The sequence below is a fragment of the Homo sapiens genome, chromosome 4 (genome assembly GCF_000001405.40).
Source record: "Homo sapiens chromosome 4, GRCh38.p14 Primary Assembly".
NCBI classification, from domain to species: Eukaryota; Metazoa; Chordata; class Mammalia; order Primates; family Hominidae; genus Homo; species Homo sapiens.
Window position 1 is genome coordinate 22,549,000 of NC_000004.12, and position 1,153,433 is coordinate 23,702,432.

At 37.4% G+C, this 1,153,433-nt stretch overlaps 3 long non-coding RNA genes and 4 pseudogenes across 16 annotated transcripts, besides 13 other annotated features; 3 read left to right on the forward strand and 4 right to left on the reverse strand.

The window, feature by feature from the left end:
- On the forward strand, window positions 45,161-45,508 carry RPS27P13 (ribosomal protein S27 pseudogene 13; annotated as a pseudogene).
- Window positions 75,762-76,464: an enhancer, noted in NCBI's record as "OCT4-NANOG-H3K27ac hESC enhancer chr4:22626384-22627086 (GRCh37/hg19 assembly coordinates)". NCBI's record gives its function as "activates a minimal SCP1, AML or CMV promoter by ChIP-STARR-seq in primed H9 embryonic stem cells {active_cell/tissue: H9 hESC(primed)}" and the evidence as "EXISTENCE:reporter gene assay evidence [ECO:0000049][PMID:30033119]".
- Window positions 76,465-77,166: an enhancer, noted in NCBI's record as "OCT4-NANOG-H3K27ac hESC enhancer chr4:22627087-22627788 (GRCh37/hg19 assembly coordinates)". NCBI's record gives its function as "activates a minimal SCP1, AML or CMV promoter by ChIP-STARR-seq in naive and primed H9 embryonic stem cells {active_cell/tissue: H9 hESC(naive and primed)}" and the evidence as "EXISTENCE:reporter gene assay evidence [ECO:0000049][PMID:30033119]".
- GBA3 (glucosylceramidase beta 3 (gene/pseudogene)) lies at window positions 143,938-270,570 on the forward strand (annotated as a pseudogene). Of its 3 annotated transcripts, none has more exons than NR_102355.2 (5): window positions 143,938-144,074; window positions 186,982-187,209; window positions 198,297-199,093; window positions 199,838-199,961; window positions 269,722-270,570. The product of NR_102355.2 is annotated as a glucosylceramidase beta 3 (gene/pseudogene), transcript variant 1, non-coding (transcript). The 3 variants fall into 3 exon arrangements; NR_102357.2 differs by lacking the exon at window positions 143,938-144,074 and adding an exon at window positions 165,093-165,151; NR_102356.2 differs by lacking the exons at window positions 198,297-199,093; window positions 199,838-199,961.
- On the reverse strand, window positions 178,295-179,024 carry CDC42P6 (CDC42 pseudogene 6; annotated as a pseudogene).
- Window positions 184,305-195,863, reverse strand: LOC105374521 (uncharacterized). Of its 2 annotated transcripts, XR_007058430.1 has the most exons (4): window positions 195,005-195,296; window positions 185,666-185,803; window positions 184,615-184,693; window positions 184,305-184,486 (listed from the first exon to the last, which is right to left on the reverse strand). It is a non-coding gene; the product is annotated as an uncharacterized LOC105374521 (long non-coding RNA). The 2 variants fall into 2 exon arrangements; XR_007058431.1 differs by lacking the exon at window positions 185,666-185,803 and having other exon boundaries at window positions 195,005-195,863.
- Window positions 335,004-335,606: an enhancer, noted in NCBI's record as "OCT4-NANOG hESC enhancer chr4:22885626-22886228 (GRCh37/hg19 assembly coordinates)". NCBI's record gives its function as "activates a minimal SCP1, AML or CMV promoter by ChIP-STARR-seq in primed H9 embryonic stem cells {active_cell/tissue: H9 hESC(primed)}" and the evidence as "EXISTENCE:reporter gene assay evidence [ECO:0000049][PMID:30033119]".
- Window positions 393,874-394,754: an enhancer, noted in NCBI's record as "OCT4-NANOG hESC enhancer chr4:22944496-22945376 (GRCh37/hg19 assembly coordinates)". NCBI's record gives its function as "activates a minimal SCP1, AML or CMV promoter by ChIP-STARR-seq in naive H9 embryonic stem cells {active_cell/tissue: H9 hESC(naive)}" and the evidence as "EXISTENCE:reporter gene assay evidence [ECO:0000049][PMID:30033119]".
- Window positions 394,227-394,521: a silencer, noted in NCBI's record as "tiled region #7993; HepG2 Repressive non-DNase unmatched - State 24:Quies, and K562 Repressive non-DNase unmatched - State 24:Quies". NCBI's record gives its function as "represses a minimal TATA promoter and a strong SV40 promoter by Sharpr-MPRA in HepG2 and K562 cells {active_cell/tissue: HepG2 | K562}" and the evidence as "EXISTENCE:reporter gene assay evidence [ECO:0000049][PMID:27701403]".
- On the forward strand, window positions 448,533-955,838 carry LOC105374524 (uncharacterized). 8 transcript variants are annotated; one of them, XR_007058437.1, is made up of 19 exons: window positions 449,293-449,596; window positions 450,586-450,713; window positions 454,151-454,244; window positions 506,840-506,916; window positions 509,177-509,299; window positions 510,594-510,696; window positions 510,985-511,177; window positions 515,043-515,164; window positions 534,698-534,789; window positions 571,321-571,417; window positions 571,552-572,562; window positions 573,376-573,437; window positions 636,915-637,099; window positions 781,881-781,956; window positions 783,330-783,493; window positions 784,427-784,527; window positions 812,882-813,001; window positions 860,297-860,377; window positions 955,008-955,838. It is a non-coding gene; the product is annotated as an uncharacterized LOC105374524 (long non-coding RNA). The 8 variants fall into 8 exon arrangements; XR_925471.3 differs by lacking the exons at window positions 449,293-449,596; window positions 534,698-534,789; window positions 571,321-571,417; ... (7 more) ...; window positions 860,297-860,377; window positions 955,008-955,838 and adding exons at window positions 448,533-448,614; window positions 521,970-522,046; XR_007058434.1 differs by lacking the exons at window positions 449,293-449,596; window positions 506,840-506,916; window positions 509,177-509,299; ... (7 more) ...; window positions 860,297-860,377; window positions 955,008-955,838 and adding an exon at window positions 448,533-448,614 and having other exon boundaries at window positions 572,397-572,562; window positions 636,915-638,188.
- Window positions 547,762-548,961: an enhancer, noted in NCBI's record as "MED14-independent group 3 enhancer chr4:23098384-23099583 (GRCh37/hg19 assembly coordinates)". NCBI's record gives its function as "activates an origin of replication core promoter dependent on BRD2, BRD4, P300/CBP and CDK7 cofactors, and independent of MED14, by STARR-seq in HCT116 cells {active_cell/tissue: HCT116}" and the evidence as "EXISTENCE:reporter gene assay evidence [ECO:0000049][PMID:35650434]".
- Window positions 685,408-686,607: an enhancer, noted in NCBI's record as "CDK7 strongly-dependent group 2 enhancer chr4:23236030-23237229 (GRCh37/hg19 assembly coordinates)". NCBI's record gives its function as "activates an origin of replication core promoter dependent on BRD2, BRD4, P300/CBP, MED14 and CDK7 cofactors, with strong dependence on CDK7, by STARR-seq in HCT116 cells {active_cell/tissue: HCT116}" and the evidence as "EXISTENCE:reporter gene assay evidence [ECO:0000049][PMID:35650434]".
- Window positions 685,854-686,054: a silencer, noted in NCBI's record as "peak5011 fragment used in MPRA reporter construct". NCBI's record gives its function as "represses an SCP1 promoter by STARR-seq MPRAs in K562 erythroleukemia cells {active_cell/tissue: K562}" and the evidence as "EXISTENCE:reporter gene assay evidence [ECO:0000049][PMID:32103011]".
- On the reverse strand, window positions 753,534-851,409 carry LOC105374523 (uncharacterized). Of its 3 annotated transcripts, XR_925461.2 has the most exons (4): window positions 851,318-851,409; window positions 843,976-844,148; window positions 780,377-780,444; window positions 753,534-753,663 (listed from the first exon to the last, which is right to left on the reverse strand). It is a non-coding gene; the product is annotated as an uncharacterized LOC105374523 (long non-coding RNA). The 3 variants fall into 3 exon arrangements; XR_925460.2 differs by lacking the exon at window positions 851,318-851,409 and having other exon boundaries at window positions 843,976-844,201; XR_001741614.1 differs by lacking the exons at window positions 753,534-753,663; window positions 851,318-851,409 and adding an exon at window positions 778,266-778,338 and having other exon boundaries at window positions 843,976-844,201.
- Window positions 785,197-785,246: an enhancer, noted in NCBI's record as "active region_21366". NCBI's record gives its function as "activates an Ori minimal core promoter by ATAC-STARR-seq in GM12878 lymphoblastoid cells {active_cell/tissue: GM12878}" and the evidence as "EXISTENCE:reporter gene assay evidence [ECO:0000049][PMID:35858748]".
- Window positions 785,307-785,536: an enhancer, noted in NCBI's record as "active region_21367". NCBI's record gives its function as "activates an Ori minimal core promoter by ATAC-STARR-seq in GM12878 lymphoblastoid cells {active_cell/tissue: GM12878}" and the evidence as "EXISTENCE:reporter gene assay evidence [ECO:0000049][PMID:35858748]".
- Window positions 824,167-824,461: a silencer, noted in NCBI's record as "tiled region #1330; HepG2 Repressive non-DNase unmatched - State 24:Quies, and K562 Repressive non-DNase unmatched - State 7:EnhWF". NCBI's record gives its function as "represses a minimal TATA promoter and a strong SV40 promoter by Sharpr-MPRA in HepG2 and K562 cells {active_cell/tissue: HepG2 | K562}" and the evidence as "EXISTENCE:reporter gene assay evidence [ECO:0000049][PMID:27701403]".
- On the reverse strand, window positions 965,945-966,277 carry RFPL4AP3 (ret finger protein like 4A pseudogene 3; annotated as a pseudogene).
- Window positions 1,066,073-1,066,633: an enhancer, noted in NCBI's record as "H3K27ac-H3K4me1 hESC enhancer chr4:23616695-23617255 (GRCh37/hg19 assembly coordinates)". NCBI's record gives its function as "activates a minimal SCP1, AML or CMV promoter by ChIP-STARR-seq in naive H9 embryonic stem cells {active_cell/tissue: H9 hESC(naive)}" and the evidence as "EXISTENCE:reporter gene assay evidence [ECO:0000049][PMID:30033119]".
- Window positions 1,082,487-1,083,686: an enhancer, noted in NCBI's record as "CDK7 strongly-dependent group 2 enhancer chr4:23633109-23634308 (GRCh37/hg19 assembly coordinates)". NCBI's record gives its function as "activates an origin of replication core promoter dependent on BRD2, BRD4, P300/CBP, MED14 and CDK7 cofactors, with strong dependence on CDK7, by STARR-seq in HCT116 cells {active_cell/tissue: HCT116}" and the evidence as "EXISTENCE:reporter gene assay evidence [ECO:0000049][PMID:35650434]".

Consider the following 1,153,433-nt stretch of genomic DNA (forward strand, 5'->3'; position numbering starts at 1 on the left):
ATGCTGATTTCCAAGAACCTATTCTGTCCCTTTAAGTTTATGGCCTCATGATCTATGTAGCTTCCTAAGTCAAAAATTTAGGGGGCATCCCAAGATTTCCTTCTCTCTCATGCTCTGAATATTAATGATAATAAAATTAATGACATAAAGGAGATTTATAAATATTATATCTAATTGTCACAATAACCTCATTGTATAGCTATGATTATATCTTATTAATAAGAAGGGGGAAATAATTTGTCCCAGATCAAAAAGCAAATTAATGACAAAACCTAGAGTTGAGCTAACTCTTCCAGGCTGCAAATTCAGCACTCTTTCTACTTTTCAATGTTGCTTCTTCAATCGTTCATTAATCTTGTCAGTTCTATATTCAGAAGCATCTCTGCATTTCAATCTCTCCTTTTCTAAGGTGTTGTCAAGAACTTAATCCAGAACTTGATTATTTCTCACCTGGACTATTAAAACCTTGTCCTATCTGGTCTCCATTCTTACTGCAGTTTGTAGTTAAAGGGTCATATCAGAGTCATTCTACCAAAAAACAAAAACGATTATACCATTCCATTTCTTTTATTGTTTTGTTTTGTTTTTTGAGATGGATTTCACTCTCGCTGCCCAGGCTGGAGTGCAATGGTGTGATCTCGGCTCACTGCAACCTCCACCTCCTGGGTTCAAGCGATTCTCCTGCCTCAGACTCTCGAGTAGCTGGGTTTACAGGCATGTACCACCAGGCCCAGCTAATTTTGTATTTTTAAGAGAGATGGGGTTTCTCCTTGTTGGTCAGGCTGGTCTCGAACTCCTGACCTCAAGTGATCTGCCTGCCTCGGCATCCTAAAGTTCTGGGATTACAGGCGTGAGCCACTGCGCACGGCCCATTCCATTTCTTATATAGCTTTTTTTTTTTTTTTTTTTTTTTTTTTTTTTTTTTTTTTTTTACTTTCACTGCATGCAAAATCAGGTGCAAGACTTAATTTAATATTTTATTTTCACATTTAAGATCCTTTTCAAATTCTACCCAAATCCAAGTTCAAAAGCCACCATGCACCCTTTGTTCCAGAAATTCCAAACTTTTTTTTTCATTGCCTGACTGATTTTGTTTTTCTAAAATGTTCTGCCCTCTCCTCTAACTATAAAAGCCTTTCTCAGGCTTTAAGGTCAATTTATTTTTAATTTAATTTAATTTTATTTTATTTTATCTTTTGAGATGGACTATCGCCCTGTCGCCCAGTTTGGAGTGCAGTGGCATGATCTTGGCTCACTGCAACCTCCACCTCCCGGGTTTAAGTGATTCTCCTGCCTCAGCCTCCTGAGTAGCTGGGATTACAGGCATGTGCCACCACACCTGGCTAATTTCACATTTTTAGTAGAGATGGGGTTTCACCATTTTGGCCAGGCTGGTCTCGAACTCCTGACCTCAGGTGATCCACCTGCCTTGGTCTCCCAAAGTGCTGGGATTACACGCATGTGCCACCATGTTCAACCTAAGATCTAATTCAAATGGTTCTTCCTCTGTATGGCTTATATATATTTAGCTAAAGCTAATTTCTCTTTCTCCTGGGCCCTCAGAACTAATTTCTGTTTACATCTCTCCTTCTCACAGTAGAGATTTTTTTAAATAATTTTTTTTACGTTTCAAAATGTGATTTTAAAAGTTGGGAAATTCATCAGTTCTATAGTGGTAAGTACAGTTATTACAAAATGTGATGCTGTGTATTGGGACACTGTATATTTGAGTCCATGAAATATTTGAAAATTTTGTCCTAAAATGAATTCTTTATGTAGAATATTTTGGGCAGCACCCAAGTAATCTGGAAAAATGAATACTGTATAGAGATGTATCCTCTTGACCTTTCTTGGTTTGGTATATTAGTTTGTTGACGCTGCCATAACAAAATGCCACAAACTGGGTAGCTTAGATAACAGAAATTAATTTTCTCACTGTTCTGGAGGCTGGAAGTCCAAGATCAAAGAGTTAGCAGGTTTGGCTTCTTCTGAGGCCTCTCTTCTTGGCTTGCAGACAGCCGCCTTGTCTCTATTCCTCACATGGCCTTTCCTCTGTGCACGTGCATCTCTAGTTTCTCTTTTTTTATGTCCAGATTTGCTCTTCAGACAAGGACATCGGTCAGATAGTATTAGGGTCCACCCTCATGACCTCATTTAACCTTCGATATCTCTTTAAAGCTATATCTCCAAATACAGTCACATTCTGAGGTACTGGGGGTTCATGCTTCAACATGCGAATTTTGGGGAAGGAGTGAGGCAAAATGGTGCACATAACAGGATTGTATGAAAGTATAATATCTCACATAATATTCAGTTTTCAAAAATTTAATTGTTCAGTAAATCACTTAAAGTCATCAATGGGTTCTTGGGAACAGTGAGTTTAAGCAAAATGACGTATCACAAAGCCAGTTTTGCTATAGGCCAGGTGATTAAGCTTTTATGGCATATTTCTGGTCACAAAAACATCACCAAAGTTCTAAATAAAGACCAAAAGACTTCTAATAGTAAACATTAAAATAAATATGTGCTATGTACATACTTAAGAAAGATTAATAAAAACAAGTATGATTATTATTTACCCAATTTTTATCTCAGATTAGGGCTGCTGGTGCCTGGAGCCTGTCTAGGCAGCTCAGAGTACAAGGCAGGAACCAGCCCTGGACAGGACACCATCCCATCACAGGGCACACTCACACACACCCATATCTACCCTCACTCAGACTGGAACCATTTAGACATGCCAAGTTACCCAATGTTCACAGCTTTGAGATGTGGGAGGAAACCAGAGTGACTGGAGAAAACCCACAAACGTAGGGAGAATGTGCAAACTACATGTAGACAGTGGTCATGGCCAGGAAGAGATTTTTTTTAATCTGTGTTAAAATGAAATGTTGTTGAATGAAACAATGATATCTGAGGGGTTGTGTTTTGTTCTGATATAGTGTGGTTAATATTATCTAACATTATAACATTATTTTAGTGGCAAATATGAATTTGTATGACATAAAAATAATAAATATTTGTATATATTCAGTGGCTTCTTAATTCTATGTTTGATTTATTTATAATTAAAATAAGGACACTGATTATATAAATTAAGTCTTATATTTGATTCTGAGTCAAACAATATTTTGGGCAAAGTCTTAACAGCTCACATTTATTTACATGAATTGTTTCCTGTTAATCATATGCAATTATAAGATGCAAGGTACATCACTGATTTCCCCTCAGAAAATTTTGAAGATTTTAATTGGTTTTATTACTTATGATTGCCTAACAAATTACTCCAGATATTAGGCCTAAAGATAACAAACATTTGTTATCTCACACAGTTTCTGAGAGTCAGAAATCTGGGATCAGCTTAGGCGGGTGGTTTTGGCTCAGAGTTACTCATTTCACTGCTAAGATATCAGACCTAGGGTCATCTGTAGGTTTGACAGAGGCTGGAAGATCCACTTCCAAACAGCTCACTCAAGAAGCTGTTGGTTGGATGCCTTGTTCTTCAGAGCTGATGGCAGGAGGTCTCAGGGCCATAAGAACCTCTCCACAGAGTTGCTTGAGTATCAGCTCAACATGTCAGTTAACATCCTTCAGAGCATGTGATCCAAGACAGAGCAGGCAGAAAGCCACAATGCCTTGGAAGTGTAGTCTAGCCTTGGAAGTCACACACCATCATTCCACAGTATTCTACTTGCTAGAAGTTAGTCACTAAGGTCAGGCTTGCACAAGTAGAAGGGAATTAAACTCCAACTTTCAAAGAAAGAAGAATTGAAGCCTTTGTAGAAATATTTAAATCTAGCACACTGTTCTTGAGCAAGATAATACTAATTAAGAGGATATCTTAGTCTGTTTGGACTGCTGTAACAAAATACCTTAAGCCGAGTGGCTTATAAACAACCAAATTTTATTTCTTACAGTTCTGGAGTCTGGGAAGTCCAAGATCAAGGTACTGTCAGATCAAGTTACTGTCAACCCTCTGGTGAGGGTTGACTTCCTGGCTCATAGATAGCACCTTCTCACAGTGACCTCACTTGAGTGAGGTCCCCTTGTGGTAATGAGTGAATTCCAGCTCTGTTAGTTCCTCAAAATCTCTCTGGGAAATCTTTTGTAAGGACGCTAACCTCATCATGAGGTCTCTTCTCCCACGACCTAACCACCTCCCAAAGGCCCTACTTTCAAATGTAGGATTTCAACATATGAGTTTTGGTGAAGGGGTACGCAAACATTTGGACCACAGCAGAGGATCACTTAAATTTATATACCGAAAATCTTGGTAAAAGAATCCAGAGCATGAGCTATTAACATGGGAAGAAAATGTTATATATTATAAATTTAAGAGGAATTTGTAGCCCCCCAAAAGAGCACTGTAAAATAAAGATAATCAATTCCTGTGGTTTGAAGCCACTGTCTGTGCTAATTTGTTACAGTAACCTTAGGAAAGTCCCACAGTACCTTTGCAAGAAAACAGAGTATAAGAGGACTGAGGCACTTTCAATTAACATAGTGAACATGGGAACTGTAATTCAAAGAACTATGAGGCTTAGAACATATGGAATTATTACTAGATGGGCCATGAAGGTTGCATTTGCTATTTCCGCTGTTTCTCTCCAACACCTGGCAGACAGGTTGTTGTCACTGTCAAAGACGCAGTGCCAATCCAAGTTCATTTTCATCATGGGTGTGGGCAGCCAATAAGACTTTATATCAATATATATCTGCAGCCAGAGTCTATGTAAAGGAATTCCAATGAAATACCTGCCTTGCACCCAGCTGGCTTAACCTATGAACCTCCATAGCTGTATGGTACAACAGCCCATGATCTTAGGTAAACACAGATCATTCAATGTCTGCTCTGCATAATGAGCCAGAGACTCATGGTCAATGAGTCCAATCACGTTACAATCACCACCAAAACAAGGTACAAATCAAATATGACCTTCCAGTTGTCCAAACTAGAAGGAAATAGGCTTACCCCTAACATTTGTGGGCTCTGGAGAACAGTGCAAATGGAGGTCTATTTACCATAGCCCTAAATATCTGAAGCTTATAAATACAAATTAACAAACTGTTATATAAAAGATATACTAATTGCTTGCTTTGAAAAATACACCTTCACAATAGAAAACATGAACGTATGTGTAAAACTATGGTTTTTATATGATTGGCAGCAAAATAATGAAGATGACTCAATTTAATTATTAATTGCATATGCCTCAGTGTCTTCTTGATAAAATAACGATGTTTGGATGAGTGATAAAATATAAATTTGTAAATTTTTATGTATATGTTTCCTAAATTTTTTTTTCTTTTCTCCATTTCAGGAGCATCAACAATTATATGACAATGAATATTTTCCCATTTTATACTCCACTGATAGCAATTATCTAAAAGGTAAAAATTTCCATTTTATTCTAAATAAATGCATTTCAATGTTTTCATTAAAATACAAATTAAATGTAAGATATCAAAAAGTCAAAATTATTTTCAAAAACTTATTTCTATCTTAGGTTACTTAAAATATAAATATGAATAACAGACACAAAAAGTTTAATTCAAAATTACTCATTAAACCTGAAATTCATTTATTTTTAAATACATTTACAAAAATGAAACTATTCACATTCCTTGTATTCCTCATCCATCAAATTGCTAATGTAAAGGTTGTCATTAAGCTTCACACATGTTATGTCTGAGATAACATAATACAAATTCGAGATAATATTAATAACTATTACAAAATATCCACCAACTGCCATGTGCAATATTGTAAATATCATGCTAATGAATTCCTGAATACCTCCTGAACCACATCTTGACATACTGACAGTAAAAGATACTTAAGCCTGAGTCTGTGGCATTTATGTTACCTGAGAGAAAGGATCTGGTAGATTAATTTGTTGATGCTGATAAAGCATTTCCACCGTTCAAATCCTTCCTGCACTCTGAAACATTATCAGTGCTTTCAATGCCCCCAAAGAAAACCCTTATGCAATAACAATCACTCCCCATTCCCCTGCTCCAATTCACCCCAGCCCTAAAAACATAGTTCATTTTCTGTCCTTACAGATTTATCTATTCTGGACATTTCACATGACTAGAATTAGACAATACATGACCTTTTGTGTCTGGTTTCTTTCACTTACCATGTTTACAAGATTCCTCTATGTTGTAGCATGTACAAATCCATTTCCATTTATTGTTGAATAATATTCTATTGTATGGATACATTTATACATTCATCAGTTGATGTAAATTTTATTGTTTTCTTTACATTTATACATTCATCAGTTGATGTAAATTTTATTGTTTTCATTTCTGGCTATTATGAGTAACACTGCTATGAACACTTGTGTACAAATTTTTGTATGAATGTACAAAGGAGTAGAACTCTAGGTCATGTGGTAACTCTATGTTGAAAATTTTGAAGAGTACCAAACTGTTTTCTACAGGAATGGCACCGTTAGGCATTCTCAATAGCAATGTGTGAGGGTTACAATATCTTCACATCTCTAACACTTGTTATTGTCTTTTGTTTTTATTATAGCCATCTTTGTGTGTATGAGACGATTTTGATTAGCATTTTCCTAATGGTTAATGATGTTGCTATGGTTTGAATATTTTCGCCAAACTCGTGGAAATTTAATTGCCATTATGAAGGTATTAAGAGGTGGAACTCTTAAGAGATTATTAGACTTTGAGAGCTCTGAATGGATTAATGTTAATATTGAGGGATTGGGTTTGTTATTATGAGAGTGGGTTGTTATAAAAGCAGGTTCAGCTCTCTCTTGCTCTTGCACACTCTTTTGCCTTTCAAACTTCTGCCATGGATGATGCAGCAAGAAGGCTCTCACCACATGCTGGCGCCTGGATATTGGACTTAGTTCTTCCAGAACTGTCGAAAGTAATTTTAAAAAAGTAAATTACCCAACCTGTAGTATTCTGTTATAGGAATACAAAATGGACAGAGACAGAAAATTGGTACCAAAGGGTGGGCGTTGCTATAACAAATACCCCAAAATGTAGAAAGGGCTTTGGAACTGGGTAACAGGTAGAGGCTGAAAGAATTTGAAGGAGCAGACTAGAAAAAGCATAGATTGCTATGAATGGAGCATTAAGAGCAATTCTGGTGAGGGCTTGGAGGAAAAGAAAGGCTTAGGAAACATTTGAAACTTTTTAAAGATCAGTTAAGTGGTCATGATGAGAATATTGGTAAAAATATGGACAGTAAAGGCCAGTCTGATGAGGTCTCAGGGAGAAATGAGGAATTGAAAACTGAATAAGGCTATCTTTATTATAAAGTCTCATAGGACTTGGTTGAATTGTTCCATGCTTGAGGGCTTTATGGTAGATAGAATTAAGAAGTGATAAACTGGGATATCTGGCAGAAGAAATATTTAAGCAAAATATTGAAGGAGCTGCACGCATTTTGACTGCATATAGTAAGATGCAAGCAGAGAAAAATTATTTAAAGATGGAATTTATAATTAAAAGAGAAGCAGAACAGAAAGATTTGGAAAATTCACAGCCTAGCCATGTAAAGAGTAAAAAGGTGTGTTTATGACAGGAAACCAGGGTGTGGCCAAGTGACTGTTTGCTAAAGAGATTAGCAAGGTTAGAAGAGAGCCAAGTACTACTCATAAAATAATAGAAAAATGACTCTGAAGGCATTTTAGAGATCTTGGATGCAGGTTAGAACCTCAAGGGCAAGGTTTCTAGAGAGGTCAGGTTGGACTTCAGCATTTGCTGCCCAGGGCTGGTTTGGAGATGGCTCAACCATGCCCAGGTATGGCTCATGCCACAGCTCCAAAGGCTTCAGGCTATAAACCTTGGCAGTGTCCATATGGTGCTGGCTCTAAAGACACAGAGTTCATGAGCTGTGGCACCATGACAGCCTCCACCTAGATTTCAGAGAATATTAAGGACAGCTTGGGGGCCCAGGCAGAGACTTGCCACAAAGATAGAGCCACTGCAGAAAGCCTACACTAGGACAATGCCTAGTGGAGCCCTGGAGCAGTGCCAGGGCAGCCCCCAAGACCACAGAACTGTAGCGCTATCGCCATGCAACACTTGCCTAGGAGAGCTGCATACAGAGACTCCAACCTGTGGGAGCTGCTGGGTGCACTGTGCACAAAACCATAGGGATACGGTTGCTTGAGGCCACAGGGGCCCAACTTTCAACTTAATGAGCCCAGAAGGCAGGACACAGAGTCCAAGAAAAATCATTCTGGAGTTCTGAAGTTTAATGCCGTTTTCCTTATTGGGATTTGGAACTCATTTGGGGCCTGTTATTCTTTTTTTTTTTTGAGACAGAGTCTCGCTCTGTTGCCCAGGCTGGAGTGCAGTGGCGCAATCGCGGCTCACTGCAACCTCCGCCTCCCCAGTTCAAGCGATTCCTGTACCTCAGCCTCCTGGTTACTCCTTAAATTGCCTATATCTTCCTTTTTCAATTGGAATGTCTGTCCTATGCCTGTCCCACCACTGTATTTACGAAAAATGTATTATACCAATTTCACAGGCTCACAGCTGAAGAGAAATCTGCCTCAGAATGAATTGTCTTGAGTTTCATCCATATCTGATTTAGATGAGACTCTAGACTTTGAACTTTTAAGCTGATGTTTGAACAAGGTAAGACTTTTAGGGTTATTGGGATGTGATGAATGTATTTTTTTATGTGAGAAAGACATGAGTTTTAGAAGTCGAGGGGCAGAATGATATGACTTGAATGTCCCCTTCAAAACTTATGTTGGAATTTAATTGCCTTTGTCATAGTATTAAGTGGTGGGACCATTAGCTTCCCATTAGTCCAGGAGAGCTCTGCCCTTATCATGGGAGTGAGTTTCTTATTTTGAGAGCAGGTTTTTATAAAAGTACGTTTGGCCCCCTCTTGTTTGCTTGCTTTCTTGCTGTCTTACTCTTCCACCTTCTGCCACGGAATGATGCAGCACAAAGGCCCTCACCAGATGCTGGTGCCATGCTCTTGGACTTCTCAGCCTCCGGAACTATTAGGCAAATACATTTCTCTTCCTTTTAAATTAGCTAGTCTGTGGCATTTTATTATAGAAACATAAAATAAGCTAAGATGATGATCATTTTTTTTATATGCTTATTGGCCACTTGCATATCTTCCTTGGGAAAAAGCCTATTCAGATCTTTTTCTCATTTTTAAATTGGGTTATTTATCTTTTTATTATTGAGTTCTAAGAGTTCTTTACTGGATATGAGTTCTTTCTCAGGTATATGATTTGGATATATTTTCTCCCATTTTGTGGGTTGTCTTTCACTTTCCTGATTATAATGTTTCTGGTAAAACAGTTTTTAATTTTGTTAAAGTTTATATGGTGTTTAATTTTATATGTCAATTTTACTGGGTTATAGGGTGCCATTATTTGGTCAAACATTATTCTGGGTGTATCTGTGAGAATGTTTTTGGATGAGATTTATATTTGAATTTATAGACCGAGTAAAACAGATTGCCCTCCCTAATGTGGGGGGACCCTCGCTCAATCAGCTGAAGGCCAAACTAAAACAAACTGGCTGATTCTAAGAGGGGACCCACCTCTCCTCCCTGGCTGATTGAGCAATGATGTTGGTCTTTTCCTGCCTTTGCACTTGAACTGGAACATCAGCTTTCTTGAGACTCAAGCTTGCTGGTTTTCAGACTGGAATTTATACCAATGACTCTCCTGGGTTTTCAGCTTGGGAACTGCAGATCTTGAAACTTCTCAGCTTCCATAATCATGTCGGCCAATTCACTATAATTAATCTCTTTCTACATGCATCCTGTTGGTTCTGATTCTTTGGATAACCCTGACTTATACAATATAACTTATTTTTTCTTTTGTTATTTATAATTTTGGTGTCATATCTAACAGGCTTTGCATAACCCACAGTCATGAAGATTTATGCCTATATGTTCTTCTAAGTGTTTTATAATTTTAGCTCTTATATTAGGATTATGGTCCTTTTTGGACTAATTTTTGTGTATACTGTGAGAAATGATTCCAACTTTATTCTTTATATGTAGATATCTAGTTTTACCAGCATCATTGATTCATAACACTTCTTACTGCCCATTGAATTGTCTTGGCACCCTTGTCGAAAATCAATTGACCGTAAATATGGGTATTTATTTCTGGACTCTCTATTCTATTCCAAGAACTTATGTGTCTACTGTTATATTACCACACCGTCTTGATGACTATAGCTTTGTAGTAAGTTTGAATTTGAGAAGTGTGAGTGTTAGCATTCAATCCTCCAACGGTAAGTATGATGGTAGCTGTGTTTTTTTGTAGATGCCCTTTAAGTTGAGAAGGTTTCTCTCTATTCCTAGTTTGTGGATACTCTTTATCAAAATGTTGTTGGTTTTGTCAATGCTTTTCCTACCTCTGTGGAGATAATCTTGTCCTTTATTGTATTCATGTGGATGGTGTAGTACGTTAATTAACTTTTGGATGTTTCGTTAACTTTGCATTCTGAGGCAAATCTTGTTTTAAAATTATGAATCAGTGCTCTTTTGACACATAATGCTGAAATATATTAATAATGCCAGATAGCTTGTTATAACGTTGTGGAACCAATTCTATGATGCTTGGATTTTTGAGGTTTTTCAATCTGAAGACTGGATATACCTTAATATTCCAACTGTGAATTGAGATTTACTTTCCTACTTGTGTTCCCATTTTCATTTTCTTTTACTCATGTAGCAGTGAAATTTTCAACTCATATGAAAACATGATGAGAATTATAAGCCCCAAAGTTAAAAATAGAAATCACACAAAAGTTGGCCTACTGCATTAGTTTGCTAAGGCTGCTATAGCAAAGTACCACAAACTGAGTGGCTTAAACAAAAGAAATGTATTGTCTCACATTTCTGGAGGTCAAAAGTCTGAGATCAAGATGCTAACAGGGTAGGTTCCTTCTCAGGGTTGTGAGAAAGAATCTGTTTCATGCCTCTTCCTTATCTGCTGGTGGTTTGCAGGCTATCTTTGGTATTCTTCAGCTTACAGAAGCTTCACTCCATATCTGTCTCCAGCTTCACATGGTGTTTTCTGTGCCCAAATTCTCCTTTTTATGAGGACACCAGAGGATGTTGGATTAGAGCTCACTTTAATGACTTCATTTTAACTTGACTGTCTCCATAAAGACTCTGTCTTCAAATAAGGCCACTTTCTGAGTTCCTCAAGGTTAGGACTTCAACATATGAATTCAACCCAAACAGGTACCCTTTGAGAAGTGAATCAAATTATTTTCTGTAGCTTCCAGGTAAACCCTTGAAAGAAGCTTTAAAATAACAAACTTGAAAATGATATTTCCATATTTACAGTATTTAATTCTTATTAATGAAATAAGGTAAAATACTAATTTTTGCATATTGGAAATTTTTTGTTTGATGCTAGAAACAGTCTGGATAAGAACTAACTGTCACATATTCTAACACCCATTATTCTTTATTATGGTTAGGAAAGATAATTCTACGAAGAAAACGCTTAAAATAATGGAATTCTAGGGGATGTCAGGTGTATTCGCTGTGGTTTGAGTAAGTAAACTTTTGTTGTATTGGGAGAGAAAGAAAGAAAAAGGAAAGGAAAGTGAAAAGGTGGGAGAGACAGAATGAACAAGAGCAGTAGACAAAGTAGAGAAAGAAGAGAAAGAGACAGCAACTCTGATAGATTAATTCTTCACTGGTGATATGACTGTCAGAGACAAATGGTTTAGAATTACCATAGATTTTAAAGTCAGATTCAAACAAAATTCTAATAAGTCTCTGTTCTGCATGGATAATGCTTTTAAGATGATACGATTTTTTTTTTCCATTTTACGTTTTAGGGTGCTGTCAGAAGGATTCAAATCTTTTGCATCTATTTCCACAATTTACATATTCAACTATACTGACATTTACCTAAATGTTTTATCTTCTTCCTCCCATTAAACAAATCATGTTTGAGCTTTGCAAGTAGAAATCCAAGTTTTGCAATGCAAACATAAGCTGAGTAAATACCAAATAATTATTAGACAACTTGTTTGGAAATTTAAAAAACTAGGGCAGTAACTTAATATTCCAATTATGAACAACTACATAACTGAGAGCTTTTTATTGTTCTAATAATGTGTATGTAAACTAATTATATGGGCTAATCTTCTAAATAAGATTAATTGTGATTTATGGAACATTAATTTAAATGGTTGTCCAAAGCCTGATATTCTCGAGTCCATTTTTTAAAATATAACTCTTTTAAGAAATGAAAATACGTTAGACTATGTAAATTTACTTAATTTAAAAATTGTAGTTAGTAGCTTCTTGAAATGACTTTGAAATAATGTATTCCCAAGCTTTGCTTTTAATAGATACATTAAAAGTTGTTTTTATCTTGTCACTCTTAAGCAATGGCATTACCTGGTCATAACAGAAATTATACATTTATTTAAAAGAAAATCTCCATTGAAAATGACATTTTCAGAGGTTCACAAAGATCAGAGAGCTAATATCAGTCTTCAGGGCTTGCACATATTAGGAATGCATAAATGGATAATTTGCAAAACAATGAGTAAATCTAGGATATATACAACATATACATTAAAAATTATAAACAAATTAAGGTTGTTTTTGAAAATATTCCTCATTCCTCACAGATTTTTAAATAGTAAAATTTGAGGCTTCAGGGCAATAACTCAGGGTAATAATAGGTTTATGAATCTTATTATATCTTTTAAGCTTACAATTTGACTTAAATTTTTAGTGCAATAAATCTTGTAGACCATGAAATTAATTTTTCTTTCTTTTCTTTTTTTTTCTTCTTGTATGCACAGCAGAGTGTCTAGTTAGAAATCAGTGCTTCTTGCTGGAGAATGAAAGATGAAGGAAGACATACGATATTCAATATGTATTAGCTGATTATTTTTCATCTGCATAAGAACACAATGTTGTAAATAGAGCAAGGATGCTTTTCATATATTCTGATGGACCCCAAACATTAAGTTTTAGTGCATATTTATTGTATGCTTATAATATTTTCTTTTATATAACAAGAATTAGCTACTCTAGCATTGAGATCTGAATTAGGGATTTTTTGGGGGGCTATTTTTTCCACGAGTTTGGAAATTTGTTTTGCTCTGGCATTATAAACCCAGCTTTCTGAGCTTAGATTTCCATCTCTATATGTTAAAGTCCTGAAGTCCAGTGGAATTGTATTTGGAGTTACAGCCTTTAGAGTGATAATTAAAGTTCAATAATGTCATAAGTCTGGGGCCCTAATGCAATATTACTGATGGCCTTAAAAAGGTCCTAGATATGTGTATACACAGAAAGAAAGCCATGTGAGGACACAGTCAGAAGGTGGTGATCTGCAAGCCAGGGAGAGAGGCCTTAAGAGAAACCAAACCTGCTAAGAGGTTTTTGTTTGTTTGTTTGTTTGTTTTTGAGATGGAGTCTTGCTCTGTTGTCCAGGCTGGAGTGCAGTGGCATGATCTCCTCTCCACCTCCTGGGTTCAAGGAGATTACAGGCACCTGCCACCATGCCTGGCTAATTTTTATATTTTTAGTAGAGATGCGGTTTTACCATGTTGGTCAGGCTGGACTTGAATTCCTGACCTCAAGTGATCCACCCACCTTAGCCTCCCAAAGTGCTGGGATTACAGGTGTGAGCCATAATGCTCAGCTGAAACCTGCTAACATCTTGATCTTGAATTTCTAGCCTCTAGAACTGTGAGAAAATAAATGTCTGTTGTTTAAGCTATCCAGCCTATGGTATTTTATTATGGCAGCCTTAGGAAACTAATACAGGGACACTTTATTTATATATATATATACATATAAATATTTTATTTTATATATATATGTATGCACAGGGTCAACCGGTCTAACCTTTATTACTTGGAATCTTGGAGGAGGTGACAGAAAACATATTTAAAGAAATAATGGCTGAAATAGTCTAAATATGATGAATAGTATAACCACACAGCTACAAAAGACTCAATGACCCCCAAGAAACATAAAAACACTCCATCAACTCCCTTATACCAAGGCACATCATATTCAAATTGCTGAAAACTAGTGGTAAAGGGAAAATCCTAAAAGCAGTACAAGCATAAAAGACACAGTCTATTCAATAGAGCAAAAATAAGAGTTATTAAAGTTTTATCATCAGCAACCATGCAAGGTAGAAGAAAATAAATTGGCATCTTTAAAGCATTGACAGAAAATTTCAAACTAGAAGTCTATATTTAATGAAAATATCCTTCAAAAGTGAAGGCAAATAAAATTATTTTTGAATAAGCAAAGCTGAAAGGATTCATTACAGACAAATCTGCACTAAAAGAAATATTAAATTACCCATTTTTTTAGGTGAAAGAAAAAATGGTATCTAATAGAAATTAGGATCTAAACAGAGAAATAAACAGCACTGAAAGAGATAAATATGCAAGTAAACAAATACTTTTTCTAATTTTAAAATTTCTGTAAAATATAATCAACTATTTAAAGGGTAACAACATATTATGGGGTATAGAATGTATGTAGAATTATTATTTTTCTGTACATAGCACAACATTCAAAAATGTATATAGATTTTAATATATGACTAAGGTATGACAACAATAGCACAAAATGTGGAACTGGGGGAAATAGAAGTATATCATTTTAAGAGTTTTTCACTATATGTGAGAGTAATATAGTATTATTTGAAGTTGAGTTGCAATAAACATGCTCATTTAAAACCCTATAGCAACCATTAAAAAATAAAACAAGGAGATAGTTATTAATTAAAAAGCCTACAGTGGAGATAAAATGGAATATGAAAACATGGGAGAAAATTTTTACAATCTACCCATCTGACAAAGGTCTAATATCCAGGATTTACATGAAACTTACATATATTTAAGAGAAAAAACCCCATCAAAAAGTGGGCAAAGTATATGAACAGACACTTCTCAAAAGATGACAGTTATACGGCCAAGAAACATACAAAAAAAGCTCAACATCACTGATTATCAGAGAAATGCAAATCAAAACCACAATGAGGTACCATCTCACACCAGTGAGAATGGCAATTATTAAAAAGTGAGGAAACAATCGATGCTGGCAAGGCTGTGGAGAAATAGGAACACTTTTATTTACACTTTTGGTGGGAATGTAAATTAGTTCAACCATTGTGGGAGACAGTATGGTGATTCCTCAAAGATCTAGAGCCAGAAATGCTATTTGACCCAGCAATCCCATTACTAGGTACATACACAAAGGATTACAAATTATTCTACTATAAAGACACATGCACATGTATGTTTATTGCAGCACTATTTACAATAGCAAAGACGTGGAACCAGTCCAAAAGCCCATCATTGATAGACTGGATAAAGAAAATGTGGTCCATATACACCACGGAATACTATGCAGCCATAAAAAGGAAAGAGATCATGTCCTTTGCAGGGACATAGATGAAGCTGTAAGCCATCATCCTCAGAAAACTAACACAGGAACAGAAAACCAAACACCACATGTTCTCACTCATAAGTGGGAGTTGAACATTAAGAACACATGGACACAGAGAGGGGAACAGAATATACCAGGGCCTGTTGAGGGGGTGGAGGGTGAGGGGAGGGAACTTAGAGGACAAGTCAATAGGTACAGCAAACCATTATGGCACACGTATACCTATGTAACAAGCCTGCACACTCTGCACATGTATCCCGTTTTTTTTTTAGAAGAAATAAAGAAAAAAAAAATGTACATAATAAAAAAAGAAAATATACAAAATATCAAATGAAGTTAGGGAAAAAGGATAAAATGAGTAAAAAACAGATGAATAAAGGAAAACACAAATAAAAAAGCAGTAAATATAAACCAAACCATATGAATACTTACATTATATGTAAATCTTCAATACACTCCAACTGTAAGATATCAATTATAAGACTAGATGAAGAAAACAAGACCTGATTTTATGGTGTCTATGAGAAACTCAGTTTCCATATAAAGACATATATAAATTTAAAGGAAACAGATGAACAAAAGATATGCCACGCAAACACTAAGATTAGAAAACAGAAGCATGTATGTGAATATCACGTAAAATAGATTTCAGAACAAGGAATACTACCAGGCATGAAGAGTGACAGTTTATAATGATAATACATGGATTAACCCATCAAAAAGACATAAAAATCCTCAATGAATATATATCAATAAGGGAGCTTTAAATTTCATACAGTAATAACTATCAGAAGTGAAAAGAGAAATAGAGAAATCCACAATTATAACTGGAGGTTCCAAGGATCTACTTCTACTAGTTGATGGAGCAAGAAGGCAGAAAATCAGGAAGGATAGAGAAGACTTCAATTGTTAATTACTGTTGACCAAATTAAACTAGTGGATATCTGTGGAAGACTTCATCCAACAAAATCAAAACACAAATGTTTTTTGAATACACACAAAACAGTCACTAAAATGCGTCATAAGCTGGTTCATAAAGCAGGTGTGAATACATCTTAAAGAACTGAAATTATACATTGTAACATAATGGAAAATAAATATTTAGTCATTGTCCTCAGTTCCTGGCACATAGCTCCTAAAATTCTTGGAATCTTTAGAATGATAAGAGTGTCTTTAGTATGTGAATGAGATGATTGGTGGTTGGGAACATCTAGATAGCTCCAGGATGGTGGCGGGTCACCAGAAAGACCAAAGCATGATTAGAGATTTGGAACTTCGAGCTCCACACCCTGACATCAGGGAAGGGAGATGGCTTGGAGGTTGAGTTAATCATCAATGTTCAATTATTTAACCAATCATGCCTACGTAATGAAACCTCCACAAAACCCCTAAGTGATGTGGTTTTGAGAGCATCCAGGTTGGTGAACTTATCCAGGTGCTAGGATGGTGGCATGCCCAGAGAGGGCATGGAAGCTCTGGGCCACACCCCACACCCTCTATACATTGTCCTATGCATGTCTTCCATTTTGCCCTTTCTGAGTTATATTCTTTACAATAAACTGGTAATACTAAGTGAAGTGTTTTCTTGAAGTCTGTGAGCTGTTCAAATAAATTATCAAATCCAAAGAGGGGTTCATAGGACCCCCTGGTTTATAGCTGGCTGCTCAAAAGTATAGGAGGATCAGGATTTCAACTGGTGTCTGTAGTGGGGGCAGTCTTGTGGGGTCTGCCTTAACTCTGGGTGTATAAAGTCAGAATTGAATTAAATTGTAGGATACCTAGTTGGTGCCTAGAGAGTTGGAGAATTGGTTGGTGTGGGGCGGATATTCAGTGTCAGAAGTATTGTGAGTAAAAGAGTTCATACATATTATCTTCCCTTACCACACAAAATTAAATTAGAAGCCAATAACAGAAGACATCCGGAAAATCCCCAAATATGGAAATTCAGCCCATGGGTTAAATAATAAATCACAAGAAAAATTAGAAAATTTTTTAGTGAAATGAAAAAAATGTATTAAAAATTGTGACTGGCATGGTGACTCATGCCTATAATCCCAGCACTTTGGGAGACACAGGCAGGAGGATTACTTGAGCTCAGGAGTTCAAGACCAGCCTGCACAACATGACAAAAACCCATCTCTACAAAAAAATCCAAAAATTAGCTGGACGTGGTGGTGTGTGCCTGTAGTCCCAGTTACTAAGGAGGGTAAAGTGAGAAAATCGCGAAAGCCCAGGATGTTGAGGCTACAGTGAGCTGAGATTGTGCCAATACACTCCAGCCTAGGCAATGGAATAAGACCCTTTCTCAAAAAAAAAAAAAAGAAAAGAAAAGAAAAAGAGAAAAGTGTATATGCAAAGAAGTTAGAATAGCCAAAAAGCATTTTGAGAAAGAACAACATTGTAGGACTTAACATTATCCAATGTCAAGATTTACTATAGTAATCAAGGCAATGCCGTTCTAACATTAGAATGTAAAAATACATTAATCGAATAGAATAGAGAGTTCAGAAATATGTAAACACACACAGACACACACACACATAAGTTTAATCAATTTTCAATGAGGTGCCAAGGAATTAAGGGGGAGGAATAGTCTTCTCAACAAATGGTGCTAGAATAACCAGATATCCATAAGAAAAGAAGTGAAACACAACCTTTATATCATACCATACACAAAAATTTACTTGAAATGAAACATAAAATATAAAGTTATCAATATAAATAAAGTGAACATTTACATATAAAGCCATAAAACTAAAATCATAGGAGAAAAACTTCCTGGTCTTGGGATAGGCAAAATATTTTAGGTAGGCCACAAAAATCATGAATTACAGAAGAAAAAACACCTGGGAAATTAATTGGGCTTCATAAAAATGGAATATTTTGTTCTTTGAAAGATAACGTTAAGAAAATAAAAGGCCATGAACTGGCAGAAAATATTTCCAATGCATAGACAGTCATGTGCTGCATAATAACATCTTGATCAGTGGACTGCATATATGATACTGGTCTCATAAGATAATAATGAAACTGAGGCCAGGCGTGGTGGCTCACGCCTGTAATCCCAGCACTTTGGGAGGCTTAGGTGAGTGGCTCACAAGGTCAGGAGTTCGAGACCAGCCTGGCCAACATAGTGAAACCCTGTCTCTACTAAAAATACAAAAAATTAGCCAGGCATGGTGGTAGGTGCCTGTAGTCCCAGCTACTCAGGAGGCTGAGGGATGAGAATCGCTTGAACCTGGGAGGCGCAGGTTTCAGTGAGTTGAGATCGTGCCACTGCACTCCAGCCTGGGCAACAGAGCTAGACTTCATCTCAAATAATAATAATAATAATGAAAATGAAAAGTCTCAAATAATAATAATAATAATGAAAATGAAAAATTACTGTCACCTAGTGAGATATCATAGCAGTCATAACATCATAGCTCAAGTCATACCTTTATGTTTAGCTGTGTTTAGATAAACAAATACTTATCATTGAAATATGATTGCTTACAGTATTCAGTACAGTAACATGTTGTACAGGTTTATAGCCTAGGAGCAACAAGCTATTCATGTCCTTTGCTCACTTTTTAATGGGAATATTATTATTATTATTTACTGTTGAGTTGTTTGAGTTCCTTGTATATTCTGGATATCCTTTGCGATGCAGAAGTTTTTTAGTTTAATATACTCCCATTTGCCTATTTGGCTTTTGTTGCTTGTGCTTTTGAGGTTTTAGCTATAAATAGTTAACTAGACCAACGTCCTTAAGTGTTTCTCTCATACTTTCTTCTTATAGACTTAAAATTTTGAGGTTTACATTTAAGTATTTAATCCATCTTCAGTAGATTTTTGTGTATGGTGAGAGACGGGAGTAGAGTTTCATTCTTTTGCATGTAGATATCCAATTTTCCCAGTGCCATTTATTGAAAAGGTATCATTTCCTCAGTATATGTTCTTGGCACTTTTGTTGAAAATCTGTTGGCTGTAAATATGTAGATTTATTTCTGGGTTCTCTATTCTGTTTCATGGTCTCTGTGTCTGTTTTTATACCAGTACCATGCTGTTTTGGTTATTATAGCCTTTTATATATTTTGAAGTCAGGTAGTTTGATGCCTTCAGCTTTGTACTTTATGCTCTGGATTGCTTTGACCATTTGGGCTCTTTTGTGGTTCCACACAAATTTCAGGACTGTTTTTTTCTATTTCTATGAAAAATAATGATAAATACAATAATTCCTTTGGGTAGTGTGGTCATTTTAATGATTTTAACTCTTCTGATTCATGAGCATGGGATGTCTTCCCATTTGTTTGTGTTCTCTTCAATTTCTTTCATTAGTATTTTGTAGTTTTCCTTGTAGAAAGGTCTTTCACCTCCTTGGTTAAATTTATTCCCAGGTATTTTATTTTTATTTTTATAGCTATCATAAATAACATTGCCTTCTTAATTTATGTTTTCTTCTTTTTCTTTTTTTGAGACCCAGATTTGCTCTTGTTGCCCAGGCTGGAGTGCAGGGGCACAATCTTGGCTCACTGGAACCCCCACCTCCCAGGTTCAAGCAATTCTCCTGCCTCAGGCTCCTGAGTAGCTGGGATTACAGGTGCCTGCCACCATGCCCGACTAATTTTTTGTATTTTTAGTAAAGACGGGGCTTCACTATGTTGGCCAAGCTAGTCTCAAACTCCTGACCTCAGGTGATCCACTTGCCTTGGCCTCTCAAAGTGCTGGGATTACAGGCGTGAGCCACTGCACCCAGCCTGCCTTCTTAATTTCTTTCTCAGCCAGTTCATTGTTTGTGTATAGAAATACTGATTTTTGTATGTTGATTTTGTATCCTGAAAATTTACTAAGTTTATGTATTTTGTCTAAGAGTTTTTTGGTTGGATCTTTAGTTTTTTCTAGATAAAAGATTATGTCAGCTGCAAAAAGGGACAATTTGAGTTTATTGTTTACCATTACTGCTGGTATTCTGTGGTGATAGCATTTAAATCCTTTTATAGACAAGTGTTTAATATTGTTGTTTGTTAGTTTTCCATACTGGTAGCATTTGAGTCCTTTCTCTTTGTATTTTTGTGTTTGCTCTGTGATGGGCTTTTTATTTTTGTGTGTTTTCATGATAATAGATATTGTATTTTTGCTTATAGGTGTAGAATTCCCTTAAACATTTATTATAGGATCAGTCTAGTGGTAATGAATTCCTACAGCTTTTGCTTTTTTGGGAAAGAAGGATTTTATTTCTCCTTCATTCATAAATGATAACTTTGCTGAGTATAGTATCCTTGACTGACAGGTTTTTTTTTTTTTTTTTCCTTTCAGCGCTTTGAATACAACACACCATTTTATCCTGGCTTGTAAGGTTTCTGAGGAGAAATCTGCTGTTAGACTGATGGTAGTTTCCTTATAAGTAAGTAGATAACTTTCTCTTATTGTTTTTAGAATTCTCTTATCTTTGACTATAATGTGCCATGAATAAGACCTTTCTGAATTGTATTTGTTTGGAGATCTCTGAGCTTCTTGTATCTGGATATCCAAATTTCTTGCTAGACTTAGAAAGTTTTCAGCTATTAACACGTTAAATAATTTTTCCATCCCCTCTGTTTCTTTTTTGCCTTCTTGGACTCTGGAAATTTGAACATTTGCTTATTTTATGGTATCCCATATCTCCTATAGGTTTTGTTCATTCTTTATAGTTTTTTAAAATTTTTGTCTGACTATGCTATTTCAGAAGACCCGTCTTCAAGTTTTGAAATGTTTTCTTCTGCTTGATTTACCCTATTATTGGAACTTTTGAATGTATTTTGTATATCACTTAATAAATTCTTCAGTTCCAATTTTTTTTCTAGTTTTTAAAAATAATATATATCTTTTTGGTAACTTTCTCATTCATTTCCTGAATTATTTTTCTTATTTCTTTGTATTGGTTTTCTGAATTCTCTTGGATTTCACTGAGCTTCTCTAATATTATTTTGAATTCTTCTGGGATTTCAAAATTGTTTTTTGATTGGGTCCTGTTGCTGAAGAATTATTGTGTTCCTTTGGAGGCATCTTATTTCTTTGTTTTAAAAATATTTCCTGTGTCCCTACATTGATATCTGCACATTTGGTGTAACAGTTGCTTCTTTCAATTTTCTGATTTTGCTATCATAGGGCAGGACTTTTTTCCTGAAGATATATCTCTGGTGTTGATTGGGTAGGGTACTTGGCTTTGATTCTGGATATGTGCAGTGATGTAGTCTCCATATGATTTCTTAGCTGTAAAAAGCATCAATAATGTCTGTAATTTCCTCAGTGGCTTCGAGTGTGGTGGTTAGTGGAGGCTGTAGTGAAGTTTTGCTGGGGACTTGGACACCAGGTGGGCCTCTCCTTGGGCCCCAGTGGTGGTAGCAGTGGGCCACACATTCTTGTCTTTGGGTCCAAGTGTGTTGTATACTGCCACTAGTGTTCCAAGTTCAAACTGATTCTTGTGGCTCAAGGACTCTTACTTGGGTGCCAGTGGTAGCAGTCCTGGGCTAGGAGGGTAGGCAGGTTCTTGGGCCACCGGACAGCAGGTGTGGTCTTGGTGATGTTAGTAGCAGTGGCAGGATAATTCTCTGACTCCCAAGCAATTTGTGCTAGTGTTGGTGGTGACTGTGATGGGCTGGGTGAGCCAATTCCCAGGCTTGGGGGCATGTGTGAGTGGATACCAGCTGTGGTGGTAGCAGCAGGTTGGTGGGACAAACTTCAGACCTTCAAAAGGAATGCTCAGGTGCTAATGATGATGGATTGATCTGTGTGGTCCCCAGGCCCCCGAGTGGTGTGCTTAGGCACTGGAAAATCAAAGCTGGGCCAGGAAGACTGTTCTTAAGCCCTATGATCGTGTGTGCAGGTACTGATTGTGATAGTCAGGAGGAGATCTCCAGGTCTCTGACGAAATGCTTGGGTTGAGTGGCAGTGATGGAACTCTAGTCTTGCTGCTTGCAAGACTGGGACTGCTTTCACTGGCAGCAGCTATATTTAGGTGCATGGGGAATACTTGTTTTCTCTTGTTTTTTCAAGGTGGTGGTAAGCCACAGTGGCAGTTGCTGTTGGTAGGGGAGTATTTCCTTGGAACATGTAAAATGCACAGTTGCTTTTCTGCGGGGGCAGCAGGGAATTGCCAATGGCTCACACTTCAGCCATGGCAGTGGCTGCAGGCCTGGAATGTCAATGGAGCTCCAGCAATGTGGAGATGCAGTAGCTGTTGGGCTCTTCAGCCAGGATATAGTCTGGTGGGGGTTGGGTTCTCAATAGGGTGTCTTACTGTAGCTGCTTAGGGCTCAGGGGTGTGTGGGACCCAGCATGAGCTCCCTCTCAGGAACAATGCCTTCATGTAGTCTCCAGGCAGCTGCCTAGGTAAGTTTTGGGGCCTGCTAGTATCTAGAAGCTCTCCTATGGCTAGGATTACAGGAGTCCATGGTGGGAATGTGGATCGCCGAGGGCCACTCACTCTTCACCTGCATGAGGGAGCCTCCCTAGGCTCCCAGCAGATCCCAGATGATCAGGCTGCCTTTCTTCCTTCTCCTTCCTTGCTTTAGGTGTTTCTAGTCACTTCTCTGGAACAGATATTTGAGTACCAAATAAACAGATCAAATAAACAGATATTTGAGTAGCACTATATGTCATCTCTTATTCTTTGTCCATGTCTATGTTTTCTCTTTTGTGTAAGCATATCTAAGATTACTACTATATATACACATATGTCTAAAAAATATACATATGTATGTGTGTATATATGTATATATGTGTATATATTTACATGTGTGTATATACACATGTACATATATACATATATATACACGTCATATATATACATATATATATATATATATATATATATTTTTTTTTTTAGACAGAGTCTTGCTCTGTTGCCCAAGCTGGAGTGCAATGGCACGATCTTGGCTCACTGAAACCTCCGCCTCCCGGGTTCAAGCAATTCTGCCTCAGCCTCCCAAGTAGCTGGGATTACAAGTGCCCACCACCACACCTGTCTAATTTTTTTTGCGTTTGCAGTAAAGACAGGGTTTTACCATGTTTACCAGGCTGGTTTTGGACTCCTGACCTCAAGTGATCCACCTGCCTCAGTCTCCCAAAGTGCTAGGATTACAGGCGTGAGCCACCACGTCCGGCCTCCTACTTTATATTCTTTATCTTATAATTTAACATAGGAATCTTTTAGGGGTTTAATTATGCCATTTTTAAAAAATCTTTCTAACGTCTCTTTTTTGTGTTGTTTCTAGCAGTAAGCTTATTATATACGTACGGTGCCTTTACCTAGTGTTGTGCTAATAAACTGGTTCCCATCATAAAAAGCCAAATTTGTTTGCCAATTTATATGGTATAAATGTTCCCATGATAGTCAATTTTGATACTATGTGCCAGTAAGTACTGCTAGTTTGACATCACTGAATATGAAGTTGAAAAGAGGTGCACACAATTGGCTTTCTCAAGTAAGTCTGCAAGAGACAGCTCCAGTCCACCACAACCTTTATCTGTAGAAATCCTACTACATTAGGATTGAGAATCCATTCTTTATAGGGAATTTGACTTTGCTTTTGTTGAGCACCTGTAACTGTTCCCAATGTCAGGCCACTTTATATTAATTTCTTAGCTTTTTTGGAACATGTAGATAGTTTTGAGTTGGATCCACAAATTTATTTGAGGAATGCTTCTTTTTTTGTTATGTTTTTATTTTTTTAAACTGACAGTAATAACTAATTGCATATATTTACAGGTTAAAATGTTATATTTTGATATGTGTGTACATTGTGGGAGGACTGCTTCTGTTAACAGATTCTCAGAGGAGAAGTTCTTTTTGTATTTTCCTTCACTCAAGGCCAAAAATAGTTCCCAGTTATATCCTTTCGCAAGGCTGATATTTTTCTATTCAGCCTCCCATTCAGAGTGTAGCCCTTTAGGCTCTTGGCTTTATTCAGCATTTCAACTTCAATTCCCTATTTTGTGAAGGCTTAAGACTTTCAGCTATTAAAACCCAAGGCTCTTGCTTTTTGGAGGTCAGCCAATGCCCTTGGGGTGGCTGCCAGCTTTAGCGCCTGCTTACCAGTCTAGATTCATTCTGGGATCCTTCACTTCTGAATACTTTCTTATTCTCTTGTGAGCTTAACTATGCATTTAAAATAATTGTGAAAAAATGTTTATACAGTGTTTTAAAGTGTTTTGTAATGGAAAGGTTTTGAGGATATGTAGACTAATATTTCTAGAAGCAGAGTTTCCATTTTAAATTTCTAAAATTCTATACACCTTTTCTGGTTATCTATCTCTGCATAACGAATATTACAAACTTAGGGTTTGTAAGAACAATCAATTAATTATGTTTATGATCTGTGGGCTAAGAATTTGGACAGGGCTCAGCTGAGTAATTCTTCTGCTCTATATGGTATCAGCTTGTTCACTTGTGTTTTTCAGCTGGAGGCTTGCCTGGTTTGGAGGGTCCAAGAGGGTTTCACTCACATTTCTGGTGCCTTGGCAGGGACAGCTGAAAGTCTGATCTCAGTTGATTTGTTCTGTTCTATCTGTCTATATAGTCTTACAGCCCACCATTATGATCTCTCCAGCAGAATCACTGTATTTCTTAACATCATCACTCAGGGCTCAAAGAGTAAATGTTCCTAGAGTCAGAAGTGGAAGCTACCAATTTCTAAGTCTAAAGGTCTGCACATTGTCACCTTTGTCATATTCTATTGGTCAAAACAGTCCTTGAGCCCAGACTGAAGAGGAGGAGGCAATATAGAGATCACCTAGTCTCACATTTTCCCTCAAAAGATGAAGAAGCCAGGACCTAGAGAGATCAAATAAATTGCTACAGTCACACTGTGGCTAGTGTCATGCTTTGGATCCAGTAAAGAATAACCCAGTTTCTGCAAATGAAATTGTCCAACTGGAATAGACCCAGGAATCATTGCTACAGATGCTGGTAGGAAGTCCAGAAGATAGAACAGGTAATGGTAACCAGAAAGTAAGCCAACAGATAACAGGTGGTAGTTTTACACATTAGTTGGTCTGCAGTTCACTGTTTAATAACTAGGTATCCCAACAGGGGAATAAAAAACTGATGATATTCAGAAATCCAAGAGACAATTAATTAAACAGATATTGAGGACCACTATACTCCAGGGACTGAAGCATTAGTGAGACAAGGGCAGACACAACGCAGTTCCTGGCCTTGTAGGGCTTAGGAATTGGGCCAGCAGAGGGCAAGCAACCAGAAAGTCTATTAACAGGGAATAAGGCCCTAGCTACTGGCTACTTAGACAAGCAAGCAGAGTTCTAGTTCTAGAAGTGCCGGAATACTGAGATATTTTCCAAGATGAGGACGTGAGTGCAAAGGCCAAGGCAGAGATCTCATTCTGATTAAAGGATGTGTATCAGATATTAGGGACAAAGCATTAGCACATTTATTGAAACCAGATAGGTGGACATAAAGATGTGTATGCTGAGTTTTGGAGTTTATGGCTAAAGATCCTTAAGTTTTTTAGGATTTTCTCAGAGGCTCACCTAAACAGAAATGAAGAGATTGAAAACATAACCAGTAGTTTATTATTGAAAACATGGAAGATGACTAAAGGAAGTGAATCATAGATACTGATGAGCAGCAGCAAATGATAAAAGGTAACCGAATGGGTAGGCAAAGAAATTAAGTTGTCACAGCTAGTAAATGGGTGATTCATAAGTGTAATATACAGTAATGTAAGTAGTAAAATTGGACTCTGTATTTCAGAAGTTATATAGTTAATAGCCTACAAAGGCTAGGCAGCAAACATAAATTAGGATGCAGGCTGTTTTGGACTGAATTGTGCTCCCTGAAAATTCACCCCCTTAAATCCCCATGTGACTGTATTTGAAAATAGTATCTTTAAGAGGTAACTCAGGTGAAAAAGGTTATAAGAATGGGACCCTAACCTGGTAAGACTAGTAGCCTTATAGAATAAGGAAGAGAGACAGAGAGAGAGAGAGAGAGAGAGAGAGAGAGAGAGAGAGAGAGATCTGCATATACAAAGAAGAAAGGTAATGTGAAGACACAGCAAGACGGTGGCAGTCTCCAAGTCAGGAAGAGAGCCCTCAGCAGAAACTGAGCTTGTCAGCACCTTGACCATGAACTTCTAGGCTCCACAGTTGTGAGAAAATAATACCTATTTTTTAAGACACCCAGATTTTTGTATGTTATTATGGCAGCCCAAGGAGACTAATACACAGACCAAATTTAGTATAACAGGGCAAGCAGTAGAGAATACAACTGGGATTGGTGGACAGAGCCTTGAAGTAGAGCACAAAAGCCTCTTCCAAAAGGAATAGATGCTACTGAGCTCCAGTGAATTGAGGTTGAGCTTGGTGGGAGGGAATAGGGAAATATATGTAAAAAAATGTGGTGGTAGACATTGATAGCTTCTTTTAGGTTAGGCAGGGCTCTGAAAGATTATCCTCAAACTGCTCTCCAAGGTCCTCATTTGCCTTAGGCCAAAATGTTTTTTAAAATGAATGGAGATGATATACATGAAGTTCAGGGTAGGGCGAGGGGGGTAGTTGAGACAGTAATCCTTTCAAATTTGCAGACCACCTGGGGTGGAGGGTGGCTCATGGCCCTCAGTGGGTTCCTCACATGACTCTCTCCCTCATAACCTGCCAGAATTGATAATCTTCAAAGACCTGGGGTCAAAGCTCTGATCTCTTAGTAGATGTCTCTGCCCTAAGCCTACTCTAGGATTCCTAGCTCAAACCAATTTAAAATATTGTGCGGTTTTGACTAGATAGTTCTCCAAAGCAGATATACAAATGGCCAAAGAGCACATGAAAAGATATTCAATATCACTAATCAGTAGGGAAGTACAAATCAAAATCACAATGGGATACCATCTCATATTCATTATCATGGCCATTATATATGTAAAAAAGAAAATAACAAGTGATGGTGAAGGTGTAGAGAAATTGGAACTTCTGTGCTCTGTTGGTGAAAACGTAAAATGGTGTAATTGCAATGGAAAATAATATGGCAGTTCCCCTAAAAATCAAAACTAGAATTACCATATAATCAAATAATTTTACTTCTGGGTATAAACCCCAAATAATTAAAACCAGGTTCTCCAAGAGATATTTGTACAACTATGTTCATAGCGGTATTATTCCTAACAGCCGAAAGGTGGAAGCCACTCAACTTTCTATCGGCAGATGGATGGTTAAATGAAATGTAGTATATACATATAGCACATTTATATGTATATAAGCATTATTTGGCCTTAAAAAGGAAGGAAATTCTGACACATGCTACAACATGAATGAACCTCGAGGACATTAAGCTAAGTAGAATAAGCCACTCACAAAAAGATAAATACTGTATAATTCCACTTGTATAAGGTACCTAGAGCAGTGAAATTCATAGAGCCCAAAAGTGAAATGGTAGTTGCCAGGGGCTGGGGTGGGGAGGAGAAAATGAGGAATTTTTAAATGGATATAGAGTTTCAGTTTTGGAAGATAAAAAGTTCTGGTGATGGCTGCACAACAATACGAATGTGCTTAATACCACTGAACTGTACTCTTAAAAATGATTAAGATGACCAGGCACCATGGCTCACGCCTATAATCTCAGCACTTTGGGAGGCCAAGGAGATGGATCACTTGAGGTCAGGAGTTCAAGATCAGCCTGGCCAACATGGTGAAACCCTGTCTTTACTAAAAATACAAAAATTAGCTGGGCATGGTAGCAGGTGCCTGTAATCCCAGCTATTCGGGAGGCTGAGGCATGAGAATCTCTTGAACCTTGGAGGTGGAAGTTGCAATGAGCTGAGATCATGCCACTGCACTCCAGCCTGGGCAACAGAGTGAGACACTGTCTCAAAAATAAAATAAAATAATAAGATAAAAAATAATTAAGAGGGTAAATTTTGTGTTACATGTACTTTGTCATTATTAAAAAATTATTTTGCAGGCTAACAACACATGAACCAAACATACTGGTGAGCCGGAACAGCCTATGAGTTGCCAGCTTACAACCTTCAGGATTTAGCAATAGCTGAAATGGCCAATACAGGGCCAATAGTAATGACTGAATTCAGCACGATGATCTTGAAGTAATGAATAAATTCAGCATTATGATTTTTTTTAAAGATGTTTGTCTATTACTCAGGCAGGAAAAGTTACTTCCCATTGAGGTTCAATATTGAAATCTTATTTGAATTTGTATGTTGTAAACTTTGATATAACAATTGATAGCATGGCTGGCAAGGGAAAGAGGTATATCATAAAACAAAGAAGAGCTTGTTGCTCAGATAAGGAATGAAAATAAATTTGAAAGCTTTAAGACCAAGATAGGAATTTGTAGAGTTAACAAAAATGAAATGAATATATGAAATATATACACAGGTTCTTATTGCTAGAAAATAAAAAAATAGAAGAAACAATTTTTAAAAATCTGGTCATTCACTATATGCCTGTATATATTATTTATACACATATATTTATATCTTGTTTATATATAAATTATATAGATGGTCTTTCATACTTACCCTAGATGGGTAACCCAGTGGTGAAATAAAACTTCTGTACATAAGAAGTTTGGAAACTGAGCTGAGGTTTCCCATTATTTCCCAGTGGACTAGTAGAGAGTAACTTCTTTCTCCTTTTATCAACAATCCCCAAGAAAAGGACAGTGTTTGAAAGCCTCCATTTTTATAGAGTTTTCCAGTATAGCCATTCTAATGCCAATACTCTCAAAGTGAAAGTGAACTAAAATAGTCAAACCAAACTATGCATCAGATAAGTGCTTATATAACCACAGAAAATGAATTCTGAGGGAATCTAGAACAAATTAATTTGATTTCAAATGCTTCCTGGAATGCAGTCTAAAAACAACAGAAACTGCCTAAGCATGTGAACTTTGGTAGCTATTTTTTGTTTGGATTAAATTTTAAATTGTGACTTTAGAATTTTTTTTTTGTATTGTTGGTAAAGCAAGTAAGTAATTTGTTTCATTGCAAGTCAACAATTTCAGTGTAAGAAAAAGGAGACGTAATAACTGAATCAATAGTTTAAATAGGAATGCTGCACTATTGGAAAGATTAATATAAATTTGTGGTGTTCCAGGGCTGGAAAACATTGTTTATAGCCCTGTTCACTGACATGGTCCAGGGCAAGGTCATTCTGTGATCTACCCTAGTGTTCAAGAGCACAGGACCTTTTAGAAAATGGTTGATTCCATGTATGGGCTGGAAAGTACAATGTGAAACTCTACTATCAGGTTGTGCCAGGAAGGAGGGAAGCTTTTGAAGATTAATGGTGTTATGTCAAAAGACCACAGAAACCAATTTAAGGTGTACTTGAGACAATTCGAGCACCAAAAGGAGGATAATAGTTTTGGTCAGTTGACACACTGTAAATCTGAAAAACTATTAGTTCATAATAATGTGCAAAAGAGAAAAAAAATAACCAAGTGTTGAGTCTTGTTATTCAATCATGTTAGTGTTATTAACTAATTTATTGTATGGCTAAAGAGTGTAGAAACAAAAAGTGTAAATGTGTCAGCTCAATGCATTTTCTGACTCAAAGGGAATATGAATAGAATGATACCACAAGTTGTGACCTTAAATCAGACATAAAATATTCAAATTAGATTGTGTATATATACATATTAGGTTGATGCAAAAGTAATTGTGGTCTTTGCCATTTAAAAGAAAAAAGGCAAAAACCACAATTGCTTTTGCACCAATTTAATACATATATAAGCATATGTTCTAATATATTATTGGTAATATATAGTGATATATATTATATATTGATGTATTAATACACAATAATGTACATTATATATTGATATATAATCATATATATTATACTGATATATGTTCATATATCATGATTATATATTAATATATCATGACATATTAACATATATAAATCCTATTAATATATAATATACCATTATATATAAACATATATAATATACCATTTTATATATAAACATATATAATATACCATTATATATAAACATATATCATATATGATATATATGTATTAGGTTGGTGCAAAAGCAATTTTGCTTTTTTGCTTTTTTGTATAGTTCTATAGTTCTAAGAATAAAAAAATTTCAAGAATCATCAGGCCCAAAGGATTTAAAGTTACATTTCTCAGGAGCCCATCAAGGGAAAAGGCCTTCAGAATTAGAAGAGGGATCATGTTTCTATTACTTGAAGTTTTCCAACTTGAGTGAAAGAACTCTTACTAGACTAAAGAATTAGATCATACAGATAACCCGAATCCATGAGACTAGGCTAACTGATCCTCTTAGAGTTGTGAAATCACTGGTGTAACAAAAATTGGGTTCAGCAACCATAGTAACAAATAGCATCCTTGTGAGGTAAATTTCTCTCAATAATGTCAATTAAAAGGTATGGGAACTGTTTTCTTCACATGAATTAGCATGTTTTTCAACCTGAGAATATTTACAACTAAGTACAGAAATGTTAAGAATGAAGCTCTGCCCTTCCGCACAGCAAAAGAAACTACCATCAGAGTGAACAGGCAATCCACAGAATGGGAGAAAATTTTTGCAATCTACTCATCTGACAAAGGGCTAACATCCAGAATCTACAAAGAACTCAAACAAATTTACGAGAAAAAAACAAACAACCCCATCAACAAGTGGGCAAAGGATATGAACAGACACTTCTCAAAAGAAGACATTTATGCAGCCAACAGTCACATGAAAAAATGCTCATCATCACTGGCCATCAGAGAAATGCAAATCAAAACCACAGTGAGATACCATCTCACACCAGTTAGAATGGCGATCATTAAAAAGTCAGGAAACAACAGGTGCTGGAGAGGATGTGGAGAAATAGGAACACTTTTACACTGTTGGTGGGACTGTAAACTAGTTCAACCATTGTGGAAGACAGTGTGGCGATTCCTCATGGATCTAGAACTAGAAATACCAGCCATCCCATTACTGGGTATATACCCAAAGGATTGTAAATCATGCTGCTATAAAGACACATGCACACATACGTTTATTGAGGCACTATTCACAATAACAAAGACTTGGAACCAACCCAAATGTCCATCAATGATAGACTGGATTAAGAAAATGTGGCACATATACACCATGGAATACTATGCAGCCATAAAAAATGATGAGTTCATGTCTTCTGTAGGGACATAGATGAAGCTGGAAACCATCATTCTCAGCAAACTATCGCAAGGACAGAAAACCAAACACCGCATGTTCTCACTCATAGGTGGGAATTGAACAATGAGAACACTTGGACACAGAAAGGGGAACATCATACACTGGGGCCTGTTGTGGGGTGGGGGGATGGGGGAGGGATAGCATTAGGAGAAATACCTAATGTAAATGACGAGTTAATGGGTGCAGCACACCAACATGGCACATGTATACATATGTAACAAACCTGCACGTTGTGCACATGTACCCTGGAACTTAAAGTATAATAATAATAAAAAAAAAAAACAGAAAAAAAAGAAGGAAGCTCTGCCTTGTTCGTATTTTATATGCTAATAATAAACATATTATTGGCCAGTGGAGTCACAGTCTTAAATAATTTGAAATGGCTATTTAAATAATATGCAGTATTTAATTTATGACTTTAAGAAATAATCACATACAGTTTTATCTCATCTAAGAAAACATTAGGTTTACATTATTTACAAGCATTGCTCATTGAATTTGTAAGAATTATTGAAGACCCAGGAAAATTTTATTTCCTGTATTAGCCAATTGTAGTATTTAAAAGGCAAATTCTTGAGGTGATCCAACTGCTTAGTGTTCTTCCATCACAGAGTATCACTCCTCCCTATTGTCACTCCTATTCTGTTCCCCAACACCTCACTACCTGATCTACAAATTGGGGGTCTGAGTGTTCAAAGGCCACCTAAACACTGCAGGTTATTTAGTCTCCTTGTTCACGGCTCTGGCTGTATCCAGAAAAACTTCTCATGGCCTAATTCACTGCTCCCTGTCCTAGTCTTGTTATTTCATACAGTGACACACTGGGGGATAACAATAATAACAATAAGAGCAGGGTGCTTTGATTTTCTCAAACAACAGTATCTCATCATGTGTTCTGCTCCATTTTTTCTATTTATTTTATTGTTTTTGAGACAGAGTCTTGCTCTGTCGCCCAGGCCGGAGTGCAATGGTGCTACCTCAGCTCACTGCAACCTCTGCCTCCCAGGTTCAAGTGATTCTCCTGCCTCAGCCTCCCAGTAGCCGGGACTATAGGCGTGTGCCACCATGCCTGCTAATATTTGTATTTCTAGTAGAGACGGTGTTTCACCATGTTGGCCAGGCTGGTCTTGAACTCCTGACCTCAGGTCATCCACCCATCTCAGCCTCCCAAAATGCTGGGATTACAGGCATGAGCCACTGTGCCTGGCCCATTTTTTCTATTTATAATGATACAGGAGGTGGGCAGAGAAGTGCTGGGTAGAGAAGAATGGGGTCCCTGGAGAGGGCCCCACCCTTGGGCCTGTGCCCCATGGACCTAGGTGAGAACGGGGACTCCTATTTTCATGCCCAAATGTTGCATTTTTCAAGACCACTCTGGTCCTCCATGCCCCCCAACCTGTGCCCATATAAACCCGAGACCTTAGTGGGCACAGCCACAAGCACAAGCAGCTGAATGTCAGAACTAGCAGATCAGTGATGATGGAACAACATGGCAGAGAAAGAGAGAAGAGGAAGGATGTCTGGATGCCCAGGAGAGTTCAGCCAGGGGCAGTTAGAGAAGACTCTGGCCGCTGGGAGGCCTGATTCTAGGGGAAAACCACCTTCCCACTCCATCCCCCACCTTCCAGCTCCCCATCCATCTCAATGAGAGCCACCTCCACCATTCAATAAAACCTTGCACTCATCCTTTGAGCCCACGTGTAATCTGATTCTTCTGGTACACTGGGCAACAACTCTGGGTGTTCTCAGGGTGACAGCCTCACCCTGGCCCCCTGCCCTTGCAATAAGGCCTCAGAGGGTCCATTGAGCTGATTAACACACAAGTCATCTGCAGATGGCAAATCTAAAAGAAGTTGGTAATACACACCCATAAGCGCTTCAGGAGTCACAGATAGCAACTCCGAGAGGCTGCCGTGGGTCCAGCCCCTGCAACTGCCCATCTGCATGTTCTCCCTGGGGATTTGAGCTGTGGGGAAACCAAGCAGACGACACCCCACAGACTAATTCTGAGGGGAATCAGAGAACTCTCCCATTTCAATAACATTTATAAAGCAGGGAGGCCAGTACTATACAGGGCTACATTGGGTGGGTAGGGGTTCTGCACTCATTTAGAAAATGACCACAGGTGACCTTTGAACAATGCGGGTTTGAACTGCATGAATCCACTTATACGTGAATTTTCTTCACCTATGCCACATCCGAGATAGCAAGACCAAGCCCTCCTCTTCCTCCTCCTCCTTTCAGCGTACTCAATATTAAGATGATCAGGATAAAGATCTTTACAATGATCCACTTCCACTTAAGGAATAGTATACATATTTTGTCTTCCTGATGGTTTTCCTAATAACATTTTCTGTTCTGTAGCCTAATTTATTGTAAGAATACAGTACATAATACATTTAATGTACAAAATACGTGTTAATTGACTATGTTATTAGTAAGACTTCAGGCCAATAGTAGCTATTAGGAATTAAGTTTTTGGAGGAGTCAAAAGTTGTATGTGGATTTTCAAATGGGAGGGGGATTAGCTCCTCTAACCTCTGCATTGTTCAAGAGTCAACTGTATCTGACTTTTCCATCAAAGGGGTTATGCCCATGTCCTGGTTGTTCCATATCTGCTCTTTGGATGGGCTAAGGGTTTCCAAGTAGTATTAGTGTCAAAAATAAATTGCTCTAGAAATAGATTTCTTTCGGGGGGTCATAGACTCAGATCAAGGTTCTGATATTATAGAACATACTTTCTACATGTATGTAAAATCCTAAATGTCAAATAATAACCTCATATTTTTTCCCACTCTCAGTACTCTGGCAAAGTAAGAAGAGGAAACTATGACATTAACGAAACACTAAGTAATTTTTCAGTGAATGAGGGTGCAAGTGGCTGAGACCTTCCAATGATCAATACATGTGAGAAGCCATTCTGCATTCTGCGGGCTTCAGGCCACTGAAATCATCAGGAACAATGCAGAAAGCTTCCAGCTTATATTCTGGCTATTTCTCTCCAAAGCTGAGAACAAGGTAATGCCATTTACAAACACTTGTTCTGGCTACACTTCCTTTTCTCTATACATACGGGCTACCAGTTCAATAATATATTTTACACCAATGAATTCTTTTCAGCTGGAGATGGTCTGTGTAAAGGAATTTTGGACTAAAACTGCCTTATACCTGGATGGACTGTGCCCTGTGAAATTCTCTCAATCCCATTGCTGAACTGTGCTTAAGATCACTGTTATGTATGCTCCTGTCTCATTGTTAAGTCTTCCTGCATGTTAACCAGGGACCTGCAAATTCTAGGCCTTAACTACATCGAAGTAATCATGGAAACCAGGGGCATTTCTATAATTTACAGATACCACTGAAGAGTTGAAAAGCTCAGAAAGGGACTCGTAGTTTTTACCACTTTGTGGCAGCCTCAGATTTAAAATGGGAAAACGCAATTGCCTTGGGCCATTAGCCACTGGCTAAGGGAAGTCCATAACATAACCTTTTTTTTTTTTTCTTTTGAGAACGGAGTTTCACTCTTGTCACTAAGGCTGGAGTGCAATGGCGCGATCTCGGCTCACTGCAACCTCTGCCTCCCGGGTTCAAGCGTTTCTCCTGCCTCACCCTCTGGAGTAGCTGGGATTACAGGTGTCCACCACCATGCCTGGCTAATTTTTGTATTTTTAGCAGAGATGGGGTTTCGCCATGTTGGTCGGGCCGGTCTCAAACTCCTGACCTCAGGTGTCCACCCGCCTCAGCCTCCCAAAGTGTTGGGATTATAGGAGTGAGCCACAACATAATCTTAAAGATCTGGGAGAGGAGGGACAAGCAACCTCAGGGCCACAGCTTCGAACGAAAAAAAACACTCGGTTAATTTTGTGGCTGCCAGTAGAAAGGTCCTCCTTTCTTGTTTCTCTGCATCCTATTCTCCATCTGCTTGTAGACCGCCTCTCAAATTCGTCCTTCTCTAACTCTTCCTCTGTCTTTTGATGACATGGTTGTTTCTTCTTTTTCCATATTTTCCTCTCAACCCATGGTTATGTAAGTCACTATGAAGTCCTTTCCTTCCAACTACCGCCATTTTGACCCTTCTGCCCATTCCCAGGATGCTTGTAATAATTCTCTGCTTGAGGTTTTTTGGACCACCCAGTTTCTGCCAACTCAGGCTGCAGATCAGCGTGAGAACCGGTTGTGGTTAAAACTTCAGAGTGCTTTTGCCCCTTTGTTAAGGATAGAATTCAGACAGCTACTTCTTCTTGTAGACGTCTGAAGGTGTAGAATGAAAGTGTTATTTCTAGTTCACCCTTATTTTGAGGACAAGTCCTGGCAAAGATTCTTTGTGCAGTCAAACTTCAGTCAGACTTCTGAACTTTTTCTTAGGCCTGTCTGTGCACTTTCTTATAAAATCTAGTTTTAGCAAAGAACCCTACTAAGTCAGTTTAGCAAGAACCCTCCCACCCCCAACATCTGGTCATTCTTGATCATATCCCTCATCCTCCACCCATGTCCTGGGGTAATCTCAGATCACATGAACAGCCTTCCACAGACATCCTGGCAGGTGGTTTTAGCCAGAATCCTCCTTATCCCTGATGTTTTCTCTTCATAATTTTCCACCCACTGACCCTTACCTTGCTCCTTGGCTATAAATTCCCACTTGCCCAGGCTGTATTCAGAATTGGGCCCAATCTCTCTTCCACTGAAAAATCCCATTGTAGGGAGCCTTATATCTTTCATAGTGGTCCTTAGTAAAGTCTGCCTTACCATGCTTTCACAAGCGTCATTGAATAATTTTTCCTTTGGCATCCTTGCTTTGGAGGAGAGTGTTTCCTATTATTTTCCTCACTTTGCGTGGCCTTGTCTCCTGTATTTGTCTCCGCTTTAGGGCTTATCTCCTGTACTTGCAGAGCTGTGACAAAGTGAGGATTAACTTTCCAGGATTCAACTAATGCCTTCATGCTGAAGGTCATCACACGTTGAAGTGCTCCTCTGCTCTCTCGGTTATTACACCCCTTGTTGTATTGGGAGTAATAGCATCTTCTCTCAACCTGGATATTGAGGACTCTATCACATGGTGAGTGTCCATCCCTTCAATATTGGTAGTAATACTAATTTCTTCACTCCTGGATATAAGAAACAGTATCACAGGTGTGGTGTAGACCCCTTGCAATATTGGGAGTAACACGACCTCTCCCCATGTGGTTACTAGGGACAAAATCACAGGGTGGGTGTACACTTCCTACGTTATTGGGAGTAATATCAGCCACAAACCCCCTGGATAGCAGGAACCATAACACAGAAGGGGTGTACAGCCCCCGCGATATTGGGAGTAATATCAGTCTCTTCCCCACTGCATATTAGGAACAAAATAAAGGGGGGGTCTTTATACCCCTGTGATATTGGGAGTATTATTATTCTCTTTTCCCTGTACATTAGGAACTATATCACAGGGGGGCTGTACACCTCCTGCGATATTGGGATTAATGTTATCCTCTTCCCCACTGAATATTAGGAGTGATATCACAGAAGGGGATACACCCCCTGCGATAAGGCCGGTAATATCATCGGCTCCTTCCCTGGATATTAGGAACAATTTCACAAGGTGTGTACAACCCCTGCGCTATTAGGAGTAATATTATTCTCTCTTCCCCTGGATATTAGAAAGAATATCACAGGCGGAGTTTACACCCCACCCCCTGCGATATTGCGGGTAGTATCATCCTCTTTTAACCTGGATATTAGGAGCAATATCACAGGGGGCGTGTACACTTCCTTCGATACTGGGAGTAACATCATCCTCTCTCCCCGTAAGTAGTAGGAAAAATATCAAAGAAGGGGTGTACATCACTTGCGATATTGAGAGTAATAGAATCCTCCCCTCACCTGGATATTAGAAATAATATCATGGGAGGGGTGTACACGGCCTGCGATATTGGGAGTAATATTATTTTCTACCCCCATGGATGTTGAGAACGATATCACAAGGGCGGTGTACACCATCTGCGATAATGGGAGTAATATCATCGTCACTCCCCCTGGATATTAGAAACAATAGCACAGGCAGATTACACACCCGCTGCAACATTGGGAGTAATATCACCCTTTCCCCCGCTGGATATTAGGAACAATATGTCATGGGAGGTGTCCAGCCCATTCCATTTTGGGAGTAATATCAATTTCTTCATTGCTGGAAATAAGAAACAATATAACATGGGTGGTGTACACACCCTGTGATATTGGCAGTAATAGAGACTCCCCTCCCCCACGGGATATTAAGAACAATATCAAAAAGCGGTGTATACAGCGATATTGGGATTAATATCATGCTCTCTCCCCTGAATATTAGGAACAATAGCCAAGAAAGGGTGTCCACCCTTTCATCATTTCATCCCCCCTCTCCGTGGAGTTTAAGAACAACACCGCAGAGTTGGTGTACACGCACTGCGATACTGAGAGTAATGTCATCCTCCTCCCCCTGAATATTAAAAACAATATCACCGAGGTGGTGTACAACCCCCGCGATATGGCCAGCAATATCTGTGTCTCCCCCACTGGATATTAGGAACAATATCACAGGGGTGTGTACACCTCCTGCGCTATTGGGAGTAATATCCTTCTCTCTTCTTCTGGATATTAGGAATAATATCACAGGTGGGGTGTACAACTCCTGCGGTATTGGCAGTAATGTCACCCTCTCCCAACCTGGATATTCAAAACAAAATAACGGGGGGGTGTACACCCCCTGCGACATTGGTAGTAACATCATTCTCTCCCCCACTTGATATTACAAAACAATATCCCAAGAAGGGTGTACACCCTCTGAGATATTGAGAGTATTATCATCCTCTCCCCAACTAAATATGAGGAACAATGTTGGTGCGGGGGGGTGTACACCCCCTGAGATATTGGGAGTAATATCCTCTCCCTCCCTGGATAGTAGAAACAATATCAAAGGGGTCGTGTACACCCCGTGTGATATTGGGAGTAATATGATTCTAATCCCCCCGGGATATTAGGAAGAATATTGTGGAGGGTGTGTACACCTCTGCCATATTGTGAGTCATATCATTTCTCTTCCCCTGGATATTAGGAACAATACCACTAAGGAGTGTACACCTCCTGTGGTACTAGGACTAATATCATCCTCTCGCCCCCTGGATATTAGGAACAATATCACAGGGGTGGTGCACACCTCCTGCGAATTTGGGGAAATGTCATCCTCTCCACCTTTGGATATCAGAGACAATATCACAGGAGGGGTCTACGCCGCCTGCAATATTGGGAGTAATATCATCCTCTCCCCGCCCTGCATATCAGGAACAATATCACAGAAGGGATGTACATGCACTGCGAGATTTGGAGTAATGTAATCCTCTATCCGCTGGCTATTAGGAACAACACAGGTGGTGTACACCTTCTGCGATATTGGGAGTTATAGCATCGTCTCCCACCCAATATCAGGAATAATATTTATTAATATTAATAACCAATATCAAGTATTAATATTAATAAAATTATGCTAATTAATATCAATCATTACTGTTAGTAATGTGCTTACAATGAAATTAATATTATTAATATTGATAAGAATGATTAATATTAATAATCAATATCGAGATTAGCAATGGTAAATACAAGCTTAGCAATGGATATTGATAACAACTATTAATATTAATAATAACTAAGAGCATTATTTCAGAAATCAGTATTCGTTGCTATTAATTATAAATAATACTATTCATAATAATTAGTAATAATACTATTCATAATTCATATTAATAATTATGAATAATACTAGTCATAAATAGTTATTATTAATAATAACGATTCATAATTAATACTTATTAATAATACTATTCATAATTAATAATAATTAATGATTAATAATGACATTATCACTATTATCACTTCTAATACCGCACAGGGTCTACACACAACTGCGATAGACCCTGTGCGGTATTAGAAGGGAGGGAGAGCATGCTATTCGTTTCAATATCGCAGTAGGTGTACACCCACCCTGTGATATTGACTCTAACATCCATGGGTCAGAGTATGACATTGCTCCCAATAAAGCAGGGGGTGTCCAGCCACCCGGTGATACTGCTCCTACTATTCACAAAAGAAGAGAATGATATCACTTCCGATATCGCAGGGAGTGTACACTTCTTCTGTGATACGGTTCCTAGTATCCGGAGGGGGAGAGGATGATAATCCTTCAAGTATCGCAGGATGTGTACAGCCACCCTGTGATATTGGTCCGAATATCCAGGAAGGGAGAGGATGATGTTACTCCCCACATAGCAGGAGGTGTACACCCACCCTGGGATATTGTTCCTAATGTCCATGGAGGAGAGAGGCTGATATTACTTCCGATATCGCAGGGGTTGTCCATCCACCCTGTGATACTGTTCTTAATATTCAAAGGCCGAGAGGTTGATATTATTCCCAGCATCGCGGAAAGTGTGCAGCCCCGTGTGAAATTGTTCCTAATATCCAGAAGGGGAGAAGATGATATCACTCCCCATATCGCAGGAGGTGTACAGCCACTCTGTGATTTTTTTGAATACGCAGTGCGGGATAATATTATTCTCAATATCGCAGGGAGTGTACAACCCCCTGTGAGATTGTCCTTAATATTCAAAGACAGAGGAGATGATATTACTCCCAATATCGCAGAAAATGTACACCCCCTAGTGATATTGTTCCCATGATCCAGGAGAGAAAAGGATGATATTATTTTCAATATCACAGAACGTGTACACGCACCCAGTGATATTGTTCCTAATTTCAAGGTGGGAGAGGATGATATGACACCTGATATCGCAGAGAGCAAAAACACACCTGTGATATTGTTCTGAATATCAAGGGTGGGGAGAGGACGATATTACTGCCAATACTGCAGAGGGCGTACACCTGTCTGGAAATAGTTCATAATTTCAAGAGGGGAAGATGAGATTGCTCACAATTTCGTAAACAAGCTGTCGGTCCACCGTGGATCGCAATATCCAAGGGAAGAGAGGGGGGTGATATTACTCCCCATATCGTGGGGAGTGCCCACCCCCCTGCGATGTGGATTGCCATATCCAGGGGGCAAGATGGGGATGATATTACTCCCCATATCGAGGGAATGTCTACCCCACTGCGATGTGGATCGTAATATCCAGGGGAGGAGAGGGGGGTGATATATTACTCCCCATATTCTCTTATGATCTCATGCCTCCCGCCCAGCCCAGAGATGAGACTTTCCTTACCCAATGAGGAAAGGACAGTCTCTTCAACAAATAGTGCTGGAAAAACTGGATATCCACATGTGGAAGAATAAAAATTGACCCTCATCACACAACACACACAAAAATCAACTCAAAGTGGATTAAAGACTTAGATGTATGACCTGAAAATGTAAAAGTATAGAAGAAAATAGAAGGGAAAACCCTATGACGTTGATCTGGGCAGTGATTTTGATTTTTTGGATATGACCCCAAAGGCGCGGGCAACAAAAGCAAAAAGAAAGAAATGGGATTATGTCAAACTCAAAAGCTTCTGCCCAAGCAAGGAAGTAATCAACAGAATGAAGAGGCAACCCATGGAATGGGAGAAAATATTTGGGAACCATATATCTTATCTGATAAGTGGACAAAATCCAAAATCTATAAGGAAATCAAATGACTCAATAACAATAAAACAAATGACCTGATTTACAAATGGGTAAAGGATTTGAGTAGATATTGCTCCAAAGAAGACATGGAAATGGCCGATTGCTAAGAAAGTAGATTTTAAGTGTTCTTTTTACAAAAAAATGATAAGTATTTGAGATAGGGCTTTGTTAAATAGCTGAATTTGGCCAGTCAACAATATATAAATATATCGAAACATGTTGTATACTATAAATATATACAATGTTTACTTGTCATTTAAGATAAACAAATTTTTAAAAATGAAACAAACAAAAAGATTTGACAATTCCAGAATGAATGACTGAGATAAAATGTAGTGATCTGATCATCTTGAAAGGTCATTACAATTGATGGAATTATTTTGGCTGTTGTGGAATATTTTCCACGTGGCCTTGTTTGGAAGCAGGGTTATAAATAAGGTCATCCTTTCCTGATTTTAGGGATGTGAAATCAAACTTAGAATTTTAAAATTTTGTTTTGAGTTGGGCTTCCACTGGTAGAAAAATAAATAAGAACTTAATTCCATTCTTTGGAATTGAAAAAATAGATTTTTAAACAAAATTTGTCTACCTGTGCTGTGGTGGAAAAGTATGGGTGTCTGTGACAGTGTTTCTTTTATCAAGTGAAAAAACTTCAACCCAGACTGGGCTAATTTTTCATTTCATAATATGGCCATATCGGGGAAGCAATCATTTCCAGATCTTCACTGGCATTTTAATTACTAACTTTTACATTTCACATGTTTAATGGAATCTGGAAAAGGAGACACAGATTTTAGTCTTCTTGGCTTGTTTGTGGGTATAGAACAATCTTAACTCAGATATCGTGGAAGTCAGTGGGCTGTGTAGACAGGATCTTCTGGGGAGCTGATTGTTCACGCACTGCACAACTCTCTTTCAATTATTGAAATCAACTTTTTTCCAATGCCTCAAAGCAAGGACGATTCTGAGGGCTTTGAAAGCAATTTTTCATTTTATTTCTTTGCAAACTGACACATCTTGATGTTTACTATATAACAGAAGAGCTGATTTAAAGCAGTATGCTGCTAAACCTAGCTCTCTCCCTACCTCTCCCTGCCTCTGCCACCCTGGATCCTGTGGCCCTCAGTACTGTTCTGTGCCATATGTTAGAATCCCAGAATGACATTCTAAATAGGAGACAGGCAACAGAATACTAAAAATTGAGTGAATTTATGATTCAACTGAGATTCTCTCTCCAGTATTCTTTTCCCCAGTAAAGTGATTGTACTGATTCCTTTGTAAATGTGGTCACTTGGAAAGTTCTAAGGATTGAGCAAATTGCTTTTAAAGAATCTCCATTTTCTACATATGTATGTCACCTACTCAAAATCTTATTTCCCGGTTTAAATTGTTTTCTAACAAATATGGTATACTTCCCTCAGCAATCCCTCAACTGTAAGAAAAATGCATTTTTTTCTTCTAGTGATAAATAGTAAGTTCATTGCATTTCTTAGAATAGAAACATTGATAATTGATAACCTCCACACATGTCCCCAGTCCTCATGTCTGTATTATTAGCTTCATATGGAAGGACTGTGTGTGTGTGTATGTGTGTGTATGTGTCCATAATAAAAGAGGAATCTATTGTGCTAATGAGAGTTTCCAATCAACAAGTTTTGCCTTGTGAATTACAGTTTTAAAGTACTTTCGATTATTAAATTTATTGCTATTTAAAATCCATCTTTAGGAACCTTGCTATTCATACTAGAACTTTAGTTACGGCCTCAAGTTTGAGCCCCTCCCAAAAGATCTCATCTCCTGGAGCCTGCTAAAGTGTATAAAATATGTTCAGAAAAATACATCTTGGCCAGCCATGGAGTGGAATGGAGAGCTGGTGGGATGTATGGCTGAGAGGAGAGGTCCAAGACAGTGCCTTTCCTGGTCACAAGGTCAAGGTCAATATGGCTCACATGGGTGATGCCATTTTCTTCTTGTTCTCATAACATCCAGAAGATGTGCTGGCTGATCAGCAGTTTTGCAGAACTGCTACTTTGCTTCTCAGGGAGTGCTCTAGAATATATTTACATAACTTGAGAAAAATATCTTCAGCATATACTGTATGGCCAGTACTGTGCCTGAGCCCTCTTAGTGTCTAGATGTGAACCGTAGTTAGAGTCTCATGGTTAAAAGTTGTTTTGTATTTCAGTCTCTTCTGCCACTTGGTTTTTCAAATGTTTTCCTTTTTGAGACAATCACAATTACCTGTATATGTAAATTTTATTGTTAAAGATGAGTACTGATCTTTGGACTTGATTTTGGGTCATAGGCTTGCAAAGCTTTACTTAAGACTTCAGTAAGTAAAGGCCCATGACTGATTTGTAGAATCACTGAAATAATAGTAAGACTCTACTTCTCAGAAGATGAAACAGAGTCTTAAAGAAGTTTATTATTAAATTAGACACTTTTTTTCTCTTTTTTTTTTTTTTTTTTTTTTTTTGAGATGGTGTCTCACCCTGTTGCCCAGGCTGGAATACAATGGCACGATCTTCACTCACTGCAATCTCCATCTCCCGGGTTCAAGCAAGTCTCCTGCCTCAGCCTCCCAAGTAGTTGGGTTTACAGGTATGTGCCACCCCCCTGGCTACTTTTCGTATTTTTAGTAGAGATGGGGGTTTTGCCATGTTGGTCAGGCTGGTCTCGAACTCCTGACCTCAGGTGCTCTGCCCACCTTGTCCTCCCAAAGTGCTGGGATTACAGGCATGAGCCATTATGTCCAGCCAACAGCTGTGTTTTTAACTTGAATTTTATTCTCTAATTTCTGATAAGAATTTTTATTTGGGGTGTGTTATGATATTTGAATATCTGATATTTTGTGGGAGATGGAGATTGCAGATGATTTACCAGATTTGCAGAGCAAGTAATAGAGGACAGTTTATTCCTTCTTAGTTTTCACTTGCTCTTCTTCCACATGCGTTAGCCACTGTTAGCTCCACTCCAGATGAGATAGAGCTTCTTTTCTGTCTGAGCATGAATTTGCTAGGAGCCATAAGATAAGTTTTTTTCTTAGGTCACACAGTTATTAAATAAATATTCACTGAGTTTAATTTATGAACAACGAAAGTAAAACCAGACATGATTCCTCCCCAAAAGATGAGCGCATGTGAAACAGTGGGGAACACAACATCTTTCAGGTTGCCAGTGTATGGTGGCACTACAGGATCGAGGTTATGTATTATAGACAATAAGTAAGGAAGACATATCTGAGCTGATTCTAAGATCAGAATCTGGTGATGTGTTAATTGAACACTTGGCAATTGCTTTCTTAGTTTACCCATTCAGATTACTTATCCTATTGAGGAAATGAAGACAGAAAAGATTGGTGGCTTTATTATATGTTACACTGATGCTTTGGGTTAGAGAGCATGGGTTGTATAAAATATTTTAAAATGTGGATGGATAATTTTAGACCAGTTAGGATGGCTACATTAGAGAATCCAAGGCAATGTCTGCCATTATCTTTACAACACACACTGATTTTTTTGTGTACCTTGTCATTATGTAAGCTGCCTACAGGGCTGTGGTAAGTCACGGACAGGGTTAAGGAGAAGGGTACATGTCGAGAAACTAAATCACATTTGGAGAGGAGATGTAACAAAGGTAGGGTTCAGAGGTTTACTGGTAACAATTCCAAATTTGGAATGAAAAAGTTACTCTTTGTTTAGCGTTCAAGTTGGGAGTTTGCCCTGCAAGAGACAGTCAACAACTGACTTCACTCGAATGTGCTTGGAAAGGGAAGAACTTAAACCAGCCATGAACAGGAGAAGAAAGCCAGGTTTTCTGGAAACATCGCCAAAACCCAACAATTTCTCAGAATGTTCAGAGGCGCCAGGGGGGTGTTTGCATTTCAATGGAAAAAGTTCTGAAAGCGCCTTTCCGGCTGTGACGACATAACCCACACGAGAACATGCCTCTCGCAAAGGATCTCCTTCATCCCTCTCCAGAACAGGAGAAGAGGAAACACAAGAAGAAACGCCTGGTGCAGAGCCCCAATTCCTACTTCATGGATGTGAAATGCCCAGGATGCTATATAATCACCACAGTCTTTAGCCACGCACAAACGGTAGTTTTGTGTGTTGGCTGCTCCACTGTCCTCTGCCAGCCTACAGGAGGAAAAGCGAGGCTTACAGAAGGTTATTCCTTCACGAGGAAGCAGCACTAAAAGCACTCTGAATCAAGATGAGTGGGAAACCATCTCAATAAACACATTTTGGATAAAAAAAAAAAATTCTGAAAGCTCTGGAAACTATTCTGTTTTACTTTCTCATTGAAAGGCAAAAAGCATGGCTGTAAATAAGAGACAGAAGCACTTGCTATGGCTTTGTTAAGAGTGAAGAAAAGGGACCTCTGGAAAATTTGAATTGTCCAATCCTTTGCCACAGAGCCAAGACAAAGTGGTCCAAGTCATAATGGCAAATAGAAAATAAAAGTACTTCCTCTCTGAGAGAAGAAATAGAAGTAGCAGTTTTTATGGGGGCCCTGGGGTGGGTGTGGGCATTCACTATCTTCAATTTCAGACCTCTTGAGTTTAAGGTGCCTTTGAGAGCTGGAGGTAGATAGCAGGACTGAAAAGCTGGGTATAGATTCAGGAGTTGTTGGCTGGTCCCTGCAGCTGGATTCATGGGCCTTGATGGCACTGCCCAGGGAGTAATTTATAATATTACTCTTAATAACGTATCTTTTGTGATTTACCTTGAATCTAGAGAGAAGTGCAGTTATATTTCTTCACACCATCAAGGAGACCTAATTGTCTCCAGTCACTGATAAGATAAATGATGGGAGAGGGTGGGGTGCTCAAAAGTCAGTCTTTTCTGGGGACACAGGTCAGTGTGTCTCTCCTGGGTCCCTCTGTGCCACAGCTACTCCTCTTAAATCTTGATTCAAGGGCTTCAGAAGCTAATGGCATAGTTATGAGAGGGGTGAAGACTGTGACTGCATTTCCAACAGACCCTGAGGACAACTGGGAAGAATGAGTACGGAGTCCTACTATCCAGTGCCATCTGCCCCATCTCACTCTCCATCCTTCCCTTTGCCCTTCCACCTTCAGTTGTTCATTCAACACGTGTTTTCTGAGCACGATCTGCGCTCCAGGCACTGGGCTGTGTGTTGGTGGTATAGCTAGCAAGACAGATTTGGTCCCTGATCTTATGGGGCATCCTTGGGGACAGGGTGGGGTAGGGAGATACAAATAAGAAAACCAAGAATTATAATTATACTTATGGGAGGTAATGAGATGGAGAAAAAACTTGGTGCATGAAAGTGCAAGAAAAAATTTGGCTCAGGAAAGTATGAAAGAGGAATCCTGGCTCGCAGGTGAGGGAGGGTATCTGGGAGAAACTGAACCAGGCAGAATCATTTCTGTTTCCTGTCTCCGTGACTTATTTCCTCTCTCTTGAATATTCTTCTCCATTTTGTTTGTCTAGTTAACAGACCAGGGCATGGAGCAAGCTGGTTTAATCACTGCATCAAACAGAAGAGTAGATACAGATAAGCTCATTTTACAGATTAAGAACCTGAGCTCAGAGAATTTAAATAATGTGCCAAGTTAACACAGCTATTGGTGGAGCTGGTGTCTCAAATCTCTGTCTTAGTCATGTCTGGCTTTTTTCAGCTGCGTCATATATCAAGCAATCTATTTCTGGTTTAATGTCCGTTAAATGAACTGATGTCAGGAAAGCACCAGGCATATGCCTGTTACAAGAGAGTATGGTGGTTAAGAACATGGACTTTTGAGTCAGATAGAACTGGTTATGTGTCCTCTTCTGTCGTTTTCTCTCTGGGTGACCTTGGTTATCTGATTTTGGTTTTCTGAGCTTCAGTTTCCTTATCTGGAAAATGAAGATAGTAACAGCATCTACCTTGTTGGATGATAGGAAATGCCTGTAGAGATTCCTTAATGTAAATATGTTCTCCATAAATATGAGATATTTTTATTGATTTAGGCACTGAATATTTTTGAGCAATTTCTATATGATAAGCAGTTTTTAGGTAAGTATTTCTTATTCTGCTTTTTTCATCTCTTTCTCCTCTTCCTTCTCTCTCACAACAACATGTAGCAAAGTTAAATGTTCAATGGCAATAAAAACGAGTGAGAAAAAAGAGAAGGATAAGACAATTGAGAGATAGAAATGGGAAAGAGAAAAGAGAAACTTAAGTGGAGGCAAAGGCAAAGAAAGAAAACAGAAGCAAAGAAATCACAATTATGGGTAACAGGAAGGAACAGTGAACACTTGAGGAGAGTGGGTAAAGAGAGAAACTACTGAATTACAGTCTCTCCAAGCTATGAGCTTTCCAATATTTCAACTGCTTCGACACAAAACAGCTGTTTCTGTTGTGAGGCTATTCAAGTTGATCCAACAAGCTAATTTCTATGGTCCTCTTGGATGCAAGGATTGAAACTGTGATTTTATTTGCCAGTTCTTTCAATTTTTGGATTTAATTCCTATTTTTTTCTGCTTGAAGCCAAACAAGCTTAAAATATGAGGACTGAGGACGTAACACAATGTGAATGTCAAGGAGAAGTTTCTATTGGAAATAGTGCTCTGGTTTGACAAGACCATCGGAAGCTGAAAACTGACATAACCTTAATGTATATAAGTAGATAAGGCTGTTCCCCAAGGGGTTCAATATGCTTTTATAGATTTATCATTCTATCTTCCTTCCAAGTTTTGCAGGAAAAATGAGACGATTCTTTTGTTTGCAAATTTACAGATAAATAAATCGAGATAGACTTGTGTAATAACTTGCCTGAGGTGACTCTGTAAAATGAATGGAGAAGTCAGGCATGTAGTCCAGTTCTCTAATTCTAACCCGGTAAACATTAGTTAGCAGGGTGTCTTGTTTTTTAAAGAAACTCAAAACCTTAAGGAGGAACTGCAACTTTATAAATGAAACACATTCAAAATGTTTGGCCCTCACTATTTTATTTCTTAGGTTTGTGTCTGTACATATTAAATGGGGATGGCAATAGCAAAAACCAATCAATTACATTTGGCAGGAAAGAAGTAGAATAAGTTGGTGTTTTCACTATTAGGATTTATAAATTTCATTGGATTTCAGATATCTAATAGATTTGGGATATGGCTGTTTAATATTTCCGTGTATTTAGTTGTCTGAAATTAGTATTGGTCAGCCAGCCTCCCCTCCCCTTGCATTTCAGGTTAATGCCAACAATAATGTGTGTGTCCAAGAGGGTTATAGGGGAGCAATGGAGGGGTGCACCCTGACTCTGACACCTTGTTCTGAAGTATACAGTTGCTAGACAGAGTTCTTCCTCTTGTTCTCTGGAATGTGGTGAAGAGGAAGGAACCAGCTGTCTTGGGTTGCAATTTCAAAATGTCAAGTTTTCTTTTTATGTGTATGTGTGTGTGTGTGCATGTGTGTGTGTATGTGTATGTGTGTGTGTATATGTGCGTGTGCGTGTGCATGTGTGTGTGTTATGGCCAGGGATTGGCAAGAAAAAGATTTTCACAGGTGAAGGCATGGCCTGCCCCTCCACACCTGTGGGCGTTTCTCGTCGAGTGGGACAAGAGACTGAGAAAAGAAAGACACAGAGACAAAGTATAGAGAAAGAAAAGTGGGCCCAGGGGACCAGCACTCAGCATATGGAGGACCCGCCCCGCTCAGCATATGGAGGACCCGTGCCGTGCCGGCACCGGTCTCTGAGTTCCCTCAGTATTTTTGGATCATTATCTCTACCATCTCGGAGAGGGGAATGTGGCAGGACAATAGGGTAATAGTGGGGAGAGGGTCAGCAGGAAAACATGTGAAAAATGTTTCTGTATCATAAACAAGTTAAAGAAAAAGGTGTTGTGCTTTGATGTGCACATACATAAACATCTCATTGTATTAAAGAGCAGTATTGCCACCAGCATATCTCACCTCCAGCCCTAAGGTGGTTTTCTCCTATCTCAGTAGATGGAATATACAATTGAGTTTTACACCCAGATATTCCATTGCCCAGGGACGAGCAGGAGACAGATGCCTTCCTCTTATCTCAACTGTAAAGAGGCCTTCCTCTTTTACTAATCCTCCTCAGCACAGACCTTTTATGGGTGTCGGGCTAACGGAAGGTCAGGTCTTTCCCTTCCCACGAGGCCATATTTCAGACTATCACATGGGGGGAAACCTTGGACAATACCTGGCTTTCCTAGGCAGAGTTCCCTGAGGCCTTCCTCAGTGTTTTGTGTCCCTGGGTACTTGAGATGAGGGAGAGGTGATGACTTTTAACAAGCAAGCAAAGCACATCCTGCATAGCCCTAAATCCATTAAACCTTGAGTCTACACAGCACATGTTTCTGTGAGCACAGGGTTGGGGGTAGGGTTACAGATTAACAGCATCTCAAGGCAGAAGAATTTTTCTTAGTATGGAACAAAATGGAGTCTCTTGTGTCTACTTCTTTCTACATAGACGCAGTAACAGTCTGATCTCTTTTTCTTTTCCCCACACACAGGCAAGGGGGATGAGTCCATAAGATGACACTGGAATAGGGGATTGGCTTGGGTGCACCAGGGGGCCAGAGACATGGGTCATCCCTGGAGACGGGAGTTGGGACGCTCCCCTGGGATGGAGACTGGAAGTGCAAGAGAGAAGAAAGTTGTTGTGAGGTCAGGAGCATGGTGGCTGGAGAGATCTTCAAAGTATGAAGAGCATCAGCTTCTGGGTCAGATCGCCCAGGTCTTCCACCTATTAGTTGGGTGATTTTAGGACAATGTCATCATTGGTGGCTCCCTAGAATCAGACCTTAAGTCAAGGAGTTGAGAGCAAGTTATTAACTTAGTGTTGATTCCAGGAAACACTGGCAGGAAAGTAGGGAACTGAGAAAGGAAAGGCACAGAATATAGGGTGGATTATCGAGCAAGTTAGCACAGTGGGAATAGGAGCTGAATTCTACTGAGGAGCCCTCAGAGCAAATGGAGAACGTATCTTCCCAGAGTTATTCCAACACAATCCTATGGAGGGAAGAGACAGACCCTCTCATATTGTTTTATATTGTTTTATACTCAGTACCTGTTTTAAGAAAAAGCAACAAGGAAGTAAAACCAAAGACAGGCAGCCCGGCGCCAGGCCCGAAACCGGGCCTGGGCCTGCCTGGCCTAAACCCAGTAGTTAAAAATCAACTCGTAACTTAGAAACCAATGTTATTCATAGATTCCAGACACTGTATAGAAGAACATTGTGAAACTCCCTGCCCTGTTGTGTTTCTCTCTGACAACCGGTGCATACAGCCCGTCACGTACCACCTGCTTGCTCAAATCAATCACGACCCTTTCATGTGAAATCTTTAGTGTTGTGAGCCCTTAAAAGGGACAGAAATTGTGCATTCGGGGAGCTTGGATTTTAAGGCAATAGCTTGCCGATGCTCCCAGCTGAATAAAGCCCTTCCTTCTACTACTCGGTGTCTGAGAGGTTTTGTCGGTGGCTCGTCCTGCTACATCTCCTGGTTCCCTGACCAGGAAGTGAGTTGACTGAGGGAGGGCCGAGGCAGCCCCTTAGGCTACTTAAGCCTGCCCTGTGGGGCATCCCTGCGGGGGACTCTGACCAGCCTGAGTGACGCCTTCCAAAGAGCGCTCCCGGGTGGGAAATTGTCCTGGTGGAACGCCTCACCAGAGCAACAGGTAGCAGGCCCCCGCGGAGGATTAACACAGTGGCTGAACACCGGGAAGGAACTGGCACTTGGAGTCCGGACATCTGAAACTTGGTAAGACTAGTCTTCTGAACTTGCCCCACTCCACCTGAGTGGAAGCGTGGCCTGATCACCCACGGTGTGCCTGTATTGGCACCTTTGTTCTGGTTTTGACTTGCCTTGACTTGGTAAGACTAGTCTTTTGAACTTGCCCCACTCCATCTGAGTGGAAGCATGGCCTGATCACCCATGGTGTGCCTGTACTGGCACTTTTGTTCTGGTTTTGACTTGAACTGAATTGCTGGATACTTTGGTTTTGGTTTTTGACCTGGCTTGGATTTCTGGATACTGTGATTTTGGTTTTGATTTTGGTTTGGCGTAAACAGCAAAAGTGTGTGTGTGTGCCCTTTTACCTGTTCTTTGTTTTGTGGTGTGTGTGTGTGGTGTGAGCGTGGTGTTTTGTCTCGAAAAAACATGGGTCAGGCGCAAAGTAAGCCCACCCCACTGGAAACTATGTTAAAAACATTTCAAGAAAGGATTTAATGGAGACTATGGAGTCACTATGACTCTAGAGAAACTTAGAGCTTTGTGTGAAATACACTGGCCAGCATTAGAGGTGGGTTAGCCATCAGAAGGAAGCCTGGACAGGTCCCTTGTTTCAAAGGTATGGCACAAGGTAACCTGTAAGCCAAGGCACCCAGACCTGTTTCCGTACATAGACAGTTACAGCTGGTTTTAGACCCCCTTCCCCCCTCCACAGTAGTTAAGAGAACAGCAGCATAAGCGGCTGGCAGAGGCAAGGAAAGACCAGCAGAGAGTAAAAGAGGCCACCTATACCAATTCTAAGTTAATTTAGACGAAACAAGGTCTTATTAATAGCAAAGAACAATTGAAAACCCAAACTTACAAGGTTTTCAACAAAAGTGAAGTTTGCTAAAGTTAACAGTGTAACATGTATTATGGTAACTTCTAATCTTGTGGCCTTAGACAGTCTAGTTCAAAGACATAAAGTTCGCTTTAAAAAAAAGAAATGGTTATCTTCAAAAAAACCAAAATTATAAGAAGACATAAAAATGTAAATTTTTACCTACATTAAGAGGTTAAAAAAATTATTGTTTTAAAAGTTTAAGCAAGTTTTAAAACGTTAATTGTAAAGAAAATTCTGTGTGTAAACATATTAGCTAAAGTTAAAAAGGTATCATCCAGTTTTTCTGTGAACTGGACATTAAAAATGCAACAGGTTTTTCTTAAAGCATCAATCTGCTCTTTAACAAAAAATATAAAAGGTTAAAAAGAGTCTATAAAATCTTACATTATGGTCAAACATGAAAAATTGAATAAATATATCTACAAGATTTTATTAAAATTAAGTTTAACATTAATAACACACTAATATAAAGGTAAAATTTAACTTATCTGGTATAAAAATCATACAAGAAGCGTTATTAGATATAAAATGATGTTTAGCTTCCTTTGGTCTAAAAACTAATAAAAATAGGTGCTAAAAAGACGTTCATTTTACTAGAGGATCCTAGAAGTTAAAGACTTAAAACAAACTTTGACAATTAAGACAGCATACCAAGATGCAAATGCCTGGTTGAAATGGATCAGATGTTCCATCTGCACGTTAAACAAAAGCAATTGTTATGCTTGTGCACATGGCAGTCCAGAGGCCCTGATTGTCCCCCTTCCACTAAGGTGGTCCTCCAGTCGACCAGGCGTGGGTTGCGTGGTAGCTCTTTTCCAGGATTCTACAGCCTGGAGTAATAAGTCATGCCAAGCTCTCTCTGCTATATCCCGAAGTCCCTGCGGGTCAGCCACTGAGGGCCATCCAGCTTCCGTCTCCCAACACTAAGTTCACTTAGTGTCTCTCATGGCAGGGAGGAGACTTAGCATTCCTTGGAGACCTGAAGGGATGCAGTGAGCTTAAGAATTTTCAAGAGCTTATCAACCAGTCAGCCCTTGTTCATCCCTGAGCGGATGTGTGGTGGTATTGCGGTGGACCTTTACTGGGCAATCTGCTGAATAACTAGGGTTGCACTTGTGCTTTAGTCCATTTGGCTATCCCTTTCACCCTGGCATTTCATCAACCAGAGGAAGGAAAAAAAAAAAATAATAAGACATCGTAAAGCGAGAGAAGCCTCTTATAGGTCTTTCAACTCTCACATCTATTTAGATGCAATTGGAGCCCCGCAAGGAATACCAGATCAATTTAAAGCTTGAAATCAAATAGTTACAAGATTTAAGTCAATATTTTGGTAGATGACAGTCAATAAAAATGTAGATTAGATAAACTACATCTATTACAACCAACAGCAACAAGCTTTTCATGAGTTTAAAAAAAAACTCAGGTTGGTCCCAGCCCTGAGGCTACCTGACCTGACAAAACTCTTCATCACACTCTATGTGTCAGAAAGAAAAAAAATGGCAGTTGGAGTTTTAACCCGGAATGTGGGGGCCCTGGCCAAGGCCAGTGGCCTATCTCTCAAAACAACTAGACAGGGTTTCCATAGGCTGGCCCCCATGTCCAAGGGCCCTGGCAGCAACGGCCCTGTTAGCACATGAAGCAAACAAGCTAACTCTTAGGCAAAACCTAAACAGAAAGTCTCCCCATGCTGTGGTGATTTTAATAAATACCAAAGGACATCATTAGCTAATAAATGCTAGATTAACTAGATACCAAAGCTTGCTCTGTGAAAATCCCCGCATAACCCTTAAAGTCTGCAAAACCCTAACCCTGCCACCTTACTCCTGGCATCAGAGAGCCCAGTTAAACATAACTGTGTAAAAGTATTGGACTCAGTTTATTCTAGTAGGCCCAACCTCCGAGACCACCCTTAAACATCAGTAGACTGGGAGCTGTACGTGGATGGGAGCAGCTTCGTCAAGCCCTGCAAAGTGACTCTGAAGAAGATGACAAGCCCTGCTCCAGTCACACCCGGAAGCTGACTGCTCCACACACGGCCGAAACATGAGGAAACTCATCGCGGGACTCATTTTCCTTAAAATTTGGACTTGTACAATAAGGACTTCAACTGACCTTCCTCAGACTGAGAACTGTTTCCAGTATATACATGAAGTCACTGAGGTAGGACAAAAGATTGCTACGGTCCTATTATTTTATGGTTATTGTAAGTGTACCAGGACTCTGAAAGAAACTTGTCTGTAAAATGCTATTCTATCCAAGGTATGTAGCCCAGGAAATAACCAACTTGATGCGTGTTATGACCCATTTTAAGCATCCCATGATCACAGTTTTTAAAATAAAATTAAGGACTGGTCCTTTTCTAGGTGACACAAGTAAGGTAATGGCTAAAACAGAAGAAAGAGGGGTCCCCAAAAATGTAACCTTAAAATTTGATGGTTGTGCTGCTATTGATAGTAAGCAGCATGGGATAGGATGCGGTTCTCTAGATTGGAAAAAAAAGTTACACAGCAGAAAATAAGTACATCTGTCAAAAATCATATTTATGTGAGATGTGTCAATATTGGTCTTGTGTCATTTGGGCTACTTAAAAAAAAATAAAATAAAATCCTGTTTGACTCCAAAAAGGAAAAGTCAGCCCCTCCTGCATGAGTGGGAGTTGCAGCCTTTTAAAACTGATAATCACAAACCCCTCAGACCCAAAGTAAAATTAAAAACACATGTAACATTAGGCATTGATGGAAAAGGACTAGATCCTAGTGTAAGCATCCTAATAGAAGGAGAGGTTCAAAAACGCTCTCCAGAACCAGTATATCAGACTTTCTATGATAAACTAAATGTGCCAGTACCTGAGATTCCAAGAAAAACTAAAAATTTGTTTTTGCAATTAGCCGAACACGTAGCCCAGTCTCTACAAGTCACCTCATGTTATGTTTGTAGAGGGACCGTAACAGGAGATCAATGGCCATAGGAAGCCCGAGAATAGGTTCCTACAGACCCAGTTCCTGATGAATTCCCAGCCCAAAAGATCACTCTGATCATCTCTAGATTCTAAAAGTCTCAATTATTAGACAGTATTACATAGCTAAAAAAGAAAAAGGATTCATTCATCCTGTAGGGCAGCTTAGTTGTCTTGGGCAAAAGCTGCATAACAGTACCACAAAAACAGTTACATTGTGGAGTTCCAATTACACAGAAATAAATCCATTCAGGAAATTTCCAAAGTTGCAGACTGTTTAGGCCCATCCAGAATTCCACCGGGACTGGATGGCCCCCACCGGGTTATACTGGATATGTGGACACAAAGCTTATGCTAAGCTGCCTGATCAGTGGACAGGTAGCTGTGTAACTGGCACCATTAAGCCATCTTTCTTCTTACTGTCCATAAAGACAGGTGAACTTCGGGGCTTCCCAGTCTATGCTTCCCGGAAAAAAAAAAAAAAAAAGAGAAAACGAAGCATAGCCATAGGTAATTTAAAAAATGATAAATGGCCTCCTAAAAAAAAAATCATACAATACTATGGACCCGCCACTTGGATACAAGATGGCTCATGGGGATATCGGACCCCCATCTACATGCTCAAGCAAATCATACGGTTACAAGCTGTTTTAGAAATTATTACTAATAAAACTGGTTAAGCCTTGACTGTTCTTGCCCGGCAAGAGACTCAGATGAAAAATGCTATCTATCAAAATAGACTAGCTCTTGACTACTTGCTAGCAGCTGAAGGAAAAGTTTGTGAACAATTTAACCTTACTAATTACTGTCTACACATAGATAATCAAAGGCAAGTAGTTAAAAATATAGTTAAAAATATAACAAAACTGGCACATGTAACCATGCAAGTGTGACACGGACTCAATCCAGGAGCCATGTTTAAAAATTGGTTCCCAGCAATAAGAGGATTTAAAACTCTTATAATAAAAGTAATAATAGTAATAAGAACCTGCTTACTGCTCCCTTGTTTACTATCTGTACTTCTTCAAATGATAAAAAGCTTCATCATTACCTTAGTTCACCAAAATGCATCAACACAAGTGTACTATATAAATCACTATCAATCTATTACACAAAGAGACATAAGCAGCAAAAATAAGAGTGAGAACTCCCACTAATAAAAAGTGAGAGTCTCAAAAGGGGGGAATGAGGGAAGAGAGAGACCCTCTCATATTGTTTTATATTGTTTTATACTCAGTACCTGTTTTAAGAAAAAACAACAAGGAAGCAAAACCAAAGACAGGCAGCCCGGCACCAGGCCCGAAACCGGGCCTGGGTCTGCCTGGCCTAAACCCGGTAGTTAAAAATCAACTCATAACTTAGAAACCGATGTTATTCATAGATTCCAGACATCGTATAGAAGAACATTGTGGAACTCCCTGCTCTGTTCTGTTTCTCTCTGACCACCGGTGCATGCAGCCCCTGTCACGTACCACCTGGTTGCTCAAATCAATCATGACCCTTTCATGTGAAATCTTTAGTGTTGTGAGCCCTTAAGAGGGACAGAAATTGTGCATTCGGGGAGCTCGGATTTTAAGGCAATGGCTTGCCGATGCTCCCAGCTGAATAAAGCCCTTCCTTCTACTACTCGGTGTCTGAGAGGTTTTGTCTGCGGCTCGTCCTGCTACACTATCAGCTGTGGTTGAAGGTTTCTGCAGGGAGAGTTGTGGCAATTCCAGTCTGCTCTACAGGCGGGCAGGGTGGACTCACTCAGGTAGAGTCACAGGTGTGGGTAGTTGGTTGGAAGTCTGGCTAGAGTGCAAGACAATGTTAAGAGATGAATAAATATGGGAAGGCACAGCTAGCACTCTTACAGACAGTCCATTAACATTCCTGAGTCTGTTTTCTCATTTTTAAAGTGGAAATTCCAAGAACTATTTTGGAAATGTTGAAATGTAAGTGAAGGCACTGGCTGGGATCCAGGACCCCAAACACTCTGTCTTACCATAGTAAGAGATCCCAGTTGTGTCTTCCTATACTCACTCTTCCTTTGGAAGTGTCCATGGTGTATGTTTGTGTCTATGCACACAAACAAGGCTGAGAAAAGGAACACACTACAACTAGATGGAACCCTAATCCTGTTCAGCTAAGACTACACAGATTTGTGGGAATTCTGTTGCTCAGAGAAGGCAATCCTAACTTTGGGCAGGAGGCCTCTTTGGACCCTTTAACCCGGAGCCATGCTAAAATATCAGCCCTCTGATTCGCAAACTCTGATACTGGGAAAAGATAAGTCTTTTTGAGTATTAACTAGATACATGCAGTTATAAAGTACCTAGTACAGTACCTGACATATAGTGTCTGCCATATAGTAGGTTTCTCCAAAATGTGAATGCATCCTGTCTCTATGCCTTTCTTCTCTGATTTTCCTTAAGTACTGGGCACATCATTTATAATGCTGCTTTCCCAACTTCAGATTAAGATGACCATGGGAACAGGCCCTGTGCACATAAGCAGTGACGGAGGTGGATGCTAATTCAATTAATAGTATCCATAGGCCAGTGGGCAACCAATGAGGGGACCTGGAGCAAGAGACACTGTCCAAGTGGGTAGAGAGTAACTAGCTAAAACAATGTGTCCATCTCCCTTTTGGGCTGTAGACTGGAAAATATGGAGAGTGGTCAGTTATTAAGGGGTAGGAGGAGAGAGAGAGCGAGATGAAGAGAGAAGAGGAGGCACAAAAGTAGCAGAATAGGAGTCTGAGAGGGCATCTGAGTGAAGATAAGGTGAAGCTGGGGGCTGTGATGTAAGTGACAGTCCTTTTCCAGGAAGCAGCATATAGCTGCCCCCAACCCTGCCCAACATGCCAATGCCTGCTAGTCCAAAGCCACTTGAGTCCTGGGAGCAGCATTGCCATGTGCAAGAGCAGTAGGGGCACTGGCAGGAATGCATTCTATTCGTCTCACTGGATTAAACATTTACTGGTCCCAGATCAGATTGGCTTGTGTCAGCACCTTTGAGTGACACACAGGCCCCTCTGGCTTATGTCACTTGCATATTTGACAACTCAGCTATACTCAAGGCAGCTCCCCAAAGCCTGGTCTAACCCTCACCGGAGAGCAGGCAGCTCACACTCTGGCACTACCATGTGTTACCTGGGCCCTGAGTTAGGAAGAGAGATTGCCTGTGGTATCAGATCATGCCATGGGGATTCTGAGTCCATACCGAATGGGGTTGCTTTTCAGGATTTCATTCTGAGAAAGAATGCAAATGAAGAATATAGAATTACACTAGCAGCAAAGTAGAAGGACAGAAGGGAAGACAGGAGTCAAGTGGGTTGTCATATGATGAGGTCAGAGTGAATAGAGCCCTAACGAAACTAAGCGAGCATCAAATGGATATTTGCAAGGTCTATGTATGCATGCATTCAGATACATTTTATCAACTTTATTTTTAGAATATTATTTCATTAACTCTAAGTTTTGAAGGTTTTTGGGGTTTCCAAAATGGGTTACTTCTCCTAAAAACAGTTCTACTTGATTCAAGATGCCAATTAAATGGGTACTGGAGGCAGCCATGGCCACGGACTCTCCTTTTGTTCTCTTTCTTTGTGAGCGCAGGTATAAGCTGCACTGATCCTGACCTTTTGGCCTGAGGATGGAAGTCTTCAGTATCCGTACAACTTTACACCCAAGAGCTGGTGTAGAATGAGTTCCTCTGGCCATGGCAGGATCACAGAGGGGTGCCTGCCACCTGCAGCCCAGCCTCAGTAAGTGCAACTGTGCAGTTGGCAGAGGGGAGGGAGCTAGGGGCACACCAACGGTTTCTGTTACTTCCTGTAGGCATAGCCCAAGTCTCAGGAAGTGGAATATACACAGGGTAGGGTGGGGTGGGGGAGGGGAGGGGAGCTGTTTCTTCCCCCACCCATTACCTACTAGTCCAAAGCCACTTGAGCCATGGGAACAGCAATGCTAACCACAATAGCTGCAGGGACCTGGAAGGGGACTGGTGATGACATCCAACAGCAATGCTCTTTTACATTGAGATGTTGATGGACAGGAGTCCACCTAGACTTCTCTAGAGACACACATGTCAAAAAGCAGGCAAGTATAACTCTCTAAACATTCCTTGGATGCTGTATTATCACCCCCTTCCCTCACTACAATTCTGTAATCTCCACCTTGGGAGGAACAAACACGTCTTATTGCACCTTGCCCAGAAATAATATCACAGCTTATTAATTCCATCTACTCCCCACACAAGGGATAACGACTGTCCACAGAAGGGGTAAGGAAGTCTCAAGTGCCACACAGGGAATTTTCCTAGGGCCTTCCATCATTTTAGGCCACTAGTAACTCACCTATAGCCAGTACTGTAGCAAGTTGAGAGTGTATGGATTTGGGTACCATTCATCTGTAAAAACCAAAGAAAAGACTTGCACTTCTGGATTAATTCACAGACCTGTGGGAAGACCCTCTTGTCTCACCTGTGACTCATGACCATATTTTGAGATTCCCAAGTCCCTGGAGCCTGCTTCCTCCTGAGCAAAGAGGGTTGTCTTTATTTCAATTGGCAAGGAAAGTCCATTTGTTTGTCTCCAGTCCCGCCAGGGGCTCCACTCTCCCTCAGTTACGGGAGACCTCCTGAAGCAAGGCTGGAGGGAGAGGCTGTGTGGTAAGAGTGAGTTTTGAATGAGTATGGACTGAGGGCTTTACATGCACCAGGTGCTGCACAAAATAATTGAATTTAATCCTCACTCCGGCTCTGACAGGTGGTTGAGATCATATCTTTATTAAACTTAGCATTTTACAATGGGCAATTAATTGCTGGAGATGGGATTAAAATCCAGTCTTGTCCAACTCCAAAATAGTATGTCTCTCACTACCTAACCCATGCTTGCCTCTCAGTGACATCACATCTGTAACTATAGGAGTGTTTCCTTGCTATCAGATCCAAGTGAATACAATCCTTTGTACCGAGTTACCTTGAGGTAGCCAAATGTGCCAGAGTCAACTCTAGTTAGAATGAATGAGGACATCACCCCACCTTTGGTTGCTTCAGTTCTCCAATTTAAAATAATATATGTTGGGTACCAAGAACTGATGCTCTACTGAACAATCCCAAATACTTGGAATGACCAAAGTACTAGGCTCTTGCTCCTGGAAAACAATGATGTAAGCCAGCACTGCCTGGACTTTGGGTCTCTCCTCAGGTAGCATAAACCACACAGAGATTGTGATCATCTGCTCAGGTTTTATGCCAGCCTTGCAACAAATCTCCTTATCTTCATGGGATCTTTATCTTCACTTCTGCCTCCACACTACTGTTAGAAACACATATACCAAGACTTGGTGGTTATGTAGTAATAATATCTTCACTCCATCGATGTTGGTTTTTTTCAAGAAAATTTATTTTAAATCTTGGCATTTCCACAGCTGCAAATCTGGGAGAACGAGCCAGCCCTTGCGGAGCTGTGTGTGTTAGCTGGATCAGGGGTGAAAGGGGGCAAGCTCAGGGTATCTTTCAACCGCTGATAAACTCCCAGGGACCAAGGAACCTGGTCCCCACGGCTTTTTATCACTGAGATGCTAGCTCTATAATGCCATCTCCATGGTGATTTCTATGTTGAAGAAGAACATTTGTTTCCTGCCACCAGTGAGAGACCACCTGAGTGTTCGGTTGCAGTATCTTCAACTCTCCAGGTGCATCAGTAGCATTGTCTTCTCTGGGCTTCTCTCATAGAACTCATTTTTAGCAAAGTCAAGTTTCCATATTCTAGGTAGTAACTTATCAGATGGATGATCAAAAAGATGGAAGCAAAACATTTTCATGTACTGCATTTCAGTTATTTTCTCTGGGGTTTTATCACCCTGCGGGTGGTTGTCTCCAAAATAACAGGTGTCATTCTGCTCCATTAATCAGGTTCCCCTACCTTTATCCGGGCACTTTTCTCTTCAGCGTCTTCTTCAAGGTATTTCCAGTTGCCCACCCTGGACTGTTTCAGAATGAGGAGGACACCTGGAGGAATCTACAGGTGCATAGACCAATTTGCAAAAGAACCTGTGAGCCAACGTAGGTTGTGAGATGCATATCCCACATCCAGTTCAGCCCAGTAACTTGGGAAATGGGGGAGAGGTAGCTCTGAAGACCAGACAGTACATCTTTACCCCCATCCATGCTTGCAACTGTAAGTTGATCTTAAATCAGTACTTTTAACCAAGTCAACCTCAATCACTGGAATAGGATACCCAGCTGAAAAACTTGGGGTCACTGAATCAATCTCTTATCTGTAAGAGATAATGACGCCTACCCAATGGGGTTCTGAAAAATATGTAATGCCTGACATGTAGTGTATACTCACTGAATGTGGCTTTTAACCACAACCTTTATATTTTTGCCAAGAGTATCACCTTTCTGCAGCAACCCTGAGAACCTCACGCTAACCTTGTCTTAGATTGCTCATTCCTTTCCTATATTTAGACACCAAACTCCATTCATTTTCCCCTTGAAATGTTCATTCCCATGATCAAGATTTTGCTTAAACACATTTTATTTTCATGTCCAGATTATTATCTCAGCTGGAAGAATTAATAAGCAACACAGTCACCCAAGAAGTATTTACTGAGCACCTACTGAGCTAGGGGGCAAACGGCTCTGACAAGTCTCTGTTCTCAAGGCACTTACATTCATATGGGTGAAGATAGATAACAAACAAGGAAAAAATTGGACAGACAAAAAATTTAGGTGGTGCCAAGTATGATGCAAACACCAAAACAGTGATGCAATAGAAGACATCAGAGAGAGTGGGAAGGTTACATTAAATAGATGTCCAAGGACGATGTCTCTGAGGAGAAGCTACTAGGGCTGAGATCTTAATGACAACAAGGAACCCAAGGGCTGGAAGCAGAGCATTTCGAACGTGGCCAGTGGGTGCAAAGGCCCTCACACGTGAATGGGCCTGGCCAGGTGGAAGGACAGAGGGCAAGGGTGTTGTGGTTGCCCTGTGAGTGCGAATGGCCCAAGATGGGATGAAAGAGGAGGTCAGGACCACACCGTATAGGAATATCAGATCATGGTCAGGGCTTTGGATTTTTCAGGGGTGCAGTATAAGCCATGGGGAGTTTTAGACAGGTACAGAAGTAATCTACATTTTCTTTCTTTTTTTTTTTTTTTGAAACGGAGTCTCACTCTGTCGCCCAGGCTGGAGTGCAGTGGCACGATCTTGGCTCACTGCCAGCTCCGCCTCCTGGGTTCACGCCATTCTCCTGCCTCAGCCTCCCCAGTAGCTGGGACTACAGGCGCCCAACACCACGCCCGGCTAATTTTTTGTGTTTTTAGTAGAGACGGGGTTTCGCCGTGTTAGCCAGGACGGTCTCGATCTCCTGACCTCGTGATCCGCCTGCCTCGGCATCCCAAAGTGCTGGGAGTAATTTACATTTTCTTTTTTCTTTTTTTTGAGATGGAGTCTTGCTCTGTGGCCCAGGCTGGAGTGTGGTGGCGTGATATCAGCTCACTGCAAGCTCCGCCTCCCAGGTTCACGCCATTCTCCTGCCTCGGCCTCCTGAGTAGCTCGGACTACAGGCGCCAGCCACCGCGCCCAGCTAATTTTTTGTATTTTTAGTAGAGATGGAGTTTTGTCCTGCTGGCCAGGCTGGTCTTGAACTCCTGCCCTCAAGTGATCCACCCGCCTCAGCTTCCCAAAGTGCTGGGATTACAGGTGTGAGCCACTTCGCTCAGCATTATAGTCCCTTTCTATATAATCCTTTTTAAACTTATCTCAATCTGAATGTGGCCTCTGTTTCCTTTGGGACATTTACTGATAGTTGGTGCCTTTCGCCTGGGGACAGGTGCAACTGCTGGGAGCTGGTAGAGTAAGGCCTGTGGCATCACCATTGCCTGGGGTAGTTTGCTTATCACCTGGGTATTGAGATCCAAGGCTGCTGCAGGAGGTATCTCGGCAGGTGTTTGGTGTAAATGGGGAGAAAATTGGCAGGTGGTAGGTGATAGATGGTACATGGTGTGTTTATGAGTCAGGTGGAACAAACTGAAGACCTCTAGAAATCATTTGTGAGATGGGACAAAGCCAGAGAAACAGTTTTATAAAAGTTTTTTTTTTGTGTATTTGAAACTTTAAAGCTGACATTTTCTGAGAAACACCTATTACTTTGATGAGAAAACTGAGGGTTCAGTAAGTTATTAATTTACCCATTTAGTCATTCATTCAGAAAATACTGAGGGCGTATTATGTAACAGGCACTATATTGGGCATAAAGTGAATGAAACAAACAAAAACCCTCATGGGGCCATATTTGAACCCAAGTCGGTCTGCCTCTCAACATAGAGTTCTTTCCACTGTCTCAAACTGCCTTCTATTAAACATTTGATAACTCTCATTTTTCCAAAACATGACATGAAGGATCAGTCCTCTGCCATTTCCTGGAACCATGGGCTACTTTTGCGTCTTTTCTTCTAGATGTGCACTTTCAGCTAAGCTTGGCAGGATCTCCAAACTCCTAAACTCTGTGTCCTGGTAAGTCATCACCAGGACTAATCACAAACGTTAATGTTGGTGCTTATTACTGAGCCGTTGGGTCTATTTTTAAGAACATAAAGAATGAAAAGATTAGCTCCCTACAAGATCCCCCATCTGTTCAAATGGAAAAACTTCACAGAGCCCTAGGGTGCTGGGCAGCGCAGATTCCAGCTTGTGTTTTTAAGGAGTATTATTAAAAAAAAAAAAAAAAAAGGAAACAATTATTTCAGTGTCTCTCCAAATGAAAACATCTATTTCAACTCAAAGAATACTTTGTAGCAGTAGAATGTAGTAAGTAAGATCACAAATTTGGGTGTCAGTAAGACTGGGTTCCAGGACTAATTCTTCATTTTAGTAGCCATGTGACTTCAGGCAATTTCCTTAGCATCTGTAAACCTTGATTTAGCCTTCTACAATAGAGATTATCAGAGACAATCCCTACCTTGTGAGGTTTTCATGGGGACTAAATGCTATCATGCACGTTTCATACTTAGAGTAGTGCAGGTCACATAGTAAGTGCTCAATAAATATAGTCACTATTGTTATATGCATAATATCTTTCACTTACCACAACCTTAAGAAGGAAAGAAAAAGTGATTATGTAATCTAAATATTTGTAGCCAGGGAAGCAAATAGTTCTTATTATAGTTTTATAAGAAGAACATTTTTGATTAATTTAAAGGGAAACCATAGACGTTTAAAATAAAAAATAGAAGCAGAACCTTGATGTGGCTAACACAAGTTAGACAACATTTATTAAAGTTCTAAAGCTTTATAAAAATTGTAGACCAAATAGAAATCCATAAAATTTCCTTTATTTTATTGCCCTTATCTAACTTAGCCACTAATAAATTAGTACAATATTTTATGGATATTTTCAGAGGCAGCTCTTATAATTTTCAGTTGACAACCTTAACAAGGTATTGGTTACATGAAATGCATGTTCATTCTCAACCACCCATCTGTTTTTTTTCTCTCCAGAAACAAATATTTTCATTTTAGACTTCAAATTCCTATTTCCCATTTAGTGTGCGTTACTTATATCTGCTGTTTTATTTTTCTTGATGTATTTATAATAAGTGAGAAAATCAGATCTAGACCCAGCTTACAGTTATGGAAGTTCTAGTGTTCTTCAGGGCAGAGCTTCTCAGGCAGCAGACTGTGGGCAGTAAACAGGTGTGCCACGGTATTTGCCCCCTGGCTCCTGGGTCTACCAGTCAGGGCCTGGGCCAGCCCAAATCTCTAAGCTCATTGCCCTCCCACCTCCAGCAGAGCAGTCTTGTCCACTGTGTGTGCTACACAAATACCACCTCCTTCCATGTGTGTTTCTCTTGGAGAAGGAGGAGCTTTGAGCTGTGCCCTTCCGGAACAAGGCTAAAGGAAATATGCAGGATTGACCCTGTGTTAAAGAGTAGAGCAGAAGAAGAGAGCACGAAGCAACCAGGATGAGGAAGAGGTGACATGAGGGACAAATGCACAGGGAAAGGAGGGAATATGGGAGGTCTTTCTGCCTAGTGGTCAGAAGGAAGGTCAGATGGCGATGGCAGGATCCTTAGACTAGAAAATAAGAGGCTTTCCTCTTCTTTAATGTCCAGAATCGTGATTTATTTCTTTCCTTCATTACTTGTAGTTGTCCAAAGTGAAGAAATTCTTGGGAAGCTATTATGAAAACTATTTACAACTGAATGCATTCCCAATTACAAGCACTGGACCAGCATTATTTGGGTTTAGAATTTGAACTGACTGTGAATGGATTATGAGACTCATGTGAGTGTCCCCTGGCTGGTGGGTCATGGCCTGAAGCTGCACTGTGCAACCTGCAATGTGTTTCATAAAAATACTCAATTGAGGTAGCAAGTACTGGTGCTGGTGGCAGTGTTATTTCCACTTACAGGAGCAGTGTAGCTCCGTAGCAGTGCAATCAGTTTATAACTATGTGAAGATTTGTGTATGAGAACCTCAGTGAACTGACAACACATTACTGATTTACTCCGGTAATGTCCTGTGCTTTTTATAGATTAGCACCCCTGGGCAGCAGGCCATCTGGCTTGCCCTTTAGTTTGACCTGGCCTGTAGCATGGGTTTTGGAATTCACAGACCTGAGTTCAAGTCTGAGCTCTACCACCATTAGCTGAGCAACACTGGGCAACTTATTTAACATCTGTAAGCCACTGATTGCAAATCAGAGAGATGTGATAACCATAAAATTTACTGCATGGTGTTGCTATGAACACTAAATGAATAATGTGTGCCATGTATCTAGAAGAGCTTAACACATGTTCACTCTCCTCTTCACTCCTGCAGCAACAGCAAAAATCATCTGTGGAGTTAACGGTAAAAAGATCTTATATTAGTAGCATCAGATGCTGAATAAACTCACAGAGATCAGTGCCTCATGCTCAACTGGTAGGCCTAGCAAGGGACTCAGGAAGAAAACATCTCATAGGAGGACAAGAAAGGGTGTCAAAGAAGTAGACATTGAGGAAACAAAAAAACCCTCTGGAACCCTGACTACCATCCAGTGAGACAAGATTGACAATTAAAACAGAATAGACATAATATGATCCATGCCTCAGTTCCTATGCCTAATGTTATACAGTTTGGCAAAATGTACATAGTTTATTCATAATGCTGTCTTTAATTTTCTCAACTAATTGTTTTTATTTCTTTCTAAAGTATCTGGCAATCCCAACTGATAGACTCAATTGATCATTTAGTATAGAAAGGGTACGTTAGGAAAATCCAATCTTGACAATTTTTAATGATTTTTCTGATGTATTAAAAAGGTGGGACACTATAAAAACTATGCTTTATATGACAGCTCTTGTAAAAAATCAAGGACAAAGGATAATTGAAAATATTCTTTCATTTTTCTAAAGAAATCTCTTTTAAATTCTTGGAAAAGATCAGGCACAGCAAAAGTGAGTTAAAGCCTTAAAAATATGTTACTGGTGTCTTAGACTCCAAAGTAGAAATATATACTCATTTTAAGTTGCAAGAATAATAATCTAGATCTTTGGGGATTTTAAAAATTTCATCTCTTTTCCTTAAATGATTTTGAAACAAGGCATGAATATAAATAATACATATAGTACTTCTGGATTTAAACATCTTTGATGAAATGATGGTACTGGCTTGGAATCTCTCTCTCTCACCACACACACGTTCATATGTGCACGTGTACGTGTACCTGTGATGTAGCTGTTTAGAATTGTTTGGCCTTCCGATGGACTGGCCACAGACCGTCCTGCCATGGCACGGTCTTGCCAGTCATTCTTTCAGCTTCCCAGCTCCCCTGGCAGTGGTGGAGAAGATCCCAGGCAGTGGTGGAGAAGATCCCAAGTTATTACCAACTGAACAAGTGAAGGAAAGTTGGGTATTTTAAGGCACATGAATTATTTTAGGATTTCTGGTTGTCCCTGGTTAAGTTTTTGATGATTACTGAAGATAAGAAAACTAGACTTAGACTTAATTATTACTTTCTTCAAAAAAAAAAAAAAAAAACCAAACAAACAAAAATAAAACAACTCCTGCAGAGTTTCAGAAGATTCTGGAAATTGACATGATTTCCTAATGTTCCAGTTGGTAGATATCTTGGGCTGGCCTGAGGACTTGTCATTTCAGTCGCAGGCAGACACTAGATATGCTTTTTGGGGGATGGGTCAAAAGGAGACTGTGCCTGAAACACCGAGGGCTTTATGCTTCCTTTTGTGAATTCTAACACTAATCATATTCATCATAAAAGACGTTTCCAATACTGAGAGAGTGTAAGGCGAAAATCAAAAAGGTCACTTTACCCTTAATCACACCCCCTATGTCTTTAAAAGCAAGAAGACTAATACAAAAATCCTTGTATATGCAATGAAAGCTTTCTGAATGCTACGTAAGGAGCTGCTTATATAAGGGACTGCTTATCTAACATTCTGAAAGTTTTTGTTGCATTTACAGGGATTTTTATATTTGTCTTTTTGCTTTTTACACGTATAGGGCCATGCTGTAGATGCTCTTCAGCTACTTCTGTTTTTTGCTTTTGTTTACCAGTATATTGTAAACACCTTTTTGTTGGTCCCTATAGATCTACCTCATTGTTTTCAATAACTGCATTGTATTCTACTGAATAGAAGTCCTATAGTAAGGGCAGATAACTATTGTATGTGTTTAGAAATTTTTTATTACAAGCAATTTGTCAATGAACCTTCTTGTAATCTTTGTGAATGCAAGTATATCCTACAGGTTAAATTCTTAGAAGTGGAATTATGTGGCCAAAAGGTGTGTGTGATGGTTAATATTGTGTCAACTTAATTGGATTGAAGGATGCAAAGTATTGTTGTTCCTGGGTGTGTCTGTGAGGCAATTGCCAAAGGAGATTAACATTTGAATCAGTGGATTGGGAAGGGCAGACCCACCCTCAATGTGGGTGGACACAATCTAATCAGCTGCCAGGGCGGCCAGAATAAAAGCAGGCAGAAGAAGATGGAAAGATTAGACTGGCTAAGTTTTCTGGCCTCCATCTTTCTCCCATACTGGATGCTCCCTGCCCTCGAACATCAGAATCCAAGTTCTTCAGCTTTGGACTCAGACTTACATCAGTGATTTGCCAGCGGCTCTTGGGCCTTTGGCCACAGACTGAAGGCTGTACTACTGGCTTCCCTACTTTTGAGGTCTGGGGACTTTGGGACTGGCTTCCTGTCTCCTCACCTTGCAGATGGCCTATTGTGGGACTTCACCTTGTGGTCCTGTGAGTCAATTCTTCTAATAAACTTTCCTTTGTATATGCATCTATCCCATTAGTTCTGTCCCTCCAGAGAACCCTGACTAATACAGTATGGAAATTTACATTTTTGGTTATTATTGCTAAATGACCATAAAAAGGTAATATATATTTATACTCCTACCAACAATGTATGAGAGTTTGTTATTTCACCCACATCCTCTAGCCTTTAGCATTGTCAGACTTTGAAATTGTTGGCATTGCTATTTCATGTTTTTAATGAACGTTTAAAAAAATTATGAGTGAGGTCAGTGCTTTTATGTTTACTAATCATTGGTGTTTATTTTTCTATAGCTTGTCCATTTTCTACACATCTAGTTTTTATTTATAATAGTTTTGTTGCACATTAAAGGAATTAGATACTTGTGTGCCATATTCTAAATAAGTTTTAAGTCTGCTGTGTTTTGAAGTCATGAAAATTTTTTTGCATGTGTGTGGATGTCTTTAATATGTGTATATTAATTAAATATTCTACAATGATGCATGCATTTCATACCATTCTTAGAAAGGCTTTTCTCAATCTACAGCTGTTTTTTAAAAATGAGCTATTTTCTTCTATGACTTTTACAATTTTTTTGATGATTTCTTACCTTATGGTTAAAAATTTGACACATTTGAAATTTATTTTGGTGTAATGCTTGAGGATAGGATCCAGATATGTTTGTCTTCCGGGTGGTTGGTCAGTTTTGCTCAAAATACTGATGAAAATCATATATCTTTCTTCTACTGATTACCACTTTACTTACACAAAATCCTCACATGGGTTCAAGTCTATCTATACTCACTCTGTTCCACTGACCGTTCTCGTTTGAATTTACGCAGGTTTTTTTTTTTTTTTTTTTTTGAGACTGAGTCTCGCTCTGTCACCCAGGCTGGAGTGCATTGGCGTGATCTCGGCTCACTGCAAGTTCCGCCTCCCAGGTTCACGCCATTCTCCTGCCTCAGCCTCCCTTGTAGCTGGGACTACAGGCGCCCCCACCAGGCCCGGCTAATTTATTTTTTGTATTTTTAGTAGAGACGGGGTTTCACCATGTTAGCCAGGATGGTCTCGATCTCCTGACCTTGTGATCTGCCCTCCTCGGCCTCCCAAAGGGATGTGATTACAGGCATGAGCCACCACGCCTGGCCACGAATTTATGCAGTCTTAGATTTTAATATTCTTTACTAGCTAGTCTTCCTTTTTTGATTCTCTCTCTGTCTCTGTCTCTCTGTGTGTATTTTAAGCCCTAATAATAAAAGGATAGAAGTTTCTATACAGGTTGAAGGTGACCTTGGGTTGTGAGTATATATTTGGCAATTAAGCTGCCAGATAAAGATGAGTTTATTCCACAAAATAGTTCTTGAAAGCCTACTGGGCCAGGCACTCTCCTGGGCTCTGCAGACACAGCAATGAATAAGAAAGAAAAGGTTCCTGTTCTTGCTGAGCTTACATTAGAGAGTGGGGGAGGGGCGTACAAACAATTAGCAAATAAACAAATGTATACGGTCTTATTGTGTCATGAAGTGAAATGAAGAAAATAAATTAGGGTGATGAGCTAGAGAGTGAGGGAGGAGTCAGGTATTTTAGATAAGTTACTTGGGGAAGGTTTTCTGAGTGACATTTGAGCGTAGCCTTAAGTTAAGCTTCAGTTTATCATATCTAATTTCTTTCTAAATGGCTTGACCTTGATACTTTAGTGTCTAAAATAGAATTTGTTGTCTTTCCCTTAAAATCTGTTCCCCTCTGATCTTCACCGTTTTGGTCAGTGTTATCATCATATTTCTTAGCTGTCCAGACCCTGAAATTTTGGGGCCATTTGCTTCTTTGTTTCCTTTCCCATATGACCCATTGGTAGGTCCAGAGCACTTTCTCTAGAGTGTCTCCAGCATGTTTCTTCCTTGGCCATTACCATGGTGTGTGCTTAAAATTGCCCACAGTGAGATCATCATGTCTGCCTCTAAACCAGTGTCTCTGCCTCCAGTGTCTCCCACTTTCAACCCAGACTCACCCTGCTGAGATGTTAAGCTTCTAAAATACAGATTTCTGATCAAAATCTTTGAGCTGCAAATGGAAAATATTTTGCTTATAGAATGACATTAGACTGCTTTATTTCAGATTCAAGATCTTGCAAAATCTGAGATCTGCTCAATTCTCAACTCTTCTTTCCAAATGAATGCTTCCTATCTGCCAGGTACAATTCTAAATGCTGTATGTATTGATTCATTTAATCTACCCAACAACCCTTTGAGGTAGGTACTATTATTATTATTTTTGAGACAGGGTCTCACTCTGTCAGCCAGGCTAGAGTGCAGTGGCACAATCTCGGCTCACTGCAACCTCTGTCTCTGGGGCTAAAACGATTCTCCCACCTCAGCCTCCCAAGTAGCTGGGACTACAGGCACATGCCACCACACCTGGCTAATTTCGTATTTTTTGTAGAGATGGGGTTTCACCATGTTGCCCAGGCGGGTATTGAGCTTCTGGGCCCAGGTGATCCTCCTGTCTTGGCCTCCCAAAGTGCTGGGATTATAGGCGTGAGCCACTGTGCCTGGCTGAGGAAGGTATCATCATAATTGCCACCTTATAAATAAGGAAACTGAAGCATGGAGAATTAACTTGACTCATCTAAAGTCGTGGAGCCAGCACATAGACATCCATCATTGCAATCGAAGAAATCTGGCCTCTACCCTTGGTGGTATATGTTACCTTCTAATGTTTCAAGATCTATTCCTGCTTGTGTGTGATTGAATGTTGTTCCTTCTGGCAGAAATCCTCTTTTCCCGGCTCATTTTTGCTTGTCTATGTCCTCAAGTCCCAGCTCAGGTAGCCTCCTATCCCTTTCTCTCACCAGCCTCATCCTCATTAGTGGCTTCCACCCCTGAACTCTCAGGACAGTTTTAGGATGTATCACCCACTACTACACAGTGGAGCAGATGATTTTGAGCACATCTTCTGTTTCTGCAACTAGATCGCAAACTACCTTAAGGTAGACACAGTGGCTTATTCCTCTGGGGCCCTAAGAAAGACCTAACTTGCATAGTAGGTACTTAATGTTGATTGTTGACCATGTCAGTCATACAACACTCAATGGAATAAAGCTTGTGTCTAGATATTGGTGACAACTTTAGCACATTTAAATTTAAATTATGCTGTGTAAAAATTTCAGAATAAAGACAGAGAAATTCACTCAACAAACACTTATGGAGCATATGCTGTGCACCTGGCATTGTTGTCAGTACTCAGAAGGCACCCCTGAACATGTGAGACATAGTCAGAATAGACTAGGTTGTGTTGCAATAGCAAACAATTGCCAAATCACAGTGGCTTAAAAAGAAAGGTTTATTCCTTTACCATACTCTATGTCCTTTGATGGCTGCCAGGGGAATAATGTTCGAATTAATCACTCAGGGAGCGAGCCCAGTGGAGCAGCCTCCATCTACAAAGATGCAGATGCTGTGTCGGAGGGAGGAATGGACGTGGCAGATGTGCTGACTGGGAAGAGCTCTGCCCGCAGCAGCAGCAGGCATCCCTTCTGCTCACTTTCTATTGGCCAAAGCAAGTCACATAGCCACGCCCAACTCGGGGGCGGGGGGGGGGGGGCAGGGAAATCCGCTCCTACACTAGACCTGGAAGGACAGAGCGCCCATGGCTATGGATAGACTCCCCACAGACAAAGATTTCTGTCTCGTGGAGCTTATTCCAGTCTCTCAAGGGGGACACAGACAATAAGTAATAGACACGATAGGTAAGTAAATGGTAGAACATGTTAGAAGATGACAAGTATTATGGGGAAAAAAGCAGAGCAGGGTGAGGAGACTGTGGTGGACGCGTGGCAGGGGTGTGGAGGGGAATGGGGTTTTCATTAAGATGGTTACATTGGGCCAGACGCCGTGGCTCAAGCCTGCAATCCCAGCACTTTGGGAGGCCGAGGTGGGCGGATCACTTGCGGTCAGGAGTTCCAGACCAGCCTGGCCAGCATGGCGAAACCCCATCTCCACTAAAAACACAAAAATTAACCAGGCATGATGGCATGGGCCTGTAGTCCCAGCTACTCGGGAGGCTGAGGCAGGAGAATCACTTGAACCCGGGAGGCGGAGGTTGTAGTGAGCCGAGATCGCACCACTGCACTCCCGCCTGGGTGACAGAGCAAGACTCCAACTCCAGATGAAAAAAAAAGGTGACATTGAGCAACGAATTGAAGGAGGTGACAGAGTCAGCCACGCAGCTATCCTGGGAGAAAGGGTTCTAGGCAGAGGGAGCAGCAGCGCAAAAGCCCTAAAGGGAGAGAGAGCAAGGCCGTGTGTTTAGGCAGCAAGGAAGCCAGTGTGGTGGAGCAGATGGGGACCGACAGAGTTTGGGGCATGAGGCCTTGGGGATTCCAAGCCTTTTCCTGCGAATGGTACAAGGAGCCGTGTCAGAATTTAAGGCAGAAAAATAACCCGATTTCACTAACTTGATAAAGGATCTGTGTTGGGAATGGACTCTGGGAGGGTAAAGATGGAGGCAGGGGGCGGCGACGAGCAAGACAGTGATCCAGGTGAGAGCTGAGGCGGCTCACCCGGGATGGCGCTTTTCCTTGCCATGGGCTCTGATATCAGATTTCCCTTCAAATGTGTGTTTTAAAACGCAGTTTTGGCTTCAAACGCTGCGTGGCACTAAGGATGAAATCCAGTTTCTTCCCACGACCCAGAAGACGGCCGAGCTTCACCCTCTGGCTTCATCCCCTGGCACCCTGCTCCGCGTTTACTGAAGCCAGCTACACTGGCCTCCTTTTGGTCACTTGATTACAACAAATTCTTCCAGCCTCGCGGACATTCCCTTTACCTAGAACATGTTCTCTCCTTTTTCATGTCTTAGCTCAAATGTCTCCCGTTGGAGAGGCTTTCCCTGACCTCAAGGAGGCCTCTCCTGTTTATTGTTGGTCTCACCACTCCGTGTACTTCCTTCATGGTGGTTACTGCAGTCTGCAGGCCTATAGTTTACCTAATTCCTTTTCAATGGTCTATTTCTTACTGCTAGAACGTAAGCTCTATAATCAAGACAGCTGGGATTGGCTGTGTCTTGTTCTGTGTGGAAATTCCAGTGTCTAGAGTAGTACCTGGCAGAATTAGGCACACAACAAGTGTGTGCATGAAAACAATGAATGAGTCAAGAGTCCCAAGGGATGAGAAGGCATCAAGGAGGCGAAGGTGCGGAACAGTGCGTAGAAGGCCCTGGGTTCAAGTAGTCTCATAAAAGCTGGAGAAGGTGTTGCTTTAGATCAAGCTTATCCAACCTGCTGCCTGCAGGTGGCATGAGGCCCAGAATGGCGTTGAATGTGGCCTAACACAAATTTGTAAACTTTCTTAAAACATGAGATTATGTTTTTTTGCAATTTTTTAAAGCGTATCTGCTATTGTTAGTGTTTGTGCATTTTATGTGTGGCTCAAGATAATTCTTTTTTTTCCAATGTGGCCCAAGGAAGTCAAAAGACTGGACACCCCTTTAAATGGGAAAGTGTTTTTTGAACCCCAAAGTGGGTGCCATCACTCTGAGCATGCTGGGCCCTTATCATATTCTAATGACCTGGTTTTTGTATCTGTTTCCCCCACCAGGGGCTATGTGCTATTCTTCCTTTTATCCCTGGTGCCTACGGGTTCAAGGAATATTTTATTGCACCAAACTATACTGACTGCTCATGTGTTCAGACTCTCATGCTGAGCTCTCTAATTAGATCCTCATGAAAAATAAAATCTTATCGTGAATCTTGTAGGGCCTTCATGGAAAAAAAATTGTGTATGCCTGCCATGATATTTTGGACACACTGAGATGTTTTTAATCAAGCCACCATCTGGGCCATACATTTTAGTAACTCTATTTTATTGTGTTCCGTCAATTCATGGCAGCCTCACACAATCTGAAGTATGGCATTTGAACTATGACCTATAACAACTCAGGGAGATGCCTATTTCCTTCCTGAAGTTTTAAGATCCAATGCAACTTGAAATGAAAGAAATAAGGGGCTAATAAGATGAAAAGCAGTCTTCAGGAGTGGACAGTGGACACAGGCAGGCATGGCAAAGATGGTTAACCAGGTGAAAAACTGCGAGTAACCAAGAGGTGAATGCAACACTTTCTCTAGTCACTATCAGTGTTCCAACACAGGTGGAATCCTGAAAAGAACAGCAAACATTTTGGATGGTGGAAGTATGAAAAATGTGGGAAAGGAAGAGGGAAGAGGAGAATAAGATATGAAGTGTGTTTTCTGTATTTTATAACTGCTGTTGAATTGATTTCTTCTGAAACCCTATCGGTGACTTTAGCTTTAGGTTATAATTTTGTTTCCGATTTAAAAATTAGCTTCCTTATGTTTGCATGGTGCCTGGCAGCTTTCAAATACTTCCATCATCCATGATCTCATCCGGTCCTCCCAACAAGCATATAGTAAGCAGAGTGGGCATACTTATTTTCTTTTCTTTTTTTTTTTTTTTTTTTTTGAGACAGGGTCTCATTCTGTCACCCAGATTGGAGTGCAGTGGCCCAATCTCAGCTCACTGCAACCTCTGCATCCCAAGCTGAGACGATTCTCCTGCCTCAGCCTCCCGAGGAGCTGGGATTACAGGCACGTGCCACCACGTCCGGCTAAATGTTTTTGTATTTTTAGTAGGGACGGGGTTTCACCATGTTGGCCAGGCTGGTCTTGAACTCTGACCTCAAATGATCCACCTGCCTCGGACTTCCAAGTGTTGGGATTACAGGTGTGAGCCACTGCGCCCAGCCCAGGCATACTTATTTTCATTTCACAAATGAGGAAAGACAGGCTTGGGGCTCTAGGCTCCTTGCTCCAGGTCAGAGAGCTGTTACACGGCAGAGCTGCAAACATGGGTCTTTTGATAACACACCTACTGTGTCCTGCCACCCTTACTTTGTTGTTTAAATCTATTGTTTTATTAGATAAGGTTCTCCTGAGCCAAGATTTCAGTTGCAAGTGATGTGGTGAGCAAGTGCTTCCAGGAGAAGCCAGTGAGGGTTGGGGGAAGAGACACAGGGAATGGGAAGGAGCCCACACTCAGCCTGACTTTCCTTTTTACTTGTATAAATGTATGGCATACAAGTATAATTTTGTTACATGCAGAAATTGTGCAGTAGTGACGTCAGGGATTTTAGGGTATACATCACCCAAATAATGTACAGTGTACTCCTTACATAATACCTCATCGTCTGCCCCCTCCCACTGCCCCCACCACTCCGAGTTTCCATTGTCCATCATTACACACTCTAAGTGCATGTGCACACATTATTTAGCTCCCACTTATAAGCGAGAACATGCAGTATTTGTCTTTCTACGTCTGACTTACTTCACTTAAGATAATGGCATTCAGTTTCATCCACATTGCTTCAAAGGACATGATCTTATTCTTTTTAATGGCTGAACAGTATTCCAATGTGTGTGTGTATATATATGTGTGTGTGTATATATATATGTGTATATATATTTGTGTGTGTGTGTGTGTGTATATATATATATATATATATATATAAAACATTTTCTTTATCTTAGTCATTGATGGACACTTGGGCTGATTCTATATCTTTGCTATAGTTCAGCCTGATTTTTGAGGGAGGGGTACTGCAGAGCATAAATTACATCTCCGAACTTATTCACCTTGGGGCAAAGGAGTTGGCCTTTTGTATTCCTACATACTTCTGTTATTGGCCAGTCAGCAGGAGGTGTCCCCCACCACAGGGAGGAACCAGGAGAACAAGGAGGACCCAGTGCACTGAGCAATCTTCTCATGGGTGGGAGTGCCAGCCTGTTAGCAGCAAAGCACATTAGAGGGGCTCCAACAATGTACTCCAAATCTACGCTCAACAGGAGGACTAAATAAGTGGGATAAGCAAAAGCTACTTAGAATTTTAAAAATGCTGCCTGAATATAAGAAATCATTTTATTCTGGTGCATTCTTAGGACAAATGGAATCATTCCAGAACCTTCTTTAAAATCAGAATCAGATACACTTGCAGTAATCTGACTCTCTCCCTGAGGAATCTGATATGAAGACACTCATTTAGAAAAAGGAGTTGTGGACAAAGCTGGATATTGTTTCACTGAATTTACAGAATTAATTCTTTTAACTCATTCTGTTCAGATAAAAAAGATCAAGCCCAGCGGACAAGTGATTTAGCCCCAAGCCACATAACTGGTAATTGACAGAAGCTGAATGCAAAGTCAGGTCTCCGGACACCCAGTCCAGAGTCCTTTCCAGTCCCTACCTGCCCAGCATTAGGAAGCGATTTTGTTTTCTAGCTGGGCCAGACAGGGATCCAGGAAGGAAGAAGTGAGGGAGACATCCCCTTCTTTGACTCTGATCTTCAGCATTTTTGAAGCCCACTCAGACATGCAGAGAGATTAAGTCTATTGAATGCTTTTCAAGTCCTTCTCTACCGTGGATGGGAAGGAAAGCATTCCTGTGACTCATTTGTAAAGACTGCATTATGTGACAAAGTCACATGAATACAGGAAGTCATCAGGCCACAGTGAGGAAAGGACGCTGGGGACAGGGGGCTGCTTTGCTCCTGAGAAGGCCCTCACAGTGACAATTGTGATCTGAAGGTCCTCAGAGTTTAGTAGAAGGAAAAAAATCCATCTCCTTGCATTTTTCTTCAGGCAGTCTTATGCAGTGCTTATGTATAGCTGCCTCGTCCAAGGGTTTGTCATCTTGTTTCTTCCTCTTTTATAAGGAAAGATGTTATTTGAAGGAAAAACATGAGTGAGAGATGAGGGATCTGAGCAGTCTCATATACCTTGCCAGGCCCTTTTATGGACTGGGAGCATCCTTCATGCAAAATTCATGGAGTCATTCTTATGAGAAGTTCAGCATGCATACTGTTTTCTATGGTCTTAGATTTCTAAGAAAAATGTGAATCTCTAAAGAAAAAAAGTTACTTGCCAATATGTAAAGCCTTTTAATTTGTACTGAAGCTTAAAAAAAAAGTTTAAACAAAACCCAGATGGAAGCTGTCTAAATGCCTAGGTTAGAAAGAAGATTGGGTCAAATACAATAGCAAGTCCTAAAGCAATAGCCTGCTGCAGGGAGTACAAATCTATCCTCATTTAGTCTAAATGTAGAGTAACCTTTCACCACCAAGCCTTGAGCTTAAAGTTGGCTGCAGTTATTGGAAATCATTCCCAAAGGTCATTTGTTAAAAAAAAAAAAAAGAAAAAGAAAAAAAGAAAAAAAAGTAACACGGATTTAAAGATACCTTCCATACATGTAGAAAGCCAAGTCTGCCATGCTAGTTAAAATAACATGGGATAAATCATTGTTGCAGTGATGAGTTTTGAAAATAATCTGAAAGGTCTAGGGCTATACAGATAGCAATTTAATTTTCTTTCCTTATCCATTAGTAGAATTGTTCCTATGTGTATTGCTAAGCTATTTACCGACACCGTATTATAAGCATCTGAAAAAGAATATGCATTATTGCACTTAGGAGGGAATTACTGAGAACCATTTGCTTTCATTAGGTCAGGGATATTACACTGAGGCCAGGCAGAGAACATTCCCATGAGCAAAAGTCTGACTCTCCAATGACTTTTGAGAGTCTTGGTGACTCTCAAATGTCACCAAGCGGTGACATTTATATGCAGGGTGTCCAACATGTCATTAGAGATTTTTCAAAGGGCATATATAGCCAAAGTCACTAGCGCATGATGCGTGCACCACCTTAGTAAGTTAAAAAAAAAACTTCACGGGCTCAGCAGGAGTACACAAATACTCTTATGTCCATCAGTGAATGCTAAATGAGTCCCCTTATTAGATGCAGGCAGAAAGAGAGCAGGTATGTGCATGTGTAAGAAATAAGACATGTTTTGATGATTCTCAAAGACATCTGCTCTTTTCCTGTTTTTTTTTTTTCTCCCAATGTAAAATTTTGTTTAAAGGGGAAAATAGATTTTTTTTGGAATAAAACAGAAATTCATAACAAATTTTTCTATTTTATTTAATTAGAAATCTGTCTCAAAATTTTTCTTTTTACTCTTCCCAACTAACCCATTTATTTTCCCTTTTTCTGATGCGTGTGTGTGTGTGCTGCTCTTCGGAGTGGATTCCTAAGGACAATGATAATATCTATTTTAGATACTTTATTTAGGACTTGTATGTTTATTAAGTTTTAAATCCTGTCATTTATTATTAATAATCCTTTCATTTATTGCCACCCCTCACAAATGTATAGAGCATCTCTCCTGTGCTAGAACTTTCCTAGCCACTTGAACCCACTTAGATGAAAAATAAGACATCTCTTCTGTTCTCACAAATATTCGTCTGTTTTTGTTAGCAAAGACAGAAGTGTCTATCATGAGTTTTGTGATGCAGAGGAATAAACACATGTTCATAAAAACATCTGACTTTTAGTGTTGCTTCTAACACTTACCAGCCTCGTAAGCAGAGGGAAGAAACTTCATCTAAGTCTTAGTTTCTTCAACTGTAAAATGAGAAAAAATAGTGTCAGTCCTACTTACCTCACAGGGCTGTGGAGAAAATAAAATGAAAGTAAACATTATGAAAATGCCTCATAAATTTCAAAGTGTTATGCAAATTCAAGGCACTAATGCATTGAGTAAATGGCAGATTTGGTGCCTGGCTCAGAGCTGAGCAGAGTGGATTCCCTACAAAGGGATGAACCCAAGGGAGAGTCAAGACCTTAGCCAATAAGAATTTTCTAGGTGACTTATGTGACATGGCCTATATCTGTAGTTTTCATTGTTTTTTTTTTTTTAAAGATTGTGGCAAGTATGTCGGGGCACAGAAGGGTCTTTTATCCTTGGGCATGTTACCCTGTGCTATTGCCTTTTGGAAATATGCCTATCCTATTTTGTTGTAAGTCTGACCATAAATAGTTCTCTTCTAAAATGTGAACACTTTGTGCCTTTTATCTTCCTGCTGGCAACCCCTTGCATCTTTCTTTCATTTTACAAATAATAATGCTTATAATAGAATATTTGGGGAAGGCCAAAAAGGAGAAGTGAGAAAAACATCACCCATAAGACAATCACTATTAACATTAGTTTATTTCTTCACTTTCTTTTTTTCTATGCATATATGGAAAAAAACTATATTTGGTTTTATATAGTTATGGACAAACTGCATATCCAATGTTATAGTCTGCTTTTGTTTCCCACATAATGTAAAATAAGAAATTTCCTTTATTTCCATTTTTTTCTGCCCTCCTATCATTCAAAACTCATGTTCTGCCCCATCTTCCTTTGGTAGCTCCTCATGTTTTGCTGATTTGATTTACAAGGCCTCATCTGCATTCTAATGACATGTTTCTGCCACTAGAATCCATCTCTCTTCTAAGAGTTAATTTAATTGTCTGTATCTCTTATTTTACCATGAGCTCCTTCAAGTAGGAACCATGTCTATTTGACTTTTTGTGCACAGAGACCAGATCAGTGCTTGGCGTAAACTGCTCAAGAAATATTTGTGGAATAGACTACCAATTCCTATGATAAATTCTTAGCAAAAATCATGTGTCTGCCCTCTAGACCATTGAGCTGATAAACTATAATTTCCTTAAAAATACCTCAATTGCTGGTTTCCATAGTTACATTACAATTAACATTTTAAATGTATTTTTTCTGTGTTTCAGATTGTTTTTAAACTTAAGATTCATAAATGAGAAATTCTAGGTCTCAATATTTTTTAATGACATTTGACATGTATTTTCCAATTGCTTTTAAAGAACTTGGATCTACTTTCATCACTTTCAAGATATATCCCAGAGTTCATCAAGACTACATTAAGACAGGATGGATACTCCTTCCTCCAGGAAGCCTTTTCTGTTTCCCTACCTGCTCTACTTGTTAAGCTTAGGTGTGTCTCCTCTGTGCTTCTATATAACCCTTCACTATAGAGTTAGGATGTTTTGTTATGGTTATATATTTATCTTTCTTCCAAAGAAGACTATGAGCTCCTTTAAAGGAAGAGGCAAATGTAATAAATTATTACAGTCCCTAGTGCCTAGAGGTGTAACAGATTCACAATACATTCTTATTCACTGTAAGAAACCAGTGCTTAATCCAACTATATAATAAAATTGACCCATGAATGAGGATAATAATGGCAATGATTATGTAACAAACATAAATTGGAGGATGAGAGAGATGAGTAGACTACAGGTTTATTCTTTACCCTGGAAACTTTGACAGAATTAATGTTCAGTACATGCTATAATGTTCGATTATTCCACAATTCACACACTGGAGTCAGGAAGTTGCCCAACACTGAATTTTCCCTTCTCCATCAGCCTGCCTTTACTTCATTTTATATGTCATGTTTCCTTCCTCTAAAAATTCTTAGGGTTTACCACTTCAGCATGCAGATTCAATTACTGGTAGTGCAGCCTAAGGCAAGCAGTCCTATCAGTGCTAAATCTGTTAAAAAAGAAAGTCCACACTTTTCTTGGGGAAAAAAAAGGTTTTATGAGTTCAAAATGAATATTTTACCAAGGGCAGAAAATGAGCAAAGAGGTATGAAAGAGGCTACAGGATTATTTCCTAGCAACCCATCAGCCAAAACGAAGCCTAAATATGCTATGTCCTAAATCCCAGTGCAGAAAGAATATAAGTGATCTTAAAGAATACATGCGCTTTTTTCATTTATTCAGTTTTTCTTCAACGTGCTGATCAGTATCATCTATATAGAAATGATCATTAAATATGTGAGGAGAGTTCTGTGATGTTGATGGAGTCACAGGAGGGTCCCTTTTTCTTATATTCACATTCTCTAATAGCAGAGTTGAATTATTGCATTTTTCCTAGTTTCCCAAGTTAAGAAGTAGATTGGGAAATTAGAATTGGTTACAGGCTGAATTTTACATGTTAAAGGCTTTACATGTTAAAGGCTTTTGACTTAAAAAGATATTGGTAAGAGCGAGCCAAGGGTTTCTTTTTACAAGGTCAAAAACGTAAATATGCATAACCAGACAAAGTCCTTCACACCTAAATACCAAGTTATAAAAAAATCTTGCTCCTAACCCATGTAGACATGATGCTTACTCTTCAGGGTGAGGTATCCATCTTCATTCCATTCACAAAAAATAGCCACTCATGTCTAGGATCCATCAATGTGTGAATTCTCGACACTTAACTGCAGCAAGTATTTGCTAAGTGGCATATTCAGAACAGAGCCGCATCTATCACTCAAGTGTTACTAATTTCCATTGTAATGAGCACTTGAGAATGAACAGTAACTTCATTGTTCAGGAATACATGTGCAATCCTGCTGTTGATCGCCAATAAACGGGAACTCATTTTCCAACCCTCAGAGCTTGCCTCTGGCACATGGAATTTGGAGGTATGAGTTCTGTGGGTAATTATCCCACTTTGCATGTGTACAGTGCTTTGTAGTTAACAAAGACTTCCACATCCAGTAGAAGCGGTGGCCTGACAGTTTAATTATTACTATTAAATTGAAAGCTAACTGTAATCATTTCTGACAAGTCCCCTATCTTTGTCAGCAAATTTAGTGGGTTCAGTCAACTACTAAGTTGAATCCAGTCCATTTTCCTCCATGCCGTCATTGCCCTAGTTGAAGTTCTTATCAGCTCTCTCGATCAGGGGCAATATTTCTTCTAACCGGTCTTCTGTATTCCAGTCTCCCATCCTCCCCTTCCCACTTCCCAATAAATCCTCCACACAGCAGTCAGAATGACCTTCAGAAAAGCAAATCTATTATGTTATTTTCCCTCCTTAACGTCATTCAATGGCTTACAGCTGCCTTTAAGATAAAGTACAAAATCCTCCACAGAGTAAAAGACTCATGATCTAGCCTCTGCCCAGAGGCTGAATTCTGAGTCCCTCAACACTGAAAAGATTACAGTGATCCACTTTCTACTTCCTCGTCTCTTCATCCACGTGTAATGAAGAAGGGAAGAAACTATAAAACATGAAACAATGTTGTAGTTAAAATAGTTTCTTAAAACAGTTCTGATTACAAAATTCTGGATAAATTTATCAAATCCACCTCCCTTTGATCTCTGGTCAGAGGATTACTTACTTTCTAGCCAGCCCTTTGATGCTTGTAAGATGACTTTTAAAAGATGTTATTTTAATTTTCTTTTTTTTTTTTGAGACAGAGTATCACTCTGTCACTCAGGCTGGAGTGCAGTGACTCACCGCAACCTCTGCCTCCTGGGTTCAAGCAATTCTCCTGCTTCAGTCCCTGAGTAGGTAGAACTATAGGCCTGCGCCACCACGCCTGGCTAATTTTTGTATGTTTAGTAGAGACGGGGTTTCACCTTGTTGGCCAGGCTGGTCTTGAACTTCTGACCTCAAGTGATTCACCTGTCTTGACCTCTAAAAGTGCTGGGATTACAGGCATGAGCCACTGCATGCGGACTTATTTTGAACTTGGTTGGTTTCAGTGGAAGGGTCAGTATGCAAACCCAGCCTACCATATTACCAGAAATGGCTCATTACAAGGTTTTCTAAAGTTGAACCAGACTCCTGTCTTACAAGAAACCCAAACTGCTTATGACCTATTTTCAGTATTTTTTTTTTTTTAAACTCATTGCTGTATTTGGTTTGCCATGATAATATTGTTTTGGGGGTTTTGTGTCTGTGTTCACATGTGAGATGTGTCTACAATTTTCTGTGCTTGTACTGTCCTTGTCTATTATTTGTGTCAATGTTATATTAACCTTGGGAAATGACTTGGGAATTGTTTCCACACCTTTTATTCTTCCATAGAAATTGTATAATATTGAAATTAAAATGTGACAGATCATGACTGTAAAATGAATATGGTGCTTTTTCGTAGAAATATTTAAAATGAGTGATTTTGTCAATAATCATTTAAGTTTTCGATTTCTTGAGTCAGCTCCAGTAATTCAGTATTTTTCTAGGAGTTTGTCCTCTCACTTAAGTTTTAAAATTTATTGGCCAAGAGTTTTAAAAACCTTGTGGTGTTTTCATCCCTAATGCATCCTTAGTTGTGTTTCCTTTACATTTCTAGTATTGTTTCATGTTGCTTTTTTTCCTGATCCATCTTTCCAGTGGTTCATAATTTTGTTAGTTTTATTTGCATATAACTTACATTTGGCTGGACTGAATGTCAGTATATTTGTTTTCTATTTTATTAATTTCATTTCCTATCTTTGTTATTTTCTTCTTTTTATCCTTTTGAACTTAGTATAGTTCTTTCTTTACCTTCTTATTTTGGATGCTTAGAGCTTAATTTTCAAGTTATTTGTTTTTCTAATACTGACTGAGTCTAATCTGAAAATTCAAAATCTGAAATGCTCAAAATCTGAAACTCTTTTGAGCACTGACATGACGCTCAAAGAAAATGCTCATTGGAGCAGTTTGGATTTCAGATTTTTGGTTTAAGAATGCTCAACCAGTAAGTATATAATGCAAATATTCCCAAATGTGAAAAAAATTCAAATTCTGAAATAGTTCTGGTCGGAACTATTTCGGATAAGGAATACTCAACCTGTATATATACATATTAGGCTATAAATTCCCTCTGTAAACATAACTTTAACTATCTCCCACAATGTTTGATATGTACTATTTTTATTGTGAACTTTTATTAATTTCAATTATATTTTTGTTCTTATGGGTTACTCAAATTTTTGTCATTGGTTTATATCTTAATTATATCAACAAATGTGGTTTGTGTGATATTTATTATTTAAAAATTGTGGGTATTTGCTTTATGGTCTAGTACATGGTGAAATGTTTATAAACATTCAGTGTCTTCTGTACTTGTTAAGTGCAGTGTTTTACATGTATTTCTTAGATCAAGTTTTCTAATTGGGTTGTTTAAATGCCCTCTATACAGTTTTTGTGTGTGTGTGTGTCTGTTTTAGTTGTCAATTGCTGAGAAGGAGTATGTTAAAATTTCTCGCTGTGATGAAGTACTTACTTGTAAATTTTCTTTTATCAAGTGATTTTACAAACCTTCATTTTTTCCAACTACAACAGCAATATATATTAGTTATAAAAAACTCAGTTATAGTTATAAAAATACAAAAATATATTAATGCTAAGATTGAATACGCCTTGTATTTCCACATAATAACCGTGAGCAATTTGGTATATAATTCTTTCACAATATGTTTTCTAGGTAGGGGTGTGTGGGGTGTGTGTATGTGTGTGTGTGTGTATTCCTAGAAAGCATTATGACAATCGTTTTTAAATTGGGAGACTACATTAGAATAACACTTTAAAATGAACAGCTGTGACCACCATTTTACTGAGAGGCCATTTTAACACCAAAAAAAAAAAAATGTAATCCATCTGTCAGATTCTTCCAATTCCTTGAGGACTGGATAAATTTATCTTAAACTTGACTTAAATCTGTGTGGCAAACTCCATTGCCTTATTCTAGGTTTGTCTGAATTCCCAGGTACCTTATATTCTCATGGCTGCATCTTCCTTTCAATTTATACTCTGTTTTGTGCACAAAGGTGACACCCAGCTTCTTCGAAAACAGTCACAACAACAGTAACAATCTCCCCTCTCCATTCACAAGTGTAGTAGGCAAAACTGAAGCCTGTGACTGGTGTAGGTAGGATGGTAGTGAACGGTGTGTGTGTGTGTATAAAGTGGAAGGAAACAGAGAAAAGTCTATTTGACTAAGAAGAGAAAATTCAAATGGAATATCAGACCGCATGACTCTAACTAAACAAGTCCTTCAGCCCCCCTAACCCAGCCTCACTCTTCTCTAGAATTTTTTATCTTGCTGACTTCTTTTTCCCCTTGCTTCTCTGTCCCCACTTTCTTCTCATTCCCGTTTTCCAAAACAATCAAATTTTTCTTTTTTCTTTTAGGTAGAATCATTTAACATTCAATTCTTTTGAAGTTTGGTCATGCTCTAATATCGCTTTGATTCTTAACTTATTACAAGATATTTTCCCAAAAAGTTTACTCACTAAGAGGGGGTCTGGAACTGTTAGGATAGCAAATCCTTTCCACTTTTTATGAAATAATATTCCCAGGAGTGGGATTACTGGATCATATGGTAATTCTATTTTAATTTTTTGTTGAGGAAACTCCATACCATTTTCTGTAGTGGCTGAACCATTTTACACCCCATCAACAATGCACAAGGGTTCCAATTTCTTCGTATCATTATTGATACTTGTTTTCTACTGATAGTGGCCATCCTAATGGGCTTGAGATAATATGTCATTGTGGTCTTGATTTCCCCACAAGACACTTTTTTTCTACTTGAATTGGAAGTCAGACATAAAGTAGAAACCATCATTTTTTCCTGAAAGTTAGGGTTGCCAATAAAATGCAGACTGCCTAATTAAGTTTGAATGGGGATAAACAAAAATAATTTTTTTAGTATAAATATGTCCCCATACTGCATGACACATATTTATATTAAAAGAATATTTGTATGCAGTATTTGGGACACATTTATATGTGCCTAAAAATTATTTGTTGTTTATCTCAAATCTAAATGTACCTGTGAGAGGCGACAGCGTGCTGGCAAGCCCTCACTTGCTCTGCGCGCCTCCTCGGTCTTGGCGCCCATGCTTGAGAAGAATCCCTTCAGCCCGCCGCTGCACTGTGGGAGCCCCTCCCTGGGCCGGCCGAGGCCGGATCCCGCCCCTTCCGCTTGCGGGTAGGCGTGGAGCGAAACGGGCCGGCTGAGGCCGGGATCGGGCCCCTTCCGCTTGAGGGCAGGTGTGGAGCGAAAGGCGAGGGCGGGAACCGGGGCTGCGCGCGGCGCTCGGAGGCCAGCGCAAATTCCGGGTGGGCGCGGGCTCGGCGGGCCCCGCGGGCCCGCACTCGGAGCGCCCGGCCGGCCGGCACTGCCGACCCCGGGCAGTGAAGGGCTCAGCACCCGGGCCAACAGCTGCGGAGGATGCACCGGGTGCCCCGCGCCGCGCGAGAATTTGCCGGGCCTCAATCACCTCCACACGGGGCAGGGCTCGGGACCTGCAGCCTGCCATGCCCTCGCTCTCTCACCCGCGGTGGGCTCCCGCGCGGACCGCGCCTCACCGATGAGCGCAGCCCCCTGCTCCAAAGTGCCTGGTCCCATGGACCGCCCAATGGCTGAGGAGTGCGGGCACACAGGCGTGGGATCCACCAGTGAAAGCCAGCTGGACTCCTGAGTCTGGGACTTGGAGAACTTTTATGTTTAGCTGGAGGATTGTAAATGCACCAGTCAGCACTGTGTCTAGCTCAAAGTTTGTAAACTTACCAATCAGCACCCTGTCAAAACGGACCAATCAGCTCTCTGTAAAATGGACCAATCAGCTCTCTGTAAAATGGACCAATCAGCAGAATGTGGGTGGGGCCAGACAAGGGAATAAAAGCAGGCTGCCCGGGTTGGAAGAGGTAAACCGCTAGGGTTCTCTTACAGATGGTGGGTGTTTTGTTCTTTAGCTGTTTTTAATAAACCTTGCTGCTGCTCAATTTTTGGGTTGGAACTACGTGTGTGAGCTGTAACTCTCACTGCAAAGGTCTGCAGCTTCACTCCTGAAGCCAAAGAGACCACGAACCCACCAGAAAGAAGAAACTCGGAGCACGTGTGAACGTCAGAAGGAACAAACTGTGGACAGGGCATCTTTAAGAACTGTAACATTCACTGTGAGGACCTGCGGCTTCATTTTTGAAGTCAATGAAACCAAGAACCCACCAATTCTGGACACACCAGGACATTCTCTATTTTTATTTGCTGAAACTGGCAACACTAAGTGCGGGGCACCAGACACTGCTGTGGCTCAGGCATCTCGCTATGGATAAGTGGTTCATCTTTCAGCCTGGGGAAGCAGCCAGATCTGGAACACCTCCAGCAATTGCCATATCCTTCAGCTTCAGAAGGCCGCCAGCAGGGGTCAGGTGAGCGGGCCAGGTGTGTGTGTAGCTCTGTGAGGGAGGGAGCAACTTACCCAGCAGGACACCCCTATCTTTCATACTGGAGGCTGGGAGATAGTGAGACACCTACATGGCTTCCAGAACATTCTAGTTGATTCTATTTAGCATTGCGGGCTGCAATTTGTCCTTCATGTTCATCTCTTCTGGAGTGCTGGACCTGATGGCGTCAGGTTATATAGCCCAACCTCAGCCTCACCTTGATGATCTAATTGGCTCTCAAAACTGCATAAGATGAAATCTTTGAAATTAATCACATATAGAGTCCTCTCTCTTTTCTTCCCTGTCCACTAATTCACCTTCTCAGAACAAATCCTGAATGATATGCGCTGGAATGTGCTCATATCCATTTTTATATAAGGACACTAGATCTCAAAGATTATAAGTAACTTGTCCAAGGTTATAGAAATAGCAAGTGGCAGAAGGAAGCAATATTTGATCTTGGTCTGTCTACCTCGAAAATACATGGTCAGATTAATCTGTCTTCAGAAATACAATGGGGTGATCACACATGTGGAATATTAATTGACTGATGAGTGTCACATTCAAAACAAGCAAGGTAATTAATCTAATTCAGCACTAGTGATTAGGTCTCATTAATACTGTATTTAGTAAGTGAGCATTTAATTTCTTTTAAGAGACATAGATAAATTGGAGGAATTTTTAGAAGACCAACCAACCAGAGAGGGATTTAGGAAGAGAAAATGTTAATGAAATAATGCAGGCAATGAAGTATACGGCAAAGAAGAGGAGTTGTAGTTAGAGCATAAGGGATTCAGCAATATGCACAGAAGTGGGCAGAGAAAGACATAAAAGCCCAGGGCATTAACAACAATTTTTAAGACGAGCAAGTTCCTTGCACATCCTCTGACATTCTAGAAAACTGTAAAAGGTGCATACAGTTCCTAAAGTACCAGTTAAATGCTTAAGTATCTCAAATTATTTCAAATAAGTGAAACTTCCCAAGCCAAAGGCCTGGCCCCCACCACTTACTCCCATATTTCATCTGTTCTAAGATGTCCTTTTTTTCCCCACTTTTTTTTACGTAACAAATTAGGATGCGTTTAAGTCTCGTTTTTTTTTTCTTAGCAGTATATAGTGGTGGATATAATAATCAATGGTATTTTATCATTTGTAAAATATAGTAACTATGCGATCTTGGGCAAATTTATCAATTTCTCTGTGCCTTCATTTCCTCGTCTCTAAAGTGGGATAATAATACCTCTTGTATAGGCTGTCATGAGGAGTAAATGAGCAAACTAAACGATGTGTTTAGAGCAGAGTGACAGTTATCTGTAGACACAAGAATGCTGCATTACACACCACACCAAAACTTGTGGCTTAGAACTATAACCGTTTATTGTTTCAGCTTGGTGGTTCTGCTGAAATGAGCTGGGCTTCACGGGGCTTACTCGTGCATCTGTGGCCAGCTGGGGTCCAGCTAGGAAGCTCTGCTAGTCATGGTGGGGCTCTCTCCCATGTCTGGAGCTGTGACTAGAAAAAGCCTTTGCTTCATGCGTTCTTTGATCTCTGGCAGGCTACCTTGGGCTTACTTTCAGGGTGGTGGCAGAGTTCCAAGTGCAAGCATGGAGGCCCAGGCTCAGAGCTGGCACGCCATTATGCCCATGGCATCCTGTGGACAAAAGCATGCCACAAGGCCAGCCCAGATTCAAAAGGTGGGGAGATAGACTCCATCTCATAATTTGAGAAGCTGAAAAGAGCCTGGGTATTAAGTTGGGGGCTGGATAATTAGGATAATTACAACATTTTGTTGGATAATTACAGAAACATTGGTTTTAAAAGTAATGTACTGCAAATGCTGCTTGGCACACAGTGTGTGCTCAAGAAGTCTTAACTATCATCGCCATCATCATTATTAATAAAGTCCCTCAGGAATTATAAATTGATTCCAGCTGGTTTAGTGCAAGTTGGTTAAAGGAAGGTTAATAAGTTGGCTGTGGGTATGAGGTGTGTTGGGTACAGCCAAGGTATCTGATGTGCGCATCAAAGGCTCAGAAGCAGAGTCTTCGAATATAAAAGTTAAAAAAGCTGAGAGTCCAGCTACTCTCAGTCCTTTACCTTATTGGGACGAAAAATGAGTTCAAGGGAGGTGAAATGGCCTCTTCAAATTTACATAGCAGAAGTACCTGAATGCCCAATTTCCATGCCAATACTCTTTCTACCATAAAACGCTGCTTCTCTTCCAAGTATGACTGAGGGGAAAAAAAGATCCTATTTCCTTTTAAGTCCGCAGCAAAATAAAACCTCAAATGAATGCAACACGTAATAAAATAAGCCCTTAAATAAACGATCATAAATACATGTTTATTCATGGTGCCACTTTAAATATAAGCTTTTAGTTTGTTGGAACTTACGAGTCCTTTTTAATGATGTCCAAATATTGTATAATATCAAAATAATTTTTAATTTTAATGAAAGTCATCTATTTCCAATTTTATATATGCATAGAATAAATAGATTCTTTGTTAGGCTTCGATAAGAATGGGCAGCACATAAAATTCATATGTACTTTTTAAGAAGCAGACAAGGATAAATTTCTGTTGGTTTAGAGTTAGAATAAAAACAAACCACTTAGTTTTAAATAGTAAACTGGATTTACTATTTCAAAGAACAAAGTCTGTAAATAGACTTAGTAGAATAATTGAGCATCAAAGACACTGAAAATATTTTTTATTTACAAATAAATTGGTCTGAAATTCACAAATTGAAGGTAGCATTGAAATGCCCAGCAAAATGCGTTTATTGTTTTGTCTACTAGTAAGAACTACACACACTGCATAAGATCTAATCCTTGGAATTAATTATATATATGTGTGTATATATATAATATATACATAGTACTTACATTTGTATGATTGTGTATGTGCTATTTGCTCCCATATACTCAAGGGTACGTTTATTAGAGTGCAATGGAGAGAACACCAGGTTTGAAATCAGAAGAACTGGGTGTGAATTTGTCGGTTATACAGCCCTGGGTAGTCTTATAACTTACTTGCATAGAGGAATGTTATATTTTAAATGTTTGTAGAAGAAGCTGTGTAGATAAAAGACAAAAAAAGTTCCTTGTATTTCCACAAAATATTTACCTGCCTTAATTCTTAAAATTATGATAAAATCTACTATCATAACCTTTTTAAGTATACTGTTTAACAACGTGTTTAAACACACTCACTGTTGTGCTACCATCACTACTACTATCCACCCACAGAACTCCTCTTATCTATCTTGCAACACGGAGCCTCGATAGCCCTTAAACACTAAATAACTCTCTATTCTCTATCCATTAAACATTAAATAACCCCTCATTTCCTGCTACCCCTAACCCTGGTAACCACCATTCTACTCTCCTATCTCTATGAATTTTACTACTCTAGACCTCTAGACGCCTCATATAACTGATTCATAGAGTATTTGTCCTTTTGTGACTGGCTAATTTCACTTAACGTAATGTTCTCAAGGTTCATCTATGCTGTAGAATGTGTCAGAATTTTCTTCCTTTTTCAGGTGGAATCATATTCTATTGTATGTGAGTTGTATATTGATACTGTATATAGATATATGTTGTATATGGATGCATTGCATATGGATATACGATGGAATATGTGTATGCATGCAATGGAATATGATTCCACCTGAAAAAGAAACGATATTTCTGAGAAAGAAATGAATATTTTGCTTATCCATTCATCCACTGGTAGACATTTGGGTTGCTTCTTTTTTTTTTTGGCTATCATGAACAATACTATTACAAACATGGATGTGCTCCACAAAATATTTTGATTTTTGACATACTAAAAATATACAAGTTGACATCAGGGTTAGTCAATGGTATGGTTTGAATGTTTATGATCCCTTGAAATTTGTATGTTGAAATCCTAACATCTAAGGTAATGACATTAGAAGATAGAAGCTTGGGAGGTGATTAAGTCATGAGGGCAGAACCTTCATAAATAGAATTGGTGCCCTTTTGAAAGAGCCCTGGCCAGGCACGGTGGCTCACACCTGTAATCCCAGCACTTTGGGAGGCCGAAGCAGGTGGATCACAAGGTCAGGAGTTTGAGACCAGTCAGGTCAATGTGGTGAAACCCCGTCTTTACTAAAGAAATACAAAAATTAGCTGGGTATGGTAGTGTGCACCTGTAATCCCAGCTACTCAGGAGGCTGAAGCAGGAGAATTGCTTGAACTTGGAAGGCGTAGGTTGCAGTGAGCCGAGATTGTGCCACTGCACTCCAGCCCAGATGACAGAGCAAGACTCTGCCTCAAAAAAAAAAAAAAAAAAAAAAGAAAAGCCCCCAGGGGAGCTCATTCCCCTGTTCTACCTTGTGAGGACACAGCTCAACAGCACTATATATTAATCAGAAGTCAGGCCCTCATCAGATACAAGCACTTTGATCTTGGACTTCCCAGCCTCCAGAGCTGTGAGAAATAAATTTCTGTTGACTCAGTTTATGTTACTTTGTTATAGCAGCCAGATGGACTATTCATTGCAACAAAATTTCCAATTCATTTTGGTGGATCTGGAGAGGCTTAAACAGCTCTTGAATTAAACCCTTTCCACTGTGGAGGGCATAATTGTTTATAGACCATAAAGCTAGGTATAAAAATACTTATTATTTTTTTTACTTTTATTTCAAGTTCTGGGTACAAGTGCAGGTTTGTTACTTACGCAAACTTGTGTCATTGGGGGTTGTTGTACAGATTATTTCATCAGCCAGGTAATAAGCCTAGTACCCGTTAGTTATTTTTCCTGATCCTCTCCCTTTTCTCACCCCTAACCCTCTGAAAGGCCCCAATATGTTTTGTTCCCCTCTACGTGTCCATGTGTTCTCATCATTTAGCTCCCACTTAAAAGTGAGAAACTAAATGCAGTATTTAGTTTTCTGTTCCTGTGTTAGTTTTCTATGGATAATGGCCTCCAGCTCTATCCATGTCCCTGCAAAGGACATGATCTCATTCTTTTTTATGGCTACATAGTATTCTATGGTGTGTATATACCACATTTTATTTATCCATTCTATCACTGATGGGCATTTGGGTTGATTTCATGTCTTTGCTGTCACAAGTAGCACTGGAATGAACAGATGCATGCAAGTGTCTTTATAACAATGATTTATATTCCTTTGGGCCTATGCTCAATAATGAGATTGCTGGGTTGAATGGTATTTCTGTCTTGAGGAATCACCACACTGTCTTCTACAATGGTTGAACTAATTTACATGCCCACTAACATGTTCCTTATTTCTTCACAACCTCAACAGTATCTGTTATTTTTAAACTTTTTAATAGCCATTCTGACTGGTGTTAGATGGTATCTCATTGTGGTTTTGATTTGCGTTTCTCTAGTGATCAGTGATGTTGAGCTTTTTTTCAATATGATTGTTGGCAATGTAAAATTTTTAAAGGAAAAAAATGACATGTGTGAACACTGTCCTGAACTGCCATTCTATATGAAGAAAAATCTATGGAGTTCTCCATCATTGCTAGTAACAGATTAATGCACTTACCGAAGATCTGCTTTATCCAACGAAAGGTCTTTTCTGGTTTGGTGTCTCTTCTCATATACTTCCCTGATCCTCTCAGGATCATGATACACTTCTGGATGGTTTTTTTTTTCATGCTCCTTGGAGCTGACAAAAGCCTCCTTGTAGGCTCAGGTTCTCTCTGCCTGCATACATCATGCCATTGTTCCTGATGCTGCTTCAGGGTATTGGTGCTGCCACTGGTTGTCTTCTTAAGACTCTCTACCAACTGGGTTTTATTGGCTGAAGCTCCTCTGCTCTTGGATTTCTCCAAACTCAGCATACTTCCTATCTACCTTCCCTTCATTGCTTGCACACCTCCTTAGAAATGCATACTTTTCACAAGAAAACCATCAGTAATCCAGATTACATTTTGGTTCCTCAACTGTTTAGTCCCTGGTCTTTTGTTTGCAGACACACTTTGTGACCCAATTCCTTTGAAGCTTGGCTTTGCATACATAAAATCCAACTTTTTTTTTTAATATAAAGAGAGAGAAAAGGGAAACTAAAAAAAAACCTAGGTGCCTATAAGTTAACTGCTAAAACAGTTTTGGTACTCCAAAACCAGTTAACTCATTGTTCTATTTGATATAATCCCTTCTCTCAAACAACACATACAGCTAATTGCACTGGGGCAGAGTTAAAGGGAAAAAGGATAATGAACTCCAGGTTTTTACTCAGGCCTGGGTAACCCAAAGATAACTATAGATGGGGAGGAGAAGAGAAGTTGAGAAAAAGTATAGCTTGGAGGATTTGATTCGTGTGACTCCAACTTGAGCATGGAGAGGGATGGACTGGCTTTCAACAGTTGGGTACCACGATTTTCTCTTCCATGCAATGAGGACGTTAAGTGGGAAGGAGAGCTGATGGTGCTATGGGGGATCGGCAGGAAGGAAGGAGGTTCAACATGCACTGACACCTGCCAGGTCTATGCACATTGGTTACATTATCTTATTGATCCGCACATTGACAGAAGGCAGGAAGAATGTTGATTTCCAATTTTATAATAAGAAAAAAATAGGACCTGGGGTTAGAATCTTAAAACCTTAAACATCATATCTTTTATTAATATCATACAATTTCAACTCAAGATTATTTAGGAATAAACCAAGAAGAAAGGTGGTGCTCCTGATTCTTCAAACTCGGTTGATTCCTTCACTCTGTCTGCATCTCTGTTTACCCAAGGGATAAACAAAAAGATAGGAAAGGGGAGAAGAAAAGGCTTGCAACGTTTTTGTAGGGCCTTGGATCATTTGGTGTTGACTGGAGAAACTGCTGCCCACTGAGGGTGACTATGGAATTAGAGACCAAAGCCTGAGCTCTTCTACTAATGCAAATATCTTCCTACTTAGTAATTTTTATGTTCGATTTGTGCTTATTAAAAATCTTTTTATAGCACCCCTGAAAAATAAGTGAAGTCATGTGGCTATGTTAATACTGGGGGAGAAAGGAGGGGGGGGAAGTGAAGTAGTGAGGATCAATTAAAAATCAAAGGTCACCAGATACTTAGTAGGAAGACCTCAACCTGTCTGTTCATACCTGTGCCCAAAGACTGTATTCTGATATCAGTCCTGTAAATTTCTAAGTGACTGTATACTGGTCCAGTCACCCTTGAGCAAATTATTCAATTAGAATTTTTTGTCAGTATGTAGTATCTAATACAGAGTATCTAACAATAGGATTGTGGTGAGATTAAGTAAGAAAGCTTATATAAAGTGCTAAAACAGGGCATGGTTTGATAAAGGATAATAAGGAAGTTAGGAACATGGATCCTGCAACCAGATTTTCTGGATTCAAATACTAGACATACTGATTACCAGCTGGAAAGACATTTCACTTCCCATAGAAATTTCTGAGGATTAAATAAGTTAATCTATGTAAAATGCTTAGCGAAGTGGCTAATAGAAAGTGTCCAATAAATGTTAGCTACTAGTATACTGTGAGCATTGTAATCTACTCTCAAGATACTTTCAGATTTTTTTTAGCATCTATAATTTATTGTAGTCTGTTCTTGCATTGCTATAAAGAAATTACGTGAGACTGGGTAATTTGTAAGAGAAAAGGTTTAATTGGCTCACCATTCTGCATGCTTTTCAGGAAGCATGGCTCCCTCATCTGCTTGGTTTCAGGAGAGGCCTCAGGAAACTTGTAATCATGGTGGGAGATGAAGGGGGAGCAGGCACATCACATGGTGAAAGCAGGATCAAGAGAGAGGGAGGAGGTGCCACACACTTTTATTAAACAACCAGATCTCAGGAGAACTCACTCACTATCCCGAGGACAGTACCAAAAAGATGGGACTAAACCATTCATGAGAAATCTGCCCCCATGACCCAATCATCTCCCATCAGGCCCCACCTCCAACACTGTGGGGATTACATTTCACCGTGAGATTTGGGTGGGGCAGTATCCCAACTACATCATCTCTATTATATCATCTGCATTACATTCATCAGGTTCATTACCAAAGGTCATGTAACCTACCCTGTACAGTGTGTTAAAGGAAAATCCTTGGCGAAATTAAATTTAACAGAGTTTAACTGAGCAAAGAACAATTTGCTAATTCGGCAGCCTCCTTAACCAGAGTAGGCTCAGAGAGACTCCAGTACAGCCATATGGTGGAAGGAGATTCAGGGACAGGAAAAAGAAAGTGAGATAGAGAAAATGGAAGTGAGGTACAGAAACAGCTGGGTTGGTTACAGCTCAGCCGTTGCCATATTTGAATGCAGTTGGAACAGTTGGCCCCCTTTGCCCAAACTCGGTGATTGGTGCAAGTGTGGGCTATAGTAGGCTTATACCTTTATTTAGGTTATAGTTTACTATGTACAGAGAAATTTTTAGGCTGAACTTAAAATATTGTAAGGAGACAGCTTTAGGCTAAACTTGATTTAACAAGTGAAAATACAGAATTAGGAAATAACAATGTAATTAGAAGAATTCTTAGCATCTTCGTATGTTCAGTTCTCTTTATTTAGTTCATTACCTGCAATTAAAAACATTTTAATCACAAGTCTCTCAGTCTCAAACCTGTTGTTTTGCATTTGGTAAATGTCTGTTATTTCTAATAGATACTTGCATCATTTTATCATTTTTCGTATCTAATTTACTAATATTCTTCATGAAATTAGTTGGTTTCTTGAAGTGCTCCCCAGAGTTTTATTAGTTGACAGTTTCTTTGTTGATGATAGTAGCTTTGTTATCCTTGGAGAAAGTTTTCTACAATATTAATGGGAGTCTGAACTGATCTTCTAACCTTCCTAGATGCCTAGAAACAAGCTTTTTGTAGAAGGATAGCGATTATAGAACCTTTCTCAATTTTGCCAGTCAGACACCTTGAAGAAATCAATTAGTAGGCAAATTATTAACTAATTGAGCATTTAGAGTGTTCTTACTTTTGAAAAATCAATTAGGCCTTTGCCCTTAGTTTTGAAGCATTATTTCATTATTAATTGTTTTAAACAGCGGTTCATCTGCAGTGGATCCAGATCAGCTGACAGTTGTTTTTTGTTTATATTCTGTTCTTAATTGATTAATACAATGAGCTGAAAACCTTTAACATCATTGATCATGTCATGGAATGCTGAGTAATTGGCTGGCAAATGTGATTTTTAAAAATTAATGATTCAATGGTTCAAAGGAATTCAGTAGCAGATTGCAGTCAGCAAAAAAAGAGGATTTTCGGTATTTCTTCAACATGTATGATCTGAATGATAGTTCCACCTCATTCTTGGAGCCAATATTTTTTTTATCTTCATTAGTGATAATTTCTTGTACTATATTAAGCACAGTAGGTCACATTTATTTTAATGACACTTTTATTTCCACTGTGTAAACACGGCTTTTAAAGAAAATTTGAAAAGATTGCCGTTTGTTGTCAAACTGTTATCAGAACTACAAAAAGAAGATTAAATTTGTAGGATACAGTTTCATACTTTATAAGGTCTTCAAATGGAAGCAATGGTGGGAACTGGGTGGAACCAGGAGTTAGAGGTCTTAGCTCAGGAGTTTGCTCTTCTAAGAAACTTTTCCTGAACCTTGTCTCTGTAAGCTCTGAGTCCCTTTCTAGGCTCCCATGGCTCTTTAGATGTAGCTCTGTCCCTACAGTTGTCATAGTATTATTGGGTTTATTTGCATGGCTTCCTTGTTAGTGAGACTAAACTTTCAGAGGTCATGGACTTACTTACCTAAGCACTTTTATATGTTTAGTATGGCACCTTTTTTTGGAACAGAGTTGATGCTGAATAAATATTGGTTGACCAAATGCAAGGAAGTGTGTACACACACACACACAGGACATTTCATTTAGTCAGGAAAACATATTTTGGTTATACATATGAAAAATCCACTATTATTATGATTATGTATGTATGTATCTATCTATCTATCTAATTTACCTATCTTTCCTTAACATTTAAAATCAAAGTCCCTGAGTTTCCAAGATATATCTCACAAACATGTAAAATTTTTTCCTTTGGCAAAACCTCAGAGTTCAGCCAAGGTCTTAGGTCAACTGCTGAAAAGCATTTTAATCCGTGTTATCCCTGTGTCTTCAAACACTTCTTGAGCTAGAATTTTAAATCAGTGTTCTCCAAAATACATTTGATAGAAAAAAGTAACTCAAGGTATTACTAACAAAAGGATCAAATAAATTTGCAAAAACATGTTACATTTATCCCTTTGGAAAATGCACAATGTGCATTACAATATTACAGTTTCTCGGAAGTCCAGTCACAACTTTGCACATCCCAAATTTTTTTTACACTGAAATTCTTTTTTGTGAATCATTCACTAATATCTCTGGGAACTAATGGTCTATAGAATCTATTTTGAAAAATGCTGCTCTAACAACAAATAGGTCAGAGATTGTGATTTTTGTTGTGCTTCAGGTATGGAAAAAATGTGATGAGGAAAATCAAGGTCTTACAGACTGCTCACAGGCGTTCTAGCCTATTAGTATGGCAATTTTAACTGTTTCATTTTCCATGTATTTGTTGCTTTCTTTTTTAGTAATAGTTGTTTATTGCAGAAAACTTGAAAAACAGATAAAAAGAAAAAGGAAAAAGTCTTTCTGGCTGTTTTCTTTAAAAGGCTGCATCCTCAAATAGATTTGGGAAGTGTGGGGTTAAACAAAGTTAGACTTTTATGCCTTTTCAGGACTTTAATATGATTACTAATGGACAACTTGTTTCTCCACTGGGGCTATGGTATATGGTTTTTCCCAATTTTGTGAACACAGGCTGCTCTTATTTCTAAGCATTTTGGGGAACAAGGCTTGTGGGAACTCTCTGTGTATAATGAAGAGACATTTGGAAGACCTCCATTGATTGCTACCCAGTATTACTCACTGGGAGATCAAGGTCTCCCAAGGTTACACAGTCTGAGACACTGGAAACCCATTTCAAGACCCGACAACTTGTCACATTTATTTTTACCCAAGGACTGAGCTGTGGCTCAGGACGCAAGGACCCAGATGGAGAGAGCTAAAAATAATAAAATTAAAATTAATATGCATTTGGGAAACAATTGCTCAGGCAAACCAACATGCGCAGATAATGGATTCTGTCCGAAGCTTCATTTTCCAAACTGAAGAACAATAATATGCGTATTAACCCAGGTGAATGTCTAAACAGATTCTTGGCAGCCTATGATTAGATAAAGGAGCTCATGCATCCTGAATGCAATTTACGTAGTTAAAATTAAGCACCATCACGAAGGGACAAAGATGAGATGCAGTAAAGTTCAACCGATTGTTACTTTCAAATTTTCTTTCTCACGTTCTTAATTCCCAGTAACTTTGTAATTTAAACATAATTTTATTTTCTTTCCAAAATGGTTGTCTGAGTTTTACCTTAATCGTTGGGTGTTCGGGAGGCTGTGGTGCAAGATGTTTATTTCTTAGAAAAAAAATTATTAAGAATCTATAAAGAAACTTAAATTATGTAACCTTTTTATGTTGTCAGTAATTCATGGTTAAGGAAAAATCGTGGTTTAATACTTCTGTCGTTTGTAGATGTAGCAGCTGCTGATAAAATAAAATAGGAGGAGATTCCTTAAAAACAATTTGCAAATGATAAAGATTTCATATTTAGAGGAGCTTGATTTCAAAGCACATTTAGTGTATAAAAGTCTGTTTCATCATGGGAAGAAAAGGGTACTTTTTATAAGTACAAATTTAAAAGCAAGTGAATAGTAAAATTTAAAGGAATCATGGAAAAATACTTATAAATATTTTATTTAGAACACTGTTGTGTATTATAAGCTTGGAAGTAAGTTATGTTTTATAAAATTAATATTTTTAATTGACAGATCATAAAGGTATACGTTATAGAGTAAAATGTGGTGTTCTGGTATACATATATGGTGTGGAATAATTAAATCAAGCTAATTAAAATATCCATCATCTTACTTGCTTATTTTATTTTATTTTATTTTATTTTTGAGACGGAGTTTTGTTCCTGTTGCCCAGGCTGGAGTGCAGTGGGGTGATCTCGGCTCACTGCAACTTCTGCCTCCTGGATTCAAGTGTGACTTTTCTGCCTCAGCCTGCAGAGTAGCTGGAATTACAGGTGCCCGCCACCATGCTGGGCTAATTTTTTGTATTTTTAGTAGAGATGGGGTGTCACCATGTTGGCCAGGCTGGTCTAGAACTCCTGACCTCAGGTGATCCACCCGCCTGTGCCTCCCAAAGTGTTGGGATTACAGGCATGAGCCACCGTGCCCAGCCCTTACTTGCTTATTTTTTTGTAGTGAGACATTTGAAATTTACTTTCCTAATTATTTCAAAATATGCAAAATATTATTATTGACTATAGTCACCCTGCATGCAATAGATCTCAAAACATTCCTGCTATCTGAAACTTTGTACCCTTTGACAAATAACTTCCCATTTCCTTGCTCCTCACTGCCCCTCCCCAGACCCTGGTAACCATCCTTCTACTCTGTGCTTCTATGAGATCAGCATTTTTAGATTCCACATATGAGTGAAGTCATGTGGTATTTGTCTTTCTGTGTCTGTCTTATTTCACTTAGAATAATGTCTTTCAGGCTTAACTACATTGTTTCAAATAACAGAATTTTCTTCTTGTTAAAGGCTCGATTGTATTCCATCATGTATGTATACCACATTTTCTCTAAACATTCATCCATTGATGGACGCTTACGTTGATTCTATAGTTTGTCTATTGTGAATAATGCTTCAGTGAACATGGAAATACAGATATCTCTTTAACATACTGATTTCAGTTCCTTTGGCTATATACCCAGAAGTGGTAATGTTAGATCATATGGTAGTTCTGTTTTTATTTATTTGAAGAACCTCCATGCCATTTTCCGTAACGGCTGTACTAATTTACATTTCCATCAACAATGCACAAATTCTCCTTTCTCTGCATCTTTGCTAACACTTCTTATCTGGTATCTTTTTGATAAAAGCTGTTCTAACAGGCATGAGGTGATATCTCACTGTATTTTTGATGTGCATTTCCCTAATGACCAGTGATACTGTTGATCATTTGTATGTCTTCCTTTGCGAAATGTTTGCGTAGGTGTTTTTTTTAAATTTTTAAATCTTTACATTTTAATTTTTTTTTTTTTTTTAAGAGAGAGAGAGAGAGTCTTGTTCTGTTTTACCCAGGCTGTAGTCCTGGAGTGCAGTGGCTTAAACTCAGCTCACTGCAGCCTTGAGCTCCCAGGCTCAAGCGATTCTCCCGTCTCAGCTTTCTGAGTAGCTGGGACCACAGCCATCAGCCACTACACTTGGCTAATTTTGTTTTTTTATTTTTTTATAGAGACGAGGCCTCACCATGTTTCCCAGGCTGGTCTGGAACTCCTGGGCTCAAGCAATTCGCCCACCTCAGCCTCCCAAAGTACTGGGATTACAAGCGTGAGCCATTGCGCCTGACTTCTTGCCCATTTTTGAATTTTTTTTTTAAATTTTCTTGCTATTTAGTTGTTTGAGTTTCTTATATATTTTGGATATTAACCCCTTATCAGATGTATGGTTTGCAAATATTTTCTCCCATTCTGTGGGTTATCTCTTCTCTATGTTAATTGTTAAAGTAAAAATTTGAAAGAGAAAAGATATCAATAGATAGAAATGGTTAAAAATAATTTTTAAAAATCTGGTTTTGAAATAGATATAACCATTTGCTGAGCACACGCTGTATATAGGCATTAACTGAATATTTTATGTGAATTATTTCATTGAGGCCTGTCATCTACCCAGAAAAAAGTATACTTTGTTCATTTCATTTTAAACCTGAAACAAAGTAAAGAATGCCTAGCACAGTAAAGAGAATTAGTATAGAACACAGCTAGCTACTGGTTCTCATCAATTTTGCGATAAAATGATCATAGTATCACCAAATCACGTTGTTTTTTTCTTTTTGTCATCAAAGAATGAATCAGAATGCCACATTTGATTCTCTTCATAGGTGGATTTTTCTTCATTTAAGAGCATTAATTTTTGATTTCTTATAAAAGATATATTTCATCACATAATTCTTTACATCATCAATAAAAATCTGGATAAAATAAGCCTTTTTATTATGTAGAATTATAATAATTATTATCATAATAATTCTTCCCATCTTTTACTTAATGTAGCCTAGGTAAATGACAGTGAAAAAGCATTTTGTGTATAAAAGCGCTATCAAGAACGCTACCTTCCAGGAACGTAAATTGATACATGGAAGAAGAAAGGAGCCAGGTGTGATAGCTTCCAGCTGCGATGGTAGTGGGTATAGAAAGAAGAGTATGTGCATATTTTTTTGTCTTTAAAAATTTTAAATAAGGAAATGAGAGAGAAACTAACCCAAGGATAAAAAGCAGAAACTCTTTATGGAATTGTGTTTAATATATTGTTTTAATGTTATTGTAACTTTTTAGGGATTTTTTTAATAGAAGAGAAAAAAACTTGTGTTTATATGTGTGTGCATATATATATATACACAAATAAGCATGAAACTAACTGCATTAAAAGAACTACAGATACCCTTCTTTTTAAAACTCATATTTTCTTTTCATGTTTATGAAGGTGAGGTTTAAAAACACAAAAGGCATTCAATTCAGAATTATAGTTTTTACAGAAATTGCAGCATAATTCTATTTCACACTTATTCATATTTTATAAAGCATAACGACCATTTCCAAAACCTCTGGGTATAATAACATATTTTAAAATACCAACACAATTACCAGGCTGAAAAAGAGCACTAACTAGGTATCTTCTCAAAGAAAACCATTTCACACCTACTCAGACTTACATATTAAGCCAGAAATTTAATATTTCAAATCTATAAAAGAACAAGTGATCATTTCTTTGGGATTTGTAGCTTTGGATTTTAGATTTCTGTCTATTTAGTATTTCAAATGGGGCACTGCATTTATGTAATTTCTGGGTGGGTATTGAATATATGAGCTTTGATGATAAACTGGCTCTCCTTCATTTCCTTGAAATCAACACAGAATTGAATACCTATTTTAATATGTGTTGGACTTTCTGCATACAAATGAAGCATTACTAAACAATTCCAACTGTGTGTTTTAAGAAATCAGCACAGTTCAATGTTTTCCTAATGCTCTGAGTCTGGGGAACATAAATAATCATTTTAATTCTCTGGTAGACACTGAATTACATAGTAAATTATCTCAAGCTTGGGAAAGCTCTATTTTTTAAAACTCACATATTCCTTCTATATGAAGAATCTGAGATATGAATTAAATGGTATTCAAAATTTTGACTAAAATTAACTGTAGCACTTAAAATCTTACTATTTTAAGGAAGAAGCTTTGGAGACCATTTAAAAAAATGATTTTATTGAAGAAGAAAAAGGCAGAGAGAAAGAAAGATAATTAATAGGGTATACTGGAGATGAATAATGAAATGAAAATATACAGATTTGCCAGAGCCCCAAGCACTCAGTATAATATTAATCAAATCTTGCCAACTATTAATTGAAATAATTAGAAAACATTTTTAGCCTGCTTGATCATGTTGGCATTTTAATTAAACCCTCTTGGATTCCAGATAAAACAATATATATATATATATTTTTGGAACTCTCTTTGTTCAACTATTACCAAAAATACTTTTGAAGGTAGTAACCAAGTAGTATAATTGGAGTCTGGATGTATAGGAACAAGACAGAACATGCTACCATAGATTCAAAATGTTGGCTTTTCAAGAAGTTGTCTATAAATCTGCAGCTACAAGAAACCCAAACAATGAAATGTGGATTTAATTAGAAGAAACTTTCCACATTTTTGGGGATAATGCTATGGTTATTCTTTTATAGTATGTACCTAATAGAACAGTTCTGGTCTAGTGAAATAAAGATTTTCAATAAATAAATATCTCACAATTTAATATATACTTATATAGTGTCCTAGATGCCAAAGACAAGTTCTTGGTGCTACAGAAATATTAACTCATTTAATCTTCATAACCACCTTCTAATATTGATATCACTTTTATGCCCATTTTAATGATGAGGACAGGGAGGCACAGGGAGGTTAAACAATTTGTCCCAGATTGTATAGCTAACTAGCTGCAGAGTGAGGATTTCAACTAGGTAATTGATTTCAGAGTCTGTGTGTTCAACCTCCACACTATGCCTCCTAATGCTCCTCAGATGCCTTTTGCATATTCAGCAGGCTGATTTGCTGGTACATGTATATCATCACATTTAATCCCCAGCATGGTACTGCAAAGGAAGTGTATCATCATCATTTTACAGATGGGGAAAAAGAGGCTCAAGGAAATTGAGCACTTGATCAGGTTTAGACTACCAGCAGAAAGGATGTAAGTCCATTTCTATCTGACTCTAAAGTGCATGCTTTTACTGACCTCTTTCCAATATATTATTGTTTTTTAAAGATTCAGGCATTTCATTTAGCTACCTTACATTGTAAATAAAATTAAGATATTATTTCAGGCAAATTGAACTTTAAGATATTATGTCAGATAAATTGAAATTTTATTGAAATTTAATTGAAATGTATCTGATTGTGGAAGGTTATTCATTCTTGCACCCGACATTTACTAAACATCCATTAAGAATGGATTTAAAATTTGCCCCCATCTTCTGGGGACAAAATTACCCTAATTTTGATGTCACTTGCAATAAAGCTTTCTTCCTTGGTAATACTTGTGTATTAGTCTGTTCTCACACTGCTGATAAAGACATACCCAAGACTGAGCAATTTACAAAAGAAAGAGGTTTAATGGACTTACAGTTCCACATGGCTAGGAGGCCTCACAATCATGGAGGAAAGTGAAGAGGAGCAAGTCACGTCTTACATGGATGGCAGCAGGCAAAGAGAAAACTTGTGCAGGGGAACTCCTCTTTATAAAACCATCAGATCTCATGAGACTTATTCACTATCATGAGAACAGCACAGGAAAGACTTGTCCCCATGATTCAACTACTTCCCATCACGTCCCTCCCACAACACGTGGGAATTCAAGATGAGATTTGGGTGGGGACACAGCCAAACCATATCAACTTGTTATCTCAGTGATTGGTTTTCTGTGCAGTGAGCAACAAGGCCTAGGCCAAACCTCTAGCATTTGGCAACAAAATTCTGGGAGGAATCTGGGTTTTATGGGGCCAGAACCGTATATATTATGGGAGTCATTCTTTAAGATAAAGAATACAAATTATGCATGTAAAATTAGATATGTAAGCATTTAATAACTACTCACTATGAATGACCAAAAATACAAATTATGAAACCATTATACCATGATGCAGTCTATTGCCCATGACCTTATCATGCTGGGTGGGTTTGCACAGTAGGCAAGAGTTCTTTCAGTGGGAAATTAGCAACAGCTTAATTACATTAATAGATGGCCAGAGCCTTCCCAGGCTTTTGAAATAGACATGGGTGTAAGCTTCATCAGCTCCCAGTAAATCCAGATTTGCAGTAGGTCTTCTGGCATGCACCCTTTCTGTTCAAGGCAACATTTTGCCCTACAAGAAATGGTGAATTTGCCAGCCTCAAACAGTATTAGGCCAGTAGCAGGATTATGTGGATCTAGAGGGCTAGAAATGTAAGCAGCAAGAGAAAAACAAACAAATGAAAACAACTGTGTTCTTTATTTTTGGTTGGATTATACTAATCTGGAAAAATTGAACAAAATCCATAATGATTTATAAAAAGTGAGAAAATAAATCTTTGTACTGTCTCCCTACCCCCAAAGTTACAAGGAACATTGGTAGGTAGAAACCTTGCCTTAAAATTTGATGCAGACTGAGATAGAAGAAAAAACAAATTTCTAAGCTTCTCTTGAGGCTTTCTAGAATTAAGAATGATGAGCAAATGTAGAGGGAAAGTCATTGTAACGGTCCCAGTTTCTTTTTCATTTTTAAGTTGACTAATAATAATTGTACATACTCATTGGGTACGTAGTAATGTTTTGATACATATAATATATAGTGATAGATCAGGGTAATTAGCACTTTCATCATCTCAAACCGTGACCATTTCTTTGTATTGGGAACAGTAATATCCTCCTCTTAGCTCTGAACCCTTCATTTGGGGTGGAGAAGGAAGAGGAAAAAATGAGAAGTTTATCTCCATTATGGGCTGGGAAACCTTTGGAGATTCACTTACTCATAAGTAATTATTGCCCTTATTATGCAATGATTCATTTGATTACTTGAGTAACAAAAGGCATGAAGTGAATTAAAAAAATAAAAGTACTCCTCAGCTCCATTTCCATCTCCTCTAAGCAAGTATTTGCATTGGTCATGGGAGACCAGAAGCCTATAGGAATAATGAAGGGTTATCATTTCACCTTACACTAGTCTAGGGACAAGAAAGAGATCAAGGCCTCTCCTGTCAAAGCAAACACTAGATTGTTTCACAGATTCTCTACCAAGGGATATTTGCAGTAGAGAGGCTGATCTCTGGGTTATAGGCATATGAGAGTGTTCATCTTTTTTTCCTTTATGAGTGCAGATTCTGGGGCACAAGAACCAACAGAGACCCAAATGCCAATTGTCTAATTGTTTGAAAGTTATAAATCAAATAACAAATCATTAAATAAAACATGTAGTTATTTCCTACCTGGAAAAAATGTGCTTTCATAATGACAAAATGGAAAAATATGTGTAAAGCTGTGAATTTCAGATGACTGAAAGTTGGCTAAATGTATCAAAGATGACTGATTTTATTATTTTGCAAATGGCTAGATGTTCCATTGACAGATCAAAGATTTACAGATAAATATGTACGTAATATATACATTATATATTTAGTTTATAAAATATGTCACCTGCATTTCAGCAGAATCGCTAATTATATTGTCATCAAATTTTTACATAATTTGTGTTTGCTTGGCAGGAATAATGTAAAGTAGGGGATGGCGAACATCTTAAAGAAGCAGTTACTGAATATTTAAGGTTTTTCAAGCTACATTGTTTCTATTACAACAGGTCAATTCTGCCATTATAGCACTAAAGCAGATACAGATAATATGGAAACAAATGGATGTGACTATGTTCCAATAAGACTTTATTTTCACATGCCATAGTTTGTTGACCATAATCTAAAAGATTTAAAAACAAATAAATATTTAATTTTTGTACACAATTAAATATATTCTCATTAAGAACGTAAAGCAAATATTAAAAGAAAGTTTTTCACGTATAGTTATCCTTTAAAATATTTACATAATCTATTAAAATTAAAAGAAAATCAAATGTTTATTAAATTATAATCAATGATATCAAATGTTTAAAACAAATTATTTAAATGAAGCTACACTTTTAATCTTTCAAAGTTTAATTATGCTTTATTAAAAATATTTGTATTAAATATGTATGTTTCTTTTTAATTTTGGCATTCATTATTTTTTCAGTTCTGGCATTTGATATCCATTTAGTTGCAAATGTAATGAATTAGTAATACCCATTATGAATGTTACATCTAGACCTATACCTACACAAATTTAAGTGTATTGTGATTGCTTAGCATTTCAGAATGATCTTTACTCCCCATTTGCAATGGTTGCAAAAACGTAGCTAATTCATAGTTGCTAATTTGCAACTATGAACTGAATCACAAAGACAAACAAGAATATTGATAAATGGTGTAAGCTATACTTATATGCAAGAATCTATTGTATTCATGCTATGGAAGGGAATGCTTTTTCAAGTTAATGAATTCATATGTCCTCCTGCTGAATTTCTTCTCCTGCTCAAATTATCTGCTTACTCTGGATCCCTATCTGTCTCTATCATTGACAGTGGCACAACCCACCAGCCCACAGCATTTGAACATAATTACTTTTTATTTAAGTAAGATAGGTCATGAATGAACATAGGTATTTCTCTGAGGACTGAATGGTGTTAGTCACAAAGGTGATGTTTAGTGATGTACATACTACCTTGCTTGTTCTGAGAACCAGTTATTAAATGACAGACACACTCATTGTTCTAGGAGAGAGCAAATGTTTCTAATGGGACAGATTTGGGTTTGGATACCTTTTTTTGGTAGATAATATTTTTTAATACAAAACTTTTTTAAAAATTGTGACAGAATTTACTACAATAAAGTGTACAGATTTTAGATGTAAAATTAGATGAGTTTTGACAAATGTAAACACCTAATTAACCAACACCAAAATCAAGATATTGAACATTCCATCATTGCAGAATATCTCTCTCTCTCTCTTTTTTTTTTTCCGGACAAGATCTCACTCTGTCACGCATGCTGGAGTGTGCAGTTGTGCAATCACAGCTCACTACAGCCTCTATCTCCTGAACTCAATTGATCCTCCTGCCTTAGCCTCCCAAGAAGCTGGGATTACAGGCTTGCACCACCACACCTGACTAATTTTTCTGTTTTTTTGTAGAGATGAGGTTTCACTGTGCTGCCCAGGCTGGTCTCGGACTCTTGGGCTCAAGTGATCCACCCATCTTGGCCACCCAAACTGCTGGGATTATAGGCGTGAGCCACCATGCCTGGCCTTGTCTGTCTCCTTCTAGTAAATCTCTATAACCAATCAGAGGTAAGCGCTGTTTGAATTTCATTTTGCCTGTTTTAGCACCTCATATAAATGAGATCATATGGTATGTACTATTTTGTGTCTAGCTTCCTTTGATTAATGCAATGTTTTCCAGATTAATCCATTTTTTATTTTGTGTAGTCTGTAGTTTTTATGGCTGAATACATGTAACTTATGTAAATTTATATTTAAAATTCCTAACATAATATATATTTATTATAATATATGTCTATTCATCCTTTCCCTTGTTAATGGACATTTGGTTGTTTCTAGTTTGGGCTATTATGAACAAAAAAGATCCTTACACAATTTTTTGTAGGGAATATGTTTCTTTTTGATAAATACCTAAGAGTAGAATAATTAAGTCATAGGGTAGAAACATGTTTAACTTTATTAAAAAACTTTCAAATAGTTTTCCAAAGTGGTTGTACCATTTTTGTATGAGAGTTCCCATTGCTCCTCATCTTTGCCAGCCCTTGAAATTGCATTAAAAAAAATGTTGGCCGATCTCCTGGGTATAAAGTAGTATTTTATTTTGGTCTTAATGTTCATTTCCATGATGATTACTGACATTGAGCACCTTACAGTATGCTTTTTGGCCATTTGTATATCTTCTTTTGTGAAATATTTGTTCATACCTGTTGCCCATTTAAAAATAATTAGGCTATTTGTCATTTACTATTGATTTGTAGGAATTCTTTATATATTTTGGGCATTATATATATATATATATACACACACACATACACATAGACATATATATTACACATATACATGCATTTATATATACATACACATATGTACATATATAATGCATATTTCCATATATATGTATTCTATATGTGTGCGTGTATATATATGTAATGCATACTTTCTCTTACTCTGACATGCCTTTTCATTTTTTAAATTCTATTTTATGATAAAGATAACTTTAAAATTTTGATGACCCACATGCTCTTTTACGCATTGTTGTAAGGCTGAGTTTATGATATGTAGGTTTCCTGGAAAGTACTGGGTTCAGGTTAGCAATCCCTCTTGCCGAGGTCTAAGCCTATTCTAGCTCCTTTATTTTTTATCTGCTCTCAAGGGAGACTTATAGTGTTGGACATATTCCAAACCCCGTTCTCTCTGATATGTGTTCTTGACATTCATTCTAAAGGGCCATATTACAGTTGAGCCTTGAACACCATGGGTTTGAATTGCACAGTTCCACTTGTACACAGATTTCCTTCTGCCTTGGCCACCCCTGAGACAGCAAGACCAACCCCTCCTTTTCTCCTTCCTTCTCAGCTTTTGCAACATGAAGATGAAGATACAGGACTTTATGACGATACACTTCCGATTAATGAATAGTAAATATATTCTCTCTTCCTTACAATTTTCTTAACATTTTCTTTTCTTTAGCTTACCTTATGAGAATATAGTACATAATATATATGTAACATACAAAATATATGTTAATTGACTGTTTGTTATCAGCATGGCTTCCAGTCAACAGTAGACTATTAGTGGTTAAGTTTTTGGTGAGTCAAAAGTTGTACCCAGATTTTTGACTGCATAGCGGGTGAGGACCCCTAACCCTGGGTTGTTCAAGGGTCAACTATATTTGATTAGCAAGAATGGGAGTGCAGAAGAAGATAGAGTCTTTTTTGCTGTGATGTCTCCTTCAATACATTACGTGTATGGTTGAGACAAGTTACTGCAGGTCTCATACCTGGAGTATTACTTCTTTTTTTTTTTTTGAGATGGAGTCTCGCTCTGTTACCCAGGCTGGAGTGCAATGGCATGATCTTGGCCTCACTGCAACCTCCGCCTCCTGGGTTCAAGTGATTCTCCTGCCTCAACCTCCTAAGTAGCTGTGATTACAGGCAACCGCCACAATGCCCAGCTAATTTTTGTATTTTCAGTAGAGACGGGGTTTCACCATGTTGGTCAGGCTGGTCTCAAACTCCTGACCTCGTGATCCACCCGCCTTGGCCTCCCAAAGTGCTGGGATTACAGGCGTGAGCCACCACGCCCGGTGAATATTACTTCTTTAGAAAGAACTTGCAATATGTTTTAGGCCCCAAATCTGAATCCTTTAAATAAATAGTTTATTAGCTTTCTCTGGAGCTGTTCTCTCCAGAAAGCTAGGCATGAGTCTAAGTGATGAGTTAAAGTAATCTGAGGTAGATACTTCAGTCTTTTTCGCCACCTTTATCCCCTAAAATACATGCTAGGGGACTTGACTAATGTGCTCAGGATACACTAGCCACAATTTCTTTGGACAGACCTAGACATAATTAAGACCCAAGACCAGTAAGTATGATTTGAACAAATAAATGGATAAGAATTAAAACAACTAGAATAATAACTCTTTGAACCCTTCTACCACTTGCTTTCACACACTAATCTCATTGGTTTTTCCTTATTTCTAAACATGCCATCATTTCTCCTACCTCAAGATATATGTACTTTTTCTCCTTCTTTTTCTAAAAATATCTCTGTTTTCTCTTTACTTCGCTAGCTAGAACTGTTTCAGAAACTTCAAACAATTGCCCTTGGTTATTATTTTAATTTATGTAAAGTTGACATCAATGCTGCGACACAGTAATATAGTTTGAGGTGTTATTTTATTGGGACTTCATTATACTGCCTCTTTAATTATCTAGCCCCCCTGAAAAATCACTTGAGCCCAGACAGTGTGTTTTGTTTATTAATAAACCCCGGTACCTAGCATCTTGTGCTTGAATAGAGGCCCTGAACTAAGCTTCCGCTTTAACAATGACACCTCTTTATTAGGAAAATACAACTTCACAGTCATTTGACATTCCCCGTTTCATTGCAGTGTTCATGCGTCCACTAAAGTTTATAACCAGGACTAGACTGGGGCTCTAAAAGGGTCCCTCCTTCCATCTCCCAAGATGCCTGAGGGTTTCGGTATCTTTTCCATTCCTTAAAGATTTAGGGCACTGTTATTCTGGGGATGTTGAGCAATTAAATAAGTTGTCTAGGCTAGTTCATATTATAATCTACTGTTGAGAATAGGGAAAGGGGAAGGGACACTGGTATTAATAGAGACCGAGTATTGGCAGACAAAGTCTAGGAGCTTTACATAACCAGCTTCATTTATGATAGCTGATAGGACATTAAGTTTTTTTGAGGAGATAGGGATAGGAAGATTGATAACAAGTAATGATTAAAACTATGAATTCTGGAGTCAAGAGATTGGGGTTCAAACCTTTGCCCCACAACATGTAAGCTCTATTATCGTAGACGATTGGCTCAAAAGCTCTCTAAGCCTCAGTTTTCTCATCTTTAAAATGTGCATAATAATTATATAAGTCTGTTTTGTGACAACAAAAAAAAAACATAGCTTTAGTAGCTTATAAGCAATAGAAATTTATCTCTCATAGTTCTGGAGGCTGGGAAGTCCAAGATCAAAATGCCAGCATATTTAGTGTCTGTGAGAGCTTACTTTCTTATTCATAGATGGCGCCTCTCACAATGTCCTCGCATGGTAGATAAGGGCAAACAAGTTTCCTGGGGCCTCTTGTATAAGGGCACTAATCTCCACCATGAGGGCTCCAGCCTCATGACCTCATCATTCCCCCAAAGTTCCCACCTTTTAACACCATTACCTTGGGGGTGACAATTTCAACATATGAATTTGGGGGGACACAAGCATTAAGACCATGGCAATTATAGTATGTACTTCATGGGATTGTTGGGTGATACGTGATTTAAGAGTAAAGAACCCCAAGTGTAGTGCCTAATGTATAATAAATGTTCAATAAGCATTAGCTATTATTATTATTATTATTATTATTATTATTATTATTATTGATACCAAGGATAAGACCTCTGGGACATGAAAGCTCTCAAATTTAGGTGAGAGAAATTCTGGAAAGTGGGAGAGTTGGCAAGGAAAAGGTCTGTTGAATAATTTTGTATCGCCAAACACTATCAGTATGTGTATGTTTTGAAGGGAGTTGTAAAGGGCAGAAAATAATTAGGATGACTTGAAATTTGGCAAAGGGAAGGGTAGAGTAAGGGTGCCAGAGACTGGTACCAGTCCGTGGCCTGTTAGGAACCCGACTGCACAGCAGAAGGTGAGTGGGGAGCTAGCGAGCAAACTTTCATCTGTATTTACAGCTACTCCCAGTCACTTGCATTACTGCCTTAGCTCTGCTTCCTGTCAGATCAGTGGCAGCATTAGATTCTCATAGGAGCACGAACCCTATTGTGAACTGTGCATGCAAGGGATCTTGGTTGTGTGCTCCTTATGAGAGTCTAATGCCTGATAATCTGTTACTGTCACCCATCACCCCTAGATGAGACTGTCTAGTTCTAGGAAAACAAGCTCAAGATTCCCACTGAGTCCACATTATCGTGGGCTGTATAATTACTTCATGATATATTACAATATAATAATAGAAACAAAGTGCACAATAAATGTAATGCACTGGAATCATCCTGAAACCATCCCTGGTCCATGGAAAACCAGTCTTCCATGAAACCAGTCTCTGGTGCTGAAAAAAATTAGAAAATGCTGGAGTAAAGGAAGTAATTTATATCACTTCTTTTGTGTCTGGTTCTTTGATCCCTAATCCCTTTTTGGGGGGTTTTATTAAGCAGAGTCAGAAATTAATAAGCAACAAGGATTGCTGACATTCCTTTCACTCCACCTTCCTGAGAACTTCCAACAGGCCGCTGTCCTTCCAGTCTGTATCCACCCTACCCCACTCCACTCTTACATGGGTACTATTGTGTGCAGGGTTCAGGTGTGTTAGATTGGGGACAAGTAAACCCAGCTGAAACTCCTGCGTCTGCTGTCAGGAGACTGGCCTCTCCTCGAAGGACAAAAAGCGGTCTTCATGCTTTTTTGCTTCTCTTCCTGCATCTTCCGTCACTTCACATGTGTGCATGTGGGGTATCTCACTCCTCTGTATCCCCAGCTTGCAGTTGTCAGAGCATGAGTGGCAGTGTGGGCCTTCTGCAACATGGAGCAGAATTTATACAAAACTTTGTCAGGAGGATAAGGGGAGAAAAGGTCTCCTATCACACAAACCAGAAAAGGCAGAGGGAAACTTGCCTGGCAATGCGAACGGCATGTTGTTGCTCATCTAAACATCTTAGATATTTGGGAAAAATGAACACATGCGTGCAAGCTCCCACATGCGTAAAAGGAAATTCCATTCTTCATTAGCTATGTTTTCCAGCTTTTATCTCTCATTTCATTCCAGATTCTTTTATTCTCATAGCCGTGCTTTCCAGCAACCAATTAATGTTTTCTCCGATAGATGTTTCTTTTAAAGGGTAATCTGTCTTCAATGTTAAGCTCAACATTCTTCTTCTAACTTCTAAGAGAATAGAAGATACATAAAGAGCTGAGGAGAAGAATACGATATGTTACCTTCCTGAGTTCTGAAATGTCAGCTCCAACTAGTTGGATTTAAATACTATGATATTTTCTGTCTTATTCATGACAGTACTCTTAGCTAGGATTTTAATGCATGTCCATATAGGGTAAAAGAGAAGGGACAAAATTCCAAATCCACATTCATATGTGGTTTCACCTAGAGAATAATGAACTTTTGGTTATGCTCAGTGTTTGCCAAGGAAATTTATATAACAAATATAAAAAGAGACCTGAGAGGACACAGCTCAAACTCTTGTGTTCTGTTGGTTAAAATTAGAGCAGGTTGCAGGAGAGACAGTGACATATAATACATCTAGAATTACAATAACTTGTAGTTTTGTTAATTTTTGGAGATTGGGCTTGGTATCATCATATTTCCACTTCTAATTCTTAAAGGAATGATTAAAACAATTTCCTAAATAATTGTGAGATTTTCTCTTCTTTTCTTTATAAAAGTGCATGTATTGTTTTGCTTGGTTTTGTTTGCAAAGCATATGCTGGTAGCTATCAGGCTGTATTTTTGAGCTGCATGAGTTGGTTCTGTGTGGCCAATTATGAGAACCTTATTGGGGTTTTGTCATTGGAAATAATAATGATTCTACCTAGTCCACCACTTTATACATTACAAAACATAATAGCATTCCCTATGTCCCTTAATGATATGCTACAGAAATTATGTAACTACTTTGTAAAAACCTATGCTCTTTCTTGCTTTTCATTAATATACTTGTGAAATAACATTTTCAGTTTTCACATACGAGTCTGACCTTAGAAACCCACAGAGTTAGACACATTTGCCAGCCTGTGGGACAATTTGAACAAGTCAGATGATTTGGGCACAGAAGTGTTCAGTTCTTCCAGGACATATTTGATCATTTGCATTCCATCAAAGACTTCCAATACTTATTTACAGGTGTCATCAAAGAATTCAAGGATCAAATTCCTACAATATTGACTTGAATAAGGTGAGTCTTATGCATGATCTGGCAGTTGTGAGGGTATTCATACCCTTTTAAAATATTATCCAGGTGTTTACATATTTCCAAGCTAAAAAGAAAAAAAAAAAAACTTAGGCCTTCTTATCTTCCCTTTCATCCTTTTGACTTTCCATTTTGTAGGCCCAAATTAAATTCTGTTTTTACATCTTCAATGATATAAGCATTCAGGGCACCATGAAAAATAAAGGCCTTATTACTTCATAATATGTTTGGAATTGTGCATAATTACATTTAGTTGATTAGTTGGCTGTAGTGATTGCAAGACCATGGAGTGACTGAAATTAGAAATGGAAAAGACCCATTGGATATCATTATCTTTCTTTCTGTCAAGACAAGATTGTTCTCTGAAATGCAGTGTGTGTGTGTGTGTGTGTGTGTGTGTGTGTGTGTGTCTTAGCATTCTCCCTCAGCTACATAAATAAGCAATTTGATACTCTTGTTTAGATGGAAATAATAGAATGCTGAGAATAATAGAATCTAGTTTGGATGTCGCCCCACCCACATCTCATGTTGAAATATAAAATGTAATCCCCAGTGTTGGAGGTGAGGCCTGGTAGGAGATGACTGGTTCATGGGGGTAGATTTCTTGTGAATGGTTTAGCATTATCCACTTGGTGCTCTTCTCATGATAGTAAGTAAGTTCTCGAGAGATCTGGTTGTCTAAACGTGTGCGGGCTCTGGTGTCTGCACATAGCATGAGACCCATTTGGTATGGGATGAAGCAAGAGGTGGAGAGAAAATGGGCGCATGGCACAGCTGGGGCTTGGGGGTCAGGGATGCCGATCCCCACATTTTCACATCCTGAAACAGAATTCTAAGAAGTCTTAGACTTCTAAATTTGTGTCTGGCCTTCCAGTTGTAACATAGGAATAATTTTTTTCAAGGTGAAAGAGCAGAACATATTTTATTTTATTTAAGAGTTTGTTAACATGACTTATATCTTCTGATATTTAGCCATATTGCGTATGACTCTCCATTTTTGCTATTGTCCTGTACTCTGCCAGTGTAGGTGGCAGGCCTGTGCATAAGTCCTAGGTCTTAGGTAAAAACCAAAATATTTGGACACCCTCTCTAATTATCAGTGTTTGACCTAACTTGTCATACCTAAGCGTCATTGTCTGAATCAAAATGCTCCCTTTGGGTTAAAGCCAGCTATAAATTTCTGGGATCTGGTGTAAAATGAAAATGTAAGACCCCTTTTGAAAAAGCTGAAGAAAAGTATTAACGATGCTTAAATATAAAGTTATTTTCTTCTACAGGCTCTCTCGAAATTTTATGGTTATTTGCCATTTCATGTCATCATAACTTGAAAAAGTTAATTATTAGCATAGGCTTTATCATTTGTCTTTATATTGTGCAATGCCAATTTTAAATGCAACTATAAGAGCATTTAACTCACATGTGGAATCACCAAAAGTATGTAATTTATATTTTATAGCTTATACATGTATATCAACAAAAGGAGTTGGACAATGGGAGGAAGAACATAGTTGATTCCATGAGATAATTTGGATTGAGAGCTCAGTTTATGAACCCAGTGAGACACTCACATGGACTTCTAGAATTAGCTATTGAAGAGTTTACAGGAAGCAGGAAATCCCACAGAAACGGATAGTTCTAAAATTAGGAAATTTGGACCATCTGTTAGTATATCGTTTTTACCCATGGGATGATGAACATTAAGGTAAACTGGGATAAATATAAAATGAAAGATGAGGTAATAATCACTTCCTTTTACTTCTGTGTAGATTCACCACCAAAGTGTACATGAGAGACACCAAAGTTCATTCTTGTTCACTTTTTAAATAAGCTTTGTGAATCTCTCTATTTTTAAAATGGCTTTATTGAGGTATAATTTACATACCATAAAATTCACCCATTATCACTGCACAATTCAGTAACTTTTAGTAAATTTACAAAGTTGTGCAGCCAGCACCGCAATCCCGCCTTAGAAACTTTCTATCAACACAAAGGGTTCCCTCAAAGGCAATTACCACCCCCAATCCCAGCCCCAGGCAAGCATTGATCTGCTTTCTGTCTCTATGATTTGTTTTTCTGAAAATTCCGTATAAATAATCTAGTATTTGCAATCATTTATGTTGGGCTTCTTTCACTAAGTGTAATATTTTTGAGGCCCACCCATGTTGTAGTATGTAAAAAGTAATTCATTTCTTTTGGTGATTGACTACTATCTTATTTTATGGATAGATCACATTTTGTTTATCTTTTCACCAGTTGTTGGCTGTTTGAGAGGCTTCCAGCTTTTTGGCTATTATAAATAATGCTGCCACGATCATTCACATCTTTGGTGGACATCAGTTTTCATTCCTCTCAAGTAAATGCCTAGGATGGAATTGCTACGTTGTGTGGTAAGTTTCTGTTTACGTTTTTAAGAAGTAGCCATATTGATTTCCAAAATTTCAAGGTGTTCTCCCATTAGCAAATCCTGACCAATATTTGGTATTGTCATTCTTTTTGATTATAGCTTTTCTAGTCTCTGTGAAGTAGTATTTCATTGTGATTTTAGTTTGATTTTTCCTGATGATTACTCATGTTGAACATCTTTTCATGAACTTCTCGATCACGTTTGCATTTTTCTTTATGTCTATTCAAATCTTTTGTCCTTTTTTAAAAAACTGGATTGTTTGGCTTCTTACTGAGTTATAAAAAGTCTTTTTTTTTTTTTTTACCATGAGTACTAGTCTTTTCTTAGTTATATATGTTGCAAATATTTTATCCCAGTCAGTGTCTTGCCTTTTCATTATTAAACGATATATTTTGAAGGTAAAAAGATTTTAATTTTGATAAAATTTATCAAAGATACCCAATTTATCATTTTTTCATTTAACACATTTTGCTTTTGGTGTCATATCTGAGAAATATTTGCTTAATCCAAGGTCATGAGGATTACCTTCTATTTTTTTTTCTAATTGTTTAATAGCTTTAGCTCCAATATTTAAGTCTATAATCCATTTTTGAGTTAATTTTTATAGATGGTGTGAGGTCTGAATTAAAGTTTATATTTTCAGTGTATAAAAATCCAGTTGTCTTGACATTTGCCTTTCCTCAAAGATGACAAGTCATTGACATCTTTGACAAAAATCAATTGACTATAAATGTGAGGGTTGAAGTCTTTCTATGTTACATTTACCCTCCTTTTTCTGGTCTTAAGGACGCAGGGGATGATAGAATGTCTCAAAATTACATGTATGCTCATCCCACATTATACATAGTAGTGTCAGAATAACAAGACTAATATTACCAGTAAAGGCATAGTGGCTCATACCTTTAATCCTGGCACTTTGGGAGGCCAAGGTGGGAGGATCACTTGAACCCAGGAGTTCTGGACCCACATGGGCAACATGGTGAAACCCCATATCTACAAAAAATATAAAAATTAGCTGGGCATGGTGGCTAATTTTATGTTGTTCTTTTATGGTTCTCCCAGCTACTTGGGAGGCGAAGGTGGGAGGATCACTTGAGCCCAGGAAGCAGAGGCTACAGTGAGTTGAGATCACACCACTGCACTATAGCCTTGGTGACAGTGAGATCCTATCTCAATAATTGTAATACCAGCACCAATATAACTTTCCATTTTAAAGGAGAAAAAGGATTCTCCTTTTCTTACCCATCACAAGATTCAAGACTGACATTCCTCTAACGAGACAGATTAACAAGAGAAAAACATAACAAATTAATTTCATCAACATTTTATATGGCACAAGAGCCTTCATAAATGATCTAAAGACCCAGGGAAAACTAAATATTGTTATGGATCTGTGCAAAAGTGTGATTGGAGGACAAAAGGGTATGATCTAATGGATATAAACTAGGGGGAACTTAGCAAGGCCTGTTTGTTCAGATTGTTCTTTGCCTCCAGGTATAAGGAAGAATCCCTCTGGAATGAGGGTCATATCAGGTCACACCACATGCTTTGAGGGGAAGTAAGCCAGAGAATTCTTTTTATGACCTCAGGAGAGAAAGGTAGGAGAAATCAGAGAAAGAGAAGATCACAAAGACCTTTCTGCTTCTGCAATTTTCTCAATTTCCTTCAACTTAAAATACTCAGTATTCCAAGATGTCATATTTTGGGGGTAGCATTTCCATCACCCCATCACCATTTATTTTTAAAAGTGATCCACTGAAATGCCGACTGGAAGCTCTGGGTAAGAGCCTCTCAGGTTGGGGCTCCACTCCGGTGTGATGTGGCTGGGCGGTCATTGAGGAACCCTCAAATGCCATTATCCCTTGATTTTTCTTCTGTTTTCAGTTCCCCCATAAAGAGATTCTCTTATCTGCAGCCAGTAGACAGTTCTGGAAAGCAGGAAAAGAAAGAGGCTGCACCATAAATACATTTCCATATAGTCACCCTTTTCATGCTGTAACTTCTTCTTAATTAAACCTCATGTCTCTGAGTCCTGTGTCTCTGACATTTCTTCAGAGAATAAGCAGCCATTCTTTGGTTGCAGAAAAAAAAGGATAATTCCTCTACTGCTTAATAGGGTCAAATAAGAGGTGTGATGGAGCTGGCTTGAGCCAGCTCTCTGGAAGACATGTGTTCATGTCTTCCCAGTTCTGTGTTGAGTAACATTATATTGATAGCTTGAAATTGGCCATGATGGGAATATTTACGTCATGAAAACTGGCGAACAGGGCTTTTTATTGGGGGTGGGGTGGAGTAGGGAGCTGGTTACCAGCACAGCACTGGATCTTATCTTGCTGCTTATAAGACATATTTTTGGTAAATCCTTCATTGCTCAACCCTACCAACAATATCATTTTTAGATTTTGGAATTCCAAGGGCTAAGTCAGCTTGCCAGCTTGCTTCTACGCTGTCTCCTACTGGTAGCTTTGGTTTTGTTTTTCTCTGTTTTGCTAAATCTGTTAATACTTGTCCAATTGCTTTCCAGTTTCTCACACTTTGTTATCTCTTCTCATTCTGTTTGTCAATTTATCCTTACATTGTTATTTTAAGATTATTAGAAAGAAGGCTTGAACACAAAGTAAAGAGTATTCATTTAACCATATTTAATTTTAAGTAGCCTTTAGCTTTAAAAAATTTTCTTGGACTTTATACACATGAAAATACATAAAGATGCTATGCCCCATCTTTCTGCTCCCTCAGCTCTACTCTACAGATATTAAAAATGGTATAAAATAGCCATTTTCTGTCTTACAGAAGAACATTGTGAAGAATTATGTAATAAAAGGGGGTTCTCTTGTTTAAAAGAACAAAACATAACACGGTGACTGATAGGATGTACTTCAAGATGTTAAATGTTAATTACCTCTGGGAGTGTGATTCCTATTTTCTTATTTTTGTTTCTTTAATCTTTCTAACACATCTACAATAATTCTTCATTATTTTAGAAACAAAAAAGTAAAAGTTATTTTAAATGGAATACAATTTACATACAAACAAACCCAAAAGTATTATGATAGAATTATTTTGCAATTCTTGGGAGTTTACTGAGTTGAGAAAAGGAGATGTAACATTAGAACATAACCTAATTCTAATGTCTAATTCCAGGGCATGTTGTGTTTTTTGGCATATCCCTGCATTCCTCAAACATATGTACACTTTGGGGTTTCTAAAAGTAGAATATTATTACATAGATCTTGGTGGGAAGTGGAAAGTTGCAAACTGTTGTCACTTTCAGTTTCACATTTCTTCCTGTAAATTGAGAAAGACATTGTTCTGTCTCACCAACTGAGATATTCTATAAATGTTCAGCACACACATGTGTACAAGAACATGAAAGCTTTCATTTGTCTTATAAAATCCTTGGGTGGCAATACCACTATTTTTTTTAATCTATAGAAGTGTGGGCTTTTGAAATTTGAGACCTTGCTTCTTACCCTGAAGGAAAATTAGGAAGAAAAAAAAATTAAAAGGACCCTCTACTTTCCTGGTAATTTCAATTTCTTATGCCTTGTCTTTCCCAGGGATTTCAAATATTTCAACTGTAGTAGACTTGTTGAGGCATTCCCTACTGGCTGCTGTTCTGCCAGTAGTCACCTTGACAGCTTTCTCCTTACTTAGCTAGTGTTAGGAACACCATGTGAGAGAATATTTGAACTGGCCAGAGAATGAGTGGCCAGAGCCCATTTTGAGTAAATTTGACAGCTTTCAAATTCTGCTGAAGATATAAAACCCAGACATAGAAACAGGTAGGATTTGTAAAGGTCAAGGAATACAGATGTGAGCTGTTACCAGAGGACCCAACTCTGAGATCTCCCTGGAAGACCAGTCTCTGACATCCTTTCTTGGCTATGCTCCTGAGGCCAAATGCCAGTTCATCAACTATAGGGTAGCACTGGCAGGAAGAGAAGTGTTTTATATATATATATATATATATATATATATTTTTTTTTTTTTTTTTTTTAATTATACTTCAAGTTCTAGGGTACATGTGCACAACGTGCAGGTTTGTTACATATGTATACGTGTGCCATGTTGGTGTGCTGCACCCATTAACTTGTCATTTACATTAGGTATATCTCCTAATGCTATCCCTCCCCCCTCCCCCCACCCCACAACTGGCCCCTGTGTGTGATGTTCCCCTTCCTGTGTCCAAGTGTTCAAGAAGTGTGTTTTGAATGATTTGATGGTCTGCGAGGGACTCCACAGGCAAGGAGCTTGACATATAGTGCTTCTTGGTTAAAAGTAATGATCTTTTAGGTAAGAGGTGGTTGGGGTAGTTATTTTGGTCTCAGCAAATCTCTAAGGACAGAAAAAAGAATTCACAGGATCTCAAGGGGCAGGATTAGGCTAATTTCATGTGCTAAGATTAGGACCTAAGCCCTTAGTGGCCTAGCAAGAGAAGGCAGGGAGACTTGTCTGATTATACAGAGAACCTCCAGACTTTGAAGTGAAACATGAAGCTTGTTAGAATTGCAGCTAATATGGGTATGCTTGGCCTTGGACATGCTGAAAATGCATGCTTGTGATTACTATTATAAAAGATGTCAATATAAAGGCTTTGTGCTGTGTCAGTGAGCAGTTGTCTTCTGCCATTTTGATATCTGAGGGGGTCCTTTAATGGCTCCCAATCTTAATCTCTTTTTTCTCTAAGCTTTTAATATTTTCTCAAAAGTAAATCTTAATCGAATTTCTTAATCAGGCTAGCTTCTCTTCTTTGAAATTACTTCCCTTTGACAATATCTTAATAGTAACTAAGGCATCCATGCAGAAAATTAGAAACACATTGCCTGTTCACCTCCCATTATTATCCCCTACTCAGGAAGCTGGGAATGGTGAGTAGTGGGTGCTGTTGGCTGGAGCTCAAGGTTTTGTGAAGCAGGGAGATATCTTTAAGAAAGACTAAACCTTCTTACAGTCATTATACCATTCTTGGAATCCATCTCCTTTCTCCTTCCTTCCTTTCTTCCTTCTTCCTTTCTTCCTTCCTGCTTCCCTCACTCCCTTCCTTCCTTCCTCCTACCCTCCCTCCGTTCCCCCTCCCTCCCTCCCTTCCTTCCTTCCTCCTCCTTTCATTTCTTCTCCTCTTTTTCCTCCTCCTCCTTCTTCTCAAATATTTAATAAGAAGCTACTACACAAGAGGCTCTTGTGCTGAGTGTTAGGAAGAGATACGCAAATTAGAGCAATACACTGCTTCTGTTCTAAAGGAATACCCAAACTGCCGGAGAAGCTGCTAAGACATAGAAATGAAAGATTCAGGACTCGGAGTCAGAAAAACTGAGTTTCAATCCTGCTCTTCTGTTTCCTGACTATAAGTCTTTGGCCAAATTATATGCCTTTACTTAACCTCCATTTTCTTATCTATAATATGGAGTTAATAATAATGCTTTTCTCAGGTAGTTATTTTTGGAGGATTAAATGACATAGAACAGTGTCTAATATATATGAGGCACTTAAAACTGTTGGCTGTTTTTAGGGGAGATAGGATAGACGTACAAATCATGTAAAATAGTTTATATTAAATTAGCATTAAAATATATTAAAAATGAAAGGGATACAAAAAATCAGTTATTTAAGAAAATGTTAAGGAAGATACATAGCGGCATAAATTGTATGAAATGGGTAATTCTTACAGCTCATAAACTTTAAAACTAAATGATCTTAAAAGCTCTTTCAATGAGAGTAAAAAGTGTGCTTCATTTCTCTATTTTTGACACCAAAACCCACTGTCACCTTTACTGCTGACATATTTGAAGTGAGTGAACAGGCACATGTCCAAGATAAAGTGGATGCTGGGAAAGACATGAGAACTTGAAGAGAGTGAAACATCTCAGAATGGTGATGCTGTTAGGCTGTCAGAAGCGTGCATGAGATAAGCAAGAAGCAGTCAAGAGATGACTCATGGAAATGCCTTTGGTGTAAAACTGGGTGTTTAAATTGTGTACATGATATATTGCAATGTATAGAATGAGGGAGAATCAGAAGATTCAGGCCACACAAAAAAATAGCCCAGAGTAAGAATATATTGGGTTTTCAGTTTTAAGCCAAGATAAATAGGCTTTTATTCTACTCAGTAGTTCTTTCTTTCTTATTTAATTTAAAAATATTTGCTCTGCATACTACATGCTTTTTGTAGGAAAGGAACATGCCTCATACTTCATTTTTTCATGGAATGCAGCAACATGCTGAGCACCTTAGTCCTTAAAGGAATCTTATAACTTTAGTTAACCCCAAAGCTCTTGTTTTACAAATGCCAAATATTAGACTCTTAACTAATGTCTGTATGTTGGTTGTACAGATTGAGAAGGGTATTTAGGAAAAATAATCTCTAGAAGATAAAAATTCAACATTCTTTATTTGGACCCACAGAAGCCTGCTGAAGAATGCTTTGGTCTCCTACGTAGATTGTCTCATTGCCCAAAAATAAACTTTAATCATTCACGTAGAGATATTTTCCAGCACATTTCGAAAAGAGATGAAATCTCTTTTATCTGGATCCTGGAGTTAAATTTACAAAGACTTGGAGTATTAATTAAATCATATTTAACCATTACATAAATGATGAATTCATACATATGAAATAAATGTGTATATAATCACCCATGATGATTATATATCAGAAATAGTTCTAAATATTCCCTGTAAATGAAATAAGTTAATTGTAATAACTCTCAAAAATATGTACTATCTCTGTTTTGTAGTTGAAGAAACTGAAACATAATTTGACTTTAAGTACTTAACAGCTATTGAGTACCAGATCCTGAATTTCAACTCATGGAACAGAGCATGTGCTTGTAACCAGTACACCTTACTGGTTTTTGTTGTTATTGTTCAAGAGCAAGGGTGTTAGGGGGGCTTGGTTATGTTAAAAGAAAAACTTCACACAAAATAAATTTAACAGAGTTTATTTTCACATAAAAAATTTGTGAATTGGGCAGCACTCAAAACTGGAAGAAGTTCAGAGAGCTTCACTTTAGCAGCATGAGGAGCAGGTTTTTACAGGCTAACCACAGAAATAAACAAATTACCTTATTAGGTGGGAACTGGATCTTAGAGTTGAAATAATCACATCAAATCAACAGTCAAAATACTTCTTAATCTTTGCATAGTGCTTTATAGTCTTCTCATTTCTTCATTCATGAAACATTTATTTAGCATCTTCTATGTCCTACAATTAGCTACTGTAATTACTAATATAATAAATTATATTTTGAGAAGTATCATTTTGCTAGATTTATTTTTCCTGAGCTTATTTATACCTACCTGATTTTTACAACAACCCACCCAATTTTAGTACATGCATATTACAGGTAGTAAAATTGAGGCATAAAGAGATGAAGTATTTTGCTTCCTGTTCTCACAGTTGGTAAACCACAGAGCTGATTCAAACCCAGGTATTTATCAAGCTCCAAAGTTCTATGCTACTTAGGAGAGCTACCTTCCAGGGGCCCATGGTCCAGAGAGAGCATCAATATAAAAGTAATTGTGATGTATTATGATAGGAATGAACACAGAGACATGTGGATATTTGTGGCTTATTTATTTCCTCAATTTTTCATGTGTTCACACATTCGCATGATTTTGTAAGCTGTTGTAGTTTCTCTAGTATGTTCTTTTTTTCTCTCTCTCCTGCCTTAGTTTTTAATGGAGAAAATACAAGTTTAGAGTAGATTTAATCAAAATAATCAGATTGGTGAGCGACTGAGCTAGGATTGAAATACAGCGTTGTCATGGGTTAAAAAATACAACTTCTTAGTTGAATGTGGTGGTATGCACCTGTAGTCCTAGCTACAGGAAGCTGTGGCAAGAGGATCTCATGAAGCGAGGAGTTTTGAGACTGTGGTGTTCTCTGATTGCACCTGTGAATAGCCACTGCACTCCTGCCTGGGCAACATAGCAAGACCCTATCTCTAAAAATAAAACACACAGATGCACACACTCACACATACACAAAATAACTATACCTTCTTCTACTACTTCTTGAAGTCAGTTCGGTGCTGTGGTATGGTGGGGAGAATTTACTTCACCTGCCTATAGGAGTCCTGGCTGACAAGGTGGCACTTGGACTGAGGCTTGCAGGATAAGAAGCTCACCAAGTGAATGAATAGATAGAGGGCATCATAGATTGTAGAGACAGAATATGCAAGCACACCTGGGAGAGAGAAGCAGAGTCGATTTGGGCAAGAGAGACTCATTTGTTATGGTTGCTGACATGAAGTGACATGTCAGATGAGCTTTGATTTCACATAATATAAATAAAACACTAGTTCAGAGAATGAAAAAAAAATAATGTTGACTCTAGGGAAATTAGATAGAATCTCATATGAATGATGTTTGAAACTTGAAGGATGAGTAAGAATTAGACAAATGGAGATGGAGAAGAAAAAGTATTCCACACAGCAGAAACAACACTAGAAAAGGAATAAATAAATATTCGGTCTGTGAATATAAATCATGAATAGTCATTCAGTTTGACCAGACTTAGGTATATGAGTCTGAGAAAAGATGCTCTGCCAAATCTAGGAAAGCTTTGACTTCCAGGCTAAGGAGTTTTGTTTTACTTGGAGGATTCACTGACAGAACCTATAATCAAAAGTGTGTTTTAAGAAGTTGGAAGTTGATATAGAATTAATTTATAACAAACTTTAATTAAAAGTATTGTTAGATTAATTTTTCTCAAAATCAACATTAAAACCAATAGCCCAATTTTACCTGTGTATCATGTTTTTTATTTTATAACAGGTTGTAGGATTCACCTGATCCTTAAACAATAAAAGTGGCAGGCAGTTGAGGAACCTTGAGAAATAAATCTTAGGAAATGTTCCCAAGCCCACTTTGTTCCTAATGGTTATTCAGATCTGACTCCGGGTTGGGAATTTTCTGAGTATCCTCATGGTTGGCCCTGGCATGTTTTGGGTTTTGGTCTGTTTAGTAGGAACAAAAGGCACTGAAGTTGTCTCAGCCTAGTGGCCTCCCAATTAATTATTTTAATAGTTAATATACATGCAAAATAAGTGACATTTTTAAGATAACATAATTATTTCTGGGCTTGACTGGATATCTATAACAATGCTTTATAATAACAATCACAATGCAAATCTATGCAGTGATTTATGTGAAAGTAATAATTCGAATTTACAGGCTTCCCAGTGGCTGTTAAGATGATCTTTGTAGATTCTAATCCCTTTATGAGCACCCTCCACCCGACCTAGCATTGTTCATGTTAAGAGCAAGTAGAAAGCAATTAATTCTGGGACTGATTCCCATGGATCTTATAACTGTCAACACCTGTCTTAAATTTCTAATTTATAAACTAAGGCAAGTGGAAATACTCTCTAAGATACTTTCTGATCCTAAATAAAAACAACCAACATTTTACCTTTCTTTGCTTTGTCTTCATATAATTACAGCAAAAGGTACCTCCACCCGCTGCTGTGATGCTTGCCATGGGTATCAGATGCAGCTGCTGGAACTGTTTTTTTTTTTTTTTTTTGCAGTGACTTATAAATCATGAACAGGTCACAAATTGTGAGGTCTTAGGGCCTGGGCTTGTTCACCAACAGAAAATTAACTTTTGCTGATGAAGTACATTTGAGCCACAAGTAAGTGATTGTCTATTCAATTTATGGGTTTTAGAGAGATTAAGGGAGGCCTCAAGATGAGAAAGAATGACCAAGATGATTCATGGAAGATGGACATGCAAAGATGTGGCAGAGCTGTAGAAAGCTGGGTTTGAGTCCATTTCCCTCCCTCCCTCCCTCCCTCCCCTCCCCCCTTCCTCCCTCCCTTCCTCCCTCCCCTCCTTCCTTCCTTCCCTCCTTCCCTCCTTCCTCCCTCTCTTTCTCTTTCTCTCTCTCCTTCCTTCTCTTTTCTTTCTTTCTCTCTCTCCTTCCTTCTTTCTTTTTCTTTCTTTCTTTCTCTTTCTTTCTCTCTCTTTTCTTTCTTTCTTTCTTTCTTTCTTTCTTTCTTTCTTTCTTTCTTTCTTTCTTTCTCTTTCCCTTCCTTCCTTCCTTCCTTCCTTCCTTTCCTTCCCTTTCTCTCTCTCTTTCTTTCTTTTTTTCACCAAACCTTACTTTTTTCCCCTAATCCTTCCTTCCCTCCCTGCTTCCCTTATTCAGTGAGAATCCCAGGAGGGCAAGGACAGGTTATTTGTAGATACCACAATAGTTAACATAGGGCCCAAGTACTCAAGGATCTTAAAATCTACCTATGAAAAGAAACTGCAACCTCTTTTAGACAAAGGAAACAGTCTGTTAGTATAACCTTTTAAATAAAGGTGGTAACAGTCTAGAAAGTCAGAAGTCAGAGCTCCAAATGAAGGTGATTTATGCTTCTGTGAGTGTCCAGAAGAAAAGGAGGATGGTACTTGGGTCTTAATCTCTAGTGATTCCCACACAATAAAACCACAGTTCCCACATTCCAAATAACTTTCCTTTCACCTATTGATGTAAATACACAATCTTACTTCTATGGGAAGCCTCTTCCTTCTCAGCCACATTTTGTTAGGAAAAGTCTGGATTTTGCCTAAATGGAAAATGATGATTTTAAAAAAAAATTTAGCCTCACAAAAGGCAGAATGGGTAGGGCTGCAATGGTTGTCCTCTTGCAGAGTGAAGAGCCAAAATCTTCACACCCTCTTCACACATTGGAGCTTAGCTTTGAGTGTTTAGTGGTTTAAGGAAGAGTCATGACCTGTGCCGAAGCCAATAGATTTTACAGTCAAATAAATCCCGATTCCACTCCTTTCTAGCTTTGAATTCATCAGATTGCTTAGTCTTGATAAACTCACATTTCTAAATCTGTAAAAAGAAAATAAGACTTCAAGCCTTTAGGACTGTTGTGAAGAGGATCTAAGTCAGCTTTGCAAAGTGGGTAGAATAATGCCTGGTTACACTTGATTCCCTTCCGCCTCCCTCATGAATACCTGGTTTCACTATGAAGAATGAGAAAAGTCTTAAGATAAACTGAAGTGGTTAAACCTGTCCCAGGCTTGGGCATTGTGAACCCAAGTCCCATACATATTGTCAACAGTTACTGAAAGAATGACATAGCTGCCTGTCTGTTTTTCTGACCTCTCCTTCTTCCTCAAATCATCTGTAGTTTATCTATGGATTAGGTGTTAAAGAAAAAGAGGCATAAATGGTCAAGTCTTGGTTTGGAATATCTACCCTATCTTTTACCAAATCTCACCCTGTAGTGCAGGTGTCTAGACTGGAGCTGTGTTCTGGAATGTGACATTTAAGCTGAGGTGGAAAACTCAAGTGCTGCAGCTGACTTCAGCTGGTGTAGAGAAGCATGACTTTTTTCCTGCCTGTTGTGGCATGACTGTTGTTGGGGCTCAGGAAGTGATACCCCAAAGTACAGCACCTTGGTGCACTGAGTACTTTGAACTGAAGTAGATTGGAAGGGCCTCAGAAACAAAGTCTTTCTGCCTTTTTCCCATCCTCCTATCTCCTGCTTTTTTCTCCCTTGGAATTGATTCATAGAAAGCAATATTCTTTTCCCCTAAGGTGGGTCATACAAACTCATCTTCCCCAAAGCAAGTCATAAAACCTAAACAAATCACACTCCCTCTTTTCCTTTGAAGCAAATCATTTCAGATGGATCTTGTCCCGTACCCAGGAGGAAGAAATGCTACATAGGGAGGCCAAGAAGTATCTGAATAGTCTGGCCTTGCTGGGTTTCCCCCTGTTACCATTAGATCATACCCTTTTGTCCAGTCATATTTCTACATGGCTGTCCATTCTTCATTTAATCTAAGCATAAAAAAATGTCAGTTTTTCCTGGGTCTCTGAGTCTTCATACCCGAAGTCCCCTGTGTCACATAAAACTGTGATTAAATAAATTTGTTATACTTTTATTAACCTGTGTTTTAAAATAAGCTTTTAAAATTGACACATAATATTTGTATGTATTTGAGGTACATAGTGATGTTTTGATAGGTATAATGTATAGTGATCAGATCAAGGTAGTTAACATATATTTATCATTTTTTTGTTTTGGGAACATGCAATATCCTCTTTCTAGCTATTTGAGACTAGATATTATTATTGTTAAGTATAGTCATCCTACAGTTCTATAGAATACTAGAACTAATTTATCCTATCTAGTTATAATTTTTTAGTTTTATTTTTATTTATTTATTTTTTTGAGATGGAGTCTCACTCTGTCACGCAGGCTGGGAGTGCAGTGGTGCCATCTCAGCTCACTGCAACCTCCGCCTCCCAGGTTCAAGTGATTCTCTTGCCTCAGCCTCCCGAGTAGCTGGAACTACAGGCACGTGCCACCACGCCTGGTTAATTTTTGTATTTTTTAGTAGGAATGGGGGTCTCACCATATTGAACAGGCTGATCTCGAACTCCTGACCCCATGATCCACCCGCCTCGGCCTCCCAAAGTGCTAGGATTACAGGCATGAGCCACCGTGCCTGGCTGAAATTTTTATTTTTTAACAAATCTCTCTCAATCCCCCACCTCTTCTCCCTACTCTTCCCAGCCTCTAGTATCCTCTGTTCTACTTTTTACTTCCATGAGATCAACTTTTTTTAGCTTCCACATCTGAGTAAGAAGATGCAGTGTTTAACTTTCTGTTTCTGGCTTAATTCACTTAACATAATGTTCCTCCAGTTCCATCCATTTAATCTGTCTTTTCTCATAAGACTGTCAGTCATGACCCTTTGATGGGGTAGTAAACGTATCACACCATTCCATACCTTGTCAAAGGCAAGCTATCTTCAAAAAGTATTATTCTAAGCTATGTAAATTAACCCAAGTAGATTCTTTGTCTTCTTTTTATAACATCATTTAAATAATGGGAACTTTTTTAAAAAAAAGCATTTTGGTAGTGTTCTCTTCTTTAAGTATAGTGCTGATCCAACAAAATGGAGTGCCAGAATTCTGGTAGTATGTTGACCCTGGCAAGAGATATTTGCCTAAAATATGCTGTTCACTTGAAATCTCCCTCTTGGTTTGGAAACCTGGTTTACTGTTTTCTAGTCAACGTGGTTGCTACCAATTATTTTTGAGTGAACCAAAATATCACGGGTTTTCTTCACTGTGGTTATTAAATCCAGTGCCAAGCATATATCAAAACATATTTCCAGAGTTATTTATCTCTTTGCTACTTTTACTTTTATACCAGAGAAAGGGAAAAAGTAGAGGCAGTAATTTCTACTTTTTTTCTCCTCCTCCTTCTCCTCCTCTTTCTCCTCCTCCTCCTTCTTCTTCTTCTTCTTCCTCTTCTTCTCCTCCTCCTTCTTGGAATGGAGTGGGCTGGCACAATGGCTCACATCTGTAATCCCAGCACTTTGGGAGGCAAAGGTGGGCAGAGGAGGGAGTTGGAGACCAGCCTGGCCAACATGGTGAAACCCCATCTCTACTAAAAATACAAAAAAATTAGCTGGGTGTGGTGGTGCCTGCCTATAGTCCAAGCTACTCTGGAGGCTGAGGCACGAGAATCTCTTGAACCCGGGAGGCGGATGTTGCAGTGAGCTGAGATCATGCCACTGCGCTCTAGCCTGGGTGACAGAGTGAGACTTGGTCTCAAAAAAAAAACAAACAAAACAAAACAAAAAACAAAGTAAGAATGGAGTGAATAGACTTTGGCCAGGAGTAAAAAAAAATAGGAATGGAGTGAATAGACTTTGGCCAGGAGTAAAAAAAATAGGAATGGAGTGAATAGACTTTGGCCAGGAGTAAAAAAAATAGGAATGGAGTGAATAGACTTTGGCCAGGAATGTAATTTTTCTGCTCCTTTGGTTGTTGTTGGAAACACGCCTATTGGAAAGTGGAACCACCAAGTGAATGTGCCTATAAAAAGGAATATAGAATTCTCTGATGTCCCAGCATGCTAAAACATCAAAGTAAATTTGGGCAAAGCTCTTCTGGTATATGAACTCTAAGGTAGAAATATGCTCTGCCTGCAAGAATAATAATAGACTCTGTCTTCGAATGGGGAATTAAAATGCTGGAAAGAAAGATAGGACTTGGAATGAAAAAAGTTGGACTTGAGTGCTGGCTTTGATGACTTATTACAGAGCTCCTTCAGGCAGTTCTCTGGTTCTCTTCTTCCTTTATAAATGTTGTGCCTTACTAAATGACCCCTAATATCATTTCCATCTCAAAAGACTCCATGACTCTAACTGAGGATTCCTCTCCAAATTCCATGAACAGAGCCTTTTTAGTGCTATATTTTATGATTCTGAATGAAGGTGTTCCTTTCCTCTGACCACTGTAGAAAAGGGGGAGAGAGTCCTGGCAAGACACTGTGGGTAGTTAACTGCTATGTCATATGACACAGAGAACAGCTGCACTACAAACATTTCCCCTTCCAAATAAATAAATAAATAAATAAAATGATATGCTGAAGTGCACAAAAAAGGAGTAGTAGAAGGGCAAGAGCTTCTGGAATGTTAGCTTTATTTAGCCCAAAATGATTGGCAGCAAGTTGTGACTTTATTACTCAATGCATCTATGTTGCCATTCCAAACAGTTGTTGCAAGTGCTCGAGAGAGAACAGTAAGCCTGTGTAGCTGTTTTTCTTCTGTCTTCTAGTTGGGTGAAGAGAAATGCACATAAAACCTGCTTTGAAAAATACTAATGATTAGAATCAGGGTCTGTTGATGGTTCTGTAGAATTTATCCACTCTTCATGTGGTCTTATTTCAAGAACAATATTTTCCCCTTACTGACATATAATGCCTACTTATTGTACAACATTTGTAAAAGCACAAATGTAAATGAAAATAAATATTGTCATAGCCTCAACACCAAGACATAACCACATTTTGGAAATATATCTTGTAAAAAGCCAAAGGGGAAAGGGTGGTAGGAAATGAATACATATGAAAATTGAGACCTGGAGAAGTAAACTTTGCTGCATCTACGGATTCTTTATACTACAGCGCACTTCCTCAGGGGCTCAGCTAAGCATTTCAGAAGAGTGCAAGTGTTGTTGACATTTAAAAGCTACAGCATGGGCTTGGGATAAGGCAATTCTGTTCTCTATTTCTTAGAGAAGAAAAGAATCCCAGTGCACACCAGGAAAATAATTTTGGAAACTCAGTTAATTGTGAAGGTGAGGCTGAGCCAGCTTGTGGTTAAAGCTACAAAGGAAATATTGTTCACTTCCCATAAATGATTTCCCGTATGTAAAGTGGGGCCGATCCTAGCAGGTGACTTCAGAGACATGGAAACATTTAACCACAGATGAATAAATCTTGCAAACACATTTTTTAAAAATGCAAAGAGTAACCTATAAAATAAAATCTGTGGCTGTCACATTTGGAGACTGAAAGTTCAAAAAGCAGGGCCTGTTTATACCAACCACAAAGGCTAGGGATCTGTGGTTTTATTGGATTTCTCATCCCAAGAAAATATTTACACTTGGAGGAGAAGATGCGTTTTTAGCTATAAAAACCATATGTAGCATATTTGTGGACGATATTGCAAATAAAAATATCTTTTTTTCCTCAGCCTGACAAAACAGACAGTTCTGTTTAAAGCATCAAAAAATTAGGTAAAATAATCACAGTTCTTTTAAATGTGTGAGGCTTTTTATTTTTGGTGGAGATGTATATGGGTGGTTGCCATGAAGGAGAAAGATCTTTGGTGAGTGTCCTGCTTTCTGCTGCCACAAAATTCCAGTCACTAGAGTTTTTGGAAGTCTAGATCTGTGTGCATGAGAAGAGAAAAGAATACCATGAGAGAGAGCTAGAAAGAAAAAATAGTATGGACATAGCTCAATTGACCAAAGGCGAAATGAAATAAATAAACATTGTGGGGGGAAAAAAAGACAATTTGGAGAAGTTTAATAATGCATTTATTTATTTAAAAAATATATATATTTTTTCTTTTTTTTGAGATGGAGTCTCACACTGTCACCCAGGCTGGAGTGCACTGGTGTGATTTTGGCTCATTGCAACCTCTGCCTCCTGGGTTCAGATTTGAGACTCTGTCTCAAAAAAATAAAATAAAAACCATAAATAAATAAATAAATAAAAGATAAAACAATGATTCTCCTGTCTCAGTCTTCCACGTAGTTGGGATTACAGTTGCATGTCACCATGCTCAGCTAATTTTTGTATTTTTAGTAGAGTCGGGTTTTCGCCATGTTGGCCAGGCTGGTCTTGGTCTCCTGACCTCAAGGGATCCACCAGCCTCAGCCTCCCAAAGTGCTGGGATTACAGGCATGAGCCACCGTGCTTGGCCAACAATGTTTGTCATTTAATGATTGACAATCAAATTATTTTAAAAAAATTGATTTAAGGGTCAGTTGGTTTGAGGGGGAAAAAAACCCTTCAAACTAAATATTAGCTTTATGCATTAGCATTTATGCCATAAAACAGTTTTCATTTTTAATTGAAACTTGGACGTTTCTGAGCAGCAGAGGCAGAAATAAAAAAAAGTTGGCTGGGCACGGTGGCTCATGCCTGTAATCTCAGCACTTTGGGAGGCTGAGGCGGGTGGATCACAAGGTCAGGAGTTCGAGACCAGCCTGACTAACATGGTGAAACCCCGTCTCTACTAAAAATACAAAAATTGGCCGGACTTGGTGACACGCACCTGTAATCCCAGCTACTCAGGAGGCTGAGGCAGGAGAATCGCTTGAACCCAGGAGGCAGAGGTTGCAGTGATCCAAGATCGTGCACTGCACTCCAGCCTGGGTGCCAGAATGAGACTCTGTCTCAAAAAAAAAATAAATAAATAAAAAATAAAACAAAAGCTGTCTTCAAGCTGGGGAGAGTGATCCAGAAATAAGTGTGACAACGCAGACTGGTCTTTTGTCTTTCCAAAAATAATATCTGAATGCTTTAGAATAGAAGGGGTCAGACCTCCTGAATATCCCCTATCTCCTCCCTCATTTTTATAGCTCAGATTGCCTCACTGAAGGATATTAGGAAAACTCCATGACAAAACCATATAAAGAATTTCTCAAACTGTATTGTAGGGCTGAAATTTAATTGCAGCAAGGGTAGTGCAGGGAGATGAAAGTTTACCTCTACTCTCTTCAGGTTCCAGCTGGGCCTGAGAATTAAATTGACATAAGATAGATACACAGGAGGAAAACATGCAGAGTTTTACATGTCCATGGGAGCCCCTGTTAGGAAACAAAGACCCAGAGATGTGGCAAAACCTGAGTGCTGATATACTAGGTTGAACAAAGAATGGCAATTGTAAAAGTAGCTAAAATGTACAGGGAGGCTGAAGGAAGGTACAAGTTATAGCAAGATCTGTTTGTACAGATTTTTCTCAGCCTTGACTGCCCGTCTCTTGTGACAAAAATGTTTCTTCTCTCCTGGTGGAAGGTAGGCATCTTTCTACATGGGCGTTCTCTCCTGTCTCCAGTGACAAGAATATTTCCTTTTTCTTGGTACAGAGAGGGCCGATTGTCCTTTTGTTTCTGCTATTTTTTAAGTGCCTTTAGATCAAAATAATCCTTATGCCAAAGTGGCATACTATGGGGTGGCACATTCTGTCACCCATCAGTGCAAATATTGTTTGGAATATGAAAATGAGTGATGACAACAAATGCTTTTTGTTTGCTTGTTTGTTTTAGGTTATGATGGAATTTCAGGACAATACTATTTCAAAATATGACCCCTTGACATTTGAGAAAGCAGGAGACACAGGAAAGTCACTCTCACCTTCCCCTCAGCCTTCTCCCCTGAAGCAGGTCATAAAATCTGGGAAGGCCGCTCTCTGACCTTTTCCTGAAGTAGGTCATAAGGCCCTCATGTGAGGGGCACCCCTCTAATATCAAGAGAAAAAAAATCCTTGTCTCAGAAGACTCAGGAACACAGCGAAAAATATGAACAAACAGAACTTGCTAATCTTCCCCTAGTTTATTACCATCCTATCATACCCTGTTGTCAGCTGGCTTATTTTAACTGTTGTATTCCTAGGAAAAGAATCCCTGTCTAACCCAGGTTATACTCTCTTCAGAATCATCTGAAAGCCGAGCTACTACTTTGAGTAAATAGCAAGGCCCTACCCATGACTATTTTTGACAAGGTACCAACTGTGGGCCTGGCATTATTCTCAGGGATTCACATGTATCATCTAATTTAATCCCAGCAACCATCCTGTGAATTAGGAGTGATGACCGTTGTTTTACAGACATAAACACTTCGGTTTAGGGTGGTCAAGGAATGCACCCAAGCTTAAATCGTATCTAGAAAACAACCAAACTGTGCCTCATGTCTGGCTTGTCAGTTGATACCCAAGCCTATGCCCCTACCCCTCATTATTCTAGAAAAGAAATGTCACCCGTAATTTGAAAATACTAACTCAATATTCAAATCACTTCCCCAATGAAAAAATGATCAATCCTTCTTTCATGGTTTGAAACTTCTGCAGTTTCTACCCACTTTTGCACAATCTTCAGGTCCTTCGAAAAGTTGTTCTTGGTGTTACCTTTTGAGTTTGTAATTGAAGTTGGCAATAGGGTAAATCTGCCATCATCAAGCTACTCTGCCATTATAAGAAACTAGAATTTTGTTTTTATCCCAGTTGTAATGTCTTTGTGTTTTCTCTTTTTGTTGGTGTGTGCAATGTCTGTCTTTGCAGTGAACCACTAATCACATGAGAGGTGTGCCATAAAACAAAGCTTTCAAGGTAATCTGCATTTGTCACAAGCTCCCTCCCACTGACTTTGACTGCCACTGCATATTTTATGACCTCACCTTGATTTCAGGAATAATACAAATATATGGCTTATGTTGTGTGAATTTTGATTATTGTATGTGAGCATTACAATGCAAAAAATCATTAGTCAGAATGCAAACACATACAACACACATGAGATGAGAATATAATAATCTTTTATAATCACTAAAATAAACAGATTATATGGTAGCTCCAAATGTTATGGAAATGAAATGTTAAGTTCAGGGCTGTTATTGTGCCATGTACCATTGGGCAATTCAGAGGACCCCCAAAAAAGGGAATGTGAGTACAGTACAATGTTGCCTTACAGAAGATGGAGAGGAGAGACTTTCTGTTGGGTGCAGAGCCAGGGAGATGCCCCTCACCATCAGAACACCACACTGGGTGGATGGAACTTTACATCAGCTACGCTAAGATCAGGAACCTTCCATTTTTCTGATGAAGTCCTCTGAGGAGAATCCTTGTCTGCTCCCTGAGCCTAAATCCCGATTTCACTTCAGTCAGTGCTCTCAGAGGTTTCCTTTCCCCATTAATGACCTCCTGGACACAACAGAGCAGGGCAACATCCCATAGTTTTCGGTAGATTCTTCCCTCTGCCTCTCCATTTCGTTTCTCTACTCTGGATCTATAAGGTATTGGGAGGAGGCATTACCTCTAGGAAAACTAGAGGTAACTGTCTACTTACTCTTAGATTCTTCCCCAAGTAACAAGGAATAAAAATGGGATGCTATTAAAACAAAGCTGGGGAACTTCAATTAGTAGACTATAAGAGGACTTAAATGTGGACCATATGTTCAGGGACTAACTGGGTTGGCTTGGCTCACCATTGTCTTTCTAGAGTTTAGTATGGTTCCTGGCTCATAGTAAATGCTCCATGTATTTTTGGTGAATGAATTGATGAGAAAAGACCCAATGAGCCTTTAATTCTTAGCTTGCCTGATTAAGGCAATCCCTACTCTCAGAGAAGTTATGAATTAATGAGGAAGACAGGCAACTAAGCAAGTTTTAAAACAAAATGTTATATATGAGTGTTATGCAAAAAGGCATAAAAGAGACAATGGAAACACAGTGCTGGGGGACCTGGCTTGTCCTGGGGAGTCTGTTCTTAAAAAGTAACCTTGAACTGGTCAATAGGAGATAAGGATTAGCCAAGATAAAGGAGAGAAGAGTTCCAGACCAGGAAACATCATTTGTGAAGAATCAGCCCCAAGAAAGAGCATGGATCATAGTAGATTTGAAAAGCTGAAAAAAGTTAAATACGCTTATGAGAGGAACACTGGTGTGCGTGTAAATAGAAGGAGACAGGAAACTGATAATGCGGACCTTGCTAATATCAGGAAGTTTGAACTTCAGGGACAGAGGCAATCACTGAACAATTTGTGTTTTGGAAAGGACTCAGGCTGCAGTAGAGTATGTTGGATGTGAACAAAACTGGAAGTTGGGAGCCTATTTAAACCTTTCTAGCCCTGAAGGGATTTCTTTTGACTTTGATTAGAGAAGAGGCCACAGAAATGAAGGTAAATTGACATACACAAGACATGTCAAGGAATCAGAGTCCACAGTGTTTGTAAGGGGGCTGCAGGTGGCAGGAAGCAGGAGGAGGATAAATGAAGGGTTTAGATGGCATCCAGGCTCTGCAGCAGTCTTTAATTATGGACCCAAGAGAGGAAAGTCTGGGCAGGTTCTCCCAGTTCTAAAGCTGTGCTGGCTTTCCAGTCTAGTTGATCTAAAATAATTTTACTATCACCAAAATTGTTCTGTTTCACTCTGTTTTTATACTTTATTTGGCTCGATTTCATTCTTTTATGCTTCCTTTCCAGATCATGGGCTTCCAATGCATTGCTTGATTTTCTGTGGGAGGAAAGTGCTTTTGAAGTTCCAAATCCAATCCCTGAAGCAAGATTAATAATCAAAGATCCTCTCCAGTGTGCAAATCCTCATGGGATTTAGGTGGATTGCTACAGCCTAGTCCCGAGGCATGTGGCACACCTGTACGTTGCCACAAATAGTTCAGAAATAACACCAGTTCATGTCTACAACAAGGCCTTTGAACTTGAGTATTCTCTTTCTGGTATTCAATGCTGGAGCTGCAGTGAGAGCGTGCAGTTCCCTAAATTTTGCCCCCGAGGAACCTTACTTGTCTCACCATAATCTCAGTTCATTTGAACACTTCTCCAGATACTCTGTAGGAATACAACGGAGTTAGCTTGTTTCAAGGGAGAGTTTTTTTATTGGGAAGATGACCTAACTGGCTAAGTCCAAGTTTGTGGAAACAACATATCTGAGGAATCCGAATCAGATCAATGAAATAGAGTTTCTAGCAGCTGCACTGTGAATAACGTCCTGAAAGATGCTGCTGCTGGAACTCGATTCCACAGCTATGGGTGTTTGTTGGAAGGCACCCAAAAGGGATTCCAAGGGCCCTGCCTCTACTGACTGCCGTTTATTCTTAAAGCACTAGGCTCAACAGTTGAGCTTTGTGTGGTATTGAGTGGGTTTTATGATTACTTGTTTGCCATTGTTAGTGTCAGCCTGTCAACACCTTGAAGGGCAGAGCATTTTTGTTTGTTTTGAAAATTACTCAATAGCAAATCCTTAATTATACAGCAGTATGGCTTTTTGAAAGGTTGAGTGATGTACTGCTGTTGTTTTAGATTTCTTTCATGCTAAATCTTATGAGGTGCATAGCCTTCAATAACTAAATGCAAATAATGCAATCGAATCCCACTTGAGCCTGCCATTAATTATCTCACATTTATCTTCATTTCCAGGCTGGTGATATGGGCCAGCATTCAAGACAACTAGAAAAAATATCCAGTAAAGGTTTTGAAGTTCCTTTATGTGCAGGGATTTATGATACACAGACACGTGTGAACCATACACACATACATGCATGTATACACACATACATGCATGTATGCACACATCTGCTTTCACATCTACACACATCTACATCTGCATAATACCACATGCATGGCTAGATGTAACACATGCACATATCAATGTGTCACACATATTTACACATATATGCACACTCACATGTTTACTGTATTTGAAATTTTTGGTTGCAAGTAACAGGAAACAAACTCAAAGACACCTAAACCATAAAAGGAATCCATAATTTCACAAAGGTTATTTCATTCCCTCTTTCCTCTATATGCCAAGGTTGATCCTCTATGTTTGTGAAATGGCTGCTAAAAACTTCCGTATTGAGGTGTAGCAGGAAGAGTATGTCTTTCTGGATAGCTTCTTTGGAAAAGTGAGGAAGCTTTTTTCTTAGAAATCTTAACAGACCTTCTCTCATTTTTTATTGTTGGAATTGGGTTTCAAGCCCATCACTAATTTAATCCCTGTAACCAATGAGATGAAATATGAATATGGCCTTAAATGAATCCCTGGAGCTGACAAGTTATTACGTGGGGCCCAGGGTCAGATTTTCCAGAAACATTTAGGCTGCATAGGGTAAAAGGCAGATACCCAATGGAAAATCAAATTCTGTTACCAAAAGGTAGGTCGTCCAAGTCCTGGGTGGCTCATGTTAGTAAATGTTCCTACCCCTGGCTCCTGCACACGTACACACACACAACACGGCTGTCAGAATTTCCACAACCAAAGACGCCCTTTATTACTGAATTACTTTCTACACCTCATGTTTTGACAGATTCTGTCTACTAAGAAACTGAGAGCAATATGGTAACTAATTCATTTTTGCATTTTCATGCCTGAGAAGCTGGTATTACCACAATGAGTTTATGTAATTCCAGTCAATATTAAAGCAATACAATTGATGTTTAGGTAGCCTGGGAGACCTTATAGGAAGTAAATGTACAGTAGTAATTAGAATTATTGAAATCTTAAAAATAGCAGATTACTTGCAGGAGTCGGCGGCCTTTTTGAGAAGCAATTTTGTAAAATTTGCCTTCTGAGGTCAAAATTTGGCTAGACCTTTCTTGGTAAATGCAGGAAATCATGATGAATAATCCATTGCACCAACCACTGCAAGTAGATGTACCCTTTGCACCTGCCCCTTCTTCACGTTCCCTTCCACTTCCTTTCTTCTCCAATGACATAGTATCACTGAAGAGGCTCTCCTCTGGAAGAAAACACTTTGAAGTCATTTAACTATGTTAAAAAAAAAAAAAAAAAGCTCAAGGAAGCAGTTTGTTTTCAGAGAGTGTATTTATCAGCAACTCTCCACTCTCAGTAGTTTAGAAAAATAAAAGTTTATTTCTTATTTACACTGTAGTTTAAAGTGGATTGTTCACAGGCTGTTATGTGGCTCTGCTCCATGCTGTGATACAGAGAACCAGGCTCCTTCCGTCTGAGAATTCCTAGGGTCTTAGAGTCTTCCAGTGGAGCCTGTATATCCAGCCAGTGGATGAAAGAAGAATGATGATACATGGCTGAAACATGAATGATTATGCAGGCAGATTGTAGTGTCCCAGCCTGGCAGTGGTACACATTACTTCTGCCTACATTCCACTGGCCAGGACACATAGTAATGTGGTCACAACCATTTGCAAAGTTGCTGAAAAATGTAGTCAAAAAGTGTGGCAAGATGGAAGGGGAAACAAGGGCGGCTAGAACACACAGGCATCTTTGCTACAGATAGACTAACGTTCATTTAGAATCTTTTTCTCCTACACAGGTATGCAGGAGCATTTTGAATGCCAGAGTTTTTGAATCTCAGCAATTCAAGTTGGGAGGGTCAAGATCATGACTAATAGGGCTGAATTCTTACTAAAGAACAGCTTGTTTTACAGTTAACAAATAAAGTTTTGTGCAAGATTTTTTTTTTCCTTTTTACCTAGAGGTCCCTGAATTTACAGTTTCTTCATGATATGGTTTGGCTCTGTGTTCCTACCCAAATCTCATGTTGAATTATGATCTTCAGTGTTGGAGGAGGGGCCTGGTGGAAGTTGATTAAATCATGGGGGTGGATTTCTGCCTTGCTGTTCTCATGATAGTGAGTGAGTTCTCATGAGATCTGGTTGTTTAAAAGTGTGTAGTCTCACGCCTGTAATCCCAGCATTTTGAGAGGCTGAGGCGGGCGGATCATGAGTTCAAGAGTTCCAGACCAGCCCGACCAACATGGTGAAACCCCGTCTCTACTAAAAATACAAAAATTAGTTGGGTGTGGTGATGCATGCCTGTAATCCCAGCTACTCAGACGGTTGAGGCAGGAGAATCACTTGAACCTGGGAGGCGGAGGTTGCAGTGAGCCGGCATTGCGCCACTGCACTCCAGCCTGGGTGACAGAGCGAGACTCCGTCTCAAGGAAAAAAAAAAGTGTGTAGTCCCCCTTCACTTGCACTCTCCTCCTGTCACATGAAGACATGCTTACTTCCCCTTCATCCTTCTGCCATGACTGAGGCCTCCCAGCCCTGCTTCCTGTATAGCCTGTGGAACTGTGAGTCAATCTAACGCCTTTCCTTCATAAATTACCTAGTCTCAGGTAGTTCTTTACAGCAGTGTGAGGACTGATTAATATACTTAGCAGTCCCAGGACTTCTAGAAAGAGCACACCTGTAGACAAAACTATAATGCAAGTAACTTATGTTTGCTTGGGGAGTAGACAGAGGTTGGTGACACTCGTGAATAAAAAGGTTTGTTGTGCTGTTCTGAGGCAGTACCTTCAGAAGGTGGCAGGACGTCAGAGGAACTACTGTGGCTGTGATGAGCGGCAGTTGAACATAGAACCTCAGAGCTTCACCCCTGGAGAAGGCTTGAGTCCCTAGAATCAGTGGACTTGAAGAGACCATAGTAGACCTGGAGAGTGGGCATCTTGGCATTAACTGGTACAGACCAACACTGGGAGGTAGGGGAATAGAAACACAGGTATTACAAAGAATTTTGGTTTTCATAAGACCCAAATTTTCTTGTATGGCCCTAAAATGAAGCAGAGGGGGCCCAAATACAGTAATGACAAATTAAATTACCAGCCAATCTTCCTGGATGGGACCATGAAGTCAGACTACTTTTTGTATACAGAAAAATCTAAAATACAATAATTCTTTCTTACCTGAGATGATGGCTGCAAATTCATGCCTTAGAGCCATTTGGGCCCTAGTGCAGGGCAGATGAGTGAAATGAGTTCTCAGAAACGTGAGAAAGATACAGAGGGGTGCTGGGTTGCAATGGAAGGTCTTAGGGGAGGGGTGGAAAGTGAGTTCAAGGAGGGCTACAGTTACGAAAATGTGTTCTGTGGACTCCTAGAGGTCCTCAAGACCCACTTGGGTGTACACCAGGTCAAAACTTTTTATAATGATGCTACGATATGATTTGCCTTTTCCACTCTTGTCTGTATTCTTCTGTGAGTGTACAGTGGAGTTTTCTAGAGACAACAAATTGAATAAGACGCAGATAGGAACATTAGCTGTCTTCTATTAAACCAGGCATGCAAAGAGATTTGTAAAAATCTTAAACAGTGACACTCTTCTCACTAAATATTTTTGTTTGTTTGTTTGGGGTTATATGGTTATTTTTCATAAAATAAGTAACTTCTGTTAACATGCTCTTCATTGCTGTTTGAAGTCAACGATAAATGTTTTTTTAAAATCTCAGTTTTAATTTCTAATACAGCAAATATATTTAATATAAAATATAACCCACATGAAAGAAAAAAAGTTCTTTAGGAACCACAATTATTTTTAAGAGTGTAAAGAGATCCTGACACCAAAAAGCTTGAGAATGTTGGATTAGAACAACAACCCAATCAATGTTGAGAGAAATTAATTCTGCCACTTGTGGACTAATAACTTCAGAGTATGTGAAGCACTGAGAAGATAGATTGTTTCTTCTGGAGAAGTATCTTTAGAAGAGCAGTAGTAATTAGCCAGGGGCGACTGGTGTAGACAGCCATTAGTGAAATAACTGAATTTTAATACCACTTTATACTGCAACTTGCAAACCTAAAAAAATTGCAATACTGCCATCTAGCGTTCTATCGTGAAAACATTTCGATATTTATTTTTTCTCTCAATTTACAATTGCTTCAGAACTGAATGACAACATAAGCCAAATTTAATAGTTTGCCATGCATTTGTTAGGTTATTTCACCAAACATGTACCTTTAAATATCTTCAGTGTCTTTTCCAATTTCTTTCTGTATATAATCTCTTCTTAGAGTTAGGATAACTGGAGAAGGTAGGATTTCAACCTACTTATACCTTGTTTCAAACTTTATGTTCCTGTCATTACACAATGTAGAATGATTTAATGGCAATGTAGAGAAACCGAGTAAGTAACTTTCCTCACTTCGGTTATACATACCTCCTCTCTTTCCATAGTCTTTTTTTTTTTTTTTTTTTTTTTTTGAGATGGAGTCTCATTCTGTTGCCCAGGGTGGAATGCAATGGTGCAATCTCAGCTCACTGAAACCTCTGCCTCCTGGGTTCAAGCGATTCTCCTGCCTCAGCCTCCCGAGTAGCTGGGATTACAGGCGCCTGCCACCATGCCCGGCTAATTTTTGTATTTTTAGTAGATACAGGGTTTCACCACATTGGCCAGGCTGGTCTCGAACGCCTGGCCTCAAGTGATCCGCCCGCCTTGGCCTCCCAATCCATAGTCATTTTTTTTTAAATAAACTTTTTATTTTGGATCAATTTTAGATTTACACAGAAGCTTCAAAGATAGTACAGGGAGTTCCCATGGCCCCTCATCCAGTTTCCCCTACTGTTAACATGTACATTTCTGTGGAAACCCATACCCACTGGGTTCCTGGCACAATGGACAGAAGTTCCACACCAATGAACATGACTGAAATTTCAGAAACAGAAACTTGGGGGTCAGAGAGGGTGGGCTGGGGAAATAAAAAAGTTTACATATAAAAGAACAGGACTTGTATTCTCATCAAACTTGTCAGTAGCCACACCAGAAGCTAGAAAATCAGGAACCAATGCCTTCAAAATTCTGAGTGAAAATTATTTTCATCATAAAATCCTGTACAAAACTGCATATTAAGAGCAATGTTAGACTAAAGACAATTCCAGAGCAACTACAGAGTTTTGAAATATTTATGTCCCATGCCCCCTTTATCAGACAGTTATTTGAGGATGTGCTTCTCTAAAGCGGGAAAAGAAACAGAAAGACCAGGGGAGAGGTGAAGGAGCCTCTCTGAATGATGTGAAGGAGATCGTGGGTCAAAGCTCTGTGGTGTCCTAAAAAATAAACAGTGCAGAATGGAGCAGGAAGACAGAGTTGTTTGAACAACTCAGAGATGTATTCTTCTGTCAGAGTGTTTGGGGATGAATTAGTAATAGGTGTAAAGAAGATGAAATAAACATAAAGATCAGGCAGTGGATTAACCCTAGAGAAAATTAAAAGTTGCATGGAAGCATGGTATGTATACTATATGGCTCAGCTTTGAGCCATACAGACTCATAGAAATATAAATATTGAATTCATTTAAATGAAAAGGTAATTTTATCATGTTGGCCAGATGGGAGAAGGTGGAAGAGAAGGAGGGAGGAGGAACAGAGAGAGAGAGTGCTAGATCCTCTGCCCTATACCCAGAAGTCAATAATTATCTAAAATTGAAAAAAATAAGCAGCAACACCCTATTATTTACACAATATGGGATTAAATATCAGAAGAAATGGTTAAAAGTGGTTACCTCTACAGAGTACGGATCAGGAATTGGGATGAATGAACTAAGGGAAAATTCTAGTAGGATGATAATGACTTTTTAAAACAATGTTCATGTTACTTTAAAAGGCAAAACATCAGGTAAATGGGTGCCCTGCCAAATCAGGGACTTAGCACCCAGGGTTATCAACTCTGTTAAGAATCAGGGAGTGCTGGGGGAAGAAAGTATAAATGATGGCCTTGTACAAAGTATCTTGGATTCTTATCAAGGCTGTGGCAGTCAAGTGTCCTTTGCCCCTGCTTCCTTGTTGTTTGCATAAATATTTGTATTCTGAGGCTTCATTCTAGGGTGAGAGCTCATTTTCTGTTTGCACAATTGCCTGGCTCCTCTGGCCAAAGGGTGCTCTGCTTCTGGCAGCTGAAGATCCCAGTAGACAGCTTCTTAAACCATGGCTTTCCCTGCAGGATTTGGATGGGCGGCAGCCACTGCAGCTTATCAAGTAGAAGGTAGGGGACACTCTCTCCCCTTCACTGGGGTGGGAGTGCTTTATTTCTGGTGTGTCCTGTGTACCTGAGGAAGATGGTGGGGTAAGGAGGCAAAAAGAAAAGCAAAGAATTGAACAGACCACAATGTTATCAATGAATTTGTTTCCCTTTTCAAACATGTCAGGGGTGGGGGCTCACATTCTCTTGTCTCTTTAGGCACAAGGAAGGGTGGAGGGATGAAGAGGTGAAAACCAAGCTGTGGCTGGATTTTCAGTCAGTCCAAACTCAGCTGAGACATCAGTTTACATTGGACCAGCTGCTTTTATAATTGATTTTTAGAATCCATTTGCCCCAACTCCTCTACAAAGGAGAATCATTTTTTTCTATTGGCTGGAAGAATATTGGGTCGATTTTTTCAAAGAGCCCTTCATTAATTGGGAAAAGTTCCCTGTTCTATTCTTAGTGAGCGCCAAGCCAAGCCTAATCTTGTATGCCACCATATTTCCTGGGGCAGCTGAGAAGTAAATAGAAGCAAATGGTAAAGAGCACCCAGAGTGCCTGTGGAGCCCAAGTTCTGATCCTCATCCTACCACACACAAGTGTGTGAATTCTTTGTCCTCCTTGAGTCTCAGTTTCTTCATCTGTGAAATAGGAAGATGAGCTTTACTTTTCTAAAACACGTATGTCCCCCCTTCCCCTCCACAAAGGGAGTTAGAGATTGTTAATAGCTACCATGGAGAAAATATTTATTTGGTCAAATAAGTATATGAAACCCTGGATTAAACAAAGCAAAGTGAGTTATTGTGGTAGCTTCCTAGGATTGCCATAATAAAATATCATAAACTGTGGGGCTTAAACAACATAAATTTATCCTCTTACGGTTCTAGAAGCCAGAATTGGCCACTGGAGGATGTAATTAGCCAAGTTAAGATGAGATCATACTGGAGTAGGGCAGATATGCAATCCAATATGACCGGTGTCCTAAAAAGAAGGAAATTTGGACACTGAGAAATTTGGAAATTTGAAAGAAGAAAAATTGGACAAAGAGACAAGGAGAACACCGTGTGTGAGAGAGAGATTGGAATGTTACAGTAAGCTAAGGAGCAATAGTCGCCACTAAAAATTAGAAAGAGGCAAGAGGGATTTTACCTAGAGACTTGGGGGTCCATGAGCCTGCTGACACCTTGATTTTGGAACTCCAGCCTCTAGAACTGTGAGAGAATACATTTCTGTTGTTCAAGGCTTTCATTTTGTGGCACTTTGTTACAGCACCCCTAGAAAACTTATACACCGAGAAAAACAAGTCAATCAATCAATGAAATAATGACTGCTATGGTAAGTGCTATGGTGATAATAGGATGTTGTGGGAAAGGGTCACGTGAAAACCAGTTCTTCAGGATGGGTCATCAAGGAGGATCTTTGTGAACTAGCATCATTCCGTCTAAACTTAAGGTATGAGGAGGAGACTGCCATTTGAATATGGGGAGATCTTTCTAGACAAAGAAACAGGACAAGTTGATCCTGGTACAACCCATGCTGCCTGTGATTCCTAGCTTCAATTGCTATTTCCCCATCCTCTAGAATGGGAAGGAGGAATCTTTACTACACAGTTGTGATAACTGCCATGTAGAAGACATCTCCCACTGGGGGATTATGTATATTATTGCACATATATGATCTGTGATACAAGGCTCTTTTAAAGGAACGTCTGACAGTGTCCTGGTTGGCTGAGATTCCATGCCACCTTTTTCGCTACATGGGATCTTCTTTCATCTTCTTCCAGATAATTTCCACTTTGTTGTAGAGGGTGACTGAATAGGCTGACCCTCTGGGAATAAAAACAAAAGCAATGATCTTTGTTAGTTTCCGTCTCAAAAGAGAGGTCGGAAAAATCCGAGAAAGCATGGTAGAGCACCAGAATGGTGTAAATAGAATCAGATTCTAGAAGCAACATAGCATTGGTGATTATTAAGATGAGCTTTGGGGGAAGACTCTTTAGACTTGGATTCCATCTCTCCTTTTACTAGATTTGTGACTTTGTCCAAATGACTCATCTTCTCTGTGCCTCCTCACCTGTAAGATGGAGATTATTATGGTGTCTCCTGTGTAGCACAGCTATGAGGTTTAAATAAGATAATGTGTGTTAAGTACTTGGCATTTAGTGAGTGCTCGATGCATCATATTCATATCTGGGAGGATCACAAAAGGATTACAAAGAATGATTCACTATGGAACTCTACAGTTAACTTGGCATAAATATGCAGTTATACAAGACAATAGAGTGGGTTTCAACTACTAACTTTGAGTTCCTGCCCACTTAGGACCTGGAGGTAACATTAACTGGCCCATTCTGAGCTCCTCTCTTCACATGATCTCAATACTGTTGCATCTCTTCTGTCTGCTTGGAGCCAGTTTGTCCTATGCTCTTCGGACTTAGGCTTGCTTCTGCCATATTTTGAGGTCTTTATTTGTGGCCTCTAACCTGCTGTTAACTATCTATAGTTTACTAGGTAGGGTACTTGATCCATCATGCTCTGCCAAGAGCCATCAGCCTGCTATCTTTGTCAACTCACAGCATAACTTTTGCATGCTTGCTTGCTTTCCACCCTAGGAGCTCTTCCTGATCCTTTTGTGCTGTGTGTGAATTTTAGCTCAAGCACTTACTAGCAGAGTGACTTTGGGCAAATAATATATTTAAGCCTCAGTTTTCTTATTTGTGAAATTTGAAACATAGTCATACTCTCTCTGTAGATTGGTTCTAGGGACTGAAGAGGTAAGCATATGTAACTGTGGTATAAGAGTGCCCCCATGTAGTGCTCACCAAATACTAATATTAATGCCAATACTATTATTATTTTTCTTTCTCCTGGCTGTATTCTCTTGCACTCTGAGAGAAGGAGAGTTACACTGTCTACTCCATTTAGTGGGAATGGTCATTTCTTGTTTGGACTGCTAGTTAGAATCTATTCCCTCCTTGCTCATGCTTGACTACTTCACCAGCAGTTGCCAGGAGAGTTACTGTTTAACCATTTCTCCCACCATCGACTGGATTACAGTGCAGGAAGTTCACTCGTGGCTTTATCAAATCAGCATGGCTTGGATTTAAAGCCGAGAACAGCCTGTCTCTTTTTGATTTTGATAATCTTTGCAGTTTTGTGCTGCCCTGGCCTTGGAAGGTCTGTAGATGCATTGGAAGTCAGGAGACACTCAGCAGAGCTGAGGACTGAGCCTGAATTGTATTTGTAAAAAAATCTAACACTTTTAAAGATTTGTTATAAAACATTACCACGTATCTCTTTCTACTGTCTCTCTTTCCACTGTATTTCAAAATACAGTTGTCTGTATTGGTATATTTGTTTTCAGATACTCTCTTGAAATCCCTGAAGAATAACTAGCATACTCTCCCTCACCCTCACTGCGAAAATGGAGATATTTTGTCTCCATATAGAAAATACTGTCAGGGTCTTTGCAGGTGGGCCCCACTGAGAGGGGCAGGGACTGGGCCTTATCACCAGGTCTCCTAACACATTGACTACTTGGTTGCGTATTTTGCCGGAATCACGGCCTTTCCTTTGTCCTGTCCTTGTTCAGATCCTTTCTTCCTCTCCTCTGGCTATTTCACTGTTTATGGTCTTATAGAAGAGTTTAATGTTATTACATAAGAGTTGACTGCATGGTGCCTTGAGCCTTTTGGAAGAAAGCACAATACGAATCTAATAAATAAATAATAAATAAATGGTATAAGCAGGAGGAAAATTATGTGTTTTAGGTGAGTTGTAAAGAACCATGTAAAACCTAAAAAATGTATTTGTTAGACTAAGAGGCAGGGAAGAAAGTGCAAAAAATCATCGTACATACAGAAGTGAGTCTCCCGCAATGTTTTTAAGTAGAGAAAAATTCCCATGATTTTTAACCCCTTGTGAAGCTGACTCTGTCCTCTGTGTTTGGCTGGAGGGAACGTGAGGTGCAAAAACATCAGGTAGCTCCGTGGCATTTTGTTTACTTTGATGGTAGGCCACGGAAGAGATATGAAAATGACATTGAGGACCCAATTCTACAGTTCTTATGAGCTTCTAACTCCCGGTGATTTCAGGGAAGGCTCTTAAGGAGCGAACATGCTTTGCAAAATCCCACAAATCCTAAGCAAAGTCTAAACTACTCTGTTAATGCTTCCTAGTGGGATCTGAGTTTGTGGTTTTTAAGGAGCCAAAGTTCTCAGTTTTAGGAATGCCATTGTGAATCCTTGATATTACTCTAATATAACAGTTGATTTTAAGTTTGACTTTGGTTTTATGTCGGCAGAAATTGGGGATTGCCTCAGACTTTGGCCATCTCTATTTGCCATACGTTAAAGGTGGATTCTTGTAGTTAAGACATTTGTGTGTGTGTGTGTGTGTGTGCATGTGTGTGTTCCCTTAAAAAATTGGAAAAAGAACATGGCAGCTGTATTTTTTGGTTATAAGTTGAGTTTATGGTGTTTCTATATAGGCTGTTTTTTCTTTGGTCCTTTTTTTAAAAAAACTCAACTGATTCACACAAACCTAAGCTGGAGACACACTTCATCTACTCGTTGTAAATGTCAGCACAAGCCCCATATTTCTCTAAGACCACTTCCTGATTGCTTTCTTCACTCAACGGATTTTAACTGTGTGTCTTGGTCTCTATTTTCTGCCAAATCCCATGGATTAAACATCGCAGTCTGAGACTTGATCTCTTGGCTGCTCTTGGTACTCTTCAAGAAGAGGAATATCCAGACAGATATGCTCCTTGTCTGGACCACCTAAGAAAGACGGAAGGGAAGCAGACTTAAAGCATGGTCATTTATTTCTTGGTATGTAAGGAAACAGGGAGCAGAGAAGTGGGCATTTACCCATGAAATTTATCATAGCTTAAAAGTTGACATGACAGAAACCATTCTTATTTCTTTCCCCCAGTTTCAAATTTGAAATTCACAAAAATATCAAATATTGCCCTCCTTTTTCATTGTACCATGAAATTAATGATGTAGGCATCATTGGAAGAGTACAGGCTTAGAGAGGGATGATATTCAAATATTAATCAACAAATATACTCGCCATGCTCACCAATCAGATGCCAACTATAAATAGTAGGCATAGACTAGACTGACATTTGGATTGACCGGTCAGAGTGGACGTCAGCCATACACAACTACCAAGGCCACATTTAGATGTATTGATTGAATTTCAACCTTGGGCTTAGGAGGGGGACACATCTAAAATATATTGGACTCTGTTTATAGACTACTAGACAGTTTAATTATTTAACTTCTCTAAGTCTCCAATTTCTCACTTGCAAATTCCTAATGCTGATCTCTCTCTCTTTTTAAAAAATTTCATTGGATGAATGTTGGAGACCTTTTTCTTACATTTTGTGCTTCTTTGGATCTTGATTAATTTCTTCAACTTTTTATTCCAAATGACGATACTTTAACTGTGTTTGGACTTTAGCTGAATTCATTCTATTTTTCAACTCCTCTATTGAATATTTATTTTTGGCACTCATATTTCTAATTTTTAGGAATGAATTATTTAATTGCTTCTGTTTCAGGAGACATATTTTATTTTCTGGATGTTGTCACCTCTCAAATCTCTTTAATAATGCTAATTAAAAAAATTAAGTTCCTGATCCAGCAATCTCACATCTGGGTATTTACCCCAAAGATTTGAAATCAGTTTGTAAAAGAGATGTCTGTATTTCCATATTCATTTCAGCACTATTCACAATATCTATATTGGAATCAATTTTAAGTGTCCATAAACAAATGAATGGATAAAGAGTATGTGGAATATATACACAATGGAAAACTATTCAGCCTTAAAAAAAAGGAAATTCTGTCCTTTGAGACAATGTGGATGAGCCTGGAGGACATTATGCTAAGTGAAATAAGACAGGCACAGAAAGAAAATACTGCATGTTCTCACTTACATGTAGAATCTAAAACAATCAAACTCATAGAAGCAGAGAAGAGAATAGTGGTTACATAGCTAGCGGGTGGGGGAATCTTGGGAGATAATGATCAGAGGGTAAAAAACCTCAGTCAGATAGGAGAAAAAAAATTTTTTTTGAGATCTATTGCATCTCAAAAAATTATTAACTATGTAGTTAATAATATAGTATGTTTCAAATTTGTTAAGAAAATAAATTTCAAATGATCCCACCATAAAAATGTTAAGTATTTGAGGTGATGAATATGTTAGCCAGCTTGATTTAATTTTTAAAATTCGTATTCATCAATAATAACATCACTTCATACTGTGTTAATATACATAATTATAAATGACCAATTTACAATGAAAACTTTTAAAATTAATTTCTCTTTTTTGTGTGTATCAAAGAATTTTGGTCCTTATGTTTCGGGTTACTTGTTTTTTGTCAAATGCCATATGATGTTTATGAATGAATGGTTATCTTGATTAATACCAGTAACTGATATAGGCTTCCTTTGAAGTTAGATAGTTCTATGAACTGAGTCAGGGTTGGCTCTATAAGAAAACAGAGTTCTATATAAGTTGGTGGGATCTATTGACAGTCAGTTGTCTCACAAAAGATTATGCGTGTGAGTGGAAACAGCCAAAATTTAGACCTTGATAACTGCCATATAGCAAGGACTTTAAGGAGGAGTGTGCTTGATTTTAACTTTTGTGTTTCCTTTCTGCACGTCCTTTCAAGTTCATGTTTTTAGCTCTAGAGTTTGTTCTGCTTTTTTTCTATGGCCTCAGTACCCATGATAGGAGTCCTCCCCAGTCACACGTCTCACTTTTATGAAGCATTTCTTAGGACTTCAACATGGGGTAAAGGCAGAACCAATGACCCTGTTTATGGAGAAGAAAAACCCATCAAACAAGCTATAAGATAATCCTTTAATTACCATAATGATTGCTCTGAGGCCTGGACTTCTGTCTGAATTGGTTGGCCCAGAAAAGTACTTTAGTAAATGTTTTGTTCTATTGGGACCTTTTTTGTTTGTTTGTTTTCAGCTCAGTTGTGGATTCCTTCTCTTATTTACTGTTATTTCAATGGGGTTGTGAGAAGAAAAGGAATTAAATATGTTCACTGTATTCCCCACCTTGAATTGGAAATATTTAAAGACTTTAATATAATATTAACTTATGTAGAAGTCTTTATTAACATGCATTAATATTTGAAAGTGCCTCATAAATCATGAGGTTCTATGCAAAGTTAATGAATGAATTGCCCCCTTTTACCATTATCATCCTCCTTGTCATCACTAATATATCCAACTTCTAGAAGTTTTCTAGTCCTGTGCTTTTTAATGAAGAAGATGAGTGCTATAGACTAAATGTGTGTGTTCCCCTCAAATTCATAGGTTGAAACACTAATCCCCATATGTGATGGTATTTGGAGGTGGGGGCTTTGGGAGGTGATTAATCAGTGATATGGTTTGGTTGTGTCCCCACCCAAATCTTACCTTGAATTGGAGATCCCATAATTCCCACATGTTGTGTGAGGGACCTGATAGGAGATAATTGAATCATGGGGGCAGTTTCCCCCATACTGTTCTCGTGGTAATGAGTAAGTCTCACAAGGTCTGGTGGTTTGATAAGGGGTTTCCCTTTTCACTTGGTTCTCATTCTCTCTTGCCTGCCACCATGTAAGATGTGCCTTTCACCTTTTGCCATGATTGTGAGGCTTCTGCAGCCATATAAAACTGAGTCCATTAAACTTCCTTTTCTTTATAAATTACCGAGTCTTGGGTATGTCTTTATCAGCAGCATGAAAGCAGACTAATACAGTCAGGAAGGCAGAGCCCTCACGAATGGGAATTCTGCCTCATATTAAATAAAAGAGATCCCAGCCATGTGGGAATGCAGAAAGAAGTCAGCCATCTATCAACCAGGAAGGCATCTTCACCAGAACTTGACTGTAGTGGCACCTTGATCTTAGACTTCCAGCCTCTAGAACTGTGAGGAATAAATTTCTTTCCTTTTTTTCGTTTTTTTAAATTTTACTTTAACTTCTGGGATACATGTGATTAACGTGCAGGTTACATGTGCCAGGTATACATGTGCCATGGTGGTTTGCTGCACCTATCAACTTGTCATCTAGGTTTTAAGCCCGCATGCATTAGGTATTTGTCCTAATGCTCTCCTTCCCCTTCCCCCACACCTTGTGACAGGCCCCAGTGTGTGATATTCCCCTCTCTGAAGACAGCATGGTGATTCCTCAAGGATCTAGAACCAGAAATACCATTTAACCCAGCAATCTCATTATTGGGTATATACTCAAAGGATTATAAATCATTCTACTGTAAAGACACATGCACATGTATGTTTATTGCAGCACTATTTACAAAAGCAAAGACTTGGAACCAATCCAAATGCCCATGAATGATAGACTGGATAAAGAAAATGTGGCACATACACACCATGGAATACTATGCAGCCATAAAAAAGGATGAGTTCATGTCCTTTTCAGGGACATGGATGAAGCTGGAAACCATCATCTTCAGCAAACTAACAGAGGAACAGAAAACCAAACACCACATGTTCTCACTCATAAGTTCGAGTTGAACCATTTCTGTTCTTTATAAGCCAGTCAGCCTATGGCATTCTGTTATACCAGCCAGAATGGACTAAGAAAATGAGCTAATGTGGAATTAATGGAATTTCAGACAGTATAACAAGAGAAAGCAAAATATTCAGATACTGTGAGAAAAGTCATAGTAGGGGGAGGTGACTATGACTGAGAAAGAAAACATGTCTCATCATCTGCTTTTGAGGTCAGCTGATCCAATCCATTTGCATTTTTCATAATTTATTACCTCCCTCAATTCCTGAACACAGATTCTGCATCTACTAAGTTTTCCTGTACCTCAGCTGGCTTCATGGGCAGTGCTGAAAGGTATCTGCTGCCCTCCCTATGTGTATATGTAAGTTATTTATTGATAAGTGTCGGTCTGCCTGTTTGTATATTCTTTTTTTTTTGGAAAGGTTTATTTATTTATTTATTTTGAGATGGAGTCTTACTCTGTCGCCCAGGCTGGAGTGAAGTGGCACGATCTAGGCTCACCACAACCTCTGCCTCCCAGGTTCAAGCAATTCTCCTGCCTCAGTCTCCTGAGTAGCTGGGATTAAGGCACTTGCCACCAGGTCTGGCTAATCTTTGTATTTTTAGTAGAGACGGGGTTTCACCATGTTGGCCAGGCTGGTCTTGAACTCCTGACCTCAAATGATCTGCCTGCCTTGGCCTCCTAAAGTGCTGGGATTACAGGCGTGAGCCACCGCGTCTGGCTGTATATTCTTTTGTATCAGCAAGATTCTGAGTAGAGTGGGTGCTAGTCACATAAGTTTAGAAATATTTTTTGTATTATGAAAGGAATACAAGATAATTTTAGAACATTTAAAAGATACAAATAAGCCAAAAATAAAATAATTAGCCAGTAGATATTTAAAATTTTAGAATATGTATATTTTCAGTATTTTTCTATGTATCTGTAGACATACATGTACCTATACACTTATTTCTCTGATAAGAGCATTCTGTAAATGGTTGTGGTTTTCTTAACACACTTAGAAATATCTTGATAAGCTATAACACTTCTCTGCATCCTTTCTCCTCTTCCTGTTCCCTCTCTCCCTTATCTGTGTTTCTACAGTGCACAAGGATGTTACACAGAAAGCTAAATGTGAGCCAATATATTTAACTTTGAGAAACCAGATAAAAATAACTGTATCTTAATTATTTGTTTGGTGTAGGGGTTCTATCTGTTGGACCACACAGTCATACATGAATTTTTTTGTCATTACTAAATTAGTCAGTTAAGAGAGGACATTTGTTTACTTGAATAAATATGTGCCAGCCTTGTACTGGAGGAAAAAAAGGTGTTGGTTGTGCTGTTCCTTCCTCGGCTTGCCCATCTGGTAGGTGTTGCTTCCTAGCTAAATTCACTGGTGCACAAGGTTAAATGAATCTTTAAAAATTATTAGACCGTCACACAAGTGCCCAAACCAGAAATAAGCTAGACTGTTCCTCTTACTCCTTCATTTTACCAATTCCTTTTTATTCTATCTCCTCTAAACCTCTTGATTATACCCATCTTCTTCATTGCTACTACCTTTCCTTCTGGAACTTAGCATTTCTTATCTTCTTAAAGTTTCCTTCTGTCCTCTCCACTCTCCTCCAATTTCTCTTGCATATTACTTCTAGCATGGTCTTTTACAAATCTGACCACATTATTCCATTTTCAGAGAGAGAGGATGAGCTCTGAAATCAAACAGACTGGATTTAAACCCTGACTCCACTTATCAATTGTATGATCTTGGAAGATATCTAAGCTTTGCAGGCCTCAGTTTCCTTATTTGCAAAATGAGAACGGTGATAGTGCTTATCTTGGGATCATTGTAAATATAAATGTGTTCATAAGTAACAAATGCATAGAACAATGCTGTGCAAATCTTAACTGTTCAGTAAATGTCAACAATTGTTAAAGAACTTGAAATGTCTTCTGACCTTCTGCAGGATAATTTCTGAACTTTTTGAATAGCAGAAGAAAACCCTGCAATTTTCTCTCTGACTGCAACTCCAGTTTCACCTCTTGCTTCTTCTCTATTTGTATCCTACTCTTTGACCAAAATAAAGCACATGGAATTTGCTAAATGTGCCATGACCTTCATGCCTCTGTACCTTTGCACATGCTGTTCCCTTTGCTTGAATATACATGACTATTGGCATCAACAGAGATCAAAAGATGACAAAGATCCAGCCTTTCTCACTTCCAGGCTGGAGCTTGAGCTACTCCAGCACACTGCCTCTTTCATCTTTTATGCTACTCTCCCAAGTGTGTTACTGTGAACTTGGCAGTGGTAGTAAAGGGCTCGATGACTGATGGGGGTGAAGAGAACCCCTAAAAGAGGTTTTTAGTATATACGAACAAACATTATATTAACAATTTGGAACAGCATGGATAATATGCCTTTTTACCTGGGGGCGTTTGAACATAACTCCATGTATCTAAAGAGGACTAACATCATGAGAGGTGTTGATATGACTGTTGCAGCTGTGTGTTTGTATTTTGCATGTCGTGGGTGGTGCCGTCAGCAGCAGCTGGGGCCCTGCTGTTTTCCTTCTGTTCTACTATGTGGCCCTCTTCCTTGGGGCACCCTCAACCAGACGAGCAGATCTATATTGGCTTTGGATCTTTCTCAAGGTGCCTGCTCTTCCTTTCATTAGCGTGGATAATCAGAATTTGATTGTAAAGTATGCCCAGGCCAAATACAAGGGCTTTTAAAATCGTCTGCTGTTTTAGATTATCCAGGCCACTGATCCCCCTTCCTTAGCGTGGATAATTGAGAGTGGACTGGGCTGAAGAATGTTAAGCAGAACCAATTGACAAAATAAATGAGATTTTAAAAATCCTTTAGATTTTAATAATAGAAAAAAGTTTTTTTTAAATCTGAAAGAGCTTATTTTATATTTCAAAACTGTAAATTTATTCGGCTTTAAATTACTTCAAAATAGGAAAATATTTCATATGATGCACCCATTTAAAACCTATTTAAAATGTATACTAATTACAATATGCACTTAATGGAGTTAAAGGAAGAATGGAACATACAGACAAGAGGTTGGAAGTTTCTGATTCAATGTGAAATCTTCTTATAATCATGTTTATATTTCATCAAGGTAACAAAGAGAGGGTAGGAGCCACTTCCAAACTCTGAAAATCTCTCTCTTGATAGTGGAGGCTGCAATTCTTTGCTCCTAGTGAACAATAATCATTTAGAGACAGGCATTTAAAAATGTATGTATAAGATGAACAGAATTCTGATTTCTGGGAATATATGATCAAATTCACCTGTCATTATTTCATCTTTCCCCATGCCCCATGCCCCTCCAAATGCAGGTAGAAATGTATTTGCATGCCATTTGACTGGGAACTGAGAGGACATTTTCCCAATGGAACAATGCTGTAAACGGGGGTAGGTGTCAATAAATACCCTTCAGGTGTGTAATGAGGATAAATAGATTTGGGGGTTTGCCTGGGAATTTGAAACATAATGTAAAAGGCAATGGTGAGTTTCTGGGCAGGTGACTCATAAACAAGTTTTTTGAAACATTACCCATTTTTACGTTGGGAATTGCCAAGCTCAGCCTTAACGTCTCCCACAACACCTATGAATAATCATTTAAATACAGGCTTTGAGACTTGGGGAAAAAAGCGTATTATTTACTCTAAAGACAATAATCTTCCTTGGAGTCATTGTAGTCCATCATGCAGATGCATACTTGGGGATCTTTGGAAAAGCAACATTTTCTCTTGATGGTCCATTACTTCATTTATCTTTTAAGTTATTATCCAGGACTAGATTGCAGACACAGGTTAGGGCTGCACATCAGCCACTCTGTAACAGTGTGGGAGACTAAGGTTCTTTCACAGGGAGAAATATGACAAAGCGGCTTTGCTCGTTCCCTATTGCGTTTGTGTGAAGAGCAGGATACAGTAATGGAGGTAATGGGGACTCTAGTGCATCTTTTGGTTCCTTATAGTGCTGAGAACTTGGCAAATGTAGGCACACATAAATTCTTGTTCCCGAGTGGTTTGATGAAGGGAGAACTGAGAGGTTCTCAGCACAGATATTATACAGCTGAGACCAAATATCCCCCTAGGGTCATCCTACTACTCTTTCCATGGCTGAAATAAAGACCAGATACCACCATACTAAAGCTGTGATGTGGTTGGCTTGTTGCTGGATGACTTTTCTCATGCTTGGAGAAAATTACGTAAGAAGATTGAGAAAAGTTCTATCCCAAAGATCCGCATCTGCAAAGACGAGCAAGATTGCAATGTCTGGATTAAGTTCTCTAGAATTTAAAGTTCTGTCTCATGTTGTATTTGGAGACCTGGCTTCCCTAGCATGAAGTGAATAATTAAATTACATTTTATTTTTTATGTAGCTAGTAGTTAATCCCAATTAGAAATTTATCTACTGTGGTTACTAGAGCCTGGGAGTATAAAGGTGAACAAAATGATCACTTGAATCTGACATTCTGGATGGGGAGAGAGGCAGGTACATGACTACAGTAGGATGTGACAGCCCCAACAATAGAACAGACAAAAGGGTATTTTGCGGCAGAGGTGGGCAGGATGGGGAAATAAGAATAAAGTGTGTGAGGCCGGATGTGGTGGCTCATGCCTATAATCCCAGCACTTTGGGAGGCTGAGGCAGGCAGATCACGAGGTCAGGAGTTCAAGACCAGTCTGTCTAACATAGTGAAACCCCAGAAAAAAATTAGCCAGATATGGTGGTGTGCTCCTGTAATCCCAGCTACTTGGGAGGCTGAGACAGGAGAATCTAGTAAACCCGAAGGGCAGAGGTTGCAGCAAACCAAGATCATGCCATTGCACTCTAGCTTCCAGCCTGGTCAACAGAGAGAGACTCTATCTCAAAATAATAATAATAATAATAATAATAATAATAATAATAAAGTGTGTGAGATTACTTGTGGTATCTAAATTGGGTTTTATGAAGACATGTTTTCTGTTTTGTTTTGTTTCCAGGAAAAGACACAAGAAAGGGCATATTAGCAGAAAAAATATTTTGACATGAGACATAAAAGTATAAATACTTCTGTTGTATTTTTGGAATGGTGTAGTCATGTACAGTTAAGTAGGCACATGAGTTAGAATTCTAATACTTTAGGATGTATTCGAATCACTTGGAGTTCTAATTAAAATGTAGATTGGGGGCCTCATATGAAACTATAATAACAGTATTCACAGATGAGGGCCAGGAATTTATATTTTTTGTAAGTGCCTATATGATTGTTTTGTAGATTGCTCATGCTTTGATAAAGCCTGCCATAGGCTGTGTTTTCTGATGACGGGGTTAATGGCAGAACCTGAAGCCTTATGTCGTGATGCACGTAAACTGCTAGGCTAAGGAATTAGTATTAGCATCATGTGCATTAGCTATTTGACAGCCATAAAATATACTTAGTCAAAGGGTGTAATACAGTCAGGTCTGTATATTTGAAAGAGTTTTGATGGCAGTGTGGAGAATAAACCGAAAGAAGGAGATACGGAGCTGGGGAAAAGTTGTCGGGTTATTGCCATAGATGAGGCAGATGATGATGAAGACCTGAATTTGGGTGTCAGGAACAGAATGGAGAAAAAAAGAGTAAAAAAACATTGAGGGAAAACCAAAAGGATATGTTCATAAATGCAATTTAGGGCATAAAGGAAATAGGAGGAAGACTAAGGTGACTTTTGTGATTATGGTTTAGGTAACTGGCTGGCTGAGGATGCCATGAAGAGAAGTAAAACACTAGAGAAGGAGCAGACTTGGAGGTTGTGTGGTAGAAATTTAACAGCTTCAATTTCATTTGAGATTCCTTAGGGTATTTATAGAAAATTGTCTGGGAGGCAACTGAAAATTTCTGTCTCCATTTCAGGTTGGATTTTCTGTTAGAAAACCACAGCTGATGGTGAAAGTCATAATGAAAGAGAATGCTTGAAAGAGGGTGATAGAGGGAAACAAGAAGAGAAGCAAAGATGAGCAAGGTTGCAATGTTTGGATTAAGTTCTGTAGAAGAATTGAAAAGTCTCAGGGGAAACCCACACAGAACTGACATTCTTACAGAACCTTAGAATGACTGAGAAATAACTTTAGAACATTTCTAGTCTGGTGGTTTTTAAATGTGTTTTGACGTGGCAAAGCCAGGTTTTCAAGCAAATCTAACAAGGTCTTTTTGATCATTGCCGATGGAACCCTTCTTTATGCTGACAATCTATTGTCAGATATGCAGGATTAACCATATGTAGCTACTTTTATCAGTGTTTAGCATGAAAATTTCAGAAAACTGCATTCAGGGAGCCATGTTGATACACCAGAAGAAATCTGCCAGGACTAAAGACCGACCCAATAATTCCCGAGGTACCTTCAGGAAAGTCAATTTATTTTTGAGTCAAAGGAATCTCAAATTATCCTAAATGGCATTGCTTCCACCAGAGTTCTGTTCTTAATTTAATAAGCTGCTACAAGTTCCAAGCCAATGTTCCTTCTTAGAAATATGCTATGCTATGGGATGTAAATCTTTTTAAGTGCATTTCATTGTACCAATTTTTTCATTTTGAAAAAGCCCATTGGTTTATTATTAAGTGGTCTATTTAATAGTGCCAATAAATTCTAAAACTGGAGACTAGGCATTGTTATTTTAGATGCTTTAATGATATCAATTGTCTAAGTTGCTTGGTCTTGGCTTATTTGCTTGACCTTTGTCTGTTTTAATGATCTGGAAAAATTCCTCCAAACTATACAGAGTTGATATAGTGGCTCTTGATATATGATACAAATCTGAAAATACTTTATTAGAATAAGTTTACTAATAGTATTCGAATGATTGTATTAGGTCTATACAATCAAAGTGAAGTTGATAACTGCAAATTTTAGAAGAACCAAAAGCTTCAAGTAAAAATTCAATTTCTGGGAGGTGGGGTGGGATAAGGGTTAAAAAATTACCTATTGGGTGCAATCTTCAATATTTGGTTGATGGGTACACTAGAAGCTCAACTCCCACCATTATGTATGCAATACCCATGTAACAAAGAAGCAAATATTTTCCCCAAGTCTAAGGAAAAAAATCGACAAAACCCAAAATAAGATCACAGTTCAATTTCTTGTAAAATAGGTTTTACTTATTACTTCTGTGTTTTGAGTTAACTGTAATTATAGAATAACTATCCAGAAAAACAACTGGACGATTATACTGCAAAATACTAATACAGAGAGGTAATATAAACTGGTGGTTTTTAGTACCAGTGATTCTACACTCTATTGAAGACCAAAATTTCAAATAAGAAAACCAAAATTCCAAATTTGACTTCTTATATTCAAAAGTAATGTGGTCTTGTTCTTGTTTAGTATCTTTAAGGCTTACTTTTCTCAGGTTAGTAACACCTATTGGCAGTTTATTGGAGTTTATTGGCAGCATAAAATAATTTAGGCAGTCTCTTAACACAGGGCTTGGCTTTTAAAACAGGACTTCAATAAATGCTAACCTTTACCATCATAATTTTTATCACCACTATTACCACCACCGTTATCATCATCATCATCATCATCATCATCATCCTTCTCATCGTCTTCATCATTGTTGCCATCAGGTGGCATGTTAGTTTGGATCCTCTGAGAAACAGATACCAAGATGATATTGAACGTGCAAGAAATTTATTCAGGGAAATGAACATCAGGGAAAATGGGGAGGGAGCCAGGAAAGGCTATCATGCATGTCTGACAAGCAAAGGAGAGAGTAAAGGAAGAAAGGGAGTTGGGGTGAACCATTTAGACTACAGTGCAATTCAAAGGGAAGTTCATCAGGATCTTTGGAGAGTCCTTGATCCAAAGTCACCTGTCAGAAGAGTCGCACATCCTCCACGAACAGGCCTACTTTCTTAGCTTTGCCACACTCAGCATTGACTGAGATCAGCCTGGGGAACTGTGGTGTCAGTAGAAATGCTGTGACATGTTTCAGTGCTCAGTGGCTGAAGGCTCAGTCAGTTATGCTCCCTGAGCTTGGAGGTAGGTTTTGTAGTGTGTTTCTATAGGTGTCACAGACAAAATTGTGGGTGATTAAAAAATATCCCATTTTTTGGTATTTTATTAATTATCTATATGTAACCTGCATTTAATATTTGAGGGAAGAAGTAAAATAAATAATTAAAAATATTTCCTTTTGCTTGGGTAGCATTAACTCTTTGAAACTTGCCCAAATCTCACAGTAACTGTTTAGCTTTTTAATTTGCATGAATATTCTGGTACAGCTCTGCTATTACGTCAACAGCACCTTGCCACGACAAGTTTTATTTTCTTGTTCCAACTTTTTCTATTTAGAAACCTGATTTGATTAGAGTGTGAAAGTTTAAGTGTTTGAAACAGGATTCAATTAAACTAGGTCATTCTTGGGGCTCTGAAAATGGTAACTGGCCTTAGGCAAATGAGAACAAAAGTTATAAAACTCAGTTGGATGCATCACAACATTTAGCATCTTTAAGGAAGACGTCTTGCCTAATAGATTCAATTTAGAAATATTTAGTGTAGGTCATCAGCTTAAGCACCTAAAAAATGTGTTTGTTTGTTTGTTTCTCCCTTTAGTTATAACTAGAATCGGAACACCTGGACTCTAATCTACAAAATAAACAATTTGTGCTGGGACCTTGAAGAAAGTCAATTAGTTTCCGTGACTTTACCAGTAGGTTAAAAAGGAGATTGTAATATTAGTGAATAATGTGCTTAGAGATGTTTGCATAAAAGATGCTTTGTCATTGTAAAGTATTATTGAATATTTATGGTCTACCAGACTGAGCCAAATGGCCCAGAGGAAAAAACAGTTAGATTTATGTAAACCTTGTTCAGTGTCCCAGATACTTCAGGATGGGTGCTCTATATGTGAATAAATAAATAAATGGTATAAATATTATTTTAAAATTTGAAGGTACATCAATATTATCTGGGGTGTTAGCCAATGTGCCTGACCTATGACATTGAAATGAAATGTCTGCCTCCAGGTAACTATTTCAACCTCATAAATATTTTTAAAGCCAGAGGCTTTGATGGCAAGTAATGTTTTCTTAGAGTTTTGTGTCTGCAAATAAAGGTAAATTATATCTTTACCTAAAATCTACAAGAAATGATTGTCTCTCATCCAAAAGGTTGCTCAGAGAGTTCCCAGATTGAAATTGTATATGTTATACTTCTTTCCCTTTCTTCTAAAAAAGTATTTTACTTACTCTTGCACGGTAGTTTTCTGTCACATTATTGTGAGAGATCAGAGCCTCAAAGAAGAAAAAAGTTAGCCATAAACACTGCCCAAGGACTTAATGGATCTTACTGAGCCACACCATGCAGATGTATTGGAACATAAATAGGTATAGGAGATAAGAGGCACAAAAGCAATTTGTTTGGATTGGGTCACTGCTTAATCCAGATGGGTTCAGCAAAAGAATTCATGAAACGTGACAGTGGGCCAAGAAGAACTTGCTGTGACATTTCAGATTCCCCTACTTCTTCTAATTAACCATTTCAAGTATAACAAAACTTATAGCACATACAAATCTAGTGCAACCCATCTGTACCAAGCGCAGACCTGTCCGTGGAGGATGGATGGTTCTGTTCTCAAGCAATGGACTATGACACAATAATATCTCAAGTTGGGCTTTTAATTTCTATGATACATTGATTCTGAACAGCATTTTTCTAAAAGACAAAAACTATACCAGAGTTGCTTTTTGACATAGCCTGTCATTAAATGCATTTGGATATATTGCATGGATCAAAATATACTGCAAGTTTAATAAGATATTTGAAAATATAAAAATTGCACGTAGAAAAAGCCCACCATCATGGTAATGATGAGAATAATAACAACAATAGCTACCTTTTAAAAAAAGCAACTATTACTTGCCAGTCACTATGCCGGACGTTGTACACATGTCCTTACAAAAACTTTGCGAGGTGGAGATAATTATTCTCTTTTTATAGAGGAGGACACAGACTCAAAGAAGTAAAGTTGTCCAGGGTGAATTAGTATGTGGAAGATGTAAAATTTTTTTTGGAATTACAGAAAAAACTCCACAAACCCACATTCCTGCTTAGGCAAGTCAAGAATTCTTGCCTCTTTAGTTGATGGGTTTAGAATAATTTTTTCAGGTGCTAATATCAGGATATAACCCATATCTCTTCATACACAGTTCTTCAAATCTACCTGTTCGCAGCCCTTCTTTCTTCTCTTGAGAAATAGAAACTAGGATTTAAACCTCAGAATTATGCCTCAGTATCTACAGCACTGTAGTGCCTCATAAATATTAGTTGAAATGGTAAAAGAAAGATACAATTGCCCCTAATGCCTATGATATTCATTAGTCAAAAGAGGATGGAATTAGCCCATTTCCATGAATGTAAAATTTATATATGTATTCTAGAAAACATATATCAAAATGGAGTTATTTTAAATAAGATGTTCATATTTAACTGACAAACAGAATCAATCTACCGTGCCTAGTTCATAGAATAGATTCGGGGAGTCAATTTTTGTGCTTAATTGTTTGTACAAAGAAAATCTTTGACTTATGAATGATAAGAAAATAATGAAAATTGAGTTAGTGCTTATAAAATTCTCGAATTCTTTTGCTTTTGCAATCAAGCCAGGCAGATTTCTAGGAGTTGAGGTTTCTTAGGGTATTTTATGTTTCACATGACGTCACCAAGAAGTTACGGATCAATAGAACTTTGTAATGTTCATGTAGCAGAGGGATGAAAGAGTTAAAGGATTTAGGTGTTGCAAAGGGTGCTTCTTCTGGGCAACAGAGGTTTGAATGTAGGGCACCTTTTGCATTTTCAGCATTAATGTTTGAACTCTTGTCCTACAGTTATGTAATAAGACAACTTTATTTTTTTTTAAAAGAGAAACAGAAAAAAACGTCTGCTGAGAAAAATACTTGCCGCCCTTGGGGACAGATTTTGCAGTACATTTTTGTACAGGAGTCATTCTCTCCTGTCCAAAAGCTCTGGAACAGGATGAATGTCCTTCTCAAGGTTCTTAGAGCCCAGAGTCATGACTGACTACACGCATCAGAAGAAACACAGAGATGTATGGGCAAGATTCAGTGGGCACACCCACAGGTCTGAGAGATCACTGGGCTGGCGAGGCATTGCAGCCAGGCCGCCAGCTAGTCTAGAAAAAGAAACCAGGACTGCAGTCGTCGGTAGACTAGCTAGATAAGGGTCGGTTCCCTCAAGGACTAGTTACTCTGAGGTCTGTTCTAAGGGGAGGCAGCCCATGAGCAAATATAGCCTAGTATAGTAGGTATAAAAACTGTTAATTAACAATAACATTTATGTACTGCCCCCCAGCAAGTCAGTTTTAAATTCAACAAATTTTCTCAGTAACTTTGGGAAACAGGAAGACCAGGTGTTATCCTCATTCTCATTTTACATATGAGGAAACTGAGGCACAGGGAGGTTGAGTGAATTTCCTAAGGTCACAGATATAGTAAGCTACAGAGGTGAATTAATGTATGGAAAATACTGATTGAAAGGCTGGAGAGCACAGACTTTGTTCAGTCACATCTGACTTACAATTTTAGTTCTGCCGACTGCTAGATCTATGACCTTCTCTAAATCCTTGAACTCAAGGAAACTTCAGATTCCTCGTATTTAAATGGAAGGGAGGGAACATGAGTAGTTATGAAGCATGTAAAGTGCTTAGCACAGTGCTTACCCCATTATAAGGGCTCAATAAATGATAGCTACTATTACTATCATGATGTTTTTTTCCACTATACCATTCCATCCTTCCAAATGGAGCTCAGTTTAGCACAGTGACAGTCAGAAGCTGAAACCAACTTAGAGTGATCAGAAGCTGAAACCAACATAGATGGATGGATTTGCCTATCCATATCCAGTCTCTATGTTGCAGCTTAGACCAGCACCCAAAACACTAATTGTTATCTTGGTGCTGTAGTTGACATTCTATTTTGTCATCTGTTACATGTATGTTGTACTAGTTATATCTACGTTTCTAGTTTACATATTTAGTATTCCTTAGCAATGCTCTGATGGATGGAAAGAAGAGTCGAGGTTTTGTTGCAAAGACAGAGCAAAGTGTCTTTCACTAGATAGCGTGATTCAATGCATAAATGACTGAATGCAAGGAGGCTTAATTGAAAGATAAAAGAATAATTGCTGTAGAATAGCAGAGGCAAAAGCAGCTATGGTAAAAAGTCGCCTGTCTTAAACAGAGTGAAAATAAATGAAGAGGGGGTTTGAGAAGTCTTTGTAGCAAAAGATCATAAGAAAATAAACACCAGTGCAAGGCAGGAGTCCAGAAGAACAAGTCCCAGAACCAAGACTGATATATTCCTGTCAGAATTTATCACTTCTCTAAATTACCAGGTCAGTAGTTAAATTATAATCACATTCTGTTATATATTATACTGGTTCAGTCAACAAATGAGACTTTTAGGAAATCCTTATAAAAGGAACTTTGTTTCTGTTTCCCAATGTCCCTTTACACTTGCTTGGTGGAGATAACTCTTCCCTTCCATTTAGAAGAAAACGTAGGTAGGTTCTATTTCTCTGGTCACCTTAAATTTTATTGTGTACTGGATATTTTCTATTTGCCTATCCATATCCAGTCTCTACTTTTCCTTGCTCTGGGCCAACCCATGTGGGTTGGCATCAATGGACTCCATTGTCCTTTATCTTCCATTTGGACTTGATCAATGGGAAACATTAGCAAGAGATGGGAAGGTAAGTGGGAGGAGAGAAACCGAAGTCTTTACCCTGCTGGTTTCCTTCCTGCTGGACTGCAGTGGGTTGGCTGTGTCCCTCGACTAATGCCTCCTCTCGTGCTAGGCAGCCTTTGGCAAACTGCTACTCTCTGCAGGTTTTGTAAACCAATTCTACCCCAGCCCCTTCATGGGCAGCAATGACTTCCTGCTGTTGCAAGCCCTGAGGTACTGCACTATTCCTTGTTGCTTTCCTTGAACCCTGCTCACACCATCGTAAACAGTCTTTTTTTAAAGCTTTCCTCAATAACCCAGTCTGAGTGCTGTCTGTTTCCTGCTAGGACCCTGGCTGATGCATATGGACACTTTAAATTGCAAAATACCGTCTAATTTTGATGCTTAGAATAATCTGACTATGAAGTAGTTAAAATTCCAAATTGAATTTAGAATTAAGTCTTTCTTAGCTCTATTGGAAGAGGGAGCAAGGCCGTGGTTCTTTCTCTGCCTCCTCTTATTTCTGCCTGTTTACCATGGTTTCTGACCTAGTTGCCGGAGAGGTAATAAAATGGAAAGTTCTTAAGGTGGCATCACATGCTCTGATTTCGGTAGATATTTAGAGTTGATTCTTTTTCTTACAGACATTTGTGTGGCCCACTGCTGAGAAGTACTCTAGTATCTTAGATGCAGGTGATGCTGTGTTCTTCAGTTCATCACTTTCTCTGTCCTGTGGGCATCTAGCCATTTACCCTAGCTTCCATTTGTTGAGGTCTGCAGTGGTCTGAGCAGCCACCCCCACAAGATATGTCTGAGTCTTAACCCTTGCTCTCCGTGAAAGTGACCTTCTTTGGAAATAGGATTTTTGCAGATATAATTAAGATAAAGATCTCGAGATGAAATTACCCTGGATTTAGAAGGAGCCCTAAATTCAATAAGTGTCCCTTATGAGAGACAGAAAAAAAGAAGACACAGAGACACAAGGGGGAAGGACATCAGAAGACAACAGCAGAGACTGGAGTGATGCATCAAGCAGCCAAGAAATGCCAAGAATTGCAGCAGCAAATGGAAAAGAGGCATGGGATAAGTGCTTACTTCAGTGACTGCAGAAGGATCCAACTCCGCCAACATCCTGATTTCAGACTTCTGGGCTCTACAACTATGAAAGAATACATTTGAATTGTCCGTAGTCATCAAGTGTGTAGTGATTTGTTACAGCAGCAGTAAGACATGAATACAAACTCTGTTTGCCTTTGTAGGCCTCCTTGGAGAGATGCTAAGGCATCACTGTGCTTACTCCTTCACCTGTGCCGTGTCTTGTCCAGGGGAAACATAAGCACATCCTTTTCTCAGTCTCTAGGGCTGCAGGAAGATCCCAACCCAGCTTCAGTTTTCCTTTGCTTCTTCTTTCTTTCATCATCTTTGTTTCTTTCCTCTTGTTCTCTTCCTGGGTTCTTGATTCATTCAGTAGAAGTTAAGACTCCAATTCATCATATTCCTTTAACTGAAGGGACTCATACCATGACCTGTGAGTAGTTCATTTGAGTGCTGAATTAGTCTTCCAGGGCTGCTCTAGCGAGATACCACAGATTGGGAAGCTTAAGCAACCGAAATTTATTTTCTTACAGTTCTGGAGGCTGGAAGTCCAAGATCAACGTGCTAGCAGGCTTGTTTTCTCAGGAGGCCTGTCTCCGTGACTGGCAGACGTCCACCTTCTTGCTGTCCTCACATGGCCTTTGTCCTATGCCTGCATCCCTGCTGTCTCTTCCTCTTCTTACAAGTACACCACTCATATTGGATTAGGGCCGCATCCTAGTGGCCTCCTTTTAACTTAGTTCCCTCTCCAAAAGCCCTATCTCCAAATATAGTCATATTCTAAGGTATTGTGGGTTAGAAATTCAACATATGAATTTTGAAGGAACACTATTCATAGCAAGTGTCCACCTTTAGGTTGAAGTGAAAGGAAAGTAATCATCCTCCCTTTTTCTTTGAGGCATGAAACGCACATTACACGGAGAGTTCTGTTCAAGGAAAATACCTCTTGAAAATCCTCATTAATCTCCACCGCTGATGTGGGTGAGAGAGTCAGGTGTTGTGACCCCTGTTTGGGAAAATGCATTTGTGTTTGCAGCTTAGACCAGCACCCAAAACACTAATTGTTATCTTGGTGCTGTAGTTGACATTCTGTCATCTGTTACATGTATGTTGTACTAGTTATATCTATGATTCTAGTTTACGTATTTAGTATTTCTTAGTATTATTCATCTTAGAGTTGTTTTGATTTATCTCAACTCAGTTTTCTAAATCTCATTTCAGAGTCTCACTTAAATACTGTTAAGTACTTAAGTGAATAAATGGAGGAAAGAGAGAGAGAAAGGAAGAGAGAAAGAGGAAGAGAGAGAGAAAGAGAAAGAGAGGAAGAGAGAGAGTAAAGTCATTCAGCCATCTAGTCTATATTTCTTTTAATGTCAGGAAACCAGTTATTTAGATAATGCATTAAATTAATAAATATTTATTTCAGTTTGGTCTGTTTTAGTGATCCTTTTTAAAAACAAACAGGTTATAGCTATGTCTACAGAGGGAATATGATTGTGTGTGTGTGTGTGTGTGTGTGTTTGTGTGTGTGTGTGTGTGTGTGTGTTAGTTAGGGAGGGTGGTGGGAGGGAATGTCCTGGTAGGAAGAACAGGGAAAGGCCAATCTTAAATGAATAGTTGTCCACCAAGTCAATACTTTCAAAATATTTAAGACGAGTTTGGACACTTATATCTCATGAAGTAACTATGTAAGTTGTCTAATTTCACACAGTCACCCAGTCACCCATACTTTGAAGAAATAATTAAACTTACTGACAAAACTGAATTCCAACTCCTTCCATATGTTAAGTTCCACAGTGAGATAAAAGCAAGTATGACTAAGCTTGAGTCTTTTATCCTGGGAATGTAATTTATTTCTCAAGTCCTAGAGATACTGGTCTTAGAAGGACTGGGGAGCTTTATTTCTTAACAGAGAAATCTTTAATCATGTCATTTGTCTAGGACCATTCCTGGTGTAAAGATTCTTGAAATGCTGAGTTGATTTTAGGGTTTCACTGTGTCTTTGTGAATGAGACGACCGAACAGGCACAATATGCCTAACCAAACTCTTATCTATTTTCTAAGGTAGAAATTTCTGAAAATCTGGACAGTGAACTCTCCAATTGGGAAAAGTCCATTTTAAAGCATTTAGCTGCATTAAAGATGTTTATTTTCTTAAAATAACATTAGTAACACATTTTTCCTTAAAATTATTTTGCTTTTATTTCCTGCTTAATCTAAGATTTACTTCAGAGTTTTTTAAAATTCCAAGCACATAGATTGGAGAAGATGGTACGTAGACTTATTTTTTTATTGTTAATCTTTCTTCCTCTTTTCTCCTTTCCTCTCGCTCTCTTCTCTCCTTCCTACTTTTCTTTTGTTTTTCCTTCCTGCTCTTCTTTTTTTCCCTCTCTTCTGATTGGTTGTCAGATAATGTAGCCTGTATGAATTATATATGAGTGAAAGTAATTTTATTGTTATTGTTGAGTATGAATTTCTGTCTCTCTCATTCTTTCATATGTATATGTGTATCATTTGTATGTGTGTATACGCATACATACACATATAAATATACAAAGACATATATACACATGTGTGTACCATACAATTTTACAATAATTTTATTGTTGTTGAGTATGGATTTCTGTCTCTCTTATTCTTCCATGTGTGTATGTCATTTGTATATGTGTATATGCATACATCACATAAAAATATACATAGACATATATACACATATGTGTAGCCTGTATGAATTGTATATGGGTGTTTGAAAATAATTTTATTGTTGAGTATGAATTTCTGTCTCATTCTTTCATACGTGTGGGTATATCATTTGTATACACATGCATACACATATAAATATACATAGACATATATACACATACGTGTGTACCATGGAGAATAACTTTACAAACTATTTTAATCAAATTATCTTTTTCTTTGTCAGTTTCTGAGAGAAACTCTCTCATTGTGTTAGTGCAGTTTTCAACATATTCCTGCATCTAGGGAGGTTTTTATCTGTAGATTTCAAAACTCGATTGTTAGATGCATAAAAGTTATTCTATATAGTTTTAGTACACTGTAACTTTTAATGTGAAAATATTACTACTCATTCAATTTAATGCTTTCTAATTGTATTAATTTAAAATATTAATATTGCTAATTGTACTTTTTAAAAATATTTGCACGGTAAATACTTTTTTCTCTTAACCCTTACCTTTGTTCAAACAGGAATATTTAATGAATTGGTAATTTTTGTGCTTACCAATATGTTTCAACTTCTTTTGGCCGTATTATTATGGTATATTTTCTGTGTTTTTTTTTGGTTTTTATTTTTATTTTTATTTTTTTAATTTTTTTTGTTTATTATTATTATACTTTAAGTTTTAGGGTACATGTGCACAATGTGGAGGTTAGTTACATATGTATACATGTGCCATGCTGGTGCGCTGCACCCACTAACTCGTCATCTAGCATTAGGTATATCTCCCAATGCTATCCCTCCCCCCTCCCCCCTCCCCCCACCCCACAACAGTCCCCAGAGTGTGATGTTCCCCTTCCTGTGTCCATGTGTTCTCATTGTTCAATTCCCACCTATGAGTGAGAATATGCGGTGCTTGGTTTTTTGTTCTTGGGATAGTTTACTGAGAATGATGATTTCCAATTTCATCCATGTCCCTACAAAGGACACGAAGTCATCATTTTTTATGGCTGCATAGTATTCCATGGTGTATATGTGCCACATTTTCTTAATCCAGTCTATCATTGTTGGACATTTGGGTTGGTTCCAAGTCTTTGCTATTGTGAATAATGCCGCAATAAACATACGTGTGCATATGTCTTTATTATGGTATATTTTCTAATGCTATAGTTTCCTTTTGTATTTTCTTCTCTTCTAGCTTTTCCCCCGTCATTATGTTTTGCTTTACTCTTTTTCCCATCTAGTGCAGTGTTTCCTAGGAGAGGTGCTGTTGACGTTCAACATGGCCGTTTCTTGTTTGTGTTGGCTGCTCTCCACTTTATTATTGGCTGTGCCACTAAATATCAGTAGCATCCCAGTCACTGGGACAACCAAACAACACTTGTTCCTTTCCACATGCCTCCAAGGGATGTCATACCACTCTGAACTGCAAATAGGTGCTCACTACTTTGGGATCTAAAAGTCTGAGTTCTCTTCTCTTGTGGTTATCTTTATTTTTCTAACTGAATGTTTAGTTTTGTCTCTGTAATATATGTGTATGGTTTAAAAATTGAAATAGAACATTGAGAGTCATACCACCCAATAGCAAAGAATCATCATCTTTTTTATCACTCTACTTCTTATGTTCTTGAATGCCAACACTTTTAATTGTATTTACTTCTATGTAAATACATGCATATATAGTTATTTGATTTTTCTAGTTGAAAACATGACATTGACTTCCTATTATATACGATGAATTTTTTCTTTTTCTAGTCTGAATACAACATTATACAAAGTAAACTTTCTCTTCTCCATTTTTCTAATTTGGTTATTTAACAAATTTTGTTTAAATTGTGACTCAGTTCTTACATCATTTTTAATGTAAATATTGTGCGCAACTGAGCCACTAATGTCCTAAGACTAATTTTTTTTCAGTAGAGTTTTTGTTTGGTCTGAGTTAATAATTGTCTTTGTTTTTGTTGTTGTCTTTTATTTGATCCTTTTCTTAATTTTTTGCCCACTGTCTGCCAGAAATGTAAATTCCGTCTTGATTTACTCAAACACATCAGAAACTTTGTTTCTTTTTCTTTTCTTGGAGGGATCCTTCTGGAAACTTCCATCCTCCTGTGACTTAATAATAAAATGTGCTTCCATGTGGTGTGGTGGTTTCCCTTGTGACTTTGGAGGCTCTTGTCCTGTCAGGATTAGTTTAGGGCACAGAGTGCTGCTTGCAGATCAAGGCATCTTTGCTTACCACAGCCTCAAAGCTTTCCATACCATACTTATGTGTAATACTCTTAATGAATGTTAGTTGTAAAAATAAACAAAATTTTCTTCTGAAAGAACACCAAATCACAACTTATACGGGCATTGACTTGAACTTTTAGTCACATTTTACCTTTCAAATAAAGAATTTTCAATTACTTACGAGCACGACAAAGATAACTTCTGCACGTGTCTGTGAAGCAATGAGACAGTAAACAGCAGTATTCGTATTTTATGTGAAGCACACCCCACAAAAAGCATTTTACTGAGCGTGCACTATTTTGATACATGATTCTTACTACTGGAGGGACACAGACAGGTCAGTAAAACATGGACCCTGCTTTGACAGAGCTCAAACTAAAGGAGGCCAAAGAAAAATGTTTTTAAAATGACTCAGCCAGGCGTGGTGGCTGACGCCTGTAATCTCAGCACTTTGGGAGGCCGAGGCAGGTGGATCACGAGGTCAGGAGTTTGAGACCAGCCTGACCAACATGGTGAAACCCCATCTCTACTAAAAATACAAAAATTACCTGGGTGTGGTGGTGTGTGCCTGTAATCCCAGCTACTCAGGAGGCTGAGGCAGCAGCATCGCTTGAACCCCGGAGGCAGACGTTGCAGTGAGCTGAGAACATGCCACTGCACTCCAGCCTGGGTGACAGAGCAAGACTCCATCTCCAAAAAAAAAAAAAAAAAAAAGACTCTAGCACTATGCGTTATTTGCAGGGTGGGTGTTCAGAGGAGGATGTGATAATGGTGGGGAGTCAGAAATGCTGCCAAAAGGAGGCAATGTGGTGATGTCAGTTTTGGGTTTGGAAGGAAGAATAAACAGACAGATAGACAGATACATGTACCCCATCCCCCTTAGTTATTTATTTCTTACTTGACATGATTTCCTTTGTGCAGGGGTCTATTAGGTCTGTGACCTCGCAAAGGCATTGTTATGGCAATTGTTAAAGTGATAGGATACCATTTGTAATGGTGTTTTCTATATCAGGAAGCTGAGGGCCCTACAGACCAAGTTATACAAGCCAAGACATTGATTCTTAACCACAGGCAAGTATGCAAATATTAACAGTATTTTCTACATGTGCATTCTGGCATCAATAGGGAGGCCACAGAGAGAAGAAAAAAACAAACAACAACTGGTCATTTGCATTCAGCCTAAGGGAGGAGAAAAGAACTAATACATTTTGAGCACATATTATTAAATATCTGCCATGCACACTACTAAGCATTTTTGCTTTGACTACTAGAACCCTATGAAGTAGATAGTATCTTCCTATTTTACACACAGAGAGGTCATGTAAATAGTAAGGGGTAGAGACAAGACATAAACTCATTTATGCCTGCCTCCAGAGCCTATGCTCTTTTCATAATCCTTTGCAACCTGGGAAGTCTTTGATATTTGATAAAATATCAGTATTTTACTTTTTTGTGGAAATCCCTTCTATGTTCTAATAGGATAATTTCAAACACAATTTTATTTTCTTCCAAATTACTAAAAATAAAACACAGGATCTTGTCATTTCTTGCCGAACATATTGCAATATAGCTAACTGGTCTGGTTTGGGTCTCTATGCCTTCTTTCTCCAATCACCCCAGCACAGCCATTGAAGTATGCACTTGCTTTCCCTCGATGAGAACTCTTACTCATCTTTGAACACCCTGGCTTAAAATGTTTTCTCTTGGGCAAGTATACCTGACTCCCAACAACAGAATTAATTATTGAATGCCTGTTCATTAATTTTCCCACAGTTTTTTTTTAAAACAGGTTTTAATACAACTCTTAATGTAGTCTAAGAATTTCTTTGTATAATATCTACTAGATTGTGAGACCCTTAATGAGACCTCACCTAAGTTGTAAGTATTAGTAATGGTCTCCAAGGAGGTTAATCTATTGGTGTTGATAAGGGAGGACTCTAAGGGTATCACATTTTGCTGTTCGGTTATCAGCTATGTGATCATGGGAAATCAACTCAATATTTACATGCCTTGGTTTCCCTTTGTACTTATTTGGAATAATCACAGTGCATTTTTGAAGGGTTAGAGTGAGGGAAACAATGGGATGGTTGAAGTAAGCTGTTGGTGTAGTGTTGACAGAAAACTAGTGCTCAATAAATGGCCTTTACTATGAACAATGAAATTATAAAATTGATTTTGTTAGATACACAATAGATAATATTTATAATATCTGTATATAGTATTAAAAATGATATTTACCTACTCCCACATTTCCAGAACCTCCTTCAATATTGTCTGTCTAGCCCTCTGCCCAGTGGTATCCAGGAAAGTGAATTTTGCATTTATCAATTTTTTTGCTTATATGGTCTTGCTACATGAGAATGTATAGTGTGATAATTTATTATTTAATTTTACATGCTTTGGGACACTATATAAATGGCAATGTATTATGTGTATTTTTTGCAACTTGCTTTTTCTCTCTCATTATATTTGGGACATTTATGCACATTGATCTGAGAAGTAGTTCAGTCTTACTCCTGTACAGTCTTTCATTATAGAAATATGCTATAGTTTATTGATTTATTGTCCCAACAAAGGAAATTTGGGTTGTTTTCAATGGTTTTCTTTTTTTTTCTTCTTCTTCTTTTTTTTCACTGACTGTTGCATTCATGGATATATATGTCTCCTGGTCCATTGTAGAAACAGGGTATACAATGGTATGTGAATTACTCGGTTTTGGTGTATGTGCTTCTTTAATTTTAGTAGATGTTTCCATACTGTTCTCCCACCAGCACTGTATACACATTTCTGCTGAGCAACAACCTCTCCTACACTGGATACTGCCCGACTTTTAAATGTGTGCCAATTGTGTAGGTGTAGAATGGTGTCTCATTGTGGCTTTCATTTGCATTTTCCAAATTTTTAACACTCTCTTACCTTTTTAAAGAAATGTTTACTAGCCATGTGTTTTCCCTTCTGTGAAGAAATTCTTCACATCTTTCATCAATTTTTCTGTAGTCTCGTTGGCCTTTTTAACGGAAATATTCAAATATAATTGCGGATTTCTTGCAGTTCTGTAAGTTTTTGCTGCGTGTATGTTGAAACTCTGTTATTTCATGGATAAACATTTAGGATTATTAGGGCACTACTCCTATGTGAGTTCTGAGTACTGTCACCTCTAATCCTTCGGGTGATTTTTCAATCAAACTCAGATGGTTTCTTCACGCATGTGCCTGGATAAGTATTCTGCATGCTCAAGTGCGACCTTCTATGGTTTTTGTTCTCTCTTTGGAACTCTTTCCCTCTTTGGTGCTCTGCCCTGAGAATTCTAGACATCTTGGTCTCCCTGGGTCCTCAGCTTTGTCTCCTCAGCTTAAGAAGTCTGCCAGACTGTGGGTTTGTCCTCTCTGTGCTGTGTCCTGGAAACTTCACAAGGTAACACGATGGAGCAGTTGTAGGGCTCATTTGTTCCCTGGCTGTGGATGATCCCTGTTCTTTGTTGTCTGAGGCCAAATGTCTTCAATTTCACTGTGTCCTATATTTTGTTTGGTTTTCAATTGTTTTAGGTGAGAGAGTAAATCTAGACCCTGTTACTACATCTTGGCAGGGAGAAGACATTCAGGTCTTTTGTATTCATTTTTAGGAGTTCTTTATGTGTTCCAGATAAAAGTTCATTATTAGTCATGTATGTAGCATATATATCCTCTTACTTTGTGCCTTGCATTTTAATTTCCTTAATGATTTCTTTTTGTAAATACTATTTCTTAATGCAGTTGAATTTCTGAGTTCTCCCCCTTTAGGTCTAAGCTCTTTGAGTCTTTTAAAGATCTTATTCTCTAACCTGAGGTTACAAAAATATTCTGTGTTGTCTTCTAAACATTTTAGAGTTTTCCTATTTAATCCACCTGTTTATTGTGTATATGTGTAGTGAGTAGGCATCCATTTTCACGAAAAAATATATAAATCAATTTTCCCAGCATTATTTACTGAAAAGTCCCTCTTTACTGACTAGAATGCCATCTCTTTTGTATATTGAATTTTTTATATTGAATATGCATGGTATTATTCTGGGGTCTCTATTAAGTCCATTGATCTATTTATGTGGGCCTATGCCAGTGCCACGCTAAGCTACTTATTATAAATTTGTTCTAAATCTTAGTATATTTTAAGATAAGTTTCATACAATATTTTTTTGAGAGATTTTAAATACTCTTGGCCCATTTATATTTCATACAGATTTTAAAATCAACTTACTAAATTCCTTTAAAAAACTGTTAGGACGGGTTGGAATTGCATAGCATTTATAGATCACTATTAAGAGATTCAGAATCTGGATGACATTGAATCTTTGTATTCATAAACATGATATTCCATAAACAAATATTTAGATATTCTTGAAAGAAAATTTTACTTCCTTTCTTATCTTTCAATAAAATTTTATAATTTTCTAGACAACATGCTTACACTTTATTATATATACATTTAGGTATTTTTGCTGCTATTTATATAAATGTTATATTTTATAACTGTTACTTTGTATAGAATGCATTGTCCTTTATTAATTTTGTATCAAGCAAGTTTACTGAGCTAAACTCTATAAATTTTATTCTATTTTAATTTATTTTATTTTAAGTTCTGGGGTACATGTGCAGGATGTGCAGGTTTGTTACATAGGTAAACACATGCCATGGTGTTTTGCTGCACCTATCAATCCATCACCTAGGTGTTAAGCCCCACATGCATTAGCTATTTTTCCTGATGCTCTCCCTCCCCCCCATATCCCCTGCCCCAGTTAGGTCCCTGAGTGTGTGTTGTTTCCCTCCCTGTGTCTATATGTTCACACTGTTCTGCTCCCACTTACAAGTGAGAACATGTGGCGTTGGTTTTCTGTTCCTGTGTTAGTTTGCTGAGGATAATGGCTTCCAGCTCCATCCATGTCTCTGTAAAGGACATGATCTCTTTCCTTTTTGTGGCTGCATAGTATTCCATGTTGTATATGTACCATATTTTCTTGATCCAGTCTGTCATTGATGTAAACCCTTATTCTTATAATTCATCCTTACATTTTTTTGGAGGTTTTACATAGGTAATCTTACAGTTAACAAATGATTGTTTTGTTTTGTTTTGTTTTTTCCTCTCTGGGGCTTATATTATTTAGTTAGTTTTATTTCAGTGTACCTCTAATTAACAAACCTTATGTAATGTTGAATAGAATTGATTATAGCAGACATCCTTGACTTTTTCTTGATCTTAAAAAGAATGTTTTTTAGCATGTAGGTTTTTTGTAACTATTAGTTACTACAATAGGGAGATTGCCTTTTATTTCCAATTTACTAACACTTTTATTCATGTATACATATATGATGTTAACATTTGTATGTATTGAGATGACCACACGGATTTCTATCCATTAATCAGTGTTTAATTACATTAATGAATTTTCTAATGATAAACTAGTCTTGTATACCTGGACTATAACTCAGATTTGTAAAACATTCTTTTTTATACCTGTTCAATTTGGCAACCTGTTATTTTATTTAGCACATTTGCAACTGTGTTAATGAGTGAGATTGGCTTATGCTTTTTCCTTTATTGTAGTACCATTTTCTGGTTTGGTATCAAGATTATACTAGTCACATAAAATGAAGAGAATATTTTTTTCTTTCTTATTTTCTGGGAGAATTTGCACAAGAGTAGAATTTTTTGTTTGTTTCATTTTTTAAATGATTGTTGGAACTCAGTTGTAAAACCAACTGGTCTGGCATTTTCTTTGTGGAAGATTTTACTACCAATAATTAGTAACTACTGATTTAATTTCAAGTTTTTCATTTCTATTTGAGCCAACCTTGGTAAGTTATAATTTTCTAGATTTGTCATTTCCATCTAACTTTTCAAATGTATTTTATAAAGTTTTTAAAATAACATATAGATGCTGTCAGTTTAACCTCTGCAGCTTCTTTAGCTATGTTCCCCTTTGCATTTCTAACATTTATTTTTACCTCCTCATTTAAATACATACACACCTCAGATGAGTTTCTATTTTCTTAGACTTTTTTTTAAAAACCATCTGCTTCTGTTAATCTCTATCCTGAGTTTTTTTTGTTTTTTTTTTTTTTTGGTTTTTTTTTGAAAGGGAAAAAAATTTTTTTAATTACAAACTCAATTCATTTGGTGCATTTCAAAGGTGCAATACTTTTCTTCATTTATCAGTGAAAGAAGTTAGAAATTACTTGGTGCATTTCAAAGGTGCAATACTTTTCTTCATTTATCAGTGAAAGAAGTTAGAAATTAACTTCCCAAAAAAATCAGCAAATGGCAAACAAATGTCCTTGAAAGTCACAGTCACATATAGTGCGTCCTAGAAAAGAGGAGGGGCAAGACGGGCTCCACCCACTTTCATGAGTTTCATCAAATACTGGATCTACTCAAGGGTGGAGAGAAAAGGCAACTTTCAAAAAGGAGTATGTTATTAAATGAGGCATTTACTATACTCCTTCCTAAGAGCACCAGATGGGGAACATGTTTTCTAAACTAGATCTAGGAAATGGAATGTGGAATCAATCCGTCCTCCTCCCCTTAAGGGCTAACCACTGGTTAATGAATTAAAAAAACAAGACTAAAAAACAAACCCCACACACACTCCCCCCCAAAAAAAGAGGAGGGAAAAAAAACAAAACAAAACACTAAGATGTCCCAGATTACTCTCCAGAGTGGAACCAGGGAGCAGCTTCAACAATTCCAATTAGTCTGTTACAGAGTCATCCATAAGCATGCCTTGCTTTTAAACAAAACAAACAAACAAAAAAACACACACAAAAAAATTTTTTTTGAAACAACAAAAAAAAAACTAGTACTAATCACTTTTCTGACAATACAATTACTCAAAATTAACTAGTACTGGGAGGGGGAAGGGGGGGCCATACCTATGGGCCTTGTCTCACACGAGTGCATGTGGGTAGGTGCAGGGCATTTGTCATTATTGGAAAAACGAATTTTAATTTTTAATCTTTAGTTTGATTTAAACATTGCTTTTAGTATGATGCCGACACCAGCTGTGCAGAAAGGGCTCTGGAGAGATGTTCATAGCAGCACACACCTGCGGCTCTTTTTCGGTTCTGGAGGCTCCAGGGCAGCCAATATTGCTTCGTCAAATACATTCTTTAGGCCTTTCTTTGTAAGTGCAGAACACTCCACATACTTGACAGCCTTCAGGTCACGGGCCAGCTTTTCAGCAGTCTCTGGAGTGATAGGCTTCTGTTTGTTCTTGGCAGGTTTCTCAATAGTAGAGGGGTCATCTCTGAGATCAATTTGAGTCCCAACAAGCAAAAAAGGAGTCTTTGGACAGTGGTGAGTTATCTCAGGCACCCACTTTTCTTTCACATTTTCAAATGAAGATGGAGAGACCACTGAAAAACAGACTAGAAATACATCTGTTTGTGGATAACTCAGCGGTCGTAATCTGTCATAATCCTCTTGCCCTGCAGTATCAAAAAGTCCAAGAGTATATGGTTCTCCACCAATCATAACTGTGACTGCATAGTTGTCAAAAACAGTCGGTACATATTCCGATGGAAATTTGTTTGTTGTGTAGGATATCAGGAGACATGTTTTACTAACAGCACCATCGCCCACAACAACACACTTAATTGTCTGCATTGCTGAAATAGTTTTGTATCCACTTTAAATATTTCAAATCTGATGTTGACCTCAGCTTCTCCACCGGGGCGTTCCCCTGAGTTTTTTTTTCTATCTTATTATTTCTAATCTTACCTTAGTTTTTCTCTTTCTGTTTCTTAGTTTCTCCTTCTGTTTTCTTTACCATCTTTCTCTTCCTTCTATTTTTCCTCTTCCTCTTCCTCTCTTACGTGATTAGCTCAATAACGTTGAAGTTTGCTTGTTTTCTAATACATACATTAAGGCTTTCTGTTTTGTCAAGGCTTTCTATTTAAGTACCACTTAAACCAGATGACACAATGTTTTAATATTTTGTGTTATTTAGTTTTTATTATATTTTTGGTAACTACTATTATTTATTCCTTTTTTTCCCTTAAGTTCTTCCTGTGTGCATTTTCATATTTCTGAACTTTTGGGGTTTCCTAATTATCTTTATTTATTGAATTCTAACTTAATTGGTCAGAAATTGTTATCTGTATTTCCTCAAACTTGAAATTTATGAAGAGTTTATTTACGGAACAATTTGTGCACAACTTTCATAGTGTTTTTTGTCTGCTTGAAAAGTATGTATTCTTCAATTATAGTGTTTGTTATTTTGCAATGTTATGTATATCAATTAGATCAAATCTGTTAATGTCTGACTCTTTTCAGTGGCTGAGAAAGGGGTTAGTTAAATCCTCCCATTTTGGAGGTGGATTTGACAACTTTTTTTCAGTTATGTCAATTTTTGCTTCACATATTTTGAAGCCATATTCTCAGGTGCATGTATATTTAAAATAGTTTTATCATTATGTAGTGACCCATGTTCTCTCTAGTGCTGCTTTTTAAGTCTTTTTTAATGCTGTTTTATTTGGTGGAGGGGCAGAGTATCATATTTTGACTTTTGATTTTCTTATATCTCCATGTTTTCAAAGTGTGAGTATAGTAAATAGCATATCATTGGATTTTTAAAATTTAACAAACAATGCATGTTCTCACTCCTAAGTGGGAGCTGAACAATGAGAACACATGGACACAGAGCGAGGAACAGCACACACCAGGGCCTGTTGGGGGGTGGGGGTGAGGGGAGGGAACTTAGAGTACAGGTCAATAGGTGCAGCAAACCACCATGGCACACGTATACCCATGTAACAAACCTGCACATTCTTGTACGTGTATCCCTTTTTTTTTTTTAGAAGAAATAAAGGAAAACTAAAATAAAAAAATTAAATATGGTACTGAAGCAAATAAACCACTAATAGCTGAAAAAAAAATTTAGTCTGACAATGTTTGTTTTTTCACCGAGTTTACTTCATTGACTTAGATTGTTAGAATGGATCAGTTTTATTGTGTCCTACCATCTTACTTTATGCTTTTTATTTTGCTAACTATGTATTTTTCATTTTTTTATTTTCTTGCTCTTTTTTTTTATGTATTTACTTTTCCGCAGCTGTCATGATCAGTTAACTTCTCATTGTGAAAGATGAGGATTTATCTCTTTGTTAGTTTTCTTTCCTTCTATCTTCCTATCTCCACTACTACATGAAAGATTCCAACACCATAATCCTCCCCAAATAATCAGATTTTAATTGTATTTAGATCAGTGGTCAGGGTTTACCTCATTGTAACCACTGAAACTTATTTACACCTGAACCACATAGTATACTATCATTATTTTTATTTTCCAGAACAACATTTTCACACAAAGTTAATACTTGTTTTCTATTTGTTCATTTTGTTTTCTGTGTGTTTATTGCTAAATAAATCTAATACTTTTTATTTCTATACATTTTCTCTCATTCTAACATACTAGATAGCCCTACTCATTAGTGATGTAAGGAATCTTTCATGTACTTATCACTACTAATCATTAGGGAAATACAAATCAAAACAACAATGAGACATTGCTTCACACATAATATGATGGCTACTATTAAGAAAAAAAAAAGCAACAGAAAATTTCAAGTGTCAGCTAGGTCGTGGAAAAATAGGGCATCTTGTGCCCTGTTGGTGGGAATGTAAAATGGTGCAGGTGCTATGGAAAACAGTATGGTGGGTCTTCAAAAAATTAAAAAGAGAATTACCGTGTGACTTAGCCATTCCTCTTCTGGGTATATGCCCAGATGGTCTGAAAGTAGAGTCTTGAAGAGATACTTGCATATTATGTACATAGTAGCATTATTCAGAATAAACTGGAAATAACCCAGTGTCTATTGAGAAATGGTGGATCAACAAAATGTGGTATGTACGTGTGATGAGGTTTCACCAAGCCTTAAAAAGGAAGAAAATTCTGACTCACGCTACAGCATGAATGAAGCTTGAGGACATTATGCTGTGCAAAATAAATCAGTTACAAAAAGACAAATACTGTGTAATTTCACTTTTCTGAGGTACCTAGAGTAGTCAAAACCAGAAAGTAGAATGGTGGTTACTAGGGGCTTGGAGGAGGAAGGAATGTTGAGTAATTGTTTAATTTTTGCAATGTTTTAGTTTTGAATATTTAAAAAACTCTGGAGAAATGATAGTGTTGATGGTTGCTAAACAATATGAATATATTTCATGTCACAGAACTATACTCTTAAAAATGGTTATGATGGTAAATTTGATGTGTATTTTACCACAATTAGAACAATATTTTTGTTAGTTCACGATACACAATAAAATGATTACAGATTGAATGAGGAAGCTTGGGTGGATTCAGACAAAAAAGATTGGCAAAATGTTGAAGACTGCTGCAGATGTGTGACAAGTACATGGGTTTCATGCTATTCTACTTTTATGACTGTTGAAAGTCCCATGATAATTTATTTTTTTAAATAAAACTTATGTAATGGTTAATTGTATGTGTCAACTTTACTGAGCTATGAGATGCCCACATAGCTAGTAAAATATTATTTCTAAGTGTGTCTGTGAGGGTGTTTCTGAAATAGATTAGCATTGGAATTGGTAGAGTGAGTGGAGAAGATTACTCTCATCAGTGTGGGTGGGCATCATCTAATCAGTTGGTTTGAATAGAACAAAAGGCAAGGAAGGGAAAATTTGCTCTGAGCTGGACATTTATTTCTTGCCCTCATACACTGGCACTCCTGATTCTCGGACTTTCAGACTTAGATTCAGTTATACCACCAGCTTAACAGCTTTCCTCGTTCTCCAGAATGCAGATAGAAGACTGTGGGACTTCTTGGTTTCCAAAATTGAGTGAGCCAATTACTATAATAAAACTATATATCTCTACCTTATTGGTTTTCTGGAGAACCCAGACTAATACAACATACTAGATATTCTATTTGTATCATCTTCTTGAGGAAATAGCTCTCACAGCCTGTCGCCTGCTCAAACAGACTGGGTACTCCCTGTGTCTACTGCATAGCTATCATCCTGGAAGTTTCCCTTTGCCTTTATACTCCTGCATGAGTTTGCCAGGACTGCCAAAACAAAATACCTTTTGTCTGTGTTCACACATTCCTGATCTCTCTCTCTCTTTTTATAAGGACACTAGACATTTTGGATTAGACCCTCACCCTTATAACCTCATTTAACAATCATTACCTCCTTCAAGACCCTATCTCCAAATCCAGTTACATTGGGGGTTAGAGCTTTAATATATAAATTTCGAGGGGCTACAATTTAGTCCATATCTAATATGGTTTGACCGTGTCCCCAGCCAAATCTCATCTTGAACTCTAGTTCCCATAATCCCCACATGTCATTGGAGGAACTTAGTGGGAGGTAATTGAAACACAGGGGCGGTTACCTCCATGCTGTTCTCATGATAATGAGTGAGTTCATCTGGCTTTACTCTGCACTTCTCCCTGATGCTGTCATGTGAAGAAAGGCATGTTGGCTTCCCCTTCTGCCATGATTGTGAATTTACTGAAGCCTCCCCAGCCCTGAGGGATTGTGAGTCAATTAAACCTCTTTCCTTTATAAATTACCCAGTCTCAGGTATATCTTTATTAGCAACATAAGAAGAGTAATACAATATCACTCAGTGATTTTGTCAATTTCTTCTCCTGAATTTCTTTTTTCCTGGATCCTAGATCTTTATCTTTCTTGATTACATCATTGTTTTAGTAAAATGTATCCTCCAGTAATATCCAAAGAGAGGAAATTTTTGAGAGCTCATGTATCTGAAAATATCTTTTTCCCATTCTCACACTTAATGGTTTGATGGCTGAATTGTGGTTACAAATATTGAGGAGTAATTTCCTCTCTCCACCCAAGTTTGAATCAAGCTAATTTTTTTGTTCTCTCTTTCTGCAGGTTGGGTTTGTCTCCAGTTTTTTTTTGCAAAGGATATGAAGTCCTTGCATACCAGCTTTTTGTGACCATCTCTATTTATACTTTTCATCTTTGATGCATCTTAGACTTTGTCTCCTTTCTCCCTTGTTCCACAAGCCATTAAAATGAAAGCTCAGATGGTCTGAACTTAGCAGACACTCCCAGTACAAAAGCCTGCATCACTACTCACATATGCATCTAAATTACCCCTCGCCCTTTGTGTTTGGGTCACCTAACCTCCTGCTAGAGTAACAATGCATTAAAAAGTGTATTTCCTATATGTAATCCAACAATCATAATTGTTTGGAGAATGGCTCTGAGTATGCAGTCCACCTGGAAACAGTAGTCTTATTCATCATAAAGGACATCATGCTTTTAGAATGTGGGCATAATTGCAACGGGAGAAAATTTCTAATGGGCAAATGAGTTATTAATATCATTCATATAGTAAGATTTACATTAAAACTACTAACAAATATTGGCCTTTATATGATTTTTATCCAATTTCAGTTATAATTGTTAGTTATCAATTTGAAGATTAGTTTTTTTTAGAAACAATGTTGTTTAGTTCTGCTTTGTCTAGCCTAGTACATGTGGAGAATAAGCGACTCCACCTCAGTACATGTTCCTGCTAAGTGACATTGACCTGTTAAAATTGTCAAAACTTGTTTGAGTTATGTTACTTGTACTGCTTTCCAAAATGTATAGATTATGTTTTGCACTTCTTAGTCTTGATAAATGAAGTAGTTTGGTCATCAGCTGACTTTTTCTTCATCACTCTGCGTAATTATTACTAAGAGCAACATGGTCCAATGGCAGAATCTTAGACTTCTAAGATCTGAATACAAATCTTAGCACTGTTACTTCCTAATGGTGTGATCTTATTCAAGTTAGTTGTAAGTGATGTGGTGAAGCCCGCTTGTGCTGGCTCATGAGAGCCTATTGAGTTTTTGTGTGAGCTGATTCTTTAACACAGACTTTATTAAAAATTACTTATATAAGCTTATAGGTAAATTATATCAAAAACAAAGTTAGTAAATACTTAAAATCATTACTTAACTAATTACCAAATTTCACTGTTTTCTATGGCCTTGAGGTAATTTAGATCTCTTGTATTTGAATAGGAGAAACACTGTAATATGGTGTGCTGCTACGGCTCTTCTTTTCCCAGCTCTGCCTTCACGGATATCATGGTTGCAGAAATTGGCTGATGCTAGAAGTCATTATTTGATTTATTGTTTTGCTAGTTGTCTAGACCTTAGAAAGTGATAGGAAACATGTTAATAATATGGATTCAACTTAAAAGTGTGTCATGTCTGTGGCTGTGGTGTTGTGAGTAGCACCAAAAATTGAGGAGACAGTTACCAGTGTTTGAAAACTGTTACCTGATTCAACAAAGAAGTAGCTCGTGTCAGTGGTAAAAAGTGAAGTTCTGGTACATCTTTTGTCTTCTTTTCCTTCTACCTGTGAATATAAGGAAAAATATTAACCAAAAGTCATATGATAACTACATGCATTTGTCAAATTACAACTGTAGGTTGGCTACTGATATGGTTTGGCTCTATGGTGCCCCCGCGCCCTGCCCCAAATCTCATCTTGAATTGTAATCCCCGTGTGTTGAGGGAAGGTCCTGTAATCCCCACACATCAAGGGAGGGAGGTGATTGGATCATGGGGGTGGTTTCCCCCATTGTTCTCATGATAGTGAATGAGTTCTCATGAAATCTGATGGGTTTGTAAGTGTTTGAAAGAAAGCGCTCCTCCTTCACTACTTCTCTCTTTTTTGCCACCTTGTGAAGAAAGTACCTGCTTCCTCTTCCCCCTGATTGTAAATTTCCCGAGGCCTCCCCAGCCATGCAGAACTGTGAGTCAATTAAACCTCCTTTGTTCATAAATTACCCAGTCTCAGATAGTATCTTTATAGCAGTGTGAGAACAGACTAATATAGCTACCAATATGACTTTGCCAAAAATCTAAAAGAGCATCCTATATGAGAATCAGTTGGTTATATGGAGTTCACAGAAAAGGGCATTGCATAGTTTATTATTTGTAAATTGTGTATTATGCATACTTTATATCAGCAAAATTGATAATAAACATATATACATATAGGTCTATACTTATTTTTTAACATATAGCCAGTTAAATATATACCAATACACCATTGCTTAAGCTGAGATTAAGCTTTTTCATGTATTAAATCAATCATTCAAAACTATGAGCATCATACTTCAAAAATTTTAGTTTTGTGTTTGTTCCTATTTCATTCTATGAATACCACTCTTCTTTTATCCCCATTCCTCTAAACCCCATATGTAGACATAACTTGAGAGTCACTGGATTGTGTAAAACTATTTGCTTCTATAATTACATGGCTCCAAAGTAAAATACTTTCGAATATTCATAGCTTTTTTTGAATAGATATTTAGTATTCTACCTTGATATCAATGACCACTTTTGCTTTTGTCAGAGCTCCTTTTAGCAGCCTCTTCTGTATCCTCATGGCGCCGTCCATGACTTATCACTCCTGCTGTCCTGAGGTTGGAACTGGAGACTATACCTAATCCTTTTAGATCTGTGCACAAAATATGAGTATGTAGATGCTCAATGAGGTAATTGTTTTCATCTATTTTACTCCAGCTGTGACCTCTTTTCTTACATAGTAATTATAAGATATTATATATTAGGCTTATAGAAAGGGATTGCCAAAAATGTAATAAACAGCCCCTCATATACCTTCTACCTTGTTTAATGAGTGAAACATAAGAGATGCATTTGAAGGCCCTGTAGACCCCTCCATGGTTCCACTTCCTTCTCTTTTCCTCAAAGGTAATCACTCACCTGAATTGATCATTCCCAGGCATGCGATACTTCTACCTCACATGTATATGCTCAGAATATACGTGGATTGTTACATATATTTTTAAATATATAAAATATGATAAACATACTGGATATGTTCTTTTATTAAATTAATGGACTTTATATTTTAGATCAGTTGTAGGCTTACAGGAAAATTGAGCAGAAAGAGACCTCCTCTGACTCCAGCCCACACTTGGATAAATGCCCTTCCCTCGTTTCTGAAAAAGAAAGGGCCTTTACATTGGCTGTTACGTAAATTCCCCAAAACATGAGACACAACATAGTTCACTCTGGTATCCCCTGGGCTTGTTATCCTGCTTGACACATAATATTTGTTGAGTCAAGGGCAGTATGAATGAATGAGTTTCAGATAGCAATATCGTATAAGCAGTGGTGGAAACCAGGGCTCCCTCCCCTCCAGAGATGGACTGGACCAGCACAGCCTCCATTGTCAGAGAATAGGAAAATAGGGTTTAAATGTCAAGGGCCACACATAAAGTCCCAAGATCCTGTCACGCATAAGGACAAGGCATGTTAGTCATGGCCAGGGGGAATGTTTGCAAGGAGGAGATGTTTTCAACTCAGATATTCATAAGCCAGGGCCTGCCTCTGTTTACCAGCTGGGAGGTCTTCAGATAATGAAACATGAAAGCCTGCTATGCAGCGGCGCTATGCAATAATTTTTCATTTGCCACCAGTCAGCTTCAGGGATCAAGGACAGCTAAACACATAATCCGCTCATGCATGTTATTTTAAAGGCTTATATTTTAAAGGTTATAAATATGGTACATTGAGTTAATGAGGTATGTTCTTTTGGTGACAAATATTTACATTCCACATATGCCTCTTGATGTCAAGAGTGTAACTGTTTCATTTTCTTCTTTTTCTCAGGAGGCTGGGATGCAGATGGAAAAGGCCCTTGTGTCTGGGACACATTTACTCATCAGGGAGGAGAGAGAGTTTTCAAGAACCAGACTGGCGATGTAGCTTGTGGCAGCTACACTCTGTGGGAGGAAGATTTGAAATGTATCAAACAGCTTGGATTGACTCATTACCGCTTCTCTCTTTCCTGGTCACGTCTGTTACCTGATGGGACGACAGGTTTCATCAACCAGAAAGGCAAGTGTTTCTTAAAAATAGAAGGTTGCAGCTTTAATTCAAGGTTATTGCTGCAGTCTGGCATAATTAATCCAGTATGCTATTCTGCAATGTAGCTTTCAAATTGCAAGTTTTTAGAGTGATTATGGGATAAATTTTTTGAAATGGGTTTGCATTAGTTTTCACAGTAATATTTTGGTTTTCTTTGACTGTTGAGATCTTTTCTGGGGGTGATGAGTGGGAGGGAGGTTAGAATAAGTGTTTTATTATGTAACGTGAGTGTTAATCTGAAGGTAAATTTAAAAAATTTGTATTAAACTATTTTCAGTTGTGTAACCCTGTGATGAGTTATGAAAAGTCCTGAAGAACTTGAGATGATTCTAAGCACTTCAATTAGGGCTGAATTAGTGGAGCTAATTAACTAGCATGGGGTTAACACCAAGGCCCCTGGAGTTCACTTACTGAAGATTAAGTCCAGCTACATCACTTACTATCTGTATAAACATCTCTTGGGCATCTCTCAGTGCCTCAGTTTCCCCATGAACAGAAAAGAATGCTGTAATAGTGACTAATTCAGAGAGTTGTTGGAAGGTTAAATGAAATAATCTTTGTAAAGTGCTTAACACGGTTGCTAACATTTCAAAAGCATTTAGTAAGTGTTAGCTATTCTTCTTATTATGCCTTGTAAGTAAAAGGACCAGTCATTGCTCTATTGAATGCCTGTTATTTATGAGGCATTTTCACCCATTTTCTTTAATTCTCACCAACAGTAGGGAAGGCATAGTGATCATATTTTACAGAGGTGTATGTCCAAATCCACATATTTGGCAAATGGCCGCTCAGTTATTTAAACCTAAGGTCTAGCTAGCTCTTTCTACAAAACATGGTTGGAAAACTATGACCTGAAGGTCAAATGTGGCCTGTCATCTATTTTTGTAAATAAAGTTTGATTGAAACATAGACATGCCTGTTCATTATGCATCATCTATGGTTACTTTTCCACTTTAATGGCAGAATTGAGTAGCTAGGGCAGAGACCATATGGCCTGCAAAGCCTCAAATATTTGCTATCTGGTCCTTTACAGGAAAAGTTTGCCAACCCTTGCACTACGACATATGGTTTCTTAATGAAGACACTTTATTACTACTTTGTCTTAGAAAAGATTTTACACCATCTATGGTGCTGGGACTAGGTGAAGCAATGAGGTGTCTAGGGCATAAAATTTAAGGAGAGCCTCTTAAATTTAAGGACAGGCCTCACTTGTATGACCTAAGAGAACACCTGCTTGCCTCGCCATGCTTCCCATCCCAAGAACCTTCATTAATACAAAGGCATTATTCGTGAGTAACTTATGTGATTCCCTATATAGAACAACCCTTGATGACAATTCCTAGATGGGCTTGTGCACTTGAAAAGCTCATTTTATTTAAGTTGGGATAATCTTCACATCATGAAATAGAATTGCAACTCATGAACTCACGTGTAGTATCAGCCCTAGAGTAGCTTCTCCAAAATAGGGACAGTTTAGGATCAGCAGGCTCATTCCCTGATTCTAAAGACATTGGCCCATGACCAGTTGCTGCTGATTAGATGTATACTTTCTTGCCATCTCTGACTAGTTTTATTTTTTATGTTGAATGGAAGGTAATTTGTTGTTCAGTTTAAAAGTGAACTTATTATCTTCAATCTTCCTAATCCAACATCTGTATTCTCCTTTCTTTCTGGCACCACCTTACTCCAAAGTCTAAAAAACAAAAATAACCTTTGAATCCTTTCTTGTCTTTTCTTCCTCCATCTAATGGGTTGCTGAATATAGTCCATTCTAATTATGACTTTTTAACTTATCTTCTAATCCCTCTTTTTGCCCCTGCCCTAGTTTGGGTATTTATCATTCTTACAAGGACTTTTTGATATATCCTTGATGAATCTATCTGTTTTCACCTTCTGTCTGTCCTTTGCTTTCTATAAGATGCCATCATAGCAATTTTCCTAAAGGTTGACCCAAATCGTATTGGTTTGGATCATCTACTGCTAAAAATGAAGCAAGATGCGTGGTGGCTCATGCCTGTAATCTCAGAACTTTGGAAGGCTGAGGCAGGTGGATCACCTGAGTTCGGGAGTTCGAGACCAGCCTGACCAACATGGAGAAACCCCGTCTCTACTAAAATACAAAATTAGCTGGGTGTGGTGGTGTATGCCTGTAATCCCAGCTACTTGGGAGGCTGAGGCAGGAGAATCGCTTGAACCCAGAAGGCAGAGGTTGCCATGAGCCAAGATCGCATCATTGCACTCCAGCCTGGGCAACAAGAGCGAAATTTGGTCTCAGATAATAATAATAATAATAATAGTAGTAATAATTTAGTCACTCAAAGCCTCAATATACAGTCCATACTCCTTCATATATCATTCCAGGCTCTATTTGACTTAGACTTAATCACCTCCAAAAACTTTGCAGTTTTGGAGGTGATTACCCCACGTGTATGATCACGCAATATCCTAAACACACATTGGTACAGGTCTATAATCTTTTATCTGTAAGTATAAGTAACCCACTACTTATTAAACATACCATACAGTTTTCCACCTTGTAGGAATTTGCTTAAGCTTTTTATTCTGCCTAGAATGAGCTTTCATTAACCCCAACTATACCTGCTGAAGGCCTGTCCTGCTGTTCAGGGCTAGCACAATTGCCCTCTTCTTTACAGTATTTCTCTATTCTAAGCCAGAAAAAAAATCTCTCTTTTTTTTTTTTTATTCTCATGGCACTTTGCGAAGCTCTTAAGATATTTCTCACATTCTTCATTGTTAACTGTTACTATATCCCATGTTAGACTATGGGTGCCTTAAGTTTAATTCAATTCAACCAAAGTGTGCTGAATGTTTATTGTGTCAGGGACTGTGCTAAGTACTCATGACATTCATATTAGAGAACCCCTGGAATTGTTTACAGTGTAATGGGTAGATAATTCTGCCCTGTTACCCTTGTAATCTAGTCCAGCACCATCCATGGAAGGGATTCAGTAAAAATTATTGAATTCAATTGAATTAGGTCAATAACAATCATAAAAATAACTCTAAGGGTAGTAATGCTTGCCTTTCATTGAGCATATGATATACAGAGCTCACCATGCAAACATTGCACATACTTTTGTTGATTTAATGTTCATAACAGTCCTATGAATGAGGGGCATCTCTAAACAGAAGCAATAATGCTAACATGGGAAATAAGGTTAGGCATAAATTTGCCAAGATGACAAATTTAGTTAGGTTCAACCTAGGCTTGTCTGACATAAAAAATCTTGCATCTAGTCTAGAGCTCAGTAAGTTTGGCCAAACCACTTGAATTCTCTGTGCTACAGTTTCCCTGTTGGTTAAATGAAGTGGAGGCCTTATGGTACTAAAACTTCTTGTACTCATTCTAGGGGTTTGGAGTTTTTACTGAGCTTCCATTTGGATGGTAAACAACAACAACAACAGCAGAAACCAAAAACCCACCAACTTGTAGTATTGGTCCACAGTGCCGTATCTGAAGTTCTAAAATCAAAAGGCTCTTATTACTAAATCTTTCTAAAATTAAATTGGCAGCAAAAGCTAACTGAATTGTTGTGAATATTTATTCTGTTTGGTGATAATATTTATTTATTTTACTACAGACATATTAGGAGATACTCACTCAGATTCACTGAGAGTGTTAATATATGGTATATGCTCTGTGTTTCCTTTCTAAAACATTCTGAACTCATATGCCCCTAAGATTTTCAGACACAAGATTATGTACCTGTACCAATATGTCAACATATTCAGCTTTGAAAACCAACTTGAGATACTCAGAAGTTTGTAGAGACACACTGTAGATCAGCAATCCAAGAGCAAGGAAACCGAAACCACTGGAGAGTGGGGGTGGTGGTACTGAAGTCATGGAAACCACCTGAATATTGTGGAGAAATTGCTCATGCAGATCTCACGTGGGGATCACGTGCCTGTAGCACTGAGATTTTTGTGTTTGGCCCTAGCTTTGGTAAAACCATGGCTGATTAATATTACAGACTTTGCTTTGAACAAGAGGGCACTGGAGGTGCATCCAGGAGGTGGAATTTCAATAAGCAGTTGTTCATTCTTGTGCAGTGATCTGTTGAAGCAATTGGAATGGTTTTAACTTGGAAAGGCCATCTCTTTTTTCCCATTTAAATATTTTCTCAAAAAGCATGCGAAGAATTAGAAAATCCCTGTCACTGTTCTTCCCAAGGAACGACCTTTTTGTGTTTGACTATCCATTTCAAAGCTTGATTATAGGACATTTGGAAACTTGTAAAATTCTGTGTCCCCAAACTAGAAGAATGTTTTTATGAAGTGGAATTGTTACAGACTGTCTCTTTCAAATGTCAGTTTTTCAAAGTTTAACAAGAAAAGATTGAGTTGGCAACTGAAATCACATATTCCTGTATTTCTCAACTGTTCAAGTGCATGTTCATATCTGCCACAAATGTAAATTTCAGACGATTAGTGGGAAGCCCAAGTATTGGAAATAAAAAAAGGGAATATTTATGCAGAATTTAGTGCTCACTTGAAGATTTAAAATATGAGTTCTCTTAGCAGGGATGGTTTAAATAAATTAACTAAACAAGCATTAATCTTGTATTCTATGTTGGGCACTATAATAGACTGAAAATGGCCCTCTGAAGGTGTTCATGTTCTGATTCTTAGGAATTGTGAGTGTATTAGCTTGCATGGTAAAACAAACTTTACAGATATGATTAAGGGAAGGATTTTGAGAGGAGGAGATTGTCCTGGACTATCTGTGTGGTCCAAGTATAATTACATGGGTCCTTAAAAGAGAAAGGTAGAAAGATCAGAGTCAGAGAGAAGAGGTAAAAGAGATAATGATTAAAGCAGAGGTCAAAGAGAAGAGGTGAGGATGAAGATGGGAGAAGAAGCCATGAGGGAAGGAATGCAGGTCGCCTCTGCCACCTGGAAAAGGTAGAAAGATGAATTCCACCTGAGAGCCTCCAGAAGGAATATAACTTTGCTGACATCTTGATTAGCCCAATAAGCACTGTTTTGGACCTCTGGCCCCCAGAACTGTAACATAATGCATTTGTCTTGGTCCTGCCACTAAGTTTGTGGTAATTTGTTTTAGCAGCAATAGGAAACTAATACAGGCAGTGTGGCAAGAGAACACAGGAGCAGTTAAAGAAATTGATGGGAGGTGGGGGATCACGAGTTCAGGAGATCAAGACCCTCCTGGCCAATATGGTGAAACCCCGTCTCTACTAAAAATACAAAAATTAGCTGGGTGTGGTGGCACGTGCCTGTAATCCCAGCTACTCGGGAGGCTGAGGCAGGAGAATCGCTTGAACCAGGGAGTCAGAAGTTGCAGTGAGTTGAGATCACACTCCAGCCTGGGTGACAGAGCGAGATTCTGTCAAAAAAAAAAAAAAAAAAGAAAAGAAAGAAAAGAAACCGATGGTGTGAATGGTGTGAATCTAGAAAGGTGTGAACCAAAGAAAGTTGTAAACTTGATGCATGGTAGGCATGAGATCAAAGGAATTCTATGTTACTTTTTTTTGTTGAAGGAGGATTCTAGGTCAATTTTTTTTTTAATTTGAGACATCATCTTTGCAAGTTCGAGCCACGCCCTCTTCTAGGGGAATTCCCCTATATCTTTGTTTTATATAATCCTGCTTGACCCCAGGTCACAGCTGACAGGACAAAGGAAAGACATTTTTCCCTGGACTTATAATGAGCTGTGACCTCATGGAAAAATAGGAGCTTGCTCCATTGTTTTCCTCCCTCAAGGATGTCTGGAATTGAGGTACTGAGAGGCTGAGTTGGTTGGTGGTTGGCACTGGGGCTCAGAAGTAGCTTTGGCAGGTGGGACGGCCATTTTGAGACCACAACAGATTGAGTGTGTAAAGAAAACTGGTTCTTTCTTAAGTATATATTTTTCTGTTTTGTCTCTGCTGCTTGAATCAGAAGGGAAAGCTGTTTCTGAAAGACGAAATGGAGCAGATGTGTTGAGAGAAGCTGGGATGGAAGAGATCAGTTTTCCCTGAGAAGCAAAGATTTTCTCAGCTCCCAACTTCAATTCTTTTGACTTCCACTTGCCATTATTTTCTGTCATTGAGTCCCTGATCTATTTCTGTCATTTAAAATAATGTCCACTGCATCTATATCTACTACCCAACTGCCCCCAGTGCCACCTTTGTATATGAGTTCATCTGGGTTGGTTTTTGTTATATCCAAAAGACCTCTACCTCAAATATGTTTCATATTTTCTAAGATCAAATAGGCAGAAATCAGCTTAATTAGAGAAGATAATATTGACTATGAAAGAAAGCTATAGAAGTTTTAATCCTTAAAATAATCAATTCTGTCCTAAATACCCAGAAGCAGAATGGGATCCAAATGACCTCTCAAAGTTTCAAAATCCCTAGATTGGTAACAGGTGATCATTTAAAAAATACACATTTATTCAGAAGGAGAATTTGTTTATCAGTGACTTACACTATTCTGAAAAACAAAGTTAAATAACCCTTTGGCAGTTTTATTCTCATTCAATACTCACATGCTCCTAAGGTGGCAGTATTAACATTCCCATTTTACAGATGAGGATACTGAGGTGTAGAGAGACCAGTGATTTATCCAAGATCCTTTGACTGAGTTTTCTGGGTCTGGGGCTCTCCTCTTAAAAATCCCACTCTGGCCGGGTGCGGTGGCTCAAGCCTGTAATTCCAGCACTTTGGGAGGCTGAGGTGGGTGGATCATGAGGTCAGGAGATCAAGACCATCCTGGCTAACACAATGAAACCCTGTCTTTACTAAAACTACAAAAAATTAGCCGGGCGTGGTGGCGGGCGCCTGTAGTCCCAGCTATTCGGGAGGCTGAGTCAGGAGAATGGCGTGAACCTGGGAGGAAGAGCTTGCAGTGAGCCAAGATCATGCCACTGCACTCCAGCCTGGGCGACAGAGGGAGACTCCATCTCAAAAAAAAAAAAAAAAAAAAAAATTCCCGCTCCACTTCATGGAAAAGTTTCATTACAATATTGAATAAACTGTATGATCGAGAAGTGAAGTGCTTAATTCTGGGATAGTGAATGTTAATTATGCAATGCTCTGTTGCTCTGCTGTGCTGATGAGTGAGAAGAAAATTTTCTTAAAATTTACTTATCTTCCTTTCAACAGACAGTTATCATGTGGTTTGAATTACATTGATTGGCCATCATTAATGACTTCTCCACAAAGGGGGAAAAAGGAATTTGATATTGTGATCAGGTCTGAAGTAGGTGACCATGAACGCTGGTAAAATAGAGTCACATGTTTCCGGCTCAGGAACATTAGTTAACATGAGAAGTGGGATGTCATAGTGAGAACAGTTCAGTCTTTGTAGTGAGACAGACTGGGATTAAATGTGGGCCATGCCATTTGTCAACATTGAGACTCTCTGAATCTGTTTTCTCATTTTTAAATGGGAATAAAAACACCTATCTCTAGAGCTTAGCGCTTGGATTTGGCAAAATGCATAGTACGAGTTCAATAAATGAAAGCTAATATTATTTTCATGTTCAAAGTCAATGGAAAGAGTTGGCTATGAAAACCCTCACACATACCAATACCCAGATTATTTTATCATTTTATCTTTAGATATCTCATTCACAAATATAGAAATGTGGGTTTATGGGGGCCCAGGGGTGGGATGGTGAAATACTCTCTTTGAGAGAAAAAAGGATAGTTTATAAAATTTCATGAGTATGTTAGTTTTATTGCTACTGTAACAAATTATCACATATTAGCTGCTTAAAACAACAAAAATTTGTTACCTTAGAGTTCTGCAGGTCAGAAGTCTGACATGGGTGTCTGTGAGGCTGAAATCAAGATACCTGCACGTCTGTGTCTCTTTCTGAGGGATCTTTGGAAGAGTCTGTCTCTTGGTGCATTCAGGTTGTTGGCAGAATTCAGTTCCTTGTGATTGTAGAACTGAGGTCTTTATTATCTTGCTCTGGCTATCAGCTAAGGACTGTTCTCAGCTTTGAGAAGCCATCTGCATTCCTTGGCTCATGGTGGGTCTCCTTCCTCCATTTTCTTTCTTTTTTTTTTCTTTTGAGATGGAGTCTCACTCTGTTGCCCGGGCTGGAGTGCAGTGGTGCGATCTCGGCTCACTGCAAGCTCCGCTTCCCGGGTTCACGCCATTCCCCTGCCTCAGACTCCTGAGCAGCTGGGACTATAGGCGCGCACCACTACACCCAGCTAATTTTTGTATTTTTTTAGAGATGGGGTTTCACCATGTTGATCAGGCTTGTCTCAAACTCCTGACCTCGTGATCCGCACAACTTTGCCTCCCAAAGTGCTGGGATTACAAGCATGAGCCACCGCGCCTGGCCCTCTTCCTCCATTTTTAAAGCCAGCAGTAGTGGGTTGAGTTTCTCTCAAGCTGCCACTTCTCCTCCTCTTCTTCCGTTGTTGCATCTCTCTGACCCACTCTTCTGTCTTACTCTTCCACTTCTAAAAACTCATGTAGTTATATTGGATCCACCTGGACACTCTAGGGAACTCTTCCCAATTCAAGGTCCATACCTTAATTGCATCTGCCAAGTCCCTTTTGCCATGGAAGGTAACATGTTCACCCGTTTCACGGATTAGAGAACGGACATCTCTGGGGAGAGGATGAGTTATTCTGCTACCAAGTGAGAAATAGCACAGAAGTGTGTCTTCCAAATATGGAGTTGTTATGCATGATTCACAGTACATTCCAGTTTGCAAAATAAATGAGATGGTGTCAAAAATACCCACTTACCCAGACAGAGAGAAAACACATGATTGTGCATAATTTGGCTTCTGCTTACCTTGCTCATCTCTCACCATTCTATTCCTCTTTTGACCATTCTATTCCTCCTTATACTGAACTTTTTATTTCCAGAAAGTGAGTGAATATACAAACACTGGCCAGGTCATATCTGATAATAAAACTCAGACTGACAAAGGAAACCCAGGAAGCCAAACCTTAGCCTCTGCAGCAATCAGCCCAGAGTAGTCACAGTGTGGTCAACTGATACCTTCTCTATTTTCTAACCCCCTGCTCTCTGCTTCCAACTCAGGAGCAACCTGAGAAAACCAAATGTGCTCCCCAAACTAATCAGAAAGGATGCCCTGCTTCTAGTTAGCTCTCCAATAGCTTCCCAAGGCCAACAAACTTTAATCAGGGCACACCCAAGGGTTCTCTTTTTTCCACTCTAAAGCTTTTCCTCTGTCCTGACTGTATTTGAATACCTGCCAAATGCAAGTATTGGTGGCTGACTCTCTTGCTATAGCAAACTCTGAGTAAATAGTCTGTTTTTCTCATTTGAGTGGTCTTTGTTTTAACATTTCCTTTGTGTATTGTTTTTGTTTCCTCTTTTTCTCTTCCTTGATCACATTTTTCTCCTTACCTTAAGCGATTAACTTGTATTCATATTTTAAATATCAGCTTAGATGTCACTAATAACAATAATAATTACTATTTCGGTGATAGCTAACCTGTACTGAGCCCTTACCATATGCCAAGAACTGTTCTAAACATGTTTAATTTACCAGCTCATTAAACTCTCACAACAGTTAACTGAAGAAGGTTTCTCTTATTATCCACATTTCTCATACAGGAAAAGATAATTCAGAGATATTAAGGATCTTGCCCAAGGTTGCAGAGCTACTAGGTGAAAGACTTAGGACAGAATTTAGGTGGTCTGGCACCATAATTCACTCTTGAAACAATTACGCTATGTTGCTTTCAGAATATTTTCAAATACCCTGAGTTTAGGATGGATATCCCTTCTCATATGTTTAAATAGGACTCTGTAATTTATCTACTACTCTATTGTAATTGTTTATGAATTTCTCTGTAGTCTCTGCTACTAAGCTCCCTGAGGACAAGGGTGGTGTTTGTTTTGCTTATGTTTGTATGTCAAGCATATAGTAGTTTCTCTATTAATGTGTATTTAAGGAATTAACAAACAAATGATCGAATTAATGAAATACATACAAAAGTGTGAATTGTTATTTTTAAAAATTGGAGGCTCTTAAGAAAAAAGAAAGGGACCTTAGGCAGACTTTCAATGCAACACACTTCTACATATGACTTCATAATTTTTATCCAGGAAACAACTTCTTAAAACAGGGCAGCTTCTCTTGTCTAAGCTTAGGTTGCCTCCATATTTTTAAATATAAAACCACATGAAATACTAACATCAGCCTCTTCCCAGAAAGCCTCTTCCAAGCTAATCGTCATCATTAAGCTAGACTCAGTGAATTCTTGACATAAATTCTGAGCCAGGTCATGTTCAATTTAGAAACTTTCTTCTGAACTCTGCAGCAAGCCTAAAAACTCTCTCTTACATACTTGCAGTCCTGGAAAAATCAGATGAGAGCCAGAGGTGGCTATGTATCCCCATGAACTATGTTGGAGTTTTAGAGCAAACCTCCAACTGGGTGCTTTTAATGTCCTAAGCCTCTGGCTGTCTGTCCTTGTAACCCAGATTCTGGGGCAGATGCTGAGCTCTTGTTCATTCTCAGTAGGTCTCTTTTCCTAGACTTGTGAGACTAGTTGACCTGGAAAAGCATTAAGGCAGTCATCTGGATCAATTCCTTTACTTTATATTTAATACCATCGGATCCATGCATTTATTAAAGAAATATTTATTAGCCTCTAAATTTCTGGTACTATCCCAGGATTTGGAGATCCAGAGGTGAATTAAACAAGCCTTCTGCTATCATGGGGCTTATATTCTAGTGGGGCTAAGAGACAAAAATGAGCATACATACAAATGCATGAAATCATTTCAATATGTATGAAAATAACACAAAGTTAGATAACAGCGATCTGCCTAAATGTATCCATTTCAATACGTTTATCTTTCAATCATGTCACCCCATTAAACTCCTACTTCCTGATCAACTACTCTTCTTTGGAATTCTCAGTGTTTCCTCTCAGTCTTTCATTGATTATATCAAGGAAGTAGTAAAACTTGTTTTGAATAAAAGTCATTCAGAAAATTGTTTTTGATATTCTCCCTTTTAAAATTTATTGCCAATATACTACAAATAACTTTTCTTCTTAGGGCACTTTCTTTTTCCTCCTAGGAATTGATTATTACAACAAGATCATCGATGATTTGTTAAAAAATGGGGTTACTCCCATTGTGACCCTCTACCACTTTGATTTGCCTCAGACTTTAGAAGACCAAGGAGGTTGGTTGTCAGAGGCAATCATTGAATCCTTTGACAAATATGCTCAGTTTTGCTTCAGTACCTTTGGGGATCGTGTCAAGCAGTGGATCACCATAAATGAAGCTAATGTTCTTTCTGTGATGTCATATGACTTAGGTATGTTTCCTCCGGGTATCCCTCACTTTGGGACTGGAGGTTATCAGGCAGCTCATAATTTGATTAAGGCTCATGCCAGATCCTGGCACAGCTATGATTCCTTATTTCGAAAAAAGCAGAAAGGTATGGTGTCTCTATCACTTTTTGCGGTCTGGTTGGAACCAGCAGATCCCAACTCAGTGTCTGACCAGGAAGCTGCTAAAAGAGCCATCACTTTCCATCTGGATTTATTTGCTAAACCCATATTCATCGATGGTGATTATCCTGAAGTTGTCAAGTCTCAGATTGCCTCCATGAGTCAAAAGCAAGGCTATCCATCATCGAGGCTTCCAGAATTCACTGAAGAAGAGAAGAAAATGATCAAAGGCACTGCTGATTTTTTTGCTGTGCAATATTATACAACTCGCTTAATCAAGTACCAGGAGAACAAGAAAGGAGAACTAGGTATTCTCCAGGATGCGGAAATTGAATTTTTTCCAGATCCATCTTGGAAAAATGTGGATTGGATCTACGTGGTACCATGGGGAGTATGTAAACTACTGAAATATATTAAGGTAAATGCATGATTTTTTGTGTGTCCATGTACACCCAATTATGTGAAGGTGGGCAAGACAGGCATATGTATATATATATATATATATATGGACCTGAAAAAAGAATTACTTTAGGTAATAGCATATACATTTGCTGGCCTGGGAAGAGCAGATTAGGATTTGAGTTGATGAGGGGTAACTAGCCGGTAAAGGCTTCAAAAGCAGTGGTCAAAGTCTAGGATTTGTTGTTAAAGTTAGTTGTGGCTATAGAAGTAATTTGGACATATTTTTCAATCTGGTGTCACAACTATGATTATAAAAGACATTTTAAGGATTGAGATAGTTGGATCCTTTTTTTGAGTCTCAGCTATAGTGGATGACATCCAGTTAGCTAAAATTAAAATTTCAATTACAGGTTTTCAGAACCCCTCCTATGGGGGATGTAGAATGTAGCTACTGGCAGGACTGAGGGGTTAAGGAGCAGTGACAATCAACAGATGCTGATGGAAGAAAGATATTTCTGTCTTCTCATTATAATAAGAGTCATTTGACTGTCTTCATGGACATTTGCACAGTTTTGCGTTTCCATTGTTAGTTATAAAAGGTCAGTGCATGGAAAATTAAGTTAATAGGGTCAGTGCAATTTGATGAAAACTAGTTTTGGGGTTGTAGCTTACAGAAGATAGAGGGTAATGTACCTGATTTTATGAGCTTTCTTTTTTTAAAACATCTGTTTGGAATAAAACTTCTGTTCTTTTTTTTTAGGATACATATAATAACCCTGTAATTTACATCACTGAGAATGGGTTTCCCCAGAGTGACCCAGCGCCTCTTGATGACACTCAACGCTGGGAGTATTTCAGACAAACATTTCAGGAACTGTTCAAAGGTACCATTTGAAATGATGAAAGATCAATTGTGCAAACTTAATATAATTTTCCCATTTGCTTATTTGCATTCAGCAAAGACCAATAATTTTTGAAAGCTGAAATCCATGTAAATCAATGCAAAGCCATATAATTAGGAGAGGGGGAAAAAGTATTTAGGAAAGAGGAAGTGGAGGATTTTGGCCTAGCTACAACCTCCTGAAATTGAATCAAGTGAAAAGTGACTGTCTTCAGCATTTTGTGACTCCCAGGTGAAGGTGACAAGAACAGAAGGAGTGGTGGCTGTTGGGAGAGAACATCAGTTATTACAGAATAGATTAGCACTGATCAACTATAACATGCTTATTTGCATATTTTAATATCCTAACTACCAAAAAAAAATGAAATGACAGGATTTTTAAAGAACCCAAATTAAGCATCTGTGCAATAAACTTAAAAATGGCACAAGTCCTCCATCAATGTATGTTGCATTTAAGCTGTAACCAAGCAGCCCAGTTAGAAACATTTTTATTGTCGTATGGAAAATGTGAGTTGTGTTTTAAGATAATGTTATTTTAGTATCTCTTTTCCCTCCATGGAATTCTTTTCATATGAATTCTTAACATATTTGAAAACAGTCATGAAGGAATAACCTCTAACTGGTAACACACATTTCTAGGCAAGTTAGCACCTCCTCTCCTATTATTTGTTGCTTCCCAAATTTAATTCCTCTTTTTTTTTTTTTGAGACAGAGTCTTGCTCTGTCACCCAGGCTGGAGTGTAATGGCGCTATCTGGGCTCACTGCAAGCTCTGCCTCCCAGGTTCACGCCATTCTCCTGCCTCAGCCTCCTAGTAGCTGGGACTGCAGGCTCCCGCCACCACGCCTGGCTAATTTTTTGTATTTTTAGTAGAGGTGGGGTTTCACGGTTTTAGTCGGGATTGTCTTGATCTCCTGACCTTGTGATCTGCCCGCCTTGGCCTCCCAAAGTGCTGGGATTACAGACATGAGCCACTGCGCCCGGCCAATTTCTCCTTCTTAAAAAGGAATCATGTCATAGCAACAAAATCCAATGTAAAATAAGACTTTAAATTTCCTTTTTTTTTTTAAACCATGATAGCCACACTTATTTCTTATCATTCTGAGAGGTTCCGACATTATTCTTTCTAAAATTATTCAGTATTACACTGGTAATCACCAGAAGGAATTCTGGAAAGTGACACAAAGTGGTCTTTTTCCAAAACCTGAAATTTATTTACTGGATCCTTCACTCAGGCCTGGAGTTTATTGGCAGAGAGCAATTGGATTCTTGCAATTTGACCCAAGTGAAGAAATTATTTTGTATTGCACACAAAATAGATTCTTCCGGGTAGGAGTTCATCTTCTGATAAGAGAGGGAAATCTCTAGTTTTCTGAGATTCCTCTCCACTTCTCCCTGTAGATGGGTCCTGTTCATAGTTAATCTATTGATATTCCCAGGCTTTATCCTGAAGAACAAATAGGCTAGTTACTACCCGGCAGATTTATGGATGGCTACAGGGAACACAAATGACTTGCCTAAAATTGCTCTGTGTATTTTTGGGAAAAGAGAGATAAACAGAAATTGCTTTTTTTTTTTGTTTCCATTCCCAGCCTGGTACTCTGTTCAGCGCTAATCATATAGAGGCATTTCGTTGTTTTTTCAAATAGTTTCAAGTACTTTATACCATCCTTTACATCTTTAATGCTAAATGCTTAATGATCGACCCCAAACTAAGGTGATTCAAGGATAGAAAAGTAACAGAAGATAAGAGTGGAAAATAAAAAAAGATTTGGATTTCTAAGAGACGGGAGAGAATAGGGTTAGGACAAAAAATATGTTTTTCAATTTGTTGAACTTCTATTTTGTCTTCAAATTACTTGATGAGAGGTTTATTAGGCATATAAAACATATACTGTCTACAGCATCTATGTTCTCTTCTGAATCTTAACAGTAGGCTAGCTATATTCACTGTAATAGACACGTACTATTTTTGTTTTGCCTTTTAAAAAAACGACTTTTTAAATGTGTAGAAATATATATATTGAGAAGAAAAACATATGCATAAATGTATTTATTCTGGACTGGGTATAGTGGTGTGGTAACTTTTTTTTTTTTTTGAGATGGAGTCTCGCTCTGTCACCCAGGCTGGAGTGCAGTGGCATGATCTTGGCTCACTGAAAGCTCCGCCTCCCGGGTTCACGCCATTCTCCTGCCTCAGTCTCCCAAGTAGCTGGGACTATAGGTGCCCGCTACTACAACTGGCTAATTTTTTGTATTTTTAGTAGAGACCATAGCCAGGATGGTCTCGATCTCCTGACCTCATGATCTGCCCGCCTTGGCCTCCCGAAGTGCTGGGATTACAGGCATGAGCCACCGCGCCCCACTGTGGTGTGGTAACTTTTTTATGTATTCTCGTAGTGGACACCAATTATTTCTGCTGTGGTGCAACTCTCTTTCCCCTTTCTTCTATAAAATACTCACCTCCCCATGTACATGCTTACCACAGGGACATCCATGCAAGTGGAATACAATCCTCCTCCTTCAGCAGATAACTGACTGGTCCAAACGTAGGCACAGGACGTGAGCTGGGGCAATTTCAGTTCTTCCCTGGTACTTAGAACGTGGACCAATTAGTTTCTTAATCTCTTGGACTGGGTTGGGTGGATGTAGCTTTGTGAGCCACTGGTGACTCGGTTCTACCCTGTAAGCTTAGGCACAGTGAGAAGGGAAGATATCTATGCATTAAAGGAAGGTAAACATGGAGAACTTCCAGACAGCACTGGAGCCTCTGCTTTTCATTTTTCCTGAGATCTGTCTGCATGCAAGTTCTTGAGAGACATTACTTTCATCATAATAAAGTGCTCTTTGTGCTTAATCTTATTCTAATTGGGCTTCTATCTCTTGAATAAAAAGAGTTGTAATTGATACCATCATCTCGTTTCCTTCTCAAAACAATGATATGAAGTCATTACTCCTACTTTATAGATGAGGAAACTGAGTTTCAAAGAGGCTATATTATTTGCTAAAGAAAATAAAGGCACTAAGTAGTATTTCCTGGAACAAGGCTGAATGCATGTATATTATTATTATTATTATTAACTATTTGGTGTGAGATATAATCTGTGAGTTCAGGGCTCTCTGAGTTAAAGTGTTTATTTGTCCCACCACACAGAAACTTTTCCTTATGTTTGGTTACTTTGGGTTTGCATGTATTCTTTCAAAGTGCTTCATGCTGTCTTTGAAGAAGAGCCGACAGGTTCTGTGACCTTGAGCAAAGCTCAGACGCCCTATATCCTAGTTCTCATCAAAAGAGCAGAGCTGAACTTGCTAATCAATTTTCTGAGACTCCTCCGAGGTAATGCTGATGATCTTGGTTGCCAAGAACTTTAATAGTAAGAAGCACCCTGTGAGCAATTAAAAATAATAACAGGCCAAGGAAGATATTCCTGGGAAGCGCTGCAGGTGAGAAGTGACCAAAACCTAGGGAGTCAGATGGATGATGGCTCTGTGATTCTCACGAACAAAGCCTTTCCTCTGACATCACACATATGGAGAGGCACATAATGACACTATAGATGGATCAATGGGTCCGCTTGGAGGTCTTACTGATCTCTTCAGGTAGATTCCCACAGCAATTAATCGAGCATTAAAAGGTATGCTAATGTTTCTGTTTCCTTTTGGAATATGAGAAAAAAAAAAGAGAAAAAATATCATTTTAGAATAAAAGGAGAGAAATCAGCTAGTGCCTTTTAAATTTTGCATTGTTTAATTGTATTAAACACCTTTTAATAGGTTATATTTTAAGTAATGTAGAGGCAGGTGAGAGTAAAGGATACCAAAAAGTTGAAATAACATATAACTAGATTTGCATTCCAGATCTGCAAATTATTCAATAAGGGACCTTTAGCAAATTGCTCAACCTGTCTAATCCTCAGTTTGTTTATCTATAAAAATGGGGTTAATTTTTTTTTCTGGCGGGGTTGTTATAGTGAGATTCCATTTCATGAGCTAATGTGTAAAATTCCCTTAGCAACTACCTGACCCATAGTAGCTCCTTAACCAATGGTAACAATTATTATTATTACAAAATGTGCACTCTTAAAAACGTATCTATTATCTCCAAGTTATTCTCCTTGTTATTAAAAAAATGCCATTCCAAGACTTGTTATTTTTCTATCCCCCCCCCACAAATTATAGCAGACTATTTCCCCATATTTCTGTGTTTCTCTTCCTTTTTGAGGAACTTCTGGATGTGTGTTATAACATTGGTCCTCTGGCTTTTTCTAGTGTGAATTGCACTGAGGAGAAAGCAGCACCTCCATTCATTATTTCCCTGTGGGAGGTGACCAGATTAGGTGAAAAGTCAAATCATTGACAGTGGAAACTGCTATCAAGTAACTGGGAATTGTTCTGCCACTTGAATCTTTGTATATGTTTGGGATTCAATGACATTCAAATAGTTAAAATTTTCTTGTATCATAGGAATTTTTATTATATTCATAACATTTATGCCACTCCTCAATACTTAAGAGCCAATGGGCAATTTTGGCTTCATATGTAGATGCACACAAATGGATACCTCTCCAGTCTAAGTGCTTTCATGGAGATGAGGAAGAATGGGGAGCCAGGGGCCATTGCTCCGATGGCTGATACTGCCCCCATCACCTAAATTATCTTGAAAGGGGATCCGAGCGGTGCTCAACCTGTTTCTCATACCTACCCAGCACATGTGTGCTTTTAGCCTGGCTTATGATCCTTCCTCCACCTGGAATGCCATGCTCTTTGCTTTCTTCCTGGCCCACTTTTGTTTGAAGTAGATGGGCTTGCTTGAAGTCAGAGAAAACATAGGTTTGAGACCCTGGTTCTGCCCATAATGAGCCCAAAACTTTAGGGAAAATTCTGAAACAGGCAACCACCTCAGTCATCTAATCTCTAAAATGGGGATAATAAGAACATTGATCTTCTAAAGAGTGGTGAAAAATGAGCAAAATAATGCTTATGATGCCTAAAAAAAGTCTGGCACATTTCCTAAGGATTCTGTAAATGATTGACTAATTTTTTTGGGGGGTGGAGGTGCTGTGAATTCTCTGAGGGCTAGAGCTTTGTCTTTTTTTTATAATTATATCTTCAGCTCTAAGCACCATGACTGTTACATAGTAGTGTTATACACATATTTGTTGAATTTGGTTCTATCATGGAAAGGCTAGATAATGAATAATGAGAAATAAATGACTAAATGGTTGGGAGGCATATTTTCTTTCCCTGAAGAAATATACCCCCCCACACACACACAAAAAATGCAGCCTTCTGAAAAGTTTCTGAGCCAGTCCAACTTTCCAGGCAGATCCATGCCTGAGTTAGCACAGCGGTAGATGATTGCAGAGAAGGTTTGTTAATGACCAGCTTTCAGCTTTTAATGACAAAACCCCTCAGCAAGATGTCATCGAAGTTATTGAAGACTTCACTGAAAGTGTTGAAGCTGATACATTGTAACAAGAAGGTTATAAATCTTGCAGCTTGGATATACCACCAAGACAAGATGCTGAGCACAGAATCACCCTGCTGTTGTCTGTCAGCATTCTCCCTCCCTCTACGTCTTTCCCTTCCCACGGAGAGCAGGTAAAGGAGAAATACATCTATTTCCCAAAGTAGTGCAGACCTGGCAGCCACCTGCCTATGCCAATTTCAGATCACAGAGGTCCATTTAACTGGACAAAATGTGTTAAGCGCCTGTGTTTTTCTAAATGTGCATTAGAAAAAAATCCTAAGCATTAGGGAAAGATTTCAAAGGTTAATACGGTGACCTTTTAGAAACACCAGCCAATTAAAAATCTATTGCAAGCTCAGAATAGAGACCCAAATACCTGAATATAGATTCTCACTGTGTATCTATTGTTTTATTGCTTCTCAGAGGACATCTTTGTCACCTTGGCCCCTAGGAAGCAGTTCATGTCATAACTCCTGTTAAATATAACTGTATGGCTTTGGGGCCACGTGGGGTGGGATTTGGATTGACTCAATACTGCTAACCAGGCTGCTCCTGGCTGCACTGGATGGCTGCTAGCCACAAGGGGCCAGGTCAGAACACAGAGGAAGAATGAGGTTGAAGGCTGGGCATGAGAATGGCTAGTGGGTGCTAGTATATAGAGTGTGCAATTTTTGTTTTTTAATTTTTTAATTGACAAAAATTGTATCTTTATTGTGTACAACATGTTATGAAACATGTATACAATCTAAAATGCCTTAAACACATGCATTACCTGACATATTAGCATTTTTTTTTGTGGTGGGAATGCTTACCATCTACTCTTTTGGTAATTTAAAAGAATATAACAGATTGTTATTAATTATAGTCACCATGTTGTACAATAAATCTCTTGAATTTTTGGCTCCTATCCAACTGAAATGTTGTCTCTTTTGAAACAGCATCTCCTGAGTTCCCCAGCCCCATAAACGAGATCATTTATGTCTACATATGCTCTGAATGCCTTAAAATGTTAGATGTTATTCTCACCATCTACTCTCTGCCTCTTTGAGATCCACTTTTTTAGATTCCGCATATAAGTGAGAGCATGTGGTATTTGTCTTTCTGTGCCTGGTTTCTTTCACTTAACATAATGTCCTATAGGTTCATCTGTATTGTTGCAAATGACAGGATTTTATTCTTTCTAAGGTCCAATTGTAGGACCATGCTGTTTTGGTTACTGTAGCCTTGTAGCATAGTTTAAAGTTGGGTAATGTGATTTCTCCAGCTTCACTCTTTTTGCTTAAGATTGCTTTGGCTACTCGGGCTCTTTTTTGATTACATATGAATTTTAGAATAATATTTTTCTAAATCTGTGAAAAATGACACTGTATTCCCCATTTTCTTTATCCATTCATCCACTGTGGACACGTAGGTTGATCCCACATCCTGGCTATTGTGAATAATGGTGCAGTGAACACGGGAATGCAGATATCTCTTTGACATACTGATTTCATTTCCTTTGGATACATGGTAGTTTTATTTGTGGAATTTGAAAAGTCATGAAGAAAATAATTTCTTATGTTTGTGTCCCACTAGTCTACATATGTAGACCACACTTAGACTCAGCCAGGGTTTACAGAGTTAACCTTAAAAAGGGATATGCCAGATGCCCTTCTCATTTATTTCCCCCTGCTACTTCCACTCATGACGTACTTGTCATTTGCCCTTCCTTCCCACTGGGAAGCATGGAAGAGTAGAATGCATCGAAGTAGAAAGTCTGCAGGCTTTGGAGAGGAAAGATGAACAGAGTTCTGTGCTCTAGTGGTGTGTCTTTGGGTAAGTCATCATTGGTACTCTCTAAATGTCAATTTCCTTATCTGTAAAATGGGACTAATGCTAACTGCTGTTCTGCCTAATCCAAGGTCAGTTGTGAAAATAAAATGAGATCATTTATATCTACATATGCTCTGAACACCTTAGACTGTTAGATGTTATTCTCATATTTGATATACGTACTTTATGCTTCTGTTTAAGGACATTCATCACTCTGGTCAAAATACATTATCTGGACCTCAACATTCTCCACTGCCAAGGAAAGGGGTTGGTGCTCATTATTTGGGTCTTTTCAAAGTCTAGATTCTCAGATTTTATCAATTTATTTTCCTGCACATTTCTATACTGCTGTGTAACATTGTGACCAATTTAAGGGTTTTTAGAGAACATGTACTATGACCAAGTGATTAATATAGTGCTTAATAAAGCCAGAATAACACACATACACAAACACATTCACACATACACAGAAATATGTATACATATATGCATATACTCTGTATGTCTCTATCTGGCTACCTATCTATGTAAGTTTATGTAAGTTTTTTGATGAGCTACTTTACCACACTTGTCTGGTGAGGCATATATTGATGTGGTCAGAAACCTAAACCATTTATGAGGCACATTCTCTTAGAAACATAGAACCTGGCATACCTGCTTCACAAGAACAGGTTTCATGGAGTTGCCCATGTGAGAAGCAGCTTGATCACACATCAGAGAATCTTTCCTTGTGCGTTTTAACTGGAAACCATTATCTTCTCTGTCTGTAGTATTCCAATATCTATGCTGTGCCCCAACTGATGGACATCACTTTGGGCTTTTTAACTCAGTTTCCACTACTCTGAAGTGATACTTAAGGTCTCCCACCATCTCAGGTCCAGTGAATTTTAAGGATACAATAAAGCCTTTAAAAAAATCAGATGATTTCAAACTAACCTTTCTTTTTTTCTTTTTCTTTTTCTTTTTTTTTTTTTTTTTTTTGAGACGGAGTCTCGCTTTGTTGCCCAGGCTGGAGTGCAGTGGCGCGATCTCGGCTCACTGCAAGCTCTGCTTCCCAGGTTCATGCCATTCTCCTGCCTCAGCCTCCTGAGTAGCTGGGACTACAGGCGCCCACCACCATGCCCAGCTAATTTTTTTTTTGTATTTTTTTAGTAGAGACAGAATTTCACCATGTTAGCCAGGATGGTCTCAATCTCCTGACCTCATGATCTGCCCACCTTGGCCTCCCAAAGTGCTGGGATTACAGGCGTGAGCCACCGTGCCTGGCCGTAACCTTTCTTTTTTTCATGAAAATGTATAGTGTAACAGTAAGCAGAAGCTCAGTTTTTATTTTCCACAACTGTGAAGACCAATGAGGAAAAGAATTGTTATTTATCTGAAAAAAGTTAGCCTTTCCAATATGAAGAGTTGGCTGAATGGAAACTAGAAAAAGGGGAAGGGGGAGAAAAGAAAAAATTCAATAATGATTTTTTATTATTTATTGATTTATCTATTTTTTTCTATTCCCTAGATAGCTTCAGGGAGGATTCAGTAATGATTTTTAAAAACTGTTCCAAGAGAGAGCCATGTTGGAATATTTTAGTGATTAGGGGGCTACTGGAATTGAAGCAAGGTGAGTATCTCAGGTTTCCCCCAGAGTGTAGATGAGGTGGTCCTCAAGCATCTGTCTACATTAGCTCTTATTCCCTGATCTCCAGAATAACCTGGTTACTATCTGCCTCTTAGTCATCTTGGGAGCGAAAAATCACTGCCTTTGAATGAAGCCAGTAGAGTTCCACTTTAGTGTGATTCACAGGCGTTGCCTGGATGACTGTGTTAAGGATTCTGTTGGATAGCTATGGGCTCATGGAAAGAATCAAAGGAAGTAGATGGTCAAATGCTATCTATTTCTGCTCATGAAACTTAACATGAGTTTTCCCATGCTTGGAAAGAGATATTCCTCATTGTAAATTAATACGTTGACATTAGGTTTTGTAAATAAAAATCTTGTTCATTAGTAGGGATTAGCTCTCGGTGCAGTGAAAAAAAAATGAAATGGTGGATTTGCAGTGCGACCTTAGGCGGTGCTGATCTCACCGGTTCTATAACCTTCCTCTCTGTAGTCTTCTCATCTTACCTTTTTATAGCTTCAATGTTGCTTATATTGGTCAGTTGCTCTACAGTGATATAAATGTTGTTTCTGCCAACTTTCACAGACTCCTAATTCTGTGAATTACTGGTTCACTACCTCCTATCTTATTTTTTTCAATAATGAGCCTGATACTATGTAGACAAAAATCAGCAATATTATGATTGAAAACATTAAAAATTGATGCCATGACCACTGCAGAGGCTTCTAACTACAGCATTGTAGCAAATACTTGTTGAATAAGACAATTGAATATATGGAACTTGAGAGATACTTTGATTCTTGAAGATGATATCCATGATAATCTTTGGGAAAAAAAAAAGAGCATTTTCAGGAGAAAATGAAAGTTATTAAAAGGTAAAAGAACTCATAGGCAGAAGAAGTGTACCTAAAGATTTTATTCACCATTTTTAAAGACAAAATTCTCACCAGAAAAAATTTTGGAGTTTTGAGCTATATACTCAGCATTCCGTAAGTGCTCAGTAAATGTTTAATAACTGAAAGGAGATTGAGCCTAGATTAGCAGAAAAACTGAATTACTTACTTCTGGGAATTTCAATGAAATATTAGACTTATGCCACCATTGTGCTTTTTTGATTTCTAAAGAAGTGGCAGATTATTTATTCTATTATAAACAATTTGTATGTATTAGAATATGCATGAACACTAATTATATCCTTTTGATATTAAACTTCTGTTTGGGACAACAACAATTTAAATATATGCTAGAGTTTTAAAGCTCTCATGTATAAATTCTCTTAAGCGCTCCATGCTTCAGTTTCTTTAATTGAAAATAAAAGGGCTGAACTAGCTGATCTTTTGGGATACTGCCAGCCTAAGAATTTTGTGACCTTCTAGATAGTCGTTCTGCAGAAGTATGTCACGGATCACATTTTATTAGAACTCTTGATAATTTCGTAGGCTATAAAATTTAGTCCAAGGAATTATAATTAATGGTCTTTTTTTATACAAAAAAAAAAGCCTCTCTTCATTCTTCTTATCCAGCTACCTAATTTGAAATTTAACACCTTTCTTATATGGACATAAAATTAGACCTTGCTTTTCAATGCGCTGTTTCTATTGATATTGATTGAGGTTCCAGGTAACATTTTCTTGACCTTCAATCTGAGTGTTTCCTCTTCTATTCATTCACATTGAAAATGAACCTCACCTTTCTTTGCTTGAGAAAGTTTTCCCTTGGAATTCATAGAGTCAGAAGGGCACTTCAGACTCAAGTTTAACAAAGTTACTGTAGAGAGCATAAAATCTCAGAGAGGAAACTGGATGTGCCAACTCATTTCAAAGCATTAGTGTAAAATCCCCAGCTGAAGAACTTCACAGCAGCTACAATCACCAGCAGTAAAATCACCTTTCAAAACACAATTATGGCAAGAGGCATCTAATCTATTAAATTTTAAGATAGTTAAGTATGAGTTTTTGAACTTTGCCATAAATGCATAATTTAATTCAATTAGATAGCGTAGTAATTTTAACTTTACGTATATTTAACTTGAACACTAAACCTTTGTTTCTGGGTAAGATCCTGAATTAGAAGGAGGGATTATATTGCGGCGTTTTCAGAATTACAGTCTCATCATAAGTCTGTGCAGAGACTTCATATAGGCAAGTCTGTTTTTCTATTCTGACTTCTGAGCGTAGAGCTTATTCCAATCAGTACTGCTTTTACCTCAAGTTACTGTTTAGGTAGCATTTTCTTCAATACAATGAAAATATCACTCTGGTGCTAGAGATGAAAATAGTTTCTTTTAGAAAGTAATTCTTAAAGTTTATCTGAAAAGGCTATGTGCAGAGATGGGGGAGGGAGGCCCGTCTCATTCAGTAGGGTCATCTCATCAACAGCAAAGTCTCCTGTGTGTTGAGATTAGCTAATGAAACAGTATCATGGCCTGAGATTAGTTTGTGTTATCCTAAAGCTCGGCCACATTTCCCCCCTTGTTTGTGAAAGTCTGTTATAGGAATCACTGTCTGCTTTAAAAATAAGTGAAACTATTGTGGATGGAGGAAGAAAAGGCATTTGAACCCTGAAGAATTTTAATTGGTGCTGGTGAGTGAAGGTGAACAAGAAGCCATCGATGATTCAGGTGAAAACATTAATGAGTGCGGACTAAACAGATAATAGGAGTAGGGTAGGAGGAAGAATGTTTGACATTTGCTGATGAAATAACCTTTTTTACTCTCCTGGCAACAAGTGGAATTCATTTCTTTGATATTTAGACACAGCTCAAAGTCTTAAATAATTTTAAACGACCATATTCTTTTATGAGTCAGAGTCAAGTCAAATATGTTTTGTAGTTGAAAATCAGAATAATAAAAAATTAGATCAGCACATAAAATATGAGTAAATGAGTCTATTGTAAGGTATACATTTATTAGTAGATCATTTTTATGTGGTTGAGGCTCTGTGGGTTTAGTCCCTTAAAACATTTTTTTTCCCCAAAGATGTTCAGGATATGTTCTTGATACTTTGAATGAGCAGTTGGCCTTAAAAAACAAAAAAAAGGAAGCTTCAAAAATATTTCATGGCCAAAGTTTGCTGCCCTCATGAATAGATGGTAACAATGACAAGAATAGTTCAGAAAAATCTTTTAGCACTCCTAGAAAAACAAATAGCCTGACCCATTGATTGTGTACAAATTTTGTACAGACAGGCAGATAACTTTATGAATACTCTTATGCCACAAGGATTTGCTTGTTTGACATACTGAAAGAGCATATTCTTTGATTGATTGATTGATTGACTTAGATAGATTCAGGGGGGTACATGTGCAGGATGTACATAGATATATTGTATAATGGCGAGGTTTAGGCTTCTTGTATACCTGTCAACCAAATAGTGAACATTATACCCAATAGGTAATTTTCAACCCTCATCCATCCTCCAACTCTCCCCACTTTTGGAATGTCTAGTGTCTATTTAATTTCCTTCTTTGTGTCCATGTGTACCATTGTTTAGCTTCCACTTATAAGTAAAAGCATACAGCATTTAATTTTCTGTTTCTGAGTGATTTCTCTTAGGATAATGACCTCCAGCTTCATCTATGTTGCTGCAAAAGACATGATTTCAGAAAGAGTATATTCTTTAAAGACAGATCCATTTTCAGAATCTGGTTCTGATACTCTTTCAGCTTGTGAGCCTTGGGCAAGTTATGAATATCAGTTCATCATCTCTGAAAACTTATTTTTGGTGCAGATTAATGGCATACTTCATATCCTAGAGAAATGCCTACCACATAAATCCTCCAAATGATAACTATTGCAGTGAATTATTTATTACCAGCATCTAGTAACCAGGATTTTGGAAAAACTGCGACTTCCTGCATAGTCATCAAGCATTGATAATTTATGCTTCTCTTGATGACCCCAGAATGCATTCTGAATAATTAGAGAAAGATTAAATTATAATCAGTTTAGTTTCAGTGTTAAGTGTATTTTAATTTATTCTCATTCTTTAAAAATTTGTAATCTTTTTGCATGTGGCAACAATTAACAAAAAACATTTGATTAGCTGGGGCACCACATTCCCTGACTATCAAGCTAATAAAGAGTTTATTGCAGGTTGTTGAAACTCAAACTTTTCCCTGTGCATAAACTGGGCATTTGCTGGATGGAGTCTCTTCATGCCAGTCTTCTATCCTTTCTCAGAGCCAGTGTGTTGACTGTTGGATATCTTAGATTTAATCTTTATATATCCTTGAACAACACTCTTGGAACCTATACCAGACACTTCTTGTGTATTATTTTGACGCAGGGTCCTAGTCCTGGTCATCACTTCTGATTTGGTGCAGATGAGGACCTAAGTCTTCTATTTCTGAGGTTGTCTGTTCTTTTCCTATGTATTTCTAGAGATGAACATCTCAGCTGACTTTAGTAACCAATCTATCTTGGTGTTTGATCAACCTCTGCTCTTACCCAATCATGTTTTGGACTTGTTCTCACTAGGCTTTTTAGGCTATATAACCTTCCTGATGAAAACTTCACTATGCATTTTATCATTTTTGTGGTTCTTTGAACTTTCCAGTTTTTTTTCCATTTGTCTTTTTTCCCCCAACACACCAATGTCATATGTTGCTGTAAAAAGTGCCTTAACACCTGATTTGTGTTAAAAGGCATCTCTTCAAAAATTCATTCATATTATTGTTCTTTTGTGATCTTGATTATGGTACATTTTCAGGCAAGCAGATTGATTTTTGTCATTTGATCGATCAACATAGGACATAGGATTCATCAGTTCCTTTTCGTCTCCCTTATTCTGCCTTCCTTTACATATCTGCCCTACCCCAAAGCCTCTCTTTGCAACCTGACACTCTCCTTTTTCATAGTGTCCTTCACATCCCAGCTGACATCCCCAATACTTACTCAGTGAATGAAGTAAGGCAGAGACTGCTTGTTTCCCTTAAAGGGAGAGTGAGGCCAAGGGGAAAAACAGCTGATAAAGAAATAATTTTTCACTGTAAGCCCAGGCAACTCTTGGGCCTGGTGTAAGGGGAAGATTGATTAGGATTCTCTTGTTAAAATGTAGAAGCCTTCTTTGGTCATGTGTGGGTGGGTGTCCGGTGAGAATCGGAAGCCTGGGTGTCTAGCCAGGAAGCAACAATTAGCATTCTACTCTAATTCTGTGATTTCTCTGATATGGAGCTCACTGGGTAGCTGCATTTCAGTTGGTCAGTCAGGTTGCCTGTTACTGCTACTGTGCGTAATTTCTCCCCAAAGTGATATTTTTCATTATATAGACAAACATTAAAAGTCAGCAACTCAGTAGTAAAGCAGTCACTGTTCCTCTAGCTGTGGCACACCTCTATTTAGCTACTGCAAATACGTTTAATATTTGGCAAACCATATGTATATTATTGGGCTATTTTGAATTTTCTGGGAACTATGATTTTGAGCTTTGCTGTGTTTGAATGATCAATTGCAATGCTTTGTTGAATAGACTTCTTTACAAAATGTTACATTTTCATAAATATAGCATAAGATCACCTGGTAAACAAATGAATTTGTGTTAATAGAAAGTGTGAAAATTTCAGAACATTCACAGAATTGAAGTTAAAGTAGCTACACTATCTTTATGTATAGATAGATTGTTGGTCACAGGAATGACATATTAGGCTGGGTGTGGTGTCTCGTGCCTTTAATCCCAGCACTTTGGGAGGCTGAGGCGGCAGGGGTGGGGGGACGGGGGGAACGCTTGAGGGCAGGAGTTTGAGACCAGCCTAGCCAACATGGTGAAACCCTGTCTCTACTAAAAATACAAAAAAATTTCCCGGGCGTAGTGGTATGCACCGGTAATCCCAGCTGATTTGAAGGTTGAGGCATGAGAATTGCTTAAACCTGGGAGACAGAGGTTGCAGTGAGCCAAGATCACACCACTCCACTCCAGCCCAGACAACAGAGTGAGACTCTGTCTCAAAAAAAAAAAAAAGGAAAAAATTGCCATATTAATACATGTGTTGCAAAGAAGGAGACAACAGTCACTGGGGTCTGCTTGAGAAGAGAGTGGGGGAAGGAGGGAGAGGAGCAGAAAAGATAACTATTGGGTACTGTGCTTAATACCTGGGTGATGTTATGTGTACAGCAAACCTCCGTGACACGTGTTTATCTGTGTAACAAACCTTCAGATGTACCCCCAAACCTGAAATAAAAATTTAAAAAAGAAGAAAATCATTTCCATGGGATTCCAAATAAACTAGCTCATGGAGTATGGAAAAAAAAATGTGTGTTGGATGGTAGTTGAAGGCCATTTATATATCATATTCTTTAAATTTTGACATTTCGAATGCTGGATTCTCATGAATTTGGGTAACGACATTCACTCTAAATAATTTAGTGCTCTCTTTTATTTTAAGGGATATTTTATTTTATTAAGAAAATGTTCTTCCTGTATTTCTATCTTAAAAATATTTTTTGGTTAACACAAACACAGTAGTTTCCCTTTAACCATGGTTTCACTTCCTGTGGTTTCAGTTACCTGAGGTCAACCGCTATGCAAAAATAATCAGTGGAAAATTCCAGAAATAAGCAATTCATAAGTTTTAAATTGTTCACCATTTTGAGTAGCTTGATGAAATCTCACAAAGTCCCCCTCCCTCCTCCTGGGACATGAATCCTCCTTCTATCCAGCATATCCCTGTTGTCAACACTACCTGCCCGTGAATCAGTTAGGAGTCACCTGGGTTATCAGATCTGCTGTTGCAGTATCACAGCGCTTGTGTTGGGTTGATACCCTTTTTTTTACTTAATAATGGCCCCAAAGTGCAAGTGTGTGATTCCGGCAATTTGGATATTCCAAAGAAAAGCATAAAGTCCTTCCTTTAAGGGAAAAGTGAAAGTTCTCAAATTAGTAAGGAAAGAAAAAAAATTGTATGCTGACATTGCTCAGATCTATGGTAAGAATGAATCTTCTATCTGTGAAATTGTGAAGAAGGAAAAAGAAATTCATTTATAGTGTATATATGTTTTGGTACTATCCGTGGTTTTAGGCATTCACTGGGGGTCTTGGAACGTATCCCCTGTGGCTAAGGGGAACTACTGTACTGGAAAACCTTTGTGATTTGTAATAATTATAGAGATGACAATTCAGAAATGTCAGTTAAATTGTTGAGAGGTATTAATTTTTGTCAATTATTGAAGATGGACCATTTTATTACATTGAGGTTCTTGATAAAAAGAAATACCAGCTCATAAATCAGTGGTAGGGAGGGAGTGGGAGGATGTAAATATCCTACCCGTAGTTGTTGACATAAAGCTTGAACACTGGCTTGTAGCTTCCTGGCATTCAGATCAAAACGAATTCACCATTGGTTTTCAAACTGTGCTTTCTGGAGCTTTCTGATCTATGAAGATATCTTTGGGGACTCAGTTAGATGCACAGAGGGTGGGAGGAAAAGCAGAGCTCCAGGGCACCTCTGCTTTTATTGGTTGTGTATATTAGGAATCCATAAAAATTTTCATTTGAAAGGAAGACTCTGGTGCTAAAAAAAAAAAAAAAAGAAACATTGGAAAACCACTGAATAATAGGGATCTCATTATCAGAGGGGCAGAAACATGGTAGCTCCTTTGGGGAAATAAAGCACAACTTTCTTTCTCTTTCACTTGAAAAAATGAGTTATTTCAAACATACAGAAAAATACAGGTACCCATACAACTGTGACCCAGATTTAACACATGCTAATATTCTGTCATACACATTATACATGAAAAAGGAAATTAAATATTATTGGCCCAGGGTAAGTCCCTTTATATCTTTCCTGTATCTCCTTTCTGTCTTCCTTCACTTGGGTTAACTCTGATCTTGAAGTGTGTGCACTACACATTTTGCTACAAATTTATACATCCATGGCCTATCTGTATAATGCTTTCTGCATTTTACTATTTACATAAATGGTGTCACACTATACACATATATATTTTCAACATTATGTTCTTTGAGATTTATCCATGTTGATCCTTTTAGCTCTAATTCATTCTTTTTAGTGGATCTATAGTATTCTGATGTGTGAAGAGACCACATTTATTTATCTCTTCTTCTGCTGATGGATGTATGAGGGTCTTTCCTTTTTTTTCATTTTTATAAACAATGCTGCACTGAATATCCTTGAGTGGCTCATAGGCTGAAAATGCATTTCTTACATGGGAGTTTATGAGGCAGCCCTGCTGCTAGTCCACATGATATCTTTGTACCATTAGAATGAAGTTTCCCTTCCTCAAAAATGTTACATTTTTAAGAAAATGGTTGCAAAGGCTATACAAATTTACAATGACTTTATATCAACAGTGTTCTTTAAAGTTTTGACATTTAAAAAAAAGCAATAGTTCTATATGTAGGGGATGCTACCATAGAAACCTGTAGGGTGTAAAGAGGTTGGGCGAACTAATGTGTTTAACAGGTTAGAAGCTAATCTAAATAAAAGTCTGTGGTTAGCCTATATAAGAGGTTTTTCTAGCTAAATGCAGGGGCTGGGGAAATTGTTTTCTTCAGAAACGGTGTGTTGCAAGTAAAGAACACAAGGAAAGTGTGTAAGGCTTTTGATTTTTCCCAGGTTACAAGGCCAGTGGCTGGCCCAAGTGATGTTGTAAGGGAGACCTTATCCATCAGTTTTCCCCTTTCCAGAATACAGCCCTCAAGACTGTCTATGTAGACATGTATACAGTGCGGGCTTCTACCAGGCTCCATCTGCTAACACAACAGTGTGCTAAGAATGAAGAGAAGTTGCCTAGGGAAGACAAATAAGCCCTTGCTCTGGGAAGGAAAGTTTGAATTGTATCCAGAGGAAGTAGTGAGCCTCCCAGAAGACTGACGCTGTAAGTCCCAATACACTGAAATAAGTTCATGTTCATCCAAGTTCCATTGGTCCTCACTAGATGGCTTTGCCTGGGGAGGGAAACAACTCCACAGCAGGCAATGCAATGTCTTCTCTATTCTTTATGAAAGTTAATAGGGGAAAAATTCTTTCCTGCTTTGGAAACTTACTTTAGAAATTAAATTTGGAAGTACTCAAGAGTAGAAGCCTGGTGGAAATTGTTGGATATTCTTCATGGAAGCAATTATATATGTTGTGGTCATTAAAAATTTGCCTAAATTAAGATGTGGTAACATCACTCTCTGTTTATATCTGTAATACTATTTTCCGTCCTGGGAATCATTGGGCATTAACATTAATATTCACAATCTAAATTATACCCAGAAGACAGGATCTACGATGATTGTGTGTATGGAGAAGCCTGTTAACTTCTGTTAATTCTTTTAAGAACTATCAGGTAGAAGACTAAAAAAATTCATTTTATGTTGTGTCGAGGGCAGAACTCATGCCAGTAGGGGACCATTACATGAAGACAGGTTTTAGTTCAACATTAAGACAGAACTTTCCAACAATTAGAGTGGCTGAGTAAGAGAATGAGTGTCCTCAGGAGATCATTAGAGGCCTGTCAATAGATGGCAGAAAAGCAGATGCCAGATTCCCATCTGCCAAAGATGCTGTTGGGAGGATGTCTGCTCCATGTGGGAGGGTCATTCCACAAGTGCGTACAATCACCTGCTATTTATTAAGTACCTACCGTGCACTTGCTGTCGTCGGGGATAGGGACTGTTGTAGGCACAGCTGTTGTCTGGATGTGATCATCTTCCAGTCCTAAATTCTGTGAATCCCAGGGAGTTTTAGCCAGGGCCCTGATGAAATTTTCACAAATTCCACATTAGAGTGGTCTGAAGTAATGAGGTCTCACAATGCGGCTAGCCTAGTGGTAATGCTTAACCTTACTCCCAGCAGGAAGGATATGGCGCAGAACACCACTTCTTAGCTAAGACCTGCTTTTGTCCCTGGATTTCAGCTTTGGCTTGGCTTTTGTGACATGAAAGATCTCAGTATATTAAAGTTAGTTTCTTTTCTCTGGTTCACTTCCTTCTGGTCTTGAAAATTAATATAACTTCTGAGCTCCAGATGATGTGTGTCAGCTTTATTTAGTCAAACTCTGTCAAGATAAATATTTTTGCATTGGAATTGAATCTCTGTAACTTCCATTCATGACAAAAGCATGAATTACAAAGTGGAGACTTTATGGAATTATAACTAAATACACTTAATTCTTTAAAGTCAAGTCTGCCTCAATCACAGTGTTTGACTTGGAAACCTCCTTTAGTCCAGTAGAGAATATAAATAAATAAATGTATGGAACAGTTTTGAGATTAGATCTGGATATTATATTATGAAGGTAACATTTTGGTCTGAATTCTCTGGCTTATGCTGAAGACACGACCTTGGCTGCCTCATGGATATGGCCTGTCTTTCACACACTTTAGAGACAAGTGTGTTAGAGTCCCATTAATGCACATAATGGCTCCTGCAGCTCACTGATGCACATGCTATCACAGTGACCTGAAGAGTTAAGGTGCGTACTCCTTAGGCTACTTCACATAACATTGAAGCCACTTTGACCCAGAGTAGACTAAAACCCCATATATTCAATATTTGCTTTCATTAATATATTCATAAATATACAAAATCCTTGAGTGGTCTTTTAAACTGTTCCTTTGTTATATAGTCTGGGGCCCTAGCTATTTCTTCTATTGGCTGAAGTTTCTTTGTGTGTGTCAGCTTTTCATTTATGGACCCTGAAATTAATCCGGTTTAAAATTATGCTCTTCAAATATAGTTCAAATAATTCTGTTTTGAGGAAGAAATGTAGTACAGAGGGAGTCTTTCATGAAAACAACTTTCCCAAGCCATTGCTCTGGAGTTGCTAAGGGTGATCAGCCAGCAAAGCCCAAAGTGTTCATTTAGTATGACATGCAAGTATTTTAAAAAGATCTTAGCTGGAAAAGCAATATAATTGGCAAATTAAAAATATTAAAATGAAAGTTTGCACCTTCTGACTAGGGAGAAAACAGTGCCCTTACATTGTTCCTTTTTTTGTTGTGTTTTCTGCTCTGTGCACAGTAAAGATTTGTGGCACTGCATCTTTTAAAAAAAATTTATTTTACTTTAAGTTCTGGGATACATGGGCAGAATGTGCAGGTTTCTTACATAGGGTATACATGTGCCATGGTGGTTTGCTGCACCCATCAACCCATCATCTAGGTTTTAAGCCCTATATGCATTAGGTGTTTGTCCTAATGCTGTCCCTCCCCTTGTCCTCACCCTCCGACAGGCCCTGGTGTCTGATGTTCCCCTCCCTGTGCCCATGTGTTCTCAATGTTCAGCTCCCACTTATGAGTGAGAACATGTGGTGTTTGGTTTCTGTTCCTGTGTTAGTTTGCTGAGGATGATGGTTTCCAGCTTCATCCATGTCCCTGCAAAGGACATGAACTCATTCTGTGTTATGGCTGCATAGTATTCCATCATGTGTATGGGCCACATTGTCTTTATCCAGTCTATCACTGATGGGCATTTTGGTTGGTTCCAAGTCTTCGCTCTTGTAAATAGTGCTGCAATAAACGTACGTGTGCATGTGTCTTTATAGTAGAATGTCTTTATAGTAGAATGATTTATAATCCTTTGGGTATATACCCAGTAATGGGATCGCTGGGTCAAACGGTATTTCTGGTTCTAGATCCTTGAGAAATCACCACACTGTTTCCACAATGGTTGAACTAATTTACACTACCACCAACAGCGTAAAAGCGTTCCTATTTCTCAACATCCTCTCCAGCATCTGTTGTTTCCTGACTTTTTAATGATGGCCATTCTAACCAGCATGAGATGGTATCTCATTGTGGAGCACTGCTTCTTAATCTTGGCTGCACATTGTAATCACACAGAAAGATTTAAAATATACTGTCATTTGGGTTTCATCCCCAGCTGGACATTTAAATATCTTAATGTCTGGGGTGCTGCATGGGCATTGGGGATTTTACAAGATCTACAGGAGATTCTAATATACAGATAATGCAAAGAATGATTGATTTGAGTGCTTTGATCTTCTAATATTAAAAAGAAATCTAAAAATTTCTCTGTTATTATTTGTGGAGTATGATTTGCATGGAACCTAGACTGCCTGTGAATTTAAGAGTTGAAAAAGTCTCAGTTTTTGAGATACTTCACTTGGTCTTCTCACTTATGTTGGGCCATTGTGAGATGGTAGATAATTTTTCTGAAAAAGACTTCGGGAAGAGTTTGTTACAGGTGCAATGTTTTCAGAGCATTTCCTAACTGCATTGTTTGAGAATGTAATTCTGCTGCCTTTGCACATAAATAGCAATTTATATGTGTCTGAAATTCTTTTTCTTCTTCATCTCCTCCTCTTCTTTCTCCTCCTCACAGGAGGTCACAAAGATTTAAAAACAAGAGAAAAAATAAAAGACATGGGGAACAGATTCAGAAAATCCAAACTCTGTAAAAATATACTTCTCTTCTTCCTCCTCCTTTTGTTTCCTTCTAATTAAAGTTTTGCTCCATTTTCTTCTGAACATTATTGTTGTGGAAGAGAAGTCTGTAGATAGACTGATTTTTATTTCTTTGTAAGTGATTAAGTGTCTTCATGAATGCTTATAAGAATATTTATCCTTGAAATACATACAGACGATCTCTGTCTTTTCATTTACATAATCAGTAAGCCATTTGCAACAATTGTTTCAGGTTTTTTGTAAGCTCAGGAAAAAATTATGCCATGATGCCTATAATAATTAGGTCAGCCTCATCTGTACCATGATCTACAATTGAGAACTAATTTTTACGTATAGATTATTGGATTTTTCTTATCTAGTCTCCATGTCTATGTTTTCTCTTATATTTAAATCTTTTTACTTTTCTCTGAGATTTGGACGGATTTCCAACCCTGTCTTCCACTTTACTGATTTGATTTTCAGCTATGGCCAATTTTCTGATCTCTACCACCACCACAGTGATTTTTTAATCCAACAATTTATTTTCTCTATATGTTCTTTCCTGATCTTATGACTGTTTACTCTAGTTTCATAAATACAATAAGAGTTCACATACTGTTGAGATAAAGGGGCAAAATTTTTCTAAACATGTGTACTTTTCTAGCAGTAAATCCCTTTCATAGTTGATATGGTTTGGCTGTGACCCCACCCAAATCTCATCTTGAACTGTAATTCCCACAATTCCCACATGTCATGGGGAGGTGACTGAATTATGAGGGCGGGTCTTTCCTGTGATGCTCTCATGATAGTGAATAAGTCTCACGAGATCTGATGGTTTTGAAAATCGGAGTTTCCCTGAACAAGTTCTCTTCTCTTGTCTGCCGCCATGTGAGACATGCCTTTCACCTTCTGCCATGATTTTGAGGCCTCCCCAGCCACATGGAACTGTGAGTCCAATAAACCTCTTTCTTTTGTAAATTTCCCAGTAATGGTTTTGTCTTTATCAGCAGTGTGAAAACAAATTAATACAAGAGTCAATTATTTTCTGTAAGTTTTTGGAGTAGTTTTTTTTCTTATGAGGGGCAGTAGCTTTTCAAGGGTCTGTTTTTCTCTTCATTTGGGAGGAATCCAGGCTGTGATTTTCCTGCTGATGATGTCTGCCTTTCACATGAGTTTTCTCTACTTCCTGTCCACGCTGATCTGTCCTCCATTCTTCCTTCACCCTGGTGCCATCTACCCTCTCTCAAGCAGAACAAACCAGAAACTACATTTTTTGGCAAATGGAACACATCTTTTATGGTTTTCAGAGGTATTACAGGTTTTACTTACTATATATTTTGAAATGTTCCACAGGAATATGGAAATTGGGAAAATTAGCTACTTGTACTCACACTAACAGATTATCTAACATCATGATAAATCTTTGGAGAGTATTTTTTCCACCCAGCTTACATTTACATCCTCAGGATATAGTTCTATATGGAAAATTACTAAGTCAAAGAATATGACCTTTTATTTTTTATATTTTATTTTTATTTTTTAATTTTTAAAAATTTCCAATAGCTTTTGGGGTACAGGTGCTTTTTGGTTACATGGATGGGTTATATACTGGTGAAGTCTGAGATTTTAGTGTACCCATCGCCCGAGTAGTGAACATTGTACCTAATGTGTAGTTTTTTTATTTCTAACCTCCCTACCTTCATCTCCCTTCTGAGTCTCTAATGTCCATTATATCCTTCTGTATGCCTTTGCATAATCATAGCTTAGCTCCCACTTATAAGTGAGAACATATGGTATTTAATTTTCCATTCCCGAGTTACTTTACTTAGAATAATGGCTTACAACTCCATCAAAGTTGCAACAAAATACATTATTTCATCATTTTTACTGCTGAGTAGTATTCCATGGTGTATATATACCACATTTAATTTATCCACTTATTGGTTGATGGGCACTTACGTTGGTTCCATATCTTTTCAATTTGTGAATTGTGCTGCAATAAATATATGTATGCATGTGTCTTTTTCATAAAAAGACTTCTTTTCCTTTGGGTTGATACCCAGTAGTAGAATTGCTGAATCAAATGGTAGATCTGTTTTTAGTTCTTCAAGGGATCTCCATACTGTTTTTTACAGGGGTTATACTAATTTACATTCCCACCAGTGGTATACAGGCATTCCCTTTCACCACATCCACACCAACATGTATCGTTTTTTGACTTTTTAATAATGACCATTCTTGCAGGAGTAAGGTGGTGTCCCATAGAGGTTTTAATTTGCATTGCCCTGATGATTAGTGATGAGCAATTTTTCATAGTCAACAAGTTTGTTGACTATTTGTATATTTGTATATTTTCTTTTGAGAAATCTCTGTTCATCTAATTTGTCCACTTTTTGATGGGATTATTTGTTTCTTGCTGATTTGTTTGAGTTCCTTGTAGATTTTAGATAGTAGTCCTTTGTCAGATGCACAGTTTACAAATATTTGGTGCCATTCTGTAGATTGTCTGTTTCAAAGTGTATGCACTTTTAAAAGCACTTAGATATATATTATCAAGTTGATTTCTAGAAAATTTTCTCTTAACACTTGTTAGGATATTCATTTTGCCACATTGTATTAGTCTGTTCTCACACTGCTGATAAAGACATATCCAAGACTGCATAATTTATAAAGAAAATATGTTTAATTGACTCACAGTTTCACATGGCTGGGGAGGCCTCACAATCATGGTAGAAGGTGAATGAGGAGTCAAGGCACATCTTAGTCTTACATGGTGGTAGGCAAAGAGAGAATATGTAGGGGAACTCCCCTTTATAAAACCATCAGATCTCATGAGACTTATTCACTATCATGAGAACAGCATGGGAAAGACCTACCCCCATGATTCAATTACCTCCCATCAGGTCCTTCCCATGACACGTGGGAATTAAAGAAGCTACAATTCAAGATGAGATTTGGGTGGGGACACGGCTAAACCATATCACATATTATCACCAATACCGAATGTTGTTTTTAAAACATACAGGCACACAACACACACTTTGCTAATTTGACATGATACATACATTAAAAGTATATTTTTATTTTCATTTACATTAAATTACAGAGAAGGCAAAATATTTTATTTATTAGTTTATTTGAATTTCTTCTGTCGGGTTTTTGTCCATGTTATTTGACCATTCTATCCTGGTTTTTGTGTTTAGTGTGTATTTTTTAAAAAACAATAGCCATTATAATAAATGAATGCCATTTCACCTAGCAATCCCCAGGAAGTTATTTAGAGACAATGATGATTCCAATATATGAAACAAAGTCTTCAATTTTTAAATATTTTTAAATATTGAATCCATTATAATCTTGGCTACAGTTGTACATACTTTTTAAAGCTTAAAATAATATTTTAAGATGCCTTTATATGAATGACATCATATGAAGACAGCTAAATGAGAATGAAGTGAAGGAGAGGGGCTCGGAGTTCTGCCATCTCAACTATAATACTCTTATAGTTTCATGAGACACAATTTAAAAGCCAGAGTTTAGAGCTTTCTTTTCTGTTCATGCTAATCAAACACTTTGGTATTATTTTCCTGTAACTTCATTTACCTTCAGCTTCAGCAAATCAAATGGAATATCCCCATAGCTGCTTACTGCCTACATACATACTTAAATGCTTATATATATATATATTCTGGATATGTGTTATGAATTTAGCAGTGATAATGAAAAGAAACAGGCTGCTTGTTGAATCCTAATTAAAACCAAAGTTGTTTTTTATGATTCCTTAAATCTAGGCCACACTTTAATTTCACAAACATATCCCAAAGAGAAGGCAACATAAATACATTGTATGATTTTTTTCTAGAGGTGCATGATTTATGTTCTCTCTGTGTACAAATATGTTCATATACTATTGCAATTGTGACAAATTGAAGGTGTGATATTATACATTGGAATCTGGAGTAAAACAGACTGAAAAAGTTTCTGTTAATGGAAAAGATATGTTTTCAGATGTTGCTGAACTTTGTAGTCAGCACTCAATATATCTCAGTATAAAAGATAGATATAAAAATTCTTCATTTCTTGGGAAAATGATTTTTTGAGCCTCATTTTAATTTTTCTTGGTGATTTTGTGATGGTGTCTTCCTTTCTTTGATATGACCTTTCCTCTTCCTCATTGACCCTTCTTTGTTCACTGTTATTCTTTTATCTGTAATGCACCATTCAGCCTGACTTGGAATAGTTTTGTATAAATAAGAGAATTGTGTTATATGCTATTCAATCTTAAGGGATAAAAATGATTTTTACTTTAGTGAAAAGAAGCAGCACCATGTTTTAAAATTATAGGCTTTTAGAGCTGGAAGGAGCCATGGAAATCATAGAGTCCATCCTTCTTGTTTTATGGATTAAAAGTGAGCGTGCAATCATTCTATCATAGGTAAAGGCTGCTCCGTGTACTCTGGGGCTTGCTTCATATATCTTGCCTACCTTATTTCCTCAGATTAAGTTTAGCCAGAGTTAGATTAAAGTATAATAGTTAAGAGTACAAGTTTGAGGTTAAACAGGTGTGGATGCAGACTGGTCCTCTATCTTTCAGCTCTTAGAGCTTGAATAAGCCACTTCACTCTGCCAAGCTTCAGTTTCTTATCTGTAAAACAGGGCTAAGTATATCTACTAAATTAAGTCTTTATGAGAATTGAATTATGTTATGTTTGCAAAATATTTGGTTCAGTGCTTGATACTAAGTGTTACCAAATAAGCATCCAAGAAATGGCAATTTCTTTTACTGAGATTCTTTTGTTGTTGTTGTTGTTTTTTGTTTGTTTGTTTTTGAGACAGAGTCTCACTCTGTTGCCAGGTTGGAGGATAGTGACACAATCTCGGCTCTCTGCAACCTCTGCTTCTTGGGTTCAAGTGATTCTCCTGCCTCAGCCTCCCGAGTAGCTAGGACTACAGGCATGTGCCAGCACGGCCAGCTAATTTTTTTTTACATTTTTAGTAGAGAGAGGGTTTCACCATGTTGGCCAGGATGGTCTCAATCTCTTGACCTCATGATGTGCCTGACTTGGCCTCACAAAGTGCTGGGATTACAGGCGTGAGCCACCTTGCCTGGCCTACATAGATTCTTTTACTTGTCCACCTCTCTTCCTAGACTGAGATTTCTCAGAGCCACCAAGTCTTGGCAATCTCTGTATGGCCCAGTGCCTTCGCATGGCATCTCATTCATTGACAGCTCCAAGCTTCCAATTACTTGAGTCCAAAATTTCAGAGCCATTTTTGTGTCTCTCTCTTTTTCTTTTTGTATACTCTCAGAAAATTAATCTGCAAACTCCTAGATTCAAGCCACCGTTGTCTTTTTCTGGATTCATGGAATTTGCTCTTAACTGTTCTCCCATTTATCCATTTTGCAGCAGCGAGAGTTATCCTCTTAAAGCATAAGTCATATCTTATAAATGTTCTGCTTAGACCTCTTCAAAGGCTATCCATCTCACATAGAGTAATATCAAACCCTTAACAGTCCAGCACCATCCCCTTCTTATTCAGTCTCTTTGACCTCATCTTCAGTTGACCTCTCTCACACTCCACACCAGTCACACTTGCCTTTCTGCTGTTCTTCCTGCAGTTCTTTCTCAACACTCCACCCATACAACTGCCCCGAGTGAGGAGTAGAGTCAGATTTTTAAAGAAAGATAGTTTGTGGCAGGAACAGAAAAAAAAAAAAAAATAACTGCATATGCTCAGTTATAAGTGGGAGCTAAACACTGAGCACACATGGACGCAAACATGTTGTATTAGTCAGGGTTTCCTAGAGGGACAGAACTAATGGAATATATGCGTGTGTGTGTGTAAATAGCAAAGACTTGGAACCAACCCAAATGTCCAAAAATGATAGACTGGATTAAGAAAATGTGGCACATATACACCATGGAATACTATGCAGCCATAAAAAATGATGAGTTCATGTCCTTTGTAGGGACATGGATGAAATTGGAAATCATCATTCTCAGTAAACTATCACAAGAACAAAAAACCAAACACCGCATATTCTCACTCATAGGTGGGAATTGAACAATGAGAACACATGGACACAGGAAGGGGAACATCACACTCTGGGGACTGTTGTGGGGTGGGGGGAGGGGGGAGGGATAGCTTTAGGAGATATACCTAATGCTAAATGATGAGTTAATGGGTGCAGCACACCAGCATGGCACATGTATACATATGTAACTAACCTGCACATTGTGCACATGTACCCTAAAACTTAAAGTATAATAATAAAAAAAAGATAAATATCCAATAAAACTTTTTTAGTTTAAAAATTTTTTAAATATATATACACACACATATATATGGGTGTGTGTGTATATATATATATGAGTTTATTAAGTATTAGCTCGCACAATCACAAGGTCCCACAATAGGCCCTCTGCAGGCTGAGAAGCAAGGAGAGCCAGTCTGAGGTCCAAAACTGAAGAACTTGGAGTCCGACGTTCAAGGGCAGGAAGCATCCAGCACGGGAGAAAGATGTAGGCTGGGAGGCTAGGCCAGTCTCTCTTTTCCATTTTTCTGCCTGCTTATATTCCAGCCATGCTGGTCGCTAATTATATGGTGCCCACCCAGATTAAGGGTGGGTCTGCCTCTCCTAGTCCACTGACTCAAATGTTAATCTCCTTTAGCAACACCCTCACAGACACACCCAAGAACAATACTTTGTATTCTTCAATCCAATCAAGGTGACAGTATTAACCATCATACATGGGAACAATAGACACTGCAGACTATGAGAAGGGTTGGGGGGGATGGGTTGAAAAATACCTATCTGGTAGTATGCTCATGACGTGGGTGATGGGATCTGTACCCCAAACCTCAGCATCATGCAACATATCCATGTAACAAACCTGCACATATATATCCTCTATCTAAAATAAAGGTTGAAATTTAAAAAAAGAAAGGTGGGATAGGTGCCATGGCTCATGCCTGTAATCCCAGCACTTAGGGAGGCTGAAGTGGATGGATCATGTGAGGTCAAGAGTTCAAGACCAGCCTGGTCAACATGGCAAAACCCCTGTCTCTACTAAAAATACAAAAATTAGCAGGGAATTGTGGCACATGCCTGAAATCCAAGCTACTCGGGAGGTTAAGGCAGGAGAATCGCTTGAACTCAGGAGGTGGAGGTTGCAGTCAGCTGAGATCACACCACTGCACTCTAGCCTGGTGACAGAGCAAGACTTCATCTCAAAATAATAATAATAATAATAATAATAATAATAATAACAATAATAATAAAAGATGTAGTATACAAGTACACCACAAGCTAGCTCCTGCAATTTAAATGGGTGTTTTGTAGTCTGTCTACTTGCTTTCATATGGGAGTAGAGAACACTTAAAAGAAAACTAACGTGAAATTCAACGGATTAGAAAAAAAAGTGCAAAACTAAAGGAAAGTGATTCTTTAGTAATTGAAGGTGGTCTGGGACATCCTACCATGCAAGGTAGTGTATCGGAAATTGGTGGGTTCTTGGTCTCACTGACTTTTAGAATGAAGCCGCGGACCCTCGTGGTGAGCATTACAGTTCTTAAAGATGGTGTGTCCGGAGTTTGTTCCTTCTGATGTTTGGACATGTTCGGAGTTTCTTCCTTCTGGTGGGTTCATGGTCTCGCTGGCTTCAGGAGTGAAGCTAGAGACCTTCACGGTGAGCGTTACAGCTCTTAAGACAGTGCATCTGGAGTTGTTCGTTCCTCCCATCCAGAGTTGTTCATTTCTCCCAGTAGGTTCGTGGTGTCTCTGGTCTCAGGAGTGAAGCTGCAGACCTTTGCAGTGAGTGTTACAGCTCATAAATGCAGTGCGGACCGAAAGAGTGAGCAACAGCAAGATTTATTGCAAAGAGTGAAAGAACAAAGCTTCCACACTGTGGAAGTGTACCCAGTTGCTGCTGCTGGCCCGAGCAGCCTGCTTTTATTCCGTTATCTGGCCCCACCCACATCCTGCTGATTGGTCCATTTTACAGAGAGCTGATTGGCCCATTTTACAGAGAGCTGATTGGTCCATTCTACAGAGAGCTGGTTGGTCCATTTTGACAGGGGGATGATTGGTGCGTTTACAATCCCTGAGCTAGACACAGAGTGCTGACTGGTGCATTTACAATCCTTTAGCTAGACACAAAAGTTCTCCTAGCCCCCACCAGATTAGCTAGATAAGTGCTGATTGGTGCATCAACAAACCTGGAGCTAGACACAGAATGCTGACTGGTGCATATATAATCCTGCAGCTAGACATAAAAGTTCTCCAAGGCCCTATTTAACTCAGGATCCCAGCTGACTTACCCTTGTGGATCCTGTGCTGGGGCCATGGGCGGAGCTGCCTGCCAATCCCGTGCCTTGTGCCTGCACTCCTCAGCCCTTGGGCGGTCGATGGGACTGGGCGCCATGGAGCAGGGGGCGGTGCCTGTTGGGGAGGCTCCCGCCTCGCGAGAGCCCCACAGCGGGGGGCGGGGCTCAGGCATGGCAGGCTGCAGGTCCGGGCGGGAGGCGGCTGAGGCCTGGCGAGAATTCCAGCGTGGCAGGTGTGGACCGGCAGTGCTGGGGGACCCAGCGCACCCTCCACAGCTGCTGGCCGGGTGCTAACCTCCTCACTGCCCAGGGCTGGCCGCAGCAGCCGGCTGTTCCGAGTGTGGGGCCTGCTGAGCCCACATCCACCCGGAACTCGCGCTGGCCCGCGAGTGCCCTGCGCCCGCGCCTCTTCCTCCACACCTCCCCGCAAGCAGAGGGAGCCGGCTCCAGCCTCAGCCAGTCCAGAGAGGGGCTCACACAGTGCAGGGACTGGCCAAAGGGCTCCTCAAGTACGGCCAGAGTGGACGCTGAGGCTGAGGAGGCGCCGAGAGCTAGCCAGGTCTGCTAGCACGTTGTCACCTCTCAGTAGGAACTGGGCTTCTAGTTCCATTACCCAAATAGTGAACATTATACCTGATTGGTAAGTTGTCCACCCTCTCTCCCTCTACCCCCCCCCCACCCACTTTTGGAGTGCCAGGTGTCTATTATTTCTATGATTATGTACATGTGTACCCATTGTTTAGCTCCCACTTCTAAGTGAGAACAAGGGCATATTTATCTTTGAAAATGGACTAAAATTTTTACACTATTTGTTGGAGGGAGGATATAGACTGAGATTGACTCTTTTGAAATGTAATTCACTTAATAACTGTGTGTGCAAAAACTGTTAGAAACATGACTTTTTGTGGAGCGGTGATAGTTTTTATGGTCTTAGGGGACCCCTGTGATGCAATGAAAAGAAACTTAGATTTAACCCAAGAATTCGAGACCAAAAAGATGTCACCATAAACAAGTCATTTGAGACCATTTTGTCATGATTTGTGAAACGGGGTCATTGCAGCTCTTACATTCTATACAGTGTTTTGACTTTTGGCTACTTTGAAGAAATCACAATATTTCAACCTATAAAGGACTCTTCTATGCTTCTGATTATAGTGGAAGTTGATCCTTTGCAATGAAATTAACCTGATGACCTGTATGGCTCTGGTAGTTTGAAGGATATGAGCAAAAGGGATGATACCTGGAGGGTCCACCCAGACAGTTGGACAATGTCCTTTGGAGGACATTATTGTGACTGGCCACAGCCACGATCCTCAGCTTTGTTTGCTCAGAAACTAAAGTTTTGCCAACATTCTTAGAGAATATCCATTTCTCCTGAAATAGACTCATATCTAGCAACTCTCAAGACAATGATATAGAAACCAAAATGTCAATTTATAAATTTATGATTTAAAATACAACTGTCAAGGACATAGGACATTTATGTCAGTTAGACATATCTTTCTGGAAGACGTCTATATACGTGAGCAGAAGTCAAAAAATGGCCAGATGATCACGGCAGGACAGACTAAGAGCATTGTAATCTTGCAGTCAGATGCACCCATCTCTGTTTTATGGTTATTTCTACTTGGGGGCACAGAATATTGCACTAGTTGCCCAGGGCATCCAGTGCTTGGATGTGCTGGATACATATTGACAAATCTCCCAATTTCCTATTTGGATGGCAGAACGTCTCCTTTCTCTTGCTATATCCTGCCTTTAGGTGTAGTCGTACCTTCATTTTGGCTCTGGTCAGCTCTGTCCTGTACTAGAAAAAAGTGCTGTTCGAGAGGATTTCTGCAGTTGTCTGCTCTCACTCATTTTTGTACGGCTGATGCTTTTCTAATTCACTGAGTTCTGAGCATGCCTTTTGTTCCCCTTGCCTGTGTTCCATCCACATCGTACTGCAGGATTCTGTTTACTGTATGTATGTATGTACATTTTGGCAGTAACAAAAGGAATTCTCTTCAGGATCTGCATTCCCAAAGCATGAGTTATCTCCCAGCCTAAATGCTGAGGGAGGGGATGGGAAATTAGATGGAAGGGGATGAAGGGAAGTCTGAGGGGAGTGGCTACTCCCAAAGACAGATAATTTGTCTTTGCTTTGTCCTTGCTGGGCTCAAACCTTGAAGGATGGATGTTTGGTATTTACTTAACACTTGCAGTAGTCTTGGACTCTCTTTTTGCAGACCTTGAATATTTACCCCCTCAGGGAAAACTTGATTCTCAAGAGTAAAATGAATTATCTATTTAGCTAATTAGCTAGAACATAGCAAAATTCTCAGGAGGATCATCCCATCTGAGGATTGATACAATGTATGCTTGTATTTGCAGAGCCTATCTCTTTTCATTTTCTGGCCTGCCCGTCCTATCGCTCATGCTTCACAGAGAAGGGAAAATTGTCCAGTAAGCAAAACCTCTTTTTCTTTCCTGCACTTTTCTGCCTTGCTTCTCTTGCTGTGCCTCGTAACTTCTGATGCTCATGGGTGACCTAAGGCACTTGATCTTTGCATTTTCCTGCTCTACAGATTACCCATTTCAGGAGGTGCAATGTGCTTACCCCACAACACTCACCAAGACTGACATTCTCTGTACACTCTTCTTCTCAGATGCCACAATCTGCAATCAGTGAACATACCAATATCTTGAAGAGTAGAAGAGTAGCTACCAGGGGCAGGGAGATGGAGTGGAGGTTGGAGATGTTGGTGAAAGGATACAAAATTAATTGGGAGAAATAAGTTAAATCTATTGTATAACAAGATGACTTAGTTAATGCATTGTGTTCTTGGAAATTGCTGAGAGTAGATTTTAAGTGTTCTCATCATGAAAAATGAAAAGTGTAATGGAATGCATATGTTAATCAGCTTGATTTAGCCATTCCACAATGTATACATATATCAAAATGTGTTGTATACCATAAATAGATACAGTTTTTATTCATCAATTTAAAAAAGAGAAATAGTGTACAAAACTACACTGCATGGGTCCTGCCTGATGCATTGTTTACTCAGAAAGTGGCATTTCCTTCTCTCCCCGAAAACAGCCAGAGACATAGCCTAATGGAGTAGTTAAGAACATGAACTTAGAGTAAGACTGCCTGGGTTCAACTCCTGGTCTCCCCACTTTGGGGCTAGTAAGCAAGGGCAAGGTAATTATTAATAATCTTTCTGTCCCTCAGTTTCTTCATCTGTAAAATAGAGGCAATAATAGCATTTACTCCGGGGATTAATGAGGAAGAGCAAGGACAAGAGGCAGGAGATGCTAAGAGCAGAGAGTGGAGGATTGGAGGCTAGGGGCTGGTTATACACGTCTCACCTAGTAGGGGCCTTTTGAAGATAGACTTCAAGAAGCTGAGGGTACAAACATCTGAGGAAAAGCTTCCAGAAAGAGGGAAGCACCAGAAGAAAGTCTCTGAGTTGGGATCTGGCTTGACATGGCCCAGGGACAGCAAGGGAGCCCCTGTGGCTCAAGTGGCGTGGGTAAGGGGGAAGAGTATGAGTGAGCAGTGAGAGGTCACCAGTGGGAGAGAGGAAACCTGGATGATGAGATTCCAGAGGACCAGGCAGACCTTTAACAACAATGGCCTCTACTTTGAAATAGGAGCTTTTGGAGGGTTTTGTGCAGAGGAGGGACAGAATTTGATGTACATTCTAAGTGGATCTCTGGCTGCTCCCTTGGGAAGAGATTTGGGGAGTGTGTTAGTTTGCTATGGCTGCCATTACAAAGTACGAAAGAGTAGGTGGCTTAAACCACAGAAATTAATTTTCTCACAGTGCTGGAGGTTGGAAGTTCAAGATCAAGGTGCTGGCAGGATTGGTGTCTGGTGAAGGCTTTCTCCTTGGCTTGCACAGAGGAAAGGCTGTGAGTGGCTGCCTTCTCCCTGTGTCTTTCCATGGCATTTCCGCTGTTCTTGTGCATCCTGGTATCACTTCTTCTTTTTTTAAGGACAGCAGTTTTATTAGGTTAGAGCCTCACTCCCCTTTTTTTTTTTTTTTTTTAAGACAGAATTTCGCTCTGTCGCCCAGGCTGGAGTGCAGTGGCATGATCTCGGCTCACTGCAAGCTCCGCCTCCCAGGTTCATGCCATTCTCCTGCCTCAGCCTCCCAAGTAGCTGGGACTACAGGCGCCTGCCACCACGCCTGGCTAATTTTTTGTATTTGTAGTAGAAACAGGGTTTCACTGTGTTAGCCAGGGTGGTCTTGATCTCCTGACCTCATGATCCGCCTGCCTCGGCCTCCCAAAGTGCTGGGAGGCGTGAGCCACTGCACCCGGCCCAGAACCTCACTCTTATGACCTTATTTCACCTTAATTAACTCCTTAAAGGGCATATTTCCCAATATAATTACATTGGGGGTTAAGGTGTCAACCATATACATTTCTGGGAGATCCAGTTTAATCTACAACAGGTAGTATATTGGTTAATTTTATATGTCAGCTTGGCTTGGCTATGGTGCCCAGATGTCTGGTCAAACACTAGTGTAGATGTTGCTGTAAAGGTGTACTTTAGATGTGACTAACATTTAAATTAGTAGACTTTGAGTAAAGTAGGTGACCCTCCATAATGCAGATGGGAATTGCCCAATTAGTTGAAGGCCTTAAGAGAGAAAGACTAAGGTCTCTGAAGGCATTCTGCCTCCAGGCTGGCTTTGGATTTGGGCTGCAACATCAACATTTCCCTGCAAATTTTGGACATAATCATGTGAACTGATTTCTTAAAATAAATCTCTAATATTATATCTAGATTTTTATTAAATGATCATAACGTTTAATTCCATATTATAATATCACAGTGTGCATATTATATTATCGATTGGGTTATTTACATCTGTCATAGAAGGCATTTTATATTCTACAAATGAACTGGGATCCCACATGAGAGAAACAAAATGGGCAGTTTTTCTAAGCATGGCATGTATAGGCTTATGTTTTGTTGTGAACTTGGTCCCTTCTGCAAGGTTTTAAAGGCACATAATATTCAGCAGACTGTGATTATAGCTGACCGAGAACCACACACTGGGCTCTTAGTAGCTTCTCAATGCATATTTCATAAATACATAAGTGTGAGGGCCATGGCTGGTTAGAAAGGAAGCTTTAGGGGCCCTCAGTGTAATGAAAGCTGCCAGTGAAGCATCTTTAGCCCATTGCATGCTCTCTCCTTGGGGCAGTGGAGGGTTTGCGTCTTTTATAGTTTTAGGTCCTCAAGGTGCATCACTCATCCTCTCTCTGATGCCTGTATTCATGGTAAGTTTATTCTTCAGGAAATTGTTTTTCAAAAAGCCTCATACTGTGATGGTTAATATTGAGTGTCAACTTGATTGGATTGAAGGATGCAAAGTATTGTTCCTGGGTGTGTCTGTGAGGGTGTTGCCAAAGGAGATTAACATTTGAGTCCGTGGACTGGGAGAGACAGAGCCAGCCTCAGTCTAGGTGGGCGCCATCTCATCAGCTGCCAGCTCCCCTTGAATAAATCAGGCAGGAGAAGATGGGAAAGCAGACTTGCTGAGTCTTCCAGCATTCATCTTCCTTCCATGCTGGATGCTTCCTGCCCTTGAACATCAAACTTCAATTTCTTCAGCTTTTGGACATTTGGACTTACACCAGTGGTTTTGCCAGGGCTTCTCAGGCCTTTGGCCACAGGCTGAAGGCTGCACTGTTGGCTTCCCTAATTTTGAGGTTTTGAGACTCCGACTGATCCACCACTAGTTTCCTTGCTCCTCGACTTGCAGACGGCCTATCGTGGGACTTCACCTTGTGATCGTGTGAGTCAATTCTCCTTAACACACTCCCTTTCATATGTACATATATCTTATTAGTTCTGTTTTACTAGAGAGCCCTAATACATATACCTTAGTTATTTTGAGGAAGGAGACAGAACCCAAGATTTATTATTTTTAGTAGTGAGACTTTGGACAGGTAGCCTAACCTCTTACACTGAATTTCTTCATTTGTAAAATCGGGATGACATAGAGACAGAATGCAAATTTGTTGTTGCCATGGGCTGGATGAAGGGAAGAGTGAGCAGTTAAGAATTAACTGCTTAATGGGTATGACATTTCCTTTTGGGACAATGAAAACATTTGGGAACTAGATAGAGGTGGTGGTTGCACAGCATTGTAATTATACTAATTCACTTTAAAATGGTGAATTTTATGTCAGGTGAATTTTACCTCAATAAAATAAGTAGATGATAATAGTACTCAGTTTATAGGGTTATGAGACTTATGGATGTTAAATACTTAGCATATGCCTAATACTCAGCACATGGTAACCAATCGAAGAATGTTGGTCTCTTCTTTCTCCTCCTCTTCTTCATTGCCACTGTTGTCATTGTCATAACCATTCTGGAACCAACTTCTTTTTAAATAAAAGTGCTAACCTTCATCTATTGTCACTCAAAGGGCAATACTGGGATATAAGGCTGGAAATAAGGCTGGGACTATGTTATGCCTACCTGAGAGAGGGAGAGAATGTACGTAGTACAGCAAGGGACCACTAAAGATACTTGCATAGAAGATCAAAGGGAGTCAAGCTGTGCTTTCAGCCAATTAGCCTGGCAGCCATGGGTCTAGTGGTTTGAAGTGGAAGAGGCTGAAAGAGGGGGACACAGTTAGCAGGTTACTCTCAACAGGGTCGTTAGATTTCCCTTTCTTATTTCCTCCTCAGTCACCTTGGATTTGGCTGGCTACATAGCAAACGCTTAATAAATACTTGTAGATTAGTTATTTTACACTTGTTTAATGCCCTTCTTTGAAGTACTTCCAGTTGAGATTACTTCTACAAATCATATAATACAAGATAAAATACCCTATATATCTGTCAGTTTTCTCTAAGACTGTTTTCTAAGTATTATATGTGCTTGGTTCATGGGCTGGGTATTCAGTTGCTGAAAAAATAGAAATCACTCCATTAGTCATGCCTCTGCAAATTTCACATTTTATATTCCAAGTCTGTGGTAGGTGATATTTAAAGCATTTTTTTTTGTTTGTTTGTTTGTTTTTTTTTTTTTGCTTGCTGTTGTATCACTACAACTGTATATTGCTTGTGGACATTTTGATCTCAGATCTCAAGAAAATGATGATGTTCCATTTGTTATCACTTTAAGGGAAGCACAAAAAGACCTTAAAGTGAAAAACACAGCTTAATTAGCACGTTGGTGATTTATGTTACCCAGTGTGAAATCTCCATTAGTACCAAAAGAAGGATTTTTAAAAAGGCATCTTCTGAATTTTTAAATTATTTTTGGTCTTATTTAGAATTCACAATCTTATTTCCATGTCTCTAATCTGCAAATCCCAAAATGTAACATCATTGTCTCAAAGTTATTGCATTTCACAATATCATGCAAAGGAACACAGCTGCTTATTGTTTAATCACCGAGGACAAATGTCCTCTGTACCATTTTATATGCAGGTTTATACCTTGATTTATGTAATGCAAAAGCTCTTAAACATCATAGAGTTTTAGAATTTGAAGGGACTGCTAAAATTTTCTAGTTATTCTTGTACTATATATTGTTGAGAAAATCCTAATAGAAACACTTAAAAAATTTATATCAATTCATATTTTATTTAACACATTATCTACATATATTATAAATATTTGAGCATCTTTGTACTAGACTGAACAGTCAACCTATAGACTGTACATATCAGATACAGCTCTTTCAGTTACCAAAACTTAGAATCTGGTTTAAGAAACGGGGAAATTTATTTCCTCAAGTGACTGAAAAGTCCAAGAACAACTCTTCAAATTAGCAGGACCCGGAGGCTCCAAGGGATGTTTCTTTTCCATCTCGTGGCTCAGCTTTTATGTGGATTTTCAACTCCTAGGCTCTCTCTGTGTGGCTGTTACCTGATCCGGGCTTAAATCCTTTAGGTTCAAGACCAGAGAAAAGGGAAAAACTTCCTGTCACTTCTCCAGCCAATCGTTGGCTTACCTCTGATTAGACAGTTTGAGTCAGGAGTCCATCTTTAGAGCAATCACTGTGACTTTAGTTTTAGAAAAGAGTGATTGACCTGTAAAAGGGTTTGTGTCCGTACTTGAACTCGGAGCCCATTGAAATCATGTGCACTGAGTGTGAACAGAATGGTTTTTCCAGAGAATGTGGAGTGGCTGTTGGAAGATAGGTGTAAGGTAGGCAAAACCATTGTATGGCTGTGAGACAGTCACAAGTGGATTCCAGGATATCTTCTGGTAATAACAGAATGGGAAGGAGAAGATGTAAGGAAGAACCCTCCCCCAAAAGACTGTCTAAGTCTATGGATTAGCACCCCTGTTTATAATTCAACTTTTTCATGAAGATGTAACCTCAGAAAAACTAAGTGGCATGCCCATGGAATCACAGTTAGAAAAGTAGAGGCAGTTTAACACCATTCTGATTATCCTCCAACAGAGAAGGACATTTCTTAGGTTATTCATATATATGATTAAAAATAAATTGTAAATTTTTGAAAGTGATAGTTTTGCCTAATTTCAAAAATTTGCATAATTAAAAAACCACAAAAATAAAGTAAGCAAATACTCTTATTCTCTCTCTCTCTCTGTGTGTGTATAATGAGAACTGTCATAAAAATTCTGTTGAATTATTTTGATTTAATTCTATAAAAGGAAAACTTAATGCTATTCCTATTTAATCAGAGTCTCTGATAATGTCATTTTTTTTTCTTTTTTAAAATACTTTCAACTTTTATCTTAGATTGAGAGGGCACATGTGCATATTTGTTACATGGGTGTATTGTGTGACGCTAAGGTTTGAGATATAAATGATTCTATCACACAGGTACTGATAGCATAGTACCTGATAGGTACTTTTTAAGCCCTTGCCCCTCTCTCCCTTCCCTCTTCTAGTAGCCACCAATGTCTACTGTTCCCATCTTTATGTCCATAAGTACTCAGTGTTTAGCTTGCCGTTATAAGTGAGAACATGTGGTATTTGGTTTTCTGTTTCTGTGTTAATTTGCTTAGGATGATGGCCTCCAGCTACATCCAACTTGTAGCAAAGGACATAATTTCATTATTTTTTATGGCTATATAGCATTCATGGTTCATATGTACCACATTTTCTTTATTCAATGCACTGTGGATGAGCACCTGGGTTGATTCTGTCCCTTTACTATTGTGAGTAGTACTGTGATGAACATATGACTTCATGTGTCTTTTTGGTAGAATGATTTATTTTCCTTAGGGTACATGCTCAGTAATGGGATTGCTGAGTTGAATGGTAGTTCTGTTTTTAGTTCTTTGTGAAACCTCCAAACTGCTTTCCACAATTGCTGGACTAATTTACATTACATTTCCACCAACAGTGTACGAGCGTTCCCTTTTCCCCACAGCCTCACCAACTTCTGTTATTTTATGACTTTTTACTAATAGCCATTATGACTGGTGTGAGAGGGTATTTCATTGTGGTTTTGATTTGCATTTCTCTGATGATTAGTGACTTGGTTTGGCTGTGTCCCTACCCAAATCTCAGCTTGAATTGTAGTTCCCATAACTCCCATGCGTTGTGGGTGCGACTCAGTGGGAGGTAATTGAATCATGGGGGTGGTTACCTGCATGCTGTTCTTGTGATAGTGAGTGAGTTCTCACAAGATCTGATGGTTTTATAAATAGTTTTTCTCCCCCACCTCCCTCTGTACTTCTCCTTGCTGCGTTCATCCGGAGAAAGATGTGTTTACTTCCCCTTCTGCTGTGATTGCAAATTTCCTGAGACCTCCCCAGCCATGCTGAACTGTGAGTCAGTTAAACCTCTTTCCTTTATAAATCACCCAGTCTTGGGTATGTCTTTATTAGTAGTGTGAGAACAGTCTAATACAATTGGTGATACTGAGCATTTTTTGTATGTTTGTTGGCCTCTTGTATGTATTCTTTTGTGGAGTGTCTGTTCATGTCCTTTGCCCACTTTTTTTTTCTTTTTTTGAGGCAGAGTCTTGCTCTGTCACCCAGGCTGGAGTGTAGTGATGCTACCTCAGCTCACTGCAGCCTCGGCCTCCTAGGTTCAACTGATTCTCCTGCCTCAGCCTCCTGAGTAGCTGGGATTACAGGTGTGTGCCACAATGCCCGGCTAATTTTTTTGTATTTTTAGTAGAGACGGGGTTTCACCGTGTTAGCCAGGATGGTCTTGATTTCCTGACCACGTGATCTGTCTGCGTCGGCCTCCCAAAGTGCTGGGATTACAGGCATGAGCCACCGCGCCCAGCCCTTTGCCAACTTTGTAATAGGGTCATTTGTTTTTTTGCTTGTTGAGTTGTTTAAGTTTCTTATAGATTCTGGATGTTCGACCTTTTGTCTGATGCATAGTTTGTGAATATTTTTCTCATTCTGTAAGTTGTCTGATTATGCTATCGAGTAAGCAGAGTTTTGCACATTGTTGTACAAAAGCCCTTTAGCTTAATTAGAGCCAATTTGTCAATTTTTGTTTTAGTTGTAATTGTTCATGAGGATTTAGTCATACATTCTTCATCAAAGCTGATGTCCAGGATAGTATTTCCCAGAATGGTATTTCTTCTAGGATATTTATAGTTTGAAGTCTTACATTTAAATCTCTAATTCATCTTGAGTTAATTTTTGTGTATTTTGAAAGGGTAAGGGTTAAGTTTCATTCTTCTGCATATGACTGGCCAGTTATCCCAGCACCATTTATTGACTAGAGAGCCCTTTCCCCTTTCTTATTTTTGTTTACTTTGTCAAAGATCAGCTGATTGTAGGTGTGCGTGCAGCTTTATTTCTGAGTTCTCTAATCTGTTCCATTGGTTTATATATCTGTTTTTGTACTAGTGCCATGCTGTTTTTGTTACTGTAGACTACAGTTTGAAGTTGGATAATGTGATGCCTCCAGCTTTGTTCCTTTTTCTTAGGATTCCTTTGGCTGTTTGGATTCTTTTTTGGTTCCATAGGAATTTTGGAATAGTTTTTTCTAATTCTGTGGAAAATGATGTTGGTAGTTTGAGAGGAATAGCATTGAATCTGTAGATTGCTTTGGAAAGTATGTTCATTTTTATGATATTAATTCTCACAATTCATGAGCATGGAATGTTTTTCCATTTTTTCATGTAATCTCTAACTTCTTTAAGCAGTGTTTTATAGTTTCCTTGTCGAGATCTTCACCTTAATTGGTTACATGTATTCCTAGGTATTTTATTCTTTTTGTGGCTATTTTAAATGAGGTTATGTCCTTGATTTGGCTCTGAGCTTGAACATTATTGGTGTATAAAAATGCTACTGATTTTGTATGTTGATTTTTTTATCTTGGAACTTCATTGAAGTTGTTTATCAGTTCTAGGAGCCTTTTGGCAGAGTGTTTAGGGTTTTCTAGGTATAGAATCATATCATCAGCAAAGAGAGATAATTTGACTTCTTCTCATCCCATTTGGATGTCTTTTATTTCTTCTTGTTGCCTGATTGCTCTGGCTAAGACTTACAGAATTATGTTGCACAGACGTGTTGAGATTTGGCATCCTTGTCTTGTTCCAGTCCTTAAGGGGAATGGTTTCAGCTTTTGCCCATTCAGTATGATGTTGCCTGTGGGGTTGTCATAGATAGTTTTTATGATTTTGAGGTCTGTTCCTTCAATGCCTAGTCTGTTGAGGGTTTTTATCATGAAGGGATATTGGATTTTATCAAACGCTTTCTCTGTGTCTACTGAGATGATCATATAGATTTTGTTTTTAATTCTGTTTATGTGGTGAATCACATTTATGGATTTGCATATGTTGAAGCAACCTTGCATCCCAGAAATAAAGTCACTTGATCGTGGTGAAGTAACTTTTTGATGTGCTGCTGGATTTGGATTGCTAGTATTTTACTGAGGAGTTTTGCTTCTATATTCATCTGGGATATTGGCTTGTAGTTGTCTTTTTTTGTTGTACCTTTGCCAGGTATTGGTAGCAAATTGATGCTGGCTTCATAGAATGAGTTAGGGAGGACATGAAGAGGCCTCCACCCCATGATGACATTTTTAATGCACAAAATTTTCACTGAGTTGTTTTGACAATTTAGGTTGCATGTGTGGAAAGCTACATTTGCAAATTCTTTGATGATCTACAACCTGAATTACATTATTTACATAAAAGCCATTCGTTTTAGTGTAAGGGACTTCTTGCAGGCTTTTCCAGAGCCCTGTAATTTGCTTTCCTTCACTGACTGGCTGTCACTCTTCTGTGTGGCAGGTTCCCAATGGGCTGCCTCTTTTGGGTGCTCATAGTACAGCCCTCTTCACACTTGCCCTACACAGTCTGCTGGCCCAGAATCATGGCTCAGTTTTGACCTCTGCCTGTCAGCTTCAACCCACAGTTGGCAAGCCACCCACCCTGTCTCCCCTTGCTACAGGGTCCCCTCGCTCATTGAGTGGCTCTTTTGGGAGTGCTTAAATCCATCTGTACACTGACATCTGATTGACATATAGGAAAATCTCCATATGCTTGCCATGGTTAATTGTGGGGGTGCAGTCTGCCCCATACCACTGCCTGCCTTACCTCTGCTGCCCAACTCCTGCATTTCGCCCTACATATTTGCAGCATTAAGCACTCTGAAGATCCCATTGCTCAGCCCTTCAGGCAAGAAATGATCACCAGTCCCTGACTTAGTGGAGGTGGGGAGAACATTTGGGTCCCCTCAATATTATAGAAGGCAGTGGTGGAGAAGTCCAAGAAGAAAGGATGTCAGCTGCTCCAAAAAACTGTTATAAGGTGACCTCTCTACGCCTCTTATTCTAGCCAGATCTACTGAGCTGGATGGAGGTTGAGGTGGTGATCATGGTGGTGAGTGTTGAACAAAGCTCCCAAATGAAGCAAGCTCTGTGGGGAAGTGCCTGCCTTTGACTCCTGACAGTTCTCTAAACTTAGGAAGTGCAGGAGTCAGTGCCTTTTTGGTCTTAACTATGATTGCTGCAAAAATAAGATTCCACCTTGCCCCTAACCCCATCCTACCATACAAGTCCTGTGTAGATGAAGCAAGCAGGTCTAAAACCTCTTAAAGTGATGATAATTTTATCAAATAAACTGACTTTACTCTCTGCCTGCCAAGTTTTCCCTTCAGAATTGTACCCATTTGTCAATCTGTCCAAAAATGTGGTATTTTAAGTGATGTTTTTCCTTCTGATTTAATGCAGTAAATATAAATTTGTGACTATAACCTATGAGCCAAGTGCTGGGCTAGGTTCTAGAGATTCAAATAACACCAAACAACATAAGGGTCCATCTATTGGGCTTTCTCTCAGGCCTTGTACTCATGTTATATGAATGTTATTGCTAATTCTTAAATCTGAACTGCAAGATGAGTATTTTTCGTGTTTTTATGATATGACAGTGGAAGCATAGAGAGGTTTCATAACTTTCTGAAGGTTTTATATCCAACAAATTTGGAAGTCAGAGCCTATTTCCACTATATTTACTATAATATTTCTTAAGAAATTGGAATAAAGACATAGCTCTTGCCTTCAAGGCGCTCACCATCTAGTGAATTTATTAGTGAGTACCCAACCAAAAATAACAGAAACCTGATTGTGATACTGTAGTCCTTGAAGTGGTTAACAAAGGAAATGAAAGTCTAAGAGATTCCAGCTCAGTTGTCAAGGGTAATTTCCCAGAGGGGGTCTCAAATAGGAGTGTTTATTCTATCTTTGGATTCCTAGATGATGAATCTGAGAACAGAATTGAGTGTATGTGATAGATAGGCTGGATGTGTAGAGGCAAGCTGAAATGGACGGCTGCTTCACTACAGCCCCACTTAGGAGTGGCCCTAGAAAAAGCCATGTGAAGACAGGGAAATCCATCCAACTGGCAGAGCTTTGGGTGGTCTACCTGGTCATCTGCTTGGTGTGAAAAGAGAAGTGGCCTGAAGTAAAGTATATGCAGGCTCATGAACAGTGATAAAGGGTTTGGCTGGTTAGTCAGACATCAGGAAGGAGAAGTCTTTGCTTCTGCTGGCAGTCAAGGGGTCCCTTTGTTCCTGAAATATCAGCTCTTTCCCAAAGAGTTTTGTCTCAAGATGCAGTCTCAGACTCATCTTCCTTTTCTTGTTACTATTTCAAGGGTCATCATGAAACTTTAGTATTTCAATCTCAGGCTAATCCCAGTGGTAGGTCAAGCCTGGATTGCTACTTTTTTTATTCTTCCTGTTGCTCTAATTCTGACTCTATTTGTATGGCCCTACTATTGGCATTTTGGACTAGGTTCTGGGCATTCCAGCCTGTGTCCTGGGAACTCCCACAGTGGCCGTCACAGTTCCTACAGCCGCTTCTTTCTGCTCAGTTCTCCTTTGTGTATATGAGAGAGTGTGGGTGTGTTCTTCGGATCTCCTTTGAAGCTAGCAATGCAATGTGTGTTCAAGAATGTATCATTTCCAGGTTAACTGTGGTGTAGGAAGCTTCTTTAAAACACTTAGATATTCGTAATTATGCCCCATTCTGTTTTTGAACCCATTCTATAGGGCCTTTGCACCCACTGCTTCAACAAAGCATCTCTTACAAGAAAACCAATGACCTCTAATTGCCCAATAAAATGGTGATTCCTGAGTCCTTGTCTTACTTTATCTGTAGGAAGCAACTGACTTAGTTGTTCCCCTTTTCCTTGAAATACTTTCTTCCTTTGGCCTCCAAGGCACAATTTATTCTCTCTTAATTCTCCTCTTGCTTCACAGGCAGCTTCTTCTCAGCTTCTTTAGCCTATCTCTCTCTTCTTGACCTCCAAACACTGAACTACATCAGGATTCAGTCTCCAGAAATTTTCTTTATCCATGTTCACTCCCAAGATAATCTCAGCCAGTCTCATGGCTTTAGGTAACTCTGTAAGCTGATGATTCTCTTTTCTATAACTCCATCAAAAACTCTTCCCTGAACTCCAGACTTGTACATTCAACTTCCTACCCAACGTTTATACTTGGAGTCCTAGTAAACATCTCAAATTGTAACATGTTCTCAAGGAATTTGAAGAATTGTCTCATAGTCTTCTCTGCCCAAATAAATGATACTTCTAGTTGCTCAGGCTAAGAATCATGGAGCTATTACTGACTCTTTACTTTATATCATACACATCAGTTTCTCCTAAATCTGTCCAGAATCCTGACTATCTCCATTAGTACTACACTTCCACTTCACCATCATCTTTTGTTTGGACTATTGAAATAGAATCCTAACTAATCTACCTGTTCTATATTTGCTTCCTAGTTGTCCAGTCTTTGCATGGCAGCCAAGTTAGATCATGTTTTTTCTCTTCTCACAACACTTCTAATGGCTTTTCATTGCACTCTGAGAATCAGATCCAAAATCATTGCTGTGGCCTACAAGACCCTTAACTGATCTAGTCCTCACTACCTCTCTCCCACCTGCTGTTTCATTCTTCCTCTGCTCATTTAAATCTAACCTGGGATTCTTGTTGTTCTTGTACATGTCAAAAATGCTTCTTACCTGAGGGTCTTTGCATTTTCTGTTTCCTCTGCCTGGAATGCTCTTACCACATATTCTCAGGATTTGTTCCTTTTATTTATTTTTTATAACTTTTATCTCAAATGTCATTTTATCAGCAAGGTCTTTCTTGAACATTTCATGTAAAGTAACATCTTCTGACAATCTTAGTTCTTACCCCAATTTCTTTTTTCTTTATATCATCTATCACCACCTGATATATACATATCTGTACTTGTTTATTGAGTTTTCTCCCACGGACTTTTCCTGTTTGGTTAATTGCTATACTCCTGCAGTCAGGGCGACACCTGACAATTGGTAGCTCTTAGTAAATACTTGTTGACTTAATAAGTGAATGACAGATGAATAAATTAAGGGTGGATATAGTAAAATTGAGACAAAACACAGAAACTTATTTCAAAGTTTCTGTTGACTGGTTTTAACCAAATGCAAATTTCAAATCCCTGACAGAAAAGCCAGCTCCTCTCTTAATTTTGACACAATAGTTTTGACTGTTTCCATTTTCGTAAGGAATAACTAGGGAGCTGTACAAATGATGAGAAGCCCTGTGGGCATTTGGTACCATACATCATTTCTTCTTTGCTGCTAGGGCTGTTATTGCATTCCACATTTTTACTCCCACACGCTCATGTGATGGAAGCTACAAGGCCAGACTAGGTAACTGGTAAGATCTCCTTTTGCTCTAAAATGTATACCCTGTGCATTTCTTTTCCTTCCATTCCACTCTGTGTGCATTTAGTGCAGACATTGTTCCTTTTCGCCTCATCTGTATTGTTTGCCTGCTCATAACTTGCAGATGAAGCTATTGTGGGACATGATTTGGAAGACTGATCTTGACTATGTCTTTCAAATGTCAGTTAATGGTGGCTGTAGAGGCTGCTAATTTAGGAATATGATTCGGATAGTGTGGATGATGCACCTGTTGTTCAGACTAAGGCTCTGCTTGAGGCTATCAGTTTTCATCTGTAGAGCCGTGTGGAGTTTAGGGCTCCGAAGGCCATTAAAAATGGCTGCTTTCCGTTTAGTCAAAGAGATTTGCAGAGGTGATTTTTCAGTTAGTCTCTGAGGTTGTTGACAGAAAACAAGGGGACAGGGCTCTTTCTGTAAACATTTCTCACCAGAATTTTTAGCCTCTCATTCCTGGCATAAGATTTTTGTTACATTTTTGCCTAAAATCAATACACTTAGATTTCTCTGGGTCTAATAGAATTATGTGTGTGTTTGGTTTGTGTTTTTGTGTGTGTGTGCGTTGTGTTGTTTTTTCCCTTTTAATTTACATAGCGTGGGAGAAAGAAGATTTTTATGGCTGGGATGACAGAATGTTTGGGTTGAGCACATGTCCAGCAAAGAAAAGGAAAGAAAAAAAAATATAAGCCCTAACTTAGAAGGAGAAAGTTTATTTAGAAATAGAATTAACCTGTCTTGAACATGATAAATGCCATACTTTTCAAAGGTTTGTTATAGAATTGATTTCTTTCCATATGTTTCTAGTGGTTTAATTTGATTGGCAGAAGAAAATGTTGCCATTTGATATAGGAGAAGTTATTTTTAATGCACAGGACTGTAGGTGTGAATTTTATTTGTGTTAATAATGTTGAATAAACGCATTTATGTGTTGGGTTTATTTCTGGCTACTGTGCTACTACATAATTTGATTGTTCAGTTTTCAGACATGGATTTAAATCTTTACACAGCTGGGAATTAGCTAGTCACATTGTATTTGCTTCTGCTTATGGAATCAGGAAAATGACCGAACTAAGGAAGAGGAGCTATTTCAAGGTTTTCTTATCTTTCTTTAAAGTACAAAAATATTTTCTGTAGGAACTTCTTAATGAGAAGCAACTTAACTCTTTCCAGAAATGTGTTTGAATAACAAGTCTTCTGACTTTTCTGTTTAATTGCTACATATTGCTAAACAGAAGATGTAATATGTTTTCTATATTTTCTTTAAACCTATTTTTATTCTTTTAAAAGAGATTAAATATAAATTAAAAATTGGCTTTTATTACATTATAAAACTATTATCTTCAATATTTACCCTGACAATTATAATTTTCAATCACTGATCTTCAAGTACTCAAACTTGTGAAATGGTTACAGGGGTAATGCTGTTTCAATAATACTAAATGTGTAGTATTCTTATATACTAAAGTAGACTTAAATTTTTGTAGACTGTAAAATTATTTGATCAAGTTGCATAGCTTCAGTGACAATTCCAGTTAATTCAGGCAGGATTTTAATTTACTATTCTACATCTTAGGCTAAGTGTTGCCCAACTCCAGTGGAGTTAAGACTATGAGGCTTTAGTATACATATACTTCGATTTTGTTTTGAAGTCCTCATAAAATAAGCCACCTTTGGCTCAGGAGTAAGGTAGGCTTTTTTCCTGGCTTATTTTATTACTGATTTGTTCTATGGATCTGTTAGGGTTTAAATGTGTGTGTCTCCCCAACATTCATACGTTGGAATCTAAGATCCAATGTAATGGTATTAAGAAGTGGGCCTTTAGGAGGTGATGAAGGTAGGAGGGCTCCACACTCATGAATGGGGTTAACAACCTTTCAAAAGGGCTGAAGGGAACTACCTAGATCTTTTTTATTTGCCAGTCCTTTCTTCCACTATGTGAGGAAACAGCAAGAAAGCCTTCACTAGACAACAACTACTGGCACCTAGATCTTAGACTTCCTAGATCCAGAACTATAGGAAATAAAGTTATGTTTTCTATAACTTACCTAGTCTTAGGTATTTTGCTATAGCTGCATGAATGGACTAAGATAAGATATGACTGCACGTTTGTCTAATTGGATACCAAAACATGACTAGAGCTTAAATGGTTGGAATTATTCAATCTCAAAGAGTTAGTACTCATGGATAGTAGAGCTAACTCACCAATATTCAGTCCAGCTGATTCTCAACAGGGATGACAAAAATTTAATCAAGAATATCAATCAACAAAAAAATATCTATTGAGTAGATGATCCTGGTGGTATGAAAGTGAACATGAAACCTGTCTCCAAGGAGCATAAAATTAAATTGATGAGAAAATTATATCTAATACTTACCTAATGCTCAAGCATATGAAAAGTTACTTAGCTACATAGTAATACAAACTAATAATAAAATATAACTTAATTGCCAATTGAGGGATATAGGGGATACAACAAATGTCCTGAGTAAATTTGTTTTTTCAAACCTGAGTAAATTTATTCTCTCCCCTGACTTTTTTTTTAATCCCACTTCTTGGGTTAAGGTGGGTTGTTGCATATAAATAAGCAAGAACAGTAAATAGTATCAGTTCACATTTACTGAATGGTTTCTATATGTAGGGCACAGGTTTATTACCTCATTTGAGACTGCTAAATCTCATGCAATTATCCCCATTTCACAGATGAGGAAACTGAGAACAGAATATCTTGTTGAAGGCTGCACATCTGGCAAGCACCAAGACTGAGATTTGAATCTAAGCAGTCAAGGCTTAGTGCCAGTGGTCTTTGCCACTACTCCATCCTGCCCATCCAGCATACCTGATCCTGTGGTGTATCAGAGAGGGAAATCTGACCACAGAGAGCCAGCTTCTTTCTTGCTGCAAGTTTACTTTCACAGGGCTCCAATTAGTACACTGAAAGAGCTCATTTACTAAACGGGCTCTGAGTAATTGGCTAATGGGCTTGGGGTGAGTGGTGTCCTCCAGAGGGCTATTTCCTCGGGCTGACATATCGGGCAGTCAAGCCTGCAGTTGTTTATCCCACTCCAGGATCACACAGCCAAGCACATTAATGCTGCTGGAAAATGATTCTCTATTTAAAACTCAAACTGGGTGAACAGAGCCTGGCTCTAGCTTTCTTTCTTTCTTTTTTTTTTTTCTTCCAACTTTTAGGTTCATGGGGTACATGTGCACGTTTGTCACATCGGTAGATTGTGTGTCATGAGGTTTAGGGTACGAATGATCCTGTCATCCAGGTAGTGAGCATAGTGGCCAATAGGTAGTTTTTCAACTCAGGACTCGGAGCCCAGCAAGGTGGTCCTGGGTGTACTAGGGTGTAAGCTTTTAAGCTGGGGGTGGGGTGGGGAAATAGTTCTCACCTTTCATTTATGGGTGAAAACAATGGGGGCTTGTGTCTGGGTTTTCCCTCAGTTCATGTGCTCTGAAAGAAGCATGCCTCCTGTGAAAGGGGCCAAGTCACTCAGCTTTACCACTCTGTTGTTCTACCACCATTATCCTAGATCCTGCCCAAAGGGGAAACTGTAACATGTAGATCATTTGTCCCAAGTGACACAGTTTATTGCTGCCACCTCTTTGTACCCCATGTGTTTCTTCTATAAAATGGGGCTAACAATAATACCCAATAATACCTACCCTATGGGGTTGTTGCGAGTGTTAAGAGTTGATAAAAATAAGGTACTTAGAAGAATGGCCAGGCCACAATAGGCATTCAACACATATTAGCTATCTCATTATTATTTTTTATTATTATTCTTTGTATCAGATAGTGCAGTGGAAAAAAATGGGCTTTGAAAAGAGTTCAGGTTCTGATTATTCCATTTACTATGATTGGGAGCTTGGGCAAGTCACTTACTCTTTCAGCTTAGAGTTCTCATCCGAAGTGAGAAAAACACCAACTTCACAGGGCTGTTTAAAGGAATAGTCACAAAATAATTAACATCTATCAATTTCATTTGCAAACTGTAAAGCTTCATGTTCATTATCATCATTAATTCCCTAAAACTGGTTCTTCTATTGAATTCTCTTTTGTATTAACCCAATGACACAACTATTAAACTAGGAGTCATCTTAAGCTCTTTTTTCCCATTAGTTGGCCCTTAAGATTTGTTGATATCTCTAGCATCTGGCCACTTCTTCCTATTCCGTTGCAACTTCCTTAAGATAGGGCTTTAGCAGCCTCCTAATTGGCCTCCTGCCTCCAGTCTCTAGTCTGCTGGCAGGATGATTGTTCAAAAGTACAAATTCAGTCTTGCCATTCCCTTTCTTAAAACTCCCTAGTGGTTCCTCATTGCCTTCAGTGTAAAGTTCTGATGTCTTAGCATGGCAAGCAAGGCCTTCCATGCCATGGCTTCCATTAACTTCCTTAGGGTTGCTGATACCTTTTACCTTTGTCACACCAAATTAAATATAGCTCCCAGAATATATCTGTTACGGTTCACTTCATGTGTCCACTTGACTAGGATATGAGATGCCCAGATATTTTGCTAAACGTTATTCTGGGTGTGTCTGTGAGTGTGTTTCTAGACAAGATTCACATTTGAATTGTGGACTGAGTCTAGCAGGTTGCCTCCCCAATGTGGGTGGACCTCATCTAATTTGTCCAAGGCACCCGTAGAATAAAAAGGCTGAGTAAGGGAGAAATTGCTCTTTCCGCCTTACTGTCTCTGAGTTGGCGACATCCATCTTCTCCTGCCTTTGCATTCAGGCTAGACCTTTCCCATCGGCTCCCTCGGGTCTGCAGCTTGCTGACTGCAGATCTTGTGATTTCTCAGCCTCTATAATCACATGAGCGAATTCCTTATTAAAAATCTCTCTCTCCCTCATATATATTTCCTATTGGTTTCATTTCTCTGGAGAACCCTGCTGATACAGTGTCCTTGTCTCTTTCTTGTGCTTTCTGGCCTTTTCCTTCCCATCCTCTTCTACTTACCCTTCAAGATTACTCTAGCATCTTACATCTAGCACCTACTCCAAAGAAACCTTCTCTGGCAGTCCCTTTCAACACCCTGGCTGAGTTAAATGTCCCTCCTCTTTGCTCCCATTGCACCCAGCCCAGTATTTGCTCTGATCTGATCACATGGTACTGTAGCTGCTCCTTTATGCTTCTGTCCCTTTATGGAGGAAACCTTCAGGATTCTACTTATTTCTGGATTCCTAGTGGGTTGGGAAAAAAAACAATAAACATTGATTGAATGAAAAAATAAACATTATAATTAATAAAAAATAAGATTATGTAGTTGCCTTTCAAGAACTATGTCCAAATTGCCAATTTGCTCTACTCAACAAGAAGAGACCCTACTTGAGATTTATTACTAAATAAATGACTTTGAGCAAATGACACAACCTCTCTCTGCATAAGTTTTGTCAACTTGTAAAATGGGACTACAAATAGTATCTGCCTTATAGGACAGTATCTGCCTTCCTTATTTTTGGAAAACCTAAATGAAATATGCATATTAAACTTTTAAATCAATGCTTTGCTGCTTGGTATCCTGTAAACACCCAGTGAATGTGAATTTCTACTGTCTTATTAGCTCCAAAATTGGAGTAAACTTAATCCTTCATTCAAGATAGTTGCTATTAGACGTGGTCAGTGAAATTGGTGGGAGAGCTGGTCTATGGATTCCCTTGACCCCACTGAAGTAGCTCATAATAGAATGCATTTACTAAAATCCAACAAGGTAAATATAAGGTAAAACAATGGAACTCACAGCCTTAAAGAGTCCTGGCATGACCCAGAGGAAAAAAAAATGTTGATCTCCTCTCCCTCTGTCTGATGGTTTTCTCTGCCCTGCAGTTCACAGTGAAATACAAGGTTTTTAATTCCCATGCACATTTTCTAATCTTTCTCCCTTTCTGCTTATGCCTTTTAGGAATATTTTTGTCTTTTTAATATTCAAAACCAGAAAAGAATAACTGATATATAAAAGACAGGGAGGTCAAATAAGGAGAGATGCTAGTTGGCATGTCACTGTCAGTCACATGCTCAGTGCAAGGCACCTGTCTAGAGTTCCTGTGTCACCTCATTTGCCATGGCCACCTGCAGTGCTGTGATCAACAGTCTTTTAAAGCATAAGTACAATAAATAAAATACCAGCGATCCTTTACATCTTAAACTGGGGCATGAACGCTGATGAAGATTAATCAGCAAAAGGGCAAGATAGGGTCTTAGAAAGAGCATGGATTTTGGAGGCAGACAGCTGGATTTCAATCCTTTCTCTACCACTTTTCTTTTTCTTTTTCTTTTTTGAGATGGAGTCTCACTCCGTTGCCCAGGCTGGAGTGCAGTGGCGCAACCTCAGCTCACTGCAACCTCCACTTCCCGGGTTCAAGCGATTCTTCTGCCTCAGCCTCCCGAGCAGCTGAGACTACAGGCATGCACCACCATGCCTGGCTAATTTTGGTAATTTTAGTAGGGGGTGGGTTTCATCATATTGGCCAGGCTGATCTTGAACTCCTGACCTTGTGATCCATCCGGTTCGGCCTCCCAAAGTGCTGGGATTACAGGTGTGAGCCACTGCACCCGGCCCCATTTTTCTTAATTACTTTGAACATATTTACTTTCTTTGAACTTCATTTTCTGTGTCCATATAATGGACTTAACAGCATCACTCTTTAAGGGTTGTTGTGAATAGCATGGGTTTTAGCAACAAATAAGAGCTGTTCTTTCTTCTATGTGCAAGGGAAGTATCATGTGCAAGGGAAGTATCAGGTGCCATCTTTGGCAATCTTCTCATGTTCTCCTTGAATCTGAAAAGCATTGAAAGATAGTATCATGGCTACATATTTGTTGAGAGCTTAGAGATAAAAAGAGTTTAGAAATACTGTTGATTGTGTAAGTAAATGTTCCTCCCTGCCTCCAACCTTTCCCTCCTTGCTCCCTTCTTCCCTCCCTTCCTTCCTTCCTTTCTTTCCTTTCTTTTCCTTTCCCTTCCCTTCCCTTCCCTTCTCCTCCCTTCCCCTCCCCTCCCTTCCCCTCCCTTCCCCTCCCCTCCCCTCCCCTTCCCTTCCTTCCCCTCAATATGTTTCCCAAATAACAACCCTTAGTCAAAGAAGCTCATCTTTTTGCATGTTATTGATGCCATCATCAATGCCTCTAGGAAGCAACACTTACTTCTTTTATGTGTCTCCAGGTCTACCATGTAATTTTGTAGTTAAAATCTTCATTTCATCTATTGCTATTGGTTCTACATTCTTCATTTTATAGTAAAAGTATGATATCCTTCTATGACACAAGTCAAAGGCTCTTTTGATGTTGAACAAGTGGTTCGGGGGAAAAAGAATCTTAGCAGGAAAGACTCAGCCACTATATCATTGTGCATAATGATTAGGCTAAGCCATCTTATATAAAATCCATACTTAAAATCTTAACAGGTACCACTGTACACTGTTTAGAGTAAATAAATAAAAGGGTTTCAAATTTTATGTAGACTCTTAGTTTGGGAAGAGATTTGAGTGCAGTGGATCTATAATAATCATCCATTCCAAACCAGTCATTTAATCATGTGAACACTCACAGATACACATGTCTTGTTCATGGATAAGCTAATTAAAGACAGAGGTGGAAACAGCACTTGGGGCTTCAAAGTGGATCACACTGCCCAGGGCCTTGGGAGAGGTCAGTGAAAATGACACATGAACATAGTTTCAACCCCAATGTAACTCATACCTTCTCTTTAATAACTAGCTGGCAGACCCTCATTTATTTTTCAAGATTCTATTCAAATCCCCTTTCCTTTGGAAAGTTGTCCATGAACTTCCCAGAAGGGCTAAGTGATCCCTTCCTTTGTACCTCAAGTTCTTTTTTTTTTTTTCTTCTCTTTTTGAGAGGGAGTCTTGCTCTGTCACCCAGGCTGGAGTCAGTGGCACAATCTCAGCTCCCTGCAACCTCTGCCTCTTGAGTTCAAGCAATTCTCCTGCCTCAGCCTCCTGAGTAGTTGGGACTACAGGTGCGTGCCACCACACCCAACTAATTTTTGTATTTTTAGTAGAAACAGGGATTCACCATATTGGCCAGGCTGGTCTCGAACTCCTGACCTCACGATCCGCCTGCCTCAGCCTCCCAAAGTGCTGGGATTACAGGCATGAGCCACCGTGCCAGGCCCATACCTCAAGTTCTTTTATAGCTCTTGTTTCTCTGTGTTTCCAGACCAGTTCTTTTGGGTCTACTTTTCCAATGAGACCATTTATAGCTGAGGGCAGAAACTACGTGCCATTTATCTCTAAATCATCACCCTTAGCCTGGAGTCTGGCACATAATAACTGCTCAAATGGATATTTGTGGAGTGATAATGAACAAACTGTGCTTCTCACATATTTGGACCAGATGTGGAGTCACAGGGCTCACTTGTGAAGGAAAGCTGCTCATATCCCCTCCGCCCCTGACATTCCTGACGAATGATGTTCAGCCTAAATGTATGTCAAATGCTCTCCTGTCTTTCCAGGGCTGCACAGTTGCATTGCTTCTTTTTCTTTTCAGGAAGACTGGAGGGTTTTGTATGCGATGTTGGAGTCTCCAGAGTTTAGGAGGAGAGATATATATCATGGCTCTTATTCTGAGGCCTATAAGGAGTTTTATTTTCTGAATAAGTATTGATCGCAGCTTACAAAATACTGCAAACCCATATAATTAAAAATAATGAGACCAGTCATTTGTGGGCAGTGCATGGCTAAATATAAGAGAAGACAAATTCTTCAGGTGCCTGAGATTTTATAATTGTACTTGGTTGGGAAGCTTATTAAAGCCTTGCAGGTGCAATGTTTCCTCACAGAGTAGTGAACCTTTGAAAGATATGCATAATAAACAGAGTTTGAAATATGTTTTTATTCCAGGCCATATGGTCCTGTCTGGAGCTTTCCTGGATCTTTGGGTCAGTTCATTGTTGAAAGATGGGCTTGCAAGGACCCACCTCTCGGAGCAGCTGTCAGAGCCCTATCAGAACGAATCTGCTTTTGCATGATTATTTATTTTATGTGGCTCTCTGAAATGAGCCCAGCCCTGCTCAGTAGCTGAAATGTGCTGAGCAAAGTCTCTTCCCTGAACAGCTTGTGGCCATATCACCAAGCAGTGTCCTTCCTTGTCCTTAAAAAGCAGACTAGCGAGACTTGTACATTAGGTCAGGATGGACAGTCTGGGTGAGGTTTGCCCACCTGGGCTTGAACTTGGTGCCAGCAATATGAAAACTTACACGGTAGCATTTTAAAGAGGTGTCATTGCTCTTTCTTCTCAGCTGTACTAATTTTCCTATCTCTCTCAACTCTAGGCAATTACTGTGACAGCTGTCCATAAGTACTTGAGGTGTTTTTGTGGTGTAGTGGTGAGAACAATGCTAACACAGCCTCTCCTTTTGTAACAGAGGGTGGCATTGACTCCTCTGAGAATGTCTTTTAAGAGGCATTTAATATAATTTATTCAGTATTTATTGCACATATATATATATGTATATATACACAAATAGCAGTTATTGACAAGAGACTTGGTTTTGAAGTCCAGTGATCACAAGAAGATGTTCTGTTTCCTAACATAGAAAATGGGCAGTGAGTTGATCAGAATGGAAGAAGGTTAAATCTCATATCTCTTTATGGTTATTTGAAAAAGTTGAAGTTGAATTTTGTCATCTTGGTCAAGGGGAAAATCTTGCCGTTTTAGGAAGCGTCTTTCATCTACTCTTATACTGCTGACATTATATTCAATATCATATATATTTGTAGCCATTTGTTCATTTGGACTATATTCAGTAAGCACCTGTCCTTTACTAGCCACTGTGCTAAGACTTGAGAATGCAAGAGCCCCAGAATTCTTGCACTCCTGGAACTTAGAATCTGAAGTAGAAGACAGACATTGAAAATATAGTTAATTATGTCTTACATATGTTACAAAAAGAAAGTGAAAGATATTGAATGAATGTACATAGCAAGAAAACCTATGTGTGGTCTTTGGAGTCTACTTGCCTTAAAGGAAAAGTCTATGTCAAATTTCTTTCCTCCTATATAGGAGTCACTCTGCCTGAAACAATAAATTGTATATAGTACTAGATGCTTATTTTGGTCCATTTTCTGCTGTTATAACAGAATATCTCAGACTGGTTAATGTATAAAGAATAGAGACTTATTTCTTACAGTCCTGGTGGATGGGAAGTCCAAGATAGAGGACCTTCTTGCTATGTCATAACATGGCAGAAGCCATCATGTAGTGAGGGTTGGGGGGGAGAGAGAGAGAGAGAGAGAGAGAGAGAATGATATAAATATCTTCCATTAGGCCCCATCTCCCAATACTGAGGCATTCGGGATCAAGTTTCCAACAAATGCTTTTTGGGGAACATGTGGAAACCATAGCATTACTTAATAAAAATTTGTGGATATAATGGAGAATGAAAGTAAGAAGAAGAAAGTGTAAAGATTATTTTGTTAATTCAGGCTACAGTTTAATAAATTATAATTTGAAATACCTAAATTAGTTTTATGGTAAAACTACATATTTTTCTTTTGCCGCCACATTCAGTGTTGCCATTTTAAAATTTACCCATGGTAACTATTTTTCCATTTCTGGAGTCATAGAACCTAGAACTTAACTTCTTACTTGAGTACAGAAATATGAGACTCTGATATTTCTCTCCAGGGTATCAGCTACTTTCTTTTGGGGATATTCTTAGGTGTCTTTGGTTGGTAGAAATGAGCTATTTCTTTTTTTCTTTTTTTTCTTTTTTCTTTCTTTCTTTTTTTTCTTTTTTTTTTTTGAGATGGAGTCTCACTCTGTGGCCCATGCTGGAATGCAGTGGCTTGATCTCGGCTCACTGCAACCTCCACCTCCCGAGTTCAAGCAATTCTCCTGCCTCAGCCTCACGAGTAGCTGGGACTACAGGTGCATGCCACCACACCCAGCTAATTTTTAATTTTTTAGTAGAGATGGGGTTTCACCATGTTAGCCAGGCTGGTCTCGAGCTCCCGACCTCAGGTGATCCACCCGCCTTGGCCTCCCAAAGTGCTGGGATTACCGCAGTGAGCCACCGTGCCTGGCCAAAATGAACTATTTCTATATACAAGTAGATCAATATTCTTATGGACTAAAAAGTGGTAGCTATTTCAAAGTGTGTATCTTAGGCCTAGGGATAAAATCACATGATGGAAAATGTTTTCTTCCATCTGTACTATGGTAACCTAAGGGACTCCCAGGACCAGGGAGACACCATTCAAGTTTCAGGCTGTGCCCAGGAGAGTGTGGTGCTATTACCCCAGAATATCTGAAGCTTTCAGAGTTAACAGATCAAGAGGAAAACACTCAAGAGGACTGCCCAGAAATGCAGCCAAGGGCCAAATAGAGAGTTCTTGAGAAGCATTGGGAATCAGAGTTGGAAGTGTGGTAGCAGCCACTGAGACAGTGGAGGAGCTTTTAGGCAGTGTCATAAAGTAGAAGGACAGTGGTAAGCGATGGGGAATACTTGGTCTGAATGGATGGAGAGTTGAAATCATCAGGTTGGGACTGGAAGCAGAGGCTGGTTGTGATGGGAGACGGAGACTACCGGCAGTGGTAGTCCATCTTAATCCAGAGATTAAGATGCTGGATAAGGACTTGAAATCAATGGCCACCGAAGCCTTTGTTGTTCAGCCTGGAGATGCTGTGATTCCACCACCCAGATGGGAATAGTGAGACCAGAGTCCTATTAAAGTCATGTTAAGATGATCCCTCTTTGCTCCTTCCCTTTCTTCCTTCCTCTCTCCCTCCCTCCCTGCTTTCTTTCATTCCTTCTCCTCTCATATCTCTTTCCCTCCCTCTCCCACTTGTTCCTTCAGCAAGTGTTTACTTAGCCTCTACTATGTGCTACTTATTGTTCTCAGGGTGGGGTATATTAAAAAGAATAGATGAATATGATCTCTTTTTCTCATGAGCCTTTCCATCTTCTGGGGGAAAATAATACAACATGAGTAAATACATGAAGAAAACACTTTATTTTAATGGTAAGGGCCACAAAGAAAACGATACATGATGACATGAGAGAGAATGGGTTGGTTAGGAATAGAATTTTAAACTGGAGAGTTAGAAAAGACTAACTAAGGTTGAATTGGAACTAAGACCTTAATGGCAACAAAGGATCATAAAGTGATTGATCCAGAATGATCCAGGCAGATGGAAAAGCTAGTGTAAAGGCCATGAGATGGTCAAGAGCTGGCACATTCCAAGAAGAAAAAGGATCTCAGTGTCCCTGGAAAATGGCAAGTAGAGAGCAGTGCCTCATCATATAGGACTTTGAAGGTCATAGAAGGATTTTTGCTATTAGGGGTCTGGTGTTCCAGGTGCTTCTCCCACTTCCAACCACTTCATGCTCTCCACTTGGTCTAGCATTGTTCCTCCCATAGTGGCTTTGACTCTTGCTTGTCACTTCTAGTCCTTGTATTCTAGATTTGCAATCTTTCAATGTTATCCATATGGAAAGATCATGGGCTTTGGAGTCAGACAGCCTTTGGTTCTATCCTCAGATTCTCCTTGTATTGGCTGTGTGACTTCTGTAAAATCATATCCACAGAAAGCATCTCTTGTGATTTTATCAGCTTAAGGGTCTGGGGGTATTTCTGGCCCTCTTTCTCTGTCTCCCTTTTCCAGCCTGTCTTTAAAAGCTGGAATGCTGTAAGGCTTGTACCAAAGTCTTGTTTTCTTATTCTCTAAATTCTATTCAACATCCATGATTTCAATTACCATCTCCCCATCATTATCCAAAGTTTCCACCTCCATCTCGGACTCTACTTTGAGCTCTTTATCTGTTTATGCAATTACCTTTTCAGCTCTTTCTTTGGAGGTCAAAAAAGGTAACGTAAAGTCATCATAACCAAAGTTTGATTCATTATCTTCCCTGCCACTCCCCTAAAACTTATCTGTGTTCAATATTTTCTAATTCAGACATTGACAATATTCATTAAATTGTGCTAACTTTGCTTTCTTATCTCCTTCTGCACTGATAGTCAGTGAATTGCTGAATCTTGTTGATTTTTATCTGAATATCTCCTCTGTTGAATCCATCTGGTTTGCTCCATCTTCACTTAAGCCACCCAAGACCAACCTCTCATCATCTCCGTTGTGATTTACTGTAATCACTCCTAAATGCTCTCTTTGATTCCATTCTTGCTACACTCAAATCTGTTTTCCACAGAGGTCACAGTAATCTTTTAAAAATACAAATTAGCTAAAGTAACTCCCCTGCTTAAAACCCTTCGATTTTTGTTGTTGTTGTTGTTGCTGTTGGGATAAAGATCAAAATTTTTAAAATCTTTAAAGGGAGCTGAATGTCTCAGGCACTACTTTGCGACTTTCTCCCCATAAATTTTTTATAATATATCCTGCTGAACTGTCTTTTTTAAGTTCCTTAAATGTGTTGTGACCCCTTCCCATAGCTGAGCTTTCAGATATGCTATTTTGTTTTCTTGGATTGCTCTTGTCGTTCTTCATCTAGTGCTGTAGACATCTGTCATGTTTTCGGCTGTCTAGCGTTTGTTGAACACATTGGTTACATTTGAAAGATATCCAGCATTATGAGTTTTGTCTAGCCAAGGTAGAGAGTGAGATTCCCCAGGTTTCTCTGGAGCAAGGGAACAGACATGTGTCCCACCAGTCAGACTCATCTGTGTGTGAATTTAATTCAAGGGGAACAGCTTGACAAAGGCAAAACCTATTGTGCTGGTAAGGATGGCAGAAGAGACATCCAGCTTTTGAGAATGATAGTCCTTGTAAGGTCTAGTTTCTGGTACAGAAGTTGCCAAGATGTTGGTGTCTGCTAGGATTGCAAGAAAGTTGGATGTGGGGAGCCACATGAACTGCAGAAGCTCACGCTCATTGGGTCATTAGCAGTTGAGGCAGTTTCTTTCTTTTTTTTTCTTTGAGATGGAGTCTTAGTCTGTCGCCCAGGCTGGAGTGCAGTGACGTGATCTCGGCTCACTGCAAGCTCTGCCTCCTGGGCTCAAGCAATTCTCCTGCCTCAACCTCCCAAGTAGCTGGGACTATAGGTGCCTGCCACCACTCCCGGCTAATTTTTTGTGTTTTTAGTAGAGATGGGGTTTCACGCTGTTAGCCAGGATGGTCTTGATCTCCTGACCTCATGATCCGCCTGCCTCAGCCTCCCAAAGTGCTGGGATTACAGGAGTGAGCCACCGCACCTGGCCCAAGGCTGTTTCTTTAACCAACTAGTTCTGTGGTGTGCTTCTGAGCACTGTTCCTGAGAGCTTTATTTGAGCTTGTTTTTTCAGCCCAACACTTTCTATGCTTCAATAGCCAACTTCAGCTTCTGTTGCTTACAACCGAGAAAGAGCCCTGCTGGTTAGTGCTAGGTAATCCAACTCATTTGTGGGCACTCAGCTCTAGTTTACTCCAGGAAACTGTTCCATTAGCCTTATTCTGCCACTTTTGCTGATTAAGGCAGATCTTCCACTCTCGTGTGCTGTCAAGACTCAGTATGGCATGATGGCTTCACCTGCTGCTGCTGTTGTTACTCTGCCTGGGTTTCTATGTCAACTCTCCTACTTGCTTGATGTATGAATTTTGCAAAGGTTACCTAACCGCTCTGTGTATCAATTCCTTTACCTATAAAATAGCGACACTGATAATAACTATCTAACTCATAGGTTGATTGTAAAGACTAAATGGATGAATGCATACATGAAATCCTTAAAGTGGTAACTAAATGTTCAATAATTGTTAACTAAAATGTTCTCACATTACCCACTTCTTTCTTTTCACACTACTTTTCACAGACAGTAATTTGATACTCACAGAGTGATAATTTGATTTAGATATACCTTCCACATAAGCTGTAAATGAAGGGCTGCTTATTTTGTTCATCATTGTATTCGCAGTTCCTAGCACAACGTATATTTACTTAATGGATGTAGGATGGATGTTGCAGGATCCCAAAAACCTTGAGTGATGCCATCTCCATCTCCCAGCACACTAAAGCAGGGGAGCTTCAGCAGTATCCAGTGTTCCTGGCAGAATCACCCCGAGCTCCTTGTTTTTGCTGATTATTTCTTGTGACCCACAACTGACCCGTTCTCACAGAGCACAAACCCTGTCCCAGATGCTGAACTTGCCCTCTATGCCCTGATTTCTCTGCTTCTCAGCACCGATCATTTTGTGCTGACTCTATACCCTCTGAAAGCTGTTTGAAGCCAGATGGGAGAAAGAGATAAAACAGATTTCATTCATTGCCCTCCCAGACTCTGAGGGAAATAAAAACAATAGCAACAACGAGGTAGTTTATATTGGGTGTTTACTAGGCATTATTCATTATTTAATACGCACCACAATCCTATGAAAATGATACTATAACCCCATTTTGCAGAAGAGGAAAGTAAGTCCCAGAGGAGAAAAACAAAAGAAAGAAAGGAAAGTAGAGAGAAAGGGAGGGAACGGGGTAAGGAAGGCAGCTTTTCCAATAGAAGAGAAATTCCCTTGCTGAGAAGAAATTTCATTCCCATAAAAGAAACTTCTCTACTGGAGGATAAGATACTGTAAAAATAATATTGATAGAGAAGTTATAGAAGATGACCCAGAACATGAACCTAGCCTCAGATCAGCTTTAACATTTAGATTTTTAAAATATAATTCCTTTCAACTACTTGCTATTTGCAGCCTTTTCTCTCCAAAGTCTAATGTAAGTAGTAGGAATAATACTGATAATTAAGAAATCTGTGCAGTTTTTTTCTGGTTAATTGGCATTTTCCTATAAAATATTTAAAAATTAGCTTTTGGTTTTCAAAGACTCTCTTTTCAGAAAGTCATAGTTTTTGCTATTAAGAGTTCCCGTCTGCAGGTGGGGCTTCCTGCACTGGGATTATTTGGGCATTTTCACAGATGTTGTCCAGCCACTGATATTCAGCTGGAGTTGGAGTGGGGGGCTTATGATGCATTTTCTATGTTTAGATCTTCCTGATGTTGTTTTATTTTTTTTTCCAATGAAAAGAGAAAACAGCCAACATGCCAGTTTTCTTGTAAAAACTGTTATCCAGCTAGAGATGCCCTCCAATTGTAATGCTCTTGTGCATTTCAACCAAACTCAAAGAAACACATTTTCAAAGTGAGTGTGGGTGCAATTGCCAGAAAATTGGCTTCAAGCTGGGTCCCCGGAAGGCTTTCTTTCTCCAGCTTTGACAGGCCTTGAGAGAGGTTCTCATAAGACCCCAGGAAGATCAGGTGGGTGGTTTGGGACTCAGAGCCCAGTTGGCAACCACTCTAAAAGAGCATGGTGCATTAGTTTCCCGTGGCTGCTGTGAGAAATTACCACAAACCTGGTGGCTTTAAACAACAGAAATTTATTCTCTCACAGTTGTGGAGGCCAGAAGTCTAAAATTAAGGTGTCAGCAGGACCGGTTCCTTTTGGAGGCTCTAAGGGAGAATTTACTCCATGCTTCTATACTGGCTTCTGGTGGCTGCTGGCAACCCTTGGTGTTCCTTGGCTTGCAGATGTATCACTCCAATCTCTGCCTCTGTCTCCACGTTGTCTTCTTTCCTGCGTGTCTTTGCCCTTTCTCTTATCTTCTGAGGACACTTGCCATTGGATTTAGGGCACACTGTCTTCCAGGATGATCTCATCTTGAGATCCTTAATTTAATTACATTCTCAAAGACCCTTTTCCCAAATAAGGCCACATTCACAAGTTTTGGGTAGACAGACTTATCCTTTGCAGGGGCCACCATTAATCCACACACATGGTGAACTGAGAGAACTTTCCTGATCCACTGGGGATGAAGCTGGATTTCAGCTAAGCAGTGGGCTAAAAAGGCATTTGGCCCTGCTGAGCCAAAGCATCTTCTTAGTTTCTCAGTGATCGCCATACATTTCTGAAAGGAGATACGGCATTTTTCAGCAGAGGCTAACTTCTCGCTATGTCCTCACATGGTCTTTCCTCTGTCCATGTGCCTTCCTGGTGTTTATTTTACCTTGGGTTCGGCCTTCCTTATTATTTCATTTACTCTTTTTAACATCACTAGGAGTAGATAATAGTGTCTCCATTGTATTCATGAGAAATGAGAGGCTCCTTCCAGCTAGCAACTGGTGCAGCTGGGATTAAAATGTAAGCCTGTAGAGGTTCCCTTTCCAAACATGTCACCTCAGTGTTTCTGGGTTCCTAACCTTGAAGATATTTCAGGCTTGTCTGTTTTCCTTAAGCATGGTAAATGTGGTTGTTGTACAGTCTGTATGACAGTTCTAATAACTAAGTGCTTTGTGGATTTGTTTCTGTTGTCTGTTGATTGTGGTTATTTATTTTTCTTTATGTCATAATTTTCCATGTCTTTCTGGTTATATATGATTATGTGCTGATGATTATACTTAAAATATTGTAATAACTATTGGAGTTTTAGAATATACAGATCACTCTTTTCAAAAATAACTTGAATGTCCATCTGCCAGGTACTTGGGGGTACTACCAGTATGCCATCACCTCAAACCAAGATCCAGACTTTACACTTGTTGAACCACCGGGGATTAAACTCAAGACTTTCCAATGACTAGTTTGTCTCTGGCACTCTCTCACCATTACACGGAGTGTTTTATCTTTTGAGTGTGTAGTCTTCTCTGGGTGGGGTCTCATACTAGACTTCCCACCTGCTATGACTCTGAGTTTTGACATCTAGCTTTACCCCAGGAAACAGAAAAAGATTTAGATTTTCTAAGATTGGAACATGCCATCAGGCAAAAGTAGCTCTCATGTCTACCAACCTCAAATTCCACTTTCAAATTTGACTTGTTAATTCTCTACTAACTTGTCAGATTTCCATTGTTTTGAAGATTTATTTTTAAAAACTATATTCAGCCTTCTTTACTTACTTTCCTTAGGAAGGTTTCCTTGAATATTATAGCTTGCCATTAGCTAAACAGAAAAATCTAGAGGCCTATATATTTTTTCTCCCTGCTCATTCCTGGCACTTTACTCCTCTCTTTTTTTTCCTTTGTGAGGCGGCTGCTTTTTGCACTGTCCTGAATTTTTCCATTGATTCTTGACATGGCAGCTTGGGTCTATGGATGAGTGGTTTTTTTTTGATAGCTTGATAGTTTTGTCACATCCACAGGTATCTTATATATAAGTCCTAGACCATCGTGAAAACAAAGACTACCTCTGTTTATAAATTGTGGAAAAATAAATTCCATTGATGCTGAGCTTCCAATTTCTAGAGTTTTGTAATGTGACAAACACAAGCATAATTAGGATGTTTCATAAACCAGCAACTTAAAAAGATTCTGCCCCTTGTCATAAAATAATGAGTTTCTAAAATAATGTCTCTATGTATATGAGTATGCACACACGTGTAGTGAAGAATTAAATTTTGTCCAAAGAGCGGTTTGGTTTTTGCACTCAGCTTCTAAGAGGCAATCTATATCATAATTGAAAAAAATCTCTTTGTTTAGGTTGGGAGCTCATCACATCAGGAAGACCAATCACATTTAATGTGGGGGCTTTAGGTTCCTGGCATCAGTTAACCAGGAAACTGAGTTAATCCACTTGGGCAATCAATTGATCAATCATGCCTCTATAATAAAGCCCTTGTGATGGTTAATACTGAGTGTCAACTTGATTGAATTGAAAAATGCAACATTGATCCTTGGTGTGTCTGTGAGGGTGTTGCCAAAGGAGATTAACATTTGAGTCAGTGGGCTGGGGAAGGCAGACCCACCTTTAATTGGGTGGGCACCATCTAATCAGCTGCCAGTGAGTATAAAGCAAGCAGAAATTGGGTGGGCACCATCTAATCAGCTGCCAGTGAATACAAAGCAAGCAGAAAAACATGAAGAGACAAGACAGGCCTAGCCTCCCAGCCTACGTCTCTCTCCCATGTTGGATGCTTCCTGCCCTCAAACATTGGACTCCAAGTTCTTCAGTTTTGGGACTCAGACTGGCTCTCCTTGCTCCTCAGCCTGCAGACAGCCTATTGTGGGACCTTGTGATCATGTAAGTTAATACTTTATATATAAAGCGTAGTTTATATACATATATATCCTATATACATAATATATCCTATTAGTTCTGTCCCTCTAAGAGAACCCTAATACAGCCCCCAATAAAAACTCTGTACACTAAAACTCAGGTGTGCTTTCCTAGTTGGCAATTCTCTATGTGTATTGTGCACGTTAATACCAGGAAGACAATGCATTTGACTCCCAGGGGAGTCATATGGAAACTTCATGTTTGGAACCCCTCAGGTCCTGTGCTATGCATTTATTTCTTTAGCCAATCTCTATCTCTTCCTGTAATAAATCAGAACTGTGACTATAACAGTTTTCTGTGAATTTTGTGAGTCTTTTTAGCAAATTACCAAAACTGAAGGTTTGGCAAACCCTTGATCTTGTGGTTGGTGTCACAGTGAGGACAGTCTTATGGTTGATGTTATGCCCTCAACCTTTTCAGTCTGGCTAACTGGGCAGTGCATTTATGTGTGCATGTGTGTGTGAGAGAGTGTGTGTGTGTGCGTGTGTGCGCGCATGTGTAGAGTACAACACTAGCATAGGGTTTTTTTTTTTTTTGGCAGAGTGTCACTCTGTCACCCAGGCTAGAGTGCAGTGGTGCGATCTTGTCTCACTGCAACCTCTGCCTCCTGGGTTCAAGAAAGTCTTCTGCCTCAGCCTCCCATGTAGATGGGACTACAGGCACATGCCACCATGCCTGGCTAATTTTTGTATTTTTAGTAGAGATGGTTTTTCACCATGTTGGCCAGGCTGGTCTCGAACTCCTGACCTCAGGTGATCTGCCGCCCGTTTTGGCCTCCCAAAGTGCTAGGATTACAGGTGTGAGCCACCGTGCCTAGCCTGCATAGGGTATTTATAATTAGAACAGCCCGAAAGAAGCTATAACATATTAGCAAGGCTTAGATACTTCTCTTACACTTTTATTTCCAACCTGCTTACTGTGAGACGTTTTCCACTGATCTTGTAGTCCAAACCCATACCCTGACTTTGTGATGCATGTCATTTTTATCCTAGTGTGCTCCATACTCACCCAAAGCTCCTGTGTTTATTTTGACTCCAACTCTGGAAACAGAAAGTGAACTCATAGAAGTGTTTTTTTTCCCCCTGGCAAGATTTAAGACCTCATAAATCATGGTGGCAAGAAATGTAATGATGGTCTCTTTTGGTTCTTGAGGAGATTGGAAGAGGAGAGGCATGCAGGTTCCAGTGTGGTTTTGTAATTTTTCCCAGTGGTGGCAAGTGAGGAAGATTCCAGCAGGCTAGTTCCTCAGTCTTAACTAAGTAATTCTCTACTTCAATGTTCCTGCAATGAAAATGCACAGACATTCACCAGTGTCACTCGGGCAGTTTAGTGCCTGCTGCAGAACTCCTGGCAGTTAACAATGAAATTGTCAAGATTTCCTTTTTGTTCCCTTCCAAGCAGGCAAGGCATCGTTTTTGTCCAGTGGTTTAGCACATGAATCAATCCTTTTATATGTGATCAGTGGGACCATGTGTGTTTTCAGAAACTGTCTGGCTTTATACCTGGCAGGGTTTCTTGTTGGGCAGTGGTTCTGCAAATGAGAAAGAAAATATGCAAATTCTCACATGTCCCCAGGTTGAATTACAAGGCAAAAGAGACTATTGCTTTCTGGCCTGGTATTTGGCTTTGAGATAAATATATATATATATATATATATATATATATATATATATATATATATATATTTTTTTTTTTTTTTTTTTTTTTTTTTTTTTTTGAGTTAGAGTCTCACTCTGTTGCCCAGACTGGAGTGCAGTGGCATGATGTCGGCTCACTGCAACCTCTGCCTCCCAGGTAAAAGTGATTCTCCTGCTTCAGCCTCTCAAGTAGCTGGGACTACAGGTGCCCGCCACCACGCCCAGCTAATTTTTGTAATTTTGGTAGAGATAGGGTTTCACCATGTTGGCCAGGCTGGTCCCAAACTCCTGACCTCAGGTGATCCAGCCACCTCGGCCTCCCAAAGTGCTGGGATTAAAGGCATGAGTCACCACGCCTGGCCAGACCATTTTGATTCTTAGAGATATGCCATCCAGTACTTAAACTGGGTTCTTAAAAAAATAAATTATATAAAACATTGATATTTCCAGATTATAACTGACATAGCAAATGTGGACAGGTAGGAGAAAAAGGGATATCTAGTAATGCTTTTATTCATGCACAGCTTAATGTGCTTATTGCTATATTTCTTATTTCTCAACAATATTTATTTAAAAAGAGCTAATATGTAAATCTGTACAACCACTATGGAGTACAGTGTGGAGGTTCCTCAAAAAACTAAGAATAGAGCTACCATCCAGCCATCCCACTGCTGGGTATGTACCCCAAAGAAAGGAAATCAGTGTATTGAAGGAATATCTGCATGGCCATGTTTGTTACAGCACTGTTCACAATAGCCAAGATTTGGAAGCAACCTAAGTGTTCATCAATCAATGAATAGATAAAGAAAATGTGGTACATATACACAATGGAGTACTATTTGGCCATAAAAAAGAGTGAGATCCAGTTATTTGCAACAACATGGATGGAACTGAAGGACATTATGTTAAGTGAAATAAGCCAGGCATAGAAAGACAAACTTCACATGTTCTCACTTATTTGTGGGAGCTAAAATTTAAAACAATTGAACTCATGGAGATAGAGAGTAAAATGTTAGTTACCAGAAGCTGGGAAGGGTAGTGGAGGGTTTGTAGGAGGGGGCAAAGTGGGAATGGTTAATGGTTATAAAAAATAGAGAGAATGAATAAAACCTAGTATTTGATAGCACAACAGGGTGACTACAGTCAATAATAATATAATTGTACATTAAAAAATAATTAAAAGTATAATTGGATTGTTTACAACACAAAGGATAATGCTTAAGGGGATGGATACATGAGATACTTCGATATAGACATGCAATGTGTAATAATAACATCATGATAAATCACATCAGTTACCGTGTGGTCGTGGTTGGTGTCACAGTGAGGACAGCCTTATGGTTGACACTGTACCCCGTGCCATTTACCATGATGTGGTTATTACACATTGCATGGCTATATCAAAATATCTCAGGTACCCCATAAATATATACACCTACTATGCACTCACAAAAATTGAAAATTAAAAAAAAATTAAAGGAGTCAATCCAGCTTGGCTTAATTCCTGCCTCAAGGCTATTTATAAAAAACTCTCTAAGCAAAGCAGATCTTACGCCTCCAGGCACAAATGTTGAGGGGGTTATACGTTAGACTGTTGGGGGCTTTTTGTCTACGGAATATCCATAGAAAAAAATTCCAAGAATGTTTGGAGAGCAACGCATGTGTAGTGGAATATAGATATAGTGCTTTTAAGAGACCTGAAATACAAAATGGACACCAATGAAAAAATTAAAGGTTAGGTATTATTTTGCTGAATATTTAGAGGAGTCATTTTGGTTGAAAGCAATCTCTGAAACAATTAAAATATGATTTAGTATATGAATGTTTATTCTCACCTAGCTTATTTAGACATATATCCACCTTATAAAGCAACTGGCCTTTTCATTTAATTTCTCTACTGAGAAATGGATATTTGGTGTTTTAGGAAGTGCATCCCATAGGTTGGGTTTATTTATTCTGGTTTTAAAAAAGAAAATGCGCAATGCAAGGACTCACAAGACCTCAGAGTTTTGCCAAGCTTAAAATGCTAAGAAAATGTAAGCTAAATTCCCTGAATAAAGTGATGGAAATCAGTGTGAAACTATGTGGAGAATAGTTATATGTGTTGAATCTACATTTTGATGTCTTAACATGGAGTCTGTGGATGGGCTTCTGGGCATCCACAAATAAAATCATACCAAATATTTATGAATGTATACACTTAGTGGAGAGATGCTCCATTGCTTTGGCTCTTAAAGGGCTTAAGCACCATTTTGAGTTTAGATATGGGGCAAAGAGGATGTGCTATGGATGGAAAGTTTTGTCCCCTCCAACCCCGCACAAATTCATATTGACACCTTAGCTCCCGGTATCCCAAAGGTGGGGCCTTTGGGTGGTGATTAAGTCATGTGGATGGAGCCCCCATAAATGGAATATGTGCCCTTATAAGTAGAGTATGAGAGCGCTCCCTGGCCCCTTCTGCCATATGAGGACACAGCAAGAAGACACTCATCTGTGAACAGGATACAGTCCCACACAAGACAGCAAATCTGTTGCCACCTTGATCTTGGACTTCCCAGCCTTCAGAACTGTGAGAAATAAATTTTTTCTTTTTATAAGCCACCCAGTGTATGGTGTGCTGTTATAGCCACCCTATCAGACTAAGAGAGGATGCCATAGCATTTCTGTACTCCCTCGGTCTAGGATATAGTCATGGCTGAAGCTGCGTGCTGACCCTTGACTCTTTTCATTTTGGAGGCTCTGTCTCCAGAATTATAAGACATGTCTCAGTTTGACCATGGGGACAGCAGGTAAGCTCTGAGGCTTCCTCAGGCATGCTACTGTTATCTCTTCCAATTTTCTAGTGGACTTTCTGGAATACCTGGAGGCTGTACTTACAAACGGAACAGTGTCTTTACTGAATATCCTTCTAGGTACCAGAGAGGAACTTGTGTGTGTATCTTTGTGCCTAAAAAGTGATAGGTACTGAAAAATTGTTCATTGAGTAAATGAATGAAGTAAATTCGAAATGAATGAATTGCCGAATAATTAGAATAATATATAACAACTTATTGAATTAAGCCCCTGCTTGATTCAAGCAGAAAACTGGAAAAGGGGATTTTTAAAATAGACAAATAAAAGTTGGATATATTTAAGGTGTACAGCATGATGCTTTGATATATGTACAGCATTGTAGAATGGCTAAATCAAGCGAATTAGAATGCATTACCTTACATACTTATCTCTTTTTTGTGGAAAAGGGGGATAGAGAACAGGTTTTGTCTTCTCCCACTGTGATCTCCTGCAGAGAAGGAGAAAGAGACCCAGACTGCTCATCAGTGATTTTGTCTGTGTTCTCATCAGGCCTTCCCAGAAATGATAATTTTCTTTTTTTTTAAATTTCAGCTATCCAACTTGATAAAGTCAATCTTCAAGTATATTGTGCATGGTCTCTTCTGGATAACTTTGAGTGGAACCAGGGATACAGCAGCCGGTTTGGTCTCTTCCACGTTGATTTTGAAGACCCAGCTAGACCCCGAGTCCCTTACACATCGGCCAAGGAATAAGCCAAGATCATCCGAAACAATGGCCTTGAAGCACATCTGTAGGCAAGATGGCTGAGAAATACAGGAGAGGCGTCTGCTTTTGGAAAGGAAATCTGCTTTGGTGATGATCTTTCAGGCAATCTCAACTTACTTCTTTAATCAACATTTAATATCAATGGATCTGTGATTAAATGTCTGAATATGTAATGCCTCGTGAAGTATTTAATAATGGCCTTTATTTGTATTTGGATCAATGAGGTTTTTAAAAAAAATGGAAGAGAAAACCACTAACCTTGATTTTTGTATTGCAAAATCAGATAGACCTGGAAACATAAATTTAAATCCTTAGACATTTTTCTAGAAAAAAATGCAAAGTTTATAAAGATGATACAACCATGATTTGCAACTGTAACAGGAGACCATTTATTATAAGCGTACCTGTTTGTGAACTTAATTATTCTGATTCCATAAGCTGTTTTTGCTTAGGTGATCCACTGCCATGTGATCCATAATTTTTCTACATAAAAAATCAAAGTTAAAAGTCACATTATACAGTTATGCATTCATTTCAACAAAATAGTGAATTGATAATCTACTTGTTAATATATTCGGCCCATATTTTGTGTGTTTGGACAAGTACATCTCCCTTTTGCCTAATGAACTTTTGAAAAATAATAAAATAATAGAATAAATTAGACTTTGAATGGCAGAAAAAGTATTTGAGTGTTGATGTTCAGTAAAAAACAGATTCCTAATTTGGCAGAGTGGTGCCAAATTAAAAGCTAAGTGATAAGCAGGGCATAATTTCCACTTTTGAATGTTTCTTTAAAGTTTAGAACCTTAAGAACCTCATGAAAAAAATACATGAAGTGAATGACCAACCTCAGTGTAAGCAAAGGTGGGGTGGGGATTTATTACCCCGGTAGTTGAAATGTCTGAGATTGGTATGGGGTTGACTGGAATTGGACATTTTACTGAACTTCCTAAGGTAGGGGTCAGGAGTAGAGGCAGGGCTCCTTCTGGCCTCCATGTCTCCCCTCCAGCAAACCCTTCACGTATGTGGAGTTTGGTCTTTCACATCCATATTTCAGTAGACTTCAGTAAGCACCTAGTTACCCATTAGACTTGAAGCTAAGAGGTTTAACTATGATCATCCCCATTTTGCAGACTGAGAAACTGAGGCCATACTGTTGTGCATCTTTCTCAAGCCATTTGGGTTCTGATTAACTGGACTTGGCACTTCCCTTGGCATCAGCCCTATTCTCACATGATGGCAAACTGTAGTTTGAGGTACCATGGAAGTCTTCTCTGCATTTTCTGAAGACAGGAACAAAGAAATAGAGGTGTGGAGTTGCCTTATGCAGGAGGAAGGGAAAATGGTTTTTTGCATGCAGCCCCTGCTTCCCTGAGGAAACTGCACATGCTTTTGGCATTCTTGTAAGGCTTTTGGCCCTGAGCAGATGCTCTGTCATTTTTTTTCTTTTATAAACTGTGGTCAATTTCTGGATCGTTTTCATGTTCATAATCAGGGAATTATTTACAGCAAAGAAACACACTCTCAGTAACTTTGGACAGAGTGAGAAAGAAATGGTTGTAGTAGTTCAATAAATGTGGATGCACTGGGGAAAATTATATTAAGATTAAAATGGTATACAGAGGAAATTCTATTACATCTTTGCCACTGGTTTGTTATTTTTATTGTTCAGTGAGACATTATCTCACAATTTGTGTTCATTTAAGAAGCACATTTCCGAATCTTATTTCATTCCTTTCCTATCCAGCCTGTCTTTTTCATTTTTACCATGTATCTTATTTACAATTTATGTGCCCTTTTGTATTATCTTGCAAGACAACTGAGTTTTCCTTTTAATTAGGATGTTGCTTCGAATATTACTTATCCTACAGGGCATATTTACAAGTTTTACAACAATACAAATGAGCACTGTATTTTTGTTACCAAAACCAAAAAAATTAGTATTCACACTGTAAATAAGACGATCTGTCATGTTTGGTCTACCAGGTGAAATAAAGATTCTAGCTGCTGGCGCCCAAGCTTACTTACAGTGCTGTGGCCTTCTGCAGTTCTTTGCTGGATTTTAAAGCCCAGCTCTTTATCCTAGAGATGGATCATACAAAGGGTGCTTCCCTAATTGGTCATGTAAATTAGTATTGCCACAAGGTTAAGATGAAGGAAAAAAAAATAACTCACCATCTAAAAACCTAACAGCCCTGCAGTATTTCAATTAATGTTATTTTTAATTACTTACATTAGCATTTGAGAACAAGACTGATTGGCTTTTGCCTGTTAAGGAAACAGAATGAAAATTCTTTAAATAGAAAAACAAGTTGTTAATTATACTTAAAAATCCACAGATACTGTACTTAGATGTCTTGAAGGTCATCTGAGACTTGTAAAGCACATGTTTTATGTCTGTTTTATCTAAGGAGAAACCTAGGTATCACAATGATGAATTGGATCTATTTGTATTTCCTTCTCTGTTATTTTCCTCCTTTCTTTTTTAGAAGAGTATGAACACATGTTATTTACATTCTATGAATCACTTTTAAGAAATTTTTTTGACAGGTTTTATTTTAGGGCAAGTCATTTCTGAATTTCTAAAAACATATATAAAATAACAGTAGGCCAGTTTCATTTTAGATGTGTAGGGTTTTAGTTTTGCAACTCCTGGTTATATCAGGAATTATACTAGGAACACCAGGAGGAATTGTCTACCTAAGCCCTTTATCGAATGAGAAGGTAGAAGTTCTCATTAAGAAACCCATAAACTCAGAAGCTGGCAACCTTGGTATTTGGCAGTGGGATGCCAGTCAGGTTTTCGTGTTCTGGGAATTTGTGTTTGGCCTGTAGCTTTTAATTATTTTTATGAACTAGGGAATAATGAATACATTTGTAATATATTGAAAAAAACCCTCCAACACTGGCTGACCAAAAAATAGATTTATATGATAATTCTTAAACACCAATTCTATTACTCAATGCTAGGCAGAATGAAAATAGAATACTGAACCTTATTACTGAGAGAGCAGAGTATAATCAAAGCTGGTAGAATTAATACTGTTTAATTATTAGCAATACGCCTCACCCGGAGAACACATATTCATCACTAATCAGAATATTTTAGGCTCTTGTCTGAGGGGAGGGACATAGTAGAGAGTACAAAGCATGATGAGCCCTAAAGAATGAAATTAGGAAAAATGTGACATAGAGACATTTGATGATGGTCTTTCATAATATGGGTTATGGTGATGTGAAAGGAGAATAAACCTTATTAACTGTGGCAGTAGGTAAGATGGGGAGGTGGGGGTTGAAGTGCCAAGGTAGGGCCGGCCATAGGAAAGAACAACCCCCAACTATGTGAGTTGCTGAGAGTGTCTCGAAGAGAGTAGTAGACAAGGCCTGTGATCCCAGGCTTTCCCAGTGTCTGAATGTGATACCTGAGCAATGACTGACCTAGATGACCTTGCCGGAGTGGCTATTTGTATCTGGTATCAGGCAAATGTAATGCATCATTAAGAGTGTGGGTTCCTGAGCCAACTCACCTGGATTCAAATCCTGGCTCCGATGTTTATTATCCAAGTGACATTAAGTAACTTACTCAAGTTTCCCATGCTTCAGTTTCCCTATCTGTAAAATGGAGATAAACTTCCTTATAAGACTGTTGTGAGAGTTAGTTAAGCTGATATATATAACATGTTTATATCCTGAAGCATGGTAAAGGCACAGTTAGTGTCGAGCTATTATTTTAAACTCTCAAACTTGTCCACACTGAGCCCCCAGCAATTCATCAATTATAGTTTGGCTTTTCCTGTTATGGGACCATCTCTGCTTCCCACAGAAGTATCTGTTTATGAGTCTCTGTCCTGGTAAGTTGGGATTCATGTTTTGCCTGTCCGTGTCTAATTCTGGTGTCAGTGGTTTTTCCTATGACCTTAATTCTCTGATGACTCTAAAAATATATGTTAATTTTCTGTTTGGCTGTTTTGCTTGTGTTAGGATGGGAGTGACAAGTTCTGAGCTCCTTAAATGATGGGAGTGACAACTTCCAAGCTCCTTAAGTGCTGGACTGGACACCCAGAGATCACATTATTTATATCATTAGAGTTGAAGGTGTCCGGCTGCTCAATCAGTACGTATTGATTAAACTAAACTGTGCAATACTTTATAGAGATGCAATACTGCAGACAAGACAGTTCTCCAAAGAAGTTCATGAACTGGTTGGGGAACTAGGATAGAGACTAAAATGATAGCAAACAATGCTGGGTGAATTTTTAGAGAATCAGAGTTGTACAGCTATGTGTCACGTAACAACGTTTAGGTCAATGACAAACCACATACACGATGCTGGTCCCATAAAATTATAATAGAGCTGAAAAATCTCTATCACCTTGTGACATCGTAGCCATCATGAAATCTTAGCATAATGCGTTGTGCTAAGATGTGTTTGTGGTGATGCTGGTGTAAACAAACCTACTGTGGTACCAGTTGCATAAAAGTCTAGGATATATGAGTGTGTGTGATACACAGTATTTGATAATGATCATAGATTGATACTGTTTTATGTGTTTACTATACTTTTAATCATTCTTTTAAAGTGTTCTCATTCTACTAATGAAAAAAAGTTAACTGTATAATAGCCTCAGGCGGATTCTGCAGGAGGTCTTCCAGAAGAAGGGGTTGTTATCATAGGAGAAGACAGCTCCATGCCTGTTAGGGCCCCTGAAAACCTTCCAGTGGGACAAGGTGTGGAGGTAGAAGACTGATATTGATGATCCTGACCCTGTGTAGACCTAGGACAATGAGTGTGTTTATGTCATAATTTTTAACAAAAAAGTTTAAAAAGTAAAGTAAAATAAAAATAGAAAAAAGCTTAAAGAAAAAGGATATAAAAATATTTTTGCACATCTGTAAAATGTGTTTGTGTTTTAAGCTATGTTATTACAAAAGAGTCAAAAATTAAGGAAATTAAAAGTTTATAAAGTAAGAACATTATTTTAAGCTAAGATTAATTTATTATTGAAGAAAGAAAATTTCTTTTTATAAATTTAGTATAACCTAAGTATACAGTGTTTGTAAAGTCTTCGTGTACAGTAACGTCCTAGGCCTTCACATTCACTCACTACTCACTCACTGGCTCACCCAGAGCAACTTCCAGTCTCAAAAGCTCTATTCATGGTAAGTGCCCTACCGTTTTTTACCTTTTAAAAAAACTTTTATACTGTATTTTTCCCATATCTTTTCAGTGCTTAGATATGTTTAGCTACACAAAACTTGGTCTTGTGCTACAATTGCCTACAGTGTTCAGTACAGTCACATGCTGTACGGGTTTGTAGTCTAGGAGCAATTGGCTCCCCCACATAGCCTAGGTGTGTAGTAGGCTACACCACCTAAATCTGCGTAAGTGCACTCTACGATGTTTGCACAATGATGACATTGCCTAACAATGCGTTTCGCAGAACGTATCCCTGTCATTAAGGGATGCATGACTATGTATAAGCAGAGGAGAGTGAGGTGGGTGGGGATGGCTTTCATGTGCAAGGGAAAATAATACAATTAAAAAATAACCTGAGTGATAATACAAATAATATAGGTAAAAATATGGAAGTAGAAAGCATAAAGCCTGTGGGCTGTTGGGGGCAGTGCTCAGGCCAGCTCACCTCAGGGAAGAGAGCAGGCAGGCTGGGACTTGAATGTGGAGAGTCTCTAATGTTCTCCAAAGAACCTTCGGTTTTTCTCTCAGAGTAAGGTTGAAGGTTTCTGAGCAGGATGGTGATGATTTATAGGTAGCACTTTGAGGAATAGTAAAGGAAGTGGGATATAGGAACCAGACTGAAAGCTTATAGTAGAGTATACTTGATGTGTTAAGAGTCCTATGTGGAGTGGGAAGTACATACATGGAAAGTTAATTTATAATTGTAATTAATGTATCTAAAGTACATGGGAACTGAAATGCAAGATGATTTTTTGTATTATATCCTGGAACAGAAGAAAGAACATTAGTGGAAAAACTGGGAAATCCAAATAAAGCCTGCAGTTTGATTAATGCTGCTTTATCAGTGTTAACTCGTTAGTTTTGATAAATATACGACAGTTACCATTAGGGAATGCTTGGTGCAGAATATATAGAAGTCTGTGTACTCTCTTGAAACTCTTCTGTAAGTACAAAATTATTTCAAAATGAAAAATTAAAAATGTATATGGAAGAGTTAATATATTTATGTAATACATTAGATATAGGATATATATTATAACCTCTCTCTCTCTCTATACACACACACACACACACACACACACACACACACACAAAGAGAACAGATGGAAAGAAATAACCACTATGAATATCTAAATTTTTTCTAGGTTGTGGTGTTATAGCTAATTTTTCTCTCTTCCTTATAATTTATTCCAATGTTTTCCATACTTAGCTTCTGTTTTCTTTTATTATTAGAAAAATGCATTTAAAGATAAAGACACATTTCAGCAGTCAAGATAATTGATTGGATATTTGGATAATGGAAATGGGTAGGTCAGTAATGGCTCTGAATACGAACAATGGTCCAATTGATAGACATTGGCCAATATATACAATACTCCATCTAGGTGTGCATTTAAGACAACAGATATTTTTTCCATTTTAACAATTTTTAAAATGATATGTAATAATTGTAATTTTTTAGTGCATGTGATATTTTGATACCCATATACAATGTGCAATGACCAAATTCAGGCCACTGGGGTATCCATTACGTCAAACATTTATCTTCTCTTTGTAACATATTTTTAAAGTACTTGTTAAAGTTTCGAGATACTTAAAAATTAACTGCTTCCTCTGGTCTGTAATCACTAATTTATATCTCTGTCACACATAATTTTTTTAACCAACATCTCCCCAACCCCTTTCCACTCCCACCCCTAGTCCCTGGTAACCACCATTTTACTCTCTACTTCTATGAGACCCACTTGTCTAGATTCAACATATAAGTGAGATCACTTGGTATTTGTGTTTCTGTGTCCGAAATATTTCACTTAACATAATGTTTTCCAGGCTTATTCATGTTGTCCCAAATGACATAATTTTGTTCTTTTTAAAGGCTGAATAGTATTCCATTGTGTAGATTTGTATGTATATACATATATTAGTTTACATATCATCCATCCATATATATATATCTATATATATATAGATATATATCCATATCCATACATACATATGTGTCTGTGTCTCCCACATTTTCTTTATCTGTTCATCTGTTGATAGACACTTAGGTTGATTCCATATCTTGACTATTGTGAATAATGCTATAAGGAACATGAGAGTGCATATTTTCCTTTGAGCTTCTGATTTCATTTCCTTTGGATATATGTCCAGTAGTGGGATTGCTGGATCATATAGCAGTTCTATTTTTAATTTTTTTAGTGTACTTTCAGTTCTGGGGTACATGTGCAGAACATGCAGGTTTGTTACATAGGTATACACGTGCCATGGTGGTTTGCTGCACCCGTCAATCCATCATCTACATTAGGTATTTCTCCTAATGCTATCCCTCCCCTAGACCCCCACCCACTGACAGGCCCCGGTGTGTGATGTTCCCCTCCCTGTGTCCATGTGTTCTCATTGTTCAACTCCCACTTATGAGTGAGAACATGTGGTGTTTGGTTTTCTGTTCTTGTGTTAGTTTGCTGAGAATGATGGTTTCCAGCATCATCCATGTTCCTGCAAAGGACATGAACTCATCCTTTCTTATGGCTGCATAGTATTCCATGGTGTATATGTGCCACACTTTCTTCATCCAGTCTATCATTGATAGGCATTTGGGTTGGTTTCAAGTCTTTGCTATTGTGAACAGTGCCACAATAAACATACATGTGCATGTGTCTTTGTAGTAGAATGATTTATAATCCTTTGGGTATATACCCAGTAATGAGATTGCTGGGTCAAATGGTATTTTTAGTTCCAGATCCTTGAGGAATCACCACACTGTCTTCCACAATGGTTGAACTAATTTACACTTTCACCAACAGTGTAAAAGCATTCCTATTTCTCCACATCTTCTCCAGCATCTGTTGCTTCCTGACTTTTTAATGATCGCCGTTCTAAATAGCATGATATGGTATCTCATTGTGGTTTTGATTTGCATTTCTCTGATAACCAGTGATAATGAGCTTTTTTTTCATATGTTTGTTATTTTTGAGAAACCCCCAAGCCATTTTCCAGAATAGCTAGACTAACTTACCTTCCCAACAATGGTGTGCAACGGTTTCCTTCCCTTCACATCCTCACCAGCGCTTATGTTTTGTCTTTTTGATAATAACCATTCTCACAGATGTAATATGTTACACACATACTGTTTTCAATGTTTTGGTGGTTTTGAGATACTTTGTCCTTCCAAATGGTGAACAACTTGAAGTCGTATTCACATTTATATTTCCAGTATCTATCACAATATTTGGCATATCTAAGTAATTTATAAATGCATATTAAGTCATTGATGGAATAGATATTAAGTAGTCAAGTTCTTATTTGCAATGAAAACTTAAGACGTGGATTGACTCACTTAATCCTCACAAAAACTTTGTAACAAATTCTACGATTATTTTCCCGATTTTATAGATGAGTAAATTGAGGCAGAGCAGAGATCAGTAACTTGTGTAAACCATGGAGTTGGGAAGTGGTGAAGCCAATATTGAGACCCATACACTCTGACTGTAGACATTAATATGCTGCTTTGTATTCTTTCCCCACAAGGTTGTAGCAGAACCAGGCCTGGTAACAGGGCTTGACTCCTGGTTATTTTCAATGGGCTGCCCTGACACAGCCACACCACAATCTTTCGTCATAAGATGGTCTATGTCTCTAAAACTTCAGCCAATTTTCCATACCTCACAGCTAGTCATTTCACAGAGTAGTAGAGGTATAGTTTCTTTTTATCTAAGATTATGATTGTCCATGTCAAAAATTATTTTATTCGTTTCTACATTCACCCGGGCCATTTTGTTTTTGAATCCTGGCTTCTAATAAGCTTATTACTCTTCCCAGCAATGACATTGACCAAACTAGAATTATTCCCATGATTAAAGTTTTGCATTTCCAGTCACCAGTTGAACAGATGTGATGGTTAAGCATGAGAATAGTGTCACATAGCTCAGTGTGTGATTATGGCTCCACATTTTATGGAACGTGTGACATGAAGCTACTTACTCATATCTTTGCTTTTTATTTTCACCATTTGTAAAGTGAAAGTTAAGCAAAAATACTTTATATAAAACTTCAGTGAGAATTAAATGAGATGATATATGTAAAATAACTTAGAACATTGTCCACTAAGTGCTCATTATAATGCTTATGGAGTGGTAGCTATTATTATTATTTCCCATTAATTTTATTGTAAATACTCTAATATTATGGAAATAATTACAGACAATCAACTCTTGCTACATGCCCACCTTACTTTCTTATTCATTGCATTTATACCAGGGCAATTGATTCCAATGAAGGGCATTCACTGGTAACTCCATGAAAGCGTCTTATTCTTCTTGCAGTGTGGGCTTATTCTTCCCTGGACTAGAGTTTCTCAATTCCACTGCTACTTTCCCAGATCTGTTATGCCCAGAAGATGGAGGGCTGCCTTCCAGAAGAGTGGCCACCTCCCAAAGCTACTGCCTATCAAGTGATGATTTAAGAGGTGCCCTGAATGAAGTATAATTCTGTAGTGGGCTCCATGTGCCTTTTGTGGGTTCGAGTTCCATGTCGTGCAAAAGTGAAAACATTCAGCATTTGTATAGCAATGAAGATGACTCTGGAGAAATCACACTGTGTTTTCCTTTTCCTGCAAATGTCTTTCTCTGTTTTTACCTCCCTGTAACTGCAATACACAGTTCTCGTTACCTAAATAAACTGAGATATGGTCTGGCTCTATGTCCCCACCCAAATCTAATCTTTAATTGTAATCTTAATTGTAATACCCATGTGTTGGGGGAGGGACCTTGTGGGAGGTGATTAGATCATTGGGGCAGTACCCCATACTGTCCTCTTGATAGTGAGTTTTTCATGAGATCTGATGGTTTTATAAGGGGTTTTTCCCCCTTCTCTTTGCACTTCTCTCTCCTGGTGCCACGTGAAGTAGGACGTGTTTGCTTCCCCTTCCACTATGATTGTAAGTTTCCTGAGGCCTCCCAGCCATGCTGAACTGTGAGTCAATTAAACCTCTTTCCTTTATAAATGACCCAGTCTTGGGTATTTCTTCAGAGCAGTGTGGAGAATGGACTAATACAGACCGTGAATGGATTTGTGTGCAAAAGGGAGCTAGTGAAAAGTTTGGCTGAGAATGAACATTTTTTTCCCCTCCGTGTTTCATTTTTTTACAATAGAATGCATCCCTGAAAACCTTCCAGATTCTCTACCTTCTGATCATACTGTCTATTATAATTCTGCCTGATGGCAAAACTTCTCCTTATTGACTCTAAATTACATTTAATCTTGTTAGGATCACTTCTTATTGAAAGGCATGCGTTGTGATGGCATTGACGGGAATCCAGAAGCTGTGATGCCCAGCCAGAGGAAAATAAACTCTTGGAGCTTCCTACTGCTTGTCATTTTCATGCTGGGTCCAGCTGTGTAGCCTCTTGAAGGATGTAGAGGATTGGGGTGCTCAGTGCAGATAATAGTGGGCTCCCAGGTAGTGTGGAGAGCTCTCCGCCACAAGAAAATAATCTTTTGAGCCCAGTGGACTGAGAACGAAAGGCCATTTTGAGCTTAGACAGTATAATTCTATTAGTGAAAAGCCCTTGCAGAAGGAAATTGCCTGTGTTAAAATCTGTGCACAAATTAAAATAACAGGGCTAAGGGGGAAAATATCTCTATAAAAGGCTTTATGACTCCAGTGGATAATAATATCCTTGTCACATTAGGATCTGGGGACCTAGAGATATAAGAAGGTCTTTTTCATTGTTATTGTTGTTTTCACAGCATATGAGCCTTCTTTTCTCCACTTCAGCCTGTGGAATAAATTTATTCTTGGCTGCTTATTTTATGAATTTGGATGCTATGTCAAAGCATTGTATTGTTTCTTATCAAGAAAGTAGAAAATAAGGTCTGCATCATTGTCATTTATTGGCACCTGATAAGATTGATATCATCTAAAAGCTCCATTTTGGCTAAATGTATCAAATGTGTAAGTTCCCTGTAATTTGTGTGGGATTTTGTAGGCACAAGTTAATATAGCTGTTTTGATATAGCATGTACAAAGTATTTAAATACATATCTCAGTTTAGAATAGATTCATTAGAAAGGGCAGAATAGGGAAAAAAAGCTGTCAGCACAACTGATGTTCATTTTCTAGGGTGACAGAATTCAGAAGTCCCAAGGACTGTAGCAGTTGGATAGCTAATGCTGCATATCGCAGCCCTATCCACAAAGCAGGCCCTACTCATTCATTGGATGGCAGCTGCAAGTTTAAGACTTAGGCTACATTTTCCTAATTCCATGAAAAAGGCAACATGAGCAATGGGCTGTCATGTATTTGAAAATTATGCCATGTAAGTAAATAAAGACATAGTTCATAATTCCACGAAAGGTTGATGGCAACATTTATTCCAGAATTAGGCAATAATGAAACAGATGATTCTTTGAGGTCTAGCAATGAACCAGGGAGTTTAAGACCAACACATCTCTCTCCTAACCTATAGCAAAATTAAGATAGTAACCAACTGGTTTATTTTCTTCTGCCTTTCCTCGCTCCCTCCTTCTTTCCTTTTATCTCTCCTGTCGTTTTCTTCTCTCACCCTTCTCCATTACTTTATCTTTTTTCCTCATTCTGTTTCTCTCCATCCACTCACTCACCCACTCACTTATTCTTTAATTAGACATTTATTTAAGAACCCATCTTGATTCAGGCATTGTCCTGGCACTGAGAATACATTGTGGCTAAGACTGAAATAGTTTTGGTCCCCATGAAACTTACAATTTAAGTGAAAATATTGCTGGATTGTCCATTAGGAAGACCAAGCCTGTGCTTATGGTAATAGCAAAAAAGGAGCGATCCTTCTCTCATCTGTTAAAAATTAAGTTTGAAGATGTTAGCAAGAGGGTCCACTAGAAGCTCCTAGTAGCGCTCTCTCTGCTCCCCTTCCCTCACTGCCAGAAAAACAAACGACAAACAAAAAACTACATTTTGACCAAAATAACTAAAGGAGAGCATCGCAGAACAGCAAGGAGGCAGCAGAAGTCCTGTAGACCGCAGAAACCCAGGATGGCTGCATGGAGAAGAGGAGGAATCACCATGCCTCTCCCACTTCATTCCCCTAATTAAGGTCAGCTCAGAACCAGAAGGAACTTCTCCCTGTGGAGGAAAGGTAAAAAAGAGGACCCCAGCAGCCCCCATTGCCACTGTGGACACCTGCAGTCTTTGCTACTGGAGAATCCTACAGTCCTCAGAGACTTGGGGCCCATCTGAGAGAGCCCTCTTGAGTCAACATGCTGAGCTACCCCCAGAGAAGGAGCTGAGGCTGTGCCTCACATGCTTGTGGCCCATGTTGTTGCTGCTCTGTACCATCTTGCAACAGAAGTCACTGGTACAGTGTGTCCTGCCTGAGGATGAGTACCCATTGCATCCCTCCATCCACCCCTGAGATTCAGTCACTGCCTCACAACACCCACCCAAACATGTCATTTCCATGGAGAGCTACTGCTATACCCTATGCCCTAGAGCTGCTTCATTTTCTCATCCCAGTCACTAGTGCACCCCCCTACTAGGGTCGAGCTGAAGTGGTACCCTGCTCACAGGGATCCAGAGCCTCAAACTACTGGAACAGCCATGCCCCTGGTGCCACAGCCAAAGTAACACCCTGTTCCCCTACCCCTTCAGGGCTCTGATATTCTGGCACCCTGAAGCAGTTGCATCTCTTTAACACCACAGCTTACATGATGCCCCACCCCCGGGGATCCAGAGGCTCTGCTGACCCACATTGCTGCACGTTGTGTGGTCAAACAGATGCAGTGCCTCATATCCCAGGAAATCAGAGACTTGGGTGAGCTGTGCTACCCTGGCCTACAGGCCAAACAGCCATGTTCCTTGTCTATCTGGAACTAAACTAGTCCCCTGCAGTCCAAGCTACTGAAGCACCTGCCTTTTGGGATTTGAGTCATTGCTGCACTGCTTTCTGCTCCTTGTGGTCCAAGCAACAGCAGGATCATGCTATTTCTGGTTCCTCGCTGCTGTTGCAGCTGGCCTCACTGAACTCAGACAACTTCTGCATCCCATCAACCCAGAGTCCAGAGTCACCACTACATGGTACATCATTCCCTGGAGCCTGAGCTGCTACTGTGCCCTGTTGGTTTTGGGTCCTGAATTGCAGTTGTGCTCTACTCCCTGCAGCTTGAGCCTCTGGAACACCTTTACACCCAGGAGTCATACCAGTAATGTGTTCTGACCCCAGAGTTATATCCACAGCTGCATTCTAGCCTGCCTGGGTCTGAGCTGCTGCAGTGTGCCTTAGAGCAACATACCCTATCTTAGTGGCTGAATTACACGCATTTATGCCTTGGAAAGTAAAACTATGCTTCAAGTCCCAGGTATAACAATAGTTTCACAAGACCCTGAGCCCAGGAAGCTGGCCCTGCAGCTGCTCTGAGCACCTGTGTCCTGGATCCTGGTACTGATGTAGCTTCCTATGAGCTGTGTCAGACTCAATACAAAGAGATCATCAGCTAATATGCCTCACTGTGAGGAAACAAAAACAAAAGGATCCCTAAAGCCTTTACCCTAATAATCTATGTAGCTACTGTCACTGCCACAAGCTCCTACAGCCTAGATCACTGACACTCCCACAGTCCTAATGTTGATCCCAACTGCAGAAGCTGTATAGAGACCACACCACTATGCCCACATAGAACCAGAGCCACTGCACCCTACATGATCAGCACCCTCAGGCTCATCTTCAGGGGAGTCTTCCTCTGTGAAAGCCACTCTGTAAAGTTTGAAAGAGGTGACCACACCACCAGATGTACAGACATTAATACGAGGACACAAGAAAAATAAAAATGTAAGGAAACATAACACCACCAAAAGAATAAAATAATTCTCTAGTAACTGACCTCAAAAAATGGAACTTTATGAATTCCCTGAAGAGAAATTCAAAATAATAATCTTGAGGAAACTCAGTGAGACACAAGAGTACAAATGGAGAATTCAGTAAAGTTAGAAAAACAATTCGTGATCTGACTGGAATTCAACAGAGAAATGAATATCATATAAAAGAAACAAAATCTTAGAGCTGAATAATTCAATTAACTAAATAAAAAGAGAACTTCAACAGACTAGATTAAGCAGATGAAATGATCTGTGAACTTGAAGACAGGTCTTTTAAAATGATTCAATTAGAAGATAAAAAAGAAAAAAGGAATGAAAAAGAATGACGATACCCTACAGTACTTTGAAACACCATTGATCAAACAAATTTTGTGTTATTATAATTTTATGAGGAGAAGAGACAGAGAAAGTCACAGATAGTTTATTTAGTAAAATAATTATTGAAAACTTCTTAGGTTTAGGGACAGATATGAAGACCTAGACACATGAAGTTCGTAAGTCTCCAAATAGATTCAACCCAAAGAGATCCTCTCTGAGGTGCATTTTAATCAAACTGTCCAAAGGTGAAGGCAAAGAGAATTTTTTAAAAAGTTAAAGTATCAAGTTACATATAAGGGGACCTCCATTACACTGTCAGCAGATTTTTCAGTAGAAACCTTGCAAGCCACTAGAGAATGTGATAATATATTCGAAATGCTGAAAGGAGAAAAACTGCTAACCAAGAATATTATATCCAGTAAAGCTGTACTTCAGAAATTAAGGTGAAATAAAGTAAAAAGCAATTTCATAACAAACAACAGAATGGCATAGTAAGTCTTTATCTATCAATAATAACCTTGAATGTAAATGCATTAAATTATTTAATCAAAAGACATAGAGTGGCTAAATGAACAAAACAAAAGATCTAATTATATGCTGCCTATAAGAGATCCAGTTAAGCTGTAAGGGCACACACAGACTTAAAGTGAAGGGATGGAAGAAGATATTCTGTGCAAATGGTAACCAAAAAAGAGTAGGAATGACTATGATTATATCTGACAAGATAGACTTTAAGTCAAAAACTTTCACAAGAGACAAAGAAGGTCATTATTTGATGATAAAAGGGTCAAGTCATCAAGGGAGAATAACTATTGTAAATATGTAAGCACTCAACATTAGGGTACCAAAATACATCAAGAAATACTAATGGAATGAAGGGAGAAATAGATAGCAATACAATAATAACAGGAGACTTCAATACTCCACTGTCAACAATGAATAGATCAACTAGAGAGGACTTTAATAAGAAAACACAGAATTTAAATTTCACTTTTGAACAAATGGACCTAACAGATATGTAAAAAATATTTTCATTCAATAGCAGTAGAATGAACATTTTTCTCCCGTGTACATGGAACATTCTTCAGAATAGACTACATGCTAGTCCACAAAACAAGTCTTAACAAATTTAAGAAAATTGAAACCATACCTAGCATTGCTTCAGACCACAATGTTATGGAAATCAATAACAGGAGGAATCTTGAAAAGTTTACAAATATGTGAAAATTATACAACATGCATTTAAACAATCAATGGGTTAAAAAATCAAAAGGGAAATTAAAAAATAACTTGAGACAAATGGCAATGAATAAAAACTTACAGAATGCAGCAAAAGGAGATCTAAGAGGACAGTTTATTGCAATTAATGCCTACATTAGAAAATAATGAAAATTCCTAATAAATAGTCTAACACTATGCCTCAAGAAAATATACAAAAAAAACTAAACCAAAAATTAGCAGAAGGGAGGAAATAATAAACATTAGAACAGAAACAAATGAAATAATGGAAAAACCATAGACAGAATTAATAAAACTGAGTTGTCTATTTAAAATAAATAAACAAAATTGACAAACCTTCAGCTATCCTAAGAAAAAAAGAGTGAAGACCCAAATAAATAAAGTGAAAAAGAAAATGTTACAACAGACATTTGAGAAATAAGGAGATTATAACGGACTAGTATAAATAAGTATATGCTAATGAATTGGCTAACCAAGAGAGAATGGATAAATTCCTAGAAAAATACAACCTACCAAGATTGAATCAGGAATAAACAGAAAGCCTGAAGAGACCAGTAACAAATAAAAGAGAGTAAAGAAGTAGTAAAATATCTCCCCAAAATGAAAAGCTCAGGATCAGATGGCTTCTCAGCTGAATTCTATCAAATATTCAAATAATTAGCATCAATACTCAAACTCTTGCAAAAAATAGAACTAGAGAAAAGACTTCTAAACACATTTACAAGGCCAGTATCACCTTGATGCCTGTATTAGTCCATTCTTGCATGGCTATAAAGAAATACCTGAGACTGGGTAATTTATAAACCAAAGAGGTGATATTGGCTCATGGTTCAGTAGACTGTGCAGGAAGCATGGTGCTGGCATCTGCTCAACTTCTGGTTAAGCCTTAGGGAACTTTCAATCCTGGCAGAAGGCAAAGAGGAAACAGGTATGTCACATGGCAAAAGCAGGAACAAGACAGAGAGAGTGGAGGGGAGGTGCCACAACTTTTAAATGACCAGATCTTGTGAGAACTCACTATCATGAAGACAACATCAAGCCCTAAGGGATCCACTCCCATAATCCAAACACCTCCCAATAGAGCCCACCTCCAGCACTGGGGATTACAATTCAACATGAGATTTGGGTGGGGACAAATATCCAAACTATAAAAATGCTTAAGACAGACAAATATATCATAAGAAAAGAAAACTATAGGCCAATTTCTTTAATGAACATTGATGCGAAAATTCTCAATAAAGTATTAGCAAACTGAATCTAACAACACATTAAAAAGATTATACATCATGACCAAATGAGATTCATCCCTGGCATTCAAAGCTGGTTTAATATACATGAATAAATCAATGTGATGCATCACATTAATAGAATTTTAAAAATCACTTATCATTCCAATCGATGCAGAAAAAGCATTAGACAAAGCCCATCATCCATTCTTGATAAAAATTCTCAACAGTTTAGGTATAGAAGAAAAGTTGCTCAACATAAGAAAGGCCATTTGTGAAAAAATCCACAGTAAGTATTAAAATAAATGGAGAGAAATTGAAAACTTTTCCACTAAGATCTGACACAAGAGAAGTATACCCACTCTCACTGTTTCTATTCAACATAGTACTGGAAGTAGACAGTTGACTTTTGAACAATGTGGAGGTTATGGGCACTGATTCCCATACAGTCGAAAATCCATGTATAACTTTTGACTTCCCACATACTTAACTAATAATAGCTCACTGTTGACTGGAAGCTTCACAGATAATATAAATAGTTGATTAACATATATTTTGTACGTTATATGTATTACATCCATAAGCTAGAGAAAAGAATATGTTATTGAGAAAATCATAAGGAAGAGAAAGTATACTTACTACATAGTACTTGAAATATATCACCAGAAAAGTCTTTATTCTTGTCAACTTCCACAGAGTAAGCTGAGGAGGAGGAGAAAGAGGAGAGGTTGATCTTGTTGTCTCAGGGGTGGCAGAAGCAGGAAACCCACATGTAAGTGGACCTGTGCAGTTCAAACCTGTGTTGTTTAGGTGTCAACTATACTCACTAAAGCAATCAGACAAGAAAAAGAAATAAAAGGCATCCCAATTGGAAAGGAGAAGTGAAATTACCTCTATTTGCAGATGACATGATTCTACATGCAAAAACTCTAAATATTCCACAAAAAATTTTAGAACTAATAAATAAATTCTGTAAATAGTAGGACATACAATAATCAGTAGCATTTTAATACAAAAATACCTAACTGAAAAAGAAATCAAAAAAGTAATCTCATTTATGATAGTATCAAAAAAAACACCTGGGAATAAATTTAACCAAAGAGGTGAAAGATCTGTGCATTGAGCACAATAAATGGATGGAAAAAAATTAAAGAAGAAACAGATACATGGAAAAATATTCATGGCTTATGGATCATAAGAATTGTTATTTTTAAAATGTTTATATACCAAAAGCAATATACAGATTCAATACAATCCCTATCAAAATCCAAATAGCATTCTTCACAAAAATATAAAAAACAATCCTAAATTTATATGGCAGCATAAAACACCATAAATAGCCAACATAATTTTGAGAAAGAAAAACAAAGTAGGAGTCATCACAGTTCTTGATTTAAAATTACATTGCAAAGCTATAGTAATTAAAACAGAATGGTAGTGGCATAAAAACAGACACATAGACTGGTGGAACAGAATGGAGAACCCAAAAATAAATGTGTTAATTCATTTTTGACAAAGGTACCAAATGGACACAATGGGGAAAGTATAGTCTCTTCAATGGATGGTGTTGGGAAAACTGGATTTTCACAGGGAAAAGAATGAAATTGGACCTTTACCTTATACCATACACAAAAATTAAATAAAAAATGAATACAATACCTACATATAAGAACAAAAACTATAAAACTCCTGCTCCTGGACATTGGCCTTGGCAATGATATTTTGAATGTCATTACAAAAAGCTCAGGCCACAAAAGCAAAAATAAATAATTGGACTATATTAAACCAAAAAGCTTCTTCACAGCAAAAGAAACAATTAATGAAATAAAACATTAGCCTTTGAATTGAAAAAATATATTTGCAAACCCTGTATCTGATAAGGGTTAACATCCAAAATTTATCAAGAACTCATACAACCCAGCCCAATAGTCAAGAAACAAATAACTTGGATACAAAATGGATAAAAGACCTGAATAGACTTTTCTACCAAGAAGACCTGCAAATGACCAACATATATAAAAAGATGCTGTGCATTGTATCATCAGGGAAATGCAAGTCAAAAAACACTATGAAATACAACCTCACACTCTTTAGAATGGCTACTAGCAAAAGGTCAAAAGACAATAAATGTTGGTGAGAGTGTGGAGAAAGGGGAACTCTTACATTCTGTCTGTGGGACTGTAGACTGTTACAGACATTATGGAAAATAATATGGACTAAAGAAATTAAAAATAGCACTACCATATGATCCAGTAATCCCTCTTCTGGGAATATACCCAAAGCAAATGAAATCACCCCTTCATAAAAATATCTACAATCTCATATTGATTGTAGCATCATTCATAATAGCCAAGATACAGAAAAAAACCTAAGTGTCTGCCAATAGACAAATGGATAAAGAAACTGTAGTACATATATGCCTAATGGAATATTATTCAAGCTTTAAAAATAAAATCTTACTATTTGCCACAACATGGATAAGCCTGGAGGGCATTTTGCTGCGTGAAATAACCCAGACCCAGAAATAAAAATATTGCATGATCTCAAATTTATATGTGAAATTAAAAAAAATTAGTTACTAGGAGTGGGGGCATGAGGGGAAGGGAAGAAATGGAGAGATGTAGATCAGAGGATATAAAGTAGCAGACATGTAGTATGAACAAGTCTAGAAATCTAATATGCAGCACGCGGACCACAGATAATAAAATTGTATCGCATATGGGATTCACACTAAATGAGTAGGTGTTAGCTACTCTTTGTCATAAAATTTTTAAAATGGGTAACTATGTGAGACGATGGATATGTTAATTTCCTTCACTATAGTAACCTTTTTACTATCTATATGTAGCCCATAACACAATGTGATATATCTTAATTATATACACTAAAATTTATTTAAAACATTAAAATAAAGTTTAGTATACGATATTTGGAGTAAAGCAGAGAAGCACTCACGATAGGTAAAATTGAAACCTTATTGGATTTCTTGAACTTATTTTAAAGTTTTGATTTTAAAAAAATTTCAAAATCCATCTGGTGTTGGAAGAGACACACCATTATCTTGTCAGAGCTTAGGGCCTCTGAAGTCTTAATAGAGAACATGTGGGGAACAAGTAATTAGACAGTGACATTGAACGACTAATTAGAAGTGTGATGAGTACTGTAAAGGAGAAATACAGAGTGCTAAGGAACAAATGACAAGGGGACCCTAACATTCCTTTTCTTTTCTGTATGAAGTCTAAGACATATACATTTTCAAATGTAATGCAAGAAAGCTCTTGAAAGAGTTGGTGTTCAGAAGCCTGATATGCGCGAGGGGTTGGGGGTGGGAATCACCCCATCTGGCTGCCCATGAACTGAACAAAAAATTGAAAGCCTTGAAACAGGACTTGGATAGGGTAAAGATATGTTACTCTAACAAAATTTAATAGTTGGACAATCTTGATTTTTAGAAGGGAAAATTATTTCCTTTACCTTCCATTGGTAGGAATATAGGGAAGAGAAGCTGCCAGCAATGGCCACTTCACATTGTATGGATAAGCTTGAAACATTTTACATCTCGCGACTTTCAGGTTTTTGGAGCCTTGATTATCGGAACTATTTCTATGATAGCTTCATGGTACCAAAGTAGGAAGATATTAGATTGTCTCTAGAATGTTTGATATAAAATTGTGTGTCAATCACAGTATGATCTAAGCTACTACATTTAGCATATGCAGTGGTCTTCAGTTTCAGTGGGCATCAGTGTCACCTGGAGGGCTTGTTAAACTATGGGTCACTGGGCCCCACCCTGGAGTTTTTGATAGATAGGGTCTGGTGTGGGGCCAGAGGATTTGCATTTCTAATAAGTTCCCAGGTGCTGCTGCTTCTGCCCATTTGAGTATGCCAATGAGTCAACTAACCTTAATGATGGGAGGTTAAAGAGGATTGCCCTAAAAATCAGAAGACCTGAGTAGAGCTTTAAGCTCCACCATATAAATGTCTTGACAATCTTAATCTTAATCTTGTCATTAAATGTCTTCCTTCAACCGTAGGATGCACGTTTTACAATAGCATTGTCATAGAGCTAGAGACTGTATATATTATACAATATATGCAAAAGTGTTTTGTAAACTGAAAAAAAACCCTGAGATTTAAAACTTTTTCTTAGCTCTCATCATAATCATATATGTTTGGATAGCGTCTCTGATAAACAATTTTCAAAAATTGGGGGTGTCCTAGAGGGCTGCAAGAGCAAATCTCTGGCCTCCAACAGGTATGGTGGGAGGAAGAATGCAGTGACTGTTGATACGCTACTAATTGGACATTCCTGAAAAATTTACTTGTGACCAATCGTGTGGTGCTTCTGGAAGCTCCTGTCATTGTTGCCTTTGGAAATATGTCAGTTATTTTAGAAATGAGAGCTCTCTGATCCAATTTTGGGTGAATGGATGAAGCCTCCTGGCCAAGTATAATTAACATCCCTCAAGAGTGATAGGGTATCAAGAAAGAATGGTATTGTTTAGGTATTAAATGACATAAAAACAAAAACAAGAACAAAAACAAATAACAAGCTATTTTGGCTTTGTGAAGCAACTCACTTTTATTGATGAGCTTTAAAAATCCCAGCTGCCATTCTTATTCTCTGGCATATTTACCTATTGTACAGTTACTTTTATCCAAATGTATTAGGATTTTGAAAAAAAATTAAACTGTAAACCAAAAACCTTTCTATTATTATCAGCTAAAATCAAGGTCCCATATTTTATTGACTGTCAACTATCTAATGTGCTTTATCTCTAGTCTCAGCTGGGCCCTCCCTGACCTGAGCTGTTCCAGGAGAAATGGGCAACTCTGAACGCTGGTGAAAATTGGAACATCAATGTGTCCTCGAAGCAAATCTGTGAAGTGTCCTGGGAGAACTGCAAAATTGAGAATCCTTTCCGTGAGGTATCCTGAAATCCTTTATTTGGCCATTAAACTGTTCATAAAACTTATTTCAAGTGGCGACAGAAAATCATTGAGAAAGATTCCTTCTGTCCAGCAATGACAAAGAAAACATCCCTGCATATTGGTTGTCCCGGTCATGGTTGTTCTGAGCCCTGGGTGAATGCCAAATGACTGGCCAGGTAGCCCTCAAGGTTTGACTTGAAATATGGTTTTCCCTTAAGCTTTGGGGGTACATGCTTTCTTGTGTTTTCATAATTATAGCTGGAAGATTTCCCATAGGAGTCTGAATTGTTGTTCAATAGCATTTCTAGGGGTGAATAACAGATAAGGGAAGAAAACATATTTAAAAGAGTAAAGGACTGAAGGATTAACAGGAGATCCTTGAGAACAGTCCCTAGATCTTAGAAGAGTGGCCCATCAGCAGCTGTAAGATTCAAGTCTAAATCAATAGCTGGGACTCTAGAGTCAGACAGATGGGGCTGAATTCTTTGTTCCATCACTCTCTAGTTCTCTGACCTTGAGTAAATAACCTTCCAGAGCCTCAGTTTCCTCCTTCACAAAATTAGCTTAAAATATTTCCTTCCTCACATATGTATGGTGAAGATTAATAGGATAATATCTGTTAGTTTCAACTAGATTATTTGTTCCTTTACAGAAGAGAACAGGCCAGGCACAATGGCTCATGCCTGTAATCCCAGCACTTTGGAAGGCCGAGGCAGGTGGATCACCTGAGGTCGGGAGTTTGAGACCAGCCTGGCCAACATGGAGAAACCCTGTCTCTACTAAAAATACAAAATTAGCCAGGCGTAGTGGTGCATGCCTGTAATCCTAACTACTTGGGAGGCTGAGGCAGGAGAATAGCTTGAACCCAGGAAGCGGAGGTTGTGGTGAGCTGAGATCGCACCATTGCACTCCAACCTGGGCAACAAGAGTCAAACTCCGTCTCAAAAAAAAAAAAAAAAAAAGAGAACAAGGTCTCTGTCCATTTATTAATACATATTGTTTGGAGAAGCTACAATGTGCTGGAGACTGGGGCTATCTGCCTCTAGCTGCCTACTCCATCCCAGTATGAATAGCTCAATGGTCAACATGCAGTTGGCACTTACATATACTTGATTAATTAATTAAATAAACACTTCTTGTTTAGCTTCTTTAAAATCAAATGGTACAGTGTGTGTCAACTCCTTTATTCACGTCTCATCCTCCCCTAAAATATGTGCAACCTTTAATTTGGACACCCTATTATTTAAAAAATAAAATGGTGAAATTTCTTCACAGGTCTTCCATGTCTTAGTATTTCCTGGGGACACACTTGATTAAAACTTGACATGAGCAAAGTTTTTATTTTATACAGGATGAAATATATGCAAAGGACCATGGCTTTGTCACGATCATAGTTTATATTCTTGAAGTTTGGATCTAATTTTTGATTTAGGCACTTTGCTCTCAATGAAATATTATGTATTATAATGTAGTAGTTAATAAGATCTGATACAGTGACTTTAAATTGAATTTCATTAAAAAATAAGAGCATAAAATGTCTTCTTAATAGTCTTAATTAGGGAAAATGGAAAACCATAGTATTTCTATATTAATGCACTAACTAAGATAATTGGGATAATATAAAATATATAGAAAAATAGGAAGTCTGGAAGCCAAAGGAAAAATAACCCACTATTTTCCAGTTCTTGGTATTTTTGTTTCCAGACTGAGGAGGCTCACCAGATGTCAGGCATAACGTCTTTAAGCAATTATTCTCTTTCATGTGTATAAGTCAGTATTGTCTTGTTTTGTGGCGACTGTAGCCCTTGTTTTGTAGTGACTGCTTCCCTGGGAAAGGCATTGTTCTGAATCTTAATGCTTCATAACAACTGCCACTTGTCCTCCTGATTAGGGCATTGTATGAAAACAGTGCATTCATTGCCGGGTTCTCACTAATCTCTCTCCTTTCATCCAGTGCCTCCCAGTTTCTCAGAGAGCTCTGCCTTTGCATTTTTAATTGAATACTTCTAAAAGTTTATATTCATGTATTCTGCTTGCTAGAAATCTCTGTTCATACCTCGCTATGAAGGTCTTATCTTTCTCTTTTATATCTCAGTCTGGTCAGGGAGTGAAATTAAGCTTGATTCCCTAATTGGGAGCCACATGGGGCATCCACATTATGATAACTGTACCAGAACTCAATAGCTACCCAGCACTCTGAAACAGAAGGTCGCCATTTTGTAAAACCAGAGAAAATGCTACTGGGCATTTTGCAGAATTGTCAATCAGGACAGAATGGACACTAATTGCTTCTCCTACAGCTGTTAACATTTCTCTTCAGTAGCCAAGCAACCCTTAAGACAGAAAGAAACTCTCTAAGACATCTGAAAATTTTCTGCAGACCTAAGTATAGGCTTCCAAGGTGAACATCTGTGATGAGTCATCTGTTGATTAATATAAATGAAGAGCTAACACTTCTGAACAAATAAAACATTTCAGACAAAGAGATCTGACTCTATTGGAAGGATATAGTAATCAGATAAATAAAATTATCCTATGTGTACAATTTTTGGGAGTGTTGATATTGTTATAATTTTATGTGTCTCTCTATTGTAGTGTTCTCCAAAGTAAATGTGGTCACATCTGGAGATGGACAACGCAATTTAGTGGGTATGAGAACAAGTTATTAAAACTTCTCTCTATATTCATTTTTATTTAATAATTAAGAAAAACTATAAGTAACTTATATAACTCAATAGCAGAAAAAATCTAATTAAAATATGGGGAAATGACTTAAATAGACTTTTTTAAATGAAGATACACAAATGCCCAGCAGGTGTATGAAAAAGTGCTCAACATCACTAATTATTAGTGAAATGCAAATTAAAACCACAATGAGATAACACCTTATACCTGTTAGAATGGCTATTGTCAAAAAGACAAGAGACAACAAGTGTTGGTGAAGATGTGGAAAAAAGGAAACCCTTTGCACTGTTGGCAAGAATGCAAATTGGTAAAGCCATTATGCAAAACTGTATGGCAGTTCCTGAAAATATTAAAATTATGACTGCCTTATGATTCATTAATCCCACTTCTGGGTATATATCCAAAGGAAACAAGACATTGTGACGTGGATGAATCTTGAGGACATTATGCTAAGTGAAGTGACATAGACAGAGAAAGTCAAATACTTCACAATAAGCGATTATATATGTGGAATATAAGAAAGTGAAACTCACAGAAACAGAGTAGAATCGTGGTTTTCAGGGGATGGGGTTTGTGGGAAATGGGTACAAATTTAGTTACAAGACTGAAAAAGTCCTGGGGATCTAATGTACAGCATCAGTGACTATAGTCACAATACCGTATTGTATGCTTGAAATTTGCTAAAAGAGTACATCTGAAACGTTCTTAATGCACACACACACAATGGTAATTAAATTAAGTAATAGATGTGCTAATTTTATTGTGGTAATCATTTCATAATATATACATATATCAAATCATCACATTGTACACTTTAGATTTATGCAATTTTATTTTCCAATTGTACCTTTATAGAGCTGAACAAAATAATATTAAGAAAAGATGCAATCTTTACTAATATTTAGTTTGAATATTTAGCACATGTTTAATTCATAAAGAGATATATATATATATATGTATATATATATAGAGAGAGAATATATAAAGAGAGACAGGAAGAAGGAAGGAGAATGCATGCTCCAAAAATTTTTACTATTGGGAATATGTATTAGTTATCTACCGCTGTATAGCAATTACTGCCCCACCACCCCCCGACTCCAAATAACAGCTTACAACAGCAGTTATTATCTCACAGTTTCTGTAGGTCCGGACTCTGGGTGCAGTTTAGTTGGCTGCCTCCAGCTCAAGGTTTCTCATATAATCCTGGCCAGGGCTGTGGTCACACTGAAGGCTCAATTGGGGAAAAATCTGTTTCAAGCTCACCCACCTGGTTGTTGATGATAGGCTGAGAACCTCAGTTCTTCACTGGCTGTTGACTGGAGGTCTTCCTCCTTTCCTTGTCTTTTTATAGGGCTGCTCACAATATGGCAGCTGTCTTCCCTCAGAGTGGGTAATGGAGGAAAGAAAAGAGAATGAATGAGAGAGAGAGAACATCCAACTCAGAAGCCAAAATCTTTTAATAACTTACTCTTAGAAGAGGCATACATCACTTTTGCCATATTCTATTCAACAGAATAAAATAGAAGCAATTTGAATAGAAATAGGATAGGATAGAATAGGATGGGAGGGGATGGGATAGGGTGGGATGGGATGGGAGGCGAGGGGAGGGGAGGAGAGGGGAGTACCACTAAATCCAGCTCATGCTCAAGGGGAGTGGATTATACAAGGGTGTGAATAAGAGGATGCATTCATCTTCGTTTTTTGCTTTTGTTTTTTGTTTTGAGACAGGATCTCATTCTGTCACCCAGGTTGGCGTGCAGTGGTGTGATCTCAGCTCACTGCAACTTCCAAGTCCCAAATCCAAGTGATTCTCATGCCTCAGCCTCCTGAGTATCTGGGACAACAGGCACACACCACCACACCTGGCTAATTTTTGTATTTTTAGTAAAGACAGGGTTTTGCCATGTTGGCCAGGCTGGTCTCGAACTCCTGACCTCAAGTGATCCTCCCACCTCAGCTTCCCAAAGTGCTGGGATTACAGGTGTGAGCCACTGCAGCCAGCCTCATCTTTGTATTGATGAGTATCTTTGAGGCTGCTCACCACACAGCACATAATCAAAAAGTCTGGAGACCCCTTCCCTAGAGCATAAATGGGCCATCTCTTTTTTGAAAAGGTCCACATTATAAATATTTTAATCTTGATGGGCCACATGTGGTCTCTGTTGAATATCTTCATTAACAGCCTGTAAAAATATATAAAAATCATTCTTAGCTTGAAAGCCATACAAAAATAGACAACAGGCCAGATTTTATACAGAGACCATAGTTTGGCAATACCTGTTCTAGTGGACTGTGAGGCAGATTTTAGCTCAGAATTCAAAAGAGCTCTAATAATTAAGGCTATCCAATGATAGAACCAGTTTGCCCCCAAAATAAGGTGATTGCCTTATCCATAGGATTATTTAAGCAGAATTAGCTAGTTCTCTCACATTGGATGAAGGATAGTTGGAATTGAGAGATAAAGCAAGAAGAAATGGACCAGTTGAACTCTTCCCAGAAAATGAGTTTCAAAAGATATGACTCAATAAAAGTACCTTCTGGATAAATAAAGTTGGAAATGTATTTACTATATTTCATTTTGAGAGAAACACAAACTATTGGCATATCAAAGTCTCTAAGAAGTAAGAAAACTTGTTTGATTTTGTTTTTTCCAAACTTATTTGACCAAGGAATCTCCCATTCCCTTTGGTTGTAGTAACACCCCTTACTTTTGTTCCATTGCACAAAGTTAGGAAACAACAGATTAACTGATACGTAAGATCTCTTCTGACTTTTAGAGTTAATGATTCTAGACATGTAAGATGGTATTTGGTTTCATTAACTAATAGTTAATATTTTCCTGTATAGCTATCTCCCTGCGATGTTTAGTTCATTGTAACAAACATTTACCAAGTACACGCATTAGGCTAGGCCCTCTTGCTAGGCATGGAAAGGTAAAGATAATATAGCTCATGTCCTCAAAAAGCATATTAATTTTTTCTAGGCTCTGAACTTTAGCACAGTGCTTCTCACACAGAAGGTTTTCAGGATAGGTCTATTGAATGAATGAAGAACAAATAAAATGGAGCTGTTTGAACACTTTGAACCATTTGGGATTATGGACACAGAGGATAATTCCCTGTCTGTCTCTGTGTCTCTCTCACTTTCTTTCTCTCTTTCTCTCTCTCTCTCATGGGGAGAAAAAATTCCCCTCTGTGTTTATAATCCCAAATATATATGAAGAGAGAGACAGAGTGAATCAATGAATTCTGGATGAAAAGTAACAATGCAATCAGTTTTCCCAATGTGGCCATAAATCTAGATATATGTTCCTGAGCAATCAAACTAAGTTTATCACCATTATAAATGAAGAAGATTAAAGTAGAATTGTGCTTCTGAAATTCAGATTTATATTAGAGTCTGCCACTTTAAAAATAACCCTTGCAGATTCAAGTTGACGTCTTTCCACTAGATGGTTTGATATGACTGTGGCTTTCATCTTTGTATAATAGAGTATTATCTGGTTACAACACATAATTCAATTAACATTATCCTTTAAATTTCTCCATCCTTTGTTGAAATGCTTAAATTTATTCCTCTTTTATCCTCGCCTCTCCTTTTTCAATCTTGGAGACTACTGTCATTAATCTATATCTTTTGAGGTTATCATTTCACTTTAGCTAGGAAGCATTTCATTCTTATCAGCATCCACAGTGCATCATCTGGGCTGTTCTTCTGTATATTGTGTATTGCCATCAATATTCCATCCTTATATATTTTTAATCTCCGCCAAGAATGTTGTATCATCTTCATTTCTGGTCAGATAAAATAAATGTTTCATTGGATATGTAAATGATCCTGTGAGCTAGATGAATTTAGGAGGTTTTGCTTTCAGTGTTGAAATAAGATCTTTATCCTTAAATCAGACAGTATGGAAACAAATGAAATGTTACATGCTGACATATTTTTAAATGCTATTTTTTTTTAACCTCCCCATGAAAAAAATGACATCTGCAAGTTAGGATTTGCTTTGGAAAATGAAGTCTTTTCATTTATTTACAAAAAAAAAAGGAGGATCAAGAGCACTTAGGGAAGGTTTAATTCTTTGTCTATCGCTCCAGCTGTCAAGTCATAATAGCACCGGCCTCTGCTTGCCTGGGCTGGAAGCAAATGATGCCCCACAAAGCAACCTGGGAAATAAAATCCAGAATATTTTAACTGGAAGGAAACTAAAATGATATCTGGCCCAGCTCTCTGTTTTTAGAGTTGAACATACTAGGACTTAAAGAGATTAAGTAAAATTAAAAGCTACATGGCTGTCAATACTTGCTAGAGCCTAGATTTCCTGACTCCCAGCTCAGTGTTCTTTCCAACTCATCACATTGTGGTGCCTCTTCTTGTTTAAGTTTTCCTGAATAGTTAAGTGAGAACTTTGTGAACAGATCACAGTTCTTAGTAACAGATGCCCATTAGGAACCCCGGTAGGAATATTAAAGCAAAGAAGACCTTAAAATAATGAAATAAATGTAATTTTGACCCAAAACTTGTAGGTAGGTCTGCTATAGTTAAGTCAGAGATATGAGCGTGTGAGATAGTGGTGACTAAGTCCTCCATGGTGTTGACATGAGTGGTGGTGTTAAGACAAAAAAGGTCCACAGAAAGGGAAAGCATGAATAAGAGGTAGGATGTTTAAAGGTTTTCAATCCTTGGATGCTCCTGTTCAGAAGTCTAATCTATTTTTATTTTAATTGCCTTTTACAAAGATATTTAAGATGTTTTGGAATGTTTAAATAAGCAAAAAACAAGTTATTTGTATTTAGATGTATCTAAAGGGTACTGTTTGTTATTTTAAAATTCATTTTTAAAGATCTGAGAAAAAAAGCAGATCATGGAATGCAAAACAAAAGCCATGAAAATCAGCAATAAAAGGAAGCAATAGAAATCATTCTGATATTGAGAAGCCAATGTCACAAAAAATTCAGATTATAACACATGCAATAACTTCCATTATGATTAGGTGTCCATGAAAATTAAATCTTCTGTTTATGATTTTGTATGTTTGATGATTGGAAGAATTCTTAAGAGACTAGCTTCTGGTTTCTGACATTTCAAACCCTGTTTATTTTCTAATGCCTACACACTTTCAGTTATGGGTGTCTCAGCTCATGTTGCCATGTGACCCTTGGACCTGTACCTTTTATGTCATAAAGTCAGATTAGTCAGTGCTTAAGGTGGCGGGAGTTCCTTAAAGCCATTTATGTATCTAGACAGCTATCAGTAATTTAACTATCAATAGAAGTGACTGTGAATAGAGATACTAAATCTATGCCCCTAACCTCAGACTAATTGTGTCCCCCAAAGACTTTTCAATTTATAAAGAAAAGCAGAGACCCAGGGCAGATAAGTTATGTGGCTTTGTTTATCAGCTAGTTAGCAGTAGGGCTAAGACTAGAACCCAAATCTCCAGCTTCTATTTAGGTGGCTTTTTACCTTCCTTCATTCTTGGATTTTTCCTGGATATCTTTACTATACTTTCCTTTGGGCACTAAGAAGAGGCCTTAGAACTTTTCCCAGTTTTCCAAATGGGTGATTGGCCTGATGCCAGCGTTTCCTTAAAATTTTTTTTTTTTTTTTTTGAGATGGAGTTTCGTTCTTGTCTCCCAGGCTGGAGTGCAGTGGCGCCATCTTGGCTCAACCTCCGCCTCCCTCCACCTCCCAGGTTCAAGTGATTCTCCTGCCTCAGCCTCCCAAGTAGCTGGGATTACAGGCATGCGCCACCATGCCTGGCTAATTTTTTTGTATTTTTAGTACAGATGGGGTTTCACTTTGTTGGCCAGGCTGGTCTCAAACTCCTGACCTCAGGTGATCTGCCTGCCTCAGCCTCCCAAAGTGCTGGGATTACAGGTGTGAGCCACCGCGCCCAGCCCCAAAAGTTTTTCCTTAATCATGCTTTCTAGATGGAAGATTTATCAATGGATTCCCGTAACTTTGATGGCACAATTGCAGAAAGGTCCCTAAGTATGGAAATTTCACTTTTTCACAGTCTGGTTCCTGCCAGGTTCACCTGTCTTCTCTCTTGCTCTTCTCCTAGGTGTACATGCTGTTTGCTTAGGAATTTGTACAGTTCTTTGACATTTTTTCTCCTTTCTTTTAAAATTGTTCTTCTCTATGTTGAATCCCCTCCTGCTTCCTTTCTGCTTGGCTAATTATTTCTAGTTTCAGCTTGGGAAATAGATGAAGAAGTTGTATATCTCTTACCAATTTTTCAGTTTTCAACAGTCCCCAAACAAATTGTATGCAGCACCATGAGCCTACAAAATTACCTTAAAGTACAGCAAACGATTGCATTAAAATATCACCTTTTATCCCTAGGAGGAGACTGTGCAAATATTCAAAAGCGATGGTTTGTAGTTAGCAGGGAATACAGGGCAAGCCAGCTCTTGTTTTTAAATGTTATGCCCAGAAGAGATCTTTGAAATTTTATAAACAGATGGATTCTTTTTGCTTGATTCGCTAATGTTTTACAATTAACTAATTAACAGGTTTATTGCCAAAATTAGCAATAAAAAGTGTTCAGGAGCTTCGACCAAAGCAGTCTTTTGCAATTACATAGTTACCAAAACAATCTGCATGATAGTTTGAGGCTAAACGTTGCTCAAATCAGAATTTCACCTGCTGTTTTCAAATAAAAGTTGACAAATACAAAAATGAACCCTGTAGATTTTCAGACTCCTTTCATATACACAAGCCTCTGCCTTAATTAATAATAATTACAGGTAACACAAACTATAGTTGGAAGGCTTAAATGTACCCAGATTGCTTTCAAGTGTGCAAAACTGCTTAGCAAACACAGTTCTGAAGGACTATCAGGAACCATTTTTATGTAAAGTCCATCTGCTGTCCTCTAGCTAGCAGGACCTTAAATGACCTATTCAACCTGATTTCCTACTGTTCCCTACTACAAGCCAGGTCACTCTCCTGTCTTGGGAGTTATCATTAGACTGCCCCTCTGATGTTACCCCTCATCTCTCTCCAGCACACTGCAAGTTTCTACTATAGGCAAACCCTTGGAGTTCCTTGAAGACACCACACTCTGTATCCTGCTTGGGCATGAGCTATTTTTCTGTCTGGAATACTTTCTAAGCTCCTTCAGGATTTAGCTTGGGCATTACCTCTTTTGGGATATATTCCCTGATCGACCCCTATTCGTGTCTCCAGAAGGTAGAATGAAGCTTAGGAGGGGAAGGAGGGTTTTCCTTTTGGTGTTCTTTCACTCAACTGCAAGCACTTCCAGAGAAGAAATGTGATTTCGATTTTTTAAAAAAATTCTAAGCTCAGTGAATATCAGTTGGAAGGAAGGAAGGAATAAAAGGAGGGAGAAAAAGAGAAACCAAGCTTTTGTTTGTTTCAGTATCTTCAGTACAGACTGTTCTGTCTGCCCAAAACCCTTTGGCTTATATTTCTAGGTTCGTTTCTCAGAACCTCATGTAAGTTTCAGTTTCTACCAACACAGCTGTTCCTGCTGTTTTTGAGCCTTGCTATAGCCCTTTATTTTTTCTGGCATGAAATCTGTTTCACCAATTAGGCTATAAGCTTCTTGAGTTGGAAGGTATCAGCACTCAAAGGGGCTTAGAGGTACATATCACCCATTCTAACAATTTTCCCAATGTGGGAATTCCACTGGCCACAGTTCAGGCACTTCTGCTAATTCTCTTGAAGTTTCTTTGGTGTCCGGACCTTGATAAGCACTTTCTGTGCATGACTAACAATTAAACATTCCTGTGTTTAACAAGATTAAATACTGTTCTTGTGACTTTACTGATGTATTAAATTAATTATCCTTGTATTTTTACCCTGCTATGTTCCAAAAGAAATACATGCAGTTGAATACAATTCAGTTATGATCTCTTAACCCCGTGGTATGGCCGGAGTAGTAAATTAAAGTTCAGTATATATGCCTTTATTTAAGTTCCAAGAGGCAGTTTAGTCGACATTTTCTCCTGGAAGCCCTCCACAACTTCTCCATTAGAAGGTAGGTGTTTCTTATCTGTAGTTCCAATGCACTACTGTGCTTACCTTTATCATAACACTTATTAGACTTTGTATAACAAAATTTTGTCCTCTGATTTTACCTGCTTCTTCCACTAGGCTGTAAGTACCTAGAAGGCAGTGACAGTGTCTTCTTCTTGGTGTGGCTGCAAACACAGGGCCTAGGATGTGGTACCCTTCTCCCAATCCATCCTCCATGCTGTTGCATGAGCTCTCCTCCTGATAGAACCAAACCTGCATCCAACACTTCCCTGCAAAAAATCCCCTGAAGGCTCAGGATCTTCTGTAGGAGAAAGTGCAAGCTCTTCATTTTGGAATAGATATCTTTCATAATATGTCTCAATCTACCTCCAAGTCTCATCTCCACCCTCAATGAAAGCACTCAAAACTTCTCAGGATTTACATATCCATAACTTGTGTGTTACCTTAAACTTTGAGTGGAGAAAACAATCTTTCTCTTCATTCATCCCTGCTAGATAAATATTTCTCCACTTGGAAATGCCCTCATTTTTCCTTCAAGATTTAGCTCAAATATTACGTACTCCTTGGTATTTAAAAAAATTCTTTGACCCAACCAACCTCATAGTGATCATTCAACTAAAATTTCATTATGCAAGTAATATGAGACAGAACTGAGAGACAGGGACTCACTATGCAAACATAGAACCTCTATACTTGTTTGCTTCACTCATCCAGCTGGGTAGGAATCTTGATCATGTTGTTCTTGTATTTCTCTTTGGCAAAGTAAAATGTCTGGCAAGTTATGATAGTTTGCATGAATATGTTCTTGGGCATCTCTTAGTTGTTGATTTGTTGTCAACTTAAAGTCAATATTCCATTTTAACAACTAGTCTTTGTACGCATCACTTATGAAAATGCAAATGACTATAGACAGAATTTTCATGAATGAAATTTTTCAGATCTCTATAGTAGAGAACTCTCTGTAGTAATTCTAGAAGCTGACAATATCTTCTTGCTACCATCTTTCAGATCTGTCCTTGTAAAATTCCATTCTTTCCCTTTAACAATTTCCTGTAGTTAATTTTTGTATTAACATTGTCTTTAGCATTGTATTAACATTGTCTTTAGCATTGTATTATACATAATGCTTTTTTTTTACATAATGTATGGAGAATTAGGTATACAACTTCCCTACTGATAATGGTAATACTGATAATAACAATTTTAATGCTCAAAGTCCTTGCATATTTTATTAAACTGTATACCATTATTTTATCCTACTTTCTTCAGGGGCTGAGCAGACACTATTCAGGCAACTTTAAAATAAATACAAGCCTTATTAACTGTCATCTTTTTGTTAAACAGTAATCTGTTGCTTTGCTTTTCATGGTGGAATAGTGCTGTATGGGAAGAGATATAGCCCATAATGAATGAAATTTTGTATGCTCACAAGTACTAAGGGAGTTAACACACTGTCTTGGCATGCAGGCATTGCTGTCAGACAAACCCATATCCAAGATCCAGAGCAGCCTACAATAAATCAAACCAGGAGCACTCAATTCTACTAGGTCTTCTCTCCTCTCCTCTCTGCCTCAGAGAGAACACATCTGAATAGATGTGTATACTGTGAAAGGAAAATAAATCTTGGGGCTCCCAAATCACAAAGCTAAAGGGAAAAGTCAAGCTAGGAACTGTTTATGGCCAACATGCCTCCCATTCTATTCAAAGTCATCCCTCTGCTCTCTGAGATAAATGCATATCTGATTGTCTCCTTTGGAGAGGTTTTTATTTCCAACTTATTCCACTGTAGTCTGAGAGAGTACTTGATATAATTTCGATTTTCTTAAATTTACTGGGACTTGTTTTGTGGCTTATCATGTGGTCTGTCTTGGAGAATGTTCCATGTGCTGATGAAAATAATATATATTCTGCAGTTGTTGAGTAGAATGTTCTGCAAATATTTCTTAAGTCCATTTGTTGTAGGGTATAGTTTAGGTCCATTCCTTTGTTGACTTTGTCTTGATGACCTATCTAGTGCTGTCAGTGGAGTATTAAAGTCTCTGACTATTATTGTGTTGCCATCTATCTCATTTCTTAGGTCTAGTAGTAATTGTTTTATAAATTTGGGAGATCCAGTGTTAGGTGCATATGTATTTAGAATTGTGATATTTTCCTGTTGGACTAGTTCTTTTATCATTATATAATGTCCCTCTTTGTCTTTTTTAACTGCTGTTGCTTTAAAGTCTGTTTTGTCTGATATAAGAATAGCTATTCTTGCTTGCTTTGGGTGTCCATTTGCATGGAATACCTTTTTCCACCCCTCTACCTTAAGTTTATGTGAGTCCTTATGGTTTAGGCGAGTCTCCTGAAGACAGCAGAAAGTTGGTTGGTGAATTCTTATTCATTCTGTCATTCTGTATCTTTTAAGTGGAGCATTTAGGCCATTTACATTCAATGTTAGTACTGAGATATGAGGTACTATTCTATTCATCATGCTATTTGTTGCCTGAATACCTTTTTTTTTTTCATTGTGTTATTGTTATATCGGTCCTGTGAGATTTATGCTTTAAGGAGGCTCTGTTTTGACATGTTTCCAGGATTTGTTTCAAGATTTAGAGCTCCTTTTAGCAGTTTTTGCAGTGCTGGCTTGGTAGTGGCGAATTCTCTCAGCACTTGTCTGGAAAAGACTGTTATCTTTCCTTCATTTGTGAATCTTAGTTTCACTGGATACAAAATTATTGGCTGATAATTGTATTGTTTAAGGAGGCTAAAAAAGGACCCCAGTCCCTTCTAGCTGTAGGGTTTCTGCCGAGAAATCTGCTGTTAATCTGGTAGGTTTTCCTTTACAGATTACCTGATCCCTTTGCCTCACAGCTCTTAAAGATTCTTTCCTTCTTCTTGACTTTAGATAACCTGATGACTATGTGCTTAGGTGACGATCTTTTTGTGATAAATTTCTCAGGTGTTCTTTGAGCTACTTGTATTTGGATGTCTAGATCTCTAGCAAGGCCAGGGAAGTTTTCCTTGTTTATTCCCTCAGACATGTTTTCCAAACTTTTAGATTTCTCTTCTTCCTTAGGAACACCACTTATTCTTAGGTTTGGATGTTCAACATAGCCCCAAATTTCTTGGAGGCTTTGTTCATTAAAAATTGTTTTTTTCTTTGTCTTTGATAGATTGGGTCAATTCAAAAGCCTTGTCTTCAAGCTCTGAAGTTTTTTCTTCAACTTATTTGAATTTATTGCTGAGACTTTCTAGTACATTGTGCATTTCTCTAAGTGTGTCCTTGATTTTCTGAAGTTGTGATTGTTTTTTATTTATGCTATCTATTTCACTGAAGAATTTTCCTTTCATATCTGGTATCATGTTTTTTATTTCTTTAAGTTGTACTTCACCTTTCTGTGATGCCTCCTTGATTAGCTTAATAATGGACCATCTGAATTCTTCTTCTAGCAATTCAGTGATTTCATCTTGGTTTGGATTCATTGCTGGTGCACTGGTATAATCTTTTGGGGGTATTAAAGAAACTTGTTTTGTCATATTACCATAATTATTTTTCTGGTTCCTTCTCATTGATAGAAGGAAGATCTGAATTCAAGGGCTGCTCTTCAGATTCTTTTGTTGTATGGGGTGCTCCCTTGATGTGGTGTTCTCCCCCTTCCCCTAGGAATAGGGCTTCCTCAGAGCCGAACTGTAGTGACTGTTTTTGCTCTTCTGGGTCTAGCAACCCAGAGGAGCTACCAGGCTCTGGGCTGGTACTGGGGAATGTCTGCAAAGAGTCCTGTGATGTGATCCATCTTCAGGTCTTGCAGCCATGGATACCAGCACCTGCTCCAGTGGAGGTAATAGGGGAGTGAAGTGGACTCTGTAAGGGTCTTTGGTTGTGTTTTTGTTTAGTGCACCTGTTTTGTGTGGGTTGGCCTCCAGCCAGGAGGTGGTGCTTTCAAGAGTGCATCAGCTGTGATCCTATAGGGAGGATGCAAACTTATCCTAGGGACATCTGGGCAAGTGTTCAGGTTTCTCAGGTGGTGGGCAGGGCCATAGAGCTCCCAAGAGATTGTGACCTTTGTCTTCTGCTATCAGGGCAGGTAGAGAAAGACCACCAGGTCGGGGCAGGGATAGGCGTGTCTGAGCTCAGCCACTCCTTGAGCAGGGCTTGCTGTGGCTGCTGTGGAGGATAGGGGTGTGGTTCCCAGTCCAATGGCATTATATTCCCAGGGGTATTATGTCTGCTTCTGCTGAGCCATACAGGTTGCCAGGGAAGTTGGGGAAAGCTCGCAGTCTCAGACCTCACCCCACTCCCATGCAGCCTGCAGTCCCAAAGGCCGGTCTCACTCCCACTGTGGCCCGTCAACAGCACCAAGTCTGTTTCCAGGCAGCTGTTGACTGGAGTTGAGAACTTGCTCCAGACCATGAGCCTCCCCATTGAGAAAGCAAGCCAACTTAGTTTTTCAACATCTCAGCAAGCCTGCAGCACTAATTCAGTTCCTTCAAAGGGTTTGTGGATTCTCTCAGCTTTCCTGATATTTCCTGGTATTTCCTGAGGTAATTCTTAAAGCAAAAGTTCACTATGTGTGTTCACTTAAAGCAGAGTTCACTATGTCTGTCATAGCAGGAGCTGCAAGTCCTGCCACCTATCCACCATCTTAATCTCCTATCCACCATCTTAATCTCCTATCCGCCATCTTAATCTCCTATCTGCCATCTTAATCTCCTATCCCTCTTTCTTAAAACTTAATGTTTTTCCAATGCCCTACAAAAAAACACTTATTATTATACTTTAATAAGATGATGTCAGGGAGGAGGGCATGTTGAGAGTTTTAAAGAAAATAAGAAGGGCTCGAGTGGGGCAGTTAACTGCCAGAGCTCATTCTTCTTCTTTCTAGGGCCCAGGTCTCCTCTAGGTATGCAAAGGCCTATGACAATATTTTAAAAGATACAATTTGTTCAAGAGAGATAGGATTACTTTCAAAGCACAATAAAAGGGAATATAGAGGTTCTAGAAACTCATAATCTTGCAGAATTGGGAAAGCCAAAAGATCTGAAAGCAGCAACTAGCAAAGCCTGTCAGTAGATAAAATGACTCAGGATAAAATCACATTAATGGTGTGGCTACCACATTCATTGTTCCAGATGATATTAAAATATCTACCATTAAACTGAGAGAGAGAGAGAGAGAGGGAGGGAGAGGTGGGGGACAAGAAAACAAAGAAGTAAATTATATTTAAAAACAAAGTTTCTAAGAGCACTTATGATATCATTATTTGTACATGTAAATGACTGGAAGCAAATAAATCAGAAGTTTATTAAATTTATAGGAAAGCTTTATTGGCAAAGAAAATACAAACCTGGATTTTAAAAAATATGCTTCTAAGATTTAAAACAATGCTTGGGTTTTAACTTTCTGTAAGCACTTTAAGGAAACCAAAATGGAAATTAATGCTGCATTACTGGTATTGTTTATGTAAGAAAGATGACAAGGCAGTCAACTTGAGAAACTTAATTTGAAGAGAGGACATTCGATTCACATCCAAAGATTTGTAGCTACTAATATCTTAGGTATGTATGCATCACTTTTATAATTACAACAAAAGAGATCTTCTAATAACCTTCAATCTATATGTACATTTTAGTTAACTTGTAGTAGACTATGTGTATAGAATGTTTCTTGGAGGTGTTAATTTTGTTGTAGTTTGGGATAAGAAGGCAGGATTATATCTCAGCATTGCCCATCAAACAGCTTTTTAGTGGCCGTTTTACATCCTTCATTCTTGAAAAAGTTGTTGGGTGATCTCTCTTTAGTCAATCCTTTTTAATTCTTTGTTCCTGCTTCTTACCTTCTTCATTGTTTCTGTCTTCTGCAGTCTTTCCCCAAGTTTTTAGCCTCTGGATTTAGGTCTATTTTTTTTATACCCAAATAAATATTGATATATTTTGTATAACATTGATATTGTCATATTGATCTATTTTGTATAACAAAGGTAGTTCTTATCCTTAGGAGGAATTTTTTGTCTTTGATTTTAAAAATTAACTGTTTTTCTTAACGACTTTTATTGGTTGTTTTGTGCCATTATAAATTTGCCAATCTCTTCCACATACTATCTTATTTAAAGCCTCATAACAACCTTAGCAGGAAGGTATTATAAGTTTCATTTTACAGATAAGAAAATAGAAGACTAGAGAAGTTAACTTGCCCAAGGCCATAAGCTAGAAGTGGTTAAATTTAGTCATGAAACCAGAATTGCCTGACTCCTGTGCTCCTATGCTCAGGCTTTCTTATCATAATATCACATTGCCTTCTACCCCTTTTGGTATCACTTGAGCCTCAGCTATATCCAGCTCTAAACCACCAGCATTATCTAATTTCTTTCAATGCTAAACTAAATGGAAACTGAACAATCCACTTTTTCTAATCTACTATGGTGGGGGTGCGGAGGCGGATTTGGGACTAGTTTTTCCCCTATCCAGTCAAACCAAACATAATGAAAGTTCCTCTATAATTTTCCTCTAAAATGATTTCAGTTCAGACATTCAGTTCTCTCTTCAGCATGATCATTAGACTATTAGCTTCAAAATGACAGTTTTGTGCATTTTTCACCTGTGGATCTCTAATATCTCCCAATATGCCCAGCATGTAGTAGGCATCCATATTTATTAAATTGAAGAGTTCTTTTCTCCTTTTTGTTGCAACTTACAACTTCCCTTAGATTTCCTCTCCAACCCTCATTTAGTCTGATGGTCATCTCCCAGGTGACTTGGCTCAAGTCATTGAGTATGTGTGACTCAAGAGTCTCACAAAATTCCAAAAGTATTGTTCTTTGAGAAGAGAATAGAATTACTAAGAGAGAAAATAATATAAATAAAAGCAATAAAAATGAAAATAAAAATTATTTCTACCTCCCAAATTATCAAAAATAAAACTAAGATGATACTCGGTACTGGCAAGGGTGCAATAAAAGGAACAGGCTCATTTTTGCTGCTGAGACCATAAAGTGGTACAACCTTTGTTCAAAAGTAATTTGTCAATGTGATCAAAAGCTGAAAAAGCATTCTTACTGTCGACTTAATTTCCTAAATGAGGAAAAGGCTTTACATGTGAAAATTCTCATCACAGCTTTATCTTTAAGAAGCCATCCACCACCTAAATGTCCAGAAATATTAAAATATGATTACATAGGCTATAGTAATTCATATTAGCATAGTACTATACATCCATTTAAATTATGTTTAGAATAACTTATAATAATGTATAAAATTCTGTTTTTCTTAGGCTGGTCCTTTAGGAAGGAGAATCTGAGATGAAGGCTTGTGTGCAGGTCTTTTTTTTTTTTTTTAGGATGAGATTCCATGGTGCAAGTATGCAGAACACAAGAGAGTGGCATAGAAAGAGCCAAAATAAGGATGTGTTTTTGTGTTGTTCATGGCTGACTGGAGTTCAAACCTGCCAGGACCTTCAGAGGTGTCTTATCAAACAGAGGTCAGAACTATCTTCCTTAGTAACAAAATGGGGAGATCCTGCCTCTCTTTGGTCAAGAGCGGCCTCATGCACAAAACTCCAGTTTGTACATAGGGTCCCCACGAGTGCCCCTGTTTGTAGAATCAGAGAAACCTTCATGCTGGAAGCAAAAGTCTGCATGAGACCCTCTCCAACTGTGCCTGCCTGAAGCCCTTCAAAGCCTGCATGGAACTTGCCACTCTTGCAGTGCTTGGAGTTAGTGGTGAGATTGAGGGGTTAGTGGACTGATATAGATTCTCCATTAACTCCAAGATGCACTCATTTTATTGTTATAATGTTGTGAGAGAAAGCTAAGAGCTAAAGTTACATACTCAGTAATATCTCAATTGATTCATACATTCTGTAATCTGTTGAGTGCCAGATATGTCCCTGGTTCTGTGAAATCAAAGAATAGGACAAAACTCTTTTCCTCTTGGGAGCATACATTCTAGTGCAGGAAGAGGGTTTTGGGACAGGGCTGGGTAACAGACAATAAACAAGTAAATATGCAAAGTAATTAAGTAATGATTAGAGCTAGGCTAGAAGTGAACAGGTGCAAAACAAATTAACAATGCAACAACACTTAGCAAAACGACTCATTAAAGATACAACAAAACGTTATCAGTGGTAGTTCCTGAGTAGTAGAACTTATTTCATAATATTTCTGTATTTTCTAAATTTCCTATAGTCAGCATAAACTTTTCTTAATAATCAGAAAAATCACAATACAATTATTATTAAAAATTATTAAAGGAAAAGTCATTCATCACTACCTGGGTAGCCCCTGGAAATGTATCTATACCCCACTCTGTACTTGGTCTTCTTTCTGTGTGGCTTTGAGCTTTTCACAGCCTTTCAGAAATTTCACACAGGGAAAACAGATGTATGGTGTGTGTGTGTGTGTGTGTGTGTGTGTGTGTGTGAATAAAAATAAAATCCCTGAAAACAGGGACATTTCCAATGTTGCTGTGCCCTTAACACAGAACTTGGTGAGCCAGTGCTTCTGAAATACAACTTATCCCATTTTCTACTTGCTAACAAGGCCAGCGATCCATGAAGTTGATTCTTTTTTGGGTTTTGGTGCCGGAGCATTTAAATGAATGGTTTGAGAGTAAAGTCTATTACTGTATGCAGCATAGCCAGCAATTGTTTAAATTCAGAATAAAGTATGGATAGAGTTACATTTTCCGTTTTCAAGGTGCCTACCTAGTACTGTGATTGGCAACTCAACACTGCTTTCCTGTTCCCTATTACAAGGTGTAGCCAGAAACACAAATCTTTAAGGGACTCTGCCGCTTACCATCTGCTTGATACTCAGGGTCTCCAAATGGCCCCAAAAGGTGGTGGCTGTTTGCAGCACTCGGACTTTTGAATTATATTAAGTACCAATCTGAATTTTCTATTTGGCTGACCTCTAAAGAATGACAGAGGAGACCAATGCAGACATCAAGTGTTCAGCAAAGCAACCTTTCGGGACAATAGTTGCTCCCGTCCCGGATGCCAGTGTGACCAATTCAGCAATTCTGTCTTTCCCAGGGATAAAATGAATATTGTGTCAGTGAAGCTAGAATCATAGAGTGATGATCTGAGAATCAGTGAGAAGAAAGACACTGACCTTGGAGAGGTTTAAGAATGCCTTACAAATAGCTATCCAGAACATAATTAAAGGCATTTTAACATCATAAGCCTTGAAGAATGCAAACCATCACTACTGCACACTGGGGAGTAAAAGATACTGCTTTTATAGCTGCAGAGCTTATGGTCAGAAGTGATATGAAATATTAGAAATGTGACAGTTTTATAATAATTTTATTCTTGCTCATTGTGATAATTTTCATTTGCAGCTTTTTACCTTTGAATATCTTGAATTGCATTAAGCCTTTCTCACTCCATCTTTGTCCTGTAACATTAGGGGCCGTGGTTTTAATCTAAGGAATTACAGTAAATGCTACAGGCACAAGGAAACAGATAATGGTGTTTATGATGCTCTTGTTATTTGAAGAATTAAAAGTTCTGAGTGAATTTATATCCCAGTTAATAAAAGTAATAGAGCCCTAAATGAAATATGGCCTCTTCTTTCTTTTTATATTGTCACTAACTCTTCCTATATCCTATTTCCTCTCTTAGTTGCTGTGTATTTTGGCTATGGAAAGGGGGACAGAATCGTTTCTGTCAATTAATTTATTCTGCTCTGTTTTTTTCTTATCTGTATTCTTCTCCCAAATACCATATGCATTCTCTTTTTTTAATAACCCAAGTTAGAATTAGCACTAGAGCTCATCTCGTTTAAATATTTTAATTTCTCAGGTGAGGTAAAATACAGTCATAAGGCAACATAGCAGCAGAACCAGGACTAAAGTCTAGACCCAACACCATGAAAACAGTAGCTGACACTCACTGAGCATTTGCTAGGTGACAGGCAGAAGCTCTAAACACTTTGCACGCACAAACAATTTTAAGCTTCAGAGTGTCTGTATGAGATAGGACTTGCTATTCTTGTCACCCCCATTTCATAGTAGAGTAAACTGAGACACAGGAACTCTAGGGTACATACCCAAGGTGATACACTTCCTGGGTGCCTCTAGCTGAATAAAACGGGTTGTTGGACCTGAACTTGCACATTCTGCTGTATTCGAGTGCCCGAGGATCTTCACAAGGTTCTTTCCTTCCTTTCTTGTCCCAGAATGCTTTCTAGGAAGTATTGGCCACTCAACATTCCTTTCCTGTTCCTTATTACAAAGTGTTGCCAGAAGCACAAATCTGTTAGGGACTCTGCCGCTTACCGTCTGCTTGATACTAAGGGTCTCCAAATGGCCCCAAAAGGTGGTGGCTGTTTGCAGCACTCGGACTTTTGAATTGCATTAAGTACCAATCTGAATTTTCTGGTCTATTAAAATGCATTAAGTACCAATCCGAATGTCTTCATTCGCATGTAGAGTCACACACATATGTATGTGCCGTGGACTTGTTTTGATGCTGATTTGTTAACTGGTTCTCTGTCCATGACTGACAATGCTGTTTAGCACAGGGGTTGGTCTTTTGAGGGATTTGTAAAAGAAACAGGGAATGTGGTGCTCGGCTTTTAAAATATTAAAATGTAGTTGTAGAGTCAAAGCAGTTAAAATAAAATCACATCAAATGTACTGGGTAATTATTATATGGAGTACAGGGTACCAAATATTCATTAACTTATGACCAAATCAGGATCCAAAAGGCTGGTTATTAGTTTATTTATTTAAAAGTCCTGGAATACTGAGGTTGGGGGTGGTGGCTCATGCCTGTGATCCCAACACTTTGGGAGGCTGAGGCGGATGGATCTCTTGAGTCCAGGAGTTCAAGATCAGCCTGGCCAACATGGCGAAACGCTGTCTTTACTAAAAATACAGAAATTACCCGAGTGTGGTGGCGCGTGCCTGCAGCCCCAGCTACTTGGAAGGCTGCAGCATGAGAATCGCTTGAACCCGAGAGGCAGAGGTTGCAGTGAACGTAGATTGTGCCACTGCACTCCAGCCTGGGCGACAGAGAGAGACTCTGTGTCAAAAAATAAATACATAAAAATTTAAAAAAATAAAATAAAAATAAAAAGTTTTGGAATACTTTACAAGCAATCTTTATGAGCCGATTTATATAAAAGTAAGTTTTGTAGAAGAACTGTGACTATTTGAAATTTCTGATTTTTTTAACCCTCTAAAACATTTTCTAAATATTCCTTCTTTTTGATTTTTAGAAATCACCAGTAAGTTGCAGTGTGATCGTACTTTAGATATGCTATTATTTAATAAGGGACTTGACGGTCACATCTCAGGAGACCACTCCCAGAGAGCTGTGGTTGGTTGGCAAATTGCTTCACTTTTCATGAGAACCTTTCTGACTATGAAAGTTTGTAAATTGAATGTTCAAAAGAAAGGAAATGTCTGAATTATACATTATGGGAGATACAAAGATGACAAAAATATTCAAAGCACAGTTGCTGTGTTTAAGAAATAAGAATTCAGTTAAGAGACAAGACGTAATAACATTTCTAAGATCCCCTTCTGATTATTCTGTGAATTTATACAAGGGTTAGATTACTTTCACCGATGTATAATGCTCAAAATCTATCCAGTGGTGAGCTGGCAAATGAATGGCATGGATCAGACTGGAAAAAAGTGTGTGAACAGATGTCAGGCAGGAGAGGGGGTTTGAGCTGAACCCTTAATGATGGATAAGCTTTAGAAAGGTGGATAGAGGTGAAGAAAGAGATGGGACATTCCATCTCAATGTCAAAACCAATGATCAAGGAAACCATAACAGGAACAAACTTGCACTTCTCTTCCACTTTCCATCTCTTTCGTACTTGCTGCCAATAAGCAGGTGCTAGTAAGACTGCTCAGATTCTAAAGTGCTCCTTGGGCCACACGGTTGTTATGGCATGGCTGAAGTCCTTAAATGTGGAAATGGCATCTACCCCTCTCCCCTGTGATTGCTCTTTATATAATAAGTAAATTTATTATAGGAAGAGCCTGTTATCCTAAATAATAAGGTTCCTTATTTTTCAATTTCCCTTAGAATATGGCAAGTATTTCAGGTCAGGGCCTGCTCTCCATTTTTACCACTCATTCATTTTCTCTCTCTTTTTCTCTCTTCTCTGTACCCTCCTCTCTGTCTTGCATCTCTTCCTCCCTCCCTCCTCCTATGTATTTAACAAGTATAATTGTCTCAACATTTCAATTTGTAGGAAGAAAGTTTAAGGTCCAGTTTAGCTCTCCAGACAAAAGCTTACTTGTTCCAATTCTGTCATGTAACAGAGCGAAATGGAATAAGGATCTCATGCTGCCATTCACTTAGTGGTTCTTTTATTCTAAGCACCCTGCTCCTATATTTTGCACATATCTTTCTTGGAAACTGTATGGGGAGATAGGGACATTTGTCAGGGCAATGTGTAAGCATTCTTAATTACTTGGCTATTCAACGTTTACCCTAACATTAATAAAAAATGTTCTGGAAGAGGGTGCCTTCAGTTTATCTTTGCTATACCAGTAGGTAAAGAACTATTAGGTGGCTTGATTACAGAAATTTGGGATGATATTAAGATAGTTGTAATTTTCTTTAAATTATGTCTCTGTTACACAGGATAATTCATTTGCTATGTGATGAAGATGAGATTTTTCTTAAAGCCTGATATGGTTTGGCTGTGTCCCCACCCAAATCTCAACTTGAATTGTATCTCCCAGAATTCCCATGTGTTATGGGAGGGATCCAGGAAGAGGTAATTGAATCATGGGGGCCAGTCTTTCCCATGCTATTCTCGTGATAGCGAGTAAGTCTCACAAGATCTGATAGGTTTATCAGTGGTTTCTGCTTTTGCTTCTTCATTTTCTCTTGCTGCCAACATGTAAGAAGGGCCTTTTGCCTCCCACCATGATTCTGAGGCCTCTCCAGCCGTGAGGAACTGTAAATCCAATTAAACCTCTTTTTCTTCCTAGTCTCGAGTATGTCTTTATTAGCATCATGAATACGGATAGATACAAAGCCTCCGCCTCTGTTAAGTCACTTGGCTGGTGTGTGTGTATGTGTATATTTGCTTGCATGTACAAACCTCATGCCGGTCAACATGGTAATGTCACTTTCATTTATCTGATATCTAACTATTGTATAGGTTAGCTCTGTACTCTCAGTTTTAAAGGAGTCCTCTTTTAGGCCAAATTCGTAGTTACTTGCAAAGACATTTTATAACTTAAAGTTGCAAAGCAAATGTCAAGCAAGCAGCATCTAGACCAGTGTTCCTTAAATTGTGGTTTGTGGTCTATCTACATCAAAACTACATGGAGCATGTGTTAAAAATGCAGATTCATGGCCGGGCATGGTGGCTTATGCCTGTAATCCCAGCACTTTGGGAGGCTGAGGCGGGTGGATCACGAGGTCAGGAGATCGAGACCATCATGGCTAACACAGTGAAACTCCATCTCTACTAAAAATACAAAAAAAAAAAAAAAAAAAAAAATTGGCCGGGCATGGTGGCACGTGCCTGTAGTCCTAGCTACTCAGGAGGCTGAGGCAGGAGAATGGCGTGAACCCGGGAGGCAGAGCTTGCAGTGAGCCGAGATTGCACCACTGCACTCCAGCCTGAGCGACAGAGCGAGAATCCGTCTCAAAAAAGGCAGATTAATTTACTTTAACACAGATCTACTGAATAGATATTTGAATAGACATTTTGAAAAAAGTTACAAGAATCTATGTTTTTCACATGTTCCTTATGTTATTCATTTGGCCACCCAAGTTTGATAACAAAGGATGCTGAAATCTATTGAGCCTATACATCTAGAAGTATAGATGTAGCCAAGTATTGAGAAGTCCTGCACAATTGGTTAAAGAACAGACCTGACTCCATCTTTGGCCATGTGTGTGATGTGGCATCTGTCTAGTTTCATTGGACAATTCCTTCAATAACTTTCTTTACTACATCCGTAGTAGCTTCTATTATATCTGTAGTGTAGCCATTTGCTTGAGAGTGATGGGATGTGATTGTGACTGTTTTAATATAGTTTCCAAACATTAATTCTTTAAGCTCAGCAGATTTACAGGCAAGCCCATGTTCCAAAGTAGAATGTACAACAATTTATGCATTACAAATAACTGGCAGAGTGCGCTACTTCTGCAGCAAATATTTAAGTAAATTAGAAGGAGTTGGAGAGATTTTGATAAGTCCTGGAATAGTCCTGGTGAATTTATCTAAATTCTTGACCAACGTTTCATTTCCCAAGGAGTGTTTGCTTCATTTGACAGGAAAATGCCAGATATGTTTTAGTTTTCTGTTGTGTTTTCTGTCACCATTATCAGCATTGATTTGAAGCCATAGCTAAAAGCTAAGCCAACACTTTATGTAGTTTGGCCAAGATAATAAGATGTCTGCTTTCTGTAATGTTGATTCTTGAGCATATTGAAAATTGATTCACAGTGCTTTCTATCATCCAGCTTTATTTTTATTCATACTAAAATGCAGTGCTTTGGAAGGTAACTAGACGATGACCTGCAGTTTTCAGAAACCATGCTTTATCAAATAGTATAATGTGTATCAAGTACTCAACACAGAACCTGACACTTGGTAGAATTGAATTAAATAGTTACAAATATGTTTTCTAAAAATTAATTAAGCTTACCCTACTTCCTCTGTAATACAAAGTGACAATTCAACGGGAAGTCTGGAGTTAAATATGTATACTTCAAGTCAGGAGTTAAATATGTATACTTCAAGAAAAACTTCAGCACTAACCTGACCACATAAAAAGTACAGAAAGTGGCCAGGCGCCGTGGCTCACGCCTGTAATCCCAGCACTTTGGGAGGCTGAGGCGGGCGGATCACGAGGTCAGGAGATTGAGACCATCCTGGCTAACACGGTGAAACCTTGTCTCTACTAAAAATACAAAAAATTAGCCGGGTGAGGTGGCGGGCGCCTGTAGTCCCAGCTACTCGGGAGGCTGAGGCAGGAGAATGGTGTGAACCCCGGGGGCCGGAGCCTGCAGTGAGCCAAGATTGCACCACTGCACTCCAGCCTGGGCGACAGCGAGACTCCATCTCAAACAACAACAAACAAACAAACAAACAAACAAAATTACGGAAAGTGAAGGAGGTTTCCTGGAAAGACTGATGCCTACCCAACAGCATCACCAGCCTCCTTCCTATCTTGTAGAGCCACCCTTCCAAAGCCTACAGAGGCTAAAAAGCCAGTTCCTTGCTTGCCTGGCCTCCCTTGCTGCCAGGGTATTGGCTTGGGTTCCAATCCTGACCAATAGGACCTAAGACCAAACCAGTTGAGGATGTTGTCAAAGACTTTCCGCCCTAATATATGAGAAAGACAAACAAGGAACACACCTTTCCCCATTTTCCCTGCTTTTTATATTTTTGCATGTGTGTGAGGGTGTATTAGGCTGTTCTCACATTGCAATAAAGAACTACCCAAGACTGGATAATTTATGAAGAAGTTTAATTGGCTCATGGTTCTGCAGGCTGTACAAGAAGCATGGCTGGGGAGACCTCAGGAAACATACAATTATGGCAGAAGGCGAGGCACAGCACGGTGGTAAGCAAAGCACATCTCTCATTCTGCCAGGAGAGAGAGTGAAGGGGCACTGCCACACACTTTTAAACCATCAGATCTCGTGAGAACTCGCTCACTATCACAAGAACAGCATAAGGGACTTCCGCCCTGTGATAGTTAATATTGAGTGTCAACTTGATTAGATTGAAGGATGCAAAGTATTGTTCCTGGATGTGTCTGTGAGGGTGTTGCTAGAGGAGATTCACATTTGAGTCAGTGGACTGGGAGAGGCAGATCCACCCTCAGTGTGGGTGGGCACCATCTAATCAGCTGCCAGCATGGCTGGAATAAAGCAGGCATTAGAACATGGAAGGACTAGACTTGCTGAGTCTTCCGGCCTCCATCTTTCTCCTGTGCTGGATGCTTCCTGCCCTTGAAAATCAGACTCCCCAAGTTCTTCAGCTTTTGGACTCTTGGACTTACGTCAGTGGTTTGTCAGAGGCTCTCGGGCCTTTGGCCACAGACTGAAGGCTGCACTGTTGGCTTCTCGACTTTTGAGGTTTTGGGACTCAGACTGATCCACCACTGATTTTCTTGCTCCTCAACTTGCAGATGGCTTACTGTGGGACTTCACCTTGTGATCATATGAGTCAATTCTCCTTAATAAACTCCCTTTAATATATACATATATCCTATTATTTCTGTCCCTCTAGAGAATCCTGACTAATTAACATGCTCCCATGATCTAATCACCTCCCACCAGGCCCTTGCCCCAGTATTGGGGATTACAACGCAACTCAACATGAGATTGGGGTGGTGACACAGAGCCAAACCATATCAGAGGATGTGATGCTTAGAGTTATGGCAGCAATCATTAGACCATGAGGATGAGGATCCAAGAGCATCACAGAAAAGCTGACACAGAGCCTTGGTATTACTGAACTGTTGAATGAACCCTATAGCCACCCAGACTCCTTTTTATGTGAGTAAGCAAACCTTTATCTCAAAGCCTCTTTGCTTTTTGTTAAGCTGTTTCTTGAAACCAAAAACATTCTATCAGATACATCTTTCTAAAAGTTACACTTTTTTTTTTAGAATATAAGCTCCATAAGGGCAGAGATCAAGTCTATGTCACTCTAAATTACAGTGACTTCAACATGATGAAAATTTTTTTCATTCTTACACACAGTCTGGGCTGCTATAATGGTTCTGTGCTCTTGTCATGTGAATAGATTCCTTTTATCACATTGCTCTGCCATCCATGGGGTGCTGTCCTCATCTATAAAGTACAAGATGGCTCCCCACAGTGTCTGCATCCCAGACAGCAGAAAAGAGGAGGGGGAAGCAGAGGAGGCACCTTCCTTTTAAAGGCACCACCCAGAAGTTGAATGCATCACTTGGCTTAATATCTTATTGGTCACAACTTAGTTACCTGGCTATAAGAACAAGGATAGCTGGGAAATAAAGTCTTTACTCTGCAGCCATATGCCCAGCTAAAAGTTTCACTATTGTGCTTGAAAGAAAAAGCAGATATTGGGGAGCAAATAAGTTTCTGCCATAGCATCATTAATAAGTATGAATAATATATATAAATAGACTTGAAAAGATTTTTAAAAATTTAGTACTTGTTTTATGCAGGTGTTTCACTATGCTCTTTTACAAAATTTTCTCAATCAGTCATCACAATAACCTTATGACAGAGAGAGCATTATAATTCCCACTTTGCAGATGTGGAATGAAGCCTAGAGTTCAAGCAAGTTGGCCAGGCACGGTGGCTCATGCCTGTAATCCCAGCACTTTCAGAGGCCAAGGCGGGTGGATCACCTGAGGTCAGGAGTTCTAGACCAGCCTAGCCAACATGGTGAAACCCCATCACTACTAAAAATACAAAAAATTAGCTAGGTGTGGTGAGGCATGCCTGTTACCCCAGCTACTCAGGAGGCTGAGGCAGGAGAATCGCTTGCATCCGGAAGGTGGAGGTTGCAGTGAGCTGAGATCGCGCCATTGCACTCCAGCCTGGGCAACAAGAGCAAAACTCCATCTCAAAAAAAAAAAAAAAAAAAAAAGAGTTTAAGCTAGTTGCCCAAGGTCATACATTGAGTAATTAGTGAAACTTGTATTTAAGTCAAAGTCAAAGTCTATCCTCCTTTTTTTTTTTTTAGATGGAGTCTTGCTCTGCCACCAGGCTGGCTGGGTGGCTCACTAACACCTGCCCCCAGCACCCCAACTGCCTCACCCTGATTTTGTGGTCTGTGTTGTGTTTAACCCCATTTCAAATTTTGCTTGTAAATTCCAAGGGCTCACATTTTTAACTACTTACTTCTCATTCCAGTTTTCTGCTTCCCTTGAGTTTTATTCTCTACCCTGTATCTTTATAGCACTAGCTCCAACGTGGTACACACCTTTATCTCTCCTTGATTATCCTCCCTACCCCCAGTGTCAGTTATTAAGTAATTGTTTCTCCACTCCAAATTGACGCTTCTCTATTCCTTTCTGTGATGCAGGGCTAAAGCTGGACTCAGCCACCACCTTTGGCTTTGCCTGCTGCTCCCTAAGTTCTGCCAAGAGGAGGTGCTAGAGAGAGATAATGAGCCACACCGGAGGGGAGAAGGGATTCTCTTCTTCCTGTTTCTTTCCTCTTTGCTTATTCAACTTTCAGTTCATGTCAGTATCATTGAGGGGATGCTTCCTCACCCCAGCAGCTGAATGCATGTTGAAGTTTTTCCAAAACTTGCAAGAACACCCTCATTATGTACCCTCAGGGACACCAGTTCCAGCCAAGTAGCGCCCCCTCCTCAAAAGTCTGAGTTTCAGCTTCCCTGGATCTTTCACTGTTTTGATGCCAACTTTCCTCCTCAGTTTTCCCAGTCCTAGCGGCGGTAGCCCCTTGATGCAATTGCTAGTTCCACAATACTTTACAGTTATTAAGTTATACTAATTCTCCACACTCTCAATTCCTTTAGAAGGCATAAGTGGCTATGGTCAATTTTACACTTTTTTTTTGAACTCAATTATATGTTGGCTTGTTTTTGTTTTCCTGAATAGTTCTGTGTTTTCATTCCTAGGGAAATCAAGAAACTGCCTAGGTAATGCTTGGGTGAGGGCAGGATCCCATTCTTCTTCTCTGTCTGCTTCACACAGAAGTGGGCACAGTCTGGAGGGCACAGTGGAAACTTTGTGAGCACTTGCATATTCATCATTGCCCAGAAGTTGCTTTGGTTCTAAGTTGATTGAGTTGATTCAATCATGCTTGGGCTCTGGTAAGCTCAGAAGCATTACAGACCTGCAGACGCCTTTACTCTCAAATCTCTATCTGAGGAAGAAAAAGGACACGCATGGTGGTGCCCACTCAACAGAAGGGAAGACCAAGGCAGAACAAGAAGTTGACTAAGCTTTCAAATTAGACTGCAGCAGAGACAAGAAACAGTCAGGTTCTTGGACTGCTTTTTCCTAAACCCCCTAGACATGGGAGGACAAAACTGACCTTTAAGGGAGGGATTATTTTTGCTCTCTGACCTCTCTCATTGGCAAGTACAAGCCTTCATTTTCCTGGCCTCCTATTCTGGCACTTTCCACAGGCATAAAATTCACTTCAGAGGAGGAACATAAAGGTGAGATCAAAGGCTCATATAATTTCACTTCTCAGGGGGAGAGAAAGCCTCAGCTAGCAGCCTGCTTTCCAGGAGTTATTCAAACCACCCTGCCTCTATTGTCCATAGTGAGTTAGAAGCAAGGAAGAGGACCTGGTGTTTCTTTCTGCAGTCACTAATGAAACCAGCGGTGGCTTAGGCAGCTAAGGTAAAAATACTACTTGGAGGCACTGAGAGATGAGAATGAGCCATAGGATTTCCACCAGAGGAATGGGGTGGCACACTGAAGTCCTTCAAGATTGCAGAAAACTGGAGCCCTACATTCACTTGGTTGAGAGTACTTGCTTGGCTGTTGCCAGCCAAACAGCCGTGTCTGAGCCTTTCACCAAGTGACGTTTTGTTGGTAGTATCTGGCACTGTGGATACTGTGGCTCAGTAATTGACTGATTTCATCTCCAAGCCTAGCATTTAAGTCAGGCTATTTTTATTTTATTTTATGTTGTGACAATGGCAAATCCTGCCACAGAAGGGGTGAGCTGATATGATAAGTTGCTTTGAAGATTGAGTGATATTTAATATTTTGAGTGACTGCATCTTGTCAAAGCAATTGGGCTCTTCAAGGACATGCTATCCATGTTTAAAATGGTATGTCTGGGGCTGCCACTGCATAATCGACTGTGAAATAAGCCCCTTGGAAAGGACAATTACTCCTCGGTCCTCAAATGCAAGTCAAGTCTCCCGTGGCAGTGAGAGGGAGGGTCCTGTTAGGTTTTAGTCAGGAATGAAAATGACTGTGGCTTTTATTGCACAGCATCGGCTAGTGTGTGCAGTGTAACCTCACCACGGCATTACAGAGATGTAAGCACAGCCCAGGTGATCATCCAGCAATAGATCATAGTAAGAGCGGCTGTTATGAACAATCCATGCATCCATCAATTCATCAGCCCATCCTGGCATTAATTAACTATTCAAAAAAAATTATTGAGAACCTACTATGTGCCAGGTAAACACATAGGTACAAGGAACAAGGAGACACAAGGTATGCTCCTTAAACATATCCTTGAGTAGAAAATATGAAAGAGAGAAAGGAGAGAGAGAGAGAGAGAGAGAGAAGTAACATCTATTAACATCTATTAGAACCATACCATATGGCAGAAATTATATCTTTTTTAATTTTTTTTTTTTTTTAGAGACAGGGTCTTGCTATGTTGCACAGGCTGGTCTTGGGCTCAAGTGATCCACCTGCCTCAGCCTTCCAAGGTTCTGGGATTACAGGCATAAGCTACTGTGCCTGGACCCAGAAATTATATATCTTGTGAAGCTCTTCAACCACTTTATTAAGTGTCCATTTCACAGACAAGGAAACTGAGATGTAGAGCTGTTAAATAACTAGCCCAAGGTCACACAGCTTATAAGGAACAGAACTGGGAACCAGCTCCGTTTGAATACATACATCCTTGCTGCCTTAGTGGTGCATTAGAGAGAAGCTTAGTAGCCATAAAGTGATTGAGACTTTGTTTTCTCACAGTCACAAATCTTGAAAGCCTTACTGCTAATGTGGCCATTGTTATTTCTGTTTTTAAATGGAGATTTTTTTTTCCCCTAAACTAATACCCTTATTAATACCCTTATTAATACCCTTATTAATACCCTTATTAATACCCTTATAAATACCCTTATTAATACCCTTATAGTTCTGAAAGCTGCTTGGGTGGTTTTAGTGTAAGGGACATACTGAAGTCACATCATATTAGATGCACAATTACAATGACAGTTCACAAATACCCAAACCTAAGGCACCATATTGAACAAACCCCATAGAAATGTAAACCATTGGCCGGGCGAGGTGGTTCACGCCTGTAATCCCAGCACTTTGGGAGGCCGAGGCGGGTGGATCACGAGGTCAGGAGATCGAGACCACGGTGAAACCCCGTCTCTACTAAAAATACAAAAAATTAGCCGGGCGCAGTGGCGGGCGCCTGTAGTCCCAGCTACTCGGGAGGCTGAGGCAGGAGAATGGTGTGAACCCGGAAGGCGGAGCTTGCAGTGAGCGGAGATCGCGCCACAGCACTCCAGTCTTGGCGACAAAACGAGACTCCGTCTCAAAAAAAAAAAAAAAAAAAAAAAGAAATGTAAACCATTGCTTGACCTAAAACTGCAGCCAATATTTAAAATGCCAAACTAATTCAAGAAATCCCGTGGATGGCTCCAGGATTCAGCAAGGCACAGTGTAAGATGACAACTGTGGGCAGCCCTTCTGAGCCAAGAGATGCTTTTTCCTTATCAGTATTTCATTGTTCCCTACTGATAAATGCCCTTATCGGTCATAAAGCAGTTTTCTTAAAACACACACACACACTCTCCAAAGTAGGAAAAATATTAAAACAACATTTTTAGGAACTGATAAAATATCTGATTAATATTTATTGACAATATAAATTAAAAACTCTGTTATTTGTTTACATTGGTTTCTCTGTTTCAGACTCTGGTTAGTTCCTCGTGCATATGGCAGCCAGGCAAAAATTCCCAAACCATCATATTTATCATCTTCACTTTAATACTGTAATATAGTTTTGTGGATATTTTGGTTTGAATAATTTAAACCTCCACCTTCTTTCTAGTTGGAGACATTAAAGAGGTGAAAACCATCTTAAACTGCGTTTCTTCGAATTCTTTCTAGATAGGGCTCTGGATTTGAATTAGCTTCCACCAGTGAGTGATTCTGTGCAATATCTGGGAGGTGCCAGTGAAGTGGAGGGCATCTTTCTGCCCTTCCTCTTGGACCAAGGGCATGGGTAGGTAGATGTTTCTGCAGCTGCATTCACTGTCCACTGTCAGCTTCCTGGGCATCTGGAGGCCGTTATTGTGGGACAACCGATACAAGTGGGTTCTTGATCCTGGCACAGCCCCAGTTCTCTCCAATGCAGTAGCTCTCCTGGTGGCTCAATTCTATGCTGATCCAGCTGTTCCTGGAGGATCAGCCTGGAACCATCTCTTCCAGCAGCTCTTGAAATTCTCTAAGCTCCCAATTACCTATATTAAATATCTTCCCGACGGAAATACCTGGTGTTATTTCTCTTTCTAGATTAAACCCTAACTGACACTGAGTTCTGGAAAGGAGGGTTGGGATCATTCTCTTGGGGCCACCATGTGGCACCAGCTAACTTTTTGAACTTAACATCAAAATTGCCATTTTCTAATTTTTTTCTGAATGACTCCCTACTTTCATGCTTTCATTTTCTCTGCTTAGTATGTCCTTCTATTCTTCTGCCAAGCCTCAGTTCAAATGTCACTCACCCAGAGAGTTTTTTCTCATAGATTTAAGGAAAAGTGAGCTATTTGTATCTTAGATACATATATTTTTGGGGGCTATGATTACACGATGGTCCACAGATATGGAGATGAAAGACAGCTCCTGATTTTGGGGGGCTTTCAGTCTAGTGTGAGTGCTAGATGAGTAAATATATAAACTCAGAGACACAAAACTACATTAACATATTCATATATCTCTAAGAATGTAGCACAGTGTTGATGCTAATAAATGTGTGTTACTGTGGTTTTATATGACATATGTGAGTGAAATAGTATATAGTAAAATTCACATGGCAGTACTTGATGCCACGGAAGAAGCACTGTCAGTTCCACTTTATGGATTCAAAGTCCACATTTCATTTCACCAGCTCTAGGATAATGATTTGCCCACTGCTTTGATCGCTGGAAGCCACTACGATTTCTTGTGGAAAGAGAATATTCTGATTATTTCCTTTCTACATAAAATTCAACATTCTTTGAATTAATTTCTTTCAGATGACATCCCACAAAGCTCCATTTGAGTATTTTTTTAATGTACCTGATTAATCCCAGGATTAGAGTCCCTCCCCTAGCTAAGGAAGAAAAGTGTTAAGATGTTGGAATTATTACTTACTATCTCTGTTTTGTAAAATTGAGTATATATTAATGAAAGTTTTAAATTGAAGTTTTATTAAAACAAACAAAAAAGGAACCCAACAAAAGAAGATATTTTTAATTCTTCAATTTGTCCGCCCAGGAACATGGCTACCTGCCAGCCTGAGCCACTGTCAAACACACATACGATTCACAGTGACTTACAGCCTAATTTCTTTAGGGCTTCCACCTGTGCTCAATTAAGGACCTGCAGAACATGAAACCTGCTTTCTTTGAATCATTTTCTTTGTTTCTTGTTGGGCAACCTACTCTTTGCCGGGCAAATGAAATGCCCAGGCAGTATCCATTGTGTGTGCCAACAACTCTACAACTGCCCTCACTGCTCCCAGTTGTACCAGCTTAATTTCCAGTTGTACCAGTTTAATGCTTTCTTTCCCGATAACAATGCCAACTTGCTCTGTGTTCTCTCTTTTCCATATTTCTTCCACCTTGAACCTCCCTGCCTGGGGCCACCAGATGGCTCCAGCTTAATTTTTGGTTTTAACATAATGCTTAGCCCATCTCATCCCATCTCCTTATGATTCTATCCTTTGGATTCTTGATTTTGCCCTCTTGCCAAGACACCTCCTGAAACTTAAAACTGGTTATTGCTCTTCTGTTTACCAAGACACCAGGGCAGTCTAGATCTGAATATTTATTTTTGTGTGTGTCCTGCCCAAAGAGAAATGTTAAAGTTCTTTTTTTTTGAGACAGGGTCTCACTCTGTCACCCTAGCTGGAGTGTAGTGGCACGCTGTTGGCTCACTGCAACCTCAGCTTCCTGAGTAGCTAGGACTACAGGTGCATGCCACGATGCCTGGCTAAATTTTGTATTTTTTGTAGAGATGGGTTTTGCCATGTTGCCCAGTCTGGTCTTGAACTCCTGGACTCAAGTGATCTGCCTGCCTTGGCCTCCCAAAGAGCTGAGATTACAGGCATGAGCCAATGTGCCTGGCCAAAGTCCTTACTTTCGGTATTTGGTACCCTTATTTAGAAATAGGATCTTTGCAGCTGTAATCAAGTGAAGAAGAGATCATCCTCAATTAGGGTGGGCCCTAATCCAATATAACTGATATCCTTATAAGAAGAGAAACCAGAGAAACAGAAAGAGGAATGTCAGGTGAAGCTACAGCGACACACAGACACAGAGGAAGGTGGCCCTGGGAAGATGGAGGCAATGCCGGAGTCATGCTACTGAAAGCCAGGGAACACCTGGGACTATTGGAAACTCCAAGAGGCGAGGAAGGATTCTTCCCTAGAGGCTTTGGAAGGAGATTGGTTTGTTCACATCTCAATATTGGGATTATAGCTTCCAGAACTGTGAGAGAATTGTGAAATCTGTTACCATGGCTATAGGAAACTGATATAGAAACTCAAACAGGATGTAGCCCAGTTGGCCCTTATGGTTGGGCTGGGGACATCAAGAACATCAGAAGCATCTGTTCTAGCTCTCTGTTTAGAAATACTTCCTTACATTCCAATATAATGTTGAAGTTCACAGAACAGTTTTCATGTACATTATCTTCACGATTCTATGAGTTTGGTAAGAACCCCTGTATTTTACAGATGAGGTAACTGAGGCTGTGTGTTGAGTGACGTGATCAAAGTGACACAGCTGGTGGATGGCAGAGCCCAGCTCATTCTCAGTTCTTTCGACTAAAAGTTCAGGGGACTTTCCACTACCCCACTCTGCCAGCCTGGCAGAGTGAAAAGAAGTCTTTGGAAGAGAACTCATTTTAACCCTGTGTGTTGCTGTACAGGTGAACTCTGGGTTTGACACAAAACCTTAATCAGATCAGTGAAAGTAAACATGTGCTGAGCTGACTTACATAGCAAGAATGGTGTATGGCTTGAATGCTGCCCACCTCTCTTCATCTCCACTGCTACCACCCTAGTCAAAGTGACCATCATCTTTCATTGAACCCACTGCGCCAGCTGCTGTGGGTGCTTCTGCTCTTGCCCTTGCCAGTCGGTTGGCAAAGCAGCCTGACTGAACATTTAAACATGTAAATCACATGACAACAGTTCCTTTCAGAGCCTTCAATTGCACACAAAAAAATGTGTACCTTGAACCACAAAGTCCTGCAATCCCTCTGACTTCATCTCATGTCTCATTTACCCTTTGTCCACTGTGTTACAACCTCCCTGGTTTTCTTTTTTTTTTTTTTCCTTGAATATGGCAAGACCATGTCCATTACTAGGCCTTTGTACTAGTTTTTTCTATGCTTAAGCATTAAGGTGGCAGCTCAGAAAGTTCTTCCTTAGAAAGGCCTTCCCTGAATAACCTATCTAAAGTAGTAGCATCACCACAGCCTCTCTCTACCCAATCTACTTGGTTTTATTTTCGTCATAGAAATTGTTACTATTTCAAATTATGTTGTTTACAATTTTTTTGTTTGTTTGTTTATTGTCTGTCTCCTTTATAAGTCTCTAAGATTGTGAGGGCAAAAACCTTGTCCATATTTTTCTTTGTGGTATTTCCAGCATATAATTCAGTGACTGCTAGATAGTAAATGCTCAGTAAAGGTTGGTTGAATAAACACCAACTTCATAAGTGATAATAGCCAAGTTTTCCAGAGCTGACTATGCGTCAGGTACTGATCTGATCCTTACATAAATAATCTTATTTGCAGCAACCCTATGAGTTAGAAATGATTCTTCATCCCCATGTTGGAGATGAGACACTAAAGCTGAGAATGATTGAAGGATATGCTCAAGGTTACATAACTAATAAGTATCAGAGGCAGGACTCGAACCCAGGTATGTGAATGACAAGTTTGTTCTCTTGCTTCAATGCTCTCTGCTCATAGATTGTGCACAAACGCTAGTGGCTTCTTTCATGGCAGGCAATGACCATTTTACAAGGCAAATGTTAGGTATCAAAGCAATGCTCTTTTCCTTTTTGTGGGAGTTGACTGGCTCAGTTCTCAGATCCAGAGCCATAGCTTAGTCAGGAAAATGGCCCTACTCTTGCCAGTCCCACTGGTTTGAAGGGTGCATCATTTACTTTGGTGTTTTATGGGTTTTGGGGACATGATCCAGACAAATCAATGGATTCCCTGATAATAGAGGCTCCTTAGAAACAAAGGGGTCATGGCAGAGCGTTGTTCAATGCTTCCCCTCCTTCTCATATGCCTCCTATTAATTTCCACTTTTGCATTAGCAGAGCTGGCTGGGACGCAGGCTCCATTTAGCTAAACGATGAAACACAAACGTTTATTGAGACTGTGCTTCGAATCAACAGGGTTTTCCTCAGATTGAGTTGCCGCCAATTATCCTCCATGCAATTATGGTGATCCCAGAAGCAAGCAGATGGGGAAGAGTTTTGTTTTCAAATGGAGGAGAAACCAATATGTAGGAAGAAAAGGCAGCTTGTTCATTTGAACAGACTCCAGGTGGCTGGTCGCCAAAAGGCAAAGAGCTGGGGAGCCGGGTCTGGCCCTGGATCAGTCCGACTGCCCACAGACCAGAGAAACCACCGAAACAACAGGGTTCTGCCTCCACTCATCTCTTTTGCCATCGGCCAGGTTGGCCGCGAGAGTGGAGGCCACGGGAGAGACAGACCACAGAGGCCCTCACAAGTCAGTCTCTTGACCTTGATGCCACTGGAACATTGAGTCCTGCTATTTTGTTGTTGTTCAACAGCGACACGTCGGTGTATTTTATTAGAGAAGAAAATTCAAGAAAAGGCATGCAAAAGCCCAAACCATATGGCAAATCTCCTTGGACAGACTTGATTATTTGGAGTTTCATAAAACCTAAAAGCTATTTCTTTTTTCTTAAGGATTACATTGTCCCGGACTTCTTGTTGGACCCTGACTCTTGAGGTTACCATTCACAGGAGAACAGAGGATGCTGTTGAATGATTACCATAATTATTTCTGTCAGAGTTTATATTTATAATTACACAATGCACCTAAGACTCCATAAAAAATAGTCACTAATGTCAGTTCTAGGGGCATCAATGCTTACAGGGGATTTGTTCCCCTTTTGACAAGAAGGGAACATTATCAGATTGAAATAAATCCGAGGCACATGGAGTGTGGAAATGATATTTACATTTACTCAGTAAATTAATTGAGGTAAGAAAGGTATAATTAAATGAGGAAAATTGTCATGCAAAAATCAGCCCAACTCATAAGCTCAATAAAGGTGTTTGAATTTTGGTTCATCACTCACATAACAAATAATGATCTGCATTCTCGTTTCAAAAAGAGTAGCCATTTCACCTAGATAAATAGGTGATAATATGTTTAGATACCTCAGTTTTAGTCTTTGTCCAGTCACATATATTCACATAATCTTTGTTAGATCACTCATCCTCTCTGAGAGTTTGTCTCTTTCTCCAGATTAAGGGAGCACTCTCAAGTTCTGTGATAAATTTCACTAATGGATCCTGATGCCTGCATTTTTGGGCAGAGGGAAAAAATAGCCTGATAAATTTTGGGCTTCTTAAGGGACTGATTGACTCTGTACGTATCTAAATGAGATTGCTAGAGAGCATGTTGATGATTTCATAATGTTTTCATTTTACAACTGTTGCACACCTCTTACCTGAGTGACTATTATGGGAATAAACTGGGAAATGCAAAACAGAACTTGGCCATATAACAGCATATAGGAGATGGATGGTGTCTATTTTGATGGTAAGGGAAAAAAGCCCAGGAAACCTCTTAGAGGCAGGAAACAATTTTGGAAGTGCTACAAAAGACAATGATATTGTTCTTGGTTTAATAGGTGATCTGCCCCATGAAATAAAGCTGCAGGGCCACGTTTGTCTTGGTTAATAATGTCAGCGGAATGAGGATGTTTAGCTGTAATAACAGTAATAACTGTGTCAATGTAACTGCTGGGGCAGAATTTCCATCTGCAGCCTCATAATATATGACCTTTGTTATGCCTCTATCTGTTGATTTTTTCAAGGCAAAATTGGCTTGTCTGTTCTGTTCAGGGGATAGAGGCTCAAACAGTCCATTTTTCCCTGGATAAATCAAGGTCTTGTGGGTGGTAATTTAATCTCCCAAGTATCATTTTGGACTTGATTAAAATCACAGAGAAAGAAAGTTGGGCATTAACAAAATACATTGTTCATTTGATACTGAATTAGGTAGGTTTAAAGTAGGACATTTTATTTACTTCTTATCTTTCCCTTCATTACTTTCCTTTTATTTTTTTTCTCATAAAACAAATACTGACATCCACATTTTCTTCCTATGACACTTCCCCTGAGCTTTCCCTGACCTCCCCTGATAGAGTTAACCATTCTGTACTCCTGGAATGTGTTTTTCTTTTTACACTCTTCATACTGTTTTGGCAATACATTTGTTAATATATCTTGTCTCCATCAGTGGTCTGTGAGGTCTTTGACGGTAGAGGCTAGGTATTGCGTATCTCTAATCTTTAAAACCTAATATGGATCTTGGTTGATGTTCAATGCTTTCTTGAAGTACAATGAAATATTCTGCTTGATGCATTTTTAATTCCAAATGTTTTCACATAATATATGCTCATTTTCCTCTCCCAATCATTTAATGCTGTGCTTAGGAGAGGTGACATACCAGAATAAGAAACAGATAAAGTGAGGAGGTCAGTTGCAGGTTGGTCAGATTGCTCAGGGCTTCTTGACTAATTAGTAGTGAACCCAGGGTCAGAGCTCTTGTTTTCTAATAATTAACCTTGAGCTTGGCCCAGCCCATGTGGGAATGGTAACCTCATGGAGCCTTTGGCATCATTGTTCCCCTTTACCATGCTCAGGCTCATACATCACTTCACCTCCTTTCTATCCCATCTTCCATCTACCCATTTTGCTTTTTCTATTCCATCCACTTGCTAATTTTATTTTTTACTTTCTTCCATTTTGTTTCTTTCACCACTATTGTCTATCAGCCTCTTTTTTCTCTTTTCTCCCATTCGAGGCCTTAAGCCTGTCAGTGACACATCCTGAAAGCTATTGCTTAGCTTTAAAAACCATGTTGAGAGTTTCTCTGGCAGGCCTCATCTACATGATTTATACCTATGCCTCAGAAAGTTCTTGGGGAGACTAAAAATTACACGTAAAGGGCTACCAGACAATCATATCTGGATGCATTGTAAACACTTGATAAATTTGCCAATTACATTGGGCTCTTATCTTCTATTGACTTCTCTCTTTTTTAGTATCCAGTTAAACCCACTCTGGCCTTCAAGACCCAGCAGAAGTTTCTCCTTCACAACATTACTCCAGAGTCCCTCTGGAGGTCTCAGTGTCCTCTGAAATTATAGCACTGTCTATACATACCCCTGGCTAGTCGTATGCTGCCTTATGGAATCTGTTACATTGTCAGTTTCCATTTTTGTTTATTTTTGCCCTGTTTTCTCTGCTACACATACATAAAACACATTTGAATGTCCATGATGAGCAGCACTGTATGCTATACTCTGTGGGACAGCTGACCTCAAAGAGCTCATGACCGTGGGATCATTTCTGATTATGTTCATATTTGCTTGGTGCTTTCTAATGGCTTTCCTGTGCATCTTTGCCTCACTTCTTTTCCCATGTTTGTGTCTCCTAACTCTACTAGGTGGGCAGAGAAATATTCAATCTCCCCATTTTATAGAGGATCAGGCTGATCTTCAGAGAAGTGAAAGAAGTTGTTCTAGATTCCATGACAACCCAAATGTAGTGACAATGATGATGATGATGACAATATTGACACATTACCGGCAGGGATACACTTATTCATTCCCTGCTGTTTTTGTGGATTCTTTTAACCAATGAATTTCCTGGGGGAAGGCTTTGAAAACTTCTTCTCTCTTTCCAGTTAGCCACCAGCCAGTGTGTTGATTCAAGTTTCTCATTACCACCCTGATATGACAGTAAAAACTCCCGCAGGAAGATCTGCCAATGATTCCAGCCAAAATTGAACAGTAGCTATTTGAAAATCCAATTCCAATGCTGATTTTAACCATAAAACAACTACAACATCATGGACCAATTCACAGGTAGAAACAAGAAGGCTGAAGAAAGAGAGTGGACAGCAGGAAACACAGCAGGAGACAGTTAGGATGCAAAATATTTGTATCTGGTGCTTTTGGCCATCCCTTTTAAAGCTCATATTGACAGTTTCCTCTATCTCAGTGTTCAGAGCTTTGTACTCTTCTAATGTAAGACATTTAAACCTTTGTTCCAATTTAGGTCAAAATCACTCAAGCAGAACCCTGAGTTAATGTGTAAATTTTTCCCTAGGGTGTCCTTCATTTTGGAATGAAAAGCTTAGTCCCTTCTTAAGAGAATTTCAGGCATTAGTGAGCAGGCTTTAGAATCTTGGGAGGTGGGGGTTAGCAAGAAGAACTTTCCAAGTATTATTCCAAGAAAATATCATGCATATGAGTAGAGTATACTCTCTTTTGTCTTTTTTGAGTTTTGATGTTTCTAATATTCTCTATTATTCAACTATCTGTCTGTTAGTCTGTTATTTGTAAAGGGAGAGAATGGAACTTTGTTCTTGTAGGTCTCTTTCAGCCCTTACGTTATAAGACTCTAGGATTCCCCATTTGCTCTTATCTCCTCACCGTTCTTTCTAAACCCCCAACATCTTTGTTTATGTTATTATTATTTTTAAATTATTACTGATATGGTTTGGCTGTGTCCCCACCCAAATGTCATCTTAATTTGTAGCTCCCATAATTCCCACATGTTGTGGGAGGGACCTGGTGAGAGGTAATTGAATCATGGGGGCGGTTTCCCCCATACTATTCTTATGATAGTGAATAAGTCTCATGAGATCTGATGGTTTTATAGGAGGTTTCCTCTCTTACTAGATTCTCATTCTCTCTGGTCTGCCACCATGTAAGATGTGCCTTTTGCCTTCCATCATGATTATGAGGCCTCCCAGTCATGTGGAACTGTGAGTCCATTAAACCATTTTTTCTTTATAAATTACCCAGTCTTGAGTATGTTTTTATCAGCAGCATGAAAATGGACTAATACAATTACATAGTGGAGTTAAAAAAATAAAAATAAAAATCTCTTTCCTTTTCTCCCTCCTTCCTTCTCACTTCCACTCCTTGCATCCATTGTTGACCGTGTTCTGAATCATCAGTCATAAGCAATATCTATTGATGTCCCCCCATACACACACCTCTGGAAAGGTATGGAAATAGTTTACTATCCACCCCTTCTACATTCCTCTTCCTAGTTTGTAAATCAATAAGGGGTTCGTCTTTAATTTGTCTATCGGTTGCCCTTGTAACTTTAAATAGTATGCTTAAGCTTCTATTCCTTGGTCCTTCAACTCTAATAAGACGAGAACTCTTGTTTTTGTTTTCAATTCCATTGGTAGAAAATTTTCTCTGCTGGAGTCATCTTGGTAACAGGCCAGGCCTAGTTTTTGTACCGTAGATCAGCACATCCAGGAAAACAACCTGTCACCAGATGGCCAATTAAAACTTTAGGGGTAAAGACACATTGGAAGCCAATATTATGGAAGGTTTAGTAAAGTTAAAACTGATAAACTCAGGGCAAAAAAAAACAACAACATGATAAACAGTAATTGGGAAAATCACTCACTTAAAAAAGAAACACTATCCAACAATTAGTCAAATTAGCACCTCTATTGATTCTTGGAAGAATTTCCTCCCATTTAACCTACTCAGATCAATTAGCTTGGCATCTGCCTCCAACTTCATATATCAATATAACTGTTTTCTCCCCAGCTAACTGCTACTTAGGAGACAATGGAGAGGTGGACCATTTTACAGGACAATAACATGGTTCCTGGAGAAATAACTCGGGAGACTGAAGAAATCAGATTTATTTCCAAAGAAAATGGTACATCCCTCCCATGGTGCTTAATACACCAGTGGTTAAACAATTAAGTTTATTTTTGGGTACAAAGTTAATTACTTTGAAAAGGCAGTGATGCTGCCATTGACAAATACTACCCTTAAAACCCTCAGAAATAACAAGGCAGTCACCCAGAACAGCTAAAATGGCAACATTTGACATTTGGTATTGCAGGAATTACGGTCTTCCTGCAAAGTTACCTGATCTTTCTCATCTTAATTGAACCTTATCAGGGCAGGCTTTAGAAGTTATCTGGAGGTGGAGTCTGAGAACCCCACGATTTTCCTTGTTAGGACCAGTGAATATTCCCCAAATGACTGTTCTCCTCGATTAGCTGTCAAGCACCTTTCTCTCAATTGTTAAATCCCTTGATTTTAAATTCTATTTAGGAACTAGGCTGGCCCCAAATGTCAAAGAACACCATCATAATGGCCAAAGAGTGAACTGAATCTTGGTTTGCTTTCTACAAAATTTAGATCCCTGTTGGAAGCAGTAAATTACAAACAATAGAAAAGTAATCGAGCACATGTGTTAGACAATGTAAGATTTATATGGCCATTAAAAATAACGCTCTGAAATAATATTTAATGATAATGAAAATGCTGGCAATAATATTTAGTTGGAAAAGGGCAGGATACAAAACTACCCTGGGAATCTAATTTATTTAAAATAGGTGCATATGGATCATCATTAAATAAAAATGGATTTGAAAGAAATATTCTGTGTTTATCACAGGATGGTGAGTTTATGGATGATTTTTATTTTTTCTTTATACTTTTCTGCATTTTCCAAGTATCAAAAATATTCATTTAACACACATATCTTTTATAGTCTGAAGAAATAAACTATTTTTAAATAATTAAAAGAACATTAAAGGATTAGACATTTAAGGTTTTAGACCATTTTACCTCCAACTATCATAGGCAAAGAGCAGGATATCTCCACATTTCTCTTCTTTTTGTGGTTAAAAAAAGGCTGATACCTACTTCTTGCCACAATGGGACATAACAAAAGATGTCAGGATCATGCCTGCTGTGGTTTGAATGTGTTGTCTCCAAGAGTCAGGTGTTGCCATTGTGATGCTCTTAAGAGGTAGGGCCTTTAAGAGGTTATTAGTCCATGAGGGCTTTTCTCTTGTTAATGGGATTAAGGTCCTTAGAATAGAGGCTTCTGGTAGCAATCAGCTATCTGTTGCCCTTCTGCATTCCATCATGTGAGGACACAACAAGAAGGTCCTCACAAAATGCCAGTACCTTGATTTTGGACTTCCCAGCCTCCTGAACTATGAGGAAACATTTTTGCTCTCTACAAATTCCCCAGTCTGTGGTATTTCATTATAGCAGCACCAAATAGACTAACACAATGCCTATAAAAGCTTTTATTTCCTTAGAGAATAAAAAGTTTATATACTCTTCTAATAATGTATTTCCTAAGTGATTGTGGGTCAGTTAAAGACCCAGCAGAAGACAGACAGAACATATCATAGAGAAGGGTTCAGTATAGGTCCTATTTACAAAGGTGGTGTCAGACTGAAGGGCAATCAACAAGGATGGTGGAACTGCAGAGAATGCTAGTTGTAGGAGAAGACCTAATGACAGTAGTCACAGTCTTTGATGTGATAGGCCAGATGGAATACTGCAAAGCAATAAAATGTAATGAACTATTGATAGACTCAACAACATAGATACATCTCAAAATAATTATGTTGAACCAAAGAGTTCATACTCTATGATTCCATTTATATTAAATTCTAATGAAGGTAAAACAAATCCATAATGACAGAAATGAGATCAGTTGTTGCTGGGGCTGGGGAGATAGGGACTTGTGGCAAGAAAGAAGTAGAAAACATTTTATGGTAATAAAAAGCTTTCTTTCTTGATTGTGGCAGTGGTTACACAGGTGTACATTTTTGTCAAAAGTCATCAAATGGTATGAGTAAAATGGATTTTACTGCATGCAAATAGATTAGTTAATAACAATTAGGAAGCCACCTCCAACAAGTAGTTCAGAGAATAAAAACCAGAGGTACAAGATGCCAGTGTCCTTCCCTCCTGCTCTCTATTCTCTTGCTTCTATCTCTCATGGCTATCCCACCTGGAAGCCAGATGGGTTTTGAGGCAGGCTTTTAAGATCAGCCTTTCAGAGCCCAGAGCAGAGTAGAGAGTAGATCTCTAGGAGCCAGTGGAGAATGTCCTTCAGATTGTTTCCGTGCAGTGTGAGTCCCTTAACAAACCACTGGGAGAAAATGATTAGGTAGGAAAGTACCTCTTGGTTAACAAACTTGCAAATAGGACAATTGACAACATAGGTCAAATTGATTGAGGACCCTGTCTATACTAGGAAAGTACAGTGTGATATTGCAGAAAAATAATCCATGATGTATCCCTCTCTTTCCTCTCAACACACCTAGAAAGAAAAATCTGGATGCTAGCAGCTTGAAACTACTTTCTCAGGTGGTTATGTGCCCAACTGCAGAACCTTCTGCCTGAGAGTCCCAAGGGACTTGCTGAGCACAGCCATGCTCATCTTTCTGGATGTCAGCATCAAAGGTTAGGGCCTACTTTACACAGCCTTGTGTCCCACGGTGACTCATTAGGTGTCTGTAATCCCTTTATATGCATTTATTTAATATTTTGTCTGCTGCCACCAAGTTAGGAGAATTGATATCTGAATTCAATAGATGACTGAAATGTGGCATCATATATATTTCTCAAGGCCAAATAACATTTTTTAAAAGTTATGGAACATTTCCAAGTTTAGGGAAATAAAATGCAAAACATAATTTTAGCATTTTTGGAAACACTTAGTTTAGTAAGAATACTTACCCACTTCTATAAAATAGTGATGCATACATTGATGCTATTGGGAAATACAGGTCTTCCTTTCTCTTTATCAAATGGCCTCAGATTGCTACTTACTTTTTTCTTCTTTTTTTATTATTATTATACTTTAAGTTTTAGGGTACATGTGCACAATGTGCAGGTTTCTTACATATGTATACATGTGCCATGTTGGTGTGCTGCACCCATTAACTCCTCATTTAGCATTAGGTATATCTCCTAATGCTATCCCTCCCCCCTCCCCCCACCCCACAACAGTCCCCAGTGTGTGATGTTCCCCTTCCTGTGTCCATGTGTTCTCATTGTTCAATTCCCACCTATGAGTGAGAACATGCGGTGTTTGGTTTTCTGTCCTTGTGATAGTTTGCTGAGAATGATGGTTTCCAGCTTCATCCATGTCCCTACAAAGGACATGAACTCATCATTTTTTATGGCTGCATAGTATTCCATGGTGTATATGTGCCACATTTTCTTAATCCAGTCTATCATTGTTGGACGTTTGGGTTGGTTCCAAGTCTTTGCTATTGTGAATAGTGCAGCAATAAACATATGTGTGCATGTGTCTTTATAGCAGCATGATTTATAATCCTTTGGGTATATACCCAGTAATGGGATGGCTGGGTCAAATGGTATTTCTAGTTCTAGATCCCTGAGGAATCACCACACCAACTTCCACAAAGGTCGAACTAGTTTACAGTCCCACCAACAGTGTAAAAGTGTTCCTATTTCTCCACATCCTCTCCAGCACCTGTTGTTTCCTGACTTTTTAATGATCGCCATTGTAACTGGTGTGAGATGGTATCTCATTGTGGTTTTGATTTGCATTTCTCTGATGGCCAGTGATGATGAGCATTTTTTCATGTGTTTTTTGGCTGCATAAATGTCTTCTTTTTAGAAGTGTCTGTTCATATCCTTCGCCCACTTTTTGATGGGGTTGTTTGTTTTTTTCTTGTAAATTTGTCTGAGTTCATTGTAGATTCTGGATATTAGCCCTCTGTCAGATGAGCAGGTTGCAAAAATTTTCTCCCATTCTGTAGGTTGCCTGTTAACTCTGATGGTGGTTTCTTTTGCTGTGCAGAAGCTCTTTAGTTTAATTAGATCCCATTTGTCAATTTTGGCTTTTGTTGCCATTGCTTTTGATGTTTTAGACATGAAGTCCTTGCCCATGCCTATGTCCTGAATGGTATTGCCTAGGTTTTCTTCTAGGGTTTTTATGGATTTAGGTCTAATATGTAAGTCTTTAATCCATCTTGAATTGATTTTTGTATAACGTGTAAGGAAGGGATCCAGTTTCTGCTTTCTACATACGGCTAGCCAGTTTTCCCAGCACTATTTATTAAATAGGGAATCCTTTCCCCATTGCTTGTTTTTGTCAGGTTTGTCAAAGATCAGATAGTTGTAGATAAGTGGCATTATTTCTGAGGGCTCTGTTCTGTTTCATTGGTCTACATCTCTGTTTTGGTACCAGTACCATGCTGTTTTGGTTACTGCAGCCTTGTAGTATAGTTTGAAGTCAGGTAGCGTGATGCCTCCAGCTTTGTTCTTTTGGCTTAGGATTGACATGGCAATGCGGGCTCTTTTTTGGTTCCATATGAACTTTAAAGTAGTTTTTTCCAATTCTGTGAAGAAAGTCATTGGTAGCTTGATGGGGATGGCATTGAATCTATAAATTACCTTGGGCAGTATGGCCATTTTCATGATATTGATTCTTCCTACCCATGTGCATGGAATGTTCTTCCATTTGTTTGTATCCTCTTTTATTTCATTGAGCAGTGGTTTGTAGTTCTCCTTGAAGAGGTCCTTCACATCCCTTGTAAGTTGGATTCCTAGGTATTTTATTCTCTTTGAAGCAATTGTGAATGGGAGTTCACTCATGATTTGGCTCTCTGTTTGTCTGTTATTGGTGTTTAAGAATGCTTGTGATTTTTGCACATTGATTTTGTATCCTGAGACTTTGCTGAATTTGCTTATCAGCTTAAGGAGATTTTGGGCTGAGACAATGGGGTTTTCTAGATATACAATCATGTCATCTGCAAACAGGGACAATTTGACTTCCTGTTTCCCTAATTGAATCCCCTTTATTTCCTTCTCCTGCCTGATTGCCCTGGCCAGAACTTCCAACACTATGTTGAATAGGAGTGGTGAGAGAGGGCATCCCTGTCTTGTGCCAGTTTTCAAAGGGAATGCTTCCAGTTTCTGTCCATTCAGTATGATATTGGCTGTGGGTTTGTCATAGATAGCTCTTATTATTTTGAGATACGTCCCATCAATACCTAATTTGTTGAGAGTTTTTAGCATGAAGGGTTGCTGAATTTTGTCAAAGACCTTTTTCTGCATCTATTGAGATAATCATGTGGTTTTTGTCTTTGGCTCTGTTTATATGCTGGATTACATTTATTGATTTGCGTATATTGAACCAGCCTTGCATCCCAGGGATGAAGCCCACTTGATCATGGTGGATAAGCTTTTTGATGTGTTGCTGGATTCGGTTTGCCAGTATTTTATTGAGGATTTTTGCATCAATGTTCATCAAGGATATTGGTCTAAAATTCTCTTTTTTTGTTTTGTCTCTGCCAGGCTTTGGTATCAGGATGATGCTGGCCTCATAAAATGAGTTAGGGAGGGTTCCCTCTTTTTCTGTTGATTGGAATAGTTTCAGAAGGAATGGTACCAGCTCCTCCTTGTATCTCTGGTAGAATTCGGCTGTGAATCCATCTAGTCCTGGACTTTTTTTAGTTGGTAAGCTATTAATTATTGCCTCAATTTCAGATCCTGTTATTGGAGTATTCAGAGATTCAGCTTCTTCCTTGTTTAGTCTTGGGAGAGTGTATGTGTTGAGGAATTTATCCATTTCTTCTAGATTTTCTAGTTTATTTGCATAGAGGTGTTTGTAGTATTCTCTGATGGTAGTTTGTATTTCTGTGGGATTGGTGGTGATATCCCCTTGGTCATTTTTTATTTGCGTCTATTTGATCCTTCTCTCTTTTCTTCTTTATTAGTCTTGCTAATGGTCTATCAATTTTGTTGATCTTTTCAAAAAATCAGCTCCTGGATTCATTGATTTTTGAAGGGTTTTTTGTGTCTTTATTTCCTTCAGTTCTGCTCTGATCTTAGTTATTTCTTGTCTTCTGCTAGCTTTTGAATGTGTTTGCTCTTGCTTCTCTAGTTCTTTTAATTGTGACGTTAGGGTGTCAATTTTAGATCTTTCCTGCTTTCTCTTGTGGGTATTTAGTGCTATAAACTTCCCCCTACACACTGCTTTGAATTTGTCCCAGAGATTCTGTATGTTGTGTCTTTGTTCTTGCTGGTTTCGAAGAACATCTTTATTTCTGCTTTCATTTTGTTATGTACCCAGTAGTCATTCAGGAGCAGGCTGTTCAGTTTCCATGTAATTGAGTGGTTTTGAGTGAGTTTCTTAATCCTGAGTTCTAGTTTGATTGCACTGTGGTCTCAGAGTTTGTTATAATTTCTGTTCTTTTACATTTGCTGAGGAGTGCTTTACTTCCAACTATGTGGTCAATTTTAGAATAGTTGTGGTGTGGTGCTGAAAAGAATGTATATTCTGTTGATTTGGGGTGGAGAGTTCTGTAGATGTCTATTAGGTCCTCTTGGTACAGAGTTGAGTTCAATTTCTGGATATCCTTGTTAACTTTCGGTCTCATTGATCTATCTAATGTTGACACTGGGGTATCAAAGTCTCCCATTATTATTGTGTGGGAGTCTAAGTCTCTTTGTAGGTCACTAAGGACTTGCTTTATGAATCTGGGTGCTCCTGTATTGGGTGCATATATATTTAGGATAGTTAGTTCTTCTTGTTGAATTGATCCCTTTACCATTATGTAGTGGCCTTCTTTGTCTCTTTTGATCTTTGTTGGTTTAAAGTCTGTTTTATCAGAGACTAGGATTGCAACCCCTGCCTTTTTTTGTTTTCCATTTGCTTGGTAGATCTTCCTCCATCCCTTTATTTTGAGCCTATGTGTGTCTCTGCATGTGAGATGGGTTTCCTGAATACAGCACACTGATGGGTCTTGACTCTTTATCCAATTTGCCAGTCTGTGCCTTTTAATTGGAGCATTTAGCCCATTTACATTTAAGGTTAATATTGTTATGTGTGAATTTGATCCTGTCATTATGATGTTAGCTGGTTATTTTGCTCGTTAGTTGATGCAGTTTCTTCCTAGCCTTGATGGTCTTTACAATTTGTTATGTTTTTGCAGTGGCTGGTACAGGTTGTTCCTTTCCATGTTTAGTGCTTCCTTCAAGAGCTCTTGTAGGGCAGGCCTGGTGGTGACAAAATCTCTCAGCATTTGCTTGTCTGTAAAGTATTTTATTTCTCCTTCACTTATGAAGCTTAGTTTGGCTGGATATGAAATTCTGGGTTGAAAATTCTTTGCTTTAAGAATGTTGAATATTGGCCCCCACTCTTTTCTGGCTTGTAGAGTTTCTGCCGAGAGATCAGCTGTTAGTCTGATGGGCTTCCCTTTGTGGGTAACCCGACCTTTCTCTCTGGCTGCCCTTAACATTTTTTCCTTCATTTCAACTTTGGTGAATCTGACAATTATGTGTCTTGGAGTTGCTCTTCTCAAGGAGTATCTTTGTGGCGTTTTCTGTATTTCCTGAATTTGAATGTTGGCCTGCCTTGCTAGACTGGGGAAGTTCTCCTGGATAATATCCTGCAGAGTGTTTTCCAACTTGGTTCCTTTCTCCCCGTCACTTTCAGGTACACCAATCAGACGTAGATTTGGTCTTTTCACATAGTCCCTTATATTTTGGAGGCTTTGTTCGTTTCTTTTTATTCTTTTTTCTCTAAACTTCCCTTCTCACTTCATTCCATTCATTTCATCTTCCATCGCTGATACCCTTTCTTCCAGTTGATCGCATCGGTTACTGAGGCTTATGCATTTGTCACGTAGTTCTCGTGCCGTGGTTTTCAGCTCCATCAGATCCTTTAAGAACTTCTCTGCATTGGTTATTCTAGTTATCCATTCGTCTCATTTTTTTTCAAAGTTTTTAACTTCTTTGCCATTGGTTCGAGGTTCATCCTTTAGCTCAGAATAGTTTGATCTTCTGAAGCCTTCCTCTCTCAACTCGTCAAAGTCATTCTCCGTCCAGCTTTGTTCCGTTCCTGTGAGGAGCTGCGTTCCTTTGGAGGAGGAGAGGTGCTCTGATTTTTAGAGTTTCCAGTTTTTCTGCTCTGTTTTTTCCCCATCTTTGTGGTTTTATCTACCTTTGGTCTTTGATAATGGTGACGTACAGATGGGTTTTTGGTGTGGATGTCCTTTCTGTTTGTTAGTTTTCCTTCTAACAGTCAGGACCCTCAGCTGCAGGTCTGTTGGAGTTTACTGGAGATCCACTCCAGACCCTGTTTGCCTGGGTATCAGCAGCGGTGGCTGCAGAAGAGCGGATATTGGTGAACGGCAAATGTTGCTGCCTGATCGTTCCTCTGGAAGTTTTGTCTCAGAGGAGTACCCAGCCGTGTGCGGTGTCAGTCCGCCCCTACTGGGGGGTGCCTCCCAGTTAGGCTACTGGGGGTCAGGGACCCACTTGAGGAGGCAGTCTGCCTGTTCTCAGATCTCAAGCTGCATACTGGGAGAACCACTACTCTCTTCAAAGCTGTCAGACAGGGACATTTAAGTCTGCAGAGGTTATTGCTGTCTTTTGTTTGTCTGTGCCCTGTCCCCAGAGGTGGAGCCTACAGAAGCAGGCAGGCCTCCTTGAGCTGTGGTGGGCTCCACCCATTTTGAGCTTCCTGGCCACTTTGTTTACCTACTCAAGCCTGAGCAATGGCGGGCGCCCCTCCCCCAGCCTCGCTGCTGCCTTGCAGTTTGATCTCAGACTGCTGTGCTAGCAATGAGTGAGGCTCCATGGGTGTAGGACCCTCTGAGCCAGGTGCGGGATATAATCTCCTGGTATGCCGTTTGTGAAGCCTGTTGGAAAAGCGCAGTATTAGGGTGGGAGTGACACGATTTTCCAGGTGCTGTCTGTCACCCCTTTCTTTGACTAGGAAAGGGAATTCCCTGACCTCTTGCGCTTCCTGGGTGAGGTGATGCCTCGCCCTGCTTCGGCTCACACACGGTGAGCTGCACCCACGGTCCTGCACCCACTGTCCGGCACTCCCCAGTGAGATGAACCCGGTACCTCAGTTGGAAATGCAGAAATCACCCGTCTTCTGTGTCACTTATTCTGGGAGCTGTAGACTGGAGCTGTTCCTATTTGGCCATCTTGGCTCCACCCCGCAGATTGCTACTTTTTAAGGCTTTTGCCAATTATGTTTTTTCTGTTAGACTATTGCTTCTCTGTATTTTCAGCTTATCTGACTATGCGGCTGTTTGAGCCTAAGCAAGAGAGGACTGGAAAATCAAATTCCCATCTTTGTTAGAATTGTGTGTAAACTGAAGGTACATGGGCACCAAAAGACTGAAACATACAAGTTTTGATGAATAAACTTTGTAACACTGATTTTGCCTTTTACTAGAGTTTTTTAAAAAAGGTTTTCAGATAAGCTTTGGATTTTTAAAGCCCCCTTCAGTTATATATTTCTATATTTTCATTTCATTCCATACCATTTCTCAGGTTTACAAGTTTCTTATGTTTATTATCTGTTTTATGAATTAATTAGTGTTTTAAGTTTATGTTTCTCAAACTATAAATGATTCTGATTTCCATATGTGTTTAGGGGATATGGAGAAAAAGTCTGTGACCTATGCATATTGGAATTAATTTTATAGGTTTGCTTATAGTCATGCTCAGTCAGGAATTCCTGCCCATAGGCTTCTGTTCTTCTACCCCAAGTTACTTACTTTTCTGTGGGATCCTCATAGTTGACCATACCTGCGTTTTCCTATTTGATGATTCTGTTTTTGGAGGCATGGTAAATGAGACCATAAATATTACTTAGTTTCTTTGGATTAGTAATTTGCAAGCTGGGGTAGAAATCCTTAACAAAGTCAGTATCATGATGCCCGTTTTCCTGTTGAAGAAATTAAGGACTTGAAGAGATTTACCCACTCCCTTGGGTCTCTTTGTCAGTAGAGAGCCAGGACTTATATACAGGTTTTTCTGACTTGATCCTCTTTTAAAAATAATTATCAGGTTTATATTAAGTTTTCTTTTACCCTGAACTTGTTACAGGCCACATGAGTCATATGGAGACAACCAAGAAAATAAGAAAATTGAGTGTGTGTCCTCTAGATTGGAAGCTCCATTTTGGAGTTGGACACTATCACATTCATTTCCTGACACATAGTGTCATCACAAAAAGTTACTTGACTAAAATATCACTGATTTCTATACTTATGTTTCTATAGTTTTAGACTGCAAAATAAAATCAAAGAAGGTACTTTGCTAAGTTTCTAAATTTATACGTCTTAATTATCTGTAAGGAACCAGAAGATATTTATTTGATCATGCTAAGAATATTTATTGAGCAACTACTCAATGCTCTACATCAGTTTTCTGTTGCTATGTAAGAAATTGTCTCCAAACTTAGGGGCTTAAGAGAAGTTCATTATCTCAGAATCTAGGAATGTATTCACTAGGCATGCATGGCTCAGTGCCTCTCACATGACTGCCATCAAGGTGTCCTTCAGAGCTGCAGTGTTCTCAAGGTTCAAGTCAGAGAGGATCATGTTCTCTTGACATAAGGCCTGAGTCCTAGCAGGATGTTGATTGGAGACCTCAGTCCCATGTCATGTGGGCCTCTCCTGAGGGCTGCCCAACATAGCAGCTTGCCTTCCCTAGAGGAAGGGTGGACAGGGAGAATGCAGAAGGTAGAAGTCACAGGGTTTTGTTGTAAACTAATATTGGAAGTGACATAACATCACTTCTTCCCCATTCCATTTTTTAGAAGCAAGTTACTGCGTCCATCCCACATTCAATAGAAGATAACAAAACTCGGGAATATCAGGCAGTGGGGAGTATTGAGAGCTATCTGAGAAGCTGCCTACCAAATTCAGTCCCACTCAGTTGACAAGTATTTGATGACTGAGGACCAACTGTGTACCTAGAATTGATAAGGAGATTTTTGCGTGGCAGTGATGAGTTGGCTGTATGGCAGCTGAAAGATGGCTGAGAGTTATTTTCTCTGCAAGGAGATTGCAATGGGGTTGAGGAGATAGTCAATAACCAAGAGAAATAGTTAATATAAGGCTGTATGTAATTCTTTATTAAAAAAAAAAGTGGATCTTACCCTCAAGGGGTTTCTTATTACAGATGGGTCATGTTTTGGAATACCTATGATTTAAACTAGAAAAATCACAAGTCCTGCAAGAAAGAGATTGTGTAGCAGTGCAGAGAAAGGAAAGATGTCTGGGAAATTAAGATACTAGGTAAAACTAAACATTGACCTAAGAAGCCAGTCATAATTTTTAGGTTTCAAAAAAAGCCTTCCTTATTACTTTCATAAATTGTAATTCATTCATTACTTACTATGCCCTATCCCCTCTCCCCATGTGCGGCACACCATGCGAAATATTACAAACAGAATCTTCTTTTATTCACATAATCACCTTAATGTTAGTTGTTATTCCCAAATGTGCATATAAGTTAACTGAGATTCTGGTATGCAAACTGGTTTGCTCAATGGTACTGTTGAGATCTAAGTTTGTAATGCCATGTTGCAAGTACCATATCATCCATTCTTTTTTTTCCTTTAATTTATTCAATAAATATTTACTGAGGAATAACCATGTTCCAGGACCTGATTAAGGTCTTGGAGACACAGAGGTGAACAAGGCAGAAAAGGACCCTGATGTCTTCTGGTTTATATTCTAGTGGGAGAGGAATGGGCAGACAATTAAAAAGTAAATAAACCAGAGAAACAGAGGGAAAAGTGATTTATCCGTTTACTCTTATTGGAATGTAAACTTGAGAACAAGGATGGTGTTTGTGTTTTCGGCATTATATGCCTAAGGGCCTGGAAGAGCTTCCAGCACAGAGCAGGAGCTCAATCAATACTTTCAATTGACCAAAAATAAAATAGTAAATAACAGAAAGTACCGAGTAGAAAGTAAAATGATGATGTGACACAGGGGGACTGATGAATTACTTCAGATTAGGTAATCAGGGAGAGCCTCATTGAAGAGATTGCCATTTGAACCAAGGTCTGAAGGACTAGAAGAAGCCAACCATGCAAATACCTGGATAAATAACACCCCAGACTCAAATGAACAGCTAGTGCAAAGGCCCTGAAGGTGAGAATAGGCTTGATGGTCTTTAGCCAAAAAGAAAAGAGTTAGTGTCCTGAAGGATGAGGAGTTAGGAGGATAAGAGATAAAGCCAAATAAATGAACAGGACAATGTCACGTGTGTCCTAGCAGGCTATTAGGATGAGTATGGATTTTATTTTAAATGTGATGAAAACCACTGGAAGGCTTTAAACAGGAAGTCAGGAAACTAACACAATCTTTAGTAGTAGCTCAGGAAAAAAGTAATAGAGGCTTAAACTAAGGGGTAGGGATGGAAATGGAAGGAAAGGGTCAATGTTACTCATTGATGGGCTACTCATTAATGGTTTGGATATGGAGAGGAGTGTGTGTGTGTGTGTGTGTGTGTGTGTGTGTATGTGTGTGTGTGTGTAAGGGAACTGGCAAGTCAAGGATGACTCTTAACTTTCTGACCTTGTTTTTTTGGACAGAGTGTTGACATTTCCTTAGATGAGGGAGGCTGGGACCAAAGTCTGTATTAGCTTTCTAGAGCTATATTAACAAAGTAGCACAAACTATGTGGTTTAAACAACAGAATTTATTCTCATGATTCTGGAGGCTAGAAGTCTGAGATCAAGCTGTCTGTTGCTCGGATTGATGCCCTCTGAGGTCTGTGAGAGAGAATCTGCTTCATGCTATGGTTTGAATGGATCCTTTCCAAAATTGAGGGGCTGCCAATGTGACAGTATTTATTTATTTACTTTATTTATTTATTTATTTTTTTGAGACGGAGTCTTGCTCTGTCGCCCAGGCTGGAGTGCAGTGGTGCTATTTGGCTCACTGCAAGCTCTGCCTCCCGGGTTCACAGCATTCTCTCGCCTCAGCCTAATTTTTTGTATTTTTAGTAGAGACGAGGTTTCACCATGTTAGCCAGGATGGTCTCTATCTCCAGTCCTCGTGATCCACCCGCCTCAGCCTCCCAAAGTGCTGGGATTACAGGTGTGAGCCACCGCACCCGGGACAGTATTAAGAGGTGAGGCTTTTAAGAGCTGATGAGCTGATGAGGCCCTGAGGGCTCCTCTCTTGTGAATGCAATTAAGTCCTGTATGGTAGAGGCTTCACACAGCATTCAGTCCCATACAACTTCTGCCACGTGAGCACATGGCACTCCTCCCCTCCGGAGGAGCTGCCCTCACCAGATGATTGAACCTGCTGGTTCCTTGATCTTGGACTTCCCAGCCTCCAGAATGGTGAGAAATAGATTTCTGTTCTTCATAAACTACTGAGACTCGTATTCTGTTACAGCAGCGCAAGTGGACTAGGACACTGCCTCTCTCCTAGGTTCTGGTGGTTGCTGGAAATCCGTGGCCCCCCTTGGTTTGTAGATGCATCGCCCCATTTCTGCCTTCATCTCTACCTGGTGCTCTTCCTATGTGAGCAGGTTGAGTGGGGAGGGGAACTCACAGTTTCTCTTTTGGTCATTTTAAATAAGATTTGACTGTTAGACTCAAAGCAGTGATATCAGTTACTGTAGGAGAGCAGAGAAAAAAGAGTCAGATCACAGCTGGGAAGGTTTCATGGAGAAAGGGCTAAGGATGGATAGAGCTTTGGCACCATCAAATGTCAGGCTCCTCTGAGACTCCCAAGCCATTTGGATAAATAAATGGATAAACAAGTGTGTTGTAACTACAGAGAAACATTTATTGTTTTTCCCTTCACAGAGGGGAAGATTACCAAGAAATTATTACTTGTTATTCTGATCAGTAACTTTCACCATTTCCAGACGGAGCTGACAGCTACCCAGCAGGGAATGCTGAGTTAGAAATATCCCTTGCTTCCCAGTAAAAGAATTTCTTTTTCTGTCTCTGCTAAGACAGCAGGTCTCTACTGCTGTTGGTTTAGTCTTGCCTGTGACCTGCAATATAAAATGAAGATAATGGGGAAAACAAAATCACTGGATTGGAAATGACTCTTACTGCTACCTCGGCATGATTAGATATGATTTTAGGAATCTGCAAAAAATTCTAGTCTGGTCGTGTAGCTTCCTTGATGAAAGACCTTTACTTGCTTCCCACTGCTTTTAGACATGAGACTCCAATCCTAAACTTTGCCAAGAAGAGCTTGCATGTGCTGGCTTGGCCTAATTCTCTCTTCTCTGCATTCCAGTCTCAGTGGCCTTCCTTTATTTCTCATCCGACTTCCTAACACAACTTTCTCCCTTTTGACTTAAGAACTTTGTATGTATGACAAGCACCTCCCTTGTAAACTTGAGCTTTTTTCCCCCCTCCCTCTTCAATCTTGTTTTTTATTTATCCTCCAGGTGACTGAAGTGCCTAAGCTTTTAAGGGGCATCCTAACCTATTCCATCCTTGTCACTTGGTATTCCCCACTCGTCTGCTGCTTCTTTCTGTAATGACTTTCAAAGGAATAAGTAGGTTTTGATGGTGAATCTTTTGTAAACTATGAAATTTTATGATATTCTCTGCATCACCACTAGGGGGAGGGCTGCCCAAGTTTTATGGTTCAGAGCTTTGGTTACAGCTTACCTGATGGAATGAAGTCCAAAAGAAGAAAGTTAAGGACAGCCGCCCAACCACAGTGGGGAAGCCGGAGGGGAAGGCAGTGTTAGTGCTGGAGCATTAAATAAATAAAATAACACAGGGCAAAAAATTAGAGGAATGGTCACTGGTGATTACAGATGTTAGAAACGTAGCATTAGTTGTTTAAAAATGGATAATAAATGCCTTTGAGAGAAGACATCTTTGCAAAGGGTACTGCTAGAAGCTTTGCTGAGTGGGGGCTCTTTATTTACTATCTTTTTTGTTGTTGTTTGTTTATTTTATTTTATTTTTTTGAGATGGAGTCTCGCTCTGTCGCCAGGCTGGAGTACAGTGGCACAATCTCGCCTCACTGCAATCTCCACCTCCCGGGTTCAAGCGATTCTCCTGCCTCAGCCTCCCCAGTAGCTGGGACTACAGGCACCCACCACCACGCCCGGCTAATTTTCGTATTTTTAGTAGTGACGGGGTTTCACCATGTTGGCCAGGATGGTCTCAATCTCATGACCTCGTGATCCACCCGCCTCGACCTCCCAAAGTGCTGGGATTACAGGCGTGAGCCACTGTGCCCGGCTTATTTACTATTTCTTGTTCCCTCTCTGCCCCACTAGAGGAAACTGAAGAGAATCACGTAGAAAATTCAACTGGGAATTATGTAAGACTTTTAATAGAACTGATTTTTGGTGGAGGTGGAGGGTGGGAGAACATAACAGGGCAAGAGGGTGGTGGTGAAGAGCTTGGACTCTAGTGCTGGCATCTTTGCATTTGACTCCCAGCTCTATTATCAATTAGTTGGCTTACCTTGGATAAGTTACATTACTTCTCTATACCTTAGTTTTCTCATCTCTAAATTGAAAATAATATTAGTCCTTAGAGGGTTATTGAGAGAAGCAATAACAGCTGAAAATGTCATGCTTATTACGTATCAGACATTATCTTAAGCACTTTATATCTGAATCCTTTAGTCCTCACATCAACCCTATGAAACAGGGATCATTGTTATTATTATTATCTCTATCTTACAGCTGAAGAAAAGGGGGCATAGAGGAGTTAGAAATTTGCTAAGGTCACACAGCTAGATGTGACAGAGCCAGGATTCAAGCCCATCAGGTACTTAGTGCCTGGTTTAACTTAGGTACTCAACACACATTAGACATTATTCTGCAATTTCCTGGCTAATCGCTGCCTAGCTGTAGTTGTGGTTTAACAGTCAGGCATCTATTTTTCATCATCTCACTTTGTGTGAGAGGATGTAGGGAGGGAGTGAAGCCTGGCAGAGGAGAAACCACCCAATGCTTGGTAGGTGCAGCTTCATGACTGGTTTGTCTTGCTTTGTGAGAGGATTCTGGAATGTTTGGGATATGAGCAGTACTATTTCAGAGTCCACTTGTATGCCAGCCTGAGGAAACTGGGGCATCCTATTTTTGTGTAAAACATACCATTGTTGCTTCACTTCCATGAGGCCTGAGAGGATCACAGTGCTGTCTTGGCACCCCCAAGCCCCTCAGCTCACAGTTTGGGGAGGATGGAACCAGGTTCCACCTTGAGCCCCCAGGTGGATATCTTTGTTCTCACTGAGGACTCTGGAGGCAACAATGTGCAGAAGCTGTTTAAAGGAATAGGATTTCAACCAGCATGCTGAAGGGAAACAAGAAAACCCTTTATGAGAACATGTCGCCCACCCTGGGGACCTCTAGAAATAGAGAATTTAGAATTGGGAAACCAGGAGACTGTTAACATGTGGGTGAGATCAACAGGCATCCAAGAGTGACTGCCCTCAAAGGGAACACATTCAAACAGGCTATTAGGCCTTGGGTAATAGGATAAATATGGATCTATTTCCTTCCAATTAAGCTATTCTCTCTATTTTATGAAAGGGATAGGCCTGATATATTGTATAGTATTTATTCTCTGGGACGTCCACCTCATATCCCTCAGGAATCTGTCTTCTTGCACCAACGTTTGATTGATTTGAGAGGTGGAAGCTATAGACAGATACCAAGTTGTAATTCAAGTTGAATTTATCGCTCAATCTTTACACAAAATAGTAGTCAACACAGGTTTTGAAAACATATTCTCTTAGGAGAGTTCCTGATGCTGTTCTATGGGATTTACTATATAAATAAACAACAAAAATCAATATTATTAAAAATCAATATTTTAGTTATTTAACTGACTGGTGTGTCCATCATTTAGAAACAGAAGCATATGCTTGGAACCTATATGTATCCTCAGTATGGGCATCTGTGTTACCTTCTAGAGTGAGGACAGGTCAGCATCTGCCTATCTGGTTTTATATGATGCCCAGAATCCTGCAGGTTGTAGATGGATGCTCTGTTGGTATTCTTTGAAGATAACGAGGCCAGTGATTTCTTTCCAATCACTCACTAGAGAGTACATTTGGAAAATATATCTAACTCTCCCAAGAACAAATGACCTATGAGATGGGAAAGACTGAGTTTCCTCTGCTAGAGACATGGATCAGAAGGACACATAGCCAGCTTCAGAGGGTAGAGGGATGTCAACATGTACTTGGTTGCCACAAAGTAATGTTATTTCTATTGAATTTATTCTAGTCTGGTCAAGATTAATAAATTTATAGTCAGTGTTTCATTGGCATACTAAAGATGTAGGGCAGCAAACAATAATTTCTCTCCCCTTCTTTCTGTCCCCTTTCCAGAACGACAATTTGTTCTGGAATGTGACAAAGATGCAGCAGGATTGTCTAAAACATGGTAGGAGTTAGCTGCTACAGCGAGGGTTTGTGAATATTCTATCATATTGAGGAAACTTTACCTGTGAAGTTGCTTCCAAATATTCATCAGTCCCTGGTGTGATACAATGGCTCACTGCTATTGAGGGTAGATAAACTGAAAATGATGCCCCCATGTTTGAAAAGCTTTAATACAAGTATACACGGAATTATTAGTAAGGTTGGATGAGAAATGCTGGTAGTTTCATTGAGCCTTCCCAGAGCAAAAATTTCCCATAACAATTTTTAAAACAATAAAACTCGAGCCCTTAAGTATAAATAATACCTAACATGTACTGAGGGCTTTCATCTGTGCAAGTAGACAAGTACATCTGAGAAGTGAGCCAAACAACTTGGCATCTGCAATAGACTAAATGTTTGTGTCCCCCTCAAATTCACGTGTTAACTCTTAACCCACAAGGTAATGGTGTTACAGGATAGGGCCTCAGGAATTAAATGGGATTAGTGTCCTTCTTATAAAAGGGACTGTAGAAAGCTTCCTCCTCCCTTCTGCTGTGTGAAGACCAGTGAAAAGACAGCTGTCTGTGAACCAGGCAGGCAGCAGGCCTTCAACAGACACTGACTCTGTTGGCAGCTCGATCTTGGACTTTCAGCCCCCAGAACTATGAGAAATAAACTTCTGTTGTTTATAAGTCACCCAGTCTATGGTGTTATGTTGTATAGCAGCCTGAACAGACTAAGATAGTATGTTTGTTGTTTTGAGTTGTACAACATTAGGCAGGCTGGGTTTGCAACTCTGATACTAAGCATTTATTCTTGCATTGGCTGCTGAACATTCAAGCATGAGGAAGAAGGCAAGTTGCTTTTTTCTACACTGAAGTTCTGTTCCAATTAAGCTTGACTATGGGAACATAAGTACAGTTAATACACAGCCAAGAGACTTAAATAAACAGATTGTAAAATAGTAATAATAGAATTTTACCATACAAATTTTAATATTGCTTTGCTTTTCCTGATTTTCTTTTTTTCTTTTTAAATGGGGCTTTGTATTTAACATAGTTTGAGCAATTTATTAAAAATAAGTAAGTCTGGGGTCGAGAATAGTATGGTAAAAATTACATTTCATTGGAACTAGACTTTAATGGACAGATAGCAGTGTGAAAAACAAAATCAAGTCAAAATCTCTCTGGGATAGAATATCCTTCTTTGTAAAATGTAGAGAGCTAGACTAGACCATCTCCAAGGTGCTGTTTAGTACTGAATTCTATGATTTATAATGTGGGATATATATATATATATATTTGTCAGTTAGGAATTCACCAGAAGTGCTATTATGACTGTTTTGCCTGGACATCTGACATTCCTCAAATGTAACTCACAAGAAGTATCTACATGGCAGTGCTGATCCACTGATTAATATACGAGAGGAGCAGTACTAGAAAAGGAACACACTAGACTTTAATTCACAGCTGAAAGTGCAAATACAACATCACAGGCAGAGACAATTATGGTTGAGATCCTTAGAAAAACAAACAACAGTTAAAAAACAGTCTGTTAACGCATCAAAGTAGACATTGCTGGGAGAAAAAAATCATATTAGCATATATACACTGGCATCTTAAAAGTGGCTGGAGAGAAGAGAGAGTAAAAGAAAAGGAAACATAAAGGGAGAGAGAATAGGGTGGGAAGGAACAAAGCCATGAAGGGAAGGAGGGTGCAGATGGACTTTGTTGTGACTAAGAGAATGAATGGCTTTTGAATCCATGAATTTGATGCTCAGCTCTGTCGTGATATATTCCTAATTGTGTGACTTCGGGCAGTTTCTTTTTTCTCTGAGCCTGAGTTTTCTCATTCATAAAGTGTGTCTAATAATACCTTGTGTCTATTTTCTTACCTCATTGCAATGTTATAAGATGACACAGATAAGCACTTCACTAAGCACCTGGTCACATCTCTACAGGCTTTAGCTGTTATTAGTATTGGTGGTGGTGTTGTTGTGAGGATTAAACGTAAAATGAATCTGAATTTCTTGAGCAATTTCTGGCACCTGGTAAGCAGAAAATGGTAGCAAAAAACATTGATTGATAATGTGTTAATAATGACCTCTATTTATTAAGCACTACAACCTGGCAAGGTTGGATTATGACATCCACTTTATGGGTGAAAAAAACTGAGGCATAACAGTTAACTGACCCACAACCATACTGCTGGGAAAGTATGTGTTCAAAGATGTTATTCTGCGTAGCTAGACATGTGAATGTTCTTTTTCCTGCAACATTGCCAGGTACCACCTTTGGCTCATCGATATTTAATAGTTTATTTATTTATAGTCTATAATAACCTTGTGAGGTTAGTATTCTGCTTTTCTTCTATAGAACATCCCAGAAGGATGATTGTATTAGTCTGTTCTCACATTGCTATAAAGAAATACCTGAGACTGGGTAATTTATAAAGAAAAGAGGTTTCATGGGCTCACGGTTGCACATACTGTACAGGAAGGAAGATGCTGGCATCTAGTTGGCTTCTGGGGAGGCCCTAGGAAACTTACAATCATAATGGGAGGTGAAAGGGAAGCAGGCATGTCTTACATGGCCAGAGCAGGAGCAAGAGATATGGTGGAGGGAGGTGCTACACACTTTTAAACAACCAGCTGTCACCGTACCAAGGGGGTAACCCACCCCCATGATCCAATCACCTCCTACCAGGCCCCAACTCCTACACGGGGTATTACAATGCCACATGAGATTTGGGCAGGGATACAGATACAAACCATATCAATGATCTATCCATAATTCTGAGATTTCAATGCGTCCTCTCCACATAGGCATGAGTATTACATAAACTATTAAGTATATAACCCTCTGCAGACCAGTATTATTTAATGGAAATATAATGTCAGCCCAAAAGGAGCTGTGTATGTCATTTAAAATTTTCTAGTAGCCATATTAAAAAAGTAAAAAGAAACTAGTGAAATTTTAATAATGTATTTTACTTAATACAGCCAAAGTATTTTCACTTAAATATATGTTCAATATAAAAATGACTCACGACATACTTTACATTCCTTATTTTCTTGTGCTTAGTCCTTGAAATTCAGTATGTGTTTTACACTTACAGCGTGTGTCAGTCTAGACTAGCCACATTTCAAGTGCTCACAATTCACAGGTGGACAGTGGCACCATGTTGGATTGTGTAGCTTTAGACAATTGTTTTGTCAATTTCGATGCTTCTCCAGCCTATGGAAGGCATTGAAGTTGGAAGCCACAGCAAGATTGTCATAGTATAACAAAAAGGAAAAATGTGATCAAAGATTTCGCGAATTAATCCTGTCAATGAAATTTTGAACTACACTTGCTAACTTATTTTGCCCTTAAAGAAAAAAAAGTGTTTTATTCACTCAGGACAGGACTTTGGTTCTTTTTTTATTTTTGTAACTGCATTTTTTTTAAAATGTAGGATTTCATATGGAGCAGAAGTAAATATTTAGAATTCATTTACCAGATATTTAGGGAATACAAAATAGGGAGATGGGAGAATGAGAATTGTGAGGATGTCATCAAAGCTTTTTATCAGCAAAGCTGTCACTATTTATAGAGACGTAATCTGACAGGCACTACGTTGAGTTTGCTTTGGTTGAGAGCTTCCACTTGTGAGGTGATTTTTATGAACTCAACTCAGAAATTCATGAGAAAAGGCAAGAGACTATATCACATGCTTCTTCCTCTTTTATTTACTGGTCGCTAGAACCAGATGTCAGAACTCTTAAATTTGGAGATTTTTAAGTCCCATGATGAACTAGATAATAGTTAAAGTTGACAGTAAGGACTAAAGAGTTTCAAGAAAATGCTAAACATCTGTCATTCAGAAGCCACAGTTATGTAATACTTTACTGGAATGTTTAATAGTTCTAGAGAGCAGCAGTGGTTACCTAACAGCACCTTCCAAAAAACCTGAACAATAACCAGCTCCGTTTTTATGTTCATAGGTCAAGCAACCAAAATACATGTTTGTGCCTGAATTGTATGTAACAATCTTAGGTGTATACACTTGTATAGGTTAGTTCCTTATTTTATATCCCTTACTTGACTTTTTTTCATCTACACTATTGCTTTATCAAACTCTCTTTATTTTTATTATAATTCTAGAATAATTAGAAATAGTAGTAATTAAATTTCTGAAATCTGCCTGTGTAAAGTCAAGTAAGAGCATTTCAATTCTATCAGTGTGGGTGTTAATTATTTTAGGCAAGCTGTCATTTAGGCTTTCTAAAGTGGGTTTTGTTCTTGCAGTCAAGAACATTGCTTAGTGCAGAATTAATTAATCATTATAAATATAAAACGTGCAGTATCAGCTCCTATGTTCAGAAAGGTTTCAAGAGGCAAGGTTGAAAGAGTCAACAGGCTGCTAAAGGGAATCTTATCATACGCCCTCACCCTCAATCTGATAAAAGGACAATTAAACTATGTACTCCATCTTTTCGTAGGCCCTTACTTCAAGTATTGGTTCAAAAATTGGAAGCGAATACTTTTTACAACACAGAGGATTTTTGTTTCCTTTTATGGAATATCTTCTTTTAAAGAGATTTTTAAAAATAAGATTACAAGGAAATGGCTGAAAATTGAAATTTGCTTTGGCTAAAGGAAGATCTTAAAACAAAACAAAACAACAAAACAATTTTATTCTCATAGCACTATGATGAATAGAACATATGTTTTCAGTGGGCTCTGAATTTTCCCAAATACCCAGTAGCTACTTAAGAAATATTCTATACAATGGCCATAATAATTTTATTCCTCACAATAAGGCTCACAGTCATTTTGCTGCAGGAGGAAAAGCTCACTTTCTGCATCATGTTCTTACTGTTTTTTAAAATAATGGCTCTATGATATTGTTTCATTTCTCTGCCCTACAGTGAAAGCTAAATTCTACCAAATTAAACTGGAATACATTGACCAAAACACAGAGATCATAACTATACAGGTGAAGAAACATGTTGGCATAGTGATCTAGATAACAATATTAATGAACATTAATTAACTGACTACATGATAGCCACTCCAGATGCTTAAATATTATTGCTTAGGATAATTGCTTTGTATATAATTATTTCATTTGTCTTTACCACTCAGAGGCAAAGGGTGTTCCTCAATACAGAAACATTTGCATAATTTTTTATATTACATTGCTAATATTTCAAAATTTTAAAACTGTCTGTTTAGGCCTGACTCAGTGGCTGACACCTGTAATCCCAGCACTTTTGGAAGTTGAGATGAGGGCATTGCTTGAGTCCAAGAACTCTAGACAAGCCTGGGCAACATCACAAGATGCTGTCTCTACAAAAATAAAATATTAGCTGGGGATGGTGGGGCACACCTGCCATCCTAGCTACTTGGGAAGCTGACACAGGAGGATTGCTTGAGACCAGGAGTTTGAGGCTATGGTGAGCTACAATTACATCACTGCAATCCATCCAGGGAGACAGAGTGAGACCCTTTCTCAAAAACAACAACAATCCAGCTGAACCAAAACAAAACAATTTTTTAAAAGTATATTTATTTACAAATGTGTGAGCATTTGATCTTCACAAGGTACTCTCCTAAGAACAAGACAATATGCACTGCATCTCAAACTTGAATGTATGCATAACAGCTCAATCTTCTTGTCACACTGCAGATTCTAACTCAGTAGGTCTGGGTGGGGCCTGAGATTCCGCATTTCTAACAGCCTCCCTGGTGATATCCACGTGGCTGGCTTGAGTACCACACTTTGAAAACAAGGACAGAGTCTATAGCTAGAGCAATTTTGATAATAAAGGTCAAAGGACCATGGCATGATTGTTCTGGAAAGCTAATTAGTCACTGCAGCTTTGGGAAACAGGCCAAAGACTAACAGTTGAGTTGGGCCTTGAATAATGACTAAAAATAAGTGTGTGTTGGGAAGTTGCTTAGTATGTTCTTACTGGTTAATAAGTTGGTAGAAAAGATGTAGAATGTGTTCATGTTGTAAACCACATTGGGATATCCGCAGGGTGTTCAGCTCTCTCAGAAGAGGATCATCAGGGATCTGTTTGTTTTATTAGTATCCACACCTGCATCTGATGTGGCCTTCCAGTTGTTCCTTCTTCAGTAATGGTAACAGGAGCATCTACCTACATTTGGGCAGGTGGTGACTGAAAAGTGTGGAGAAATAGGAACACTTTTACACTGTTGGTGGGATTGTAAACTAGTTCAACCATTGTGGAAGTCAGTGTGGTGATTCCTCAGGGATCTAGAACTAGAAATACCATTTGACCCAGCCATCCCATTACTGGGTATATACCCAAAGGACTATAAATCATGCTGCTATAAAGACACATGCACACGTATGTTTATTGCGGCACTATTCACAATAGCAAAGACTTGGAACCAACCCAAAGGTCCAACAATGATAGACTGGATTAAGAAAATGTGGCACATATACACCATAGAATACTATGCAGCCATAAAAAATGATGAGTTCATGTCCTTTGTAGGGACATGGATGAAATTGGAAATCATCATTCTCAGTAAACTATCGCAAGGACAAAAAACCAAACACCGCATATTCTCACTCATAGGTGGGAATTGAACAATGAGAACACATGGACACAGGAAGGGGAACATCACACTCTGGGGACTGTTGTGGGATGGGGGAGAGGGGAGGGATAGCATTAGAAGATATACCTAATGCTAAATGAGGAGTTAATGGGTGCAGCACACCAGCATGGCACATGTATACGTATGTAACTAACCTGCACATTGTGCACATGTACCCTAAAACTTAAAGTCTAATAATAATAAAATAAAATAAAAAAAAGAAAAGTGTGATACCATCTGTGCCATACAGAGCATGAACTATGCAAGCACCCACCATTTTTTAGTTTATTTAAAAATATATCATTTTAAGATTAGCAGCACTATAGTTATGTATCTAATTAGATTTTATTTGATTTGGCATCCAATTTTTAAAAACCTATCTTTTAAAAATTTATTATACTTTAAGTTCTAGGATATGAAATATATATCCTATATATATACATATATATATATATATATACATGTGCAGAAGGTGCAAGTTTGTTGCATAGCTATACACGTGTCATGGTGGTTTGCTGCACCCATCAACCCATCAACTGCATTAGGTATTTCTCCTAATGCTATTCCTCCGTTAGTCCCCCACTCCCCGAGAGCCCCAGTGTGTGATGTTCCCCTCCCCGTGTCCATGTGTTCTCATTGTTCAACTCCCACTTATGAGTGAGAACATGCGGTGTTTGGTTTTCTGTTCTTGTGTTAGTTTGCTGAGAATGATGGTTTCCAGCATCATCCATGTCCCTGCAAAGGACATGAACTCATCCTTTTTAATGGCTGCATAGAATTCCATGGTGTATATGTGCCACATTTTCTTTATCCAGTCTGTCATTCACGGGCATTTGGGTTGGTTCCGAGTCTTCGCTATTGTGAACAGTGCTGCAATGAACATATGTGTGCATGTGTCTTTATATTAGAATGATTTATAATTCTTTGAGTACATACCCAGTAATGATATTGCTGGGTAAAATGGTGTTTCTGGTTCTAGATCCTTGAGGAATCACCACACTGTCTTCCACAATGGTTGACCTAATTTACACTCCCACCAACAGTGTAAAGGCGTTCCTATTTCTCCACATCCTCTCCAGCATCTGTTGTAAATATCTATTTTTAAAGCACGTCTCAGTTGCGACCATTCAGAAGTCAAACCAGGTTGGCACACTGTAACTCACTGGAGCCTAACTTGAATATATTTTGATGTAATCAGCTAGGGGGAATTTGTGAGTGACCTGTCTCTAATAGCCTTTTAAAAATTTGTTTTATGTGTTTTGTACTTCTCGAAGACTATGTCTATGGTCTAATGATATAAATAACAATTTTTACTAGAGAGAGTTCTATGGTCTTCGGGTAAAAGTTACTGCTTCTGATTTTGCAAAAGAGGCATTTTTCTAGGATGAAGTGCCCCTTTATTTACATATTGCATCTGTAAATTATGATTTTTTTTCTCCCAAAGTCACATCTATTCTGAACTTCTACAAAGGATAGTTTCAGGTCGTTGCTTTTTTTTCCTAGCGTTGGTTTACTGACATTTATTCACAAACTTAAATGCCTTCATGGTTCCTCCTTGTCCGTTGAAAAGACTCTACAATCAAGGCTCTTCATAGTATGGTCTAAGCTTAAACTTAAATCCAACTCTAGAATTTCCTATCCTTTCTCTTCCACCCCCATATACTGTGTACCTAATGATGTTGCTCTTGTTCTTTTTGCCTCGAATAAGTCCTTTAATGGTATGGTCTGACTTGAAGACATTTTGAAAGACCAGTCCAGAGCCAACTTGAAGCATGTGGTGATTGGGAACAGGAGGGGAGGGGACTGGTGACTTTCAGAGCCTATATAGAAGCTGAATGGGAGGAGCAAGTAGCCCCTTCATCGTCATCTCATTGACTCTATGTACAGGTAGCTCAGAGATGGAGAGTTCTAAAGATTTAGGCAGCAAATGCAACACCAATTTCCTTTTTGTTGTTGTTGTTGAGACCGAATTTCTTTCTTGTTGCCCAGGCTGGAGTACAATGGCGTGATCTCGGCTCACTGCAACCTCCACCTCCCACGTTCAAGCGATTCTCCTGCCTCAGCATCCAGAGTAGCTGAGATTACAGGGATGCACCACCATGCCTGGCTAATTTTGCATTTTTTGTAGAGATGGGGTTTCACCATGTTGGTCACACTGATCTTAAACTCCTGACCTCAGGTGATCTGCCCACTTCGGCCTCCCAAAGTGCTGGGATTACAGACGTGAGCCATCGCGCCTGGCCGCAACATCAATTACTTATGCCTATAACTAACAGTTAAAGACTTAAACCTCAAATGCCTGTGGTCTATAGCCTGGTGGAACTTTTGTTTTAACACTTATTTTAAGTTCGGGATACAAGTGCAAATTTTTCACACAGGTAAACTTGTGTCATGGGGATTTGTTGTACCAATTATTTCATCACCCAGGTATTAATCGTAGTACCCATCAGTTGTTCTTCCCAATCATCTCTCTCCTCCCACCCTCCATCCTCTGAAAGATCCCAGTGTGTATTGTTTCCCTCTATGTGTCCATGTGTTCTCATCACCTAGCTCCCACTTATAAGTAAAAACATGCAGTATTTGATTTTCTGTTCCTGTGTTAGTTTGCTAAGGATATTAGCTTCAAGCTCCACCCATATCCCTGCAAAGGACATGATCTCATTCTTTTTTATGGCTGCATAGTATTCCATGGTGTATATGTACTACATTTTCTTTATCCAGTCTATCATTGATGGGCATTTAGGTTGATTCTATGTCTTTACTATTGTGAATAGTGCTGCAATGAATGTATGCATGCATGCGTCTTTACAACAGAATGATTTATATTCCTTTGGGGATATACCCAGTAATGGGATTGCTGGGTTGAATGGGATTTATATCCTTTACATTTTAAAGTCCTGGACATAAGTAATGTCCAAGAAGCACAATAAAGGTGACTATCGATTTACCAGTGTTCAAAAAGTCAACATACTGAAGCTCTGCCCCCTTTGAGATGAGCCTTAACTGCAATGAAAATACATTTGTCGTACAACCAATCCTCATCTCAGCTGAGCCTGTTAGTTCAGTCATCCATGGAAGCCCACATAATTCCAGGCTCCCTAAACTCTGCACATCCCCAAACGGCCATACAACTATAAAAACTTTATTTGTTCTCCTGGTCCTTCCTGCCACCAGTGAGGGTCAATATTTCCAGAAGCCTGGCTATACTGAGAGAGAAAATGACTTTCACTTCTGTTTCCAAAGATAGGTTTTACCATATAATGAGACAAGCCCGTCTGTCAAATGTCAGGGAAGCTGTAGATTGCACAGAAGGCAGGCTATAACAGATGACCCAGGGGAAGTTTTTGTTAGCCAGGAAGAATAGTAAAGCCCTCTAAGCTTCAAGGTTGTTCAGACCAGAGAGAGAAAGAGGAAGAACAAGAGAGGAAGAGGGGCTGGGGAAAGACAGGAGAGACAAAGATGGTGGGGAGAGGAGGAGAGAGAAGGAAGGGGAGGAAGGGGAGAGAGGATAGGAGGAAGGGCAGAGAGGAGGGGAGGAAGTGGAGAGAGGATAAAAGGGAGAGAAAGAAATAAGGTTGGGGGGGGTGGAGACAAAGAAAGAGGAATGCATACATGAGTTCACATGTGTGTTTTGGCTCCCTGCTTAGGGCTAGTACCATGGTTGTGGCTTAGGAAAATGTATATGGGGTAGGAATTAAGGCAGCCTCACACAGCCCATCAAATTTCAGTGAAGTCTAGAGACAGCAATATACAATTCCCAGGCCCCCTTAGGTTGCTGGGAAATGCTGAGAAGACCTATTGATTAGGAAGGGCTTGGGCTGGGGATGAAGACACCACGGAGTGGGCATTCTGAGTATCAGCCACAGAAGGGGCCACAGGCCGCAGTGGTGCATGTTAGTGCCATACCCAGTGGATCCAGGCATATCCAGCCACAGCCAAGAGGACTCAGGTGCAAGACATCCCATGACCTGGTGAAATAGACCATAATGGAGTCCAGGGAGGCCTGAGGGGAAAACAGACCTGACAACTGCTCCCCCTGCTAATACCAGGAGGTAGGCAGGATCCCCTTGGGACTTCAGATCAGGTTTAAGGGGAGAAAGAAAAAAAAAGAGTGGGCAGAGATGCTGAAAACAACAAACAACAAAACAAAACATGCTGGAAATTTGTTCAGAGAAAAAAATAGAAAAACTATAAGAGATTAAGTTTAAATAAAAAATGATGGAACAATCTTGAAATGGCATAATTGAGTCTGTTGACCCCTGAAAGGTAGGAATTAAAGCTCATGAACAATTTGAGTTGAACTGCTCAACTCAACTATTTTTATACAAAAATAGTTACATGAGTCAAAGTGTGTAAACTTCAACCTATCCCTGCCACAATGCAAATGTCACTTCCTCCCTGAAACCTTTCCATTGCTGCACTTGAATGTTTTCTCTTACTCTGTGTAACTTTCCTGTGTAATCTACTTTTGATTGTCTTGGTTTATAGAAATTGCTAACTTATAGACTCATAGATGCACAGAATAAAGAAGGACCACATGGACCATCATTTAGAACTGTTCTCCCTCCTGAAAGATAATAATGTAATCTTTGAGGGCAGAAATAATCCCTTTTTTTATAGCCCAAGCTACCATGGTAGGGCTTTGCTCATCCTAGGTATAACCAATGTGTGTTCAGCATAGGAGGTAAAGTCCTGTGGTTTTCTCACTTGCAAAATAAAGATAATAATGCTATCTTGTAGGTGGACAACATTAACCCTTCCTTCAACTTATCTTAAATCTTTTGAAAGGATTTCACCCTTTTCAGTGACAGTAGGAACCAGAGAGAACAATAAGCAAAGGTTTTGCATTGTGTAGCTTTCTAATTGTTGTTTTGTTGTTTAAACTCACATGGGCTGTTCAGAGCCTCATCAACATGGAATTGAATGAATGGACTTCTAAAGCTGACTTTGATCTCATCGGCTTAATTGAGACAGCAGCTAGATTATAAGAAAAGGAGTATTTTTATTTCCAGTTAAGCCTTGTTTCAAAGTAAGCAGAGCTGCAAGATGTGGAGTTTCTAACCTGTCAATATGTGTAATAATATCTTTATTGTTGTTTGCTTTTATTGTGTTTTCACCTAAGACTTCAGAATAGAACTTGAAAATGCAGAGGGCGAGTGAGTTCCACTGGGACACAGAAAAACTAGTATTTTAGATGTGAAACATTAAGTTGTCTTCTAGTTTTAAAGAACAATAGATTGGCTGCCCCTGAATTATTATTATTACTATCATTATTCCTCTCCTTCCACTTTCTGTCTGTCCTTTCCTTCCTCCTTCCCCTTTCTCTCCTTCCCCCTCCCTTTCCATTTTTGAGGAACCACATATAGAGAGGGTTAACAACAGGAATCTGGAAGAGCCAACTGCTTGGTTCCATATGACTTGTTCAGAGTCCTAGAGTCATTAATTCAAATTCTCCTCCTTTATCCTCCTGCTTCACTTTGTTTTTTGATTTTTTGATTATAGCGTTTCTGGCAATGGTTTTATATTTCAAATGCCTGGACACTGGCTTTTATCATTAAAGAGTCGTGGGTTTTATTAATAAACAGAGACTGATAGTGTTTTTGATATGTTGGAAAAGCTTCTTTGAATAATGGAGGAGAAAAAGGTGCATGAGATTATCACAAACCCACAGGCCAAAAATTTACCAAGTATACCTTGTACCTGAATGCCTTCTCTCAGAAATCAAGTGATCATGGAATTAGTGCATAGACCTGGCAGAGCAGACAAACAAAATTCAAGATATTTCAGATGAACATAAGACCAGAACTCAGGAAATGGGTTTAGTTCTAGGAATAGCAGAAGAAAGCTGAGGTAGAATTAAAAAGAAGTAAAAATAAGCAGAGAGTACAATTAAGAAGAGCTCTATGATCACAGCCTATAGGAGAAAAAAGGGGTACTACAGGTGTAATTGCTCTTAAAAATGTCATGAGAAAACACAGAAGAATTCAAGAATTCTGAATTCTAACTTGATTTCCAGATTGTATTCCTATCTAGGTAGAAAAAGAGAACATATTTTATTTCTCAGTCTGTTAACTTTTTGATTTTGTTTTTTCACATTTTATTCTTTTTTTTTTACTTATTAAGTTAAAATACTTTGTTAAAAATGCATCTCCTGATGTACTATTTGATTACTCTGCCATATTTTACATATAAGAAAACCTAGATACATGAAAAAAATGTATTGTGAAGTTTATAACGTACACGGAAGTTAAATATAGGAAAACAATAGCAAAAACAAGGGGAAGGAGGAAGTTTTCAAACTGACCCTTAATCATTATGCAATGTGCCTGTTCATTCCTTGTGACAGTCCTTTTCGAAAGTCTTCTTTGTCTGATATTAGTATAACTATTCCAGCTTTCTTATGCATATTGTTTATATGGTATATCTTTATCCATCAGCTTTCTTCTCATGTATCTGTATATTTATAACAAGTTTATTATAGATAGAATATAGTCAATTCTTTCTTTTTAAAAGCAAACCTGACAATTTTTTTCTAAAATTATGGTGTTTAGAGCACATACACATACATTTTTAAGAGACAGAGTCTTACTCTGTCATTCAGGCTAGAGTGCAGTAGCACAATCATAGCTCGCTGTAACCCCAAATTCCTGGGCTCAACGGATCCACTGGCCTCAGCCTTTGGAGCACCTAGGACTATGGGTGCTTACCACCACACATAGCTAATTTTTTAAGCTTTTTTGTAGAGATGGGTCTTGCTATGTTGCCCAGGCTGATCTTGAAGACCTGGCCTCAAGAGATCCCTTAAATGTTTGGACAATGGTATGAGGGGCTCCCTTTATAATGTTGTCCCAGGCCCTACCATGTTAGGGTGGACTTGCTGGTAAACATCAGAACTAGAAGTAACCAGCTTATCATCTCACGAGCATTGCTCATTCCCTTGGATATCACTGAGTCTGGACTGCACTCAGTGCTGGGTTAGGGGAGTATAATTTTGCTCTTGGGACAGGGGACTGGCCTGTTCTCTATATTTTGTGGCTGTGGAAGTATTACTATAATAATCTATATATCTTATTGACTCTTTGGACATCTGAGAAAAAGGGGTACAAAGGAGAATTTGTACTGAACTAATTCCTGAAGGAATCACCTCCATTCCAGAGTGTTCAGTTCCTGGAGGAAAGCATTAGCGATAAATGCATCTGGCTGAGATGCAGAAGAATGAAATACTGGAAAGAATAAATTTAGAACCTTAATTTCAGAATTAGTTTAGACTGTAATGTCATTGAACACTAACTTAAAAAGAAATGAGGATTTAATCTTTGGACTTAAATTTTTATCTAGGAATGTAAAGGTTTAATTGTTTAAGTTTATAAATCTGGAGCATAAATTTAGGTACTAATGTTGTATTGTTTTAGTACCTTTGTGTAGTTATGGGTTGTGTTATAGGTTAAACACACAGACTTTGTGTTCTGGGTTGAATTGTGTCCCCCCCCACCCCCCAAATGTATGTTGAATATATTTTCTCTCAGTTCTTATCTGAGAACGTGACCTAATTTGGAAATAGTTATTGCAGAGGTAATTAGTTAAGCTAAGAGGAAGTCAGTATGTAGTAGGTTTGGCCCTTACTCTAATATGACTGGTGTCCTTAAAAGAACAAGAAAATAAGAAAGAGTGACTATAGACGAGACATCGCCATTTGAAGACACAGACACAGATGTAGGTGCAGATGCAGACACAGACACAGGCACATGAAGGGAAAAGACAGCCATGTGACTATGGAGCAAATTGGAGTGATGCCTCAATAAGCAAGAAACCTCAAGGATTGCCGGCAAACGCCAGAAGTTAGAAGCGAGAAAGGATTCTTCTCTATAGGTTTCACAGGGAGCATGGCCCTGACAACACCTTAATTTCAGATTCCTATCCTCTAGACAATAAATTTCTGTTGTGTTAAGCCAGCAGTTTGAGGTAATTTGTTTTGGTATCCCTCGGAAATACATACATTTGTACTTCTCTGGTAAGCCATGTAGGATACTTTAGTGGAGAAAATTTTGGATAGGAAATAGACTAGGAGATGAATTTGCAACCTTGGATAGAACGTGGCTTTGGCTCTATCTTGATCCATTTCAGAGGCTTCTTCAGGGAAAAGCTCAGCTGCCCTCCAGCTCTTCCAAAGAGGCAGTGGGATGGGAGAACCACTACATGCAAGTGGGAGTAAGAGTGCCCCAAATAAAATGCTAATATTTCACTCCTCCCCTAACTCTATTCAGGAAGGTATCTACATTCTGGTTGACCTAGCTGAAAAATATTAGAAAAGGCCCCACTTTTCACTCTATAAATTTCCATAATTAGCTGGGTTCACGAGGGTGAGCTAGGGGGTGGGGTTCCACTACGCCTTCCAGGGTAGAAATTTTGGAAGATATACTTTTGATAATTTTCCAGCACTCGCTCACTTCTCTTCCTTTGGAAAAATGTGCTTTTCTAATTGATGCGATTGAAAAGAGAATACTGAACATGCATGGCTAAATCCATTTCAGTTTTTCCTTTGGATGTAGCTGCCTGCAGCATAGATTTTCTGCTTTGGTCTTCCATATAGTTAGCACATATGGGTCAGTATCTAACCTTGGTTTCTAAAAATAGGCAGAAATTTGGGCTTTTTATGCTAATAAAGAAAAAAATAACATGTGGCTCAAAGGTTCTGAGTAATGGTGTCTGATCTCCTTCAAATGGGTCTTCCCAGGGTGTACCTTTGGGAGTAGTATTAGAAAGCTGTTAATATGCCTGCACCTTGAAGCCGGCTTTTCTCTTTTACTTTTACCTATAATAAGGGGGATACTTTGCCTTCTATCTAATGTTTCTGCCCATTTCTCAAGAGATATGTGTAGAAGACAGGTGTGATTGTTCACCATCCTAAACCCAAACATATGTTAAAGAGCTTATCCAGTGTAAAGCATGATAAAAATGCAACGGAACCATTTATATAGTGAGAAACAGCATCAAGCCTGAAGTTGGCTCTGGATTCAAATCCTAGTTTCTTGATTAACTAGTTATTGACCCAATTACTTAGCCTACCTGAACCTCCTCTGTAAAATATCCAGCACAAAACCTATCTCACAGAGTTGTAAAGATTAAATGAGATAAGATATATATATAACTTACTTCATTATCTCTCTATATCACCTAGCCTGGCATATAGTAGAACTCGACTGTGAGTTATTTTCCTCATTTCTCTTCTCTTGAACACGTAGCATTTATTTATCTCCCCCTTCCACTCCCATGCATACACATTCTCTGCACATTCATCGTGCTTATTTCACTTCATCATAATCACTTGACCTACTTTGAGAGAGGAACATGTTTTGTTGGGAATGCAAACGATTCAGTGCAACATCTATCATATATACACTCAATGAAAATTATGCTTATTTTTTTTCCTTACCAATACAGCCCCCTTGGAACTCTAAGTTTTGCCTTATGATATACCTGCATTTTAGAGTGTGATAAAATTACCCTAAGAAAACATCAGTCTACTCATTTGCAAACTTATGAGTCTGTATCATAAGACTGGGAAGAAACCTTGTTGTTATAAAATTCTATGATTATATAAAACACCATAGTGTTATTACCCTTGAAATGATTTTGTTTGCAGTGTTTGCTTCACGTAATTTCCCTAATAATTAGCCAAATCTTATGTTTATAATGCTTTTATGCTTTTATTCTGTAGAATGATAGAGAAAAAATAAAGTTCTTCTCCTTTATCAATGAAACCACAAAAAGTATGACCTCAGTGGGTGCTTCTGTTACACTGAAGCACAAAAGAGCTAATTTAAATGTGTCATTGCCATAGGTTCAGCCTGTATTGATCAATTACTTCTTTCAGTTCACATTTACTGAGCTCAACTCTGCCAAGCCCTGTGGGTACTGGGGCCATCGAGATGAATGAGATTTCTTCCCTGCCCTCAATAGGCTCCTGATCAAAGGGGGTTGAGGGGGAAGTGCAGGGTAGTTGTCACAGTAAACATATCATCATTGCATCAGTCAGGGTTCAACCACAGAAGCAGAACCGCTGGGAGACACATATAAAGAGATTTATTAAGGAATTGGCTTACACGATTGTGAGGACTATAGAGGCAAGTCTCATAGCTATATGGCAGGTTGTCAGGAAGAGCTGGCTGAAGTTCGTGGACTCAAGTGGAAGCTGCTGTTCACAGATGAGATTTCTTCTTCATCAGGGGAGTCTCAGCTGCTCTGAAGACCTTTCAGCAGATTGAATCATGCTCACCTAGATTATCTAGGATCAATTCTCTTACTTAAAGTCAACTTATCATGAAGTTTCATCCCATCTACAAAATACTTTCATAGCAACACCCAGATTAGTGTTTGATTGAATAACTAGGGGCTACAGCCTAGCCAAATTGACCCAAAAAACTGCCCATCACAATCATTATTTTCAAAATCCTCATGAATCAGAGATTGAATATAGAGCTATCTCAAAATTACAGACAATATCTGGTGAGCAAATATTGTGAGAATCTGTTACTTAAATTGCTAACAATTTCACCTCAAAAATACAATTACTAGTTTTACCATGTCTTCAAAGATTCAATACTCTTGCTGCTGTTATGTCTTAAGGGAGGAATTAGGGGGAGAAATGAGTTTTATATTATTCCCTCTAATCCATGTATGTGTGGAGGGGGAAAAATACAAGTATATAGTGGTACAAAAGAAATAGAAATGGTTACTTCTAATAAAACATATTCCTTTTATTAGACTCACTGAATGCAGTAGTCAGCCTTTCCTAAAGTGGGTTCCACAGAACACTAGTTTCTTGAGATGAAATGCCTGTTTGCAATATTCATCTATCTATTTATCTGCATTTAAACACAAAACATGTGTTTGATGATATATGTAAATATAGGTGTGTACATTTATATGCAAACATATTTTATAAATTTATACTTCAATTATGTGTGCGTATATATTTATATATAGAAAATTTCTGTAATAAAATGGGAGAAATGTCGAAACACATTTAAAAAGGCTTCTTTGCTACTAGATATTTCAGAGCTGTTAATATGTTGACATCATTGTCATCTTCAAAGGAGAAATTTGGAATTTAGCTTTAGTTAGACTCATTTGACCATTAGACACCTTTATTCATGGGCTAACTCTTTGGATCATTATTCATTGCAATGGACTTTTAAGAATTGTGTAATAAAGTATTGTTTATAGGGTGAGGGATGAAAAGGATTAACAATTAAGCAACTATACAAATTCAACGAAAAATTGTGTCATGATGTGTCAGGGGTGGAAGAGAGCATAAGGGTTTTCAAGTCCAAGCACTTGTCCAATGGATAATACTTCTATTTTTCTACAATCACACAGCTGGTCAATACTTCATATATAAAAGAAACTGCAGAGTTTGACAACATGATCCATCACATTGTCTTCATCATGATTTTGATAATGCCATTTGTCTTTGTCAAAGATTTCCAACAAAAATATTTCTAAAAAGAAAACCGACTGACTAGAAGAGAAAGCAATGCCATGCAGTGTGGTCTGCAAGCATTTGATGACTGTCTGTTACATGCAGAGCATGTGATAGCTCACCACCCATTTATGGAGGAGATAAACATGCCCCCCAACTAATTAATGCACCACAAGTCATGTCTAGTTGTAATCACATTTGTACAAAAACACAAGTGGGTCAGGCCATTTTTTTCCAGTTGTAGAATTAACATATCCATCACCTCACATAGATACCTGTGGGGTGTGTGTGTGTGTGTGTTGAGAATCAGTAATAGTTTCTCTCTTAGCAAATCTTAAGTATATATTGCATTATTATTAACTATAGTCACCATGCTGTACATGAGGTCTCCAGAACTTCTTCATCTTATAATTACAAGTTTGTATATTTTGACCAACATCTCCACATTCCCCCCAAGTCACAGCCTCTGGCAACCACCATTTTACTCTGTCTCTGTGAGTTCATTTTTTTTTAACTTTTATTTTTATTTCAGGGGTACATGTGCAGGTTTGTTGTATAGGTAAACTGCGTCACGGAGTTTGTCGTACAGATTATTTCATCACCCAGCTATTAAGCCTAGTGTCCATTAGTTATTTTTCCTGATCCTCCCCCTCCTCCCACTCTCCACCCTCCACTATGCCCCAGTGTTTGTTACTCCCTTCTATGTGTCCGTGTGTTCTCATCATTTAGCTCCCACTTATAGTTGAGAACATGCGGTGTTTGTTTTTCTGTTCCTGTGTTAGTTTGCTAAGGGTAATGGCTTCCAGCTCCTCTCATGTCCCTGCAAAGTACATGATCTCAGGTTCTTTTAAGGCTACATAGTATTCCATGATATATAGGTACCACATTTTCTTTATCCAGTCTATCATTGATGGGCATTTGAGTTGATACCATGTATTTGCTATTGTGAATAGTGCTGCCATGAACATACGCATGCACCTGTCTTTTTTTTTTTCTTTTTCTTTTTTTGAGATGGAGTCTCTCTCTGCCACCGAGGCTGGAGTGCAGTGGTGCCATCTCATCTCACTGCAATCTCTGCCTCCTGGGTTCAAGCTATTCTCCTGCCTCAGCCTCCTCAGTAGCTGGAATTATAGGCATGCACCACCATGTCTGGCTGATTTTTGTATTTTAGTAGAGATGGGGTTTCGCCATGTTGGCCAGGCTGATCTGGAACTGATGACCTTAGTTGATTCACCCACTTTGGCCTCCCAAAGTGCTGGGATTACAGGTGTGAGCCACCACGACTGGCCACATGTGTCTTTATAATATAATGATTTATATTCCTTTGGGTGTATATCCAGTAATGAGATTGCTGGGTCAAATGGTAGTTCTGTCTTCAGGTCTTTGAAGAATCACCACGCTGCCTTTCACAATGGTTGAACTAATTTACACTCCCACCAACACTGTATAAGCATTCGTTTTTCTCCCCAACCTTGCCAACATCTGTTATTTCTTGACTTTTTAATAATAGCAATTTTGACTGGGGTGAGATGGCATCTCACTGTGCTTTTGATTTGTGTTTTTCTAATGATTAGTGATGTTGAGCTTTTTTTATATGATTGTTGCCTGCATGTATGTCTTCTTTTGGGAAATGTCTGTTTGTGAGATCACACAGCATTTGTCTTTCTCTGCCTAACTTACTTCACTTAGTATAATAACCTTACGATTCATCCATGTTGTCACAAATGGCAGGATTTCCCTTCTTTTTAAAGGCTGAATACTATTCCATTGTGTGTGTGCCACATTTTCTTTATCCATTAATCTGTTGACAGACACTGAGCATGTTTCTCTATTTTGGCTATTGTGCGTAATGCTGCAATGAACATGGGGATGCAGATATCTCTTTGAGATAGTGACTGGCTTCCTTTGTGATTTATAAACATGGCAAGCTTTTACCAGCCAGCCCTTTTTTTTTAAATTTTATTATTATTATACTTTAAGTTTTAGGGTACATGTGCGCAACATGCAGGTTTGTTACATATGTATACATGTGCCATGTTTGTGTTTTGCACCCATGAACTCCTCATTTAGCATTAGGTATATCTCCTAATGCTATCCCTACCCCCTACCCCCACCCCACAACAGTCCCCAGTGTGTGATGTTCCCCTTCCTGTGTCCATGTGTTCTCATTGTTCAATTCCCACCTATGAGTGAGAACATGCGGTGTTTGGTTTTTTGTCCCTGCGATAGTTTGCTGAGAATGATGGTTTCCAGTTTCATCCATGTCCCTACAAAGGACATGAACTCATCATTTTTTATGGCTGCATAGTATTCCATGGTGTATATGTGCCATATTTTCTTAATCCAGTCTATCGTTGTTGGACATTTAGGTTGGTTCCAAGTCTTTGCTATTGTGAATAGTGCAGCAATAAACATACATGTGCATGTGTCTTTATAGCAGCATGTTTTATAATCCTTTGGGTATATACCCAGTAATGGGATCCAGCCAGCCCTTTTGAATTTGTAAACCCTACTCCCTGGAAGACGCTTCCTTCCAGATCATCCCTTGAAGGCTTATTTCCATCCTTCTGGCATTAGTGCCCATATCACTTTTTCAAAGGGTCGCTGCATTTCCCCAACACTCTGTCACCTAGGTCCTTTCAATCTCTACCCTGTTGATTTTCCTTCAAAGCACATCTCGTGCTCTGTAACTGTGTTATTTTATTTTATTATTTTTGTTTGCTGTCAGCCTTTCTCCTTCAACTCTGAGCCCCCATCTATAATGCAAACTCCAAGAGTGAGGGACTGTGTCTACCTCCTTCAACTGCTTCTTTCTGGAGTCTAGCAAAGTCTCTAGTACGTAATAGATGCTCATCAAATAGTGGCTAAATAAATGAATGGAGTAGTATGTTTGAAACAAGTATATTTTTGCAATTTTTTAAAAGTCGAAATGGCTTTAATGTTTTATATCATTTCACTTTCACACTAAAGGAATAATTTTGGTTAATATATTTGCAATTAAAGATATTATTTCTATCAATAAGTTTTAGAAAAACTAAATTTTGGAGGCTGTAACAATACATAGCAGTGAATTACAAAAAAGGTGAGTTTTTGACTTCACGTTTTCTAATAGAAAATAATTTAAACCATATACAACTTTAAAAAATGCATAAAAATCTGCATGAGACAGTATGTGTTATTTATACTATGTTCTTTGGCTCTGTGAGTCTGTGATGTGCATTAGGTTGTACAACAGTGGATGAGGTAGCCTCGACCTTTGGGTAGCTTAAGCATTTAGACACCTGATGGCAATCTTTCATTAAATTTGGTGTAGTAGCAGCCTCTCTGGCAGGTAGGAGAGAACACAATTTGTTTTTCTTCAGCAATCTTCATACCAAATATCTGAAAATGTTTCCCAGTGACAGACAGAACTGAGAGCTTAATGTCTTTCTAGATGAGCGTGGTGGCTTTCATCGGGGGAAAATGCTGTGGGTAGATGAGCTCAATGAAAAGCAAAGAAAAGAGGAAGGAAAATGAAGTTTATGCATGGTCCAGATACATTTAGGGACTCAGGCAGACTGCTTAGAGAGAGAGCAGGATGTGATGCTAATGGGCAGGAAACGAGTTCAGTGAGATTTATGTTGTGTTAAAATGCAGTATCATCTGGTGAGCCAGCATTCCCTCCGTTCTTCCTCCCTCCTTGATCTCTTGCCACTGCCCTCGCCTTGGCTGGGGTTGGGAATAAAAGACACAGTTTTGGGCAGAAGGGTGGATATTTCTCCTCAGGATGAATGAAAAGGGCAGGATTGAATGAGGGTGTGAAATAGCAAACCATTCTTGTGTCTCCAAGCTCATTCACTGGGCCATTTTCTGAGACCTTGATGATATAATACTGTGGGCTAAAAGCTACCTTTTATCAATAACCCACTGTGTGCTAAAATCATGCAATGTCTTCATATAATGAAGGACTTAAGTGAGAGAGGATTTGGTAACTTTCCTAAGTCATTTTGGCAGGTAGAGGGCAGAATATGGATTTGACTCTGAGGCCTAAGCACTCTCCCCCTAGGCCTACTTGATATGGTTTTGCTGTGTCACCACCCACATCTCATCGAACTATAGCTCCCGTAATACCCACCTGTCATGGGAGGGACCCAGTGGGAGGTAATTGAATCATGAAGGTGGGTCTTTCCCATGCTATTCTTGTGATAATGAATAAGTCTTATGAGATCTGATGGTTTAATGAAGAGAAGTTCCCCTGCACATGATCTCTCTTGCCTGTCGCCATGTAAGATGTCCCTTTGCTCTTCCTTCATCTTCTGCCATGATTGTGAGGCCTTCCCAGCCACGTGGAACTGTGAGTTCATTAAAACTCTTTCATTTATAAATTACCCAGTCTTGGGTTTGTTTTTATTAGTAGCATGAGAATGGACTAATACAGTACTGCCTTCCTCCTGTGCTCAGTGCCAGCTTATCTCACTCCCATGGTGTAGAATACCATCTGCATGCTGACAATTCCCTACTGAATTCTCCAGCCTAAGCCTTTCTTCTGAATGAGATCCATCACTCAGCTACCTAAAGCCATCTCCTCTCAGGTATCTCCTGGGTGCCATAACTTTACTCAAAATTAAATTCTCTCATCTTACCTCACCTTACCCAAATCCTTCTATCACAAAAAAGAATGCTGTGTCTACCCAGTACTGACACCAAATACATGGGAGTCATCCTTGACCCCTCCTCCAACCCCACACAAAACCCACATGCAAATAATCACTAAGACCTGCCACTTCTGTCCTCAAAATAAATTACAAATATGACCCCATGTCTTAGTTTCCATTAGCTTAGACCAAGCCACCATCACCTGGACCAGGTGATGAACAAGAAACAAAATTATTGTGAAATAAAATAAAAATTACACTCATATACATAATCTATTATATATAATAGAAGAATCTAGCTAGAGAACTTAGATGTATTGTTTAAAGAGGAATAATAAAATTACATCCCTTTATCCATCAACAAGTTTAAGGTTTAGAACATTACCATTATACGTGAAGAGTCTTTGATTTCATCTGCCCCCTGCTGCTCCCCCTGAAAAATCCCCACACTATACTGCATTTTGCTAATTATTCCCTTGCTTTCTCTGCAGTTCTACCATGCATGTTTGTATCTCTACATCATATTATAATATTTTATAGTTTTGCATGGTTTTGAAATGTAAACATTTCAAAATGCAATCACAATTATGTTTAATGTTAATGTAATGCCTAATGTCATAGCTTGCTCTTTTCCTCAGTACAGTCACATGTCATTTAATAATGGGGATACATTCTGAGAAATGTGCCATTAGGCTATTTTCTCATCGTGTGAACATCATAGAGTATACAGTACTTACACAAATCTGGATGGTATAGCTCACTACACCCCTAGGCTAGGTGGTATAGCCTATTGCTCCTAGGCTACAAACCTGTAAAATGTGTGCCTGTATCGAATACTGTAGGCAATTAGAACACAAATCACTAGATGATAGGAATTTTTCAGCTCCATTATAATCTTATAGAACCACTGTTTTATATGTGGTCTTTCATTGACCGAAATGTTGCTATGCAGTACATGACTGTATTAATATTTTTTATAATTCCTATGTATAACAGGGGTTGGCAAACTGCAGCCCATGAGCCAAATCAAATCCACTGTCTGTTTATATAAATAAAGTTTTATTGTAACATATTGTCTATAGCTGCTTTCATGCTACAATGGCAGAGTTGAATAATTGTAACAAACACCATATTGCCTGCAAAGCCAAAAATAGTCAAATCTGTCTCTTTACAGAAAATGTTTGCCAACCCCTGCTGTAAAGAAATCTTGCCCATGAACACTTAGAGGCATGCACAAGAATGTTCACAATAACATTGGTTTTAAGAGCATAAACCTTGAAACCACTCAAATGGTGATCAACAGGAGAAATATAACTACACTGTAGTATATTTATTCAATGAAATACAATACAACTGTGAAAATGAAGTAGCTACCTAAATCAACATGAATCCAGCCAAACCATAATACTATGATTTTAATAGCCCCAAAGAGCATATTAGGACTCCATTTGTTAACATTTAAAATCAAGCAAAACTATAATACGTTATGTAAAGATACAAAAATATGTGATTCAACTATAAGGAAAAGCAAGGGAATAATTAACAGATTACAAGATAGTCATTTTTGGAGGGCTGGTAGATCAAGAGCGCGTATGTGTATCTTATCCAAGTTTGTGATTTGCCTTTCTCTCTCTTTGAGGGTTCTTTTGATGAACTAACATTTATATTTTGAATAGTCAATTTATCATTTCTTTTTTCCAGAGATTCTCACATTATGAATCATTTAAAAAGCCTTTCTGAAAAATGAGAATTCTTTTCTATATAACTTTTGAAGTTTTAAATGTTGCCTCTCACATTAATTTTTGTATATGGCTTGAGGTACACACTTATTTTTTTCTCCATAGAAATAACTAATTGTCCCAGCACCATTTATTGAATAGTTCCTCTTTTTCTCACTGATATACAACATCTACTCAGTCATTTATCAGATTTTCATATATGCAATGGATCTGAGTCTAGGCTGTCTAATCTGCTCCACTGGTTTTAGCAGCCTTTTAACTGGTCTCACTAGTTCTACTCATTTCTTGTTCAAACCATTTTCCACCCAGCAGTTGGAGTGATCTTTAAAATGTGTCTCTGTGTGTGTACCTGTATGTATGTATATGTGTGTTCAAACCTTTCAGTTACTCAAATGTTCTTTTGAATAATTTGGTCCTCTACTTGTTATTTCTTAGAGTTTGTAAAATCTTCTCATACACATATTGTCATTTTCTCTTCCCATCATCCCAAACTACAGATAAAGAAATTGAAGCTTAAAAAAGGAAAAGGAGCTTTTCCTCACCCAGTGAAAAAGAAGCAGAATCTGCATTCATAGCTGCCTTTGCACTCCAGAATCCAGTGACACTTCTCTGCTTTCAGTTCCTCAGACTCTTTCTTTTCCCATGATCTCGAGTCTTTGGCTATTTTTCTCTGAGTGTATCCTTTCTTCTGCATTTAGGTTTTTTTTTGTTTGTTTGTTTTTTTAAAAAAAAACTAAATATTATTATCCTTTTCTCAGAATGACCCTCCTAATTAATTCTTCCTTTCCTTAGCCATTATCCTCAGCAAACTAACGCAGGAACAGAAAACCAAACACCACATGTCCTCACTTGTAAGAGGGAGCTGAACAATGAGAACACATGGACACAGGGAGGGGAACAACACACACTGGGGCCTGTCAGAGTGGGGGTGGGGGTGAGGTGAGGGACAGTATCAGGATAAATAGCTAATGCTTGCTGGGTTTAATACCTAGGTGATGGGTTGATAGGTGCAGAAAACCACCATGGTACACATTTACCTATGTTACAAACCTGCACGTCCTGCACATGTATCCTGAAACTTAATAAAATAGAGTAAAAAATATATTCTTTTCCTTTTCTGGGCATTTTGCATAACATTGGCTTTCCAAGGCCTGTGTCTTCTGTCTCCTTCATTGTTAAAAAGCAGGCATATTCCTCCTTTGTGCATCTTTCACCTCTTTCTTCCAAGCATCCTCCCTCTGTGCTCCACTGTCCAAAAAAGCCTATAATGCATCTTTTTCTTTCTTTCTTCATCTCGCACTAAGTCTTGCCACATTCACTCTTCAGAGATAAATTAAGACCTTCAGAGACTTTACAGTACATCAGGTCTTCAAAGAACGTAATTTTGTTCAATGTCCTTGCATTATAACGTTGATGAGAGAAAAGATTTAAAAAATCAGTTCCCTGCTGCGGCCACGCTGTGTGGAGCTTGCACCTTCTCTCCATGTTTGCATGAGTTTCTTCCCACATCCCAAAGATGTGCACATTGGATGACTTCGCATGTCCACATTGTCCTAGTCAGGGTGAGTGTGGGGGTGTGTGTGAGTGTGTCCTGTGGTGGGACAGTGTCCTGTCCTGGGCTGGTTCCTGCCTTGTGCCCTAATCAGTCTGGACAGACTTCAGCCATCTGAGACCCTAAACTGGAATAATGGGGTAAATAGTTACCTTACCTGTTTTTATTAATGTTTCTTAAATGTATGTATAGATCACATTTGTTTAATGTTTAATATTAGAAGTGTTTTGATCTTTATTTACAATTTCGTGATGTTTTTGTGACCAGAAACATGCTATAGGAACCTCTTATTTTTGTCAATTAACCTATAGCAAAATTGTTTTCATTATATGTCATGTTGCTTAAAGCCACAGTTTCTAAGAACTGGTTGACAATGTTAAGATCTTGGTGTTCCAATACCTAGCCCTGAGTGCATATAATTTAAAAAAAAAGCCTTATTAACAAGACTTAGTAACAAATCAAAATATATTTCAAAATGACACCAAATATAAATATATCTTGCCCTTAAAATATACTTTCTGTAGATTTTCTAACTCTCTTTTTCTTTCCTCCTGTGATCACTGTTTCTCTGTTACTGCCTTCTGCTTAGTGGAGAACCTAGCCCTCTCTCCATTTATCCCCCAGGGGCCGTCTTTCAATTCCTGTGGATGTCCTTTCGCTGTGGAGCTTCATCTCTCCCACCCCTGCACTGTGTGTTCTTTCTTTTCTTGTAACTTTCTTCCGGAAGAAACTCTTCCTTGCTATATCAAGGGTTATATTTTCTAGCCCTTTGCAGAAAAAAAAGAATGCAGATTTTTGATCACGAAGCCCCAAACATTTCTCACTTGAACTGTTACGGAACAGCAGGAGTTGAGTTTAGGTCCCATTGCTCACCTAAGAGAAAACCAATCACTGAAACAATGAGCATTGTCAGGGAAGAAGGCTTTATTATTTTACGGGTGACATCAGCCAGAGAGACAAGAGCCAAACCTCAAATCCATCCACCACTCCAGATTAAGGCCAGGGGTTTGCATAGCTGGGAGGAAAAACAGGAGGGGCAAAGAAGAGGAGTTGGTCAACAGACCGCAGGTGATTGAATGAGGGGGTCTCATTATAACCACATGCAGGAAAATGGGAATTAGGAATTGGTAAAGAGGAGGAATTGGTCAACATGCAGCAGGTGCATCTCATGTAAGTTTCTCAAGCATCAGTTTTATGGGCATCTACATTGCTGGAAAATTGGGCTGGTTTTAAAACCACGTTTTCTTCGAGGCACCTTAAAATCCATTATCCATAGCAACCAGGGTACTTTTAAACATGCAAACAGGGATAAGCCCTTCTATAGCCTCCCTTCACACTTACAAGATAATTCAGCTCCAAGCCCCATTTTACAAGCCATATATGAACTATCCCTGACTACCTCTCCTGCATTTCCTTGCCCCACTCTTTTTCTCAGTCACTTTGGTTGGCTAAATAAGATAAGCTTGTTCCTGCCACAGGGCCTTTGAACTGGTTGTTTCCTCTACCTAGAATGTTCTCTCTCTTGTTCAGTAAAGGTCACCAGCTCCTGTTGTTATTTAGGTCTCAGCTCATATCTCTATCAGGGAGGGCTTCTCTTTGTACTGCCCCTAAAGGACTCACCCTTTTCCTTTCTGACATATCAATTTATCACAATGCTCCAAAGAGTTCTCATCATTATCTTCATTTTTCTTGTTTGTTTATTTATGTCTTATGTTTGTTTATTTTATTTTTTCCCTGAGAATATTAGCTTCCTAAGGACAAGGACCTTTTTCTCTTCTTCACCGTTGTAGCACAGAGGCCTGCAATAGTACGTCTTACATGAATGACCACAAGGACTTGATAAATTCTTCCTTTGCTGTTTATTTCATTGATTATAGTTTTACACATCAATTTTCCAGATTAGATCCCATAATGATGTCTATAAAGTCATATGTCTGCCTTATAATAACATCTGTGAATCCACATGATAATATATAAACATCTTAGAGTCTCCTCTACGTCGTTTCAATTTCTGAAAAGAACAATTATTTTTAACTTCAATTTTCTTCTAGTTTTTCCACCTTAAACATGCTAGTGCCTTCACCTGGTTGGATAAATCAGAATAACATAATTATCCTCAATTCCTCTTTATTCATCAATCCCCACATTAAGTCAGTCACCAAGTTCTATTGATTTTACCTCCCAAGTATGCTTCATATTCATGTATTCTTTCCAAGGCTAAAACCCCAGTCCAATCTCTTGTTATTTCTTGCCTAGATTTCTGCAATGAACCACTCACTGATTTTACTATTAATACTTTTGCTTTTCCACAAACTTTATCCACACTACAATCAAAGAAATATTTCTAATATGCAAACAGAGTGCCACTGTCTTATATTTGGCCCTGGAGTGCTTTCCTATCATTAGGATAAAGTCCCAGGTCCTCAAAATGAATAAAAGGCCCTGACTTCTTGGTCACTGCAACATCTGTTGCTGCTTCTTCAATTTAAATGGTGATGTTGTGTTCTTCCTGGCAGGTGCTATTCTTGAAATGATGTTAAGAACAACGCAGAGAGAAAGTTGGCAATGCTATTCTGTTTTATAGATGGGAAAAGCAAGGACCGTTGCATGAACAGGTTTGGCCAAGGTCACGTAACTGGGAATGATCCTTAATTTCTCTTTCTCAGTCCCTGCATTCAGACAGTTATCAAATTCTATTGATTTTACATCAATGCCTCACACAGTTAAAAAGTAGCAGCACTAGGAACCAAATCTCCTGATTCTTAGACCATGTTTCATTTTCATTTTACTATAACATGATTTTTTCCCCTCCCCCATCATGTCCGATCCAGGACACCCAAAGGTTGTTGGTGCTAATCAGGTTCTAGTTTATTTGCAGATTAAGAAAAAATTCGGAAATATTTCTAAAATATTTCTGTAGTGTTAAAAGGTTATGGAAAAAATTTGAGGAAATGTCAAGTTATCTGCAGGCTGAGGATCTTCCTCATGACTCTGATCATATTTATTGACTTTTTGCATTGTATCAGGCACTATCCTAAGAGGATAAAATATAATAAATAATACCTTTTAGGTAATATTTATTGAGGTTTTTCAATGTGACAGGCATATTTCTTTGCATTTTCTGGATCTTATTCAATTCTCTCAGCAACTCTATGATGTAAGTACTATTATTATCCCCGTATGACAGATGAGGAAACTGAGGCACAGAGAGGTTAAGAAATTTGCTAAAAATCTCACAAGAAATGAAAGAACTCTGGTATTAACTCAGCCAGTTGGTCTCTAGAGCCCATGATTTTACTCATAAGATTGTGGGGCTCTCTTCTGGAATTCCTTTTTATAAGGGTTTTACAGTTGGCGTAGAAGAGAGGCCCGTAAACATAAGACAGTGTGATAAGTGCTATGATCTATTCAACATCTCTTGCTGGTGACCTCTATATGGTACATATTTTGTGATGTGCTTTCACTTACATAGTGTAGGGCAAGGGATCTGAATTCAGAAGTTACAGTTTTATTAATTGTGTCACTTTGGAAGAGTTATTTGAACTTTCCGAACCACGGTTTTCTTATAAATAAAAGATACCAATATCTATTTCAAAGTTTTAAATATTTAATATATATGAAATAGGCTGCACATAGTAGGCCAATCTGAAAACTTATATGAGTTAAAGGAATGTTAATGAAATAGCTATGTATAAAGTGTCAGGTGAGAATAAAGGAAGAAATTATTAACTTTGCCTAAGGAGTGGGGAATGTTCCCCACGGTCAATGGAACACTTGAGTTGAAACATGTCTAAGGATTATTTAGACTGAAAGATTTCTATCAGGATCCAGATTTTTCTCTGGGAAAACACCTTTTCCTCCAGATGTGTATACTTCATCTCATGTAGACCTGGTTGCTACTGACATTCATCTTGTTACCTCCAGATGAGCCCCCCCAGATACTGAAATTACAAAAGGCAAAGGAGAGAGATGGCAAGAAAGTGGGCCCTTGATAATGTCAAGAAGCCACTGGTTCAACCAGATATGAATCCTGTGAACCTCAACTTTCCAATCCATGAGCCAATACATATGCTTCACTGTGGAAGTCCATTTGAGCTGAGTTTTTGTTACTCGCAACTGACCCCCTTCAAATGGCAGAGAGTTCTATAGGAGGGCTGCATTACAAGGCTTGCAGAGAGATAGGAGGGAGCATGATGAGTTTGGAAATATTTCATTGAGAAATAAGGCCAGAAGGTGGGTCACTGCCAGCTTTTCAAGGGCATTGACTTCCATTTTAATGAGCTTGGACTCAAGCCTGTAGGCAGTGGGGAGCAACAGTTTTTGAGCAGAGAAGTGACATGATGAGATTTGCATTTTAGAAATGTGACTCTGGCTTGAAGTTGAGTTTGGATGGGAGTACAGAAGGCTGAAAGCAGAGAAAGGAGTTAAGAGATAACCACAATGGCATGGAGTAAGGGGTTACTGAACTTGGACAATGGCAGTGGGGAGAGGGAGGTAAGGATCTGGTCTCATTTTCTTTGGACACACCTTGTTATTATGTACTCACTGTTATGGATTCTCCTCAGCTCTTAATTCTGGGTTCACAGATGCCTCGCCAGTCACAGCTGCAGACTGGCAGACGGGAGAGTCTTGCTCTGCAGGTGCACTCACTGCAGAGCCTTCAAAATCCAGAATGCAAGGCCCAGGAGCCTTCCAACTTTTCATATTCCCTGGCTGTTCTTATTCCTGTATCATGGCGATGTTCTTCTGCTAGACATTAACAAGTGGTACCAAACTTTGTGGTCATCACAGAGCATAGATCAGAAAGCTGCTTCAAATATCCTTCTGAATTCATAGACGATTCCCTCAGCTCCTTCTCTTGCAGGCAGGAGATGCCCCAGCATGGAATATCAAAATGTTCTTATGAAATTCATGTGTATTGCCTCTTGTTTCTGTAACAGAAAACCTCCAACAGGTTACTGTGGAGTTAATTTTGCCTCCTACTCTTCTGAGATCTTTTCAGTAAGAGGGATGTGGGAATTGTATGGGAACAGAGATATATAAACAGATGCATAAACAGTTGCGTGGTTTTTGTTTGTTTGTTTGTTTTGAGATGAAGTCTCATTCTGTTGCCCAGGCTGGAGTGCAATGGCAAGATCTTGGCTCACTGCAACTCATCTGCCCCCCGGGTTCAAGTGATTCTCCTGCCTCAGCCTCCCCAGTATCTGGGATTACAGGTGCCTGCCACTACGCCTGGCTAATTTTTGTATTTTTAGCAGAGATGGGGTTTCACCATCTTGGTCAGGCTGGTCTTGAACTCCTGACCTCATGATCCACCCACCTCAGCCTCCCAGGTGTTTAGTTTTTAGGTATATACTTAAAGAGAAAAAAAGCAGGCTCTCATGTCCAGTCTTTCTGGCACTATGCTCTCATTTGCTGTATGCAGTTTGGTGCAAATTGGAATGGACGATTAAACATCTGTTAATAGGACCAGGGAAGAGTTATAACTCCACAGTTCCATGTGTACATACCATCCATGTTGTGCTAGTCTTCTGCTCAACTACAAAGTCATAGCTAGAATCACTTGGGGGGTTATGAATCTAGGCCAGGCAAACTCAGTTCCATTCCTTGGCCACCACTGCCACCACCACCACAACCACAAATCAAACTCTTTCCTTTTCCTTACCATGAATGGATGGGGCAATTATATTATTATGTAAAATTTTTGTATTATAATGTAGGAAAGAACCTTAGAAAGCATCTACTGTAAAATTACTAGTTTGTGATATTAGAAACTGTCCCAAAGTGTGGAGCTAACACCTACCACAAAGGAGACAAGTCAGTTCCCTATTTGTAAGATGGAAATGATTATAGTATCTACCTCTAATGGCTGTTTGAGGATTAAATAAATTAATATATGTAAAGCACTTCAAATGCTGCTGGCACATATTAAATATCAAATTGCTTGTTACTATGATATGATTGTTTGGAGATTCAGGTTTGCTGTCAACATGCAGCATGGGTAGGCTGGCTGGCTGCCTGGATGCTGAACTGGTAGAACTAAGCCAAGTTTCCTGCTTTAGAAAACAGGCAGTTATGAGTTTGTCAGGGCAAGGGAGTGGCGAATATGTTCTATGAATCCATGTGGCTACACGGAAGACAGATTTTCATGGAGGGATCTTAAGTCTTGTGCAAAAGAGGCTAGCAGATACTAGTAGAGAAAAGCTGGAGGTACTACTGGATTCCTAGAAACTGAGGAAGGGAGTAAGAAAATCAGCTGAAATAGAGACACATTCACCCTGTCAAAGGAACTGCAGGTGAGATCCCTAGTGATAGAAGGATAGAAGGATGAAAGCATCACACTTGCTTATTTCAGCTGAGTTTCTTACTCCTTTCCATCATAATGGCTACATAATTAGCAAATATTCACTGAACGTTACTACATGCCAGACACTGTTCTGATGCTGAGAGTGTAGTAGAAGACAAAGACAAACCTCTGCTCTCTTGGGAATTTGATTCTACAGGGGAAAATAGATGGCAAATTAATAAAGAAATGATTGCATAAATAACAGGTGTGATGTGAGATTATTAAGTGCTAGTAAAAAACAGAAGCATAAGAAGAAGGGAGAATGTGTGGAGGGAGCAGAAGGGACTTCTGATTGCTTCTATTTTCTCAGAGCACTTGGAAGTGACGGCATGGAAGTGGGTAAGGAGGAGGCAGCGGCTGTTGGAGTTTTAAAGGGAAGGTATAAAATTGTTACCTGGAATCATGGGAGAGAAAACAGAATTGGGACTTGTAGTAGGATTGCCGGCCCAGCTTTGGAGACCCTCTTGAGAGCTGTGGTAATGATTACAGAATGACATGAATGAGCATGTGTGTGTTTCTGTATGTCAGTTGAATTATCTTGGTGCAGGTACACAGAAAGTGGAGAGTTAAATTTATTCAGAGTTGGGGTTTGCCCAGGGTATCATGAAGGAGGAAGAGAGGGGAAAGGACGTCAACCTGTTTGCAAAGAACCATGGAATCTAAGTTGGATATAAAAGGGAATAAGGGCAAGAGAAGAGTGAATGCTAGGATCAGTGCTTGACTGTCCCCTGTGGGGTTTATTATTTGCTTGACTCACACAAGAGTGAGTGAGTTATACAAAGAGGAATGGAGGATGAGGAGAGGAAACTTAAAATGAGGATTATAGCAATGACAAAGTCTAGGAAATATCTTGAGAATTGAGTGCCTAAAGTTGGGTGGAAAACATCATGAAAAAAAGAGGTCAAGAAATCTCTGACCTGTAAGCTAGAGCAATAAAAGCAATAAAAGAACTATTTGGATATTGAAAGCCATCAAAAATTGTTGGATGCTGAAAGAGGGTCATGATCAACTCAGTATATCACTGGAGGCTATATGAGTAAGCAGCAAATTGTTTCTCATAAAGGCAGAATGTTGGCAGACTGACAAACTGCATCTGCCACCCAGAAGGGATACTGAGGGCAGTCACACCCCAAGCGCAATGTTTCTTGTAATTAGGCAAATCTGAAGCCTGTTAGCAATAACGTGAACCTGTGATCAATCAAGCAGCTGAGCAATCATTACCTCCTCCTCTCCTGCTCATTCTATCCAATAAATACAAAGGGCTGTGGAAGTTTGAGGGCGCCTTTCCTCACTAGAAGCAGGAAGCTCTCTTCTTCCCCTGGACCCTTCCTTTAAAGCAGTTTGTTTTGTCTTAAGTTTTCATTTCTGCATTTGTCCTCATTTGTTCAGTCCTGTAATGATGATCTCAAGTAGTAACAGTAGTAACTCTCCTAATGACAGTCTCAAGTAGTAACAGTAATAGCTGTTGTAATGGTCTCAAGTAGTAACAGCAGTAATGTAACTGTCGTAATGATGGTCTTAAGTAGTAAGAACAGTAACTGTCGTAGTGACAGTCTCAAGTAGTAAGCGTGGAAGTCACAAAAATCATGACAGGAGTGATACCAGAGACTAATAAGGATCATGGTATTGTCAAAAAGTGAGAAAGAGTGACTAAAGATCAGATTATAATGGAAGGTAGTAGTAGCAGTATAGACTAATAGAATTAAATTTGAAACTGGGAGTTTCAGTGAGAGGAAAGAGTAATGGTCTAGAAGTGGCTAGGATGTGTAAGGATGACACCCTACTTCTTGGTTCATTGGTATAAAAAAAATGGGAGAGAAAGGGGCCACTTCTTAAGAAAGCTATGAGAAAAACAATGTCTTCAGCATAGAGTAAGGTTTCAGTTAGTGTAAGTCAGGGAAATGGAGGAGAATGGAGATAACGGGTGGGGGAAGTTGCTGAAGATGGACTGTGAGTTCTACAAGACTTGTGAGGAGGAGTGGGAGATGGGGTCAGATTAGAAGATGTAAATAATTTTATGGTGATAAAAGATGACCTAGGAGATGGGGCTTCTGGTATTGACTGACATAAATATGGTAGTAGAATAAGATCAGCCTAGTCTTGATATCCTGGTTTAGGCTGATCATGGCAGTGAGGTTGCTGGGCAGGAAGGAATGGAGGTCTTGCTGGAAGAATTTACAGTCTGCTAAGTGCCATGGTCAAAAGAATGTGATAATTATACAAGGTAGGGCTGGACTGGACCCTTGCACATCTGAAGCAAGTAAGTTTCATCATACATACACCCAATTCAATCAGTTAGAATAGCTGCTTGGTGTCTGTATTAGTCCATTTTCATGCTGCTGATAAAGACATACCTTTGGGAAGAAAAAGAGGTTTAATTGGATTTACAGTTCCACATAGCTTGGGAGGCCTCAGAATCATGGTGGGAGGTAAAAGGTACTTCTTACATGGTGGTAGGCAAGAGAAAATGAAGAAGAAGCAAAAGCAGAACCCCCGATAAACCCGTCAGATCTCGTGAGACTTACTATCATGAGAATAGCATGGGAAAGATCAGCCTCCATGATTCAATTACCTCCCCGTGGGTCCCTCCCACAACATGTGGAAATTCTGGGAGATACAATTCAAGTTGAGATTTGGGTGGGGACACAGACAAACCATATCAGTGTCTTAGAGTGAGAAAGGGCTGAAATGGATTCATGAGATCAACATGGACACAGGAAGAAGAGTAGTTTACAAGCTTCAAGAGGGTCACCTCTTATTTTCATATTTTAAAAATAGAGATACAGAAAGGTCAGTGGTTTACTCAAAATCACACTATTTAGTGAGAGGGTCAGAACCACTCCACCAGGGAATACATAAAAACCCTATTTAGATAGTTCTCATTATCAAATAAATGCAATTTTATATCCATGTTCAGTTGGTGACAGTTAGTAATATAGATACTGAGTTTTGGCTTTGCCACCTATTGGCTGTGTTTTTCTGGGCAATTTATTTGACTGCACATCAGTTTAGGCTCCCCAAGATGAGATTAGATGTATGCTAGAGATTTATTTGAGGGAATTGCCTTTGATTAATAAAGTGGTAAGGAGCAGGAGGAGGCAGGGGAGCAAATGCAAGCCTGACATTTGTGAAAGAAGAGAGGGAAGGAAGTAGAATTGAGTAGAAGGAACCTCAGATTGTGGTGCAGCTCTAAGTGAAGATGACCTTCAGATGGATCCTGCACTGGGAAGGAGTGGGCTCTAGGGTCCCTGCTCTGCTCAGTCACTGGCTGGGAGCAACCAGGGAAACCATGGGTTTGAGGTGTAAATATCCCCAAGAGTTTGGGGAACCTGAGAGCTTAGCAGCTGGAAGCTGTCAGCCAACTACTTGCAGCAGATCCTCTTAGAGGAAAATAAAAGCAGTGCACTTCATGGTCAGCATGGTTCTAAGCCATTTAAAATGTATAATTTAAAATTATCTTTAAAATTGAGGTAAAATTTATATACCAAAATTAATCATTGATCATTTTAATGCATACTTTGAGGAATTTCATATATTTACAATGTTGTGCAACCATCACCTCTATCTAGTTCCAAGACATTTTCATCACCCTCAAGGGAGACTCTGTACCTCAAAATGTGAATCCATAAAAACAGAATGTGACAACACTAATCTACATTCTATCTTTATGAATTCACATATTTTGAAAGTTCTTATACATGTAATCACACACTATACAATGCTTTGTATCTAACTTCTTCAGCTTAGCTAAATATTTTTGAAGTTCATCCATATTATAGCATATGTCAGTACTTCGTCCCTTTTTATTGCTGAATAATATCCCATTTTAAGGATATACCACATTTTGTTTATCCACTCATCCACTGATGGAAATGTGGGTTATGTCTACCTTTTTTTTTTGTTGTTGTTGTTGTTTGTTTTTTTGAGATGGAATCTCACTCTGACACCCAGGCAGGAGGGCAATGGCGTGATCACAGCTCACTGCAACCTCCACCTTCTGGGTTGAAGCAATTTTTCTGCCTCAGCCTCTCAAATAGCTGGGACTACAGATGTGCACCACCATGCCCTGCTAATTTTTGTGTTTTTAATAGAGACAGGGTTTCACCATGTTGGCCAGGCTGGTCTCAAACTCCTGACCTCAGATGATCCACCTGACTCGGTTTCGCAAAGTGCGGAGTCGCCACGCCTGGCCAAGACTGTTTACTCTTACAGAGAAATGGACCACACTTCACTTTGGCTCACTGTGATCTGAGAAAGCAAAGAGCCCTTGGGACAGGATTAAAAGCATAATCACAACTTGTGACAATGAGTTTTTAACAGGGATGACTTTGTGGCCCTTCTCTCACTAGTGACCGCACTTCCTGCAGACAACTGCCTCCTAGCAGAGCTGTCCTTGAAATACGACTTCCAATTTGTAATGCTGGTCCCCACCTTTCACATCTCACCAAATTTGGTCAGGCTCTTACAGACTCTCACTTTGATACCTTTATTTTTCTTTCTTTCCTCTTTTTTTTTTTTTTTTTTGAGGAAAGGAGGAAGGAAAAAGGGAAAAGAAAATATTAGATTAAAAATAACAGTCATCCCTTGGGCCCTCAGTGAGGGAAGAAAAGAGAACACAGGCTTAATTAGTCCACAAGCAATTTGGAAGAGAGAGGGGGATGGAGTCACTGACAGTGAGCTGTCTCAGGGACTGTTGTGGATTACTGAGGAACATGTTGTTATTTCCTTGTCTGCAGATGTTTAAAATACTAAAAAACATCTATCTCCCTTTGTCCCCAGCATAAAACCTTTGCTTCAGCCGAAGTGATGACTTCTACCATGACAATATACTTTCTGGCAGTTCTGGTGGGCAGTTTCCCTTGCTACCTTTCTATTTTTGCTTATTTGTTTGTTCCCTTAAATAGATGTTTGTATCCCAAACAATGCCTGGCATACAGAAGGAGGAGCTCCATGAAGAGGTTTTCAACAAACTTCTCATTGCTGGCTGCCATTGTCTCTTCTTGGCATACTTGGATAACCTGGAGTTTGTTTAGAGCACTAATGGAGTGCGCAGGTTCTGGTATTGGACTGACTGGCTTTGGATGTTGGCACTACCACTTAGGCTCTGTATGATTTTAGGCAATTTACTTTGGTTACAAATAAAGATAATATTATTCAGTCTCTGAAGAGATTGATGTGAGGAATAAATCAGATACTTCCTGTGACATGCTTAGAAAATGCAAGACACATAATACGCTGGGTTGGTAGATGTTAGCTACTAACATTATTGACTGTCTGGTCTTGTTTTTTATCCATTCTACTCTTATCTCTCCTAGTAGAAATTTATGCTTCTTGAGAGCAAAGACTGCATTTTAGATATATTTAATACTTACAAAGCAAACACACACACATACAAACAAGCAAATGCCATTAACCAATAGATAGATGTATGGATTTAGTGCTTCAAATGTGTCATATAAAGTAGTAATATGTAAATCCAGTTTTTGAATAACCCAATATGTTTTGCAAGACATATATAGAGATGAAAATTAAAAAAAACCTTTGAGCAAAGAGTGGTAGTGTTTATTAAAATGTAATCTCCATGAGGGCAAGACTGTGTTCTCTAGAATAGAGAATGGGCACACAGTAGGCATTTCATAAATACTAATGGAATGGGTGATTAAAAAAATTAGCACTAGGAAATGCCAGAAATTCTGCCTATGTTTATTAACTTAACTCTCACAATACTATAAGACATAGTTGTCGCTGTGTTAGTTAAGAACTGAGGTTGGCCGTGAGTTGAGACTTAACTATAACAATGTAAACAAAAAAAGCCTATTTTTATAAACTAATGTAATGAGGAGTCTAAGTTTCACTGGCTGTAGTTTAATGGTTCATTGTTCAGAACCAAGGTCTCTGAAATTCTTTGTTTTTCATTACGGTCCTAAGGTGGTTGCTGCAGCTCCCGCTAGCACACTCTTGTTATAAATTAGAAAGGAAAAAGAACAGAAGAGCACTTTTCCCACCTGGGGCAGTCCCCTTTAAGGAGGTTTCCTTGAAAACCATGTTTTTAAAGAACTTTTACCCATATCCAATTGGCTATACTCATTTGCAAATGGAAAAGATAGAGGGCTTTTCTTTTTCCTCCTCCTCCCTTTTCTCCTCCTCTTCTTCCTCCTTTTTCTCACCTGGTCACGTTGTTACTCCTAACAAAAACATGGTTCTATCATGAAGGAGGAAGAAACTGGTTATTGAATAGGTACCAATAGTCTCTGTCATCTTCTTCATTTTATAGATGTAGGAAACTCAGGCTCAGCCCCATAGAGGTTTTATATATTGGTTTTACTGCAGCTTTTGAGGATTTGATTTATCACATCACAGTGTCTTCTTTGGAGGACCTGCAGAACAAAACCCTCTTGGTAGTGATTCTTGAGTAGTCAGCAGCTTGTTGAAGTTGTAGATGGTGCAAATAGTTTTGTGTCTGTCTTTACTTATACCCACTGCTAAGAAGTCCCAGAAAGTGAGGAGGTCTGTGTATGACAACCATTGGAGAATATTCTACTATGACTTTTTCTTTTCCAAAATTTCCCTGCTATCCTACATGCATTTTTTTTGAGACAGAGTCTTGTTCTGTTGCCCAGGCTGGAGTGCAGTTGTGCGTTCTTGGCTCACCGCAACCTCTGCCTCATGGGTTCAAGCCATTCTCATGCCTCAGCCTCCTGAGTAGCTGGTGTTACAGGTGTGTACCACCATGCCCTGCTAATTTTTGTACTTTTTAGTAGAGACGGGTTTTGCCATGTTGGTCAGGCTGGTCTCGAGCTCCTAACCTTAGGTGATTCGCCCACCTCGGCCTCCCAAAGTGCTGAGATTACAGGTGTGAGCCACTGCGCCTGGCCCTACATGCATTTCTTCAAGGTATCTGAAACTATTATGAAAAGAAAAAGGTGATAAATGGAAAATAATGCACATACACATGCACACACACAAATCCACTCACACATGTAAGTGCATAAAATGTAAGCTCTGAGAGTTTATGTAATTAGCTTACATTATGGGTAGTTAGAGATGAGTCAGGAGTCTACCCCATCTCCCTGACTCTAAAATCTATCCTTTACCCTCTCCAGCAGAGGTTCTCAACCCTGGTTGCACATCAGAATCAGCCAAGAGCTTTAAAGAACTTCCATGCTTAGGTCAAGTCCCAGACACATTGTAAATCAGAATCTCTGGGAGTTGAGCTCTGGCATCAATATTTTAAAAAAGCTCCCCCAGATGATTCCAGTGCAAATCCAAGGTTGAGGACCACTACTTTTCAGATACTCTTAAGCAAAAGAAATGAAGTGTGGTGTTCCATAAAGAGAGTACTTTTTAAAAATTATTGTAACCTAGCCCAGTGGTTTTTCTCACCTGCTTTATTTTCTCCTGGTGGAACCAGCAATATGCAAAACAGATTAAAGCAGAGTTTTCATAGTTGAGGGAGTATCTGGCTCCACTTCTTTATCACCCCTCGACTCACCCCATCTCTTGCAGATGGCCCTTGTGGCCACCCACAGGACAGTGACCCACCTACTTCAATGCATCCCATGGAATAGATGTTTTAACGATTCAACAGACATTCTGACCATCAAACTAACATTCATGACTTGGGAAAAGTCTCAGTCTTGTGGGTGATTGTGGTGTTGTCTTTCCTTCTGCAGATGAGCCTCCAATTTCCGTCTCTCTACCTGTGGTTATTCAGAGGACAAGATGCTAAAAAGAGCCCCAGGATCAATAACAGAAACACACAGATATTGTCAAGGTTATGCTTTCTCTCAGCTCACATGGCCTTGTGTGTGTGTTTTATCCCCACACCCCCAGGAGTGCAGTTAATCATGTGGACCCGTAATGCCGAATATTCAAACTCAAATGTCTACAGAGGTCAGGCGGAGAGATAATATGTGAAGTTTCCATGTAGATGCTATGGGGAATTGGAGTGTCTATGTCCTTCCTGAAAGCATTTATATTTTAAAAAGTATTTGAAACTGTGTCTTGGCAAACAGACACATACACACATATTTTCTGGGCATAAGGTATTTTAGTGAGGTGCCTAGTGAGGTGAAATTTATTTTATTTACATTTTAGCTGTAGAGGCTGTCAGTTGCTTTGTTAGGTGGACCCAGCTGGTAAGTTTAGAGCATCATTCTATTTTCAGGGAAGAGTTACTCACTTTCATGATGGCATAATGAGTGTATGTGCGTGAGTGTGGAACAGAACATTTTGAACCTTGATCAAACCTTCTCCCTACAAAGCCACTTGGCTTATAGTTGATCAGATAACTGTAGGGACAGGAAATTTTGCATAGAAGGCAAAGTGTCACCTAGAAGAATAGGACGCAACTAGAATCTCTTTGATGGATTGAGGTGGTCCCAAGTGATTGGTAGGAAAAACCCAGAAGTCTCTAAAAAGAGTAGCTTTCCCATAAGGAAAGAGAATACATGAGTGGCAGAAATCATTGCAGCCTAGATGTCATGGTGTGATCACTGGCCAGACCCTCCATTTCTCTCTTTTGCTGACATTTGGAAGCAGAACTGGACCCATTTATTGTATTGTATTGTATTTTTTTTTTTATTTCCATAGGTTTTTAGGGAACAGGTGATGTTTGGCTACATGAGTACGTTCTTTAGCGGTGATTTGTGAGACAGTATATACGTCACCCAAGAAATATACACTGCACCTAATTTGCAGTCTTTTATCCCTCACCACCTTCCCACCCTTTTCCCCAGGTCCCCAAAGAGAACTGGACCCATTTAGATAAATACATCCTTCTAAACTGAACCAAGTGGTAGAGGAGACAACAGATTTACTGCTAATATAAGCGTAGAGATATGTCAATAGTTGTTTGGAATTCTGGTGGTGTTTGTACCTTGAAGTAAACCAGGAGAAGCTGTGACTTCCTTTTGTTAGGTTGTGTACCTGACACCCCACCAGACATTGCAGGATCTGCAAACAAGATTAAGTCCTATTACTGCAGAGCTGCAAGTTCAGTCATGTGGAAGAGGGGAAGAAGCTGGAGCAGGTGGCTCAGTGATGTGAGGGTGGAGTTTAGCATGGCAAATCAAACAAATACTCAAGTAACTGTAATTTAAGGAGAAATGAAGTCTGATACAGAGTCACATTTATGAGATGTCATGGACACCCAGCGAAGGAAGAAAGCCCATGTGATTGGACACAATTTCCCAGCATTTAGAACAGCATAAAGTAATTTCATAATGGAAACTGGCAGGGAGAGTTTCAGAGTTAAGCAAATATAAAGCAATGTGAAACAGTCTTGATAAATGCTGCAGAAAGGAATCTGCAAAAAGAGACTGTGTGGCTAATGAATAACACCTAATGTTTACCTTCCTAAGCTTGGAGCCAACTGAGAAGTAGATGCAGGAGTTAGGTAAATGGGGAACAAGGATCAGCTTTGTTAGTAATAAAGCTGATTGAAAGCGCAGCGTGGGCCTGGGCGCAGTGGCTCACACCTGTAATCCCAGCATTTTGGGAAGCCGACATGGGTGGATCACCTAAGGTCAGGAGTTCGAGACCAGCCTGGCCAACATGGTGAAACCCCGTCTCTACTAAAAATACAAAAATTAGCCGGGCATGATGGCAGACACCTTTAATCCTAGCTACTATGGAGGCTGAGGCAGGAGAATCACTTGAACCCAGGAGGAGGAGGTTGCAGTGAGCCAAGTTGGTGCCGTTACACTCCAGCCTGGGTGACAAGAGCAAAACTTTGTCTCAAAAAAAAAAAAAAAAAAAGTGCAGCATGAGTGTCTGTTCCTCAAATGAATTCCATAAGACTTGCTTTTACAGAATTAAACATCTCCTCTAGGTTGAAGGCAAAGGCAGCTGTTGCTGTCTCTGTTTCTGTCCTGCTCTTCTGTTCTGCTCTGCCCTTATGGGGATTAGGTTTCTTATGGAGAAGCAGAGATGCATTCTGAACAGAGATGGCTCTGAAAAACAGAGGACTGAAAGGGCTAAGTCACACTTGCTTAGTTTCTTTAGAAAGGTTTTAGAATCTCCTGTTTTTCCTCTCCTTCTTCAGGAGGAACTATAAAAATGGGGAGCAGAGGCCAGTTATTTCCATGGAAATACAAAAATGGGAAGAAGGAGGTCCCGCCGATCCTTTTACAAACTTTTCACTCCAAAACAAAGGAACAATTAGTCCTTCATTACTTTCTTGTGCGCAAAGAGCTCTCTCTCTCTCTGTGTGTTTTCTGTTTCTCTTCATCTATTTTTTACTAAGGTAGGCCTTTGCCATTTATCTGTGACCCATGATGGCATCTTCTAAAGTATACATAGTTTCTACAATGTCAATATTTGAAAAGATGACTTGTTTTCTCTTAAATTCCATGCCTGTTGGTATTTTCTTGTGTTTAGAAGCACAAGGCAAGTTATCTGGCTTTTTCGTCTCACACTAAAGTTTTATATCTCACTTGAGGATCGTTTCTCTCAAAGAAACAAAGGTTTTATCACTCACTAGAGTAACTGTGTACACAAGATGAATAGAGAACAACAAACCCATGTTGAGATGCTGATGTTGAGCAGTTAGCTAGCAATTGAACTGAGCAATACAGATTTGTGTAAGAAAGGCATTCAGCTCATTTCTGAATACGTGAAACTTCATTTAAGTCTGACTTCCTGGGGATCCATGCCATAGCATTTATCTCTCTGTATCTTCAGTGAGTGTTTGTGCCTTTTTCTCTTTAACCATATCTTGAGCCCCATGTCTTTTTTAAAGTAATAAATTCCCAAGTATAGTAGCCCATTACAGAAACTCAATAAATATTTGTTGAATGAATGAATGAAGGGTCATTTATGAGAGCAGCATAGTACTCATTCTGAGCACATCTCATGTAACCATTTTTGGACCAGGTCATTTTAAAGAAATGTCCATGACGCAGAGCACATGCTAACTTTAGGCAGGTGTGTATTTATTCTCTGTCTGCAGAATATAGAGTAAACACAACTAAGAATTTGTGGATAGGGACAATCCTACCATCTGTGTTTTCAAGTATAAAAAAAGTTTGTCATGTTGTACATACTGGATCAACATGACTGGGTTATTGGCTTTCTGTAGGGTTCTATCACTCAGAAGCCCTAACCTCTGGAGTCCTGTGCTGTTATATAGAGAAATAGAGAGGGTTGTGATGGGAAAACAATGCCTTATTGTTTTCCTTCTCAGGGTCTTAGGAAAAACTAAGTGTGTTCTATAGAGATCTCCACCAAATTCTTCTACTTCCTGTGGTAGGTCTGGCTAGAATTGGGTTCTGAGGCCTGGAGCAGAGAAAGATTATCTCATTGAGATCAGGGGATGTCAGAACCTGATTTAGAAAAATAAGGGTCTGTATTAGCTTCCTACAACTGCTGCAATAGATTGCCACAAACTGGGAGGCTAAAAGCAACAGGAATTTATTCTTTTGTAGTTCTGAACATCAGAAGTCTGAAATTAAGGCATCTGCAGGCTTGGTTCCTTCTGGAGGTTCGGAGGGACAATCTGTTCCATGCCTCTCTACTAGCTTCTGGTGCCTGCTGGAAATCTTGGCATTTCTTGGCTTGTAGACACATCACTCCAGTCTTAGTGTTCACCATCACATGGAGGTTCCCCCGGAATGTGCATGTCCAAGTTTCCGTCTTTTTGTAAGGATACTATTCATTGGATAAGGGCCTACCCTAATCTGGTATTATCTCATTTTTATTTGATTACATCTGCAAAAACGTATTTCAAAAAAAGTTCATATTCTGATGTTCTGGGTAGATGTGAATTTTTGGAAGATACTCTTCAACCCAGTACAGGGTCCAAGAAGCTGGAAGAGAATTCCATTAAAGCAACTGGAGTCCAGGTTCAGGGTACTGGACCTGCCACAAGAAAACAGGAAACCAAAGCCAAGGGGAAGAGAGCAAGTGTAAACATTTCCACATTAAGGGGTGGGTAGGGATTAGGTATAGATCCTGTGATGAATACATTGGATCCCCTACAAGATTTTCTTGCTGTCCCTGGTCTGCATTGCATGGACACAGATGTAAAGTTAAGCATGAGTTTGTTTCCCAGACATGTCCACTTACATAGAATTATCAGTGAGCAATGTAGACTTTACTGAAGATATTATAGAGGAGGGATTTGTACATTGTACTCCACAGCAAACAATTTAAAATTCATAGCACATGTTTTATTATTTTTCCTTCTAAAATGTCACTGACAGTTTATCTTTCTTGCCTTCTTCTCTTCTAATTCCAGAGTATATCTGAAGTTCTTCTTCCTAGGTTACACAAAACAATTGAATTCTCCCTCTGGCTATTACTGCAAATGTGTACAGACTTATTCACCCAATGCTCTCTAGAACAAAATCTCTGCTATTACCATTATTTAACCTTATCAGAAGACAGTCAGGATTAGTGAGTGCCAATACTTCTTTCTCATTGTACCCCTAAACTGGATTGTTAGCTATTTTGATAACGAGGGCAATTATTTTCATCTCAGGTACTCTGCAGCACCAAGCGTGGTACTTCCCACATGTAAGGAACTTAATAAATGCTGGTTAATAACCATTATTATTAATACTGTTGATGTATAATAATGCTAATACTGTTGATGTATAAGTCTGTGTTTTTTGGTTTCCATTAAAAGTTTGTGGTGCTACAGAGATATCAAAACTTGAGCTTTTGAAGTGCCAAGTTTCTAAAGAAGTTGTTGAAAGGCTGGGAAATAATTTTCAAAAAGTTACTTATTTCTCCTCATGAGCAAGTTTCTAAATATATTTACATGCATTCTAACAGGGAGTCATTCAATCCAAAAATATTTATTAAATGACAACTTTGTAAACACTAGGAGATTCAAAGATGTCTAAGATAGTTTCTTCAACAGGCTTACATTCTAATTGCCATTATGTTTGTGTATGTAGGAGGAATATAAATCTTGTGGTTTGCTGTGATAGACTGGTTATTCAAATTCTCGCTCTACCCCTAAATAGCTAATTGACTCAGAGCATATTTTAACCTTTCTGAGACTCAGTTTCCTCATTTATAAAATAGGGAAAATAAGAGTATACAATAGGATTTGGGGGAGGATAAAGTAAGATGTTTCTTATTCAGCAATATGGTGTATATTTAATGAATGCTAGTTATTGTGATGATGAGTGATGATTAATATTAATGATGATGACAAGTGGTATAAGTTTTTTTGGAGGTGGGTTATTTTTTATCTAAAAAGATAAGGAAAGGTTGTAGGGAAGATAACATTTTTGAGATAGTCTTGTAAGAATGGGTAGAGTTACCAAAGTCTGAAGATATTCTTGCAGGGAAAATGGAATTAACGCAAAGGTACTTTAAAAAAGACTTGAAGTGGGCTCAAATCAAACTGGAGAGACTAGAGTATTAAAGAAAAAGTAGCCATCATAAAATGTTGAGAGCAACGTTTTGTTATCACACAATTGTGTCTCACTTTTACTCTGTTCATCTTTCAGACCAGACTACAGCTCTTGGTGATATGTTTTATACTTTACCTTCTACGCTCTATAGGTGTAATCACCTGGTACAAGCTTGTAGGAAGCATAAAGCTCAAAACTAGTTGAACTCATCTAATTAAATAATCCTAGAGCTTCACATGTTTCCTGTGAGCTGTTATAAACACACTTGACTCCTTTCTGAAAGTTCAGATTAAAAGGAAGCAAACTTCTAAAATTAGAATTGTAATTAAAATTTGACTTTGATCAGTAGCAGCTGAGAGGGTCATTAAGAGCCTTGAATGTGCTGACACAGGGAGTTGTTGGGTGGATAAGGTGAGGAGGGAAGTGGGGAGATTGGAAACAAATAAAAAATTGTGAAAAAGCATTATCGAATTGCAAATATCAATTATGGGTCTATGGATGAGCGATTATAATATTAAAAACATTCTTGGCGGGCAGCCCATATGGTTGTAGATAGCTGCAACTTCATCAGAGCTCGGCTTTAATTTGATTTTTGCAAACATGTTTTGGTTTCTTTTCTTTTGATTGATTTCAGAGAACACTGGACAACAGCTGGGTGGAAACTGCGTCTAACCCTCTGTGAAACTTATCAAAAGATGTTTTCTGCCTCCTGCAAAGCTTGGAACACACCGTCTCAGAAGGAGATGTGTGAGGGACAGAAAAGAGAAAGTTGCGGGGAATGAATGGGTTCCCACACTGGGTGTAGAAAGTGATAAGGCTGAGTGCTGCCTTGTCCAGAACCAAGGAGCAGTGATCAAGGAGGGAGAGATGAAGGAGTTGAGAGCTTGCTTTTGTTTCCCTGTTAAAGAATAATTTATTGCTGGCATGAATAATGAGGGTCAATGTGGCAAAACAATGCAAGAAAGATAGTAGTTTTAGCTCTCTGAGACAGCTGTGTGTTGTGACTGCCAAAAAGACTAATATGATCATAGGTTCCAATTATTGAGAATAGAACAAAATGATCATTACCCTTTCTCTGCACACTGGCAGTTACATATTCACTTTTAAGTGCCTGGAATGCCCCCTTGTCTTCCTGGTGTATCTCTAGTCATTTTTCCAAAGCTAGCTCAAGCTCACCTCTTAACACCTTTCCTGACCCTATATTCATCAGGCAGATTTAATCATTGCCATCTCTTCTGGGCTCAATTATACTAGTATGTTCATCACTTTGCATTGCCATATTCCTTACATAACCATCTGCCCTGGAGGGCAGGGTCCATGTCCAATCAGATTTTGTACCCATAGGGCTTGGCACCTAGTAGGTGCTCGGTAGATGTTTATGGAATTAAGTAGAACAGGCTAGCTGGAGCTTGTTTTGAGATCAAGCAGAAAGGTGGAAGAACCTAAAATCATATTGAAACCCATCTGGAATCAGGTCATGCTTCAGTTAGCGAGTTGACTAGTAGCAGGTGTCTTCCCAGATGATGGGGAGGGGCTCATCCTCCCATAGGAAGAACCACAGGAAAGGTCTGCAGAGTGACTGAAAAGAGACAGTCCAAAGGAAGGCAGAAGTGACTCTACCATGTCCCAGAAGCAAGAACGAGAGAGTTACATGCAAAGGGAGAAAACGATTGTGTCATGCAAAGAAAGGACTTATGAATTTTCTTTCTTCTTCCCCTTTATTTAGCAAAATGTGTCATATATTTTCAAAGGAATTCAGGCAGCCAAACACATGACTGGATTTATGCCAGAAATGGAAGCATTTTCTGTGGATCTCAGAAAGTAATGCCAATTACTGAGGTCCCAAGGATGATGGACGCCAGAAACACCATATCGTAAGCAACAGAAGTTAAGGTGTAAGCCAAGTCAAGAAGACTTGAGATATCTCAGTCACCAGGAGTGAAAGGATGTGCAGAAGAGTTAAATTTTGTGGCATGGGGAATTCCAGCTTCTACTTGCCATATGTCAACGTATTGGTTCTTGTATATATATTTTTACAGTTCCTTCTGCACAACCTTTACAAATCGTTATATAAAAGTGCTAGAATAAAAATCGAACAAGCGTTTCCTATACTGTATTTCAGATACAGTCATGCTTTGCTTAACAACAGGGATACATTCTGAAAAAAGTGTTATTAGACAGTTTTGTCATTGTGTAAATATCATAGACTGTACATAAACCCAGATGATATGGCCTATTGCAAATGTAGGCTATATGGCACAGCCTATTGCTTCTAGGCTAAAAACCTGTACAGCATGTTACTGTACTGAATACTGTAGGCAATTGTAACACAGTGGGAAGTATTTGTGTCTCTAAACATATCTAAACATAGACAAGGAACAGTATAAGTATGGTATAATTTTATGGGACCACTGTAGTATGCAATCTGTAGTTGACTGAATCATTGTTATGTGGTACGGGACTGTATTCTTAGGAATAGCTGACTGTGAGGGAGGAAAAAGGCAATAAGGGGAGAAAAGAAAACATTTGACACACAGCAGAAATTGTGAAAGATGCGTTGGCCTCTTAAAAGGTCATATCAGGAAATGAATGATTTTGAAGAAGGATGTGCTACATTTTTACACATATAAAGGACTATAATACTAAGCAGGAATTATGCCTGTCTAAATTTCCCCAGAGGCATAAATACAAGATATGTGGGGTGTTAGAACTTTTGATTGCAATTAATATTAATTGACTTAACTTAATTTTAGGCAACACTCAAATTTATAAAAGTGTCAGGTGCTCACAGATCTGAAATTTAAGTTGAAGAATCTGTTCTTTCAGGAAACCAGTATCTTCAAGGTACTGTCATTGGGATACATTTGTTACAGCATTTTTCCTTTTTACCTCCTTATACTCAGAATTTAAAGCTCTGAGAGTTACATTTGGATTGTCATAGCTTGGATCACGTGAGCACTTTTTGGCTAACGGAGAAGGGGACACCTCAACTGATGGTCCCATTAAGACAGCATATAATGGGAAATAACAATTCCCCAAAGAAAATCAAAGCTCCTCCTTCAGAAGAAGAGGGAATGCAATATGCAGAGCTATTTGTCATCTGCTGCAAATGCATAGACTGTTCCAGAAATTCCCTTTGACTGAAGGCACTCAGATGGGGGTTGAGTGACTATTTGTCAAACACATTGTAGGCAAGATTCAATAATTGAGTGAGTAATTGGATTACATAACCTTCTCTCTAACCCTGAAATTTTACGTCTCTGCGATTTTAGAATAAGAATCAAATCACAAGACTCCCTCCAGGAGGAATAATGAAACTGTCTTTATTATTCCTATTCATATGTTTATTTGAAAATATCTAGGATCAACCTGTGTATACATAAACAAAAATACATGGATACGCAACCCACAGTGCCAACAGCTTGTAATTAAAGAACCAGACTAATGCAACATTTTCCCACTTACAACTCTTCCCCACTGCTGGCATTCTTCAAGCCTTCTGTTATCAGGCAATTTAGTTATACACAATAAAAACATACACGTGTGAGGAGATTTAAATATATTTTTCTAAATGTAAATTAGGGATCTTTATACAACTGCTCTGGTTTTTGAGCCTGGTTTATATTGGCTACAAATTGAAGCTGAAATAATTCTCCAGATAAGGTTATTTATTCTCATTTGAGAAGAACTGGAAAAGCTATGAAAGGATTCTTTTAAATTTTAAAATATGTGGATTCTGTTATCTGGCAGATATTAATGACAGTTTCTTATCCTGATTATATTATGGGATCATAGAATTCTAAAGGTGGAAGACATGTTGAGATGTCCTCTAGTACATGTTCCTTGGACACCAAGGAAATTACTTTAGATGGACTAGAGAGACACATAAAATTTGGAGGCTTGGGCTCTATTGAGGGAAAGGTGGAGAGTATATAAAAAAAAATGGTCTGAAAGCTTTCTCTACCATGTCTGAATGTGAGGAGCAGTCTTAGATAGGTAGCCAGGGCTCTGAAGTATTAAAGCTTCAGGGTCAGTTCACAGATTCAGGTACTGAAGTAGTTCTCAACATATCTGCAAAACTTACTGAGGGATATTTTAAACGACTCTAAGTAACAGCAATCTACTAAGACAATGATTCTCAAAAGTGGGGAAGGGAAACACTAGGGGACATCAGAAACTTGAGAGTGTGTTATAGCCCCATGTGACCTCCCTCACTGTACCTCCCTCAGCTCCAAGTTGAGAGTGAATGATTTAGGGGGAAAATGATAGATGTTTCAAATTGAGATGGTCCCCCAAACCTACAGAGCATGGTGGGAAATGATAGAGGTTTGAAATTAGGATGGTCCCTGAAACCTGTAGAATATGGTGACCCTGAGTGTGCCATTGGCTTATAACTAGGGAATAAAAGTCAAATAAGACATATTCATCATCTTCTACAAGTTTTCAGTGGTAGGAGAAATAAATGAGCTAACTTTTATAATGTACATAGCACAATGACTAGAACAGAATAGGTACACAGTAAATGGTATCATTCCTTTATCCCAGCCATTAACTCTATTTCCATAGATATCTCTGAATGCTTCTTATTGTTAAATGCATATTTAAATTTATGTTTCACTATGATAATCAGATAGTTAGTTTAAACCTGGATCTCTAATACTAAGAAAAGTCTAGTCTATGCATTTGGAGTCCTTGACCGTAGAGTTCCATTGCTATACTTCTATGGAGATCGATGTCTTTCTTCTCTGTTGCCATGATGACTTTCCCCATAGCTGGTTGCCACTTAAAGGGTCTGACTGGCTGGCACAACTATTTTAATGCATCATGACTGTGTGCTTCTGAAAGGAAAATGTTTTCTTGGAGTGCAATATAAGTTTAGGAATATCAAAGGCAGTCAGATACTCAGCATAATTATAGGTTAGGTTTGTAGACCAGATATTCAAATCATCTTCCTTTCATTGGAGGAGTGTCTGGATGATTAAAACATTGGAGGCAGCATCTGATACAAACATTCCAGAGAGCATGTCAAAGAGATCTGGTACCAAAAAACAGCTCTCTGAAGCCAGGAAGCCAACTCCATCCAAATAAACAGCACCAGAGAGGGAAAGATGGTTCAGATGTAATGCCCATGTGTATGGATGACTAATTTTTTAGGACACTTTTTTTCCAGTTCATGACTCTGAGGCAATTGCTAGATTTAGGACAGCATTTCCTTGCCCTCTACCACCTGGAAACACATGAGTGATGATGTTCAAAGACAATGGCATTGACAGGATTATTAGAATTTCTTTAGTGTTAACCGCAACCTAACCCCTTTCTCTCTCACTCAAAAAAGCATATCCACGTGCAAATGAGCTAAGGCTGGCATCTTTCATAGGGCCATAAGGCGTAGGACATTTTCCATAGGGCATTTTCTTTAGGGTTCTATAAAGAGTGGTTTTAGAAAGTTCATATACAGGAATCAAATCACATTGACACACATAGTCACTTTGTCCTATTTAAATTCTCTTTTAATTCTTTAGATTACATAGAGAAGAAAGACTCAGTTTGCTGCTAGTATTTCCTTAAAACATCTCAACTCTCTCTCTCTCCCTCTTGAACAGAGCAAAGGCCAGCTCTGATTCAGAATTCTCAGCTAGCAACAGTATCTAGCTACAATTTAACAACATCGTCTGGTAATGTTATATATTTTTATATTTATCTTCTATTTTGGCAAATGATACTGGATTTCCATTTATAGTAATGATATAAAGTTTCCTTAATAAATGCATTTATCTAAGTCAATAATTGAGTTCATTTAAATAAAAATATTCAAGGAAATAATAGGCCGGGCGCGGTGGCTCACGCCTGTAATCCTGGCACTTTTGGAGGCTGAGGTGGGCGGATCACGAGGTCAGGAGATCGAGACCATCCTGTCTAACACGGTGAAACCCCATCTCTACCAAAAACACAAAAAATCAGCCAGGTGTGGTGGTGGGCACCTGTAGTCCCACCTACTCAGTAGGCTGAGGCAGGAGAATGGCGTGAATCCGGGAGGCGGGGCTTGCAGTGAGCCGAGATCACGCCACTGCACTTCAGCCTGGGCAACAGAGCGAGACTCCATCTCAAAAAAAAAAAAAAAAAAAAAAAAGGAAATAATAGTAAAAATACGTCCCATAGTACATAATAATGCAGATATGCTATAATAATTATACAGATAGGAAAATATTCTGACAGTGCTCCTTGATGGTGGAAGTTTAGGAAACACTGTTGTAGGAATAATCTTGAATTGACCCTAATTTTTCAAAAAAAATTATTTTCAACTTTTACTTTGATGATTATTACTAGCAAATTTTTTTATGATATATTTCACAAATGTTTAGGGTGTTTCAGCACTTTATTCTGCTCTGGATTAGAACTGCTGACCTATGTAAACTCATTGCACAGAAAACATATAGAATGCAGAACTATTTCTACTTTAATTTTTTGGAACATGTTTCATGTTTATAATCTGTGCTCGTGCTCTTTTTTAAAAAATGGTAATAGCAAATGGTTCTAAAAGGCTTTTGTTGGGGAGATGGCTAGTTTTCTATACAATATTTTCTTTGTCTTTTTCGTTGTAACACCATTTTAGCTGGATATGGATATGATCAGTAAATTACATTTTTTCATTTTTTTTCTTTTTTGAGATGGAGTCTCGCTCTGTCACCCAGGCTGGAGTGCAGTGGTGCCATCTTGGCTCACTGCAACCTCCGCCTCCTGGGTTCAAGCGATTCTCCTGCCTCAGCCTCCTGAGTAGCTGGGACTACAGGCACCTGCCGCTACGCCCGGCTAATTTTTGTATTTTTAGTAGAGATGGGGTTTCACCATGTTGCCCAGGCTAGTCTCGAACTCCTGACCTCAGGTGATCTGCACCCCCTCGGACTCCCAAAGTGCTAGGATAACAGAATTATATTTTTTCATGTGGCAAAGTTCTTGCCCTTGGAATGTGAGCACACCTCTTCTCTGTTGTCCATCTGCTTCCTGTTGGCTGGATATGATATGAACTCAACTTCAGCCATACAGATGACATCATGTCTAAGGAAAGGTGGAACAGCAAGATGGAAGGAGCCTGAGTGTTGGAATGGCCAAGTGGAGCAGAGCAGCTCAGAGCCCCACATGGCACACACTGGAACTGTTATGTGACAGAAAAAGTCCATTTTCTTTTAAGCCTCCATATTGCTCTAAGTTCCTTTGTTACATAAGCTTAGCTTTTACCTTAATATGATAAATATGATACTTTTCCACCTCCCCAAACACTCCCTGTTAATATTAAATATAATTAGTTGGCATAATGAGAAAAGTTGGGAAAGAAGGTGTGTCACCTTGTGCCTTTGTAAATAAATTACATTTTACTCCTTCTACTGCAGTCTCTCTAGCTCCATAAGACTCAAAATGAGTTTGGGAAAAGAGTATTGGGGAGCAACTGTTTAAATACACATAGTCAAAAACTAAATAATAGCAAATCTGTTGCTTTACTCCTTAAGTCAGAGACGAATTCTAGGAATGTTAAAGGAAAAAATAATTCACTGGAAGGATTTAAGAAAGTTTATATAACCATGGGGAAAAAATGGAAGATGCAGGTTTCATTAAGGAGGTAGATTGCAGCTCAGGGATGGGGTGGGTGTTAAGTCTGGATAGCAAGAACAGTTAGGGGTTTTCTTCTCCAATCATTTGTTTTTTATTTGTGCCCTACTCCAGATTCAGATTCTTGGGAGAAAGAATCTATTTGGCCAGTCTTCATTTCTTATGATTACTCCTTTTCAGACAAAAGTGGGAGAACTTCATTGTTAGGTCCACCATGCGACAGAAGATGGACATTTATTCAAAGAAAGATTGAAGCTTTACTACTCTGCACTCAAGGGTGCATTGGAACCAGGCTGTGGTGGCTCATGAGAGCCGACGGTGAACATTTGTTTCCAACCCTGTCTTCGGTAACACCTCCCTAGGGGCTTGAAAGGGGCCGTGCTGGATGTATCAACACCATGGAAGTAGGCAAATGGTACAAATTAGAACCTTTTCTTCAAAGAGCTATTTGTTAAACAATTACCAGCATACCACTGCCTATACTCTATTTCCTTCTTTTCACCTCGTATTTTCTGTAGACTCTCATTAAATAGGCTGGCTTTGCATCCGACTTAAGAGTAATAGGAGTTTTTCATTCTCTTAGGGAAAACATCTAAAGAAAATGAAAAGTTTTATTTTATAAACATGCCCCCAAATCAACCTATAGTATTATTTGATTTAAACATTGAATTTTATCCATGTAGAACATGTATCTAATTAAAATGGAGTTCTAGGGTAATGTTTCAGCTTGTCCAGTTCTGAGAGAGAGGGTCCAAAAAGGCATTCTGTTTTTGTTGGGGAACAAAAACAGCCCAGCTTTAGTATCTGAGTAGCTCTCATCATACATTCTTTGACCATTTCATATGTAGAAGTATTGCCTTAAAGATGAATTGATTTTAATTTTGATACCACAATAATGAGAATTTTTGATTCTTTTTTCCATGATATTTATTTAATTTATTTATTTAATACATTTGTATTGAGCACCTAAAAGGTATCTGGTTTTAAAATTTTGTATTGGGGATAGAGTAAATAAAAATATATCTCTAATCCAAAACTTGAGGCCATGGTAATTTTTTGAAAGTTTAATTCTGATTTCAAATTTCTAAGAAGTTGGATTTTTAAAAATATCCCCAGAATAGAAGAAAATAATCAACCGGCCAGGAATAGTGGCTTGTGCCTGTAACCCCAGCACTTTGGGAGGCCGAGATGGGAGGGTCATCTGAGGTCAGGAGTTCAAAACCAGCCTGGCCAACCTGGCGAAACCCTGTCTTTACTAACAATACAAAAATTAGCCTGGCGCAGTGGTGGGCGCCTGTAATCCCAGCTACTCAGGAGGCTGAGGCAGGAGAATCACTTGAACCCAGGAGGCGGAGGTTGCGGTGAGCCGAGATCACGCCATTGCACTCCAGCCTGGGTGACAGAGCGAGATTCCATCTGAAAAAAAAAAAAAAAAAAAGAAAAATCAACCTATGTCATGTGAACAGTTCAAGCTGAAGGTATCTTTCTAAATGCAGAGTAATTGTTTCAACATAGTTAATTATTGAGAAAACATATATGCCACTTACGTCAAATATTGCTCTAAGAGGTTTACAAAAATTAACAAATTCTATTATCCTAATTTTACAGATATGAAACAAAAAACAAAGAAAGGATAAGTAATTTGTTAAAGATTACTTAGTTAGTAATGGGGGAATCCAGGACTTAAACCCAGGGGGTCTAGTTTCAGAGTCTATGCTCTTAGCCTCTCACTGTGCTGCTCCCTGAGATGGCCATAGGATCTATAAGTATAGAGATGGGGCTGATGGGAGGGTGGGAAAGTGGTCAGGTAGTGACAATATGGCAGATCAACTGAGTGTGGAAAGTGTCCAGTGATATCTTCAAAATGCATTTGTAAGAATGTTCTAAGCAGGGCATTATTCAAAATAAGCTCAGATTTTTTAAAATGCCATGCCTGTCAACAGTAAAGTTAATTTAAAGAATGACAGTGAAGTGCTATATAACAAGGAAAATTAACAGGCTACTGCTGTCGACACCATGTAAAAAAGCATCACAAACCTAATATTGAGCAAAACATTGAGACACAAATTTTGCTCAATATTAGGCTCATGATACTGTATTATTGCATTTGCATAAAGATTAAAAAACTATATAAATGTAAAACTAATCTATGAGGTAAGAAATTATCGATATGGTTACTTTTAAGGAAGAGGAAGAGATTAATGGTTGGGAAGGGATATGGGGGCTTCTGATGTGTGGGAATCTACTCTTTCTTCATCTGGGTGGTAGCCACATGGTTGTGCTCACTGAGTGATGAATCACTGAGCTCTAGAGTTATGATTTTTGTCTCTTTGTGTGTTATACTTCAACACTAAAGTTAAGAAACACTGACGAGAGGAGCAATAGGAAAAATGGTACAATTGAGGCCAGAGAGGAATAGGTTGAAAAACAAGAGAATTAGGGTTGAGAAGAAAAATCATTTATATGTGATATATTTATGAATTCAATCAAGTAAATCTTAATTGATTGATTTAGCTATTTTCTGTACAGGGCCAGATATAGTAAATATTTTAGGCCTTGCTGGCCACATATGGTCTATGTCACATTCTTGTTAGTTTTTTTTTTTTTTTTTTAACAACTTTTTAAAAATGTAAAGACCATTATGAGCTTTCTGGTGGAAAAAAAAAAAAAAAGAAAAGAAAAAAGCAGGCCACAGGCCATATTTGGCCTAGGAGTAGTAGTTTGTTTACTCCTCAGCCAGCTTCTGGTGATGCTAAATGATAAAAATGCAGTTTTTTGCCCTCCGTGTTTGATACATTCATTCATTCAACTTTACTGAAAACCTTCTATGAGCTTTAAGTTGGTGAGACAGATATACAAACCTGTGACTCACAGTGCAATATGATGAGGACCCTAACTGTAGTATGAAAGTGCTAGAAAAACATAAGAACATGGGACTTTCTTCTTTTGATATTAAATTTTAATTTTTCTTGAAGTAGGTAGAGACTTACCACGTAGAGAAAAGGGGAAGGCGTTCTGCATAGGGCATGTACATCATTATTAAATCCACACAGGCATAAAAGAATAGCGTAAATTCATATGTTGTTTATTATGTAACTCTGTGCAACTGGAACATGTATAGGGTGATAGAAGACAAGCCTAAAACAGTGTTTCCCAAACTTTTCATGTCATAGCACATACAGAAAATGAAAATATCCTCTGTTTGGAGCACTAGGTTGCACAGATAAAGCCACTTGTGACTGGAAGCCATGGGCCCAGGGACTCATGGAGATGGGGCTGATTGGAGGGAAGGAAGGTGGTTAGGTAGTGATAATATGGCAGGTCAACTGTGTATGGAAAGTGGCCAGAGATGTGGCTTGGCTTCCCCAAGCCCTCCTAGGCTTCCCTGAGACCTGAGTGCATTACTCTGCCCATTTAAACCCCTTGGCAATCCAGTTGGGAAGTTCTGAAGAAATTAGGAGAGCCTTGATTGAGCAGCTAAGACATAGAGCAAGAGGAAGTTTGGTGGCTTTTCACAACCCGAGGCTTAGGCTCAAGTTCTTGTTCTATCACTTACTTGTTGGATGACTAAAGCAAGTTATTTCAAATTCCTTTTGCTTCCGTTTCCTCCTTTATGTAAAATGTTACCTGCAGGATCCTACAAGGGATCTTGTCAAGCTTAAAATTAGATATGCTGTGTACATAGCTTTTACTGCAGTGTCAACTCTTGACAGATTATTTCGTCTTCACATCCTCCCAACCTCCCTAACTGCAATTTAAAATATACATATACATATAAATATATATTTTTGTATATATTATACATATGTAATTAGTATATATATAATTTAATATATATTATACATGTATATATTATATATAAATATATTTTAGTCTATATTATACATATATGTATCATATATAATATATAGTATAATATAATACATATATAATATAGACTAAAATATAATATATTTATATATATAATATATACATATAACCTTGACAAGAAAACCCATGCCCTTTCTGATCTCTACATCCACTGTCTGGGGATGGCAGTAGGGCTTTTCTGGCATGGAGAGAAGAATGATAAGTGAAGAGAAACTGTAAAATAATGAGCAAATATATTACTATTACATCAAATGATGACTTTTTTTTCTTCTAGAAAGAGAAAGGTCAGCAATTCTTGGAACACTTAGATATAGGTTGTGTTCTCAGTGTTAGGAAATCTCTTCTTTCTCTATCTATCTCTTTCTTTTATAAGCCAAGGGTGCTAGGGCTCAGTGGGCTGTGCCCTGGAGGTGAACTGAGGACTCTGGTTAAACATGGTTATGTTGGAAACTTATCACCTGACTTCAACAGAAACATCTGTGAGTTCATATTGGCCGAGTCCCTAGAGATTCTTTCACTGCTGAACATGCTACTTCCCAACTGTTCAAGATAGTGGCTCAGAGCTGTGCACATATTTTGAGATGCATTCTGCTGATTGGATTATTTTTAAAGCTTATCTCTTATTTAAAGTATTTCCTTTAATTGCTTCTTTTTGGACTGATGCTAGGTCTCAGTGAGGTTTTTCCACATCTAGGATCACAGAATGTTACCCTCCAAAATTGGAAGTAGCCACCCCATCACTTTCCAAATGAGGAAATTGAGGCCCATGGGAGAAAAACCTTGCTCAAGTCACACAGATATCTTGTTCTTTCTTCCTACTCTTTCTTTCTCTCTCATACCCTTCCTCCATTATTTACTGAATAGCTCCCAGATGCCATGCTTTGTTTTCAGTGCTAATGATGCAAAAAGACACATGACATAGACTACTAAACTCCCAGTCTAGTGCAGTGGCAGTGATGCAAGCCAATTATTAATCTAGGCATAAATGATTGCATAGAGGGTCACACAGAATTCCAAGACAACCCAGAAGAGGGGCAGTGAAATGGGACCTGGGGAACGATGGGAATTGACTTGAGTGGAGTCTTAAAGTGGAAGATGAAGGGAATGAGCTTTTAGAATAAAGATAAGAGAAATGATCTTCTAGGCAAAGGGAAGAGTACAATGTAATAGCATTAAATATACATTTCATTTTTCTGAATTCATATATTTGTGGAGAGAGACAGAGGGGGTGAGAGGGCAAGAGGGTGAGTTAGAAAATTAGAGATAAACAGAACACAATTCAACATTAAGGGTGATTCTGCCTGCTATTCTAGGCTATGCTTGTATGCTGTGCCCATCTACCCAGCCCAAGGGGATTATAGTTGAGTCTCACACTCATGAGGCCTCACAATCATCAATACTTCTCAGGTGTGTGTGAGTATCTCACCAAGCCAGCGTGACCTAGAGCTGTTTTGATGACACGTGATTATATATGCTAAGTATAGCAATGACATTCCTCCAAGATGTTCTTCCGCTTATAAAGGCATTCCTACTATGTACTTATCCATCAAAGTTTTTGTTAAGGAGAACTAGTTTCCTGAATTGACTTTAGGCAATGCAATCCTTTCTGTTGATTCAACGAAGATAAATTTTGTGGCTGCCATGCACCATCTTTTCTAATCTTTTTTATTGGAGGTGGTGGTGTCGTTGAAAGAACTGTGGAGTCAATAAACAAAGTTAACTAAGTGCACAACTTTTACTTTCCCAGCTCTGTGTGGGAGCCTGGAGGCAGTGTGTTTCTGAGATATGGCCTCCCCATAGGTTATGCCCAGGGATTTCCATTATCTTTAAGCAGCACACACTCCAGAGCATCTTACTAATGATATTTAATTACATTGAAATTAATGATGTTTTTCACCGATCCTGGGCTGATTTTACAGCTTGGAGATAAGCTGGGGTGATTTTGGCTTCTCTGTCTCTCCATCTCAGCAGTCAAGTGCCCCCTTTTATCTTTGCTGACTCTGCTTTTTTCCAGGTGCCCATTTTCTCCTCCTCCACTTACTCTCAATACCACTCCTCTTGTTTTCAGCAATAATTAGCTATCCCAAGTCACAGAAAGAATCCATTTCCATAAGACGGCTTCCAATGATGTGGACAATGGATTTTTTTCTCAACAGAATTTAATTTGCAAATATACTGGCGATAACTTCATTAGGTTTTGGAACACAGAGATTGTCAAATGAGCAATATCTGATAGCTCAAACAATACAGTAGTTTCAGCAGACTCTAATCTCATCATGGTATACTTGAGTGCTCTGGGTTTTGCTGATGAAAATCTTTTCAGAAGTGAAATGGAGTATTCAATTCTCAGGTTCAGGAATTGTTATTATTTCCCAATGAAAATAATGGGGATTGTAGACAGGATTTACCAAACTTGAACTGTATTGATGGCTTTTGTTTTGTTGGAGCAAAAACAGGTGTTTGGGGGAATTAAACATTTCTGTTGTGAACTGAAATACAACAGCATTATCAATGAAATGTTTAAAAACTGAGTATAGGGCATGATGATGAAAGTGAATTGGATTGTAGAAATTCAGAGTTCAAAATCCTATGCTATTTAAAGGATTCAAAGAGTAAACTGGAAATATGCTTTGTTTGGATGTTTTGTTCTCGGGAAATGGTTAGAAATGCATTTGTTAAATAATGCTTCATTGTATTGACAACTCAACTATTGATTTATTAGGGTGGAAAATAGAAGCATTACATCAAATAATTTCCCTATTTATTTCTTTCTCTTCTCATCTCAAGCTCTTTCTTGATCTTGTCTCAGGCTCCCAAGAATAAACAAACCCAAACAACAACCGAAATGATACCAAAATAATAGTAACAACAACACATAAACAGCAACAAATACAATAAAATATCTCACTGCATCCATTCAAGCAAGCTTCAACATATTGGACAATTTAAAATGTCCTAATTTTCTCTATATTTGATTCTAGGATAAACATATTTCTCTTCATCCTACTCTCTTGGCTTACTTATGTGTCTATTCATTCATTGAACATGTATTTATAGGCATCTTGTAGATTCCAGATATTATTGTATTTTAAGCACTGGAGAAATAGGGTAGGCCAACTATAGTCTCTACCTTTATGGATATTATGATCCAGTGGAGGCTGATGTTAATCTATAAATCACACAAGTAGAAATATGAAATTATAATCATGAGAAATGCTAAGAAGAAGACATCTATGGTTCCAGGAGAGATTATAGAAGTGAGATTTGACCTAACTTGAGGACCAGAAAAAGACTTTTCTGAAAAAAACCACCATAGATCTGAGATCTGAAGGAACAATAGGTATTTGTTTGTTTATGTCCAAGAGAAGATAGGGAAGGTGAGTGTTTCCCAAACAGAAAATACCACATGTGCAACAATCCTTAGTAGGAGGGGGCATGGTGTGATAGTGCAACTCAGGACTCTTTTGGGTAGTTCTGATCACCAACTTGACTCTATGTAAAGTCTTAGTTTCAATCCAATCACCCAGAGTCAAACACAGCTGGTATTAGCCAATACAAAATTAAATAACTCACTGATAAAATTTAGGTCCTCAAAGACTTCGTCTGAAATATTGCGTAAGTAAAGCAAAGGGTCATCTATATTTTCAACAAAGAATTTATCAGGATAGATCTCCTGCAGATCTGAAACGAATCAAGAAGTTTTAAGATATTCTGGACTTCAGTGTTTCTATCATTGAAGGGACTGAAAAAGAGGGGATGTCTAGAGTTTATTATATCTCAAATATTTCACGCTAAATGTTTTTTTAATCATTATCGAGAGGTGTTCGAGTCCAACAAGCCTGAATTCTCATCCTGGCCCTGTAATTCACTGGCCATGTGACTTTAAGCAAATTACTTAGACTCTCTAAATTTATTCTCCCTTTTGTAAAACAAAGGTATAATACTTACTTCACAGGATTTCTGTAAAGATAAGTGGACATACATATGAAATACATTTATGTGAATCTCTTGTACATATTAAGAACTAAATAAATGCTAATGCCCTTCCTTTTTATTTCCATTTTCACTTAAGTTTATATGAGTTTATTTGATCTGTAAGAGCTTATGTGCTTTAACTGGCCTCATGTGAAAACTTCTTGAGTGGAATGAGGAACCACAAAATTCTGCACTGTTCAAAGCCAATAATCATTCATAATATAAAATGCTTCAATTTCTTCAACAGTCTGAAAGTGAAATACATCTCCATTACTTACAATTATTTCACTTGTAATAATTAGGTATCAATCTTATGACTCATGATATTGCCTTATATTAAATTATAAGGAAGAAAAATACTTAGGAAGGTAAGGGGAAAATGAGTGTGAGATATTAAAAAGTTCCATATTCATTTTGGAAATAAATTTAGTGTTCTCGTTTTTGAAAGAATCACTGCTTCGGGGGAGAAAAGAGAAAATCTATTAAAGAGAAAAAAGTTTCTAAAGAAGTTAAGAGGTTCTTTTTATTTTCTTAAACACATTCTTACGGCCAAGCATTGGCTCTTGAAAAATACGGTTAGCCAGCTATAAAGTTGTAATAGAAAATAGTAAAAGCAATGAAATGTACAATTAAGGATCACACACCCCAGATATCTTCTAGTTCATTAGTTATCCTCCTATCTCGGCCCAGGAGATTTCTCAATCTCTGCACTTTACTCCTAGGCTCAACTACACAGTGAAACTGATGATAAGGTTCACTCTTTTTTATAGTGTTTCCTTGCACAAAGCAATGATCTCTTAAAGATGAAGTTTAATGCTCCCTCAGGAAATGCTGTCTATTTTAGACTTTTTTTCTGCTTGATAGCCTTCTCTTTTTCTCAGTGAACGTTGTAAACTAGATCCGTAGTCGAGGGATTTTACTGGATTCACCAGCAGAGGGAGTTCAAACCAAGTTGTGTAAAATTTGGGGGAAGGGATTGTTCTAGAATTTTTTAGAGTGCTGCACAATGTGGGCTGAATTCAGGGAACTGCAGGAATTGGTAATCAAATCAGATGGAACATTCAATTCTTTCAGCAAACACTGAACACTGGAGAGGCAAAAAAAAAAAAAAAGAATAAGAGACAATGTGTACTCCTCTCAAAGGGTATAGTTTGGTAGAAGTGGGTCTATGTAAATACATTAACTATAGTGCTCTGCTCTTGGTATAATATAGGGATGCAGACAAAATGTGAGAACCACGAATATATCCAGATTGGTGGGAGAAGGTCATGTGTTTGCTGTAGGTCCTAGAGTGACGAGAAGTCACCCTTCTCTCTGCAGGGTTCTTACTAAGTCAGAAAAGTGGGGTCATGAATTCCATAAGCCAAGAAATAGATATTTAGCAGACACCTCAGAGATCTCAGGGACTTTCTTTCTTTCTTTCTTTCTTTCTTTCTTTCTTTCTTTCTTTCTTTCTTTCTTTCTTTCTTTCTTTCTTTCCTTCCTTCCTTCCTTCCTTCCTTCCTTCCTTCCTTCCTTCCTTCCTTCCTTCTTTCTTTCTTTCTTTTATTATTATTATACTTTAAGTTCTGGGATACATGTGCAGAACATGCAGGTTTGTTACACAGGTATACACGTGCCATGGTGATTTGCTGCACCCATCAACGTGTCATCTACATTAGGTATTTCTCCTGATACTATCCCTCCTCCAATCCCCCACGCTCTGACAGGCCCCAGTGTGTAATGTTCCCCTCCCTGTGTCTATGTGTTCTTATTGTTCAGCTCCCACTTACAAGTGAGAACATACGGTGTTTCGTTTTCTGTTCTTGTGTTAGTTTGCTGAGAATGATGATTTCCAGCTTTATCCATGTCCCTGCAAAGGATGTGAGATCATCCTTTTTTATGGCTGCATAGTATTCCATGGTAAATATGTGCCACATTTTCTTTATCCAGTCTGCCATTCATGGGCATTTGGGTTGGTTCCAAGTCTTTGCTATTGTGAACAGTGCCGCAATAAACATACATGTGCATGTGTCTTTATAGTAGAATGATTTATAATCCTTTGGGTATATACCCAGTAATGGGATTGCTGGGTCAAATGGTATTTCTAGTTCTAGATCCTTGAGGAATCACCACACTGTCTTCTACAATGGGTGAACTAATTTACACTCCCACCAACAGTGTAAAAGCATTCCTATTTCTCCACATCCTCTCCAGTATCTGTTGTTTCCTGACTTTTTAATGATCACCATTCTAACTGGTGTGAGATGGTATCTCATTGAGGTTTTGATTTGCATTTCTCTAATGACCAGTGATGACTAGCTTTTTTTCATGTTTGTTGGCTGCATAAATGTCTTCTTTTGAGAAGTGTCTGCTCATATCCTTCATCCATTTTTTGATGGGATTGTTTGTTTTTTTCTTGTAAATTTGTTTAAGTTCTTTGTAGATTCTGGATATTAGCCCTTCGTCAAATGGATAGATTGCAAGGATTTTCTCCCATTCTGGAGGTTACCTGTTCACTCTGATGATAGTTTCTTCTGCTGTGCAGAAGCTCTTTAGTTTAATTAGATCCCATTTGTCAATTTTTGCTTTTGTTGCCATTGCTTTTGATGTTTTAGTCATGAAGTCTTTGTCCATGCCTATGTCCTGAATGGTATTACCTAGATTTTCTTCTAGCGTTTTTGATCTCAAGGACTTCTAACCCCTTTTCTGCCACTGAATGGTTCTGTGACCTTAACCACTCCCTTAATTACTAAAGTCTTATTTTTTTTCCACTAGAAGTGAAGGGGAATTGGTGCTTGAGGACTCGAGATTCCCTTTCATGAGGGATGCATAGAAGCATGACAAGGAGAGTTGTGCATAGAGGGACAGGAAACCCTGGCCTGTGTTAACTTAATTGGTGGAGTCATCTCCTTCATGTCTTTTGGTTACCTCCCCAAGTCCCTGTTCAGCATTGTGATCCTCTGAAACTAGCTTCTTTTCAAATCACTCTTCCTTACTGATCACTTCAGGTGTTAAGATTGTTCTTCTTAAACATAAATTAGAAATATCACATTCAAAAACTACTATCACATTCCCAATATTTGCAGTTGGGACAGATTCATTCTGGTTTAAGGGACTTTCCTTTGTGTTTTCACAGGTGCCGATGCTTACCTCTAGTATTAAAACAAACAAACGACTGTGTTTGAGATGTTAGTTGTCTAGCCAGCTTTTTGAAAAGAGGAGGAAATCTTAGTAATAATCTCTCCAGCACTCATCAGACAACTAGGCACATGGTAAATGCTTAGTGTATGTTGGATGAATAAATGAATCAATGGGTGAATGGGTGAATAAATTCACATTTTGCTAAATGTCTGATGGTTATAGAGAGTCTTCAGTTTCACCCAGGTAATGATAATATTAAACATGCCAGAAAGGTTAAGGTCCAGGCATACCTGTGATTTTTTATTTCACATGCAAATAGCCTTCATTTAGTAGAATTCTGTAGAAAAGTTTAGTATTATAAAGCCCTTCTCCTGAGATTGATTCATCCCCCAAATCTGTATGTGTGTCAAAATGCCAGAAATGAAATTAGAAATAAAAGGCAGTGAAAATTAGTCAAGGTGGGCAAGGAGAGGGGATCAGAACAAGACTTTCGGAATGATTAGAGTATTTTACATCTAATAACCTTGTAAGTTCCTTGTAAGACTGTGTTAATTGATTCTTAGGTGAAGAGGCAAATCTTACCACTTTAAGCAAGATCCTTTCTTTTTGCCTATCTTGAGTAATTTTCAATGCCTTTCCTCACTTCTAATCATTTCTAACTTGCACCATATTCTGACTAGGGACACTTGCCACAAAATTCACTCTCACTGCATTTATTTTTTATACAAATAACTTTAGCACTAACAATAAAAATAACTGATATGTTTAATTGCATGGCTAAGTGCTTTCACTTATGTTGTCACATTGAAGTTCTGCATACTTTCAAAAAAGATATTATTGTCCCTATTTTTTAAACATTGGAAAAATAGAGAGTGGTTAACTTGCCCAAGGTTTTGCAGTTTGTGTCAGAGTTAGAATTTATGTCAAGATCTGACTAATTTCAGCATCTGTAGTCTTTCACCTGTTTCATATTGTCTCTCATGGTATTAAACTCTTGATAGATGGAATAGATTCAGTCTAATAATCAGAAAATCTAATGAAATAAAAAGACAATTACAAATGGTCAGTTCACAGAAAAATCAATTCATTGCCTGTATTTGTGGCTTTTGAATATCTTGTGAGGTACTATATCTCCAGATACTCATTTGTCCCATAAAATTAGAAATTCAAGGAACTTTTGAATTCATTTATTCAGACAACATTTATTAAGCACCCCCTGTGAGCCAGCTTTTGGGAACGTTGGGCATAACATAACTGAACAAAATCCATGTTTTCAGCACCTTGCAATATATTGACGAACAACGCAGACAAAAATCCACGTCTGCATGGAACTCTCCTTCCTACTTTTGTCTCAACTATAATTCAGGTGGAATGAAATGATCCCAAATTATGTGGATAATGGACTCTGCACTCTATTTCATTGCTTCTGTGGACTTGACCAGCCAAAACACCCATTGGGACCCCATATAAACATTCTTTGAAAAAAAAAGTAAATTTGGAGATTTGAATATGAAGCAGAATATTTAGTTATTTTTTGGTCCCTGCTGTGTTTCTCTGTGGTCTATATGAAAGAAATAGAATTTCTACTTTGGTGAAATGGTAATAAGCCTATCTATTCCAGAATTATGTAGGAATTAGGAGGTAGTTGACAATAATTGTGTCTCAAAATTTGTGAATTATTTAGCGGACTGAAGATGTGTATTTGCTTCATTAACTCACTCAAACTGCACAGGTGTGAACAATATCCCCAAAGGTCATTGATGTGTGCAAGCTGAGTCCCCATGGACATGGTAGATAGTAACTCACCAAGATACTCCACAGCTTTTTTCATTAGAGAAACAGCTTTTTTCAAAGAGAAAATTGGCCACCTAAGCGTTCCATATTCATTAGCTAATTGTTTCTTCTTTTTTACATGCCTCTTCGTGCTGGTAGATGAGGTATTCCAAGGAGAGTGCAATTTAAAAAAAATCTTTGAACCTAAGAATGGCCCCCATTATCATGTATCACCCCTTGGTAGAAAGGGTACTTGAATAGCCCCAGTTATTGGAACTAACGGCATATTTTAGGCATATAGTCCATTAGCTGCAGACTTTGGGATTCCTGGGATTTAAGATTTGACATTTTGGGTGAGGCCGTGAACATCCCTGACATGTAGTAATAGCTTATTTTTTTTTCAGGTCTAAATTTAAATCAACTGTAACTGAAGGCAAATGTGTAGGGTAGTGGAGGCATTTAGGGCAGTGTTTCCCATTTTCTGAGCACACAGCTCACTGAAGGACCTTACTGAAATTAACATGCTGACTCATTAGGTGTGGGCAGGGGCTAGGATTGTGCATTTTTCTCTGGAGGTGCTGATGATGTTGGTCCTTAGAACACACTTTAGATGGCAAGGATGAATTTGTGAGTTGAACCTGATGGACTATCCATTAATCACAGCTCAAGGCAGCTTTGTTGTTTTCTTTTTATTGTTGCATGCCCAGTAATTTTAATTAAGGTTTTAAAGAAGAAACTTAAAATTTATAGTTGTAATTGAATGCATCTTATGAAGAAAATATATGCTACAGTGATGTTCACAATTTGGGATTAAGAAACTCTCACTTGAAATATAACCCTCATAGATGTCAGGGGCTCATTGTGTACATTTGGGGAACTCCTTCATATGCATTATCTTATTTGGACCTTAACACCTCTGTGAGGCAAGTCAGCCCAATATTACCAACACACTTTTATACATAACTAAAGTGAGAACATAGCAGTGATTACCCCCCACCTCCAAACACACACACCCCAAACTGAAATCCTACACAGCACTGTAACAAAGCAAGGGTCTGAACCCCAGAAGCCCAGTTCTCAGTTTGGTAGCAGATCCATCTAACAAAATGGTTTTCACTGTGTCCTTTTCTGAAACCACAGAGATTCATTGTCTGGCTTCACCAAATCTATGTTCAACCTAAAATAATGATATATGCTTCTTTCCAGTTTCATTACCATTATCACCTGCAGCAAGCAATGGTAACGCTTCTGAGAGCACTTATGTTTATGGAACATTTTGCATGTGTGCACATATAGAGATCAAGGCTTGCCCCTCAAATACCATTCAAATGACTTTAATCACAGCAGAAGTGAGGATGTTTGAAATATCGGATTACAAATATTAAATTAAAAGAGTTAATACAATTTTTTAGATGCTTAATACCCAATAAATGCTAAAATAATGTTACTATCAAACAATGGTCTTAATAAATGCTATAGAACATTGAAGCACCTAGTGGTCAAGAAAAGCTCGACAAATTAGGCAGGATTTGTAATGGCCCTTGGGAAGAAGTAAACTCAAACTGGATAATAGACAGGCTCTGGAATCTGGCTGCTCGGGTTTGAATTACAGCCTAATCACTTCTGTGCTATGTGAATGGGGGTTAAGTAATTAATTGACTCAGTTAACTCAGAGCCTGACTCTGATAAGTAACTCTGAGCCTTAGTTTTCTCATCAGTAAACTGGAGAGAAAATAATTGGTTCTACTTCAAAGGTTGTTGAGAGAATTAAATAAGACATGCAAAAACAGTATATTGTCTCGTATATGGTAAATGCTCTGGAACCAGAATTAATTTTATCAAGCATTTTCTACGTTCTTAGCACTACTTACATGTGTCAACTCATTTTATCTTCACATCAACCTTAGGAGTAGTACATTATTATTCCCATCTTAAAGATGAAGATCCTGAGGTCCAGAGAGATTAAACAATTTGCTTTAGTTCACACAATCTGGAATTGTGATATCTGTGATTAAACCCTAGGCATTTGGCTCCAAATCTATGTTCTTTACTAAACTATACCAACTGTACAAACATCAGCCCTACTGCTATTACTACTACTACTACAATTTGCTTTAGTTCACACAATCTGGAATTGTGATATCTGTGATAAAACCCCAGGCATTTGGCTCCAAATCTGTGTTCTTTACTGAACTATACCAACTGTATTGTTGTTGTTATTGTTATTATTATTACATGTCATTAACACTTTCAGAAAGCTGACAAACATAAGACGAACAGGAGTACATTCTAGTGTGAGCAAAGATAGAAAGGTAGAGATCTATCTGACCTAATAGATACTCCCTTGGCCAGTTTGATTGAAGCGGGAGGCTTATGTAGGAAAGAGTAGGAAGCCAGATTGGAAAGCAGGGTTGGAGACACATTGCAGAAGATTTTCAATACAACACTAGTCAGATAGGGCTTTGTTATCTGGAAAATGGGAGGATTTTGAATCATTTTAGTAAGAGAATGATTAACTTACATTACTGTTTAAAATAAAGTGGGCAAGGAGAGCAGGTAGATGTATATATAGATGATGGTTCGTTCATTCATTGATTCATTCATTCATTTCCCATTCCTGTGTCCCACCCACTGTAATGCATGTTCAGAGCACAAATAAAAAGATATACTTCTGTCTTTAGGACAACGAATACAGTTACATATCCACAAACCTATGCTCTGTACAGTAAGAAACACACACCAACATAAAATGTGGCTTTAAAGTAATGAAGCTAATTGCACAAGACTCTTGTGTAATCTATCTTATCACTTTATAGCCTTAGCTCGTGTATAAAAATTATATCAAAATGTAAAAGCTGAGGAATTAATCACATTCCTTAGAAGTTATTCTTCTACGTGACTCACTCAGTGGGTACGTGATGGAAGGAACTTTTATGGTGGGGGAATTCCTATCAGTCACAGCTTTTATAACTGCCTATTGATGATATACACTGCTCCATAATGGCAGTGCTAAAACTGGCTTTTACTTCCTTAAACCATCATTGTATTGAACCATGTAACCAGAAAATCACAATGTGGTGATCTCTCTCTACACTAATCCTCCCCTGAGCGCTTAATGACTTGTCTGTTCATCCTGGAGATAATAAACCTAACATTGAAGCAATAGCTGTCTTGGTGACTTTGCATAAATCATTATTTGTAAAAGTGAAGGAAAACCTATAGATAGGAGCCAAAGACTGGGATTGCTCAACTTTCAGGAATTAGCTCTGATAATTGCTGTGGCTGCATTAGGAATGCACTGAACAAATACATGCAAACCAAAAAGTAAATATTATTTCTCAAAATGATCAATATAATAACTTCCAAGACAGGAAGGGCAATTATGAAATATCTTAGCAAGATTTGTCTAAGCAAAATAACATTATAATGAAATGCTTGCTAGGGCAGAAAATGGGAAACAAGCAAAGAACTAAAGAAATATGGACAGTTTACTCTTCCACAGCTAGAAATCAAGGTGATGTGTTGTAAGAAAGTATATATGGAAAACAGTTGTTAATATAGTACAATTTACAATTTTAAATCGAGTTGTTTCCAATAATTTTAAAAGATGGCTGCAATTAAAATAGTTTTCTGAAGGCTGAAAACCTATTGGTTTCCCAAATGATTTTTATACTATTCTGTTTTCTTCAGCTTTTCTCTTCCTACCTTGAACCACTGTTGAAATCATTCTATTTCTCAGCATCCTCCTAAGCTAAGAGAACACAAACATTTTATTGAAGCAAATACAGATAGAATTTCTCCCTCAACATAGATTCACAAGAAAACAAGGCAAAGACAAACTGAAGAGAGAAGTAGGATATAGCACTATATTCAGTCCAGTTGCCTGATTTCCATTAGCCTTATCCTAATTTCTTTTAGGCTCTTGTCCCAGGGGCCAATTTTGTTGTTCAGAAGGCATACAGGCATATAGATGGGTGGCTCAGCCAGCAGAATGTACTCTTAGATTAATCAAAAGGAGCTAGGTTAGTAGCTACTAATCCTGGAAAGGAAAGCATGAATACACTGCTGAGTTTGCAGCTGATGGAATACCATACTAATGGGTTAGCAACTGGCTCAGAGTCTGAACAGGGAGTTCTGCTTTTATTTTTCATTCCCTAATGTCTTCTCTTCACAATCTCTTGCTTTCTCCTGTACTCTGATTCCTTTCTCTCTTTTTTCCTTTCTTCTACAATCTTTCCATTTATTCCTCCTACCTTGATTGTTGCAATGGCCTTCTAAATTGTTTTTCTGATCCCACACTTGCCCCTACAGTCTGTTCTTAGTATTGTAACTAGGGAGACCTTTTTATAACATAGGTCAAGTTGCACCCCTTCTCTGCTCAACACCCTGCCCTAGCTTCTCATTTCAAAGCTAAATCCTATGCCAAGGTCTTTAACATCCTACATGGTCCAGCCCTCTGTTCAGTTGCTGAGCTCGTCTTTTTTACTCTCTCCCAGGCAAGACAAGCCCACTCCCCAGTATCTGCATGACCCACCCTCACCTCCTTCAAGTCTGCTTAAATCTCAGCCTCTCAATGACCACTTACCACCCTATTTAAACTAAAATCAATCTTCCCTTCTTTTTCTTGACCGTGGTATTCTTGATTTCTTTTAGCCTATTACTCATAACATATTACACAGTTTACTTATTTATGTTTATTGTTTGTTGTCTGTCTTTTCCTACTAAGCTCCATTAGAATGGGGTTTTTGCTTGTTCAATGTTTTATTCTATGAGCCTAAAACAGTGCATGAGAAAAACTGGCATCCAATAAATGCATTTGTTGAATAAACAAAAGTAATCTATCTTCTGAGAGGAAGACAGACAATACAACTGGTAAGTGTAATGATGGAGGTCTATAGCATGATATTTTATCATTTTTTAATGGATACATAAAATTTTACATCTTTGTAGGGTACATGTGATATTTTGTTACATGCATAGAATGTGTAGTTATCAATTATCAAATTATCAAGTGCTCATCCCTTTGAGTATTTATCATTTCTATATATTGGAACAATTCAAGTCCCCTATTCTAGATACTTAGAAATATAAAATACATTGTTAACTATAGTTACTCTAATCTGCTGTTAAACAATAGAACTTATTATGCTTTTTTTAAGTTGTAACTTATGCCTTCTATGTAGCTGTATCTTTGCACCTGTTAATCTACCTCTCTTTATCCCCTCACTTCCCCACCCACCCTTCCAAGCCTCTACTATCTATCATTCTACTTTCTACCTTAAGGTCAACTTTTTTACCTCCTACATATGAGTGAGAACAAGAAATATTTGTCTTTATGTGCCTGGGTTAATTCACTTAATGTAATGAGCTCTAATTCCATCCATATTGCTGAAAAGGAAATAACTTTATTCTTTTTTATGGCCAACTAGTATTCCATTGTGTATATATACCACATTTTCTTTATCCATTCATCTATTGATAAACACTTAGGTTGATTTCATATCTTTGCTATTGTGAATAGTGCTGTGTTAAACTTGCAGATGCAGGTATCCCTTTGATATACTGATTTCTTATTCTTTGGATAGATAGTAGGGAAATTGCTGGGTTGTATGGTAGTTTTGTTTTTAGTTTTTTGAGAAATCTACATATGGTTTTCCATAGTAGTTGTACTAATTTACATTTTTACTATGGTGTACAAAATTTCTCTTTTTTTCTACATTATTACCAGAATCTGTTATTTTGTCTTTCCATTAATAGACATTTTAACTGAGCTAAGATAATACCTCATTGTAGCTTTGATTTGCATTTTTCTCATTACTAGTGATGCTGAGCTTTTTTCCATATACTTGTTAGCCATTTGTATGTCTTCTTTTGAGAATTGTCTATTTGTGTCTTTTGCCCTCTTGTTAATGGTATTTTTGTTGTTGAGCTGTTTGAGTTTCTTGTATATTCTGGATGTTAGACCTTTGTTGGATGAGTAAATTGCAACTCCTTTCTTCCACTCAACAGGTTGTTTCTTCATTCTGCTGATTGTTTCCTTTGGTCTGTGGAATATTTTTAGTTATTATGGTACCACTTATCTATTTTTTTGTTCCAGTCGTCTGTGATTTTGAGGTATTAGCGAAAAAACCTTTGCCTAGATCAATGTTCTGAAGTATTTTCCTCATGTTTTCTTTAGTAGTTTTGTAGTTCGGGGTCTTATATTTAAGTTTTTAACTCATCTTCAGTTGATTTTTATAGAGGGTGAAAGATAGGCATCCAGTGTCATTCTGCTTACGGATATACAATTTTCCCGGTACCATTTGTTAAAGAATGTGTTCTTTCCCCCGTATATGTTCTTGGTGACATTGTCAAGTCAAATGGTTGTAAATATATGAATTTATTTTTGAGTTCTCTATTGCATTTCATTTGTCCTTGTATCTATTTTTATACCAATACCATGCTGTTTTGGTTACTATAGCCTTGTAATATATTTTAAAGTCAGGTAGTATGATGACTTCACCTTTGTTCTTTTTGCTCAGGATTGCTTTGGCTATTTGGGCTGTTTTTTAGTTCCATGCAAATTTTAGGATTGTTTTTACTATTTCTGTAAAAAATAATGTTGGTATTTTGATAGGTATTGAATTCAATCTATATATTGTTTTGTGCAGTATGATCTGTGAGTATGGGATGCCTTTCCATTTGTTTATGTCTTCTTCAACTTCTTTCATGGATGTTTTACAGTTTTCCTTTTATCAGTCTCTCAGTTCTTTAAATTTATTCCTAGGTATTTCAGTTTATTTTATTTTTATAGCTATTGTAAATGGGATTGCTTTCTTGATTTCTTTTTTAGCTATTTCATTACTGGTGTATATAAACAGTTCCTGATTTTTTGTATGTTGATTCTATATCCTGAAAACTTACTGAATTTGCCTATCAGCTCTAAGAGTTTATTGGTTGAGTCTTTTTTTCTAAATATGAGATTATGTCATCTGTAAAGATGAACAATTTGACTTTCTCTGTTCCAAATTGGATGTCTTTTATTTCTTTCTCTTGTCTGATTGCTCTGGCTGGAACTTCCAGTGATATGTTGAATAGAAGTAGTGAAAGTAGGCATTCTTACCTTGTTCCAGTTCTTAGAGGAGAGGCTTTCATCTCTTTCCTGTGCAGTATGATGTTATCTGTGGGTTTCTAATTCTAACATCATATCTCTCAATATGGCCTTTACTATTTTGAGGTATATTCCTTCTATGCCTAGTTTGTTGAGAATTTCTATTATGAAAGGATGTTGAATTTTATCAAATGATTTTTCTGTGTCTACTGAAGTGATCATATGGTTTTAGTCCTTAATTGTGTTGGTATAGTATATCACATTTATTGATTTGCATTAACCATCCTTGCATCCTTGGTATAAATCACATTTGATCATATTCTATTATCTTTCTGATGTGCTGTTAAATTTGGCTTGCTAGTATTTTGTCAAGGATTATTTTATCTTTGCTCTTCAGGGATATTGACCTGTAGTTTTCTCTTTTTGTTGTGTCTTTGTCTGGTTTTGGTATCAGGGTAATGCTGTCCTTATAGAATGAGTTAGGGTTAATTTTCTGTTCTTTATTTTTTTTTTGGAATAGTTTTCAGAGAATTGGTATCAGTTTATAATATATTTGGTAGAAGTTAGCAGTGAATCCATCTAGTCCTGGGCTTTTCTTTATTGGGAGAATTTTTATCACTGATTTAATCTCACTACTCATTATTGGTCTGTTCAGGTTTTATATTTCTTCCTAGTTCAGTCTTGGTAGATTGCATTTTTCAATACGTTGTCCATTTCCTCTAGGTTTTCCAGTTTGATAGTGTATAGTTGTTCATAATAGTATCTGATGATCGTTTTTATTTCTGTGGTATCAGTTGTAATCTCTGTTTTCATTTCTGATTTTTTTATTTGGCTTTTTTCTCTTCCCTTCTTGGTTAGTCTAGCTAATGGTTTATTAATTTTATTTATATTTTCAAAGAGCCAACTTTTAGTCTTGCTATTTTTTTACATTTTTATGTCTTTATTTTGTTTAGTTCTACTCTAATCGTTATTATTTATTTTCTTCTACTAATTTGGGGTTTGGTTTGTTCTTGCTTTTCTACTTATTTGTTGTACATCATTAGATTGTTTATTTGAAATATTTCTACTATTATGATGTAGGCATTTATGGCTATAACTATCCCTCATAGTACTGATTTTGCTTTACCCACAGGTTTCGTTATGTTTCCATTTTTATTTGTTTCAATAAATTGTTTGATTTCTATCTTAATTTATTCATTGACACAGTGGTCATTTAGGAACATGTTGCTTAATTTTCATGTATTTGTAGAGTTTCCAAAGTTCCTCATGGTATTAACTTCTCATTTTATTTCATTGGGTCTTAGAAAATTCTTGATAAGGTTTTGATATTTGAAAACTTGTTGAAACTTGTTTTGAAGCCTAACATATGGCGTATCCTGAAAAATATTCCATGTGCTGATGAGAAGAATGTATATTCTGCAGTTATTGGATAAATGTTCTACAAATGTGTTAGATCCACTTAGTCTAACATTCAGTTGAAATCCAATATTTCTTTTTTGATTTTCTGTCATGATGATCTAATTCTGGGAGTGGGGTGTTGAAATCCACCATTATTATTATATTAGTCTATCTTTCTTTAGATCTAGTAATATTTGCATTATGAACCTGTGTGCTCCAGTGTTGGGTACATATATACTTAGAGTTGGTAAATTCTATTGCTGGGTTGATACCTTAGTCATTACATAATGACCATCTTTGTCTGTTTTTACTGTTTTTGACATAAAGTCTGTTTTATTTGATGTAGCTCTTGCTTGTTTTGGGTTTCTATTTACATGGAAGATATTTTTCCGTTCTTTTACTTTCAGTCTATATGTGTCTTTACAAGTAAAGTATGTTTCTGGTAGGCAGCATAGAGATGGATCATGCTTTTTTTTTTTTAATCCATGCAGCTAGTCTATATACTTTAAGTGGAGAATTTAATCCATTTACATTTAAAGTTATATTGATATGTGAGGTTTTGTTTCTGTCATATCGTTAATTGTTTTCTGGTTGTTTTGTATACTCTATTCCTTTTTTTTTTCTCTTATTGTTTGTCATTGTGGTTTTATGTAGTGGTACCATTTTAGCCTTTCTCTTCCTCATTTGAGTGTTTGCTTTACTACTGAGATTTATACTTTTGTGTGTTTTAATGGTGGCAAATGTCATTTTTGCACTTCCAGGCTTATGACTCCCTTCAACATTTCTTGTAGGACTAGTTTAAAGAACAACCTTTAAACTCAGTGGTGATGAATTCCTTTAGCTTTTCCTCATCTCAGAAAGACTTAATTTCTTCCTAATTTATGAAGGATAATCTTTCTGACTATACTACCCTAGGCTGGAAGTTTTTTCTTTCAGTACTGTGAATATATCATCTCAGTCTCTCTTGACCTGTAACATTTCTGCTGTGACATCTGCTGTTAGTCTAGTGGGGGTTCCTTTACAGGCAGCTAGATATTACTCTCTTACTATTTTTAGAAATTTCTCTTGGTTTTTGACTTTAGACAGTTTGAATATAATGTGCTGTAAAGACCTTTTAGTATTGTATCTCTTTGGAGATCTCATAACTTCCTGTATCTAGATGTCTAAATCACTTGCTATTGTTGGGGAGTTCCCATCTATTATTTTTAAAATAGATTTTCCAATCATCTCATTTTTATTTTTGCCTTCTGAGACCCCAATAATTCAAATATTTTATGGGTCCCACATGTTACGATGGCTTTGGTAATTCCTTTTTATTATTTTCTAAAGTTTTTGTCTTGCAAAATTATTTTAAAATATCTGTTTTCAATTTCTGAGATTCTTCCACAGTCAACCCCTGAGAGTCTGTCAGTTACATTTTTTCTCCCTGTACTGGGGAGTCTCTGTTAGCCTTCAGCTGATCTCAGCCAAACAGGCTGCCTCACTTCCTTATCCTTTTTGCTGTACGTATTTCCTGTCATTTTTCTGTTGAACTCCAGTGTTCTCTCTTGGATGATCTATTTGTGATTATCTACTCGCCGTTTTAGTTTTTCTTAGGGAGGAGGAGAGTATGAAATGTCTTTAGTCATTCATCTTGAAGCTCCTTTCTCATAATGTTGTTTTAAAAGCAAGAGTAGAAATTTCCATTTCTTTGTTGGCATGAAGTGGGGGCACACTCGGGGACATATTCAGAGAAATGGTAATAACATCAGTGTAAAATTTATAAGCATAAGTACAAGTTAAAACACCAGGAAGACTAGAATATACAGGAGGAGGAAGGGCATTTCAGGAAGAAAAAATGATGTGTGAAAAGAGCAACTTTGTATACATATTAGGGAGTGGAGGTCCAAGAAAGCTGCCTAGCTATGTTACAGGAGACATACAGGGAAATGGTTGGAAATGAAGTTGTATGCATAGAAAAATAGAAAGGAGCCAGATGATGATGGATCTTACCTGCAAAACTAAAGAGGTTAGAATTTTCTGGAAGACAATAGAGATTCATCAAAGTACTTTAAGCAGAGGAGAAACAATTAGACTTTTTTTAAATATAGTGATGGCCTTGGATAATTATGGGAGAAGAGTGCGTATGGAGGCTAAGAAGGCATTTGAAGGATGCTGGTAGAAATATCAATTAAGGTCCTAGAATCTGAGAGGAGAGGGGTCATATCTGAGAAAGTCTTAAAAGTAAGACTTCACACAAATCAGTGACTGATAGTATATGAGATACAAGGAAGAAGAGTGCATGTAAGATAATTTTGACGTCTTTAGTCTGAGTGACCTGTTGGGTTGTGGTACTATTCACTATAAATGAAAACTTAAAAGATGAGTATGCTTGAGGAAATGATGCTTTATACAGAAATGTTGAGTTTGTGGTGTTAGATAACTCCCAAGAGAAGTTATGAGGTAATTAAAAATAAATGACTTAAGTAGGTGAAACTTAGGATAGAGGTTTAGGATGCCAGTGATAGAGATTTAGGCAGTGTTTTTTCTTTCCAAGATGGCAGATTGGAGGCAGTGTTAGCATGCCTCTGCCACTTAGAAAAACAAAATAGTGTAGACATTCACGTTGTGAACTTTTTTCCAAGAAGCAAGGCAGAAATGTAATGGGAAAACTGAAAGAAATTGCAGACTCTTTGAAAAAAGTGGCAAGCTATAGCCTACACTGTGATCCAGGGGATAAACTATAAGTCCCCAAAGCATGAGATGGAGAAAGGCTGCCTCTAGGATATACAGCCCCACTGGGGAAGCTGGCAATCCAGGCCACTGGGAAAGGCCTTAATCCTACCCAGTGCTAGAACTAATTTAGGGAGTGTGGAGAATTTGCAAGTAGAAGAAGCAGAGGGAAGAGTCTTGCGTGCTTTCCCAGTCTCTATCACAGATCAAGGGAAATCATTACTGATTCTACATCATAGGGGACCTCCAAGAAGTCTGCTAGCTAGCACAGGCAGTGGTTGCAGGTTGAGAGAAGCTTCCAACTGAAATGTGTGATATAATATCGAGTAGAAAAAAACTCCCTTGGCCAGAACCAGGTGGCTGGTGGAAAGTGTGCTGCAGCCATGAGTGCAGGAGCTTGGTGCTCTGGGAGAGGGGGTGACCTGAAAGCTGTGGTTGCTATCTCCACAAGGAAGACTTATGGTCTGGGACAGTTTGGGGTTCTGAGTGTAGACTCTGTGGAACTTAGCTAGCTGCTCCTAGTGGAACTCTGCAAGTGTGAGACCTGCCTTGCCAAATATATGGGAGCAAGGTGGGGCTTACTGCCACCTGCGACTCTCCACTGTGTGTGCAAACTCTTCTATGCAGCAGAGGCAGATATGTTTCTCCCAGGAACATTACCCTAGTGCCAAGAGAACTAACTTCTTATCCCCACAGGGGCTGCTGCTTGCCCCACATGTGGAGAGCCAGAGCACGGACCTGCCTGACCCAGCCCCAACCTGGCTTTGCCCCTTCACTCCCTTTGGTAGCTTAACACAAATGAAAGCAACTTTGGGGAACTCTATAACCCTTCCCACTGCCTGAGAAACCAGAGTACCTCCCCTGGGTAACATAAGGCAAGCACAAATCCCACTGCTACTACCACAGCTGGCCCTCTTTTGCAAGTCTCATCTCCTGGCTGGAGGACAACCAACATAGTCCATTATGGCATCTGCAGGTAGATAGCACTGCACCCAGGAAAGAGAAAATTTATACATGACCTCAGCTATCACCATTGCCTCTACCACCTTAGCTAACCAGGAGGTCCTGAGTCTTTCCACATGACTAGTTCATTACTATGACAACCACCATTTGAGAAAGTCAACACACTGAGGCTATTAAATAACCATGGAATCTCACAGACTTCATCAGTCTCCTGCCACTCCCATCAGAGCTGGTGCTGGTACCCAGTGCTGGGAGACTTGAGGACAGGTCACATTACTGGATCCCTTGCAGACATTCTCCAGCACCAGCCTAGAGTGAGGCAGTCCTATTGGGCTGCTAAACCCAGAGGAGCAGCATCATTCGCAGTAGTCTGGGTCTCAGGGACTCTCCTAGTTTAGGAGAGTCTCCTAGTCTAGGAGTCCCTAAAAAGCAGACTACTGTGAATGTTGATCAAGGGACCACCCTGTGGGACAAAAGAATCTAAATGGCAAGTCTTGAATTCCACATATTTCCGTGGTGGGAAGTTTCTTTCAGCAGAGATACAGTTGCAGTGCTGGGCTCAGTGGAGAAAGCCTGCAGCTCTACCCCAACAGTCAGGCAGCCATGGTGTTTATGAAATGTCATGAAGAAGGGAACATCTTTTCTCCCTCATCCACCACTGCAGACACAGCTGGGGCTTCTCCCATGGGGGCTTGGCATAAGTGCACCTATAGACAGCCTTTCTGGAACACTCCAGGGTGACTGCATGCCCACAGGAGGACCACTCTCCAGGTTTAGGCTTGCGCAAGAGGCAGAGTCACAACTCCTCTCTACTTAGAACACCAACATTCTTGGAGATGAAAAGTGATGCCTGTCTGATCTGAATAGCTAGAAAATTTGGTCAGGAGAGTGTCTGAGATGTGTATCACTTTCCTGCTGGCCTGGCAGAAGGGCTGAGGTGGTCCCTACTCTTCTCTTGATAATACTTCAGTGCATTTCACTGAGAGCTCCTCCAGCCGCCTCTGTCAAGGCTGGGACCTCTGCCCACCATTGCATATTGCATTTAGCCACCTGCTTTAGCTACAATTAGTTTCTACCCAGGGATACCCCCACTACTGGCCTGAAGCCTGGAACTATTCAACTCAGTAAATAAAATACTGGAGAAAAAATAAATAAAAAAGAACACACCACAAGGGAATTATGTAAGTTTCAAGAGGCGTCTGCCCTTCCAGCTCCATAGGAGGTAGTGAACTTGTTCACACGCTAGGCACATTGCTACTACAATCAGCATCTGAAGAAGCCATTATACAAAGACTCTCTATAACCAAGGAACTCAAACATACTGTTCACCCTTGAAAGCATCAAGAGCTGAATTAAGCTACAACAAACTATGAGTAATAAAGTCACATCCTTAAAGGGGAAAAATAAATTTAAAAAACACAGTTAAATAAAAAAATAAATTCAAGAATAATTAGAAGAAATAGTCTTCTAATGAGAAGAAATCAGAAAAATAATTCAGGTAATATTACAAAACAAAGTTCTATAACACCCTTGAAATATCACACTAGCTCTCTAGCAATTGATCCAACCTGAGGTAAAAATCTTTGAAATACCAGAAAAATAATTCAAAAAGTTGATTATGATGCTCCTCAAGGAGATACCAAACAAAAGTGAAAACCATAAATAAATTTAAAAAACAATTAAATATATAAACAAAAATTTTTCTAAAGAGAAATATATTTTAAAGAAAAACCAATCAGAAATTCTAAAATGGAAAGACATATTTATGAAATTACAAAATGCAGTGGAGAGTTTTGACGATAGACTAAAATAAGTAAAATAAAAAATTTCAGAACTTGAACACAAGCCTTTCAAATTAACCCAATGAGACAAAAATAAAGAATCCAAATAAATGAACAAAGTTTCCAGGAAATATGACATTATGTAGAACAGCCAAACCTAAGAGTAATTTGTTTTTCTAAGGGAGAAAAGAAAACAAGAAGTTTGGAAAATTTATTTGAGGAAATAATTAAGAAAACCTCCCCTGTTCTTGATGGAGATATAAATATCTAAATACCTAAAGCTCAAAGAACACTTGGAAGATTCACTGCAAAAAGAACATCACTAAGGCATATAGTCATCAAGTTATCTAAAGTCAATGTGAAGGAAAGTATTCTAAGAGCAGTAAGACAAAAGCATCAGGTAACCTGTAAAGAAAAACTTGTCACGCTAACAGCAGACTTCTCAGCAGAAACCTTACAGGCAAGAAGGGACTGGGGTTTTTTTCTTTAGCATCCTTACATAAAATAGTTGTTAGACAAGAATTTTTGTATCCAGCAAAACTAAATAAATGAAGGAGAAATAAAGTCATTTTCAGACAAACAAATGCTGAGGGCATTTGTCACTACCAGACCTTCCCTACAGGAAATACTAAAAATAGGTCTAAATCTTGAAACAAACATTTGATATGCACCAGAATAGAACTTCTTGAAAGAATAAAACTCGCAGGGCTCATAAAACAATAAGGCAATGAAGAAAACAAGGAAGGCATAATGATTGGAACAGTACCTCACCTCACATCTCAATATTAACATTGAATGTAAACATCCTAAATGCTCCACTTGAAAGATGCAGATTGGCAGAATGGACAAAAAACAAAACAAAACAAAGCAAGTATCTGCTGTCTTCAAGAGACTCACTAACATGTAAGATTCATTTAAGCTCAATGTAAAGGAGGAGAAAAAGATATTTCATGAAAATGAAAACCAAAAGCAAGCAGGAGTACCTATTCTTACATCTGATAAAACAGACTTTAAAGCAACAACAGAAAAAAAAACCCAAAGATTATTATATAAAGATGATAAAAGGGCCAATTCAACAAGGGATATTGCAATCCTAAATTTATATGTACCTAACACTGGAGCTTCCAGATTCATGCAACGATTACTCCTAGACCTAAGAAATGAGATAGACAGCAACACAATAATAGTGGGGAACTTCAACACTGGACTGATGGGACTAGAAAGATAATCAAGATGGAAAGTCAACAATGAAACAATAGACTTAAACTACACTCTAGAACAAATGGCCTAACAGATACATACAGAACATTCTACCCAGGAACTGCAGGATATACATTATTTTCATCAGCACAAGGAACATTCTCCAGTATAGACCATCTGATAGGCCACAAAACAAGTCTCAGGAAATTTTTTAAAATTGAAATCATGTCAGCTATCTTCTCAGACCACAGTGGAATAAAACTAGAAATCAACTCCAAAAGGAACCCTTAAAACTATACAAATACATAAAAATTAAACAATCTCCCCTGAATAAGTTTTGGGTTAACAGTGAAATCAAGATAAAAATTTTAATAATTACTTGAAATGAATGATAATAGTGACACAAGTATCAAAACCTCTGGGATATGGCCAAAGCAGTGCTAAGAGGAAAGTTTATAGTACTAAATGCCTACATCAAAAAGTCCAAAATTGATAACATAATGTCACACTTCAAGGAACTAGAGAAACAAAAACAAACTAAACCCAAAGTTAGCAGAAGAAAAGAAATAACAAAGATCAGAGCAGAACTAAGTAAATTTGAAACAAAAAATAAAAAAGGTCAATGTAACCTTTGAAATTAAATAGCTGATTCATTGAAAAGATAAAATTGTTAGACTGTCAGCCAGATTAACCAAGAAAAGATTCATATAAGCTCAATTAGAAATGAAACTAGTAACATTACAACTGACACCACAGAAATACAAAAGATCATTTGTGACTAGTATGAACACCTTCATGCACACAAACTAGAAAATCTAGAGGAAATGGATAAATTCCTGAAAACATACAGCCCTCCTAGATTAAATCGGGAAATAGAAACTCTAAACAGACCAATAATAAGCAGTGAGATTGAATCAGTAATTTAAAAATTGCCAGAAAAAAAGCCGAGAACCAGATGGAGTCACAGCTGAATTCTACCAGATATTCAAAGAATTGGTACCAATCCTACTGAAACTATTCCAAAAGATTTAGATAGAGAGAATTATCCCTAACTTATTCCATAAAGCCACTATCACCCTGATACCAAAACCAGGAAATAATATAATAAAAAAGAAAACTACAGACCAATATCCCTGATGAACAGAGATGCAAAAATCCTCAACAAAATACTAGCTTACCAAATCCAACAGTACATCAAAAAGATAATGCATCATGATCAAGTGTGTTTCATTCCAGGAATGCAGACATTGTTTGACATACTCAAGTCAACAAATGTGACACATCAAGTAAACAGAATTAAGAAACAAAACCCATATGATCATCTCAATAGATGGAGAAAAAGTATTCAAAATCCAGCATCCCTTTATGATAAAAACTCTCAACAAACCAGGTATAAAAGGGACATCTCTTTTACAATGGCAGCAAAAATAAAATAAAATACCTAGGAATACACTTAACCAAGGAGGTGGAGGATCTCTATAAGGAGAACTACAAAACACTGTTGAAAGAAATCATAGATGACACAAGCAAATGGAAACACATCCCATGCTCATAGATTGGAAGAACCAATATCATGGAAATGACTATATTGCCCAAAGCAATCTACATGTTCAATGCAATTCCTATCAAAATACCAACATCATTTTTCACAGAATTAAAAAAAACAATTTTAAAATTCATATGGAACCAAAAAGAGCCCAAATAGCCAAAGCAATCCTAAGCAAAATTAAAACCTGGAGGCATCGCATTAACGAACTTCAAATTATACTGCAAGGCTATAGGTACCAAAACCGCATGGTACTGATGTAAAACTAGACACATAGACCAATGGAACAGAATAGAGAACGTGCAAATAAAGCCAAATAGTTACAATCAATTGATCTTTGATAAAGCATACAAAAACAGAAATTGGGGAAATGGCACTCTATTTAATAAATGGTTCTGGAAAAACTGGATAGCCACAGGTTGAAGAATAAAACTTGATCCCTGTCTCTTACCTTATACAAAAATCCACTCATAATGGATCAGTTTGAATCTAAAACCTGAAACCATAAAAATTCTAGAAGATAACCCAGGAAAATCTCTCCTGACATTGGGCCTAAGCAAATAATTCGTGACTAAGACTTGCTTTTGAAAGCAAGTGCAACAAAAACAAAAATAAATAAATGGGACCTAATTAAACTAAAAAGCTCCTGTACAGCAAAAGAATTAATCATCAGAGTAAACAGGCAACCCATAGAATGGGAGAAAATATTTGCAAAGTATGCATCTGACAAAGGACTACATATCCAGAATCTTCAAGGAACTTAAACAAACCAGAAAACAAACAAACAAACAAACAAATAATCCCATCAAAAAGTGGGCAAATGAATAGGGAGTCTTTACCCATTTATTCTAAGTGAAGTAACTCAGGAATGGAAAATTGCTGATTTTGAGGAAATTGCCACTTCTATTTATTACTTGGGAAGTGAAATTCTTGTTATGTTTGAGGGAGTTAGGCAAAGGAGTAGGAGGGCTAAGGAACACAGAAAATATCTGTAATGGCCACTGTGAGGAATGAAGAGTGATCCAGGGACATGTGAAAGAACTATTGAAAGGAATTGAAGTTCAGCTGAGTACAGAGAACATATATTTGCAGTGGTGTGATTTCCTCCAGAAGGGTTCAGCAAGATTACATAGGAGGTATATATTTTAATTTATACTAGTTGGGGACTTTTATGGGAGTTGAAGTTCTTGAGAAAGAATGGTTCAAATAATACAGCATGAGATCTAGACTTGTGTTTCAGTTATCTATTGCTGCATAACAAACAACTGGTAAACTTAATGGCTTAAAGCAACCTATTTCTTTTTCTTTTTTTCTCATGCTCAGTAATTCAGGCAAGGCTCAGCTGGACAGTTCTTCTGCTCTGAGTAGTGTCACTGGGGTTATTCACTCAGCTGCGTTCAGGTGAACCTAGATTGGGCTGGAAGATCTGTAAAAAATTCATTCTCTTGTCTGACGTCTCATTGCTCCCCAACATAGTCTTTCTCTGTCTTTTTCTCTCTCTTTCTCCCTCTTTGCTTTGCTTTCCCATCTCTCTTTCTCTACACATTATATTTCATCATTTAAGAATCTAGCCCTAGCTTCTTTATAGCATAGAAGCTGGCTTCCCTAGAGAATAATGTCCCTTCTGCACTTTCCATTAATAACAATTCCAGCCCAGTTTCAAAGAGAATTATAGAAATAGGATTCACCACTTGATCAGAGGATTGACCTACATATACAGGGGAGAGGACAATCAGTGACAGCCATATTTGGAGACTACCCACCACAACAAGATAAGGGGAATAAAAGAAATACAGTTAGGTTCCAGATATGCAATTAAAAAAACTGGGATTTTATTTGTACATATATAGGAAATAAATGGCTGGGGTTTATTTTATGGGTGAGGTTATTCTACTCCTAGAGGGAACTGTAGTAGACCGAGTTATCTTTCATTATAGTGTCACAAATTTCCTAGCCAAAGTTTGAGGGCTCAGAAAAAAAATAAAAAACAAAACAACCCAAAAACTTCATATAGCTTTTCTTACTTGAAATTTCATTTTGACGTTAAGACTCAGTTCACTCTGAGGGAAAAAAAAAAGTAGCTTGGACATGAAAATATCACATTAAATTAGGCTCTTCTTGGCCTCTCGGGAGATGATAGAATTAGAATTTTCTCTGAAAACATGTAATAATTTGAATCTTAGAGGTAAGGAAGGATATTCAGGAAATATATGAAGTCAGTATAGTAGATGTAGGATACTCTCTTCCTTTGGGGATTCATTCCATTTACGGCAGCACTCAGCTCCCTTTTGAACCCAGGGACATTCATCATCTAGGGCTTGCCATTCCTGGGTTCAAATATTCTCAGGAGCACGTGTCCTGGGATTTCCTTATCAGAGTTGGGTCTTCCACCTTGACCCTCTATACAGGTTCTCTGCCTGTCCCTTAGGGCTTAAGACTCTGGAGTGAATGTGAGTCTACATTTGTATCTCCCTACTTGTTCAGGCTTTCAGTTTTAGACCAACTACCTTTTTGGCCTACGGAAAATTGAACTACATCTTCTTGGAGCTTCCCTTTATTACTTTTCTGAGGCTGTGCCATAGTTCTGGATTAACATTACAAAGTACCATGGACTGGTGTTAAGATTTCCTGGCTTATTATAGTCAAAATCTTAAGCTCTTTTGGAAGAGTGGGGTTTGAAATAAGATGGATACACAACAGGAAAAGATTTTCCTGACTGGGAGAAAGTTAGTAGGAAAGAAAAATGGACCATAATAAGCCAGGAAATCTTATCACAAGCCTTTCTTTGTTTGAGTCTGTTGCCTGCTTGAGTGGAGGCAAAGGACATGGAAAAGACAGAGATAACAAATTAATAATGCAAATGTCTTCCTGCCACATTTTCCCACCACTCCCAATCAATGATGATGTTTCTGTATGTCTACCTCCAAAAGGGAACACTAGCTAGTCTTTTAAACAGTACCATCTAAGTGAATATAGTCATTCAAAAGGGTGAGGGAAGCCTTTTGAGCTCCTACAATCCTCTTCCCTGACATATGTATCCACTTCTATAGTGGCCTTTTGGAGAAAATTCCTGTTTTCCTGGTCATTCAAAGAAGTGAGTTCAGTGATATGCATTTCAATCTAGGTAGAATCAAAGGAAAATAATGAGGCAGATGAGGGTGTGTGGAGCAGTGTAAAATTATCTAGTTATAATACTTAACTAGTGGATTACTCACCTCTTGTAGAATAGGGTCTGTCAATGTGTACACATTGATGTGAATCATAAAAATGCTGATGTTAATATTGCTTTACAATATCTGAGCACTTTTCTATCTACAATTGCATTTGAACCTGGATTCTACTCATAGAACATTGCCATGAAAAAAATTTACTTGTCTTTTCTTCCCTTACAATATAGGATTCCTAATTAAAAATATAATGAGCAGATGCAATTACTTGTCCCCAAAACATTCAAGAAACAGAGAGCTCACTGCTTCATGATGCCAAGTATTTTAAATGTACAGCTCTAACTGTTCAAAAGAATTTATGTTTTTACCAGAGCTGATAGCTATCATCCATAAATTTCATTCACTGGCCTCAATGTGGAGCTTAGAGAAAAAGAGAGCCAATCTTTGGAGTCAGGTGCACATGGGTCAAAAGAGTAACTTAAAGATTTACTGTGTATGATTTTTGAGAAGTGGCATGAACTCTCCAAGTAACACTGGGTGATCTGTAAAATGCTGGTAATCATACTGACCACAGAGGATTTTTCTGAGTACTAAAAAAAATGTTGAAGCATAAGCCGTTAAATGATAGTAGTTTACTTAATCCTCTCCCAGTAGAGGGAACTTGATGATGAACTTCACCGATTGCTCTGTATTGTATTACACCAGTTTTCCATTCAGGCTCCAAGTCACTGCTTTCACTGTGAGTGTGTCTGCTTCAGTTAGCATTCTCCCCACTCATGTAGCATTTCAGACTTGCTAAAACCATGCCACAGATAATCTCACACCTTACAGCTGAGGGTTGATTAAAAGGCAACATGCTCTGAATGAGGGTCTAGCCAAAGTCCATGTGTAGTTCAGGTTTAAGTTTTGTGGACGTTCTTTCCCTGGCTCAGAGTTCCTTCACTTTTATTTCTGAGCTCCACTAGGTTTTAAATTATTGGTCTTATTAAATGCTTGATAGTTTCTTCTACAACCTGTTCCTCCTTCTGCATACAACATCACTATGCATAGCATCAATATCTTCCCAGTTACTTGTGCCAGAAACTGGGAATCATACTTGCATTCACGCTTAGCCTAAATACCACAATCAGAGTAGGTTCTGTCAACACAACCTCTCAATTGTATTTTATATCCATCCTTCCTCTCTGTCTCCCCTGCCACCTGGTCTAGATTTGTACCATCCCTCCTTGGAACTATTGTAGGGCTTCCCAAATGGATTATTTCAAGTTAACTGAAGAACTTATAAAATTGAATTATAACCTAGCCTTTATTTAAGAAAACTGGGGTTTCTGTAATATATTTAGGAAGACCTCTATACCACTGCTGTCTGTCTTTCTTTTGATTATTAAAGTAGTAAGTTTCCAGTTACCTGGAAAATTCAGTAATGTGGAACCTGTCATTTAACTGTGATGAACAAAAAAGAGGACTAATATAGTGCATTTATTCAAGATTGATTTTTGCGAAAGATTGTTCCCATTTGTAGTTTGTACTTCTGACTCATGGAGTCTCTCTTTTTGTTCTGGCTGCTTTGAAAAGCCAAGCAAAAGTTCCTTCAAGCCCAGCAGTTAATTGTCACAGTGATGCCTCTTTGATGACTCGATATTTATTTTAAGAGGAACTGCATCCCGTTGGGCCTGCCAGGATGAGTTAGCTGCGAAATGCATTCCTAAATAGCCAAATGATTCAGCGCAGAAACCCATATATAAAATTGACTTTGTAATGCAGCTACATGTCTCTCTGTTGGAAAGTCTGTCTATTTCAGTTCTGTGCTTTATTTTATAATTCAATATTGCATATGAATAGGTAATGGAGGGAAGCTTTCCTGCCTCACAAAACCCATGTTACGACCAATATGTCGTTAAGACTTCACCCAGTTACTTGGAAGCTTCCTTTGACGAGGAGAGCTCAGTTATATGGAGGTAAATGTATCTGAAAATATTCACAATTTCACACTGCAGTTTGCAAATAACAACTAGGATGCTCTTGAACCGAGAAACCCCCAAGAGGATGCAAACCTCCTTTGCATCAATAAAGTAAAACAGCTTCTTATCAGAGGCTGACTTTTGCTTACAGCTAGAAATCTGGCTAAACCCAGTTTCTAACCACTTAGAGACTTCAAATAATTCCCAAATTATACCTTCCTTCAAAGGGAATATGCTTTAAATCAAGTGTTTAATGTTAGGAAAATAATAATTCACATACTTGCACACCTTAGCAGCCTGTTTTAATTTAGAAACAAAGAGAACAGAGAACAGCACAGATTGTGCTTTGGTCCCAGCCTCCCCACTTCCCCCAAAAGTACTCAGGAAATATGCTTCTTTTTAAAGAATAAGAACTTAATCAGCACTGAACCCCACAGTGACTCAACTGGGCATTTTCCTCAACAAATAGTAGATTAAGGATAAAAATGTGGTGTTTTTCTGATATAGGCCTAGTGATGTAAGGTTGCTGTTTACAAGGTCCAGAGTACCACTTGGTTTTCATTAAATTCTGTGTGTGTGTGTGTGTGTGTGTGTGTGTGTGTGATGGCTAATTTAAGGTGTCAACTTGACTGCAGAACTCAACTAATACAGTGTGTTTCATTCCATTACTACCAAAGCAACCAAAGGCTATCAATGGACTGGGCATTTATATCTCCATGGCTCCCTGTATTCTGTGGACCACCTGAGAATTCTGGGGGGAAAACAATCCTTGCATTGACAAAATGTGTGATGTGGGTGGGATGAGAGATACAGCGTGCTGCCAAGGATGGCCCATCTTAATGAGAGTTGTGGGAGAGAACAAGGTCAGTGCTCCAGATATTCAGGTAGATAGGAACCCGCTTTCTCTCCTATGTATCTTTATAGTCATTCAAATTATTTTTCTGCATTCTGTGGTTTATTTAAGAAACCCCAGATGAGAAAGGCTGGTTGAGAATCAGGATGCACCATTTCAAATGTTGTCATTTCACAAAGTTATAAAATTTTGAGAAAGCCAATTAATTACATTTATTACCATTTTCTTTATCTGTGAAACACATAAGAAGGGCTGGTTGATTTCTGAGATGGCTTAGTGCTCAAAGAACCTGAGGTGAGTGAGAAGGGTGGAGGAATGCAGAGTGATTATTCAGACCAATGACATGCTCAGGAGTTTTGTACCTTCACAGTTCAAACTTTTTGTATGTATTTTTACACTGGAATACTTTTTTTCCTAGATCAAAGCAAGAGAAAGAAAGTGCCATAGAATCTAGTTCAGTCTTGTGGCCAACCTTTGAATTTCTTCTAAAATACTTTTACTAAATAACTACATATTCCATACTTGAATGCCTCTAGTTACAGAACACTCATAATCAGCAAATTTATTCACTCCATTTTTGAAGCATTTTCTAACCATTTTGCCCTATGTAATATGTTATTTTTTTCAGCTCTATAATAGGACTACAAAATGAGGTTACATTTTTTTATACAAAATAATCTCTCCAAAGATGGTCTAGTTACTGGAAACTCACCCTTCTCAGTGCTTTCACTCCTTTCTCCTGATACTGTCTCATATAGACTTCAGACAACCCTTGGAATCTTCTGTGTCAACAGACTTAACCTACCATGGTGCAAGTTACCATGTTGTCTGGGAGAGAGGCAAGCTAATGCCTGGCTTCCATACGAGAAGCCTAGTACCAGGGTCATACATGGTGCCCCTGGAAAGAAAATGTTGTTTACAACTATAACCAACTCACACCAATTGGGACCCACATCAGTAGGGGCACATAGGCTGGCAGTGCCTCCAACATGGGTCCTTGGATAACTAATAGGCATTAAAGTTTCCAGTTCAGCTTAAATAACTGAGTCTAGTTCTTTATCATGGACAGACTACCTGAGAATAGTTAATCCAATTTGTTCTGTTTGTCCACACCATCAGCTGGGTGGCATTCATCCACCCCATGAAATTACTGTGCAACTGCTTTGGTAATGGAGGGGGGGAAACATCTGGAGGTGTTGGTGGGTGTTATGAGTGGGAGGCATGGGAACTGGGACCCTCTTCTGCTGTTTCTGATAGACTTCTCCGTAAGGTTAAGGTGAGTGGTGGTCAAATTGTGCTGGGAGCTCTCTGGTAGACACAGCAGTTAATCTACTTGCAATACTTTGAGAGAGCTGTATCAGAATGTTTTCTTTAATGGTTTTTGTACAGGGTGTTTTCTTCCTACAAGTGGATTTGAAGGACAGATGATCATTAATGTCCCCCTCTCTCTCTTATGTACCTCCATCAGTTTAAGTTGCTGAGCACTGGGGTTGTTACTCTCTCTTCACTGATCCAAAATCAGTGTGCCCATTCCAAGAGCTATAGCTTCACTTTTTCTCCAGTCATCCCCTATTCACACTGAGATTTTTGTTAGAAACAGTCTATTAAAAAGGGTGAAGAACACTTTTATAAAATGTAGAGACACTAATTATGTACTCCAGTCATGGGCCACCATAGAGGAACTCAGTGAGACATGTATTCATTATCTTTATGATCTAGGGCCATGTCAATACGACAGGAGAATCCAGGTGGATGAACTAGAATGAGCTCTGAATTCTTTAGGTGTCCTTTTGGTAAGGTACCTTAAAGATATATCAACTAGATTTTGTTAGAGTTGCTGTTAAGGGAAAAAAAAAATTGTCAAGCTTAGGAATTGTCAGGCTAGAATCCTGAATTTTCAAAGTAGGTCTATATAATACCTGCCACTTTCTTCCTGACAATTACTGACAATTACCCAAAAGGAGCTAAAAGGAGATAATACCTTTCTGTGGAAAGGCTGTATTCAGTGACCAAACTGTCTTCCTAATATGTATGGATTTGGAGGTGTTGAGAGAGGTAGAGTCAGAAAGCTTTTTGAGTCCATTTTGGAGGCTGTTCCAAACATTGTGTACCGATGTTAGATTGTAAATTGTACAGAAAGCTGAAAACATGACATGGATTAATTTTACAGGTCATAATGGTATGGCTAAAGTTGGATAATTGGGTACAGCTACTCATAATCTGAAAAAGTATTGACAGTGATGAGGCATCATTAATCATCTTGCAAGGGGTTAAAGTTCTGACACACTCAATCTACGGAGAACAGATGGGGACCACCGCCTGTGAAATATGGTCTTTCCAACTGCAAGAGAAATTGGTCAACTTTGGGTAGAATTCATATCTGGTATGCAGTAGTGGTCTGTGCCTCAGAAACAAGGGATCCTTGACTTTGTGCCCAGTCTGTGATGGTGGATGCATTGTCATGTCCAGTACTATGAGAGATCCAGGCAGCACTAGTGACAAACTGGGCTTAGTTAGCAGCTTGATTCCAGTTGATCTCATCATAGAGCTATCCCTTGCCATAAGGGTCATCTACACGAGTGACTCAGATGGTTTGGTGAGCAGCTGTGATTTGTCTCCAGAGTTTGTAGCCCAAACAAGGTATATCTTTCATCTGCCAACCTATGGTTTTCCAAGTGGCAGACAAAGGTTATTGAAAACAGGAGCCACTAGCTCAAGGATTAGTAGGAGTTGAGAATGGCCTTGAGTTTTGTTCAGGGAGCCAACTGACCACATCTACTTTCTGTTCTATATGGCTGGAGCTGAGATTTAACAACTGCAGTAGCCAGTGAACATAATTGGGTTTCAGTTTAGATGAACTATTAGTAAACCAGGCCCAAGCATTTAAGGGAACTTTAATGTATTGAGGGCCCTATTGAATCAGCAGCTTTGTGGAGTATAATGTTTCTCCTGAAGGGATAACTTTCACTTTTTAATGAAAGTTTGAGATGCTGCTTGGGCCAGACTGATTACATTACTGAATATACCATTTCAATTTCATAAGCAAATTTTGTTGGGCCTTTTCTACCATGTTGGCTATTTATTTAAAGTTGAATCACTCTAAAATGGCAATACCAGCCTGGAAAGTAACAAGGATTCTATGGGTCAGGAGTTCATTTATGTCAAGAGCCCAAGAGCAAGTTGAAAGACACTTTATGAAAGATGTCTACTTGGTAGACTTCAGAGGCAATGACTTCAAACCTAAGAAACTCCTCTGAATTGAGGTTACCATGGTTTGCCTGAGGCTTCACTTGGCAAAAATCATCAGTCACAGAGATCTTTAGTGTTAAAGGGATCACTGAGACCATGGGTCCCCAGAGATATTACCATTTCTTTATACGCAGTTCTTCTCAATCAGGAGAATCGCCTCAGGCACTTATGGGATGAGGAAGTATAAGCATATAGTACAACACTTTCTCTTACATATTCAAATGAAGAAGCAAAAAAAAAAATAAAAATAAAAATAAAAACACTAAATTGGCCCAAAGGCATTATCCACAAGGTCATGTTCACTTTCCTTCCTCACTCTTAACCCAACTCAAACTCAATCATTTGAATGCTGGTAGGCCCTCTTGTCATGGGACTGGATTTGATGGTGAATTTAGCACCTTTATCCAAAAAAAGCCGTGAAAGTTTGTGACTGTCTTCTCCCCAGAGTTTTACTACATACTCAATGGATATGACTTTCAGTCTCCTTTGGGAACAGGGAGAGCTTTGATCTACCCCAATGATCTTTATGTTTAGAGTAGTTAAGATCAGGGTAGAAGGGGATAGAGGGCTAGGGGTCCATGGGGAGGAAATGCTTCTGTGCCAGCTAACAAGACTTTGCATTACTTTCAATTTTGAGTGACATAGCAGCAGCTCTTGCTTCAGTTAAACAAATTTTCAATGTTTCCAGCCCATATAGTACTTTAGGTGATGAGGTCAACATTATTGACATCATCTACTTCAGCTTTGGTGACTGCTTTTCTTAGCAGCCACAACCACATTGCTTTCTGAGTAGATCTACCAGGTTTGCACACTGTGGCTGACTTGGGCTTGACTCCTACAACCCTTATTCTTTTATTTTATTTTGTTTTATTTATTTATTTAGAGGCATTCACCTTAATCTGAGGCACTTGCTAACCCATTAACAAGATAACATCTTGTAAGTTCTTGCCCAGTTTCAACATAAGAACTACAGGGAGCTTTCCAGGACAGTGGTGCTAACTGCAAGAATTTAATCTGTTTTTTGGGGTCAGTGTCTCATTTTCCAATAGGCCATTTTTATCAGCACTGTAACCCCAATCTGATCAATAAGAGCCCTACTATTAGTGCTTCATCTGTGGTTTTCCACAGGACTTTGTCTGTTTCATGGAAATCTGCCTGAGAGGGACAAAGCTCTCTTATACAAGCCAGGATCCATTAAAAAAAATCTGAGCATTTTTACTATCAGCTCTGATGGATCTCAGATGGCATGAAGATAAATTGCATCAGGCAATGAACTATAATACTTCCTATCTGTTACCATCCTTCTTTGTCAAGCAGTACATACTCTATTCCCTTATCTCCCAAGACGAGCAGCCAAAGTTCTCATGAAATGCCAGTTTTCTGACTTCAGTGGTCAATAATTCCCTCTTTTACCCCTCAGTGTAAGTTCATGTCTCTGTAATCCTTGTCTAAAAGGGGACAGAACCTTCTTCTGAGGTAGGGCAAACCTTAGACTGGTTGCTACAGTGTTACAGTAGGGTGGACCTGACCCTGATCACCAGATTGGCCCTCCTCAAGCCTAGGGGACAGATGGCAACAACGAAGGCACTTTACAGGAAGTTCCAGGGTTTTTATTTATTCATTCATTCACTTACAAACACTTAGTGTGTATCTACTAATGCTAGGCACTTTTCTATGTGCTAGGAATTTAGCAGGAAACAAAATAGATAAAAATCTATTTGCAGAATAAAAGCTCCAAGTAAGTAAATTACAACATATATTGGAAGGTGGCAAAGGCTGTGAAGAAGAAGCAGAAGGAGGAAAGAAAGGGAGAAGGGGAGGAGAAGAAGAAGAAGGAGAAGAACAAGAGGAGGAAGAGTAGGGAGGAGAGAATGGGATGGAAGATGAGGAGAAGAAGGAGAAGAGAAAGAGTGGGAAGAGGAGTGAAAATGAGAATAGTATACTAGAATTCAGGTGTGGAGAGGGGGTGGGGGCATGATGTGGTGAGAGCAGGGTGTAGCTTAGTTGAGGTCTGGACAGCTTGGTTGACAAGGCGAGAATTCAGTCAAGAATTGAAGGATTGGTAGTTAGGCAAACTGAATTGTATGGAAAGAACATTTCATTTCCTATCGTCTACCCATGACCTAGAACAGTGCCTGATACACAGTAGCTCAATGAAAACTCACTGAATGAATGGAAGTGCAGGCACCATCTGTTGAGTCCTGTTCTTTGTTCACAGACTGACATGAAAATTCCACATTTTATCTTTGTTCAGTTTCCAACTCTCCTGTGAGCAAATCGATAAACACGAACACATAAACCCAATGATCAAATACTTTTTAGTTGTAAGCAGAACATTTAATGGTTCAATCTGGAATATTTTAACTGATCTGGTTTCCCTTAGGAACAACAAGCAGATTCTTATTTTGCACCTACATGACTAAAGGAACTCACTAGAGGGATTCCCTCCCTCAACAAAAGGTGGATCTGTTCCAAAGACAAATTTCATTTTCTAACTAGAATGCAAAAATTGCTGGCAGACCCAAATTGCAGATTTCTAATTTCAAAAAAAATGTGATTGAGACTCCATCTACTGTCTATTACATTAAGCCAACATATGTCTCCCTAAATTTTGCCCATGGTCCCAATCCTACTTTTGGGGCCATTAAAATGAGTAGAATCCCTCTTTTATATATTGATGCTAAAATGTTTGAGGCAGACTGAGATCTTCCCTGCGTTTTCTCTTCTCCTGGAGTAAGTAACTTCAACTTAAAAAAAAAAAAGATTTCATTTAAGACATTGGAATTTCTCCACTATCTTATAAAATGTCCTCTAAAAATGTTCTAATTTGCCTTAAATTGTGGTACTTACAATTGAGTAAGTACACTAGGTGTGTTTTGAGCAGCACAGAGAGAAAAAATATTTCCATCTCATTTGTTCAAGATATATTTTTATTCATGTAGCTTAAGATCACATTCGCTCTTTTAGGGTAGTTTCATCTCCTCATAAATAATTATTGAAATTATTTCCAGCTAAAACAATTGTTGTTTTCAGCTGTGCTCTGCTAAGCCAAGTTGTCCCTGTGTTCTACTTGTGTAAGTTGTTTATAAGAGAACCCCAATAGTAACTTTACACTATTTCCTATTAAATTTTAACTCACTAGATTTAATTACAATGCTTCGTTCTGTCAAAATATTTTTAATTTTGGTTTCATCACCCAATGTATTTGATTTGTTATTTTACCCAAGTTTCATCTTACTGTCATATTAGATCAGTTGGTCTTTCTAATGATTATTCAAGGTAGTGAATTTAAAATTTACACGAACAGAAAGCTTTTTGAAGTAAACTGTTACACAGTATTCTAATATATAAAGATTGTCCTTGTCAGTATAATTTTATTTTGCAAGTTAAATTATTAATATTTATTTATTATGAAGACCTTCATATTAGCTAAATGAGGCAGTTATTGTTGAACACAAAATTTTCAAATCACTGTTTATGGATGACAGCTGAAATCAGATCAATCTCATGATCTAATGTACTTGAATATTTTATTTTGGTTGCACAGTATTGTGAATATTGTTACTGAAACAGAAGTAGTTGCAGTAGTCTCTTTGGTTGGTTGATTTTTAACTCCATTGTCTTTGCAATCTCAAGATATCTTTTTTTAATGAAATAAGATGTTTGAGAGAATATTAGAATTTTTTGTTTAAAGCAAAGTACAAGTAATTTTTACAACTGTTCTCAATAACTTATTCAACAAATATTTCTTGAGAATCTCCTATGTGACCAGCACTATTTTATCTGCTGTGGGCCGAGTGATGTATAATAGAAAAAAGTAACTGGCTCTTGGTACCTACATTCTAACGATGTGAGACAGAAAATAAACACATGCACATATAGATATGTGTGTACATGTGCACATAAATTGATGTAGTTCAGTGTGTGTGTATATATGCATATTGTATGTGTGTGTATGGGGATGTTATATTGTAAAACCCAAACCTGCGTCTGTGCAGTACGATAGGGCTGGAGAAAAAATACACAGTTTATGGACTCTTCTCACTTTATACTCATGTCCATTAAACTTGAACAATACTACTTGGTGGTTATATCACATTTCCCCAGTCCACTCTTCTACTTTTCTTGAGGACTATTTTGCACCTTCTTTTCTCTTCTCAATCATGAACAGTTTTCCCATTCTCACTTGCAGCCAAAGACTGTGCTTCCTACTTCTCTGAGAAAATAGAAGTTATCAGATGATAGGATTTGTAGTGTGTCAATATCTACTCACCTTTCAATTTTTGTTTTCACTATAGCCTGCGTATTTCATAGATGAAAGAGCCATGCTCCTATTTAATGCCAACCCATCTACTTGTTCCCTAGATGCCATCCCCTTTTGCCTATTCAAAGACCTGTTTTCAGCAATCCTTCTTTATTTTTCCTACGTTTGCTTTCTACTGGATTAGTTTCTCCCATCAGTCCTCCTTTTGATATCACTTCCTCAAACAGCTACTGCTTCATTTCTTTGCTCTCCTTTGAAACAGAATTCCTCAAAAGTATTTTCTATTCTCATAATCTCTAGTTCTTCTTCTTCAATTTTTTAATTGCTTGATACCGTAGTATTTTTCTAATGACTTTGGTTTTTTCGTTATGAAATATAACACAAGCAAAAAATTACCTAAAAGTTGATATTAATAGCTTAATAAATTATTAAAAACTCATATGAAAACCACCAAAATCAACAAATTGGATATTTCCAGCATCTCAAAAGCCCTTCATTGGCTTCTTCCAAATTACTACCTACCTCATCTCTTCCAATAGGTAATCATTCTCTTGATCTTTTATATTATTTCTTCATTATATAGCTCATATACCAGTTACGCATCTGATATGGTTTGGCTGTGTCTCCACCCAAGTCTCACCTTGAATTGTAGCTCCCATAACCACCATGTGTTGTGGGAGGGACTCAGTGGGAGGTAACTGAATCATGGGGGCGGGTTTTTCGTATGCTCTTCTCGTGATAGTAAGTCTCACGAGTTCGTTATAAAAGGCAGTTCCCCTGCACATGCTCTCTTGCCTGCTGTCATGCAACGTGTCTTTGCTCCTCCTTCACCTTCCGCCATGATTGTGAGGCTTCCCCAGCCATGTGGAAACGTGAGTCCGTTAAACCTCCTTTCTTTTATACATTACCCAGTCTCGGATATTTCTTCATAGCAGTATGAAAAGGGACTAATACAGCATCTCTAAGCAGTTCAGTTTTATCTGTTTCTGAACTTCGTTTAAATGGAATTATGTAGTCTTTGTGTCTGTGCATTCTTTGTATCTGGTTTCTTTTATTCCACATAATGTTTGTGTGATTACCTGTGTGTTATGTGTACTAGTAGTTTGTTTATTTTCATTGCTGTGCATGGTGTAAATGTACTACAGTTTGTTTTTCCATTCTGTCATTGATGGGATTTGGTTTGCTTTTATATTTTATTTTGAAAAATGCGATTATGAATATTCTTGTACTTGTCTCTTGATTTTTATGTATACACAGTTCAGTGGCATATATGAGATGTAAAATTGCTGACTCATAGGGACACATATCTTCAGTTGTAATAATGTCACATTATTTTCCAAAGTGTATTAATTTACAGTCTCACCCTCAGTACCTGAGAATTCCAGTTGTTCCACATGCTTGAAAAATTCTTAGCATTTTTAACCTTTTTAATTTTTTGTCATTCTGGTGGGCCTGTGGTAGTAATCCATCCATTTTAAGTTTACATTTATATTATGACAATTAAGGATAAACACTTTTTTTTTTTTTTTTTTTGAGACGGAGTCTGGCTCTGTTACCCAGGCTGGCATGCCGTGGCGCGATCTCGGCTCACTGCAAGCTCCGCCTCCCGGGTTCACGTCATTTTCCTGCCTCAGCCTCCCGAGTTGCTGGGACTACAGGAGCCTAGCTAATTTTTTTATTTTTAGTAGAGACGGGGTTTCACTGTGTTAGCCAGGATGGTCTCAATCTCCTGACCTCATGATCCACCCGCCTCGGCCTCCCAAAGTGCTGGGATTACAGGCGTGAGCCACCTCGCCTGGCCAGATAAACACCTTTTCAAATGGCAACTGGCTATTGGGACACCACTTTTGTGAAGTATCTGTTCAAGTCTCTTGCTTGTTATTTTTTGGTTGTCACTATTTCTTACTGTTTTGTGGAGGTTCTTTATACGTTATTCTGGATATTAGTTCTATGTCAGCTATATAGATGAAAATATCTTTTTCCAACTCATGCTGTCTTTTAACTTTCTTAATGATAATTTTCGTGAACGAAATATAGTTTAATTTATTAATACTTCCTTTACAAATAGAGCTTCTACATCTTATTAAAAACCTCCCAACTCAATGTTATGAAGTTATTCTCCTATATTATTTTCTAAAACAATTATTTATTTTGCATTTTATATTTAGATCTTTATCCAAAAATTTGTATTTGTTGATCATGTGAGGCATATGTTAGTTTATATATTTTTTCTCCATGTAGGCATCCAATAATCTTTCCCCAGATATCCACCTGGCTAACTCCCTCTAGTTTCAAGTCTCTGGTCTCATGTCATCTTATCAATAAGGCCTACCCTGACCACCCTAATCAAAATTGCAGCCTATATCCATCCTTCAAACACTGCCCCAGTCTCTGGCACTGTATTCTCTTATGATAAACTGTACAATTTGTTTATTATCTGTTTCTTCATTCGCATGTAAGTTCCATGAAGGAAAAAAATCTGTGTCTATTTTGTTCACTGATTTATATCAAGTACCTAGATGGTGCCTAGACCAGAAAAGGTGCTTAACTGATACTTGAACTATATGAGTGAATAAAGCAATGCACAAAAATAGGAGAAAATACTTTGTTCAAGTCAGTGCCTACACTTGTTCATGTAACTGTATGATTTATTGTATTGATGGTATCCAATATGTGAAATTTTGAAATATGGTGCATTTGAGCATGTGCACTATTTTATTTATTTATTTAAAGACTTTAAAATAATTAAATATTTTAAATAAATGTTTAATAAAATATTTTGGAAACTCTGAAGCTGCTCTGTGGACATCTAGGTTCCTGTGAAATGTCCGTTCATTCAACAGATATTCGCAGAGCACCCACTAGGTGCCAGTAAATGTATGAGAAGTCCTGTGGAATAAGACTGAAGTTGTCCTTGCCTTCAAGCAACTTGCAATTGCCTAAGAACACAGTTTAAAACCACAAAACTAAGGTATTTAAATTTAATTCCAATCTTTGTGATTCAGGTTAAGTGGCTCCAGCAATGTAAGATTAGTGTCAGAGAAGGCCTAAAGAAATCATCAATGAAAGTTATTTTGAGCATGAGATGAGGCCCTGGATCAGGTCAAGATCCACCCAGGACTTGACTTAGTGTCTAGGTCAGCCTGTGACCTACATGGCTTTAAGTAAGTTTCCTGAGGGTGGATTTTACAGGACTTAAAGGTTTCCTGGGTAACCTTTAAGAGAAGGTAATAGAAGGAGCATTCACATGGAAGCAAAGACTTATTTTGAGTTTTAATTCACTCAATTGTTATATTATTCATTCATTCATCAAATATATGTTGCATCTGCATCTTTTCAGGGTGAGGTAGGCACTATTGTTACTCTCATAAATACTCAGAGATGTTTAAAAATAACTTGCCCAAATCTATAACATTTTTAGGTGGCAGACCTGGGCTTCATTCTTTGGCACTCTGGCCAGAAATCAAAATCTTGGCCCCTCCTTTATTCATTAACTCATTAACTGATCAATTAATTCCTTTGTCTAGCAGCTACCTAGTGAGTGCCTACTATGTTCCAGGAAGTATGCTAAGAGCTGGGATAATGGGTGAACAGGGCAAAGGCTGTTCTGATCTTTTATGAGCTGATGGCCAAGCGATTACCCACATGCAATGTGGTTTATAATTATGCTTGGACTTTCTTTATCACAGGTTTATTTTGAGCATCTAAATGACATACAAATTTGGGAGCATTTTTGTAAGCTACAAAGTTCTCTACAGTCAGCAGTTTATCATAATTATTATTTATTCAAAGGTTATATGATTCAATAATATTAAAAAATTATTCTCACAATTTGACATTCCTTCTATAATTTTTGTTTGCTCTCTTCCTTTCTCCTTTATGCGAGTAAAAACAAATATTTACAAGGTGACATAATTTAAATGAGCCCCATTTATAGGAATTTGAATTTCTAAAATTTATTTAGAAAAGTAAATTAAACAATAGTTCTCTTAGTTTATTTAAAACATCATTTAATATATAAAAGTATTGGATTTGCACATACATTTTCAAGGATATGCTGTATATGTTTGCACTAACTGGTTGCGGTGCTTATATTGAAGCCATTTTTAAAAAATGAAACAACAGACCAAAAATACCACTTTATCCCAAAAGAGTCAGGCATCTCTGTCCTGAGTTTTGATTTCTTGATTGCTGCCACATTAAAAATTTTTGAAAAAATTAGGAATATGTATTTTAGTAAATTATGTATCACGTACATAAAATCTGGAAACAGATGGCAAGGGTTATTAGCTATATGACCTTGGGTGGGTCATTCAACTTCCCTGTTGTTGATTCTCCTTATCTGTAAAGTGGGAATGATCATAACAAACTATTTCTCAGTGTTGTGAAGCTCAAGTGAGTCAATATAAATCAACTGCTTATAACTAGGTCTGCTGTCTGGTAAGTTGTTATTTCTGTTTCTGCTAAAAAGAAACCTTAAATCTTTTTGAAAAAGAAAGAAAGGGAAAGGAGGAAGGGAGGAAGGAAGGAAGGAAGGAAGGAAGGAAGGAAGGAAGGAAGGAAGGCAGGGAGGGAGGGAGGGAAGAAGAAAATCATTATTAGATTTAGAAAACCTGACTGTAGTCAACTCTTTTCTCAGAGTTTTGATTGTTAAATTCATTTCTGTTGTCAGAAAAAGAGAGAGCGAGCGAGAGAAAGAATAGCTACATGTGATTATCTGAAGCTGAAAGCCAAGCACAAGTTAGATAGCAGCCATGAACGCAATGCCCAGTTTTGAAGAGGAGCTTAAAACATAAGTCAGTGTCTGGACACATTTGTTAAATTATCCTCAGCATTTCCATGTAGATCCTATTATTTCTACAAATTCCTTCATAATATTGCACTTTTTGTCATGATGAACACAACCTCTCTTATCTCAGAAGTGGGGTTTTCCAGCTGTTGGACTGAGGAAGCTCTATTCTTATGAGTTTCATATGGAAGCAGCGATAAGAAAGACAACACTGTGGTATTTTAACTAGCTGCTCTGATGAAAAGCTTCCATTGTCAGGTGGTGTAACACCAATTGTTAATTTTAATCAAAGGGAATCTAATAGCTTAATGAAATCATTGACATTAGATGTTCCTGGCCCTCCAGCAAATTGCTGACCATATTATGGAAGTTTATTTTTCACATATTAAAGTAATTACACTGCAGAACCCAGCAAACTTATTTATCAATTTTTTTGTTTTGTATTAAAGAAGCCCTTAATTCCTATTTCATTATGCTCTATGTAGCTGCTTTGTAGGTGAGAGAAATACCATGTTTTTAACCTCTTAATTGATGTAGATCTTTGGCAAAATTCTATGGTCATACTGTTTCCTGCATTTTCCATCTGAGGGGACAAAATGTATTTTTGTTTCCTAATATTTAGATATTTGTGAGGAGTCTTGATCAAACCATCTTTTGTTTTACATGATAATTATATAAAATTATTGGTTATTGATTGATCACTCTATCAGCTCTCATCCTGTGTGGTATCTTACAAATCACTCCTAGGATAGTTTCCATAACCTCAAAATGTAAAGTGGTTACTAATGAGCCTTCTAGCAGTCAAACAATAGGAGATTTTGAAATTCTGCTGTTAAGAATTAAAGACCATAAAATGTAATTCTTAATTTTTAAACATAATTTAAAACATATTTATATTCATCTGCTTCTATATTCTATGCGTGTGTGTGTGTGTATATATATATATATATATCAATCACAATTTTCAGTTATAGGAAATTGTGGGCAGCTGATCAACTATTATTAATCATAGCTATTTCTTGAACCAGATAATTTAGCCTCTGTTAATAGCATATAGTGTATTGGTCTCTTAGTTAATTAATGATACATTTTGAGTGACAAATATATTAAAGGAAATGTGTTTGCTTTATTTGTGTTTTTATTATCTTTCCAATAAAATTATGAGGTCTTTGTAACCAGGAAAATGGCATTTATTATTTTTATATTCCTCCTCCTAAGAACTACATGATTATGAAATCCCTGATATAACTAATAAATAAATATTAGTTATTTATTGATGTGTAGCAACTTACCTCAAAACTTAGTAGCTTAAAACAACTATAATTGTTTATTATGTCTGTGGTTCAGGAATTTAGGAATGGTTTCACTGGTGTTTCTAACTCAGGATTCTCACAAGGTTGCAGTCACAAGTAGCGGGGGGGTTTCAGTCTAAAGGCTTGACTGGGACTAGAATTTGCTTCCAAGGTAGGTTAATTATATTACTGATAAGTTAATACTGGGTTAGTGGCCGGACTCAGTTCTTCATGTAAGGTAGTCCATAGAGATGTTTAAATCTTCATGATGAAGGTAAAGAATCCCAAGAGACTGAAGTTGAAGCTTTTATGTCTTTTATGACCTAGCCTTGGAAATCACATGCTGTCATTTCTGCGATCGGTCATAACCAGTCCTGATTCCATGTTAGAGGAGACTACATAAGGACACAGGTACCAGAAGGTAAGGACCACTGGGGGTTCCCTGAAAGGATGGCTACCATGCTGACTGATAGAGTTGTCTCCACTACTCAGAAGTCAACAATCTGTACTTGCTAACTCTTACCTGACATCCATTACCATAAAAATGATTCAGATAAAGATGTCAGAAAAACTGATTATTTTAACATAGATGACTTAAGGTTTCATAACTCTCAACCATATTTGTGGTCTGTAAGAGAAAATTCAAATTATATTGGCTTAAACAAGGAGGGAAGTTGTTGATTTACACAATGCAAAAGATTAGAAATAAAGTGGACTTAATCTAGGTACTCAACAATGCCATGAAATACCTACTACATGTTTCGTCTCCTTGTTACACCCTCATCCTAAAATGGATTCCTTTCATGGTAGTGAAATGGCTGCCAAATACTCCTGGTAGTTTCATTTGTATCCATGTTATTAGTTTAACAGTAGTTTTCTGACTGAACCATCCTTATGGCCATGGCAAAGGAACTATCCTGAATGCATAGGTCATTTGAGACACACCCAAAAAGCAAGGGTGCTACGAGATAGGGAAAGGATGAAAAAAAAAAAATACTGGGAGGAACTACAGTGTCTTCTACAGGGACAGATATTCATATTTGTTAAAATTGGTAGCCCTGATTAAACTAACCAGATACATATGCTGTACCAAAATAAGGATATTTTATACTGCCCTTCTCTTCTTTCTGTAAAAACAAAGCAAATTCTTCAAAATTTCGATGCCTCTCCTAAATATCTCCTAAAGGGTACATTGTTCTTTTTAGTCACTTTATTAAAATTCAGATATAACTTTATACATTTGCAATGCTAATACCTCGCTTTCAAAGTAAGTCACCACTTAAATAAGGTTTCAGTTATTTGAGGTTTGCATATTTGGGCAGCAGTGATTCTGGTTACTTGCCAATGAACAAGAAAGTTTGAAAATAGACTCAATATTTGGGCCATAATTATAATCAATTAATTCACTTGTCGTTCTCTACCAATAGACTGTAAGCTTCTTAAAGTCCTGTACTATACGTTTTCTTTTTCTCTTCCCAGTATCTATTGTGTGCCTGGAACACAGACGAAAGTCAGTAAATAATTAAAGAGTAGATGGGTGAAATTTGAGGCTACATTAATACTATTCTAGCACCCAGTCCAGTGTGTGATGCTTCAGGTAGTCAATAAATGATGTCCATCTGCTTTAGAGAATTTCATACACATCACATTAAAGACTAACAATTGCAATTTCAACCTGCATCATTTTTCATTTTCTAGGCCATATGTGAATCTCTGTCAACAGCTTGCAGATTTCTCTGATTGAAAATCCCATATGTTAGAATAAAATAGACCTGAGTTCAAATCTTTACTTTGCTCCTTAGTAGCTGTACAACTTTTTGACTAATTTGATAACCTCCATAACTCAGAGTTTTCTCTAGAACAGATAATGATTTTAGTGTCTACCTCATAGAAGTGCCAAAAAGTTAAATGAGATAATGGACTGTGTTAGTTTGTTTTTGCATTTCTATAAAGAAATACCTGAGACTGAATAATTCATAAAGAAAAAAGGTTTAATTGGCTCATGGTTCCACAGGCTGTACAGGAAGCAAGATGCTGGCCATCTGCTCAGCTTCTGGGGAGGCCTCAGGAAACTTTCAGTCATGGCAGAAAGCAAAGGGGAAATAGGTATGTTTTACTTGGCAGGAGCAGGAGGAAGACAGAAAGGGGGAGAGGTGCTACATACTTTTAAACAAAAGTAAAGATCTCATGAGGATTCTATTACTAGAACAGCACTTGGGGGATGGTTCTAAACCATTAGAAACTGCCTCTATGATCCAATCACCTCTCACTAGGCCCTCCCTTCAGCATTGAGAATGACAGTTCAATAAGAAATTTGGGTAGGGACAGATCCAAACCATAGTATGGAAATAAATCTCCAAGAGCACAGTTCCTCATACATAGTATGCTAATTAAGCATCAGCTATTGTTACTCATATGTGGAGATTTTGCCCCTATCTCCCATAAAATACAAGGAGATTTCACATCGAAATTCAAAGTTTCGTGAAACTTAGAATTGCATTGGAAACCTTCTTGGCATCACCAATATTTTACTCATGGGAAATTGGGTACTGCAGAGCAGAGGAGTGGAATGTAGTATAAAATATTAGTAAAGAGCAAGCACTTTGAATTCAAATAGGTCTGATTTGGTTACTGATGTTGCCACTTCTTACCTGTGTGACCTTGAGCAACTTAACTTACCTCTTGTGTTAGTTATCTATTGTCACATAACAAATTAACGAATTTAGTGGCTTAAAAAAACATACATTTATTATCTCACAGTTTCTGTGGGTCAAAGAGTTGGGGCATTTTTACTGGTCTTCCGCCTAGTGCCTCAGAAAGCTGCAACTCACGTTTAAATCAAGCCTGGGTTCTCATGAGAGGCTCAGCTGGGAAACACTCCATTTCCAAGCTCCCTCAGGTTGTTGGCAAAATTAATTTTCTCATGCCTGTAGTATTTATGGCAACTTGCATCTACAAAGCCACCAGTAGAGAAATTGAGTATGTTAGCAAGATGGAGCATTATGTGATAAATTGTAATCATGGGAATGATTCATCACCTTTGACATGTTCTGTTGGTTAAAAATAAGTCACAGGTCTCACTCACACTGAAGAGGAGGGGATTATACAAGATACAGGCACCAGGAAGCAGGGAAGGGACATAAGGGCCACCGTAAGGTCTATCCACTGCTCCCTAAGCTTTCATTTCTTCTTCTGTGTAATGAGTAAAAATAGTGCCAACCATGTACAGTAATCCATACAAAGTGCTTAGCATTCTGCTTGGCACTTGATGACAGCTTATATATTGGTACAATCTATTAGTTGCTTATTAGGTAAGGGTAAAAATGAATAATTAGCCAGAGTGAGCTAGCGAAAATCAGGACCACTTGCAGGTAATTCATCCTCATTGCTCCTACAAGCTCCTAAATTTAAGGTATCTCTGTTTCTGTTACATGACACTTCTCAACACTGCTGTTATTTTGATGCCACAAAGCCCTTTTCTTCACACTTCAGTAATACAGGCTTGACTTTTATTCCCTCAGAATCAGATTTTCTAGGCTAATAACTATATTGATAAATTAATTTTTGATAATAGGTAAAAGCCAGAGAAATACTTTTCCTTTGTCTTTTCTCCATTCCTTCCTCTCAAATGTAAAGCATACTTTAAACAGTGCCATATATGAAACAAACACTTTTAGGGTAGAATTTGACAATTCACAAATTGCTCTAGCATACTTTACTGAGCTTTTGAGAAGCTAAGTAGTCTTCTCTCTCTTCTGCAACTATACTACTGTAACACTCTTTTGGAGATTCTCAAAAATATATGCCAAATTAAATTTTAACTAATGTCTATTTCAGAGTTTGTCCCTATGCTAACTTTAACATTTAAATAAATTAGTATAATAAGAATTTTGAACCAAGGGGGAAAATATCAAGAAGTTTCATTCATCACAGTTGGGTAAAAGATTATTTAGAGATAAGCATTTGGGCTAATTCAAATCATACTAAGGAGGTGGAATCATTACATTGACTTCCAAGTTTAGCCTGGTTTGTGGTATAAAGGAGGTTCACAGCCTTATTCACAAGCATGAATAATCTACATTGGAATTTATTTATTTAAAAGCCAGACTAAAAATATAATGAAGTACTAGACTACATCATTACACCATAATCAACCACAAACAATAATAAAACTGAACAAAACATATAAATTATTGGGTTTGAGGCTTTGCACAATAGGCAGCACAAGACAATGATCCCTGAAAAATAAAAATGTATAAAGGGAACTGCATGATTTCTGTGGTTATTTGCCTGAAACAAATCCCCAACAATGATATTAGGATGGAGAATCCAAGAAAAGAAGAAAAGTTTCTGCTGAGCTAAAGAAGCTAAGATCTAAGTATAGGAACCCTCCCTGAAGCAGTTGAAGTCTGAAAGAAAAGACAGTGGGGGCAAAGAGGCTCTTTATGATAAATACAAGTCTGTGAAGGCAAGGGCTCCTCATGAGTTCCTGATTGAGGCTCATTTGCACATACACAGAATAAAACTACCCAGGTCTACCAGGGACCAGCTGCTATGGATTTTATAGCAAAACAGAGATATAAAAGTTTGAATAGTGCTAAGGAATATTAGAGTTCTGGCCTATATAGAGTAGAAAAATCTCATTAACACTTTTGAATTTAACTGAGATATCAAAGTAAGGCCCCTCAGGAGAGACTTCCCCTCAAAAGTAAAGTCCACACCTTAGAGTTAGTTCTACTCTGTAGCAGCCTTAACCAACCCCAAATCAAGTTCTGATGACAACTTTAGAATTGATGGTTTGGAGGTAGGATCTAATATTAGAAGGACTGAATAAATGTTTTTAGTTTTCTGCAAATCCATCTAAAAACACACAAAATAAAGCCTACACAGTTTAAAGGGGGAAAAAAAGCCTATACAATTTCAGCCTCTAATTGAAATGCTTATTAAAGCAAAAGCAAAACAAAAATACATACCCTTCAGAGGAAAATAATAGAATCCAGAATCTCTACAGTGTTACTGACAATGTCTAGTATGCAATAAAAATAACTAGACATGCAAAGAGACAGAAAAATGCAGCTCAGCTTTAAGTAAAGAAAAACAGACATTAGAAGTCAAATTCAAGATGTCCAGGCTGAGCGCAGTGGCTCATGCCTGTAATTCCAGTGCTTTGGGAGGCTGAGTTGGGCAGATCATGAGGTCAGGAGTTCAAGACCATCCTGGCCAACGTGGTAAAATCCTGTCTCTACTAAAAATACAAAAATTAACTGGGCATGGTGGCGCGTGCCTGTAATCCCAGCTACTCAGGAGACTGAGGCAGGAGAATTGTTTGAACCAGGACCCAGGAGGCAGAGGTTGCAGTGAGCTGAGATGGCGCCACTGCACTCCAGCCTGGGCTACAAAGCGAGACTCCATCTCAAAAAAAAAAAAAAAAAAAAAAATCAAATTCAAGATGTCTTGTTATTGGAGTTAGCAGACAAATACTGTAAAGCAACTAATATATTTTCAAAGAATTAATGAAATATGTTCAAATAAATAATAAAAAATATGCCTAAATGCATAAGTATGTAGGCAATCTTAGCAGAGAATTGAAACTACACAAAAAACAAAACCAAAATTCTGGAACAAAAAAATACATTAACTGAAGTGGAAAATTAACTGAATGGGTTGATAGCAAATTGGATATGGAAGAATACACAGTCAATAAATTTGGAGACAATTAAATAGAAGTTGTTTAATTTGGAAAAGAAAGGGGAAAATTTAAAGAACGTTGAAAGATGTACAAGGATCTGATGGACAATATTAATTGGAGTCACAAGCATTACAGTTTTCTAAATATGATGAAAGACCTCACTGAGGCACATCAGATTTACTAAAATCCAAACATAAAAAGTTTTGAAATCAGCTAGAGATCAAAGACATAACACATGAGGAACAATTATAAAAATAATTGTTAGCTTTTCACAGGAAACAACAGACTCTAGAAGACCATGAATGACATATTTATAATGTTAAAAAATGCAAAAACAAAAATAGACTCTTAATGTATATTTGAATTGGCAAAAATACACTTTAAAAGTAAGGATAAAATAAAGACATTTTCAGATTAAAAAAAACCTGAGACCATGTATCACCAGCGGATTAACACTACGAGAAATGCTAGAGAATATTCTTCAGGGAGAAGGAAATAATATCAAATGTAAAAATTACATCTAGAGGTAGGAAAGAGAACCAAAATGGGAAAATATAAAAGAAAATATTATTTTTCTTGTCATAAGTTAATGTAAAAATAATAATATTAAAGGCAGAGTTAAAATGTACATCAAGGTAAATAAATGACAACAATGGTACAAGGAAGCAAGGGTTACATTTGTGAAGTAGAAACTGTGAAGTGTAAAATGTAAAATGGGAAGTTTATTAGTTATTAATAGTAATTAGTTATTAGTGATGCAATGAAGGGTGTGAAGTATGTGGGAAGTGTGAGGTGTGAAGTGAGAAAATATTAACTCTAAATACATTTTGATATGTAAAGAATGGATACTATAAATACATTAACTAAAAATAAAATAATTGTAGCTAATAAGCCAAAGAGGTCATGAAACATAACCAAATAATTCAAAAGAAGGCACACAGGAAGAAAATAGAAACAAAGGTCAGGTGAGAAAAACAGAAAAATAATAGCATGAATATATAGACTTAAACCTAACCATATTTATGACTACACTAAATACAAATTATTTAAATATTCTAATTAAAAGCAAAGTTTATCAGAGGGGATAAAAAGTAAGTCTCAGCCAGAGTTTATCTGTCAGAAATGTACTTTAAATACAAAGATGTACATAGATTAAAAATCAAAAGACAGAAAAAATATACTCTGGGAACACAAATCAAAAGAAAGCTATGCTGGGTATATTAACATCAGACAATAAAGGCTTAAGGACTATAAATATTAATAGAGATAAAGAGGAACATTTTACATTAATAAAAGGGGCAGATATACATCAGGAAGACATAATCCTAAAGATGTATACACCAAATAATAGAACTTTAAAATTAATGAAGCAAAAATTGACAGAAGCGAATGGAAAAATAAGAAATACATAATAATAGTTGGAAATGTAAACAACACTCTCTCATTATGATGAAACAAGTAGAAAAAATTTTGGAAGAATATAGAAAATTTCGGCAACATTGTTCACCAAGTTAATTGACATTTACCGAGCACTATACACACAACTGCAGAATAAACATTCTTTTCATATTGATTTATAATGTTCATAAAAATGTACCACATAGTGGGCCACAAACTGCTTCTCAATACATTGCAAACAATTGAGATCTTATGATATTTGATGTTAGACAACAGTAAAATTAAATTCAATACCAATAAAAAGAATATATCAAAAAATCTTGAAATATCTGAAAATTAAATAGCAAACTTCTAAATATCTCATGGAGACCAGAAGAAATCAGAAGATAAATCAGAACATGTTTTAAACTGAATAATAATAAAAACAAATCAAAACTTGAGGGAATGCTCTAAGCAGAGCTTAGAGTAGAACTTTAAGTATTAAATGTGTAGTTGAATGAAGAAAGTTTTAAGTTAATGATCTAATTTTCTACTTTGAAAAGTTAGAAACAACAATAAATTCAACACAATAAGCAAATTAAAAAAAATCAATGAATTAGAACAGGCAAACAATAGAGAAGATTAATAGCCAAGCATTAGTTCTTTGAAAAGGTTCCTAAAATTGAGAAATACCTGACTGGAATTATCAAGACAAAAAGGAATAAAATACAAGTCATCAGTGTTATAAATGAAAAAGGAGATATTATTACACATCATACAGACATTAAAAGGAATATGGGAAATAAACAATATGAAGAATTTTATGCTGATAAATTCAAAACTTGGTTGAAATGGTCACATACCGTAAAAAATACATTTTACCGTAACTGACATAAGATGAACTAAAAAATCTGAGTAATTGTATATCTGAATGTATAATAAGATATATATTATATATATATATAATAAGATATATAAAATTTGAATGTATAATAAGACCCAAGGAAAATTTAGGGTCCAAGTAATTTTACTGGTAAGTAGTATAAACCATTTATAGAATAAATAATACCAATTTTATGGAACAATAATAACAAAACTTTCAGAAAACAGAGATAAGTAGAATGCTTTTCAACAAATTTTATAAGGTGAGCATAAGCATGATATCCCAATTTGACAATATATTACTAAAAAAGAAAAGTACATATTAATATCACTCATGAACATAGGCATAAATATTCTCAACAAAATATTATCAAATTGAAAATAGCAATCTAATAAAAAAAGATAATATATCATGACCAAGTGGATGCAAGTTTTGTTTAAGCATTAAAAAGAATATCAATCAATGCAATCCCCCATATTAACAGACAAAAAAAGAAAAAATATAATTATATCAGATGTTTATGTTATATAAATACAGATATATAAATGTGTAATTATAACAGATACAAAAATAATGGTTAATAAAATTCAATACCTATTCAAGTTTAAATATATCCGTCAGCTAAGGATAGAAGAAAATTTTCTGAGTTAATAAGAAGCACTTCAAAATTCTAAAACTGCTATCATGCATAATGGTACAACACAAAAAAGATTTCTCTCTACAAATGAGAACAAGACAAGAATGTCTGTTCCATTAAATATAATGCTGGAAGTCCTTGCCAGTATAACAAGAAAAAGCTAAAGTGACATACATGTGCCAGTTTGGAAGGAGAAATGTAAAATTGCCTTTATTTACAGACTATGTAAGCAAAAGAAAATATTAGGGAATCTTAAGCAATGTATAAAAAATTTTCTGGACTTAACAAATGAATTTAGCCATGTTTAGGATACAAAATTTATAACAAAATCAATTAAATGTCTATTATATTTAAAAAATAAAAAATGACATAACAACAATAACAACAGCATGAAAATACCTAGAAATGAATGTAACAAAAGGCTTGAAAGATGACAACATTGAAACTGACAAAGAAATTAGAAAATGGAGAGGGACATCATATTAATGAATTGGAAGATTCTGTATTTTTAAGATGTCAGTTCTTCCCAAATTGAACTCTAGTTTGAATGCAATCCCCATCAAAATCCCAGAAAAATTGTTTAAAAATAGGCATTGTTAGGTTGATTCTACAATTTATTTCAAGAAGTCAAATGCTAATACTTCTAGAAGAAAATATAGAAGAGAATGTTTATAACCTTGGGAAAGGCAAAGATTTCGTGGATAGTAAATAAAAAGCACTGACTATAAAGCATGTTACATGAAGCTTAATCTAAAGTAAAACTTGTTTTTAAAAATACAGTATTAAGAATAAAAATTAAGCTACAGACTGGGAGAATAATTAAAATGAATAATTCTGACAAAAACTTCTAACCAGGATATATGAAAGCCTTTTACAACTTATTAATAAGAAGCTAGCAGATTAATTAAAAATGAGTAAAAGGACTTGAATAAACTTTTTATATAAACTCTTTAAGCACCTTTGTATACAAAGGTATCCAAATAGCCAATAAGTCATGAAAAGTTGCCCAGTATTACCAGGCATCATAAAACACAAATTAAACCATTATAAGAGAACATTTCACTTACTAGTGTGGCTAAAATTCAAATGAACATTAATATCAAGTATTGGCAAGAATGTGAAGCAAATGGAATTCTCACTCTTTGTTGATTAGATTGTAAGATATTATTGGGAAATAATTATTCAGTTTTTATAATGCAAAGCAAGCATTACCTTGTGACCTACCAATTTCAACCTTAGGTGTTTATTTTTGAAAGCATAGGCCCACAAAAAGACTTGTACACCAATGTTCACAGTAATTTTATTCATAGTTGTCAAAACTGGAAGGTAATATTCATTAATAGGTAAATATATAAACAGGTTATGGTATTTTAATACAATGAAATTTTGACCAGACACATACAGGAACAGGTTACAGATGTAAGAAATCTGAGAAATGACACACCACCACCTCTCTCCTGTTCCACTGATTACAGAGATTGAACTTGTTATGTGTAAGCAAACTACAAACAAAAGTATGAAGGCTGTGAATACCAGGAGGTTGGGATCATTTTGGCAGGTGGCTGCCATAGACATTTTTAAGAGGCAGTTATCTGATGAATATCTGGTGGTGAATTGGACTATGGGATGTCTGGAGTGATATAGGCAGGAAACTTAACTTGTATGTGGCAGAAATCAAACTATCATTTAATCCAAAATAAATTGTAAAGCAACTCATCTGCAGCAGTGAGACTGAAAATAATGTTGGATAAAACTCCTTCAAAAGGACTCAGTTTTGGAACCAAGACTAGGAAATACATGGTCCTCTTGTGTCCAAAGGTATCCAATTGGCTTGGCTCATTGCTGTATGTCTGTTGATGTTGATAGATAATTTGCAAATTGTGTTGTCAACACAACATTTAATCTGCTCTGAGCAGCTCATAAACAACAGTTTGATTAATTCTTTCAGTCCATGTCTTCTGGACAAGATTTACAGGGCTCTGCTTATTTGGATGAAAAATAGAGAAAGACAAGCTGTCAGTAGAAGGGGAGGGGAAAATGGGAAGATTTCCTTTTCTCTTTTTTTGGTTGAAGTTTAGAAGTGTTTTGAAATCATGATTCTTTAAATGTTTGGTTTTTGAAAGGAAGGATTTCAAAGTGAAACTCAGCAATTGGCATGAGACAAGACTCAGTGTCAAGGTGGCAAAAGTTAGGACAGACAGAGGCAGATTGGCTGTGGATTATTGTAGGGAGGGAAGAGTAAGTCAAGCCTAAGGCAGGAGATGACTTTCTGAATTACCCAATTAATTCCAGAAACCTGTTGGATGATTATAACTCAGAGAGCTTGCCATCCATGCTCTGTATGGAATACTAAAGTATTGTGATGAATAGAATTTTGTTCAACAAGCACATTTTGGAAAAAATAGAATTAAAAAGAGGCTATCAATCAGTGACATGAATATAGAGGTAAATGTTGTATTATTAGTAGTACTGAACAGTAATGAGAGACAGAGAGAAAGAGACTGAGTCCGTTGTCTTTTTCTTGTATTATTACGTGCCAGTTTTGTTCCTAAGGCCCCAAATCTGTTTAGTTGAGTGGTTTCTATTAATTTTGGCTTTGAAATAACTTTCCATTGAAGCATGGCTTTTAATCAGCACCTCTCTACCTGTGTTGATTTATCCTAGCCAAGATAAGTGAATAGAGTTCTAAATCGCTGTTTATGAATACCGTTGTATCACTTTGAAACATGAGGATCATCCAGGAGCTTAGGTGCAAAAACCTGGAAATGAATGTCAATTGGAATAAGGTCCTTTCATAGCAATTATGACACAAGATGTACAGACAGTCTATGGCTGATAGGGAAAAAAGATCCAAGAAAATAGCTATATAATAATTTCAGGACTATGAGAAATGTAAATAACCCAACACCACAATTCCTCCTTGTATTTGTCCCCTTTTATGTCTGTCTCCTCTCAAAGGGATAAATATGATTTTTATAAGCTGTATTTTGGAATGCACACATTTGCAGTGATCATGCCAAGTGTTTCTTTTGTTGTTCACATCTGCATCTTTCGATATGATGAAGAGTCAACAAGAAAGTAGATTTGGTTTTGTTCCTTTGACAAATAAAGTTCACTTTGGGACACCATTGGAGACAAGGGAGAGAAAACAACATTGCATCCATACCAGAAAAACCAAAGCTGAATTTTCTATTAGTGGCGGTTATAAGTTGTAACTTATATGTGATGGTCTTTGGAAATATTAACCCAGATTCAGAAATGAGTAATTATATTGACCTTGACATCTGTCCTCATTACCTTGTTCCCAGCTCACACAATTAGTTTAGCTGAGAATGTCATCAAAACCCTGCGTTTTAGATCTATTTCTAGCAAGAAACTCCTTCAAATCATTGCCCCATGAAAATTACAATATTAAGGACACAAAGGTATACGTGTATCTAATTGCAGTAATTGTGATGAGAAAGAATTCACATAAATCTCCTTTAGGGGCTTCATTCTGTTTGATGGACTTCATGTACTCTCTTAAAACTGAAATGATTTCAAAGCATTGTTCCACAAAAGATTATCAGCAATTATTGTATGTGAAAAGAGAAAGGGCAAGAGAGAACACTTTGAGAGGTTCACATTGTGAAATAAACTTCAGGCTTTTAACTTGAGGATGGCAGAGGCTGACTAAACCCTTGTAATTCTGGAACTCCCTGTTTACTGTGCTCACTCCCACTCCCACCCCTCAGACCACAATTTGTTGGGAGCATTGTTGTTGTACAAGCAATATGCTGACAGAGTTTAAATGTTAACACTACCCTCCTGAAAAATGAGCGAACCACGTACTCATACAAAGAAGAAAATACCTAGTAATTTTCAATCTCCTAAAAATAGTAATAATAGTCTATTGGGTTTATTTCATGATTATAAAAGCCTAATAATCTATGATAGCTGAAAGCAAGCGTGATTTATTAGGGTCTCTCACAGACAGAAGATAAACCCATAATGTGCAGGGAAACATTTTTTTAAAGGATTGTGCTAAAAAGAAAATAGACAACAGCTTGCTTACTCTGTAGCTCCAGAAAGTGATGATTTGAGGCTCCGAAATATCAGAGTTGATGAATGGGAGAAGCAAAATTATAACTGTTGTTCCATGGTGAGATAAACTTTCACCTCCGTGAAGAAAATATAGATTACTGAAACGGATTGCAAGCAATCAGCACTGTAGATTCTTCTTCCCTAACTGAGCAATGTTTGAATTTGCGCCTTTCAGACAAATGCATTAATAACATTTAGCCACTAGGTATTTGTGGAAGAAATTGGAAATTGTTTTTAATTTGTTGGTTTGGTGAAGCGATAATATATTGAGCCATAAGGGAGGGGGTTAAAAAAAAAAAAACTACTGGTATTTGATTTCTATTTGCATATGTAAATATATTAATGCAAACAAAGCCATGTTGTTCCTATAAACTCTCTCACACAAAGAAAAGGGTTAATAGACAGGCAGATTTTTTTTAAAAAAATGCATGACCATGTTGTGAAATATGAATTTAACACATAACTCATTGGAAGTTCCAATGAGTTATGGGCCTCATTTACTGCATATTACAGACATTTTTTTCATACTCCTTTTCAGCAAGGCATATGGTTTAAATTAGTTTCATCTTGGATTTTCTAGGGTCTTTTGTAGACTATTTCCTGCAACAAACTGTAATACTCTTGCTCTTTTAATTCTATAGTAAGATGCTATTAAATGCAGTTCTTTAATTACCATGTAAGGCAGTGCCTCAGGAACATATTCTGTAATAGCCACAAGCTGAGTAAGAGTTTAAATTACAAATTTATACTCAGTTGATGAACTTAAAGAAGCTGCAAATTCTTTATGGATACAGGTGAATGGGTAAAAGGTCAGTGTTAGTTGGGGGTAGCAGTAGGGGCCATTTGGGATGAAAGTGTTCAGACCCACCTTCAGTTGAATCAGGCAAGGAGACTGTGATAGGTAACAACATCCTGAAGGGTTAAGAATATTAAAGGACCCCATTTCCCATAACTTAGCTCATAAATCATATTTTCAGGTACTTTATATGATTTATGAGAGGCTGGCTGTCTGCATGATTAGGAAGTTGCATTAAAATGGCAATTGGTGCTTCCAAAACAGAGCCTTATGATAAGAATCCAAATCTCAGCAGAGAAGTTGTCGGAAAACTGGGGTAAAAAAGGAAGCATCTACAGTTCACTCTCCATGTCTAACACTCAGAATGTAAAATCGAAATATTAAGTGGGAGAAACACTGACTGAAATGATGATGCTTTGGTTTTTGATTTTTTTCCTCGCTGTGACCTTAAGCCATTTATTTTCTTTGGATCTCAGTTGCTTCTTTAGCAAAATAAAGGATTGAGGACACTCCTATCCCTGAATATGCATGCATTGCATATAGCTTCCATTTTGGGGCATATATTTATATCTTGTTTATTATCTATGTGCATATTATATATTGTGTGATATGTATGTATGTATGCATATATATATTATGTATAGGATGGTGTTTCCTTAAAAATAAAATATGTGAAAGGAGTTAGAGTGAATATATACATCTTTACATATACATACATATAAAAGAATTCTATATTTGCATGCATTCATATGCATATATGTATAAAGTATATATTATAAAATGATGTATACATATGGTACATCATGAGACAACTGGTCACTGTTCAGCACTATCAGCCTAAGGGTCTTGTTACCTAGTTTTACCTATTATTCTGAAAATAATAAATGCTGACTCCTAAAAATATAAAATTTATGAATGGGTTTATAAAATATAATCAAGCACTCTATTCAATATTATAGTTAGATAAGGATAGTATGTTGTTATCCTTTAGAAATGAAAACTTATAGGAAATTGGTATTTGACATTGATAGTAGGTAAATGAAAGATCAAAATAGAAGCTTATAACGGATGTCTTGTCACTTTATGTTAGTGAGAATAAATTCCATTTCAAGGGTGAATTAAAATTCATAGCTTCATTATTAGACCTTTATTTGAATGCAACTCATCCATATTTGGATTTTATAATGGAGGACTGGTACATCTTTTGAAGCTTTCTTAACAGGATCAAATTCAGTATATATTGATCTCTTTGCAAAAGACATTTTATCCCATTAGGTTATCTGGAAGTTGTATTTTCAAACACACCAGCCATGAGTAAGGCTGAACAGGTCACTGAGAAGCCAATAAGTAGAATGTGTTTGAGTTCAGAATTATTTGACATATTGAATCAGTTCAGACCTATGAAACCTAAACTTTTCATTATTAACAGGAATTTAGATAAAGGTTTTTTTCCCTAATAAACTATCCATAGTCATTGTACTCAAAAACACCACTGACCTCTGGTGTTTGCGCTCATTGCTTAGAGCCATTACCTCTATCTCAAGCTCTTAATCAGCCACATAAGAAATCAACAGTCCTTCAGATTTGGTCATTTGGGCTGCTGGCCCCTTTTTCAGTGAGACAAATTCTACTGTTCCAGTTAGTTTCCCATGGCTTCCTTCCCCGCTGCTCCTGGATCCAGTCACTTTCAGTTAAGAATCTTCAATGTGCTTTGGACCAAGGATCCTGTTGGTCGTGATGCTAATCATATCTTTGTCTCTGACTCAAACATGCATCACTTTCTTCCCTTGAAGCCTGGGCAGCACATATGGGAGCCAAATTTGAGTTTTCTACATGAAACCAGCAGCCTTTTTTTTTTTTTTTTTTTGAGACAGAGTCTTGCTCTGTCACCCAGGCTGGATGAGTGCAGTGGCGCGATCTGGGCTCGCTGCAAGCTCCGCCTTCCGGGTTCACGCCATTCTCCTTCCTCAGTCTCCCGAGTAGCTGGGACTTCAGGCGCCCGCCACCACGCCCGGCTAATTTTTTGTATCTTTAGTAGAGATGGGGTTTCACCGTGTTAGCCAGGTTGGTCTCGATCTCCTAATCTCGTGATCCGCCCTCCTCAGCCTCCCAAAGTGCTGGGATTACAGGCGTGAGCCCCCTTACCCGACCCCAGCAGCTTTTAACATTAAAATTTTGGAAATATTTTTCAAAAAGTTCATTTGATTATTTTCTCTCTCTCTCAGTAAAATTGAGACTCTGCTAGGTCAACAGTTATTTTGTTTACTACCGTATTTCCAGAGGCTTGAACAGAGACCAGTACGTAATAACCATTCAATAAATATTTCTGAATAAATCAAAGTGAGGATGCACAAGAGTTCTTTGATTTAATTTCAGTGATTTGCAAATAAAGCTGTATAGAAATAATATGTAAAAATGTTTTTAAAATAACAATTCTGGATGCCATCCCTGAAGATAATAAATCAGGTTTAGATAGGGCCCAAGAAAGTAGGTGTACACATACATACATACAAGCATGCATACATGTGAATGTATATAATAGATTTTGTAATATTTTAAAAAAGATATTAGCATTTGAAATATACTAGTATTTCTGTAGAATAGCTCTTAGAAAGTGAATTGCTGATTAAAAGGTAACGAATTTTATATATTTGTAAAATATTGTCAAATTTCCCTCCAAAAGAATCCTATACTAATATGAATTTTTATTCTCAATACTCTAACCTACATTGAATATTAACAATTAATTTTTGTATCATGTTCTAATCTAAGATTCAGCTTTTTCTGTTTTTTAATCATGTATGTTTCCTGTTCTATAAATTTTTTATCCAAATATTTTGCTCATTTTTCTATCAAATTATTTGGGTTTATTTATTTAAAGATAGATTCTTTAAAATTATTTCAACTTTATTTATTTAATAATGTTGTCCACTGTATATGAAGTATATCAGGTTTAACACAGCACATTCACATATGTACATGAGTTTATTTCTCTAGACTATTTATAATTTTCCCTCAATCTATTGAGGTGTGGTATTGGCTCACACCAATACTGTATTTATTTTAATTTCTGTAAGTGTATAATATATTTTGTTATCTGGTAAAACAAGTTGCCATCATTGTTCTGCCTTTATAAAATTATCCTGGCAAGTCTTGCATATTTTCTTTTATAGAAATAGTTAAGATTACCTTATCAAGTTCTATGAAAAAATCTTGTTGGGATTTTGATAGGTATTTAACCAGAATTCCAGATTAATGTTGGTGAAATGAATATCATTTTTGTTGTTGTTGTTGTTGTTTTTGTTTTGTTTCTATGTTTGTTTTTTGAGACAAGGCCTAACTCTGTCGCCCAAGCTGGAGTGCAGTGGCATAATCATGGTTCACTACAATGTCGGCCTCCCGGGCTTAAGCTACTCTCCCACCTCAGACTCCTGAGTGGCTGAAACTACAGATGTGCACCACCATGCCCAGCTAATTTTTTTTTTTTTCAAGAAATGAGCATCTTCACAATATTATGTCTTCTTTTTGAGGAACATAGCATATCTTTGCCTTTATTCAGATATTTTATGTCTCATCTAGTACTTGAAGATATAGTGACAATTAGATCCAATTTGACTTTTGATTTATTGGGAAAAAAAAGTGTCCATATCTTCATCTTGCTATTTGTAAATTACTTGCAAAAAGTAACTTGGAACACTTATATCCTATCATATAGTCAAAAAACACAAACACATTAAAAAATAAATCAGTGGTTTCTTTAAAATGCAGTTTTTAAAGATCCCAAATTATAAGCGCCAGAAAGTTTTTTGTCTTATGTTTTGATGGTACTAGCTACAGTTAAAATTTAATCTACATTTTAATACTCATTAGTTCTACAAACAAAAAACAATATATGTCATTTTTGAATTTATTTGTTAACAATTCATGCTTTTATTACATAATTAAAGTCAATGAAACAGTATGCATCACTTGTTAAATGGGAAAAGTAAAAATTTGTCTTTATATTGTATGAATAATATTAATGGTTCTATTAGCATCTTTATAATATGATATTTAATAATGTATGAATCCAAAACCACTTTTTTCTTATATCACTTATTATACCCACAGAAAATGATAAAATGATACAAAATAATAAGAGGGGGCTCTCAAGGTTCTATGCGACAGGAATGGCTGTTTTTAAAGACAAGCAAGATTGCAGTATATTTCAGGATATGTGATACGGCTTGGCTGCATCCCCATCCAAATCTCATCTTGAATTCCCACGTGCTGTGGGAGGGATCTGGTGGGAGGTAATTGAATCATGGGGCAGGTCTTTCCCATGCTGTTCTTGTGATAGTGAATAAGTCTCACAAGATCTGATGGTTTTAAAAAGGGGAGTTTCCCTGCCCAGGCTCTCTTCTCTTGTCTGCTGCCATGTGAGACAAGCTTTTAACCTTCTGCCATGATTTTGAAGCCTCCCCAGCCACGTGGAACTGTAAGTCCATTAAACCTCTTTCTTTTGTAAGTTACCCGCTCTTGGGTATGCCTTTATCAGCAGTGTGAAAACGGACTAATACAATATGTTTCTATGAATGTGGTTCCTATTCCCTAATTTGGAGTAAGTGCCCAGTGTGCTTTGTTTTTGCCCGAGCTTGTCTTTTGCTTTTCATCCAAGATCTCCAATCATAACCAGACTGCTGAGACAGTGGATAGGGGCTGGAGAGAAGTTGAGGAACATAGCAGTCAAATACTTGCTCTTCATTTTACGATCATTGCTATTTTTCTTTCAGAACTTAAAACTATCAGGCTAAACATAATAATAATAACTTGGGCAACTTTACATTCCTATCTAGGACTTAATTTGAGGAACATTCATATTTTATCAGGAAATCAGCATTTCTCTTTTAAATATGTACTTTAAAAGGTTTATTGTACCCTAAGGTGTGATTTATGATATCTCGAGGCTCAGATATTTTCTGTTGGAATGCTCTTCCCACTCATTCACAAAAGTCAACTGGCCAATGGAATTCACTATACGGAGCTTGCTTTTAGAGGTATTCGGGTCACTGTTGCTGTTTAGAGATTCAAAAACTATAGCCCGGATACAGTGGTATGAAAAACCAGTTGTTTCCATGAAACCTTCCTTATTTTATTTTTTGAGACAGAGTCTTGCTCTATCACCCAGGCTAGAGTGCAGTGGTGTGATCATAGCTCACTGCAGCCTTGATTTCTGGGGCTTAAGCAATTCTGCCACCTCAGCCTCTCGAGTAGCTGGGACCACAGGCACTCACTGCCATACCTGGCTAATTTTTAATTTTTTTGTAGAGACAAGATCCTGCTATGTTGCCCAGGCTGGTCTCGAACTCCTGGGCTCAAGCAATCCTCCTGCCTTGGCTTCCCAAAGTTCTGGGATTACAGGCATGAGCCACCACACCTGGCCCTGAAACCTTCCTTTATTATTCTGTGTTAGGTCACAAAGAAGTCTTGATTTGAATTATTTAAGTTTCACACAGAAAGTTTGGTATATAGCTTTAACATTTTTATGTAATATCCCACAAGCATTTGAGTTCTTTTTCAAAGAAAAATCAGAGAACAGTTACAGGAGGGTGGGCATCCCCCACCTCACGCCACCAATCCCGCATTAAAGCAGCTAGTATGCTCTGTGTTAAAGCCCAGGAGGAAGAATGTGGTAAATCAGAAATGGCAGAAACCTGCAAGACTTCCTAGTTTTTGGTTCTAAAAGACTAAGTGCATGAAAACAAACAGAGTGCTGGCTCCAATCTAGAAAATGACTTCCTGCTGTTGCAAGATACATGAGTCCCATGGCAGTATTGTCTTGAGAATGTGGCACACCCAGTAGCTGGAATCTTAGTCCTTGGGCTCCCAGCCTTTTGAGATTCTTGAGTAGCAGGCTAGCATCATAGTGACAAACTTGAAAAGAATGCATCAACAGGGCTGATAAACATTTCATTCATAACCACTGTGGGCCAATGATGAAGAATGCAATGACCTTCCCACCACCAGCCACTTCAATTGACCCTAGAATCTCAGTGTAACACTGAGGAAGCCCCAAGATAAACTAACATGTTCCCACCAGTAGAGGGTTGGCCTCTACCCTGCTCTCTCTCTTTTTTAATCCCTTCTCTCTAACTCTTTCATAAGTTCTTTCTGCTTTTTCATCCCCATTGCAGAATTGTGCCCTACATCTTTTCATTGTTAGTGACGCAGCTGACTAAAGGAATCTCAGCTTCAAATTTTTAGGAGATAAATTTGATGGGACAGGAGACAGTTCTCAGAGTCTAGCACTTACGAGGTCTCATGTTTTTCTTCTCATTATAATCCTGAGTTCATACAAACGAAATACCAGCGATCTAGCTCTTTATCCTTTTTGACACGGCCCGAAGTGCCTGATTTAGCTGTCCATATTTACCTAAGGCTTTTACATAAGTTTCCATATTATATACAAGTAAAACCTTTGTGGCAGAAGATACACCTATGAAAATCACATAAAATCGCACATGCAAAAAACATATAAAGTAATCAACGATAACATATTATGCACAAGGAACACAGTGCTTTTTAAAATTTCTCTTCCTTTTCCAAATTTTCTTCTATTTAGTACTCTATGCCATGCCTTAACTTTATTTTTTTCTTCTTTCTTCTTCAAAACTAATTCCCAAACATATTTCCTCCTAGTTCCTTTCTTTAAAAGCTATTATATTTTCCTTGCAAAATTTCTGCAATGCATTATTCCAATAGGGTGATGTAATGATGGTTGATGTAAATTTCTGACCACTTTGCTCCTTCGTCTTCTCAGAACTCTTTACGATGCGCAGGAGGCCAAGGTAGACTTATTTGCTAAATCACTGCTTCATTAATCTCATTCCTTTACCCCAAATTTCAGCCCTTTAACAATTTTAAATGGATCCTGAGTTTTACACTTCCAACTGATTTGCATTTTTCTTGGTTGTGTGCTGTTGAACAGCTGCTGTTTTCTCCCCAGAAGTGGGTGGGGGATGGTTTCCATGGAGATGGTGATGACTCTGCTAGATGTGGACACCTCCAATATTCCCACTGCATTTGTAATTTCTAGCATCCATTCCATGTGGAGTGTCTAAGTAGTTTCATTTCCTTGTGGCAATAAACCTCTTGGAATTAGGACTCCAGAACTCTTTACTTGGCCCTGGTTTGTGACTACAAATTTATTTAATTGACATCTAGATGTATTTATTTATCATTAAGTCCTTAAATGGCTATGTGCTAAAGAAGGCAATTAAAACAGGTACAATGCCTTTTATAAGTAGGACACCTTGCTGTAGTGCTAAAGTCATAGTAGACATAGAACAAATGCTTATTGATTGATTTGTGGCACTATAAAGGAAACGTTTAAGTCTATTATGTTACTGCAGAAGGAAAAAAGAGACTAAATTAGAATCAGTTCAAAAGCAATATTACCAAATTCATTAGTTACATTCTATTTTAGTCATCTTTAGTGTTACAAAATGCTAATTTTAGAGATAATCTTGCCTAACCTCATCATGAAAAATAATTTAATAACTTAGACGATATAGCTGGCATTGTAGGGTAAGGTTGAGTCATGGGAGGGCAGATTGTTGCAACACTGATTGTTTAAAGAAGAAAAAAATTGTAGAAAGTAAAAAAAAAAAAATTGAGACCTATAATACAATCATTCATTTATTCTTTCCTTTGTTGATCCAACAAATGTTTATTGAGGACTACTATGTGCCAGCCACTGCCAAGCAGCACAAATAAAATTCTGAGCAAAATATATTCTTTTCCTTACAGAACTTAGAATCCAATGAGAATATAAATATTAAACTAATAAACTCAGAAATATATAATTACTAGCAGTAATACTATTTCTTCTAGAAAGGTACAGAGTGGTATAAAAGCACTGTGTAACAAGAAGATAGAATCTAGACTGAGGTACATGTGGCCAGAAGAAATCCAAAACTTGGGTAGGATTTAACTGGATATGGTCAAGGTAAAGTTTTAATCAGCATTAATGTTCTAAGCAGTGTTTAACAATGGCTAATACTTGTTGTTCAATTAGGATAATTGAGTCACATCTAAGTACTTTGCCATGAGCCTGGTTTTACTATTACTTCTATATATGAAGAAATGAAATGTAAAGAAGTTAAGACCAAGGTAAGAGAAAGGCAAGGCAAGGCCAGGATTGGGTCCCAGGCAGTCTGAAACCAGGGCACACACACACCTGATCATTACTATATATTTTCTTATGTGGTGAGCAGAGGCAATAATAGAAGTTTTTGTTCCAGTAATCCAGTGATTTTGTAAGACCACAAATATTAGATCTGGGTCTAATGCCCAAAATGTTATCGTATTAGTTAGGCATAAAATGGGCTGAATCTATTTATGACTGCAGACAGTGTACATACTAAAGACATCATGAGACTGGTGAAGGATGTGAAGGGCTCTCACTAGAAGTCTATGCAGAGTGTTGATCTCACACCACAATTTCCAAATGTCTTATGTCTTGCTCCCTTTCTGCCCTTCTTTAATAAGTGATGCAGACAGAATAATATATTTAGCTATAGTCCTCTATATGTAAGGACTGGCAATCAGAAATATGTAGCAATTTTATTTTTTGTCATTAAGGAAGTGATTCCTTAAGTCATCAAAAGCCAGAGAACACTAACAATTGTTTTGCTTAGTTTCGTTTTCCCCAGGAGTCAAGATGGTAGAATGGGATGTTGCAGTTTAAATTTGGGCTCACTCATGCTAGGAGTAAATAGTTTTTAAAATTTAATAGAAATAAGATATATAAATGAAATAGCTAAAATATATGTGGTAATTCCCTATCACATATAAACTGAGTTTTTGGTGCAAAATAAAATAAAGCAAACTAAAAATATGGAAGTTGGGTTTATTCAGGCACATAGAGATAGAATCATATTTACACAGATTTCACTGGAAAGAGTCAATTTGGAAAACTCACATCCTCCCATCTTTTTTTTTTTTTCTGTTCCCACAGTTGTTTTAGGCCATTATGTACTAAATATCTGGATGTTTCCCAACACTCCCCACTCATTTGGCCCAAGAATAGACATAGCCTAAAGTTGCTATTGGTCTCTTTTGAATACACTAATAGCTTAATTGTGTTTTAAAATGACTGCTAATGTCCAAAGCTTCCATAAGCGAGTTTTTAAAACCTAGAAAATAAATACAGGTCTACATTGTTGCAGGGAGAGATTCTCCTTCATAACACTGCTGGGTCAGTGGGCTGCTAAGAAGTCTAATCATTTATTGTTTGTAAAGAACTTTAAAAAACATTACAGACCAAAAGAAACAAATAATAACACCTATTTTAAAAAACATTCATTACTTTTGAATATCATGCCAAATATATAATTTGGTATGCTTTTATATTAAAAATATTGAGAAAGTAATTTAAATTGACATTTGGTAAACTGCTGACATCTTGCCTTTCATTTTGTACAACATAGATCTTTTACACATTATGCAGATTTTAAATAAGAACCTCATACTAACCTTGTAAAAAAGGCAAAATTAGTAATGTTAATTTATTGATTAGTGAAGAAATGAAGTTCAGAATAAGAGAATGAGTTCTATAAAGGAAGCAGCTACAAAGTTGGATGTCTTAGTGCTCTTCCTACCACAAAACAAAAAGTTACAACTCATTTGGAAAACTTTGTATTGTATCAATTCTTTACAAGTATCAACTTGAACACCATCAAGAATTATCTAGAATAAGGGATTCAATCTCCAGCTAATGTACCAAGTTAGTGAGAACCATGCCTTTTGGGTAACAAATAAATAAGCACAAAACTAATTATTTATATAACTTTGGTGGAACTCTGTTTTATTGGCTGTTAAGTGGTAGAAATCTAACACAAACTAACTTAGGCAGAAAGATAATTGACTTGCTACCATATCTAATTATTCCAAAGGATGGGACTGGTTTTGGTCTTGGTCGAGTTCATGGATTCACAGCGTGCCATTAGGACCCTCTGATCTTCTCGTGGTTCAGGCTTTGTATCTGGCTTTATTTTCAGGCTGGCTGTCTCTGTATAACAGCTAAGATAACTATTGACGAATCTAAGGCTTTCATTATCTTCTCAGCTTGCCATTCCAGAAGAAAGTAGCACATATTTGGAAGACTCAGAGGGGCCCAGTTTGGATCATGCGATTGCCCATGAGCCAATCAATGTGGCTAGGGAGATAGAGTGCTCTAATTGGACAGGTTTGGGATATGTGATGATTCCAGGAGCAAGGTTTAGTGGGGTTATCCCCACATGGTCTTAATGAGATTACTAAAGATTGCAGCAACCAAAGCTGCTCTACTTTTATCTTTTCAATTTGTTGAAACTCTTTAGATATTTTTGAAGAAAGGGTTCTATAGCCTCAAAAAATCATAAACGACTGCTGTAGTGTAGAATGTTGATTAAAGCCAAGGAAAATGGCCGGGCGCGGTGACTCACGCCTCTAATCCCAGCACTTTGGGAGGCCGAGGCAGTCGGATCATGAGGTCAGGAGATCGAGACCATCCTGGCTAACACGGTGAAACCCCATCTCTACTAAAAAAATACAAAAACTATCCGGGCGTGGTGGTGGGTGCCTGTAGTCCCAGCTACTGGGGAGGCTGAGGCAGGAGAATGGCGTGAACCTGGGAGGCGGAGCTTGCAGGGAGATTCCGTCTCAAAAAAACAAATAAAAAAGTAAAAAATAAAGCTAAGGAAAATGTAATCCTTCTGGTGACTGGATTATATTGGAGATTAGGATATGGAGTTGAACGACCTGGGCTTGATTTCTGGCTTTTCCACATAGTAACCATGTGCCTTTGTGCAGAAAACCTGAGCCTCAGTTTCTCCATTGGTTAAATGGCTTAAACATAAAGCCTATTATGTTTTAAACAACATGTGTAAAAGTGTTTTATAAAGGTTAGTTGTTGCTGCTCCAGTTGTTATTTATTTTATTTTTTTAATTTGCATATAAGTCCAGGTCCTGACAGAAAATAGATGGTACACTCAAAAGAAAAAACACCCTGAGACTAGCAACCATGAGAAACCACTATGGACTCCATGCCTGAAGAGGAAAAAGAAAGGAAGAGTTGCCAGAATTATATGAGAACTAGAAGTCTAGGAAGGGCTACAAGACAGAATCTGTAGCTTTATGGAGAGAAACATAGGCACTGGCAAACCACAACTGTGAAAAGGGATGAAGTGATGAAGACCTCTGCCTTTCCTTACCCTTTCCCTTGCGTCTCCTGCTGATGCTTTCCATTGCCCAAATACATCTGGAGTCTAGAGCTCAAGGACCCTGGTGGTGATGCACTCCTTCCTTATGGAGCTGCCTCCTGGGTCATAGAGCTCAGTAGGGAAGATGGAGAGAGGGCTGGAGGGAGAAATAAAGAACATTATGGGCTGAACGCGGTGGCTCCCAGCACTTTAAGAGGCAGGTGTGTGGATCACTTGAGGTCGGAAGTTCAAGAGCTGCCTGACCAACTTGATGAAACCCTGTCTCTACCAAAAATACAGAAAGTTAGTGAGGCATGGTGGCCGTGCCTGTAATCCCAGTTGCTTCGGAGGCTGAGACATGAGAATCGCTTGAACCCAGTAGGCGGAGGTTGCAGTGAGCTGAGATGGTGCCACTGCACTCCAGCCTGGGCGACCTTTCACCTTAATTAGTTTTATCTTATTTAAGAACATCAAGTGTTTCACTATTTCATTTTGTTTAGTTTTTAGCTTATTAAAATTTAATGATTGTTAAAACATTTAAATGTGGGCTTCATAAAAAATGTTGCTTGCGTTAATATTTTGTTTTATGATCTGTACACGTGGACTTACAGAGTACCCTAAACATCCTTCAGTGTCATATGAAATTCTGCCTTAGATTGCAAGGCCATCTCTTCATTTTGCTTGTGAAAACAATACACAGAAGCTATGTAATTTTTCTATAGCAGTATTTTCAGTTGTACTTTAAATTAAGTATTTCAAATAAGGATTTAATTTAGGTTTAATGAGGGAGTTATTATATGTTAATTAAATATAAACTGATTATTATGAATATCTATTGGGGCATAACAACCTTTTTTATTAAGATGAATATCTCTTAAACAGTTGAAGCTTAGTAAATATGTTACAAATAATTAGCTTTAAACTAACATTCAATAGAAAGAATACATTTAAATGTATTACCTTGAATATAATATGGTTATTACCTATTAAATATCAATAGATTATTGGGACTATGGTTATCGAGTTTCAACTCATACATCCTAATAAACTTCTAGTTGCACCTAAATAAACCACCGTAAGTCAGCTAGTATTTAATTAGCAGAAATATTTATAGCATCACATTTATATTAGCATATTTATAATGAAATAAATAGCATAATAACTATTTTATTAAATCTAAATTAAATCCTTGCCAGAGGCATTTAAAGAGCAATGAAACTACATTGGCTACGTGGTCTTTAATATTTAACTCATTACATGATTTTTAAACTTTACTAATATGTTAAACAATAAATTAATATACTATATATATTCTAGGGATATTGCACATAATATATTTAGGACTTAAAATATTTAGGTTAAACTGGACAAGAAAATCCTTGAGTTCTTTTATTTTGTGCCTAGAACTAGGCACGAATGTGGAACATGAGTAAAATATGTCATTATAATTGGCTATGTTTATTGTTGCTAAAGAGATTTAACCAACATAAGTGGCGGACAGGGTTGACACTGCGGCATGTGAGGTGGCCACAAAACCTTCTGTAAGCAGGAGTTTGAATGCCAAATTGCACCCATAAGAAGAGAAGCCCTAAGGAGGCCCTGTATATAGTTAGTTATATGTTTATAAAAATAGCCTTGCTTATCACTCCACAGATGAATCAGCAGTTGTCTTGCACAGTTAAAAATGGAGCATAATTTCCTTTCAAGAGTGAGGACTAAAATCCAAACTAATTTTATTTCAATATTGAAATGTCATAATTAAGTTTCTTTTCACACAAAGCAGCCGAGAATGCAAAGAAAGCATATGAGTCGAGATCCATCTCTTCTGAGGAGCCTAGTTAACTGTTCCCTCATCCTTGCTCCAGGTAGAGAGCTTATTTCAGTAAATCTGTTCATTTCATGTTCTACTGGGGGGAGAAAAACAAAACAAAACAAAAAAACCACATTTTACTCTGCAGACATTAATTTCTAGGAAATAATTCCTAGGAATTAATACTGTGAGGAAGCTGACAATGTGACACTAACTTGTGTATACATGTTTACATTGGCCAAGGAAATCAAGGAAAGGCTACTGCTAATAAGTGGGCCCAGAACGTAAGTGAAGAATTCCACAATCTCCTTAGTGCTAGTGAAATTCCCAGCTTCTTTTCCATAGATTGTTGTCAAGTGAAGGAGACATGGATGTTGACAATGGTAATGGTGGTTTACATTTATGGAGTGCTAGGCAGACTTGCTGTGTGCAAGGCAATGCTCTCATTGTCTCTATGTGGATTATTTTATTTAATGCTTGGATCTCCTTTGATATGATACTGAGGATATCTCTTAATTTCTCTCAGTGATCAGTGATAGAAATCAGTGGACATCAGGTGATTCTTTGCAAATCACTATGACTTTCCCAACTTTATCCAAGTTATTTTACATGGACAAAATGCAGAGAGGATGCACTAGGGCAAGTCTTGTACTAAAAATTTGCTGTTTTGATTGCTACTCTCACTTCTGTGGCTAACTAGCTGCGATTTCACCAGGTTCTTCATATATGAAATAAGAGGTTTAGACTTGAGGATCTCAAATCCCTTCTGGCACTAGGCTTTCATACTTGAGGAAATTAAGAATTTAGGGAATCACATATATTGCAAGAATTTGGAATATAAAATATGTTTATTTTAATGTTAGTCTAACAATACATTATTATTTTGATGGGAGCTGGTTATATTAGTCTTAATATTAAAACTTAATCTTTATGCATGTCTTGAAAGGAGAAATAAAGATGATAATTATTGAATCTGTACATCGACTGTCTCAGAGGGGTTTAATTACTTTCCATTCCATGAATACCAAAAGGAAAAACTTATAAAAAAAGTAGGCTATGTATTTTGAAGGAGGCTTAAATGTAGCAATTCTTCTACTCTATTTTTATATCATATTTCTTTCTAAGATATACTGATAGAATCTTTCAAAATTTAGCTCCTGTAGAAACAGAAGTTTTAATTGTTTGATTCAGCATTTTAGATAGTAAGATTTTCACTTAATTTTGCCCCTGATAATGATTTGCTAAACCTGGTTCTTTAAAAAGACAGGGAACCAATGGTGCTTTTCTAGGTAGTTAAACTACCTGGATCAAATTTTCTAATGTCAGGATTGGCTTCCTTAGATAGAAAGAAGGCAAAAGATGACAGTGAATATAAAGCCCTGAGATCCTCACTACCCAGAAGCTGGAAGTTTCCATTCCAGACTATAGGGCTAAGGAGATCAGTAGAGAAAGAGAGAGCTTAGTTGGGGTCTAATTGTGAAAAAGAGAATTCAGACTGGAATCAAAGTTTCTACTTTGAAATTTGATTTTTGTATTTGTATTTCTTTCCATATCTCTGTTGGATAACATCTTTAAGGGACTCTTTGAGTATTGCTGTATTTTGCATTCTGATTTCATCTAGTGGTATACAAATAATACCATCAATTTTGATATCTTATTTAGAAGTCAGATTAGGCAGCCACACATACATTAATAACACTAGTGCAGGGGCAGGTGCGGCGGCTCACGCCTGTAATCCCAGCACTTTGGGAGGCCGAGGTGGGCAGATCATGAGGTCAAGAGATTGAGACTATCCCGGCCAACATGGTGAAACCCCATCTCTACGAAAAATACAAAAATTAGCTGGGCATGGTGGCACGTGCCTGTAGTCACAGCTACTCAGGAGGCTGAGGCAGGAGAATTGCTTGAACCCAGGAGGTGGAGGTTGCAGTGAGCGGAGACTGTGCCACTGCACTCCAGCCTGGCGACACAGCAAGACTCCAACTCAAAAGAAAAAGAAAAAGTACTAGTGCTTCTCTTTGGCTGCTCCTTTTTCTAGTACAAATTAGATATGCTTTTCCAACATTACAAATCATGGATGAGATTGATTTTGCCATTTATATCCAATTTTAGGGCATGGTACTTTTTTTAAGTTTAGATGAGTTTTGCCAGAACCATTGAACAAAGAAATCTAAGGTATAATAATCAATTTTAAAATATATGATATGTGAATATAATGTTTCTACAGCTACCATTTTAGTTGTAAAAAACATCTAAAATTAACCTGCTGCTTTTAAGAAAATAAATTGCATGGCTTGGATCTCTTTGTAACTATTGTGGTTTAAATGTACATGCAATTTTTACATATGTTATTTTTCAAGGTGCACATCTGTTTTTGTTGATTGCATGGAATCTGCTGAAATATTCTTGAAAGTACAACTAGAAATAGGTGTAAAAACCACCTTTCCATTGAAATCCCAAAGAAAATAGGACATTGCATTTTTTTAGAGGTCAGTCAACGACTACATATTCATTTCAAGTGCAAAGCTCTGCTTCATCACAACAACTCATATTGCCTGTATCCCAAATATGTGATATTAAATGACTTGATCAAACAGCTTGTCTGGCAAAAAGCAGATAAACCTCTCTCTAAGTGGTGAAGATGAACCTACTTTGAAAACACATTTAGAAATCAACTCACAAGATCAACGTTATTCCAATGTAGCTTGAGTATAGGAAACAGATAAAGAGAGACTTGAGGAAGAGAGACAAGAAAGCTCTTGGAATGATTGAGAAGAAAATTAAAACGCCCAAAGTAAAGTACAATCTTATGTTACGTGACTTTGCCTTTGTTACAAAGGCCTTTTCTTAAAACTATTGCATCTAGATTTCTTTATTTTTTCTAACATGTTATTTCTAGGATGTGTGTGTGTGTATATATATATTTTATCCATAGCTTTTATATTTCTCCTGAGGCTACCAATTATTCTACACTTCCTTTTCTTTTCTGAAGTGAGAACACACTTTGATTAACCTCTCTTAACCCATTTAGATCTTGTCTCTTCTCTGTGTTACTATATTTAATTCTTATTGTCTCTACCTGGATTACAGACACTTTCCTCCATTTGCTATAAGCCAGCCCTTCTATTTTACATCTATGAATCATTCACATGCAAGGTTGAGAAGAGATTTATAAGATCTTAATGCAGTAATTCAAAAGGCATATTTCTATCAGACATCTGATTTTCAAAAGAATAACAAATAAGTTCCCTCCTTTTAAAATAAAATGATAAATGTAGGTTTAATCATGATTTTAAGCTCTCTGTTTCGTTGTCACTTTCACAATTACTTTAAAATTAGTTCAGTGGTCATTTGAGTTTAGAGAGTGGATTTGGGTATCTTATGTTTACATCAATATTTGACTTTAATTATACAACTTGCCAAATGTATAGGATTTGTTTATTTTTCAGAGATAAATGGGATCAGCCCCAGACTCAATTTCTCTGTATCTTTTTTTTTCTAATACATTTCAGCTGGATCCACTGACCTGGAATGCCTGGACTGAAGCAGGTAGAATATAAAGAGTTCAATACCCTTAATGTGGGGCTTAGAATTTAGCTACTCATCCAGACAGACCCAGGGTACAGTGATCCCTACAAAGATGCCATGCTCTCCCAATTCTTTGTGCTACTTCCCTGCAAATGGTTATTTGCCAGTTTCTCATTTTCTCCATACTTACTGCCAGACTTAGCCAAAATCACCATCTCTCCACCTATTGTCACATTTTTTTCCATATATTTATCGTCCAGTTCATTATTTGAGTGTTTAGCTTTGAGATTGCTAGGACCCGGTCTGCCTTTGTTTTCCACTGTATCCTCAATGCCTAGAACAACGCTACCACTTCAGACTTCTAACTCCATCACTCTGCCTTTTCTAGACATTCATTCCTTAAATGCTGAGGCTGTATCTGGACAAACATATTTACTCTCCCTTCTTTCTGCAACATTCCTCATCCTCTTTCAATTCTTTTTTTATTTAATTAAAAAACTTTATTTTTAAAAATTTTAAAATAATTTCAAATTATATTTTAGATTCAGGGATACATATGCAGGTTTGTTACATGGATAAACTGCATGATGCTAAAGTTTGGGGTACCATTAATCCTGTCACCCAGGTAGTAAGGATAGTATATAATAATTATTTTTTCAACCCTTCTTCTCCCTTTTTCCTCCCACCTCAATTAGTTCCCAGTGTCTATGGTTGCAATCGTTATGTACATGAGGCAATGCAGTATTTGGTTTTTGTTCTTGCATTAATTCACTTAGGATAATGGCCTCCAGCTGCATCCATGTTGCTGCAAAGGGCATAGCTTCATTCTTTTTTATGACTGCATAGTGTTCCGTGGTATATATGTACCACATTTTCTTTACACAGTCCACCATTGATGGGACCCTAGGTTGATTCCATGTCTTTGCTATTGTGAATAGTAAGGAAATGAGCATCCAAGTGCATATATCTTTTTGGTATAATCATCTATTTTCCTGTGGGTATTCCCAGTAATGGAATTGCTGGGTCTAATGGTAGTTCTGTTTTAAGTTATTTGAGAAATCACCAAACTGCTTCCCACGGTGGCTGAACTAGTTTGCATTCCCACCAACAGTGTATAAGCATTCCATTTGCTCCTCAGCCTTGCCAGCATCTGTTGTTCTTTGACTTTCTAATTATAGCCATTCTGACTGGTGTGAGATAGTATCTCACTGTGGTTTTCATTTGCATTTCTCAGATAATTCCTAGCAAAATTAAGACAAAATATCTTGAATGATTTCCTTAAATATATTTTCCAGGTTGTTTGCTTTTTCTTCTTCTCTCTCAGAAATGCGAATAATTTATACATTTGGTTGCACTTTACATAATCCCATGTTTCTCGAAGACTTTGCTCATTTTTAAAATTCTTTAATCTTTATTTTTGTCTGACTGGGTTAGTTTGTAAAACTGGTCTTCAAGCTGTGAAATCTTTTCTTTTGTTTTTTTGGCTTGAGCTTGTCTATCGATAACATTTTCAATTGTATTTTGATATTCCTTAAGTGAGTTTATTTTAATTCCATAAACTATAAATTTTTTAATGATGGTTATCTCTTTCTTCATTTCTTGGATTGCTTTAGAAGTTTCTTTGTGTCAATTTTCAACCTTGTCTTGGATCTTGTTGAGCTTCCTTGCAGTCCGTTCTTTGAATTCTTTATCTGTCATTTCTGAGTTTCACTTTGGTTAGTGATCATTGTTAGAAAACTAATGTGAACCATTGGTAGTGTCACTACATTCAGATTTTTCATGGTACTATAATTCTTGTGCTGGTTTATTTTCATCTGAATAAACTGGCACTTCTAATTTTTATAATTATTTTCATGTGGGTGGGATTTTTTTCTTTCTTTTCTACATATATATATTTTATTTTCCTTTCCTTTCTGCCTTCCTAGGAATTGTGACTATAGAGGATGTTGAGTAGGGTCTTTTGACTTTGCCTTTATAGCCTTAGGCACCTCTGTTGGCAGGTTTTATATTATGCTGTGCAATTCAACCCACAAGGCAGTAGATGGAAGTTATGGGAAAGAGCTGGCTGTGGCCCAGACAGCTGGGTATATACTGGATTCTTGTTTACTGGGAGAAGCTCTCTGTTGCCTCAGGCAATAGGCTGATCTATAAAGTGCACAGTGGTCTCAGCTCCCTTCTCAGCCCTGGTAAAGTTGTGGGAGAAGATGGGCCAGGATGAACCAAGCAGGCTTATCTACCTGTTCCCTGATGGCAGACCTATTGATCTTCTTCCTCAAACATCAGCGTTGAGGAAGAATCAAGTGGGTGGCCACCAAGCATGCAGAGGTGTGCCAAGGCATGGAGCTGGGAAACCTCCTTGGCCCCAAGTTCTCTGCACAGGGGGAGGGTGAAGAGAGTGGGTGCTCCAGATGTCTGGAGATCTGTCTGAGCATGAAATAGGGAGGAACCCACTTCATCACAATCTGCACTAGAAGGATATAGTGGCTTAGGCTGCTAATCCACATGCGAAGGTGTCCAACTCTCTAGAGATATACCTAAGTGTGGGGCAGCCAGGACCTCGCTTCACCGCAGTCTCTGTACAGGAAGAGTGGGCAGGCCCAGGCTGCTGATTTAGGTGAGCAAATGCTTCAAATGCCTGAAAATCTGCCTGGGCTGGAGCAGAGAGGGGCCTCATATACTCAGATCTCTGCACAGTAAGGGTGGAGCAACTCAGGCTGCTGTTCTATGTGAGCAGGTGCTTTGAATGCCTGGAGATCTGATCTGCCTTGGTGCAGAACAGAGGTGGTCCCCCTGTACCATGATTTATGCCCAGGAAGGGTGGGGTGGGTCAGTCTGCTGGCAGGTGAGTGAGTGCTCTGAGTGCCTGGAGATCTGCCTGGATGGATCAGGCAATGGGTTGCCTGGGGATCTGCCTGGGGCCCCACCTGCACCAAGATCTCTGCACAGAAAGGGTCACGCTGCTCAGGATGTCAGTCTATGCCTCTGGGTGCTCTGAATGCCTGGAGATTAATGCCTGGAGTTCTGCCTGGGGCCGGAGCAGAGGGTGCACTACTGTACCATGATCTCAGGAGAGCACCCGTAGACTCATTCCAGGTCACCAAGCTGTCCCTGACTGCAAGCCTTGTCACCCAGGAGAAATCACAGCTGTAGCAGCTCTCCTCCCACCTCAGGCCTGTGAAAAAGGGAGAGTACAATTCCATCACCTACTACTGTGGCATTTACCACCACTCTGGCTGTGGAGCCCCCTGCTCCACTCCAGAGCAAATGCTCCAGCCTCCGGCCCTAGACCTTCCTGTGGCCTGCATGGCCACAGTACCAGGTCACCAAAGAATGACTGACTTTGTAGGTGCTTGGATTAAATATGGCATCCTGTTTTCGTCCTAGGTCTGAGAAAATGCCTGCAACTTATCCCAGTGTCTTTCTCTTTCAGTGACCTCAAGCCTCTTCCCAAGTTAGCTCCCTAACTTAGAGAAGCAAAGTGTTTTATCTTTGCTTGGGATGCTAGGGTCCCTACTGGAAAGGTGAGTCACAAAAGGAGGCTCCCCTTTTTCCTCGTGTACTGGGGCTTTGCTCCTATCAGCTAGCCACCATCATGAGGGCTGTTTGCTCGTATTTTCCTGCCTGGGATCTGGGGTGTCCTTCACAATTCTGGAGGATTCCAATTTTCCATCTTGAATTAAAGCGAACAGAGCTGATCTTTATGAACTGTCTTGCTATTTCCAAGTGGCTGAGGCACACTGAAAGCCTCTAATCCACCATCTGGGAAGGAAACAAACAAACAAAAAAACCAACTTAAACGTTTGTCAACTTTTACTCATCTTTCAGGTTTTAGCTTGGAGCTAACTTTCATCATCTCATGACTGAGTTAGACATTCTTTCAATGTTTACCCATAGCAACCCTACGCTTCTGTATTGCAATGTTTAGTGTATTTCTCTTTTTCACACTTCAGTGTAAGTTTCTGGAGGGCAGAAACCATGTCAGGTCCACTGGTGTGTCCCCAGGCCCTAGTAGATGCTCAGTAAATATCTGTGGAGGGTGGAATAAATGTTCTCAGATTTACCTTCATCCTATACATCACATTGGACCAGTGCATTGAGCCAAGTTTTTGCCTTAATCCTCTTTCCTAGGTTTGGACTATTCTGCCTTGTTCTTAACAGTATTCTTTTTGGGGACCTCGTGTCATACCCAGAAGAATAATTAGGCACCTGCTCCCTGAGGGTAGATCTTTAGGATAAGAAAAAATATGTCTGCGTGACCTTTGTGCTCTATCCACGTAATCGGAGATCCCTGTGCCGAAGTTTTCTTGTAATTGCACGTAAGGCTTATATGATTCTTATTCTAACTAAGCAAAATTTGTGGCTGTAACTCAACCATCCTGGAAGCTTGCTCAAGTACTAGATAACAACATTTAACAGAAAGGAATCTTTACAGGTGATATGACTCAATAGCTCTCAAACATGGTTGTGCAGTCGAATCAGCTGGGGAATGTTTGAAACGTACAAATTCTGGTTCTTCCACAGACCCACAGAATAAAAATTTTCCAAGGGTAGGGCCGAGGAATTTTGAGTTTTAAAAATATTCCCTGGTGATTTTTATATACAGCCAGTTTAGAAACCACGGTTTTTTTTTTTAATTTTCATATTCTGTTTCAAGGATCAGTACAATGAATCCTGAACTTGGAAAATATATTTCTTCATAAAGTAGGGAAAAGAGATAGTTTAAAACAGTATCAAATAACTGCCTAATTTTTCTTCAGAAAGTGAGATAAAAAGTATGTATCAGACAAAATTAATGATGATATTCTAGAAAATGAACCAAAATTCAAATAGCTAAGGTAAAAGGCTACTTTCATTTTTTTTTCTAAAGACAATTACCAAAGTTTCCAGTGCCTTCCCCATTTCACCTCGTTTGTTTATTATATCACTAACAATTATTTATTCAGGGCCTGTTACTGAGCAGACATTATTCTAGGTGTTAAGAATGTAAGAATGAGCAAAATTTGATCAAGTCTTGTACTTACACGGCTTAATTTTTAGTAAGAACAAAAGACCAATAAATCAATAAACATATAAATGATGAGTTTATCTTAAAATATTAAGTTCTATAAAGAAGAATAAGGCAAAATGAAAGCATAGAGTATTGCTGTTTTATCTAGGGTGATCAGAGAAGGCATCTCTAAGAAGGTGGCAGATGAGCAGAGGGACCCGAACAAAGTGCTTAAGAGAGAGTTGCAGGCCACTTAGAGAAAAGTAAGCTCTAAAGGACTGAGGCAGCAGTGCATGCTTTTATGAGAGAGCAACAATTTGGTCAGTCATTTACCCCTTCTGAACCTCAATTTTCTTATTTGTCAAACGGAATGATAATTCTGCTTTGCCTAGTTTTAAGAGGAAGGCTGTGTATTGAATTAAGCAATCAATGTACATAAATATTCTTAGTAAAAGCAAAAGCACCATGCAAAGGGAATCTGTCAAGTATTAATATGCTAATGCCGATCAATGTCGCTTTCACCCAGAATAAAAAGCACAATTTTAGATACACCAGAGCTGAAAGGAACCTCAGGAAACCTACTTACCTGCTCTAGGCTTTGAAGTTGAAGCGACGTTATTAACCTACTTTTCAGGTCATAAAATTTCATCCCAGAAAAATTAAGTGACTTGCCCAAGGTGACATGGCTAGTTAGGACTGGAAGGGATCTGGTAACTTGGTTTTCTGCTTTGTGAGGTAGGGTGCTTTATACTAGAGACTTTTTTGGGGTACCATCTTATTCAGTCATTTTGGCTCTCAAAGTCCCTCTAATGTGTTTAAACATCAAGCACTGGTGAAGAAAATGCAATCCAGTCTCTCCGCAGGCACTGTCCAGGCTCAGAAGTGGGGACAGAGAGCCTTCCGGTCCCATTGCTAAGATCATAAATATCTCTCTTGCTGAATTAGCCTGGGGGCTGCAATCCTTGACTCCAGAAAATGACTTCTGCAGCTGGGCCTTCCATCACTGTTAAGTGATATACATCATCATCTGTTATGGATTGGCCAACGTAAAAAAGCTCCTGTGTGCACAAATATTGAGTCATTTTACTGAGAAATGGGACTTGAGAAATTGCCCAATGTCATCCTTACTGTAGCCCCTCCCCAAGAAATGGATACACATGACTTGGTCTGAGAATGCTATGGTTTAGAAAAACTCCATTGGCCTGGAACTAAGAGAGCTGACTTCATGATTTTGGGGTGATTAAATCTGTCAGCGAATTCCTTGCAGGAAAAAGTCCTAGAGGGCAGATACCATATTGGTTTATCCTGCATAGAGCCCTGGTGAGCAAATTACATAGAAAGGATAGCATAATAATGCAATCTGTTTGTGGAAGAACTGGTCAATTTGGAAAGCTGCCTTAACTCATGCTTAACTCAACACTTGTGGACCTTTGAGTAAATTATTGCCTCACTGGGAGCAGCTGGCTCATTAGGCTGCCACATATACAGCAACGATGGCTTTATATTTCCATTCCTAGGAATGTTTGATAGATATTAATGGACTCTATTAAAGACTAGAGGCAGGAAGGATGTCTATTAGAAAGATAGCCCTCCATTTTATTTTACTGGCTGTGCTTTCAATCTCTCAACTCTCAGGGGGAAAAGACATATTCACTGAATGCCTACTATGTGTCAGTTGCTTTGCATAGGATTTTACTCATCGACTCTTACTGACAATCTCCATTTTCTAAATTAGGGTACTAGTGCTGTCTGTATTAATCAGGATTCTTCAGATAAACAGAAACAACAGGAGGTCGATATCTATATCTATATCTATATCATCTATCTATATTGGTATCTAGCTATTATAAGGAATTGGCTCTTGTGAGTATGGAGCTTAACAAGTTCCAAGATGTGCAGTGCAGAGAACCAAGAGAGCCCATGGTGTAGCTCTAGTCTGAGTCTGAAAGCTGGAGTATCAGGAGAGTCAATAGCTTAAGTTCCAGTTTAAAGGTGGGCAGGCTGGAGACCCAAGAAGAGTCCATGTTTTAGTCTGAGCCTGAAGGCTGGAAAACACCAATGTCTCAGCTCAGCTGCCAGGCGGAAGGAGTGTTCCCTCCTACTCAGCCTTTTTTTTCTCTCTTATTCAGGTTTTCAATTGATTGCAGTGAGGCCCACCCATATTAGGGAGGGCAATCTGCTGTACTCAGTCTACTGATTCAGATGTTAATCTCATCCAGAAACACCCTGACAGACACACCCAGAATAATGTTTGACTAAATGTCTAGGCATCTCATAGCCTAGTAAAATTGACACATAAAATTAACCATTACAGACTCAGAGAAAAAAGGAACTTGCTCAATGTCACACAGATCTGGGTGAACATATTTCTGTGCCTCAAAGCTTGAATCTTTTCCTTGTACCTCACTGCCCCTAACTCCTTCCTAACTTGTCTCTCTGTGTGGAACAGTATGTTTTAATAATGTGACTTGTTTTCTAACTACTTCAGGAGCTACCCCTACAAGTTTATCTTACTTTTCTCCAACATTAAAATTCCAACTCATTTAAACTCATGTCATTTTCAATGATGTATTTATGATCGATTGTATATATGTGACTATAACTTATATTGTATCAACATCCTACAGCAACTCCTATCCTGCTTCTGTACCTGTCCTCTACTCATTACTCGAATGTTTTTAATTTCCTACCAAATGCTGGAAATTGTGCTGAATACTAATAACATAGAAGTAATACAAATACTAGTCATAGTTATTATGTATTGGGTATTACTGTGTGCCAGACATGTTTTAACTATTTATACATATTAGTTCATGATGGTCCTTACAGAGCTACCATTCTGCCCTTTGTTCCAGGAGACTAACCAGCATGGGCTACATCAAAAAGGCTGCCATCTACTTTCTGCTGGGTAGGGGCACCAGAGAGACTTGTCAGAAACTAGAAGGAAGGTAGAGTGCGAAATCTGAGTGTTAATTCCCTGGCTTCATCAAAGGACACTGGTCTTCACAAGGAAACAGACTACATGATTCTCCTTTTGGGCTTCAGTAAAAACCCCCTCCTTTCATCCCTTAGTCTAGGGATGGTAAGAGGTCAGCAGCTAAGAATTCTAGGTTCTTTGTGGTTTTCCCGTATACATGTCTTTGATGATAGCCCCTTTGGAAATAAATTCTCCTAGACTTTTTTTTAGGGTGATTGGGTCATTGTTTTTTCTCCTGGAACCCTGAGTCCTCAAATCAACCCTATCTGAAATGTGCCATTATTGCTACATTTTATAATAGAGGAAGACAGATGGCTTATATAATTTGATGAAGATCACATGTTTTGTAAGAAGAGCTGGGATTGGAACTGTAGCAGTCTAGCTTTTCAGATCATGCTCTTAATCACCACAATAAGTATCAATAAGTGTCAATAATCACTATAATAAGTGGCATTGTAGCATAATGACACTCTACTTAGAGCAATAGCTTAGTTCAAGTCATCTTTTCCTATGAAACTTTCCATTTATTTGACTATTACTGTTTCATAGAACCTACCCCTCAAGTTTATTGAGGGTCATACTTAAATTTTCTATGCTTATGCTCTTTTTTAATACTCACAGAAAGAGTGTACCTATCTAGGGGGCAGAGACTACAGGTTCAGTTTTTTAACCCACGGCAAGTAGTCCTATCCTGAGAACATGGTACAAATTTAATAAATGTTTGCTGATTTATTTAAAAGTTTACTTGCACTTTGTAAGTAGCTCAACAAGGAGTATCTTCTTGAATGTGTCAGGAATATGGAAAGAATTAGGCTGCCATAGAGTGGAAAATCTTGGGTCTGGCAGCAACTCCAACTATTCTTTCTTCTTAGCTGTGTGACCTTGGATGAGTCACTTAACTTCTGTGTATCAACATTATCTCCATGAGAGTAGTTACCATGTTTGTGCCCCATGTATCTTGTGTGAACCTTGGAATCTATTAGACATTTGAAAAATATGTGTTAAATAGATAAATGAATGTGTATTTCAAAAATAAACTTTACTTTTAGAAGAGTTTTAGGTGTACAGAAGATAGTACAAAACATTCTCGTATATCCTATACCCAGTTTTCCCTGTTATTAACATCTTGCATTAACATGGTACATTTGTTACAATTAATGAATCAATATGTTATTGGTTTATTATTTTGTTAAATCATACTTCATTTCAATTTTCTTAGCTTTTACCTAATGTCCTTTTTCTGTTCTACATTCCTATCCAGGATACCACATTACTTCAGTTGTCATGTCTCGGGCTTTCTTGGCTCTTGGTGGTCTTGATAGTTTTATGTATTCTGGTCAGGGTTTTGTGGGCTGCCCCTCTTTTGGGATTTGTCTGTTGTTTTGTCATTATTATACTAGGGTTGTAGATTTCTTGGAGGGAGAAAACAGAGGTGAAGTTCTGTTAGATGTGAGTTCTAAATTTTCTCTTCAAAGAATCAATATGTTAGTGTGTTCAATTCTTTGCCTTCTACTTTTAAACTTAACTTCCTCATAGAACAACCTTTTTCAGTTACCTACTCCACCCTGACTCATTCCGATTACCTGCTCTATCGTAACCATTTTTCCCGCCAAACCACTCACCCCATCACTCTCTTTAAATTAGCCAGTCGGAATTAGTTTAACCTGTGTGGTCTAACCCTAGCCAATAGGGGAATGACACAGCAGCAGGGGCCACCTGCATCAGGGATAAGAACCCCTTCTCCTCCCTTGTCCAAGTGTGCGCTCACCATTGCTTCATCTGTGAGGGCGCACCCTTCTATAGAAGTAAATTGTCTTGCTGAGGATTAAAAAGAAAATTTTATATTCAAGTGCTATTTCTTTTGTGGCACCAAAACTTTATTTATAACAGTTCATTCTCATCACATTCTATCAGGGGTATATACTATCCTCCTAACTTAATGCTGTTGTCTCTCTGTTGCTGAGGTAATGCTTGTTAGATTCCTCCACTGTACAGTTTTCCCACTTTTCATACTGTGGAATAAGGTCACTATGTTTAGCCGACACTTAAGGAGTGGTGAGTTATGCCTCACCTTCCTGAGGGTGAAGTATTTACATCAATTATTTGGAATTCTCCTGCATGGGAGGTCTATCTCTTTTAACCCATTTACTTGATCATTTATTTTAACCAGTATGGACTCATAGATATTTATTTCATTCTATGGGGTATAATCCCATACTACTTTATTTTGTTGTTCAAATTGTTCCAGGTTTGACCATTGGAAGCTCTTTCAGTTGGCTCTTCTGTCACGTTAATATACCCCATCATTGTGTTTTCGTTTGCTCTGTGTGTGTGTGTGTGTGTGTTTGTGTTTTGTAAAGAACTTCTTTACTTTTCTTCCACTACAAGATGCTCCAGAGTCACGTGGTACATCTCCCATCCTAGCCTTGGAATCAGCCATTTCTTCAAGGAACGTTGGTTCCTTTTATTGGAGAATAGAATTAGAAATAAAGATCTGGATACAAGATACACTCAATAAGTTTGTCTTTAATGAGGGGAAAGGAAGAGGAAATGTTTCCCAAACAAGGACCTGTTGCTAATAAAAATAACAAAATGACTTGGGGTGCATCACAGGCACTGTCCATTTGGATAACATGTAAAAGGTGTTTATGTCTTTACAACTTTCTTCTAATTCTTCTGGTTCAAGGAGAAAACTTCAGTTTGATCCTGGTAATCTCAAGCTTCAGAATCCCATTTCTAACAGTGTGAAGAAACCTCAGGCTCCATGCCTCTGGCAAGCAAAAATATCGAGCTAGAATTTAGCAATATCATTTTGTTTCATTAGTAATATTGTTTTGTTTCAATGTATTCATTTGTATTATCACCAACAATTTATGGCAAATTCAACTAATTTTCCACTACAATAGCAATACATACTTTTTCCCTTAAAATATATTAAGTAAAAACTGTAAGTCAGTTTATAGGAAAAAGGTATTAGTGGTTGGTGCAACATACAGAAAGTGGCGAGTGAATGATTGAGTTTGGAAAACATTGGAGAGTCAGGCACAGTGGCTCACACCTATAATCCCAGCATTTTGGGTGGCTGAGGCTAGAGAATCACTTGGACCCAGGAGTTCAAGTTCAGCATTGGCAACACGAGGACACTCCTGTTTCTACAAAAAATTTAAAAATTAGCATGGGGTGGTGGCTTGTGCCTGTGGTCCCAGCTACTCAGGAGGCTGAGGTGGAAGGACCACTTGAGCCCAGGAGGTCAAGGCTGCAGTGAGCTGTGATTGTGCCACTGCACTCCAGCATGAGTGACAGAGTAAGACCCTGTCTCAAACAAACAAACAAACAAACAAACAACTGGAGAGAGTAATCTCAAAAATCTCTTGGATCTCTAGAATTTGATATTCTATGTCAACCAGCATCTATTATCTCACACCTGTGGCTGTGTACAATATTTGGGATAGAAAATATTTTGAAATCTGAAGATCAGAGAGAAAGACGTCCTTGTTGAGAGCACTAAAATCTTTACAGTTATTTTCTTGTAGCTATTCTCAGCTCCAAAACAGATCTAAGAGCCAGGCGTTGGCAGAGAGGTGAGAAATGCCGCGTAGTGCCTCAAGAGAGCTGTGGCGTTGGGATCACAGAACTACAAACCAAGGGGAAGGTTGATCCTAATAGCATCAATGGATAGCTTCAAAATATTCATAAAAATTAAAATATAAAGCAAATAATTGTGACAAGTGTATTTTCTAATTAAGATGAATGGGACATGGTTCTTATGCATTTTAATCTGTTAAATAAACAGCATATTAATAAGGCTTAATGATATCACCACATACTTAAAGTGACTTTCTAAAATAAAGTTTATTTTGATTTAACATATGCTTTTTTTTGTATGTTTTTCTAGCACTTTTACAAGCACCATACATAAATAACATCTTGAAATAAATCTCTTGGATGTGATCCCCATCTTGATAGAAAATTTTTCCTTTTAATTTATTGGATAATTCAGGATATGTAAAATAATTTTTTATTTTTGTGATATGAGTTCTTTCAGCCCTTCCATCTGAATATTGGAGAAATGACCTTCTTATCTTCGGTAGTGTTTCTTTGCAATTCTATTTGTTCTTACCCATTCCACATTTAGATGGTCAACATATACTTCTTATTCCATCTCAGAAACAGCTCCCTAGTCTGTCCCCACCTGCCCTTTACATCTATGGAGAATAGCTGCAGATTCTTTGACCCTTCCTCATCAAGAGTTTGGGTTAATTTCTTCTCCCTTTGCATTTAGGTTGGCTTGTGACCCCATTTTTCACCAACAGAATATAATGGACACTATTACCTTCAGAGGACTGATGATTTCTACCTTGATCTCTTGAAGCCCCGAGCATCAATAAGTCTGACCACTACTCACCCTGCTGGAGGAACCACATGGAGAGACTCTGAGACTATAGGGAGAGGGAGAGAAGCTCAGCTGAATCTAACCTTTAGGCCATTTCTGCTAAGAAATCTATCAAGTGAATGAAGCCACTCATTTACTCCAAACTAGCCCTGTGTGAACACCTGAGAATCATGAGCATAAGAAATTTTTAAGCCGCTGTTTCAGGGAATATGTATATAATAGATAACCAAGATAATGGATTTTTCAAAATAATGTTTGCCCTTCCCCATAAGAGATTTATAGCTCCCTACTCTCCTGAAGTCCGATTTTGCCACCACTTGATTTCTGGCATTCTTCCCTTTGGGGGGATTATACTTCCTTATCTCATTGACATCAGACTTGACCATATGATTCATTTTGGCCAATAAAATGTGAGCAGAAATGAAATGCCACCATGGCACAGAAGTTTTAGGAGCCATCATGTTGTTCTGTCCCCTACCTTTGCCCTCTACTGAGGGAATAAGAATGCCCCAAATGAGGGATATTCATTTGGCCTGGCTACTAGAATGTGGAAGGCAAGGAATGGAGGTGCAGCAGACTTACAGCTAACATGTAATGCAGGGAGAAATATTTCTTTGTTGAAAGCCACTGAGATTTTATTAGGGTCTTCTACAGAGCCACCAGGGTCATCATCCTAAAAAATAAATTCTGTTATTCACCTACATAAAAGACACCACATCCGTGTGGTTTCTTACTATTTTGTTCTATCTTACCTCTTCAGTCTCACCATGCATGTACCTCACAATTCAGCAGGGCTTGTCCTGATTCTTTACTTTTGGATGTGTGTGGTCCACTCTACTTGGCACATACTTTTCAGTTTCTCCACCTGCAAAGCTGATACTTTGAGACTCACTTTCTATGCCATTTACTTTGTGAAGCTTTTTCTATTTTTCCTGGACAAGATTAGTTCCTCCAATTTCAGTGTTTCCATAGCAATGATGATGAAGCAGCACAGGAGGAGGTTAGTGAAGAGGATGGTGGTAACACAGTCCTCTTTATGCACCAGGAATTGTCTTAAGTAGTTTGAATTTCAATTTATGTAATCCTTGTAATAACCCCCGAAGGCAATTCTAGCATTTCCATTTTATAACACAGCAGACAAGCACTGAAATGTTAGGTAATTCACTCAATATCAAACAGTTATTTATTACTGAAGCCAGAATTTGAACTCAGGTGGTCTAGCTTCTGAGTCAGTGCTCTTTATTGCCATACTTCACTGTATTTACAGCTCACATTTTTAAGGTGGCATTTATAAGCTGTAATAAAGTCGTCTGTTTTCTTGTTTACCCCGGTAGACCGTGAGTTTCTGCAGGGCAGTGACCATGTTAGTTGTGTTTATACTCTTGCATATAACCCAAAGTCAGGCATATAGACATTCAATAAATAACTTTCAATAACTAAGTAAGGGTTTGAATTTAAATCCTGAAACTTTAAGTCCAGTTTTTTATTTTCTCTCTATCACATTAGTCACATTCATTTTATGTGGCTTTTCGTCTTACTATTATAAATGAGTTCTGGAAATGCATCGGCTCTATTAGTTGAAATAGTAGTGGAGACATTTATTGAAGAAGACTACTATTTCATTTCAATTATTTCCTTTAATGTTACAATAATTATGATTCAAAAAGGAATGCTAATTTCATGAGATCTTGTTGTGCATGTTAAAATGTAGTCTAATCTCATAGCATCTTCTTCAAGGTCTCACATTTCTTTTCTGGAATGTTCCCCACTCTTCTATCCCAAATTATGTTTTCTATTATAAATGATCTGTAATTTTTTGGTTCAAAGTTTTTACTAACTACATTGGTTGAAAGGCTCTTCTTTTTCATTAATATTCCCTTTCTATCACTGAGGGCTTACTGATCCTTCTCTTTCCTTAGTGACACATTTCTATGGAAGTACAAACTATCTTGATACCAATGCCACTCACGACCACTATAACTGTGATCATAATCATGATCATCATCCTTGTCCTCATTCAAATGTCAGGTGGGGTTGGTAACCTTGCCCATGTTATCTCAGATGATTAGGTTCAGACCTGAATCCAAAGTAAATTTAACACCTATCCTAAGATTTTCATGCTCTAAGTCATTTCACGTTCTCCTGTAGTTTTGAGGTCCTACTTTCTCTGAATTATTTCAGTTTAGAGAGTATCTTGTTTCTGGACTTCATTATCTTTTGGCTATAATGCATGGACCGAAACACAGAATTCAGCCATTTTCCACAATTTCTGCTGTGAAAACCTGCTCACATCAGGATTCCATATGTGAAGCAGGCTTTCTAACATACAGGTGTGAAGGACTTGTATTCAAGTCAAAGTGAGAAGTACAAATTTAGTTGAGGCTTCTGATGTTCATCATGCTGTTTGGCCATACTTCTTTCATTATTTTTCTCCCCTCCTCTGCTTGACCCTCCCCATAGGTGACATTTTTTGTTCAAGTCTGACTTAGCTAACAAAATTCTAACGACCTTTTTTTGTTGTCTTGGTTTCTCCAAACATATGCCTGCCTCACCCTCCTCCAACAGGCAGCCTCTCAGGGTATGTTTTTCTGACCACATATGTCTTTGCTTCTACCTAACAGACATTTATGTGCCATTATGCTTTTTGTTTTGGTTTCCATAATAACTGTTTTCTCCTATAGATGATATTTTATAGATCTTTAAAGTACTTTGACTTTTTTTTGATATTTTTCTCATAATAGACCTGTCAGATAGGAGAGGACCAGATACATTAAACTTGTTAACTAAATAACATAGTTGAAGCATGTAGTCCCATGTTTGAAACATGAAGTTTATATTAGATAAGGCTTAAATTCTATTCTGTGTGTGTGTGTGTGTGTGTGCGTGTATGAGTCTTAAAGTTGAAAGAGAACTCAGGGACCATTTAATATTAGAAAGATAAGATATTACAATTTCTGCTTTACAGATGCTTTACATGATGTCCAGAGAGTTTCAGTGATTTGCTAAAAGTGAGGAGAAATGGTGACATGTAGTCACAGAATCCACTCTCTTCTACTTCTTGGACAGTGTTCTTCCTCATTTCTCTAGGAAGTGTATGCTTTAGTGAAAATTTTTGAAAAGTGGGGAATAAGACAGTAGGGGAGCAGCTGGGCATGCATGTGGTTCTCAGATATAGGTCACTGGGGGAGAGGATGCATTGCAAAAGGTTTAGAAATAATACCAAGGAAATGAATTGTTCACTTAAGTGTAGATTCAGCATAGGGAGAGTCTGTGAGAATGAAGATTTGTAGAGATGTATTATTAATGTTTTTATTCAACTTGCTACTCCTTGCATCATTGCTAGCATCTTTGGATGGTTAAAGTTTCATCAGAGAGAAAATTATGCTCTCATATTAAGATATTAGACCTTATAAAGACACACAGCTACTTGTTTCACCAAGAGGTATAATCACCTCCAACAACATATATTTATACATTGATTTTTAAAAAATTTCTGTAAAGGACTAGGTCAACAAGTTTAGTTTATCAAAGGGAATTTCATTTCCTCATTGACTTTAAACAATGAAGCCCTTGAAACATTCAGTCAATACACATCTCAGGGAAGAACAAAGGCAGCATCTGAAAGGAGGATTAGTAAATTACCTGCCTTCAAAACTCAAATAAACTGCACAAAAGCAGTTCTGTAGTTTGGCTGGTAATTCAACAAAGAAAGTCAAATGAAGCCTATAGATCCTGGTTATGCAGAAATATTCAGCAAGCTGAAGGCTGTGATGAAAAGATGTTCAAATAAAGATCATTCCAATGAATATAATTAATAGAGGGCTGATATACATAATGAAAAATTTTAAAAAAACATTGTTTCTGAGTGGTTGACACACAATTGCAACATCACACAATTTGGGATTATAGAAAAATAATTGAATTCAATCTTTTATGGGATTGTACCAAAGTCAGGGTGGGGGGACCTTAAAATTAACTGAGCACCTACTATGCTATTAATGTATTGAGATATGTTATTATTTTTGTTTGTTTGGTTGGTTGGTTTTTGAGATGGAGTCTTGCTCTGTCGCCAGGCTGGAGTACAGTGGCACCATCTTGGCTCACTGCAACCTCCGCCTCTGGGTTCAAGCGATTCTCCTGCCTCAGCCTCCTGGGTAGCTGGGACTACAGGCGTGCAGTGCCATGCCTGGCTAATTTTTGTATTTTTAGTAGAGACGGGATTTTGCCACGTTGGCCAGGATGGTCTCAAACTCCTGACCTCAGGTCATCCGCCCGCGTTGGTCTCCCAAAGTGCTGAGAGTACAGGCATGAGCCACTGCACATGGCCATTATTATTTTTGATCCTTAGCTAACCTGAGAACAACAACAATAAGGAAATTTTGACTCATTGGCTAATGAGAAAGCTTCCTACAGGTCCACACTCTGCTTTTCTACATTTCTCTCCATTTTGTGCTGTATTAGCACAGTTAACAATTAGAAAACCCATAATTGAAAAAGTAGTGACAGTAGCAGGAATAGTAAGGAGAAGAGAAGAAAGCCAGTTATTTTCTTTCTCCTTTTCTTTCCCCTCTAGCATGATGGAGACTGTTAGAACAGTGATCTTCAGGGGATACAGCTTAAACAGAAATAACTATCTAAAGGGTAGAGCCAAACATCAGTTTATAAGACAAACACCTTTATGAGAATCATGCAAGGTTTTTTTTTTTGAGGTAAGGACTATTGAAAAAAAAAAAAGATTATGGGGAGAGTATGGAAATGTATTTGAAGCATAAAGTTAATTTTGGTATGGAAAGTGAATAGTGGGTAACTGTGTCCAGTTGACCTTTCTCTGGCTCAGTCACTGTGTTTTTCAGAAGGCAATAATAAAATCTTTCTTTACCACCTCTCTTAGGATAAGCAGGTTCTTGGATACTTGATGATACGTAAGTCACATTTCCCTTTTTGTATTATCATCATCTCTAGGAATAGAAAGTGATGAATTGCAGGGGTGGTCATGATCTTATTAAATATATTAAGATATTATTAGGTTATAAGCAATAGAATTGGGACAATTTATAATATGGCTTTGAAAGATTATACTTTAAGAATAATAAAAAAAGACATAGAGGTGCAAATTGAGCAAAGAAAGTAGTCAGCAGAAGGTTAGAAGGAAAAGCAAGATCAAAGACTAGGAACAGGTAGAGGATATTGATGTGTTGTAGAGTAGGTAAGCGGACCTGATACAGATTGGATCCCTTGAAAGGAAGGGATAAAATGAGAGTGGGGTTGGAGTAGAGAGGGTACCAATCTAGGTTCACAATGAGAGCATTGTTTCGGAATGGCAGGTAGACTGGCTGAATAAAAAAAGAGTCAATCCAATTACAATGAACAGGTAAAGGTGTAGTCCAGAACCCAGAGTCATGTTCCAAACCCAGATGGTAGCCACCTGCTTATCCCCTCCAAAACCATAGCAAGGTAATAATGTTGTTGACACAGTGGACACTTAAGTTTGTACTGGATTCAATAAAAAAGAATCACATTGCACTTTGTTTTTTTGAGACGGAGTCTTGCTTGGTCACCCAGGCTGGAATGCAGTGGTATGATTTTGTCTCACTGCAACCTCCGTCTTGTGGGTTCAAGCGATTCTCCTGGCTCAGCCTTCCGAGTAGCTGGGACTACAGGCGTGTGCCACCACACCCAGCTAATTTTTGTATTTTTAGTAGAGATGCGATTTCACCATGTTGCCCACGCTGGTCTTGAACTCCTGACCTCAGGCGATCCGCCCACCTCAGCCTCCCAAAGTGCTGGGATTACAGGTGTGAACCGCCGCACCCAGCCCACGTTGCATTTTTAAAAGACAAGAATCTATTAGTATTTGCTTTAACTTGGACTTATCCACTGTAGTTTCCTTCTTAATAAAATAACTTGCACCTCAGAGAAACTAATCCTACTCAACACTTCCTTCTCTGAATTGCTCTCAAAGGTGTAACGCAGACAGGAAACTCTTTTTATCTCCAAGAATCACTTTCACAAACTGAAATGTCTCTTGAATTGAACATTTCCAGCCAAAGCTTTGATTCTCATCGTCTGTTACCTGTCTTGTATTTCAATGACCACTAAATGGGTATCCCTGCTATGACGGCTCACTCCCACCTATTATCCATGTGGTCACCAAAGTATCTTCCTAAAACGTGTACTTGATAATGTCATTTTCCTGTTTAGAAACCATCACTGGTTTCTTTTCTTCTGAGTTGCTCCTTATTTGACCTTAATATTTTTCCAAACACTCTTCCTACCTTCCAGGATGCGCACCTGACCCTCCAGCCCTGATGAAGGCTTCACCAGTGCCCCAAAATGTTGTGTTCCACTATGACTGTGTCTTTGCACATGTGTGTATTTTCTGTCCCATTGACTCCTAAACTCTTAAGCATATTTCAAACTTTACGTCTCCAAAGAAGCCACTTCTATATATGGTAACATTTCCCCCTTGGTACACCCAGGTGATTTAAGACTAATATAAACTCTTGACACCTCTTTCTTTTGGAGACCCCACCTCATATTATATCAAACATATAAAAATGCATCTAAATCCCCCAATAAATGTATTTTCCTGTTGAGATTTTTGTGGAAATTTTTGTAATGGACTTTGAAATTCTTTGGCTGCATATAACTTAAAGTTGTTATGATTTCTCAGCAGTCATTGTGCATATTCAATAATTTTTGTAAACTAAGAGAATCTATCCTTCAAATTGTTTTCAAGTGTAATGAAATGTTTATGAGTGTTGAATTTGACAGTGAATGAAATTGACATAATATGTTTATAGACATCTAATTGAACCTTTGTAAATTTTGACTTAGCAGTTTTAATTTAATATTTTACAGCAGCAATTAGATTTCTTTTTGTCATGACTCAGGTATTTTCTTGGGCTTTCAAAAGGTTCGTTGGCCTCAGCCACTGTGTTTGTAATAATGAGAGAGCTTCCTGTCTCCCATATTGCTAGGTATTGTATAACATTATCTGCCTGTTCAACTAGATTGAGTTTCTCAACATCTTACCCAGTACCATTACCTGACACATAGAAGTGGTTGTATATATCTACATATATATGTAAATGAATATAGATGCCTTAGACATGGATATAGACATATAGACATAGATATAGACAGAGACATATATATCTTGTTTGAAAAAAATTCACTGAAGCTAGGCTGTTTAGTCTATTTGTGTCTACTGGAACTCAGAAGTTCCCGATTGTGAGTTCCAGATCTAGAGCCTAAAATGTTCATTTTTCATTTATGCAAGAAGTCTTCATTTGCTGCTTGTGCTGTATAGATAATTTGCACAATGTCAATTAAAACTTTTTTTGATCAGTGATTTGGCACTTTGTATCAGGCAGTGAATTCTATGGATTGGAATGAATTGTCTTTTCACATATTATTCACTCAAAGATTTTACGAGAAGGCATACATTGGTGTGTTATGCTTGGCGAATGATATATTCTTTCCATCTTATCGTCTTCATACTTTGAAAACATTTCCAAGAAATACTTTTCTAGGTACCATGTGAAACTGACACATGACATAAGCATTATCAAATTTATTTGCCTTATTGCAAAGCGATTCTGTGTCACCACAGTGTAAGCCTTTCAGCAACTAGTGAAGTATCAAAGCTTTTACCATTAAGTGGTTAGTTTACTAACCATTAGATTTTACCATTAGGTGGCTACTTTATATGGAGTTATATAAAAATTTGTCAAATATTCCCTGCTATTAATGAAATCTTAATGACAGAGCTCATACTTTGACATAATTTTTGGCAATGAAAAGTAATTGCAGGTTGTTTGGATAGATACTAATTGAGGTACTACTTTTTTCTCTATGATTTAAGTATAATGTTTACAGTTTTTATGTGGTTCACTTATATATATTTGTCTACTAACATGCAGTGGGCTTTGCAAACTTAAATTCATTTCAATTGAACCATGCTAAAAATATTTCTGAGGTTGTATACTAACCCTCTGAAAGGATCAGGTGAGAATTTGAGGGGAGTAGAGAATTCATCTTGGTATATAGAATAGGTTGTGGGCAGTTGTATGATAACTTCTGCTAATAATATTGAGAATTGAACATCTAAATATTTATAATCAGTACTAATATGATGTTCAGACTTGCCTAGAGTATATTACTTAAGAGTTAGCAAGCAGGGTCCCTTATTTTCCAGCACCTCAAGTTAGTCCATTATGGACAGGCTTTGGCATGTTACTGACTGTTTTTATTACATTTATCAGAACACTCATATCTATTAAGTGTAAAAAGCAAAGGTTAAATAACATTAAGATTATGACACAAATCAACAAAAGAAATTTGAGATGCAAGCCAGTGGCTTCTCTCCCTCTCTCTGTCTTTTTTTTTTTTTTTTTTCTCTTTGCTAGCATAGGCAGAAAGTGAATGAATGAGAAGGTAGCTAGAATTAAGGTAGAATTTCTACTTTCACTTGGTATTTCTGCTATGCATTATTGTTCTTTTCAAGGTGGAAATTAGATGTGTAAATTCCATCCTTCTGTATTAAAAATATTTGAGAGTCGAGGCTTTGGACAATTTCCTATAGACATTTGACTATACATGTGTAGACCCCTCAAGATCTATGAGCACAGGAGATGGGTCTGACTTAGGCACCACTGTATCCCCAGCACCTAGTACACAGTAGACACTCAATAAGTATTGGTGGATTTGTAAATAAGTCTATAAACATATTCTTAGCCACAACTTAACTACTAAAACATATATTTGGGCATGAAATGTACAGCATTAAGCATTAGATGTGGGAAATGCAGTGGCATACCTTATTCAGAGAATAATTATTTTTGCCCTTCTCTGGTTTACAATCTAGTGAGATAAGTAGTCAAAAATTAAACAAATAATCACACGTTAGGTAATTACAAATTATGAGCAGTGTGCTGCAGGAAATACATCAAAACCTTGAGAGATCATTCCAAGGGGTTTTTATTTTTATTGAGGAATCAAAAAAGAGGTCCCTGAGAAGGTGTCATTTAAGCTCAATTGTCCTTTGACAACTAGGAATTCACTCATTGAATGGTAGAGATAAGAACATTCCCAACATAGGGAAAAGCATGTGTAAATGTTCTGTGGCTGGAAAGAACATGGCATCTTCAAGGAATTGAAGGAAGGCAACGTATTCTGTGTAGACCAGAGATGGGGAGGGTGGCATGAATTGAAGAGGGAGGGGAGGGAAAATGCTTGGAATTTGAGTGTCATGCTAAAGCTTTGGGATTGGATTCTAAGATTTATGAGTAAATATTGAATGAATTTATGCACATACGTAGGAGTTATGTCACCTATTTTGGATTTAATAGGGAGCCTTGTAGCAGCTTTGTGAAGATGGAGTGGAGGGAGACTAGAGAGGAAATAAGATATCATTGAGGAAGCAATCACAGTACTCTAGGAAAGAGATGATGGTGGCTTGGACCAAGAGAGTGATCTTAGAGGTAGAGAGAAGTTGGCAGACTTGAGTCACAATTTGAAGATAGAACCAATACAACTTTCTGTTATTGGTAGAGAAATATTGGAGGAGAGGAAGGTATCAAGGACAACTGCTGGATTTATATGAACATCTGAGTGAAAATAAATGTTTTATTTAATAAGAGGTAAGAGGAATATATCTTGAGGAGACATCTAAAGTTTGAGATTATTGTGAGATTTTTTTTTTCTCAAGTGTATACATCATGCAGGAAATGGAGGTTAGAAAAAAGTCTAGATTGGAGATAAAAATTTGGGAAAAGCCAACATTGGAAACATGCGATTGGTATAATTCCTTAGGGAAAGACTGTGGCGTAAAAAGATAAGGAATCACAGAATTGTGTACTGACATAACTCAGGTTAACAGAGAAACAGGAAACTGGTTAAAAAAAAACAATTGCCAAAAATGTTTATGCCTTCATGGAATGGATGGAACTTAGGGACCCCAATTCAATGACTCTTAACCTGGGGCTCATGGTATCCTAGAGGATGTCCTCAAATAGGATTCAGGGAGTCTTCGCCATGTGACAGTCATATGAAAAGTTCTGTAGATTTGTACTTGGATCATTTCCTAATACTAATATTAACCCATGAAAACTCTCTAGGTGTCTGTTGCCTCGAGTTCCTTGACTTCTTCTATTTTTCCAAATCTTACTTAAATTTTTTCATCCTTCAGAATAGAGGAAGCTCTCAATTTATGTATTCCTGTCTAGAGAGATAATTTGCAAAACACGCTTCTGAATAAACAAATATATTCTTATGCAAGTGATGGACCGGTAATTTATTAGGAAAACCACCCAGGCTCCAGGGCTTCTGCTTTTTGGAAAATTAGTGAACTATACTACTCATGCAATTTTATAAACACCGTTTTTAAAAACTCCCAGAACTGTTTTTCCCTTACAGATTGAAGCATATCAAATGCTTAGAATATATGCTTTATATGCTGTGGAGAGACATATAAAGCTTTATGTGTCTCTATAAGCATATCACATTCTAAGTATGTGATATGTTTCTAACTACGTGACTTACATATACTTAGAATGTGATGGTGTGTGTGTGTGTGTGTGTTTATAAAAGGGATGGAGATATATGTATTTCCCCACCTATTTTTTTTGCAGAAACTTCTAAGTGCTGCTGTATTTCACCAAGCTCCAGTTGATATCCAAATTGGACAACTCCTGTGTGCCAGGACAATGTGCTAGGCTTGCTTTAAAATGATACATACAAATAAGATAAAGCAAAGAGACTTGGCTTTAACATTCAGTAAAACAATAATGTGTTTCTTAATAATAAACATTTGCACGTAAATGCGTCCCATTTTAAGAAAAAGATACTTTACCTATGCTGTTTGTAAGTTATGTTTCCTTATAAATTCTATTTTCTTAGCAACTCTCTCTAGTTTCAGAGATGTCTTTCTACTTCCCCTTTGTTTCTCGTGGTGAATAGCAATAAATCAGCTTCATGCTTATTGCCATGATGATAAATCTGCATGAGTATAAAAGGAATTGAGGACATGTACGTTATAGAATTGTACTGATATGTACTTTTTAAATTATTTATTTATTTATTTATTTTTTGAGGCAGAGTCTCACTCTGTCGCCCAGGCTGGAGTTCAGTGGCATGATTTTGGCTCACCGCAACCTCTACCTCCCGGGTTCAAGCAATTCTCCTCCCTCAGCCTTCCAAGTAGCTGGGATTACAGCATCCACCACCACGCCTAGCTAATTTTTGTATTTTTAGAAGAGAAAGGGTTTCACTATGTTGGCCAGGCTGGTCTTGAATACCTGACCTCAGGTGATCCACCCACCTTGGCCTCCCAAAGTGCTAGGATTACAGGCGTGAGCCACTGCGTCCAGCCCTGATATGTACTTTATATGAACATATTCATTCATTTAAAAATTATTATTGAATACCTACTAGTTGCTTATCATTTTATAAAGTATAGGACATAGAGCCTGCCGTCAGTGAACTTCTAATCATGTGGGAAATGCAGACAATAAACAAATGATGCAAAATTTATATTTAACTTATAAATATAAAAAAAGTATGTTTTAGTGTATATAATGTGTCAGTTTTTGAGTGTTAAATTTGACAGTGAATGAAATTGACATAGCATACTTATAGACATCTGATTGAACCTTTGTAAATTTTGACTTAGGAGTTTTGATTAAATATTTTACAGCAGCAATTAGATTTTTTTAAAATCACAACTCAGATATTTTCTTGGACTTTCAAAAAGTTCATTGGCCTCAGCCACTGTGTTTATAATAATGAGAGAGCTTCCTGTCTCATGTTGCTGGGTATCGTATGACATTATCTGCCTGTTCAATTTGACTGAGTTTCTCAACATTTTATATTATTATTATATTTATATATTGTATTTATATACCAAGAGCACCAGACCCGTGAGAGAGGCCATCCTAGATCAGCCAGGTCCAGCCCAGCTGTGCCAGACCAGGAGATCCATCCAACCAACCCATAGAATTATGAGAAATAGTAAATATTTTTCTTTTAAAGACCCTAAGTTTTGGTATAATTTGTTACATACTAAACTTTACAGCAGACTTTATTTCAGATATTGGATTTCTGTCCCTCTTAGCTTGCCTTAGCTTCCTAGATAGATGTCATATTTCATACCAAAGAACAGACAAATTACATCACTTGTGTATTATGTATTTATGATGATGACAAAAGGGAAAAAGAGTAAAATGTTTCCCTCACTTCATTCCTATATTTGCTCAAATGTTACTCTCTCCAATAACCCAACCTAAAAAATAATATACTTAGCCCACCATCACTGCCTCTTACCCTGTCATTTTCTTTTATGGTATATATCACTACCTACTATGATTATGATGTAAATTTCCATCATAACATACACACACACACACACCCACACACACACACACACACAAACACAAACTTATATACATACCATATGGTATGTGGTGCTTAATTTTTTGTGTCAACTTGGCTGTGCTATGGTGCTCAGTTGTCATTGTATTAAGCCATGACAACTTTGGAGCTCTTTCTTACTGCACCAAAGCTGATGAATAAATTAGTACTGGTAGTAAAGTGCTGCTATGTCAACATCAACAGTAACAACTTAAATTATATGACACTGACTTTAGGGTTGAGCAGCAGAAGGCCAGGAGATTGTTATTGGAGGCTAGAAAAAAATGGTAGCTTGTACTGTGAAGAGGCAAAACATTTAGTATAACTGTCATTTGTTATAACTTGGTAGGCAAGTCGTCTGCCCAATGACTCTGTGACTTTTAGAAAATATGCTTAAAGATACAATACACAAGTTTCCTTTGGTTGTAATTAACTGGATTTGACAAGATATTACCAGAAAGAGATGAGTTCAGAAAATGATTGTCTGTTTGTAACAGCAGTGAAAGGAAAAAGTGGATTTTAGGAACTAAAGGATGCACCTGTCTCTCACTTTCAACCAGTAAAAGGTAAAGTTGAAAAATGATTTGAACAACAAAGGCAAATTAAAAGCCCTCCCTGGAGCAAAGATTGAATCAAGAGTATGGCTGTTATGCTTCTGTTAAAACCTCTGAATCAGTTAAGAGGTAAGTGAGTAAGCCCTTTCAAGGCACAAAATGACTCAGGAAGAAAGAAACTAAGGGCATCATCCCATGGAGACTTGATTAGCTCTCTAGAGAGAGGAAGGCCTGGAATAGAATTAGAAGTATGGTTATTGACATATGAAGATGGCTGGAGTCAAACAAAGAAACAAAACCAACAGGAGCAAAGCTTTTCAGAGAGTTGCACTGTCAAAAGCACTGGCAGCTTGAATGCAGTCTTTGAACAGATTGTTGCTGTTCAAAATGTAAAATGACCTTTCAGTGCATGCTTCTCTACAGGGTGGAGTGAGGGTTGAGGGTGGATTCTTATTCAGCTATGCCCAGGGAGGATAATGCAACAAGAAGGACCTCCCAGACTTCAGAATTGCTTTGGACCAGTGTAATGTGTGGCTCTTTTTCCCCCTTCCAAAAGGGAGTAAATTTGTTTATGGTCTTTTTGGCAAATATGCATCAGGTGTATGGTGAACAATCTGTTTTTTGTTTTTAGTTCAATTAAGTGGACTGTATTAGTTTGTTCTCACACTGCTATGAAGAAATACCCCAGACAGTAATTTATAAAGAAAAGAGGTTTAATTGACTCACAGTCCTGCATGGCTGGGGAGGACTCAGGAAACTTACAATCATGGGGGAAGGGGAAGCAAACGTCCTTTTTTACAAGACGGCAGGAGAGAGAAGTGCAGAGCAAAGAAGGAAAAGCCCCTTATAAAACCATCAGATCTCGTGAGAACTCACCATCATGAAAACAGCATGGGGGTGGGGGGGTGGGTAACCTCCCCCATGATTCAGTTACCTCCCACTGTGTCCCTCTCACGACACATGGGGATTATGGGAACTACAATTCAAGATAAGATTTGGGTGGGGACACAGCAAACAATATCATGGAGCCACAGCTATTCATGTTATAAATCAAGAGATCCAAGAATTCATCCCAATGCCAATTGGTTACTTTTAGAGTGTATTCCATGGATGGAGGTTGAGTGAATTTTGCTTTCATTAAGGATGTAGGTATTTGTGACTGTGTCAGTAGACTGCAACAGATTGTATTATTGCTCCCAGTGATGTGCTTCTCCCCTCCCTGCAAAGTGATTATACATCCTCAGCATTGCTGTTTCTGTGGGAAAGTGTACATCCTGCCCCACTGCTGTTGGGATTGATCATGGGATGTATTTTGGCCAATCAGTATATGCAAGCTTAGTTTAGGCCACATCCTATCAGAAGTTTTAGAGATATCATAAGTTTCCTCTAATTCTCTTTCTTACTCTTTTCCCTTTGCCATAAGAAACGTATGTCTCAACAGGGCCTGATTATTCACCTGGGCAACAGAATCCAAGAACATAGGCCACAGAGGCACAGTAGCTGACCCACAGCCTCTAACGTGTAAAGTGAGTGAGAAGTAAATATTATTATAAGCTACTGAAATTTGGTGTGGTATGTTACTCTCTAAAGCTGACACTGTGGGAATGAATTATTTTTAGAGAACCAGGACTCAGGACAACCATTTTGAGCCTGAAAAACTCTACATGTATTTTGAATAATAAGAATAGTAATTTTTCCCAGGACAAATACCATTTTTCTCTGTATGATATTTCAACCTTGCTCTTTTTTTTCAGATAAGAGGTTTTATTTCTTTATTAATTTTTGTTTCTTTCCTGACACATTTGTTTCCCCAGCTTCCTATGTAAGCTGTCTCATTTTCTCCGAAGCCATGTGCTTGTTTTGCAGTATCATGTGGAAGAAATATTTGAAGGATTTAGACTAATTTTAAATCCTGCTTCTGCTGCTTGCCAGGAGCATGTCAACAGGGCCACCAAGATGACACTGAGGCCCCTACCCAGCATCCCAAAGGCAGTATCACAGCAAAAGGTGGTTGCCCAATATGTGTAACTGCTATATTTTTTCCTCTAGAGACAACTTTGTATGCTTTGTAATCTGTGTGAATGTTTAAGACTATCTCAAACTCCTTACTTTCCCACTATCAGCCTCATTATGAATATTATATAAGGAACATTTCAAAACTTCCTTTCTTCCTGAAATAACCTTTTAAAAGGGTATCTCTTCACCTCCATTCTCAGTGTGCAGATCTGTTCAGTTTTGAAAGCCTTAAAATGTTTCAAAGGGTTCATTTGTTTTGAGGACTTCCTTTGGATAGATAGAGGGATGTAGAACATTTCCTGTCTCCTCATTGTTCAAGCTACCTGCTTTCATTTATCACAGTCTGCTTGAGAGGGTCTATCTTTATACATATACACACACACACACACACACACACACACACACACATACACACATATGTATCTATACACATATGTATATATATGTATCTATATGTATATACATATATGTATATATATAATTCCTACATATTTATATATATAAAACAAGATATATATATATATATGTCTCTGTTGTTTTCGTCAGTCCAGTTTCGTTATAAGAAATAGTGTAGTGGTAGCTTCTAGCTATTTGGTGTGTTTGGTTCTAGAATTTAGAGTCCTTTTATTTCTTCCTGATGAAGGCTTTTATTCTGGGGTAAATCTTAGTCTATTGAGTCCTTGTATCCATGTTTCTTTCTTTTTTCTTGCTTGCTTTATTAGCTCTGGAGTCCTCATGACTCATCCCTGTCAATACGCTCAGAAGATTCTGGTGAGATGCCCAGTCCCTCAGTACCAATGCCTCTTTCTACAGTGAGGCAGTGGGAAAAAGTGTATTTGGGGCCAGAGGAGAGTAAAACCTCAAGTTTCACAGCAGGATTTTTGGTTTTAACTCTGAGACTACCACTGTGCTCCTTTCAACAAGTCACTGCCCTTCCTCAGTCTGTTTTGTCTTTTATACCATAGGTGAATCCCAGGAATTTATGAGACTGCAAAAAAAAGTAATTTTCTAATAGTTCACTTAAATATGTCATTATACACACACACACACACACACACACACACACGAAGGTTTATATTTTGACTCAGTTAATGACTGTTTTTTTTTCTTAATGAGAAAACCATATAATGGTTTAGTCCCCGCTTCTTTGCCTATTTAGACTTAGATTATATTTTCATGTAACACGTGAATTCAGCTATACTCCTTTAGCAGAAATAGACATAAAGAGAGACATGCAGATAAGTAGACAAAGATGGATACATCTCCTTCATCAATAGAAGCAATAGTAATATACTTCAATACTTAAATGTTTGACTTGCTGAGAGATGATATATCAGCCACTTCCTAAAGAAAGTTCAAAGGTAGATTTTAATCTTGTGAAATGTTTACCTGCTCAGGGCGGGCCCTAATCCTATGTGGGATGTAGGTCCTTTGCACTGCATTTGGCGCTGGTTTAATCTTGGGCACACATGAATCCTTTATGTCTCCACTCAGGCTGCCTGTAATGTGTTTTGCAAGAATAACGACCTTTGTGGAATGTCTGCTAGGTATCATGCACTTTACACACACATCAATGCCTGCTCTGCAATGTATATTTTACTTGTCCTGTTTCTCCCTAATGAAATCAGAGATACTTAGTCAGATGCTCAGGGTCAAACACAGCAAAATTATTGCTCATATAATGTGTTTCAAACCCACATATGATTATTTTTGAGTCCAACAGGACAAAGTCCAAGTTCATCAGCATGGCGTACAAAATATTTTGTGATCTCACCGTTCCATGCCCCTCCACACTTATAACCTCCTCCTGCTACACTCTGCTGCACCACTGCTGAGAAATGCTGACCTCTTCCCCAACACCATGCTGTCCCCCTCATCATTGTTTTGTGCCTATGTTATCCTTTCTGTGCAGAAACATGCCTCATTTTGCCTGAGTAACTGCCATATGTCCTTTAAGATTTAAGACACTGAAGATACAATTATGTGATTAAGAATGTAGCCATGTAGCTCTCTGTCACTTTCTAGCTATCTGCCCTTGGGCAAGTTATTTAATTTCCCCATGCCTCAGCTTCCCTATTTGTAAAATAGCCATAAAAGTACATCACAGTATTGTTGAAAGAACTAGATGAATTAAGTTACGCATGTATCCAGCACAGGGTAAAACATTACATGCTAGTGTTTGCCCCTTAGATTTGCCTCAGAAATCACCTCCTCCAGGAAGCTTTCCTTGATTCCTACTCTCCTTTCTACCAAACAAGATTGAGTGTCCTCTTTTATAATCATCTACAATATTAATTTCTTTTAGTATTACCTGTTTAGATGTTTGTCTTTGCTAGTATACATGTTTCCCCCCAAAAAACTCATAAAATAGAGACAGACATCTAAACACATAACGCTAAAACACATGTGTTTTTGAACACCTAACAGCTAGCACATTGGCTGCTACATAGTAGAACTCAAAAATAATTGCCAAATGAATGAATGAATGAATGAACGAAATACTTACTTTATTATTGTTGTTATTATTGTATTGTTGTTCTAACTAACCTTTACCAGTTACTTATTGTGTGCTAGGCACTGTTTTATGCACTTGGTATGCATTCTATAATTTAACCTTCACACAAATCCCGTAAGGTAGGTTTGATTAACCCCATTTGATGGATGAAGAAACAGAGATACAGAGAGATTAAATAACATGTCCAGGGTCAATCACTAGTATCTATGTGAATATGAATTTAAACCAAGTAGTTTGATCCAAGAGTTCACATTCTTAGCTATTTTCTGTTGCAGCCACCAAATGGATTTAAAGGGAAAATAAGAAAAAAGGAAAGGAAGGAACAGGAATAAATGAGAGAAAGTGGGGGAAAAGAGAATACCTGGAGTACCACAGTCTTGATTGGCATCACCTGAAGCCTTATGGGATTGCCTTTACTGGCTTCTGGGTTTATGTTAAATCTTTGACTTTTCACAAAAGTCACTGCAAAAAATAGCCCTGTGGAATTTCCTTCTTCATTTGCTGTGAAAAATTACTAGTGATCGTCACCCATCATATTATTTGATTCTTCTTATATTATCCCCCGCCACACACACACACACAAACACACACATACAGAGTCATACACAGAGTTTGTTCCTTGTAAAACTGTTGTGTCCCTGAAGGCACTGGCCTACTTCCTTCTATCTGATCACCACAGTTGCCCACTTAATGGAACCGCTTTGCATTGGCTGCTGTGAAACACAGAGCCAAGCTTCATGCTTGGTCACAGAAATTGTATTGCCCTCTGATTGGAATGTTAGTTTTTCTCTTTTGACTATCTTTCCATCCTAAACTTTAATTCCTATATAATTAATTGTATAATATTAGTATTTCTGTCTTCTGCCAGCAAAGTATAATTTTTTTTAAAGAGGTGGGTGTCAATATATACATTGAGTTGACCATCTGTATGAGATAACCTCCACCCTTAATGATTAATGTCATTCTAGAAGGGTATATTCAAGCAACTCATGGTAACCATTTTAAATAATAATAATTTAATGATAATAATCTTTTGTAAATAAGGTTCAGAGGGGTTAGGACTTTGCCCCAAATCACAAAACTAATTAATGGCAAAGTCCAGCGACAAACAGAATTTTCACCTCTGTGTTGGTGCCCTGTTTTGCATATAATGGCCATCAATATTGATCTTTCGAGGTAATATCAAAATAGATGGCAATGCCTCGTAAAACACATTAAAACATTAATTGTTGGAGATGAAGTGTTAGGTTTGACAGAGCAATATTATGACTTATTATTGAGAAATTTAGGCTCTTGTACCATCTAAATATATTCTTTATGTCATTTATCTCCTGTTTTCAGCTTTAAAAAATAAATTTATATTTCCTTCATCACAAATGTTATGAATACCAATTATAGAAAATGTAGAAATCCAATAAATTAGAAAGAAGAGAGAAAAAATTACCCAAAGCCTACCACTCAGAGTAAGTCACTTAACATTTATATGTATTTTAAGTCTTTTTGTTTGTATAATTATTTTTTAAAACTTTTCATAATTGTAATAATACTATTTTATACTCTCATTTGTTACTGAAGGTACCATAGGTATTTCTCCATGTTATTATCGGCACTCAGCAATAGAATTTTAAATAGCTGTAAACTAATTAGAAAAGTAATTCCTGATAATTCCTTTAACCTTTCCGCTATTACTGGGCTTTGAGTTTATCCTTGATATTATTCACAATGTTTCAATAAATGTCATGATGTGTGTAGCCTGTTTGTATTCAAATTACTGTGTTAGGTCATATTAGCAAAGATCTAATTGTTTGCCGAAAGCTTAGGTGATGGAGTGTGCTGGACAAAGCACAGGCTCTGGTGCTAGAGAGACCTGGATTGGAATCTTGTTGCCGCGTCCCACTAGCTCTATGGCTTGGAGGAAATAGCCTCACAGATCCTTTGGGTCTTCTTTTATGAAATGGGTCCATTCAGATCTGTCTCATAGGGTTGTAGTACATTAAATTAGATATTGTATGTGAGCTCAGCAGTAATGTTTTAAGGCTTTGATGCCTTTTGTCAAATTATTTTCGTGATGGTTGATCCAAGTTACTTTCTCATATTCAAGCAATGTATGAAAAGTTCCCATTTCATCTCAACCTTCCCAGCATTTTTTGCAAACTTGATAGGTAGTAGGAGTGTGTGGTGATTTTTCAAGTACCCCTATGTACTTTGCTTCTCAGGGAGAATGAGCACATTCACATGTACTGGTTACCAGGGGTTCTACATCTTTTGTGATTTGTTGATCTTCTTTTCTTATGTGTTGATTGGGGTCAGTTATTGATTTATGAGGATTTTTTTCTTCCTCAGAAAAGAAATTTTATGTATAAAATGATTATTCCTGATTTCTCTTATCCGTTACTGTCGGGTTTAAAATGTCTATTCCTTAACATTCTCCATAGTCTTTTCTTTATGTCTTCTCTTAAAGCCTTGTGATTACAGGATAACTGAAGGAACTGGTTCTCTTATATACAAACTATTCTTGTTTACAGGTGGGATCTAATGAAATCTTACCTGCATGAGTAGAATCTTATTGCTTTACTAAGAGTAATTTGCTGTATGCAAGTAATTCTTTTTAATACTTTATTTCTGTATGTATGTATAGCTCTTTTGTTTCTATTTACTTCAGCTTAGCAAACATTTATTGAGTGAATACTATTTCCCAGACATCATGTGAGACTACAAAGCATGTGCACCCCGAATGCTTTGTGGGTATAAACCAATGTGATCTGTGAACTTGGGTATGAAAATATTTATCAATTTTCATTAACCTCTTACCAACTGATCAGTAATTCTCTCAATTGCAAATGTAAAGCCACAAATTCCAGCAGTACTAGCCATATTGGTATCAGCAATAGAAATCACAGATATTCTATTTTCAAATGATAGCTATTGCTGATATCTAGAAATGTTGTCTTGTATTATTTCAAAATTATGTAAGTTATTAGTATAACTATTGGCACTTATTTTGTAATGTATTACTAAAAAAGAAATACATTACTATGTCATAAATTTGTTTTTTAAGTTTTCTGATGGTTTTATATGTAAATACGCAAATGTTTTTATAATTGTTTTCATGTATAATTCTATGAATGTTATTTATGTATTTAAAAGCCTTTTTCTAGGAATACGCTATTCTGTACAGGTTACATCAGCTTGACAAAGGCACGGCAAAGAAATGTTTAAAAACCTCGTCGAATGAATAAAAAATTCATAAAAATAAGGCTCTCACAGTACTTCAATTCTGTGGATTTTCCACGTGTCCTCTGTATCTAATACAGATATTCTACTGGGGAATGGTGATCCTTTGGTATTCTTTACTCCTTCTTATATGACTTAAAATAATGCATGTGTACCAAACTCTTACCATGTGCACTAGATACTTCATGTTAACTCCATTATCTCATTTAATTCCTCAGAATGTCTTACCAGTTGAATACTATCATTTCCCTCATTTACCAGGTAATGAAACTGAGGCTTGGAGAAATTAAATAACTTTCCTATTCATAGTGCCCTTTAGTGGAGGAAACTGAGCTGGTTCCAAGGCCCATGATTGCAATTGTGGCCTCATTAAACAGGAGTCACTTGGCATAATTAATTTTAATAAAAAGCTACCGAATAACATAACCCATATCCTATTACCTTAAGAGTTCCAAGAACTAAGAGGAGAATGGCATGCTTCCTTTCTCCAGCATATAGAGGAGTTTCTGTGCTGTTCATTTTTTATTTTCCCTCCAGTTACGTTATTTGTCCTTCTCAACCTGCAGTCTGCCTCAGAAGTCTGATCTTAAAAATTATGTTACTTGGCCAAGTGCAGTGGCTCACGCCTGTAATCCCAGCACTTTGGGAGGCCAAGGCAGGCGGATCACAAAGTCAGGCGATCAAGATCATCCTGGCCAACATGGTGAAACTCCATCTCTACTAAAAATACAAAAATTAGCTGGGCGTGGTGGTGGGTGCCTGTAATCCCAGCTACTCAGGAGGCTGAGGCAGAAGAATCGCTTGAACCCGGGAGGTGGAGGTTGTAGTGAGCCAAGATTGCGCCACTGCACTCCAGCCTGGGTGACAGAGTTGAGACTCCGTCTCAAAAAGAAAAATTCATATTACATGGGCTCCACTTTTTCTCTCACTTTTACTTAGGTTCTGTGAATGGAAGTTACCTGCAAGAGTTGAAGAAAGGAAAGGGAGGGCTACCATTGTTTCTTTCTCTCCTGTATCCTGCTGGGCCATGGTTTTGGCACTGACTGTTTCTTTTTCTATGGGCACAACTCCTGGGTGGTGGTTCCTTTTCTTTTGCTACAACTTTTTCTGAGTACTGGTAACATCATTCTCATCCTTGCCCCTTTAGGCCTATGTTAATAATATTCTCCCACTGTTGCTAATCCCTGGGTACCTCACTATCTTTTGCTGGGAGGCTTAATTTTTTTTTTCTCTGTGTTAATGATGCTTTCTTTGAGGTTTCTTCATTTAACACACTAAGTAGGCCATCTGATTCTTATCAGTACCCCAACTGACACAGTCTAACTTTCACAGATGGAATGGCCAACCCTTGCCCTTACTTCAAGAAAATCAAAAGTGGTTTCTGTTCACTAAATGTTTACATTCTTCTGCCTTAATATTTTCATATTTGATCAAAGTACATTTTGATGGATGAGAAGTTGAGCAAAAGAGAGGAATAAGTGGGAAGAATACTAAGTCAAAAGACTTAGGTCTTGCTTTTCAACTGTCACATCTTACTGAAGTAAACTCAGGCAAATTCTAGAGTCTTGGTGAAACTTGATTTCTTCACCATGGCAATGGTGATAAGGATGCCTGTGAGGAAGTTGTGAGGAATGAATGAGATGATCCAGCAAAAAGACTATTCTATAAAGATACATATAAAGTGACATATTCTAAACCTTAAACATTGCTCGCACTCTATGTTTACTCAGAAATAGGTAATCAATATGGAAGTACTGCAATAATTAGACATTCTATAAAGGTTATTTAATTATTTATATTGTATATTCCAGAAATTTAGAAGCTGTTTATAGTGTTCTAACAAAATATTTGAAACCAAGGGACTTATTTAAAAAAACAGAAATGTATTTCTCACAGCTCTTGAGGCTGAGAAGTCCAAGATTATGGGGCCAATAGGCTCGACTGTCTGGCAAGATCTGCTCCCTCCTTCCAAGATGGCACCCATTGCTGCACCCTCAAAGGAGAAGAATGCTGTGTCCTTGCATGGCAGAAGGTAGTACAGCAATTTGGTACAGCAAGCTAGCCAAATGCTGCATGAAGCCTTCTTCGTAAGGACCTTAGTACCATTCATGAGAGAGGAGCCTTCATGGCCTAATTACCCCTTAAAGGCCCCAGCTCTTAATATCATCACATTACCCATTAATTTCAACACCTGAATATTGGAGGAGATACACTGAAACCATCACAAATGGCAAATAGGAAATGATCTGATGTGACTCTAACAGAAGTTGGCTGTGAGAGAGAGGGGTGCTAGAAATAGTGCAAGCTCAGGTGAAGATTGGGACATAGATACAAAATAGGCTTCTAGGCTAAGATGGAAATTTTGTTTAATAAAGTAAATGTAAGCCAGAAGCAGGAGGAATAATCAAGATTAGATTCAAAGGTTCTAACTTGGATGACTGCATAGATAGCGGCACTCAACTGATCATAAGGAGAAACTTTGTGGGTGGACGTAACTCACGTTCAGATGTGTAATGGAAAGAACCAGTGGGGCATGTAAACAGAGATGTCTGACAAACTTTTTGAAATCTGGGTGTAGGATTCAAAAGACAGGTCAGGGCTGCAGAAATGGATATGAGATTTTATGAATGCCACAAACAATGAGTCATTTTTAAGAGCGAAACTTTTGAATAGTGTGGGTTTATTACGTTAAACATTAAAACTTTAAAAAATCATTTGGAGGAAGATCTTTCTAAAATTTTATTGCACATTTTTCTGCCATCTTAAATGATGCATCTGGAACCAAATTTATTTTTTTCTTGTTGTCTCAGGGTCATCATTATAATCATCTGTTATGATAGCATGCTATAATTCAAAGATGTTCTTGGAATAATTGAGATGCACAGAGCTGTTTCCCTTTATTAAACAACTTCAGATCATTGCTGTGTTTTTTGTTCTTGAGTTTCATTTTTATCATTTCCATGCTTTCCATTTGCTCTCGGCTGTCACTTCCTGTGGCTATTAATGCGTCACCCTGAACTGATATACTGTGTCCTTTCAATAACTTGCTCCTCAGCTAACACTAGTTGGAAAACCAGATAATCCAACACATGGTAGCTATGTGCAAACAGTTTCAGAAGAAGGCACAGAGCATCTCCCCTAACAGGCAACTTACACTTTGGCAATACCTCTTCGGACTCTTCAAAGAACTTTGGTGTTTATATTTTAGTTTTCAGCTGTGTTTCACAAAGTTGCATGTCTAAAATTTGGGTTCTGGATTAGTAAAATGTTATTATTATATGCATACCCCCAAAGGACAAAATAAACCAGTGGTTTAGGAAAGTGCAGCTTAATGTGTATTTTTAATTTCTTAGAGATAGAATCTGCTGTGATTTTCATCAATATATAAGATTAAATTTTCAGACTATTTTTTTTTCAGTACATTTGCTATAAGAATAAAGAAGACAGTCTATCTGACTAGCAGGTCTTTAGTGTGAAAATTGTGCAAGGTCAGTATTCTAACAATTTTTTCAAGATGACTAGATTGAACCTGGTCGACTGAACACACCAGTGTTTACGCAGGGCGAGCCTTCGTTGTTTTCCGTCCATGTGCCCTTGCATTGTTTTCCAGGCAGGTTTCCTGATGCATTGTCTTGTGTTGGCCTATGCTAATATGCTGAAACGTGTAGCAGTTTCTTTCTCTAGTTGAAGTCGTCCTTCACCATTTGTCACCGTTTGTCACCGCAAATGCTGCTTTGAAGCTCTTTTTCTCTCCCACATGCACATTAGTTAGCAGTTTCTTGGTAGCATCTACTGGGTTATTTGTCTCTGAAGAGTATCATTTTTGATACTCTTTTGATATTCATTTAATGATTTGTCACTTCAGCTCAAGCCATAATTTCCTGTCAATTATATTGTAAATTTCTCATGCATCCATCAGCATGTCTCCTGGTATTCCTCTTGTTATGTCTTGTCTTCAGAAATTTTCTTTCTTCTATGACCTTTGGCTTTCTGAGGGTTTCATCTTTCCCTTCCTCTACCTTAGGACCAGGAAAGTATTTTCTGTTTTTACTTAAGCAGCTTTTTAAAAGATAGCAAGAAACATACATATGAGACAGCTCGCTCCACTCTCATTTTCTTGTAACTTTTGATATCTAGACAGACATGCACAGGCCAAGGGGGAATGCCATGCTCTGATTGGAGTTATGCGTTCACAAGCCAAGGAGCTACCAGAAGCTAGGAGAGAGACCTGGAACAGACCTTTCCCTAGAGCCTTCAGAGGCGGCATGGCCTCACTGACACCTTGATCTCAGGCTTCTACCCTCCAGAAACATGTGACAATAAATTTCTATTGCATGAGCCACTCACTTCATGATATTTTGTAATGGTAGCCTTGGAAAACTAAACCAGTTCCCACAATTTGTCTCTTTTTTAAACAAAGGCAGACTTGTCCAAAGAAAAGTCCTTTGTAGAATCTGCTTTGCACACCTCAAGAAGGAGACTCTGGGGTTTTGGTATTGAAAAACCCAGGAGAAACTTTCTGCCCAGGCTTAAAAAACAACTTTTCAAGACAGTGTTCCTCAAACCTAGCTTTGCCAGAAACACTTGGATAAACCTTTTTTAAAAATGCAGATGTCTAAGTTTAACTTTCTGGAGATTCAGATTCAACCTGTTTGGGAAAGAACTTAGTTATCTATTTTGAATAATTTGTTTACATAATTATTATGATTGGTTCAGTGTAGGAAGCACTTGCCTAAGAGTTTGAGTAATGAAGGAGAGATTTTGAGAATTGGGGCATGCCATTCTTGGGGAAAAAAAAAAGATAATCTAATAAAACTTTGACTTCCTTGCCTCCATTTTCATTGATTTTAAGATGGAATGAACTAACCAGAAAATCTCTGACCTGAATTTTATTCTTGTAAAGCAAAAAAGATGGGGACCTTGAAAGAAAGTGAATGTAATAAACTTCTAGGAACTTTAACAGGCAATGAATAAAATGTTGGATAAAGTTGGGTATTACAGGAAATCAGATTCCATTCACTATTCATTCAACAGAGTTACAGAGGACCTACAATGAGCCAGTTAATATGGACATGAGCAAAGAAGAGATATGCTCCTATGACCAGAGTTTCTAAAAGAAGAGATGACTAAGGAAGAAATGACAGCAAGCTTGAAAATGTAATCTGGAAATATGACCTCAGGTGCTACAGAAACCACTGTGGCTGCAAAAGGAGCCCTCTCATGAATCCAGATTGTCAAAATTATGTGCAAAATATTGAAGGAGAGACACATAGAAAAAGACTACAAAAGAATAACATGAAGCTAAGAAAAACAGAGCCAGAAAATCTAAACCCTTTGCAGTAACAGAGCAGGCATTATAGTTTTTATTCACAGATGGGTAAACTGAAACTAAGAAAGATTAAGGAACTTGATTGTATCTCATACCTAGTTAAATGGTACTGAGGCCTGCTCTTTCATTCCTTCCACTACCCTGCTGCCCAAAGCTAACGTTTCTGTTCTCTGTGGTGCAAACCTAAAGGAGTCACATGTTTCCCTGGAGAAAATAAACCAAAAATTCCAACCTTTCTTCATGTTCATATAGACCGCCTATACACAAAGGAAAAGGAAATATTTATTAGTCTTCAAAATATTCTTTTTGCTGAGAGTTGGAATAAGATAATCCCTGAGAAGGAAGGGATATCAATATACTTTTTCCTGACATCAAAAAATTAGGATATGTCACAATGTTTAATTTTTTTCTAGGTCAGTTTTTATAATCTTTCATATGTTTTGAATTACTGTAGTCAGCTGCCTGATTTTAAAAGCTTGTTTGAATCCCAGCACTTGGCGAGGCCAAGGCAGGCGGGTCACCTGAGGTCTGGAGTTCCAGACCATTCTGGCCAACATGGTGAAATCCCGCCTCTACTAAAAATACAAAAAATTAGCTGGGTGTGGTGGCAAGCACCTGTAATCCCAGCTACTAGGGAGGCTGAAGGTTAAGGTTGCATTGAACCTGGGAGGTGAAGGTTGCACTGAGCCAAGATTGTGCCACCGCACTTCAGCCTGGGCAACAGAGACGCCATCTCAAAAAAAAAAAAAAAAAAAAAGGGTTGTTTGAATGAATGAATGTCTCTTAGTCCAAGGCTTTGAGAGTGTAGAGATTAATCTCTTTTCATGACCAACTTGTGGCATCCCCTTATGTCCAGATATGGTTATAATTTAGGCTTTTATTAAGCTAATTGTTTTAATTTTGATGAAAATCAGTAAAACCTCCCACTGAATACAACTCTAGCTCTATGACTGTAAGTGAAGCCAGACTAGGGCTCTGAAACACACCTAGAGATAGACTTTTAAATCGTTAGTTGACTCTTAAGCTATATTGGACAAAATCAAAGGGCTCTGTAATTACCTAATCAATCCTCCCAATAAGTCTTTGAGGTAGGTGGTTAATACCATTGAACTCATTTTGCCAATAGGAAACTGAGGCACTGGGAAAATGTATACTGCTACCATTTATTTATGTGTTATATGCAATTCTGAAAAAGAAATCCTGTTTTCTTTCCCACTTTCGATCTCTAGTCTTAGAATAGGTTATTTTTCAGTAAATGATGAGAATAAGAATAAGAGAAAAAGTACTAAACAGAAGTGAATACAGAACCAGCTGGAGTAAGCTTGAACACAGAAATAGATTTTCTTTTAGAAAATCCTTCCATCATCACAGATATTTATAAACCTTGCCTAAAACATCAGACTTGACTGACATACTACATTGTTGAATCATGATCTATTTTAAAAGGGAGAGAGGGTACTATCAGGGTGTCCACACAAAGGTAAGCAGGTATTCTGTTCTGTTTGAAAAGAACAATGAGGATCATGATCTGTAACTTGCAGAGCGTTCTCCGCACCTCTGCAAGAACTAACTGGCCAAAAGGACATCAGAAATAGATCATGGAATTTCCAGGCAAAAGGCAAAGGAAGGATGTGTACAAAGTGAACTTTCTTAAGAGATGAGAGATCTGAATTCCAGTCAAGAGCGTCAAGGGGGTACATGAGTGAGACTGAAGAGCAAGATAGCTGTAAGGAACTAGCAAGGGTCTGCGTCTTTAGAGTTTTACTATATATCCCTGCCTGTATTAGTCAGTTGCAAGCGTGCATGAAAATGCTGTGGCAAGGTCTGATATTCGTTCCCTACCATCTATTTCAACTGGTGTGAAAATTACCCAAATTTCTCTATGCAGGAGCCCACCCTACAGGAAACTTACAGGGCATTTAGTTCAATGCTCCCATTGTACAGATGACAAAACCAGACACAAAGACATGAAGTGATTTGCTAAGGTCACACCACTTATTAATAACAGCCTGCAGACTAGAGCTAAGGGATCTTGAGCTCCAGAGCTTTTATTTCATGAACATTATATTGTCCTTACTTTTTGTTAATTCATTTCTTCATTCAGCAAATATTTATTAAGTGACCACTATGTGCCAGATACTCTGCTAAGTACTGCCTAGTGCCTTCTATTTTTCAAGAAAAAAATAAAGCAGTCTCTGACCTAAGACCTCACAGTTTAGAGAGGGAGGCATATATGTATTAAGATACTGACAGCAAAATGATAAATACCATAAGAGTGGTATGTGCAAAGAGCTATGGGAACAGAGAAGAGGGATGAGTGTGGAGCTTGCAGTGGCACAGAATTCGCTTTCTTCATAGGCTTATTTTACGAAATCAATTATTTACCTAAGAATTCCAATTTAAATCTTTGATCTGAAATAAGATCATTTAAAAATTATATGCTTTGATTTTTTTTTTCTTATAAATGTGAGTCAAAAGCCATCATAGGTTTGGAAATGTATTTTTTCTTGGAGGTTTAAGTTTTGAATAGGCTTCTGATACGGGTTGAATTGTGTTGCCCCAAAAAGATAGGTTCAAGTCCTCACCCCCAGTACTTGAAAATATGATCTTATTTGGAAATAAGGACTTTATACAGATATTCAAGTTAAAAAGAGATTATTAGGGTGAGTCTTAGTCTAATATGACTGGTGTTTTTATAAAAAAGGGAAATTTGGACACAGAGGCAGATGCACACAGAGGGAAGACCATGTGAGGACACATGGGGAGAAGATGGCCAGGGGACTGCTATGATGCATCTGCGGGTCAAGAAACACCAAGAATGACTCCTTAGAATTTTGGATTTCTTTGACTTCAGAACTCCAGCCTCCAGAATTGTGATAGAGCATATTTTAAGGCACTAAATTCCTGCTACTTTTTTAAGGCTGCCCTAGGAAACCAGTACAGCTTCCTTGGAGAGTGATCAAAGAGCAGAACTAATTTCTATTCCTAATACCTTGCTGCAAGACTTGGAGAAAAACACTGGCATCTGTGCAGCCATTTTTTTTATGAACCTTGTGGAATCTTGACTTTACAACCAGCACAGTCAGACACTTGCAGAGGATTCTACGAAGGCTGAATGGAGATTTGAGGACATTCATCTATCCCCACCTCCTCCACATAACCATTTGTGTTCCTTCAGTCCTTCAGTAAGTTTTCAGTGCTGGCTTCTTAACATTGTCACACAACTATCTCATGACACAAAAACTATGAACAGCAGACCAAGGCTAATAACACCTCCTCCATCTCTTTGGGATTAGAATATCAGGGTTTTTGCATTGAAATGATTGGGCTTGCAACTTTCCATTGACAAACTCTAATTCGGTGATTGTTGTTAAAGAGTAAGCTTATGTTTTAAAAATGATTTTGATGACCATAGCTGCAATAAGGGGTACAGTGCTTTTTAAAACCATGAAACCATGACTGTAGGTGGCACTTGAAAAATACACTCTTTCAACATAAAAAAAGTTTATAAAAGTTATTAGGCAGCATCTTTGAGAGTTGTGTAACTTTACCTAGAAGACTGTCATAATTATTTGAAGACCTAGGTATTCATAACTTGGATTAGAAACACCAGCCCTTCTGCAATTGACTAGTTGTGCATCTGACGCACTTCACTTACCCTCTCTGGGCTGCTGTTTCACAGAGCAGGAAACCCAAACAATGATATTTCTTTCTTTAAAGGGTGATGAGGAAACAGAAATTTGTGTCAGGGATGCTTTTGAAATTCAACAAGTTGGAAATAAAAACACTTTTTATGCTTTCCAAAGCATCTTCAGGAGTCTTGTTTTCAATTGATAAAGAGGAAATACATTCTTCCTGTACTTGAGACTTTTATGAAGACCTGTTGTATATCCAGTCACTGATGTAACAAACTCATGGTGGAAAACGTTGGTTGCCAATGAAGCTAGAAGCTGCAAGAATGGCCTGAGATCTAGAACCTCTGTCCTGAGATTCAGCCAAATATTGGGCACAGCAAGTTATAGAGCCAGGAAGTTCAACCCCACATTGCTAAAAGACCAGGTAGTGTCACAGGGTAGAATCAGAGTGTCAGTGTTAATGTACTAGTTCATGAACAGGAATACAAAAGCAAATCTGATAATACAAGCAGAGAGATTGCTATTGAAGGTCTTCTTGTATATGTTACACAATCACAGGAGATGGTTTTATTAGAAGGTTCTTGAAGGGTAATTGCTTACCTGTCTGATCAAAAGAGAGCATCAAAATCTTGATTTCCATCTTGAGGTAGATTTCATCCTGTCCAGTTATATCTCTACTTTTATTACAGATAATAATATTTAGATAGGTATGTTAACTTGAAGCATTGTACAGAAAAAGCTTTGATGAGGGTGACTGAACTAATCTCTATGTTGAGAACTGTATACTGTTTATCCCACATACCCAGAACAAATCACATAAGGGGTTATCAACTGTTCTGATATCAAACTCTGCTTTCTCTTCACTAGCAAATTGGTGACAATGTTTAACTAGTATAAGCAACAATATTATCTCCCTTTTGTTCTGGTCTGTTCTACAGTCCTTTGTGGGCATTTCAAGCCACTCTTGCTTTCTGCTTTCTGCTATGGGGCACCGCTTCTTATTTCAGTTCTTTTAGAATTAGTCCCTGAAGATCCTAGGCTTGAAGGGTTGACTCCTGGGTCTGTTGGATGCTGCAGCTCTTTGCCTCTTTAACCAGAGTGCACTGAGGTCATGTTCTCTGGGAACAGCTGGAATCTTTCAATAGAAACACAATTTTCTCTGAGCTTAGAGACATTAAAATAGGGCAATGCAAAATCGTTTTCTATAGTAGAATTATTTACCTCTGGATGCTGGCCAGTTGACAGTACCACACCATTCTCTATGCAGCACTACTGAATTCTCTCCCTATACTCAGATACATGAGTGTTATAGCTCAATTATGTGTTACATTATAGCTCCAGTACACAATTCCCTTCCTAATGAATCCCCTCTCTTTTCTTTTTTCCTCACCTTTCTCTCTTTCTATTATTTCCTTTAACCCTCACTAAGCAGTTAGTATACTCTCAACACTGTACTAAGTACTGTACACACAAAGATAAAATAACCATATCTTTTAGATCCCATCCTAGGCTCACAATTTAGTGAAGGAGATAGTTAGGTAGACAGAAAAACTAAGTAAGAGTGTGGTAAGTGCAAAATGAGCAGTCTGTAAAAACTACCATGAAGACAATTAATACTGTGTGGGCAATCAAGACCTTTCACAGAGAAGGTGTTATATATGAACTGAATCTTTATGGGAGAGACAGAAGATGTTAGGTAGACTAAGAACAAAATTATAAGGGTATATGAGTATGTGATAGGCTAGCCATTGGTCTTTCAGGTCCGAGAGCTACCATTAATCATGGTTATCGCACATGATAGTATATTGTGTGTAGTAGTCATACCTATGCCCTGTCAAAAGCCACCTGAATACCTTCTTTGAGTTTTCTTACCTTCAGGGTACTCATCCCCAATTTTTACATCACTTTCTCATATAATGATTTGATTCCCTCCCTCATTCCTCAAATCCCACGAGTGCACATATGTTCTCATCCTGGCCTCTGTGGAAATGTTCAAGTTTGCCACCAGCCTTTGTCTTCGAATGTGTGGGAAGCCAAGAGAAGACTATTTCCATTCACTAGAACTTCTTCTAAAGTCTTCTGATAGATGTTGACGGATCCTATGCCATCAGCAGGTCAGTGTAATCCATTGTACCAGAGTAGATGGATAGATGATGGGCTCTTCCTAGATAAAACTGTGGAAAGCAGAGAGGATTTACCCTGTAAAACTGCTGCATTTTGCTTGCTGCTACAAAAGTCTCTCTAGCTCTCCCTCTCTAAAATGTTTTCAGGTACTTAAGTTTATAATGCAGAAAGTGCTACCACCACTAAGGGTCTCTGTAGTTCGTCATAATTGTGGTTCTTAAATCAGTTTTTAAAGTTCTTTTTATTCAAAATAGAATATAGCATCTCCTCCCACCTGAAGGGCACAATTAAATATCTCCTTTTTGGTCTTGGAAGAAATTCAAGCAAGCATCATTTGGCAACATGCCTTAGGTCATTATAAACTTTACTACAGCAACTAATTCAACGTAACTCAACAAATATTTGAAGGTCTATTTTGTGGGTAAGCATTGTGCTAGGCTATGAGGAAAGGGAGGAATGTAAAAATGAATAAGCCATAGTCCCTGACTGCAAGGAGCTAACAACCCAATGGTGAAAATAGATATTCACACAGCAAACTATATTACAGACACATAAGGAGATTCCTATGGGAAACAAGAAGGCAGAAACATCACTTTTATTTAGTAGATATGTATAGGCATCAACAAGATTACACCACTTGAACTGAGCATATTACCAGAAGACCAATACTTACATTGAAACCCCAAGAGCCTGTGGCTATACCTACCTGAAAAAAGGATTTGAGCCCCAACTTCACCAGCTTATTGTGTATCCTTATACAAATTGTTCAACCTCTTCATGTCTTAGTTTTGCACTTAGTTTTGCTTTATTTTGTCTCTATGCCTTTAATGTGAAATAATAACATTAATCTCACAGGTTGTTGAAATAATTAAGTAAGATATAGGAAAAAATGCTTTGTCAACTCTAGAGGACTCTACAATTTTTAGTTGTTATGATTTTTTTTTTTTTTTGGTTAATCTCCATGGATGAAATAAGAAACATAATCTTATAGGATACTATAAACAACATATTTAGTTAAAAGGTATAATTCATTAGAACTACAGTTCTGATCTGGGTCAATGCCTTCCCCATGACCCATCCAATAGTAGAACAATGGTTAAGCCTGGGTAGTCCAGTTCCTGGTTGTTTTAGTACTGTGATATGAATGCAATATTCTGTATTCCTAGGATTTTCATTTTTTCTGAGGCTAGCTGTACTGTTCAGAAGGCAATAGTGTGGAAGGACAAATTATATCTTGGTACTAGATATGTTTATTTTATGTAGCATCTTCCAGAGCTTAACAAAGTGCTCCACAGTGACTGTGAACTGAAACGCCATGTTCCTAATTGCTAATTGAGACACCCAGGCTGGTCTCTGTCTACTTCTCATTCCACTGGATAACTCAGAGTGCTTTTTATTCTCTCCATGATAACCATCAAAAATAAAGACCTTTGATTTTGTTGAATATTTGTGACTCTGAATTGCACACGTTATTGAAGCTTGCTTCCCTTTCAAAGCAAGGCTATGGTTTTGCTGTGGAATCTCAATTATCTCCTCTTGCTATAGAACAGATATGTCAGGTAACATTTCATTTCTCCTCACCACCTCTCAGACAAATGAAGAACCGGCATAGCAGGAAGGAATATCAAACTCATTAATGGGATTTGAGGGTCACCAATTGAAATACTGCTTAAATCAGCTGGAGGATGAAGAGGGCGAATTATAAGATGCAAGAAGACATGCTGACAAGAGTCCTATCTTCATGAAAATGGATGATTCTGTAGGTTTCTGAACACATGGACATTCATCTTATATTTTCCTGAGGCTATTGGCAAGTGACTCTGGCTGAAAAGTTTAAAACAAAGGTGAATAATCATTCTGGTTCAGTAAAACCTCTGCATCAACTTTTCCTGATCTCTTCGAAAGAATCACTTTGTGAAAATACAAACTATCACAGTTTTCTTGCATCTTGGACCATTGAAGATTTGGCATAAGGCAGAAGGGCCTCTGACCTCAGCAAATTGTTTCTACCTGTGGACACTTGGCCTGTGTTTCATTTCTATTGCTCTAGGCTTTAAGAATGCAAGTGTGTTAGTCCACTCCCATGCTGCTAATAAAGACAGACCCAAGACTGAGTAATTTATAAAGGAAAGAGGTTTAATTGACTCACTGTTCTGCACGGCTGGGGAGGCCTCAGGAAACTTAAAATCATGTCCTTCTTCACATGGTGGCAGGAAGGAGAAGTGCTAAGCAAAAGGTGGGAAAGACCCTTATAAAACCATCAGCCCTTGTGAGAACTCACTAACTATCACAAGAACAGCAGCATGGGGGTAACAGCCCCATGACCTCCCACTGGGTCCCTCCCATGACACATGGGGATTATGGGAACTACAATTCAAAATGAGACTTTCGTGGGGACACTGAGCCAGACTATATCGTTCTGCCTCTGGCGCCTCTCAAATCTCATGTCCTCATATTTCAGAACACAACCTTGCCCTTCCAACGGTCCCCTAAAGTCTTAACTCATTCCAGCATTAACTCAAAAGTCCAAGTCCAAAGTCTCATCTGAGACAAGGCGAGCCCCTTCTGTGCATGAGCCTGTAAAATCAAAAGCAAGTTAGTTATTTCCTAGATCAATGGGGGTGCAAGTATTGTGTAAATACATCTGTTCTTAATGGGAGAAATTGGCCAAAATGAAGGGGCTACAGGCCCCATGCAAGTCCAAAATCCAGTAGGACAGTCATTAAACCTTAAAGTTCCAAAATGATCTCCTTTGACTCCATGTCTCACATCCAGGTCACACTGATACAAGAGGGGGGCTCCCTTGGCCTTGGGCAGCTCTGCCCCTGTGGCTTTGCAGGGTACAGCTCCCCTCCTGGATGCTTTCACAGCCTGATGTTGAGTGTCTGCAGCTTTTCCAAGTGCACAATGCAAGCTATTGGTGGATTTACCATTCTGTAGTTTGAAGAACAGTGGCCCTCTTCTCACAGCTCCACTAGGCAGTGCCCCAGTGGGACTCTGTGTGAGGGCTCTGACCGTACAGTTCCCTTCTGCACTGCCATAGCAGAGGTTCTCCATGAGAGCTCTCTCCCTGCAGCAAACTTTTGCCTGGATACCCAGGCATTTCCATACGTCCTCTAAAATGCAGGCAGAGATTCCCAAACCTCAGTTCTTGACTTTTGTGTACCTGCAGGCTCAACACCATGTGGAAGCTGCTAAGGCTTGGGGCTTGCACCTTCTGAAGCCATGGCCCGAGCTGTACCTTGGCCCCTTTTAGCCATGGCTGGAGCGGCTGGGATGCAAGGCACCAAGTCCCTAGGCTGCACACAGCAACAAGGCCCTGGGCATGGCCCAGGAAACCATTTTTTCCTCCTAGGCCTCCAGGCCTGTGATGGAAAGGGCTGCCACAAACAGCTCTGACATGCCAGGAGACATTTTCCCCATTGTTCTGGGGAAACTTGTTACTTAGGTAAATTTCTGCAGCAGGCTTGAATTTCTCCCCAGAAAATGGGTTTTTCTTTACTATTACATCATCAGGCTGCAAATTTTCCAAACTTTTATGCTGTGTTTCCTCTAGAATGCTTTGCCACTTAGAAATATTTTCTGCCAGATACTCTAAATTCTCTCTCTCAAGTTCAAAGTTCCACAGATCTCTAGGGCAGGGGCAAAATGCTGCCAGTCTCTTTGCTCAAGCATAACAAAAGTCAGCTTTGCTCCCATTCTCAAAAAGTTCCTCATCTCCATCTGAGACCATCTCTGTCTGGACTTTATTGTCCATATCACTATCAGAATTTTGATCAAAGCCAATCAACAAGTCTCTAGGAAGTTCCAAACTTTTCCACATCTTCCTGTCTTCTGAGCCCTCCAAGTATCTAGGAAGGTCCAAACTTTCTCACATTTTCCTATCATCTTCTGAACCCTCCAAGCTATTCCAACCTCTGCCTGTTACCCAGTTCCAAAGTTGCTTTCACATTTTTGAGTATCTTTATAGCAGCACCCCACTACCTGGTACCAATTTACTGTATTAGTCTGTTCTCCCACTGCTAATAAAGACACACCCAAGACTGGGTAATTTATAATGAAAAGAGGTTTAGTTGACTCACAGTTCCACATGGCTGGTGATACAGTTTGGCTGTGTCCCCATCCAAATCTCATCTTGAATTCCCACATGTTGTGAAAGGGACCTGGGGGGAGGTAATTGAATCATGGGGGCAAGTCTTTCCTGTGCTGTTCTCATGATAGTGAAAAGTCTCACGAGATCTGACAGTTTTAAAAATGGGAGTTTTTCTACACGAGCTCTCTATTTTTGCCTGCCACCATCCACGTAAGATGCAACTTGCTCCTCCTTGCCTTCCTCCATGATTGTAAGGCTTCCCCAGCCATGTGGAACAGTGAGTTCTCCATTAAAACTCCTTCCTTTGTAAATTGCCCAGTCTCAGGTATGTGTTTATCAGCAGAGTGAAAATGGACTAATACAACTGGGGAAGCCTCAGGAAACTTACAATCATGGCAGAAAGGGAAGCAGACACATCCTTCACATGGTGGCAGGAAAAGGAAGTACCAAGAAAAAGAGTGAAAAGCCCCTTATAAAGCCATCAGATCTTGTGAGAACTCACTTGCTATCAGCAGCGTGGGGTTTAACTGTCCCCTTGATTCAATTACCTTCCACTGAGTCTCTCCCATGATAGGTGGGATTATGGGAACTACAATTCAAGATGATATTTGGGTGGGGACACAGCCTAACCATATCAGCAAATCAGTATTGTGAGAAGTTCCATCTTTCTGTATTCACCCTCAAGCATACCAGTCAACTGTAGCTTTTTCTCCACCCCAGAAGTGGATAGATAATTCCAGTGCAAAGAGATAATTTGGTGCCCTCCTGTGTCTCAACGTGAGATTCTCTCTCTTGACCTCACAACCTCTTCTATGCCTATGGGAAAGGGTGTAATGCAATATATCCTTGGAGGGCTTCTTGGTTGCTTGCATGTTACCCACATTTTTAGGGCAGGAATCCACCATGCCCTCAATATTGTGTAATTCTCAGAGGAGCAAGAGTAAAAAGACAAAGACAGACCTGTTCATATTTTCTTTGTAGAAAGAGCTAAACATAACAAAAACAAGTATAAAATTTCAGTCCCAGTACCATCCCTTACAACTCTTTGTTCTTAGAAAAGCCATTTATCCTCTTTGGACCTGCAGAGATTTTTTATGGAACAAGAGCCTGGGGCTAGATGATCTCTAAGGGTCTCCTCAGATTCTATCACCCAATGATTCTGAAATACCAGGGAAGGAAAAAAAGTTTCCAGATGACTTTTACACTTCAACACTTGGTAAAATGGCTTTTTAGCATTTTGGCAACTCAATTTGCTTTAAGAATTTAGAAAGAAGTTGCAGTAAAATGCCCACTTAAATCATGCATGGTATGTAAGTAAGTATGTGTGTAACCTAAATAAAATTTCTCATTGCACCTGCACTTTAGCAAGATGGGATGGCAGCTTGAGAAGTCATCAAGAGAAATCATTCTAATTTCCTTGTTTGACAAGGATGAAGAACATATAACTTTCTTTTTGCGGTGCTTACTGCTTGATAAACGGTGACCAGTAGATTACGAACTAATAAATGAATCGGAAAAGAAAAGGAACATCTGTCTTAACTCTTTTCATGCATATGTAGAGAAAGCAACTATTTTTATGACAATAAAGAACAAGAAAACCATCACCTATGACTTAAATTATTCTCTTTTTTATTACCCTGACCCCTAACTCAACAGTACAGCCATAGTGAATCTTACCATTAGAGACTCATTCATCCCACTGGGTAGCAGTTGAGTATCCCCAGGGTTCTTCTTTATGTAAGCAGTTGTCTGGGGAAAATAACACTTTGTGGCTGGTAGCAGAGGCTAAGTAAAGGATTGCTGAATAAATAAGGGGATATATCAAGTTATTGTTAGTCATGAGCACTTTTGCAAGAATCAATTTGGAGAAGAATAGCAGATAAGTCCCAAGGAGAGAGAAACAAAGTGAGAAGAGACTGGCAGAAGCAAGGGTATAGGGGTGTTATTGCTGGTGGTAATAACCCACTAGAACATGAAACTGAATTTGAGGCAAAGAGTTCTATTTGGAATATTAAAATAAGGACATTAATTAGGCAGGAGAATGTTCTTTGACTTTAGACCTATGCTGCACAATAGAGTAGCCATTAATCACATGTGGCTATTGAGCAATTAAAATATGGCTAGTCCAAATTGAGATGTGGTCTTACAAAACACACTAAAGACTTTTGCAAAAAGACCTAGTGCAAAATAAAAAGATGATTTTAAAGATTAGTGCAAAAAATGCATATAAAACTCTCATCATATTTTTATATTGTAATTTTTTAGACCAGAGAAACGGTAGCTTTGAACATGATGTAGCAATGATGAGAAGTGGTTGGATTCTGAGTATATTTTGAAGTTTCCACCCACAGGGTTTACTGATGGATTGAATGTGGGGTATGAGAGGTAGGAGTCAAGGATGACTCTAAGGGTACATTTGCCGTTAATTGGGATGAGGGAGTGTGCAGGAGGAGATATGAAGAAAGTCAGGCTTAAAGATGTTTAATGATTCACCCAAGGTCACACTGGTAATTCAGAGAGAAATGGAATTAATTGACCTGTTAGGAAACTCAGAGATCTGCTGGTCTTTCTTATTTTACAGATGAAAAATTTGGAGTCTAGTGAAAAGAAGTGACTTGCTCAAAATCACACAGCACATGAAGAACAGAGCCTCTATGATGAATTTCTTGACAGGTAGGCTAGAAATCCTATATTTTGTTTTTTGAGTTTTTTTTTTTTTTTTTTTTTTTTTTTTTGCCACTACACTGTATCTGTGAAAGTTAAAATGAAACCATGTTTAGCTATGTCTCTAGATGCATTAAGGAAAGAAGAATCACTAGTGACACTTTAGGGGTGAGTCTTCACAACTCTCAGGTAAAGCATATTCTAGAACATTGAATGTTCGTACTAATTAGATAACTCTAAGTAGATAGATAACTAGCTAATTAGTACTAACATTTAATGTCAGCACTAGTTAGAACTAATGTTAGTACTAATACTAACTAATTAATACTAATGTTAGTACTAATTAGATAACTACCCTACTTGAATTTGGAATAAACTATTTCCTCTTTAACATTAATTTAATGTCATGATGAGTAATGATAACTATCCCTTAATGAGAAAAAGTTTTTATCAAGAATATAAATTTCATCCTTAGCCCAAAGAAATCTCAAGGCTTACGTCAAAGGAAGGGAGACAGATAAAATATAACAGATTATAGAAAACAAAAGCCATCCTTTCAATATTTTTCTCTAGAATGAGAGTTCAAGCTCAACGTATTTTAAAATGGTTGTGGGTATTCATCTATTTAAATATGAGACCCAAATATGTGATCATCTTGTCATCTGTTTCCTCATCTCCATTGATATTTTCCATAAAAAATTCAAACTAGCGTGGCATGTGGTGTTTTTTTTGTAATGGACATTTTGTAGAAGTCAATTATTGCCAGGATAATGTAGTGTAACAAACCACACCAAAGATTCAGTGGCTTACTCTGTAATGAAGAATTTCACTGGCCTTTGTCCCCAGTTCCTGGGTGGTAGCCTCTAAGTCCTGGGGATTTCCTGAGCCATAGAAGTGGCTTTGTTATTCATGATGGGCCCTGAGAGTTCACTCAGAAGGGAGATTGGTCATGCCAGAAAGACCAACCATATGTTTGGATGGTTGAGTTGTGAGCTATATGATAATATCTTGACTTTTTGGGAGAGGAGGCTGACTGTAGATTGAGTGACATGGGGATGATTCAATCACTCATACTTAGGACACAGAAGCTTAAGTGAACTTCCCTGGTTGACAATATTCTGAGCATTGTCAAACAACGATGTGCCAGAAAGGGAACTCTGGACTCCATGAAGAGAGGACAGTGGGGCTTCCATATTTGGGAGCCTCTCAGACCTTGCTCTGTGTCAATACATTTAGCTAGTGCTGATTTGTATTCTTATGCTATAAGAAAACTACAATTATAAATACAGTTCTTTCTTGAGTTTTATGAGTCATTTTAGCAAATTAATGAATCATAGAGGAAGTGGGAACGCGTGGATTTGTAGCCAGTTGGTCAAAAGTGAGGGTGGCCTGGGGACTCCTAACCTTGTGGCTGGTGTCTGAAGTGAAGGCTGTTTTAAAGAGGACTATGCCCTTCATCTGTGAAGTCTGACCTAACTACAGGTACTTGGTGCCAAAAGTCACTGCACTTACAAATATAAGTATTTTTATTTAAAGCATATTTAATTAAATTATTTAATGTTATTTACATATTTTTAAATTTTTATTTATTTTAAAATTTATTTTATTTTGATATTTTATTTATATGTATTTATTTTATTTAAAGCACATTTATTTACTCACACGTCTGAGGGTCAGCTGGGAAGTTCTGCTTCAGACTGTGAACTGACAGGGCTTGGATCCAGTAGCAGGTCTAATTGATGTGTCTCATTCCGAACTGCAGGCTGGAGGAGCTGTGGCTACCTGGGATATGTTCTCTGCATGGTGATGACAAAAGCAACTACATTAGCACATTAAACGTTTGCTTACATCACATGTAATAACATCCTGTTGACCTAAACAATGTGAACAATTAATTATTGGGCGGGATATTTAGTTGACCCTTGAACAACGCAAGTATTAGGGGCACCAACCCCTGCACAATAAAAAAACAAGCAAACAAACAAACATACAACTTTATCTCCTCCAAAACTTAACTACTGATAGTGTACTGTTGAGAGGAAGCCTTACCAATAACATAAATAGTCAATTAACATGTATTCTATATATTATATGTCTTCTATACTGTATTCCTACAATAAAGTAAGATAGGGAATAGAAAATGTATTTAAGAAAATCGCAAGGAAGAGAAAATATATTTACTATTTATTAAGTGGAAGTGGATCATTATAAAAGTCTTTATTCTCATCAACTTCACATTGAGTAGGCTGAGGAGAGGAAGGTAGAGGAGGGGGTGTTGATCTTCCTATCTCAGGGGTGGCAGAGGCACGAGAAGTAGAGGGGGTGGAAAGGGAATCAAGAGAGGCAGGCATACTAGGTATGACTTTAATTGAAAAAAAAAATCCATATATAGGTAGACCTGTGCAGTTCAAACACATATCGTTCAAGGGCCAACTGTAAACGCAATCCTACCACAAGGCCATGAAAATGGTGTGGGTATGTAAGTATGCTAGTAGGGGAATGACAACTGAGACTTTTATTCAATATTCTGCACATTTACTGAAGAACATTGCACACTCAGCACAAGCCATCTTTAGCGCTGTGTCATCTGACAATTCTGATCTCTCATGTTTCTGAGAGAAGACACACATGTCTTCTCAGAACTCCTCTACAGTGCTCAGTGTCTCACTTACTGCCCTGGGCAACTCTCCTCTTATTTCAAACATAGATACCCTCATTCAAAAAAACAAAATCCTGGAGCTAACTCGGCCTATTATTTTCTTGGATGCAATTTAGTGATCATTTTTTTCTTTTTGTTAACTACCAGTTGCTGTCTATGTGACCTCCTGAAAGTACATTCTTGTTCCTTGTCTTCGAAATGGATATATATTACCTACCTGATACAATTGAAATGACATCGCAGTGAGATAGACATTTAAGCCCTTAGAACAATAACTGGAACAGAGTAAGCATTTAATGATAATCCTAGCAGTGATACTATGAGGTCAGTATTTTGCAGTTTTGTTTTTCATCCTCATGTTACATAGGATGAAATTGAGGACCAGAGAGTCACACAGTCCGTAAGAGGCAGAGATGGAATTTTAACTCAGGTAGTTAGGCACTTATATCCACCCTCTTACCCTCCATATGCTATTACAGCCATCTTCAGAACTCAATAAATGGTTGTTGTTGTTGCTCTTGCTCTTGTTTTTATTTGAGCTTGTCTTTTAGATCTTGCCCCTGCACCAAGAGACTTATAATAGGTTTTCTTCCAAGAACATTTAATAATATTCATAAGAGCCCTTTAGATAAATGCAGTTTTCCCTCACTTCTTTACATTTATTTATTTCTGTTCCACTTGGTTAAATGGGGCTTAATGCCTTTTGATGTAAAAACATACAATACGACAGGAAAAAAACATAAAGAAAATTGGCTTACACAGGAATTATTTTTTCTATATTGTAATACATTCATCTAGAGTTTATTTGTAGACCCTCAAAAGGGGAACATGGTATAATGTCATGGAACATACTGTCAATGATATGGCTGCCACAAATAGAGTGGCAAGTAGGAGTAAAACTTTTCTTGTAGTGTTTCTCAGCCAAACCTGTGGGCCAAGTGCCAAAGCACAGTATTGTAAAAAGAATTTCATGAGAGGCCAAATCATAGCTGAGGGATGTCAAGCCCAGTATTGCAGCACCTTGAAGCACCTAGCAACAATTTTTCTTAAGTTCCAAGTGTAATTATGAAGTACTGTGATTAGTATTTTAATAAGGTTATTGGAATTGTACATCCAAATGCATGCTATCATTCCAACTCATCACCTTGGGAGGCTCTAAAGGTGATGCTATGCTAATGATGCCACTATGACTCAAAACTCATTTTAAAAATCTGCATTCAGTGCTGGTTTAAGGAATCAAACAAAACTACCAATCTCACTAGTTTGTAGTTATAAACTGCATCACTCAATTTTATCACCAGCCATCCCACCCACCATTCTACCCATCCCACCCATCATAGTACCCAAGGAATGACCAAATATCTTTGGCTGTATCAAAATGTAAAGCACCCTAAAAGAAGGTAGATTCGTTAAGAATAAAAATGTTATAAATAATACTGTTGGAGTTTCAGGGTGCTAATACATAACATCTGTATCTTCCCTCACTGAATTTATTTATTTATTTATTTGTTTGTTTGTTTGTTTGTTTTGGGGGGACGGAGTCTCACTCTGTCACCCAGGCTGGAGTGCAGTGGCGCGATCTTGGCTCAATGCAACCTCCGCCTCCTGGGTTCAAGCAATTCTCCTGCCTCAGCCTCTTGAGTAGCTGGGACTACAGGTGCACACCACCATGCCTGGCTAATTTTTGTATTTTTAGTTTAGATGGGGTTTCACCATCTTGGCCAGGCTGGTATCGAACTCCTGACCTCAGGTGATCCACCTGCCTCGGCCTCCCAAAGTGCTGGGATTACAGGCGTGAGCCACCATGGCCAGCCCCTTCTTGAACCTGCAACCAACGTAGAAATGGATGTTGGAGTTAGATATTTATAGAGCAACTTCCTACATTTACAGTACTAATGTCAAACAAGGTCTGTGGAAATGCAAGCTTGCTAATCCAACAGCCCTAGAATGAGACCAAATGACCTACCAGATCACTGACTGCTGGGATACCAGAAGACTTCTAGGGCAGGGGAAGGCCCCTTACTCATGGTGATCAGACCTGTGTGCACATCCTGGACAATCCAGGGTAGCTGCTCTGCAATAATCCAGGGAGGAGAGAGAATAGGATGACAGTCCCTAGTGTTTACAGGTTTTTATTAGATTCATTACAGCCAAATGGGAAACATGAACCAATTAAGGGCACCTAACAGACGGGAACTCACTCTTCCTCCCTAAGAGATATTGAAGTGGAGTAGGCAATCCAGATTTATACTCTAGCTAAAATTGCCTCATGGAAACACAGGGCCAAGGAAAAAGAGAAGATTCCCAAACTTCTCCATAGGGTCAACTGTATAACCCCAAAGACTCTGAATGCAGAGAGGTTGTGAGCAACAGCTCCAATACTAGAATGAATATACATACTGTCATGGTGACTATTTTTTATTTTTTATTTTTTTGAGATGAAATGTCACTCTTGTCCCCCATGCTGGAGTGCAATGACATGATCTCGGCTCACTGCAACCTCCACCTCCCGGGTTTAAGTGATTCTCCTGCCTCAGCCTCCTGAGTTGCTGGGATTACAGGCACATGCCACCACGGCCGGCTAATTTTTGTATTTTTAGTAGAGACGGGGTTTCACCATGTTGGCCAGGCTGGTCTCAAACTGCTGACCTCAGGTGATCCGCCTGCCATGGCCTCCCAAAGTGCTGGGATTACAGGCATGAGCCACCAAGCCCAGCCTGTCATGGTAACTATTCTAAAGGGGATAAACTTATCTAGTTGAATGCTGTTTAGCATTTTAGTAAAGTATTTGCTACTACGGCTTTGTAATATCTGTTTAAGAAATTCAATTCATTATATACATTTACTGTATATATGACAAAATGTTATGTACAAGCCTTGCAAGTTTGGGTTACAGTTGTGCAGGGACTAAAATGATACTCCAGCAGTGAGGGTTTCTGAAAAAGCGTCTTATGAGTACTTCTTCAGACCCCTGCTGGGCTAATCACCTTGACTCTAGAATGTGCCAGAGATACATGGGGAGGCTCTCTGGTCTGATAAAATTAATGCTGTCAGGCTTAAAAGATGGAATTATTCATAAATATTCCAAATACAGTTATGAAAATAAAGATGTAAGGAGAGGAAACAAACATGAGAAATTAGGAGCAGATGTACTATTTCTTTTATATGAAGGTTTTTTGATGTATCACAAATGGATAAACACGTGATAACCTCAGCAAATATTTCTCTACAAACGTACAGTAACAAAAACAAATGTAACTTTTGAATTGGATATTGTTTAATAAATGAATTAATTACGTGGAATTTGTATTACATGTAAATTTGATGGTGGCAGTTTAAGATAGTTCCTAGTATTGGTCAATATTATAGCATTTCTGGGTATTTCAGGACCGGTTTTACAGCTTAATAATCATCTCCTAATTATTGTCACACCCTTTACCAGCTGCTGTTTGCCCGTTTCTGATGCCATCATACTCTCTTCATTGAGTCCCACCTATGTGATCTTCTTTCCAGTTGTTAATTTAGTCATTTATAAACATGTTTGGTTTTGCACCATTTAGGCATTATAATTCTTACTCAGAAATATGTGCTTCCTTTAAAAAGATTATAATCTAGAAAGGGAGCTAAGCATAAATTGCTTTAACCTAAGCAGAGTAAATGCCATGGACAAAGAACACAGAATGTCCTTTAGGAATTCAGAGACTGAAATGGTTATTTCCATCTGGGAACATCAAGAAAGATTTCATGGAAAAAGTGACATTTGAACTGGGTCTTGAATGGGTCAGATTTGAGCATGAAGTAATGGAAAGAAGGAGGCAGAGAGAACAGAAGACACATAAGCTTGGCAGTAGAAAATTGTAAGGTGCTCCCTCTGATTAGGAAATGATCAGTTTGCCAAGGGATAAAATGAGAGAATTGGAAAGAGAGGGTAGGGTCAGATGTTGGATGATCTTGAATGCACAATTCATTGAGAATAATCAAGTAGGAGACTGCTATGGGCAGTCCAGATCTGTGGCCCAGGCAGAGTAATCATGCATCAGTAAGAAAGATGAATGTAATATCAAAGACTGAAGATGCAGGGAGTATTAGGAAGCTGTTCCAGATAATATTTTGGGCTTTGACGCAGAACTCATTTTCTCCAGTTAGAGCTTGGTTTATTGAGTACCTGTTAACACTCAGCACTTCCTCTTTGACTCACTCTTTTGTTAATTTCCTTCAACATAATTCAGATCTTCACTAACATCGATGTAATCAGCTATTGTGTATGTTAAAATACATTCTTCCCCGACATGCGTGCATGTATTCATCCAGTCTCCTCTGGTTCTATGAATGACTCCCAGAAAACATGCAACCCATTTATTCTGTTAAAATATGACTTGAGTGAGACCTATGCTCTTATTATTAAAAAAACTTTAGAAGTCACAACGTTTCCTTCTCAGCACTTTTCCTCATCCTGTGCCCCTTCCGTCATTGGAAGCTGTGACATACACAGGTTTCACCGAATGACAGGTATAGGTCAAAAGGTGTCATTTTTAATCATATTTAATTACGTTTAAAGTATATACACATTCAAGTAATTTTTTCAGTCATATGAAATGACTTCTGAATGCCTTACTTCCACTCAAAGGATTAAATCATAATCAGAGTGTCCAATTCTAATTTTCTTGAAAGAAATACTGCCCATTCATCTTCATGTTTCCCGGATCTAGCACAAAGACCTGGTAAACAGTGGGTACTCCCCAAACACAGGCTGAATGAAAGAATGAATAAGTGAATGAATTACTGTTTTTCTGGCAGTACTTTCTAACATTATAAAAATAGCATTCAGTTGGACTGCTTATACTTCAACCTTGGCCATACAATCTTTCCAATTATCTCCATTGCTCTGTTTTTCTCCTTATTATCTTGAACCATTTGTTCACTCCTTTCCTTTGCTTTTCTGTCTCCCTCAATTTTCCACTTCCCATTTAAAGAATGTGATGAATATTAATTATGTTTTAATATACAAAAATAGCACCCTCATTGCCTTTGATTTTTCTTTGACTTGTCCTTACTCTTTCTTTGACTTGTCCTTATTCTTTTGATTTTTCATTATTTTATGTGAAGCTCAGTCAGTGAGCCCTCTTTTTTTCATTTTATCTCGTCACTTCTTCCTTTTGTAACTGCATTTTCTTTTACTTTGCTTTAACTGTTTTTTCTCATTGTCTTCAAATTGTTCATGGTCATATCCCTTACTTTATACAGATAGCATCTAAATGCAAATATTCCCCAGAAAAATCAGAGTGGCAGAGGAAAGTAATGGTTTGAAATAAACACTGTATATTCAATTGGTTTCCAAATCAGCACCAGCTAAACAAATGCCAAATAGCAGTCCTTAGAGACACAAGATTAGTATGTTCTGAAATGAGAAGTTATCTTTTCCTCTCTCTCTAACTTCCCCTTCCTCTTTTTCTTTTAAAATAGCATAAAGAATTCTTGCAAACAACAAAGGAGACTTAGCTGAAACTTTTGGCCTCATATCAGAGAGTTCATGTTTGTCTTTAGACAAACAGATAAACAAACGGAATCTGGGAGAGGAAGCATTAATTTGACTTGCAAGCAAATCATTTTATACTAAATAAATGAAGATTTTGTATGCTATCCAGTTTCTTTGAGATGTATGTGCCTTATAAAGATGTTCCTAAAAGATTCAAAGCCATGAAAAGCATCCGTGCACTTTATTAAGGTGTACCTCTGGTTAATTTATGATGGAGTCAGCAAAGAAGTAGTCCAGTAGGGCTTTCTACCTGTGAAAAGAACATGGTTTGAAGCCACCAAGCAAATCTAAACTGTCATCTTTGTACTTACTAGCCACGTGGCTTTGGGCAAGATGTAGCCTGTCAGAACTCCAATTTCCTCATCTGCAAAATGTGGTAGATTCCAATTACATGTATGAAAGTGAAATAAAGCATTGCCTATAAGGGCTTGTAAGAGTACCAACAGTTTTTGGAGCTCTAACTTGTAACAATTGCACTATTAAACTATTTCTGAAAATAGTAATAAACATGTAATAACCCTAAATACATACTCTCCCGGAGTATGCAGTGATCTTTCACACATTCTTGCACACACTACCCTCTTTTCATAACATGCTCTCTTCCCAGTTTGTCAACTGGGAACAAAGTGAACATTTATTCATTCTTTATAACTTATTTGACACCATCTTTTCAGGAAGTTTGCTCTGCCTTTCCTGAGCATAACTGATTACTTCAGGCATTGAATAATTCAACCAATATTTACCCAATGACTTCTATGTGCCAGGCACTATTCTAGGAGATATGGAAACGATTATTAAAAAAAAAAAAACAGTTAAAAAAAAACCTGCCTTCATGGAGCTTACATTCCACTACGAGACAAGGACAGTCATCAAAACAAATAAGTAAAATATACAGAATGAAAAATGCTCATTAGTGCTATAAAGAAAATAAAGCAGAAAGAAATTACAAGATGCCAGTCTTGGGGATTTGGGCAGTTTCAGTTTAAACAGGCTAATCAACAAAGACATTTCAACAAATGTATGAGAGAGGAGAAAAAATGAATTACTTGGAAACTGGGTGAAAATTGATCCAGGCGGAGAAACGGCACATGCAAAAGCTCTGGAGAGCCACCTTTTGTTTATTATACCTCCGTACCATATCTATTAATACATTTATTAAAATATTTTGTAATTATTAAATGTTTAAAATAAATATATTTATGTTATATAAATTATACATTTTAAGTTTGCATTTAAGTGTCCCAGGCTATAAAGGCAGGAATTGTATCTCATTCCTCTATTAATTGTGCTATGTAGCAGAGTCTAGTCTTGAGCTGGTACTCAAAAATATTTTTTCCATTGAATTTAATTATGATACTAATCTTTTTGGACAAATGCTAATCTTTAGCATTGTCAATTGCTGAAGTAGTTGGTCAGGTTAGGAAGTCTTAGCATGGTTTGGTAGTCTGTTGTTGGCTACTGAGCAATAGACACATTCCCTTGGTGTCTTACATTTCCTTTTATTTTTCTTGCTAAATTGCTTCCTTGGAAGCTACTTTCTGATCAGAAGAAAGGTATTTGGGATGTTGTAGCAGCAATAGGCATTATACTTTATTTCACTGCACTTTGAATATATTGTGTTTTTCACAAATTGATTTATGGCAATCCTGTGTTGAGCAAGTCTACATGCTTCCTTCTTGTATCTTCATATCTTGGCAATCCTCACAATATTTCAAACTTTCTTATTATTTTATCTGTTATGATGATCTCTAATCAGTGATCTTTGCTGTTAATATTGTAATAGTTTTGGAGCAACACAAACTACACCCATATACGATAACCAATCTAATTGATAAATGTGTATGTTCTGATTGCTACAGTGACCAAACGTTTTCCTATCTCTCTCCATTTGCAGGGGCCTCTTTATTTCCTCAAACATAACGATATTAAAATTAGACCAGTTAATAACCCTAAAATGGCCTCTAAATGTTCATGTAAAAGGAAGAGTTGTGCACCTCTCACTTTCAATCAAAATGATTAGGCTTAGTGAGGAAGGCATGCCAGAAGCTGAGATAGGTTGAAAACTAAGCCTTTGTGTCAAACAGGTAACAAACCTGCACGTTGTGCACGTGTACCCTAGAACTTAAAGTATAAAAAAAAAAATACAAATGAAGGCCAGGCACGGTGGCTCACGCCTATAATCCCAGCACTTTGGGAGGTCGAGGTGGGTGGATCACAAGGTCAGGAGTTTGAGACCAGCCTGGCCAATATGGTGAAACCCTGTGTCTACTAAAAATACAAAAATTAGCTGGGCATTGTGGCAGGCACCTGTAGTCCCAGCTACTCGGGAAGCTGAGGCAGGAGAATTACATGAACCCGGGAGGCGGAGGTTGCAGTGAGCCGAGATTACGCCACTGCACTCCAACCTGGGTGACAGAGCAAGACTCTGTCTCAAAAAAAAAAAAAAAAAAAAAAAGAATATGAAGGAAAAGTTATTAAAGAAAATGGAAAGAGCTACTCCAGTGAATACAAGAATGATAAGAAAGCAAAACAGCCTTATTGCTGATCAAACCAGCCTCAACATTTCCTTAAGTCAAAGTCTAAACCAGAGCAAGGCCCTCTCTTCAACTCATAGAAGGCTGAAAATGATGAGGAAGCTGAAGAAAAAAAGATCTGAAGTTAGCAGAGGTTGATTCATGAGGTTTGAGGAAAAGTTCACTCCATATCATAAAAGTGTAAGATGAAGAAGCAAGTACTTATGTAGAAGCAGCAGCAAGTTATTTAGAAGACCTAGCTAAGATAATTGATGAAGTTTGCTACAATAAACAACATATTTTTAATGTAGGTGAAATAACCTTCTACTAAAAGAAGATGCCATCTAGGACTTTCATAGCTAGAGAGAAGTCAGTGCTTGGCTTTAAAGCTTTGAAAGACAGGCTGACTTTCTTATTAGGGTCTAATGCAGCTGGTAACTAAGTTGAAGCCAATGCTCACTTACCATTTTGCAAAACCTAGGGTTCATAAGAATTATGCTAAGTCAACTCTGCCTGTGCTCTATAAATGGAGCAAGCCTGGATGAGACAGCACATTTATTTATAGCATGGTTTACTGAATATTTTAAGCCTGTTGTCGAGACCTACTGCTTGGAAAAAAAATATTTCTTTCAAAATATATTACTGCTCATTGACAATGAACCTCGCCACCCAAAAGCCCTAATAGAGACATACAAGGAAATTAATGTTATTTTCATACCTGCTAAAACAACATCCATTCTCTATTTCATAGATCAAGAACTACTTTGGACTTTATGTCTTATTACTCAAGGAAGACATTTCCTAAGCTACAGAGGCCATAGATAGTGATTCCTCTGATGGATCTTGGCAAAGTAAGTGGAAAACTTTCTGGAAAGAATTCACAACTCTAGATGTCATTAAGAACATTTGGGATTCCTGGGAGGGGATCAAAATATCATTAACGGGAATTTGGAAGAAGTTGACTCCAACCCTCATGGATGAAATCGAGGGATTCAAGACTTCAGTGGAGGAAGTAACTGCAGACATGGTGGAAATAGTGAGAGAACTAGAATTAGAAGTGAAGCCTGAATATGTAACTGAATTGCTGCAATCTTACGATGAAATTTTAAGAGATAACGAGTTGTTTCTTATGAATGAGCAAAGAAAATGGTTTTTTGAGATGGAATCTACTGCTGGTGAAGATGCTCTAAACATTGGTGAAATGACTATTTAGAATATTACATAAACTTAGTTGATAACATGGTGGCAGGGATTGAGAAGATTGACTCCAATTTAGGGAGAGAATTACTACTGCAGGTAAAATGCTGTCGGACAGCGTTGCATGCTACAGAGAAATCTTTCATCAGAGGAAAAATCAATTGATGGAGAAAACATTATTGTCATCTTATTTTAAGAAATTACCACAGCCACCCCAACCTTCAGCAACCATCTCTGATGAGTCAGCAGCCATCAACATCAAGGCAAGACCCTCCACCAGCAAAATGATTACAACTTGCTAAATGCTCAGATTATTATTAGCATATTTTAGCAATAAAATATTTTTATTTTTAAGGTATGTACATTGTTGTTTTAGACATAATGTTATTGCACACTTAATAGGCTATAGTATAGTATAAATGTAACTTTTATATGCATTGGGAATCCCAAAAATAGTGTGACTCACTTTATTGAGACATTCACTTTATTGCAATGGTCTGGAACCAAAACTACAATAGCTCTGATCTTTGCCTATATAGTAAAATAAGAAATTGATAGATTTCAGCCTTTTTGTAGCTGTTCTCAGTCATTTTTGCAATATACAGTATACTTAGATTGGAGCCATGGCATCTTCAGTTGAAAAGAACCTGGTAGCATCTAGTCCAGGCATCATGAATGGCCATACCTATGGAGCCAGGTGGGTGACATATAGCAGTAGGATTGTGGCCAGTGGAAAGTGACTCCTTGTCTAAACGTGGCTACTGCAACTCTCTTCCAGGCATCGGGTGTCATGTCAAAATGAAAGATTAGTTTTTCAAGGTGTTTTGAGCAGTATTAGATCTATATGTTATATAAAATCTTCTGACTTTTCAATGTTGTCAACATATCCAGTTTTTTGAAACAAATAAATATGCCAAAACAAAATGCCAAACAAAACATGCCTGGGTACTAAATTCAGTCATTTTACAGTCTCTTATTTGGTTAAACCCACTCATTTTCTTTGGCAGAGAAAATAAGAAGTAGAAAAACCAAGTGCTTTGTCCAATCACAGAGTGAGGCAGGGGAAAACTCAGGACTGGAACCTCTAAAAATCCAAGCTGTTATAAAAAATCATTTCATTTTTCAAATGCAAATAATAGCTACTGTGTTTAATATACACATTCAGCTCTGATATTCAAATGCATTAATAAACATTGCATATCCTTTTTCTTTCAGTTTGTTTGAAGGCTTAGTGTAGAAACAACTTCTGTTACATCGAAGATCAAAACATCAGGTTTTGGAACATTTGCGTGCTCATTAGAGTTAGTGTCAAATGTATCTCCCTGGCTCACACTTACCTGCCATTGAAGGGAAAACATCTTATCGACTATTTATGGAAGACCCCGGGGCTTCCTCTTGAGAGATCTTGAACATGTAATTTTCACCACTGCATGGCAACTGCCACATTTCCTCCACCTCTGCCTCTGCTCCCAAACAACCCTTTACTAGTCACTGGTATTAACACTGCTGTGGATTTTACCCTCCAAAGTCATGATTCTTAAATTGGCTCCCTTCATTTTATTTCTAGCTAGTGCCTTGCTACCCTCATAGCACACTACCGGAAAGGGGAGAAGCATTTTTTTAGTTTATTATTTGTATTTATTATTATTTTTTTTACCCAGAGTCTCCATCTGTTGCCCAGGCTGGTTGCAAACTTCTGTGCTCAAGTGATCTTTCTCTTCGGCCTCCCAAAGTGTTGGGATTATAGGCGTGAGTCACTAACCAGGCCAAGAAGCCAGTTTTTACTGACGCATTTCCTGTTATGTCATTTTTGTTAGGGTTATCCCAAGGCCGCTTATTTTGCCTTCCAAAAATTACAGGAGTCTGTGTCTGTGTTGCATATACGTGTATGTGAGTGTTACACCTGTGTGTGCAACAGAGAGACAGAGAGAATCTTTCAACTTTAATTTTATAGGCTAAGTGGTTTTCAAAGGATAATTTAATGGCAAGAGAAAATAATAATGTTACAATCTCAAATGTTTATTGAACATTTTTCTCAATAATTTCTACTTTCATAATTTGAAAAAATGTATTGTCAGTTAATTGTTTAAATAATTTGATAATCTAATTAGTTAACGTATTTCTTAGTCTATTTTAAAGACAGGTTTTTCAAAGTATAATTTACATTAAGAAAATTTACCTTCTTAAAGTGGACAGTCAGGTGAGTTTTGACAAATGCATGCAGTTGTGTAACTATAATGATAATCAAGATGTGGAAAAATTTCTTCCCCCAAAATGTTCTCTTGTATAAAAGTATATAAAGTGCAAAAGTCAGTCTACCCCTTATCCTATCTCAATCCTTGGTAACTGGTGATGTTCCCTGTTCCTTTGATTTTTGTCCTTCCTAGAATGTCAGATAAATGGACTCGCACAGTATGTAGTCTTTTGTGGATGACATTTTTTCATAGCATAATGTCTTAGAGATTCATCCACAATGTGGCACATTTGCTCCTTTTTACTGTTGAATAGGTTTCTATTATATAAATATACCATGAATTGCTTATCCATTTACCAGGTGGTAAAAATTTGAGTTGTTTCCCATTTTTGGCTATTAATAGCTATTATATACATTTGGATACAAGTCTTTGTATGGATAAGAGTTTTCATATCTTTTGGAGCAGGGTAGCTTGGTTATATGATCAATATGTGATCAACTTATAAGAAATGGCCAAAATGTCTTTCAAAGTGCCTGTACTGTTTCACATTTTCACCAGCAATTTATGAGAGTTAGAATTGCTCCACATTTTTACCCATATTTGGTACTATCAGTCTTTTTAATTTTAGATATTTGTGAGGGCTAATTTTATTCATCACCTTGGCTGGGCCATGGTGCCTAGATATTTGGTCAAATAATTTAGATGCTTCTGTGAAGGTGTTTTGTATGAGATCACATTTGATTTGGTGGACTTTGAGGAAAGCAGGTTGTCCTCTATAATGTTGGTGGGACTGCTTCCATTAGCCAAAGACATAAATAGAACAAAAGGTTGACCCAACTTCCTCTGAGCAAGAGGGAATTCTACCGACAGACTGCCTTCAAACGTGGTCTGCAACATCAGCTCTTTGTGGTTTGCCAGTAGACTGTCACTGGATTTAACTATGCTTTCCTGAATCTCTAGTCTGTTGTTCTCCCCCACCAGATTTTGGACTCACTAAGCCTCCACAATGGCATGAGCCATTTCCTTAAAATAAATCTCTTTATGTAGATGTCTATCTATCTATCTTCTATCTTTCTAGATATAGATATAGATATAGATACATAGATATCTAGATAGATACATCTAGATACATAGATATAGAGATAGATATCTAGATAGATATATCTAGATACGTAGATATCTAGGTAGATATATCTAGATGCGTAGATATCTAGGTAGATATATCTAGATGCGTAGATATCTAGGTAGATATATCTAGATGCGTAGATATCTAGGTAGATATATCTAGATGCGTAGATATCTAGGTAGATATATCTAGATGCGTAGATATCTAGGTAGATATATCTAGATGCGTAGATATCTAGGTAGATATATCTAGATGCGTAGATATCTAGGTAGATATATCTAGATGCGTAGATATCTAGGTAGATATATCTAGATGCGTAGATATCTAGGTAGATATATCTAGATGCGTAGATATCTAGGTAGATATATCTAGATGCGTAGATATCTAGGTAGATATATCTAGATGCGTAGATATCTAGGTAGATATATCTAGATGCGTAGATATCTAGGTAGATATATCTAGATGCGTAGATATCTAGGTAGATATATCTAGATGCGTAGATATCTAGGTAGATATATCTAGATGCGTAGATATCTAGGTAGATATATCTAGATGCGTAGATATCTAGGTAGATATATCTAGATGCGTAGATATCTAGATAGATAGACATAGACATCTTATTGGTTTGATTTCTCTGAAGAACTCTTATTAACATCATGTTCTAGTGGGTTTATGATGGTATCTCACTGTGGTTTTAATTTGCATTTTTCTGATGACTAATAATGTTGAATATTTTTAATGTACTTAATGCTGTTTGTGTATCATCTTTTGTGATGTGTCTATTCAAATATTTATCCAGTTATCCAGGTTTTTGTTTGTTTTGTTTTGTTTTGTTTTGTTTTGTTTTGGTGAGGGGGCAGGATTGTTTGCCTTCCTATTATTGAGTTGTAAGAATTATTTACATATTCCAGATACAAGTCTTTTATATAATATGTGTCTTCCAATATTTTCTCCCTGTGAGTGGCTTGTATTTTCATTTACTTACCAGTGTCTTTAGAAAACCAAGAGTCTTCATAAAATCAAATTTATTGATTTTTCTCTTCTGACTCACGTTTTGGGTTCTATTTAAGAAATGTTTTTACGTAACCCAAGTTTGCAAAGAACTTTCCCTGTATCTTCTCCTAGATATTTTATAGTTTTAGATCTTACATTTAGATCTGTGATCCACTTGGAGATAATTTTTGTATATACTGTAATGTAAGGGTTGAGATTTATTGTTAGGTACATGATTATTTAATTGTTCCAACAGCATTGTTGAAAAGGCTATCTTTTCCCAAGTGAATTATCTTTTCATTTTTCAAAAGAATCAATTAACTGCGTATTTGTAGGTTTATTTATGAATTCTCTATTTTATTTCATTGAACTATATTTCTGTATTTGTGTCAATAATACTATAGATTGCAAGTGAATCTCAAAGTAAGGTAGTGTGAGTCTTCTAACTTTATTCATCTTGTTCACAATTATTTGGGCTATTATAGGTCCTTTGTATTTCCATATATAGTTTATAATCGACTTGCAATTTCTGCAAAAATATGCTGTGATTTTAATTGGGATTGTGTTGAATCTGTTGATCAATTTGGGGAGAATTGACATCTTAAGAATAGTGAGTCTTTCAATCCATGAGCACTGTATTTCTCATCATTTATTTACAATTTATTTAATTTATCTCAGTTATTATTTGTAGATTTTAGTGTACAGATCTTGCACATATTTTGTTAAATCTATCCCTGGGTATTCTGTCTTTTAATGCTATTGTAAATGGCATTTTTAAAAAGTTTTTATTTCCAAATGTTTGCTTCTAGATTAGAAAAATATAATCAATTTTTGAATATTGATTTTCTATTCTGCAACTCTCCCAAACTCAAATATTAATTTTAATAAGTTCAAAATTTCTTAGTATTTTCAATATACATTATATCATTGTCTACAAGTGACAATAGTTTAATAACAATTATTTAAATATTTAATTAATTCTTTAAGTCTTTCACCATTACGCATAATGTTATGTGTAATTTTTGTGCATATGCTCTTTATCATGAAAAGTAAATTCCTCTGCATTCTGAGATCCCTGTGAGTTTTTTCATGATGAATGTTAATTTTTTGTCAACCACTTTTTCTGCATTTATTAAGATTATCATATGGTTTTTCTTTTTTTACTTGTTGATGTAATGGATTATATTGACTAATTTTCGAATGTTGAGCCAATCTTACATTCCTATCATAAACACAACTTGTTCATGATGTAATGTCTTTTTAATGTATTGTTGGAGTGAATTTGCTTATTTTTTGGTAATGATTTGTGTGTTTATGTTCACAACGTATTGATATGGTTTGGCTGTGTCCCCACCCAAATCTCGTCTTGAATTCTAGTTCCCATAATCCCCACATGACACAGGAGGGACCCAGTGGGAGGTAATTGAATCATGGGGTAATGGTCTTATAAGGGGAGTGATAGTTTTATAAGGGGCTTCCCTCTTTGCTCAGCTCTCATTCTCTCTCCTGCTGCCCTGTTAAGAAGTGCCTTCCACCATGATTGTAAGTTTCTTGAGGCCTCCCCAGCCATGTGGAACTGTGAGTTAATTAAACCTTTTTTCTTTACAAATTACCCAGTCTCAGGTGCTTCTTCATTGCAGTGTGAGAACAGACTAATACAGATATGCTGATCTGTAGGCTTTTTTCTTGTATTTTACCTGCTTTTGATATTTGGGTGTTAATCAAGTTTAGCCTAAAGTTGCCTCCTTACATATTTAACTTCAGCCTAAAGGTTTTTCTGTACATCGTGAACTGTAACAAGTGGAGGTGTAAAACAACTGTAGCCCACACCTGTGCCAACCACTGAGTTCTGGCCAATCAAATGTAACCGACTCTTTGAACCATGTTCAAATAAGGCAAACACCTAGCTGTAACCAATTCAGTTGTTTCTGTATCTCACTTCGGATTTCTGTATGTCATTTCCCTTTTTTTTGTCTATAAAGAGCTAGAGTCTCTCTGAATCTGCCATGATTCTGGGGGCTACCACATTCGTGGATCATTCATTCCTCAATTAAACTCCCTTAAATTTAATTTGGCCGAAGTTTTTCTTTTAACATGGGTAATATTAACTTTTTTAAAGTGAGTCGTCAAGTGTTTCACTCCTTCAATTTTCAGGAAACTATTTGGTAGATTTCACCAGTGAAGCCATGTAGGCTTAAAGATTCTCATGCCATCCCATTTATGTGTGTGTTAGTACAAAAGCTGTTAATTATACATGTACTTTCTGTAATAGATAAAGGAATATTCATGTTATCTATTTCTTCTTGAATGAACTTTGGTCATTTGTATCTTTCAAGGGATTTTTCCATCACATCTAAGTTGTAGAATAAGCAAACAGTTGTCATAGTACTCCTTTATTATCTTATTAATAGCTGTAGGATCAGTAGTGACGTTTTTTATTTTATTCCTGAACTTGGTAATTACATTCTCTCTCTTTTAAAAACAATTATTTATTTATTTAGCTAGAGGTTTATTAATTGCATTAAACTTTTCAGAAACAGCTTTCAGTTTTATTGATTTTTCTGTTTTTCTCTTTTGTATATAATTCATATATTCTTTTATCTATATTATTTCTTTCCTTCCTCTTTTTTAAGTTTAACTTGTTTTATCTTTTTCTAGTTTCTTAAGGTAGAAAATTACAGCATTGATTAGAAAATTTTCTTTTTTCATAATATTAATTTTTCATGCATTCAGTTCCTTTTGAGCACTGCTTTAGCTGCATTTCTACAAAATTTGATGTGTTACATTTTCATTTTCAATCAGTTCAAAATATATTCTAATTTCCAATGTGATTTTTCATTGACCTTTGTGTTATTAGAAGTGTCTTGTTTCATTTTCAACTATTTGGAGATTTTCCTTGTATTTTTCTGTTATTGATTTTTTAGTTAATTGCTTGTGGTCAGAGAATACATTTTGTATTATTCCAGTGCATTTATATTTATTTAGATTTGTTTCATTTTTCAGAATATGGTCTATCCTGAGAAATGTCTATTTGCACTTTAAAAAAATGTGTATTCTGTTGTTGAGAGGCATGTTCTATAAATGTCAGTTAGTTCAAGTTATTTAGTAGTAGTTTCATGTCTTTTATATCTTCACTGATTCTCTACTTTTAGGTCTATTTGGTTTGCTTTATGTATAATAAGTGCTAAATTCATCCAATTATTCTGTAATAACTCTAAGTAATAACTCTTAGCATCAGACCACTATTGGTAAGTGCTATTATTGTCTCCCCTTGGATGGTGAGAAAACATGTGAAAATATTTAATTACTTGCCAAATGACATACAACTCATATGTGGGCTAGCTGGAATTTGGACCTAGGCATTCTGGAATTTATACATGGTAAAATACTAATTGAAATTAGAATGCTAAGTGATATGGTTTGGCTGTGTCCACACAAATCTCATCTTGAATTCCCACATATTATGGGAGGGACCCCATGGGAGGTGATTGAATTACGGGGGTGGGTCTTTCCTGTACTGTTCTTGTGATAGTGAATGAGACTCAGATGATCTGATGGTTTAAAAAAAAAAGGAGTTTCTCTTCACAGAACTCTCTTTTGGCCTGCTGCCATTCACGTTAGATGTGACTTGCTCCTCCTTGCCTCCTGCCATGATTGTGAGGCCTCCCAAGCCATGTGGAACTGTAAGTCCAACTAAACCTCTTTCTTTTGTAAATTGCCCAGTCTCAAGTAGGTCTTTATCACCAGTGTGAAAATGGACTATTACAATAAATTGGTACCGGGAATTAGTGGGGAGTTGCTGAAAAGATACCTGAAAATGTGGAAGCAACTTCGGAACTAGGTAACAGGCAGAGGTTGGAACAGTTTAGAGGCCTCAGAAGAAAGGAAAATGTGGGAAAGTTTGGAACTTCCTAGAGACTTGTTGAATGGCTTTGCCCAAAATTCTGATAGAGACATGAACAATAAGGTCCAGGCTGAGGTGGTCTCAGACAGAGATAAGAAACTTGTTGGGAACTGGAGCAAAGGTGACTCTTGTTATGTTTTAGCAATGAGACTGGTGGCATTTTGCTCCTGCCCTAGAGATTTGTGGAACTTTGAACTTGAGAGGAATGATTTAGGATATCTGGCAGAAGAAATTTCTAAGCAGCAAAGCATTCAAGAGGTGATTTCAGTGCTGTTAAAGGCATTCAGTTTTATAAGAGAAGCAGAGCATAAAAGTTCAGAAAATTTGCAGCTTGATAATGAGATAAAAAAGAAAATCCCATTTTCTGAGGAGAAATGCAAGCCAGCTGCAGAAATTTGCATAACTAATGAAGAGCTGAATATTAATCCCAAAACAATGAGGCAAATGTCTCCAGGGCATGTCAGAGATCTTCACAGCAGCCCCTTCCATTACAGGCACGGAGGTCTAGGAGGAAAAAGTGGTTTTGTGTGCTGGACCATGGGTCCCCATGCTGTGTATAGTCTAGGTACTTGGTGCCCTGCATCCCAGCCACTCCAGCTGTGACTAAAAGGGGCCAAGATATAACTCAGGCTGCTGCTTCAGAGGGTGGAAGCCCCAAGCCTTGGCAGCTTCCACATGGTGTTGAGCCTGCAGGTGCACAGAAGTCAAGAATTGAGGTTTGGGAACCTCTGCCTAGATTTCAGAGGATGTATGGAGACACCTGGATTCCCAGGCAGAAGTTTGCTGCAGAGGTGGAACTCTCATGGAGAAGCCCTGCTAGAGCAGTGCAGAAGGGAAATGTGGGGTCAGAGCCCCCACACAGAGTCCCTACTGGGGCACCACCTAGTGGAGCTGTAAGAAGAGGGCCACCATCCTCCAGAACCCAGAATGGTATATCTGCTGACAGCTTGCACTGTGCACCTGGAAAAGCCTCAGACACAATGCCAGTCCATGAAAGCAGCTGGGAGGGAGGCTGTACCCTGCAAAGCCACAGCGGCAGAGCTGCCCAAGACTATGAGAACCTACCTCTTGCATCAGTGTGACCTGGATGTGAGACATGGAGTCAAAGGAGATAATTTTGGAGCTTTAAGATTTGACTGCCACACTGGATTTCAGACTTGCATTGGGCTTGCAGCCCCTTTGTTTTGGCCAATTTCTCCCATTTGGAATGGCTGTATTTACCCAATACCTGTACCCCCATTGTATCTAAGAAGTAACTAGCTTGCTTTTGATTTTACAGGCTCATAGGCGAAGAGATTTGTCTTGTCTTGGATGAGACTTTAGACTGTGGACTTTTGAGTTAATGCTGAAATGAGTTAAGACTTTGGGGGACTGTTGGGAATGCATGATTGGTTTTGAAATGTGAGGTCATGAGATCTGGGAGAACCCAAGGGCCGAATGATACGGCTTGGCTGTGTCTCCATCCAAATCTCATCTTGAACTCCCACCTGTTGTGGGAGAGACCTGGTGGGACATGACTGAATTATGGGGGCGGGTCTTTCCTGCACTGTTCTTGTAATTGGGAATGAGTCTCACAAGCTCTGATGGATTTTTTTTTAGATGGGAGTTTACCTGCACAAAACTCTTTTTTTGCCTGCTACCATCCACGTTAGATATGACTTGCTCCTCCTTGCCTTCCATCATGATTGTGAGGCCTGCCCAGACATGTGGAACTGTAAGTCCAATTAAACCTCTTTCTTTTCTAAATTGCCCAGTGTTGGGTATGTCTTTATCAGCAGTATGAAAATGGACTAATACACTAAGTGACTACATTTATTATTTACAAGAGAATGAGATAGAGCTGGGAAGCCAATAGTGGATATCACTGTGTGGCAGATTTTGGGTGATTTATTTCTTCTTCCCACAGTTTTTCATTTTAAAAGTGTGCTTCTTAATTTTAGGTGTCACTTTGAATGGATTAAGGGTTGTCTAGAGAACTGGTAAAAGATTACTTCTGGGTGTGTCTGTGAGGGTGTTTCTGAAGGAGACTGGCTTGTGAGTCAGTTAACTGAGTCAGGAAAATCCACCCTCAATACTGGTAGGCACTGTCCAATCAGCTGGGGGCCTGGATAGAACAAAAGGCAATTTCCTCTCTCTGGGACCTGGGATATACTTATCTTCTCTTGCCGTTGGACATCAGAACTCTAGGCTCTCCAGCTTTTGGACTCCAAGACCTACACCAGCAGCCTCTGGCTTTCTCAGGCTTTTGGCCTCAGAGTGGGTGTTATACAATCAGTTTCCCTGGTTCTGAGGCTTTTGAACTTGGACTGAGCTGTGCTACTGGCTTTCCTGGGTCCTCAGATTGCAGAGGGCCTATTGTGAAACTTCTCAACTTTCCAAATAAACCTTTTCTCATTTTTCATTTATCCATCGATTTCATATTGGTTCTGTCTCACTAGAGAACCCTGACTAATACAGTAAGCTTTCTACAATGCCTGTATAAATTTGTTATAGAAAGAAAAAAATTAAATTATTATTTTATTTGCTTGTAGTTAGTAGAATAATGAAAAAGAAGGCAAGTCATTCAACACATGCATTTTTAGTAAATAACTGTTGTGTTTATCTGCCCAATAATTTGCCATAATCTATTTAACCACACTTTCAATTTTATTTTTAGAATGCATCCAAATTTGTTATAAATAATGCTGTGCAAAATAGTATTGCATATAATATTTGACTATATTTCTTATTATCTCTTTAGCATAAATTCCTAGAAGTGTATTACTGGCTCAATTGTACAAACAGGTCTATTTATTTTTAGTTTGTTTGCTTGGCCTTTAGACTGTTTTACATAAAACTTATGTTTCTGTTGAAAAGGAATCCTGTCAAACAAGTTAAGGATTATATTTAGTTTTTTAGGAAGTACTTTATTGAGCCACAGTAGAAGAGAGATACACAGAATAATTTGCTATCTCAAATATAATAATTACATAGTTTTCATAGTTTAAGCTAATACACGTATACAAGGTAGGAAAGGAGAAAAAAATAAAAGAGATTCTAAGATTTCTTTATCTCTTAAACATTTAACTAATAGCTGTGTTTGAGAATGTCATTTTATACAATCACCTAAAATATTTTTTTACAACACATGACATTCACACTGACATAGAATTAGATGAAATTATTTTTAAAGTAGATTTTAAAAATGACTAGTGATCACTCTTATCGTTTAGATTCTTAACAGCAGGTTGACAAGAGGGCTAAGAAACAAGAGGTACAGCACTACTTAGCCTATGCAAACAAGATCCTCTGCTGACAAGGTGTTCAAAATAGTCAAGTCAGAATCATACATTGTATTGCCTTTGAATTAACACTGTGTTCCTGGGATTTCTTCAGATTTTTCCTTAATGTATATAGATTTATTTCTTAAAAAGACACTCATATTTCTAATTTCATATTTATTCTTCTTAGTAAGGAGCATTATATTATCCCGTTTGTTAAAGGGTAGTTGAAGAATTAGCAAAAAACGATTTTCTAATTGTACTATTACCAAAACCAAAGCAGTCAAATTTGGCTGTATATTCTTCTACCTTCCTCCTTCTATTCACTACCTGCCCTCTGCTCTTCAGTAGCTGAAATTTGTTTGTTTTTCACATGACATTTATCTGCATTTGTGAATCTGATGCTACAAGTGAGAAATTTTAAACGTCTATTTTATTTTGTTCATTACAGGTTATTCTTATGATGAAAGATAATGAATCAAAAAAATTCTTTTCATTTAGATTTTTCAGATAATATTGTGAAATATCACCATTGCCTCGATACTTTCGCAGGTTCATTATTGAGGCTAATTCAGTCAAATGTATCATATAAATTGATGTTCTTGTTTAGGACATTGTGGTGAATAAGCTAGTTGTTGGACCATGGCTATTTTAACGAGAAAATCACAACCTTTTTAATACCAAAACTTACTACTGAGGTTTTAATTTTGTTCAACTTTTGTTCAATGCATGTTGGCTGATACAGAAATATATACACACTGATATGGTTTGTCTGTGTCCCCACCCAAATCTCAACTTGAATTTTATCTCCAAGAATTCCCATTTATTTTGAGAGGGACCCAGGGAGGGAGGGAGTTGAATCACGGGGGCTGGTCTTTCCTGTGTTATTCTTGTGATAGTGAATAAGTCTCACAAGATCTGATAGGCTTATCAGCGGTTTCTGCTTTTGCTTCTTCTCATTTTCTCTTGCTGCTGCCATGTAAGAAGTGCCTTTCACCTCCCACCATGATTCTGAGGCTTCCCAGCCATGTGGAATTGTAAGTGCCAATTAAACCTCTTTTTCTTCCCCGTCCTGGGTATGTCTTTATCAGCAGCATGAAAATGGACTAATACACACACATATACACACATTTGAAGATAAACATATATGTAGAAATATGAAGATGCATAGATAGATGTGTATATAAAAATACAAGAATTCAGAAACCACCACATACATTTAATGCATTTATCTATCTATTTCTATGCCCATTTATTTGTGTATATGAGTGTATCTTGATGTACATATAATCATCAAACCGGAACTTGAAATATATACACACATACACCCATATACATACCCATATATAAATATAAATAAAATTGTTTCTGACTTCTTGTATGCCTGAGAATGTATTTTTCTTTGCTTTCAAGCAGAAAGAAAACATGGTAGAAAAAGCTAAGAAAAATCCTTCTCCTGCCCAGTAGATGTTGCCACACTGCCCCCACACTTTCAGTGTTTCAGATAAGAAGCTGAGATTAATTTCTTTTAGAATAACTAAATTTGGTTTTTGAAACTATATAAGCAGTTTCCTTTTTCCTGGTTTTGTCTTTGTAGGACATTGTTTTTTATGGTTATAATACCAAATTCTTCTAGGCTCTAATATAAAAATTTTGCCAGGATAAATATTCTTATTCTTTCACTTTTTTGTTGAAAACTTGATAAGACTGTCAACCTTGTATTACTTTTCTATTGCTGTATAGCAAATTATAAACTTAGCAGCTTAAAGCAACACACAATTATTTGCCCACAGCCTCTGTGGTCCAGGAGTCGAGGCATAGCTTGACTGGGTCCTACCTTAGGGTCTCCACAAAGGATAGGGACCTGGCTGCATTCTCCTCTGGATGCTTGCCTAGGGAGGAATCTGCTTCCAAGCTCATTTGGATTGTGGGCAGAATTCATTTTCTTGCAGCTGTATGCCTGTGTTTTGCTGCCTGTTGGCTGGAGGCTGCCCTCAGTTCCTAGAAGATGCCTGACTCCATGGTCCCTCTGGCAATATGGTAAGTTATGTCTTTAAGCCAGCAAGGAGAATCTCTCTCCATCTGCTAACACAGGGCTTTATAATCTGTAATGTAAGCATTGGAGTAGCATCCCATTATCTTTGCCATGTTCTTTTGGTGAGAAGTGAGTCACAGGTTCTCACCTGTGCCAGCAGGGCATTCCAGGGAAGAGATTTTGGAAGGGTGTATGCATTGGACATCACCTTAGGGCATGTCCACATCAAACCCACTCTCTTTGAGCTCAGAAAATAATTTTCTTTAAGTCTGATTATTGGTTCTTTTTCAAATACTTCATTTTCTTCCTTGGCAACAGTGGTAATTTGTAGTTTTCCTAGGCTGGTATTCTGTATTTGTTAGGACTTTTATGATGCTAGTGACAGAAATTCAGAGCTAACTACCTTAAGCAAAACCTGAAATTTAATGAAAGGGTCCTGGGGTAGTTTAAGGAATACAGGCAAGGCAGAGATCAAAAGAGCAATGGAAAAGTCCAGCAGGTGTCAGGAACAAATGCAAGTGGGAAAGGTCCGTTCTTGGAGTGGCCCTGGTTTCTGACTTCTGCCTTGTTCTAAGTGCTGCTGTTTCTCTCTCTTGCCCCATGCTGCTTACCTTTCTCCCAGTCCAAAGCTAGATAATAGAGGATTAAATGAGTTAGTGCACTAGAGCCATTAGAACAGTGTTGGTGCATGGCAAATGTCGAGCCATTGTAATGTGTTATTATTGGTTTTTTACCATGAATTTTATTATTATTGCATCATGTGTATAATACTGTTGTAGGAGGGGAGAAGCTCCAGTGCTAAACAAGTTTGGAGAACGCTAGAAAGGCTAATCTCAGTTTGTCCCTAGAATTTCAATTTTCTCTTCTTTTCACTAAATTGTATTGCTTTGTCTTTTTCTTGCACATTCTCTAAGATCTCAAATTTTTATTCTGTATCACTGATTCTGCATTCCACTCTATCAATTGTACTATTTTTCATTTCAATGTAGAATTTGAATCTACAATGAACTCCATCTTTCTTTCTCCTGAAACTTTCTTTTCTCATGGTTTCCTCTTCCTTCTCTTGTTTGGAAGAGGAGGTTGTCCCACCAGTTTATTCTTTCCTATGCCTCTTTGCTTTAGTTACGCAGAGACTATACGGTATGTATCCTCCCAAGAATAGAAAACATTTCTCTAAACATTTTTCTGGTTATTATAATAAATATTTTTCAGAGATTTTTCTTCCTGTGAGCTCTTTACCTAAATATTTTTTTCTAAATTCTGTTGTTTTATGATTTTGTGTTGATTCTCTTCTCATCTAATGACCTTTCCAAAACAGATAAGAGATTCTGGCAGCCCCTACCCATATTTCTTCTCCACTCACCTCTCTGGGCAGGGTAGTAACTTCATACTGCAAGCACCTGGGATTCTACCCATAAAGCCTTTCTTTGGCACACTTGGGGACAGGGCAAAAGTGCTGAGGAGTTGGCATTCCTAACAGTAGTCCTCATGGGAATAGCTCAATGATGGAATGAAAGCTTCCCAGTTTCTTAGTCTCTTGGTTGAGACAACTCCAAGACATGGCCTAAGCTCTCTCCCAGGAGTCTGCAGTGGGTCTAAGTGCCTGTTTCTCACAGCAAAACTTGCTTGGTAATGCCCCTTCCTGACTACCTTCCCTTCCTTTTGTTATTTCCTCACTCGCTGATTGAAGCTTCCTGGGATCCCATCCCGTATAAACGCTTGCCCTCCAACCTTGTCTTGGGCTCTTGTAGGGGAACCCATACTAAGTTAAGTCATTGTATTAGTCCATTTTCACACTGCTATAAAGAAATACTTGAGTCTGGGTCATTTATAAAGAAAAGAAGTTTAATTGACTCAGTGGTGGCCGGGCACTGTAGCTCACGCCTGTAATCCCAGCACTTTGGGAAGCCGAGACAGGCGGATCACGAGGTCAGGAGATAGAGACCATCCTGGCTAACACGGTGAAACCCCATCTCTACTAAAAATACAAAAAATTAGCCGGGCGTGGTGGTGGGCGCCTGTAGTCCCAGCTACTCGGGAGGCTGAGGCAGGAGAATGGCGTGAACCTGGGAGGCAGAGCTTGCAGTGAGCCGAGATCACGCCACTGCACTCCAGCCTGGGTGACAGAGCAAGACTTCCTCTCAAAAAAAAAAAAAAAAAAATTGACTCACTGGTGCACTTGGAGTGGAGGCCTCAGGAAACTTGTTACAATCATGATGGAAGATGAAGGGAAGACAGGCAGCTTCTTCACAAGGCAGCAGGAGAGAAAAGAATGAAGGAGGAACTTCTAAACACTTACACAACCATCAGATCTCATAAGAAGTCACTCACTAAAATGAGAAGAGCCTGGGGGAAACCACCCCCATGATCCAATCACCTCTCTTCCTCCACACATGGGGATTACAGATCTTTCCCTCTACAAGTGGGGATTACATTTCAAGAAAAGATTTGGGTGGGGACACAGAGCCAAATCATATCAGTCATCTATCAAAAAATCAGGTGAATTATTTCCTCTTGGGATTAAATCACATTTTGGATTTAGAACTGTAAAGCAAAATGATGCACATGGTTCCTAATTTTAAATATTGTCATTTGGCTTTACATCATGAGGAACAGCATCTTATCTGTCCTCAAGAGATTCACAATCTAATATTTCTGAACATGTGGACCATAGACTAGCTACATCAAAATGACGTGAAAGATGAATTTGGGACCTTATACCACACCTATTTTCTGTTTGTGTTTTCTGAGTCCTTGCTTGTCTGAAAATATTTCACTTCCACATTTTATAGATTTGGCTCAGCATACTACCTTAGGTTGAAAATAATTTATCCTTAGATTATTGAAGGCACTCTTCTATTACCTTCTAGTGTTCAATGTTGCTGAAAAAATGCTAGTCTGATCAGTTTTCTCATTCTAGAAGCTTTTAGGATCTTTCTTTTTTCTTTGGGGTCTTAAAATTTTACAATAATATGTTTAGTGTGATTTTCTTTTTATTCACTGTGCTGGCACTCAGTGGGCCCTTTAGGTTTAGTGTCACAATCCTTTTGTGTCTCTAGATGCTATTTCTTCAATAATTTATTCTTTTTGTCTTATTGAGAATCCTATTATTCTAGGCACTGGAACGTATGTACTGGTTTTCTTTATGCTGTATTGTCTCTTACACATTGTCTCTCTCACTTTCTGATTCTCTGTCTTGCATTCTTTGTTTTTCCCTTCTGTACATTCTGGGGGATTTCTGAGTTTTATTTGCCTTTTTTTTTTTTTTTTTTTTTTTTTTTTGAGACAGAGTCTCACTCTGTCGCCCAGGCTGGAGGGCTGGAGTGCAGTGGCGCGATCTCGGCTCACTGAAACCTCTGCCTCCTGGGTTCAAACAATTCTCCTGCCTCAGCCTCCTGAGTAGCTGGGATTACGAGTGCATGCCACCACACCCAGCTAATTTTTGTATTTTTAGTAGAGATGGGGTTTCACCATGTTGGCCGGGACGGTCTCGATCTCTTGACCTTGTGATCCACCTGTCTCAGCCTTCCAAAGTGCTGGGATTACAGATGTGAGCCACCGCGCCCGGCCTATTTGCCCTGTCTTATACGGAGTTTTTAATTCCAGCAATTCTGCATTTACTGTCTAGGAACTCTTACTCATTCTGAGTATTTCTTTTTTACAGAATCTCGTTCATATTTATTGATATAGTATATTGATGTTTTCTCCATGTTAATTTTTTTTAAAGGTCTCTTCTGCTTCCATTTTATCTAGGATTTACTTTTTTTTCCTGCATGTTGATTTTGGCTTTTCTTCTTTATGCTGCTGTTTCCAAAATTTTTGATTATCCATTTATAGTTCTTAAAAAAGCTTTGTTAACTGGTGTGTATTCATTTTTGTTTATTATATAGTTTGTATTCTCATTGGCCTCATTGGTAGTAATAATTCTTTCAAGAGTCTAGCAATAAGTTGACTTTAGTTTTAAATTGTGGAGAAGTTGTAAGACTATCTGTTTTATCTCTCTGTTTAGAAATTTTTGCAGCAGGCTTGGAGTGGCTGCATAAGCCACTAGCCATGTGCCAATTAAAACTGGAACTGAGTCCTGTGTTTTCCAAATGAAGTTAACAAACTTGGCTCTTAAATTCATAAACTATGTAATGACATTGGCTGTGTATCAGTTCTTGCTCCCAACTTGTGTTAAGTACTCCGGCACTGGTAATTTCCTGGTATATATATTGACCTTCGTTGAAAAAATTCTACCTAACAAATGTGATGAGCTGCTACTTCCAGGCTATTATTTGCACATATTGGGGGATATTTTAAAGCACAGACTTCATGCCAAGTGGTTTTAATCACCTGAAAAGCAAATTATCCTGGGGTAATTTATTAAGTTTTTTTTTTTTTAATGTGTTTTTGTTCTCTGGGATCCTTAAATAGAAAAGAAACTATCCGAGACGGGCTTTTTTAGGCTGGAATACCATGGTGCGCATCTGCCTAATAAAGTTGTTGTTGAAGCCCTTCCTGTTGACTTTTAACCTCAGGGTCTGTGTAAAGCCCCTCATTCATTAAGCAGTTGATTCCATTAGCAGCAGGCTGTGTCTGGGATCCTGGGGACCCTGCACCTGGCCTGCTTTCTTTCTGACAAATCATCTAATTTTATTGATAGCCACCTGGAAAATTGTATTTAGGACAGGGGGCCAGGACACACAGCTCAGAACCCACTCCTCCAAAATGGGCAATGAGAGACAACCCCCTAGAATAGGCATCTCTGCAGCCAGTCCACAGAAATAGGCATTTTTAAAAGATTGGCTCAATACTGCTTTGCCAAGTTCACTCTGCTATTTCTTTCTCTGAGGGGTATTTTAAATGAGGTAAGTTTCTCCTGCAGCTTGCATTTCAGAGGGGGCAAGGCCAGCTCCCAGCCTGCCATCAAAAGTCTTCAATGGCCCTTTTACCAGAGTGCCTTGTCAACTCCTATATGACTGTGTCCCCCAGGCCTCACAAGATGCTTGTGGGGTGGTGCCTGGCAGTTCGGGAATAGCAATGCTTCTGACCCCTGGCAAGCCTTCTTTCTGGCTGCCACATTAGATCAAAAATTGTGTGAGATTATCCCTTCAGGAGGCAGTTCTCCTTTTTCAGTTGTTAGCAGGTGTTGCTGAACAGATTCACACTCTCTGGGGAGATGGGAAGCACATCAGTGTCAGGGGGAGAGATTTGCTCCAGGTTAATGGTGATGATGCCACACCTACACACACTTCGTGTAGTTCCCAGAATTTCATCCGGAGCTCTGAAGCAGTAAAGGCAAAATTGGTGAAAAGTGTTTTCTTCTGGGGCAGAGAGAACAGAAACCTTCTAATTACTACAGAGAAAGGAAGAATCTTTGTCAATTATGTTTCCAGAGATGATGAAAAGCTTGAGGGCACTCTCCAAAGTAGAGTCAGAAAACTTATTGTGAACAGAAAACAAAACAAAACAAAACCCCAGAAGATTGCACATGGTTTTAGAAATGAACTCATGTTTGCCCCTGTTTCTTCAGATTTGAAAAGGATGGAGCTTGAGGTTTCTGTGGCTTTTCTAGCAGCTTAGGTCTTATGAGTTCACGTTCTTAGCAGTCCTTCTAAAGTGGGGATTGACATAGTGAAAGATTGCAATGTTTAAATAGTATCAAGAAATAATAGCTTTTGCATAGATTATGTAGACTTGTTGCTTTCAAGAGAAAGAAATTATCCAAACTAGACCAACTAAAGTATTGCAAAGCACAGCTCCTTGGAACCCTGGAGTAGGGGAAATGACAGTTCATTTGGATTGGGTGACCCAGGCTTAGACTCCTTTCATATTTCCTATTGACTGTGAGATTTTGAACCACTTAGCCATTTAAAGCTATAGTTACCACTATCTCAGTTTGAGAAAAATGTGACTATATTACAGGGTTGTTGATAGAAGTCGAAACAAAACTATAAAACATGGAAGTCACCTTCTCATTTTCCATAGAATAAAATCTAAATTTCTTGCCAGGACTTATGGGAGCCTGCATGCCCTATCCCCTGCTTCCATCTCTAGCTCATCCACTGCTCAGCTCCCCACTCTCCTTGTCTCGGCTGTTTCCCACTGTATTCTCCCAATCTCAGCACAAATCTCTCTTCTTAGAGATGTCTTCCTTTACCATATAGCGCTAAGTAATATAGCGTCCTCCAGCTCTACCCCATGTATTCATTCATTTGACAATATTTATTGAGCATCTACTATGGGCCTGGCATTGTTCTAATAGCTAAGAATATAATACTGAACAATCTCCAGTAGATCCTTGCTTTCATGAAACTCCAATTCTTATGGGATAAACAGATTATAAACAAGCAAACAAAATGATTTTAGAGAGTAACAAGATCTATAAAGAAAAAAACATGAGGGTGGATGGGGCTAGCATATTTTGCGGTGTCAAGGTCACCAGTGAGGAGGTGGCTTTGAACTGAGACCTCTGCTTAAGCCAGAATCTTGAAACAAAAAGGAGATAAGTTCTTTTTAAAAGAAGAATTTCCTATCCCACTCCGTGTTAAAGGAGCAGGTTTTGTGACAAGAATAAACCTGGATAAAAATGTACTTCTGCAAGATAAACTTGAGTTGCCATATCACTCTTTCCCACCAAGTTCTCTGACTTTAGGAGGACAATAAAATTTTCCTTGGAATCTATTGTAACTGCTGGGAGAAAGTACCTACAATAGAGTCCAAATTTATAAGGTTTTACAATGCAACACTTCAAAAGGGAAACTTTTGAAAATCCTGAGTTGGATGTGTGGCTGATGTTTTATTTCACCACGGATAAAGTTGCATTTTTTTATTCCTCCTCTTCCCTCGGTCATCCATGTTTCCAAAACAACCATTATGTGACTGGCTGCAGGGCTCTTCTCACTGGTTGTACGGATAGGCTGTCCATGAAGTCCACAGCTGGCACCATGGCTCATTAGGCATTTATCCAAGGCAGTCATCTCAATTCTGACTGTTTTCAGACCATGGGTCTTTCCACTGTGGCTATTTCTTCCTCTCTCCTCTGATGTTTCACTCTCTCATTGCTTTAACATGTCTTTGGGGAGTTTCTTCTCAGTGTATCTGGGAGAATGTTTTTCTTGAATCCTTACTTAAAGAGAATTATGAACCACTGGGAAAAAGCTCTTCTGTTGATTAGGCTTTTTTTCTCCATTTGGGGGAAATCAAATGACTAAAATATAAATTTGGTTTGAACAGTTCTTAAATATCTTTTTTTTCAACATTGACAGGAATTTTGCTTCTGCATTTTGATTTTGCACATGTAAAAAGTCAACCAGAAAGACTCTTAACAACTAAAAGTAGAAATTACAAAAAGCACTCTAAATACAAACCAGCAAAAATGATGATGATAAAATGTCTTTTGCACGTCTGATCTGTAAACACATCTAATGGCTCACTCAGAGAATGATGATAGTATTATTGCAAGTAACATATTCTTGGAAAGTGAGTCCCAATTCAATTTTTAACTGTCCCAAAGAATTTGGAAAGGTTGTCAAATATGGTTTTTAAAAATGCAACACTCTCATAGACCTGCATTACAATTTGGAGAAAACAGAGAAAGACAGGGTAAGGTATTCATACTTTTACTAATGGATGAGGCATGTATCAAGTCAAAGAAATGATCACATATTTCACACAAGGTATAACATGAGCTGCTCCAGAATAGTGGTAGGTTTCAAGATGATTCTGCCTAGTATCCTGTTGTTCAGGATCAAGAGAGTTCAGCAGCAAATTTTTCTAGATACCTTCATCTTCTGAGTGGTCCGTTAGATGGCCAGCTTTCCATCTTGAGTTAGTTTAGCTAGAGCCTCAAAGACACATCACTTCAAATGAGACAGTCACATCAGATGAACTGCTGGGATGAGACCATCCTGATTGAAGGCAACTGAAAGAACAGCTAGATAATGACTCAGAATGCACAAAGTTCCTTTGAACTTTGGTCTGATTCTTTCGGCAAGAAAGCTCACTGTTTTTCAATGCCATCTTTTCCTGCCTTAGTGGCTTCTTTTCTCCACCCCTCTCCATTCTACATCATCATCATAACTAGACATTGAGAGGTAAGGGAAATTAGCGCTACCAGAATACAAGGAAATATGTCTCCCTTATAAGGATGTCAACTGCACTTCATAGTGGCATGTCTGGTCTTTGTTTCTGATTCTAAATTGGAACACTAACATTTAGCTGTTTAGGGTGAGGGGAGCTGAGCAGGAAGAGGACTTCAGTTATAAATCAAGGAATTCAGTGAGAACCTAAATGCAAAACAACAATACACATTCTGCTAGTTCAAAAACTGGTACTACTGCATAAAGAAGTTAGTAACATGATTATACTTAAGAGTGGAAACACATTTTTCTCATCGCTATGAGCATATCACTTTGTAATGTGATGCTGCTGCTTCTCCCTTTAAAAGGTGAAGTTGATTTCTTTAGTCCTTGAATTTGAGATTGTTCATGCAACTTGCTTTTAGCAAATGTGATGGAAGCAGAGGTGTACTGTGGCTTTTTCTCTCTCTAGCTGACACAGAACAGAGACAAATTATCCTATCTGAGACTTCCTAGACCAGAGATTAGCAAACTTTTTCTGTAAAGGGTGAGATGATAAATATTTTAGTCTTTGCAGGACATATGATCTTTGTCATAACTACTCTGTTCAACAAATGAGCATGATTGTGTTCCAACATTAAAAAAATAAATAAAAACATGTATGGTCCATGAGCTGTAGCCTACAAATTCCTGCTCCACACCAGTCCACCTGCCAAACACCAGCCAAACCTCCAGATGAATGCAGATGTCAATAGGCAAAGATAAGATCTGGCACAGACTGGAAGAACCACCCAAATGATACCTGACTCATAACTTTGGGTGGTTTATTACTCGGAGAAAACAAATGATAGATATCTTCTCTTAGAACTCATATGTTCATTTGTTTATAAACTCAAGTACCAAGTAAAATGAATCCTTTTTGATGCATCAAAGGATATTGGTTCATGAAACTACAGAGTACAAGTCAAAGACAAAAAGAGAAAGAAATAAGCCTCTCCAGAATGGCTGCAGCCCAATTTCTGTTTTTCTAAGAACTTAACAGTCACCAAGCCACAAATTCAAATGGAGAGAAGACTTGAAATATGGGTGTATATAAAACATTTTCATGAACCCCATGGTGGCAGCATCTTGGGTTTTGATAAGTTTAAAATAATTACAAATAAAAGGCCCATTGTTTATGATATTTTCACAAAGTATAGGGTCCCCAGTGATACCAGGTAAAAACTAATATTGTGTGAGAAAATGGGCAGAGACGGCTTTGGAATCCATAGCCATGTGCTTGCATAATAAAATAAAAGTGGGAATTCGATTCATTTGACTCAAATTATTTAGCCACACTTCTGATGGTAATATTGCTATTTGGTATGTCATTTCTCTTCCTTGAAATTCTTAACTGTCACTTTAAAAACCTGACTGTTTATTATTACATGTCATTCTTCAAGTCCAGAACTATCACCAAAGGAGACATATAAGACATTCTTTTAATGCCAGGATTTACTATAAATCACAATTTCTTCTTCTTTCTGGAAAAAGAAAGGGGTAGAAGACAAAGATGACAGGGGGCACCTGTTCTTAGTTACATATGATTTGAGACTCAAGTTAATAGCATGAAATATATTCATACAGTGAACTTCTGCAAATGTGAAATTTCTGTGCTTCAAATCGAAATTCATTATCAATGGAAAGGTTTAAAACCAGAGAAAATGACTGGGGAAAACTGCTTGAAAATATAAAAGGCTTCAAAAGCAAGAGAAATACAAGATTAAACTAAAAAGAATGACCTGGTATTTAGTTGGTTCAGTAAGATTTTATATGCATAGAATCTTCATAATTATGAATGTACAAAGGAAATTGTGATAGGAAAATGTAAAGGCTGAAATTATATACATATTCAAACAAAATAATGATAGTATTTATGAGAGACATAAACTATGTAGGTTCAAATTTATGTTGGAACTAGGCATAGGACTTCCCCAACTGTCACCATATATATAAAATTTTTAAACTCTTGTTCAAATTCACGTCACTGCAATTCTGACATGAAAACTTGTACCAAAAACAAACAAAAATCTTCCTTTGAAGTAATTTGCAAATGATCTAATTAAATAAATGAAGTAAAGTTGAAATGGAGCAATTTTCTTACTTTTAAGTTTATTCACACAGTAATGAGAGTCAGGTTAACACCTGCCAACCCTGCCGCCTTTCAGGTGCAGACATTTATCAAATTTGACTTGAGAAATCAAGGAAGGCCATTTGCTTGAGGAACTGGTTTCCTGAAGAAACAGAAGAGTTAATTACTAGAGGCGGTGGTGGGGGGAAGAGCATCTCAGGCTCAGGAAACAGCATGTGCAAAAGCCAGTCTTGTGATAAGAGGGAGAATTGTGCACGTGATGAATTAAAAGGAGTGTGCCGCCATTCAGTCGTTCACTAAGATCATAGAGTCGTAGGCTGGAACGGGCCCTTGGGATGCCCTAGTTCAATCTATTCATTTTACAGGTGAGGAAACAGACTCAGAGGGGTTAAGTGACTTGGCCAAGGTGACACTGCTAATGAGTGGTGGAGCTGGGATCAGAGCCCAGGGCTTCTAATTGCCCTTTTAATGCTTTTCCACCACACCATGCTGATTCTTTGTATCGGCGCTAATGAGTAGATCAAGATGCTGCAAAATTAGCATAATAATTATTTGTATATAAATACTGCATTTAAAATACTGCTGTATAACATAGCTTATCCTTCATGACCCACACCTACAAGCTGTCAAGGTATGACTCAGAAATAAATAATTAACAATTGGCTTTTCATCATTAAATGGTGCAGATCAACACCCAAGCTTGAGACTTCTATGTATTAACACAAACCCTATATTAGTGCATTCTAGATTAATGACATTTTATATATTGATTTATTTCTTTATTTAATAACCATAGTGCTGTTTTCTAAGCATTGTACTGGGACTAAAATGGTCTCATTTCAGGAAAACAAGATCCAGTTGCTTCTTTCAAGTTTATAATTCAGTAATTCTACTTATGCTTTACTCCTTTTCTCTTTGCATCTGAAAGCTGATATAAGTCTTTTGAGGTACAGCCTGGCACAAAAAGGATGAGATTTGTGGGCAGAATTTTGGAAGAATATCTCCCGAGAGAACATTCAGGACAGGTAACTTCTTAGATGAGAATGTTTTAGGGGTGGAGGGGATGAGGGTGGGTGGATGGGAGGAGATTGCAGTTGTTACTTAATTAGACCTCGGTTAGGTCTTCCAATTGAAATTACCTGGTGTTCTCTTATGACAGATTGCACTGCTTTGGAGAGCTGGTGATGAAATCCGGCCATTGAATTACACTGCACTATAAACTTCATTTGTTCTTGGGTGCATAGTGATTTGCTATAATAATGATCATCCATTTGCCAGACAGCTGAGATTTTTTAAAAGCTTGATTGCTTTTGGCATGGCATTATTAGTCCTGGAAGAAGGCAGCACATTTGTAGCAATTCTCAGCTTGAGCAAACTAGAATATTCACCTCCCACAAATGCTGGCCATTTAAGATCTGTGTGTTAGACTTTGGCATTTTTTCTAGCAATTCTACAACAGCATACACACTTTTATTTTTCATTAACACCATTGTGAATATGCCCATCTCTAAAATTTCAAGGGGGTTCACTTAAGCTACTGAGTTTTATGGACAGAAGGGCCAAGAAAAGTCCCCAAAGAAGAGTGCATGCTGTCAATTGCCAATTATTTTTTTTTCTAATGAAAGCCAAACAATTCCAGACAAACCCTTTTCTAAGAAATGAACTACATATCTGGATCCAAATAAATACTCATCTGATAAGAATCTAAAAGCTCTACTGAATTACAGTGGATGAGAACATGATGATGGTGATTCTTTGAAGATTACTGAGGAAATCAACTCTCATGTCTGATTCTGATACTTTTATAGTCCATCCATGTTGAAAATGTCTATGGAATGATTCTGTTGTACCTTGAGAAATGAAATTCATAGGCATGGATTCTCTCACACAGCAACTTTATACACAAAGATGAGAATAGAAGAAAGGTCATTTCCAAAGAAAGTGACATTTATTCTGTATTCACTGAAAAGCCAAAAGAATTTTCTCATTCACCCATACCGACAGAGCCCTACATCTCCCCGAGAAGAGGTGAAAGAGACTGCTCCTATCTGCTTCTGCATCAAACTTCAGGCTCAAGACCTGTCCAGAAAAAAAAATGTCTTCTTTCAGGGATGAACTGCTGTCCTCATCAGACGCCTTATTTTGTTTAGAATTCAAGCTCACTTGACAGGTATTCTATACTTTTTTCAATACAACTAAGCTAATGCCCACCTCCTTTCTGAATTGATTTCATCCCAGTATTACCCTTCATAGCTTTCTCTTATAGAGTAAGACAATAGCTGAACAGATTTACATATACATGTGTAAGTATCTAGATTGTATACAGGTGTGTGTCTAATATATGATACATGGAATATAGGTACACATATGTATGTGTGTATGTGTTTATGTATGTATATCACGAAAAGTTACAATAGTTTCAAAAGGAACATAGGCAGGCATCAATTACTGAGGTTATTGGAGGCCACAACCAAAGTCAAATCAACGTATCCTTCCCAAACCTCATATTAGCCAACAACACCATAATATCTTTTCCCAAAGTCCTTGCTAACCAGACTGCCAGAACGGAGTTTGAAATAGCAAATGTGGCAGAGAAATCAAGCAGTTTTTAAGCAGTGGCTTTACATAAATTTGAATCACAGTTCCATCCATTCCCAGGGTCCTACTGAGGGCAAGGAGTGCAGGTGCTGTAGCAGAGAAAGGGAGAATACTGGTAGGATGGAAAGGTTTTCTGGCTTTCTTGCTTGCCTTAAGTCAGAGCTTTGTGGCCTCCATCACACATAATGAATAATTAAGAGTTTATTGTCTTTTGCTCAGTTGAAACTGATTGTGTTGGAAGATTGCATTGCAGAATGGTTAATGACACAGATTTTGAAGATAAATCATGGCTATGCCACCTACTAGTTTTGGAATCTTGAGTAAAGTCCTTAGCCTGTTCGTGCTTCTGAATCTTCACATGCAAAATAAATTTCATTTATTTTAGGTTATTGTGAAGATTAAATGAATTAATACATGTGAAGCAACTGTAACAACTCTTGACATGCGGTAAGCACTGTAAATTGTGAACCATTTAGGAATGCCCCATTGGAGATAATTTAGGTCACTCAGAAATTGTAAATTTTGAAAGGTGAAAGACCGTGTTGTTCAAGTTAGGGCTGAACTGGAACTGTAAATCTGATGGTTGAATAATAAACAGAGTAATTATTGAAGAATTAACAGCAACTCTTATGGTATTACATTTAAGACTTGAACCTTACTCAAACTACTTTTAAAGACTTTAATGTTTAAGGGCTATAAATGTCAGAGCTCACTAATTTCTTTGGCTTTCAATAAATGCCAGTGACTTTGAGAATTGCTATCTCTTTAGCTTATCTGGCAAGAAGAGCACAAGCTTAAAGGGTACGCAAGAGGGCCCTGATGACCCACTCTCTTCCCAGTGGAAAATGCAGGCTTTTGAAGTTAATCAGCCTCTGGGGCCCAAGTCCTTCTAGGGAACTTTTGTGTAGAGTCACTTGAGCTAGGTGCTGAATGAGGTTCCTAAGGTCAGATAAGACACAGCCCCTCTGTTAAAGAATGCCTACTCACTAAGGGAAATATGTTAACAAAGACATATAAATTACTCTAGAATCCTTGAGAATAAGATAATTTTATCTAATAAAATGTTTCAAATAACCAAAGCTTTTCCTATTTGGGTCTGCAAAAAAGCGACTTAAATATTTCAAATGGAAATCTTTTAAATAGAACTTGAACACACTTGACCAGAGACTCTGGAGAAGAATTTTGCCTTTACTTAATAATGCAAGATCATCATTATGGACATCAATTATTGAACTGTGCTATAGTATAGGGGGCTACTGAGGTATGAAGGACTGTTTGCCCCTGTCCTAAATAACCCCAGATGAACATCCTTTTTACAGCTCTTCTGTTTCTTTCTTTTTTAGATAGGCAGTTAGCTTTCTTTAAATAACACAGCCTTTTCTCTTCTCTTAGTGGGCTGGACTTCCAGAAGAAACGTTGTCAGAACTCTGCCCAACTGAAAACAAGCCTACTAAAAATAAATAAATAAATAAAATTTTAAAAAATTGATTAATTAAAAGTATTTTCTTGAGCACCTCCCATGTATTAACAATCTCTGCATTCACCATTACCACCTAGTACTCTAACAATTTTTGCAACATAAAGGAAGTGACTGGGCTCAAAGTCTTTCCTTATGTGACCTAGATCAGTGCTTCTCTAAGTGTTGTATACCTAAGAAGCACAAGAAGAGCCTGGTGAAACAATTTCCTGGGACTCATCTCCAGAGACTGATTCAGTAGGTTTGAGGTAGAGCCCACACATTTCCATTTCTAACAAGCTCCCAGGTGACGCTAATGGTGGTGCTCACTGAATAAAGTTTCCTGGATGATATATTAAGTGATAGATGGAATGCCATCCAATGACTAATGTCAGAGTGCACTATTTTTGTGAAATCACACTGTTTTGAATATGTTGACATAAATTTTTTCTAGTCAGACATACATTTTCTCATTTAGGAGTCTGAATTATTATGCTCTTAGTAGCTACATTTTGTGGATAAGTCGGTAGCTCCAGACTCAGCGATGTTGCTTACATAACTGGTTCCTAAGCTGTCTATGCATATATAGGTATTTATTTCATTTTGGTAAATGTTGGTCAGGTATTGTTATAAGTGCTGTTGATGAATACATCAGGAAACAAGATGTGCAAATTCTTCTTCCTGGTGGAGCTTGCGTTATGTAAGAGGGAGTCAGATAAAACAACTGAAGTAAATAACAAAACATGATAATTTCAGAAAATGATAAGGGATGTGACGAACTTAAAAAAGACTGGCAGGATAGAGAATGATGACATGAAGAAGGCACTCTGGATTGGGTGGACAGGAGAGACCTCTTGGATGGGGTGGTATTTGAGCTGGTACCTTAGTGTCGTGAAGGAACCAGGTCATTGAAAACTCGGCAAGTGAATCCCTTCTGATACAATGAAAAGCTCCTGAGCTGGGGAATTAGTTTATTTAGAGGGAGAAAAAAGCCCATTGAGTTTGTGGTCTGCCTTGGTCACCAGGGAACAGTGTAGGACACCTGGACAGAGTCAGAAAGATGACATAACATAGTTGAAAAACTCTTATTTCATCCCATTGCTGCATGGTGGCAAGGAAGAAAAATAAAACCTTGAAGGTCAGGCGCAGTGGCTCACGCCTGTAATCCCAGCACTTCGGGAGGCCAAGGCGGGCGGATCATCTGAGGTTGGGAGTTCGAGACCAGTCTGACCAACATGGAGAAACCCAGTCTCTACTAAAAATACATAATTAGCTAGGCATGGTGGTGCATGCCTGTAATCCCCGCTACTCAGGAAGGCTGAGGCAGGAGAATCGCTTGAACCCGGGAGGCGGAGGTTGCAGTGAGCTGAGATCGCACCACTGCACTCCAGCCTGGGCAACAAGAGCGAAACTCGGTCTCAAAAAAATAAAAAATAAAACCATGAATGTGAGAGGAGTATCCAAGAAATTGAGAGAAGGACTTTGAGAAGGGCTGAGTAATAAGTGAGGATCTAAAGAGAGACAAGGGTGTCCTTTGATGGTGTGGGTGTGAAGGAGATGGCTTGAAAAGACTTTTGAGGAAAACAAGCTTCTATGGTGGCCTGAGCCATACACGGAAAGAATTAGTTATATTAGATAGTAAAGTCTGTTTATGATCAGCACTTATTAATACTTAGAGGCCTGGCAATAGGTAAGGGCGGTAAGATGGCCTGGAATTTAGTTTAAATTTAGTTTAAATATGCATACATATTTAAACAGTGATTAACTATAGCCATGAATTAAAATCACCTGATGCTGAAAACGACCGCTGCCTGAACCGCATTCCAGATGAATTAAATTGGTATCTGTGGATAGTTGGGCCTAGGGTGATATGCGTAGTTCTGATGCGCACAATACTCCCAGCTGAGAATCATTACCCTAGAGCAGGTGTTAGCAACATTGACTGCACATTAGAATCACTTGGTTAAGCATCAAAAAATAACCCATGCCCAGGCCTCAACTTTGATCAGTTAAATCAGAATCTCTGGGGGAAGGGGACCTGAACCTTGGTATTTAAAAAACAAACAAACAAAAACACCGCCCCCCCCACCCCACCCTTGCCAGAGTTTCTCAGGTGATTCTAATGTGCTGCTAGGGAGAAACCCTGCCTGGGGCTGCCAAGATAGATGAAACAAGGTCTCTGTCTTCCGAGTTTACACTGTAATAGGAAAGACGTGAATAAATGCAGGGCAGTGAGCCACTCTTTGTAACATTAAAAATAAAAAGTGGAGGAGCATTAGAGGAGAGAGGGAGTTATTTTGTAACTGAGGGATGGAGCAGGGTGGCCAACTCATCCAGGCTTGTTGGGAATTTTTCTGGTTTTAGAACTGAAATTGTAAGTTCTAGGAAACCTCTCAGTCTCATGCAAACCAGAGTGATTGGTCACTCTAGTTGGTGGTATGAGTTTCTGATGGGAGTTTTGAATGGTAAAGGGCCTACCAAGTGGGCTGTATGGAAGTGCAGGGGAAGGTCGAGATGGATCCATTTCAGGCAGCGACGACGACTTGCAAAAAGGTCTGCATGGATCAGGGCTTGGAAGCACAAGGAGCTTAGTTCTCTGGTGTGAAGGCTGTGAAGTGGGGTCGGAAGATGAGTCTGGAGAGGTAGCTCTAGGTCATGAATGGACTTTCTTATATGTCCGGAAGCTTTGTGTTTCATCCTGAGGGCATCATGGGAGTCATTGATAATGTTGAAGCAGGTGGTAGGAGAACATAGTTGTGCTCTTCCCTGAATTTGGCTGTTCATTTTAAAAAGATCCCTGGAGGAGGCTCTGGGGTCAGATGCTTATTTCCTTCCAGCACCATGGACTCATTCTGGGACCAACTCATTTAACCCCTCTCTATATGCCAGACTCATTAGGGAAACACAGGGGTCACAGTTTTCCCAGGGCAACATTCAGATGAAAGCAGTTTTTATCTCTTGTGAGAATTCTTTGGATGAAACAGCTTAGGAAGTTGCCCAGTATTCAGACATCAGATTTTGTGAGGCTCTGAAGCCCATCTGGGCTTTGCCACACAACCCTAACAAGTTCATCAAGTTGAGTCTCGCGACAGCAACTCTAAAGAACAGAGCTTGTCCTCTAACCCAGATGATGTGGAGATTAATGAAGTTTAGTTTGAAAGAGTTTTGCACTCTTGGAGGGAATTTCTCACATAGATGTTTCTGCTATTGTAGAAATAATAGTGGCATCACAGCCAAATAAAACATAACTAATTTTCCCAAGTCAGTGTGTTTCCTTGCTGGAAAAGACCACACCAATGACAATCCCATTTTAATAGTTGAAGTATTCTGATGCAACATTAACCTTTGGTGGATTATAACATTTTGATATCACTATTTCATCAACATTTTTCTAATCCCTCTCCATACACTAATCCATTTAATTGAATGGGTCTTAGATAACATTTCATGTTAACTTTTACCTCATCTTCCTCACTCTCCCCTAATTTTAAAAGAAACAAAGAAACAGCCTACCGAGTCTGATATGGTTTAGCTGTGTAACTATCCAAATCTCATCTTGAATTGTTGTTCCCATAATCCCCATGTGTGGTGGAAGGGGCCCAGCTGGAGGTAATTGAATCATGGGGGTCAGGTTTTTCCTGTGCTGTTCTCGCGATGGTGAATAAGTCTCAAGAGATCTGATGGTTTTATAAAGGGCAGTTCCCCCACACACGCTCTTTTCCCTGCTTCCAGGGAAGGTGTGCCTTTGCTCCTCCTTCGCATTCTGCCATGATTATGAGGCTTCCCCAGCCATGTGAAACCGTGAGTCCATTAAAACTCTTTTTCTTTACAAATCATCCAGTCTTGGGCATGTCTTTATTAGCAGTGTGAGAATGAGTCAATGCAGAGTCCTTAGTTCACAACATCACAAAGAACAAAAAGAGGAATAATAAAAATAAGTAAACAATAAAAATAAACCACAAACATTAGTCCCTGAAAGTGATGTATCTACATAAAGTATGTGGAATGTGTCAGTATGGGAGATTTGCCTCTTCTCTCCCATTTATTCATTTAGTCAACCATTTACTTACATTAATTTGGACACCTGGATATTCATTTTATACTTTGGATTATAATCCAATACTATATTATTTATTTTCTTGCCCAGAATATTCCATATTGTTCAATGAGGGAGCTTTTTCAGTTGCTTCTTGTGTGCCTTTGACCTGCTCCATTCTTTTGTTTTTTGAATCCTTACTTACTGGCCTAACAAGGTGTTCCAGGCACATTTGTATATTCCCTGTGCCAGCCCTAGAATTAGCCCACTTCTTAAGCTGGAGAAGGGCATTAGAAAACAAAATCAGGGTGCTGGCATGTCACCTTTGTTTTTGAGAGTTGTCCTTAGGCTGAAAATATGACAATTTTGTCTGTATCTGGAATGCTGAGTTACTGTTAACTCTGCTTTGCAAATTTTACTGAAAGCAAATTCTCTTTAGCTTTTTGGATGCATGCAGTACCATCCTTAAATTCAGCTATAAAACTTACACACTGTTTTCAGGAGCTACCAGTCATGTGTTTGAGATTTGATTTTGACTTTGTAGTTCTTCGTCCTATTCTTCATGTTCTGGTGGATTTTCCAGAGTTTCCTATGTATGCCTTGCTCTGTTTTTGGTTTGTCCTATAAGCCACTCGGCACTTCCTTCTCACACCTGAGCTTAGTGAAGATAATAGCTAAGGGAGGCCTTGGCCCGCTATGATGTCCCAGTACCTAAAGTACTATTTGGCATAGAGTGAGCACTCAATACCTATTTGTCAAGTGAAGGAATTAATGAATACATTCTGATAATAGGATTTATGCAAGATACTATTGATCAGCAATAGCTTAACATGATATTCTTTTGAGGTCTAAATTGGTGAAAACCGCAGATGAGATCCATGGTGATACTATGTTAAAGTGATGACAGCTGTCTGGGTTGATTAATCCCACCAATCGTGCAGTCACCTAATCACCTTAGAAGACCTTTGGGTTAGAGGGGACATTAAAAGTCTTTAAGCCCATTATTGTATCTTCTCCATCTGATGCTCAGCTTTTCTGTGATTTAGAACGATTGATTCTTCACCTAAGGTGCTGAACACAGTCCGAGGAAGGTGGTGTCAGTGGAAGGAGCCAGGAGGTTTTATGGCACGGTGGGCAGAGAGAGGGACACATTTTTGTCTTGTGATGAATCATCAAGAAAAATGGACTGAAGTGAACATTTATTAAATGCCTAATATGAGCCAGACACTGTGATAGGTCACATTCTCCTCTTCCTCCTTTTTGCATTCTTTTTCTTCTTTTCGCTCCCCTTCCTCTTTTCCTTTCCCTTCCCCTCCTTTTTCTCTGCTTTTCCATATAACCATTTATCCATTGACCCTGCTCTTCTCTCCATCGCCTCTCTCCATCACCTGTTTTTCATTATCCAGTTTAATAATACTATGTGAGCTTCCTACTCCCTGTCTAGCTTGTAAGAAACTTGGCAATTATCACTCTGTCCTAACAACAAATAGAAAGCTGAACAAGCCAAACAATAAAAAATTATTCTTAAAAATTATCAGAGAAGTCAGGTCACAGGGCAATCATTGTTCCCCAAAATTGGAGAGACAGACAGATGAACACAGAAAGTCACAACTTACCAGAGCAGGAACCTCTTTGGGAACCAGAGCCAAATAAAGAAAATCTGAACCATAATGGAGAAATTGCTGGAGGCTCAGAGTGCAAGTGCCTGAGGGGTTCTTCCTGCCCACTGCACAAATAAAGATCATGGCATTGCAGTAAAGAAAGTTTAATTGACACAAAGGCGGCTGTGCCACATGGAAGACGGAATTATTACTCAAATCAGTCACATCTTAGGTTGGTAGATTAGTTTTCCAAAGGCAGTTTGGGGAAGGGGTGGAGGTGGCCAGCTAATGGGTGCTTGCTGCTGATTGTTTGGGGTGGAGATAAAATTGTAGGAGGCTGAAGCTGTCCTCTTGAGCTGAATCACTCCTGGATGGGGTTACAGGAGTGGTAGAGCCAACAGTCCAGGTGGAGCTATGGGGGTCAGACATGCAGAAAACCTGAAAAGACATCTCAAAAGGCCAGTCTCCAATAGTGAAGCTGCTTCTTTCACAAGAGAGACCAGTCCACAGCTTACGACTTCAGGCTTCTCTCCTTCCCCTGGTCAGATGGTCTCTCATTAGTTTACAAAGGTGGTTGAGTTTTGGGGAAGGGCTATTATCATTTAAACTATGACCTAAATGTCTTCCAAACTTATCTCTGCACAAAAGCCCAGGAATAATTAAGGGAAAGGAAAGATGGGGTGTGGGTTAGATCAGATCTCTTTTACTGCCATAATTTTCTCACTGATATAATCTTTGCAAAGGCAGTTTCAAGAGTAAACAAGCCTGGGAGTAAAAAACTCCAGGGGACCCACTCGCACTCATGGCCCACAGTTATCTGCACTTAACCTTCAAGGGCTAAACCAGGTTCTCATAGTGAATATCAGAGAAAAATCCTCTCATGTTTCCAGCAGAGGAAGGGAAAATGTAGTCATTTTGAAATACACTAGAGCACTTGATTCTTCTTAACAAGGCCTGTCATTAAAAAAAACTGTTTTACCAGAGCCTAAACTATTGGAGTTTTATAGAGCCTAACTGACCTGGGGGAATGGAGATACTCAACTCCAGCCCACTCTAGGTATCCTGTCTTAAGAGCTTAGTGTGGGACTAAGAAGCACATGCAAAAATGTCCAGAGGTACAGATTCATCAAAAGACTAAGATCTGATCATAGGACTATATAATGCATTTGCTGCCCACCACACTGCTAAAGGCATATTTACCACAATTCCCTTTACCCAGTGTATCGTATCCAACTAGAAAGAAAACAATTGCAAGACATACTTAAAACCACAATATAAAGAGAAGGAGCAAACATTAGAGCCAGACTCAGGTATGGCAGAGGTGTTGGTATACTGTGTGAGGTACCAGACATCAACCCATTTACATCCTATGTAATCCTTACAACCTCAGGAACTAAGTATGATTTTAGTCATTTTACGGATAAAACATCTGAGGCTCTGAGAGGTTAAGTAAACTGTTAAAGGTCCCACAGCTTCTAAGGGCAGGTATAGAGGTCATCAAGACACACACCATGTGGTCCAGGGAAAGCCTTTGTAATGATGCTTACCTGCTACAGTTGTGCCTTCCAGTATGGAAGCCACTAGACATTGGTGGCTATTTAAATGTAAATTAATTAAAATTAAGGTTAAATTAATTATAATTAAATTAATTTTATTTCCTCATTTGCATGAGCCAGGATTCATGAGCTCAATGGCTGGTTGGGCTAGTAGTGATTATATTAGACTGAGCAGATATAGAATAGTTCCACTACTGCAGAAATGTCTATTGGGTAGTGCTATTTAGAGTATTAATTAGTAGACCAGGAAACAACCTCCTTCACACCCAAGTTGAAAAGCACTTGGGCTGCAGATCAACTTCTATTTGTTACTTTCTTCCCACATTTAAGTCAAAGTTCCTGGCTCAACATCTTCTCTTATTAGTATAACTGGACACCCCCCAGAGGAAGATGTACATATTACCAGTAATTGACATGGTCTCCCACTGGTGGCCAGGTAGTGCCTTCCTGTTTAAGCAAAAAGCAGCTGATGCAGGTTTCTCTCTCTCTTCCTTCAGCAACAACTTAGAGTGGATGCATTCTGCTTTTTTATTCTTGTCTCGAAATTTATTTTTGTTAGTTTTGCAATATTGTAGCTTATCCAATTTACGTCTGCCCTTCAAAGGCTTATATTCTTATTTTTTCTCTGTAGTCTCTAATTTGATCTGGGACTAATGTCAAATCTTTTTTCTACAGCTCTGGTACATACTTCTTATAAACAGACATCACCCCCATTTGAAAATTGAGACAAGAGTGTGCCTTCTTGGATAATGTAGATAAAGGTTGCTTTTGTAATTGTTAGACTCAAAGTTGTTTTTTTTTTTTTTTTTTTTTTTAATACAGAGTCTCACTCTGTTGCCCAGGCTGGAGTGCAGTGGTGTGATCTTGACTCACTGCAACCTCCACCTCCTGGTTCGAGCGATTCTCCTGCCTCAGCCTCCTGTGTAGCTGGGATTACAAGCTTGTACCACCATGCTTGGAAAATTGTTGTGTTGTTAGTAGAGATGGGGTTTCATCATGTTGGCCAGGCTGGTTTCAAACTCTTGACCTCAAGTGATCCACCTGTCTCGGTCTCCCAAAGTGCTGGGATTACAGGCATGAGCCACCGCACCCAGCCACAAAGCTATCTTTTAAGAAGATGCTCAGTTCCTGAGTAAGAGCTTGTGTAAACCTGGGGGTTATTGAGACAGCCAATGGAACTCTCAACTCCTCTCTGACTTTCTAAATAAAAGCCTTTCACAACACAGCTGTCCCTTTGGGAGAGTAAGTAGAGGGAGGGAAAAAAACCATATATGGGGTTTGTGTGTGTGGTCGTGTCTCCAAGAAACAGATAGGGAGCAACAGGCTGTGTGCCTTGCTCTCGATTTGCTGTTATTCTTGCTTTTTTTTTTTTTTTTTTTGAGACCGAGTCTCACCCTGTCGCCCAGGCTGGAGTGCAGTCGAGCCATCTCGGCTCACCGCAACCTGTGCCTCCTGGGTTCAAGCGATTCTCCTGCCTGGCTCACCGCAACCTGTGTCTCCCGGGTTCAAGCGATTCTCCTGCCTCAGCCTCCTGAGTAACTGGGATTACAGGCGTGCGCCACCATGCCTGGCTAATTTTTTGTATCTTTAGTAGAGATGGGATTTCACCATGTTGGCCAGGCTGGTCTCAAACCCCTGACCTGGTGATCTGCCTGCCTCAGCCTTCCAAAGTGCTGGGATTACAGGCGTGAGCTACGGCGCCCAGCCTATCCTTGCTTTTTATATTTTATTTTAACTATCTTTGGGACAAGAAAACTGTGTGTTTTCCCAGGGAATGTTAGCACAGTGGAGAGTGGTCAGTATTTTAAAGGCCTTTCTTGTTTGAGGATTAAGAGGAGTAAGTGTGATGGATGAATGGGGAGATGCTAGTGAAATGCCCCTGGAAGCTGGAAACAATTCAAAGCAGCTTGCCTGCTCCACCTATCTTTAGGCTTAGTATAGCTACTCAGATTTCCCCGAGTTGATAGTCAAATATGAAGTGATTATAAGCAAAAAGAAACAAACAAAATGAGATGAATTGCTCCCAAGGAACTTAAACAGAACAAGGAAGGACGTCCCAAGTATCAATCATATGAGACCCGAGTTTTCTGTATGCACTTAAAGCCCCAATTACCTAAGATGAGAGAAACTGAAACTCAGGAGTTTCTTATTAACAACTTAAAGCTCAGGCCCCTTCATAAAATTTCAATTCATTCTGGGCTTTGGCACAGAGATGGAGTCCTATGTGATTTTTTTCCCTGTTAGAATTGGAGACTTGATTTGGAAACACCACAATAAAACTAACTCATATTCCCAAAGCACAAAATGCAGAAGCAGACATTTATTTCTTCAATACAGTGGAGATTTTGTATAAATTTAACTTCTGATTAGAAAACTTTTTACATTGGAAAATTTCAGCAATGAAATTTCAGTAATAAGCCAAATGCAGGTCTGCTCGAGGTCGAATGAAATTTAGATGAAAAATCCAGGATTATCAAAAAGAATGAGGGAACTTCAAGTTTCTGTACATCCAAGGTTAATGGGTTGGATTCTTTCATTTTTGATTTTTATGGCAGCACATAATTTCTCTTCCTAGTTGGCTTTCTGCTTTTTTCAAGCAATAAGTTTTGAGTTAAAATAGTATACCTCACTTGTAATCAAGCCTGTATGTTTTCCTATGTGAATATTTCTATAGTACCTATCACTTGAGCATGCTATGGATTATTTTCTTTCATAGAAAATAACAACACATGAAATAGTCCTTTAGTAATATTTTCTTTTTTCTTTTCTTTTCTTTTTCGAGCCAGAGTCTCACTCTGTCACCCAGGCTGGAGTGCAGTGGTACAATCTCAGGTCACTGCAACCTTCGCCTCCTGGGTTTGAGTGATTCTCATGCCACAGCCTCTGGAGTAGCTGGAACTATAGGCACCTACCACCACGCCTGGCTGATTTTTGTATTTTTAGTAGAGATGGGGTTTCACCATGTTGGCCAGGCTGGTCTTGAACTCCTGACCTCAAGTGATCTGCCCACCTCGGCCTCCCAAAGTGCTGGGATTACAGGTGTGAGCCACTGTGCCTGGCCACTGGTAATATTTTCTAGCAGGATGTATTAATCCTAGTCATTTAATTATTGAGAAACTGAGGTATAAAGGAATGAGTCTATGGTGAGCAGTTCGCATTGAACTTATCCTCTTCTAAATAAGAAAGGATATAACATTCATTAAGCATCTAATTCCACACCTATTTTCTCATTAATTTGTAGCATATACTCTTTATAGCAATCGTTGGGGAAAGCACCCTAGTATTGTCTGTTTCTCTCTGCGTTGTTGCCTTTCATTCTGATGCCATCATAGCACCTTTATCATTCACTCTTTCTAATAAGACTGTAAATTATTTATGGGCAACGATGGTGCTTTGAACTTGTGTTTCTCTGTCATAATGCCTAGCATAAATACTCGAACACAGTCTAATCAAAATGTCAATCGTGACAAGAGATGCCTGCCAGACCAGTTGTTGGAGACCTCCAGTTTTAACTTAAGAGGCCTCACTTATGCTGTGTCTTTGGGAGAAAGTGAATAGGGGCTGAAGGGATATAGGAGGAAACCAGGGAGAATCTTCATCCTGCAAGATTTCCCTCAGATCAACGTTGTCTCCGTAGTTTCTCTTGTGGGAGCCTTACCCTTTACTTATGCCATGTTGAATAGAGGGAAGGACTTAACAGAAGGGATTTATGGCTGAAAGCTTCCTTAATTATAGGCTAGTATAATAAGTCCTTCCACTATCTTAATGATTGGGGAATTAAGAAGCTCCTTAATAGAAATTGACAGGTTCCATTGTCATTGCAAAGAAGGTTCTGTTATGGTCTAGAGTACCCTGCCAACCATCCAAGGATTTAGGGTTCCCCAAAGGCTCATTAACATCTTAGACCATAAGGTCTCCAAAGGAGGCACTAATGGTCCACCTCGTTATGATCTGAGGATAATGACTGCTTGACATCCATATCCATTGAGATGATAATCGCTCTGTAAAAACTGTTATGATGTCAGCAGCCAAAAAAAAAAGAAAATCTCATTTGCACTTTATAATCTTTGGTTTCTAATATAGTATTTAAATTATGCTAGAATTATTTTATGAATCTGGCTTAATAGAGGCAATGCATATGATGCTCTTTAAAAAAAATTAAAAGTCTCTTTTAAAAAAGTTGTTATCACCCTTATATCACTGCATAAATGAAGGGTAAGATTAGTAAAGCTCTTATAGCACCGAAATACTTATGAGTAATTGAATAAAAAACAAAGACTTAAATTTCCCTTAATTTACATACACATTTACTCCAGGGAGTGAAAAGAAATTCTCTTCTTAGAATGCCCCCAAACAGAGAAAAAAAGCTCATAGTGGTAATAATACTAATAGGAGAGATTGTCAACTCACGCCGAGTGCTTATTATGCATCTTGTCCTGCACTAAGTAATTTTCCTGCATCTCATTTTCATCTTCGCTGAAACATCTCTGAGGGGGCATCTCTCTTGCCCTCACTGTACAGATGAGAATAGGGAGGTGCACAGTGGTGAAAGATGCTGTCCGTGATCTTCAAGGTGGTGCATAGCAAGGCGTGATTCAAATTGATTCACTCTGGATTCAGACTTGTGCTGTAACGATGAGGATTGTGTGCCAGAAAGAGTTATGGGTTTCAGAATCGGGAGAAATGGGCTTATGCTTGGCCACTAACTAGCTGTGTGAACTTGGAGAATTTATTTCACCTCTTGGGACATTCTGGACTAGTAAATCTTGAAAGCATTTTTTACTACCAACGTTTATACTGACAAGGACATCTCAGTAGCAGAACTGAAATCAGAATTTTCACATTACTCTCTCAATAGCTACCAGTATTCATGAGTAGTAACATCATCGTTTTCCCATTGTAATTCAGTTTGGCTGAATGGTTTTCCACTTTGGTACGAAAGTGCTGATTTTAAAATAATCTTACTGCTTATAGAAAACATATGGAAAAAAACCATCCCATATTATTGTTTAACTCTGTAAAGTATACCAAAAACCATTTTTCCAATCAATTTCTATTTGACTTTAAACAAGGGAAAAATGGAGATGAGTGTAAACAAAAATCTATTAGTCAGTGTTAGTACAGCCTTTTTATAGCTCTAAGCATTTCCCTGTGTATAAACATAAGAAAGCAAATTAACATTTTAAAGAGATTTCTCTATTGGGTTATATTTAATAACAAACCAGCATAAAAAGAAGGAATCTTGTAATAATAATTTTCTAAAAATCTGCAGATGCTCTTACAGCCTTGAAGCTTAGCTATTTGTTGGAGCTAAAGCTGCAATACCCAGATTCTTCCACTAGAGGGGTGAATTGTTCCTAATGAATAAGATCTCATTGTCTGGGGAGGGGGACAGACTGGTGCTGATAACTTACAATGATACTGTGGACTCCAAAAATATACTTGGAGTGGCCTTTACCATAATATTCATATTCAGTGAAACTAGCTATAGGACAGAGTGATAGAAAAGAGGTTTTAACTATCAAGTCCTAATGGAAGTACAATCTTGTTATTATGAAATTATTTAGGCTATGGATGGGAAAAGAAATAGTTGTATTCAAGTTGTAACAAAAGATGTCAATTTGGCTGCAGAATGATAGATGAAAATAGAACTTCTGGGGGACAGTATGGTAATTCTGAGTATCTGAGGAGAAAGTTCACTGAGAACCTCAAACATTTATGGTTACTACAGTTGTCTTGCAGAAATACATTCATTGCAATTTTTACACAAAACATGATTAATTAGAAAAACAATAGGCCTGGGCATAAATAGCCAACATTCTCTACTTTGTTTTTTAAGGAGAAAGGAATGTACTGCTGACAAATTCTCTTCAGCTGCACAGTTCATTTCCTATTTGCTACTGCGTTCTCCAGGGATAGTGAAATGTCTGACTGTAGCAGGCAAAATATTGAAGGAATAGAAGTGTCATAAGCCACAAGATTGGCCAAAAATATATATTAGCATGTCCTGACAATCATTGTTTAAAAAGTAAAAGTCAAAAACTAGTTTCTAGTGTTCTAGCAAAAGCAGAAATGCTTTAAGCAAATAATTTCAAGTTATTTCCAGTCCAATGTTGCACATTGACTTTATGTGCACAGAATGTAGACATCATTTTGACATGTTGCTGATGGAAGAGATGCAAAGAAATAAAAATGAGCAGAAAAGAGGTATTTCAAAGGAGGCATATATATATATATATATAATTTTTTTAAGAGAAATTCATATGTTAGAGGTTGTTTTCAGTAGTTTCCAAGTTTTTTAAAGGATCCTTCTTGAGGAGACTTTATATAAAACTCTCCATCAATGCACAGTCCTTTCAGTTTGTGTCAAGGAACAGTTTCTGACACAGTAAGAAATACTAGCTGGTGTCTGGGATAAAATTTACTTCCATCTCACACACACACACACACACACACACACACACACACACACACACACAGAGTCAATCATTATTCACAGATCCTGTATTTGCAAATTTGTCTACTTGTTAAAATTTATTTGAAACCACAAAATCCATATTTCAGGTGATTGTTGGTCATTCCTAGGCATGCATGGGGTGGGAAAATTTTGATCTGACCATATGCAAATACCCAGCTGAGGCTGACATAGCAACACTCTGCCTTCTTATTTCAGCTCTGACTGTAAACAAGGGTCTTTTTGTGATCCATTTAGTGCCTTTTTTTTTATTTGTGCTTTTTTGTTGGTGTTTTAAAATGGCCCTTAAGTGTCATGCTTAATTGCTGTCTAGTGTTCCTATGTGCCAAAGGCTGGGATGTGCCTTACAGAGAAAATACATGTTCCAGATAAGCTTGCAAGTTCAATGTTAATGAATCAACAATAATATTTAAAAAGATGACTTTAAAACATGATTATGTATTGGTCGATTGATTGAAATGTGACCAGAGGCTCACAGGAACCTGACCTTTCCTTTCCCTTAGGAAAGTTCAGTGCCCATTAGCTCAGTGTTGGTGGAGACTTCATAGAACACAACTACTGTGAATAATAAGAATCACATGTGTGTGTACAGAGAGTGGAAGGGAAAGGGAGAGAGAGAACAGAGGAAAGAATCATAATTGTGAATAACAAAGTGTCCTTCACTTTGGAATATTCCTCTCTGCTGACAAAGACAAAAGCATTTATTTTAATTTTTGCATTCAAACCAAACTCAATAGAAGTAGATCAAATACTCCAAAACTGATGAAGGGGAAAACACCCCAGTACAACAAAGGCTGATAGTAAACCATTACCAGCAGTATAAATGAAGATTTGGTATAATAAGTATGTGTCTGCCAATAGCATAAGGTTAGCTCTAGTCTGCCCAGGACTCCATCCCAGCTACGCCAATTGCTACAAATGTGATCTTAGATGATTTATGAAAAACCTTTAGCCTCAGCTTCTTCATCTGAATAAATAGAAATAATATCTATTCAAATAGTTTCCATGAAGTTTGTATAATTTATATAATACAACAAGCATAATGATTATCTTATCAATGAGCATTATTTTACCTTTTGTATTCATTTTTCCTAACAGTTTTTCTTCATATTCCATATAGAAAAAAAAATTAAGACTATGCTCTAAGCAATAGCTTTTAATTTAGGATCAGTCATTTATGATCTCCAGCGTCACCCAGCTCCTTAGCATTTCTCCACAGTTCTTCTGTGGTCCTTTGTCAGTCAGTTCCTGTACCCATTTCTTACAATACTTATCTGAAGCTGTTTCCCATATTCTCCTCCTTCTACCCTATCATTTCCTTTGCTCCTCTCTCACATGGCCTGGATGTCTACCATAAAGGACTGAATGTTTGTGTCCCCCCAGAAGAAATTGTGGTAAAATCTCACTCCACAATATGATGGTGGGAAGGTGAAGCCTTTTGGAGGTAATTTGGGTCATTAGTCCTAAAAAATGAGACTATGGCCCTTATAAAAGAGGTCCCAGACTGCTCCCTAGCCCTCTTTCCACCACGTGAAGTTACAATGAGGAGTCAGTAGTCACAAACCAGAAGTGTAGTATGAGGGAAATATGAGAAGAAAGACTGAAGAGGTAGGCAACGGACAGATCAGAAAGACCTAGTGAGCTAAGACAAAGAGAAGTCCTCTTTTGCAAGAGCAATAAAGAGGCATCGTAGAAAGTTAAGGAGAGCTGTGATATGATCAGATTTTTGTTTCAGGAAAATTCAAATTTGACAGCAGTGGGGAGAATGGATTGCAGGGATCAAGATAAATGCTGAGAGACCCATTAGAAGCTTATGGCAGTAATCCAGATAAGAAATGGATTACTTAATATAGCCCAGCCACACAGGTACCCTGTGTGGATAACCCAACCACACTGGCACCCTGATTTCAGACTTCTAGCCTCCAAAACTGTGATAAGTAAATTTCTGTCATTTATAAGCCACCAAATCTGTGGTAGTTTGCTATAGCAATCTTAATGGACTGAGAAACCTACTACAGAGAAAATAAACACTTTCAGAAGATAATTCCCTCAGCTTCCTCCTCTATCCCCTGAGACACAATTATATGCATCCACCCCTATCCTTGGGTATGTATCTTTTATTAGGGTCTTACCAATTTGTGGAGAATTACACTAAATGCTCAACATATTTATCTTATTTAGTCCACATGACAAATCTTTGACATAGTTCAATGCTTGGCACTCCAGGTGTGCCTCGTTGAGGAAGATTCTGATGCTAAATTGGAGGATAATGAGGAAGAGGTCTATGATAAACCCTTTGTATGCTGTGTGCACAAGAATGAGTTTTGGTGGTCCTTTTGCCACATGGTTGCCATCTCTCCTCTTGCAAATCTTTCAGTCTCCTATTGGCATTCTTTTTTTCTCTGTTCACTCCTTAAGTGTTGGCATTTCCCGGTGTTATATACGCACGTCCGTGCTACATTTTCTCTAAGGCTGACTGCATCCACTCTTACAGCATCACTTTCTTATGTGAAGGTGACTTCTACTTCTCCATCTTTGGACCTCACTTATTTTCCTCCTAAGTCAGACCTCTGGTTCCATGTGAATTTTCATAGGCTTGCGGCCCTCAACATAGCCAAAACGGAAGTCACCATTTGACCTACTGAACTTTCTTTTCCCTGAGTGACTGCCATCTCCAAGAGCAGCATGGCGATCAGCTGGCTTCCTCCCCATGCCACACACCCAAAGCCATTCTCAAGCTCCACCTTTACGACTACCCTTCATATTCATCACTCAAAAAGTACTGTTAATTTGACCCATTGAATATTTCTGAGATCTGCCCTCTCTTTTCTATTTTCTCTACTATTTACTTAATTCAGATTCACAACATTTCTTACCTGGATTACTGCCATAAGCTTCTAATGGGTCTCCCAGAATTTATCTTGATCCCTGAAATCTACTCTCCCTGCTGCTATCACATTTGAATTTTCCTGAAACAAAAATCTGACCATATCACAGCTCTTCTTAACTTTCTACAATGCCTCTTTATTACTCCTGCAAAAGATGACTTCTGTCTGGCTTAGCTCACAAGGTCTTTCTGATCTGTCCCTTGACTACCACTTTAGCCTTTCTTCTCATTTGTCCCTGATGCTCACTCCCATATCATAGTCACACTTAATTGCTCTCAGTTTCTTAATCATGATAATATACTGTATTTTGCTTCTAAGACCTTCTACTTGCAAATCCCCTTTCCTGGAGCCATCTACCTTCTTCTTATCAAAATAGCCTCCTAATATGTTTAAAAAGTTAACTCAAATACCACCTACTTCACAAAACCCTTTTCAAACAAAGTCCCACATGATCTCTATTGGGCGTTTTTATAATGTATCATTCTTAACTTTCTTAGAGCACATAACACGTGATTTTGTAATGGCCTGCTTACTTGTCTGTCCCTGTCTTCATTTGAGTTCACTCAGAAGCAGATTCTGACACAAGGGTTCAAACGCAAATAGTGTATAATGTAGCCGAGTTCAGGAACCTCTAGTAGGAGAGTAGAGAAATGAGTCAGAGGAGAAAAGAAAGCCGATGAAGTGTGTGTCCTCATGTAAGTTACCACTATTGGTAACTGGTACATAAATCTGCTAAGGAACTCTGGGAATCAGTTTTGAAGATATGCCTCAGAATTGTTCCAATTGAAGGGTGAGGGAGCTGGGTTATTTATACACCAATACCCATTAGTCACTGTTGAGGGGCTGTTAATAGGGTGGGAGTGTTGGTGGGTAGAAGATAATTTGGGGACATGTCCAGTCTGCTGTGTTACACAATTCCTTAGCAAAAAGATGAAAATGCTATGAATGGAATTCAGGTTGGTATGCACGTGAACACAAGGCCCCAGAGCATAGGGACAGGGCACCGATCTAGCAGTCATCTACTTGAGAACTGGGGTCACTACCTGAATGTTTAATGTTAGAATATTAATTTCCCCATAATAGCATATGTAATAAAACTCAAGTGAACATTTTAATCCAGTTTTATCAGACTCCAAATTCTTAAGTCTTTTTCCCACATCAGACAGCCACCCATCTAGACACCAAATAGGAGAAAGGATGAAAATGAGGAGTGTAAAGGCAAGCTATCAATATAAAACAGGTACAATGGAGACTTTAGAGATGTTAAAATGTGCCTAAAAATTTCGGTTTAATTATGTGCAAAGAACTATGTTTTTCCTATGGGATCACAAAGAGTAAGAGACTATCTCATTTTCAAGTATATCGTTATCTATGTGTATTTGGGTTTTTATGTATGAGTTTGTATGTGTCTGGGGGGAAGGGTGGTGGTGGTAGTGGTAGAATAGAGATATATGCCACTTCAAGGAAATTTCTAGCAAAGAATGCCTATGCCACCCAACTAATTTAACTTTAACAGCTTTACCATGGCCATAAACATTTCTGTAGGAAAAATTTACTTAGAATAAACCTTTGTGCAGTGAAAAGAGCAAATCAGTAGAGTATCAAAAGCCACAGATCCTATGCATAACTTTGCAGCAAAATTGCTGTATTACTTCTAATAAGTACTGATTTTCCTGGCCTCACTTCCCTTATCTGTGGAGTGGGGTGAAAGCAAAGGACCATTATTATTTGAGGAGCTCTAAGGTCCCTTCCAGATGTATAACTATCATGTTGTGCCTTAAAACAAGCTGTAAACTAGATAGTTTCAAATGAATGTTCTTGAATTCCTTTTTCTCCAAATGAGTTCTGTGGCAGTTTAGTATTTGCTTTTTAAAAGCATCCTTGCATTTTCTTTTTTTGATGACTAAAAGTAACTCATTGATATTCCAAACAGGATATTTGTTAAGCCTTCATTTCACAATATGACCCTTTGCACATTAATAGTCAGAAAACTAAGACTTAAATAAATAGAAATTACTGTTTGTCCCAAGGATTAAAAGAGAACAAGTTTGTTATTGTAAAATAATTTTCACAAAGAATATTAGAAGGCCATGCATAGGTTTTATAATAGGACAGAACAAATTCAATTTTCTAAGTTAAGGCCTCAGAAGACAAAGTTAAATTATATATAAATAACATAAATTTTAAAAGTACATGTATTAATTTATAATTATGTATATATTTATATAGTATGTAAAATATTTAAATAAAAAGATATACATTTATATATTGATGCACACTCAACAAGATAAATATTTTGGGGCTGAAGTATGGCATTTTATGTTTGATTTATTTCAAACTGCAGAATAGTTATAAACATCTAGTGGACTCACAAGAAAATTTTTATTGATTATTGATTGATGCTGTGTGATGTTAGGACCAAAGAAAAAACTTTCTATAAAAGTTCTCAGCATATTGACTTGAAGACAACTCAAAAATGAAAAATCATAAACTTACAGCCAGAGAAAAGAAAGAACACATTTGAGATCAGAAATATTGAAGTGTAATACCAAGTAGAGAAAACTACCCTTTTCATTATTTCCCTTTCATTTAATTAATACACCAACCATGTTACATTTGCTCTCATGTAAGAACCAATCCTATGCAAGATCCGCCTCCCCAAGTTGTTTTCTGAAGTTTGCATTACTTTCTTAGAAATGTTCAATAACTACTATGTTTTTGTTGTGACAGTAAGTCCCAGCTGGAGGCTACATATGTTTGTGGTTGATAAACTGATGTGTGTAGTATCAGTCATCTGAAGCTGATATTTATTGGGGCTTTTTTTTTTTTTTTTGGCCAACAGAGCCCTGATTGGGGGAAAGGAAGATTGGTAAAATATAAAAATGGTTGTTTGAGGCATTACTTTCTATCTTGAATCCTAGAATTATATTTAAGCCTTGAGAGGGAAAAAACATAGGCAGAAGTCTAAGGCAATTTTTTTATATGCTGCATCCTCTATTGGGAAGACCTAATCCATTATTTTCTTGATCTCCCCTCTTTTGGGCAAAATTACGCATAATTCAGGCCTAAGCTCTTTGGGGCACTTCCTACAGGAAGCATTCTCTACATGTCTCCCCTCTTCTGACCAGCATATGTCTTTCTGTTATTCACTCTGTTACTTCCTAGGCATTTTCATGTCACTTACCACGTTAATAGTTGACAATTAGAGTCTTTCTTGCCCCAAGACAGTAGCAACCATGCTCATCTTGTTCCCTAGTGTATTTTCGATATGCAACCTGGCGCTTAAATTATGTCAGTTGAAAAAATGAGTGGTTCTGTTTCTTGCCCAAAGAACAAAGCCTGCTAGGTGAATATTTAATGAATTCTTGAACATTTCAAAAGCACTCTAAAAAAATAGTCATCTCAATTTTTGATATTTTATGGTACTAGAAAGCAAACTATAAATCAAGACCATAAAATAATGTTTTTAACATTTTCATTGGGAAAATTTCAAAAGTGTGATAATACCAAATGTTAGAGAAATTATAAATCAACAGGAAGTCATCCACATTGCTCATAAAGACATGTTGGAAAACAAGTGACATTCTTTTATGGCCCAGTAGTTCCACTCGTACATATACACCCAAGAGAAATACTTTTACATTTACCTTAGAAGTCATGAACAAGAATATACATAAGAAGCACTGCTCAAAAAGTGAAAGACTAGAAATATAATCAAGGCCCACTAACAGGAAAGGATAAATAATTTGTGGTATGTTTAAATAACAAAATATTAAACAACAGCACAATAAACTCAGCTACATGCAAAACTATGAATGAATCTTAATAATGTGATATTGAGCAATAAAAATGTCTCAGAAGAAAACATGCCAGATGATGATACCCTTTATTGTAATTAAATTTAAGAATCACAAGAAAATGATGTATATTTGAGGTATAGTTATGTATATAATAATAGAATTTTAGAAAACAAAAAAGGTAAATACAAGATCCAGAATAGTCCCTACCTCATAGCATGGGGCAAGATAGTCAGAAGGAATGGGAGGTATTCAAATTCTTAGGTTGGACGGTGTATTCCCAGGTTTTCATTATAATGCCACATCAACTGTATGAATAAATGAGTGTGTAAATTGATGAATCAATGAACAAATGCACAAACCAGTAAATAGGTTAATGAATAAATAACAAATAAGGTCTGTGAACATACAAATTATTGCAATCCACAGTAAACCAATGTCTGTGATTAACACAATTTTGTGTTCCTGAGGTTCATTAAAAATACATCAGAGTATATAATGAGTGGTAACAACTTTGATTTTATTTCTTCAAATACTCAGATTTGATGATTCTTCTTATAAAGACCAAGATTAAATACCAGTTTGTTGCCCAAAAATTATCTTTGAAATAAGCAGACACATTTTTGAAACTTTAGGTTCATTTGTTCATTTATTCATCCACTTATTTAATTTTATTCTAGGACTATTTAGTGAGCATCTACTGTGTACTAGCAACTATATTCAGTATGTCAAGAAGTGTGTAAACTCTATCCCTAAGACATGAATTAAGGCTCAACCTTAGAATAGGAACAAATCACTAATTACTACTGTGATAAATGCTTCAAAGGTAGACATAAAACGTATCTACTGTGGGGGAATTCTGAATGTTTCAAAAGTGGGAACTCAATAACTAAAATTAATCTGTTTTTTGGGGCAACTTCTCTGGTGAACAAGCATCTGAATTGAGACCTGAAGGATGAACAAAATATATCTAGGTGAAAAGAAAATTACTACTCCAAGTAAATAAACAGAATTAGAAACCCTGAAATGTGAGAATGACCTATTAAAGGAAGTAACACAGGCTGATATGGCTGGAGATAGGAAGAATAGCAAAAGATGAAACTGGTAAGGTAGGCAGAAGGGCATGTTTACAAAAGCTTCAAAGGTTATAAAGTCTGAACCATATTCCAGGAGAAGTGTAATTCCATTGAGGTTTTACAGCAGAAATATGGCAATAATAGATTTCCACTTGTTAAGGATCATACTTTCTGCTGGGTGGGGGAAGAAGTAAAGGAGGGGTAGGTCAGTTGTAAGGCTATTTCAGTGTTTCATGAAAAGGATCATCGATACTTTGATCCAGGTTTTTGTGATAAAGATAGAAAAATGTAGGCTAATTTGAAAGATATAGAGGAGGAATGTCGTATACACAGAATTTGTGTGTCTCTTCCCCCCCAAATTCATATGTTGAAATATAACCTTCAACACAGTGATAATAGGAGGTGTAGGGCGTTTGGGAGGTGACTAGGACATGAGCATAGAGACCTTGAATGGGATTAGTGCCCTTATAAAAGAGACCCTGGAGAGCTCCCTTGCCCCTCCTTCAACTATATGAGGGCACAGTGAGAAGAACCAGAAAGCAGTTCCTTACTGAACACTGAAACTGCAGCTGCCTTAATCATGGACATCCCAGCCTTTAGAACTACTAGAAATACATTTGTATTGTTTATAAGCCCCCAGTGTATGGTATTCTATTACAGGAGACTGAATGGATTAAAACAGAAATATATATAGAATTCGGTTTCTGATTAAGATTGTTCGTTACTTTTGTTCCACTCTTATTATATTAGTCTGGTGTAAATAAATACTGCTTATTTATCATGCTTTAAATTCACTGGGTTTTCTGAGTCTCAGCATATTGGTCCAGGTAATGAATTCTAGCTTCTATAACAAATAATCCACAAAGTCATTGTTTTAACATGCTAAAAGTTTTATGGCCTTGCTCATGTGAACTTCAATGCAGATGCTCCTGATTAGTGGCTTTCCTGGGCTTTTGTCCTGTAAGCAATGACCCAGTTTTCTTTAAGTTTGCCCTCGGGTCATTAACTTGTAATATTTTCTGAAGGATGGAGAGGTGAGAGAGAGACAGATGAAAATGTGGGAGGCACATCCACTCTTAACTATATCAGTCAGAAAGTGACCATCTCTTTCATTTCCATTCTGTTGCAGAGAACCAGTCAAATTACTCATCTAAATGCAAGGAGGGCTGGGAACAATAGTTTACCTATATGCCAAGAGCAACTGACTAGTCTCCCATACTGAGGAATACAGTTTTTCCCCAATTCTAAGCATTTCAGAGTTATTAACTCTTCAAATACTGTCTCTGTCTCATTCTATTTTCTCCTTCTAGAACTCCATATATATAATAAATATAATTTAATATATATTGTTTTATATATAATATGTATGTATATTTTGAAGTCTGTATTTCATACTGACACCTCTGCTTCTTTGTACTGAATATTAGGTAATTTTTTTTCAGATTTTTTCCCAGCATATCAATTCTCTTCAGTTGTAATATTTAGTGCCTTTGTTCAGTTTTTTATTTCAATGACTATATTTTTTAGTTTGAAAATTTCTACTTTTAAAAACTTTGGATTGTTTCTGATAGTCTGATTTTTCTGTTGTATTTCAATTATACTTTTTTATTTATTTAAAGCTTATGCATACATTTTGTATCAGACAAGGCACAGTGGCTTACGTCTGTAATCCCAACATTTTGGGAGGCTGAGGTGGGAGGATTGCTTGAGCCCCAGAGTCAGAGACCAGTCTGGGTAACAGTGAGAACCCCACTCTGCAAAAAAATTTAAAAAAATAAAAATTAGGTATAGTGGTGCATACCTGTGGTCCCAGGTACTCAGGAGGCTGAAGTGGGAGGATCACTTGAGCCCAGGAGGTTGAGATTGCAGTGAGCCTTAATCTCGCCACTGCACTTCAGGCTGGGCAAGAGGGTGAAACCCTGTCTCAAAAACAAAACAGAACAACAAAAACCTTGTGTCTAAGAATGTCATATCAGAAGTCTCTGGGAAGCCGAATTCTATTGCTTCTTTATTCTTTTACTCTTAGTGGCCTGTTTCCCTATGTTAGTTTTGGATTATGGAATCTTATTCGAATGGTAGGGCTTTATCTTTAGAACTTCTGCAAAGCTTGGGATTCATTTCTTTAGAGAATATTTATGTTTGCTTCTTCCTGGCTCTCCAGGATTCTACTAAGTTGAGATGATTTTGAAATCATCGTTTTTAGCTTGTAGTTTGTCAGATCATATACATAGTACAAATAACAATTTCAGACACACTTAAGAAATAGCCTGATTTTTACAAATTCTCTGAGAAACTTTTGTTTTTACCTAAATCTGGGCTAAAATACATGCTTTCTTTATAATTGCTTTCAGGCAGACCTTTTTTAATGGCCCACGCTTTCACTAAACTCTCATGAGTTTTGAAAAGCTTGTCTTCTAATTCTAAACTCACCTTTAGTGGGCCTAATGTTATAAAACACAGGTCTCTTGAGTTGTGGAAGTTTCATGCATGTTGTCAAGATGTAGGTATGGCTCCATCACATTGTCCCCTTGTTTCCTTATTTCCAGCATTCTTTATAATTTTGTCTTTTTAGAATCATAAAATCATAAACCACTGTTTACTTGCACACTCAGCTATATGTTTTCCAATATAATTACTATCATTCAATATTCCTAGATGTTTTATAGCAGAAAAGCTTTTCTGGTATGTAGTTAACCATGCTTTCAGATAGGTAAGTTCTTTGTAATCAATTAGATATGCAGTTTTCTAATATTTATATTCCCACAGGTTCACTTATGTTGCTGGCTGCTAAATGTATGGGTTATTTTTCTTCTAAACCATTGACTAGTGTTTTCAGTTTTATGTCCATTACAGCCATTTTAAACATGTTATGCTTAAAATAGTATACCTCATCTTTCTTTCTTCCCACTTGGGGTTCTCCCACATCTGTTTTCTGCCTAACTCCCAAGTCTTATTCTCATACCTGGGTCCACTGGTGCAAGCTCAGTTCTTCCATGGTCTTGGAGGATATCTGGACTGAGTCACTAGATGTTGCCAGAAATCTATGGCTCATAAATCCAGTGGATATCACAATTAAGCCTTATATCCAGTCTTAAGATCAGTAGGTCATTGCTAATGAAAAGACATTAAGGATACTTCTACTTTGTGAGCTAGTTCAAGGTGTTGAGTTATATTTTCTTAGCAGGCTTTGGTAATATTAGAGAGTTAAGGGGCCTTCTTTATCTCAATGAGTGTTGGACTAATAGAAGGAGTGATAACAGTGTGGGGAGTTACAGCAATGTCACCTTCCAGTAGCAATGTCAAGGTCAAGTCACAAGGCAGAAAAGCAGCAGATTCAGGGTAGCAGGTAGGCGTGAGGTTGACACTGTGAGCTTTATCAGAACCTGAATATCTGCCAAGGAAATCACATGAGATACTTGGGACTCTGCCTGAAGAAGAAAGAGAGTTAGAATTCTTGAATATTTAGAAATTTTGTTGAATGAATACTCAGAATCATAGACCCTATTTATGGCTATCACAGATGTTCTCTTTTAGGCTAGAATAGTAAGAGTTATCCATATATTACTAAAGTACATGTAAAAAGGAAAATTTTAATACAAACAAATATTACAAATAAGTACTTGAAGTGGAGAATACTCTCATATTTATACTGCCACTGTTTCACTTACATTGCCTATTTGTAATAAATATTACTAGGAAGAATAATACAAAAAGTGCCTTAATATACGGGGTTGGAGATGCAGTCAATTGGTTTCTGAGAATAGAGGAAATTGATGAATTTTATCCATTTCATTGCATAATATGAAGAACCAAATTACCTGCATTTGAGAGAATTTGGTTTGGGATTCCTCATACTGAGACAATTTGAAATGGCTATTCAATGTAAAATTTCCCTAAAGCAACAGTATTAGGATAGTCATGATTATCTGGTAGTAGAAAAAAAAATCCAGCATCTTAGTGGCTTAACTTAATAGTTTATTTCTCATTCAGGCAAAGTCCCTTGAAGTCTGGCCAATTCACCTTTTATTTTCCCAAAGGATGTTACATACTATTATCATTTTAGACACACAGGTGAGAAGTACATTTGTTTTCACAAATCAGGGCTTAATTCTCTCATGAAGGGCAACTGCCTTCCACTTACTAAGGCAGTCATCTGGGCTGAGGAAGGTTCTACCATCCTCCACCTATATCATCTGGAATATCTACTCTGCTTAGTCAACATGACAGAAGAAGAGACAGCTAGGGAGTTATTGACCATCTCTTTGATACTTCTGCCCAGCAATGTCCTGTCATATATGACCACAGCCACTGACCAGACCTAGTCTCATGACTTCACCCAATTGCATAGTGGTGGAGAATTAGAATGAGACAAGAACCAGACATTGGTGAACACTATAATGTCTATCAAAACAAATTATGGTGATAGTTAAGAAATAATAAAATCTGGTTTTGATTTGTAATTTGTAGAGAAAAATATCTAATACTATATGCTTTACAGAAGAATTATGAGGAGAACATTCTTTGAAGAAGTGGTGACTTTTCTATCAACAGACAGAAGGTGGTCTTAGGATTTTGATTATATATGGAGATAGGTAATATCACTGCAAAGTTAAAAATACTTTGTGAAACCAAATTTTTAGAATTTGTTTATAAGAATATCAGTTTAAAAATATATCCTTGAGGAGTTACTAATCAACAGGCATACAGCTTCAGTTAAACAAGATGAATTAAATTCTAGATATGTTGTACAACACTGTACCTCTACTCAACAATTGAACTATACTTAAAAATTTGTCAAAAAGGGAGATCTCATTTTAAATGTTCTTACCACAAAGGTAAACCTAAAAACATAAAAGAATGGCAGGATATAGACCAAAATATTGGCAACAGCTTTTCTTTAAAGAGCTGAATTTATTATATTATGATTTTTGTTCTCTATTTCCTAATTTTTGACAAGGTACATGAATTAATAAACTTATGATGCATTCCTCCATGCAACTGTACAATGTATATGCATATCTATAATGTATACATATTACTTTCATGGCATAAAATATATCCAGTTGACCCTTGAACAATGGGACGATTAAGGGCGCTGACCCCTGCACAGAGATCAGAAAGAAGAACTGAAATCAGAAAGTCAGCTGTATTAGTGTTCTTATGTTAACTGCAGCACTATTCACAAAAGCTGAGATGTGGAAACAACCTAAATGTTCATTGACAGATGAATGAATATAGAAAACATGGTATATGCACACAGTGGAACACTACTTAGTCATAAAAAAAGAAAATTCTGTCATACGCGACAACATGGATGAAACTTGATGACATTATGCTACATAAAGAAAGCCAGTCACAGAAAGACAAATATTGTATGATTCCACTTATATGAGGTATCTAAAATAGCCACATTTATAGAATCATAGAGTGGAATGGTGGTTACCAGGGACTAGAAGCAGAGGGACATAGGGAGTTACTAACCAACAGGCATAAAGTTGCAGTCAAGCAAGGTGAATACCCTCGAGGGATCAGCTGTACATTTTACCAATAGTCAACAATAATGCATTGTACACTTAAAAATGTGTGGAAGGAGTAGATCTAATAAGTGCTCTGACTACAATAAAATGATAATAAACACATATCTAAAAATAATGTCAAATTCTGATAACTGCTATGTAGTGTTAAGTTTTCTATAAAATATTACTTTTTGGATGGAATGGGAATGAAAAATTCTATATAAGACGTGTTAATTTTGAGACACCTGTGAGGCCTCCAAGTGAAGATATGACATTCCAGAGAAAAGGAAGCATGAAAAAGCTGTCAAAATGCAGGCAAGCACCTTTAAAATTTGTCATACCTAATACATGATTTTCTTTGATCTATATAAATACGAAAATCACAAATATTTCAATGAGATAGAAATTAAAGGCAGGCAATGAGTTTGTCTTACGGAGAGATTTATTGCCAAATCTACATTAAGATCCTGCTTTCCAACAATATTTCCATAAAATGCATCTCCCTTTACCTGATTTTCTATGCCTACCCTATCTACCAGCTCAGTCACACAATGATTCTTGAACTTCAAAGTGCATCAGAATCATCTGGGGAGCTAGTTAACAATCCCAGACTCAGGGTCTGCTCCAGAAATACTTTGGGGCAGAGGGAAGATATTTGCACTTTTAAGAGTTTCCTGAAGATTCCAATTAATTCATTTGTCAAATTATTCATTCAAATATTTATTGAGCATTTAGTATGTGCCAGACACTAGAATACAACTCCCTGCTAATAATAATAAACCAAATAAAACTCCTTGCTTTCATAGAGCTTACCATTGGGGTGGGAGTAAAAGAGAAAGTAACAGACAATTAAAAATATATAAACACAAATGTAACATAGTACATTTGAAAGTGATAAGTACTATAGTGCTGGTAGGGACAAGGGGCAGAGAAATTCCAGTAAGAAAAGGGTGTGTCCCTGACAAAACCCCACCTTCAAGCCAAAAAGCACGAAACCCACAGCCCAAAGTGAGAACTTCTATCCCTGTGTCCCCAGTGAAATGTTGCCTTTTCCTAAACCACCCATGACCTTGCCCCACCTCATTCTGTGCCTATAAAGACCCCAGACTCAGCTGGCCTAGGGGAGAAGCAGCTGGACACTGGGGACTACGGCTGGATGTAGGAGAGAAGTGGCTTGATGTCAGAGGGGCAGCTTGACGGTATAACTTTGAGGAATCTGGCCAGAGACAGCTGGATGTCAGGGGAAGATTACCTAGTTCCCCCATCACCTTTTCAGCTCCCCTTCCCATCGAGAACCACTTTCATCAGCAATAAAATCCCCTGCATTTACTGTCTTTCAATTTGTTTGTGCAACCTCATTTTTCCTGGATGCTGGACAAGAGCTCGGGAGCCACAAGTGTGGATACAAAAGGCTGTCACACCGGCCCTTTGCTCTCGCTGGTGGAGGGCAGCTGCCTTATGTGAAGAGGGAAAGGGCCCACTGAGCTGTTAATATTTAAGCCATCCATCCATGGCAGAACTAACAGAATACTGTAACATGCGCTCTGGGACTTCGGGGGTTGCAGGAACCCCCACCTGGTTGCTGCCAGGGAGTTCGCTCCTCCTGGGGCTGAAGCAGCCCACCGGTTCCAATGCTCATCCAGTTCCCACCTTGTTTGTTTGCTTGCACACTCCTTCCCATGAGGAGTTGAGAGCATGAGGCTGAGTAAATGAGGCAACCCTGCTGTGAGTCCTGCAAAAGGGTTCAGGGAAACAGCCTCCTTCAGGGCAAATGAAAGCTTGAACTTTGTTGCCTTGTATTCAAGTCTGCCCACATTAAGCACTATTTTACCATCAGTGGGTTGGTCCTGAGCAAGAATATTATATTCTCATGTAGCAAGTATAAAATTTCCTGTCACAATATTCTATAAATGCCAGTGCCAAGGTTTACTTCTCTTTATTTCCCCTTTTAATGAAAATAAACCTTGTTCTTGAGGCCCTATTTCTCCTAATGACTAAACTTAAGTCTTGTCAACTTTGTGAATTTGAGTGCTTCCATCTAAGTGAAGCCTGTATTTCAAGATTCTCCTGTTCTGTCTTCTGCCCTAAGCTCTGTCCACAGATCTGGCCTCTTATACTGGCAAAACAGGGATGGTTTTGGTGGTGGTTGCCTCTTGACTGGGTCTGCTGCTGGTGAAGTTGACCATCTGTTCTCCTTGCAGTAGTAAAGATCAGTGAGGAGCTCACTGTCTGCCCCTGCTGGCTGGGCTCCAGCTCTGACTGATACCGTTGGTTCTCCATGATACAGTCACATTGTTCATTTCATTGTTAATCTGGCACGAGGCTTGAGTAGTTCATCCAAAACCACATGATAGCAACCCCATAGGTGATCCACCGGCTTTCAATTTTAATTGTCATTGCTCCCTCCCTGGACATGCAGGAACTTTTAGAATATCCTCATCTCCCTACAGAGGCCATGGGAGACTCAGTGCCAGACTGCATCTCAGACATCCCTGCTGCCAATACAAGCCTTTCTGTTACTTCTACTCCACTGCAGCTGCCTATAGTTGGTGTGGGACATTGTGAGAAATCGTCTCCTTCCTGTCCCAGACAGAAGGGGTTCACGTCCCACTCATCTTCCCATCTGCCATTAAAATGCTTCTGACATTTCTTCTACTCAGGGAGAGTTTTGGCTGCTGAAGATAATAAGGATCCAGGCCCCTACCTTAGCATGAACACTTTGACTCACCGCAATCTATCCTTTCAGACCTCTTTTCTGCAGGCAAAGGAGTACAATTATTTCCTCCTTGAGCCCAGAAAAATGTCTTGAGTCCTCATTCCTTTATCTTTAGCCTATTTCTGGCAGAATAAATATGTTGCATCAAAAATTTGGAGCAAACCCAAAACGTGAATAGTCATCAGGGCTAAGTTGAGGTTTGTGCCCTGTAAGGGGTTGGTTAGTGCTAGAAACTAAGAGGCTTTTTGTTTCATGGACTTGGATGGGCAGGAGTAGAGGCCTGTGGTCATGGCCATTTTAATTCACAAAGTTAAAACTGAGAGCTCCTTTCCCATCCAGTTAAAAATGAGATCCTTAAAGGGTAATCTATTGTTTAAGAAAATCACCTACTAGCAAAAGGAAATAACACAAAAACATGGGTTAACCTTGATTCCAGATGGGAAAATGTATCCCTGAACATTTTGATCTATGGGCTTGCCATTAAACAAGTCTGGCTTTATACTACTCAGGAGGTAGAAGATTCTCAAAACTCACAGTACTCTTTCCAGTATATCTGTACACTAAAAATAAAATTCTAAGGCTCCCCAACCATCTGAATGGACTTCCTCCTCAGCCAGGGCTCTTTTAAAATGTAACCTGAAAGACTGGTTCAGGCCATGAAGGGAAGGTGGGGGTCGGACTTGCCTCATTATACCTCTCCAGCATTAACACCACCACTAAGTCTGATTAGAAACATTTTACAACCTATTCTCTCTGAAGCCTACTACCTGGAGGCTTCATGTGCATAATAAAACTTTGGTCTCCACAACCTCTTAACTCAGACATTCCTTTTTTTGATCCAAGGTCTTTAGAAAAACTCAACGAAATGTCAGCCAGAAAATATTTAAATTTACCTGTAGCCTAGGAGCCCCTCAAACTTCCCTGCCCTCTTCAAATAGTCCTGGCTTTCTGGACTGAATTAACGTATTTCTTAAATGTATTTGATTAATGTCTCATGCCTCCCTAAAGTGTGTAAAATCAAGCTGCACCCCAACCACCTTGGACATATGTTCTCAGGACCTCCTGAGGGCTGTGTAATGGGCCATGGCCACTTATATTTGGCTCAGAATAAGTTTCTTCAAATATTTTACAGAGTTTGACTCTTTCCGTCAACATATCAATTTCCAATCCCAGAATTTCAGGTCTTCCTTCTTTATTCCTTTAGTAGCATTTATCTCTATTGTACTATATATCTTGTTTATTTTCTCTGCCTCCGCAACATAGAATATAAGTAATGTGAAGGCAGGTGTTTTATCTGGTGTGTTCACTACTGTAGCCTCCAGTGATTAGAACAGTGCCTTGGTATTCAGTTAAGTATTCTTTTAGGAGTGAATGTTGCATTAAATATAAAGAGTGGTTTCAGGATAGGTAGTAATATCTCTGTAATCACAAAACAACTCTAGTAAGAGACCCTCCACTCAGGCCATATAGGATTTCTGCAAATCTTTCTGAAGATGAATTCCTAATCCAAAATTATAAAATTTACTAAGAATTCACTAGGAATGAGAGTCAGCATATACTACAAAAAACCAAGATTAGATACTCAAGAACTTCAATTAAATTGTTAGATATGAAATTAAGTTGCTTAAAATGGAGACCTTAAAAATAATTCAAAACATAATAAAGAATAAAAACGTTTTAAAAATGATTTAGTATATTTGAAAAAAAAAAACCAACAACAAACTAAACCTTTATGTTAGGAATAATGCTCAAAATCCTAAGTAAATTGAACACTCGAACAAAAGATTGTTAGCAAAGCAATTTTACTTCTGCGCAGAGGGGTGCCTCCTTGGCCAGTCGCCATGAGAGCACACCTGAACAAAGGGGCACGAGAGCCTTTATTCCTGATGCGAGTCCTGCCCCTGTACCCTTTCCCCATTGGCTGGAGTTGGGTTGTACAGTCTAAACTAATCCCAGTTGGCTAAACATTTGATTTTTTTTTTAGATAGGGTGGGCACGTAGAAGAAAGTGAAGAGGAAGGGGAAGGGGTGTCTGTAATGAGCTAGAAAGTTAGTCCTCTTTCCAAATAAGGAAAGGAATGTGAGCTGGTACTGATAACGCTTGGTACTGTGGTGTGCCTGGGCATCTAACAAAGGAAAAAAAGGAGGAAAGGGGGGGCGCTATGAATTAAAGAATAAAGGGTTGATCAGATTATTTGAAGAGAAACCTCATCATATCCCACACTTTAGAAATGAATCATGGAATAATTTAAAAACACAATAGCCAGATTAAACAAAAAAATTAAATAGAGCCAAAAAGAAAATTAATATTGCACCTTAATATTTTAAATAAAACATAATTCCAGTATCTTATCTCCAAAAGATAGGATTAAGAATTTTTAACCATTTACTTCTGTATGCATTTTTCCATTTTAAAAGTTTTTCATAAAAAACATATTGATTCTAAAATTAGAAAAAAAAATAGGAATGTTCATGTTTGTTGACCTTTACAGTAATTACATTGAAACTCTCAAAGGAACAAAAATACTAAGTTAAAAGTTAGTCAGCCAAAACACAATGCTTGCTCTTTGCTTGATGCTTTCCATAATTGCATCATTTTATTCTGAAAAAAATTGAGAAAACAATCTAAGCACTTTGAGATTTAAATATGAGAACGTCACTCCCTTTTTCCTATAACCTCCCCTCAGGGAAAGTATTCTTATTTTAAAAGTCTATAGGTGACAATTTAACTACAAAATGGGAAAGAATGATTATTGGAGGATAATTTCTAAATACTATCTTAATAAATCACCCAGGGCAGAGGTGTTGATACGTGGAATGTCGCCTGGGGTGTTTCGTAAATTAGGCTAGCCTTCCTTTGTGAAGGGAAGGTAGAAAATTCTGGAACTGTGGGTAACACAGAGCTATTACATTTTTACCTTTGAGGAGAGATCCCCTAACGCTATTGGACAGAGTCTAAATTTAATGTTTATGTTGCAAGTCTGTTTAGACCTTACTCAAAGCAGAGAAAAAGAAAGTAAATCAATGTTTTGTTTTTGTGGTTTATCAATAAGCATAGATTATATGCCAATATAAATGTAGAAACTGTTATGTTTATTATTTTCCTTCAGAGCCAATGAATAAGGTATAATAGGGAAGACAAATTAAGATTTATGTTAAATCAAATTATTTAAAGTTTTTTTTTTTTTAAAAAAAAAAACAGTTTTATTCTTTATTCTAGCTTGTAAACTGAGAGTTCTAGAAAGGTTTACACTTATAAGCAGTTGCCTGAGACGAAAATTTGCCAGTAAGTAGTTATAGCTCAAATTTGTATTTTGGTAAGCCCTCTCCTAAAATGAAACTAGTTACTGATCACCTCATTTAGCAGTTCTTGGAATATAGTCTTGGGATTCCTGTAGGTCCCTAAAAACCTTTGAAGAGGACAATGAGATAAAAACTATTTTCATGATAATATTTAGAATTATACTAAGAATTATTTACCTTTTTTGCTCTTTTTTTCTCATGAATGAATTGTGCAGTTTTCCAGAAGTTACATGAAGTGTGATAATGTCATTACTTTGATGGTTAATAGGATGCACACTTATATATTCTTATATTTTAAAATTTCTCCGTTTTAATTTTGATACAGTAAATATTGATAGATATAATCCAAGTAAACATAAGCCTTTTGAGTTCCTTGTTATTTTTTAAGAATTTTTAAAGGAATTCCAACATCAAAATGTTTGAGAACTGATGACCTAATTCACTGAGCTGATACATACCTTCTCTCCTAAAATTAACAGCGGCCCTGTATTTCCTTTGGAGCTGATAAATTCAGGGTTTGTTTTTGTTGTTATCGTTTGCTTTCTTTTTTTTTTCTTTCCCTTTCCATGTCTCTTCTAAACTTCTGTCTTTCTCCAGCTTTTCTCCTGTTGCTTGGAGCTTCCCAGTACAAAACAAGAGTGAGATCTGAGGAAGAGGTTGTTTTCCCCTAAGGAATAAACTATATTTGTTAAAAAGATATAAGGATGTTAAATTATTAAAATAGAGATGATAATTAAGATCTAAAGTGCCACATATGAGGTAACAGAGATGTGAGACAGAGCACCAAATAGAACTTATAGTAGTGTCCGGAGAACAACAGCACACTCTTTACTCCAACTCACTCAGAGTGCGCAAAAGAAGCACAGGAATAAACTGGGAGGAAGGTGTCTTTGGGGAACTTTGTGTCATAGCCCCATGCAAGAGGTGAGAGGTAGGGTTACTAGAGAGGATCTTAAGTGGACCAGTATGAGCCAAATGTGAGACACTTGCATTTTGAAGAAATTTTAATTAATGATGTCTGACTTCCATCTGGGAAATTTGGAAGACCTGAAATGAATTAGCCACTGCTTTCTTGGTAGATGGACCAAAAGCAGAAATGTTTTAGATGGACATGAGATTTTATACTCCAGAGAAAAGAATGCATGAGTGATTGCACTGGACCAGATATGGGCATGTTTTACACACACACACACACACACACACACACACACACACACACACACGTATATGTATGCACATATGATACACCATACTAGGAAAAAAAACAAATCTTGATAACAGCAATTGAGATTGATGGGGAAGAATCTTATGTCAGATTGAGTGGTCAGAGAAGGCCAGTCCTAGTCGGTGATGTTTCAGTTAAACTAAGAATAAGAAAAAAGTTAGCCATGCAAGGATCTCCACAAAGAACATTCAAAGCAGAGTAAATAGCCAGATGTGAATAAATGCTGCATGCTCAAAGTCCAGGAAAAAAAAAAAAACCCAGGGAGGCTGGAGCCAAGTTGAATTTTGGAAGATAAGATGATGAAGGCAGGAACTAGATCAGTAAGGTCTTGTTGCCAAAGGTAAGACCCATATAGCTCTGCCGATGAGAGACAGGACTAGCTGGATTTCCTAGGCCAACTAAGAATTCCTAAGCCTAGCTGGGAAAGGTGACTGCAACTACCTTTAAACAGGGGGCTTGTAACACAGCTCACACCCAACCAATTAGGTAGTAAAGAGGGCTCACTAAAATACAAATTAGGCTAAAACAGGAGGTAAAGAATTTGTCAAATCATATATCACCTGAGAGCATGGGGGGAGGGACAGTGATCAGGATATAAACCCAGGCATTCGAGCAGGGAGCAGCAACCCCCTCTGGGTCCCCTCCCATTGTATGGAAGCTCTGTTTTCACTCTATTAAATCTTGCAACTGCACTCTCTTCTGGCCCATGTTTGTTACGGCTCGAGCTGAGCTTTTGCTCACCATCCACCCCTGCTGTACGCTGCCATCCCAGACCCGCCATTTACTTCCACCCTTCCGGATCTGGCAGGGTGTCTGCTGTGCTTCTGATCCAGTGAGGTGCCCATTGTCGCTCCCGATCAGGCTAAAGGCTTGCCATTGTTCCTGCACAGCTAAGTGCCTGGGTTTGTCCTAATTGAGTTGAACACTAGTCAGTGGGTTCCACGGTTCTTTTCTGTGACCCATGGCTTCTAATAGAGCTATAACACTCACTGCATAGCCCAAGGTTCCACTCCTTGGAATCCGGCCAAGAACCCCAGGTCAGAGAACAAAAGGCTTGCTGCCATCTTGGGAGCAGACCGTCACCATCTTGCAAGTAGCCTGCCACCATCTTAGGAGCTCTAAGAACAAAGACCAGCCAGTAACACTGATATCCTCTTCCATGTACTATTAAAGCTCTATAATAATTTTCCAAACCTTCAATGAATTTGAGGTTTCATATTCTTCATCTTGGAGCTTTCAAGGGAAGTCATAGAAACTATAATTTTATGTGTTCTGAGGAGATTGAGTGTGACTATAGTTTTATTAATATCTAGCTAATCCCATGAAGTCCTCTAATAATGGTCCAAAACATTAATTTTAACAAAGGCTGTATTTATTACATGAATGCTCTGACTAGCAGTAGAGATGTTTTGGGCCAGATGTTATAATTCCTATTCTATTTTTATTTTCCTGATCACTGCATTAACTCTTGATTTTAGGAACACTTGTACTAGAAAAAACTTTGACATTCTTCAGGAGAAAAACCCAAATCAACCAATTTCTTTGGCAATATCATAATTATAATGTTGGTCTTTATATTGAAGATATTTTATCTAATCTTCTTGGAAGAATTTAAAACGTTCTTTAATAGGTACTATTTTAGCTGTTTATTGTCTATTATTTAAAAAATATTGTCAAATATCCATTGTCCATTCTTTTAGGTGACTCTTTTTCAGATGTTGTAAAAATAAAGAAAAGCAAATAACTCTTCTCCCGTTTCTTAAAGAATCTCTCAATCTACGTGGAAAGGTGTGTGTGTGTGTGTGTACATGTATATTCCAAATACATATAACTGAACAGATAATATATACATATTTAAAATAATACAGTTATAAAGTTTTAAAGATAAATGATATTATAGCTAATAAAACCTGCAGAAATTTAGAGGAGAGATTTTAATAGGACTAAGAAGACGATTGAGCATCTTCCTTGAGGAGGAACAAAATGAACGTGAGCCTGAAGAATGACAGGAGTTGAATAGGAGAGTATGAGACAGATGAAGCATGCAGGCATGAGTTGATAGAAAACATGGCTATGGAATCACATGAAACTTAGTTTGGAAAGCTGAGAAGGCCAATTTGGAGAAATGAGTGTATTGGTGAAAAGAATTGTAATAAAATTGGAAAGAAACTTTCAAGCCAAAATGAGTTATCTTCTCTACTTTAACAGTAGATGTGACAGAACATCTAGAAGTTACTGTGAGGAAATATTTTAGATCTGCTTGGAAATTCTCCCTTTTTAGTAATATGTCAGTCACTGTGAACAGCTTTTAAAATGAGCAGTCAAGACTTGCCCATGACCTTCCTGAGAAGCATGCTTACAAAATAACATTTAACAGTTTATAGACCATACTTCACGATTGGCAAAATTTTATGGGATGCTCATTTTGGCCCAACCATAATACACTAATGATTCAGCTTTAGAATCCACCAGAATTATTTATTAGTGACACAGGTATTCACATCTGCTCCCAGGGCAACCCATCATTAAATAATGCATGAGTAGGAAAAGGATTAAAAAAAATTTCTTTTCTTTAAGGTTAATGCATGTTTCTTTAAATAAATATTTGTAAATTGACAAACAACTTTATAATTTGGTCGCAAACTGCAAGGAAATGATACTTTTAAATTTAGGGCTTGCCCCTGAGAGCTAGACTTGAAGGAGCAATCACACACAGGACACACTTGTATCCTGCCCTAACTCTTGATATTGCAAGTTCAAGCACTATTTTATCTCCTTACATTTCTGCTGCAAATTAATTTCACTTGTCTCATGAAGAAGATTAATTTTACCTCTAGTTTTGCTGTCTTTCACCTCCTTCTCTTCACTTTTGGCAGAATGGTCTTTCTAAACAGACAGAAGGAGATCTGATTATGCTACATTGTGTTTAAAATCTCAGTGATTCTTCATTTTTTTTTTTGAGGGCGAAGGTTAGGCTGATTCAGATGGTGAAGAAAATCATCTCACCAGTCTTCTGATCTCTGTTTAGCTATTATATCCTTAGAGAAATCTCCGATACCACTTCCACCAGGTTAGCTTCGCCTGTTAAGCTTTCACAGCACCATGCATTCATTGCAGTTTTAGCATTTATCACAATTGTATATTTATGACTGGTGTCATTATTGATAAAATGTTTGTCTCCCTCATTAGACTGCAAGTTTGATGACGGCAGGGACAAAATGTGCTTTTACAACCTATTCTTAGCCACTAACACAGGACTTAAAAAATAGAACTTGATAAATAGTTGTTGATATTTTGATGATGCATGAATGAACAGATTAATTTATGACTTGCACAGATAATATAGCCATCACTTATTACATTCACAGAATCATAACATGTTTGAGAAGAAAAGTATGTTGGAAATGTTTCATTCTAAATCCCTCATTACTTTGATAAGAAAATTAAAGCCCAGAAACTAAATGGCTTGCCCAAGATTATATAGCTAATCAGAATGAGAGCTGGGTTTATAATCTGGGTTTCCACTACTACTCTGAACTTTTTAAAAATTATGTTATAGCTCCTCTCAGCCAACCTCCTCATTCCAAAAGTGCAAGCTAAGGACCAGAGTCATAATAAATTTGTGTGGCAGTTGGGTGCTTTGGTCAGAGGTGTCTCCACCTGTCTCTATACCTTTAGGGATCACGAAATAGTTGAGTTTCGTAAATCTGACAAAGCTGCATTTGACATGATCTCTTCACTGTGCCAGAAACCTTTCCCTGACCCTTTCTTAGACTAGTGTTCTCAACATACATATCATGGTCACAGAAGGACTAGGAAATGAGTCTGAATGGAACCGGAAAATATCCACACCTCCAGTAAAAGAGCTCAACAATCGGATCCAATGATAGTAGTTTTAGTCCAGCCCATTCACACAGCCATGCATGAGATGTGAGCTTAGTAATACATCCCATCAGCTTCAATTCATTCATCTCTAAACTCCTTAAAAATACTCTTATTTCTAAAATCCTTTGTTTCTAAAAGTGTCCGAAGGAATTCTCCTCCTCCTCATTTTTTTAACTGTTTTTCTGCTCAATTGTTATGAATTTGTTGCCTCTTAATTATAGCAGTGGAACTCAGTGTGAAGTAAACACCACTCAATGTGTCCCCCATTCATTGCAATGTCTCATTACCGAGTGGGTCAGATCAACTAATGTCTTTGCTCCCTTGGGAAGCTTGGGGTTACCCCTAGGTAGTCAGATAGAGTAGTAGGTTGGCCATTTAATCTCCCCCCATTCTCCATTTCACTTCCTTTCTTGTGAACACAAAAGAACTTTAAGTGATCTGTTCGCGGCATTGAAATGCCAACCTTAGTTGGTACTTTGAAAACTCAAAGCCTTTTACAAGATGAATAGCAAACTGTGGATGACAGCTCCTGTGGAGGCATTATTGAATTGCAGCCCTGATGGCTGCATTACTTTGGATTTAGATAAAAGACTCCATACAAGACAAATGGTAGGAGGACATCAAACAAGACTGTGTCCATACAGTGACAGAAGCAATCCAATTGAAGAAGCTGTTGATTTCCCCAAGGCTACATACTATTTCTTCCTGAGTAATTTATATTAAGAAACTAAAGATTGTATATTCATCTATTCATCTTCTATTTATACTTTTCTCTAAAAATACAAATGTCCAGTTGTCAAATCAAAGTCCTACTTCTCTGCTCTTGCCTGGAAAAGAAATATCGATACAGGAACATGTTAATTATTTTGTATTGTGTTTTATTTAACCACAATAGCAGTGTGTGTAAAGGTTATAGACTGAGAGTTACAATCTATAATGATCAGATAAAAAGATTAGTCAGCAAATCGATAGTTCCCTGTACCAACAGGAAGCTTGGTATATTCAAGGCAACAATGAGTACAAAGGGTACAGATAAACATCAGGCACCTTTATTTAGATGAAAACTAATTCTAGAGAACTTCCACCACTTCATTAATTATGTACCAACCTTCAGGAGGAACTGGGTGAAACATCATTAGGGGCTTTTGGAATATGTTGGAAAATGCTTCTGGCTTTATAAAAACTGTATAAAATCAGAGCTTTTCTTTCTGTTGGGCTGGCAGATGTTCACGCAAACCCAGTTACTCAAAATGGAAAGGGTTTCATATATTGAACTTGCACACATTTTTTTTGCATCCAAAATTTTGGGAATGAGAATGTAGGACACTTTAGCTTCAGAAATACCATCAAAATTGTTTAAAACACGGATTTAAATACTAATCTACTTAATAGGGAAATGACACACTTTATGTATGCTTTATCCTTAACCAGCTCTCTATGTTGACATCTTAAAAAAAAAAAAAAGCCTTTCTGATGTGAACTTTGCATTTACTAACTTGCATAATAACAATTTCCTTTACTTTTCCTGTTTTATTTGGCATAATCTGTCTTCCTTCCACCCTTCCCTTATATAAAAGCTAATCCGTTGAAAAGTGGATTTGGATTGGCTGAATTGTGAACTTTGAATAGAATCTTTGGAGTGGAATGGGGAGCTTTGTTTAAATTAAGATCTCTTTTGGAATTACATGTAACTTCATTCATTTGCATAACCATCTTTTGAATGGGGACTCTTTTTAGCATTTTTGACTTTGGGTATTTCTAAAATCAGACCTGCTCTCTTCTGGAAAATTATTCAATTATTCAGGAATTCATCAAGATGAAAGCAGAATATCATTTGTTTGGAAAAGAGTCAGACAAAAGAATAGATTTCAATAAGCTCAAAGTTCTTAGAAATAGCTTTAATGGTGTCTAATAGGTAATTCCTGTTTCACACCAATAATTAATACCAAAGAAAATGTAAGAAAAGAAAAAAGAACTGAAAGAATCTGACAATTGAGCTCAGTAAAAACAGTTTGATTTTCCTGAAGCAATCCTCAGATATTACTTTGCATGATTGCTTTTAGCATTTTTTTCATCCACATTTTGCAAGTTAGAATGGGTGTGTATTGATTTCCTTCTTCTGGGTCAAATTATTCCTTTAGATGTGCTCCTGCAACTCTCATACTGAATCCAATGCGAAATATAGTCTATATTATGTCTCTTAAATACAAAACTCTAGGGGTGTGTGTGTGTGTGTGCGTGTGTGTGCATGTTTAGTCAGTCTCCAGGAATGTGTAAACAAACCTAGCTACCGCTAATTGTCAAAAAAAAAAACCCAAAAAAAACCTGTGCTGTCTTTCCTGTTGCCTTTGGGAGGTTGTGTGTTTGGCAACAGCTTTCTTTTGCTGAGCTCACCTTAGCTGTGGCTATTTGTGTAGCAATTGAACCACTGAAGAGGGGTTCCGATTAGCTTTCATTTGAGCCAATCAGCAGCCATCTGGAGAACTGGCCGAGACCTGGGTTACTAGTAATCCTATTGCACCTCTAGGGTAGACCAACAGTTATTATCCAATTTAATGAAACACTTTGACTTCTAATGTCTATTTAGCTGAAGACTACTATTCCTCTCTGACTTCCTCTCCTGCCTTACTCATCTTCATTCTGTTTCTCCTTTCTCCCTCCCTCTTTTCTTCCTTTCCTTTCTTCCTTCCTTCTTTCTTTCCTTTCTTCCTTCCTTCTTTCTTTCCTTTCTTCCTTCTTTCTTTCCTTTCTTCCTTCCTTCTTTCTTTCCTTTCTTCCTTCCTTCTTTCCTTCCTTCCTTCTTTCTTTCCTTTCTTCCTTCCTTCTTTCTTTCCTTTCTTCCTTCCTTCTTTCTTTCCTTTCTTCTCTTAACACCATAGTAGCATTTTACACTTCACAAAGTAATTTCACACTCCGCCTCTGCCATGATTCAGGCCCTCCTCATTTCTTGCCTGGGTTACTACCATGGGCCCCTAATTTAACTCATTCCTCTCTCACTGGCTCCCACCACCCCTCCAGTTGCTACACCCTGATCCTCCACAATGCAGGCAAAGCAATCTTTCTAAAACACATCCTTCTGCTAAAAATACTTCAGTGGCTCTGCACCACATCTAGGAAAATGATCAAACTCCTTAGAAAGGCATCCAAACCTTTTCCTGGTCTGGTGATTGTTTATTTCCCTGGTCTTATCTTCCAAATTCTCCCAGGCCATACAGATACCCAGGCATATCCAACCTTCTCCCACTTCCCTGCCTTTGTATAAGCCGTGCAAAGTTCATCCCTTTTCTCTGTATCTTATCCTTCACCTGGAGCTCTATTTTTGGCCTGGCTAACTCTAATCTTCTTTTTAAGCCTTAGCTAAAGAAATTTCTCTTTGAAGTCTTCCAAGACCAACCACCTATGGCTGTCCTCTCCAGCACCCCCACCACACATGCACACACGCACGCGCACACACCACCACCACCACCATACTCACATTGACTTGGGCTAGGATCCCATTATATCCCTACATGTCATTAACTATACTGCTGTGATAGTATTAATTCTAATGTATTGGAATTGCTAGTTTACTTACTTTTATAATTTATGTATTTATCTTTGAGACAGCTGTGTCCCCCAGGCTGGAGTGCAGTGGCTCAATCTTGGCTCACTGCAGCCTCTGCCTTTGGGTTTAAGCGATTCTACTGCCTCAGCCTCCCAAGTAGCTGGGATTACAGGCGTGTGTCACCATGCCCGGCTGATTTTTGTATTTTTAGTAGAGACAGGGTTTTGCCATGTTGGCTGGGCTGGTCTTGGATTCCTGGCCTCAAGTGATCCACCTGCCTTGGCCTCCCAAAGTCCTGGGATTACAGGCGTGAGCCACCACACTGGCCTTCTGCAATTGTTGATTTACTTTGATATCTCTTCTTCTACAGCCAGGATTATTAAACCTGTCATACTATGAACCCCTTTGGCAATTTGATAAAACCCATAACCCCATTCACTTTTGAACACATAAAAACCAAATATGTACAATTATAAAATATATGCGTGTTTATTTTCTAAAGCATTAAGTCGAGCACCAAGTCCACTAATGTAATTTGAAAGCAGTAGTGAGTAAAAACATTTTAAGATATCATCAGCCACTGTACTATATTTGTCATTTCTAACTGTGACAAAATACTTCTGTGGTTTGTTGTCTGCATATATATATTTTTTAAATGCTGTTTTATTTGGAGATATGTAAAACTAAAAATGTAATTATCATATCAAGCCAGTTCATGGAGAATCTGTATTCTAGAATTTTGTTTTAGTTTTAGACTATAAGGTCTTTGAGGTTTTCATTTTAATATATCCATACCTTGGACATAGTATTGCGACATAGCAAATAGATAAATGTTTGTTGCCTAAATTAGTAAGAAAAGAAATAGTTTTGTATTTCATGTAATTTAAACTTTAAAAGACTCCCTGTTAATTAGACTTTATTATTCTGATCACATATTAAGAAATTGAAGCTCAGAAAGGTTAAATACATTTCCCTAGTTCACAGGGCTTTAAATGTCTATTCCACCATAAAGTTGTCTCTCATTTATTAATTAAGTTACTCGGTAATGACTTATATTGTATCTAACCTATCAAATAGTCAAGAGAAAGGGAACAAGCATGGAAAGGTTATACCATCTGTCTCTAAAAGGAAAAGTGTATTTATGATACCTTAGGAAACTCTTGGCTCCCATTATATTAATGTTCATCATTATGGACCAGCTGATTATGTGGCATTCATTTGGACCTTAGAGAAAGTCTGAGCCCACGTAGGAGATGAGCCTGACATCCCTGAGAGTTTGTTTCACCAGGAGAAATGCTTACTTGGACTCAGGAACAACCTGAGAATAGAAATAAGGATGGAAATGCCACTTCCTCGACAGCCTGCTAAGGGAGCAGCGGTTGTATAGCCTTGGCTTTTTGTTTCATTAGCTCTCTTTTGAGTGGAAGAATAAAAGAAAATGACTGAAACTAGGACAACCCTTTCACATTTCAGGATACAAGCGAAGGAATGTTTGGTGTGCTCTATTCTGCCCTGCACATTGAAATGGTCAGACCATTGTGTGGCACAATAACTCTTTCTCCAGGACAGTGGTTGTTATTGTGCCTTTCTGCTGTTCTGTTTCGCTCCTGTCTCTTTGCCTTCTTTAATTTTATTTCCTGTATCTAGTCTACAAAGAAACCACTTAGTAGCAATGCCTGGGCAGACTTCTTAAGGAAAGCGAAGTGAAAGAGAGAGAGACCTGCCCCCCTTCTCTCCCTAACACATAACACACACACACACACACACACACACACACACGAAAAGGAAGAGATGGAGGTGGTGTGAACCATGGAACTTACAAGCTATGTTGATGCAAGGATACAAAGTCACTTTAAACACACCAAACCCTTGTTTCCCCTGGCATGAGAAATCAAACAAAACAGAAAACGATTTACACTGTCAAGGTTTGGGAACTTGGCATAAGGATAGTTAAGCTCCTGCCATCTGATATGTCTCTAATTTAGGTATTTCTTGATCTTTTATTTTATGCCTATATATTTGATGAGTCAAACTAGCAACATCAGGAATTGCACAATAGTTTCTAGGGAGCTCCAGCAATAAGATGTGTTATATTAGTTATACAAGACAGTGAGAACCTCAATAGCTAGGGTACTTTAGAACAGGGTGTTAACTTACCTGTGAGGCCATAAGGAAATCCTCATTGGTTCCCACTGTTGCTATTACAATTTAAAAAAATACTCTAATTTTTTTTTCCATTTTATTGCTTAGAGAATGGTGACCATACTTTTAATTTTTATTGTCTCATCATATTAGTGCTGGTGTATTAGTCTGTTGTCACAGTGCCATGAAGAGATACCTAAGACTGGAAAATTTATAAAGAAAAGAGGCTTAATTGACTCACAGTTCTGCATGGCTGGAGAGGCCTCAGGAAACTTACAATCATGGTGAAAGGCACCTCTTCACAGGGCGGCAGGAGAGAGAATGATTGCCGAGTGAATGGGGAAGCCCCTTATAAAACCATCACATCTGGTGAGAACTTACTATCATGAGAACAGCATGGGGGAACTGACACCATGATTCAATTATCTCCACCTGGTCCTACCCTTGACACTTGGAGATTATTACAATTCAAGGTGAGATTTGGGTGGGGACACAGAACCAAACCATATCAGCTGCTATAATAAAATAACTGAAACTGTGTAATTTATAAAGAACAGAAATTTATTTCTCACAATTCTGAAAGCTGAGACGTCCAAGCTCAAGGTATCAATGATTTTGGTGTCTGGTGAAGGCTCAGTCTATGCTTCTAAGATGGCACCTTTACCACTGTCCTCCAGAGAGGGTGAGTGCTGTGTCTTCACATGGCAGAAGGGATGGAAGCACAAAAATGGGCCTAGTTATTTTCTTTCAGCCTTTCTATAAGGTTGCTAATCCCATGAAATAATCACCTTCTAAAGGCCTCACTTCTTGATATTATCACATTAGGTCTTAGGTTCCAGCATATTCATTTTAGGGAGACACATACATTTAAGCCATAGCTATTATTATTATTATGTATTATTTAATTTCGAGGCACCTTACTCTAACTCATGGGCATAATTCTAATCACTATTGCTCAGCAGTCATAGTACTATAGACCAAGAGATAGATACAATTATGATGCCGAGGAACACTATAAAAATTGTTTTCTTCGCCTAGAGAAGGAATGTTTTTGGGTTAAGAAAGCACATAAAGTCCGGGCGCAGTGGCTCACACCTGTAATCCCAACACTTTGGGAGGCTTAAGGGGGGCGGATCACGAGGTCAGGAGATCAAGACCGTCCTGGCTAACATGGTGAAACCCCATCTCTACTAAAAATACAAAAAAATTAGCTGGGCATGGTGTTGAGTGCCTGTAGTCCCAGCTACCCGGGAGGCTGAGGCAGGAGAATGGCATGAACCTGGGAGGCGTAGCTTGCAGTGAGCCGAGATGGTGCCACTGCACTCCAGCCTGGGCGACAGAGCGAGACTCCGTCTTCAAAAATAAAATAAATAAAATAAAAAAAAAAACACCCCAAGTCAGACAGCTCTGAATGTGACTCACAGGGATGTTATTTACAAGCTATGTGTCCTTCCACAAATCGCTTGACTTTTTTCATCCACTGGACTCCTTCAAAAAAATTGTTGTGGTGCAATTTTAAACCTGCTTAATATTGTTGTATTGAGAATTAAATGAGTTAAATAAATGGATGATGTTTGTACTGTGCCTAACTCAGTGTCTGGCACACAATGAGAATTTAATAATAATGAATAGCTGTTATTATCTAAGTCCTGTTGTGAACTTGTTAAATTGTGATCTGCCTTCAAATGGAGTACACAGTAAGGACAACGTAATATTAAGTACAACTAACATTTGCCTACATTTTACTTTTGTACAAAGTATGATAAAATACATCATTTCATTTAAGTCTCATAAATTCCACAGTGTAGTTACTATTATCTTCCTCATTATAACAATGGGGGTGGGGCTGAATCTTGGATAGTTTAAGTGCTTGCTGAAGGTCCAAGCTAATATACGTTACAGTGAGAGCAGATTGTCTTCAGAAATCCACTTAGTGGTTCTCATGAACTGCAGTTTTACCTTAGATGTAATTAATTAAGTCTCTGATAAGTATAATTACTTTTTTTTCCCCTCATTTCTTATAGTCACATGTATTGTCCCATAAAGGATACAGCTTTGGTGTGCAGAACAGCTATCTGGAAAGCTTGTTAAAACAATGAATTCCTTTCTTTCTTTCCCTCCCTGACTCTAAAAATTCTTATTCAGGATTTCTGGCATAGGGCAGAGAGGTTGCCTTCCTAACAAGCTCCAGGAGGTGCTAAGGGTACTGGTTCTGGGGCCACATTTTGACAAACACTGCCTCAAGCTATTTTTACCATCAGTGAATATCTTGCACTACATTTCACGAAGAAACTTCACAGTCATTGCTTTATTTAGGCAGAAAGGATGCAGCAGCCCTCTTTTCCAAATAATTTGTCCTGAGATGCATCTTTTTGGCAATCATTCTATCGAGCTCCTAATCAGGCACGAATAGAATAACCATTTGTAATACTGGTGATGGAGGCACCCTTGCAAATTTCAGGGGAAGTTTTGGTGCACAGCACTTTTCACTGTCTTCCGACAGCAATTTCAGGCTCCTGCTGCCTGCCCCGTGACCATCTCTCGTTAAACCTCTGTGAGTAGCCCTGCTGCAACCATGAATGATACTCTGAGGGCTTCACACAGGCTGGGTTTATTGAGCTGCATTATAGGAGACTATATCTCAGATGGCCCCAGTGCAGCCAAAACAATCTGTCACTTTTAATTCTTCCTGTCACCTCATTAAGTATATGGCAACATTGACAATAAAACACATTTTCAAACAAACAACACACGCACCACCCCAATTGCAACATTTCCTCCTCTTATATTCAGATGTTGTTATAAATATCCAGTCATTGAAAGATTCATTGAACAAACATATGTGCCAGGGTACTGTATATAACTGACAGAGGCACAGAATAGTCTCCATGGACACATAAAGCAATTAAAAATAACTGTGCTTCCAAGCGGGCTACTGTAATACAAAGGTCATGCCCATAAATATGAACAGGGTGGCAGTAATGTCTCTATCCAAATATACCCCCAAACACATAACTACAACAGTTCAGAACTCAAAGGTTAATGTAAAAAAAAGAAATCCCTGAAATTATTCCATATTCATCTTATGCCTTTTACTTCTTGTGGTCTTTTCATCAAAGGTTAATATATGTGAATACAGTGGGAAAATAGTATCAAGGCCAAATGTGTGTCATCAGGAACTATTTTACTCAGTGAAAAATATTTACCCTTGTACATACGATAAAATGAAGGAGCTGTAGTACATTTTTTGTGAAAGAAAAAAAATGTCTATTGCTTCCTCCCCCTTTCTTTACTAGGTTGCTTGTTTTTACATTAACTGCACTGAAGTTTGAATTTTACTCAAAGCTCTAGAGAGACTGTTCTGAGAGCCGGGATAGTTTTTGCAGTAACACACTGAGTGTGATAATAAGGTTTATGCATGGTTGTAAAGAATGTGCTGACAGATGGAAAAGAAGCCACCTCAGTCTGCACAGTATTCATTTTTATATATATTCAAAAAATTCATACAACACCTGACACTCATTCAAACAGCAGTTCTTCCTCCTGCTGTCTCCTGGAAACAGAAATATTTTAGAGTATATAGAAAAAAATCCAACCCCCAGTGGACTGATTCACTAAAATTTCAAGTTCTGCGCACATCAGAGTAACACAGGCTCCTGCATTACCATTCAAGGTGTCATGTGCGATGAAAAACTTATTCCCACCAAATATGGATCTTTACGTAGTATGTGCCTTAGATAGTGAGCAAGTAAATTCAGCAAGGAAAAAGATGTGAACAGAATGTCTCCTACAAAGCAGAGGCATTTCCCACCCTTCCTCTGAAAAGCAAAAGGAGAGCTTCTTTGCCAAAGATTTGCTTTCATCAAGGGATATTAAAATATGAGAGCAGATTATATTCGAGCATTTAGGTCATCTGTGCCTCTGTGATGTTGTGACATTTGAGAGCACATTGATTAAAAGAAAAGAGCAGTCTGAGGTAAATTCTTTGCTTTTAATAATAATGAAACAATGACTAACCCACGTAGCACCTTGATTCTCTAAGGCATCAGCTTTCTAGAGAAAAAAAAGCAACTCCCAAATTCTTCTATCTCCTAGAACTTATTACTATTTTCTTAGAAAAGCCTAATTCTTGATTTAAAAAGAATAAAAGTTAAAAAAAAAACAGTTATTTTCCATTCATCCTCAACCTTTGGACTGAATGCATCTGTCATATGGTTTGGTTGTGTTCCCATGCAAATCTTAATCTTGAGTTGTAGCTCCCATATTTCCCACATGTTATAAGAGGGGGCTGATGGAAGGTAATTAAATTATGGAGTGGGTTTTTCCCATGCTGTTCTCACGATAATGAATAAGTCTCATGAGAGCTGAGGGTATTATAAAGCACAGTTACCCTACACAAGCTTGCTCTTGCCTGCCTCCATGTAAAATGTGACTTTGCTCCTCCTTTGCCTTCTGCCATGATTGTGAGGCCTCCCCAGCCATGTGGAACTGGGAGTCAATTAAACCTCTTTCCTTATAAATTACCTAGTCTCAGCATGTCTTTATTAGCAGTGTGAAGACTAATACAATCCGTATTTGTTTTCTAGGGCTGCTGTGCCAAAGCACCACAAATTGAATGACATACACAACAGAATTTATTATCTCACAGCTCTGGAGGCCAGAATTTCCAAAATCAAGGTGTTGGCAGAGTTTGTTTCTTCTGAGGGCTGTGAAGGAAGGATCTGTTCTAGGCTTCTCTCCTTAGCTTTTAGATGGCCATCTTCTCCCTGTGCCTCTTCATATCATCTTCTCTCTTGTGTGTCTCTGTGAAGTATTGGACTTCAATGTGTGATTTTTTGACAGGATACAATTCAATCCATAACACATCTTGTACTCAAAAAAGGAAAAAAAAAAAACAAGCAATATCAACAAAACAAAACTTGGATCCTCCCACTTGTGCCATCTCTTACCCTGCTGCCTTCCCAAACAGAGATGACTCATACATCCCCAGAGCAGATTCCAAAGACAAGAGTAATTTTTTTCATTATTGCTAAGATGCTGCTAAATTATTGCATCCATTAACTTTCATGTCTCACAAATTCCAAAGAACCAGCTATACGTTTCCTACTTTTATGATGTGTTCTCATATACTAACCTCAAAATTAATCCCGACATTTGACCATTACTTGAACAGTTGGTCATTATTCTCTCATCAAATTCTGGCATGACTGTTGGTCACTTCTGTAGCCATGTGAATTAGCCACCCAGCAATCTACCCAATTTGCTATTGACCTTTTCAACTCAAGTGTGCTCAGCTACAGTCTACTGCTGCTGCCTAATCATATATATACTCTATCTGGCCTGTATCTTGTATTTATGTATCAGCTCTAAAAGTTTAAATTTGAATACTCATTCTTTGACTTTTATCTGCTTACGTCAGTCTTCTCCTTTCTCTACTTCCTTTATAGCATCAGTTACCAAATTATGTTATTACAAGGAGCAATAGTGTTTTAGCATGTTCATAGGAGAGACACAGAGGAAGATTTTAGTACGTTTTCACACTGCTGTAACTACCTGAGACTGGGTAATTTATGAAGAAAAGAGGTGTAATTGACTCAGTGCTGTAGGCTTAACAGGAAGCATGACTGTGAGGCCTCAGGAAACTTACAGTCGTGGCAGAAGGCAAAGGGGAAGCAGGCATGTCTTACCATGGCAGAGCATAAGAGAGAGCAAGGGGGGAAGTGCCGTACACTTTCAAACAGCCAGGTCTCACGAGAAACTCATTCACTATCATGAGAACAGCAAGGAGGAAGTCTGCCCCCATGATTGAATCACTTCCCACCAGGCCCCTGTGGGAATTATAATTCAAGATGAGATTTTGGTGGGGACACAGAGTCCAACCATATTAAAGATAAAATGGTGTGCAGGGATAATGAAAGTTGAAATGTTTCTTTACTGAAGAATTACAAACACTAACATTTATTCTGAATAAGATTTTGTAATGGTTTTAACTAAATTTATGTGAACAATTAAAAAAGCCTGCTGATCTACTGAACACCAGTTTGGTAAATAGTTATAACTATTCTTTTATCTATAACACCTAATACCCACTCTTCATTTTATTTACCCACTTAGCATTCTTTGATATACCCCTTACTGTACTCTTTTGCTAAATGTTCTTTCCACCTACTTTTATTTTCAAATCCACTCTGCAACTCTATGTCCTGTCTATTCCCATGCATATATTTATGCTTTCCAACTTTCAGTAAGCCTTCAGAACTGCAAATAAGAATATCCATGCTAATTCTTCTTCTAATTTCATGAACATGTCATATATTATTATTTCCTAGATTACCTACTCATCCACCTAACTCTCCTCTACGTCACAAGAAAAAGCAACACTAATTGCCATTGTGTAGGGAAACGCTCAACTTCTGACTCTAATGTAGAACAGCATGCATGGCCACATATCCTCTTATATTCCTTCCATTTTCAGTGAAAAGCAATTCCTTTCTGAAGGCAAATTAGTCCCAGTCTCTCTCTATTTCTCCTACCATCTCAGGGACTGTTCTCCATCTTTTGTCCCTCTTCTGTGTCTTCAGCCTCTTCTCTACCAATTCTTTCTCCAGGATTATTAACCAATTCCAAGGGTTCTCACTTTAATTTTGCTTTTCTTTTACTCAACTTCCTTGAATTTTGGACTTGTCTTCCTTTTCAACAAAGTAATTTACTCTCATAATTTCAATGTTCTCACTTACAATAACTTTCTTCAATTTTCTGAAAATATGGGCACTTCCATCAGCATTACAGTATAGCTTTTTCTTTTTTTTTTTTTTTTTTTAAGACTCTTATTTATGGCATTCATTTGGCACAGAGAAAGGAAGAAAGTGTGAACTTTGGATCCTCACACTAGAGTTTGGGTTTCAATTTCAGTTTTTCAGCTTCTTAGCATTATGGCCATTGGCAGTTTTTCTTAGTCTTCTTGAGCTCCAGTTTTTTCTTCTGCAAAGGGGCAAGGATAATTTTATCTAAGCAGGATTTTTGGAGGAATAAATTAGGCATTTTATAAAAAGCTTCTAAAAGTTAGTCAATAAGTTTTAACTGTCTGATATTGTTTGTCTCTGTGTCCGCACCCAAATCTCACCTTGAATTATAATCCCCATAAACCCCATGTGTTGAGGGAGGCACCTGTTGGGAGGTGACTGGATCACAGGGCTGGTTTCTCACCTGCTGTTCTCATGATAGTGAGTGATTTCTTACAAGAGCCGATGTTTTTTAAAGTGTTTGGCAATTTCCTTCATACCCTTGCTGCCATGTAGGATGTGCCTTTGCTTTTCCTTTATCTTCTGTCATGATTGTAAGTTTCCTGAGGTCTCCCAGCAATGGAGAACTGTGAGTCAATTAGACCTCTTTCCTTTGTAAATTACCTAGTCTCGGGTATTTCTTCATAGCAGTGTGAGAATGGACTAATACACTGTCCTACCCATTGACTTCACTCTTGCTTCATCATTTGACACTGCTGTTTACTCTCTCATTGAAATTCTCCCTCCCTGTTCATGTAGCACCACTGTCTATTGTGCCTCTTCTTAGTGTTGTGGCTGTTTCCTACCTTGTCATCATTCCTTCACACTTAATATTGATGTCTGTTAGTTTTTCCTCTCTAAATTTTCCTTCCTTCTTAATATAAATTTTCTCTAAGTTCCAACTACCATTTCTAAAGATTCATTTTTTTAAAAATTCTGCAACCTGGGAAATTTGTGTAATGCCAGACGGGTATGTCTAATTATTCACTGCACATCTCAACATGAATTCATTTTTTTCAATGAAGTTAATGAATTTAAGTTTAAATTAAATTCAAACTTAAAACGTGTAATAATGAATTTATTGTCTGTCTTCACTATAAAATTGTCACCTTGTATCCCTTGTCTCAATAAGTGAGACCACTGTTGGCATACATGAGGCACTTTTAGATGCTATACTATCACAGCAATAATTCAATTGAATTACCTAATTAAAATGACATTATTTTTTTCATTTTTTTTTTCAAGCCTTTCAGAATACAGCAAGAAGAAAGCTTCTGTTTTGGACTTAGTATGTCTTTGGTCCTTTTAATGCACTTCGAAAGCTCCTATTTTAACAAATAGAGATCAGTTTTAGAACCTTTAACGTGGTAAAATTTAAAAATGTTGACTTTGTCAATTTTGTCTTTAAATTCTATTTATGGTAAATAATCCATTGTTTTAAAAAGTGAACCAGCTTCCTCAAGAAATAGGATTAGCTAAACATCAGTGAACAATAAACCAATAAAAGTTTTCCAAGTGTGAGTTTTAAAATGCAAATATAAAAATACAGTTTTTAAAAAACAACTCACGTACTTTAAGATTTTAAATAATCATAATCAGCTGTCTTCCTAAATGAATACCCTTTATTTCTTTCTCTTGCCTGATTGCCCTGACCAGAACTTCCAATAGTATACTGAGTATGAGTGGTGAGAGAGGGCGTCCTTGTCTTGTGCCAGTTTTCAAAGGGAATGCTTCCAGCTTTTGCCCATTAAGTAAAATATTGGCTGTGGGTTTGTCATATATGGCTCTTATTATTTTGAGGTATGTTCCTTCAATACCTAGTTTATTGAAAGTTTTTAACATGAAGGAATGTTAAATTTTATCATAAGCCTTTTCTGCATCTATTGAGATAATCATGTGGTTTTTGTCTTTAGTTCTGTTTATGTGGTGAATTACACTTATCGATTTATGTATGTTGAACTAACCTTGCATCCCAGGGATGAAGACGACTTGACTGTGGTGGATAAGCTCTTTGATGTGCTATTTGCAGTATTTGATTTGGTTTGCCAGTATTTTATTGAGGATTTTTGCACGATGTTCATCAGAGATATTGGCCTGAAGTTTTCTTTTGTTTTACTGTATCTCTGTCAGATACTGGTATCAGGATGAGGCTGGCCTTATAAAATGAGTTGAGGAAGAGTCCCTTCTTTTCAGTTTTTTTTTTTTTTTTTTTTTTTTTTTTTTGGAATAGTTTCAGTAGAAATGGTACCAGCTCTTCTTTGTACCTCTGGTAGAATTCAGCTGTAAATCTGTCTAGTCCTGGGCTTTTTTTGGTTAGTAAGCTATTTATTACTGCCTCAATTTTATAACTCTTTATTGGTCTATTCAGGAATTCCATTTTCTCCCTGGTTCAGTCCTGAAAGAGTGTATGTGTGCAGGAATTTATCCATTTCTTCTAGATTTTCTAGTTTATGTGCATAGAGGTGTTTGTAGTATTTTCTAATGGTTATTTAGAAATAACCATTATAGCACCACTGTGGGGTCAGTGGTGCTATAATCTTATTTCTGATGGTGTCTATTTGATTTTTCTCTGTTTTCTTCTTCATTAGTCTAGATATCAGTCTATCTTGTTAATTGTTTCAAAAAAACAGCTCCTGGATTCGTTGAATTTTTTTTTTTTTTTTTTTTGAGACAGAATCTTGCTCTGTCTCCCAGGCTGGAGTGCAGCGGCACAATCTTGGCTCACTGCAACCTCCGCCTCCTGGGTTCAAGCAATTCTTCTGCTTTAGCCTCCCGAGTAGCTGGGATTATAGGCGCATGCCACCACGCTTGGCTAATTTTTGTATTTTTAGTGGAGATGGGGTTTCGCCATGTTGGTCAGGCTGTTCTTGAACTCCTGACCTCATCCGCCCACCTCGACCTCCCAAAGTGCTGGGATTACAGGCATGAGCCACCATGCCTGGCCCATTTGTTGATTTTTAAAGGGTTTTTTTGTGACTCTATTCCTTCAGTTCTGCTCTGATCTTGGGGTTATTTCTTGTCTCCTGGTAGTTTTCGGGATTGTTTGCTCTTTGTTCTCTAGTTCTTTTAGTTGTGATGTTAAATTGTTGACTTGAGATCTTTCTAGCTTTTTGATGTGGGCATTTAATGCTATAATTTTCCCTTTTAACACTGCTTTAGCTGCATTCCAGAGATTCTGGTATGTTGTCTCTTTGTTCTCATTTGTTTCAAATAACTTCTTGATTTCTGTCTTAATTTCATTGTTTATCCAGGAATCATTCAGGAGCAGGTTGTTCAATTTTCATGTAGTTGTGTGGTTTTGAGTGAGTTTCTTAATCTTGAGTTCTAATTTGATTGTGCTGTGACCTGAGAGACTGTCATGATTTCAGTTCATTTGCATTTGCTGAAGGAGGAGTGTTTTATTTCCAATTATGTGATTAATTTTGTAGTAAGTGCCATGAGGTGATGAGAAGAATGTATATTCTGTTGTTTTGGGGTGGAGAGTTCTGTAGAGTAATTAAAACAGCATGGTATGGGTAAAAAAACAAACACATAGACCAATAAAACAAGAAATAACTCGGAAATAAAAATACACACCTACAATCATCTGATCTTTGACAAACCTGACAAAATGCAGCAATGAGGAAAGCAATCCCTATTTAACAAATGATTCTGAGAGAACTGGCTAGCCATTATGCAGAAAATTGAAACTGGACCCCTTCCTTACATTCTATGCAAAATTCAACTCAAGATGGATTAAAGACTTAAATGTAAAACTCAAAACTGTAAAAACACTAGAGAAAATCTAGGCAATACTATTCAGGACATGGGCGTGGGTAAAAACTTCATGACAAAAATGCCAAAAGCAATTGCAACAAAAGCAAAAATTGACAAATGGGATCGAATTCTACTAAAGAACTTCCACACAACAAAGGAAACTATTATCAGAGTGAACAGACAATCTGCAAAATGGGAGAAAAATTTTGCAATCTATCCATCTGACAAAGGTCTAATATCCAGCGTCTATAAGGAACTTACACAAATTTACAATAATAAGACAAACAACTTCATTAAAAGGTAGGCAAAAGATATGGACAGACACTTCTCAAAAGAAGACATTCATGTGGCCAAGAAACATGAAAAAAAGCTCAACATCACTGATCACTAGAGAAACACAAATCAAAACTACAATGAGATACCATCTCATACCAATCAGAATGATGATTATTAAAAAGTCAAGAAACAACAGATGCTGGCAAGGTTGCAGAGAAAAAGAAATGCTTTCACACTGTTGGTGGGAGTGTAAATAAGTTCAACCACTGTGGAAGACAGTGTGGTGATGACTGAAAGATCTAGAAGCAGAAATACCATTCTACCCAGCAATCCCATTACTGGGTGTATACCTAATGGAATATAAATCATTCTATTATAAAGATACATGCACGCCTTTGGGAGGTCGAGGTGGGTGGATCATGAGTTCAGGAGATCAAGACCATCCTGGCTAACACAGTGAAACCCTGTCTCTACTAAAAATACAAAAAATTAGCCAGGTGTGGTGGTGGGCGCCTGTAGTCCCAGCTACTTGGGAGGCTGAGACAGGAGAATGGTGTGAACCTGGGAGGCGAGCTTGCAGTGAGCCGAGATCGCACCACTGCGCTCCAGCCTGGGCGACAGAGGGAGACTCTGTCCCCCCACCACCCCCCCCCCCAAAAAAAAAAAGATACGTGCACGCGTATGTTCATTGCAGCACTATTCACAATAGCAAAGACATAGAATCAACCCAAATGCCCATCAATGATAGAGTGGATAAAGAAAATATGGTATATTTACACCATGAAATACTACACAGACATAAAAAGGAATGAGATCATGTCCTTTGTAGGACATAGATTAGCTGGAAGCCATTATCCTCAGCAAACTAATGCAGGAACAGAAAACCAAACACCTAATGTTCTCATAAGTGGGAGCTCAGTGATGAGCACACAGGGACACAAGGTCGGGACAATACACACTGGGGCCTGTCGAGGGTGGGGTTGGGGGAGGGAGAACATCAGGAAGAATAGCTAATGGATGCTGGGCTTAACACCAAGGTGATGGATTGATCTGTGCAGCAGACCACCATAGCACACTTCTAGCTATGCAATAAAACTGCACATCCTGCACATATTCCCTGGAACTTAAAAGTTGAAGAAAACAACAACAAATCATCATCATCATCATCATCGTCATTATCATGATCTAAAATATTAGATTAAAGGAAAAAAGTAATGAAAGTTTGTTTTACTTATCAAGAGATAGTGATTAGATACAAACTTTTTTAAAATAAAGTTTTAACTTTACAGAGAAATTGTAAAGATAGTACAGAGAGTTTCCATAGGTCCTGAATAATTTCATCTATTATTAACATCTTTTGTAAGTTGATCACCTGGCTAACATGGCGTTTGTTTGTGTCATGTTTCTCCACTGTAAAGTTTTCTTCTTCTCATTGAACAATATACTCTCTTGAAGGAAGTCACTACGTTCTGTCCACAGTCAAGATGTAGGGCCTTATGCAAGCAGATTATCCACTTTCTTGCAAGCAGATTATCCGTATAATGTATGCAATTTATTATTAAAACATAGGTTATTGGGAAATCCCAGGATGGAATGTGGAATGTGACAAATCAATCTCACTGTATTACAAATGTGGGAAGCAACATCACCACAAAGGATGATGGATAACACGCTGATTTAACTAGAAACGAGTGGAATTTGTAAAATTACAGGCAAAAAACAGTGCATATTAAGTATGGGAATTGAGTGGAAAATGTTGTTTCGTACAGAACAATTAGTTTAAAATTATTGTACTGCTCTACATGTATACAAGAATTGAACAGTTAAGTAAGTGGATGGTGGGTAATGGGGGCCAGGTGGGAAGTCAGGATTTACCCATAAGCAAAGGGAGGAGGCTAGAATAATCCATATTTTAATAGATAAGAGTTGTAGACATCAGTATGAACTCATGTGTAACTTTATATACATATGTATGGTTACATAGAAGAAGTATTTATAGATGTGTATATACACAGGTTAGTATACATGTATATGTTTTCTTCATCAACCTGGAAGTAAAAACATCCCAGTATGTTAACGAGTATATCTGGAGCTCAGGTCTTGGTTCTGAGTACCATTCTTAAATAAAAGGAGCCAAGGCTCCTTTAAGAAATGGCTGGTCTAGGCCTGGGGCTTGGAGCATCTTGTATTGCTAATGGTAAGGAAATGATGAGGAAAAAAAAAACCAAAAAAACAAAATTCTGCTCTGACGGAACCCTGTCAAAGGATACAGAGACACTCAAAGAGCTTCTAATAGCCAAACCTGGAATAATGGGAACTAATAAAGTTAAATAATATTAGATTATAAAATAAATATGTATGATCCCACATGGGTATCAATTATTGAATATGTAAATGAGGGAGAAGAAACAAGTATCCCATGCAGAAAAAAATTAAAATGTAATTTTATAAAAGATAAGACCACTAATTTTTTTTCAAATATTTTAAGGTTGATTCAGGGAAAAATACAGAATAAAAGCATGATTTTCAAATTACAAACTAGCATTAAAAAATAGTTAAAAAATAGATCATGGTCAAAAAAAAAAAAAAGAACGCAAGTTGAGTATCCCTTATCTGAAGTGTTTGGGATTAGAAGTGTTTCGGGCCAGGCGCGATGGGTCACGTCTGTAATCCCAGCACTTTGGGAGGCCAAGGCTGGTGGATCAGGAGGTCGGGAGATTGAGACCATCCTGGCTAACACGGTGAAACCCTGTCTCTATTAAGAATACAGAAAATTAGCCGGGCGTGGTGGTGGGCGCCTGTAGTCCCAGCTACTCTGGAGGCTGAGGCAGGAGAATGACATGAACCTAGGAGGCAGAGCTTGCAGTGAGCCGAGATCGCGCCACTGCAATCCAGCCTGGGCGGCAGCGCGAGACTCCATCTCAAAACAAAACAAAGACAAAACAAAAAAAAAAAGATTCAGATTTTGGATTTTTTTTGGAGTTTGGAGTATTTGCATCATACCTGGGTTAGCATCCCAAACCTAAAAATCTGAAATCCAAAATATTCCAATGAGCATTTCCTTTGACTGTAACATTAGCGCTCCAAAAGTTTTGGATTTTTGAGCATTTTGGATATCACATTTTTGGATTTGAGATGTTCAACCTTCACTTATCAGGGAAATTAAATAAAAATGGAAGACTAAAGATCAAATGCAACATTTATTTTTTTCATATAAGAAATGTTAATTCATTCTTTCTGAGGTTATGCTAAGACCAATTCATGTTGAAAAATTTTCCAGGCTATTCCAAATTGTATTGAATTTTGTGAGCTGCTGATACTACAGAAAAAATTTTTAGAAGTATCTATGTTACATTATGAAACAAAAGGAATACAACATCAAATGTAGAGAACATTTTTGTAAAGATTATTTAAATTCTTTATACTTTTTAGAATATCAATGAAATGAATAATTTTCCAGAAGGAATTTTTTTGTTAAAATTAATACTTTATGATGAAGCTTAAAATAATTTCATAAATATCAAATAAATAGAAAATAATATCAACGAAATAATTATCAAAAGATCATTCTCACCAAATAATTTAGGTTGTGTTTTGAAACTGATGTGAGTTTAACTAGTTCATATTATAAAAATTGATGGAAAGCTTCCAAATTTCAATTATGAATAAAGCATAATCATGCGCCAAAACATAAGAAAAATGGAACATTTAAAAAAAAGAGATTAAACATCTTTAGAACCACAGCTGCAAAATATTAGCAAATCAGATGTAGCTCCTTACTAAATGATAGCGCACTCTGACCAAATAGGTTTTTATTCCAGGAATGCACTAACAATTCAATATTAGGAAACCAAATAATAATTCATCACAACAATCGATCAAAGGAGAAAAAAAAATTTTATCTTGAGAGATACTGAAAAAGTACTTTAAACTAATTCAACATCAATTATTGATAAAAAGTGTTAGTCAATTAGGAATTGGAGATCAAGAATAAATCCCCAAAATGATGAAGGCTAGCTATTTCAAACTGACAGCAAACATTATGTCTAATTGTAAAACATTAGAATCATTGTCCCTGAAGTCAGGAATAAGGGAACGATCGCTCTTATTGTTTTCTCAGTTAATTTATTTTTAAGTAAGTATTATTGATGTATAAACAGTAAAATAGTCTTTTAAGTATACAGTTTGATGAGTTTAGACAAATGTAGTTATATAATTATCAGAATAAAAATGGAATTTTTTTTCAGTTCATCATATTTTCTCTTGCCCTTTTGCCTCTCTGTCAGTTTCCAGGCCTTGATGACGACTCTTCTGATAACTTTCCCTGTATATTTAGTATATTTATCTTTTTTATTAGAATGTCCTGTCATATAGTATATAGCTTCTGTGCAATATATGATGCTTTCAAAATTCATCCATGTTGTTGCATGTATCACTAGTTTATTATTTTTTATTGCTGGGTACTATTTCCTTATATGGATATATTACATGTTTATTCATTTATAAGATACATTTTTGCATTATTCCTGATATTTAGTTAGTATGAATAAAATTGGTATAAACATTTGTGTACATGTCTTTGTGTGAAGATAGGTTTTTGGTTCTCTTTGCTGAATATACAAAAATAGTGTCTTAGACCATTTTGTATTGCTATAACAGAATACCACAGACTGGGTAACTTATAAAGAAAAGAAATTTATAGCTCTGAAGGCTGGGAAGTCCAAGGTAGAGGGGCCCACATCTGGCGAGGGCCTTGCTGCTGTGTCTTCCTAGGGGTAAAGGTGGGAAGGCAAGAGAGCAGGAGAAAGTAAGAGAGAAAGGTGGCCAAACTTGTTCCTTTTATTGAGAACCCACTCCCATGAGAACTAATCTACTCCTGCTATAATCCCATTAATCCATTGATGAGGGCAGGCTCCTCATGACCTAATCACCTCTTAAAGGTCCCAACTCTTAACACTGTTGCATTGGGAATTAAGTTTCCAGTACATGAACTTTGAGGGACATACTTAAAACAGAGCAAATAGAATTACTAGATTATATAATCAGTATATATATAAACTTTATAAATATTTGTCAAACTATTTTCTAGAGAGGTATACTATTTTGCATTTCACAAGATAAGTATGAAAAGTTCTAGATTTCCATATCACCAGCATTTAATATTGTCAGTCTTTTTAATTTTAGTCATTTTAGCAGATGATAGTGACATCTCATTGTTTTTTATTTGTATTTCTACAATAACTAGATATTTAAACATATTTTATGTGCATATTTGCCTTCTGTGATTTTCTGCATAGTCAATTATGATATTCATGAATAAAGATTTTTTAACTCTATCTTAAAATCTTGAAATCAGGTAATGAGAATTCTCTTTTTATTCTCTTTTAATTTCTATCTAAATTTTGGAATCATCTCAATTTCTAAAAGTAAAACAAATACCTTATAATTTGGATTGAGATTGTCTTGAATCTATGCATCAATTTGGCAGGGATTGACATTTTTTTGTATTAGTCAGGGTCCTTCAGAGGGACGGAACTAATAGGATCTATGTATATATGAAAGGGAGTTTAGTAATGAGAATTGACTCACGTGATCACAAGGTGAAGTCTCGCAATAGGCCATCTGAAGGGTGAGAAGGAAGGAAGCCAGTAGTGGCTCAGTCTGAGTCCAAAAGCCTCAAAGGTAGGGAAGCTGACAGTGCAGTCTTTGGTCTGTAGCCAAAAGCCTGAGAGCCCCCAGCAAACCACTGGTGTAAGGCCGAGTCCAAAGGAGGAAGAATCTGGAGTCTGATGTTCAAGGACTGGAAGCATCCACAACAGGAGAAAGATGAAAGCTGGAAGACTCAGCAAGCCAGGTTATCCCACCTTCCACCTGGTTTGTTCTAGCCATGCTGGCAGCCAGTTGAATGGTGCCCACCCACACTGAGGATGGGTCTTTTTCTCCCAGTCCACTTACTCAAATTTCAATTGCCTCTGGCAACACCCTCACAGGCACACCCAGAAATACATTACCAATTATCTGGGCATCCTTCAATCCACTCAAGTTGACACCTAATATTAACCATCACATTAATATTTAGTCCTCTGACCCATGAGTACAGTATTTTTTTTTTCTTTTTTTTGAGAGGGAGTCTCGCTCTTTTGCCCATGCTGGAGTGAAGTGGTGCGATCTCAGCACCTCCGCCCGCCGGGTTCAGGCGATTCTTCTGCCTCAGCCGCCCAAGTAGCTGGGATTACAGGCACATGGCACCATGCCCGGCTAATTTTTGGAATACAGTATTTTTTAAATTTACTTAGGTCTTTTATATTTCTCAGTAATGTTTTATGGTTTTCAGTGTACAGACTGCACATATTTTGTTAAATTTTCTAATGTTTTCGATGCTTTTATAGGAAGTATTTTTAAAAATTTTAGAATTTCCAATTGAACACGGCTAGAAATAGTTGCTTTTGTTTCTAATAACCTTGTATTCCGTTATCTTGCTAAAGTCACTCATTTCCTCATGAGCCTTTTTTATTAGCTATGTTGTGATTTTTCTCTGTAGATGATTGTTATCTGTGAATGCACATAGTTTTTAAACATTTTTCTTATGTTAGTATTTTCTTTCTTTGTCCTGCCTTACAGTCTTTGCCAGAACTTCTGGTACAATGTTAAATAAATGTAGTGAGGGCAGACATACTTGCATTGTCCCTGATCTTAGGGAGGAATCAGTCTTTCAGCATTTATATGTTAGATGTGGTTTTTTAATAGAAGTGCTTTTCAGTGCTAAATTCTCCATCATTAATTGTGGAATTAAATATATTTCCTTGTATTTCTATAGCAAATATATTTTTGCATTATCATATTTTCCTGATAAACTTATCCCATTATTTCAATGTAATACAATATTTCCTTTTCTCAAGTCTAGTTTGTCTGATAGTATTATAGCCTCTTCAGTTTTCTTTCCATTAGAGTTGTGTGGCATATTTGCTATTGATTTTAACTAATCTATGTCTTATATTTGTCATTGATCTCATTGTTGGTAGCATATATTATTTTTTTATATGATTTTAAAATCTATGCCTTTTAATTTAGCATTTATATAATTTGCATTTAATGTAATTGATGTATATGCTTACATTTAAATATACTATCTTGCAATTTTTTTCTATTTATACTATCTGGTTTTTGTTTCTTATTTTTACTTTCTATTTTTAATTTATTACTTATAATTATTTTATATTAGTTACCATAATGTTTACTATATAGATATATATATCTTTATCTTGTCACAGTCTGTTGCCTGATAATATTATGTTGCTTTATGTGAAGTATAACAAACTTAGAAAAGTTCATTGACTTCCTTCTACACTCTTTGCTATTTTTGGTCAAATATTTTAATTCTACATGTAAGTACCACAATACCTTGGTACTATCGTACCTTCAGACAGTCACATCATTTAAAGATATTAAACATAAAGAATAACATATTTTATATTTACTCACATTTTTATTCCTTCCCAGGTATTTTATTTCTTTTATAGATCCATGTTCCTGTCTGGTATCATTATTCTTCTGCCTGAGAACGTCCTTTATTATTTCTGATGGTGCAGGTCTAGAGTGATAATTTCTTTTACCATGTGTATTCCTTAATATGTCTTTACTTCATCTTTATTTTTAAATTTTTCTTGATAAACTTTATTTTTAAGACAGTTTTAGGTTTACAGAAAAACTGAGTGGATAGTACAGAAATTTTCTATACATTTATCTCCCCCCCCACACACACGGTTTCCTCTATTATTAATATGTATATTTGCATAGTATGTTTGTTACAGTTCGTAAGCCAATACTGGTATACTATTGTTCACAGTTTATTCAGATTTCCTTCATTTTTACCTAATATCATTTTCTTATTCCAGGATCCCATTGAGGATGCCACATTATGTTTCATTGCCATGTCTCCATAGACTCTTCTTGGTTGTGATGGTTTCTCACGCTTTTCTTGGTTTTGAAGACGTTGACAATTTTCTTCCATTGGGATTTGCTTGATGCTTTTCTCATGATTACACTGGAACTGTGACTTTTTAGAAGGAAGATCATAGAGGTAAAGTGTCATTTTTATTGCATATAAAGCTTATTATTAACATAACTTCTTACCACCGTTGAAGATTTTCAGGTTCCCTTACTGTAATTCTTTTGTTTTTTCAAATTGTAATCTTTGGAAGGAAAAGTCACTGCGTACAGTCTACACTTAAGGAGTGGAAGTCATGTTCCATCTCCTTTAAAGTGGAATCTCTACATAATTCACTTGTTATTCTTCTTCATTGGAGACGTGTCTCTTTTTCCTCATTTATTAATTTATTTAATAATTTATTTATAATATGAATACATTGTTATTTATTTTATACTTTTGCATATAATCCAATACCATTTTAATTTGTTGCTCAAATTGTTTCAGATTTGGCCATTGGCAACTCTTTCAAATGGCTACTGTGCACATATGACATATCACCATCCAGTTTTTAAAACCTTTTTTACTTTCTACCATTAACATGATGCTCCAAGCTTATCTTGTACATTTCCTGCTGCAGTCCAAGAATCAGCTGTTTATCAAAAACCTCTGGTTTATTTTATTGGAGAACAGTATTAGAAAGTAATATCTAGGTGCTAGATGTGGTCATTGCTGCTGAGGTGTAATTTCTATTTTGCTCCTTTTAGCTGACAGAGCAAGGAAACTGTCAAACTAATTCTAAAATGGTTGCACTATTTTACATTCCTATCGCCAATGACTAAGAGTTTCTGTTGTGCTGCATCCTCAAATATCAGCATTTGATGTCAGATGTTTGGATTTTAGCCATTTTAATAGGTTTGTGCTATCTCATTGTTGTACTAATTTGCAATTTTAAAATACAAAAGGTTTTAAACATTTTTTTAATATCCTTATCTGTACATCTCCTTTGGTGAAGTGTCTGTTCAGATATTTTGCCTGTTTTTAAATTGGGTTGTTTGTTTTATTATTGTGGAAAATTCACCGTTCTTTGTATATTTTGAAAATAAGGCCCCTATCAAATATGCATTTTACCATAATTTTATCCCAGTCTATGGCTTGTCTTTTCATTCTCTTTACATTGATATTTACAGAGAAGAATGTTTAAATTTTTAATAATAAAGTTCAACTTATCAATTTTTTCTATCATGGAGCATACTTTTGGTTGTATATAAAAACTATTAGGAAACACAAGTTTACCCACATTTTATAATATTTTTCTAGAAGTTTTAGGAGTTTGCATTTTACATTTAGATCTAAGACCAATTTTGCCTTCATTTTTATAAAAGGTACAAATTATTAAATTCTTGTATTTTTTTGGTTATGAATATATAGCACTATTTGTTAAAAGACTGTCTTTTCTACATTGTATTGCCTTTGTTCCATTATCAAAGACAAGGTGATTATAGGTAGGTAGGTCTAATTCTGGGATCTTTATTTTGTTCCCTTGATCTATGTGTCTATTATTTTGTCAGTATCATGCTCTTCTTATCACTGTAGCTGAAGCTGATGAGTCTGAAGATAATAAGTCTGAAGTTGAGTAGTAATATCAATCCTCTATTTTGTTCTTTTTCTTCACAATTGTGTTGGTTACTCCAGGTCTTTTATCTTATCATACAAACTTTAGATTCAGTTGATCAATATTCATGAAATAGTTTGCTGAAATGTTGACTGGGTTGTGCTGAATCTATAGATCAATTCAGAAGAACGGACATCTGAACAATGTTCCATGAACATGGTATATTTTTCTACTAATTTACATCATTTTCAAATTTATTTTTTCAGTTTTTTTAGTTTTCCATATATACATCCTGTACATATTTTGTCATATATGTGCCTAAATGTTTCATTTTTTGATATTGATGTAAATAGTATTATGTTTTAATTTTAAATTCAAATTGCTCATTGCTGGCATAAAAGAAGTATTTTTCATATTTACCTTGTTTCCTATGACTTTGCTACAATTAATTCAGAGTTCCATTTTCTTGTTGATTCATTAGGATGTTCTACATAAATAATCCGGTCATCCTTTTAAAAAGACAGTTTTATTTTTTCATTGATTATCTGTGTACCTTTATGACCATTCCTTGTCTTACTGTACTAGGTATGACGTCCAGTACAATATTTAATAAGACTGGGGAGAGGGGACATTCATTCTTTGTTCTTAATCTTAAAAGAAAAATATACAGGTACTGGCCATTAAGTATGATGCTATCTGCAGTTATTTTGTAGATGTTCTTTATCAAGGTGAGGAAGTTCACCTCTAGTTTTCTGAGTTTTTTTTTTTTTTTTTTTTGCCATAAATGTATATTGGATTGTGCCCAGTGCATTTTCTGCATCAATTGATATGATTATGTGATTTTTGTTCTTTAGCCTATTGATATGATGGATTACATAGATTGCTTTTCAAATGTAGAGCTAGCTTTGCATAAATGGAATAAATGCCACTTGCTTATTTTGTATAATTCTTTTTGTACATTGTTGGATTCAACTTGCTAATGTACTGTTGAAGATATTTTATTTAGTTCCATAAGAGATATTGGCAAGTAGTTTTCCTTTGTTTAGAATGTCTTAATCTGGTTTTAGAATTGTATAATGCTGGCATCATAGAATTAGTTAGGAAATGTCTATTTCTGTTATCTAAAAGAGATGGTAAAGAACTGGTATTGTTTCTTAAATGTTTGGTAGAATTCACCAGTGAAAGCATCTTGGTCTGGTGCTGTCTTTAAAAAATTATTAATTACTTTTTCAATTTATTTAATAATTATAAACCTATTCCGGTTATCTGTTTCTCCTTTTGTGAATTTTTTGGAGTTTGTGTCTTTCACAGAATTGGTCTGTTTTATCTAAGTTATTTAATCAGTGGGCCTAGAGTTACTCATAATATTCCTTTGTTATCCTCTTAATGTCCATTGGATCTTTAGTGATGATGCATTTTTTTTCTTTACATTATTAGTAATTTGTGCCTTCTTCCTTTTATTTTTTTGGTTAGCATAGCCAGAAATTTGTCAAATTGATTGATCTTTTTGAAAACCAGCATTTGGGTTTGCAGACTTTGCGGATTTTCTGATTTTAATTTCATTGATTTCTATTCTAATTTTCACTATGTATTTTCATCTGTTTTTATTAGGATTAAATTGCTCTGATTCCTTTCTTATAATCTTTTATGTTATGAATATTATATAATTCATAATTATAGTACATAACTAATAATTGTTATAAAATGAATTATAATAACATATTGTAATATTTCATAATATATGCAGTCAATGCAATAAATTTTTTTCTATTGGTGCAGAAGGATATGCACTGCGGTGCAGAGTTTCATAGCACCGTTTTTGCTATATTGCACACATTTTAATAAGTTGTCTTTTTATTTCACATAGTTAAGATTATTTTAATATTTCCATTGTTTTTTTTTTGTTTAAATTTGACCCAGGTGTTATTTAGAATAGTGTTATTTAAGCTTCATATATTTTGGAATTTTCAAGCTTTCTGTTATTAAAATTTAATTAATTTGATTAAATCTAATTAAATCTAATTAATTTAATTCCATTCTAATCTGAGATTGTACTTTGCATTATTTCTATTCTTTTAAATATGGTATGGTAATTTTACAGTCCAGAATGTTGTCCATCTTGTTGAATATTCCATTTGGTTTGAGAAGAATGAGTATTCCACTGTTGTTGATTGAAGTATTCTACAAATGTCAGCTAGATGCAGTTGATAAATGGTGGTGTTTATTTCAACCATGCCCTTCCCAATTTTCTACTGGTTGTATTTATCAGATGCTGAAAGAGGGGTATTGAAGTCTCTAACTATAATCATAGATTTGTCTATTTCTCATTGCTTTTTTCTCAGTTTTGTCTCTTCAATGATTTGTTTTCAGATGTGGAAAAGTGGTTCTTTTATTACTATGTAATGCCTCTCTTGTAGCTCTGATAATTTTTCTTGGTCTCAATTCTGCTTATCTGAAGTTAATATAACTACCTCCACTTTCTTTTGATTAGTGTTAGCATGATGCATATTTCCACATGTCTTTACTTTTAACCTGTCTTGCTTTTTATTTAAAGTAGGTTTCTTGTAGACTACTTATAGTTGAACCTTGTTTTCTTTTTTTTAATTCAGTCTGATAGACTGTCTCCTAATTGTTATATTTAGACCCCTCACATTTAATGTGAATACTGACATATTTTGATTAGTGTCTATTGTGTTTTGAATTTTGTATGTGAATTGCACTTACCCTTTACTTTTTAAAACAGTATTTTACCTTCTCTGGCTTTAACTGAGCCAGACTATTATTATTTTTTCTCTTAGTATATCAATCGTGCTTCTTTTCGAAGTATTTTAGTGGCTGTCCTAGAATTTATGATATACATTTGCAACTAACCTAAGTCTACTTTCAAATAACACTATACTGGCTGGGCGCGGTAGCTCATGCCTGTAATCGCAGCACTTTGGAAGCCAAGGTGGGTGTTTTATTTGAGGTCAGGAGTTCGAGGCCAGCCTGGCCAACCTGTCTCTACTAAAAATACAAAAATTAGCCAGGTGTGGTGGCGCATGGTTGTAATCCCAGCTACTTGGGGGGCTGAGGCAGGAGGATCGCTTGAACCCAGGAGGTGGAGGTTGCAGTGAGCCGAGATCACGCCACTGCTCTTCAGTATGGGTGACAGAGTGAGATGCCATCTCAAACAAATAAACAAACAAACCCACTATACTGCTTCAGGGTAGTGCAATTACCTTGTAAAAGAGTATCTCCAATTTCTCCTTTCTTTTGTTCCTTATAAAATTGCTGTAATTCATTTTACCTAACCATATTTTATCATCACTAAATACATTGTTATTCTTATTTCTTTGAACAAACAAGTATCTATGCAATCAAGTAATAATTAAAACAATAAAAGATTTTATTTTATCTGCATTTATTCATTCACCAGTTTCTTTATGTGGATGTTAATTTCTTACCTATTTTAATTTCTTTTCCTTTGAAGATTTTCTTTTATTAACAACATTTTACAAGACAGTTCTTCTGACAGATTTCTTCATATTTTGTTTGTCTGAGGAACTCTTTATTTCTACTTCACTTTTGAAGAATAATTTCACTAATTATAGAATTCTAGCTTGGTGGTTTTGTTTTCATTTCTATACTTTAAATATTTCGCTCCACTGTCGTCTTGTTTGCATCGTTTCTGATAAGAGGGCTACCGCAATTCTTATCCTTTCACCTCTACAGCTAAGGCATTTATCCACACCTTTGGCTGCTTTCAAGATTTTATCTTTGATTTTCTGCAGGTTGAACAAGATTTGCCAAGGTGTAGGGCTTTTTGTTATTGTTGTCTATTTTTTTCCCCCACTTATAGTACTCAGTGCTTTTTGAGTTTCCTATATGTATTGTTTGGTGTGCATCATTAATCTGCAAAAGTTCTCAGCCATCTTTAATTCAAATAATTATTCTGTTCCTTTCTCTCTTTCATCTCCTCTTCTCATTTTAATTATGCAGATGTAACAGTTTTTATAATTGTCCCACAGTCCTTGGGTATTCTGGATTTTTTAAATTCTTTTTTTAGTTTCTAATTTAGTTAGGAAGTTTTCGTTCGCATATCTTCAAGCTTATCAATTCATTCCTCAGCTATCTCTAGTCTTCTGATGAGCCCATTCAAAGTAGCCTTCACTTCTGTCAAAATATCCTTTAGTTCTATCATTCATTTTTGATATTTTTATCAAGTTTTCATCTCTCTGCTTACCACCTATACTTGCATGTTTTGTACTTTTTTTCTTTTTGAGACGGAGTCTCTGTCTGTCACCCAGGCTGGCGGGCAGTGACACGATCTCAGCTCACTGCAAGCTCTGCCTCCTGGGTTCACGCCACTCTCCTGCCTCAGCCTCCTGAGTGAGTAGCTGGGACTATAGGCGCCCACCACCATGCCTGGCTAATTTTTTGTATTTTTAGTAGAGACGGGTTTCACCGTGTTAGCCAGGATGGTCTCGATCTCCTGACCTCGTGGTCTGCCCACCTTGGCCTCCCAAAGTGCTGGGATTGCAGGTGTGAACCACCACACCCGGCTATACTTTTTTAACTAATGAATTTAAGATATTCATCATGGTTGTTTTAAATTTTCTAGGTGATATTTTGAAAGTCTGTGACTCTAACTAATCCTTGTCCTGATACTCATGTTGTCTCCTCAGAGATTGGGGTTTTTCCTTGCTTTAGCTAGTCTTGTACTTTTAGTTGAACTCTGGACATGATGTATTGCATAATAAGAACTGAGATAAATAGACTTTTAGTGTGAGATTTTATGTTAATATTGCTAGGGGCTAGGCTATGTTTAATATTTACAGTATATTTACATGTAAAAAGCTTCCATTTTCTTCATTGTCCCTATTTATCTTTATTTTTCCTGTTGTCTTTGGATTTCCCTAAGAATGCCTAAATCAAGTCCGTGTCTTGCAGTGTTTTCCATCATAATAATCTACTGTTACTACACTGAAGTTATGTTGATGTGGTGGTAAGGACTGAGGGAAGGAAAGCGTTCTATAGTCTTATAACTGCACTCCAGACTGGGCGACAGAGCGAGCCTCCGTCTCAAAAAGAAAACTACTTGTTGGACTAAATTTCTGAGTTGCGACATTCAGAAGAGTTTCTTAGCCTTCCCTCCATCCTCTTAGTTTGAGTCAGGAAAGCTAGAGAAGGATGGAGTTGACTAATTGCCTTTCCTCCAGGTAGGCAAGGCCCTGGTAAAACTAGGTTTTCTTGAAGAGCAAGCCTTTGTTATGATGAATGTTCTGAGTGTATTTGAAATGGCTACATTTTTCTCACCCTAACTGAAACTGGAGGGAATGTTTTTTGGATCCTGAGAACCTGATTAATTTTCTGGAGGCAAAGTCCATTAAAATGTGCATCGAGGGCAGGGATCTTAGGCTGTAGCTTCTCATCTTCACTGTAGGCCACAGCCTTCAGCAGTTATTCACAATTGCCTTTTAAGTGTTCCCACCACATTCTGGCTCCAGTAGCTTCTGTTATAGGTTAGGTGGTTTGGGGCTGTGATTTTCTATATTCTCCTGTCTCTCCAGTTTTTGTTATGGCACTTTACTCCGTCACCTTAATCCTCTGATGGCTCTAAGAAAAGTTGTTGATTTTTAGTTTGTTCAGCTTTTTTCTTATTGTAAGAACAAAAGTGATGACTTCCAAGCTCTCTGGTTGGAGTTAAAACCAGAAATCTTGCCTTTGTTTTTTAAGAACATTTTCACCAGATATAAAATTCCAGGTTGGCAGTTTTTTCTCTCAGTACTTGAAAGCTATTGCTTAACTATCCTCGTGCTTGGATTGTTTCTCAAGAGAAATATGCTCTTTCTTATCTTAGAACATATAAGAAGGAATAAAACAAGTGAGGGTTGGAGAAGAGGAAGAAAAGGCTTCAAAAACACAGGAAACATTTATTAAAAGATGAATTACCACATCTGGAACAACAGATAGGGAATAATACGCCATTCTGAGGAGGGATACTCTGGCAGACCAGCTGCTAAGCTTGCGATGCTTTTGTCACCCTAGGTAAATTTTAGATCCACAGAACTGAGAAAGAAGTGAGATTTCAACACTCCCATGACTTCGAAGATGAGCAGTGGGAATCGCTTTTATTTGGTGAGGTAGAACACTTTTTCAAAAACGTGACAGGAAATGTATAATAAAAAGTATTCAGCTTTAGAAGCAGTCTTAATAAACCAAGCATTCAGGCCCCAAGTTCAAGAACATGGCATGAGAAATGGCAGAATGTCAGGAGTATTAAAAACTCTTGTCTTCCCTAAGATTGGAAATATAGCATCTCATAAATCAAACATAAACCAAATAAGTATTAAGCACAGTTGAAACTTGGGAAGTAAGTACAGAATGTCAAAAATGTAGAATCCTATTTTTCTTTTATTCTTTAGATGGTATTTCAATGATTTACCTCTAAATGAATTTCCTCAATTTTAGGGTTCAGTCTCTGAGCTTTAAAACAAACACATAGTATAGCTATTTACTTATTAGCAATGTCAAAGTGTAGAACTTGTTGTTTAAGTCTCACCATAATTGGCCATTTTATCAAAGAGTAAAACGCACATAGCTGAATGCACTCATAATATGATTAGTTTGTTATAACATTTTGCTCGATGGGAAGGAAACTTTCACATAGTCCCTACTTTGGCCTCTAAAAACTTAAGCACTAATAACACAGAAAACTGACACGGAAAACCTAAATATTTTGGAAGTATAATAAATACATTACACAAGTGTGTAATCTAAAAGCAGAATATTATATGTCTTATTGCATGAAGGTACCAAAGTGAAAAATAAGTAGCAGAATATTGCATACAAGACAAGGGGAAAATATATGTGAGTGCTTAGATAGGGGTATGAAAATCATGATTCTATTTATGGGCAGTTTGATTTATTCATTTATTGTCAAAGTTTTTGACAATCTAGTGTATACTACATACATTTCACAAGAATAGCAAGTCAAGATGTATTGCTTTTGACATTCTCGAGGAATAGACTGGTTAACAGGCAATTAAATACACCAGGCCATGTTCTTTAATAGGAATACTTATTGCTTATTTTGAAGGGTCATAAGACACTTTGTATAAATGAGGCATGAAAAAAGATCATCTAATTAAGAATAGATGTATAAGTGATGAATAAGAGTATCTTGATCTGTTTTCTGTTGACATCACAGAATACCCAAGAATAGATAATTTATAAAGAAAAGAAGTTTACTTTACTTATAGTTTTGGAGCTGTGAAATCCAAGAGCATGGTGGCAGCTTTTGGTGAGGGCTTTTGTACCACATTATAATGAGGCAGAATAGCAGAAAAGGAAGTGGCAGTTGCAAAAGGGGTGAAACAGAGGGGTGACCTTACTTTATAATAAGCTACTTTTTCAGTAGCTAATCTAGTCTCATGAGAGCAAGAGCAAGGTCTCAGTCACTCCCATGAGAATAAGCCAAGTTCTGCCAGAGCAGCATTAATTTCTCTGACTTCTTAAAGGCCCAGTCTCCCAACACTTCCACATTTGGAACTGAATTTCCAACCCATGAATTCTGGGGCAATCACTCAAACTTCAGCAAACAGTAAGCTCACCCCCCCATCCCATTATTAGCATATTGAAGGTAGATGGTTTTAGAAAGACTGTCCAGTGTTTCCTAAAGTCCAGTTGATGGCGGTGGCTGCTGCCATCACGATGGCTGCAGCAGGGAGGAGGGGCTGGGGCTGCACACTTCATGGAGCCAGTGGGAGCCCCGCCCTTTCTGAGTTGGAGCCTGAGCTCCCCCAGTGCCACTGCAGCTGCTTTCCTAGGGACAAGACCTGGGCATCTCTGCAGTGTGCACCCTCGGGGGCCCCATGAAGGACCTTTCTCTTTCCCCAACCCTGCAGGCTCAGGGGTGTCTGCTGCCGCTGACTGGCCTCTCTCTGCTCCAGGTGACTGCTTTGATCTCTCAGAGGGGTTTGGGGACTGGCCCCAGGGGCTATGAAAGGCAATGGGAGGCAGATTGATTCCTAGATGCAGGGGGGTGGGTCCCCAGTAAGGCCCCACCTTCAGGTTAAGGAGGGTCTGAAGGCTGGGGGACGGGCTGACAGTCCTGCAGGCAACAGTAGGGACTCATGATTCCTCTTCCTGGCTGCCCATGGCCACCCATGGACCAATTGGCACACACTTCCTCCTCTCTGAGGTCCATAAAAGCCCTGGGCTCAGCCAGAGCAGGACAGAGGACAGCCAGAGGACAAACAGGGCAGAGAGACCACCTTCTCTGCTGAGAGCTGCAGACAAGACCTGCTGGCAGAGAGGAGCCACTCTCTCCAGGCCTCCTGTCCGCTGAGAGCTACAGACCTCAGGATGACCAGTTGCAGAAGGTAGCTACCCTCTTGAGGGCCTCCTCTCTGCTGAGAATGGAACACTTGATGGATGACCTGCCTACAGAGAGAGCTACCCACTGTGGGTCTCCTCTGAGCTGTTGTAACACTCAATAAAGCTCATCTTCATCTTGTTCATCCTTCGCTTGTCTGCCTACCTCATTCTCCCTGGATGCAAGACAAGAACTCAGACAAAGGTGCTGTGGCCACAGAGGTTCCAGCCAGAAAACACCCCAAAGATACTGTAACGCAGTCATTATCAGACCACCTTCTCCAATATGGTCATGTCCTGTACCAACTGTGCCATTACTTAATGATGTTCTTTATGTTAATTTACTCTTTTGTTCAAATAACTTTTTATCAAAAGGGAAGGTTTCTATTACTAGCATAAAGACAGTTACATAGAAAGTAATCATATAAAAGATGCGATAAAAACACAATTATTTAGATATGGTTGTCTGAAAAAGTTGGAGCACAGTAAGTTATGTAAGCATTCAAGATTGCTGAAGATGGGTAGTACTAAACTGAGAATTTCTCTTTGACAGAAGGACAGAAAGAAAATTGAAATTATATTTTTTATTTCATTTGAGGTTTATGTGCCACAAACTAAATCTATTCCCTATGCCTGCTAAACCCATATGCCACATATGTCTTCTACACTTTGGGAAAGGCTGGGCTGTATGCAACAAATAGGAGTAAAGTGAATACTAGAGCTAAAAGCAGGAGAAGGTGTGAGAAAGTTCTTTTTTCTTTCAATAAAAATGTATTATCTTATTGAAAAGAAAGTTAGACAGCCTCAGTGTATCAGGATCTATCTAACAGTATTGTGATAATTATTAATTTTCATGTTAAGTTATAACCCTTCCACTATTAGATCCCATATTGTCATATTAATATTAAAGTTCAGCTCCATGTAAATCCCAGACACTAGTTCTACCTTCTAAAGAGGTTTACATATGAGAAATACTCTGTTGAGCTTAACTGAGTTTATGTGACATTCCAGTGGATATACATTTACCAGGATCTCTTTCAATAAAGAATGAATTAATAAAAGTGATGTTATGGGAGTAAACTGGAATCTCTAATTTATAACCAGTGAGTCTCAATCACAGACTTGTAGTCTTTAATTGTTTTTAGTAACACATCAGTTGGGATTCACCTACCAAATGACTAAAAAGAAGTGTATCCCCGCTGGGAGATGTGTGGGAGAACTGCAGTTTCCATGGCACAAAGCAAGTCTATTTTTGTTTTCTTACTGATTTATAAGGGTTTAGGGATCACTATCATTTTCCCTGATTTTCTCTTTTCCAGTTTAAATACCCTCAGATATGTCAAGATGTGATTTGAAATTGGTTTTCATTACCCTTATTACTTGGGTTGCCCTCATTTGAGTGGACCTCAGTTTCCTGGTATCTTTCACTGTGTGTAGTCTCAAGGATAAATCCTAGTACTACAGCTATGCTATGTCCAGTGAAGAACATGGAATAGCTGCTCTTTCTTGTGAGTTCCACTCTCTGCTTCAGTTTCTGCTGATTCAGATTAATTATGATTATTTTACCTACTGGCTACTGCTGGTTAAGATCCATTGTGATTACTTTAACTGCCACATTTTATTGTTGGCTTATTTATATAGAATTCTTGTTCAATGAAAACCTCAAATCTTTTATTTTCCAAGTGAATTGCTTATCATTATTATTATTTTAAAAAATATATATATATAATCTTGGCTTTGTCTCTGCTGGAATTTCCAAACAAGGAAATTGTCTGCATTGAAATCTAGTTCTTATATTAACTAGCTGTTTGGCCTTAGATAAATAGCTTCTCCATACTTTTTCTTCCTTACTTTTAAAGTAGTGAAAATAATAGTGCCTACTTTATAGGATTGTTTTGAGAATGTGAATTAATATGTGTAGCACAATTAGAACAGAACCTGGCACGTAGCAATGTCTTACATGTGTAACTTATTATTTTGGTATGAGACCCTGGGTATTCGTCTTCCCCTAACTTCAATAGAATACTTCATGGAGCATCTTATAAGTTAATCTCTCCTTTTAGTATGCCAGGAAAGCAACATGTGTAAAAGAGGTAATTAAAAAGTAGTATTTCTAAAATTCTAATCCATGTATGTTCATTACTTATAAGCTTATTTCCCTTTTTTCATCCTATCTACCATTAAAAGTAAGTTTTTTCATCCTATCTACCATTAAAAGTAAGTTTTCAGGTTTTAGTCTTCCAGAGAAAAAGGATAATATAACAAGGCAAAAGTCACTGCAAGACAGTAAGAGAAAAAGAAAAGCTGGTTCTTCCAGTCTGGTGATTTGTGGGGAGGAGAAGGAAGAGTGAGTGAAAGAAAGATCTCCTGACCTCCCTCACAGAGGGGAAGAGACATCATAAACAAAAGAAAGATAAAAGGCACAGAGCTTTGATGAGTTCCTCTTTCATAGTCTGTACAGAAGTTCTGTTGTACGGCTCCTCTCCAACATGGAGAAGCGAAATTGAAGAACGATGGTATAAGCTAAGCCCAAGTTAACATTTCAGAGCTGCATGACCCTGAGCTCCTGAGGGGAAAGGGCCTGACAAGTGTGTAGGGGGGTAATTGAGCAGAGGATGATAAGACAATTGATGGACTGGTTGGAAAACTTAACAGGGAGAAGCGCTGTGACAGCAGCGATGTGGCTCCATAACTGAGTGCAACAGAGCAGCACCGACATCGCGGATAGTCTACTTGTCACAGTCTGTTCTCTGGAGGCATCCACAGAACCAGATAACTGAGGTGAGGCTAAGACCTCTGGCCATGCCAAACAAGTGGACCACAGGAGCCTCTGGGGCAGACAGCAGCAACATCTACCAGTAGGAAACCCAGAGACTGGACTAGATATACATCTCAAAAGACATTCCATAGCACTCACCCAGAAATCAGCTGTCCTGCTGTGGAAAGCACACCAAAAAGAGACGGAGGCAAGGTAGAACTCCTCTACCAATACAAAATAGCTAAAAACTTTCTCCTACTTTCAGTTGCCATCTTGGTAAGGAGGCAATAGAAAAAATGTCTTCAAGAAATATTTACAGCACAGAGACTGACTTACTACATAGAAAGAAGAGGGATATATTCACAATTAGCAGTTTAGGTCAACCTCTATACTTCTGTTGGGTGAGGATACTTGAGGAAGATGATCATAGAAAAATAAAGATGTGTCCATTCATTCATTTATTAATTCACTCTTTAGCCTTTGTAAATTTGGTATAATTTAGCCTTTGTAAGTTTGGTAAATTTGAAATGCTCTGGCACAGGCTTGTATGTGGCCTTTGGATTATATATATATATATATTTATATATATGTATATATATTTATATATTTATATATATTTATATATATATTTATATATATATTTATATATTTATATATATTTATATATATATTTATTTATATATTTATATATTTATTTATATATTTATATATTTATATATTTATATATATATTTATATATATTTTTTATTTTTATTTTTTGCAGATCAAAATAGCAGTACCCTTTTACATTTTTCTGAGGGTATCCAGATAGTTTTGTCTATTAGCCACTAATTGGAAAACAAGCCTGCTCTAAGATAAGAATCAGTGAAGTCTTGTGAAGGGGAGCTAAGATAAAGGTATTTTGTGTGCTGCCTTGCATGGCATGAATTGGACCTTCAACTCTTTAGAGAGAGGAGAGGCAAAGTAAGGTGGCAGTTCACAAAGAAGACCTAAAAATGGGGCCTCTTTGCTCGGCAAGTAAGAGTGGAGTAGATTCTGAAGAACCAAGGTAAGTTGGGAATGGTGATGAGGGTGTGTTTGACATCAGAAACCAAGACTGGTGACCCCATACAGCGGGGAGTAGGGTCCACAGGGCTGGACTGGTGGGAGACTACAGAACACAAGGAACATTTGGTTCTCTGGGTGCCTGGTGTGAGCCTGGGATATGGAAATGCACCAGAAACAATGCTTTTTTTAGGGAGATTTTCAATTTTGTGAGTAATCTACAAATTTAATATTTGTACCTTCTATTCTATTGATTAATCCCCCATGATAAACTTGTGGTTCATGTGCTTGCGAGCAGAGAGCTCCAAGATAACCTGGTAGATTTTATTTTCCCAGCTCAGCTTGGTCATGCAAATTGAAATGTAAAAATCTCTTTTGAAAAGCAACGCATTTAAAATGTCCATAACCTTAGAAAATAGTTTCAATTCAAAATATTAAACCGTTGATACGTCATTACCACTGAGCAGCCCAAAGAAATCCTGACAGATGCACCATTTGAATCCATAAGAACTAAATATTAGACTGCCTAGGACTCATGGGTCTACTTTTTGAAATCCACCTTATGGTTACAATACAAATTGAGATGAAAGATGATAATATCTAGGTTATAACATTATTAATAATACAGAAAAAAATGGAATGGAAACAATCTATTAGGTCATACACACATACATATCCACTATTTACATATACAGTATATATTTGCATGTTAATATATGTGTGTATACATATATATGTGTATGTATTTATATGTACATTTATGCATATTTGAAAATATACATTTTCACATACAGGCATGTAACATGTATATGTATGTATATGGTATTTTTGTGTGTATCTATATCCATCTCTATATATGTTGCATGTATGGACACATAGAGGCCAGAAAAAAATATATCAGAATGTTAATAATAAGCTGGAATTATGACTAATTTTTGTTTTTGTTATACTTGTCTTTTTAAAATCTCAATTAAAATATTAAGCAAGCAATAACTTTATAATATAAACAATAACAACAAAGGTGATTTCTTAAATGCAGAATATCATGGTAGAGGTTTTTTTCAATTCACAGTTGTATCAACAGTGTAAATGTGGGAAACAAATATACCAGCAAACTCAGATCCAAAACTGAACCATTCATAGTGAGCAGCATAGCCTGGAATATGTCTCAACCTTTTTATCTCCTAACCCAAAGCACATCATTGTGCTGATAAAGTCAAGACATTATGAATATCAAGGAGTGAAGCAGTGAGGGCTAGGAGCCATAAATAGAAAGGGAGAAGAGAACAATCACCAAACTCTGACTGTGTGCTCTCACCGCATTGCATAGGAGAGTTCCATTTGTCCACTTGTTCTATCCTTACAAATACCGGGGAAACAGACATTTTCCATAAGAGGGCCCTGGTGCTCAGAGTGGAGCAATAAAGTGTCCAAGGTCATGCCGCACAGTAACTGGCAGAGATTTTTCTTTTTTTTCTTTCTCTTTTTGTTTTGAGACAGAGTCTCGCTCCGTTGCCCAGGCTGGAGTGCTGTGGCATGATCTCGGCCTGGGTTCAAGTGATTCTCCTGCCTCAGCCTCCCGAGTAGCTGGTACTAGAGACGTGTGCCACCACTCTTGGCTAATTTTTGTATTTTTAGTAGAGACAGGGTTTCACTATGTTGGCCAGGCTGGTCAAACTCCTGACCTCGTGATCCTCCCGCCTCGGCCTCCCAAAGCGTTGAGATTACCGGTGTGAGCCACCGCGCCCCGGCGAGGTTTTTCTTTTGTTCCATTTAACTTGGGACAGTAAAGAGAGGGAATAGTAGACATGCTTCCTGTTTTGGTGCAATGGGAGAGAATTTACACCAATTGTGTGCATTAGCTTTTCTTCTCTTTTAACGTCCTTGGAATCATTTGTCTCCTTCTCTGATTCCAAAACTCTGTTCTGTCTAAAAAAAAAAAAAAAAAAGTTAGAATATAATGCATTGATGTTCTAACACATTTATGTATGAATTTTTACTCATCTGAGAATGAAATAAGAAAAATGCATTTATTGTAGAAAATAATTTTCTATGCTTGGCATGCGACTTATTGAGTCCAGTTAAATTTTAACTGAGACATACATGTGAAATAAATGTATATCTTTTAAAATCAGTTTTCCTCTTGATCTGATTAAATTATTTATTAAATATCTAATGGTTAGCAACTTGGATACTCAAAAGATTCACTTATTTTAAGCTCTAAAATTTATCTGCCTGGATTTTATTTTGAATACCTTGTTTTTTCTAATGCCATTTCCCTAATATCAACGCTGAACTAAAACTAAAGATAGCAAGGGGGTAAGAACTCAGAATAGCAGGAACTGAGAAGATCAGTGTAATCAGCAAATTAGGGCTATGTACAAATCATGCATTTGGCATCTTGGGAGCAGCAAGGGCCACGCCATGTGGAGAAGAGAACACTCAACGTTGATCACTTTGATTAGCATTAACATTGATCGCATAATTCAGTTACCTCCAGGATGTTTCATGTTGCTAATAAATAAAAGATGACACTCTTTAAGAATGATGGCTTCTATAGTACCGTGGCCAGAGACGGCTGAAATGTGGGGTGGAGGTTTTATTTATTTCACCTGCATTTTTGTTGTTGTTTTTAATGCTGCTATGGCTAGGAAACCCAGATAGAGCTGTTTCTCAAAAAAGGGAAGCAATACTGTAGCTGATGTTCTCAGGGAGATTTATGCAGCAACCAGCTTCACCTTCAGACCCAACTCCTCCTCTTTTCCTGGGCTTTCTTCTCCTATTTGACTGGGCTCCTCCAGCAAACCAATGTCCTGATTTTTGCCTGTTCTAGGTCATCTTGGACAGCGTTTCATACTCCATACCTTTGTAGACTTCCTCCTCCTCATAGCAAATGCAACCCTCATCCACAGTACTTTATAGGTTCTAATTGCTTGTTATACACAATATATACCAGAATCTCTTTTTCTCCCTGTCTTTATCTCTTCTTTCTCTCTCCATAAGGTTCAAAGGCCTTAAGAAATGTTTCCAAGTTCCTAAGTCACAAGGATTTGTCACAAGGTCAAATTGTCTGCTGCCTTAAACCTTTCTCTTTATACTACACCTTACTATTCTAACTCCTTTACTTTCTCATTTTCATGAACTAACTAGCATTACAGTGGTCATAGTTGATAAACATTACAAAGAAGCACAAAACCTCAGTACTAAAAGTCAATATCTAGCAGGCTAATCTGATAGCAATCGAGTGAGTAAATAGAGCTTTCAGAATCCATGCCAAGGTAGCCGGGTGCGGTGCTCGCACCTGTAATCCCAGCTCTTTGGGAGGTCGAGCGGGGTGGATCACTTGAGGTCAGGAGTTTGAGACCAGCCTGGCCAACATGGGGAAACTCCATCTCTACTAAAAATACAAAAATGAGCTGGGTGTGATGGCAGGCTCCTGTATTCTCAGCTACTCGGGAGGCTGAGGCAGGAGAATCACCTGAACCCAGGAGGCAGAGGTTTCAGTGAGCCGAGATTGTGCCACTGCACTTCAGCCTGGGCAACAGAATGAGACTCCGTCTTAAAAAAAAAAAAAAAAAAAAGGTAGAAGAATCCAGACCAAGTTCAGGTTCCTTGGATACTCTAGTGAGGAGGAGCTCATTTCTTCTACTTCCATCTTTCTATTATCTTTTAAATTAGCTTTTGGTAGCAAGTTGAAATTTATTCCCAGAAACTTCTACTTTTTGATTCTAGCTCTGGGTATGAAGTCAAATAATAATATTAACTAACATATACATTGCTTACCTAAGTCTGTGTTCATTCCAAATACTTTAAGCACATAAACATTAAGGTAGTCTACTGAAAGGTTGCAATAAGTTCATTTTAAGATGGAGAATCTGAGGCTACAGAGAGGTAGTTGCTGAGAAGTAGTGAGCTAAATTTACAACCGAGTATATCTCCTTAGCTGACACACTTAGCCAACAATCACCACTGTCTTGTGGCCACTTTTAACGTGCTAGACCTAACAGAAACCTACTTAAAAAACTTTTAAGTTTGGAGTACACATACAGGTTTGTTATGTAGGTAAACTTGTGTCATGGGGATTTGTTGTACAGATTATTTTGTCACCCAGGTATTAAGCCTAGTACCCATTAGTTACTTTTTCCTGATCCTCTCTCTCCTCCCACACTTCACCCTCTGATAGTCTCCAATGTCTGTTGTTCCCCTTTTTGTGTCCACGTGTTCTTATCATTTACCCCCCATTTATAAATGTGAACATGCAGTATTTGGTTTTCTGTTCCTAAGTTAGTTTGCTAAGAATACTGGCCTCCAGCTCCATCCATGTTTCTGCAAAGAACATGATTTCTTGTTTTTCATGGCTGCATAGTGTGTATGTTCCACATTTTCTTTACCTACTCTACCACTGATGGACATTTAGGTTGATTTCATGTCTTTGCTAATGTGAATAGTGCTGCAATGAGCATATGCGTGCCTGTGTCTGTATGACAGAAGAATTTATATTCTTTAGGTATATACCCAGTAATAGGAGTGCTGGGTCGAATGGTACTTCTCTTATTAGGCCTTTGAGGAACCATTTTCCACAATGGTTGAATTAATTTACACTCCCACTGACAGTGTATAAGCATTCCTTTTTCTCTGCAACCTTGACAGCGTCTGTTATTTTTTGACTTTTTAATAATCACCATTCTGACTGATGTTAGATGGTATCTCATTGTGGATTTGATTTACATTTCTCTAGTGATCAGTGATGCTGAGCTTTTTTTCCATATGCTGTTGGCCACATGTATGTCTTCTTTTGAAAAGTGTCTGTTCATATCCTTTGCCCACTATTTAATGGGTTACCTAATTTTTTTTATAAATTTGTTTAAATTCCTTATAGTTGCTGGATATTAGACCTTTGTCAGATGCAATTTGCAAAAAAATTCTCTCATTCTGCAGGTTGTCTGTTTACTCTGTTGCTAGTTTCTATTGCTGTGCAGAAAGTCTTTAGTTTAATCAGATCCCATTTGTCAATTCTTGCTTTTGTTGCAATTATTTTGGCATCTTTTTCATGAAATCTTTGCCTGTTCCTATGTCCAGAATGCTATTGCCTAGATTGTCTTCCAGAATCTTTATGGGTTTGGGTTTTACATTTAAGTCTTTAATCCATCTTTAGTTAATTTTTGTATATGGTGTAAGGAAGGGGTCCAGCTTTAATGTTCTGCATATGGCTAGCCAGTTATCCCAGCAAATTTATGGAATAGGGAATCCTTTCTCCATTGCTTGTTTTTATCAACTTTGTTGAAGATAAGATGGTCGTAGGTGTGTAGTCTTATTTCTGCATTCTCTATCATGTTCCATTTGTGTCTGTTTTTCTATCAGTACCATGCTGTTTTGTTAACTGTAGCCTTGTATTAGAGTTTGAAGTTGGGCAGAGACTTTGAATTTTATCCTGAGATTTTTTTTTTCATCTATTGTGATGATCACGTATTTTTAGTTCTGTTCATGTGTTGAATCACATGTATTGATTTTCATATATGTTGAACCAACCTTGCATCCCAGGGATAAAGTGTACTTACATGATGATGATGGACTAGCTTTTTGGATTTTTGGTGTGCTGCTGGATTCAGTTTGCTAATATTTTGTCGATAAATTTGTGTCTATGTTTATCAAGGATATTGGCTTAAAGTGTGCTTTTTTGTTGTCTTGCCAGGTTTTGATATCAGTATGATGCTCGTTTCATAGAATTATTAAGGGATGAATCCTTTCTCAATTTTGTGGGAGTAATTTCAGTAAGAATGATATGAGCTATTCTTTATACATCTGATAGAATTAGACTGTGAATCCGTCTGGTTGTGGACTTTTTCTGGTTGGTAGGTTTTTGCTACTGATTCAATTTAGGAACTCATTATTGGTCTATTCAGGAATTCAATTTCTCCTTGGTTTCATCTTGAAAGTTTGTATATTTCCAGGAATTTTTTCCATTTCTTCTATGTTTTCTAGTTTGTATGCATAGAGGTATGCATGGTAGTCTTTAAGTGAGGTTTTTTTGTATTTCTGTGGGATCATTGGTAATGTCCCCTTTGTCATTTCTAATTTTGTGTTTATTTAGATCTTCTCTCTTTCCTTTATCATTCTAGCTAGCGGTCCATCAATCTTATTTACATTTTCCAAAAACTAACTACTGGATTCATTGATTTTTTTTAAAATTTCCATAGTTTTTAGGGAGCAAGTTGTGTTTGGTTGCCTAGAAAAGTTCTTTAGTAGTGATTTCTGAGATTTTGGTGGACCTTTCACCTGAGCAGTGTACACTGTACCCAATGTGTAGCCTATTATCCCTCAACCCCTCTCACCCTTCCCCCTGAGTCCCCAAAGTCCATTATATTATTCTTATGCCTTTGAGTTCTCATAGCTTGGCTACAACTTATAAGTAAGAATATATGATGTTTGGTTTTCCATTCCTGAGTTACTTCACTTAGAATAATCATCTCCAACTCCATCCAGGTTGATGCAAATGTCACTATTTCATTTTTTTTAATGACTGAATAGTATTCTATGATATACTTCACATTTTCCTTGTGCACTCATTGGTTTATGGGCATTTAGGGTGGTTTCATATTTTTGCAATTGTGGATTGTGCTGCTATAAACATGCGTGTGCAAGTGTCTTTTCATATAATGACCTCTTTTCCTCTGGGTAGATACTCAGTTGTGGGATTGCTGGGTAAAATGGTAAATCTACTTTTAATTCTTTAAGGAATCTTCTTACCGTTTTCCATAGTGGTTGTATTAGTTTACATTCCCACCAGCAGTGTAAAAGTGTTCCCTTTCACCACATCCATGCCAGCATGTATTATTTTTTGATTTTTTTAAATTATGGCCATTCTTCCAGGAGTAAAGTGGTATCTCTTTGTGGTTTTGATTTGCATTTCCTTGTTAAATAGTGATGTTGAGCAGTGTTTCACATGTTGTTGGCCATTTGGATATCTTATTTTGAGAATTGTCTATTTATGTCCTTTGCCCACTTTTTGATGGGATTATTTCTTTCTTGCTTGCTGATTTGTTTGAGTTCCTCATAGATTCTGGATATTAGTCCTTTGTTGAATGCATAGTTTGTAAAGATTTTCTCCCATTCTATGAGTTGTCTGTTTACTTTGCTGATTATTTCTTTTGCTTTGCAAAAGTGTTTTAGTTTAATTAGGTTTATCTACTTATCTTTGTTTTTGTTGCATTCGCTTTTGGGTTCTTGTTCATGAACTCTGCCTAAGCTAATGTCTAGAAGACTTTTTCCAATGTTATCTTCTAGAATTTTTATGGTTTTAAATCTTAGATTTAAGTCTTTGATACATCTTAAGTTGATTTTTCTATAAGATGAGAGATGAAGATCCAGCTTCATTCTTCTACATGTGGCTTGTCATTTATCCCATCACCATGTATTGAATAGGGTGTCATTTCCCCACTTTGTTTTCATTTGCTTAGTCAAAGATCAGTTGACTGTAACTATTTGGCTTTATTTCTCTCTTCTGTTACATTGGTCTTCATGGCTATTTTTATACCGTTGCCATGCTGTTTTGGTAACTATAGCTTTGTAGTATAGTTTGAAGTCAGGTAATGTGATACCCTGAGATATGTTTTTTTCTGCTTAGTATTGCTTTGGCTATGTGGGCTCTATTTTGATTCCATATGAATTTTAATCTTTCTCTAGTGCTGTGAAGAATGATGATGATATTTTGATGGGAATTGCATTGAATTTGTAGATTGCTTTTGGCAGTATGGTCGTTTTTACAATATTGATTCTACCCATCCATAAGCATGGGATGTGTTTCCATTTGTTTGCGTCATCTGTGGTTACTTTCAGTAATGTTTTGCAGTTTTCCTTGTGGAGATATTTTACCTCTTTGGTTAGGTTAGGTATATTTGTAAGTATTTGATTATTATTATTTTTTGGAGCTGTTGTAAAGTGAGTTGAGTTTGTTTATTTATTTATTTATTTTGACTGAGTCTTGCTCTGTCATGCAGGCTGGAGTGTAGTGGCATGATCTCAGCTCACTATAACCTCAGCCTCCTGGGTTCAAGCTATTTTCCTGCCTCAGCCTTCTGAGTAGCTGGGATTACAGGCCCCTGCCACCACGCCCAGCTAATTTCTGTATTTTTAGTAGAGATGGGGTTTTGCCATCTTGGCCAGGTTGATCTCGAACTCCTGACCTCAGGTGATCTGCCTGCCTTGGCCTCCCTAAGTGCTGGGGTTACAGGCATGAGCCACCATGCCCAGCAGATGTTGACTTCTTGCTTTGATTCTCAGCTAGGTCATTGCTGATGTATAGCAGTGCTACTGATTTATGTACATTGATTTTGTATCCTGAAACTTTAGTGAATTCATTTATCAGATCTGGAAATTTTTTGGATGAGTCTTTAGGATTTTCTAGGTATACAATTTTATAATCAGTCAACAATGACAATCTGACTTCCTCTTTACTGATTTAGATGCCCCTTATTTCTTTCTCTGGTCTGATTGCTCTGGCTAGGACTTCCAGTACAATGTTGAATAGTGTGGTGAAAGTGGGCATCCTTGTCTTGTTCCAGTTCTCAGGGGGAATGCTTTCAACTTTTCCCTGTTTAGTATACACAAAATTTAGTTATAGTGCGTATTAAAGGCTGCAGATACCGGGATATGCTTGTATCTCCACGAAATAAACAGGCATATTTATAATCCATTGGTAAGACCAGGATTCAGGCCTGGGAGGAGAGCCAGGAAACTGGTGTGTGGAACTGGTACACTATCCTAGGTGGTAAGTGAAATAAACTTCTTCACTACTGTATTAGTTCATTCTCGTTCTGCTAATAAAGACATACTTGAGGCTGGGTAATTTATAAGGGAAAGTGGTTTAATTGGCTCACAGTTCAGCATGGCTTCAGAGGCCTCAGGAAATTTACAATCATGGTGGAAAGGGAAGCAAACACGTCCTTCATCACATGGCAGCAGCAAGGAAAAGTGCTAAGCAAAACGGGGAAAAGCCGCTGAGGGTAACGACCCCTATGATTAAATTATCTCCCACCTGATCCCTCCCATGGCATGTAGGGATTATGAGAACTATAATTCAAGATGAGATTTGGGTGGGGACACAGCCAAACTATATCAACTACCTACTCGCTGTATCCTCTCTCACTCTCTTAGTCCCAAGTATTCATGGATGAAAATAATCAACCTTTGGAGACTCCAAATAATAATCTTCAGGCCAAACTAAATGAAGTTAAAAGGCATTTCGGTAGCTCCCAAATTTGTATAAATTACAAATATACAGAAAGATACTGAAAATTAATAGGCTAATTTGCCAAAAGCAATAACCTGATTAGAAATGTCCATGTGCTTGAAGGAGAGGTGTACTGTATCTTTACCCACAGTTATATGTGATCTGGAATATGCTTGCATACAAACAACGTGCCAATTAAAATGGGTTAAGTCTTTTAGAGGCATGTTGTTGTTACATTCCTCCAAGAATGGCATTTGACGATCAACTCACTTAATTCCCTCAGAGGTCTGAAATGACTTCCTTACATTTGATAATGGAGTTAGAAGTTATTTTGTGTCCTTAGAATCTCAGGTAATACCATTAATGCTGCATAAAACATCACAAAATACCAGGATATCAAACCAAGTAGCAATTACCAAAAACATTTTTCTGATACCTCCCCAGATTTTCCTTTAGGGAGTGCTAACTCAGTAAGTGTTCACTATGCATAAACAAAGCACAGGCTATAACTCTGCAAAGAACTTACGGTCTTTTCTAAAGTGTTTTCCCTTGTTTGATAAAATAGTCTTTGGGGGAAACTCTAATGGACAAAAGCTAGAGATCCAAAGAAAGGAAACCTGATCCATTTGAAAGTGAATAGGGGACTGCAGAGAGAAGTAAAAAAATATGCTGCTGCTCACTCAGAAAGTGCTGACTTCCTCTAGTAGGCCATCTTATAGGTCCACCTTATACCACATAATAGTGTAATTAAAAAGCGCTGATGTTGGGTACCAGGAAGAATCTGCCCTCTTCAACCCTTGTTGAAACAGCAATGAATCTAACTTCAGTGGGAGTCACTGCAGCACTGCAATTTTACCAATAGCTCAGGATACAATCAAACCTCATTAACTCAGACCTCACTAATTCTGAATTTACAGGAATTCAGATATGGCTTAAGAATTGATTCTTGCTGAGCTAAAAAGCTCCAGATAATTTCTTCTTTTGTGAATATCAGGGTTTTATTCACAAGACCAATAGAGTCAAACTTTGTAGTAGTTGTATCAACGAAGGGCTTGCTATTCAAAGTTCTGCTGCAGTGTTTGAATCCTAATTTCCCACAGAAACTTATTACTACGAGAACTAGAAATGTTAGTCAGGCCCAGTTATTTCAAGCACAAAAATCAGTGTTATTGAAAGAATAGAGCCGAATACATCACAAAGTAAATTTAGTATTTGAGTTTAGATGCTGAGATTATGGATAATTTTAGATTCTACATTTCTTTACTTTCCAATTTAGAAAAAAACAATCATAAAGACTAAAATCATCAAAAAAATTTTTTGGATTTGGAAAAGAGTGGACATATACAAATCTTACTAATATAATAATGTGAGCTTCTCCTGCCTAACTTCAATAAAAATACTCATTTCATCATAGTTTTATAACTTAAAAAATTAGATAAAAAATACCCTTCTTTATTAGTTGGATATATATATGTATTATACACTAGTTTATTATATATATTTATAATAAGTGGCCAACAGGGCATGATCTGACTTGAGGAAGTTTATAATCTTTGAAAGTAAAATAAGTACTAAAAAGGCAATATTAACTTTTCCCAGGAAAGTGACTAGCTGCTTTTCTTTTTCAGTATACTTAATTATTACCCAGTAGCTACTGTTACCTTGATCCCTCACTCTGCTCTCAATTAGAAAGCCAAATATTTCCCATTTAATTTCCTATTTGAGTCATTTACAAGGGCAAGTTGAGGACTTCTTCACTCAACCCCACCCTACAATAGCTACACAGGTTTTGCGTCTAGATTCTCTGGGTGTGGTTCAATGGAGCTTACTGATAGAGTATTTTACTTGCTGTGAATGTAGATGAACATTCATAACAATTTCAGTATGAACAGGTCTAAATGATATGCAGTCTATCTAATATAAGGGGTATTAAAATGAGAACGTTTGAAGAAAAGAGATAACTCTTTCCTTCTCTTCTTCCCCCTTCCTCTGTGATAGCTTCTATGAACATGGTAGGTTTATTTCAAGGTACTGCAGCCTATATCAGTGTTTTTTGCCATGTGATCTGTGGACAGCAGTTGGTCCACACTGTTACTAGTACACAAAGGGAAAGTGTCTAGAAACTTTATGACAATTTGCCATTGCTGTAATATTGAAGCCCATGATCAATGGACTTGGCTCATTTTACTGGTTACCAATTGGTTTTAATGCTGTCTATCTTGTGTGGTGGCTTGTGTGTAGTGTGAACTGCAAGTCAATATTGGTGCAAGAATTGGAAGAAAAAATTAGCCTTCATCACTGTGTGAACACTGGCCCATATACAAAGGATGATATGCGTGAAAAGTGCAACTTCAGATGGTATCTGAGTATGCTGTCCATAATAAGAGTGAATATAGACAATTAGCTACAAACTAGATTATAAGCACCATGGAGCACAAGGGGGTTGTCTGATTTATTCACCAATGTATGTCTGGAAACTAACACAGTGTTGGGTGTGTCTTAGACACTCAGTCAATCCTTGCTGACTAAATGTATAAATAAGCGACAGTGCAGTTTGTGATTACACAATTTTGGCTCCTTAGATTAGGGCACACACTTGAAAATAACTAAAAATTAAAAAACATAAAATACAAAGCTTAACAAAGACAAAGAAGCAAAGCATTGAAATTCAATTGTGAATGTTAGTGTTGACCTCCTAGAACCTGGCTGTATGTGAAGTTCCCAAGATTGTACTAGCAAAATTGAGAAGTGTTGTATGCTTTTTTCAGTAAGCCTGACCTCCTCAGCATCTTCTTAAAGATCTCTTTACTTGCCCATTTATAGCCCATAGCACCACAGAGGCAGGTACTGCTACCTTGAAGAATTGTCCACTAAACTATAAACTGCATGACACTTGTCTCAGCTCCTTGTACACTTGGAGTATGCTTGATAGGGCCCAGAAAAACTTAGTTGATTGAGTTAATGCTTACTGTATATTATAAGCTGTGCTTGGTGTTTTACATGCGTAGCCCCATGATAAATCAATGAGGAAAGTAATTTATTTTGAGGCTGGTCTGGCTCTGTCCCCGAGGCTGGAATGCAGAGGCAAGATCTCAGTTCACTGAAACCTCCACCTTCTGGGCTCAAGCCATCCTCCCACCTTAGCCTCCCAAGTAGCTGAGACTACAAGGTATGCACCACTATGCCTGGCTAATTTTTGTATTTTTTATAGAGACAGGGTTTTGCCATGTTGCCCAGGCTGGTCTCAAACTGCTGGGCTCAAGACATCAGCTGACCTTGGCCTCCTGAAGTGCTGGGATTACAGGCATAAGCCACTGCACCTTGCTGGAAAGTAACCTTTTTTTTTTTTTTTTTTTTTTTTTTTTACTTGTTTGGTGGATGAGGAAATTGAGACTTAAGATGGTGAAATAATTTGCTCCAGGTCACCTAGTTAGTAGTTAGTTAAATTACCTTTTACATGTTATTCTGTTTAACACTGGAGCTTTTATTTTTGTGTTAGTCTGTTCTCATGATGCTATGAAGACATACCCAAGACAGAATAATTTATAAAGAAAAGAATTTAATTGACTCACAGTTCCGCATGGCTAGGAAGGCTTCAGAAAACTTACAATCAAGGCAGAAGGTGAAACAAGCATGTATTACATGATGGCAGGTGAGAGAAGTGAGTGCTGAGTGAAGGAGGAAGCCCCTTATAAAACCATCAGATCTCCTGAGAACTCACTCACTATCACGAGAACAGCACGAGGGTAACTGTCACCATAATTCAATTCCTTCCCTCCAGGTCCCTACCACAACACGTGGAGGTTATGCGACCTACAATTCAAGATGAGATTTCAGTGGGTACACAGCCAAACCATATCAGTTTTCAACCATGCTATTAAATTGTTTAATGGTTTCTAAAGCCTTAGCCCAATGAGTGACCCAACTTGTTGTGTTCCAACTAAATCCCTCTGCCAAGAAATGAAGTATAAAATGCCTTTCTCTCAACAGAAACAGAGCAGACACAGAAGCAGCTACATAAGGAAAGGAGCTGAGAACATTAGCATTATTTTGATAGCGGCTATTTGCAGGGTAAGACAATTAGCTAGCATTTTACACTAACTGGAATGAGAACAGCATGGCATCCAAAGCAGATGATCAGTCATCAGTCATGGATAAAAACAGCAACAACAAAAACAAAAACAGCAACAGCAACAAAATACCCTGCATGACCATACATAACAAACAAGGGGAATATCCAGAGTTTCAAAATTTCTTAGTGAAGTGAAATTAGAGAAACAAATATCAGAGACGTGCTGTGTATAATTTGCAATATTTTGTACTTATATTTCCACTTATTTCAATTGTGTATAGTTTTCAGTCTATGTCAACCACCAATCTATTGGTGGTTGTTAGAGTCTTGAAATACTTCTTGCAGTATTGTTACAAACAGCTGTACAAATACAATAAATCACAGGTTGAAACTATTTCCGTGTTATCCTTACTGGTAACCACTAGATGCTTGTGGCTACTTAAATTTCAAGTAAGATTAAATCAATTAAAAAACTTAGTTTTTAGTCATATTAGCCACTTTTCATGAGATCATAGCCAAATGAGGCTAGTGGCTGCCACATTTTGGACAGATAGAATATTTCCCTCATTGCAGAAAGTTCTGTTGGATAGCACTGTTCTTCTAGGTGCTTTTGAATAAAGTGTGCAAACCCAGTAAGCAACATCCTTTCTATAATGTCTTTCTCAGGCCTTTTGTATTCTGATATGTCAAGGATACTTCTATTTAAGCATGCTGACTTGGCATAAGTACTAATAGTGTCCCTCTTTTACATTGAAAAATGTTCCAATTTGGTCAGTAAATTATGGCCACCTTAATTTGCCTCATGGCACACTGCTCATGATATTCACTTCCTTCCTTTCAAGTAATGAAATATGTGGCATGTTATTTTACCCGTTGGTGCTTCTCTTTCCTGATATGTAAAATGAGGATGTAGTGCTGTCTACTTTTTAGCTTCTGTCGTGTATTAGTTTCTCTCTTTTCTTCCTGCAGTGATTCATGTATATAAAAAATTCCTAAAAGACAGAAATTACATCCTAGGCTTTAGTACTTTTGCATCCCAGTGTGTAGTACAGTGTCTACTATATAATGTGACACTCAGAATGTGACACTTTTTAGACCCTCGAAAGCACACGGTTGCTGAGGAAAGTTCCAAGGGCCGTTTTTCATGTCTCCCTGTCCCAGTACAACTAAGGGTGCATCTATAACTTACTGTCAGCCATTCAGGTACATTGCCTCTTAAGCACATGTTAAACACTGGTTAGAAGGTGTATATTGCAGCTGAAGTGCTGATACATTGTACAGTCTGTTCCTGCCGCCTAGCTCTGCTCAGTTTTCTAGTCCAACCCTCCAGCTCCAAGCCCCTTAAATTCCTCCAGTCGATTGTACTTTTGCTTAAAGCTAACAGAATTTCTCCCTATTATTTGCACCGAAGAACCTAAATAGTACAACAACCTTGAAGGGAACTTTTAAGTTGCAAACTCCCAGTGATACTAGCTGTACTAAGCAATGCTACACATTTTTATTGCAATTTGCTCAGTGCTGAGGCTCACGGAGGCATCAGAGTAACTCTCCTCCAGATGTACATAATAACATCTACGTAATCATATGTTCCTCCACAAATTAAGACTGTAAGGTTAAGATTAGAGAGTTCCCTTCTTCAGAAGATTCTTCTTCAGATATTATCACAGCTTCTCCAGATGTTTATTAAGCATACATTCCCTTTAGAATCTGCTTCCAACTGCAAGCCGGCTTCTGTCTTTGCTGATGCTCAGCTGTATTATTATGTGGGTCATGGTCAACTCTCCACATTTTCACTATCTAATTATTGTTTATGGTTTTACTTTGGATTCTGCACTTCAATTACCTACTCTGTATTGAACAAACATACTAAATTTCCCTCTATTTATTATATCTTCCATAAATTGTATTGCCCATCTAGGATAATGGGTATAGCTAGCATATTTGTAACATTTCAAATAGCCTAATTTCTTGATAGCTTAAGTGTAGGGTGTGAAACTGTGGGGCTTCAATACTGCATATTGGAAAAATGATAGACTTCTCGAGTTCTCCTAGCTGTGTGTTTTTATATTAAAGTTAATTTCCCCTTTGGTAGAGATTGCTGTACAGCTGTGACTGTATCTTTGAAAAGTCGATGAAATAAAGGCATGTTATTCTCTCCATTTAAAACTTACAAATATTCCTATATTAAAGAAAAATAAAAACCAGTGAGGAAGCTAAATTTGCAGAGAAATTCCACTGGCATCTGGGGAGGTCATTTCTTCCTTCGAGGGGGGCAGAGAAACATGGTTACAGAGACTGAGGTCGCCATATCCTTCTCCCTGAACTTGAGATTTCTAAAGACAGATCTGTAACCACCAGGAAGACCCTGGGCTGCCTATTATGCACTGTAATCAGTTGGAACTGATTACTCAACTCTGGTCATTTTCATCTACAAACAAATTCACAAGTTTTCCAGACAAATATGGATGGGCTGGTAAATTTAAATTTCAAATGAAAAAATATCTTCCTGTAATGAGTTCACATACCTTTTATTTAGACTTCCAAATGCCAGCATAATGTGATTAGTTTTGATGTTGTTTCTTTCCACCACTTATGAGAAATCACCTCATCAATCATATTATCAAAATTAGATATGGAAAAGACCTCACATGTCAACAGGACCATCCCCAGTGCCAGTGCAGACTTGTTTTAGCCAGTCTGCTGTACTTTTTAATATCTTCTTCAATCTAATATTAAACATTCCCTGTGATCCAGTATCTACCGTTTCCATTGTAATGACATAAATATAAAGAATGAGAAGTAGTTTTCTTAAGAGGATATATCTATGTTTATCGTCTCTGTTTTTCAATAAAGAAAGCGCGTGGTGAACACATAGAAAATAAAGATAAATTGAATATATCATGATCAATAATTTTTATTATTATCAATACTTATCCCTAATATTTTCATAGAATTTCCACATATACTGTGTAAGTGATACACATTATACTAGTTGTTACATTGGTAAACATTACTCTTTAGAAAAAATGTATTGGGTGTCCTTTACTTGCCTTTAATTAGGTATACATAGATGTGTTTAGTTGTGCTTTGAAAAACAGTTTATTAAGACTTGAATGAGTAGTTTTTGCTTGGCAAGGTATAAAACTTGAAAGGATTTTGCTTACCTGCAATCTGTGTCTTTAGGTTTGCTCTGTCAAAGTTTTCACACATCATTTGTTGAAAATTTGTGTAAATTTGGATAAGATTTCAGTCCAGATTACAATTCTGAATTTGTCTAAAAGTTGCTTATACTGGATTCAGACTCTATGGATTTGAATTCCAGAACCACCACCACCAGCTTTGGATTTTTAGTTTAGTCATCACTTGGGTTAGTCACTCAAATTCAAATGGACTCCATTTTCTCAACAATCAAATGGAGAGAATAAAATAACCTACATCCTATGACTCTTATTATTTGCTATATGTTGAGCACTTGGAACATTGCCTGACATAGAGAAATATGCGTTAGCTACTATTATAATTATTAATATTATTTTAATTATTGTTATTTTATCACTGTCTTCGTCTCACACTTAAGCCATGGCTCAAAGACATCTGAGGTTGGGAAGAGCCATTATTTTTCCTCTTCATCCTATTCTAGCATCTACCTCTTTTCAAAGCCCCTTGTATTAAATTTTGGCAGGAAAAATAGGTGAGAAAGGGACCACTTTTCCAGACATGTTGGTTGCAGGAAAGAATCCTTGATCTCGTTCTAGCTTGACCTATTCCATTCATTGTGGGTAGTCTCTATCAGTGGATTGGTCTCCACCTGTAGAGTATGTGTAGTTTTGCTGCAACTGTGATCAACATTAATCCAGCACTCTGTTACTGCTGACCTACTTAGAGCAGTCATATCTCTTCTTATTTCTTACCAGTAATCCATGCCTCCAACACATTATTTTTGCTTTGATCACATGGTCAGCCCAGGGTACCTGCTTCTACCTCAAAGCATTGATCACTTTGAAACCAGAAATAGCTGATTTCATTATCAATGCCCTTTAAAGGCTGACAGAAACTTAGAGGAAGTGGGAAGCTGCTCCATCTTCTTCCTAGGCACATTACATTGTAATTTCTTTTTGTTCTGTTGTCAAAAGCAAGTCTCTCATCTTCTGAAATCTCCAGATAATGTGACCCCATGCTCTGTGCACATGTAAGACCCTAACCTTGAGAAAGTGCAAGTCATTCTCCCCAACCACTCTTTTGCTTCCACCTTGATTGATTGTGCAGTCCATCAATCATTTAGCAAGAAAGAGATCAGAGCCTTTATTTCTTTCAGACGATGCTGATCTCTAAGAATTATCTTCCTAACATCATGACTTAACTTTGCAAAGGAGTGGAGGAGCACTTCCTTTCTAATCATAAACACCATGCTCTCCAGCACATTAGTCATTCTCAACTTTTTTTCTTCCCAGTCTTATTTTTTTAATCATGAAGAGGGTTGTGGGGCATTCTGTTTTTGGCAGGTGGTGGTAGGGCCATTTCTAGTGACTTAAAGTAAGACCCAGCAGGAGCTGTCAAAACACAGTTGTTGAAAGTTCTCTTTAGAAAATAGGGAGCTCAGTACCAATTTGTTTGCAGCTTTGAGCCTTAGGCACTAAATCCAGGGCAGAAGGAAAAATCCCACTTAATTTTGTGTTATATAATTATGTAGGGCACATAAATCTTAGTAAGAATCATTAAACCTACGTCATATATTTATACAGATTAATATTACATTTTTAAAGACTACTAGGTGGCTGGCCTGATAGTAGGTGCTATATCTATCTTTTATGTTTGATTATCAAAACAATTGGTAAGCTAAAGAGACATTCATTTTTATAGAGAAGAGAAAGTTGAAGCTGAAGAGGTTCAGTAGTTCTCAATCACATGATGAGTAAGTAATCAGCAGTGGTAAGAGCAGGGACTTAGACCTAAGGTGTTCACCTCCAAGGTTCGGATGTAGTATATGGCGCTCTCACATGCATGAAAGCATTAATAGGAATGTTACATGGTAATAGATTTTATATTTCGTAAAGCTAAGACTTCATAAATGGTATTTGTATTTTGAGATTCACCTAAAGAAATCAAGTCAGTAGGATCAAATCCAAGTCTTTGGTTCTGCTGAATTCTGGCCTTTAGGGAACTCCACAGCAGCTGCTTCCTAAGCCTTGACAATTGAACATGAAGTATCTTTGTTCTCAGACATCATGGTCACTATAAAAACGAACACAAGACCCAATCCCTTCCTTTCTGAAAAACAGCTAGGAAGGAATCTTTCTTCTAATCAATCATATCAAATCGACCATATTGGGAGAGACAAGGGAGGAATGTTCCATTCGGCAAACTGGGGACACTCTCAGGAAATGCATTGTGGTGTAAGAGCTATGGGAATTTTTCTCATGTTTAGAGACTGTGATACTTTTTATAAATAAATTGATGCATATATACTTATGACCTATGTAAACACCATATACCCCTGGGAAATTTGATAGGAAGGAAATGAAACTGCAAAGCTTTGGAAACCTGGTGACTTTCAATAAATCATAATTACACAAATAAATTCATGAGTAAATTTTAGGTAAGCAATCAAATAGCTAATTGTCTTTGTGTGTAACTAAACATTCAAAGAGATGACCACAGCCTCCAACTGAGGGTCAACCAATTGTTTGGAGGTTCTCACCAAGGTAAGAGGTACTTTCATTTCTCAAGAGCCCCACTTGCTGGAATTGCTGTTATGTTAGTGGTGCATAATCATGCAATAGCCAGCTTTATCCAAAGCAATACAAGTGCACCTACTAAAAAACAGAGTATTTAAGCTGTCTAATCACATCAAAATAACACTTTTGAAATTCAGTAGAATACAAAATGAGGGTAGAGAAGGCTACTTGAAGGCCAAATCATTAGTTGAAGGGAATCCCAAAATGGGAGGGTTTTACTTTTGTAAGGATTTGAAATAATGTATATAGTACTCCTAGCATATAGCAGTTCCTCAACAAATGGTAGCTACATTATCTCATTAATTATTCTTGAATATAACCTAAGTCATATAAACATACATCCTCATTTTAAAAGAAATGATTATGAAAGTCATTGATAATGGAGGAGTTAATAATAATAATTACTAAGAGAAAAAAATGCAGTCAATAATTAATGGGTTCCTTTATAGAAGGGTTCTCCTTTTTTGCTTTGATGGGTAATCCAAAAACCACCCTGTGAAAAAAGTGTTGCTCTATCTATTTCAGTGATGAGAAAGTAAGTAGGATGCCATGTCATTAAGCAACTTACTCTAAATCATGAGCAGCAGAGCTGGAATTAAAAACTCAGCTCTGTCCAGAGACTTGACTTTACGCTTCCTCTACTCTGCTATTCAACCCTCAGAAGATGGGGCATCAGAAAAGAAATGTGGTTTAAAGGAAGACATAGAAGTTGGAAGGAGATAAAATATGTCATGATAGTGCTTATTTAGCACTATTTCTCCACCTCTTTCTGTGGGCAAGCCTAAGCAAATGTGGCTCCATTTCCCCATCTTCAAATCTCTCTGGTCATCCATACGTCCAATAACCTCTCTTAGTTAACTGTTAATAGTGCCTGTTGTGCGTAATACTGTATTGATGCTAAAAAATTGCATGACTTTTTTCCCCCAAATAAATTATTAATTCCTTTAATGTTATAATAAAGACTGTCAGGGGTCAATTTGGGTAATGGAAGGGATACCACTTTCTTCCATATCTCCAAGTAAGCGAGACAAGCTATAGCAAAAGGATGAAGGTTAGATCCTTAAGGATACTGTTCACTTGGAATTAGTACAGTTTCCTAAGTTGCTTCTAGCTTCAGAGTTTACCTCTGGTTTTGCTGAAAGAGGAGAGGAGAGGAAGAATTAGAATCTCTGTATGGAGATACTTGGACAATGCCCCCTGTAGGTGACATAGTCAGCATGAGGTGGGAAGACTTTGCTGCCTTTTCATAATAAGCACTCTATACGTATTGGTTAAGTTAGTGAACAAATAAATCAATGTCTTCTCTTAGCCCTGTGCTAATCTCTTAATCTCTTCACAGTTAGCATTATGCTGCTTCTTGCTTTTCTCATTTCTCTTTGTCCAACTGTGAGCACCTTCATGTAAGAGAATGTTGCATTTCATATCCATGATCTCTACTGCTAAGAAATGACTGCTTGTCATTCAGTACTTGCTTGATAATTGCTGAATAAATACATAACTAATCTATGTCAGATAGAAATGCTGACTCTGTGGCAGACATGCACTTCCTCCCTCCCCTCTACTTTATGTCTAGCATTTTTTTTCTCAACTATTGTCTCTGCTTACAAACAGAAGACCCAGACGTAGGTGCCTCCTGTAGATCCACACTGGCAGCAATTACATAGTAGCAGAGTTTCCATAGCCCTCTCCACAAGCTTCCCTTTATGGGACCACTTTGGCATCGAGATGTATTTGGCTTACAAGATTTAAATGAGTGATTCTTATTCTTATCCTCTTCTTTTTTATAGATCTTCACTTCCCTATGTTATCACACAACCATGTAAGATTTAATCCCTTATTCCCATTTTTCTTATAATGGTTCTGTTTTCCCAACTAAACCCTTTTTAGTAATTTTCAGTACAAGAAGGGGGGTTCTGCCATAACAAATATAAATTATGTGACATTAGCTTTGGGATCAGGTAGTGAGAAGAGACGAAAAAACAAAACAAAACAAAACAAAACAGCGATAGAGTAATGGAGTTGCTATAGAAGGCTGGGAAATGGTAACCTATACTATGTAATTATAAAAAAATGGTTAAACTGTTGCCTGTTGTAACTTGGGAGATAAAAATAAATTTTGAGATTTGAGTCAGAGTCTTATGAAGAGTTGCTTCTACTACTTATTTATGATAAGGTACTACAAAAAAAGAAGTAAGATTTTAAAAGATCTGGCTAGTTTGCCAGCAGAATGAGGACTTCCTATACCGGAAAAATAAAAGTGTTTCTCATCTAAGTGTTTCTCATCTGTAGTTTTCTTTGCAGGGAAGGGATTCTCAAAGTAAAATATAGCCTGGAGCAGAGATTAAATTAAGGGTGTATCCATAAGAAGGAATTGGAGTGGTGCCTAACACCTTCTTTAAGATCAACAAACGTGCTTCTAAGAATCTTAAAGGCATGTTCTCACAGAAGCATGATCCTACAGTAATGGTAAGCCAAGAGAAAGTAAGACATGTCTTGAAAAACATTGTGGCATGGCTTTTGGAGTTAATATGAACTCAAATCAGATGCATTAACCACCCCCACCCCCCCCCCCCCCGCAAATTATTCAGGGAATTACATTAGCAAAAGTGCCTTCAGTTGGACTAAAAGAGCTTGACATTATTGAAAGGCACTGGATTCTCAACTTACTACAGGCAGGCACTAGGATGAAGAAAGCTTCCAAAGGGATTATTTCCTAATACTCTTTCAGAAGTGGCCAATGGAAAAGGGTGGCAATTCTGAAGAGCACAGTCAAAAGCCATAGAGAACAATAAACTGAGGAACTGTATCAGAAAAACATATCCAGGTGTGAGACGGACCACAAAGTTCTGGACTCCAAGCCTGATGCCATGATCATTAGAATCTTTTGAGATCCTTGGATACTGTGATCTTGTTTTGCATGTTGAAGACACAAGAAATAATTGAGAACAGAACGGAGAACTGATAGATTGATTGAACTAATAGCCCAATTTTTATGATTTTTGTATCACACCTGATTACATCCTCTGTGCGTTCCTTTCCACACTGACTCTGTGTACAGACAAATTGTCTGTACAATTTGCCAAGGCCAACAGGACAAAATCAAACTTGATACAAGCAAAAATCTTAAAAGCATTTGTATATTTCTGTTTTTGCTCTAGAACCCTTGTTTCTGCTCTGAAAACTAGCCCAGGTTATCCTGTTGGAGGAATGTGAGAGATATTTCGAGGAGAGCTGAATCTTCCCAGAAAAGGCTATCCAAGACTATCTAGGCCCAGCCAATTCATGAGTTGACTGCATAGGTATGAGGAAACCCAGCCTAGTTGAACAAAGACAAGCACAATTTGACAGAACTGCCTAGCCGATCCATATGCTTAAAAGAAAATAATAAATAGTTGTTGATTTAGGCTGATACATATTAGAGTGGTTGTTATGCATTAATACCTAATTTAGACATATCCTCTTACAAGTCAGAAAATAGAAAACTCTTTCAAGTAGCAAAAGAGTAAATACAATCTCACTCCTGGTTGCCAATACAGATGGATTCTTATTATTCTTTGCCTTTCAGTAACACTGACTTCCTTGCTTTGTGTCCACTTACCATGAGCTTCAGTGTCAGGCCCTTTATACTTGGTTGTTCTCTTAGACCAATCCTCTTTCCCCCTGTTCTTTCTATATCTTTCTCTTCTCCCTCCATTCATGTAAGTATCAGGTCTAATGTCATCTTTTCAGGGAGCGCTGACCTGACCACTTGTTATTTAAATTCTCTTACTCTGCTTTATTTAATTCCCCTACTTGATACCAAGAAAGATTAAGTCCTATAAAGGTCGTATATAGATACACACACACATATACATATATATTATATACATATGTATTATAAATACAAACCAGGTAGATAGATAGATAGCAGGGGCAAAGCCAGTAAATATATGGAATGGCATATATATGATGTGTGTGTGTATGTGTGTGTGTGTATATATATATATGAAGATGCTTATTAATATAGAAGGAGTTGGTTAGTTTATTAAGGAAAATGTTAAAGTCAAAAATCTTGGGGCTATACCAACCATCTCTTTTTGTAGAAGAAGAAACTGAGGCCTAAAAAGATGAGGTAAACACCCATAATTAGTACAGAATTTTTATTGTTTCCTGTGTACTATGTTTTTGTTTTGTTTTGCTATAGACATTAGTGAATAATTAGGTTTATGAAAATATTCTCTTTCAAAAACATTAAGTGACTCCCATTCATGTGCAAATTTAACACTGAGATGGTATAGAACACTCTTTATACTCTGCCTTTCCTACCTTCTAAAATGTTCTGCGGATGCTCCCCATGCCACGTTTATAACCCTTTGTATTTCTCACTCCGTCTTTTATTGCAGCAAAGTAGATAGCGGTCCACTTAAATTCGTGTTACTCCTTCCATAGAATACAGTTGTCACAGGATGTGGCTTCCCAGGAAAGGTCTGCGTATCCCGGTCCATTTGCATCAAGGTATGACAATAAGACCAGTTCCCACCAATGGAATATTAGCACAAATGATTGGTACCCTTTCTTGGCTAAGGCTGTTATGAAGCAGTTGTGCCTTCTCCAAGTTCTTTCCTCTTCTACTTGCCAAATGTAGAATGCTCTAAGTCCTAGATGTTAGAGTCACAAGTTAAAAGAACCTTCATCTTAGAATCGTCAAGTTAAGAACAATTAATTCTACATCAGAAACAACCACCATGCTCTATTATGTGTGTGACAAATTAATTTCTATTTTATTAAGAGACTGAAAATGTAGGATGCATTGGCAGTAGTAGCTGGCATTACATAACTAACATATTGTTCAATCTATTCATTCTGTGTAGCATGCTCTTCCCACTAGAGCTATCCATTGCTCAAAGATGAGCTTAAATGCCACCTTCTTCACATCTCCCCCTGAATCCTTTAGTCACACTTAATGTCTTCCTCCATCACATTTTTCTAGCTGTTTGTTGTATGTTATAATTAATCCTGTTCATGGTATTCACTACTAAATTATGAGCTTCTATGGGCAGAAACTCTATCTTAATCACTTTGTACCCCCCAGAATGTCAAACACAGTATCTCACAAACAGTAGGTGCTCAATAAATGTCTGTTACATTAAACCAAATGAAACCGACTTCATATATCTGAATGATTAATATGTTTATTTCATTCAAGATCTTTGGGCTGGTATGAAAAAAAAGAAGTCTATTACTTCAGTCTGACTCTTTAACTTGGCAGATTAGAGTGGAATAAAAATGTGTCCTGGATGAAATGAAAATGCATTGTTTTACATAAGATATGGCAATTTTGAAAAATACATTGATTTAATGTACTTAGGCCAGTGAAAAATCTGTTGGTTTAAGCTAACTGCCGTTAGTTTCAATTAAAATGTATCGATTTGGGTAAATGTTGGTTAGAATAAATGTTGCTTGACTGTGGAAACAGACCATTTGCTTAAGCTTGCCTTGGAGCACAATCAGAGAGAGAGGTGAGGTGGGCAAGGGTGGGGGGAGCGAGAGAGTGAGTGTGTTACACAGGCAGTCAGGCAGAATTCTCACTTCTCTGCACTATACTCCACTTGAAGAGGGCAAGACCAGGTGGCCAATTAGTAGGTCACCATCCTTTGGCGTTATATTAACTAACATCTATAAGTGAGAAAAGTAGCATTGAAAAAGAATTTTGCTTAAATTAAAATGCTTCTGCGTGAGGCCCACATTAGGTCAATACCATTAATTCATCATCTGCCTTCAAATAGGTCAATTCCATTCATTTATTTAAAAAGTGAAATAATTCAGTTATCTGAGTTCATAATGGCCAAAAAAAAAAAAAAAAACTGGGGAAGTACATCTTTCACTTTTTAACAAATGGTTTTAATGCTTTATGTTGAAAAAATGGCCACATGGCCATTTTTTGGTGATCGCAAACAGTGGATTATTGGCAATTTCATAAGGTTCAACCAAATAGATACTGCTTAAGGGTAATTAGAGAAAGAACTAGATTGTACTTTGTTTTCATTGATATTTTCAAACATAATGATGTGTTTCCCCTTCTGGTCTTTGGAGGCAGGAAAAACATACACACACACACCCTGCCCAATATATGCACATACATGTACACAAATATGCAAAATTATCTTTCTCTCTCTCTATCTATCTCTATCATCTAACATCTTTGCATTTCCAATCCAACAAGGTAAGGATCTGAAACATAGGAGGTATTCATTAAATGTTTGATAAAGGAAGGAAGATACAGGCAGGAAAACGTTAAATGATAGTAGATAAGTTTAGAACAAAAGGAACAGAAAATAATGGGAAATTTCAACTAATTTATTAATTGTAACAATTTGAGAAATGAATATTCTTTCTTCCCACGTGTTTTTAATGATGGGAAGGAACCAGATGTCTTGGCAATGACTACTGTGTAAAACAAACATAAATTAAGCCAGTGCATAACAAGGAAGTCTCATTGTTAAAGACACAGAGAAGGAGATGCCAAGGAAAATTTGGGAAAGCAATGAGGAGGATATAAGACATCTGAGTAACATCGTGGTAGGAAGTGGGAGGGTGGTGATTGTAAAAATCTATGTATGGAGTATCTGGAAAGGCAAAGATCATTCAGAAGAAAGACTCAGAAAATACCCCAACATGTTAAATAAAATACCTGCAAATAAAAGGGGAGAATATGTCAAGAGATAAATAGAAAATATGACTTAGGTTGTATAACTATAAGTTCTGATCACATATTCTTTATTAAAAGCAATTATATAGTACAGAGGAAATTAGAATTGATTTTTCAGTCTGGATTCTGCTGATAATTTCTGGGTGACTTAGATAAAACCCTTAAACTCTTTGACATTTTTGAAATGTAAAATAAAGATAATGAAAATAAATATTTTGTTGCCTGATTATTGTAAAGATCAAAAAGGAGAAAGTTCAGTGTGTACAATAAATAAGAAAAATACGTCACTGAGGACCTACAATGAACAGGTGATATGCAGGCAATACAAAGTACTTTATGTCATTTAATCCCAATGGTCATAATATGACACAGACTTTATCTTCAGTTTTCAAGAAGTAAGGCTTCCCTGTCAGAAGTTAAGCAATTTATCCAAATTTAAAGTAGGCACTTAGCAAATATTTTATGAATCACTTGATGAAGTACTCCCTAGCACTCTCCTTTGGCATTCCTCATATTTAATTATTAACATAAAGTAGAACTTGCGAATATGAAATTGTGTATGGAAGGGGTCTATGCTAAATAAAAAGTCTGAATTAAGAAATATTTGATGAATATAAATTCACCCAACGTTCTTTCCAACTTTTGAGTTTGGCTTATTTGATAAACTTCATAGTGTACAGAGTTATAAGGATTATATCAAATTGACTTTTTGTTGTTATTTTAATTATTATCTAAGAATGCTTCCCATGCATTTATTTATTCATTCAATCAGCAAATATTTAAGGGGCACTGTGCTAGGTAGTGAGGATTCAGTGATGAACAAAACTATATAGCCTCTGCTTTCAGAGGGCTTCTAGAATAGTGAAAATAATGGATTCTACTCAAATTGTTACAAAAAACTTAAGAACTCACAACTATGATAACATGATCCTATTGACAGAGCCTATAAAATGAGGGTTTGCTTTGGTAAGAGAGAGAAGGAAAAACTTGAACTGTGTTATGAGAGGTAATAAAAGAAGAGATGTGTGTCCAGGGCAGAAGGAACAACATGAAAAATAATCTCTAGAAGGAGAGAGGAAGCTGAAATGGTGAGAATAAAGAATACCCTGCTACAGGGTTAGAATGCACGTGTCTTCCTCAAAACCAATCATGAGTGGCAGAGGTGGCAGGTAAATGAAGATCAAAATATGAGCTTCATTAGTCATCTTGATCACTCTTTTGGGTGATCAGCTAAAATCTGGGACAAATAAGTCTTCTAACGTGCTACCTCCTCCAGCCTCCTCCAGTCTAAACCTCAGAATAATCCAATGAAAGTCAAATGTGCAGGTAAAGCACACCTACTTAGGATCAATGTGAAGAGGAGAGGAAACAAAAGAGATGGAAGAACAGAGATAAAATCATTCATGCTATCCATTTTATTTTATTTTATTTTATTTTTTTGAGACAGAGTCTCGCTCTGTCGCCCAGGCTGGAGTGCAGTGGCGTGATCTTGGCTCACTGTCAGCTCCACCTCCTGGGTTCATGCCATTCTCCTGCCTCAGCCTCCAAACTAGCTGGGACTACAGGCACCCACCACCATGCCTGGCTAATTTTTTTTTTTTTTTTGATATTTTTAGTAGAGAGGGGGTTTCATCATGTTAGCCAGGGTGGTCTCGATCTCCTGACCTCGTGATTCCCCGCCTTGGCCTCCCAAAGTGCTGGGATTACAGGCATGAGCCACGGAGCCCAGCTGATGCTATCTCTTTATTTGATAAACTCTACAGAGGTAGAAATGAGAACCAATGGCGCCCACCCATTCACTTGCAGAATGAGTAGGGGTAGCACAAAAGGCTAGGAATGTTATTTGAAGTGCAGGATCTTCCACAGGGAAACAGGTCTAGTATGAGAAGAGAAATCTTCCTTCCCAAAAGTTAGGAGAAAATTGGTTCTAGGTAAAGGATAAAGAGTTGGACAGGACACAATGTTGGTCTTATAGATGACTTCGAAGATGTCTATCATGATCATAGGGACAATAAGAAGTTAGTAAAGGATTTAAGAGGTATAGATTGGAGTAATCTTTTGAAAAGCTATTTCTAGCTGTTGTGAGTTAAAAAGATTGGGAAAGGAAAATGGAAAATTATTGTGAAAGTGTAGGCAAAAGAATATCAGTAGTTTGGGCTAGCATCTGGAGGATGGTAGTGGTGGTCAGGAGACATAGGTGTGAGAGCTGTTTATTATGTGAAATGAACGGACTTTGTTAAAGAGTTAGATATGGGGAATTATGGGAATATTGACAATGACATATGTATTGAGGAATGATGGATGCTGGTTTAATTTAGTGAATTCAAAGAAACTGAAGGAAAACCAGGTTTGGGTAGGGAAGATTACATGTAAGTATTTGAGCCTATTGAGTACTAGGTGCCTTTGAAGTTGGCCAAACATTTGCCTCCATATTAATATTTCAAAATTAATTTGTACAGTTGATTTATCCCAGCAATCTTATTTATACTACCTAATTACATGAAAACTTTTTTCCAGATCTACCTGTCAAGTAGTCATTACAAATTTCACAATACTGTAGTGGAATATAAATCAATGTGGCTTCAATGTGCTTATAACTTTCTAAACCATCTAAATCTATTCAGATATTCTTTTAAGCTTTTGAAAGGTGATTTTATTTTTTGCCTTTCTGTGTTGTGTTTCTGTGATATAATTGTCAGACCTTCTGAACAGCTTTTAGGGAAACCCTCTTGGAAATAGCAAAGTAGAATCTGATGGCAATCTTTCTTGTGTCTAGTGGTATTTTACACTATTATGCGTGTGAGAACTCATCATTAACATCATAAAGATTTCACAAATGTGGGAAATTAAGTCCAGACAACTTTTTAAAGAAAAGAGGGTTGGAATTATTTGTATAGCCTTGCTGAATTTAGAAGGAGCTGCCATTTCATCAAGCTTACCTTGGCTTCCTGTAAGACCACAAGAAAAGCATCTCACTAAGAAAAATGTACCCTGTATTTGAATAAGGCTTAAAACATTTTCTTAAACTTTTTAATCTAGGTTTTCCCAAAATTTATCCAATATTCGCCACCACAGAAGTTCTTCTTTACTTCAAATCTAAGATCTACTTGCTGGTAGTGAAACATACTTCTTTTTTCTTTTTCTGAATGAGAGATTTTACAGAGATAATTTTATAAGTTTAAATGTATCAGCTGTTTAAGGCACACACACAGGACTAGAGAATATTGTATTTTATGTGGAATCTAAAGAGAATCTTGCACTCATTGTTAATAGCTTAAAATATTTTCATGATTTTTTTCTTTGAATATTCAAGTGCAGAAAACTTAAAAAAACACAAAATAAAATTTTAAGTTTCAGGAGCAAAGAAATATCCTAATTTCTAAAGTGGTTTATGGAACTCATACACAGATAACTTTCAACTATATCTACAAATGGAGGAAAGTCTGTGTGGAGATACAAAATATACAACCAGTAATTTCAAATGTCTTCACTAAAATTTTATGAGAGCAATATCTGAACTGATTTTTACAACTGCTCTTTTGTTCAGCCTATGCCCTTCTGGTTAAGGATCTTCTAACAATCACATTGACATGGTTAAAAGAAGGAATATGAAGGAAGACCAAGGAAGAATATAGAGCATTTGCAATTCACCAATTGAATTATATGCAAAAAAATCAATCTTAAGGTCTACAGCATTATGAAAATGTTTCCCTATTACATAGAGTTTGATGTAAAAATGAATCTTATTGGATCCAGTAATTCCTGTGAATGCCCTATAACTTGAAAACCACTCAGCTCTGTCGTAAAAATAATTTCTCATAGGGCTCATATAACACTTCCTCTGAAACTCTTTCACAGCTGAACAAATTATGGTATCTTCATTCATCTATTGAGATAAACACATTTTTAAAACAGTTTTTTTTTTTGTTGTTTTGAAAAAACAATAACAACATACAAAAATGGAAAATGTGAGTACAAGATTACTCAAGAGCCAGTGAATCTGATTGTTATTTCAGGGAGTTTCAGGGGATATTTTAGCTATTTTGGCTATTTCACATCTGTAACTGTATGGAGACTGTATGGCTGCATGGTCTGGAGAGTTTGGTGTATCTTAAAGACACACTTTCCATTTGTAATGAAAGCCATTGCTGTGAAATTTTTAATGAAACAGTAGTGTTTTTGCTTTATTCTGTGGATACTGATTAATATGTATCATATACCACCTTTGGGTCCTATAAAGATTTAAAACCCATGAAATCTTAGATTTCAAGCTTTCACAACACAGAATCATAATCTCTTAGAAATGGAGAAGACCATTCCTCCTCCAATGTAGCAATTCTTTCTGAAACATCTAGGACAAAACATGGCTGAAGCCTCTGTTTGATATTCTACTGAGCGAGAACGTGATACTTCACCAAGCCGATTGTTCCTCTGCAGTACAGCTGTTTCAAAACTCTGTTTCATATGCATTAAAATTTATCCTATTTGTTGGCTCTACCCTACTGAGGCCTCACAGAGTATGTCCTTATTTCCACATTCCAAATTCTCAAATATCAGAAGGTAGCTATTGCGGTTCCTCTAATCTCTTTTCCTAGAAAAATGAACCCATTCCCCTTTATGATTTTACATAAAACATGATTGTCAGATTCTTGGTCATTCAGATTTTCCTGATCTGGACATGTTTTATGTCAATGTCCCTTTCAACCTAGTGGCCAGAATAACACTCTATAAGGGATTCTAATTACATGTAGCACTTTGGGGCTGTCATCTCCTTTATTTAAAATACTAAGATATTGCCAATATAGAGAAAAATACTCAGGTGGTTTTAAAATTAACTCTATTCAGAACAAGGTATTTTTTATCTTGCTCATTTTTATAGTCCTTTAAAGTAAGATTTACATGCCTTTTAATGCACAAATATTAACTGTACAATTTTGACAAGGTAATACACCTATTTAACTAGCACTCCTTTCACAATATGAAACATTTCCACATCTCCGGAATGTATCCTCATGTCTCTTTCAAAACAATTCCTTTTAGCTGTACCACAGAAACAACCCCTGTTTCTATGTACTTTTCTTTCAAGTTCTTGAACTTTAGGTAAATTCAGGTTGCTCTGTCTGGTTATTTTGGTCAGGAGTTAGTCTGAGAGAGTCTCCAAACTGTCAGTAGTTTGTTCCTTTTTATTATTAAGCAGCATTTTATTATATGATGACATCACAATTGGCCTATCTTTTCTTTAGTTGATACAATTTCAGTTGTTTCTAGTTTTCCACGATTGTAAATAAAGCTGCTGTGAATTTTTGTCTACAAATATTTGTGGAGACACATGTTTTAATTGTCTTGGGTAAAACCTGGAATTGACAGTGCTGGGTAGTGCAGAAAGTATATGTTTGGCCTATAAGGAATGACCCCAACTTGTCTCCAAAGTATCTAAAGCATTTTGCTTTCCCACCAGTTTCATATGAGATTTCCAATCACTCCACATCTGCATGTAGTATTGTAAATCTTTTTATTTCTATCATTCTAGTTGGTGGCTAGTAGTAATTACACTGTGGTATAGAGCACCAACATTGCCCATTATGTGGAGAAACCTTAGCCATACCTTTATCCCATTAAAAGATATAAATGGTGCCAAATATATTCCAGTCATTTTATTCTGCACCAAGGGTCCACTGCCTAGCAATAAATAGTCCTTCCAGAAAAGAATTACGAATGTAGTCATAGGCAATGTATGCTGTAGCTTTAAGTGTGATGTCATTAGAAGTTCTCAGTTCAGAACAAATCCTAAAACTTTGGATTTGTGGGGTTTTTTTAATAGCTCTTATTAATAAAGCAGACCTAAGAGTATCAAGTATAGGATGACTATACACACTGTCTCACCCGGGACGTCCAGATTTGTGCTTGTTTTTCCAGTTTAATTTTTGATAGTGCTCTTTTCCCTCTTAAGAGTGCTCCAGTTTAGACAATGAATTATATGGTCACCCTGGTTAAGCAGGGACTCTGATATGACTTATTTCCTAATGGTGGCTATAAAAGGGCCACAGTTGCAAGTACCAAGAGCTATTTGAGGGCAGAAGAAACACGAGGTTGGTGGAGGGATATTATCCAGAGATGCTACTGAGAGGAATTAGTCCTGGAAACTGTCTCCAATGAATGCCACATGCTAGCAACAGCTGAGCAAATTGCTAACTCATTTATTATTTATTAATTGCCATTAAGAATCATCACTGTTAGAACTGCAACTAGAAACAATAAATAGCATCAGATAGGAGATTCCTTAATAGCTAAACTCAGAATTTCCAGTATCAAAGAGCATGCTGCATAACAAATTGTCAAACATTTAGTGGCTTAAATCAATACAGAATTATTATCTCACAGATTATGTAGGTCAGGAGACTGGGCATGGTTTAGCTAGATTCTCTGCTTCAGGGTCTCACTAGGCCATCATCGAAGTGTAAACAGGTTCCCTTCTCATTTGGAGGCTCCAGTGAAGAAGGACCTTCTTCCAGGTTTATATATGTTAGTGGCAAAGCTTATTTCCTTGCAGCTGTAGGACTTGAGCTTCTATTTTTTGCTGGCTATTGGTTGGAAGCGACTCTCAGCTCCAAGTGGGTGTCCAAGTTCTCTAACATTCAATTTTCTTCATAGGCAGTTACACCATGGCAGCTGGATTTTTTGAGGACAGCTGGAGGGTAAGATCTAGTGGGCTAGCAAGACAGAGTCCTATAAAATGTAACATAATTATGTGAAGGACATCTCAACAACTTTGTTACCGTCTACTAGTTAGAAATAAGTCAAGGGTCTCACCCTCACACAAGGGGCAGCCATTACCCAAAGACATGAACTCCAGGAGGTGAGGATGATGGCAGCCGTTTTAGACTTAGTCCTCTTCCACATTCCACAATATATTCTTAACATGGACGTTAGAAATTGAAATTTATTTGATCTCCATTTTTCTTAGACAAGGGTAACACTTTTCCAAAAAGAAAACTAACTTGAGTGGAAGCTTGAGGTATATATTATAAATTTAATTGTAACCAGCAGCTTAGTTTCCCAAGGAATTTTCTTTCTTTTCTTTTCTTTTCTTTTTCTTTTTCTTTTCTTTTCTTTTTCTTTTCCTTTCTTTTCTTTCTTTTTCTTTCTTTCTTTCTCTTTCTGTCTGTCTAGCTGTCTGTCAATCTGTCTATCTAGCTGTCTGTCTACCTATCTATCTTTTTTTATACTTAATCTCATGCTTATTCTTCAAGAATGATTGTTAATCTTTCTTCTACTAGGCCATAGTCAAATTTCATAAAAATTTTCTTAACTATCCTAGTTCATAGGAATCTTTTTCCTCTTAAAGTCAGATATATGTGGGTTTGAGTTGACTCTTATCATTTACTGGATTTTATCACCTACAGCAGATATTTGAATCTCTCTTAATTTCAGCTTCTTTATTGGTAAAGTGAGAATAACACTATTTGTTCCACCTGCTTCTTGATAAATTTAAACGTAATTTTCCAGAAAAATAGCTGGGCCCACAGAGCATCCTACTCAAATGCTATTTTCTTTTCTTCCTTCTTTTTCTTGTCTTTCCCTTCTCTCTATATAATTATTTTGACAATAAATATTATCCTGCATAGTTCATTTTGTTATGTGTATATGTACATGTATCAGAGATATAGGTGAGTGGTGATTACACGTTACATTCTGTTGTGTAAGGCTTGGTTTTCCAGCTGTAGTGATGCGTTTGTAGTGATTCATCCACATTTTCCTTCCAAATCTCCAGAATAAGTTGCAACATATTCATGAGATGACTAGACAGGTTACACTTATCCAATCTTTGATCACTGTATATAGAATTCTTTTTGTGGTGCCTATCCTTATTATTCTAAACCCTGTTCTCTTCCAATCTTTGGGCCACTCTCTGCCCCATGCTTCTTATACCCTTTTGAAGCTCTCTAGGGAGAAAAATGTTCAGGGTCCTGCTTCGTAGTTTTAGATAGTAGATGGCTTTTTATTATACATGCCAGAGAAGTTTTAATTATGTGAACTCCTCATTATACAATTCCAATGGGAAAAAGTATATATTTTAGGAACATCCGCTTTGTTTTTAAAGTCCACTTACGTAAAATTAATATAAAGCGATATAACATTTTTCACCCGAAAGAGTAACTTATAAATTTTCCCTAAAAGTATTATTGTCTTACTTTTTAAAAAATCATTACATAAATAAAGTCACGGGCTCCATTTGAAGGTTCTATAACTGAAACTAGAATACCTAAGCTATGGGGAACTAAACTCTGAATTCTGATTTTACCACTAAAGTAGCTAGCTGATGATGAGTGGATCACTTTTATCATTGTGAGCCACAGATTCCTAGTTTCTGAACTGTGGGATTTAGATAAGGTGATTCATAAATTCCTGTCAGCTCCACAATTCTGTAACTTTGAAAAATTAATTGCATTTTCACTTATGTATTCTTGTTTAAAGTTGCATTCATTCATATTTTATTGTAACTTTAATTTTTTTCTCTTCCTTCATTCCTAAATTTGTATATAAGTTTGGGAATAGGATATGCTTGTTGAATTCTCATCAAAATGTTTTTCCATATAAATTTGTGCTGCTCAGGTGACATAGGAAGACAGAGATTTCTAACTAAGAGTAGATAATTAGGGGCTCCTTTTGAACAGACTTATATTAAAGAGAATAGAGCTTCTCTTTGTTATCAGTGCCAAGGGATGCAAACCAGGATACCGAAATTAGCAGGAATTTCAGGAATGAGCCTGAGAAAGAAGAGTTAAGTTTTTTTTGCTTAGCAATACAAAGAGGTGGGCGCACAGTGGAGGACCAGGAGTGTGTTTCAACATTCAAGTAATAGAAGTTTGCATTTGAACAGCAAAATTGCCTGGCAAAATCTGAGCACATTGAGCAGGTGACTTCTAAATCCTTAAGCTATGGACATTCTTTCTGAGCATCTAGAATATTAAGAGATGGGAAAGATGGCCAGCATATGCCGATCACTGTTCTCGACACTGAACACCAGACACATCTGACAAAGCTGCTGTCCCATCATTCAAGTGTGGCTAACAGGGCTCATTTCTGACCTGCAGTCTGTTCCATGCTGACTGCAAATATAGTTTGCGCCTTCTCGGTGCCAGCAGGGCCACCCGTGGAGCCTGTCGCTCAGCAATGGGCAGAGGCACAGTTACTTTGCCTTCAATGATGCATCCTGTCTTTAATCAAATTTCTCTTTCCCATTCTGGGAAACTTCTGGGCTTCTTGTTCATTCTTAAATGTCAGAACAGGATCTCTGCCTTCTTTCTTTTTCCTATTATAAGTACCAGTAGACCTTTAGCCCACACTGGTACATAAGGGACCACCTTCTCTAGTGCCCTCATTTCACAGAGCAAAGGAAGAAAGGCTCATGCAGGGAAGTGACTTGCTCAAGGCCAAATAGGAAGAGGCATAACTGGAACGATGACTCATGTATCTTGATTTCCAGTTCCAAGCACTTTCTCTGACTCCACGCTGCGTCAAAGCATTCTGATCTTTTTAATGCACATCCCGCTATGGTTGGCCAAGTTTGACCTTCACAGCTCATTATGATCATTGATCCTTATATGATGAACCTGATAAATGAGCAACAGGTAAGGTAAATAATTATGGTTAAACATACTGTCCTTTAACTCTAATTTTGTTCAAAGTACTAATCTCATGTAGAAAGAGTGCTTTATTGTTTTAAAAGTCACTTTCATATATTCAATAACTTTGATCTATTTTTTTCTTCATTAAGACAACCCCTGTGAACTTAACAAAATGATTGTGCCCAAAGGCTGACAGTGACTGTGGCAGTAGTTTCAACTTTTCATACAGAAATACCTATTTATTTATGTGTAGGTATGAAATGGTTAAACCAAGCATTCTGACAGAGTCATGCCTTAGATACACTACACTACTAGACTTTCTCAGATGAGAATAACTGAAATATTCAACATACATCTAGTAAAAATGGTTCATTTCTCTTTAGTAATTGAAAGGGCATTTGGGGTATGGCTAAGCCCTGGGATGGTTATATTGAATATCTCCCATAAGGCTACAATATAGAAGATGCAGAACTTGTAAGCTCAAGATACCGTTATCTTTGAAAGATTGAAATAGATTATCTCTAATGTCTCTTTTAGCTTCACTTCACTTGGCTCTGATTTACACAGAAGCTGTGAGTGGGCAGCATTTGTGAATTTCCAATTTAAAGCCTCTCATTTCAGGCCCCCAGGCAGTGCCAGACATACCATAACAGGTATTCAACAAACATGGGTGTTCATGGTTTTAGTGAATTCCCTGGGTAGCTCTTGTCTTAAGATGTTGCATTTGATGAAATCGAGGTCCTCTCATTTGGAGTCCCTCCAGTTCAGGCAATTCCTGAAGCCCTTTGTCACAGGAATGATTTTCTTCATTGCTCCAGGAGGCAAGCTTCTGAATAAGTGCTTCCCAGAGGGAGGAGGAAGTTATTTGGAAGAGGCTGGACTCTGTTAGATAAGTGAAAACTTCTTATAAATACCTGACTTGGAAGTGAGAGAGGAAGGTTTTCAAATCAAAGTGCTAAATTAAGAAGCTTAATTTTGGCACTTCAGCTGACTGAGTTGTTGATGGGAGGGTTTATGCTAACAATTCCCCTGCATCCACAGGGGATCAGGAGCAGAAGCTGATAAGATAGCTTCAGGGGAACGAAAGGACGGTCTTACTCCAGTAGCTCTGTCTTCAGAAAGCATGAGAGGAGTGCTGAGTCTGGGTCTGTTTCCGTCCCATGCTGGCACACAGATAGCTACAGCGTACTGACTTCCTTTCCACTGCACTCTCCTTGGAGGGACAGAGCCAAGGAGCATGTTTCTTCTGGAGTTCCCCAATTTATTATTAAAAATATAGTAATAAAAAGGAAACTCTTTGTCAGAGGGAAAGAGAAAGACATAGGACACTGAATTGACATTTAGACTATGACTCTAATCTCAAGTTCTAACAATGCTTGCTGGGAAAATTATTTACTCTGTCTGGAGCAGCTTTTATTTTTTTTTCCTTGTCCATAATGTTCTGCACTCTTAGAAGCGATATTTTCTATAGCTCTAATATGAAGTATATTCAAAGAATATTCCAATATATTTGTTTCAAAGTCCTAAAAAAACAGTTTTGGCATTGGACCTAGTAATTTAATTTGGGGGCATTTATATACAAATAATGAGACATTTGCAGAAGTGTTTTTCTATTAGGATCTTTATTTCACATTTGTAGTGGTAAAATTTGGGAGCAAACTAACTTCACAAAAAGGAGATTGAATACATAAATTATAGTTTGTCCATATGAAAGCACAAGCTATGCTGATTTGAATTCATATTGCTGAAAAATATTTAATGGAATAGAAAATATTCAAGGTGAATTCCAAATGATAAAATCAGATTGAAAACACTAAGGAGATATCTCAGTTTTGTTAACGATAAAAATGAGTATGTGTATATGTGTGTGTGTTGGAAGAGAAGAAAGACTAGAGGCTTCCGTTTTAAAATTTCAAATGTTTATATTGGTTTTGGTAGTTATTGGTAATTTTTACTTATTATAATATTCTATAATTTTCAATACTTTTAAAATGAAAATCGCATTTGTAGTGAGAAATATGATTAATCTTATTTAAATGCTACATGAATAAAAAACAATAGATGTACACATCCTCACCTTCTTTCACTCTCCTACCTTCAATAGCTCAGAATCTTCAAGAACCTTCAAGTCTTGTGACAAATGATATGCCATCTCAAGAAGTTTACAAAGTTGAAATTTCTTCTATTTATTTTTTGCATTAATCATAGATGTCAGGGCTACTGGAGACTCATTCTGGTTTCTCAACTCATGTTACAGAGGCTCAGGAAAGCCATTTCAACTGTCATATATCAGTAGTAGAAAAGTAATATGATAAGCTGCCCTTACTCTTATAGTATTCACCATTGTGCCTCAGAGAACGGAAAAAGTTTCAGAAATTATTTCATTAACACTTTTCACTTAAGCTACAAAATTTGGAATCAAAATTCACCATGTCTGATTCACAGTGAGGCATATAGCACAAAGTCATCTTGAAAGGACTCTAGCAAAGGAACAAAAGTATTAAATGATCTAAGACACTAAGATTCTTAAAAGCCTGATAATATGCCCACAAAAGTCAGGTAAGAAGGTTCAAATACCTTTCCAAATACAAATAGGACAAATAGAATAATTTGGTTTCATAAACCTGGGTGAATACAAAGTTGCCCATTCCTCTAGATTTCTGCCAAAGTGTAACTAGACATTATGGTATCTGAAAGGCATTTTATTAAATCTAAATAAATAGGTAGATTGTTATTATGGAATATGGACAATTATATGCATTTACCACCATCCCTCATCTCAAAGAGCAATTTCTGGTCATGTGGTATTGCAGCCTAATGACTGTGCTTTGACCATTTGCAGCTGGTGTTTGTCCCTGGGACATAAGTCACACAGGGCAAAACACGGCTGATATCCAGAAAGATCACGAGAACCACACCACTGCTTTGGCACCCTTTCAAGAGCTGCTCAGCAAGGAGCTCGTGACTGCTGACCATCTGGTTGGAAATCCTGGCAATGATTTAATATTAGTGTTAATATGAAGTCTGTCAGTAGAAAGCACTTTGTGGGATTGTAACCACCATGGTAGTCTATGTTAGGTAGACTCTTAGTGTTATCTTTCTTTTCACCCTCTCATTAGTTTCTGGAAAGATAATTCTGGACTATCATCTTTTATAGTCACATGCTTGCTTATTAGAAATTCAAACATAATATACTCAGTTTTTAATTATCTTAAATGCTGTGGTAATGGTTAAGTTGATTTCATAGAATTAACAAATTTTAATGCTTGTAAGGACTTTAGAACAATAGGAACTGTTAGTCTTGGTGCTGTCAGCATAGTTATAAATGTGAAAAGTTCTGTCCAAGGACATGAATACTTCAGAATACATTTATTGATTTTAGTTTGTAGAAATATATGCACCTTAATTAAATATTATCTAAACTAGCATATTACAACATAGATGAAAAAACTGAAGCTTAGGGAGATAAATATTCCTAAGGCCATAGCAGCAGAATGAGGCCCAGCACCTCAGTTTTTAACCCAATTCCATGTGTTTTCTTATAGGCTGACCACACCAGCTCACACTTGTTTAAAGTTTTTAATATGGCTCTTGGGGATTTGAAGAAAAAGAAAAAAAATAAAATATCAATTGTAAAATATTAAAGTTACAAGTAATTCCAAGTTGAGCTTATTATATTGTTGAGTTTTATAGGCTTATACTCTTGTTAACTTTCAGTTGTTGTCATAGAAGCCCTATAGTCATATTCATTATATCTGCCACAGGTCTAAGAACCTCTCTCTTCCAAAATTCCTGACCTGAGTTTGTCTTTTTCTCATCTCAATACCAGGATAGAGGTGGTGGTGCTGGAAACAGTGTATATATTCTTTTTTATTCTGATAGATTCTTTCACTACGGGTAGAGGTAGCCTGGTTAGGTTCTGACTAAGATACAGTGTAAAGAAAATGTCTTTGGATGTGGAGAATAAATATATCCTGCTGTCCATAGTTCTGAAATGTCGTTTTAAATTAACTTGGAAACAATGGGTGACTTTGCTCCAACTTCTCTCAAGAAATCTGTACAAGGTGAGGAAAAAATTTCATGTGCAAAAGGATAGAGGAAGCACAAAATGAGAGAAATGGAGAGAGGATGCCAAATAAGAATGGTCTGTCATTGATTAGGGAGAAAAAAAATCAAGAGACTATTCTTTTGGTGTAGTAGTCAAATTTTTGCAGTTTTAAGAAAAGATTGTTTGTCTGCCAGTAAATTGGTTGGCATGTGACTCTCCCATCTCCACCAACTCCATCTCCACCAATCTGTGCTTATCAATCTCCTTGATGATAGGCTTAGGTCTTAAACAGCCGGGCATATATCATCTCCAGAGAAAATCATAGAGAAAACATACATGCTTCTTTGGATGTTAAATTTAAATTAATCACCCATTTTTGGATTAGCTTTTCTAGATTTGAGATATGAAGCAGAAGAAGGCTATGACATGGGTCATTAAAATGCTTCATACTTGAGACGGTCACCATGAAAAGATGCTAGAGACACCAAACAGAATAATAAAAATTCTTATTGCACATTAGCAAGAAAATTATCCATGCAGCTAGTTTTCATTAATTTCTAGGCATTGAGGTGAACAATTCCTATGCATTATTTCACTTGATTCTCAGAACAACCTTATGAGATTGACATTATTTTTACTTAAAAAAATTAGGTGAGAAAACTAAGAATAATGGATACTGTTTGGCTGTGTCCCCACCCAAATCTCATCTTGATTTGTAGCTCCCATAATCCCCATATGTCATGGAAGGGACCAAGTGGGAGGTAATTGAACCATAGGGGTAGGTTTTTCTCATGCTGTTCTCATGATAGTGAATAAGTCTCACGAGATCTGATGGTTTTATAAATGGGAGTTCCCCCGCACAAGCTCCCTTGCCTGCTGCCATGTAAGACGTGACTTTGTTCCTCATTTGCCTTCCACCATGATTGTTAGGCCTCCCCAGCCATGTGGAACTATGAGTCAATTAAACCTCTTTTCTTGATAAATTACCCAGTCTTGGCTATGTCTTTATTAGCAGCATGAGAACAGACTAATACACTAACATATTTTTTAGAATGTTCAGAGATACGTGGCAGTGCTCAAATTAAAACTGTCCTGATTTCACAATTTACGTTTTTAACAATTTAGCAATATTGAGTAATATGTGTGTCAATGGGAATATTGTAGTAAGTCCTGGCTGGATTTTAGGAAGTAGCAAAACTGTCCAACCTCTCTAAGTCTGAGCAAGGTGATATGTGGAGATAAATTGAAGTGGAAAATAAAGAAGGGACAGACACTAATATCAAAATTGAGTTTTGAAGAATGAGAAGAAAGTCACCAAGCACTGCAAATAGGGTCAAGGGCATGCACAAAGTTCTCAAATGTCATAGTGTACTTGGGGTGTGATCACTTGTCAAAATGGCTTTATTACAGGATAAATGCTGAGAACATGGTGAATGATGAACAGAAAGGATTTTAAAAAGATACTTGAAAGATAGACAATAAAACCAAATTAGCTGGGCATAGTGGCATGAAGCTATAGTCTCAGCTACTCAGGAGGCTGAGGCAGGAAGACTGCTTGAGCCCAGGAGGTTGAGGCTGTAGTGGGCTGTGATTGCTCTATTGCCCTCCAGCCAGTACAACAAAGCAAGATCCTATCTCAAAAAAATAATAAATAAATAAGTAAATAAGTCAATAAATGAAAAGACAGGCTTTCTTTATTATGGAAAGTTCTTCTTATTAAAGCATTTAAATTATATCCCATGGACAGTGGTAAATAAACCACTGTGAGATTTTATATAGAATAAAGACATTTATTTTGTAAGATATTACTAACGATGGTATGAAGTTTACAAAATCATTCTTCCCATTAAAAATTGATGTAGGCCCACACTATTAAAGATTTCTGTGAGATATAGTATAGTGAAAAGAGCAGTAGAGAGAAGACCTAAGGTCTTTATGAGTTTTTCCTACACTATGACCACTATGAGTTTGAACAAATAATTAACCTCTGAAAACTAATGCTTCACTAGCTAGATTTCATGGGTCTAATTTTTTTTTTTTTTTTTTTTTCCGAGACAGAGTCTCGCTCTGTCACCCAGACTGGCGTGCAGTGACACAATCTCAGCTCACTGCAGTCTCTGCCTCCCGGGTTCCGGCGATTCTCCTGCCTCAGCCTCGTGGGTAGCTGGGATTACAAGGTGTGCACCACCATGCTCGGCTACTTTTTTGTATTTTTAGTAGAGACAGGGTTTCACTATGTTGGCCAGGCTGGTCTCAAACTCTTAACCTCAGGTGATCCACCTGCCTTTGCCTCCGAAATTGCTGGGATTACAGGCGTAAGCTGCTGCAACCATCCTGTTTTTTTTTTTTTTTTCTTTTTTTTTCCTTTTTTTTTCCTTTTTTTTTTTAAATAGAGATAGGGTCTTGCTGTTGCCCAGACTGAAGTACAATGGAGTGGTCATAGGTCACTGCTTTGAACTCTGGACTCAAATGATCCTCCCACCTTGGCTTCCCAAAGTGCTGCGATTGTAGACGTGAGCTACTGCACCCAGCTGACCGGTCTCAACCTTTAAGGTCCTTTTGAAATAGTGTTTATACATCCCTTTCCCTCTCTCTGCTGAAGAAGATGATAACATCCACAACCCAATTATTCTGGATCTTATTGTCTTATTTATGGATTGCTTTGTCATCAATGTTTTCATTATCTCTCTTCTATTACCAGTCAGGTAACCATTGCTCATTTGCACCTCTACTAGAAAGAAAAGATGTGATAGCCAAACCAATCAACATTTTATTTGCTGCAACTCTTGTAAAAAGTTCACTAAGGGGAAAGTATTTAAAAAGTAATGAATATAATAAGATCTAGAGATGTTCTGTCAATTCATTTCTCTATGCTATGTTTTTCCCCACTAACCTATGGAATTGGTATGCTCATTTTAAAATTTTGTAACCTTAAACCATATATTATACTGTTTTCCCTCCCCTGTTTTATTTTCCAGGAAATGGAACTTAAGTAAATTAAGTGTTAAGTGAATTCCAAAACATACTACATCAAGTTAGGGACAGGGCTTCAATTAGAATCTGAATCTCCTAATTCTTTGATCTGTCTGTGGTCCCAAATTCAATCTACTCTGTGTCCTCTAAATATTCTCATGGATTAGATACATAAATCTAAGAAGAAAGGACTGCAGCTTCAGTATGATCATTTAATTCGCCATCCAAACAAGAACATCTGTGGCAGTGAAAGGGAGCACAAATAATAATTACTCCAGGACAATAGGCATAAAACCATATTTATTTCAGGTTTGCATGGGTAATCTCTACTTCAGTCCAACCAAAGGTCATCTTAATATGTGGCCTTAACATTCAGGATTATCATTCAGGATTGTGTTCTTCAGGTTATGGCCCTGAACCAATCCCCTGTTAGGTATACTAGATATAGTTGTGCAAGTTCCTTCCGTATTCATTAGATTATGACCAGATTGTTTGAAAGGTTAGGGAGTTTGGGCTTTATCTTATGGATAATGAGAAAAAAATCTGTGTTTTTGTTTTTGCCTTAAAACAGGTAGGCTATACAAACAGACTTGTTTTTAAGAATGTAATTCTGCTGGTAGTATTAAGAGAAATCGAGTCTAAATAATGTCTGTGTTTACATGGCTCTTTGGAACCGAAGTATGATCATGAGGTATATACATAAATGTCTTAACCACAGGTAGGTGAAGTATTCCCTTTTGTTACAGCAATATTATCCAGCCTTTTTCCTCACACTTTTGCTCCACCCTTTCTAATATTCACGTTTTCATTGGAAGTATTTATTATTATCATTTTAGAATTCTGTGACATAGTGACTCCTACTTAGGCTAAATCATAAATTCTCTTTGTCCTTCAGCTTCCAAAAAAACTACACTTGAGATTTCCGTTTCTTTGGTTTCTCTCTATTAATAAAATGAAGCTAAATAACAGTTTTTTTTTTTCCTTCTCTTTTCTTTTAGTTGGTTTCTATTTTTTCCCGTAGTCTTTGATCAGGGAGAGCTGCCTACATTACCATCAAATTTGCTGAGTCATTTGTAGTTTTCTTTGAATGCTGAGGGCTTCAATGTCATTAGAAATGAGGTCCAAGTCTCATTGGTTTTTTAATATAATTGAGTCAAATTACATATTCTAATTGTACATACTAATTTTTAATGAAGCTGAAATGAGAAGGGGTCATAAGGGTGCATGTACTTACAAAATCTTTCATGAGGTAACAGAGAAATAGTGATTTATATCTTTCGCTGTTGCATTTTCAAGGAGAAAAGTTGCTTTAAAAGAAGCCAGAAAAGAGATCAAAACTGAAATAAAAACAGGAAAGTCTGAGTGGCAAGAAGCATGTTTTAACTTTGAAAGATGTCGGGGTTTGTTTCAGATAAACTATAAAATCACTGTTTGTTTAGAGGAGTCAAGTGTATGTGTGTTGTGAAGTCTGAATATGATTTGTGATTCACGTTAGCATATTGTTTTATACAGTGACCCTCCTCATGTCTTGTTTGACTGACTTGATATTTTAAAAGTGGCTACTAGATTTTTAGCTCTTACCATTAAGAGTATATTTCTCCATTTGAATCTTGACACGGACATGTGACTTGCTTTGACCAAAAGGACATTAACAAACATAATACAAGCCAATAGTTGAAATGTACTCTCCGATTCTTTTGCTTGTTTTGGAATGCAGCTACCTAGTAAAGAAACCTAAGATAGCCTTCTAGATTCTGAAGCAAGGTGGCCTAGTTATCCTTTTCTCTCCAGCCACCACCAGAAATGTGATTTACACCATCTGGGGCCAAGAAGCCCCAAGGAAACCCAAGAGATTAGTCGAGTTGCATGAGAAAATTCAGCCGAGATGATCAGAAGAACTGTCCATCTGAGTTCAGCCCAAATTGTCCCCACCCCCAACCATGTAGGATCCTAAGTAATTAGTTATTGATTCAAGCCACTAAGTTCGAAAGTGGATGATAAGTATCAAACACTAACATAACAGGTTAATGTGTCTCCAACTACGATAAACCAGATTCGAAGATGATCCTCAAAATTCTTACCCCCGTATGCCCTGTATAATCTGTGAATACAATAGGATACCACTCCTGGATTATGCAAAGGCAAAGGGATTTTGCAGATATAATTACAGCTGGGCCGGGCACAGTGGCTGACACCTGTAATCCCAGCATTTTTGGGAGGCCTAGGCAGGCAGATCACTGAGGTCAGAAGTTCGAGACCAGCCTGGCCAGCATGGTAAAACCCCATCTCTACCAAATAAAACAAAAATTAGCCGGATGTGGTGTTGTGTGTGTGTGTGTGTAGTCTCAGCTACTGGGGAGGCTGAGGTAGGAGAATTGCTTGAACCCGGAAGGCGGAGGTTGCAATGAGCCAAGATCAAGCCACTGCGCTCCAGCTTGGGTGACAGAGTGAGACCTTTTCTAAAAAAGAAAAAAAAAAAAAGATATAATCAAAGCCTCTAATCAGCTGAGTTAATCAAAGGGGAGATTATGCTGGATGAACCTGGCCTAGTGAGGTATGTCTTTAAAAGAGTTAAGAAGGACTTGAAACAGAAGTAAAAACTCTTCTTTTGGCCTTGAAAAAGCAACCTGCCATATCATAGAGATTATCACATGGCAGAGAATAGTGGGCAGCCTCTTAGATAGATAAGAATAGCCCTCAGGTAAAAGCCGGCAAGAAATTGGGGATCTCCATTCTTTAGCGGAACACTTTCAACAGCCAGTAGCTTAAAAGAGGACCTTGAGCCTCAGATGAGGTCACAGCCCTAGCTGGTCCCTAGATTTCAGCCTGGTGAGACACCGAGCAGAAGAACCAGCTAGCCTGTAACCTGGACTCTTGACTCATGGAAACGGTGAGGTAATACTGTGAGTTACTTTAAGCTAAATTCATGATAATTTGTTATTCAAAAAGAGAAAACGAATACACCAACCTAGACTTTCAAGTATCAGATATAGCAAGAACTGTAATTTACAGAGATTATCAGTTTACAGGTTTCTTCAACAGGTTTTAAATATTTACAGGTTTTAAATCTTGGTAGAAGGAAAAAGTAAGATGATTTTATTTGAAGAGAGCCATTTTTTTTTCCTCGAGGCTCATAGAAAATGTATCCTCTTTCATGCCATGTGATTTAAAACAAAGGAAGATTTTATCTATAAATGATGGTCTCTTCAAAAGCTGATATTCAACTGGAGTCAAAGGATTGGATTATTTGAACTCTTGAGGGAATTTCTTGCTTCCCTAATGTTGTGGCTCAGAATAATGTCATCTTTTCTTGGTCCTAAAAGTGCTGAAAGGCACTCAAAATTATAAGTCAAAGTGCGTGACTGATGGGATTGTTAATGTTGAAAAAGGAATGACTTGTTCTCTATTATAACACAAACAAAAGGAACATAACTTCCACCAAGGAAAACAAAGACTAGAGGAAAACTGTCTACTGATAAAATAAATGACATAATGAAGCCAGCAAAAGTCCCAGCTGGTTACAAACACAGATACAGACTAGCCAAATCTCCATGTGGCAGAATGGATGCAGAGCTTTCTCTGACAGAACAATGACAAGAGATTTCAGTGAATATGCATTGATTTAGCAGGGCCTCGGACAAATCCATCTTTACTGAGTGGCATATACAAGTTCCCTGTCATTAAGTACAAATCAAAGCATTTAAAATGCATGCAAGAAAAAATTTTCAATCCTGCAAGCCTTAGCACCATGCAGAGAACACCATAGGGCATCAAATTTTTAGAGTGTCATTCCTGTACCACTTTCCTGGATCTATCTCATTTTCTACTTCCTAATTTGCACTGATTCTTCCAAGTTCTGACCTTTTGATATGTTCACCGAGGCCCTTTCTAGCCATATAGCCTTTGCATACATTCTTGAATATGATTTACATCTCCCTCTGAATATGCTGTCTTTATCCCACGTTCCATAATGCTGAGATCTTCCACTACAGACAGCCTCTTTCTCTATGAGGAGTGCTTTCATCAAGTTTATCCCAACCCCTCAAACAGACTGAGACAAAGCTTAGGTATTATCACATCCCATGCAAACACTCTTCTCTTTCTCAAATAATTATTCTCATGCTTTGAAAATTGCCTGGTTGTCCTTATGGAGAATAAGGACTTTGAACAAGGACTTAAAGCTTGGAGAGGTTAGCTGGTCCTTCAAAGAAAGAGGGAAATATGTTGGGAACTAAAAGACTAGAATGATGGTGACATTTTGACATAACCAAATATATGCTTGGTTTTTTCTTTCACACATGAAAGTCCGAAGGTATGGCATCTCTGAAAAGCCATCAGATGCCCAGGATCCTTCTGTCCTATAAGTCATCCACAAAATCAGGTTGTCTACATCTGCACACACCAAGATGCACCAAGATGGTGCCTAAGTCCCTGTTTCAGCTATTGTGAAAGGCAGAGGCACAGGGCATGCTCAGATATTGCGCAAATCGTTTTCATTCATGTCTCAGTGTTCAAAACTTAATTACTTGGGTTTATGTAGCTGAAAGAGAATGCTATAGTTTGAGTATGTCCCTCCGAAGATTCAGGTGTTGAAACTTAATGGTCAATGTAATGGCATGAAAAGGTAGGGGCTTTAAGAGGTGATCAGGTCATGAAAGCTCCTTCTGCACAGCTATAATTAAGGTTCTTATGAGACTTCACACAATGTTGGGCTTTCATACCCTGCTTCCTTCTGACACATGAAGACACAGTATTCCTCTCCTCTGTGGGATACAGTTCTCACCTGACATTTGAACCTGGCAGTGCCTTGATCTTGGACTTCTAAGCCACCAGAACTAGGAGAAAATAAAACTTACATTTCATATAAACTATCCAGTCTTAGGTATTTTGTTATAGCAGCAAAATGGACTAGGACAGAGAGGCCCCTATTACTTTAGAAGAAATTTAGAAAATACACTGGGAGACATCTAGCAGTAAGAAGATGATCATGTGTTCAACCCTCAATGTTTTGATTGAGATGTTAATTGGAGAGGCCATTTATTCAACAAATTTTAATTAACAACCTACTCTATTTGGCATACTTTTAGAATCTTGGATTATATCAGTAAACAAAACACATGACCCTATCGTCTTAAACTAGTGATGCATTCGTGCATATAAGATAACTATAAAACAAGTAATGAGAAATGGGAGATTTGAATTCATGTGAGAATGTGGGAATAGACTTGAGTTCTTATCAAGTATAATTCACTGGACTAGGAACTTTACTTACATTACCTCTTTCAATCCTTCCAAAAACCAGATGAAGTAGGTATTATTATTATTATACCACATACACATTTGTGAGATATAAATATAAACCCATGAAAAAGATCTTTTTTTTCTTTTTGTTTTCTTTCTTTTTTTTTTTTTTTGGGACAGATCTCTCTCTGTCACCCAGGCTGGAGTGCAGTGGTGCAATCGTGGCTCACTGCAGCCTTGACCTCCCCAAGCTCAGGTGATCTACCTACCTCAGCCTGCTGAGTAGTTGGGACTATAGACATGAGCCACCACACCAGGCTATTTTTTTTTAATTATTATTTTGTAGAGATGGGGTTTCATCATGTTGCCCATGCTGGTCTCGAATCCTGGGCTCAAGTGATCTGCCCACCTCAGCCTCCAAAAGTGCTAGGATTACAGGTGTGAGCCACTGTGCCCAGCCATGAATAAGCCCTTGATATAGTGTGGTGCTTCCCTGAAATCATGAATAAACAGTGTGATAGAAGTTGAAGAACATGAAATATTGAGGCAAAAGGAAGTGAGCTTAATTTTTTTCTCTGCCAATTACTAACAGTGACTTTGATGGCTTTTCCGTTAATATTCCCTGTTAACCGTGATTTTTCCATGGCCTAAATGACATAGACTTGAGAAAGTTATGCTGGTACCTCCTGTCAATTTGTATTTTTAGTTGCTATAAACCTGCATGAGCCTATTCACATAACCACCTATTTGTAGAGGCAACTCTGACGCATAGAATCTTAAAGAACTTATTCTGCAAATATATCTCTTACTTCTAAAATAAGAAGTGTACTCCTATCCTCACTTTCCACCATGTTACTTTGTATCTTCTATATCAATGTGTCCCAAGATTTTAGTATGAGAATCACCTGGAGATGTTATTATGGAACACAACTGTCCTGGTATTTGATTTGGTCAGTCTGAAGCGGGGACTGAAATTTGCATTTCTAACAAGTTCCCAGATAATGCCAATGTTTCTGTTCTGATTGCCACATTTTGAGAACCACTGTCCTATACATTTACTCCTTCTTTAAACTCATTCCCTACTATATAACTCTTAACCCCTCATGCATATGTAAATATATGCAGGCAATCCTCACTTTGATAGTTCCAATATGAACAAACTTAGCATGGTTTAAATAACACCAGTCCTTCAGAATGAGGTTCAAATTTCAGTTACCATGGTTATTAACTATGAGTAATTGCATAAAGGACCAACTTCCATGAATCTCTTCAGTCCACAAATCACTATATACATAACAGATGTCCCTAATAATAATCAATCATTCCACTTCTTTCAAAGTCTATTGATGATTGTTACTGTGTGCATTGTGTGTCAGTTGACCTGCAGATAGCAAAGTGATGCAGTTATTTTGCCTCATTGTCTCCCAGTAATGAAGAAGCTGACTTAGTCAGTTTGGGCAACTATAACAGAATGCCATAGACTGGATGGCTTAAGCCATATAAACTGATTTCTCATAGTTTTGGATGCTGGGAAGTCCAAGAAGAAGGTGCAGGCAGAAATGGTATCTGGCAAGGGCTCTCCTTCTTGCTTGCAGACAGCCACTTTCTTGTTGCATCCTCACGCTGTAGAGAGAGGATCATAACTCTTGTGCTTTATCAGATAAGGGCACTAATATCATCCATGAGGGCTCCACCTTCATGACTTAATTACTTCCCAAAGGCCTCACCTCCAAATACCATCATATTGGGGATTTAGGCTTCTACATATAGATTTTGGAGATTGAGGGACACATTCAGTCCATGGCATTTAGAATTTTACACAAATGGATAATTAAAGGAGAGAATTGGCTAACAAAGAAAAAAGTTCAGTAAAGAAAAGTGAAAATATTGGAAGTAAAACTTGAATAAAATGTAAATGGGGTTATAGAAGAAATAGCTGAGTGTGGAATATTGAAACTGCCACCATTTGAAGATCCTAAATATGAAATAGTGAATCAACATACATGAAAAAAGTGGTCATGACAAAAAGGATGCCCATATCCTAGCTGAAGTAATTCCAGCAGAAACTTTACATTAAAGGAATTCTCAAAATATTTTAAAACATTAAAATTGCAAAAGATAAAATACTGGAAACTGAGCCCACCTTAGAAAGATGTATGGTAATTTGCCAAGTCATAGAAAAGGTCTTTGCTCCCTATTTTTAATCATATGACAAGAAGAAGAAAGAAAGCACCATTCAAACTAATCTTGACACATAAAATACTTTAATTCTCAATCTTTGCAATGCTTTAAATTACAGTGTACTAAATCACTATTAGTGTTACTGTGTTTTTTATGTTTCTGTGCATCTTCAATAGACAGTAAAATAATGTTTTGACAAAAGTTTTCAAATGTTAAAAAGCTGTCCTAATTTTCCCCATTGATCATAAATGTCGTTTTGCATACTTTCAGCTTGCATGGTCATTTTAACAATCCCACACTACAATACAAATTGTGTACTACCTGTACCTATTCCTCTCTTCCTAAGTATAGAGAGCCCCCTTTGTGGTTCTAGTGAACCAACGGTAGCTATATCAGCATCTTTCTCAAAGCCTCTGGTTTGTCCCTTTTTTTTTTTTTTTTTTTTTTTTTTTTTTTTTTTTTTTTTTTTTTTTTTTGAGACAGTCTTGCTCTGTCGCCAGGCTGTAGTGCAGTGACCTGAACTTGCATCGCTGCAACCTCCACCTCCTGGGTTCAAGCGATTCCCTTGCCTCAGCATCCTGAGTAGCTGGGGCTACAGGCACGCACCACCATGGCTGGCTAATTTTTTGTATTTTAGTAGAGACAGGGTTTCACCATTTTGGCCAGGATGGTCTTGATCTCCTGACCTCGTGATCTGCCCGCCTCAGCCTCCCAAAGTGCTGGGATTACAGGCTTAAGCCACCGTGCCTGGCCTGGTTTGTACCTTTTAATTGACCTGCACAAGAATAGTACTACCCTTGAGCAATATAGGGGTTAGGTGTCCTGACCCGCTTGCACAGTTAAATTTTTGTGTATAAATTTTGTGTATAAATTTTGACTTCCCCAAAACTTAACCCTTCTGTTGACCAGAAGCCTTACCAATAACATAAACAGTTGATTAACACATATTTTGTATGCTATGTCTATTTTATACTGCATTATTACAATAAAGTAAGCTAGAGAAAATAAAATATTATTAAAAATTGTCAGAGAAAATGTATTTACTATTCATTAAGTAAAAGTCAATCATCATAAAGGTCCTCATCTCCATTGTCTTCATGTTGAGTAGGCTGAGGAGGAGGAGGGAGAGGAAGGATTGGTCTTGGTATCTCAGGGGTGGCAGAGGTGGAAGAAATTCCACCTATAATTGAACCCACACAAGTCAAACTCATGTTGTTTAAGGGTCACTGTATATGGCTGAAATTTACTGCTGTGGTATAACCAGTGACCTAATATCAGTGACCTACAATAATACATTTCTTACTGAACTTCACACCATTGTACCCACTCAAAATGAAATGACAGTCTGGAGAGTGTACCACCCAATATGCTTTTCTAATACACTAGCCACTTGTGTTAATTTATAGGCTGCTATAACAAAGTACTACAAACTGGGTGGCTTGAAACAACACACAACAGAAATGTATTATCTCATAGTTCTATAGGCGTTTAGTCCAAAATTAAGATGTCCAGTAGGGACATACTCCTTATGAAATCTGTGGGAGAATCCTTTCTCCCTCCTGGTGGTTTACTAGCAATCTTTGACATTTCTTGGCTTGCAGCTACATAACTCCAATCGTTGTCTTCATTGTTACATGGAGATCTCGTGTGCGCTGCTGTTCTTACATGACTGTGTCGCTATAAGTAAGCCCGTATATTGGATAAGGAGCCCTCCTACTCCAGTATGAACTAGTCTTAACTAATTACAGCTGCACTGACTCTATTTTCAAATAAGATCACATAACACTTTTATTGTCACTGTATCATGTAAACCAACCATAGTTCAAATATTTAGGTCTGAGATCTAACCTCTCTTAGCCTCCGTTGCCTCAATATTTGGGATACTAATTCCTAGTCACAGGATAGTTCCAAGTATTAGGCGTATTTGTAATGCATTCATCAAAAGGTCATGGCTCCTTAAACACTTTTCCTGAGCACCGCCCTACCCAAGCATTTATAAATTAAATATTAAACACTCAGCATTTACTATCTTATATTACTAATAAATGTCTATGTTGGGTCACCTAACTAGATAGCAAAAAAACAATCAATATAATTGTGTGCTAACTATGATTTTGTATCTCCAAAGAACATAACACATGTCTGAATGTAGATATTTCAGATATCTATATCAGATATCCAATAGTTTTGTTGGATACTCCACCACTCAGTAAAGTTAACTGTATATAAATGCATGTTATGACCCCGATTCCTGAATCATTAGATCAAGATAAAAATTTGATTTTCACAATTGAAATTTCACAGAATAAATAAAAACCAGAAGAACTAATACTGTTCTTCTGGTGCTAAACAACTGCTTTCGTTTTTTACTTTCAGGATAACATGGGAATATGGTAATAAAGAAAACAAGTAATATTTTTCTCTACAAAAGTCTTTTTGTTAGGTGAAGGTAAACAGATTATCTCAGCTTGGAAGGGAGAGGTGTTTTACAGTTGAATGATTTTGGATGGAAGTGTGAGGGATTCTGATTTTAGATTTTTCTGGTTCTACACTTTTCAAGTCAGTAGATTTACTTACAAAGAGAAGTTGTAGAATTGTTCGCTGGGAAGTCTTAAAAATCTAATGATAAAATTAGCAGAGTGTGGTGGCATGCACCTGTAGTCCTAGAGTCCTAGGTACTCAGGAGGCTGAGGCAGGAGGATCACTTCAGCCCAGGAGTTTGAGATCATCTTGGGTAACAGAGAAACCCTGCCTCTTAAAAAAAAAACAACAAAAAACAAAAACAAAACAAACAACAACAACAAAACAGTAAAAAATGGAGAAGGATATATCATACAAATACTAGCCAAAAGAAAGTAAATAAATGACTTTAAAATAAGAAGTGTCCTAATGGTAACATAGTCAATTTTTCAAGAACATACAACAATTATAAATGTGTATGTGCTCAGCAGAATTTTTAAGTACTTGATAAAATACTTATAGAATTAAAAGAAAATCCAAAATCATAGTTGGAGACTTCACTCATATATTCATCAGTAATTGACAGTATCAGTAATTGATAGTAGAAGTGAAGAAAAATAAGAATATACAAGAATTGAATTACCCTATAACCAAATAGACCTATTTTACATTTAGAGATGATTCCACCCAACAATACCTGAGTACACTTAATTTTTAAATGTGTATACAACATTCATCAAGACAGACTGAATTCTGGGCCACAAATCTCAACAAATTTAGAGATCAGAAATCATACAAAGTATATTTATTGGCCATAATGGAATGAAACTAGAAGTAAGTAACAAAGATACCTGGGAAAACATGTAAATATTTGGAAAGTCAATAGCACACATTTAATTATGTCTCATCCATGAATTAAGTAGAAATTCTTAAGGGAAATTGAAAAATATTTTGGATTGAATAACAACAAAAACACAACATATTCAAGTTTGTGGTGTGCAGCTACAGGAATGGTCACTGTGAAGTTTATACCATTCAATGTTTATGTTAGAATAGAAAAAAGGGTCAGATAATCTCAGCTTCTACCTTAAGAAATTAGAAAAATAAACTAAAGAGTAAACTTAAACCAAAGCAAACAGAAAATAAAAATAATAATGATAAGTTAAAAATAGAAAGTCATTAGATAAAATCAATGAACAATGGAAAAAATTAATAAATTTCTAGCCAAACTAAGAAAATAAGTGAAAATACATAATTTATCAGAATTGAAAGAGAGGATATGTCTGCAGACCCCATAAACACTAATAGAATTAAAATAATAAAATGATCAACTTACATCACAGGCCCCACAGATATTAACAAGAGGAAAAGGATAATATAAACACCCTATTTCTATAAATTTGCAACTTGAGGCACAAATTCATTGAAAGACACATAATACCAAAATTCACTCATGGAAAAACAGATAACAGAATAATTATATATCAGTTAAAGAAATTGAACTCATAGTTAAAACTTCTCCAACAAGAAAACCACATTCCCAGGTATTTGCTCTTGTGAATTCTACTGAATAGTTAAGGAAATATATATAACTAATTCTGCAAAGTGTGTTCTAGAAAATAGGAGAGAGAACATCTCAGCTCATTTTAAGAGATCAAAATGAGATAAAGACATTACAAGAAAAGTACAGAACAATATTGCCCATGAATATAAACACAAAACTTCTCAAGAAAAATATTAGCCTGCTGAATTCAGAAGTAGATACAAAAAGATAATATGTCATAAAATGTGGAGTTTATCCCTGGAATTCTGGATCAGTACTCAAAAATTAAGATAATTCATCATGTTGGATAAATGAAGAAAACCCATACTATCATTTCATTTGATGCAGAAAAAACATGTAGAAGACTCAGCATCCATTTCTGATTTTTAAAACCCCTTGAAAACTTGGAAGTAAAGGAAGCAATTTTTAAAACAGCTTTATTGTGATATAATTGATATACAAAAAAACTGCACATATTTAATGTATACAATGTGATGAATATGGACATATGCATACACCCATGGTAACACTGCCACAATCAAGATAATAAACATATTCATCACCTCCAAAAGTTTCCTATGTCCCTTTGTGCATTTTTGTTGTTGTTGGTAACACTTAATATGAGATTTCCCCTCTCAACAGGTTTTAATGTGCACAGTATTGTATTGTTAACTACATAGATACTACACTGAATAGCAGATCTCTAGAACGTATTCATCCTGCATAATTGAAATTTTGTATCCATTAAGCAACACTCCCTTATAACCCTCTTGTCCCCAGATCCTGGCAACCACCATTCTATTTTCTGCTTCTATGAGTTTGACTATTTTAGATACCTCAAATAAATAGATTCATTCAATATCTGTCTGTCTGTGACTGGCTTATTTCACTTAGCATAATGTTTTCCAAGTTCATCCATGTTGTCATAAATAATAGGATTTCCTTCTTTTTAAAGGTCGATTGATAGTCCATTCATATATATACACCACATTTTAATTTCTGTTCATCCATTGATGAACATTTAAGTTGTTTTCATATCTTGGCTGTTTTGAATAATGTTACAGTGAACATGGGAGTAAAGATATCTCTTCAAGATAGTTATTTTTATTATTTTGCATATATACCCAGAAGCGGGATTGCTGGATCGCAAAGTAGTTCTATTTTTAATGTGTTGAGGAACCTCTATACTGTTTTCCATAGTGGTTGCATTGTTTTACATTTCCACCAATGGCATACATGGTTCCAATATCTCCACATCCTTGCCAGGATTTCTTAGCATTTAAAAAATAGTAATTGCCATCCTAACGGGTATTAAGTGATATCTCATTGTGGTTTTGATTTTCATTTTCCTGATATTTAGTGATGTTTAGCACATTTTCATATGCCTGTCGACCATTTGTATGTCTTCTTTGAAGAAATTGCTTTTCAATGCCCATTTTTAAATTTAGATTGTTCGTTTCTTTATTACTTTTGGTTATAGGGGTTCCTTATATATTTTGGATACTATCCCCTTATCAGATATATGGTTTATAAATATTTCTCCCATTCTGTAGGTTTCCTTTTTACACTGTTGGTTGTTTTCTTTGCTGTAGAGAAGATTTTAGTCTGACTTAGTCTCACCTACCTATTTTTGCTTTTGTCGCCTATCCTTTTGGTGACATATCCAATAAATTACTGCCAAAATCCATATTAAGGAGTTTTATCCTATTTTTTCTTCTAATAGGTTTACATTTTCAAATCTTGTGTTTAATTTGTCAATCAATTTTGAGTTATGTGTATGGTATAAGGCCCATTTTTTTGCGTATGAATATCCAGTTTTTCCAACAGCATTTGTTGAAAGACTGTATTTTACTCATTATGTATTCTTGGCAGTTGACCATATGTCTGTGAGGTTATAATAGTTCTCTGTTATCTGTGGAGGAAATGTTCCAAGCCCTCCAGTGGATGTCTAAATTTTGAACAGTAGGGAACCCTAGAAATACTATTTTTTAAAATATATATATATATATATATATATATATATGTTTTATATACACACATGTATATATTAACTGTGTTATACACATATACAAATATGTATATATAAACTATGTTTTATACATATATACACACAAACACGATACATTTTAATATAAATTAGGCACAGCAAGGAATTAACAACAACTAATAATAAAATAGAACAATTATAATGTATACTATGATAAAAGTTATTTTAATGTTTCTCAGTCTCTCTCTTTTTCAAAATATTTTAGTGTACTGTGCCCACTCTTCTTCTCCTTGTGATCTGTCAGTTTGATGTCAGAAATGGCTACTAAGTGACCAACAGGAGGGTAACATGTATAGTAGGGATGTGATGGACAAAGGTGATGATTCATATATGGGATAGGACAGTGTGGGGCAGTGTGCGATTTCATCACACTACCTAGAACAGTGCACAATTTAACCTGATAAATTATTTCTGTTATTTTCTAGTTAATATTTTCAGACCATGATTGATTATGTGTAACTAAAATTCTGGAAAGTGAAACCATGAATAAAGGTAGGACTACTGTATTTCCGTCTGTCTGTTCTGCTCTATTGGTCTATATGCCTGTCTTTATGCCAGTACTGTACTGTTTAAAATACTGTGGTGTAATGTAGTTGGAAATCAGGAAGTGTGATGCCTCCAGGTTTCTTTTTTCTCAAAACTGATTTTGCTATTCTAGGCCTTTTGTGGTTCCAAATAAATTTTACAATTTTTTTCTATTTCTGTAAAAATATACTATCAGGATTTTGCTGGGGATAGCATTGAATCTATAGATCACTTTGTGTGGTATGGACATTTTTAATAATAATATGTTCTTCAATCTGTGAACATAGATGTCTTTCAATTTATTTTTATCTTTTTAATTTTTTAATTAATGTTTTGTAGTTTTAATGTGCAAGTTTTTCATCCTCTTGGTTTAATTTATAGATCAGACCAATAAAGAGTAAGAAGATTCAGTTAGTAATCCAGTATGTCCCAGCAAGAAAAGCTCAGGACCCAGTGGCTTTACTGGTGAATTCTACCACTTAGAGAAGAATGAATGTTAACCTTCTGAAACTCCTTCAAAAAACTGAAGAGGAGGGAATACTTCCAAAGTGATATTAAAAGGCCAGAATTACATTGATACCAAAGCCAGACATGAACACTACAGGAAAAGAAAATGACAGGCCAATATTCCTGATACATATAAATGCAAAACTCTTTAAGAAATACTGGCAACTATAATTCAGCAGCACATTAAAAGGATTATACACCGTGATTACTTCCCTTCTCTCTACATTTTTCCACCACACCAACAGAGCTCATGTATTACAATGGAAAGAACTGAACATTTTAGAACTTATTTAAGAAGATATTTCTAGGGAAACAAGACAGCAAAAGAAAAAAATGTAAGAACAACTGAAGAAATTTTAGCTTCTCACCCCTACCGCTGCAGCAAATCAAACACTGCCTAACTCCTAATCATATAAGCACAACCCCCACACTACAGGACTATGTACTTAAATTCCTCCCACCTAGCATACTCATCATTCAATAAAATATTACAGTGATGCTAGAAGACTAAAACACACAAGAGAAACAGCAGGTGTCAGAGCAACACTCAGACATGGCAGAAATTTTAAAATCATCAGATTGGGAATTTAAAACAATGACAATTAATATGCTAAGATTTCTAATGGAAAAAGTGAACAACATACAAAAACAGAAAGGTAAAGTAAGCAAAGAGATGTGAACTGTATAAAAGAGTTAAAAAGTTAAAAATCCAAAATACTATAAAAAAGAAAGAATGAATTTCATGGGTTTATTAATATACTAGACATAGTAAGCAAAGAATCAGTGAGCTTGGGTAAATAGCAATAGAAACATCTAAAATCAAAATGCAAAGAGAAAAAAATGAAAAGGATGAAGCAGAATATCCATAAACCGAGGGACAATTATGAAAGGTATGATATATGTATTATGGGAATACCTGAAGGAGAAGAGAGAGTAAAACACAGTAAATATTTGAAGTGATAATAATTGAAGATTTCCCAAAACTAACAATAGACACCAAACCACATATCCAGGAGCTCAGAGTAGGATAATTACCAAAAATTCTGCACCTAATCATATATTTCAACTGCAGTAAACCAGAGACAAAGAAAAATCTTGAAAGAAGCCGGAGAAAAAGGCCACCTTGTGTATAGAGAAAAATAAGAATTATATTAGACTTATCTTCAAAAATCATGCATATAAGAAGAGAGTGGAGTAAAATAAAGTACTGAAAAAAAAACTACTAGCCTAGAATTCTGTATCTGGTGAAATTATCCTTCAAAATAGAAAATAAAGACTTTCTCAGGCAGACAAAATTATGAGAATTTGCTTCCAGTAGATCTGCCTTGCAAGAAACGGAAAAATAATTTTTTTCAGAAAAGGAAAATAATATAGACTAGAAACTTAGGTCTGCATTTCTCTAATGATCAGTGATACTATCTCAAGCCCATCAGAATGGCGATTATTAAAAAGTCAAAAAACAATAGATGCTGACGAGGCTGTGGAGAAATGGAAACACTTTTGCACTATTGGTGGGAATGTAAATTAGTTCAACCATTGTGGAAGACAGTGTAGTGATTCCTCAAAGATCTAGAACCAGAAATACCTTTGACCCAGCAAAGGCATTACTGGTTATATACCCCAAAGGAATATAAGTAATTCTACTATAAAGACACATGCACACATGTATTTATTGCAGCACTATTTACAATAGCAAAGACATGGAACCAACCAAAATGCCCATCAGTGATAAACAGGATAAAGAAAATGTGGTACATACACACCATGGAATACTATGCAGCCATAAAGGAATGAGATTATGTCTTTTGCAGGGACATGGATGAAACTGGAAGCCATCATCTTCAGCAAACTAACACAGGAACAGAAAACCAAATACCACATGTTCTCACTCATAAGTGAGAGCTGAACAGTGAGAATACATGGACACAAGGGGGGGAACAACACACACCGGGGCCAGTTGGGGGTTGGAAGATGAGGGTAAGGAGGGAGAGCATTAGGACAAATAGCTAATTCATATGGGGCTTAAAACCTAGATGACGGGTTGATAGGTGCAGCAAACCACCATGGCACATGTATACCTATGCAACAATTCTGCATATCCCAAACTTAAAGTAAAATAAAAAGAAACTTGGGTCTACATATAAAGAGCGTTAGAGAAGGACCAAATAAAAGTAAAATTAAACTTTTATTTCTCTTATTCCTAAGTTAATGAAACAGGTAATGTTTGTTCAACATAATAATAGTAAAGATGTATTCAATGATTATAGATTATGGAAAAGTAAAATGAAAAACAGCAATGTTATAAGGGACAGGAAGGAAGAATTGAGAATACTCTGTTGGAAGGTACATTTACTATTTGTGAAATGGTTTAGTTTTATTTAAAAGTGAACTTGGGATAGATGTAAATATATATTGCAAACTCGAGAGCAATTGATAAAAATGTTAAAAAGGCAGAATTAATATGCAAAGAGAGGACAGAAAATTGAATCATATAAAATGCTTCACATCCAGAGAGGAATAAAAGATAGTAAAAAACAAAAAAAAGAGAGGGGGGTAACAGAAAAAGGAAGAAAGGAAGGAAAGAAAGAAAAGTAGCAAAGAATAGAAAAGAGTAAAAAATATGGTATGTATAAGTGCAACTATATCAATAGTCCCTTTAAACATCAATGGTCTAAATATACCAATTAATTAACAGAGACTAGCAGAGTGGGTAAAAAATAAAAAGATGCAACTGTGTTTTGTCTATAAGAAATCTACTTGAAATGTAAAGATGCAGATAGTTTTAAAGGAATGGAGAAAAAGACACCATACCAACACTAGGCAAAATAAGTTGGAGTAGCTACATTAATTTCAGACAAAACAGAACTCAGAACAAGGAAATTTACCTTGGATAGATAAGGACATTACATAATGATAAAAGATTTAATTCTCCAAGAATATACAATAATATTTAATGTGTATATACCTAAAAAGAAATCATCAAAATACATGAGGCAAATACTAAAAGAAATACAAAGAGAAATAGATGAATCCACTACTGTAGTTGGAGAATTAAGCAACCCTCTTCCAGTAATTAATAGACACTGTGGGTGGAAAATCATCAAATAATAGTTAAACAGAACAGAACCATCAATCAACTGATTACAATTGACATTATATAAAACTTTATCCAACAACAGCAGAATACACATTATCCTCCATCTCACATGGAACATTCACCAAGACATATTACATTCTGAGCCATTAAATACACTTAACAAATGATAAAAGAATGGAAATCACGCAGTGTCTTTTCAGAAAACAGTGGAACTGAACTAGAGATTATAATAGAAAGATAGCTGTAAAACACGCAGATATTTCAAAGTTAAAATACTTCCAAATAACACATAGATCAAAAAAGAAGCCTCAAGAGAAATTTAAAAATGTTTTTACTGAATGAAAATGAAAATACAACTTATTGGCATTTGTAGGATACAAGAAAAACAGTGTTTAGAAGGAAACATACAGCTTTGAATGCATGTATTAGGAAAAAAAATAAGAATAAATTTTTCAAATTAAAAATAGCTCTATTGGAATATAACTTACATAGCATATATTTCATTTATTTAAAGTGTACAATTCAATAATTTTTAGTGTATTCACAGATAGGTGGAACTATCACCACAGTTAATACATTTTTGAAAATTTTCAGTACTTCAAAGGGAAACACCATATCCTTTAGCTTTCACCTTTATATCCTCCCACCTCACTCCTCTTTCTGTCCCCAACTCTAAGCAAATTTGGATTTATGGTTTTCGTTTATAGTTTTGCCAGTTCTGGATTTGCATGTGAATGAAATCACATAATATGGGAATCTTTGTGATTGGCATCTTACTATTTCAAGGCTCATTCAGGTTGTAGGATGTAGCAGTACTTTATTTTTTTTTATTTCCAAATAGTAACTGTATGTATATAACACATTTTATTTATCCAATTGTCTGCTGATAGACATTTGGGTTGTTTCCACATTTTAAATGTCATAAATACTGCTATCAACACTTGTGAAGAAGTTTTTTATGTGGACATATGTTTTCATTTCTCTTGGGTGTATACCTAGTAGAGAAATTGCTGAGTCATATGCCCACTCCATGCTTAATTGTTTGAGAAACTGATAGAGTGTTTTGCACAGTGGCTGCACTGGTCATTTTACATTTCTACCAGCAGTGTACAAAGTGTCCAATTTCTCCATATCCTCACCAGCACTTGCTATTATCCGTCTTTTTGATCCTAGCCATCTTAGGGGGTATAAAGTTGTATCTCATTGTGATTTTAGTTTGCATTTCCCTGATAACTAATAATATTGGGCATCTTTTTATGTACTTTTTGTCTATTTGGAGAGAAGTCTATTTAGATCAGTTGCCCATTTATTAAACTGAGTTTCTTTTTATTATTGATATATTTAGTCCAAACAAAAATCCCTTAAAAATGTGTGATTTTGTTTTCCCCATTCTGTGTGTTGTTTTTTTACTTTGTTCACAGAGTTCTTTGTATCACAGAAGTTTTTAATTTTGATATAATTCAATTTACCTACTTTTTTCTTTGGTTACCTGTGACTTTTATTCCATATCTAAGTTTTTTTTTTTTTTTTTTTTTTTTTTGCCAAATCTAGGGTCATAAAGATTGACCCCTATGTTTTCTTCTAAAGGTTTTATAGTTTTAGAGCTCCTACATTTGGAAGCTAAAATAATCTGAATTTCTACCTTAGAAAACTAGAAAAAGAAGAACAAATTATCTAAAATAAGCAGAAGGAAATACATAACAATTAAATTTTAAATCAATGAAATTATAAACAAACCAATGGGAAAAAAGTCAATAAAACCAAATGCTATTTTTTTCAAAAGATAATAAATTTGTAAAGATCCAGCCAGATTAACCAAGAAATAAAGAGAAAAGGTACAAATTGCTAATGTCGGAGAAAGAAGGACCATCACTACTGATACCATGGACATTAAAATAAAAGTAAAGAAATGTTATAAATGACTCTATGCCCACCAATTTGATAACTTAGATGAAATTGACCATTTCTTAAAATAATTTGACAAAAGTCACACCAAAAGATATAGATAATCTGAGTAGGCCTATAACTACTGATGATTTTGAATCAATAATTAAAAACCTTCCAAAAAAGCACAAGGCCCAAATAGGTTCACTGGTGAATTCTACCAAACATTAAATATCTTAAAGGAAGAAATTATGCTAGTTCCCTTCAACCTCTTTTAGAAAATAAAAGTGAAGGAATATTTCCTAACTCATTCTATGAGGCTAGCATTACCTTAATAGCGAAACAAGACAAAGAGGTAACCAAAGAAATTTACAGACCAACATCTCTTATTACACAGACCTACCTAAAATCCTCAAAAAATTTTAGCAAGTTGATCGTATCAATGTATAAAAATAGAGGTACACATCACAACCCAAGTGGGATTTATTTCAGGTATTCAAGTCTATTCAATATCTGAAAATCAATTCATATAAATCAATCCATCATGAATAAGTATTTTATAACAACCGAAACATTGGTAATAAAAATGTGCAGCGAACTTAGAGGGGAATTTCCTCACTTGATAAAGGACATCTCCAAAAACCCTACAGTTAGTATCATAATTAATGGTGAAAAAATAAATGCATCTCTGCTAAAATCAGAAACCAGGCAAGGATATGCCCTGTTACCACTCCTATTCAGCAGTGTGATGAGAGTCTTAGCTAATATAATAAAAATAAAAAGAAATGTATACAGATTGGGAAGGGAGAAATAAGACTGCCTTTGCTTTCAGATGACATAATTGTCTATGCAGAAAATCCTAAATAATCAACAAAAACAAACCTCTAGAACTACTAAGCAACTATAACAAGATTGCAGAATGTAAGATTAAAATGTGAAGATCATCTTTCTTATATAAAAGCAATGAAAAATTGTCATTTTAAATTAAATCACAATACCACTTACATTAGCATAAATAAATGAAATTCATAGATATATATCTATCAAAATATTCACAATATATTTATGAAGAAAATGAAAAATCTCTGATGAAATAAATCAAAGATCTAAATAAATTGCAAGATATTCCACATACATGAATAAGAAGAATTTTTGAGATATCAAATTTGTAGGTATAGAATTTTTCGTAATATATTTTTATTATCCTTTTAATGTTCATGGGATCGGTAGTGATGGAACCTCTCTCATTTCTGATATTAATGATTACTGTCTTCTATCTTTTTTCTTAGTTAACCTGGCTAGAGATTTATCAATTTGGTAATAGATTCAGCCTCTTCAAGCATAAAGGCCATGTTATCACTAAATATCACAGGTGCAATGTCTGACAGAACTAAGCTCTTTAAGGTTACAAGATTCAGAGCTGAAAGCAATCAAAGCTAATAAAAAACACTTTGTCATTTGTATAGTACTACAGCATTTATAAGTAATTTCCTTTCTGGACGTTCCTCTAAATTATAAGTTCTGTAAGTGGTGAGTCTTGGATTTATTTGCCTTATATCTAATTTATTTGAAGGGTCTGGAATGGTGACTGAAATTATGGCAACTGGTAAATAAAATTTTTTGAATTGATCTTCTAAAATATTTTATAGTATTCCCATTTTTCAAAAATAAGAAAAACAGAAGCGCAGAGAATTTAAATTACTAGCCCAGAATTTAAAAGTAAAAGAGCTAGATCTTGAGCACAGACTTTCAGATGCTAAAATGCTTCATTTTATTCCATTCTACTAGGACAAACCAAATCAAACAAAAACATGTTCTCACCTCAATCAATATTTTAAATTACCTACCAACTGTAATCTGAGAAGAGTAACAAAAATAACTATGCTTTCTGATAGCTGGCAATAGAGAGATGATAATTTTTCTTCGATTAACTGTGTTAATGATGGAAGAGTTGAGACAGTGTCAGTAACTTTGTATTTTGAAATATTTTATATTAATGAATAAAATATAAAAACGTATTTTTCTCTTAGGCAGAAATTTCTCTTTTACTATTGCACTGTGTCTGCAGGGTCATGACTATATTCATTTAAAGCAATGAGCCACAGATCACTGAGACATTCCAAATCATTTCTGACTAGTAGGAATTTTAAAATATGGTTGCTAGATTTAAAGTATTAAATTTATTTTGTTGTATAATCATGCTGTTGAAATTTGGGAAAAGAATATGTAATTTCCTATTAATTCAATACTTCAACAAATCTTTTCTATGTGCATATTAAAACCAGGCCGCATGCCATTTGCTGTGGGTATAATCCTGCCTGCAAGGAGCTCAAAATCTATCAGAGAAGACAGACGTTAAACCAAAATTCATATGAATTGAAAATTAAGATAGTAGAAACATAGGATGTTCAGAGTGATGTTTAGGTGGAGGCCAGAAAGGTAGGTAGGTAATAGGCAATTGAGTGCCAGAGAAAGAGGTTCCAGGCAAAAACAACAGCATATATGAAGGCTCAGAAGTGAGAGAGAACTTGGCATCTCCAAGAAACTAACTGGAGAGCACTCAGAATGCCCAGAGTGCAGAAAGCAATGGGAAGAACGAAGATGCGGAGCTCACCGCATAGAGGCCACATCAGTCATGTTGGGGAGCTGGACTTCACTGAATGTCTCTAAACTGGTTAATGGGCAAATTAATTATGCATTTTAGAAGAATCTTTCCTGCTGCTTTCTTTGAAGTCTCTAATAGTTATGCTACCAACAGACTGAGCTTTGCCCTTTCCGTTTTGTAGATTCTTGATGTGTTTTTATTGAATATTTCATGGATAAACTACAAATAATCTCCTTCACTTTATTTGCTTTACATTTATATCCTGCCTGCTCCCAAAAGGATTTGGAGCACAGTTCAGAGACTGTGTTTATGGGAATGTTTTTTCTCAAAAGTTCACTGGTTTATAAAACTAGAAGACAAGTATTGGGACAAGTAATACTTATCTCTAAATAATTATTGTGAGTTTCTTCCTATTGTGAGCTCTCTGAGCTTTGGCATGATACTTAGTAGATGCTCAATTAGTGTTCAGTAACAAGTGAATAATGAATGAGTACTCTGTTGAAGATGTAAAGTGTAGATGACCTGCAAGCAATGGCAAGTGTTGTATTAAGCACTGGGCAACATATGGAGTGGTGCATGTAACAATCTCTTTCTAGAGGCTTTTGCAATCAAATAGAGGATATCGCACCCACAAACACACAAGAAGGTGCACATCATTACACACGTGCTTTTACCTGAAGGCTGAACATGATAAACCCCATAAGAGAGGAATAGTGTGTGCATTTTCTAACACAAAACACAACATTTTTATTCCTCCTCAAAATAACTCAATTTGCAAAAGTTCAGATGCTTATTAAAACTAGCTCCAAACTCTGAAGCCTTGCGAGTTTTCTTGTCACTGCTTATATTTCAGTTTTGAAAAATAACTGCAGGATGACTTAATTAATTGTTCCTTCTTTCCGTTTTCTGTCTAAAGTAGACGAATACCTATGCATCCGACAAATCAATGAGCTGTGGAACTTCCTACAGATAGATTAGTACATCTGTAGTTTAAAGACAGTTTGCATGAGAAGGGAAAAATATATTCCCATGAGGAATGTTTAAGGGATCAATTCATAAGCAAAGAAAACATGCTATTCTCAGCAAGGAAACAATACATTTTGTATCTGTTGCTATGATTAATTACATACTACAGCTTGGAGAATGTTTTTAAAGGGCCGCAGTCAATCTTTTAAGACCCACAAGTTGACCTGCATTAAAAGCTGAAGAGGAATTATACACTTATTCTGAGCAGCTTTGTGTAACAGAACTGTTGTGTTAGAAATTACGGATAATAATAAAAACGCACAGTCTTTGGGTAACACTTAAAGTAGACAGTGTTGCCCCACCTCTTGTGACTGATTCCACTAATGAATCACAGTTAAAACAAACCTCTTTCCTGAGTGTTCCGCCAATTATACTGCAGTGAAAATGAGGATAAAATAGCGTCAGTAAAACTTCAGTGAGCCTCCTAATCCTCTAGATTCCTTCTAATAAACAAAACCTTCTCAAATGCATTTCTAAGAGAAATTTTTAAGAACAGATATTTGAGGCATAATATTGTTTCCTGATTTAGTGTTTAAGATCTTATTAAATCTATATTCTGCATTCAATGATAAATTAATAAATATATAATAAGCATAGTCTTTCAAAGTCAGGACTTGTGACCAGTTGCTCTCTCCTCCCTTCCTACTTATCACAGCCTTCTATCTTCTTTCTTTACTGATCTTTCCACTCTTAAGTACTGAGGCATAGCTTTCTCCAGGTGCACACCTTGCTGCAAACCGACTTGACAATCCGTTGCACCATGTCTTCTTGTTTTGCAAAATCGAGGATTGTATTCACATTTCTTCAGTAAAGTGTTGTTCTTACTGTGACCTCCTACCCACTCTATGTCATTTATTTATTCTCTATTATGCTGCACTTGCAGGACTAGGATATGGATTCTTAGCATGCAGATTTTCCACACTTTATCTCTGAGCAACTTTCTCCTACCTCACAAAGCTATGTACTCCTACCTGGGACTATATAAGTAATAGTTAATTTGGTTTCAATTCCAGGCAGATGAACCCTGCCTTTACACAGTGACCTCTGGCAATCAGAAGAAACGAAGCATGTGTTCTGACCACTCATATGTGGAGAAAGGTTGGAAATATCTATTTCATCAGTTTTTCCCCCATTTTTCAAGCTCCATTGCCACTGGTACATTCCCAGCGATGACCTGGAATGGGTCCTTGAAAAAACACAGAATCACTTCTGGTTTGTCTACTTTATAAATATCTGGATAAAGGGAAATTATCTGAAACCCATAAGTTTGAAGACTACTGCCTTACTCCCATAAAAGCTTAAGACTTCATTTTTGATGCCTCTGATCTACCACACTGTGGCAGTGAGGAGGCTGTTAAGAATAACAACGAGAACACATAGACACAGGGAGGGAAACAACACAATCTGGGGCCTGTCGGGGGGTGATGGGGGAGGGGAGGGAGAACATAAGGAAAAAAGAGCTAATGCATGCTGGGCTTAATACCTAGGTGACGGGGTTGATAGGTGTAGCAAACCATCATGCACACATTTACCTATGTAACAAACCTATGCATCCTGCACCTGTGCCCCAGAACTAAAAATAATAATAATAAGAAGAAGAATTAGTTGCTTAAAAGGATACCTGTCTGTCCTATGAAATTGTTCTAATTTCTGTTATCCTGAGATCTCAGTTGCAGGCATTCCGCAACCTCTCGGTGCTTGCTTTGTAGATTCTTGTTCTGGAACTGAAGTCATGGGTATGATGCTTGAGTTTTAATAATTTAGAATTAAAAGAAAAACATAGAGGCATACAGATGAATACAGTATCTCAGATTATCTGTCTAATCTTCACATGAGCTGCCAAAACTAGACAGGGATTAATCTCAATGAGTAAGTAGATGTAGGCACGGTTTCTAAGAATAATATCATTCTCATTCCATGAATAATCTTGTCCTCTCTTCCTTTGCTGGCATTGCGTATGCTGTCCCCTGGATCTAGTGTGTTCTGACCCCCCTCCCCTCACAACTCATCCTCCCAGAAGCATCTTTGCAAACTCTTTGTCTTAGAATTCTTTCTAAAACAACTTTCTGTTGGTAAATTTGGTTTAGATGCCCCACTTTCCCCATAGCTTCCCAACTTATCCCTTGTAGCACTTTTTACCTTGTATTATGAGTGGCTAACTATATGTTGGTTTCAAATAGGAGATCTCTGGCAGGAGAAACTCTATTCATTGAATGCTTTTTTTTTTCTTCTTTTCTTTCTTTCTGAGCATCTATCTAAAAACCTGTTGCATTCATGAATATTAGTTAAATGTGTATCATAAATGTGTTTAAAAGAGTATGATCTAGCAGATATCGGAGGAGAGAGCATTAAGTGTTAGGGGTGGGAATCAATTGGAAAATAAAAAGAAATGGAGATGGGAGAAGAACGTCGCTTTGCCAGGTTTGGAACAGAGGTTCTTCCTTCACAGAATTGCTTTTTTTTTTTTTTTTTTTTTTTAAACAGAATCTCATGCTATCACCCAGCCAGGGATTTTTTTTTTTTTTTTTTTTTTGCGATGGAGTCTCACTCTGTTACCTACCCAGTGTAATCTCAGCTCACTGCAGCCTCTGCCTCCTGGGTTCAAGCAAATTTTCCTGCCTCAGCCTCCCAAGTATCTGGGATTACAGACACGTGCCACCAACACCCAGCTAATTTTTGTATTTTTGGAGAGATGGGGTTTCACCATGTTGGCCTGGCTAGTCTTGAACTCCTGACCTCAAGTAATCTGCCAGCCTCGGAGTTCCAAAGTGCTGGGATTGCAGGCTTGAGCCACCATGGCTGGCCAGAATTGCATTTTTTTTTTTAACTTTTATTGTTCCTATTTAAAGAGTACAACTCCTCAGGACAAACCTGAAAACAAGAGAATATATCAAACTTGCTTTCCCAGTTACAATATCTCAGGAAACAGAAAAAAAAATTTTAAATGGAGGCAAACCAAAGAGAACGTGAAGAAATAAACTATTAGCCAGAGACCTGGAGATTGCTGGGGAAAAGACCATTTGCCATATATTTGTCAGCATTTTCTTCAAGTATTGGCAAGACAGGCTGATGGGTTAAATATTCACCTTGGTAACAGTAGCGTGGATAGGGCATTATATGGAGAAATTATACAACATATTTACCAAATGTAATGGGCTGATTCTATCACCATATTTTAGAACATAAAATGTGTATTTGACTAACAGATATTTTACCTTAAATTGCTTTTCTTAGTGTATTACAAACCTGTTTTCTGACACTGGTTATTACTTATTTCTACAGCCTTTATTAGAGGAGCAGTTAAAGAGTAACTTCCACTCTTAAAAAGGTTGATTTGTTTTGCTCCAGGAAGGAGTCTGGTGTGAAATGTTGAGACAAGCCTTACTTAAAGGGCAGTTGCCAGGTGACAGTAGAAATCATTCATCTCCTTCGTATCCTACCTTACCTTTTCTTTCCCCATCTTTCTAACAGTGAAAGTAATTGGTTACAAAGTCAGTATCCTTGCTTGCCTATTTGCAATGCTCTTTATTTTATCATTATTTTTTAATCCCCTCATTTCAAGAGATAGCCAATCATAGATGCAACCATGCACATCTATAAAAGAGAGAATGAAACAGGGACACTACATAATGGTTTTAATCATTGTAGTTAGCGTATTTTCCTCTTGTGCATTAGAAAGTTAGGCTAAGTTATTTAATTGTTTGCTGATTGTTAAGACATTTACCTTGTAAGGGCATTCATTATCTATTCAGAGAAATTCTTCAGCTTACAAATGAAGAGACTTTCATTCTGGGTGCTTTTATATATTTAAAAATATTTTAGCTATTGAGGTTTCCTGTACTTAATCCAGTCTTTTACTTTCTTTCATGGAAAAAAAAGGGCAGGTCTAAATGCAAATTAACATTACTGTTTAAATATCACAGACCATTTTCTCTGAGCCCAGTTACAATAACTAGTAATTATAAAAATTGCTTGCCTTCGGCTTCCGGCTAAGCCAGTGCTAAACTTGTCCTTTTATTAGATCTGTCAGACTGAGTTAATTATCTTTATGATAATAGATGTGCCTTACCTCCAACAAAACAAATACACTTATAATTAGCTTTTTAGTTAGAAGTTTAATTTATTTATAAAGACTGTTTGTTTTCCTTTTTGCCTGTTTTAAAAACCAGAGCATGGGGAGGGAGGATTTCTAGTTTATCAGGTTACCAGCCTGCTTACTAGTTTATAAAGACAGAGAGGAAAAACGACTCATTATATCTAACCACCAGGTCCACTGTTTCATAGTGGTTCATTCCTCTTCAATATTAGATCAGTTCAACTCCAAGGCATTTTATTTTTCTCTACGTACACAAAAAAGGCCCTTTTTATCTGCTTTCTGCCTTCTCAACAGAGCAGTGTTATGGAAGCTATTATATGGAAGTACTAACAAGTATGAATTGGAAAGCTTTCTGTATTACAGCAGAGCTGCATTAAAAATCAAATCATTTTATACTGGTGCCATGTCCCCAGACGTTTGTGGCACATGCTCCTCTTTCATCTACAACCAGCATGTTTCAGAATATTACACAACTGCCTGCAATGAATTACTGGAAAGTATCTATGATGAAACAGCAAAGCATAAGGAAAAAAAACATATGTTTTGTGTCATGTCAAAGCTGAGTTTCAGCTTTGGTTCTGATGCTCATTGCTGTGTCACTTAGGCCAGTTGTTCAACCTCTGTGCCTAAGTTTCTGCATCAGTATAATGAGAATAACACCTACATTAAGAGGGGCTATTGGGAAGACTCAAAAATAATGTATACAGAAGGTTCAACACAGTGCCTGACTCAGTATGGGGTACTTTTCATTATTATTATTGTTAGAATTATGAAGGAGTATAGATGCATGGAGAATCTGAAGTCACTATTAAAAACTAATAATCATTTTATAGGTTCTACTTTATATGTAGATATGTATTCTACTGATTTGTAAAACGACTTCCCTGATCATCTAGAAATTTCTTCTGATTCAAACAAAAATAATGAAAGCCCATACAAAGAAATGATTTTCCAAAGCTGCTATGCTGAACTTCTACCACTGTCATGCTGAAAATGGGCTGCTTTATCTCAGAGTTATTTGCACAAAGCATAACTCTTTTTTCCTTTCTTTCTATAAATGGACTAACTCATTTTGATTTGAAAAATTCTATTGGCTTAATGTTCCCTTCCAGTTGTGATTTGCCAAATATAGAGATCTTGGTTATGATAGCAAAGATCTTATTCACTCAATATAGAACCTAAAGATTGTTTTTTAAATGTGAAGTCAGATTTACCCAGAATAACATTCAAGCTGCAGGCAAATCATTATAAGTGAGCATTTTAAGCTGATTCCTGGCAAGAAGAGGTACCCCAGTGTTGGGAGTGGTGATGTAACACCTTGACCGTATAGCCAACTGCTCACACACCTGAATAGAGAGCATGGGAGGGATGTGAGGGGAAGGAGCTCAGGGCAGTACAGAGCCTAACAGTGCCATCCTGAGTTGAGCATCCTGGCACCTAACACTGAACAGATTTGTTTCTAGAGGTGCTTTAGGTGTTTGGGCATCAAGAAGCAGGATGCGATCATTCAAGTGCCATCCAAGGCCCCTTGCTGTAGGAGTTCCATGACTTTCCCAGTCAGGACATTATGCCATCTACATTATATTCTTATGAAATCACCTGAAGGTCTTTTCTGTACCTCAGGACCATGGTAAACACACTCAAATCCCTCTATTCCATTATCAAACTATGTGGATTTTTCTTAAAGTCAAGGGTCCCTTTTATTCCCTTTTTCCTAAATAGGGATGGAAGTCTTTGTTTCAGGGCTCTCTGGCTGGTGTTGCCAACATGAGATTATGGGACATATTTCTGTGACCTGTACTTTAGTCCTGAGCTCCTACAACAGGAAATGTATTCGTTAATTCAATAGCGATTTTTTTTGTGCCAAAGCAATGTGCTGGAGGCAGCGTGTACAGCAGTAAAATGTTAAACACATTCTCTGTTCTTTCTTTACCTCTGCTCCCACATGTTTTGTAAAAGGTCAGCTGCGACATGAAGACAATCCAGGGACAACTACAACAACATGGAGATGGGCACATTATGCAATAATCCAGAGAAAAGAAATATTCATATTTAGAAGAATAGTATTTAAAAGAACATTTTATCACTTAGGGGCTGGATAATCGGAACTTGGAATGTGGTCAGTATCCAGCATTTTCCGTTGTTTTTTTTTTTTTTTTTTTTTTGAGACACAGTCTTGCTTTGTCACCCAGGCTGGAGTGCAGTGGCACAATCTCGGCTTATTGCAACCTCCGCTTCCCGGGTTCAAGCGATTCTCCTGCCTCAGCCTCTGTAGTAACTGGGATTACAGGCATCCACCACCACATCCAGCTAATTTTTGTATTTTTAAGAGAAACAGGGTTTCACCATGTTGGCCAGGCTGGTCTTGAAGTCCTGTCCTCAAGTGATCCACCCACCACAGCCTCCCAAATTGCTGGGATTACAGGTGTGAGCCACCACACCTGGCCCTCCAGCACTTTTCAATCAACAAAAGTCATTTATAAAACAACATAACTATTTTAGTAGTTAAGAAAACAAATCTAGGTACTTAGTAAAGATATCTGGAGTTTGTATTCTTATTAAAATATATAGGCATATCATCTATTGATTCAACAAATACTAATTAGGATGCTAATATTTATCAGGTACTTCTAGGCACTGGGTATTGCTAGTGAACAGGGCCTTCTAGCTGCTGCTGTATCATAACATACACTTTTCTTATATCTGTACATAAGGCTAGGTACATAATACAGAAGAAGCTGCCTCAAACCTGTTCAGCCTAAACAACTTTCTAATCAACCCTTCCATTTTCCCTCTCAAACCTACTGAATAATGTAGCACCCTGCACTTTTATAACTGCTCCTACTCTGTTGAAGTATGGGTTTATGAAAAACCATGTTTTTTTGGTTTCTAAATTTTGTGTGTACCGGTTTTTCTTTTTAGTGTATTTATGGGAGTTAATTAAATAGGTAAACTAGTTAAATGTGAGCATAAAAAGAGAATTGTAAATTGTATAAAACTAATTGAGATGTTTGAGAGAGACTCAATAGGAATGAGTCACTAAGATGCATTTGTTTTTGAAATAAAAACAAGTGCAGCAAATGCTCATCTATCCTCACATGTATCTGGTAATGGGGAATGCCCTCTGGACATTTGCGATGACTGTATCTATGGCTGGCTGAGGATTGGAAGGTATAATGGAGCTCATAGAGCATTTGAAATATGGGAGCCTTCCTCAAAGTAATTTTGATGAATATCCTAAAGAATGAAAAGTAATAATTCACATTCTCTGTTTCACAAGAAATTAAAAATGTCTTCATTTATCCTTCATGAATGAATTCATGATTTAAATATTTTGGTAAAAAGAATTTTTTTAATAGCTGCTAGTAAGACTAAGTGAAGGAAATGGGGCTGAATGTAAAAAGGCCAATCTTGCCTTCCTTTTCTTTCTTCTGTGTAAATCATTTGGGGCTTTTCTTTGCTACTGCTGTGCTCCAGTGAGCCAATCTGATCTCTTAAGTCATTATTACCTTTTTTGCCTGAATGGCAGGGCTACATACAAATAGAACTTGTAGTGTAATTCTACACTTGTATTAACACTTATTTCTCTCCATTTTATTTAAGAGTAATGGTGCAGAGAGGCCCCAAAATAATATTAGACTCTAGTAGAGTGTCTGCAAATTACCATCCATTTCTCTGTATCCTGCATTTCCTTAGCTGTCACTTCCATGAGCTTATTCATAGACTTTAGCTCTTGCATCTGGTTCTACCACTGATGCTTTTCAAAGATTTATCAGATAGAGGTGGGGGATGGTTTTGCATGTGTCTATTTAATTAATTAATTAATTATTTTTTTTTTTGAGACAGAGTCTGTCTCTGTCACCCAGGCTGGAGTGCAGTGGCACGATCTTGGCTCACTGCAACCTCTGCCTCCCAAGCTCAAACTATTTTCCTACTTCAGCCTCCCGAGTAGCTGGGACTACAGGCACACTCCACCATGCCTGGCTAATTTTTGTATTTTTGGTAGAGATGGGGTTTCACCACGTTGCCTAGGCTCGTCTCAAACTCCTGGGCTCAAGCGAGCCTCCTGCCTCGGCCTCCCAAAATTCTGGGATTACAGGCGTGAGCCACCATGTCTGGCCTATATGTGTTCATAAACAGTTCCCGTCTCCTCACACATGGTTTCTACAGTGATCTCTTTCTAAAAGCCAGGTCAGGCATCTTCTCTTAGGCAATTCACATTCCTGGGCACTGTTTGTTTCTATTATGTCATCTCCTGCTCTTCAGATCAGGAGACATTGTGGTAAAAGTGGGGGTATAAATCTCCACCTCACAAAACATTCAAAGATCCAGTCTGATGGAGGCTCTGTCATCTTTAACATGTGTCTTCACAGATGACCTGGGCATTACTACCCAGTCAGAAAAGTAGAAATGAGTATGAAGGAGTATGCATGGGAAATTTATAAGGCCCAGTCCTGGGAGCTGGAAATATTACTTGCATGTATATTAGCCCTTGGTCACATAACTGCACAAAATTGCAAAAATAAAATAAAATAAATTGTGAAATGTAGGCTGTCTGTGGACCCAAGAAGAAGAAATGGCTTTTGGTTTCAGGTGACAGTGACCACCACAGTGACGTTATAGTTTTTCCGGAACCCAGTTGTTGGATCAAAGAGACCATCAATTACAAAGTGGAATTTTAGTGTGACAGGATTGAAAGATGAAAAGGTTTGGAAATGAGCATTCTTACACAAAAACTCTCTTAGAAATCCCAATTTAATGTGTTACGCTCAAAGGTTCTTGTCACTAGTGATCATCAGCCTTGCTATCAGAATGTGGGTTCTCAAATTTTCTGTGTCTTCTGGGAGACACAGTTGGGTTAAGAGTGACTCTGCCTCTTGAGAATGAAGTTCTGCCATGTTAGGAAAAACCCCAATGGAGGGCTTGCTAAACCTCTTACCTACAGCCACATCTGAAACGGTGGCCTAGGTCCAGTCCATTTGGGTCATGGTTTTTGGAATCTGCTGTTGTGAAGATTCTCACTACCAAGGATGAGGAGCCACTCTAGCAGTCAGATCTCCATTTGTCTACAAAGCTGTCTCTACTACATGACCAAAATTGAGTAATTCCTCATGGGCAAAAATATAACAGCCTTGGCAAATGGTTTCAACTGGTCCTATGCAATACAATTATGTTATAACCTAGCCTGGTTATAGGGTAGCAGTGCCCAGCTGGGTATGATAGTAGCTGCAAATATTGAGACCTCCACAAATCACATTGTATTCCCATGGTACCTTCAGGGGTGGTGAAATGGAGGCTATCTATACACCCATAAATAAACTGGCAGCAAAGAAAGCGCAAACTCTTAGATGTTTCCTATATTAGATACAAGGAACAAGGTACCATTCCTTCTATAGCAGTTCTCCAGGGAGGGATTGGAGATATTTGATAAGCAATATTCATTGCATATCCTTCACTTGGTGCCCATTTGTAGTAATATTTACTCAACATTTTTTGCATTTATTAAAATAAACTATGACTTATAAGAATTAGGTATCAGAGCATTTTTATCAGACTCTCAATTGAATTCCTTGCAGGACTTCTTCAGTGGCCACATTAATTTTGCATGAATAACCTACTAGTTCTGAAAACAAAATTAGATATATTTTGGTGAACTTAAAGAACACTTCGATATCTAGATTTGCTTCCACACAGTGATATTATCAGTATGTTGTCATTAAGTCATTGATATTACTAGATTTTCTTTCTTTTTTTTTTTGAGATGGAATCTCGCTCTGTCGCCCAGGCTGGAGTGCAGTGGCATGATCTCGGCTCACTGCAAGCTCTGCCTCCTGGGTTCACGCCATTCTCCTGCCTCAGCCTCCCAAGTAGCTGGGACTACAGGCGCCTGCCACCACGCCTGGCTAATTTTTTCTTTTTTTTTTTTTTTTTAGTAGAGACAGGGTTTCACCATGTTTGCCAGGATGGTCTCGATCTCTTAACCTCGTGATCCACCCACCTCGGCCTCCTAAAGTGCTGCGATTACAGGCATGAGCCACCACGCCCGGCCCTGATATTACTAGATTTTCTAAAATGAATACTAATACTAGTATGGTTTGGTGGGTTCTGTTTTCAGTAGGTTAGCTCAGGTGTTAGAGATTTTGACTTTAGATATTGTGGCTGCTTTTAATTTTCTGTGAAAAAGACATTTTCAACCATTATTTTGTCACCTTTGTAGATGCCCCTCATGTATAACAGCTCATAGGAATGGATTAGAGGAGATGAAGTGGATGATGAAGAAAATTTTTCCTTAGCAAATCCCTGTTATTCCTTTTGTTCCAACATCTCCCTCTTGGTATCAGTTCAGTTTGTATTTTCAAGGTCCATGATGGACCTCAGATTTATTCCTCTGCAAAGATATCAGGCCATTTTTATCTACCAAAAGAATATCATCCATGTGTAACTTTGCCTCTCTACAGCATCTAAATCAGAAAAGTTAGAGCATGACATAGGAAGGATCCCTCAAAATATAGTTTTGGAGATTACAAAGCTTAAGAGTCATTATTTCTCCTTCCCTCTATGTCACAAAAATAGAAAATAGACACAAGGATCACTAGCTAAATGTGAGAAGGTATTAGCTTTGCTAATGGCTAATCAGGTGCCCAATTGTCCTCCTAATATAGGCCTCCTGATAAAGTATGTTAGAGAATGTAGCTTAGAACCAAAGCCTGATGAAAAGTTTTTATTTTCATTTTAAAATGAGACCTTCAAGGAGAGCTGGGTCTGCAGAATAGACTCCAATTATACAAAGCTGGCCTGCCAAAAGAACTGTAGGCCTGGTTCATGCATGGTTACCAGAGAGAGAGAGAGAAAGAGAGAGAAATGGCAGGTCTTCTTGAGGGCACTTATGTTATGGGAACAGAGAACAGAAAAGGAAAGCTCACTCCCTATGTGTGTAAGCAGTTCCAGGACAGCGAGAGACTATACCTGACCTCAGCAATGAGCTGCTGCATGATAACCACACCCACTACTAAAAGTATGTTCTTACCATACCTGGGTTCTCACTAATCAAGGTCAGCTGTTCTCCCTCTTTAGAGGAGGAGGGAATAAGACAGCGAGAAAATACTGAAGTGCAGTGTGAGAAGTTACAGGATTAAATGCATACAGGCACAACTCGATTTATCATGCTTTGATTTATTGTGCTTTGCAGATAATGCATTTTTTACAAATTGGAAGTTTATGACAATTCTGAGTCCAGCAAGTCTATCAACACCACTATTTGTACTCATTTCATGTTTCTGCATCATATTTTTGTAATTCTTGGAATATTTCAGACTTTTTCATGTTTATTATATCTGTCATGGTGATCTGTGATGCAGTGATTTCTGATGTTACTATTGTGATTGTTTTGGGGTGCCATGAACTGTGCCCTTGTAAGATGGCAAACTTAATCAATAGATGTGTGTGTTCTGACTGCTCCACAAACAAGTTGTTCCCTCTTCTCTCTCCCTTTCTTGGGCTTTTCTATTCCCTGAGACACAACAATATTGAATGTAGACCAATTAATAACCCTGCAATGGCCTCTAACTGTTCAAGTGAAAGGAAAAGTTGCATGTCTCTCACTTTAAATCAAAAGCTAGAAATGATTACGCTTAGTGAGGAGAGCATGTTGAAAAGCAAGATAGGCTGAAAGGCAGGCCTTTTTGTGCCAGAGCTAAGTTGGGGATGCAAAGAGGAAGTTCTCAAAGAAAACTAAAAGTGCTACTCCAGTGAACACACAGATTAAAAAAAAAGCAAAGCAGCCTTATTGCTGACATGGAGAAAGTTGGAGTGGTCTAGATACATGGTTGAATCAGCCACAACATTCCCTTAAACCAAAACCTCTCTGCAATTCTACAATGACTGAGACAGGTGGGAAAGCTGAAGAAGAAAAATCTGATCTGATGCTAGCAGAGGTAGGTTGATGAGGTTTAAGGATAGAAGCTATTTCCATATCATAAAAGTACAAGGTGAAACAGCAAGTGCTGATATAGAAGCTATAGTAAGTTATCCAGAAGACTTGGCCAAGGTAAGTGATGAATGTGACCACACAAAGCAACAGATTTTCAATGTAGATAAAACAGCCTTATATTGGAAGATGTCATCTAGGACTTTCATAGCCAGAGAGAAGGAATCAACACTTGGCTTTAAAGCTTCAAAGGAGAGGCTGACTTTCTTTTTTAGGGGCTAAGGAATCTAATGACTTTAAGTCAAACAAATGGTTATTTAAAATTCTGAAAATTCTAGAGCCCTTAAAAGTGATGCTAAATCTATTTATCTGCACACTTGAACCAGAACAACAAAGCCTGGATGACACCATGCCTATTTACAACATGGTTTCCTGAATATTTTAAGCCAACTGTTGAGACTTATGACTCAGAAATTTTTTTTTAAATACTTCTGCTCATTGACAGTGCACCTGGTCACCCAAGAACGCTAACAAAGATGTACAGAAAATTAATGTTTTCATGCCTTCTAACACAACATTCATTCTGCAGTGCATAAATGAAAGAATAATTTCAACTTTCAAGTCTTAACATTAAAAAATGATCTTATCATTTTGTAAAGCTATGGCTTCCATAGACAGTGATTCTTCTGTGGATCTGGGCAAAGAAATTTGAAAGTCTTCCAGAAAGGGTTCACCTTTCTAGTGCCATTAAGAAAAGTAAAACCTTTATGGAAAACAATATGGAGTTAAAAAAATAGAAAATCATGTCCTTTTTAGCAACGTGGATGCAGCTGAAGGCCATTATACTAAGTAAAACAATGCAAAAACAGAAAATCAAACACTGCATGGCATCACTTACAAGTGAGAGCTAAACAATGGATACAAATGAACATAAAGATGGAAAAAATATAGACACTGGGAACTCCAAATGAGGGTATGGAGGGAGAGAGATAAGGATAGAAGAACTACTTATTGGGTACTACGTTCACTATTTGGGTGATGGGCTCACTGGAAGCCCAAATTCCAGCATTATGCAATATACCCACATGACAAATCTCAACATGTACCCTATGAATCTATAAAAAATGCTAAAAATAATACAAAAGATAACTATATGGAAATTTCTCAACTAAAAATAGATTTGACCCAGCAACCCTACTATGGGTATATACCCAAAGGAAAAGAAATAATTATATCAAAAACTGTACATCTGTGTACCCTCCAGCACTATTCACAATAGCAAAGTCATGGAATCAACCTAAATGCCCATCAAACAGATGATTGAATAAGGAAAATGTGATATATATATGTATATATGTGTGTATATATACACACATACATATATGTATACATATATACACATACATATATATCTGTGTATATATATATACATATATACATATGTGTATATACATATGTATACATATATGTGTGTATATATACACACACATGTATATGTGTGTGTATATATACACAGACACACACACACCATGGAATACTATACAGCCATAAAAGAATGAAATTATGTCAACATTGGTGGTGCTGGAAGCTATTATCCTAAGTGAAGTAACTCAGAAACCAAAAATCAAATACCATATATTCTAACTTACAAGTGAGAGCTAAACAATGGGTATGCATGGACATACAAAGGGAAACAATAGACACTGGAGACTCCAAAAGGGAGGAGGATGAAAGGGGGAGTGAGGGTTGAAAGGTTACCTATTGGGCACCATGTTTAATATTTGGGTGATGAGAAACCCAAACCTCACTATTACGCAATATATCCATGTAACGAATCTGCATGTGTACCTTCTGAATCTATTTTTTTTGAAAACAACATTTGAGATTTATGGAAGGACATGAAAATATCAACATTAGCAAGAGTTTAGGAGAAGTTCATTCCAACCCTCAGAGATGACTAAATTGCTGCAATGTCATGACAATACTTTAACAGATGAAGATTTGTTTTTTATGGATGTGCAAAGAAAATGTTTTGAGATTAAATCTCCTGGGGAAGATGCTGTAAATATTGTTGAAATGACAACAAAGAATTCAGAATATTATTAATACATAAGCTTACTTGATATTGACTACAATTTTGAAAGAAGTTCTACTGTGGGTGAAATGCTATCAAATAGCATTGAGTGATACAGAGAAATCTTTCATGGAACAAGTCAGTTCACGGGTTAAATTTCATTGCTGTCTTATTTTAAGGAATTGGTATAGTCACTCTAACCTTCAGCAACCACCACTCTTATCAGTCAGCAGCCATCGTCAACATTGAGGAAAGACGCTCCATGAGCAAAAGAATTATGGCTTGCTGAAAGCTCAGATAGATTATTTTTAACATATTTAGCAATAAAGCATTTTTAATATTAAAGTATATACATTGCTTTCTTAGACATAATGCTATTGCACACTTAGGCTACAGTATTATGTAAACATAACTTTTATATTCACTGGGAAAACAAAAAAAATTCATATGACTCACTTTATTGCAACATTTACTTTATTGTGGTGGTTTGGAACTGAACCTGCAATATCTCAGAGGTATGCCTGTACTTCTGCACATGCTTTTATGTGTTGTAGTAGGATTATTTCTTGGAAAGCCTAAGAGTTCCTTTGTTTTCATCAGGCACAATGAAAGCAGAAAGAAATATTCTGAATTGGCTGAAAGCAAAAGGTGAGGGAAGAAAATGGGTAGCTCAACTCCCATGGCTTTGAAAGGATTGCTCGTAAGGTGGCAGGACTGGTATAGACAGGTAGTGTCTCTAAATGTTATATTGACTCAAAGTGCCCCAACTCAGACTTCCACAAGGTCTTTCTTTATGTGGTAGCTAATGATGCTTTCATCCCCATCTGGCATTCAGTGTTCCAGGTCCTTCCCCACCTCTACCCCTAGCACCTGCCTTCTCAAGGACATGAAAGCTAGAATTTGAAATGAAATTGAGGACTGATAAGTAGGAATGTTTTAGAGGAAAGGAACGTTCCAAATTCTGCCACAAGGGAGATCTCTTATTTGGGGACAGGTTTACCACTTATTCAACAAACATTTATCAAGTGGAATGTAGCCATCTTCAAGGGTCTACTGATGCCAATTTGTGAAACCGTAATAAAAGGTGAAGACAGTCTGCCACTTTAGTTGTTCCCTTGATAGTAAAATGTTGTTGAAAACAAAGGCTAATGTTAGTGTTTGAAACATAATACCAAGTTATAAGGTGATCATCGATAATATGTTCATCTGTATTTTTAATATCATTATTGAAACTCAAAAAGAAATTCAGAGATCATGTGGACCAGAAAAATATATCCTAAGAATGCCAGAGACGTTATTCCACAGTTTTAGGAATGGTAGTGTAGAGGAAAAAAAGAATTATTCTGGGTCTCAAATAGACTGAAATTCTAATCCTGGCTCTGGAACTTATGAGATGCTTTATCTTAGCCAGGTTATATAATGTAATAACTTTATATTCAAAAAATGAGAATAATACAGCTTATATCATGGAGTTCTTATGAAAAGACATACCATGATGTGTGTAATATATGTCCTATAGCATGTTACCAAGTAGACTCCTAATCAATATGGGTTCCTTTTATGCCACACTGCCACCTCTTCTCCATTAAGCGCAAGGAACAATATTAGAGATTCAATGATCAATTTAACATCCACAAGAGGTTCCCAATGTATTAAGACAATAGAAATGTAAACACAAATACAATACATTGTGATAAATTATCACAATAGAAAATGTAACACATAGAAAAAATATACGTTTTAAATTGTAGAAGAGAAATGCTTATGTGATTACAGAATTATGAGGCATTTTTAAGATGGCTATGATGTAAGAAAGAAATATAAAATCCCATTTTAAAAATTACATGGTTTTCTTATGCCAATATAAAAACATACTAATAGTTCCAACGTTTTATTTATGCCATATAGGATGATAGTTAAAAATTGGAGAAAGAATCTAGTACTAAAAAAAAAGCAATGATTTTCAATAAAGAAAAAAGAGGAAGAGAGGCCTAAGCTAACATGCTCTTGCCCCATTGCCATATGATACCCTCCACCATGTTAAGAAATAAGAAAAAGGCCCACCCTAATGCAACCCCTTGACCTTCGACTCCCCAGCCTCTAGAGCTGTAAGAAATAAATTCATTCTCTTTAGAAAAGACATGAGGCTACTGCAGCTTTCTTACCACCACATAGCAACTGCAAATGAAACCAGTAACAGGAGAGAGTAAGAACCAGCAAAGAGATGGTCTTAAGAGCATCATTAGAAGCATCATTTCCAGCCTGCAATTTCAGTTACCTGAACCAATGTATTTATTTTCTACTTAGGTCAATTTGGGTTATGTTTTATTTTACTTGCAACCAGAGGACTCCTGAATAAAGAAGTAGGGTTGCTTAGATGCCTAGTCATGTTATTTTCCAAAATTGTTATATACTTGCTATGTATCTTTTATTGTATGTGTTTAATATTATATTAAAAAATAAACTGTCTCGTAATTCTGGCTTAAGAAGTTGCACATCACCAGGGTCATTATAAGACTCTCTGAGGTTCTCCCCATCATCAGCTACACATTCCAGAGATAACAACTAATGTAAATTTTATGTTTATCATAACTTCACCTGTTTTTGAATATTATTAAAATGCCACATTATTCTTCAGAAATTTACTTTTTTGTTAAGAATCATGTCGTAGTCTACATAACTATTTTCACAATTGTATGAATAGATCACAGTTTATTTAAACACTGTACTGCTGAATAACCTTTGAGATGTATTTGAGTGAACTATTAAAAATGGGCTTTATGAACATTCTGATTGTGTTCTCTGGTGCAGATGAGTAAGATTTTCTCCACATATATCCAGAGAAGAAACTATAAAGTTATAAGACAGTCACATCTTCAATATTACTAAATAATATCAAGGCTTTCCCATAGTATTTTTTGCAGAAGTGTTATTTCCACCAATAGTGTGGGAGATTCTTCTTTACTTTAAATTCTTGCCTATCTGGGGTTTTGTCAAAATTTTTTATTTCTACTCAATCTGTGAAATTGTAACTCATTATGATTTTTATTTTTATTTCTCTGTTATTAAAAATAATTTTATCTCATATATTTCATGTTCTGTTAATGTTTATTCACGCATTTTGTTCATTTTTCTTTCTTTCTTTCTTTTATTTTTTTGAGACAGAGCCTCGCTGTCTCCAGGCTGGAGTGCAGTGGCGCGATCTCGGCTCACTGCAACCTCCCTCTCCTAAGTTCAAGGTATTCTGCCTCAGCCACCCGAGTAGCTGGGACTACAGGCGCGTGCCGCCATGCCCAGCTAAGTTTTGTAATTTTAGTAGATGGGGTTTCACCATGCTGGCCGGGATGGTCTCAATCTCTTGACCTCGAGATCCGCCCGTCTCGGCCTCCCAAAGTCCTGGGATTACAGGCGTGAGCCACCGCGCCTGGATGCATTTTGTTCATTTTTCTATTGCACTATCTGTCTTTTAATTATTAATTTATATTTTCGTTATGTATTTTGGATTCTAATCTTTTACTGGTCTGTATTTTACAGAAATTTTCTCCCAGTTTGTGGCAGATCTTTTCACTCTTATGATACCATTTGATGACCAGAAGTTTAAAAAAATTTAACATATATGAATTTATTAATTCTCTTATTTTATGAATTATGTATATTAAGAATCCTTCTCTATGCCAAGTTCATTTTTCTGTATTTTATTCTAAAAATGTAAAAGTTTGCCTTTTAAAAGTGTCTCCTAGGCCGGGCGCGGTGGCTCACGTCTGTAATCCCAGCACTTTGGGAGGCCGAGGCGAACGGATCACGAGGTCAGGAGATCGAGACCATCCTGGCTAACACGGTGAAACCCTGTCTCTACTAAAAATACAAAAAATTAGCCAGGCGCGGTGGTGGGCACCTGTAGTCCCAGCTACTCGGGAGGCTGAGGCAGGAGAATGGCGTGAACCCGGGAGGCAGAGCTTGCAGTGAGCCAAGATCGCGCCACTGCGCTCCAGCCTGGGCGACAGAGCGAGACTCCGTCCCAAAAAAAAAAAAAAAAAAAAAAAAAAAAATCTCCTAAAGCCTAATAAGTACTTGAAATAGAGATATAATTTTATATTTTTTCCTGTAGATAACTGATTCTTCCAGTAGTGTTTATTTAAGCATCAATCCTTTCTTATTGCTCTGAAATGTCACCTCTATCATAAATCATGTTTGCATAAGTGTGGGTTAATTTTTTGAACTCTTTATTCCAGACCATGTGTCTCTTTGTCCAAGGTGTGCCAATAATGTGGTCTTACTTCTTAGGCTTTTATAAGATGTCTTAATGTATATCACAAGTTCCCTCTTATGATTCTTTTTAAGAAATGTCTTCTACATTTAGCCGTTTTCTTATCCATATTCATTTATAATCACCTTGGAAAGCTTTGTTGGAATTTTTATTGAAATTAGATTGAATGTATACATTAATTTGGGGAGAATTGACATTTTAAAATGTTGAGATTTCCTATTTGTGAACATAGTATATCTCTCCATTTATTTAGGTCTTCTTTTATGTCTAATAGTAAAGTTTTAAACTTTACTTTATAAAGGTCATGTACCTCTTTTATTAATTTTATTCCCACATGGCATATATTTTTATCTTGTTTTAAAATTACATTTTCTATTTATCATATCATAGAAATTCAATTGATTTTTATATATTTGTCTTATGTCCAACAAATATAATAACATGTCTTATTAATTTTTAAGAAATTCTTTGTTTACTTGAGTTTCCTATGATGACAATCTTATTAATTGTGAAAAAGAATCTTATTTTTTATTCATTTTCAATCCTTGTACTATATTTTTCAATATCTTATAACTAGGCCTGAAGTAAATGATGAAGAGTAAATGATGTAAAGAAATGCCTATTTTCAATTTCTAATTTTATTGGCATTTTACAGTTAAATTTTAATATTTATTTTTCACTCCATTGCATCGTTGTCTTAGAATATGCTCTGAATAATAATGACTTTTTGAGTTTTGTTGAGATCATACTTATGACCTCATAAGTAGTCAAATTTTTATAAAACTGTATACTCTCAAATTGATGGATGCAGGATATTGTTAATACATCAACTTATATAAATTGTCTATATTTTTACTTATTTGTTAGGTTTAATTTAACCACTAAATGATGTGTGTTAAATGCTGATCCTGTTTTATTAATCAACCCTTTTAATACTGTAAATGTTTATTTATATTATGACTCAAAGTTTTTTGTAAGTCTAAAGCATATAATTCTGTTAAGCTGAAACTTTTATTCTTATGGAGAGATACTCTTTATTTTGAACAGTACCCTGCAGCTTAACGTCAAGTTTCTTTTATGTCAATATAGCTACACTTTCAGTTAGCAAATGCTTGGAAATTTTCAATAATTTTTTGTTTAACCTTACTCTTTTACTTTGATTTAAATCTGTCTTTTGTAAGCAGCATATAACTAGGTACTATTTACTCCAGAAGGACAAATTTTATCTTTTAACTACCAAGATTAGTCTATAGAGAAATTTTTACTGTATTGGAGTTTTTCTGGCATTTTATTTTGTGTGTTTTTGTCTTATTTTTTATTCTTTCCTGACTTTTTGGGACTGAGTTTTTAAAAGTTTATTCCATTTATCCTTCTGTATAGTTGAAACATATGTCATCTGATTCTAATCTGTTAGTGACTAGTCTAGATATTTTAACAGGTATAATTAATTTAATCCTGAATAACATAAGGACCTTAGAGAATTTTTTTTAGCAAATCACCGCATACGTATATTTGTCCAGAAATGTAATTCTATATCTATCTCCATGTATTATCTATGTTTATTATTGTTTTGTATTATTGAAGTCTGTTTAAATTTATTATTGCCTTATTGTTTTCTTTGCTTATCATTTCTTTCTGCACTTTAAGACTCTCAGGAATTATTCTTTTCTTGGAAATGGCATTTAGAAATTCCTTTAGTGATAAACTGTCAGTGGTAAATTCTTTCTTTTTAAATTTAAAATGTGGTAATTTTGTCCACATTTCTGATAAGTTATTTGGTTGTACAGTCCTAAGTTAGCAACTGATTTCTCCCATCACTTTAAAGTTATTATTGTAAACACATTGCTGTATATTACACTTACCATTTCTGCCCTTGGAATCAATAGAATATTCATTTCTCTGAGGAAGTTTGGCTTTTTCCTGGCTATATTTAAGATCTTATTTTACATTCTATAGGCTGAGTACAGAATAAATTGGTGTGGATCTCCAAAAATGCATTCCAATTCAGATTAACTATGTTTCCTAATCTGTGATTTAATGTCATCATTTCAGGAAAGTTCTAAGCCATTATGACCTGAAATATTTTGACTCTGTCCTCTGTATTATTTCCTTCAGGAAATCTGATTAAATCTATGTTAAGTATCATCATCTGTATTCTGTCTCGCTTCCTATCTCTGTGTTACATTCTGGGTAATTATATTAGATTTATTTTTGGGTCACTAATTCTCTCTTTAGCTAAATCAAGTCTGCTTTTTAATATATCCATTGGAGTTCAAATGTCAAGTATAAATTTATTCATGAAAAACATATTTGTTTCATAAAAAATGTCTGGTCATTTTTGATGGTATATTTTGTTATTCTTACACAGTTGACCCTTGAATACCATGGCAGTGAGAGGTGCTGACTTCCTGCACAGTGAAAAACCTATGTACAATTTTTGATTCCCCAAAAGCTTAACTTCTAATAGCTTACTGCTGAGCAGAAACCTTACCAATAACATAAACAGTTAATTAACAAATATCATATACATTATATGTATTGTATACTGTAATCTTAACATAAACAGTTAATTAACAAATATTTGTTATATGTATTATACAGTGTAATCTTAAAATGAAATAAGCGAGAGAAAATTGTTATTAAAATCATAAGGAAGAGAAAATATGTTTATTATTCATTAAGTGGAAGTAGATCACCATATAAGTGTTCATCCTAGTTGTCTTCACATTAAGTAGACCGAAAAGGAGGAGAAAGAGGAGGGGCTGGTCTTGCTGTCTCAGGAGTGGCACAGGCAGAAGAAGTGGAGGAGATGGAACGGGCGGCAGGAGAGGCAAGCACACTTTACGGAAATATGTCATAATTTATGTCTGAATTTTTTGCTTCATTTCTCTAAAAATATTTTTATATGGCATCAATCCTTCTTCCACCATTTCCTTTAGTTTCAGTGCCCGTGTCATAGAAGGGTACATCATAAAAGAAGTCAAAAGAAGTCTGAATAATTGGAATCCTTCTGCCAGAATGTCTAATGTCAATTTGCTTTCCAGTACTGCTTCTTTTACATCTTCTTCCTTATTGTCTGAACTGGTTCAAGAGCACTCATTTCCATCAAGCAGACATCTTTTAAGTCCTCTGGTGTGCTATCTATTAACCCTTGAGTTTCTCCAAGATCCCTTTCTTGAACTCCTTCACCCCTGCCACTTCCACTATTTTTTGCCGTATCCACAATCTTTTCCATGATTTTTTTTTTATTGGTTCTCTGATGAACTCCTGAACATTTGGACACAGTTTGCTCCAGCACGAATTTGTTATTTCTGGCTTAATTGCTTTCAGGGCTTCTTCTATAACAACCATGACATCTTCAATGGTGTAATCCTTCCAGACTTTCATGATATTCTATCAGCGTTCTTTTTCATAGTGTTGACAATCTTTTCATAGAATACTGTAGTATTGGTGGGAAGTAGACCATTTCCATGTCTTTGGTGTTGAGCTCATGGCATTCTGGGTAGTCACTGGCATTGTCCAATATCAAAAGAACTTTAAAAGGCCATTCTTTACTGGCAAGGGTACTTCATTACTTCAGGGACAAAGCATCAATGAAAGCAATTCAGAAAAAGTTATTGTATGAGCCTTCTTGTTGTACAGCCAAAAACCTGACAGGTGATGTTTATCTTTTTCCTTCAAGACTAGGAGTTAACAGTTTTATAGATGAAGGAAGGATTGTTTATAAACCCAACTGCATTGAAACAAAACAATAGAATTAGCCTATCCCTTTGTCTTACATCCTGAATAGGACACTTTCATCTTCATTAAAAACCTGTTCAGGAAAATATTCTTTCTCCTTTATGATTTTCTGAATGGTGTCTGGGAACTTTTCTGCTGCCTCCTGGTTGGCAGAAGCTGCTTCTCCTGTTATCTTGACGTTTCCTAGGCCAACTCTCTTTCTAAAATTATCGAACCATCCTTTGCTGGCATTACATTCTCTAGCTTTAGGTTATTCACATTCATTTTACTTTTTCAAATACTGTAATGACTTGACTTTTTCTTAAATCATACTAGAGTCTATAGGTATGCCTTTTTTTATAGCAATCCTGCACTCACAGAAAAGCTACATTTTCAGTATGAGATTAAAAGATATTTTGTAAAATAACAGCTTTTCATGCCTTCTGGCACAGCTACAGTGGCAGCTTCATGAATTTCCTTTTCTTTTATTACAGTTGTCTTTATACTGGATTCATTTATCTTAAAATGGTGGGCAACTACAGTTGCACACCTCAATCTGTGGTATATCTTGAACTATTCAACTTTTAACAAAATATAGTATCTTGACTGTTTTTTGCTTCTTGAGAGCACTTCCAGCATCACTAGTGGCACTACACATGGGTTCAAGGTTTTTGGTATTGGACTCAACACGATGAAAAATACGTGAGAACTGTGAGGGATCACTTTTTACTGAAATATGCAATTTACTGGGGAGACTAACTGCTCATGTGAAGATGATTAGCATCACAGTGCATTTTAAACAGATACTGGCAATACTTGAGTTCACCACAATAATAACAAGAGGTGGCTATAAAATTATTACAATAGTATAATATGTACTACAGTAATTTTATGGAGTTATGATTCAATACTGCATCTATATACTGATTTACATTTCTCTGAACAATAATGGTGCTATGTCCAGTCTCTGAGTGTTTTTGTGTGTTGTTTTGATATTTTAACTTTTTGTAATAGATTTGTGTATACTTTATGGTAGTAAATAACAAAATAAACTATTAATATTTTGCATATATTTTATGCATTTGTAACATATCTACTTTTTAAATATCTCTAGGCTACTCTGCTTATCTGTGAGTTTTTGCCAATTATCACACATCTACAAAAAGTTTTCCAGTATATTTATTGAAAGAAAAATCTACATATAAGTGGACCCATGCAGTTCAAATCCATGTTGTTCGAGTCAACTGTATAAGTCTTGCTTATCCATTTTAAAAAATTATCGACTCATATTTCCTGGGTTTTTATTTTTGAAAATTCTATGGTGAGTAGGCTTAGGGATGGTTTCTATATAAATTAATGCATTTGGTTTTGCTAGGCTTCTGGGGGAATTATCAAACCTGGAACACCATAAACTGTTTTCTCAGCTTGAGGGTTTTTAGCAAAATAGAAAATAAGAATTTAAACTTTTAATAAATTTAGACTGTTTTACATATATACGTATTCACTGAAAACTTTTTCCTTTCCATATGGCAATGGAAAAGATATTACTGTCATCTTTTTTCAGGCAGACATTTTTCCTAGTATACCTTTTCCCTAATCATATAGGCTTTTGACGGTCATGACATTATGCAGAAGTCACTATACCGTGTCCCACTTTGAGCAGGCTCAAGAATCTTTTATTATTTTTTTTTAACCTATGTGATAATTAAAGGTCAAAGCTCTAGATTACTATTCTTGCCTATTGCACCAAGATAGCTTTTAGCTTCTTTGCTCAATTACCGTTCTGGATTTGCTTCTGTTTGGGGTCTTAATTTCTGAAGGATTTCTCATATTTTCTTGTGACATCAATTCTATACTGAGAAGGAGCTTAAAAATGGCTTTTGAGGGCATCTCAAGGAATTCTGTAGCTGGACAATTTGAAAGCAATTAGAATTTCATATCGCTGATCAAGGAAACCAGCGCAATAGCTTCAATTCATTTTTTGCTGTGGAATTCTGGAAGAATATGTAAACAAATAGAACACATGAGTTAAAATTTATTCTGGTGGTTATGGGATTGGAGGGCTTCAGCCTCCACTTGCTCACCACATCATCCCATGTACCAATAGAGAAAGCTAACAGAGTTTGCCAAAGAAGAATGATAGACTCATGAGAAAATGTCCCAAGTTCCCAAAAGAAACTTTGCAAAGAAACTTTGAGAAAAAATTATATGGTTAAGTGTGAGACTACCCATCTTCACTTGCAAATATTGTGGATTTACTGTACTTGTAGACCATCTTATTATGGACCTGAATAGAGAAACAGTGGGTTCGAGTAAATCTTGTCTGCAAGTTTTAAGAAGGAAGCCAATTCCATTTTGGAGAGGCATACCTTACGGGATATCTGTACACTGAGAAAAAAAAAAAGTGCTGTGCAAGGGATTGGGGCACTTTTTCTTTTCCTAAAAGGCATATGGATACCTGATTCCTGCAGTGTCAATAGCTTTCCATCCCAATGAAAGAACAACATGGACATCAAGATTTATCTTCACTTCATACCCATCAAATCAATATAAAAATCTGCTGCTTCCATGGAATGAGAATGAACCAAGTTTTACAGTAATGCCAATAAGATGAGCAAAAGAGAAAATGCTGAGAGTTTTTATTTAGGAGCTCTATCTAAATGGGATGTGCATAAAATATCAAGCATTTAGATGTGCTGAAGTTATAAGGAGATCGTGTTGGTATGAGGAACAAAAAGGGTCTTTTACTCCCAAAGTGACTATTTCATGCATTCTGTATAGTCTAGAGTGAGTCCATCTGTTCAGCACACCATTGCCCATTTTAAATAGCAAAACCAAAGCCACTGAAACCTCTGGGCTCATTTTAAAAATGAGTTAATGAACATCAAAGTGTAAGAGATGGATGATGAAAATGTACAACACTGTAAAAATCCTCCTGGCAAAATGTCCAATAGAGTAAATATAGCTCCTATTGCCTTCCTTCTGTCGGAGCCCTCATCTTTGCTTATGTGGGTTCTTGGTCACTGACACTCGCTAATGTTGCTCCTTGGCTGCTAAAATGGATCCTGCGTCCCGGCATGTCCACCTTCCCACTCTCTCTTTTGTTTTTTCCCTTTAATATATGTTTGTCAATTTAAGCAATAGCTTGGGAGTTTGATTAAAGCAATAGCTAATTCAAAAAGCTTAGATTTAAATATATTTTCTCAAAGGAAATTAAATAATATGGGAAATCCGTCTAATTATAGGAATTTTAAAGATTATAGCAATTTTTTTCTGATAAGCCACATGAATAAGAAGAATGAGCAGATTATAGAACAATTAAATAGATATAATATTTATTTATTTTACTGATGGTATGTATAGTCACTGACTACACATGATTGAGCTAGGAGTGGCCTTAGCTGATAATCATGAGGTCTGTTTTTCTTCATCTTCTTCATTCCTGGAGTTCTAATCTAAAAGTTCTTTGTCATATTCAGCAACATTCTAGACACTACCTTTGTTTTAATCCTCAGGGTGTTATATATCCCTTGTGCTGAACCATTCTGACCATGCGTCTCATCCTAAGCAGCTTGAGTCATTTTCCGTATTCAATGCCTGTGAACACCTGTTTTGACTCCGTGAGGTCTCTCCTTGTTTCCTCTTTTCAGGACCTCTTTTCCCTTGAGGATGACTGGAGTTTTCCTGTCCTGTGTCAACTTAAAAGTAAGCCAGAAAAGCAAACAAATAAGTAAAGCACCCACTGAAAAACAGTTATTTACAGGGTATTATCAAATCCTATCAAAGTATTGTAGCTTCACACTGTCTCTCTCAGTGTTAATTTATTTGTGACATTTATCATTACCTGAACTTGCATATTCATTTGCTTTGTGTATGGTCAGTAAAATCCTGATCCTGATCCTGGTCAGTAAAATCCTGATGAAAACTCCATGCAAGCTGGGATTTTATCTGTTTTCTTCACTTTCAGGAATATCTATGCCCAAAACGGGTCCCATCACAGGGCATGTGATCAAAGATCTTTGTTGAATGAATGAATGGCTGGCAAAATATGGATGTGAGTCAGGAACTCACTTTAAATAATTCCATGAAATATAAGACAGTTGTCAGTGTTGCCGATGGAAGATCCCAAACACTATTCTGGGCAGTTAGAGCAATTTCATTTGGAAGTTAATGAATATACATTTTAAAAAGTGCTGATTTCTGTCACTTTTCTCCAAAAAGTATGCAAATAATTGGACAGAAAATCAAAGGTGACTGCATTTCCTTTAATGCTCCTAGGCTCTGTAGATGTGTTGTATGAAAATCATAAACATGATAAATAGAAAGATTTCTCACCTCTTTTAATTCAGGCTTGAGTAATTGACATTCACACTAAGTCTTTAAGTAGAGGGAGAGATACGTAGGAAAAGGACTGAAAAGTAAAAAAGCAAAAAGTGATTACACACACACAAAAATGACACCTTTTAATCTACACTTTTCACCTATTCTTGCCATGTGAAGGTTTGCAACTGTTTATGTCATGTTGTCTTAAATGTAATGATGATGATAAAGTTAATAATAATTATGGTAACATTTACCTATATGAATTATATTTCACATGTATAAACTTATGCTATGTACTGCATAGATTACAGGAGGTGTAGCACCAGCACACCCTGTAAACCCAATTGTTAGGGCCCTGTCATTTGCTTTCTATTTTAAAGCTTCCTAGTAGAAAAAAGACGTAGGATTCAAGGAACATTAGCGAATAAGATATTTGTAGGTCTTACAACTGTCTAAATTATTATTGATATATTGGCTGTTAATCTTAAAACAATTGTTAAAGAATGATTTGTAAAAATATGAAGACACAACACACAGTTATAATAAACTGAAAGTAAAAGTCTAGATGATTTCACCGAACGTGGGAGGGCATTGGACACAGGAGAGAAATAGAACAGGAAGGTAAGAATTTTGCCTTGGTTTGAGGGAGGTGTTAAATTCATTTTGAATGTGTGTATTAGTTTCCTAGGACAGCCATAATAAATTACCACAAACTGGGTGGTTTCAAACAACCAAAATTTATTCTTTCACAGGGCTAAAGGCCAGAAGTCCAAAATGAAGATGTCAGCACTGTTAGTTCCTTTTGAAGGTTCTGAAGGAGAAACCCATTGCATGCCTCGCTGTTAGTGTTTGTGGCAGCTGTGCAACAGTTTCCTGGTGTTCCTCGTGCTGTAGCTGCATCACTTCAGTCTCTGCCTCTATCTTCATAAGGCCTTCCCCTCTTGGGTGTCTATCTCTACCTATTTTTTTTTTTTTTTTTGAGACGGAGTCTTGCTCTGTTGCCCAGGCTGGAGTGCAGTGGCGCAATCTTGGCTCACTGCAAACCCCACCTCCTGGGTTCAGGCCATTCTCCTGCCTCAGCCTCCCGAGTAGCTGGGACTACAGGCACCTGCTACCACGCCTGGCTAATTTTTTGTATTTTTAGTAGAGACAGGGTTTCACCGTGTTAGCCAGGATGGTCTTGATCTCCTGACCTCGTGATCCTCCCGCCTTGGCCTCCCAAAGTGCTGGGATTACAGGTGTGAGCCACCACGCCCGGCCTCTCTACCTCTTAGAAAGACACCTGTCGTTGGATTTAGAACCCACCCTAATTCAAACTAGTGTCCTCTTGAAATCCTTATGTAAATTATATCTAAAAATACCCTTTTTCCAAATAAGGTCATATTCACAGGTTCTGGGAAGGAGTATGTTTTTGGGTGGTCCCAATTCTACTACTCCAATGTAGTAAACTCTTATAACATTTACAATATGTCAAGCACTAGGTGCTTTATATGTAGGAACTGATGTAATCTTCCCCTATGAACTATGTACTATTTTCCCATTTTACTGATAAGAAAAATTGCCCCAGATAACACACAGGAGGAGTAAGTGGTAGAGTAAGGGTTAGAATCTACAAGTCTAATTCTAAAATTTATGTCTCTAACCGATTTGTTAAGTTTAAGTGCTACAAATGAACTACATACAATAAAGGATGTAAAATCCTTTGTATGCTATCCAAACAACTAGAGGAAATTAAACTGAAACAAAGAGTACTCCATAAATTCTAAAAAAGGCAGAAAAATTCAGAAAGCCAAAAAAGAGCATAGAGAAGAAATCCAAATAAGATGGCTGATATAAATTCAAGTAAAATATGGAAATTCAAAGAAAACCAAACAATAATTTAAAACAAATTTCTACAATATGCTTTTTAAGAAATGAGATAGAGGTATGACAGTCTCATTTTAACGAAAGTAAGGAGTTACAATATTTTTTATAGACTGACCAGAGAATATTTAAAAATGTTCATCACACCATGTGATTCCCAGGTTCAGAGCCATGTAATGGCTTCTTCCTGTATTTCGAATAAAATACCAACTCCTTCAATGACCTACAAAGTCACAAATCATCTAGTTGGTCCCTGCCTAATTTTATACCTTGTTTCCTCCTCTCTGGATATCCCTCCCTATGTTATGAGTCCACTGAGAATGTTATTAGCCAAACTTATCCGTATACTCACTCTTCTCTTTGCCTAAAATGTTCTCTCTCTGGCACTTCCCTGACATGATTTCCTGTCCATCATTCAGATCTAAGATCAAAGATCACTTCTTCAGAGATGTCCTCCCCATCTTACCTGAAGTGACTCACTGTTATGCTCTACCACTTTTCTTTAACTAATACCTTCCCAATATTCCAATCACTTGATATTATTTATTTGTGAAAGTCATATACAATTGTTTACAAAGCCATCAATTTTACATCACAATGACCTATTAAATGAATACCTCTACCTCCAGTCCATGGCACCAAACTAATCCATGCCACCAGGAAATCTTATACAGGATGGCACCTAAGGTCAGTCTTAGAAGATAAGCAAAGCTTTAGCCTTTAAGTTGGGTAAATAGTGGTAATTGGTGAATGAATTTCTAGAGAATTTAAGTATATCCTAGAAAACATGTATTTGTATTTATATATGTGCATACGTACATATTATAACTATCCACACATACATGTACATGTGTGCACACAGAGAGAGAGAGAGAGAATATGAACAGTGATCATACGTTGTTGACCCTCTTTCAGTCATATCATGAGAAATCACCAACAGTATTATTCCAAATATCATCTGTTTGCCCTTTGGGTCTACTCTGCCTCCTCCTTCCAACTGCTTGATGCCAGTATGTGTGATCATATCAAAGGGCACTCTTGTTTTCTGGATTTCACTGAAAAGAATAAAGGGAGGTTGGCAATGATTCTAGCCTGAGAATAAAACACTCTCCTATGTGGGCTCCCTATACCCTGCCTTCACCTTTGAAAATAGTCCTCCTGTTAAACTCTGCTCAAATTAGTTCAAATGTGTAATTTGTTTCTTGCTGGGGCACTGACTAATACACATGTATTTCCTTTGAGCATTTCCAAATGCCAAGAGTACGTGCTTCATTTTTTTCTCCCTGCAGTTATTAATTGAGTGCCTACCATGTGCCAGGCACTGTTATAGACCATGGGGACATCCAGTGAACAAAGTAGAGGAAAACAATTGTTCTTATGAAGCTTACACCCCATTGTCGGAGATGACAATGAACACAATAAATATGCAACATCATATTAGATATACCAGTTAGTATTATGAAGAAAAAATAAAGATAACAATGTTGGGGTGTGAGGGGAATTTAAAGTGGGCATGGTCATGAAGGCTTCCACTAAGAAAGTTACATTTCAACAAATACATCAGAGCTATAAGGATCTAGCCATGAAGCTTTTTGGGAAAAGAGCATACCAAGCAGAGAGGATAGCAGAGGCAGATGGCCCAGGACAAAAGTGAGCCTGGTGTTTTCAAGGAGTCATGAAGACGCCAGCATGATGGAGTGGAGTGAGTCAGGCAGGAGAAGAGGTGAGGAAGGTAGATCCCACAGGACCTAAAAGCCACTAGAAAGACTGGATTCTACTCAGGGTAAAAAACAAAAAGGAGCACACTAGAGCGTTTGGAGCTCTGACACCATCTGACTTATATGTTACAATTGTAGTTGTTGTATTTGTTTGATTTGTGGTGTACGTGCAGTGTGTGTGTGTGTTTTGGTTGTTGCATTTGTTTGATTTGTGGTGTATGTGCAGTGTGTGTGTGTGTGTGTGTGTGTGTTTGAATAGACTAAAGGAGGGAAAGAAAAAGTATAAATTAAAACTTATTTAGGAAGTTAATAGCAATAATGCAAGCAAATTAAAATGATGGCTAAGACCAAGTTAGTGGCAAAGGAGTTTGTGACAATGTGGTATGATAGAGATTCAAGCTATATTTTGAAGGTAGACTCAATATGATTTTCTGCTAGATTCATTCATTCAAAACATATTTATTGAGTGTTTTCTATGAGCTAGCATTATGCTAGGTACTCGAGATAGAATTGTGAACAAAACAGAGATCCCTGCCCTTATAGGATTTGAAATATAATGTTGATATGTAGGCGGTAAACATTGAAAAAAATAGAGTGTAAAGTATGTTACAAATTGTTCCATGCAATGGAAAAAAAAAAGGGGGGTGGGGTAAAGAAGAGCAACTGGGTTAAAGTAATAAATGGCCATGGTCTGCCTGCTTGAGTAGATGACTTTTGAACAAGCGTGTCAGGGAAGAGAGAGAATCAGCCAAGAGGATATTTAGGTGACCAGGTCTTTAGATGGAGAGCACAGCAAGAGCAAAGGCCATAGGGTAGGCACATCTGGGGGTTTAAGGAGCCACCGGGAGGCTGGAGAGGCTGCAACAGTATCAAGAAGGTATTAGAAGAGGACTTGAGAGAATTAACAGGTTAAAACTAAAAATGACCTTGTAAACACTGGTGTAAATAAAACTTATTTTAAAAGTTAACAGCAATAACCTAGGCAAATTAAAATGATAATTTGGGTTTACATTCTGTGTACAATGAGAGCCACTGAAAGGTTTTGTGCAGAGGAGTAGCAAGATCTGACCGTTGCTTTAACGTGATTACTTAAATTATTGGGACTAAGTTCTGGATGGCAAGCATTGAGAGTAAGTTCTGGGTAGCAGGATTTGAAGCACATAGACCTGCTGGTGAGGTAGGATTTGTTGAGGGGGGGGCGGAGGATGGAGCCAAGGATGAAGTTGCCACTTAAAGGTGTGTAAAGACTGAAAGGAAATTAGGTTAGAGGGAGGATGGTAGGAAGGTTAGGATCACCGCATTGGACATAATAAGATTGAAATGACTATTCATGTTTCGCTATTTTTTTGTCATGTAGAGGGACTTCTGGTCTCTCTCATTCCATAGCGGCATACAGTTTGACAGCTGAGTTGGGAAAAAAGCAACTGGGTATGCTTAGCTTAGCCAGCACTTTGGTCCTCTTATTTTGGGACCCACCTTACTTGCAGGGGGAAAATGTGTTTTCTAATTCTCTGTAATGTAAGTTTTAAAGAGTCAGCCCCCCAGTGCGGTGTCTATGTCTGTTGAGCAATTGTGTTTGACTAGATGAGTAGACTGAAATATCTGGTGAAGCGTTAGCAAGTCTAGCTTGCTACAGTTCCATAGAGACTTTCTCTAAAGAGCTTTATATAGAATGAACAGTGATGACTTGAATCTCCATATTGATAGTCTCCATGTCAATCTGTCAATCCTTTTGAAACTTGGGGGTGGTGGAAGATGACATTATTCCTCTGTCTTTAACCTAAAGATTTTTTAAATGAATACAGAAAGAATTTTACACTTAAGATTATTATCAAGAGGCAACTTTCACATCCAAGTCTCCTCAATTTTGAAGGTAAAATTGAATTTGACCTTTAACTAAAGATCAATTCCACTGGGTAACCAATTTGGACTGATTCCACTGGAGATCACCTAAGAGTATTCTGGCATTGTAAATTGCCATTAAAAGCCATCAGCGCTATAATTCTTTGAGAAACAGATAGTTATGTGAGAGTCATATGATGGTTATTGCTTTATGATTTAGATATTATTTAATGAATAGTTGGAAATATCTATCAAGTCTAACTTGACAAAAGAGGACAGAGAGGACCTCCATCTCAGCCAAGACTACTTGGGGAAAATGCTGTAATTTCTAAAACCATATCCTTTAAGCTGATGATAATAGCACATTACCCATTTGCTTTACGTCTCTGATTTAAAATTATCAAAACCCTTTGCAGTGCTTTACTTCAGTCTTATGCCTTCACTAGCGGCACAGATATACATCATTAGGGCTGCCCATCACCGCCATCAGAGGTCACTCTAGCGCAGAGGTTTCTACCTGTTTTTTGTGCAGTGGACCATTTTGACAATCTTTTGAAACCTTCCAGAAAACTAGTTTTAAATACATGGGAACTCAAGGTAAGAATCATGTTAAAGTAAGTTGTATTTCTTTCAAGTCTACCCATTTTTCTCATTTTGCCAAAACTTGAGACCTAGTCACAAGTTTGTGGGCATTTTTGTCCACCAAGAGTAGCATTACTGTGTTAGTTACTTACCATTGGCCTATAAGATGCTTGGTTCATCTATGTTGCTCACAAGCATCATAAACATTATTTTTGCTGTGAATATCTCATGGCTGGTGTAAATTCTTTGCTAGATTGTTTGAACTTTTTCATGGTCTTATCGATTCAAATTCCTATAATGTTTCTGGCAGTTTATAGTTTAATGGAATATAACGATGTATATGTCTTTCCCCTACAATGTACATATTTACCCTTATTATTTAACCAGTACTTCTTGACTATATTATTGCAGACACAGGCACTATTCAACATGCTAGGTATTCAGTCCTGAATAAGACAAGATAAGAAAATAAGAGAAGGAAAGAAGGAAGAGAGGAAAGGAAAAGAAAGGAGGGAAGGAAGAAAGGATGAATGGAAGGAAGGATGGAAGGATGGAAGCAAAAAAGGGAGGGAAGGAAGGAGGAAGAGAAAGAGGAAAGGAAAGAAAAGAATTATAATGTTAAGCTATGATGGCAAGATAAGAAGTAATAGGAACTGAGAGTGAGAGAGATGGACAGGAAAGAATTCTTTAAGTAAATGACATGTGAATAAAGAAATAATATATGACCCTGAAAAATAATGTATTGTTGACAAAAACCAAATTTACTTAATTAAGCATACTCATACTTACATACAAGGTTAAGTTGTTCTGCCTTATACCAGAAGGAAGGAGCTCCCTGTGTCTGCCATTCCCAATAGGGTAACAATGAAGACACCTATTGCAGAGTCAACGTCTGGCAAAATTGAAGTGGTGGCTGACCCACTCTAAGCATAATAAGGCACCTGATGAGGAAGTGGGCAAGTTCCCAGGAGCATTTGACTTGAGTATGTTTCCCCATGTACTACTATGCACTACTATTACATAATCTTCTCTTCTTTCTAGATACCTTTACTCCAAAAAATCAGCTTCTACATCAAACAGTAAGGGCTCTTCTCCTTCTGAAACCCATGGGAGTGAATCCTTTCTTGCTTCCTCTAGCTCCTGGTGATTTGCTGGCAATCTTTGGAATTTCTTGACATGCAGCTGCACACAGTAATTTTTGCCTCCGTCATTATATGGTGTTCTCTCCTCATGTGTCAGTTTTTATATTGTCTTTTTATAAGGACAATAGTCATATTGAATGAAAAGCCCACACTACTCCAGGATGACCTGATCTTAACCACTTAGGTCTAGAATGGCCCCATTTCCAAATATTGTCACATTCTGTGGCCCTAGTAGTTGGAAATTCAACATATATTTTGGGGAAATGCAATTCAACCCACAATGGTCATTTCTAAAGTTTACACAAAAGGCCACGCATGGTGGCTCACACCTGTAATCTCAGCACTTTGGGAGACCTAGGAGGGTGGATCACCTGAGGTCAGGAGTTCAAGACCAGTCTGGCCAACATGGTGAAACTTCGTCTCTACTAAAAATACAAAAATTGGCCAGGCGTGATGGTAGATGCCTGTAATCCCAGCTACTCAGAGCAAGACCCTGTCTCAAAAAAAGAAAAAAAAAGTTTACACAAAAAAATGTGAAGTACTTAGCAACCAAAGTGAATGGAAAGAATACAGGTCTAGCAATTTAGATAGCTAATTATTTCACTTTTTTTTTTTTTTTTTTTTTTCCCAGGATGGAGTCTTGCTTTGTCGCCTAGGCTGGAGTGCAGTGGTGCGATCTTGGCTCACTGCAACCACCACCTCCCAGGTTTAAGCAATTCTCCTGCCTCAGCCTCCGGAGTAGCTAGGATTACGGGCACATGCCCCACCGCCTCCTGGCTATTTTTTTTTTTTGTTTTTGTATTGTTAGTAGAGACGGGGTTTCATCATGTTGGCCAGTTTGGTCTCAAACTCCTGACCTCGTGATCCACCCGCCTCGGCCTCCCAAAGTGCTGAGATTACAGGCATGAGCCACCACACCCGACCAATTATTTAACTTTTTACATTACCATTTTTGCATTGTTGATCTTAGAAGATTGCTAAAATGTCTTGATTCAGTCTTATCAGCCAAAAACAAATAGTAGTATTAACTATTTTGCAGAACTGTAGAAATAATATAAATAAAATGGGAGTATATAGAAACTCAAATTCCTGTTCAGTTGTTTGTGTAATTATGATTGGCACTAAAAATGAACTACAAGCCTAAGTAGATATTGCAAGTTGTTAATTCTTAAGAATAAATAGAGGTCCTGACTAAAAATTTTTACTGAAGATTAAAAAAAAGAAGATGTGCTTTTCTATATTGAGGTCAAAACTTAAAATTAAGATGATCCCTGATATACTTCCACTGCAAGTCGAATTGAATCAATGAATGAATGAAAAGTCAAAAAATCACCAAAAAAAGGAAGGAAAAATGGCCTAATGCTTGATTTGCAAAATAACAGTCAGTATAGTTGCCAAAGAGAGATCAGTATTTCCCAACAATTACTTATCTTGAAGTTAAAGCCATGGCTTGTAATTAAGAACATACTTTTCATCAAAGCCTGTGCTGACTACCTCGTATAAGTTATGTCCACCCCTGGTAGTCTATCATAGCAGGTAGCTCTTTCCTCTATAACATCTATCATAATTTATAATTATATATTTAAGTCAGTGTTTGCTTGTCTACTCTGCATTTCCCATATTAGATCTTAAGTGTCTAGAAAATGAGGGCGATGTCTCTAGCCCCTAGCGTAGTGACTGTCACACAGAAAGGGCTCCATAAATATCAGTTTAATGAATAAATGGATTGGTGAGTTTATGGATGAATAAAAACATTATTACTCTCTCTAGACATCCTCATTTGACAGATTTCTCTTCGGCAAATATAACACAATAAATCGTACATTTATTCACATGCCATTACAGGGAGATATTGGATAAATTCATGGGACTTTGTTGGAAAAATCCTTTAAAATTTTTCAGCAACAACATATTTTGAACATCAAGGATATCTGTGACTTGTTACAGTTCTTTCTTTTGTGTCTGAGGAAAGGTACACATCAGAACTGTGGAGCTGAAATACTGGAAAAAGAACAAAGCAAAGCAAACAATGTTAGTGCAAATGAATAAGAAAAAGTCGAACAAGATATAGATGAAAGTGAAAGGCAAATTAAGCCAAAGTCCAAAAAATATGAAAGGATAAATATGGAGATATAAATAAGCCAGGTTAAAAAACTTAATGAAATAATTCACATTTCCACAGTTTGGCCCACAGTAAAATGTTTTACCTGATTTTTCATTACTAAACACATTGGTTAATATCCCCAGTGAATTTCTACCTTGTAGCACTCTTCTTCCCTCCTCTATGCCTAGAACACCTCCACTTGCCTGTCACTAGTTTTCTCATTGTATTATCTCTGAAAACCCCATTGAGATTCCAATTTCTCCATTACAACCTTCTTGTTTAATCTATTGAAGAGTTTGAGACTCAGGGGTGAAGAGACATGGAAGTTCACACAATTAGTGACAATGCCAGGACTAGAATACAAAAAGAGAATTCTTTCTACTGTGTTCCAAAGTCTACGATTTCTAGCAGTCTTTACTCTAAGACTTGAAATAGTTTACGCTATTGTCAACTGAGCCAGACCATGTCTATCTACTTGGGTCAACAGAAGGAACAGGAAATGTTAGCAGAGGGAGTGAATCTATTCGATGATACTTACTGTCAAACCACAGGTAAACATGATAGTGCCATCTAGTATATTTATATCTTTTCAAATATGCAGAATGAGGTAGATAAAAGAAAACTCCTAAGGAGTCAAAAGGTAAAAATGGCCCAAACATACAGAGATACATAAAAACTCTTAATTTCAAGGGATACATTTATGGGCACACAAGCAAAACTGAATGAATAAACTCCTATTCAATGATGTGATTTGCATGCCGTACAAAATGTATAACTTTAAGGAGATAATTTCCTTTTTGTTTCTAATCCATAACATAATTCTCATTAATGTTAATATGTGCCTATCAAGGGAAAACATATCCATTGATATGGGTATTGAGAGACCAAACAGTATTTTTAATTTAAAAGAGTAGTACAGTTACACAACATAAAATCAATATTTATTGGATATTAAAACAGTTCATTCAGGTTTGACGTTTACAGAATTTTGTTGGCTAGTTTCTTCATTTACCTTATTTGGAGACCCGAATAAGTGCCTATGAACTGTAGAAACTTGTCTCAGGAATTTTATATCTACTGCCATACACAAAGTCCACATAAGACTCAGGGTAATAAGTTACAAGGTTAGCAATAAGGATTTTTTACTTATAAGTAGAAGTTTCTCGATTTTATAAATGGCTTAGAAAATAATAGAGTAGAAAGTGTTCATGGCTTGATATGTTTTTAAAAGAGAAAAAAGATGATTTCTCTGGAAAACAATAATAAAGGAAGGAGAATACTATGAGAAACAAAAGATTCCCTGAAAACTTTGTTTCCTAAGACAAAAATTAAAACTTTTCATTATACAAATATGTCTTCATATAGAGCTTTCTGGATTGGAAAATACTTTAGAGGAGTCGATATATGAATAGATGGTAGAGAGATAAATGGATGGAAGAGTGTATATATATGTGTGTGTGTGTATGTCTGTGTGTGTGTGGGGGGGGGGTGTGTATGCACACACTGTATGTATACATATAAAGATTGAAGAGTTTATATATGTGTGTAATAAATATATAAAATACACAATTCATGTGTAAATATAATGTACTAGATAAAATAGAATATATATAATCCAGTTACTGCTGGCATACCTTCAAGGAAGAAACCTCATCACTTCCTGATGTTGTAGATGCTTACAGAAGCTTCCATCTACTCATTGATTCATGTATTTGTTTCGTAAGCATTAATTGTCCTCTATTATTGGATACTTCATTACAGTCACCATTCCTATCTTCATGGAATACAGAGTTACTGTGAGAAGACATATGTAAAATATGAATGCCATAATATAGTGGCCTTGAGAAAAATGTGAATGAAGTAGAGAAAATATGGTTAAGGATGGAAGTTGACAAAATTAGTATTGTAAGGGAAGTTTGCAGTACAGGAAAACCTCAGAAGAAGATCCTGTAGATTGCAGGAGCAACAGAGCAAAGGCTCAGAGACTCGGTTGCAAGGGCCCTGGCAGAATTGCAAGCCTTGCCCGATGGCTTGAATTTAAAATGAAACACTTACAGCTAAGTGAAACTACATGATTATAAACAAAGCAGGAGTAAATATATTTTCAGGTAAACCTAAACTGCAGATAAGCAGAGGTCACAGTGTTAATATCCATCAAATAAAATTTAAGGCAAAAGCATTTTATAAGAAAAAATAGCCATTTTATAGCAATAAGTACAATTTGCAATAATATAAGTGTTAGCTATCAAATAAAATTGGCTCCAAATACATGGAGGTGTAGTTAAAATGTAATATTAATGGGAGTCAATAGCACACTCATTTAAGTCTCTGGCAAATCTTGTTAGCCAAAGTTAATCAGGATATAAAAGCTATGAATTTATACTATATACTACGTATGATTTTGTAAGCTATTATATATTACTATATATCATAACATTTTATTATATCCTACTTTATTATATGTAATATAGTATATGTTTAGGCTAAACATTCTACCCTACAAATAGCAAATTCGCTAATTTGCTAAACCTTGCTAATCACAAATTTTTTAGAAGAACTGAACATGTAGTAGGCTACCATTGAAAAGCTAGGTAAATTTTTTAAAAAGTCTATGAGCCATATTATATGATAATGCAACAAAACTAGATATTAATAGAAAAACATGTTTAAAATGCTAGAAAAACAAATAAAAATATCATAAATAACTCTGAGGTCAATACAAATTAAATTTGCCCTGACAATGACATAGAATGCAATGTAAATGAGACTGCCACATGTTATATTAATAAAATGCAGCAAATCTCCATCTATAGAGAAATATATAAACCAACATGCACATATTTTAAGCAAGAAATAATGGATATTTTAAAAAGTAAATGTTCAGATCAAGAACTCATAACAAAGCAAATGAAAAATTAAATGAGTAAAGTAATATAAAGGTATTAATAAAAATTAGAAGGGAATGAATTATATAAACAAGAGGTACAAGAATGAAAAATGCATGTAAAATATAATTTGAAAAAATACAATAGTCAAGCCTTGCAGTGTTAATTGAGAAAGGAAATAAAAGTGAGGAAAATTACCTATGAAGCATTCGAAGTAAGAAGTATTAGATTAAAAACACAATGTTACTTTTAGTGTAAAATTACTGTAAACTAAAAATTGGAAAAAAACAAATTGCAAAATATATTTAAAAATTATATTAATTATCAAAATTAACATGAGAATCATGTAAGACCAATTACAATTACAAAACTTAAAAAAATTATCTCCCAAAAATTGTGACAGTGGAAGATGGTTTAGATGATTTTATGAAAAAGTTATGTCAAAATTATTCTTTTCTTATTTAAACTGTTTTAGAACATAGATAATACTTTACGAAGCTTAGAAAAGATTGATCTATAAACCTTCAAAACTAAAAACACATCATAGAGTGACTGTGCTTAAGATTATAGATATAAAGATCCTTAAGAAAACACTACAAATTTTGCCTAGTATTATATTAAATAAATAATATAAGATGATGGAATGGACTGGGCCCCCCAAATTTAAGCATAATGGCTTATTATGTTCATTATATTAATAGGCAGATTATTTTCCTGGACAATACAATAAATGACACAAAATGCAATGATAAAAAAACTGCTTTTAAAATTATTAGAAGCATTATGTGGTAAGGTGCTTCTATGCCTTATCTGATTGCAATGTGAATGTTTAAATCTGTCCAATTATCTACCCTTCCAAGAAATTCTCATCCCAGAACAAAAAACCAAACACCGCATATTCTCACTCATAGGTGGGAATTGAACAATGAGATCACATGGACACAGGAAGGGGAATATCACACTCTGGGGACTGTGGTGGGGTGGGGGGAGAGGGGAGGGATAGCATTGGGAGATATACCTAATGCTAGATGACGAGTTAGTGGGTGCAGCGCACCAGCATGGCACATGTATACATATGTAACTAACCCGCACAATGTGCACATGTACCCTAAAACTTAAAGTATAATAAAAAAAAAAATTCTCATCCCATTAATTTCTTGTTAATAACTAGTCTTTATTTCCTTCCTTTCCAGATTAATCCTCTATAATTTTTATAAAGCTACATATCAATCCAGACATTTTTTTCAGATCTTAATTTTTTTTCTCGATCTTAACTGCAATTTGTCCCATTCTAGAGGATTCCACTTTCTCTTTTAAATGGCAGCTCCTGTTTCTACACTTTTGCAAACATCTCAAAATATAACCTGAGAATCCTACTACCCTTATCGTGTTTCTTCTGACTCTTATGCATTAATCTCCATTTAAAAAACAAACAAAAGTGAAACTAAAACCTACTTCTTTGAAGTACATGTCATCTGGCTGAATCATCTGTATTCCTTCCTGGGGTCATCCACAAACATCTGAGTTAATCTTCTCACTCAACTAAAGACCTTGACCCTTAGTTCTCACTCTTCCTTTTCATCAAATTCCCACTATTATACAGGGTAACTCTTGAGCCACACAGAGGATGCATACATTCCTGGCCATTGCCACAAATTTGAGCCATAAGCTGGCTGCCACTGAAATTTTATCCTCATCAGAAAAAGTCGTATCTCTGAAATAATTAACTCAATGGCTTCACTCTCTCTCCCAATCCCCCATTCCTGCAGCTCCTCAACTCATCTCTCTTGCATCACTTCTTCCACCTAATTGGAACACCCAAGGCGTTGACTGGCACACATTCAAGTCACTTGAGGGTCTTTAAGACAATGTGGATGCTTTTTTGTCCTATGAAAGAACAATTATTTTACAATCTCTGCACTTCACATTTAGGCTCTAGTGAACCCAAGCACTGTGTAGGCAGGTTAAGAACCACTGCCCTGGGGTATTTATGTCTCTACTCTCGTTTCTTTCTTCAATGACTTTTCTACCCAGCTTGGATTCCAAGTCTCATCACTTCAAATTACCCTTTTCCCAATAGTCTCAATTCCATTCTTTTATGATCACTTTCATTTTTTTTCATGGGTAAAGCTTAAGGCCTCTTTGAAAAGTACTGCCCTGAGCTTCTAAGCTGAAAGAAGAATAACATACAACCTTTCATGCTGCTATTGTCAATACTTTGTAGTCATTAATATAAAATGATTTTTGTAGCTGCCCTGCAGTCCTACTGTGTGCATAATAAACTCGATTTTCCATTTCTCTATGGCACATGTCAAACCATCTCCATTTGCATCGAATCTCTAGCCCCATCATCTCTCACAGATGTCCTTAAATGACAAGCTCACGGTAAGAACAGAATCCTTTTAATGAAAACTCCCTGAACTTTCAGCTACCACAGCATCGAGCGTATTTGCTTCTGCACAATATTGTGTCTTTCATTTAATTGCAAAGTAATTAATGTCCTCCCCTCCCGTTCAAAGCTCACCTCTCAACTTGTTTACTGACTCCCTATGGCTCCTTCTCCTCAAAGGCTTTGCTTTCTTGTTTATCTGTAGGTAATTGGTTTAATGTTGTCAGTCACAGCCTGGGTTTGAACCATGGCTTCTCACTAAATGACTGTGTGACAATGAGCAGGTGACTTATCCTATTCAGGCTTATATTTTAAATATAAAATGGGGATATGAAATATGTCTGTTTCACAGAGTTGTGAGAATTGAAAACAATAATATTTATAAAAGACCTTAGAAGAGTAAGCACAATAAAAGTGTTTGACAAATCATTGCTGCACTCCTGTATATTTCAAACCTACTATTATATTCACTTCTAACCTGCATTTACACACTCACTCCATGTTTTCCTTCGGTAGCTCACATATTTTTCTCTTCCCATTCGCAATCAAACTTATCAGAGAAGTCTGAATTTGATCTCTGCTTCTGTTTCTCCTTTTCACTCCACAACCTTCCAAAATCTGGATTCTGCTTTTCCAACTCTGCCGAAACTGCTCTTGTCAATGTCAGTGATGATGGCCTTGTAGTTAAATCCAATAAATAATTTCCAGGCTTTATCTACCTGAACACTTGGCAGAGTTTGACACTATTGACTGCTTCTCCTTTCTTGAAACGCCCTCTCCCTATGACTTTTCTGTTACTGCACTCTCCTTACTTACCTTGTACTTCTCTGACCCTTTCATTTTTGTGTCTTTTGTGAGCTCCTCTTTCTCCTTGGCCTACCCTTTAATGATTAGCAATTTTCAGAATGCTGCTGTAAACTCTTTTACTTTCATATTTTAAATAATTTCCCTGGCTACAATTTTCTGCTTTCAAGGCCGCAGTTTCCATCTATAACCTGATAGGTCCCAATCTATAAGTCTCCAGCTCAGATGAGGAAGAGTGGGATGGTGTTTAAAAACATAAATTTTTAAAGACAAGGAGACCTATGCTCAAGGTTTGAATTCTTACTTTGCTACTTTCTGGATATCTGATAGAGAAATGATTTAACTAGTCTAAGCTTCAGATCAGTTTATTGTAAAAAATTGTTGAAAATAATTTCTTTTATACTCTAATTAAGTAAGCGTGTGTACATTATTTAAGAGAATCAGTGACATGTTAAAAAGTGCTTAATACATTTTACCTGTTTTTTATTGCCTCTACCTGTAGCTCTTTCTCTTGAATTTCAAACTTGTATGTAAACTGGCTATTTGATACCGCTATTTGATTGACCCAGAAAGCCCACAAATCCAATGTCTGAACATAGTTTCCCAAGTCTCTTTTTCGTAATGTGTTTCTTAACTCATTGAATGGCATACTTATTAAGAACCTCATTCCCAACACTTCTTTCTTATTTAATACCTTTTTAAGTTTCGTGCATTTGCAGTTATATCACCCTTTCCATTTATATTATTATTTATTTAGACTTTTTTTTTCTTTGATAAATCCTCCGGGAGATTTATCTATTTTATTAATGTCTTCAAAAAATAACATTTTTATATTTAAAAAATATTTTAAAATAATTTTATATTTTATTAATTCTGCTGTTAGGTTGATTATGGCTTACCTTCTTTAGTTGCACACTTAGCACATTTTGTTGCACATTTATGCAACAAAAAAGAAAAGTTGCACAGCTTTTCTTTTTTATATATAAGCACTTAGTGTATTTCCTTCTAAGTAAAAGCTTTAATATGCAGTAGTTTTCTACATGTGGTTATAACAACTTAAGAATAGTAAGTTATTACTCTTAAATAGAAGTGTGTATGTGTAATAACTCTTTCGTTATTAATAGTCTTGTGATCAGAGAATTTGACCATTTATATTGACCATATTTGGAAATGTATTAAAACCTACATTATGACTCAGTGCACAGGTTTTGTAAATGCTTCAGGTGTTTGAGAATAATGTACATTTTCTTATTCTTGGTTGAAGGAGTTTATATAAGTCTGTTAATTCTAGATTCTTAATAGTCTTCAAGTTTTCTGTATTTATACTCATATTTTCCAGTTTATCTATCAAGAATTGATAAACATGTTAAATTTGACACAAGGATGAAGGATTTGTTAACTTTTTAAAGTAGCTTTTTCAATATTTTGTTTTATTTATTTGGAGATAGTTTTATTAGGAGCATAGAAACATAGAATTGTTAGAGAATCATGGTAAATATAGCCTTTTATCCTGATCTGATAACAATTTATATCCATAAACATACTTTTGACCTTAAGATATATTTTTCTTCTATTAAGATAGTTATGTCCACTTTCTTTTAAGTTAGTATTTGTTTTGTATTTTTTAAATTATTTTTCTTTAAGCCTTTCCATGTCTTTAATTTTTAGCCATGTCTTTGTAAACAGCATATAGTGACACTTTAAAAATCCAAATTGATAATCACTGTCTCTTCTTGATCATAATACATTTATAAATTTTTTTATTAAAACATAATTGGGTCTGTTTCTACCATCTTACTTTTAAATTTATATGAGTCTCCCTATCACCATGCTACTTACATTAAAAAAGTTTAGCTAATGTTTTTTCCTCACATTATTATTTTTTTCATCTTTTTAGTTTGTATAACCCTGAAATTTTATCATGCAAATTTAGTTTTAGTAAGTCACAAACTAAACAATATCTTAATCCTCTTTTGTAATAATTTCAGAATTATAGAACTCTCTAAATTAGATCACTCTCCTTCTGACTTGCATAATATACAAAACATGTGGCACATTTTAGTTTTATTTTCCTTCTATGTTAAATATATTCTTTCAAATTTTCTTTCATTCAGCTTTTTTTGTCATAATGTCTCACTTTTGTTTATTTTCATATGGTTTATTTCACACTTTTCTTCAAGAATGGTTTTGCTGATAATATGATTCTAAGTTAGCAGTCATTTCCATCAGCAACTCTCTTGCTACTGCTTGCTGGCTTCCAATGATGCTCCCTATTTATCTATTTGTTGGTTATATGTTATTTCTCTTTGTCTTTTTTTAAATTATTTAAATCATTTTTATTTTAGAATGAACAATTATTATATTCTACTTTATACATTGAAAACATTCTAATGTAGGACTCAGGAACAAGAAATAAAAGGCAAATCACTACAAGAGCCAGTGTTCAGAGGAAAATAAATGTGGAATTGGAAGTCCGGGGTTTCTGTCCCTATTATGTCACATCTTAGATGTATGACCTTGGGCAAATCACAAATGCCCCTCAAGCTCCAGCATCTCCCTCTTTCAAGTGAGTATCCCCCTCACAGGTTTATCAAGAGGACAGAAAGAGATAGCATATGGAAACAATTACCTGAGAGCCTAGTTCAGAGACATGCCCAAGAGATAATGCTAAATCAAGAGAAGAAAAGGAAGCTTATTCAACTCCTGATTTGGGTCATCATGTGTGAATTGTATACAAGCTGCTCATGCCGTCTGGGGTTCAGGAAGCAGTCTGATAAGTTAAATACACCAATATTCAAAATAGCTAACATTGTTGAACATTAGCTATGTCTCTTAGACTGCTTTTAAAGTTTTCTTTTTGTCTTTATTCTTCCAAAGTTTTACTACAATATGTTACAATTTTGACTCCTTTATATTTATCCTGCTTGAGGAACATTCCAATTCCTAGATTCATAGATACATATTTTCATTGATATTGGAAAATCGATTTTCATCTCTTTACGTATTGCCTCTCCTCTATTCTCTTCATCTGGGATTAAATTATGTGTTTGTTAAAATTACTTGTATTATCCTTTATATCTTGTAACCTTTCATTCATATTTTCCATCTTTTTTCTCTGCTTCCTATTGACTACTGTTGAATATGTATACTGGTTCTCTAATTCTCTCTTTAGCTGTATCCATTCAGTTGTTTAGTCAAAATTTTTATTTCAACCAATATATGCTTAATTTTAGAAGTTACATAATCCAAAATGTATCTTTTTATTTCTAATAAACTGACTGAGTACCTTTAAGACAGCAGTTTTTGTTTTATTGTGTCGCATATAGAGTATTCTTTTATCTTCTGTGTCTGACATTTACATCAGCTGCAGAGATTTTTGACTTTATTTCTCATTTTTATTTCTAGTTTTCCTTTATGATGATCCTTAGACATAATGGCTTGCTTTCCTCTTTTGGGAATCTTGAACTATGTGTTTCTTAAACAGTGAAAGTTCAATGACCATAAATTAAGGGTTAGGAAGCTTTGTGCTAGAAGCCAATGAATGCCAGAAACTTGTGAGTATTTCAGCCCTTTCTGATAATCTAGACTCAAGTTCTCCTTCCCAACCTCCTGCCATTTCCCAATGGCATCATTGCTATTAATAATTCCCCAAGGGACTTCAATCATTGAACTTCAGCAACTGTGGTGTCTGTCTAGCTTTTAGGCCTTAGTTTATCTTCAGTCCTAATTTATAGGACATACATATACATTTATGTATCTGTACATATATATTTATAGGACTATACATATCCCTGCATATTTATCCTCCAAACAAATGAACAAACAAAAAGTCAAAAATGTTTACACTGTACTACTTTTCTCCATCCCCGTTTGCAATATTCCTGTTAAGATGACCATAATCTCCTGCTTACATTACTTAAACAATCCCTTAACTTTCTCCTTCTCTCAATTTGATTCACGTCTAATCCATACTTTCCATGTATTTAAAGTGCAAGTCTAAATATATATATTTGCTGCTTGAAACCATCCAGTGACCTCTCTTTCCTTCAGATAAAAGTCCAAGCCCCTTGTCAAGGTTTTCTCCTATGGTGCCCACATAAAATGACCATCGCTTGCATTCTGATCTTATTTCTCATTACTGCTCAATATTCCTCTGCTCACATTCTACATTGCAGGCAGTAAAAATACTTCATCTTGTTTCTCTTTGTCATGTACACTCTCCCCTCTAGAACCACGGGTATGCCATTTTCTATTTGGGATATCCTCCTTCCTCCCAGATCCCTACCCTCATCTTAAGTCTCCATTTCTTACTAACCTCTACCAAACAGAGTCTATTCATTCCTCCTTGGTTCAATTTAGATATAACTTCCTTCAGTAAATCTTGGAACACTATACTAGATTAGACATCCCTTCTAGATGCTCCTATGAAACACTATGTTTCTTTTATTGTAGAACTTGTCACACTTTGTTATAATCACTCTTTACTTGTTTGAATTCCCAGCTAGACTTTACACTCCATGAGAACAAGTATTGTCTACTTCGTTTATGATTGTATCCCAGATATGTAGCAAAGCACCTTGTATTGGGGTGCTCAGAAATAAAATTGCCAGCTACCACATAGTCTCTAATTCTTACTTAAAAAACCAAATCTGTAGTTCAATAAAGATTTCTTAAATAAATGCCTTAAATATAAAAGCTCAATAATTTTATTAAGGAGATAAAATATATTTATGGGTCACAACTAGTGATATCCTTGTACTTTTCTAAATAAAACTTACAGTAAAAGTGAAATTATGAAAATACCTGGTTACTTGATGTATCAAAACATTTTTTCTTACAGTTTACATATAGCATAGTATTTTGTCTTATGTTCATTTTCATGCAAATTATCCTAATTGATATTTGAATTTCACTGTGATCAGTTTGTCACAGAGTCCAGCCAAACCACAGTATCCCACATGCTATGCCACCCACTGTCTCTAACCATTTTATCCTGTCAGAGGCAGATCAAGCAGCCCTGAGTGTAATCATATCAAAATCGATTTTCATGGCTGAGAGAAAAATAATGGAAATTTCTCTAATGTAGTAAATGTATGTGTTCCTTTTGGTTAACCAAAATAGACTATATATCAGACCTGTCAAAATTAAGTTTTCTTGATTCAGTGCTCTTCCATCGACTTGTATACAAATTACAAAGGCATACTGTGGAGCACTATGATGCAATCTTCATGCTTCTCTGGACTGCTCCTGTGTCTCCCTCACATGAATAATACCACCAAGTTACAAAGCTACAAGCCAATTTACAGTGTGAATCCCCAAGCAACCTTCTCTATGTTAGGATAGTACTTTAAACCTATCACTTCTTTGGTCAATAGATTCTCCCATCATGAGATGTTCCCAAACAGTAACAATGGTAATATTTCGATGGGATCTGAACCAAATCAAATACCATCCTTTTGAACTCTTTTCAGTGTCTCATTTTCTTCTTTCTATAATCATTTGAGCAAAGGAATCACTTGCTTAAATATCAGTGTTCATTTATCTGAAGCCATTCAGGGTGATCAACCATGTTCAAATGTGATCCCAATGTTATGGTCACTCTACCTACACTATTTATTCCATGTTGTCTCAAAGCAGATACATTTTGAAAACGCTTGCACAATTTCTTTTTTTTTTTTGTCTTTTTTTTTTTGGTTTCTTGGTAAGCACAATCACAGTTGCATGTGATTAACTTGATTGATTCAGACTACACTCTTTAAAGGATGGTAGTTCACTACTAAACTTTGACTACCAAGTTAAGTGGTAAATAATGGCCTATAATAATGGTAATGTACAGGTGCAAAGTCAACTAGAAAAAATAATAATGCTTTTATTACTAAGGACAGAATGAGGTTCAATATATTAAAGAACTGACCCATGATGTAATTATGAAAATTGCTGACTAATATATAAATCATTAGGTTAATAAATAAATCATTTTTATAAAAATAGAATACAGCAGCCATTTACAACCAGCAAGAAATAAACCAAAAACTACTTCAAGTTCAGTATACCTAATGTATTATGCTGAAATTACAGAATTATTTGTTTTTTGGCCTGAAAGAAGTAAAAATCAGTATGCATTAAAATGTGCATCATATAAACAATGCCAAGATCCGTTCAAAAGAAACTTCTGGTAGTGTGGATACTCCCATTAAAAAAAAAATGAAGTAAGCTTCCCTAATATCTGTCCTGTTAAAATCAAGCTTATTTTCTTAGGTCTGTTTTCTTTGTTAAAATCAAACTCTTCTAAGCTCAGATGAAAACAAAATCAACTTTTAGAGTTTGGTAACTTGTGAACAGCAATGAGAAATTGGTTTGCATGTCTGATAATGGAAACCTTGCTAAAAGTTAGATTTCTGTTTTAAGCTTCTGGGATTTCTGAACAAGGTATCATGGTTACATATATGAGCAACCAGTGATAGTACTATTTATCAATATTCAAATTTCATAATCTTTACTCTAATTTGATGCTACAATTCATTATGTTCGCTGAGTTATTTTTAATAGCAGACAATATGATATAGTTGAAAAAACACTGAATTTAGAATTAAGAGTTCTTTGTTTCAACTTAATTTTCTGAATCTGGCTGGCCCATTAAACAAATCTGTCTTGCCAGTGATCAAACTCCTTTCAGTATTTCTTTTTAAATCTTTTTTAAAAAGCCAATTATCTTGAGCTCTAAGACTATGTGTGGCTAAAAAAAATATTTCTTATTGGCTTTTCATCTTTAAAAACCTTGAAGTTTTTTTTGCCATTCTTTAAGATCTTTGAGGCATTTAGGATTTTAAAAATCTAATAGCAGAACTTTTATGGATATATGGTAATTAACTATTGACTGAAATAAAATCTGAACTGGTTTTGATAAGACTCTCCTTCAAAGACTGATGAAAATATTGTAAAAAGGACGACCTAAACAGGGTGATAAGAAATCCATTCATACCCTCTCACAGACTTTCAATTCTAGACATTCCAGCTTCTAGGTGGCATGTCTGATGTGATGCATATTAGCATAATCAATAGGGAAATTGATCCAGTAAAAAGATGAGAAGAACTGACAAAGGTGTTTCCTTCTTGAAGCACGTATATAAAAAAACATAATTTCTGGCTGTTACGTAACAGTAGAAATTTCTTGACCTGCCCAGACTTTCAGGATGAAAAATAGCCCTCACAATCTGTAAACTCTTAAAAATTAGGCCACAGAATAAGTTAATACAGAAAACTGTCATTATTGTAGGATCTATTAAATTGTAGAGATCTTGGTGATTGTGTGCCTATAGATTTCAATATGTTTCAAAATCATACACTAAAGTCCTGGCAATGCCTCGTTAACAACTGTGTGGGTTCAAGACATCAGCATTATAATGTGTATATTATATGTGTTTTATGCACATAATGAAGTTGTTACATGAACATTCTCACTCATTTGCAAGTGTTTATTGAACATTTACTGTTTGTAATGATACACTAATAAGTGCTCTTATTTAAATTCATATTAACTTTGCAATAGCAAGGATTGGACATATTTCTTCCATTTTGCTGCCTGAGTTCAAATTCCATTTTCATCACTTACCTGTTACATGAACTTGGACAAATTATCCAACCTTTTTGTGATAACATGTTTTTCTCATTTATAAGATGGGAATAAAAAGAACAGGAAAAGTTATGGAAGTTTTGTGATGATTAAGCTAAATAATGTATTTAAGTGTTTAGTGTAGCAAGTTATAAATGCTATACATGGTAACTGCTATTATTTTCTTCATTTTAAATACCCCAAACTGAGACTATAGAAAGAAAATACCTTGTCTGTGAGTACATAGGTTATAAGTAGAAGAGTGGGGATTTAGACACTATTTCTTTAAATTGAAAGACTTATTTTTCCTTATATTTATAAAGATTATTAATTTTATCTACATAATGCCAAGATAGACTGGATTAAAAAAATGTAGTACATATACCCCATGGAATACTATACAACCATAAAAAGGAATGAGATCATGTCCTTTGCAGGGATATGGATGGAGCTGGAAGCCATTATTTTCAGCAAAATAATGCAGGAACATGGATGGAGCTGGAAGCAATTATTCTCAGCAAACTAATGCAGGAACAGAAAAGCAAACACCATATGTTCTCACTTATAAGTGGGAGCTGAAAGATGAGAACACATGGACACATTGAGGGGAACAACACACATTGAGGCCTGTGAGGTGCAGGGAAGGAGAGCATCAGGAAGAATAGCTAATGGATGCTGGGCTTAATACCTGGGTGATGGGATGATCTGTGCAGCAAACCACCATGATACATGTTTCGTATGTAACAAACCAGCAAATCCTGCACATGTACCCTGGGACTTAAAATAAAAGTTGAAGGAAAAGGAAACTGTAAAAAATAAAATAAAATAAATAGTAATAATGAATAAGACTTAAATGCAAACAACAGCAACCCTCTTCTTTTTCCTCTGCTTTCTTAATTCCAGTAACAAATTAATCTATTTCTTGGTTTATTAGTTTTAAATATTCTTCATTGTCTTCTATAATGAAGACTTAACACCCAAATATCTTCACCATCTACTTTGCATTATTTCATTCACCCAATAAAGTTGTATCAAAATAGTTCAGAAAGCAAATTTTAATGTTTGCCTTATAGATGCTAAGTAATTATTATTTGCTCGTCATCCAAGTCAAGCACTATGTTCCAGTTACCTTTCTTGTGTAATATTTTGTTTTAAGGTTTAAATGATTTTTAAAATTAATTTTTCCATAACTTTTTATGTCCCTATTATTAATTTTTCTTAAATTTTTCAAAAATTATCAAATGACTTTTGAGTCCTCTTTCTTAGAGGGCCAAACACATTAGATCATCTACTTATTTATTCCCGCTGGAGGTACTGCTCCAGTTTCAACTCCAGTTTTTTGCTACTCCAGTTTCAACAGTTTGTATGTCAGGCCAGGTATGCTGCTCTCATGCTGGGATTTCTCTTTTCTTTTCTCCCTTCTTCAAGACAAACCCATTCTTTCTGGATTCTTGGTCTTCTTTCTTGATTATCTTCTTGTTTTGATGGAACACATTTTGAGATGCTAGAATAGTCGCCTAAGAAAAGGTGCCTTAGCAGTAAGTATAGTTGACTCTTGAACAACACGCGTTTGAATTCTGTGGATTCACTTATAAGTGAATTTTTTTCCACCTCTACCACCCCTGAGGCAGCAAGACCAACTCCTTCTCTTTGTCCTCCTTTTCTTCAGTGTACTCATGTGAAGATGATGAGAATGAAGATTTTCATGATGATCCCCTTCAACTTAATGGATAATAAATAGATTTTCTCTTCTTTATGATTTTCTTATTAACATTTTCTTTTTTCTAGCTTACTTTATTATACAAACACAGTATATAACGCATATACCATACAACATATGTGTTAATTGATTGTTTATGTTACCAGTGAGGCCAACAGTAGGCTATTCATAGTGAAGTTTTGGGGAGTGAAAAGTTATACGTAGATTTTTGGCTGCACAGGGTTCAGCACCTTTAACCCCTGTGTTGTTCAAGGGTCCGCTGTGGTTTGAAAGTTAACGTGTCTGAAAATATATTTATTCTACTCTCATATTTGATAGTTTGACTAGATGTAAAATCCTATGTTTGCAGCCTGACCAACATGATGAAACTCCGTCTTTACTAAAAATGCAAAAAATTAGCCTGACGTGGTCGTGGGTGCCTGTAATCCCAGCTACTCAGGAGGCTGAGGCAGGAGAATCACTTGAACCCGGGAGGTGGAGGTTGCAGTGAGCTGAGATTGCGCCACTGTATTCCAGCCTGGGTGACAAGAGCAAAACTCCATCTCAAAAAAATAAAAAATAAAAAAATAAAATCCCATGTTGGAATATTTTTTCAGAATTTAAAAGGAATTACTCTATTCTTATGTAGTTTTTAGTTTTGCTTAAGATGTCAATTTCCATTCTACTTCTCCTTCCTTTATGTGTGACATGTTATTGTCTCCATGGGAATATTTCAATTTTAATTTATTCTAGTTTCAGGCATTTTATGATGATAGGACTTAGTATGGGTCCTTTTTCCCTTCTTTTAAATTGTTCTGAACACCAATGGGTCTTCAATTCTGAGAAATTTCCATGCACTATTTCTCTGATAATTCCCCCTTTAAAATTTCTTTCTCTTCTTTTTTTTTCTTGAATTTATGTTAGCCAGATGATGGACCTCCAGATTGTCATTTATTATTTAAGAAATATGCCCTTTTTTCTACTTTTAAAAATATTGGCCTTTTGATTCTACTTTCTTTGATATTTCTGTTGAATTTTTAATTGATGCTGTCTTTTCAAGATATATATATTGTTCTCTAATTATTTCCTTTGTATATTACCTTGCTCTTATTTTAGGAATGTTGTATCTTCTCTTATCTTTCCAACATTAAAAATTCAGTGTGATTTGTCTGTTTCGTGTTGAGATTTTTCCTGCTCTCTGTCCCTGTTCACGGCAAGCTCCCTCCATTATTTGTTTCAATCTCCTTCTTCCATGGTGACATTTCCCATATATGCCTGTTGATTCCTGAGTACCCACTCTAATTTCAAGTGAAAGCACTAACGAGATGATTAGAAGCTCTAGGTGAGCAAGGTATCACTGTTGCGTGATTGAGACAGGAACTAAACACTCTTTGCCCCAGTGAACTCAAATATTCTTATCTGCATATCTTTCTGTGCACTTTCTAGGCCCATTATGTGCTTCGTTATCATCCTTGTATTTCCAGAGAAGAATCTTCCAATCCACTATCTATAAATGACAATGCAGTGGAAAGAATAAAGCATAAAACTCCATAACAAAATTAACAAAATTCTGGGAGCTAAGAAGAAGGATGAGGGTCTCATTATTTAATGTGCAGAGATTTGTTAATATCTCTATTATCATTATTGTGCTGCTTATCTTGGAGAATCTTGACATTAATTTCTCTACATAGCAAGCTTTCTCCCACTATGAGTGAGAGGGATAGCTACACAGATACAGAGGATAAAGAGAGAGTTTCATGAATCTAACTACTTCTTCAAACTTTCAACCAATTCCAAGCCTTATAGGAACTTCTGAGGTAGCTGATGCCTCAAATGCCTGAGCTAAGATTCTGCAAGATGGGCTTGCCTTGCTTCTCATTTGATACTTCCTTAAGTATAGGTAATTACTACATTCATTAATTATTAGATAATTTTTTTCATATCTTAACATTTTTGAACATGGGGAACTGTATTACAGTTATTGGCAATATGGCAGCTTGTATTTTCCTAAGATGATTGTAAAAGTATCTTCTATCTCACATGTATTGTTTTTATTATGACTTTGCCATGTTTTATTACGACCTTGTTTATGACCTATGTTTATTATGACCTATGTTTTTATTACCTTGCCAACAAGACATGGAATGTACATCTTTTCTCACTGAAACTGGTTGAACTTTTGTGACTGCCTCAACTGGCAGTGTAAGGTGCAAGTGAGGCTATGTGACTTGAAATAGATTATAAAGAGAGATATAGCTTCTGCTTAGCTGTCTCACTTGGGATCTTTGATCTCGCAACTCAGCTACCATGTTGTAAAGAGGCCAGGGCTACATGTAGAGGCCACATGTATGTGTCCTGACCAATAAGCCCAGCTGAAGTCCTAGATGACAGCTAGCATTAATCACCATCCGTGATAGTGAAGACTTCGAGATGACCCCATCCCTAGCCTGCATCTCATGACAACTTCATGAGAAACCCTGAGCCAGCCAACCCAGTCAGCTCCCAAAACCGTGAATTATAGTAATGAAAACATTGTTGATTTAAGCTACAAAATTTGGTGTGGCTTATTATGCAGCAATAGATAACTGAACATTTATCACTATAAATTTAACAGTTATAATTGGCAGTGATTTTTCTTCCTTAATGAAACAAACAAATGGTGCATCTTATAATAAATGACATCACAGATTCAGAAAATATATTAATATTCTATTTTCTGTCTTGCTAACTTCTCTTCTGCTTTCTGTGCTCCAAAATGTTGTTGTCCTCTCTGGTTTACCAATAGTTCCCCTGGTCCTTTTATTTCATTTTCCTGTTCTCATTTTAGTGAGATTTTTGGAAGGAGTTGTGGTAAGTGTGTGTTCCATCTGCTGTGTATAGCTAAGCTCATCATGTTGTTTATGAGGTTCTGTATTTGTAGATAGAGACTCAGTGCTGATGGCTACCTAAAAACTAGTGTGTGTGTGTGTGTGTGTGTGTGTGTGTGTGTGTGTTTGCATCATTACCTAGGTCTTATTTCTTTACTTTAGTGATACCACGTTAGTGCTTTGTAACTGTTCATTCAATGAAATCCTTCTGTGCAAAAAATAGAAATATAACCAAAAGTGGACTAAGATTTAATTCAGTAGAGCTGTATTATAAGACCCTTTACACACTTGATTATGGAGTGACAATGAGCAGTTCAATATAACTTTCCGATCCCCAGTTTCTATAAGGACACAATGGAAATATCAATTCTAACAGGAATTTTACATGATAATTTAATGAGATATGTGAAACTTTGTCTTACAGTAGTTTATATATATTTCTAATAAATGTTTACTCAATATGAATCTACTTAACTTTCTTCATTATTTTAATGGGGCAGTTATAAATTAAGTTTTAAAAAGCATAAAATATCCCTGAACTATTCATCATGTTGAGTTTTTCACCATACTTTGTATACTAATTTCTCATCCTGAAAGAGCTTAATTATAGAATTGCTTTTTGTCTCCCCAGCATCTATTCCCTTTTTTTTTTTTTTCTGGTAACAGAAGATCAATTTTCCTCATTGGTTTTAGTCTTGTTAAACTACCCAATCATGTGTCTCTGCCCTCCCTTTGGTAAAGGATATGTAAAAGTTCAAGCTAGGCCATGACTAAGTTTTCTTCCAGAAATTTTAATATTGAATTGAGCTACACAGAGTTTAAAAATGGCCAGCCAGGCATGGCTGTAATCCCAGCACTTTGGGAGGCTGAGGCGGTCAGATCACGAGGTCAGTAGATCGAGACCATCCGGGCTAACAAGGTGAAACCCCGTTTCTACTAAAAATACAAAAAATTAGCCAGGCATGGTGGTGGGCGCCTGTAGTCCCAGCTACCCGGGAGGCTGAAGCAGGAGAATGACATGAACCTGGAAGGTGGAGTGAGCTTGAAGTGAGCTGAGATCGTGCCACTGCACTCCAGCCTGACTGCCTCTCAAAAAAAAAAAAAAAAAAAAACAAAAAAAAAAACTAAATTTCACTCATCTACAGGTAACATTTTGAAGAAACTGCCCTTTGATGCTTGCTGCCTAGATTCTTGGAATTGCCTTATGTGCCTTTGCTAATATGTGTTTGTTAAACTCTTCCTTTGAATCTTTGAGCTATTCTGTCTTCTTCCTAATACATTTCTGTTTTTACGCAAATGAATCAGAATTTGTTCCTGTTACATGCAACCAACAAATCCTAATTGATCATTGATATTCTGAGAATTCATTTCTAACAAAAGGGCAACCTGTATTTGAAGGTAAATCTGACAATATAAATGAGCTTAACTGGCTTATTATTTCTCATATCCTGTCCATAAAAATACTTTCTCATTCTCAAAATAAGATATTCTTATGTACATTACAGGCAGATTATTCACTTTCCATTTCTTTGAGATTTCAACAAATATAATGGTAGAGAGAGATGTGTTGGGAATATATAAAAGCAAGCCCTAAAATAGACTGGATGAAATTGCCATCATTTGAAGGAAAAATTTGCTTCAAATAAGATAACCAAATATGTCTTCACTGGACAGGTAAACACGTTAAATACACTTATCTAGGAATCTAGTTGCTGTAATTCATTAAATCAACTCATAATTTTAAATTCACACATCATTGGAAGTTTTCTCCTTCTACAAGAATTTACTTGGCATGGTGGGAAACAGAAGTGAGTCCTCTGTGAGCTGTTGCTTAAATAAAACACAAGGGAGACATTCATATGATGGGCCTCTGAACACATTGCCAAATTATAATTATCCATAAACAAAGACCAGAAACCCAGAAAAAAATCTATTAGTGCTGCCATGCCTTCTTAAAGCTCTTCCTTTGATGATTTCTATTGCTACTCAGAGTCACATTATTACCAGCTGATAGGGGGCACAGATGGCTCAGAGCAGAGAGGTTTGTTTCTGTTATGGTTGATGCTATTTCTTCATGTCTCTTTTTTTTTAATGGAGATTTGGCATATTTCAATTTTCTATATTTCTCAGATAATTGTTCTACTATATTTTTTGCTGTTGTTTTCACCTAATTAGTCAGAATGTGGTTTATGTGTATGGGGCACTAGCTTGGCTCCCTTTGAACTCATGGTAACAGGAGACAGCTCTGTTTATTTTCCTTCTGCTGTTTGTTTGAAAAATACTCTAGCTGATTTGGCTTTCACCATAAAGCAAGAAGCTGGCCCTGAGAATTTCAGCCCTAGTATCTGAGCACGTGTGCACATGTTATCTTGGGCTTTCTAATGCTTTCTCAACTTTAGTCTTTCCCTTGCTTTTCTTTCTCTCTGTCTCTCTCTCCTCCTCTCTCTCTCTCTCCCTCCCTATTTTTCTCTTTTTCTCCTTCTCTCTCTCTGTACGTTTCCTTCCTACACACCACAGACACACACACATACTACACACACATTTTCACCATTCATGGACACTGTCATTACTATGTATGGGAGAAATTCAATAATGCAAAGTAAAACTATTAGCTCCAAACTCTCCTACTTCAAATTACTTTCCAATGTCTGCTTGCGCTATTTCCATTTGTTTTCTTTTTTCCCCCTCTCATTATCCTTATGAATTCCTCTGCATTGCTATAATCTTTAGCTTGCTTAGGAATTTGACTGAAGAAAATCATAGCAGAAGCTTTGGGCCTCTCCTACATTCATGAATCCACAGAAAGTGTTAGGGAGGATTAAATGGCCCTGTCGTTGCCCCTGTTCCCATGATCTTTGATATAAATTTTCCAAGTAAGAAATTCAGACTTATTTCTCTAACCACAGACTTCCATCTTGTATATACTTCAAGAATCAATTTTAGCTACTAGGGTTATTTGATTTCACCTTCCCAAAACTTTCATTTAATATACTCTCCTTATAAACCTTACATATATTCAAAAGTTCACAGGCAGTGAATCTGTAGAACATATGAATATACAGTATTTCCATGTAGCTTCCACCATATTCCTTATAAGTGGGTCTCAGAATTCTATTTCAGAATAAGGACCAAAGGGGCTTTTAGGAGAATAGTATGTCATTAACTCACCTTCTGGCATTTTAACTGTTATCAGCTGTACAGTTTAGTTTTATTACAACAGACATTATTGTGATAACTTTTCCTACTTTATCGTTGCAATTTATTGAAGCAGTTAATTTCTCAAAAAGTAAGAACATTTTTTCTCATTAGAAATTCCTTCATGGCCTCTTTAATACATGTTCCTGGCTATTTGGAAGAACTGCTGATAAGTGATTTTGACTTGTATCCTCAATAATGTGAGGTGTTTAAGGGAAACTTGGCAAACCACTTAGGGTCTGAAGCCATTTCTTAAAACCAGCCCCAACTGATTAATTTCTGTCTCATTACTACCCTCAACATTCAAAAAGTTCCCAAATTGCAATGGTCAGCCAAATCTACTTATAAACTTCCTAAAGACAAAGTTTTTACTTTGTTTAATAAATTATTTTTTCTCAGATTATTGTTTTTTTCCTTTGATTACTTAATTCCAGTATTTGACAGCATTGAGTTTGAAGGGCTGGATTTATTAGCTCAAAATAAGTGGGAGAGATTTTAATTATCCAATAAATATATACTCTTTATAACTCCAAACCATGTAAATCATCATCTTTGATCTAATCAACCAACAAAAGTCAGACTCTCTCTCTTTTTTTTCTTTTGGACTTTGATTTCTCTGTGTGTATTTGTCTAGTTGTTGTCTCCTGACAGAACTCTAGCAAGATAAATGAGGAGAATTTACATCTGAGAACATGACCCAAATGTAACAGCCTTCAGAAAGTCTAGTAAATCATAATAAGAGGAAATAGGACAGATAAGAATTCAGCAATATGAGTAGAACAGGTATTAAAGAAAGAAAAATTAAAGAAAGAAAAGATTGATACTGACTGTGATGAGGAGTTGAGGGACAAGTTTAACCAGCCTAACATGGAAAGTGTCAATGTTACTCCTCAGATTTTGGTTATTTTTCTCTTTCCATGGACATTGGTTCCTTTATAAGTCCACATAATGGTCCACATTTAGAGCCCAGAGATTCTATTCTCTAGCTCCTAGGTTTATAGCCTACCATTCGGACTGGTGAATTTTTCTAAGCACAGTAGGGTAAGTCAATGTTAATTAATGACAAAGTCTTAACAACAACCCCAACATTAATGAATGTCTACCATATGCCAACAGAGCTAAAGATATTTTACACACATGATGTTATTTATTTCCTTCTATAATTCTTTATGGTAATTATTGTTGTTATTATTATTTTCTAAAATTATTATTTTCTTATAGTTGAGAAAACTAAGCCTTAGAGAGATGAAGTGCCTCCTTCCAGGTCCCACAGGCAGTGAGTCACCAACAGGTCTTTGGATTTAGGTCTCATCCACTGTGCTCTATTTAAATGCTTGAAGACAGCTGTTCTGCCACATCTACCCTCTGACCCATTTGTCCACCACATTCGCACTCAATGCTTTCCAATTTGAACAAAAAATATAGTAAAGTTTAAGTGTACCACTAATTTTAAATTCCAATATATCTTAATTTCATTGGAAAGCCCACTTTCAGCTGTCACCATATTTATAATACAACACACATTTATTAGTAACAGTATACATTTTTTCTAAGTATCCCTAAAGGTTTGGAAAGTGGGTAATTTTTACATCTATCACAATGCTATGCTTAAGGCACTGTGTGATAATAAGGCCCACAGAGTCCTGCTTCAGCTAGCTTACATCAAGAATCCAAATGCAGGGCAACAAGAATCTTAAGTAAGTCATCATCAGCTGAGCAGTGGTGAGTTTCATGGGCTTTTCCTGAAAGAGGTGATCTTCAAACATGCTTATTGAATATTAAGTAGAAAACCAGCTCTGGCCTTTGCAGAGACATAAAACACCCAAACGGAGTTTGCATGACACAGAAAAAATTTCAGAGACGCTATGGAAAGAAAATCAGAAAGGCTGAAAAAGAGGAAATTGAGAAATCACCCAATTTATGCAAGGTAATGCAAAGGGGGTACTAGAGGTTTAGGAATGATAAATGACTGATTGCCAGAATGGAAGACAAAAGCAACCTTGATAACATTATTCTGAATTGCTGATGAAAAAGCTATTTACAGTCAGTGACATCCACTACCAGAGCATTCTTAAATGACTTCCTGTACTGATGTTGCCTGAGTATTAGGAAGAAGACTAATGCATGATTCAGCCTCTAATTCCACACCTCAAACCACAGGGCACTTGGGCATATCTTTGTGCCTTTCTGAAGATCAGAGCTGGGAGACTGTAAGTCTTTGCCAAGTCCATCTCCATCATTTAGCAGATAAGGAAACCAAGTTTTATGAGATGAAATCACTTGGCTTAAATCACAATGGGCATGAGTTGTAAAACTGAGCACTTCACTGCTCTTCAGGATGCTGGGGAAGCTACTGCAGCAAAGGATTCCGAAAACTAACTGACTTAATTAACACCTTAGGGCAGGGAGGTCACAATGCCACCCAGAGACTCCGCTACCCTCATCACATGGTTTCCGAAGACATGGTTTCTCATTTTCAGCATGTCTAGCCAGAGAGAAGTGACAATATTGACCCTTTCCTGGACCCTGTGATTCTGGAAAACAGTGAAGATTAAGAAATCCCCTCATCCTTTTGTGTCCTGGGACACAAACAATGACTCTTTTTCATATATGTTAGATAACATGCATGAATTACCCCTTGTTTACCTAGGAAAAGGTTAGACCCAAACTCGAAATTCCAATTCTATGACTCATAAAGAATTATCTTAACTGCTTATCCCTGTGATTATTTGGAACCAAATGTTTGCTAATCAAACTCTGGTGAATTTTCTCTTCTCCTCCCAGGTCCTGAATTTTTAGCAAACCTTAGCCTGAGCTGTTATAAACCCCTGCTTAAAAGCCTTTCCTGAGAAGAGGCTGGCCTCAGAGTAAAAATGTCCTGTGGTCTACTATGGGACTGCACAACCCTTACATTTCACATCAGCTCTTTGTAGCCTCTTTCCCTCCCCTTAATAAAGGAGGAACTCCTGTTTTCCTAACCTCTGAGACATTGCTGATCTTATGGTCAGAGCATGATTCTCACTGCAATAGTCCATTTTCTCTTCCACTTCTTCCCTTTTCAAATAAAGCCTCTCCTTACTAAATCCAGATTTTTTTTTTCTTAATTTGGCAGGAAAAAAAATCAAAAACAACAACAACAAAAAAATACCTAGAAGTTTCAACATTGTCTTTGAACCACACCCCATCAACCTGTGGGCTCAAATACTGGTCTTCTCTGTATTCATTCTAGGATCAGTGCCAAATTATATGTTTTACCTTTCTTGTGTGTTAGTCTCCTCATTTAAAATAATGATAAAAACAGAATCTGCCTCATAGTTTGGGGGAAATAGCAAATGAGGAAATGCAGGTAGAGTGCTTAGTACATCATCTCCACACAGTAATCAACAAATAAATGACAGCCTATCACATATGAGAGTAATGCCTGGCATTTTTAACACCTATTATCTTTTAAAATTCTCATATAACATTATAACAATATTTAAAAGTTGTACTATTGTTACCGTTTTACAGAAGAGGAATTGGAAACCCACTAAGATTAAGAAAATCGTTTTTCTGACTATAATTCCTATCTCTTTCATCTCCATGTTAAATCATGCATTTCCTTAACTTCTAGAGTATGTTAAATGATTACAATCCCCTGAGTTTAACAGAAAAACTACCTTTTGTATTACTGAATCACTTTGCTCCAATGAAATGCAAAGATATGCATCTCCAATGTATACAAAAGAAAGAAAAGTCTCACTTATTTTTCTCAAAATAAGTCATGGAGAAACAAGAGTCCATGTAGACAATGCCGTTGAAAATTTGAAATCTCTTTCATCTGGTTGGCCAGATCAAAGGTCATGGCATGCAACAGTCAATAAAGATGTGCTGAACTACTGAATGGAAAGAAGAAAACATGGTAACACTCCTGGGGAAATGTCAATCAAATGAGACTACTGAATAGAAACGTAGGAAATGATGTCAATCCCATTACATGTAAAGGCAAAGACATACTTCTGTTTTGTTGTTGGATTAATGATGACTGCAGACATTCTCTAGAATGCCTATTCTGTTCTTATCTACTTCCATTGCATCTCACCAGAAGTAAAATAACAACATATTAAAATGGTTAAATGAGGTATTCGGGGCTGCTTTTATTTTGAGTTTAAAGATAAAGCTCAGTAATTAGTATTTTCAGAAATTTAAAAGTCAAACTTCAGCTATTATAAAAAATTTTCCTATTTCAAACTCTCAATACATTCTGAGGCTCCTTCATGATATCTTTAGGATCATGATAAGATTGTGGCTCTAGAACATTAAACATAAACTGAAAAGAGAGAACATGATGGTTTTAATAGTGGAAAATATTTCTCATTAACTGCATGCTTGTCCTTGATCTGCATTATTAGACTATAAGATTCTGAAGACAGAAACAAATTCTTATTCATGTCTGTCTCCATCTGTCCATCCATCTGTTCATCCATCCATCCATCCATCCATCCACCCACCATTTATAGAACCTCTATTGTATTCTTGACATTGCTTGAATGGAACACAAGATGAGAACACATTTTTTTTCAAATGCCACAATCTACTTGAGGACACAGTTATATACAACTTACAGTGATAGACCCAAATTATGAAAAGTGTTCTAGGAAAAATGAGGTAAATGTTTAGATAAAATAATGATTAATTATGACTAAAAGATTAGATAAGGCAAGTACCTAGTATAGTGGGTTATATGGTGCTGACAAACAACAAATACTGAATAAGTGAGTGAATAAATTGGACAATAAAAGCCACACTTGATCACGGTGTTTATTTCAGGCTTGACTGAATTATTCATATTTGGCATTGAAAAGGAATCTTAAACCAGATGATTTCTAGATCTATGAAGAAAGCCAATTCAATTCAACAGAATTTGCTTTCATAAGGTCCTTGTGCATAATACTTACTTGGTTCTCCTGGCAGCTGACAGATGGTGAATCCTGCCTGTCCAGTCCAAGATGAAATGACCAGGAACCCTGTGCACATACCTGAGGTTGTTAAGGATCTATGTGGTTGGAAAGCAAATAACTCTGCATCAAGTTCCTGAAGCACACTTTCCCCTCTGAACCTTTTCATAGATTGACCCTCTTATTCAATAAGCCTACACCTGTGTATATATGTACATGCCGTACACAGAACTTGAAATCAATTTCTACAGGAAGTTTCTTTGATTATCCCAATACTAGAGAAGGCACTTCTACATGCTACCCTGTACTTTCTCTATTATGATGTTGATGACAGTGTTCTATTTTATGTTTAATTTTCTTGATTGTAATTTCCATGCAAGCAGAGAGTGAGTCATATTCACCATTATATCCCCATTGCCTAGCATAAGTCCTGCCGTACAGTCACAGGACAATAATTATTCAGTAAAAAATTAGAGAAATGAGTTTAATGCATTACTAGAATAATATTCTCAAAGTACAGCTCTGATCATATTATACTTCCAGTCCAAAACTTGCCCCTGAATGCCAAATGAAGTTTAAACTGCTTAGAGTAGTAGTGTAGGTCTTCTACAATCTAGTCCTTACCCATATTATGCTCAATCATATGTCAAAAATTTCAGCAACATTGACATTCTGAATATACCCTAGATTCAAAGGCATTGCACATCAAAAATTTCCCTGAGCCTCATAACACTGTCTGTTTCAACTCTGCCCATCTTTAGAACCCAGCTGAACTCCTCTAAGGAGATGTCCCTAATCCTTTCCTCCTCCAACTCTACCCTAGCTCTGAGAATTATTTTCTTTCTTCTGCCTACCCATAGCTTTAAATATACCTGTATTACAGAGTTTACCACAAACTACCATGAATTATATTTGGCTTTTTAATACATGCTTCATCTCCCTTTTCAGACTGTGAGTTCCTGGAGGGCGGGAGCTATATCTTATTCATCCTTATCATTATCAGAGTGAAAAATGAATACAATTTTATCACTATGCAAAGGGAGAAAGAACTTTCCAAGTAGATAGAATTTATAATATCTTTTGATTGATTGTTGAAATGGCCATACATTAGTGTATAATAAAATATTTTAACCCATCTTAAATTTATTGAATGTCTCCACACGTAGTTGTTCCTTCTTCAGACCTACTCCAGAAATGTAGGTAATAATACCAAGTTACAGGATTCTTAAGAGAATCAAATGAGATGATGCATATCATGTATTTAGTGTCTGGTCCATAGTAGACAGTAAGTATTGTTTCTACTTATTACTACTCTCATTCCTATTCCTATCACACCATTTTCATTATTTATAATTTTATGTATCAGGTTGGCATTTCAAAGAGAACTAGAGCACATTCACACTCAATTTTCAATTCTTTATTTTGCATGATTTTTCCCAAAGACTCCTGTGTTGCACTGTTGCACGAAGTTATTATCACCAAAGCCAGGGCCCCATGTCTTACTAGCAGAACTGTATGATTCTTGACTCCATAATACTTGGAAGATGCATGCTTCACTGAAGTACCATTGATTTTCAACTAGAAGTGAAATGCTTTTATTTAATGCTTTCTTAAGAGAATTACCACGAAAGTTGAAGAGGGTTTGGCTTTAGAGAAATCCATTATTGGGATTTATATATTGAAATTTAAATATAGGGGTCCCTTACATCTGCTCAATCAAAATGTTGTTCTAAAGCTATTTGTCTTTTCTATGAAATGGAAAGCCTGTTTTGTCCTAGACTTCTAAATCCCTTGTTTTGCTCAAACAAGTCTTAGTATTTGCTCTCAGGGAGTACTACCTCTTTGTTCAGCATAATGGGTGTAGCCTCAAATTTCACATCTCTGTACTGCTTTTTTTTTTTTTTTTCCTGAAGAATCTTAAAGAGATTTGGTCATCTTAAAATACCTTGACCTCTTGACCTCTTGACCTCTCTCCATGGTAAAAAATAAATAAATAAATAAATAAACCTTAGGCTATGCCAGACATACAAATACATTCACACTCCACTCTGAGTGGTGCTGTTAATTCACTTTGTCTTAAATGATGCTAACTTTAACTTTGATGGCTTTCACTGCTCACCTTGGAGGCTTCTAAAATGAATTGGTATATCCTCAGTGTTCTGAAGAGGCTTCAGTCCAATGCAACACCTTAGAAAAAAGAAGACATGACTTTAAGAGCATCCTTTTTCCTACCACTTAAACCTTCATAACTCTGAAGAAAAATTTAACCTTCATCCCATTCAGTGGCTCCTGTAAAGTCGTAAAGCTTTATTTTCCATTGATACACCCTTTCTAAGCAATAGAAGTATAAATAAAAAACAATTTCAGTAGAATGTGATATATTTTGTCCACGTTTGCATAACTTAAAGGCAGAATGAATTCAGTTTGGAGTACTCTCTCCATTCCCACAAAAATTTTTTCCTTGGGCTAAATCAAACATAGGAAATTTTTGCCTAAACACATTTCTTAAAGGAAAAGTCATAATCAATTGAAAAAAATAGCAACTGATAATGAAAATGGTTTTTTCAAGCATAGTGATAACGTTTGCTGCTGTGCATTCTATAAAAAGCTATTAGATTCCTATAACAGGACTGTGATATTGCTTTGCTTCCTGCTGCTGATTATAATTTTAAAGATGGAAAATCGAGATGCTTCTATTTTGCCCTATGAAATAAACCCTGACTTCTTGGTCATCCTGGTTTCGTATTTCTCTAGCTGAGACCAAAAATTTTCCTAGGCAGCAAAAAGAGAATTTACATTTTTAAAAATTTCTTCAAATAGAAGTACGCACTTTCTATTCTTGCTTCTGGGGTACAGTAACTTAAAAATTCTTGCTAGTTGAAAGTTGGATCTGTAAAAAAAATGGTTAACATACCATGTGATTGGAATTATAATTAATATTATACACAGGCTGTGGGGATGTAATGAAAAAAGATCCATGTCCATCTTAAAAAGAAATGTCAATCTTGTAGAACCTTCAAAAAGAGAGAACTCTTGGCTGTGGATAGTCATTGCCTTCCTACCTGGAATGCGGGATGATTAGACTTAATGACGCTTTTGGGGGCCAAAAAGAAGAGTTGTCTAAGAGTCATTAGGCTGCTTGCTCTGTGTGCCTTGATGAATCTGTATCTGAAGGCAATTTTAAATGAAAGCTCCAAAATGTTTTGCATCAAATTGGCATCACTGAACATTAGGCTCTTAAAATTAAAAGTACAGTAGCACAGTGTAGAGATTAAAAGCATGTTTTTGGAATCAGACATTCTTTTTTCAATCCTATCCAGCCCAAGCTAGCAGTTATTTAGGCCAGTTACTCAACCTCGATATAAGACTCAGTTTCCTCACCTATAAAATAGAGATAATATTACCTCCCTTCAATAGTTGTGAAGATTGTACAAGATAATATAAGTGAAGACTTACATAGTATCTGGTACAAAGTAAATACTTAATATATGGTAGTTAATATCATTATGACATCAGTATATATTTATGATACTTCATAGTTTACAAAGTACATTCAAATACTTATGTTGATTTAAGTTTCACCACAACCTATTTGTTCAGGTTTTATTATTCTCACATTATAGGAGAAGAAACTGAGGTTCAAGGACTAGTAACCAGCAGCAGATCACACAGCTGGAAGACAACTAAGAGCAAAAAAACGTTAGTCTTTTGATGGCTATATCAGGCCATGTTCTTCCCAGTACAGCAAACCTGAACCTCTGTGGATGATGATTAAAAAGAGAAATACAGTCTCATCTTAGAGATTATCCTTGTCTTTCCTAGACATTATTATTTTCACTTAAAAAAGTTGAAGCCTTACTTACATCAAAAGGTAAGGATGGGCCTCTTTAAGGTAAGGCATAAGTATTAATGCAACAGCTTTTAGTAAATTACTGTTATTTAAAATTCTTTCTGTGCTCCTCCAGCATGTGTAATAGCTTGCCTCATTTATGTTTTTTCTTATTCATTCATTCTCAATGGGCAAAATTTCTAATTCATTCAGTCTCTCCTGACACATTGTACTTGGCAGGTAATTCGTAATAAGCTTTAATTTTGAAAATGAACATTTGTCATTTGGGACCGTAACTTAGATAGTTTAAAAACACCAAACCCGCTGTGCAAACATCTGGAAAAGTTGATGATAGGGGACGGTTTGCTGCAGTCAACGTGTCTACCAAGCAAATGACAGAATCGGACTTAGAAAGGTCTGTTGTCAGAGCTCGCCAGTAATGATGATTTGTCTAGTAAGAGATATTAGAGGAAGAAGAGATGAAAAAAAAAGCATTTTCCATCCATTTGGCAAATGCATTTGCCATTATATGCGAGTTGCTAATTGATGCTTTAAATCTGTGATCATATGTGCTATTAAATATGAAACCTGTACACACAGACATACAGACTCATATTGATATGAGGATAGATGTCTGAGGTAAATTTAGAGATGAGAAAATTAATGCAAGATGCTTTACTTTGGAAGTAATTCCTTTGGGAATTGTCAGATGCCAGTCAGGTGCTTGTGTAAGTCACCTTTTTTTGTGAGGGCTGAAAGACCAGGAACAAGGTTCTAAGAATTTAGACCACTGGTTCTCTAGTAATGTATGCAGATAATCAAAGAAGTAACATGAAGAAAAATGATGATTTTAGTTTTAAAATATGATAATCTATTCTTCTTTAAAAATAATTAATATCACAAGACCTAAAGCCTTCTTGTTCACTCTCTTCTCCGGTAAGCTTCATTTTGAAAAAGGCTAAAAACTTTTAGGGAGATTCTCTAGGGAGTTCTGGACTTGACATGCGAAAGTGTCAGAGTCTAGCTTTCATAGTAATAGAGAGGTCAAGAATGCTGCTGAAAAGCATTCTGGGGCTTACCTTGAAATGGGATATTAAGTGGACTCCAGAATTTTAAAGGAGCCAGTCTAATACAGCTCCTTAAGATAAACTAGATGTACCTAAAATGTGACTGCTTTTAAGTAGTTGGGAGAAACAAACATGAACAGATATTTTTAAATTACAATATATAACTTCTTCCACAGAGGCACAATTAAAGTGCTAAGAAATCACTGCAGACAGAGAACCTGACACTGACAAGGAGAATTACATATGCATCAATGAGGAGCTGGCATTTTGGCTCAGTCTAGAAGTCATAGGAATTTTCCTGGAGAAAGTTTTTTCAAAGTGAATAGCATATGCAAAAATGGTAAGAACTATTGAGAAATAGAGAGATTTTCCTTGAATGCGAGTTCAGTGAGATTACAAGGTTTCCAATAGCTCCTTTTGGTAGTGAATAAAACTGAGTCAAATTTGCAGAAATCAGTAACTCAAGGGAATTCCTTCATTGGTCCTCTCACTAATGTGAGTGCATATGTGTGTGTTTTACGGGATGTGTGTGGGAGGGGATGTTTTTACTATTTCTCAGAGCCACACCCTACCTAAATATTGTACGCTCCAAGTAAATTGAGAAAATAAGTGTTGGAGATGGGGAGAATGGAAATGGAAAGATAAAGAAGAGTTTTATCTTTGAAAATAGATATTTATGGTACCTTATTTACTTTAAAATAAATGAGATACCTATTCATGCACATATCTCAGAATAATTACTGTATTTTCTAATGGGAGAAGCCTTAGAAAATATCCAGTTTATTGCCCTATTTTAAGAAATGAGGAAACTGAGTTTTAGAGAAGTTGAAACACGTTTTCCAACCATGGTTACTTGCAGATATAAAGAATAGAACTCAAATGTTTTCACTCTTAGTACAAAATTATTTCCTTTCTACCAATGCAGCTTTTAGACAAATCATCACATTATTAATTGATCAGTCAACAGTTTTTTATTGATTATACTACAATGGGCCTTATAACTGGGCTCTATAAGAAATGGGAAATAAAAAGAATGTATGAACTGAAGACAACCCATTAAAATATCAGAAAGACAAGGTAGCAGCAATTTTAAATGAGTCCCTGTATTAATTGCTGTTGCAGAACCTAATGTTACCAAATGTTCATTTGGATAAAGTGGATATCTGAAAATCATAACCTTGATTATTAGGTTGTCTGATATGTGCTGTGAATGAGAAGTAGGTAGACTTTATTTCACATGGTCATTCCAGTTGATTTACCGTGTTTTCTTCAGGCACTTTGCTGAGAAGAATTCTGAGGTCCTGTTTGATGTCAACAGAAAGAAATGCTATAATCAATGTGTAATGACAGCCATACTAGTGACAATAAGACCAGGTAATTATCAAATATGTAATCAGTATAATAATAAAATCTTATATTGTACCTTTCTTCGAAGAGCAAAGATTGTTTCCAAATTCGAGTCACGAAATTAAAACAGAAAGCCTTACTTCTTACTCCAGAGAATGACTGGATGCCAAAAGATTAAGTAAGCATCACTAATGTGCTTACATGAGACAATATTGTGGCCAATTATATTTCTATCCTGCCTACATTACTCAGATCTTAAGGTGATGTCACTATGCGTTTGAGTGTATGTATGTGTGTGTGTGTGTCTGTGTGTGTGTTATGACATTATACCTGGAGAGAAAAACAAATCACCAAGGCTGATTTCAGAAGAAGCTTTGGCATCCATATGCCACTCACCTTAATCATTTTTAAATCAGACTGTCCTTCAATCTTACGATTCAGTCAAGGAGCTAATTGTATCTTGTCAATGCCATAGATACCCTCAAAGTCCTATAAAAGATGTTCTGGGCTTATGTAGGCTGAATTAAAAGACATTCACTTGTGGTGGCTTTAAACCACATAGGATGACTCATCATATCAGTTATATCCACTTGTGCTGACGTTTGTCTTGCGTAACCATTGTGTTAAGTGCTTTCCATAAAAAGCCTTCATGCAAATCTTTTTTTTTTTTCCTGATCATTAAGGCACTTTAACACAAAGAGGTAGAACAGTACGTTGTAACCACATCCTGGGTTTGTTTCTCTGTAGGAAGATTGCTTTGTGCCTGAAAGCTGTACAGGATATTTAAAGACTAGAGCAAATGATTAAATTTACCCACTTTTTTTTTGTTCCTGGCAGCCTAAGCCCTAAGCTTTACCTGTCATTCAACTCATCTAAATGCCAAAGAAAAGGGCTGACACAGAGTAGAAATCTTGTCACATGACCTCACCCTCCTCCCCATCTCCTTTCTAAGGGCTCCTGCAATTGTCATTTACATTAAAGTTCCGTGCTTAGGCCTGCAGGTGGAGAATTGCTCTTTTGTTGAGAGTTAGTTTCTGTTACAGGTCAGAAAACAGAAGACTTTGTCAGAGGTTGGGCTGCTTTCTAAAGTAACTCATTGCCAGAATTTTCTAAACAAGAAAAAAAGCCAGAAAGCAAGGCAATTCTTGAAATGTTAGTACAAGATAAAGGTGTCCATTGGGAAATGAGCAACATGGCTCTGGGGTTCTCTTGAAATTCAGAGTTGAAGAATTTAGCAACACTGACACTTCTGACACGTAGAGGAAATGTGGGAGAAAATGCAGCAATTCAATAAATTCTACAAACATTTATATGCTACTGATAGGCTGGGCACTGCTCTAGGCCTCAGAGATACCAGAGACTGATTTAGACTATTTCTCCAGCTTCAAGGGGCCCAGCGTCTGTGAGAACAATTATGCATAAGCAGTTGTAGCAGAAGTACAGACTCAGTATAGTTGGAAGGGATTGAAGGGCACTGCAGAGTAAAATGAAACAGAGGGAATGGAAAGTTCTTCTCATGTCTCCCATCATCTTCGAGACTATTTTGAAGACATAAATACAGACATAGTGCAGTGTAGATAAATAGGCATGGCCTTTGGAACAAGTATGTCGTCAAATCATTTTCTGTCTAGGTGATCTTGGGTCAAGAAAGGTTAGGCAATAACCAGAGGATATTCCCTATATGTCTTCAAAATAAAGTCTATTGTTCTAAGACCATAGAAAATATGAAGATTTAACTGAAATAATGGTTCATATTTTAGCCTAAGTATATATCCTGTTATATAATCTGCTGTTACTTTCTTTTAATTATTTTTGTAGTGATTGTGAATTTCCTTTCTTCTTTAATCTTGTTTGTAATTAATTGGCTTTAGTGGATTCGGAACTAATGGATACTTTTCTTGAGATATTTAGAAAGTACAGAAAAATTCAGAAGGGAATGCTATGGTTTTAATGTTTGTCCCCTCCAAAACTCATGTGTTGAGAGCCTAATCATTAAGGCCACAATGTTGGGAGAGGGGGCTTAATGGGAGGTGTTTAGGTCTTGCGAGCTTTGCCTGCGTGAATTGATTAATGCCACAATAAAATGGTTTTTGAGAGTGGGCTCTCTCCCTTCCACTCTTCACCAATGTGAGAAGCAGCATTGCTCCACCTCTGAAGGAGACAGCATTCAAGGTGCCATCTTGGAGGCAGAGACCAGGCCCTCACCAGAAACCAAACCTGTTGGTACCTTGATCTTGGACTTTTCCACTTCCAGACCTATGAGAAATACATTTCTGTACTTTGTAAATTACCTAGTCTCAGGTATTCTGTTACAGCAGCACAAAACAAACTGAGACAAGGGAAATTAACCAATCTATAATCATCTTATCCCACCACCCAGACTTAATCACTGTTGGCATTTTCAAGCATTTTCTTCGAGAATTTTAATAACCTGTTTTATTTTCCTAAAATTTATTTTTTGGATATCTACCCCATCATGATTTATGATACAATCCAATTTTTATTGGTGGGAGTATTCATGCTTATAATTTATTTAATCAATCCCATATGATTGACTATTACTATTTATTTTTTACCAACATTATCACTTTTCAAGTGTTTCAACATTATCACCACTAGTCAAGAAAGAGGAGCCAATTAGATACATTCTATAAAAAGAACTAAAAATAAACTTTATAAAAGTCCTCTATTCATGAATTAATGACAATATATTTGAAATCAAGGTCTATGTCTTAAAATTATTTTGAATTATCTCCAGCAGAAACTGTAGACCAGGTAGCCATGTAATACATGGAGTAGCTGATCTCTAAGTATGTAGAGATAATTTGATTGACTAAACATCACTTAGAAAATTTCAGAAAGAAAATAATATGCTATAAAACTAATTACTTAGCAGGCATTATGCTAAGCATCATTAGGGATTCAAGAGCCCCCATGCTGAAAGCATGTCAATGATTTTGCTTTGGAATTAAAATAAAATTCAAGTGTCTCAATGGGGTAATAATGATATAGCAACAGTTTTGAGTGTTTTATGAGTTAGGCATTGTACTTTATAAATCTTAACTTTTTTCCTATTGAAACTTACTTAGATTCAGAGAGAATAAGTAACTTGCATAAGGTCACACAGGTAGTAAGGGCATAGAGTGGGATTTTCTCCAACCACGTTTTCCTATAGCTACCTCTCATTTGTTTTTTATGCTTCACATCAAACGTTGCTACCCTCTATTGTAGATAGTTTTTATTATAAGGCCCTGGTTTATTTTCCTCAAAGTACTTATCATTAATAATGTTATTTTTCCTCTGATTTGTATGTTTACTTTTCCTGTTTGCATTACTAAAACATAACATCCATGAAGGGCACAGACTTTATGTATATTATGCTTATTACAGTATCATCAGCACCTAGAACAATATCAAGTAACTAACTGGTAATTGATGAATATCTCATTAAAAAAAGAATGTATGGAATAAAGAACACAGTATCTGTGCTCAAAGAACTGACCATCTATAGAGTCAATTCTAAGATATGCGCAGGAATTCTAGTTAACAATCCAGCATGGAAGAAGCTTGGAAGTTGCAACTCCATTCTAACAACTTATAAAAAGCTGAAAAAACTAAAAAATTCATAACTCTTGTTAAATCCATAACAGAAATTGTCCATGCGATCCTTTGATGCATAATTTGCCCAAGGCAAACCACTGTCCCCCAAATTGCAGAAACTGAGAGGCAAAAACAGAGAATCACAACTTACTGGAGCAGAAAGCCACCAGCAACAACTTCACAGGAACCAGTGCCAGGCTAGGAAAACCTGAAGTGTAATTAATGAATTGCGAATTCATGAGCTGGAGGCTCCATGAGGACAACTCTGAGAGATAAAAACCATAGGGGACCCAGCCTTCAGGAGCCCCCATGCACTTTTGTTAGTTTTACCTTCTGATGCTCCACCAGGTTCTCAGGGTGAGTATCAGAGGAAAAATTCTCTAATGCTTCCAGCAGGGGGAGAAAAAAAATTTTAAATCAGCCCGAGCATTCTGTTCTTCCTAAGGAAGGTTGCCCTCAAGTGAAACTATTTAACCAGAGCCTAACCTGCTGAGGCTTCCTCAGAGCCTAACTGACCTGGGGAAAGGAAAATACCTAACTCTTGCCTATTCTAGCCAACACTGTTCCACCTAAGGTGGGGCTGAGAAGCACATGTGAAGATCACAGTCCAAAGGCACAGGTTCAGGGAAACACTAAGACCTAATCAATCATAGGATTACAGAATGCTTCCCTCCACCCTGCACTTTACCACCAAATTACTAAAGACTTATTTACAGCCATCCCTTTCGCACGATATGTCATGGCCCACAGTCAAAAAAATATTTCAAGATATAAAGCATTAGCACCCAGACTTATATGGCAGGGAAGTTGAAATTATCAGGATGTGAATTTAAAACAACTATAATATGCGAATGGCTCTAATAGATAACAGAAACTTCATACAAGAATAAATGGGCAATATAAGCAGAGTGATGGAAGTTCTAAGAAAGTACAAAAAGGAAATGCCAGAGATTAAAAATTAACAGAATTGAAGAATGCCATTGATGGGCTTATTAGTAGAATAGACATGACTAAGGAAGGAATTTCTGAATTTAAGAATATATCAACAAAGACCACCAAAACTGAAGAAAAAAAAAAAGAAAAAAAGGGAATACATATTCAAGAATTGTGGGACAACTGCCAACTGTGTAACATATGCTTAATGAGAATACCAAAAGGAGAAAAAAGAGAGAAAGAAACAACAACAACAAAAATTTAAAACAATATTGACTAAGGATTTTCTCAGACACGAAGCCTCATATCTAGGAAGCTCAGAGAAGCCAAGCTGCATAAATGCAAGAAAACTAACATGAGGCATATGATTTTCAAACTACAGAAAATCAAAAATAAAGAAAAAACTGAAATAAGCTAGAGAGAAAAGGAAAGAAAACTTAACTATGGGAGAGCAAAGAAAAAATTTCATCCAACCAACTTTTCTTCAGAAACCATGCACACAGAACGTGAAAAGTGAGGAAAAGTTGTTAAGAAGAAAAAAAATGCCAACCTAGAATTCTTTATCCTGTGAAATTATTATTCAAAAGTGAAAGAGAAATATAGATTTTCTCAAACAAAAATGGAAATAATTTTTTGCCAATAAATTTTCTCTGCAAAAAAAAATGTTAAAAAAGTTTTTTAGAGAGAAGAAAACTGATGTAGGTCAGAAACTTAGATTAACATAAAGAAAGGAAGAGCATGAAAGGAAAAAATAAGTGAATGTAAAATTAAAATGTTTTATTTTATATTCTTAATTGATTAAATAGATAATATCATTCAAAATAATAGCAACAATATATTCAATTATATATTCATGTTTATATGTGTGGAATAAATGACAGTAATGATACAAGGAACAGAAAGGAAGAATTGGAATGGTTTTGTTATTAGAAGGTACTTGCACTATCCATGAAGAAATGTAGTGTCATTTGAAAGTGGCCTCTGATTAGCTGTAAACTTACATTGCAAACTCTAGGGTAACTACTAAAAACAGTAAAGAAAGGCGTACTAAAGAAGGAGAGAAAAATGAAAGTACATAAAATGCTTAATTACAAACAAAAAGGATAGAAAGAAATGAAAGACAAAATAGAAACAACAAGAGTAACAAAAAGAATAATAACAAATGCAGTAGATATTAGCCTACTATATTTGTAATCTCTTTGCATGTCAATGGTTTACATTAATTAACTAATAGAGATTGTCAGATTGGATCAAAAAACAAGACTCAACTACATATTGTCTATAGCAAACTCACTTTAAATATGAAAACAAATATAGATTAAAAATAAATTGATGTAGAACAATATATCATGCTAACACTAATAAAAGAAAAAGACTAGCTATACTAATTTCAGACAGAGCAGACTTCATAGCAAGAAAAGTCATCATGGACAAAGAGGTATTATATAATGATAAACAGGTCAGTTCTCCAAGAAGACATAAAAATTCTTAATATGTATATATTTATAAACAGTCAAAATACGTGAGGAAAAAACTGATACAACTCAAGGAGGAATCTAATAGAGTTATAGATTTCAACACTCCTCTATCAGAAATAGATAGATCCACCAGGCAGAAAATCAGCAAGGATGCAGCTGAATTCTACAACTCCGTCAATAAAGTGAATATAAACTACTTCATCAAACATTAACAGAATACATGTTTGTCTCAAGCTCACATGGAATATTTACCAATACAGACCACATTCTGGGCCATAAAACATACCTAGAAAAAGTCTAAAGAATATACATTTTAGCATGCCTACTCTCAGTTCAAAATGGAATTAAACTAGAAATCGAAAAAAAAAAAGATAGCTGGAAAATTCCAAAATACTAGAGATTAAACAGCATGTGTTCCACTAACATCAGGAATGAGGCAAGTATCTTCCCTATTGCCACTGCTTTTCAACACTAGCAGTCCTAGAAAATGCAATAAGACAGAAAAAGGAAATAAAATGTACACAAATTGGGAGGGAAGAAATAAAACAGTCTATGTTAGCAGTTGACATGATTGTCTATGTAGAAAATTCAAAAATTTTAACAAAAAACTACTGGAACAAATAGGCAACTATAGCAATACTGCAGGATATAAGGTTTATATACAAAAGCCAATTAATTTCCTATATAATAACAATGAACAGGCAGAAATTGAAATTAAAAACACAACAACATATACGCTAACACTCAAAACTTTGAAATACTTAAGCGTAAATATAACACATATGAGGAAAACCAACTCTCTCGTAGAAAACAAAACAAAACAACAAAACAGCAAAGAGCTAAATATATGGAGAGCTATTCATACTCATGGACACAAAAACTCAATATTGTCAAAATGTCAGTTCTTCCTGAATTGATTTATAGGTTAGTCAAAGTCTCTTCAAGCTATTTTGTAGATATTGACAAAATTATTCTAAAATGTATATGAAAAAGCAAAAGAACCAGAATAGCCAACACAATATTGAAGGAGAAGAAGAAAGTTGGAGGACTGATGCCTGACTTTAACACTTAATACAAAGCTGCAATAATTTAGACAGTGTTATCTGCAAAATAGAAGACAAATAAAACATTTAAAAATGAAAAAAAGAGACAAATAGATTACTGAACCAGAATAGGGAGCACAGAAAGAAATCCATGTAAATACAGTTTACTGATCTTTGAACACAGGAGCAAGGGAATACAATGAAGATAAAAATCTTTTTACAAATTGTGCTGAAATAACCGGACATTCACATGCAAAAAAAAAAAAAAAATAAATTCCAGATATTTACTCATTACAAAAAAATTCAAAATGCATGAGAGACATAAATGTAAAACACAAAACTATAAAACTCCTAGAAGATAACAAAAGGTTAAATCTAGGTAACATATGGTTTCATAATAATGTTTTAGATACAACACCAAAGTCACCATCTATGAAAGAAATAATTGATAAGCTGGACTTAAAAACTTCTACTCTGCAAAAGACACTCTCAAGAGAATAAAAGGATAAGTTACAGGCTGGGAGAAATCATTTGCAAAAGACATATCTGATAAAAGATTATTATCCAACGTATACGAAGAACTCTCAAAACTCAAAAAAAAAAACCAAACAAACAAACAAAAAAAACAAATACCCTAACTATAAAAGGAGACAAAGAACTTAACAAACATCTTATCAAAGAAGATACACAGATGACAAATAAGCACTTGGAATGATGTTCTCCATTATATGCCATTAAGGAAATGTTAAAGCAACAATGAAATACAACTACATACCTATCAAAATGACCAAAATTCAGAATAATTATAACACCAAAGGCGAACGATGATGTGGAGGAACACGAGTTTTCATTCATTGTTGGTAGGAATGCAAAATGGTATGGCCACTTTCGAAGACATATTGACAGTTTCTTAATAAAACTAAACACACTCTTACCATAGAATCCAGCAATTGTCCTTCTTGGACATATGGGAGTTGAAAATTATTGTCCACATAAAACTCTGCACACAGATGTCTATAGCAGCTTTATTCATAATTGCCAAAACTTGGATGCAACTCAGTTAACTCAGTTACTTTTCAGTGGATAAATAGATAATTTTGGTATATCCAGACAATGGAATATTACTTATTGTTAAAAAGAAATGAGCTATCAAGCCATGGAAAGACATAGAAGAAACTTAAATACATATTACTAAGTAAAAGAAACTAATTTCAAAGTCTACATATTGTATGATTCCAAGTGTATGTCATTCTGTGAAAGGCAAAACTATGAAGAAAATTAAAACAAAAAAAAGAGTGCCAGATTAAGGGAAGGGAGGGATAAATAGGCAGAACACAGAGAATTTGTAGAACAGTGAAACTACTCTATGTGATACTATAATGGTGAATACATTTCATCGTACTTGTATGCAAACCTATAGAATGTACACACCAGGAGTGAAACCTAATGTAAATTGAGTACTTTGGGTGGTTATGATGTGTTGATGAAGGTTCATCCATTGCAACAAAGGCACCACTCTGTTGGAGAATGTTGACGGTGTGGAAGGCTTTGCATGTTTGGGTGCTGGGGATATATGGGAAATCTCTATACCATTTGCTCAATTTTGCTGTGAACCTAAAATCACTAAAAAATGAAGTCTATTAAAAAAGAAATGCAAAAAATGTGTATTGCATAAATGGTGCGTTTTGATGTGTTTAAGAATTTAATTCTATGGAAACAAAAAGGAAACAGAGTTCACACCCACCTGTATTTAGAGATGGCCTCAGACAGAAGCCGAGATGAAGCTCAGCCTTGAACATATAAATTGTTTGAAGAAAAAGTATCTTTAACTTTGTCCCAGTCATTTAAGCTCAACCCTGGTGATTCCAGAAATGAAAGAGTGCCCCTTCAAAGGGAGAGCTATGAAACCCCATAGCCTTGGTAAAAACACATCAAATGAGATGTTAACGCCCCACATTGATCACACTCAGAAAGCCTGCCTGAAGATGTTTATCCTAATCCTCCAATCCAGACACTTCCTGAGATATGGTCAGGAGGGCTAATTACTCCAACACATAAAAAACGAAAATGCTCTCAACTCGAGCAGCCAGAGAGATCTACATTAGCAGCAACAGCAGTAAACCCTGACTCTGCCTCCCTGGTGAAAGAATAAAGAAATGTCGGACCAGTGACAGCAACATCCATAAAATCCAAATTGGATTCCTCCCTTGAAAATGAGCCACAGACTTCATCCCTCCCCCGATTGCTACGTATTAAGAAACATGTTTTAAAAAATTCCAACTGGGAGAAGAGATTTTCCTTGCTTTATTAGACTTTAAAATCGCCCTGGATTCAATCTGGCACCAGAAGTGAATCCACAACTGCTACAATGGGAATGGATGGAAAAACGAATGATGTGTTTAGGCTCCTATATCAATCCATCAATTGAAAGATGGAAATAAGCATAAATGGATGTCTTCAATGGGAAAGTGAGAAAAGGATGCACATCTCATAGCTTAATAGACACTAAGATGAGCAACTCCCAGGGTTGGAGCTTGCCCAAGCTCAGGGCTTTCGATAAACCAAAGAGGAACTGCCTATCGAGACACAAAACTGGACTGATTTCTTTATGCCCTTTAAATCATCAATGTGGGGACTAAGAAGAAGGAAGTTAGTCACACACTAGTAACCAAGCTCTCTAGATCCATCTGCAGGGAAGTTCTTGGACAATTTTATTGATAGTATGATAGCGTAATGATTGATAATAACACAATATAGAAAACAACATGCCTGGTTGATCATTAGAATGTGAATAATGAAGAATAAATAATTGCCATGTACTTACATCAATTAACTTATTTTTCTGATTCCAGAAGTACAAACATATCTAGGTCTTGAAAGAGCACACACTATTTTAGAAAAGGAAAATATAAATACAGATTATAAAAATTTTCTTACAATCTTCTTAATCTTTTGAATGAGCAGAACCTCGATATTTCTGAGAGAGGCCTCCAAGGTCTTTCTCTGAACCAAGAATATGACTAGAGCACATAAAGCTGCCCAATTCTTTTGAACCTAATGGAATAACTCTGACATGCAGTATTTTAAATTCGAAGTTGCACAAGATCTGCGTGAAACCACCATAAAACAGATGATGTTGTCACTGGGGTGCCAGCCAAAGTTTGGACCACAGCTTCTTATTCGTGGTCCTTAAAGGCCTGTCGTTTGAAGAAGAGTTAATAACATCAGCTTTAATTGTAAAGGCAAATGGTCACAAAGTAAAATAATTATTAGATCCTTAGCTTCTTAACATTATTTCTTTCTGGATAATGTTTTCACTAAGACCATATTATTCTAATATAGGTCTGATTTGTTTTTATTGAACCCTTACTTTCCAACCTTTACTCCTTTACCTCAATGAGTCTTTTAATTCTAAGAGGAAACACTCCAGAAGCAACATGAATTCAGTTAAAAAGTACTGAGCCTCTGCTACCTCTCAGACAGTGTAAGGTATGGCAGGCAATGTCCTCATTCTTGCGGAAGTGATGGTCTAGTGGGGAAGAGTGAGGCCTTAAACAAATAAATGAACAAGAAAAACTTCACACAGCGATGTGTTCAGCTGAGACACAGAATACATGACATGTTAGAAAATGAACAAATGGCTGTTTTTATGAATGGTCAAAGAAGCCACCTCTAGAAAGTTAATATTGAGATCTAAATTACCAAGTAGATGGAACCATCTTTAAAGGAAGGATAAAAGCATTTAAGGCCGAAAAATGTACTTTGAGCAAATGCAAAGACTAATAGGAAGGATGAGCTTTGGCTCCCTCAAAAAAATAAACAAACGCCAGTGTGCACAAAAATTCAGAAAGGAGAGAATGGTGTAAGAGGAACTCAAGGATTTAGACATAGGCTGGATTTTTCAGGGTTTTGCAAATCTGAGTAACAAGATGGGGTTACACTGGGTGAAAGAAGAGGCCATTGGAGAATTTTACCCAGAGAAATTACATGCTCTGGCTCAGAATTTTGAAAGATCACTCTTGCTTCCATGTTGTGAATTGACTGCATAGGGGCAAATGTAGGTTAAAGCATCAATTGCAAGGATCCAGGAAAGAGATAACAGAGACTTGGCCTAGGCCAAAATTGGTGGCGTTGGTGACAAGCAGGCATATGCAGGAGATATTCTAAAGGAAGAATGCAGGAATTTTACACTATCTAAAGCAATTCTTAAAATCTTAAATGTTAAGTCAAATTTTACCTGTGATACATAGGGGTTCAACTTTTGAAATTTATCTAAATTGGGCTAGTACAGAAAGATATATGTATGTACAAAAATATTCATCACTTTCAAGGTTAAAAAAAAAAAAACCTAAGAAATCAAATGGGGAATTTTGAGATACTCATCAATGGGAAGCTATTTAGATAAGTTATAAGTAAAATATTATAATATTATTAGAGATGGCGTGAATTTATATTTACTGACAAGAAAATATGTCAATGGCATGTTGTTAGGTAAAAAAGTAGATTAAATAACATTATGTATACTGTTAAAAAGAAATTTGAATATATACTGATATGGGGTATGTACAGAGAGAAATGTGGAAGGAAATGCACAAAACTATTAATGTATATCATTTTAAAATATCAACAATAAATATATTGTCATTGGGGAGAAATAGATATTCAGAACTTAAACTAAGACATTTACTACTCATGACATCCCTAGAATTATTTGTGCAGACTTGTGGATATTAAGGTGTCAGTCTTTTGTCAATTTAAGTTTCCTAACTGTCCACATCTCTGCTAAGTCATTAATTTGTCAGCTTACATAAATGCCCTGAAGATCATGCTTTAAAAGCAAAAGTATCAACAATGCCCCCATAAGACTCTGATTATTTTTAATGATAGCAATTGAACACTAAATTTTAATTTCTTCAGTACAACTTTTTTAAACCAATGAATATTTCATAAAATAGAGGCACAAAAATTGTAATATTTGGACAGTTGGATTTTTGTTCAGCAGCCTACACCATAACTGAAATTTCTCTCAAACATTGTCAAATTACACTAAAAGCCTCCTGGCCACAAATGGTTATGTTGTTCAAAGCTTTACTTCATATCGACATAAATACAGAATAAGAAATTTTAGTTATTTAAGTTTTAAGATAAAGATATCCGTGACACTTTACAAAAGTCCTACGGTAACTATTGTCCATAGTATAACAAGTTATTTTCTTAGAGGGCTTCCATTAACTCATTAATATATTATTTCTCTTTCTTCCCTCTACCTTTTTCCGAAGACAGTGTAATTTTGATTTTTAAAAAGATAAAATAGGATATCTAAAATAACAATAATAATAATAATTTCCCCTTTGTGGGCATACCTCCCAGATCTTTAGAACTAGGGTTCATGTTCTCTGGGTTAAGGGAATTGGTATGAAAATTGAGAAGCTCTTCTGGGATGCATTGTACCTGATGTCTGAAAAGATGAGCGAACACCACCAAGCAGAGGTATGGCATGGAACAGGGGCAGAAAAGGAAGGGGGACACTCAAATGGAACAGTAACCCAACTAAAGACAGAGTGCTGAGAAACAGCGTGGAGCCTGCAGGAAATACAGACACCCAAGGGCACCCGAAGCAAAGTGCAGACTAAAAGATGGGTGGGACAAAGCTAGGCAGGGTGTTACAAATTGTTCCCAAGGCTAGGCAAGGTTCCTTTGAAACATTAAAGGATCTCAGTTTCTTCTTACGGTTTCTTCAGCCCCACACCGAGGAGCTCCACTTTGCCTGACGTTGCTTGCTATGCTTAAAACTGGACCAGAAAATCTTCTAACTGGGGATCAAATGCTCGGGTTTATGAATACATATTGCAGAGGCCATTTACTACCTAAAGATTAATGGAATAGTAACTAACACGTGTTGCTCTTAGAGACTTAGTCTCAGTCTCAGACCCAGGCAAGAGGGGCCCTGCCCTTAGCTCCAAACTTTAGGGACCTCGTCTCTGGCTGCCTTTGGCTATATTATCCTTCACAGAGTAAGGCATACACAGGGCCTACTGGGCATGACCACACAGGACCTAGGTATCTCTAGCCTCACCTCAAAAATGCACAGATACCTCAAATCCTAGAATCTTCGGCCCAGTGGTCCCAAGCCCTTGTTTCAAGTTCCCTGTTTGCCTTTATTAACAGGTATCCAAAAGACAGCTATTTTCAAGAGAGTGGGCTGGATAGCATCAGTGTGTATAAAGCTTAGCAGTGTTTCTGGGTTGTCAACGCATAAACATGCTTAGCTGTATACGATGGAGTTAGGGATGGGAAAAGAAGGGACAGACTCTATCTGGGGCTGAAGGATGTTACTGAAAGCCAGTCGTGGAAGAAGGTCAGTTATAGTGTAAAATTTTCAGGAATCCAAGCCCTGTAAATTTGAACCTAGCCTTATAGGTCATTAAGGAAAAAAGATGAATTCAGTGATGTGCTAAAGCCAGTTCATAGATGAATTCAATGATGTGCTAAAGCCAGTTCCACTAAACTTCATGTTTAGTGGAATCATGTCAGTTGCTTGAAATTAGCCATGGAGAGAATATTGGTACCACAGAAATCAGCAAATACTGCCAATCAGTGTCTCCCCTGTTTCTCCTTCAAAGACCCAATTATTAAACATTTTTATAATGCCACTTGGTAAAGTAGATTTTATTTAATGGCTTGTAGTTTAATTTATAACTTTTATACCTTTAGATATGTGGTATGTAGGCCTCCATTCGTACTCAGCAAATGTTTGGGGAAAGATTACCATGGGTATGTCTGGGTGATTGCATAGCTGTATAAATTTACTAGACGATGTATGGTCATCTCTTACTGGACAGACAAAGGGTGAACACTTTGTCCACGTACTGCACAGGGGTCCTAAATGTCTGTAATAGGACTCGCCCTCCATTTCTTTTATTCTTATAATTTAACAACAGAGGGATGTTGGAAGGGTGCCAGGATATGTTATCTTTATTTTTTTGTTGTTGTTGTTAAAGGGGGATGTATTTATTAATATTTAACATGTTGGCAATTAAATCTGAAAAATTTGGAATGCAAGGATGCATAGCCATACATTCCAATAGCCATTAGATCATATATGACCCATTAACCATTATCCTATGATGTTATGACAATTCATGTCTCTGAAAAAGTCCACGGTACGGCTCTCAGAGAAAGAGAGTGAAAATGGCAAATAACATTTTTGTATTATTTGACCTCTTAGATCCCCCAGCATAGATCTTGAACTCCAGGGATACTCAGATAACAATTTAGAACCACCATTTGAAACCACATACATGGTACATGAATGTCAAATGATAAATGAGCCCTTCGTGATGAAATGGCCTTTAAAGTTTCACTCCTGTGTTTTTTCTTTTTGCTTTCACTTGTCTTAAAATGTTTAAATCCAATAATTTTGTTTATAAAGAAAACAGGAAAATATTTTTGTTATATATTTGTGTTCTGTCTCATGGCACTGTGTACTCTTTGAATCTATTGTGGACTTAAATCTATCTTATTTTTACATGAAAACAATTAGGTCCCTAAAGGCCATCATTTTTTCTGTAAGTTTCTGATGTTTATCCAAGGTTTCACAAGTGAATTCTGAAGATATTGTGCTTTGAGGAATGACCATCAGGATATGTTATCTTTATAGGAAGAATAATTAGACTTTGTTTTTATAGGCTTTAGATTTCCCCCTTAAAAACATGAAAAGAAGGTGCCCTTTTAAGCTTCCTAGACCTCACAGGTAACGAGGGCCAGATTATAAGATTAGAAGGGATATGGTGCACTATGATAAGGAGCTTTTTCAGAAGGTGCATTCTAGAATCTCCTTATATAAATCTAGGCCTCTCTCAGGCCACAGTCTTTGACTCATGCTTCTAATTTGGGTCCTAGGCAAGGGTTTTTCCATTAATATCTTGAAACTCAGGTGTAACTTAATCTAGGATAAACTGCCTAAGTCATTTTTCCACATTTTAAAACACATAAAAATGCCTGTGAAAGTAATTGAAAATGATGATTCTCTTTCCTCAGTCTCAGAGATTCTGATTCAGCAGATCTTGGATGGGGTCCAGAAATTTAAATTTTTAGTCAACTTCCTAGTTGTTTCTGGCCAACATAGTCCATGGATGGTACTTTCAAGATATTAACTCATATTTGGAACCATTTGTCTAATATTAATTTCTTAGAAATCCTCTCAGCTATTTGGTATCATAGACATGAATGGACCTTATTTGGTATGTTTTGGCCAACTCACACCATCACCATGAGGGTTATGGGCTAAATTGTGTCCTCCTAAAATTCAGTGGGACTATATTTGAAGATAGGGCCTGTAAGGAGGTAATTAAGTTTAAATGGGCCATTCTTATAAGAAAAGGAAAGATACACCTGCAATGTGGTCACACAGAGGAAGTACTATGTGAGGACATAGCAAGCCAAAAATAGAGGCATCACCAGAAACCGACTCCGCCAACATCTTGAGGTGGGCTTTCAGCCTCCAGAACTGTGAGAAAATTAATTTCTGTTGTTTAAGCCACTGGTGTATGGTATTCTGTTATAAGGGTCCTTGTAGACTAACACAACAGGCTAAAACATTTTTAAAAGAAGTTCCAAGTGATAGATGAAGTCAATGTGATATTTCTTAACATGATGAAAATATTTCTGCTGGAAGCTGGATTCCACCATTATAAGAAGGTCAATGTTTAATTGCATAAGGCTTTGACAAGAAAAGTATTTACATTGGCCAAACCAAGTGCTCTGATTTTTTTGGCTCTTAAATTGGCATTATCAAAGATTAACTCTCTGACTTTTTTTCTTTGCTATAGTGCCATTATTCTTCTGGTGAACTCCTTATTTCTTTAGCTTTGTTTGTTTTGTTTTGTTTTTACCTAAAGCAATTGACATGTTTACAGTTTGGTCTTACCACAGACCCACTTTATTTTTCTAAGATGAGTTGGCATGTCTCTATTCAAATACACTCTAGCTGCATAGTTCAATTTGCAGAGAAAGATCTGCAAGGCAAGATCTCAAAGTGAGAAAAGAGGCTACTGTATATCCTTCAAAGTTAATTTCCTCCCATTTGGGGTTTTAATAGTAGATGAAATAATTGGAAATTTCAAAGAGGAATGAACGATGCCACAAACTCTCTTTCTTAGGAAAATTGGTGGCAGGTAAAGAAAGTATTTTCTCTCAGTCTGCAGAAGAGTTGATTAAGAGGGAAGTTTCTTCTCATGACCACAATGGATAACCCAGTATCTATGCTCATTAAAATAGACGTACTGACATCTATAAGATGTGGTTCAATGTCTTCTTCTTCTGAATTCAGATTATTTTTTCCCTAGTCACTTTTTAATAGTAAGTATCTATTATAAATAAGTTAGTTTTAAGTAAGCTATTTCTAAAAGCCCAAGGAAATGTATTTTTCACATTTCTTTTTATTTGCTGTGGTAAAAAAGGAAAGCTCTGTCTCAGTCACCATGATTATTAAGTCATTTCTCCACAGGTTTCCAGGGACCCTCTGCTAACTAATTTCCATTTTCAGTTGCTGATGACTATGTTCACTCAACTAGAGTGATGGAGTTTCTTTTCACTGGTTTTAAAATAGGGTCTTTTATGGGAGGTTTCTGCATATCACTGCTGAAGGTGCAGTATGCCATTTGTTTTTGTTAAAAGTTTTATTCAAGTCATACATGACTGAGGACGGCTAGATGGGGAGTTCTGCGCTGAATTCCCTGAGTTTATTACTGAAGAAATTTAGTCTTCAAGTATCATATGGAGTGGAGAAAAAAATGATTATTAATAAACATTGTTTCTATTTGCAAGTACCTTACAACAGGCACCTTGTAATATTATTTCTATTTTCCAGATGAATACACTGAGGACCCAAAGGTCAAGCACATTAACTTTGGGATACAGTAGCATTAAGAGGATAATTCACTAACTTCCACTTTAGGAAATGAAGAAGATAGCAGGCTTTAATTTTAAATCTATCTTAAATAAATCTGGGGTGATCAAGTAGTCCTAGTTTTCCCAAGACTTTCCATTTTAGCACTAGAATTCTTATTTCCTTTTGGTCTTACATGAACCAGAAGACTGGGATCGCTCACCAAATCCTAGGCTCTTTCACAGTACCACATTATGGATTCATGCGATGGCTGTATCTATAGATTTGCTAAATCAAATGTTTTAGGCTGGGCGCATTGGCTCACACCTGTAATTCCAGCACTTTGGAAGGCTGAGGCAGATGGATCATGAGGTCAGGAGTTCGAGACCAGCCTGGCCAACATGGTGAAACCTTGTATCTACTAAAAATTCAAAATTAGCTGGGCATGGTGGTGGGTGCCTGTAATCCCAGCTACTCAGGAGGCTGAGGCAGGAGAATTGCTTGAACCTGGGAGGCGGAGGTTGCAGTGAGTGGAGATCACACCATTACACTCCAGCCTGGGCAACAAGAGCAAAACTCCCTCTCAAAAAAAAATTGTTTTAGAGGAAAATATTAGTATGAAATGCATAATATTTTTAAATATTACACATTTTTCTTTGTTTGAGTATACATTATGGTTTTTCATATAGTCAGTCAATTAAGCCATTCCATGTAAATTACTGTCCAGACAGAGTGTACAACAGGAAATAAGGAGTCGTTTCCTTGTCTGTTTCAAATGATTAGTTCCTCTAAGAAATGGGAAGGTCTTTAATAAGGACAATAAATTTGGTAGCCCACATGATGATGTATATATAAGAAATTTCATCACTGAAAATGATGACAATAATAGCGATAACAGCTAAAATATGTTGGGCACTTACAATGTCTTCGACCCTTTTCACAATTTCCTTTTGAGTTGTTGTACTCTATTTTACAAATGGGAAAACTAAGGCACAGAGAGCCTGAGTACATTTTCCAAGGTCACGCATAAGTAGATCCAGCGTTCAGCCTTGGGCAATCTGGTTTCAGACCCTTGTTCTCTTAAGCATCATGTTATGCTGAATAGAAATAATAACATTCACTGTAGAGAAGAGGGCGAATCGGAGAAGGAGGAATAAGGAATTTGATGCTATCAGTTCCTTGAGAGGAGGTTCAATAACTACTCAATCATTCAGGGGCTAAGCCCTAAAAAGAGAAAGTGAGAATATCAAGGTATGCTTAGAGCAAATCTGAGACAAGAGTAGATTTGAGCCCCATTCCCAAGAAAGGACAAGATCCCAGAGTAGAAATCACTTTGTGGTTAGGCTAAGGGCTCACTCCTGAGATAACAGAGATCAATTAGTGTTTAATTCAGCTGTCTATAACAAAACTTCAAAATAATGGAGGCTCACAATCCCTGCACCCTCTTCCCCAGGTTGCTCTAGAAATAAGCTGCTGCAGGCCGGGCACAGTGGCTCACGCCTGTAATCCCAGCACTTTGGGAGGCTGAGGTGGGTGGATCATGAGGTCAAGAGATTGAGCCCATCCTGGCCAACATGATGAAAACCCATCTCTACTAAAAATACAAAAATTAGCTGGGCATGGTGGTATGCACCTGTAGTCCCAGCTACTCAGGAGGCTGAGGCAGGAGAATTGCTTGAACCTGGGAAGCAGAGGTTGGAGTGAGTCGAGATCGTCCCACTGCACTCCAGCCTGGCAACAGAGCGAGACTCCTCCTCAAAAAACAAAAAAAAAAAAAAAAAAAGAAAAGAAATAAGCTGCTGCAATCTCACATTGGAAGGAGGCAGAGACCTCTCTATTCCTGATAGGGAAAGTGGACATTTCTTTTGCCTTCCTTCCTGGCTTGTTCCAGTGATAACTCCAGAGCAGAAGTCTCCCCCTGCTAGGAGAGTGTGAGACTTCTGCTTGTTCAAAAAGAAAGGAGAGTGGGCACTCGCCACACCTTCTTGCCTGGCTTGGTTCAGATGAATCCAGATCTGTAGATTCTTCCTGGAGGTAGTTTCTGTATGCAACAAGTGCCCCAACTTTTACAGCCTTCGCCTGAGGGACTGGCTCCTAAATCACCTCACTCTGGGAGTTGATGGAGGTGACTTTTAAACTTGCAAATGCTCAGCAGTCAAATCCTCAGGCTCAAAGCGAGCAGTCTGACCAAGAGTATAGGCACCTGCCTCAGACCCTCTCCTTGGTGTAGGGCAGGACAAGTAGGAGATAAGCTCTGGCTCTTAGCCTCTCTGCAAGAAAATAAAGAACTGGAACATTCATCAAATGCTATAATCTTTCCAGCTTAATCCCAAGGGACTGGCTTCCCTTCCACCTTTTTCAAGGCAATAGCGTGAATTGAAACAAATGAGTTTATTTTTTGCTCAAAAAGTCCAGTTACAATAACTCTGTAATTGTCAGGTAACAAGGTTGTCTCCATGTTTCTCAGGCTCTAAAATGGCTGTGTGAGCCATTTCATTCTTATTTAAAAGCAGGAAGGAGATAAAACAGAAGGGCAAAAGAACATGCCTCGTTGCAACATTCCTGCTTCATAACTTCTGTGTACATCTCAATGGCCAGGATTTAGTCACATTGCCACATTTGGCTGAAAGGATACAAAGAAGTAGTCTTTTATTAGGCACCTTGCTACCCTTAAACGAAATAATTTTTTTTTTCATTTAAACTAAAATAAGGAGAGAATGGATATTGTGCTTTCAACACACATACTTTCAACAAGAAGTATGTAGTAGCAGTATATATAGTAGCAGTGGGCAAAATCAGTAATTGAAGGAATCTTTTGGTTCAAGAGTGGCAGAAAACTTGAAGGGACTCACTGTTCTGAAGAGACACAGTTTTGAAGAAACAGCATGACCTAGTAATAGCAGAGGGATTCCTGAATGCCAGATGGACCCAAATTAGCTAAAAATATTCAGACACAAAAGACCCTGAGGCCAAAAGGGAGGTACAACATAGCAGCAATCTGCATGACAGATGAAAATAAGCACATTTAGAAATGATCTTCCTAATGTGTGATACTACAGTTTCTCCTCATCAAATATCTTTTAAGTCTCTGAGAACTGGATATAATCTTAGAGACGGATACAGAAGCCCTCCCTGGGCTGAAATTAACTTATTCCACCACAACAGGATGGGATGGAGAGACTCACTTAATGTAGACTGAGATTCATAAAAATTACATTTTTAAGTAAAAAGAGGGATAGATTATTCATTACGCATATCTTGTTAGTAACGAGATTGTGCTTAGAGCCCAGTGAATATTTTTATGGTACCCTTTGATACCATTTGATTCTATCCCAACCTCTGTGGACTCTGGTGGATCTTAGACTCTAAAAAAGAAGTTATTTTCTTGAATTCAACTGTACTAGTGTCCAAGGGCTGCCATGACAAGGCACCACAGACTGGATTGTTTGAACAACAACAGTTTATTTCCTTCCTAATCTCCTCTTCTTACAAGAACACCAGTCATATTGGATTAGGGCCCACTTGAGTGACCTCATTTTAATTACCTTTTCAAAGGTCCTGTCTCCAACTACAGTCAAATGCTAAGATACGGCTGGTTAGAATTTCAACATATGAGTTTTGGAAGGTAAAGTTCAGTCCACAACATCAGCTTTGCACAAAAATGATCCTGCACCTAGTTTACTATTGGGTGGTACATCAGGACCATGAAAGCCCCAGGGTTATTATTGTCATTAAGAATTATTGATCTAGCACCTTCTGGTTTTTTTTTTTTTTTTTTTTTTGGATAGATGGAGTCTCACTCTGTTGCCCAGGCTGGAGCAGTGGCATGATCTTGGCTCACTGCAACCTCCACCTCCCAGGTTCACACCATTCTCCTGCCTCAGCCTCCCGAGTATCTGGGACTATTGGTGCACACCACCATGCCCTGCTAATTTTTTCTATTTTTAGTAGAGAAGGGGGTTTCACTGTGTTAGCAAGGCTGGTCTTGATCTCTGGACCTCATGATTTGCCTGCCTCAGCCTCCCGAAGTGCTGGGATTACAAGAGTAAGCCACTACATCAGGTCTGATCTAGCACCTTCTATATGCCAGCCCTTCTGTTAGGAGTTTTAGGATCATAAGACCCAGCAATTTGCAGAGCTTCTCATGGACTAAAGTTTCGGGATGTAGAAATGAAATGCTGCACAAGGCAATCTCCTCTACTTGCTTTCTTATTGAAATTTATTCTTCTATAGAGCTGGAGAAAGGTCTAAATACTTAAATTATAGATGTGCCAGTGCTTTAAACATAGCAAGTATGTGATAAATATACATGGTGTGAATGAATGTGAGAACCAAAAAATACTGTGAAAATCCCTTGTGATGAAGTCTAGTTTATTGGGATAATAATTATTTATAAAGCTCTGTGGTATAACATGCCACATGTGCACTTTCAAAATTTGAATCATACTATTGAGTAGTTATTTTTAGAATTTATATTAATGCTAATTGTATACACCCTCCATTATCTCCATGCATGTTCATTTTAGTCATGAACAAGCCTCCTGACACATCAGAGACTTGTGCATGACTTTGTCTAACATCACTATCATCCTTCTTGGTAGTATCTAAGGGCACAAAAATGATATTCCTTTGGAGTCTGCAATGCTCACAAACTTCTATGTGCAGAATGCAGTTTTTGCCCAATTTATCTACAGGAAACTAGGGTAGGGCTTTCCTACTTTATCTATACACAAAAAAATATCAAAAATGATTCTGTATCAGTTAGGTTTATGTCAGGTTATGTTGCCAGAACAAAATAATCCAAAATCTCAGTGTCTAAAGAAAGCTTATTTCTTGCTTATACTATATGACAACAGGCAGAAAAGATTTTCTCCCTGTAGTCATTCAAGGATCAGGGACAATACATGCTTTCCCGTGATATACAAGTCTACTAGTGGAATTTGGTGAAATGCATAAACTACACACTGAATGTTGGGGATTCTGCCAGGAAGTGACATATACCACTTCTGCTCATATTCCCTGGGTGAAAGCAAGTCATGTGACCATGCTTAACTCTTACCATGTGCCTGGAAGGAAGAGAGAAATAAATATTTGGTGAACAGTGATAATGACTAACATATTTAATTCATTCAATTCCTTACACACGATTAAAGCTTGCCATGTATAAAGAAATGTTCCAGGGACTGAGGATATAGGAGTGAATAACATTTCTCTATCTTCATAAACCTTACATTCTGATGCGTATTTAGTATGTCATGAATATGCATGTGATGGAAAAATATCAAAGCAACAAAGGTGGGAAGAAATAGTCCGGCATAGAGTGATTGCAATTATATATAGGCTGCTTGGAAAAAGCTTTACAAAAATGTAAAATTTTAATCAACATGTGAAGTAGTTAAGAAGACAAGTCATATGGGTAACTTTTGGACAAGCATGCCAGGCAGAGGGAACAGAATTTGCAAAGATGCTAAGGCAGGAGTATACCCAGTATTCTTGCAGAACACTAAGATGAATGTGGCTGGAGTAGAGTGAGAAAGGGGAGAGAAGTAGAGAATGGGGTTACAGAGCTAACAGAGGAGAACATCATATAATATAGGCCTCTTCACATCATTAAAAAGACTATTATTATGAGTGAGACAGGAAGGTGTGTTTTAAAGAAAAAGTAACAAATTAACTTATATTTTAAAGGCTCAAGACCAGGGAAGAGGGCAAAAAAGAAGCAGAGAGACCATTTAAGATACTATAATTCAAGTGAGAAAAGCTGGGGGAATAGACCAAGGCCCATGGATCAAGATGAGGACACTAGAAATAGCAAGAAGATGTCTGTTTTGAAAATTAGCCCGATAAGATTTGTCAATGGCTCAGCTTTCAAATAAAGATTTGAATTAAGCCTTGGTATGAAAAAATAAACTGTTGTACAGACCACTGGTATTGAGCTGTAGGTCCTTTTAAATTTATCTTTAGATCAGCTGCTATTATCTACTTATTTTTCACAACTCATTGCTAAATTCCTGAGGGAGTGCAAAACAAAGACAGTAGGAAAATCATGCAATTCTATTAATTCTAAAGATGTTTTGTTTCTGACTGAGAAAAGTAAAAACAGATACATTATATATTCTTGACATCTTAGGGCACCCTTTTAATCTTGAGTGATATGTCCTGTATCACTAGTATATCCCAGGTAACTCATTTTGTAACAAATACTTGTGGTGCACTTACTTTGTACCAGAGACTGTGGTAGACACTAACATAACAGGCACAAACCATCTGGACATTAACCAAGTAACTGCAAGTGCCATCCATGTTACCAAAGTCAACGTCAAGTCCTACGGGAGTCTACAACGTAATTCAGGCAGTAAAAACAAATAAATGTGGCCGGGCGCGGTGGCTCATGCCTGTAATCCCAGCATTTTAGGAGGCTGAGGCGGGCGGATCTCGAGGTCAGGAGATCGAGACCATCCTGGCTAACACGGTAAAACCCCGTCTCTATTAAAAATACAAAAAATTAGCCAGGCGTGGTGGCGGGCACCTGTAGTCCCAGCTCCTCGGGAGGCTGAGGCAGGAGAATGAAGTGAACCCGGAAGGCGGAGCTTGCAGTGAGCCGAGATGGCGCCACTGCACTCCAGCCTGGGTGACAGAGCAAGGCTCTGTCTCAAAAATAAATAAATGAAATTAAAGTAAAATAAATAAAATAAAATAAATGTAAAGTGCCTGAACCAACATATGGAACAAAGGTTTACATCCAGCATTGACAAACTACAGTTTGCTAGTCATCTGCATTTTTTTGTAAGTAAATATATTTTGGAACACGGTTCTGTCTATTCTTTAAGTATCATCCATGGGTGCTTATCAGTACGAAGGCAGAGGTGACTAGTTGCAATACAAACTGTTATGATCTGCAAGTCTACTATATTTGTTACCTGGTCCTTTAAGAAAACAATTTCCCAACCTCTGGACTATAGAATGACAAATATCCAACCACAAGAATATTTATAACTTTTAAGTGTAGAGTAAAGCTATTATTCCTACTTCTATCTCATATAGTTGGCATTGGAAACAAAATTCTTTGCTGATTGGCCCGTGAAAGCAAGCCTAATAAATGAGGACATTTCTCTCTGCTGGCCTGAAAGACAGCATCAGTCTTGTTTGGTTGTTTTTATACAAGGCAAACAGAGCTTTTCCTACCATGTGGCAGTTGGTCTGTCCTTCATTTTAAATAGTGAGAAAGACAGCACAGAGACTATCTCCAGACCCAAGTGCTGACTTACTGGCTTTGGCAACTCTTGAGCTCATGTTTACTTTGTCATGACAATAAAGTTATTCATGTTGAAGTTGAATCAAATTGACAGACACCAATAGCTATTGGTAAACTGGAACAAGTACAATTTTTATTTATAGGATTCAGCATAGTGTATTGTATTGGCATTTAATGAAAGCCATAAACAATCCCCCAACTGAGAAACAACCTAGAACAGAACAGCAAATTGACCAGCAGTTGTCCACTCATCAGGGTTTTACATAGAATGCTGTGTGAATGGTGTTCCTTGAAGGAGGCAGTGCACGGGCACAGTACTATTATTATTGGGAAAAGAACTATTCTTTCCAAAATAAAACAACATTTGTGAACCCCCTGCCCAAATCTAGGGGTTTTAAGGAAATCTCAACAGTCGCACATGTATTTTTATTTTTTTCCTATTTCTGAGAATGAAATTCTGTTATTCTTTCTTCACAAGTTTTATATTCAGTTACTTAAATTTACAACAAATTTGAACTCCTTTATACCCTTTCACTATTCAACCACATTTATTAAACATTCATCAGCACAATGGATTGATGATATAAGCAATCCCAATAGGAATGAGAGGACAGGCCCTTTGTCTTTCAAGAGTATGCAACCTAAAAAGAGAAAGAGAATAAACTCTAAAATATTTTGTAAAGCCCATTATAAGCTACATAATACACACACACCATCACACAACATGTTTATAAATGATGTGAGGCTGTGGGGTTTCCTGGCATATTGGGCTGATTATTGATTAAGTTTGCTCAGAGCAAATTTGAAGTGAACTTTGAATTGAAAGGAAAGAATTCATGACATTTACAAGATTCTTTAAATCAAGAGTCAGTAAACTACAGTCCAAATCTAGCTTGCTGACTGTTTTTGTAAGAGAAATTTTGCTGGATAATAGACATGTCCATTTGCTTATGTATTATCTACAGCTGCTTTCATGCAACAGTGGCAGAATTGAGCAGTTACAACAGAGATGGTATTTCCTGCAAACCTGAAATAATTTACTATCTGGCAGTTTAAGAAAGAGTTTGCTGACCCTGAGAGTGGAAAAAAAAACAACACAGAAACACTGACTAGCAAGTAGCTCTTATATTTCAGTTGTAAAGTGATGGGAACATGGATATGCGTATGTTTTTTATCTTAAATTATTTCTGGAGAAAGGATGGTTATAGATTAATATTAATATATAGCATGGTAGTCACATAATTGCTTGAGTCTTGATTTCCTTATTTAAAAACTAGAAATGATATCACCTACCAACAGATCTTTCAGAGAACTGCATGGGAGGCAAAGTCCTTTTCCCATGAAATGTGGCAGCGTTATTACCCTGGAGCTAACCTCCTCACTATCACTGGGTTGTGAATTGTGTGTTGTTATTGCTGAACCAGGGTCTACTTACATAAATATTTCCAACTTTTCCAAATGTTTCAGCACCTTCTTCTGAAGGAGGAACTAGATTGTCTTCTTTCATCATTCCTCAAGATTGTACTCTGGATTTCTCAATTTAGCTTAAGTGTGAACTGGAGTTTTAATCTGTGAAGGTTTCATTGTGAATGTGAAAAAAGAATATAAGAAATTTGACATTTCTTGAAATATGTCCTAAACCATCTTAGGACTTGTTGGGAATAGAAAATCATGCTTTGAACATCTTTTTTTTTCTTTTTTTTTCAAAAATTTAGAAAAAACCTTCAAGAGGACTACATTATCCACAAAAATATTCTAAGTACTCCCATGCTATAAAGTCCAGCTGTGAAACTAGTTCTACCTCATGTATAATGCACCAAATACCAAGCTGCAGAATTTAAAGTAATTTTAAGAATTATGAGTAGAGATGAACACATTTCCCTTTAAAGATACTACTAAATTGAAGCTTATGCAAATATGCTATAGACATTTACATTCTTAAATTTCTAATCCTCCAACCCCTGTTTAGGATCTGAAATGTGCTTCATGTTTCCAAGTATGTTCACATTAGTGGTTTTATCCCATAATCTGATTTGGAAGACAGGGTGAAAGTAGTTGTTCCTATTTTTTACTTATATAAAAACTGAGGCTCAGCTGGGGTAACAGGCCTATTCAAGATGCACACCAGAATTTCTGCTAATGCCCAGATCATTGGCAATACTTCTAAGATCCTTGGAAAGATAAATTTCACATTGCATAAAAACTGTTTTAAATGTCTAAGATTTAACTTAAAAATGAGGTATACATATGTGTGTATGTACATGTCTATGTATCTAAACTGTAGGTATAAATATATATCTATATATAGACAGAGGTATTCCACATCTGTTGCATATCTATATCCGTACCCTATGAAAGAATGCCTTTATAAGAATTTTAAGTTTCTATCTACAGAGAGAGTTGTGGAAATCACATTCACTCTCTGTTATGCTATTGTTTATTTCTCAGTGACCTTTAAGAGAAAATTTTGATGGCAGAGGTGGCCCATCTAGAGTGGCCACTGTGAAGATGTTGGCTGCAGTGGAAGAAGTACTGCTGGGGCTCAGTGCTTCACAGAGCCAGCAGGAGGTGGGAAGAGGTGGGATTCCTGCCTCCTTCCAAGTTGCAGCTGGTAGTCCCTAGTCTGTCCAAGTCTGGCTGGGTGGGGGGTTTTTATGGCCTAAAAGGAAGGAAGTGCATGCTGATTGGTCCATGGGCAGCCATGGGAGGGCCCGGAAAAAGCACCTCCCCTGAGTGCAGCTGCAGCCACCCAGCCACAGCTGCAGATGGGGGCATCCCTGTGCTCTCGGGGCCCCAGAAAACACTTACCCCACTGCCCCCACAGGCTCAGAAGTACCTACTGCCACTGCCCAGCCTCTCACTGCTCCCAGCACCTGATTGAATTTTGGAGCAAAGATGAGGCCAAACCTGGGAGCTATTGCCACCTGGCCAGGTATGCACATGCTTGAGGTGTCACTAACACACCAGCTCCCTGCCACCTTGGCTTCCTCCAGACTTTGGGCACTGAGGAGCATGGGAAGGTTGAGGGGGTGCTGAGGGCAGTTCAGTGCAGGCCTGCAGGTTCCCCTTGGCATAAACAGCCTGGGCACAGTGGATTACATGTGTAGATGATGGCAGGAGGCAGACAGGCTCCTGGGCAGAAAGGGGCAAGTCCCTGGTGAAGCCCAGAATTCAAGTCAGGGAAGGCCTGAAGCATGGGGTTTGGGCTGTCAGTTCCAGGTGGAGTCCCCAGATCGAAGTGAGAACTTATGGTGATTTTTCTGGGCCCACCCATGGCTGCCCATGGACCAATCAGCACACACTTCCTCTCTTTTGAGCCAAAAAAACCCCTGGACTCAGCCAGACTCCAACAGACATCAGCACTACCAGCTCCAGGAAGGAGCTACACACATCAGTTCTCCTCTTCACTGAGAGCTGGACGCTTGTGGGGACGACCTGCCTGTGGAAAACGGCTACCCACTGCAGGTCTCCTGAGAGCTGTTCTGTCACTTAATGAAGCTCCTCTCTACTTTCCTCACCCTGTAGTTGTCCACATACTTAATTATTCTAGGACGAAGGACAAGAACTTGGGACCTGCTGAATGGTGGGACTGAGAATTGTGACACAAACAGGGCTGAAACATGCACCCTCATTTGCCATGTTGTGGGTGACGAGAAGGAGAGAAGAGCTGTGACCTTTTGGGGAGCCTAGACCTAGGGGTTCCCAGAGCCAGGGCTGTGACACCCTCACTTGGGCTCTGCAGTTCCTGGTTTCTCCAAGCTTCTGGGCATCACCACGTTCCCCTTGTGCAGACGCAGGTGCCTGCAGCAGAAGCTATGTGTCGTACATCTGGTTCAGCAGTAGCCTTGCACAGAGCTGGCACCTGTACCGGTGCCTGTAGCTGCCCACCCCGCTGCAACAACTGGCGTGCCTGGCTGTGCACAGTGGTGAAACCCTGCACTTGCTTGCCCACACACCCCTTGCTGCTCCATGCCTGGCTTGCCCTTGGCAGATGAGGGATCCAGGCCAGTAGTGTGAACTGAGTGCAGCCTGCTAGGCTGCGTGGGTGGGATGAGCCCAGCGGGCACAAGCAGTACTCAGGCAGAAGGTGCCAGTGGCCACAGAGGTTTCTGGGCACAGAGGATCCAAAGCAACACCCCAAGGATCCCGTGACAATTTCATAGATTATACTTATTTTCTGCAGTCACAACAGATGGAGGACTCAATGCTTATGTTGGAGAAGGAAGCTACATTGTCCCTGAGTTCATGGAAATGTCAAGTCTAGAAGATGGAAAAGTTCAGTTAATATCTCCAGAGACCCACAGTGAGTTTCACGCTCCATAAAATTACTTATGCTTTTATGTACAGTGCATGATCATCATCTCTTGGCAACTGGACACAAGTTAAGCACCTTCCATATGCAGCAGGGAAAACCTCTTCAGCAAGGAGGTCTACCCATTGGCATGCACAGATAATACTAGCTTTAGTTTTCCTATGTTGAAAGGAACATTCACCATGCTTCATGAGGGGTGTTGGATTAATGCGAAGTGTTTTCCAAAGGGGAAGGGATGTTCAGATGCCTGAGGAAACAAGGCACCAAGAGGGTGTAGTGAAAGTCATTTACTCACATTGACAAATTAATTATTTTCATGGCTGTGAACACAGTCTGCAGTGTGCACATGGTGTGTGTGCGTGTGGAATATACACACGTATTTTAGGCTCTGTTTCTGCACTTATGTTTAATTTATAAAGCCCAATGAACAGCACTACCTTGCCACAGATAAGCAGACAATCCTTCAAGTAGCCTTTTCTTCCCTTGTGGAGAGGAAGCCTTGAGAACATGGATGTGTCTGTATGTATCCCCAAAACTCTCACTTTGTGTGCCAACTTGATTGTCCTTTTCATTAATTTTTAATACGATTACTCTGGAGTGCTCTGAATTGGAAACTAAGATGGATCAAATGACAAGATATCAATTTCATGTTCAAGATAGTCTCACTTTAGAGACTTGGGGAATATGGGAGATACTCTTGTCTCAGTAAAAGAACATTTTGAAAGCACCTATTAGGAGGAATTTTATGGTCAAATTCCAAAACTGACTTAAAGATATATTTATGTCTTATTTCAGAAAAATCCATTTCTTTGATCAGCCTTCCATGATGCCTATAATTTCCACCCTGAATATCATCATCCTTCTGGGTTTTAGCATTTTGCTTTAGAATGCCTCTAAGAATATGTATCACATATAAAGTCAGTATATTAAGAGTTGTGTCTTTGGGACACTGTTTCTTATAGACACTGTTGAATAAACTGGCACATCTGAATAGTCTGTCCACTAAAGGAAATTGCACAGGGCAGGTAAGTTTTGATTCATAATAAGGAGGATGCATTTATTTAAAGATTCATTTATCCAAGCATTCCCTGTTTCTCTGTTGAACATGCTTTATTAATTTTTCACTCTGAGTGTCCACAGGAGATGCTAATCCTAGGTTTGGTGAAGGCAATGACACCATGAGGCACCTAGGTGCACCAGGCACAGAGGGGTCTAAGTTTGCAGAAACAATATTGACAGTCAATAAAAGACACTCGTGAAAAGGGAAATCATGTTAGTCGGAGAATCAAGGTGAAGTCTATTCAACCTCTACCTTACCTCCGGGTGATCCTGGCCACTGTCCACATCACTGGATACCTAGGTGGCAGAGGAGACTGTGAGATGTCTTGAGACAACTGTCAGGGTGGAAGCCCACCCACCGCCACACTGTTGCCTGTCCAGGAACACACACCAGGGCTTCTTTCTTACACTGTTCCTGCCTGCTGTGGCCCTCTTGAGGATTTTGGTTATAGGCCCTGAGATAGGATTTTAATATTAAAGCCAATAAAATGATACTTTAAAAAAAGATGTAGAAAAGACTAACAGACCATTAAAGCGAGTACAAAGACCCTGTACTTGAGGGTCAAAGACAAGATCTTCGCAGTGGTCTACCAGGTTCCCATGATCTGTGTCCCACCTCCTTTAGCTCCTCAGTACTGATCCAAATTCAACTCCCTATTCACTTGTTTCAGAGTCATCTCTATGAACACAGGGAATGGGGGTTTCCACAGTACTTAGAACAGTGCCTGGAAAACAGTAGGCACTCATTATGTTTTTTAAAAGCAACACATGAAAAATCGAGGTCTTACCTATTCTATTCTATAACTTACTTGAGCCTCAGATTGCCCATTTGGTAAAGATGAGATCACTGCCGATTTTGCAGAGAAGGTGGGAGGATAAAAAGGATCATACACATAAAGGTCTTGGCAGAAGTGCTCACTTAGGCATCATATGTATTAAAAAAAAAGAAAAGGATCCTCACAGAGTGTCCTACAAAAAGTTGGTACTAAATAATGATTTGATTTGCTTCCTCTCCTCTTTTATTCTTCTGAATATAATAATGGCAGTTAATACTTATTGCACTTGTACTGTATGGCAGGCTCAATGTTGAGCATTTTATAAGGATTGTCTCACAAACTTTTCTCAACTCCGTGAAGTGAGAAACATATATTCTCATTTTTTAGATGGGGATTAGAAAAGTTAATTTTTTTTTCCCAAGGTCATCCAGCCAGTGAACAGTCAAACCAGGGTGCAAATTAGATTTACGTGACACTATCATTCCGCACTTCACTACAACACTATACTACAAGTGGCATAAGGAAAACTTAACTGTACTCTCAAGCTTGTTTCACACCTTGGTTAGATGACTCATATATTATCTATGCTTTGATAGCTGGGACATAAAGTGTTTCTTACAAATGGACATTATGAATCGTTTACATGTTTTTGTTTTTGGTTGTTTTTTATTTTTGTTTACATGGTTTTTGTTTTTGTTGTTGTTGCTGTTTGTTTTTTAAATCTCAGGGTATCTTAAATAGCCCAGCTAACTTAACACGTTTGCCTAAACCATCTTCATAAAACTCCATCCCTGGCTGTAAAGAGTTGATGTGAAGGTCTTCCTAAGATATAAAATAAAGTTATAATCTGTCATTGATTATTTCCTTGCAAGGAGCAATAATAAAAAATTAGATTTACACATCTTATATTGAACATAGCACCTTTTTTAAATCATGAAATGAACCCTATTTCATAGGCATTATTAGTATCCTCCAGTACCACTGGAGAGATTAGAACATTTGCCCCATGACCACACAGCTAGTAAGTGATGGAGCCCTTGAGAAATTATGAAAACTGAATTTTAGCAATTGATTTTCATAGGTGTTAACATAACTCAAGAACCTCATTTAGTCTAACTCCAATGCCTGTCCTCTTCACCATTGTATTAAACTATAAAATGCTATATCAAGGTGGTAATTTATTATACCTTTTCTTATACCATTATTCCACGTGGAAATTTCTTCTCCGGAATGCCTTCACAAGAACTTCAAGTTCCCATCTATGGAAACCCTCTTTACAACTATTTATTCAATGCACTGAGCTGGTGATCACTCTCACAAGTATCTGAGAACAAAGGGCAAAAATGACTTTGGCATAACAACCCATACTCCTCAAGTGTCTGTCTGACCACGTTGGCTGACTAGAGAGGCCCTAAGCTGTGAAGTAACAGATAGTTCTGTTAAGGCATTTAGATGGGTTGTCCAAAACCAAAAGTTGGCAATCGTCCCAAAATGATGTGGCAAGGTTCTGACCCCTTACTGGGCAGAGGGGAAAGTTGAAGACTCTTTTCTTGTTGCTGATGGTCTCAGTTGCCAAGGGTATGTGCCTGCCAGTCTCCAAATCAACTTCTGGTAGAGACTGGAGGTGGAGATCACTTCTGTAGACTAAATTAGGCATCTGGAGAAATAGTATTAATTCTGTCAAGCTGCTTAAAACTGAGTTCGGAGTACTTCAGCCTCCCAGCACACTGCTTATGTGATCAAAGTCAGCTGTATCTTACAGCCAATGCTGTTCTTCCCTTGAAAAAACTTCTCAACAAAGTTGGGAGATTTCCTTCTTTTTTTACCTCATAATCTGCTGTTATAATTTTTAAATTATTACCCAATACCATCATTCCCATTCTTTTCTACATTTTCTACCAAAGGCAGCCACATTCATTGAGTTTAGAAATATTTAAATTTCTTGTTGAGTTTCATTTTACTCCTAAACTCGTTCATCAATATCTGTCTCCATCTTGTCATTCATGTTACCATTATGGGATGAGTCCACTTGCATAGACACCAGCCCCCTTCACATGTACAAACTTTTATGTCATGTCTTATAGCCCACCACAGCACAGTGACACTTTTCAGGGTGCACTGAAAGCAAGATCAAAGATATGATGAAGTGACATAAAATTGTAAGCCACCAGATTCACAACAACATTCAAAAGTTTGGCAGGAGGGCATCATTAATATTTAAGAAGATTCCCTGCTTTTTGGCAGGAATTCTGCACACAACTTTCCAATTAGCATGCTTTATGGCTGGGGAGAAGCTGGTTTATCGGTTGTAAGTACATTGTCTGACTGAAATCTTTCCTGTCAGATAAATTACAAAGGAATTTGTACAACTTTACCCAGACTCAGACTTAGCTCAAGATTAATATGAAAACAGGGCCCTCCCTCAAGTCTTCTTTGAGTTCTTCTGAGAGTTTTCTTCATTAAGTCTTCCAAATGCTCTGCTTAGCTAGTGAAACATTAAATGATATTCTTACCAGGAGGTGCAGGATGGAAGTTTCAACTAAATCTTCTCACAAGAATGATCTAGATTGAGACATTGCATTAGGGACTGGGAGTGAATTACTTACCGTGACACAACCTTCTTACTTTCTGCTTGCTATGGGTTGAAATACAATTAATATAACTTGAGCTGAGTAGGATGAAACCTTAACTTAATAAACAAAAGCTTGATGGTGTCTCTTCCATTTTATGATTCGTGCCCTCTGGGCAAAATCTCAAAACATCAATAGGTAATTTTTCTGGGGATATTTTATTGTTTTGAAACATTTTAAATGTGTTTCTGAGATTCTGTATAGTCCTATTTGAGATGAATCATGACTTAAGGATGTTCTTGACTTACTGTTGCATGAAAGGAACCCCAAACATTTCCCATTAGAGAGAACTTTGTCCTACATAAGGGAACCTTTCCATCATTATCAAACTGTTGTTAGTGAAAACTTACAGGCTAATAATTTAGTTGTTCTAAATTTGCAGCATGTTGGTAGAAAACATTATTTCCCTTGTGATATTTATGGTTTAATTTGAAAATTAAATGCAAAAGAATTCTGCACTAACACTATGTACACACACAAAAAATCTCTTGAGGTCGCATCATAAAAAGTATTCATAATTCTGTGATTAACAGCCCTAACACATATGCATTGTGCTTTGAAATTGAGATGTTACATCTAATAGCTAATCTAATTTTCTGATTAACTTTGAATATATCTAAAGCAGCTGTTATTCATATAGGACACATTTATAAACCCAATGTGTATAGGATTTATATCATTATTTTCTATCAATGTCTTATTAATTGATTTGTTATAACAACATAAATATTTTTTCTCACATGAGAAAATAAATTATGCTGATAGTAAGCAAGCCAAAATCTCTTTGACAGTCATTGTGCCCAACTGAGATTTTTCTAGATGGATGCTATCCTTTCAATGATGAATTCCTCAGGAACAGGACTAGTGAGACACACTTTCTAAGCAAAAAATTTAAGGGGCCTCCAAAAAGCTCAGTAATCAAGATAAATAACACTTTAAGATGATATTTAAAATCTAAATTAATGCAAAACTACTTAATGAACAAAATACCAAAATTTTAAATCAAGACAGGGTTAGTATCACTGATATTTCCTTTGCCTCAGGTTCCATTATGGCTCAGCAGGACACTGGAATGTTTCCATTTCTTAACAGATCAATGGTAAATATTCACTTTGTATTATTTGTATAATAATATTTTCAGCCTTGATGTTGCACTAGTTTTAAAATGTTAACTCACTTTAATATGTGATTCTTTTTCCACCAAGGCTGTAAATTATTAGAAATCAGAAACTCTGGTTATACCTCTCTATTGCAGTAAACTACTGATCATAATAACTGTTTAACTCTACTTAAAACCACACTTGGATAAGGAGAAGACAGTCTTTCTTCTTAAGAGGCTATTTATTGAAACAAAAAAAGTCATACAGTTAGCAAGTTACAGGGAAGAAAAAAAGCAGTGGTTTGATTATTATCTCTGCCACTCAGTACCTGTGTGACTTCAGGCATGTTACTTAACTTCTCTGGTCCTCCATTTTCCCACCTGTGATATGAACATTTTACTGGGTGACACTGAAGATTAAGTGAGATAACCAGTGTGAAATACTCAACCCATACCAGACACTAAGGATTTTTTTCCTTCCCGAATTGCATTGTCTCCATCATATCTATGAATAATTAATACACACTTTTAGTTCCAAGATGCCAACCAAGTAGGCAATCATTCTTCTCTACGGATCATCACTGGGGCCACAGAAGTATGCCTGCACTCAAGAGCTAGCTCCGCCTCCCCACCTTTCCTGACCCTAGCTATATCTGGCTATTGGTTGTCTAACCTGGGGCATACACCAGATGGCAGTGTCCCATTGAGGACTAGATGTTTCTAGCCTTTCAGCTCACTGACCAAGTGACCAGTTGCTTTGCCATATCTGTATGCGTGTTACAGGTCAATAGCCTTAGCCTTGGGGCCTAGTAGATGTTCATTGTAAAAATAAACACTGGAAAAACCTCTGTACAGATTCTATTCCCCTTCAATTGCAAAGCATTTCATTTGCAAGGTCAATTGGAAAAGGTACATATGTGATGTAGTAGTAAGCATGCACTTCAAATAGGTTTGTGTCAATATTTACATTTGTGTGCACTTCAACAAGTAAGTACATAACGATCCTTTACGGTCTGACACAGTGCTAGGCACCAAAGCTACAGGCATAAGGAATGCAGGTTCACTACCTTCAAGCAACTCATTGTTTGGTAGAAAAGACAGCGTTTTATGCAACCAATAATAATACAATGTGATTATTGTTATTCTATTTAACACAGATGACTTCCAATTTTTTTTATCTTTTATGTATCTGTCCTGGAGTTAATGCATTGCATGGATTTTACTAAGTTCACTTGCCGTTAGCTAAAAACTCTCAAATGTAGATGCCTAGTGTTTTCCATTTAAAATATATAGAGCCTTTCTATCTTGCTACAATCCATCATGTATGTGACGTTTGACGTGTATATACCATATCCACTTTTTAATACTAAGAAGTAGTATACTCAACAGTTCTGCCACATCTATTAATTTATCTTACAAATATTTATTATGGGATGCCAGGTACTCTGCTTACGAAAGTGTAAATATGAATGAACTAGAGTTCTTGCTCTAATAAAAGGTTAAAAATGGTTAGAATGTGAAGTTCTGCTAAGGCAGTGTGCTGCAAGCACGTGAGTGAGTATGAGTGTGTATAAATTTATGTACACATGCAATTCTTAGCTGTGCTACTGCTATCTTTGGTAATATTTGTGAACTGATGGCTGAGTCATTTACACAAGGGATGTGTGTGTATGTGTGGGTGTGTGTTGTCACTTGGTGTATGATTATGGTTGCTGAAATTAAAGGCCACTTTTCTGTGTAGTTCTCACAAAGACACACATCATCTAGGATTGCCAAACTGGAAAAATAATAACTAGAGTAAATTTATTCTGGTCACATTGTCCTTCCCTTTTTCTTATTCATTCCCTTCCTGTCTCCGTCCTGAGCCACCTGCCTCCCACCAGGAGCAGTCACGTGCCCTCCCATGACCTCTAAGGACTCACAGGAATCTGATTTTCCTACTGCATCCTGCCAGCTGGGGCCTTGGGAATCTGACACCCCACTGGATCTTTCACAGGCTCTGCCCTGGCATTTCAGAGTAGGCGCCACACAGATCCCTCCCTCTCTTGTGCCCCAATCTATGCAAGGACACTGCCCATGGCATTTCAAAGACCAGCTCTGCTACTGGGAGGCTTGCTGTTCCTGGGAACCTGACTGCCAACACCAATGGAAGCTCAGCAAAGAGGCAGCTTTTTAGGTTCCTTGGCCAGTGGGGCCCCAAAGGTGCCTATTAGAGCTGCACATGGCCGACAGATTAAAGTTCAAATGCAGCTGGATCATTATCTGAGATTTAGATGAAAAGGGGATTCGAAACCCTCTCTTCTTTCTCAAAGTGTTGATAATTTCCCTCTGCACAAAAGGGAAGAGTGGAAATAGTCCCCGAAATCCTGACTTATCTGTGGAATATTGGAACTGACATCTACTTTTTTGGCCATTGATGTTTTAGGAGGCATCGTAGTTACTGTCTGTTCCTTCCTATAATTCACAAGGTCTGTGACTGAGTCTGGGAATCTACATTTTTAAAAATGCACCTTCTTTTTTTTTTTAATGTAGTCTAAATGGAAGCCACTGCTTAAAGTTTCTTCCTAACCTGATGCACTGTGAGTCTATTGCCTCCAGGATACAAACAGGGAAGCTTATCATTACAAAATCAAGTAAGAAGACAGGAGCAGACCAAGCTTAGACCTCAAGTGTCCTGGCATCTCATTGACTCCTGGCCCTCTGCACTCAGCTGACTCCAACAGAGCCCAGGTTTTACCACGTGAGCTTCAAATGAGGAATGAGGCCTGGACTCTGCATGGAAAAAGCAGATGGACACTTACAAGGCTTCCACAGGGCTCCAAAAATGACAAAGTCATTGTTGAGTGCTGTAAAAAGATAGCCAGAAGAAAAAGGAGTTGTGAGTTCTGGGAATGAGATGATAAAACAATGCAAATTTCTAAACAATGCCAATTTCTAAAAATGAAAGAACATAGCAAAGAATGAAGCAAGGGCTGCGGTGGGTAGGCCCTTGGTTGAATCAGGCTATGAGGTGTGAGAAGAACAGCTATGTTCAATTGTGTAAAGCAAGTCATGGAGCCTGGGAAATTGTCCAAACAGAGTAGGCTCTGGAAAAGGATGGCAGCCCCAGAGAAGGGAGGAGGGTTGCATAGTGAGTGGGAGGTGGGTAGCAGTGTACTGAAGACAACAGTGAGCTCCTGCGTGATATATCCAGATCACCCACTGCTCACACCTTGAAACATTTATCTCTAGGTCCCTGTCAAAAAGACATAAGGCAAAAAGACTAATCACAATGACTACTAGTTATTGAGCATGTGCTCTGTGCATAGAGCAGGTCTCTTGCTAGCATGCTCCTTTAAGGAAGCAGAAGTGATTTACTATGAAGCTATAAAGCTTACACTTCAGGGCCCTCACTTGCATAGGCCCCACTCATGGTCCTGAGAGGGGGCCCTAGAAATGTGTTCATTCAGTCACGTATTTTATAAAACTTACAAAGAAGAATATTTTTTAATTATCTTTCAGGAATATTTAATCTCTGGGTACCACAAATCCTGTTCAACCTCGGACTTTGGGGAGGTAGGTGATGGCGGTGGTTCTGGTATTGATGCTGCTGCTCACCAGCTGCAGTATCTTAGACACAGAATATTCTCTCTGAGCCTTATTGATCTCATCTGTAAAATGGGGTTATCTACCTTAGCCAACTTAATAGTGACTCAAAGGATCAAAGTCCATTCTAGTGAATGAGGAACTCCAAGAAGTATAACACACTGTTTTATTTCAGGGTTTTAGAGACAGTCAATATCCATGCAAAGAAATGTTTAGTTTAAAATGCAAAATATTATCTTCCAATGGAGTTACTAATATATATGCAAAGACCCAGTCATCTGTGCCTTTGCGTGGGCCAGAGTCTAGCTCTGGAATACAACAGTTACTGACAAAAAGGTCTCTAATGCTTATTTACCTAAAAGCAACAAGATCCCATTCCCCTCCTCCATCACAAATGGTCAACTTCCCCACATCAAAGACTATTTCACCAACCTCTCTGTGTCCCAGAGGGAGTACACCCAGAAAAAATTAGAAATGGAACTGTCTGCTCCATTAGCAATGCACAAATTTTTTATGGCCCAGGACCACTCCGGAAAGAATTGCTTATGACGCGATTCTCAAGTCATCAAAGCCCTTCCCACATGTGTAGTGAGGTCAATGCTGATGTCTCAGCCTTGCTCAGGAGAGTGCAAATCAGTTGCTCTTCTCCATTGTGGTGCTTTAAGGATGCGGGAACACTTTGAAAGGAATGCCTTCCTCCCAGCATAAACCTCCTTCGTTTACAAGGTGTTTTAGATGGCCCAGATCCCCAATGGATTTCTTTCTCCTGACTATGGAATACCTGTCCTTGAAGGTAAAGTTCAGGTGCCTAACTGATAAATACTTATTTTTCCTTGGCTTCTGCCTTTTCTTTCAGAATGGCCTCCAGGCCTCCCCTGTTAGAACCCCAAGGATGTCTCTGCTGAGACAAGGGGATGAGGAGAGCACAAAGAAATAAGTGGTAGATAAGAAAGAAATAAAGCAAATCGGATGGTTGCCGGGTCTGTGTGGATAGAAGTAGACATGGGAGACTTTTCATTTTGTTCTGTACTAAGAAAAATTCTTCTGCCTTGGGATCCTGTTGATCTGTGACCTTATCCCCAACCCTGTGCTCTCTGAAACATGTGCTGTGTCCACTCAGGGTTAAATGGATTAAGGGCGGTGCAAGATGTGCTTTGTTAAACAGATGCTTGAAGGCAGCATGCTGGTTAAGAGTCATCACCACTCCCTAATCTTAAGTACCCAGGGACACAAACACTGCGGAAGGCCGCAGGGTCCTCTGCCTAGGAAAACCAGAGACCTTTGTTCACTTGTTTATCTGCTGACCTTCCCTCCACTATTGTCCTATGACCCTGCCAAATCCCCCTCTGCGAGAAACACCCAAGAATGATCAATAAAAATAAAAAATAAAAAAGAAAAAAAAAAAAAAGAAAGAAATAAAGCATAAAATCCAAGATGCACTGAGTTCCTATAATGCAGCAGATACTTCATACATATCATCTTATTTAATCCTTTCTAGCAGACTTAGGGGAAGGGCTTATAATATTCATTTTGCAGAAGAGAAATCTGAGTGTCAAAGAAACTTTCCCAAAGTCAACAACTAATGAGAGAGAAAGTCAACATTAGACTCCATACTTCCAGAATCCAAAGCTCTTGAACTATTTCCCCCAAATTGCCATCTCCTTTAAAAAAAGGAATAAAAAATATATATATATATATATTTTTTTTTTCTTGCCCTCAAGATTACAAACTGGGCCGGGCATGGTGGCTCACGCCTGTAATCCCAGCACTTTGGGAGGCTGAGGCAGGCGGATCACCTGAGATCAGGAATTTGAAACCAGCCTGGCCAACATGGGGAAACCCCATCTCTACTAAAAATACAGAAATTAGCCGGGCATGGTGACGCTAGCCTGTAATCTGGTAATACTAGCTACTTGGGAGGCTGAGGCAGGAGAATCACTTGAACCCAGGAGGTGGAGGTTGTGGTGAGCCAAGATCACACTGCTGCACTCCAGCCTGTGTGACAAAGCAAGACTCTAACACTCTGTCTCAAAAAAAGAAAGAAAAAGAAAAGAAAAAAAAAGAAAGAAAAAATTGCAAACTGGCTTACACCAAGTGGAATGCAATCAGATTCCATGGCCACTTCTGCATTTGTTTTTAATTCCATGTAATCACCATGGCTGCAGCTTTTAATCTCCTGAATGGCCATAGCATACATTGCTGGTTCCATGCCAATCCCCAGAGCCCAGGCACCACTGAATGCAGGTAAGTGACTCACATGCTTTGAAAAGTTCCTTGACTCACCCTGTCAGTGACTATAGTCAGGGTTCCTTATCAACAAGTCCCGCCCCTTCTTGATAGGGGAGGACCTCTCAGCAGCACGAGTTGCCACTTCATCCTTCACACAAAGCTGTGGTTGTGTGGCTCCACAGCCCCCTTGTCAGTAATGAAATGGCCATGTGTGCAGTACTGTGAAGGGCCACAGATAGTTGCCAGGCATGCCAGCTGCAATGGAGTGTTTTGAGACATTGGAGTTTATGAGTAATGATCTAGGAGAGCATAGTTATTTTTTCTGAAGTGGGCCACAGTGAGTTCATTCTGGTTTAAGGGGCAGTGTCAGCCTGTGAGTAGTGTGCCGTTGGGGAATGCTAAGTGAATATTTTATGGTTACCGATACAAAATGGATGTTTTCCCTCTGCTTTTATTCACCCATCCATTCGTGTAATAAATATTTATCAAGCAACAATTATAATCCATGTACTACACTAGGAACATGGAAAACAAAGATGAATAAAGTATAAACTGTGCTCTCTGTAACTTAAGAGTTCAGATAGGAAGGTGTGCTTGTAAACAGAGGCATTTGGTAAAGTGTTCTGTCTATTACAGCCCCAGCATATGCAGGGCTTAAAGGAGAATGTGCTCAATAGGATCTGGGAAGGAGACAGAGAAGAGTATTCAGAAATACTTCATAGGGGAGAGCTTCCTTGCAAGAAAGCATTTTCAGCAGGAAAATAAGAGCTGTTGAATTAGATCAGTATGAAATTAAATCCTAGTTCTATTGACATTGAGCTATGTAATCATGACCTTGATTTTACCTTTCTGAGTCTCATCTGTACAGTGAGGATGACCCTACCCATGCCTACCGCAGAGACTTGTGAACATTGAATGAGATTCATGTTGGGCAATTCAAAGAGAGTTTTTAATAGTTGTGCATAATTCAGTACTTTTCCAGGGACACAGTCCCTCTGGGTAAGAGGGATGATTTTCCCAGTCATGCTGTCTGAACTTTGGCATGTGAATGTTTCCTTTTACCAATCTAAGATGTGCCAAGAGCAGGGCACCGTGACCTTAAAGATTAGGAATGTGAGCTGACAAATCAAAGAATTCAGTGACACCCAGGTACACGTGGTGGATAGTGATCACCACTGTTCCCTTGAGGAATGACGATTTACTTTACAACAAAAAGGAATGTGTTAGCCATTACTTCATGCTGTCCTTCTGAACTGTGAGAGTGTCAGGTATTCATATGTGGAAACCTGAACAAGAGATAAACAAATGTGACTTAATTTGCAATCTTTGTCTTTTTAGACTAGTCAATTATATATTGACCGTAATGCCTTTTCAGACTTATAAATTATATATTTTCTGTTACATTTGGAAAGTTAAGTCCATGTAATAGACTTATCAACTACTCAATGAAATAAAGCAGTGATTATTATTCCTGCATCAGCCAAGGTTCTATATTGCAAGCAACAAAATCTGACTCTGGCTTACTAAGAAAGAGAGTTTATTGAAAATATATTGAGTAGCCCACAGAATCATTAGGCGTGCTGGGGAACCAGAGTAACTGCTAATCTTTCAGGAGCTGATCTGATAAGAAAAGCAAGAAAACTGTGGACCCCACCATTGAACATTAGATGCCAATGCTCTATTCTTGGAAACTTGTCATTTCTGAGGAACTTGGCCTTATTGCTGTATTAGAGAAGAAGGAGCTCTCAGGCCCTTCCTTTCTCCATCACTAGGTCTTTGAGGCCTCTGATTGGTGGTGCACTGGCTATAAGAGAAGGTGGATGAGTTTATTCTTTTATTTTGAGAAAACAGAATCTAAGGCCAGGCATGGTGGCTCATGCCTGTAATCCCAGCACTTTGGGAGGCCGAGGTGGGTGGATCACCTGAGGTCAGGAGTTCAAGACGAGCCTGGCCAACATGGCAAAACCGTGTCTCTACTAAAAATACAAAAATTAGCCAGGCATGGTGGCAAGTGCCTATAATCCCAGCAACTCAGGAGGCTGAGGCAGGAGAATCTCTTGAACCCACGTGGTGGAGGTTGCAGTGAGCCGAGATCACTCCATTGCACTCCGTCCTGGGCAACAGAGCAAGACTCTGTCTCAAAGGAAAAAAAAAAAGAAAAGAAAATAGAATCTATAATATAAGGAACTCCAAACTTAGAGTGTTGAAAAAGATGTTGTAGATCCACAAACAAGACAGGCATCCACTGTAATAGTTAATTGTTATTATCATCATGATTATTACTGCCCCTAGTGATCCAATAAACATTTATTGAAGCACAAGCAAGTGTGAGGTATCCTCTAGAAGAAAAATTAGTAATAAAGGCCCTCAACCAGCTCTCACCTGGGAATAATAAGGCATGTACCTCAAATTTTAAAAAAAACTTATTCTAAGTCATTGAAAAAGGAAATTTGATGTAGACTTGAGTATTGCAAAGGGCTTCGTGTAGCCACTTAGAAAAACTTGAGTCTCGAGGTACCTGTGTAATTTGGTTACCAGGACTCTTTCTCCATCCCAGAAGTTAGAGCAGGGGTTCTCAAAGTTTCACACACATCAGAATCACCAGGAAGACTCGCTAAAACAGATTGGTAGACATCACCCACAGAGTTAGTGAAGAGGGACAAGAATTAAAATCTTCATCAAGTTCTGAGGGTAATACTTTAAAAACCAAAGAATTAAAAAAAAAAAAAAAACCTTCAGAACTAGAGACATGGAAGAAAGAATAAACCAGTGGGATTCAACGGAAAAGGAGATAGCTACATTCAAAACATAATCTGTGTGAGGGAAACATCAGGAACAAGATTGGAAACATAAATTTAGACCAGGCATTCAGATGTGGATTGTGCTTGAATGCCCTCCTGAGGTGCATGGAGTTAATGCTACAGACAGGAGAAAATGATAGTTGCCATTGGGCAGTTTATTCCAATTAACGTGTAATGGAGACTATTGAGTCTAGTATTGTACTGAGTGCTGAGAATAATACAGTTACATTTGATTTTTTCGATAAGCAAATCCTTTAATTATTCTCAAGAGAAAGGAAGACCAATCCAAATGTGAAGTGGGGCTTCTACGGTGACTTACCAAAGCAAATGAACAACTAAAATTAATGATATTTGAGAAAAAAATCAAGAAGATGTCTAAAGAGAAACCACTGTCCTTGCTACTAGCTTGCTGTGTGAGCTTGAGCACACAATGGATCCCCTCTGGTTTTCAAATGCATTGGTTCTTAACAAGTAATTTCTAAAGATCTTCCTGTCTCTAAAGGTATATGAGTCTATGATTAGACTGACATCTGAAGAAGAGAGATGACTCAATGGTAATTCAACATTATAGGACTAGAAAACTGGAAAAATAATGAATCCATAAGAAAGATAAAAATAATGTTAACATTTTTCATCTCAACTGGAAAATACTATGACCTTGCCTCAAAGCGGAACAACAACCACAACAAAAACTAGTTCATCAGAATGTCTTTGTTTAAAAAGTTGCACTCAATTTTGGAGGTTAAGAATAGATAATGTATTGGGAGGCAGCAGATATGCATATAGATGAAGCCTAATTCAATGCAAACCTGTTAGTTTATTTATGTTATTAATATGATACCCTAGAGGATATAAACCAATTAAAAACCCATTTCAATTATTAATTGGGTCCCCTAATTGAAGGGACATAATAAATTAATTAAAATGTCCTCAGCTCTATTCACTAAGGAGAACACCTAAGTCAGAGAATGGATTGGACAAACAGGTATTAAACTCTTAAACTGGGCCCTATTCAACAGATAGAAAAAGTAGCTAATTTACAGGAGGAGGTGTTTGAATGAGAAGCCCAGGAGAAGAGAGCTGAAGAGATGGATTTTCCACTTCATTCTGTGGATGTAGTGTCCCAGACGTGCCATCTAAATATGTCAGGATTCAGTTTACTTAATTGTAATGTAAAAACATTGAATCAAATAATTTAAAATGTTCCTATCTTGTGGTGGCCATTATGAGTCGCAAATGAGTTCTTGAGCCAAAAATGTCAATCCTAAAACTTCCAGCGATAATGAATCATTAATTAAGTTTTTACTGTGCAGACTCCAAGCCTCATCTTGTGCTCAGAACTAAAGGGTAGGAAGGTGAAAAACAGTTCTTGATCTCAGGCAGCTCACTATCTCAGAGTGTCAGAAGTAGGTACTGAACACGTGAAGAGAAAATAGGGACTTGGAGTGAAACTACATTGGCCTCAAGTCACAGGTCTGAAAAGAGATGGGCCTTAATTTTCTGTTTGCTGGAGAAAAAAAAATGGCAAAAATAACGTTTCAGAGGGTCACTGTGTTTATCAGATAAGATAGATGTAAAGATTATAACACAACACCGGGTAGACAGTATTCAGTACAAAGGCTGTTTTACTTTCCCATGTCCTTTCCTATAAATGGAGATGTGCTGTCCTCCGGGGAGGTTCTTAGAGAATATCATGTTACTTAAGAAAAGTGATTTTTCCTGTTATTTTGTACTGAACTATTAGCCAGGGTTTGGGGAAAGCACAAAAAACAACAAATGGTTTCAATGGCCAAATTTCAATAGATTAAAAGAAGCTTATTTGAATGGAATTTTTTTTTCATTTTGTAACTGGGAAATATGCCATACATATCGAAGAGGGTATATAAATATGTATGTACATGTTAAAGAACATTAATAAAAGTGAATAAAGTAGGCCGGGTACAGTGGCTCACGCCTGTAATCCCAGCACTTTGGGAGGCTGAGGTGGGCGGTTCACTTGAGGTCGTGAGTTCGAGACCAGCCTGGCCAACATAGTGAAACCCTGTCTCTACTAAAAATACAAAAAAGTTAGCTGGGTGTGGTGGTGGGTGCCTGTAATCCCAGCTGCTCGGGAGGCTGAGGCAGGAGAATCGCTTGAACCCGTGAGATAGAGGCTGCAGTGAGTCGAGATCATGCCACTGCACTCTAGCCTGGGTGACAGTGAGACTCTGTCTCAATACATTAAATAAATTAATAAATAAATAAATAGAGCCCCCTGTACCTAACATCAAGCTTAAGAAATACCTTGAAGGTTTCTAAATGTACCTCTGTAAACTATTTCAACATCTTCAGAGGTAACTGAATTTTTTGTGCCAATAATTTCACAACTTTGATTTAAATTTTTATTATATGTATGTATGCCTAAAATATGTACTATTTGGTAATAGCTGGTTTTGAACATTAAGTATATAGAATAATATTTTATACTCTATATATCCAGTGATGATTTGCTTCTTTCACACATTCGATTTTTGAGATTCATCCATATTGTTGCATGTAATTAGTTTATTCATCTTTACTCTTATATAATATTCCATTAAATGAATAATCACAAATTTATATATCCCACTATTAATGAACATTTTTTGCTATTGAACACAGTTCTTCTACAGATGTTGTTTCATATCTTTGTTGACTAGCATATGAGTTTCTCAAAGATACAGGACTTTAAGAGTGGAATCACTGGCTACCAGATATGCTGAGCCTTATTAAACATGCCAAATTATTTTCCAAAGTGGCTGTTTAAATGGGGAACCCCACCAGTGATTATTCCACTCGTGTGAAAATGCTTGGTATTTTCAGATGTTACAGTGGTTTCCAATCTGGTAAGTAAACAATTAGCTCTTCTCTGATTACTAATAAAATTGAGAATATTTTCATATGATGTGGGGTTGATTTGTGGTTTTCCTATTCTGAAATGTTTGTTCACATATTTTGCCCATTTTTATATTGGATTGTCTTTTTTTATTGGTTCATAAAAGTTTTTATTAAGTACAATTTCTGCACTAATTCTTTGCTGGTTTTATTTATTACAAATATCATTTCCTAGGGCTTGTCTTCTTTTCAATCTCTACATAATGTCTGTTGAGAAACAGATCTTAAAACTATGGTAGCTTTTCTTTTATAGTTTCAGCTTTTTTATCTTAAGAAATTTTTGTAAAGACCAAAAAAAGGGAAGAATCATGAATCCATGAGAGAGATAAAAATAATGTTAACATTTTTCATCTCAATTGGAAAATACTACAACCTTGCCTCAAAGTGGAACAACAACCACAACAAAAAACTAGTGCATCAGAATGTCTTTGTTTAAAAAGTTGCATTCAATTCTGCAGGTTAAGAATAGATAATGTATCGGGAGGCAGCAGATACGCATACAGACGAAGCCTAATTCAATAAAAACCTGTTAGTTTATTTACATTATTAATATGATAACTTATATTTACTATATGGCCTCCAATGTTTTTACTTAATCTTGCCAGACTTCTGTTCATTTTATTCGCCTTTTTCAATGAAGTAACTTTTATAGTTCTAAATCCTTTGTAATGATGTATTTTTTTCTTTTTCATCATGTCTACTCTAACCTTTATTATTTGTTTCATTATTCATTCCTTAAGTTTTTTTCATTTTTTCTAAATTAAGATAGATGCCTAATTTATTAGCTTTCAAGATATCTTCTTTTCTACCATAAGAACTTAAAACTATATATTTCTCTCTAATTATTCTGAAATTTAACTGCCTCCCACAAAATTTCTTGCATGATATTTTTATTGTTATTTTGTTCTAAGTATTTTTGAATTTTCATTATGATTTCTCTTTTGGCCCCGAATTTTTCAGTAGTATATTTTTAGGTATATTTTAAAATTTCTAAAATAGAGAAGTTTAGATTATGTCTCTGTTTTTTTATTTCTATCTTAATTGAATTTTATCAAAGATTATATTTCAAATGATTCTAATTTTAAAAAATTTATTGGGCTTTGCATTTCAGCCAAACTACATTCATTTTTGGTAAATACTGCGTTAGTTTTTAAGATACAGAAATTATAGAAATTATACATTTAAAATTGTTGTATCTTTTTAATTTAGTGAAAATATTATAGTTCTGCATTGACTCTCCTCAGGTCTAGGAAAGCGTCTTGATGTATTAGTCTTCTCTTAATATAGCTCTATAGTCTTCTGTTATTACATTTGGGTTATAATTTTTCCATCATTTACTTACAATTATGCTGCATCTTTCTCTTTTTGCTGTGTTTATTTTAAGCAGCACATAGTAGAAGTCACTTTTTTTTTTTTTTTTTTTAAAGACATGAGGTGTCACTTGGTCACCAAGGCTGGAGTGCAGTGGCACAATCATAGCTCACTGCAGCCTTGAACTCCTGGGCTCCAGGTATCCTTCTGCCTTAGCCTCCCGAGTAGCTGGGACTACAGGGGTGCACCACAGTGCATGGCTGAGTTTTAAAACAAATTTTGTAGAGATGGGAGTATTTCACCATCTTGCCCAGGCTGGTCTCCAGCTCCTGGGCCCAAGCAATCCTTCCACCTTAGCCTCTCAAAGTACCAAAATTACAGGAGTGAGTCACCACACCCAGCCAGAAGTCCATTCCTAACCCAGTAAAAGAGTGTTGATTTTTATGTATTGATTAGCCTGCTAACCTTGATTAAGATAAACTATACATATTGTTTTATTTCTAAGAGATTATTTGTATTTTAATTTGTCCTGATTTATTTTTCTGCTTATTTTCTATCTCATTTTTTTCTGTTATTGACTGATTTTTGGTGGAATATTTCACTCTAAATTTTATTTTTCCCTTTAAAGTAATATGTGTGTACTCTTTCATGTTTAGCCCTTGAAATTTTTAACAATATAGATGATTTAAAATAACTCAGAATGTATCAACTCTAATCACTTCTTTCCGACATATGTTTTTGGCTAGTGTTTTCATATCACTTAGACTTATTCTTAAGCCACTGTCATTGGTCAGCATTTTTATTCTTTTCAACAACCAGGATTTGTTTTAATTTACACACATAATTGCCTTTTATTTCCATGATCCCCTTAAATGTCTGAATTTCCTTCTAAAAGTATTTTCATTTCTCCTAATGTACATCCTTTATTCTTAAGGGTAATCCATTCTCTAAGATTGTGTTTGTGTTTCTGAAATTTTTTTTTTGCCACCATTAAAAAAAAATCATACAGAGACTGAAACTAGGGTGGCTCTCATTACTTTGTTATCTAGAAGTTTAAGGTCACAATTTCACTGTGCTCTGACTTTTACCTTGAGAGTTCCAATGATCGTCTAATTTCATATTCTTTGTGGATGATTTGTTTATCTTTTCTGGATGTTTCAGAGATCTTAGGCTTGTCTTTAGTGTGTTGCAGTTTGAAAATAACAATAAAGTGTCTATATATGAATCTTTTTCTTTTTTAAGTCTTGGTTGAGATGTGTTTTTTCCCTGAAATGGAAGATCACTGGTTTTCATCACTTCAAGAACATTTTCAGCCATTATCTCTTTTCATTTGGGCCTTTGTCTCATTTCCTCCATATGCTGCTTCTGCAATTCTAAATTTTTTAAAATTTCTTTACTTTTCTATGCTGTGTTATTTATTCAGGCACATTTTCAAGTTATCTAATTGTTTATTAGGATTTGGCCAATCATATATAGTAAATTAATTTGCCCTGTGTGTTACAGATATTATTCCCCAGTCCTGTTTTCTTTTTTCTTCATTCATAGTAATTTTCATATAGGTGAATTTATTATTAATTTATTTCATGGTGTCAGTGGGTTTTTTTCTTTTAAAAGTGAATTACACAATTCAGGCTTATATAATAAATATTCTGCTATGTTTAAATGTTTATTTCATTTTATCCTTGTATATTCCAACTACATAGATTTCAATTTGGATTAAAGAAAGAATACTATAGAAAACTAGTTTTGTGTTTGTTTCTAAATGGCAAAAGCATTTTGAAAGTATAAATGTCTTTACTGGATTAGTGGACTGCAAGCTCCTTCAGGGAGGCCACTCCACCTCCTCATCATTAAACACACGGAACTAACTTCAGTGACTAACAATTAGAAGTTGCTCTACATATACTTTGAAGTTATTTTATAAACAAATTAGCAACCTTCAAAAATGTGCAAATTAATACATTATATTTAAATTTCTGACTTCAGAAATTTTATGTAAAAATGTAATACAGCCTAAACTATGTATAAATTATACATAAATACATATCTTTTATGTTAACGTATAGCAAATGTTTACATATTTATGTAACATTAAGAATTCTTTTATATTATTTTATTATTCTCTTTATAGTCTTACTAAATAGTATATTAAATTATAATTTTTATAAATGCATCCATTTTATTAAGTTCATTTACCATATTTAATTTAACTTATTATTTGATGTTGGCAATTTAGATAGTTTCTGATTATTTTCATTATAGTAGGTTATACTTCAGAAACGTATTTGTGTAGCTAGCAATGTGTATGTGCTGTGGCATGACTGATTGCACAGTAGGAACTTTGTACAAGGTGTATGTTCAAACCTAACTTCACTTCTACTTACTGGCAAATTACTTGACCACTCTGGGCTTCACTGGGCCAAGCTCACAGGGTTTTCACTGGGATTAAGTCGAAAAGAGTATGTGGACTTCACCCAGTGTAAACTCAACAAATGCCAATTGACTATACCCTCCCTAAGACTTTCTCTTTATAATAAAGATATATCAGTAGAATTATTTAGTCAAAGACTATGGGCAGCTAATGGCTATTGCTAAGTATGTAACTGATAGCCACTGCCTGAATGAATGACTCATGACTATTTAGTCTAGAGCAGTAGAGTAAACATGAGCATCACTTACATCACATAAACAGCACAACCTACAAAGAATGTCCCCCCAGTTTATAGATAAGGAAGTGAAGCACAGAGAGGTAAGTGGTTTTCTAAAACCACACAGCTGAAAAATGGCAGTCAAATGACAGACTTGTATCCAGGCTTTCTAACTCCAGTGATTGTGTACTATGATGCCTGAAACTTTTAAAATCATGTCCCTGATACTAATTACTTTCTATTTCATGACACATTTTAATAAAGTTTCTTAATTTAAAATTGCACAAGATTTAGGGCAGCCTTTATTTTCTTTAGTAGTCATTTTCCACTTAGTCATACAGTACTTCAGTGTTAGTGATTTCACAAATGTATATATATGCCTCCTCTGCTTATTTTAAGCTTCTTTAAGAGTTAGACTAACTTCACATACTTCTTTTTAATTCTCTATAATATCTCCATAGTGGCTAATTGGTAAATACTTATTGCTTGATGTTTAGACAGTCTAAATATTTCATTTCTCTGTGAAATATTCTTCTTATAATAAGCCAATAGAAAATTAAAGTTGTCATAAGAAAACAAATCTAAAGAGAAAAAGAAATGTGTCCAAAGGTCATGTTTGATGCATGCTAGATGTGTTCTAGACCAGTATCTTCAACAATTTTTTGTGAAAATAATCCTATTACAGTTTCCTGAAGATCTTTGAATAGAAGAGTATCAACACTAGAATCTTCCTAGCTAGTAATCTTGCCAGTCTTGCATGTGGGTGGGAAATAACCAACCAGCTTGAATGCAGGTAACAGTTTATAATCTAAGAGACTATCTCAAACTGCCTTGGAAACCTAGTCTAAAATTAGCACCATGCCAAACATGGTGGATGTTTGTATTATTGTTTCTGATTTGAGAGATGAAAACATAACTCCAAACTCAAGAGGCAGCAGGAAATATGGACAGAAATTCAAACCAATTTTGATGATTGCATTTGCCACCAACAAGCTGAATAAACTAAGCTGCTTTCCTGATACATGGAGCTTCAGTAAAAGGTACAGATAAATAACTCCCTTAACTTCACAGGGATGCTGTAAAGATTAATGTGATAATATATTATCATTGACCCTGTAATAGGCGCCTAGGAAATTATGTTCTTGCCATGATTAAAAGATTACTTATGAGGAGCACCTACTTTCTATTCCTTCTATAGCCATCTGGGTTTTGAGGGCATCCAATTATTACAAATATAAATTGAGATATGTTTAAAGATATAAAGTATAGATATTGTTTGTTCTTCAGATCAGTAATTATATATTATACTGCTGCTACTGTAACTAAACTATAAAATCATACTAATACATTTGTGTGAATTAACAAATAAAACATTAAGTAAATCAATTATTGTTATTTATTATATTGAACTTCAAAATAGACTAACTTTCCTTAAGATGCAGTTAGAAAAATTATCGGCAAGGCAAAAATTGCCTAATAAATTTTATTTTTACATATGGAGAAAATCTTTTCTCCATCAAATAGTCTTATTTCGTTCAATGAACTTGAAGAGTAAAACCATCACTTAAAAGTGAATTAAATGGTAGTCATAAAATTTTCTCCAAATCTGCCAAATAAATGACCACATGAAAAGAACTACAGGATACATTTATGAGTCAGTAAATTTAATACTGTCATTGAGAAAATATGGATATATAATGTTGATCTACTCCCAAAGCATATATTTTAGAAACTTTGTGGGTTAATTTCAGTGCCTGCTCCAAGAGGAGTTGCATTTATGCCCATAATGTATAACATAGTTATTATAAGTACTGAGAAATATTTTTTTCCCTGAAAGCCAATCTACTGAGTCATCTAGGCTGGTCTGAAGTACTCAGATCTGCATACTGTTTCCTTCCAGTTAGTGGAAGAGCAGCCAGACTCTCAATGCCATTCCCTCCAGCTCTGTCACTCACTCTGAAGTTGAGAGGGAAGATGAAGCCAGGCTGACTCCGGTCAGCAGTGCAATGGTGAGGTTCACCAACATCATTGTTCATCGCATCTTGACTGAGAGACACAGGGGAAAAAAAACAGATCCAAAGCCTTCCCATGCGACAAGCAAAGCAAGCAAAAACAATTTTAATGATGGAAAATATTTACTTCATTTTTTTTCTTTTTGCTTAATCAGATCTATTAACACAATTCAAAGATAAGAGACAATGAAGGGTTAAGACAAAAAACCCATCTGTTGGACCATGCAAGTTGCCACCTTTGATGGGCAGAAGCTCTGTGCATATCCTCAATTATTTTCAAGTGAATGACTAAGAGCATAATGGAGAGATATATGACTTTATTTACAAGGCAATGGGCACTTTCATCTGACGCTAGGGTACTATTACATGATATGCATATTCAACTCAATGGGATTTTATCATATGTATTTTGATGGGAAAGAAAGAGAAAAAGAAGGTAAAGGAAAGAAAAGAAGTAGAAAAGAAGACTTATCCATTAAATTGATACTGATATTCAGCTTGTACAGTCGTTCAGTGTGCAAATATTCCAGAACTAGAATAAATTGCACAAATTGGGAGCCCAGAATCTGCCTTCTGCCGGCATCTTGGTTGCCATATGCCTCAAAAAGCCTTAGCAGCTCATCCCGTTAAATGTGTTTAAAGACCTCATTTTTGGATCAACATAGCCTATGTGAAGAAGCCAACTCCTTTATCAGGGGTTCAGCTGAATATACAGTGATCAATTCCAATGCTGGAGGAAACACTGACTTTGCTCAATTTGGTGAGAGAAGGTCTCTTACATGGCACCCACCAAAGGGAGTTCCAAGGGTAATTTCAAAATATCCAATTTTCTTCTTGTTTATGCTCTGACTTTATAAACTAACCTTCATGTGAGGGGCACCTTCATTTTATTTCCAAGTGTTCTCAGTTAATACAGCCTTTTTGCAGAAGATGGTAGCCCAACAACAGCTCATAAATGAGAAAGAGCTGTGAAGGTAACAGATGCAAAGCTGTATGCAGAATAAGGCATGGAGCAAAAGGAAAAGGGTGCAAGAGAAAGAAAAAGCAAAACCAAAAAGTGGAAAGCATAAAAAGGGAAGCCAACAGTAAAAATGGGCACATGGATTGAATTTTGTAGGCCTTCCAGTACCCTTGACCCATGTAGAATTGTTCAAAATATACACTTTATTTGTGTCTGTGATTGTACTTTAATGTCTGAACTTGCCATACTCAAGTTGACCTGAGGTTTGAAATACTAGCCTTTCATTAATCTAATTGTACTCCCAATATTTAAATAATTGTTGAAGGAATTCATAAGTTCTCCCATGTTGAATCACTCTTTGACTAAAGGAATTCATTAGGTTTTTCTTTCTTTCGGCTTCTCTTAATGAAGTTATATTGGAAATAAAAGTTCATTTATGAATAGGAAGAGGTAGAAAAATTATGTGGAATTGGACAGCACATAAAGATAGAGATCAGAAAGTCTTATTTTTCAAAATTATTTTGAAGATTTTCATAATGTTTTATTCATTATAGTAATTTTTTTTATTTACCATACACTGGCCCACCTAAGCAACATCAACTGAGGACACAATGCTTGGCTGGATTCCCATGAGCGAACTTTTACTGGATAACAAATGCTTATTTTAAAGACTGATGCAACTCTTTATCCGTTAACCTAATGCAAATTGAAACGTTAGTAGGTATCCAGGAATAAGCTAGGTAGAGTCGAAACATATAAGAAAAATAAACAACACATTTTCTTTACCCTAAGAATATCCATTATTGTCTGGGGCAAACCAAGTGAAGATAGAAGAAACAGAAAATAGAAGATTACTATCACATTGCTGTATTATGCCTTTCTTGCGACGAGTGCTATCGGACTTCAGAAATGGGAGATTAACATGTAGGCTCCAAGGGCCAGAATCAACTTCATGAAAAAGGTGGAATTTTAATTGGGCATTGAATAACGGGTAGAATGCGACTAATCAGTGAAATGAATACAGGGGCTTTCCAGACTGAAGAAAATGTCTTAACAGAAAGCACAGAATGGTTATAGGCAGTGTTTGGAGAGAGTGGGAAATGGACAGCAGAGCTGGCAGACATGGGGAGGAGGTTCAGGTTTGAGGGTACCCAAAAGGAACTGTGAACAGTTTTATTTGTGGCAAGATACAACTTGCTGTGGCTATAGTTTCTTTTTATATCCAAATAAAATACCATGATCCAATCTCAGCTGTGAGAAAGCCTGCACCCTTCTCCATTTCCTGAGGGTTCCAGGGCAGGAGTGCTGATGTTCTCCTGCACCTACCTCTGCCATCCTCTCCATCTTACTTCTGCTTCTCCTTCCACATCTTTCCTTTTACAATACCTATTTACTTCTACATCTCCTGAACCTTCTAGGTACTACCTGGCTCTGTGCATAGACGCAGCCTGTCCCCTTCATTGCTGGAACCACCACTAATTCAAAGTGGTGCAGAATATAATATTCTATAAGGTACAGAATATTACATTCTAACTGAAGATTAGGGGAATTATACAGAGGTATTGGGGGGATATTACAGCAAAATGGCAAACAGCCTAGGATTGATAAATATGACTATTAAAATTTTTTAGCCATCTCTATCCCAAGACATTTTTTAGAAAGCCTTATTCTTGCTCAGAATCCAGCTGGCCACAATTTCCTGATGTCTCTGTGTGTCTGTGAGTGTGAGTGTTTGTATATAATGTGTTTGTCTCAATTTCCATATTCTCCTATTTCTAGAATACACCACTACTTCTACCCCTAAAACCAGCAAGGCTCAAAGGCAAACTTCTTGACACTTGATACTTCAGAGTAATTTTGTTCTTCTGTCTCCACTTCCACCCTGGACCAGTCTTGGGGACCTAATTTTGAATAATCTAAAAATTTCATCAGTGTGTTTTCCTAAACAAAAGAGCATCTACTCCAGAGATGAATTCTGCTATTCTCCTATAATGCAGAAAACAGCTGCAGCCATTTCTATATTTTAGTGATTTCTTTTTCTTGCCTGTTACATATTATTTAAGCTTGATTAGCTAAGCAAATCACTCAGGTTCAGGAGCAAGGAAGAGGCATAACAAAGAAAATTTTTTTAGGACGGCAAAGCTCATATGAAGAAGGCTCTGGACAGTGCTTGGTTAATACTTGGGGAAAAAACAAAACGACCTTCCCTTTGTTTTGTTTTGTTTTTTTGTCTTTCGCCATATTCAACAAAATAAACTCTAGCAAATAAAAAGAAAATCACTATATGAAAGCAAGGCGATAGCACTGAAAGTGCGGAGTGGGAAAAACTGGCTACGTAGATAGCATAGTTCTATTATTTTCACAAAATATTTTGCCCTTCACTGGTGACCCTTTGCATCTGTTGCATGTGGTGCTGAGCCAGGGACATTACGAGAGTCAATGGGGATAAAGTAACAGACTCCAGTTCCCTAATGGGAGAGAAGCCCTCATTTATGCTGTTGTAAGTGTGCATTCTGAAGACTTACAAAACCATTTAGATTTTTTGAAGCTTTTAGATTTCCCTGAAAATCACCAAACCGCCATCTTAATTTGTGCAATTAGTCTGTGTTTAGGAAGTGTGTTGACAGCAGTCTTTTTGAAAAGGGAGGTATGTGTGAGTAAATAGTTCAATTTGTCCTTTACAGGTCCTGGGAAGAACATTCAACTGTGAGGCTCGTTTGACAGAAGCTGTATTTAGGGTGTTTTCCCTGAATGCAGCTGCAAGATTAGAACCTGGATAAAAACCCAGGAGTATAAAATGTTCAACTGCCAGCAGGCACCATACCTAGGCAGGGTCAAGGCCCCAGACAAATGACACTGTGCCAGGTCCATCTGCCCCTCTCTTAGTCACTTGGATAAAATCTAGGTAAGATGAACTTTGCTGGCAGCCTTGATCAATGAAACTGGAGCACAAATATCACAATCTGTTATCAGTAGATAGAAGTGGTTTTGGGTCCAAGCCAATCTCCAAGGGGAGGACCTGAGATTCACAGGCTGGTGGTAATTTTTATGTCAGTGACCAGGTAGTTATGCCCTTTCCTTTTTCCCAAAGCTCTGAATCACAGAATCCACTAAGGGGCAGCTCTGTGGTCAAGAATGAACTTGGCACAAAACTTCGGCCACCTGTTATTCTCAAGGCACAGCCAAGGAGGCAAGATGTGGGCAAAGACTAGATGTCCCTTGCCATAATAAGACCTTTTCCTGCAGGCAGCCCTTGACTTTCCTCAACAGTGAGACTACAGCCAGCCTGCTTTGTCCATTTGTTAAAGCAAAGTATGAATTGCTACTCTTTATTGTCCTGAAAAGTCACTCTCTTTGGTAATGCCTATGTGTATCAGGTGCTTGGCTATGATTGAACAGCTTTTTCTGTAGAGAAGGAAGCACCACCTTGTATTCCCACTAAATGTCTTGGTCTGCCTCTGGTGCACACTATCCCATGATGGATGCATGTATAAATTCAAACTGCATGTCTTTTATGAGTTGCATGCTGTTTCTCCAGCCTTTTTTTTTTTATATAGCATCCTCCTGCTTGCAATGAAACAAGCGTATTGGGTTTTATATGGTTATTAAATTTCACATAAGACAAACTATACAAAGGCTTTTTATGTAGCTGTAGACCTCTTCACAATACCTTTTTTTTTTTCCTCTCACCACTGCCACACCCCCTAACTCCCCATTCTATTTTCTTCTTTTTTCCTCTGGTCTTGAAACTTCTTATTCAAAATATTCTGGAGACTTCCATTTTTCTTTTTCTGCCTGTTTCTTGCTTGCTTTTATGAATTCAATGTATGGGAATCATTCTTTTTAACTATGGAGGAGCACATGAATGAAGGTCTATAATGACAACATCTGTCTTTCCTAAACAGATGTTGGGATAATCCCTGATTGCACACTTAGTATTTAGGTCAGTATAACCCAACATTCACCCTGAGAGTGAGGGTCCTCTGGTGTTCCTAGGGCAAAGGCAGATATTTGATTATCTCAACTATACGTTATTCTTGATGGTAAACCTCATTTTTGAACACAAAGGTGCTAATCTACCATCTACTGTACAACAATATTTAGTTGTATGTATTATACTATAAATTAGGTAGCACACAAAGCCAGTGTCCACATTATGACATTTGTTTACAAAATAATATGCATAGATAGGTCCTATATTATCTTGAGGTATATTTCTTTATGCAATAAGTCCAGATAAACATTCCACTACATTACATGCTATCCTAATTCACAGTAGTCAAATATTCCCAAAGGCTTTTGGGGGTTTAAGTTAATCCATGGTTAATCATGACCTTCACATGAAAACTTGGCTCTAGTATTATTTCCCAAAGAAAACTACAATATACCAGCCATACTTTGCCAACACCAGAATGCTTACGACATGATGAACAAGTTGCACATATACCCTTACGAACAAGTCAAAGAGTTGTAATTCAGATGGCAGGCTGGGAATGTATTATTCTGAAGAATGTAATTCAAGATGCCTGGGAAATATGAAGCACGGGTCATCCCAAACTACACACTCAGGAAAAACAGCCTTTAGAGGGAAGCAATGCTTGAGCAGAAACCTGTATGAAAGGAGGGCACCAGACATGGAAATACCTAGGGAAGAGGACAAGAGGCATAAGGAACAGCAAACACAAAGTACCTTATATGAGAATGAGTGTGGAAACAGGAAGGAGGACCATGTGGCTAGAGCGGAGTCCGCTGGGGAGAAGGTGGAAGGAAATGAGGTCAGGAAAGTAGCCAAAGGCAAGATCAGGGTCTTGTAGACCTTTAAAAAACATCTTGAATCTTACTCTAAATGTGGAAAGCACAAGTAAATGAGAGCAAAGGAATGATAAATAAAGACCAAGATAATACAATAATTATGTTACAATGTAATGAGTAAGAGCTATTTAAAAATATAATCCCAGAAAAGAAAATGCCTAATATTTCTTAGGAAACCAAGGCAAGTAAAACTGGCTTTGATCTTGAAGTACTTGGCTGAGAAAGGGGAAAATGTGTTTCAGACTGAGGCAACAGTTATGTGCAGAGACAACAATACACATAAAAGTAGAGGAGGAAAAATTGCCGTAATATATTCAGACAACCCTTGAAATAGTCAATCTGGTTGGAGAATGGGAGGAAGTGGCATAAGGTAAGGTTAGTATCAGATCTTCAGTGTCCCTGTATGTCTCCCTAAGGAATCTGGACCTCAGGCAGCAGGCTAGGGAAACACTGAAATATTTTAAGCAAGGAAGTTATGCAGCATGATCATAGTTTTATTTTGGAATAATAAATCTGTCTGTAGTGTGAAGAATTAATTGAAGCACAGGGGACTATCTGAGGTCAGGACTACCAGCTGGATAACTTGAAATCTATTTGAGTAAGAAGAAATGAACTAGGGCAATGACAGTAAAGATAAATATATTGGAGGGTTATTTGGAAGGTATGGCCTCACAACTAGATGTGAGTGGTAAAACTGAAGGCTGTCAAGCATAATTTCTTGGCTCATGGTTTGAGGAATTGAGTCTATGGTGATATCATTACCCAATATAGAATGGAGGATCAGGTTTGAGCCTAGAGGTATTTTCAGATTTAATAAAAAATGTAATCTGTGAAATAGAGGAGATACTCAATGGAACAAAGACCTAGGGAAGGTAAGAGAAAACACAAATAAGAGCATAGGTCTAACAGCTTTGGCAAAGGATGAGGGACAGCTTATTAAGTAGAAAAATATGTAGTGGTTGATGAAAACCTGGGTAAATTCAGAAATGGAAGGGGAAAAAATGTTAAGGGAGTTCAGTCTGAATTACCCCTTTCTCTATGTGTGTGTATTTGGATGCATACACATATAAATATGTATGGTATGTGCATGTGTGTACATATGTATACATTATTAAGTGTAGATTATGTATACGTCAATATAATTATATAGACACACTAAGAGAAAAGGCTTTGTAGAAGATAAGTTAGATAAAACAGTTTCAAAAGGATGGATGACTTTGCACAGAACAAAAATAAAAAATGATGCTGAAATTTCAAGCCTAGATGGTTAAGTATGGTATCATCCTTTGAAGAAGCTGAGGAAACAATTTGGGTACCAGCTTATTGGTAGGAGAGGGTAAATTATTAATTTAATTTCAGACATGTTGAATTTGAGATGATGGTAAGTATTCAAAATATATATGTTCACTAAAAAATTGAAATTGCACTATTGGAGCATAAATGGGTAGTCTGAGCAAAGTGGATAAATTTGCAAAAAAGGTAATGGTTGAAGCTGTAAAGTTATATGGGTTATCAGAAGCAAAAAGAGAAAATGGTGAAGGAGAAACCCTTGGACAATTATCTCCCTTTAACAATTGCCTTCCTAGTCAGTGAGATGAAAAAGTCAAGAAGTTGGATATAACTTCTCCGGTGACTCCAAAGTCATTCGTCACCTCAGAGTCCTGAACTGGCTCTATGCTGGTTAATTACTTAAGGAAAAGTCTTCCTGAAGAAATCACTTAAGGAGGCAGGTGTCTTACACCAAATTAATTCCATACTGAGAATTGATGAAAACAGGATGGGGAATGCTTACTCACAGGAGAGTGTGTTAAGAATATCAGTAGGAGGGTCTATGCAGAACAACAAAAATAGGAAATGGAGAATAAGGCCATAAACATTGTAAATTGCTGAATTTTTCAAAAGGACAACAAAATACAAAAATGGCATTCTGTGGCAGAAGATACGTTATGTAAACATGAATGTTCACCTCCATCACGGACAGGGTAAATTAGCCATGCTAAAATGAATCATTTACACAGAGATTTCTCCAATATGAAGTTAAGTTTACAGATTGTAGATTCCAGAAAAAGACAACTAACCCATATTCCAGTAATGGTGACAACCACATTTTCTCCATTCATCGTCCTTACCCCAATGCCACCAAGTATCTGCCACGGTCTCCGGAAACACTGATCTGGCTTCTTGGAACATGAACTTGTCTGGGATAACTGCCCTTGCGAAAGAGGATTGGCTCATTCTCCAATTGGATGACTGCAGGGCCAGGACTGTGAAAATCTCATGTGTCCCATTAATTCTCTGAAATCTTTAAAAGGTTAGAAACATCAGAGTCTTGGAAATAAGTTAACATGCGACTGAAGAAAGTATACAGAACTTTTTGAAAGACAGTCCAGGTTACAGCTGCTGATGAAACCCCAATGCCATCAGTCACCAAAAATATCTCTGGCAGAGGCTGTGCAGAATATGAAACTGTGGAAAGCTAGATTCTTTTAAGCATACAGATAAAAATAATTAAAGTTTGGACTTTATTATTTCTGATCTTTAACTTGCAAAGTGTTATATCTATAGCTTTATTTCTCTTCATAAATTTATTAGTAGGATAGTTTATATTCAGATGGAAACATTTCTGTGTTTTACATGTTGTACTACTGGATTGTCCTTGTATACTTTACTATTGAAGTATCTTAATGCTGTCACTTCATCTGATAAATAAATTTCCTGCAAGCTCCATTGACAGTGTGGCTGGCCAAAATTTGGAGTGAAAAATATAACAGGAAGGGCGGTGTCAACTTTGGTTAAAAAGGCTGACCTTGAAGTTGATTATATGATGTACATTCCCAAACCATTTCATAACTTTATGAGGTGAGTATAAGTCACAAAGTTGGTCCAAGGATAAAACCTGAAAATATTCAGGTTGCCATTGAAGGAGTAGCCTCATAAGGATAAAAGCAGTGTAATCTTATCTTGGTAGAGGCCAAAAACCTCTCATGTAGCAGATAACAGATAACCACATTTTTATTGCATAGGCTTAGTAGGTAAACTCAATGGGCTAAGAGGACAAAAATTTGAAGAGTTTTAGGAAAGAGACCATCTTGTTCACTTTTCGACTCCTGATTCCTATAAAAAGAGATGTCTATGTGTCTAATTTTATGCCACTACCATCCTGCCATGCTGTTTTGGTTACTATAGCTCTGTAGTATAATCTGAAGTAAGATAATGTGATTCCTCTGGTTTGGTTCTTTTTGCTCAGAATAGCTTTGACTATTCTGGGCCTTTTGTGGTTCCATATAAATTTTAGAACTGTTTTTTCTATTTCTGTGAAGACTGTCATCGGTATTTTGATAGAGATTGCATTGAATATGTAGATCATTTTGGGTAGTATGGACATTTTAATATTGATTCTTCAAATCCAAGAGAATGAAATATCTTTCCATATTTTTGTCCTCTTGAATTACTCTCCTCAGTGTTTTATAGTTTTTACTGTAGAGATCTTTCACTTCTTTGGTTAAGTTACTTCATATGAATTTAATTTTATTTTAAGCTACTGTAAATGGGATTGCATTTTAGTTTCTTTTTCACATTTTTAATATTTGCTGTTGGCATATAGAAATGCTACTGATTTTTGTACGTTGATTTTGTATCCTGCCACTTTACTGAATTTATTAGTGCAAATAGTATTTCTTGTTGTAATCTTTTGTTTTTCCCAAATATAAGATATTATCTGCAAAGAAGGATAATTTTACATTCTCCTTTCTGATTTGGATGCCCATTATTTCTTTGTCTTGTCTGATTGATCTAGCTAGAGCTTTCAGTACTATGTTGAATAACAGTGGTGATAGTGGACATCTTTGTCATGTTCCAGATCTTAGAAGAAAGACTTTCAGTTTTTCCCTATTTAGTATGACACTAAATGTGGGTCTGTTGTACATGAATTTTATTATGTTGAGGTATGTTCCTTCAACACAAGTTTTTTGAGGGTTTTTATTATGAAGGGGTGTTAAATTTTTCTTCTCTGATTTTCAGAATCAGTTGAAATACTCATATGATTCATGGCCTTCATTCTGCTGACATGATGTATCACATTGATTAATTTGCATATGTTGAAGCATCTTTGAATTTCTGGAATAAATATAACTTGGTCATGACAAATGATCATTTTAGTGTATTGTCGAATTTTGTTGAGGATTTTTGCATCTATGTTCATCAGGGATTGCCTGTAGTATTCTTTTCTTTTTTGTTATGTGTCTTTGTCTGGTTTTGGTATCCGGGTAATGCTGATGTAATAGAATGAATTTGAGTTGGATTGGTATTATTTATTCTTAAAATGTTTGGTAAATTTTAGCAGTAAAGCCACCAAGTCCCAGGTTTTTCTTTGCTAGGAGACTTTTTATTATGGCTTCAATCTCATTGCTTGTTATTTGTCTGTTCAGTTTTTAAATTTCATTATGGCTCAATTTTGGTGGTTTGTATGTGTCTAGGAATTTATCCTTCTAGGTTTTCCAATTTATTGGCAAATACTTGCTTATAGTTACCTCTAATGATCCTTTGAATTTCTGCAGTATCAGTTTTAATGTCTCATTTTCCATCTCTGATTTTATTTGAGTCTTCTGTCTTTTTTCTTAGTTCGGTTAAAAGTTTGTCAATTTTATTTATCTTTTCAAAAACCAACTTTTCATTTCATCAATCATTTGTATTGTTTTCTTCATTTCAATTTAATTTGTTTCTGCTCTGATCTCTATTATTTCTTTTCTTTTACTGATCTTTGGTTTGGTTTGCCCTTTATTTTCTAGGTTTTTTTGTTGTTGTTTTTTGTTTTTTGTTTTTTTGAGACAGAGTATGGCTCTGTTGCAAATCTGGAGTGCTGTGGTGCAATCTCGGCTCACTGCAACCTAGGACTCCCTGGTTCAAGTGATTCACCTGCCTCAGCCTCCCAAGTAGCTGGTAGTACAGGCGCACACCACCACACCCAGCTAATTTTTTTTGTATTTTTTAATAGAGACGAGGTTTCACCATGTTGGCCAGGCTGGTCTTGATCTCCTGACCTCGTCATCCACCAGCCTCGGCCTCCCAAAGTGCTGGGATTACAGATGTCAGCCACCGCACCTGGCCTGTTTTCTAGTTTTTTTAAGATACATGGTTAGACTGTTTATTTGAAGTTTTTCTACTTTTTTGATGTAGTTGCATATAGCTATAAATTTCTCTCTTAGTACTGCTTTTGCTGTATCCTATAGGTTTTTACATGTCATGTTTCCATTATCATTTGTTTCAAGAATTTTTCAATTTCCTTCTTAATTTCTTCATTGACCCACTGATCATTCAATATCATGTTGTATAATTTTCATGTGTTTGTATAGTTTCCAAAATTCCTCTGTTATTGGCTTCTAATTTTATTCCATTGTGATTAGAGAAGGTGCTCGATATTATTTCAGTTTTTTGGAATGTATTAAAACTTGTTTTGTGGGCTAACATATTGTCTATCCTTGACAATGATTCATGTGTTGAGGAAAAGAGTGTGTATACTGCAGTCATTGAATGAAATGTCCTGTAAACATCTATTTGGTACATTTGGTCTAAAGTGCAGTTTACATCTGATGTTTCTTTGTTGATTTTCTGTCTGGATGATCTTTCCAAAGGTAAAAGTGAGATGTTAAAGTCTCCAGCTATTATTGTAATTGAGGCCTATCTCTTTCTCTTTAGCTCTCATAATATTTGCTTATTTATTGCTCCAGTGTTGGGTGCATATATATGTACAATTGTTACATTCTCTTGCTAAATTAACCACTTTGTCATTATATAATGGCCTTCTTTGTCTCTTTTTATAGTTTTTGTCTTAAAATCTATTTTATGTGATATAAGTGTGGCCACTGCTGCTTTTTTTGTTCCCATTTGCGTGGAATATCTTTTTTTTATCACATTATTTTCAGTCTATGTGTGTCTTTATAGGTGAAGTGTGTTTCTTGTAGGCAAAAGATCATTGAGTTTCATTTTTTTTTAATAGATTTAGCCACTCCATGTCTTTTGATTGGAGAGTTTAGTCCATTTTCATTCAGTGCTCTTATTGATAAATAAGGACTTACTTTTGCTATTTTGTTGGTTGTTTTCTGTTTTTTTTTTTTTGTGGTCTTCTCTTCCTTCTTTCCTTCTGTCTTGTCTTCCTTTTAGACAAAGTGATTTTCTCTGGTGGTATATTTTACTTTTTATTTTTTGTATGTATGTTGTATGTTTTTTATTTGAGGTTACCATAAAGCTTGAAAATAAGTTCTTATAATCCATTGTTTTAAACTGATGACAACATAACACTGATTGCACAAACTAACAGACATGCAAATAAAAAATTAATAAAAACTCTACACTTCAACTGGATGCCCTCACTTTTAAACATTTTGTTTCTGTTTGTATCTTATTGGACTACCTATGTCTTGAAAAGTTGTTGTAGTTATTATTTTTGATCAGTTCAGTTTTTAGTCTTCCTATTTAAGATATGAGTGGTTTATACACCACAATTACAGTGTTATAATATCCTGTGTTTTTCTGTGTACTTACAATTGCTGGTGAGTTTTGTACCTTTAGGTGATTCTTATTGCTCATTAATATTATTTTCTTTCAGATTTAAGAACTCCTATTAGGATTTCTTGTAAAACAGCTCTGGTGTTGATGAAATCCCTTAACTTTTGTTTGTCTGAGAAGGTCTTTATTTCTTCTTTATGTTTGAAGGGTATTTTTGCCTGATATACTATTCTAGGGTAAAAAGGTTTTTTTTTCCTTCAGCACTTTAAATATATCATGGCATTCTATTCTGATCTGTAAGGTTTCCATTGAAAAGTCAGCTGCCAGACATATTGGTGTACCATTGTATGTTATCTGTTTCTTTTCACTTGCTACTTTTAAGATCCTTTCTTTACCTTGATCTTTGGGAGACTGATTATTAAATGCCTTCTTTGGATTAAATCTGCTTTGTGTTCTATCACCTTCTTTACTTAAATATAGATATTCTTCTCCAGGTTTGGAAAGGTCTCTTGTCATCCTTTTGAATAAACTTTCTACCTCTATCTCTCTCTCTCTCCCTCCTCTTTAAAGCCAGTAACTTAGATTTGGCCTTCTGAAAATATTTTCTAAATCTCGTAGGCATGCTTCAATCTTTTTTATTCTTTCTTTTGTTCCCTCTGACTTTTGTTTCCTTTGACTTTCAAATAGTCTGCCTTCAAGCTCACTAATTCTTTCTTCTGCTTAATCAATTCTCTTATTAACAGACTCTGATGCATTCTTCAGTATGTCAATTGCATTTTTCACCTCCAGAATTTCTGCTTGATTCTTTTTAATTGTTTCAATCTCTTTGTTAAATTTATCTGATAGGATTCTGAATTCTTTCTCTATGTTATCTTAAATTTCTTTGAGTTTCCTCAAAACAGGTGCTTTGAATTCTCTGAAAAGCCACATCTCTCTCTCTCTCTCTCTCTCTCTCTCTCTCTCTCTCTTTCTCTCTCTCTCTCACTCTTTCTCTGGGATTTGTTCCTGGGGTCTTATTATGTTTATTTGATGAGGTCATGTTTTCCTGAATGGTCTTGATGCTTGATGATATTCATTCGTGTCTGGACATTGAACAGTTATGTATTTATTGTAATCTTCACAGTCTGGGCTTGCTTATACCCATCCTTCCTTGGAAGGCTTTCCAGATATTCAAAGGGACTCGGGTTTTGTAATCCAAGTTTTTGATCACTGCTGCAATATCTGCAGCAGGGGCCACCACAAGCCCAGTAACATTGTGGCTCTTGCAGACTCACAGAAGTACCACCTTGGTAGTCTTGGATAACATCTGCAAGAATTATCTGTATTACCAGGCAGAGACTCTTATTCTCTTCTCTTAGTTTCCTCTAAACAAATGGAATCTCACTTTCTGTGCCGAGCTACCTGGAGCTGAGGGAGGGGTGACTCAAGCATCCATGTGGCCACTACTCTGGTATGGGCCAGATCTAAAGGATCACTGTGATCACTACCTACCACCTATGTCTACTCAAAGTCCTAAGGCTCTACAGTCTTCAGGTGGCAAAGCCAGCCAGGCTTATGTTGTTTCCTTCAGGGTGGCAAGATTCCCTGGCCTCATATTGTTCCTGATATGCCACCCAGGAAGCAAAGTGTAGAGTCAGAAACCTTAAAAACTTACCTGGTGCTCTGTTCTACTGCAGTTTAACTGGTCTTTAAACCACAAGACAAAGCTCTTCCTAGTCTTCCGTCCCCTTTCCACAGGCAGAGGAGTCTTTCCCTGTGGCCACCACCATCTCGAGCCCATGCACAATATTGCCATGCTACTGTCAATTTTCACTTAAGGCCCAAGGGCTCTTCAGTCAGCTTCTGGTGAATGCTGTCTTGCCTGAGACTCACCTTTCAAGGCAATGAGCTCCCCTCTGGCCCAGGGAAGGTCCAGAAATGCCATCCAAAATCCAAGGCCTGGAATCTGGGACCCCAAAAGCCTGCTTAATGTTATACCCCATTGTGGTGGAGTTGGTACTTAAGATGCAAGACTAAGTCCCCTTTAGTCTTCCCTCCACTTTTCTCAAGCAGAAGTAGTCGCTCCTCAGCCACTACAGCTGGGATTGTGCTAGGTCACACCAGAAAACTGAACATCTCAGAGTCTTGTGCAAGGCACAGGGTAAGTGCTGTCTGGGTACCACTGCTGATTATTCAGGGCCAAAGGACATTTTATTTGGAAATTGATAAATCCTGCCAAGACTGGGTCCTTTCCTTTAAGGCAGTGGGTTCCTTTCTAGTCCAGGGTGTGCTAGAAATGTAGTCTCAGAAATAGGGCCTGCAATGCGGGCCTCACAAGTCGTCCCAGTGCCCTATCCTACTGTGGCTGAGCTAGTACCCAAGTTGCAAGACAAAGTTCTCTTTACTCTTCCATCTCCTCTTGTCAAGCAGAACAAAGGACTCTCATTCAGAGCTGTGACCTGCACTGCATGGGGTTGGAAAAAGGGTGCAGGCACTCCCTTAGCTGCCCTGGCTGGTGTTTCACTAGTTTGCATGCCCCCGGAGTCCACTAGCTTTGAACCCAGCACATCACTAGACTTGCCTAAGAGTTACAGTCATTGTGGCCTAGACTGCCTTTCAAGTTTATTTAGGATCCCAGAGTACTATAGCCTACAATGGCAAGGCTTGCAGAAACTCAAGTTTTATCCACTGAGATGTGCAATTCCCCTCTGGTTAGGGCTCATCTAAATGCTCCCTCCCTGGACGCTGGATGAGTTCTGCCTGATGATACTTTCTGCTGTGACAGGGCAGAACTATGTTCCAGTGCATAGTTCCCACAATTACTGCATTACTGCAGTCCCCCACCACCAAATGCAGATTCTCTACACCACATGGCCACTGCTGGAGGGCGGGGGAGGAGTGGTGTTGGCCACTCAAGACTGTCTTTCATCACTCTTCAATGCCTCTTTCATCAATATAAAATTAAAATCAGTTACTATAATTGCTCACCTGATTTTTTATTCTTTTGAAGGTGATTTTTTTTTCTGTACATAGTTGTTAAATTTGATGTTGCAGTGGGGAGTACAATCAGCGAAGGCTTCTATTTGGCCGTATTACACCACCTCCTCTCTTAGTAAAGGAAAAATTTAAAAATGAAAACTTTTTTTTTATTTAATTTAAATTTTTCAAAAAATGTTTAATTTTTTGTACTCAATTTTATTTTTTGCCTTTTATCTAAATTTGAATTATTATTTCTGCCTTTATTGTCACACTTAACATACCAAAATTAAATTTCTCATTTAAATAGAAGTACTTTTATGGTTGTATACTTTATATTTAAATTTTTCATGCTAGCTTTTTAAGTTTTAATTTTGGTACAAGTCATGAGTTGGGAATCAATTCTGTTCCAAAGGATCAGGCAGTTGTTTGAACACCATTCATTGTCATTTAATTTTAGTCATACATTAAATTAATAGATGTATTTGTCTATTTCTGCTCTGTCTAGCTTTAATAATATGTTGCTTACTTCTCCAATAAGAAGACTTTAATTATGGCAGCTTTAAGCAATTATTTCAATATTTGGTAAAGAAAGTCTTCTTTTATTATTCCTCTTTTCAAATTTAATTTTAACTTGTGAAGAGTGTTTTCCGGACAAATTTTTCACATAGATTTTTTTAATAAGAAAAATAATTCTACTAGAGTTTCTGACTGTCATAAAATATATAAGTTAATCTAGAATTCTATATTTATTAATTTAATCACCATCTTCTTCATGTCCTCCATTGATTTTCTGTCAACATTCTCATGATGGTATAATATGTCTCTTTTAATATTTATTTTAGTTGCTTATATTTCTGTCACTAATTCAATAGGGTATTTTGTCTTGAAAATATTTTCTACCTGGCTAATATTGGTATACAAGAAGGCTCTTATTCTTTCAAATGTCTCATAATTGTTCGTGTTCTAAATTCTTTTATTAATTCAAATAATTGTTCCATTGATTTTTTGAGAGGTGTACATTTATAATATTTACAATTATGTTTTGTTTAAATGTTCACTATTTATAACACGTTTTAAAATTTTAACTTAATTATATTGGAAAGTATGGAGAATCATAACAAAATTTCCCTGTGCTGACTTTGACATGACTTTTTCCAGTAACTTGCCTTTAAACATCATCGTTGTTATTAGTTTAGGATAGACTACTTAAATGTTGCTACACTTTATTTTGAGTGGATATTTGCGGGTTTTGTTTTTTTTTTTAAATCAAAAGTGAATTTTAGGCCAGGCACGTTGGCTCATGCCTGTAATCTCAGCATTTTGGGAGACTGGCAGGAGGATTACTTGAGCCTAGGAGTTCGAAACCAGCCTGGACAAGATAGCAAGACCTCTTTTGTACCAAAAATAAACATAATACTAAAACAATAGCTGGTGCCAAACACCTGTAATCCCAGTTCCTTCCGAGGTTACTGTGGGAAGATAGCTTGAGCCAAGGAGGTAAATGCTGCAGTGAGTCATGATCCTGCCACTGCACTCCAGCCTGGGAGATCCTGTTTCAAAAAAAGAAGTGAATTTTAAATAACAGATGCAGGAATATAAAATCTACAGTCATGCAGCCTGTGTTCTAGCAATGTTGCTACTCACAGAAAACATTAAGAAAATTATTCAATTAATTGTAACTTTGAATTTCTCATTTGAAAAGTGTCAATGATAATGTTTCTATTATCTTTCTACTCAGAAAATTAGGTAAGGTAATTCTTGTGAAATTATTACTTGACAATGCTGGGCAATGTTAAGTGCTAAATAAATATTAGTATTATTATTTACCATGATTATCTCCTTGTTTTCCCCTGAAAATGTTTAATTTAATGAGTAGATATCAAATACATTTCTCGAAAATTGAAAAAGTGTCTGGCCTGTAGTAAACAATAACTTCTAGCATCACTATTGATGATATTAAATTATGGCTTTATCTAAATTAACAAACACTGCAAGGATGTTACTTTTTTTCCTAAATATGTGGATTTTTTTAGTTATATTTTGGTCATTTTTTTCTAGCTTAATTCTACTTTTGTCAAAGAATATCTCTTCAACTTTTCACGCCTTTGATATTTGTTTGTACATGCTCTTTGTCATACAATATAGTAAGTTTTGGTAAATGTTCTCTGTGATCTGAAAAAGGAAGTGTATTTTGAAGTTCTTGAGTTCAGTGTTCTGTATTTGTCAATTAAACCATGTATATTTCTATATATTTATTGATGTTTTTGTGCATTTGTTCTCAGATAATGAGAGGTGTGTTAAAATTCCCACTATGATTCAGATGTATTTCTTTTTAGTGCTGTGAGTTTTTACTTTATTTGATATTTTTAAGTGAGTTACTGGAGCACGCCATTTTAGAATCACTATTTCTTTCTGGTTAATTGACCATTGTATCTTTGAACTATTCCTCTATCATGAACGTGTATATTTTTGTGCTCAATTCTTCATTGTTAGACATTTATTTAGCTAAACTATCTTTCTTTTACTGTTTAGATACTAGGTTTAGATTATAAATGTGTATGAAGTTGCTTTTATCTTAGTCATTGTTTTGAGATTGTAACATGAATCCTTGCCTTAATACAGTCTAATATAAATTGATTTTTACAATGTTTAAAACACTTTAATTTCTTTTTCTCCTTTTCCTGATACATGAGCTAGTGTTGTAATATGTTTTAATTTTATTTATATAAACCAACAATATTCATTTTTGGTTTTTAAATATATTTTATGTTTTTTCCATTTGAATCTTTTTTATTTTTATTTTAGTTTAGATTCAGGGAGTACATGCATAGGTATCTCACATAGGTATACCTCATAATTCTGAGGTTTGGGTTATGGATGGTTCCATCACCCAGGTACTGAGCATAGAACCCAATAGGTAGTTTTTCAGCACAAGATCCTCTCCCTACCATTCTCCTCTAGCAGTCCTCAGTGTCTATTATTCTCCTATTTGTGTCCATGTATATTCAATGTTTATTTCCTATTTATAAGTGAGAACATGCAGTATTTGGTTTTCTGTTTCTGTGTTAATTTGCATATGATAATGGCCTGCAGCTGAATCCATGTTGCTAATAAGGACAAGATTTTACTCTTTTTCATGGTCGTGTAGTCTTCCATGTATATGTACCACATTTTATTTATCTTATCCACTGATGATGTTAATATGGTTTGGATCTCTGTCCCTGTCCAAATCTCATGTCAAACTGTAATCCCCAGTGTTGGAAGTGGGGCCTGGTGGCAGGTGATTGTATCATGGGGATGGAGTTCTCATGAATGGTTTAGAACCAACCCTTTGGTGCTGTTTTCCTGATAGCATTCTCATGAAATCTGGTTGTTTAAAAATATGTGGTGTCCCCCGACCCCATCTCACTCCCTTTCTTCTGCTCAGGCTATGTAAGACATGCCTGCTTTCCATTACCCTTCTACCATGAGTGAAAGTTTCCTGAGGCCTTTCCAGAAGCCGTCATGCTTCCCGTACAACCCACAGAACTATGAGCCAGTTAAAACTCTTTTCTTTATAAAGTAACCAGACTCAGGTATTACTTTATAGCAGTACAAGAGAAAACTAATACAAATGGGCACCTAGATTGATTCCATGTCTTTACTATTGTGAATAGCACTGAGATGAACACAAAAGTACATGTGTCTTTTTAGTAGAACAATTTATTTTCCTTTGAGTGTATACCCAGTAATGGGATTGCTATGTCAAATGGTAGCTCTGTTTTAAATTTTTTTTAAATTCTCCAAACTGCTCCCCACAGTGCCTGAATTAATTTGTATTCCCACCAACAGTGTATAAGCATTTCCTTTTCTCCACAGCCTTGCCAGCATCTGTTATTTTTTGACTTTTTACTAATTTCCATTCTGACTAGTATATAATTATTGTTTTGATTTGCATTTCTCTGATCAGTGATGTTGAGCATTTTTTCATATGTTTGTTGGCTGCTTGCATGTATCTTTTGAGAAGTATCTGTTCAAGTCTTTTGCCCATTTCTTAATTGTGTTATTTGATTTTTCCTTGTTGATGTTTAATTTCCTTGTAGATTCTGGATATTAGATCATTTTCAGATGTATAGTTTGTAAATATTTTCTCCCAATCTGTAGCCTGTTTGTTTACTCTGTTGATACTTTATTTTACTATGCAAAAGCTCTTTAGTTTAATGAGGTATCACTTGTTAATTTTTGTTTATGTTGCAATTGCTTTAGAGAGCTTAGCCATAAATTCTTTCCCAAAACCAATATCGAGAAGGGTATTTACTAGATTTTCTTCCAGGATTTTTACAGTTTGAGGTCTTGCACTTAAATATTTTATCCATATTGAGTTAATTTTTGTATATGGTGAAAGGTAGAGAACCAGTTACATTCTTCTGCATATGGCTAGCCACCTATCCTAGCACCATTTATTTAATAGGGAGTCCTTTTCCCATTGCTATTTTCATTGACTTTGTCAAAGATCAGATGGTTGGAGGTGTGTGGCTTTATTTCTGGATTCTCTATTCTGTTTCATTGGTCTACATATCTGTTTTTGTATGAATGCCATACTGTTTTGGTTGCTGTAGCCTTATAGTATAGTTTGAAGTGAGTAATGTGATCCTTGCAGCTTTATTCCCTTTGCTTAGGATTGCTTTGGATGTTTGGGTTTATTTTGGGTTCCATGTGAATTTTAGAATAGTTTTTTTTTTTCTAATTCAGTGAAAAAAAGAGGCATTTTGATAACAATAGCACTGAATCTGTACATTTTATTGGGCAGTTTGGCATTTTAGTGTTATTGTTTCTTTTAATCCATGAACATGGAATAGTTTTTCCATTTATTTTTGTCATCTCTAATTTCTTTCAGATGTGTTTTGTAGTTCTCCTTGTAAAGACGTTTTACCTCCTTGTTTCTGTGTATTTCTAGGTATTTCATTTTTGGTGGCTATTGCAAATGGGATTGTGTTCGTGATTTGGCTCTCAGCTAGAATGTTATTAGGGTAGAGAAACACTACTGATGTTTTTACACTGATATTATATTCTGAAACTTCACTGAAATTGTTATGCAGGAGACTGTTAGAGTCTTTAGCTTTTTCTATGTATAGGATCATGTCATCAGCAAAGATAGTTTTACTCCTTTTCCTATTTAAAATCATTTTATTTCTGTCTTTTGCCTGATTGCTCTGGCTAAGACTTCCAGAATTATGTTGAATAGGAGTGGCGAGAGTGGTCTTGTTCTGGTTCCCAAGAGGAATAGTTTTAGCTTTTGCCCATTCAGTATGATGTTGGCTGTGGGTTTCTCATAGATGGCTCTTACTATTTTGAGGTACGTTCTTTCAATGCCTAGCCTGTTGGGGGATTTATCCTGAAAGGATGTTGAGTTTTATCAAAGGCTTTTCTTTGCATCTATTGAGATAATAATGTAATTTTTGTTTTTGATTCTGTTTATGCAGAATCACATTTATTGATTTGTATATGTTGAACCAATCTTGTGTCCCAGGAATAAAGCCCACTTGATCATGCTGAAGTAACTTTTTGGTGTGCTGCTGTAGTTGATTTGCCAGGATTTTGTTAAGGTTTTTACACCTATGTTCATTAGGAATATTGGCTTGAAGTTATCTTGTCTCTGCCAGATTTTGGTATCAGGATGATGCTGGCTTTGTAAAATGAGTTAGGGAGGAGTCCTACCTCCTTATTTTTTGAAATATTTTCAGACGGATTGCTGTCAGTATTTTGCACTTCTGGTAGAATTTGGCTGTGAATCCATCTGGTCCATATGTTGTTGTTGTCGTTGCTGTTGTTGTGAGATTGTTTTATTACTGATTCAGATTGTGGGACTTGTAATTAGTCTGTTCAGGTTCTCACTTTCTTTCTGGTTCAATATTGTGAGGTTGTGTGTTTCCATAACAGGCTCTGAAGATATTTTGTATTTTTTGGGATTGTTTGTAATGCCATCTTTGTCATTTCTAATTGTGTTTGTTTTAATCTTTTTTCTTCTTTGTTAATCCAGTTAGCATTCTATCAATCATGTTTATTCTTTTGAAGAACTGACTCTTGGTTTCATTGAGCTTAAAATGGACTTTTGCATCTCAATTACATTAAGATCTTCTCTGATTTAGTTATTTATTTCTTTTGCTATCTTTGGAGTTTTTTTTTTTCTTGTTCCTCTAAGTGTGACATTACATTGTTAATTTGAGATCTTTCTAACTGCTTGATGGAGACATTTAGCACTGTAAACTTTCCTCTTAACACTGCTTTAGTTGCAACCCAATTAGTTTGGTAAGTTGAGTCTCTGTTTTCATTAATTTCAAATAGTTTTTTATTGCCACCTTAATTTTGTTGTTCACCCAAGAGTTATTTAGGAGCAAGTTTCTAATTATCATGTTTTTGCATAGTTTTGAGAGTTGTTCTTTTTAATAATTTCTATTTTTACTGCACTGTGGTCCAAGAATGTTGTTGGTATAATTTCTACATTTTTGAATTTATTGAGACTGGCTTTATGACTGAGCATGTGGTCAATCTTAGAATATGTTTCATATATGGATGAGAAGAATGCTGTATTGTTGGGTAGAGTATTCCGTAGACGTCTCTGATGTCCAATTGGTCAAATGTTGAGTTTAAGTTCTGAATTTCTTTGTTATTTTTCTTCCTCAATTTTTTTTGTGTCTAATTCTATCGGTAGGGTATTGAATTCCCCTGCTATTATTGTATGACTGTGTATGTGTTTTCATAGGTTAAGAAAAACTTGTTTTATGATTCTGGGTGCTCCTATGTTGGATGCATACATATTTATGATAGTTAAGTCATCTTGTTGAATTGAACCCTTTATTATTGTTTAACGCCCTTCTTTGGTCTTCCTGATCGTTGTTGGTTTATAGCCTGTTTTATCTGGTATGAGAATGATGACTCCTGCTCTTTTATGTTTTTCCCTCTTTTTTGTTTCTCCATCCATTTACTTTAAGCCTGTGAGTGATGTTACATGTGACATGGGTTTCTTGAAGACAGCAGACAGTTGGGTCATGTTTTTTATTCAGCTTGCCACTCTGTGCCTTTTAAGCTGGTGTTTAGACCACTTACATTCAACATTAGTATTGATATGCAAGATTTTGATCCAGTCATTGTGTTGTAAGCTGGTTGTTTTGTAAACTTGATCATATAATTGTCTTATATTGTCTGTGTGCTATGTGCTTCTGTGTTTTTTTGTGGTAGCAGGTATCAATCTTTCATTTCTATGTTTAGCATTCCCTTAAAGACCCTTTTTAAGGCTGGTATAGTGGTAACAAATTTCCTTAGTGTTTGCTTTTTTGATAATGTTTTAATTTATCCTTCCTTTATGAAGATTCATTTAGAAGAATATAAAATTCATGGTTGAAATTTTCTTTGAAGATGCTGAAAATAGGCCCCTAATCTCTTCTGGATTGTAAAGTTTCTGCTGAGATCTGCTGCTAACCTAATAGGGTTCCTTTTGTAAGTGACCTGAACTTTCTTTCTAGCTGCTTTTAAGACTTTTTGTGAGTGTTGACATTGGTGAATCTGATGACTGTGTGTTTTGGAGACATTTGCCTTCATAGTATCTCACAGGGGTTCTCTGTATTTCTTGAATTTGTATGTCTACTTCTCTAGCCATATTGGGAAAATTTTTATGGGCTGTATCCTCAACTATGTTTTCCAAGTTTCTTACTCTCTCTCCCTCTCTCCTTCTCTCTCAGGAATGCCAGTGAGTCATAGATTTGTGTCTTTATATAATCCTATATTCTTAGAGGTTTATTCATTTTTTAAAATTCTTTTTTAAAAATTTTTGTCTGAGTTAATTTCAAGAACTAGTCTTCAAGTCTGAGAATATTTTCTCATCATGGTCTATTTTTCTGTTAATGCTTATGACTATATTATGAAATCTTTGTAATAGTGAATTCTTCAATTCTAGAAGTTCAGTTTGGTTCTTTTTTTAATATGGCTGTTTTGTCTTTCAACTTTTGGATCTTTCTTACTGGGTTCCTTGTTTTCCTTGGATTGGGTTTCAACTTCCTCCAGGTTCTTGATGAGCTTTTTGACGTCCAGATTCTGAATTCTACATCTGTCATTTCAGTCATTTCAATCTATTTAAGAACCATTGCTGGGTTCTAGTGTGTTTGAAGGTAAAAAAACACACTGGCTTTTTAAATTGCCAGAATTCTTTCACTTATTATTTCTCATCTGAGAGGGCTAGTGTTTCTTTAACTGTGATGTAGGTTGAGTGTAGTCAATTGGCTTCATTTCTGGATGCTTTCAAAAGGTCAAGGATCTATAAAGGATCTCAATTTGTGGCTGAAGATTTCCTTAGGTTTTACAGGCACCTGTGTACTGGCAGAATATTTTTGGCATTGTAATTTGGACCGTGATACAGTAGGTGGTGCTTAAGAATGACAGCTGACAGATAGGCTCTTATTCAGCCACATGGCTCTTATTCAGCCACATGGCTCTTCTGCATTTCAACATGTTCACTTATGCTGTGTGATCAGGAAGAAAATGGATGACTGTCCCTCACCAGGTCTACTCTTAAGCTTTAAATTAGCCACCACTGATCACTGATAGCACATCCACATTTTCTTTTGTATTAGTTTGTTCTCACACTGCTAATAAAGACATACCCAAGATTGGGTAATTTATAAAGGAAAGAAGTTTAATTGACTCACAGTTGAGCATGGCTGTGGAGGCCTCAGGAAATTTACAGTCATGGCAGAAGGGGAAGCAAACAAGTCCTTCTTCACGTGGCAGCATCAAGGAGAAGTGCAGAGCAAAGGTGGGGAAATCCCCTCATATAACCACCAAATCTTGTGAGAACTCACTATCATGACAGCAGCATGGAGGTAACAGCCCCCATGATTCAATTACCTCCCACCGGGTACCTCCCACAACATGTGGGTATTGTGGAAACTACAATTCAAGATGAGATTTGAGTGAGGACACAGCCAAACCATATCACTTTTTAATGTGTTCCAGGCCTCCAGGCTGTGGGACTCCCTCAGACAGTGGCCATGGATGGCTGACAGGACGCATTCTTCCCAGTCTGGCCCTGTGAAGGTAGGCATGCCCCATTCCTCCACCAGCCCAAGAACATGGGTATCTCAACCCTCTCAGTGTTCTGAGAATGGGGGCTACTCTTCTGCTCAGGGACTTCCCATGTTGGTAAGTCTTGCCTGATTAGGAGCAGTAGGGGTGGGAGGCCACACATCTCTGGATGTTTTCTAGGGGAACACAGCTGTGCCCACCTACAGATTTCAAGCGGGGGCAGGGTCACTGTGCTGGAAGCCCAAGCTCAACAGTCTAGCCTGGCTAGCTCATTGTTGTTTGGAACAGTCAATATTTGTTTGTATTTACAAACATTTCTAGCCATTTTATTCACTTTTATTCATTCTTTGGATGATTTTCTTTCTGCCTAAACACATTTAACATTTCCTTTACTGAATGACTTTACCGCCAATCCAATGGCAGCTATTGGTTTTGTTTTTTGTTTGTTTGAAAATATCTTCATGCTCTTTTAAAACATCAATTTCTGGGTATTGAATTTTAAGATTGCAAGGTTTTTATCAGAAATTTTAAGATTTCATTTCATTGCCTTCTGGCTTCTGTTGATTCTGTTGAGCATTTGTCATATTATTACTTCAGTGAATGCAATGTGTCCTCTCTGGATTTTTTTTTTAAGATATTGACTTTGGTTTTCAGCAGTTTTACTATAATATGACTGACTGTGGGTTTGCTTGTTTGTTTTTGCATTCATTCTGTTTGAGATTTGTAACTTTCTTATCTCTTATATTGATATCTTTCAATAGTTTTATAAGGTTTTCAGCCATATATCTGCCAATATTGCCTATTTTAATCTTCTTCCTCTCTGATATTTCAATTATATGTATATTAGAACTTGTCATTGTATCGCATTTGTGTCTAATGCCTTTTTTCTGTTGTCCATCTATTTGTCTCTTCACATTTCAGTCTGTCTATTTTTCCTGACTTGTCTTCCAGTTCACTAATTTTCTCTTCAGTTATCTAACCTTCTAAAAGCATCTACTGAATTATTTCAGTTATTTTATCTTCAGTTCTATAATTTTTATTTTATTGTCAATTATACGTTTTATGTCTCCTTAAAAAAAGTTCCATCTTGTTATATAATTACTTGAATGTAGTAAACATAGATATTTTTAAGTGTGTGTCTAATAAATTCTATCTGTGCATCTCCCATGGATCTATTTCTCTTTCTCATTTTATTTTATTGATAGTTCCATGAAATAGTGTCTTCCCATATACTAGTTTATATGTGATTGTTATGTATTGCATATAAATTTGTAGTAAAATAATTTTGTAAATTATATTACATTTCTCATAAGATTTACATATTTTTTTCTATTTGATTGCTATATTGTGGGCATATATGCCTTTTTTTAATGCAGTTGCTTGTCATCATCCTCTGTAGCACATGACAACATACCTCTAGGAACCAAAATATCTAATGCCCAGAAGTCAGTAAGGGGTTAATTGGACAATGAATGCATTCACCTTCAGGTATTACATACGTTTTATAGTTCAGAAATGAGTGTTACAGAAATGGAAATAGACTATTTTTCTTTGTAAATATTATCACTTTTTACATCTTTATCTTGTACTCATTGACTCAGATGTCTACCTCTACCTTATTCATTCACTTCTTCCACTGACCCAGGGAGGAGAGAAGATCCTGGATTCACAGAACCTAAAAAAGAGAAGGAGAATATAAATAAAAAACTATAATAAATTAAAACATGCTCTGATAAGTGATGTTAAGAATGTTGTGGACTCTCTGCAAGATATTATTTGTGTCATGTGACAGAATTTATTAAATCAATTAAGTCCTAGATGGTGACATATAAATAACTTTGCCATTATTTGCGTGCTTAGAAGTATCCTCTGAACACAAAAGGGAAAACTGGGCAAAATAAGTGATCTAATATAATGTTTATCAAAATGCAGGATGCGTGGTTCCATAGTGTTATAATTAAATAATATTAAATCACAGACTGAAAGAGTTATTGCCTTTAATTTTTTTCAATACTGATCTCAAGAGAAAGTCCGAGGTATTGTTTTACTTGTTAATCTCTTCTCTTAAAGAAAGTGCAGATTCCCAGCTCTGAGCATTTGGCAGGCAACAGTATCTATCTAGAATTTAATAACATTGTCCGTGTCTGTTGTTTTTTATTGCATTTGTTTGTATTGTTATATTTTATTTATTACAAGTGGTACAAGTTTTCTTTCTGTGTTAGTGATTTTTTTTTTACTTTTAAAGATAGTATGTTAGTTAAAAAGTGAATCAATACAAAATGTAAACTATTAGATTGAAGCATATGAAATTCTCAATATTTACCCATTTTTGAACTACAAAAATGACAATATTACATGATGCAAACTAATTGTAATAATATAGGTGGGGTGTGATAAGGGAACTTTTGTGATGATGTAGAAGAATGGCTGAAATCTGGGAATACTTATAATATAATGGGTAGCTTTTACAGGCACTCCTATGGGTAACACTGACTAAAAGAGCTTTTTCTTTTGTCCTCTCCTTATGTGTGCAAATCCTTTTATTTTAACAAGAAGAGTGAGAACTGACTTTGATTTCAGCCTTCAAGCCAGCAATGACCCATATACTGTCATTCTCTAATCTGGTATATTAATTCACCAGATATTGAAAAGAACTAGCAAAATGAGAGGTTGAACACTATGCCATGGGCCATGAGCCCAAATATGACTTCAACATCTAATTGGCTTGTATATCTAAAAGTTTGAGATTATTTAGAGAAAGCTACTTTATAATACAAAAAAGGCATAATAGTCTAATTAAAACCACAATGTGAACTGAGCAAAGACCAGCGGGGGAAAGAGAGTGGGGGGAGTTGTTAGCGAAGTTGATCCTCATCAATTACCAAGCTTCTACAGACAAAAGCCCTATTTCTATTATAATTCAGCTGTTTGGTCTTATTGCTAGATGAGTTATATCAAGAAGTTGTAGAAGGAAATTGCTCACAACCAAAGGGCTTGTACAGAATACAAATGAAAAAAATTCAGAGCTATCAATATATAATCTCTGAAAGTGAGATTTCAAAGCTAAAAATCAGAAAGTTATGAAATGAAAAAGCAAATTATAAATGCATTCCAAGAATGTGAGAAAATGAAAATGGAAGAGAACTTGAGGGAAAGCTTCTTAAGAGGGGAAAAAAATTAATTCCTCTATCACTAGTTTATCTTTTCTTGGTTAGAGAATTCACCCAGCCCTTTCCCGTGGCCGTGAAAATTGATGCAGTGCTACATATACATTTAAAATGTAAAATGAAGGAAGAAAATAAATAAGTGAGGCCACAATTTCCAAACCAAGAGAAAGAGAAAATGGAACATCATAAAACTATAGAAGCAAAGAGGAAAATCAATAAAATTCAATGCAGCACATCTTCCCGCTCACTTCTGAGCATGCAAGGTCTGCTCATCTGGAATGCACCAGGTGTACGGTATGTGCTATAAATCTTTCAAGTCTTCAGAAATATGATCTACCATTAGAAGCACTAAAAAATACCAGTTGGCTTCACTAATTGTGGTTTTTGCTTTCATCCAGACTTGGGTATTGAGCAGCATCCTGGGTACTTTGTGTCCATGTTAGTCAGAGAGGAGGTAGAGAGATACTAAGGATGGTGTTCTTACCATAAATTGCTGGCTCTCACTCTCTCAATCCGAAGTCAGAGAATATGAGAATGGAGAGTCTCTTTTACTCCTCCTCCATGTGCAGCAATCTCATTCCTATATCAGGATATTAAGATCTCACCACTTCATTCTATCCCTGTGATTGACTGTTTTAATGATTTCAAAATTGGCTTCCCGTGAAAATAATCTGAGAAGTCTTTATTCATGCAAATTTTTGAGCCTCACCTTCATCGCCTTCCCCCAAAAGTGATACTGCCTTGGAATTTCCATAAATCTTCATTTATTAAAAATTCAGTATTCTGATATAGCCAGTCATAGAAACACATTTGCGTATCGTTGTGGAAAATTCTTCATTCCTCCCTTTAATCCTTATAATGAGCAAGATTTATACCATCCTGCTCTACCTTTGAAGAAGAGAATCTCTATAAAATCCTTCCCTGTCCTCCCAAAGTTGTGAAAATATCCCCACCTTAATTAATCTTACCTCCTCCACATATGTTCTTCAAGTATCTCATCTATTTTCTTTTAGTCTCTTATTAAATTCTGGTGTCTTATGTCCATTAAGTTCCAACATAAATGCTGCACGACGTAAAATGATTCTGAAGGCTGGCTAGCCTTTACTGGCATCACATTTCTCCCAGCTTGAATTTATTTCTCGAAAGCTGGAAACATATTTTTACTATTGAGCCTCATAGTCTGACAAAAAAAAAAAGACGTAAAAAAAAAAATCTTAGCCATTGAGCATTATGAAAAAAGCAAACTGCACTATTCCACATTTCCCAAGTGGCTCATTAAAAGCACTTCCTCATGTTACTTAAAGCATTACAGAGAATTCCAATAAAGTTCCAGTGTTTGGATCAACATTCTAGCAGAGTTCACTGCACGGCTCCTGGTGGCTGGGATCTTGCCTAAGAAAGACTATTTAGTGGTGTGCTTTATTGTATGGCCTAGAATGAGGGTGCTAAGTCTTGCCCAGTTGTTATTTCATGGCTTCTTACCACTACACCCTATCTTATGGATATATTTTGATGGATTCAGGATGTCAGGCCATAGTTTTACTACATGCCACAATATTTGAATTTCTTGGCTAGATAGAAAGTGGCACAAACAAGTCAGGTGGCCTAGACACACCTCTCCTAGTAGTAAATTATGTGATAATATAGGCTATCTATCTCTCAGGTCTTCAATATATTTAGCTATCAATAGATGGCATGGGTCAAGACAAATAGCCTTCAAGCTTTTTTTCAGGCATATCAAACAATATAACAAACTCTTCTAAAATAGAACATTAACAAAACCAGTAGCAAACTCTTTAATATTAAAAATCCTTTCTCCCCCAACAGAATGGTAGCACAGGTAAACATAACCTATCCTGAATTACTGTATATCATTCTCTTGTTCATCTTTAGAATTTTAAAGTGTTTGTAGCCTTAAACATAGATATTCTTAGTTTTTATGTATGGTTCATATTCAGTCTCATAAAATATATTCTTCAGTGACTCGTTTGTGTTCATTATTATTCTCTTATATATACACCAAAATATATATGTTATTTCTTATGTTGTGAGATATTTGTGTTAGAACCAGCTACTTCTATTAAAATTTTATATACCTATCTTAGTGGCCATGTGTGTGAACTTTTAAAAAGTATAAAGAAATAATGTTGGATCTTAGGATATACTCATCTTCAACTTTACCAGGCCATTTCAAATCACTTTTAAAATTAGCCATATCAATCCATACTCCAAATAGCTCTGTATGAAAATTCCTGTTGTTCCAAGTATTATCAATACTTATTATTCCTGTTTTTTTTTTAATTTTTATCTTGCTTTCACTAGCAGCAACAATTAGACAGAGTTTGATGGCAAAAGAAGACTCACAAAATCCAAAGTCACAATGCTTACAAATTTATGTTTTATTGTAGAATAGTAATAACAAAATAATAACAAAGTAAGGATATGTATCAATGACAAAGACTGCCTCATGGCAAGAGGTGAGAAATGATAAGCATGAGTTCCAGTTGTCTTCTCTTGTAAAGGCCACACTGAATACATCCTTTTTTTCTTAAGGTCAACTAACATGTGCACAGCACACCTCAGAAACAGAAAGTGCAATACAGAGTTTTATCCCAGTGTTTTACCGTCTTGATTACATAAGCACATTTTTTTTTCTACATAACCAGTCTCAAAGGCACATCTTTCTTGGAGGGTCTCATCAAAACCAAATGAAAATAATCAATGCTCTTGTTGTTAATAAACAAATAGTGACAAGCTGATACAAATAAGCCCAAACTCTTCAAACTCATAATTATAAAACACCACTATTAATCAGTATGTTTTCTTCCTTGTCTGGGAATCAGCTCAGGACAATTCCAGGCCTTTATACATCACTATTCTAGTAATGTGCTATTAATAACTAGTAGACACATTCATACATTTATTGGCTGGTTGAAATTTCTCTTCTATGAAATTCCTGTTCATACCTTTTGATCTTTTTTTTTCTCTTCAGTTTTTTTTATTTTTAGTGTTAATTTTTAGGAGTCATTTACATATTTTGGATACTAATTCTTTACTAAAATCTGCTCTTTCCTCTTCAAATTCAATTTGTCATTTATTCATAACCTCATTTCATCATTCATAGTTTTACCTGTCTTTTGTACTTTTGCTCTATGTGTCTGTATTGTATTTCAAATGTTTACTTGAACTCATTTTCTTATTAATTCTTTTTAAAGATATGTTTAATTAATTGTTTAACTGAACTAGTTAACTATTGCTATGTAAAACATTACAAAATCCAATAGCTTAAATCAATGATGATTTACTGTCATCCACAAGTCTATGGTATATCTGGAGATTTGTTGATGTTGGTCGGGCTCAACTAGAAAGTGCTGATCTGAGGTATCATGCGGATAAGTTGGGGGTTGGTAAGTCTAGTCTTGGCAGCTCAATTGAGGTGACTCTGCTCCATGGGGTTCTCCTGACATGCTTTTCTCATGATGATGGCAGAAACATAAGAGAGCCAATGAAAACATGCAAAAGAAACCTCTGAAGGCCTGAGTTCAAAAGTGGCACTCATTACATCTACTTCACTATATTGGCCATAGTAATCACTATGGCTGAAATCAAAGTTAAGATACAGGGGAGTATACTACAGTTTGACTGGAGGCTCTACTAAGTCTTTTTTTTTTTTTATCATACTTTAAGTTTTAGGGTATTATACTTTAAGTTTTTATTATGCTTCAAGTTTAGGGTACACAACGTGCAGGTTAGTTACATATGTATACATGTGCCATGTTGGTGTGCTGCACCCATTAACTCGTCATTTAACATCAGGTATATCTTCTAATGCTGTCTCTCCTCCCTCCCCCCTCCCCACAACAGGCCCCGGTGTGTGATGTTCCCCGTCCTGTGTCCATGTGTTCTCATTGTTCAATTCCCACCTATGAGTGAGAACATGCGGTGTTTGGTTTTTTGTCCTTGCGACAGTTTGCTGAGAATGATGGTTTCCAGCTTCATCCATGTCCCTACAAAGGACATGAACTCATCACTTTTTATGGCTGCATGGTATTCCATGGTGTATATATGCCACATTTTCTTAATCCAGTCTATCATTGTTGGACATTTGGGTTGGTTCCAAGTCTTTGCTATTGTGAATAGTGCCGCAATAAACATACTTGTGCATGTGTCTTTATAGCAGCATGATTTATAATCCTTTGGGTATATACCCAGTAATGGGATTGCTGGGTCAAATGGTATTTCTAGTTCTAGATCCCTGAGGAATCACCACACTGACTTCCGCAATGATTGAACTGGTTTACAGTCCCACCAATAGTGTAAAAGTGTTCCTATTTCTCCACAGCCTCTCCAGCACCTGTTGCTTCCTGACTTTTTAATGATTGCCATCCTAACTGGTGTGAGATGGTATCTCATTGTGGTTTGATTTGCATTTCTCTGATGGCCAGTGATGATGAGCATTTTTTCATGTGTCTTTTGGCTGCATAAATGTCTTCCTTTGAGAAGTGTCTGTTCATATCCTTTGCCCACTTTTTGATGGGGTTGTTTGTTTTTTTCTTGTAAATTTGTTTGAGTTCATTGTAGATTCTGGATATTAGCCCTTTGTCAGATGAGTAGGTTGCAAAAATTTTCTCCCGTTCTGTAGGTTGCCTGTTCACTCTGATGGTAGTTTCTTTTGCTGTGCAGAAGCTCTTGAGTTTAATTAGATCCCATTTGTCAATTTTGGCTTTTGATGCCATTGCTTTTGGTGTTTTAGACATGAAGTCCTTGCCCATGTCTATGTCCTGAATGTTATTACCTATGTTTTCTTCTAGGGTTTTTATGGTTTTAGGTCTAACATGTAAGTCTTTAATCCATCTTGAATTAATTTTTGTATAAAGTGTAAGGAAGGGATCCAGTTTCAGCTTTCTACATATTGCTAGCCAGTTTTCCCAGCACCATTTATTAAATTGGGAATTGTTTCCCCATTTTTTGTTTTTGTCAGGTTTTTCAAAGATCAGACGGTTGTAGATATGCGGCATTATTTCTGAGGGCTCTGTTCTGTTCCATTGGTCTGTATCTCTGTTTTGGTACCAGTACCATGCTATTTTGGTTACTGTAGCCTTGTAGTGTAGTTTGAAGTCAGGTAGCGTGATGCCTCCAGCTTTGTTCTTTTGGCTTAGGATTGACTTGGCAATGCAGGCTCTTTTTTGGTTCCATATGAACTTTGAAGTAGTTTTTTCCAATTCTGTGAAGAAAGTCATTGGTAGCTTGATGGGGATGGCATTGAATCTATAAATTACCTTGGGCAGTATGGCCATTTTCACAATATTGATTCTTTCTACCCATGAGCATGGAATGTTCTTCCATTTGTTTGTATCCTCTTTTATTTCATTGAACAGTGGTTTGTAGTTCTCCTTGAAGAGGTCCTTCACATCCCTTGTAAGTTGGATTCCTAGGTATTTTATTCTCGTTGAAGCAATTGTGAATGGGAGTTCACTCATGATTTGGCTCTCTGTTTGTCTGTTATTGGTGTATAAGAATGCTTGAGATTTTTGTACATTGATTTTGTATCCTGAGACTTTGCTGAAGTTGCCTATCAGCTTAAGGAGATTTTGGGCTGAGACCATGGGGTTTTCTAGATATACAATCATGTCGTCTGCAAACAGAGACAATTTGACTTTGTCTTTTCCTAATTGAATACCCTTTATTTCCTTCTCCTGCCTGATTGCCCTGGCCAGAACTTCCAACACTACGTTGAGTAGGAGTGGTGAGAGAGGGCATCCCTGTCTTGTGCCAGTTTTCAAAGGGAATGCTTCCAGTTTTTGCCCGTTCAGTGTGCTATTGGCTGTGGGTTTGTCATAGATAGCTCTCATTATTTTGAGATATGTCCCATCAATACCTAATTTATTGAGAGTTTTTAGCATGAAGTGTTGTTGAATTTTGTCAAAGACTTTTTCTGCATCTATTGAGATAATCATATGGTTTTTGTCTTTGGTTCTGTTTATATACTGGATTATGTTTATTGATTTGCGTATGTTGAACCGGCCTTGTCTTATTACAAATGATGTTGATCCGAGGAAGACTGGAGAAGGTGACTGTCAATTCAATCTACCATATTCATACAGAGTTGTGATGATATTTGAAGTATCAATTTGGCTGGGCAAATATGGTGCCCAGATATTTGGTCACGCATTATTTTGCATATTCTGTGAGGGTGTTTTTCAATGATAGTAACATTTAAGTCAGTGAATTTTGAGTAAAGCACATTGCCTACCACAATGAAGATGAGTTTCATCCAATCAATTAAAGATCTGAATTAGAAAAAAGTCTTGGTCATCTTCCCTGGACTCCAGCCTGCTGACTCACTGTATGGATCTTTGATTTGACAGCCTCCATAATCACAGGAGTCAATTTCTTCCAATAAATCTCCATGTTTCGATACATATATATGCTATTGGTTCTGTTTCTCAGAAGAACCTTGACTAATACATGAGACTTACATTTCCATTTATTTTATTCTTCTTTGTAGAATTATTTTTGGTCATTTTTTCAAAATCTGCTTAAAATCAGTTTGGTTGTTCATCTCTTTAAGTATATAATATGTATTTAATTCATTTAGATATATTTAAAATTAAATATGTTTTATACATTTAATGATGTTTAACATTTAAATATATTTCATATGTGTCACCATTAAATATATTTATAATTGTGTACTTAAATATGTGTTTAAATATATTTAGCATTCATTATGCTAAATTCCAAAATCTGAAGTCTTTGATTCTATAGATTTTTTTTGTGTTTATCTTCATTCTGCCTTATTTTTTTTCTCTGTCTTGTTTGAAGATATTTTCTATCTTTGATTTACAACTGTTTGAATAGAATATACCTAGGTACAGACATTTTAGGTAGAAAATATATATCCTTCTTGGTGCTTTCAGAGCTTCCAGGAGCTTTGTGATTTAGTGTCTATGTTAATTTTGGAAAATTCTAAGACATTATTACATCAAAAATCTCTTTTTTTCTTTCCCTCTTCTTTTGGTATTTTAATTACACACACTTATACATTCTGTAATTGTTCCACAGTTTTTAGGTATTACTTTGCATTTTAAAATCATTTTTTTCTTTGCATTAGAGTGTTAGAGGTTTCTACAGAACTCTGTTTTTGATTTCTAGGATTTTCTTCAGACTCGTTCTTAGTGTTTCCATCTATTTATTGCATGTTGCTCATTTTTTTCCTGTTGCAATTTTTAGCACATTAATTATAACGATTTTAATTTCCTGGTCTAGTAATTCCAAAATCTCTGCTACACTTAAGTGTGGTTTTGATGTTCACTTGGTTTTTTTTTAGACTGTGTTTTCAGCCTTTACAATCCTTGTAAATTTTTTTGTTAAAAGCTAGCTGTGACATATCACATAAAATAAATTGAATAAACAGGTCTTTATGTGAGGTTTTATGTTTACTTGACTAGGAGTTAGGCTGTCTTTACTATTTTACTGTGGCTATAGCTATCAGAAAGTAAAATTTCCTCAAATGCTCTTATTTTTGTCTCCTGTCATCCTTGGGTTTCCCAAGAGGCTCCTCCTTAAATAGGATCTGAGGCTTCTAGTTTTTTCAGTTGCAACCCACTTTTACTATACAGGAGCCTGATTGACATGGTGGTAAGGCATGAGGGGGAAGGGAAGCATTCTGGGATGCTATGATTAGGTCTTAGTCTTTTGGTTAGCCTGTGCCCTTGGCTATGACCCATAAAAGTGCTTCTTACCTTTTTTTTTCTTCTCTCTCTTAGGTGAAACAGGAATGCTAGAGAGAGCCCAAAATCAGTTAAGCTGTGGTAAAACCCAAATTTGTTAGGTTTGTTTGACAAAACAGCTTCTTTTCAGGATTGAGGGCAATCTTTTGTTAAGGAGAATAGAATGCTCTAGACATATTTCACAATGGTTATTTTTTTTTCCCTCTGAAGTATGATGAGAATTTTCTCCAATCTTCACCTTGATAACTTAGTAGGTGTTTTGAAGGTAGAACTGACAAAAGTATAGGGGCCTTCCGAAGACTAGACTCCTGGAGCTTTTAATATCCAAGCTAGTTCACACTGGCCTCTACAATCAATTACAATTTAAGTGTTCATATGAGTACTGGCTTTAGCAAAGGCTGTCTGTTTTGGGCACCTGTTGTAGGTACACAGAAGGTTATGTGATTTGGTGTGTGTGTGAGTGTGTGTGTGTGTGTGTGTGTGTGTGTGTGTGTGTGTGTGGGGTGAGAACAGGAGTAATGACTTTCCAAGCTCTTCATGTTACCCCAGAAACCACACACCTTATTTCTTTATGAGCCTCTTTATTTCTTCTGTAGATTTGTGTTCCTTTGGTGTTAGCTATTGAATTCTACAACATCTGGGTCCAGAATGCATATATATATATATGTGTGTGTGTGTGTGTGTGTGTGTGTGTGTTGTATATGTATATATATATAGACATACAGAAACATATAGAAATATGTTGAATTCTTAAAAGGCTCATTTTAAGGGTTCATTTCTTAAAAGAGGACTGTCATTTGCTTCTGCTAGACATTTAAAGGAACTCTAGTTCAGAAATATTTTACATAATTTCTTAATTTAGAATTTCTAAGTAATACAGATCCTCTTTCCAACTGGTGTGATGGTTAATACGTAGTTAAGAACTTTTAGAGAAAATTGTAAAGTTTTATCTTACCTAAGATCTAAGGCTGGAATTGACAAGTTTCTTTGATTTATTTATTCACACAGTGTGTGTGTGTGTGTGTGGATGTGTGTGGGTGTGTGTGTGTGTGTGTGTGTGCGCGCGCATGTGTATTTCTTACTCAGCATTTCACTCAGGGAGTATCTTTTTTGGGAATTCCAGCTTTTCAAATGTGCCTTTTGTGATTCTGCATCTTTCTATAGGTCCAAGATCTTTTCTTCTTCCCCACACAGCTGTTAAAAGAACAGCTCTAGCTTACCAGGAATTCATGAGTGCTTTTAAGAAATCTTCCATTTTAGTATACTCTATTTCTGATCCCACTTTTTTTCTGTCCCTTGTAAACTTTCCTTGTTTTCTAAAGTACTGAGATATATATTTAAACATTTTAAAAATTCCCATATTTGTAAAAGAAAAGTTCCCAGTGGATCTAGTCCACCATATTGCTAAGCAGTCTAGTTCAGCCTTTATTTATCTCATATAATAGGATTTTTAAATAATATATTTTAAATTAAACTTTCCATGGCTACAAAAATATTTTAAATCATTAAATAAGAAAATCTCCAAGAGCATTGCCTCATCTAAAATCAGCATTGTGGTTAAGACTTTGAGCTTAGGAGCCAGACTAACTGATTTTGGTTTCTAGCTCTTCTAATGATTGCCTGGGCGACCTCATGCTATTTACTGAAGGTTAGTAACTGTGCTTCATTTTCTTCATCTGTAAAATGAGAATACTATATGCTAGCATCTATTCCATTGGGTCAGTATAAGTATTAAATGAGCCAATATAAATAAAAACATCTAAAATTGTGACTTCCACATAGCAAGCATTTAGTAAACCTCAACATTTACTATTATTTTTATTGTTACTTATTATTGCTGTTGTTGTAGTGTCATCTCTTTGAAACATACTGCTGGGCTGAAGTCATTACTTATAGATAGGCTGGCCCCTCACAAGACACCTGGAAATAGGCCTTTTTGGCACAAAACAAATGAACACATTACTTTTGGGTGTAGATGTACATACAGTTATACAACCCTGCTTTGTTCAAATCTGGTGTTTCTCCTTCATCCAGGAACAGGACTGGGTATTTCTTAGAGAAGTGAGGTTTTCCAGCTGCCCAGAGACCAAATTGTTGTACTGGTATTTCCTAGTTTAATTTCTTTATAGCCCTAGGCAACAAAATGGAAGATTTCCATGTACAATCAGTGACTTGGAACAGGGAGGCCACTTCCACACCTACCTAGACTTGCACTTCCACCTTTATCTACCATCACATAACTGAGGACCAACAACTACCTATGTATTTTCACATTCTGCTACTCACCTCTTATGTGTTATTTACCAGTGTTATAACGTGTGCTGTGCTAGGCACTTGTGAAACTGTGTTGATTAACAGCAAATCCTTCCTCTCAAAGAAGTCACCATCTAGTGAGGAAACTAACCTACAACAAGAATATGTGTCATAGGCTATGGAAGATAGTCTATGTGGGATGTTGAATTCTCAAAAGGCTTATTTTAAGGGTTCATTTCTTGAAAGAGGACTGGCATTTGCTCCTGCTAGACATTTAAAGGAACTCTAGTTCAGAAATATTTTACATAATTTCCTAATTTAGAATTTCTAAGTAATGCAGATCCTCTTTCCAACTGGTGTGATGGTTAATATGTAGTTAAGAACTTTTAGAGAAAATTTTAAAGTTTTTTAAAGTGGGATGTGCATAGAATATGGAAGATAATAGTGCCTGCGGGAAAGCAGAAAACAAAAGCTTTAGTGAATGGAGGTGGTCTTTGAGCTAAGTATTTCAAACTGAGAAGGAATTTTTCTCTTGGAGAGACAGGGAAAGGCATTCTAGGCCAGGGGAATGTTATAAAGAAAAGTATATGAGTCATCATTTGTAATTGTATGGCATACTTGGGCTTTAGTGAGCAAACTTATATGAGGAGGGTAGGAGATGTTTGAGAAGTAAGCACAAAAAAATTGAGACTAAATTTAGTTGAGGATCAGAGGTCTCATATATGAGTTTAAAACTTCATCCTGAAAGCAGTAAGCTTTCACAGCAGAGCAAGTGAAGCAGAGCAAGCCATGATCTTATTTCTCTTTAAGAAGAGTAATATGGAATACTAAGGGTTCTCACGCTGAAGACCAATTTGAAAGCAGTTATGGTGGATCTAGGAGACATAAAGTGGTCTGAGCTCAGGCAGAAGACAGTGAGGATGGAAATAAGGGGACTAATTTGGAAGATATTCACAGGTGGAAATGACAGGACTGGATAAGTGATTATAAATGAAAGATAAGAAACAGAGTGGGGCTTAAAGAAAATTTCTGTATTGGATGGCACATTTAACTGACAGAGAGATCACAAAAGCATTAGAAGAAGATGAATTTGTTTTTAATTCTGTACAAGGAAAACTTCAGCAAAGATAGGTCAAGTCAGCACACAGGCTTCGCCCTTTGAAGCCTCGAACCCTGTGCAGCCCAGGCTTGGCACTCCCCTGTTTTTCCTCAGAGCAGGCCCCAGGGACTCTTCCCACTCCCTGCTCAAAGCTGCCAATTCCAAGTCTGTCCCCGGAGGGTCCTCTCCTCTCCAGCCTTCCTGCACAAAGTAGCTGTCTTTCTAGCTTCCTCCTTCCTCCAGTCCCCAAAGACAGGTACACATGACATTTTCTTTAAAAATTATTATTAATCACTACAGGGAAACAGAGAAAAGCAAGAATAACAAACATAGAGGAATTGCAAAGCTAAAGAAATCTTACAGATTTCTTTTCTCTTACTGAGAGTATGACAAAGAGCCTGTCTCTGCTCCCCCTTGCTTTGTTAAACCTTTTTTCCTAAGGATAGAGTTCAACAATCTCCCCAAGCTTCATCTGGGCCAATCCTTTCAGAAGAGAACATGCTGATTCCTTTCTCAGAAAAGCCCCCCTTTTTTAAGCAGCTGGCCTGAATTCCCCCATATCTCCACATTAGTTCAATACCTAGTGAGCCCTTGCTGTCCTCCTGACACTGTGTTAGACCCTGGGAATACAGTGGTGAAAATGACACAGTTCCTGCCCTGGAGCCTGATCCAATAGTGGGTGGAAGAATTTGAATACATATGCATTAATACGCAGTGTCCTTTTCCCACGTGAATATTGTATTCAGGTAAATTCCATGGGGGCAGAGATTTTTTAAAAAATAAGTTTTGTTTACTGCTGTATTCTCATCACCAAGAATAGGGCTTGGCACATAGCTGATGCACAACACATATGCTTTGAATCATGAAATGTACTCTGCTAAAAACGGAAAAGTCTTCAAACATTTCTTCATAGAAGAAAGGCTCCCTTTTATGATTGAGGTATTCAAGAATAGTCCTATAGAAATGATATTCTTCATATTCATAAAACTATGATGAAAAAAGAAATTCACGTATTGAAATTTATTTTACTTCATTTGCAACTTCACTTCTGTGAAGTGCACTAAAAATATCAGGCAGTGAGTTGCACTAATATTATCCTGCCTGTTTCAGGCCCTAAATATGGGGGGTGGATGGGAGAGGGAGGGAAAAATAATATAAAGACTTCGAGACATCACCAAGCTTCTTATATAGGGATTCAGTCTGTTTGGGGTCCAAAGTTGTCTCAGATTGCATTTTCCCACAGTATCTACCAGCACATACAGTCTTCTTTCAATGTGATTTTGACATTGCTCCTGTTGAAATGTGAGGTCTTAGTTCCCTCTTTTTCAATCTGGATGGTCTTGTGACTGTGACTAAAATGATGCTACATGACTTCTGAGGCAAGTCCATAAAAGCGACATAGGTTCTGCTGATTTCCTTGAGGCACTCACCTTTGGAGCCCTGAGACACCATATGAGCAATCTGTCTTCAAGTCGCTATGCTGTGAGAAAGTTCAAACTAGCTTACATGGGGAGATCACAAGAAGAGAACAGACATAAAATTATTTGAAGAAATGAAAAGTTCATACAGCTCCCAGCTCCTTCAGCTCCCTGTTGTTCTAGCACCAGGGCCCTTCTGACACCAATCAAACAAGATGGAGCCAGAAATGCCCAGCTGAGCCCTTCCCAACTGTCCAACTTACAAAAACCTTGAAATATAATGAGATAATTGTTATTGTTTTAAGTCTCTATGATTTCCAGTGATTTGTGACACAGCTGTAGATATCTGGAACAAAAGCAAATGCTGATTCATTTTACTTGATCCTAGAAGGAAGTATTGTTGTTTCCCAGTTGTTCCTTATTGTGGTTTCAACAATACTCACATATCGTTTCTTTCTCTTTTTTGTTCTCTTTTTTCCTTTTCTTCTCTTCTTCTCTTCTTCTCTTTTTTTTCCTTTTCTTTTTTTTCCCCTTTTTTCTTTTTGAGGAATTTTCTTTCAATCTGAGGAAAGGTCAGAGTTTGTCTTGGTCTTTGTCTTGGTGCAGGAATAAATCAAAGTACCAAGAATAAGAAATACAAGCCTCTCCCAGGACTTTAAATCTTGGAAAGAGTAAAACAATTACCAAAATAAATTTTAAAATAGAACTTGATTCATCTCAGCTATCATGATGAGATTATTACTCAATGTTCTCTAGATCCTTGGCACTGTTCTGGCTCTTATCCTATTCTAAAACTACTTTTGTGAACTCTCCTACAATCTTATGCAAATTCCTTTTCTGTATAAGTTATCCACCATGAGTTTGATATACATTCTTAGATAATCCAAGTCAAATTTTGAGTTTTTATTTCCAAACTGATCAATCTACACAAGTAATAATAACAAACTGATGTTGACTCTCCACTTATTACTGGAGAGAGATTATTTTGGTCCTTGACACCTTTTGCTATGGTTTGCATGTGGTTCATCCCCACCAAAACTTATGTTGAAATTTGATCCCCAATGTGGCAGTGTAGGCTGGTAGGACTTAGTATTACAGTGTTTAGATCCTGGAGGGTAGATCCCTCATTAATAGATTAATGCCCTTTCAAGGTGGTGAGTGAGCTCTTCTCTTACAGAAGTGGATGAGTTTCCATGAGACCCAGTTTTTGAAAGGAGTCTGACTTCCTCAGTTTCTCTCTCTTGCTTCTTCTCTTGCCATGTGATCTATTTTCACATGCTCTTTCCTCTTTCACTTTCTCCCATGAGTTGAACCAACGTGAGATGCAGCTGCACAATCTTGAGCCTTACAGTCACCAGCATTGTGAGCCAAATAAACCTCTTTTCTTTAGAAATTACCCAGCCTCAAGTATACTGTTATAGCAACACTGTATGGACTAAGATGACATTTTTACATTTGATATTCCCCAGCCAAATTGATGTTCAGGGCTTGCTAAAGGCAGAAATTCTTATTCTTCTCTCTTTTTTATACCATAGGTATTTAATATACTTATGTTTACAAATGAATATTCCTCATGGAAAATTATGGAAAATTGTGATAAACAAAATAGAGAAGAAAAGGGAAAGAAGAAATACAGTTTTTCCATATTACTAAGAACACAGAGTTAAAACAATGCCCAATTTGAAATAATTTATGTAAGTAAGAAATGATCTGACTCATGAAACCAAATCGCATCCAGAGCAAGGATGATTCCATTCTCAGGGATGACTGGATCTAGGGATTCAACATGTCAAGATTTTTCTCCACATTTTCATCTCTGCTTATCTATGTGAGAAAATTGTACTTTATCCTACATCACAAGAGCTTCCTTAGACAGCTTAGGGGGTGGAAAGATTTAACCACAGACAATTTTAGTCTGAGTCTAGCATCAGTGCTCACAGATGACCTCCCAGGAAAGAAATACCTCATCCAGCTGACTCTGTCTTTATTTGGCAGCTGTAATCTTCAAAGGTCTTGCAAATTCCAAGTGTGAAACAACTTGACCAACCCATGTAAACTAGTTGGCACAAGGCAGTCAGTTCCATTCCCCTCAGCCACTCCCACTGCACTGTTAGTCAGGTGTTTGACTCTTAGATAATCTTCATAATCCTCAACCTCATTTCTACTGCCATGAAAAAATGACCCCTTGATAACCCTCAGAACTAAATTTTCATTCGATAGTGAAGCTAACGATTGATTCCTGTCATTCTGGGTCTCTTAATTGTTTTCAAATCTTGGTGAGAGATAGATAATTACAATATATTTTGATTCTCTAAACCCCCAACAGCTATAATAGAAGACTTGTGTCCTTCTCAAGTTGGAGATATTCTGGTAACTTGAATATTCGAGATATTCGAATGAAAATTTAGACTGGAGAACCAGGCTTTGATTTGCAAGCAAATATGGTTCTATAGTTCTCTATTCCATGCTCACCCTCTCATATCCCCTCTTGTCGTAGATTTTGGGTCAGCCTCTCTGAGGGATAGTATGTGCCTACAAAATTAATGTAAAGTTGCCTGGGCATGGTGACTTATGCCTGTAATTCCAGAAATGTGGGAGGCTCGGGCGGGTAGATCATCTGAGGTCAGGAATTCGAGACCAGCCTGGCCAACATGGCAAAACCCCTTCTCTACTAAAAATACAAAAATTAGCTGGGCATAGTGGTGTGCACCTGTAGTCCAAGCTACTCGGGAGGCTGAGGCAAGAGAATCACTTGAACCTGGGAGGTAGAGGTGAGCTGAGATCATAACACTGCACTCCAGCGTGGGCAACAGAGTGAGAGACTCTGTCTCAAAAAATAAATAAATAAATAAATAAGAAAGAGTAAAAAATTTCCATGTAAAGTTTGGGGGGAATAAGAAGAACAATTCCACCGTTCTTTAGTCATTTAATGGATTATCTTACTATGTAAAGAAATGTGGACCTGTGAGTATTTCTATTCCAGAGGAAAAGGCTGAAAATATAGAGAAGAAATAAGAGGCAGAAATATCATTCTTGTGGTGATAACTCCATCTAAAATATGAAGACAGTGGCGTAAGCAGTTCCTCCCACCCAGCATACTCCTGGCTACCACAAGTGCAATGGAGATGGATGGGAGTAGTAGTCTAGAATAGTCAAGTGATTTCTCTTCAGCCTCAGGTGAATCTGTGTTCTTTCCAGGTCAAATTCAGAGCCTTGAAGTTTCCACACTCTGGCAATCAGCAATCCCATCATGTGTCACTCTCCATCCTACCTCAGGTACCACCTAAGTCTCCCTCACCCAGAAGCTGTTTCCCTTCCTGCTCTCTGTCCCTACATCTGAACTCATCACCGTGTCCTATTAAGCCCTGTCACACTGATCCTGGGCAGTGGCAATCCACCGTCAACAAAATATACCAACTATCCTCAAATTTTTCTCTGAATGGTCTAAAATATCCTCACATTTTTCTCTGAATGGTCTCATCCCTTTCTTTCTCTAACTGAAATATGTGCCCCCTGAGAACTCTGATTCCCAGTTTCTCTCTACCAGACTAGATGTCTCACAATTTCATCCTCATTGTAACTGGTTAATGGGTTTTTTTACCCTCCTAGCCCCGATTGCTTCTTTCAAACAGTTTTCTTTCTTCAAAGACCTCAATTTCTTTAAGGTGTGTGTAATGAGATGTCATCATTTACTTCTGCTTTTTGGTGTTGCTAGTTATCATTTCAGTCCTTTCTTCTCATTTATGGATGACTGTGTATATCCTTTTTCAATACCACTCTGGTCCTCATTTTTAAAAATTCTCAATATAAATAGAACAGATTTAACCAACATGCTGGCCTCTCACATCTTGGTCCTTGATTCCAAAAACTTCTGTTAGGTTGTGCAAAAGTGATTGCTGGTTTTGCCATTAATTTTAATGGCAAAAACTGCAGTTACCTTTGTACAAACCTAATACTTCCACATTACTTTAGCCTCTCATATGTTCTACTCTGATATTACACCAATAACTGTACCTGTATAACCCCACATTTGTCTTACCCTTAATTTGACCAAGCTCTTCTTTCCAATTCATCTTCTCCGAATGCTCACTTCAGAAGCTACCTAGTATCATTGAATTTTCTAATCCATAACCCTGTAATATTTGTCCTGTCTATTACCTCCTTTCCGTTATCACTTCTGTCCAAGTTTAGCCTCCTTTTCATAGTCTGACATCATAATCCCTTTTTTAAAACACCCAATTTCCTTTTTCCTATTTAGAATTTTTGTAATCCCTATGTTATGTTTTTCTATGCTATGTAACAGGTTACCAAAAACCTAATGGCTTAAAACAATACTCATTCATAGCTAATGGCTTAAAACAATACCCATTCATTATCTCAGAGCTTCTATAGGTCAGAAGTCTGAACATTAGCTAGATTCTATGCTCAGGGTATGACAAGACTGAAATCAAGTTATTGGCCAGCCCATGTTCTTTTCTGGAGGCTGGGTTAGAGAAGGAACCACTTCCAGGCTCCATTAGGTTGTTGGCAGAGTACTTTTTTGTGTGGTTGTAGAGTTTATGAAGCTCACCCCATCAAAGCCATCAAAAGAGAGAAAGTGTGTCTCTGTTGCATTAAGTATCTATCTTTAGGAAAGACTTGAGCCCTCTTTAAAAGAGCTCAACTGATTAGGTCAGGCCCACCAAGGATTACCTCCCTTTTGATTAATACAAATTTAAATAGTTAGGGACCTTACCTAGATATCTGCAAAATCCCTTCACTTTTTCCATATTCTATTAGTTAGAAGTAAGCCAAGATGAGAGAATTAAACATTTGGCTCACTGGGAATTAATTTAGGGTATATCTACACAATCTTAGCAAAACCTGAATCCTGGTTCACATTAGTTTAAATCCAACTTTCTGCTAACTCTGTACCTATATCCAAACATACCTATATTATACATAATATAAAAAGTGCATGTTTCTCTGATTGGCTACTTTTCAAAGACATGACAACAAATCTTGAATGGGTATTTAATACAGAGAATATTTATCTAGAAAGATCACTTTCACTTACAGAAATGATTTTTTATATTCTCAAAACCCCAAATCCTCTCACTTTTCACCCTTAGCTGTTGACTATTCCTTATAATTAATAGGGAACTACTCATCCTTCTATTATCAAGTCTACCAGCTCCCCATCATCTGCATGTATTCTGCCTTCCATTCTTTGTCTATTTCTAGTCAGTGAAAAACCTCTCTATTTGTATCAGGAATGTCTCCCCTGTGGATCACTTCATCGAAGAATTTATTATCTGCTGGATTTATCTCTTTTGCTCATCAATTTATCCCTCTTCTTTAAAAATTACCTGTCTTAAAACACAATCTCCAAGAACAATCTCTTTAGTTTTTCTATAAATGTAAAATTATTCCAAAATAAAAAGATTGTGACTATAATAACAAAATTATCTTTGTCTACAGATCTCCTCTGGTTGCCTTTGAATTCACCCCTTAAGAGTTGTCTCTCTTTGCTCACTGTGCATGGTCACCTCTCATTCTCTCCTCACCTCTCCCAATTGGACTTTCATCGTCTTATTAAGAATATCATTGACTTTTCTTCTTACTCTAGTCAATATTCAATAATTCTGAGTAGTCTCATAATTATCTCCCATTAATCACTCATAATTTTCTTCCATTAATTGCTTCCTTCTTGAATGTATTTTTCTCTGGGATTCAATGGCACCGTATGCAACTGTTTTTTCTTATATTTTACTGTTTTCTCTTTCTCAGTCTTTTTTTTGCTGGCTCTTCTAAGTGATGGCCCTGAGTTTTCTACCTCCACTTTTCCCTAGGTAACTTCATCAGTTCCATGACTTTAAATATAATAAATATCATAATGATATGTCTGTCACAGGACTTTCCCCAGGGATACAGACACAACGTCCCACTTATTATATATCATCTTCCATGAATCTTTAAAAGACATATCAAATTTCACATGATCAAAACAGAAGTAGTTTTTTCCCTCCAAAATTGACTCTTTCCAAGATGTTTTCTAGTTCACTCAATGATAAGGCTATTCACTCAGTTGCTTAGTTCAAAAACTTACAAGACTCATCTCTTTTTTTTTTTCTTTTATCCTCCATATTCAAGCCACTTGGCTCTTAATCAAAAATATATTTTAAATATAATTACTCCTTTGATGGTCTTTCCTTGATTACACCTAGTAAAGCAGCACTGTACTTCCTTTCATTCTTTTAACCTAAAATGGTTGCCGGGGGCTTCATTTGGGCTGCTATAATATTGAGTAATTTATAAACAGAATTTTAAGATTTGTCTCTTAAATTCTTAAAACAGAATTTTGCATTGGGATTAAATAAACAAAAATGTGCTTCTCACAGTTCTAGAGGCTGGGAGCTCCACAACCAAGGCGCCAGGAGATTTAATGCCTGGTGAGGGCTCTATGTTTACTTAATATATGGCACCTTATTGCTATACTCTTATGTGGCCAAAGGTATGGAAGTCTTCCTCAAGCCTTTTATGTAAGTGCAATTAGTCCCATTTATAAGGGCAGAGGCTTTATGACCTAATCACCTCCTAAAAGTCCCAATTTCTAATACGACCACAATGAGGATTCAGTTTCAGTGTGAATTTTAAAGGGACATGAACATTCAGACAACAGCAGGGGCTTTTCTGCATTACATTCTTCCTTTTTACAAATCTTGTGGAAGAATGTGAGAAAATTTTTTTCTCAAGCAGAGTATATAAATTCTTTAATTTTGTTGAATAACATGCTGACTTCTTTTACTGAATCTTAGATTCCTATAAAATTAAATTAATAACTATGCTTGGATAACAAATGTAAACCAGAACAGGTTAATGTACACTTGGTCATATGCTCACTCTAATTATAGTCAATGTCATATGCTAACTTTCATCTTGCAAATAGTATATTTTGCAGTGCTTTAGCAAAATGCCCTCCTGTTTTTTTTCTTTTCTGGTTTCTCCTTGAAAAGCTTTTTTGTCCATATGTTAAATATTAGGTTTTTTGAAGTTTTGCTCTAAGCTTTTCTCACATAGCATCTTTTCTCGCTGGTTAATCCAATCTACTCTAATGGCATCATTTATCATCTATGTGCTAATAATACCAAACCTTTATCTCCATCCTACATAATACCCATAAACTCCAAATACATGCCAGTGTGTGCAAATACATGTTGGATATTGAGAAATGAATGCTCAAAAGACACCTCAATAATATATCATACTTTGAGTATTCACAATATACTAAGTACTATTCTGAAATATTTACATGTATTATCTTAATTTTAATAATAATTCTATGAGTTTAGTAATGTTATAATTATATTAATATTGTCCAGAAAACATAACCAATATTATATGGAGAGATACATATATAATAAACACACACATATACATATGCATATATAAAGATATTTATTTTAAGGAATTGACTCATTAGATCATGTAGGTTGACAAGTCCTAAATCTGCAAGGTGAGTCTCAAAGAACAGCTGATGCTGCAGTTCAGTTCCAGAGGCCATCAGGCTGCAGATGCAAAGAAGAGCCAGTGTTTGCCACAGAATACTCTTTCTTTTGGTGGAGGTCAGTTTTTGGTTCTATTCAGGCCTTCCACTGATTTGATGAGGCCCACCCACATATGGAGGGCAACCTACTTTCCTCAAAGATCACCAGTGTAAGTGTTAATTTTTTAAATGCCCTCAGACAAATATCCAGAAAGATGTTTGACCAATTTTCTAGTCACTGTGGCCCAGTCAAGTGGACATGTAAAATTAACCTTTCCAATTATCTAACAACATTCTAAATATGAAGAAATAAAGATATGTAGAGATGATTCACCAAAGATCACTCAGCTAATAAATGGTGGAATCAGGATTTCAAACTAGGCACTCTGAATTTGGAGCCCATTCTCTTCACTCTCATTATTTCAAATATATCACCTCCAACACTGAACTCATTGTAAATCTCGGTCTCTGTCTGTGTCCAGTATGTCATTGAAAAGAGTGATGTTGCTCATTATGCAAGTGGCTTAACTAGAGGTCACCTTTAATTACTCCCTCATATTCAATCAATTCATCAAATTCAATAAATTCCTATTGTTCTGCCACCTAAATACATCTCTGCAACAAATTTCCACAACCAGTACCTTAATTGGAAGTTCTATTTTTCCTCATCACCATCTCTTCCATATGCAGCATTGCAGCCAGAAACACCTAATCTCCGTCTCTAATTTCATGACTTTGTATATATTATTTCCTCTGACCTAGAAAATATCCCCACTTCTCTGCTTCTGGACAATCACGTGTGCATATTCACACATACACTGACACCACCTACCTAAATCCCAGTGTTTGAATAGACCTTAGATAAGAAATTACTTTTCTCCAGCATTATTAATTGATATAATAAGAGCTAGTAAATTGGTCTCTTTAAGGGATTTCCCATCCTCATAATCAGTGCATATTACCTGTGGCCTAATCACCTGTGGCTGTTCCCCAAAATTCATGTGTTAGTAATGTAATCTCCAATGCAACATTGTTGGGAGGTAGGTCTTAATAGAAGGGCTTTAGGTCATGTGGGTTCTACTCTCATGAATGGATTACTATCACTATTAAGAACTTGCAAGAATGAGTTCTTTCTCTTTTGCCCTTCCACTTTGCACCATGTGAGAATGCAGCAAGAAAGCCCTCACCAGGTGCCAGTGTCCTGATCTCGGACTTCCCAGCCTCCAGAATTGAGAAATAAATTCCTGTTCTTCATAAATTATCCAGTTTCAGGTATCCTGCTATAAGAGCACAAAAAGGACAAAGGCAGACATTGGTGCCAGAGGAATGGGATGTTGCTATGTAACAAATACTTAAAATATGGAAGAGTCTTTGGAACTGGTTAATAGGTAGTGGCTAGAACAGTTTTGAAGCACATAACAGAAAAAAAACCCTGTATTGCCATGAATGAAGGATTAAGGGCAATTCTGTTCAAGGCTCAGAAGAAGAGAAAAGCTGTAGGAAAAGTCTGAAACTTCTTAGAGATTCCTTAAGTGGACATGTCCAGAATGCCTGAAGAGATGCAGACAGTAAAGGCCATTCTGATGAGGTCTCAGACAAAAATGAATAACAAGGCATTGAAAACTGAAGAAAAGGCCATCTTTTTTATAAAGTGGCTAAGAACGTCACTAAATTATGTTGGTGTCCCAGGACTTCATGAAAATCAGAGATTAAGAGGGATAAACTATGATATCTGGCAGAAGAAATCTCTAAGCAGAGCAAGTCTCTAACCTGTTCAGGATGTGCTGCAGCTGTTCTTAACTGCTTTTAGTAAAATGTAAGAAGAAAGAAATGATTTAAAGATGGAATTTATAAACTTAAGGGAAACAGAGGAAAAAAATTGAAAACCTCTCACCCTGGCCATGTAAAGAATTTAAAAATTATGTTAGGGAGAGAGAATACCATGGGTGTGGCCAAAGTATTATTTGATAAAGAGATTAGTATGAATCAAAGAAATTCATCTGCTATTCATCAAAACAGTAGGAGAATGACCCCAAAGGCATTTTGGAGATCTTCAAGGAGGTTGCCTCTTCTATCATAGCCCCACAATGCTAGGGCCTTGAGGCAGAATGGTTTAAATGGATGAGCCCAGGGCATCTGTGGGACTCTAGGGATCACTGCCAAGGGCTGCCTTGGGTCTTTACTCCCCACGTTCCAGCACCACCCCAATTGTGGTTCAAATGTGCCCAAGTGCAGTCCAGGTGCATCCCAGGCCACTGTGCCCCAAAGGGTGCAAGCGGTGAGCCTTGGTAGCAACCACATGGTGCTGATTGTGCAGGCATACAGAGGGGATAAGCTGTGAAGGCATGGCTTCCCTGACATGGATTTCAAAGGATGTCTCCAGCAGCCTCAGGACTATGGCAGAGATGCGCTACAGTGATATAGCTGCCACCAAAAGATCCATCCCCCCAGCCTCAGGCAATGCTCAGTGGAATTATGGGGTCCAGGCTACTGCAGAGAGCTGCCACAAGGGCAAAGCCTAGTGGACCTGGGGAAATAGGATGGCTCTGAGACTCCAGTCCTGTAGAGCCACCAGCATGCAGCACCAGCCTGGAAGAGCTGCAGGAACTTTCTTCCAGCCCGTGAGAGTGGTATCGGCAGTACCCAGCAAAGCCATGGGCTTGGAGCCACCAGGAGTCTTGATGACTCAACCTCTGCCCCAGTGTGTCTGAAAGGCAGGTCATGGAGTCAAAGAAGATTATTCTCAAACTGTGAGATTTCATACTGTTTGCCATTTTGGGTTTTGGACTTGCTAGGGACCTGTTACTCCTTCTTTCTTTTCTATTACTTTTTGTGATGGAATGTTTATCCTATGCCTGGCCTACCATTGCATTTTGAAAGCACATAACTTGTGTGGTTTCACAGGCTCACAGCTGAAGAGAAATACTTCAGGATGAATTGTACCTTGAATCTCACCTAAATCTCATTTAGATGAGATTTGGGACATAGACTTTAAAGTTTGTGCTGAAACAAGTTAAAACGTTGGGGGCTATTGGTATGGAATAAATGTATTTTGCATGGAAAGAACATGAATTTGTGGGGCAAGAGGCAGAATGCTATGGTCTGAATATGGCCCCTAAAATTGGAAATATGTCCCCTGTGTGTTAGAAATTTAATCCCCAACGCAACAGTATTGGGAGGTGCAGTTAATGGGAGATGTTTTGATTGGGAGGGCTCCACCTTCATGAGGGGATTAATACTGCCATAAAAAAGGGACTGTGGGAGTAGATTTTCTGTCTCTTTCCCTTCTGCCTTTTGCCATGTGAGAACACAGCAAGGGAGCGCTCACAAGATGCTGTCACCTTGATTTTAAACTTTCCAGCCTCCAGAACTGTGAGAAATAAGTTTCTTTTCTTTATAAGTTACCGAGTTTTAGGAATTCTGTTATAGGTACACAAAGTGGACTAAGACGTGGTTAGCTATTTGATTCTTTCCCTACATGACATGCTCCTTGAAATCCTCTATGTGTGATATAGTGCCTGTATATTATAAACACTCAAAAATTACCTGTTAGGTAAATGCATCTCTCTATTTTTTCTCTTATGTCCACCTTGTCTTTCTTAAATTTGCCATATCCTACTCAGGAACGCTATACTGAAATACAGGCCCATGACAATATATACCATTATGAAAAGTATAAAGAAAAAGCTTATTGCTCTTTAATGTTTAAAAATACACTTGGAACATTCTAGTGGCCAGGTTTTGTGCCGTCAGTCAATACTTTGCCACGTGAAACTGATGATCAACAAGCTCAGTCAGGAAAATGCTGAGTTTCATCTACACAGAGAAGTCAAGCATGTCCATTGGGAGCTCTGTTTAGACTTTCAACATTATGTAAGAATCCCCAAGTAGGTAGATGGCATGAGCCTTGGAAATGGGAGTCTCTAGGCAGAAATAATGGTTTTGGGGGTTCTGTGACAGGAATAACAGAAGACCACATTCCATGACTAGAGAGAAGAAATAGAAAAGGTAAACATGGGTGGAGGAGGTCCAAGCTTTGGCCATGTAAACAGAATTATTTTTATCACTAGAGAACAGACATATAAGTAGTAGCAAAGGTAGAATCTCAGGAATTTGGGGGAGATGTATCTTAATTGCATAAGCATATGTCTGCCCACTGCTTTGTGTAGCTGTGTCATGTCATGTGCCTCAGACAGCACTTCAGAGCTACTTAGAAATAACCGTAGTCACAGTTGACTCAGGAAATTGTGAGCCGAGCCTATCATTGGGAGAGGCTGGAAGGTACTAAAACACAACGGTAAAATTTTTCCTTTCTTTGATGACTTCTGTCCACAGGTTAGTGCTGACTAGAAATGCAGTCAACATTATTTCTTACTGACTTTTCTGTAGAGCTTCTCTATTACCAAAGCTTAGTTAACAAGAGCTTTTTGTAGGCATAAAATATTCCACTGTGCTTCCTTCTTTCTGTTATTCCTTTAGGATTTCCTCTTACCCACCCATGTTTACACTACAGAATAGTGATCAAGAGCAAGGACCCTGAAGATAAGGCCTAATATCAAATTCCACCTATACCACATACCGATGAGTTATGTAACCATGGAAAGGTTACTCAATCTCTATGCCTCAGTTTTCTTGTTTATAAAATGAGGAAAATTATAATGCCTCCATGTCAGAATTGTTGTGAAAATTAAGCTGTTAATAGTAAGTAAAATCTTAGAAGGGTACTTGGAACATAATAAGCTTTGTATGGTGTTAGCCATTATTTTACAGAGTTAAGTATACTTTCTCATGCTTGAATAATACTTTATGCATACCTCTGTTACAGCTCTAATCACATTACATTCATTGTATTTTACTTGTATATCTCCCCTCTGAGTTGGGAAGTCTTTGAGGGCATATTATATTCTCTGTATTCTTGAGTGTATAACATTGTGCCCAATATTGACCAAAGATGAAATTTAAGTCGATAAATCAATTAATTCCCATGAAATACACAATGCAGTTTTTCTTGTTTCTTCCAAATGAAAAAGGGCTATATTATTTAATAATTTATTTAAAATTTAGAAAACAAATGAAGGAATACAAAGTCATTCCTAAACTCCTGGGTTTATCCCAACAAGAGCAAAGGAGAGCTTCAAAATGTGATTCTGAAGTTACATTTGCTTTATTTAAAAATCATAATATATTACAGTAATTAAACTGTTTCATGACCTCATTGAAATCCTGTAAGGCTTAATTAATGTTTATAAAGCCTTTTGCAATCCTCAGGTGAGAAGCACCAGGAAAGTGTAAGAAATCATTATTGTTATCACTGATTCCATCTTAAATGATTGCAAGCAGTTTGCCTCACCTAAATTTGCTGATTAAATTCAAGCTATGACCATGCAGAAACACAAGCAAAATTCATTTCTACAATGTACCTCAGCTTTTCTTATTTAGAAGGTTGTAGACAAAGAAAAGTACAGTCATCTCTTTATATCCATGGGGGATTAGTTCCAGGACACCCACCAGATACCAAAATCTGCAAATGCTCAAGTCCCTTATATAAAACAGCATAGTATTTACATATAACCTACAGACATCCTCCAGTATACTTTAAGTCATGTCTAGGTTACTTATAATACCTAATACAAGGTAAGGAGTATGTAAATGGTTGTTATACTATATTTTTAAATTTTTATTATGTTTCGTTGTATTATTTTTTATTTACTTTTAAAAATATTTTAAATCTGCAGTTAGTTAAATTCATGCATGCAGAACCCACAGATATGAAGGGGTAACAAAGCATAATTTTTCAATGTAACTATTGTTCAGAGAGGTGACCTATAAAAATGATGATAAATAATGGGTAAAGGCAAAAGCATGAGAGTAGGCCATTGGCCTCAACTGTACCACCTGGGAACTTGCCCTTGCAAAATATCTTCCTATGAAGTTTGGAATGAGGCAGATCTAGGTTGGAAAACTGTCTCTATAACTTTCTTTCTTTGTAACTTTGGGAAAATTACTTGGGGGAGCAAGGGCTACACCGGATAGGTACAAGACTCTAACCCAGTCCTTAACATAGAACCTGGCACATAATACGTGTTCAACATATATAAATTTCTATATATGTGACTGTATAATGATGCATATTAAACAGTTAAAATACATTATCACCAACATTTAAAAGATTAATCACCTCTATCTTTTGAAATGCCATCATTCTATCATCCAAGATGACTTAATCCCCAAGAGCTCTGAATAACTGCAGTTTGCTGTGTTATTTCCATGACTAACAATTCTGATTTTGAAGGGCACTCAATCATGAAGTCGTATCAAAGGCTTTAACTAAAATGTTCTGTTTATCTATTGCTGCATAACAAACCACCTCAACATTTAGTGGTGTAAAACACTCATTTTTATTATGCTCACAATTCAGAAAGGTAGAGCAGGATGATCTCATCCCTGCTCTGTGATGACTGGAACCTCAGCCAAGATGACTCAAGTATCTCAATTTATCTGGGCCAGCTCAATGGTACTCATATGTCAAGAACCTTAGTTTTGTCCAATTCATCTTCATTTTTCTCTACATTGTGTCTCCTTGGGCTGGAATGTCCAAGATGGCTTTTTAATTTAAAAGTCTGTTGCCTCAGTTGGGATGGCTGACACAACTGGGACTAGCAGGTCATCCCTCTCTCTGTATATAGTATCTCCCCGTGACTAGCTTGAACTTCTCTAAAGAATGGTATTCTCAGGATTTCTTACATGGCAGTTGACTTCTCCTAGGATGAGCATTCCAAGAGGCATGGACAGAGTTGCGCAGGTTTTGATGACTTAGGCGTAGAAGTCCAGAACATCACTTTTGCCACATTCTGTGGATCCAGCAACTTACTATGGGTGTCCTAGGCTCACAGGGATAAAATTAGATTCCACTTCTCAGTTGCAGGAGTAGGAAAGAATCCACATCCACTTTTTATCTTCCCCATAAGAGAAAAATCATTTATTTCTTAACTTTCTAGAAATCAAAAAAGCATCATGAAGATTTTTTTTTTTTTTTTTTTTTGAGACGGAGTTTCACTCTTGTCACCCAGGCTGGAGTGCAGTGATGTGATCTTGGCTCACTGCAACCTCCACTTCTGGGGTTCAGGCAATTCTCCTGCCTCAGCCTCCCAAGTAGCTGGAATTACAAGCGCCCGCCACCACGCCCGGCTAATTTTTGTATTTTTAGTAGAGACAGGGTTTCTCCATATTGGCCAGACTTGTCTCGAACTCTTGACCTCAGGTAATCTGCCGGTCTCAGCCTCCCAAAGTGCTGGGATTACAGGTGTGAGCCACCGTGCTGGGCGGAAGAATTCTTCTTTATTAGCTCCCTGGTCCACTTCAAAGGTTAAGAGAGATAAGGTATAAACTTGCTTATAAGTTATAAACTTGCTTATAAGATAAGCTGTAAACTTGCTTATAAGATAAGCTATAAACTTGGTTCTGACACTTACTAGCTGTGTGATTGTGAACACATCTCTTAATCTCTCATCTTGTCTTCTAATCTATCAAGGAGAAAAATAATGTAGTTTTTATCCATATCACTGACTTGTTGGGAAGGTGACATAATGGAAGAAAAAGGTGAAGAAAATTTAGAAATCCTACACAGCTGCTAGGTATTGAAATGTAGGGAGGAAACTATAGTCACTAGGATTTGCAGGTCTAATTAAGAAGAGTTAGTTGCCTTGAGTTCCTAGACTCCTGACTGAGGCACATAGAAATTTCATGACCAAATAATAGTTTATTCAATTTGAGGTCAAATTTCAACCTCAAAATTGAGGCCTTGGTTGTACCTTGGTCTGACTCTTTGTCCGAGGTCCTTGAGTCTCCCAACTGACTGGTATCTATCTCACCTGGAAAGATGAATAAGATGAAAAATTTCCATGTACATAATAACTAAACCATATAACCATTTTGTGACTTTTTATCAATTGTAAGTTTATTTGATTATAAATATGAACACTTGATCATTTGTTCATTTTGTGGACAGAAGACCTTTAGGCTCTAATTCTTGCTAACAATCAGCTGAGGAAGGGAAACTGTATCTGAGCAACAATTTAGTAAAAACTGGGGTGTAGCTGCTCCTGTGATCCCTAACATCTATATGACCTAAAGGTAGGGTCCTGTTGTGTGTAGTTTTCAAAAGTATGAGTCTTCCCCTCATTTTGTGCTTCTGAGTATTTTATCACTTATTAAAAAATGTGTCTTTTCTGGGATTATTTCAAGAAAGAGATTTCCTTGAACAGTGTTTAAACACAACATTTAAATTTAGTCAAGTAATATGGTATAGAGACAACAGCACCAGCCTAGTATATGTCAATACTTGGGATATAAATGTTGGAGTTTCAGTTTCCTTTGAAGACAATGAGATCAGAATAGTTGAATTACTGGAATTATGAGATTCTATGATTCTTTGGTTGACTTTTTTTCCAAATATGTGACCATTGCTGATTCTGAAATGGTCTGAAACAATGTAACTATAAACTAAGTGTAATCTTAAAACCCAAACAGTGAGATGGTCTCTGGCAAATTTCTACTGTGACAGAACAACAACAGCCCTGACTTGACAGAGAGTTTCCAAGTAGTCACATTTTCCTAGAATCACTTATGGTCTGAGACAAGTGAAAAATTCTATGTATTCTAAGAAGCCACCAATGTGTATATTCTCCCAGCTTCTCCTTAGTTCATACTCTTAAGGCATCAAAATGATTCTTGGATCTGTCTGCCATTAAGTCTCATGTCCACCTTCCAGGTTTCATCTTTCTTTACTTTCGGCAGTATTTGACACTGATAACTGGATTCTCTTTAAACTTATTTGTTCTTTGATTTCTGAGACAAAACTCTTTTGGTTTTCTTCCTACTACTCTGGTACATTCTTCACAATCCTCTTTATGGCTTTTTCTTCTATTGCCTAATCCTTAAAGGTTTATGTAATACACACCTCTTCTCTATATATGTTTTTTGAATTATCTCACCCATATCCAAAGCTTTCATCATCATCAATTTGACACATAGCCAATAAATACTTATTTACTGTCTTTCATCTTCCAGAGACTATAATCTGATATTCTGAATTTAAATCTGTAGCCTGGTTCTTGATGCTGAGCTGCCCACATGCATATACATCTGCATACTAAATATATTCACTTGCAAATACATGACATAGTAGAACTAGCAGTCATGGTCTATGTGAATGATCCTCCCTGGAGCTGTGCAGCTCTCTGCCTTTCCTTATATATGACTCAAAGTCAACTTGTCCAAAATTAGACTCATCTTCCATTCCCAAAATGACCATTGCTCTCCTCTTGTGTTTCCTAGCTCAGTGAGCGAGATTCAAAATTGGCAAGTTGTAAAATCACTGAGTCATCTGGATCTTCCACTTAATAAAAAGGGAGAACCATCAACCTTAAAAGAATGTTAAGGCTCCTCTAGAAGACTAAGCAAAATGATAAATGCAAAATGCTCATTCTAGTATTTTGTGAATATTAAGTATTCAATATTTATTATTCTCCATCCTATTAATGTCTAAGCCAGAAACAGGACCTCGTCTTTGATTTTTAAAAAAAGTTTCCAGCTCCTTCAGCAAGTTCAAAAACACCTGCCTCTTTTTATGTATTTTCAACTTAATCAGTATTATCTCTGTGTTATGACTATCTAGTTGAGAGTACCATTATCTTCCTATCTTATCCTACTAACTGGTTTTCCTAATCTTAGCCATGCCCACCCTCTCCATCTATCTCTTACACCTTTTTCTCAATGAACTTTCAAGATGCTATTAAATTCTGTTGTTCTGTTTGACACTCAGCACAGGCTTTCCACAGCTGATATGGCTTGGCTGTGTCCCCACCCAAATCTTATCTTGAATTGTAGCTCCCATAATCCCTGTGTGTCATGGGAAGGACCCGGTGGGGGGTAATTGAATCATGGGGGCAGGTTTTTCTCTTGCTGTTCTCATGATCATAAGTCTCACAAGGTCTGATGGTTTTATAAAAGGCAGTTCCCCTGCACATATTCTCTTGCCTGCCACCATGTAATATGTGTTTTGCTCCTCCTTCACCTTCTGCCATGATTATGAGTCCTCCCCAGATATGTGGAACTGTGAGGCCATTAAACCTCTTTTTCTTTAAAAATTACACAGTCTCAGGTATTTCTTCATAGCAGTATGAGAACAGACTAATACAACAGCATTTGGGGCAAAAGTCCAAACTCCTAAGCTTGGCACATAAGCTACTTCATGGCATGGCTCTGTTTAACATCCACCACTTTTCCCCTTATACTCTGATCCAGACAATCTCACCTCTTTCATTTCCCTTGTAATGTGCTGCTTCTGCTGCTGGAAATGTCTCTCCTTCTTTCTCTAATTTACTTCTGCTACTGTTTCAGAATTTAGCTCATGGTCATCTTTTTAAAGACATTCTTCCAGATGCTGAGATTGGATTAGGTTCCTATACTGCTTACATGTGGCAATAGAATAAGGTCCCTGAAAGCATAAACTGCCTCTCATCCACCTTTGTAATCCCAGTGCCAAGCAAAAGGCCTAGAGTGCATATACTTATGTAAGCAATGACTGAAAGAATGGATGTATGAAAATGGTAGCATCCAAGTGAATGCTATCCAGCCGATGATCACAGCTGTTAAAATTGTATATAGAGAAATCTTTAGGCTGCATTAGATTGGGGATAGTGGAGGTTGCAGGGAGCAGCTGAAGGCCAATCTGTGATCCTTCCTGGGATTCTGATGGATCTAAGTATGTCTATAGAATGGAGGAACTAGCAGACAGGAACCTATTTGTGTGATATACTAATGAGCCTCTATAGGGAAAGAAAATCCAAGGCAGTGTTTCTCCATCAGGGCTTCAAGAATTCTAAGATTTTTTAAAAAGCTTTATATTTCACTTGGATGATAACACAAATAGCTACAATATACTGTAAGAACACACTAATTTATAGCTGGGCAATGCAAGAGTTTTCAGAGTCAGTGTTAGTTTTTACATAATGCAATTTTAATTACTGTCTGCTAATAAAAAGAAAAAGGGAGAAATTTGTTTGACACATAAACACCGTTTAACATAAAACATAAGCCAAACTACATCAAAGCTCATTGAATTAAAAAAAAAGAGTCCATGATATACTGAAGAGTTGAAATTGGTGGAGAAATCTAATACATGCCCCTTTAAAAATAGAAAAAGATTGTGCCATAATACATTGATGCCATATTCACATTATCGGAATTTAGTTTCAACCAAACAACATCATCCATCACAGTACACTAATGTTGTTATTTTTAGATATTTTTCTGTTTTTATTGAATTTATAAACTTATTTTTGCTTTATATTACATAAGAGCTTTACACATACAAACATTTAAGAGACAGTATAATAAAAACAACTTAGTATAATGCTGGAAACTTGGGAGATTATCTTTTTTAAAATAATTTGCACATTACTCAGAATGCAAAAAGACTATGTTGATGAAAAAAGAATCAGGTCATAACAAAATTGGGAGTAAACGCTTCTTTGTCAGAGTAGAAGGTTTTACCTCCTAGCTCTGCACAAATACACATATACACACTACACACAAACACACATGAGCTCACAAATGTTACACATACACAGACACACAACACAACTAACTCCCACACAAGAATACACACGTGCAACACCAACACAGACTTAAACATACACACTTGCATAGTAACATGCATGTGACACACACACTTATTTATGTATATCACAAACAGCCCCATGCATAAAGAAAACACACACACACACACACACACACCTTCCATGAATTTATGTCTGCATTTTATTAAGAGAGGAAAAGGACAAAAAATATAAACTGAGAGCTCAGTTCTCCAGAGTTTAGTGCTGCAGTTTTTAAAACAAGCCCTCTTGAATTAAGCTGCTCAAATAACAACCGCAGCTGTGCCCTATCCTAGCTGAATATCCTAGCTGGACATTCAAGTTCAGTTCCTCACTCTTCTGATCATTAAATTAGGAAGGATAGTGAGCATTTAGCTCATGGAATTGTTTAGAGAAGTGAATGCATTATTGCGTGATGACAACTTTAACACTAACCTGGCACATAGGAAAAAAAAATAGTGGCCTCCTTTGGGAAAAATTTAGATTTGATGGACGGATAGTACTGCTTTGGGATCCTATGTGAGTTGCAAAATTAAAGAGGGTTTCTCCCTTCTTTTGTCAGAGAAAATGAGAAGCCTGGGAGTTGTCCCTAATCTCTTGCGGTTTGTCACAACCCACACTTAATCAATAACCAGTCTTGTTGAATTTTTTTCCCTCTGAAACTCTCTTTGGTTGATGCATGTCTCCTCAACTCATGTGGGCTGAGGCAAGAGGTTTATAACTGCTTTCCCCACACCTACTTTGTTTTCCCCAGTGCAACCAAGCAGGACATTTTACAAAGGAAAATTTGATCCTTATTTCCTTAATACTTAATGACTTCCCAATGCTTTGAGGATAAAGCTCTGCACAATCCAACCCCACTCAAATTCAACATGCTCCTTGCTGGGTCAAGCCACTCATCTCTGTTGTGTGCCACTCCCCTATTAGAAAGCCTCATAAGAACAAGGACTGTCTGTTTAAGTTAACCATTGTCTCTTTATCACCTACTAGAAGCTTCTCTAAATGTTGATTGGATGGATGAACAAAACACAACACTGCTATAACACATCAGCAGATGTGTGCTCTATCTATTTTGCCTTTAAATTACCCAATTTGGGTGCAAAAGGCTGCTGACCAACAGAAAAGACAATGATGCCTGATATGATAGGACAGTACCCCATGGTATATGACAGTATCTGGTGAAAGGTGGTAGTATACAGTGGTACCATCACTATGGTTCACCATATGTTGGGAATAATACGTTCATCATATGTTGGGAATAAGTTAACCATAAAACTGTCAGTGGTGCCTAATGAACATATTGGTTTCCAATAAAAGGAAGACAGACTAGAAGTGGTATCTTTTGTTAGTTTGCTTTCTTGCCTTTTGTTTTTAATCTGTGGTTTCGCAAATATTTCTTTGTGAGCACAAGTGAGATTCCTTCTGGCTCTGTTTAGTAATAGATAGTGATTTCATTGTAGCAGGATGGAGGGCTGGTAAGATCCAGAAAAAAAAAAATGGCTGCTATATAGCTGTATCTCCCTCTTTTTTTTTTTTTTTTAATCCAGGTGAAATAAAAGACCTGTAGACCTGTGCTGGTCTGGTTCTCTGACGTGCATGCTAATGGGAAACTCTACACACATATCACAATTTTATTCACACCCAGCATAGTTTGCTTAGCTCAAGCCATGATAGGGAGTGAGGATGGGAAATAAAGTTATTGGCTCATTAGCTCTAATTTCTCTTGGTTCCATGGAGACATGCTTGTCAAGGCAAGGTGGCTAAGGAGGACTAGAAAAATGCATTGTTAGGTTTGAGATGCCTGCAGCTCACAGATTTCCTCATATATGCCTTTGTTTGGTATAAGACACACCAGTGGTCTGTCTGGTAATTGGGAGCAATATCTGAATGTTCAACTAAATAGGGTCTATATTCAAGTTGGGAAACCTTAGCTTACTTACATGTTTGATTCAAGCATCTGCTATACATATACTCCTATCACATGTACCCCATAACACTACTGATATCACCTTATATCACTACAGACATATCACTACAAGTATTATCAAAACGTAATTGGTGTTAACTATGCGTACTTTTTCAGTTGATTTATATTATGTTTTCCAAATTCTTAAACTCTTATTTGTGGGATGTACTCAATTCAAAGTAGTTTCAATACTCCATTCAGATATTAAGTTCATTTTCCCTCCGGCATAACCCCATCGTATAAAGTAAATGACCTGATAACTAACAGTTGAATGCTCTAGTTAACTCTGATATTTCAATAATTCCTCTGTGAACTTTTTTTGTAAAGTGAACAATTTCTCTGTAATAAAAATGATCCTCCCCAGTTATTGTCTTATAGATATGCAGAGATGGGAAATCATTTTTAAGTGAGTAAATTGTAGATTTTCTCTAACTGAATATGTATATAGTTATTAAATGAAAGTTACTGTGAACATTATATATACTCATTTGTTCAAAATTAAACTGTTTCCCTTTAACACTAAAATTACATGAAAGAGATTTATTTCTTTTCTTCTGTCACTTCAAAATTCTGCACTGTTTGGGGGTCAGCATTCATACTGTAAAGAAGATATTTTGCATTATTATTTATTTAGATATTATCAGATTTTTTGAAATGGGGGATATCTTTCTTTTTTTATTATACTTTAAGTTCTAGGGTACATGTGCACAACGTGCAGGTTTGTTACATATGTATACATGTGCCGTGTTTGTTTGCTGCACCCATTAACTCGTCACTTACATTAGGTATTTCTCCTAATGCTCTCCCTCCCCCATCCTCCCACCCCACGACAGGCCCCGGTGTGTGATGTTCCCCACCCTGTGTCCAGGTGTTCTCATTTTTCAGTTCCCACCTATGAGTGAGAACATGCGGTGTTTGGTTTTCTGTCCTTGCGATAGTTTGCTCAGAATGGTGGTTTCCAGCTTCATCCATGTAGCTACAAAGGACATGAATTCATCATTTTTTATGGCTGCATAGTATCCCTTGGTGTATATGTGCCACATTTTCTTAATCCAGTCTAACATTGATGGACATTTGGGTTTGTTCCAAGTCTTTGCTATTGTGAATAATGCTGCAATAAATGTACATGTGCATGTGTCTTTATAGCAGCATGATTTACAATCCTTTGGGTATATACCCAGTAATGGGATGACTGGGTCAAATGGTATTTCTAGTTCTAGATCCTTGAGGAATCACCACACTGTCTTCCACAATGGTTGAACTAGTTTACAGTCCCACCAACAGTGTAAAAGTGTTCCTATTTCTCCACATCCTCTCCAGCACCTGTTGTTTCCTGACTTTTTAATGATCACTATTCTAACTGGTGTGAGATGGTATCTTATTGTGGTTTTGATTTGCATTTCTCTGATGAACAGTGGTGATGAGCACTTGGGGGGCACATATTTCAATAGGAGAGGATGATCTCCCAGGAATCAATTTGCTGTATAATCTTGGTCACATACTTGGTATTTTTCAAATGCTGCAACTGTTCTACAGAAAATGCTGATCCATCCACAATCATTTCACTCACTTGCTCATTCATTCATTCAACAAAATATTTACTGTGTAATTACTATACGTGCAACATCCAACGCATTTTGACAGCTTTTTAAAGGTATGATCAACAAACAATAAACTGCATATATTTAAAAAGTGTACAATTTGATAAATTTTGACATATGTTTGTGTCTCTGAAACCAATACCACAATAAAGGAAGGGGCATACTCTTTACCCCCAGAACTTTACTTGTGACATGTCATCCTACCCTAACTACCATCACCAGTAACCACTGTCCTGTTATCTGTCCCTGTAGTTTAGTTACATTTTCTAGAGTTTTATATGAATGGAAGTTTTGTCTTTCTTCTTTTACTCAGCATACTTACTTTGGGGTTTGTCCGCAGTGTTGCGTGTATTAATATCATAGTGCTTTTTATTGTTGAGTAGTAGTCCATTTTATGCATACACAACAATTTGTTGATTTATTCATCCATGATGGGCATTTGGATCAATTCTAGTTTTTAACCATAATAAAGATGCTATGAATATTCAAACCCAAGTCTTTGTATGAACTTATGTTTTCACTTCTCTTGGATAAATGCCCAGCATTAGAAAATCATATAGTAGATACATCTGCTATATCTAATTTAATTAAGTACAACTTTTTCAAACTGGTTGTAACGTTTTGCATTCAAAACTGTAGTGTATGGAATTACATTTGCTGTGCATCCTCATCAACACTTGATATGGTCATTCTTTTCAGATTTAGCCATCTAATATATATGTAGTTGTATATCATGTTTTTAATTTGAATTGACCTGATTTACGTTGTTAAATATCTTTTCATGTGTTCACTTGCCACCCCTCTTTCCTCCACAGTGAAGTATCTATTTGAATCTGTTTTCCCCATTTGCCACCGGATTGTTTATTCTCTTATTACTGAGTTTAGACTATCTTTAGGTAGTCTAGATACATCTTTTATTGATATGTAATTGCTAAGAAGTTTTCCCAATCTGTGGCTTGCCTTTTCATTCTCTGAACAGTGTCCTTCAAGACTTTTAATGTTAATTAAATTCAGTATATTAATTTTTCCTTATGTAGATCATGCTTTTGGTGTTATATATAGACATTTTTGTCTAAGGAAGGGTTTCAAATATTTTTTCTTAGGTTTCCCCTAAAAGCCTCAAAGTTTTAGATTTTATACTTAGGCTCATATCTCATTTTAAATTAATTTTTGTGTGTAGTGCAAGGTGGAAACTCATTTTTTGGGCACGTGAATATCCTTGTCCCACACTATTTTCTACAAAGGCTATAATGTTTCTCCTGAATTGCCTTTGCACTTTTATTAGAAATAGTTGTTCATATGTGTATCTAATTCTGAAATCTCTATTTTCTTTGATATATGTGTCTATCTTTATACCAATATTAAACTGTCTTGATAACAACTGTACCTTTATAATAATTCTTGATACTGTCTCATTTAAAGTTGTTTTGACTATTCCAGGTTTTTTACATTGAATAGGAATTTTAGAATTGACTCGTCAATTTCTACAATAGAGTCTGCTGAGATTTTTATTGACAATATATTAAATGTATTTTTCAATTCGTAGAAAATTGTTGTCTTGGCAATGTTGAGTCATTGAAACCATCAACAAAGCATGTATCTCCTTTTATTGAGAGCACCTTCAATTTCTTTCAACAATATTTCATGGCTACCATTATAGTTATTTTATGTATTTTGATAGATTTACTTCTATGTATTTGATATTTTTCATGCTATTCTAAATGGTATAAATTTTTTAATGTAATTTTTAAATTATTTGTTGCTTATATATACAAACACAACTGATTGTTCCTTTATGACATACACTGCATCCGCACTTATTACTTCTATTAACTTATTGGTGGAGTCAACATACTTTCTGCATAAATGATCATGTCAACTGTGAATACAGAATTTCTGTTTTGGCTTTCCACTCTAAATGCCTCTATTTTTGTCTCTTGCCTTTTTATCCTGATTAGAACCCACAGTAACATGATAAGTAAAAGTAGAAAGTGGACACCCTTGCTTCTTTTCTAATCTCAGAGGTAAAATATTGAGTTTTCAATATTAATTGTAATATTATCTGGAGATTTTCCTTGGATATCCTCTATCAGGTTGAAGACATTCCCCTCCATTACTGAGAATTAAGTTGTTGTTGTTGTTGTTTTTAATCACTGATAGATGTTGGAACTTAAATGATTTTTTTTCAATGATCGAGATGATTATATGTTTTTTTTATTTTTAGTTTGTTTAAAGAGTGTTTTTGTTTTAAAAACACTTTCCATGTATTGTTAAATTTCATTGTCTAAGTGTTTTAAAAACATTTTATGTCAATTTTTATTATATATATTGGTTTGTAGTTTTTATTTCTTACAGTGTCTTTGTTTTTTGAACCAGAGGAGTGCTGGCTTCATAGAATGAGTTAGGAAGTACTTCCTCATTTTTAATTTTTTGGAAGCTTGTGTAAAATTACTGTTATGTTTTCCTTATTGTTTAGTAAAATTTACTAATGGAACCATCTGGACCAGTATTTTGTTTATATATCTAGAAATTTATATTTTAAATAGGTATAGTTCTAGTCAAGTTATCTATTTCTTCTTGATTGAGATTGGTAGTTTGTGCCTTTTAAGTAATTTGTTTATTTTACTTGTTAGTGAATTTATTGGGATGACATTTGTCAAATAATACATTATTAACATTATTATAATTATCTGTTTGATCTGTAATAATATCATCTTTCTCATTACTGATATAATAATTTTCTGTCTTCTTTCTTTTTCCCTGATCAGTCTGTCTGGAAGTTTATTAATGTTATTAATTTTCTCAAACAGTTTTTGGCTATATAATTTTACTTTTACATATATTGTATTTTTTATATCACAGTTAATTTTTCTCGGTTATTTTTGATGGCATATAAATTATAAGAAGAGTATCTTTTTAAAATTTTTATTTTTATTTTGAGTTCTGGGGTACATGTGCAGGATGTGCAGTTTCGTTACATATGTAAACATGTGCCATGGTGGTTTGCTGCACCTATCAACCTATCACCTATGTATTAAGCTCTGTATGTATTAGCTATTTTTCCTAATGCTTTCCCTTCTCCCACCCCAACCCCTGACAGGCCCCAGTGTGTGTTGTTCTCCTCCCTGTGTCCATGTGTTCTCATTGTTCAGCTCCCACTTGTAAGTGAGAACATGCAGTGTTTGGTTTTCTGTTCCTGCATTATTTACCCAAGTAGCTACCATTTCTGATCCTCTTCATTCCTTGATATAGATCCGTATTTCCATCTGATCTTCTCTTCTTTCTGTTTAAAGTACTTCCCTTTAACATTCTCTGTCATCAAGGCCTACTCATAATGAATTCTTTCAACTTTTGTGTGACTGAAGAATCTCTATTCATGTTTGAAACACATTTTGTTGTATATAGAATTCTAGATAGAATTCTAAGTTGACAGTTTTTCCTTCAATCCATTAAAGGCTGTTCTCCAGTATTTTCACTCACATTATTTCCAACAACAACAAATCTGCCAGCATCCATATTTTAATTCCTCTGTGCATACTTTTAAATTAACTCTAATTTTTTTTTTTTTTTTAAGAAATGGAATCTCATTATGTTAACCAGGCAGGTCTGGAACTCCTGGCCTTAAGTTGCCTCAGCCTCTCAAAGTGTTGGGATTATAAGCATAAGCTACCTCACACAGTCTTAAATAAACGTTTTAAGTTTTAGATTTACAGAAAAAAAAAATCTTCAGATGGTACACAGAGTTTCCATATACTCTTCACTCAGTTCTTCTATTATTAACATCTTACATTAGTATGGTATATTTGTTACAACTATTAAACAAATATTGATACATTATTATTATTAAAACTTAGATTTTCTTAAGTTTTTATGTAATGTTCTTTTCTGTTTGAGGATTTCATCTAAGATATCATATTATATCGAGTTCTCATTTCTCCTTTGCTTCTCTTTGCTATTATAGCTCATATGTGTCTCTCCTGCTCCCTGTCCCACCACTGGGAGATTTTAAAATTTTCTCCTTACCACTGGTTTCGAGACATTTGATTAAATGTGTTTTGGTGTAGTTTCCTTCCAGTATTTATTTTAATTTATTTTTACTTCGGATTTGTTGGGCTGCATGAATCTGTTGGTTTACAGTTATCTTCAATTTTGGAAAATACTAGGTCATTAATGCTACAAATAAATTTCTGTGTCCCTTCTCTTTCTCAGAGACCCAACCTCTATATTTAACACTTTCAATCCTCCTTTAGTTTTGTGAACATATGGAATACAGTTATAATAATAGTTTTATTATCCTTGTCTGCTAATTCTAACATCTGTGTCACATCTGTGTCAGTTTCAATTGATTGATCTTTCTCTTTATCATAGGTCATGTTTTTCTGCTTCTTTTCATGCCTTCTAATTTTGATAGGATGCCAAACATTATAAATTTTATTTTGATGGGAGCTGTGGGGTTTTTTAAAAAATATTTCTGTAATACTTTTGAGCTGTGTTTTAGGACACAATTATTTACTTGGAAACAATTTAATCCTTTCAAGTCTTTCTCTTGAAAGGATTTCTCTGTGCTAGGCAGAACCAGAGCAGCATTTTTTCTAGGAATAATTACTCTCCTCCACTGGGACAAAACTTTTCTAAGTATTCCACCCAAGCCCTGTACTTTACTATTATTATTAATCTGGTTGCTAGAAATAAGTGCTATTCTTAGCCTGCGTGAGTACCAGGCACTCTTTCCTCTAATTGTCTCGGATTACTTATTTCTCCAGTCTTTATTGGTTACTTGGTGTGCATGTCCTGATTTTTATTTTGCTAAATACTTGAGAGAGGGTTCCCTCTGCACAGATTCAGAATGTTTTCTCTCTGAAACTGTCTTCTTCTTGATACTCTGCCTTTAAATTCCTGCCACCTTGGTCTCCCGCAACTCTCAGCTCTATCTCTAACTCAGTTGTCCACCGAGTCTACCTGGGTTCCCCTCTCTTTGCCATGGTATATGAAACCTCACCTTTATGTCTTTCTGACACATTGGTCACTTTTGGATCCTCCTCATCTATCTCATCTCTTAATATTGAAGGACCCCACCAACCTCTTTTCTTTCCGTATCCACTTCCTCGCTTCTATCAGTCAGTCTCATTTGTATGCTAAGGGCTCCCAAATCTATATCTCTACCTTAGATACCTTGTCTAAAGTACATATTTTAAATGTTCGATGTATAGCGTAAATGTATATCTTAAGCCTAATATGTTGAGATAACATATCCCCACCTGAGGTGTGATCCCCTCCTTTCTCATAAACCTGCTTCTCTTGAAGTCTTTCCCATCTCAATTAATGGTAACACCACCCTTCTTAGGCTCAAAGCCATGGAGAATTCCTTGAATCAGCAGTTTCTCTTATTCCTTCTGTCTAATACTTCAACAAATCTGCTGTTTTTAATCTTCGAAATATATCCAGAAACTAACCAATTTTTCACCATTTCCTTTGCAGATAACAGCATCGCTTACCCCGATATTAGCTACTTAAAGTCTCAATGTTATCTACTTACAATGTAAGGCTGCTATTTGTACCATTTTTAAACAGAAGTGTTACAAATAAATATATTTTGATAGGAAGCATGTATAGTAATGAAATCCCACAAATAAATTTTATAAGTACAGAGCAGCCAAAAGATAGATATATCTTAAGAGATTTGACAAACTTTGTTTCTGCAAAGAATAGATTTGCTTCAAATATTTTGAATAAGCTTTTAATTTTAGAATAATTTTAGATTTCTAGAAAAGTTGCAAAGATAGTTCAGAGTTAAATCTTTATACCACTTACCCAGCTTCAATTTTCCTAATACTACCATTTTACATTATCTTACTTTGTCAAAACTAGACACCAGCATTAGTACATTATAAACTTTAAACTGTATTTGAAGTTCACCAGTTTTTACACTACTCTCTTGTTTCTGGTCCAGGATCTAATTCAGAATCTTGCATTGCATTCAGTTGTCATGTCTCTGAGTCTCCTCTGGTCTGTGACATTTTCTCAATCTTTTCTTCTTTTTCATAACTTTGACAATTTTAAAAGTACTGTTTATGTATTTTGTAGGATGTTGCTCGAATGGTTTGTCTAATGTATTTCTCATTATTAGAATAGGCTTATGGGTTTTTGGAAGGACCACCACAGAGGGGAAATGCCCTCTTCATCACGGTATATCGGGGGTACATAATATCCACCTGGTATCATTAACCACATTAATCTTGATCACAGATAGTAATTGCCAGTATTTTCCACTGCAAAGCTCCTATTTTTTTCCTTTCCATACTCTGTTCATTGGAAATGAGTCACTAGATCCGATTCATACTCAGAAGTGAAAGAGTATTTACAGTCTTCTGTAAGGAAGAGTTGTCTATTCTCCATTTTTAATCTATTTAATATGTGTTTATATTAGTATAGCCACATTTATATTTATTTTATACTTTGGGCTATAATCAATATCATACTATTTATTTTGTTGTTCAAACTTTTCCAGCTTTGGCCGTTGGGAGATCTTTAATGCTGCATCCTAGTTCCTTTGACATAATCCCTTATTTTATTTTTGACCACTTCCTTTCTACTATCTTCCAATAATTTATTTTCAAAGAATAAAAAAGTAATAAAAACTGAAAAATACTTAGGCTTTTCTAACACTGTGCCCTTTATGAAAGTAAAACATTTGTCATTGGTTTCAATTACTAGCTACAGCAAGATGTCTGGGGATGCGATTTAATTGGGTTAAGATGCTCTGGATGTTTTTGTTCAGTCTAGCTCAAGGCTGGCTGGTACTTTCTGAATTTCCCAAGACCAGTGTACATATTTTATAAAACTTTTTAATTCTATTACGGACACCAATAGTATCTGCCACAAAATGAGCAAATGTATCTAAATATGACCTCTTTTACAGTAATGTGCATGTCTATCTTTATACCTAAAATTACTATTATTAGTTGCACTATTCTTAGGGAAAAAATATGGTCCCAAAATATTTCTGTTTTGCCAATTAGAGGTGAATGGTACCTGAGGCACATATAATAGATAAGTTATTTGTTACAATGGATGATGGGAAATTTCAAAGTGAATCAGATGGCAGAAGCACATATGGTCGACATTTTTACATTTTTTTGTTCTTTCTAGTATTGTCACAGTTCATAACATATGAATATGCTTAGGAGCTAAAGGATAAGCCATTATCCTGATACATATATTTGAATCTTTGTAATATGTATTTTAATATAGAGAGGACTCCCTGAATGTATGACTTAGAAAATACAATATAATACCTATAATTAACTTAAAAAGCAATATTTGTCACACTTACTGATATCTCAAATTTTTATAAATTTAGCAGGGTTTCTGTCAAACTGTATGGTTACCTATGTTAACATCACACAATATGTTCGGAATAGACCTTTCTCTCATAACATTTTACTTAGCCAAATGGTTTGGTTAATATTAACATCAACCAATTCCAGATGTCAACAATTAAGTTCAATCCAACAAAACATTTAGTCAGGCACTTTCCTCTGACTGAGAATAAGAAGACTTTACATAAACATATGTACTGGATTTTTAGTCTATCTTAAGATAAAATAGTTGTGTTTAGTGACTAAACATATCATTACACAGATGCCTGATCCTCTTTTGCAGCTGTTCTTGCTGTTTTGGTTCTACTTAGCCCCTTTCCTTATCTTTCTTTTGTGTGGCACTATATGGGGGGACATCTGCAGATGAGGGTTTCTGGCTGATTTTGTAATGTGCCTGCAAAAAGCTAAGCTTGCATTGTAATGAGGTCAGGTTTCATTCTAAGCAAGGTCACACTCCAGGGTTGGTAGAACTCCAAGGAAAATCAAAGTGCTGACAGAAACATCTAAAAGGTGGTGATTCGGTAGGTGGCACTCTTTCCTCCACACAAATACCGACGTTGGTGGTCAGGTTCAGGCTGTCTTTCAAAGTTAATTTACAACATGTCCTCTTTTGACCATTAGGGATTCTATTGTAGAGAGTTTTTTTTAGGGGGAGAGGGGTTGTTTGTAGTTTTCCTCAGAAAGCAAGGATGTTTCTTTTAATCCCTATGTCCCAGATAAACATGAGCTCTGTATTTTTGTTTTGCTTTGCTTATAATTTCAACTTGATGAGCTAGGCTAACTGTGCAGTCACATATGCTGCCGAAAACCTTTACCCTGCTTGGAAAATGTTTCCTTATCTACATATGCGTTTTCTTCATTCTGATTATTTATGAAATTCTCACTTAGTCCCCAGAGTTGCATGAACCTCAAAATTAGCCTGCCCTGGAAAAACTTCAAATTCTAACAACAACCAAAAATATAAATACTGATTTCTCTGCTCTTTCTTCATGAGCCTGAAAAACACTACTCTTGGCTTTTATTAAACTGAATGTCAACCAGGGTCCAGAAGATGGATTTATTAATGAATTAGTCTTTTTTCCAAAATGTTTTTTTCAAATGTAAAAATAAAACAAGAAAATAAAGCTGGTACTTTTTTTTTTTTTTTACAACAAAAACTAGGATGAAGATCATATAAATGAAGATTGAGCCATAAAGGTGAATGTGCTAGACAATGAGTCATGATTTAATGTTAATTGAAAAAGTTATGGTTTATCCTATTGTTTTATTATCACATTTTCTTTAATTTTTTTTTTATTTTCTTGCGTACATTAGCCTTTCAGTGGCAATGTGACTTTTCTTTTGTTAAAATGTGTAAAGAGTGTCAGGTGTGACTGAACTCGGGATTAACAAAAGCAAAGGAGTGTAAGTAAATTCATTTGAGGTCCCATTAGTTCAACCTGAAAAGGTTTCCCAGTTATGATGGTTTGACATTTACTCAGTACCCATAGAATGTTATGCAGAAAAAAAAAAAAAAAAAGAAAGAAAGAAAATCTCGCCCACTTTCAGGCACACACGCACACAAATGCATTCACAGACACAAACACAATGTAGGATTCTATTGAGTCGAATCAACTTGATCAGCTCTAAATAGAAATAAAAGACTCAATTTCCAAAGGCTGTGACAATGATATAAACCATCTACTTCCTCTAGTAATGTTGTTTGAACCCCTTCAATAGCTTCATTTGGACCTATACGAATCCTCCCACCTATTAAGCTTTGACACACCAACCAGTGCCAACCATAAACCCCAGTTACAAAATTATATGATCTGCAAATCTCCCTAAACTCCTTTGGCTCCTAGTCCTAGAACAATACTGTGCTGTATGTAGTATTAATTGTTTCTGATGACAGGGATAATTTTAGAGAGCGCTTGGCTGGCTTCTCTGGTCTCCTTATTTGCACTTCTTTGTGACAAGTTTTGGAAGAAGCCAGGCATAGATGAATTCCCTGTAAAACTAACCTCCAATCCTGAGGTCATTTGCCTTGATGGGAATCCTGCATTCTTTTTCTTAAACAGGTCAGAAAATGCAAAGCAAGATTTAGCCTGCATTGTTTGTGTTTGATTCTATATTGTTTCAATCATCTTTTTTGGATCCTGTGATATAAAGATTTTAAACAAATCTTGACTGCAAATAAAAAATAACCACCGCTGTTTGAAGCTGGCATGGATTTAAAAAGTCATACCTGTGTATAGTGAGACACATGATTACATAGAAGTATAATGAATTGTCACCTCCATGCCCCCTGGAATTTTACAAAATCTTCATCTATGGGTCATGCTTTTGTATATTCTCTTCTTTCTTACCAGATTGTCATCCCTTAAAGAACCTTCCCTAATCTGCTTTGTCTACTAGCAAACTTTAAAAATTCAGTGCAGACATTAACTCATTGGAGATATTTTAGTTTACTTCCCACCAATGCAAATTGAGTTCATCTCTCTTTTCCCTATTCAATGACTGGACTTCATTAATTGAGCCTCTAGGGCCAATTAATTGGCCCTTCTAGGGCCCTTCTAGTTGCACACTTCTAGGGAGTGATGATTCTATATGTATGGTGCCTTTGATGTTTTACAAAGAAGCAGACCTTGCCTAGAAGCTACCACAATGCTTGCCACATAAAACCTACCCAGTAGACATTGATTGAACTGAATTTGTCTAATGTAAAACCAGGAATTGCAACCATGAAAATGCTAGAGTTCAAAAGAACTTCAGATGTCCTTTAGCTTATTTGTTCACTTAGTTCATTTAGTTCAGGTGTCATTTATCCCCTTAATTTATAGAAGAGTAAAATACCCCCAAAGCCATGAATTGACCAATTTATTTTGCACTGCTAGGTAGTGGCAGATTGACTTGGATTAGAACCCAATTTTTGTGTATCCATCCTTTCCACAGCAGCAAGCTGCCTCCCAAATCACTGAAATGGAAAGCTACTCTACCAGTAGGAAAATATTGACTTTATAAAATCCTGACCTTGGAAAGCATCCCTATGGAGAGACTCGCATTTCCTTCCAGTGTGTTGGATGACTATGACTATGACTCTAACTAAATTGAGCAATCTCTTTATCCATTTTGGTTCCCAGGTTAAATAGCACTTTGCACTCCTTTCCTCTTAAGATCACAGAGTTCTCTACAGGTACTAATTAGGCCTCATGACACTCCCCTGTGGAAATGATCTTATTATTATGACTCAGATGGTACTAAAGATATTTAAGGTGTTTAACCTAAAGTGAAGAAAAGGCACTAAAGTAGCCCAACCCCACGCTCCAGGTACTTACTGAAAGCACTCCAATGCCAAGAAGCTTGACAGCATGGCCTGAGGCAAGCTGAGGAAGAGGAAAAGCCTTGTCTATGGACATGTCTTCAAAGATACCATCCCACTCAACTGTCTACACCTGCTTCTTTTCCACCCCATTTTAACTTGGCCTTCTTTAGACATTTTTTTCCCAGCGTTCTTTTTACCCCTTTGATTTCCAATATAAGACGCTCCTTTAGCAACCTCATGCTTAACTCTGATAATTGGCTGCTGAAGAGCACAGACTGCAATGCTTTATGCACGTGTCTATTCTTTGGACAACTATTTTGGTTTGTCTTTAATTCTACAGTGCAGGGTAGAAATATATATGCTATGCCTTTTGTTTATCTAAACCAACTCTGATCTACTCCCAGCAGCTATCCTGCTTTGCTGCCACAGAATTTATTGTGTCATTTAGAAGTTTTTCTTTGCCACCTAGTGCATAGCAAAGTGCAAAGTTTCTGTTGTGGGAAGGGGTCCTCATGCAATTATGAACATTTATAGAGAACCCACAACTTTGGACCACCCTGGTTTTCGCTAAAATGGTCACTGGTGTAATTCTCTTTAGTCTCTTGAGTGTAGGGGATATGCTGGCTTCTTAGGTGCCCTTGGGTATGGTCTTACTTGCTAAGGTAGGGAAAGGAGAGCCTTAGTCTAGCTAAGGTCTCCTGGTGTCAGAGGTCATTTAGCCTCAGTGTGATGTTAGAAGGGACTCTGGGAAGGTCTCATGACTCATAAAATCTGTGCTTTTTATAGTCTTTTGGGAAGCTCTCCTCACCTTCTTCTAGTGTCCAATTGCTTCTGTCTTCTCATCCCAAATCTTTCTTTTTTTTCTGTAAGGACACCCTGAATAACCCCTTCTGAATGGGCTTCAGAAACCAAATTCTGTCCTTTCCTTCCTTTTGGGAAGATATGAAAAATTAGATCATTGGTAATTTTCCCTTATCCATTTCCCTCCCTCCGTCCCTCCCTCCATCCCTCCCTCCGTCCCTCCCTTCCTTCCTTCCTTCCTTCCTTCCTTCCTTCCTTCCTTCCTTCCCCTTGTTCCTTCCTGCCTGTCTGCCTGCCTGGGTCTTCATGCCTTCCTTCCTTCTCTATAAATGTACCTATTCTTTAACTCCTTCATATATCTTAATAAACATATTACCAAACCTAGCTTCCATACTAACCTTATGCAATGCTGTTTCTCATTTCTTTAATTATTGCCATTTGCCTAAACTTGCCTTTCCTATCATTTGACCAGCAAACTCCTATTATTCCAACAAAATCAGGCTAGGCATCACTTCATTGAATCATTTAGTAAGTATTTAATAATGATTCAATAATTCCAAACTCTAGAGACATTTTAGTAAAAAACAAAAAAAAGAATGTTTTTTAAAAATTTTGATTGACAATTATATGTATTTATGGGGTACAGTGTGATGTTTTGTCATATGTATACCTTGTAGAAAGATTAAATCAAGCTAATTAACATATCTATCACCTCACCTACATATATATTTTTAAATCTACTCTTAGTACTTTTGAAGTATATATTATTATTAATTACTGTCACCACTATGTAACAATAGATCATGAAAAGTTATTTCTCCAGTCTAACTGAAACTTTATAACCTTTGACGACCACTCCTTTTCCCATCCCACTCCCACCCCAAACCCTAGCTCCAGCCTTTAGTAACCACCATCCTACTGTCTGCCTTTATGAGTTCAACTTTTTGAGATTGCACATTTAAGTGAGAGCATATGGTATTTGTCTTTCTGTGCCTAACTTATTTCACTTAGCATTGTCAATCAACAGGTGCATGGGTTTTAAAAATGTGGCATATATACACAGTGGAATACTATGCAGCCTTTAAAAAATGAAAAAAAATGCTTGTATGATGCTACCTTTCTTGCGAAGCATACTCTGCCATTTCTCAGCATTAATATATATCTTCTATTTTAGCAATGATGCTGGACCAAGGTGTATTATTGCACTATTAGGTTTTATTTTAATTATTGGTTTTCACATCTGTATTTCCTGTATTTCTGAAAATTCTTGAGACTACTATTTGTATCATTGTGTTTTTATCTCTCCCCTCATTTCATAGTGTAGATTCTGGCATACATTACATGATTATAAAATGTTTTTGAAACAGATGTTGGCATGGATGTGGAAAAAGGGTATTTTTATACACTGTTGGTGGGAATGTAGATTAGTACAACCTCTACAGAAAAGAGCGTGGAGATTTCTCAAAAAAACTTAAATATAGATCTACCATCAACCCAGCAATTCCACTACTGGGCATCTGCCCAAAGGAACATTAAAAAAATTATGGAAAAAAAAAGACACATGTACTCATTTATTACAGCACTATTAACAATAGCAAAGTCATGGAATCAACCTAAGTGTCCATCAGTGGATGACTGAATAAAGAAAATGTGGTATATATACACCACGGAATACTATCAGCCATAAAAAAGAATAAAATCATGTGCCTTTCAGCAACATGGATGGAGCTGGAGGCCATTATCCTATGAAGTAACTCAAAAACAGAAAATCAAATACCACATGTTCTCACTTATAAGTGGGAGTTAAAAAAAAATGGGTACTCATGGACATAAAGACAGAAATAGGAAACATTGGATACTCCAAAAGGAGGGAGATCTGGAGGGGGATATTGGGTAAAATGTTCACTGTTTGGGTGCTTGGTATGTTAGAAGCCCAAACTTCACCATTGCACAATATATCCATGTAACAAACCTGGATATGTACCCCATGAATCTAAAATTTAAAAAATAAAATCAGTAAATGTTACCCCCCACAAAAAGTCCCAAATCTGCCCATCATAATACACAACAAACCCAATTTCATTATTATCTGAAACAATAAAACAAAAAGGCTTGTATAAACAATTTCATACAAAAGCAATAAAAAATATTTATTATTTAATATTTGAAAAGAAATGCTTGTTGAATTTTGATAATCTCAAATCTCTTGAGTGTCCACTCTACAAAAGTATTGTAATCATCCTTTTAGCAATTATAACAATAAGATAAATTAGATGTGATTTGATACTCTCTCTCAAAAAAAAAAAAAAATCCCTAACAAAGGAAATAGTGAGTTGCTGTTTAATGAATATAGAATTTCAGTTTTGCAAGGTGAAAAAGTTCTGGATACTGACTGTACATCAGTATGAATACATTTAACATTACTAAACTATACTTTTAAAAATGAATAAGATGGTAAATTTCATGCTATGTGTACTTAATTACAATTTTTAGAAAAACAGTCTACTAGACATATGTTTTGTTTAAATTTGATAGTAATATTAAATAAAAAGTGAAAATTCTCCTAAGAGATACACTAATCTAACTGCAATTTAAAAAATGGAAAAGAAAACAAGAAAAGTCCGTCTGTTTTTCCTCCAGAGAACTTGCCAACTCCAGGCCAAAAGAGTTGAGTTTCTTTTGTGGAAAATCATTGGAATTTTTCCCAAAAAGTAACAGAATTTGTGGGGAAAGAAAAACAAGTTAATATTGTTTGACTTTGAGTTAGCTAAAATCTGGAAGGACTTCCTAGGTGAATTTGTCTGGCAGATAGAGAGAAGGTTAGGACACAGGTCTGGATGAAAGATAGTGACTGAAAATTCACTCCCAACAAGGCTGAGGATCCAATGACAGTGTAATATGTTTAAGAGGAAAGAGGGCAGGAGAAGGAAAATAGAGAAAGCTGAGGACTAGCCTAGGAAAAAAACTAAGAACATAAGAAGAAAATAAAACGTATTAAGGAGATGAAAAGAAAACGTAAGAAAAGATGCAAATCAGCTGGGTGTGGTGGCTCATGCCTGTAATCCCAGCACTTTGGGAGGCGGGTGGATTACCTAAGGTCAAGAGTTTGAGACCAGCCTCGCCAATATGGCGAAACCCCATCTCTACTAAAAATACAAAAATTAGCTGGGTGTGGTGGTGCGCGCCTGTAGTCCCAGCTACTAGGGAGGCTGAGGCAGAAGAATCACCTGAACCTGGGAGGCGGATGCTGCTGTGAGCTGAGATCGCGCCATTGCATTCTAGCCTGGGTGACAGAGCAAGACTTCGTTTCAAAAAAAAAAAAAAGATGCAAATATACTGATAATATTTTTCAACCTTCTAATAATTAACACTAATCTTTGTGAACACTTTATAGTTTTAAAGGTAACATTATGATATGTAGTTTTTATTATCTAATAATAAGCACTAGCATTTATATGATGCATTACAATTTACAATGTTGGTCCTGAGAGCATTCCTGTGAGGAAAGAATCTATTCTTTTCATTTTGCAAAATAAAACAAAATAAAAACACAATTTAAATAAGCTACCAAATGGGTAAAGGAAAGAAACCATGTTTCTAACACAAATTCCCATTCTCTCTCCTTCTATTTATTTGTTTGTTTGCTTATTTATTTTGTAGCTCTGGACACCTTAGAAACACTGATAGCTTATTATGCTAGTTATGTGAAAAAAGTAGCCTCAATGATCAGAAAAAAGACATTGTATTTTATTAGGTTGGTGCAAAAGTAATTGCAGTTTATGCCTTTTTTTTAAGTAATGGGAAAACTGCAATTACTTTTGCACCAACCTAATTGACAAAAATAATTGCATATACTTATTAATATTTTGTTAATCTATACATTGTAGAACAACTGAATCAAGCTGAGTAGCATATTCAACACCTCATATAGTTCCTTTGTGTGTGTGTGGTGAAGACATTTAAAATCTACTGCCTTAGCAATTTTCAAATATACAAACACTGCTGTTACTCATAGTCAGCATATTGACAATAGTTCTCTTTAATATATGCCTCCTAGGGTTTTTTATTCTTTGACTGTCTCCCTAATTTCCACTCCCAGATCCTTGCAACCTATCTTCACTCTGTTTTTTATAGATTCCACATATGAGTGAGATTGTGTGATATTTGTTTTTCTGTGCCTGATTATTTCATTTACCATAATATCTTTGAGGTTCATCTATGTTGTTGCAAATAACAGGATTTCCTTCTTGTTTAGGACTCAGTAGCATTCCATTGTTTATATGTACCACATTTTCTTTATCCACTCATCTATTGATGGACACTGTATTAGGGTTCTCTAGAGGTACAGTACTAATATATATATATATATATGAATATATATATATATGAAGGGGAGCTTATTAAGTATCAACTCACATGATCACAGGGTCCCACAATAGGCCATCTGCAGGCTGAAGAGAAAGGAGAGCCTGTCTGAGTTCCAAAACTGAAGAACTTGGAGTCCAATGTTCAAGGGCAGGAAGTACCCAGCATGGGAGAAAGATGTAGTCTTGGGAGGCTAGGCCAGTCTCCCTTTTCATATTTTCTGCCTGTTTATATTCTAGCCACACTAACAGTTGATTAGATTGTGCCCACCCAGATTATGGGTGGGTCTGCCTATCTCAGCCCACTGACTCAAATGTTAATCTCTTTTAGCAACACCCTCACAGACACACTGAGGATCAATATTTTGTATCCTTCAACCCAATCAAGTTGACACTCAGTATTAACCATCATAAGTCCACCTCTTGTCAACTGGAACTCATACACACCTGAGATAATACATAATTTTCACCTAAAGACAATAATAATATCATAATTAGGCCTAACATAATACAACTATCATTCATACAACCGGAAACGCACCAATCCCCAACCCAAATACTATCACATAAAGTTAACAATACTTAAAGGCTGATGTGAAGTCAATAAGTCTTATATCACATGATAAAGGAGAAAGGAAATAAAATGAAGATATTTTCTTAGTACAAGTGTATAATGCACAAACATGTTGTTAACAATTACAGTGACATGCCAATTTCATGTCATACCAATTACATGTCATGTCAATTACATGTCATGACAATTACAGTCCTCATTTCTGCAGCTGGTCACATGGTCATAGCTGGTATTGATGATTTCCTTCTTCCACTACCTATTCTGTATTCCCTTTGCCTTCAACAAGCACCTCAGCAGGTCGTGGTCTTTTTCCTGGTGGAGTGACCCAAACCTTCATTCCTGAAGGGTCTGGGTCATTTGCAGTCCTGCTTGGATTGGACTATTGCAGTTTCTCATTGACCTTAATCACAAGGCATGGTAATACTAAGAAACGCCCTAATGGATATCCTGTATTCCATGCATACTCTTCCTTACCTCCGTTGTGGAGTAGTAGAATGATTTCATCTTGATAGTCCGGGTGAATCACCCCAATCAACATTGTAACTTCCTTTTTAGCCTGTTGACTTAAAGGTAGGAGGAGCCCAAAGTGTCCAGATGGCAATCTTAACTTATAGTTTAATGGAATCGTTGTTTCTCCTGGTGGCAGTATTCCTCCCTCTGGAACTAAGATCTCCAGGCCAGGAGAACATAACGTTTCAGGAACAGGAAGCAAAAATTTTGCTAGTGAATCTCTAAGGGTGATGGTGAGTGGTGCCACTTCCACTTCCACCCTTTGATTCCTGTACCCGTGAATCCTGGCTATGGGAGAAACAGTACCATATTTGATGCTGATTCAGAGCATACACGGCCTTCTGGACAACTTTGCCCCAGTCCTGCAAAGTATTGTCACCTAGTTGCCATTGTAATTGTGACTTCAAAAGGCCATTCCAATGTTCTATCAATCCAGCTGCTTCAGGATAATGGGGAACATGGTAAGACCATTGAATTCCATGAACATGAGCCCACTGCCACACTTCTTTAGCCGTAAAAGTGAGTGCCTTGGTCAGAGGAAATGCTGTGTGGGATACCAGGGCTGTGGATAAGGCATTCTATGAATCCACGGTTGATGGTTTTGGCAGAAGCATTGCCTGCAGGATAGGCAAACCCATATCTGGAGTAAGTGTCTATTCTAGTGAGGACAAACCTCTGCCCTTTCCATGGTGGAAGAGGTTCAGTATAATCAAGCTGCCACCAGGTAGCTGGCTGATCACCCTGAGAAATGGTGCCATATCGAGGGCTCACTGTTGGTCTCTGCTGTTGGCAAATTGGACACTCAGCAGTAGCTGCAGCCAGGTCAGCCTTGGTGAGTGGAAGTCCATGTTGCTGAGCCCGTATGTCACATCCATCCCTGCCACCATGGCCACTTTGCTTATGGGCCCATTGGGCGATAACATGGGTGGCTAGGGAAAGAGGCTAAGTGGTATCCACAGAATGGGTCATTCTATCCACTTGATTATGAAACTCCTTCTCTGCTGAGGTCATCCATTGGTAAGCACTCACATGGTATACAAATATCTTCACAGTTTTTGTCCACTCAGAGAGGTCCATTCACATACCTCTTCCCCAGATTTCTTTGTTACCAATTTTCCAATCATGCTTCTTCCAAGTCCCTGACCATCCAGCCAAACCATTGGCTACAGCCCATGAATCAGTATATAATCACACATCTGGCCATTTCTCCTTCCATGCAAAATGCACAACCAGGTGTACTGCTCAAAGTTCTGCCCACTGGGAAGATTCTCCTTCACAGCTGTCCTTCAGGGATGTCCTAGGAAGGGGCTGTAGTGCTGTAGCTGTCCACTTTTGGGTGGTTCCCGCATATCGTGCAGAATCATCTGCGAACCAGGCCCTAGTCTTCTCTTCCTCTGTCAACTGATCATAGAGAACTCCATGTTAGGCCATCAGTGTTGGCTGGGGGAGAGAAGCTAGGGTGGCAGGAGTGGATACTATGGGCATTGGAGCCACGTCCTCATGTAACTTATTTGTGCTTTCAGGAACTGCTTGAGCCTGATCACATATATATCACCTCCATTTGATGATTGAATGCTTCTGTGTATGACCTACTTTATGGCTAGATGGGCCAGAAAGCACCCAGTTCATAATAGGCAGTTCAGGTCACATGGTGGCTTGATGACCCACAGTCAAATGTTCAGTTTCTACCAAAGCGCAGTAACAGGTCAAGAACTACCTCTTAAAAGGAGAGTAGTTATCTGCAGAAGATAGCAGGGACTTACTCCAAAATTGTAAAGGCCTCCACTGTGATTCACCTATGGGGGCCTGCCAAGGGCTCCAAATAGCATCCCTATCTGCCACTGACACCCATATGCTGGGTCATATGGCCCAAGTGGCAGAGCAGCTTGCACAGCATCCTGGACCTGTTGTAGGGCCTTCTCCTGTTCTGGACCCCACTCAAAACTAGCAGCCTTTTGGGTCACTTGATAAATGGGCCAAAGAAACACACCCAAATGAGGAATGTGTTGCCTCCAAAATCCAAATAGGCCCACTAGGTGTTGTGTCTCTTTCTTGGCTGTAGGAGGGGCCAAATGCAGTAACTTATCCTTCACCTTAGAAGGAATATCTGGACAAGCCCCACACCACTGGACCCCTAGAAATTTTACTAAGGTAGAAAGTTCCTGAATTTGAGTCAGATTTATTTCCCATCCTCTGTCATGCAGATGTCTCTCCAGTAAGTCCAGTGAGTTTGCTACTTCTTGCTCACTGGATCCAATCAGCATAATGTCATCAATGCAGTTGACCAGCGTCATATCTTGTGGAAGTGAAAAGTGATCAAGATCTCTGTGAATAAGATGATGACACAAAGCCGCAAAGCCGGAGGGTTGATATACATCTGAGGTAGGACAGAAAAGGTATATTACTGGCCTAGCTGGCTGAAGGCAGATTGCTTCTGATGGGCCTTATGAACAGGAATAGAGAAAAAGGCATTTGCCAAGTCCATGGGTGCATACCAGGTACCAGGAGATGTGTTAATTTGCCCAAGCAATGAAATCACACCTGGTACAGCAGCTGCAATTGGAGTCACCACTTGGTTAAGCTCACGATAATTCATTGTCATTCTCCAAGACCCACCTGTCTTCTGCAGAGGCCAAATGGGAGAGTTGAATGGGTATTTGGTGGGAATCACCAACCCTGCATCTTTCAAGTCCTTGGTGGTAGCACGAATCTCCACAATTCCTCTAGAGATGCAATATTGCTTTTGATTTACTATTTTTCTAGGTACAGGCAGCTCTAATGGCTTCCATTTGGCCTTTCCCACCATAATAGCCCTCACCCTACCAGTCAGGGAGCCAATATGGGGGTTCTGCCAGCTGCTAAGTATGTCTATGCCGATTATGCCCTCTGACACTGGGGAAATGACCACAAGACAAGTCCGCGGACCCACTGGACCCACTGTAAGTTGGACCTGAGCTAAAACGCTATTAATTATGTGACTTCCATAGGCTCCTGCTTTAACTGGAGGACCACAATGACATTTTGGGTCCCCTGGAACCATCATCAGCTCAGAGCCAATGTCCAATAGTCCTCGAAATGTCTGATCATTTCCTTTTCCCCAATGAACAGTTACCCTGGTAAAAGGCCAGAGGTATCCTTGCGGAAGAATGAGAGAAAGATTCACTGCATAAATTGTCAGTGATGTAGTGAGGTCCTTTCTCAAGGGGACCTAGCCTCCCTTTTATTCAAAGGGTTCTGGGTCTGTAAACTGGCTCAAGTCCAGAAATTGATTGAGGGGCCATGATTCTGTTTTTATAATTCAAATTAGTGTTTTGTCTATTCGACCTAGAAGTTTTCAGCTTATATAAATTAAGTAGAAATACAGTGGACTTTCTATCAACTTCACTTCTAGGAACACCATGATTAATTAGCCAATGCCAGAGCTCTACACAGGTCAGACTCTGATTGCTGCTTTGTCTCTCCTTTTCATTGTGATAGCTATGCCCCCCTTGCCTTTGACAGTTGAGTGCTGTCACTTGGCCCTTGCCACCTCAGGATCCAATTACTTCCACTGTATTTAAATTTTGTAGTTGAGTGACTGTGGTTCCCACTTTTAGATCTGACATACAGAGAAAAGCAATTACAGGGCTCTTCAAAGATGCAGGTGCTGCCCTCACAAATCTATTTCACAAAACATTGGTCAAGGGTATATCTTCTGGACCCTCCCAGCTGAGATGAGTAGGTCTAAAATGACTAATTCAGTCCACCATTCCAATCCCCTAAGTCTTTGGATCTCTTCCTCTACATTAAACTCAGGGAGATCAGGCATTTCCAGCTTGCTCACAGTGGGCCATCTTTTAATCCATATTTCAGCTAGCCAAGTAAATAAACTATTAAAACATTTTTTAACTCTCTAAGCTGCAACATTAAATTCGGAGTCCCTAATTAGTGGCCCCAAATCAATAAATTCGGCCTGATCTAACTCTATGTTCCTTCCACCATTATCCCACACCCTTAATATCCATTTCCATACCTGTTCACCAGATTTCTGCTTATATAAATTAGAAAACTCAAGCAGTTCTTTTCGAATGTAGCTCATCTCCTCCTGCATCACACTCTCAACCTCACCTTTGGGGGCCTGCCAGGACTTTAGTTATAGGTCTAGAAGCAAACAGGGGTGTTAGGGGTAGCTCTTGAGGAGTATCAACATTATCTTGCCTGGAAACTGCCTCAGAGGAGTCTTATTTCCTCCGACAAAGGTGGAAAGACTGATGGTAGAATGGGTTGGCGAGGGGATTTTGCCATCACTAGGGATGGGGAAGCTGTTTCTTCTGGCAAAAAAGATTCATCAGAATTTACAAACTCAGTGTGCCCAGCTTCCTCAGGATCCTCCCACATGTTTCCATTCCAAGTTGCAGGGTCGCATTCTTTTCCAATCAATGCCCTCACTTTAACACTAGACACCTGATGAGGCTGTACATGCACCTTTCATTGCAGTTTGGCCACTCACGTGATAAGAGCTTTTGTCTGTTTCTTCACAATTTCAGCTCTTTCTCTACTGGAGATAAGACTCTCACTCAGGGCAATCTTAGCAGATTTGAGGCTCAGTATCTGCTTCTAAAGCCAGGAGATAGAATTCCTGTGTTTATCATTTTCTGTCATCATTTTGTCCACTGAATTTAGGAGCAAACAACTAGCTTCACTATGTTCCTTGGTTCTCCACATATGGCCAAAGGTATTATGTATACAGTCACTAAACTCCTTGCCTCTCACAGGCAATGAATCAGGAGTGTCAAATGTATTTATTTTGCATAACTCTCTAAAACGTCCATGCCAATGACTATCAGTGTTCTCTATACTATTAGAAGTAGAGTCTTTAGCATTTTGAGGTCTAATCATATTAAGCAGCCAACTCCAGAAACCCCAAAACCAATGAAAGAACTCCATATTTAACATTCCATTCTTCTAGAACCACTTCTGGTACCAAAATCTGTATTAATCAGGGTTCTCTAGAGGGACAGAACTAATGGAATATATATATATAATATATATATAATTAAGTATTAACTCACATGATCACAAGGTCCCACAATAGGCTGTCTGCAGGCTGAGGAGCAAGGAGAGCCAGTCCAAGTTCCCAAACTGAAGAACTTGGAGTCCAGTGTTTGAGGCAGGAAGCATCCAGCACAGGAGAAAGATGTAGGCTGGGAGGCTAGGGCAGTCTCTGTTTTCACATTTTTCTGCCTGTTTATATTCTAGCCACACTGGCAGCTGATTAGATTTTGCCCACCCAGATTAAGGGTGGGTCTGCCTTTCTCAGTCCACTGACTCAAATGTTAATCTCTTTTGGCAACACCCTCACAGACAAACCCAGGATCGATACTTTATATCCTTCAATTCAATCCAATCAAATTGATGCTCAGTATTAACCATTGCAAATGCTTAGGTTGTTTCCATATCTTAGGTATTGTGAATGGTGCAATGAACTCAGGAAAGCAGATACTCTTCAACATATGAATTCAGACAAATACCCAGAACTGGAATTGGTAAATCACATGATAGTTCTATTTTTAATTTAAGAAACCTTCATACTGTTTTCCATAATGACTGTACTAATTTACATTTCCACCAACAGTGTGCAAATGTTTGCTTTCCTCCACATCTTCCCCAACACTTGCTATCTCTTATCTTTTTGATAACAGCTATCCTAGCACATGTGAAGTAATATCTCATTGTGATTTTAATTTGCATTCCCTGATGATTAGTGATACTGAGTAGTTTTTAATATACCTGATGGCTATTTGTATATCTTCTTTTGAAAAATGTCTTTTCAGGTCTGTGGACCATTTAAACAATTCAGTTATCTATTTTCTTGCTATTGAGTGGATATTGTGTACTTATATATTTTGGATATTGACCACTTATCAAATGTACAGCTCACAGATACATTTTCTCATTCCATAGGTTGTCACTTCACTCTGTTGTTTGTTTCCTTTGCTGTGTCCAAGCTTTTTAGTTTGATGCAAACCCTTTGTTGCCTCAACTTTTGGGATTATCTCCAAAAAACTAACTGCCCAGACCAATGTCAAGTAGATTTTTCCCTATGCTTTCCTTTAGTAGTTTCAGTTACAGATCTTACATGTATGCCTTTAGTCAATTTTGAGTTAATTCTTTTTTTTTTTTTTTTTTGGCATATGGGTATTCAGTATTCCCAGCATCATCTGTTGAAGAGACAGTGTTTTCTCCATTGTGCATTCTTGGCACCTTTCTCAAGGATCAGTTGACTATTACATGTGCAACTTTATTTCTGGACTCTTCTGTTTCATTGAAGTTTATGTCTAACAGTACCATGCTGTTTTGATTACTAGACCTTTGTAATATATTTTGAAATCAGGTAGTGTGAAGCCTCTAGTTTTGCTCTTTTTGCTCAGGACTGCTTTGGCTACTCAGGGTCTTCTGTGTTTCTCTTAGAATTTCAGGATTTTTTTTTTCTATCTCTGTGAAAATTGTCACTGAAATTTTGATAGAGATTGCATTGAATCTGTAGATCTCTTTGGGTTGTATGGACATTTTAACAATATTTATTGGTTCAATCTAGGAATACTGATTGAATATAAAATATTGTTAAAAAAATTGAAGAGTTTTCAGTTTACAGATCTTTTACCTCTTTAGTTAGATTTATTCCAAAATATTTTATTTTTCTCAATGCTACATTAAGTATGATTTTTTCAAAATTTCCTTTTTGGATGGTTTTTTATTAATGTATAGAAATACTACTGATTTTGATGTTGAATTTGTGTTCTGTAATTTTACTAAATTTGTTTATTCTAACAGTTTTTTGGTGGAGTTTTGAGGGTTTCCTCTATATAAAATCATGTCATCTGTAAAGAGTGGCAATTTAACTTTTTCCTTTCAAATTTAGATGACTTTTACTTCTTTTTCTTGTCTAATTGCTCTAGCTAGGATTTTACCATGTTGAATAAAAACAATAAGAGTGGGCATCTTTGTCTTGTTCTTGATTTTAAAGGAAATGCTTTCAACTTTCCATCATTGAGTATGATGTTTGTTATAAACTTTTTATTTATGGCTTTTATTGTGTTGAGGTACATTTTTTCTTTACCTAGTTTGGAGGGAGTTTGTTTTTGTTTTTTTTTTTTAAACTCCCATTCTCATTTAAAAAAAAAAAAACTCCCATTCTCATTTTAAACACCATTTAGTAACATCTCATTTTTAGTACCAATTTCTAATTTTTCCCCTACATGTCGTTTTCTTATAAAGTATTAAATCCTTGAGCAAGGTAGGATGGCTGACTTTACAATTATCGATGACACTGAAGAGATAATTGAAGAGCAGAGATCTCTGCCAGCCGCCAAGGAGTGTGTGTGTTATCAGAATGAAGGCAGAAAATGTAGCCTGCTCTGGTAAGCGTTTTGATAGTGAAAGAAAGCAGAGTTAGGCTGTTTTCTTCAAAGGTATGGAGTTGGATAAGATATTTTTCTAACATAAAAGAGACCTGAGAACGTATATGCAGAGAAGTATACTGTGTATACAAAAATAAGGAAAAATGTAAGAAGAAAATGGAAGAGTAGATGCAGAAGGTCTCAGGGAAGACAAGAAAAAATGGAAATAGGAGATTGTAGGATTTACCTGAAAAAGGTGGAGGGCCACTGTATTAATTCATTCTTATACTGCTATGAAGAAATACCTGAGACTAGGTAATTTATAAAGGAAAGAGGTTTAATTGACTTACAGATCCACATGGCTGGGGACGCCTCAATAAACTTACAATAATGGCAGATGGCAAAGGAGAAGCAGGCACTTTCTTCACAGGTTGGCAAGATGGAGTGAGTGCAAGCAGGGGAAATGACAGATGGTTATAAAACCACCAGATCTCCTGAAATTCACTCACTGTCGTGAGAACAGCACAGCACGGGGAAACCACCCTCATGGTCAGATTACCTCTATCTGGTCCCACCCTTGACACATGGGGATTACGGGGATTACAATTTGAGGTGAGATTTGGGTGGGGACACAGAGCCAAATCATATCAGCCACCTTCTCCCAGACACAGGAAAGAAGTTCAAAGTCTACCTAAAAATAACAAAAAACATAGGATGGATAAGGCAGGGTTGTTAACCAAAAAAATTTTGAGAGGGAGAGAGGAAAAAAATTACACTGGATTACAAGAAAGTTTAAAAGAGAATCTTTTGCAAATGTTGCTAGGAACCAGCAAGTGATAAATAAAATAAACTTTAAAAATAGTCTTGAAATAGTGAAGAATTAATTCCGTTTGTTTTTTTTTTTTGTTTTTGTTTTTTTGAGACAGAGTCTCACTCTGTTGCCGAGGCTGGAATGCAATGGTGCCATCTTGGCTCACTGCAAACTCCGCCTCCTGGGTTCAAGCAATTCTCCTGCCTCAGCCTCCTGAGTAGCTGGGATTACAGGTGCCCACCACCACGCCTGGCTAATTTTTGTATTTTTAGTAGAGAAAGGGTTTCTCCATGTTGGCCAGGCTGGTCTCGAACTCCTGACCTCAGGCCTCAGCCTCCCAAAGTGCTGGCAATTAATTCTTAATGGATTCATTATTCCCAAATCTTGGTTTCTGAGCATCATTTTCCTCTAAAAGAAATTAGAGAAATAAATGATTCCAGAGATGGGCATAAAGAATATAAGAGAAACTGGAATATCTTGCTGTGCCTGAAAATAAAAAGGGCTGAGAAAATCAAGAGGACAAGTAAAAAGTACAAAAAGGCCAGAGTAAAGTGGGTCCCAGAAGACAAATCTGAGACAATTTGATCTTCTAATAAATAATGACACTAATGAGTTATAATCCATTGAATAAAATAATAATACATGAGCCCCTACTGGTAATAAGTGAAAAAAAAATAAACATTTAGGGAGAAAACACAGCACAATGTCATCTAATAAAAGTAGAAGAAATGAATCAGTTAGCCAAATAACCATTGTGCAATCACCATAATAATAATAGAATCAGGCAAGAATCAACAATGGACACTAAAACTAGTCTATAAAAATTTCATGAGGAAAATAATATTTGAAGTATCTCCTTACAAATTATTTATTAATTAACATGGGAAAATATTAACTAAGTGGAAAAATGTGACAGTCATCACTTTAACCAAGCAATCAAAATCAAAATTACTAAAAATGGGACAAACCAATTGACATAATGTGCCTCTTGATATGCTGTACTGAGAAGAACACAAAATTACATTAATGGCATCCCTGCCTAAAAATGTGTACTTAAATCTAATCATTAGAAAACATTAGACACACTGAACTGAAGACTATTCTACAGCATAATTAGTCTGTATTCTTTAAAATTGTTAGTGTCATGAAGGACAAAGAGAGGCTAACAAATGATTCCAGATTAAAAGAACCTACAGAAACACACCCAAAAAATTAAATGTGTGATCTTGCATTTCATCAATCATGAAAAATAAAATCTATAAATAATAAATTAGAAAAATTTAAATATTGACTATAAATAATAGTGTTTATTAGTATTAAATTTCCTGACTTTTATAATTTTACTATGATTACCTAGGCTAATGCCTTTGTTCTTAGAAAATATATGTAATGCTAAAACTTTTAGGTATAGAGGCTTTATGTCTATAATCTCAGTGTTAATTCCAATTTCTTTTTTATTCTAATTTTTATTTTTCTTTGCTCTTATGTGGTTCAGAAAAAAATATGCTTATATAGAAAGAAGAAAATTATAAGGCAAATGTAGCAAAATGTTGATTTATGAATCAGATTGAAGGATATATGAGAGTTCTTAATATTATTTCTGAAATTTTCTGAAAGTATGAAGTTATTGCAAAATAAAAGGTAAAAACAATAAGATTTACAACCAAGCAAGCAATAAATTAGCACCTGCTAGACACCAGGCCTGGGCCAAATGCTGGCCATACAGAACTATAAACTACAAATTCCTGGTCTCAGATGGTTCCGAGATTGTAGGAGGAAACAGACAGAGAAACCAGCACTCAGGACTCTGTGAAATCAACACTATAGCCCATAAACATCCCTTGAGCTGGAAGGTGAGGTTAAAAGGTAGGTTGGTGCATTTTATTTCTCTCCTCAAAATGTTCAAAGGGCTTCCTCTTGCCTACCAGAACAAAACAAAACTTCAAATATGTTAGCTCAATGGGTTTTCTCTCAGTTTTGCTAAGCCCAGTTGACTGTTACTGGCTGCCTGGAGTTCTTTTAAGAAATGTTCTGAGGCCATGACATGCACTGAGGTGCAGGGACGCATCTGCCACAGCACTAGGGATTTGAGGTCACCGCCCCTATTAGTCTCCTAGGACTGCTCTAGCAAAGTACCAAAAATTATATGGATGAACAACAAAGATGCATTGTCTCACAGCTCTGGAGGTCTGAGATGTTGGCCAGCTGGCTCCTTGTTAAGGCTGTGAGACAGAAATGGCTCCATGCATCTCACCTCATTTCTGTGGGAGTTGCTGACAATCTTTGCTGTACCTGGGCTTGTTGACGCATCACCTCAATCTCTGCCTTTGTGTTCACATAACATTCCCAGTGTATGTCTCTCTATCCAATTTTCCCACTTCATAAGGACTCAGTCATGTTGGACTAGGGCTCATCCTAAAAACCCCATCTTAGATCACCTGCAAAGACCCTATTTCCAAATAAGGTGACATTCACAGGTACTGAGGCTTAGGATTTTAACATCTTTTGGATGGACACAATTCAACCGCTAAGACTGCTTCTCTGTGATATTCGCAGCTTTCAAAGACTTTTTTCCCAAACTATGTTTCCAATCTTATTTCATATTCCTTTCTACAAAATCATCTGTTCCAGATAAACTACTGTAAGTCTCCTTGAAATATTTTCTTCCTAGATCTGATCACGGCTAGTACATTCCCCTCCTTCCATTCACAGTTTGTAACACTCTCAGTTACTCTTTAACACTTCATGTTGCTCGATTTCCTTCGTGGAGTTTATACTTTGATTTTTTTTAAATATATTTACTTTTTTGTTATCTACCTCTTGCTGCTAGACTGTAAGTTTCTTGAAAGCAAGGGTGCTGTCTGTTAGGGTGACTACCATAGCCTCAGGGTCAAGCTCAGCTTCTGGCATATAGCAGATGCTCAGCATTTCGGCAAGTGCAATAAGTACAGGGACCATTTAAGTTTTCGTTGCGTGTTTTCTTATTTTGCCCAGATTCTGGTTCACTGGCCCAAACTAGGCATTCTAGGTTTTGGATAAGTATATACATCGGAGCAACCAAAATGACAGTAACAAGAGGTGACCAACAATAGGATATTATTACTTGAAGGCAAACTAAATGAGCATCTTTTCATGGTTACAAATAGCAAAGAGGATAAAAACTCAGCTGGAAGTAAAATGGAAATGTACAAACAGTAAAACACAGGAAAACAAGAAAACCAACAAAATCTGTAACATGGAAAATTGCTTAAAAGCCTTCATAAAGGCTTATGAATCTACCTTGTTGTGCACCCAAATGGTCAACATTGGAAAAAAACACTTGCAGAAAATATTCATTTTGGATCCATTTCTTGTTGCTGTTGCCCAACTTGCTTTTGTACAAATTGCTTTGGTTCTAAGTGCATTCAGCCTCAGTGCTTTTGTGTGTTTATTTTCTTGCTAATAAACAAGGGCATGCAAAGGCCACTTATTAAATCATTTAATGTTAGTGACTATTACTATTATTATTACTGCTCTTTACCGTATCTAATTGGAAGGTGGAAAAGGAAATGGATGCTCAAAAGTCTTAAGTGCCTGATTCAAGGTTAGAGAGTCCAGAGGGCTCCTTCTTTCCCTGGTCCACACCATCTTTTTAGATTTTATTTGTTCAGTCATAATCTGAAACCAAACTCACTTGGGATGGAGTGCCTAGGGTCTCATTTTGCCTAGCTTTCTGAGACTCACACTGCTAAGCTGTAAAGTTATCCCATGTGACTCAGCTGCCTGCTGTACTGCCAGTTGATAGAGTCACATGGTCAATTCCTATCAGCAAGGAATGTCACCATTCCTGGTTTAGTCACCTGTGTGTCAGTGAAGCAAGAGGGCCCCAAAGGTAAAATTGCAGTCACATTGATATAATTACTCAGCTGTTCTGTCCATGCACTGGATAGCAAAAGACGGCATGACACTCAAAAACAGACCCTATGTGACAGAGAAAAACAACTATTGATGAAAAATGCATTAGGGGATGAGAATGTGTCTTGAGTTTGATTTTTGAGCAGTGCTTGTCAAAAGCCCAGACTTAAGAGCTGCCATATGAGCAGGTAGTTATAGTTGTAATATATTTTAATGATAGCATGTGTGTGTAAAGGGCAGAAGATGGACTCTCACTGAGTTCATGGATGACAATGTTGAATTGGTAAGCTGCCTTCTAAGGAAAAGAGGAAACCTCCCCGCAACATAACAAGATACCCACAGTCTAATATAAGCTTTGTATACAATGACATATTTATCATACCTTCCCTGCCATCCATTCATATCTCTCCTCTTGTTGTCTTGGGTGGCCTTTTGCATAATGGTAAGCAATGTATCACTTATACACTCGAAACAGAAGTATATACTTTTTTAATATGCAAGTCTAATGGTTCCATTTGACGGAAGAAATCCCAGTGATCTATCTTGTCTCTCAAATTGATCCAACATATTGTGGCGTTCAGGCCGAGTTACTTCCTGCTAATAATTTCTTAACAGAAAATGGAAAGACAATAGCATTAGTAAATCAAACCAAATGTGTGATTAAATGCTGCTTGAATATCAGGCATTTGTTTCAGTTCCACCAGCCTGACTCCATTGCAGCCCAGGCAGAGAAGGTCGTGTCATTTGCATGATACAGCAAGGTGCATTCTGCAAATCACCTTAAATTATCAACCGCTATGAGCAAACTGGTTGCTGGTATGTAACATTCATACATCAAAGGCAAACCTCCAGTGAGAATACACCTTGATTTCTCATTTAAGAGAGTACACTCCTTGTTGCCTTAGCAATACTTGCCTTTTCCCAAATCCAATCACACTAGTTTCAGGTTTTTCTAGATTTAGCCATCCTGGCAAACTGGCAGCAAACTCATACTTAAAAACGTTTACATTTTCTGTATCCATCTCAACACTAGAGACACTTTATATTGCCCATTTCCACAGAATTCTTGGCTTTAAAGCTGAGATTGTAAACATTCTAAACTACAGCTTTAAATCACATGAGATCTAAGTTTTCTTTTGGTCTGTATTTCTGATCTCAGTTTGAACAATTGTTCTACCTTCTTTCAGTGTGCAGTTTTGATGACTTGGGTCAGGGATGCATCTGAATTGCATGATGGTACCTAGGTGCTGTTACACACTGTGGAACACCTTTCTGTGAGTGACACATCCATACATTAGGTATCTGAACTGTCAGAAATGACATGAGTAATGCAGTTGCTGGTAAAGTGTGAGCACTCACAGTGTCTGTGTGTGGGAGGATGCCTTCCAATTCTTCATGTAGATAGCTGCCTCAGGGTCTCATTGAGAAAGCCTCAATTTAAAGGGAGAAAAGCCACCTCTATGGGACAGAAGATATCTATCCATTCAATCACTACAAATATTTGTGGGTATGTAAAATGTACAGATGTGTATCAATAGATATCGGCGCAATGAATTAATTTAATTATAATCCTTGGTTTATGGCCCATGTCGTCTTTCTTAAATTATCCTCTCTTAATTTGTCAATTTATTTTAGTTAGATATTGTCAATTTTTGTATTGCTATAAAGGAATATCTGAGGCAGGATAATTTATTTAAAAAAAGAGGTTTTTTGTTCGTTTGGCTCACGGTTCCACAGGCTGTAGAAGCAGCAAGAGGCCAGCATCTGCTTCTGGTGATGGTCTCAGGTTGGTCCACTCATGGTGGAAGGTGAAGAGGAGCTGATGTGGGCAGAGATCACATGGCGAGAAAGGAAACAAGAGAAAGGAAGAAGGTGTCAGACTCTTTTTAACAACCAGCTCTCAAAAGAACTCTTGAGGGAACTAACAGAGCAAGAACTTACTCATAATCGGCACCAAGCCATTCATGTGGTATTCACCCCCATGACCCAAACACCTCCCATTAGTTCCCCACCTCCAATACTGAGTATCAAATTTCAACATGAGACTTGGAAGGGCCAAATAAACCATATACAAACCATAGAGACATTAAACAGATGACAATCATGAACCCAGCACTTAATACCTCATATCTACCAATTTGCTTCTACCCAGTCCCATTCCTTTTGCCCTCACAAGGTAATCACTACCCTGAATTTTCTTTTTCCTCACTTTATTAAAGTACTTTTTTCAACATTGTACTGTTTTGTTTTAGTTGCTTTTGAATTTTATAAGTAGGGGACCACACAGTCTTCTAGGATGTGCTATTTTCGCTTAGAATTATGTCACTAAAATTTATCTAGTTGCTATATAGTTGACTCTCATGATTCAATAACGATGTTATATAAAGCCACTCTGAACAATGCATTAGCCAATACTGAACTATTGCTTTTAGGGAAAATACAGGCTTATGTTCCTGTGAAACTCTGATTACAACATTTCCATCAACCAATCAATGCATAAACTTGTTTTATGTGTGTTTCTATTTAAAGATGCCTTATTTGATACATACTGTTGACTCATTAGAATTGAACTCATGGCCAACCATACTATCAGTCATACCTGAACAAAACTTTTTAACACATAGCTTTTTCTCTGTAAGGTACAACACAGTTTTATTGTACTGAGGAATATTAGACAGGACTTCAGCATTCACTTGGGGTCAATTTTGAATAGCAAAACCACTTACAAAAAACAGTAAAGTGAGAAAAATAGGGCACTAAACAGACCATGCAAAGGTCACTTTTTTAAAGCCTGAGAGCTGAAGCAAAAAGTCAGAGCATCTCCTTGTTTGACCTCAGCTGGGAATATGTATGTCACAACTCACGTGTTTTCACCATTGTGTGCATTATCACAAATGACCATGTGATTTTGAAGTTACAAATAAATTTTAGCAAGTAGGCAACTTTACAACGACATAAGCCCATACATAGTGAGGATCAATTTTAGTTATATTTCATTTGCTTTTCACTGTTATGTAATATTCCATTGTCTAAATATATCTTATTTATAAATCATGCTTCTCATAATGTAGCTTTGAGATCTTTACCAGGAAGTTTTCAAAAACATTAATTTTGCATCATACATGAATTGAACGTGTTATTGAAGTTATTTCAGGTGGGAAAATACTATTCTCCTATAGATATAATATCTGTATTAACAATGACATAATGCCAACTTCCTTCTTCTACCAATTATTATACATATTTAACACTGGACTTTGTAACAGAAACAGGTGTATTGAACGCAGTGCAATTTTTATTATCATTTCTGAAGGCAGACATGCAATACTAAAATATATGTTAGATGCACTGTGAGAGACACTGAAAACACAGAAATAAAAGGCATGTTCATCATCCTCTATGAGTTTCAAGTCTAAAAACTTGAATGGTTATCCTGTAAATGGTAGCATAAAATTATAACTACTACCAGTGTAGTATGGACACTACACAACCCAGGGGAGGAAACATTTACCTCTGCCTCAAGCTATCAGAAAAAGATTTCAGAAGGAGGTAGAGGTGAATGTTAACATTTGATGCATGGTGATATGCTAATTAGGATACTTTTATGGTGCATTTCAGTGAAAAATTTGTAAATTGTCTGGGCTTCATTATTATTTGATTTTGAAATACACAGAAGCCAGGATTGGCCTTTATACATAATCATTTTCCTCAATTTCATGCGGCCCTCTCTGCTGACAGTAAATAAGGGCTTTGGATGCTGTGAGCTGGTTTCAGCTGCTGTGAGTTTTGATGAAATAGGATTTGTCCTCCTCTATACTCCCTTAATCTCTTGGTTACATGTGTATTGCATTTGTGCTATTTCTGAACCTGATGGTATCAAGTATGATTGGCCACCCTTGTCCAAACAGTCAGTTCCTCTTCGCAGACACGCAGACCTCATTACTGTAAGGCATTTGATTCTCCAAGTATGGTTTTCAAACCAGCAGCATTAGCGTCACCTTGGCTCTTGTTAGAAATGTAAATTGTTGGCCTTTAAACTGGACTTTCTGAATCAGAACCTCCTGAGATGGAGTCCTGCAGTTTATGACTGAAAAAGTCTTCCAGGTGATTCCAATAAATGGTAAAGTTTGAGAACCAATGCTAGAAGGAAATCTTTATCGATTTAACTTGTCCCTAAGCACCAGGTTTTGTCAGGGCTGTGAATTGTTCAGAGGATGTATTCTGACTGTATCTTAATTAAGGAGTTAGTGTAAGAATTTAAAGAGTAACTGATGAGAGGGCCACAATTTATAAATCACAAGCAGTAGGGTACAAATACATTACACAGGTTGTAATTGAGAGAGTACTTAGAGAAATGAAGAAATTTGACATTGTAACCAAACCCAGATGTCTACACCTGGAAGCAGCACTTAAGCCTGTATTTTTTTAGACCCACCCAAATGGACTAATAGATCCATGATTCAAGTATCTATGCTAATTCTCCACAAAATCTAGTCCACTGGTCAGTAGTGTTAGCATCATCTGGGAACTTTAAGAACTAAAGAATCTTGGTGCTCTATCCCAGACTTATTGAATCAGTATCTGCTTTAGAAAAAGGCCCCTAAGTGAACAACAGGCACATGAAGGTTTGAGAAGCACTGGTCTAACCTCTTGCACATAGTACATGGTATATGGTACCCATTGAAAGAATGAGGGAAACCTGCCATGAGTCATTTACCCTTAGGCATTGGGTAGAAACCCATCCTATAACAGGAAATACACATCTAGCATCAACTGTGTTCCAACCCTGACTTAAACATGTTACATATGTTAACTCATTTAAAACTCACAGTGACCCTATGAAGTACATACGATTGCTATCCACACATTACACAGACAGGTTATGTCACTGGTTCAAGATCATTTAGTTAATAAGGGACAGAATTAGAATCCAAATATCACAGCTGTGGCTCTTTTTCTTGTCCTGAGACTCTCTCTCTCTCCTGATTTTCACATGAGCAGAGAGTGATAATGCACTCCATTAGATTAGGAGCTATGTTGATGATAAAGATCCTCCTGCCAAAACTCATGGAAAATAAAGCTTACTCTGGACAGAGGCAGATTATAAATCCACTTGGAACATTTAGTCCATACTTTTCATGATTTCTTTTGAAGAGCTTTCACTAGAGAAATACTTCTGGCCTCTCAGGTTCCCTGAACTGTCTGAACTTATAGAAGTTCCCTGAACTGCTATGAAGAGCTGGGTCCCTATGAATTAGCTGCTTCTGGGCGATCTTAGGATCTCCCTAACTGGAAGGAAATCTGATATTTCTCAATATACCTAGAGAAAAGAGCTTATCTCTATTTTGTGAAGCCTGTGTTTTTCTAGCCCTACCTAGTACTGGGAATTAAATCTTAGCAATCAGGAAATACATTGTTGCTGTATATTTGTGATATATCCTCCAATCTGCCCATCATTACAAATTTATCTATAATAGTCTATTCTTATGCTTCTAATAAAGACATACCCAGAAATTTATAAAAGAAAGAGGTTTAGTTGACTCACATTTCCACATGGTTGGGGAGGCCTCACACTCATGACAGAAGGCAAAAGAGGAGCAAAGTCATGTCTTACATGGTGGCAGGCAAGGCAAGAGAGCTTGTGCAGGGGAACTCCCCTTTATAAAACCATCAGATATTGTGACACTTACTACCAGGAGAACAGTATAGGGGAAATTGCCCCATGATTCAGTTATCTCCACCTGGCCCTACCCTTGACATGTGGAGATTATTACAATTCAAGGGAAGATTCAGTTGGGAACACAGGTAGACCATATCACTACCCATCATCACCAATAACAAAAATATTTTTATATCTCCTTATCTACAATATTAAATGTCTCAATAGTGGAACTCTTATTTTGTCCTCTTAAAATCATTAAGATTTATATACAAATGGGTGCGAGACTTCTTGTTTAGAATTTTCATAGCAAAAATATTCAGTCATTATAGCAGGCATAAGTGAAATATAATTAAATTGTTTCCATATAATGAGGTACCCAGACTTCCGTGGTACTGTATATACTCTTTTCTCCATCTTGTCTACCTGCAAAAGTCCTGTTTCCCTTTGTGATATGGTCACCTCTCTAGAAGTCCCCTTTGTTATGAAGCTTTCCTTGGCCTCCCTGGAAAACATGTACTGTGCTCTCAATGATCCTGTATTATAATACTCAACTCCAAGCTAAGAAGCCTTGAGGATAGGGGACATCTTACTCTTTTTTGAAAATATAGTACTAGGAACAAAGTGGATATGTATTAAATGTTTATTCAATACATGAATGAATAATTTGGACTTGGAAAGTGAACACATTTTGAAATTAAACATGGACCATCTCAATCTCTGCACACAGAAGTAAAAAACTATCATGGAGATTCATGAAAGGGTATTTGCTCTGATCTGGAGAAAAGCCCCAAAACCAAATTGAAATATAATTGTGTAACTTTAGAACACATACGGAAATCATGGTGACTTACAGCCCCATGTTTTGGAACAATATCAGACTGAGCTATTTGCCCAATGAGCACACTCACTGGGGAGAGACTACACGGTCACAATAACAACAACTCATTCTAATCTTGCACTGTGACTTAGTGTAGGTCTTTTGGGAGTTTGCTGAAAGGACCAGGTAACAACAGTGCCTGCATGTGGCCTACGAGTGGCTCTGTGGGAAAGTACACCACTGATACATTTGGGAAAAGGCTAGCTCTCATGAGCATTTTGAATATTTCCTAAGACTCCACGTGCTCCTGATTTGGTTTGCCTCGGACTTGCACAATCCATGAAGGAAGTGTTTGTTAATAAAATCTCCATCTGAATTATCACAAATTTCAAATTGTCAGCATCTGAATTAAAGCGATTTTTACCCTACTTCATTCCCTTTCAGCTCTTCCAAATAAAGTGTGCTGTGAAAAATTTGGAGGCAGTCCAGAAGATAGCAACTAAAATGATTAAAGGTTTGACTAATATTCCCTCTGAGGAAAGGCTAAAGGAACAGAGTTTATTTAGCCTAGAGAAAAGAAGGCTGAATAAGGAATTAATAATAATTCTCAAGTATATGAAGAAGTGTGTGAGTGACAAGAAACAGATTCCCTTACTTCTAATGAGTCCAGAACAAGAAGAAAGTGACTTGTACAAGGGAGCAAACTATACTTTATCCTTAGAAGACCTTCCCGGCTAAGCAAGATTCACACTAGGCACCTTTAGGGACTGCTCCAATAAGCAGAAGTCTCTTTGAAGCCGGGCACTGTGACTCATGCCTGTAGTCCCAGCACTTTGGGAGGCTTAGGTGGGTGGATCACCTGAGGCCAGGAGTTCAAGACCAGCCTGGCCAACATGGTGAAACTTCATCTCTACTAAAAATAAATTTTAAAAAATTAGCCAGGTTTGGTAGTGCACACCTGTAATCCCAGCTACTCAGGAGACTGAGGCAGGAGAATCAGTTTAACCCAGGAGGTGGAGGTTGTAGTGAGCTGAGATCGTGCCACTGCACTCCAGCCTGGGTGACAGAGTGAGACCCCGTCTCAAAAAAAGAAGGGAAGGGAAAGAAGAAAAGAAAAGAACAAAAAGAAAAGAAAAGCTTAAGCACTTAACCTCCTCCATGAATTTATGTGGAGTCTTGCCAGGGACGCAGGTGGGTCACAGTAAACGACCCCTTAGAAACCTGGTGATTCCGTTTGATAAAAGGTCATCTGAATTAATCAGAAAGTTTAAGTTGCGCGCCTGGATCAGTGAATCCATAATGCAAGAGAGAAGTTACCATTTGGAGTGTGAGTTTGAATTGCATCACACTGGCCGAGCACCAAAGTTATACTACGTTTTCAGTGCATTCAGGACAGAATGCACTATCTAAAGTAATAAGCCTTGCTGGCGTTGCCCTGAGAGTGTTCCATCTTGTCTTTGAAAAGAGTGATTCAGGGTTGCACGAATGACCAAACTGCAGCCACTTTTAAATTGACCTCAGGCACTAAGGCAGTGAAGCCTTTACAACAAAGCCTTGTGGTGACAGAGGAAATGAGACTGCTTAGGATTTCACTTCTAAACTCCAGAGGCTCCAAAACAAACACAATAGGATCAGAATCGGGATTCCTAGAACATGAGTGCCCAGAGATAAGCCTGAGGGACGTGTTGTCTCCATCCTGTCATCTGAAAGACAGGACAGGCACAAACTAAGAATCTGGAGCTACTATAGTAAACATCACAGCAAAAAGTCTTCCTAAGAAATTAGAGAACTCAGCCAGACTAGAAATCCAGGTGAGATTCTTGACTCCTTCCTGTCTCTCTGAAACTCTCTCTCCAATTAATATCCAATTACTCATCCAGCCCTGGGCTTTTTCACTCCGTAACAGCTTTCATATAGAACCTCTCTCTTGAATCCTCATTGCATCTCCCTGACATATTTCTTTTCAAGTTTCCACTGGACTTTTAAAAATAACCTCCTCAGTAGTCTGCCTCTCTTGTCCAGCCCTCAAACCACTCTTCGCAATAGCCAGACTTTCTGAATTGCAGATCTCATCCTATCACCTACTGCTTAAGGATCCTCAGATGATTCTCCTGAATTCCAAAGTTCAGAATTTGTTACAGTAAAGGCATGAAAGATGTTTATAGGGTTGCCAGTGCCCACTTCTTTAGCCATATTCACATCCCATATCCAAAAGTCTCCTGTTGACTTGGTGTGACTAACTAATTTCCCATTTCTTTAATGAATTATAGTTTTCAAGCCTCTATGCCTTGACTCATATTACTGAAGTAATATCGGGCTAAAATTCCTCGTGACTTTCCAGCTCCACTCCCTTTTCCCTACTTCATACTGATATTTATTTTCATATTTCAGTTAAAGCATCACTTCCAACAGGAAGACACCCTAAACCCTTCGGGGTTATTCCAGTGTTAACGCTATGTACTTCTAAATTTTTCTGACATAGAGCTATTTTAGTGGCAATTTTCTGGTTTTTTTTTTTTTTTTTTTTTTTTTTCTGCTCAGAATTCATGCCTTCTTTTTCTGATTTTCTTTCTTTGTGATGTGCATTCTTAGGTGGTTTGCCATCCAGAGTGTCCTGCTTCCTTCTGGCCAAGTGGTGGGTTGAGATAAAGCTAGGCCAATTGAGCTTACTCTCTTGAAAATTGAGATCTTGAGTGAAAAGACACCAGGATGGAGAATGGTTAGGGCTGATTACTACCAGCACTGGCAGCCTGACAAAAACAACACTGATTGGTTCCTGCCTTTTATCATGAAGCTACTCTGGCTCTTGTCCATTTGGAAGCCTTAGTTACTCCAAATTTCCTTCAGTACTGTGAGCAACTCCATAGTTTACATTTAAGTTTCTTTTTGAATTAAGTTAATAAGAGTTGATTTCTATTGATAACAACTAAAAAATCCTAACAGATAACAACTTTTCCAGGATTTACCTCTTTATTTTTCTGGCTCATGTAACAGGCTACCTTCCCTTTAAGGGCAGGGAGTGGGCATTAAACCTTCTCTTAGATGGATACTCATCGTCCAATGTAATGCCTGCCTTATAATAGGTGCTGACAAGTAAGTAGATGCACAATTTACCTATTGGAATGAACATGGACAAAAAGCAATCATGAATACCATAGAGGAAGGATATTAATAGCATACAAAATAACTTTGCCATTAACTTTATTTTAACTTACAGTATGTATCAATGATTAGGATGATGATACCGATGACATGCATATCACATTTGCAATTGGTATTTACTGGAAAGGATAGAAAATATTACATTAAATGACCAAATCTGATCCCAAACAGTAGAGGCAGGATAAAATGATCACTTGCTTTTTTAACAGCTTTATTGAGATAATTTGTGTACCATAAAACTCACCCATTTAAAGTACACAATTCTCGGATTTTTGTGTAATCACAGAGTTGTGAAACCATCACCGCAATACAATTTTAGAACAGTTTCATCACTCCATACAAAACCCCATACTCATTAGCAATTATTCCCCATTCCCCACCTTCAACCCTAGGTGTAGACAATCATTCATCTACTATCTGGATTAAAAGATTGCAGTTCTGGACACTTCATATATACAAAGTTAAATAATGTGTAGCATTAGTGGATGCTTCCTCTTTCACTTAGCATAGTATTTTCAAGGTTTATCCAAACTGTGGCATGTATCTGTACTTCATTCCTTCCTGCTGTTGAATAATGTTCCATCATGTGGAATGACTACATTTCATATATTCATTCATTCAAGTGATGGATATTTGGATTTTTTCCACTTTTTGGCAGTTGTAAAAATGCTGCTGTAAGTATTCATGTACAAGTGTTAGCTGCATATGTTTTCCCTTTTCTTCAGTGTATACTGTAAGTGAAATTGCTGGATTATGTGGTAACTCTGTATTTAACTTTTTGAAAAACTGCCAAAATATTTTCCAAAGTAACCATTTTACACTCTCGCCCACATTGTATGAAGGTTCCAATTTCTTCATATTCTTGTCAGCACTTACTATTGCCTCATTATTGATAACAACTAAAAGTCCTAATAGATATAACTTTTTCTGGAGCCATCCTTGGATGTGCGAAGTGGTATGCCATTATGGCTTTGATTTGCATTGCTCTAATAAGTAATGATGTTGAGTATATTTTCATGTGATTATTATTTGTATAAGTATTTTGGAGAAATATATATTCAATTTTTTTTTTTTTTTGAGACGCAGTCTTGCTCTGTTGCCCAGGCTGGAGTGCAGCAGCGCTATCTCAGCTCACTGCAAGCTCCGCCTCCCGGGTTCACGCCATTCTCCTGCCCCAGCCTCCTGAGTAGCTGGGACTACAGGCGCCCGCCACCACACCCAGCTAATTTTTTGTATTTTTAATAGAGACGGGGTTTCACCATGTTAGCCAGGATGGTCTCTCGATCTCCTGACCTCATGATCCACCCGCCTTGGCCTCCCAAAGTGGTGGGATTACAGGCATGAGCCACTATGCCCAGCCATATATTCAAGTATTTTGCCAATTTTTAAATTAGGCTTTTTATTGTTGAATTGTAAGAACTCTTTATATATAATGAATAAAAGTCCCTTATCAGATATATGACTGCAAATATTTTTCTCTCACTTAGTGAGTTTGCTTTTCACTTTCATTATGGTATCATTTGCAGCACAAATATTTACAATTTATTTATTCTTTAATCACTCATGCTTTTGGTGTTGTATTTTAGGAATCACTGTCCAACCCAAAGTTATGAAGTTAGTGTAATATTTTCTTCTATGAGTTTTAAGCTTTTACATTTAGGTCAATGATCCATTTTGAGTTGATTTTTGTACATGGTGTAAGGTAGGTGTTAAACTTCATTCTTTTGTATGTAGACATCCATTTGCTTCACACTATTTGTTGAAAACACTATTCTTCCCCCATTTAATTACCTTGGTGCTTTTTTCAAAAATCATCCAACCCAATGCATGGATTTATTTCTGGATTCTCAATTGTTTTTCTATTCCATTGATCTTTATGTTTATCTATATACTAGTACCACATTATCTTGACTTGATAGATTTGTAGTCAGTTTTGAAGTTGGAAATTGAAAATCTCCTAACCTGTTATTTTCAAAATTGTTTTGGCTATTCTGAATCCCTCACATTTCCATATGAATTGTTTATCTTAGCTTGTAAATTTCTACAAAAACAAATAGCTAGCAATTGAGTAAATTTACATTCTATGTGATGACATATAATCTGGTTAAATACATATAAACATTATCAATGATGAGTGGGCTGAACGGAATTGAAGGTCTTTGTCAATTCTGAGATATCAGGCTTCTGAACATTAGCCATGTTAAATCAGAATAAAATATCTACTAACAAAGTGTCAGGAAATAATTAATTTAATTCCTAAACTGGCAATTTCCTTTACTTCCTTGGTAACATCAAGTCTCAGAGCCCTCTGCTTCTTTGCCCATGTTTCCTCACTGTCATCACCATCAAGCATTAATATTTCTAGCTATTCATGATGAAGCTGTTTGCTCAGTATTCTGATTTAAGCTTACTTGGAAGAATAGTAATAATTTTTATTTTAATTAGAGTGACAGTAAAGGTTTTCTGTCCTCAGATGGCAGCCTCCATGATCTACTTCTCTTTATAGAACCAGCGTCTAGGCTCTGATATTTCATCCTTAAGGCTCTGATTTCCCAAGCTAGTCCCAAGGTATGAAAAGGTGGTTTTATAACAGCTCCCAGATGACATTCATCTGGTTGTTCTCCCACTGGTTATTGCGATACTTCTAAACTTTTTCTTAAGACTCCTTCTAATTTCGTCACCAACATTTTCTTAAAAAGCCCCAGAAACTGTCTCACAGATGGCCACAAGGGCCATCTTCTTGGTTATTCATTGTCGTGTGCCGTTTTCCTATTATCCAGTTACAGCTCCATGGAGATGTGTCTGAAGCTTCAAATACACAGAGGCTGAGAAGGGTACACGTATCTCTGATGACTGTTCTTTCATCTCAACTCCCACCTATACTCCATTCTCAAGGCCACACGCTGTTGAAGTTGTGTTCCACTTCTCCAGACCAGAAGTCTCTAATAATAATAGTAAAGATGTTAGTATTATTATTAATAATAGTTATTTGTTGATTGTAATTTCTTTTAATTCCTTATTCACAGCTTTTAATGATTTTTTAAGAGACCTCTTACCCCCTTCATTTTTATTTACTTTTAGGAATTCCTTTTATATTGAATTTTATGTTGGCTTTTGTTTTTGCAAGTAATTTTTTTATGGTACACTGGAAAAAATATATCTACTATTATTATCTATTTTCCATGATAAACTTTATTAATGATTTCCTTCATTAAATAGATATTCTTAATTTTTAAATATTCACAATTACCAATTTTTACTTTTATATTTTTCCTTTTGCCATCTTATTTAAGAAGTTCTTCATTACTCCTAGGTGATAAAGATTTTCTCCAATTTTTTATTTTTTTTTTGAGTTATGTAGATTTATCTTCCACATTTAAATCTTTAATCCATGGAGTGGCACTTTCTTTTATGGTGGAAGGTAAGAATTAAGCTTTTTTCTTCTATAAATTTAGCCAGTTTTCCTTCCTCTGTGATTTAAATCAAATTACAATATGCAAATGAGTATTACTTTAAGCAAGTGAGTATTATTTTATTAATTTACTTTTTCCTATTCTTTAGCCCATTTATTTCTTTTGTTTTGGTATCAGATTTTTCATGGTTTTTTTTTTTCTGTTTCTTTTTACAATGAATTTGCAATATACCCAGAGGAAATGCTCTCATTACTTTTCTTTTAAAAAGTATTATCTATAGCACTTTCATCTTTCCTTATGTTTTGGAATAAAAGTTTCAATTTTGTCAAAATGTTAAGATTTTTATTAAGATTACATTGAGTTTATTGATGAAATCTGGAAACTATTGGCCTCTTTGTAAATTAAGTTGAATAATCCAGGAACATATTGCTTTCTATTTGTTTTCAATTTGCTTTTAGGTCAATTAATGAAGCTTAACATTTCTGTTGTAAAAGTGTTTTTGCAATCTTTGTCAGATTTTTTTTTTGGAAACTTTAGATATACTTTTATTGCTATTTGAATGTTATATGTTTTATACGATTTTCTGGATAATTATTGTTGGTAAACGGACACTATTGATTTTTATAAATTGATTTTATATCAAATAGCCTAATTATTCAACTAAGTCTAATATTTCATCTTGGGAGTATGCTGGATTTCCTATATAGACGACCATCTTACTCGAATCCTAAATTGTATTTGTCCTCTTCTAATCTTTACATTTCTTATTTCTTCTTTTTTCTTGCAGCATTAGTCAGGAAATTCAGTACTATGTTAAACAAGAGTGATTATAAAAGCCATCATTATCTGATTCACAAACCTGAAGCAATGTGGTTGAAATTTTTTTATTAAATATGAAATTGTTGTAGGTTTTAATTATATGATCTTTATTAAGTTAGGGAAGTTTCATTCTACCACTGATTTTCTGAGTTTATACCAAAAGTTAACATTGAAATTTAGTAAATGAATCTTTTGAAGCAATTAAAACAGTTATATGGATTACAATAATTATTTGGCAGATAAATCAAAAACTATAACATACACACATACAATTGAATATTATTCAGCTTTAGAAAAGGAAATCCTATCATTTGCTAAAACCTGGATGAACTTGGAGGACATTATGCTAAGTGAATTAAGCCAGACACAAAAAGAAAAATACTATATGATCACAGATCTTTGTGGAATCATTTTTTAAAGAGTCAAATATACAAACATAGAGACTACAACAATGAAAAGATATAAATCAGAGGATACAAAATAGTAGATATGTAAGATGAATAAGCCTAGAGACCTAATGTACAACATGAGGGCTACAGGTAATAATGTTGTACAATATTTGGAATTTTTGCAAAATGGGTGGCTTTTAGCTGCTCTTGACAACAAAAAACAAGGGGGTGGGGTAAACATTTGAGATGATGGATGTGTTAATTTGCTTCACTATAGTAACCATTTTACTACCTATGTGTGCCTCATAGTATGCCTTAGATATATACAATATAATTTATTTTTAAATTTAAAACATAAAATACACACTATAAACTACAAAATATAGTTATATGATTAGTCTTATATGTGGTGATAGATAACACGAATCTATAAATGTCTTATTTTGCATTTTCTTTATTCAATATATATTAGCCTCCTCAAAACTTTAGTTTTCTAAAACCTTTTTTTTTTAGTTTTCTAAAAAGTCTTTTATAAGTTAGGAACCATCTATCCCTTGAAAGTATGGAAGAACTCAGCTATGAAGCTATTTGGACTTGAGGCATCGTTTGAGGAAAGCCTGAAATTACCATTTCAATTTCTCTAATGATTATTGGTCTATTCAGGGTTTTTACTCTTCTTACTCCAATTTTGGCCTTTAATATTTTTATACAATTGTCTCTCTTCTTTCTAGATTTCAAATATATTCAAATGTATTACTGTATAGCTGCTATAAGAAAATTTGTATTATTTTAAAACCCCTTGTGTACACATATTCATTACTTTTTTCTATATCATGTTGATTTTATATTCTCTTTTATTTTGTTCTATATGTCTTGCCAGAGATATCTTTACCATAGGAATCCTTTAAAATACATTTTTTGCTAATATTCTTTATGTATTACAGGGTTTACTTATTCATTTACTTATTAAATATTGATTGAGCCACCTGTCATTTGCTTGGCACTGTTCTGGGCACCCAGATTTAGCAATGAACAAAGCAGACTAAATCTCTGCCCCTGGGGATTGCATGCTCATGTATTCTCTAATCATGATTGGCTCCCCTCTTGCTTCATTGGCTTTCTTCTTCTGTTTGTTTTGTCCAACTTTTTAAACTGAATGCTTATTAATTTCCCTCTTAGAAATGCATTTGCATTGTCACTCAATGCTAAATCTATTGTGTGATTATCTCTTCTATTTCTTCTTGATATACGCTCTATTTTTAGCCTTCAATTATGTTTAACTTATAAGTGTATATTAAAATATTATTTTAACTTTATTAGTAGCTCTCTCTTCCCCTATGCCCATATAGTAATTGAAAATATCTCAGTAGCCTCAGATATGTATCATCTTCACTTCTCTAGGCAATATGTACTTTCTTTGCTTCTTTAGACAATAAACTTGACAGAATTATTTACTCATTCCTGATTTCATGTACTTATTTCATGTACATTTCATGTGTGTGCATGTCTGTGTCTGTGTGTTTCTGCTAGAAATTATTTCTCTTCTTGCCTGAGTACTTCCCCCAATAATTTTCTGAAAGAGGGTTGTGTAGGGTAAACCTCATGAGAACTGAAAATAGCTTTATTTTTTAAATTTATCTTATTAAAAATTTTAAGTTTAATTTTGTTTAACACTTTGAAAATATTGCCCCTTTAGTTTTCCTTGTATTGCTGTGGAGAAGCTAAATATTAAATGATCTGTTTTTTTCTGAAAAAATTTTAATATATTATTATTGCCATTTTTATTCTTATCATTCACTGTAAGTTGTCTATATTGTGGATTTTCCTTATCTAATTTTTCAGCACACTGTAATATTTTTCAATCTGAGGTCTTTCATTATCCTCTAATCTAATTAACTCTCACCCCTTATTTCATAAAATATATTTTCACCTCCATTTATGTCCTTTCTTTCCTTTATAAAACCTTATCATAAAAACGTGAAAACTTACAGTTCTCTTCTTTACATCCCCTAACTTAAAAAAAAAAAAATTTCTATCTCTCTATTCCTTCCTTTTGTCTTGTGGTAGCACCCAAACCCCATATTCTAGGTCGCACTATATTTTAGCTGGATACATTTTGCTATTTATCCTTTCTATTGAATTTTTAATTTTAATTCATATTTTTATTTCCTGTGTGCCCCTTGAGTCAATTTTATAACTGCTGGGTCCTCTCTTTTCTTCTAGTATCTACCTTGTTGCTCTGATGATGTCTCCTTGCTGTTATTGCTCCTCTAATTCACATAGCAAAAGCTCTCCTGTGTCTTATCCTCTCAATGCGGATGACAATGGAGTTTTCCCCCATAGTAGTCTCCATATGCTCCTTTTTTTGGTCAAAACTGCTTCCTATGTCTCCAAGATTGTTCACATTGTGTTGCTTTTGTGTATCTAACACTTCTCTCCTATGTTATACCACCAGGACAAGCTTCGGGAGACAGAGGCATATTATACTAATTCACAATCTTGTCAGGGACTAAAAATCAAAATTATTATATCAAGGGTAGAAAGAAAGAGAGGCAGGGAGGTGGAGCATGAGTCCTGGCAGAAGATCCACCTGGCCAGGCTGGGTCCCTTTCACGCATGTCCCAACAACTTCCTTGGACCTGATGAAGATTGAAGACCTGGGACAGTGACGTAAAAATCAAGCAACAAGGAAATGAATTCCAATGACAAATAACATTTTGACTGAGAAACCATTATCCTCTTCCCTGGATCGATATTATTATTTTATACTTACAGAGGCAGTGACTGAAAGATCAAAAGAAAATAGTCTCGCTCTCATCTAGGCAATCCAACCTGGCGGGTTTCAGGAGGTACATTGATTGATCCTGAGCAACTGAAGCCTTCAGAATTTGCTTTCTTCTTGCTTGTATCTTCTTCCTTCTATTTGCCCTTATTTATACACACACACCAATACACACTTATTTCACCTGAATTCCACTTATACACACACACCAATACACACTTATTTCACCTGAATTCCACATTACTTAAAAACTGACTTCCCATGAACTGTGCACAGGTTGTCACTAAGGATTCTTCATTGTCTTCCACATGTTCTGCCACCTAATTGTAAAGAGCACCTTACGCTGCATTCTAGAGGTATATGCAGTAATATAGGTATATATATATATGCCTGCTATATATATATACATGCTATTTAATGATAAACTAGTAAATAATAGTATAGCATTATCATATAATACTATCCTGTAATATTTAATAAATTATTCTCAGCTTATCTGCATTAGGGATATATTATTCTATATGTTATGCAATGGTCTCATACTATTCTATATATTATATTCTATAGGATAATATAGTATTATATTTAATAATATATACTATTATTATTATGTACTATAGTATATAATAAAGTAAAATTTAAGTTCACTTGGTTTTCTTCTGGTGTTTTCTACAGGTCTTTGGCTATCTGTACATGTATATCATAGAAAAATAGGTCGTGGAATTCCCAGTGGTTTTTTTATGTTAATAGTGCTGACGTTAAAAACTACCAGTCCTGTTTCTTCAAAGCCCAGCCACACACTTCCTTTTTTCTTTGGGGAGGTAGAGGAAAGAAACAGGGAGAGAAAATAGGTAGAGCCAACTGTTGAGCTTCGACTTCTCAGGCAACTCTAACATAGTTTTCATCATGCTCTGCCAAAATGACAGATCCCTCTTTCATGTGCTGCTGAAGGAGGAGAACAGCAAAAAACTGAAGAGGTATAGGAAGCCAAGGGGAGATTTCTGTGCTGGATGTGGACTGGTATGTATGCAGGCTCTACTCAACCCAGACACCTTAGGAACATTATTTCATCTGATTGTCCCAACAGCACTATTCATTATATGTTATTATGAACTTTTCATAGATAATGACACTGAACTCAATGAATTTCAATATTGTCCCGATTTCATGAGTAATAGTGGAGAGACCAGGAATTCCTCAGAGGCACGTCTGAACATAAAGACTCTGTCCACTCACCACAAAATCAGAGAAGAGAGGATTCTTGCCGTAAGACAGGGCTTGCTACTCAGGGTTTGTCCTTGATTAAATATGAGAAGTTTACCTGTGATACCCCCGACCTGTAACTTTTCTTTCTGAGGCTTGATCTTCTCTCTGTAGTATCCAGCACCCCTGCATTTGTGCATCCAGGGCTCTCAGCTTATCTGCATTTTCTATAAGAGGACCATCTACCATAAACTGATTCTCACTTAGGTGTTAGCTAAGAAGTTGTTTTTTCTTATTGTTTTTGGTTTTAGAGGACCATAGATAAAAGGAGAAATTGTTTCTTTAATATTTGCTATTAATTCAAAGAAATGAATCTCCAAATGTAGAATTTCCATCTCTTGAACCTTAGCAAAAAACATATAGATGTTAAATTTGCTATCAAAAAAATGAAGTTAAGTCTAGCCAATTACCAATGTCACATGGTCTGGTTGGCACCAGAAGGCCTAATATCTGAGTATACAACAGAAAGCAAGTCAGGTGGTCTTTAAACAACACTCCCCTGAGACAATCAAGGTGGAAATAAACAAATCTCAAAAGTTTAGCGAGTAGATGTTTATCTTGCTAGATAGTTTTCTGTAGCTACTTTTTAAAGCTAGCTAATGTTTAATTTGAGTAACCTTGTGGAAAGACCTGTTTAAATGGCACTATCAAACAATAGCAGCAAGAGGAGAGATAAGAAGAAAGTAAAAAAGGATTATTAAAGAAATGCTGGGGGTGAAATTTATCTCTTCAAACAAATCAGGGTGCACTAAGTTAATGGAAAAATCCAATAATGGATGGACTGATAGTAAACTGTTATTTTCCAGAAGTTAAAAGCATGTGAGTGATTTTTACTCTGATTTGGTGGCAGGGAGTTGGGCACAGGAGGCTGTGAATTTCAGATTATTATATTTATAATATATTTTCCAGGATACTGGCATTCCAAATACCTTTTTAAAAATATTACATAACAAAGTTGCAAAGGATGAAACTGAAGGGGAGGGACAAAGACTGCCTATCCTGAGCTTCTATCCATAATTTATCTCTGTAGGAAGAAAATCTCTTTTGATCCCATTTTCAATTCTAGTACATCTAACAGCAACACCAGAATAAGATTTGACCTACTAAGTGCTCTGTTACATTGGAGTTGTTTAGATTCACCAGAGTATAAAACACATATATAGAAAGACTAATTACAAAATAGAGGCTAAGTTTGTCTTTCAGTATTTCTATTATTTGGTTAGTCCAGGCTCAGCCCCTAGAATCTGAATTTGTCAGGCTTCTGAGCCCAAGCTAAGCCATCATAACCTCTTAGCCCCTAAACTCTGAATTTGTCAGGCCTCTGAGCTCAGGCTAAGCCATCATATCCCCTGTGACCTGCACGTGTACATCCAGATGGCCTGAAGCAACTGAAGAACCACAAAGGAAGTGAAATAGCCAGTTCCTGCCTTAACTGATGACATTCCACCATTGTGATTTGTTCCTGCCCCACCCTAACTGATCAGTTGACCTTGTGACGTTCCTTCTCCTGGACAATGAATCTCAGGAGCTCCCCATGGAGCACCTTGTGGCCCCTGCCCCTGCCCGCAAGAGAAAACCTTCTTTAACTGTAATTTTCCACTACCTACCCAAATCCTATAAAACTGCCCCACCCCGCTCTCCCTTTGCTGACTCCTTTTTTGGACTCAGTCTGCCTGCACCTAGTTTATTAAAAAGCTTTATTGCTCACACAAAGCCTGTTTGGTGGTCTTTTCACATGGACACGAATAACAGAATTTAGATACAGTAAAATTTCCAATGTGTTCCTCAGATTATTACAGAAGAGAATTAATAATGTGCATGTATTGATGCTTTATTTGTACCATTTTTGAAGCAAAAGAGTTGAAGTAAATAATTCAAGATTCTATTTGACCAGTCAGCTTGTATTTTTAAGGGCTTAATGAGTAGCTGCCTCTAAGGAGGTTTAGAGAAGGGCTGTCAGAGATGGGTAACTTTTCTTTAGGTACTTACAGATGAAGAAGGGTGACAAGACAGGCACCAAGCCACTGGAATGGTGGAGAAAGATGCTGTGGCTTCTGACTACTTGCCTGTGGTCTTTTGTGTTAACCAACAATACAAAATTACTAGACTTTTCCATAGAGATAAAGAGCTATGAAAATAGTTGGGACCAGGCAAGGTTGCTCACGCTTGTAATCCCAGCATCATTGGAGGATGAGGTGGGTGGATTGCTTGAGCTCAGACGTTGGAGACTAGCCTAGGCAGCATAGTGAAATCTCGTCTCTAACAAAAAATATAAAATATTAGCTGAGGTGGGAAGAGGCTTGAACCCAGGAGGCAGAGGTTGCAGTGAGCCGAGATTGCACCACTGTACTCCAGCCTGGGTAAGAGAGTGACACCCTGTTGAAAGCAAGGAGGGAAGAAAGGAAGGAAAGAAGGAGAAGGAAAGAAGGAAGGAAGGGAGGGAGGGAAGGAGGGAGGAGGAGGAAGGAAGGAAGGGAGGAAGGGAGGGAGGGAGGGAGGGAAGAGGAGGAGGAGAAGGAAGGAAGGAAGGAAGGAAGGAAAAGAAAATAATCTGAGCAAGTAGCTGTGTGTCCCAACTGCTTATGAAGTTCTAAAAGTTCAGATAGACAGGCTCCACTCTATATAAAATAAATCAGAACATCTCTTGGTGTTATGGGCTGAACATGTGTAACCTCCAGATTTATTTGATAAAGCCCTAACTCCCAGTGTGATGGTGTTTGGAGGTTGGGCCTTTGGGAGGTAATTAGGATTAAATAAGGTCATGAGGATGGGACTCTCATGGTGAGATTAGTGACCTTATAAAAGACACCAGAGAGCTTGTTCTCTCTCTCTTTCTCTGTATTCACATAAGGAAGCGCTCATGTGAGCACACACCAAGAAAGGGATTGTCTGCAACCTAAGAACCTAAGAGGACAGCCCTCCCCAGAAACTGACCATACCAACACCCTGATCTCAGACTTCCAGGCTTCAGAACTGTTAGAAATAAATTTCTGTTGTGAAAGGCAGGAGTTTGTTGGGAAATGAGCTCCTAGTCTTTTTGCCTTTACTTAAACTACTTTGGTAACATGTAATTGGTTTTTCCCCACTTGTCTCATTGCCCTCCAACCATTGAGCTGTAGTCACTTCTGCTTCTGTAGGAGGGTGAATACAACCCAGGAAAAAAAAGAAAAAAATGGATTTAATTACATGAAATTTCCTCTGACCCTTGCCAAAAAAGAAAATATGTGTTGGAATCCTAACCAGCCAGAATGTGTCCTTGTTTGAAGATAAGATCTTGATAGAGGTCATGAAGTTAAAATGAGGTATAGAGTTGGCATTGAAACTATGTTAAAAAAAAAAAAAGGCAGCAAATCAGATTTATTTTCAAAGGAGGGTATAAACAATGTTCAGGACGATCACGGTTTTAGTAGTTCAGATATGTTCATACACAAGCCACATTTTCTTCAAAAATACCCACAATTCTGTGGTTGCTGGATTATTAGAAATGGATTATTAGAAATGGATTATTAGAAATGGATTATTAGAAATTAGAAATGGTAAAGGCAAATTAGAAAAGTTCCAGCAGAGTGAAACAGTAAATAGTATGTACAAATCCTTGTAACTGAACCTGATACCACACGTTCAAGTTGTGAGAGGTCTCTCTTGGGCATGCTTTATACAGGCACTGATTCCATTCATGAAGATTCTGTACCTATGACCTAATCACCTCCCAAAGGCTCCACTTTCTAATACCATCACCTTGGTGGTAAGGATTTCAACATATGTATTTGGGGTTAGGGGATGCAGATGTTCAATCCATAGTAGGTTGTGGGTCTGGAGAAGCAACAAGTCTCCCTCAGCCTGAGCTTGGGCTCTACTCAAGTAGGCAGGTTTCAGTGCGTCTTTCATAAGAAGGAATATGGATTTATTCTACTTTCATTTAACTTAAAGTCATAGTGGTGACTCTTTCAGAACAATGGAAGTCTATTGTTAAAGAGGGATCTGAGTTTATAAGTTCAGAAACATAAAACAGCCAGGAATGTTCAGAAGGCAACTCTAGCTAAAATAATTAAGCCCCTTCCTTGGAAGTACCATGATGTAGTTTGGATCTGTGTCCTCACCAAATCTCATATGAAATTGTAATCCCCAATGTTGAAGTTTAGGCCAAGTGCGAGGTGATTGGATCATGGGGGCAGAGTTCTTATGAATGGTTTAGCACCATCCACCCTTGCTATTGTGTAGTGAGTGAGTTCTCATGAGATCTGGTTGTTTAATAGTGTGTGACACCTCTCCCTACCACCACTCTCTTGGTCCTGTTCCTGCCATGTGAGACACCTGCTCCCACTTTGCCTTCCACCATGACTAAAGGCTCCCTGAGGCCTCTCCAGAGGCAGATGCTGCCATGCTTCCTGTACAGCATGCAGAACCATGTGCCCATCAAACCTCTTTTCTTTATAAATTACCCAGTCTCAGGTATTTATCTATAGTAGTGTGAGAATAGACTAATACATACCACAATGCACGGAGAGTAATATCAAGCAGCCTTACCTCAAAGAGCAGGAAGAGTATTTTTTTCTGAAAACTATTTGATTTTCTTTCCCTGCACTATTGTAGTTCAATTCTTCCCTGAAGCCTATTCAAAGGTGAGGATGGAAAATAATGACTCGAGATCAACACAAATATCATCCCAAGCAGAATAGCCCTTTTCCATGAGCTTGCCACCATTGTAGCCTTCAATTTTACATGACTTCTGGTCAAACTACATAAATAATTAAAATATTTTTGCTTTAAAAGCTTTTGTTAGTCTTTAGGCTCCATGTAGGCATCTAAATAAATAGTTGTAGGGCAAATATGCAAAAGAGTAGGGATTCTGGCATCAGACAGAACTTGATTTGAGTTTGAATTCCATCACTCTTGTGCAAGATATGCAGCCTCCCAGAGATCTAATCATCTCATCTATAAAATAAAGCTGATTATGTCTGACCTCAGTGATTTATTGGAAGGAATAATCACATTACACTTGTAAAACTTTGAGCACAGTGTGTGGCACAATTAGTCATGAGTAAAGTTAATATTAACTATCATAAAACAGTATTTTTGAAAAGAGTGCTAGGTAATATGTTAAATAAAGAAGGCTGAGAAAATAGTTGTGTAGGCCTGCAGAAAAACATTCTCTATTAATCACTCCATAACTCAATTTATCATTGAGAGAAGGATTTGACTTGATAATGAAATTTGTAGAATAAGCAAACTCTAGTTCTTGACAGAACTTTAGAATCAGAATCTTTCAAATGATCAAACTATACCATAGACTGGGCAGCTTGAACAACATTTATTTCTCACAGGGCTGGAGATTGGGAAGCCCAAGATCAGGGTGCCAGGAGATTGGGTGTCTGGTGAGGGTTCTCTTCCTGGTTTCCTCATGCAAGAGAGAGAGAGAAAGCAAGCAAACTCTCTTCTATGTCTTCTTATACGGGCACTAATCCCATTATGAGGGCTCTGCCTTCATAATCTAATTTTTCCCAGAAGTCCCACCTTCAAATACCATCACATTAGGGATTATTAGTTTTGGTGGAGGGGGTGGGGGTCGGGGTACAAACATTCAGTACCTAGCTCTTGCTCCAGATCAAACAATCACTAGTCAGAGCCAGCACTAAGCTACATTTCTCATATGACTCTACCACAATATATTAGACCTTGATTTCTATTTGCTGAAAGACTGGTCTCATCTCTTTTTGAGATTTATACATTTATAAAATTATAAAGCTGATTTAGGACCGTTAATTCCATGTAACATGTCACCCAAACAATTGCACATTGGTTTGACAAACAACATTTCAATCCATCAGAAAAGTTTAGGTTGATGCCTGTACATATTCCAGAGACATGAAAGTGGAGGATAAGTGCTTTTAAAGCAAACAAACCTGAGGCGTGTTGTTAAAGGACACTTGCTTTGGAATGGAACTCTGGAGTGTTTAATTATCAACATGCGCCTTTCCATCCCTGGCCTATTAAATCATCTGGCCTGCTAATAATAGCCTGTTTAGCCATCAGGAAAAGATGGATGAGTTTTAGTTCCCATTTTCAAATCCAAGGGATCTGCCCTGTTTCTGAATTATCTGCAGATGAAGATTAGTCACTGAGGCATCTGTAGGTTGTGCAGAGGACATTGGAGTCCTGGCCAGGATATTTATCCTCAGCAATGTGCTCCTCCCTCTCCTTCAGGCCTTCCACTGGTGAAAAGAGACTGAAAGAGCTAAACTTAAAACGTGAGGAAGGGAATCTTACCAATTAAATGCTCTTTTTAGCATTGCAAACTGAATGTAATCACTTCCTGTGTTTAAACTGTCTGTGAATAGATCATGTATTTAGCTTTGCAAAGGAAGTTTTACATGTAATACCACTGCTTTCCCAAAGCCAGCTGTTTGGGTGTTTGTTTTAATCCATATCCAGTGTTCCCATTACCTGTTGATATGTAACAAACTATTTCAAATCTTAGTGGGCTAAAAAAGCAGTTTCTTTAGATCATGATTTTTGTGGAAGAGGAATTGGCGAAATGCTTAGCTGGGTGTTTCCTTTCTGATCCCTGAGATGTTAGTTGAGGTGGCATGGCTAGTACTAGTGGATGCATTTTTAAGATGGCTCCCTCACATGGCTAGCAAGTGGGTGTTGGCTGTTGGCTGAGAACTTGGCCAAGTCTTTTGTTAGGGTAACTTGGTTGTGATCCATAAAGGCCCATTCACAGGATGCTTGGGCTTCCTCATTGGCAGAGCAGTAGAGTTCCTAGAATGAGTATTCTTTCAGCTGAGTGTAATCTGCAAGACTCATTCTGACCTAGCCTCAGAAGTCCCAGAAGACCACTTTCACTGCGTTCGTTGATCAAATAATTTAAAGCAAACTCAACTCCAAGAAGATAGAAAATAGACTCACCTCCTCAGTGGTAGGTTAGCAAAGATATAGCAGACACCTTTAACCTGTCACATCAAGAAAAACCGTAATTGCTAGATTTCAACTACCCGCTCCACTTTACACATTATCTGGTGATTCTCAGAAGCTTCAAAAATATGTATTTAATTTATTCATTGCATCTTTCTCCACTCAAAATATTTAATAAATATTTTCTGATTGCTTTGAAACTATGGTTCAATCAATCAATCAATTCCATTTCTTTTTCTGATGATTACTTCTTTCATTCCTAACCATTCCCGTATTGATTACAGTACTTCAGATGCATTCTGGATCCTGAATAACTAATCTACTCAGTAACAAATAATGTAATCTTCAACATAACATTCTCTCTGAGAGAGTGCAAGGCAGACAATGGAGACAACAATTCAAAAACACTTTTCAAGTTGAAGTACAATCTTAACAATGGCAGTATTTTTGAGATATTTAGGTGGCTTTCACACCATCCTTTTTTTATGCCCCAAGGTGTAAGGGTACCAAATAAAGCAGTTTTCCAGATCTTATCAGTAGACCCAAAAGTAGAAATTAACTAGTAGTAAAAATCACTTATATTAAACCCCTTTCATTTGCATATATTTGCATATGAATACCTAATTGTTTTGAAGTAACAAGAGAACAATGGAGGAAAAAAAGGGGGCTTGAGGCTGCAACAGACACCTGGGAGACTGTATTTTAAAAGTCTATATTTTTACATATTTGATTTTATTTCTTAAATAAAGAGAAAGGTACTGAGTCATGCACACAAAGTACTACCAAAAGAATTAAAGTGTGAGAAAGTTTCAACCTAATGATGCTATTTTCTGATAGACACCTCTTTAATTCTTCCCACTTAAATCTTGAGTAACAAAGCCATGTAATGTGTATAGAAATCAAAATTCTACAGATAGTGCTAAAGGAATTTTTAAGATTCCCTTAACAAGCTCTTAAGTTGATAATGGCCTCTGTTTGAACTAGTATTTTTAAATAAGTAGTTGTGTAACATTCCTTTAGTATACAGAAAAGCCTGTACACTATCAGTAGGATCAGGTGGCCTTCCTTTCCTCTACTTTGTTGTCCTGAACAATTCAGCTCTGGCCCCAAATTAGCATCATCCACTCAGCAAAACAAATGCTCCGTATTTAACTCTTCTCATTCTTGTTACACTTTAGCAAACATCTGTGTCTTGAGCATGCTTTGTGGCATTTACTCCTACAATTGATTTTTTTCTTTTTTTTTTTTTTTTTTTTTTTGCCCACTTAACATTTATCCCTCTTCTGATAATAGCACCTTGATTTTTCTTTATACAACCTCATCTCACAGTCTCAGTGGCTTCTGATGAGACTCTCACTGCCAGCTCTAAGAATTGAGCCAAAAAAGGGAGGCATAGTTCAGAAATAGAGAGAAATAAATCAGAGTAAGATAAACATAAGAAAAAGGAGAAGAAAAAGACAAAGGGAAGAAGTGGGGCTGGGACACTGATGACATTGTTTGAGATCTTGGATCCAGTCATGCTTCAAACTATATTTTTCAGTTACACAAGCTAATTAATATTTGCTCTAACACACGCACACATGCACATATACATACATGCACACAGACATATTTTATTTATTTATATATTTATTTATTAGGATTTGCTTAAGCTGGTGTGATTTGAGTTCCTGTCATTTAAAATTAAAGATTGAAATTAGGCTTTACCAATACAGCCACTTACCAACTCAAAATATATTAGCAAAGTATTTCTTCTAGTTATTTATAGAATGTTCTTGAAAGGCATTGTGAAATCTGAATTAGTACATAAAATTTACTTCACTGGCTTTAATATAATATGTGCAAACCAATAAAAGGCAGCCTGTTCAAATTGCTTATATTTATTATGAGATTATTCAGTATTACTAACCAAAATAAAATTACTAAATGTGCGTAAATTAAACTTTTCTATTAATATACAACACACTTGTGTATTTTTACAGAGTCAGAATAAAAGGCCATGGAACCACAAACCTGTAGGTGAATGCACATCCATTAGCATTCCTGTAAGTACGTGTATTTGGTGGCTTTGCTGGAGTAACAAACTACCTCAAGATCTCAGTGTTATATGAAACAAAGGTATGTTTCTTGTTCATATTGCGTGTAGGCTTCAGGCCACCCGAGGGTCTGCTCCCATTGTGCTCTGCTCTATCAGTCTTCTCAGCTAGACTGCCAGGCTAAACAAGCAACCTCTATTTGGAAAGCACCATTCTCACAGCAGGAAGCAGAAGCAAGATTACCATGTCATCCTATTTAAAGCTTCTGCTCCAACAATGGCTTATATCATATTCACTTAAATTACACTAGACAAATTTAAGAACAGGACAGGAAAGTTCATGCCATCTACACAGCTGTACTGCCAATTACAAGGCAAAAGCAAGGATCTATAAGTGCTTACAAATATGAGTGTCAATGATTTTGAACAATAATATTACCTGACAAAATAGACATGTCCTGTCTTTACCTAGCTGCTTTCTAATACACTGCTGTGGCTTAAGGGTAGTACCCAGGCTTTCATTGCAATTTTAGAGTCACTAATGTAAGAATTTATCTTCAAGTTGTAGAATCAAAGAGGGAAAATTTCTCCTTTACCCTCTGAAGACTTAGTGAAAATGAATTTACGATAGTCAGATTAATAGGAGAAAAAGGCATACAAAATTGATCTAACAGGCAAGGAAGAAATATCACAGGAGAGTGAGTGCTCAATTTTTTTTAAAGAAAGAGAAACCCAAATTCCAGTTTTGTTTCAATGTACTTTTGATATTAAGGCTCAATATTAGAACCCTTTAATACATTTATTTAGCTTGAGTTCGTTTAACCATATAAGATTTTCTTTTACTGTCTTTTATTTTTCCAACTTTTTATATTCATTTGTTTTGCCTATAACAATTTTTCTCCACTTGTTCATTTTGAAACAATATTTAAGCATACTCTACACTAGACAAAATTAATTTTCCTTAAAATCCATATCTTCATGCATTCCTTGCAACCTTCCTCACCAAAAACACATCCCTGTATGCTCTATGTACAGAACTGTTTTTCTTATTTTTAGTAGTTTTAATTAACTACATTAATTAGAGCTTCAATTTTTAGCAATTGTAAACCAACATTCTGTAGACTTACGAACATCATTTTATAATTTATAAAAATGTATCTTTCTTAATGGAACTTTTTTTAAAAAAATTGGAATAGAACATATTTACTAACAGATCTAAATATATTTTGTTTCTTTGTAATAAGAAGCCAAAAGCAGATAAACTTAAACCTCCTGTTAATGTTTTAGTATCGTATATTACTTAGAAATAACCTAGAAATGTGATGAATATCTGTCATTAACTTAGCAAAACTAGAGGGGTATATTGCTAAAGTGACTTGGGAAATCTTTTAAGTAAGTATATTATAAGTATGATTATCCATGAAAAAAGTGTATTTATCAACTTCTATCCCATTTACATCTATTTGATTTATTAATCCTTAAGAATTATGCTTGGAAAATTTTTTTACTTTATTTTATTTCATTTATTTTGAATTTCTGTGGTTTTGGGTAAAAGTGGATTTGGTTACATGGATGAATTGTATAATGGTGAAGCCTGAGATTTTCGTGTACCAATCACCCAATGTACTATACATCATACCCAATATGTAGTTTATTAATCCCTCAGCCCCTTCCTACCCTCCTGACTTTTGAGTCTTCAATGTCCACTCTGCCACTCTGCATGCCTTTGCAGACCCACATCTTAGCTCTCACTTATAAGTGTGAACATGTAAGTTTTCCATTCCTAAGTTACTTATCTTAGAATAATGGCCTCTAGCTCTATCCAAGTTGCTGCAAAAGACAATATTTCATTCTTTCCTTATAGCTGAGTAGTATTCTATGTGTCTATATACCACGTTTTCTTTCTTTCTTTCTTTCTTTCTTTTGAGACAGAGTCTCACTCTGTCGCCAGGCTGGAGTGCAGTGGCACGATCTTGGCTCACTGCAACCTCTCGGGTTCCAGCGATTCTCCTGCCTCAGGCTCCCAAGTAGCTGAAACTACAGGCGCAAGCCACCATGCCCAACTAATTTTCGTATTTTTAGTAGAGACGGGGTTTCACCATGTTGGCCAGGATGGTCTCAATCTCTTGACCTCATGATCCGCCTGCCTCGGCCTCCCAAAGTGCTGGGATCACACGCGTGAGCAACCATGCCCGGCCTACATTTTCTTTATCTACACTTTGGCTGATGGAAACTTAGGTAGTTCCATATCCTTCCAACTGTAAATTGTGCTGTGATAAACATACGCATGCAGGTATTTTTTTTATAAGGACTTTTTTGGGGTGGTAGATACCCAGTAGTTGGATTGCTGGATTGAATGGTAGATCTGCTTTTAGTTACTTGAGAAATATTCACACTGTTTTCCATAGAGGTTGTACTAATTACATTCTCACGAGCAGCATATAGGCATTCCCTATTCACCATCCATGCCAACATATACTGATTTTTGACATTTTAATGATGGCCACTCTGGATGGGGCAAGGTGGTATCTCATTGTGGTTTTAATTTGCATTTCCCTGATGACTAGTGATGTTGAATATTTGTTCGTATGTTTCTTGGCCATTGTATATATTTTTGGAGAAGAAATTATTAATGTCATTTGCCCACTTCTTGATGGGATTATTGTTTTCAGATTTTTTTTTTCTGGCTTATTTGTTTGAGTTCCTTTTAGATTCTGGATATTAGTCCTTTGTTGGATGCATAGTTTGCAAATACTTTTTCCCATTCTGTGGGTTTTCTGTTTACTCTGATGATTATTTCTACTGTTGTACAGAAGCCTTTTAGTTTAATTAAATCCCATTTATGTATTTTTTGTTTTTGTTGCATTTGCTTTTCGGATCTTAGTTATGAATTCCTTGTCTAGGCCAATGTCCAGAAGAGTTTTTCCTAGGTTTTCTTCTAAATAGTTTTGGCTTCAGATCTTAGATTTAAGTCTTTAAGCCATCTTGAGTTAATTTTTGTATATGGTGAGAGAGAACAATCAAGTTTCATTCTTCTATATGTGGCTATCCAGTTTTCCCATATGTTTGAAAATTTTTATCAGACGTTAGACACAGTTTAGTCATCTCGTTTTTTTTCTGTTAATTATTATATAACACATGTATATCAGGCAGTTACCATCCAAACAAAAGCTACTGAGGTATTTTGCTGATAACTTAGAAGATAAATCTGTTTCTATTAAACCAACAATCTTTAACTCATCTAATTTCCTAAAGATTTATTTCAGTCAAATAAACTTTGAAAAGTATTTGGGCTTAATTATTTAATTCATACATGCTCATTTTATCTCTATGTCAATTTGGCACCATGTAGATAATATACAAACTCATGTATAGAAATAAACATGCACACACAATATGCAACACACATAGACGTGTGCATCCAAAAGCCAAATACATTAGGTTGCTCAATACAAAAAAAGAGCAAAATTTCAGACCTGAGATGAGCCCATCCATGTCTCTTTGAGACTCTATAAGGAAGGCACAAATCCCCAGTAAAGAGGTCAGTGGCACATTTTTTTGTGTGCCTCTATAGGTCTCAGGGTCACTAGAAGTCTCCTTTAGATCACTTCATGTGATAACCGAAGATCCGATGTTTTCTCTCAGTAATTTTTTCGCCATTAATCTTCAAATAAAAGAAGTAGGGGCTGACAAAGGTGGCAAAAAGAAGGAGAAGCAGAAGTAAATGGAAGAATGGGTCTTAAAGTAACCAGTTTCAGGAGATCTTAAGTTTCACAAAAAGGCCAATGAAGGTCTAGTTAGTAGAGGTTCAAGAAAAAGAAGTCCAGTTGACTGAAAAGTAGTTTAATGGGAGAAACAGGATTCAAAAGAGAAAAATCAGAGGCTTTACAAAATATTATAGCCTGGATTTTAGCTTTTAATTAAGCGACTTTTGACCATAGAACACTTAAAACATTTTATTATCAAGTTTTAGCCAAGCAAAGAGCAAACTTTTCCATTTACCAGTTTTTTTCCCCTGAAATTTGCACCTAGAAGGAGTTTTGGATGTTGGTAAGAATGGGTGGGCTTTGGAAGCAGCAGGTGTTCCCCTGGAACCAAGGGATTGGAGTGGGCTGTAAATGGGGCAGCATCTTTCCCACTGCCTGGGAGGAACCTGCTGCTGACTTGCTCAGAGATTAGGCTCAGGGCAGAGGCAGGAGGCCTGTCTCTCTGGCCCAGTCTGTGGCTAGTCACAAGGGTCTCTCCTACCCACTCCTAAGAAAGACCACATAAAAATCAAATGAACAAAGATGAGAAAGACAGGGCAAAAAGAGCTTCCAGAGTAAGATTTCTGTTTTTGTCTCAACTGGCTCCTTTGTTTCTGAGTACATAGTTCCATTTTTACCTCAGGAGAGAAGGCTAAACAAACAAACAAAAAAGTTTCTATCATGCTCTGAATATAAACCAAAGGAGTATATCAACAATGACCTATAAATCAAAACAAATATTCACATACAAGACCAAAGCCCAGAAGCCCTTTGTGATTTTAGCCAGTCTCCAAAGAAGAACAAACTGAAGCCCTTCTAAGATCCAGACCTCAAGACAGCTTAAAGGAAGGAAAGTTTTAGTAGGCACAGATGGGGTACAACACACATTTCTATCCAGCCATATCCTCAGGGATTCCATCCTTTGAGTTAGTCATGTGCATAGAGCTGCCTGACAACCAACGTGCCCCTAATCCATGAAAAACTAAGAGATGAAGAGTTGGTAAGACAAACAGGCAAAAGATTTTCATGGGAATGAAACAATTACTAGTCAAATGGGTACCCCAAAGACTCAAGAGTCATACAAATATAAATTCAAAAAGATTTTTACAAATAACTCCAATTAACTCTCATAAATGTTTCTCTCCTGAGCCAAACAAGTTTATGTCTCTAAGGTAATTGTTCCCTGACCAGGTATTGACCCTAGGCAAAAACGTTGACCGTGCAAATCTTAATCACTGGACCACAGACTGAAACATCTTCTAGCAAATCTCACAGAAAATTCAAAACAAGCAATTGGAGCGTTCAAAAAAATTAAAATTATTTTAAATCTGATTTTTGCTTTTCAATCTTGCTAATGAATTTTTTGAAGTAGATATTATATTTCTGTTGTAACTTTTTATAGATACATATCGGACAGCTATTTGAAAGAAAAATTTCTTTTAAAAGAAAAATTTAAAATATTTAAAATGTATATTTTATATAAATTAAATATTTAAAATTTAAAATATTTAAAAGAAAAATTTCTTTTAAATGCAGTCAATTTAGTCCAAAGGTGACTCAAGCCAATAAGCCTTTCTCATAGAAAAGCCTGAACAAATTACTGATATTGGTAATTTGTATATTTTCACTTTTTGTTCTCAGTCTTGCTAGATGTTTGTCAATTTTATTAATCTTTTCAAATAATTAGTTCTTGGTTTTACTAAATTTTCTATGTTTTAATATTTTCAAGCTCATTAATTTCTGCTTTTGTGTTTATTATTCTTTTCCATTGTTTACTTGGGTTTATTTTGTCCTTTTTAAGGCTCTTTTAGTTTTGTTTTTGCTTCTGGCTTTTGTTTGCCTGGTTTTGCTTAGTATGTTTTTGATGAAGGAGCCAGGGTTGTTTTAATTATTGATTTGAAACTGCTTTTTTTACCTAATTTTTGAATTTGGTTCTATAAATATTCTTCTTAGCACTGCTTTAGCTGTGTCTAACATATTTTAATAAGCTTTATTTTCTTTCAATTAAATATCCTTTTTACAATTTTTCTTGAGACTACCTTTTGACTCATGGATTATTTACAAATACACTATTTAGCTTCCAGATGTTTGGAGACTTTCTGCAATAATTCTCTTATTGATTCCTAATTTAATTCCATTGTGGTAAGAAAACACCTTCTGTATAATTTCAGTTAGTTTAAATTTACAAGATTTATTTCATGGCCCTGGATACAACCTACCATGGAATGTGGTTCGTAAGCACTTGAAAATGAGTGTATTTTGCTGTTGCTTCTTTAAAAATATTGAGTAAATACTGTTGGTTGATGGTATTGTTGAGTTCTTCTATATCCCTGCTAATTTCTGCCTAGTTTGTCTATAAATTTTTGAGAGAGGGGTGTTGAGGTCTCTAAGTATAATAATGAATGTCTGTTTTTTGTGTCAGTTCTGTCAGTTTCTGCCTCACACATTTTACCGCTCTGTTGTTTTGCTTGGTGTGTGTACATTTAAGATTACTGTCTTTTTTGTAGGCTTTAACTTTTATCAGTGCATAGATCCTACTGTCTTTCCAGTAATTTTTTATACGCTGAAGACTACTTTTTCTGTTATTAGTATAGCCACTTCTGATTTCCTTTGACTGTCTGAACGATACATCTGTTTTTTAAACAGTTGGACCATTTTGCCAATTTTTGTCTTTTAATTCGTGTAATTACATCATTTACATTTAATGTAATTATTAATATGTTAAGCCTGCAATTTTATTTTTAGTTGCTGTTTGTTCTTTCAGCTTCTTGTTTCTTTGTTTTCTTTTTCCTGCCTTTCTGATTCACTCGAAGTTTGTTAGAATTCTATTGAGATTTAGCAGAAGTGCTTTTTTTATATTAAAATATTATAGATAAATTATATAGAAAACTTTATGTAGCTATTGCAGTGGTTATTCTAGACATTACATTGTGTGTGTGTGTGTGTGTGTGTGCATGTATGTGCCTGTCTATGGTGTTCTATCACAGTCTACTGGTGACATTATTTTATTATTCAAAAAATCATAATAATTATATCTCTCTTTAGTTCTCTTTGACCTCCCCTAGTTATAATATAGTTGTCTTAAATATTTCCTCTGCATATATTTATAACCACATTATAAACTGTTATAATTTTTGCTTCAACTACCAAAAAAATTAGAAAGCTTGAGAAGAAGGAATTGCTATTATATTTTTCCATTTTTTCTTGCCTTATTATCTCCTCTTCCCTGATCTTAAAGGGTTTCTTATTTTTACAGTTTCTTAATGTTTAAAGAAACTTCCTCTAACCATTAATTTAGAATAGGTCTGAGACTAGACACATTCATTTTATTTTTTTTTCTCATTTTAGAATATCTTTACTTCCTCTTCATTCCTGAAGAATTTTTTTTTTTTTTTTGCTGGGTATAGATTTCTGGGTTGACAATTAGTTTCTTCCAACCTGTGATTCATCTGGCTTCCATCATTTTTTATGATAAACAGCTTTTACTCTAATTGCCATTTTTCTAAAGGTAATGTGTCATTTTCCTGTGGCCACTCTCAAGATATTTTGCCCTTAGTTTTCAAAAGTTTAATTACAATGTATCATTGCATGGATTTCTTTTTTTTTTTTTCTGCTTTGTGTTCACTCATCTTTGATCTGTAGATTTAAGTCTTTTGAACAAATTTGGGAAGCTTTCAGTCATTATTTATTGGTATAGTTTTTCAGCCTTGTCCTCTTATCTTCTTCTGGAACTCCAATGGCATGAAAGTTAGATCATTTATGATAGTCACACAGTTTCTCAGGATTACCTCATTTTTTTTTAGTCTACCTTTTCTTTGTTGTTCATATTGGGTAGCTTCTATTATTCTATCTTCCAGCCAACTGATTATTTTATCTGCCCTATCCATATTGCTACTAAGCTCCTCCACTGTACTTTTCATTTTAAAAATTTTATTTTTCAGTTATAAACTTATTTTATAAGTTTTATTTCTTTATTGAGACTTTCTCTTTTCAATTTATTTTAAGAGTATTCATAATTACTCATTAAAGCAGTTTTATGATAGCTGCTTTATAATCTTTGTCAGAAAATTTTAACATTTCTGTTATGTCAGTGTTGCCATCTTTGATTGTCTTTTTTTCATTCAGTTTGAGATCTTACTGCTTTTTGGTATGACAAACTATTTTTAACAGACACCTGGAAATTTTTGTGTTACAAAATTTTCAATCTTATTAAACCTTCTATTTTAGCTGGCTTTCTTTTATATAACTCTGATAAGGAAAGAGGAAGGCATCACCATAGAGGTAGAATTTCAACTTGGTACCCAGCCTTCATTGGCATAGAAGTTAGGTAAGTTTCCTCATTACTCCTAGACAGAAGTAGGGGATTTGACTCCCATTTTGTCTCCACTGACAGCACTGGGGGTGCCCTTGTCACCACTGGGTGATGGTGAATGATCACACTCTACATTAGGTCTCCTTGACACCACCCAACTAGAGAATGAGAACATTATTGCCAGGCACAAGTAGAAGTCCAGGCTCCCACATGACATGCACTAACACGGTGAATGAGGAGCTCATTACTGGCCAGCAGGGATTGCAATCCTGGCTTTCTACATGACCTTCAACACCAGCCCAGCAGGGGCATTGGGATTTTGGTAATAGCCTTGAGTGAGTGGGTCCCTAGTCAGCCTTTGCTGGTAGGATGGGATGAGAGCTTTAGCTAAAATAGAGCAGCTTTTTTTTTCCAAAAATTTTTCATCTTCCTAGGCTGCCTGTTTCTAGTTCTTTGTCTAGGGCTTTAGTTGGAAATTTTGACATCTGTGCAAATTTGTGTTTTTAGTTTACTGGCTTCATTAGATCTAGGTCAGGATATATGAGGCAAAAGGAAAACCCAGGTAACTGATCACCATGTTATACTTTAGGTCCTAAGATTCTTGGCCAATCAGCCATCTTCTCTTGTATCTTTCAAAGATGTCTTATGTTTGTTTTACATATAATGTCCACTATTCTTAGTTGTATTTAGCATGATGATGAGGGAAGTATGTCTACTTCATCTTTTGGAAGCAGAAGTCAAATTAGAAAACTTTAAAACAATGATTGTACTTATAGTTCTTTATTTTTTAAATTGGTTTCTTTTTTTTCTGAAAACTCAATAGTCCAGTTCATGTGAAAGATTTCCCAGGAAATAACAGAATTACTAAAAGAATATTTGCTACTGTGATTATACAAATGAATGCATTCAAAATGTGCTTAAAATATTATCATCTATTCAATCTCCAATTCCCAAAGACCCAGAAGATGAATAATGTATGTATGCTTTCAGTTAATACACAGGGGCAGTGCTTGAGCCAGACACATGTAGCACAATCTTGGGATAGAGGTTAAGACCAAGTAAAACATGGTAGTCACAGGTAGGCAGACAGACTTGGGAGGAGAACAGGCTTGCCAATAGTCTTTTAATTTCATTTAGTCTCACTTCATCTTTACAGTAGCCCTAGGAGTCAGGTACTATTATTGATTGCAATCTTATAGAAGGGGAAAGAGAAGCTTAAGAATTAAACAATTTTTCCAAGTTTTCAGAACTTATAAATAAAGGAGACATTGTTCAAAACTTGTGTGTCTGACTCTAATTAATGTCTAGACTCTTAACTATTAGAGATTAGAGATGCTCAGATACAGTGACTCTAGTATTAGTATTTCAGACTGGGGGATACAGCAATAATATTCAAGAATTATAATGATCTCTAATATCAATTTTAAATGATTCTGCTAAGGGAGGGATTCAAAAAGTAGCTGTGGGTTTTCAACAGATGTACTGAGCCTCAATAAGTGAGATTCTAGCACAAATACAGTGCAGTTGTTTGCTGAGAAGCATGACAGCAGCATCAGAAAAATAGGCAAGGAGAGGAAAGCCTTAGTTTATGGACTAAGGTCAGAGTAAAAAATTCTGGACCTGTTTGAAAGAATGTAATGGAGATCTAAGAAGTGGTCATGGAACTCACAGGGAGAGGGGAAGCCTGCCCAAGTGACTGTAACATTGACTAATAATCAATAATCATGTTGATAATGATGACTACCAGTTAATGAGTGCCTGCCATATGCCAAGGACTAGGCTAGATACTTAAATTTATGTTTCAGTAATTGCAACATACTACAAAAGCTTAGGCTTGAATTAAGTGCACTGGGTTTCCTTTATCATAATGGAATACCCTAAAAGGATATACTTGAGATTACATCATTCAGCATCAAAGGCCTTAGAGCCCTTATTAGGAAAAACAACATTATAAGAAATTCATGAATAAGAGAATGGGCATTTTTTTAAGTTTTCTTTTATTTTTATTTTTTAATTTTATTATTATTATTATTATTTCTTTTTTTGAGATGGAGTCTCGCTCTGTCGCCCAGGCTGGAGTGCAGTGGCACTATCTCAGCTCACTGCAAGCTCTGCCTCCCGGGCTCACGCTGTTCTCCCGCCTCAGCCTCCCAAGTAGCTGGGAGTACAGGCACCCACCACCACGCCCGGGTAATTTTTTTGTATTTTTAGTAGAGACGGGGTTTCACCGTGTTAGCCAGAATGGTCTCAATCTCCTAACCTCGTGATCCGCCCGCCTCAGCCTCCCAAAGTGCTGGGATTACAGGCGTAAGCCACCGCCCCCGGCCTTTATTTTTATTTTTGGGGGGTACATAGTTGGTGTATATACTTACGGGGTACATAAAATATTTTGATATGGGCATGTAATGCACAATAGTCACATCGTAGAAAATGTGGTATCCATCCCCTTAAGCATTTATCCTTTGTGTTACAAACAATCCAATTATACACTTTTAGTAATTTTTAAATGTACAATGAAATTATTAGTGACCATAATCACTCTGATGTGCTATCAAATACTAGGTCTTATTCATTCTTTTTTTTAAATTTCAAAATGTTTATTGAACAGAAATGTAAACATAAGCCCTGACGAAAGCAACATGACAAACTTTATATGTAAAATATAATTTTACCCTAATTAATATATTTATTTTGTGTTCATGGTTTACAAAATGACTGATCTTTCCCTTCTATCCCTTTGTACTTGTGTGTATCTAGCAGAAAAGTTCTTAGTCTGGCTATGGGCACACAGAAAGTTCCTACTGATGATTATATTCAAATGTTTATTTACTTTCCCCAGAATAAACTAGGGGACTGGCACTGTCTGGATCCATTACAGGAAAGATATTCAGGAAGCTCTGATCATCTTGAGTTTCACGTTTATGAGCAAAAAATGGACGCAGCGGCTCCCTAACAGAAATTTTGTTGAATGTGTAGATATGGCACCCATCACTAACATCATAAAAAGAAATGAACCTCATACCTATATCCAGGAAAATCCCCACTCTGTGCAAGTGTGGACTCACCCAGAAAATAGTCAAAGGCATAGTGCTGGCAGCAAAGACCTTTACTTTGCTGGAACCCACAGTCCAGAAGCCGAGTTCTGAAGAAAGTACAATTCTTTATTACTTATTCTTTCTTTCTAACTATTTTTTGTACTCGTTAACCATGCCCAGCTCACTCCCACCCCCATATACCCCCGCTACCCTTCCCAGCCTCTGGTAACCATCCTTTTATTCTCTGTGTCCATGGGTTCAATTGTTTTGATTTTTAGGTCCCACAAATGAATGAGAGCATGTAGTCTGTCTTTTTGTGCTTGGCTTATTTCACCTAACATAATGACCTCCAGTTCCATTCATGTTGTTGCAAATTACAGAATCTCAATTTTTATGACTGAATAGTACTCTGTTGTATATATGTATCACATTTTCTTTATCCACTTAGATGTTGATGGACACTTAGGTTGCTTCCAAATCTTGGCTATTGTGAAGGGTGCTGAAACAAACATGAGAGTGCAGATATCTCTTTGATATGCTGATTTCCTTTATTTTGGGTATATAGCCAGCAGTGGGATTACTGGATTGTATGGTAGCTCTATTTTTAGGGTTTTTTGTTTTTTTTTGTTTTTTTGTTTTTTGGTACTAATTTACATTCCCACCAACAGTGTACAAGCATTTCCTGTTCTACACATCCTCTCCAGCATTTGCTATTGTCTGTCTTTTGGATAAAAGCCATTTTACGCCAGGCACGGTGGCTCACACCTGTAATTCCAGCACTTTGGGAGGCCGAGGCAAGCAGATCATGAGGTCAGGAGATCGAGACCCTCCTGGCCAACATGGTGAAACCCTGTCTCTACTAAAAATACAAAAATTAGCCAGGCGTGGTGGTGCATGCCTGTAGTCCCAGCTACTCGGGATGCTGAGGCAGGAGAATTGCTTGAACCTGGGAGGTGGAGATTGCAGTGAGCTGATATCCCGCCACTGCACTCTGGCCTGGCAACAGAGTGAGACTCCATCTCAGGAAAAAAAAAAAAAAAAAAAAGCGATTTTAGGTGGGGTAAAATGATATCCAATTGTAGTTTTGATTTGCATTTCTCTGATAATCAGATTATTAATGATGTTGAGCACCTTTTCATATGTCTGTTTGCCATTTGTATGTCTTTGAGAAATGTCTATTCAAATCTTTTGCCCATTTTTTAAATCAGATTATTGGATTTTTTCCCTGTAGTTTAAGCTCCTTAATTATTCTGGTTATTAATCCCATGTCAGATGAGTAGCTTGCAAATTTTTTCTCCCATTCTGTGTCTTGTCTCTTCACTTTGTTGATTGATTCCTTTGCTGTGCAGAAGCTTTTTAACTTGATGAGATCCCATTTGTCCATTTTTGCTTTGGTTTCCTGTTCTGGCAGGGTATTACTCAAGAAATTATTTCCTAGTTGAAAGTCCTGGAGAGTCTCCCCAATGTTTTCCTGTAGTGGTTTCATAATTTGAGGTCTTAGATTTAAACCTTTAATCCATTTTGATTTGATTTTTGTATATGGTGAAAGATAGGGGTCTAGTTTCATTCTTACGTATATAGATATCCAGTTTTCCAAGCACAATTTTTTAAAGAGGCTATCTTTTCCCCAGTGTATGTTCTTGGGAATGTATATTCCTCACCTGTTAGATGAAAAGTTCTGTAAATATCTATCGAGTCCATTTGTTCTACAGTGCAGCTTAAGTCTGATGTGTCTCTGTTGAGTTTCTGTCTGGGAGATCTGTCCAGTGCTGAAAGTAGAGTGTTGAAGTCTCTAGCTTGTATTGCATTGAGGTCTATTGCTCTCTTTCGCTCTAATAATACTTGCTGTATATGTCTGGAAGCTCCAGTGTTAAGTGCATATATGTTTATAATTGTTATGTTCTCTTGCAGAATTCTCCACTTTATCATTATATAATGACCTTCTTGTCTCTTATTAACCATTACCTGGTTAGCATCTATGTTCACTCAAGGCCCTAGTGCTCTACAATCAGCAGGTAGTGAAGCCAAGCAGGTTTGTGTCCTTTCATTAAGTACAGTGAGTTCTTCCAGGCTCTAGGCAGGTCCAGAAATGCTGTCTAGGAGCCAGGGATCGAAGCAAAAACTTTAGAAATTTACCTGATGTTCTATTCTCCCGTGACTAAGCTGGCGCTCAAACAGCAATATAAAGTCCTTCCCACTCCTCCTTCTCCTTTCCACAGGCAGAAGAGCCTCTCCCTGTGGTCACCACTACCACCGGCCCAAAGCGGGTTCTGCCAGGCCACCGCCCATATTCACTTAAAGCCCAAGGGCTCTTCAGTCAGCTTGTGGTGAATGCTACCAGGCCTAGGACTCACCCTTTTAGCCCAGGGCATAAATGTTGTCCAAGAACTTAGGCCTAGACTTAGGGACCCCAAGAGCCTGCCTCTTGCTCTCCCCCACTGTGGCTGATCTGGTGCCCATGGTGCAAGACAAAGTCATCTTTACTTTACCCTCTGCTTTTCTCAGACAGAAGGAGTCTTTCATCATAGCCACCATAGCTGGGAATGTGCTGGGTCACACCCAAAGAGAACATGTCTCAGAACACAAGCCCACGGTGTACTATTTGGGTATCACCACTGGTTATTCACGGTCCAAGGGCTTTTTAGTCAGCAGGTGATGAATCCTGCCAAAACTGAGTCCTTCTCTTCAAGGTAGCAGGTTCCCTTTTGGCTCAGTGTGTGTCTAGAAATGTCATCTGGGAGCCAGATTTTGGAATGGGGGCCTCAGAAAATGGGCATTTTATCCACCTCCTGTCCCAAGTTAGGATTGGTCCAGAACACAGGGTGCAGCTAAAGCTGCAATTGAACAGATCAGTGACCTATAAGGATTCGAAATAAAGAATTGAGGAATGAAGACTCTCACCTTCACTAGGGATACACAGATTGTTCCAAATCCACGAGGTGAAAATCATAAAAGAGAGTATCCCTGTAATCCACCCACCTACCAACCATTAATTCATCAATTGTTGACTGTCTGATCTATGCTTGGACTCAAGCTATGTCCTCAGGATACAGAAAAGAACAAAGCGAGCCTGATTTCTCCCTTTATTGAACTTACTAACACCAGAGCATGCATAACACTATTGATTGATTGGTTAATCTCAGAAAATACTTGATGTAGTGGATTGACTGCTTAAATATGGAAGTGTCCCTTGCAACAAGGGGTATAATAAAATTGTGTAGCAGAGAGACAAAACCTAGCCTAGGGGAACAGAAAGCCTTTCCAGAGGAAGTGACGTTTAAACTGATGCCTTGATTTTGAATGGGGTGAGGAGGGTCAGAGTTAAGAAAGTACCCATCAGAGTGAATAGCCTGTGCAAAAGCCCTGAATGTGGAAGTTGCCCTGCACACTGCAAAAGTCAAAAGAAGGTGGCTACTCACCCCTGTGACAACAGAGGCAGAAGAGAATTATCTTAGAGGGGAACATGGAGAAGGGCTGGTGGGCACCATAGGAAGTGTCTATGAAGTGGCCAGTTCAGTTTAGTTACTTTATGGGTGACAAGAACCTCTTTAACTCTCTGCTGCCTTTTCTGTCTTTATGCTAAGCCCAAAGGGCGAGGAGGTGAAAGGTCCTCATCTTTATATCTTGAAAACCTCATCTTCTCCGCAGCAGGAGTTCTCAAATGGCCTCGAGTTGGTATTTGGAGAGCAGTTCCAACTCTGGCCTTGTGAAGAGTCATCTATGAGCAATGGAAGTTATTTCTGTGTCAGCTCCTCGGATCAGAGGCAGCCGAGCATCCTGGATCCTCATGGCAGGCTCCATGTCACCATGTAGCTGAAGAAAAGGGACTTGGAACTCTGCCAGGTATAAGCTCTAGTACTGAGGAGCTAAAGGGTGTGTTTTAAGCTACTTCAAAACCTATGATTTTTTTTTTTTCTCTTTGAAGCTCATTACGGCGCTGAGCCAACTATTAGGAATCCCACTGAAATCTGATGCCAAAAAGCAGTATAGAGGTATAATTTTTACCCCATTCAAGCATCCTGCTTTGCTGAAACCCATCTCATTGTAAAACTACAGAATAGCATATAGCATGTATTCTTTCCCCCATTTATAAGTGAAATTATTTTAGCAAGAGTTTTATTTGTGTATTTATGTACAAGGATGGGTGTCACACCTTTGATTGAGTAAATACCAACTGTATGCAGCTAGAATAATTGAGTGCACAGGCTTATTTCATTTATTTCATAAATATTTAAAGATACCAACTATCTGTGAGGCCTACTTCTAGGTACTAGAGATGCAGTAGAGAAGAGATTCACAAAGTTACTTTTTGTGTAGTGCTTATAATCTATAGTTGAGGCAATAAATAGATACCAAAAAAAAGGAAATAAAGACAGAGGCAGAGAAAAGAAAAAAAAGAAAGGATGAAAGGAAGGAAGCAAGGGGAGGAAAAAGGAAGTGAGGGAAGACATTTCAGGCAGTGATAACTAGTAGAAAAATTAAAAGGATAGTGTGAATAAACCATACTTGGACATATGTTCTGATTAATTATTGCTGTGTAACACTACTCCAAAACTTAGTGGCTTGACACAAAATTGTGTTTTGTTTACAGTTGTTGTGGATTGAGAATTCTGGAAAGATTCAGCTGGATGATGTGTCTATGATCCACACAGCAGCAGCTGGGGCAGGAAGATTCACTTCCAAAAACCATTCACATGTCTAGCACCTCAGAGTCTCTCAGGGTGTTTCTCTCTCTCTCTCTGTCTCTCTCTATATAATCACATGGCTTTTTATCCTTAAGAGTTGCTCCATGTGGCTTGTGTTTCTCAAAGTATGGCAGTTAAGGGGATTCACACTTGTAGTTACATGGCAACTTGCTTCTAAATGTGAGTAAAATTTGCCAACATCTTATGGCCAGAGCCTAGAAACTAATGCAACACTTCTACCATATTCTCTTGGTGTGAGCAGTCACAGAGCCCACCCAGACTCAAGGAGATGCTGTATAAACTCTAACTCTCCAAAGGAGAGGTACCAAAGCATGCGTTGCTATCTTTAATTCACCACAGGGTCTCCAGCATAGTGTTGAGTGATCAAGGATGGCTTTCCACCTAGGCGGCATTTGAACTGAGTCCTGAATGACAAAAAGAAACTAAAATGCTTACTTCTGACAGCAGACTATACTAGGCAGAAATAACAGCAAGTACAAAAACCCTAGAGCATCAAAAATTGATATATTTAAAAGGAGCAAAAGCTATGGCAGATAGGGCTTGGTGACTGAGAGGGAGATTTTAAGGAGATGGGGTAGGAAAAGTAGTCAATAGGCCCTGAACTGAAATTCATATACTATTCTTAGTGTGAGAGAAGGCATTGGAAACTTTTGAAATTAGTGTGAACTAATTTACATATTTAAAAGATTATAGAGGTTCAAGAATAGCAGTTGGAAGAGTAGTAAGGGAACTATTACAGTAACCCAATTAGGAGATGATAATGACTTGGACTAGGTTGATTCCAGTGGAGATGGATTTGAGATGAATGTAGGTATAAGTATAGATATAGGTATAAATAAGTATGGGTAAAGGTGTAGGTGCATATGTAGGTATAGGTACAGTCATAGAGATATATATATATGTAGATATAGTACAAAGATAGGGATATGTTGCTATAGATATAAATAGAAATAGAGATTTAGATACAGATACGCATAGAGAAATTGATGTAGAAATAGACATACATATAGAATTAAAGATAAGGTATACAGATAGAGATAAAGATGTACTGTCATTCCTTGGTATACTCATAGGATTGGTTGCAGAACACCCACATATACCCAAATCTGCACATATTCAAGTCCTGCAGTTGGTCCTGTGGAATCTGTATACAGGAAGTTTTGCATCCAGGAAATATTGTATTTTTGATCCATTTTGGTTGAAAAAGAATCCATGTATAAGTGGACCTGCACAGTTAAAACCCATGTTCTTCAGGGGTTAACTGCACAAATATAGATTTAGATAAAAATAGAGCTAGATATCAATATAGAAATTGATATATGTATTTAGGCAGAGATAGAGACACAAGAACAAAGAGAGGTATTTGAGATGGAGACAACAGAATTTGCTAAAGGATTAGTAAAGGGGTGAATATATAAAACATCTCAAGGATAACATGAGCAACTGGAGGCAGAGTAATGCTGTACTTTGAGTTAAGGGAGACAGAGTTATGGATATTATTCCATAAAGAGGTAAAATAAGCCCAAGGAAACTTCTGAAATCTGCAATACTTGAGGGGGAAATGTCTAAAGTTCTATAGGTACCTACTGATTTTTTTTTCTTTTTCTCTCTCACATAAACAGTCTCCCTTGCCTCTATATTTTATCATAGCAGTTCCCACCTCTGAAATATTGTAATGGGCAAAGCATCATAGACTTTGGAGAGAAACAGGCCTATATTTAAACCCCACTTCTGCCATACATAAGCTGTGAACTGTGGATAAATTCACTCACATCTTTAAGCTTAAGTTTCTTCAACTACAAAATGGCAATAATTTTATCTGTCTCATAGGACTGCTACAAAAATTAAAAGTAAAAAATGTGTATGATGAATTTAGCACCATATCTAGAAATGAGTAGGGCTCAAGAAATGTTACTCTCATTTTTCTGATATTCTTGAACTTTTCAAAATCCTACTTGTTCTTCAAGACCCAACCTTTCTTAGCTGCTTTATGAAACTTTTTCAATCATCTCCGTTCCTCATTGCATTATTCCAAATTTATTTTCATGGAGCTAATGCAATTCCGCAATCAAACTGTAATTTTCTTGAAGGTAGTGATTCACTCTTAAATATCCTCCCTTTTCTATAACATCCAGCCCAAAGCTGAGCATTCCATAAGTACTCTATAAATCCCTGTTGATTGATTTCTATCTCTTTCTTTTTGGTAAATTAAGTAGTTCTCCACCAAAATATTGAAGATCCAATGAAAAATTGACTGTAAAATATATTTAATATATAGAGTTGAATGGGTTTTCTCAACTAATATGACAAGGACTTTTAAGGGAACTTTTTTGATTTTCCTATTCTTTTCAGGTAGTTCTCATACTAAACAGAATCTTATAGATGTAAAAATGAAGACCTCTGTAACAAATGATTTTTTTTCTATTAAGTTTTCTGAAGGCTAGACAATCAACATCTACAAATCACACTGATGTGTCGTAGTATTAAATGAATTGTATTATATTAGAACATTAGTGAATACTGAAAAATTTGTTCAATACTCTTGATATAAAATTTACCTCTGAAAATTTAACCTCCTGAGAAAGACATTGTATATTGCATTTTAAAATGTATTTGTGAAAACTAGTTTGTTTTATTAAAAATGGGAGTACTGGGCAAAGTTACATATTAAAATAACATCTTGTTCTGCTCTCTGAACATGAAAATACTCCCTTTCTTACACAACCTATAAAGGCATGCTCACCAAAGTTGGGGCTCTTCCTATCTCTAGGAAACTTATCACCATTCAGAATGAAGCTTTGTCTTTGCCAAATATCTTTAATGTGAAGAGAGTTTCTCTTCTTGTAGAATTGTTTTCTTCTTTTTGTTTTTGTTTTGTTTTTTTTAGACAGGGTCTTGCTCTGTTGCCCAGGCTAGAGTGCAGTGGCGTGATTCACAGCTCACTACAGCCTCTACCTCCCAGGCACAAGCAATCCTTCCACCTCAGCCTCCTGAGTAAATGGAACTACAGGTGCACCCGCCACACCAGACTAATTTTTTTTTCTGTGTTTTTTGTAGAGACAAGATCTGGCTATGTTGTCCAGGCTGATGAGGGACCTCTAGGCTTAACTAATCCTCCCACCTCAGCCTCCCAAAATGGTGGCATTACAAGCATGAGCCACCACACCTGGCCTTTTCTGGTCGAAACTTTACAATGTGTTTGTGAAATTATTTATCTTTGATTTGGGAATCTCTATTTTCCAGAAATATTTATTTTATTTCCTTATTGTCTTTCTAGTAACTTACTGATCTTAGTATTTAGTGATTTTCTACATTGAATACTTTTACAAAATGATAATCTTTATTTTAATAACTTAATATCATGTAAGATATTTCAAATAATGTATAGACTAATATTCCCTTAGTGCACTGTGCAAGTCCTTTTGTTGGCATATTCTTCTTATCAAAATCACAAACACAGCATTCTATAACAAACACTACATATAACCACACACAAAAAAGAAAATTATAAGAAATATCAAGAGTGGCCAAGATGGCCGGCTAGAAGCAACTGGTGTGTGTGGCTCTCATGGAGAGAGATGGAAGGGGTGAGTAGATACAACACCTTCAACTGAAACATTCAGGTACTTGCATTGGGACTAATCAAAGAAACAACTTGACACATGGAAAATGAAGAAAAGAAAGACAGGAGGACAGCCCACCCAGGAGCAACACAGAGCCGGGACAACCTCCCATATCAAGGGAAACAGTGAGTGAATGTGTGACCTGGGAAACCCCACTTCTCCCACAGATCTTTGCAACCCTCAGGTCAGGATATCTCCTTGTGAACCCACTTCACCAGGGCCTTCAGTTGGACAGACAGAGCTATATGGATTTTTGGCACTCGTGGAGACGCTGGGACCTTAGATACCTGGGCTCCAGACTTCCTGGTAAAAGTAACTGCAACTCCAGCAAAGTGGGAGGTTAGACCCGTGCATATAACCCAAGGAAATAGGCTGAATCCAGAGGGCTCAGCAGCGACAGCCTGAAGGCCCCACTTCCATGACACCTCACAGGATAAGACCCACTGGCTTGGAATTCCAGCCAGCTCCCAGAGCATCATTGCACTTCCTAAGAAGGAGATCCTGGTGGGAGGGGCAGGCAGCCATCTTTGCTCTTTGGGCACCTTAGCTTTTCCAGCCTTCAGGCTTTGGAGAATCTGAGCTGACCAGGGGAAGGGATCCTCAAGCACAGCACAACAGCTCTACCAGAATGTGGCCAGACTGCTGCTTTAAGCAGGTGCCCGATCCTATTCCTCCTCACTGGATAGGACCTTCCAACAGGGGCCTCCAGCCACCCCTGCCCATGTCCCCCAGCTGACAGAGATTTGAATCCTCCCTGAGATACTGCTCCCAGAGGGAGGGGTGGGCTGCCATCTTTCTCATTTGGGCAACTTAGGCATTCTAATATTCAGGCTTCAGAGCATCCAAGGTAACTGCAGGCTGAAGTGGACCCCCAGCACAGCATAGATGCTCTACTAAAATGTGGCCAGACTGCTTTGTTAAACAGGTCAATGATCCCAATTTTCCTCGCTGGGCAGGACTTCCTAACTGGGGTCTCCAGCCACCTCCTACAGATGCCTTTGGTCCAGCAACAGGCCCATACTTCACCTCCCTGGGATGAAGCTCCCAGAGAGAGGGTCAGCCCCCCATCTTTGTTGTTTCTCAGGCTTCACTGGTGATACCTCCAGGTGCTGGGAAATCTGAGGCAACTAGGGACTGGAGCAGGCTCCCAGCATACCACAGCAGCCCCACAGAAAAGTGACCAGACTGCTACGTGGGTGCTTGTTCCCATACCTACTCAATGGGCAGGTCCTCCAGGCCTGGGCCTCAGCCACCTGCCACCAGAGGTATTGAGCCAGTACCAATTCACCAACTCCGTGGACAGAGCCTCCAGGGGCAACTGAAAGCCTCTTTGCCACTGCCTCTGCAGTGGAACTGCCCTTGCCACCCTTGCACTAACAAAAGAGCAAAGACCTTAAATGCCTTATCCACACCTCCAGCAAGCTGCAGTCGACCCAAGGACAGGAGGCCAGTCTGTCTCCCAAGGGTTTCACATATCCCCCACTGCTTGTCACCAGGCAGAGAAGTCCTGGCTTAGGCCCACAACACAGACCCTCCACCCAGGGCTGATTGCGCCAAGCAATTCCTAATCTGCATCTCTCTGGGGTGGAGCCCCCAGGAGACAAGCAAACCACTATTGGCCACAGCCATTACTAAGGTCCCTCCCTCTGCTGCCTCCAAGCTGGGGAAGGAACATAAACACTGAGATCTCCCCAGAGCTGCAGTGGCAACCCAGGAGTGTCAAGTCATGATCTACTGCCAGCACTCAAGGTAGGGAGGAATGCGTGCTTTCAGAACATTGAGAGGGAACATGGCTGCAACTGTGAGGAAACATAAGGGAGCCACACAACTGAGCAAGAGTCTACCAACTCACCAATAAGCCTAAGTGCCACCTGCTGGATCACACCCCAAAACTTCAACACCAAAAATACCATGCTTGTTTATCCCCCTCTGAAACCAGAGTCAAGAAGTTAGCTTCAAATAAAGACTCTGCACAAAGCATTGGCCAGGTGAAAACATCCAGAAAATAAGTTGATTGACTGTAATCAACCTTCACTGCAGTTAAAGAAACACCCATGCTCAGTTCTCCAACAAGTTCTTAACCAGCCTGAACTGGCTGGAATGACAGAACTAGAATTCAGAATATGAATAGAAGCAAAGATCATTGAGTTTCAGTTGGATGGCAAAACCCAATCCAAGAGAAATAAGAATCACAATAAATAATACAGGAGCTGAAGGATGAAAACACTGGTAAAAAAAAAAAAAAAAAAAAAGAGCATGACAGCTGAATAACACAATACAGATAACACAATCCAAGAATAACACAATACAAGAGCTGAATAACACAATATAAGAATGTTTGCAATCACAAGTATTAATGGAAGAATAAACCAAGCTGAGGAAAGAATCTCAGAACTTGAAGACTGGTTCCCTGAAATAAGACAGTCAGACAAAAATAAAGAAAAAAAGAAAATAAATAAACAAACAAAACCTCCAAAAAGTATGAGATTATGTAAAGAGGCCAAATCTATGAACCATTGGCATTCCTGAAAAAGAAGGGAAGAAAGTAAACAACTTGGAAAATATATTTCAGGATATTGTCCATGAAAACTTTCCCATCCTTGCTGGAGAGGCCAACAGTCAAATTTAGAAAATACAGAGAACCTTGGAGGCAAGATCTATGCAAGAACCTCCCCAAGACACATAATTGTCAGATTTTCCAAGATGCACATGAAAGAAAGAATGTTAAAGGCAGCTAGAGAGAAAGGGCAGGTCACCTACAAAGGGAACCCCATCTGGCTAACAGTGCACCTCTCAGCTGAAACCCAACAAGCCAGAAGAAATTGAGGGCTAATATTCAACCTTCTTAAAGGAAAAAACATCAACCAAGAATTTCACACCCAGCCAAACTAAGCTACCTAAGGGAAGGAGAAATAAGATCCTTTTCAGATAAGCAAATGTTGAGGGAATTCATTACCACCAGACCTGCCTTACTAGACATCTTGAAAGGAATATTAAATGTAGAAAAAAATAACGCTACCAGCTAACACAAAAACACACTTAAACACGCAGATCAGTGTCATTATAAAGCAACTGCACAAACAAACCAATGTAATAACCAGCTAACAGCACAATAACAGGATCAAACCCACACATAGCAATACTAACCTTGAATGTAAACAGGCTAAATGCCCTAATTTAAAGGCACAGGGTGGAAAACTGATTTAAAAAGCAAGACCCAATGGTTTGCTGTCTTCAAGAGACCCATCTCACAGGTAATAACACTCATAGACTCAAAATAAAGGGATGGAGGAAAATCTACCAAGCAAATGGAAAACAGAAAAATGCAGGGTTTGTAATCCTAATTGCAGACAAAATAAAGATTTTTTTAAAAAGACAAAAAAGGGCATTACATAATGGTAAAGGTTTCAATTAAGACCTAATTTTCCTAAATACATGTACACCCAACACATTAGCACCCAGGTTCATAAAGCAAGTTCTTAAGGAGATACAAAGAGACATAGATCCCCACATAGTAATAGTAGGAGATTTCAACACTCCACTGATGGTATTAGACAGATCATTGAGGCAGAAAATTAGCATGGACATTCAGGACTGAAACTCAGCATTGGACCAAATGGATCTGATAGGCCTTTACAGAACTCTTCACCTCCAAAACAACAAAATATATGTTGTTCTCATCACCACATTACCCATACTCTAAAACTGACAACATAATAGGGCATAAAGCAATCCTCAACAAATGTAAAAGAACTAAATCCAACCAAACAAACTCTTGGACCACATCACAATAAAGATAGAACTCAAGACTAAGAATATCCCTCAAAGCCACGCAATTACATGGAAATCAAACAACATAATCCTGAATAACTATTGTTATTGTTATTGTTGTTATTGTTATTGTTATATAACAAAGATCTAACATATTAGAATCTCTGGGACACAGCTAAGGAAGTGTTAAGAGGGAAATTCATAGCACTAAATGACCACATCACAAAGTTAGAAAGATCTCAAATTAAAAACTTAACATGACAAATGAAAGAGAAGCAAGAACAAATCAGCCACAAAACTAGCAGATGAGAAGTAACAAAACTCAGAGCTAAACTGAAGGAAATTGAGGCGTGGAAAACCATTGAAAAGATAAATCCAGGAGTTGGTTTTTTGGGAATATTAATAAGACAGGCCACTAGCTAGACTAATAAAGAAGAAAAGAGAGAAGATCCAAATAAACACAATTAGAAATGATGAAGGAAATGTTACTACTGATGCCACAGAAATAAGAACAACTGTAAAAACTACTATAAATACGTCTATGCACATAAACTCGAAAATCTGGAAGAAATAGATAAATTCATGGACACACACACCCTCCCAAAACTAAGCCAGGAAGAAATTGATTCCCCAAACACACCAATAACAAACTCCAAAATTGAATTAGTAATAAATAGCCTACAACCAAAAACAGCCCAGGACCTAATAGATTCACAGTCAACTTCAGCACCATTCCCAGTGAAACTATTCCAAAAAATTGACCAGGAGAGACTCCACCCCAACTCATTCTATGAGGCCAGCATCATCTTCATACCAAAACCTGGCAGAAACACAACAAAAAAAGAAAACTTCAGGCCGATATCCTTGATGAACATTGACTCAGAAATCCTCAACAAAATGCTTGCAAACCAAACCCAGAAGCTCATCAAGAAGCTAATCCACCATGATCAAGTAGCCTTTATCCCTGAAATGCAAAGTTGTTTCAACATACACAATTCAATAAATGTGGTTCATCACAAAAACAGAACTAAAGACAAAAACCACATGATAATCTTAATAGATGCAGAAAAGGCTTTTGATAAAATTCAATATTTCTTCATGTTAAAAGCTCTGAATAAACTAGACATTGAAGGAACATTCTTCAAAATAAGCGCCATCTATGAAAAACTCACAGGCAACATTATACTAAATGGGCAAAAGCTGGAAGCATTTCCATTGAAAACAGGCACAAGACAAGGATGCCCTCTCTCACCACTTCTATTCAACATAGCATTGGAAGTCTTAGCCACAGAAATCAGGCAAGAGAAAGAAATAAAGGGCGCTCAAATAGGAAGCCAGGAAGTAAAGCATTTTCTGTTTGTAGATCACATTATTCTATATCTGGAAAACCCCATAGTCTCAGCCCCACAGCTTCTTCAGCTGATAAACAACTTCAGCAAAGTTTCAGGATACAAAATCAATGTACAAAAATCACTAGCATTGCTATACACCACAACAGTCAGACTAAGAGCAAAATCAGAAAGGCCATCTCATTCACAATTGCCATAAAAATTATAAAATACCTAGGAATATAGCTAATTCGGGAGGAAAAGATCTCTACAACCAGAATTACAAAACACTATTCAAAGAAATCAGAGAAGACACAAACGAATGGAAAAATATCCCATGCTCATGAATAGAAAGAATCAATATCATTAAAATTGCTATACTACCCAAAGCAATTTATAGATTCAATGCTATTCCTATCAAACTATCCATGACATTCTTCACAGAACTTGAAAAAACAATTTTAAAATTCATATGGAACAAAAAAAGCCTGAATATCCAAGGCAATCCTAAGCAAAAAGAACAAAGCTGGAGGCATCATGTTACCTGACTTCAAACTATACTGCAGAGCTACAGTAACCAAAACAGCATGTTACTCATATAAAAACAGTCATATAGACTGGTGAAACAGAATAGAAAGCCCAGAAGCAAGGCCACACATCTATGACCATCTGATCTTCAACAAAGCTGACAAAAACAAGCAATTGGGAAAAGACTCCCTTTTCAATAAATTGTGCTGGGATAACTGTCTTGCCATATTCAGAAGATTGAAGCTGGACCCCTCCTTACACCATATGCAAAAATCAACTTAAGATGTGTTAAAAACTTCAATGTAGAACCCAAAACTAAAAAAAAAAAAAAAAAACCCTAGAAGACAACCTAGGAACTACCCTCCTAGACATAGGAATGGGCAAAGATTTCATGAAAAAGACACCAAAAGCAATTGCAACAGAAGCAAAAATTGACAAGTGGGATCCAATTAAACTTAAAAACTTCTGCACAGCAAAATAAACTATTAACAGAGTAAACAGACAGCCTACAGAATGAGAGAATAATTTTTGCAAACTATGCATCTGACACAGATCTAATATCCACCATCTATAAGAAGCTTTAACAAATTTACAAGAGAAAAACAACCACAATAAAAAGTGGGCAAAGAACATGAACAGACACTTCTCAAAAGAAGACATACATGTGGCCAACAAACATGTGAAAAACAGCTCAATATCACTGATCATAAGAAATGCAATTCAAAACCACAGTGAGCTACCATCTCACACCAGTCCGAATGGCTATTAGAAAATCAAAAAATAACAAATGCTGGTGAGGTTGTAGAGAAAAAGGAACACTTATACACTCTTGGTAGTTCCATAAGTTAGTTCTACCATTGTGGAAAGCAGTATCATGATTCCTCAAAGAGCTAAAAGCAGAACTACCATTTGACCCAGCAATCCCATTATTGGATATATACCCAGAGGAATATAAATCATTCTACCATAAAGACACATGTTCATTACAACACTATTCACTATGGGAAAAACATGGAATCAACCTAAATGTCCATCAGTGACAGATTGAATAAAGAAAATATGGTATATATACACTATGAAATACTATGCAACCATAAAAAAGGAGATCATGTCTTTTGTGGGAACATGGATAGAGCTAAAGGCTGTTAGCAAACTAATGCAGGAAAAGAAACCAAATAACACATGATCTCACAAGTGGTAGCTAAATGATAAAAACTTATAAACTCAAAGCAGGAAACAACAGATACAGGGTCTACTTGAAGGTGGAGGGTGGGAGAAGGGAGAGGAGCAGAAAATATAACGAATGGCTATTAGGCTTCATATCTGGGTGATGAAATAATCTGTACAACAAACCCCCGTGATACATGTTTACCTGTGCAACAAACCTTCACATGTACCCCCAAACCTAAAATACATGTTAAAAAAAGAAATACCAAAAAAGGAATAAAAATACTAAGCAGAAAGTTTATTTCCTTAGTACTACTATAAAAAGGATTATCTATGTGTAACCTCTTAATGAATGCCGGCACATGTGCTGTTTCACTGTTGAAACATTGACACAATAATCTATGACCCAAATGGATGATTTTGTAAGTAAATAAAATACTCAAAAATGTTCAAGTCTTTTATTTGATTTTTTTTCATCTACACCAAGTGCAGGTGAAATAGAAAGTTTAACATTGGAAAATCCAACGTTTTTCAGCTTGTCACATGGTGTATTTTCATCTTTCAGTTTAAATATTACCTCCATACTCAGACTTTCTCTGGCTATTTGAAGTACAGCTCCCTGTGTATCTCACAGGCATTTTATTTTTTTCCAAATGCTTACCACAATGTGTGATTATGCTACTTGTGTGTTTAAGCATTTGTTGTCTGTCTTCCTAACTAGAACAGGAGCTTCATAAGAACAGGGAATGTGTTTGTCTTGAACATCACTCTATTGCTAGTGCTGGTGAAATGACTGGCTCATAGCAGACGCTCAACTCATTTTCTGCATGTATGAATAAGTTTTGCACTTACACCGTGGAAATATAGTGAGTGGTAAGTTTATATGACCCAACCATCAGCTGCTAATGAAGTGATTGTAAATTCTTTCTTTTCATTGTATTCTAAACCTCTCCATCACTCTTTGTCTAATGCGTAATAAAAACATGTCCTTTGGAGTTGGATAGTCCTAGGTTTGAATCCCATCTTGACAAGATTATTCTTTAACTCATCTAGTAGTAAAATGCCAGGCATGATGTTAGATATTATGAACTGCTAAAGAGTGACAGTTTGTAAAGTGAAAAATGGGCAGCTACCAGACTATAAAGAGACTAATATGTAATTATTTATCAAATTTGCTTGTTCACTAGGATCCGTGGGGCTTGTTAAAATGTATAGAATTATAGCAACTCATGCTCTCCCAGAACCACTGAGGTTAACTTTCCAGGTGTGACACTTAGAAATTTGGATATCTAGCAAGAATATATTTTCTTCTTATGATTAAGCAAGTTTAGAGAATATTAGCATATTGCAAACTAAAGATTTAACCTGAAAAATCAAAAAAAGCAGTAAAAACATTTAAGCTGGGAGAAATCTTTTGTAAGGATTTTCTGGTGGCTGAATGTAGCAGTCAATATAGAGGAGGCAATTATTTGTATGCTGTTAGGTAGAAAAATGGAGTTGGGCTTGGCCAATGCTTATATTTATGGGCTGGGGCTTCTGTTTGAGAAAAAACAAGTGAATAATGGTGCCCTTCACTGAAATAGGATTTAGAGGTAGAGGAGAAAATTAAGAGTTGAGAGATGTGTGTGTGAAATTAGTGAAGCTTAGAGCTGAGGGCTCAGTCTATAGAAGGATTATGAGCTTAGCTTGGGATACATCAATTTGAGGTGCCTGTGGTTCATTCAGTTCCAGTAAGCAGTTGGGAATATGAGTCAGGGTTCTAGGTGGAGTTTTGGGTTAGATGTATTGATGTGGGAATAGTCAGCATAGAGATAACTATTGAAGTCATTGAAGTAAATTAGATTGCAGTTGGTGACTACGTAGACAAAGAAAGGAGAAAAAGCATGATGTTAGGTATCTGTGGAATTCCAACAATTAAAGTATAGACAAAGGGAGAAAGATTCACAAAAGAAACTAGGAAGCATTTGCCCAAAGAGGTAGGAGAAAATCCAGGGATGAATGATGTTATGGAATAACGCAGAAAGGATTTCCAAAAGAAAAGAGATTATAGTATTAAATTTTGGCAAATCCAAGTAGTGTTGGAACTCAAAATGCTCATTGAGTTTATAAATAAGGAGATCACTAATGACATTTGCTGGTGAACTTTCAATAGATAGATGACAATAGAGGTCTGATTGTAATGAGCTGCAAAATATATGAAATAAAGTTACAGAGATCTTCAGAATCCCATCTATAAAATAGATACAATTCTACCTTCTTCGAAGAACAGATGTAAGGCTTAAATGAGATCACTGTCTTCTGACACAATATTGAGCATCCAGTAGCTACTCAAAATATTTCGATGGAGTTTTTTTTCAAAATTATCAGTACAAGGCCAGACATTCCATAATAATTCAGTAGGATTTAGTTCAATTTATGTAGGCTAAAAGCAAAGATGGCATTAATTCATATGGTGAAGATAGCAACTCATTTTCATAATTATTTTTTACTAATGAGGAGGACATAGGACAATCCCTTTGAGCACATAGAGTTTATAAAATTTATCTAGATAAAATGTGCTGAAGCCCAATCAAAAATAAGTAAAGTATACATTGATATGTTTGGTCAAAATGAAGCACTTAAAACTCTATGTATGCAAAGACAGACATAATTTAATAAACTTATACTCATAAATCAATTTTACACTCCAATCCAGAATAATGCTTATATACTATATTGTGAGTGGCAGAGATCAAGGGAGCATGAATAGGAACTGTAAGAAACGTTATTGTTAGATAATTAATTCATTTTTATGCTTAGTTTTGAGCGAATTCTATAAGTGAAACAAATGTCATTACAAATATCACATAGCTTCCTAAACTTTACCATAACTACTAAGCAGAAGATTCTCATTCCTCTTTTGCAGATGAAAAGATGGGGGCTCACAGAGAATAAGAGTTGTCTGGGAGACACAGTTATTTAGCAAAAGTGCTGAGATTTAGCCTCTGACTGTTTAAATCTGAACAAACTAGGATGTATTTTCTGTTATTGTTTTTGGCATCACTACTCAAAGAAGCAAGGCATTGAGTTACAGTCATGATTCAGCCCCATAAACAAATATCTATTGGTTAATGGGTGTAGTTCTCTGTAAAATCTTTACAAGTCAATGGGTATGATATGACATTGCCATTTGCTTAATTAAAGATAAATAAAATAATTATACATACCCTCAAAGGACTTCTGATTAGTTAGGACTTGTTAGTAGTAGTACTATATACAAGGGAAAGAAAGTTTTACTCATCTTTAACTTCAGAAAGTTTAAAGGCTGGAGTTTTATTCACCTTTGAGTGCAGCTTTGTTCTTGGGCACTGCCTTGTGCAGAGTTGGCACTGGATGTTGTTTATAGAGATTAAAAAATTAGTAAAGATGACATCTTAGTTTATTCCTGATGCTATAACAAAATGCCACAGGCTGGGTAATTTGTAAAGAACAGAAATTTATTTCCTCAGAGTTCTAGAGTCTGGGGAATCCAAAATCAAGGTACCAGCAAGTTTAGTGTCTGGAGAGGGCTCCGTCTTTGTTTCCAAGATGCCACCTTACTGCTGTGTTCTCACAGCGCAGAAGCTGGAAGAGCAAAAAAGCTCAGCTAGTTCCCTTCAGTGCTCTTATAAGGCCCTGATTCCAGTTATGAGGGTGAAGGCCCCATAGTCTAATTGCCTCCTAAAGGCCCTAACTCTTAATACTGTTGCATTGGGAATTAAGTTGCAACACAAATTTTGGAGGGGAGACAAACATTCAAATATAGCAGATGATGAATTACTGAAGTACCCAGACACTGGCAATCTGTGGAGCCAAGAGTGCAAAATGAAACTGGTTTTCCATTGTGCCTGGAGCCAGAATGGCAAAAACTGTGTGCCATTGGTGAAATGAATAAATACGTTGTTAAATCTTTCAACAGAGAGGGTACCATTATGGGTTTGTTAATTGGTTAAGCTACAACCCACATGCAGATGGCTGCTCTAATCAGGAATTCACTCCAATGGTGTCTAGCTAGCATTCTAATTAGGTAACTCTTGCATCTAAAAATAAGTTCCAGAGACCTGCTATACAGTATAGTGCCTATAGCTAACAATATTGTATTGTATATGAAATTCGCTAAAGGGCTAGATCTTACAAAAAATAATAATAAAGGTCACAAGAGAAAACTCTGGAGGTGATGAATATGCTTACGGCCTTGATGATGGTGATAGTTTCACAGGTGTATAATCATCTCCAAACTTATTGAGGTTTATACATTACTTATATGCCAATCATACTTCATTCAATAAAGTAGTTTTAAAAAGAATGTGAATAAAATAAATGTATTCTTCTCCTAGACTAAAAGTATTTTTTGAAAGGAAAAGTCTTATTCTAGAATTGGCATTTATCTGCACTTCTGTTACCCATGTCTAGATCAATAACAATGATTCGCTAATTAACTTAGGAATTATCAGAAAAAAAATGATCAAATTTAGTATCCTGTCAAATACCATGGTTAATATTAGAAATGGGTTATCTCTGGTAAAATTACTCAAATTACATGGACCAGCAAACATATTTTAGAAAAATTCTCACCATTGCATTAACAGGGTATACAAATGCAGAGAATTCTCTAGCCAGTACATCACAGAAATGTTTCCAAAAGTTTCTGTGCCAGGATATTGGCCAGGAAGGTTTTCGGTTGCCTTATAATAGACCATAAATGAAAGATCCCTTTGTATGGCCTGTTGTTACATCTGCTTTGAGTGAATATTTCATGCAAGATGATGGCCAAAGTCCTTAAAACTGTAACTTCATCAAATTTAAACAACAAATCGTGTGTGGTGGCTGGCAAGATGGCCAAATAGGAACAGCCTGAGTGTGCAGCTCCCAGTGAGATCAATGCATAAGGCCGGTAATTTCTGCATTTCCACCTGAGGTACCCAGCTCATCTCATCATGCTAAAAACTCAGTTAAATAGGTATTGATGAAATATATCTCAAAATAATAAGAGCTATTTATGACAGACCAACAGCCAATATCATACTGAATGAGCAAAAGCAGGAAGCATTTGCTTTGCAAACTGGCACAAGACAAGGATGCCCTCTCTCACTACTCCTATTCAGCATAGTATTGGAAGTTTTTGCCAGGGCAGTCAGGCAAGAGAAAGAAATAAAGTGTATTCAGATAGGAAGAGAGGAAGTCAAATTGTCTCTGTTTGCAGATAATATGATTATATATTTAGAAAACCCCATCGTCTAAGCCCAAAATCTCCTTAAGCTGATAAGCAACTTAGCCAAAGTCTCAGGATACAAATTCAATATGCAAAAATCACAAGCATTCCTATATACCAATAATAGCCAAATAGCCAAATCATGAGTGAACTCCCATTCACAATTGCTACAAAGAAAATAAAATATCTAGGAATACAACTTACAAGGGATGTGAAGGATCTTTTCAAGGACAACTACAAACCACTGCTCAAGGAAATAAGAGAGGACACAAACGAGTGTGAAGGACCTCTTCAAGAAGAACCATAAACAACTGCTCAAGGAAATAAGTAAGGACACAAACAAATGGAAAAACTTTGCATGCTCATGGATAGGAAGAATCAATACCATGAAAATGGCCATACTGCTCAAAGCAATTTATAGAATCAATGCTATCCCTGTCAAGCTACCATTGACTTTCTCCACAGAATTAAGAAACTACTTTAGCTTTCATACAGAACCAGAAAGAGCCTGCATAGCCAAGACAATCCTAAGCAAAAAGAACAAAGCTGGAGGCATCAAGCTACCTGACTTCAAACTATACTACAAGGCTACAGTAACCAAAACAGCATGGTGCTGGTACCAAAACAGATGTATAGACCAATGGAACAGAAGAGAGGCCTCAGAAATGACACCACACATCTACAACCATCTGATCTTTGACAAACCTGACAAAAACAAGCAATGGAGAAAAGATTCCCTATTTATTAAATGACGTCGGGAAAACTGGCTAGCCATATGCAGAAAACTGAAACTGGACCCCTTCCTTACACCTTATACAAAAATTAATTCAAGATGGATTAAAGACTTAAATGTAAGACCTAAAACCATAAAAACCCTCGAAGAAAATCGAGCCAACACCGTTCAGGACATAGGCGTGGGCAAAGACTTCATGACTAAAACACCAAAAGCAATGGCAACAAAAGCCAAAATTGACAAATGGGATCTAATTCAACTAAAGAGCTTCTGCACAGCAAAAGAAACTACCATCAGAGTGAACAGGCAACCTGCAGAATGGTAGAAAATTTTTGCAATCTATCCATCTGACAAAGAGCTAATATCCAGAATCTATAGGGAACTTAAACAAATTTACATGAAAATACAAACAACCCCATCAAAAAGTGGGCAAAGGATATGAATCGAGACTTCTCAAAAGAAGACATTCATGCAGCCAACAAACACATGTAAAAAAGCTTATCATCACTGGCCATTAGAGAAATGCAAATCAAAACCACAGTGAGATAGCATCTCAGGCCAGTTAGAACAGCAATCATTAAAAAATCTGGAAACAACAGATGCTGGAGAGGATGTGGAGAAATAGGAATACTTTTACACTGTTGGTGGGAGTGTAAATTGTTCAACCATTGTGGAAGACAGTGTGGCAATTCCTCAAGTATCTAGAATTAGAAATACCATTTGTCTCAGCAATCGCATTACTGGATATATACCCAAAAGATTATAAATCATTCTACTATAAAGACACATGCACACGTATGTTTATTGCAGCACTCTTCACAGTTGCAAAGACTTGGAACCAACCCAAATGCCCATCAATGATAGACTGGCTAAAGAAAATGTGGCACATATATACCGTGGAATACTATGCAGCCATAAGAAAGGATGAGTTCATGTCCTTTACAGGGACATGGATGAAGCTGGAAACCATCATTCTCAGCAAACTAACACAGGAAAAGAAAACCAAACACCACATGTTCTCACTCATAAGTGGGAGTTGAACAATGAGAACACGTGAACTCAGGGAGGAGAATATCACACACCAGGACCTGTCAGGGGGTAGGGGAGCTAGGGGAGGGATAGCGTTAGGAGAAATACCTAATGTAGTTGATGGGTTGATGGATGCAGCAAACCACCGTGGCACATTTATACCTATGCAACAAACTTGCATGTTCTTCACATGTATCCCAGAACTTAAAGGATAATAAAATAAATAAGTAACAAATCATGTGGACATTTAAAGTCTGCTTCCAAATAAATGCTTTTAAAAAAACACGATAGTTTATGTGAGAGATGTTGGTCTGAAACCTGCTGTTATTATAACCAAATAGCAAACTTGTAGAGGATTAACCAGCCACAGCCCTCCTCAGACTTCTTGGTTGGCCTGTTTTCTACCACTAGGAATCTGTCAGATATATATATATGTATCTAATTTAGTTCAAGACCATGTGCATAAAAGAAATGCTTGTGGACCAAAACATAATGAAGAGACATAGAAACAGTTACAGCTGTCTAAAATAAACATCTATAATAAATATCATCATCCAAGAGTAGAAAAAGATCTAGGAGGCCAACAATCCTGTCTCTCAAGATCCCACTCCTTTTTCTATTTTCTGATCATCTAGAATCCCCTTTAGCATTTCCACAAAGCTTCTTTTCTACATAGTTCAGGGTCTCAGAGAACACTGTCGCAACCATTGGTATACCTTTCTGACATGAAAGCACTCATTAAAACAACACCTTATAAAACTACCAGTTTTTCAAATATTTTTCAAAAGCATATTGCATTCTAATGTGTAATATGAATGCTTTGCTGCTTAGAATTTCTTCCACCAGATACCCTAAATCATCTCTCTCAAGTTCAAAGTTCCACAAATCTCTAGGGCAAGGGGCAAAATGCCACCAGTCTCTTTGCTAAAACATAACAAGGGTCACTTTGCTCCAGTTCCCAAGAAGTTCCTCATCTCCATCTGAGACCACCTCAGCCTGGACCTTATTGTTCATATTACTAACAGCATTTTTGTCAAAGGCATTCAACGAGTCATCTCTAGGAATTTTCAAACTTTCCCACATTTTCCTCTTTTCTTCTGAGTCCTTCAAATTGTTCCAACCTCTGCCTGTTACCTAATTCCAAATTCACTTCCACCATTCTGGGTGTCTTTTCATCAATGATCCACTCTACTGGTACCAATTTATTGTATTAGTCTGTTTTCATGCTGCTGATGAAGACATATCCGAGACTGGAAATTTACAAAAGAAAGAGGTTTATTGAACTCACAGTTCCACATGGCTGGGGAGGCCTCACAATCATGGTAGAAGGCAAGGAGGAGCTAGTTGCATCTTACATGGATAGTAGCAGGCAAAGAGAGAGCTTGTTCAGGGAAACTCCCATTTTTTTAAAACCATTAGATCTCGTGAGACTCATTCACTTCATTAGAACAGCGTAGGAAAGACGTGCCCACATAACTCACCTTCCACTGGGTTTCTCCCATGACACATGGAAATTGTGAGAGTTACAATTCAAGTTGAGATTTGTGTTGGGACATAGCCAAACCATATCACCCTCTAACAGAGGTTATTCCACAGCATTTAGAGAAGAAGCAAAATAGTACATGGTTCTGAATGCATTCTAAAAATGTTTGATTGGAGCACCTGTTAATTCTTTGTCTTTAATTTTGCATATAGATACCATGTTTGGTGCCAAAGCAACTCAAAGTTTTATTTTTGTGTTAGGGAATCAATATTAGTGACTGAATGGGACAAGTTCATCTATCTATGCAATATTAAAATGTGACTGATGTGGTAAAACTACATCTAGTTGGCAGGAACAGAGATATTTGATAGCAGAATAACTGGGATATTGCCAAATAATTTTTTTCCCTCCTCTCCCTCAGTGACATCTGGATCAGAACCAACGTAAGAACTATCACATTTCTGGAATGTTCTGAGGTCTCCTTTCTGAGAGTTGCTGCTACTCTCTTCCTTAAATGTACATTTACTCTCATATTAACATAGGTTTCATCTGTGGAATAGTTTTTATTACAACTTGTGCCTTTTAATACAAAATTATATAATTTAATAGAGTGGGAGAGTTAATTTTTCACAAGACACTGTTTCAAAATTTTTCATCCTGCAAACTGCTTTTTCCTCATTTTGGTGGTATCGTTGACAGAGCCTGAGGTTAGCCCCCAGGCATAAATGCACAATTTTGGGGAAAAGGTTTAAATCCTCCAATGCAGATTTGCAACAAGATTTTTTTTAACCTGCAAAAGAATCATTTCTTAAAATGCTGCATTAAAAGTCCTTGACACAGCATCAGACAAAAATGGTAAATACAGACATAGGCACAATAGATGACTAAATATATCTCACCTCACCTCAATAGACTTTTTGGTATTTAGTTTTTCAGTGATCTGTTAAATGCTCTGCACATTTTTTTTTTTTTTTTTTTTTTTGAGATGGAGTCACGCTCTGTTGCCCAGGCTGGAGTGCAGTGGCATGATGTTGGCTTGTTGCAACCTCCACCTCCCAGGTTCAAGCGATTCTCATGCCTCAGCCTCCCGAGTAGCTGAGATTACAGATGTGCGCAACCATGCCCGGCTATGCTCTGCACATTTTAAAAGCTGTTTGTAGGCAATACATGTAAGATGGGATACAGGCAATGGTTTGGCTTTGCAAAACATATGTATTTAAGAAATTCAGTTTTGCTTCAGTTTGATTTTTTTGGCATACTATGTATATATTTAACTTTTCTAGGTTTAAAAATCTTTCTTAGTAGCCTTCCTATCTTTCCTACAAAGAAGTAACAAATGCTGCCTTTCTTAGTACTTTTGAATGATATTCTCACAACAAGATTATCAGAATTCATTTTCCTAGTATAGAATCCTGAATCAGCAAAATCTGCGACTTTGCTGCATACTTAAAATAGACTGGCATGAATCTAGTATGGTATTTCCAGCGTGTTTTCTTTAAAAAAGTCTCTAGGATCTTTAGAATATGACCAACGCATGGAAAGAAAGAATTTGTCTTCCTAACACACTCCATTGTCTGCTCCCTTTCTATTCCTTTGCCTTTGTGCTTCAAGAAGACATGACTAATGATTTTGAATTACAGCGACCTGGTGACTTGTCTGTGACACAGAAATGATGGGCTCCTTCACTAGCTCAGTCTTCACAACTGCCTGGTACTAGTTTCTTCTTAGCCGTTCATAATCAGGATTCAACATTCTTTGAGATACTCTTAAGTCTCTAGATAACCCATTTAATACAGACAGCTGTTGAAAATTGGGAGAGGATATTGCCATGTGGTAGAAACTACCACTTCTTTGGTAAATAGAAGAAAGCTGGGTTTCAAGGCGCCTTGGGAAAACAATTCAACGACAAAAGAAAAACAAAAAGAACCAAGGTAGAGGAGTGGTCATTTGTTTTATTTCTGAAATGCTCTTTTTTGCTGAAGTGGCAGTGTTCTCCTCTTTCTAAAACTTTTCTCTATGAATACTGGTGGCTTTGTGGCTTGTGTGTGCACACACGTGAATATGCACATGTGTTTTTTGCTTGTGATTTTGCCTCTAACTCATCGTCTCCAACTGCAAAGGTTAATGCTTTGGGCTGCTTTCAGAGTTTTTGCTCTTTGAAGAGAAAAATAACTATGGGAGAACGTGTCCAAATGCTGTGGATATTTACTGTTCTGTCTGTTTAATATCCATGGGTGCTTTCCCATAGCCCCTAAATTTCCTTTTGTGGAATTTACCCTCTTTCATTGATTGTATTCTTGATGTGATGATACATCATTTTCTCCATTATGGGAGCCCAATGAGTTCTTGGAGCCACTACAGCTCTTTTGACCAGATCCATTCTCTGCAATTGATTATAGCTAAGTAGTAAGTTAGTATATGCCATAAGCTCAACCAATCAGATTTTTTCTCCTGGAACTTTGAGAGATTCAACATCTGAAAACATGGTTTGTGTTCATTCATCCTAACTCTAGCACTCTGATCATCTAACTGAATAGTTGTCCTTCCTTAGTTGTTCTTGTTCTGTTTAAGACTATGTATGTGTGGTCTAGTTTTCTGATCTATACAATGGTTTCATGAGCTACTCAATTTCTTTCCAGTAAATTTACTTTTGCTTACCTCTAGCAGTATAGGTTTTTATTGTTTGCAACTACAACAAACAAATGAAGCAAAAAGAAAAAAATCCTGAGGGATATTCATCATAAGTCATTTCTGGAATAAGGCTATTAAGTATAAACATAAGCTTTGAGCATATTGTGTTTTTTCAGTAGTTGGAGGTATTATTAATCCTGAACATCCCTTTGTAAGACAGCTATAAAGAGAATTCCCCAACAGAGATCTTAATTCTCCCTGGGACAGAGTTCCTAGGTGAAGAGGCAGACTGCCATCTTTGCTGTTAGGGCAACTCAACCACTCCAGCCTACAGGCTTTGGAGAGTCCAAATTGAGTGGAGAGAGAAGGAATCCCCCAGAACAGCACAGCTGCTCTACCAAAATGTAGCCAGACTGTTTCTTTCAGCGGGTCCCTGATCTATTGCTCCTCATGGGGTGGGATTTCCCAAGTCAGGCCTCCAGCCACTACTGCAGGTACTCTCTGGCCAACAGAGGCTTGAAAACTTCCTGGTACAGAGCTCCCAGAGGAAGGGGTGGGCCGCCCTCTTAGCTGTTTGGGTGACTTAGCCATTCCACCTCCAGGCTTTGGAGAGCCCAAGCCCATCAGAGGTGGAAGCAGTACTCGAGCACAGCAGAGCCACTCTACAAAAGCATGGCCAGACTGCTTCTTTAAGCAGGTCTCCAATCCCATTCCTCCTTACTGGGTGAGACCTCCTAACTGGGGTCTCTAGTCACCTCCTACAGGTGCATTTGGGCCAGCAACATGTCCATACCTCCCTGGGGTGGAACTCCCAAAGGAAGGGGCAGGCTGCCATCTTTACTGTCTCATAGCCTTCACTGGTGATACCTCCAGCTACTGGAAAATCCAAGGTTACTAGGGACTGGAGCAGACTCCAGCAAACCCCACAGCAGCCCTATAGAAAAGTAGCCAGACTGTTAAAAGAAGAAAAGAAAAAACCCATCCACCCATCCAAAGGTCAGCAATCTCAAAGACTGGAGGTAGATAAGTCCACAAAGATAAGAAAGAATCAGCACAAGAATGCTAAACTCAAAAAGCCAGAGTGCCCTCTTTCCTCTAAATGACTGCATCATCTTTCCAGCAAGGGTTCCAAACAGAGCTGAGGCTGAGATGGCTGAAATGACAAAAGAAGAATTCAGAATATGGATAAAAACGGAAGTCACTGAGCTGAAGGAACACATTGTAAGCCAATGCAAGGAAGCTAGAAATCATGATAAAACATTTCAGGGTTGGGTGCGGTGGATCACACCTGTAATCCTAGCACTTTGGGAGGCCAAGGTGGGCAGATTGCCTGAGCTCAGGACTTCGAGACCAGCTTGAGCAACATGGTGAATCCTCTTCTTTACTAAAAATACAAAAAACAAACAAACAAACAAAAAAAAGAAAACAAAAATTAGCCTGGAGTGGTGGCACATACCTGTAATCCCAGCTACTCGAGAGGCTGAGGCAGGTGAAATCACTTGAACCTGGGAAGCAGAGGTTGCAGTGAGCCGAGATTGTGCACTCCAGCCTGAGTGACAGAGTGAGACTCTGTCTAAAATAAACAAATTAAATTAAATAAATTTCAGAAGCTGACAGACAAAATAGGCAGTATGGAGAAGAATGTACTGACCTGACAGAGCTGAAAAGCACACTACAAAAATTTCATAATGCAATCACAAGTATTAGCAGCATAATAGACCAAGTGGAGGAAAGAATCTCAGAGCTTGAAGACCATCTTTCTGAAATAAAACAGGCAGAGAAAAAAGAATGAAAAGGAATGAACAAAACTTCTGAGGAATATAGGATTATGTAAAACAACTGAATCTATGACTGATAGGTGTATCCAAAAGAGATGGGGGAGAACGAGGCCGGGCGCAGTGGCTCATGCCTGTAATCCCAACACTTTGGGAGGCTGAGGTGGGTGGATTGTTTAAGGTCAGGAGTTAGAGACCAACCTGGCCAACATGGTGAAACCCATCTCTACTAAAAATACAAAAATTAGCCAGGTGTGGTGGCAGGCGCCTGTAATCCCAGCTACTCAGGATGCTGAGGCATGAGAACCGCTTGAACCCAGGAGACAAGAGGTTGCAGTGAGCCGAGATTATGCCACTGCACTCCAGCCCGGGAGATAGAGCAAGACTCAGTCTCAATAAATAAATAAATAAAAAGAGAAATGAAGAGAATGGAACCAATTTGGAAAATGTATTTCAGGATATCATCTATGTGAACTTCCCCAACCTAGCTAGAGAGGCCAATATTCAAACTGAGAAAATGCAGAGAACCCCAATAAGATACTCCTCGAGAAGATCATCCCGAAGACACATAATCATCAGATTCTCCAAGATAAAAATGAAAGAAAATATGTTAAGGGCAGCCACAGGCAAAGGCCAGGTCACCTACAAAGGGAAGCCCATCAGACTAACAGAGGACCTCTCAGCAGAAACCCTATAAGCCAAAAGAGATTGGGGGCCAATATTCAACATCTTTAAAGAAAAGAATTCCAACCCAGAATTTCATATCCGGCCAAACTAAGCTTCATAAGCCAAGGGAAAATAAGATCGTTTTCAGACAAGAAAATGTTGAGGGAATTTATTACCACCAGATCTGCCTTACTAGAGATCTTGAAAGGAGCACTAAATGTAGAAAGAAAAAACACGCTACCAGCTAATACAAATACACACTTAAACACACATACCAGTGTCACTATAAAGCAACCGCACAAACAGGCCAATATAATAACCAGCTAACACCTCAAAAAGCTTATCTACCACCATCAAGTAGGCTTTGTCCCTGGGATGCAAGGTTGGTTCAACATATACAAATCAATAAATGTGATTCGTCACATAAACAGAACTAAAGACAAAATAACATGATAATCTCAATAGATGCAGAAAAGGCATCTATTTTGATAAAATTCAAAATCTGTTTATGTAAGCACTCTCAATGAACAAGGTATTAAAGGGACATACCTCAAAATAATAAAAGCCACATATGACAAAACTCACAGCTAACATTATACTGAATGGGCAAACGACGGAAGCATTCCCCTTGAAAACCAGCACAAGACAAGAATGCCCTCTCTCATCATTCCTATTCAACATAATATTGGAAGTTCCGGCCAAAGCAATCAGGCAAGAGAGAGAAATAAAGGGCATTCAAATATAAAGAGAGGAAATCAGATTATCCTTGTTGGTAGATGACATAATTCCATATTTAGAATACCCCATCATTTCAGCCCCAAAGCTTCTTAAGCTCATAAGCATATTCAGCAAATAATCAGGATACAAAATCAATGTGTAAAAATTGCTAGCTTTCTTATACACCAACAACAGTCAAGCTGAGGGTTAAATCAGAAATGAATTCCTATTCACAATTACCACAAAAAGAATAAAATATCTAGGAATAAAGCTAACTAGGGAGGTGAAAAATCTCTACAAGGAGAACTACAAACCACTGCCCAAAGAAATCAGAGATGACACAAACAAATGAAAAAACATTCCAAGCTCATGGACAGGAAGAATCAATACATTTAAAATGGCCATAGTCCCCAAAGCAATTTATAGTTTCAATGCTATTTCCATCAAACTATGATTGACATTCTTCACAGAACTAGAAAAAACTATTTTAAAATTCACATAGAACCCAAAAAGAGCCCTAATAGCCAAGACAATCCTAAGCAAAAATAACTCATCTGGAGGCATCCTGCTACCTGATTTCAAATGATACCTCATGGCTATAGTAACCAAAACAGCATTGTACTGATACAAGAACAGACACATGGACCAGCGGAACAGAATAGAGAATCCAGAAATAAGACCATACACCTACAACTATCTGATCTTTGAAAAACCTGACAAAAACAGGCAATGGGGAAAAGATTCCTTACTCAATAAATGGTGCTAGGAAAGGTGGCTAGCCATATGCAGAAGATTGAAACTGGACCCAACTTACACCATATGCAAAAATTGACTCAAGGTGGGTTAAAGAGTTAAATGTGAAACCAAAAACTATAAAAACCCTAGAAGACTACCTATCCAAACCCTCCTGGACATTGGAATGAGCAAAGGTTTCATGACAAAGACACCAAAAGCAATTGCAACAGAAGCAAAAAATGACAAATGGGACCTAATTAAACTTAAGAGCTTCTGCACAGCACAATAAACTATTAACAGAGTAAATAGGCAACCTACAGAATGGGAGAATATTTTTGCAAACTACCTATCTGGCAAAGATCGAATATCCAGCATCTATAAGGTACTCAAACAAATTTACAAGAAAAAAAACAACTCCATTAAAAACTGGGCAAGGCCAGGCACAGTGGCTCACCCCTGTAATCCCAGCACTTTAGGAGGCCTAGGCTGGCAGACCCAGAGGTAGGGTGCTCCAGTGTAAGCCACTCTTCTGGCTTTATGTCAACTTGAACCTAGTAAGTCTCATTACCTACATAAAATCTACTCACACCAATGTGTGTCACCAATATAAAACTTCTTAAAGATGTGTTAGAGAGTAAATGGAGGATTTTATATTGGATATCTTCAACTTAGCCTTATATATATTTTCTAGAGGTCTCCTATCTCAAACCCCCTTTTTTGTTCTTTCTCTGACAATATTTGTCTATTCCCCTGTCTTGCCATCAAATGTCTTCCTTGAGATTTCTCCTCCTCTCACCTGGTGTTTTCAAAATAATCACTATTCCATATTTGCTTTAGCTTACCCATTACTGTTTTTAACTAGCAAATAACCTTATGACTGTAGGATCCATCATCCTTAGAAGACAATGAAGGTGTATGAAAATGTTCGTGGTAACAATGAGGATATTTGATGTGGGTCTCAGCCTGTACCTAAAATTTTCCAGTTAACGTGGGTCTACAGAATTCTTATAACCTCCTTGAATTTTATTTTACCCAAGCTAACCTAGACCTACTTCCTTTGAGGTTCTGTTGTGAAAATAAACTATGAGTGTTGTAAAACACTGCATGTCATAGATATGTAAGAAAATAAAACTTGCCCACTTTTTAATGGACTGGTTTTTTTTTTGTTGTACATTTGTTTAAGGTCCTTGTAGATGCTAGATATTAGGCCTTTGTCATATGTATGTCATGGATGTGTTGGAAAGTAAAATAAAATAAAATAAGTGGTGGTTTGAGCTAGTCAACTGTAAGTTATCTCAAGATGTTATTTGCTAAAGTGAATCATTACATAAAAGAGAGTGAGGAGAAGTAAATGACAAGAGAGCACCAAAACTAAGAAATTCATCGCTAAGAATTTCAAAGCAACCATCTTTGCCTTGTGAAGTTAGATGCTTTCTTAGCACTGCTGAGTAACCTGATATTCTCATTCCAGAGTATTCATTTGGATCACAGCATGGTATAATCAAATACTGTTACCCATGGTCACTTTTTCCTAATTGTTCAGTGGAACCCAGTCTAGAAAGATGAGATTACAGGCAGGGAGGCAAACTCATGACACTAAAAATGCTCCATTATAACAAGCACTCTTCTAAACAACACACACACACACACACACACACACACACACACACACACACACAAGCACATACATTCCTTTAGTTTAAGAAAACCTGCTCACCTTGGAGTCTTTTTCCAGTAGTTGATTTTGATAAAAGAGAATGCTTCTATTCTTTCTGAAGACTTTTTGTCCAGAAGAGTTGGCTTTCTCAAGAACAAGCCAAAACTCAGCATAGGACTTACTTACCTTAAAATCCAGTTGAAGATCCTTGAGATGTAGTGTGTTGGGCTGTCTCTGGGGTAACAGATATTCCCCTTCACTCTTAGCAGTTCCAAAATCAGATTCATTAAGAAAGTAAGCATGGGTAAAAGCTGTGTGGTTTCCCTGCCACCGCATTTGGTGTCAGACAACTAGAGCGTCTAGAGCTAACAAATACACAAGAGTTGGTCACAGTTCATTACACTGCCTTGTCATGGGGTGTTCATATTAGCAGTCACCTCTAAGCAATCTATTTCATCTGAAGCAAGCTTAATGAAGTGTTAATATATGTTATTATTACATTGAAACTATAGGCAATGTTCCTCATATCTGTGCTGACCTAAGACAGTAAAACATCAGGCATTTACTAATCTGTAAGACAAAAATTCTATGAGAACCAGTTGCTTTATATGAAATAATGATTGTAGTAACCTATGGCCCCAATATGGAGAATAAAACAAAAATCTTTGCCTAAACTTAATCCTACATAGAATTTCCCAGAAGGCATGTCTAAATAGACCAGGACATTTTTTTCAATTACCCTTCCCCAACTTGACAGGCTAAACCTTGCCCTACATAACAGGTCTGTGTAATGCATAACAGAACTCTGCCTTTGTATATTTAAATCTGGAGGCTACACAGCCATCTATCATTTGTGCAAGCAAGACTTTCAGTGTAAGATGCTGGGGAGTCATGTGAGGAGAGACCTGGCTGCTTCCTCCCCACTGTCGTGACCTACCGCCCCAGAGCCACCAGATCCCCTGAGGGTGTTGTCAACACTAATTGACAGAAAGACTAAGACAAAAACGTGGCTCCCACATGGTGAAGTTACTTACATTTGTGACTTCAAGTTCAAACAATTCAGCCTTGCCACATTTTCAAAGAAGGGACACGTTGCCCTCCTGAATTTTCATTAAATGACAATATTTGAAAATATATATTTAAGCCCTAAGGGAGTATTCAGGCAAAAATCAATTTAAGAAGTAACTAAGATATGCCTCGTATGCAACTAAAAGTTAGATGAGAAGGCCAGTCATTCCCTTCTTTCCCAATTCCCACTGCATTACAATTTCTAAGTACATAGACTTGAACTTGAAGCAATCCAATGGACATGTCCAGTTTAGCCAATTATTATAGTTTCCTAATGTCCTCAGAGATTCTGATGATTAGAATCAGGAGAGGGTCACTCCCGAGCTTACAAGCAGCAAGTGTTTTTTTAAACTGGAGCCACTGCTAACACGAAAGATTTTCTTTGCTTCATATTGGCAAACATGTAACACGTTCCTATGTGGTATGAACGTTTCAGAAAAAAAAAAAATAAATGTACAACATGAGAAACTGCCAGCACCTACCCTTAAATGTGCTTAAAAGACAATAGCATGTTTTTCTGTTGCTTTCTGAATTAACCCTGAATTGAAAAACCTAAGTTTCTTCTGACAGCATGAGTCACTCATGTAGTATCCCTTCTTCCCACCCCTCTTTGGCAGAAGAGAAGAGCTAGTAAAGCACAGTGATACTTAAGGATCAACATGGACAAATTGGCCTGAGGATTAGATACAAATGGTTACACGCAGATGATGATGATGCTGGCACAAGGAGATCTTTCATTCTAATTTTAGGCACTGAATTTGGTTTACTGAAATGAAGGGTTTTAGGCATCACATATTCAATATATTTTAATCTTTCTGGGGAGCGTTTTCCAAACTCACTTTTTAGTGTGGGGTACAGGGGAGTGATAGGGAACTTTTGCTGAGTTGCCAGCCCATAGGTTCCTATACTCAGCCATTCTGGTGTCTCTGACTGCAAACTAGGCTTGAATGCAGTTGCTGTGGAATGCACTAATTAATTACATTTACTTTACATAATTGGCATTACAGCTTTTGAACAAAAATGCAAATTTATGGAAATTGGTTGAAATACTTATGCAAAATAAAATAAAAATGGACCCCTAAATTATTGAAAAAAAAAGGTAGTTTTAATTGAACAGCTAAAAGATTTGTACTTCGTTATATGATTACATCTAGTAAACTCAATTTAAAAAGTAAGTTCATTTGCTTTTATCTAACCCTTCCATATCTCGCTCAGTGTTGTTGGTATAATTATCACCAATAAAGGGCCAATCTTATTTTCTATCTCTTTTAGCATCAAGCGTTAGTTCTGTAAACAGAAATGGAATATGTTATTCTATTGAACAGAGCCTCGTGCATTACAAATTAGGAAGCACTGGGCCAAAGACTGGCAAAGCAACCAATTATTGCTTGAAGGGGACATGATGCAGTACCCTTCTTGTGTTTTTCAGGGAGAATGACTTTGCTGTCGAACAAGCCTTTCCACAAAGGATCATTGCAACATTGCAAGGCAGTTGTAAGGTAGATGGCTTTGCAATCAATAGAATATATCTGGCAAGGGTGGCAAGGAATGGGTAATGCAGATGAATATGCAGTTAGTGGTGCCATAAAAAGAGTATTAAGATGCTCATGACATAGGAGTGAATAGCAGTAAATGGGTACTTAATACAAAATGTGTCAAGAAATGTGAAATACAGATGGGTAAACCCTAAATGACAAAAGTGAGAAATAAAACATTGCCAAGTTAAGTGACATAGACATTTATGCACAATTAACTAGCTGTTAATTATTGATGGACAACTCCCAAAATTCAGAGTGCCAGCTTAATATACATTCAGCTAATCAAGAACTTATACTGACCTCCAAATTCCAAGGGTATGAAAGTAATTTAACAGGATCCCAATAATTATGATTATATTTTAAATTTCTTATTTAGTATGTTTTTTCTTGGAGGGTGTGGGGTATTGTGGAGCAGATTTAGGGTGGCCTTACTTTTCTGGTGCTATTTTAGGACTTCTACTTGGGTAATTATTTCTTAAAACATCCTTGGGATTTCAATTGAATATTTCATTCTCTTTAGGTTCCTATGATAAAATGTAATGGGGATGTTGCCTGAGACTATTTAAAGCTTGTCAACCACTCATCAGGAGACAGTAGGTGAACTGATCTTTATAAATAGAGGGCTACATTCTCACACCTTGTTTCTTTGGAGTGACAAGTAGCTAATGGACAAATCTCCTCTAGCAATCTGAAATGGATAAATGAAATAAGTAAGCCTTAAAAACTATTACCTGAGATATTCAGACTTTTAAAGCCAAAATGGGGCTGTGATCTTATTATTTCCATTTTCCATTTTCTGTGAGATGATAGACAATATCTTCTGTTTTCCTCTTTGTTTTTTAATTTAATGCACTGCACGTTTCTTTTATTCCTACTATGTGCAAAATAGTACCTCAAGCCCTGAGGAGAAACACAGAAATATAATTCTTGCTCTTCCATGCAGACATAAACAAAATACAAAAGAACACGCACTGTGTGGAAAAGGTTATAATAAAAGGAGAAAATAATCAAGTTTAAAGATAATTAACTTGGCTGGTGCTAGACGAGATGTATGACAAATCTGACGTAAAGGTTCATCTCTCCTAGTTAGTGATTAATATCATATATTTCACTTCCTTGTGCTGTGGTAGAAGGCATTGAAATAATTATAGCACATTCTCTTCCTCTCTTCTTCGTGTCTCTCATCATTCATTATTCATCCCTATGTTAAAACTATTTGGTTCGTCCATGCAAGATTTCTAAAACTTTTGTCTGCCCCAGTGGGGAGGAGTGCAAGTTCAGAAAGATATGCTAAAAACTATTGAGTTGTTCAATTCAAATGGGTGAACATTATGGTACATAAATTAGATCTCACTAAACAAACTAAAACACTAGGCTAACTAGCAAATTCATACTAATAAAATCATCAACATGATTAGAGTCTGAGCTCACTCATTCATTCACAAAGTCATTAAGTATATTGTTCATCAAATAGTTGGTTCAATGTTGGAATTACACTGATGAATATGAATCAGTCCCTACCCGCAGCCCTTAATGTGGGAAAAAAGACAGATGTGCAAAAACACCATTGAGCATACCCAGAAGGGTGCTGAGTGTGACAAAAGGAAAAAGTTTTAGGATCTGAAATTGGAGGTTTCAGGATGCAGGGTGGTGGTAGGGAGGGGGTGGCGCTGAGAGTGGTGGGATGGTCAGAAGCAGAAGTATGAAAGAGGAAATCTTGGGGAAGGTGAGTGCCGAGCTATGGTTTGACAAATAGACATTTTTGGACAAAGGTATGTACGTTTGGATTGAGAGATTCTATATCAAACACAACAGACATGGAGGCATTAACCATAATGGGAAAACTCAAAGATACTAAATATTTTTAGATTATAAAGTTCCAGGAGATAAGCAAGTGGAGACAGTGGTCTAGTCATAAAATATTTTGCATGCCAGAGCAGTTAAGTTTGAACTTTTTCACCTGTTGGCAAGAGGAAGTTAAGAAATTTCTGATGTGGTTCTCCCAAAGGACGATTTCATTCAGTTTTGTTTGCTTGTTTAATACTTCATACACCTACACGATGGGCTTGGTTAGGAACCTGTGGTGAACAAAAGAGAAAGTTTTTTGTTTGTTTGTTTGTTTGTTTTTTAAATCAAATCTTCCAATTGTTGTCCTTTTCCTATTTTGAAAAAAAGAAGAAATAGGTTAGATTTTTGTTTCTCTTCTCCTTGCCAACTCCAGAGTTCTGCCTTTAATTAATTAACTGATCAATACAATTTTTAAGTTAAATATCTCTATTCTCAATAACAGCAGGGAAAATGTTCTTTTGTAATCTTTATTAATATCAACAGAAAGCATCAATTCATAAAGAAGAAAATTTTCAGAACACACTAAATTTTGTCAGTTCAGAATAAGTAAGTTACAAAAAAAGTTCAGGTATTTTAACCTAGGAATAAAAAAAATGATACATGATACATTTGTATATTTCTTTCTTTGCACCATAAAACTTCAATGAACTCATATGAGAATCCTATGTAAACCATTTATTAACTCCACAAGCTATATCAATATACTAGGTCCAGTAGAGATTAGGACACTTGCCACATGCCTCACAACTCTTTTTTGAGTACGGCTGGGTTTTGACAGATTGTCTCCTAATTCTAACTCAAGGCTCATCCACCAAAGACATGATACTCACATTCCATCCTCTGTGCTTCAGAAATCCCACCGGCAAAAAGCCAGAATGAAGACAGATTAGAAGCATATTATTATTGGAATTAAAAGAACATTTAAATTTTGGTAAATACTTGTAAGCTTTAAGGAAGACAGTTTATTTTTACGTGATTTTTTTTTTTTTTTTTTTTGAGATGGAGTCTCACTCTGTTGCCCAGGCTGGAGTGCAGTGGTGTGATCACATCTCACTGAAACTTTTGCCTCCCGGGTTCAAGAAATTCTTCTGCCTCAGCCTCCTGAGTAGCTGGGACTGCAGGCATGCGCCACCATGCCCGGCTAATTTTTGTATTTTTAGAAGAGACATGGTTTCACCATGTTGGTCAGGCTGGTCTCGAACTCCTGACCTCACGATCCGCTGGCCTCAGCCTCCCAAAGTGCTGGAATTACAGGCATAAGCCAAAGCGCCCATCCTTAAGTGCCTCTTTATAGGACATATCTCCTTACAGCAAGATTCAAAAGTTTCCAAATTGATTTTATTATGTTGATATTTCTATAGAATAAAAAGGGGGACACTCAAAAACTTTAATACTTTTTGTAAGTAATCTAATAGCCCTAAACACATTCACACACACACACACACACACACACACACACACGCAGTGCCAAAAAATACTGTATTGACTCTCAGGAGGCGTGTGTACTGGACCAAGAGTGGGGTCTCAAAATAGAGTCACCCAATGCCTTATTGTGTTTTTCATATTTGAGCCCATGTCAGTTCCAATCACTGTGCTAAATGCCTTATATAAATGTAATCTCATGAATATCCTACAATAATAGGGAGTTGCTGTGAAAGTATAAATAGTAAATGTTGATTTTGAAATAATGTCTGTCTGATTCAAGAACTCATGCACTTAATCCTGAAATCATGAATACCGAAATTTCAGTATTAAGGTTCAAATGTCTTCCCAACCAAAGCACCTAGATGAGTATTGCAGGAAAGGTAATGACTAGACTTCCACAAACTATTATATTTAGAGTTGATTGTCGTATAAATAGTAAAGCAAATGATTAAAAACTGAAGATATGAAACAGGAACTCCTTATTCCACTGACTTATTCTCATCCCCACTCTCATCAGGTAATTACTGTAAAGCATTATTTCAGAACAAATAGGGACCACTAATTGTACAAAATATTTATCAACATTAAACAGATCTTTTGATTTTTAATTTGAATAAGGTATTTTTCAGTTATACCACCCTTATTTCTTCTCTATTCAACCATGTTCTTTCAGCAGTACCATAACTGTCACATTATCAAGGTTTGCAAATATAATTATAACATCTAGCTTAGTTTTACTGTGAACTTAAAGCTTCATACAAAATAAGTCTATTAAACACACACATACACACAAAAATACATACATGCACACAAAACAACATACAGTGCACCATCACAAATTCAAGGGACAAAGAAATAAAACAGAGAAAAGGGCAGGAAAAAGTATTTGAAAAAACAATAATAAAAACTACATATCCAGGAAGCTCAAAAATAAAAAAGAAAGATAAACTCAGAGATTCTTAAGTAAATGTATCATAGTAACTAAAAAAAGCCAACAACAAAAAGGGATTGTGAAAGCATCAAGAGAAGACTGGCGCAATAAATACAAGGCAACCTTAATAAGGTTAACAATTGACTTCTCACAGAAACCATGTAGGCAAGAAGGCAGTGGGATAATATATTCAAAGTTCTGAAGGAAAAGGCTGTCAACCAAGAATTCTACATCCAGCAAAATTATCCTTTAAACATGAGGAATTAATTAAGATATTCCCTGACAAATAAAAACTGAGAGAATCAGTTATTAATAAACCTGTCCTCCATGTAATACATGAAGAAATAAAAGACACCATTAAAGGTACCTACATAGATGAATATAAAAGACAGTACAAGTATATTTTTGTTTGTAATGCCTTTCTTCTCCCATGTAATTTAAAAGATGAGTACATAAAGTAATAATTACAAAATTGTGTTGATGGGCCTATTATGTATAAGAATATATTTTGTATGAAAATACCAGCACAAAGGAGGAAGAAACAGAGCTATATTGTATCATAATTTTTGTATACTACTGAAATTAAGTTGTCAACTTGATATTAATACAAAGTAGATAACTTTCTTTATGCTGTGAATTGTAAACCCCATGCTACCACTAAGAAAATTATTTACATATATGCATATGTAACATATCATATATATTATTTTAATTCAAATATATATATTTGCTGGCTCAAGTTTGCCAGCAGCAGCAAATGCCCTCAGAGCAAATATTTCTCTATTCCAGTGCAGGGCACTACCTCTAATTCTATGCTTCTACGTTTCCACAAAGTGTTCACTTAGTAGCTCCTCACTGTGTTTTCAAATATTCAATACTTTAAGTAATTTTTTTATTATACTTTAAGTTCTAGGGTACATGGGCACAATGTGCAGGTTTGTTATCTAGGTATACCTGTGCCATGTTGGTTTGCTGCACCCATTAACTCATCATTTACATTAGGTATTTCTCTTAATGCTCTCCCACCCCCAGCCCCCAACGATTAAAAATATATTATCTATACTTTTTAGCAAAACTGTTGGTCCAAACAATGTGACCCTCTATTACTAAAAACAGGAGGTTTGTTTTGTTTTTTTGTCAATTTTTTTGTTATCCTCAACATTTATTACTTTACTACTTTTTTTATTGCAAATGCAAGCTTTTCTTTAAATTTCAAGGCAGCTATTTTCATTATATATTTTAGTATATTTTTATTTTCCATATATTCTATTCTCATTTTTGTAATAGAAGACCATATTTTACATGTGTTCACTTATCTTTTTCCGTCTTCCATATTTGGTAGTTTTTTTTAAATAATCAATTTCAAATGTTATTCTATTGTGTTTTATTTTATGCAGTTTTTTCAAACCCATTTGCCATATTCGTGATGGCTTTTTCTATAGAAATTATAATTTCTTGTTGTTTCTTATTTGCCTTTGCTCTCTATTATGTCTTCATTTATCTCTCCCATATACTTCTTGAGATTTTGCCCGCTTGGTTTTCGTCTCTGACTTTTGTTTCATAATTTCTTATTTAAACATGCATGTCTTTTGTTTAAAACTTTGTTTCTTTGTTTTAATAGATATACAGTCTGTTATCCTTTTGTGTCTAAGGCTAACTAGTTGTCTGAAGCAACTATCTAGTGTTTTCTTATATAATTCTGTTAGTCTTTGAAAATTGTTTCATTAAATTATGTTTTTTTAAGGAAATAAATTCAGAGGACAGATCTAAGGGTATTGGCTGGAAAAGTTTTGGAGGAGGCTTAAGACTTCCTATAAGTCCACACTTCCCATATGAACTACCAATGGGCCTATGGGACCAAGATTTGACATTCAGAGTTGATATGCTTAATTTATAAAATAAGGAAGAGCATTTTTCTATTTTTCACATAATTCCACAGTGCTTGCTGTCTCCCTTGCTGTAACAGTTCAAAGGGTGTCTCCTTTTTTTTTCTCAGACGGAGTCTTGCTCTGTTGCCCAGGCTGGAGTGCAGTGGCACGATCTTGGCTCACTGCAACCTCCACTATCTGGATTCAAGCAATTCTCCTGCCTCAGCCTCCTGAGTAGCTGGAATTACAGGCACATGCCACCACACCTGGCTAATTTTTTTTGTAATTTTAGTAGAGACGGGGTTTCACCATGTAGGTCAGGCTAGTCTCGAACTCCTGACATCGTGATCTGCCCGCCTCAGCCTCCCAAAGTGCTGGGATTACAGGCATGAGCCACCACACCCGGCCAAATGTTATCTCTTTAGTATCCTAATGGATGTAAGACTAAGCATTTACAGATCATGTTATAATGTAAAAAGTCATTTTAACAAAGTGTCTAATACATGCCTGTTGGAAAGTATAATATTTTTATTGTTATTGTTACTGTAATAAGCAATCAAATGATTGAAACGAGGTGTTTCTTTATTGTAGCCTACAGTGGTTTTCTTCTGCTCTAACGGGAAATGACACTTGAATTACTTTCACTTTATTTTGATCAAGAGTTTGTTCAAATTACCTTTGACTCCTCCAGCAATGTAGATATTTGAGTGACTTCGCTGTTGTCTTTGAAGAGAAGGAACAGCATGCCTAGGCTGTAAGGTGGGAACACAATCAGTGTTAAATCTCAGGGAGACAGTTTGAATGAAGCAGGGGGTGGTGGGGAAGTTGAGGTCAGATGGGTTTGAGGATAGGGTTACACAGGGTCTTGTAACAGTTTTGTTGTTCACTCTGAATAAAATGAGAAGCTACTTGAGAAATTTTAGCAGGAGAGTGACATAATCTGACCTATGTTTCAAAAGAATCGCTCCAGCTGGTGTTCCAAAAGTAGACTGTAGGAGAAGGGTAGAAGTGAGGAGACTGATCAGAAGGCTCTAGAAATGATCCAGATGAGAGATGATGGCTGCTCATATAGTAGCATTTGCAGTAGGGGACATGAGGAGTGGTCAGATTCCAGAGATATGCAGCTGTAACCAAGAGAATTTTCTTATGTATTAGATGTGTGCTGTGAAAGGAAGGCACTAAAAAGAGATCATGCTAAGTTTCTAGGCCTGAGAAACTGGAAGGATTCTATTGTTATTTAACTGAGATAAGAGAGACAATGGGTGGAACACGTGTTTGGGGATAGGAAATCAGGAGTATAGATTTGGACATGTTAAGTTGAAGGTGCCTCACAGATATATGTGAGCTGAACTGGAACATGGGACTCTAATATATTGGGATGAATAGTGTCCCCCCAAAATGTATGTCTACCCAGAACCTTTGAATGTGACCTTATTTGGAAACAGGTTCTTTGTAGATGTGAACAAGTTAAGGCGAGGTCATGATGGATTAGAATGAGCCCTAAATGCAGTAAGAATAGCGTTCTTATAGGAAGAGGGAAATTTGAACACAGACATGCAGACTCTCAGTGAGGAAGGCCATGTGAAAACAGAAACAGAGACTGAAATAACGCATCTACAAACCAAGGAATGCCAGTGTTTGCTGGCAACCAAGTGAAGGTTAGAAGTGGCAAGGAAAAGTCCCCTTCTAGACTCTTCAGAGAAAGCTTGTTCTTTCTGAGACCTTGATTTCAGATTTCTAGCCTCTAGACTCATGAGAGAATAAATTTCTGTTGTTATAAGCCACCCAGTTCATCGTAGTTTGTTATGAAGCCTAAAAATTTACCATACTTAGTGAAACTTTACTGGCCCTCAGTAGTACAGAACCATCATTTCCTCTATTTGAGATTTCCTCTTCTCCTGCTCTTCTTGCAGTGATGAATGATATTCACCCTAGGGGGCAGGTGGTGCCTCACATAGCTGACTCCCATTGGGCTAAATGTCTAAATTTCCTAATTGGATTTTAAAAGTCAGGGGCACTGATTTTCCTTGTGGCCCTCATGGCTAGTTTGTTCTCCACCTTGTATTTATGCAGATTATTTTCTCAACATGAAATCTGTTTGAAATTTAATTTCCTCACTTCTATGAGAGAGAGGTACTAAGAAATACGATGCCCCTCTATAATGGACTTTTATATAGAATTAGTATAAAAACTTGGAGAAAACATAAGAGTTTGCCTTGTGTTATAGATACTGATTCTAAAGAAAATTTTTAGATTAAGAAGATCAGTAAATATTTTTAAATAGCATTTTGTCATGTTTAGGTACCTTTCGTCTTGGTACCTTGAATAATGATATGTAATATCCAAAATATTCACTCATTAAGGAATCCAATATTGCTCTTTTGGAAATTAAAACTGCCTTATTCACATTCTATGTGTACAAGAAAGGTTTAAGTTCTAAAACTGTAAGTTGTAGTATCTTATCTGAAAGGCCTTTAGTGTCCTCTGTTTTAAAATTCTGCATCTGAATTTGCTTATGGCTGGTAAAAAATAATGTGTTTGTCTTTTGTCATGTGTCCTCATCAGTTTGAGTTATATGCAGTTGCAGAAAGAATGAAGCTAGGGAAAGACCCTTAGAAACTGCAGAATTTTTTCAAGGGTCAGAAAGACAATAGGTTTTTTGGAAAGTAATGGGGGATTATCACATGATGAGGATAAGTTGATGGGGTTGAGCTGAAAGCTAAGCATCTGGCTTATGAAAATTTTTGCTGTCGCTGCTGGAGCTAGTCAGCATTATATAGTTCCTTGATCACTGGGGACTTTACGATCTGTCTTAAGCTATTTGTGCACTAACAATAACTCTAACTGTTCATTCCATGATTTCTACTATTTGTGGAAAAAAAGAGTAAATGATGTCTAAAAAATTTGAACATAAAGAGATGTTAAAATAAGGAGATTGGATGTAAAAAAAAATGCCAAAGAACACCAGGAGATGCAATAAATCCAAATGGTGTTCAAAACAAGAGGGAAAAAAATAGTTAATGCAAAACTGAACTGAAAGATGCAAATAGGTAAGTAAATTTCTCATTCAGGATCCATTTGGAGGCTGTGTTTGTTGGCAGAGTTACTGCTTATTATTTTTATGTTTCTAGTTTCCCATCTCCTTTTGTCAGTCTATTGAAAGCTTGTTAAAATCTTATTTGCTTTTGCTGTACCTTTGTCATTGTTTTTGCCTTAACTTTAATGCTAAATCATGTAGAAGTAAGGTAAAAGGGAGAACAGAGTTAACACAAATAGTCATTGTAGCAGCCTAGTTTTATGGATACTTTATATATTGATCAGCTTATGTTTTATTCAGACTAGATGGAAGAACAATTGGGAAATAAGAAGGAATCTCTCTCCTAAATAGTAAATTGCAATGCTGATGCAAAATGTGTAAGGGTTTCCAGGAGAGACTGGTTAGCATCTGAAAGGTGCACTGACATGCAAAAGAAATAACCTGTCTGTCCATGGGAACACTCCAAGAAAAATAAGAGTTGCTACATTAAATTCTTTCTGTTTCCTTTGAAAAAGACAGAAATGTACTTCATATATATATATATATATATAGAGAGAGAGAGAGAGAGAGAGAGAGAGATGTATGTGTATGGGAATGTATACATATGCATGTATGCATGTATAAATATATGTGTATGTATATGTATGCATTTATAAATGCATGTATATAATATGTGTATGCAAATACACACATACACACACACACACACACACACGCATGCTTGTTTTGCACAATGCTTGGCACGTAGTAGACCTCTAATAAATAGGTGGTCAATGTGAAGGAATATATAAATAAATAAATATGGCACCAAGTATGTCAACCAAGCCAATTAAAAGTTATACAAACTTTCTAATGGTCAGAATAGTTGGATTGTCCAGATTCAAACCAAGGACCATATGAATGCTGATCCTGTGCTCTTAGACACGCCCAACATGGTTCAGAAAGTACTAGCTGTGTGGTGTTTGGCAAACAGCCTAACCTCTGTGAGCCTCCGTTTCTCATACTGAAGTAGAGTATCTCAAGGCATAGTTTTGAAAACAAGGGGTGATGATACGTGTAAAGGGCTTAGTATTGTGCCTAGCACATAATTAACATCGCTGGTAATGATGATGATATATGTAAAGGTAGAGTTGTCCTCACTGCTTTCTTTTCTATTCTCAACCCCTCCCACTCCCCTAACATTTGCTCTTTCTTGATTTCCAACACCTTCTAGAGATTTTCAAAACTTATATCCACCCTCAGCTGCCTTTCACAGTGCTGCCACCTGCATCATGGAGAACTATGATCCACCTAGTATTTGTTCATTCACCTCTGATAACTATTACACTCAGGCCTAATTTAAACCTCATTAAACTCCATACTGAACTAGGTACTATAGAGATGATAATGAAGCATTCCTGGCCATTTTAATCACACATATGCAATTCCAACAGAATAACAGTGTTTTGCTTATGGTGAGCCTGTATAAAATATTTATTTTTATTTAAGAGCCCTACTTTACTTTCTTCAGCTACCTATGCCTTTTGGCAGAAGAACAAGATAGATACACATGACTGTGTTTCTTTTTTTTAATTTCCCCTCCAAATCTAAGTATAGATTTCAGCAGACTAAATCAAGAGACCTATTGACCCTGGTTCTTATGTTAAAAATTATAGGGATCTCAGCCACATTTCATGAGAACATTAAGGCAGTTTCACCATGATTTACCAGTGAGGTTAATTATTTTTTTTTCAGAAACATATGGTGATGCCTCTTTCTAGAAGATGCTATGGTGAACATTACTCTGTATTGGAATCCTAAATTAACTTCTGACCAATATTCTAAAAGAAATGAGAAGGAATTAATCTCTTAAAAATTAAGATTACCTCTCTCTCTTCTGTCCATGCACCCCCCCACCCCGGCCAACCCCATTCAGCATTCCTAACTGAAGGCTGCTATATTGGTGCTAAATATAAAGTCTCTTACCAGTGTGTGCTCTGCATATCTGAAAATCATGCAGTGGTGAACCTCTTGAGTGTATTTCTTTCTTTCTTTATTAATGAAAAGGTTTTTATTTGTGCCCTCTGTTATTCTCAGAAGTACAACACAAAACAAAATGGGAAACCATGATTTATCTTCTATTTGATAAAAACATCTGCAGAATAAAATGAGCCTCTTGTTGCCGGAATTGTCATCAATGATGACTTTGACAAAATGAGCAATACATAATTTGCTAGCTCCCTTGTGAAGCTGAAACAGATTGTCAAATAAAACACTGGAGGAGATGCATATGGGCTGAGTAGACTGGCTTTGAATAGGAACATGCGCAGGTGGAGGCTTAGTAGTGGCTGTAAGAAGGAGGACAGCCCTAATTTGGAGGGTCATTTGCATTTGAAAATGCTCCTTACTAAATTGTGAGTATTCCCTACAGGAAAAGAGAATGCATTCTGCCAAAACTGCAGCTATTTTTGTTTCTTGGTAACTTGAATAAACCAGAAAACCCAAGGCAAAGTGGAGGGGGTTGCACTCAAACCAACCATTTTTTAATGGTGGGCTTATAGAATACAAATCAGTAATATATGAAAAGGACACTTATGAAAATCAATTGCTTTATGGTTAAAAATGGATTTTTCATCAACACGAAGCATGGAAAGTGTACTAATGGGTATATTCAGCATGCGTTTTTACAAATGACAATCAAATGCTTTTATTAGTCTTCATATCTGAAAAGTATGGCAAAAATCACATAATTAATTCTAAACTCATTTGGTTTTTTGTTGTTGAATGGCCTAGAGGACTTTGCTTGTTTATATATTTTATTATTGGTATATGAGTTGTACATATTTTGTGGGTACGTGAAATATTATGATACCTGTTTACAATGTGTAATGATAAAATCAGGGTAATTGTGATGTCCATCACCTCAAACATTTATCTTTTCTTTGTGTTGGGAACATTACAATTCTTCTCTTTTAGCTATTTTGAAATATAAAATAAATTATTTTTAATTATAATTTCTCCACTGTGCTATCGAATATTGGAATTCATTCTTTTTTTTTTTTTTTTTTTTTTTTTTTTTTTTTTTTTTTTTTTTGAGACAGAGTCTCCTTTTGTTGCCCAGGCTGGAGTGCAGTGGTGTGATCTCGGCTCACTACAACCTCCACCTCCCAGGTTCAAAAGATTCTCCTGCCTCAGCCTCCCGAGTAGCTGGGATTACAGGCATGCACCACCACACTTAGCTAATTCTTTTGTATTTTTAGTAGAGATGGGGTTTCACCATGTTGGCCAGGCTGATCTCAAACTCCTGACCTCAGGTGATTCCCCCACCTTGGCCTCCCAAAGTGCTGGGATTACAGGTGTGAGCCACCATGCCCGGGCTATTCTTTTTATCAAATTCTATTTTTGTATCTGTTAACCAACTTCTTTTTATCTCCCCCCTCTACCTCCTTCCATTCTCGGCCTCTGGTAGACACCATTCTACCCTCTGCCTCAATGAGATCCACTTTTTTAGCTTCCAAATATGACTGAGAATGTGCAATCTTTGTCTCTTTGCCTGGCTTGTTTCACCTAACATAATAACCTCCAGTTTCATCTGTATTGCTGAAAATGACAGAATTACATTCATTTTTATGGCTGAAACATACTCCATTGTGTATGAATACCACACTTTCTTTATCCATTCACCCATTGATGGATGCATAGATTCATTCTATATCTTGGCTATTGTTAATAATGTTGCAATAGACGTGAGAGTACCAATATCTCTTCCATATATTAATATCCTTTCTTTTGGATATATGCCCATCAGTGAAATTTCTGGATTATATGGTAGTTCTCTTTTTAGTTTTTTGAGAAACCTCCATACCCTTTTCCATAAGGACTATACTACTTTACACTCCCACCAACAGTGTATGAGCAATCCCCTTTCTCCACATCTTTATCAGCATTTGTTATTTCTTGTCTTTCTTATAGTAGCCATTTTAATTGGGGTGAGATGATAGCTGTTTGTGGTTGTGATTTTTATTTTACTAATAATTAGTGATGTTGAGCATATGCCTGTTGTCCATTTCTATGTTTTCTTTTGGGAAATGTCTATTCAGATCTTTTCCCCATTTTGCAATGATTTTTTGTTTTGCTGCTGTGTTGTTTGAATTCTTTACATATTCTGGTTATTAATGATTTGTCAGTTGGACATGATTTTCACCAGTCAGTACTGATTGCCCAGACAGACAAACAAAGCTTTTATATCCTAATAGCTGCGGAATCCTTTTACCTGTGGAATCTTGCCTTTGTGGAAATTTCTGTTAATTTCAGTTCTTTAATCATGAGAAAGAAGCAATGAATGTTTTCCCAAAATAGTTGCTCTTTTTACTCAAAATATTGTTCCGTCTTAGTGTATATATATTTTAAATAGACTTTTTATCTTAGAATAGATTTAAATTTACAGAAAAGATTTGAGGATAGTAGAGAGGATACCCATATAGCCCACGACTGGTGTCTTCTATTAACACCTTATATTAGTATGATGCATTTGATCGAATTAACGAATCAATAAAGATAAGTTTTTATTAACTGAAATACACCGTTTATTCAGATTTCTTAGTTTTTCTCTAAATATGCCCTCTCTGTTTTAGAATCCCAACCAGGATACTGAATTACATTTAGTCATCATGTTTTTTAGGCTCCTGTTGGCCGTAACAGTTTCTCAGGCTTTCCTTGTTTTTAGTGATCTTCACAGTTTTGGGGAGTACTGGTCAGGTGTTTTGTAAAAGGTCCATCAGTTGGGATTTGTCTGATGTTTTTCTCATAGTCAGATTGGGTTTATGAATTTTTAGGAGGAAGACAACAAACACGAAGTGTCATTCTTCTCAAATGCATAAGCAGTATATGCTGTCAATGTGACTTACATTAAGGTTACTTTTGGTCTCCTGTGTAAGGTAATGTTTTTCAGGTTCCTCTACTGTAAAATTACTTTTTTCTCTCTTTCCATACACTAGTCTTTAGAAACACGTCACTACGTAAGGCCCACACGCAAGGAGTGGGGGATTGAACTCCACCTACTTGAAAAAGGAGTATCTACATTATTTGAAGTTCTTGCCTATGAGAGATTTGTCTCTTCTATGTCTTTTATTTAATTATTTATTTATGCCACTATGTAATTATGAATATTTTTATATGTGGGGTTATAATTCAATGCCACTTGTACTAGTAAGGTTTCTCCAGAGAAACAGAATAAAAAGGGTGCATGTGTCTGTGTGTGGTATATATATATAAGTGTGTGTGTGTGTGTGTGTGTGTGTGTAGTAAGTTACAAAGAGAGACGTTTTAAGGAAGTGGCTCACATGACTGTGGAGGCCAGCAAATCCAAAATCTGAAACATAGGCCAGCAGCCTAGAGATTCAATGGAGAGTTGATGTTGCAGTTCCAGTCTAAAGGCAGTCTGCTGGCAGAATTCCCCTTTTCTTGAGAAAGACAAGTCTTTTTTTTAAATTAAGGCCTTGAACTGCTTGGATGAGCCCCACTCACATATGGAAGATAATATGTTTTACTCAAGTCTAAGGATTTAAATGTTAATCTCATCTAAAAAATACCTTTACAGAAACACTTAGAATTGTTCCAGACTTGTCTACTGGTAGTTCTTTAAGTGGTCTATCATGACCCTTTGACATAAACCCATCATTGTGGTTTTTTGTTGTTGTTGTTCTTCTTCTTTTTGTTTTTTGAGAAATTCCTTAATTTCTGACACACAATAAGCAACTCAGTCTTATACCGTATACTTCCTGCTAGAGTCATAAGTTAGCTATTTCTCCAAGCATCCTGTATTGAAGAAATGTATTAGAAACTAAGGCTTCCGGGCGTGGTGGCGGGCTCCTGTAGTCCCAGCTACTCAGGAGGCTGAGGCAGGAGAATGGCGTGAGCCTGGGAGGCGGAGCTTGCAGTGAGCAGAGATCGTGCCACTGCACTCCAACCTGGGCGACAGAGTGAGACTCCGTCTCAAAAAACAATAACAACAAAAAAAAAGAAACTAAGGCCTGCATGCTAAGCATTCTTCGGCTACTGGGAAGTTGTTGCTTCTGGGCCCTCTCAGCTGATAGATCAAGGAAATATATGTATCAACGATCTCATGTAACTATGCGTATTATATTACATATATATACACACATGTATATGTATACACATATACATGTATTTCTATAGGTACCTTTATTAAGCTAAACATGAGTTTATACTGGTGTTTCCAACTCTAGCCCATTAACACAGATGATTCTAGACTTCCGTTCTTGCTTCTCTCTTATTATAATCCACTATTCATTTACCTAATTGTGCAGTTCTAGAACACGTATATAGCAGTATTGTAATTGTTAACACATATCCCAAATGAAATAGCTTTATCAACCAGAGGACAGTGTTTATGTTCAGTTACTTTTGCCTTATGTACTATAGACTCTAATTATTTCCAAAGTTATTTTATAGTAAGTGGCTTCCCCTTCACCTCCCCCTCACTCCCTTTAGTGAGTTTATTTTGTACATTTGTAATACAGTTAGATCATTTGTCATAATATGTATTCCCTCCTCAGACCCTTGACCTGATCAATGAGTTTATTTTAATTTGCATACATTAAGGTTTGCTTTTTGTATTGTAACATTATATGGGTTTTGACAAATACATAATGTCATATATCCACCATTATAGTATCACACAGAATAGTTTCAGTGCTCCCCACAAATCCCTCTGTTTTACCTGTTCAGTCCTTTCACTCAGCAAACCCCTGGTGACTACTGACAGAATCATATAAAAGGAATTTTAAGGCTATGCATGGTGGCTCATGCTTGTGATCCCAGCACTTTTAGAGGCCAAGGCAGGTGAATCACTTGAGCCCAGAAGTTCGAGACTGGCTTGGACAACATAGTGAGACCCCATCTCTACAAATAAATAAATAAATAAATGATTAGCTGAGCATGGTGTTGTATGCCTATAGTCCCAGCTACATAGGAGGCTGAGGTGGGAGGATTGCTTGAGCCTGAGAAGTCAAGGCTGCAGTGAGCTGTGGTCGTGCCACTGCAATCCAGCCTGGGCAACTGAGTAAGGCCCTGTCTTAAGAAAAAAAAAAAATGTGGTTTTACCGTATATAGCCTTCACAGTCTCCCTTTACTGATGTAAGTGTCCATTTTCACTTCTCTCATTCAAATATGCCCTTAAGATTAATCTATGTCTTCTAAACTCAATACTAAGTTTTTTTTAAAAATGCTGAATAGTATTTCATTGCATGGATACACTACAGTTGTTTATCTATTTACCTATTAAAAGACATCTTTGTTGCTGTAAGTTTTTGGCGATTATAAATAAAGATGCCACAAACACTCATGTGCAGATATTTTTGTGGAAATAAGTTTTCAAGTCAGTTAAGTAAATACCTAGAAGTGCAATTACTAGATTGTATAGTAAGATTATAGTTAATTTTGTAAGAAGTATCCTGTTTTGCAATTTGGCTGTGCCATTTTGCATTCTCACCAGCAATGAATCCTGCTGTTTGATTTCCTCTTCAACACTTGCTATTATCTGATTTGTTTTGGAATATTAGTCATACTAATATGTGTGTAGTGGAATCTTGTTTTATTGCATTTTCCTAATGATGAATGATTTTCAGCATACTTCCATATGCTTCCTTGTAATTTGCTTCTCTTCTTTGGTGAGATATCCATTGATAAATTTTGCTCATTTTTTAAAATGAGTTTTTGTTTCCTTATTGTTGAGTTTTAAGAGTTCTTTATATTTTTGGATACAAATATTTTTAAAGTCATTTTTTGCAAATGGTTTATCTCAGTGCATGTTTTCCTTCTTTTAACGGTGACTTCCATAGATGAAAAGATTTTAACTTTATTTTTTTTCTTTCTTTCTTTATTTTTTTTTTTTTGAGATGGAGTTTTGCTTTGGTTGCCCAGGCTGGAATGCAATGGCACGATCTCTGTTCACTTTAACCTCCACCTCCTGGGTTCAAGTGATTCTCCTGCCTCAGCCTCCTGAGTAGCTGGGATCTGTAATCCACCACACCTGGCTAATTTTTTGTATTTTTAGTAGAGATGGGGTTTTACCATGTTGGCCAGGCTGGTCTTGAACTCCTGACCTCAGGTGATCCACCGGCCTCGGCTTCCCAAAGTGCTGGGATTACAGGCGTGAGCCACCACACCTGGCTTATAAGATTTTAACTCTATTAAAGTCTAACTTATTTTTTCCTTCATGAATCAAGTTTTTGGCATTGTATCTAAAAACCCATCAACACACTGAAAGTCATACAGAATTTTTCTCATATTTTATTTTGGAAGTTTTTATAGTTTTGCATTTTACTTTTAGGTCTATGATTGCTTTTGAGTTAATATTTGAGTAAGGAAAGAGGTCTGTGTCTCAGATTTTTTTGGGGGGTATGAACATCCTATTGTTTCACATCATTGGATACAAACGTTGTCCTTTCTTTAGTTGCCTCTGCCCTTTTTAAAAGTCAGTTGATATTATCTGTGTTAGTCTACTTCTGGACTCTTCGTTCTAGTTCAGTGAATATCTGTCTATTTTTTCATTAATCCTATGCTATCTTGATTAGTGTTTCTTTCTAGTAAGGCTTCAAGTTCAGTAGTCTGAGTCTTCCAACTTTGTTCTTCTTCAGTATTTTGTTGGCTATTTTTAAATTTTTGCCTTTTTGTGTAAACTTTAGAGTCAGCTTTGTTTATATCTACACTAGAGCTTGCTGAGATTTTTATTGAGTTTGTGTTGAATGTATAAAGTTGAGAAGATTTATCTTCTCAACAATGTTGAGATTTCCAATATATGAATATAGATTATCTCTTTATTTCTTTGTATCTTTGATTTATTTTACTTGTTATTTATACTTAGATTTTATACAAAATTTGTTAGAATTATTATTAAATATTTCAATTTTTGGTATTATTATTATTATTATTATTATTATTATTATTATTATTATGTTTTGTTTTGTTCTGGGGGGATGAAGTCTTGCTCTGTCACCCAGGCTGGAGTGCAGTGGTGTGATCTCAGCTCAGATCACTTGATCTGGCCTCAAGTGGTCTGCCCACCTCAGCCTCTCCACAGTGCTGGGATTACAGGCGTGAGCCCTCATGCCTGGCCTAATTTTTGGTATTACTTCAAATGGTATTTTGCTGTTAACTTCTAAATCCCTGTGTTTATTTCTATAACATAGAGAAGCAATTGATGTTTGCCTGTTGACATTATATCCTACAACCATGTTATACTAGCTTATTACTTTCAGGAGCTGTTTTTATTTATTTACTGATTTTTAAAAACAGATTCCTTATGGTTTTCTACATAGACAATCATGTCATCTGCAAATGAAGATGTTTACTTCTTCCTTTCTCACTTGTATATTTTCATTTCTTTTTCTTTTATTACACTAGTTATGCTTCCAGTGTGATGATGACTAGGAGTGCTGACTGAAAACATCCTTATCATGTTCCCCACCTTAGGGGAAAAATCTCTAATCTCTCACCATTAAGTATGATGCTTACTGAAGGTTTTTTCTAAATGTTCTTTATTGGGTTGAGGAAGTTTGCTGAGAGTTTTCTTCATGAACACATGATAGATTTTGTGAAATGCCTTTTATGTATCAATTGATGTGATCATATTATTTGTCTTTATACATTTCATAAAATGGAGAATTTCATTAGTTGATTCTTAAATGTTAAACTAGTTTTGCATCCCCAGAGTAAATAACATTTGTCATAATGTATAATTCTTTTTATAAATTGTTGAATTCAATTTGTTAGTATTTTGTTGAAGATTTTTATATCTATGTTCATGAAAGATATTAGTCTGTAATTTTTTTTTCTATAATGTCTTTAGTTGGTTTTGGTATTACAGAAGGCTAGCTTCATAGACTGAGTTTGGAAGTGTTCACTTTGCTTCTATTTTCTGGAAGAGTTTGTGGAGTATTAGTATCATTCCTTTCTTAAATGTTTGGCATAATTCACTGGTAAAACCATCTTGTCCGAGTGCTTTTTTTTTGAAACATTAATTATTGACTCAAGTTATTTAGTAGATATGGTGTCATTCAAATCATCTGATTCCCCTTGTTTGAGCTGTAGTTTGTGTCTTTCAAGGAGTTGGTCTATTGTATCTGAATTATCAAGTTTGTTAGATTTGTTCATAGTATTCTTAGATTATCTTTTTAATGTCTGTGATTAGTAGTGATGGTCCTTCTTTCATATATAATATTTTAAATTCATGCCTTGTTTATTTTTTGTTCTAGTTAATATAGTTAGAGGTTTATCAATTTTATTGATCTTTTCTAAGAAACAGCTTTTGGTTTTGTTGATTTTCTTTACCATTTTTCTGTTTTTAAAATTATCTCCACCATAGTTTGTATTATTTTGTTCTTGTTTGGAGCTTCATTTGTTCCTTTTCTTTAATGTCCTAAGGAGGGAGCTTAGATTATGGACTTTAGATTTTTGGTTTTATTTCTAATATATGTACTTGATGCTATAAATTTCACTGTATATAATACTTTTGACTCATGCCACAAATTTTGTTGTTATATTTTTATTTTTGCTCAATTCAAATTACATTTTAAAATTTCTCTTGAGACTTCTTAAATCTATGCGTTATTTAGAAGATTTTTAAATGCAGATCTAGCTATCTTCCTCTTATTAGTTTATAGCTTAATGCCCTTGTGGCCTAAAAGCAGACATTGTATGATTTTTGTTCTTTTAAATTTGCTTTTTGTGGCCCAGAGTATGGTTGATCTTGGTGAATGTTTCATGTTCGTTGGACAAGAATAAATATTCTATTGTTTTTGGTTGGAGTATTCTATAAATGTTTATTAGATCACGTTGATTGATGGTGCTGTTCAGGTAGTGTATATCCTTTCTGATTTTCTGCCTGTTTAATCTATCAATTACTGGCAGAGAGATGCTGAAATCTCTGACTATAATGATAGATTTATCTATTTCACTTAATTCTGTCAGTTTTTGCTTCATGTATTTTCAGTTATTGGGTATATATATTTTTGGAATTGTTATGTGTTCTTGGATAATTGACTTTTTATCATTATGTAATACTCTTATTTATCCATTTTAATTTTGCTTATTCTGAAGTCTGCTTCTTCTGCAATCAATATAGCTATTCCAGATTTTTTTTTGGTTAGTAAATATGATGTATATTTTCCTAGTTCTTTACTTTTTACCTGTGTCTTTATATTGATACTGTGGTTCTTGTAAACTATATATATATATATTTTTTAAATTCACTGTGATAATCTCTTATTTTCATTGATATAGTTAGACTGTTCAAATTTAAAGTCATTATTGTTATAGTTGTATGAATATATGCCATGTTTGTAACTTTTTTATTCATCGAATTTCTTCATTTTTCCTCTTTTTCTCTCTTCTCTGGTTATAATTGAACATTTATGTAATTCAATTATATCTTTACACATTTTCTGCATATGAAAATAAATTTTTATGCTTTTCTTCCTATTAATCTGTCTTCTGTAAGTTCATTTTCAGTGAACTTTCAGTGATTCAAGAGGAATCGTTATCTCCACCCCTATGCTTTCTTTATGTAGATCAAAACTTTTGACCTATATTGTATTAGTCTGTGGGGGTTGCCATAACAAAATACCACAGACTTGGTGGTTTAAACTGCAAACATTTATTGTCTCATAATTTGGAAAGGTGCAGGTTTAGTTTCTGCCTTATAGCTGGCCACTTTCTGCTGTGTCCTCATATTGAGTGAGGGGGTGGGGAGGGACAGAGAGAGAGGGCTCGCTATCTGATGTCTCTTCTTATAATGACACTAATCCTATGAGATCAGAGCCTAATCCTTATGACTTCATTTAACCTTAATTAGCTTCTTGGAGATCTCATCTCTAAATACAACCACATCGGTGGTTAGGTCATCAACACATACATTTTAGGGGACACAAACATTGGGTTGGTAACATATATTATTTTCCCTATGGCTGAAGAACTTCTTTTAACATTTCTGGCATGGTTGGTTTGCTGGTGATAAATCTCAGATTTTATTAGTCCAAGAAAGTTTCTATTTCTTTAACATTTAAAGAATAATTTTGTTGGATATAAATTCTCATTTGTGAGTGTTTTTTTCTTCCAATACTTTACATATTTCACTCCATTCTCTTTTTGCCTCTCACTGTCATTATTTCACTCTCATTTTGAGATTTTTTTTGTCATTATTGAGATTATTATTTTTGTCATTATTTCATTCTCATTATTTCACTGCCTCTCATTTTTCTCAGGATTTCTCTCCATTAATTTTTTTTCTCAGTTTTAATAAAGTATGATTAAAGGTAGTATTTCAGGCTATTTATTCTGCTTTTTGTTTTCTGAGCTTTCTGGATTTGTGATTTTCTGTTCTTCATTAATTTTGAAAAGTTTTCAGCCTCTATTATTTTAAATATTTATTCTACTCTATTATTCTTCTATTATTATCTGAATGTTACACCTTTTGATTCTGTCCAAAGCTCTTGGATATCTTCTCTGCTTTTAAAGTGCTTTTATCTTGCTGAATTTCAGTTTGGAAAGTCTCTATTGACTTATCTTCAAGATCACTGATACTTTCCATTTTCATGTTGGATCTACAAACGAATGTATAAAACATCCTTCATTTCTGTTACAGTGTTCCTAATATCTATCATTTCTTTTTGATTATTTTTTAGAAAATTATCTTCCTCCTCAAATTATCCATCTCTTCTTGTATATTGTCTTCCCTTTTCTTCATTATAGCCATTGCCAAGTTACTTGTAATTATTTTAAATCCCTTGTTTGATAATTTCAAAATCTCTGTTCTAGCTAAGCCTGGTTCTCATGCTTGCTCTGTCTCTTCAGACTGTTTTTGCTTGGTGGTTTTTGCCTTTTGACGTACCTTGTAAGTTTTTCTGGAAAGTCAGATGAGTTGTATGAACTACTGGGAATTGAGGTAAACTGGCTGTTAAGTTGATGATTCCAGTTAATCTGTGGGAGTTCAACTGTGTTTAATGTTTGCTGTAGCTATAGATGCCTAGAAGCTTCAAATTTGTTTACTGCCCTTGTTTTGTTTTTTTCTATATCTTATTCCTCAGAAGTAGTCCATATCTAACAGCTTTTTCAGCTGTAACCCGCTATTATTATACTGGGGCCCTATTTGTGCAATGGCAAAGTGAGAGGGGATACAGAATGTTTTATAATATGTCAATTAAATCTCTGTCCTTTACTGGGAATTCTTCCCAGGGCTGTTAACTTCTCAGATGGTTCTCCTTTGATACAGCTTTTCTCCATCAACTATCTACTCCCTTCTTTCACCTCACTCTTCTCAATCTATTTTTGCAGCATTGATCCCAGTAGGCTATGCTATTTCACCCCTCAGGTGAGACAGAAAGACTAAAGGGGGCCAAGGTGGGAGGAATTACATTTCCCAGCGAAACCTTTTCCCTAATAAGCAGGCCTTTGTTATGGATAAGGCTCTGGGTGCATTTCACAATGATTACTCTTCCCTACCTCATGCCCTGTGGGTATCTTTTCTGAATTTCTACTTTGAAAACTTGGTGGAGTTTCTAAAGGCAAATCCTGTAGAACTGTGGGTTCCCCTTCAAGACTGTGACCACCAGGAATTTCTCATTCTCAAGCTAGTCCACACTCAGTCTCAAGCAGTTTACCAAAATTACTACTTGCTACATTCTAAATGTTTGTGTGTCCCCGAAGTCCAGATGTTGAAATCTTAACACCTAAAATACGGTATTAGGAGGTAGAGCTTTGTAGGTGACTAGGTGGATAAGGGCAGAGCCCTCATCAATGGGATTAGTGTACTTACGACACAGGATTTTTATCAATTGCTTTGCTAGCCAGGGCCCTTTGCAGCTGACGATGCCCCACCCAGGACTCATTCAGCCCCAGGCCTGCCGCAGGAGCATCCCACCCACTCAGCCATTGGGCCTTGCCTGGCTTGCACACTGGCTCATCCTGCAGCTGGGCCAGGCATGCCCCACCCAACCTGTGTTATAGCTTGTACCTGCATTTGGTGGTACCCAAGTTCTTGTTCCATGTCCAAGAAGAATGAGGTTATGCTGACAGTTGAAGGGTGAGGAGGGTGGGGAAGAATTTTATTGTGCAATACAACAGCTCTCAGCAGAGACAGGGCATGAGGGTGGTCCCCCAACCAAAGTCGTGTGACCTCTTTTTTCCATGTGGCTAGGTTTGGGGCTTTTATGGGCTCAGAATGGGGAGTGCATGCTGATTGGTTAGTGAGTATGCAAAAAAGATTAAAATAGAGACACCACTCAAAGGTGGGCATGACATTGTAAAAAAACAATTAGGGAAGGGTAGGTATATCTAAAATAGGTGAAGGGTGGGGATCAATCTGAGGAAAGCATTCCAAACAGGAAGACAGGTTCTCAATCTAGTCTGTGGATTTACCCAGGATTTGTAGCTAGACCTTAAGCTGTCTTTGGCTTAAAGGTCAGGTTTCACTGTGGACCCACCCTGTTTGCCTAGGCATGTGTCAGCCTCCTGCTGCTATCATTCTCCCATCTGAAGAGGTACATCTAACTGCCATTAGGATAGGGATGATGACCAGTCTTAACTGCTTCATGCTGATAGGGGGTGCTATTTAGGGAAGATGGCAGTCAGATCTCTCTCAGAGGCCTATCTAAGGATCCCCAGTAAAAGGGAGCCATCATCTGAGGCTCCAGTTGCATGACCATTTAGAGTTTGATGGCCTGAAGATAAGAAGAGAAAAACCAGTTTATTAGAAGACATGTATCAAAATGAAGCAAGGGAGTAAGGATGGCTCAAAAATCCTGAAGCTGCTAACACACTCAGTTAACTGGTGGCTATAGCTATGCCTACTAAGATTTGGGTACATGGGGCTTTGCTTTGGTTAGCTCCCTTGGTCTTATTTTCCACAAAAAGAAACCTCTGAGTTATGGGCACCCTATTTATCCCTATTTACCTGACAGGGTTTGCAGGATAATTGCCCAGAACTAGAATATTGATCCAGATTTTTACGTTACCCATCCCTTTTTCTTCTTCTGAATTGCAGCCAGAGCTCCCTGGTTGGTTCACAGGAATAAGCAGAGCTAGTCTAAAATGCAGGAAAAAAAATTAAAAACAACTAATGAGACTAGAATTTAATGACAAGTATATGACAGATTTTGAAACCACTTTTTCTCTCTCCAATCCTCATTTTTGTTAAAAACAAATCATGATAGGACTACATTGTTTGCAAAATAAACTTTAGTCTTAATACTTGGCCTGATTATTTGCATAAAGTGTAGCAAGAATAATTATTTTCACATAGGTTTTTAAAAATTGGCTTTGATGGAATCTTGTTCTATCAGGAATCTCATATACAACTTTTTAAAGCTGAGCCCAGCCATGGGTTTGTACCCTGAAATATCTATGAGTTGGGTAAATTTCTCCCTTCTTGAGGTCCCAAGAAAACTTGGAGCTCCTGGGCCTGTTAGAAAGTGACATTCTTTACTCATCACAGGTTAGGAATCCTGTACAGGGATTGTGTAGGCAAGGTATGAAGCCAGTTTTTTCAAGGGGCTTTTATTGGCTTTGCAAGGCAAGCTTGAGTCCTTAAAGGGAAGCACACCCTTCCAATCAAATCATTGGTAAAACAACCACTTTCTCCAATTGCATCCTGTTGCAAAAGAAAACGGATTCTTATTGCACTTATACAAATAACTATGTTGCCCTAAGTTAAGAATACTCACAAATAGTTTCCAAATTCTGGAGATACTAGGCAGAGAGAAACAAACATGCCCATAATTTTGTTCCTAGGGGTATACCTTACTCAATTGTGAAAAGCTGCAAATAGCTCGAAATAAAAGTTTTCCTGACTTTGGAAAACAAAGGATCAGCAACATTTTAAGCAAAAAGTTAAAATGATTATTTCAGTTTTCTATTAATTCAGTCCATTCAGTTAACTCTTGTTCTGCTTAGTATTCAAGAACATTTCAGTTCTTCATGAGTCCTGTATGTTTTTCCTCTATTTCAATGTCACAATCTCCAAAGATATCATAAACCTGCATTCAAGAGCACCTGTCAGAATTCTATAGCTGATTATAAACCATCTTTTGAAGACAATGAAAACAAGTCAACAATTGCCTGTGAATGACAAAATATCTGGGTAGTAACAGTCAAAAACACAATTGACAAAGGAATTTGGTTATTTCTGTGGTTTACAATAACTTAACACAATAACCTTAAGTATAATTGATAGCATGTACTCAGACATTAGAATTTTAGAAATCCCATACTATCTGGGATAATATTAATATTATTCACTAAAATATAACCTGAAGAAGATTAAATGTTATTTTTATTTTGGTGATCCCATGTAACTAAACATGTCAAATAATCCTGTTTACCTCTCTTTTGGATGCTCCAAGGGCCCTCTGCAGCATCCAAAAGTTAGGAGTTAGAAAAGACAATTTTGAAGCAGTAATTTGATTTTGGAAAGCCTATCAAATATGTTAAAGGTTTAAAACACTTGATATTATGAAATAGAATTCCAGGTTATCGCAAGCCATTTATTTGGCCAAAGCGATGACTGAAAAAGTTTTTTAAAAGGCACAAAAGTCTGGGCACAGTGGCTCACGCCTCTAATCCCAGCACTTTGTGAGGCCGAGGCGAGTGGATCACGAGGTCAGGATATCGAGACCATCCTGGCTAACATAGTGAAACCCCGTCTCTACTAAGAAAATGCAAAAAAAAATTAGCTAGGTGGACACCTGTAGTCCCAGCTACTCGGGAGGCTGAGGCAGGAGAATGGCATGAACCCAGGAGGCGGAGCTTGCAGTGAGCCGAGATCACACCACTACACTCCAGCCTGGGCGACAAAGTGAGACTCCATCTAAAAAGAAAAAAAAAAGGGCACAAAACCTTTAGCTATTAAAAGGGAAATTCACCTTTCCAAACAATCTGTCTCTTGTCTCATAAAAGAGGCATGAGCGAGCATCCTCACCACTTCTACCATATAGTGAGAAGACACCATCTATCAACCAGAAAGTTAGCCCTCACTAAACACCAAATCTACTGGTGCCTTGATCTTGAACTTCTAGCTTCCAGAACTGTGAGACATAAATGTCTGTTGTTTATAAGCCACCCATTTTATAGTATTTTGTTATAGCAGCTTAAATGGACTAAGACATCACTTAAGTGTTTCTACTTGTTTATGGCTCCAGGGTTTCCGTTCCATGTAAGCTGATCAGGCTATATCTCTTTGGACACACCTACATCCAGAAATAATCTAGATATTTCAGCATGATGGTTTACTCTGAGACTTCAGTTCTCTGACTAACCTGTGAAAAAGTCATTGATACTCAACTATCTAGTGTTTTCTTGTAAGAATTGTGGGTGACAGCATTCAAGTACTTCACATGCCAGAGCTGATGTCAACAGTCTCCCTCAAATACATATATTTGAAACAGCGTCTTAATCTGTCACTCAGATTGGAGTGAAGTGGCACAATCACAGTCATAGCTTACTCAATCTCCCTGGCCCAAGCGATCCTCCTGCCTCAGCCTCCTAAGTAGCTAAAACCATGGGCACGCACCATCATGCCCAGCTAATACTTGTATTATTTTTAGAGATGGAGTTTTGCCGTGTTTCCCAGGCTGGTCTTGAACTCCTGAGCTCAGGCAGTCCTCCTACCTCTGCCACCCAAAGTGCTGGGATTATAGGCATGAGCCACCATGCCTGGCCAACAGTCTATATTTTTAAAACTCCATTTCATTGTTCAGATATAATTTGTACTTGTCTTTCAAATTAGAATTTCTAAATTACCATGTCCTTGAAATTGCCTCTTATTATCTTCCTCTTCAGATAGATTCTTATGCATGCATTATTATTGTGGTGGCCCAGGAACTTGGCCTCCTGGAGATTTGCTAAAAATCACTGATATGAGGCAGATTAATCAGCAGGAGAAAAGGTATACAAATTTATTTAACGTGTATAACAGGAGGCTTCAGAATCCCCTCCAGTGAAGTTTGGAAGCTTACATAACTGCCTGGCAAAACATGTTATGGAATTAGGGAGAAGAGGAATTCTGTTGACAGGATTACTAGGGAGAATGAATAGATCCGGGAACACAGATTAACTTGTAAATAGTTCTCTTTGACAGTGAAAGGGTCTGTTCTGTTCAGTTGTGGTTATATTCTCGGTCTTATAGGAGGGAGAAGAAAAAACAATTGTTCTTCTTGATGGGTCCAGATTTTAGGCAGATGAAGGACCTTCAGAGAACAACTTTATCCTATGCTTTGAGCGAGACTGGGAAGCAATGAGGTCAGAGGGACCTTGAGGCTTCTTCAGTTCTGCATGTCAAAACACCATATTTTTGGGTATTGGCTTGAGCCTTAACGTTATCTAATGATGTTCTGTCTTCACCAATCTATCATGAGAATTTTTGTTAATTTCTTTTATATTCCTCATCTACTACATGAGTCAAATCAGTTCTCCACTAACGACTAAAGATTAAATGATAGCAATTCTTATCTTACGACATCAAATGGTAAATAATCAGAGTAATTTATCATCAAATATAACCCCAGGTATTCCTCAAGGAGACATACTGTCTGTAATGGTAAAACTAACATGAGAGACTAAGAATAGAGTCATCAAAACTGGTCCTTGCCCTTTTTTTGCCTTTTTAAAATTCACCACTTTTAACTATTTTGTGATTGTTTGTGTGTTTATGTGTTTATTTGTGTGTGTATGTGTGTGTTGGTGGTACTTTATGGATTCTGTAATCGAAAATTTAAAGTCTGGGATAATGAATGTGTCAAAGCACAGGACGAAGTGAAACCTGGTGCTTCCTGACAATAAATGTTTAATCCTCTTTCCTTGGAGATTTCAGGAAACTCCAGTAATTGAGGAAACAAGAATATGTAACCCTGGAGTACAACTTTTTATGAACACTGTGTAGTTCATGACACACAAGGGATCTTTTAAAAGCAGACGTTGGTGTTCAGTAAGTTTACCCATTGACAAATGATTGTTTTACTGTATACAATACTCCCTACAAAACTTTTACTACTATTACACAAAAGAGTAATAAAATGAGAAACACCTTTTCCCCTCTATTTATACATCTCGCTCATCTCTGTAACTAAGTTTAATGTTTACCGGAGAGAGGGAAAAATATAATTCCTAGGGAACCCTGTGCTGTGCTAATGAAATGAGCAATAGGGCACCCTAAGGAGTAGTGATTGGCCTCCCACGAAATGATCTAAACGTTGTCTTTGCAGCACCACACCCAACACACCCCGTATTCTGCCAGTCCACAGTTAGAGAGCCAGGGACAATGACCCTTCCAAAAAATGTTTTATCTAAGCTTAATAACAAAATCTCTCCATAAAGATAAACAAATATTTCCCAATTAATTATTGACATTTTCTGTACCATCCTATTGGGAAAATGTTCAATATGAATGCAGAAATTTACAAGCACCCCTTCTATCCCCTTTCCATCCCTACACTGTGTGCCTAAAGAGAAATGGTCCTGGGGATGATATTATGTGGAAATCACAATGCACCCCATTGATTACTCTCTCTAAGGAAGAGAGATGTGACACATTTTACAGAATCAGCCCAAAAGACAGAAAATCCAAAGCACTCATTATATATTTTCGTCTGACGCAGCACATTAAAATTTGAAGAAAGAAAACCATCTTATCATAAAGTCAGCAAAAAAATAAAACAAAACGAAGCTCCTATTTATCTGCACACCTCTGTTCATTTGGAAGATGATGCATTGTGCTACAAATATTGTTTTCCAAAGATCCCACATGGTACAGTGGGAGGAAGATGGAATGCTAATTAAAAACGAATTAAATCTCTGTGATTTCCAAATCCATATGATCTTCTAAGAGTTACTTAACCTCTACGTTCCTCATACTTAAAATAGTACCTGTCTCTAAAGGTTGTAGTGAGAAGCTTTATGAGATAGTGAAAGAAAAGCACCTCCCAAAGGGTTGGCCCAAAATGTAACTCAGCAAATGTTTATTTCTTTTTGACTTACAGTCTTTCATTAGGCAAGCATGACCTGAAATGTATCCACAGAGTGGTAATTCCTTTTTGCTACTGGTAGGTTGAATGATAGTCCCTAGAAGTGTCAACTATTCAATCTGATCAACAGTCTTTTCTGCATCATCTGTTAAATGCTTTTCTCCTTCTGTAGGTTTTAAATAGAAGTTGCTTAGATAACCAGCATTCCAGGCAGATTGGATGAGTCAAACTAGACCAATCAGAAAACACCATTACCTCAGCCAAAATGATTGGACTAAGTATTTCCAAGGAAATTCAAGCCAGGCAAATCAGAATTTTTTACTAGGTGTTTTCAAGTGGTTGCCTAAAGGAGAGAAATCTTTGCCTATTTAAAAAAATATGAACTTAAAAATTGGGTGGGAGAGTGATGTTATGTGGCTGAGGAGAAAGCCGGACAGAAGGGAATGAGGCTGACAAGCCAAGGAAGCTTAGGGACTTCTATTCCAATGGCAACTCTCAAAACATGTTACCCTCTTGACAATTAGGTCATTCCTTTAAGATTCAGCCCAGGTGTCTTCTAGGAAGTTTGTCATGATTCTTTCAGGCTGGATTTAGGGCTCTATCTTCTGTCTTTCCGTAGAATTCTGTGAGTAATTCTGTTCTGAATCTGACCACTTCGTAATGTATCAATCACTGCCTGTCTTCACCACCAGTCCATAAAAGTCATGAGTGACTTGTCTCAACTTTCAATACTCAGTACTTCTGTTGGTGCCAGGCGTATTTTAGTCTCCGAGACACAGACATATTATTCTATTTTAACAACTGTTCTGATCTGAGTTTAGTTCTTTGTTTCTTCGTAGTCCACAGCTGTGCCACAGTATTTGAAGTTTCATCTCGATGTGTCTTTATGGTTGTTTTGATTGGCCTGGTTGAGATTTGATGACTTAAATGATCTATGGCTTTTATTTAGTTAGTTATTTTAGCATCTTCTTACTACCACCATAGGCAACTGGAAACCTTTCAGCAAAACAGTCCTGGAAGAAAAAGAAAATGTTATCTTTCAGGACAGATATTTATATCCTGGTAGAAAATCCTGCTAATCTCTGTGTAAGTGACTTGAAAACAAAATGGCAAAGAAAAGAACCACACTGCGATTTGAAGTTTGTCTCATTGTTAAAATGGCATCCTGTTTGTTTGCATTAATTACGAGAGTACTTCCACCCACAAATAAAATATCACATGTTAAATGCCAAAGTTTGAGAAAAGTCACAATCTTGTCACACTATAATTAAGCAGATTTTTGGTATTTATTTAGACTATTAAGTATGTAGAACTCTTAATTGAATTGAAGTGAACCTAAAGTAAAATGATTATCACTTTCCCTACACTTTCCTCCAGGAAACAGAGATCAGAAGCCAAAGATGAAGATGCCCCCAGGCAAGAAGCAGTTTAAAAATAAATGGGAAAATTTCCTAAGAAGAGCAGAAAAAGATTGTTCTGGCTCATAATTTTCAAGGTTTTTACTAATTCTCCTCTAGAAAGTAATCACCAAGTCCTTGGTATTTAACAAAGGTAATTAACAACTGAAGGCTTGCTCTTAAGATTCCAGTTTCCAAAAAATGCCTTCAAGCCAATCCAAGTTCAGTACCGTTGAGAGGGGATCTATGCCTAACCCCTTCATTCAGATTTCTTGTCCAGCCTCCAAAATCAAGGGGCAGTGGTCTCAGCCCTCACTTTGGAGCCAGGGAGGCCTGTGTTAGAATCCAGTTTTTACTGACTGCAAGCTATGATTTTTAGCCGGTCTCAGTGCTCCCGTGACTCATTTAATTGTATGAAAATTTCAGTGAAATGATACCAACCTCTTGAGGTTGTTGCCTGTAAAAATGAAATTTATACATAAAATGTGTAGTAGGTGATCAATAAAGATAGTTGTTATTTAACAACATTAGGAAATTATATATTTGTTTGTGCCAGGTGTTGTGCTGGGTACCAGTAAATAAGGGGTGAGGGCAAATTCTTTCTCTCTGAGAGCTTACCTTTTGTGGGAGACAGAATTAGTTAAGGAGCAAATTAATGAATGAATGAACAAAAAAAAGAGTGAATGAATAATTTCAAATTGTAAAAAGTACCATGAAAGGGAACAGCAACAGACAGGATATAGGCATGAGAGAAAGAAATTTGTATTTAAATGGAAAAGTGTTAAGAATTGGGGTCTCACCCATGGAAATCAGGTGGGGAAGAACATTCTAGGCAGGAAGGACACATGCAAATCCCCTGGGGCAAGAAAAGGCTGAGCTTTCAGTCAACTAGCATGAACTAGGAAAACTAGCACAAAAGGAGCTTGGAAAACGTGTAGATTTTGGTTTAGAGATGAGCAACATAAACCAGGAAGCGATAGTAAGTAAGAGTTTGAATTTGATTCACTGGAGAAGAAAGTCCTGAAAGATTTAAAAAGAATGTAACTTATGCTGAGTAATCTGGCCTGTATTAAATAGCCTGCAGAAGGGCAAGAGGTGAAACAGGGGAGTCCAGTCAGAGAGTTATCAAAGTAGTCCAATAAGAAAAGATGATAATTTTTATTCAGGTGATAGTCATGGAATTGAGGATATTTGGAGTGACACATCATACATATTTGTTGCTTATGATCTTAATATTAGTAACATCAGCCATACCAGATCAAAGCACCTGCATTCAACCTTGGCTCCAGCTTCCTTAAAGCTCCACTTCTTCCACTGTCTGTGTTATGTTTGTTCACATCTCTCTTGTCCCCGTGTAGATCAAAAGCTCCTGTGAGATTGGGGGCTCCATCTTACCCGTCTCGCATGCCAACTCTTTTCATCCCTTCATTCCTCTCCTAGAAACAAGCATATAATATTTGTGCAACAACAACAAAATATGGCCCAAATAAATAAATGATGAACATCACAGAAGGCAATTTGCAAGGATAACAATTCTCTCTACTTCTTTTCTTCTCTAGAAAAGTATTACAAGTCTCCTTCCTCTGAAATTTGAGGTGCCCTGACATTCCTCAGAATGCTACCCACAGCAATAGTGCAGAAAATTCTGCCCAATTTTATGGCTCAGAAATAGATTCTTTGAACTTCCCATCATAATCAGAGGTGAGTTCTTGGCTCTGGTATTATTGCCAGCAATAATTAGCTCCAGTTAAACTGCCTCTGTGCATCCTGGCAGGCAGATCACCTACATCAATAATGCTACCAGCTTAAGCTTGCTCTGGGGAGACATTGTGTGTGACAGACTTTATTTTCAGGGCAAACTGCCATTGAATGCAGTTGCAGAATCCATTGCTCTGCCCAGTTAAGCCAGAACTGTATTTGATCAATGGGCCTTATGGGTGAGTGTCAGAATAATAAGGCCACTAATCATTTGCAACCCCATGGCACCATTCATCAAGGGATCTCAGAGAACTTTACCTGAGTTAATTAATACTGGCAACGCCTCTGTGAACTAGATAAGTGTTATTATTCCCATTTTACAGATGAGGAGACTGAGTAATGGAGAAATTAACCCAATGTTGCTCAATAAAGGGATGAAAACTCAAATAATACCTCTGAGCCTCTGTCTGCCTTGTCAATTAAATGCATCAGCTCATCAGTACTAGCTGGCTGCTTCTTAGATGATCATGTTTTATTGATGTACACTGTTAAGCAGCTGTCACATTTCACCTCCTTTCCATCAAGGAGGAAGTAATTCTGGTTTGTAGCAATTGTGGTAACAAATGCTAAGGAAAGCTAAGCTGACTTCCTTCCATTATATTGTTCACTATCTGCCCTAGATGACTTCTTTCTCAAAAAAAAAAAAATCTGGACAAAAATTTTTGATATGTTATATTGTACCTAAAGTAGTTGGGAGTAGTTTTTGACACAGGAGGAAAACACGTGGCAGTCACATTATTCAATCAGGGAAGAAAACCTGCCTTGATATAAAAATAAAAAGCAAAAACTCATTATTTTACATCAACAATGGAAAAGTTACTGAAATAAACATGTGAAATGTCTCATTTAATGCATCTGAGGGGAGAATAAAAAACTTTGAAAGCTTCAAGCTATCCAGGTAGAAATTTTTAAAGCCCTTACTTTGGTCAGAAAGTGATAAAATTTCTGCTTTTTGCAGGATTGCAGAGTTAATGGAAAGGTGAAGGGCAGAGAAGCCAAGCCTGAGACAGATGTGGAGAAAGGGAAATTTGTTTTCAAGGCCCTCCCATGACCTTTTCTTTGTTTGCTTTCTTGCACTGTAGCATGTGACTGTGCAAGAATGTGATCTTAGGAATAGGAAAATATTTTCCCGTATTTAATTGAGTAACCTTGAACAAGATTTTCAATTTCTCTAAACCCCTGTTTCCTCATCTGTAAATCTGGAATATTAGCCTTCTTGCAGGATTATAAAGAAGATGAAGTGAAACAGTGGATGTAGGAGTCTAATTTGGTGCTTAGCATTTCGTAGATGGTCAAGGAAAGGTAGATAATGCTACTATTGTTAGCAGCCACTCTCTCTACCTTAAACCACTGCACACCCTCCAAACCTGCACACACACCTTAGCTATTCAGCATGCTCCCTGCTGGTCTAACAAGAACTGACCCTGCAAATGCTATCTCTATTTTCTGCTTCCCCCTTCTCTACAATCCTGTCGTTTAGAACGTCCTTGAACAGTCAGTTGACCAGTCAGAGCCTCAAATTGTTCATCTGTTAAATGAGAGTAACAGCTCCCCTCTCCCTACCTTATCTCTTAAGATTATTGTAAGAAACAAATGAGGGAATAACTCAGTTTGCATTGTAAACTCTAGCATACAATACATTTTGACTTTTAAACGTTACCATTATTATTTCTTAAGACTTAGCTGAGGGAAGAAAACCCATTTTAATTATTCACAGTAAGAGATTAATGACAAAGAGTTAGTAGTTTACCCCTGCTAGGTAACATTGGTTCATTTTAATAGGCACATTTACTGCCTTAATCCAAAACGAAATATTCGTGAAAATTCAAGGCAGAGAAACAAACAAGGAGAGAAATTCATTTGAATGAGAAAATCCCTAAAGTGATCCTCTATGTGCTAACTTTTAGAGAAGGACTGTTCTGGCACATTTTGCTATCTTTACAAACTCTTTGCTCAGTACTCAGAGTTGATCCCATGGAAAAATTGTGACATAAAAGAAGTTGATCCTGTGGTCTCCAAACAGCCTCCCTGTCTCTGTTCCCAATACTGAAAAGATTTTCTTGCATAACAAACTCAATTTAAACTCCTCTTTTCTCCTGTTCTACAGCTAAGAAGAGTTTTCTGCTGCAAGTGTTAATTGTCCTGGCAGAGATGCCTGTCCTCTCTGTTTGCAGCAGTGGCTGTGCTAAAGGATTCAAAATATACAAAAATCTATTGTTACCTCCCCGAATAGAAAATGCTATTAAGAAAAGGTCTTTTTTTTATAGAAAAATCCGTGCTAACTGTTTCAGAGGTAGAAAAGTAAGCCCAGTACAAATACAAAATCCAAGTGCCAAAAAGCTAATAAAATGATAAGAAGATCCTGGCACTGATTTTCAGTGCTTGCAATGACGTGCTAAAATATGCCAAGTCATGCTCAGGAAGAACATTAGGCTGTTCCTATAAATGGGACCTACAGATCAGCTAAAGCAATAGAGTCTAATTACTATTATTAATAATAGCAAGAGTATATTAATCTCTCCTATCAGCAAGCAGGTATAATATTGAACTTTTCTTTCAAAGACAGCTATAATGCTATTATTTACTATTCTAGGCATTTTTTTCTGCAGTAATAGTTACAAAATGATTAACACAATGATATCCCATGCTGCACTGTCAAAATTCTCCTAAATTCTGTTGGAGAAAAGGATGGTCATGCCCTTCAGCTGAAGAGCATAGGAGTCGACTCACAAGAAAATGTGGAAAATAAACACCAGCTTAGCTAAGATAATTATCTGAAACAATGATAATCAATGAGGCATCTCATATTCATCCATCCATCTATCCATCCATCCATCCATCCATTCATCCATCAATCTCTCTTAAACATAATCTTCATGATCTGCCACCACCATCACCAGCACATACTGAGGCATACCCACTGATAGTAGACCCCAAATTCTCACAGGAGGTCAAGTATGGCAAAGACTCAATAAATTTCATGCATTCTTACACATTTCTCATATTGGGGCAATAAAGATTGTGTGTGCTAATGAACTGCGAGAAAATGACTTCCATCAGTTCAAGAGCAAGACAGTTAAGGGTCTGTATGTGTCCTTCACATCTCCTTTCCCTTACTAGAACAATTTTGGAGGTCACACATGCCACATGTCATACCTCCAAATGGATAAGACCACCCAGCCTGCATCAGTTTCATATGAGAAAAGAAGGATACTCCTGTTTTATTAAGCCACTAAGACTGTGAGGGTTCATCTGTTTCAGCAGCTAGTGTTAATTTTTCTCATACGTAAGACCCCAGCTTGATTTTAACATGATCAGTGATTTGGGGATATCATTCAACCTGCTGGAGTCTATTTTCTCTTGGATGAAACAAGGAAATACCCTTCTCTAAAGCGTTCTATAATTTGTAATAAGATCCTTGAGTATATAAGAAAAAGAAAACACACGCCAAACAAATAGCTATGTCATTGTTGGATTTCATCTCTAGGTTTCTCTTACTCTACAGACAAAATATATTGTCAAAATATATTGGCATTCTTAGAGTTTTTATGCATACTATTTAACCCACTGTATTGTAACTATTTGTGTACACATCCTTCTGTGTTTTTTTGTTGTTGTTGTTGTTGTTGCTGCTTTGGTTTTGTGTTTTGTTTTTGCATAGAACTGTGAGCTCCTCTGGGGGCAGGAATTGCCTTTTTGATCGCTTTATCACCAGAGTCTGGGACAGTGCTTAGCAATCAATAATTTTGTTGTTGTTGTTGTTGAAATGTAATTATGAATCTTGAAAAGAAAGCTTGCAATAGCTTATCTGTCTCTTCCCTGCCACCACTGAGGAAAAATTGCCATAGATGATGCGTAAGGAGTTTTAGAGAATGGAAGCGCATACAAAGGAGGGACAGAGGCTGAGACAGAAAGAATGAAAAAGCAATTGAGGAGACTAGACAAGAGAACAGGAATAACTTATTGATGTCAAAGGGGACATGAAGAAGGTACGAGGGAGTTAAGCCAGGTAACATAATAAAAAGTCCAGGTCAGAGCACAAAGGCCATCCCTAGCAGAACACCTCATCATTTTTTGAAGCCGAAAATGAAATGTGACTGACAATTGGGAGTTCAGAGATGGGATGAACGTGTATCCAATATATATATATTTTATTTTAACCTGGGATATGCATTGCTGGGACTTAGAGGGAATGAAAATTTGAGATCTGATGGCAAGGCCTCAACTCTCCAGATGTCTGGGGCCAAGGAATATAAGGCAGGGTGAATTGGTCAGGATGCTGGTGACAGTTTCAAACTTGTTTGACAAGTAGAACAAGACAGGATGATAGGACTACATGCCAAATGGAGTATTAGGCCTCTGCTATTGTCTCAACTAATGTAATCAGGGAAAGAAAACATTTTATGCTGTCTATCACTAAAAATGTCCAAACAAGGGTTGGAATCTCAACAAGGCAAAGGCTGCTCTTCAGTGTGTCACCCTGTTCCTTAGAAGGCCATTTGTTTTAATACTAGTTAGCCACTGGTCTTTACCTGAATGCTTCCCGTCACTGAAACAAGAATCCTTACTCTTTCAACACGGTGTCTCCTGCCTCTGAAACTGATCTTTGGTATATTATCCCCATTCTGGGGAAAGTGACAAAGCCTGGTAAGCAACACTCAACAGCAACCTGCCTGAACCTTTGTCAAATTCCACCTCCACTGAGGCTGCAGCACCCAGACCAAGGAGCTAGCTGCATAGAAGTATATCCAGATCAGGGTCTAACTTGCAGAGTGCCCAAAAAAAGGCAGGAGCTAAAGGGTATTACAGAGCAAAGTGTTTAGGTAGTTCTGAGAGTCAAGTATAAGCCCTGAACCCAGAAGGCAGCAGCAAAGGTAAAGCTAAGAAATGGAATTCATGATCAGGAGACAGGACCACTGGAATAGACGGGAGGAGGTAAAGAGTAAGAGTATAATGTTTCTACATCAGTATTTCTCCAAATGTGTTCAACAAAAATGTATACCTCAAAAATATCCGCCTCTATACGCTAGTTCAAATACATGATGTTCTTTCTGAGCACTTCAGTTCCAAAAATATTCCTTAGAACAATTCTCCTGTATCTAAATTCTTTTCATAGGTTCTACGTAGTATTCTTGCACCTACAACTTCACCAGTTACTCCTACTACCAGGAGGCCTCCTATGGGCTAGAATACCACTTTCAAATTTCACAAATTCAGTGGCTTAAGCCTTTTGGCCTCCTCATGAGTAACCCATCAGGGATTGTCAACCTGTCTGTCTCTTTGTCTACTGGATGGGACTTTATTTTCCTACCTGCCTCTCTCATGTCATTTCTGCATTAATTTCTGGGACCTCTTAACCCTCTTCACTTTCTCCAGGATCACTGTGATGATAGGTTCAGAATTCCTCCCTTCAATGCAACTAGGTCAGTGTGTTGTTCTGTCCTCAGGCATTGACCCTTCAACAATTTCTCAGTTTCTAGGTGATTTTCAAGTTCCAATGCTGATTGCTACATGGGTGAAATTGCTAATTATATAGCATTGATGTATGTGGTGTCCCAACAAGAGTAAGCTGTTAGCCCGTTCTGCCTAACTGAAAACATTTTGCATTTCTAACCAAGATTGCTAATATTATCATTTTTTTGTTTTAATTTGGGAAGGAAAGTCTCCAGTTACCAGCTCCCTAATTTCTCCTGTTGTCTCATTATCCAGAACTGGGTGACATGGCTGGCCAAGGGGAATGAGAGGATGATTGGATTACATCAATCATGATGCATTCTGGGTCAGGAGTCTGAATTCCTTGCAATCAAGGGATTCCTACCAATTACCTGAGTCAATTAGAGTCTGGTATCAAGAAACAAAGGGAAATTACTGTTGAATAGGACATGGACAAGGTCTATTCTATTTTCATTTATAAGAGCATCATCAAGTTAATTAAGAAAATTCCACAAATTAAAACTGTCCAACAACCCAAAGAAGTCATGAGTTCCACTCAAAATAATCTCTAAGGAAATGTAATTTGACCATCTTAATGTATATTATAGATGAGTATCTGAAATAGATACTAATTTCCCTGCCCCACATAGCAGGAAAAGTCATTATATAATAGGGGAAATCATGAAAACACTACAGGTGAGGACAAATGAAAAGAGAAAGATTTAAAAAGGAAATTTGACTCACTCTACAACTTTTCCAGGACCCACAAACATATGACTTTTATTGTCTGTGGCATAAATGGTTTTCCTCCATTTTTTTTTTTTTGCCTTCCTACTTTAGTAAAGGAATTACTAAGTCTCAGTTTTGCATATGTCTGCTCAATTGAAGACTGCAGTTCCCAGCTTCCTTTACAGCTGGGTGTGGCCATCCTAAGTTTTATGTAAGGGAATAGGAGTGAAAGTGACATGTTCAACTTCCTAAGAATAGCCTTAAATTCAGCAGACCACTTCTTCTGCTCGTCATCCTCGTTTCTATTGCCTGGAATGTGTACATGATGGTAAATAATCTTGAATGGTGTAGGTGAGGGCAAAACACTTGAGATAGCAGAGCAACAAAACAGAAAAAGTTTAGCTCCCTAACACTATGGGGCCACCAAACCAGTCTGCATTGCTTATGCTCAGATTGTTACATGAAGGAAACCTAAATTTTTTTGTTTAAGCCACTGTTATTTTGATCTTTGTTACATGAGGAAAATCTTTATCCTACGTTGACCCTCCTCCATTTCAAACAATGGCTTTCGCAAATCTTTGATGGGTCTCTAATAGCTCGACTAATCTTACCGCTTTATCTCTGTAGATGGCTCCATATCTCACTTCTAGAAATTAAGGGGATCTGGCTGGAAATCTGAACCCAGTTTTAGTCAGTTCAAGCTGATATACCAGAATACCATATTACGGGTTACTTAATCAACACATATTTATGTATTACAGTTCTGGAGGTTGGCAGATACAGAGACTGGTGAGGGAACTCTTCCTGGTTTGCAGATAGTCATCTTCTCCTTGTATCCTCACATGACTGAGAGAGAAATCATCGCTTATGTCTTTTCTTACAAAGACACTGACTCTGTTCATGGGAGCTGCACTCTCATTATCTAATTACCCCCTGGTATGGCTTGGCTGTGTCCCCACCTAAATCTCACCTTGAATTGTAATAATCCCCATGTGTCAAGGGTGGGGACAGATGGGGATAATTGAATCATGGGAGTGGTTTCCACATTCTGTTCTCATGGTAGTAAATAAGTCTCACAAGAGCTGATGGTTTTATAAATGGGAGTTCCCCTGCACAAGCCCTTGCCTGCTGCCATGTAAGACACGATTTTGCTCCTCATTCATGTTCTGCCATGATTGTGAGGCCACTGCAGCCATGCCACACTGTAAGTTAATTAAACCTGTTTCCTTTATAAATTACCCAGTCTCAGTATGTCTTTATTAGCAGTGTGAGAACAGACTAATATACACACCAAAGGCCATGCTTCTAATACCATCATATTGCAGGTTAGGATTTTAACACACAAATGTTGAGGTGACACAAACTTTCAGTCCATATTCTTTCTCTGGCCCTCCAAAATTTATGGCCTTCTTGTATGGAAAATACATTCATTCCATCTGAACAATTCTGAAAGTCTTATTTCTCTTCATCATCAAGTCTAAAGTTCATAATTCATCTAAATATCATCTAAATCAGATACGAGTAAGACTAAGGTGTGATCCATACTGAAACAAAATTTTTCTCCAGCTATGAATCTGTGAAATCAAACAAGTTATTGTTTCCAAAATACAATGATGGGACAGACATAGAATAGATATTGCCATTCCAAAAAGAAAAAATTAGAAAGAAGGAAGTGGTAAGGAGTTCCACACAGTTCCAAAATGTAGCAAGGCAAACTCTTAGAGATGTTAAGCCTTGAGAATAATCTTCTTTCACTCAATTTTCTGGCTTCCAGGCACACTTGGGTATCAATGGCTTGGTGCGTTGGGCCTGCTCCTTCTACCTGAAACTGCAGCTCTCTACAATGGCCCCACAACCAAAATCAGACAGGCAATTCCACCCTTAGAAGACAAGGAGCAATTATCCATTCCCCCGTGCCTGTAGTAGGAGTGGCAGCCCTGTAGATCTCAGAATCACCTTTGGGGACCTTCTTTTCTTTTCTTGACAGACAGCACATGTTCACAGCCTTCTTTCCATTTTCTCTGTTTTCTTTAGCCCCAGCTGGCAGTGTTTCTGCTGGTGTAATCCCATCTTTATCCCTAGCTTCTGTTGAGATGAGTGATTAAGTCCTCAGTTCACACTCACACTAATCTTATCAAATGGTCTATCTGCCACACCCTTAGAGCTGTCCTCAGAATATGCGTTCTCATTTCTTGCAATATGGATTGGCTGAGAATGTTTCAAATCTTTAATTTCTGGGACATTTTTGCTTAACAATCGCTTCTTCAAATCATTTCCCTCTTCTTGCTTTTTACTGTAAGCAACCAGGAGGAACCAAGCCACTCCTACAAAACTTTGTTTAGAAGTTTCCTCAGCTAAGTATTTAATTTCATTGTTTGCAAGTTCTACCTTCCACAAAACACAAGTACATTAATATAATTGAAGTCTTTTCTGCTTTATAACAAGGCTTGCCTTTTTGCCATTGTTCAATAGCATATTCTTTATTTCTGTCTGATAGCTCATTAAAATTTTCTTTAATGATCATGTTTCTACGAACAGTCTGTACACAATTATTTATATATTCTCTAAGAAGACAGAAGCTTTCTCTAGAGCACTGATTTTTTCTTTTACTGAACTCTTACAACCAGAAACACCTTTAAAGTTCCTTTATAGCAATGTCAGCTTTTTCTGGCACGTTGATATGGTTTTGCTGTGTCCCCACACAAATCTTATCTTGAATTGTAGTTCCCATAATCCCCACATGTTGTAGGGGGGACTCAGTGAGAGGTGATTTAATCTTGGAGGCTGTTACCCTCATGCTGTTCTCATGACAGTGAGTGACTTCCCACAAGATCTGATGGTTTTTTAAGGGGCTTTCCCCCTTTGCTCAGCACTTCTCCTTGCTGCCTCAATGTGAAGAAGGATGTGTTTGCTTCCTCTTCTACCACAATTGTAAGTTTCCTGAGGCCTCTCAGCCATGCTGAACTGAGTCAATTAAACCTCTTTCCTTTATAAATTACTCCATCTTGGGTATGTATTGATTAGCAGCATGAGAATAGACTAATACAGTAAATTGGTACTGGGAGTGGGGCTCTGTTTTAAAGATACCCAAAAATGTGAAAGCAACTTCAGAACTGGGTAACAGGCAGTTACCAGTTGGAACAATTTGGAGGGCTCAGAAGACAGGAAAATGTAGGAATGTTTGGAACTTCCTAAAGACTTGTTAAATGGCTTTGACCAAAATGCTGATAGGGATATAAACAATAAAGTCCAGGCTGAGTTGGTCTTAGATGGAGATGAGGAACTTGTTGGGAACTGGAGCAAAGGTGACTCTTGCTATGCTTTAGCAAAGAGACTGGTAGCATTTTGCCCCTGCCCTAGAGATCTGTGGAACTTTGAACTTGAAAGAGATGAATTAGTGTATCTGGTGAAAGTAATTTCTAAGTGGCAAAGCATTCAATTAGAAGCAGAACATAAAAGTTTAGAAAATTTGCAGCCTGACGATGCCACAGGAAAGAAAAATCCATTTCCTGAGGAGAAATTTAAGCCTGCTACAGACACTTGCATAAGTAACAAGGAGCCAAATGTTAATCACCAAGACAGTGGGGAAAGTGTCTCTATGGCATGTCATAGACCTTCATGACAGCCCCTCCCATCACAGGCTTGGAGGTCCAGGAGGGAAAAATGGTTTTGGGAGCTGGGTCCAGCGCCTTCCTGCTGCATGCAGCCTAAGGACTTGGTACCCTGTATCCCAGCTGCTCCAGCCATTGCTAAAAGGTGCCAAAGTACAGCTCAGGCCACGGCTTCAGAGAATGGAAGCCCCAAGCCATGGCAGCTTCCAGGCAGTGTTGGGCCTGCAGGTATGCAGAAGTCAAGAATTGAGGTTTGGGAACATCCACCTTGATTTCAGAGTATGTATGGAAATGCCTAGATGTCCTGGCAGAAGTGGGCTGAGGGGCTGGGCCCTCATGGAGAACCTATTAGAGCAGTGTGGAAGGGAAATGTGGGGTTGGAGCCCCCACATAGAGTCCCCACTGGGGCACTACCTAGTGGAGCTGGGAGAAGAGGGCCACCATCCTCCAGACCCCAGAATGGTAGATCCACTGACAGCTTGCACCATGTGCCTAGAAAAGCCACAGACACTCAATGCCAGTCGATGAAAGCAGCCAAATGGGGGCCTGTACCCTGCAAAGCCACAGGGACATATCTGCCCACAGCTATGGGAACCCACCTTTTGCATCAGCATGACCTGGATGTGAGACATGGAGTCAAAGGAGATCATTTTGAAACTTTAAGGTTTAATGACTGCCCTATTGGACTTTGGACTTGCATGGAGCCTGTGGCTCCTTTGTTTTGGCCAGTTTCTTCCATTGTGAATGGCTGTATTTACCCAATGCTTCTACCCCCTCCCCCTCCCTCCCTCCCCCTCCCCCCCCCACCCCGTATCTAGGAAGTACATAACTTGCTTTTGATTTTACATGCTCATTTGTGGAAGGGACTTGCCTTGTCTCAGATAAGACTATGGACTTGGACTTTTGGGTTAATGCTGAAATGAGTTAAGACTTTGGGGAACTGTAGAGAAGGGCATGACTGTGTTTTAAAATGTTAGGATAGGAGATTTGGGAAGGACCAGGGAGGGATTATGTGGTTTGGCTGTGTCCCTGCCCAAATCTCATCTTGAATTGTAGTTCCCACATCCCCATGTGTCATAGGAGGGACCTTGTGGGAGGTAATTTAATTGGGGTGGGGGGCGGTTACCCTCAGATTGTTTTCATGATAGTGCGTGAGTTCTCACAAGATGTGATGGTTTTATAAAGGGCTTTTCCTCCTTTAGCTTGGCACTTCTCCTTTCTGCCACCAAGTGAAGGACACATTTGCTTCCCCTTCTGCCATGATTGTAAGTTTTCTGAGGCCTCCCCCGCCATGCTAAACTGTGAGTCAATTAAACTTCTTTCCTTTTTAAATTACCTAGTCTCATGTATGTCTTTATTAGCAGTGGGAGAATGGATTAATACACATATACTGCAGATTCTTCCGGCCTCTACTCATTACAAAGCTACTTCCAGATTTTTAAATATTTATTAAAGCAGTACCCCAATTCTTGGTACCAATTTGTGTATACTCAACCCTTTGTATCTGCAGGTTCCACATCCACAGATTCAACCTGCCGTGAATTGAAATATTGAAAAAGAATAATAATACAATAATAATAACAAAAATATAAAACAATACAGTTTAACAACTCTATATATAGCATTTTCATTGTATTAGGTATCATAAGTAATCTAGAGATGATTTAAAGAAATGGGAGGATGTGCTTAGGTAACTATGCCATTTTATATAAGGAACATGAGCATCTGCAGATTTAGTATCTGCAGGGTATCCTGGAACCAATTCCCCTTGGATACTGAGAGACAACTATGTTAGGGTTCTCCAGAGAACCTTGGCTTATGCGATCATGGAGGCCAAGTCCCACAATCTGCTGCCTGAAAGTTAGAGACCCAGAGAAGCCAGCGTTGTAGTTTGAAAGCCTGAAAGCCAGACAGCCAATGGTATAGATTCCAAAGTCTGATAGCCTGAGAACCAGAAGCACTGAGGGAAGAAGATCAATATCCCAGCTCAAGAAATCAGGCACAGGGAGGGTGAATCCAACTTTCCTCCACTTTTTTGTTCTTTTCGGTCCCTCAATGAGTGAGACGATGCTCATCCATATTGGAGAGGACCATTTGCTTTATTCAGTTCACCAATTTAAATGCCAATATTTTCCAGAAACACCCTCCTGGACACCTCAGAAATAATGTTTCATTAAATTCTAGGCATCTCATGCCCCAGTCAAATTGACACATAAAATTAACCATTATACTTTTCAACCCACCAATCTATCTCCATTCACATCTATTTTAAATTTAGACCCTCCCACCATCACTGAGTAAGTGAGTAGGCAAACTTTCTCAAGGAACTTACTGCATTTTTTCCTCTTATATAATGTTAACAGTACTCTGTTGTTATAATGCCATTGGCATTAATATAAGCTTGGGTTCTCCAACTCTGCTTGTGTTTTTGTGTGTGAGTGTGTATATGTGTAGTTGAAAAGCAGGGGTGGAATTGAGAAAAGGGCAGCTTAAGAAGGTGTTTGAAGAGCATTCTTTATCTCAGAATTTGTGATTTTCGTGATAAAATATCTAGAAAAACACAGAAATAGATGGGAGTGCATAATAGACCAAGAAACTAAGATTGACAACTAATCTACTGCCAAAATCTTAAAGGAATTTCCTCTAATTATAATATTCATGAAGTGGAAATGAGAAACACAATTGTCAGGTGACAGTAATACATACCTTGTCACCTGCAAGAGATCAAAGCTGCCAATGTGAAGGACAATGCAGAGGCACATCAACACATTTGTCTATGCCTTGGCTCAGGAATACAGAATCTGTGACAACTGCCAACCACGAATTGATTGCATAGCTACAGCTCTACCAAATAGAACATAGAACACAAATTCTACAGTAGCCGTCTGTGTGTGCATACACACACGTACACACAGGCACACCCACACACATATATATTGCAGATGTAAAGGATTACAGGCACACATATATTCCACCCCAGATTTCCCAATTTGGACTTGTCCTTCTAAATAAGTTCAGATATTAAAAATTTCAGGAAAGCTATGGACTATAAGGCAGAAAAGGGCATATGACATATTTACATCTTAGAATACAACTCCAGTAGTATGAAGACAGGCGAAGAGAAAAAACCATGTAATTGAAACACTAAATTTACCAATATTGTTTCAGGACAAGAAATAACTACTCACTGATTTAGATCATATGTAAATAAATTTTTATATAATAATAATAGCAAATATTAAATATGGAACACAAAATGGAAAGTAGGTTACATGAATCCTAATCTCACTTATACATCTTACAAGCTATGTGACCTTGAACAATTTACTTAACATGTTTCTACTTCAATTTCCTCACCTGTAAAATGAGAATAAAAATAGTTGGGAAGATTCTGTCAGTTAGTAGGTTTAAAGTACTTTATGTTTGATATTAATATCAGTCCTGGTGATGATTGATCACAGTGATGTATGTGCTAATATTAATAGCACAGTGATGTATGTGCTATTATGGTATTATCTTGCCCATTTCACAGATAGAATAAAGTGAGTCTTGAAGAGCTTCAACTACTCTTTTAATAATTGGTAGAACAAGAATTCTAATGCACCATTTTATGTATAGAGCTAATACTCTAATTACTATACTATACTGCCTCACACAGCAAGTTAACAATACTTTAAGAATAGGTAGTCTCTCCTAAGACCAACAGCACATACGATAAATGACTGCTAGACACCATAAATGTGGGACCAATCCATGAATATCAACAAATCTTTATGCTTGAGATCAAGAACTGTATTTTAATAGTAGTCTAGGGCTGAGGGGAAGCGACTGACATAGTCTGTCATCAACCATGCATAGCGCTCCTTTGTTTAAAGGCGACAACCCTGAAAACAGAAAAAAAAACTGTTTCAGTGAAAATATTCTGTACATTAAAAGAAGGAAGGGACAATTAAGATGCAGAAAAATTGCACTTTAAGAAGTTACTAAAGAAAGCAGAAATTGCAGAAATATTCTTTGTAATCTCAAAGGAATATGAAAACTATAGTCTGAATGAAGCGATGAAAGATGAGATTATATGAAAATAAGTTGAGATAAGAAGGGAATTGGCTGAGAGGCAGGCAAAAGTAAAAATGAAAGTCTGCCATGATAAATAAAGATTATAAGAAGATTAAAAATGCAATAATAGTATAGAAATCTGCATTAAAAGCAATAAAGAACAACATTAATGCTGTAGAATTAGTGATGATGAGTTTAAGCTCTAGAAACTATAGAAGAAATGCAGAATGAAGAAAAACTCAAAGATGCAAATGTTGATGGTAGGAATAAAGGGCAGAGAAAGAGAGGTCAGTTATGAGGATACTTGGTTTTTTTTAGAAGCACAAATCACAATGAATGCAATTATTAAAAATGTTTGAAGAGACGTACATGTAGCATGTGTTCAGTGAGTTTACAGATCATAAAGGATTACTTAATACATGGAATACACCTGACTGACATTTTAAAAATTGTATTTATAGATCAATGTTACTGCTAATTACATGATATAATATGCACATTTGGGAAAAATTGAAAAATGTAGACAAGAAAATATTTTTAAATTTTGCCACAATCCCATTATATGGAAATACTATTAACTGTATGCTGGATATTACTTCAGACTATACATGAATATTAATTACATTATACAAACTTACAAATGTGCACACAAAACATGCATGATGTTTTGTATAATATGTTTAGTCTATAATTGTACTATAGATTTTCTCTTCAAAACCAACATTTTTTCATTAGGGATCAAAATATATTCATGGTTTATAAAATCAAGCAATTGCAAAATGTTATGAATAAGGGAAAATTTAAAAATCACTCCAAATCTTGTTGACTCAGAAATAAATTCTACCACCATTTTGAAGATCATTCTTTAAGATATCTCTCTATGCAAATGGGAACCTATAAATATAGATTAGATGTGAATTTTACTAGAGGTAAAAAGACAGAAATAGTTCGAGATAGAAATAGATATAGACATTTTTCATAAATGAATCATATAGCCAATGCTCTATTAACAATGCATTTTCACTTAACAAGGTATTGAACATACTTCTGTTAATTAATATAGATTTGTTTTATTATATTGATTTCATTCGATTACCTTAAATGGCTATGCCATGATTTATTTAATGCATTCTCTTTTGATGGGCACTCTGGTTACATTTAACCTCTCTGAAACTTAGTTTTTTCATCTGTGTAATGGAAATAAATAGCACTACTCTCAGGTTACTTTAAGAATAAGCTGAGTTAAGTATACAGAAATTACAAAAGTGCATAGTGCATAGTAAGAGCTATATAAATATTTGATATTTTAAATATTACATTTAGATTATATATAACATAATGTTATCTAAACCATAAACAACCATGAATATAACTATAATGAAGAAAAAAATCTTATGCATGCTTTTTATAAATTAGTTTGATTTTATTTTAAGCAGGACTAGAACCAGGTTTTGGGGTCTGAAAATGCCACTTTTAAGAAGTAAAATTCAAAATTAAGCACTGAGATATCTAAGAACTTGGAAGGAAGTCATGCGAATTAGACACTCTAAAGCTTACGCTTTGGTACCTTCATTGAAAAATATGCCTCATTCTTTTAGAAAACATTTTGAATCCAAGAAGGTGGGGGACCATTTATGGCATAGTGATGTATTTTTAGATAAAACCTAGCACAACACATGTATACTAGATCTTCAATACATACTAATTGTATAGCCTTGGGGGGATTACTGGATCAAATAAAATTTTGCTACAATTGGCAAACTTACTTCCTAAAATTTGTACCAAATTTAGCTCCACTCCAATATTCATAAGAATTCCCATTTTATTTGAGTCTTACCAATGCTGGGCATTTTGTTTGGTTCAGTTTTGTTTTGTTTTGACACACTAAAGTTTTTAAAATATGGATTCACATTTATCATCTTTCTAAAGAATAACCATTAGGTTTCATGTCATGTTTAAAAAGGTCTTCTATGTTCCAAGAGGATAAAAATAATCACCCACGTTTTCATCTCAATATTTTATAGCATCATTTTTTAGATTTAAATATTTGATCATTCTAGGATGCATTGCGTTATAACAAATTACTTATAAATCTAATGTTTTCAATGCTTAGTCAGTTTTTCCTCTGAAATTTTTGATTAATACTGATTTTCCCTGATAAATATAGATAAATATATAGATAAATATAGATAAATATAGATAAAACATTATCTATATTATATACTGAATTTCAGCATGTAGTTAAATTAATATCTGAAGTCTCCATTTTCTTTTAATGATCTATCAGGATTTCAACTAAGATTGGTTTGGATTAATAAATTAAGTTAGACAAAAATGTTTTCTTTACAATATTAAGCCATCTTATTCAGAATAATATATGTCTCTTCATTTATTGGAATCATCTTTTATGGCCCTCTGTAGACTTTTAGGGTTTCTTCATGTAAATTTTGAAAATTTTGTTAAATTTGTCCCAGAATCTTTATAATTTTTGTTATTCTTTTTTTATTATTATTTCGAGTTGGCTATTACATGATATGTTAAAAGCCTATGTAAATTATATTTAATTTTGTAGTCTCCTTAATTAATTTTCTTATCAATATATTTTTCTTAATTTTTATTTATAGATTTTCATTCGAATATTTTGATTTATCTTATTAAGTATACTTTTTTATTTTTTAGTAATATATAATCACATTATAAAAAAAGAGTATAAAAGATAAATAAGTTTTCCAAATATTCTGACTTGCCAGAAACAATCAATATTTGATGTGTCTTTATGCATACAAGAACTCATATTTTTAATCTATTTAAACAGACATAATAAGAGTAGAGAGATACATACACACCAAGACATGCTAATATGCTAGTATTAAATTAAGAAGGGCTTAATTTCATGTTACCTGAACTTAAATGTAGTCAAGCTAAAGGAATTAATATACTTCAGTTAAAAGGCTTTTTATTTGATTTTTAAATTAAGAGATATTAAATTCTTTAAATTCTTCTGAGCTTAAGGAAAAAATATTAAAATTACTAAGCTGAAGGCGTGATATATTTAAATACATGTTTAACGTGGAAACATTTAATTATTCCTTTCTATCAAATGTGAAATATTTAGATTCACACATTTCCTCATACTTCATCCTTCCTCTAATTACGACTCTTTTTTTTTGAGACAGGGTCTCCCTCTGACATTCAGGCTGGAGTGCAGTGGTGTGATCACAACTCACTGCAGCTTCAACTTCCTAAGCTCAAGCAATCCTCCCACCTGAGCCTCTGGAATAGCTGGAACTACAGGTGTGTGCCATCACTCCTGGCTAATTTTTTAAAATTTTTGTAGAGACAGAGTCTAGCTTTGTTGCCCAGGCTGGTCTTGAATTCTTGGGCTTAAGCGGTCTTCCCACCTTGGCCTCCCAAAGTGCTGGGATTACAGGCGTGAGCTGTCATGGCTGGTCTTATCACTTTTTACGCATGTATTTTGTTTCACATTTTCTAGCATTCAGGTTACGCTCTGGAACCACCATACCCAGTCACTTCATCTTTTTTGTACATTTAAGTAGAATTAAGATGATATGAATTCTCCCCCATGTTTGAGCTCTTCATTTTAATCCACCTTTTGGTTAGCTTTTAGTATATTTTTTCCAAGTAGAATATTTGGGTGCTGTCTTCTCTGAGTTTTTTTCAAGATTATATGTCTTTTGTCCCACATGTCTATTGTTCTGTCTAGTTGAGCATATCGTAGTTGGGCATTGCAATTTTAAGTAACACTTCTTTTCCCTTGGAATTTTGGAGATGTTATAATAGTTTTCTGAGAAGTCTGAGACCAATATAAATTTTTTACCCTAGAAAGTACACTTGCTTTGTCTATGTGGCTACCTTAAGAAATCTTTTGTTATGATTTAAATTTAGTACTAAGTCAAGTTGTAGCTAGAAGCATATTTTTGATTCAATTCTTCTAATAGATGGTTTAGAAGAATTTTAATTCTTTAAGTATTTTTATTCTTCCATATAAGTTTGAGAATATACTTACTATCTAAAATTTGAGTTATATAATAATTTCTTGGGTAGTTTATAATATTAGGCCATTCCACAGATAGAATATAATTACCTACTTAGTAGTCTTGTAAGATCTTTATTATTTCATAGATTAAGAATAGTGTCTGTTTAAATATAGATTGCATTTTATTTTTTATTTTATTGCAAGTGGATCTTTAGGTTATTTCAGATTGATCTTATAACTGATAAGATTACTTAACTTTATATTTGATAAAGTTGTTTCCACTTTTTATTTCTTCTGGGTAGATAATCATATTCTTTGCAAATAATGATAGTTTTAGGTCTTACCTTTCAGTCTCTACACCTATTATTTCTTTGTTTTCTAAGAGATTTTTTCCAGTGCTATGCTTTTAAGAAAAACATAATAATGGGCTTCGTTGACTTAAAGAGAATACATTTAAATTATTCTGTTACATATGTTTACCGAGTATAGAGAATAGGAGGTGTATTGGCCAGATCCTCTCCTCCCAGATTGAAGCTCTAGTTCTCCCAGCTGTTGGCATATTGAAGGCCAACAGCTCTTATCCAAGTCTGCTCAAGACTTGACTTTAGCTGAAGACAACTTCCTTGCACAAGGTCACGCCTTTTTCTCGGTAGCATCCTTTTATCTAATGATGGATAGATTTGATTCCCTAAAACCCTGGCCCTCTTGTCCCAAATGGCCTCAACTCTGAATAGCTCATACTAGTTTCCATTCTCTGTACAAAATTGAAGTCTGTCACAAATGCATAGCAGTGGGCCGTCTCTTGCCCAGTGCTACTTTGTTTACTTCTTCCAAACCCCAAGTATTGTTCATGTGAGCACGTCCCAGGAAACTTTGAAAATGTCTGTCTCAGTAGGCTTCCCACCAGTGACATGAAGATAGGAAGGGCTCTTTAATATTTTCGGTTTAGTAGGAATGTTTTAACATGAATGCATGCTAAAATACATTAAATGTATTTCTTCATCTATTGAAATAATTGTATAATTGTTCGCTTATGTTGATGTAATATATCATCATATGGATACTTTCTGATGTTAAGCCAACTTCACATTCCAGAGATAAACCTAAATTAAGGATCATAATATATTTTATAAAACTTGCTGTATTTACTTACCTTATATATGTATAATATATATATGATTAAAATTTAATATATGTTTCTATTAGGTTTTTAAAAACATGCATTTATAAGTGAAGTGAGGCTATTATTTTCTTTTTTGTACTTCCCTGAATCAATTTTATAATAAAAACTATACAAGCTTTAGCAGAAAACATTGGTTATAAGGTTAATCAGCATACATGAGGTTAAATCTATAATAAAAACAATCTCCACATCTCAATGTTTTAAACACAGCATTCCAATTTTTTTCATGCAAATAAATGAAAAATGAAAAATGCAGCTTTCAACATTTCTCTAACCAAATTGTCTTCCATATAATAATTCAATGACCAGGTCTATCTTGATTTTGCAGCTCAAATGTTAGATACTTAAGAAATAACTCCATTACCACTTAGAAAACTTTAGGCATCCCTCTATTATTTTTCTTTCTCTCTTTTCACATTTCTTAGTGTTCATTATGTTACAGTTTGTCACTATTGTGTGATAATATGATGTTTATCTCTCCTCTAGATTGTAAACTTCAAGAGTACAAAAAACCCTTTCTCCCTAACCCTTGTCAGAGTGGCTAGCATATGTTAGAAACTAAATAATGTTTGCTTGATGAATAAAGTACACTATTAAAGTTAACTTTGAATCATCTAAAAAATTTGAATAATTGAAAGATATGTATCTCAACCAGAAGTGTAAAAATTATGAAGTATAAACTTTATTAATTTATCAATTATTAACTGAAAAGAGAGCATCAGCCATTTAATTTATTTCTTTAGTTAATTACTTTCTGGATTGTAAAATCCATCAGTAGCACAAACTGAACAAAAATAACAAATAATTTTTTTGATAAATAATTGACTAATTGTCCCTTTTAAGGTAATGAGTTATATTAACAAAAGACCACGTCTATGACCGCAGTATAGATATAAACACCAATGGGGATAAAAGGAAAGCACGATAAGCTCGTGTCTTCATCACTTAAGCCAATTTAAGAATCAGGGTTTATTTAGTTTTGCCCATCCCAATTTTTGAAAAAAAAAAAAAAATTAGAATGTCACTGGGTAAAACAGGATCTCCCAATTTTACAATGTATCTATGACCTACTATTTACGAATACATGTCTACTGAACCTATTTAAATGACTTCGTTGGGATTCAAGTTTATCACTCTTGCCCTTTTCTAAAGAAATTTAGAAAATAAAAAATGAGCACTGCAATCAGTTAGAAAATGAAATATTATTTTGTAAATGTCCCTAGAACATGCTTCAGAAAATGATTTACATTTCATTTTCATTCATTACATTCATTGCATATTATTTCATTCAGGAAATAAGGGATTAATGTACTCACTTAATACAAGAACTTACAAACCAAAAAGAAAATGTAAATCAACATTTCGAAAAACTAACGTATATTTTATGGCATGTTCACATAGAAGAATATTATATAGCCACTAGAAGTAATGATGTAGAAAAGGCTGGGTGTAATGGCTCATGCCTATAATCCCAGCACATTGAGAGGCCAAGGCAAGAACATCACTTGATCCCAGGAGTTAGAGACCAGCCTGGGCAACACAGTGAGACTCTGTCTCTACAGAAAATTTAAAACTTAAAAAAAAATTAGCCAGGCATGGTGCTGCGTGCCTGTAGTTCCAGCTATTTGGGAGGCTGAGGCGGGAGGATCACCTGTGCCCAGGAGGTCAAGGCTGCAGTAAGCCGTGATCGTGCCACTGCACTCTAGCCTGGGTGACAGAGAAGAAAGGAAAGGAAAGGAAGAAGGAAGAAGGAAGGAGAAAGAGAGAGGGAAGGAAGGAAAAGAAAGAAGGAAAGAAGGAAGGAAGGAAAGAAAGAAAGAAAAAGAAAGAATGACATGGATGTGTAATAACTTAGGAAAGGAAATATATATATTATAAACTCAAAAAAGTTAAAAAAGTGTGTATTGGATATAATCTTTTCATTAAAGAGGAAGAGCTAGGGAGATAAGGAGAAGAGGGGAGGAGAAAGAACAGGAGGGGGAGTATGGAAGAGAAAGAAGGGGAGAGAAGAGTAGAGGATACAAAGGTGTTAAGAGTAAAAGTTTCAGTTCCTTGATGCCTTGGTGAAAGTCTAGATTTGCCTCTTAACACAGAACTTGGATCAAGTTACTGACCTCGGTTTGTCTTAGTTTCCTCATTAGCAAACGGAAATGATAATAATAGTATTTCCTTTACAAGGTTGTTTTGAAGTCCAAGTAAGTTAGCATATATAACAAATCACTTAGATTTGTGGCTAGGAAACATTTTACATTACAGATTCTAAGCTATTATAGGCAATTGTTTCAAAGAAAAAGAAACTGGAAATACACATTTCAAAGAAGTAGAATCTTGACGTTGTGGAATTATGTTTGCCAAACAAGGATTCAGACTCTGAGCCAAGCTGCCTAAGTTGAAATCTTGCCTCTGCCTCTCAAGAGCTTTCTGTCTTGGGATAGATTATTTAAACCTTTTATCTCTCAATTGTCACATTTGTCAAGTGGAAAAACAGCAATAACTATCTCAGAGAATTAACTGAGCTAATGAATATGAACGGAACACAGTGCTTAGCCCATAGCAAGAGCTGCAAGAAAGCTGGCCGGGTGCGGTGGCTCACGCCTGTAGTCCCAGCACTTTGGGAGGCCGAGGCAGGCAGAACACGAGGTCAGGAGAACGAGACCATCCTGGCTAACACGGTGAAACCCCGTCTCTACTAAAAATACAAAAAAAAAAAAAAAAAAAAAAAAATAGCCGGGTTTGTTGTAGTCCCAGCTACTTGGGAGGCTGAGGCAGGAGAATGGCATGAACCCGGGAGGTGGAGATTGCAGTGAGCCAAGATCGCGCCACTGCACTCCAGCCTGGGGGACAGAGCAAGACTCCGTCTCAAAAAAACAAACAAACAAAAGAAAGCCCTGTCATATCTAAACACTTTCTCTTTAAGAAGGAAATAAGGTTTTTTTTTTTGTTTTTTTGTTTTTTTTCACACGATTGCATGTGTAAGGTATATTGGAAGGAGTGCATGCCTGTGTTTTAAGAATTTTAATTGGCTTATGTAATGAGTCAAAGTTGAAAGGTTTAGCAAAATTCCATCGTGGTGTAAACATTTATATGCTCTTGGTATTTTTTTGTAAAGGTTTGGCCTATATAACAATTTTTCATTATTGCTTTGTCTCTCCTTCATAATTCATTTTTTTTTTTTTTTGCAATTTGGACTTTTCTTATTGTTAAACTAGTATTTATTCATTTCCTCACTCTTCATTTCTCTGAAGAACCTCGTGCCTCAAAACTTGAAAGACAACAGAGGAAGTGTTGAATACCTGTTTCTCTATTTTTTAAAGTTTAAGTAAGAAAGTAGACATTCAGACCTGCATCCTCTGTTTAAGATCTATGCGGCATCTGAAAATCATGTATTCTGATCTCAGGATAATCTCTCTTGCCATGAAAAAGATGTACTTTACATTGAAAACTTGCACTAACCTGTGTGAGCTTTTCATTCTAAGAAAAGTTCTTATTAACATCATTGACATAATTCCTAGGTAAACCATAAGGAACCTTTCTTATTTAATCTTGCCTATTTTTGTGGTTGGTACTATCTTGGAATCTGAAATACAACAGTGAATAGCTCAAATAAGGTCTCTGTCTTCAAGGAGCTTGCAAATTAATGAGGAAAAGGCAATTATACCAATAGAAAGATGGAGAACACATAGAAACTGATTTTTTTTTTAATTTTAAATGTCCAACACCCACACATAATTTTAAACTCACAAACAATACATCATTTTAAAAATAAAATATCATCTTTACCTATCCAATTAAACTTAGAAAATAATAACAATATGATTTTTGTATAAGAAAATAAATGAAAAAGATATCTAAATATCCAAAAAGAGTGAAATGCTCAAATGAATTATGGTGCACTCACACAATGAAAAATTATGCAGTTCTGTTCTCTGAGGGAACATGAGATTAAGTAGTCACAGGATTCTACCCTTTGGGCATATCAATAGTAGCATTAAGAATTGGATATCATTTCAGCACATTTAAGACTGAAGCAAGAAATAGATCTTCTCAGTTAGCCACCATGTGTCGCCTGATCCTATTTATAAGGCTCTTGAACATTAAATGGCTCTTTGAAAATAGTTTTTTTATACCTTAAGTGCAACTTGAATCAGAAATATACATATTTTGTAGCTATTTGAATCACAGAAATGATTGAGTTTTTGTCAGTTTAAGAGGGATTATCAACTGTGCATATTATATCTTTGAAATGCCAATGGGCTCTCTTCTTTGGATTTTTACCAGCAGAAGAACACACAGTATTGTCAGATATGATTTTGTTTGCATCTCAGCTTTGACCACGCATTACCTTTGCAAATATCTACATTCACTTTAGCATATTTTACTTATCTGTAAAATGGAGATTACAGTGAATGGTTTTAAAGTATTGAATGGATTCAGATTTATAGAGCATGTAGAACTGTATTTGTGTCACAGTTTACATTGTGAAGATAAGTTTATTTCTACCTCTTATTTTTTCCTTTATGGCTTCTGCATACCTGATGGGAAGACCGAAAGATGTTTAGCTTTGGTTGGAAAATTAAATCTTCAAAAAGGAAGAAAGAAAGATGGAACCTGGGTCGGGGAGGGGGTTGTCTTTTGCAGTAGCAGAGTTAGGCCTGCTTCAACTCTTAGCAACCAGAGAAACTTCACATTATTCAAGACAGAGCTCAAAGGAGTCCACATAACTGATGAGGGATAAGGAAGTACCTGGTAGCTAATAGGAGTTCCAGGCAAATATAAGGGAACACAGACAATTTTTGGACCCCAACCATCTGGGTGATCCAGAATCACCACAAAGTCAGACAAGAGATTTGAGTCCAATGTGTCATTTAAGTAGCACGTTGATGTCTTAGTCTGTTTTGGGCTGCTATAACAAAGCATGATAAACTTGGTAACATTTAAATAATGGAAATTATTTCTCACAATTCTGGAATCTAGAAAGTCGAAGATAAAGTCACTTCCACATGTGGAATCTGGTGAGGGCCCACTTCCTGATGCATAGACAGCCATTTTCTCATGTCCTCACATGGTGGAAGGGACAAGGTAGCTCTCTGGGGTCTCTTTTATAAAGGCACTGATCCCATTCATAAGGCTGTATTCTCATCTAATCACCTCCCAAAAAGGTATTCTCTTCTAATAGCATCACATTGTTGATTTGATTTCAACATATAACTTTTGTGGGGGACACAAATATTCGAACCATAGCAATGTATTTTAGAAAAAGAATAAAAATAAACAGTACATGTGCCACTCACATATGAAAAAAGTAGTAAAAGTGGTATACCTGAATGAATGTCTGAAGGTTAGGAACTACTCTCCTAGCCAAAGTCATGACGGAGGGTTCAAGAGGGAAAGCAGTGGCATATTCCCCAGCCAACATTTAATTAGAGCTGTTATCTGGTTTGGCTGTGTCCCCATCCAAATTTCACCTTGAATTGTAGTAATCCCCATGTGTCAAGGGTGGGACAAGGTGGAGATAACTGAATCATGGAGGCAGTTTCCTCCATACTGTTCTCATGGTAGTGAATAAGCCTCATGAGATCTGATGGTCTTATAAATGGGAGTTCCCCTGCACAAGTGCACTCTTGCTTGCTGCCATGTAAGATGTGTCTTTGCTCCTCCTTCGCCTTTCACCATGATTGTGAGGGCTCCCCAGCCAAGTGAAACTATGAGTCCATTAAACCTCTGTCTTTATACATTGCCCAGTCTTGGGTATTTTTTCATAGCAGTATGAAAATGAACTAATACAAGCTGCGAGACATTTATTGCTCCAAAAACTACTTAAGTGCCTCTGATTTAGCACCCAGCATAGTGCTATGCACACAATATATATGTGATGAAATGTTAGTTCCTTTCTCAGTCTATTGACCCTTGTCCTGTTCCTTGGCATTTTAAATGTCCTCCATTGGTGATTAGACCATCTCATTATGTCTGTCAAAAGGGCTATGACCTCAAAGACTGAATCTCATGTCTTCTCCTGGTCATCACTGCCAAGGCCTTGGCAATTCAGAGAACTGTCAAGCTTCATCAGAAACTTTCCCAAATTGCACACTTTTCTAAACTTTCAATAGGATAGGCAATTCTCTACCTCAATTTTAGACTATTACTCTGAAAAATCTTAAAGACAATCAGTGATACTAGGACCTTTCCATTTGAAGAAAAGGGAAGTCAAACTGGCAAAACCATAACTACCAAAAGAGACATTGCAACAGGCTGGAGATCCAAAGGTGAAAAGCAAATGCAGAGATGCAGAATTTCTGCTGGCATCTGGAAAGCAAACATCCCAAATATAATTGGACACATGAGCATACCCAGAACCTAAGAAATCATTATGACTAATGATAAAAAAGGAGCATTCAAATATGCTATGACCTCTTGTCAATTCAAGTACAGAATGGCCTGGGCTCAGGAAAAACACCACCCAAAACATGCAATTCAGTAAATGGAATAGATCCTTTAAGTCTTTATTATTGAGAATTCAGGGATGTGAACTGTAGGGAAGGAATTAAGCCAGTTTTGCATGTGTCTTCAGAGTGACTGCAAATATCACTATTGTAGAATAAATGAAAAGGAAAGATAACATTCGTTAAGTGACCATTATGTACCAAGCATTTTGCACAAATTGTCATTTTATTTATTCATTCAATATTTATTGAGTACATAATGCATTATTATAAGCCAGGGAATATCAAAGTGAAGAAGACTTTGCCTCAGGTAGCTTAGATTTCAATGAGAAAGATGACAAGTAAAATAATAAATATACAATACAACTTCAGGTATAAATAAGTACTATGAAGATAGATAAAGGAGGGTAAAATTAAGGAGTGGGCTGGGCACAGGGGCTCACGCTTGTAATCCCAAAACTTTGGGAGGCCGAGGTGGGAGGATCACGAGGTCAGGAGTTCAAGACCAGCTTGACCAATTTGGTGAAACCGCGTCTCTACTAAAAATACAAAAATTAGCCAAATGTGGTGGTGCGTGCCTGTAATCCCAGCTACTCAGGAGGTTGAAGCAAGAGAATCGCTTGAACCCAGTAGGCGGAAGTTGCAGTGAGCCAAGATCGCACCACTGCACTCCAGCCTGGGCGACAGAGAGAGACCACGTTTCTAAAAGAAAAAAAAAAAAAAAACAGATTAAGGAGTGCCTGGGAAGATAGGCAGCTGTACACACAGTGTTAGGGAAGGCCACATGAAGATGTGCTTTTAAGCTTACTGTTGAAGGAATTCATAGAGTAGGCCAAGTAAAACTGTAAGGATATTTTCCAGCTACGGGAAAAGCAGATGCATAAGCCATAAGGCAGGAATGAGCTTGGTCTTGTCAAGGAAGAGCAAAGAAGACAATATTGATGAAGTCGACTGTGTGAAGGGAGAAATGATAATAAAGAAGCTAAGATTGCCAGGCAGGGACCAAGTGATGGACTGAGATATACTTCCCAGCAGGAACTTTGGATCACCTCATCTGCACAATAATCTGGTGAGGGACGCTTTCTGATCCTAGATTCAAAACATTCAGAAAGCTGATCTCAAAGTTTTTAACTGTCTTATTACATATGATTTTGAATGAAACAGAGAGCTAGATAGAGATAGACAGAGATACATAAAATATTATAACCCAGATTTTAAGAAAGCACATCAAACCCTAATTTCACTGTACTACACCACCTAAATTACATCCTGAGTTACTCAGCAGTATGAATTACAGAACATTTATAACAAATTCTCTTTTAAAACTTTGAAATAGGCATTTAGGCAACTTGGTTCTATTCAACATGTAATTATCAAGACTAGGTATGTCTCCAAATGGGAAGAAAAGACTTTCAAGAGATCCTTTGCATCCAAGGAATTTTCAGTCATTATGGAGAATTCAATAGTAACTGGAACCGTTTCTGAAGTCAAGGCAACTATAGATACAAGAGAGACACTGACATGGAAGATAGAACCTGTGGGGGCTGGTTAAAGAAGCCAGGGTGAGGGAGTCTTAAAAAATAAAATGTTGCAATTCCAATAAAAATATCAACTTCTTTTTCCTGCAATTAGCAGTCTATTTTAAAAATACTAATTTCCATATGGAAAAATAAGTAAGACTATTGAATAAAACTGCGCAAAGAAAAATAACACAAGTTATTTTGGCCGAGAATGGTGGCTGATATGTTTTGGCTCTGTGTCCCAACCCAAATCTCATCTCAAATTGTAATCCCCATGTGTCAAGGGAGGGGCTTGGTGGGAAGTGATTGGATCATGGGGGTGGTTTCCCTCATGCTGTTCTCATGGTAGTGAGGGATTTCTCACAACAGCTGGTGGTTTGAAAGTGTGGCATTTCCGTGCTCTCGTTCTCTCTCTTTCTTGTTATCATGTGAAAAGTGCCTGTTTTCCCTTTACGTGCTGCCAGGATTGTAAGTTGCCTGAGGCCTCCCCAGTTGTGCAGAACTGTGAGTCAATTAAACCTCTTTCCTTCGTAAATTTTCCAGTCTCAGGTAGTATCTTTATAGCAGTGTAAAAATGGACTAATACAATGGCTCATGCTTGTAATCCCAGCACTTTGGCAGGCTGAGGAAGAAAAATTGATGCCAGCCTTGGCAACATAGTCAGACAAAAAAAAAAAAAAAAAAGCCAGGCATGGTGGCATGTGCATGCTTCAGTGACTAGGTCGCAGAGCAAGACCCTGTTTCTAAGAAAAAAAAAAAAAGACAAAGAAAAAAAAGGACATATGTCAGGAAGCTCTGCCAGATATTAAAGCATAGTGTATACCATCTTCAATTGAAACACTGTGGTATTGATACATGAGTAAATAGATAATCTAAATGGAGCACAATAGAAAATTCAGAAGTATATCTAAGTTGACGATGAAAGTATGGTATAAGGAAAAGATGGTACCTCCAATCAGTGGGTGTATTACCTTCCTAGGGCTGCCATAAAAAATGTACCACAAAGTTTGTGGCTTAGACCAGTAAAAACTTATTGTTTCACAGTTCTGGAAACTAAAAGCTTGAAATCAAGGTGTTGGCAGAACAATGCTCCCTCTGAAGACACTAGGGAAGAATCAGTTCCAGTCCTCCCTCCTAGCTTCAGGTAGCCTCAGGCAAACCATGACCTGGGAATAGCCATCTGTTCCTGCTGCCCGTTCACATAATCTTTCCTCCCTCAGCATGTATCTATCTCTATGTCTAAATTTTCCCTTTTTAAATAAGGACATAGTCATATAGAATCAGGGTCTACTTTATTGACCTCATTTTAACTTCATTGCCTCTGTAAAGACTCTGTTTCCAAAAAACATTGCATTCTGACATACTAGGGGAAGGACTTCAACATGTGTTTTTAGAGAGAACATAATTCAACACATAACAATAGGAGGAAAGGTGTTGGGGAAAATAGCCATGAACAAAAATATCCAATCACATCCATACTTCACTTTGGATACTAGAAAAACATCTAAATGAATCAGAGATTTAAACATAAATACTAAAATCATAAAGATTTAGTAATTCATTTAATACATGAGAATGAAGAACACTTGTAGCTTTAAATCAAAATCCAAAATAATAAAAGACCATATGGATTCACTCAACTGTAAAAATGTTGTTTTAAACTTTTAAACTGGCAAAAATTTCTCCACTAAAATCAAAGTCAAAATAAAAAAGGAAAAACCACAAAATTTATTTGTAGATCCCATCATAAAGGAGTAATATCTCCAAAAGAAGACAAGGTCTTAAAACTTGAGGAGAAAACAACAAACAAGAAAAGAATAAAAATTAGCAAAATATAGATAGTGAATCTTAACCATATGAAAAGAGAAGATCAACTTCATTTATAGCAATATTGTTGAATATTAAAATTGTCCTGAAATACTGTTTCTTCCTTATCCGACTGGCAAAATTGGAAAGTTTTAACAGTATATTTTGTTGGCAATACTATGGGGAAAGAGGCTCTTTCTATATTGCTTGTAAGAATGTGGTGATTCCATCTTTATGGAAGTAATTTGGACATCAGTCATATTGAATTAATAGTCATTCAATAATAATAATTCATAATAAACAATATTATTAATACTTCAAAAATTATTATTCAATAATAATTAACAATATCAACTATTCAATAATAATAATAATAGTGGTTATTGGATAATTATTAATATCCTAACAATTAGGACATTATACATGTATTTACCATTTAACTTAAAAAATAAATTTTGAAGTATAATCAAAAATATAAAATGACTTATGTATAATGTTCTTCACTGAGATATTATTGATATGGCAAGTGTCTATTAATAGGAAGCTGAGCAAAGCATATCATACAATGAAACGTAATTAGCAAAAGATCTGTATACACTGATATGGAGTAATCTTCAAGATATTTGTGCAGTACAGTAAATAAGGTCTAGAATATGATATATATTGTGATTCTTTTGTGTAATAAAAGGGATGAAATATGCATTTGCTCTTTTTTTGCAAAGAGAAAGGGGTAGCAAAAATAAAGAACAAGTAAAGTGGTTATCATAGGAGAAACTAAAAACAGGGAATCAGATATTTTTACAAGATAAATCAAACTTTTCTGAATATGGTCTCTATTTCAGAGGTATATTACTATACACTTCTATTTTACATTGATGTGTTTACGTACTCCAAAATGAAATTAAATTTAAACGGCAATCACTAGGAATTGTAAACAAATTGAAGTGAATGTATCCGTGTATCGAGTTGATGACATAATCAAAAATCTGAATTAAAATTACTTAAAAACACAGTATAGTACAGTATTTTGACTCTATATCCTCTGTAGGCAATATTTAAAGGACAGTAAAACCTGAAAGGAAGTCTTAAAATTTGTGTAGTAATCTAATATGTTCATAGCATTATTGATGCTATTATTTTAGAATTATTTTACATGTGTTACAGGACAATGCAAGTAAATAATTTTGCTAACGTTACTAGAAATCAAGCTTTCAGAGTAATAAAAAGAGAAAATAATTTACTTAAGGAAGTAAAAAAATTGTATTAGTAAATCTGAATTGAAAATATCAGTATATAATCATATTTGCTATTAAATAAGTATGTATTTTATAGCCCCAAAGCAGTGAGCCTAACCATCACTTCATTGTGTCCCTGAATATTATTCTTCAAAGGAATCGTGAGTCCTTGAAAGATAAGGCTGGCTATTTTTTTTTTGTACCCAAAACAAGGAAGCTAACAAAGACTCATGAGTTATCAAAATAACCCAAGGACCAAAATTAGGAAGTATCTTTATTTTGTGCATCAAAAAGAAAAATCTATGGAAATGATTGAAATGTATTTTAAAAATCCTCATTTCTTTACAATAATTTTAAATTGAAATAAAAAGAGTAGTAAAACAATTTAATGAAAATACATACCTATATACCTGTAGAGAGGTACAGCATACATCTCAATAAATGTCATAAAGAAATTAGGACACCAATTCCTTTCTCTGAATATCGGAAATTAAAAGAAAAGAGTTTAGTACAAACTCTTTATACTTCGTTTTCTGTAGAATATGTACTGAAAGATAACCAAGTAGTCATAGATGAGGTGGGAAAATTGTTCTTTAAATAGGAATTTCATTTACTAAATGTGGGAATAATGACAAAATTAGAAAATCACCATTTTGTGCTATCCAGTTAAGTAGTTGATTCAGACAATAATCATCAATGGATGAAACCATTAGATGAAAGTTTAATGGAGAATACATTGTGGTGATCAAATTGCTATTATTTGAACCATGGGTCAATCTTTGCATCATTAAAAGTAAGGAAAATCAGACATCGTTAGTCTCCTAGTGAAATTCAATATGAGGCACAGCACATCAACCATGAATTAATCTGTCAAAAAGTAAAATCCAAATATAATCAAGAGCTAACTTCCATGTATGACTACCCAGAAAATAAAAGGAACAAGTTAAATGACACAAAAATAAGCAAACAGATAAATGCATTATGTGTTGCACTCTGCATAACAACTTATCAGTCTCTGCATTAAGTCCTCAGCATGGAAATCAAAATGGGAAGAATATTCACTTCATTAAAAAAATAAAGAGTTGTGACATACAAATGTAATGGTACCTTATTTGTTCCATAATTCATACAAACCAAGTGGAAAAATAATTTTTTAGACAATCAGAGGAATTTGACTAGGTACTATTATATAACTAACTGTGATATTAAGATATCAATATCTTAAAATATAGATAAATATCATATAACTATGATGTTTTTAATCTGGTAGATGTGATGAGGACTTATCTAATACTTTCTTCAAAATATGTAAGAAACACATTTTTGAGAGGAAAGGAATAGATAAGCAAATTTTAGGCAAAATTGGGATAATTGTCAGATCTCAATGGTTAGTACCTGGGGGATAATGTACTAAATATGTAGATTTTTTTAATTAAAAACAAAAACAAAGAAGAAATAAAGTCTCTGTTTCTAAACTTTTTTTTTCTTTTTTTCTCCAAACTTTTATTGAGTAGTCACTTGCTTACAACTACTGTTCTGTTACATGCGATCGAGAACTTTGACAATAAAACCGTATGGCAGCAAAATTGAAGAAAATGAATGACATATATATCGAAGGTCTGGTGATTTTCCACAGGGAAAGACGTTCTATAAATGTATTCTGGAAAACTACATATATATCGTTCATTTGCACAATATAAAATCACATGATTTTATTTAATGAGGAATCACTGAAGTACAGCCAATAACCAACAAAACAGTGACCAAAATACTCCATGCTGCTTATATGACAATGAGTAAACCTTCATGTACGCAAAAAAATTAGGAGACCACAGGATCCTAGGATGGACTAGAGAATGTGACAAAATATAATCTAATTATATTACAAATGTATGAAACAACTTCCCTGAAGGGTTTGAAGGAAAGGTGCTAATCTAAGTAACTTTGGAAATGAGTGAAGTCTGGGAGTCTAAAGGCAAAACAAATTATACATAAGCACTGGACTCTAGTTGATGAAGCTGTTTCCCACAGGGATATGGGTTAACAGCTCTGATACTGCTTTACATGTATACTGTGATTGAACAATTAAGTAAATGAATGGCAGATGGTGGAAGCCAGCTTTCTCACTGTAGGAGTGTAGGTTATAGATAAGCAAGTGAAACAGTCTAGAATGATCTATGTTGTAAAGGATTAGTCATAGACATCTGTATGAATTTATATCTAGCTCAATATAAATACAGATGGTTACACATAGAAATATTTATAGATATTTGTATACACACAGGTTAGTATACACAAATACATATATCCTTGCTCTGTCAGCTGAGTCAGTCTGAAAGCAATGAAACCCCAGAAGCAAGGAGTTCATCTGGAACTGAGAGTGTGGTTTGTAGTACCACTCTCTGACTAATGAAATTGGGGTTCCTTGGGAAAATATTTGATTCTAAGAACAGGGGCTGCCACCCTTCCTGTGCAGAGATCCTCCTGCAGGGATGTGTTCTGTCCACTCCACATCCAGGCAGGTCTCCAGGAATCTGGAGCTCTCACTCTCCTGAATTAGTTTAGGCCATCTCCCCATCCCTGTGCAGAGAACTTGGGGCCCAGGAGGTTTCCCAGCTCCACACCTAAGCACACCTCTGGGTGCTTAGTGGTTGCCCACTGGATTCTTCCTTGGCACAGGCGCTTGTGTCTGCTGTCAGAGGACCTGTAGTTGGACTTGTCAGGTCTGGCCCCACCCTTTTTGACCACCTCCTCAGGGCTGAACAGGGAGTACAGACCATTGAACTTCATAAATCAGCTCTTGCCTGAGACAACAGAGAGCTTCTCCCAGGAAACAAGGATCAAGTATATACCCAGCCATGTTGGCTACAGCTGGCTCTTACCCATAACTGCCATCTACTGGCTTGTAGGTCAAACTGCACAGCCCTATATTAAACCTGTCAACAGAGGGAGGAGGAGCCAAGATGGCCGAATAGGAACAGCTCCGGTCTACAGCTCCCAGCGTGAGCCACGCAGAAGACAGGTGATTTCTGCATTTCCATCTGAGGTACCCGGGTTCATCTCACTAGGGAGTGCCAGACAGTGGGCGCAGGCCAGTGTGTGTGCGCACCGTGCGCGAGCCGAAGCAGGGCGAGGCATTGCCTCACCTGGGAAGCGCAAGGGGTCAGGGAGTTCCCTTTCTGAGTCAAAGAAAGGGGTGACGGACGCACCTGGAAAATCGGGTCACTCCCACCCGAATATTGCGCTTTTCAGACCGGCTTAAGAAACGGGGCACTACGAGACTATATCCCACACCTGGCTCAGAGGGTCCTACGCCCACGGAATCTCGCTGATTGCTAGCACAGCAGTCTGAGATCAAACTGCAAGGCGGCAACGAGGCTGGGGGAGGGGCGCCCGCCATTGCCCAGGCTTGCTTAGGTAAACAAAGCAGCCGGGAAGCTCGAACTGGGTGGAGCCCACCACAGCTCAAGGAGGCCTGCCTGCCTCTGTAGGCTCCACCTCTGGGGGCAGGGCACAGACAAACAAAAAGACAGCAGTAACCCCTGCAGACTTAAGTGTCCCTGTCTGACAGCTTTGAAGAGAGCAGTGGTTCTCCCAGCACGCAGCTGGAGATCTGAGAACGGGCAGACTGCCTCCTCAAGTGGGTCCCTGACCCCTGACCCCCAAGCAGCCTAACTGGGAGGCACCCCCCAGCAGGGGCACACTGACACCTCACACGGCAGGGTATTCCAACAGACCTGCAGCTGAGGGTCCTGTCTGTTAGAAGGAAAACTAACAACCAGAAAGGACATCTACACCGAAAACCCATCTGTACATCACCATCATCAAAGACCAAAAGTAGATAAAACCACAAAGATGGGGAAAAAACAGAACAGAAAAACTGGAAACTCTAAAACGCAGAGCGCCTCTCCTCCTCCAAAGGAACACAGTTCCTCACCAGCAACAGAACAAAGCTGGATGGAGAATGATTTTGACGAGCTGAGAGAAGAAGGCTTCAGACGATCAAATTACTCTGAGCTACAGGAGGACATTCAAACCAAAGGCAAAGAAGTTGAAAACTTTGAAAAAAATTTAGAAGAATGTATAACTAGAATAACCAATACAGAGAAGTGCTTAAAGGAGCTGATGGAGCTGAAAACCAAGGCTCGAGAACTACGTGAAGAATGCAGAAGCCTCAGGAGCCGATGCGATCAACTGGAAGAAAGGGTATCAGCAATGGAAGATGAAATGAATGAAATGAAGCGAGAAGGGAAGTTTAGAGAAAAAAGAATAAAAAGAAATGAGCAAAGCCTCCAAGAAATATGGGACTATGTGAAAAGACCAAATCTACGTCTGATTGGTGTACCTGAAAGTGATGTGGAGAATGGAACCAAGTTGGAAAACACTCTGCAGGATATTATCCAGGAGAACTTCCCCAATCTAGCAAGGCAGGCCAACGTTCAGATTCAGGAAATACAGAGAACGCCACAAAGATACTCCTCGAGAAGAGCAACTCCAAGACACATAATTGTCAGATTCACCAAAGTTGAAATGAAGGAAAAAATGTTAAGGGCAGCCAGAGAGAAAGGTCGGGTTACCCTCAAAGGAAAGCCCATCAGACTAACAGCGGATCTCTCGGCAGAAACCCTACAAGCCAGAAGAGAGTGGGGGCCAATATTCAACATTCTTAAAGAAAAGAATTTTCAACCCAGAATTTCATATCCAGCCAAACTAAGCTTCATAAGTGAAGGAGAAATAAAATACTTTATAGACAAGCAAATGCTGAGAGATTTTGTCACCACCAGGCCTGCCCTAAAAGAGCTCCTGAAGGAAGCGCTAAACATGGAAAGGAACAACCGGTACCAGCCGCTGCAAAATCATGCCAAAATGTAAAGACCATCGAGACTAGGAAGAAACTGCATCAACTAATGAGCAAAATCACCAGCTAACATCATAATGACAGGATCAAATTCACACATAACAATATTAACTTTAAATATAAATGGACTAAATTCTGCAATTAAAAGACACAGACTGGCAAGTTGGATAAAGAGTCAAGACCCATCAGTGTGCTGTATTCAGGAAACCCATCTCACGTGCAGAGACACACATAGGCTCAAAATAAAAGGATGGAGGAAGATCTACCAAGCCAATGGAAAACAAAAAAAGGCAGGGGTTGCAATCCTAGTCTCTGATAAAACAGACTTTAAACCAACAAAGATCAAAAGAGACAAAGAAGGCCATTACATAATGGTAAAGGGATCAATTCAACAAGAGGAGTTAACTATCCTAAATATTTATGCACCCAATACAGGAGCACCCAGATTCATAAAGCAAGTCCTCAGTGACCTACAAAGAGACTTAGACTCCCACACATTAATAATGGGAGACTTTAACACCCCACTGTCAACATTAGACAGATCAACGAGACAGAAAGTCAACAAGGATACCCAGGAATTGAACTCAGCTCTGCACCAAGCAGACCTAATAGACATCTACAGAACTCTCCACCCCAAATCAACAGAATATACATTTTTTTCAGCACCACACCACACCTATTCCAAAATTGACCACATAGTTGGAAGTAAAGCTCTCCTCAGCAAATGTAAAAGAACAGAAATTATAACAAACTATCTCTCAGACCACAGTGCAATCAAACTAGAACTCAGGATTAAGAATCTCACTCAAAGCCGCTCAACTACATGGAAACTGAACAACCTGCTCCTGAATGACTACTGGGTACATAACGAAATGAAGGCAGAAATAAAGATGTTCTTTGAAACCAACGAGAACAAAGACACCACATACCAGAATCTCTGGGACGCATTCAAAGCAGTGTGTAGAGGGAAATTTATAGCACTAAATGCCTACAAGAGAAAGCAGGAAAGATCCAAAATTGACACCCTAACATCACAATTAAAAGAACTAGAAAAGCAAGAGCAAACACATTCAAAAGCTAGCAGAAGGCAAGAAATAACTAAAATCAGAGCAGAACTGAAGGAAATAGAGACACAAAAAACCCTTCAAAAAATCAATGAATCCAGGAGCTGGTTTTTTGAAAGGATCAACAAAATTGATAGACCACTAGCAAGACTAATAAAGAAAAAAAGAGAGAAGAATCAAATAGACACAATAAAAAATGATAAAGGGGATATCACCACCGATCCCACAGAAATACAAACTACCATCAGAGAATACTACAAACACCTCTATGCAAATAAACTAGAAAATCTAGAAGAAATGGATACATTCCTCGACACATACACTCTCCCAAGACTAAACCAGGAAGAAGTTGAATCTCTGAATAGACCAATAACAGGCTCTGAAATTGTGGCAATAATCAATAGTTTACCAACCAAAAAGAGTCCAGGACCAGATGGATTCACAGCCGAATTCTACCAGAGGTACAAGGAGGAACTGGTACCATTCCTTCTGAAACTATTCCAATCAATAGAAAAAGAGGGAATCCTCCCTAACTCATTTTATGAGGCCAGCATCATTCTGATACCAAAGCCGGGCAGAGACACAAGCAAAAAAGAGAATTTTAGACCAATATCCTTGATGAACATTGATGCAAAAATCCTCAATAAAATACTGGCAAACCGAATCCAGCAGCACATCAAAAAGCTTATCCACCATGATCAAGTGGGCTTCATCCCTGGGATGCAAGGCTGGTTCAATATACGCAAATCAATAAATGTAATCCAGCATATAAACAGAGCCAAAGACAAAAACCACACGATTATCTCAATAGATGCAGAAAAAGCCTTTGACAAAATTCAACAACCCTTCATGCTAAAAACTCTCAATAAATTAGGTATTGATGGGACATATTTCAAAATAATAAGAGCTATCTATGACAAACCCACAGCCAATATCATACTGAATGGGCAAAAACTGGAAGCATTCCCTTTGAAAACTGGCACAAGACAGGGATGCCCTCTCTCACCACTCCTATTCAACATAGTGTTGGAAGTTCTGGCCAGGGCAATCAGGCAGGAGAACGAAATAAAAGGTATTCAATTAGGAAAAGAGGAAGTCAAATTGTCCCTGTTTGCAGACGACATGATTGTGTATCTAGAAAACCCCATGGTCTCAGCGCAAAATCTCCTTAAGCTGATAAGCAACTTCAGCAAAGTCTCAGGATACAAAATCAGTGTACAAAAATCACAAGCATTCTTATACACCAACAACAGACAAACAGAGAGCCAAATCATGGGTGAATTCCCATTCACAATTGCTTCAAAGAGAATAAAATACCTAGGAATCCAACTTATAAGGGATGTGAAGGACCTCTTCAAGGAGAACTACAAACCACTGCTCAAGGAAATAAAAGAGGACACAAACAAATGGAAGAACATTCCATGCTCATGGGTAGGAAGAATCAATATCATGAAAATGGCCATACTGCCCAAGGTAATTTACAGATTCAATGCCATCCCCATCAAGCTACCAATGACTTTCTTCACAGAATTGGAAAAAACGACTTTAAAGTTCATATGGAACCAAAAAAGAGCCCGCATCGCCAAGTCAATCCTAAGCCAAAAGAACAAAGCTGGAGGCATCACACTACCTGACTTCAAACTATACTACAAGGCTACAGTAACCAAAACAGCATGGTACTGGTACCAAAACAGAGTTATAGATCAATGGAACAGAACAGAGCCCTCAGAAATAATGCCGCATATCTACAACTATCTGATCTTTGACAAACCTGAGAAAAACAAGCAATGGGGAAAGCATTCCCTATTTAATAAATGGTGCTGGGAAAACTGGCTAGCCATATGTAGAAAGCTGAAACTGGATCCCTTCCTTACACCTTTTACGAAAATCAATTCAAGATGGATTAAAGATTTAAACATGAGACCTAAAACCATAAAAACCCTAGAAGAAAACCTAGGCATTACCATTCAGGACATAGGCATGGGCAAGGACTTCATGTCCAAAACACCAAAAGCAATGGCAACAAAAGCCAAAATTGACAAATGGGATCTAATTAAACTAAAGAGCTTCTGCACAGCAAAAGAAACTACCATCAGAGTGAACAGGCAACCTACAACATGGGAGAAAATTTTCGCAACCTACTCATCTGACAAAGGGCTAATATCCAGAATCTACAATGAACTCAAACAAATTTACAAGAAAAAAACAAACAACCCCATCAAAAAGTGGGCGAAGGACATGAACAGACACTTCTCAAAAGAAGACATTTATGCAGCCAAAAAACACATGAAGAAATGCTCATCATCACTGGCCATCAGAGAAATGCAAATCAAAACCACTATGAGATATCATCTCACACCAGTTAGAATGGCAATCATTAAAAAGTCAGGAAACAACAGGTGCTGGAGAGGATGTGGAGAAATAGGAACACTTTGACACTGTTGGTGGGACTGTAAACTAGTTCAACCATTGTGGAAGTCAGTGTGGCGATTCCTCAGGGATCTAGAACTAGAAATACCATTTGACCCAGCCATCCCATTACTGGGTATATACCCAAAGGACTATAAATCATGCTGCTATAAAGACACGTGCACACGTATGTTTATTGCGGCACTATTCACAATAGCAAAGACTTGGAACCAACCCAAATGTCCAACAATGATAGACTGGATTAAGAAAATGTGTCACATATACACCATGGAATACTATGCAGCCATAAAAAATGATGAGTTCATGTCCTTTGTAGGGACATGGATGAAATTGGAAACCATCATTCTCAGTAAACTATTGCAAGAACAAAAAACCAAACACCGCATATTCTCACTCATAGGTGGGAATTGAACAATGAGATCACATGGACACAGGAAGGGGAATATCACACTCTGGGGACTGTGGTGGGGTCGGGGGAGGGGGGAGGGATAGCATTGGGAGATATACCTAATGCTAGATGACACGTTAGTGGGTGCAGCGCACCAGCATGGCACATGTATACATATGTAACTAACCTGCACAATGTGCACATGTACCCTAAAACTTAGAGTATAATAATAATAATAATAATAAAATAAAAAAAAATAAAAAAAAAAAAGAAGATACATGAACTCAGTAAAGAGGTTGTTACAAATATATTGGATGGTTTTGAAAGGCCAGGGTTTTCTCCCCGCTTTTGGATAAAGCTGTCCGCTAAGTATTAAAAGGTTTTTTTTTTTTGGTTTTGGTTTTGCTTTTTTTTTTCAAAAAGCAATAACTGGCACCAGCAGTTTGTTACAATTGGCAGAAAGAGTTATCACTTTTATTTAGGATTTGGAAATGAAATCAAAGAGGGGCAGATTGGAGCTTGAATTAAATAAAGCTTAAACAGGCAAAAAGAAAAATCTCGGCTGGTCTTTTAAACAAACAAACACAAAAATTACAGTTCCTTGTTGTTAATTTGAAGCTATAAAGAATTTGACACTCACACTTGATTAAATGGTGCCAAGCAGAAAACAAAAACAAAAACAAAAAAAACAAAAAAAAAACCTGTCAACAGAAGTGCATAGGAGTGTAGAAGCAAAGCCAAAAGACTCTACCCAACATTCTCTAAAGTCACAACCCGCAGAAAGGGGGTGGAAGAAGGGAAAGCAAAAGAAAAAAAAAATTAATGGGAATGAAACACAAAGAAAAAATTCTATTCATATGAAAATAATTACAAAAATTAGAAGTACCAGCTTCTCTAGATGAGAAAGAATCAGAGCAAGAATTCTAGAATTCTGCATCTGAATGTGCTGACAATACCAAAAATCATTCTAGCTCTCTAGCTATGGTCCCTATCCAAAATGGAAATTCAGAAATGACAGATAAAGAATTCAAAGCATGTATTGCAAAAAAACTCAACAAGATACAAGGTTGAAAATCAACACACAAAATACTTCTAAAGCAATCCAGGAAATGAAGGAAGAGATATATGTCATAAAAAAGAAATCAACCAGAGCTTCCGGAATTGAAAAACTCACTTAAGAAAATTCAAAATGCAATTGAGAGCTTTATCAATAGACTAGATCAAACAGAAGGAAGAATTTCAGAGCATAAAGACTGGTATTTCAAACTAATCCTGTCAGACAAAAACAAAGAAAAAAATTTTTAAAGATGAATGGTCTTTGAGAAATATAGAATTATGTAAGGCAGCCAAATCAGTGAATTATTGGCATTCATGAGAATGAAGGAATAAAAACAAACAGCCTGGAAAATATATTTGAGGGAATAATTCAAGAAAATCTTCCTAATATTGCTAGAGATATAGACATCCAGATACAAGAAATCCAGAGAACATCTGTGAGATACTATACAAAAGGAACATCATCAAGTCATATAGTCAACAGAGTGTCCAAGATCAATAATAAAGACAAAATCTAAAAGGCAGCTAGAGGACAATGTCATATCACATACAAAGAGAATTTTATCAGGCTGAGCGGGCTTCTCAGCAGAAGCCCTACAAGCCAGGACAGATTGAAGGCCTACTTTCAGCATCCTTAAAGAATAGAAATTCCAAGCAAGAATGACATATCCTACAAAACTAAGCTTCATAAGCAGAGGAGAAAAAAAAAATTCTAAGACAAGCAAATGGTAAGGGAATTTGTTACCATTAGAGCAGACATCCTTAAGGGAGTTCTAAACATGGAAACAATAAATGATACCTGCCACCACAAAAACATACTTAAGTACATAGCCCACATACTCTACAAAGCAACCACATGATAGAAACTACAAAGCAACCAGCTAACAACTTCACAATATAATCAAAACTTCACTTATCAATATTAGCCTTGAATGCAAATGACCTCTATGCCCCACTTGAAAGGCACAGAGTGGCAAGCTGGATAGAGAAACAAGACCCAACCATCTATTGTATTCCAGAGTTGCATCGCACACATAAAGACACCCACTGGCTCAAAGTAAAGGGTTGGAGAAAGATCTGTCATGCAAAGAGAAAACAAAAAAAGAGCAGAAACACAAAAAAGAGCTATTCTTATGTTACATAAAACAGACTTTAAACCAGGAACAGTAAAAATAGGCAAAGAAGGGCATTACATAATAATAAAGGGTTCAAATACAACAAGAATACTTAACTATCCTAAATATATATATACATATGCACCAACGTTGACCCAGAATTAGAAAACAAGTACAGTTAGACCTACAAAGAGACTTAGACAGTCAGACAATAATAGTAGAAGACTTCAGTGCCGACAGCATTAAGCAGATCACCAAGTCAGAAAACTAACAAAGAAATTCTGAATTGAAATTTGACAGGACCAATTGAATCCAATAGACCTCTCCAGAATACTCAACACATCAACAACCAGATATAAATTCTCCTCATCTGCACATGGAACATACTCCAAGATTGACCACATAGGTGGCCATAAAGCAGGTCTCAAATAAATTTCAAAAAAATCAAAGCCATACCAACCATATCCTTGGAACATATTGGAATAAAAATATAAATCAATACCTAGAATATCTCTCAAAACTACACAATTACATGAAAACTAAACAACTTGCTCATGAATGACTTTTGGGTAAACAACAAAATTAAGGCAGAAATCAAGTAATTCTTTGAAATGAATCAAAACAGAGACAGAATACACCAAAACTTCTGGGATGCAGTAAAAGCAGTGTTAAGGGGAAAATCTATAGCAATACGCACCTAACTTAAAAAGTTAGAAGATCTCAAATTAACAATCTAACATCATACCTAGAGGAACTAAAAAATTAAAAAAGCTAGCAGAAAGAAATGACTAAAATCAGAACTAAACTGAAGAAAATTGAGACTCCAAAATACATAGGAATAATCAACAAAACCAAAAGATGATTCTTTGAAAGGATAAACAAGATTGACAGAACACTAGCTAGATTAACAAAGAAAGGAGAAGATCCAAATAAGCATAATCAGAAATGAAAAGGTGACATTACAGCCAATCCCACAGAAATACAAAAGATACTCAGATATAATGAACAACTCTATGCACATGAAGAAGAAAAGCTAGAGGAAATGGATAAATTTCTGGAAAAACACAGTCTCTCAAGATTGAATCAGAAAGAAATTGAAACCCTGAGGAGACGAATAATGAGTTTCACAATTGAATGAGTAAAAATAAATAAATAAATAAATAAATAAATAATTAATTTACCAAATGAAGAAAGTCCTGGACCAGATGAAATCACAGCTGAATTGTACCAGACATACAAGAAGAGCTGGTACTATAGAATTAGTACTATTTCAAAAACTCGAGGAAAAGGGACTCCTCCCTAACTAATTCTACAGAGTAAGCATCACCCTAATACCAACATCTAGCAAAGACACAATGAAAAAAGAAAACTACCAGCCAATATCCTTGATGAACATAGATGCAAAAAGACCTCAAGAAAGTGCTATCAAACTGAATCCAGCAGCCCATCAAAAAGTTTGTTCACCATGGTCAAGTAGGCTTCATTCTGGTTTGTAAGGTTGATTCAACATACACAAATCAATAAACGTGATTCACCACATAAAAAGAATTAAAAACAAAAACCATATTATCATCTCAATAAAAATGGAAAAAGCTTTCAATAAAATTCAACATTCCTTCATCAAGAAAACCCTCAAGAAACTAGCCTTCAAAGGAACATACGTCAAAATTTTGAGTCATCCATGACAAACCCACAGCCAACATCATACTGAATGGGCAAAATCTGGAAGCATTCCCCTTGATAACTGGAATAATACAAGATCTCCTATTCAACATAGTATAGGAAGTCCTAGCCAGAGCAATCAGGCAAGAGAAAGAAATAAAAGACATTGAAATACGAAAAGAAGAAGTCAAATTATCTCTCTTCACTGAAAATATGATTCTAGACCTAGAAAACTGTAAAGACTCCACCAAAAGACTCTTGAAACTGATAAAGAACTTCAGTAAAATTTCAGAATACAAAATAAACATATGAAAATCGGTAGCATTTCTATACACAAAGATCAATCTGAGAGCCAAATGAAGAACATAATCCCATTTGCAATAGCTGGAAAAAAAATGCATTGGAATACATCTAACCAAGCAAGTAACAGATCTCTACAAGAAGAACTACAAAACACTGCTGAAAGAAATCATACATGATACAAACAATGAAAAAACATTTTATGCTCATGGATCAAAACATCAATATCATTAAAATAGCCATCCTGCCCAAAGCAATCTAGACTTTCAGTGCTATTACTATCAAACTACCAATGTAATTTTCACAGAACTAGAAAAAACTATTTTAAAATTTACATAGACCCAAAAAATAGCCCAAATAGCCAAAGCAATCCTAATCAAAAAGAACAAAACCAAAGACATCACATTACCTGACTTCAAATTATACTATAAAACTACAGTAATCAAAGCAGCATGGTACTGGTACAAAAACAGACACATAGGATAATGGAATAACATAGAGAACCCAAAAATAAAACTGCATGCCTAGAGCCATCAAATCTTTACCAAAGTTGACAAGAATAAGAAATGGGGAAAGGACTTCCTAGTCAATACATTGTGCTTGGATAGCTGGCTAGCCATATGCAGAAGATTGAAATTGGACCCCTACTTTTCATCATATACAAAAGTTAACTCGAAATAGATTAATAATTTAAATGTTAGACTTCAAACTATAAGAATCTCAGGAGAAAACCTAAGAAACACCAGTTTTGACATTGGCCTTGGGAAGGAATTTATGATTAAGTCCTCAAAAGCAATTGCAACAAAAACAAAAATTTAACAGTGGGATCTAATTAAACTCACAAGTTTCTTGCACAGCAATAGAAGTGATAAACAGCATAAATAGACAATATAAAGAATGACAGAAAATATTTGCAAACTGCATCTAACAAAGGTCTAAAATCTAGAATCTGTAAGGAACTTAAACAATTGAACAAGCAAAAAACAAATAACCCAACTTAAATATGGGCTAAAGACATGAACAGGCACTTATCAAAAAAGACATATAAGTGGCCAACAAACATGAAAAATGCTCAACATCGCTAATTATCAGAGAAATGCAAATCAAAACCACAATGAGATACAAACTCACATCTGTTAGAATAGTTATTATTTAAAAAGTCATAAAACAACAGATGCTGAAAAGGTTGCAGAGAACAGGAAAAGCTTATATACTCTTGGTGGCAATGCAAATTAGTTCAGCCAAAGAACTTAAAACACAGCTATCTTTTCATGTGGCAATTTCATTACTGAGTATATTTTCAAAAAAAAAACTGTTCTATCAAATAGACACATGAACTTTTATATTTATTGCAGCACTATTCACAATTGCAAAGACATGGAATCAAATCCAGGTGCCCATCAACAGTGGACTAGATAAGGAAAATGTGATACATATACACTATGAAATATTACACAGCAATAAAAAAGAATAAAATCTGTCTTTCACTGCAACATGGATGCATCTATAGTCCATTATCCTAAGCAAATTAACACAGGGATAGAAAACCAAATATCACATGTTCTCACTTATAAGTGGGAGCTAAATATTGGTTACTTATAAAGATGTCAATGATAGACACTAGGGACTATTAGAATGGGATGAGAGGGAGAAGGGCAAAGGTTGAGAAGTTATCAGGTACTATGCTAAGTACCTGGGTGATAAGATCAATTGTACCTAAGCCTCAGCATCACACAATATGCCCAGGTAACAAACCTGCACATGTATCCCCTGAATCTAAAATAAAAGTTGAAATTAATTAAAAAAATAAAAATATATAAAGTAAAACGGGCTGGAAATATACAAGAAGTTCCCAGAACATACTGTAGTGCTCAAAACTACACAAACTGCCCACACACACTCACACACACACAAACGCACACACACACTCTCTCTCTCTCTCTCTCACACAACACTCAATAATCAATAGCACGAATGTGAAGATGTCCCAAGAGCCAACCGAAGGAACTCTCAGTAGACAAAGATAAAAAAATGTGAGCAACAAATTAAGTAAAATAATATTTACACACTGTTGGTGGCAATGTAAATTAGTTCAGCGAAGGAAAGCAGTTTGGATATTTCTGAAAGAACTTAAAACACTGCTACCCTTCGACCCAGCAATCTCATTACCGGGTATATTTTCAAAAGAAAATACATTGTTTCACCAAAAAGACACATGCATTCATACGTTCTACCAAAAGACACATGTTTAAAGTATAAAATAAATATATCTGAGTTCATGATGACATAAATAAAGGATAAATAAATGCAGGAGAAGAGACAACCCTTCCTTTCAGAAAAGTTCCAAACAGCTTATGTAGTTACTCTACCCTCCAGGAAGTGGAGTATAACTCCCCATCCTTAAGTGTGGGCTGTTCATAGTGACTTAAAGTACAGACAGTATGGAAAGGGACAGGCACAAACACTACCTTAGCCAAGTGATCAAGGTCAACAGCAACAATGATAAGTTATATTGATAGTTCATACTCTTGATATAATGTAAAGAAAGTGACTCTGCTCTTGTATTCTTCACGCAAAACCCACATGCCTAATCTAATCATGGAAAAACATCAGACAAAATTGAAGGACATTCGACAAAATATCTGACCAGTACTCTCTAAACTATCAAGGTCATCGGAAACAAAGAAAATCAGGAAAGTGTCACAACCAAAAGAAGCCTAAAGAGACATGACTACCAAATGTAATGTGATATATATGTATATATATGTATATAAGTGTATATATGTATATATGTGTATATATGTATATATACGTGTATGTATATGTGTATATATATATGTGTTTGATTTCATCTTTCACTTCAAGAGACATACACATCTGACTGCTTTTGTACATCTGGCTTCATCAAACACATCTGCCATCCTTCAGTACATATGTCTATTCTAAATGCATCTGTCTGAATCAAAATCATACTGCATTCTTCCACAAACACAGATTTTCATGAAGCCCAAATTTTAAAATGTTTCAGAAATAAGATATAGAGTCTGTTTTTGGTCTACCTAATTGCCTTTGTTTTCCTTTCAATGTTCTTTCGTGATTTAATTTTTATCCCATGAATAAGCGGCCTGGAAGCTATGGTTCTCCCTTTTTCAAACCTCACTGGGAATAACTCTTATTTCAAAACTGACACCAAGATTTAGCTCTGAAGTTCCTAGAGTCTGACCCTTTGCTGGATTTCATGATTGAAAACAAAAAGAAAGTAAGCATGCAGTATTATTGTTTCTGGCTTTCTTTGTGCAGAATAGTCCTCCCTAGCTAAGGAAACATCAAAGGAAAACATACAAGATAATCTTTAATTACCCGTGAATGCAACCTGCTTTAAAGATAATGAAAAGGGGAAAATTGAGGCCTGATTTGTTCCAGTTGACAATCATTAAGGGGCCTTTTGCAATGCTGATCCTAACTGCAATCATATCTGGCATCATTCATTTTCTTATACATTTCACCCCAGTGGACAGTTTAGAGAATGGAAGGCAGAGCAAGCAAGTGGTGCATAGGTAGGTGTGTTACCATGGATTCTTGCTGTGTGTCTGCATGCATTTGTCTTTATCTGATTTTTCTCCCTTTCAATTACCTCTACACGTAAACTCCCCCACCATTGCCCCATCCCCATTGGGTTGATTTATTTTAAAGTAATATCAAGACATTAGATGGAAACATGGCTCAAATAACTGAAGAAACTTGAAAGCTGCTGCGGCTTTAAAATGAAAGAGAGAATTTTAAAAACAGTAATGAACTGTTTCCAACAAGCCTTCAGAATCAGTCTCAAGGAGCTAGATATACTCCAGGCTAAACCCGTAGTAGTTCCAGCGAAGTGGTCCACCGGGGCAGCTAGTAGTAATTGATTCACATGATACACTGCCTCTTTACCTTTGTCTCTCCCAATTCTCTAAGTTTCAAGGTTTTATAAGGGCTAAGCATGTATCAAATACTAGTGCACTTGTACCTGCTCAGTCAATCCAATCAAAATTTAGTCAAGTTGAGCACTTTCTATATGCCAAGCACACGACATTGCACTGCGAGTACAAAAGGAAATAGACACAGGCTCTGCCCTCCATGTGTTTATTGCCTAAGAGGAGAAAGTAGTCATGTAAAAGATACATGCATAAAACGTTGTAGTAACACAAGGAGAGCTGTTGGATATACCTGATAATTCAGAAAAGGAGAGGAGAGGACACACAGATGAGATGAGATTTAGGGAAATAAGCATGGGAAGACTTTTACAGTTGGAATAAAATGAATCAAGTAGGAAACAGAATGGTAAACGTGGTTAATTCCAAGATGTTGAACAGTGTAAGCACATCAACTGTGAGTTGACGAAGGCAGAAATTAAAGCTATAGACATAGGTTGGAGGTGGTCCTGGGAGACTAAGAAATTTAGAATAATTCTCTATATGATTGTCATTTAAAGGATTTAAAGCTTAAGGTGGTTGCCCAGTTTTCTGACTTGAGTGTACAAGAAAAGAGGGATACCATTGTGCAAGGGAGTCTGGGGAGAGAGTAGGCTGAGGAGTGAAGATGAGATGGTGAGTTCAGTGAGTTGGGGAAGGCTGGAGACTGCCAATTGGATTTTCTCAGAAGGTTGTCAGCTGCATGCGTTTTAATCTGTGAATTAAAGGTGAAGATAGAGATTTAGGACTCATCAGCATATAGATGGTTATAACATTATGAAGGTAGAGTATATTTATCAATAAAAGCATATATGAAAAAACAAGGTAGATAATATGGTTTGGCTCTGAGTCCCCATGGAAATTTCATATCAAATTGTAATCCCCATTGTTGAGGGAGGGCCCCTGGTGGGAGGTGATTGGATCATGGTGGCAGTTCCCCCCATGCTGTTCTTGTGATGTTGGGGGAGTTCTCACGACAGTTGATGGTTTTAAAGTGTAGCATTTCCTGGCTCTTGCTCTCTCTCTTTCCTGCCACCAGATATGAGGTGCTTGTTTCCCCTTTGCCTTCTGCCATGATAAGAAGTTTCCTGATGCCTCCCCAGCCACGCAAACCTATGAGGCAATTAAACCTCTTTTCTTTTAAATGACTCAGTCTCAGGTATTTCTTTATAGCAGTGTGAAAATTCACTAATACAGTGGACAAGTGAAACCTTAGAAAACATTATCCTTTGAGGGATCAGATTAGGACGGTACTTCCTTTTGAGGAATGCCCACTAGAATCATTTGTGCTGCCTTTTCAAAATGCATATGCTCAGGTCCTTCTTCTAGCCTGTCACATCCAAAATAATATATCTTAGGTAGGACCTGGCCATAATGCATTTTGAAAAAGTTTCCCATAGATTCTTTTTCATACTTCTAGTTAAATACTGAAGTGGAGAGTTTCAAAAGTTATAGGTAGAAATATCACTGATGTCTTAATACTTACCCTAACCTTGATTTAATGGAAAGTTCTAGGACAGATGATGACTGATAAAATCAATAACTCACAGTGTGAGGTACTTAAATGTTGCCCAATGAAAAAAGTCAAGTAAGGTTCAGAGTATAAGCAACCCAAGTGCATTGCCTTTTGATTCCCATTTGTTTTAAAGAAACATCAATCAATAGATTAGTCAGGAATTCCACTCATGGAAGGGAGTTTCAAAAGTGGTGAAAGATAATGCCTGGAATGTCCTGTCTTTAGGTATGTTTGACCTAACCATCTGGGGACACTGGGCCATGCTGCATTCACACAAATGATTGAGATTACAGCTGTGACTGCTATTATCAATTCCAAAGGAGTGCCAAGAAGGCAAGTCTGATTTAGAGGCATGGCGAAGACAGATTACTGGTGGGTGTGACCACAGGAGTAAGAGAAACCAGGAGGAATTCATGTAGAAAGACTAAATGAGCCTTTAAAATGATGTTTTTGAAAGCCTTAATGGAGTGAAACAAAGCCTATAGTACAATTTTAAGTGAAAAAAAATGCAGTATTCAAAATTGTATATACAGTAAATAAGTTGAAAAATACAAAATTTAGCATATCTCTACATTACCACCTCCCCCCGTCCACCACCACCACACACACAACACATACCCAAGATTAGGGAACAAAGTGTTGTCATTTTAGTGGTTTTAATGATACTTGAATGATAGGACTACAGATCATTGGTTTTTTCCTTCTTCATCATTTTCTATTTTTCAAAAATTTTAGAATGTATGTGAATTAACTATACAGCTGACAAAAATAAGAATAAAAACACATGTTTCCTTGGTTTATGATAGCCATCTTCTTCACCTAGCTGATGCCTACATGCTCATGTAGCTCTTATTAAATCCAGGAATACAACCCTATCCTAGAAATATACATTAAAGGCCCTACTCTTATTCCTATGGGACCTGTGTTTACCTACACCCCCTGTCATATGCACTATAATGAATTACCTGTTTCTCTACTAAATAGAAGTTCTGAGGACAGGGACCATGTGTGATCTCACCATTGTTGTGGACCTCATTCAGTGCTTATAATACCTGGTACATAGTAAGACCAGAGAAAGGCCAAAATAATTAATGCAAAATATTACCTACAAAAGAAGGCATGAGGGAAGTGACACTTTAGTGGTGAGTAGAAATTGAGGGAGGATCTGATTAAGTTAAAACATCCAGAAAGAATGTCTCTAAAGCAGAACACAATAGAACCAGGGCAGGGAAGAGAATTGCTTGAAACAGTCCTCGTTGACTGAAGGCAAGGGGAGGTGGAGAAAGGCAGGTTGGAGTCATATGAGAACCATGGAAATTTAGTAATAAGGTTGTCACCTGATATAAAGGGGTAAGGAGACACTGTTCAGGGTTTAAATAAGAGAATTGTCATCGTAGGAAGAAATAAGAGAGTTTTTAATCCCTGAAAATAGACACAATTATAAGTAGCAATACAAGGATATTACCTGTGCTCTACAAAGGAAGCAGAGGTTTCTTTGTTTCTCTAGAGTCCTTAAAGTGCTGTGTCATTCTCCTGCTGTAACCTCTTCTGCAGAAAGCTTGGCAGCAGCTACTGCTTCCTCACCCCAGGTAAACTGGAACAGGAGGGAGGACAGAGAGAGGAAGATGGGCTTACAGTCAATACAGGACTAAGCAAACACAAACTCTTGCCTGTCACACAGTCCGGAGCCTCCTGCCCACCACTGCTTTTGAAGGAACGGTGGCTTTGTATTCTTTTGGATAAATTTATTTGCAATACAAAGAAATAGTTTTGCAATACAAAATAAATATATTTGTTATCCTGTTTAATCCACTGACTAAGGAAGTAGAGCCAAAGCGGACAAATTGTCTTTTCAGGACAGAACTCAAAGCGAATTATGTCAACTTCCTGGTTTAAAAGCTGCTTTGGTTTCTGGAATCTAAGAAAACACTTACCTCATTGAATTAAAGCTGCTTTAAGGTTCTGAGTGTCTATCATTGGAAATAATATAATGTCAAAGACTACAGAAAACAGGCCAATGACGGGTCTTCTGATTGGCTTTGCTGTCATGAGAGTTATTAAAAACCCAATGCACCACTTCAGGAAGATTTTAAATACAAAGGAATTAGAAAATTAACAGGTTGTCTTCAGAACATTGAGAGTAGCTTAAACTGGTCAAAGAATATGTCCTTTGCAACAAAAGATCTTGAAGAACAGCAGCATAACAACTGAAAAAAAGAGAAGGAAACAAAAAAAATCCTCTGGGTCTAAGATTCTGAGAAAATTCAGGAGCATAAGATAATCAACGATCCCACAACATACTGAAGTCTTCTGTTTCAAATTGAAAAATGACATTTTATACCCCTGAGGCTACTCATTTGTGGTCATCATGAGAATTAATGCTTAATATATACTAGAGCTAAAAATATGTTTATGACATTAAAACACTTGTAAAACTTTGAATTGATAAATCATAGCCATTCGTGTTTTTCTAGGTCCCTGAGGTGAGATCCATGTTACAGAATTTAGTCCTTACTTTTAATTTTATGTGGATACTAAAAATACTTCTTGATAAGTTTCACTGGACTGAAAGAAAGTATTTTCCAATAGTTACAATGTAGGATGGCTGTCAGTGTACCATCAGAGTTTCAGATTTTGAGAACAAAGGAAACTGATTCTAGATAAATTAAATGGGAGGATTTTTCCTGGGAAGACATGGTAACATAAGAAGGAACTCACAGAACCTATGAAAACCTGGAGAACCAGGCTTGTAAATGATCAGTCAACAAAAAAGTCACAAAGTATTAAGCTGAAATATGCCAATGCTTCATAGCAGGAAATATCTGGCCAGTTGGAAATAAAATGATCTCCAATTGACACTACATTCTAGTACTACTCTACTAGCTCAAGATTTTAAAACCTCGGTCTTCCAATCCATGAACACAGGATGAATGTCTTTTCATTTCTTTGTGCCTTGTTTTAATTTCTTTCAGGAATGCATCACAGTTTTCAATATACAAGTCTTTCACGAAACTCTTTAGTTTTTTCCTACATATATTATTCTTTTAGGTGGTATTGTATGTAAATGGGATTATTTTCATATTTTTCTTTTCAGATAGTTTATTGTTAGTATATAGAAACACAGCTCATTTTTGTATATTGACTTTTTATCCTCAGCTTTATTACATAGCAGCTCTCGCTTATCTGCAGGCGGTACATTCAAGACCACCAGTGGTTGCTTGAAGCTATAGAATACCAAATCCTATATATACTATGTTTTGTGCTGTCCACATATAAATATAATAAAGTTTAATTTATAAATTAGGAACAGTAAGAAATTAATAATTAGGGCCAGGTGCAGTGGCTCATGCCTGTAATCCCAGCACTTTGGGAGGCTAAGGTGGGCAGATCACTTGAGGGCAGCAGTTTGAGACCAGCCTGGCCAACATGGTGAAACCCCGTCTCTACTAAAAGTACAAAAATTAGCCAGGCGTGGTGGTACATGCCTGTAATCCCAGGTACTTGGGAAGCTGAGGCAGGAGGGTCACTTGAATCCAGGAGGGAGAGGTTGCAATGAGCCAAGTTTGTGCCACTGCACTGTAGCCTGGGCAATGGAACAAGACTCCATCTCAAAAAAAAAAAAAAAAAAAAAAAAAGAGATTAATAACTAATAATAAAATAGAACAATTATAACAATATACTGCAATCTTCGTTATAGGAATGTGGTCTCTCCTCCCTTCTCTCTCAAAATATCTTATTGTATGCAGTATTTTCGGACCATGGTTGACTGCATGTAACTGAAACCAAAGAAAGTACAACCAGGGACAAGGCAAGGACTATTGTATTTATTTATTAGTTCTAACAGTTTTTTAAATGGAATCTTTAGGGTTTTCTATATATAAGATCACACCATCTGAAAATAGGAACAATTTTACTTCTTCTTTTGCAATGTGGATGGATAACTTTTTTTCTTGCCTAATTGTTCTAGCTATGACTTTTAGTGCTATGTTGAATAGGAGTAGGAAGAGTGAGCATTCTTGCCTTGTTTCTGATTTTAGAGGAAAAGCTTTCACTTTTCTATTGTTGGGTATAATGTTAGCTGTGGGCTTGTCATATATAGTCTTTATTGTGTTGAGAAACATTTATTTTATGCCCAATTTTTTGAGAGTTTTTATCATGAAAGGATAAATTTTGTCAAATGCTTTTGATGCATTCATTGAGATGATCATGTTGGTTTTTTTCCCTTATCTTTCTAATGTATATACATCACATTAATTAATTTTCATATGTTGAATTGTTCTTGTATCTCAGGAATCAATCCCACTTGGTCATGGTGTATGATTCTTTTAATATGCTATTGGATTCAGCTTGCTAGTGTCATATTGAGGAGTTTCATGTCTATTTTCACTAACAATATTAACCTATAATTTTCTTTTTTGTAGCTTATTTGACTACATTGTTATCAAGAGAATGTCGATCTTATAAAGTGAGTTATGAAATATTCCTTTCTCTTTAATTTTTTGGAAAAATTTGAGAAGGAGTGGTACAAATTCTTTGAATGTTCAGGAAAATTCACCAATGAAGCCATCGGGCCTTGGGCTTTTCTTTGTTGGGAGATATTTGATTACTGGTTCAAACTCCATACTAGTTACACATCTGCTTAGATTTTCTATTTCTTCATGTCCATATTACTCAAATCAAGCTACATATTCAATGCAATCCATATCAAAATCTCACTGGTGTTTTTAACAGAAATTTAAAAAATTCTAAAATTCATCTGGAGTGACAAAAATGTCACAAACCCAAATTAATCTTGAGAAAGAAAAATAAAGCTAGAGATATTATACTTTCTTATTTCAAAATATATTGCAAAGCTAAAGCAGACAAAACAGTATGGTGCTAGCATAGAGCAGGCATATAGACCAAGAAAACAAAGTAGAGTCACAAAATGAATCCACCCATATACAGTCAACTGATCTTTGACAAGGGTGCCAACAATACACAATGGGAAAGAATCTTCTTTCTCTTCAACAAATAGTGCTGAAAAAACCAGATATCCACATGCAAAAGAATGAAACCGGAACCTTATCTTGCACTGTATGCAAAAATCAACTTAAAATGGATTAGAGACTTAAATGTAACACACAAAACTATAAAATCCCTAGAAAAAAACATAGGTTTTCCTTCATGTTGTTGGTTTTGGCAAGGCTTTTATGGTTAATACACTGAGCACAGACAAAAATAAGCAAAGAAAATAAAAACACAAACAAGTGGGACTACATCAAACTAAAAATCTCCTGCACAGCAGCAAAGAAAACCATCAACAGAGTGAAAGAGAAGCCAACAGAATAGTAAACCATATTTATAAATCCTATAACTGATAAGAGGTTAATATCCAAAACATATAAGAAACTCTTGCAACTCAGTAGTGAATATAATATATATAGAAACCTGATTAAAAATGGTTACCCACTTGAATAGACATTTTTCCAAAGAAGATATACAAATAGCTGACATCGATTAAAAAATACTCTATGTCATCAATTATTTGAGAAGTACAAATCAATACTACAATAAGATATCATCTCACACCTGTCAGGATGGCTATTATCTAAGAACAGCAAAAGACAACAGAATGTTGGTGGGGATGCAGAGAAACTAGGAACTTGTACACTGTTGGTGGGGAAGTAAAATGGTGCAGCCACTGTGGAAAACAATAGGGAGGTTCTCTGAAAAATTAGACATAGAACTACTATATGACCGAACAATCCCACTCCTGAATGTCTTTCCAAAATAACTGAAATCAGAATCTCAGAGTATTAGCACTCATGTTTGTCGCACCATTATTTGCAACAGCCAAGGTATGTAAACAACCTAAATGCCCATAATAGGTAAACTGATAAAGAAAATGTGGTATACATAACAATGGAATACTATTTTGTTTTAAAAAAGAAATGAAATTCTGTAATATATGACAACATGGACGAACCTTGAGGACATTATGCTAAGTGAAATAAGCCAGTCCCAGAAAGACACATACTGTGTGATTCCACTTATGTATCTAAAATAGTCAAAGTTATGGAATCAAAGAGTGGTTGCAAGGGGCTGACGACAGGGAGAAATGGGAAGTTAGTATTAAACGGGTATAAAGTTGCAGTCAAGTAATATGAATAAGCCTTAAAAATCTGCTTTACAGATTTTTAGGTCAATAGTAATATATTGGATACAAAAAATGTTTAAGAGCGATCTCATGTTAAGTGTTCTTAACACAATACAACTTTAAAAAATAATGTATTACAAAAAACACAAAAATAAAAGTGAATTTTAAAAATGGAAAACAAAAAGATTCGAAGCTTCAGGATATGGGTAAAAGTGAAGAGGAGAAGAAATGAAAAGCCAGCCCCATCTCTCACACCAAGACTATACACAATAGAGGATTTCCCCAAGGGATCTCAGAGCACTATTAGGAAGAAAGAATTGAATGCTGATCAGCCAAAAATAAATGGTAATGGTCATTTTGATCCAATAGTCACAATTAACAAATGCAGAAAGGAACTTTAGAGGTCATCTAATAAAATTCGCACATTTGACAGTTACATAGCCAGGTTTTAGGCAGGTATGAGAATTGTACATCTCAATATTTTAATTTGAATATTATAACTTGAAAAATGCATTTGCTAATTTAACAGTCAAGTGGAATCATTGTATTGATGTAAGTTATGCTTCTTCATTTTGTATTTACTTGAATGTTGGTGAGCATTGTAGGATTATTGAGCGATATCACAGAAAGAATGTCAGACAGCGACCTGATTCTCATATCTAGTGTGACCATTTATTAACTGTGTGACTCTGACCAAGTCATTTAACCTCATTTTATGCATTTTCTCTCATTTACAAAATAAAGACATAACAACCACCACAGTGTGCTGTAAAGACTAAATTAAATCATCACACATAAAATTGCTTTGTAAACTTTAAAGCTATTTACAAATCAGAGGGTTTTCTTAGACATCACTGTATTTTAGAAGTTTGGGTGAGGGGTGTCTAGAAAAAAGCTCATCTATTTACCTACTTTCACACAAGTCCAGCACCTTAACATAAAGTATGGGAGTCTCTGCCCTCTGATTAAGCCTAATCTAACATTGTTGTCGCTAGGGTATCTGATTCAAGTTTGACCCTCTCTCCTCACCTGAGAATGTGGAGGCAAATTAACATTTTATCATAATTTAGCATAATTATATCTACATCTCAGGGTTTTACCAATATTAAAATTGGAGTGCAGCATTGCAAAGAATGAAGAAAATCATCAAGGAGATTCTCAAGGAGATTCTCTCGCCAAGAATTTCTCCCTCCATTTTTCTCAGAGCCCAGGCTGATTTACACAATGGTTAGAGTACCACACAATGAAAACATCATAAATGGCAGGTATCAAACCAAGTAACCTCCACTAGTTACCACTGAGAGAACCTTCTCTCCCAGTACTATGTGACAATTGAGTCAAGAGGCCCATTATCATCAACAGGCCAGGACCTTTACTGTAGCATCAGGAAAATGTCAACAATATGCTTTTTTCCAATAAAGCTGATAATTCTTCCACTTTAAGATAAAGCTTGTCTTGATTGGAGTTTGATCTAAAAGAGATGGAGAGCCTTGGAAGAATTCTAGTGTATTTTTTATTTTGTGCTGTTTTAGTAAGTGTATGTATAGTGCCCAAAGGTTAATTTTGCAAAGGAATTATTTACAATGCCTCCCACCTGAAGGTAAGAGACAATGGCAAAATATAGCTAAGATTTTCCACGATATTGTCTTTTAAGAAAAAAGTGTTTGATAACATTCCTTGTAGAAATAGTGGTGGATCCACCTACAATATAACTTGGGATCGCTGATTCTAATAGACCAAAGCAGGAAACTCATGTGTTCCAAAACAACATAGTCCAGGTAATAAAAGAAGAATTCCTATACAAAACAAGTGTTTTTTGAATTCTTTATCCTTTCTTTTTAATTTTTTATTTCCATAGTTTCTGGGGGAGCAGGCAGTATTTGGTTACATGAGTAAGTTCTTTAGTGGTGATTTGTGAGATTTTGGTGCATCCGTCACCTGAGCACTATAAACTGAACCCACTTTGTAGTCTTTTATCCCTCACCTTACTCCCACTCTTTCCCCTGACTTCCCAAAGTTTATTGTGTTATTCTTATGCCTACGCATCCTCATAGCTTAGCTCCCACTTATGAGTGAGAAAATACCACGTTTGGTTTTCCATTCCTGAGTTACTCACTTAGAATAATAGTCTCCAGTTCCATCCAGGTTGCTGTGAATGTCATTAATTAGTTCCTTTTTACGGCTGAGAAGTATTCCATCATATATATATATATATATATATATATATATATATATATATATATATATACACACACACACACACACACACACACACCATATATATACCACATATATATACATCATATAAATATATAAATATAAATATATATACATCATATAAATATGTGTGTATATATGTACCACAATATCTTTATCCACTCGTTGCTTGATGGGCATTTGGGCCGGTTCCAAATTTTTGCAATTGGTAATTGTGCTGCTATAAATGTGTGTGCAAGTATCTCTTTTGTATAATGACTTCTTTTCCTCTGGGTGGATACCCAGTAGTGAGATTGCTGGATCAAATGCTAGTTCTACTTTTATTTCTTTAAGGAATCTCCACACTGTTTTCCACAGGGGTTGTGCTAGTTTACATTCCAACCAGCAGTGTAGAAGTCTCCCCTTTTCACTGCATCCACCACAACATCTATTATTTTCAGATTTTTTGACTATTGCCATTCTTGCAGGAGTGAGTAAGGTGGTGTCACATTGTGGTTTTGATTTGCATTTCCCTGATCATAGTGATGTTGAGCATTTTTTCATACGTTTATTGGCCATTTGTATATCTTCTTCTGAGAATTGTCTGTTCATGTCCTTAGCCCACTCTTTGATGGGATTATTCTTCCTAATTTGTTTGAGTTTCTTGTAGATTCTGGATATTAGTCCTTCTATGTTAGCTTTTCTTCATACTATTCTGAGGAGCTATGAGTAGTAATATCAGGTGGTTAATAACACAGGTTCTGGGGTCAGACTGCCTTGATTCAAATCAAAGCAACTTTATACAAAAGCAGTATGAACTCGGGAAAGATGCTAAATACACTGACCCTTAGTTTTCCTCTCCATAAAACAAGGGGAGTAATAGATTCCATATCTTAGCCTTGTCATGAGTATTAAATTAGATAATCTGTGCAAACCAATTACTGCAGTTCCTGGCACATATTAAATGCTCAATTAGTACTACTGACATTATTATAAGAATTGGTCTTCAATAATCTGGGTAGAAATAAGAAAGGTTTCCTTAGTTAACTAAATTTTTGAAATCATAATAATAGTTGCACCTTTTTTGGAAAGTCACAATATATATTTACTTATTAAAAGCTCTGAAAAGTCCTGCATATGTTTAACACAACATTTTCTAAATTAATTAGCCATGCAATCATATTGGGCTTTTTCTGCATTATGCCCATCTCTCCTCTCCAAATATTCCAAACGAGTATTTAATTTATTCATGGAGTAATAATTCAAATTATCCTTTTAGAAGCAAGAACCTTAGACTGTATTGTAAATGGGAAATCCCATTTCCTTGGGAGTGTGAAGGTGGTCTGGCTATGACATCTATTCTATTGTCTTGTCCATGTTTGGGAGCTCTGGGCATTCTCTTCACATATGGTCTGATGAAATAGCTTTCTTAGATAAAGGAGATATTTTCTCTAGACAAGGTTTAAAATGAGTTTTATTTTCCTCTAGAATTTCCACCCTCTCCAGAGAACCCCAGAAGCCTTAGGAAAGAGAGTTTTCATCAATGGGATTTTTCATATACTATGCCAGTTTTTGTTTGGATTACCAAAATGAGTCTCTTATGCATTCTTTTACTTTGAAAATGCTAGGATTAACCAATACCATTTTTTTTTATTAAGTAATTGAAGAGGAGTGAATACTATTTCATTTTTGTCCCTTAGAGTTCAACAGTGAACTGGGCTGAGCCAATTTGCAGAGAAATGCCAAGGGCTTTGGATGATATTGGTGATTCCAGCATGTCCTCAAGGCTCTTCCCAGGGAAATCAGGGTACAGACCTGACCTGTGGTTTTATATTTCCTATTCCAGCTCCTCAGTCCAGAGGTCTCCAGATATATATATATATATGCATATATATATATATATATAGCCACTTGCAGATATTAGATATTTTCTACCCTCCCTTAGGTTAATTTATAAATATGCAATGTGGTATGGGGGTGGGTGTTGTCTTCTGAATATTTTTGTTCTACATGTATACTACTGATTGTTCCAACCATAGTCCAGACACCACTATGAACACTCAGGAGATTCCATTTTATTCCTTTGCTCAACAGTTACTGGTGTCAATAAACAAATGTGATATTACTAGAACTCTATGGTGTGGGTTGTCATGTACCTTTTGCAGTTATAAATAAAGACCATTGACCAGAGAAGAAACTGGATAATCTCCTGGACCTACTTGGACCAACAAACTATGGCCTGAAGCAAAGGTTATTGTGACCGGTCTACTTTGGATTATGTGTATTCCTAAAATCAATAGCCAAAAATCAATATGAGTGATGAGGCTGGGAGTACCAGTAGTAACCATTAGAATGGGGTAAGAGCAGTTCCTAAAAAGAAGCAGCTGGTAGGAAATCCTAGAGGCACACTTTGGAGAAGAAATACAATAAAAGAAGAAACTTGGGAAATAGGTACAGGGCAGATAACATAGGACTTAAAGAGTGAATTAGTAAATGTTAAGTGTAATCAAAGACCCTGGTAAGCTTCAATCATGACCCAAGATGGCCCATAGGTTTAATTGACTTGGCCCAGGTCTCCAGCTCAGACTCACCTTGCACCAATCCCTCTGGTTCTTCTGCCTCAGCCACATCATGCTATAAATCCCACCAAATCACTGCTTTCATATCTTCTTTCAGAGATATTTTGCACATAGATCAAATATCACCCTCCCCAGGGAAGCTTGCTGAAGGTGGCTCCACCCATAAACTTTAAGTCCCATGACATCAGGACCCATATTTCTATTGATCACTATTTCACTTCTGGGGATCAGTGTAATACCTAGCATTCTTAGTATCCAATAAATGTTTGTGGAATGGATAAATTAATAAGCAAGTAATCTTAATTATTTCCTGAATACATAATGTTATCTCACACTTCTGTACTCCTATAAATGCCATGTGCTTCTTCCCAGGTTTTCTTCATGGAAAGCTTTTGCTTTAATTGTGATGACAACTCAGTGTCTTCTTCTCTGCTACACTTTCTCCAACTTCCCATTACCTCTAAGAAATTCAGATGCTTCCTCTGTGTGACCCTAAGCATCATAGGAATTTTTCAATAATGGCAAGTCATTGCACTTTATTGTAAATTATGTTTCTGTAACCAGCTTTCACTGTAATGTGAGTTCTTACAACATAGTAATGTGACTTTGCATCAGCAGCAACTAGCAAAGTGCATGAAATACACTATGTAGTTAATAAATATTTCTTTTTTTATTATTATTATTATACTTTAAGGTTTAGGGTACATGTGCACAATGTGCAGGTTAGTTACATATGTATACATGTGCCATGCTGGTGCGCTGCACCCATTAACTCGTCATCTAGCATTAGGTATATCTCCCAATGCTATCCCTCCCCCCTCCCCCCACCCCACAACAGTCCCCAGAGTGTGATGTTCCCCTTCCTGTGTCCATGTGTTCTCATTGTTCAATTCCCACCTATGAGTGAGAATATGCGGTGTTTGGTTTTTTGTTCTTGCAATAGTTTACTGAGAATGATGATTTCCAATTTCATCCATGTGCCTACAAAGGACATGAACTCATCCTTTTTTATGGCTGCATAGTATTCCATGGTGTATATGTGCCACATTTTCTTAATCCAGTCTATCATTGTTGGACATTTGGGTTGGTTCCAAGTCTTTGCTATTGTGAATAATGCCACAATAAACATACGTGTGCATGTGTCTTTATAGCATCATGATTTATAGTCCTTCGGGTATATACCCAGTAATGGGATTGCTGGGTCAAATGGTATTTCTAGTTCTAGATCCCTGAGGAATCGCCACACTGACTTCCACAATGGTTGAACTAGTTTACAGTCCCACCAACAGTGTCAAAGTGTTCCTATTTCTCCACATCCTCTCCAGCACCTGTTGTTTCCTGACTTTTTAATGATTGCCATTCTAACTGGTGTGAGATGATATCTCATAGTGGTTTTGATTTGCATTTCTCTGATGGCCAGTGATGGTGAGCATTTTTTCATGTGTTTTTTGGCTGCATAAATGTCTTCTTTTGAGAAGTGTCTGTTCATGTCTTTCGCCCACTTTTTGATGGGGCTGTTTGTTTTTTTCTTGTAAATTTGTTTGAGTTCATTGTAGATTCTGGATATTAGCCCTTTGTCAGATGAGTAGGTTGCGAAAATTTTCTCCCATTTTGTGGGTTGCCTGTTCACTCTGATGGTAGTTTCTTTTGCTGTGCAGAAGCTCTTTAGTTTAATTAGATCCCATTTGTCAATTTTGGCTTTTGTTGCCATTGCTTTTGGTGTTTTAGACATGAAGTCCTTGCCCATGCCTATGTCCTGAATGGTAATGCCTAGGTTTTCTTCTAGGGTTTTTATGGTTTTAGGTCTCACGTTTAAGACTTTAATCCATCTTGAATTGATTTTTGTATAAGGTGTAAGGAAGGGATCCAGTTTCAGCTTTCTACATATGGCTAGCCAGTTTTCCCAGCACCATTTATTAAATAGGGAATCCTTTCCCCATTGCTTGTTTTTCTCAGGTCTGTCAAAGATCAGATAGTTGCAGATATGTGGCGTTATTTCTGAGGGCTCTGTTCTGTTCCATTGATCTATATCTCTGTTTTGGTACCAGTACCATGCTGTTTTGGTTACTGTAGCCTTGTAGAATAGCTTGAAGTCAGGTAGTGTGATGCCTCCAGCTTTGTTCTTTTGGCTTAGGATTGACTTGGCGATGCGGGCTCTTTTTTGGTTCCATATGAACTTTAAAGTAGTTTTTTCCAATTCTGTGAAGAAAGTCATTGGTAGCTTGATGGGGATGGCGTTGAATCTGTAAATTACCTTGGGCAGTATGGCCATTTTCATGATATTGATTCTTCCTACCCATGAGCATGGAATGTTCTTCCATTTGTTTGTATCCTCTTTTATTTCCTTGAGCAATGGTTTGTAGTTCTCCTTGAAGAGGTCCTTCACATCCCTTATAAGTTGGATTCCTAGGTATTTTATTCTCTTTGAAGCAATTGTGAATGGGAGTTCACTCATGATTTGGCTCTCTGTTTGTCTGTTGTTGGTGTATAAGAATGCTTGTGATTTTTTACATTGATTTTGTATCCTGAGACTTTGCTGAATTTGCTTATCAGCTTAAGGAGATTTTGGGCTGAGACCATGGGGTTTCTAGATATACAATCATGTCGTCTGCAAACAGGGACAATTTGACTTCATCTTTTCCTAACTGAATACCCTTTATTTCCTTCTCCTGCCTAATTGCCCTGGCCAGAACTTCCAACACTATGTTGAATAGGAGTGGTGAGAGAGGGCATCCCTGTCTTGTGCCAGTTTTCAAAGGGAATGCTTCCAGCTTTTGCCCATTCAGTATGATATTGGCTGTGGGTTTGTCATAGATAGCTCTTATTATTTTGAAATACGTCCCATCAATACCTGATTTATTGAGAGTTTTTAGCATGAAGGGTTGTTGAACTTTGTCAAAGGCCTTTTCTTCCTCTATTCAGATAATCATGTGGTTTTTGTCTTTGGTTCTGTTTATATGCTGGATTACATTTATTGATTTGCGTATATTGAACCAGCCTTGCATCCCAGGGATGAAGCCCACTTGATCATGGTGGATAAGCTTTTTGATGTGCTGCTGGATTCGGTTTGCCAGTATTTTATTGAGGATTTTTGCATCAATGTTCATCAAGGATATTGGTCTAAAATTCTCTTTTTTGGTTGTGTCTCTTCCTGGCTTTGGTATCAGGATGATGCTGGCCTCATAAAATGAGTTAGGGAGGATTCTCTCTTTTTGTATTGATTGGAATAGTTTCAGAAGGAATGGTACCAGTTCCTCCTTGTATCTCTGGTAGAATTCGGCTGTGAATCGATCTGGTCCTGGACTCTTTTCGGTTGGTAAGCTATTGATTATTGCCACAATTTCAGATCCTGTTATTGGTCTATTCAGAGATTCAACTTCTTCCTGGTTTAGTCTTGGGAGAGTGTATGTGTCGAGGAATTTATCCATTTCTTTTAGATTTTCTAGTTTATTTGCGTAGAGGTGTTGGTAGTATTCTCTGATGGTAGTTTGTATTTCTGTGGGATCGGTGGTGATATCTCCTTTATCATTTTTTATTGCATCTATTTGATTCTTCTTTTTTTCTTTATTAGTCTTGCTAGTCGTTTATCAATTTTGTTGATCCTTTCAAAAAACCAGCTCCTGGATTCATTAATTTTTTGAAGGGTTTTTTGTGTCTCTATTTCCTTCAGTTCTGCTCTGATTTTAGTTATTTCTTGCCTTCTGCTAGCTTTTGAATGTGTTTGCTCTTGCTTTTCTAGTTCTTTTAATTGTGATGTTAGGGTGTCAATTTTGGATCTTTCCTGCTTTCTCTTGTGGGCATTTAGTGCTATAAATTTCCCTCTACACGCTGCTTTGAATGCGTCCCAGAGATTCTGGTATGTTGTGTCTTTGTTCTCATTGGTTTCAAAGAACATCTTTATTTCTGCCTTCATTTCATTATGTACCCAGTAGTCATTCAGGAGCAGGTTCTTCAGTTTCCATGTAGTTGAGCAGTTTTGAGTGAGATTCTTAATCCTGAGTTCTAGTTTGATTGCACTGTGGTCTGAGAGATAGTTTGTTATAATTTCTGTTCTTTTACATTTGCTGAGGAGAGCTTTACTTCCAACTATGTGGTCAATTTTGGAATAGGTGTGGTGTGGTGCTGAAAAAAATGTATATTCTGTTGATTTGGGGTGGAGAGTTCTGTAGATGTCTATTAGGTCTGCTTGGTGCAGAGCTGAGTTCAATTCCTGGGTATCCTTGTTGACTTTCTGTCTCGTTGATCTGTCTAATGTTGACAGTGGGGTGTTAAAGTCTCCCATTATTAATGTGTGGGAGTCTAAGTCTCTTTGTAGGTCACTCGGGACTTGCTTTATGAATCTGGGTGCTCCTGTATTGGGTGCATATATATTTAGGATAGTTAGCTCTTCTTGTTGAATTGATCCCTTTACCATTATGTAATGGCCTTCTTTGTCTCTTTTGATCTTTGTTGTTTTAAAGTCTGTTTTATCCGAGACTAGGATTGCAACCACTGCCTTTTTTTGTTTTCCATTGGCTTGGTAGATCTTCCTCCATCCTTTTATTTTGAGCCTATGTGTGTCTCTGCATGTGAGATGGGTTTCCTGAATACAGCACACTGATGGGTCTTGACTCTTTATCCAATTTGCCAGTCTGTGTCTTTTAATTGGATCATTTAGTCCATTTACATTTAAAGGTAATATTGTTATGTGTGAATTTGATCCTGTCATTATGATGTTAGCTGGTTATTTTGCTCGTTAGTTGATGCAGTTTCTTCCTAGTCTCGATGGTCTTTACATTTTGGCATGATTTTGCAGCGGCTGGTACCAGTTGTTCCTTTCCATGTTTAGTGCTTCCTTCAGGAGCTCTTTTAGGGCAGGCCTGGTGGTAACAAAATCTCTCAGCATTTGCTTGTCTGTAAAGTGTTTTATTTCTCCTTCACTTATGAAGCTTAGTTTGGCTGGATTTGAAATTCTGGGTTGAAAATTCTTTTCTTTAAGGATGTTGAATATTGGCCCCCACTCTCTTCTGGCTTGTAGAGTTTCTGCCCAGAGATCCACTGTTAGTCTGATGGGCTTCCCTTTGAGGGTAACCTGACCTTTCTCTCTGGCTGCCCTTAACATTTTTTCCTTCATTTCAACTTTGGTGAATCTGACAATTATGTGTCTTGGAGTTGCTCTTCTCGAGGAGTATCTCTGTGGCGTTCTCTGTATTTCCTGAATCTGAATGTTGGCCTGTCTTGCTAGATTGGGGAAGTTCTCCTGGATAATATCCTGCAGAGTGTTTTCCAACTTGGTTTCATTCTCCCCGTCACTTTCAGGTACACCAATCAGACGTAGATTTGATCTTTTCACATAGTCCCATATTTCTTGGAGGCTTTGCTCGTTTCTTTTTATTCTTTTTTCTCTAAACTTCCCTTCTCACTTCATTCCATTCATTTCATCTTCCATCGCTGATACCCTTTCTTCCAGTTGATCGCATCGGCTCCTGAGGCTTCTGCATTCTTCACGTAGTTCTCAAGCCTTGGTTTCCAGCTCCATCAGCTCCTTTAAGCACTTCTCTGTGTTGGTTATTCTAGTTATACATTTGTCTAGATTTTTTTCAAAGTTTTCAACTTCTTTGCCTTTGGTTTGAATGTCCTCCTGTAGCTCGGAGTAATTTGATCGTCTGAAGCTTTCTTCTCTCAGCTCGTCAAAGTCATGCTCCGTCCAGCTTCGTTCCGTTGCTGGTGAGGAACTGCGTTCCTTTGGAGGAGGAGAGGCACTCTGCTTTTTAGAGTTTCCAGTTTTTCTGCTCTGTTTTTTCCCCATCTTTGTGGTTTTATCTACTTTTGGTCTTTGATGATGGTGATGTACAGATGGGTTTTTGGTGTGGATGTCCTTTCTGTTCGTTAGTTTTCCTTCTAACAGTCAGGACCCTCATCTGCAGGTCTGTTGGAGTACCCGGCCGTGTGAGGTGTCAGTCTGCCCCTGCTTGGGGGGTGCCTCCCAGTTAGGCTCCTCTGGGGTCAGGGGTCAGGGACCCACTTGAGGAGGCAGTCTGCCCGTTCTCAGATCTCCAGCCATGTGCTGGGAGAACCACTGCTCTCTTCAAAGCTGTCAGACAGGGACATTTAAGTCTGCAGAGGTTACTGCTGTCTTTTTGTTTGTCTGTGCCCTGCCCCCAGAGGTGGGGCCTACAGAGGCAGGCAGGCCTCCTTGAGCTGTGGTGGGCTCCACCCACTTCGAGATTCCTGGCTGCTTTGTTTACCTAAGCAAGCCTGGGCAATGGCGGGCACCCCTCCCCCAGCCTCACTGCCGCCTTGCAGTTTGATCTCAGACTGCTGTGCTAGCAATCAGCAAGACTCCGTGGATGTAGGACCCTCCGAGCCGTGTGCGGGATATAATCTCCTGGTGCGCCTTTTTTTAAGCCCGTCGGAAAAGCGCAGTATTCGGGTGGGAGTGACCCGATTTTCCAGGTGCTGTCTGTCACCCCTTTCTTTGACTAGGAAAGGGAACTCCCTGACCCCTTGTGCTTCCTGAGTGAGGCAATGCCTTGCCCTGCTTCGGCTCACGCACGGTGCAGGCACTCACTGATCTGTGCCCTCTGTCTGGCAATCCCTAGTGAGATGAACCCGGTACCTCAGATGGAAATGCAGAAATCACCCGTCTTCTGCGTCGCTCACACTGGGAGCTGTAGACCAGAGCTGTTCCTATTCGGCCATCTTGGCTCCTCCCCCCAGTGCAGCCTTTTTTTAATGATCTCTGAAGTTGAAGATAACCTAAATATTTATCAAAAGGGTGTACACATTTATACAATAGGATCCTCTACAGCAGTACTTCTCAACCGGGAGAATTTTGCACCCCAGGGGGAATTTGGCAATGTCTGGGGACATTTTCAGTTGTCACTACTGGAGAGGTTATATAAGCTTATATATCCTGACAATATTTCTGGAAAAATGTATTTAAAAATTTCTTAGCAATGGTTGCTACTGGAGGGAGACTAAAGACTGGAGATCCACTGTAGAGGGAGGAGTTGCATTTTACTTTTATACACTTTGTACTATTTTAAGTTTTTAGCAAATCAACCTATTTCATTTCCAGTAAAAATTTGATTTTATGGTTGTTTTTGTTAAGCAAAACGAGTAAAGGTAAAATGGGACAGTGGCCAATATCTCTCCTCTTTTTCTACCCTTCTCTTCTCTCCAAAGAGTCACCCTTCAATTTAGGATGTCAGTAATTTTCTGTGATCACAGTGGTCTCTCAGGAAAAGCTCAGCTACCAGTAATTTTAACTTTAATAAAAATCTAATTGAAATATAGACTCTTCTAGGAAGATTTATGTTTTAAGTTTTGCTTTTCAAATTCTGTTATGTAATAAAAGATTGTGTTGTGTGTAGTGGGATTTTAAATATGGAACTTTCTGGAGTCAGGAAGACATTTTTGGAGCTATTAAAAATATGCCAAATATGGAAGTATCTCCTCCTTTAAAAAAATAAATGTTGTGTATATTTAAGGTATACAACATGATGTTGTGGGATACATATAGTAAAAAGGCTACTGGAATAAAGCAAATTAATACAGCCATCATCTCACATATTTATCTGTTTATTTGTTTTTGTGGCAGGAGCAGTTAAAATCTACTCACCATGAATCCCAAATACAGTACACTTTTATGTCCTATAGTCCTCATTTGTACATTTGTTCTCTAGACTTGTTTGTCCTACAGATCTGCTACATTGAATTCCCTGACCTGTATTTCCCCATTTTCTCTCCACTTCCCCACCACTGTTTTCTTCTCTATTTCTGAATTTGGTTTAAAGAGTTCACATATGAGTGATACCATGAATTAGTTTTCTTTTTGTGTCTGGCTAACTTCACTTAGCGTAATGTCTTCCAGGTTTATTCATATTGTGGCAAATGACGAGATCTCCTGCTTTTACAGGGCTTAATATTATTCCATGGTATGCATGGACCACAGTTCCTTAATCTATTTGTCTGTTGACACTTAGGGTGTTTCCACATCTTGGCTATTGTGAATAATGCTGCAATAAAAATTGTAAAAATGGAGCTGCAGATGCCTTTACAAGGTAGTGACTTTTTTCTTTGCGTATATTGCCAGAAGAGAAATTGCTGGGTCATATGTAATTCAATTTTTAATTTATTTAGAAAACTTTATACTATTTTCCATAATGACTGTACCAATTTACATTCCTACCAACAGTGTTTAAGAGTTTCCTTTTCTCCACACCCTCACGCAACATTTATTTGTGACTTTTTGATGCAACAAAGGTCAAAACAGGTGTGAGGCGTTATCTCATAGTGGTTTGGATTTGTACTTTTCTTCCTCATTGCTCTTGGGTTGAATGCACAATTTCCTTTGGGTACTGTACCACTTTACTTGCGTGTTCAGCGCAGTCACAAAACTTTACAACAGATTAGCTCAGCAATGTGTACTTCAGTCTCTAGGAAAGCATGAAAATTTTTGGTTTGATCTTTAGAGTCCTCTTTTGTCTCCAAAACTTCCCAATGAACTCTAAGATTAAGAACTCTATCTCTATTCCAAGAATCAATTATAGCATTTACCAGTTAACTAATGGTCATTACATATGACAAAAAAAACCCCACTAAAACATTGAAGTCCTGCTCTAATTGGAAAAGAAACACTCTAAAAATAAATAAACTAGTGTGTTTAAGTTTTATCAACAAATGAGAAAACAGTCTGGGACTGGTGTAGTTATGTAATTTAAGAAAAAAAAATGCCAAAGGATGGAGATGGAGATAGGGACTAGTGCCAATGTTATTAGATAATACTGACACATAAAGGGCTATACAATTCTATCAGCATTTATGTTGTGCATATTTACAATCCTTCAAGGCAGGAAATACTTTTCTCGTATGCTTCTTCTTTACTATGTAAAGTAGTCTTTTATAGACTGGCCTCTTGGTTAATATCAGTCCTTCCAATCAAGCATCCATTTGTAATCCTGACTCCCTCCCTTGAATCAGTTTTTGCTAGTTGTATATTAAACATACAGCCAATACCATATAGTTATGATCTCCATCTGTAGAGTCTGATATTTTCAATGGCCCTAGCAAGATTTCCTTTGGGTACTTTGAACAGAGACAAAATAGGCAATCGACTATCCTGAAGCAATTACAAAGCTGGATTGTTCAATTTTGTATGGTGAGAATCCATTTGCCTTACGTCTCACCTAACATCACTGCATATAAATGCAGTAAAACCTATAGGCTCAGACTCAATCTTGGCATCACATATCAGAAAATTTTATCTTATCAAAAGCATTTCTCAGGTGAAATAAGCTGCCTTTAGTTACAGAAATGCTTCAGCCATAAATGTGATTGCTATAAAAAATTACATTAGCTAAAGGTCTACCATTTAAAGAGTCAAAAAAGCTATCTAACATGCTCTCTAAAAAGAAATTCATAGTTTCTGCTGGTAAATCCCAAAATTAAAATACTTTTCAGTGAGCCAAATACTGTAACATAACTATAACTACTTACCTCGTGTGATCACTACAATGGCCTCCTAATTGTTTTCCTTTAATGGAGAATAGTAAACCATTCCAAACTAGCCTTCATACTTCTGCCAGGATAATCTTTCTAAATGGCAGTCTTGTCTGGTCACTCTCCAGTTTAAAACCATGACTCCCTGGGAAAAGTCTTTGGAGATCTTCCTCAGACAACAAAATAAGGCTTCTCATGATCTTACTCCAGCCAGTTTTTGCCAGCTACCCTTCTGCAGTTCTTCCACTTCCACCATACACTTCAGCAATACCTAATCAATTGCAGTTCCCTAGGTAGTTCTGCTACCTGATGCTCAGAGCCAGGAATTACGGTGAAGAGAGTGAGGCATTTGCTTCAGGTGCAAAATTTAAGAAGATGCCAAAAATCAATAATAACAGTAAATATTGTTTTAATGCAATATTTTTAAAACCAAAATTAATGTAAAAATCTGTAATAAATAAGATTGTAATAATATAAATATAATATTGTAAGCATCAAAATATTATTTTTCTTCTAATAATCATTCCTCTTGCTTGACATATGTGTTCTGCATTTGTTAACTCTGCTCATCTTACTCATCCTTTAAGACACTCCTCTTCAAGGAAGTGCTCTCTGATTTTTCTTTTCCCAGAAAGAACTCAAGTCTCCTTCTGAACTACCATGGTACCTTGTACATGCTTCTATTTATTCATTTATCATCCTGTGTTTGTTTATTTCTGTACCAGTGTGTGTTAGAACACATGTCTCTATAGACACTATGCTTATTCTGCCTAACATCTCCTAGAGACTATGGTAAGCAGAATTCTAAGACAGCCCCATGATTTCCACTCCCACTGCTATTACACCCGTGATTAAGTTCCATTATATGGCAAAGGTAAGGGATCTCACCCCCTTGATTAGGTTACATTATAGAGCAAAGGTGGAGGGATTTTGCAGATGTAATTAAGGCTCCAAATTGGTTGAATTTAATCAAAAGGGAAATTATTCTGGATGCCCCAGACTTAATCAAAGCCCTTGAAAAGAGGGCTTAGGTTTTCTTTGCAGTCAGAGAATATCCTGCTGGCTTTGAGAAGCAAGTTGCCATGAGTTCTTCAGCTATAAGGAAATGAGTTCTGAAAAAACAAAACAAAACAAAACAAAACAAAAAACAACTAAGTGAACTTGGAAGAGAAGCTCAAGCTTCTGTTAACATTTTGATTGTAGTTTTGTCAGACCCTGAACAAAAGATCAAGCTACTCTGTGCTCTAATCTGTGCTCACACTACTGACCCACAGACACTGTTTTAAGTTGCTGTGTTCATACATAATTTCTTGTGAAAAATAGAAAACTCATACAGAGAATATTGTATTAACCTCCTAAGTGAATTCCCTGTATACAATTTATCATTAAACTTTTGATCTGTTATACCACATCTAGATTAATCTTTCTGAAGAAGAGCTACGATTTTATTATTCTCTGCTAAAGACCTCCATTTAAAAACTCCTCATTTCCCACAAAGTAATGAAAAACTCCACAGTCTATATTCTCAGTGATCTTCTTCCAATTTGTCTTTCAAAACCTACCTCCCATTACTCTATAAAAACTTACTCCACTCCACTGAAATAATCATTCCCTCTTCTTACACATGATCTAGGCAATTATTGCCTCTATACTTTTGCTATATCTACAAACAATTAAATACAGGATGATAAGTGCAAAAATCAAAGCATGTACAAGGAACCATGGTAGTTCAGGAGGAGCCCTGAGTTCTTTCTGGGAAAGGAAAAATCAGAGAGCACTTCCTTGAAGAGGGGTTTCCTAAAGCATGAGTAAGATTAGCAGAGTTAACAAATGCAGAACACATATGTCAAGCAAGAGGAATGATTATCAGAAGAAAAAATGATATCATATTTGATGAAAAATATGAAGCTACAATTAGTAGATATAGCAAAACCTATTTTTCAGCTCTCAATCCCAATTCTTAACTTTCATTATTATTATTATTTATTGAATATATACTTTCTTATCTTTAAAGATAAAAGTTTTGCGTTAGGTTGGATATAATAAGAGCATATTTTACCCAAATTCTCCCCTGTAAAGCCAACTGAAAACAATGAAGAACATAAAAAGACAGTGATAAATGCCTATAATTGATGTAGAAGACGTCCATCCTGTCAATCAATAAACTATAAATAATCATCACTAAATATTGTGAAATACAACCATATTGAAGGAAGACTTTGAAAACATATAAGTACTCCTGCAGAATGTGGAAAGCTAGAAGAAATCTCCATAGTCAGGTGGCTTATTCTAAGGGATAAATTTATTGACTTATAAAGTACATGACAGTACTATAAGAGTGTCAATGAACTTTTATAGAAACCTCAGCCATAGACGAGAAAGGGCCAAATGAAGATAACCACTGTGTTAGTCAGGTTTGTTATATATATATGTGTGTATATATATGTATATATATGTGTATGTGTGTATGTATATATATGTGTATGTATATGTATATATATGTGTATATATATATACACACACACAGCTACGTGTTGCTTAATGTCAGGGATAGGTATAAACTATTGCTGCTAGTCTACAACCTTGTAGAACATGTCACTCTCCTGAATACTGTAGGCAATTGAAATACAGTGGTAAGTATTCATGTATCTAAACAGATCTAAACATAGAAAATGTACAGTATTATCATGACATATCAGATAAAAAATGGTACACATATGTAAGGCAATTACCATGAGTGGGGCCTGCAAGACTGGAAATTGCTCTGCATGAGTCAGTGGTTGGTGAATGAATGTGAAGGTCTAGGACATTACTATACACTACTGTAGATTTTATAAACACTGTGCATTTAGGTTACACTAAATTTATTTTAAAAAATTATTCCATAATAGGCTGGGCATGGTCACTCATGCCTGTAATCCCAGCACTTTGGGAGGCCAAGGTGGGAGGATCACGAGGTCAGAAGTTCAAGACCAGCCTGGGCAATATGGTGAAACCCCATCTCTACTAAAAATGCAAAAATTAGCTGGGCATGACGGCGCGTGCCTGTAGTCCCAGCTACCGGGAGGCTGAGGCAGGAGAATTGCTTGAACCCGGGAGGAGGAAGTTGCAGTGAGCCGAGATTGAGCCACTGCACTCCAGCCTGGGCGACAGAAGCTCTGTCTCAAAAAAAAATATATATATATATAGATATAGATAGATAGATAGATAGATAGATATAATTCCATAATAAATAACCTTAGCTTACTGTAACTATTCTTACTTTGTACAATTTTTTTTTTTAATTTTGGACTCTTTTGTAATAACACCTAGCTTAAAACACAAATATATTTTACAGCCATAGAAAAACATTTTCTTTCTTGATATCCTTATTCTGTAAGCTTTTTTTCATTTTTTTTTAACTTTTTAAACTTTTTTGTTAGAAACTAAGACACAAACAAACACATTTGGCTAGGCCCACACAGAATCAAGATCATCAATTTCACTGTCTCCCGCCTCCACGTGTTGTCCTAGTAGAAGGTCTTTAGGCGTAATAACAGGCCTAGAACTGCCCTCTCTTATGATAACAATGCCTTCTTCTGGAATACTTCCTAAAGGGCCTGCCTGAGGCTGTTTTACAGTTAAATTTTTTTTTAATGAGTAGAAGGAGTACACTATAAAATAATGTTAAAAGGTGTAATATAGTAAATACATAAACCAGTAATACAGCTATTTATTATCATTGTCAAGTATTATGTACCATCCATAATTGTATGTGCTATACTTTTACATGAATGCTAGCACAGTAGGTTTGTTTACAGCAGCATCACCACAAACACATGAGTAATGCATTGCACTATGACCATACAATAGCTATGACATCACTAAGCAATAGGAATTTTTCAGCTCCATTATAATATGTATGGGACAACTGTGTATATGTAGTTCATCATAGACTGAACTATGGTACATGACTACCTACACACACACACACACACACACACACACACACACACACACACACACGCTGAGAAGTATCAGGATCTGCTGTCTGCAAGCGGGAGACCCAGGAAAGCCAAAGAGATAATTTAGTCTGAGTCCCCAGGCTTCAGAACCAGTGAATCCATGCAATAAACTCAGCCCAAGGCATGGAGAAGATGAAATGTGATGTACCAGTTCAAGTGGTCTGGCAAGAAAAAAGGGGTAATTTCCTCCTTCCTTTGCCTTTTGTTCTTTTCAGGCCTTTAGTGAGCTGGATGAATGACCACTCACATTGAGAAAGGCCATCTGCTTTACTGAATCCACCATTTCAGATCCTGTCTCATTCAAAAACATTCTTACAGACATACCCAGAAATAATATTTAAACTGGAAACCCTGGGGCTAGTCAAATTGATACATAAAATTAATGACAAGCACAGAAACTAACTTTGCAAGAAGCTGGTTGCTTTTGTGGCAAGATGAATGAAAAACCAGAGTGAGTAATCACATATGAATCTACTGATCTTGCCAGTTACTTAAACAATAAGCCCATAATAATAATTGTAATATGTGATTTTTTGCTGTAGAATTAGCAGACCTTCTATTGACTTCGAATAGAATCATGTTTCTGGGGTAGATTGTGTCAACTGAATTAAATCCAATCTGCCTGCTGTTTAGCACCCTTTGCAAATCTCTCTCCACCTACTACTAGTCTTTAGCAAACTGCTGGCTCAGAATAAATGCCCCAGATTTAAAAAAAAATATGAAAGTCTCCAACATTGTTATTACTCAAAGTCACAGCCAGGAGAAAAGAGAAATATCAAAGAAATGTAAATAATTTCAAACATAAATATCAACATAATTGTCACAAAAGATAACTAAAAATGAGGTACAACCACTTTTTTATAAAGTCAAGGTAATTAAAAAATTAATGTCATGCTGAAAGGAGACTTAAAGATTTAGACAAAAGTGATAAAAAATAGAAAAATAATAAGATGGAAAGTAAGATAGCAATAAATGGAAAATGTAAAAAGCTTCAGTTATTAAAATTATATTAAAAACAGTAAATACAAGAGTAGACATTGCTAAAAACATTGTGAACAAAATAGGCTTCAGAAAATTGAACAAAATAAAATAATAAAATATTTTAAAAAGAATTACAGAGGAAATGACAGATCTGAAAAGCAGTCAAAAGATTCATAATGTGCACATACCTGGTGTTTCAGATGAAGTAAAAAGTAAAAGTGAAACAGGAGAAATATTAAAGATATAGTAAAAGAAAACTTTCCAAAAGTTAAAAAAGACATGAATCTAAAGAATAAATAGGAAAATTGTACCTTAGGAAAACTTCATACAGGATAAAAACAAAGAATAAATGATAAAGTATAAACAATGAAAGGGTTATCTAGGGAAAATGCTCAATTTATGCATAAAAGTGAAAAATTCAGACTGGCTTCAGGCACTTTTATTAAGTTTAAAATTGTGAAATGTGTGAAGAGCAATGTTACATAGTCCTCAGAATAAAAAAGTGTAACCCAAATGTTTTATGCAACTTTCAAGAACTCTTAGAATACAGCACCCATGAGCTCTTAATGAAAAAAAAGTTGATGTACATTCTTTCATAAATCACATAGTGAAAGAAATAAGCCTGAAAATAGGAATGAGTAGTAAATACATAAAAATAGATAATTAGAAATAAAGAGGTATGGGAATTATGGAATACAATATAAACATTATTTATATTGTAATGTAAAATTATGCAACTATAATACAAATCTCAAGGTAAAAAAATAAGTTAAAGAAATTTTAAGTGTGCTGTTTCTCTTCCTTTTTAATAATGAGATTAATTCAATATATAAATAATTTAATACAAGTTTTAGAAATTTAAAAGTTTGAAGTGACCTATAGAAAAATTAAAAATAGAAATATAGCCAAACCAAACTTGAGGTTAGTTTGGAGAAATAGATGTGGTAGACAGGAATGAAAATTAACTAGATACTTCATTTTTGTTGATAGGAGATCAATTTATGGTATCTAAAGTTGACATATACAGAAAAAAAGATTTAAATCTAATTAATATATGAAACTTTAAAGACAACGTTCCAAAATACTAAAAAGAGCCCATAAACTTGTTAAATTATCAGGAGGAAAATGCACAAACATAGCAAATTAGAGAAATATTGGTTTTAGAAAGGAGAATGTTAAATGAATAAATAAATTGGGATTACATGTTCTCACTTCTGTACTTGTACTTTGATATCCATGTATATGCATTGAAGGTTTCTAGAAGTATAATAAGTAGTGACTAATAGTAACTTCCTGGAAGGCTGAATTAATAGAAAAAGTTTTATTTTATAAGCTTTTGATTTGTTTGTATATTTTGCTATGTCCATTTATTACTTTACAAAAATTAATAAAAATATATATCTATTAACCTACATCATATATAAAAATATATATTAATTATACATTGTGCAATATATGTAATGGTACAATATAGGTACATTGTACAATATATGCCACATAAATGTACACAACTTCTTATTGTTTGATATAATCATTATATACATATAACAATATAGACCTTTGAAGAAATATAATCACATTTGCAATATGATTACATTGTCTCTATTTAAAGGGGAAGACAACACACACGGAGATCAATCCAAGATTGTTATTATTATCTTTGTGTATATTATGAAGCCTTTTCCCATACACATATTTTTCTAATAGATTTTATTATATTTTACATAGAATTCTGTATCCCACTTTTTCAGTTGACTAACATAATATTTATTAAAATGATTCCATATTCTTCATATGCATAATTGTAATATCTGGAAAATATTTCTTAAATAACCATACCATATTTATTTGAGTACATTATGAGTCAACATTTAGATTGATTTCTTTTTTATCATTGTAAATAATATTACAAGAAACATTTGTTTTCCAAATGATTATCCTTATTTAGTACATTTTTATTAAGGTAGATTCTCAGATGTGGAACTGTATCAAAGATATCAGTTATCATACTTGTGGACATTCTTTATTTCCCACTGGCTAATGTAATCTCTAAACTAAGACACCTTGGCACACTTCTTTACGATGTACTATACAAATTTATATTTCATAGGTGACTAATATCCAACCAATATATGAATATATAAAGTGGATATTAATCAATAAAAGACACTCTAACCAGGTTGTAATAACATTAAGCTATTGGTAAGAGGTCTACACTAGAGATGTCCAGTCTGTGATACTTCTGCTTCACGCACCACTACTGTTACATCAAGATTTTCCAAGAGCTTCTGAGTTTCCAACTTCCTTAGGTATTCTTTCTTAAAATTAGTCTCCTTGAGAACACAAAAAACACAATGCAGATTTGTTATTTCCACCTTCTTTGACAAAAACATTTTTTCTTCCACTTTAGGAAGGAAAGGAGTAGCTCTCACTAATCTAGAATCTACCGCTGGTGAAGTGCCCTGGGGTGTATAAACCTCTATGACACCAAACAAAGGGACAAAGTTTGGCGGAGATGCTGAAAAGCTGAATGACTCTAATGACTACCTGACAAATCTTTCTTGAAAGTCAAATGGTTTCCAAATCTTTGCTTTCAGCAAAATTGGGGAGGACCTAATCAAGGTGTCAGCTAATAAGAGTAAAAGTAATTTATGCTAGATGACTGTGAATTTGGGCAAATATCTCCAAAGGAGATCAAACATGGATTGACATTGCTCCTTCCATTTATGCCCACTTATTTATATGACTATGATTCCTCGGGGCTTATATCTGTAAGACCCCAAAATAGAAGCAAAACTCAGGCAGCAACTATGTGATTCTTGGTAATATTCCACCCATTGATATCAGAACCAATGAACAAATAAAAGACATCTACCTCACTACAAGATAAACATCCAATAAAATATTAAATTCATGCTTTATAATTGTTAATCAAATGTGAAGTATAATACGTTTTTTGATCAATGGTGTGCTTATGCCAATTTCAATAACTCAATGTGGAAAATATTTTTAACATTTAACAGTCTTATGGTTACAGGAAACATTTAAAAATTAAATCTCCATTTATATACATAATATATTTTAGAAAAGTATGTTAAGGTAATCAATAAAATCCTTTCAAGCATAAAATACATGACATTAGGATAAAACATTTTGGAGAAAGTAGAATAAAAATGCTAGCTTGAAGAGCAAAATTAATGCTGTTATATTTAAAGCTGTTTATGTATTTTAAATGAATACTGGTGAGTATTTAATAATTTGGTATTTACATTGTATTGGAAAAATTTAAAGCATGATCTAACAGTTTTATTTTAAAATGTCAATATTTGCACTATGCATGAAATGACATCTTTGAAAGTGTTTAAATATATGATGACAAATTTCAGCTGCCAACCAAAAAATGTAAAAATGTATGTATAGTTTTACTAAATTATTTTAATGATACTCAAATAAAAACATTTCAAGGATACTCTATAAGCTACACTCACTAATCTTGATACTTTATCATAATTATTATTCCAAGTATTATACACAACAGACAACCTCACCTCATCCTTGAGCTCCACTTTATCCTTATGACACACCCCACGATGGTCTCACCCCAAAACATTAACGCCATTTAAGCTCTGAAACCATATCTGACAACCACCAAAATGGAAGAATTAAATGGCACACATTCAGCAAAGCTAACTAATGAACTTTAGTGTTTTCCAATGATCCTGTCACTTTGCTCCTTTAGTACAAAGGAAAACCAACTGCGATCAAGCCAATTTCTTTTCTTTTCTTTTTTTTTTTTTTTTTTTTTGAGACAGAGTCTCGCTCTGTTGCCCAGGCTGGAGCGCAGTGGCACGATCTCGGCTCACTGCAAGCTCCGCCTCCCGGGTTCACACCATTCTCCTGCCTCAGTCTCCTTAGTAGCTGGGACTACAGGCGCCCGCCACCACGCCCGGCTAATTTTTTCTATTTTTTAGTAGAGACGGGGTTTCACGGTGTTAGCCAGGATGGTCTCGATTTCCTGACCTCGTGATCCGCCCGCCTCGGCCTCCCAAAGTGCTGGGATTACAGGCGTGATGCACCACGCCCAGCCTATCAAGCCAGTTTCTAAAGTGAGCATCTCTTCTGACAAGAAATGACTCCAGATGGACCACTGATCTCTCCTGTTGCTCCTACCACTCACAGCCATGGCTGTTGCCTCTCAGTCTTCTAGTGTATTCTACATCCAGAGGCAACAATTAGGCTTTTACTGTCTTCTTTCAAACGTCCAACATGTTTGTTACAGGGTAAGACATTCCAGATGTGAACGAAAAAAAAAATCTTTTCACTTAAAAATTTTCTTGAAGAGATTTCTGATTTTCCATGTCTGTGGGTTATTTAGAGTTTTATTCTAGCAATTTTTATTTGTTCTGGAATTAAATAATGGAAAGGATAGAAATGAAACTGATTTGAAAATATGTATTTAAAAGGTAATATGGAAGATTTATATAAGCCTAAGCGTAACAGGTTGTACCACATGCTTGTTACTCAAGATAAAGCTCTATTAAAATGCTGTTTGATAAATTGATCTATTGGGAATATCTAAAGTTCTTATTCTCTCAATGAGGAGGAAGAAAGAATTATTTCCTTTCTGTAAATGGAGATGTTTCAAGGGTTTCCTCAAAATTAAATATAAGATTCAACCAGGGCATAACTCTCTGGCTCCAAAGGTGCCTTACAAATATGTCAAGCTGGAAGAAAATTGTATGTAATAAAATAAAACAAACCAGATTTTTGATTGCTCTACTTCTTTTTCACCTTTCCAAAATATAGTCATAAAAAATGTAATTAAATCAGGTAATCCAGTTTGAAATTATGGTGATTTTTAATGCTGAATCAAAAAGATGCTAAAGGGAAAACAACATTACCCATTTCCACCAAACACACACATCTAGAATTTGAAATCTCTACCTTTGCAATATGAAAGAAACCACTCAGACTTTCACAAAATTATTTGTGCATGTAAAACATACACAGCAATGTTAAAGGTATTGAGGATTCAAGTTGAATAAAAAATAATCTCTCCATTCTAAGAGCTCACAGTCTATAGGGAGCTAAAATTATAAATTGTAAGTTTATAATTGTATATTGTAAAAGGTAAATTTATAAATTGCAGTGCACTATGTATTTTAGTGAGAGGAATAATAATCATTTTCTCCTACTAAGTGTGTTTCTTCTACTTGATAGCTACATGCCAAGCATGTGACTTAATATTTTTGGTCTCCTAATGGTGTCCTAAAGTAGATCTTATTATCTACTAAATCTGAAGTTGAGAAAGAAAATGTAATCAATTTTACATAACAAATATGTAATTATGGGCTGGGCATGGTGGCTCACGCCTATAATCCCAGCACTTTGGGAGGCCAAGGTGGATGGGTTGCTTGAGGCTAGCAGTTTGAGACCAGCCTGGACAACATGGCAAAACCAAGTCTCTACTAAAAATACCAAAATTAGCCAGGTGTGGCAGCACACGCCTGTAGTTCCAGCTACTCAGGAGGCTGAGGCAGGAGAATAGCTTGAACCTAGGAGGTGGAGGTTGCAGTGAGTCAAGATTGCACCACTGAACTCCAGCCTGGGTAACAGAGTGAGGCCCTGTCTCCAAAAAACTAAAAGTATGTGATTATAGCATGAGAGATAATAAATGTATGTAAAATGCATAGTGTAGCTGCTAGTACATTTTTAGTGTTTAATAAATGGCAGACACTAATGGTTGGTCTTGTAACACAATTGTAAGTCAATCAAAAATGGAGAATGTCAGGAGTTCAAGACAAGTCCGTGCAACATGGAGAAACCGCATCTCTAAAAAATATATAAAAATCAGCCAAACGTGGTCACCTGCACCTGTAGTCCCAGGTACTCAGGAGGCTGAGGTGGGAGATTGAGGCTGTGGTGAGCTGAGATTTCACTACTGCACTCCATCCTGGGTAACAGAATAAAACCTTGTCTCAAAATAACAAACAAACAATAAGGGTATGGGAGTCAATGGAAAGGGGATTATAAGGAAAGACATTCTAGAAGAAGGGACACCCATAATGGGAGCTAAATTTTGCATGGACGGCCATGCAGATGATAAGTATTAGGGTATGAAATACTCTCTGCCTGACTTTCATGAAAACGTGCTGCTGGTTGTCCTTCTGCCTCTTTTCTTGCAATTTTTCATGATTTTTCTTAGCTGGATTTTCCTCTTCTATTCACTGGCTAATTCTGAAATGTTTCCAGGGCTTTGTCCTCAACCCTCTTTGTTGGTTCTTGTAATTCCTCAAAAGTGAACTCCTCCATTCCCATGACTTTAAATGCTACCTTTATGTAGGTAACTTTCAAATTTATATTATCAACTGTAGCAGACCCTCTAAGCTCCAGGCCTATATACCCAATTCCATACTCGTCTTCTTCATTTGAGTATCTCAAAGGCATCCCCAAACTTGTCTGCTCAAATATGAAAATGTGTTTACTCCTAAAACCTGGATTTTCCCCATTCATTGCCATTAAAGTTTCTATTACTTTTCAGTTGCTGATGCCAGGACTCTGGGGGTTATCCATAATGATTTCTTTTTTTTCTAGCAACATGAAATCCATTAAAATCTGTTATCGGCTTCACCTCCAAAAATATATTTTGAATCTACCTCACCTCTCCCACTATTGCCATCATCACTATTCACCTAGTCCACACTTGAAAACTTCCCTCTTGGTGTTTTTGTGTGTATGGTTTAAATATGTTCCCCCAAAAAGCATGTGTTGGAGACTGAATCCCCAATGCAATGCTATTAAGAAGTGGGAATATTGACAGTATTAAAATTATGTCATGAAGCAGAGCCTCCCTCACTAATGGATTGATGCCATTTTCAATGGAGTGGGTTCCTAATAAAAGGACAAGTTTTGCCCCCTTCTCTTTCTCTCCCATTCTCTCTTTCTCTTGCTTTCTTACCTTCTCTCTCTCTCTCCTTCTCACCCTTTGCCATGGAATGATGCAGCAAGAAGGCACTCCCCAGATTCTGGTCCCTCAGTCTTGGATGTTCTAGCCTTCAGAACAATGAGCCAAATAAATTCCTGTTTATTATAAAATACCCGGTCTGTGGTATTCTGTTATGACAGCACAAAATAAAATAAGACAAAATTGGTACAAGAGTAACTAGAGTATGGATATAACAAATACATAAAAATGTGAAAGCATCTTTTGAACTGGGTAATGGGCAGAAGCTGGAAGAGTTTGAAGGAGCAGGCTAGAAAAAGCTGATATTGCCCTGAACAGAGCATTAAGTGCAATTCTGGTGAGGGGTCAGAAGAAGAGAACAACTGTAGGAAAACTTCTTAGAGATTACTTAAAGTGGTCATAATCAGGTTGTTAGTAGAAATATGGATAGTAAAGGCAATTCTGATGAAGTCTTAGATGAAAATGAGGAATATCTTATTGGAAACTGGAGCAAAGGCCATTTTTACTATAGAGTTGAAAAAAAACAAAAAACAAAAGCAAACAAAAAGAGAATACCCTGGCAGAACTGTGTCCATGTCCTAGGGCTTTATGGAAGGCAGAATTTAAGAGCAATAAACTAGGATATCTAGTAGAACAAATTTCGAAGCAAAATATTAAAGGAGCTGCACAGCTTCCTTTAACCACATACAATAAAATGAGAATGGAAAGAAATGTCTTAAAGGCAGACTTTATAATTAAAAGGGAAGCAGAATACAAAGCTTTGGAAAATTTGCAGCCTGGTCATGTAAAAAAAAAGAAAAAGAAAAAGAATTTAAAAAATAAAAAAACCTGCAAGGGTGCCACCAACGGACACTTTGATAAAGAGATTTGTTAATGGAAAAAACTAACTCTGTACAATATTTTAAAGAGGTTTATTCTGAGCCTATATGAGTGTCCATGGCCTGGGAAAAAAGTCTTAGAAGAGCCTGCAAAGGTGCATCTGAGGCAGTCTGGATTACAGTTTGGTTTTATACATTTTAGGGAGGCAAGAGTTACAGGCAAGGACATAAATCACTATATGGAATTTGCCCCCAAAAGGCGGGACATCTTGAAGCAGGGGCTCACAGGTTACAGGTGGATTCAGAGGTTCTTTACAGTTGGCTAAAGGAATAAGGCTCTAAAATTTAGAGTCAGCAGAAACATACGTTTTAAGTTAAGAATGCTGTGTAGCAAGATTGACAGCCTGCAGGTATGACTTAACCCTTGCCTTGAATGGACCTAGGTTTTATTTTTAACCTGTTATCTTATTGCCACTAGAGTCTGTTTTGTTAGTCTTGTTTCTATTTCTGGTTAGTTGTGCCTAAAGTCCAAAAGAGAGGAGGTATAATAAGGCATATCCGATCTTTCTTTCCATCATTGTCAAGAACTTTGTTTTTCAGGTTTTTCTGGGGTCCCCTTGTCCAAAAGGGGGTTTGTTCACTCAGTTGGGGGGCTTAGGGTTTTATTTTTAGTTTGCAGATTAGTAGAGATAAAAGTAGGTCAGGTGCTATTCAAGACAATGGGAGAATGACCCCAAAGGCATGTAAGACACCTTGGAGGGAAGAATGGATTTGGGGGTTGAGCCGGGGCATACTCCACAGGCTTGCTGCCCAAGGCCATCTTGGGACTCTGCTCTCCACATTCTGGTACAGGGCTCCTTGGCCAGCCCAGCTGTGATTCACGTTGTCTTGGGTGCAGCTCACACTGCTGCTCCAGAGGGTGCAAGTGATAAGCCTTAGCTATGTCCATGTGGTGTTAATTCTGCAGGTTTTACAGAGTGTACAAGGTGGGTGGCCATGGAAGTCTCTACTTGGATTTGGAAGGATGTATCAGACAGCCTGGGGGCCCAGGCAGAGACTTGCCACAGGAATAGAACCACCGCAAAGAGTTCCCACTAGGGCAGTACCTAGTGGAGCCATGAAAGTGGGGCTTCAGTTGAAACACCAGAACTGTAGAGCTGTCAGCATGCAACTCCAGCCTGGGAGAGCTGCAGGCATGATACCTGCTGCAAGCTGTGAGCACTGCTGCATGGGCTAGTCACAACAAAGCCATGAGACAGAGAAACTTGAGGCCTTGGTGGCACAACCTTCACCCCAGTGTGCCCAGAAGGTGGGACACAGAGTTAGGAAAAATTCTGGAGCCTTAGGTTTACTGTTGGGTTTTGGACTTAAGTAGAACCTGTTACGCCTTTCTTCTCACCTATTTCTCCCTTTTGGAATGGAAATGTCTACCTTATGCCTTTCCCACCATTATATTTTTGAGGTTGACAACTTGCTTAATTTCACAGGCTCACAGCTGGAGGGTAATTTGCCTCAGAATAAATCATGCCTTGAGTCTTACCCATATCTGATTAAGACATGAGATTTTGGATTTTGGATCTTTTGAGTTGGTGCTGGAAGGAATTAAGACTTTAGGACTATTGGGATGGAATGAATGACTATATTTTGCATGTGGGAAGGACAAAAATTTTGGAAGCCAGGGATGTAAGGTTATGGTTTGAATGTGTTTCTCATAAAAACATTTGTTAGAAACTTAATCCCAAATGCAACAGTATTTAAAAAGTGGGAAGTTTAAGAGGTGTTTAAGCCCCTTCCAATCTCATCCTCTCACCCTCTGCCATGGGATGACTCAGGAAGTGGGCTCTCAACAGATGCCAACCCCTTGATTTGGGACTTCCCAGCCTCCAGAACTGATATAGTTTGGATGTTTGTTCCTTTCAAATCTCATGTTGAAATGTAATCCCCAGTGTTGGAGGTGGGGCCTGGTGGGAGGTGTTGGATCATGAGGGCAGATCATTCATGAATGGCTCAGTGCCATTTCTTTGGTGATGAATGAATTTCTGCTCAGTTAATTCATGTGAGATCTGGCTCTTTAAAAGAGTCTGGGACCTCTGCCTTCTCACTCTTGTTCCCCCTCCTGCCATGTGATACAGTGGCTCAGTCTTTACCTTACACCATGATAGGAAGCTTCGTGAGGCCTCACCAGGAGCAGATGCCAGCACCATGCTTCCTGCACAGCCTTGGAACCACAAACTAAAGTAAACCTCTTTTCATTATAATTACCCAGCCTCAGGTATTTCTTCACAGCTGCACAACAATGTACAAGTACAAGAACCATGAGCCAATAGTTTTCTATTTCTTATAAATTACCCAGTTTGTGGTATTCTGTTATAGCAGCACAAAGTAACTAACACTGTGCTTTCACTCCTCTCCTCCCCTAACCACCCTCAATCTACCCCTAGAACTACAGTCAACATGCTCTTTTTTTTAAGCCACAATTCTGATCTTCTCACTCTTCTGCTTAAAGCCTCCAACGACTTCCTATGTTATATGAAAGAAAGCCAAACTTCTTATTATCACCTGAATCATTATGACCTGTCATTCATGATAGGACTACTGCTTATTTCTTTAACCTTATCTTGCGATATCATTCGTATGCTCCAGAGACATTGGCCTTCTTTCAATTATTCCCAGAGGTTAAGTTTTTTCTTTCTCAGGATGTTTACACACATTTACTACCTGGAAATATCTTCATCCATGGATTACACAGCTTTTCTCTTCTTTACATTGATCAAGAGTTTTAACATCATCTCCTCAGAGAGGACTTCTCTAATTATGATAACTAAGAAGAATTATTGATGACAATTTTTTATTGCATCCGATCCCTTTCTCTCTCTTCACTCACTTTACAAATACCCATGTGTTTACTTATTTCCTATCTTCCCAATTGAAATGTAAGATTCACAAGGCCTGAGATTATCTATTTGGTTCACTGAAGTATTAATATATCTAGAGCTTATCAGAATGTTTGACAATAGTTGATACTCACAAATATTTGCTAAGGAACTAAATACAAAATTAATGTTTTATTTAATGAATGAAGGAGGAACAGTATAGGGACTTCTAAACATTTGGGAAGCAGTCAAACAAAACTACATCTTGTTTAACCCACCTGTAAAATAGGGGAAAAAAATGACTATCTTTACTAAACTCTTAGAGATAGAATAAATATTATAAGAAGGAAATCGATGTGGAAGTCTGGAAAGTTGAAGGCTTCAAATAATTGGCTTTTATTAGTATTTAATTATTAGTTTTAAACACATTATTATCCTAGATAATATAAATTCTAATTATTGATAACTACATGCTAAAAGAAAGTTAGTCTCTTCTTGACAATTGTGTACAATGTTCCAGTACAAGTGCATATATAGGAGTTTCTATGTTAATAAGAAAATCGAGTCAACATGACTTCATGGACTAAAAAGATCTAAGAACAACAAAAAACGACCAATTTCCACTTCCTGCCTAAGGCTGACTTAATGTGGAACTTCAGAAAAATTGCTTGACATCTGTGGGACTCAGTTCCTCCATCTGTAAAATGGAAACTCTTTCTTAGAAAGGACTCTGAAAAATAACTGAATGAGAGCAATCACTAATTGTCAAGAACGAGGTTGGAAATGAGGTGCCATCTGCATATTAAGGACTATTCATTCTAATAAAGCACAAAGGTCACTAATTTACATCTTTCTCCTTCGAGAGACTCAGCCAAATGGTCTTGGAACACTTTTGCCGAAGTCTCTATTAGGCCCTTGCATTGAGCTCACGATGTCCTGGAAGTCAGGAAGAAAAAATTAATTTTTCACAATAATAGGTGTCCTGCAAGGGTAATAATGTATTTCAAATTTCTTTCTATGCAGCTCTTTGGTAATCCACAGATAATGCTTGGCAAACAACAGCTGAGATAAAAAGTTTCCTCCTTTAGTGATTTTCCTTTTGATCACCAAAGCCAATATTATTGGGACAGTGAGCCAGTGCTCATCATGCCCTGCTAATGGACTCAACCCAGACAACCCCCCCAGAGTCTTACACTTAGGAAGCTTCCTGCATTCCGATGCCCAATTCATCCTCTGGAAATATTACTTTAAACAAGTCACTTTCCTGCTTAAAGACCCTCAGGGCCAGTTACCCCTGTGGTCTTCCAGAGACATTAAAAAGTCAAGCCCATGAACAGAACCCAGCTGGCATTCCAGACTCTCCATGTCACTAGCTTGTCTTCTGGTGCTCTCCTTCAGGTCTCCCACACTATAGCCAAAGTGATCTGAAAATTAGTTCCTGGTGCTGCAGTCCCCGTGGTTGTGCATGCTGATTCTTCTGGGCATTTTATTTAAGCTAAACAGAGCTCTCTATTTTAAGCCCTCTATAAACCCTTCACTAACTGATCCTCTTCCTGGAATTCTCTTCAACCATGTATTCGTTCAATGCATGCTTATTGAGCACCTACTATGTACAAGCCTTGGGCACAGAGCTGCAGAGACAATAGACAAATTGCTGACTCATGAAGCTTAAATATTGCTGAAGAGAGGTACCCCAGAAACAAACACAACAATGGTATGATAAATATAATGAAGAAAAATAACAGAAGCTAAGGCATGACGGGTAGTAAGGAGTTGGGGGAAGGAATGTCACGTATGGCCATGCAGAGCCTCTCTGGATGGGTAAGAATTGAGTGGAAAGCTGAATGATGGAAGGAAAACATCTCTGTGTGTATGGTGGTGGTGATACGTTGGAGAAGGAGTTCCAGGAAAAGGAAATAGTTAGGAAAAGAGCCTGTCTGGTTTGAGAGAAAGCTTGGAATTTCAGAGGCTTGAAGTAACTCAAAATGAGTGAAAAAGGGGCAAGCAAGTAGGGGACAGAGGTAATTATGGAGAGAGTGGAAGACTTCATGCCTGGTAGATGTTTTATTTCCTGGAGATGAGACAGCATGAGTGGGTTTTAGGAAAGAAGGAGTGTATTAGTCAGGGTTTTCTAGAGAGACAGAACTGGTAGGATATGGAAGTTTATTAAGGAGTATTGACTCACACGATCACAAGGTGAGGTCTCACCATAGGCCATCTGCAAGCTGAGGAGCAAGGAGGCCAGTCTGAGTCCCAAATCTGAAGAACCTGGAGTCTACATTCAAAGGCAGGAAGCATCCAGCATGGGAGAAAGATGTAGACCTGAATATAAAACTAGTCTAGTCTTTCCGAGTTCCTCTTCTTGCTTTTATTTTGGCCATACTGGCAGCTGATTAGATTGAACCCACCTGGATTGAGGGTGGGTCTGCCTCTCCCAGTCCACTGATTCAAATATTAATCTCCTTTGGCAACACCCTCAAAGACACACCCATGATCAATACTTTGTGTCCTTCAATCCAATCAAGTTGATACTCGGTATTAACCGAGGAGTGATACCTTTTGACTTAGTACTTTAATAGTCCCCCTGATTTTTTTCCCTCCACTCAGTGAGGCTGCAGTGCTGAGTTAGGGGCTCCCTCCTTGCACTGCAGTCCAGAAAGCGCTTCCCCATAGAAAGCTGGGGCAATTGTAGAGCTCGTATCAATTGCTTCTCTCCTCTGTCCTATACTTCCCGTTTTCCAATGCCTCACGACAATCATTTTGTACATTTTGACCTGTTTTCTTGTTATTTACAGCAGGAGGGCAAGTCCAGTACCAATTAAGAGGAAGCTTTAAATGATTTGCTTTTGAAATTATTCTCTTTATAGTTTGAATGGTTATAATTATTTTGTTGTCTGTTTTAAAGGGAACGGGAAGATTTGGAAGGAAAATGTTTAGGTTGCTCAGACAATCTAGAAAAACCACAATTCCAAGAGAAGTTTATGAAAACTGTAAATTCAGAACACATTTGTCCTTTCTACCTATGGAGGGAGAGGTACATCTGATCACTTATTTAATTTATATATGTCTAAGACATCATATTGTGGGCAATGTCTGCTCCAGAAAGTCTCTTTCAGCTTTATTTAGTGCTGACACTAAAATGACCTAAAGATCATACCCCCTCTGGTGGGCACATTGCTGTCTTGTGGTGGTTAACATTGTCTTCGTTATTATTTTTCACCTCCATAGGTCTTGAAGTAAGGTTTTTGTTTGTTTGTTTGTTTGTTTGTTTGTTGAGACAGAGTCCCGGTCTGTCGCCCAGGCTGGAGTGCAGTGGCGCGATCTTGGCTCACTGCAAGCTCCGCCTCCCGGGTTCACGCCATTCTCCTGCCTCAGCCTCCCGAGTAGCTGGGTCTACAGGCGCCCGCCACCACGCCCGGCTAATTTTTTATATTTTTAGTAGAGACGGTGTTTCACCGTGTTAATCAGGATGGTCTTGATCTCCTGGCCTCGTGATCCACCCGCCTCAGCCTCCCAAAGTGCTGGGATTACAGGCATGAGCCACCGCGCCCAACCTGAAATAAGTTTTGATTGGAAAGGGAGGACAGACTGTTAGAGGATGGAAAAACATGAAGTCACATGTCTAACACCACCAATTATTTCAAATAATGTTGGCTTCAACTCATCTGCTAAAGCAATAGATCACAAGTCTCACTCTTCTTATTAATCCACACATATATATTTTGTCTTTCTACCATTTGTTTTTAGTTTGCTTCCCTCAATCCACACAGTATTTTTCCTTCAAGGCCCAATACATACCCAACTCTATTAAAAAGACTTCCCAATTCCTGTTATTTCCTGTTGTGTATATTTGTTGTTTATGATGTGTTTGGGCCCTTAGTCATAAACTCTACTCTGAAGGGTTAGGTTATCAGATGAATCGATATCCTTCCACTATATCTATGGGCTCTTTGGAGCATTAGATATTTTTGTATCTCTCACAGTTCTAGAAACTAGGAACTCTCAGTAAATATTTAATGAATTGCTTAACATTGTTACATGTAATTGTATGGATCAATTGCTCATCATGAATGTCTTAGTGCATTTGAGCTGCTATAACAAAATACCATAAACGAGGTGGCTTCAAAACAAAAGAAATTTATTTCCCACTGTTATGGAGGCTAAAAAATCCAAGACTAAAGGCAGTGGCAGATTTCATGTCTCATGAGAACCTGCTTCCTGGTTCATAGATGGCTGTCTTTTCACTGTGTCTTCACGTGGCCGAATGGATGAGGGAGCTCTCTGGGGTGTCTTTCATAAGGGTACTAATTGCACTCATGATCACCTCCCAAAGGACCCACCTCCAAATATGTTCACGTGAGGGATTAGGTTTCAAGCTATGAATTTAGAGGGGACATAAGCATTCAATCTATCGCACTAAAAATACAGAAAAATATTTTAAAAGAATAAAGGCATTTGGTAAATTAAGGTAAATTAAAATAAAGAAAGTAAAAGTAAAAGACATGAACCAACAATCTACTGAAGATATGTGTATGGCCAATAAGCCCACAAAACTATTTAACTTTAATAGTTATCAAATAAATGAAAATGACAACGAGATATATATTTTCCATTTTAAAAATAGGCAAGCATATTTTTAAGTAATAATATTCAATGTTAAAAAATTGTAGTGAGAATGGAACATCTTTTTACTAGAGGATGTATAAATTAGCACAAACTTTCTGAAAATCAATTAGCAATATATATGAAGAGCTTAAAACAATTCATATCTTTTTATTCTATTTTTAAAAATCTACCCTTTGGGAATTATCAGAAATTTGCCAAAGAAATGTGCAGGAAAGGATGTTCCTCAGCATTATTCATAACAGTGCATAAAAAAGCAAATATCAACCAATAAGGGAGAGGATAAATAATAGCACATATAATAAGATTTTTATGTAGCCATTAAAAATAATGTTTCAAAGAATATTTAATGGCATACAGTATGACATGAAGTAAAAAGTCAGGCTACAAATCCATATGTAAAAATGCTAACAATTTTGTTAAAGTCTAGCTCCACAGGCAGAGAAAGCAAAAAGAAAAAAAAAGAGAAGATAGACAAAATATTTAAAAAAGCAACAAATAATAAGATTATCTTTTTATTTCCAAGTATATTAGTAATTACATTAAATGGAAATGGATGAAATACCCTTCTGGCTCTTATTCTTTCTAAATGGAAGTGCCTATTTGGTTATCGTCTCTGTTATTTACTATTCATTTAGTGGCTTCACTGGAAATTACAATTCGCATTGTTGACCTTAAATTAACAATTTTTACTGTCTCAAAGACAATGCAAGTAATAAGACTTTTAACCTCATCTTTTGTGCTACTACTATCTTTTTGGCTACGATGTTTCAATAGGCACTAGTAAATGTTTGGCAACCAGTTATCAAGGGAAATTGCATGCCTATATATGTGCATGAATTGATTTTACTTTATCCTCATATAAAGGGTGAATATTTGTACTAAGTGTACAAATAATAAAATATATAGTACAGTGGCTAAATTTCATACAGCCAATTGATTCTTACAGAATGCCTATGTTTAATTTTTTCTAATTCTTGCATCCTTAGTCAAACTATGGTTGATATTGAGTAATATAGTATAGTTACAGGTGAACAAAGTATAGTTATGATATGAATGGGTTCATATCTTAGTAATATTAATAATCACTGTGAAAATGAAACAATGAAGATGTTTTGATCAAACTCTGAACAATGTCAGAGTTTGACAGATGGACATTAGCAATTTCTTTGCAAAATTGAATAATAATCTGCATAACCAACTTTTACTTCATTACTTTCTGGACAGTGAATAAAGACAATAAACCAAGTTTTGAGTTGTGGAGTTTACCAGTTTCCATGATGTAAATACTCTCATGATGCCCATCTCTAAATTACAATGCAACGTCACTGAATGTCTGTTGGGAAGAGATGTGCAGTAGTAGTATACCACTATGTAGTAATCTAACCATAAATTTTTTTTAAGAGACTAGGTCTCACTATGTTGACCAGGCTGGTCTCGAACTCCTAGCCTAAAGTGATCCTCCCATCTCGGCCTCCCAAACTAGTGGCATTACATGTATAAGCCACTATGCCCAGGCCATCATCATAAAGATTTAATAGAAGCAAATAACCTCAGGAGCACAGATATAATAAAATGTAGTAAAATAATTAGGAAGTGATGACTTTTGAGTATTTATTACATTTGTTTTTCATGTCATGTATTTAATTATAATTGTATACAATTTAATTTTTAATAATGGTTAAAAAAATAAGGCATTTAACCACCAGCTTTCAGAATTACTGAATGTTTAGCAGTAAGTTTCTACAAACCAGTGCTAGCTGGCTCCAGTATGTCACTGGAACTTATATATCCTTCAACTTCTCAAGATGTTATTATCATCTTAAACATTTATGCTATTCATGTATTTACTCTTTTTGATGACTTTTGTTTATTACTGTATTGTCATGCTTATTTTAAAGAATAATTTCTCTTCTTCCTGAAGATCTGCTTTTGGTATTTATTTTAGTGACTGTTGGTGAAAAATTTTCACAATTTTGTCTATGTGATAGGCAGAATAATGGTCCCAGAAGATGATCACACCCTAATCCTCAGAACCTGTGAATGTGTTACCTTTCCTGACAAATGGGACTTTGTAAATGTGATTAAGAATATTTACCTTGAGATAAGGAGATCATCCTAGATTATCCAGAGGATCCAATCTAATCACATGAGTCTTTAGAAGTGGAGCACCCTTGACAGTTTCAGGAAACCAAAGGGGTAGCAGCTTGGGAAAGATTTGGACAACTGTTGCTGATGTTGAAGATGGAGGAAGGAATATGGAGGACCTCTAGAACTTTGATAAGGCAAGAACATGGATTCTCTCCTAGAGTCTCCAAAACTGAATGCATCCCTGCCAACATCAAGGTTATAACACAGCAGGACTAACGTTGGGCTTCTGATCCATAAAATTGTAAGATTATAAATTTGGATTGTTTATGCCTTCAAATTTGTGGCAACTTATTATGGCAACAAGAAAATACTAATGCAGTTTGCAATACCTTTACTTTCATTTTTGAGGCAAGTTTTTGGTGACATTTAAATTCTAGGTTGGCAAATACTTTTCCCCACAATTTAGAAGTCATTCCATTATCTTCTGGCTTCCATCATTTCTGTTTAAAAATCAACTATTTTTCTTAGCACTATAGCTCCTCCTTTGAAAATAACCTACCTTTTGTTGCCTGGTTTAGTCTTTTTTTTTTTTTAAGTTTGACTTAAAATTTAAAATATTGTTAGATATTGTTTATTCTTTTTTTAAAAAAATACTGTAATTTGCCTAGGTTTTTTGGTATTTATCCTGTTATGGTTTCCCTACACTCTAAATCTGCTGTATAATATCTCATTGGCTTTGAAAAATAATTTCTCAGGATCTGTTCAAATATATTTTTGTTCAATCCTTTCTCTTTCTCTCACCTACTATGGAACTCAAGTTTCAAGGATGTTACACATCTGTATTGTGCACTAGATATTTGCTATACTTGATTTTTGTATTTTGCATCCTTTTTTTCTCTCTATGTCTCATACTAAATATGTTCTACTGCTCTATCTTCTCATTCATGAATCCTATCTTCTATTTTGTTTAATCTTCTGTTAAAAAATCTATTCAGCTCTTAATATCTGTTATTTTCTTTTTCAGTATTAAGATTTCCATTGATTTCATCTCACATATTTAAGTTCTATGTCAATATTATCTCTTTCCACCTATTTTAACATATTAATCTTACTTAAGGTCTCTGTTGGGTAATTCTAATAACCGTTTCATCCAAGGTGAATAGATATATATTTAAATTTTCTATCTTTCTTCTCTTTGGGGTCATTTGGTTCTGTTTACAGTAGTTACTTAATGAAATGCTAGATATTGCACGTGAAGAATTCTAGAGATTCTGAAGATGTCTCTGAGATTTACTTTTCTTCTGGCCAGTAGCTAGAATATGGTCCTATCACCTTAATCAGTCAAGGCTATTTTTCACTGGCCCTTACTTCTAGGGTATTGCCCTTTAAGGCTCTCAAGAAAGCCTGGACTGTACTTAGACTTCTCTTTCTTCATTGCTCAGATTTCAGTTTTATTCCCCAAGCTCCATAAAACTGATTGTTTTTATTTAGTTTATCAGCCTCTCAGAAATGTCTCTCTGAAATCTTGTCTTTCAAATCCTGATTACCTAGGTTGTTCTCTGCATCTTTAAATAACTGTTTTTTTTTTCCTTTGTGTTTTATCCAGATTTTATAGTTGGTTCTAGTGAGAGGTTTAGCCTGATACCAGCTATTCCATTAAAGCCAGAAGCAGAAGTGATTAAGGCACTATGCTTTATCCCTGTATGTACTTAAGGTTTAAGGGAATGTTGTCAAATAGTAGATGACTGGATATTTGGACCAATTTGCATAACCCTCATTAGAACTGCACTTACTGAATTATGCTTTGATTTTATGCCATCTCTCTACACTATTGGGTACTAAAAATTAATAGTCCTATGAAAAGTATTATGATATTATTGTTAGATATGTTCTTGAGGAACTTCCTTATTATGACAGTAGTGTCCTCTCTAGTAGTTCACTCATGAAACACACTCATGTGGCTGTACTGCCAAGAATAGTTGTCCTTTGTCATATCAATTGATCTGTTTTTATTTCTGAATTTACTATGTTCTGTAACTGCCCAGGGTTTTGTTTTGTTTTCACATTTGGTCGATAGAAAGGTTAGAGGACATTTGTAGTCTATTCATATTAAGTCTCTATGATATATGATTTAGCTTTATTCCTCACTACTTTTTATGGTCCATCCTTTTTTTTTTGTTCCTGTTATACCTGCTTAGAATATTTGATTTTATTTTATGTATTTTTGGTTGTCACCTCAGGTTTTTAATGGAACAAGATAGAGTACAAGTAAATTATTTGACTTTGTACAAAGTGTTTTCTGTAACATATATTCTTTCTCAAAACTGTCCTTGACCACATTTACATCGGTAAGAGTGCTTTGGTAAATATAACATATACATATATAATAAATATTTTATATTTTAAATAATACATTTATGCATTTATTTAGCTATTTAATATCTAATAAAATAGTACAAATATTAATTAACCCTGCCATGACTACAATAGATAAGGAAACCAAGACACAGAATTAGACAGCATGTGAAAAGTTAAAATCCGAGCCAAGTATCTTTATTCCACGTAATGTGAGTAGAAAATAATACATACATAGAAGTGGCTTTGTCTATTAAAAAAAAAACATGCCAAGACCTTCGATGCTTATTCCTGCCGTCTTTCTCCCTTGCTCATGAGAGTCTTCAATTAAACAGTACAAATATTTTCTTAAGTATGATAATACCATTTTATTTTAGCTTAGTACTTACAAATCCTTTCTTTGCTTATCACCACACTTTTTGTAAAATAAGAACCCTTTAATTTGCCTTTCACACATTTCTGCTTAAAGGTACACCTTCAAATGGATCAAACTTAATTGCATTGTGGCCCTTAGCTAGTTCAAATTCCTCAATCAATTCACCTCAGACTCATCTTCTTTCAAGACTAAACAACCCCATTTTTCTTAATCTCTTCTCATATGTTCAGTAATCCCTTCCATTTCATTTATCATTTCTGTTGCCCTATGCTCTCTCCAATTTAGCTATAATGTTCTTCAAATAAGGTCCTCTATCAGATGGGCACATGCTTAAAACTTCCCCTTCTACACTCATATTAGGCCAACTAAGAAGCTGCTCTGGTAATTTCAGTTTGCATGGTTATTATAAGTCCCAAATCAATGAAATTTTAAAGGCAATATTCTAAAGACCTGGGAACAAATGACATTTCCTAAGTTAATATTTTAAGATGCTATGGTGTTTTGCCTAAAAAAAGAAATGCTGTGTCTTCAAAGCCCCCAAAATGAAGTGCTTTGCCGGCAATATGGACTTTGTGATATCCATATTGAAGAGCTAATTTGCAATTTCAGGAGGCAATGCCATCATTGTAAATGATTAAATATAGTTCCTTTTTCCAAAATGCCCAATTACTCTTTTCAAGAGGTTATCTATCATTATCAAGGAGATGAGTTTGACGTGAATTCAGGGTCTTTGTATTAGCGAATCAAATTCATCATAAGATGATACCTGCTTGAAAAATAAATAAATAAACAAAAATGTAAATGTTACCTAAGGATATTAGTCTGAAGCTCTCTAAGGCATCTCTATAAAAAAAAAAAAAAAGAAACATTGGTATGAGAAGCATCAATTACAAAAACCCCTGAGTGATAAACAGCTACTTTCATGTAAAGAGTAATTGCTGTCTCCAGAGTTGACCCAGAGAATCTCTGTGGGGAGTGAATGTAATAGTGTAGCTGAAGCCATATGCCATGGGCATCTCTATGCACTGATGGAAAAGACTCATTTGGGAATGAGTTGGAGGAAATCGTGCCTGTTCATACAAAATAATCTTGCCATTCTTCGATAAAGAACACAAATTCTATAATTAGATTCTTAAGGGAATGACACAGTGGTAAGAACAGTAGTTGGGCAAAGCAGATCACTGGTTAGACCTTGAGAGCAAGTGCTCAAATGAGACAGGCAGCAAGAGCATGGCTGAGCAGTCAGTTTAAAAGGCTTGGCTTATAGACGCTGACAATGGTGCTAAGCATTTCAAATGCATTTGGCCATTCTGACACTTGAAAGTCAAAAGAGAATGACTAGCTTTGTATTGTTTAGTGGCAAGGGACAGAGTACCAATTTTACTAGTTTAAAGGAAAAAAATGATAATTTGTTGGCTCTGGCAACTGAAAAATTTGATCATGTTCTGGTTTCAGACACAGATGGATCCACAGGAAATCAAATGGTATCCTCAGTACTCAGTCTTCATCTATCTCTTTACTATGCTTTTCTCTGTTGTTCCCACTGTTAGGCAGGGTCTCCACTCATGTTGGCAAGAGAGCTGCTAGCAGCTCCAAGGTTATTTCTACATCCTAGCCTCTCAGCAACTCAGTAGAAAGAGTCCGTTTTTTTTTTCCTAATCATTTTAAAAGAAGTCCAGAGTGAGTCTCACTGACTCTGAGTGGTCTGGCTTGGTTCGTATGTCCACCCCTGGGTTACCCCTAAGCCCTACTCAAGTCACCTTCTTAAGGCCAAAAGATGACCTCCTCCAAGTTGTCCCACAGGATCACATTAATATTTCTCAATGGAAGAATCATGGTGTTGATTAGAAAAAGAAATGAATGAAAACAAAGAGAAAAAAAAGCCCTGTTTAATTCACCATAGAATGTAAAGGAAAAGAACTACTTTGGGAAACCCCATAGGACTATAAAAAGTAGAGAATGCAATCCCTCTCCACATCTAAATACTTATGCGTATTTATGACTACCACACTGCCCCAGAAATGTTTAAAATGTTATTGAGAACAAAAATCCCAATGGATGTCTTTGGTCATTTCTTAGCTTAAATTTAAGATTGGCAACAGACACAAGGTCAGTTACATCAACAACCCTAGAAATCACTCATGTTTTCTCCTTTGCTTATTTCTTTGTTGTAAAGGATAGGCGCATCCTGCTAAATGATTTATAAACTATATCCCATTTAATAATTGAAACAGTTCTGGAAGGCACTAATATTGATAGCTTTTTACACGTAAGGAAACTTGGTCACAGGAGGTTAAGTGGCTTCTTTGTGGCTCCACAACCATTGATGGCAAAACTGGGATTAAGACACCAATTTATTTGACCCCTTTTCTACATAATGCTGACCTCACCGCTCTAAATTAGCAACACCATTTGAAAAGCATGGAAAGTAAACTCTAGTTTTATTGTTAAAAGTAAAGCTCTTTTTATAATCACCGTATGCAATACTCCAAATCTTTAGTTTACAATTGTTGCTAGCCTTTACATAACCATTTGAAGAGAATAAGAGTTTATTCAGAGCTCTGCATTTCTGAGTTCTGTTCAGGTTGGCAGTCATTACTGGATTAAGGCATGTGGTTATGAGTGCAGTCTAAGAGATTGGACAGTATTAGTTCAAAACTCATTTCTACCACTTTCTGGACGTATGAATTCAAAGGTTTTTTAACCTCTGTTTTCAATTTTTCCAAATATTAAATTGGTCTGATATTTGTACCTATTCCTGATAGCAATTTTGAAGATTAATTTTGGGTGAAAACTATTTAAAACAGTCCCTTGTACACAAAATTCACTTGCGAAATGTAGTTTTACTTTTTTTTTTTTCTTTTTTTTTTTCTTTAATTTATTTAGCGACAGGGTCTGGCTCTGTTGCCCACGCTGGAGCACAGTGGTGGAATCATGGCTTACTGCAAGTTCAAACTCTTGAGCTCAAGCAACTCTCCCACCTCAGTTTCCCAATTAGCTGGGACTGCAGGCACATGCCCCCACATCTCTGATTTTTTGAAAAATGTTTTTTGTAAATATGGAGGTCTCATTTTGTTGCCCAGGCTTATCTTGAAATCTTGGTCTTTTCTCAACTCAGCTTCCCAAAGTGCTGGGATTACAGGCATGAGCCACTGTACCCAGCCTAGGTTTATTATTAGTGTTATTTATTGTTTTATATTGTTGTTGCTGCTGTTATTATTATTAAAAGCAACATTATATGACATAGTTATCAGAACCCAACAAATCAGAAAGCAGAGTCTATGTGTTCAGGTTGATAAAAACTGATGTAAGGCAATTTTTTGTTGTTACTGGAGCTTGAAATATACAAATCCAAATATACACATTGGGGATTGATGACTAACATTTATACTTTAGTCATCAAGAATGGGTTCTCAGCAGGGAAAGAAGTTGAACACTACAAGAACAAAAGAATTGGCCATTCCAATATCATCAACTCTGGGAATTTGTGTAGTTGCTTACCTTCCTGAAACCTCAGGTTCCACATTTGTACATTTGGGATTATCATATCATTTAAAAAGAGATTTAAATGAAGCAATGTCATAGTTTATGATATATGTGAGGTCCACAACATGACTTAGACGTTAGTTAACTCACATCTTCATGGATACAGGATTCTGTCTGACCTTTCTGACCCTAAATTTTTCTCTTTCCATTATCAATGTGTTTCAAAATCATGTATATATATGCATATATATACATATGGCCATTTTCCAGGTAAATAAAATAAAATTTAGAAAGTGATATGGTTTGGATGTTTGTCTCCTCCAAATCTCATGTTGAAATGTGATTCCCAGTGTTGGAGGTGGGGCCTGGTGGGTGGCAATAGGATCAGGAAGGTGGATCTTTCATTAATGGTTTAGTGCCATCCCCTTGGTGAAGAGTGAATTCTCACTCAGTTCATGGGAGACCTGGTTGTTTAAGAGTCTGGGACCTCCCCCTCTTTTCTGTCTTGCTCCCTGTCTTACCAAGTGACATGCTGGCTTCCTGTCACCCTCTGCAATGATTGTAAGCTTCCTGAGGCCCTCACCAGAAGCAGATGCTGGCATTATGCTTCCTATACAGCCTGCAGATCGGTGATCCAAAATAAAACCTCTTCTCTTTATAAATTACCCAGTCTCAGGTATGTCTTTATAGCAATGCAAAAATGGACTAACACAGAAAACTTTTAACTTATTTAGGCTACATGTTTTTAAAAAGCAATTGACTTTAACGTATATCATATTTTTCTTCCTCAACTACCTGTTCTAATTTTTTCTCTATTTTGGCCAACACCTTTGGCTGCTATGAGTGGTTTACTGAATGGAGTGAGCCAAGCCCTCATTCCTGAACCTTGCCATAAATTCCACTCAGTATCTGCCTTAGACTGAATGTTTTTGTAGCCCCCAAAACTCATGTTAAATTCTAATGCCGATGTTTGGAGGCCCTGCCTCCAAACACCATCACATTGGCGTTAGAATTTAAGATGAGTTTTAGGGGCTACAAAAAGGAATTAGTGCCCTTATAAAAGAGGTCCCAGAGAGGGCTTTTGCCCTTCTGCCATGGGGGCTACAAAAGGGAATTAGTTCCCTTATAAAAGAGGTCCCAGAAAGAGTCTTTGCCCCTTCTGCCATGTGTGAACAAGAAGATGGATGTATGTGAAATGCGAAGTGGGCCCTCGCCAGACACTGAATCTTCTGGGGACTTCGTCTTGGACTTTTCAGCCTCCAGAGTGGTGACAAATAAATGCCTGTCATTTATCAGCCACACAGTTTATGTGCTCTTGTTATAGTAGTCTGAATGGACTAAGACACTGTCTTTTACCAACATCAATACCATTAATAACTTAGAGTTGGCCATGGTCCAAGCAGCAGAGTCACTTGCATGAAGCCCAAATCTGCAACAGAACCCTTTTGTGTTCTGTGCCTCACTCATAGAAGTCTGTCTTTTTAGTCATCCAGAATAGCGACCGGAGCAATATTACTAAGTATAGAATTGGCTGTTTCCTGAGCCTAAAGACCCCTGTGACATATTTTGCTTCCTTTGTCACTATGTGAGGTTCAAGATGCAATTATTTGTCCTCTATTCTGAAAGGTGTGTCACAGCATGTCTCATACCAGTGGAATCCTAAAACCTTCACTGAAATATTGGTCCCTTTAATCTTCATCATTATATCCTATTCTCTTGAGGGTTTGTGTCTTACTAAGGCTGGTAATATACTTGCCACTTCTTCTCATTCATACCAATGAGCATGATGTCATCATATAATGGGCAGCTGTGATGTTCTGAGGTATGTCAAGACAGTCCAGCTTTCTTCAGTCTATACTTTGACAGAATGTGGGAAAGTTTTCACATAGTTCTAGGGCAAGTCTATAAATGCCTGCAGTTGTCTCTTTTACGTAAATACAGGCTGTTTTTGATCTACCCTTTTATTAGGGAAGGCAAAAAAATTAAAAAATCATCCACCAGATCGATGGCTGAATACCATGTGCTTGAGGCCATTTCTATCTGCTCTGGCAAATGTGCCATGTGTTGAATTGTCAGTAGCCTACTATTAACTTTCAGAATTCATCTGACTTTTATAAGGTACAAATTGATGAATTCAATGGCAATATGATAGAAACCACTATTCTTGTATTTTTTAGGTCTTTAGGTGGCACTATTGTCTGCCATTTTTCTATTTTTTGGTTTTGTTTTGTTTTTCCATAGCTATCTTGGCAAGAGAGGGAGGCTCAGTTTCAGAGGCTTCCCTTGGCCTTCCTCATTACAGTAGCTCTTATTCCACAGCTTCTGGAATCTATATGGGGATAAAACTAGTAAGAATGTCTATTCCAATTATGCATTCAAGGACTGGGACATTATCACTGTGCCGCTCCTTGGACCCACTGGACACACTGTGAACCAGACCTAGGGCAGAACACTTTTTACTACTTGGCTGACATGTGCTTCGTGTTCACTAGGAGGGGACGATAACGAAGCTTTTGATCCCCAGGTTTCAATGCTAACTCAGAGTCTCCGTTCCTAAAATATTTGTATATCCCTTTCCTTGTTGTGAATGGCCGAAGTTCCCTTTGAGAAATATAGAGCAGCAGTCCTCAACTTTTTTGGCACCGGGGACCAGTTTCATAGAAGACAATTTTTCCAAGGTGGGGCTGGGGGGTAGTGTTTTAAGGATGAAACTGTTTCACCTCAGATCATCAGGCATTAGATTCTCACGAGGACCGTGCAACCTAGATTCCTCACATGTGCTGTTCACAATAGGGTTCGCGCCTCTATCAGAATCTAATGCCACCGTGTATCTGACAGGAGGCGGAGCTCAAGCAGTAATGCTCACTTGACCACTGCTCACCTCCTACTGTGCAGCCCGGTTCCTAACTGGTACCAATCTGAGGTCCAGGGGTTGGAACCCCTGGAGAGAAAACAATACTGTAAACATTGCTGTATTGCCACAGTGTTCTAGGAGGCTTTCTCCTGAAAAGTTGACCTCTCCTCAGTCAGCACTCTGCAGATGTGAAAACTGGCCTTCAATCTAGCAGCTGGGGAGGGGATCATGACTTTTATAGGGTGGCTACTCTCAGGCTGTTGATGATCCAGTCTTGATTTCTTTTGTTAGAGTAGATCAGCAGTTATTCTTTTGGCTATTGTTTATTTACAATATCCATAGCTCTCTGTAGGTGATGTCCTCCTGGCTGCCAGTCCAACCCTAGTGCTCTTTGTGATAATTATGCCTAGTTGGCATCTAAGAATTAAACACTGCCACCTGCCCTCTTTTATTTGGAATCATATTATTCCCAATGCTATAAGAAGCCCAATTTTGTAACAACATATCCAAATACTGAGACTAGCCCTTAGAGGACAACTGTCACTCAGTTTCTCAATGATGCTGACACCATTTTCACTAGTGACCTCTTTATTACTTTGGCAAATAAAATGTCCTCTGGGCTCTCCCAGAGAACAGTCACCCAGTGTTCAAGCTTACATAGTATATCAACCCTAACATGCCCACTTCTTGGAGCTTTTTGAGCTCTTCTTCCATAGTCTCACATGAGAGTTATAGTATACCTAATTCATTCAATGTGGACCATAACTTTAAGCTTCTAAGAACTATTCTAGCAGTATGTTAGCACAGCCTCCTATGCCTAGGCAAGGGTGTTAAATCCTGTACTCCAGGAATACACTCACAACTAATATGGCATTTACAATCATGCCAATCTGATTTCAAACCCAATGTTCTTTGATTCATTTTCCCTTATTTAGAAAGTTTTGCATTTTTCTAATTTATGTAGATAATAGACAGTTTAACATCTTTCTTAGGAGTAATTTGTGTTGTTTTTTAACATAAAGTCTTAATATAAATGCTCTTTGCCAATGTTTGCTCCAAAATGAAGAAAGAATGAGTATGAATACTCACTTTCCTAGCTGATTTCTGTGAATTGCCCTCATATGCATATGGGGGAATATAATTAAGATAACTTTGATTTTTATGAGATTCAATAGGTTCCTTCTGAGTGTCTGGAATAGATTAAGAGGTCAATCAGTTTTATAGGTTAATAAAAGATTAAATACTCATAAGCAAATAAAAGATTGAATTTAAAATCTAATTTGCTGGCTCTGTTCACTGATCAATACCAAACATCTAGAGCAGTGCCTGGCACATGGTACATAGTACTCAGCAAATTATTTGTTGTAAGAATGACCAGTAGGGAATGGTGGTTATATGTTTGCATATGTGTGTGTATATATGTATATATATAGTCTTAATTTACATCATTTTAATTAATATATGCTTATCTTAAAATATTTAAATAATATAGGTACCTATAGTGAAATTTGTATTTTACCCAAACTCAATTTATTTAATTCATTCACGTAAGAGTCTTTCAAGTGGCAATGCCTGTACAATGTACAGCAGACACAATACTTAGCAAAAATAGACTTTTTCTCAAAGTAACCACTGTTATTAGACTGGTGTTTATCCTTCTGGATTTTTGTTTTTTGATTGAGACAGGATCTCACTCCATTTCCCAGACAGTGGTGTGATCATGACTCTTCTTCAATTCCAAGCTATCTTCCTACCTCAGACTCCCAAAACGCTGGGATTATAAGGATGAGCCACTGCTCCTGACCATCTATTTTCAAACACACACACATTCATGTCAGTTACATATTATTTCATATAAGTGAAATGAAACTCTACATACGATTCTGCAGCAAGTTTCAGGGTTGAACTAGGATATCCAAACTTCTTTCTGTCATGGCAAACATAGAAAATAACAACATATGCCTCACCAAGATAGACAGGTTATAACTTAATATAGACATTTTCTTTTTAAAATGAATTCTTCAGTAACATAATACCAAATCATGAAATAATATTTTAATAAGATATTAGATTAAGATTGCTAAGTTTTAATCTATAATTTTTGTCTACATAAGTATTATTGAATAGTAGGTTTTTAAATTTTTTTATCTATCCTTTTCCAATGTTGGCATAAGAATTATAACAGCTTTATAGAATGAGTTGAGAAGCTCTGCATTTTATCCTAAGAATTGGGATAGTTTTTATATGAATGAAGGACTTATTTGCTTACAACGTATAAGCGCCTCACCTATAAAACTGTCTTGGTTTATTGCCTCTAGTGGGAGCAGGGGATGGGGAATGGTAGAATGTGATCTGAATCTTTCCTGTGATTTTCAGCCTGTTAAGATTACTTTTCTCCTCTGGAATCAATTTTGGTCACTTGTATTTTTCCAGAAAAATCATCCATTTCATCTTGATTTTAAAATTCCATTTTTCAGGCTTTTTTCTCCGTAGCTTATATCAACTTTCTGATTTAAAGTGAGTTTGTGATTTCTCTCTCTATCATCTTGACTGGACTGTTACTGCAGCAAGCTTCTCCCTTGAATGAGAGGGCTAGCAGAGTGCTGTATCTGGTAGGCAGGGCCTGTTAGCAAGCTGACTTCCTTAGGGTTTGTGAATTGATCAGAAACAGGCGTGAAATTCACTCCCTCCCACAAAATCTCCAGGGGAAGCTTGCCTTTACTCTGAATAAAACACATCAATGTGTTTCACACTTTCGATACTAGGTGAAGCTTCCTTTTCTTTTTTCTTTATTATTATTATTATTATTAATTATCTTTTTGGATCTATTACAAAGGTTGGAAATCATAACACACTCTGGTTTATCAGCCCTGCCTGACACATGGCTAAGAGCTCTCACCAGAAATACATCTTAGTTTTAGCTAAGGGTCCTGTGCTGCGGGCAGCCACTGGACTGACTCTTCCATAGCGAAGCCCCAACACTTCCCTCATTATCACCCCACTGTTCATGCTGTCCCTGCCTCTTCATTGTGGAGCTAAGCTTCCTCCTAGTCCTCACTGGTAAAAACTCCTCTTGCCTCCAAAGTTGTGATTTTCTCTGGTTTAATTTCTGCATTAATTTGATTTCTTATGCTTTGTAACTTCCAGAATTTTTCAAAATTTCTATTTTGCGAATAGCATTCTTTTCTCTGTTCCAGGTCTGTGACAAATGCGTACAACTTTTACAATATTTACCTCACCCTTGAAATTTATCATTAATGGTCATTTTGTTATCCTGTTGAATTAAGGAAACTCTTGGGAAGCTAGAGATGACATTTGCATCACATTCACTTCCTAAATGCATCTATTCATGTGGGAATTATAAGTAATTTTGTAGTTCTACTTATACAACTATGTAATTTGTGCATAATTTATAAAATTTGTCCTAGTTCTTTGAAGAATCATTTTCAAAATCTTTCATATTCTAGTAAAAACTGCCACTTTGGCAGCCTGATGGGGACCTTGTTTGGAGATGGTGATTGGAAAACATTCCTACCACCATACAAAGGGTTCCTGATGTATGTCAGCACTTTGTGATTTTAAAGTATGTGCATATTTCACCACCCAGATTCCCACTCACGAAAAGTGACATGTGGACTTTTAGGCTCCCTGCTCCAGGGACTCTCCTCCCACTCAGACCATGAAGTCCTTTCAGATTTCAGCAGCATTACTCATCTTGATTATGCCACCAGTCTCTTTGATGGGAGGCTCACCTGCTTCCTTTAAGAATAAGGATGCGATTTAAGGTTTAACTTCCAACATTTAAGGCACTTAAGGTGCCAGGTCCAATTTATTTACAGCTTCTGATCGATGAGTACTTTCTGTATGGAGCATGCACTTCGGGCCAGGATTACTTCCCTCCAGTTCCCTCACACATCCCTATTCACATGTGAAGTGGGCACCCTTTCCCAAAACTACCCAATACCATGGCTATTTGTTGGTGTCTGACCTAAGCAAGATCTTTGATTTTTTACTTATTGAAATTCCAGTAGTCTAACTGGAGAAGTGTTTGAAGAGTATATGCAGGAAAAATGTTAAAACTTGAGCCCCTTAGGAAAATTCAATGCACATTTGCCACTGTGAAATCCAACTTTTATTAAGGTTTTAAAAATGCTATATAATCTGGTTTGGGGTTTGGGGCCGACCGAACAAGTAAACCAAAATGGTTAATGGGAGGTAGAAAATTTTCTGCCTTTGAACAATATTGGTTGTGTTTTGTTAACGACTCTTGCGATTTTTAATGTAATTCTCCTGGGAAGAAAGCAGGGTGTTTGTGGTGTAACAATGCCTAGGCAGGGACAAGTGTGGTGTGCCCTTTAAGTCTCAGTTTGTCATTAGGAGCTGTCTGACCTTTGTCATCTCACCTGTCTGGCCATGAGCTTCTACAGCTGTGAAATAAGCTTTAAGTTTCCTTTCATTTCTAAGAATCTGTTGTCTGTGCTACTGATTGTGTTTTTTGTTTTATGATTAGGCTCTGAGAAAGTTATGAAAATTCCCATACAAGTAAATAGACAATCATAATAATGACAAAAACAAAAATTAGAATCTACAACTTCATTTTTCCCCCTAGCAAGTCTGTAGTTATTCCAGTATTGTCTACAGGTATCTGATTTTATGGGAGTGCCATATTTAAACATTCATTATCAACTCATGCAATCAGACTTAAGTGCACCTAAGTACACCATCTGTCTTTTTCTTTCTCATATATTCCTCTGTAGTCACACATGGATATCTGCTATTCTAGTAGTGTCTGGAGCCTATTTAGCTGCACCAGTTACAGTGTAATCAGCAGAGAAGGCATTCCCTTCCAACCTCTGATTTTCAGAATTTAACAGCACCAATGCTTTTAATGGCTCTATCCTTAAATGTGATACATACACGCTTTTCTACACAGGTGTATGTTTTTTGTTTTTAGTTTTTTTTCCAATGCTCCAGAGGCAAAGTCTATCTTTAAGGGAAGAGTTCAAAGCTTGGACCTCTTTTTAAAAAGCCAAAGGATGACAGAAAATGCTTTACAAATGCAAGCAGTTTCTGGTCAAGCTGCACAGTCATGCAAACCATTTCAAGGCTGCTGCCTACTAGGCAGGCAGAGAATGGTTGGAAGGCTGCAGGCTGTTTCATCACTATAGTCCCTGGAACAACAACCTGGGCCTTTGGATGGGTTCTAAAGCAGTGTTATTCAGACAGTGTGCCTAATTTTGACCAAAAGAGGCATCAGTTCATTCTCTGCAAAACAAACCAGAAAATATCTTTTCATCAGTGATGACTTGATGACAGTGGAACCCAAATGTATGAGGTGCTCATGCTCAGTGGCAGGACTTGCATTTTCTATGCTTTGGTGGCCTAAAGCATAGAAATGAATAGGATATGCGGCTACAGTTGAGGCCACACAAAAACCAAATAAGATCCCAGCATGTATTCTGAGAAAATCAACCATGTGCCATTGAAATAAAATTCCCCAAAGAATGTTGATTCTCGACCCTCAGCCTTCTTACTATATGTGGTCTCTTGGGACAGAAATAGTTCTGATGAAACAGGGCAATTGGGCTTTGAAATTCATCAGCTTTCATTTTAAGTCTCATCCATGCCACCAATTATTTATGTGATTTTGATCAGTTTGCTTAACCCTGTTAGTCCTGGTTGCCTCATAAGTGATGTGGGAATTACAATATCCATTGTTCATAGTTGTTGTAAAAATTAGCAAGAAATATTAGAAAAAAGTATAATGTGTCAAATGTATGCTTAGTTCTGCATAAACATAGAAATTAAAAAAAAAATCTATAGCACTAATATGCCAGGCTCTATTCAAATAACTCATATATTGTTATAGTTAATCCTCACAACAACCAAGAGGTAGATATCATTAGTCTCTCCATTCTCCAGATGAGAGAATTGCAGCAAGGTTAAGATGCCTGAGTACATTCAGCTGGTACTTGGTAAAATCAAGTTTTGAACCCAGGAAGTCTGACCTAGTCCAGGCTCACACATCAAATACTCTTTTGAAGGAAGTTCTTTTTGAAGGAAGCCAAACAGTCATCCAGCCATGTTGCCCAGTGCATAAGTATGCTAAAAAAAACAACATTTGCTATGCCTAGCTATCCACAGCTCAATGGGAATCACAGTGATTCTCCTACTATGACTGGTTGAACTGCTTAAATGACCTGGCTCAAGAACTGCCCATCCAGAAAAAGTCCAGCGAGTGATGATGTAGCCAAATGTAAAAAATGGGGTGATATGGTTTGACTGTGTCCCCACCCAAATCTCATCTTAAATTGTAGTTCTCATAATCCCCACATGTGGTAGGAGGGACCCGGTGGGGGGTAATTTAATCATGGGGGCGGTTTCCCTCGTGCTAGTCTCGTGATAGTGGGTAAGTTCTCATAAGATCTGATGGTTTCATGAGAGGCTTCCCCCTTTGCTTGGCTCTCATTTCTCTCTCCTGTTGCCATGTAAAAAAGGACGTGTTTGCTTCCCTTTCCACCAAGATGATAAGTTTCCTGAGGCCTCCCCAGCCCTGCAGAACTATAAGTCAATAAAACCTCTTTTATTTATGAGTTACCCAGTCTTGGGTATGTCCTAATAGCAGTGTGAGAACAGACTAATACAGTAAATTGGTACCTCAGAGAGTGGGTTGCTGCTATAAGGATACCCAAAAATGTGGAAGTGACTTTGGAACTGGGTAACAGGTAGAGGTTGGAATAGTTTGAAGGGCTCAGAAAAGGACAGGAAAATGTGGGAAAGTTTGGAACTTCCAAGAGACTTGGAGGGCTCCGAAGACAGGAAGATGTGGGAAAGTTGGGAACTTCCTAGAGGCTTGTTGAATGGCTTTGACTAAAATGCTGACAGTGATATGGACAATGAAGTCCAGGCTGAGGTGGACTCAGAGGGAGATGAGGAACTTCTTGGGAACTGGAGTAAAGGTCACTCTTGCTATGCAAAGAGACTGGAGGAATTTTGCCCCTGCCCTAGAGATCCATGGAACTTTGAACTTGAGAGAGATGATTTAGGGTATCTGATGAAAGAAATTTCTAAGCCTTAAAGCATTCAAAAATCAGAAGAGCATAAAAGTTTGGAAAATTTGCAGCATGATGATGCAATAGAAAAGAAAAACCCATTTTCTGGGGAGAAATTCAAGCCAGCAGCATAAATTTGCATAAGGAGGAGCTGAATGTTAATCACCAAGACAATGGAAAAAATGTCTCCAGGGCATGTCAGAGACCTTCACAGCAGCCCCTCCCATCACAGGACCAGAGGCCTAGGAGGGAAAAATGGTTTCCTGGGCTGAGTTCATGGGCTGAGTTCATGGAACCCTCTGCTGTGTGTTGCCTCGGGACTTGGTGCCCTGCATCCCAGCTATTCTAGCACTGGCTAAAAGGGCCAAGGTACAGCTGAGGCCATTGCTTCAGAGGGAGCAAGCCCCAAGCCTTGGCAACTTCCATGTGGTTTTGGACCTGCTGGTGCACAGAAGTCAAGAATTGAGATTTTGGAACCTCTGCCTAGATTTCAGAGGATGTATGGAAACACCTGGATTTCTAGGCAGAAGTATGCTGCATGGGCAGAGCCCTCATGGAGAACCTCTGCTAGGGCAGTGTGGAAGGAAAATGTGCGGTAAAAGCCCCCACAAAAAGTCCCCAGTGGGGCACTGCCTAGTGGAGCTGTGAGAAGATGGCCACCATCCTCCAGACCCCAGAATGGTGGATCCACTGAAAGCTTGCACTGTAGGCCTGGAAAAGCCACAGATACTCAATGCCAGCATGTAAAAGCAGCCAGGTGTGGGGATATACCCTGCAAAGCCACAGGGGCAGAGCTTCCCAAGGCCATGGGAGCCCACCTCTTGCATCAGCATGCCCTGGATGTGAGACATGAAGTCAAAGGAGATCATTTTGGAACTTTACGATTTAATGACTACCCTATTGGATTTCTGACTTGCATGGGGCCTGTGGCCCCTTTGTTTTGGCCAATTTCTCCCATTTGAAACAGGGTATTTACCCAATGCTGGTATCCTCAGTGTATCTAGGATGTAACTAACTTGCTTTTGATTTTATAGGCTCATAGGCAGAAGGGATGCCTTGTCTCAGATAAGACTATGGACTTGGACTTTTGGTTTAATGCTGAAATGAGTTAAGGCTTTGGGGAACCATTGGGAAGAGCATTATTGTATTTTAAAGTATGAGGACATGAGATTTGAGAGGGGCCAGGGTTGTAATGATAAGGTTTGGCTGTGTCCCCACCCAAATCTCATCTTGAAATGTAATCCCCACGTGTGGTGGGAGGGACCCAGTGGGAGGTACTTGAATCATGGGGCTGGTTCCCCTATGCTATTCTCATGACAGTGAGTAAGTTCTCACAAGATATGATGATTTTATAAGGGGCTTCCCCCTTTGCTCGGCTCTCATTTCTGTCTCCTGCTGCTGTGTGAAGAAGGACGTGTTTGCTTCTCTTTCCACCAAGATGGTTAAGTTTCCTGAGGCCTCCAAAGGCCTACTGAAGTGTGAGTCAATTAAAACTCTTTTCCTGATAACTTACTCAGTCTCAGATATGTCCTTATAGCAGCATGATAACAGACTAATATACAGAGCAATACAACTTTTTCACTAGGGAATGTGAATAAAGAAATGTAGAGATAATTTGTCCTTAAACAATGGGAATAAGAGTTGAACAATAAAGAGGCTATGGTGGCTGAGTTTAGTCATGGTAATATCAGTGTAATTAAGTCCACATTGAATGCACCATGATACTTTTAAGTACCAAAATACTGGTGGTTTTTTTTTCTATGATATCACTACCTCATGCACACACAAAAATGTGAAATTTGAGCCATTTAAAACTTTAGAATCATACAAAGAGGTTAAAGGAACAAAGTGGTACTCTGAAAGTTTTCTAACCATATTCCTCCCTTCATAATAACCCTTCCCAGGTACTTTGTTGATGTTTTCAATCCTTTCCTAGATAAGCCTCTTTTCATATATTTATGAATCATTTGCATACACACTAGTAAAAATTTGAATTTCTAGTTACTTCTGGAGGCCCTGACGGGGCTGGCTTAGAGTGATAGAGCAGGTGCCTTAAGGAAAATAGCAGGATGATGAAGAGAGGGGATTGGGAAAGAGGAGGGCAGAGTAAAGGTGGGAGGCTCCCCATACCCAATTTCTAGCTCTTTTCCTAGCCTAAGCATCTCCCTTCCCCCAGTGCTGGGTTCTCTTTTTTCCTGCTCCTTTATCCTCATAAATCAGATCCATTTTTAGATTCTCATCACTGCCATTCCTCCAGCACTATGAATACTATCATGTGTCTTATCAAGGGCTATATTTCCCAATAGTCTTCCCTGTTGATACTTTAGCCAAAAGGTCAGAATAGCCTCAGTCCTCTCTATGGTAGAACAAAGTCTAAAGACAAAATGTAGAACTGTGTTGCTCAATACAATAGCCACCAATTATATGTAGGTAGATCCTGAACACTTGAAATGTGGCTAGTCCAAATTGAGACCTGCCATAAGCATAAAGTACATACTAGATTTCAAAGACAGCACAAATAAAATAATTAAAGAATTCAATGCATTTATATTGATTACCTGTTAAAACATTTTGGAACTGATTTAAATAAAATATACTATTAATATTAATTTCACATGTTCTCTTTTTTCAAAAAAATGTGGCTACTAGAAAATTTAAAAATTATATATATTTATGTTGGGCAGCCCTGGAGTAGAAGTTGATAGTAATCATATTTCACTTTTTATTAAAATACTATAATTAATACTAATGTTAATACAGCCATTTTGAAGGCACATGAAATAAATACCACAATGCTTGTAGGGTTATTTTGCTTTATAGCAATCTCTGTGATGTATTATATGCAAATCAAAATTAGGAGAAATGAGTCAGCAGAAACACTGAAAAAAGAAAAATACACAGAACAAGTTGAGGATCAAGAACCCAACTGCGTAAAGAACAGAACAGGAACAAGCTGTAAGAAGGTAATGGCTAATAACACTGACTCCCGGCCAAAGGGCAAGGGTCCTCAGCTACAGCTCTTGAGGGTCTCACCTTGGATCTGGAGCCATTTGCCATTTTTCAGTTTCTATTCTTTCTGAGGTTATGCATGTGTAGCTTCAGAGGCAAACTTTTCTTTATTAACCAACTTCAACATGTAAACCACCTTTCTCCTGCTAGCGTTATAATAGTGAACAAACCAAGCAGGGCTTTGCCTTAACATAGCTTGCACTTTTGGGGAAAGAAACTATTATTATAGAAATAATCAGTATTTGATAACAACTAAACTAAGCATTTACTAAGCCAGAAAAATTGACATAGTGAGAAGATCTCTAAAGGCAATGAAACAGGTTGATGCCACAAAGAGTTTTTGTTAAGAGATGACTACTCATTCAGAAAGTGACAGTTGAATTGGGACATGGAAGATGAGAGAGAGCCAGTCATGCAAAGAGCCAGGATTAGGGAGAGAAAGGGGAGAACATTCCAGGCAGGAGGTAACAGCAGGTGCAACATCCCTAAGTCAGAAAAATTTTTAGTTTGTTGCAGAAACAGTAAAATTGCACTGGAGGGAAGGAGAGTGGTGTGAGAAAACATTAAAGAGTCAGACAATGAATCAGGTCATACAGGGTCTTGTATGCAATTTGGATTTTCTTCTAAATGCACTGGAAAACTATTGAAGAGTTTTAAGCTGTGGAATTGCATGACCAATTAGGAGTCTACTGCAGTGTTTCAAGTAAGGTGTGATAGAAGCTTGGATTTAAATAATCCCCAATTCTTTCTAATCACATAGGGTTGTGCTATTTTATTAAATTTACTAAGAAATAATAATGTTCAGCTAGTTTTTAAATGTTCAATTCTACTTTTTTTAAGAGACATAGTCACACCGTCATCCAGGCTAGCGTGCAGTGGTGCGATTTTTCTCACTGCGGCATCAAACTCCTGGGCTCATGTGATCCTTCCACCTTAGCCTCCTGAGTGCCTGGGACTAAAGGCACATGCCACCACTCTGGGCTAATTTTTTTTTTTTTTTTTTGAAGAGACAGGGTCTCACTATGTTGCCCAGGCTGGCAATTCTATTTTTATTGATTACAAACTTACATACATTCTTTGAAACAAATTTTGAAAATATGAATAGGCACCAAGAAAAGAAAAATAAATTCATATTTCCACCACGCAGATCACAGTTGACATCTTAGAGTGCACTGTTCCATAATTTATAATTTCTACATATTTGTGTATATACAGAAATAGAATCAGATGTTATATACTTTTCAGAAAACTTGTTTATTACTCACACTGAGAATGTATTTCTATATTATTAAATATTCTCCTACAGCATCACAGATTACACGGCAATTCAACTGTATGGATATTTTAAAATTGACCTGATATACTATAGTTAGGAATTTATTTTGCTTCCAATTTATTATTATTATATATTTTAACAATATAATATGTCATGATGATTACCATCCTCCTGTAAATAAATATTTGTATTCACCCTTAATTATCCACAGGATAAATTTCAAATCATGTAATGCTATCATAATTTCAAACTATTTTCAAATTTTTATGGCTTTTGATACAAATACTATTTTCTTCCAGACCAGCTAAACTAATTTACATTTATATCCCTAATATATGAGGATACACATTTCCTAGAACTTTTGAACACAGAGTATTATAATTTAAAAATTATTTTACTATTTAGTAGGCAATTCATAATATATCTCACTATTATTTTACTTAAACTATATGTTTGAAATTTGTATTTCCTTCTGTCTAGTGAGGTTGAATTTTTTTCATATGCTTATCGACCGTTTATTTTCTTACAATTGCTTATTCATATTAATTTTGCTATGGAGGTGTCTGCTCAGCCTAGTCTTAAAGTAAATAAAAGGATAAAGAAATGGTTATCAATTTCTGAATCATGAAGTAGAATCAGGAAAAAACATTCTATTAATTAATGGCATAGCTAACACAATTCCTGAAAAAATGATAACATCAGTAACTGACAAGATTTCAAGAGACTAACCTACAAGAATGTTGTTCAACACGAAATTTTCTTCTCCTCTATAATGTTTGCTGAGAATATTCGCAGAGGTCCCTAAGGATTCTAAAATACTATGTATGCCATATTTCACATACTCTTATTTATAGGAGTCTCCACTTGGCACATTATCTACTCAACTTGTTCAAGGTTCTGGTCTCCCTAAAACACAGCTCAAATTAAAATATAAAATCTAAGTACCTAGTGAAAGAAAGAGCCATATCCTACCAGTTGCAAAACCTAATATTCTCTGTTTAAAGTTAGGAATTTCAAATTAATCATTTGTTTAATTAATAAATGGTCCCAAGACACTTTGCAGAAGTTTTCTTATGGGCCAGAATTCTGAACTGTATCTTAATTCTTGGCCATTTCTCACATAAAACAAATTATTTTATCAAAGATGCCAAATGCTAGTACTTTAGGCTCCAAATACAGGAGGCTTACTTTCACTGAGAGCATTACAATTGATCTCAGACCAGAGTGGGCAGGGCTCCGTAGAAAGGTAAGGTAATTAATTGTCAAGACATCTGGGTTCATGTACTGGCTTCATGTTACTACTGACTTGTCTCCCTGGGTAAGCCACTTAGATAAAGTCATACTTTATTTTTCTGTAAATGATATTTATTCTAAAAAGTTATTGTGAGATGAACGAAGTTACAAAATGTGAATTTACTAAATGAACTCAAAAGTTACATATGAGTACAGGAAATGTTATCAGAGCTAGAGTCACCAACTCAAACACCTATAAGGGCCATACTAACTTCTCAATGCATGAAGTGGATCAACCAGGGCTGTGGGTAATTCTAGTGCTTGACCCAATTTGACAGGATTGTTGCAGTTATGGCAATAAGATGCCAGTGTTGCCTGACATTTTAATTTTTTCAAAAGAAAAACTATAAATCCTGACTTCATTCATCTTCCACTTTCAAAGTATTGACAGCTAATTAAAATGTAAGTCAAAGTAATTTTGTTGGCCAAATAAGTCATACGTTTGGATCAAAGTTGAACCATGACTAGCCAGTCTGTAAACTCTTGTATTGTCTCTGATTTATATAGTTAGTAATACTCTCAAACCTCCATGGTAACATCTTTAGTTAAGAGCATTTATTGTACTGAGTGCATCAAATATAGTCCCATCTTACAGTAACCAATTATTTGTAATTATTTCCACGATGAGGGTTTTTCCCTTCAGGTGGCCAATTACTTCCTATCAAATTATCACTGAAAACCATTATTTTCATTTCCATTTGTAGACATCTCAAGACTTTATTTTCCATTTGGTACAAGTAAAAGGAAATTATAACAGCCAATGCAATTATGACTGTGATCTTATCTGTCTGGATTGATTAGAAGTCCTTATTCTAATCACCCAAACTCTTTATTAATGTTAAGTTTATTAAAACTTAGGTTCAGATTTAGATTTTTATTAAGGATTTCATTTATGTTATCTTTTTTCTTTTATAAGATGATAGGGAATGCAAGATGGGGAAACCAAAGAAAAACCTAGTCACCAAAGAGACCTCGTCTCCCTGCAACTTGGCTTCACAACACTGATCTCTCTTTTACCATTTATCAAAACTCCATCTCTGGCAAATTACAGTGAATTACAGTGGAGTGTTGCTAATTCATACTAATGACTGGGGTTCCCAGTGCAGATTGAATTCTGAGAACTGGCAACTGAGCAACAAAGGAAAAAAAACAGTAAATTGAGACCACTGCATAAAAAAATCTTTTGTTCATTTATTTTTTTTTTCAGTATAAGCTAGTTTTAATTAATTTGGTTAATGTATCATTGATACCAGTACAAATTATATCCCTAAATCTCTCCAACATTAAATATTAGTTTAAAAATTAGTTGCAACTTTATTTGGCAGTGAATTGAAATAAAACACTGGCAGAATAGCAAGGTAAGATTTAGATAGTAGTAAATTTACTACATTTCCACTTAATATAATATTCTTCTCTTTTCTTTTCAGCCTTGGAATCAGTACCTGGTATTAAATAGGCTTTCTGATTGTCACACAACAAAATTGACTAGTACTCTAGGGAAGAGTTATCCACTGTTGAACGCTCAACCTGCTTAAAGGGATGGCAACTGGATGTTCATAAAGAATTACCATAGTTGCCACGTATCCAGGTATCCACATATTTCCACAGACATCTCTGGATGGAGACCAACCACCCCCATCCCATACTTCCCACCACCTACCCACCCCCTATATCCCACCCTCCACTTTTTTTGGAGAATAAAGGAAGAAAAAGTGGGTAGAATATAGTGAAAATATAATTACCCTTTTTTTTTTAAGTGGTAAGCACTGGAAGCCTTCTTATTTTATAAGTCCCATGAACTAAGATTGGTTTCATGCTCTTCTTAATTTACTTCTTTAGATGCTGGAAGATGGCTCACATTCTTTCTTACATTTCTTCATTTATTCTTTTAGTGAACAGGCTCTATGACAGTATCAACCAAGGTTTACATTTGTTTTCTGCTCATATTGTGCCCACACAACTTAGCAGAGTTTATTGGCAAATAGAATCATTCTTTAAACACCCCTTTAGTGACTGTATGCTTACAGCATACCATGTGGAGTCCCAGGTACCAAGGATACAAGACTGTGGGCCTTTCCTTTAGGGACCTTGAATACTTGAAGGGAAAGAAAAATTATCAAACCGATGTTTCTGTGATACAGGGTAAAGTCAGATTGCTATGAAAGCACAGAGTAGGGGAAACTAGCCCAAGGTGGTGAGATCATGAGAGGCCTCCAGAGGGAAAAGTTTATTTTGAACCTTGAAAAATCATGAACAATTATCCAGGTAGAGAAGGTTGGAAGTGTTTAGGGAGCTTCACATAGTTCATTGTGGGGAAGGGATAAAAAGGGAACTAGAAGGTAGCTAGGAAGCAGTTCAAATGGAGTTTGTATGCCATGTGAGCTGCTTAAATTTCCTTTTGTTGTTATCAGGAGCAGTATCAAACATGCACCAGAAGAGACAAAACCAGTGGCAAGGAGCTCAGTTAGGAGATTTGCAGGACTCCAGCTGTGATTTGACAAGGGCCTCATGTCATCTGTGGTTGTCACTCTATATATTTCCTTCTCGAGTGATCAACAGATTTCTAGACAACAACCCTTCCACCCACTTGCAGTTTGCAGATTGGGTGAGATGATTTCATCCTCAGCTCCAAGGGTGATTCTTAATTAGCTTAAGTCAATCAGCAAAGTCCACAGCTAAGCCATAGTAATTGGATTGGGAATAAACATGAGACTCAAGTGGTACAAAGGAGGCTGGAGAGTAGCTGAGCTGGGCTTTTGGGAGAGAATCTCCTTTGTTCTCTGGGAGAACTACTGAGAGGGTTATTCTTTCTTCCTGAAGGAGGAAATGCATAGGCTGGATGCTGCTGGTTACCATATTGTAACAAGAAGAAAATCAGTGAACACTACACAGAACAAATATAGAAAAATAAATGTAGCAAATCTTACATTAAGCCTATGCTAATTTGGGACTTTCATGCTATCCATAATTATAAGGATTTCTTTTTATCATCATTCATGTAATTCAATGTTGTTGTTCTGTAATTGGGGCACTTTTGTTCCTGGAATTACCTTAACTGCTAAAAACCTGGCTGTTGGCAGTGATGATCAGAATAAAGGCAGGATTAGATAACCTCTTCCAGTCTTTTTCTTCTATGATTCCCTTTCACCCTTAGTTTATCAAGAAGATAGTTGCAAACAGCAAGCTGATGACTGACAAAAAATGGCAAGAACATCATAAGACTCAAATTACTCCTCCTCAGTCCCATGACAGCTCTTCTCCCCTCTCTGTTGCCTGCCTGCCTTTGGCTGCCAAGAATTTGCTGTTTGCTTCTCACTTCCCTCATCCAATCCATACTGAGAAGATAATGTGCCCAGCTAGCTCCAGAACAGAAAACTGAATGTCGGCACGTGTTTTGCCTTGAATGAAAATAACCTATCGGTGCAGAGTGGCCTCTGCTATCCAGGGCTGAGACTGTATTGGGTTTGGTGGTTAATTCTTCAGCCTTATAGCCCTGGGACTTAAGCTAATGGCGTTAGGGTTTGCACAAGCCCCATGTCCATGGTTTTGAAGTTACCACTGTGGAAGAGAGCTTGTCATGTTGTATAATATTACAGTTATTCCAAAGCAGCTTTCTGGCTAAGTGACAGCATTTGACATTCCTCTAATATTGACAGTAGTGATGACTTTCAAGTGTTTTATTTATGTCAGGTAGAAGGGGAGTAGAGGTTTTTAAATAAAATAAACATGTGCAAAGAAAACTTCTGGTTTAGTATAATAAAAATGTCAAAACAGTCTGAATACCTGCTCTGCTATTTTCTTGCCATGGACTCTGGAGCAAGTTTAAAAGATACAGTATCTCCATCTGTAAAATGGAAATAATGATGGTGCCTACTTTGAAAGGCCATGGTTGTATAATCCAATGTCTCTAAGGTGCCTTACGTGATGCCAGGCTCATGCTCATCACAGACATTTAATAATGTTTCATACATTAATTGTTATTCGTGCCATGCCCATAAACTTTTTAAAGTAAACAGCTTCAACCAAGCACTTAACTCCAGGAATTCTTAGGGAACATTGTTTCCACCATAAAGCTTAGATGATTGAATGATTGGTAGCCACACTCTACATGTGGCCTATGAGGTGGCCAAGAAATTATGACCTGTGCTGGTGTCAAAATCTGAGTGGAGTCCAAGAGTCTGACAAACTTTTGCTTGAGTCCTGAAAGAATCAGAAAGAATTTACAGAGAGAAGTAATGATATAAGGCCAAGGCATGAGCAGTCACTGAGGTTATGAGGAATGAGAATATAAGCAAAGTGGGCAAGTTCAGAGAGATTTATAGAGAGAAAGAATAAATGAGTTTATGGTGAGAGAAGCAGATAGACCCAGAGAAAAGCAGACATATTTAGAAAGGCTGAGTCACATAAATGGCAAAGCATAAGATTAAAGCCACCCACCTTTCTGTTGAAGTCTTTGCTACTTCCAGTAGATCATCTAGAGGCAGGATGGTCCAGGAGGAGTCTGTATGGTGGAACTGTGAATGATACAGCTTGGGAATAAGAGTAGCTGGGCTCAAGTTTTGGCTCTGTCATTTACTAGCTGTGTCACTAGGGAAAGTTTCTCAATCTTTCCATGGCTATAAAATGGGGTAAACCATGAAACCTACTATTGGAGCCATTATGATGATTAAACAAGTTAGTATATGTGGCTTAGTATCATAATGGAACATAGTAATTTTTCAATAAGTGGTTATTAGCCATTATTAGCTGCCATTAACTATACATCAATAGCCATAAAACTGACATACACATTAGCCCCTCAGCTCCAATATAACTCCTGTTTCCCTTATGTCCAAATGCATCTTATAATTAATATTGTTGTTAATAAAAAAATTTTAAGTAAATATGTATTATCATTTTTATTTGAAGAAGAGCATGAACTAAGAGAGACCAAAAAAAAAAAAGGAGATTAGGTAGGGTGTGGTGGCTCACGCCTGTAATCCCAGTGCTTTGGGAGGCTGACGCAGGAAGATCACTTGAATTCAGAAGTTCAAAACATGCCTAGGCAATATAGTGACCCTATTTCTACAAAAATTGAAAAATTAGCCACACGTGGTGACACATGCCTGTGGTCTCAGCTACTCTGGGTGCTGAGGTGGGAGATCACTGGAGCCCTGGAGTTTGAGGCTACAGTGAGCTAGGCCTGCTCTACTGCACACCAGCCTGGGCAAAAGAGCAAGATCCTTTAAAAAAAAAAAAAAGAAAGAAAAGAAAGAAAAGGGGAGATTAAATGTTGAAATAGCAATACATTACATGCAATAATATTTACCTTTAAAATTTTTGTTTTTGTCCCAATAATTTTTTGAATTTTTTTTTTATTCATGTGTCATGTTTTATCAGCCTCCTGAGTAGCTGAAACTACAGATGCACACTATTATCCAGGGTTTTTTTTTTTTTTTTTTTTTTTTTGAGATGGAATCTTGCTTTGTTGTCCAGGCTGGTCACAAGAATTATTTTGTGCAATTCATTTATTCATTTGTATATTTATTCACTTTACAAATATGTATTGAATTCACACTATGCTGAAGTACAATTTGAAAACAAAACAAAACAAAACAAAAGTAGTCCCTGTACTTGTTCAGTTTTAAGGTCTTGTGGTAGTAAACAAATGATGAGGAAGGATTTGAAAGCTGACATCAAAAGATGAAAAATCTGCTTACTCCCTTGCCTCATTTAGATAGTGACTCAAAAGTGAGTTCTTACCTAACCAACCATATTAGCCAGGATAAGCTAGGTAATATGGTGGTAACAAATTAACACCCAATTACTGGCTTAACACAACAAACATATATTTCTTGCTCATATTGTATTACATGTTTAAAGTGGGCTTGTCAGGCAGATGGTTTTCCACACAATCACTGAGGGAGTCAGGTTGATGAAGGCTCCGCCGTCTTTTACCGGCACTATTAGAGCACACGGCCAGCCTTCTTGTTACAGTGACAGAACAGCCATGGAGGATGCATAGGCACTCTTCAATGCCCTAAATGGAAGTGATCACATCACTTTGACTATGGGCCCATTGGCCAAACCTAGTAATGTGGCCCCATCTCACTGCAAGGGGCTGAGAATTCCAGGGTGCAAGGGTGCACAGGGCACGTGTAATCTGTACCTGACTATCTCAGTTAAACTAGAGAGCCAACCCTAACCCTTTCTATCCCTGCCCCTGATTTATGTTTCTCTTTAGCTTGTATTCCATTTTACATGTTAATTTGAGACTCTGTCTCCTAAATAGAATGTAAGCTGTAAGCAGGAGGGCATTCTTGTTTATTTCATACTTTGATATATCCCTAACACCTAAAACAATGTTTGGCACAGAGAGGGCACTCAATAAATATCTGCTATATAAATGAATAAATAAAACTTTGTAGTGGCAACATAAGTAGTAAATAGCATAAAAAAGATCCTGGGACAGGAAGGAACTTGTCTTGTTCAAGCAAGAGAGAAGAAAAAAGAAAAAAAAAACAGCCTGGCTAGAACAGAATGGTAAGAAAAAAAAAAAAGTGGCCCAATATTAATATGCATTTTCTTTAAGGCTTACAAGAAACTTTAAAGTAAGAGTTGTGATATTCCTGGAATATAAAAAACTAAATCTTGGAAAAGTTAGGTAACATTCCCAAGGACAGACAGCTAGCAAAGTGAAGAACCAAAATTCATCCTGAGGTTATGGAATTTTTACTCTCCCAGAAAAGGGGTGCTTGTCTGGCTGATTCAAACTAATCTATAGCTGCCAGGAAACCAGATCCATAAAATCATTGTTATGTGACCAACTAAGAATAGTATCTACAATGTCAGCTACATACCTATGAGTTTAGGTACCTCCTTTTAGTAATGCCTGATTGGGTCCACATGCTAAAATTATGTTCAGTTACTAAGTCCTGATAACTTCTACATGTACATGATACACACTAAGGAGAGGTAAAAGCTTAATATTGAAACTCAGGGGCTTGATTTCAAATTAGTTGTTTGAACCCAGTAAGATAAACCACTTGATTACAAAAATTAGAGAAAACTGAAAATCACTCAAAATTAGGGAAAAATGAAAATCACCCACAATTAGCGTGAGTACTAAGAAGAGAAACTAAAAGCTACAAAACCAGTGAGGGGAAATTTCACCTTCAGCCCATTCATTAGTCACAAGGAAACACTCATAACCCTTTGTTAACTTTCCAGAAGCCATAATCCAGAAGTAAAACCTGAATTTGGGTACTAGATACCACAGTTCCATCGGTCTTTGACATTTTGGTCTACCTCATATATAAAAAACAGGAAAATAAAGGTGCTCAACACAAATGTAAGGATTAAATTGGAATAATATATTTGAAGTGATAGGAAAGTTCCTGGCCCAAAGTTAAGTTGTCTGCCTTCAAGACTTATATTAGAGAAAATCCCTCAAACATTGAGAAGTGTTTTATATAACTCCATTAGAAATGTCAAAAAAGCAAAAATCAAAATTCACTTTTCCAAAGTCCTTTTCATGCACACGTGGCCTGCTCTCCCTCAATAGAATGCATCTTCTAGGGACTTCTACTAGGAAGTAGCTGGAACAGTGGAGAGTCTACTCAAGTTGGGGCTGTATGTTGGAATCAACATCCAGCTTACATGTGCCCAAGGCCAGAGACAAAAGTAGAACAATGATGGCACCCAGTATTCAGTGTCAATGAGAGCAATATCCCTATAAATGGATGGTCCCAAAGTGAAATTTTGTGCTGCTATCTTGACCACTTTCTGAGCTTCATTTCCAGTATTTTTTAATTAAATTATTTATATGCTTCAATCTAA